The sequence below is a fragment of the Pipistrellus hanaki genome (assembly GCF_964339955.1).
Source record: "Pipistrellus hanaki genome assembly, chromosome: X".
NCBI lineage: Eukaryota > Metazoa > Chordata > Mammalia > Chiroptera > Vespertilionidae > Pipistrellus > Pipistrellus hanaki.
In genome coordinates, this window is record NC_140524.1 from 13,938,248 (window position 1) to 15,091,680 (window position 1,153,433).

General features: G+C 38.5%; 4 protein-coding genes, 1 long non-coding RNA gene and 2 pseudogenes across 20 annotated transcripts in view; 2 read left to right on the top strand and 5 right to left on the bottom strand.

Moving 5' to 3' along the window:
* The window catches only part of LOC311615777, a 154,217-nt gene extending 110,393 nt beyond the window's left edge, over window positions 1–43,824 (top strand). Inside the window, exons 3-4 of the long non-coding RNA XR_014793807.1 lie at window positions 1,137–1,236; window positions 43,670–43,824. This is a non-coding gene — a long non-coding RNA (uncharacterized lncRNA). The remainder of the gene's footprint in view (window positions 1–1,136; window positions 1,237–43,669) is intronic.
* A 1,407-nt stretch (window positions 43,825–45,231) lies between these two features.
* On the bottom strand, window positions 45,232–46,506 carry LOC311615564 (protein EOLA1-like; annotated as a pseudogene). Its single transcript has 2 exons — window positions 46,280–46,506; window positions 45,232–45,410 (listed from the first exon to the last, which is right to left on the bottom strand). The product of its transcript is annotated as a protein EOLA1-like (transcript).
* Window positions 46,507–48,350: 1,844 nt separating this feature from the next.
* LOC311615565 (melanoma-associated antigen 10-like) lies at window positions 48,351–49,394 on the bottom strand (the record flags this gene model as incomplete). Its single annotated transcript, XM_084870907.1, has 1 exon — window positions 48,351–49,394. The coding sequence occupies one exon, from the start codon at window positions 49,392–49,394 to the stop codon at window positions 48,351–48,353; it is 1,044 nt and encodes a 347-aa protein (XP_084727033.1).
* A 7,891-nt stretch (window positions 49,395–57,285) lies between these two features.
* Window positions 57,286–58,607, top strand: LOC311615566 (heat shock transcription factor, X-linked member 3-like; the record flags this gene model as incomplete). The annotated part of the gene is made up of 2 exons (XM_084870908.1): window positions 57,286–57,777; window positions 58,044–58,607. The coding sequence occupies 2 exons, from the start codon at window positions 57,286–57,288 to the stop codon at window positions 58,605–58,607; spliced, it is 1,056 nt and encodes a 351-aa protein (XP_084727034.1).
* A 41,657-nt stretch (window positions 58,608–100,264) lies between these two features.
* Window positions 100,265–610,894, bottom strand: AFF2 (ALF transcription elongation factor 2). Of its 2 annotated transcripts, none has more exons than XM_084871220.1 (20): window positions 610,830–610,894; window positions 456,257–456,377; window positions 444,767–445,627; window positions 295,253–295,297; window positions 257,237–257,276; window positions 256,919–256,952; window positions 218,050–218,146; window positions 203,504–203,541; window positions 141,057–141,216; window positions 137,233–138,237; window positions 134,011–134,132; window positions 128,474–128,696; window positions 122,508–122,791; window positions 121,942–122,005; window positions 118,399–118,535; window positions 113,771–113,842; window positions 113,352–113,445; window positions 110,877–110,929; window positions 103,241–103,431; window positions 100,265–100,790 (listed from the first exon to the last, which is right to left on the bottom strand). In XM_084871220.1, exons 1-20 carry the CDS (start codon window positions 610,874–610,876, stop codon window positions 100,669–100,671), a joined length of 3,810 nt encoding a protein of 1,269 aa, XP_084727346.1. In that variant the 5' UTR covers window positions 610,877–610,894; the 3' UTR covers window positions 100,265–100,668. The 2 variants fall into 2 exon arrangements, with proteins under 2 accessions (XP_084727346.1, XP_084727345.1); XM_084871219.1 differs by having other exon boundaries at window positions 456,245–456,377.
* A 272,776-nt stretch (window positions 610,895–883,670) lies between these two features.
* Window positions 883,671–923,632, bottom strand: FMR1 (fragile X messenger ribonucleoprotein 1). 13 transcript variants are annotated; one of them, XM_084870145.1, is made up of 17 exons: window positions 923,386–923,632; window positions 912,988–913,040; window positions 908,575–908,668; window positions 905,332–905,403; window positions 904,903–905,051; window positions 903,747–903,840; window positions 903,545–903,661; window positions 902,384–902,554; window positions 902,216–902,294; window positions 897,297–897,406; window positions 896,496–896,633; window positions 895,930–895,992; window positions 893,275–893,361; window positions 890,684–890,879; window positions 888,971–889,153; window positions 888,226–888,308; window positions 883,671–886,082 (listed from the first exon to the last, which is right to left on the bottom strand). In XM_084870145.1, the coding sequence occupies exons 1-17, from the start codon at window positions 923,434–923,436 to the stop codon at window positions 885,921–885,923; spliced, it is 1,902 nt and encodes a 633-aa protein (XP_084726271.1). In that variant the 5' UTR covers window positions 923,437–923,632; the 3' UTR covers window positions 883,671–885,920. The 13 variants fall into 13 exon arrangements, with proteins under 13 accessions (XP_084726271.1, XP_084726276.1, XP_084726277.1 ...); XM_084870150.1 differs by having other exon boundaries at window positions 888,971–889,078; window positions 923,386–923,572; XM_084870151.1 differs by having other exon boundaries at window positions 883,671–886,031; window positions 888,971–889,117; window positions 923,386–923,572.
* Window positions 923,633–939,287: 15,655 nt separating this feature from the next.
* On the bottom strand, window positions 939,288–939,890 carry LOC311615778 (BCL2/adenovirus E1B 19 kDa protein-interacting protein 3-like; annotated as a pseudogene). The gene has a single exon. The product of its transcript is annotated as a BCL2/adenovirus E1B 19 kDa protein-interacting protein 3-like (transcript).
* Window positions 939,891–1,153,433: the final 213,543 nt, after the last annotated feature.

Consider the following 1,153,433-nt stretch of genomic DNA (forward strand, 5'->3'; position numbering starts at 1 on the left):
TTTTGATGAAATGACATGACTACAAAAATAAAATAAAATAAATTAAGAATATTGTTATACATTTTGATTGAAACCAATCACTGATATCACTATTTTTATAGGGCCATAGCCTATGTATTCCAGATGGAATATTGGGGGAGGCAAATTAATTTCTTTGGTGAGCAGAATACTACTTTTACTGATGCATTCATTCATTTATACTTTATACCCCTAGGTTCACTGGGGACCTTAGATTCTGTATAGATTTCTTCTCCCTGTTAATGAATAGCTCCAGAATTTTTTTTTTTTTAGCAGTTTCACCATGACAGAAAATACCACAATTCAACCAAGAAGACAAACATGTATTTCCTGCTCTCCTATGGGAGTCTGTTATGGCTTCCTTTTTGCTCTCTCTCTGAGTGGCAGTATGGAAAAGGTGAAAAAACACAAACTTTAGAGTAAAACTGATTTGAATTCAAATTCCTGCTCCTCCAGTTACTAACTGTAGAATCCAAAATGAGTAATTAAATCTCCTCAAGCCTCAGTTTTCACATGAATATAATAGGGTTAATATCAGTATTGACTTTATGGGATTAAATAACATAAACATGAGCCAAGAACTAGGCTTAGTGCCTGGTTCAAATGTTAGGAGCTCTTATTCCTGATATGAGCAAGATTGAGTTGAATTTGTCCAGTCAAGCTTTAGGGCCATTGGATAGGGCTGAACTGTATAAGCTTGTGCTTGGGTGGCATTATGGCCAAGTTAATTTCCAGCAATGTAACATTTCTGGGTCAAAGGACATGTGAGTCTTAAATTGCTGTGGATAATGCAAAATTGATTTCTTAAAAGATGGTATCTATTTATACTCTCACCAATACTATGTGACAAGCCTATTTCCCTCATCATCAGCAGCACAGGGTATAATATTGCTTTGTGTTTTGTTGATCTGATAAGCAGAAAATGTTAGTACATTGCTTTGATGTACATTTATTTGTAAGTGATACATAATATTTTCTTATGCTTACTTTAAAAAAAAACATCCATTTGGGTACTGTGGTTTTAGGGTTAGTTGCATTCAAATGGTTCTCTACAGGGTAAAGTATGGGAGATACCAGTCAAAGATGCTCTTTGGATCATTGCATTCCTCTGTTTCTAGGGACCTCAAGGGCCTGAAAGAACTATTTCCCATCTCAGTTGGACTGAGCATGCTGCTATCCTGTCACAGCAACTTTAAGATCCCTTGCCTCTGGTTCCAGGTTCATTCAGCTAAGAAGTCAAAGAAATGACTTGCATTTCCAACTCTGCCATTTACTTACCATGGGAATGTGGTAAAATCACCCACACTTTCTTAACCAACGCATACATTTCTTTTTTGTCAGTGTCAATAAAGGGTTAGGATTTCCCATTTTAGAGCCTCACTATACTTAGGGTTGTCAGACAAAATATAGGATAAACAAATTAGTTAAATTTGAATTTAAATAAACAATGAATATTTTTAGTATGTCCTATGTAATATAAAATTTTCCCCCTAAATTTGAATACCCTAGCTTCCGTGCAGGTTTTCTATATACTTTTTGCATCATCATATCAGACTTTCTGAGCCTCAGTATCCTCTTCTGGAAAATGGAGCCAATAACATCAGACCTAAAACCCTCATAGGGCTCTTGTGGTTGTGAAATGGGATAGTGCATATGACATTGGCAAATTATGATATGCTCTTCAAATATTAGATGATAATATCAATATTTAGATGTAGTATGTGTAAAATTGGCATTATAAAGGGGCTCTTCAAATGAGAACTCCTCTTCCTCTCTTTGCCCACAATAAAAAATAGGTTCGGACTGTTGTGTCATAGAGTGAGTCATCATTATCCTTTCCTACACAACAATGTTTCATATTTTGCAATAAATAAGCACTTGATTTTAAATATAACTTTCTGTTAAATCAATATTTTAAAAAAACACGTCTGCATAGGGTAATTATTTTCCCTGAAGAGCACCAGGAATACACTGCAGCCTCCTTCCTGCTTAACAGTGTGTAGTGATAAAAGGTCTATCACCCTCAGAATGCTTATTATGGTGACAAATCACTCGGAGAAGAAGGAAATGATTTAGTACCTGCTCAATTCCATTTATTCAGATCTCGTGCATTCCAAATATGAGACATGCAGCCTGTTTGGAGAGCAAGTGGAAAGCAATGTTTTGGGGAATGGTACTGGCTCGCTTTTCCACCTGGATATCGTTTTCAAATTGTAGCGGAGCAATTAAATTTTTTATTACTGAAGTTTGATTGCCTCCTTCCCGCTACCACCGCTCCCCAAATAGCAATTCTCTTGTATTCTCATAGAAGTGACTCCTGCTATAACTTTAAGAGCATGAAAGCAAATGTGGAGAGGAGGTCAGTGTGGAGGGCACCCAGCAGGTTTGATGTGTCAGTGGATAAATGATGGGATCACATCTGGAACAGTTTGGTGAATAAATAAAATGTGAAACCTCATATATCACTGCCCACCTTCCAATCTGTAAGGGAAAGAGCAAATAAATTCTTTAATGACCTTGTAAAGCACATAAAAGATATTGAATAAACTCTAGAAATTTTGTGGCTAAAAGTGTTCATATAAAATAACAAATTTAAGAGTGGGAAAATGCTTGAAATATAGGATTAGACTTCCTCATAAAGTGCTGTTTTATTTTATGTGTTATTTATTAGTCCACACTTATATAGCTTTGAATAATGTAATTTAGATTTTAACTGTGTTATAGAAGCATTCTTCCTTCAGATATGTTCCCAGAGGAGTTTTATATTTACAATGAGTGAAGTTTGTTCTTGATTTTTATGGTTTTCCCTGCTACAAGATTCTGACATCTATAGCCATAATTAATTTATGCCTATTTCCATTGGCATTAACTTTAGGAAATATTTGAGACAACATTGGTATAAGAAATTCTATCTGCCAAATATTCATTAGAATTGAGGTGCAATTCTGGGCTCCTTAAGACAGGTTTGGAAGTGGGAGGGGGTGAAAGTGATATGTCACGACTCTGTCAAGGATCCATCACATATAGCATTTACTTAAAGGTGTCATCTATGTGTATTTCATATTAAATGGCAATTGGCAAGCAGGTGGTCTCCTGGTACAGAAATTCTAGTTTCTGTCTTTTCCCTGTCCGTATGACCTCATATAAGCTTGTTCTCTCTCTACCTCTATTTCTTCATCAACAAAATAAAAGAAGGTGGCCCTATATGCTTGCCAAGGGCCCTTCCAGTTCTGACACTTCTGAATTCTCATATTTGCCTTTTTGTATAGGCAGCAATTCTCTGACCGACAGATAAGTCTGATCATAGTAATGAGAGACATGAGCAAATAAAATCCTTCCATAATTCATTTTATGATCATAAAAGGAAAAAAAGAGATTACTTGAGCCAAATTTGAGGCTTTACCATTTTAAACAGGCCAGCACTTCTTTGACCTATGCTCCAGGTTGCCAGGTGTTATTTTGGTTACAAAGAGCAAAACTGAGGAGAGTGGGCACTCCAGAGATGCTAACTCTGGTGCTCCATATTCATGACCCACAGCAAACCAGCAGCATCAGCCTCTCAGACTCACAAGGCAAATGCCCAAGACTCTCTGAACTGTGAATTTGGAAATATAGTTTATCCTTGAACAACGTGGATTTGAACTGCATGGTTCCACTTACATTCAGATTTTTTTCAATAAATATGTAGTTATATAAATGTACAATTAATAATTTAAAAATAATATAAAATAAAATATTACATGCTCCCAGGCAGCTCTGTTGGTAGATTCAGCAATTCAGAACAATGACCACATTTCAATCACTGTGGTTCCTTGTTAATGAAGGCTGGATGTTCTGGAGGATATGACTGAACTTTACATATGTTGGACAAGTATTGTCTCATATTAGGTCTGAGGACATGGGAAGCCAGCTGCTCTCCTTCTCTCTTTCCCCAGTCAATACCTCGAGGCTCTTTTCTTGAAGTAAGTGAGCTTGGTTAATGATATTCACTCCAGAAGACTGGTTTAGGCCCTTGGAGAAGAACTTGGCTTGCTCTCCTCTTTCTCACTCTGTACCTCCCTGTCCCAGATTGGCCAATCTGGGAGAAAGTTTCTGACTTGCCGGACTCTTCTTGGTTGTAGAAGGATTTGATAATGTGGTAATAAGGCCCCTGGTCATGTCTCTAAGTGGCCTTCTCTTTTGCATGTATGGAACACATATGCAAATACTCAAGTAAGGATGCCATTAGGCAGTTGTTTCCCCAAATGACAGATGGTCAACTAATTCCCATAATTGCACCATCAGTTGAGCATGTACAGGTGTATTCTGGACATCTCTAGTATCAGGTTGGGAACCACAGTTAAATTCAGAGAGGAAGTTCGGCAGAGACCTTCAAACAGCATGTCCCTTAATTACTCTGACGTTAATTTTCTGTACTTCCAAATGGGAAATTCTTAGAATCCTGTCTAATTGACTTTGTCCCTTTGAGGTCCTAGTGATTGTGTGTCCCAGGAGTCTTGGAATGGAAATGAGCACTCTGTTGCTGGTTAGTGAAATTAGGTCCAAAGAGGAAAATCCAACTCTCTGCCTTCTGAAAAGATTTGCAGCTGGAGCAAGATCTCTCCTCATCTTTCAGCCTTCATTGGTTCATTAAGATCCTCCATCTGTGTTTGATTGGGAAAGGGAAGTGAGGTAAAGTTGAAATCCAAGAAGAGAAGAATTAATTTCTAGGTCTTTCTTTGGGTATATCACTAAACAAGCATTTGGGGATTTGGAAGAGAATGTCATCCATTGGTGAGACAGGACCATTGTTACTGTCCTCTCACTGTGCACTCTCTTAAGAATTAAAATAATCTGGAGCTGTTGGGCAGTATGAAGAGCCTTGATGAATGAAGATACAAATGCCACCTTTGTTTCTGGCTGCCTTTGTGACCTTGGGCAAGGATTTGACCTTGTCTATCTAAAGTGGAGATACTGCTACCTCCCAGACAGAGTTGTGGAGGTTAATTAAAGTGATGTTTGTGAAGTGCTATGTAAACTTTGCAAATGGCCAGTCCTTTACTTTAAGGGACTATTGCTACATTCTGACACTGGGGGTATTTCTCTCATATGAAAATTATAGTGTTTTAAATACAGATGAGGAAATAGTGTTTCCTGGTACAATTGTGCACATAGAAATCTATGTGTTGAAAAAAAATGCATGAACAAAGCATTATTTCTTGGATTAAAATGAATAGTTGAACATAAGTTGAACAATAGTTGAACACATTTTTTTTCAGTTTTAAGTTCATCCCAGGGCAATGCCACATATGTGTGGTATCTCTATCAGTGTGACCAATTGCAATGTATAGAAAGTCAGCAAATGAGCAGGGAAGGAACTGTAAGAGATAGGGTGATGGTGCAAGTGAGAAATGTTCCAGAGTATCTAGAGTTAGCTGCATTCTCCAAACCACCTTCAATGTCCAACATTGATGGAAAGATTTTACAGGGCATGGACTGATATATATATATATATATATATATATATATATATATATATATATATATATATATATATATATATTTGACAAGTTATTTTTATATCATGTTCTTTGTACAAATCCAGACCCAATCACTTCTTGCTAGAATGAAGAATAAGGACTTGCTTTGTCCTTGCTCACTGAGAGGCAGAAATCAGTCTACTTGACCAATGATGCTATTGCCCAGGAGATCATATAGCAAACAGACTATAAGGTTACTAAGAAGGGACTGAACTTTGGCTGAGGTTTGGTGTTGACCAATGACATGATTATAGTTTTTTCAGCATTGCTATTGTTCCTTCTTGAGCCAAACCCGTGAGTAGCTTTCCATTTCAGAATGATTTTAAATTATACAGTTATTATGATGAGTTTGTGTTGAACTATTCACCCTTGGAGGTTATCCTTGCCTTGAGTAAGAGTGTCATTGATTTCAGGGCAGGAGGTCTTAATCTGGTTTGTGCCCTGGCCTCCTTGGTGGTCTGCTGAAGCCTATAGGCCCATATCAGAAAAGTATTTAAATCCATAAAATACACTGAGTGGCCAGATCATTATGATCTCTGAACGCATAATAATTTGGCCACTCAATATATATATATATATATTAGAGTCCCAGTGCATGAATATGAATTCATGCATGGGTGGGGTCCGACCAGCCTGGCCAGGGGGAGGGGCCATAGGCTGTTGGCCAGCCTGCCTGCTCTTGGTTGAGGGGACAATTTTAATATTAGCCTTTTATTATATTGGATATACACTGAGTTGCCAGATTATCATGCATTCAGAGATCATAATAATCTGGCAATTCAGTGTATATGAGATTACAAAAGGAACCCACAATACTGACTATAGTTATAAAATGTTTTACCAAACAAATTTGTGATACAATAGCATATATACTTCTTAGCAAGGACTTTTGAACAACTACTGTAATTTTAGAGTATTAAGTATAAATAGCATTTTGAAATATCTTTAACAACACTAATGTAATTTGCAAATATTTCTAGTTTCTTTTGGTTACATGCTACAAATACCAACTCTTAATAATACCATGGTGGGTGATTATTACCTACATTCATTAATTGGGGGAAATTATATATTCTACTCACAAGTTAGTGAAATCAAACAGTGCAACTTTTATCTAATCCCTGTTCCCAGTTGTAGGTCAAGGACCCCTGCTAGAGGAGGTCCAGCCCTGGGCCACATGGCAGGAGCCGATGCTGTTCAATCTTTGGTAGAAAAAAATGATATGGTGCTCATGGATTGTCAACACAAGGGGAGAGTGCTTTAATCACACTCACATTTCTCACAACAGCAGGGGAATTGATAGAAATAAAGCATTCAAATCAAGTCTCTTTGGCTCTGTTAAAATATGTGGCTGGGGAAGAAGAAAAATTATGCTCATGAGAATAATTCCTGTTATGTCCTAAAACAGTAGAAACATTGTCCTGATCAGGGGGCTGTTTCTGAAATATTCCCAGAACTTTAAACTTTGAAATAAAATTAAAAAAGCAAAATAAAGTTTCCTATTGTAGTCTGCCAAGGCAAACACATGGCCAGTCCCCTAGAAACTAGAAATCACAGGATCATGAAGACAGTCTCAAGGGGATCATCACAGGCCCTATATGGAAAATTATTGCTCATGCAGAACGTGAGAATATGGAAAGCAAGTGTGGTACCTTCCCCCAAACTTCCTTGATTGGGATGACTTATTAAAGCATCAAGCATAAAAGAACAAACTGTCTTTAGGGGCCAACTAATTTCATATTTTACTTGCTGGTAAATAAGTTAGTCCCAGATAAATGTAACCATCATGTGCTATAAAGGCTTCATTTGTGGGGGAATAAATATCAGGAGACTTCCATGACAAGTCCACTACTGCTATCTGTGTCTGGGCATCTAAGGTATCTGAGGAAGTTTTCAAAATGTAGGGCCCCTTTGAAATGACTTTGAGAAAATCTTGCCCGAGAAGACCTACTCAAGTACTACACAAAGGGGCCATTACAGAAAGGCATCTGTTTTCTACTACCTGTAGCAATTGGCCCATTCAATTAATCCTGTTCCCAATCACACATCCAACTTTGGTCTCTGACTAGAGTCATCCTGGAAAATTTTGCTGGGCACATAAAGGAGAGAGAGCTTTAGGACTGCCACCATCACTGTTGATGGGAGCCATTCTGGTAGATTAGAATAGCAGGCTCTTCTAATCTACTTTGCTCATCTCACAAGCCATTTCTTCCTCACTGATCCTGGACCATAAGATTTGCCTCACTGGGCCAGACTGATGGCCTCCCTGTTTTATTTTAATGAATTAAGTATTTGTTTTTTCTTTTTGATTGATTGATTGATTGAATTCCTCCCACCCCCCATTTATCCCTTCTATGCACTCTTTCCCCTTTTCTACTGAATGGGATAACATTCCCAAATTATACATCTGATAAGGGTTTAATATCCAAAATTATATTATAAAGAATTTATAATCCTATATAATAAATGCCTAATATGCAAATTGCCCCCTTGACCAACTGCTCCCTATAATGTGTGCTGACCACCAGGGGGTGACACAGAACATGGATGCGGTGCTGGCAGCGGGCAGCAGTGGAGGTGCTCTACCCGAATGGGCCCTGATGAGAGGGGGACCAGGGTGAGATGGTGGAGTAGTTGATCCAGAGGCACCAGGTGGTCCTGATTGCCCCACAGACAGAGACCAGCAGTGGCAGTAGGGGTTGGGCTGCAGCCCAGCTTCCAGACACTGAGAGAGCCGGGGTGGGGGGGCAGGGGGGAAGGAGGCGGGCAGGGGGTCTCGGTCCCAGACCAATCGCCCCACAGATGGCAACCAGTGGCGGCAGGCTCTGATTGCCTGATCAGGGCTGGCGCTGGGCTGGGACTGGGAACTGGGGGTGGGTAGCAATGAACAACCTCCCTCGGCTCCCTGGCAGGAGCCTGCAACCTCTTGCCAGCTACCTGGGGGTGGGATGACAGGGATAGATTTACAGTGAGAATGCGGGGTGTCTTCTAAGCTCACTCTCACTCCCCGTGCTACTCTCCCCCAGGATGATAGGGCTCACATGCCTGGAAAGTTCCCACACTCAGGTGCCAGGTGCTGACAAGGAGCCTACCCCACACCTGCGCAGCCACTTTTGAGTGATCCTGGCTGCAGCTACTGGGACTGCTAGGGCTGGTTGGGCTCCCTGTGGGTTGGTGCAGGATCTGTTCTGCAAGGCTGGTTGGAAGAGAGCGTGCTGCCTATCCAACTTCCATGTGGTCCCGCTGGGCAGCCCAGAGACCCATGCTGTGCCCCGTGCCAAGGCATCTGACATCTGACTGTGTTCATCGCACCTCCCTGTGGGGACATGGGCTCTGTAACTCAGGTGGAGGGGGTGCGTGAGGTGCTTCCCAGGGCCCAGAAGTCAGCTGGGACCTGCCCTTCCATACCAGATGCTCATGCTTCAATCACTGGCCAGGCCTAGGGACTGCACCCATGCAGGAATTTGTGCACCAGGCCTCTTGTATAATTATAAGTTATTTTGTTACAAAAACAAACAAACAAACAAACAAACAAAAAGAGCCCAATTAAAAAATGGGCAAAGTACCTGAATAGACACTTCTCAAAAGTCCATTTTCTGACATGAGTAATATGTGGGTTTAAGGTTGCTGGAAAATTATGTAAGTTGTACACTACACCACTCTAGGGGATGCTCTTCCCTTGGCAGAAAGCAAAGAATTCTATATTTCTTAGAACAGTTTTCCAACTTTTGTAAGTTAAGGCTTGAAAGTGAGAAAGAGCACCAATCATTCCAGGACATGAGAGGAGGTGCTCTGAGTCATCACACTGAGGAATGGAAAGACATGAAGCTGATAAGGTGGGCCAGGGTCAAAGCATTCAGGGCCTTTTAAGCCATGTGATTGATTCATAATTTGTCCTAAGTGCAAAGGGGAAGCTTTGAAGTGTTTTATGCATGAATCTGTTTTAGCATTCAGATTCACCTGTGATTGCTTCTGCCCTCATCACATCTTCCATGTGGCACAGATAATAGTGCCAGGCCCAGACTGGAACCCCCTGGGTTAGTTTGATAGTCAGCACTTGTGTCCTCTTGGACCACTTTATGCTTCACAACTGCTACCTGATTTTTAATTTTTTTTTTCCATTACCAGGAGAGGCCACTTTTCTTCACTTTACCTGGTCTCTCATATTGAGACAGCTTAGAAAAACCACTTCCCCTATGGTAGGTTTTTAATTCCTCTTGCTGAACCTTACTAACTCTGCTCTCCTAATTTTTCCTTCCTCTGAATGGCTCTTGTTGCTGGCTTCCTTTCATTATGACTGCTCCCTTGACTCTAGCCTGCCCCAGACCTGCCTCTTGGCAAAATCTCCTATGGCGCCAATTCCATCTTCAGACTCCTTGTGACTGTCAGCCTGGGCCACTTTCCTCTTTGTTCCAATATCCAATTAGAATGTTTTGAATTGTAACCTCTTTCAGCAAGGACTTTGGCTTTTGGTACTTGAAAGTTGAATATAAATCTATTCCAATCTCTACATAAGTGCTCCCAGCAATATGCATAGCAATTCCCACAGTTACATTTGAAAAATTAATGCCCAAACCCTTCTCCGACTTTGTTTCCTGTCTTTGCAGGGGTTCAAAGTACAATTTATGGGTCCTGAGGCACTGTCTTTGTGGTGGGATTACTCTGGCTCATGAAAGCCTTACTGGCAGCAAGCCTGGCTGTCCAATTATGCTCTCAGAAGAATAACTTATTTAGCCCTTATAGACCTTGAGTTTGAAGTTCCCTGTTAATGGTAAAAAAAAATTATAAGCCATTAAAATTACTCATTGTTATTCATATAGCAAAGCTTCAGGGATAGATATACCACCCAATAGTGGAGAAATGGTTTGATGAATTTTGGCATAGTCACTTAAGATAGGACACTATCCTAAAAGATGATGATAATGATGATATAGAAACAGGAAAGCACCTCCATGATAACAGAGGCAAGCAATGAACTTGTGTGTACAACTATCATAGCTGGGAAAGGTTACATGCTTGTGAACAAAAGCTGGAAAAGAATATAAAAGAAAAAAATAATTATAACCAAAGTACCCAGTAAATTACAGTTATGAGGTACTTTCATGCACATTATTTCATTTAATGCTCACAACTCCCTGGGAGGTCTGCACTGTTATCATTCTCTTTCTGCCAATGAGCACAACTGAAGCTCAGTGAAACTGAGTATTTGCAGACCACATTTCTAGGGAGTGGCAGATTCAGGACTCAAAAACAGGTAGAGAGGTCAATGGAGGTAAAAGGGGGAATATTTATAATACTTTCAACAATAAAGATAAATTTAAAAAACTAGTCCTAGCTAGTTTGGCTCAGTGGATAGAGCATCGGCCCTTGGACTGAAGGGTTCCAGGTTCATTTCCAGTCAAGGGCACATATTTTGGTTGCAGGTTTGATCTTTGGCCTTGTCAGGGCACATGTAGGAGGCAACCAATCAATATGTCTGTCTTTCCCCCTCCCTTCTACTCTCCCTAAAAATCAATGGAAAAATATCCTCAGGTGAGGATTAATAAAACAAACAAACAAACAAACAAAAAAACAAAAGAACTAATTGTCTTTTGACTATGACATCTTGTTTGATTTGTTTAGCTGGTGGAATCACAAGTGAATTATTTTGCTTTTGATTTCTATATATTATTGTCACAGAAATAATAATAAATGATAAGTTTAAACAAATAACTGGAAAATGAGATTTAGGACATCTTTGTTTTAAATTTTATTTTTAAATATGTTCTTTTTAGTTGACTTTAGAGAGAAAGGAAGGGAGAGGGACAGATAGAGAGAAACATCAATGTGAGAAAGAAACATCTATCTCCCGCATTCTGACCAGAGACCGTGACTGAACCTGAAATCTGGGCATATACCTTCAACATGAATCACACTTGAGCCACATTAGCCAGGGCTATTTAATTATGTTTTAAATATTTACCCTGAGATGAAGATATGTTTTCATTTATTTTAGAGAGAGAGTAAGGGGAGAGAGAGAGATCAGTGTAAGAGAGAAACATCTATCAGTTGCCTCTGCAAGTGCCTGGATCAGAGATTGAATCCACAACCTAGGAATGTGCCCTGACCTGGAATCAAACCCACAATCTTTTGACTTATGAGATGATACTCCAACCAACTGAGCCACTCTCCAGAGCTAATTTTATTTTTATTGTTTATTTACAAATGTCCCAAAATTCACCTCCTTTGCCCACTTCCACCCTGCCACTGCCCCACCTTCTACCTGGCCATCACTATACTATTGTCTGTGTCTACGGATTACATATATAGGTCTTTTCGCTATTTTTTTTCTCATCTTCTTTCAACTAGGCCATCCCATATCCATGCCTTCTGAAAGTTGTCAATATGTTTCATGCATCCATGCCTCTGGATCTATTTTATTCTTCAGTTTATTTTGTTCATGAGATGATACATATGAGTGAGATCATGTGATATTTGTCTTTCTCTGACTGCTTTATTTCACTTGGCAAAATAATCTCCAGGTCCATTCATACTATCACAATGGATAAGAGATTTTTTATAGCCAAATAGTATTTCATTGTGTAAATGTACCACAGCTTTTTAAAAAATCTTTATTGTTGAAAGTATTACATATGCCCCCCCCCTTTTTTTTCTCCCATAGACCCCTTATACCCTGCTCCTGCCCTCTACTCTAGGCCTCCTCCAACCTATTGTCTGTGTCCATGGGTGATGCATATATGCATACAAGTTCTTTGGTTGATCTCTTCCCACCCATCCACCCACCCCTCTGAGATTCAACAGTCTGTTCCATGCTTCTATATTTCTGGATATATTTTGTTCCTTTAGTTTATTCTGTTCATTAGATTCCACATGTGATACTTGTCTTTCTGTGACTGGCTTATTTTGCTTAGCATAATACTCTCCAGGTGCCTCCATGCTGTCTCAAAGGGTAGCAGATTCTTCTGTTTTACTACTGCATAGTTTCCATGGTGTAAATGCACCAGAGCCTTTCTATCCATTTATATACTGACTAGAGGCCCAGTGCACGAATTCATGCAAGGGTGCAGTCCCTCGGCCTGGCTGGCGATGGAGGCCAGCCAGCTGGGCAGGAGGTTGGCTGTGGGAGTGCACTGACCACCAGGAGCTCCTGCATTGAGCATCTATCCCTTGGTGGTCAGTGAACATCATAGCAACTAGTTGACTGATCAGTCAGGCCATTTGGTCATAATGGTCACTTAGGCCTTTATATATGTAGATGATTTTTCTGGGTCTCTTGATATGATCAGGTGATTCCTATCTCTTATTTTGTTTATTTGATATATCACATTAATTGATTTGTGAATATTGTACCAACCTTGAAACACTGAAATAAAGTTCTCTTGATCGTGGTGTATGATCTGTTTAATGTATTACTGGCTCCCATTTGCTAATATTTTTTGAGGATTTTAGCATTTATGTTCATCAAGGCTATTGGGCTATAATTTTCTTTTTGTGTAGTAATCTTATCTGGTTTGGGAATTAGGATATTGCTGGATTTGTTAAAAGAGCTTGGAAGTGTTCCTCCTTTTTGAATTTGTTGGAATAGTTTGAGGATGATGGGTATTGGTTCTTCTTTGAATTTGTGGTAAAATTTGCCTGTAAAGCCATCAAGTCTAGGACTTGGTTGTTTTTTTTTTTTGTTTTTTTTTTGACTTTTTTGCTTACTGCTTAGTTGTTAACTTAGTTGTTAACTTTCATTAGTTGTTAACTGACTATTCAGTTTTGTTTTTTTTTAAATTCTTCCTGGTTCAGTTTTAGAATATTGTATGTTTCTAGGAATTTGTCCATTTTGCTTAGGTTGTTTTCTTTGTTAGTATATTTGTTTGTTCATTGTATTTTCTTACAATCCTTTGTATTTATGTGGTGTCAGTTGTTACTTCTGCACTTTCATTTCTGATTTTATTTATTTGGGTCCCCTCTCTTTTATATTGCTGAATCTGGTAAAAGGTTCATCAATCTTGTTTATCTTGTCAAAGAACCAGCTTTCAGTTTCATTGGTCTTTTGCATTGTTTATTTTAGTCTCCGTGTCATTTATTTCCCTTCTAATCTTTATTATTTCCTTCCTTCTACTTATTTTGAACTCAGTTTGTTTTTATTTTTCCATTTCTTTTAAGTGTAATGTTATATTATTTATTTGACTTTTTTGATACTATGAAAGTGATGCTATGTATGAACTTTACTTTCAGGACTGCTTTTGCTGTTTCCCATGGATTTTGGACTGTTGTATGTTCATTTTCATTTATTTCCAAGTAATTTTTATTTCTTCCTTGATTTCCTTGGTAACACATTCATTGTTTAATAAAATGCCTCAATGTATTTGAATGTTTTTTTTTTTAAATTGTAGTTGATATCTAGTTTTATGCCAATGTGATCTTAGCAGATGTTTTATATGATTTCAATTCTTGAAATTATTAAGAATTATTTTGTTTCTTAACTTGTGGTCTGTCTTTCTGCTAGACTTGAACTTGATAGGGTGGTGTCACCAGTATTTGGAGGACCAGACTAGTGCACTTCCATATAGTGCTATAAGTATATAAGAGTATCTGACACTGGAAGATGGAGCCTGAGGGTGGAGTGGAATGTTGTCTCAGAACTGGGACCTCAGTAGCCAACCCTACAAATCTCCCCAGAGCCACTCAACCCAGCTCTTCTCTTTTTTTATTTTATTATTTTTTAAAAATATATTTTATTGCTTTTTTTACAGAAAGGAAGGGAGAGGGATAGAAAGCCAGAAACATCAATGAGAGAGAAACATCGACCAGCTGTCTCCTGCACATCCCCTACCAGGGATGTGCCCACAACCAATGTACATGGCCTTGACCGGAATCAAACCTGGGACCTTTCAGTCCGTAGACCGACGTTCTATCCACTGAGCTAAACTGGTTTCAGCTAGCTCTTCTCTTTATTGCTTCCATAATCCTTGTGTCTCCTTCCATCTACCAGAGCCCTGGGTGAGTGCCCAAGAGTGATCTCCTGTGTGTTGACCCTTTAGGGGACTATCTATGATTCCAACAGACTCCCTTCTCTTTCTATTTGACAGAATCCCCACTGATTTTTGCGGCCAGATTCTTTTAAGGCTCCTCTTTCCAGTTCTGATGCTCTTGCTTAGGGGTTTCTGGTGTGAGATTGAGACCTCACTCTCCTCAGGGGACACTTTTGCAGCTGAGATATTCTTCCAGCTTCTCATTCACTCTACTTGGGTGCAGGGACCAGTCCTCTCTGAAGGCACGTACAAAAGCCTTTCCAGTTTCCAAAGGAGAGTAAACATACTGTACCTTTAATAGGGAAAAACCAATGTTCAATAAGAAGATATAGTCCAAATATATCGCTAAGCTATCTTGAAATCACTCTTCATGGCACCAATCTCTGGAAGCTTCTTCCTATTTAGGGATTTGGAGGCGACTTGTCTAATTTTTCAGAGTTATAAAAAAGCTGTGTGGTGTTACTATTATTTATTTATTTTCCCCCATAAGCTCTAACAATATGCCTATTAGAATGTCAAGGAGTGGCTTTTAAATACTCTTTCTGCTTAAGCAATTATATTTTCTAAAGACCTATATCCAAATCTACTGTCAGTGCCCATGGATTTTATACCAATACTATTATAGAGGCCTGGTGCATAAAATTCATGCACTGGGGGAGGGGGGTTCCTTCAGCCCAGCCTGTACTTCTCTAATCTGGGACCCCTTGGGGGATATCTGACCTCCCTGTAGGATTGGGCCTAAACCAGCAGTCGGATATCCCTCTCACAATCCGGACTGCTGGCTCCTAACCACTCTCCTGCTTGCCTGATTGCCCCTAACTGCTTCTGCCTGCCAGCCTGATCACCCCCTAACCACTCCATTTCCAGCCTAATCACCCCAACTGCTCTCCCCTGCCAGCCTGGTTCCCCCAAACTGCCCTCCCTCCCCTGCAGGCCTGGTTGCCTTCAACTGCCCTCCCCTGCAGGCCTGGTTGCCCCCAACTGCCCTCCTCTGCAGGAAAGGAGAGGGAGGAAGATAGAAACATCAATGAGAGAGAAGCATTGATCATGCACTGGGCCCAGCTCTAATATACACTGAGTGGCCAGATTATTATGATCTCTGAACACATAAATACCTGGACATTCAGTATATAAATATTAGAGGCCTGGTGCATGAATTTGTGCATGGGTGGAGTCTAGCCAGCCTGGCCAGGGGAAGGGGGCATGGGTAGTTGGGTGGCTTGGCTGCTGGTTGAACTCCTGATTGAGGGGACAATTTGCATGTTAGCCTTTTATTATATAGGATATACACTGAGTGGTCAGATTATTATGCGTTCAGAGATCATAATAATCTGGCCACTCAGTGTGTGTGTGTGTGTGTGTGTGTGTGTGTGTGTGTGTGTGTATATATATATATATATATATATATATATATATATATATATTCTTACCAACGCTTTCTAAATGTGGAGAAAGCAACAACTAAATAGCAAAGGTGATTTTATAATATACTACACAACTGACTCTAATTTTCAGATATTAAAATATCTGTTAATCAAATTTTATTTAAATTTGAATTCAATAATATTGATTCTATGTCTTTCTTGTCCCTAACCTCCTGCTACATCCCTACCCCCAATCCAAATAGGAGCATACACCCTCCTGCCTTGAGTCTTTATGCTGGCTGTAATACCAGACTGAAATTTATTGGTTGGATCCTGCAAATGAATATACAAACCACACCAGGTCAACTTAAATTTTAAGAAAGCATCTTTCAAAGTGCAGGCTTTAGACTATTAACAGATCCCTGCAGGATTATCAAGTAATTTCAAGAGATTTCCATAGCTTTAATAGAAAAGGCAATGTAATTAATTCACATTCTCTGTAGATTTGAAATGTAAGATCAATTATGACTATAACAGAAATTCTTTAATGTTGCTAATAATTATTACAATGTTAAAGGACAGAATTTGTCACTTGTCTTATCTAATAATCCTATCTAATAAAAGAGTAATATGCAAATTAACCATCACCCAGATACACCCACAAGCCATCCTCACAAGTCACCCCACCAGCCAATGATGAGTGAATATGCAAATAAACCCAACCAAGATGAGTATGACCACAGAGAGCAGGAGGGAGGCTTGTGTTTCCCTGGCAATGGAGGAAGCCAAGCTTTCTGCACACTCTGGCCAGCCCAGGCCTCCACTTAAGGCTACACAGTTTCAATTATAGAAGATATATAAATTCCAACAGAAATGGCTGCCACCACAGAGCAAGCAGAAGGCTTGGCTTCGCTCCAGGCTACAAAGTTTCAATTTTAGAAGATAAATGAACCCCAGATACCAGAGCCTCCTCTTATGTCTCCAGGGGGCGTGGCCAGCCTGAAAACCACCACAGACCCATCACCCAGGCCTCCCCATTCCCCAAGGGAACCCCCACCCTGATCTGGAACATTCTTCAGGGCAAACCACCCAGCCCCCACCCATGCACCAGGCCTCCATCCTATCTAATAAAAAGGTAATATGCAGATTGACCATCACTCCAACACACAAGATTGCTGCCCCCATGTAGTCAAAGATCCTGTCTTCATGTGGACACAAGATGGCCACCACAAGATGGCCAGCAGGGGAGGGAAGTTGGGAGGGACCAGACCTGCAAGCGAGGTCAGTTGTGGGTGATCAGGCCAGCAGTGGAGGGCAGTTGGGAGGGACCAGGCCTGTAAGGGAGGGCAGTTGGGTATGATCAAGCCTGCAGAGGAGGGAAGTTGGCGGCGACCAGCCCTGCAGGGGTGGGCAGTTAGGGGTGACTAGGCCTGCAGGGGAGGGAAGTTAGGGGTAAACAGGCTGGCAGGGGAGCACTTAGGCATCAATCAGGCTGGCCGTGGTGTGGTTAAGGGGTGATCAGGCTGGCAGGCAAAAGCGCTTAGGGCAATCAAGAAGGCAGGCAGGCAAGCAGTTGGGAGCCAGCAGTCCTGGATTGTGAGAGGGATGTCCAGACTGCCCATTTAGGCTGGTAGGATTGGCCTTAACGAGCAGTAGGACATCCTTGGAGGGGTCTCAGATTGGAGAGGGTGGAGGTTGGGCTGAGTGTGCATTAATTTTGTGCACCGGGTCTCTAGTTCATTTATAATATTGCTTTTCACTTTCTCATTTTCATGTTATTTGTATCTTATTCTTTGTAGGTATTATATTTTTGTTGTTCATATTTATTGTGCTTGATTATATCCTCAATTCAAATCAATAATTCGAAATGATTCAATGAGGTATAAAATAACTTAAGAAAACAGTAATATAAATGCTTAGAAATTTGTAAATTTAAATAGTGAATAAGACTCAAATACTAATATAGATTGTGTATTTGTATGTTCTAGGACAAGTGAAAATGTGGTTGTGATAATTTAACATAAATAGTCAAAAAAATAAAAGAAGAAAACTTTGACTAGGAAATATGGTGATATCTGTATTAAAAATAAAACGTTGGTTAAAGTTTGCATAAAAACTATCACAGCTTTCATGTCCCTTTTTAATAAGGCACACGACATTGAATATTTCCAAAGCACGTGCACAATGATGCTCTCCAGTAATGATATTTTTCTCACTGAAAACAAAGAACAGGCCAAACTACAGGTGAATTAGTAAAGTATTTGCTTTTTGTTGCAAAACCAGATGTTAGAGAGGCTGTTAGAAGTCACCCAAGTCCATATTACACTATTTTTTCAAAAACAGAAACTGATGTGTTAGTTAGAAACTGATGGCCACTCAAAATAAATATTCAATTGCTCAGCTTCTTTATAACTCTGTGTGAATATGTGACTGAATTTAACCATCCAGATATGAAGGAAAGTGATATGTTCAACTTTTGGTGTATGTCTTTAAAGGTAAGAGACATGTATCTTCACCCATCATCTGCTACCTGCAATTATAGATGTGGTGGTGAGCCATCCTGGACTATACAGGTGAGGGCAATGCTTGAGAGAAGGCAGAGTGATAAGCTAGAAGGAGCCTAGATCTCAAGATGACTTCTGGAAAAGCCTCCATGCCAATCCTGAACCTTCCTATCCCAGAATATTATGTGAGATAAAAATCAACTTCTAGTCTGTTGAGTCTCTGATAAGTTTGGTTTCTAGCTAAATACATACTCAGTTTTAATATCCATGTAAAAGCTACTTGACTTCAAGACGACTGTGATCACAGGCTACAAATTTAATGACAAATATTCTGCTCAGAGAGAAAGAATAAAAATGTGTTAAATGACCCTGTTGGATGTTACAAAACATCAATGACAAACAAAAGGAAGATCAATTACTATCTATCATATGTGCATGAAAGCAGATATTTCACACTATAGTTAAACAAAACCACTGATGTGCAGAGTATAAATTGGCTCTTAGCATATGTGTGGGCATATATTATCGTTGCATTCAATTACTTTTATTATTGTTCCGTTTATCACTGACAGCCTAGAATACAGAAGTAGAAGAATTGTTCTTCATTTGTTTAATGATTTACTTTGTGAATGATGATTTTAACTGCAGGAAATAGGGCATATGGATTATTACTGAGAGATAATCTACAATGTGTACAGTGCTGTAAAACAAAAAATTAAGGTTGTGTGAATATCTGAATAGATTAATTCATAGAAATCAACTGGTGATCAAGAACTTGCCTCCTAAACACATCTCAGTTTTGAAACAAATGTGACAATGATGAATATGATCAAAATATGGTCTCTAATTTCACTTCTTCTGGCTAACAGAGGAAGAATCAAGCAGTGAATCCAAGACTCTGCTTTTTTGTGTGAAGTATGTTGGCTGTGAAGGGACAAGATGCTACATGAGTTTTTGTAAATAAGAATGAAATCTCCTTAAGACACTGAAACAATGTCAGTAAAGATTATTCTGACTGAGAGACTTGCTCAAGTGGACCATTTCAGTAATGGGTTTTTTAACTAGAAGAGTCCAAATTGACCCCTTCAGGGTGAAGCTGACACAATGTTTTATGTGAAGGCTAAGATGTAGAGATTTCTTAAAAACAAACCTGTTCAAGTTGCTTGAGCTCCAAGATTTGAACTCTTTCCCACCACTTGCTACTAATTTTCATTTGTGGAATAAGGCAACTGATGGAATATTATTGGATGAGGTGGGATTATGAGTAAAGTAATGATATTTCACATATTTTCCGTCCCTACAATCTCTTTATTTGCCATGACCCAAGGAGACATATGTACTACTATTTGTAATCCTTCAAACAATAAAAACAATGGGGAAAAAAAGATCTGTAGTACAGATTGTAGTCAGATATACACTTAACTCATAAAGTGTTATGTATTCAATATGACTTTTAAAAGTCAACATCTGAAGTTGATACTAAAAATAATAATAGTTGATATTTATTGAGCGCTAGACACTGTTCCAATTGCTATACAAATATTGACTAATTACAGCTTCATAACACTTCCACGAATTATTAGTTATAATTTCCCAAAGTCATACAGTGAGCAAATAGCAGAGATTAGGATTTGACTGAGCGAATCTGATTCTACATTCCAGGTTCTAGGCCACTGCTACTGTTCTGCATTTCTGTATTGATAGAGTCAGTGTTGGTGACCTTTGGACCATAACAAGAACTTTAGCATGTGTTCATTGATTGCCATTTCCCTCTTTCATTTTTAGAGCATTTTATTTAATACTCACAAGAGGATATGTTTTTATTGATTTTAGAGAGAGAAAGAGAGAAAGAAAGAATATAGATGTGTGAGAGAAACATCACATCCATCAGTTGTCTCTTGTACACCCTGACTATGAATCAAATGCATAATCTAGGTATGTGCCATGATCTGGAATCAAACACGCAACATTTTCATGCATGGGACCGCACTCCAATCAACTGATCCAGAACTAGAGCATTTGATACTTAATTTCTTACTGTTATTTTTCTTTTTACTTCTAAAAATATTATTCATTAACTATTCTTTGGACTTAACTATAAGTTTCACAGATTTCTTTGTTCAATCTGGTTCTTGTATGATATATTTTGTTATTGTATTTATTATTTATTTTGCTGAAATAAAACATCAAGAAATGAAAAAGTGACTGAAATTTATAAGCTTTTTGGCTCCATGTGTTAAGAAAGTTATTTTATTTCACCTCTTTTTACATGAAAACTTATTTAGTTAGAACTAAGATTCAAGGTTCAAAATAATTTTCATGTTCACTAATTCATGTTCTAACATCTAGTATTATTGATGAGAACTCTGTTGTGAATCTTATTCTTATTCTTTTTTATGTAATATCTGACAGCTTTTGTTTTCTTTTCCCTTATCTTTGGGATTATAAAATTTACCCAGGATATACCGTGTTTCCTCGAAAATAAGACATCCTCTGAAAATAAGACCTAGCACAACTTTGGGAGAAAAAGTTAATATAAGACACTGTCTTATTTTTGGGGAAACAGGGTAGGTAGGTGAGTATCTTTTTTATTCATTCTCTTTGGCATGAGATAGTCCCTTGTATTTCTAAAGGTGTGTCTTTCTTTAGCTCTGGGAACTTTTTATTTTATTATTTCGTTTATTTTTTTTATCATCTCAATCATCTCTTTTTCTATAACACTTATGGAAAAACAGTTCCCCAGTTAAATACCCTGACAGTTATCCTGGAGCCATTCCAGCTACTTGCATCTATTGCTTGTGAGCTTAAAGTGATCTCCCATATATGTTTACCTTAGTTTTAGTACAATCTCTTTTTTTATATTTTAGAGATTCCCTAAGATGTATGGCAATTTTCTTCTTTATCAGTATTGATTTCCATTTATTACTTTCCTATAAAACATATTTTTATGTATTTTATAATGATGTGGAACAGAAAAAGTTGAAGATGCATGTCTTTAATCTGCTCTCTTGAGCAAAAACTTCACATTTATTTTTATCTTATTGTAGAGTATATGATTTATGTTGACTCATGACCTCCTGAGAATTGGGCAGGATAAAAATGCACAAACATAAATAAACATTATAGAAGTTATCAAAATGTTATGTTCAGTTTCATACAAGTATTTACCACAAACCCCTGAAACCATGAAAGCAGCTACTATTGTTATTTTTCAGACCATTTGGGGGCTTCTTTCCTAAATCATAGGGGTTTCAAAGGCAAAAATATGGTGGTCTCTGCATGGTCAAAATTTATTTCAGTTTCCTCAGACCCACAAGTGGGAAGGTAGGCTGTAAAACTAATCTATCATGAGACTATGAGTATTTGTTTCATTGCTCTATTATTTGGGCCTGAATAAGTAAAAGAGCAATGTTTCTCAATATATGAATAAAAAAAAATACTTGATGTCCAATGAATAGGTGTCAATTATGCCCTCAGGCTTCTCCTTTTCTACTCTTATATGAATGCCAGAATGAGATTTTGACCACTGGAATCCTATGAATACAGTCTCAAAGACAGCCATGTTTGAAATCTCCTAACAGACCTTTATCCAAAAAGGACATACAGAAGGGCAATGCAATAGACATATGAAAAGGTGCTCAATGTCACTAATTGTCAGAAAAATGCACATTAAAACCACAATGAGTTATTACCTCACACCTGTAAGAATGGCTATCCTATCTAATAAAAGGGTAATATGCAAATTAACCATCACTCCATGACAAAAGGGCGGCACCCATAGCCACAAGATACTGATGCCCAGTTCTCTCAGCCCTGCCGGAGTCTCCCAGTCTCAGCAAGGGCTACAGTTGAGAGCCAGCTGGCAGAGTAAGCAGCCTGGTGGAATGCTGCCCTGAGGCCCTCCTGACGCTTTATAAAAAGCAAAAACAAATTCACTCCCCACTGGGTATGTGATCCTTTACCAGGGGCAGCACCTTGGGCTGGGGTCTCACCCTGGGAGGCGCGTGCACCCCCAAAGTGCCACCCCCATCCCAGTGACAGCAGCCTGGGATCTCAACTACTGAGTCACACCAGCCAGGCAGATATGGAGGAATCTTAAATGTTTCCTTTTTAAAAAAAATATTTTATTTATTTATTTTTTTACAGAGAGGAAGGGGAAGGGATAGAGAGCTAGAAGCATCTATGAGAGAGAAACATCGATCAGCTGCCTACTGCACACTCCCCACTGGGTATGTGTCCCAACAAGGTACATGCCCTTAACCAGTATTGAACCTGGGGTCTTTGAGTCTACAGATGAAGCTCCATCCACTGAGCCAAACCAGTTAGGTATGTCCAATATGTCAAAGAAAAAAACCCTATCTAATAAAGAGGGAATATGCAGGGGAGGGCATTTGGTGGTGACTGAGTTGTAAGGGGAGGGCAGTTGGGGACGATTGGGCTGGCAGGGGAACAATTAGGCATTGATCAGGCTGGCAGGGGAGTGATTAGGGGGTGATCAGGCTGGCAGGCAGAAGCAGTTAGGGGCAATCAGACAGGCAGGCAAAAGAGAGGTTGGGAGCCAGCAGTCCCGTATTGTGAAAGGGATGTCTGACTACCTGTTTCGGTCGTTCCATTGTAATTGTTGCTTAGGCTTTTATATATATAGATTGTCTATGGCCACTCTCTCTTACCATCTTTTTGCAAACTTTACATTTTTAAACTCTTTCCGAACCACACAAAGATTGCATGTATACAGCACTTACTAGTACTGCCATGCAAATAAAAACAATACTCTCACGAGGAGTTTCCTGAAGGACACTATTGGCTACCTCCTGACTGCCCCCCTGACACATACAACAGACATCATGGTTACCACCTAATGTTGTCAGCATCTGGAAGGCATAAGAATATTATTCAAGATGAAAGAAACCTTGGAGGTTTGATGTGAAAACTGAATTGCTAAGTGAATATGCCTGTTCAATTGACTAAAATTTGCAATAAACATACAAGGGTGGGCAAAAATAAGTTTACAGTTGTTTGTATAGAAAAAAACATGCAGGTTATAATTATTACAATAGTTTTATTAACTCAAACGAATGTCACTGAAACTGTAAACCAACTTTTTGCCCACTCCTGTATTTGTCTGCTGAGTCAGACTCTGATCTCTGACTCACACTGCTCTTGATGATTTCAGCATGGCTATGTGTGTTCTTGAGAACAGAAATCTGTTCTTGTTTCTGATTTCTATTAATCTGCCTTCAAAAGCTTGAATTTCATATTCAGGGCCTAGAAGTCTTAACAAGAGAAGTGCAAAAGGCAGTAGAAATATAAATGCATGATTTTACTATATAGAACAAAAGATTCATGTTGAAAACGAGCAAAAATTGGATCCCATTTGGAAGTAAATTTGCAACATTATGTAGCAGCTGCCTGCGAATGTCTATGGGGAATTTTTTTTTCCAATTTCCAAATTAAAAGGGGTTGTTTGGATAAAGAAATATTTGAAGGAAAACAAACTTGAACTGCCATAAATCTGAGACAAAAATATTCAGTGTGATAATGAGAGACATTTGGAAGTAATAGCATTGCATGCCTCCTGAATGATTGCTTGATTTTAAGGAAGCAATCTTTTATTTTCTTTTTCTCAATGAAAACCCTTTTGAACTTTCAGAACTTCATTCATTTGTGTTGATCCAATTTTTCAAGGCTAAAAAGGCCATCTGGGTGAAATTGGCATGTGTTTCTAGGCATATATTAACGTCATAACCAGATTATTGTTTTCCTGATCCTTCTTCACTGTTTCTTCCTCACTGTTGAGCCATTACATTTGTGGATTCACCTTGGGTCACCCAAGAAGGCCTCCATCTATCAGCACGGCAGATATCTGTTATTTTGACTGGCCTTTGTTTTAAAGCTCATGATATGGTGTTAGGAAAGTTGGTGTAATTCCTGTTATAGACGACTTCTTGTTTAGTTTTAAGAGCCTTTAGGTTGATTAGACAGAGTAATTAAATTTCCCAGATATGTTCACTTACATTTAATGATCTTGGACATTAATTTTAATGCTCTTTAAATGACTTGGCCTGATAAGGTGTTAAGTGAACAAAATGAATAGAAAACAGCTCAAGGACCTCAAATAAGCTTTCCTCCCTCAACTTGGGTGGGGAGTTTCTAAACCAGAGACCTTGAGGGGAGAAGTCATCAATATATACTCTATCTCATCTTACTGCTAGGAGTCTTCTGTTAGTTTATGACAAGGTTACGAATGAGTGATGGCATAATGTAAAAAGACAAACAGAATGCCAAATGTGCAAGCTTTAATTACAGTGAATTCGTAAAAATTACCCAGAGAGACATTTAATTTCTGAGGATAAATCTGGTTTAACTATTAAAAAACAAAAGAAATTCCTCCAAAGCATAGCTATTTCTATTTATGTCCAACCCCAAAGAAAGCAACAGAGTGTTTAATATCCAAAAATGGCACAGTTTTTGTGACTTGCCTTTAAGAATCAAGTATTTCACAATCAGTTCAAATTTCTTAGCTCTTGTACCTGAAAATCCCATCTCAAGGTAAAAATATCAATTGACTCTTCATATATGGCATAAGGGAAAATGATTTCTAATATCTGTGGTAGCTCTGATGCCAATAGTTCTCATTAGAGTGCCATCAATAGATATAAAAATGCATGTTAAAAATCAAGATAATCAGAAAAATATTTTAATTCTAATTTAATGAGTTGAATCATTGTCACATATGATCAAGTAATGAGGTTTGTGTGATTCAGCTAATGACATCTTTGATAATCTGAAAAATATTACAAAGGAATTCCTAGCTAATTATGATGGACTAGCATTCACTTGATAAGAAAAACTGTTTTCAGAAAAGTTAATAGAGATAAATACTGTTTTAAAATTATAATTTGTTTGATTTTATGTAATCACATTTTAAGGTTCCTAAAAAGTAGATGTCAAATAAAATTACACTTATTTTTCTATCTTTAAAATATACTTTTACTTATTTCACTTTTTCCTTTTTATTGAATTTATTGGGGTGACATTGGTTAATAAAATTATATAGTTTTCAGGTGTACAATTCTATAATACATCATCTGTATTGTGTTTTCATCACCCCAAGTCAAATCCCCTTCCATCACCATTTATCCTCTCTATAACCTCCTCTACCTGCTCCTCCCCCCTCCCTTTGTCAAATACCACACTGTTGTATGTGTCCATGAGGTTTTTCTCTTTTTTGCTCAATCCCCCATCCCCCTGCAAACTTTCCCCCACTGCTACCTGACAGCAGTCAGCACACACTCTATCTATGAGTCTGTATTTTGCTTGTTAGTTAATTTTGTTCATTAGATTCCACACATGACTGAAATCATATAGTATTAGTCTCTCTCTGAATGGTTTATTTCACTTAGTGTAATGCTCTCCAGGTCCACTGATGCTGTCCAAAGGGTAAGATTTCCTCCTTTTTTTTTTTTTTTTTTTTTTTTTTTTTTACAGCTGAGTAGTATTCCATTGTGTAAACGTACCATAGCTTTATTATTCACTCTACTTATAGACACTTGGGCTGCTTCCAGATTTTGGCTATTCTATCTAATAAAAGAGTAATATGCAAATTGACCATCACTCCAACACACAAGATGGCTGCCCCCATGTGGTCAAAGATGGCTGCCCCTATGTGGACACAAGATGGCCACCAAAAGATGGCCAGCAGGAGAGGGCAGTTGTGGGTGATCAGGCCAGCAGGAGAGGGAAGTTGGGGATGACTGGGCCTGCAGGAAAGGGCAGTTGGGGGAGGGGGGAACCAGGCCTGCAGGGGAGGGCAGTTAGGGGCAATTAGGCTGGCAGGCAGAAGCAGTTAGGGGCAATCAGGAAGGCAGGCAGGTGAGCAGTTGGGAGCCAGCAGTCCCTGATTGTGAGAGGGATGTCTGACTGCCTGTTTAGGATTGGGCCTAAATGGGCAGTTGAAAATCCCTCAGGGGGTCCCATGTTGGAGAGGGTGCAGGCTGGGCTGAGGGACACCTCTCCGGGCATGAATTTCATTCACCAGGCCTCTAGTTGTAAATAATGCTGAAATAAAAATAAGGGTGCATATATTCTGTTGAATTAGTGTTTTGGGTTTCTTCAGATAATTACCAGAAGTGGAATCTCTGGGTAATAGACAGTTCCATTTTTATTTTGAGGAAACTCCATACTGTTTTCCACAATGACAGCACCAATCTTCATTCCCACCAAAAGTGCACTAGGTTTCCCTTTTCTCCCATCCTCAACAACACTTGTCATTTTGGATTTATTGTTGATAGCCATTCTGACAGGTGTGAGGTGATAACTCATTTTGGTTTTAATGTGCATTTCTCTGACAATTAGTGATGTTGAGCATATTTTCATATGTCTAATGACCTCCTGTTTATTGTCTTTGGAAAAAGTCTTTCAGATCCTCTGCCATTTTTTAAATTAGATTGTTTGTTTGTTTGGTGTTGAGTGGTATAAGTTTTTTAAGATAAATTTTGAATATTAACCCTTATCAGATATATCATAAGTAAATGTGTTCTCCCAATTAGGTTGTTTTTCTCTTTGTATTTTTTATGGGTTCCTTTGCTATGCAAAATCTATTTAGTTTGAGGTAATCAAACCATGAGAAATATCAGAACATTTAATGCCTACATTTTCTTCTAGGATTCTTATAGTTTTGAGTTTAAAATTTAAGACTTTAGTTCATTTTGAGTTATTCTTATGTATGATATAAGAAGGTGTTCTAGCTTTATTTTATTTTTGCATGTTTCTGTTCAATTTTTTCAGCACCACTTTGAATAGACTATATTTACCCCATTTATATTTTGGCCTCCTTTATCACATATAAATAGGCTATAAATGTGTGAGTTTATTTCTTGGCTCTCTATTCTATCTCATTGATATGTATGACTTTTTATGCCAGTACCATGCTGATTTGATTACTATGGTCTTAAAGTATAGTTTGATATGACGTAGTGTGATTCCTCCAACTTTGTTCTTCTTTCTCATGTTTGCTGTGGATATTCAGGGTCTTTTGTGGTTCCATTTGTGTTTTTGGAATATTTGTTCTAGTTATGTGAAATATGCTATTGGTGTCTTGATAGGAATAGGGTTGAATACACACATTACTTTAAGTGCTATGTTCATTTTTATGATGTTAATTCTTCCTACCCATAAACATGGTATGTAATTCCAGTTATTTGTATCTTCTTTGATTTATTTCTCCAGTGTCTTCTAATTTTCTGAGTATAAACCTTTTACATCTTTTGAATCAATTGTGAATGGATTTTTTTTTTTTTTAGTTTCCCTTTCTATAATGCATTACTGGTGTATAAAAATGCAACTGATTTCTGAATATTAAATTTGTATCCTGCTATTAATGAATTTTCTTTTCAGTTCTTAATGACATGGTGGTTTTGGTAGAGTTCTTATGGTTCTCTATATACAGTATCATGTCATCTGCAAATGATCAGAGCTTTACTTCTTCCATTCCAACTTTGATGCTTTTTATTTCTTCCTCTTTTCTGATTGTTGTGGCTAGGACTTGCAATACTATCCTATATAATAAAAGCCTAATAATGCTAAGTGTCTGGATGTCTGGTCATCCGTTCAACCAATCAAATTGTAATATGCTGGTGATATGATAAGTTTACTCAACCACTTGCTACGATGTGCACTGATCACCAGGGGGCAGATGCTCCAACTGGTAGGTTTGCTTGCTGGTGGATTCCAGCCAATTGAGACTGAGCAAGCTGTGCCAGACATTCCCTGGAGCCCTTCTGCATCCCTTCCCAGCCCCGACTGTGCACCAGTGGGGTCCCTTGACCTGGCCTGTGACCTCTTGCAATCCAGGACCCCTCAGGGGATGTTGGAGATCCAGTTTTGGCCCGATCCCACAGGCCAGGCCAAGGGACCCCACTGGTGCATGAATTTATGCACTGGGCCTCTAGTCTATATATATAAAAGACTAAGTGACCAACCATCCATCCATGTGACCATTTGACCTGCTGAATGGCCAGTACATATGACACACACTGGCAATTTAAAAATAAATGTTGGCTCACACATGTGTGATACATATAAAGCTCTCACTGGTGCCAATCACAGAAGTGTGTTTCTATCATTGTTAATCATGAATTTGGTTGACACTTCTATTATAGAGAAAGGGAGAATAGTAATATTAAAATATTTCTTCTAATTTCCTTTCAGTGTACATGAATTTGTGCACCAGGCCACTAGTGTTGAATAAGAGTAGTGAAAGCAGACATACCTGTCTTCTTCCTGATCTTAAGGGAAACACTTTTAATGTTTCCCCATTGAGCAAAATGTTAGCTGTGGGTTTCTCATATATGGCCTTTATTTTGTTGAGGTATGTTCTCTCTACTTCCACTTTGCTGAGAGTTTTTATCATAAATGGGTACTAGATTTTATCAAATGCCTTTTTTTATCTATTGATATAATCATGTGATTTTTATATTCCTCATTTTGTTTATGTGGTATATCACATTGATTGATTTGTGACTATTGTACCAGGCTTGCACCCCAGGATTAAATCCCACTTTATCATGGTATATGATCTTTTTAATGTATTGCTGGGGCCATATTGCTAATATTTTTTGAGGATTTTAACATCTATGTTCACCCAGGATACTGGCCTACAATTTTCTTTCTTTGTAAAGTCTATCTGATTTTGGAATTAGCATAATTCTGGCTTCATAAAATGAGCATGACAATGGTCTCTCCTCTTTACTTTTTTTTTTGAATAGTTTGAGAAGGCTAAGTGTAAGTTCTTTGAATGTTTGTTAAAATTCACCTGTGAAGCCATTCTGTCCAAGACTTTTGTTTGTTGGGAGTATAAAGTCACCAATAATAAAAATGACAAAATAGCAGTTCCTATTCATTGAGAACTTAATAAGTTTCTATAATAAAATAGAAATGCATCTTTTCACTTAATTGTCACAAGAGCCATTCAAGGTAGGACATGACAATTGATGAGAAACAGAGACTAAGGGATAGTAAGGAATCAAAGATGGCTAAAAGCCTAGAGCCTGAGGAACAGACATGGTGGTGATGGGACAGCAGTCTTTGATACACAAGAGATTTCAGACCCACTGCTAGTGTCTGGAGCACTGAATCTGCTTTTATTACTGTATAAGGACAAAAAAAGAAAAAGATCACTTAAGGGTGGGTTGAATAAAACCACTTGTAAAGATAGCTGCTTCATTTTATTTTTATTTATATAATAAATAATTTTTATGTATATAGAGTTTCAATAACATATTTACCATTCCCTGAATCCTAAGTACCAGCACCAGTAAAATTGTAGCACACACATAGCCTACTGCTCTCTGGAGTTTAATATGCTGTGAACACATTTCTGCATCTTTAAATGAATATAATGCATTTACTCAGACCTTTGGCCTTGTCTTGGTTCTGTTGTTAATATGATAGGCCTTGTCAAATGTTATCAGATAAGTATGATTTATACATGAAAGGTATTATCAGAAATGGTTGGGTGGAAACTGCATGAAGGAAAGGGGCATTTCATTTGTCTTCATGGAACTCTTTAAAACCAGTGAGAATAGCAAGATGACTGTATTCTTCAATAAACCTTTGATAAGGCATTTAGGAAGCTGGCATGAAATGTCTTGATGGGCATTACTACCTCCTTTAGATAGCAAGTACTTTCATCTACTCCGGAGGTATTTTAATGTGGCAGGAAAGACATAGCTGGGGGTGTGTGGGGGGGAATCATCATTTAAGCATGGCTTTTCTTCTTTGTTAATCACCCTTTCTTTTTTTTCCCATTTCAAAAGTTGGTTTTGGCAGAGTGAAGCCTTCTGGGGTTTCAGAAATAAGAAACATGGGCTAATGGCTTCCACTGGGTTTCCATATTTTTTTAAAGCACATGCAGGGTGCAGGCATTTTGATGTTTGCTCTTGGGAAGCTTTTTCAAGGTGCTTTCCTCCCTCCAACTTCCCCTTTTTGCTTGTCTTTAAAGGGGAAAATAAGGAATCATCAGCTATATTTATCAGTTGAAATAGAAACAATGGCTTTTCAAAGCAGTGCCACAGGGGTGGAGATTTGGAAGGCTGCTACAGTGGCATTTCTGAGAGAAAGGAAATTTCAGCAGTGCATAGCAAGTTTCTTCGTTCAACAGAGCTTTGTTAGTATTCAGTAGACTTTCAACTCCAAGCTTTTGCATTTATTTTATCTTAAAGGTGGCAAGAAAAGAAATCAGGAACATTCTTCTGATGCAAGTCACTAGGCATCTGGCCTATCTTCTGCACATAAGCCTGTGTTAATCTGTAAAAAAAAATTATTTATGTCACTGACAGTTATGTGCTCCTGTGGAGAAGGGATCGGGTCCCATCAAGATGAAGGGTTGTTCCTTACTCTGCATTCATATGAAGAACTTAGCAAAAGAATTGCTCTGGTCTTCTCCCCTGCTCCCTTCCTCTGGGCAAGACAGATTTGTGGTGTGTTAAAGGATAGTGTTTGCTTATTGATGCATTTAATGAAAGTCCTTGATCAATGATAATTTGTGGGTTTCCAGTAGGAGAGACTTGAAAAATACAATCATTTAGTTAGTAACTATTTTTTCAGGCAATGGAAGGAGCGGGGAGCGGGGAAATCAATGTTTCAGGTCTAGCAATCCACAAGAATATGACAGAAGGGTATGATTGGATAAATGCTAGATGGACAAAAGCTGTGGAAGAACCTGGAAGAAGGAGCGTAAACCAATCTGATAATTGTCAACATGGAGATGAAAAATGTCAGGAGTGAGTGATGGGCAAGAGTGTAAGCAGATGGATTAAATGAAATGAGAGATGAAATTTAAAAAAAGTGCATTGATCATCAAGGGCATACTTGCTGAAATCAACAAATTGGGAGACCAAAAAGGAAAAAAAAAAGTACAAAATGGAGATGGAACCAGAGGTATGGATACATGGAACAGATTGGTGGGTGCCAGAGGGGATGATGGTAGGGGTGACCGGATAAATAAGTTAAAGAGTTTAGCTAAAGAACAAATATGTGTGTGCCATGGACATGGACAAGTGTGGTGAAAGTCAAGGGAGGGGAAGCTGAGTTGATGGAGGTGGACAAAGGTGGTCGGAAATGGGGTAAGTTTGCAATAATGTCAACATTAAAATTTTTAATAAAGAAGTTCTCATCACAAGAAATAAATTGTCTGTATGGGAAGACATTGAAACAAGGTAAATGGTTAAGTAATCAGTTACTTGGCATGCAAAAGGCAGTGATTCAATCAGTAATTCTATCAGGGAGGAGAACTGATGTAGCAAGGAGAGAGCACTACAGTAGAAATCCCTCCTCTCTACCCCTAGAAGAAGGAGGAGGGGGAGTAAAAGTGTGACCAAATGGTCACTGGAGTTTGACCCTGCCCTTCCTGCCACTCCTACAAGCCAAATGGAGCATCCTCTACTTAAATTTCACAGTCCATTTAGCTCAACAGATAATTGCTACTCCTTTCCCCATATCACCTCTAAAATTGAGTACATGTTCTTCTCAGTTTAGAATACTACATTAACTTTGTATTCTGCAGTTTAAAATAAAAAAATCAGTAGGCTTTTCCCCCTTTTAAAATATTCAGTTATAATATTAAGAGTACCCTTTGAAATTGGATGTACCCCAAGAATCTGACAAAACCCCATGTTGGTGAATGTAGCCCCCACTTCCTAGAGTGAGTCAAAGACCTAATATATCTTTTAACAGATAGAGGCAATTAACATGAAACTTTACAGGCATATTCATAGAGCTATTGATACTCTAGTGTCTTTTTAAAGATGGAAAAACAGAGCAAGAGAGGTGAACTGATTTGTTTCAAGTCATACTTACAAAAGGCTGAGTCAAGCTTGGTATATAATAGCTTTTGAGCCCCGATTTGCTTTGTCTGCCTTATTTCATTACTTTATATTTCAACTTGGACAGGCTTGAAATATGCCTAAGCTTGCTCTGGAAATAAGAATTCAGTTTTAGTTAAACAAAAATAATGTTGTTGCCCTAATTCTAAAGGAAACTGTCTCATCTGTGCAGTGCCTAGCACCTAGCACAGAAACTTGCACATCTTGAGAGTGCAGAAGACATTTGTCAAATAACTAAATGAATAAAAAAGCAATCATGGAAAGCTACCTAGTTTAATACATAGCTCATAGCGCCCCCATTTTTGGGTGAGCATTAATTTCCTAATCTATTCAAGAAAAGCAATGATGCTGCCTGTCTCGTTGTTCTTGTGAGAATCAAACACATAAAAATGATTTGTAAGCAGAGAAATACAAATATTATTTAGAAGAGCTCTATGAATTGGTTTGACAAGAATCCCAGAGAACAGAAATAAATAAATCCTCCCATAAAAAACATGGAATTATATAAAATCCTTTTCCCACTGTGAGTTACTCTCAAGCCAAATCTTAGTGTATTTGGATTTATCTCTGCATACCTGACCAGAAACAAATCTCAGTGTGAGTGTATGTGAGTCATTCCTGATAGAGGTGAGAAATAGAAAGGAGAGGAGAGTGTATGATCAAGCAGGAGTGGCAACTTTGGGGTGGTAAAATGAAGCTGAAGAAGGAAACTCTGCAACATGACAGAACTACAACAAATATAAAATGTAAAGCAAATTTTAAAGACACATTTAAAAGTCACAAAGTCTCACATCTTGATTACACCATGCATTGCATTTAATAATTTTAAACAAAGTCTGTCCTCTTTAAAATAAAAGGCAAACAGAGGAGAAAAGAGCCTTTGAGGAATTAGGCAACTAAGGAGAACAGACAAGTACAATTACTTATAAATAAATTGGAGTGTTTTGAATGGGTTATATTTCTTCTTTTAGCTCAGACATATTTATGTAATTACACACATACCTATATTAAGACACTCATGTGTGGCATTTACAACTCAAGCATGCAATAATTACCGTTTGGGTGTCTATAAAACAGGTGATGGATTTGCATACATAAAAACAAGGAACATTGGTTTGATGAAGAACTGAACAGAAGTTAAGAGGTGATTTGTGGTGGGTGTCTGCAAGCTTAGGAGAGACTCAGGAGGAGTTAATCGTATGACTCTAATACAGGAAAATTCTTGAATGGGAAATTAGACATAAAAAAAAAAAATACGTCTTTTGTTCCATATCATCACGTGTAACAAATGTAGAAAACTCTCTTTGGCAAATGCCTGGAGGTTAAGATCCAGGGGACGTTTTAGTTAGTATATTTTTATTGATTCAGAGAGAAAGAGAGAGGGAGAGGGAGAGAAACATCAATGATAAGAGAGAATCATTGATCAGCTGCCTCCTGCACATCCCCTATAGGGGATTGAGCCTGCAAGCCAGGCATGTGCCCTTGACCAGAATCAAACCTGCGACTCTTCAGTCTGCAGTCCGGTAATCTACCCACTGAATCAAACCAGCTAGAGCTCAAATTATATTTTTTTATTGATTTGAGAGAGAAAGGGAAAAAGGAAGAGAGAGATAGAAACATCAATGATGAAAGAGAATCATTAATTGGCTACCTCTTGCACTCCCCATATAGGACCCAAATATAAATTAGATACATACAATAAATTTACATTAAATATAATTATGTTGTTAGATGAAAAATAAAAGTATATAAAAAGATATACCATTAATCATTAGCCCAATAAAAGCTGGAATGAATAAATGAATTTCACACAAATTAGAATTCAGAACAAGGAAGATTATCACAGGTGAAGAAGACCATTATATAATGGTAAAAGGGTTAATTCACAAAAAAGAAATAACAATACGAAATGTGTATGCACCAGCAACAGAGATTTATCTTATATAATAAAAGGCTAATATGCAAGTTGACTGAATGGTAGAAAACCGGTTGCTACGATGCACAATGACCACCAGAGGGCAGGTGTTCAATGCAGGAGCTGCCCCCTGGTGCTCAGTGCACTTCCACAGGAGGAGCACTGCTCAGCCAGAAACAGCTGGCAAGTGCAGGGGTGGTGGCATGGCAGGAGCCACTCCTGCTTCCGCTGCAGCACTAAGGATGTCTGACTAACAGCTTAGGCCACCAACTGGACATCTCCCAAGGGCTTCTGGACTGCAAGAGGGCACAGGCCAGGCTAACAAGATCCCTCCCCCCGCAAGAGTGCATGAATTTTGTGCACTGGGACTCTAGTAATATATAAGACAGAAACTAACAGAACTGAAAATAAAAATAGATAAATCCACAAGTGTAACTATGGACTTCAACACACCTCTCTGTTAGTGGTAGAATTAGTAGACAAAAATAATCCAGGATATAGAATAACTGAACAACACCATCCACCAAGAGGAATTCATTGACATTTATGGAATAATCCAGCCAACAACAGCAGCCATAGATAATATATAAACAACATGCAAACCAATGGGCATATCTTATCTCTGTTCCAATAAAACTGTATTTATAAAAATAGGTGGTGGTTCAGTTTCAGCTTGTGTGCCATAGTTTGCTAATCCCTGGTCTGGGCAAGAGATCATGGCACCAAATTATTTTTGACAAAGGTGAAAAAACAATTCAATGGAAGTAGGATAGACTTTCCAACAAATGGTACCAGTGCAATTGGACATACACAGTCAGAACAATAACATTTGACCTAAACTTCATACTTTATACAAAATAACTGAAAATGTATAATAAATCTAAATGTAAAAGCTAAAATAGCAAGACTTGAAAAAAATTGACCTGAATTTAGGCAAAGCCATGACATGACACCAAAAACATGAGCTATAAAAGAAAAAAAAAGAAATTAGACTTCTTTAAAATTAAACATTTTTGCTCTGCCAACGGCACTATCAAGATAATAAAAAAAAGTTGGATTGGAAGAAAATATTTGTAAACCAGGTATCTCACAAAAGATTTGTACACAATATATATATATATATATATATATATATATATATATATATATATATTCATTAAGAAAATAACACAATTTTTAAAAAGTAGGCAAAATACTTTAACAGACTTATTAATGAAGATATACAAATGAAAAATCATGACATGAAAATATATTTAACATCATTAAACATTAGTGAAATGTAAATAAAAAATGATAATGAGATACAATTAAAAACCTATTAGATGTCTAAAATAAAAAATATTGACAATATGAAGTGCTGACAAAAGTACAGAAAAACTGGAACTCTTATACATTGCTAGTGAGTTTGAAAAATGGTAGAGCCACTCTGAAAAACAGGCAATTTCTTATTTACAAAGCAAAACATATACTTACCATATGATTCAGCAATCACCTTTCCGTGGAGAAATGAAGTTATGTTCACACAAAATCCTACATATAAATGTTTATAGATCTATTCATAATCACCTGACTAATCAACTAGAAACAGAATCAAAGTAGAAACAACCCAAATCTTCTTCAATGGATGATTACTTAACAAATTGTAGTAAATCTATACATTCATCCAATTGTGGATGAATCTCAAAGGCATTGCTGACTGAGAGAAGCCTGTCTCAAAAGGTTATATACTATATGGTTTCATTTATAGGACAATCTTGAAAAGAAAAATCAGTAATGATAGAGAAGAGATCAGTGATTTCCAGGGGTTAGGGTGAGGGGAGAGTGTCATTATAAAGGGGTGGCAGTGGTGGTGGGAGTTAGGGGTAACAGAATTGTTGTATAACCTGATCGTGGTTGATAGTTACACAAATTTTGCATGTGTTAAAATTAATAGATTTATACAAAATTTGATTTTACTTTTTGTTCATTTAAAAAATAAAATATTAATAGTTCTTACAATTCAACCTATAAAACAATTTAGTGTATTTATGATAAACTTTGCCAAATATGGATATATTATCTTCTTTTATATATATATTTTATTGATTTTTTACAGAGAGGAAGGGAGAGAGATAGAGAGCTAGAAACGTCGATGAGAGAGAAACATCGACCAGTTGCCTCTTGCACACCCTCTACCAGGGATATGCCCGCAACCAATGTACATGCCCTTGACCAGAATCGAACCTGGGACCTTTCAGTCCGCAGGCCGATGCTCTACCACTGAGCCAAACCGGTTTCGGCCAAATATATGATCTTAACTGTTTTTATATGTTAGTAAGAAGTTTCCACATTCTTAATTTTAAAAATAAAATAACCAGCCAAAACCGGTTTGGCTCAGTGGATAGAGCGTCGGCCTGTGGACTGAAAGGTCCAGGGTTCGATTTCGGTCAAGGGCATGTACCTTGGTTGTGGGCACATCCCCAGTGGGGGGTGTGCGAGAGGCAGCTGGTCGATGTATCTCTCTCATCGACGTTTCTAACTCTCCCTCTCAATTCCTCTCTGTGTAAAATCAATAAAATATATTAAAAAATAAATAAATAAAAATAATTTCCCTGAAGATCTCTTCTTAAAAATAAAATAACCATAATCTTTGGGGAAGTTTTAATAAAATTTGAAAAGATTTTGCAAAAAAACAAAACTAATTGCATCTGAGGAAGGTTAAGTGACTTGTCCAGGGTCACATGCTCAAGAAAATGTCGCTGTCATAAACTGTGACTCCAGATCCCAGTGCCCCTATAGAGCCCTGACAATGTAATTTACTGAACTACCCTGTTAAAGCACTTTCATGGTAGTGATTGCTTTCTGCTCAGAGGAGAAAAAAATAATCTCTTAAAGCTAATTTTAAAACAAATTAACAATATCAACAATAATAGTTACCAATATGCATTGCTAATTTTTAAGACAAACTATATGTTGCTGTAAACCAAACCTAAAATATAAATTTCTTTACTAGTGAAAAAAATCTTAATTAAAATGATGCATTTTAATATACTATTGCTATATGATATACATTATTTCTCAGTATCTTCATTTTTTGTATTCTTCCATTTAATAATTATTGCTGTGCAGTGTTAAGGAAGAAGTAAATTGGTGGTTAATAAAGGTTTGACCAGGTGATTGTACTGCTTCTAAAAGATCAGTAGTGTAGTAATTTCTTAATTGCTAGAAGCTCAGTAAACCAATTCATACTCAGGTGGAGTCCCTCAGGGTGGCCTGTGGGGAATAAGTCCCAGTTCACATCCCCAGTCTCACAGCCCTGCAACCCTGCCTGGCACCCCATCTTGGCCTGGCACTGCCCCTTCACCTGCTCCATCATCCCACCTCCTGCGGGGCGATCTATCTGGGCCAGACCCCCTAACCCCCAGCCCGGCTCCCTCAGTGCTGTGCCCCCCACTGCTGCCACTGGTCAAAGTCTATGGGGCAATTGGCAGGGCTATTGGGACTGCTTGCACCTGCCTTGGCCTGGTGCTGCCTACTCACCTGCTCCGCAATCCTGCAGCGGTCCCGTTAGGGCTGGCAGCACCTCCACTGCCACACACTACCAGCACTGTGTCTCTGATGCCCTGCATGTTCTGTGCCACCCCCTTGTGGTCAGCACACATCATAGTGAGCAGTCGAACTCCTGGTTCAGACAAATGATCGCCAGAGTGGACATTTTGCATATTAGGCTTTTATTATATAGGATTATTATACACTGTAAAAGTTTTTATTTTTTATTTTTTAAAGAGAGATAATGACCTTCTTTTTGAAAGTATATTTTTATGATTTCAGAGAGGAAAGGAGAGAAAGAGATAGAAACATCAATGATGAGAATCATTGATTAGCTGTCTCCTCCAAGGCCAGCACTGGGGATCAAGCCTGCAACTGGAGTTGTGCCCTGACTGGGAATCCAACCTTGACTTCAACCACTGATCCACATAGGCTTGGCTATAAGGGGTTTTAAATACATGATGATTTTCTTTTTCTAATTCTGGCACTTTATAGCTCCTGACACTAGATTTCATTTCAAATAATAATTAATAAGATGAGGTATCTCTGTACATAATATTCCTCTTTTTTTAGTCCCATCCTGTCACATTTTCTATGCAAATGCGGCAGTGCTGCATGTAGTTTCAAAAACGGGGGTTGAGGGTGCCTCTCAGAATGCCTTGAAGTATTTTTTGAATTAACATTCTGGTCCTAAAAGCAGAATTTTCCATATGCCTTTCAAGGAAGCAGATGAAAGCCGTGTAATTGCTCTGTTTTCATGAAGGTAAATGAACCAATGAAAACATTGGACATGTCAGACAATAGAAGGAAAAAAATAAGCTTGTCTTCCTTGGGAGTGCTAGTGTCTATGAGAGGATACTAAATGCACACTTAGATACAGAGTAACTGCCATCTCCTTAACAACCACACCCTTATGGGGATAAGTGTCCACTCTGTCCCTATAAGGCATGTGTTTGATTAAGGGAAATCATTCAATGTAAATGCTGGCCTATGTAGCCAGTCAAAGGCAGAGTCAGCTTGTCTAGTATAGATTTGTCAGTCTTGTCTGTTTGCTTATTCAGGTTTCTTTGGCAAATCCACTGGCTCTCTTTGTAATGCTAAGTAGTCCTAAACTTTGCTGACATCTTGGAATGAAGTCACAGGCTTTGAATGACTCTTTGAAAGTCTATAAGCGTTACCCAATTTATCATGCATTTTATTCCAAAAGTGTGTTTGTGAGTTTGGAACTTGAGAACCATTTTTCCCATGGAAGCAATGTTTCAAATGGTGAGAAGGTTCCCAGGCCAGTCCACAAAAGCCTCTTTAACAGAATATGGCTGGACTATAGGGCCCATAGCACTAGGCAGCTCACTGCTATTAATATCATTGTTTCTATGGGAAAATGTGTTCCAAGGGCTAATTGTGGATGCCAGGAGAAATTCCCCAGCCATATCTAGACTCTGGCAGCTGGAGCTCAGACTCCCAGGACCCTCTTTTATTTAGTCTTGTGAGGTGGAAAGGTGGAAATTAAAGTCCTGGGGAAATCAAAGAAAGGAGCATGGGAGGTCCAATGGATTGGTAGGAAAATTATGTTAGGGATAAGGTGGCCAGATGAGCAAATAAAGACATTGTATAACTACTTAAAGTTGACTTTCAGGTAGACAATGAATACTTTTTATAAAATTACTAGGGGCCCAGTGCATGCATTTGTGCACCTTGAAAGGAACTGTGGGCAGAGAGGCTGTGGTGCGCACAGGGGGTGTCTTGGCCCATCCTCCACACCTCAGCCCAGCCCCTCCTGCCACAGCCCCTGTCTGCTGGCAGTCACTGCTGCTCCCATGCACTGACAGCTCCTGCTGATGATGATACAGAGTCATTAGGGCTAGCACCAGCAGTGGATATGAGCAGGTTTGGTGCTATCAGCTGGTGCTAGTGGCAGCTACTGCCCTGATCACCCCTAAGCAGCAGGGGGAGGTGGAGAAGCCCTGAGGGGTTATTGAGGCCAGCAGCTATCGTTTGCGCCCACTGACAGTGCCGAGTAATTGGGTCTAGCACCGGGCACTGGCAGTGGGTGCGAGTGGTGGCTCTGGCGCCAGCAGCAGGTGTGAGTGCTGGGCAGAACCACAGCATGTGGGAGCAAATCATTTTCAGTAACTACCAGAGACTCACCCCAATGACAGCTACAGGTGCCTTGCTTTGGTTCTGGTGTCCCTGCTCACCTGCTCCATCATCCTGCCATGGCCAATCCCCACCCTGTTCTATTCCCAGCCACCTGCTACTGATGCCCACCATGTTCCACACATGCCCCCTGGTGGTCATCGTACCTCAATAGCAACTGGTTGTTCGGTTGTTTGGTTGTTCCGCCATTCAGTCTATTTGCAAATTAGGGTGTCATATATATTATTGATTTAAGAGAGAAAGGGAGAGGAAAGGGGAAATATCAGTAATAAGAGAGAATCATGGATCGGCTGCCTCCTGCATGCCCCCTACTGGGGATCAAGACTGAAACCCAGGCATGTGCCCTGACTGGGAATCGAACCATGACCTCATGGTTCATAGGTTGATGCTCAACCACTGAGCCACGCTGGCTGGGAAATATATTTATATATATGTATATCCTATGCAATAATAGGGACATACAAACACAAAAATATTTGTTGTTTATCTGAAATTCCAATTTAAACTCAGCCCTATACTTTTTACATGTGGCAGGAGTGGGGCAAGATCTGAGAGGTAGAAAAGACAAAACACCAGTGTGGACCCCATATGATTTGGAGATTTTGTTTGTATTTGGAACAGATTTGTGTTTGCTTTTCTGCCTTCTCAGTTAGGAGCATATTTATTTGTAATAGGAAATATGTTTACTTATTCTTGATTAGAATTTGTTGAATTCCAGAAATTCATGTACTTATGGGAACTGGTCTCTCCAATGAGAGAAAGCTGGGATAAAGGCTGGGAACAGCTACTGATTTGGCCTGCCTCAGAGATTGTTGTCTGACAACTGGTATTTGGCACTCCTTATATGTAACGGCCCTGCTCCAGTTGTTGAAAAATGGATATTAGTAATTCACAAATCAGTTAACAGATGAGTCATATCACAAGGGACCTAAAAGGGAAAACACCCCCAAATAAGCTCTTCCATTTTTTCTATCCCAGTAATATATATCAGGTCACCTCTTTATTTATATTTCAGGTTTCTCCATCTTTAAGTTCACAGTTCCTACAGACAACTTCAATCCCTGGTTGGTAGCATCCCATTCTGTCTGATGCCTTGCTTGAGTGCCAAGACAGGGAATGTTCACAATATATAGAATGCATTCAGAAAGACCTAGGAATGAAATATAATGAATAACATAAACTGATGAACAAAAGTAGATCCAGAGACAGGGAAACACCTAACAGACCATCATACCTCAGAGGGAAGGCAGGGAAAAGTAGGAGGGTTGGATAAGAAATCAACCAAATGACTTGTATGCATGCATATTAGTATAATCAATGGACACAGACACAGGGGTGGTGGGGGCTTGTCCTGGGGGGTGGGAATGGCTGGGAGGGGTCAATGGGAGAAAAAAGAGACATATGAAATACTTTAAGCGATAAAAAAAGAAAAAATGAATAATGGAATGAATAGTGCTTTGTAACATCCTTTCACAAAGTCTCTTCCATTTTTTTTTGTGATAGATCAACTGTATTTCATTAGCAAAATATGCTTAGTTCTTGGTTCCTTGTGAATAAGGCTCTCTGACAATATGTCATATATGAAGGACTAGGAAGGCTGATTCATATAGTGCTCCCAGTACCTAACCCATAGGTTAGTACCTAACTCACCACTCCCAAGTCTACTGTCATGAGGCTACAGCTCTAAACACTTACAGAGGACAAAATCCATTCCTTTCCAAATTTTACAAATTCCTGTTCAACCCACTAAAAATACCATGCTAAAATGTGAGCAAACATGGATGTGCTGGTATGCTTTGGATTTGTTGTGCCAGAAGCCACTTAGGAAGAAGAACCCACATGCTCATCCTCATCCTTAAATGAGTTTTAGCAGAGGATACAGTACAGAAAAGAACTCCTGTTTAAATTCCTGGCAGGTGCAAAATGCTCACTTTAGTGGTTGGGTAACTTTTGACTTGGAGTGACTATAAAAGAAGTACATAGTATGGATTATGTTCTACATGGCAGGCAAAAGCTTATATTCGTAGCTAGCAAGTTAGATAAAGAAGGTATGAAAAAGGCAGCTTGTGGTGCCCTGAATATAGCATACTCCAGTGTATGTGGTCAAAAGTGTTTGACATTTGCTTTCTCAGATCTCCATAGTTGTTGGATAGATGGTGAGAGACAAGATTTTCAATAAAAATAGAGTATTTAATTGGGCTTCAACTCTACATTGGCAAGACAAGTGAGGTTTCATTTGGGGTCCCCCACATCCTCTGCTGCTTTTGGAGTCTGACCAACATATTTTGTTCATCACCTTTTCCCATGTTAGAATTTGTGAGTGCATGAGAGAAAATTTCATCCAGATGTTGCTGAATCATTTATAACTATAAAAAGGTCATAAGGATGTTTTGATCTCCTGACAACTTTCAAAGCCTTTGACAACCTCTTCTGACTCAGAAGCATAATATCCTACAAGGCTCCAGCAGGTTATGGTATCATTTCAGAACTTAGAAATCAAGAGTATTCATAGATTCAAGTATTTGCTTCTCACTTAGATTTCAATTCTGGCCAGCACCCATATTACATACTTGCAAACAAAGGGGCCATCAACAGGCCTCCCCTATCTGTAGAGGTGGGAGTGGAGATAGGAACATGATTTTCAACACACCCAGTGCATAACAAGAAGAAACAATCTCCCTGGAAGCATATAGGCACCTTTTCTATTAACTTGTCCCCTATTTTTCTGTACATTTTGAAAAGAAAGAAGATGGAGTCCCTAAAGATGTCCACTTCCTCATACTTGGCCAGGGCCCACACTCCAGAGCAGCCATGTCACCTTTGTTACATCACCTGACTTAAGCAGCTGGTTGCCCCACGACCGAGACTCTAGAATTTTGAGGACAGTATATATAGGGCATCGCTGCTGTGACCACAGGCATTTCTGACCCCACTTTTGAAGAGATAGGTCTAGGGTACCAAATGCTTGTTGATGTAGAGCATCAACATGACTAGTCAGAGTACCTATGAGATGCAGGAAGCCAGGCTGGCTCCATCAGAGGATGGGCAGCCACCAATACTGGTCCAATATGATACATCCCCAGATCCCCATGTGGGTCCCAGAGAGGCTTTGGAGAGGCACGGTAGCCAAGAAGAGACCCAAGATCCAAGCCCACAAGACAACCCTCAACCGCAGGCCCCAAACCAAAGCGCCGACAACGTGGAAGGAAACAACATTCTTTATGGACTTTCCTTCCCAAGAAAGCTTTGGAGGATAGTGGAGGATGATGCCTTCCAGTCTGTGTGCTGGAATGAAGACGGACACACCGTGATCATAAAGGAAAACCTTTTCCAGAGGGAGATTCTCTGCCAAAGGGGCGAGGAGCAAATCTTTGAATCGAACAGCCTGAAGAGTTTCATCCTCTTGATGAACCTCCATGGTTTTAGCAAAATACGCCCTGATGATTCTTCAGTTTGCTCTCCAAGGAATAAGATAATGGTAAAGTACAAAGTCCTCCCATTTCCCATGTTCCCTGTTACTCAAACATCTTCCTAGTGGACCCAGAAGAATGATATACTGAAAAGGCTTCATTTCAGGGCCTAAACCTTTTTCACATGATACAGTATTTATCAGAAAATGAGAAACTATAGATTTTTATTTGAAACTATAACCCCCTTAGAGATAACCTGCAGGGATGAGTAAAGACTCTGAGAGGCCAGTTAATGTCAAATAGATATCTTTTCTCCACAAATGACTAAATTAATTAATTTTGTTTCAGATCTACCAAAACAGCAATTTCCAGAGAGACAAGCCTTGGCTCCTCCAAAACATTAAGGCAAAAGGCAATCAAGTGGCTCGAGTTTGTCCAGGGACCAGTGCCAGCCCTGCAAAGAGAAAGAAGAAGATGGCCCCCACAAGACGCTCTCTAAGACTACACCATGAGGACAGCAAAAAAGAAGCCAAACAAAAGGCTCAGGAGACAGATAAGAATGAATGGGGATTGGTTCCACCCAGGCATTTGAGTTCTCCGCTCCTCAGCCCCTGAGCAGTGCCAGGGAGGTCCAGTGTCCTATTGCAGCCAGTGGTTCAAGTGGGGAGGACACTTCTGGTAATTTCATGTTTGTGCCCACGGCTACTGCCGGAACCGATGGCACAGGGGATCTGTCCCCCAACCCCCCAAATGAACCGTCACAAGGTTCAGTGATGTCTTTATACAACATATGCTATTCTTCTCTTATATCTGGCCTTTTAGACGTGGCTCCATCTCAGGACTCTCACCAGTCCGAGGAGGACCACGAGGGCTCCTTGGATAACAAGTGTTCACTCAAAAACAATGCCGGCCCATAGTATCACAGGCTTTGTAACCATGAATCCATTTCAGCTTTAGTAAAGGCAAAATTCCAGTTTGTTAATTCCACAAAATAAACAATCCAATAAGAATTGTGAGTCCATGTTCTTCTGTTTCTGTGCCACATACCTCATTAGATGAGCCTGAGGAGGCTAGAAATCCTGGCCCCAGAAAGACGTGCATCCTGGGCCACCCCACCTGCTAAGTGGTGTATGTACCCCAGAGCCAGTCTAGCCATTCCAGATAACACCCAGGAGAAAGCCCATCATCCTCACAGCTAACAACCATTAGTAACCCTGCTAGAAGGGACACAAATAAATTAAAGAGTGCCCACACGGAAAACAAAAAACTCTACCCATCACTTTTCCATCAGAGCTGTATTTCGGATCTGTCCTTGGGTCCCGAGGTAGCTATGTGACATGTGTAACACAAGCCCTCGTGAGCCAAGGGACACTTACAGCAGACCAGTCACTTGCCAGGAGAGACAGGTGCTTTCTTTCAAAGTCTGATGTCCCTTCCACCGAGAATGAAGCCATGCCTTGGCTGGTCACCCTCCGGCAACCATTCAGTGCCCGCTCCCAGACCTCCCACAAGGATCCCTGGGTGCTGCTGAAGTGTTCTGTGAGTTTGACCAGAACAAAGAGATGTGAGTCCCAAACCATAATCAGTTCTGCTAAAACAGCTTTTTTTCTCTATAAAACCCAGGAATAAGCAAGACCAAAAAGAGTGATAGCACCAAGATATGTCCTGGCAGCTTCCCCATTCCCCTAAAGTCAAACAGAGTGCTTGAGACAGGCAATGAGCCCAGAGAGGCATCTCACGAGGATAGTCGCCTACAGCAGGGCACAGAAATCTGTTTACGTGAACAGCAGATGGTGGGTAGTGCTCTCCATGGCAGTGCCAATTCAGTTCCACATCTGTGGCATGATGGCCCTTTGATGGTGATGATTCATCTGGATTCTCAGTAACCTTCCTGTGGAGTCCTCCTGCCCCTAGGAGATCAGGTGCTGTGGGATTCCTACCTGGAAGATAGCCTTTCCCCTTTCCTGGGTATGAGCTTCAGTAACCACATGGGGTTTGAAAGTGCAGTCGGGTACTTCTGCTTCAGGTTGGTCAGGACAGCCTGGTGTTCCAGTTCCACATCTTCCTCAGGAGCCACATTTTTGGGGCACTGCAGAGTTGCCCCAATGTCAGGGAGCCCCGTGCACCATGAGAGAAGCACTGAGATGTTTTTCCTTCCATCAACCAAAGGAAAGAGTTCTTTAAAGTTATGCCCTCCAGAGCAAAGCTGATTTCACCAAAGGGACACCGAGTGAGCTGGGTCCCTAAAGAACTTCCCATGTGTCAAATGCTGTTCAGAGAATTCTGGGTGAGGCCAGGGAAGAGAGGGAAAAGAAGAGGACAGAGCCTGGTCCAATAAAGGGCAGGTCCCAGCCTGACTGCTGTGGGCAGCACACACAGGTCAGAGGAGCCCTGACTGCTGTGGGGAACCCACTGGCATTCAGCTCCCAAGCCCTTCACCAGGTGAAAGAAGTTGGTGTGGGACCTCAACCACTGAGGGATGAGCTAATGATCCCAGGATGCCATGGGCAGTGGAGGTGGGGCAGCTGTGTGAGATCAGCAGACAGCCTGAGTCTGGAGGCCACCCGACATTCTCTGTGAGCTCTACAGCCTCCCCTGGTCTTTCACACATATATACACACGTGTGTGTGTGTACATGCATAAACACACATGTGTGAACATGGACTACAGCACATGAAGACTTGGACCTTTCCCTGCCCCTCAGGTCACCAATTGGACTGAGAACCAGTGTGGACAGAGGGTTTGACCCAGGGCATAGAAACTCTGCTCACAGAACCCCAGACTGGGTCCCTTGCTGCCCCTTTGAAGGTGTGCTGCTTACAGAAACCACAGCCTCACCACCACAGGTTTAAAGAAAACAACCCCAAACTCCTGAGCCAGGTCCTGGGGGTACTCTTGGAGGGGTGTGAGCTGTGCTCAGGGTGTCACGTCTTGCCTAGGATCACTCCTCAGCCATACTTCTCCCTTCCCAGAGCAGGGCCTGAACATGCTTGGGTTCCACCCCAGCCTCTCCAGCAGCAGCTCCCGCCTGAGGACGTCTTCCCAGTCCTTGTGAGCTATGTGGGTGGTGATGGTACAGTTGCCCTGGCTACTCACTAGGGTTGCCAGTAAGTCTCCAGAGTCTTTACTGCATTTAAGACCAAGCCTGCATAAGGCTGCGGGAAGGAGGAGCAGGAGAACTCCATCTCCCTAGACATCCGTGGGCCTCATGTGGCCTGGGGAAACCACAAGTGTGACTGTCAATAAGCATCATGCATCAGCCCTCCATGTTCACAGTCTGTGAGCTGACCTCTCCCCAGTGTCCCCTGGGGCCCTGGAACCCCACTGACAGGTGTGGTGCGAGAGCAGAGTTTTGGCTCCTTCTTCCTATCCCCAAGCAATCAGCGGCCAGGCCCAATGGAAAGGGATGGAAATGCAGATGCCTCGCCCATCAGATGGAGTCTTTGGGCGGCTCAAGGAAGAAGGTGAAGACAGGTAAAGAGAGGCACTCAGCACAGGATGTGGTCACTGAGTCCAGGGGAGCACAGAGGGGGGAGAAAGGGCCTTTTTGCCTTCACACCTGGGGAGTGGCTTCTAGTCCTCTCCCAGCACAGACCCTCCTAGGCTTTGACTCTTCTCTTCACCTCACCCCCACCCACCGCAGCACAGTCAGCTACCTCCTCTTTTCACCCCAAGGCACTGCAGGATCCCAAGCACCCTGGTCCTTCTTCCCGGGCCGCTGGTTGCAAATACTTGGGATGCAACCTCAGCTGGGCCCTGGGACACCACGTTTTCAGCTCAGATCCTGTCAAGTGTCTCCCTCTGGCCCCTTTGGGAGCCACCCTCCTCTATCCCCTGGCTGCACCACTGCCATCTGCTGTCAGCAGGCACTCTGGCCCCACTGCAGCCCAGAGAAAGGAATAACTGGAGCAGGAAGAATTGACACCAGTACACACACACACCATGCCCATATCAGGCCCTGAGATGGGCATGATCCACAAATCCTAGAATTCAATCCTCAAATAACGGTGGTAGGGAAGGTGGCACAGAGGGAAGAATAGATGGCCCTGGATCATGGGGGCCCTGACTACATCACCCACTGTCCTTGCCTTTTCCCTGGGGAAGGGGGTCCTAATACCTGATGGAGCTTGGATTCCAAGGGGCTGAGGACCTGGCCTGTAATATAATAGGACAGTCATAACCGGTGGCTCCACATCAACATCATAGGGTCTGAGCCTCAGTACCACACTCCACATGAGCAACCCCCCACTCTGGGTGACTCTCCCCTCCTGTCTTAAAGAACATAAATCTCACTTCAGCTAATATGTCCTCCTGTGTATGGAAATATGCCCACTCTCAAAGACAAGGCTTGTGGAACAAAAGCTGCCTGTGTTTACTCCCTTCCCAAACAGTGTCCTTCCAGTCCTGGCTCCAGGCTCCTGCTCTGCGTCCCCTCCCTTTCTCTGGCTGGGTTGCCTTTTCCTGTGAGGACAGAGGCTCAGTGAATGTTTAGGGTGCACATGAACCAGTGAGAAGAGTCTTTTACTGTTTATTTTTCTACATTCTTGAATAAGCTAAGAAAAATCCAGGTATATATATTTTGTTTTTACAGAATGACAGACTAAATATGATACAGGCATTCAAAAATTAACTATTTTATCTGTTTTTACAGCTTTGCTCTTTCACACTAAAAAAAATTTTTTAAAAAAGCCTATTCCGAGTCCACATTATCTGGTTACAGAGTACAAATACAATGAAGGATTCCCATTTTTTTCTTTTTTACCAAATAGCAAAGTTCTTTGTCTTAAGTTAAATTACAATCAACGTGTGATGCATGTCATTTGTAAACTTAGATTCTGAAGCTAAAAAACATTCTACTTAAAGTAACATTATAAAATACCAAAAATAAAAGAAGATACATTTCTAAGTCAACCCAAATGGAACAGAGACACACAGATGTTATTCACTATAATCCCCTAGCCTAGCCCTCTACCGCTTGGATCATTGACTTCCCTCTTAAAACACAAAGTAAGAAAATCTGCCTTGGACTTCACTGAGGGCAGAAGAAGCGACTGGACTTGGCAGAAGAGCTTGCACTGGCCATGGCACTAGGATCAGCTGTGGTGCTAATTCTGGCCTGGGCTCTCTGCTCCTCCTCTCTCAAAGCCTCCTCATACCAGTGTGGGAAGGATCTGGGATCACTCCCGTTGATCTGGGCCAGAAACTCCAGGACTTTCAACTTGGTGGTCTCAGCGTGGGCTCTGGGACCCCATAGGAACTCATAGCGAGCAGGCTGGCTATTGGGCACCTGCCGGTACTCCAGGTACTGTTCCTGCACCCAAACTTTGGTGAGGAGCTCTCTAGGCTCCCCATAGATACAATGCTCCTTCCCATCATGCACCCCCCTGATATGCAGGGCTTTCCAGATTTCCTCCTCAGAGGCACAGTCACCCTCTGCGGCAATCAGCCACAGAACTGTAACCAGGAGGCCAGTGTTGGGAAACCTGTGCCCATAGCCCACCATCCCATCATAGGTGAGGCCCAAGGTGGTGACCAGGACATAGGTGTGGGTTCTGGGGTCCACTTCCTTCACATCAATGCCAAAGACCAGCTGCATGCACTCAGAAGCTGCGTCGAAGATCTCAGAGAAGTGGCCCTGGTGCACTTTGATGACCATACTCAGCATTTCTGCCTTTGTGGTTGGCTCTTTTGTGCAATACTTCAGGAGCAGGAATGCCACCAGGTAAGCCTTCTTCAAACATAGGGCGCCTTGGAGAGTGGACTCAGCCTCTTCAGAGCCCAACCTGCTGTTTGGCCTCTCCTTATCTGGGCTGCTGGAGCTCTCATCTTCAGGTTGGCTACATGGAGAGGCTGCCATGGCAGTGGGGGGAAGGCAGGCACCCTGAGGACTCGGTGTTTCAGCAGCAGCTGCCTCCTTTAGGCTCTCTTGGAATAGGACTGGGAGGGAGGGAGACACAGCCTCTTCCTTCCTCTCAGCGCTGAACAGCTGCACTGCCACCAGTTCCTGGTTCTCCCTTGGGTCCTGATGGTCTTCCTCGGGCTTACAAAGCTCACTCATCTGATGGCGATGCATGGTGACTCGTGCTGGGACAGTGACAGAGTGTGGGAAGGTGGGCAATGGGGACCCACAGGCCTGTGAGAGAAAGGGAGTGTGAGGGGCCCCAGCTGAGAAAGGCACCCTAGGCAGATCGGACAAAGGTGACATACAGGTCTCTTTTTTAGGGGTGTTCTCGGGCCTCACACGGTTCTCTCCTCACTGGCCTGTCCAAAAAGATCCTGAAGGAGGAAGTGAGAAGGTTCCTCAGGGTGTAGCTGGCACAGCCCAAGGCTCTGGGAAAGACATGTGGTGAGGTGGGATTGGGTGTTGTGGGGTCTCCTCTGTCCTGATGATCACCTCTGTGCTCACTGAGGGTTTTCACCAGTCCCCGGGCAGGGCCTTCTTCTCCCCCTCTGCTGGCCTGAGACAAAACTCTCAGAACAAGACACGCACTTCTGAGAGTAACCAGAAGGACTTCGGGTGGCCCCACATCTAATAGGGGCAAGAATTCAGGCAGCAGAGGGGGGACCCCAGGTCCTGCTGATGAAGAGTTGAGGACCCTGAGGGAGATTGGGGGACCCTGGACCCAAGAACAGCGTTTCTCAGCTGAGGCCCCTCACACTCCCTTTCTCTCACAGGCCTGTGGGGACCCCAGAGTCTAATAGGTGTCACCAAGGAACAATAATGTGCCACCTTACTCTATTGATTCCATCTGTCCCACTAAGTCTTTACCCTTTCACTGTCCAGGAATTGAAGCAACTGCATCTGCTGACTTGAGGTTACCCTCCTAAAGGAAAGGCCTCATCTCCCTAGACAACAGCAGAGGAAGTGAGGGGAGCCAGTACATCCACAATACCAGCTCTCCCCATTCCTGACAAAAGTGGCTCTGCAGACCTTGGGCTTTATGTATGCTTGTTTCAAGGGTGCCCTCATTCCTCATTGTGACCACCCTGCCAACTCATGGGAACCTGACTCAACTTCTGTCCAGACCCTCAGATCAAGGCTCTCCCCTCACCCAGACCACCAATCTAAAAATCAGGAGGGACTTAGACTGACAGCCTAGCCCAAGGTTTCTAGGGCTGAAATTAGGGGAAGGCTGGATTTCTGTGGTGTCCCGTTTTTGTCTCAGGGATTGGGGTACACTCCCTCCTTCCTCGGGGTCCTCTCCTTCACTTTGGCCAGACCCAGTACTCTTGTCACTGTTGAGCGGATACCCTTCCTCAGATGACCGGACTTGGTCCACTCAGACCAAGGTCTTCACCTACCTGAGAGCCCCAAGAGACAAATTCAGAGGCACTACATCGCACAAACTCCAGGGGTAGCCTCAGGTGGCTACCATATCCCCTCTCCACCCCCCCCCCCCCCTCTGTCCCAACCCCCAGGATCCCTGCCATCATCACAAAATGCTGAGAGCAGGTACTGGGCGCTCTGTCCTGGTTGCATTCCCGGTGCCCCTGTAGGTTATTCATTTTTACTCCTGCCAGGGCAGGCCCTACCTCCATGCGTCCCACCTGGGATACTCTCTCTCTCCCCCTTAGAGAAAGACCCCACCTCACCGAGGACTCCCCACTTTCCCACACATAATAGAAAGGAGTGTGCCACTTAGATCCACTGTTGTTCCTTTCCGGGTTGAGGGCTGTGGACAGCTGGCCTTTGAATCATCCCTCCTTTTCTGAGAAGGGGGTGTGCATTGAGGCTTCACGGGATTGGGTGTTCACACCGGGCAGATCCTGGGACTTACCCCACTGCTGATCTTGGGTTAACTCTCATGCCTAGGTCCTCACATCCCCAAGATCCCCCAATCCACAGGCATGTGGCAATAGTAGGAGTTTGCAACATCCAGCCCTTTCTGCCAGGGTCCCCAACATTGGGGGGTCCAGGGTCACTTTAGTGCTCCCTAAACTGACCTGTGGCTCTGCTCCTTACACTGGACCTGGATGGGGAAGTCAGGAAACTATGTCTGTGATCACCCCACACACAAGTCCTCCTAGGACAGAGTATTCTGGTGCCCAGTGTCGCCTATTTCTCCCTCAGGATCCTTAACTTGACAGCAGCAGGACCTGGGGTCCCCCCTCTACTGCCTGAAGCCCAGCTCCTTCTGCCAAACCCCCATTGTCTCTCAGACCTAGATGCAGAACTCACAAAGCTCAATGTGCGAGATCACCCCTCCCTCACTCCCAGGAGGCCTGCGGGACAGACACTGTTCTGGAGTCCAGGGTCCCCCAATCTCCCTCAGGGTCCTCAACTAGACAGTATCAGCATCTGAGATTCCCCTTCCCTGATGCCTGAAGCCCTACTCCTCCTACAAAACCCCCAATGTCTCTCAGACCCAATGCAGAACTCACAAAGCACAATGTGTGAGGTTACCCTCCCCCACCCCGGGAGGCCTGCCCGATGGACACTGTTCTGGGGTCCAGGGCCCCCAATCTCCCTCCGGGTCCCCACACTGACTCCAGGCAGATTCCTGACAGCCTCTGCCGACCTGACACTCGGCCATGACACGGAGCCCCCGAGTGTCTCCTCCCGGAAGAAGCGAAGTCAGTCCTCGAAGCTGGGGGTCACCCCGCACCTTGGGGCTCCCGGGACTGACCGCTCTGGGGCCCGGAGTCACCTTGTCTCCCCCCAGGGACAGACGGCCGTCACCATGAGGCCTGCAGGCCCTGGGCCTCCCTCTGTGAACCGGAGCCCGGACCCCACACGGAGGCCTCAACCCCGACACCCGAAGGGCGGTCCGTGGGCCTCATTGCCCAGGGCTCCAGGCAGGGGCTGAACTAGACCCTGGGGACCTCCATGGGGTCCTCACCCGGGTTCTAGGCAGAGTCTGGTTCCCGCCGACCTGAGAGCGCTCCCCTCAGCTTGTCCCCTCCTCCGGCCCGAAGCCGGCTTCCCAAGATGGCGCTCAGCTCCCTGGATTCGCAGGTGGACGTCACCACGAGGCCTGCAGGCCCTGGCCCTCCCTCTGTGAACTGGGAGCCTGAGACCGGAGACCCGAAGGGCAGTCCGTGGGCCTCAGTGCCCAGGGCTCCCGGCAGGGACTGAACTGGACCCCGGGGCCCTCCGTGGGGTCCTCACCGGGCTCCAGGCAGAGTCTGGGTCCTGCAGATCTGAGAGCCCTCCCCTCACCGCTTGTCCTTGAGACAGCCCCCCCCGCCCTACCCCCAGTTCTCTCAGGAGGCGGGCGAGGGGTGCAGGAAATCCTGCTCAGACACCACCACCACCACCCCGGGGTCTCCCTGGGTCCCGGGGCCTCAGTTGTCCCTCAGGGTCATACCTGGGCTCCGTCACTCTAGCGATCCGAAGCCGGCCTCCCAAACATGGCGCTCGCTCTCCTCGCTCAGACCTCCGGGGCGGAAGTCAGTGGGCAGACTTCCGGAAGGGCTTTCTGGGGTCCCCCAGCCTGAGAGCAGGGGCAGAGATCAGGTCTAGAGGCCTGGACGTGGTGACTCTGTTCCCCTCCGGCATCTGACAACACCAGGGCCCCTGGCCTCTGCGGACCCGAGTCTGTCTCCCTCAGACCTTGCTCGACTCCCCCAGATTCCCGGGCATGTGGAGGCATGTGCTCAGCCTGACAGCCCCACCCAGGGCCGGAAGAGCTGACAGGAGCACGAGGAGGTGGATTCTGTAGTGCCCTCCGTTCTGAAGCCCGAGGACCCCGAAATCCTCAATCAGGAGGGGCTCACACTTGCAGAGATCACTGCCATACCAGGACCAATACTGGAGGGGGCACTACTGCGCCCAGGATGTGGCAGGAGCAGAGAAGAAGGATTATCATGAGTGAGGATTAAAAATGAAATCACCTGCATTGGACAAGGAAAATGTAGACACACAACCACAATGCCACAACACTTCCCCAAATCCCTGCTTCTGCTCAGCATCTTCAATAGTAGCTAACCTTTAGAACCCACAGTTTCCACAGTGTCAACTAAGCTGGTGAAGAAGCCCCATGAGACCCTTTAATCTTCTTTGCTCTCCACCCCTTCAAACAGGGCAAGGAAGAACCTGGGATCCTTGTTATTGGCCCTGAGCTAATATTTCAGGGCTTTCAACTTGCTAGTTTCAGCGTGGGCCCTGGGACCCCTCAGGATTTCCTACGGTGCAGGATCATTTTTTAACTGGGTAGTACAAATATAGGTTTGGTCAATGTCATTCACACACTTAGATGCTGAAGCTTGTGAAGCCTTCTATGAAAAGAAACAGCATTTGAAAAATTTCCATACAAAACAAGGATAAGTTTCAAAATCATCACAGGTACCCAAAGATGCTACAGCACTTCACCAACTCCCCCACCCCAACTTACCCTGGGCCTTATGTAAAGTGAAGAATTAGCCTCACATCATACCCAGCTCGAGAAGCAGCCAGACATGGACCTGAAACGTGCCCGGGTGCAACTTGGCTTAGGACCCCTCTTCCTTGCCACTCATAGCCTCTTCAGACAGGGATGGGATGGAACTAGGATTCATTCTATCATCCCTGAACAAAAATTCAAGGACTTTCAACTTGGTGGTCTCAGCGTGGGCCCTGGGGCCCCAAAGGAACTTGTAGTGTGCCACATCACTGTTGGGTGCCTGCGGATTTCATCGAAAATCTACAGTGCATACGGCTGGGATTTGGAATTGATGGGAGGGAAGTAGACCTAATGACCACTGCTATGTCCTGGTCACCACTGTGGGCCTCACCTATGATTGGGAGCTGATCCAGAAAGAAGATCTGACCAAGAGACACATCAATACACAAGGAGCTTTACTTGAATGGGGTCTGAACAGGCCTGAGGAAGAGAAGAATCCTTCACAGCAGGAGACCCTTTATGGGTTTTTGGGTCAGGAGAGCATTGTCCAGAAGGGAGTGCATTGTTTTGACTGTTTGTGTCCCCGTAAAAGGCTGATGTTGCAACCCTAACCCCTAAAGCTGACAGCATTAGGAGGTTGGGCCTTTGGGAGGTGCTTAAGTCATGAGGGCTGAGCCCTCAGGGATGGGAATAGCACCTTATAAAGAGTCTCCAGAGAGATCCATGCTCCTTCCACCATGTGAGGACACAGCAAGGAGGGCCCTCACTGAAGCACTATGGTACCTTATTCTTGGACTTCAAGCCTCCAGAATGTTGTTGATAAGCTACTCAGTCTGTGGTATTTTGTTATGGCAGCCCAACTCGACTAAGGGAGGAGGTCAAGGGAACAGCTGAAAGACTGGCATTGGAGAGGAGGCTCCTGTGTCTAAGTGAGGTTGCTCACGAGCTCTGGGGGCGTGGTTTGAGGTCTTGGAAACACAAGGCTTTCTTTTATCTACACTTGGCAGCCAGACTAGCCTCAAGGGCTCCATAGTCCAGAGCTCAGCTCTTTCTCTATGGCTGCAAGGCTGTACAAAAGCAACAACAGCCAAGTCAAGACTGAAATCACTTTCCCTCGGAGGTGGCTGTCCAGGAAGTCCAGTCAGCTGTGCTGCATGAATTGCAGCCACCTAACTCTGGGGGCTCTGTTCATAAGGCAGCAACACACGTGGGTTATCTCTGGGACCTTTGGAGTTCTGGAGAGCATGGTGCCTAATAAACACTGTCTGACTGGTGGTTGTGGGCCCAGGGTTAAATTTCTGGGACTGAGCAGGCTTAACAGAGGAATGCCATTTTCATACTGCCTTTCATCAACTCCACTGAAGTCAGCAGTGTGAACATTTCATCTTCAGAGGAGAAGATGAACTCAATGTCCTATATTCTTCTCCACAGTGGAACTTCAGTGGCTTTTGAATGAAATAATATTAGCTAATGATCCTACAGAATCAGTGGGACACTAGCATTGAGTGCCTAAATCATACCAAGTAAACACCTGTTCTTCATGAGATGCCAGACTATGGTTTCTAGAGCCTTCTCTCCAATTTCCCTCCCATGAAATGGGCAAATTCCATTGAATAAGTAACCCGCAGAGTCATGAGCTAGCAAAGGCCACAAGGAACCCTCCCTTTCAGCCTTTAAAGAACTCCCTTCAGAAACAATACTTTGGTAGGCAGGCAACAGAATGGAGCTGGCTGTTTAACCAGAGATACTAGGAGCCTCCCCCGCCCCCCAACCCCTGGCTGTAAAGAAGCCCATTCTTAGCCTCTGGGGCATGTCCTCCAAGAATAGACTGATTCTTGAATGAATACTTTGTAAACTTGTTTAGAAGCACAAACACCATGGACTGAGCCTGAGTCTAAACCCAGGGGCTCCATTAAGGATGCACTTATTAGGGTGAGGGGCACCTTGGGGAATTTTCTTCCTAAATGCCTTTGTACTCAACTTTTAGCAACAAAGCATTGACCCCACTGTTTATAAATAGGGTAAAAATGAGGCCACTTAGTGGCAGGGCTGAGACAAAAACCTAGGACCCATGCAGGTGGTGCCCATTCATGATACCACTCTATCCCCCTATACAGAGTGATTATTAAGACCAACTTGTCCACAACAACTACAGAACATGGATCACAAAAATCACCATAGTGTCCTCTCCTCTGTAGTGAAGATGACTTGAATTTTGCTTTTGTGCCATTCCACACCCAAGCTCTTATCTATGTTCAACTACATATTTATGATTATTTTCATATCAGCTTCCTTCAGTCACAGCTAGCTAAAAAAGTTAGAATTTAACTTGGTAGTGAATCTGTTTAGAGTAGGGTTTTTGGTTTTAGAAAAGGATCTAACCCAAGAGCAAACAAAATGATTCAATATACCCATCTTCAGGGCTATGGCAGGAGAGGAACACATGGGCTTCTGGCAAGTAGAACAGGGCTGGCATGAGAGTGAGTCAATAGAATGCTTTGTTTCCCCAGAGCCAGGTATGTGCCTAAGCAAATCAGTAATGAAAAGGGGAAGAACCTGAGGAGATCCAATTTGGAAGTGGGAAGCTGGAAATCTGGCAGAGCCAAAGCCCATCCACTTCACTGAAGAACGGAAATGGGGCATAAGGGAGGCCTCAAGGGAGTCTGAATCTGAGGGTGTGGGGAGGGTGATTTGAGAAGACTAATGCAGGTGTCCCTAAGTGAACTCATGTTGGGGAGTAAGAAGAGTTCCTACGTGGAAGACATAGAAACTAAAGCCAATGCCATTGTAACCTGAGAGTGGTGAGATTTGGGGGCAAGCCAAGCTCAAGAGGGGGCTCCATAGGACATCAGAGGCTGCATCTGTCCATTCCCACTACAACACCATGTTGAATGTCTTCTCTCAGGTGCTTTGGGTAGCATTGAGGTTGAGGAGTGGGACGTTCCCACCTGTGCTGGAGCACAGCCCTATTCTGGGGACAACTCGACCCAGAGCTAAGAAAATAGGACTCTTTTGGGCTCATCTGAGCAGGATCTACTAACCAGTAAACACAGCTGGAAGAGACCAAAGCAGAAATCTTGTGAGGGGTGCACTGAAGAGGGGGGCTACCTACTGAGACTAGGGAACCACCATTTTCTGGGAGCAACAGTCCCCCAGGGGCCCATCTGACCCAGGCAGTATTGGAGGTTGCCCAAGTTTGGACTAACCAGGACCTGGCCCTTGAACAACAAAGAGTCCACCAACCATACCCCCTTCTCTCTGTAGAGATGGGGGTAGAGATAGGATTGTGACCTCTCAACGCATCCAGTGAACTAGCAACACTAAACAATTTTTCTGGAATCAGATGAGCACATTTTCTATTAACCTGACCACTATATTTTGTACTATTTGAAAAGAGAGAAGATGGGGGCTCTAAAGATATCCCCTCCCCCATACTTGGCCAGGGCCCACTCTGCAGAGCAGCCATAAGTCACCTCTGTGACATCACATGACTTAAGCAGCTGGTTGCCTCACAACAGAGACTCTAGAATTTTGAGGATAGTATATATAGGGCATCGCTGCTGTGACCACAGGCATTTCTGATCTCACTTTTGAAGAGATAGGATCTAGGGTACCAAATGCTTGTTGATGTAGATCATCAACATGGCTAGTCAGAGTACCAATGAGATGCAGGAAGCCAGGCTGGCCCCATCAGAGGATGGGCAGCCACCAATACTGGTCCAATATGATACATCCCCAGATCCCCATGTGGGTCTCAGGGAGGCTTTGGAGAGGCATGGGGGCCAAGAAAAGAGCCAAGATCCAAGCCCACAAGACAACCCTCAACCACAGGCCCCAAATCAAAGCACCGCCAATGTGGAAGGAAACAACATTCTTCATGGGCCATCCTTCCCAAGAAAGCTTTGGAGGATAGTGGAGGATGATGCCTTCCAGTCTGTGCACTGGAATGACGATGGAGACACCGTGATCATCAAGGAAAACCTTTTCCGGAGGGAGATTCTCTGTCGAAGGGGTGAGAAGCAAATCTTTGAATCGAACAGCCTGAAGAGTTTTATCCGCTTGCTGAACCTCCATGGTTTCAGCAAAATACGTCCTGGTGATTCTTCAGTTTGCTCTCCAAGGAACAAAATAATGGTAAAGTAGAAAGTTCTCCCATTTCCTATGTTGTTTGTTACTCAAACATCTTCCTAGTAGACCCAGAAAAATGATATACCTGGAGGGCTTCATTTTCAGGTTCTAACCATTTTTGACATGAAAGATGAGAAAGCATAGATTTTTATATGAAACTATAGCCCCCTTAGAGATAACCTGCAGGGATGGCTAAAGACTCTGAAAGTCCAGTTAATGTCAAATAGATATATTTTCTCTCCAAATGACTAAAATAATTAATTTTGTTTCAGATCTACCAAAACAGCAATTTCCAGAGAGACAAGCCTTGGCTTCTTGAGAACATCATGACAAAAGACAACCAGAAGACTCATGCTTTGCCAGGGACCAGTGCAACATCTCCCAAGAGAAAGAAGAAGATGGCCCACACAAGATACCCCCCAACAATTGACTACAATGATGCTGAAGAAAAGGCCCAGAGGAATGCCAAAAATGATTGGGGACCCAGTGCAACAGAATTTTTCAAGTACTTGGGTCTGCAGCCTACAAGAAGTGCCATGGAGGTCCAATGCCCAAGTGAGGCAGGTGGTCCAAGTGGGGAGGACATGTCTGGGAATATGTTTGTACCCCTGGAAACTGCAGGAACTGATGGCACAGGGGATGTGCCTACAAGCCCGCCAAATGACCCACTCCATTGTTCAGTGATGTCTTCATACAATGCCTGTTATTCCACCCTGATGGCTGGCTTTTCAGTCATGGCCCCACTTGAGGGCCCTGACAAGGAGGAGGAAGAAGAGGGGCCCTCAAATGACAAGTGTTCACTCAGTGAGCAGTTCAAGGACAATGTAGACCACTAACATCACATTGACAGAAAATAGTCATTACTTTGTAACCATGAATCAATTTTGGCTTAAATAATGGAAAGCAAAACTAAATAGTAGAAAAATAAAAAAAAATCCAATGAGAATTGTGAGTACTTGTTCTTCTGTTTCCAATCCACACACCTCGTCAGATGAGCCTGAGGAGGCTAGAAATCCTGGCCCCAGAAAGATGTCTGTCCCTCTTGTCCTCTTTTATTTTCACCCACTCAGTCAAGGATCTGGCTAGGAAGTCCTGAGGCAAGCCCAGGAAGATCTGGTTCCCTGAGCTCTGCCTACTGGACAGGAGACAGAACTGCCTGGCTCCTGATCTTGGGGGAATCATCTTACATTACTCATGCATCTTGAAACAGAAGGATCTTTACTATGATTCCAGGAAGTTTCTGATAAACATCTGAGTATCTGTAGCTCAAGTTCCAGGGAGGCCCACATAGAACCCAGGCCACCCCATCTGCTAAGTGGTATATGACAGAGCCAATCTGGCTTAGAATATAGGCCATTCCAGTTAACACCCGGGAGAAAGCCCATCATCATCACAGCTAACAACCATTAGTAACCCTGCTAGAAGGGACACAAATAAATAAAATATTGCCCACACAGGAAAACAAAAAAATTCTACCCATCACTTTTTTTTTATCAGAGCTACATTTCAGATCTTGTATCATGAGGTAGCTTTGTGACATGTCTAACACATGCCCTCATGAGCCAAGGGACACTTTTATAGCAGATAAGTCACTTGCCAGGACAGACAGGCACTTTGTTTCAAAGTCTGATGCCCCTTCACGGTGAATGAGGTCATCACTGCTGGTCACTCTTGGGCAATCATTCAGTGCTCACTCCCAGACCTCCCATAAGGTCTCCTGGGTGCTGCTGAAGTGTTCTGTGAGTTTGACCAGACAGAGAGGAGAAAATATGTAAGAAAGCCCCAAACACTAACCTGTTCTCCTAAAGCATTTTTCTTTGTACAACTCAGAAAAGAGAAGGACCAAAAAGAGTGATAGCACCAAGATATTTCATGGCAGCTTTCCCTTTTCCCTAAAGTCAGAGTCTTGAGACAATGATCCCAGAGAGGCATCTCACGAGGACAGTAACCTATATCTGGGCACAGAAATCTGTTTACGCAAACAGCAGATGGTGGGTAGTGCTCTCCACGGCAGCACCAATTCAGTTCTACATCCCCGGCATCATGGCCCATTGATGGTCATGATTCAGCTGGATTCTTGGTAACTTTCCTGTGGAGTCCTCCTGCCCCTAAGGGATCAGGTGCTGTGGATGCCTAACTGGAAGACAGCCTTTCCCCCTTTCTTGGGTATGCGCTCCAGTAACCACCTGGGTTTGAAAGTGCAGTCGGGTACTTCTGCTTCAGGTTGGTCAGTACTACACCCTGCTGTTCCAGTTCTACAATATCCTCAGGATCCATGTTTTCTGGGCACTGCAGGGTTTCCTCAATGTCAGGGAGCCCCATGCACCATGAGAGAAGTACTGAGATGTTTTACTTTCCATAAACCAAAGGCTTGCTGTGAGAGAAAATGGTTCTTTAAAGTTACGCTCACAAAAGGCTAAGCTGATTTCACCAAAAGGACATGGAATGAGCTGGGTCCCTCTGACTGAGCAATTCTGATGTGTCAAACTCTGTTCAGGGAATTCTGGGTGAGGCCAGGGAAGAGAAGGAAAAGAAGAGGACAGAGCCTGGTCCACTAACGGGCAGGTCCCAACCTGACTGCTGTGGGCAGCATGTACAAGGGAACCCACAGACAATGAGGTCCCAAGCTCTTCACTAGGTGAAAGGAGCTGGTGTGGGACCTCAACCACTGAGGGGTGAGTGAATGTGCTCAGGATGCCATGGGCAGTGGGAGTGGGGCAGGTGTGTGAAGTGAGGCAGACAGCCTGAGTCTAGAAGCCACCCAACCTTCTCTGTGTGCTGTGCATCCTCCCCTGGTCTGTCATAGATAAACACACATATGTGTACATACATAAACACACATTCATACACACATTCAACACCATATGCAGACTTGGACCTGTCCCTTTCTCTCAGATTACCAATGGGAACTGAGGTGTAGAGTTTACAGAAGGGTTACAAGAGAGTTCTTAGGAACATCATGACAACAACTGACGTAAGATTCATGAAATGGACAAATTCCTAGAAATATTCCAACTAGGAAAACTGAATAAAAAAGTAAATAGAAAATCTGATTAGATTTATAAGATTGCATTAGCAATCAAGCACTTTCCTCAAAGAAAAGCCTTACAAAATATCTTTACTAGTGAATTGTATGAACTTTTAAAAGAAATAGACCAAGCCCTAGCCAGTTTGTCTCAGTGGGTAGAGCATCGGCCTGCAGGCTGAAGGGTCCCAGGTTTGATCCAGGTCAAGGTCAGGTACCTCTGTTGCAGGGCCCTCCCCATCCCAGGCCATGGTTGGGGCATGTACAAGAGGCAACTGATCAATCTGAGAGACATCTATGTTTCTCTCTGTCTTTCCTGTCTCTTCCACTTGCTATTAAAAAAAAAAAAAGGGAAGAAAAGTATCCTAAGGTGTGGATTAAAAAAATAGATAAAATAAGTCAGTATTTTCCTTAATTACACAAGAAATTGAGAGAAGGGGATTATTTTTTTCCAACCTGAATTATACAGTCTCAACTGCCCAAATATATGAAACATTACCAATCCTCTGGGCATGGATGGTAGCCTGGATTTGTCTATGAGTTGTAGTTCCTGTATAAACTCCCACACTGAAACTGGGATTAACCGTCCCTCTTTCCCCCTTCTGCGTGATAATTTGTATGGTAAAATATTTTATTACTTAAACAACTTTTGTTTTGGGGAGGGGGCAAATACGTTGATTCCCTGAATTGAAAAATCAGTTGATCTCCTGCTCAACATTAGCCACCTACATTTGTTTTAAATGCCATGGAATCATGATTCAATGAAAGCCTAGCAATTTGACTTAAAAAGTGGGTATGGCATCTCAGCTGAGTTTTGAGTTCCCTTCACTCCATACAATTGCATTGCTATTTAGTAGACAATTAAATGAAGAAGGTATTTATCAATTGAATCAAAAGTATGCTATGTGCTAATATGGCAAAAGAAAATGTGGTTTTCGTGTTAAATGTGCATATGCTTTATACATCTATGAACAACAGACACCTTTTAAAATATAATTTTATTGAAGTTGTTGATCTAGGTAGAAACAATTTCTCATCTCAGGAAAGAAGAGCTATTAAATAGTGAGGTTGTATCATGGACCCAAAATACTGTAACACCAAGTGTTATAGCCCATCAGAGCTGATTTGATGAGCTTTTTGCCTTTCCACTAGGCCTTGGTCAAGGAGCATCTCAATGACCACCATAATGGACAAAAAAATAGAAGCTTTTCTTTGATTTTCTTAGACTGAGTAAGCCCTGATAATCTTTTCAGATCCAGTGGAAGTGGGGAAGTTCTTCTAGCATCACCACCTCTAAGAGAAACAAACAAACAAACAAACAAAAAAACATGATTGAGCTCTGTGGAAGGCAGAACAATGACCCCAAAATGTATCTATGTCCTTAATTCAGAACCTGTGAATGTGTTACATTACATGACTAAATGGACTTTGCAGATATGATTAAGGTTCAAGACCTTGAGATAGGAAGATTATCTTGGATTATCCTGTTGGACTGATTCTTATCACATGAGTCCTCAAAAGCAAAGAATATTTACTTCTGTAGTCAGAAAGAGATATCACAATGGAAGAAGCATTAGAGAGATGTGACATTGCTGACTTTGATGATGGAGAAATAGGCCATATGCCAAAGAATGCAGGCAGTCTCCAGAATCTAGAAAAAACAAGGAAACAGAATTTTCCCTTGAGCCTCCAGAAAGGAACACAGTTCTGCTCATACCTTGATATTAGCCCAATGAGACCTAAGTCTGACTTCTGACCTACAGAACTGTAAGATAATAAATTTGGGTTGTTTTAAGCACTAAGATTGTGGTAATTTATTATAGCAGCAATAAAAACTAATAGGAGATCAGATATATAGTATTATATAACAAGTACCTGGACAGGAAGGTTATTTTCTCTATTACATGAAAACAAAGGCAGCATAAAGGGATATAGCCTGTGCCTCTGTAACTACTAGAAATAAATATTTGAATGAGTTAAGTGGAGTTGAGTCACCATTATTGTGTAGTTGGGATAATGCCAACAAATTTCTCGGAATAAACAGGCCCACATGCATCTGTTTGTTTTGCCATTGGACCATCAGAATCAGCATGACTTCTCAAGGCCTACTGTCCCTTGCCCATGTAGTTTCTATTATAAGTTAGATATACATGGTGACTAAAAATGTATACTCACTTTGAATGATTATAAAGTCAGTGTTTATTAACATACTGTTCATTTTTTAAAACAAAACTCCACAGAAGTTATTATTATTATTATTATTATTATTACTATTATTTTTGTTAAGTGCCTGTTTTTAAAATGATGAACGTTCTGGTCCAGATACTGCTGATAATGCAAAAGCAATGGAATATCCAACATCAAGAATCATTTTGTTTATTATTTGTGTATCCTCAATTCATTGATTATTCCCGGTTTTGTACCATAAACTTTATCTTTTATGTATCCCTATAAAAACTTTTAGTGGCACTTTAGAATAACTTTTTTGTTCAAAACTTAGTCTGGCTTCACCCATTATTTCAAACTAGTGGCCCTGTGCATGAAATTCATGCACGGGTTGGAGGGTGTCCCTCAGCCTTGCCTGCACCCTCTCCATTCTGGAACCCCTCCAACTGCCAATTTAGGTCCGATTGCTGTGGGATTGGGCCTAAACCTGCAGTTAGACATCCCTCTCGCAATCCTGGATCGCTGACTCCTAACCACTCACCTGCCTACCTGCCTGATCACCCCTGAGCACGTTACCTGCTGGCCTGATCTCTCCCAAATGCCCCCCCCCCCTTTCTGGTTTGATCAACCCCAATTGCCCGCCCCCATCAGCCTGATTGCCCCCAACTGCCCTCCTCTGCTGGCCTGATTGCCCCCACTGTCCCTCCCCCCTGCCAGCCTGATTACCCCCAACTTCCCCCCTCTGCCAGCCTGCTTGCCCCAAACTGCCACTTCTGTTGGCCTGATCACCCCAAACTGCCCGCTGACAATGCCAGCCTGCTAGCCCATAACCTCCTCTGCCTCAGCTCTGCCGCCATAGCTTTGTCAAGAAGGATGTCTGGAAGGTCTCCAGGTCTAAATAGCATATTTCCCTTTAATTGGTATAGATTCCCGTGCCATTATCCACATTGTGGAAAATGCTACAGGCATAGGCAGGAGTGCTGATTAACTGGGAGTGGTGTCACATTCTGTTTTATTTTGCTCCATTACTATTAAATCACCAGCTAGCACTGCTATTACAAATAATTCAGATTTATCTTCAGGATTGTCACCTCACTTTGACATCTCTACCTTGTTTTCACAGAAAGAAAATTGATACAGGGTTGAGGCAAGTGTCTTCTTATTTTGTGGCTATTTCTTAGCATAGGATAAAGTCTGGTGATTAATATAGATATTCTCTCCGATCCTTCTTAACCTAGATTTCATCTGGAAGAGTCCAATAGGTTATGTCTGTAAAAAAAAGGGCTCTTTCTGCTGTTGGTCTGCAGTGGTCCTACTCATGCTGCAATGCAGCATGGCTGAGACTCCCTTCCTGCATTGGGAAAGAAAGGAGATTCTGTTTTGTAAATTACTGAGTGACCTGAATGGGTCAACACTGCTCTATCAACATGAAATGAGATTACCACCAGCTGTTGTTTCATTGCTTTCAGAAGAGCCATTGAAACATTTGCAAAATAGCAAAGTGTTCCAGATGGAAGGGGCCATTGTTCAAAATCCAGACTTCCCCATGCACACTTCAGTAATGCACTTTGCACCCAAACCATACAAAATTTCAATAACACACCACAGGGTTTGTGTGATGGGTCTATGCCTCTGGGGAACCAGGGTGCCCTCCTTTTCCTTCGCACTGACTTCTTTTCCCCTATTATTTCCCCCCACCTCTTGTATGACTATAGACCTTTTTAAAATTGTGTTCAAAATGAGTTATTACACGAAATTAAAGTAAAAACAAAACCAGCTTCAAAGAGAGCAAGTGTTGTTTGAATATAAAAATTGCCCTTTAGAACCCACAACAGACCTGCATGTTTTATTTTCATAGATTGATAGAACGTTATCTAAGAGACCTGGTGCATGGATTCATTCACTGATGGGGTCCATCAGCCTGGCCTGCACCCTCTCGCAATCCAGGAACACCTGGGGTATATCTGAGAATCGGTTTTGGCCCGATCCCCACAGGCAGGCCAATGAACCCTATGCACCAGGCCTCTACTATGCATATAAGATCTTTGGTTAATCTCTTCACGCCCTTCCCTCTCCCTGACTCCCTCTGATATTTATCAGTCTGTTCCATGTTTCCAAGCCTGTGGTTTCTGCTCCTGCATTGAGCATTTGCCCCCTGGTATCATAGCTACCAGCCGGTTGGCCAGCATATTATATATATATATATATATATATATATATATATATATATATATATATATATATCAGTTAAACCTGAAAAGGAGTGAAAATTAAGTGTATTATCAGCTATTAAAGTGTGTATACATTTTTGGGAGACCTTATATTTACATCAATAAGAAAGGAATATTTAAAAACAGCAGGAGATGGACAGGAAGTGAGAGTGTGCTACCAAATGTTTTTTTAGTACCACTCTCACTTCAGAATATTTGAGCTTGAAATCCATTTTACACATAAACTTTATAGTTATAATAGCTTTGTCTTTAAAAAAGTCTCATAACATACCTATTTTATACTTTAGAATGTCTTCTAAAGTCTTAGTCTCAAATTACTGCCCAAAGTAGTTCACTCACACACACACACACACACACACACACACACACACACACCTCTATATGCCTAATTGGGCAAAATTTATCTTTATTTATTTATTTTTATTTTTTATTATTTTATTTAATCATTATTATTATTTTACATGTGTGTACTTATTCCCATATTACCCTTCACCCCCCACTCACGCATGCATATTAGTCCTTTCGTTGATCTCTCCCTCTTACCCCACCTACCTTCCCTGAGGTTTGATGTTTGATTGATATTTCTCTGTCTCTGGATCTGTGTTTTTTTTTTTTCCCCCATCAGATTTTGTTTTTCATTATATTCCACAAATGAGTGAGATCATGTGATATTTATCTTTCTCTGCATGGCTTATTTCACTTAGCATAATGCTCTCCAGTTCCATCCATGTTGTTTCAAATGGTAAGAATTCCTTCTTTTTTAGCACGGCGTAGTATTCCATTGTGTAGATGTACCAGTTTTTTAATCCACTCATCTGCTGATGGGCACTTAGGCTGTTTCCAAATCTTAGCTATGGTGAATTGTGCTTCTATGAATATAGGGGTGCATGTATCCTTTCTGATTCATGGTTTTAGTTTCTTGGGATATATTCCTAGAAGTGGGATCACTGGGTCAAATGGAAGTTCCATTTTTAGTTTTTTGAGGAAACTCCATACTGTTCTCCACAGTGGCTGCACCAGTCTGCATTCCCACCAGCAGTGCACTAAGGTAAAATTTATCTTTAGCTTAATTATAAAAAGAACAGAATATAAATATAGGGCTTTACCAAAAGTGTGGGCTTACTGGGCTCTTATTTTCTATAAGTTTGCAAAAATGAGATTTCTTTAAAAAAATCACATTAGAAGTTCTTTCCTAATATGTTTGTATGTGTGGTTAGACTATTCATTCTCTAATTCCAGATCCATTCTAATGTAATATGTAACAAGAGTCTAAATCTAATCAATAATGGAACACAGATCTGCCTGTGGAAGTACCCATGCCTCCTCAGGAAGGAGGTGCATGAGAGAGTAAACACCTAAGGGGAGTTCCAATTTTATTCTTATTTTATGATTATTCCACTCAATGTGTAATTCTTTGCATTGTCACTTCCAATTATTTTTGGAACAAAAATGCCAAGGAAATGAATTACTCATTTCAAAAAGCACATTCATATTTGATAAATAGCTTACAGATTAGAGAGAAGGTGTTCACTGAAACCAATATGTAAAGCTCTTTCCTGGGGATCAGACTAAAGTCTAGATGAAGGATGACAAATCTGCATTGCCTAAATCATCTGAAGCTAATAGTGCAGAGCAAGGCATAGTTCCTGTGAAGGTACTTCCCCAGGAAATAGCATTAAGACAAGTCTTTGAGTAGGATTCTGTTTAGATGCAAGATCCTGGGAGGGTTGAAACTATATTCTAACTTTATGTTCAATAGCTCAGAGGACTGAGAGAATAGATAGGGGCCTTTTATGGCTTGAGTGGTGAGAGCCAACTCCACTTTTACTGTCTTGTATGTAAATTACCTGGTTGCCCAAAGCATCTTTCTCTTCTGTCCTGGATCATGAGGGCCCAGCAGAGGTTTAGGAACCAATAGAAATACTTCTTTATGTCCTGGGCTCTGAGCTAGAATATTAGTCCAGGGCTTTAGGATTCCAGAAGTCATACTCCCAAATACTACACTGCACATTACTGTATTCCCCAATGGTACTAATCTCTTGCTGAGAATAAGAGCTCTATAAGAGGTTCTCTCAAGACCTCACCCATGTGGGTGAAGTAACTTACAGACTGATTCAATGAAAAGGTTGGATTGAGCCTTCTTCTGCTGAGTACTGCAGAAACCTCCTAGGGTCTCATTAATACCCAAAGCACCTTCATTAGACAATGGTAGGAACCAAGGATTGCGAAAGCCAAGCACTGGGGCATCCCAGCCTTCATTCCATGTGGCCATTATTTGCTTTTCAAAAAAAAAATTGTTTAATATGCACCACAGATTGTAGACTTCTTTTTTTAAGCTAAATAGGAATATCATAGCTTACATATTTGAGGCCTGTTACAAGATTCTGATGATATTTTATCAGATTCAGAATAAATGCCATTATAGTTATAGAACACACCAATCATTATTCTGTGGCTATGCAGTCCCAACTAAGCAGTTGGCATGTAACGTTGCTAATACTGGGCCAATATAGAAAAAAATGCTTTTAGATACAGAAGAAGAAATAAATTGGGATTCATTCATGGATTCCAGATGCATCTATCTGGCATTTCTTGTTATGCTTAGAAATCAAGGTAACATTGATATAAATAAAGATCCATTAGGAATCAGCAATATTGTGAATATAACTTTATAATTATGGCTTTATATTTTATCAAGATTATAGCACAACTGCCATGGTTTATATGATTTTTTAAAAAATATAGTAATAAGCATATAACACAAAATGTATTATCTTAACAATTTTAAGTGTACAATTCAATGATTTTAAATACATTCATACTGTTGTGCAACCATCACCGCCATCCATCCCTATAATTCTTTTTACCTTGTAAAAGTGAAACTCTGGCACGAACTGGTTTGGCTCAGTGGATAGAGCATTGGCCTGTGGATTGAAGGGTCCCAGATTCAATTCCAGTCAAGGGCATGTACCTTGGTTGCAGATACATCCCCAGTAGAGGGTGTGCAGGAGGCAGCTGATTGGTGTTTCTCTCTCATTTATGTTTCTAACTCTCTATTCCTCTCCCTTCCTCTCTTTAAATAATTAATAAAGTATATATTTTTAAAAAGTGAAACTCTACACCACCTAAACCATAACTACCTACTTCCCCTCCCCACAGTCCATGACAACTCACTCAATTTTCTGTCTCCATGAATTTGCCTGCTCTGGGAACCTTATACAAGTAGAATTACACTATTTATCTTTTTATTACTGGCTTATTTCACTTAGCCTAATGTCCTCAAGACGCATGTATGTTGTACCATGTCACAGAATTTCACATTGTATGCATACAACATATTTTTGGTATCCATTTATTGTTTATGTATACTTGGGTTACATTCACCCATTGGGTATTATAAATAACTAGTGGCCAGGTGCACAGATTCATGCATATTAAAAGGAAATTAATTAGAAGAAATACTTTAATATCTCTATTTGCATATTCTGTTGAAGAGACTGCTTTCAGGTTCATAATCGACAATGACAGATCAAAACACACGTCTGCAATTGGTGCCAGTGAGGGCTTTATATGTATGTTGCATGTGTGAGTCAACATTTATTTTTAAATTGCCAGTGCACGTCAAATGTATCAGCTGGTCAGTTGGTTGGATGGGTGGAAGGACGAATGGTCACTTAGCCGTATATATATACTAGAGACCAATTGCAGGAAGATTCCTGCAAGAACAGGGCTTCCAGAAGGCTTCCCTCCCACCACCACCACCTCTTCTGTCCGCCCCCCCCCCAGCACTTTCCCTGCCACCTCTGCCCCCCACTCCCAACCCCATGCTTTTCCTCCAGCCACCACCCATCCCGCCTGCTCTGCCCACCCAACCCTGCCCCTGTTGGTGGGAATGCAGATCAGTGCAGCTACTGTGGAAAAAAGTATGGTGTTTCCTCAAAAAAATTAAAAATGGATCCAGCAATCCACTTCTAGGAATATATCTGAAGAAAGCAGAAATACTAATTTGAAAGAATATATGTATCCCTATGTTCATTGCAGTGTTATTTATAATAGCCAAAATTTGGAAGCAGTGCAAGTGCCCATCAGGAGATGAGTGGATAAAAGAGCCATGATACATTTATACAGTAGAATACTATTCAGTTTTGAAAAAAAAGGAAATCTTACTTTTTGCAATAGCATGGATAGGCCAGGAGAGTATTATGATAAGTGAAATAAGCCAGTCAGAGAAAGATAATACTATATGATTTCATTTTTATGTGGAATCTAATGAAGAAAATGAACAAATAAACACAATAGAAACAGATAACAGACTAAAGCTGTCAGGGGAAGAGAAGTTGGGGCACTAGGTGAAAAAAAATGGAAGGAATTAAATATTACAAATTGATAGGTACAGAATAGCCATAGGGATGTATATTACAGCATGGGGAATATAGTCAAGAATATCTAGATAAATATGTATAGGGACAAGAGGGAACTTGAAGCAGCCAGGGAACCACATGATTTTCTAGTTACTTTGCTATATATTGGAAACGAATACAGAATAGTATTGAATGTAAACAGTAATTAAACTGAACTAATTATCTAAATAAAGAAGGCTAAATTGGGAAGGCATTAATAGATCTTAATATTTTTCTTGGCTCTTAATGTCAAAGTAAAAGTAATATTCAGTTCATATAGTTCATTTTTTCCACTGGTTCTTTTTAAGTATCTTTATTGTTGAAAATATTAGAGTTGTCTTCCTTTTTCCCGATTAACCCTCTCCACCCTGCTTCCATCTCCTGGGCAGGCCTTTCCTTGCTTATGTCCATGGATTATTCATATAAGTCTTTGGTTAATCTCTTCCCATCCTCCTTTCCCTTTGAAATACATATGTCAGTCTGTTGCATGCTTCTATGTCTCTGTGTCTATTTTGTTTGTCAGTTTATTTTGCTCATTAGATTCCACATATAAGTGATATCATATGATCATTTTTAAAGATACCTCAGTTGAATATATTTTATCTAATAATAAGAATAAAAACATTAAAAGCAGTTAGTTAAAAATGCTGTTTTATGCTGAAACCAGTTTGGCTCAGTGCAAAGAACGTCGGTCTGTGGACTGAAAGGTCCCGGTTCGATTCCAGTCAAGGGCATGTACCTTGGTTGCGGGCACATTCCCAGTGGGGGAGGGGGGGTGCAAGAGGCAGCTGATCGATAATTCTCTCTCATCTATGTTTCTAACTCTCTATCCCTCTCTCTTCCTCTCTGTAAAAAATAAATAATATATATATTTTTTTTAAAAATGCTGTTTTTTAAAACATCTAATTAACATATCCCCTTTTTTATTTTCACCGATTCTGTTAACCTTCTGCTATCCTACAGGCAGCTTATTTTCCCACTTCCAGAATAACTAATTTGAACAGTGATTTTGGCATTGGGGGAGAGGCATACTCTAAATTTGTATACAATTTTTAGCATAATACCCAGAACATCATAATAATGACAGATAACATTTCTTGAGGCCTTCCTATGGCAAGCCAATAGGATTTTACGTGGATTAACTCATTTAATTCTCATGACAGCCCTATGTGGGAGGTGAATCTTATCTCAATTTTGCAAATGAGGAAACTGAGGCACAAAGAGCTTAAGTATCTTACTATAAATGCCCACTGCCAGAAAATGGTATTGCACATGATAAAATCTCAATAATCTGAATATTATTATCACTAAACATTTTAATGTAATATGTTGAAGGGAACCTTAAAGACTGCATCCAAACCCTCACTTTTCTAATGGAAGAGGGACTGAGACTCAAAAAAATGAATGCTTGAGGCAAGGTGTGCCTGTAGGTGAGTGCCAGAGCCAGGACATGAAACTAGGGCTCCTGACTCTCCAATGGTGTAGTGAGCTTTCCAACTTTCTAAGGGAAGATTTCAACTTAAAGCCTTTTAAAGTAACTTTACCCCCCTCTCCTCTTGCTTATCGGGGTCAACATTGCTTTAGGACTGAGGATGGATTAGAAAACACTTCTGAAAATTCCCAGAAAGATTGCTGAAATGACTGTGTCAGGAAATTCTTAGAAATGAGAGTAGAAAAGGCATTTTTGTTTACTCTTCTGTGGGTAAGAGAAATGGTGACCATTACTCAGGTTGTAGTAGGATGACTTAATAGCACATTCACTTTCAAAAGATCATTCATTTTTAAAGCTCCTTAATTTCAGAACTTTACCCTCCTGGCCTCTGCCTATGGGCTCTGTGATTTTAATTGAATCCACTCTTAGGTCTGGCATCCTCAAAGAAGAGCTGCATCTTCCCAGACAATGCTGGTTTTGTGTGAGCCAGGAGAAAGAAGTGCAGGGCTCTCATTGAAGGGCAGCAGTGCTTCTGGGAATAGCAGGCAATCAGCAGTGACAGAGATGAAGAAGGCAAGAGTAGCTTACCCTTTACAAATATGGGTAATTACACAGAATGCGGAGCTGTAGAGAAATTAAGAAAGTTCAGTGGGAGTCTTGGGAGCTTTCCAAACTTTTGAGGATTTATCTAAAATGAACCTTTTCCTTTTTTTTAGTTCATCCATAGCTAATAAAAAAATCAACTGCAGTTATAATCCTGATGAGTCCTCCAAGAAGGAAGCCATCAGAGAGAGTGAGAGATAACAAATCTTAAGATGTATATGTCCTTGGAAAACTGGATCTAAATACAGAAAACACCCTGTTATTATCTCTTTAGATAGTAACTTCCTGGCAAGCTGCCTTCCCACTTCCAATGCTGCAAATACATTGAATTTTCACCTGGGAGGTATTTCTCTAATTTTGAGATGAGGAAAAAACGCCTCCATGTACTTCTAAAGACAGTATTAAGGCTTGATTCCAAACTCTGGGTCAGCCACAGAGACAGGATACATGTTAGCTCAGGAGACACTTCCCCAAACCAAGGTCACACAGGATGGGAAGAGCTTGGTGCTTTCTCTGATTAGCTCATGTAAGCAAGGCAATATAGCTGAAATAGTGAAGGCCTGGGCTCTCATCTCAAACCCATCACTTTCTGGCCATGCTACTTAACTTCTAGGAGTCCCAGATTAGTATAAAAGAAAATTCTTACACTACTAATAGAATCATCATTATCAATATAAGCCAAGTAGTAAGCATTAGACAGGTGCTTATCATGAGTTGAGCACTTTTCTCAGTACTTTTCCTGTACTATAGTATCATTGAATCTTTCCTGCACTCCTGTGAAGAAGGTAATATTAAGTTGAATCACACAAAATTATCAATATTTTACCATCTCTGACCTAAAAATAGCAATTTCATATAAAGCAATTTAACATGGCCCATTTTACAGACGAGGAAACAGAGGCATATAAGCGCTAAGTAGCTTAGACCCCAAACTCATAAGTTATAAAGGTAGTAACAAGCAATACCTACTCCATAAGGCTGTTTAAGTATTAGAAAAGATGATGCATGCAAAGCACCTAGAATAGTGCTTAGCAAAAGTAATTGCTCAATAAATAATAGCTACTATTATGAACAAATCTTTACCGAAGACAGAGCCAGCTACATAAATAGTGAGACAGTACAAAATTAAAATATGAAGCCCTCGTTCAAAAGTCAGGAAAAGGGTGCTATTGAAGTTATTATATCTATCTATCTATCTATCTATCTATCTATCTATCTATCTATCTATCTATCAATCTATCTATATCTATCTATCTATCTATCTATCTATCTATCTATCTATCTATCTATATATATATATATTTCTTCCACCATTTCTCCCTAGATGTATAGATGTATCCTGGTGATTTTTATTTCTATTTAATGTCACATACACTTGAGCACAGAGTTACTTGCTAAATAAGTATAGATCCTAAAATGTGCCCATGGGCCCCATGATACCCACAAATTACCACATTACTCCTTCTGCCAGATGCCAGAACTGGATATCTGGCTTATGGTAGATACAAGGCTCACCTCTGCCTAGTTGCTAAATGTATGGTGATGTTGCCAGACTGGGGCAGGGACAGCTGCTGAAATGTCCCACCCTGAATGCATGCCAAACTCTGACCCTCCTCATGCCTGCATCCTGGCCCCTGGCAAGGACAGAAGCACACATTGGTCTTTGCAAGTTGAGGATGGAAAGGCTCAGGAGTACCAGTTGGTGTCCAGAAGTACCAGATTAGTAGAACAGGTAGCTGAGAATCCATCCCAAGTAGATGAGTGGGGTGGGAGATGAGCTGAGTCTCTCAGCCTTACTTTCCCACCAGACTTTACTTATATCAATAAAATATAAAGTTAAAGATAAAATTAGAATTTCAACATAGTGCCCACAGAGAATTCAACCAAGCCCAGAGACCTCCTGAGCCTAGAGTCCCAGGCAGCTACCCTGGTCACATGCCTATGAAGCTGGGCCTGACTGAACACGTCCTTGTACCAGGCTGTGTGCCAGTTGCCAAAGTGACCACAGAAAGGACTCAGAGCCTGCCTGTAACAGAGGCAGCCCAGTGTGGTGCTATGATGACCACAGTGTAGGTCTCAGGGTCCTGGAGTGAATCTGTGATGAAAGAGATTTTAAGAGGCAGTTCCATGAGAGCAAAGGGCATTCATTTATCTCCCTGGCCTTCCCCAGGTCATCAGCCTGTATTATATGCCAAATTCCTCCCCAAACGCCCTGCTACCCCCACCTGGATACTCTAGGCTTTTTACATTTTCTCAGACTCTTCTCTTCAGACACATAGCAAAAATTATCTCTATTGTGGTTTGATGTAAAGTCTTCTTTCTTACATCATTCCTATGACAAATAACAAAATTCTAGACCTTAGATTTATAAACTGCAGAAAAGTGTGCCTGCCAGCCGAAACCAGTTTGGCTCAGTGGATAGAGTCTCTGCCTGTGGACTGAAGGTCCCAGGTTCGATTCCGGTCAAGGGCATGTACCTTGGTTGCAGGCACATCCCCAATGGGGGGTGTGCAAGAGGCAGCTGATCGGTGATTCTTTCTCATCGATGTTTCTAACTCTCTATCCCTCTCTGTTCCTCTCTGTAAAAAATCAATAAAGTATATTTTAAAAAGAAAAAAAAAAGAAAAAAGAAAAGTGTGCCTTCCATTCCCCTCTCTGGCAGTGGCCTCTGGGCCCCTCAGCAGGCCACATCTTGGTTCCCTATTTGAAAGATGGGTGAAACAGATGCAAAAAAAGAGACACCGGAGTTTGGTTACTTAATATAGTTAAAATCACTTTAAAAACACAATGTGCTACATTAATTCTACATTCCATTATTACTAATAAAGGCTCGACCTTTGCACATTGGAATATCCAGAAAGGGACATTTGATTCATGATAAGTCAAGAGTGATTTAAAAATGTTTATCCTAGTTCTAAGCATAACCAGAGTTGTATGTGCATCATATGCAATAATTGCTATAGTAACCATTCATTTATATTAATTAGAAGAGTAAAAGAGTTCTATAATACATATTCCAGACTAATGCCAAAAACATAAGTAAAATATCCCTATTGAAAGGTTTATTTGATGCACTTGCCTTGTAGGAAAACTTTTTTCTTCTTCATAGGTATATTTAGCCAAATTAAGCAATTTTATTGTTCCTCTCCTTCCTGCTTTGTACTGCCTCTGGGATTCTAAGGCAATCAACCATTTTGTGGATGAAAAGGAGGCCTGAATGTGCAACAATCCTAAGATTATTTTCTCTCTGAGTATTAGAGACATTTCATGAGAAATAATAATAAAATATACCCCTGAAGCCCTGGCCATTGGAACAAATCTTCTAAACATGAAGTGTTAAAGTTTAATGTGAAATCAAGTCATTTTAAGCCCTAGCATTGGAAAGATGTTAGGGAAGGCCTATTCTCTGCTCTAATTAATTTGGTTCTCAAATTTGTCAGAAGAAAAAATGAGAAACCCTAACAACAATACAATATTACCTAGAGAGGTCTCTCAAGAGGATCTTTGGAGGACTGAGATGAGCAGAGCCCTTGTGCTACAGTAGCAAACGACTCTCAAATCTGTGAAGTGGTGAAACATAACGAATGTCTGTTTCTTGCTTTTACTATGCATCTAACAGGAGTCATCCGAGGGACCCTGTTCACTGTATCCCATCAGAGATTTAGGCCAATGGAGGTCCTACCTCAGTGTGTGATCTTATTATTACTTCAGTAAGAACAGACACCTCAGTAAATTCTACCTAGAAGTGACAATTGCTTAACTTGCACTCATATTTAATGGGCAAATCAAGTCATATGATTAAACCTAACTTTAAAGAAGGATCACAAAGTGTAAATCCTACCATGTGTCTTAGAAGAAATATTGGATGAGCATCATTAATGACTCCCACAGGAAGATGTATGCAATCTGGTATCCTAAACTAATGTTGAGGGATGAGGCAAGTTTCCAATATTTTCTTGTAGCATATTCAACATCTCTATCCTCAACACACTGACAAACTGCCAGCATTCTGAAAAGATAAATATTATTTTGTTAATTTACCTTTCTTTTATTTTTGAAGAGATACCTTTTTATTATTATAAAATTTGTTATTGAAGAAATTTATAAATATACATAAAAAAGAAAAGACAAATCACCAGTAATCACATCTTCCAGAGATAAACTTTGTAAGCATTTGGAAGTTTGTCTTGATTTCACTGTTGTCTTGTTTCTTTTATCAAGTCTAAATATATTATTGTTATCTTGACTAGGCATTTGACAGTCCTTGCTTTGTAGCCTCCCTCTTTAATTGCATCTTTGAGGACACTTTTTCCCTTCTCTGGCTCTCTATAGGTCTCTCTCACTCAGAAAATGTTGATTCATTTCTGTTTTTTCTTGACAGAGCTGAAAGGGAAGCTCCTGGTGAAATATTTATAAGGAAGCAAAACTTCATCTGGCTAATATTTATCATCATTTATGGAATAATTCCACTTGATTTTATATTAATGGCCTTCAACTCTTTCCTATGACTTTCCAAAGGTCCCTTTTAGAAAGGAAATGTGGAAGGGAGAATTTCTGCTCTGCATCATGTTTAAGTCTTGTGAGCTACCTAACACATAAATTTCTTCCTCTGGTATGTTGTACTGGTAAATTCACTTGAATATCTTTAAAAGTGCTGAATCAGATCTAAGATATTCCATGGTCACAATAAAGTCATTTCTTCATAACATTATTTTTTGCATCATTTTCACCCTGATGTGACAGTTTTTACTACTTAATATTATTTCCTTTACTTATTTCCTTCTTGGATCACTTTTCTTTTATTTACTTATTTATTGTTGACAATATTAAACATGCCGCCCATTTTCTCCTCCTTTGCTTCCTTCCACCCAACCCCTGCCCCAAAGTTTTCCCTACACTATTGTCTGTGTCTATGATCTATGTACTTGTATATATGCATATATGTTCTTTGATTAATCTCTTCCCATCCCCTCATGCTCCACCCTATGAAATCTGTCAATCTGTTCCATGCATTCATGTCTCTGGACCTATTTACTTTGTCAGTTAATTTTGTTGATTAGATTCCACATATGAGTGACATTATGTGATACTTGTCTTTTTCTGTCTGACTTATTTCACTTAGTATAAGAACCTCTAGGTCAATCTATGCTGTCTCAATGAGTAAGAGATCCATCTTTTTTTATAGCCAGTTACTATTCCATTTTGTAAATTTATTACATCTTTTTTTATCTACTCACGTACTGGTGGGCACTTGGGCTGTTTCCAGATCTTAGTTATTGTAAATAATGCTGCTATTAATATAGGGGTGCATATATTCTTTCTGTTTAGTGTTCCAGGATTCTTAGTATATAAGCCAGAAGTGGGACATTGGGTCAAATGGCAGTTTCAGTTTTAGGTTTTTTTTTGTTTTGTTTTTTTGTTTGTTTGTTTTTGCCATAATGTTTTCCACAGTGGCTGAAACAGTCTGCATTCCCATCAGCAGCATACTAAGGTTCTCTTTTCTCTGCATCCTCACCAGCACTTGTTTATTGTTTTATTGATCTGGCAGGGGTGAGGTGATACCTTATTGTAGTTTTAATTTGTATCCCTCTGATTATTAGTGATGTTGAGAATTTTTCATATGTTTATTGTTAATCTGTATGTCATTTTTGGAGAAGTATATATTCAGGTCATTTGCCCAATTTTTAATTGGACTTTTTTTCCTCCTGGTGTTAAGTTGTATGAGTTCTTTGTCTATTTTGGAAATTAACCCTTTATCAGATGTATCATTGGCAAATATGTTCTCTCATACAGCAGGATCACTTTGCTTTTTGTTGGTGGTTTCTTTTGTCATGCAGATTTTTAGCTTAACATAGTCCTGTTTGTCTTATTTCCTTAGTTTATTTTACCCTTGGAGATATACCTACCGGTATTGGTGAAAATACTAAGTGGGATGTCTGAGAGTTTACTCCCTATGTTTTCTTTTAGGATTTTTATGGTTACATGACTTACATTTGAGTCTTATCAAATTTGAGTTTATTCTTCTGTATGGTGTAAGTTGGTGGTCTAGTTTCATTTTTTGCATGTACCTGTTCAATTTTCCCAACACCATTTATTGTAGAGATTGTCTTTACACCATTGTATGTTCTTATCTCCTTTGTCAAATATTAATTGAGCATAATGGCTTGGATCAATTTCTGGGGTCTCTGTTCTGTTCGAGTGAAGCCAGCCCTGGGTAGAATTAAACAATGATATTGTGCCTGAAGATCCAGTCCAGTGCCTTCAAAAGTTCTGCTGGGCAACAGGACTAGCTTTTAGGTCTTATTCCTCTGGCTTCTCTCAGGCTGATCCAGTTGGCCAGGATGAGACATGGCAATGTTGGGGAAAGATTATTACAGGACAAAGAAATTTCAAATTATGTGTTTTACTTGGCTCTGTAGAAATGATCCAAATTTTTTTTTTTAAAAAATATATATTTTATTGATTTTTACAGAGAGGAAGGGAGAGAAATAGAGAGTTAGAAACATCTATCAGCTACCTCCTGTAAACCTCCCACTGGGGATGTGCCTGCAACTAAGGTACATGCCCTTGACCAGAATTGAACCTGGGACCTTTCAGTCGACAGTCCAATGCTCTATCCACTGAGCCAAACCGGTTAGGGTGCAATGGCCCAATTTAAAGGGAAATGTGCATTGTCTTGGCTGCTCCCACCATATTCACCAGGCTCACAAAGGTGACAGCCAACCACAACACTTTGTAGACACTTGCTTAGGGATGTACTCACTCAGCAAAAGAAAGGGCATTACTATGTGCCAGTGTGGTTTATTTAATCCTGTCTGGCCTAAATTTATATCCATCACATGCACTCTATAACGGCCACTGTCATGTGCAACAGGCCAAATATGTTGTTCAATCTCCTGCATAGATCATTTCTTCCTTGCAGGTGCAGAGAGACCACTACAATGGAAATATCCTTAGTGGTTTTTCTAGGCCAGGGCCTTGTACCACAGACGATGGGAATTGTTTAATTACAGAGACATGAACATACCAGTGGACTTTACAATGTTAATGTGGAGCCATAAATTCTTTGGTTCATTTGTAAGTTTGGCTACTGTGTGATGGGGTAGCAGTAGAAGTCTACCTGACAGCCAAAGAATTTGATCAATTGAGAAATATGACCCAGCTTTCTAGGCCAGAGAGCACTGCCAGATCTGTTCGATTCCTGTACATTCTTCCAAATGATTGTTTCCAAATTAACACAAGTGTATGCTTTATCCTTCCCACCATAATCTTCCTGCTTTAAAATTTTATCTTCCAAATGAGGGAGACTTCATTTTTTTCCACTCTTACCCTTGAAATAACTGGGTCCTAACAAGTGCTCAGAAATTCTCACAGGGAGTCAACTTTATACGTTGCCCTTCTGTGGTCCCCAAACAACTCTTTTGGTATTAAATAACCATTTATTGGTCATTGTTTTATTTGCCTGTGGTGGGACCTTGACTGTTTTCAAAAGACCCTTTGTAATAACTAGGAATGAGCAGAAAGGGCCAAAGATTCAGAAGTGCTGGTTTTGGCTGGGCCCTCACTCTAAGCATTTGTGAAGGGGAGGGAACAAAAGGCAGAGCAACTATGAGCTTCCCATGGCCCATACAGGACTTCCTCTGAGGGATATTTGGGGCTCTGCTAGGCTAGATGTTTTAAAATATTTTTTTTTGTTCAAATGGAACATGAAAACATATTGGTCTTGGCAACCTTCTGGGAAAGTTTAGATTTCTCCTTTAAAAAATAATGGTAGTAGTGCAGTTTAGGGAAGGGAAGCATTAACTAGACAAATGGAAAGGTGGAATAATTCAAGTTAACAGTCATTTTCAGAGCATCAACTGTGTCAAGGCCTTGTACTAATTGCCAGGAAGGAGATGACAAACACAAAAATGAATTTAATTTTGCCAAGCAAGGCTTGAGGGATAGCCATTTCAGGTAAAGAAAGTAGCATGGGCAAAGGAGGTCACAGGATATTATTTTGGGGGAGGAAATAGAAAGTGCTTGGGTATGGCTGCAGTAGAGGGATATATGAATGTCTATTAAAGGGGCAGATTTGAGGGTGGATAGTGAGACCTAAGACTTAAGTCTTATTTGGAACAAGGAGCTCCTTGAGTTAAGCATTTATACCCTAGGTAGCATTTCCCAAACAATGTTTCTGTCACAAATAATGGGCTGTTTCTACTCCTATCTAGCACCAACTCACCCCAGGCATCTTTGTGCCCTAGTTTAGCAGTATTTGCTACCTATGTTCTAAATATATGATTTTATTTTTTGTGATGTCTGTCTTCTTCACTGGAACATAATCTTCATAATGACAGTGACTTTTTCTTTTCATTTTCAATGATGCATTCTCAACACCAAGACATTCACAGCACAAAACAGCACTCAATAGTTGCTGAATGAGAGATATTAATAGTTCAACAAAAGTCTTTTCAAGTACATCTAGGAACCCACGAGTTAACCATAGGTGAACAGTTTTTATTTTCCAGAGATTTCTAAGATTCTTTAATATGCTAACATGCAGGTGAAAGATGATTTTGGTTTGGATTAGTCTCAAGGCAGTGGAAGTGGAGCGAAGGAAACAGCTTATGGATATGTATTTAATGTAGAGTTGAAGGACTTCTAGAAAGATTATATATAAATGATTATGGAAATGAGAAAATTAAGGAGTGTGTGTGTGTGTTTGTGTATGTCTGTGTGTGTGTGTGTGTGTGTGTGTGTGTGTGTGTGTGTGTGTGTGTAATTTGAGCTCCTGGGTTGATTGGTGGCCCATTAACCAAAGCTCTAAAGGAGCTGGTAATTGTTTGGATGAGAGGAGAGAGGATCACTGAAGAGCAAGGCAGAAGCCAGATCATCAAGGCCTTGTTGTCAAGGAATGCTATGGCTTCTGGACTCTGTCCTGGGGTGATGTGGAGTCTTTTTAATATTTAAAGTGGGCATGATTAGAAAGATGTCTCTGGCTCTTTTGTGGACAGATTATATTGAAGGGGCCAAGAACAAAGTCAAAGAGAAAAGATAAGAGGCTGTTTCTATAGTGCAAGGATGGAGAGTTCTGAAAGAGTTTGCCAAGCAGGTGCCAGCCAGGCTACCTGAACCAGGTGTGTCTAACACCTTCAGTGCTCACATCACTCCTTGTTCTTCACATTCCATTCTACGGAGTACCCTTGGAATAATGGACTCTTCACACATTTGTGTTGGTTAAATGAATGTGAAAACACATACACACACATAGCCCCTTTGCTTAGCAACCAGTCCTGCTACTGAGCCTCAGATGCACTGCTATGGACATGCCCATCATTGGATTAGTTTCTACTCAGCCATTGACTATGGCAGGGCAACAGGTCCACATAGTCAGCTGGACTCACCACTTCATCGTAATTCAAATTTCCATTGCTGCCTCTTTAGTCATAGTGTAAATTCACTTTGTTATAGTCCTGCAAATCATAGCCTATAAACTATGTAAAGCCCATTCCAATGGAAGAAATTATGTAGCTATGAAACAGTAGATGACTTGAGTTTAGGCCACAGAAAAGTGTGGGTACTGAATTCATGAGGTTCAACATTTGAGGGAGATGGTGGTTCAGTTATAGTAATGGCCAGGTAGTAGAGGTTAGACTGGCTAGATGTGCACATGTTTAGAGCTATAAACTGTCAGAGTGGGTGAACACTTAGGGAACATCTACTCCAACCCCCTTCATGTGCCAACAGAGAAACTGAATTACAGAGAGAAGCAATGAGTTTTCCAGGACAATGCATAGCTGGACTGGTCAGCATAGGTATTAGAAAATGGGAAAATATGCCTGGAGCATTTGGAGATCTGCTTCTAGACTTATATGTGCTATTAACTCCCTGGGCCTCAGTTTACCTATCTGAGCAATGATAGGTTTGGGCTGAGATTCAAATACGGTAGGTGATCCTTTGCTCCTCATCCAGGTTCATCTGAAAAACATGCATCTACCTCCATTCCCCTTGAACCCAGGTTATTACATCTGTTTAAGATGTGCATGGCTGAGGTTTTAAGGAAAAGTTTCAGACCAACGCCTTCATACTCCTGTGTTCCACAAACAGCATCTGAGAAAACCAGCCTGACCCTGGTCACTGGAATTCAATAAGGTGAAGAAAACCTACCTGCTCAAAAAGTTTGCAACTGAGCAAAAATAATATTTTATCCAAACAGCAAATCTGCTAGGCTGCAAGTTTAATAAGCTATTAAACGGCACCATCTGAAACCTGCAATCAAAGCAAAAACACTGTAAAATAAATCGAGAGATAAGAAAAGATTTCACATTGTTAAAATTTTATGCTATTTCTGACGTCCTTGAAATGTTACCATTAACCTGGAAGTTAATCAGAGTTATCATTTACCCATTGTTCTGAGCTATAATAAGCACTTTAATAGGGTAAATAAAAAGATCTAAAGAAGCAATAACCTAGAATGTCACAAGTGGCAATCATCTACCTTGTGAGGCTCATGTGGTACAAAGCATCACACAGCTGGAAACAAATGATTCCTCGGAACACCATAAATAACCTCCAAGCTCACTCCTAATTAATGTGAAGCTCCACTTTCTCATGGGCATTGAATATATGAACCAATTAAGGAAATACTATTTATTTAAAATCTCTCTCTCTCTCTCTCTCTCTCTCTCTCTCTCTCTCTCTCTCTCCCTCCCTCCCTCCCTCCCTCTCTCTCTCTCTCTCTCTCTCTCTCTTTCTCTCTCTCTCTCTCTCTCTCCCCTCTCCTCTCCTCTTCTCTTTCCTCCTCTGTCTCTCTAACTTGCATTTTCACTTACTAAAGAATTTCACCCAAAGAACTGACCCCCAATGTACCTGAATTGCAATGAGACATCCCTGCTTTAAGCAAATTTTGTACCTGTAACCTGCAGAAATATAGCCACAGCATTTGAAAAATTACCTCCATGCTGCACAGTGCCATGAAAATTTATCTTTGAGATGATTTTATTGCATGGTTACCCTAGGCAATTAAATCAATAAATCTTAACTGTCAGAGAAGGTTGGCCCCATGCCAGAAATAAATGAAATGCACGAAATCAGTAAATAAAAGATTCCTGACAACTCATTCCAGAAATTATTTAGCAGTTGGGGTTGTGGGGGTTTTGTGTTTCACTCCCTAGCCTTTATTGACATACTTTCTGATAAATGATTATGCTAATAAACACAGTGGCTCTACCACAAAGAAGTCAGAGTTTGCCAAGCCATAAATTATAGTCCCTGAAAAGCATAAAGGAAATACTGTATAATCATATGGCCAGAGGTGGTATGCCAGGACAAGTTTGGGTTGGGTACAGGTCTAAGGAACAGCTCCCTGCTGCCTTGGGGAAGAAGGCTGATCCTTCCTATTCCCTTTAGCTACTACATCCTCATCTCATTGGCCTTTGCCCTGATGGGAGCTACCCTCTTCTCAGGGACCCAACTTGGTTGGCCTGTCTTGTCATGTTGTACCATCTGTAGTCTGTTAAGAATCTAAAGAAGTTTACTCTTATGCATATGGTCTGTTGGCCATTCTCTCTTTCCAGAAACAATACCAACATCAAACATGAGTATGGCAAGAAAAGTGTGGATAGGGTTGCTATGTTAATAATAATAGGACTTATTATTGAGCATTTCTCCTATGCTGTACCCTTCAGATGGGTTCAATATTGGGTAGCATTTTAAACTATTATGTCCATTTTACAGATCAAAAAAATGAGATTTGGAAAGGTTAAAAGATGTATTTGAGATGACTTGGCTGGTGGGTGGTACAGTGGAGATTCAAGCCAAGGCCATCCTCCTCATGGGTCCACCCTACAACAACTCTGGTGTCGTTAGTGCATGTTCCTTAGAAACAGGAAATTGAGAAATGAAGCCAGTCTTTGGGTATGCTCATTCTGACCTTAGCTTCCTTGCTATTTTATTATCTGAGGTTTTCCTCCCCCAGTGATTAGTGTACCCAGTGAGGGTTCTTTGGGGGTGTCCTCTCAGAGCTGATGAAAGCTAATTGGCACTGGTGCATGGACTATTATGCTGATGGGTATGTTTGAGGATATGTTATAGCATACCACAGAATCTTTGTACTTACTGCTTCCAGGCCTGAACTGCTCTTCCCTCTGTGCCTCATCTACTTGAAGATTTCAGCTGAATTCTGACTTCCTCAGTGAAGCCTTCCTTGATTTGTCACATACCTCCATTACAGCCTCTTACAGCACCATCACAATTTTTTTTTCCACATCATTCACCTTAATTTCAATTTCACATTTATATGCTGAAATAATTATATGCTGAATGCATCTCTACCACATTGGCCCACAAGTGCCATGAGGTCAGGGGAGGTTTGAGTTCTGCTCCCCCATGAGGTCTGAGAACCTCCTACTGTGCAGATAATGACTATTTAATTAATGAATGGATGAAGATAGGCATATTTATTTGTTGGGGCTGCCATAATAAAGTATCTTAGACTGGGTGGCTTAAATAACAGAAATGCATGTCTCAGAGCTCTGGACACTAGAAGTCTGAGATCAAGGTATCAGCTAGGTTGGTTCCTTCTGAGGGCTGTGAGGGAAGAATCTGTCCTAAGCCAATTTCCTTCACTTGCAGGTAGCTGCTTTCATGTTCATGTGGCATTCTCCCTACATGCAAGTCTGCTTCCAAATTTCCCTTTTTGTAAGGACACCAGTCATATTGGATTAGAGCCCACCTTAATGACACAATTAACTTGATTATTTCTGTAAATACTGTTTCCAAATAAGGTCACATTCTGAGGCACTGAGGGTTAGGACTCCAACATGAATTTGAGGGTGGCACAATTCTATCTATATCTAGATGTCACTGACCCAAGAATAAAAATTCATCAGAAGCTTCAATGGGAAGCATTTAGAATTATTTTTTAGGTCAGAGATAAGGAAAATGACAGTTCTATGCCCAGGTTTATCTTGCAAATCTGAACATTTAAATCCAGTCAGCTTGTGCCTGATAGGCCTTTAGCATATTGCCAATGGCTGCATGGATCTCTTACAGCTAGTAGAGGACTGGAGTAACCCAAAGTATGAGGCAGACATTAGGCTCAGACTTGAGTATCTCAGTCAAGGCCTGCTTTCTTCCCTCCCCGCCATCACACACCTACTTAATCCTCTCTTTCGTTGTTGATACATTAGCTCTCAAAGTGGGATAAGAGTGGACTTTGAGGAGGATGAACTCAGGAGGCTAAATAGGGTTCAGAATAGGGTGAGGGCTTTCTGAAAGAATAAATACTAATTCTGTGGAACAGAAAGCCCGTTTGACCAACATGGGGTGAAAGATGTTGCAAGGAAACCGATTAGGAGGGAATATACCATCCAAAAGGAAAGGACAAAAGTTTACAGTGACATGGGAAGAGATTCAGTGGAATAAGGCTTGACCAGGAAGGGAAGTTGCTCTTGACAGGTCAATGAGACAAGAAGACCCAAATAATCTTGGGGTAACTGAAGAAAGCTCTAATAAAAAAGAAAGAGCCCTTGGACTGATCCCTGCCCATCAGGACACTAAGGCTCCCTGAGGATGTGGGAAATGCTGAGATCCAACCAACCATATCATTCTACAGTCCCTGGGTGATAAGGAAATAAGTGCCTCCTGCTTTCTGATTGGTTCTTCTCTTTGAGCTTCAGCTAATGAAAATCTGTTTATATAATTCTTGCTGGCATTTTCCCAGGGCAGATAATTCCCCATTAACACATGAGTGCCAATGTGGTTATTTTCACATTAATTGTTTGAAGCAAAATATGAGCATTGTTATTGAACTGACAGCTAATAGGTGCCAAAGACACAGTGTCTAATAACTAAGTGCAAACTTTGCAATGACAGCCACAAAATTTCAAAATAATAATTTGCATTTCAATAGCATCTTTCATCTTACTAATGAGCTTAACACAATTAATTCATTAATTTCTTATGCTTTCATAAGCAAGGATTGCTTGAATAAGTTTTTGTTTGGAGAAACTAAGGCAGGGAGAAAAGGACTATACTGGTGTCAGGTCCACAGTTCAAGAAGCTCAAGGTCCACTGTTCCAAGGATCATAGGGAGGGTGGAAAATCTTCCAGGCAGGAGGTGAATTCTTCTGGTGCTTAAGAAGCATGTGGTGGACAGAATTCTAAGATGGCCCCCAAGATTCCCAACTCTAGTGTACATGCCCTGTGCAAGCTCCCTTGAATGTAAGCAGGACCATGAATACAATGAATGTCACTTGTGCCATTAGGGTACATTATATAGCATAGGTCCCAGGATTTTATGGAAGCAATTAAGGCTTCTAATCAGTTTAAATTGAGTTAATCTAAATGGAGAATATCATGGGTAGGCCTGACCTAATCAAGTGAGTCCTTTAAAAATGGATCTAGAGGATAGAATCCCTCTTCCATCTTCTGTTGGTCTTGATGAAGCAGGGTAATATGAGTTCTACAGTTGCAAGAAAATGAGTTCTGCCAGCAACCTGAGGGTTATAGGAAGTTTAGTTTGGAAATGGATAAAGTTGTTCACATGATAATCATGACAACTTCAACTGAGGCAGTGGTTATGAGGTGAAAGGTCCAGACTTGAGAGACATTCTCTGACATAAACTCATAGTGCACTTCAACTAGAAAGGGCCTCATAGGGTATACAGCTCAAGGCAATATGCTGAAGGGTTGCAAAGTCTTGAATAAGCAAGGAACATCTTCATGAATCATAAATTTAAAAGTTTTAGAGTGAAAGTAATATTATATTAAAACAAATATAGAAGCTTTGCAGTATTATGGAAGATAATGCAAACTACAAAAAAGTTTTAGGATGAAACAGGGGCTTCAAAGAAATTCTCTGCTTTCAAAAGGTTCTTTAGATAATGCCTGAGACTTTGGGGGGAAATGTGTAGGTGAGAAGGGTACATGCTAAGTCTCCTCCATTCTTAGGGAGAAGAACCAGCCTAGGTCCCATATTAGTCTCTGTCAGTTATTGCATGCTAAGTCCTAATCCTTATTTCCACTGGGCATCAAGAAAAGCTGTTGTCATCCTCATTGTATTCCTAGAACACCGAGATTCAGAAAAGGATCAGTCACCAGGAAGTTTGTGCAGAGCTCAAATGCAAACCTTGGTCTCCTCTTTGTCTCAACTAAGGTAGAATTTTTCATCTGGTGTGCCACAAGAATTTTTAAAACATGCAATACTTGACTATTTAATTGGGGGCATTGACATCTTTTCCATTAGATTGTCAAATAAAAACATGACAAACAGTCAATACAACAATATCCATCCAATGTGAATGAATAAAATTATACCTATTTTTTTAGGTCATCAAAAAGCATAATACATTTTTTTGTTGTGCTGCTGAATTTTAGTAATTAGTTTATTTGTGCCATGAAATGAAAAAAAAAGGTTGAAAATTGCTGCTCTAAGGCATGTCTTAACTCATACAGGGATACAATTTAAACTTCAAAGTTGGGTTAATTGTTTTGTGTATTCCAGAGGGATTTTGAGAATATTTAGGGTTCCAAGGAGCATACTATGGGATCTGCAAAGGAGCTTCCAAATAAAATGTCTGCTGGTTTTGAATAACCTTTGATGTCCTGTCAGAGGCAGGCAATGGCTCAGAAATACAAGAATCTGGTCCAGCAATGCCAGACACTGGGCTGGGGTGAGAGTGGGTGTGGGATGAATTATGGAGTATAGGCCCAGCTGGGGGAGCTTTGGTTTAAAAATAATTCTTAAGCCTGACTGCAGATTAGAATCACCTGGAGAGCTTTAGGAACTTCCACCTCAGGGTTTGGGTGAATAGTCCACAAACCAACTAGATCAGAATTTCTGGGGGTGGGCCCCAAGAATTGGTAAAATAAGTTCAAGTGAATTGTGGTTTGAGCTAACTGGGAAATTTCTGGAGAGTTAAAAAAAGCCTGAAGATACATTGAGTTTGGGTTCATGTGGGATGTTTTCTTTAGAGCAGTGTTTCCCAAACTTCTCTCATGATGAGAATCACCTGGTGGAGTTGTTAAAACACAGATTCCTGAATCCCAACTAAGAAGTGCTAAACTAGAATTTTTGGGAACATATAGGTAAAATTGCATACCTAACTTAGTGCTCTGTATATAACATCTGTGTTAGAGCACTAGTTAAGTATACAATTTTACCTATATGTTCCCAAAAATTCTAGTTTAGCACTTCTTAGTTGGGATTCAGGAATCTGTGTTTTAACAACTCCACCAGGTGATTCTCATCATGAGAGAAGGTTGGGAAACACTGCTTTAGAGCAATAGAAGCATCATTATCTCCTGTTCCCTCTTTACTCTTAGAATCTTTCTTTAACCACCCCCAAGAATGTGAATAGGATGGAGAGTAATGGGGAGCACTTTTTAAAGTAAGCATGGAGGAGTGATACTTACTCCTGGTTTCACATTAGAATCAATAAAAATTCTTAAAAGCCAGAGACAAAGACCTATGGAATCAGAATCTCAGAGTGAGGATTTGCATTTTAAAGCTCCCTTGGTGTTTTCCCAGAATGGAGAGTCATATGGCTAGAAAGACAGGGCTTAAAAGTCATTTCCTGGCTTCTACTCACCTTCTGAGCTCACATGCTAGGTCCTGTGACTGTCAGACCCAATAGACTCCTAGCTCACAATGCAATCAGCACATAACTATTCAAGGTTGCAAAGGTCCCTGAAAATGCATATCAATTTCAAATGACTATACCTTAAAGTTAGGGGCAAAAATTCCCCTTTGCAAATATCAGGTTTTATGATGTTTTTCCTTTTCTAAAAAGAGAAAGAAGAAGAGACAATAAAGGAGGAGGAGGAGGGGGAATAAGGACAATATAGCACACCCAAATCAAAAATGTCTCTCCTGCAGAAAACTCGTGAAGTTAAACATGTTCTTCATCTAAAGTATGAGGCTCAGAGCATTACCAGGCTTTCGTGTGGTAGACTCTGCCACTACCTACCCATTTGTGGTATATCTTCTGCCGGCAATGCTTCCTTGCAGTTGCCCTCATAGGATGAAGACTGTTGGCCTTAATAATGGCAATGTGTCAGGGGAAATTATTGGGGCAACACACCCTCAGAGTCGCCAAAGCAGATGTAAGATGAGAAATACAGGTCTTTATAACATCTTGCTCACCTCTGGGAAACAGGGAGAAGGCTGATATCAACTCCATTTTGTAGAGAAAGGAATTAGGGCACAGAAAGGTTAATTGTTTCCTTTAAGTCAGGCAGCAAGAGCCTGTCCTAAAATCTTGCCTCAAAATCCAGGGGACTCACTCTTCTTGTATGCTATATTTTCCTTCTGAACTGGTATCCACATGTCAGAGACAAACAGTTAAGCCATATCGGGCCTGCCTTCCTAGTGAACTGATTTAAAGCTCTGCCAATCGAAGGCATGGCCATCACCCCAGCCAGAGTGTCTGGCAGGGCTGAGGAGATGGTACAGTCTCTTCTACTTGTTGCTTCCAAGCACAAGGGGCCCCATCTTAGCAAAACTTTTCCTAAACGGGCAGTAGGACATCCCTCGAGGGGTCCCAGATTGGAGAGGGTGCAGGCTGGGTTGAGGGACACCACCACCCCCTCTCCCACCCTGTGCATGGATTTAGTGCACTGGGCCCCTAGTTATGTATAATAGTGAGAAGCAGTAGAGGGAAGTAGTTAAGATCAAGGTCCTTTGGGCCACACTGTCAAAACCCTGGCTTTGTGACTTTAGGCAAACTCTTTTATCATCTGTAGAGCAGGGATATAATAGTACCTATATAATGGGACCATACACATATAAATACATAAATTAATAGATGCAGAAGTGTTAGAACAGTGCCCAGCACACAATTAGCATCACATAAGATAATAAATTAGCATAATTCCATCACTCTAATTTTTAAAAATGTCATTCTGCATATTTTCTCCCAGTTCCTGTCTGCTTGCATAAATACTTTTACAAGGCATGATCATAATTTATGGCACCTGTTTTTTGAGAGAAGTAGAAAACAACTTGGTTGCTTGAAAACAAACTTATAATCCATTTAACTTGATTTACTCAGATCAAATATTTCTTCATTATCTCATAAGAAAAATATTCCTATTTACAGATATAGTTGGGTTACAGCTTTGGAAAGGATTTGGAATTCTTAGAGATAGTGTTACAACCATCAGTTTCAACCTTTTTTTATCTGTGTTCACATTTGGACTAGGATCATGCAGTATCAAAATATTTGGCCAAGCTGAATGCAGTTCATTTGTTGACAGAGAATTTAGTTAAGCTGAAGGTTAATATTGTGTTCTGTGCTGTTCTTAGCTTTGCAAATTCTCACTTCACGTGGCCAGAGACTATTTTCCATATAAATGAATATTCTAGATACCTGAAACCTCCTCTTTGGTTTCACATTTTGAGGAAATTGTTAAAAAATACATGGCATGCTCTTTTGCCTTATAAAAAAGATACACTTAAGAAAAGTTAACTTTTTTTAATGGGTTTAAATCACTATTGTAACCTAAAATTATTGCTTAGTCAGTGGCTGCATGCTTCTACAGTAAATGGCCACAATTGGCTGTACTTTTCAGTCTAGTTTTATTATTTAGTCTCCACTCTGCACCTACTACAGCTGTTAATTTATACTTTGTACATTTTTTTGTGTTGTGTAATAGGAATCTAGATAAGTAAACATTTTATGATTTTCTGTTAAATGATCTTTAAATGATGGTCCAAAGGTCTTTATTATAAAATGAACTGGGTTTGTGAGTGTTATTCTTTACGGCTCTCAGTTTTATAGCTGTTGTGCTAAGTGGAAGCATTGACTGTATTATAATACCATAGGGGTGGTAACAAGGTAGTTATGGACAGAAAGTCTATAAGCAGAATAATCTACATGTCTAAAATGAGATTTACATAAAAATTTTATTTTGAATTGTTTTTAAATAATTCAATACATTGGCAGTATAGTTAAAGCCTCTATGAGAGAAACCAATGCACGAGCTCAGCCAATATCATTTTTAGAGAGACATATTGGAAAACAACAAAACTACATTAAAATGTTTATACAGAGTTACTGTACTGACAACAAAGCACCAACAAAATGCTTATGTGCCACATATTTGAAATGCAAAGCAACACAGGCAGATACAGGTTTATACATATAAAGCACATGAAACCAGTTTTTAGGAACCAGAAACCATTTCATTCAGAGATTGATGTTAGAACAGTTACATTGGTATATACAGAACATCTCAACTTACTAAATTTCTGACAAGATTACCATGCTTGTGACAGTTGATGAATCTGCAATGGTATAAATATTGGAAAGCTGCACCCTCAAAAAAAGTGGTTTAAAAGACCAATTGGATTACAGTAAAACAAAGGGGGCAGATTACGAATAATCACATTTTAAAGGCTGCCTGGGTTGCCACCAGTGAGGAAAAGGGTGTTCCACTGGGAGCAGGGTCTCAGAAAGTTTCCTTCTCAGGAAGTAGGCCCGGCTATTTCTAAATATTCTCCTTATCTACAGATGTGGAGGGAGCCAAGACCTGGAAATTGACCCCAGGGGTTTGAGTTGCAGTTCAAGGCAAGCTCACTCCAATCCTGAGGGCTCAACTCAACTCATTTGTTGCAGCTGAGGCGGCCTTTATCTTCCTTCCCACATGTCTTGCTCTAAAAAATTTCCTTTAAAACTAAGTTAGATTTGAACAGAGCCTCTTCCCTCACAAAGGCCAGTGGAATTCATGTGGTTGAACTATAATATTATGATAAAAGCTTCCAAGAGGAAAGGAGTTTTCATTTCAAACACGCATTTATGTAGTAATGTAGTCATGGCCTCCTGGAACTGTAAAATAATGCTCATCAGGAAGGGAAAGCCAAAATCCCATGAAGGACAGCAAGCCAGACATGTTGCACATGTGTGCACGGGCGCGGGCGCACACACACGCACACACACACACACACACACACACACACAGATAATGTAGTTATGTGTAGTTATGGCTTGACACAACAGTTCAGCAACATTGTGTTGGAGAGTACGCCTGCACACAAAGCATATGATGACATTTAAATTCCCATTTGTATCCAGGTTACTCAGTAAGTATTTTCCATGACACTTAAATATACAAAGTTTCTGTTTAATATATGCATGAAAATGTCTTATTTTTTTTCAAGAACAAAAGAGATTTATAGAATCACATCTTCAATTATAACATGTTGGGATTATCTTTCTGGTTCTTATATACAAGCTAATGAGAATGTTAGGAAATACTTCAAATGAGCACACAAGACATGAATGTGCCTCTCAGATACCAAATAAGACATAATGTATTGATCGAATCTGTCTCCTCTGAATCAGAACACACACACACACACACACACACACACACACACACACTGTAGACCAGATAGAAGAAAGCTCTGGCAAGTCTTGGGGGTATTTTTCGTCTCAGTCAAATGACTTATTGAAAAAAAAAAGGTGGAGTCATTGTTAAACTGCATTAGGTATCAAAGGACATTATAAATATTTCCCTCAGCAAAAACTACATCTGACCTTAGCATTTGTCAGTGTGGAGTGGAGAAAGGCCCAATGAACATGGGGTGTTCCTTTTTGAAAAGCCATCAATGTTTACTTAGATTTGGCTATCATTTCTGGCCTATAGAGTGGTGTAATGTAGGTTAACCAAAGACTCCAGATCTCAGTATTTTAATGAGGAGAGAGAGAGAGAGAGAGAGAGAGAGAGAGAGAGAGAGAGAGAGAGAGAGAGAGAGAGAGAGAGAGAGAGAGAGAGAAAGAAGAAATCACAAAGCAATCAAACTATTTCTTCAGTCAATATTAAGGAACACTTTCAGGGAAAAAAAGGAGAGGGAGTAAAAAAGAGAAATATAAACCTAAAAGCCAGCTTGACTGAAGTGTTCTGGGAAATTTCTTGAACAGAATCCCCCCCCCCCAAATCTATAATGGTTACTGTAGCATATGAAGATGTTTGCATTTGTCAAGCCTCCAATTGAATTTCATTGAAAAAACCTGATATAAACGGTCTCATCTGTGTACAACACCATTTGCTCCAAAATTAGGTCATAAATGTCAAAACATTGCTTCACAAAGTTTTACAGTTGGACAAATGAATTCAACAGACTAATATTTATACTACCATGTAATAATGTAGTTATTATAATATGGTTTCATAATACAGCATGCCTTTCCAGTGGCATGTTTTGAATCAGAACACATCTACATTTTTATTAATTTATGTCTTAAAAGTATGAACAAGTACAATTCAGAAGCTCACATTTAATTCAACTATTTTTTAGAAAGAGGAAGAGCCCAAGCAGGAAAGCGAAAGTCAGAGTCAGAGAGAGTGGGAGAGGAGTGGGTGTGGGAGAGGAAAGCAGGGAGAGCAAGAAGAGTGAGAGAGACAGAGAGATAACAATAACAACTTCAGCCATAACTACGGCAAGCATCACAACAACTATCACCACAAGAACAGAAAAGAAAACAGTCTCTTCTTTGAAGTACCCCTACGATGTGTCATTCAACTACCCAAGTATGCCAAGGGGAAGAATTTTAAGTGTCTTCCAATCCCAAGTAGCCTTCTGAGCATGATATCTGCACTGAGCTCTCTTTTGATGTATTAATTTTATCTGGAAATAATACTACTTCAAACAATCTTCAGATTTCCATCTCCGATAAAAATAGGGATAAAAGCAGCAATTTGTAGAACTGAATAATTGTAGTTTCATCTCAGACATTTCTTTTTGTAAAATATCCAGAGTAGAGTCATCCAAGAAGAAAACTATGTGACAAATTGTCTTGAGACAGAATCAATCTCATTTATAATATTTGTGGGTGTGTATGATTAATTAGTGAGGATGGTTTTGAAATAGGGAATTACTGGATGATGATGAACACAATCTAGCTCTCTGTATCAACGCAACCAGTCCATTGGCTAGGGGGACTCCAAGTCCCTATGTGAGTGTAATGTCAATCGAACTGGACCCAGATGTTACCCCTCTCCAGTCAGGTATATCATGAAGGGATCAAATACCTCTACATTGTAGAATCTACAAACTTTGTTATTGTGCTGGCCACAACAGGAACTGCAGGGGCAAGAGAAAGGCCAGGAAGAGTATGACACAGATTTCCACCGGAGCTAACATTTGACCATGGACACAAGCTTGGACATAGCACAGAAATATAAAGAAAAATGGGATTTTAGGGCGAGTTTGTCAATCTTTCCAGATGTAAACCTCTTATTAGCTACAAAAGATGCACAGGACCAGAACAGGTCCTTTGAGACTTTCTATTCTACTCTCAGCGTGATTTATGATGAGGAGCTCTAATAAAAAAGATATGTGTGTGTCTTTAATGAAAATCTCATTCCCCTAGAAAAATATATTTATGTTTATGCTCTCTTGTTAGTGACCTTGGCTTTCTTTAAAAAGGGAATTATTTTGGTTTAGATGATTATTTCTGAATATTAATTATGTAATCAATATAAGAGGGATTCTGGTTGAATTCAGAGCTAAGACAGAAAATAGGTATTTTTAACAAAAAAGATGTTAAATGAATAACTTCAATACCTAATAATTAATGTAAAAACCTTCTGAACAATATTAGAGAGAGGAGGATTACTGAGTTTCCATATTATGAGAAAAACAGTCCACTATATTTTGGACTGTGCTATTCTCCATAGAAACCCTCATGTTCCCTTACTACAAAATGGTGCCATTTAGAAGAAACAATAGTAAATAATTTATTCAATTTAGATTTCCATATTAGAAATACCACTAGGATGTTTAAAAATAACAATAACATTCACCTATGCCTATTTTAAATAAACCATGAGGGTTTTCTAAGTCCTTATCTCACTTCAATTTTACCTTCAGGATGTGGAGGCGATGAAACCACCCCCGCTGATCCACCTGTGTTTTGGGCTCAAGAGGTCTTCGTTTTTTTTCATCTATCTCTGGCTTAAAACTCATATCTCTAGGGCTTCATCATAAATTACCTACATTTACAGGGAATTAATTCATTTTTAAGATGATGTAATAGTTTGTCATTGAAATATACACTGAGTGTCCAGATTGTTATGATCTCTGAACACATAGTAATCTGGCCATTCAGTATATATATATATATATATATATATATATATATATATATATATATATATATATATATATATATATATATATTAAAGGCCCGGTGCATGAATTCGTACATAGGTGGGGGGTCTGGCCAGCCTGGCCAGGGGAGGGGACATAGATGGTTGGCCAGCCTGCCTGCTGGTTGAATTTCTGGTCCAGGGGACAATTTTCATATTAGCCTTTTATTATATAGGATATACACTGAGTGGCCAGATAATTATGCGTTCAGAGATCATAATAATCTGGCCACTCAGTGTATATGTGTGTCCAAATTCTCTTTGACTGGCTGCATTCAGTGCTGAGTTGGAGCTGGCAGGCTCAATCTCCCAATTTTGTGTGCATCTCTCCCCAACTCTGTGTTCAATGACATCATAGTTAGCAGCTTGAAATAATCTGTGGTGGTGGTATTTATACCACAGAAATTGGCAAATGCTACAAATCAAGTTATCTTCTCAGAGAGCTTATTATTAAACATTTTACCAATATACCATTGGTTGCATGCCAGGCTGACCAAAGGAAAAGCTAGCTCTTGATCTGGACAACATAGCACCAACACAGTCTCTTTGGGAGTTCCTCCAATTCGGCCTCTTTCCCAGGGGCTCCTCTTCCACTAATTTCATAAGGACTGCAGAGCCACAGAAGGGCATGAGCATTTGGGATGTATTTGGCTACTCATAGTCACCCCGCTGGGCTCTACTCCCAGAGGTGTTTCTATTGGGTAGCCACATGTGTGATGCATGCCAAAACCAAGTAAATTAAGTATTTGCAATTCTTATTAAGCTCTGAATATGGCAGGTGTATTCCTGCTACAGAGGCTGGAGAACAATGAGGCCCTCTAGGAATAAGCTACCCCCAGCTAAAAACGTCCACTGGGACATTCATTTCAAAGAGGAAGAGAGAGATAGAAACATCAATGAAGAGAGAGAATCATTCACCAGCTGACTCCTGCATGCCCCTCACTGGGGAGAGAGCCTAAAACTGAGGCATGTGCCCTGACTGAGAACCAAACTGTGACCTCCTGATGCATAGATCAACACTCAACTACTGAGTCACAGCGGCCAGACCACTGGGTCATTGTTCAGGAGGTTTCTCCAGCTGGTTTGTAGGCTTTTGCTGCTGCTGCTACAAGTACTGGGAGGCAATAGGTTTGCCACTGCAGCATCTTGCCAGAGGCCTGGTATCAGAGAAGCTTCTTTTGCTTCCCTCTTCCTTCCTCAAAGTTTGGTATAAATCAAAGAACAAAAAAAATTGAGGTCACTGGCAAAAGAGTTTGAAATTTTGAATAAAGTTTATTAAACACCATTAGTCTACACTGCACAGTTAATGAAACAGCAAAGCTCCACTCTCTTAGAAGAGTGATGATTGATCATGGATCAGAAAAGAAGTTCAGTGACCCCTAACCCAATGTGAGCCTGATGGATGATTCATTAACATCTCATGTCAGAAGCAGAAAGGGGCAAGAAGTGCAGCCTGGCCTAAAGGGCTTCCCTACCCTCCACCCCCACCTCCAGCCCCCTCTGTACTCCCCACAATGCAATTTTCTTGGAGTCACTAGACTACAGAGGAAAATGTGATGCTCTTGGTAAAGAGGGCTTCTAGATTTGTGAGGAGAATGGAAAGGAAATTAATACTTTTTCTTTTCTAGAAAATATCAGATGGTAGAATTAATGTCTTAGATAGCCTACCCAATTAGCCTCCTGCTAGGGTAAATGCTGATTATCAACACACATATACCACTTCTATTGTTGGAGTTTGCTAACACTGAAGAGAAAATGAATCAGATTTTAATTATGAGAACAAGGCTGTGAGAGTGGAAATGAGAAACAACAAGACCAAAGAACAGAAGGAGAGAAAGAAGGAGAAGGAAGAAGAGGAGGAGGAGGAGGAGGAGGAGGAGGAGGAGGAGGAGGAAGAGAATAGGGGGAGGAATAGAAAAATAAGAAGGAGAAGAAGGAGGAGGAGGAAGAGAAGAAGAAGAAGAAGAAGAAGAAGAAGAAGAAGAAGAAGAAGGAGGAGGAGGAGGAGGAGGAGGAGGAGGAGGAGGAGGAGGAGGAGGAGGAGGAGGAGGAGGAGGAGGAGGGGGGGGAGGGGGAGAGGAGGAACATAATTTAGTATACCAGCTGCATAACATAGTAATGACAACTGGCTCAATATTTTTCCCCACAGAACTGAATTTAGGAGCAGCGAATAAACCCATTAATTTTATATTGTGTAGCTATACAATTTTGCCACACATTTTCTTAATGGATATAGTGAAGCTTCTCTAAGCAAGCAGTTCATTACGTTACTGAGTAGTCCTACCCAGTGATCCACTTTGATCCTTTTACCTGCCAAATCATGCGGGTGAATTTTATCATGTTTGTTGAGAAGTATGTGAGGGTTTTACCTTCACAGCTAAATTAATTTTGCCTTCAAAAATGCTTTCCAACTTTACACTGCAACTTCCACCTCCGGGATGCAAATTCAAATGAAACAAAATCTGAATTAGAAACCTTTGGGAAAGATACAATAGAACAGATATCTTTCCAATTTAGACACAATCCAATGCATTTAATGATGTAATGTCCAAATGAAAACCCATCCATTTGAAAATTCAACAAAACAGATTTTAGAAAATGGTTTCTAATTTAGAAAATTGGTTATTGACTGAAGATTTGAATCTTTTCATGTCATTATATGGAAAAAAGGCATCCCAGCCTCAAGTCTTTTAACAGCTAATAACAGCTAATCTGCTTTCCCAATTATATCATCCAAATATAAAAGGACCAATATTTTTCCAATGAGATTATTAAATAATTAACAGACTAAAGGCTGGCTAACAACAAGCTTATGGCTAAATTCTACCCTGAGGACCACACTAGTAAACCCTTTTCAAAGTAATCCTACCTACCAAACTTAGACAGAAATATGCCAAAACCACTAACAAACCCAAAGTCAATTAAATATACAAAGCCAAGTCAACAACATAACACAAACCTGTCAAATTCTCTGTGGTTGGAGTTTGGATAACTAATGAAGCCATAGTGGTGACATTACCTGGGTCACTATGCAAGGCTGAGATCATTCTGTGTACTTGCTTAGGTGGAGCTACTCATTGTTCTGTTCATTATCCTACCTCCATGTGCTTACTGAGATGTATCTCACAAAGCCTCCATCAAGGTCTCAAGGCAGGATCTCTCACTGCCAGCCACATGTCTTGCATCCCTCCCACAAACTAGTACACTGAAGAGATTTACTTGACAAACTATCTCAATCCCTCAAATAGCTGCACATCTAGGACACACATCACCAGTTATAATGTGATGAATGAGTGCCGAGAAAACAGCAACAATCCTTAATCCTGAAATGGAAAGATATCTCATCTCCATGCCTAATTGGTTTCTAAGTTGCTTTACAAATGGGTATACGAAACCATCTCCTGGTGATCCTGAGCTCAACTGTCAGATTTGATCATTGTGCTGCTGACTTGGCAGGCGCTACCCTCAGCCACCAGAGATGACATCAGGGAGCAGGATTCTCTGCTACCTCCCTGTGGTATGTAAAGTAGACATAGCAATTTACTGAAACCAGAGCTACAAGTTTCACTTACATGAGACAATACGCTTGCTTGCCTGGGAAATTGACCCTTGCATTCTAATATCTAGTTTCTGGTGGTTTAATTTCTAGTAGAATCTGTTCCTAAATCCATGATCATCTCAGAATGTGATGTGGGTTGAACTTGTAAGGCAAGCCAATGGGCTTCATTCATAGGGTGAGGCAAAAGTAAGGTTAAAGTCATGAGTACATAAAATTTAGAGTTTATTCTTGTATCAGTATTTATTAATTATTGTATTATTTTCCATATGAACAACTGTAAACCTAATTTTGCCCCACTCTGTATAATAATAGTCATACCCTCTAGCCATTAAAAGCAGATAACTTGGATCAATGCAAAGCCATCAGCCTAATTTGTATATATGACACTCACCTTGGGTGATTGGAGTCTTTCATATTATTATTTTCCTAATTTAAGAGACTCAGAAAAGATTCTCTGAGGTTTCATTTATCTCTGTGTGTCTGCATGTGGTAGTATTGTTGCTGAGACTGTGAACATAAAGCTCAACCACACTGGGAGCATAAAAAGTGCTGAGTTCAGCTACTGGGACATTCCCAGCAGTCATTTTAACAATGTGGCCTCAGCCATTGGAGTAAATTGTTACAACCTTATTATACAACAAAGGACCTTAAACTCAATGATGACCAGAGAAGAGCTTAGGTCTGGTTCTTTTGCAACTGTGGTGATATCTAACCTTGACAATAAGAGTGCAGAGTGATCCTTTGCTGTTCTAATCACAAACTTGCATGAGTTGGTTTAAAAGTCATATAAGTTTTCATATTTCATGTGGGTATATCTATTATTTAACTTGTCATTAACAGTGAACAGAATTCAATAACTCAGCAAATTAATGGCTACGAGGAATTATATACCAACAGGTAATTATACAGAACTAATGCATAGATAGTAATTTGCACATGTGGGGAATTCTTCTGGTGAGCTGAAATACCAAAGATGATATTTACATTGTAATGTTTAGGGCCATAAAATGGATGTACAGGGTCATAAGGGGTGGGGATAATTGTAACTGATCTAGAAATGTTCCAGTTGGGTAAACTGTTCCTAATCTTCTAATCTTCAGGATTTTTTTTTAAATCCTAGGTTAAAGCATTGCCTCAAGACTAATTTTTGTTTTGTTTTGTTAAAAGGCGAGTTCTACTACTTAGAAAATGTGGACCTATCTTTGGAATTTAAATGGAAATGGTTCATATTCATAGAGACTTTAATAAAATCAGTGATTATATTTCAGTTAAAATCTAATGAGCTTCCCAAAAAGGAAAAAAGAAATAGAATAGAAAAAAGAAAAAGAAGAAAAGATACCCTGTATGTAGAGATTGGGGATAGTAATTGGCAAAGTCCATATTTTAAAGCCACTAGAAAGCAAAATGTATATTATTATTTCTAGGTAGTGACAACTTGACCTTTGCTTCTAGAGATTTGAGCACAATGCAATAAAAAAAAATCATGACAATTTTGGACCTACCTACTAGCATTTTGGCTACTAGGGAGTGCACGAAACTAACCCCCAAAAGGAGAGCTTTACACAAAGAGAATTCAAGGTGAATATTTACATTGCAAATCATGGAGTTCAAAAAGATTTATGCTAGCTGATGCTTTAAAGTTGTCCAAACAAATGTTGCCACTGCCAATTATTGAAAATTTTAAATTAGGGAATCAGGGAGTGAGATGCTAACAAAAATCGTCTTCTGGTGTTTGACACAGTATTGTTTTAAGAGTGACATTGCTATGCTAATTTATTTTCTTAATGATTGATTTCGTGATATTGCTAAATTTAAGTAGTGGATTTTGACAATGAAAACTCTCACCTGAAGATCAAGTTTATAGGAACCACAAACGTTTAACAATGGATTTTAAAATACATTATTTTCTGGACATAAGAATATAGTTTGGAAAATGCCTATTGCCTAAAACTTGAATACTTGCTAATCCTTTGTGTTTAAATTCATATATGTATATATGATTTCATTTCTCAGGAACCTCTTATTATAGCAAGTATTTTTCATCCCCTGTTTTGGGTTTGTGGATTGTGTAATTTCATCCAGCACAAAAGGATGGTAGGAGCTACTAAATGCATACAAAATACTAAAAAAAAAAAAAAAAAAAAAAAGACTAAGTAATAAAACATACACTGTTCTCAAGTTGTAGTGTCCACTTACAATAATTTCTGTTTTTCACAGATATCAAGAAAAGCACAAAAACAAACATAAAGAGAACTTTCCAAATGAGTGGAGTTCCACCAGTAATCATTAATACTCTGGTAGAGGTAGAGTGATGGATGGTAATTCTGGAGATTGGGGAGCACCCACTACAACAAATGGGCATCAATGCGTAGCCAACACAGTCCCTGGCGAACGTAGCGGACAAGATTGGTCATGCTGCTATGCTGGGTCAGAGGCCCCATCAATGTATCCAGATCTCCAAAGAATTCTGAAAAGCAGAGCAGATCTTGGTTTAAATGAAATCATGAAAATATACACCAGATTGCTTAAACTGACTTCATGCAACAACACAACCATGTGGACATAGGAAAATTTATTCATTGTTCATTCATTCATCAAAAATTTATAGAGTACCTACTAGGGGACTAAAGCCCCATATGTATATGAAGTACTATTATTTTGAATTTTAGTTAGATCCAAAATCTCTGCAACATAAATGTTTGTGTTATTGTGATTAATAAAACACAAATTCATTTAAATCTGCTAATTTGTAGTAATATTTTCTCAGCAGTTATAAAAGTACATTACAATCCTGTGGAGTTTTGTGAAACACACACATACACACACACACACACACACACACACACACGTCACAATATGTATATATTATATATAAATGTATTTGCCTTTATACTGAATGGCCAGATTATTATGATCTCTGAACACATAATAATCTGGCCACTCAGTGTATATCCTATATAATAAAAGGCTAATAGGTAAATTAAAGGCAGGGGCTCACGAAGGTCTCTGAGAACCCCATTATTAATATTTATCTCTAGATTGGCAGTCTAGCCTATCAGTTAAGTGTTCAGACTCTGGAATTGAACAGTAGATTCAATTCATGATCCCAACATTAAGAACTGTGATATCATGGGTAAGTCTTTTAATCTCAGAGACTCAGTTTCTTCATCTATGACATGGGGATAAAGCAAATAGTGCAGTTATAAGCTTTAGAAATTGCTACACAAACATATATAACCAATATTTGTAAATAATACCAGAAGTCAATGTATATAGCTGAATTGAGGGTTAAAGTCACAAATTATGAAATATACTTTGATAGCTACAGAATCATTGAATTATATAGATATATAATAATATAGAGTAAGGAAAGATAATTAATATTTGTAGGATTTCTAACTTGCATCTGATATTTATGCTAGTTGTTTCACACATATTATTTCATTCAACCCATCTCTATTATCTTTCTGGGTATTATTATCATCATCATAATTATCATCATCATCTTATGATTTCCTTTATGATTTCCTTTATAGAAATGGAAGCTGGGAAGTAGCTCACAGATTTAAATAACTTGCCTGAGGTCCCCCAGCCCCAGGCATGCATAAATGATCAGGCTTCAAAATCTGCAACCTTCCTACTCTACTAGAACTGTTTCTGCACATATTCAGCAATAGCAATAAAGATGCAGCATAGAGGAGGGCTGAGAAGGATGAACCTCATTTCATAATCAGACACTGGAGAGTACAGCCCCAGAGATTAGAGCAGCAGCTTTTCAGACAGAATAAATGTAGACCAGAACCCTGGGGCCAGAGTAGAAAGGAAAGGAGAGCTACCTGGGCTTTGAGGAATCTGGGGCTTGGGAGAAAAAATTGGGCTAGGAAGTCCAGTAAATCCTTTGGAGTCAAACTCAAGAGAACTTCCATCTGAATCTAGGTGGCCTGCAACCTCAACCTGAATACAGGAAAATCCTATCACTCACTGCACTGTTGGAGACCTAGTAGCACCCAAGTACACTCCATGAAGCTTTCACCATATCATACACCATCAGCAGCCATTGGACTATGCAGAATGCAAATTCATGCCTCCCTATTCCTGACCAGACAGTTCTACTGTTCCAAATTGCTAGTCATCTCTTTGCAGTCTGATTCCAAAAAGCCCATAGCTGTCCCCATCTTGACTGGTGTTGGGCTGTCTATGGTTCCTGAGCCAAAATCAGCAAAGTCAAATGAATGGCCAGGGCATAAGTGCTGTTTATTTATACTTCCCATGTTTACTAGCATAGTGAGGCTTCATTGTGAACCTATATGACAGCTAGAGTCATAGATGGCAGCATGAGTCGTCAAAGTTCACTTACCCTCTGGTAAAGCATGATATTCCTTGCATTTGTTTTGTAGAAAACCTCATGTGTTACCATGAACAGAACTTTTAGCTATACGTGTGTTAAAAATACTAGCTGAGCCTTGGCCCTTGCTTATAAATTCAAACTACATTATCATGTACTCACTTGAGCTACCAGTTATAATGAAGGTAGAAGGCCTTAGTTCAATCTCACCCCCCCTCTGTCTCCCAGAAAGATTAAAGTTGACAACAGAAGCCAACAGGATCATAATGAACTTGAGAATCATTCTCTTTTTGCCCAATCTCTGTGTTTATCCTTCATTGAGTGAAAATTTGAAATAGTCATTTGCTAACACATCACAGTTCAGGTTAGTTTAAGCTTTAAAAGATACTTAAATCTCAAGACTTTTTCACTTTCTAAAAATAAAATAAAATAAAATTGGTCACTCACTCTTCTCTATCTAAGCCCTGAAAATCAGAGACATAAAGATAAGGCCACCAGGAAAATTCAAGCCCTTCAAAGCATAGTTGATTTCACCATGGTTTGTGAACAATGGGTAGAGCAGATGAGCATACCTTTATTCTCTCTTGTCAGTTTGTCGGCCATGTCCCAGTGTTCATAGCCCCGTAACACATTGCTAGTGATGTTGACATGGCTGGCAGCCATATGGTGAATGCGCTGGGGAATGGTGACTGGGCCATTGTTATAATTCCCCATTGCATCGATGGGAGAGGCATTGTTGAGACACATTGGAGATGAATTGTTCCTGGGGAAGGGGAAGAGACAGATTTTTGTTAGTCTAGTTGAGAATAGTGACAATGGGGTCTTGACCTCCCTCATCACACAGGGACCTTCTCAGAACTATTTGCCATAGTGAGGTTTAGCATGGTGAACGTACATGAAGCCCAAGTACAGTGGAGCTTGTTCCCACATTCCACTGACTCTTGTCAAATGACATCTTATATTTTTTGCCAACACAGTAAGTTTCTCCAGATGCTCCAATATAAAGAAAGCTTATTATCTCCCCATTCCTTCCTCATCTGAGAAACCCACACAGGGCTATAGTGTCAGGCTATTGCATGAGCCATTCTCCTTTTCTAATGTTAAATAGTGAAATCACACTGCCTTTAACGTGCGTTGCTACATTAATTTTTAAATATAGAAAGAGCTGATAAATATTTCTCTGGCATTAATTCTACCCACAAGTGCATTTCTTAGTTTGAATATATATAACTGGGGTTGTGATGTTTTATAGAAAGAAAAAAAAAAAGCTCAGAGCTATGATGATTTCTCTACCTGCTGCCACATGGCTATTGGCATTTAGAAAACAATATTGGTCTATTATCAAAGTGTTTTGTGGAGAACACAATAACTGGTTGCTACAAATGCAGTCACTACAAGGAGTAATTTTTTAAAGTCTGCCAAGGAGCAGTATTAGGGAAGCTGGAAAAAGTAAGATTCTGAAGATCTCTAGGATTCTTTAAGACTGCTACAAGGATGGCTGTTAATTGCTGCTTATTCACCTGTATGCTGGTTTATAAAGAGAAGTCTTTGGCATTCCTACTTTGGGGATTACAAATATTTGGAGATAATTTTTATTAGTTATTTAATGTTAGCGACATGGAGTTACCTTCTGGCTGCATATTGCATAGGAGGGGCTGACATGTGGCAGTCGGCTCTGCTGCCGACTTCTTTGGGGATAGTCCCAAAGGTATGGGTGCCTTCCTGTGCCCATAAGCGAGGTCCATGTTCACCGCTGGGCTCCCTATACTCATTCACCCAGACTATGAAAGACTGCCCAGTGAAATGCAGCACATTTGAACATTTGAGTGGTTGAGTGAAACTAGTAGGGAAAAGCTGTAATTGAGACTCTCTAAGTCTGCCTATTTGAAAGGAACCTTCTCCTCATTCTTCCAAACACTGTCCTTTCCCCAAACCAAGGATCCCTGTCTCATTCCATCTTCCCTTTACCAGCCACTGCTGTTGGCAACTCTAGATTTTCAGAGTGGCTGTGTTACTCAGAGCTAACCCTGCTCATAGAACCAATGTGCACCCAAAGAGGCACATTTTAAAGGATCTGGGGGGAATGGCAATCACAAGGTACCAAAATGCCAAAGTACTGCTGACTCAATCTAGAAGCAATTCCAACTGTTATACTTGCCTCAAGATTCATGCAGGCTGTGCCTTTAGCCACATGAGAGCTTTGGTCCATTTCTGCAAACAGATTATATCTTCTGGTACGTTCTAGTATGAGGGAGAAAGTGGATCCTTACCTGTTCTGAACTTGTCTTATGTAAGAGTGTGAAGGTTTTTCTGCTCCGTTTATAATTTATGAGATGTTTTGATACTTTTTGATAGATTTATTCTCAACAGAGGGGTGTGGTGGAGAGAGGTCCAAGCTAAGGGACCTAGGCACAGAAGGGTCAGCTAATAACATACACAGAAAAGCAGAGAATTCTGGATTTCTTTGTCACAGCAGGTTACAAATGTTATTGTCAAGCCTTTTCCCCTAGTGTTGGCTATTAACTCTTAAATGTCAATTTAAGGCAAGAATGGAATATGTCCTCATTTTTAATTTCTAGAGAAAACTGCAAATCTGTCAGATGTCACAAATGTTGAAAGGGAACCGTATGTCCTTGGAAAGTACTGGAATCCCAGGAGACCTGAATCCTAACTCCATGAATTGCTGTATTCTCCTGAGTACATCGCTTTCCTTCGTAGGGCTTTTTGTCTACTGGAAGAAAAGGTTGGACTCAGTGATTTCAAATAATGTCCAGAAGTTACAAAGGGGAAACAAATCACCTCTGCTGACCTTGTACAACTTGAAAAGGCCTTTTTAGTTTATAAATATGGAAGTGTTATTGAGGGGCATTCTTTGCCTTCCCCTTCTTATTTCCTTTCTTTGAAGTAATGAGTAGTGGAGTCGCGCAGAGCTAGGGCATTGGTTTGCTTTCAATCATTACTGATCTCACATGAAGTTCCATGAGCTGACTTTCTCATGAGCATGTCTGTACATTGCATTGTAATAATGAAATGAAAAATGATAATGTTTCTAAGAAATCATGACTCTGGCAAAAAGATGGTTGATACAGCACTCATCTTGGTATGACTCCAATTCCAACTTGGCTCTCTGCACTGCTTGGCATTCCTCATCCTATTTACTTTCTGTGGGTCTGTTTGCAGATCTTGTCCTTTTTCTTCACACATCCATGGCATGTAAAAATGAACATGCCCAGACAAGCACATGCTCCTCACCTCTTCCACCACTAGTACCTTGGTCCAACCCACCATCCTCTCTGTTACACTTACCCCCTTGATGTTATTTAGACTCAGTAGGCATTTCCCCACTTAAGAGGTGGTTGCTGTTCCTCTGCTTGAATGCATTTCCCTCAGGTATCTGCAGGGCTCACTCTCCCATTGTTCTCCACTAACATACTTATTAAAAATTGTCCTACTGTTCCCTGCCCCATCCACAGAAGCCCTTATTATCCCATTCCTTATTTCTATTTTCTCACCGAAATTAATCATCATCTAGCATACTGCATATTTTTTTTACTGTCTTTCCTCCAACAGGCTGTAACTTTGACAAGGGCAGGAATTTTTGTCTATTTCTGATTATCCTATGCTTTGTATAAAAATATCTGTATTTAATTAATACCAGTAGAGTAAATAAACAAATTATCTTCCAGCCATCCCTCTATTCCTTACTTAATATCCACTACTTATAAGTTGCCCTGAGGAGGGCAGAAGAATACATGTAGCACAAGGACAGAGAATATTTAAAGGGTATAGCAGGTACTTCACGTGTAGTCAGCACACAGTGTTTGGTGAATAAATGGCCCTTAATAATATAATAGAAGAGCAGAATCCATTAAGTTCTAGCAACCTATTGTAACAAATTAAGAGCTGTGGGAGTTCTAGGAGCAAAATTGCTTATGATTTCCAGCTAAAAAGGGTAATGATGACAACAAAAATGGAGGCAGCCACCATTTTATAAAGTTACTATGTAGCAAGCATGGTGCTCTAGGCTTTATTAATAGTATCTCCAAGTTTCAAGATAACTCTATAGGTGAGTTTCTGTCACCACTGTTTAACAGATGACAAAATGGCATAGAGAAGTGCATTTCCTTTCTGAGGATCACACAGAAAAATCATTCAAAGGGCCAAAGTTTGAAAGCATGTCTGTTTTGAATGATGGTTGCCAATGGGGAGGGCATTTGGGAGACTGGGTGAAAAAAAGATGAAGGGATTAAGAAATACATATCAGGATTTACAAAATAGTCACCAGGAAATAAAGTACAACATAGGAAATATAGTCAATGATATTGTAATCACTATGTATGTTGCCAGGAGGTTACTGGAACTATCGGGGTAATACTTTGTAAAGTACATGATTGTCTAACCACAATGCTGGACACCTGAAAATAATATAAAATAATATCGAAAATAAACTGTAATTGAAAGATTTTTAGGAAACAGGTCTATTTTTCTCAAAGTCTACCTTCCTTCCATTCTACCATGTCACTTAAAAGTCTTATTCTTCACTGTACAAAATATTTCACTTGATAAAGCTGTCCACCTCTACCCTCACCTGATGTCCATATTGGCTTATTTTCACTGCTCTCCCAGGTTCATAGGTATCTCACTCATGTTCACACAGGCACAGCCCTCCCATGTTTTGTTTAATGTGGATGTTTTCTCCAGTGAGCAGCAGACTCCTCAAAATCATTTTACTGGCCCATGTCTCAAGCAAGTAGACATCCATTCTCTTCTAACCCTTTCAATGCCACACCTATAGCCACCTGTCTACTGAAACAACTCCTGTAAAGGCCTCAAATGGCCTCCTTCTCTCACAATTCCATAACATTCCTAGATCTCTTTCTTTTTATTTTCTCTATGTGACTTCTAAAATTGTTGCCCAGCTCTTCAAACTGCCCACAACATGACATCCATGACTCTGCATCAGGGGTTGGAAAATCTGGCCTATTATCTGTTTCTGCATGGCCTATGAGCTACAAATGGTTTGAGAAGATGAACATTTGCAATCAATTTGATGAGAGGGGAACATTAACTTTGAATCTCAATTAGGTTAATATTTTTTTTCTTAAATTCCATTCTTATCCTTAGGAGACTCGTATTATAAAAGTTGTACTTAATTATTATATTTTGGGTTTCACCATTAAATTTTTTAAGAAATTTATTTTTTTTCTTTTATATTCTTTTTATATAATAGTCCCAGTTTTCTGATTTAGCTGGCAAATCCCCAAATAGTACAATATGGCTATTTACAGAAAACCTTTGTCAACTTCTCCTCTATACCAAGCTGATTTTTCTTCTTCTTCCAACTGATTTATTGGCCTTTCTTCCCCTATAGCCCTCAAGGTCAGAGGTGCTGCTTCTGGAAGGTGCTATGAGAGGTGCTGTTTGGGAGCAGCTATCCTCATTTACTAGGGAAACCAGTTTTTTTCTTGCAGATAAGAAGCCCTCCTTAGCCAAAGAGGCCCAAGCTCTTTTTTCTTGGGCTTCCAAAGAAATTTGTTCATACCTGTCAAGTCCTTTTACTGGACTGTGCACTTCTGGAGTGCAGAAATCACATTGAATTCAGCTGGATCCTCAGCCCCTCAAAAGGAAATGCACCTGAAGTGTTTGTTGAATTGACAGGATATAACCTTTGAATGAATATTTTGAGTTCCCTAATTCATTACCTCTATGGCCTACCAAAAGGAGCGTGCTTTCTTCAGATAGAAGCTGCTTAAAAATGATTACAGGTTTTTAATAGACTTTACAAGCTTAGAATATTTTTCAGTTTTTTTTTCATTTCAGATTTTTTATATATATATAGAGGCCCAGTGCATGAAAACTCATGCACTCGAGAGGGGGGGGGGGGGATGTCCCTCAGCCTCGCCTGCCCCTTCTCACAGTCTGGTAGCCCTCAGGGGCAGGAGGCAACCCAGAGATCAGGGAAAGGTGATGCTCCATCTCACCTCTGCTGCTGCCACTGCCAGCAGCACAAGTTTTGGCTGGATCTGGTTACCTGAGCCTCAGAGAGCCTTGAGCGGCTGGGCAGCTACCATCCTAGGCTTGCCTGCACCTCAGGCTGGCCCTGGGAAACTGGAGGGTGAGGTGACAGGGGGATTCTGGAGGCAGGTGTGCAGAGTGATTGGGCCTGCCTGAGGCCCTGGGCAGGGCTGAGGGAACTGGGAGTAGCCATTTTATGGCTGTGGGTGCTGCCATCTTTGAGGGCAAGCGGTCAATTAGCATACTCCCTCCTTATTGGCTCTGGGTGCTGCCATCTTTGCCACAGCATGAGCGTCAATTAGCATATTCCCTCTTTATTAGATAGGATTTGCAGTGATCCTTAATGGTTGCTTACCCAAACTTGCCCTTGATTTACTCTGTGCTCAGAGAAAATATTGGGCCTTTAAATGCTATTTTTATTTTCTGAACTTGCAGAGAGAAGTGTTCTTTCATTTTTGTTTGTCAATATGAGAATAAGATCTAATTCAACAATTTAAATGGTACTGCCTTTCAATATAGTAATTGAATTAATGCATAGTTTTTAATAGATCTGCTCCCACACTCTGAAAGTCTTTATGATCTTAGAGTTTAACATCCCACTGCTTTGGGAGTGTGCTTTGTATCCTATATAATAAAGAGGTAATATGCAAATTAACCCTCACACCCTCATAAGATGGCTGCCTATGACCAGGCCGGCAGGATGTTAGTGAGGAATGACCAAATGACTGAACAGCAGGCTGTGTGGGGCATCTAGGCCAGCAGGGGGTGGGGTATTTAGGGGCAACCAGGCCAGCAGGGGGTGCAGTTAGGGGTTACCAGGCCAGGAGAGGGGGCAGTTGGGGTGATTAGGCTGGCAGGGGGGCAGTGAGGGGCAACTGGGCCAATGGGGGAGCCAGTTGGGGGCCACCAGGCCATTGGGAGAGCAGTTAGGGGTGATGAGGCTGCCACATAGAGGCAGTGAGGAGCAATCAGGTTGGCAGTTAGGGGTGACCAGGCAGGCAGGCAGGTTAGTGATTAGGAGCCAGCAGTCCAGGATTGTGAGAGGGATGTCTGACTGTCAGTTTAAGCTCAATCCTCAGCAGTCGGACATCCCCCGATGAATTCTGGATTGGAGAGAGTGCAGGCTGGGCTGAGGGGACCCCCACCATGCACAAATTTTGTATACCAGACCTCTAGTATATCTATAAAGTGGCAGAGGAGACTATTTTACTCTCAAAGAAGGTGTTTTGGTCAGAGATGCAAGACTTTTGAAATGATGGAAATAAAAAAATAAGCACTTTATAAATGTTTGTGTCCACAGTCACCTATTTTCCCTTCTCACTACTAGCTTGGGGTGGTAAAGGTGGTATCAACATCAAAGTATAATTTAATGCTCTAGCAAGTTAAGTACAAACACATAGCCAATTCATGGCTGAGCCAAAATTAAGACTCAAAGTCTCTCTCTTGGAAGGCATAGCTCTTCAGATGGGCCAGGAAGTCATCAGTCCCAGCCTTTTTATTTTAGAGATAGAGAAAAAACCCATAGAAAAAAAAGGGGTTCACTTAGCTTACCTTGGAATTTAAGAGCAGTATCAGGACCTGGTCAACAGATTTCCAGACATCTACCCTACTGCTAGAAGGCTGAGCTGCCCCAAGCACATAGAGCTCTAAATATGGCCACTAGAGTAGATGAGTTCACTGAGCCTTAAATCAACATTACAGTAGATGCATTTATATTTTAGGTCAGGGTATTTTAATAATAATATAAAAATTATAATGAAGGCTCAGATAATTGGCTGGTTAAGTGCCTTCACATTTTTAGCACTATAATGCATTTGATTTTATTAAACAGTACTTACCTTATATCAATAAATATTTCATCGGTTTTTCCTTACTGAGCGAATTATTGAAAAATCACTACATTAAAGTTAACTTTTACCCTGCCTCCCTGAAATGGCTTGGTGTTTGCCATGTCATTAACAGACATTTTTAAGGCCATAATATAGCTTAAAGATCAAATAGTTAAAGAAATTTCAAATCAGATCATGTTAACCTTTTCTGTTTTGGAATTAGCTAAAATTTGATTAGAATTTTGTGTGTACAAAAATTACTATATTCTCAAAATTTACCTTTCTTCTGAGTTATTAATACAAAATATTTGGGGTCTATTATATCATTGATTTTCAGGAAAAGCAATTTTCATAAGATACTTACTTTCCATTGCCTACCCATGAAGATGGTATCTGAGTGACTTTTGAAGCATTTTGCTAAAAGAGAGAAAGAGAGGGAAATAAGGACATCTATTTGTGTTTTATTAATTCACAAACAGATGGAATTGTGATTTAGAGTACATTAATATTGATTGCAGCATTTCAGGATGCCTCTTGTTTTGTTAGCAGAGCTAGGATATATGTGCACATAAGCTCACCACGACCAACAAACATTCGATGAAAATAGCTGGTTAGGATAATTAGTGAAACATGAAAGTCACTTGATGAAAGATCTTATATAATGAAAGGCCCAGTGAAATCAGACTCAGTTCTCCAAGAAGTGGTTAAATTATCTTCATCTGAAATTTATTTTGCAAAACAATCTCTTCAGAGTACAGGAAAACTTTTCACTTTTCGCTCCAATTGCAAAACATTTTCCCTGGGATTCAAGGTGGGCTGTGATTTCTGATATACCAAGAAGTTGTTAGGATCAAGCAGTAGTTTGTGGGTCTTTTTTTTTTTTTTTTTTTTTTTGTGTGTGTGTGTGTGTGTGTGTGTTTTGTGTGTGTGTGTGTGAATTGATTTGCTATCTTTACATGCCAATCCTCATGACTGTTTCCAGTATTTAGCAATGTAATTGGTCCAGGGTTGCATTGCAATGGAATGCTCAGCATTCTATTTTCATCTGGTAGATTTGGGCTGGGTTAAAGAATCGGTCTGCTATATTTTTGTGGCCAACCACTTGTAGAGTACAGTAGAACATGATATTCAGTATCACCATAATAAGACAGTGACCAGGCTCATTATAATGACCAAGTTGGAGCCCAAGTAGCACAGGGCCACAATATTTGTGGCATTGAGCCTGACTCAGGTCTGCCTTTCAGGCCTCATGGCCCAGGTTATGCTTCTCTTCTGCCTCTTGGGTTTATGCTCAGCTCCATTTGCAAATGGGGTGCTAGAGAGAGAGAGACAGCACTTTCAAGAGTTCAGTGAGAATGCAGCATTTCTCTGGAGCTCAGAGATCCACATCTAAGTCACATTCTGCAAACTCCAACTTTTAATCTCAAAGAAGCTCAATGCTCTGACAGAGGTGTAAATTATTAAATATCTGTTTTGTATTTTGGAATGCCCTGGAAGCTACAGGACAGGCCTTAGAGGACAGATATTAGAGCATTGGCCTTCAAAGTATGATCATAAGACCAGCATCATCAGTATTACCTGGAAACTTATTAAAATGCCAATTCTCAGACATAGAGTATCAGACACTCTGCGAGATGGGACCTAGTGCTCTGGTTTTGTGAGCCCTATAGGGGATTGGGATGCCAACTCAGGCTTAAGAACCACCTTCCTAGAACATAGGTTGAGACTGTAGAGATATGAAGGGATGGGCAGTTGTTATATTTCAACCTGTGTACCTACATAAGCACTAGCTTTGTGGCATTATGGATAAACCACATAATAACTAGTGAACCTGCTCTTTGTCCAAACCTAGTCAGTGTTATTACATAGCTGGCTGTGCCCTGACACTCACTGGGTTTGGATGATTGTAAGGTCATGATTTAACTCATTTAAATTTCAAACTGCTTTGGTGCAATTTAGCCAAATGTTCTCATGTACTTGGCAAATGATAGATTAGATAGATAGATGATAGATGATAGATAGATAGATAGATAGATAGATAGATAGATAGATGATAGATAGATAGGTATTTTTTTTGAAACCAGACCAATATGAGTCCTGAGCCTCCTCAATTTCACATTATGACCAGTTGTGTTTTTTGTTTTTGTTTTTTTGGCGGGGGGGGGGGGCGGGGACACATAAGCAGCACAAGTTCCATTGATGCTCATGCCAGTTATTTCTGGTAGACTGGCCAGGCCTAGCACCAGGCTACTAATTGCAGTTGTCATCCAGGCTCATTCCCAAATTTTGGCATTGCATGTTGATATATATAATTTCTTTTCCTTGCAAATTAAACATTCTAGCTCCCTATACGTATTGTAGATTTATTTATTTTTTGTTTGTGTTTGTAACCAAAGTAATCAATTGTATTTAACTTCAACCACTGTACTTCAAGGATCCTCATGGCCAATGGACCCAGAGGTTGAGAAATTTCTGAATTAGCTTCTTATTTAACAAAAGAGTGATAATAGCCACAAGCTGTGTTTCATGGTGGGTCCATCATGTAGGGTAGTTCAGAAGATATCATCCCCCTAACTGCAACTGGGAAGCTGCCAAGGGCCATTTGGTTAGTCCAGAGAATAATTTGGGTATTGCACTATTGTTGTACCTTTTCTCCCTGGAATCAAATAAAACAAAAGCTCTCTGCTGAGTCCCAAAGGAGAGGTGGGAGGGCCATGGCCTGTTGGGATAAGGGAAATTTAGCCTTTGACAGCAACAACCTTGATATTTAATAACATACTTGCCAAATCTTATTAGTGATTACCCAAAAACTATAAATTATTTAAAAAATAAGGATTACTTTAAAATATTCCATCAAGGATCTAGAGTACTTCATAGCATGGTCCTTCTTCAGTTTAAACATCCGTAAGTAGAGAAGTGATAAACATCTGTAGCTGTAGGGATGAGAAAAGGATTATGTTAATCCCATAACCAGCAAACTATAAAAAATGCTGATTCATACCCTTCCTATAGCTACTGGGAAACTTAAGTATTAAAAACTAAAATAAAAGGGTTGAGCATTAAAATTCCATCTTGATAAGGGTATAAATTAGGAGAATAAATGTTTAGTCAGTGACTGAAGAAATCCATTAGTTATAACTTAATAGCTTAATGGCAAACAAGAATAATATCTAGGCTAAGTAGCTTAAAGGTTATCTGAAGTTTTCAAATTGTTCTGCAACATTTCTGCCATTTTCTCTTGGCCTCCATGAGACTTACCATAATACTGCCAGTTTTTTATCCCCGTCTGAAGCCAAGGGGCCTGCAAAGTTCTTCAGCCTCATTGCATACCTTTGAAGAGAAATTACAAGCTCAAGTGGAATCTATATTATCCTTCAGAAAGTCCCAAAGTCCCATCTTCTAAATGTGTTAGTCTCACATATGCTCTGAGAGGGAAGATTCCCTAGGACATGTGGGCAAAAGCACAGTTTCTTGAATAAACAAATTATAGTCAAGATTGCCACTGGTATGACTTACAAAAGTTAACTCTGGAGAAGTCAGCTAAATCTGGAGAAGATGGCTAAATCCAGAGCCCATGTTTTCAGACAGAGGTATGGAATTACTGTTGGTTTGGTGTGTATATAAATTCTGTTTCTAGAAATACCTTGCTAAACATTATTGTATTTTCAATGGGAGTTGGACACAAATGTCAGTCTCAGTTGCATTAGTAACAAATGAAGTAAATAATATACAACTGTGTGTGACAGGAGCATGGGGAGACAACAATCACACAGTTAATAATCCTTTTTAATGGCTCAGGTTTGGAATATATTCCTATAGAAGTGGTATTTTTTTTAAACAAACAAAAACGAAGGCCAATTTCACAGCATTTGATGGCGTAAATCCTTAATTTATGGTGCTTGTATATTTTGTTTTTCCATTCTATTTAATTGTTACTTTCTACACTGGGTTGATCAAAGGTTGAATAACTCCTATTTTTTTTTAGTTGAGCACATTTCATTCTGGGCATTTAGAATCTTGGAAATAAATTCATTGCATAAAATCAGTCTGAGCTTTAATGTAATTTCATAGGTGCTGATGGTGGAATAAGTAGCAGAGTTTAAAGTTGCAGAAGGAAGTTGAAAGTATGCAGGCACCCTGAACTAGTTCTCATTTACAAGAAGGGAATAGAGAACCAGCAAGTATACTGTGCTTGCACCATGAATTCCCCTATTTTCAGTAGCCTCCCCATAACTGTGTGGGCTTGCTCCCCAACACTCTGCACCTTCTAGGCAAACTCTATATTCCACTTATTGCTCCAGTCTGTTCAGTGAACATGTTTCAACAAAAGGACCTGTGCATTGATGTGGATCCCTCCTATTGCTGCAATATTAAGCAAAATGATTTTATTATGTAATAAATATGTCTTTTATAATTGGATCACTGAAATGTCAAGTTCTTGTGATGTCCCACTTGCTTTCACAAATACATTTCCACTGCAGATTCCCAAGTTCAGAGAAACTATAATTACTTGAATAAAAATGGGGCTCTCTCTGTACCCAGCATACTATTGGGGCTAGGGAGTAATAAAAATATATTCAATATAATATTACACTACTAAAAACTATGTTTATATTATAGTTATCCTTTAATTGCAACCACTTTTGATGTGACTTGATAGTGCAACTTCAATTGGTTAAATAGATCAGAAGACCTAGTTGTTTTAGCCTATTTTATTCCCAACTGAAATGTCTCTAGAAAAAAATTATATACACATACTACATTAAAGGTGATATATCCTATATATAAAAGGATAATATGCAAATAGACTGAATGGCAGAACAATCGAACAACCAATCAAAGCATTAATATGCTAATGATATGCTAAGGCTGCTCAACCACTTGCTATGATGTGCACTGATCACCAGGGGGCAGATGCTCTGACTGGTAGATTAGTTTGATGCAGAGGTCTGGCCAATCAGGACTGAACAAGATGGGCTGGACACACCTTGGAGCCACCCCAAGGTCCCTCCCCAGCTCAAGCATTCACTGGTGGGGTCCCTCAGCCTGCCCTGTACCCTCTCACAATCTGGGACCCCTCAGGGGATGTTGGAGAGCCCTTTTCAGCCCAATCCTGCAGGTCACTCTCCTTGGGAGGGCCAGATGCAGGGCTCATGGCTAGCAAGCACTGTTGGGGCAGCGCAAGCCTCTCCTGATTAGGACTGATTGGGTGTGAGCCCGAGGCAGGCACAGTGGGGCTGGGATGAGCGGGAGGGGCAGGTAGGAGCTGCAGGCTGCATTGGACTGCAGATTTCGCCCCAATTCCTGCAGGCCATCCAGAGGGAATATATATATATATATATATATATATATATATATATATATATATATATATATATATATAGAGAGAGAGAGAGAGAGAGAGAGAGAGAGAGAGAGAAGATACATGTAAAATTGGGTAGTACACAGGATCTTTCTGTATCATTTCTTATGATTGTATGAGTCTAGATTAATTCCAAATGGTTTAGAATATTGACTTTAAAGTGTATTTCCATAAATTGTTTACAATTTTCATGAAGTTCTACTGAAATATACTTCTATAGGGAGTAAACTATCATATAAAGAAAAAGACAAACCTGTACTTAGAAAAAAATATTATGTAAAACATTAAGGGTAGTGTTTTCTAATGGAAATAAATATTACTCAATGATTCACATTGCATTTTAGCCAGAAAAGAAAACTGATGTTTTGCTTTTATGTTTTCAGAGAGCATGTATTTTCCTAAGAGAAAATTAATAAGAAAGAAAACTATATAGAAAGGGAAAACACCCATAATTTCACCCCAGTACAGCTATGAATTCATTTCCCTTCCAGATCGGTCCACATGCAGAAACATGCCTTTCATGGTCAGAAATGTAATGTACATATAATTCTGAAGATTGCTTTTCTTTAACATCAAGTTATAAACATTTTCATATACCTACATAGTCTCCATTATTGTTGCAATTCAAGGACTGCAAAGTGTTCTGTTGTGTGTACTACAATGTAATTAATTATTCTTATTGATTTTTTTTTAGTTTGCTTCTAATTGTGTGCTATAATTTATGCCAAACAGAACACTATAAAGATAACTTGTACTATTCTTACAATTATTTTCTTCAGCAGAGAAAATTCAAATTTCTAGAAGTTGAGTTATGGCTCAAAATATATAAATACTTATATTATTAGGCTTTCCTACTCAATGCCCAATTGTCCTCAATATACAATGATCACTTTTTCTCCTATCAGCAGCATAGGACAGGCCTAGTTCAGCAATATTATTTGTCTCAGTGCTAACAACCTGGGATTAACATTTTTACATTTTCTTGTTAATTTAAAAAGTGCCTTTAAAAAAATTTTTACATTTTGGATGAATAGAAGACATGAATTTTCTCCATGTTTGTTTATTATTTTCTCTTAATTTTCAATGCTTATCGTTTCTTTGCCAGAATTTTCATCTTATGCACTCTGAAAAGGAAGCTTTGAATAGACACAAAAAATCAATTTTCCCTTAAAAGCTATAGAATGGCAGTGATGGCTTTCACCAATTCATGAAGTTAGAGAGATACTTTACATGCTTATCAGAGCAGAGCAAAGACTAAGATGGCTGCCTGGTTTGGCAAGGCAAGGCTAGATCTTTCTTCATGATCTCTTTACTTTTTTTTTTTTTTAACTAAATCTTCTTATTCCTGTGAGCATATTTTTTCTTTAAAATAGTTCACATTCTTTGGATATTTTGAAATTCTTTCCTATGATAATGTGTATGCTAAATTTGTCCAATTGCCTAAAGGTTTAAGTACAAGCATCCTCAGATTTGTGAGCATTTATACAGATATAAACAACAGAGTAAAAACCTAGAAATCAGGCCGGACATTGATTAATCAAGTCAGAGGTGACCAGAATATAAGGGCCTATAAGGTAAAGATATATTTGCTCAATCAAAAACAATTATTCAATCAGTCCAGCAAATGTTGGTGCTTATCCACCATTCAGAGGTATATTACTTTCCAAATACCTGCAAGTTACTGGAAAACACTAGAATGGATATCATTTATTCTCTTTCCCCTTTCCTTTCCCAGGAATTTTTTGATTATCTACAAATTCTACTCTGTCAAGGCCAACAGGCCAAAAATTTTCATTTAAAATACAGATGAAACCAATAATCTGGGCAGTTAATATACGCTCTCCTATTCTCATGTCTGCTCTGCCCCTGCTACCACCTTGTCTGTTTCCCTGAAATTCTACATGCAGGGAAAGTCTGCTCCACACCTGTGGCCTTACTTAATGTTGGAAGAGTACTCTCTCTCTTTTTAAATAACCACTGCAGAAAAGTTCTTACAAAATATAGATTATAACACAAATCCCAATCACACCATTATTTTTTAGTTCTAAAACTGCACTTTGAAAATACAAATGTCAATGGCAAACAGTGAAATTATTATACTTCTACCCACCGTGTTTCCATTTGAATTTTATGAATATTGCAAATTATATCACACTAGAGGACAGATGCATGAAAATTCATGCAAGAGTAGGCCTTCCTTTTTCCAGCTGCCAGCACCAGCTTCCCTCTGGCCCCGGGTTCATCAGGAAGGACGTCTGGAATGACATCCGGAAGATGTCCTATCTAACTAGCATATTAACCTTTTATTATTATAGAAGATTATAACTTCTAAAGGGGATGATTTATAAAAGCAGTGTCCACCAATTATCAATTTTCTGACATTAATAAAATGACAAGAACTAATTATCATGATTTCTAAGAAGAAGACACATCATTACTATGTGGAAATGATGTTTTTAAAAATAGCAGCTTCTAATGATGACTGAAATGAGTTTAGGAAGTTGGCTGCAGAAAGGCCAATTACCTGAGGAGCTCCACAGTCTCGGAGTACATGGTATACGGAGACTTTGCTTCGAGGGGGTCACGCTCCATGGCATTGCCACATTCAGTGAAAGACAGGGCTGCATCAGCATAATTCACAGCTTTGCCAAATTTCTCGAACTAAAACAAGAAGAAGATTTAGTATTATGGTATTCCCTTCTCTCCTTCAAATAAAGGAAGAGTTCTCAAACTAGGGCAGATTTCCACCCTTCCCTCATGGAACACTTGGCAATGTCTAAACACATTTTTGGTTGTTGCCTCTAGGGGCAGGAGGTGTCTAGTAGGCAGTGGCCAGAGGTGTGGATAAACATTCCACAATGCACAGAGAAGCTTCCACAATGGAGAATTAGCCAGCCTAGCAATGCAAAGGTTGGGAAACCCTGATGTAGAATGCATGAATTTGTATTGACAATAACATAATTGATTTAAGATTCCATTGTCATCACACTGAAGCTGGTGTTAAGGAAAGAAAAGTAGCTAAGGTATCATATCTTTTGATAGACCAAAATCCAAATCACTGCTTTGACTAGTTTTTATTCCCTAAAATTACTAGACTGGTCATTGTAGTATCCTATAGACCTGCTTGCAATAAAACTGCTTTCTGTAAGCCTCAAAGAAAATTAACATACAGTCTTTGCTTAGAACTCTTTGTGAGCACATCAACCTCATATCCACAGAGAAAAATAACAAATTGATGGTATTGTCATGAAAATGTAAAGCTATAGTGTGACTGTTGACAATAACCACATCACTTTCATTGAAAATAATGGTCTGGAATAGGGTGTCAAAAAGCCAAGAAATATAGCATTACTAAATATTTCAGTTTAGTAAAATTTTATTACAAAAGGTTTTAGCCTTGATAATGGTCACCATTAAAGTGACTTAGACATACTGATTTCTTTTTTATGTGTAATGAATATTATATATGACATTTTTATAGTGAGTATTTTATAACAGTATTTAAAATTCATTTTTGATAGCTGGATATAAGAATTCCACTAATGCAGAATTTTTGTGTAAAAGGGCCAATATAATACAGATTTAGCTATTTTAATTTTCTTGTATATCTTATCAAAATATTTTTATGCACCAGTACAGGTAGCAATTCTCAAAATGGCAGAGTAGCTGTCTCTAGCAAAGCATTAAGTACAACTATAAAATGATGAGTTAGAGGTCTTGCATAATTTCTTGTTGTAAATGACTCTTTTTACAAAAAATGCTTTGCCGCTTTTATGTATTGCAGGAATTCTGTGGTTTCATTTCTGTGAGATGCTTTGGAGATTATTGTTGTCAAGGAAATTCAAAGTGATTTTCTGAAAACCTATGTATATGCAAACTATCTTCTCTTGGCTTACAAAATAATCTCCTGAGGTCATCTGGCTCCGAATAGTTCTCCCATTTGGAAATTTATCTTTACATCTTGATTTTTGAAAATGTGATTTTATTCATAAATCCATAGCTGGTAGGATCCTTAAAGATCTCCTATTCCTATTCTACCCTCTTTTCAAAAAGGTGAAACAGAAGTACAGGGAAATTTCAAAACCATAGTGACAGTTAGTGGTCAGATCATATCCTTTTCCTGGGCATCAATTTCTCCATCTATAACATAACTAGCTTGAATTACCAGGGGACTTCTAACTCTAGAATAGATATAAGCCTAGCAAAGATATCATACTCTAAATTAGGGGTGTCGAACTCAATCAGAGAAGGGGCCAAAATCTAAAATCCAGCCTAAATAGCGGGCCGAATGGTTTACTGAACAGTCATAGACTGACAATGTCATAAACTGACAGCGGAGTGCAGTTATGACAGCGCGGTGCGGGCCACATTGCAAGGCCTGGCGGGCTGGATTTGGCCCGCGGGCCTTGTGTTTGACACATGTGCTCTAAATGAATGTTTCACAACTCCCCCCCCCTTTTTTTTCCCATTATAACCATCCCCAGATGGGGCTTGTTAAGATTTTTTTTCACACATTCCCATTAAAACTTTAATAACAATTATATCCTGATGATCACTTTATGTACTATGGTCCTTTGAAGGGACACAAACCATTGAAACATCTAAGACTGTTTCACCCCACTCCCAAGAACCACTTTGGCTCCATGGGGGCAGAATCTCCCTAATTGAAAATATATTGTGGTGAAAATGCAAAGATGGTTTAGGGGGAACATATAAACAGATCCTGGATGGCAGAGAATGATGCTTATTCTGAATCATATGTATATGTATTTCTGTGGCTCTGATTTTTCTGTTATTTTAACATTTGGTCACATGTGTGGTCTCACAGGTGTGTCCCAGTTTTCATCAGCTTATGGACCAGCTTGTCAAATAAATAGTTATGTGCTCCCTTGTCCTGATTTTGACAGAGGGCAAACTCCAGAGCCTTTATGCAGTGAATCAGTTGAGGACATTTAGGAAAAATAACTTTGGTCTTCAACCCAGCAGCATGGCCACCAATGTCACTCAAATTTTTCGCCACACATACAATGGTCACAGGCACAGACATCCCAGCATCTATAGTGGAGCTGGCACTGGCCTGCCTTGTTGCTTTCATATGCAGAAGCAGAGAACAAGTGTTTCCAATGAACAGTTAACACCACAGAAAGGTTAGCTGCAGACAATAGCTGAGCAATTTGGACCACAGTGAGAAAATGACAAAAAAAAAAAAAAAAGTAGAGAAACAGCAGATGCAAGTCCGTGGACAATTGATGTTGACTACACATAAGTCATAGTGCAGAGACCGCCATGATACTTTCTTCCAGCCCTCCTAGTGTCAAACAATGGGACAGCTAAGTCCTGGCTGACACAATTTAATAATGGAGGGTGATATTTTTTAACTCAGTGGACTAACTAATATCTCTAGTTATCTGAGGTTTAGTCAACGGTGAGGAGTCTGACATTAGGGCCTTTGCTAAAGCAGTGGTTCTCTCAATCTTGGTTGAACTTGGGAATCACGTGGGGAGTTTTAATAACCATGTCCAGGTCCCAGCAGCAGGGCCTAGTGTCTTGGAAAATCCAGATGACAGAACTTCTCTTTGTACAGAGTCCTAGCCTGGCTATGGGCCTCATTCTGGAAACACGTAATCAAATACAGCAAGGAGCTAAGTTTTTTCTACACACCTGTTTTGAGATATCAATTTTTGAGGCCACAATATTAGCTCTTCCTTCCCATATTGGTTTCTGGTTTACCAGACCCAAAGATCCCCCCATCCCCTTCTCCAGAGCAATTTCAAAAGTCAGTTCAAATCCACTTGAAAGATAAGGCTAATAGTATATGTCATGTACCTACTTAAGTTAGGGCAAGGGAAATAATAATGAAAAAAACAAACAAACAAATACATGAGTGGCAGGGTATCACAGTACAAAAGAATCTGGGTATCACAGTGTTAATGAATTAACCAGGTCCAAACTCCCTATGTCAGAGCAGCAATGAGAAAGTTTAAATTGTTTATAAAGTGTCTTCTTTGTTTTCCTTTAAAGCATAATACCTTAATGGGAACAAAGCAATGAGAGGGAGCAAACCTACCAGTGCATCAGCTTTGTGCTTCAGCTTCTTAGCATCTTGCATGTAATAATCAGCATTGTGAACCCTAAACAAACAAAATAACCTCTTTCAGAAACCAATGGCTCATTTTTTCATTAAAAAATGAATAATCAAAACCATTCTTTTTTTACTATAAATCCATTCCTGTACAATGCCTTCAGAAGGGCAGATGAATGCTATCATTCATATAATAAATAACCTTGAAATAATTCTGTAAATGAAATTTGAAGTGCATAATGACCCATTAGAACTCTTTGTTGGTACACACTTCTATCTAAAAACATGAAAAAGAAAGGAGGACACAGAAACCTAGAATGAAGCAGCTGGCTTTGGAAACAGTAACAGAGATCTACAATTTAAATGAGTGAAAGACATCTCTTGGTTAGCATAGGAGAATGTGAGGAAGACAGATATACTTTTAAAGCTATAGGAACAATTGCTGGGGTCTTATTTTGGGTGACACATTGTATGGTGCTAAAAAGTCATACTACCACCACCCCCAATTCACAATTCCCAAACTGGGTCCAAGATAACTGGGGACAACATACGAGTCATCAAAAGTGAGTTTGGGTCTCCGGACACTGGTGGTGCTGGTGGAAAGAAGGGGCAGGACTGCCCAGGATGTCATCTCCAGGTGACTGCTACCCAATAGGCCAGTAGTGATGGTAGAGGTGGTGGTGGAAATGGTAGTGGTAGTGGTAGTGCTTGTGGTAGTAGCCGTAGCAGTAGCAGTGGCAGTGGCTATGATGGGGGTGGTAATAGTGGCAGTGGCAATAGCAGAGTTGGTGACAGTAACGGTTGCAGAGATTGCCTTTTTTGGAGTGTCTCCCTCCTGTGGGAAAAAAAGGCAAATAACCTTCATTAGATTTAGCTTTTTCAAACATCTTTTCATAAATGATTTGAATGCCAAGTCCACTAAGAAAGAGGCAAGGAAGGTCACAGAAGATGGTGGCTACACAGTACAATTTATATATCTTGTAACATATAAATCCACATCTGAAACCTAGATGGTCTTATTAACCAATGTCACCCAATAAATTTAATAAAAATAACACAAAGGAAAAGAAAGTAATGGACAGAGCTTGAGAATAAATAAGTGAACCTGGTATGTTTTATGAATTATGTGAATTATCAGACTTTGTTCTATGATGACACCAATCACCAAGCTAGTCAGGTGCTGGGATTATATAACCCCCTAATTTCATAAATACAGTCATTGTCAAAGGTCTAAATGTGGTAGGGAATGTAATGTAAGAGGAAAGGAATGAGGAATGTAGGAAGGGAAAGGGAGAAAGTAAAAAAGACGTGACCCTGATGTATATATTTTTGATAAGTAAACCAGCCCAGAAACTTTCACTTGGATAAGTACTCAGGTCACTGCAAAATACAAGATTCAGTGGAGTCAAATACCAGCAAACCAGATATTGTATTTCAGTAGTCATTACCCTGGGACCAAGGCCTAAACAGCCTTTTCATTCACACAAGGAGCTTAACTGATTTCCAGCTGAGTGAATGCCACATGAATGCCTCCTCATTTTGAAGTCTAAGGATGGTGAAAGTTCACTTTAAGGAAGTAAAAAAATCAATTGGGAAAGAGATTTCTGAGATTCACGTTGAGCTGTCATTGCCATAGAAACAATGTGATCTGACCCAGCTGGTGTGGCTCAGTGGTTGAGCGTCATCAACCTATGAACCAGGAGGTCATGGTTTAATTCCTGGTTAGAGCACATGCCTGGGTTGCAGGCTCTATCACCAGTATGGGGCATGTAGGAGGCAGCCAATCAATGATTCTCTCTCATCATTGATTTTTCTCTCTCTTTCTCTCCCTCTTCCTTCTTCTCTAAAATCAATAAAATTATATATTTAAAAAAATTTTAAAGATATAATGGGATCGGATGAAGAAAGTAGTTTGTAAAATTTGTAATTATGTGACAGCATGTGTTCCAAGACTACCTGCTATGTTTATTCACATAGCAGACTCTCTACTCCCCACCTGGCAACTGAGGGAAGATCCTGACTGTTCTATATCTGACTATACTTGCCATAATGCCTCTTCCTCTCTCTGTTCTTCTGAGTTTGTATATACCGAAGCCTGGTGTCCCTCCAGGGTCCATTCCTCAGCTCTCCTCTTTCTTGACCTTGACAGAATTTGACAATCCTACATGCACTGTCACAGATTTGATAATAAGCAGGTAACTCTTAAATGGAAATCTCAATGTTACCCTCTCTCCAAAGCTCCAGACCTATAGTGACCATGTTTGGATAGTTCCACCATGATAGCTCATTAGCACCTCAAATTTCTCTGAAGCAAAATTGATAACCAAACCAGATCACTCTTTCTACTAATTATAGGATGGCCTTCTCTGTCACCAAGGCTGGATTTATCCATGTCAGTAAGAGTAGTGTGGCCATCTCTGGGCCATGGGTATTGGAACTTATATATTCCCCACCTTGCCTTCAAATGAGCTACTCTGTTTCACTCCATTTTATATATTGAAATTCTGTAAATGAATTCATTTCGAGAAATGATAAAGTTCCTAAAACTTTTTGAAAACCACTGTTCTACTTTATCTTTAATATCTTCCTCTTCATTACCCTTATCCAAACAATTACAAATTAGTATTCCTTGCATCTCCCCAACATCTCTTAAATTTGTTCCTTTCTATTCTGAAGCCTCAAAGTACAGGCCCTCATGCCTTCTGACCAAGACTATTAAACAGCTTCCTGACCAACTTCCAAACTCCAACCTAGCTTTTCCAATCCATTCACAATCAGCTGCCTGCTGGCCTGAACTTTTTAAACAAAGCTCCACACATTTCACTACTTTGCACCCAAGTATACACTAAGGCTGAGTTCCTTTGCTGGCATGTAGGCTCATCCCTGATCATCTACTACTACTCCTTCCCATGAACCTTCCACCAAACTAAACACATCCTGGGTTTTTTTTCCACTTTCCTGCCTTGCTTCATCTTGACTCTTAGCGTTGGAACCCTCCTCCCCACAGCCCCAAAACAGGAAAAGGAATAAAAAACCTTTCCTTCATTACTTTTTTTCAACCTCCTGATAATTTACTCCATTTTTAATTTTTAAAATTATATATAACATCAAATTTGTCATCTTAACCATTTTAGATGTACAATTCAGTAGTGTTCAGTCCATTCACAGTGTTGTCTAAATCTCTAGGACTCTTTCATATTGCAAAAATGAAACTCTGTCCCCATTAAACTATAATTTCTCATTCCCTTCTCTCCCCAGCACCTGGCAACTTCCCTTCTAAGCTCTGTATTTGCAAATTTGATTACTCTAGTTACGACACATAAGTGGAATCATGAAATATTTGTCTTTTAGTGACTGGCTTATTTCACTTAGCTAAGTTTCCTTAAGATTCATTCATGTTGTAGCATGTGTCAGATTTTCCTTTTTCCTTAAGACTGAATGTATTATATTCCATTATATGGATATATCACATTTTGTGTAATCACTTCCCTCCATTTCTCAACTTTATTCATCTATTATAATCCAGCTTAAGAAATGCCTTCTCAAAAAAACTGTCTTATGTCTATGGCCAGAAGTGCCTTAATCCTCTGGTTCCATTAAAGGGTCTCACTTAATCTCTTCTGTAGGGTACCAATCACCAGATATTTTGTATTCTACTTCTCTCAGTATGTTTCATGACTCACCTTAGATTGAGTGCTTTTTCTGCACTGGAATAATCTCTGATGTATGAATCTGCTACCCCACCCTGTCCACCTTGTCCCGCAACCCAGTGCTCCTAATTATTTGCTGAATGCCTGCCTAGTTAAAAGGGTCACTTTAAAGACAAAATCCAAATGTGATCATTTCTTATAGTCTTGAAAGTCTATCTTTTCAATTTGATCCTGGACCTTCTCTGATTGTCAAAAATTCTTACCACCAAGAGCTCAATGAGAGAAATGTGCTGACAGGCTACACATATAAAAATTATAATAATGGATATTTGAGAAAATAGTTTAAACATGATCATTTATCTTACTCAATCTAAGCACATTTAAAAAAATCAGTCTTCTAAAACTTCTAAGCCAACTCCATGTTTCTTCTGCCAGAGCCAGATGGCCTTTATCAAACAGTGGAGTCAGCCAAAGACAGTGCCACTGTCTCTATGGTCAAAATATCTGACAAGAACCTTCAAACACCGCATCCACCATGCACCTGGCATCATTGTCAGTCCTGGCACATCTGATTGGATGGAAATTGCTGCATTCAGCCATGATGGTGTAAGTTATATTATGCCCTCTGTCCATATATACTCATCCATTGAGTTAATAAATAAGACTTCATGCATAAATGGAAAAGACTCAGAGCACAAAAATTGAAGAAGAGCCTTGTTGAGTAGGAAGAAGCTTTATAGATAATCTAGTCAAACACACTCATTTTATGGAGACTACATAATTTGTCCAAGTTCACAAAGAAAAGTTGTTGCAGTGCTAACTCTATGTCAAGTCTCTTAACTCCAAGGCCAGGGCAAAAATACACCACAAACTCTCTACAGATTGCAAGCTATTAGTAGAAGGAATGGTCAAAGAAGAGATAGTTGGTGTTTCTTTCTATCATGGGATACCTCAGTGATTTCTTTAATAAAAATGATCAATTTATAAGTACAATTATAATCATATTTATCATGTTTCCCAGTAGTTTTTTAGTTCTCATGGAAATGACTTGGCAGATTCTTATAAGCAATACCATTTGTCATAAAAACATCTGTATTAAGCACCTAATTATTTGTGACAATATACTAGGCACTGTACCAAGTGAACTGACTAGACATTGCATATTCTATTAAGAAATGAAATAGAAGAGAATATCAGTTAGAGTTTATAATATTAATTACATTCAATATGAAAAATAAGACTGTAGTGTAATTATTGTTTAGAATAGATGGTTTAATTCCTAACATTATAGGCAGCATTTTAAATATTAATATATTATGTGTGTATACATATATACACATGAGTTTCATATGGAACATGACAATTTAATTATAGAGCAATTTATATCAATGGTGAAACTTACATAGATATAAATGTCATCTCAGTCATCTTAGATGATGGAAGACCTATAAGTCAGGGTTCTTATAGCTCCTGATTTATAGGCTTTTTGGTTTTTTATGGTTGTAAAATGGATACTCTTGGTTCACAGTCTACCAGGATGGCACCAGACATTTTTATTTTTTTTAAAGGCCAGTGGGAGCATGCCACTCTTCTAGCCTGTGGTGTTCACCCACATGGCTTTGTGTTATTGGTTTTTTAAAAAAATATATTTTATTGATTTTTTACAGAGTAGAAGAGAGAGGGATAGAGAGTTAGAAACATCAATGAGAGAGAATCATCAATCAGCTGCCTCTTGCACATCCCCTATTGGGGATGTGCCCGCAACCAAGGTACATGCCCTTGACCAGAATCGAACCTGGGACCTTCCAGTCCGCGGGCTGACACCCTATCCACTGAGCAAACCAGTTTTGGCGGCACCATAGATTTTAAGACTCATTGCATTTCACTCATTTGCTTTTTCTATGACATTTAAAGGAGACTAGATAAATATAGATGATACATCTGCATATACATGTATTTGCACGGAAAGGCAGATATATTTGTCATTAATATTTACTTATGGCACTCTTACTCATGGTCGCATATGTTATGTACTTATATTTGGAAGAGATAAAAATATATTGTGTGTGGATATAAAAAGTAATACACATTCTTAATTATGTATGCTAATTGAGCAGCTGTATAGAAAATCCAAAGGACTAGAATACTAGATAATCATTTAGTTCGGTTTAGAATCACAATTGTGTGATTTTATCAACCAATTCACTTTTTAAATTCCATCATTTTAGTCACTATTATTTATTTTTAATTATATTTATTTGGGTGACATTGGTTATTAAGATTATATAGATTTCAGTGGTCATACCAATCTTACTACTCTGAACAGAATATTATGCAGAAACTCAGGATTTTAGGTATTATTTGGCCCAAGCCTTTCATATCTTGGGAGTAGGGGACACTTCTAAAATACTGACCACAGCATCTGGTACATAGTAGGCAATGATCATTTAGTGATGATCATTGGATGGAATGAGATTGCCCACAGTCACTAAAGTGGGACTAGAACTCGAAGTTATCTTTCCACCACCCAACTTAGCAGGTATGAATGTACCAGATACTGTGGTCAGTATTTTGAAAGTGTTCCAACCCCCAATGTGAAAAGTTTGGACCAAAGGATGTCCAAAGTCCCAAGTCTCTTCATAATATTCTTTTTGGAGAAGTAATACTGAAATAAAAAATTCATCCTAAATAAGAATAATTAAAATTTGAAATAATGGAGAGTTTGTGTATGTGTATTTAACACACAGTTTCTCTCTGTCTCTGCCTCCTATCACCCTGCAACATCCCCATGTGGTCAAGTCTAGTTAGATGTGCTGGATCAACTTGTTTCTACCTGATGATCATAATATTTCCCCTAAGATGCTTACATTTACAGATATCCCCTTGAAAGTAGCACAGAATTTGCCTTCACTCCTCTTAGCTTTGGCAGAGGTGTACTGTCCAATCATCTGGATGTTTTTGTCTTGACTCAAGAGACCATTATTGCCACTGATGTTTCTGCGGTGTGGAAGATCCTCTGGTGGTGGAGATAGTGAAGGAGGGAACAGCCTTTCTTCTTTTCTTCTATTTGCTCTCCTGGATGACTTATTTCTGTGTAAACAAAGAGTGTGGTATGTAATAAAATTTTGTTTGTCTTTATTCTGAATTTTCCTATGATGTTGGTACATTCAGTTGAAGTAATATTTTACTTAGTTGTGATGAAGATTATATGTAAAAACATATAGACATAGAAATCTATAGAGATATATCTCTATATATAAATATAGCTATAACATATATATATAAAATAAACATATGTCTTTGAAACAGAACTCTACAATAAATATAAGTGTCTAATGCAGTGTGCTCCAGTGAGATATTTGTAATCTTTCAATATTGTTATTAATTAGCTTTTTAATGGAAAATCCAATGTATACTTTAACCTTCATTTTTAGGATAGTTTCTACTTATTTGGCCTTAGGACTTAACTGCACAAACACACAATAAATAGTACAATAAACAATTAGTAGAAGTATATTTTATTAAGATACTAGAGGCCCAGTGCATGAAATTCATGCAATCAAAGGGGTCCCTCAGCCTTGCAGGCAACCTCTCAGTCCAGGAGCCCTCAAGGGATGTCTGACTGTCAGTATTGGCCCACTCCCGGGGACCCGGCCTACTGCTGCCAACGTGGGAGAGGCTCCTGCCACTTCTGCTGTGCTGGCCAGCCGTGAGGATGGCTTCTGGCTGAGCAGTGCTCCATGGGAGTGCACTTACCATCAGAGGGCAGCTCCTGCATTGAGTATCTGCCTCCTGGTGGTCAGTTCGCATCATTGTGACCAGTGGTTCCTCTGTTCGGTCAATTTTCATATTAGCATTTTATTATATAGGATATTATGCTTATATATTACTTAGAAATAAACAATGCACTAAATACTTTATTTTTTGTTTTGTGCTATTAGCAAAGACAATTTTAAACTGTTTTTATAATTTACTTTATTAAAGATGTCCCTATTCCTCCCCCCTTTGTCCACCTCCACCCAACCCTCATCCCACTTTCCCTCTGGCTATCACCACACTGTTGTCTATGTCTATGGGTTATTTACATATGTTCTTTGCACTAACTACTTTAGTGACATATTGCAAATTGCATATTTAAAATGTTCTGTCCCAAAGCTAAAGCATAACAAGCACCTCAGCTTAAGTTCTTATATTGAAGTACTGATGTACAGAACCAAACTTCATTTGGAAAATATTTTGTCATACTGCCACAAGACATCTGCAGTCCTAGAAGTACTCCTGTACATTCAAACTTATTTATCTGACTATTCAATGGGCACTATTAAATAGACTGTGACTTTAAATGGAATAAAACAACGAAAACCTTATGCTAGCTGTTTAGCATGGTAACTGGGTCATGGATTATCATTTTAGGTTACTCTCTTAGACCAGTCAATGTAGATTACTTGAATTTTAATCTTTTCTTAGACAACTAATATTGCACTGTGCAGCCATTTACTTTTCATGCTTATTGACTACAATTTTCAATAGCGAATTAAGTCAATAATGATTTATGTTTTCCTCTTGGTCAATTTTAGTCAGTGTCTAGAAATATAGATTTACAAAATCTCAAAGCCACAAATCAAAGATGAATGAGCATTAAAATAGTTTGGTTTTCTAAAATGATAGAAGATAACGTAATCTTCTTGTTCTACTTCATCTGTGTTGCCCCAAACTGTCAACTGTAGTAATATTTGTCATCTTATCCATCTTTTGTTTCATAATGTGGCCCTATATCCATTCTTGTTTTGAGGCAAAACATTTTAAAATTTAACTGTTTCTTCCATTAATGTAATTTTTTTAAATTAATAAAAATATTTACCAATGGCCTGGCTGGTGTGGCTCAGTGGTTGAGCATTGACCCATATACCATGAGGTCACCAGTTCAATTCTTGGTCAGGGCACATGCCCAGTTTGTGGGCTTGATCCCTAAAAGTGGATGTATAACAGGCAGCCAATTGATGTTGATATTTCTCTCTTGTTGATGTTTCTACCTCTTTCCCTCTCCATTCCTCTCTCTCTAAAATAAATAAGAATAGCCCTGACTGGTTTGTTCCAGTGGATAGAGCATCGGCCTGCAGACTAAAGGGTCACAGGTTCAATTCTGGTCAAGGGCATGTACCTTGTTTGTGGGCATATCCCCAGTAAGGGATGTGCAGAAGGCAGCTAATCCATGTTTCTCTCTCATCGATATTTCTAACTCTCTATCCCTTTCCCTTCCTCTCTGTAAAAAATCAATAAAATATATATTTTAAAAAATAAAATAAAATAAATAAGAACATATTAAAAACAATATTTGCCAATGGATTTTAAAAGTTGCATTGATGTATAGAACAATTTTAAGTTGTGATGCCTGATTAAAATAATGATGACCATAAGGATTAAAATTTGTGTTAATGAGGAAGCCCCACAATTATCAGCCTGAAAGTATAATCATTTCAGAGGCATCAAACTTTTGGGAATTTATGTAGAAAGGTGTTAAATATTAGCATCTGTTTAAATTTTTAAGCTATGGCATCTTTAGGAGATGAATAGTTCAGTAGCCATTGGATACTACAGTCATACTAGGCCTTACAATCTACCATTGTACATAGTATATTGCATACTGCACAGTACATTCTGTGCAGTGGAAACCAGTCACCTGGCCCCCTTTCCATCTATTTGGTAATGATCTAGAATAATGGAGCCTTTAATAACTTTACTAGTAAAAAAATACCCAGGGCACATTTGCAAGAGAGCACTCAGTTACCATTATAGCTTCTTAATACGAGAACAATTTAGCTACTTTCTGCACCTTGTAGAGTGCTAGAGTTGGACATAAGACAAGAGAAGTATATTCCCACCCCCAACGTAATGTCTCATAGGCCTTGCTGATGGTTCATATTCCAAAGACTTGGGGAGGAACTTAGCAGGTCTCTATCTGTCTGAAGTGGTTTTTTTGATAGGTATAAGAGTGAATGTGGCCTGATATAAATTTTCAAGAATTTAGCTTGAAGGGTCAACAAAGCAGAAATGAGCAGACAAAGCTTGAGGAGAGGTTCCCAGGAGAAGATCTCTGAGAGGCCAGTCAATGCTTCTTGCTCCCTCAACTTGAGATTTTTTTCAGACTTGAATTTTTTTGGGTAAGCATGAGAACCTGACTCAGGCCTTCCTAAATGAGAAATGCAACTAGATAAACACTACTTTCCTAGATAAAACCAAAGCAGAAAGAACATAATGATCATTATTAAAAACATAATTTTATGGGAACATTCAAATTATTACACATTTACTTAATATGTGAACATCTCTCTTCCATTAAATGGTAAGAGTGACAGGTCATTGGGTTGCTTATGGAGACAAGCAATTGGAACTGATGGTGTGGCAATTCCCCACTGCCCCTTGCCTTTTCTTTTTGCCTTTGAGTGGCCTGAACTGGTCAAAACCTGGGAATTGCTATTGTAGTCGTTCCTCCTTGGAAAGGAAGAAGGCCTTAGGATGACCAAGTTTGACCACTGGAGAAGAAGCATGTTTCCCCCATATGCCTGGCCCACCCTGGTGTGGAGAGCATCAGCTTGTTCTACTGTAAGAGGTATTAGTTATGAGAACTCCAAGTATTTGAAAAGATGTTTCAGATCAAAGTTATGACAGAGAATACAGTCATACTTCACAAAGAGCTTCAGATCTTCAGGGAGGGGGCAGCCCAGGGCCCAAATCACCTTATTATATTGAGCGAATCTAGTGGTAATTGTTCTTTTCCTAGTTTCATCTCAAATCAATAAGGTTCCAAACAAATGAAAATCTAGAATTTATTTCTGACATGTTATTTGTGGCAGATTAATGCGATATCACTGATGTTAAACAATAATCTGTGAAATCAATTGTTAGCAGCAATTAGCCAGATTGCCTCTGTTCTCTGGGCTGCTAATAGGATCAAAGACTGGTCTTTGATGGAAGTAATCACTAATGTTGAATGAATTTATGGCAATAATTATCCAGATGGAATGGTTCCAGTAACTGACATGATTGTTAGTTAAATGATATTTATAAGACAAGAACACAGTCACCATGTGTGGTAGAAACAGAGAGGGCAGGACTTCTCTAGGGACTGCTCGAGTGAGGACAAAATATGGAGAACCTCCTTCCTGACTCTGGAACCTTCCACAAAAAGGGATAAAGGTAAAGAGGTGCCAGCTGATTGGAATTAACCTATTGATTCCTAGCTTGCTTTCCCCAACACAGAACTGCCTAAGGGAGGGTCATTCCCAGATAGGTTATCGCTCTGGCCTTCCAGACATGTCATTTTTCTGACCTCTGAGGAGTTTGAGATATAGCTACTCTAAAGCTTCATTTTAAGGTTAAATAATGACATCACAGAAGAAGCAACGGCTGGGTCATCCTGTCAAGCCCAAGGGAAAATTGTTTATTCACCATCAAAACTAGAGGTGTGAGTGTCAGGCGACATGGTTAAAGCAATAGGTGTTGTTTGATATTGCACATTTTTATTTTATTTACTTCTTTTTCCCCTTCATTTAGTGCTAAAAGTTCACATTGGCTAATTTTGGTAATCAATGTAAATTAAAGAAATGTTGTTAAAAAGCTCATGGTGTTAGCAGCACAATCTACAATAGCTGTGATTTGGAAACAGCCTAGGTGCCCGTCAGCAGATGATTGGATAAAAAAACTATGGTATATCTACACAATGGAATACTATGCTGCCATAAAAAAGAAGGAATTCTCATCATTTGCAGCAACCTGGATGGAATTGGAGAACATCATGCTGAGTAAAATAAGCCAGTCAATGAAAGAGAAACACTACATGACCTCACTCATTTATGGATAATAAAGAACATTATAAACTGATGAGCCAAAAGATAGATATAGAGACAGTAAACAACAAGCGGACTGTCAAATTACTGCGGGGAGGGGAGGGAGATCTGGAGGAGATAAGAGATCAACCTAAGGACTTGTATACATGCATATAAGTACAACCAATGGACACAAAACTCTGGGGAGGGTGGGTATGTATGGGGGGGAAATGGTAAAATATGTACACAGATAATAATTTAATAATAAAAAAAGAACTTCCTTATCTTGATAGGAAGCATCAAAAAAAATAAATAAATAAATAAATAAATAATTCACAATGGCAAAAAATAAAAACTCATGGTTTTACCCTAAAGCTAGCAGTCTATATTCTGCCGCTTAGCCTAATCTTGTAAAACCAGGAACAGCTGTCAAGATGGACTTAGAAACTCTTGAATTTTATGTAACATTTCTCTGTGATAAAACCTCCCCAAAGGTTTTTGTTGTTTGTTTGTTTGTTGTTGTTGTTGTTTTTGAGTCTGAACAATTGAAGTATCACACAAAGACAGGGAAAACTCACTCTTTAGTGTAAGAAGGCTTGTGGGTTGGGGCTGGTGAGATGCAAGGGGGTAGCAGGCAGATAGCGGTGTCCTCTTCCAGGCGTTGCTTCTTCTCTGGGATTTTTTCTGCAACTTCTGTTGGCTTTAATAGGGAAAAATGCACAGTTTAAAATAAATACCATATGTAGACTTTTAAAAATAATGAGCAAGCTAGACAGTTTCTCTTTTACCTTCTAGATTAAATAGGGAGGTTAAATATGCACCTTTGATCAGAGAGAAAAGCAATTACCCTTGCCTAGTCTACTTCTAATAAAACTTGGAACTTTTAAATTGACTTTTAGAAAGAGGAAGGGAGGGAGGGAGAGAAGGAGGGAAGGAGGGAGGAAGAAGGGAAAGGGGAGAGAAAGGGGAGAGAGAGAGAGAGAGAGAGAGAGAGAGAGAGAGAGAGAGAGAGAGAGAGAGAGAAATAGTTCAGTTGTCTCTGAACACACCCCCACCAGGTGGTGTGTTCCTTCACCTTCTGATCTATGACATGACACTTCAACAACAAACTTTATTACATCAGCCAGGGCCAAAACTTGGAATGTAAGATACTTGGAGCTGTGATGTGAACCTCTGATTAGAGATTGAAATCTCATACCAAAAGTAAAGATAATGTATACTTTTCAGATACTTCTCCTATCAATAAATGAACAATTTAGGAACTAAGAAACTCTAACATGGCATAAATGATGTCCAAGCAATATAGATTGTGAATAACATATATAGGGCACTAATACAATCAACAACATTCAATGAAATTAACTATGTACAAGGCACACCTTGTGAAGCTGTATTTTTATCCCTGGTTGTACTGTTGTCCTCACTAAGAGTGGGGACACAGTAATAGGGCAAGGGCCACAGACTTTGGTTCCTATTTTGGAATAATCTCGTTGGATAATTTGGTGCACAGCTCAAAGTTAATACCCTCTGTTTTTGAATCAATAATCCTGATATATAAAAACCCTGAGTCCGCAATGACTGAGAGGCTTGACCAACCTGAATTCAGTCTTGCAGTCAGCACTGGGTTGCCATGGGGACTCAGCACTGACTGCTATGGCTGAAGGCACGGTGACCCAGCTCTGACTCTGAGGGGGCTGTGAATCAAACCCAGAGAGAGGCCTGAAGAGAGAAGCAGGGTCTGATCTGTTAATCAGCACTTGCCTCTCTCTTTAGCTCTGGGCCTGGTCAGAAGCTGCACCTGCATTACTCTCCAGGCCTCCATCTGGGCTGCTGATCAGCCCTGCCTTTCTGATCAGGCCCCATTGATAGGCCCAGAGACGCTGACTGACATAGAATCCGACCAATCAGAACAAAAATCTGGATCAACTTTGAGGAGCCAATGGCTGCCTAGGAGGCAGAACTTTTGATGCTGACTGGCATAAAAACTGACCAGTCAGAACCAAATCTGGTTCAACTGTGAGGAGGCAATGGCTTCCTAGAAGATGGAGCTTTTGATGCTGTCTGGCATAGAAACTGTCGAATCAGAACCAAATTGGCCAGCAGAGGAGGGCAGTTGGGGGCAAGATCAGGCTGGTAGGGGAGGGCTGTTGGGAGTGAGATCAGGCTGACAGGGGAGGGCAATTGGGAGAATTGGGCTGGCAGGGGAGCAGTTAGGTGTTAATCAGGCTGGCAGGGGAGCAGTTAGGGGATGATCAGGCTGGCAGGCAGAAGCCATTAGGGGCAATCAGGCAGGCAGGCAAGTGGTTTGGAGCCAGCAGTCCCAGATTGTAACATCCCCCAAGGGGTCCCAGATTAGAGAGGGTGCAGGCTGGGCTGAGGAACACCCCCCAGTGCATGAATTTTGTGCACTGGACCTCTAGTGCTAAATGAAAACTTAAATAACTTTTCAGCAGTATGGCTTGGCCCTAGGCACCCTGTTTCCCCGAAAATAAGACAGTGTCTTATATTAATTTTTTCTCCCAAAGTTGTGCTAGGTCTTATTTTCAGGGGATGTCTTATCTTTCTATGCGCTAGGTCTTATTTTTGGAGGATGTCTTATTTTCGGGGAAACAAGTTAGTATTGTTCACTAATGAAGAATCTAAGCCATTTCTGTTCATTCTTAAGTCTCTTCTGGGAAGGGACAGAAGAAATGAGGTAATAATTAGATACCTTCTCTCTAGCCACTGTGGCAGCCATTAAACATATTACCCAAATCACACAAGATGTTGTTACTCAAAAACTACCATGTCTGGGTTTATAACAGAATTAATCTATTACATACAAACTCACTTCCCTAGATGTAGTTGACATCAGAGGCCATTGTGCATTTCACCTTCTGATTATAATTTTTAGCCCTGGTATTCAGCCCTAAACATATGCAGGCGAGATTTTTCAAGATCAAGTCAAGCCAACCACACAAGTTAGTGGACCCATTGAGCTTGGCAGAATATATGTCTAGTAAGAGTCAAAATAATCAAAATGTAATCAAAGTGGGTTATGGGGGTGCTGATGCTTGTTTACATAAATTAAGAGGCCTAGAGCAGTGTTTCCCAACCTTCTCTCATGATGAGAATCACCTGGTGGAGTTGTTAAAACACAGATTCCTGAATCCCAACTAAGAAGTGCTAAACTAGAATTTTTGAGAACATATAGGTAAAATTGCATACCTAACTTAGTGCTCTGTATATAACATCTGTGTTAGAGCACTAGTTAAGTATACAATTTTACCTATATGTTCCCAAAAATTCTAGTTTAGCACTTCTTAGTTGGGATTCAGGAATCTGTGTTTTAACAACTCCACCAGGTGATTCTCATCATGAGAGAAGGTTGGGAAACACTGGCCTAGAGGATACCTTTTGAACTTAGAAACACTTGGGTTCCCTGATGCTGCTGGAGTGGAGGGCTGTAGAGTAATGACCCATGAATCCATGAAAGCAGGAACTGCTTAAGGAGCTGACCCCAGGGACTGACGGCCTAGGGAAGGAGTCTCTCTTCATATTCTTCTTTCCTACATGTAACATATTGGATCCCTCATGTAACATATTGTATACTCTTGACATTGGCTTCCCAACTCTGATATTTTCAAACACTTCCTCCCTGGTCATGTCAAATATGGAATTTCACATGGAAAGCACCATTGCCTTCACCAAAGACTGCAATCCACTGCCACTGGCATTCTTAAAAATCAGACTCAAGATCAAGTTAGTCAAAGGACAGCCACTGTTCATGGTAACTTGGCAGACCACATTAAAAAGCTTACCTTGTGCTTCCTCTTGCCCTTAAGTGTGGGTTTTTCCACAGCTGCGGCTGCAATCTGACGCCTGGGTTTTGAGGAAGCCTCTTTGTAGTCAGGCTTGGCTGGTGCTGCTTGGAGTGAGTTGTGGCCAGGTACTCTAGATAGTAAGTCAAGGTCAATCTTTACCCAGAGATTTTTTGGCTTTTCCTGCTCTCTTAGTGGAGATAGAACCTCAGTTTGCATTACAGGGATGGATGAAAAAGTTGGCTCCTCCTTATTGATGGATAAATTGTTATTGTTGCTGCTGTTTAGGGTGCTGAGGATCAGGTTACCACCACAGGTTTCCTTGGATTTGGCAAAATTGCTCCCAGTAGCAGTGCAAGGAGGCAGGACTTTGATCTGTACGGTTTCTTCCTGATCTGTGTTGGAATCAGACGTAGACGAATCTGTTTCAATGAATTCTCGGGACTTTGGTACGATTTTCCCAGCCCCTCTATATTTCTTCTTCTCTGAGGCCAATGGGATGTTAAGCCTTGGTTCTTTCCTAGGGATTGGTTTGTTGACAGTGGCTTTGTTGCGGCTTCTTGGTGGGTCAGGAAGCTCCACACTTCCTTTTTCTTTGGGAGTGCTGCTGGTAATATTTGGTTTGGGCCAGGTCAACTCATCAATGCCAGTGTTCTTCTCAAACTTTTTGGGCTGTTTTTTCCCAATTGTCCTTTGAGAAGATGTCTCAATAGTTTCTGACAACTTATGCTTCAAAGCCTTTGTTTCTAGAGTTTTCTGGAAAGGCCGTGGACGGGCTTTCTCCCTGATGAGACTGAGGAGAGGCCTCTCTTTGGGTTCTGCCAGGATCTGGTTGGGGGTTGTTTTCACTTTGACCTGGACTTCCATTGGTTGGATGGTTGGAGGAGGCACAGAAATTGTTTCCATGGGTGTCTCATTTTGGCCACAAATAAATGATTTGTTCTGGGACGTCACTTTGTTAAGCCATTTATCCAACTGCCACTTGTTGGTTGAGGGTGGCTCAGGCTACAGATTGAGAAACAGCAGCAATAATCAATTTCTCATCTGGGAAAGGTTCAGGAGGACCCTCAGTACACTGACTTCTGGTAAAAGCTTTGGATGTTAAGTGGCCATTCACACATTTACAAACACACACACACACACACACACACACAGAATCCACATTAATCAAATTACCCAGTGAGCCAAATACACCACAGATCAGCCCTGATCTTCTAAGTTAAACTAATTTCCATTCTTTTGAAAATATTCTCTACTCTGGCAAGGAATGAAAGACTTATTTACAGAGGTTTTTTGTTTGTTTGTTTGTTTGTTTGTTTGTTTTTTAGTATGTAGGGATTCCTGCGGTAGAGGGGAAACCTTTTTCCCAAATCCTTTGGTGAGACTCGTTACTTAACCTATTACCCTGAGGCAGAGGTAATGATCTCTGGTCCTGAAAATAAATGTAAGCATGCCTCAAGTATAATTTAAAAGAAAAGACTTTATATCTACCTAAGTGCCAATGCCTCCTATATGATGCTATAATTCATTGGAAAAAAAGTAGGTGTTTTGTAGTTTTACTGAAGGCTGAAAATATTTGACTTCTGAAAAACACTGCACTGTAGAGCAGCGTTTTTCAACCGCTGTTCCGCGGCACACTAGTGTGCCGCGAGATGTTGCCTGGTGTGCCGTAGGTGCAGACAAGACAAGAATTTTATAATTTTTCACTATTTTGTTTACTTAATATTTCATAATAAAGTAATTATAAAATACTTTCTTTGTGTTTATTTGATTCCTATTCAAGAGAATTACTTTATATATAGTCAATGTAGGCACAGAGTTAAATTTTTTAACATTTTCTAATGGTGGTGTGCCTCGTGATTTTTTTCATGAAACAAGTGTGCCTTTGCCCAAAAAAGGTTGAAAAACACTGCTGTAGAGAGCCTCCTGAGAAGGCACATGGACATTCTTGTAATTCTTATCAGCTGAGCCCGAGGGCACTGGCAGAATCCTGTTATCAGTACTGATTTCTTAATCCTTGTGCTTGGAATGAGGAACAAATAGGACATTGACTCACCCAGGTCTTGATATGCTAAATCTTGTACCAAAAAATAAGGAGCTTACCCAGATTTTGATGAATAGGATCTGGGCATACCCGAAACTCATTTTGACCTTAAACTCCCCCTTGGAAGCCAATAAATATGCTGTGTTGTCTGTGGTGAGTGTGACTGTCTCTCCATCAGAGAGATGGCACCCACCTAGCTCCCAGCTTTATGAATCTATTTCTGCCTCTTGTCTCTTTCTCTACTTTCTTAATCTCCAGCTCCTCCTCTCAGGAACCTGTCGTTTTTCCGTGTAAGACGCGGAAAAAGGAGAAACACCACACTACAATTCCTTGGTGTATGGAGACATGCATGCCAACATTAGTGTCCACTGTTAAGCCATGGAAATAATGCATATATCAGATGTTTGATTCCTAATTCTGAATTCTCCTGTTTAAATAAAAGAACCATCCTTTTTATTAGAATTGCTCTTCCTTTGAAAGATGATGTGCCAGCACTGTGAGAAACTCTTGATTTGAATTTACTCATTTCATACTAATAACACCCCTATGAGGTCCTTGGTATTATTATCCCCATTTTACATATGAAAGAATAAGGTCCTGGGAGCTTAACAGATAACTTTCCCAATATATCACATATAAAGTGATAGTATAGCCAGGCCTGAAACAAGGATATATGTATTAATAGAACTGGTGCCCCAATTTACAATAGCTAGGATTTGGAAACAGAGCCTAGGTGCCCATCAGCAGATGATTGGATCCAAAAACTATGGTACATTTACACAATGGAATATTATGCTGCCATAAAAAGAAGGAATTCTCATCATTTGCAGCAACCTGGATGGAATTGGAGAACATCACGCTGAGTGAAACAAGCCAGTCAATGAAAGAGAGACACCACATGACCTCACTTATTTATGGATGATAAAGAACATTATAAACTGAATAACCAAAAGATAGATATAGAGACAGTAAAGTAACAAGCAGACTATCAAATTACAGTGGGGAAGTTGGGGAGATCTGGGGGAGATAAGAGATCAACCGAAGGACTTGTATACATGCATATAAATACGACCAATGGACACAAAACTCTGGGGAGGGAGGGTATGTACGAGGGAGGGGCATTGGTATATGTACAAAAATAATAATTTAATAAAAAATATATATTATAAAAAAAAATTAAAAATAAGTAGAACTGGTGCCCTAATGTCAGAGCTATGCTGCCAACAGTGGCAGCCAATAAGATTTTTTGGGCCCTTATCTGCCATTGCCCTGTGTAGGTTGGAATCACAGCTACTAAAGTGTTTTTAATTCTATCACCCTGTATTGGCTGGTACCATAAGCATCAGCTGATGTATTTCAAAAGAAGAGCACTTCTTATGTATTAATTGCCAAGTGGCAATTCATTGGATCAACCCAGAGTAAGGCATGGTGTCCCCAGGGCCAGAAATGGGTCTTGGCTGGCTTCTCTGGTTCTCTAGAAAGAGAAGTTGCTAACCCAGTTATTACTGTTGCAGTTTACATGTGAGGAATCTTTAAGGTTCAAAGTAACTGAGTCATACAAATCAGTCACCCAGCTAGCATCTGCCTATTAGAGACCCTGTGAATATATGTTTTAGAGGGGAACATATTATCAAATACCTGAATACTTTTATGAAGTATTTATTGGGCTAAAATAATTACTGCGCTGAAAGTGTGAGTTCATGTCTGGGTATTTAGGGTGCTGCCTTGGTGACTGGCAAGACAGGCAAATTGTGGTTGGGGCATTTGCCACTTTACCTACCTCTGGTGTTGCCACAGGAGGCAAATCACTGGATTCACTGTCCGTGGTGCTGCTTTCAGTGTCTGAATCTGACTCTGAGCTGCTCTCTGAGTCACTGGAGCTGCCAGATCCCCCACTGGCTTGCACTGCAGGTGGTGGCTGAGGGTTGGCCAAGGTTGAGCTGAAAGAAAAATGACATCATTCATTGCCTTTCTCAGTCTCAAAACATCAGAAAGAGTCCAGCTCAGCATAAGGACCTATGATCTGTGAGATACAGGCAAAGTGGAGCATTAAGTCCCATTTCACAGATGGGAAATATGAAGCTCAATGAGGGGCCCATGGTCAAAGGTTTCATTAGAACCATGCTCTGTGTGTCCAAGTTCCTTGGGTTCCATAACACTGCCTTCTCTCTCCAATAAATCTTGTGTCCCTTACTCTACATGAAAACTTAAAGCCAATGTTGCAGGGAGATAGATACAAATGTACAGCCTTAGATTCTTGTGTGTGTGTGTGTGTGTGTGTGTGTGTGTGTGTGTGTGTGTGTGTATGTGTGTGTGTGTCCTTATACTTTTATTTAATTATTTATTTTAAAATTATTTTTGTTGTTGAAAGTATTACAGATACCCCCCTTTCCCCCCATTGACCCCTCCTCCCTGCTCCTGCCCTGCCCCTTGGTCCCATTTTTTTCCAGTTAAGATAATTTTCATTTTCTATTGATATTTTTTTCTTCAGAAACCCGTAGGTTTGTCAAGGGGCTCTGATTTTAGCTATACACATTGTGTAGTCTTCTCATCAAGAAGCGTTGAGTTCAATCCTCATTTTAATGACAGTAAACAGATCCAGAGAGTGGATTGCCTCTGACTTATAGCTAGTTATAAAAGTGAGACTAGAATCATAGCCTCCCAGTTCCTTCAAAGGGTAGAGGCTGTGTAAAGCATATTTACTGTTGGGTGTCCAATACCCAGCACTTAGCATCACGGTGACCATAGTTAATTGTATGAATAAGGAAATGAGAGGATGCAGTTCTTGGTCTCCTCCACCACAATATTTTGTAAACTCTTTGTAAAACTCTTATAAGGAGGGATGACCATAAATGACTAACCATTTCTAATGATTGATTTTACATTTGTAAAGCTAAGCAAAACATTCGAAAGTTGATACCATTTGCTACTCTGCCTTTATCGACAACCAATATTCTTCCTAAGTAATCATTTGCTATTTGTATCCCATAACAAAGCAACCTCAGCTTCCTCTTGATCTGCTGGAGTAAGTAATCGCCTTTTTCTCCTTTTGCTAATTATCTATTTGGACCAAGTTTTATCTGCTTTCACTCAGAAATGGGGGTCTAAAGTTGGAGGAGGTTTCTCATCTCCCTGTCTCATCAGCCCAATCTCCTTTTTGTTAATCATGGTGAAAGGTGGGTTGGTTAAAGATATAAGTGTAACAGTAGAGGATATTCACTGATGTGCAGGGGATGGTCCATAGATCTACCTGGATGGCGATATAAGAATCTTAGTGCCTCTAACACTCCCAGCTTCTTCCTGCTCTTTCCTACTCAGATCAGTCAAGAGAATCCATACTTGCTCCTGGAGGGTACCTGGTCATGTGGCCCCACCCTCAACCTTGAGAAAGATGGACCCCAAAAACCTCTCTGTTCAACATTCTGTAAGAATGAAGCATTATTATTTGCCTTCCCTCACCCCACAACCTCATGGGAGCCTATTCTTCTTCAACATTACAGCTCTTGCCCACTGAGCTGAATCCATATTCAACTGCTGCTTGGGAAGGAACAGGATCCCTTGTACGTCAACATGGACTTCTCATCAGACACTATCAATTCAGACAGCATTTTCATTACATGTGCCTTGTGTTCCTAAAGATTCTTTAGTCACCCAGATAGGCATTTTCATGATTTTTGACAATTTATTTTATACTAGAGGCCCAATGCACAAAATCCATGCAAGGGGCTTGCCCCTTACAGCCGTGGCAGCTTGCTTCCATCCTTGCAGCCCCAGCTTCATCCTAAAGGTTGTCTGAAAGGTCATTTGGCTGCCCAGTCTAATTAGCATATTACTCATTTATTAGTATAGATTATTTAAATTTTTATTAAATGTTTTAATGTTGACATTATTGTAGGTATCTCCCCTTTTCTCTCCCTTTTCCTACCCCCCCCTTGGCTTTTACCAAACTATTGTCTGTATCCATGGAGTATACATATATGTTCTTTAGCTAACCACTTTACCTTCTTTATCCATTTACCCCTAACCCTCTCCCCTCAGGCACCAGTTAGTCTGTTTCATGTGTCCACATTTCTAGTGCCATTTTATTTGTCAGAACATTTTTTTCATTAGATTCCACATGTTACTGATATCATATGGTATTTGTCTTTCTCTGACTGGCTTATTTTGCTTAGCATAGTACTCTCCAGGTCCATCAATGCTGTCACAAAAGGTAAGAGTTCCTTCTTCTTTTCTTTTAGCCACAAATGTTTCCACTGTGTAAATGTACCGTATCTGTTGTATCCATTCATCTTCTAATAGGGACTCAATATTTTATTTCATATAGAAAAAGCTCATTTTATTTTTTTATTGTTTATATTGTTTTATTTTTATTTCTTTTTAAAAGTATTATATATAGTAGTACTTATATCTCCTTTTCTCCCCATTGACCTTCCCCCAGCCTCCTCTACCCATTTCATCCCTTCGTTCCCTGCCCCAGTGTCTTATGTCCATTGGTTGTGCTTATATGCATGCATATAAATCCCTTGGTTGATCTCTTTCCCCTTCTTCAACATTCCCCAGCCTGCCTGCTGTAATTTGACAGTCTTCTCAATGCTTTACTCCCTCTGTATCTATCTTTTTGTTTATCAGGTTATAATGTTCTTTATTTTCCATAAATGAGTGAGATCATGTGGTATTTTTCTTTCATTTCCTGGCTTATTTCACTTAATGTAATGCTCTCCAGGTCCATCCATGCTGCTGCAAGTGGTAGAAATTCCTACTTTTTTATAGCAGCGTAGTATTCCATTGTGTAGATGTACCACAATTTTCTAGTCTACTCATCTACTGATGGGCATTTAGGCTGTTTCCAAATCTTTGTTATGGTGAATTGTGCTGCTATGAAAATAGGAGTGCATATATCCTTTCTGATTGGTGTTTCTAGTTTCTTGGGTTATATTCCTAAATGTGGGATTACTGGGTCAAATGGGAGTTCCATTTTTAGTTTTTTGAGGAAACTCCATACTGTTCTCCACAGTGGCTGCACCAGTCTGCATTCCCACCAGCAGTGCACAGGGTTCCTTTTTCTCTGCATCCTTGCCAACACTTGTTTGTTGATTTGTTGATGATTGCCATTCTGAAAGGTGTGAGATAGTACTGCATTGTCATTTTAATATGCATATCTCAGATAATTAGTGACTTTGAGCTTGTTTTCATTTCTTTTATTGTTTAAAGTATTTCCAATTGTAGTACATACATCTCCTTTCTTCCCCCATTGACCTTCACCCACAAAAGCTCATTTTATAATGTTGTCTTCTAAGTAAATTCTATCTGCAAGTATATTCCTCTGCCAAATATACCAAGAGATTAGGAGAAGCAGAAGAAATAGGGCGATGTATTTACTGGTAAAATGTCTGTGCATGTTTGTCTGTGTGCATCTGTGTCTCTGTGTCCAACAGTTTAAAATACAGCACAGAGCATCAGCAATACTGAGACTACTAGACAGTGGATTGATATATAAGATCTAATTTATACTTACTTTTTATTTTCAAATTTAAAAAAAATGTTTCCTAGTTTTCTTTCATATATATGCATTAATTCTTGGCTTCTAAAAAGACTCTGATCATCCTAATATCACCAAACTATAGTCTAGATTTTCTTCGAAATATTTCTGGATAGAGTTTCCATTTGCTGGATCACTTTTGAGAAATTTCTATAAGAAACAAAATAATCTCAAGGATTATTCCTTCAAAACAAAATGGATTGAGGAAATATACACAAAATGCAGTGTTTTATTTACCAGAATGTACTTATTCCTCAGCTAAATAAAAATAAAAGCATTGCTGGCTTAGTAGACACTTGTATGTGTCTGCTTTTATACAGGGGTTCCTTATCTAAAGCCCTGTGGAGGGCATATTAATTTTGATGTTCAGATTGTTTTTAATTTTTTTAAAGTTATATATATATATATATATATATATATATATATATATATATATATATATATATATATATATATTAGAGGACTGGGGGGGGGGTCCTTCAGCCCAGCCTGGGACCCCTCGAGGGATATCCGGGATATCAGACTTCTCCAGGATTGTTGCTCCCAACTGCTCGCCTGCCTGCCTTCCTGATTGCCCCTAAACACTTCTGCCTGCCAGCCTAATCACCCCTTAACCACTTTCCTGCCAGCCTGTTTGCCCCTAACTGCCCTTCCCTGCAGGCCTGGTCACCCCCCAATTACTCTCTCCTGCAGGCCTGGGTCCCTCCCAACTGCCTTTCCCTGCAGGCCTGGTCGCCCCCAACTTCCTTCCTCTGCTGGCTTGGTCACCCCTAACTGCCCTCTCCTGCAGGCTTGATCACCCCCAACTGCCCTCCCTTGCAGGCCTGGTCCCTCCCAACTGCCCTCCCCTGCTGGCCATCTTGTATAAACATGGGGAGGGGGGAGGATCTTTGACCACATGGGGGCAGCCATCTTATGTTTTGGAGTGATGGTCAATCTGCATATTACTCTTTGATTAGATAGGATAGAGGCCTGGTACACAGGTGGGGGCCAGCTGGTTTGCCCTGAAGGATTTCCCGGATCAGGGTGGGGGTTCCCTTCAGGCTTGGGGTGGTCTTGGCGAGGGGCCTGTGGTGATTTGCAGGCCAGCTAGGAACCCTGTCAACCCAATCTAAGACCCTGGTATCTGGCGATTATTTATCTTCTACAATTGAAACTTTGTAGCCTGGAGAGGAGCCAAGCCTTCTGCTTGCTCCTTGGCTGCCACCATTTTGGTTGGGGTTTATGTATCTTCTGTAATTGAAACTTTGTAGCCTTAAGTGGAGGTCTGGGCCGGCCAGGGTGTGTGGAAAGCTTGGCTTCCTCCATTGCCAGGAAAACCCAAGCCGCCCTCCTGCTCTCTATGGCCCTACCCATCTTGGTTGTGTTTATTTGCATATCCACTCCTGATTGGCTGGTGGGCGTGACTAATGGGTGTAGCAGGTGATGGTTAATTTGCATATCACTCTTTTATTAGATAGATTATATATATATATATATATATATATATATATATATATATATATATATATAGTACCCCAGTGAAATCTGGGAAAGCATCCCTTAATAAAACTTGTGTTGCTGCAGTAACATTCATAGCAAGAGGACTAAATAAAGACTTTAACTAAGTATCTGAATATCAGTTTAGATCATTTTTATCATTAAATGAGTTTGTCTCAAAGTAACTGAAAATATCATTTCTCAGAACTTGTTGAATTTCAGAATTGTGAGTAATTTCAGATCAGTGTGGACAGAAACCATATATGAATACTTGACCATGATTTAAAAACATTTCAATATGATACTATGAGATAGAGATTCTGGAAGCCATGTGCTGGAACTGGTATTACTTTGTCTGAAGAAGACTAGGAGCCAGTAGGAGAGTGGCTCATTTGATGATAGTCTTCAAAAATAACAACAAAATAAAGGTCTGCCCTTTAGTAAATGGTGTGAGTTTATTCTGAGGGGTTTCCAAGGTAAAGCTAGGACGAATGATTTATAGATCTAGATAGGAAGGTTTCTCTTCAACATCAGGAAGGCGTTCTAAAAATCTATAGCTGGCCAGTTACCTTTGTGCCCTTAGGTGAATGAATAGCTGGAAGTAAAGAATGTGGTAGAGAGATTTCTAATGTGGGTCCAAAGTGGATTGGATTAACTTTAAGTTGTCTTCCAACTCGAAGGTTATGATTTTTATGAAACTAAAGTGTATAGGAGATATTTGGGGAGACTATTTATGAACCTTAGAGAAAAAGTGTGAGGAGATATCAGCTCCTTAAGGCAGGTTTGAAATGACCTACTCATGGCAACACTTAACTAATGATAGAACTCATGTATGATTAAAAGCTACATTTCTGTGGGGATATTTTATAAATCAGACTTTTTACTAATTCGTATTAACAGCTTCCAGAAAGCCAAACATCTACATTAGTGCTGTATGACTCTAATCCTAATTTAACTATAATATCCTTTCTCAGGAAATAAACAGTGATGATGAATTGACCATTCTTCCCAATCAAATTGGGTGAGCACCAAAAAGGAAAAGTTCCAAAATGGGTAATTACTTTCTATCAGGAAATAGGTATGGGAAGGTTTTGACAAGGAAGTTCTCGGGGTATTGATCTTGAAAAAATATTTCACAAGGATCAAAATTTTCCAAAGACATGTAGCATAAGGTATTTAATGGGGGAATTCTGTATTAAACGTTTGTCTTTGGTTGAGATGTACACACTTCATCAACATAACTCTTCCAGTTTTATAGGGATCAAATGTCTGTATACCAGATAATCTGAAATGTTTCCACATATGATTTTCTCATTAACGTGTAAATGGGGCAAAAGAATCAATATTTATACCTCATCTTACTTCTCTTCCTCCTTTTCCTCTCTGAACTCTGGATTCACAAACCCAGAACAATATATCTCACTTACCACACAATGCCACTGGAGGCAGACACACTGAACCCTGATCTTTTTTGAGCCAGGGGATGGAAGGAATCATTTTTATCTGAGCAAGTAGTTTTGAAATCTAACCCATTTACTCCCCAAAATCCATTTAGCCCAATTGTGCAATAGAAATTGTACACATAATAAATATAATAGCAGAGTTACTCTGATGGAAACAAAGGATAGGGGGGAAAAAGGGGGAGGGTGTCCCCAGTAGCTTGTCCTCCTCTCTGAAATGGCCCTCAAGTGCAATTTGAAAGTAAAATACCTCACATCCCAATATTATTACAAGCAACTCAGAATCAAGTATGTTCTGTGTTAAAGTACTGATGCTATTGATAAGTGGATAGTTTGTCATGGCATGGCTTCATGAGATAATCTTTGTCCATTGTGGGTATACTGAGTATTTTTCCTTTAGTCTGATCCTGCTGTTTGAAATAGAGTCTGCTCAGTTTATTTGCAGAATAATGAGATGCACATCTATCCATTTATGTTCATTTTCATACATGACATTGTTTAAAGCCCTGACTAACTAAAGAGATCTGTGGTTGGCAAAATAATAACTCCTTCAAAGATGTCTACATCCTGATCCCTGAAACCTATAAATATGGTACCTCAAGTGGCAAAAGGTATTTTGCAGATGGAAATAAATACAGGATCCTGAGATGTGGAGATTATCCTAAATAATCTGGATGACCCCAGTGTCATCACATGGTCTCTGGAAGTCAGAGTTTACTGTAAGGTAGGCGCTAATAGATTACAGCCACTGCAATGGGCAGTGAAATAGATTATATGTTTCAGAGAAGATGAAAGTCGACCATTTGGAGCTTTCTTGATAAAGTAAATGACTGGCTCCTCACATTTTTTTCATCACCAGCAGTTACTGCCTATTTCTCCCAATTTACTCAACACCTACTTCCTTTCTGAGGTAATAACACTGAGTGATTTTGGCAATGGCTTTTCATAATCACATTTGACTCACAATCAGTCATGACTTCATTATCTTTTTGTGTACTGACCAGACCCAGGACATTGTCTTCTTTTCCTGCCTACTTCCAGTTTACTTCACATATCTAAAAATAGCTACAATTCGCTTACTGGTTTTAAAAAGGTAGTATTAGTACAGTGGGAAGAGCATAGGATTAAAGTCAGATTATCTCATTTTGTTTTGCTTATCTTTAAATATATGTTAATGTTTTTTTTTTTTTTTCAGAAAGGAAGGAGAGGAGTTGAGAGAAAGAGACACACATGCACACACACATACACACAGATAGAGAAACATCAGTGATGAGAGATAATTATTGATTGTCTGCCTCCTGCATGCCCCTACTTAGAATCAAGCCTGCAACCAAGGTACATGTCCTTGACTGGAATAAAACCCAGGACCCTTCAGTTTGCAGGTTGATGTTCTATCCACATTAACCAAACCAGTCAGGGCAGATTACCTCATTTTTAATATTGCCTTGGGTACTGTATTATTGCATGACCTGAGGCTGAATACTTAGCATAAGGGTGTCAGTTTCCTTATCTGCAAAACAGAGCTAATATATAACAAAAACTTATAAGAGGCTTTAGTGAGAGAGTTTAGGTGAGATAACTTTATTAATAGTGCTTCTTAGATTTCAGTATGCATACAAATCACCTGGAGATCTTAACATGAAGATTCTAATTATGCATTGAAGTTCTGCACTTTTAACACATTCCCCAGTGATGTAGATACTCCTCATTGGTGGACCTCATTGAGAGTAGCAAAGCTAAAACCTACATGGGCTATTCAGATATCAGCTGTTGGGGATAAATTAAGTTTAGTAAATTTTAAACTAAGGCTAAAACACAGCTTTGAGATCAACTGAGGATTTTCCCCCATAATTATTCTGCCCTCCTGTGTAGCAAGAGAAAGTTAACTGCCTATGTCATATTTAATCTAACTTTGTCAAGCATACACTTTCTTTAGGCAATTATTCCTGAAGAGGTTCTAATCTGATTCCTTCTTACAATTTGAAACTTCCCTCAGATGACTTACCTGCACCAGGAGTTGACCACATGCATGATTCTTTCCTCTGAATGTGTGCTATGTATGGGTCACTGTGAGAATAAAAGATGGCTTGCCACTGTCCTAGCCAAAAATTGGAGTGGAATTAGACTGCATAAATGACCATGGCTTTGACACAGAGCATATTTCAGAGTGGAAATACTAGTCTTAGCTATGATTTATGGATCAAGAGCTGTGTGCCAAAAACAAGTTTCAGCACTTACACTGCATTTTATCTTTTAATCCACACAACAGTACTGTGAGTTATACTCTTACTACCATTTTACAGCCAAGGATATTGAGATTTAGTAACAAACAATACCAAGTTGAAAAACAGTTTTAACAATACTATAAGACACATTTCAATATTCAGTTTCAAAGAAATGAAACAAACAAACAAAGCAACAAGGCATCTGTATTCAGCCTAACCACAGTATGAGGTATGGTGGTCCTATAGAGGATGATGGCATGTTCCCAGTAAGGCTGGTCAATGCTGGCTAATGGGCCATTGTAACTTGAGAGAAATACAATTTACATTTGGGAGAATAAATTGATAATTTAGATTTTTCTGTAAATAATTAAAAGCGACATTGACTTTTCTGCTATTAGTCAGAGCAATTTTGATCAAACAGCTAAACAGGTAGAAAAAAATCATACACAGCCTTGTATGTTCATCTCTTTTGTCTTTAAAGACCATTTTTTAAAGGGGATCAAGAAAGGGAATAAAGGCAAGCAAGTGGATGTGAATGCTGCCTCTCAAGTCCTCATCTTCATCAAAGCAGATTGAATGCTTAGCAGGTCACATTCATAAGGAACTCAGAGAGTGTCACAGGCCAGAAATCTAATATAATGACAGAGCCTCCCAAAAAAAGAATTACAACAGTCACAAATCCTAGGTCGAGGAAGGTATGTACTTCATCTGTGTGACTTAAACCTGAAAGCTGCTTCCATGCAGGAATCTCCCCATTGTGTCTATAGAATGAGTCTGGAGATAGAAGGTACCCAATTACCTACTAGGAGAGCCAGGGCAGTTGACAGGCTGAATTGCCTGAAAGAGTACAAAGCAGGATGGAGATAGACTCAGAGCAGCTGCCTACAAGCTTCTGCATTTTTCCTTGTTTGGTTTCTTTTTTCTGTTTCCCATGATGCTTAGAGTTACCTCTGTATTTGGGAAGTGGGTATTCCTCTTCCAACTTCTCTACAGACTACATTTTTTTTCTTTGAAGGCTCTCAAAGCCAATCTCCTTATCAGTATTGTCTGCTATTTATTCATGTCTAATTTGTTATCTGATATATCACAGACACTTCATTAGGAGTTAAGTTTGCAAGGCCAGACACTTTACATACCACACACATATTCTGTAAAATGCTTGGTGCACTGAAGACACCTAGAGTGAAGCCATAAAGAAGTTTTCTTTATTGATCTCAGGGAGAGCTGTCTACTGTCCATGTCCCTATCATCTACCCCAATGGAATATCATCATCATTGGATCAACAAAACCAAAGTACTTTTTAAGTGCAGAGCACTTGATAATGTTTCACTATTTTCACTCTTATGACCTCAAGTGATTGTTACAAGAACACTGGTGATAGAGGGGTGAGGTTGGGAATCAGATGGAACACTTTCCACCTGAAGCTCCAATATCTGTTAGCCAAAGTTTTGTGACTCAGTTCCAAAGGTGGTGGTTGGTGGGTGTGAGGTTTCACCAGGGTATTGTAACTGTTTCTTAAACACCACAGCTTGAGGAAATGAAAAGAATCGGTTATCTACTACAATATCCATCCTTGTAATCATATCAAAAGGCAACAGAAACAGAAACACATAATGCCAAATGCTTTCTTCAAGTGACATAATGAGGTAGCTTGCAAGAATTTCCAACCTTTCATACTAGGAAAACCTTGTTGCATTCAACTCATTCAAATGACAAATCTCACTGAGGCTACAGAAAAAAAAAAAAAAAAAAGAAAGAAAAAAAACCCCACAAAACAAACAAAAAAAAAACCACGCACAGTTCACAGTTGACAGCTAACAACTCCACATTTATTAATAGTTTGTGAAAATTAAATAGGGAAAAATAAATGTTCTTTATGTTTCACATAACTGTGGTTTGTTAAATTGTATTTGTTTTTAAATATGTAATAAACATGGTACAAACATGGTACTAAGTTAAAATATGCAGAAACAGATATAATAAAAATGTATCTTCTTACTCTGTACTGTTATTTTACCAAATTTTCTAGTTTTCTACTGTTGTCAGATCCTTATATTTATTCCAATGATATTGCACACATTTATGAATAATGACTTGTGTTATTTTAAAATAAAGGTTTTTAATTATAAAAGTAATACCATAAAAAACTTCCTGTATGTGGAATGGCAAGGCGTTCAATGAATGGCATTGAAAGTCACATACACAATTTCTAAAAATAACTCAGTTTCCTTACTGAGTGTGTCTTCATAACCATGTCTGAAATATATTGTAAATACAAGCATTAAACTACCTAAGTGAATGGCAAAATTTTAAATTTGAAAAATTGTCGTGTCTTACCCTAACACAAAGAAGAAGAAATAACATAACATGTAACCATGAGGAGCAGAAACTGCTTGGTCTTTCCGGGTAGGACCAGGCTGCAGGTATCTAATCAGGAAACAGTTGCTAATGTTATACCATGAAACTTCTTAAAGATGTGGTCAACATGTACCCCCAACAATCACTATCCAGCCTACTTCCTCATTGCAAATCAGGTGTTTTTTCCTTACTTTCCTTGACTGCACTCCCTGGTGGACTAAAAGCTTTGACTTCTTTTGTACTTGGTCCCAGTAAACATATAGAACATGAGATATCTTGTCTTAAGAATTTATAATGACTTCCTTACAGATAAATATACTCTTTTCTACAAGATTTTCAGAGATCTGATGGTGAAATTGTATTTTATTTAAATACAATTTAAAAAATTAAAATTGTATTTAAATTTACCTTAGTGCCAGGTTTTTATTTCCTTCTATTCCCAACACACATGCTACTGTAGTCTCCTCCCTTCTCCAACATTCCCTCCATGCCTTTCCTTATATTGTTTTTCTGTTTAGAATACTACATTTTTATTCTCATATGCCTACTTATATCTTTATCTTTTAAGCTCAAATTCAAATAACATAAGGTCTTCCCTAGTGACTTCAATTCTCGCAGATACAGTCTTTTTTTTCTTTTCACTAATTGCCTCATAGTTTATCACTTGCTTATTTGTGAATTATTTCATTCCATTAAACTTTTGCCTGTTCAAAAAAATAGTACATTACTTGATGACAGAGGCCAGATTGTAAAGTTATTTTGTGTATCCTAGGGTGACTAGCATAAATTGTATATAATTTTATTGTTATTAAAAATATTTCAGATTTTGAAGGGGAGAGTGGCTGTGATCAGAAGCCTATACATCCTGGGACTCTATAGCCATAAGAACCAGGGACCAGCTGGGAAACCAAGAACTCTGGATCTCAAACAGCACAAATATGCAGACTTGGATGAGCTCTGCACCTTTTCACAGAAAGGTCATATTTTACCTAGGTGAAGAAAAGGGAGAGCTACATAACCAGACACCCAGTGAAGAGAGATCATGGGAGACAAAGAAACAGCCCCCATATGAAAAAAAAGAGCCCCCCCCCCCAGAAAAGGAAGTTAAAAAAAATGGAGGCAAGCAATATATCAGAGAAAGAATTCAGAGAAATGGTCATAAGGTTGCTGAAATGAATAGAAGACAAATTCAACAATATGTGTAAGAACCAAGAAGAATGAAGAAGAACCAAGAAGAAATAAAAAATGACATTGTTGCTATAAAGAACACAATAGAAAACATCAACAGTAAACTAGAAGAAGCAAAGGACTGCATCAGTTAGCTAGAAGACAAGGGAGAAAAAAATACCCAAGCAGAGCAGCAACTAGAAAAAAAAAATTTAAAAAACAGGAGGAGAGCCAAAGGGAAATTTGGAACAACACAAAATGATACAATATCCGAATAATAGGGGTAGCAGGAGGAGAGGAAACTGAGCAAAGGAATAGAAAACCTGTTTGAAGAAAAAATGACAGCAAACTTCCCTAATATAGGGAAGAAAAAACTAACACAAATCAAAGAAACTCACAGAGTCCAAAACAAAATGAGCCCCAAAAGACCAACACCAAGGCACGTTATAATTAAATTGGCAAACATCAACAACAAAGTAAAAATCTTAAAAGTGGCGAGAGACAGAAAGTTACCTACAAAGGATGCCCCATCAGAATAGTGACTGATTTCTCAACAGAAACACATCAGGCCAGAAGGAAATGGAATGAAATATATAAACTCATGCAAAGCAAGGGTCTAAATCCAAGAATACTATACCCAGCAAGGCTATCAATTAAAATTGAGGGTGAAATCAGGAGCTTCATAGAAAAAACAACAACAACAAAAAAGAATAAGAGAGTTTATTATCACCAAACCAGCAATGCAAGAAATACTAAAGAGTCTGCTGTAAAAAGAAGACATAGGAAGCAAAGAAGGAACACAGGCATAAAGAATAAAAATGGCCATAAACAAGTATCTATCAAAAATAACTTTAAATATAAATGAATTAAATGCCCCACACAAAGGCATAGGGTAGCTGACTGGATAAGAAAACATGTCCCATATATATGCTGTTTACTGCAAATCCACCTCAGAAAAAGGACTCACATAGACTGATGGTGAAGAGATAGAAAAATGTTTTTCAGGCAAATGGAAAAAAAAAAATCTGGGGTAGCAATACTGATAGCTAACAAATTACACCTCAAAGTGAAGGCCATAACAAGAGATAAGGAAGGCCACTTCATAATACTAAAGGGAGCAATCCAACAAGAATATATAACTCTGGTAAACATATATGCACCCAAAGCAGGAGCACCCAAATACATAAAAATCTTCTGGAGGACATCAAGGGAGAGATTTACATCAATAAATCTTAGTAAGGGACTTTAACACCCCACTAACATCACTGTACAAATCCTCTAAACAAAAACCAGCAAAGAAACATGAAATCTAAATGACTCACTAGACCAGATGGAATTAATTGACATCTTCAGATCATTTCAGCCCAAAGCCACAGAATATATATTCTTCTCAAGTGCACACGGGTCATTTTCAAAGATAGACCATATATTGGGTCACAGGTAAAGTCTCGTCAAATTAAAAAATATAGAAATAATATCAAGCATCTTCTTAGATCACAATGGCATAAAACTAGAAATCAACTACAATAAAAACAATCAAACATCTGGAGGCTAAGTAGCATGATATTAAACAATGACTTGGTTACCAGAGAGATCAAAGAAGAAATTAAGGGCATCATGGCAACAAACAACAATGAAAACACAAAAATCCAAAATCTATGGGACACAATAAAAGTAGTCTTGAGAGGGAAGTTCATAGCTCTATAAGCCTACCTATAAAAACAAAAAATAAGAGTAATAAATTATCTAATACTACAACTCAGAGTTAGAAAGAGAGCAACAAGAAAAGCCCTGCATAAGCAAAAGGAAGGAAATAAGATCTGAGCAGAGATAAAAAACATAGAGACCAAAAAATCAATACAAAAGATCAACAAAATCAAGAGCTGGTTATTTGAAAGGATACACAAGATTAATGCACCTCTAGCCAGGCTCATCAAGAATTAAAGAGAAAGGACCCAAATACACAAAATCAGATATGAAAGGTGAAATAACAACTGATCCCACAGTAATACACACAACTATGGAACAATACTATGAACACATCTATTCCAATAAATTGGACAACATAGATGAAATGGACATATTCTTAGAAACATATAAGCTCCCAAAACTCAACCAAGAAGAATAAAAAAACACACACACACACACAAAAAAAACCAAACCTGACAGGCCAATAACTACCAAAGAAGTTGAAACAGTGATCAAAAATCTTCCAGCAAACAAAAGCCCTGGTCTGGATGGCTTTACAGGGGAGTTCTACCAAGGATTCAAATAATAACTAAAACCTATCCTCCTCAGACTATTTTTTAAAAATTCAAGAGGAAGGCACACTTGCAAGCTCTTTCTATGAAAACAGCATTACCCTAATCCCAAAACCAGATAAAGATACCATAAAAAAGAGAACTACAGACAAATATCCTTGATGAACATAAATGCTAGAATCCGAAACAAGATTCTAGCAAATCAGATTCAGCAATACATTAGAAAGATCATACACCATGACCAAGTGGAATTTATTCTAGGGATGCAAGAACGGTACAATATCTGCAATTCAATAAATGTGATACATCATATAAAAAAACTGAGACAAGCTGAGACTGGTTTTGCTCAGTGGATAGAGTGTCAGCCTGCAGACTGAAAGGTCCTGGGTTCAATTCCGGTCAAGGGCATGTACCTTGGTTGTGGGCACATCCCCAGTAGGGGGTGTGCAAGAGGCAGCTGATTGATGATTCTCTCTCATCCATGTTTCTAACTCTCCCTCTCTCTTCCTCTCTGTAAAAAATCAATAAAATGTATTTTTTTTTAAAAAAAAAAACTAAAAAAACAGACCAAAATTACATAATCATATCAATTTATATAGAAAAAGCATTTTACAAAATCCAACACCCTTTCTTGATAAAAGCTCCCGGCAAAGTGGGAACAGAGGGATCATACCACACCAAAATAAAAGCCCTACATGATAAACCTATAGCTAACTTCATACTCAATGGTAAAAAAAAAAAAACCCATTTCCCCTAAGAAGAGGAACAAGGCAAGGATGCCCACTTTCACCACTCCTGTTGGACAGAGTACTAGAAGTAGTAGCCACAGTGATCAGACAAGAAAAAGAAACAAAAGGCATCCAAATTGGAAAAACTACTAGATCTAGTAAATTAATTTTGCAATGTAGCAGGATACAAAATTAACACTCAGAAATCTATGGCCTTTTTTTATACACCAATCATGAACTCAGAGAAAGAGAAATTTAAAACATCCCATTTACTATTGCAACAAACAAACAAAAACCTTAAGATACATAGGAATAAACTTAACTAAGGATGTAAAAGACCTGTACTCAGAAAACTACAGGATATTTAAAAAATAGGTAGAGGAAGACATAAATAAATAGAAGAACATACCATGTTCATAAATTAGTAGAATCAACATCATTAAAATGTCCACACTACCTAAAGCAATCTATAGATTCAATGCAATACCTATTAAAATACCAATGGATTATTTCAAAGATCTAGAACAAACTCTCCTAAAATTCTTCTGGTATACGAAAAGATCCCTAATTGCCACAGCTATCCTGAGAAAAAAGGACAAAGTTGGAGTCATCACAGTACCAGACATAAAACTATATTACCAAGCCATGGTTCTCAAAACTGCCTGGTACTGGCACAAGAACAGACATAAAGACCAATGGAACAGAATAGAGGACCCAAAAATTGACCCAAGCCAGTATACTCACTTAGTATTTGACAAAAGAAGCAAAAACATACAAAGGAGACAAAACAACCTCTTTAAATAATGGTGCTGGGAAATTTGATCACCAATTTACACCACACACACACACACAAAAAAACCCAAAACAAACAAACAAACAAACAAACAAAACAAACAAAAAAACAACAAACAAAAAAAAAAAAAACCCAAAACACTCAAAATGGCTAAAGAACTTGAATGTAAGACAGGAAACCATAAAAATCATACCAGACTCCATAGTCAGCAAGATTGCAGACATATGTCATAGCAGTATCTAACAGACACAGATCCTAGGGCAAGAGAGACTACAGAAAAAATAAATGGGACTACATCAAAATAAAAAGCTTCTGCATAGCAAAAAAAAAAAACAAAAAAAAAAACAACAACAACAAAACAAAGCACACTTCATGGGAAAATATATTTGTCAATGTTATTTCTGATAAGGGTTTAATTTCCAACATTTACAGGGAATTTATACAACTTAACAAAAGGAAGATAAACAATCCAATAAAAAAAATGGGCAAAGGACCTAAATAGACACTTTTCAAAAGAGGACATTCTGAAAGCCAAGAGACACATGAAAACATGCTCAAAGTCCCTAATCATCCGAGATGCAAATCAAAACAACAATGAGGTACCACCTCATACCTCTCAGAATGGCTATCATCAACAAATCAACAAATGACAAGTACTAGAGAGGATGTGGAGAAAAAGGAACCTTCGTGCACTGCTGGTTGGAAATCAGACTGGTGCAACCACTGTGGAGAATAGTATGGAGTTTCCTCAAAAAACAAAAATGGAACTCCCATTTGACCCTGTGATCCCACTTCTAGGAATATATCTGAAGAGAACAAAAACATCTATCAGAAAGGATATGGATATCCTATGTTTATAGCAGCAAAATTTATAGTAGCTAAGATCTGGAAACAGCCTAAGTGCCCATCAGCAGGTGAGTGGATTAAAAAAAATTGGTACATCTACACAATGGAATACTACACTGTATAAAAAAAAGAAGGAATTCTTACTATTTGCAGAAGAATGGATGGACCTGGAGAGCATTATGCTAAGTGAAATAAGCCAGGCAATGAAAGAAAAATACCACACGATCTCACTCACTTATGGTTAATAAAGAACATTATAGCCTGTTGAATAAAAAGATAGATACATAGGTAGAGAAGCATCTAACAGACTGTCAAATTACAGTGGGAGGCTGGGGAGTGTTATAGGGAAGAGGTAAGAAATCAACCTAAGGACTTGGATGCATGCATATAAGCATAACCAAATGGACAGAAGACTCTGGGAGTGTATGGTTAGGGCATGTGCAGGAGTGTAGTGGAGGCCGGGGTAAGGTAAGTGAGGAAAAAGGAGACATATGTACTACTCTTTGTAACACTTTAAACAATAAAATAAAATTTTGAAAAATATTTCAAATGGCTTCATAATTAATAGAAAATCAGCACAAACAAGGTCACCTGGTAAAGAACAATACTTAACTATGAAATATTTATGTATTGCTGACTCCAATCAGAAGATAACACTTAGGCCAGCCAACCCAATACCAAAACATCCTGAATCCTAAGTTAATTTGATGAAAATAAGCAAATAGGTTTCCTGATGATACATTTATAACCTTTCAACTAGTTGTGCAGATACCAACCCTTCAGACTCTTTTTTCAGCTTCAATTCCATTGACAAAATACATTTTTGGATGAACATTTTCAATGTAATCAATATTACAGCAATAGCCATTGATAAGTCACAATACACATACATGCATGAACATAAGAAATAAATGGTGTGGCTCTTACTAAAAATGAGTGCTACATACACACAGGCTTTCATATTTTTAATTAAAATGATGATTGCATTATTCCAATTTGTTTGAAATGTGAGCCACTCTCATCATATAATTTTGAAACATTACCCAGCCCATTCTACATTATGCCTAATGTTAACTCTTTTTTTAGTTGATGCTTTTTCTAGTAGCATAATTAATTTCCTCATGGAAGTAAAATATTCAATCATTGTGGGATTAGATATGAGCTTGAAGGACTTTCAGAAAATACAAAACTAAATCTCCTAGCCAATATGCATTCTAATTATGACACCCTCACATTAAGTACAAAAAGGTGTTCCCTTCCCATGATAAATCGGCCTGAAAATCCTCCCCAGCGTTTACTATTAATTACAAAAGATCATTAATAAACAAGCAGGAAACATGACAGTTTCTACAAGAATTCTTTGCCTAAGACTATCAATGTAATATTTAAAACTGACATCTTAAACCTTATTGAACATTGACTCCTGTATATAGCATGGCAGGGCTTACACTAGAATCTGGATCAATAGTAACAACAATGGCAATCCCATATTACAAGTGAACACAGTCACTTAAAAGTTGACCTAGAAAGAAATGGAAACAAACTTAGGCATTTTCCCAAGAACTAGCAGGGTGTGTGATATTGAGAATTAAGCTAGTAATAATAAAGTGAGAGTGTTTGGTTTTTGTTACTAACAGAAATTTGTCCTGTGGAGGAATTTCTCAAGCAGATAATTAGGAAAATTTAGTTTTCCAAGGAAGGCAGGATTTAGAATAAAAATTATTTAAAAACATAAATTAAAAATACCTTCTGAGGTTAAGCAAATTACATTCACAGTCATCAGAAAAACCTGGGAATTTGAATGTCCTGAAAATTATGCCAATAGCAAGTCACAATTATATGGAATTGACACTATCTGAGCCCAAACAAATGTACATCTTAGGGATTAGAGTGAAGACAAGGTATTTACAACTTGGGCATGAGGGAAGGTGTTAAACATCCAAAACAAGAAAAATATGCTCACTTGCAAACCACAAGATGTATACTTTTACTAAGATTTATGTTTTTTAGCTTGATGATATCAATATCTCAAATTCCATTGCAGTTTTCAGAAGCATAAATTATTCTAGTTTCATAATGATAATACCCAGGTACATTACTCTTACAGTTAGAAACTTGGGCAAAAATAATTGATGGATATTTTCCAGAAAGATTATATAATAAAAAGTATCCTTAGAATCCTATCTAATAAAAGAGAAACATGCAAATTGACCATACCTTTGCTATGCCCACAAACCACGCCCACCAGCCAATCAGGGTGAATATGCAAATCAACCCACCCAAAATGGTGGTTAATTTGCATATCCAGGCCAGAGCAAAGACTGAAGACAGTGTAGAAAGAACCCAAGGTCTGCAGAAGGGATCAAAGCTACAGGGAAACAAGCAAGCAGAGTGGGGGAGAAGGGAGGGAAGCATGCAGACGAGGGGAGAAGGGGGGGAAGCAGGCAGAGCAACTGCAACAGGAAGCCCTATTGCAGGAATCTTCCTGCAACAGGCCTCTAGTATAATTATATTTCAATATGTATTTCAGACAAGTATGCTTAAATTAAAGGTGTTTGAATGAGAGAGAATGTGTGTATGCCCATGTTTGATGTATGTATGCCTGTACCCATGTATACATGTGATTGTACATGTGTGCATGTGAATGAGTATTTGTGAGTGTATATTTGTCTATTGGCTAAAATCTAGGATTGCTATTACCAAGAGAAGTGAAATAATGTCAGTATCATTTAAAGTGTCTGGCTAAGAAATAAAACAATATTGGGGGGAGTATCCTTCAATGAGATGCATAATCCTATATAATAAAGAGGTAATATACAAATTGACCATTACTCCAACACACAAGATAGCTGCCCCCATGTGGTCAAAGATGGCCACCCCTATGTGGAAACAAGATGGCCGCCACAAGATGTCAGCAGGGGAAGGCAGTTGGGAGGGACCAGGCCTGCAAGGGAGGGCAGTTGGCAGCATTCAGGCCTGAAGGGGAGGGCAGTTATGGGTGATCGGGCTGGCATAGGAGGGCAGTTGGGGGTGACCAGGCCTGAAGGGAAAGGCAGTTGGGAGGGACCCAGGCCTGCAGGGGAGATTAGTTGGGGGGAACTAGGCCTGCAGGGGAGGGCAATTAGGGGAAAACAGGCTGGCAGTGGAGTGGTTAGGGGGTGATCAGGTTGGCAGGCAGAAGCGGTTAGAGGCAATCAGGAAGGCAGGCAGGCAAGCAATTGGGAGTCAGCAGTCCTGGATTGTGAAAGGGGTGTCCCAGATTGGAGATGTTGGCCAGCTGAGGAGGGACTGTGGGAGGGTTCTAGGGTATATATGGCCCATCTTGCTCAGTCCTGATTGGCTGGACCCCAGCAACAAGCTAAACTACCAGTCAAAGTGTCTGCCCCCTGTTGGTCAGTACACATAATAGCAACCTGTTGAGTGGTCTTATATCATTAGTATATTACGCTTTGATTGGTTGAATGGCTGACCAGATGACTGAACACTTAGCATATTAGGATTTTCTTATATAGGCTGTGCATAACACATGGACACAAACAATAGTGCAGTGAAGGCCCAGGGTGGAGAGAATAATATGTTCTCTTTTTCATCAATGGGGTGAAAAAGAGAACATATTATTTAAACAATAAACAATAAAGATAAATTTTTAAAAACCTTGTGAAAACTGATAGGTTTCCGATATATGGAAACAACCTATATGTTTGTCATCAGATGAATGAAAAATGTGATTATATATATTAGAGGTCAATGCACCATCTCACAATCTGGAACCCCTTGGGGTAGGTCTGACTCACAATCTAGGACCGTTGGCTCCTAACCACTTCCCTGTCTGCCTGCCTGATTGCCTCTAACCGCCTCTGCCTCGGCCTCCACTGTAGCATCTTCATCCAGAAGGACATCTGGAAGGTTGTTCGGCTGTCCGGTCTAGTTAGTATATTAAACTTTTAATATATATTTACACTTGTTTATTAAATTAAGCCTTTAAAAATGGAAATTCTGACATTTGCAACAACATGGATGAGTCTAGATTATGTTAAGTGAAATAAGCCAGATGTAAAGAAAAATAGTGTGTTCCAACCTATATGTGCAATCTTAAAAATTCAACTCATAGGGGCAGAGAGTAGAATGATGGTTGCCAGGGACTGGAAGTGGGATAAAGGGGAAATATTGGACAAAGGGTAAACATTTTCAGTTATAAGATAAATAATTTCAGAAGATGTAATGTACAGCATGGTAAGCATAGTTACTGATGAAGTACTGTTACTTGAAATTTGCTAAGAATAGATCTCAAGGGAAAAAGTAAAGTAGCTGTGTGAGGTGATGAATGAGTTTATTAGCTTGATTGTAGTAATCATTTCACAATGACTGTATATATAAACACATCAAAATGTATACCTTATACAATTCTTCTCAATCATACCTCCATAAAGCTAGAAAAGAAACTGATAGGCTTCTAGTTGGTAGCAGTGCAATGATAAATTTCTGGTGTTGGAGCTATGGTTTATAAGACTTGGCCTACTCTTCAAGTAGTATAGATAACTTAATACTTATCTAGTATGGATAATCTCAAATATTTGCATTATTTTTTTATTTTGTCAAGAAAAGCAACAAAGCAACAGTAATTATTTCAAGCTGTAGGAATGCTTTTTAGCCTCCACTATTATGAATACAATGATTGAATTCAGTAGATCAGATTGTTGAGCTGCAGCTCTGTGACATTAGAAAACCTTAGTTGTACTGAGTAGGGAGGAGGTTTGACAAAGTGATCACTTTGTTCTAAGAACTTTATACTAAAATAAAGTTAAATCATAATAAGTTTTGAGATAGAAATCCTTGTAGCAATTGCAGAGGAGAGATCTTTTGCATGAACAGAAAATATTAATCTTTCTGTAATTATGACCACTATGTTAAAGCAATAAAGAAGGTGTACTAATTTAAAAATAAGAAAGGAAGGAAGGAAGGAAGGAAGGAAGGAAGGAAGGAAGGAAGGAAGGAAGGAAGGAAGGAAGGAAGAAAGGAAGGAAGGAAGAAAGAAAGGAAGATAACAAGGCATAGATTTATTTTTCTTCCTTCTCCCTCCTCCCTCCTCCTCCTCTGTCCATTCTGGTATCTTTCATATAAAAGTCTAATTATTCAACATAATACTGTCTGTTTTAATGGTCCTTTATTTCTGATTGTATTATAAAATTACAAGAAAATTGATTTTTAGAAATGTTTCGTTTGTGTCTCATGTGCTTATAACAGGCGAATGTTATGAAACATAACAATTCCAATCAAATATTTAAAATGTTTTAGTATCAATATTTAAATTAGTTTTTAGTTAACCCAATTCAAGAAAGAAGAGAAAAAACCTGACCTCATATAATCTGCATTCTATTAATGTTGTTATAGAAGGACAAAAAGGGCAGGGCATCAACTGAAAAATAAAGAGATTTTAATCATTTCTTCGCTTGTATTATTTGGCAACCAATCCTGTGTGAATGTGTTTCCAAATTGTACATGAATCTGTAAGAAGAAACCAAAGCAACTTTGGCTCTGTGATTTTCCTTTTCTTTAATATGATGGTTTATATACTTTAGTTTATTCATTTATTGGCCTGATGGCTTTTATGACTTGTGATTCAACATAGGTTCTTTTCTAGTATCATGTTTTATAAAGATATGGAGTATGTAATATAAGTCTGATATAATTATGGTTATATGCCTTGCAAGACAATACTGCAAATAAGTAGAGAGTCTAAAAAGCTGCTTAGCAAAATGATCATAATGTACAAGGCAGTGTGAAAATGTAAGAGGAATCTATAATGACAATGAAGATTAGCCATTTGCTCTCTAACCTTATTTACAGAAGCAATCAGAGGTATTCAGGTTGAGTTAATGACCCTGTCTCCAATTAATTCAATTGTCTACAAACAACACTGGTGCAGTGGCTGCCTCAAAGTCTGCCACACAGGCTCAGAGGAAATACATAAGACTCCATTAAAAGGGACAATAATAATGCATTTATTACTGAAACACTATTGTATTATAAATAAATTCCTCATGTTAAATTATGCTCCACGCTTTAACAGAAATTCAATTACTGAAATAATAAAAAGATGGTTTATTTTCCAAGTGTGTGGACTATAATTTGGCTGCTTAGTTACCAGCAGTCGGCTGTTTTGCAATTTTTCCTTCACAGACTATTTCTTTTGAATAAATGCCAGACTTTTTCATACAAATTTCATGAGCAAGTTGCAAAATGAAATTTTGAGCTTTTGAATCCAATTATGAAAGACATAACTAAATCTATTATTTAAAAATTTCTAGTAAGCCCTTTCTGCTGTTGTTCAGAACTGTCTGGTAATTGAGGTAAGCACAGGTGCTGCTCATTATGGACCATTGTGCACCATCTGAATTCTGGGAACTGTAGAATTCAGATAGTTTAAACTCTGTTTGTATGAATAACAAACAGGCCTGATTCTGCACTTGTTTGTACAAGCTTGTACATAGCTCATTTGGGACTTTGAAGACACCTGCTTACCCTTTTGAATCCAAAACAGTACCATTTATGTTCTGGCTATCCTTTCAATGACAGTTTTGAAAAAGCAACACATTTTCTGCTCATCTTTCATGCCCACCATCTCCTCTGCCATGTAGTAATTTCAACACATCCTTTCCTTTGGTTATAGGAAAATTAGTTGAGTCAACCTATGGCAATTATTCATGACAAGATAAGATACAGAGCTGTAAGATACAAGCAGAGAGAAAAGAAGAATCAGTTCCTCCTACAGAAAGATGTCTTTGACAAGGCAACTTTTTAAGGTGGACTGGGAATGTGGCTTATTTATGTTTAAGACTAGATTTGTTTATTTATTTTCCTTTATTTTATCCTTCCCCCCCCCCTGGGTTCTCACATTTGTCTTTCAGATGTCTGTCCTTCCTGTCTTTGTTCCCCCCTCCAATTTTACAGAGATATAATTGATATGAAGCATTGTGTGAGTTTAAGGTGTATAACATGATGGTTTGATATACTTATCCTATATAATAAAAGCCTAATATGCAAATTGACCAAATGGTGGAATGACCAGTCAGCAGGGGGCAGGGCTGGTTAGCAGGCAGTGCCAGGCCAGCCAAGGAGGGTGCCAGTGGGCAGAGGGAGGGGATGGCAATGGTGGGCAGTGGCAACTGGCAACAGTGGAGGGGCTGGCACCATCCCCTGATTGCCCTGCCAGTTGCCTCTCATAGAGAGAGGCCACTCGCAGTGGCAGAGGGATGATGGGGGTGGGGACAGAGCTGCCCCCTGGTGGTCAGTGTGCTCCCCTAGGGGGAAAGCAGCTCAGCCACAAGCCAGGCTGAGGTTTGGTGAGCACAGTGGCGGTGGTAGGAGCCTCTCCCACTTCTGTGGCAGAGCTAAGGATGTCAGACTGATGGCTCCCAGACAATGAGAGGGTGCAGGCTGGGCTGAGGGACCTCCCCCACTTCCATGACTTTTTGTGCACTGGACCTCCAGTCCTATATAATAAAATACTAATATGCAAATCGACTGAAAAGCTGTCAGTATGGCTGATCACTATGATGTATACTGACCACCAGCAGGCAGATTCTCAATGCAGGAGCTCCCTCGTGATGGTCAGTGTGCTCCCATAGGGGGTGTGTCACTCAGCCAGAAGCTGGGTTCATAGCTGGCAAGCACAGCGGCAGTGGCAGAGCCTCTCCCATGTCTGCGGCAGCACTAGGGATAACTGACTTTTGGCTTAGGCCCATTCCCCATATGGGAAGTGAGCCTAAGCTATCAGTTGTACATCCCCCGAGGGCTCTCGAACTAGGAGAGGGTGCAGGCCTAACTGAGGGACATCCTCCCTCCCCGAGTGCACAAATTTTGTGCATTGAGCCTCTAGTGAATTATAAAATGACTGTCACAATAAGGTTAGTTAACACTTTTATCACTTCACATAATTACAATTTGTATATGTGTGATGAGAACACTTAATATATATTTAAATCTCATTGTCATTAGATAGGTTATCTGAAAGCACAGAACCGTATAATCACAGAGATGTGTTAATGTGTTTAGATTGCAAAGGAGAACCTACTCTTTCTCCTCTCTTATCCCATATGGCCACAGGCAAGAAACCATTAATTGAACTGGCTTTGCCTGAGGAGGCTGGGACCTATACAGCAGTCCTGAGCTTCTGAGTAATGCCACATGCCAAGCTGTTATCTCAGCCCTGCATATCTTGGTGCTGTGACTAACTGTAATTATTCAATGAATTTACATTTTCTTTTGTTTTACTAAGGTCTTACCTTCTGTAAAGATAACACCTAAAATATGGAATAATATAGTAGTAGTTTTGTTGCACAGCAGAAAATAAATGTAGATTATCCCTATATCTAACTTCAACTCTGAATCCCCCCAAATGTAGCCTCCCACCTCACCCACAATGACTATCTACAATAATAAAAGAGAAAGATGCAAATTGACCATACCTTTGTGATGCCCACCAGCCAATCAGGAGTGAGCATGCAAATTAACCCAACAAAGATGGTGGGTTAATTTGCATATGCAGGCACTGAGTGGTCGGGGGCAGTGAGGGACACTTGCATCATCGAATGGCAATGATGCAGACATTCTGCATTGTCCTGCCCCAGCTGCTCAGGGCTTCTGGCCAGCATAGGAAGGCGAGGCCAGAGGGGGAAAAGGTGGTTCTGGGGCCGGAGCAGAAAGGAGGTGCTGGCTGCCCAGGAAAGGAAGGCCCATTCATGCATGAATAATTTGTGCATAGGGTTTCCAGTAGGAAATCGTTGAAGATATATGGAATGACAAATAAAATCCAGAGAAGAAATTATGGATATAAGTTCAAAATCTCTACTAGGAGACACACAATTTATTCACAGTGTTTATTTTAATCTGAAATATAATTTTTCCAATTAACCAAACATTTGCACTCCAAGGTCCTAGAGAAGTGTAATAGTAAAAGCAAAGTAGTCAACCTATGTCCATTTTCAAAGGTATAATGCAATATTAACCAGAACACTGCTAACACTTTGTTACACTTGATGCTTTGTTATACTTCTATTTACCTACTTCTGTGGTCAGCAAACTGGGGCTCACGAGCCATATGCGGTTCTTTGGCCCATTGAATGTCGCTCTCCCACAAAATACCATGGCCTGGGCGAGTCTATTTTGAAGAAGTGGCATTAGAAGAAGTTTAAGTTTAAAAAATGTGGCTCTCAAAAGAAATTTCAATCATTGTACTGTTGATATTTGGATCTGTTGACTAACGAGTTTGCTGAACACTGACCTAGTCCATCAGGCAAAGTTTCGGTCTTGACAATGCTTAATAAAACCAAAGTAGCAATCAGTCCAAGTACGTTCCTATATGTCAGATATTAAATTACTACTGTGGTTTTACAGTGCTCTACAGAAGGTGCATTGGAATCTTACCTTTTCCCTTATTCATAGAAAGTGCATGGTAAAGCTCTATAGGGATATAAATTATTTGGAAATCCTCATAGAAAATATTCTACTGTGTCTCATTTGCATTTAAAAAGCTTCCCTACAAACTTTATGTATTTTAAAGATTTATCTAAAAGATACATGAAGAAGACTTCCAGCCAAAAAAAAAAAAAAAGTACATTCTTAATGCAATTAGATCTCCAGGCAAGAAAAAGCAAAATATTAGACCAAATGTGAGTTGTGCATTTCCACAGCTTTTCTGCTTTGATAAATATCTTCTGGGATGTCATTTGCTAAAAATCCATGATTTTACAAAACGGAAAAAAAATCTGAAGTATAAAATATACTCTCTTTATTGCTGAAGTAAGTTGCTGTTTTCACATTTCTTTCTGAAATCTGCTTTTGTCAGCCAGCGACCTTGATATGTGCCTTTATATCTGCTTTTCAATCATTCTTATTGAAAACATGGCAACTATTGTGAAATACTCAAATTGCAGGCAAGCTTTGATTACATGTCAGAGACAGAGTTGGTGCTATGAGCTTACCCAAACTCTTTATCTCCTCTACAGCCTATAAGAGGAAGCATTTTCACCTGAAATGAAAGATCACAGAGATTGTCGGTGGGGGTCCATGGAGGGAGCTGCAGGAAGGTCTGAGATGAGATGATATATAATATATGCACTTAACTTGTTCTGAAGAACATAGCACCAACAACATGATCTCTGAAAACGAGGTATCGAGATACAGAAGAATGGCAGGGATATGAAATTTGGGCTTAGAATTGTATAAGAACGCACAAATTCTTAATATATATTTTCAAATGACAAAAAACAAGCTCATTGTTAGCCTACCAACAACCTGCAGTTTATCGGGAGAATGTCTCATATATATCTAATTTCAAAATAGATTAGTTTCCTCCCCTCTGAGTTTGAAGCCTTAGTGTTAGAACTATGAAAATTAAGATATGATGCATATACATCTTTTTTGTTCAACATTTTTACCACCATAATCTTTAAAACCGTTACTGCCTACATTATATGTAATAACAATACAATTAATGATATTTAATCTTAAGTTAATATGTGCCATAACTTGTCCAAGGTCTTACAGCCAGTAAGTGGTGAGGAAGAAATAATCCCACTTTTTGGTGGTTTTTCTATTTTTTTTTTCCAGAACACTTTAAAAAAGTTCTGCTCTATTTCACTAATCACCCATCTACATGTGCATTTACAGACACATTTATTTTTTTTAAAGTACTAAAATATTTAGAATGTTTTCATAAAGTTATTTGTAGCCTTTTTACTAATTATTCTTAAGTTAATAGCAATGATGATGATGATGATGCTAGCTACTATTTTTTATGCTCATACTCTGTGCCAGGTCCTGTGCCAACTACTTTTCATAAACTCACTTAACCCTCACAAAAGCTCCATGGTACACATACTATTATAGCCTCATTTTACAGGTGAGAAAACTGAAGTGTAGAGAGATAAAGCAACTTGATTCAAGATTTGAACAATGATTTTTCTGATACCAAAGGCTGTGATCTATAGTACACTATATTGAATTAACTTAATAATTTAAACACGATAATGATCACTATATTACAGTTTTGGTTTTATATAAATAGCCAGTTTTAAAAGTCAAATGGCCTTTCAATAACAATTTAGTAATCATAAAGCACCGTCATTGTATCATATAGCTGTAGAGAACCTTGGGGGAATTTTAATCCATTTCTCTGAATTGTCAGAAGGAGAACTGAGGCCAATCTGCAGTATATTCAACAAACAAGAGGTCTTGTGTGTGAATCAATTAGCCTCTAAAAAACCCATCTTGATAAGACCAGCTGTAGTCATTTTGCTTTGGTGGTAGACAGATGATAGATACCGACAACCCAAATGTATTTTATTTTATTAAAACAATCAGCTATTTTATTTTGAAAGTTGGTTAGTGATCAGCCACAAACCAGACATTTGACTGATTCAATGGTCTAAAAACAACAGTGACAACATGGTATGTGTGGTTGTATATGTGGTATATGTGTTTAAAGCAGAGTCCAGTTCCATAGGTCTGCAAATGAATTTCTATTTAGATTTCTTAACAAACTTTATAGGTGATTCTTATGTATGTCCACATTTGAGAGCTACTAGCTTAAGAGAAGTTTCCTTATGTATTTCCCCTTCAATATTGATATCAGAAAGCTAATAAGCAACTAACATTCTATCAGTCTACATATTGGAAAAATTATTAAAGTGTTTGTACATGGTTTCACTGCTATCATGCTGTTAATGATGACTATAATAAATTATATAATAAAATATATTATAAATTGCTCTTGTTCCCCCTTTGATGAGAGTTGCTGATGTGGTTCAAGGTGAAAGGTTTTCCAGACAATTCACAAGACATTCTCCAATATCTAATATCATGGCGAGGACTGATAATATTATCCACCCCTTTGACCAATGTATGGTGAGAATAATCTCATATTAGTTTATAGCTTCTTATTGTTTACAGATCATTTGGACAAAGAATTTTCTCTTATTCCTTGAAGTAACCTTGTGAGAGAGCCAGTGCAGAGATTATCATTCTCATATACAAATGACGAAACTGATGACCCTGAAGGAAACTAGACTAGTTCAAGGTCACAGAGTTAGTTAGTATACAGCAGTGTCAGGATGGCCTGGGTCTGTCTGACATCTGGCTTCTTACATAACAACTCTGCCTGAGGCTATGATGCTGCATTGCATAACCAGGCAAGGTGTGCTGACTTTGTGCCTTTAAGTGTTCCAGCTAGTAGATGCACACCAGCTGGAGAAGGAATTTGGTTCTGAGCCCAACTGGGAACTTTCAGAGCTCTTCTGGAATGCCTATGAATATCAGTTGCTTTCTATCTTTGGTGTTGTGGATAAGGAAAAAGGGAGAATACCCGCTAGGCCCCAGGTATGAGACTGGCCTATAACTAAGTGAAGACTAGTGAGTCATCTACAGAGATTACCCTTCAGGCATGGAATTTTATTATGAGTGGGGATTTTGCAAAACACAGAAACAGACATTTTTGTCTGTTTTTAGAAAGGCTACTTTAGAGAGACAGATGACAAGGACGCCAGTGGGATCTTTTGCCATTTGAAGAAAGTACTAAGTGAACGATAAGTGGTGGAAAAATATTAGGACTCTTATCTCAGCTATACTCAACCTAAAGATGTTGGGTTTTCTGATGATATTAAAAGGGACAATATTAGTTTTAATTTGTTTGAAGAAATCAGATTGAGTACAGCAGAGACGAAATTTCATTTTATAGACTTTCATTAATGGATTGCTGCTCTTTAAAGTGAAATGTTAATTGAAAGGAAGCCAGAAACTACTTTTATTGCTCAGATGGAAATAAAGACCTGGGGAGACTAGCAGTGCATTAGCTTGTAATCAACAGTGAATCATAAAGAGTCATGCTAAAGAATTGTAATTGTAATCTAATGAGTTTTTGGTTTTTAATGTTTGGAGGCATTAACTTAGAGCTAGGACAAAAAAAAATGCAGAAAAGTACATATTCAGGTGGTCTGTCAGCTTCTGTAGCCAGTGTGGGAAAAGTTGATTAAACCTCAATGTGGTAATGCCAAGAATAACGTGAGAAGAAAAACATGTGAGGTTTGTGGCTCTGACCATCAGCTGACTCACCAAATGGAGGGGGAGCCTGGTGTCCTGGTAAGGTCCCAGGTGGGAAACCCAAGAAACTCTGGTTTGGATTCTCAACTACTATTAATAACCTTAGTAAGACTCAATGTTTTCACTTGTAGAAAGAGAACAAAGCCTTGCAGAGTTGCTGAACTGATTAAGATGATGTATATAGAATGTGTGATGCCCAGCAGGCATGCTGTATAGACAGTAACTACTGTGATTACTTTCAGAAGGCAGGTTGGGTCTGCAAGGCCTGAAACAATGGACAAGGCAGATAATTTATAATTACAAAATATTAAACACGGCCTGTTTCTGTATGCCCTCTTGCAATCTTGTAGTTTGTGTGGGCTCTAGAAAGCAGACCCCCTCTTTAATTTACTCTATTTGACAATTATTCACCTATCATTTGCATAACTACCGTGTTTCCCTGAAAATAAGACATCCTCCGAAAATAAGACTTAGCACATGGAAAGATAAGACATCCCCTGAAAATAAGACCTAGCACAACTTTGGGAGAAAAAAATAATATTAAGACACTGTCTTATTTTGGGGGAAACAAGGTATTTTTGAAAGATGTAAATGAAAAATCCTGGGATGACTCCCAAATATGTTACTGACAAATGATATTGGGTGACAACTTCCTATTCTGTGGATAAATAAACCCAAGAAACACTAATTGCTTTCAAGTTAATAAAGACTTTATTGGCTTCAAATAATTGGTGTTTGTTTGGCTGCTATGATTATAGTTATCACACTCTCCGTAATGTAAGCTGGCAAAAGTTTCTACCTTTTACAAGTTTTAAATCCCAATAGAATTGACAGAAAAAGCCATAACCACAAATTGGTTTGCAATTTTCCTCTTTCTTCCCAGCAAGTTCTGTATGGTTATATTACAAACCTTGCTTCACACAAACAGCTTGTGACTTTTATGGCCCTTTTGTGATCTAAATGGCTATCTCATAAAATATTCCATTGCAACTTCTTCTTCAATTGCTTTTACTGTGAAATACCCTTGTGGAGAATTCTGGGGAACATGTCACACTCTTATGGTATTGATTTGCTAAACCTGGTGATAGGTTTATATCTAAGTATTGTATATGAACAGAGTGGAAAGCTTGTAAAAAACAGAACCAAAGCTTACACTGAGGGGATGTTGGATACCATTTTTATGTTCTGGAGTACAAGGATAATCCTTAATCATTTTTTAATTCATCTCATAAATTGAGCACATGGAAATGACACCAAAAACATTGCAATTTGGTCCATTTACTAATTCTTTTCTCAATATCATTACATTAAAATTAAGTGAAATTTAACAGTGAATACATTTAAAAGCATTATAATATTATTTGTTCAGTCTACTGAAGTAAGGAGTTTGGCAGTGACATTTTATAAACACTGTTCTTGACCCCCTGGGAAAGAAGTCAACTTCTGATTGGAATGTAGAATGCAAGGTATCTCTTTGCCTGTGATTGAATTGCTCTTAGGTTCTCAAAACAATAACCAAATACAGAAGACTAATCGTAGGCTCCTTTTCTCTAGCCTAGCCTTTAGTTAATTTTCATTTTATAGTCTACAGTGTAATGATAACAAGGTTAAATTTGAGTCTGGGTTAGAAGAGTGTAAGAATGTAAGACAGAGGCTAACTAAGATGGTGACACAGGTAAATGCTGGTACTCACCACTTCCCACAACCCAACCACAATTACAACTAAAACACAGAACAATCATCATTCAGAACCTCATGAAAGGTGGCTGGATGGAAGTCCTACAACTAGAGAAGTAAAGAAGAAAGTATATCAAGACTGGTAGGAGCGACAGAAGTGTGAAAAAGGCTGGTCTGACATCCACTTGTGTGTTTTTAATTGGAAGGGATATCTTGGCTGCAGATGCCTCCTGTGAGAATCACACCAGACTCACACCAGACCCACAGCTCAGGGTTCCAGAACCGGGAAGAGAAATCCCTATAACTTTGGGTTGTAAAAAACAGCTCAGATTAAGGTTAGTGACATGGAGGCTGCTGGAGACACAGGCAGTCTCTCTTAAAAGGCCAGCACAGGAACCCACTCAGACTTGATCCCTCTGGGCTCCAGAACTGGGGCAACAGTTGGGGTAGATTTTGGGGCAAATGGGAGGAACTAGATTATCTGCCATCAGAGCAAGAACTCAAGGGTGGCTTTCTCCCTGACAGGGATTTTTCAGGGTCATTGTTCCTATGCTGAGAACTCCTCCTGAAATCTGATGACAGCCATATCTGAGTTTCCATCAGTGTGACTTTCACTGTTTGCTTGACCCTGGTGATTCCCAAAGACCATGCCCCACCTAATTTTCAGCCCCACCAAAGATGTTTGCGGTGGCTTTTCCATATGAATGGCCTGTCCAGACTCAGGCTTCAGACATTCCTAAAACCTCTCAAATAAGCAGCAGTTGGTGTCAGTGTGACCCATACTTATCAATAAGAGGCCCAAGACCAAGAACTAGCACCAGCCTACCTTGCTTCACAGCTGGCACACTCGTCTGGGCACTTGCAAGCTCAATACAAATGTCAGCCACCTGCAGATTGCTCTGAAGCTCCTGCTGGGTGGCCCCAGGCAGTGGCTTACTTTGCACCTACTGGGAGGCCCTTGATCCAGTGCACCCAGTGGACAGCTTCAGTTCATACCAGATTACAACTCTACACATCCACAAGGAACACACTCAAGGAGCAGACTCAGTGAACACTGAAGTCCCACTGAAGCACGTCTTGCTCCATAGGGGAGTCTCCTGAACAGCAGCTCTTCCACTATAGTTACAGCTGGTCCTCACAGCCAATTGGCCTGGAGGTCAATTCCTCCCAATGATGCCAAGAGCAATCAAAGCTAAACTACAACTAGACTGTGCACAGAGTCCACACAGGGGCACACCTAAAGTGTCCAGCTAAGATAACTGGAAAGGCTGTCACTGGACCCTATAACATACCTATAACACAAGGCCTCTCTACCAATTCCAGCAGCTCTACCTAATACATAGAAACAAACACAAGGAAGCAGCCACAATGCAAAAACAAAGAAGCATGACACAAATGAAATGAGAGAAGTAATCTCCAGAAAAAGACCCAAATGAAATGGAAGCAAGCTAACTACTGTATACAGAGTTCAAAACAATGGGTATAAGGTTGCTCAAGGATCTTAATGAGAGCTTCAAGGGACTTAGTGAAACTTTCAAGGATCTTACTGAGAATTTCAAAGACATGAAAAAGGAAATTAAGTTAAGAATTTAAACACACACTAACTTAAATAAAGAATAATTTACAGGCATTTAACAGTACAGGATTCTGAGAATCAAATCAATGATTTGGAAGACGAGGAAGCAAAAAACATCCAATCAGAAGAACAAAAAGAAAAAAGAATAAAAAATATGAAGATAGTGTAATGAGTCTCTGGGACAACTTCAATTGTACCAACATTCATATTATGGGAGTATCTGAAGGTATATATAGAGAGCAATATATTGAAAACCTATTTGAAGAAATAATGACAGAAAACTTCCCCTACCTTATGAAAGAAATAGACTTACAAGTTCAGGAAGCTCAGAGTCACAAACAAGAGGAGCCCAAAGAGGCCCACACCAAGACACATCATAATTAAAATGCCAAGGATTAAAAACAGAGGGAGAATCTTAAAAACAGCAAGAGAAAAATAATTACAAGGGAGCTCCAATACAACTATCAGCTGATTTATCAGCAGAAACTTTGCAGGCCAGAAGCGAGTGGCAAGAAATATTCAAAGTTATGAATAGCAAGTTCCTACAACTAATATTACTCTACCCAGCAAAGCTATCATTTAGAATTGAAGGCCAGATAAAGAGCTTCACAGAAAAGAAAATGCTAAAGGAGTTTATCACCACTAAGTCAGTATTACATGAACTGTTGAAGGGTATTGTTTAAGAAGAGGAAGAAGAATAAGAATGAGAATAATAATAAGTAGAAAGAGAAGAAGATGAAAAAGAAGAAAAAGATAAAAAAACATGAACAATAAAAAGGCAATAACTACATATCTATCAACAATTGCATCTAAAAATCAAAATGGTCTAATGAACAAAATACATTGATGAATAAACTAGAATCAGAGTCATAGAAACATGGAAAAGACTGATGAATCTCAGAGGGAAGGGGGGCAAGGAGGCTGGAAGAGATTAACAAAAGATCTTACATGCATATTAGAGGCCTAGTGCACAAATTCATGCACCAGTGGGGTCTATCGGCCTGGCCTGTGGGATCAGTCTGAAACTGGCTCTCTAACATCCCCTGAGGGGTCCCGGATTGTAAGAGGGTGCAGGCCAGGCCAAGGGACCACACTGGTGCATGATCAGGGACTGGGAGAGATGTGGGAGGTTGGCCAGCAGGGGAGGGACCATGGGAGGGATCCAGGGCATGTTCTACCTGCCTTGCTCAGTTCTGATCAGCAGCATGCTCACCTACTGGTCAGAGCATCTGCTCCCTAGTGGTCAGTGCTAATCATAGTGAGCAGTTGATCAGCCTTAGCATATTATTAGCATATCATGCTTTGACTGGTTGAATAGATGACTGGATGACTGGGCACTTAGTATATTAGGCTTTTATTATATAGGATATGCATTGCCTATGGATACAGACAATAGAGTGGTAAAGGCCTGGGGTTGGGCAGGAACTGAGTGGAGAAGGGTAATGGGGCAAAAAGGGGACATCTGTAATACTCTCAACGATAGATTTTCAATAAAGGATGTAAGACAGAGAAAAAGGAAAGAAAAGTGAATACTATGAAGAAACAGATCAGAAAGAGGTAGACAGACATAGAGTGAAAATAAAATTAAAAAGCAATAAAAGAGAGAAAGGGGAAGAGAAGAATGTAGAAAGAGAACAATGATTTTTGGTAATACAGTTATTTACTTAAATAGTAAAATTATAAAGCTTATCAGTCTGGCTGCTATAAAGTCATTGCCAAGACCTACTTCCTGCCTTAAACCATGCCTCAGCCACATTCCATCTCTCTAAAGAACTCCTTAGGCATAACATTAGTAGTTATTAAATGTCTATGTTCAAGGTCTTAATTTGTCTTCCTCCCAGATTCTATTAGTTTTCTGGATAAATTCAGGAGTGTTAAGTCTCAAACATCCATAAAAATAAAAATCCTAACATTACTCAAAATGGAACTGAAAGGTAAATCTATTGTTCGAAGTCATTTTTAAAATACCTCAAACACAATCACTAGAGAAAGTGAGGCCTTCATTCTCAGGGTTGGGGAATATTAAATTAACTGGGAAGAAACAGAGCTGTTAGGAGAGGACCAGATGAATGCTTTGCATACTTTTCAGTTAGACTTGAAGGGAAGAATTCATAAGCTACATTTTCCATGTAACATCAAGGCTTTTATTCTAAAAGGTCACCCAAATACATCCACCAATAAGTTCCCATTTGAGTGACAAAAATCAATGAATATGGATTGAAGTGGTGTGCAAGGTTCAATTGCTGGGATAATGGTAAGGAGGTCTTTGCAATTCGGCAATACTTTGATGTGGGAAGGAGTGGATTGCTGAGAAAACCAACAGCCTAGACTTTACCGTATATCCTCTATAATTATGAGCTATAAATTCCTATAAGTGTTTTCTGTATGCTACATCTTCATTTACAAACCATAGCATTAATGGCTACTTCCATCTCAGCTCTGCAGTAAAATTGATTTTTTCATAGATCCCCAACAAGAGTAACTCATGAACTTTAATGACTTCCTTTTCTGCTTTGCATAGGAAAGGTGATGTGACTTCAGGGCGAGGGTGTCTCCCTCCAGGATTATACCATCATTTGGCCAGTGTCAGTAATGGGAGCTCATGCAACCAGTGTGAGTCAGAGTAGGAGAATTTCCTCTCACCCTTTCCATCTCAGAAAAGACCAAATAAACAGAATTGTTAGGCTTTGACATAGCAGAGCTTTTTGTGAAGGACACCAACACATAATGTGTTTTTTTTTTTCCTTTATGACATAGCAAGCTTAGAACTAAAATAAAACTTCCAGTACAGCTTTGATGCTTCTCCACCCCTAAAATTATTCTTTACATAACATATAGTATATAGGAACCATTAGAATTTCAAGAATAGATATACCTGATCAGCTGAATTGTGCTTTGCTTTTGTGGCAATTGCTCTAAGAACCTGCATCCAGCAGACTCAGCAGATGTTTATTCTGCAGTTACAGTATGTCAGGGATTTTTGTACATATTAGAGGAGGCATTGTCCCATTTTAGAAATAAGAAACTAAGGCTGAGAAAGTTAAGAAAATTGTCCCAGGTGACAAAGTTAGCCAGATTGCAAAACCTGGTCTTTTCAAACCAGGTCCAGAGGTTTTGTCACTGAACCCAGCTGGCAGGCTTTCCAATATAAGGATGAACATCATAGCAAACACTTGTATAGATCCATTGTGCCAGGTGTCTTAATTTAATTTCCATTACACCTCAAGAAGCAGGTTCAATCATTTATCCCTACTTTACCAATGAGGAAAAGGAGGACAAAAGAGGTGAAGCAACTTGCCCCAAGTTATCTAGGAGGCAAGGAAAGTGCAGGGATTTGACACTAGAGCCTGTGCTTCTCTTGTGTCCAGACTGCCTCTTATAATGGATTCTTTGTTATTTGTTTGTTTGTTTGTTTTTTAAGGCTTGCAGAGAATCTGGGCTCCTGAGACCAGTGCCAGCAGCCAGCATTTTGTTCTGGGATGACCCATTAGTATCCATTGGGACACGTGTGTTTGTGAGTGTGTGTGTGTGTGTGTGTGTGTGTGTGTGTGTGTGTGAGAGAGAGAGAGAGAGAGAGAGAGAGAGAGAGAGAGAGAGAGAGAGAGAGAGAGACTGTGGAAATGCTATCCTAAAGGCTGAGTTTACCTTTACTCTTTCTTGCATCCATTTATATAAACAAATACAAGTACCTACTGTGTGCTAGGCGCTGACTCTTTATAAATTGCATAAAAGTTGAAATTATTTGTTCTTTTTTCTAATTTTCTATAATATACAGATGATAGCCTTGTGTCCTTATGGTAGTATCTTTAAAATTTGGGATAAAATAACCAGATATTCTTAAAATTATCCCTATGATTGTTCACCTATAAGAAAGCACACATTTCGCAGAAAGTATTCAGAGATTAGGCAGAATTAGAGCTGCTTGGAGCCTTAGAGGTCATGCAGGTTACTCTTACATTTGATTCAGCAGTAAATGGATGCAAACCGGCTGGCAGCTTTTAAAAGCAAATTATTAAAATGACTCAGTCTACTATCATGCATATCTACTCTTTATCACTGTCTTTGCCATAGTTATATTTGGATGGGTGTGCAAGTGTCTTGTTATATGCATTTACTTATTGAGTAGATCAGGCTAGGTTGTTTGCTGATATTCAGTCTCTGAAGTACTCCTGGTAAAATCTGAGCTGGATGAAGAGCACAGAAAATAGAACTCAACAGAAGCAACATTAAGCCCACACTATGCAAAGGCTGTTGGAACCAGCAGTATTGTGTGTGTGTGTGTGTGTGTGTGTGTGTGTGTGTGTGTGTGTGTGTTTGGGAAGGGGTGTTGGCTTGATTCTAATATTAAAAAAAATTATTCTGTATCACACTTGGGAGGGAATCTATCTAAAAATGGAAGCATCTGTTTATCTGAACTCCCCCATCCCTTGCAGCTAAACTCTAGTGCTCATGTGGGCAAGTGTTGATGTCCTTATTTTGGCATCCCTTACAGTGTCTAGAAGATTAGAGGTTCAACACATTTCCATTCAAGTGCATCAAATCATTCAGAATGTTTTTCTGTAAAAGGTACTAATTGTCCAAATTATATATATTTTTATATCCCATAAAAATCAAACATTGTTCCTCTACATGGAAGGAATCAGATACAGGTAAGAACCCTGAAACTAAACAGGCTTGCCTTCAATGACAGAAAATTGATGTTTGCTAAAAGTACTCTCTCTCTCTCTCTCTCTCTTTCTTTCTCTCTCTCTCTCTCTCTCTCTCTCTCTCTCTCTCTCTCTCTCTCTCTCTCTCTCTCTCACAGACACACACACACAATGGATACTTGAAAATCTCACTATTCTATTTTCATTAGTTCAAAGGTTTAATCACAATCTTTGATCATTATGTCCCTGAAATTGAGTGCATACAGTAAAAGAGTTTTATATTTTGAGTTCCCATAGTTGCCCTTAAATTCTAAGAGGATTTGAGGCTCACCAACCTGTATAAAGGTGAAATTCAATTAAAATCTGGTAGTCATTTCTAATGTTATTACCTATGTCAATATATCTGAATTCTTAAATATATTTATGCCTCATTTATCTTCTAACAACCACCAAAGTCTAAGCTGTGGTTTCTTTTGGCATATTCTACTCCCCCACAAAAATAGCTAATTAAATAGTTTCTGAAAATCACACCTAACTTCCTTTTTTTTATGTAGCAAATTCACACAAACAGTCCTCCTCATTCTAAGGTCTAGATAATCACCAGCCTCACAAACATGTACAATTAGCTTTTGGTTGGATTTAGAAAGTAATTTGGAATCCTGTGAGAGGGAGTATTTGGCACACTGTGGATTCCTTAACAGAGAATAAAACCCTTTGAGGCAAAGACTATATATGTCCTAAAAAGCAAGCAATCATGTATTTTGGGGGAGTTGAAATATTTTTTATTCCCTATGCTCTATCTATGGGACCCTAATCAACTTTGCTAATGCACTTTGTGATTTTTAAAACATGCCCATATTTTATCTATCACACATGATTTATTTTATTGACTAATGAGTTAGACATGATTGGCTATGCTTTAATTTCCAAATTTCAGCAAAGAGTAGTAGAGTTTAATATTAATGTACTTAGATATCACATAATAAAGCTGACTTTAGAGGTAACATTGAGGGTTGGCTTTATTAGGGAAACCACTTTTTAACAGGGTGCTCTTGGTAATTCAGGGACAAAACCACTTGTGCTAGGCATATGAGCCACCAAAGTAAAAAAAATAATAATAATAATCCCTAAGTTTACAGAGTCTGATAAAAGTAATCTACAATTCTGTCAAAGTGTATTTTAGTCTATTACATATGGGCCATCATTGTATAGATTTGGTTTTGAGGCATAAATTTCTCATTGTTGTTGGTATGTGAACGGCATTACTTGTTTTATTATCTTAGAAATGTCTGTGTATTTTATAAGGGGTACCTGTGTAACAATGAGCACAGCAAAAGCCAAAGGATATTAATGCGCAAAGAGTGCCATCTGATTGCTTGCTCTGGCTTCAAAATCTGTCAATGAAATCTGGCAGTCATGTGATTTCCATAATAAACTTGTTCCTCTATCTGTGGCTTTTGGATCCCAGCAAGTCAATGAGCTATTTTGAGTTTGAAGCAAGAGAATATAGCTTGGCAAAGAGAAAGTATTGCAATGAATAATAAATGTCCTCTCTCCTTTGTTGGTAGGAAAGGAGAGGGAAGGAAGAGCTTTTCCATAGATGAATGATTTTGAGTGACAGGCAAAAGGTTAGAGAATAGGTATGGTAAGTGGAAAATGATTTAGAATAAAGTGTTGGTGTTTTTCTGAGAACATCTTAATGACTGGAAAGAGGGCATGGATGTCTGTGGATCCATTAATAAATACATCAAGGTATCTAAACATTCTTGGCCAAGACATTCCGGTATCAGAAAAGACAAAGGGTGGGAAAGAAGATCCTTAGATATGAACTACTTTCTAATTTTTTTTTTTTACCAGAGAATATAAGAGAGTAAGATGAAACAGATTAATTACATTCCCCCAAACCAAAACTATACTCCACGAGAACCAAATGGTGCAGCGTTGGATATTAATTTAGCCGCAAATTAGCACTTCTTTGGAACTTCATGTTTTTGCGCCATTGATTTTTGATAAATCTTGATTGGCAAATGTGAGAACAGATGTAAGTGTGCCAGATGGTTTTTCCAGACTTACTCAGGTCTAATTGCCAGATTTGGGGCCAAGTAAAGCTGAGAAAATTAAAGAAATAATTTATTTTTTCTCCTGACTCTGGGCGACAGTTCATTCAGTGCCTACTAGTTCATACACCATATGCAATGCCATCCATTTGGAAGAGAATCACTTATTCAACTCCAAGGCCAAAAGAAATATACAAATGGAGTAAAAAGAAGATAGTTTTTAAAAAATTAAAATATGCTGGAAAACAGGGAAAATACCAATTATCAGTTATCCAATATTTTATGAGAAATTTGTTGATTCCTTTGAGCCAAACAGTGTTTATAGTTGCAGCAGGGAAAATTCTAATTTTGTGCTCCAATGAACACAAAACTATCCATACACAGCCTTGGCAAAACTTATCATGACTGTGTAATTTAAGTGAGTTGGTCATATTAAAATATTTTATAAAATTATGGAAAATTACTAAAAAGTAAAAATATGGAATAGAAAGCCTTGGATATGTGATACAATAGCCATACTACCACCCTATTTTGTAAGTAGAAAGAATAGTTTACAAAACTGAAGAATACCATTCATACTTAATATCATTTTAGATGAGAAGGATCCATATAATAGAGTGGTTTTTTTATGAGCATTAAACATATGAAGTTATAAATTATGTTTGTTGCAATATCTCTCAATACATTTAAAATGCTATTGAATTTCTCCTCACTATATATTTGGAACGCAGAAAATGAAAGACATTTTCCTGGTCATATTCCCTTAGTTAGAGTCAGATAGTGGTTCTCATCCACAATGCAGACAATGGGGAATTGCCATCTTCAATACCACTATAAGAGAAATTCAAATCACAGTAATTCATGAGTGTAAACACACAGGTTTGGAGAGAACATTGAATGTACACTATTGCAGAGATTATTGAATAGATTTAAGGCTTGATTCCCAATCCCATTTTCTTGGGGCCCTTGGATTCAGAATTAGAAATATCCACATTGAGCTAAGGCTTTTGTCTTATGTCACATATGCAAAGTCCAAATATCTACTCAAGAGTTGTCTTCTTAACCACAAGGCTGGGTCTATACAAGTAAAGTGAAGTTAAAAACTGTATAATTGGTACATATTATAGCCAAGATAATTTTGAGAAATGAAGAACAAAGTTGGATGAATCACATTTCCCAATTTAAAACCATCTACAAAGCTACAGAAATTAAGACAGCATGGTACTGGAATAAGGATAGATATAGAGATCCATAGAAGAGAAATAATAGTCCAGAATTAAACACTCAAATTTACCACTAACTGATTTTTGACAAATATGTCAAGATAATTAAATGGGAAAACAGTAGGTGTGTTGTTTTTTCTTCAACAAAAGGTTCTGGGAGAACTGGATTTCTACATGCAAAAGAATGTAGTTGAAATATAGGCCTAAGACTCTTAGAAGGAATCATAGGTACAAATCTTCATGACCATGGGTTAGGTATTGGTTTCTCAGATATGACACCAAAAGCACAAGCCAACAAAAACAAAGATAAGCTTGATTTCATCAAATTTAAAAATTTTGTACTTAACAAACTTGTACTTTAAATAACATCATTAAATTGTACTTCAGACAACCCACAGAATAGGAGAAAAATTTCGCAAGTCATACAGTTGATAATTAACTTGTAACTAGAATTTTTAAGAATTATTAAAATTAAATAATAAGCCCAGCTGGTGTGGGTCAGTGTTGAGTGTTGACCTATGAACCAAGTGGTCACAGTTCGATTCCCAATCAGGGCACTTGCCTGGGTTGCAGGACTGATCCTCAGTAGGGGGCACACAGGAGGCATCAGATTGGTAATTCTCTCTTGTCATTGATGTTTCTATCTCTCCCCCCTCTCCCTTCCACTCCATGAAATCAATTAAAAAATAAAAATAGCCCTAGCTGATTTTGCTCAGTGGATAGAGCATTGGCCTTTAGACCAAAGGGTCCTGGTTTGATTCTGGTCAAGAGTATGTAGCTTGGTTGCAGACTCTACCCCTACCCCTGGTCAGGGCATGTGTAGGAGACAACCAATTGATGTGTCTCTCTCACATCAATGTTTCTCTGTCTCTCTCCCTCTCTTCCACTCTTTCTAATAATCAATGTAAGAATGTCCTCAGGTGATGATTTAAAATAATTAATTAAAATTAACAAAATAAAAAGAAACCTCAGCAATAAATAAAGAGACAGGATCTGAATAGATTTTTCTCCAAAGAAGGTATCAAATTACCCAATAAGCACATGAAAAATTGCTTAACACCACTAATCATTAGTTAAATGCAAATGAAAACCACAATGAGATCCCACTTCATACCCACTAAAATAGCAATAATCAAAAAGTCAGATAACAACAAATGTTGGTAATGTTATCAATAAATTGAAAGGTTCGTATACTGCCGGTAAGAATGTAAATGATGCAGCAACTGGAATAAACAGTCTGGCGGATTCTCAAAAAGCTCAACATAGAGTTACCATATGATCCAGCAATTCAACTCCCAGGTAATACCTAAAAGAATTAAAAACAGCCAAGCTAGTGTGGCTCTGTGGTTGATAGTTGACCCATGAACCAGGAGGTCAGGGTTCAATTCCTAGTTGGGGGTACATGCCCCGGTTGCAGGTTCAATACCAAGTAGAGAGGCATGCAGGAGGCAGTTGATAGATGATTTTCTCTCATTATTGATGTTTTTATCCCTCTCTCCCTCTCCCTTCCTCTCTCTGGAATAAAAAAAAAAATTAAAAACATGTCCACACAAAAACTTTTGCACCTATATTCATAGTAGCACTATTTACAATAACCAAAAGATGAAAATGACCCAAATGTCCATTAACTGATGAATGGATAAACATAATGCAATCGAAAGTGGAATATTATTCCACCATAGAAAGGGATGAAATACAAATTCATGTTGCAATATGGATGAACCTTGAAAAGATCATGCTAAGTTAAGGAAGCCAGACCCATCAGACCACATGTCATATTTCACTTATATGAAATGTTCAGAATGGACAAACAGATATGGCAAGTTGATTAGTAGTAATGGTTGGGTGGAAGGAAGAATGGAGAGTAATTGCTTAAAGGGCATAGGGTTTTCTTCAGGGGTAATGGAAATGTTCTAAAATTGATTGGGGCCATTATTGCACCAATTTGTGAATCTACTAAAAGCCACTGAATGATGCACTTTAAATCAGTTAATTGTATGTTATGTGAATTATATATCAAAATAGGTATTTTAAAAAACTATGTCATCATCTCAAAAACTCCATTTTATTTGTCTATGATGAAAATAGTTTTAAGAGACAGATGTTTCAGGGGATGCTAATCTAGACAATATGGTATTCCTATTAATCTAATTCATTAGACCATTACTCCAAATTTCCTGTTCACTTTACCTATTGACCAGGACCACTATCTAGTTGATTCAGACTGGTAGCCCCCTTGGTAGTTTGGAGACCTTTCCACATTGTATTCTATTGCTACATATGCCAACAGCAGGTTAGCTAAAGAAACTTTTGTTTCTGGTTTGATGGGGTACCCTCACATGAGAATAATTTTGCTTATTTCGCTAATGCATTGTATCATTAATGCAACCCAGTTTTACTTATCCAAGTGCCTCAAAGTATATTGTGATATTACACCGACAAAAGACGTCTAGGTCAAATAAGTTTGGGAAACACTGCAGAAGCTGTATTCCCCCTTAGATATTTACAGTGTACAATGGAATATTAAAACTTCAAAATTCAACTTAGGGGAAAACTCTTTTAGCCCAGTATTCACCATATATATATATATATATATATATATATATATATATATATATATGCAATATTTGACCAATTCTCACAAAACACCCATGTCCACAAACACATAACATCTATTAGCATCCTTAAAAATACAATCCATGGAAGAGAAATGCTAACTTAGCTCATGAAATTGGCTGAAGAAACAGAAAACCATGACCATTAATCTTTCATTGTCTGTTACCTTGCTTTGAAACTTGTAATTAAAAAATGGATGTATAACAAATGCCTACAATAGTGTTTCCTAAACTTTTCCATTTCTTCCTCCACATGCGAAAATATTGGAATACTATGGTTTGCAGTCCAGAGACTCCAAGGTTCCTGGGCCCTGCCAACTTGAGGGTTACAAGGATCAGTACATCTGAATTTCTGTAATCTATGCCACTGAAAAGCTGTGGGGAAGTTATATTCTCAATAATTTATCACAAAACCTCAGTAATTCAACTGCTTCTCATGTTGGATAATTAGTAGACAAGCTCTCTACTAGTATGTGATTCTTGACTTATAAGGACAATTTGTGCAGACACCACCATAGTGTTTTTCACAGCATGGCGAGGTTAATAACGTTTTGTTGAGGTAGTGCCATAGAAAGCAGATATAGCAAAGGGATGATTTAACACCAAATTGTCACATCTAGGAACAAAACTGGATGCTTTGAGTAATGAGACTGAGAAGGAATGTATCTAAGCACCTATAACTTTTTCCATCTTTATTGAGGTATAATTGACATATACCATAATTGTATAAAATGAGGGTTTGATTTACTGTATTGCAAAATGATTACCATAAAATAATGTTGGTGAACACATCAATCACCTCACAAAAAGTTACCATTTGTGTGTGTATGTGTGGTAAGAACTTTTAAAATCTATTCTCTTAGTAACTTTCAAGTATACTAGTAAAATACAGCATTCTTAGTTATAGTCATTATACTATACATTGCATTCCCAGAACTGGAAGTTTATACCCTTCACCCATTTCTTCCATACCCTTTCCCTGGCAACTACCAAAATGCTCTTTGTTTCTATGATTTCAGTGTTTTAAATTCCACATGTAAGCGTGATCATATAGTATTTGACTTTCTATGTCTGTCTTATTTCACTTAGCATAATGACCCCAAGGTTAATACACATTGTCACAAATGGCAAGATTTCTTTTTTTATGAATAATATTATATACACTGAGTGGCCAGATTATTATGATCTCTGAACACATAGTAGTCTGGCCATTCAGGCATGGTATCAGATTCCTTGCATCTCATGGAATCAATGCCAAGAAGAATCGCTGCAGTATTGCCCTTCGTTGGGCAAAAGGTGGCCCAACGAAGTACTGATTGGTTGATCATAATAATTTGGCCACTCATTAATTCATGCATGGGTGGGCTTCGGCCAGCCTAGCCAGGGGGATGGGACATGGGTGGTTGGTTGGCCAGCCTGCCTGCTGGTCAAACTCCTGGTCAAGGGGACAATTTGCATATTAGCCTTTATTATATAGGATATACACTGAGTGGCCAGATTATTATGCATTCAGAGATCATAATTATCTGGCCATTCAGTGTATGTCACATTTTCTTTATCCATTTATCTGTTGACAGAAACTTAAGTTGTTTCCATGTCTTCACTATTATAAATAGTGCTGCAATGAACATGGGGTTGCAGATTTCTCTTTGAGATAGTGATTTCATTTCCTTTGGATATATTCCCAGAAGTGGAATCGATGAATCATATGGTAGCTCTATTTCTTTTTTAATTTTGAGGAATCTCTATATTGTTTTATAGTGGCTGTACCAATTTACACTTCCACCAACAGTAAGGAGCTAGAATTTTGAGCAACTAGATTTCCTGTTCAAATGGCACAATAGGGAACTATTGATAATATTAAATTTGTTTGGTCTTCTAGAATTATTGAATAAGGATTAGATTATGCTAGACATGTTTCTTGTTAAGGGTATTCACTTTCTTCTAATTCCTTAAAATCCATTCATTATACATATGATAGTTCCATTAACCAAATTATTTTGATTAACCAGAGCAGTTCTTTCCCCAGGCTTGCCAAATATCAAAAGCAGAAATATAACTGTTATTTTTAAAATATATTTTGTTTTTATCATTCATTTGCTGCATTTTTCTTGTTTGGGGGAATTTAAAGTATATTTCTGATTTTTGTAACAGCAAAAAATATTTAAAGGATCAGATTTCAGAAGGCTTCACAATAAGCTTTCACTTGAAATCAAACCCAATTTGACATGAAGTTTCATTATGAAGAAACCATTACATGTGATGACACTGGTTATTGAAAATTGTAATGAAGTGGAGAGGAAGCTAACACCAATGTGTATAAGATTATGCTTTCTTTGAATGACACAAAGAACTCAATATATCTAATCATCTTCATTATGCCCACTGAGAATTGAGCTCTGATGATATTGCACAAGGTTGCTTCTTAATTGCTAGAAATCCAAGTATTAAACCATACACTACTTACAGCAGTAGTTAAAGGCTTTCTGTGACTGCTGGATTATGGGAATTGTTTTATTTTCCTTTTCTATTAAATAATAGTAATATCTTGGGTACAAAATTCATAAAAGAATGGTACCATCCAGTCTGCAAAGACTGACATATTAAAAACATAGAAGTAGGCATTAGGCACATTATTTCTGACCAAGTTTTCTTATGCTCCAAGGTGTAGCCTAAGTGAAGAAACTTTTATATTATTTTTAAAATTTATTGGGGTGATATTGGTTAATAAAATTATAAAGGTTTCAGCTATATAATTCTATAATACATCATCTGTATATTATATTGTATGTTCACAATCACATGTCAAATCTACTTCCATCACCATTTATCACCCCTTTACCTGGGGGCTGGGTGAGAAGGGTGACGAGATTAAGCAGAGAAAACAAAAAAGAAAGACACAAGGACACAGACAATAGTATGGTAAGTGAAGAGACTTTTAACAAGAACACAACAAGGGAATTTTCTCTCACTTTCCCATTGTAAGCTTTGCTTAAGAAGTTCAAAGGCTAAGTTGTACTATATGCTTTGATGAGCATCCTCTCTGCTCTTTCCCCTCTTATTCATAAAACGATCTTTTCTGGCATCCCTCCAACTCTCCCATTTTCATGAATCAAACCAGTTTTTGGTACCTTTTTCCCAACCTCCACAGTCAATGTAACCCAAGGTTTCCGAGCCACCCAATAGGTGGCTTCTCTATCAGTTTCCTCCTTCCTTCCCTCCCTCCTAGAGACTCCATATATTCTATACATAATATTCTCCATTTCCACTTGGTAAAGTTTCTGAGCTTGGGCATGTTCCTGAATTTGGTTCTCCTGAATAGTTGTGCTGCAATGTCATGTAAAAATAACTCTGGATTCTTTTATAATTAAAAAGTTGACAAACAGGAAATGATTGATACCTACAAAAGTATCGTGAGAGCTTCACTACTTAGTATCATCATCCTCTTTCTCCTCACCCTACCCTCCATAATGCTGTTATGTCATCCATTCAGGATCTTTGTCATCCTAGAGAATTATATAAAACTAGAGGCATGGTGCATAAAATTCATTCATGGGAAGGGGGGGAGTCCCTCAGCGTGGCCTGCAACATCTCCAATCCAGGATATTCCTCTTGCAATATGGGACTGCTAGCTCCTAACCACTTGCCTGCCTGCCTGATTGCCTCTAACCACCTCTGCCTCCCAGCCTGATACCCCCTAACTGCTCCCTTGCTGGCTTGATCACCCCTAACTGACTCTACCTCCTAGCCTGATCACCCCCTAACTGCCCTCCCCTGCCAGCCTGACTACCTCTGCTTTGGTCCCTGCCACCATTGTTTTGTCCAGAAGAACATCTGGAAGATGTCCAGAAGATGCTTGGTCTAACTAGCATATTACCCTTTTATTAGTATAGATAGTTTTATGATAAGTATTTGGAATAAAACTACAGTGAGTCTTGCAACCACTAATAACATATTTAATGTGCCTGCTAAGACCTACAATTTGATTACTAACCTATTAGCCAATAAGTACCCCAAACAATTCAAAGTAAATTTCTCTAATATGTCCAGTTATTCTACTCTGAAATATTACTAATGAATGTGCTGCCTGAATAAACAGAAAGACTTGGAATTCTAATAGTGCCATCCTAGATTATGTGTCACTGGCATCAAAACCAGTTTGTCCCAAGCAAAATTTCCTCTTAAGTATGTTCCTCATCCAGTAATGATTTTCCAATAAAATCAGCCTCAATTATGGCAAGTTTAAGAGCAATGCCTGAGAGTGCAGGGCAGGAAATTCAATTCTACAAAATGCTGTATGTGTCAAAATTAACCTTGTCACAGTATTATTTCCTGAAACATAGTCGTGTTGTTTTTCAATTTTACTTATACACATCAACATAAAGTAAAAAAAAATTAAACTGAATCACTGAGATGTAACTAAGGGATTTGATAACTTACATATTCAAGAAAATAATACGAAATTTAAAAAGCTTTCTTAGGGTTAGCACTCCACAGAGTTATTCCCTAAACCATTGTGACCAGAAATGTTTGTGACTCTATGTGTCAAGCCTTGCTTAAGGATCAGCTCCCTTAAAGCTAACCACTTCGGGCCATCCAACTTCTGAAACTATATGGGCCAATGGGGAAACTTATCACAGACTACTTCCTGTGTGACAGTGAAGTATGGTGGAAGGATAAAGGGGAAATCAGATGCTTCTCACACTCCCCAGTACTTAGGAAGAGGGCAAGTATGCATGTTTTGGAATTGGCTATTGTGTGTCCCATCCTGCTAATTTCTGAGCATCAAGATTACCTTTAAAAATGTGAAATAGCCCTAACCGGTTTGGTTCTGTCCATAGAGTGTTGGCCTGTGGACTAAAGGGTCCCAGTTTTGATTCTGGTCAAGGGCATATACCTTGGTTGTGAGCACATTCCCAGTTGGTGGTGTACAGGAGACAGCTGATTGATGATTCTCTCTCATCAATGTTTCTAACTCTCTATCCCTCTCCCTTCCTCTCTGTAAAAAAAACAAAACAAAACAAAACAAAACAAAACAAAAAAAAAAAACACAACTCAATAAAATATATTTTTAAAATGTGAAATACTATGTGTTGTCAGCTGCTAACTTAATGACCTTTCTATTTCTTTGTCCCTAGGTGACAAATGGTATGCCTTCTGTCATTCTTGAAAATGCATAATGACATCAAATTCAATTGCCTATGCATAATCACCACCCATAGGAAGATTGACATCTTTCCCCTCATGTTCTCCCTTCAAAATCAAGAGTTGAATATATTCTGATTAGGAAGGTGAGTATAGACCAGAAGAATCATTTGTGAGGTAAAATATAGCTCTATAAAGATAGTAAAACTAATTTTAAAATGCCCGAGTTAAACCAATATGGACCATAGATTATTTTAAAGGAAAACTTGGTTACTTCCCAGGGAAAGTTAATAAGTCACATGAAGGCTAATAAGGAATTTAGTGATTATCCACAGGGCAGTGCGAAATCAGGCTCACTCCAAGACTAAACTAATCTGCATACTAAACTAAGGTGAGTGAACTTCAGAGTCATGCATAGATGCATACACTCATTCTTTCAACATATATTGAGCTCCTACTATATGACAAGTACTGTTTCAAGTGATAGGGTTTCAACAGTGAATAAAACAAAGTTCTTAATCATATGAACCTTACATTCTAGTGGGAGGTGATACCTCAAAACAAAGACAACTAGATTATAGCTAAATATATTGTTCAATCCAATTGATAGACAAATAGATACAGTATGAGGAAAACTGTTAAAGAGAAAAAAAGGAGGGTGAAGGGGTCGGTGAATGTATATGTTGCAGGGGTTGCTATTTTGCACAGGGTGGTTGTCTAATAATGTTGATCTTGCACTAAGCCCTTGTAAAATTTCTCTTCAGAGCATTCACTATCCACAAGAAAAAATCACTATTATTTTGAAACATTATCCACATTAATAGCCTCGATTGACCACTTTTTAATCATTTAATTTTTTATTTAGACCACTTTTTCAATATCCATGTCTCTGAGTCATGTTCTTGGATTAGTTTTCAAAAGTTTACCCCACATTCATAGGCTACCATATATCACTAAGAACCACATGAATGTGTGATGAAACTCTCCAAAAGGATTTCCCAACAGGCTTTGCACTACAACAGTGTCATTGCGCAGAAGGACCTGGCTGTGCTTAGCTCTATCTTTGTAGGGCAGAATTCATTTGGGTGGACTGAAAACACATAGCATGTTTTAGTTGTATCAGGTATGAAACCAGATGTTTCTGTAGTGCTAAAAATACTAAGTTCTCCTGTTCCCTTTAAATGTCCTCCTTTATAATCTTGTATCAATTATATCAAACACACTTTAGGAAAGAGATGAGGTTTAAATTATATATGTGTGTACCTTTTTTTAAATGCAGCTAGTTTATAAATACAACCACACATACCTTTCAAGGAAGTTTGTTAGTACATATAGTTTGTTTAGTAAAACCTTGAATTATGATTTGAAGCAAGTTGAACATTCACTTAGCCAATGTTTATAGTAATACATATCTCTAGTGGGAAAGATGAATAAGGTGTGCTTCTATATGTACATGCTATTATTAGCAGATTCAAATGAGTATGAATGAACTCCTTGTCTGCCCTTGGTTGCTCTGTCAGTAACCCACAGGCTTCCATTGAAGCTTGTAGTCATACACTTCTTGAAGCTGCTAAAAAATAAGCAAAAGGCCACAAGAGTTATCAGAAATATTTTCCCAGCTACATGGAACCACTTTTGGGAATGTGGTACTAAGAGGAGAAAAACAGTGAAAATATTAGAGGATGATGAGGACAGAGAAATTGACACTGAGAGAAAGATTTGAGAACTTTCTATAGTATGGCTGCCTCTGCCTGCCCAACACCTGTGACAATTCAATCTTGGATTTAAATTAACATGGATCATGAGAGTATATTAAGGCACAGAGTATATAAATGCATGTACATATAAAAACTAGTTTATAATGACATGTAACTTACCCCCATTCTGTAAATTCTATAAATATAAACAATTTCCTGAAGAAGAAGGGGTTCCCTTATTTTTTTAATGTTGGCTTCCTAGATAGCTTCTGTTGGTTTAGGTAAAAGCTTTAGTAAAGCAGAAACTATTTGTTTCCTATTTCAGTCCCTGTGCAAAGAAAATAATTTTGATAGTTCTCAGTCATCCCAAACTACTAGTCAAATAAATAAGAACTTATGACATCAGACTCCTGACTTTAAACATATTTGTTATTGAGAGAGGATTGATTGATTATTGTGAACCCTGTGTGTAGTTACCCTGGGGCATGCATCATTTCCCAAGAAAGAAAAATAGCCTTGCTGTGCTTATGTTTGCAGCTGATAAAAATACATTCACAAAATATTTTTATGTCTGTGGATTAAAGTCAGAAAAAGAAGCTTAGAATAATAACTTATGTCTCGTGCCTAAAATAATATATCTCAGTGTAGCCTAGATGTTTGAATAGTGTAAAAGGGACCATCTGGTTCTATATCTCTGAGTCTATTTTGTTCATCAGTTTATGTTGTTCATTAGATTACACAAATGAGTGAGACCATGTGATACTTATATTTCTCTGACAGGCTTACCTCACTTAGTATAATACTCTCCACATCTATCCATGCTATAGCAAATGGTAAGAGTTCTTTCTTTTTAAAAACTGCATAGTATTCCATTGCGTAAATGTACCACATCTTTTTTACCCACTCATCTGCTGATGGGCACTTGGGCTGTTTCCAAATCTTAGCTATTGTATAGTGTGTCAATTTGACCATAAGGGTGCATATATTCTTTCTGATTGTTGTTTTGAGTTTAGGATATATTTCTAGAAAAGTGGGATCACTGGGTCAAATTGGAATTCCATTTTTCATTTTTTGAGGAAACTCCATAGTATTGTTTTCCACAGTGGCTGCACAAGTCTGCATTCCCACCAGCAATATACCAGGGTTCCCTTTTTTCCACATCCTCACCACCACTTGTCATTTTTTGATTTGTTGGTAATAGCCATTCCTGCATCTCTCTGGTGATTAGTGACTTTGAGCATTTTTTTCATGTCCCTTGGCAATCTGTATGTTCACTTTGCAGAAGTGTCTATTTAGGTCATTTGCCCATTTATTAATTGGACTATTTGTCTTCCTTTTTTAAAGTTGTAAGAGCTTCTTATATATTTTGGATATTAACCCTTTATCAGATGTATCATTGCCAAATATGTTTTACCATACAGTGGGTAAAACATATTTGGTTTCTTTTGTTGTGCAGAAGCTTTTTATTTTGATATAGTCCCATTTGTTTGTTTTTCCTAAGTTTCCTTTGTCCTTGGAGATGTATCAGTAAACATATTGCTATGGGAGATGCATGAGGTTTTGCTGCCTATCATTTTTCCTAGGACTTTTATGCTTTCATCACTTACATGTAGGTCTTTTATCCATTTTTAGTTTATTTTTGTATATGGTGTAAGTAGGTGGTCTAGTTTCATTTTTTGTGTGTACCTGTCCAATTTTCCCAACACCATTTATTGAAGAGAATATCTTGACTCCATTGAATGTTCTTGCCTCTTTGTCAAATATTAATTGTGCATAATGGTTTGGGTCAATTTCTGGGTTCTATGTTCTATTCCATTGATCTATATGTCTGGTCTTGTGCCAGTACCTAGTTGTTTTGAGTAGAGTGGGTTTGTATTATGACTTGATATCCTATATTATGATTCCTCCAACTTTCTTCTTTTTTCTCAAGATTGCTACAGCTATTTGAGGTCTTTCTTGGTTCCATTTACATTTTTGGAGTAGTCGTTTTGTATCTGTGATATATGCCATTGTTATTTTAATAGGAATTGCATCAAATCTATAGATTGCTTTGGATAGAATGGACATTTTAATGATATTGATTCTAGCAATCCATGAACATAGTATATTCTTCCACTTGTTTATAACTTTCTCTATCTTTGTTTTCAACATTCTATAGTTTTCCAAGAACAGGTCTTTTACTTCCTTTGTTAAATTTATTTCCAAGTCTATTAATTTTTTTGTTGCAATGGTAAATGGGATTTTTTGTTTAGTTTCTCTTTCAGAGAGTTCATTATTGGTGTATGAAATTATTTTCTTTTAAATGGAAGAAACAATCAAGGATTAATAATGTCACAAGGGAACATGTAGGTGCTCAAAGAAGCCCTACATGAGGTGAGATTTATATCAAAGTTCGAAGAGAAGGATTAGCCAGAGAGGATTTGATATGTCTATTTGATATGTCTATTTCTCTGGAGTTTAAAAAGGGTACTTATAATTCTTCCCTAATTCTAACCTTTAACTTTCTAGAACAAAATAATCATTTCTAGAATTTTCTTAGTTTTGTCAACATTGCACTGTTCTCCACTTAATTTCAAAAGTGAGATACAAGTCTTCAAGAATTGTACATAGTTACCCTTTTACTTCTTTTCTCTCCTGCCATTCAGAAACTTGATATTTACTTCTACTGTGAAAAATTTTCCCTCTCCTTAGCTGCATTTTCCTACCAGACATTGCCCACAACTCCATGTCTGCTTTTATTTCATTATGTCTTTTGCAGGTGATTTTCTACTCTCTCAATGGCTTCACCCTCACTGTTCACAAGGGGCCTTCTGTTGATCTAGGGTGATCCCACATCTAAGTAGTTGCTTGCTCTTTAGTCTGTGCCTAGTTGAATGCTTACACGTGCTTCCATTTCAGAGTCTGTCTATTATATTGTAATGGAATTATGTGTTTGTTTCCCTGCTAGGGGGTGAGGATCTCCAGGGCAGACTTCACCTCATTAATCTCCCTATCAACTGAGCCTAGCAAATAGTAGGTACACAATTAACATTTGTTAAAATAACACATATGCATAGATTGATAAAATTTCTAGCAGATAAGCTATGTGATTCTGAGATTTTGTTTTCTAAAAGAATAGCAACATTAAAATAAAATTATTTGTGTAATTCTTATGTACTAAAAACTGAGTTGATTTGTACAAATGGATTAAACAGAGTTGTCCATTCTTATTGAAGCAGTATAGTAAATGCTAAAAAGAACAGAATTATAAAATAACATGGTACTTTAGAAAGTACTGAATGAGGAGGTATTTTATGAATGTTGTTGCTTTAAGAAGTATCTTAATTTCTTTAAAATGGCTTAAATCCACATTTACTAGCTAGTTTGAGGTCCCTCTGCTTCACTAATATACTTTTGTTTCATCAGCATAGTTATTAGAGTGTTAATTCACCAAGTAAAGAAAAAAAGTTCTAAAAAAGGTTTTGAAAGATGAGTGGGGGTAATGAGACTAAACAATATGCTTAAAGTTTTGAAGATACTCTTTTTGTTTTAGATATAAAGTTAATATAAATTATAGTTGGCATAATTTTTAAAGTGCCTGCAAACTTAACTCAACATTTTAAAACATTCGATGCCATATTTTAACAAAACAAACATAAAGTTATATAATGTTAGATAATAAATATTATATTAAAAACAAAGCAAGTTTATGGGTATTGAAAGTGAACATGTGTGTCTTAAGAATTGATGGTAATGAGTCAGTGAGTTCAAAGTGAGAGAATTTCTAGAATATTAGGTTCCTGAGCAGTCTGCTTTCTGGACCTTAGTTGTCTCACCTGAGACTGCCTAGATGATGCAATTCCAATTACCTATGAAATGGAGGGTGACCAGAAATTTGTGCAAGTTTCATTAGCTGTGAAGATGATTGCTAGAACTTTCTGCATCTGAATATAGCTATCTGGGCAACATAAAGGGCACAATGTATTTATTTATTTATTCATTAATTTATTTTTATAAATATATATTTTTATTGATTTCAGAGAGGAAGGGAGAGAGATGAGAGAGGATCATTGATCGACTGCCTCCTGCATGCCCCCAACTAGGGGATCGAGTCTGCAACCCTGGTGTGTGCCCTTGACTGGAATCTGACTGGGGACCCTTCAGTCTGCAGGCCTATGCTCTATCCACTGAGTCAAATTGGCTAGGGCAGGGCACAATTTATTTTTATGCAATTGTATTAGACAGAAGGCTTATTCCTATATTTGCTTCAACTACCCTTAAAATGGCCACAGCTGATTAGAGACTGACTATTTTTGTTGATGTAGGGAGTACACTGGTTTGGATGCCTCACTGAAACGAGTTGGCAATGTAGCTTACTCACTGCTCTTCTGAGGCTTATTGGGACTGTTGGCTTCAAGGGTCTCATTCAGAATGGCCTACTCCTAAATATGCCCTAAAATAATTGATGATTGTTCTTCATGCCATTTGTAATTCATGTAAATCATTGAGTATGACCATTTAAAAGAGACACAGGAGACATTATATAATTTCATACTTGGGGAATTTTTTCTTTCTTTCCATGGTTAACTTTTTAAATAATCTGCTCACTTCTAATACTCTTATAGAGACTGGACATAAGTTATTCAGCCCTAAGTTTCTCAAAACTGTGAGTCCAGATCTCTATGTGTCATTTTATTTCACATGGACTTGAGCATCCAATTTTTTGTTCCATAAAATACCATGCTGGATAAAGGTGCCCCCTGGTCAAACACATTTGGGAAATCTTGGATAAGACAAAGTTAAACAGATCTCTTTCTATAGGACTAATTTAAGCCTGCATTATGTAAATGTGCAAAGGAGAGCTGCAGGAAAAAGAGGTGATAGTGTAATACCAAGTCTCTGTGGTGTTGAAGCCTTTTTTTCTTAAAGGAGACAACTCACAAGACTAGTGTGTAGTGGAACACAGAACTGAATCCATTGACTGATCATTCTGAGAGGATGTGGTGATCCCAGCGACATTCTACATGCATGTGAAATGCTTGTGTCCAAAGCTTCACAAGAAATACAGATTCTAAAAGCAAAATTACCTTTTGCCCTAAGGGGTTATCTAAAAAGCTAAATGCCTTTAGAGCCACACTATCTTTTATATAATATAGCTATTTAAAACTGTAATTATGTGGCTTCTTGTCTTTCATTTCACAGATATATAAGGAGAAATAAGGGGGGAAGAAATTATGTGTGTACAAACATATATGTATTATATCTGCAATGTTTAATGTATGTGCTTGTATGCAGCTACATCAAATTTTAACATCAAATATGTCCTAAAATAAGAATAACTATAAAACAGGATTTCAAGCTTTAGTTTTTTTTTAAGAGGTAGAAGAACCTTATAAATTATCTAGCTAGGGTGTATAGAAATGAAAGAATGTGTCCAATTTCATACTACAAACTAGTGTTAAATTTAGAACTAGAACCTAGGTCTATGAACTCTGCTTATGCTTAAAAATTAGGGCATAAATTGATGATTCACAATAATAAATCAGAGCTCTTCAATGGTATTTGACTGTACTAAGCTAATCTCTTTCAACTAGATACACTCTGAGAATCCTAAATCTCCACTACTAAGCCTTGATTTCCAATCTGACCTTTCACTGCCTACTACCTCAGCACCAGTGTCTCAATCCAGCAGTCTTTAAAGTCCTGGTGCTAATGTCTCCTGTTCTTCCTCGCCTTCTCCAATAGTGAAAACTAGAAGCACTTTCTGTCCTTAGAGTTTCCCTCATACTTATCAGTACCTCACTTAACAAACATATCTCTATTTTGTTTTTAGTTCTTTGAAAACCGATTATCTCTCTTCTACTGGACTCTAAACTCCCCGAGGGTAAGACCCCTGTCAGATATATTTTAATTTCCTCATCATCTATCACAGTTCTGGGAATGCTATAGATTCTCAATAAATATTAGTTCAGCAAATAAATTAATAATTCACAAATCGTGGTCAGGAAAATATTTGTGGCTATTTGCCATTTTCAATAATGAAATAACAATATCTATAAAATAGATCTGCTCTTTTTCAAAATTTCTTTTTTGATTAAGTTGTTACATATGTGTCCTTATTCCCCCATTATCCCCCATCCCCCCACTCATATCCTCAACCCCTTGTTGTCTGTGTCCATTGGTTAGGTTATTTGCATGCATAAAAGTCTTTTGCTTGACATCTCCCCCTCACCCCCACCCTCTCCTACCTTCCCTCTGAGGTTTGATAGATCCGTTCTTAAGTAAAGTTGTAATTTCGTAAGCAGAGTGGATTCTTATTTTATGCTTGACATCTCTCTCTCTCTCTCTCTCTCTCTCTCTCTCTCTCTCTCTCTCTCTCTCTCTCCCCCCCCCCTCTTTCTTATGGTAACAGCTGTCAACCTCAGTTAGATTCAAGTCAACTTATTAGTGCATGACTTTTAGCCAAAAGCAATTCACATTTGCAGAAGTGTACTATCATATATCTTATCTAATAAAGAGGGAATATGCTAATTGACCCTCCCTCATGCCATCACAAAGATGGCGGCACCCACAGCCAATAGGGAGGGAATATGCTAATTGACTGCCCTACCCTCAAATGTGTGGCATCCACAACCAATAAGTAGGGAATATGCTAATTTACTTCCATGTCCTCAGAGATGGCAGTGCCCACAGCCACAAGATAGCAGCACCCAGTCTTCTCAACCCAGCCAGGGTGGCAGGTACATGGCAAGGCCGGGCCTGCCCCCAGGTTGGCCTGGCCTTGCCACACACCTGCCTCCAGAGTCCCACAGTCCCCTCAGTCACCCAGCCACCCAGAGCCAGCCTGAGGTGCAGGCAACCCTTGGATGGTGGCTGCCCAGCTGCCCAGGGCCACACGAGGCTCAGGTAACCAGGGCTGGCTCAGGCTTGCACTGCCGGCAGTGGCAGCAGCAGAGATGTGATGGGGGTGTTGCCTTCTCTTGATTTCCAGGTCATTTCCTGCCCCTGAGGGCTCCCAGACTGCAATAGGGGGGAGACCAGACTGAGGGGACCCCTCCCCACCCAACTCCAGTGCATGAATTTTTATGCACTGGGCCTCTAGTGTCTTAAAAACAGAATTTTTTTTTAATGCATGTGATGAGTCACATATGGTAGAAGAAATCTGTATATCTCTCAGACCTGTTGTCACAATGAATATTTGGATATAATTGCTGCAGAACCTGTATATCCAAGTGAAAGTCTCTGTGACACATTAAAGATCCATGGTTTGAACCTACTAACCAAGCTTTGATACAGGCATGATTCTAATAGGCTGAAAAATACCCCAGAATCTCTTTCCCTGATAACTGATCTTAAGAACATTCAATTTTGATTCTTACTCTCAAAGGTAATATTTAATGTTTCAAGGTAAAGTCATTAGTGTATTTGAGTGTATTATGTGATTACATTAAATAAGCATAAATTTAATTTCTTTTATATGGAGTGTAATTAATGTGTACTACAATCTCCCTATGGTGATGAAAGAAACTTGCAATCATGAGGGTATTAAAAATAAACTGAACAAATAGTTGAGAAATAAGGAGGGGAATTTCAACCTTTAGACAGGAAAATATACAAAATAGATGGATATTGTGAATCATTTACCATTATCTAATGAAAGTGTACTTAGCCTTAGTTAGATCTTGGGAAACAACAGAATTTTAGAAAATGCATTTACTTTTTCAATATATCCATCTACACACAACTTGGCAAACTAGCAGTATGCTATAGCTATATGTTCACTGGTTTATGGGGCATCACTTCCTTGTTAATGGATCTTATATCCATAACAACTTTCAAAGATAGTGATTTAAGAGTGATCTCTCTTCACTGAATGAGAATTAGATGGTACATCAGCCTTACAAATTCCAAAACAAATGATAAGGGCTCAGCGAATACCTACTCAATGTTTTAAAGTGCAGAAAGAGAAATGGTTGATAGTTTAAGCTTTACAGTCATGGAAGAGTTTAAATCTGTGCCATTTTCTACCTGACCAACTAGAGCAGGGGTCAGCAAAATTATCCAGTAAAGGGACACATAGTATATATTTTTGGCTTTGTATAATCTCTCTTGCAACTACTCAACTCTGCTACTATAGCACAAAAGGAGCCATGGGCAGTATGTAAACAAATTAATGTAGCTGTGTGACAATAAAACTTTTTTGGTAGACACTGAAAGTTGAACTTTTGTAATTTTCACATGTGACAAAATATTCTTCTTTTTTTAAATTTTTTTCAACCATCTGCCAAATATTGCACATGAGGATGATATCCAATTGCACATAAAATAATCTTCACCAATGTGTGTTCATACTTTAACTATAAATGATGCCTCTACTTTTTCAGCAAGACTATATGCTTAAACAATCAAATGTTAATTATTTTATCTTTATTGTTGAATGTATTATAGATGTCCCTTTTTGACCCTGTTCCCTTCCCCTCCCCAAGCCTTCCCACACTATTGTTAATTCTTGCGTAAAACAAATCGAGCCAGTAACTAATCAGAGGCAGAAGAGCTAGAACTAGAGCAACATGTGACTATTTTACATGTGGCATGATTCAATAATAAGAGACTGAACAACTTGGTTAGTTAGAACAAATTGGCCCTTCTTATCTGGTACTCCACTAGTGTAGAGCCACCAGTCTCATTAAACATCCAGACCAGGATCCTGTAAGGACTGTTCTCTGGGATATATCCAATTTGTTTACTTGTTCATTCATTCAGAGTACATGTATTGAACCCTTACTCTATTTAATTTCCCTGTGTACTGTGTATAACTGAAATTCTCTGGCAGACAGAAGAAATGAAAAGAGAACCACTATACATAAAACATTTTAAAACTCCACTTCTGCTCTGCTGTCAGGCTGTGTAATTGAGCCCAGCTTTGGAATTTCTGTCCCTGAATTGAGTAGACTTCTTTACTTAATGTGCTCCAATGGTTGTGGCTAGGCAAGTAAGTTACATATTGTGAGTCCCAGTGTAACAGGACACCCAAACTCACACTGAGAACAGTATCTAATCAAATTAGAAGACAATTCTAAGCCTCTACCAGATGTCTGTGATGTGGGCTTATTACTAAGCAGATTTTTAAATATATTTAAAAGTATAAATCTACATATTTTATTACAAATTATTTGGCTCTTTTAGTTTTCCTGTTTTTTTCTTTAGAATATTCCTTAAAGTGACAGACTTAGATAGAGTTGCACTGTAAATTAATAAGAGCACATACTATATAATAAAAGAGTAATATGCAAATTGACTGTCACTCCAACACACAGGATGGCCACCCCAATGTGGTCAAAGATGGCCACCCCTATGTGGACATAAGATAGCCAGTAGGGGAGGGCAGTTGTGGGCGATCAGGTAAAAAAGGGAGGGCAGTTGGGAGGGACCAGGCCTGCAAGGGAGGGCGGTTGGGGGCAATCAGGCCTGCAGGAGAGGGCAGTTGGAAGGGGCCCTTGACTGCAGGGAAGGGCTGTTGGGGGGAGCAAGCCTGCAGGGGAGGGCATTGTGGGGGCTAGGCCAGCAGGGAAGAGCAGCTAGAGGATACCAGGCTGTCAAAGGAGGGCAGTTGGAGGTGACAAGGCTGGCAGGGGATGGAAGTTGGGGTGGGGCAGGCCTGCAAGGGATGGGGGCAACCAGGCCTACAGGAGAGGGCAGTTGGGGGTGACCAGGCCAGCAGGAGAGGGCATTTGGGGGCAATCAGGCCAGCAGGGGAGCAGTTAGGCATCAATCAGGCTGGCAGGGGAGTGGCTAGGGGGTGATCAGTCTAGCAGGCAAAAGCAGTTAGGGGCAATCAGGTAGGCAGGCAGGTGAGGAGTAGAGAACCAGCAGTCCTGGATTGTGAGAGGGATGTCCGACTGCCCATTTAGGCCTAATCCCACCAGGCCTAAACTGATGAACAGTTTATCTCTGGGCCCAAGTGATGGAAATACTCCCACCCCCATGCACAAATTTCATGCACCTGGCCTCTAGTAAAAATGTGATTATTTGTAGGATTAAATCCTCACAAGGAGCAGGGAAAAAAACAATCCTACTTTCCAGCCACTAGATTATGATCTAATGCAGCTCCACACACTACCAATGGGCAATCTTGTATATGCCAAGATGGAGGTTGGGACTCACTTCCTATTGAGAGGGATTGAATTTGGAGGTGTTTGTCCTATCGACAACCTATATGTACATGCCTCCAGCACTTGTCCAATCCCTTTTGACCTGGGGGGCACATCTGCATGTGGGTAGACCAAAGAGGGGCACATGCAGTCATATTAGGGGAAAGATTACTGATGGCTCCCTCAGGGACTACAGTCCTTGCCTTGGCCTCATTAGCACCATGCTCTAATTCATGAAGCTCACCTGTTATGGGCTTACAGCACAGAAGCCTTCTGGACATAGATAGGAAAGAAATCAGGCTGCAGAGAAGATTAAATCCCCAACTGAACACCCAGAGAAAAATGCAGCATCTAAAACTACTTCCAAAGGATGATTACAGCATAATACATTTCTAGATTACAGATGTCCCAAAGGCTACAGAATCCCAACAAGGAATATTCTGTGGCTTAAGAAAAATTCAACTTGAAAATAAAAGTACATCAAACCTTTTGGAAAAAGAATTAGAATTTACATTTAACACTATGCTAAACACTACCCTAGTAACTTGAAACAGTTAATTATTTTCCAAAATGCAAACAGCCTTCTTGTCATTGGTATTAACTGATTCATTCTTCCAGGAACTATTAGAAGTAAATGCACTCTTCTTTTCTATATCGGGTACCCACCATAATGGAAGTTAGCAGAGATAAGTTAACACATAGTTCCTAAAGATATGATATTACCAGACCTATAGTAACCCAGCAGATATAGCAGATCTTCTTTCTCTAGGCCACATGACTAGGAGGACTGGTGTGAAACAACACTGCAATCGGATGTCAGGAACCCAAATGACAAGACATACCCTTCTTAATTTGAAAGTCTCCCTTCTGGAATGACAGGATGTCTATATTTAAAAGACTGTCCTACACCTTCTTTATAATTAAAGAGTATACCATAAAACACCTTAGAAATAACTATCTGTTAGCTAGAAAAACTGATAGTTAAATATAGTACATGAGTTTTTCATAAACAGAGTCATGAGGCCTTGATGCCAAGGTGCCGAACCTCCCCCTCATGGCTGGAAAACACTTGGCCCATTTTCAGCTATTTACATCTCTGTCATTGGTCCAAGATTTGCAATTCAAATTTAAGCTTTTTAGCATGTGAAAAACCCAAAGACTCAAAGCACTATGCATTGAATATGATTATAATAGTATTTGGCAGTTACTCATGGATGGCACGTATTAATTTATGTAAACTGGACACAATTTAGGACACTTTGGGATAACGACCACAGGAAGAAATAAACACACACACACACACACACACACACACACACACACACACATCCTAAAAATGCTGGTCCTGATTTATTGGAGGTATTTTTGTTTGTGTGTTTTTTGTTGTTTTTAAATTGTCATGAATGGAGATTAACTCAAAATCCAAGGTCTCATTTATGACTATTTTTTCAAATGCATGGAGTCTATTCAAATTACAATTTTCAACTAATAAAAAAAATAACTTACTTCACAGGATTATTCTTAGGTTTTGCCTTTTCAACAGCCTGTAAACAGAAGGAAAAATGCAATTAGACATTAGCAAGCATAACCTTTGCAACTAGTTACCAAAACAATAAACAACATAAAATGTTCTTCAGAAAGATAAAGAGAGCTAACTGAAGCAGGCTGCTGGAGATAAGCAGACTGTAGACACAGGAAGCAATTTTACCCTTCCAGGGAACATGGTTACATTCCTAAGTACATCTTTCAGACACAGGTGGGCATTGTCAGGGCTGCCTGGAAAGTTCAGCCGTGACCATAGGAGTAATGCTTAGATTCACAAGAGGATTCTCCCCTTCCAGCCTTTTCATTCTATCAATAATATTCCCCTGTGTGGTCCTTCTTTAGTTTTTATGACAGGAGGGGTGATAGATGCAAAGCATCTGCATCTGTGGTAGGGAGTCACTTACCATGCATTACTACTGACACCTGACTGCACCTGCATGGTGACAAAAAGGCTAACATATCCATTTCTAAGATAATTTTTATTAGCAGACATTACAAAAGGACAAGGGATGACAGAATGCTTAGATCATTGTACTCCAGTGGAACCTTTAAGAAAACACACCAGCTGAAACCGGTTTGGCTCAGTGGATAGAGCATCGGCCTGCAGACTGAAAGGTCCCAGGTTCAATTCATGTACATTGGTGGCGCGCACATCCCCGGTAGGGGATGTGCAGGAGGCAGCTGATGGATGATTCCCTCTCATCGATGTTTCTAACTCTCCATCTCTCTCCCTTCTCTCTGTAAAAAATCAATAAAATATATTTTAAAAAAGAAAAAGAAAAAAGAAAACACACCAAATCATTGAAATGAAAAAATCTCTGGGCCTCTTGGCCTGCACTGCCTCAGACATGAAATCTAGTTCAAGTTTATTGCTGAACTCATTGATCTGTATATAGTTCATTTATCATTCAGGAAAAGAGATAGTGATCTTCACAGTATATTAGAAGAAACAACTCAGATCATCTGTTAATAGCCTTCTGATTTCTGTTTTCCTCTCCACAGGGATTACATTTCCTTCAATTATTTTGGAATTAAAATGTTGCTAAGCAACACAGCTGGGGGTGATGATGATAGAATGACTATAGTCTATCAAACTGTTTAAGAATCTGGAGGTTTTAGGTTTTAGTATGACTTTTTTTTCATACTTTTGAAGCATAATTAGATAATAAGAACCAAACTTGTACTTGCCTAGACTTTTTGAGGCTATAGAATAATATTTAATACTAGAAGCCCGGTCCATGAAATTCGTGCAAGGTGATGTATGTCCCTCAGCCTAGTTGGACATCTCTCTCACAATCCAGAACTGCTGGCTCTCAACTGCTCACTTGCCTGCCTTCCTGATAGCTTCTGCTGCCAGCCTGGTACCACCTAACCACTCCCATGCCAGCCTGATTGATGTCTAACTGCTCCCCTACCTGCCTGTTTGCCCCCAATTTCCCTACTCTGCCAGCCTGGCCACCCCTAACGGCCCTCCCCTGCAGGCTTGATTGCCTCCAACTGCCCTCCCTTGCAGGCCTGGTCCCTCCCAACTGCTCTCCCCTGCTGGCCATCTTGTGGTGGCCATCTTGTGTCCACATGGGGGCAAGATCTTTGACACATGGGGGTAACCATCATGTGTGTTGGAGTGATGGTCAATCTGCATATTATTCTTTTATTAGCTAGGATAGAGACATGGTGCATGGGTGGGGGCCAGCTAGTTTTCCCTAAAGGGTGTCCTGTATCAGGGTGGGGTTCCCTTAGGGTGTGGGGTGGCCTGGGTGAGGGGCCTGTGGTGGTTTTCAGGCCAGCCATGTCCCCTGGCAATCCAAATGGAGGCCCTGGTATCTGGAATTTATTTACCTTCTACAATTGAAACTTTGTAGCCTTGAGTGGAGGCCTAGGCTGGCCAGGGTGTGTGGAAAACTTGGCTTCTGTTGCCGGGGAAATCCAAGACTCTCAACTGCTGTCTGTGGCTGTAGCCATCTTGGCTGGGGTTAATTTACATACCCTATCTGATTGGATGGTGGGCGTGGCTGGTGGGTGTGGCTTTAGCGAAGTGGTGGTTAATTTGCATATTGCTCTTTTATAAGGTAGGTTACAGTCATATTTGTAGCACTTAACAGCAGTTAAGTCAATGATGGCATAAGATTATAATTGAGCTGAAAAATTCCTTTCCTCTATTGACCTCATAGCCATTGTAACATTGTAGCACAACACATTACTCATATGTTTGTGGTGATGCTGAAGCAAACATACCTACTGTGCTGCCAGTCGTTTAAAAGTATAGTAATACAATCATGCACTGTACATAACACATGATAATAATAATAGAGAATTATGTTACTGGCTTATGTATTTACTATACTATAGTTTTTATAATTATTTTTGAGTGTACTCATTTTACTTATAAAGAAAAATTTACTATAAAATAGTATACTCTATTCAGCTCACAGCAAGCATTCTTATACATGCAGCATCTCTTGATTGTACCATTTTCCCTTGTGCTTGATTTAATCATGTGTTGTTTTGGTCATCATGGTCCTTAAACATTAAATCACCTAATGATGCATTTCCCTGTTATTAAGGAAACCATGATTACATATACATATGTGTATATATATATGTGTGTGTACTATATGCACATATACACACACACACACACACACACACACACACACACACATATATATATATATATATATATATATATACATATACACACATATTTGTACACATATGTGATTCAAGGTTAAATATGGAATCTGAATCCACTTCCACTAGGAAGAAACAAGATTTATTAGCAAGTTTAAAATGTTTATATCTAATATTTCAAAGATCCCTATGAGATAAATCTGAGAAATATGTTGTTATCCCATGCATTTTGGCAATGTCTGCTGCTTTTATCTATCCATCCACTTGAATTTTGAATAATTAACATAGGAGTGGTAGCTAATTTCAAATGTGAATACCTCTTCTGTTAATTATAATGCTTATACTTATGCCCTTTGATTTTGCTAAATAAATACAAGAAATAATACAGCTGTTTAATAATAAGACATATTCTGTTTTCCATTAAAGACAAGGCCCTGGTTGTTTGTAGCCTTCCTGGTATCTTTTTCAGCAGATGGCAGATATTTGGGGGACAGAGTAAAGCATTCCTTTACTGAACCAAAGCCCTAGTAAAATTTTCAAAGCCAGAACATAAATTTCAAAATCTCATATTTTCAGTTTGGCAAAGTGCTTTATTACACAACTTTCACTAAGGATGTTCATGTTGCTCCACTAGTATATGCTAGAACCCTGATTAAACTTAAGACTTGGAAACTTCCAATAAATGTACGTACATACGTTACATTGCCTGAGGTTTTTTAGCTGCTAATGACTCCAAGGCAGAACCTCCAGGCTTCGGTCATGGATTTGGGCCCAAATTGGGGTGATGAAGAGTCCTAAGGAAAAGAATATGCTTCTACCAAACAAGTAGGGTGATTGGAGAGGAGAAAAGACCAATAATGTCTAGTCGCTTCCTTGAACCCAGAGGCAATGACAAAGGGAAATATTGTGATGCCTTTTCCTTCCACTACTTTAATTCAAATTAGGTTAGTGATCCCCAGGTTTCCAGGGGTGGCTGCTATTCTCCCTGTAATCCTCTGAATCCTCTGTACAGAGCCATATATGTTCCACATGTTCTTTGTGGAAAATAAAGGTTGTAGTCATACTTGTCCTACCTGAAAGCTATCTATTATCAAGTAACAGATTAAAATAATTTCAGGTTTTTTTTTTTTGTTCTTGGTGGAAGCAGCACACCCTCACCAATATTTGAATTAATATCATTGTGAGAAACGTGTTAAGAAAATAAAAATAACAAAATTCTCATAGATGGATAATTCACAAAATGTAGTGAGCATTAGCTAGTATCTGGCCATCCTATCTTATAAAAAGGTAATATGAAAATTAACCGTCACTCCATCACAATAAAAAATATGATGGCGCCCAGTCCTCATAGCTCCACAGGAGTCCCCCAGTCCCAGGGGGGGAAGGGAGTAGTCACTGAGAGAGGCAGCATGAGCAGCCTGGAGGAATGCTTGCTTCATCACTGCGGCAACAAGGTAAGAATTCCATGCCAGGCCGCGAATGGGCCTCTGGGCCATGGAGAGCCTCTGGGCAGCGGGCATGGAGCAGCCAGGCCTCACAGAGAGCTACTGGCACATGGATTCATGCACAGGGCTACTAGTCAGTTATAAAGAGCACAATATGTACAACCTTGTGCTTCTCAACATCTCTGTGTGCTCAAAGCATAGTTTTAGTTTGTAATATAAAGGCATTCTATGGAGTCAGAAATCAAAATATTTGATACTAAAAGTAGAATACCTAGTTACAATGAAAAAACACACAGTATGTATGTTTCTAAAAAGACACAGACTTGCCTGGAGCATTTTAAAAATCGCATTGTATGAGCCCTAAGAAGTTTCATATAAATCTATTCTCTATGCTAATACAGCCAAATAGGGAACACAATCTTGTGAATATGAAGGCCAATGCTATTCTATTAATCTTATATGTCATCTACTTACTTTCCTGTCCTCAATGAATAAATAAAATATCCACTCATTCTCTAATTCAGGGGTCCTCAAACTTTTTAAAGTGGGGGCCAGATCACGGTCCCGCAGAGAGCTGGAGGGCCGGACTATATGAACTACTAATTCCTACTGTAACACCTCGGCTGCGCTCACTGCCCAAAAAACCTGGCGGGCCGGATCAGACTCCTCTGCGGGCCGCATGTGGCCCGCGGGCCTTAGTTTGAAGACCCCTGCAATTGTTGGATAGAGTATGACAATATATTATTTTTTTCAGCTGCATTCTGCAGCGTTCACAGCCAAACTGGGTCATTTTGTGGGGCATTTCAATGAAAAGCAATGACAGATAAACTGTTTACATTAAAACTCTATCAAAGTTATTTTGCACCTGGTTTTATCCTAATCCATCTGCTGTTTCTATAGCTCTGACAGGCTGATCACTCTTGCTGTGTATACCATATTAACATTACTGAAGAGGCCTTCCCCAGCTTTTCCTTCATGAACAAAGTAAATGGAAATTCAGGAAAATGTTGGGGAGGTAACAACTTGTTGAGCATGAGGAGGGAGAACTGTGGCTAAAAAATAGGAACAATTACAACAGGGAAGGGTGTCTGTTGTCACAAGAGCATGTCAGCTTCAAAAAAGCCAGTTGATAGCAGGAGTAAAATTTATTGCATATTTTTCACTGGCAAACTTTAAACATAAAAGTGGACTTGAATTTAAATTGGCTACTATGTTTCCAAAGTACAACATGCATCAGAGGTATAAGGAACACATCCCAAAGCTGCCAGAATATTCTGATTGTCTAGTAGCATGGAATTTATCTCCTTTGCAATTATCAAATAACTTCCTATCCTGTAAGCTTGCCCAACAGTAACCATGAAAACAAACAAACAAATAAACAAAATTAAATGAACTATAAAACCAAAATCAAGAAACTAGCTTGAAAGCAAGCTGTTTATTTGAGGTAATTAGTAATCATTAGACAAATAAAATTAAGAAGTGTAGGGGAAGAACTAAAAATACACGTGTGTTTTTTTTTTTTCTGTGAATGTTAACATCTTTGAGGTGCAGCTCTGCTACTAGCATGTAGTTTGAATGTGCACATATACCCAGTAAAATGCTTTCAATTTCAATTAAGTGCACTTTTCTAGGGATATCAGGACAATCCTGAGGCAGAAAGAGAGATAAGCTTGGTTTCAATAAAAATGTATACATTGTTGCTACCTATAACAATGTATTCAGGCACAACCCATTAGAATAACTTTGTGCTCAAAGCAAATTGTTCAGTTGTTTTTAAAGCACCAACATATCGCTTCAAGCTTTATCTAGAATCTTAGCTGAACCTGGTCACTAACTGAACATTTCCAGCCATAGTGTCCATTTTCTAAATTTCTAACTGGACTAATTAAGTCATTTAAGATGCTGATCTAATTCAAATTAATAATAAGACAGTATAAATGTTAAATGACCTAAAGGCAGTTTCTAACAATGCATATTGTTATGATCTTTATACTTCTAAAGTCTGTTGCTTCTAATGCCAGTCAGATTATTAAGGCATAAGAGAGTCATGCCAAGATCTAACCTGGCCTCAGAACCTAAGCATCATAGGCCATCCTGTCACTAGATTATAATAATAGACTACATGCTTAGAACTGTGTAAATCAATCATCGTGATACCATTCAATGGAATATTAAGCAGATGTTTACCAGGTTCTATGAACATGTACTTGAAGGAGCTCTGAAGTGTGGTCAACATACATTCTAGAAGCCTTTGGAATAGGTCAAATTGTGGATAGCTTAAAACTTTAAAGACAGCAATTTTAATATACCTGTCAATACAATTTATTTGTTAAAAAAAACATTTGAGACTGATTAGGCTGCTTATATTGAAAGAGAAGCAGTAGGTCTGTATCTTTAGATCTTTTATTGAACTGTAAGCACAACATCAATAACTGAATCTCAGCTGTAAATGAAAATTGATTCCAGGTTTAACCCCTCTTTTTCATGGGTTCTTTTAATCCTGAGAAACATAAGAAAATTTTGACCAAAAGAAAAGTTGAAAAAAGGGAAAGAAAACTGAAGTTTCAGGGCTATGAAGTTAGTATGTGCATAGAACTTTACACCTATGAACTCCCAAGAACTGTGCATTACTGGATTGTGCCATTGTCTCACAAAAACCCAGTGACTCATCACAGCATTATTGCTAGCCCTAAATGACTTGCTTAAAATGGCAATTCAATAAGTTTTATATAGGGATGAAGACCAGGGTTGGGTTTTTTATATATATATATTATGCCAAGGTTAGCATCTAAATGTAAAAATTCAGTCAGCTGGCTAATTGACATCACATAGCCCTCACATCCCACCTGTATGATTTTATTTTTAAAACTAGAGGCACAGTGAATGAAAATTCATGCACTCAAAGGGGTGGTTCCTCAGCCTGGCCTTCCCCCTCTCACAGTCTGAGAGCCATCAGGGGCAGGAGGTAACCCAGTGGATCAGGGGAAGGAGACACCCATCACACCTCTGCTGCTGCCACTGCCAGCAGCACAGCCTCAGCCAGCCCTGAGCAGTTGGGCAGCTGGGTAGCCACCATCTGAGGCTTTCCTGTACCTAGGGCTGGCCCTGGGTGGCTGGCAGGCTCAGGGGACTGGGGACTCTTGGGGCAGGTGCACAGAAAGGCCTGTCACCCCAGCAGGGCTGAACGGACTGGGCACTGCCATATTGGGGCTGTGGGAGATGCCATCTTTGAGGGCATGGAACTCAATTAGTATATTACCTCCTTATTGGCTGTGGGCACCACCATCTTTGAGGGTGGGAAAGTCAATTAGCATATTCCCTCCTTATTGGTTGTGGGTGCTGCCATCTTTAGGATGGCAGGAGGGCCAATTAGCATATTCCCTTTTTATTAGATAGTATATTTTTTATGGATTTAAGAGAGGAGGGTAGAGGGAGATAAAAACATCAGTGATAAGAATCATTGATCAGCTGCCTCCTGCACACCCCGTACTGGGGATGGAGCTTGCAACCAGGACATGTGCCTGACTGAATCAAACTGTGACCTACAGGTTCATAGGTCAACACTCAATTGCTGAGACACACCAGCTGGGCCCAACCATATTACTGATATCCAACTTTCAAAGAATGTATTGTAACACTTATGTTTATGCAGACACTAAGTACAAAACAATGCACCCAATTCAAACACTGTTCTAGAACATTCCACAGTCCAATGTCATCTTCAAATGTCTATTTCCCATTCAAGGGGAGCTCCTGAGAGAAAACAAATTTGAATACAGCCTTCCTCTCTCTCCAGGGTAGAGTGAGAACTCAGGAAGCAAAAATAAAAACAATAATAAAAATGCATGACTCAACACTCCACTCATATCAGTCATTGGAAGAAAACTATTTTTAAAGACATGTAAAATAAATAAATAAATAAATACATAAATACATACATACATACATAAATAAATAAATAAATAAATAAATAAATAAATAAATAAATGTAATTTCCTTGGAGGACTTGGTGCAGTGTCACTGGCAATTTCGCCTTTCTTCCTGGGATGTCTGGTTTAAAACTTGTCAGGTCTCAAAGGGGAGGAAAAGTTGTTCACATTTAGTGGATGCCTTTGAAGGGCCATTAGGACATTTAATCCAGTTCCTAGCAGATTCCTATGGACATCAAAGCCAAACTGAAGTTAATATTTTAAGGGGCCATTAGGATGAATAACCAGCATCTGTATAGTGCTTATTGCTTTAAAAGCATTTCCTTATACACAATCTTCATTTGACTCTTACAATACTCTTATGAATTGGACAAAACTGGTTTATTATAGTTTATTGGTGAGAAATCCAAAACTTAGAGATATTGGGTGAGGCGCACAAAGTCATGCAGCTAGTGTGTGATAGAGTTGGATTTATGCCCAGGCTTCTCTATTCCAAAAATCATGCTCTTAATGACTACACTTATGAATCCTCATGGCCAGGTATACATACTAGAAGCTAATAAATGTTAAGACAAGACAGAATCTTTTCATTCAAGTTTGCTACATACTGGTAGTTAATTAAGTTTCCAGGTAGGTAATTAAGCAGCTCTCTTTAACATCCCATTTCTTACAAGCAAAGGAAAGGTAGTTGATATAGAATCTCAAAGAGTAGGAGACATTTTACATTGTTATTAGTAGTACGATGCTGCTTCTCCTGCTGGTCATCATCATCATGTAAAAATGGGGTGAACATTTATTATATGATAACCATACTTTCAAATGATTGTGCCTATTTTCATTCACTTAATCATTGAATCACCACTATAACCCAATGAAGTAGCTGTTATTGTTATCTCCATTTTCTAGACACTTAGGTCTTTAGTTCAAGTTCACCATTTTTATTATTGTTTTAATTTTTGCTTTCTGAGTTCTCACTCTACCCAGGAGAGGAAGTCTGTATTCACCTTTGTTTTCTCTCAGAACCTACCCCTGAATGGGAAGTAGACATTTGAAGATGACATTGGACTTTGGAATGTTCTAGAGCAGTGTTTGACTTGGGTGCAGTGTTTTGTACTTAGTGTCTGCAGAGACAGGATAATAATCCATTTGGTAATACACTGATCCCCTTGCTTTCTATCCTATACTGTGCCAGCACTGACACACCAACTTGGAAGACAGCAGAGATATATCTGCTTCCCAAATAGTCTCAAATGAGAAAGCAAAATTCAATGGGGAATGTAGAGAGAACACACAAACTTTTAACGAATAATTTCGGGGGGGGGGGAAGTGATAGTACCTTGAAATTATTCATTAAAAGTTTGTGTTCTCTCTACATTCCCCATTGCATTTTGCTTTCTCAGTTGAGACTATTTGGGAAGCATGCTCCATTTTCCCATTTGAATAAGTAATACTCAGCATTTAAACACATCCTAATTATTCTATTGGTGTTTTTGTTTAGCATGGCTATACTGCTTTGGGGGGGTGCCAATGGGGACAGGGAGAGGGGAGGTTGTTCTGATTATGAAATACTTTGGACTAAATGTCAAATTAGAAATTAACATGTCTTGGTTCTGTATTTCATTTTCATACATGCATTTGAAATCCACTCCTTTTGAATTTGTTATGTTGCAAGCCATAGCATAGGGTCCCAGAAGAAGCTTTTTGAAAAAAGAGTAGTGTGTACTCATAAACCTGAATTATTTGGGTCTCCTTAGGTGAATCCAGGTGCAATGATTATGGGTGAGATAAGTTGAGGATATCTCTAGAAATCTAATAGCTTTATATTGCAGTATGGCTGTATGAATGTAGCTACTAGGTTCTGGGAAATTTTCTAAGTATAATGTCAGCTCCAACCAATGATGTGATTTAATGCACCAATGAATTTGTTTGTATGCTTTTCTCCCAATCATCCTGCCACAAATAGAATGATTCCATAATGTTTTAGCTTAGACTAGAGGCCCAAACTTGCATCTAACGTTTTCTGCAAGGTTCAAATGAAACAGAGAACCTTGACTTAATGCCTGGCTCAGAGAAAGAGCAACTCCAAAAGTGGGAGCTCTTAGCACTACTGCTGATGTTGCAGAAGTATGAAGGTCCCAGTTTTAAGATTAGATAAATTAACTATAATATCTACATGGTACTATATTACTTTGCCTAAAAAGAAAAGTATTTTGGCAGTCCCTCAATAAGTTAAACATAGAATTACTATATGACTCAACAATTTCAATTTTAGGTGGAAGAATTGAAAAAAAATGAAAGATAAAATTCAAAAGAACTGAAACATGTATTCCAATGAAACTTAGATACAAATCCTCAGATAGCTAAAAGGTGGAAACAACCAAAATGTTCAAGTGGTGAATGGATAAGTAAAAGGTAGTAGATCTATAAAACATAATATTATTTAGCCACAAAAAAGGAATGCAGTATTGATACATGTTACAACATGGATGAACCTAGAAAACATTATAATAAGTAAAAGAAGCCAGTTATAAAAGGTCACATATTTTATGATTTCATTTATATGAAATAAGCAAATCCGTACTGACAGGATATAGATTAGCAGTTTCCAGTGGCTGAGGGAATATGGAAATTAGGAGTAACTGCGTAATGTATGTGGGATTTTCTTTTGGGGTGATGAACATAATCTGGAACTGGTGATGGATCCACAGCCTTGTGAAAGTTTTAAATGTCACTGGATTGTATATTTAAAAATGGCGAGCTTTATGTTATGTGAATTTTATCAGAACAGAAAAATTACTACACACAGATTCTCTTTTGGTCTTTAACCTTTTAACTAGTCCCCAAACTCTATAAGAAGGTTTCATTTGCAAATATCTGTAACCTTGTGCCCACTTCTTGCTTCCTGGACCCAGTTAAGGGAAATAAATTATCATCTTGCCTTACTTTAGATATTCCAGTTCAATCCCTTACCCCCTTCAAATAATAACCTTTGTTGAGGAAGTCATGACTGATCAAAGGCAGCTTGCCATACAAAGCTTCCAACTCATCAACTAGGAATATCCAAGAGTGGCAGCAGTTTCACAAAGTCACTCCATACATGCTAAAAACCCAGATGATCCAAGGCCAGCAGATTGTATGCCATTTCTCCAGATAAATACAGAAAATGACAACTTGAGAAACTAAGATGCAGATTGTATATATGCAATGATATAGAGAGAAAGTCCATGTGCAAAATCTACTTTTACATTGTTTAAACATTTCCATTAAAAGGTAATGTTGTATCGGTCAGAATGAATTATCTTAGATTTTTTGTTTTATTTATCAATACAGTGTTCTTGTCATTGGCATATTAAATGCAAAAAGGCAGGAATGGCAGACATTGGAATTTAAATGTGCATTTTACAGTTGCTTTTAAGTCCATGACTCAAGTAGGAGAGGGACTGATTGTATTCTGTATATTAAATGTACTGTAAACCCCTGGGAGATAATTGTGTTTGTTCTTGATAAAGCACCAAAGTTGCAAAGATTCGGTTTTTATATACTATAAAAATGTATAGCACTTTCCCTTTCTTGAGCACACCTATACCCTTCTCTCTCAGCCATGCATCCCTTAAATTATAAGTGTCCTCAGGAAAATTGCAACCAGGGTGTCAATGGGAAGTGGCAGCTCATCCAGGACTAACACACTGAGCCTATCTTCAAGAACCCTTTTCTCTGACTTTGCAGTGAGCCAAAGCAGCAGGCCTAGGTTCTCTCTTGTTGCTTCTTCTGTGCTACTCATTTCCTTATTTCACTGTTCCCAGCTTTATTTTTTATTGATTTTTAGAGGGAAAGGTGTTATGCCCAGACTCGTGATCCCCAAGGACCACCAGGGAGTCGAGTCCGATGCAATAAACAAAAGAGCCTCTTCCATGCTAGCATGGGCTCTGTCCCACTCACACCAACAGCATGGCAGAAGAGAGACTGAATTTCGCCAAGCCCTTGGGTTTTACACTGGTGGTGATGTTACTGCTTTGGCTGATCCTGATTGGTTGGGTGAGGGCTAGGGTCCAGTTACATAAAATGGAGGATAACTCCGCCCTGCCCCACAGTGGAGTCCAAAGTTTATCCTCACCCTGCACTGCCCTCTCAAAGGTAGAGGTAGAGAGAGAAACATTATGAGAGTGAAACATAGATTGCCTGCCTCCTGCATGCCCCCTACTAGCCCACAACCTGAGCATGTGTTTTGAAAGGAAATCAAACTAGGAACCCTTTGGTGCACAGGACAACATCCAAGAAACTGAGCCACACCAGCCAGGCTGCCTCAGCTTTAATAAATTTACTCTCAAAAAATGTAAGCATAATAAAGTGGCGGAAGTGAAAGAGAGATACGTATTGGCCATGTAACATTGAAGATGTGTTCAATTTTAAAATTATGCAGTGTAGTAGGAATTATGGTGTGACAAACAATTGTAGATGAGAATGGAGTAGGTGAGCCTTGATAATTTTTCCTAAGGTTTTCTTTGCAGGTTCATCAAAAAATATTTAGTGATATGGAATTTCATGTTTGTTAATATCTTGAAATACCAGTGTATGAGCATTTCTTAAAACAGTCTGGTTTCAGTTTTAAAACTTGTGGACTTCACTGTAGAAAAAAATTTGTTAGGTATTGGCTTTTGAAAAACAAAGGTAGTGCTGGTTTGTGCAGCCCAGTTGACTGAGCATCAACTCATGTACTAAGATGTTGCTGGTTTGATTCCCAGTCAGGGCACATACCCAGGTTGCAGGCTCCATATCAACTAGGGGGCATGCAGGAGGCAGCTGGTAGATGTTTCACTTTCACATTGATGTTTCTCTTTCTTTCCCCCTCTCCCTTCCTCTCTCTCTAAAAAATCAATAAACTATTTATTTATTTATTTATTTATTTATTTATTTTTAATATATTTTATTGATTTTTTACAGAGAGGAGGAGAGAGGGATAGAGAGATAGAAACATCGATGAGAGAGAAACATCGACCAGCTGCCTCTTGCACACCCCCTACCAGGGATGTGCCCGCAACCAATGTACATGCCCTTGACCAGAATCGAACCTGGGACCTTTCAGTCCGCAGACCGACACTCTACCACTGAGCCAAACCAGTTTTGGCCAATAAACTTTTTTAAAGGTAGTCCTTCTGTGTTCCTAATGTGAGGTTACAAGCACAGCCGAAGGACCCCACACACAATACAGTTCTCTGCCACAGAGAAAACACACAAGCATTCATTGATACCACATACTACTTTGCCATTCTCATCCTATCTAATAAAAGATTAATATGCAGATTGACCATCACTCCAACACACAAGATAGCTGCCTCCATGTGGTCAAAGATCCTGCCCCCATGTGGACACAAGTTGTCCACCACAAGATGGCCAGGAGGGGAGGGCAGTTGGGAGGCACAAGGTCTGCAAGGGAGGGCAGTTGGGGGCAATCAAGCCTGCAGGGGAGGGCAGTTAGGGGTGACCAGGCTGGCAGAGGAGGGAAGTTGGGGGCAAACAGGCTGGCAGGGGAGCAGTTAGGAATCAATCAGGCTAGCAGCAGAGTGGTTATGGGGTGATCACGCTGGTAGGCAGAAGCGGTTAGGGGCAATCAAGAAGGCAGGCAGGTGAGTAGTTGGGAGCCAGCAGTCCTGGATTGTGAAAGGGATGTCTGATTGTCGGTTTAGGTTCATTGAGATCGGGCCTAAATGGGCAGTTGGACATCCCTCGAGGGTTCCCAGATTTGAGATGGTGCAGGCTGGGCTGAGGGACACACACCCCCCCCGCCCCCGTGCACAGATTTCATGCATGGGGCGTCTAGTGATTTATAAAAGATACAGTGGTTGGCCTTTTCACATCAAGAATCCAGTTTCATTGGAATTGCTGAAAACACATATTTGTGCCATCTATTTTAATAGTAAGTACTGTAAATATTTGTAACATAGAATGGAAGTTGCAGGGCATCAGCAAACTTTTGCCAAATGTATTTTGCCTGAAGGTTCATGAAAGCTGCAAGATTTCATGAGACTGATTCTCAGCTGTGTTCTGAAGTGGCACTCCTGGGAAAGGTGAATGGAGTAATCACAGTTTTATTTTAATTAATTAATGAGCACAGGCTCTAAAGCTCACACTGAAGTTACTAAAGTTATAGCTCACTCAAGACAATATTTAGCCCAAGAGAGGGAAAGATGATCTCAATTGCTTACTAACAACGAATATTGTGTATGCCGAAAAGGAAACAGAGGGAAAAGATGAAAGCAGTTTTCAAGAGCTCTGCATCTCTTGACTCTAATTTTAATGGCAGTGTAAGCTGATCCAACCTGTTCCAGAATAATGTGCTTATCTTTGCTTCTTTCCCTCTCACCGAAGACCAGAGATGAAGCAGGGAATAAGCTTGTGGATGACAAAACCATTCCAGTTCCTTTTGCCCCCATCACTTAGGTCCCAAATCTGGGAACCCTCGAGGGATGTCCAACTGCCCATTTAGGCCCTATGCTGTTCCTACCTGGTAGAGTTCAGTGGAAGTGCACTGAGTAGTCAAGGTCTTCACAGGCTCAAGGTCATCTTCATCACTGCTCAGCTTCAGGTCGTCCTCAAGCATCCTACAAAATAAGCAGAGTGGTGTTCATGTGTCTTTTAGAAAGTGTCTTTCATAAACCATCCTTAGATTCATCTTGCAATGAGGATAAAATATTGGAGATACAACCTGACAGCTGCAATTCTGTCAAAGGTGCAGCTAATTAGATATTTGAGCTCATATATTTATATCATACTCTGCACATATCGTTCCTCTCTACCTTCTCCTAAACCAAGAAGAAAAAGGGGAATATTTCAGCATCTCCAGAGATGACTGAAGTCTATATATTTTTACTATTGAAAGTGTAATAAATGAACAGATTAATCAATGTGGAGGTGGGATGTAGCATTGGATCTCTACAGAAAAAGATGGTCTAAATCTCCCATGAAAGACTAGGGGCATGATAATAGCCCCTAGCTACCGAGGCTGTTGTCAAAGCCAGCTGGGGCTCTCTAGTTGACAGAGGAAAATGCCCAGTGAACTTCCTGAAAGGTACCTGAAAAATATGAATGGGCTAAATTTTGGTGATGAAATAAGTCCTTCAAAATTATTAATCAAGCACACAGAGCCTTTTTTTCTACAGGAATATTAATTCCAGTGTACCTTTCTGTTTCAAAATTTAAGCTACAGAGGGAAAAGTGCTTATTATCATAAATTCCAGTTAATCAACCTTCAAAGAGCATTTTTTGGTGTTAATATTTTTATTTCATAAATATAATCTTAAACCTTGTCCCCAGGCTTCAAGTGGATGCTCTTTTTTTGCTGGTCATAAAGGACTTTATTCTCTCTCTCTCTCTCTTTCTCTCTCTCTCTCTCTCTCTCTCTCAATATAAGTAGTCGATGACTATGTGTTAATTTATACCTTAAGTGGTTATCAAAATCAATGATAAATGATTCCTATCATTTAGAGCAGGGGTCTTCAAACTATGGCCCGCGGGCCACATGCAGCCCCCAGGGGAGTCTGATCCTGCCCGCCAGGTTTTTTGGGCAGTGAGCGCAGCCAAGGTGTTACAGTAGGAATTAGTAGTTCATATAGTCCGGCCCTCCAGCTCTCTGAGGGACCGTGATCTGGCTCCCACTTTAAAAAGTTTGAGGACCCCTGATTTAGAGAATCCATTTCTGTGTCAGGGAAGGTGCTAATTATTTAACCAGGAGCATGCTTTTGGAATCTATGAAGGAAGTACTATTATTAGCCATATTTTCTAAATGGAAACACCAATACTTAGAGAGGCTAAACAACTTGTTCATGATCACACAGCTAGGAAATAATGAAGATAAACATGGAACCCATACCATCTTCACCTGTAACTTGAGAGTATATAATGCTTTCCCAGAGGATATAACTTACAAAAGATGGCGTATTAAATAAGTAAAATTAACAGCAATATAAAAGACTCACAAAACAAAAGAAGACATATTGATATATTTGGATTTAACTGCTGTCTAATCATAAATTCTGCTATATTGAATAATTTATTATCTCTGAACCTCATCTAGCCTTCTCATCTGTTAAGTAGTATAATAATTAAACTTTTGCAGAGAACAAACAGAGATAACAAGACTTGAGGTTTTAGGATGGGTGGGACACTTAGTCTGACTGGAGTATACTGACCTGTGGGTAGTAGTTAAAAGTGATGAGCTTTTAAAAGGGGTGAGACTGGGCCATGTCTTTTTCTAAAGAACAATAGGAGGGGGAAAAACCAAAGTGTTTAAGTAGGGGAAGGAAATAAAGAATCAGAAGCATAGATATCTGGGAGAAAAGAACATAGATTAACTGGAAGGAAGGGGTAGTAAGAAAACTGCTACCATTTTAGTAATTCAGGTAGCAGAGGGTAGTGGCCTGGGCCAGGGCATAAGACAGTGAGGATGGAGAAGAAAATGATTCAGATTCTAGAGTTATGCCAGGATTAGAATAAACTGAATGGGAACACTAATGATCCTGACATCCAAGGTCTTTTTAGCCATTCTGATGGCACTGAATTTATAGCATTAATTCTGCCACACTCCCTCACACTAGGCTGGCCCTTATATTTATGAATGTCTATTCATTCTCCCAAGCCTCAGAGACCTATCCTAGGAACTTTGCTACCCAGCAGGAGTTTCTCTAGTGCTCAACCTTTTTCTCCAGTGACAGAAATGGTTAACTACATTCCCAAATGGTGAGGAAAGGCAGGTTTCTTGCCATGAAGTATTCCTTCTGTGTTTATCCCTTTTAGCCTTCTTTCAGCTTCTTAGAGCAACCACAAATGATTAGAGAGAAGAAACCACCATGGTTACCTCCAAAGTACCTTCTGATCACAGAAATTACTTATCTTTCTATATCAACTCCTAATTGTTAAAGGATTAAGTCACGGGTGGGGAACATGGCAGGACACACAAGGCCTGGGAAATGATTTGGTGTAAGTTAATTAAATGTTTGACCAAATAGAGCAGGCTAATTTTTAAGTTGGTAATTTTTAAGGCCCTATAATGATATTATAAATATCCAAATGGCCCTTGGGAGAAAAATGGTTCCCCATTCCTGGGCTAAGTAAATAACTCCTTTATTGAGCTGGTGCATTAATCTCTAAGGAAATTCTTCAAAACAACTGAAATATTAAATTGCTTTCATTGCACAATAATGCACACCTACTGACAGCCATTGTGTCTTACATGAAACTCAATGGGGGCAAGGACCCATAATTACTCACAGTTGAGACCCTGAAAATCCTCAGCCTCTGATAACATAGCAGTTCACTTGGAGTGCTTTAAAATATTTTCTCAAACCCATTTCTATAGAAAGACTGTGGAGAAAGGCTGTTTATCTGAATTTATACAGCAGATGGGATTTGTTATGCTGATAAAGGATCCTCATATTATTTCAGACTGTTTAATCCAAGTAGTCAAAACTGACAATTTAGTCCCAACTTAAGTGTTGACAGAAACCCTGGAGGTGTGGCTCATTAGTTGTGTGTTGACCTATGAATTAGGAAATCATGGTTTGATACCCATTCTGGGCACATGCCCAGGTGGTGGGTTTGATCCCCAATAGGGGGTGTGCAGGAGGCAACTGATCAATGATTTTCTCTCATAATTGATATTTCTATCTCTCTTTCCCTTCCTCTCTGAAATCTATAAAAATATTTTTAAGTGTTTACAGCAATGTTACCATTTTTTATGAAAATACACCTGATTTATATACTCAGCCCTTTCTTTTGTATCCAAATGAGTCCCCCCCACACACACACACACTTGTTTAGGGTAGAAGGAGGTAGATTGTCTTATAACCCATATGGTTTCACCACTACAAAACCTTAGATCTGGAAACCCTTTTTGGGGCACATGTAGCCCAGGACCCCTGTGATTATTCCATCAGGTGAGCATGGGTACCACCTGTCATGCACACACATTTCAGACAAGAAAAGGCCAAGGCCAAGGCCTGAGTGTTTCAAATGGTAAAGATATGGCAATTTAATTTAGATTCAGAGTTTAGTACTTACATAATGGAAGAAAGAAAGCTTTGACAAAGCTTCCTGTGATCCTTGTCTCCCCCCTGCCCTCCCCACACAAATGATACCAAAACAAAAAGGACCCAATGACTCAGAGCAAGTTGTAAGATATTCTGTTATTGAGAATCCCATTCTAGATTTCAGTTAAGTGTGTTTTATAAGCTGCAGATGTATTCTTCAGTGAGCGGGATAGAACATTCCATACCTTATAAGAACATGGGAGCTAGGAAATTATCTCGACTGCCTCCCAGAGGAGAAGGGGCGCATGTGAAATGGCCTTGAAGTACATATCAAGATCTTCTTGTCCTTTCCTATTCTGGGAGAATCACTTGGTGTTCTGCCAAGATTTAGATGAGCTGTGATTCAAGCCTCAGCATACATGGCCTCTTTGGATACATGCAGATTGTCCATGTTGCCATGGCAGAGCTGTTCTTCTATACCACCAGACATCCTAGTTAGTTGATAACTACTCCTTATGGGACCTGCTTTTCAGATTCTGGTGTCATGATAAACATGGATGTTTACTAATATTTCATGTCAAATGTGCTGCCCACATAAGTCTAGGATTATCATTATAATAAACTAGAAGCTTGGTCCATGAAATTTGTGAATGGGCGTATGTGTCCTTCCAATCTGGGACCCCTCAAGAGATGTCTGACTGCCCATTAGGATCAGGCCCAAACAGGCAGTTGTACATCCCTCTCACAATCCAGGACTGCTAGCTCCCAATTGCTCGCCTGCCTGATTGCCCCTAACTGTTTCTGCTTGCCAGCCTTATCACCACTTAACCAGGCTTATTGATGGCTAACTGCTCCCCTGCCATCCTGATTGCCCCTAACTGCCCTCCCCTGCATGCCTGGTTCCCCCTTCCCAACTTCCCTTCTCTGCATACCTGGTCTTCCCCAACTTCCCTCCTCTGTTGGCCTGATCACCCCTAACTGCCCTCCCCTGCAGGCTTGATTGCCCTCAACTGCTCTTCCTTACAGACCTGGTCCCTCCCAACTGCCCTCCCTTGCAGAACTGGTCCTTACCAACTGCATTCCCCTGCTGGCAATCTTGTGTCCATATGGGAACAGCTATCTTTGACCACATGGGGGCAGCCATCTTGTGTGTTGAAGTGATGGTCAATTGCATATTACTCTTTTATTAGATTGGATAGAACAAAAGTTAATGGGCTTGTTTCTCTGCTAGGAGTGATAGATGTGAGCTAAGCTAGCTATAGCTTGAGTCTAAGGACACAACTGTGCAAGAACTAACTAATGCTCATAGTCCTTGGAGACCAGTAACTGTCCTCTTTGTAAAGCCAACTGCCTTGCATGTGGCACCTGAGCACAGTGAAGGGCTCTGTAGGGACTGAGATTCCTCTGTAGTCAGACACGGCTCAGTTCCAAACTTCACTATCTGTGTCATCTTAAATAAAATCCCTTGAACTTACAAGTTTCTGGGTGAAAGAGATATCACCTTATAGGATTGCTGTAATTATTAAATAAGATAACTTGCACCAAATTTTTAGTACATAGGAATCACCCAGTCTATACCATCTATTGAGAATTTACCATCAAGATACTTCATCCTGTATTATCCTGAACACATCAGATGTCATTTTATTTAGAAACAAGGAAAACTAGTGAAATGTGTTCTCATGTTTAAGTATAAAGTTTCAAAGAGGAAGATAATTGTACCTTTGCCACAAATAGCTTTTGCATGCTAAGACTAGAAGTAGATTTAATTTTTTAGTACAAAGAAAGTTTATATTAATATTATAATTTAAACTTATTCAAATCTACACAAAATGCAACTGAACTGCATATCATAAAATATTAGTCTACCAGATTCTAAGGATGCATAAAGTTTGATATTGAAAAATCTATTTCTATACGACATCATGTCATCAACAAATAAAATGATAGAAGACATCTGATCACCTTAATAGATGCCAAAAATATACTAGATAAAATTTCATACTAATTTCTAAACCAGACCTTTTAAATGCTAGGTAGAGAAGAATACATCCTTTCTGTATAAGAAATATGTAATAGAAAATTATCCATCTAAACATATGATTTAGTAGGTAGAAAGGTTAGATTAATATTTAAAGATATATTTTAAAACAAAAATGAAATCACAGATGACTGTTTCAAGTATTTTCAAAAATCTGTATTAATGTTGACTCATTGGATAGACAGACGGGACACAAATAGACTAATATCATCCAATAACACCAGTTGTTCTGATAATTACTCCAATTTAAATAGTTTTGAGACATCACATATGGCATCCACAAAGAAATCGTTCCATGTAGGTAAAGACAAAATTAAAAGGCGACACGAAAAATCTCAGTTTCCACTTCTACCTTTCACAAAGTATTAGTCCTTTAAAAATACATCATCATTTTATTGATATTCATGTCTGCCAACAATCTTTATAACTGCAGAGATGCTAGGTAACATGATTGAAAATTTGATCCTATTTTTAACAAAATGTGAATTGTTTTAGGAGGGACTCCATGATGTCTGGACATATACTAAGTGACAGTATGAGGCATGCATTTCTCCTGGGAATTCAACATTTATATTGATGCACTTGGCTGCAGATCCAATCCTATACTGGCTTTAATACAGAGCCATTTTCTGAACATTTTGAGTAATGGGACTGATATAACCTAACAGCCCATTCTGTGTCTGTTAAATGAATTGAATGATATATTTAGCTTTTGCAAAAAAAAAAAAAAAACCAAAAAAAAACAACAACCTCATTTACACTATAAATTATAGCACCCAAAATAATTATATTGATGTGGAAAGCCAGCCATGTTGAGTCATATTGGGTATCTCTCTCCAAACTTTAACTTACTGTAAATGAATCCTTTGTGGCTTGCCAATATATTGTGGATGTTTCTTAACTCTGTGACCCTGCAGCATACACATAAAGCCATCATATTAGCACTTCTATTGACTCCAAAAGAAAATCTGGGTTTTTTAGTTAGGAGGATTGTCAAGATAGGAGAGGACACTCTCTTGCTAAGTCAGTGGCATGCATACCTAAATTGTTAAGTACTATGGTATATTTATCAATGGATTAGAAGGGATTGGTTTTCTAATTCTGAGACAGGAATAATACAGGTGCCTAATGATTAAGGGCTCTGGTAAATCCAACCTCCTAATAGGCATTACTATTCTAAGGAAAGAAAAAAGACTAGCAAATTGGATGGACTAGGGGGTCCAGTCTTGACTCTTGCATTTACTAACTGTGCAAATGTAGGCAAGCTGATTAAACTCTCTAAGCCTTCAATTTTTTGTCTCTAAAATGAGGCTGCTGCCGAAACCGGTTTGGCTCAATGGATAGAGTGTCGGCTTGGGGACTGAAAGGTCCCGGGTTCGATTCTGGTCAAGGGCATGTACCTTGGTTGCGGGCATATCCCCAGTGGGGGGTGTGCAAGAGGCAGCTGATCGATAACTCTCTCATTATCGATGCTTCTATCTCTCTCTTTTACTCTCTGTACAAAAGCAATAAAATATATCTTTAAAAAAAAACGAGGCTGCTAATATCTACTATCCATGGTTGTTGTGAATAATATAAATTAAATACTATGTAAAAGGATTGTGGTTATGAGTGTTCAATAAATGATACTACTTCTAGTATTACTGATATCAGGACACACTAGAGCCGGGTTCTTTCAGAACTTTCAGAAGCAGTACTAAAATAATTACTAAAGAGAAAATCAGCAGGTCTCCAGTTGAAAAAAAAGCAGTTTAATAGACAATAGGGAGTCATCAGAATAGGTTTTACATACAGTAGGTAAACATCTTAGGAAATAAAGGATCTAGTTTTTCATGATTTGGCTTTAGGTAAGAAAGTACCCATTCTGAATACCTGCCCCAACATAGGTGTGTTAATCATAGACTCATATCAGTGTCTATATGGAGAAAGAGCTATACTAGTAAATATAGATATATTATATGAAGAGTGACAGATTTAAATACTGACCAGTAGTTATAAGCTAATTTCTAAAATATATTCAAAATAAAATATATTCAAAATAAAATATAATCACCCCAACTAAAAATTGTTTGTTTTAGTCATTCTAGGAATAACATGTTAGGAAAATCAAAACATTCTATACTTTTCATGTCAGCATTATATATGTTATTATGACTTAAAGGCTGATACCTTGCCATTGTTTCAGAATGAATCTAAGTTAGCTAAACGAGCTAAAAATAACTAAGACTTATTCAGGTAAGCTTAATGTATGGCAGACACTAACTTCTCTAAATATGATAATGAATCAGTTCATTGACTCTTTTCATGAAATCTGGGAGGTTGTGCTTTTGTTTTTTTCTCTTTGTTTTTAGGTAATAAAACTCAGGCTTAGAAAAATTAAGAATAGTAGTCAAAGAACAGGACAAAATATCTGTGGATCATTTATCTAATAATATTCTCATATCTAGAATATATAAAGAAGACTGGAAACTCAACAATAAAATGCAAGTAACTCAAAGAATGGACAAAAATCTGAATATACATTTTCCAAGGAAGATGTACAGATGGCTAATAAGCATTTTAAAAGATAATCAATATTATTAACTATTAGACATAAACTGGAAACAACCTAAATGTCTATCAATTAGTGAATGGATAAGTAACATGTTGTCTCTCCATATACAGGCAGTCCTTGGGTTATGTCAGACTCAATGTACATCATTTCGTGGTTATGTCTCCATCTCCCACTTACAGTATTTATTTTAAAAGTTCCATCATTTCGATGTATATACATATGTGCTTTATGTTTTTTATTATTTATTTATCAAAAGTAAAGGTCAAGAATTGTTATATTTCTTTTAATTTTTTTTCACTTTTTCACTTCATTACTGGTGTGTATGTGCTCCATGTGAGTGATATAGGTGCTTATGTAGGTGGGTTCTGACTTACTGTGAAAATCAAGTTACATCGTGCCATAGGAACTAATCTCTGATATAACCCAAAGAATGCCTGTAATGAAATATTATTCAGCCATAAAAAGGACTGAAGTACTGATCCACACTACAACATAGTTTAAACTTATGCTAAGGGAAAAAAGCCAAACACAAAATGCTACATATTGAATTATTCTATTCATATTAAATACCTAAAATAGGCAAATGTATAGAGATTGAATGTAGATTTCTATATACCAGGGGCTGGGGTAAGGGAGAATAGGGAGTAACTGCTAATGGTACAGAGATCCTCAATGTTATATAAATGTTATGTAATTAGATAGTACGGTTTTACAACTCTGTGACTACTAATAGCCATTGAATTGTACATTTCAAAAGGGTGAATTTTATGGTATCTGAAGTTCAATAACCCTGCTACTTAAAAAAAAAGTCACACAGCTAGCCAAGTGGGGGAGGGAGATCTGATATGACAATCTGCACCAGCCTGATGCCAAAGCCCCTGTCCCTAACCACAGCCTGCATGACAAATTGACAGAAGGTCTCAGAGGCATTCCTTCTCACATTTTTGGAGAAAAATGCTGAGACAAAAATAACTACTCCCTCCCCCCACACACATAATCTCTTTCGTCCTTCATTTTTCTTTTGTTAAAACTACAGGTGATATAGCCAGCACAAGCTTTACCAAGGGAAATGGGCTCTGTCTTTTCTGGGAGACACAAAGCATTACCTTAAAGAGATAGCTATCAGGATGGGGGAGGGACCAAGCCAAGAAGGCTTCAGCAAAGATGCTCTAAACCTTCCTGGACTTCAGAATTTCCTAACTGAAGCCTAGTAAAGAAAGAAACCCATCTATGCAGAGGCCTCATCTCAACAGAACAAATCACCTGTCTTCCATACCACATAGCATCCACAGGCAGACTTGTTTAATGTGGGCTGACGATTTGAATGAGTTGATGTAAGCAGAGGTCAGGACTGATGGAAGGAGGCTTGTATTTTAGCAGGTAAAGGAAAAGCTGGGGTGAGGATGAAAATTTGGTCATTTTTATGCAGCAATTCATTAAACACAGGTAAAGTGGAACTCTGCAACTCCTTTTTTCTATTTTGAGGTAGGAAAAAGGAGTTAGTTCTTGTTGGTCTAATGTGCAGGCTGCCCAGGATGACAGTGGTTTCTTCTCTGGTGAGTTTGTGCCTGGCCTGGTTCTCTAGCAGGTAATTGACTTTCCAGACTCTGACAAATGGGATCATGCAGGCTTGCTCCTATCAGGGCTTAGTGTTAGTGTGCAGCTTCCATGGTAATGCAAATGTTACATCACAAACCCAATTTAGATAAGAGTTCCCTCCATCTGAGAGATAATTTTCCTTTAATCTTCTGGTAGTCTATCATCTAACCTTCAGTCTTAGATATGATACTTTAAAAACCACCCATATTGCTCCTTTTCACATAGAGGGAATTCCTATGCACATACCTACTAGTGGGAACACTCCATTTCCAATCATCAGCATTAAGAACTTGACATAGACCTTGAATTCAATGCAGATCTAGCCAAACTTCCACCTTCCATTCTCATGTTTGGCCAAGGAAAACATACAGGGCTTCTTCAGGGATGACACCTGTCCCTAGACCTACCACACTAGCTGGGGGAATATTCAAGTGTTGCATATTTGGCTGCCCCCTTGGCTTTTGAACCACAAAGTAATATGTGTTTCCCCCTTTCATTTTTCCGCCTTTTGTTATTTTTAATCGCTCACCTGTCAGGGCCAAATTGTCTTGTAAGCTGTCTGCAGAGCTTGCATCTGACAGAGATAGCTGCTATTGTTAATAGGAGCCTTCACTTCAGCCCATTTAGCTTGACTCAGTTTGACAGCTTCACAATAGCCACTTTCCCTCCAAAGAAAACTGTAATTTAGTGAAGAGAGAATGTGGGACAACAGCCTTATCTTTCTCTAGTCTCCAGCGGGTTCTCTTGGCATAAAGTCCCATCGCAAAGCCAAAGAATAAACTATCCCAGGAAAATACCCGTCAGAAACTGGGATTGGTTAAAGACGCTAGGAAAATCCACTATCCATGGGACAGACCTGCTTACAAAGAAGGTGGGGAGTACTTCTTACAAATATTCTGTCTCCACAGGAAAAAGTTATTAGTTTTTTTTATTAACTTATCAATTGCCCAAGTAGTCTTTGAGAAGGCTTTTCTTAACTTGGTAATTGAAATAACAATGTTATCAGGAAATTACTGCTGGAAGATGCCTCCTGAGTCAGCTTCCTAAATCCATGTCATCCAGAGTGGGCAGAGGAAAAAGGAGCTTAAAGGTGATTTTCCTGTGGGAGTGATTTCATACCCCCGAATTCCCACTGACTGGGATGGGGCAGAACTGAACAATTCCATTACTATTGTCATTAGAGGGATAACTTTTAACAAAGGTCATTAGAATTGTTGCTATTCAGAAGGAAAATTCAGGAAATGTGCTTGTTAGATGTTGAATTCTGCCACCCCCCACTCCAATCAGTCTAAAGAGGTACTAAATCTCAATACCTCAGAATATGACTTGAATCTTTACAGAGGTAATCAAGTTAAAATGAGGTCATTAGGGTAGGCCCTAATCCAATGCCACTGGTGTCCTTGTGAGAAGGGGAAATTTAGACACAGAGACATACATATAGAGGGAAGATGATGTGAAACGATACCAGGAGACTATAGCCATCTACAAGCCAATGTAAGATGCTTGGAAAAGATTCTTCCCTCATAGCCCTTAGAAGGAAGTAACCTATAGACCCCTTGGTCTTAGACACAACCATTTCTGCTATTCTAAGCCTCCCACTATGGGACTTTGTTAAAGCAGAAGCCCTAGTAAATCAATAAAGCTCTAGTAAACCAATAAAGAAAGCTTGCTTGCAGAACTGACAATCCCTATCTTTCCACAGTATATGAGCCAAGATAAACCCAAATTAACATCTGAATTATCTTCTTGTACTTAAAACTAGAGGCCCGGTGCAAGAAATTTGTGCATGGGGGAGGGTCCCAGTAAACCAATATTCTCATTGTATTATTCAGGGATGGATTTTATTCTGTTCAATAAAATTATGCTTTTCTGAAAATTGCTCAGTAACTGAAAGGCCCTGCTTTGATAGAAAGCTACCTGGCTCTACAAACCTGAAGTCCTGGAGTGGAAAGCCTTCCTACATCCTTATTACTAGAATGGTACACCAGCCTTTAGCTCCCATGGGTTCTCCTCCAAGGCCCTCCAGAAGGCTCTTCTCCTGAAAACTGCCTTTGGCAGAAATAGAGCCACCTTGCTCTTGGGTAGAAAGCCCTTAACAAATGACTGACTAGCAAGGGATAAAAAAGGACTCCCTGTGGGATCAGGCTGAAGCCAGGCTCCAGCTGAGACCACTGCCTTATTTGGCTGTCTTTCCCTGCCCTATCTTGCTGTCTTAACTTCCTAAAGGTTTCTCCTTTAAAACACATTCTCAGGAATCTGACCATCCCAACTCAACCCCACATATGATTTCTCACATACATAGGCCTTGTGATTGGGAATTCTCTGGGTATATTTCATTTAAGAGCTCTAATCCTGTAGTCTTCTTGGGATAAAATAAGGGCTTAATCTGTTTAATACCTCTAGCTCTTCAGAAATGTACACCACCATGCTATAACATGAAAAAAACAACAAAAAACAACAACTGTCATGTTACTAAAAAACAAAACAAAACAACAACAACAAAAAACAAACAAAAAGTTTTAATCCATTCCATGAGTTCCTTATTAGCACTAAATGGAATAAATGCAAAAATAATTACTTTTGCATAATTCGCAAAGTTGTAATTATAGAGCAAGGAGCACTTGCAGACTCTTAAAGCATATTTTGCAGCAAGAAGGTTCCTTCTTCAAGACACACTAACTCTCCAACATCACTTGTTTTAGAAATAATATATCTATCTTATGAAGCTGATGGGCCTTCCCATTTTACAGATGGAAGTGATTAGAACTAGAGCATTAAAAAGATGTGTTACATGGCGCATTGTAGGGATCTGTGCCAGTGCTAAATTTTATCTATGTTTTTTAGTAGTGTGAACATCTACAATATGCTGAGATTGTTTCTTCTTTACTACAGCTTTTTCCCCTTTCACTTCTGCTTCTTTACACAGAGACAAACCAACCAACAGAAAAGCTCCTGTCACTCTACTATATTGTTTCCTACTAATTACACTTTATTTAATTCAAAATAAAAACCAATGTATATCCCAGGCAAAGAATCTTACTAAGTTTGGCAGCTTAGAAAAGTGAAGTCTCTCTTTGTTTGGGGGCACAAATAATCCTTGAAGGCTAATAGCATAAGCTTATCTACATCGCCCCATCCCCCCCTTGTCCTATAAAGAACAACTCTGGGAGTCTAGGGGGAGTGGGGAACGTGCCATTGAAATAGCCTTGTCAATCCCTCCCTGCCAACAAGCATGTTAGTGCCAATTAAAAGCCTTCTTTTTTTTGTCTGTGGAACATCTGTCCATAGGCATTGAACTCAAACCCGCAATTCATTTTATCAAGGCCAAAAAATATTGGACAACAATTTATTTTGGTCTCTGCTAACATAGTTTGATCTAAAAGCCATAAGAAGTTCTGAAAACTGCTCTTAGTTTCAGCTACTACCGTGTTTCCCTGAAAATAAGACAGTGTCTTATATTAATTTTTGCTCCCAAAGATGTGCTAGCTCTTATTTTCAAGGGATGTCTTATTTTTCCATGAAGAAGAATATGGTAAACATTTATTATTAAATGAAAATAAAGGAAATTTATTAACTGTATATGGTACGGTAGTAAGGTAGTTGTCAACACAAACCAGACAAACTGTGAATCCTACAGCATCAAGAATTTACTCATTTATTCAATGACAATCATGTCATCATCTTCTGGAACATCATCATAACAATCCAATTCCTGAATTTCCTGGTGAATTTCTTGTGATTCCATTTCTTTCAGAATCAGTGGACCAAATCTCTCATGTTTAGCCTAGGGGGGCCTTATTTTTGGGCGATGCCTTATATTTCACTGAGAAGGAAACCTGTAAGTCGGTCTTATTTTCAGAGGATGTCTTATTTTCGGGGAAACACGGTAGACTCATGCACACTTTAAACATCATTCACATTTATCTTATTTCAACAAATACACTGAGTGGCCAGATTATTATGATCTCTGAATGCATAATAATCTGGGCACTGAGGCCCGGTGCATGAATTCATGCATGAGTGGGGTCCGGCCTGCCTGGCCAGTGGGAGGGAGCATGGGCAGTTGGCCTTCCTGCCTGCTGGTCGAACTCCTGGTTGAGGGGACAATTTGCATATTAGCTTTTCATTATATTAGGATATACACTGAGTGGACAGATTATTACGCATTTGCATATTAGCTTTTCATTATATTAGGATATACACTGAGTGGACAGATTATTATGTGTATATGTCTTCATGGGGTCTAAAATGCAGTGGTTGCAAAGTGATAAAATTAAAACCATGGGAGACCCATGCTTCTTCCTTACTTTATATAATGCATTCTGCCTCATTTTTTTTTTAAGTAATGTATTTTTACATAGATAAATGGTGTTAGTTTTGTCTCTCTTTTTTAATCCTGGTGGGGTAAAGGCTAGTGTAAAATAACTTATTTTTAATTGAACCAATTCTGTGTACACAGTGTGTCCATAAAAATGCCTCCATCATTAACGTTTGGTGATGCAAATGAAGGTGCCCAGCTGTTTCTTTCTCTCTTCCTAAAGTGCCCTTTCAATCAATGTTTGGGACAGGAGGAGACCATGTGACTCACTGCATTTTTTTATTTTTATTCTGTGTGGCTATGAGAGGCTTTCCATTCATTCCAGGGTAGCTTTACAATGACTACCACAGAAGTACCTAGGATATTTCTTCCTGCTGCAAAGCACATGGTTTATTTTCTGAATTCACCTTAGAAAGGATAGCTGTTCATTTTATCTGACAAAGATTCCTCCTATTCAGGTGCTTCTCTGGGTTCCATTATGAAGCCTTTGTCCTTTCACTTCAAAGGAAACAAACACACTCATTGATCTTTAGAGGACTATCAAATTTTACTGTAAAATGCATTATTGCCATACCATTTTCTTCAGTACCCTAATAATGTTATTTCACATTATTCCATTTGTGACTCACCTCATGCAGTGAAATGTCACGAGTCTTCTTTCAGTGAGTTAAAATTTCACAAGAAATAGAAAAATAAAATTATTTAAAACAAGATGGAGCTCTGGCTGCTAACACATTATAAATGGTTCTATTATAGATTTTTGAACTGTGCATACTCAAAATACAGGGGCACATTTTATTAGTATTCATGCAATTTTTAGGTAACTTTTTCCAATGTTTCATTCATCATCAGAGATGAGCTTGTCAGAAATTTTTCAGTTAATTTTAGTTAATGGTGGCCACATTCAATGGATTTGTTTCTATTTTATTTTACTTTTGCCAGAAATAATGAAAATATATGAACAACCTTTATGTTGCTTGTAAAAAAATGTGTCCAGCTACAATGGTAGATAACATAAAGCTTTATCTGGTTTATAAATCAATCTATGTAAACCTATTAGCTTGATCTAGGAAATATTAGTAATTCTAAAATATATCTCAAGCAGCAATTCGCTGTGTTAAGCCAGATTCATCTGCATAAATTTATACCTGTTTTTAGAATTCAGAAATGCATATGTGTGAAAAAGAAACACTATTCAGAGTGTTACGTTTGTGGAATTTTTGGGAAAGTCAAACCATTGAGCTCCATCTTCAATAGCAATGCTGACCTCTGCAGAAGCAACACTGCTGTCAGTATTAACCACAGCATCAATAAGACTCCTAGTTCTCAGGAGTCTTTCTACTCTTTTTTGCTGGTCTGAAGTAACTGAATTGGATCTCCAACCACCTGGAGTTAGACATCCTTTTGAAAAACCACATCAGTTACCAATTTGAAGCCAATTCACTCTGTGCTTTCAAGGTAGGCCAACTGGCAGTCAAATTCAATCAGTATTCTGCTTACTTCTGAGTTAAATATCCCTAATTGGCCATACACCAAATTATTAAGACATGCACAGAAGGCACTGAACCTTAACAAAAGACACACAGTACAACATTAGTAATTCTGAGCTCTTGCTTTAAACTTTTCAATTTATTTCTCTCTTGGCTTTTATCAGAACTCAATTTCAGTGAAGGAGAAGCAAAATAAAGATCTTCTGTCCCAAGGCCAGGGCCACTTGGGGTTGATTTACCCTCAGGACTTTATCTTATGGCAAACATAATAATCTTCTGACTTCTAAAAATCTAATTCCTACTTCTTTTCTAGTGGAAATATACATTCCTTCTCGCATTGCTCCCTGGATTTCCAGCATCATTCCCACCCTACTCCTCTTCCCTGTGGACAAAAAATAAATAAATAAAAATCCAATAACAGTAAAAGAAGGTTCAACTAAGTGAGAAGCATGTGTACAATAAGATGATTTTATAAGTTGAGAAGATTACTGAGCATCTTGTATCTACCCTTGGTATTTCCTCAAATAATAACTATGAACCTAGATTGGAAGTTTACTGGTGTGCCTTTAAATGCCCCTGAAAGAGTAATATGCTATGGCCTGAATGATATTTCTCTTTTTAAAAATATTTTAATTGATTTTTAGAGAGAGAGAAAGGGAGAGGGAGATAGAGAGAAACATTGATGTGAGAATAGAATATCAATCAGTTGCCTCCTGCATGCCCCCTACCTGGGATCAAGCTTGTGACCTGACCTGGGTTGAATCCAGCAACCCTTGGGAAAGGTTTGCATAGTAAAATGCCTAACCAATTGAGCCATATCCACCATGCCTTAATGATATTTCAATGTGAGATCCCAAACCTCAGTGAATAAGACAGTTAATCAACCAGATTTTGTAGACTAAATGCAGCTAGATGGTCACTTTCTAGTGCAAGTAATCAATATAATGCAAAAAAAATTAATTCTTGTACATGGGGACAAACTGTTGTCTAGTTTCATCTTTTGCATGTGGCCTTCCAATTTTTTCCAGCATCATTATTGGAAAGGCATTTTTTTATTTTATTTCAAGTTTTGCATATTATTCTTTTTTTAATGCCTAAAGTTTTACATTATGTGTCCTTTTCCCCCAATTGACCCTTCCCCCAGCCATTACCACTCTGGGCAAGCCCTCACTGCCCCAGTGTTTGTGTCCATTGATTATGCTAATATGCATGCATACAAGTCCTTTGGTTGCACTCTAACCCCCCTCCCCTAACATTGGTCTATGGATCTAATCTTTTTTTTTTAATATATTTTTATTGATTTTTTACAGAGAGGAAGGGAAAGAGATAGAGAGCTAGAAACGTTGATGAGAGAGAAACACCGACCAGCTGCCTCTTGCATACCCCCTACCGGGGATGTGCCCGCAACCAACGTACATGCCCCTGACCGGAATCGAACCTGGGACCTTTCAGTCCGCAGACCGACGCTCTACCACTGAGCCAAACCGGTTTTGGCTGGATCTAATCTTGTTCATCAAATTATGTTGATTATATCCCACATATGAGTGAGATCATGTGATATTTCTTCCTCCGACTGGCTTATTTCTCTTAGCATAATGCTCTCCAGTTCCATCTATGTTGTTGCAAATGGTAAAAGTTACTTCTTTTTTATAGCGGCATACATAGTATTCCATTGTGTAGCTGTTCCAAAATTTTTTAATTCACTCATCTGCTCATGGGCACTTGGACTGTTTCCAAATCTTTGCTGTTGTAAATTGTGCTGCTATGAACATAAGGTTGCACATATCCTTTTGGTTTGGTGTTTCTGGTTTCTTGGGGGTATAGTCCTAGAAGTGGGATTACTGGGTCAAATGGAAGTTCCGTTTTTAACTTTTTGTGGAAACTTCATACTGTTTTCCACAGTGGCTGTACCAGTCTGCATTCTCCCCAACATTGCAGAAGGGTTCCTTTTTCTCTAGATCCTATCCAGCACTTGTCATTTGTTGATGATAGCCATTCTGACAGGTGTGAGATGGTATCTCATTGTTGTTTTGATTTGCATCTCTCAGATGATTAATGACTTTGGACATGTTTTAATATGTCTCTGGGCCTTCTGTATGTCCTCTTTTGAAAAGTGTCTATTTAGATCCTTTGCCCGTTTTTTTTATTGGATTGTTTATTTATTTTTTAAGTTGTATTAGATTAAAACCTTATCAGAAATATCATTGGGAGATATGTTCTCCCATGCAGTGGGCTTTCTTGTTTTGTTGCTTTTGATGTACAGAAGCTTTTTATTTTAATGTAGTCCCATTTGTTTATTTTCTCCTTAATCTCCATTGCCCTAGGAGCTGTCTCTGTAATGATATTGCTATGACATATGTCTACTACTGTGTTTCCCCGAAAATAAGACATCCTCCAAAAATAAGACCGACTTACAGGTTTCCTTCTCAGTGAAATATAAGGCATCTGCTAAAAATAAGGCCCCCCCTAGGCTAAACATGAGAGATTTGGTCCACTGATTCTGAAAGAAATGGAATCACAAGAAATTCACCAGGAAATTCAGGAATTGGATTGTTATGATGATGTTCCAGAAGATGATGACATGATTGTCATTGAATAAATGAGTAAATTCTTGATGCTGTAGGATTCACAGTTTGTCTGGTTTGTGTTGACAACTACCGTACCACCGTACTGTATACAGTTAATAAATTTCCTTTATTTTCATTTAATAATAAATGTGTACCATATTCTTCTTCATGGAAAAATAAGACATCCCCTGAAAATAAGACATAGTGCATCTTTGGGAGCAAAAATTAATATAAGACACTGTCTTATTTTGGGGGAAATATGGTATTTTGTTACCTATGGAATCTTATAGGATTTTTATGGTGGAGAGGCATTCTTTACTCCATTGTGTGTTTTTGGCTTTTTTAATAAAAAATTATTTGCCCATATGAATGTGATTTTATTTCTGGGCTTTGGTTAATCTCTTTCTGCCCTTCCTTCTCCTCCCTTCCCTTTGAGATCCAACAGCCTGTTCCATGTTTCTATGCCTGTGGTTTCTGCTCCTTCATTGAGTGTCTGCTCCCTGGTGGTTAGCGTATGTCATAGCTACTGGCCAGTCAGCTGGTTGGCCCAGTGGCTGGCTGCTTATACTTTATGTTTATATTAATAAAAGCCTAGGTGGCCCTCACGCATGATGTGGTCACAAGATTGCCTCCACAAGATGGCTCCGCAGGAGCAGGTGGGTTGTGGCAGGGGAGGGAAGTTGGTGGTGATTGGGTCAGCAGGTGAGTGGTTAGGGGGCTATCAGACTGGCAGGCAGATTCAGTTAGGGGCAATCAGGCAGGCAGATGAGTGGTTGGAGTCAGCATTCCCAGATTGTGAAAGGGATCAGGCTTAAACTGGCAGTCAGACATTTCAAGAGGTGTCCCAGATTGGAGAGGGTGCAGGCCAGGTTGAGGGACATCCTCTCCATGTACGAATTTCATGTAGCAGGCCTCTAGTGTATATATATATATATATATATATATATATATATATATATATATATATATATATATATATATATATTCCAAATACAATCACTGAATCATTTTTTCTCTCTCTACAAATTTTACATGATGCATATTACTAATATGAGTATATATCAGGAAAAAAATACAAAGAACAATATGTAATTGGTAAAGGCAGAAAGAGTAAACTAATCAGAACTTACCTCAGCTACCCATCAATATTTTGGATACTTGTATGTCAAACCAACTATCTACTATCAAGCTTCAGATAATGTGCATGAGATAAGACATAATGAAAATTATAAATTACTTGTATGTTATAGGCATTATTTTAAAATGTGTTCATAACTATTTAGTCAATAAAGTAAATTAAAATGATAAATGGAGTACTGTGCACACGGAAAAAAATCTTTGCTTTAAGTGTGTAAATCAGAAATTCCAGTGTAGGGTCTTATATAAGCTTAACTACATACTAAGTGCTTTTAATAATAGGAGATCTTTTATCAAATTGCTTTTTTTAAAAAAAAGGACACATTCTTGGCTTTGAATATATAATTTGGCTGTTTAGGAGGGACTATATCGGCTCCAGATTACTGGTGCTGATAGAGCCTAGTAGCACACAGAAAACCAGGGCAAAATGGGATATTCTTTCCTTTAGACTCTGGATTGTGTGTAATGCAACCTCGTTGCCAATGTTTTTTCTCAGTCTAATGTTATGCAAGATTGCAGTCCAAACACACATTCCCAAAAAGGAAAGTTGGAGGACAGTCCAGAGCTGCCAGCTGGGAGACACAGTTTGAAATGGACAATCCACATACCGTGATTTGAGAGTTGACTTCATTACTGTATTTTAAATAATCCCAGCAGTCTTAATGGTCTCAAAAATTACCAGGATAATAGAACTATTATCTCTCTTGGAAATATCTAATAAAAATCTCTTAAGCACATTCAGTCCCTGGGTTTATAAAATATGGTAGTAAATTATCTCTCATGAATGTTCAGCGAGTATACAACATTTGTTTCTCTATTCAGTCAGCTTTTCTACACAATGAGGGAAGATAATCTGTGGGTGTAGTCAACCACCCAGGAGACAATTTACAGTTGCAGGTGGTCTGGGAAGAAAAAAAAAATGAACCAAATACTTTTCACAGAAAAAATTTCAGGGTAAAAGTTGGTGGGATTTGAAAAAATCTTCCATATTGTTAATACAAAAATAAAGTCTCCATTAGTTTTGAATAAAAAATGAAATTTCACTAAGTTGCCTAAAAGGGACATTTGACTTAAAACATACTTTCTCAGCTGGTGGGGCAACTAGAGGAAAAGTGGAGTAAGGGTAGCAAGATAAAAAGTAATGAACATCTCTATTCCAGGTAAATATTGAAGTTGAGTCTACATACAAGGGTGGATAACAGTAGGTTTACAGTTGTGAGTACATGAAACATAGTTTATTATTGAATTATTTATTTAGTAATTATTGTATTGATTATTATTATTATTGATCTATTTTTGCCCACCCCTGTATGCACAGAGAACTCTATAATGAATTAGTTATCCAGATCTACATGGTCTGAAATTCCCCACAATGTCAGGAGGGAATTCTGGGGGGAAAATTCTAAGGCCAACTTAGTTTTGGAAACAATTCCTATTCTGACCCCTCCTATAGAAATACAGTATTAGTATACTAAAGGCACAAAAAATTCCTACAAAAAAAAATTCAGTTTCTTTTAAATATATTGGATCATAAATGTCCTTTTTGTTTTAAATAACAATATTCTGTGGTAACTATTTCATAGTAATACTTTAAAATAGTGCACTTAAAAAGGGTGAAATCTAGATCATTTCATATCTAAAATAATTTTGCCTTACACATTCAGCTAATTGACAGAAAAGAGGTTATTTTCTTTCCCTCTGAATATATTTGCTTCAAATATTCACATCATTTGCATGGCATAAATAAAACCACACAGTCAAAGCTTCCAATGGCATTTTTGACACTAATAGGAAATATTTTTAAAGTGCAGTAAAAACCTGATTTTCAATTGGGAAGTAAGAGTCAATATGCTGATCATTTCAAAATAATCAACCTTAGCCACATTTTTAACTCTCTTGCCAACCTGGCTGGTGGTCACAATGGAATGTAGAAATTGACCTTTCCTTTTTAAAGTTTAGAAGCATAACGTGTTCTTGAAAAATACCTCAGATGATTACATTAAAAATATTTGAGCCTGGCAAATGTAGCTCAGTGGTTGAGCATCGATCAATAAACAACGAGGTTGCCAGTTTGATTCCTGTTCAGGGCATCATATTCTGTTTGCAAGCTTGATCCCCAGTGGGAAGCATGCAGGAGGCAGCCAATCAATGTTTCTCTTCGATGGATATTTCTGTCTGTCTATCCCTCTCCCTTCCTCTCTCTCTAAAATCAATAAAAACATACATAACAAATATCTGAAATCAGTGTTCTACAAATAACAGACCCAAGATTCACCCTGTATAATCAGCTCAGAAAAATTTTTGATAAACTGTTCAAGCTCAATTCCATATGGAAGTTCAAATTGTGTTTAGCCAAGTTATTTGAGGGCTTACTTAAATGCTTGAATTTATTTCTGAGGCTGTCTATTTTCATGTAGAGGAAATAAATTCCCAAAAGAAAGCATCATAGAAGAATTGAGATCCACATAACATCAATCTCTGTATTGCTGTAAATGTCCCTGCATGGTTTGACCCTCTCTCCAAAAAAGACTAAACACGTTTACTTTAAAAATCCAGCATCTTATTGAAAACATCCCAGTGGAAGCAGGAAGGTGGGTTTATACTTCCTGGGTGCACAGATTTCAAATGATGTTGCATAGCTCATCAAAGGCATTTTACTCTATTTGAAATGATAATTCTAAGGTAACTTTTCCACACAGGGTTCTTTAAAGAATTCATGTTTTGAGAGATCCTATGCCACGTTTTAGTTACTGATCTGTCTAATTCATGTTGAGGGTGAATATTTTGCACACCAAGGATTGCATGCTATTTCAAATGTTAAGTCCTAAAAACTGCTCTTATATTCTCACTAATTTGTTGTTAGATTTTCAGCTCATGGAATGTGTCTGTGAACCAGCAAAGTGAAGGGCGGGTGGTGAGGGCTTGAAGAATTAGGTTCCCATAAGAACAAGAATGGATAGTATATGATTGCTGCTAGAATATGGCATTTCACTAATTATGAATGAACATTATGGAACTACTTCTGAGGCAGCCTGTGGCATCTCTATCTCTACTTGTATTAGCAAAAGTTATTGGACTGTAAATAATTAATATTAATGATGATCAAACTCTCACTATGGACTCCAGTTTTTGTGTTTGTTTTTTTTTAATTTTTAAATATATTTTTTATCGATTTTATACAAAGAGGAAGGGAGAGAGATAGTTAGAAACATCGATGAGAGAGAGTCATCAATCAGCTGCCTCTTGCACACCCCCTACTGGGGATATGCCCGCAACCAAGGTACATGCCCTTGACCGGAATCGAACCCGGGACCTTTCAGTCCCCAAGCCGACGCTCTATCCATTGAGCCAAATCAGTCCCAGCTGTGTGTTTTTTTAAAATTATATTTTATGCTATACAAGTAAGCATCACTTTGCACAATATATTTGTTTCTGGAAAGCACATGTAAATTAATGTTTTGAAAATCAAACCATATTATAAATGCATAAGATGAGCTTACTATTTGGAGGAAAACTGCAGTGAATAATTTTCAAAGTAAAGGATTCTTTTTAAGAGTGAAAAATTGCCTTTTATTCTGTTTGGAAATATATGCTAGAATTTTTGTGACAGGTTTATTTCAAGTGAAAAAACATTTCTGTTATGTCTTCTTTTTCTTTCCCATGTAAATTGTGAAATATAATCATCCAGTGATTACTATCAAGCAGGCAAATTACACTACAATGGAGTGGGCATGTGGATGGTCTTTTTCCCAGTTTTTGTTTTTTTCATTATGAGAGACTGTCATGATTCATCTGCTTTGTCCCTAGCCTTCCTTTGAGATGAAGGAGCTATTGAAATGCAATTTATGATAAGCATTGTCTTGCAACCTTTCCATATACGTATGCACATTTTACATTATTGGAATTAAGCTAAGAAAAAAGGTTTTACACTATAATTTCAAATGTGGAGAATTGTTTAATGGCTTCAAACTGGAAATGGTTTGACATGGCCTGATGTGGAAAATTAACAGTCTCATTATATATTACCAAAATTTTAATACAGAGTTAAAAGACAACAAATATTAATTGAAACATATTTTTTAAAGTCAAGTTACTTTAATTCATAACAAAGTTTTAGTAAGAGCAATAGAAGGATGTATGTTTATATGTTTAGGAATACTTCCTATTATTCTAAAATTTTAGAAAGGACTTCTAGGAGTTTTATATAAAACTTTATGTATAGAATGGTGTTTGAAAGAATTGCTCTCCAACAGAGGTGGTCTCTTGACCAGAATAATTCATGCTGTCCACAGAATGATCACTTTCCAGAACACATTTACTTGTAATGATATATTAATTTTACCTACAGTTTTAAGCTATTATAATAATAAAGGTGCCATTAACAAATACAATGGATTTCAAATTCTAAATTATATAAAATATTAAAAAGATTTACTCGAACCTCTTTGGTTCTATTTTTAGTTAATTTATATCACATTCAGAATCAAATTGCTAAAGATAAGTCTTTGCTCATAATTATCTTCTAAAACTGTTTTTAAGCCTTCTTTTAATATATCACTTACCTAAATTACTTACAGTGCATTTTTCCTAGCAAGGGAAGGAAAAATATTCGTCTATTTGGCCTGAAACAGATATTCTAAAAACATTCACAAATATATTCAAAAGTGCATATCTACTTTATGGCAGTGCTCACTTAATATAGTGCATAGGAGTAAAAGAAAATGGCACCTCAGTGGATTATTTTTCATAGTTCACTAAGCAATGTGTTTACATGCTCATATATTTTGATATACAGTATGTTCTACAATAGTCTGTCTTCTGAGATTTCATTCTTATTTTAAAAACCTATTTAAATGTTATCTTACTCCAAGGGGGAAAAAAAAACACATAAAAAAAACACACCAAGGGATTCATAGTTAAGCCTGATCATAATTAAAGGCAGAGTCTGAAATGCATTATTAGATGAAGAATATAGAAGCAGATATGCAGTACCAGGCATTATTTGTCTAGGCAAGGGAGTAAATGTTTATTTCAAAGAAGGGTGGGGCTAGTCCATGACATTTTATTCACATGTTTACTTGTTCAGATGAATTCTCTTTTGTGCATGCACAAAAATGGGAATGCAGAAAAGGATTCTGTTCCCCCTGATTAGAAAAATGCTAATGTGCTTCTTATAATATGTCAGAAGTAGTCATTCATGTTTGTGTGTATACCAAAGCAATCCAAAGTTATAAGTCAGGAAATTACTCCAGGGGTGATTTTATAAAAGGTGAGAGGCTATCCTGGGAATTAGGGCAGATAATGTCCTTTGATCAAATTTTGGTCTTCCTTTATCTCTGAAGAGGTGTTATTTCACAAAACAAATGATTCTGGTGGATTCTATGGTTGGATATTCCACAGGTATGTAGAAAATCCTGGTTCAAGGGTTTTAATGGAGTCAGCCAGATAAAGGTTCAAGACATGAACCCAGTGAATGCAGAGTGGTGTAGCCACTGTGGAAACAGTATGAAGTTTCCTCAAAAAATTAAAAATGGAATTGCCATATGACCAAGGATTCCACTTCTGGGAATATATCCAAAGAAACTAGAAACACTAATTCAAAAGAATATATATACCACTAAGTTTATTACAGCATTATGTACAATAATCAAGATTTGGAAGCAGCCCAAATGCCCATCAGTAGATGAGTGTATTAAAAAGCAGTTGTATAATATACAATTGAATTTTATGCTGCTGTAAAAAAGAAGGAAATCTTACCTTTCACAACAGCATGAATGGATGTGGAGAGCATTATGTTAAGTGAAATGAGCCAGTCAGAGAAAGACAAATACCATATGATTTCACTTACATGTGCAATCTAAATAACAAAATAAACAAACAAAATAGAAACAGATTCATAGATACAGAATACAAACTAAGAACTGTCAGAGAGGAAGGGGGTTGGAGGCTGGCTGAAAAAGGTGAAGGGATTAAGAAAAAAATAAACACCTCATAGACACAGGTAACAGTATAGTGATTGCAAGAGGAAAAGGAGTTGGGGTGAGATAGGGGTAAAGTGGGGGAAAAGGTGAGAGGCTATCCTGGGAAATAGAATGAAAGAGACTTGATATATGATGGTGAACACAATACAACATAGAGATGATGTATTATAGAATTATACGCTTAAAACCTATATAATTGTATTAATCTATATAACCTCAATGAATTAAATAAAAATTTAAAAAAACAGAAGGATAAAAGAAAATTGATTTGAGGCTAAACAAAGTTATTTGAATTTCTATATAAATTAAAAATAAATATGCCTGTCAATTTCTTCAAGAAAACCTAATAAAATTTTTACTAGGATTGCACTGAATCTATAGATTTCGGGAGAATTTAGAACTTAACCACATAGAGTCATTTAATGTATGAGTATAATTTCTCCATTTATTTAGGTTCTAGAGGCCTGGTGCATGAGATTTGTGCACTGGGGGGGCGGGGGGGGGGGAGGTCCCTCAGCCCAGCCTGCACACTCTCACAGTCCAGGACCCCTCAGGGGATGTCTGTCTGCTGGCTTAGGCCTGATCCTCCCAGGGATCACGCCTAAACCTGCAGTCAGACATCCCTCTCACAGTCCAGCTCTCACAGTCTGGAACCCCTCGCTCCTTAATGCCTGCCCACAGCAGATGCAGGAGAGGCTCCTGAGCTTGACAGCCTTGAGCCCAGCTCCTGGCTGAGCAGTTCTCCCCCTTGGGAGTGCACTGACCACCAGGAGGCAGCTCCTGTGTTGAGTATCTGCCCCCTGGTGGTCAGAGCACATCATAGTGACCTGTCATTCAGTCATTCAGTTAATTTGCATTTTAGGTTCTTATTATATACTAGAGGCCTGATGCATAAAATTTGTGCAAGAATAGGCCATCCTTTCCCTGGCTGCCTGCATTGGCTTCCCTCTGGCACCTGGGATCCAGGCTTCCCTCGCAGCCCTAACTTTATCCTGAAGGTTGTCTGGTCTAATTAGCATATTATGCTTTTATTATTATAGAGGATTCTTCAATTATTTTAGCCCTGTTTTATAGTTGAAAAATATTTTATTAAATTTACTCAGGTATTTTATGTTTTTGGATGCTATTGTAAATAGAATTTTAATGCAATTTTCAATTGTTTGTTGCTCATAGCTAACATGGAAATATAATTGATTTTTATATGTTAATCTTGTATCCTGTGACTTTGCTGAATTCACTTAGTTCTGGTGGTTTTGGTGTGGACAATGTAGGCTTATGAATGTTTCTTTTGTTTGCAAATGTAGACAATTATTTCTTCCTTTATACCCTTTTCCCCCCAAAACGACTTGAGCCCACAGTTATTGGTTGTGAGAATATAATTTCAGTACATGAACCTCAGTTCCTCCTATGTAAAATGTTGGTAATAGTAGTGCCTACATCTCATTGATTTGTGAATATTCAATTACCTAGTGGATATAAAACACTCAGCATAGTGCCTGGCACTTAATAACTTCTATACTTTGTGTTTTTTTTAAATAATCACATAACTAAAAGTACAATTGTGGCTGTGATAAGATGTTGTGATGAACTCCAAGAAGAAACACAATGTGCCTAGTACCAAAAGTGAAAACATTTAAAACATTTTAGCAATTCTTCATTTTTATACTTGGGGGCTGAGGTAGGTGGATCAACAGAGGAAATGTCCAATGTATTTCACATTTTCTAGTTCTAAACAGGTCTTGTTCCAACTGCAAACCTCTGGGACAAATCAGGGAATGGAGTCAAAGGCTTTCCAGGGGCTAAAAATTAGAATATAGTGCAAATGTCACTGACTCAGAGCACTCAGTAATAATGAAAGTAATAACCATAAGTATAACAACAGTTAATGTCTATTAAGAATTTCCTACATATCAAGCACTGTGATAAGCACATTAATCATTCTGTCCTATTATGTAGGTGCTATTACTACCCCCGCCATATAGATGAGGAAATTAAGTGACACAGAGTTTAAGTAACTTGCATAAGATTACATGACTAAATGGTAATGGAGCTGGGATTTGAAGCCAGGCAACCAGAAAATTCACTCACTTTTCTCAACATGTTGAAACATATGTGCTGGAAATATCTAATATTTGAATTAGGAGATGAATGGTACACATAGTGATTAATTTTAAGTCAATTCCTCTCTGTCAGCTTTGGAAATTAATCCTTTGATTCAAACCACATCAACACAATGCTTGAGAAGTAATGGTGGGTATTTTCAAAAAGAAAACTACACTCAAGAGGCTTGAGACTGAACCTTGCTGCACTATGCATTATGTGATCTTGGGCACGTTACTTAAGCCATCTGACCATGACTTCCCTTACTTCTATCACATGGAAAGAAGTAATGCAAATAATTGACTGCAATGCCCATGCATGAGTTCCTTCAATATCAGCACAATTCACTAAGGAGTTAGAGTAGTATTGCATTTCCATTTTATATATGATGAAATAAAGGCTCATATAGTACCACATGACTTCATCAAGTCACACGACAAGAAATGAGAGAGCTAGCTGGGATTTGAGCCACCCAGAAGTGCAGACATGGAAGCGTAGATCTTTCTGGGGCAATAACTATCTCCCTTGTCTCCAGGCTACCAGGATTAATTAAAGACCAAATGTAACAAATGCAAAGATTTGTAGAAATGGAAAACATTCTATAATTTGAAAGTATTAATATTATCAGTGTTGCCTCTGTTCTCAGCAGTAGTTGTTTAATTGTAACATTGTACAGATGTGGCCTATACAGTATAAGAAATAAAAGTTAGGCTGGTGGGAATGCAGGGTGGTGCAGCCACTATGGAAAACAGTATGGAGTTTACTCAAAAAATTAAAAATGGAACTTCCATTTGACCCAGTAATCCCACTTCTAGGAATATATACCAAGAAAACAGAAACATCAGTCATAAAGGATATATGAACTCCTATGTTCATAACAGCACAATTTGCAATAGCTAAGATTTGGAAACAGCCTAAATGCCCATCAGCAGATGAGTGGATTAGAAAAATGTGGTACATCTACATAATGGAATACTATGCTTCAGTAAAAAAGAAGGAATTCTTGCCAAAACAGGTTTGGCTCAGTGGTAGAGCGTCGGTCTGCGGACTGAACGGTCCCAGGTTCAATTCTGGTCAGGGGCATGTATGTTGGTTGCGGGCACATTCCCAGTAGGGGGTGTGCAGGAGGCAGCTGATCAATGTTTCTCTCTCGTCGACGTTTCTAGCTCTCTATCTCTCTCCCTTCCTCTCTGTAAAAAATCAATAAAATATATTTTGGGGAAAAAAATAAAATAAAAAAGAAGGAATTCTTTTAAAAAAAAATATATATATATTATTGACCAGCTGCCTCTTGCACATCGACCAGCTGCCTCTTGTACACCCCCCACCGGGGATGTGCCCGCAACCAAAGTGCATGCCCCTAACCAGAATCAAACCTGGGACCTTTCAGTCCGCAGACCGAAGCTCTACCACTGAGCCAAGCCGGTTTCGGCATAAAAGAAGGAATTCTTACCATTTGCAGCATCATCGATCGAACTGGAGAGTGTCCAGTGAGAGAAAGATAAATATCACATGATCTCACTCATTTGTGGAATATAATAAACAATATAAACTGATGAACAAAATAAAACCAGAGTCATAAAAACATTGAACAGACTATCCAAACTATGAGGGAAGGCATGGGGTGACAGAGTAAGAGATCAATCAAAGCACTTATATGCATGCAAATGAGCATAACTAATGAATATAGACAATGTGTGTGGGGGTGAGGGCATGTGCTGGGGGATGGGGGTGGCGAGGGAGAGGTCAATGGGGAATAAAGGAGACTTAAGTAATAATTTATCCAATAAAGAATTTAAATTAATAAAAAAAAGAGTTTTGTAATCTCAAAATCCTAGGGGGAAATTCCAGCTCTTTCACTAAGTATGTGATCTTGAACAAGTCATTTAACTGCTCTGAGATTAAATTTCCATCTCAAAATTAGTTTAATCTTACAGGGGTATTGTGAGGATAAAAGATGATGAAATGATTGAACCAGAGAAAAATCACTGTGCACAGAACCAGACAAATTGGTTTCCATAGTTAGTACTAGTAGCATTAGCTGTGCGGCCATGGCTATTTAGGATATTTGAGCCCTAGAAAGGACAACCCTGGGATCAGTGATAATAGTGGTATTGGTGGTTGTGGCAATGATGATGCTATCCTATCTCATAGAGTTGTATTGAGGATAAAATAGTTAATTCTTATAAACAGTGCATTGGCATATAGAAGGTGCCTAGAAGTGTGGTGGCTATAATTATCCAAGCACATTGCTCAGATGCAGTATATTTGCCTCTTTTCTTTCTGTACTATATGATATATGAAAATGGTTTTGGAGAAATTTAGAATGACCTTTACAATCTTCAGATATCCTAGATAATTTCCATGTATTACAAGGTACTTAAATTTTTTCTCTTGAAAATCTAGAAATATATATTTTTTAATAGACAATATATGCAGAAAAGAAATCACTCTTGAAACTGGGTAATGCAGGTGGCAGAACTGTAGGTTGGTTTCCATATAAATCATTACATTTTACCACCCTTTTTCCCTTATCACTCACTCAGGTTATTGTGGAACCTTAGTCAAGGATCAGGCAGTGTATTGGGGTTGTCCTAGTAGATATTTGGTGCCAAAATTCCACAGGGTAACAAAGAATAGAAATTTAGTTTATTTGGTTTTTATAAGGCATACCCAAGTACCACCCTACTTCATTCCTCTGTCCCACTTTTGGCAGCATATTTGGGGATGTCAATTAGATAATTTTGAGACCTTTTCCTTTTTTGGTCCTCATTATTGAAGTGGATGGATGAGTCACAAAGAAAGCCATTTGTTAAAGTTTTCAACTGATTTTACAGATGTTATTGTGTAAGCATCTATGGTATTCTACCCCACTCATCAGCAAAATGGAGAGGTTGATAGCAGCTCTGAGAAGGTGTCAAAAGCAAACCATTTAAACATAACATTCTTGATAACATAATTGTGGCAAAGGATCTAGCTGTTTGTAAAACACTTGATAAGATGGAAAACCAGAATGAATAGTTTACAAGTGGGGAACATATCTCTTTTCATTTACGTCAGTCTCTGTGGTTTTTTGTTGTTGTTTTTTAACTTCTAGGAATGATCCATGACCTTGTCTACACTGCTGCTATATTTTCTTCACCTGGACCTACAAGATTTGTCAGCACTCTGATTGATGAGTTTTGGCCCTGCTGCCATTTGCGAAATCTGGAACAATGCAGCATGTTGTAATGGGAGTGCAGAATACTGGCTTCCACTCCCAGTTCTGCCACTCCCTAGTTGGAGGACTTTGGGCAAATAGCTTCCCTTCCTAAGCCTGGTTTCTTTTCACCTGGCTATATAACAGGATTGCTGTGACACTCACATGAGGATAATGCATTGAGTGAAAGTGCTTTACAGTGAATATTCACCGTGCACATGAAAAGTTATCTCTGGTAGTAGTATTTTACAATCAAGTAACTGCAAAAAGAGTGTATGTGTGTGTCCATACATCTCATTAGACAGCAGCATCAGAGCAACTTGATATTCTTGGATACAGAGCATGTGTTTGCACAGGTGCATATATGTGTGTGTTATCATAATATTATCTTCAGTCACAAAACTGGTATCATTTTAACTTTGGTTCCTCACTTATTAGCGTAAATGTTTTCCACCATTATTTACTTCACTCCCAGTTACTGTTCAAACTGTCGAGAATTTAGAAATAAGCCATTGATTGATAACATCAGGGATATTTGTTAGAGGATATAAAGCAAGTTTCCAATTATCAAAGAGATTGATAATCATGAAAGTTCATGAATGAACCTCTAAAAGAAACAGACCCAAATATCAGTTCTCTTTTTTTCAATTCAATATGGCAAAATGGATATTTTTTTTTAGCAGGATGTTGTTTGTATCACATGCCACTGAAATCAACCTTATAGAGATCTTACATGGTGGTATAAGTTCCTTTCAGTCATGGATCCTTCTACTTCCCCAAAGGGAGCATGTTATAGGCATAGTGACACAATCTGGCTAAAGGCCCTGAGCTGAGGATGGAACTTGCTTACAGAATGTTACATCGGCATGTGCAGTATAACAAGACCTAACTCAGTGACAGTATTCAGATCTAATATTTTTCCTGATCTAAACCAAAATGACAGAGACCATTGGCACCTCCATTGTGGTTGTCCACTTTGGCTTAACATCAGGGCAAGATAACACCTAACTTCAAATCAGTAGGACTATCTCTAAAGTGCCCACAAATCAATCTCTCTCTCTCTCTCTCTCTCTCTCTCTCTCTCTCTCTCTCTCTCTCTCTCTCTCTCTCTTTTTCAGGTTAAGACCATACCCTCCGAGTCTGTCCTGTTCTGGCTTTGTTACTGTGGCCCTTTGGGCAACTCACTCAATGTCGCTGAATTTCAGTTTCTGTTACTGTAGAATATAATAGAAGTGATTACTGTGAGCTTGTAAACAGAGAAAGGTCCTAGCACATAGTAGGCATTCAATAAATATGAGTTTGTTGAGGTATCTAAACTTCCCTAATTGTGAGTTCCTTGAGGGGACAATGTGTGGTGTTTCACCCTGGCTTACCATAGTGCCTTGCTTAGAGCCTTACAAACAATAGGGGCATAATTAATTTTTGTTGAAAGAAATGAAAGTGTGAATGAATGAATATAAACATGGATGCAAATCAGGTAGAAGAAATACTTGATTTTCCCTGAGAGAAAAAGACATGTGCTTCTAATTACAAAGGTGTCTCAAAATCTACAGAATCTTGGGCACATGAAGAACAACACAAGAAATGAAATCTGATCTTCCAAGATTTATGCTACCTGAACAAAAACATCTATGTTTTCAGCCTTTATAATGAAAGTGGAAATCCACAGCTCCCATTGAAGGAGCCCGTTTTCAATCTTGGCACCTGTCAAATACCAGCAGTTTCAGTGCTTCTTGTTGTGAACATTCCAAATGCCAATATTGCTTGTTGTCACATTAGCCGATATACAATACTCAAAATAAAACCTCTTGATGTCTAATTACTTTTCTTAAGAACATCATGCTGATTCATTTCAAACTGTGAATTACCTTTAATTCACTGCTTGAACAGACTGCCAAATTTTGTTTTCTCTGCTTCCAGGTGGCTGTCCCTGATGTGATGGAGAACTTTCAAAAGTATATTAAGTGCTTAGGAAAAGTTGGCAAGCTCTGAGATGCCAGGCAGATTAAAAGCTAGAATTGGCTCACGTCTCAGTTTGAAAATCAGAATGGCTGCAACCAGTGAAAGTCACCGAGATTGCCCATTTATCAAAAGAGTTTCGTCTTGCTTTGATAAACCAAAATGATGAGTACTGCCAGAAACTGGTCATTGTCAACAACCTTCATTGCTCTGAAAGGTCAGAGCTAGTTCGCTCACTGCTTAGTTGAAACATTGTGAGCTAAAGCAGCCTCCACCTCTGTTTGTCTTATGTAAATTTCTGTTATTGGAGTTTCCTGCCCAAGGGCTATGGGTGTATCCCATAGTCTCAATAAAAGGGATAGCAAAGCCAGAGCAGTGCTTAGTCCTCCCAATGAGAAGGAAAACCCCTATTTTGTAAAAAACTGCCATTTGGAATTTTCTGCTGTTTTTCTTAGATGGCCTCTTATTATAAAAAATGTTTGCTTTCTAGCCTGCTTTAGCCTGATTGAATAATGAGGAAGATAAACTTAGCTGTCTGACCTTGTAGGCCAGAGACTAGATATGCCCATACTCTCAATGCCATGCCAGGCGCATTTTTAATTGGATAGAATTGTGTTGTTTTCAAGGCCAGCAGAGAGATAACCACTATGTGCACATAGGGCTGGCTCTTTAATAAAAAGGGAAGTTCTCCTTGTAGCCTTGCTTAGAATTTGAATTCATTTTTTCTAAGCCCACCTCAGTGAATAAAGTGAATCTCTCCAAACTCTCTTGCATTGTTTGATTGTTTGGGAACTCTGTAACACTACTAGTGGTGGGCTCCTGCCTGGCCCTCATTATTCCCAAATTAATACTTTTCTAGTCTCTTTTCATTTGTGTGCAGTCTTCTCCAGAACCCAAACCCTGAACCAGAACCCTGAACCATGCGGGACGAGAAAGGGGTTCCCACAGAGTACTATTTCTAAATTCCAACTACTAAATCATGTATTCTGATTAAGAAATAATCTGATTAAGAAATTTACAGTAATTTCCCCCCTGCCTCATTACACAGTCTCATTGCAACCAAAATTGCATCTAAGTAGCAGATCAAATATCTTTTTGGGGAAGATTTTTTAGGGAAGAGTATGTGAAATTGCTAGAGATGTGGATTATAGCTCTGCAGTAAGACATTGTAGTTTTCAAATTTCAAATCAGAGTCATAAAAGAGTCTTAAAGGAAACACTTTGGATGATGATGATTTTTATGAAAGTACTAGAATCCTGGTGCATGAAATTCATGCACAGGAAGGGGCATCCCCTCAACCAAGCCTGTATCCTCTCACAATCTGGGACCACTGGCTCCTAACTGTTCACCTGCCTGCCTGCTTGATCACCTTTAACTGCCCCCTTGATGGCCTGGTCATCCCAAACTGCCCCCCATCAGTCTGGTAGCCCCTAACTGCCCCCCTGTAGGCCTGGTCTCCCCATGCAGCCTGCTGTTCAGTCATTTGGTAGTCCCTCACTAATCCCCCTGCCAGCCTGGTCACCCCACACATCCTGTTTGGTCATCCGTTTGTTTGTTTCTGTTGTGATGGTTGCTTAGGATTTTATATATGTAAATGGTCAAGATTGTAATGAATGTGAAGAACTTTTTTGAAGGTAAAAATTTTCAAAATTCATCTAGGAAATAATGTGAGGCTTGTTATTGGTTATAACAAACTGGAAAACATTCTCATAATCTTTCTATTCTCAATGGTAATGAAATCTTCAGACAACATAGAGAAAAGTTTATAAATAACGCTTTATTTGAAAAAAAATTTGACTTGATTTTGTATCATCTAAAACAAAGAGGTATACATTCTTATGGGACTCCTTTCTACCAACTTCATCTCTACAAATCCATTTAAAGGTTGTCTCCATTTTTAAAAGGTTAAATGGGGTATAGCAAATCCCTGAACCCATCAGGTCCCATGAGGAAGGGCAGCTTGGTGGGAAGAGAGATGGCTTTGAGACTACACAGCTTTCAGCCTGCTTTCAAGTTTTCCCATCAGAGAGCAATGCACTTTACTTGGTCCTTCTGTGTTCTCATAGCCAAAATGTCCTTTCAAGATAAATGTGTATGGTCAGTTTGTCTTCCCACTGGCCAATGCACATTTCATGTGGAGGGGTTGTATTCTAGCTTCCACTTTCTCATCTGTAAAATAGAAATCATTTGGAGTCCCTCCAGGATGGTTTGCAAGTGTAATAGGGTGAGGCATATAAAAGTCCCTGGCATGGACCTCGGGCAAAGCCTGGCACATGTGTTTAATAGAACAATGATTATTATATGAGACTTCTGGCATTCCTGTAGTAGTAGTATTCCTTTCCTCCTAACTAGTGTTCCAAGGATTTGTTCATGTAGTGTGCATACTCATCACCCACAAGTAAACTAAAGCTGGATACAACTAGTCTGTTTCCATTAGATCTTTCATCAATTCTCTAGGTCAATGACTGGGATGTTTTCAAACCTGTTGCTAATACCATAAGTGGAGGAACTGGTTTTATGGCAATAAAAGAACATACGCCTTTATATTGGGCATTTATGGACACTCTAGACATTCTCAACAACATGGTTTAAAACAGGATTTGCTTGATTAAAAAGGTGTATGGATGGTTTCCAACTGGTCAGAGACCAGAAGCTAATAACCAAGTCTAACTAAAGAACTGGTTATTTGGAGCAGCCATCTTTTTAATAGCACTCACAAAATTAACTGAAATAAAGGGTTGACTAGATGGATACCTTTGAATTCATGGATGTTGTCTGAAAATGTGTCTCAGGGCCATCAAATATATTTTATCTGTTTTTATTTAAGGCTAGAGGCCCGGTGCATGAAATTCGTGCACTCAGAGGGAGGGGATCCCTCAGCCAAGATTGCTAGAAGGCACAGGCCATGCCCAGGGACCTCACTGGTGCATGATTGGGGCTGGGAGGGATGCAGGAGGTTGGCCTGTCAGGAAGAGACCACGGGAGGGCTCCAGGGCATGTCTGGCCCATTTCACTCAGTCCCAATCAGCCAGAACCCAGCAGCAAGTTAACCTACCAGTCAGAGTTTCTGCCCCCCTGGTGGTCAATGCACGTCATAGTGAATGGTCAACCTGTCAACTTTCTGCCCTCTGGTGATCAGTGCACGTCATAGTAAGCAGTTGAGTAGCCTTAGCATATCATTAGCATAGTATGCTTTGATTGGTTGAATGGATGACCAGATGACTGGGCACTTAGCATATTAGGCTTTCATTATATAGGATGACCCATAAAATTTCTAACTAGGTGATGTATTTTTATAAAGGCACTGTATTGATGTGATATTATCAACAAGATGAAGCAATCCAACTCAAGAAATTCAAGTTCTTTGGTTTTGGTTTAAGTTTTATGCTCCATTATTCTTTAATGGCATCATTAAAAAACTGGAAAGTAATACAATAGCTGATGTGTCCATTTAATTCCTGAATCTTATAACTGAAATACATGGCTCTTTTAGAATCAGAACAGGCATGGTATTAATATATAAATATACAATTCTACAGTCTGGGAAATATAATTTGACCTTCATAAGCCCATGCTCCACAGAGACCTTTTTGTGGACAGAGACCTTTTTATAAGGAGGCTAAGGACTCAGATTTGGAAAGCCTGGCTGGATAAGGCCTGTTCCAAGATTATAATACAACATAGACTTATATAAACTGAGGAAATAAAAATATGTTAGCTCTTCTTTCCTATAAAAATTGTTAAAAGTCAAAGTTAAATGCACTGTTATGTTGTTAAGTTTAATTACTAAAGAGTATGTCTATCTATACTTGAATTCTGACAAGTGTTAGTATGTGTACCTGCATGTGTATACTCATGCAAATTAATTTCCTTAAATTTATCTTAATGGGCTATATATTTATATTTTTAAATAAAAATAAATTCCTCTGTGATTTAAACCCACATATTCTGAATACTAGGTCAGTGCTTTTCCTCCAATACCATATCTGTTCAAACCCAGGTCTTGAAATTCCCCAGTCCAATGCTTTTGCTCATGGGCAGTAAGAATCCCAGTTGGACTAGCTGGGATGCTAATACATGAATGGACACCTCACCTCATAAAAATGTACTGTGTGTTGATGGAGTACACTGAACATAAGAAAGACCCAGTTCTCCAAAAGGCCCAGAGAGAATAGTGGCTGTAAAGAACACAAAGTAAGCATTGCTGCTTCCTAGTTGCACTCAGGGAAATTTTGGCCAGTGTTTTCAGACCTGGTACCCACACCTTCAGTGCTGATAAGCAATCCAGGCTCAAATATAAGACCTGCAACTTTATAACCAGTGAAAAGAAGCAAAGATGAGAGGAAGTAATAAAGTACACCAGTAATTAAGGGATTTTATTTTATAAGAATCAACTCTCTCTCTACTGCAGTGCTAATTCAGTGGTAGGAGTATATTCAGGATATTTGCTGATTATGGGAAGGTGTTTCTCCTGTAGCAGGGCCTACTTAGGGTTGCTTCCAACCAAGCTCCAGCCATCAACAATCGGTCTACACTCACAATGTTGTTCATTGCCAAATAGAAAATATTACAGGATGGCTTAAATAGCACACTGTATTGAAATATGGGAAAATGAGTAATAGCTAAGCTGAAAAAAAATTGGGAATCTAAAAGTCAAAATAATTCTTATAATAATTTTTATCTATTCCATACCCTACAATACAAAAAGTACTTACTTCAGTTGAAATTTGATGCAAAATACTTGGACTTTAGACCAGGCAGTTAAACAGAGAGCAAGCAGCTCATTGATAAAATAGACTCAGTGTCTTCTAGTGTTATTGATGCTTCCTATAGAAAACCTCTTAACTATTGAATGCAGTATATACCCTGTGCTATAAAGTGCTATTCTCTGGAAATACAGCCTCAAACTATAAACCATAATTCATGACTTTATTTCTGTTAGTCACAAACTATTGAAATAATGGCATTTCAGGGTCAATATGGAAATCAACATATTTCAAAATGGGAGCCTAATACTCTTGCTATAGATCATTTTATAATGGGAAAATATTTTTATATTTTTCATGTTTAGAAATCTACATTGAAACAACAAATCTCAAGTGCACACACATACGTGTGTGTGTTTGTGTGTGTGTGTGTGTGTGTGTGTGTGTGTGTAAATTTTATTGATTTTAGTGGGAATGAGGCAAAGTAGGAGGATAAAATCTGTTGCTTATTATAACAAGGGGGAGGGCAATTAAAAATGTGATTAAGGCAAAATGAACACAATTAAAGATGATTTTGATTTCTATGTTTCTATATAATTTGGTCTTTAAGTCAGGATAATGTTTTTTTTTTTTTTGTTTTTTTTTTTTATCCCCCCTTACTTTTTTCTAACTTCTTTAAATGGAGAATTCTTGGTTGTTAAAACTGAACTTTGAATTAGAGGGCACAGTATAGAAGGCCAGAAAACAAAATAAGAGGATGGGTGATGGGGCTTTGTGTGCTTTGCTGCTAAACAGAACCAAGAACATGGAAATGGTATTGACTTTCTCTGAGCCTCAGTCTATTTGGAAATCATTCCAAATTGTTTTATGCAATTATTTGTGATCTTCCAAAAGGTGAGCTAGTTATTTCAAGTGTGCTGTTAGGCCACTGGAACATCATAAATTATTTCATTTTGAAAAATTTCAAGTATGTGACTATTACTCACCTTGAAAAATCGACTCCTATTTTTGATTATTAGGAATAAAAGGAGTTGTGAAAAAAATACTCTTGGACAAATGGATGTTACAAAATCTACAATAGTTAATCTGAGAAAACTGGTTTCTCCATATCCCTCCTTCAGTTAACATTAATAAAAAATGAAGACAGTACTGAGTGAATTTCAGGGCTTTAGCTTTTGAACTTTAACCTATTACTGTGTAATCTCTTCCTGACTGTCATAGTTTGGCTTTAACATACAGTCTTCATATGACCTACAAATGATGAATTCTAAAGACGAATGGCCATAGCAATCCACTCAATATGTCATGAGTAATCATGGCTGCTTAGAGGTGTCCTTTCTCCATCATTAGTGGTGGCTGAATATTGCATATACTTTCTATAGCTGAAATTATACAATGCTCAAACAACTAGTCAATAGTCATGGTTGTTTTCATAGCCCAAGTATTTACCCAGCCTGTGTCTATATCATTAAGGGTCTAGTGGTGATATCACTCATTTTTACTGTTACTTGCTTATCATGGTAAATCTCATTCTCACCTCTAGCCAAACACCATATTATTATGAGCTAAGGTTCATATTTTCAAGGAGCAGAAGAGAAGAAAAAATTCACTTAGCACTGAGGCACCATTTCATTGCCAAATGTCCCTGAAAAAGCCTATTTTGGAAACACAAGTACTCACGACTTGAACAATACTGACTTTGTAGAAGCTCTGCTGGTTGGGTCGTTCCACTCTGAAAAGAAAGGGCAAATATAATTACTATCCATGTTTTCTACTGTCAAGTGATTATTCTGAATTAAATTTGTCTTCAAACATTCAGCCCTTCCAGTTATACTTTTTCAGAGCATCCTTCCATTCATAAAAGATGAAAAAAAGAAACAAATTAGATATATCACAATATGACTTTTGTTATTGTTACTTTGTATTTCAATGACATTAGGTGGAAAAGAGAAGAGGGAGAGGGAGGTAAGGGCATGAAATTTGGACAAAGAATTTTTTTTAAAAAAAAACACCTACTTTGTAAGGTAAATCCTGGAGGAGTCAGATGTTGAGATTCCTATAAGGAAGAACACATACAATTCAAACATTAGTTAAATGAATCAAAGGTAACAAAAGACATATCCCTTATTGATGAAGATATAACTTGAATAATGTTTTAAATAGGAAACCACTGTTCACAATTCCATTAATTAGGCATCTGTCTATAGTTCTACTTGAAGGATAAACATTTAACAGGCAAATCTGCTGCAACATTATCATAACTGCCATTTTCTCAGAATTATATTAGCCTGGTATCTATTGGAAATCTGTGTAACAAATGACCTCCATGTGTGAAATTCAAGTGTATAATTTCTCACTGAGCTAGGCAATGATGCTTCTAAGGAAGCAAAGAGGACTTAGTTTAGACAAATAATCATAATTTTGTAACAGTATAAATAAGATTATAATTAATAGATTTGCTACTTGTTCCATTTTATAGAAACAGCTCCAATTTTCTACCTTAACTGTGACACATATGCAATAGATGTACCTCATTTTCATGAGAGAAGTGTTATTAACACTTCATTACAAATTTGGTGAAATATAGGAAGCAATTTAAAATATGGTCATGTAGCACATTATTAAATGGGTTTAAATTTGACTTGAAAGTCTTCCTACACATAATTCACTGATTTTGACAAATCAGTATTTGCACACATCAGGCTTTCTGGCGGTGTGGCACACCTGTTTGGACCCTGAAAAAACTTGCAGGCCAAAGCACTACAAAGATGTTCAGGGCACACACAGCCCCTCATGGTAGTAAAGAAAATATCAACTAAATAGCAAATATTCCAAAACTGGAGACAATGAATTACAGTAAATAAAAGAATAAGTTATAGCAATCAGTACTGCAATTAATATACTCTTTAAGTCTAATCTTGCCATATTATACAGTAAAAATTACAGTATACTTACTATTTAAGGTAAGTGACTAAGAATAACATCGTGCTTTAATAAAAAGTGAACTTTTCAGTATACTTAGCATGATTCTATTACCCAAGAGGCTTATCTTCTGGCAAAATCAGCACTCCAGGAGAAACCAAGATGGTGGCATAGGTAAACACCTAAACTGCTGCCTTGCACAACAATTTCAAAACTACAACTAAAAGACAAAATGGACATCATCCAGAACCACAGAAAGGCTGGATGAGTGGAAATCTTACAAGTAGAAAGAAAGATAAAATCTCACTGAGTCTCAGAGCAGCTGCAGGAGGCAGAGGAATTGAGGCATGCACACATGGAGAGGACTGCCAACTGAGTGTGTGGCTGGCTTTCTCAAGCCGGAGGGAGACAAACTGCCGACTGTGCTGAACTCCAGGTCCAGGCAAGACTCTGGGGACCCAGACTCATACAGGGTGAAACTGGAATGTCAGGAAAGAGAAAATCACACTGAGACTCAGAGGAGCTGTGGAAGGCAGTGGTACTGAGGCACACATGTGGAGAGGGCGGGCAACTGAGTACATGGATGGCTTTCTCAAGTGGGAGGGAGAGAAAAGCTCCCAACTGCACTGACCTTCAGTTCCGGATGAGACTCTGGGGACCCAGACTCATTCAGGGAGGAACTGGGCTGTCTGGAAGTGGGTGGAACCCAATGACCACTTTCCTCTCAGAGGTGATTGCAGTGATTACCACCGGACACTGAGACACAGGGGCTTATTAGGGCAGAGCTGATGGGAAACCAATGCTTTCTGCTCCATCCTAAGCCTCTGCCCCATCCAAGATGAACACAGAGGCTTTTGCAAGTCTTCTCCTATAAGGATATTTCCAGCACAGAATTTCTCCCAGCATAGACACAGCTGATCCTCACAGCCAATTGGCCTGAAGGTCAATTCCTCCCAGTGATACCAACAACAATCAAGGATTAACTATAAGACTGTGAAGACAGCCCACAAAGAGGTGCACCAAGAGTGTCCACCTCAGGTAACTGGGGAGGCTGAGCCACTGGGCCCTATAGGAGACCTAGCACACAAAGCCACTCTATCAACTCAGGGAAGCAGAGAAAATGTGGAGACAAAGAAACAGATCACAAATGAAAGAAATGGAGGAAAACAAATGACTAGATATAGAGTTCAAAACCATGGTTATAAGGTTTTTTAAGAATTTTCTAGAAAAGGCTAATAAATTTAGGGAGATCCTCGAGGATATGAAAAAGGACTAACTAAAAATTAAGGATACACTGACTGAAATAAAAAGATATTATACAGAGATCTAACAGCTGACTAGAGGATCTCAAGAATCAAGTCAAAGATTTGAAATACAAAGAAGCAAAAAACACACAACCAGAAAAGAAAAAAGAAAAAAGAATCCAAAAATATGAAGATAGTGTAAGGAGCCTCTGGGCCAACCTTAAGCGTAACAACATCAGAATTATGAGGGTGTCAGAACAAGAGAGAGAGCAAGTTACTGAAAACCTTTTTGAAGAAATAATGACCAAAAACTTCCCCCACTTGATGAAAGAAATAGACTTATAAGTCCAGGAAGCACACAGAACCCCAAACAAAAGGAATCCGAAGAGAACCACACCAAGATACATCATAATTAGAATGCCAAGAGCAAAGACAAAGATAGAATATTAAAAGCAGCAAGAGAAAAAAACAGTTACCTATAAGGGCGCACCCATAAGACTGTCAGAAAATTTCTCAACATAAACTATGCAGGCCTGATGGGAGTGGCAAGAAATATTCAAAGTGATGAATAGCAACAACCTACAACCAAGATTACTCTACCCAGCGAAGCTATCATTCAGAATGGAAGGTCAGATAAAGAGCTTCACAGATAAAAAGCTAAAGAAGTCCATCACCACCAAACCAAAATTACATGAAATGCTGAAAGGAATTTTTTTAAGAGGAAGAAGAAGAAAAAATGTTAAGATAAAAATTATGAATAACAAATACATATCTATCAACAAGTGAATCTAAAAATCAAGTCAATAAAAAATCTGATGAACAGAATAAACTGGTGAATATAATAGAATCAGAGGCATAGAAAGGGAGTGAACTGACACTTCTCAGGGAAAAGGGGTTTTTGGGCATGTGGGAAGAGCCTGGACAAAAATTGTATACCTATGGATGAGGACAGTGGCGGGGTAAAGGCAGATGCTGGGGTGGTAACTGGGTAGAGGGGAGATATGGGCAAAAAAAGAGGAACAATTGTGGTAATCTGAACAATAAAGATTTATTAAATTAAAAATATCAGCACTCCAGAAGAGTACCATGAAATGTCCATAAGGTATTGAAAAGGCCTCTCAACCGACAAGTTGTGCTTTTGAAAAGTTTCTGTACCTTTGCTGATAGAAAATTGACTTTTGATAAAGAACTCTAACAAGCTTGGCTATTTGATTCCCACTACTTAGCAAATCATGGATGACGAGAAAGCAGAAACACTTTTAGAGGCACAATCACTATAAACACTGAGACATGAAAACTGCCAGCACAGAAAGCCAAAGAAAATGACACAGAAAATTCAGAACTTAAAGAGCATAAGAATATATGGTCTTTTAATATAGATCTAAGAATTCATATCCATCATAATAGCTCCTAAGGGCACAATTATAGCAGAGTATAACATTATAGAAGAGTACAATAACTAGTGCTCATAATAATGTCTAAGTTATCAAGAAAGAGTAAAGCATGTTCAGTATAATTTTTATAAGAAGTCATAAAAATACTAATTACATTTCAAAATGATACCTATTACATAATATGAAAAGACTAAAGGCCCAGATGCACAAAATTCATGCACAGGGGTGGGGAGGGTCCCTTAGCCCAGCCTGCACCCTCTCTAGTCTGGGGCCCCTAAATGAGCAGTCTGACATCCCTCTCACAATCTAGGACTGCTGGCTCCCAACTGCTCACCTGCCTGCCTTCCTGATTGCCCCTAACCCCTTCTGCCTGATCACCCGCAAACCACTGCCCTGCCAGCCTGATTGATGTCTAACTGCTCCCCTGCCAGCCTGTTTGCCCCAAACTTCCCTTCTTTGCCAGCCTGCTCACCCCTAACTGCCCTCCCTTGCAGGCTTGATCACCCAAAACTGCCCTCCCTTGCAGTCCTGGTCCCTCCCAACTGCCGTCTCTTGCTGGCCATCTTGTGATGGCCATCTTCTATCCACATGGGGGCAGGATCTTTGACCACATGGGGGCAGCTATCTTGATCTTGTGTGTTGGAGTGATGGTCAATTTGCATATTACCCTTTTATTATATAGGATAGAGGCCTGGTGCATGGGTGTGGGCCACCTGGTTTGCCCTGAAGGGTGGGGGTTCCCTTAGGGAATGGGGTGGTCTGGGCGAGGGGCCAGGGGTGGTTTTCAGGCCAGTGATGCCCCCCAGCAAGCTAAGAAGAGGCCCTGGTATCTGGAATTTATTTACCTTCTATTTAAACTTTGTAGCCTGGAGCAGAGCCAAGCCTCCTGCTCGCTCCGGCTGCCACCATTTCTGTTTTGTTTTATGTATCTTCTATAATTGAAACTTTGTAGCCTGGCGAGGAGGCCTAGGCTGGCCAGGGTAGGTGGAAAGCTTGGCTTCCTCCATTGCCAGAGGCAACCCTAGCCTGCTGTCTCCAGCTCCGTGGCTGTCACCATTTTTCTTGGGATTTACCTTCTATAATTGAAACTTTGTAGCCTTAAGTGGAGTCCTGGACCAACCAGGGTGTGCAGAAAGCTTGGCTTCCTCCATTGCTTGGGAAATCCAAGCATCCCTCCTGCTCTCTCCATGGCTGCAGCCAGCTTGGTTTGGTTAATTTGCATAACCACTCCTGATTGGCTGGTGGGTGTATCAGAGTGATGTTTAATTTGCATATTACTCTTTTATTAGATAGGGTAATCTTTAGTAATCCAAGAATTTCAATTATCCAGAACACCTCATTCTCCAGATGGACAAATAAATGAGTGGTTAACCATTTATATGTTTTAACTTTATATCAATAATTCTACCTGTTATGGTTTTAAAAGGATTTCATTACAATTGTATAGGACAAGTTTGATCTTGTATATGTTTAGGAATCAAATGAAAAGTTCCAAAGTCAAATAAACCAAAGTTTCTGACTAGAGAGTTAAACATGCAGCCAGTGCTTTTTATTGGTCCCAGAAATCTGGACAGAATTTTTAATCTTCATCCAAGTATTTTACACATTAGACTCAATCAGTTGTGCAGGGCAGCAGGGCAATAATGCATGAAACAAATTGGAGACTTATATTAGGTATTCACTAAACTTGAATCACTGGTATTATGCATTCTTGACACAGTTTTTAATGTTAAGCTAGCTAAGACTTTTCAAAACCATAATTCCAAATGAATGAAATACTTTTGGATATTATCCAACTTACTTTATATAGATATCCAATCCCAATTAGAAATAGCTTGGTGATGGAAAGCATCTACATTGTTCATGCAATATTTTATATCACTCATTATTTCATATCATTCATATTGCTCATAATTCATATTCCTTTTTGTTTGAAAATCTTAACTATTTAAAAATCTAAAAACCGCTGAAACCGGTTTGGCTCAGTGGTAGAGCATCGGTCTGCGGACTGAAAGGTCCCAGGTTCGATTCCGGTCAAGGGCATGTACGTTGGTTGCGGGCATATCCCCGGTAGGGGGTGTGCAAGAGGCAGCTGGTCGATGTTTCTCTCTCATCGACGTTTCTAGCTCTCTAACGCTCTCCCTTCCTCTCTGAAAAAAAATCAATAAAATATATTTAAAAAAATAAAAATAAAAAATAAAAATAAAAATCTAAAAACCCATGGGCTACAGTTTGCAAACCTCTGTTTAGGGGATGTTTACCTCCATGAAGCCTTTACAGAACTTCCCGTGAGGACATTATAGCTCCCTCAATTCTGCTTAGCAATGTATTTCTTTCCTTGGAGTTTTTCCATTTTCTAAGAAAAACATGCAATTTTCAATTTAAGATGGATAAGTAAACTTAAGTTGAGAATTTTCAACTGTATCTGTTTTTATAAGTTTACTGAATCATGGATTATTTGAGCTGAAAAATCCATTGGGATTATATAGTACACACACACACACACACACACACACACACACACATGCACGCACTTACACACACATACACACACATACACACACACACACACACACACAGTACAAATGGGGAAATGGAGGCTCAGAAGTACTTGAACAGGACCACATAGCCAGGAAATGGCAGAGGCAGGGTTAAAAGTAACCAGGTTCACAGCTCTTAAGATAGCACTCTGTCTACTGTGCAAGCTCTGTCATGGGTACAAGAAAAAATAGATGCTTTCTTAGAGGGTGTGTCACCAAGTTCTGGTTCAAACACTGAGAAAAGGGAGATCAGCCAAGTTACCTGTATTTACTGGAGACACCCAATGTTTTGGAAAATGGAATTTTGAACTGGGGCGCCTTAAAATCTGTGAGATAACAAACAAACAAAACACCCAAAAAACAAAAACACACAAATAAACACACACATTGACAAAACACCTGGATCTAAAGACTGGTTTCCTTATTTAATAGCTAGGTAATTCTGAACACATTACTTTACTCTTTGCCTCAATTTCCTCCTCTGTCAACTGGGAATAGTCACATTATTAATCTCTTTCAATTGTAGTGACTAGAGTTCTTTGATATATATATTAAGTGTTTAGAATGAGGTGAGGAACATCATAGCATAATGTGTGTTTTTGATGTTATAATTGTTATTTTAAATGTACTTTTATTTCACACCAACATTTTGACAGGGATCAAGCTAAACAAAAGAGTGGGTGTGTGGTCATCCTGATCTCACCATTTTATCCTACTTCTTTCTACATTCATCATAGGGTTGATGATAGCACAGATAATTGTTAAAAAAAGCAAATCATGCCTGATTCCAAATTTTACACTTACTATAGAAGCCATTTAAACAGGCAGTTCTATTGTATACACTTATGAATGTCAAAATTGTTGATTTGTACAAACTATCTCCAAAATTGGACAATAGGACTGAAAACACTGCAATTGCTTGGCTTCAATGTCCAAAAGGGATATATTAATTCCTTAGATGGGGTGCTAAGGAGAATGTATCAGGCCCAGGGCAGTCTAAAGATGGAGAGTGGGAATACAGGAGGAAATGACACATAACCAGAGGTTGATGTTCACTTAGTTCTGACGCCTTTCAAAGGTAAGAAGGGATCAATGCAATTTAAACTAATGTTATTTTAAAAAATCATGATCTTAAAAGTTAAGGGATATGATTTATTCTTCCAAATATAAAGTCCAAACTATTTGGCTGGCATTCAAGGCCTTTCACAGAGATGTATTTATCTGCCCAGTGTATTCATCTTTCTCTATCCCCTATCACACAAACACTGATCCAGCCACTTGAGACATCATATAAATATGGATCATACCATGATCCCTAATCTTGTCACGCAGTTGCCCATTCTGTTCTGCATGGAGTGTTCTTCTCTTTAGCTCTACTCCATGTGTCAAAATCATAAGCATATTCTAAATGCAGCCACCTCTGTGAGCACTTCTTCAGTGTCCCAAGGAGTGTTAAATACTTTTCTGAGCCTTTTATTCTTTATGAAGACACTTTTTATACTATTTTGTCATTTAGCTGATAACATATTTAGGGCTTTTATTCATCCCTAACATTAGTTTAGTGTACATCATCAGTAAATGCTTTCTGAGCAGACTGATAAATATTTACTTGGATAACAGGAAAGAAGCGAGGAAGGAAGGTATTTTTTCTCTTTTAAAGTTTGCTTTTAGAATAGCTATGTCTACTTACTAGTAGGCATTTTTTTATTGTTCCAATTTTAAAGTTTTATTTAAGACATCACATTTTCTACTTTACAATACAGGGCTTAAAAAGTGCAATATTTCCTTTCCCTGTGCACATAGTCCATATTCAGGTACCAAGAATGCTCAATTATTTATTATACTAGAGGTTGGGTGCAAATTAATGGAATCAGGGGTTCCCCAGCCTGTACTGCATCCTCTCACAGTCTGGGAGCCCTTGGGGGATGTCCAAGTGATGGCGTAGGCCCACTCCCCTCTACAGTAGGACATCCTCAGCGCTATTGCAGAGGCAGGAGAAGCTCCCACCACCTCCACTGCACTCATCAGCCCTGAGCCCAGCTTCTGGTTATGGGACTGCACTTACCAAGATGGGGCAGCTCCTGAGTTGAGTGTCTGCCCCCTGGTGGTCAGTGCACGTCATAGCGACCAGTCATTCTACTGTTTGGTAGATTTGCATATTAGCCTTTTATTATATAGGATAGCAGCTCAACTTTTAAAACTGCCATGAACTTAAACATAAGATGGGAAACAATAAAAATATTAGAGGAATCCACAGGCAGCAAAATCTCAGGCATATGCTGAAGCAATTTCTTAACAGATACAGCTCCTAAGGCATGGAAACTAAAGAGAAAATAAACAAATGGGACTACATCAAAATAAAACTATTTTGCACAAATAAACCATTAACAAAACAACAAGAAAGCCCACTTCATAGGAGAACATATTTGCCAATGTTATCACAGATAAGGGTTTAATCTTCAACATTTAGAGGAAACTCATACAACTTAACAAAAGGAAGATAAACAACCCAATCAAAAAATGGGCAAAGGACCTAAATAGAAACTTTTTGAAAGAAGACATAGGAAAGGCCAAGAGACATATGAAAACATGCTCAAAGTCACTAATCATCTGAGAGTTGCGAATCAAAATAACAATGCAGTACCACCTCACACCAGTGAGAATGGTTATCATCAACAAATAAACAAAAAAAGTGCTGGAGAGGATGCGGAGCAAAAGGAACTCTCTTGCACTGCTGGTGGGAATGCAGACAGGTGTTGCTACTGTGGAATACAGTATGGTATTTCCTCAACTTCCATTTGACCCAGCAATCACACTTCTAGGAATATATCCCAAGACATCAGAAACACCAATCAGAAAGGATACATGCACCCCTATGTTCATAGCAGCACAATTCACCATAGCTAAGATTTGGAAACAGCTTAATGCCCATCAGCAGATGAATGGATTAGAAAAATGTGGTGCATCTACACAATGGAATACTATGCTGCAGAAAAAAAGGAATTTTTACCATTTGCACAGCATGGATGGAACTAGAGAGTATTATGCTAAGTGAAATAAGCCACTCAGTGAAAGATAAATGTCTTATGATCTCACTAATTTGTGGAATAGAATGAATAACATAAACTGATGAAATAAAATAGAACCAGAGTCATAGAAGCATCAAACACACTGTCCAACCTATGAGGTAAGGTGGGCGGTTAGGGAGTAAGAGATGCATGCATATGAGCATAACCAATGGACACAGATGAGGGGGCATGTGCTGGGGGTGGAGGCAGCTGGGGAGTAGTCAATGGGGAAAAAAGGAGACTTAGGTAATACTTTAAACTAGGGGTGTCAAACTCAATCAGAGAAGGGGCCAAAATCTAAAATCCAGCCTAAATCGCGGGCCGAATGGTTTACTGAACAGTCATAAACTGACAATGTCATAAACTGACAGCGGAGTGCAGTGATGACAGCGCGGTGCGGGCCACATTGCAAGGCCTGGCGGGCTGGATTTGGCCCGAGAGCCTTGTGTTTGACACATGTGCTTTAAACAATAAAGAATTTAAAGTAAAAATGATATTTATTATGACATCTGAAAGGGCAAGAGAGTGTCTATATTTTATGGAATTGGAAAATCAAGTCCATTTTTATTTTTTAAAAATCCAATTGGAAGATTGGCATCATCAAAATAAGATAATGAATGAAGAAAGGTAGATATTTGACCTGCCCTAGAATGGAAAATGTGTTCTGCTCAGAGTTTTCAGGGGTATGCATGGAAGTGAGAAGAATAGGCTAGGGATGTGTCATCTCCTGATGAGGAAAAACAAAGAACTTTATTTTCAGGCACTTAGAAAATTAAAAACTTTCTTGGGACTAAATATAATAAGCCCTTTATAAATACTTACTGACTTAATTGGCCTAGCTTTTTTTTTCAGAGTTACATAAGTCATTTGGTCCATTTCCCTACTCCATACTGTTGCTTCAAGCCTATCTGCAATACAAAGGGCCATCTAACATCCAGTGACAAGGAGTTCACTACTGTTTGAAGCAGCCTGTCTCATGTTGAGACAGCTTGATTAGATGATTCTTCCTGGTTGTGAGCTACACCCTTGATTCACCAGAGCTTCTAACTATGGATCATACTTTGGAACTACAAAGAACATATCTCCTCTTCTTTCTCATGACAAGCCTTCATCTGTTGAAAGACATCAATTCTATCCACCGGTGTTGTCTTTTCTCTAGGCTGAGATATCCGTGGCTTGTTCATTTATTTATTGGGAATGTCCAACTTTTCACCTTTTCTTCTAATGCTTGCGCTCTGCATGCTGGCACTATTCTAGGTGTTCCCAGGAAGGGCTTTCGATTGTTTGGGGCTCTTCTAACTCATTGTATTCTATTTTAGGTGTGATTTGCCAGCTCAGGGGAGGGCAGTACTATCACCATCTTCATTCTGGATAATCTGATAGTCATGACTCTTGACATAGCCTAACAGTTAGTGACAAGATTACACACATAGCATTAATTTTTCCATGCAAAGATGAGAAAGCTGAAGAGAATTCTTTCCCCTTTGTAAAGATGGCTACTATGTGATTGGTAGCTCTGTTACACCAAGACATATACACTGTGTATTTGTGAGTTCAAGTCTCAAAGTAGGAAAACTACCTAAGGCTCCCTCCCACTCTCTGTTATCAGAAGGGGCACCTTCTCAGTTCTTTAAAACACTTAGTTTGAGAAGAGGTGCTGCATACTCAAAACCTGATTGAGTCACAGGGCTTGTGGCCAACAAGCTTTACCTGAAGAATAAGAACAATTAAATCACATGTTTAACATCCTAGTACCAGAGAGATGACAAAGTTTGTGAAGCAGGACAGTGCCAGCATGTGATGGATTCATCAAACATTTTTATATGTAAACATTAAACATAAAATCACTGTAATGATAGAAATACATGAGAGCTTTGGGGAGGGGTACAAGAGATGAAGGTTTATGAAAGGCTTTGTTATTGTTATTGTTTTTGTTAATCCTTACCCAAAGATATTTTTTCCATTGCTTTTTAAAGAGAGAGTGGAAGGGAGTTGGAGAGATGCAGAGAGAGAAACACCGATGTGAGAGAGAGACATTACCTCCCTCCCCCAACCAGGGTCAACTAAGGTACATGTCTTTGACTGTAATTGAACGTGACCCTTCAGGTCCCAGGTCAACACTCTAACCACAGAGCAAAACCAGGTAGGGCTATGGAAGGCCTTTTTAATGACTCAAATTACATAATATTTTCCTCAGTCTTTATGGATAACATAATTAGTCATTGCAAAAGTAACATTAATAAAAAACCTCAAGTAGCACTAAAACATGATTTTTTCTTCTATAATTATCCAGTTCAAAAAGAAGCTATGAAGTATGAAGGGCTATATTGCAAGGAAATACTTCACAGATTCATTCACAGTAGCACCACTGAAGCATAATTTGTATGATTAAAAGTAGTGCTGATTTAGATTGGATTTTACCTAGCATTATTTAAAAGGTGGCAGTAAGTACATTAAAAATAAAAACAAAATTTGGAGGGTATGCTTAACCTACTGAAGAGATAGAATATTTCCAAGTGTTTTTTTTTTTTGAGATGTGCATTTGTATGCAGTTGATAACATTCTTGACAAATGTTACTCATGAATTTCCTCAAAACAGTCCAAAAGTAAATCTATGAGACAATAGTTTGAAGCTGAATTCTGATTATTCTGTCTCTAAAACATTCAATGATTTTTTTTTAATTTTAGACTTTTTTATTTTCTTTTTGATTAAGGCATTACATGTGTGCCCTTATCCTCTCATTGGCCCCACCACAACTCTGTTCATACCCTAACCACCATGGTGTCTGTGTTCATTGGTTAGGCTTATATGCATGCATACAAGTCCTTTGGTTGATCTCTTTCCATTACCCCCCCACACACACACACCTTCCCTCTGAGTTTGATGGTCTATTCGAAGTTTCTCTGTCTCTGGATCTGTTTTTGTTCATCAGTTTGTGTTGTTCATTATTATTCCACAAATGAGTGGCATCATGTGATATTTATCTTTCTTCAATTGATTTAATTTCGCTCAGCATAATGCTCCTATTTAAGGCTGGTGTTCTCCAAAGTTAGTCCTATCATTTAATCAACAAACGACAAGTGTTGGTGAGGATGCAGAGAAAAAGGAGCCCTTGTGCACTGCTGGTGGGAATGCAGACTGGTGCAGCCATTGTGGAGAACAGTATGGAGTTTCCTCAAAAAACTAAAAATGGAACTCCCATTTGACCCAGTAATCCCACTCCTATGAATATATCCTAAGAAACTAGAAACACCAATCAGAAAGGATATGTACCCATGTTCATAGCAGCACAATTTACAATAGCTAAGATTTGGAAACAGCCTGGGTGCCCATCAGCAGATGACTGGATCAGAAAACTATGATACATCTACCCAATGGAATACTATGCTGTCATAAAAGAAGGAATTCTTACCATTTGCAGCAACCTGGATGGAACTGGAGAACATTATGTTAAGTAAAATAAGCCAGTCAATGAAAGAAAAAAACCACATGATATTTGTGGATAATAAAGAACACTATAAACTGATGAACAAAAAGATAGATCTAGAGGCAGTAAAGTATCAAACAGACTGTCAAATTAGAGTGAGAAGGTTAGGGAGAGGAGGGGGAGATAAAGATCAATCGAAGGACTTGTATGTATGCATATAAGCATAACCAATGGATGCAAAAAACTGGGGGGTGAGGGCACGAATGGGAGTGGGAGGGGGAGCAATGGTAAAATATGTACACATATAATACCTTAATAAAAAATGGGGGGAAAAAAGATTTTGAAAAGTTGTAAAAAAATGTCCTATAATTTAAAAGATATAGCTCCAGTTTTAGTTTTTGAATCTTGATCCCACTTCTAGGAATATATCTCAAGAAACCAGAAAAACCACTCCAAAAGGGTATATGCACCCCTATGCTCATAGCAGCACAATTTACCATAGCTAAGATTTGGAAACAGCCTAAGTGCCCATTAGCAGATGAGTGGATTAAAAACAAAAAACAAAACTGTGGTACCTCCACACAATGGAATACTATGCTTCAGTAAAAAAGAAGGAATTCTTGCCATTTTCAACAGCATGGATGAACCTGGAGAGTGTTATGTTAAGCAAAATAAGCCAGTCAGAGAAAGATAAATATCACATGATCTCACTTATTTGTGGAATATAATGAACAACATAAACTGATGAATAAAAACAGATCCAGAGACAGAGAAGCATCGATCAGATCATCAAACCTCAGAGGAAAAGTAGGAAAGAGTGGGGGTAGGGATCAACCAAAGAACTTGTATGCCTGCATATAAGCCTAACCAATGGACACAGACAACAGGGGATTGAGAGCCTGAATTGGGGAAGTGGGGGTTGGGGAAAATGAGAGGATAAGGACACATATATAACACCTTAATCAATAAAGAAAAATAAATAAATAAAACACTCCACCCCCCAAAATGAAAGATATAGGTCCTGTTTATCCAGAGTCAACCAAAGAACAGTAAGCACCAGCTTGGGATGGAAGTGCTGTCTCAGCAACTAGGGAGAATGCCTTATTAATGAGAGGCTTAGTTATACCCCTTTTCACTACTGGCTTTAGAGGTGTATTCTGGTTTGATTAAAAAGTGTTACAGACCTCTGATGAATGAATTCACTTCTCAAAGATGTACCTTCTCTCTCAGTTCTTTTCCATTTACTCTGCGGTACATTCTGATTATCTTGAATTACTATAAGAGTGTACTGACCTGTCGTTCAATCCACATTGAATTGCATACACTTTTACATTTCCAATTATAATTGATTCTCTCTATTTGAAAATGTGAGATTTCATGAAACAGCAAGCTGATTCCATGGAACCATGATGCATTTGATTAAGGTAGGGAGGATACAGTTTAAAGGAATATAATTTCCTGAAAAGTATCTTCAGTGAGGAACAGTAGAGAAACCTTTTCAATTCCCTAAATTAGAGTTGTAAAGAGCAGAAACCTCACAGCGGATTCTCCATTTTATCCTTTTTATTTATACTTGGAGTTTATTAATTCATTTTTATGTTCTTGCTATTCACAAGATAAAAACACCCATGTATCCTTATCTAACCTAATCCTTTATCTGTCCATGGCTTTGACATCAGGCTCCAGTGATGAGTACCGTACTCAATATCAAGCATCGCTTCTCCCTTAACACACACACACACACACACACACACACACACACACACACTTGATTGTTCGAAAACTCCATTTCTAAGCTCCACCGATCTTTTCCAAGACAGACACAAAACAGGAATTAATATCCCACTGGACACAATGTTTTGTGGGCTCCAAGACATGGGGCCACTTGCACATAGCCTCACATTAGTCATAAGTGAATACTGGTGACAAAATGAAGACAAATCTAGTGTAGTGGAAAGAGTATGCCCTTTGGAATTAGGGCATACTCTTTCCACTACGCTAGATTTGTCTTCATTTTGTAAGGTTGACTAACATGGTTAATAGAGAAAGGACTAAGTAATAACGTTTTATTTTTCAGTATTTGACAGAGAATAAGCACACAAGCAATAGAGTATTCCACATGATTTCTAACAATGGTGAAAACTTTTGCATTAATGTTATCTGAAGATTCCATAGTCAAACCCAGAAAAATCAGAAAGGGTCCATTTTGACCAGTAATTCACCTCCATATTATAAATACTATGGCTCATGGCTAGGGCACTGTTAAATTCAAAACAATTTGTGGGTAGACCTGCTTTGCCTAACTTAGAAACAAAGCTGGGTACCCCATACACTGAATGACAGAACACAGTGTGAATTCCAGATTCTGCTAATCTCAAATGCATCCCATCCTCATCTAACACAGAACCATCTAAATGTCTTTTATTTCACGTAACTAGCATGTTATCCCAAACCTTGTCTAATTCAACTTTGCATCTTCAGTGCCTAATACATAGTAACTGGTTAACATGAGATATTATTAGTCTCTGAAGTTACTATGTGTGAAATGAGGATGATGATGATGATGATGCTAGATTTACCAAATGATTACCATGAACCAGGCACTTATTTCCACACTACATCTTTTTGTACCACTAATTAAAAAGGTAGGGATTAGCATCATACTTGTTTGACAGATGAAGAAACAGAGATACAAAGAGGTGAAGTGACTTGTTCAAGGCTACACAGTTAGCAAATGGCAGTCTCTTGGTGGATATCCTGCATTTTATTCTACTAACTTGGACTGAGTAGCCATCATATACCAGTCACTGGGATCTATAAATGATTAAAGGTCAAGATTCTTTCTGGGAAGAGCTCACTCTGCTTAACATGCTAACTACTTGGGGAGAGCAATATGTAAAGGTGTCAGGGAGGAACTCTTTTGTGATAAATTTTAAGAAGGCTTCAGAGTGAAGGCAAGATGAACAGTGTTTGTGATGTACTGTGTATGTATGTGTGTGTACTCCTTACATTATACCTGATACATTGTAGATGTGTAAATGATACATGTTTAGAATAAATAAAACCACACCATAAATACTACGGTCCTCATCCCAAAGAGTTCAAAGAGAAGATATAATTATAGGGATTTTTCAATTAACCATTTTAATGAATATAAATGGTGGTAGAATCTCACTTATTTCATTGCTATTGCTGATGTTGTTGGAATCAGAGGGATTACCAAAGGTCCCTGGCCTAAGAGTGAGGAGAGTTTTAACTGCTGTCTGAATTCTGCTAAAAGTTACCCGAGTGATTTAAGTCAGGTTGCTTCACCCTCTCTGAGGCTTCAGTTTTTCTACCTGTAGTATGTGTCCTTTGGCTAAGATGGCCTCTACAGATTCTCCTATCCAGTAATAGTAAATCTCTGCTTCTACCTCTTCAGGCATACCTCAGGGGAAAATGAGCTAATGACTGTGCAAAGGTTTTAGAAACCATATAGCATGGAATATGTACAAAGCTCATTGCTACCAGCCCCACAAACACAGTGACAGCATTGCCACCATAAGCCTGCATGCATCTGCTTAGCCAACAGGCACCTTAGACTCTGTCCAGGGCTCAAGATTGAGGAGCTCAGTCCCGTTCCCCCTTATATCTGCTGAAGTGTCAATAATGTAAAAACTGAAATTTTACAAGTACAATATTTACAAATTCCTGTGATTAATAATAAGTGCGAACAGTTGAGTGGTTCTAAAATACAAATATGGTATTACACAGTGGTCAAGTGTCAACCCATGAACCAAGAGGTCACCAGGCTTGATCCCCACATTAGGGGATCAATGATATTTATGAGAAGATGCAAAACTGAATATGGAACAGCAGTTTCTGTTTTGTTTTACATGATATATAAATATGGTTGACCAAATTGGCTAAGGAAATTCACCATACTCCCAGAGACAGTGGGAACAGTCTGTTCTCTCACAGTGAGACAGCTAATAGCCCAATTTGTCTGATTGTTTGTTCAGCTCTTGGAAAGTCCAACAACAGTGGAACTATAAACTTTCCTGGGCTTCATCACTAACACTCCTGACAAGCCTCTCTAGTGGTCAAATACCTGTTCCATTCAATTACATTCTGTTTGGAATGCTCTTAAGACATTCTCCTGAAATTGTACCTCTGATATCTTAGGCAAGTTCTGGTAGAGAAAAAGTATAAAATCACTGTTACATTAAATATAACTTCCCAACAGTGGACCAACATAAAATGTAATCCACCAGAAAAAAAAAAGCAAAAAACTAATTCTTTTCAAAGTGTATAATGCTAAGTTATAATTTTAATGACACAGTATAAAAATCCTGGCAATGCTTCTTCAAAAATAGCTGACTGCTTTATTTAAAACTCTCTAGTGCTGGCAATTGTTTCAGTGAATCTTCAAATTTCCTCCATCAGTCCCGGGGATGTGCAAGAAAAAAGTCCAACTCCCACTGGCTGTCTTTATCCTGGCATCCACCAAATTAGAATTAGAATCCACTTTAATAGAGTCTAATTCTAATTTACAACTGGGGAAGATAGTGATAAGTGACTCTGCAGCTTGACTGTGTGCTGATTTCATCAATTTTCTTGTCATTGCCAGATACAATCAATTCTATTTCATCTCCTGCATAGAATTGGGATGTGGATAGCCATGTGCAAGACTATGCGACAACTTCTTCTGAACCAGTTACTTCTCAGGTGCTCTATACTCAGATTCTACAATGAAACATTTCCAAAGGCATCAACAGTGGGACAGGCCACCATAGCCACTAAATTCTGTACGTTTCAGCAGCAGCAATCTGAGGCTACAGCCCCTCTAAGAGAGTTGACTCCCTAAGTATTGCCTTATAAATTTAAATCTTTAATTAAGACATGTCTCAGTTAGTTGAACCAATCAGAACATAAGACTGACCACCCCACTAGGAAATATTGTTGGATTGAAAATGCCTTCTTTGTAAAAGGCAAACTTAGCACAAGTTCAAGGGTAAGAATGAGTCATCAATAAGTGTTTTGCGAAGAAAAGGAGCAAAAAGGAAATCTAAGTAGAGGGTTTCTACTCAATGGTCCAGATCAGGCATCAGAGGGTTCTGAAGTTTCTCAAAGATCCTTATTAACTTTTCTAACCCATGAACATGTTTCCTTTCCTTATTAATTAATTTTGACACTGTTACTCTTTTCAAAAATGATTTTATCTTTGTTGTTCAGTTTCTTGTTTCAAAATATTTTGACATCAACTATGTCCAAATGACCATCATTTATAAAATATACTTGCTTAAAACAATTACCCAGGCTTTCATAATACTATAGCCATGTGTGTATGTTTTCATTGCTACTTTATTGGATGGACTGACATGTTATATCTACGTAGCATGAGATATTTCTTTATGATTAATCTGCAATTTGTTCTTTTAGCTCTAGGTCAGCTAAACCAGTTTAATAAAACATACACAACTTCATTGGTTTCTTCCCCAGAACCATTTTTAATTATTTATATTTAATTTCATTCATTTAAAAACATTTAGTGAATGTCTACTGTCTGCAGGACATCTAAGATGTGAATAGCTGGACTAGAGTATTAATAATTGGAATTCAAGTAAGATGATGAGAATTATTAGTTATCATTCAAAAGTAGCACTAAAATAAACCTATCACAGTTGTTATTTTTTATTTGTTTAAATAGCATGCAATTAGAATCATGTTCTGGAAACTACCAAAGGGATTTGTTGATCTCACATTGCTGGACAGATACACAGTGTAGATGCAGCAACAGGACACTACCAAAAGTAAAAGGCAATGGAGAATGACACCTCTCGGCAAAAGAAGGCAGAAGGCTACATTCCTCCCAATCCTTAGTCTAAGCCTTATCAAAGACTTATACAAGGTGTTAGTATTCCATTTATAAGGGTTGCCACAGTTTTGCCAACATGATACCTTTCTTATAGTTTACACATATATTAAGAAAAATAGTAATGAGGAATTCATGACAATGGCTTTTAGAAGGAACAAAGGCTCAATTGCTGAGGAAATAATAAATAATATTTATTTTCATGGAAGAGGCATCCAGTGAACAAATTGGTTGTAGCTTTGCTCTCCCATTATTACTGAGCTCAGTAAAAAATAAGGCATTAGGCCACTAATACAGCTGGAAGTCCAGCCAATATGATTTTTATGGAATTGTCTTTCTTCTGAAACAGCTGTTTCACTCTTAGAATCATAGAATCACAGAGCCATGGGGATAAAACAGAACTGGTTTGTCCTATTTACATGAAATTAATGAATGGTCACAAGATGGCAGCATAATTATTGAACACCAGACCCCGCCTCCCAACCTATTTCCTCCCCAAATAAAAATAAAGCAACAGAGACATTGAACTTTGCAGGAGCCTACATTTAACAACATCAAAACCACAAACAAGCCAGTGAAATTGATCCAGAAAGCCTCTTCCAAATATCTTAAGATCCGAACAGGTTGAGTATTTCTGAGTGCCTTAACAGTTGCTCCTCTCCCAGATTAGCTTCCCCCCCCCCTAAAATTACTTCAAATAAGGGGAAATAAATAGCTTATTTATTCTATATTAAGAGTATATAAAAGAAGTGGCAAAAGTGAGAACCATATCTTTTCCTAACGGAATATATCTGACTAACGGAGAAAAACAACATTCTAAACTCAATATGAATACTCTAGGAGCCATAAGCATGCTATAAAAGCATCAGTTCTGTGTTAAAATCAGGAAGACAGGTCCCTCTCTGTTTTGGTAAAACAGCCACTTACCAACAGTGTAAGCTAGGAATAACTACTGATAATATATATATATATATATATATATATATATATATATATATATATAGAAGGCTAATATGCAAAGTGTCCCTGCAGGAGTTCGACTGGAAAACCAGGAGGTCAATCACTCCTATCACATGCTCTGACCCTCAGGGGGTGGTGCAGAATGAAGGAAGGCCCCAGTTGGCAGCCAGGGAAGAGAGGGCCAGCTGGTGGCGGGCAGCTGGAAGAAAAGCCTTGTCTGGCAGCCAGAATGCCCCAGCTGACCTGATCACCAGCCAGGCCTAGGTATCCTACCTGTGCATGAATTTCATGCACCGAGTCTCTATTATGTCTATAGAAATAATATCAGATGTATTATATGCTAAGTCAGTGATTGGCAAACTCATTGGTCAACAGAGCCAAATATCAACAGTACAATGATTGAAATTTCTTTTGAGAGCCAAATTTTTAAAACTTAAACTTCTTTTAATGCCACTTCAAAATTAGACTTGACCAGGCCATGGTATTTTGTGGAAGAGCCACACTCAAGGGGATCAAAGTGGCTCTCAAGCTGAATTTTGCCAGTCACGGTGCTAAGTACTTGAAGAAAATCCAATCAAATTCTTGTATTTCATCACCTAGTCTTTTTTAAAATACAAAGATAGCAATCACACTTGGAGTCTATTATCAAAGTCTCTTTCATTAAGAGTTTCCACTGACAAATTTGAGGCACCCACACCTGTATGCTAAAATATTTGCTCCCCCTGAGGAGTGGATGCCTTTCACCTGCCCCTACCCAAAAGCTTCCTTAATAACCTATTACCCATGTAAGTCTCAAAATCCTCTTTAAACTCATAAAGGTTTCTAGCCTATTATCATCTTTTGTGGTAACCATATCAATACATTTACCCCGTTATAAATTTAGTAAGGCACCAAAGAGATGGTTCAGAGAACAATGTCAAACCCTTTGCTGGAAAGATTCTAGTGAGCAAATGGCACATAGGCTGGAAGTAAATAAACAATACATGAGAAACTGTCTCTCATAAACCTGGCTCTCTCAGGCCTGGGCTTCTGAATATAGTGTATAATCAATTTGAATCTATTGACCAAAAGCCAATTGTCATCCAGTGGTTTTATGCTGGGCTGTAGTCACATCTTTCTTCCCAGTCTTCCACTGGTTGTTGTTCATCTAGTCTCTTTTTCATTTGCTTTGAAAAAAAAAGGAATGCGGTTAGCAATTTGCAAGTTACCCACAGAGACTGTTATACAGCTGACAGAAATCGACATGGAAGGGTCCCCGGGCTAATTAAACAAATGTGACAATTTGAAAAGCTGCAATGTGACTTGTGAACCATGAAATGGTCAAAAATGAAAAAAAAAAGGGGGGGGGGAAGCACTGCACAGTATTAAAGACATGAAAGAGGCTTACATATTTAATAATTAAGAAAACAATTGCAGGGGCAATTTAAACTCCTCAGTTAACCAGATTAGGACTCTGTGAAGGGTTGAAACACAGAATTCTAAAGGCACACTGAACATATTTGGAATTGCTAAACAACAATAAGAACAGTCACAATACAATCCAATGGAAGAAGTTTGTATGAATTTAGGGGTTAGAACCCACTGAATGTTTCTTTTATGTTACTGTATTTCATCCACTCTAGGATTCAGAGAAGTCATTTTTCTTATTCTCATTCCATAGACGAAATACGAGAGTTTCCAAGAAGAGCAACCATTGGCACAAAGTCATGTAGCCAGTATGTGGCAGATCAAGGACCTCTGTCCAGGGGGTGTGGCTTTTCACTCTGGACTTTAGTCAGCGCCATGCTCCATAGGATGAGCTCTGTTAAGATCACAGTGCACAATAGGTAGCAGGAACCAAGATTTCTCACTCTTCTGTATGATTGGCATACAGCCTCTGAAGAGAGTGCTCGATTTATTAAATGTGCCTCGTCACCAAAATACAACCCAATGCACAGCTGTTCACAGGACTCAGACCATTTAAAATATATATATTTTATTAATTTTTTACAGAGAGGAAGAGAGAGGGATAGTTAGAAACATTGATGAGAGAGAACCATTGATCAGCCGCCTCCTGCACACCCCCTACTGGGGATGTGCCCGCAACCAAGGTAGATGCCCTTGACCGGAATCGAACTTGGGACCCTTCAGTCTGCAGGCTGACGCTCTATCCACTGAGCCAAACCGGCTTCGGCAGGACTCAGACCATTTTAAGTTTAATAATCCAGGCCTTGGGTGTCTGTGGTAGTTCATATCAAGGCCTGAGTAAGCAATTCCCCCTAGAAACTAATGGTCATCTAAAGTTTCTGGAGGTATACAAGTGCTTTTTATGGAAAGGGCCCTTCCAGGGTTTCAGGTACCCTTTCCTTCTAAGAGTCTTAGGATGAAGGTATGTCATTCTTACTGCACCCAGGGAAAGGAACTTGCATGAGGTTTAGAATGAGGGTGAGTACTACCTTGCTCTGCCAGAGGCAGTTATTTACAGTATGTCTTAAATTTCTCTCTTCTTCTCTCCTTTGTGGGAACATTCACTTTATCACTTTATACCCATTTAGCCTGATTTTTTAGTTCTTTTTTATATAGTAAGTACACTACTCAGAGCTAGAGTAGCATTTGACTAATATACACTACATAAGCCTCAGGATGGAAATAAATTATTCAGATATACTATAAACATGGTCACGAGTACATAGTTGAGAAGATAAAGCTATATTGGGTTTTATTTAATGACTACAGGCAGGCTGGTGAGCAAAATTCATGCACTGGTGGGGCGGCGGTCCCTTGCCCTGGTCTGTGCCTTCTTGTAGTCCAGGACCCCTCAGGGAATGTCTGACTTCCAGCTTAGGCCTGATTCCCCAGGACATCCCTCTTGCAGTCTGGGATCCCTATCACTGCCCAAGACCCCTCACTCCTTATTGCCTGCCTGCTCGCTGCTCCACACCACTCAGCTCGCTGCTCCCTAGCACTGCCTCGGAGGCGGGAGAGGCTCCTGCCACTGCCACTGCACACACCAGCCCTGAGCTAGGCTTGTGGCTGACCTGAGCAACCCCTGTGGGAGCGCACTGACCACCAGGTGGCAGCTCCTGCATTGAGGGTCTGCCCCCTAGTGGTCAGTGTGCGTCATAGGACTGGTCATTCTGCTGTTTGGTCTGCTGTTCTGTGCATTTGCATATTAGGGTTTTATCGTATAGGATAAGACTAAGAATGAAGACCTAGATAGATTTTAGGAGATAATCTAGGGCAGTTTTGTTTACTGGACCTTTCTGTGATTATGAAAATGATGTATTTTGTACTGTCCTATGACAGCTACTGGCAACATGTGGCCACTGAACACTTGAACTATGTCTAATGGACTGAGGAACTCAACTTTTATTAAAATGTAATTAATTTAAATTTAAATAACCAGTCACATGTAGCTATTGGTTCTGTATTAAAAAGTGCAAAATTAGTCAACACTTCAATTTTACAGATGGGAAACCTGAAGCACGTAATGGTTAAGAGACTGGCTGAGAGTCAGAAAATAAGGTAGTGGAAGGGTTGGGACTAGCTTTGAGGTCTCTTGATGCCCAGTCCAGTATTACTGACACATTGCTTTGCTCTAAAGCAGTGGTTCTCAACATTTTTAATGCCACGACCCTTTAATACAATTCCTCATGTTGTGATGACCCACAACCATAAAATTATTTTCGCTGCTACTTCATAACTGTAATTTTGCTACTATTATGAATCGTAATTAAATGTCTGTGTTTTCTGGTGGTCTTAGGCTCTAGAGCAGCGTGACTCACAGGTTGAGAACTGCTAGCAGGGTCGCTTGAGAACCACTCACTGCTTAAAAGCCTAGTTCTTACAGAGGCCAGTGGTTTTTCCAAATGCTTTGTGGTGTTTTCTCTGTGATAAAGATCAGGTTCTGACAATATGTGGGTGGAGCTTCTAGATCAGACAATCTTTCACATTTGTATCAAATGTATTGGGTATGTGGTACTGTGCTGGGGCTGCTAGGTTAAAGAGCAGGCTGCAATGTTTGAGTATGGACAAGCTTCACAGGTTTCCTCCCGTCCCAATAGGTCCTAAGAAGCTAGGGGAGAACTGAATACAAAACTATCATAGGCCTAAATATCCAGGCTGTTTTGCCTGCCTTTGTTTTTAGTTCTTTCTTTGTGATTCAAAAGTTTCTAATTAATATGTTCCTAGTGGATAACTGGATGAGTCTGTTAGCATGCTCACCCCAAGAATGGAGGACTAAAGGAGGGTGCTCTGTTTTAACATAAACTTTGTTGCAAGGCAGAGAGTGCTAAATGAGAACAACATTTAGGCATTCAACCACAAAAAGATCTGGAAAACTCACTATAAAGGAAATAACACATCTCATAAAAGCTTCTTACCTGTGATCACAAAGACAATAAGCACAGTGAATAGTACCAAATCAGTCCCTTTAACTTTATTTGAGAGATTAAAATTGTCTCTCCTTTCTCCGATCATAGTAGCATATGGGACCCCACTTTGGCATTTATCAATGTCTTGTTTAAAGTGAAAATGCCAACATTATTGTACTTTGAGGAGCAATATTAAAAATAGGCTAGAGAAATTATATATATATATATATGACCCTAATATGCAAATAGACCGAAGTGTGGAACAACCTAAAAACCATTCTCTATGATGTGCACTGACCACCAGGGGGCGTGCACTGAACATGGTGGGCTTCAGCCACAGCAGGATGGTGAAGCAGGTGAGCAGAGGTGCCAAACCAAGGCGGGACACTGGTTGCTGTCATTGGGGTGAGCCTCTGGTGGTTACTAAAAATTATTTGCTCCCTCACGCCACAGTCCCGCCCAGCACTCGCACCTGCTACCAGAGCCCAAGCTGCCACTCATACCTACTGCTGATGGCTGGCATTGGCCCCAATCGCTTGGCGCTGTCAGTGGGTGCAAGAGGTGACTGCTGGCTCCGATCACACCTCAGGATTTCTCCACCTCTCCCTGAGGGACAATCAGGGCAGGCAACTGCTTCTTGCACCCACAGCTGGTGATAGCCCCACTTGCACCCACTGCTAGCACTGGCCCTGCTCACACCTGCAGCTGGTGCCAGAGTCACCACTCGCACCCACAGCCAGTGCCTGCTGCTGGTCCCGATTGCTTGGTGTTGTCAGTGGATGTGAGTAGTGACTGGAGGTCCTATTTGCCCCTGAAGGCTTCTCCACCTCCACCTGCTCCTAAGGGGTGATTGGAGCAGCAGCTTCCAATTACACTTGCTGCTGGCACAGGCTCCAATTGCTCTGTGCTGTCAGTGGGTGGGAACAGCGGCAGGTGGTGGGAGAGGGGATGCTGGAAAACAGGGGACCAGGGGGCTGTGGTGGGAGGGGCTGTGTGGAGGCACGAAGGATAGGCTGAGACCTGCCACTGTGCCCACTGCAGCCTTGAGGCCCACAATTCCTTTCAAAGTGCACAAACTCGTGTACTGGGCCCCTAGTGTGCCACCTGAAGACCTTAAAAGCTTCCTGGTCAGTTTCTGAGGCTCAGCTGCCTCTGGACCCATCAAATGGCCTGAAAGGTGGGTACTATGAGATGGGTCTCTCCAGAAACTGCACTGTTTGGAGAGCACAGGACAGTTCCAAAAGAGGAAGAAATGGTGAGCAGCAGATTGTACAAGAGTCCATTGCTTTTTCATTGGAAGTTAGACCGAACTGAGACAGACTGGAACTGACCAGCATGAGTTTGGACAACAAAGTTTCAATCACACTGTACGTGCACACCCTCATGTGGTATTTTGTGGAAGGGCCACACTCAAGGGGCCATAGAGCCGCATGTGGCTCACAAGCCATGGTTTGCCGACCACTGCTCTAGAACATTCTTTCTTTTATCACTCAAATATGTATCTCTCTGTATGTGGCCCTCTGGGATTAGGCTCCACCATTTGAGGAATCCTACCCTAAATCTAGCCTCTGAGCCTCACTTTCATGTTGTAAGTACCTCAGGCATTTATGGTCTGCTCCCTCATCTACTTTAATTTTCTTCTAGTTGGTCAGTTAATCTATTGATTTTAAATTCACTCACTATCCTGCTTACGCTTTTCCAAATGCAATTCGGTTCAATAGAATTTTTCTTACAATTTTTATTAAAGTAATGTAAATTATAGAAGTTGAGAAAGTTTAAAAAAGGAAAAAAAAAAAAAAACACAAAAAAACTTCCCCATTATCCTGTCACCATAATAAAATAAGAACTACTATTTCAGAGTATTTTTCTTTAGTTTCTTTTTTACTCACATTTTTATATAGCTATAAAAATTAAATTGTTATATTCTAATTGTATCACTTAAAATTAAATAAGTTTTTCCATGTCACTACAACAAACTCAAAGTTATCATTTTAATAGCTGACTATTTTAGAATGTATAGATCGGAATTTACTTAACTATTCCTATACTAGAGGCCCGGTGCATGAAATTCGTGCAGGGGGGGAGAGGAGGAGAGTGTCCCTCAGCCCAACCGGCACCCTCTTCAATCTGGGACTGCTCAAGGGATGTCTGACTGTCCATTTAGGTCCGATCCTGGTGGAATTGGGCCTAAACAGGCCGTCAGACATCCGTCTCACAATCCAGGACTGCTGGCTCCCAAATGTTCACCTGCCTGCCTTCCTGATTGCCCCTAATCACTTCTGCCTGCCGGCCTGATCACCCCCTAACCACTCTGCTGCCAGCCTGATTGATGTCTAACTGCTCCCCTGCCAGCCTGTTTGCCCCCAACTTTCCTCCTTTGCTGGCCTTGTCTCTCCCAACTGCTCTCCCCTGCTGGCCATCTTGTGGTGGCCATTTTGTGTCCACATAGGGACAGGATCTTTGACCACATGGGGGCAGCCATCTTGTGTGTTGGAGTGATGGTCAATCTGCATATTACTCTTATATTAGATAGGATAGAGGCCTGGTGCATGGGTGTGGGCCAGCTGGTTTGTCCTGAAGGGTTTCCCAGATCAGGGTGGGGTTCCTTTGAGGAGTGGGGCAGGCTGGGCAAGGGGCCTGTGGTGGTTTGCAGGTCAGCCATGCCCCCTGACAACCCTAGCAGAGACCCTGGTATCTGGAATTTATTTATCTTCTACAATTGAAACTTTGTAGTCTGGAGTGAAGCCAAGCCTCCTGCTCGCTTCCTAGTGGCAGCCATTTATGTTGCAATTTATTTATCTTCTATAATTAAAACTTTGTAACCTTAAGCGGAGGCCTGGGCTGGCCAGGGAGTGTGGAAAGCTTGGCTTTCTCCATCACCCAGGGCAAGCCTAGCCTCCTGCTCTTCCAGATCAGTGGCTTCCTCCATTTCTGTTGGAATTTACTTACCCTCTATAATTGAAACTTTGTACCCTTGAATGGCAGCCTGGCTCTGCCAGGGTGTGTGTAAAGCTTGGCTTCCTCCATTGCCAGGTAAACCCAAGCCTCACTCCTGCTCTCTCTGGCCACAGCCATCTTGGTTGGGGTTAATTTGCATACTCATTCTGATTGGACTGTGGGCGTGGCTGGTGGGCACAGTTTGTGGGTGTAGAAGAGTGATGGTTAATTTGTATATTACACTTTTATTAGATAGAATTGTAGGATATATAGTAGCATTTATTTTTGCTGATACAAAAATATCATAATGGATAACTTTGATCATAGTTTTGCAAAACATTTTTTAGAAAAGCCAAAGTAGCACGTGTTGTTACCAAAATGTGTCAAAAACAGTATACAAAAAAGGGATTTATTTTGGATATTAATTTCATTTTGTATTCTGTTAAAGGGGTCAATTATAAAAATCTATGCTAAGTTAAAACTCGTAGGACTGTAATAAAAAATGGTTAATTAAAAAAAAAATATATATATATATATTGATTTCAGAGAGGAAGGGAGAGGGGGGAGAGATAGAAATCTCAATGATGTGAAAGAATCATTGATCGGCTGCCTCTGCATGCCCCCCACTGCTTACTCGGTTCAGCAGCCCATGCATATACTCTTGACTGGAATCAAACCTGGTACCCTTCAGTCTGCATATTAACACTATCCACTGAACAAAACCGGCTAGGGCAAAAAAATGGTTATTTTTTAATGTGCTAGCCAGAAATCAATACCACATGCCAAGTGTAGTCTAAATAGAACACAGCAGAGGGATACTATCACCTTCTAGAGTGATGATTTTATTAGTGGGTGGGATTAGTTTACAATTAATTGATAATGGTAACTCTAAATGTTCTATCTTCTGGAGTCAGTTTTTAAAAATGTATTGGGGTTATATCAGTTAACAAATTATATAGGTTTCAGGTATACAATTCTATAATACATTATCTGTATATTGTATTGTATGTTCATCACCCCATATCAAGTCTCCTAACATCACCATTTATCCCCTTTTTACCTACTTTGACCTCCCCCTCCCCCCTTCCCTCTAAAAATCACCATAGTGCTGTGTCTATGAGTTGTTGTTTTTTTCTTTGCTTAATCCCTTAGCATTTCTCACCCAGCCCCCAACTCCCTTCCCCTCTGACAGCTGTGGGTCTTTTCTCTGTATCTATTTTGTTTGTTAGTTTATTGTGTTCAGAAGGAAGTCTTACCTTTTTGTGACAGTATGCATGGATCTGGAGAGCATTATACTAAATGAAGTAAGCCAGTAAGAAAGAGACAAATACCATATGATTTCACTTCTGAAGTCAGTTTCTGTCAATTATATTTCACTAGAAAAACTATCCATCACATCTAGATGATAATATTTATTTATACAGAGGTGAGTAAAGTGTTACTCATGATTATTTTAAACTTTTCTGCATCTGAGAAATTATTTCTCTTTATTATTGTTTGTTTTATATATTTTGCAGTTCTCAATTTATCTATTGTTAAAATAGCATCTCTTAGCTCTTGTATCACTGCTTTAGCTTTAAAAAATTTTTAAAAAAATAAAATTGCTTTAAAAAAAACACACACAATTCTTGTAACTTTGTTGGTCAGAGCTTTCATTTGTTCCCTGGCAAATACTTTTTCCTGCTACACTTTTACCATATGTATTTTTGTGTAGTTCTTTTGATGATTCCTATTTTTATTATTGCTAATGTTTTATTAGTAATAATTCTTCCTGGACCAGTTATTTGAAGGATGTTCTTGTGGCAGTGAGGTCTGTGGCTTCATTCAAGACTAGCAGAAATATCTTCTGAACATGAGAATGTGTAACCAATAACTTCTTTGATCTTTACTTCTATCTTATCAAGAGACATCCGCCCTGCATATTTCTCACAAAGCAGCATCTCATTCTTCTAGTTTGCTTCAGCAACAAAGTGCTTCCCACAAATGTGGATTACTTATGCAATTTCTCATTCAATCCTTCCTTTCCCACTTCTCAAAATACGTATGTCCAAGACTTGGCCCATGAAACTCTGATCACAAACCATCATACCCTTTTTCATTATTCCAATATTGTTTTTCCTTTTCATGGCATGCTGCTTATCCTGCAAATCAGTGATTCTTCTGTTATGCCTCAGATTCATGGCTATGAGAACTGTCTTTTGGATTCTTTCCTGTTTTACCTTCACAAAATAAATTGTGATTTAGGCTTATGGATGTCTTCTAGTTAGATCAATTATGGATTTAAGATCTCTTTTTTCATTCTCCACATGCATGTGGCCATAACAAAAGAAGGGACAAATCTTGTTCTATTATTTTATTTCTAGAGTAGAAGATGCCTGTCAAATTGATTCTGTGAGGTTACTTTCTCAATGCATTTTCCAGAGACACTGGTTTTTCTTTTACACAGATGCAAATGGAATGATAAATGTCCCTTGCTTTACCCCTTCTTTCCCCCAACCCAATCCTAGAAGCACAGTCAGGACAAAAGGCTGCTTCCCAAACAACAGTTGGAAGCTATTATGTCTTTCAGAGAAGCCTAGAATGCCTCTTGGAAAACTAATACATTGTTTTGTTACCCTCTCTGTATACGCAAGATACAGAAAGCAAGTATAAATTCTTCACGTGGCTTAAATTCTCACCTGCTTTCATTCAATTCAATAGAAAATAATAAATCACCATACTCACAAAAATGAACAGGTTGACAGGAAACAGGCTTATTTTTATAGCACACCTAAGATATATAGGGACTCATACATTTACTCAGCTATTTTAAAGGGGCTACTCTGGCTAACTCCCTGGTCAGCTAAATATTAAGTTGCTAAGTTATGGAATTTGATATCATCTCTTCCTTGACATGTCCCCATTTGAAAGTTTCCTGTGATTCACTGGTCCAGTCAACTCTTTACATTACTCATTTTCCCAATGACGTCTGTATAATCATTTAAAATTCACATCATATACTAGATGCAACCCCCCCGCCCCCCAGATTCCACATGAAAATATTTAAATTGCTTGACGGTCTCTAAGTGCATTTGGAAGCACACTGGATGTCATATCCACATTGTTCTCATAATAGTTGTTATAATTAAAATTAGCATCTTTCTTCTGGGTTGGTTTGGGTTTGAGAAAAGAGGAAACGATTACTGGTAGGGAAATAATGGGTACTATCTCATATGGGCTAATTTGTTCAATGAATAGCTCACCTTGCATATGCATACTACATATTAAGTCCATTAGGGCTTTGAATTAGTTTCAGAAAAGGGTAATACTCCACATAATTTACCCAGTCAAGGGAATTTTCACCTGCTGACAAATTTACATATTCCCCAATGCCGTTAAGTAAGAGCTAGTCATCAAACTAGCAGAGGGTACTATTATTAGTTAGTTCATTTATTTGACTCCATCATTGCTAACATTAATTATAGTCTACATTATATTTAGCAATTGTTATCCTTCTTGGATGGAACACTACATTACTATTTCAGAAAACTATTAATTTTAAAAATTCACACCAGAATAAGATAGATGTTTTTAAAGCATTCTGAAAATCTTAGTATTTAAGACAGCCATACAGAAAATTGTTTGCATGATTTCATTTGAACACTATTTATACATTAATATGACAGAATGTAAAATCAATTACCTAATTATTGGTAAAATTTATCAAATAAATTTTATTGAAAGATATTTGATTATTCTTCACATTTATGAAAATATAATCAAATATACTTTCAGACACAATTAATCTCACCAATTTTGTTCTTTGGCTCATTTTTTTCTCATCTTTAATATGGTTCTTTTCATTTTTCCCCTTTAAAAAACAGCAAATACTCTACATGATAATCCTGTAATTATTTAGTAAACTGTATCTATGATGAAACTGTAAACTTAAGCACAGACCTAATAAGTAGAATTTCCATAATTTAGAAGGCTGTAAATACAGATCATGCTGTAATAAAAAAGAGGTGCATATGTCAGTGTTTGACAACCTGATTCATATGGCAGGGAAAGATCTGTAAGACAATACAGTTTATAAGATCAAGTTCCCTAAATTCTAACTAGCAAATTCTGCATCCCTCATAAACAGTGAATTACCCTTACAGATGTTTGCCTATAAAATTATCAACTATTGAAGGTGCTTTGGTAGGAAACACAATCTGTTCAATGTCAAATCCAAGAGAAACGTTACATATGCATTTTTACTCTAGAAATGATTTAGTTGAGAGTTTATTGATAAATAAATCCTTGCTAGGAATAAATAAATCATGCCATTGTAGAACAAATAATCATTGAATATCCATCCTTAGCTAGGAGCATTTAGTACATGCTGCTCTCCTTGGCTTAAGTCTTCCAGAAATGATTACTCTAGGACCCATAAAACCCCGTGGAGCTTAGAAAAGAAGCTTCTGCTACTGCTAACATTACTACATCTGAGCAGCTTAAAAATCCCTCAAATGATAGATGAATTTTAACTCCAAAACGCCATCACTGGGGCCAGAATTGTTATTATTTTTCATTTCTATTTGTTCTTGAGGGTAGCTTGACTCTCAAGAGAAGATGGAATGCTGATGAAAGCAGGTACACAGGCTGGACTGCACTGAGCTGATTACTGCCTTGAAATCTCTGATTTGTAAAATTCATAATAAGCAATATTGTTCTTTACAAGTAGAAAAACATCTGAATTTATGCAACTTATTCTGTGAGAGAAGGGCAATTTGGCAGAAAAGTGCTGTAGGTTGGTTAATTCTGGTTTGTTTGAAAAAGGACTTGAAATTATTTTGACATAACTGGATTTGTACAAATTAAGTCAACAAGAAAAGCTGAAATGAACTGTTTGCTGATGCCATAATTATAAAGTGAAATGGAACCTGTGAGTTGTAGATGGATTCAGGTAAACCAACAGGAACAGAGGGAATGCATGACATGACATAGTCAGAGACATGGGGACAAATTACGTAACCTCTCTGGGTTTCACCATTTCCTATTTTGTAAAATGTTATTAATAAAACAATTTGTTAGGGCTGTTATGAAAAGAAAATGATAATCTGCTTAAGTAGTGTACCTGGCATACAGTAAGTAGCACACTAGTGTTATTTCTTTTATTAAAAACAGTAATTTATTATTATTTTATTATTTTAAATGATATTTGAAAATATTAAGAATAGCAGGGAGAAAGAATTCATTCTCCAAACCAGCTCAACATATGTTGGTTTGGTGGTATTCTTAGTCAAAGATTCTAAAATAAATCAGCCAGTGTCTGAAGTATTTTTATAGGTCTTATTTTTTCCCAATTTTATTGAGAGATAATTGATATATACTAGTATCTCTGTATAAGGTCAAGGAATACAGCATGATAGTTGGATTTTATATAGTGAAATTATTAGCATAGTAGGTTCAGCTAACTTCCATCTTCTCACATAAATACAACAAAAAGAAAAGAAAAAGAGAAAAAAAATCTTGTGGTGAGAACTCATAAGATTCAGTCGCTTAACAATTTTTCTATGTGCCACACAGTATATACAATACTATACCACTATAGTCATTGTGTTGGACATTACCTTATTAGTACTTATCTATACTAATAAAAGGATAATATGATAATTAGATTGGACATCTTCCAGATGTCCTTCTGGACAAAGCCATTGTGGCAAAGGCTGAGGCAGAGGTGATTAGGGGTGATCAGGCCAGCAGGGGAGGCAGTTAGGGTCAATCAGGCTGGCAGGGGAGGGCAGTTAGGGGTGATCAGGCCATCAGGGGAGGGCAGTTAGGGGAGATCAGGCAGGCAGGCAGGTGAATGGTTAGGAACCAGTGGTCCAGATTGCAGGAAGGATGCTCTCAATCTTTTGCTATTATCTAACAATTAAAGACCCGGTGCACAGATATGTGCACCAATGGGGTCCCTTGAACTGGCCTGGGAGAATCAGGCTGAAACTGGCAGTTAGACATCCCCTGAAGGGTCCTGGATTGGAGAGGGTGCAGCCCAGGCTGAGGGACTACCCCCATGCACGAATTTAATGCATTGGGCCTCTAGTTTATCTTATCATTGTAAATTTGTACCTTTTGACCATCTTCCTCCAATTTACCCTCCCCTTGCTTATGTCTTTGGTAAACAAAAGTCCAATATGATTTTTTTTTTTAGATTCCACATACAGGTGAGATCATATAGTATTTGTCTTGAGTTCCATACATATTATCACAAATGAATAGGATTTCCTCATTTTTATGGTGGAATAATATTCCAGTGCACACACAAACTTCTTTGTCCATTCACCCATCAATGGGCACTTAGGTTGTTTCCATGTCTTGGCTATTGTGGATAATGCTGTTGTGAACATGGGAGTGCAAATCTCTTTTTGAGTTAGTGCTTCTATTTCCTTTGCACATATTATCAGAATTGGAATTTAAGCTATATATATATATATATATATATATATATATATATATATATATATATATATATTTAAATCAAAGGATTCTTGCTGTAGGTTTGTGAATAAGGTGTAGTGCAAAATGAAGTCTGAGTTCTATTTCTCCTTTGCCATATACTAGCCTCACCCTAGACTAGAGGTCATTTATAACCTCTTTGGGTTTACACTTCCTGATAGAGTAAGGAACTAACATGCTTCTTATGGTAAAAATAAGATTACAAAGTTCAAGTGCTTTGAAAGCCAGTTGTGCTATAGGAAAATAAGGTTGCTATATTGGGTCAAGTGGGCTCTGGAAGACCAGACAAGGTGGACTATAGAGAACTTGGAGTGCAAGCAAACCAGAAGTGGAAGTGCTGTTCTGAAGGGAAGCTGAGCCCATTATCAGAGTAATGGTAAGAGAAACTTTCAGAGAAAGACAACTGGTTTGAATTTGAACAGCATTTTTTGGGGGGGAGGGGGAAGCAGGGGTAATAAAAAGCATTTCCATTGCCAGGACACTGATGGGTTGAGAGTTGGGGAGAGGTAATTTGTATTGACCTTCTTTAATAAAAGTAAGTTTTTCCCTATGTTAGATGAAGTGGGTTTGCATACATTTGTCTGCAGTGCTATAGAGGGAAAAAAGGGGGAATCAGGGAGGTTGGAAAAATCAAGAGAGCAAACATACTGAGATCTCCATGTTACATATGCAAACAGAGTTTACACTTTAAAGATTCCCTCACTGCAGGTGGATATTGTGGTGGAAAGGTGAATAATCAACCCTTGCTTTCAGCTGCCCTCTCACTGCAACAAGACTTATTTGAGAGGTCTCATACCCATGGTGTGGGCAAGTGGGTTTTTAATATCCAAGTCCAGCCTAGCAGCAGGAATGCTCTGGCCCTTCTCAAGAAGGGAAATAACTCCACTAATACACACATGGTAAATGAGATTGATGCTAGAGTGTTGAGTATGACAGATGAATGGTAGCCAATTTCTCAGAAGAAAATAATGTGGCTAGTGGAAATAAATGAATATTCTAAAAAAAAACAAAAAACCGAGTGTACTGTTCAAAAAGCTGTTCCTAAAGGGTTAACAAAAATGCTTATTGGCAGAACGTCCCACAGTAAAATTGCACAACATGTTATGAACCTAAAGTAGTCACACTGTAGCACAAATAAGTTAAAATGTAAAAGCTATCAAGACTACAGTATGAAATTTCCAAAAGTTTCCTACTATTTAAAGTAAAAAAGGAGGTGACAGTGGAAGAATATCATGTAAGGAAAAGTATCCTGAGAATAATTTACATCTAAAAAATTTGTGCTTTAGAAAATTAACCTTCATTCAAAACGCTAATAGCAAGATACCCATGAAAACACACACATGGTGACAAAATAAGCCAGGGGAAAATCATTTGGGGGGGGGGGGAAATGGAAAAGAATCCCAAATCAAATTTAAAGAAAATATCCCTTTATTAACTTTTGGTCGAGAATGTGTTTGTATATTTTCAGAAAACAACTCTGAGACCATCTGGAATCCTGTAACAGAGAGGAATAGACAGAAGCACTACAGCCATGAAGACAGAAGAGACAGAATTCAGAGATGGAAGATGCTGACGACGCCTCAGCATACCAGCAGACAGCAGCTGTGGGTTGCTGATGGATGCCCAGGACCAAACCAGAGATGGGCGGACCTGCATTACCACCATTTTGTCCACTAACCAGATCTGAAATATAATGGCTGGCATGTACACATAAGGAATTATCTGGCATTGAAATTGGGACTCAAAAGAACTGTTGGCCCAGAAAGGAACTCACTACAGACTGATTCATTTGCCTCTCAGCATAACCATTATGGCTTGTTGCAGTTTAGGTTCTTATAAGGGTATTTCTTGGATCACATGTTCTCACACATCTAGAGGAAATAATGAACAACATAAACAGACCCAGAGAAAGAGAAACAGTGATCAGACTCTCAAACCGCAGAGGGAAAGTAAGGGAGGATGGGGGTAAGCTGAAGAGATCAACCAAAGGACTTGTGTGCATACATATGGGCCTAGCCAGTGGCCATGGACAATGGGGGTTGGGGGGAGGGCATATTTAGGGAGGGGTTGGGATGGGAATAGGGGAATAAGGACAATGATGTGAGACCATAATCAATAAAATAAAATTAAAAAAAAAAAGATTGAAAAGCCACACAGCTAGGCAGTGATGGAATGTCATGAGCAACTAGAGGCCAGTCCTTCCTGGCCCTTGGCTCCTTCCTCTGCATAGCTCCATTTCAGTAAGGAAGAGAAAATGACCTTACTTGCTCTGGACAATACTTAGTTTGAAAAGCATTGAGAGTGTTAGAAAGAGTTGGAGATAAATAATAAAGGTACTCCCTCCAAGAAGGAGGCTGATGGGGAACAGTGACAGAGAGAGATTGTAGAGCCATCCAAAAGAAATAGAAATATGAATGTGTGATAACAAAATATACAGTAAGAACTCTGTTGTTCCATGAAATGCAGTCTGTAAAAGTTTAAGAATTAGTAATAAAGTTTAGGACATAAACTTCAGAAAGCTTATTTTTATTCCAATATGGTAAATTAAATATGTCATTCTTCAATTTAAAAAAGCCCACTCATTAATGGTGTTTTTTTTTTAAAGTAAAGAATTATAGCCCTGGCAGAATTGGTTTAGTTGGTTGAGAGTTGTCTTAGCACTTAAGGGTTGGTTCAATACCCAGTCAGGATACATGCTCAAGTTGTGGGCTTGATCCCTGGTAGGAGACATTCAGGAGGCAGCTCTCTCCCCCCCTCTTTCTCTCTCCCCTCCTCTCTCTCTACTTTTTGTTGTTGTTAATCCTCATCTGAGGATATTTTTCCATTGATTTTTATAGAGAGTGGAAAGGAGAGGGAGACATACAGAGAGAAACATTGATGTGAAGGAGACACATTGATTAGTTGCCTCTGCACATGCCCCAACCAGGGCTAGGTATGGAGCCTGCAACCTAGGTACATGCCCTTGACCACAATCAAATCCTGGACCCTTCAGTCCACGGGCCAATACTCTATTAATTGAGACAAACAGGCTATGGCCTTTCCTCTCTTTCTAAAATCAATAAAGACAGATAAAAAAGATTTCTATATAACCTATAGCCCCTCAAAAAAGTAAGAAAAGACATTTCACTAGATTCTCTTATACAAACAACAGAAAAACACATTTTACTCTCTCAAAGGATGCTAACTTTTTCAAACTTATTTAAAAACCTGATTTTATTTCTTTCCATGTGACATTCTCTTTCTCTAAGTGGATTCTCCAGCAGATTGAAGTTGCCAGCCCCTGACAGGTGCTCACCCACTCCTCTCACTTAGTCACTGTATGAGCCACCGAGGCATGTGGGACAGGTTGCTCTTACACAGAGATTTCAATTGTGACAGGTTAGGTAGTAATTTTTGAAATGGGTCTGGCATTCCCTTGGGAGTTAATAAAAGACCACTGATATCACTTGGAAAAACAAGACAACTGTAGTGACCAGGGTAATATGTTCCTTTAAGGAACACAGCCATCACACAAGTAAAGATTTTGTATATTTGGTGTATCTTTGTTCACCCAATGGAAAGGGAAAGAGCAAGGGACTGGGTTCCCAGAGTACACCACACTCATGGATTTCACAACAGTCAACCACCCCACACTTAGACCCTTGGATCCCAAGGAAAGATTACTAAGGGGTTCCTGGTCTCTTACTTTATAAAAGTAGCCAGCATATCCATAGTTCAGATAGTCTCATCTCTGATCAGAGTGATAGGACTCCTTTTTAATAACCATTAACAATGATTTTTAGCTAAAAAGGTATATGAATATCCACAAAAGTTGAAATCACATGGCTATTCAATTTGGTAGTAAACAGTTTTCTGCTCTTTATTATTCCTTTGGCTGTGATTTTGCAGGGCTTGATTAAAAAAACTGGACTTCTAAGAAGCAGTTACCAGGAGTAGTCTCAGGGGGGATTGGAATGAATGTGGTAAGTGAGGAAAGGGGGTACAGAATTTTAACTGGCATACAGATTCTTTCCCAAATGGAAATCCTACATGGTTTCCTCTTGGTCACAGTGATAATTTATCATAATAAAAAGCATTCATATACTACTTGGCAGCTTATATGGGAATAAGGACAGGTATTATTGTCCTGTTTTACAGAAAAGAAAGGGTGATTCAGAAAGATGAAGTCATCTGTACAAATCATAGAAATGACAAATAGTGGAGGCAGGACTGGCCACTTGTTTTTCATGTACCATATTGCCTTATAATGCCAAAAGCCAGAGACAGGAGATACATTTTTCTGGCTTGGCTTTGGTTTTTCCTTTTGGTTAATCAATTAATTTGGGAGAGGTTAGTGCCACCAATTGTAAATTTTTGCTGCCTCCATGCTATTCTCATGCACAAATTCACTACCATCAATATCATTTCTCACTGGCCATCATTCTTGTTTCTCTTCCCATCCTTGCTTCCACATCTCATTCCTTCCTTATAGGCTACAATTTTCATAACCATGTGCCATCAACAATGTAGTGGAATACAGCAATGACATTGTCTTGAGATCCCAGAAAGCAGAAAGGCAAAAATTTGGGGTAAGATGTTTGAACAGGGAAAGTTTCCTTAAACAGGTGTTGAGTCCATCCAGACTCCAAAGAAAGAGCCATAAGGATGTCAGAATGGAACAGAAGGTTGGTGAGATTAGGATACTAGCTTGATTAAAGGATCGGCATGACAGGTAAGAAATGAGACAGGAGATATAAGCAGAAAGGTCTTGAAGCTATATTCCTGGAAACAGCACAGTAATTACTTTAAACAGTTTAAGCAGATATATTGTTTCATTATTAAAAGGCACAGAAATAAAGGTTTAAACTCACCCTCAAGATTTCTTCAACACAGCTTGGATCACTGGGAAGGTTTACCTAAAACAAAATAAACATTTAAAAAAATTAGCCGAAACTGGTTTGGCTCAATGGATAGAGCGTTGGCCTACAGACTGAAAGGTCCCAGGTTCGATTCCAGTCAAGGGCATGTGCCTTGGTTGCGGGCACATCCCCAAGGGATGTGCAGTAAGCAGCTAGTTGATGTTTCTCTCTCATCGACGTTTCTAGCTCTCTATCCCTCTCCTTTCCTCTCTGTGGAAAATCAATAAAAAATATTTTTTAAAAAATTAAGCACAATCTAGTTACTTTCAGAGAAGCTTATTGCATAATGCTTTTACTCTTTAGGGAAAAAATTAAAATAAATATAGGTATCAATATGTTTTTCCCTTATTATATACAAAGCACAAGGAATCTACAAATGACCGATTCTATTTTACTTCAATGAAACAGTAAGACCACAGTGCAAGGTGCAGAAAGTGAGTGCCTCATTCTGTCACTGATTTGCTGTTGGACACTGAATCATCCTTCCCCATTGATCAGACTTCACTTTACTCATCTACTGGTATTCAAAGAAAGAGTTCAACTTCCTGATCTTTAAGGTCTCTTTGACCTTCTGACACAGTTTAGTGTGTTACTCATAATCACAGATTTTTAAAAGATGAGGTCTATATGAAACACTTCTATGATTACATTAAGTTCTCTTTGAACTTATGAGCCCAACCAGATGCCTACAATTCTTATTGAAAACACAGGGTAAAACTCCTATGTAAACTGCATGCTTGCCTTGGCACTTAGATTCTTACACATACACAGTTAATCCCTTGAGCCATCTTTCCCAGTGTGACAACTTTCTAATCAACCAAAATTCAATCAACTAGCAGAAATGTACTGAGGACATACTCCATGTCTGCCAGTTGGCCCTTTCCTCCAGGGGCTCCATAATGAAAGCAAGAATCCAAACACCAAAGTGAGACACCAGCTATAAAACAATGTACAACGAAGGACTTGAGAGCCACCTGGACAAAGGTTTTCTGGGCATGATGTCACCTGTGCAGGTATGGGCATCCCCCCAACATTCTTACCACTCTCCTTCATACCTTCAGCCTGCCCAGAATTGCAATCTGGGCAGGTTGATCATTTCCACCTCCCTGCAGTTCCAGTAAATATAATATGTGCTCTCTTTGATTCATTGCCTTGGGATATAAAAGGCTGGTTTTATGCAGGGAGCACTTCCACAGAGTCCACATGTTTCATGCCTCTTACACGGCAATTAAGTCATAATCCCTTAGTTACTCTGACACATTTGAATATGAACATAATTATATTTCAGGAAATGGGGATTAGAACATGGATCCAGTTTCTCTCAAAGTTAAAATATATGTTAAAATCATCATCAAATATTAACAGCATTAACGTTGCTACTGTGCATCCATTAATGTCAACTAATATTTTTGAATTCCTTCTCCATGTATAGTTACCTGCTCCGAGTAGCATAAAATCCCTAGTGGGGAAGGCAGGCTGAGAAAGAGCCACCAACAATGAATGGCCATCCAGCCTGGGTTACCCTGGCATAATTAATTGATAGTGTCCTCTTCCCACCTTAAAAATGTCCCAGTTTGGATGATAAATTATACAGTCACCCTTATAAGAACAATCATATTCTAATACCGAGTACAAGAACAATAAAAAGAAAGGCTAAAAAAGTTGGCTGGGCACACATTGTCAAGAAACTTAAATGCAGATTTTTGTTAGAGAACCATAGGTGGCCTAGCACAGTTTTTTGTTAATTTATCTATTCATTTAGCAAACATTTTTGAGGGCCAGAGTCTGTGTCATTAGACTTGCAGTAGGCACAGATATAACAGGAAATAAAAGGAAATAGCTTCGTCTCTCATGGACTTTGCAGATTCAAGAGGAAGGCAGATATGAAGAATCACATAGTTAATGTACAACTGTAACTGTGGTAAGTGCTACAAAGGAGATCATACTATGGACACTAGTTCTTCAAATGAAAGAATTAACCAGTGAGTATTTCCTACGTGCATGTCCAAATAACCAAGAAATGCTGCAATCTACCTGCCTCTTGGAGATCCATGATGCAAATTAAAGGTTCTGTGACCCCTATCTAATTTGTTTAACACAGCCCTTCCTAATTTTCTTGACTTAATTCTTGGGTTTTTTAGAATTTGAAATACCCCCATTAACAATTATTATAATTGCACAAAATGAATACTTACAGAACATATACTTGGAGATAGTGTTCTATTATAAGATTACAGAACTCAACTGATCATTCTTAAAAGCAAATAAAATCTCATTCCATTGTTCAGAGCTCCAATAACTATTTTCAAAGTCAATTCTTAAACTTCTAATGAATACCTTCCCCAAACACCAATATCAAAAATGATTATAACCAAATCTTTAATATTGCTATTGCATTGTATCAGTGTGGTCTGCCTGGGCTAAAAATATATGGCCCACTCTCATGAGGACGTCTTTGCTCTCCTTTTTTATACAAATGCATAAACATTAATTCTTTTCAATTAAAGAGGAAAAATATTGGCATTATACAGACACAACATTTATAAGTATAAATGTTGGGTGGGAGTCCTGGCCCTATCACCAGGGAGCTGGACTTTATAACATTAATCCTTTAAAATTCCACCATTTCCGATTGTAAAATAAAATAAAATAATGGTAATAACAATACCTATTCCTTTAAAATCTCACAGGGTTGGTTTTTGTGTACAGCAAATGAAATCAATAATGTGAATGTGCTTTATAACCCACAAAGCCCCACACAATGAGTCACGTTTGTTCCCCTTGTCCCGTTCTTCTTACTGCTTTATTATTAAGTCCAATCTTCTTGTCTTTTCAAGGTAACATTTGACTCACTCTTGTCAACTGCAAATATCATCTCTACACCTGGTATTATGAATATCCATTTCCTTATTGGGGGAATGCTGTCAAAATAGAAAGAGTTGTGGACTCTGGGGCTTTATAGGAAATCTAATAATGACTTATTGCAGTTGGTAGCACTCAGGATTGGGAAGAACTCTACAGACAAGGGCAGCAAAATAAATATGCATCCACATGAAGTGTTCAGAATTTTTTAAGGGAAATAATGGAATCAAGCATTCACATGGAGCCATTAGTTCCACAGACTCATCTAGTTTTGCCCTATAGCTGTTTACACTGCCAGACAAATACATTCAAGCCGCACATATTTTTTCCACGGCAAGTGTGTTTGAATTAACCGGCGAGTATTTTCTAGGTGCCTAGAAGAGTGTGAGGTATTGTGGGTTGCTAATACAAATAACTATGAAACGTGTCTTCTTTCCTTTCAAGTTACATGTCTAGAAGGGGTGGGAAAACAAACAATTAGAGACCCACTGGGATATACATTGTAAGGTAATCCTGACAAGGGTAATAGGATGGCATTCATTCACCCCCTTAACCTATTCATCAGTTTTTCCATTTATTTCTTTAGACAGCAAATCTGAATTGAATTTACATTGTCCTCAGGATGGAGTCAAGAGGGAGTATTTAAGCAACAAACAAACTGTGAAATTACAGTGGGAAGGGTAAGGAAATATGGGGGAGATAAGAGATCAACCAAAGGACCTGTATGTATGCACATAAGCATAACCAATGGACGCAAAATTCTGGGGAGGGAGGGCATGTATGGATGTGGGTGGGGGGGAAATTGGTAAGATATGTACACATATAATACCTTAATAAAAATGGAAAAAAAGAACTAAAGACAACATAATTTGTGCCTTCAAGATGCCACAGAAATTAGGGAAGACAAACATTTACAAGGGAAACAGACAATACTGACAATACCACACAGGAGGTCTGATTTAGGTGTCCAGGAGACAGTACCTACCGGGCTTGTGGACAGAGTCACGTCTGACAGAAGCTCCCAGCCGCCGAGATCCTGACTGTAGTCCTCACTCCACACAGGAGTGAGAGACCAAGAACTTGACATGGCTGAGAAGTGGTGGGGCCACCTGAAGCCACTCCTGTCTCTGAGCTCCCTGCAGAGCTGCACTGGGGAAGAAAGCTGAACTAAGGCTATGGCTCAGCCCAAATTGTGCGCAGTTGCTCTCTCTCTGTCTCTCTTTCTCTGACACACACCCCTCTTGCAGTAATTCTGGATTCACTCAGACAGGTGTGAGAGAAGACTGGGGAAGAGAGCTAGTGGTGATACCCGGATTAGAACTGCTATCCGATGAGTTGCCAAACTGCTGTTTCATTCCGGAGCCACCTTCTCTTCTCTTTAAATCCTCTCTTGAGTATTCAGATAGTCCACAGAGCGCAAGTTAGCCACTCAGAGCGGCAGCATCCTTCTGCATCCCCCCTCTCTAACCCCTTCTCCTGGATCAGAAAGCAAGGCTGTGCTATTCTCACTCCTGGTCCCAAAAGAACCTCTCGCGCTGGGCACAAATGTGGTCTTCTGAAGGCTAGCTAGGAAGGCAGGCGCACGTCAGGCAGGTGGTGAATTGACTGAGAGCCCTCACAAGTGCCTACCCTCTACGCATGTGACAGTGTAGGCTGCCACCCCATGTAGCCACAGAGAGCCCACACACAGATCATCTGCCTGGTGATAAATACATATCTTAGGAAATAATCAGGGTACCTTTAAATAATCAAATATTCAATTAACTGCAGCAACAATAAATGAATTGCATAGGATGTTTTAATCATTCTGGAATTAATCAGTTTGGAGAATACTTCTTGGCGATTAGGGTAATATGAGATATCAAAAATACCCTGATTGTGGCATTGAGAGACATAAGCAGCAGCTAGCACTAATAGAAAACATTGAGATTAATGTAAAACATTAAAAGAATAATCACCACATTGTTAACCCGGAGGAGCTCAATGCATGCCTCTCAGTACATTATTATTAAGGGATTGTGGGAGAAGAGAGGTCATTTTTTCCCCTTAAAAATCATCCAGAGGTTGCCTTATAATACCTGGTAATCAAAGCCCACTATTCTAGGTATATTTCACCTTGGCAATTACTTCGTAAAACAGGCTTACAGCTGTTAGAGGGGAGGTTGTTGTGCTGGGTTGGGGTTCAGGTGGGGAGAATAGAGTTAAAAGGAAGAAAAAAAAAAGAAAAACTCATGGGTATTAACAACAGTGTAGTGATTGCAGGAGGGGTGTGAGGGGGGAGGTGGAGGAGGGTGTAGTGAGGATTGAAGGGAGGATTGTAGGGAGGATTCAAGGACTGAAACTTGACCTGGGGTGGTGAACACACAATACTGTGTACAGATGCTGTATTGTAGAATATATAGTTTTATTCATCAGTGTCACCCTACTAAATTTAATAAAAAGGACAAAAACTTAAAAGTTGCAAGTTGAATTGCTAATGAATGCTTGAATTCCCCTAACAAGTGTCAGTTACACTGACTGACATACCAATAGCACAAAATACCATGCTATCGGTCCAGTTAAAACCAATATGCACGACTGGCACAATGCAGCTTCTAAATTAATTCAGTTTGTATTTTTATTAACAAATTGCTACATTTATCCCCATGATTGATTCGCAGCACACAGTTCTCCCCTGCATGGCATTACTAATAAAAGGAAAACTCAGGTTATGCTATTGTATTACCGAATGAATTTTCTATCCTTAAAAAAATTTAATTCACATCATTGGTCATTTGTAAAAGCAAGGGGAAGCAGCCTCAAAGGTTTTATCTTCCCTCCCCATGCAGGGAGTCCAAGTTTTCCAAAACTTCAAACGCAGTTCACATACGATTCTTCTATCTCTTGATTTCTGCCTCACCTTAACCTGTCCCTGGTCTAGTTTGTATTCATGAGTCTGTGATTAAACGAGAACAGTTAATATTACATAAGCTGCAGACAGAAGTCCTCAAGTAATATAATTTTAATGAAAACAAAAGTAAGATTTCATAACCGTGAAATGTTACAGCCTACTTGGTTATCTTTTAATTTCTTTTTAATCCAGTCCTGGGTGTCTAAAGAGTTGATATTTACATTAAAATATTTTTTCTGGCCATTTTTAAGGGAGTTACATGGTCAAAATATCTTATGTAAAACAGGCTAATGTTCACCATTCCCTCTAAAAACAGGAGCAAAAAATAGAATGTGAAGATCAAAGGAATTTAACATTTGCCATTTTAAGCCATGTACAGAAAATTACCCGTTGCTCAGAATCTTACATGAAACTAAAACTAAAAAGGTAGAGACAGCAATCACATTTTATTTGAGCAAATAAATTATATAATTTACTATATTTTTAGGGGGCATAAAGGGATAGTGGAGGGAGACTGGTCTTTGAAGCTGGAAAAACTTAGATTTTAACCCCAGCTCTGAAACCTGAACATCTCCGAGCCTCTGTTACCCTCTGTATATAAGGGGAATTTTTTTTTTAAATCTACTTCTAGGCTTATTGTGGGGTTGAGATGTCCTGAGATATATAAAAGTACCTTAGCCTGCTAGGTTGTGCATCTTAAGTCTCCAACACCTTCTATTCTAAGTTCCCTCTAAGGACCTTGTGCCTTGGGACCACTGAGTAGATAATTTGGTCACCTTATAAATTAACCCTAGAAATCTTGTGAATGTCACTATTTGTTAAATCCTATTCAGGTTGTTGCTGCTTTATCTGGTAACTCTGACTGAGGTGACAAAGCAGGCTAAAGTGGGACTTGAGGGGCTAATAGAATACAGAGAAAGAGCAGTGGGGGTGGGAAAGGTGGAGAAAGTGTGGGTGATGTGCTTTATTATGAACCCATCTCTTCACTGATTACATTAAGAATGAGCAACAGGGGGCTCTAACCGGTTTGACTCAGTGGATAGAGCATCAGTCTGTGGACTGAAGGATTCCGGGTTTGATTCCGGTCAAGGGCATGTACCTTGGTAGTGGGCACATCCCCAGTAGGGGTTGCAGGAGGCAGCTGATGGATGTTTCCCTCCCATTGGTGTTTCTAACTCTCAATCCTTCTCCCTTCCTCTCTGTAAAAAAAACAAACAAAAAACAAACAAACAAAAAACAAACAAAAAAACCCAATAAAATATAAAATAAAAAAAATTGAGCAACAGGGGAATGCATATGCAGCAACACCCATCATCAGCTGAGAGTACCTAATGACAAATGGAATCTCAAGTGAAGTACTTAATTCAGTCAGCTCTGAATAGCCATTATCTCGCTGTTCATTTATTTGGTCTAATAACTGGTTTCTATACAAGAGTGATCTAAAACTGGGGAGAGGAGCTTCATCTTAAAGGAAAATAAGGTAGGGCAGAAAAATTACCATAGGAAACCAAGAGCCTATCTGGAAATGCCTCGCTGCCTGACCTACAGCCCCTCCCTGCCCAGAGACCCTGTCTCTGGTCGCCCTAGCTGGATATTGAGGTGACTCTGGCTGCTAGTGCTACTGCCTGCCTAGGCTTTGCAGTCTCTGCTGGCTAGGATCTCCAAGGGCAGAACCCCTCTGTATACATTCTTCAGGCTTCTTTCCTAGATCATAATTCTATTGCTCACACTCAAGCTGTATCCTCCTATTTATCTTTGCCAGCCTCCAGACTCTGACCCAACTCACTTGCCCTTTCCTGCCTGTGCTCTTCTCAGCCTTCTGTCTGTTCTTGGTGCCTGGATTCTGTGAAATCCCTTCTTATTGTACTTCCATTAACTTTAATGGCTATCTCACGTGCAGGCCCATAATCTCTTTTAATAAAGGATGATATTATAAAAATACAGATGTGAAATTGAACTGAAGGAAGGCAATTTCTAAACTCTATCAATAGATATCATTAACAAAGCTAACCTGTATGAGCTAAATCCTATGTAATAAAAGAGAAACATGTAAATTGACCATACCTCAGCTACACTCACCAGCCAATCAGGAGTGGGTATGAAAATTAACCCGGCAAAGATGGTGGGCTAATTTGCATACCCAGGCACCTGATGGAGAGTAGAGTGGGGGAGAGCTGGCAGAGAGTGGAATGGCTTGGGGAACTTGGCTCCCCAATCCACCAGACAGAGAGAAGAGAGGGAGAGCTGGTGGCTTGGAGGACTTGGAAGAGCCAGCGGCCCTGGGACAAAGATAGAGCAGAAAGGGAAAACCAAGAGCACCAGGAATGCTGGAAATTGTAGTTCTGCTGGCAGATGGATCTCATAGACACTAGAGCAAACTGAGCCTGGAACAAGTTACTGTTGTGGTGGGGGATGAAGGGAAAGCAAAGGTGAGAGATATAAGTAAAATCAGAGTATCTAGGAAAAATTAAAATGGAAGATATCTTAAAACTTCCAGGAAATCTCCACCAATGAAGCAAAGAAAAAAAAAGCCTCTCTTATTCTGTGAGCAACAAGCCAATCTGGGTTGGTGTCTCAGACAATTCACTCATGTAATTGCAAAGACAGACAGAAACTCCCAGATTGGAGAGGGCTCCCCTGAGGGCTCCCAGATTGGAGAGGGTGCAGGTCAGGCTGAGGGACCCATCCCCCATGCATGCATCTTTGTGCAAAGGCCCCTCCCTAGTATGTATTTGTATATATAACATCAAGAAGCAAATCCACTTTTGAATTTTGAGACTTAAAGAGTAAATGTTAGAGCTTTTCGAGTTTTCAGATGCACCTGACTGCTCCATGGTTATATCAAACTCTCATAGTATGGAACAACTAAACAATTGCAAAGCAGTAATCTCATTTTCAGGTAACTATGATCTAATAAAATAGTCAAAAGAAAAACATACAGTTAGGAAACAATAGTTTCCTGTACATGCCCTACTGTGAATTAACTGTGATTTTGGACAAATCACTTCATCACTCTCCATTTCATACAAGAAAGGCATAGGGATATATTATACATCCCCAGTGTTTGGTATTTCACATAACAGTGCAAAAACTATAGGATATCTACATAAGATTATCAACACTTTATTTTGTCATGAAAGCACATTGTAAAAAATCACACCCAAAAGGTTGGGAGTACAGTTTTTCTTTTTTCAAATATGAAAGCAGATTTGTGCCAATACACTCACACATACTATTGTTTTCATATTTCCCATTTTGTTACAAAATAACAGAACTTTCATGTTGGACTGGTGGTCAGGCAAGATGAACTGTCAGGTATCTTTTGGATTCTGTGATTTTATTCACCTTCAATTGATTTTATAATATTACATATATTTTATTCTCTATAGGAGTCCATTTATCAACATTAAATTCTCTATCTCTAAGCATGGATTATTTTCATTGTGAATTCTTAATGCTAATTGTCAAATCTCAGGTAATTTTTATCTTACCTTGCAGATGTTTTTTTTTTTTTAATACATGGGAAACGCAAACTAATTTTTGTAATAACCAATACAAACATAGGTAAGAAGGCAACCATTAAATAAAAAGTCATATAAAGCATGTAGCATAAATGTGCTATATATAGGCTTCATCTAAAAAACTGGTTTCATCCTAAAATGAAGCTGAATTAAAAAAAAACAAAAACATTTGTAGTACCTTTTTCTACAAGTCCACATTCCATACAGTAAAGCATATCTACCATGTGTCATGTATTCCAAAATCAAACTTGAATTCTTAGGGTCCAAGAAGGCAGAAGGAAAATCAAGTAAGCATAGTGTCCTAGAAGTCTGGAGAACAAAGTGTTTCAGAGATAAAGTGGCCCTTAAGATAGGGTTGCAGAGTCAGCTATTGGGTTTGGTAAAATCTAATTCATTGACAATCTTGGTAAGAGTTGCTTCGGTGACATGTGGATGCATAACTGCCTGGTGTGTGTTGAATAGAGAATGAAGGGGGAAAATGGAGAAAGTGCATAAACAATTTCACTGTGAAAGGGAGCAGAGAAATGGATGACAGGTGTTAGTGATGTGGATGTCAATATTTTTCTTTTGTTTTTATTCTTTTAAAAGGGATGATATTAAGATATATTTTATGTCAATGACTATAAATCAATGGAGAGGGGGAAAATGTTTCAAAACAGAAAGTAGGTGATGTTAAAAGCAAGTCCTTGAGAAGGAGAGAGTGAATTGAGACACAATTGGAAGGGTTAGCCTGAAATAGGAGAATGGGCACTTCTGGATACTACTTCCATTGTAACTGGAAGGAAGCTATAGTATCTAGGTACATAAGCAGATGGGTGTAGAAATTAAAGATGAGTAGATGAGTTGGTACTTGTCTGACTATATATTTTTCTATATAAAGTATATGGCAAGGTTGTCCACTGAGAATGAAGAGGCTGTTATTGGAAATCTGAGAAAGAAAAGGTGAAAAATAGTTGTCTTTGACAACAGCAACACAAATTTGCTAGGCAAGTATAATAGAACAGGAGGCCAGTGCATGAAATTTTTGCATAGGGGGAAGTGTCCCTCAGCCAAGCCTGCACCCTCTCCAACCCGGGACCCCCTCACAATCCAGGACTGCTGGCTCCCAAATGCTTGCCTGTCTGCCTTCCTGATTGCCTCTGAACGCTTTTGCCTGCCAGCCTGATCACCCTCTAACCACCACCCTGCCAGCCTGATTGATGCCTAACTGCTCCCCTGCCAGCCTGCTTGCCCCTAACTGCTCTCTCCTGCAGGCCTGGTTATCCCTAACTGCCCTTCCCTGCAGGCCCGATCACCTCCAACTTCCCTCCTCTGCTGGCCTGGTCACCCCTAACTGCCCTCCACTGAAGGTTTGATCGCCCCCAAATGCCTTCCCTTGTAGGCCTGGTTCCTCCTAACTGCCTTCCCCTGCTGGCCATCTGTTGCAGCCATCTTGTGTCCACATGGGGGCAGCCATCTTTGACCACTGGGGGCAGCCATCTTGTTTGTTGGAGTGATGGTCTATTTGCATATTACTCTTTTATTAGGATAGATGCCTGGTGCATGGGTGGGGGCAAGCTTGTTTGCCTTGAAGGGTTTCCTGGATCAGGGTGGGGGTTCCCTTGGGGAATGGGGTGGCCTGGGCAAGGGACTTGTGGTGGTTTGAAAGCTGGCCATGCCCCCTGGTGACCCAAGCAGAGGCCCTGGTATCTGGGATTTATTTATCTTCTATAATTGAAACTTTGTAACCTTGAGTGGAGGCCTGGGCCATCCAGGGTATGTGGGAAGCTTGGCTTCCTCCATTGCCGGGGGAAAACCAAGCTTCCTGCTTGCTCTGTGGCCACAGCCATCTTGGCTGGGTTAATTTGCATACTCACTCCTGATTGGCTGGCTGGCGTGGCTTGTGGGTGTAGCAGAGTGATTGCTAATTTGCATATTATTCTTTTATTAGATAAGATTACCTGGCAATGTTTAAGGGAGAGGGATAAAGAGCTAGCTACAGCATGAAACTAGAAGGAGATGCTGTATAAATCGGGAGTACTAGTATCACGATAAAAAGGGGGGGAGGTGAGAGTTGAAAGCCAAGTATCTCTGGTGATTCAGGAGGTGAAACTCTGTTCCCCAATATTAGTTACAGCTCTTTCCAATAATGATAAGCTAATTAACCAGTTTGCAGTTCTCTGCCTGCTCTAATCTATAAGAGGTTTCATTCTGAATGGAAGAAGAGAGCCTAAGAGTAGGAGTAATCATTTTTTGGAATCCCACAATGGTGAATACCATAATATTACCCAGAAGGCAAGATGAAATTAACCCCAGGGCGAAATATAGCCCCAGGACCCAAAGATCTCCTCTCTGGAGATAAATGAATACAACTCTGGTTCTAGGGAAACAGAGAACTCAATGAACCATATCCTCCCGAGAGAGATCATTCTTATATAACATTGGAAGTTTACAAATTGTTAAAAGAAGAGCTATTTTCAATCATATTTACTATGTGATCATTAGTATGAAACATTTTAAAATAAGATTATCTTTTATAACACACATTTGAAAAGTTCTTCAAAGCATTTATGGCTTCTAAAATATAAAGATTTCCTAATTGTGGGGAATGAAGTGGGAGTTCAGGATTTACTGATAACTTATGACGACATTGACATAGGTATATTCTGGGGACTTGCTATAACCCCATTTATAGAAGAATCTTTTAAATATGTATCTTATTTTTTAAAAGTCTTTTAGAAAAGAAAGGTCTATCCTTGACAGGAATAATCCCTCAATCTAAAGAAGCAAATTCAGTCTTCTCAATACATAGCTAATGATTTAAATGACTTCCTTAAATCAAGAAATCTGGATTTCAGATTGACTTTTTACTAGCTAAATTTTCCTTAAAGCAGTGTAAGTAAAATAATCTTTATAAATTGTGCCCATGTATGCCCTAAATAAAATGTGACAACAGAATACACTTGATAGAAAATAGCTCCATTTTCATACTAACCTATAATGAATTTGTAACCTTCTTAATTCTCTAAAACCTGCATTTAGGATTGTCTTAATTGCCAGTGGATGACACTGTGGTTCCACAGGAATAGGATTACAACTGCTCTTCTTTGACAGTGATGATCCTAAAGAACAATCTGTGTGCATAGGAACTAATTTCTGGCCAGCTCCCCTATTATTTATAACTCTAATTAAAACACTTTTATCTATTAATGCCAAGTGACAGTGCTAAATATATTCAATGAAGTTCACATTTTTTCTATACTTCTTAAATCTCTTGGATCTGTATCCACTTACATGTGGTTTAACTGCTCACTAAAATGAAATGATAGCTAAGAATAACTCACTTCCATTAGATTTATACATCTCATTAATTAATTCTACATCTCTAATGATGTAGAGACCAAACTGAAATGCAAGATCTAATTAAAATGAAGTAAAAAAAAAGTTAAGAAACAACACTGAGATTGAAATACAGCAGTGAGTAGTCTCAAATTAATGAGGAGCTATGCTAAGTAAGCATGATCATTAATCTCTAATGAAGATTTTAAACACATAAGAAGTTCCTAGTATAAAATGTTTGCCTTCTTCTTTTTATCCAATAATACATAAGCCAATAACTTTTGGCTCTAAATGACACTATTAACTGTCAAGGCATGTTTTATTTGACAAACCCTTCATTCAAATACTGTAAAAACAGTTAATTTGCCTGCTGTGAAATGTGTTTTTGATATTTTTCACCTGCTTTTTTTTTCTTCTGAAAGAAATGTAAATAGGATGTCAATGTAGGTGCCTGATTTTGCTTTAAAAATATGCCACAGTAGCTATAGGCTTTCAACCCTGTTTGCAATCAAAATAAATTGAAAGAAAATTTCCATTTTCAGGTCACAATCTCAAATTGGTCTCCTGATAAGCAAACTGTTTCAGAGTAATAGTTTGATTATCATGAGGATGGTCTCATATTTGAGAATGGAAAGTTGCTAAAATTTCCACTTTGTTCAATTATAAATAATGATTTCCAGCCCTGGCCTTTATCCTTCCTGCTTTGTTAAGTGACCTGGCATTGTTACCTATCTCCTGCTACATCTATTCTTTCCTCAAATACAACTGCATGTCTGGCATGGAAATCATTCTCTAAAATCAAAGTTTATTCCCAATGCTTTTATTTGAAAAATACTACAATTTGTTTTTTGTTGTTGTTAGCAAAAAAATCAATAGAACAAATACAAGAAGTCCCTGCTTGTTAAACTTCCCCTGTACCGTACTTAGCATCTCCAGTTATCTGGAGAGATAGCTCTAAGGACTCATCTGCCCAGCATTTGTGGGACACTTAAACATTAGGCTCATGAAAGGGCATGGCACATTTCCAGAATATCACTCTGCAAACTCAGACCTCTGACACTGTGTCATAAAGAACGTCTGTGGCATTCATTAAGTATGGAGCTGCTCTGTGGAGCATCTCAAACACATTGTATTATACACTCAATGCCAAAGAAGGAGTGATACATGGTGTAACATGGTTTATGGAGCCTGATGTTTTATGTCAATTAACACGGACATCATATGCATGGCACCAATGATCCTAGTTTGTGCTATATCCACATGAAAATCAGTGGCTATTCCTTAGCTGTGAAAGTATTCAGGATAAAAAGATACCTGATAAGTGTCTATAATTCCAGGTATAATTATAAGGTAATAATGATAAAAAATAAAATAAACTCAGTAAAATAGCCACACTTAACCCCGACCAGAACAATGTGTTGGGGTACTGCCAAACGTGGAACTTGGAAATATTCATGTTAAGAAAATAGGCCCTGGCTGGTGTGGATCAGTTGATTGGAGCATTGTCACATGTACTGAAAGGTAGTGGGTTTGATTCCCAGTTAGGGCATATGCCCAGGTTGCAAGTTCCATCCCTGGTCAGGGTGTGTGTGTGGGGCAACCAATCAATGTTTCTCTCTCACATCAGTGTTTCTCTCCCTCTCTTTCCTTTCTTTCTCTTCTCCCATTCTTCTCTCTAAAAATCTATGAAATTTAAGAAGAAAAAAATTAAAAAACAAAAAGTTGTCCACATGGAAAATATATATTGCATCCCTACTATGTACAGTGCACTGTACTGAGCATTATGGAAAATTCAGCAGATTATAAAAAAATAAATGTCCACAGGGAACATATACTCTAGATTAATAAAGAAGATGTACATACATAAAATGAGTAAATGACAATGCAAGTTAGCATATATTTTCTGATAATTGAATCAGGCACATGGACAGAAGGATAATTTTTCCTTGTGGGTATGGAAACAAGTTTGGGTTACATGTCTTAGATGGACAAATATGACAATTTCCAGAATATCTAATATGGGGAGAATGAAATTGATTATTTCAAATCAGCCCTATTCTAGAAATTCCAAACTGTGTGGTAATCCTACTTTAAAAAGATAGATGAATGGCTTTGGAAATAACTACACTGAGTGGCCAGATTATTATGATCTCTGAATGGATAATAATCTGGCCACTCTGTGTGTGTGTGTGAGTGTGTGTGTGTGTGTGTGTGTGTGTGTGTGTGTGTGTATTAGAGGCTCGGAGCATGAATTTGTGCATGGGTGGGGTCTGGCCAGCCTCACCAGGGGGAGGAGACATGGGCAGTTGGCCAGCCTACCTGCTGGTCGAACTCCTGAATGAGGGGACAATTTTAATATTAGCCTTTTATTATATAGGATATACACTGAATGGCCAGATTATTATGTGTCCAGAGATCATAATAATCTGGCCACTCAGTGTATAATAGGAAGTTGCAGAAGAGAAAGCTATCTATGAATATGGGTAGTCAGGAAAGGAAGTGAAACTTAGCTTTAAATTTGAATAAGGGAAAATAGTTAAATAGGTGGTGACTATGGCACTGTATGACTTTGGGAAAGTTACAATTTCTGCAGAATATAACAAAGGGCTGGACTTAGAATCTAATATGTAGTGACTCAAATCTGTTCAAATAAGTCTATCATTCTGTTGTCCAAAGCAAATTAATTTGAAAGCTTCAAGTAGTATTCACTAGCTGATCTCTAATAGAAGTCTCATCCTCTCTAATAAAAGAGAAATATGCAAATTGACTGTACCTTTGCCACACCTGCCAGCCATACCCACCAGCCAAACAGTGTGAGTATGCAAATTAATCCAACCAAGATGGCAGTTAATTTGTATATCCAGGCCAGAACAAAGACTGAAGACAGTGTAGAAAGAAGCCAAGTGCTGCAGAAGGGAGCTAAAGCTGTGGAGAATCAAGCAAGTGTGGCGACGGAGAAGGAAGGGAAGCAGGTGGGGCAGGGAGAAGGGAGAGAAGCCTTGGGGGCTGTAACGAAGAGAGGAAAGCAGGCAGGGCAGTGGAGACCACAGCAGGAAGCTCTATTGCAGGAATCTTCCTGCAAGGGACCTCTAGTATATATATAAGAGGCTAAGCGACTGGCCAACCAACTGGTAGCTATGATGCACACTGACCACCAGGAGGCAGATGCTCAATGCAGAGCTGCCGAGCTGTGGTGACTTGGCAGTTGTGGTTCTTGGGTGAGACACCTGGAAACAAAGAGAAGGGATTAGCCAGTTTCGGCCCGATCCCCGCAGGCCAGGCACAGGGACCCCACCATTGCAGGAATCCATGTACCAGTCCTGTGGCACATTGGCTCCCCACGTTGGGTCTGGCTCTCCACTGGGCCTCCAGCCCATTGCAGAGGTCATGGGCCTGGCCCTTATAGAAACATTTTGACTGGATTAGCTAAATAATAAAATATGCAGGACCTACTGGCTGCAGCCCAAATGTCTGGCATCTGTGCAGGTCCATCTACTTAATATTGTTTTACAGTGGAGGCAGCAAATTTTCCTGCTACCACTCTCAGCTGGGAAATCAGCTGAGGCTTCCCTCCTTCTGGGCAGGCAGACAAGCCAGTAGGCAACCTCCAGGGAAGGGAGGAGGTGAATGAGCAGCTCAGGTGGGAAGAAGGAGGTTCCTGCCACCACAGGGGCAGGGCCTGGGTGGGAGCCTGACATTGAGCAGAGTCCTACCCTAGGCCAACTAGATTCCAGTCTAAGTAAATCCTATTTGCTAAATAATTGCATTTTGCAGTTAAATGCCTATAACTTGTCAGTTAATGCCAAACTTAGGGTAAAGTGAGATGAAAGAAGTGAGACAGATAATGAGAGAAAGTGACATAATATTGGGAGAAGAAAGAAAGGAGCCCAATTCTAGGGTGCATCACTTGAGAACCATTCTCTGGCAAGCCAGGACCCCTCAAGGGATGTTGGAGAGCCAGTTTTGGCCAGATCACCACAGGCCAGGTGTAGGGACCCCACTGGTACATGAACTCTGCACTGGGCCTCTAGTATAAAATGAAAAAAGCTATATATTTCACAGGTACAGGGCCCTCATGATATACAGAAGTAAAAATGTCAAGCTATATTAGCATATAATTTAAAAATGGAAATAGACAATATGTTTTAGAACATCAATGGAAATGTTTAAATGTGGACAGTTTAATTTTTAATAACAGGAGACCATCATGACAATTAGATGTGACTTTCTTTTTTTAAACATATTTTATTGATTTTTTACAGAGAGGGATAAAGAGCTAGAAACATCGATGAGAGAGAAACATTCACCAGCTGCCTCCCGCACACCTTCTACCAGGGATGTGCCCGCAACTCATGTACATGCCCTTGACTGGAATCGAACCTGGGACCTTTCAGTCTGCAGATCGATGCTCTATCCACTGAGCCAAACTAATTTTGGCTAGATGTGATTTTCAAAAATGGCATGTTGGCACCAAAGCCAAAGTGAGAGCTTCTTGCTGAGTTAGTGCTTATTGCTGGAGGGTAGTGAAAATATAATCTATACTCAGCTAAATCAATAAATTTGAATCCAAAACATGTAGAAATGGTTCCTATTTTTAAAAGACTACTTTAACAAATAATAGTTCCTAAATCTTCATTTGTTAATGAACGTTTGGTAATGTACAGAGACCACCAGACATTAAGTGTGCTTGTGACCTTTTCAACTGTAAGACCAGACAGATTTTTGTCTTATGGGTATCAACCCAAAGTCTCAGAGGTGCAGTGTCAGATCATGAATCAATTTCACTAGACAGTCATCAAAATCACATTTTCAAAGTTCAACTAAGAATTTGTTTTGTATTTTCTACTGCAATACTTTTTGCAGCCCAGGGAACAAAGTCAAAGCCTGGTTTCCAATGGAGACCACTTCTAGTGGTTTCTAAATGTTGGCAGCAAGAATTATTCTTGTCAGAGATCAGCAATCTCTGGCCTTCATTAATTCCCTTTCAATGACTGTACATCATTTTGAGTAGTGTATCAAACATCCCACACTGTCTAGCCTGGGATGTACATCATCCTTTTGTTTAGCATATCCATGTTGTACATGCTACCCTCTTGTCGGTCACTTAGTAGATAGCCATGTTGTTTATCAGCTCATCTGTCACAGTATCAAAGTGCTTGTGTTCAAGTGGCCCTTATTTTACTTATTAATGGCCCCAAAGCACAAGAGTAGCCTAAGTCATTCACCTCACTATATCTCATCAAATAGGCATTTGTAGGTATTTTATCACCTGGCATCATTAAAAGAGCAAGAAAGGTGAGTATAGTACAATATGGAGAGAGAGAGAGAGAGAGAGAGAGAGAGAGAGAGAGAGAGAGAGAGAGAGAGCCAGAGTATCATAACTTTTATTACAATATATTTTTTATAATTATTCTATTTTATTGATACTTACTATTGTTAATCTCCTACTGTGCCTAATTTAGAAATTAAACTTTAAGTAGATACATATGTATAAGAACAAAATGTAACTTATATAAGCTTCAGTACTATCCACAGTTTTAGGCAACCACTAGGGGTCTTGGAAAGCATCTTCAGTGGTATTGGGGTACTAATGTATATAACAAATAAAATCAAACTCGATTTCTTCTCCAGGGAGGGCCCAGCTCACCCCACTGGGCAGGAGATTGATTCATGGTACCAGCCACCATGAGGCTTCAACCTCTGCATGAACATAAAGCTCATAAGGGGAGGATCAACCAAAGGACTTGTATGCATGCATATAAGCCTAACCAGTGGTCATGGACAACAGGGGCCTGGGGTCATGAGTGGGGAGGGGTTTGGGATGGGAATGGGGGGATGAGGACAAATATGTGATACTTTAATCAATAAAAATTTTTAAAAAATCAAACTAGAAGGTAAGATTATTTTGAGCCTGTTGAATAAAGACAATTAATCCAGGAGTGAAAATTAAAAAACACACACACACACACACACATTTAATTTACAAGCTGTGGATTTTTATATGTGAAACTTTAGTGTTTGTCTGCAAATTTGAAATATGTATGGAAGAGTACATATATAATAAATGTACATTGGCTCACAACTGATAATCTCATGACAAAATAATTCCTCCTTAAGAGAATCTTAAAGCCAAATGTTTCAAAGACTGCATTTCTTACAATTTCCCTCTAATGGGTTCACTAATAGTTTGTTTATTCTGTTAGGGTATCATCAGAGAAAACCTATTCTGTCTAGTATTATCATCATCCAAAGTTTTCAAAGTGAATATACCTTATGGCCCAGTCATGATTGAATTGTTTCCTTCACCTTGACCATGGCCAAGCCAACCCTTTGGCAACCAGTTCTGTGGCCTGGTCAATTCAACCTATCAATAGACGTATATTTATCTTTTTTTTCTGTTTTTGAAGCTCTAGGTTAGACATAAACACATATCATACGAGCTGTAATTCTACAAAGAATAGAGAAGGAATTTGTTTTTAATTCATGGTTTACCATGAAAGGAAAGTAGTGGCCAGTGGGAAAGAAGCCGGCAGCTTAGGTCGGACGTCCTATATCTCTATATCTCTTATCCTCTGTTTTTTTTTTTTTTTCTTTTTCCTATTAAATGAAGAAACTGAAAGAACAGGTATCTCAGATTTACAGAGCTTCCAAAAATAGGACTGTGACTGGTGAGCAAATAAATTAATTGTATATATAATCAATAAAACTGAAAGTAATTTTCATTTTAAGAGTGTATGTTATGCTTTTGTCCAGAATACTCTATAAAGGTTGGACTATCAAACCTTCATTTTGTCAAGATAACATTTGATAGCCTCAAAATACATAATTTGAACCATTCCTCAATATACATTCTGGTATTTGGGTGCCATTTTTTTTCAAGTTTATTTTATCTAGCTGTGTGTCTTTGGTAAATCACCTCTATTACTTGAACCAAAGTCTCCTCAACATGAAATGAAGGGGCCAGATTGCCTATGTGGTATAAACTGGCACCTCTGTGATACAGAAACCTATATAACTATGATTTTTTTTTCATTTATTTTTATACAGAGAGGGAGAGTGAAACATAGGTGCAAGAGAAACATCAATAGGTTGCTTTCCATACTCACCCCGACTGGGGATTGAACCCACAACATAGGAATGGAACCTATAACCTTTTGGTGTATGGCACAACACTACAACCAAGTAAGCTACCCAGCCAGGGCATAACTATGATTCTTAACTCTATGGAGTATTTGGGTGAAATAATCACCTTTGGCAATAACCAATATTCAGGGGACTCATATGGTATTCTGTTGGAATAGTGCTATGGTTAACTACTGGGAAAATAAATGGGACCATAGGAATCTCAAAACCACCATCCCTTTAATGCAGCAAGTTCCCACTTTTTTTCTGGGATCTAGCTAGGATTGCAGGATTAGAGTCTTAATTGCATGAAAAAAGGCATGTTCACATATTTTTTGATAGACTGCATCTCTGTAGAGGCAACATGTTCTTAGGATGACAGTTTAAAGCAACTTAAAACCAAATAGAAATCATTTCAGAGAAGACAGAAACTATTATTCTTCAGTAGTTCTGGTAGGAAATACTCCATTACAGCTACTAAATTCATAAATAAATTAATGCCTTCCAGGAATGTCATTTCTCTCTAGAACATATTCAAGTGGGCATCATTTAGTTAACTTAGCTCAGCCTCTTTTGTAAATATGCAGTGAGATGTATACATGAATACAATAGTGAGGGCAAACATACACATTCCACACAAGCCAGCCTTGCAAATGATGCTCATACATTGTTTTAACACATTAAAAAGAACACATAACAGTAAATTATAGAAGAAAAGAGGCCACATGTTAATCTGACAAGTTCAGGAAGGCCTTGCAAATTCAGAACTAAAGCAAGCACAAAGGATGGTCTGAAATTAAAACTTTTTAACTAAAAGCAACTAATGGCAGGTAGTCATGTCCTAGATTAGATTTTTCCCTGACAAAAGTCAATCTTTCCCTTAACTGAGCCCCTCTATTGTGTTTTGCATCTACATACAAAAATAACATACTTTTTTTTAGACCTTTCTGGGTGCAACAAATGCATCAGAGCAAAGACTAAAAACACTCTCGTTATTTTTATTGTGTTAATTGTTAACCATTAACTATCCTATACGTAAAATATATATCATTTTACTGTTATCCAATCTCAGAGGTCCCCCGCTTTGCTTTTTCCTGCCTCCCAATTCTATCACCAATTGATTTCATGTGACCCACTTATATCTTCTCTTTTGATTATAATATATAAAATAAGATGCAAAACTGCCATTCTCTGGAGCATTATCTCAATAAATTGTGGACAGTTTGACTCAAACTCACAAAAATTCTTTACACAAAACATAGCAGCTTAAAACCTGAAACTGATGTAAATCAATTTTTAAAATCCTGAGTAATAGGTGAGTTGTTTACTCTGAAAGGCCCTCCATGGCTCTGCCATCACAGAACTGGCCCCCAGACTGCAGAAACTGATGGGAATTAGTGAGCAATGCAGCAGCTGAAACAAAGAGGGCCTCATTACCATGAAAAACACAACATCCTTTAGATGTGATGAGAAATGAGACTGCATGACAAACCTGGACTGGGGAAATTTCAAAATATGACCATCCAAGCATACAGAAGAGGGTGGTGAGAAGAGGGGCATGACAGTGAGAAGTGGGTCAACTCTGCACAGAGAATGCTGTTTTAGGCTCCAATTATAAGTATTAATGGTTCCTTGGACCTGCAATTGCATAGATTTTATATTAATATGAATTCACACATACAGTTTTTGATATGTGGCTTTGTGGAACTGCTGAGAACAGTACACCTAATGGAAGGACAGTGTTCATACTTCAATTTTATTGCATTAGGCTGTTTAGTATGCATTTTACACAGTTCTATAACTGCTTTAGAGTTTGTTTGGAACCAATTGCTACCCATGAAAAATTCTGATGAAAGATAAGCAGTCAACTAAGGACACTCTCCACCCACCCACAGTGATTTTTCCATGATGTCCAAACCAGTTAAAATGTGCTTCCAAAGACAGTGAAGCTATGCTTAGTAGGGAGAGATACATAAAATTTTAGATAACATAAATGCTGATTTAGTCATCACCTAGAAGACTCACATGAGATCCTGGAAGCTGAAAATGAACAAAGTTCCCTTAACTAAAATATAGATATTTTCATTTTATCAAATGTGCTACTATATCTTCTAAGGTGTCTACAGTTGTGAAAGGAAAATATAACAGAAATAGAGTTTGCAAATTTCTCTGCTTAAATCAATAAAATTCCTTAGCTATAGAGTTTTTTTATTGAGGACAATCTCATTTTAGTGGTTAGAGATTCAACATCTTTTTTTAAGTTTTATTTATTTATTTTATTGTTGTTGAAAGTATTACATATATCTCCTTTTTCCCCCCATTGCCCCCACTCCTGGCTCTTACATTCTCCCCAGGCATTCACTGCATTATTGTCTGTGTCCATGCGTTATGCATATCCCATCTAATAAAAGAGTAATATGCAAATTAACCACCACACCCACAAGCCACACCCACCAGCTAATTAGGAGTAACTATGCAAATAAACCCAACCAAGATAGCTACAGCCACGGAGAGCAGGAGTGGAGCTTGGGTTTCTCAGGCAATGGAGGAAGCCAAGCTTTCCTCCTGCTGTTGCCAATCTAGGCCTCCACTCCAGGTTACAAAGATTCAATGATAGAAGATACATAAATCAAAACAGAAATGACGGCAGCCACAGAGCTGGAAAGAGCAGAAGGTTAGAGTTTCCCCTGGCAATGGAGGAAGCCAAGATTTCCGCACACCCTGACAATTCTAGCCTCCGCTTAAAGCTACAAAGTTAAAATATAGAAGGTAAATACATTCTAACAGAAATGGCTGCAGCCAGGGAGCAAACAGAAGTCTCGGCTCCACTCCAGGCTACAAAGTTTCAACTACAGAAGATAAATAAACCCCATATACCAGGGTCTTCACTTGGATTGCCAGGGCTGGCCTGTAAAGCATCACAGACCCCTTGCTCAGCCTGCCCCACACCCCAAGGGAACCCCCACCCTGATATGAGACATCCTTCAGGGCAAACCAGCAGGCCCCCACCCATGCACCAGGCCTCTATCCTATCTAATAAAAGAGTAATCTGCAGATTGACCATCACTCCAACACACAAGATGGCTGCCCGGATGTGGTCAAAGATCCTTCCCCCATGTGGACACAAGATGGCCACCATAAGATGGCCAGCAGGGGAGGGCAGTTAGGAGTGACCAAGCTGGCAGAGGAGGGAAGTTGGGAGTGACTAGGTCTGCAGGGAAGGGCATTTGAGAGGGACCAGGCCTGCAAGGGAGGGCAGTTAGGGGTGACCAGTCCTGCAGAGGAGGGCAGTTAGAGGCAAACAGGCTGCAGGGGAGCAGTTAGGCATCAATCAGTCTGGCAGGGGAGTGGTTCGGGTATGATCAGGCTGGCAGGCAGAAGTGGTTAGGGGCAATCAGAAAGGCCGGCAGGTGTGCAGTTGGGAGCCAGCAGTCCTGGATTGTGAGAGAGATGTCTGACTGCCTGTTTAGGCCCGATCCCCACCAGGCAGTCAGATATCCCTCAAGGGGTTCCAGACTGGGGAGGGTGCAGGCTGGGCTGAGAGACCCCCCCCCCCCCAATGCATGAAATTTGTCCACTGGGCCTCTAGTATGCATATAAGTTCTTTGGTTAATCTGTTCTTGCCTCCCCTATACCCCCACTTCCACACCAGTCCTTCTCTCTGAGATTCAACTTGTTTTAATCACCTTCAAAATGACAACTCCACATATCTATATCTCTGTGATTTATAGTAATTAAAAGTTGGTGTTCATGAGGTTGGCTTTTTGATCAAGCAACTGATTATTTTCTGATCTACTTCAATTATATAGCAAATAATGCACATCAAGCCATTGTTTCAATGTTTAGAAAAGCAGGCAAAAGGAAATCTGATTTAGATTTTGACACTCCTCTGCTAGTGAATTGAAACTATAATTAGGAACTATGTCAATGTGAACTTTTAATTTTCCTAGTCTCAAAACAAGTGTCTATCTTCTGCTTCCTAACTTCTGGACCTTGTGGCCAAACTATGACACATTGTTGTTATTATGAGCTTTTCTGTTTTGTTTATTTCACAAAATGATACACATTTATGAACTTTGATAGACATATTTAATTTTAGAAAGATAATAAAATGACTTTGCTTGTTCTCTGCCACAACAGGTCCATTGCTTCTTCTGAAGTATATGCAAGGCACTAGACTGTGCTTTAGAATCTTTAAACACATATAAAACATAGGCCATTTGAAGAGTTGTCATTGTATGGGTTAAAAATTGTCTCCACAAAAATTCATGCTGAAGTTGTAAGCCCCAGTACTTCACAATGTGACCTTATTTAATGATAGGGTTTTTGCAGATTTAATCAAATTAAAATGAGGTCAATTATGGTGAGCTGTGATTCAGTATGAATACAGTGTCCTTATAAAAGAAAAAATTAAGTCAAAAACATGCAAAGAGGAACTGAGTATGAAGACATATGACCAGATAGTCATCTACTAGCCAAGGTGAGGCCTGAAATACATTTTCCCTCACAGCCCTTAGAAGGAATTAACCCTGCCAACACCTTGATCTCAGACTTTCAGTCTTTGGACTATGAAATAATACATTTCTGTTATTTAAGCCACATTGTTTGTGGTACAATGTTATGGCATCCCAAGAAAATTAATTTGGTCATATAGCCTAGTTGGGGGGATAAAACAAATATACAGATGCTTATGGTACAAGGTAAACTATAGAAAATACCAAAAGGAAGGTATGAAAAATGTTCAATGGCAGGGTCACAGAATAATGGCTGGCAAAGTGGACAGAAGTCATCAGCACTATAGGGTTAATTTCTTATATTTATAGATTAAAATGATGACAATATAAATAAGAACAGTAAACACTAATGATAATAATACAAATTATAGCCAAGTACTTAATTTATTGTGCTAGGCACTGTGCTAAATGCCTCACAAGGATTATCTCATTTAATCCTAACAGTAATTCTAGGACATGAGTTCTAGCATTATTTCTCTATGTTCAATTGGGCACCTGCTGGGCCGTGAACTTGGTTGGGTTCAAAGAAGGTTAGTTCTGTTACCCATACATCAGTGATGCAGAGTACACCTCTTCTACCAGGCCAAGTTCTTCATTCATTACACAAGTGGATCTAAGGGTGGGTACCCTTACCCCTAACCTCAATGATCCCTAAAATGTTTCTCTGGTATTATTAACAGACTGGTTTGTTTTATGGGTGATACATTTTCCTGTGGGCATTGGGCTTACAAACCAGTGCTAATTATATTTTTTTTAGAAATGATCCACCTTCCTTGTAGCAGGGAATGTATGTAAAGATTCTCATAAGAGAGCCAGTTCCTTAGAGCTACAGAGCACTGAGTCTAAAGAATAAATATATGCTGATTGCTAGAATGACCTGAGATGCACTGTACACATTGCATACACAGCCTTGGAGTTCCCTATTCTGTATACAAGTGAATCTAAGTTTACACAAGTCTGTAAACATCTACCCTGCCCGCCCCCACCCCCCAACTCATCTTCTTTTCTCTCTCTCCCAGGGTTGCAATCCAGATCAGCAAATGTCTACTTGGCTGTGAATACTTATTTAAATTTACCAAATGTGTTACAAAACTAACACATTTGGTAAATTTAATTGCCATGACAATAATAGAAACATATAACTATGCTGACCATACCTTTCCAAACAAAAAAATAATTTAAAAAAAGGAGAGGGGAAGGAGGGAGAGAGAAACTTGAATATACTTGCATTGTAATTTTTACTAACTTCATCTAGTTACTATATACCTGAAATTGGAGTTCCACCCTATAATGTATTTCACACAATCCAAGCTCGTCTATGAAATGGGCACTTTGTTAGTTTCTAAAACATGGGGTATTTGTAGGATGGGCTCATAACTGGGATCTATGAATGTGCTTAAGGGAGCTTAAAACCATATGCAAAATTTTATATGTGTGCCTATATGTATTTTATGGCAAGGGGTTCCATAATTTTTATCAGACTTTCAAAATACACCAGGATTTGTCAAAGTTTAAACACTTCAGGTTTATGGGAATGACTGGGCAGAATATGTGAAATTAGGTTGTCTTGAAAAATTGAGGGTATATCTATAGTCTCCTGCAGTTTGAGATATGCACCCATCCCCTGATCCACAGACACAGAAAAGTTCAGCATTTATAAGACTTGTCTCATATCTTGAAAGGCTCTTACCAGTGCCTTACAACAAGCTACAAGGTGAAATGAGGCTAAAGTAGCTGAGGAGAGGAGAAAGAAAGTGAATCATTAATGTGGCAGCAGTTCCTGTCTAGATCCCATCCACATAAGCCATCAGGATGTCTCAGAAATCACCCAATTTTACCTCCCAAGCTTTATTTTACCCTGGAAGTGGCATAAATATCCTGACATTGGGTTCGATGACTGGGAAATATAGTAATAAAACCCCTGACTAAAAGCTAATCCCACAGGCAACAGAACCATCAGTGAAAAGATGAGTAGAGCCTGCAACATGAACTATTCGATACTTTGTGTGTGACTTTGTGACTGTATCTGACTGTATAACTCCTGTGTGTGTGTATGTGTGTGTCCCCCTTTCTTCATAGTTGGGGTGGCAGAGGGCTCAAGAGAGTCAAAAGCATTAAAAAAATGAATTCAGTCAAAGATCTGCTTGTTCCTCAAGCGTATACGCTGCAGTTCTTAAGTGACAACTGTGTCAAACTGACCCCCCATTGATGGCCTGTGGCTTTGTGTGTGTCACCCACTTGTGTCTGTCTCATAGAGGGAGGCCCAGGCATGAAGGCTGCTAGAGAGCTGCTTCTGCATATGTAATTAGTCACGGTGCACCTGTACCTAACTGCATTAACAATTAACACAATTACACACACAATTGTGGAATTGCCCCCACTATTTGAATAATTAGTGAGCTAACAACATGATTTGCAGGTGCAATTGAGCAATTATGTACAGTGCCAAAGTGGAGTGTGCATATTTAGAGGCTTGAATGAGGCCCATTACAAAACCTTGTTCCAAATGGCCAAATTAATTTTATTATTAGAAGGAGCAGTACTCAAAAGCTATCTAATCTTTTAGCATGCTAGCGTTAGGTACCAGGGAACGGGTACATCTCACCAAGGTATTCAGTGAGAGGGTTCAGCAGACACAGGCACCTCTGCCAGAATGCTGCCAGCCTGCACAATCTTCTCCACCTCTATTGACTCTGCAGTGTCGTTCCTAAATTATTTTTGCCTCTCCTTTAAAATATGGCTACAAACTCGTTCACACCCTGCAGCTTTTCTTAACTGAGCCTCTCTATTGAGTGTTGGATTTGGCAACACAAGAGCTCAGCACCAGGAACTGAACAAAAATATCACCTCAGCAGCCTCCTTCAAGGAACAAGCCCAGAAACAATGGCAGTGACAAGGTGCTACCCATACAAGTAGCCAGGCTCCAGTGCACAGGGCAAAGGGAGTAGAGACAGTGCTGTCAGATGTCAATAGTGGCTGGCACACCTTCCTAGTTGTCTGGTATTAACTAAATCTTCCTTAATCTACTTTGCCTTTTTTTTTTTTTTTTGTCTCCCCCAGGTTAAGTTTCACATTGGACACGGTTTGGCTCAGTGGATAGAGTGTCAGTCTGCGGACTGAAAGGTCCCAGGTTTGATTCCGGTCAAAGGCATGTACATTGGTTGCTGGCACATTACCAGTAGGGGGTGTGCAAGAGGCAGCTGGTCGATGTTTCTCTCTCATCGATGTTTCTAGCTCTCTATCCCTCTCCCTTCCTCTCTGTAAAAAATCAATAAAATATATATTTTTAAAAAGATATTCACTAAAGGACCCATTTTCAGACGTTCACCATGGCAAAAACAATCAGCATACATACTATTTGCTCCCATTATTGTGAAACACTCAAAAGGAGAGGCAGAAGCCAGATTGTGCTGGAAATCCATGAGGATACCCAGGGCTATTGCTGCCACTGCACAATGCCCACCCAGTTTAGAAGGCATAAAGGGCTTCATTCTTCTGTGATCTCACAGATGCTTGTGGATAAAATCCTAAATCTCTATCAAATTTGTCTATAGTTTAGCAACTCCATGAAATATTTTTTACTTCAAAAAGGAAGAAAAGAAAAATCTACCTGTGGGAATAATTTGAATGTTTGTATATTCCTCCAAAGAATAAGGCAATTGTTCCTTCTAGAGACAAGTAACAAAGTAATATCTGAAGATGGTTATTATCTTCTGGAATTAGTTTCTGTGATGTTGCTGGATTAATTTAGTCATCTGTGGGAGATGTGTGATGAATGCCATTACTGAAGGTTTTGAAAATGTTTTGGTTTTGTGTATATGTTTCCTGAATGCCAATTGTGTTTTCTTTATACCACTGAGTGAGGAATAAAAATTACATATTCCATCTTCCAACCACAAAATTTAAAATAAGACGAAATACAGATCAAAGATGGAAAACACCCCCCCCCCCATGTTATTGTCTCCTTAACATGGTAAATCAGAAATGAAAGCTGGAACAGGATCCTTTGTAAAGATTCTACTATGCTTCTAAAAGTGTCAATTTCCTTTTCCTCATTAGATCTTTGGCTATTTGTTATTAATGGGAAAATGAGTGGAGACAGATGATACACTCACTCTGTTTGCTAAGCTCTTTCCAACAACACACCAGAAAAATTATTTTGGAATATTGCATTTTTCATTTACCTCAATATCACTTTTAACTGTTCAGCTACATGAAAAATTATGTAACTTGTTGGAATAGATTTCTTGAACCATGTATAACTAGCTACATTAAATGATCTAATATAATGCAATCTAACTAAATTAGCACCAATTAGACAGGCTAAATTAAAGGGCATTTCAGTAATAAATTTTATGTTAAACATGTTATTGATAATAAGCTCACTAAAATGCATAATGAAATAAAATATTTTCACTCTAAATAGTATCCAAAAGTCTTCAGTATGAATATACCAAATAAAATCCTTACTTCCTCATAGACAAATGGAAAATATGCCTGTTCTATTAACAGTGGCTCTATTTTGTTTTTATGTTTATTGTTATGACTTTTTAAATTTTTTTATTAAATTACTTTATTGATTAAAATATTTCCTGTGCGTCTTCATCCCTCCATTAATTCCCCAAATCCCCACCCATTCATGCCCTCACCCCCCTGGTGTTCCTATCCATTGGTTAGGCTTATATTCACGCATACAAGTTCTTTGATTTATCTCTCCTCCTTACCACCACCCTCCCCTACCTTCCCTCTGAGGTTTGACAGTCTGATTGATGCTTCTCTGTCTCTGGATCTGTCCCTGTTCATCAGTTTATGTTGTTCGTTATATTCCACAAATGAGTGAGATCATGTGGTATTTATCTTTCTCTGACTGGCTTATTTCACTTAGCATAATGCTCTCCAGTCCATCCATGCTGTTGAAAATCATAAGAACTCCTTTTTTTTTTTTTTTAAATCTCAGCGTTGTATCCCATTGTGTAGATGTACCAACGTTTTTTAATTCACTCATCTGCTGATAAGCACTTAGGCTGTTTCCAAATCTTAGCTATGGTGAATTGTGTTGCTATGAACATACGAGTGCATATATCCTTTCTGATTGGTGTTTCTGATTTCTTGGTATATATTCCTAGAAGTGGGATCGCAGGGTCAAATGGGAGTTCCATTTTTATTTTTTTTGGAAAACTTCATATTGTTCCCCACAGTGACTGCACCAGTCTGCATTCCCACCAGCAGTGCACGAGGGTTCCTTTTTCTCCACTTCCTCGCCAGCGCATGTCCTTTAATGATTTGTTGATGATTGTCATTCTGACAGGTGTGAGATGGTACTGCATTGCCTTTTTGATTTGTATCTCTCAGATAATTAGTGACTTTAACCACATTTTCATGTCTCTTGGCCTTCATTCTGTCTTCCTTCAAAAAGTGTCTATTTAGGTCCCTTGCCCATTTTTTATTGGATTGTTTATCTTCCTTTTGTTAAGTTGTGAGTTCCCTGTAAATGTTGAAGATTAAATCATTATTGGTGATGACATTGACAAATATGTTCTCCCATGCAGTGGGCTTTCTTGTTGTTTTGTTGATGGTTTTTTTTGCTGTGTTAAAGCTTTTTATTTGGTGTAGTTACATTTGTTTAATTTCTCTTTAGTTTCCATTACCCTAGGAGCAGTATCAGTGAAGAAATTCCTTTGGCATCTGCCCAAGATTTCTCTGCCTATGGATTCCTCTAGTATGTTTATGGTATCCCACCTTATGTTTAAGTCCTTTGTCCATTTTGAGTTTATTTTTGTGTATGGTATAAGTTGGTGGTCTAGTTTCATTTTTTAAGGTACTGTTCAACTCTCCCAACACCATTTATTCAAGAGACTGTCTTGACTCCATTTTATGTTCATGCCTATTTGTCAAATATAAATTGGGCATAGTTTAGGTTGATTTCTCGGTTGTCTATACTATTCCATTGATCTATATATCTGTTCTGAGGCCAGGCAAGACCATCAGATATTGCCTGGAAAACCCCAAAACCTGGGGGCCTTATTTCAAGGCCCGTAAAAAGGACCAGAAGCATAATCCATGTTTGTGGGACAAATACCACAGGGAGGGAGATATAAAGGAAAGCCCCATGTGTGTTCCTTCACTCAGATTTGGAAGGCTGTTCCCTGAGTCTGCCGGTGTATTAAACAGTGTTCCTCCTTCTTCTTAGTAGCGTCTTTGGTCTTCTTTGTTTTTCTGGAACATTACCTTCTATCCTATTTTCCACCATAAAATCTCCCTGCTTTAAGGGCTCCTGAATGAAATCTGATTTCACCAAACCTTTTTTTTTTTTTTTTTTCCAACAGCAGTTTTACATCTCTATAGCATACTCATCATTTGCATTTGTCATTCTGATTAATTATCTCCCCAATTTTGCATATTTGTAGGTTGAACCTCATGTTCTAATCAGAAGCACTTCATAAGTGCTTGTGAAATTACCCTGGCCCTAAATTTGTTTATAAGAGGTTAGTTAATAAGAGCTGGAAACAGCCTCCATTGAAGGATTACTGTCTCCTTACAGAGATTTGAAAAAATGTAACCACAAACTAATGTATAGTCACTGTCACTTTCATAGTTTCCCATTCTAATTGCTTCCTTTAAAATGGACACGCATACCAAAATTGATTTGGCTCAGTGGATAGAGCTTTGGCCTGTGGACTGAAAGGTCCCAGGTTCGATTCCAGTCAATGGCATGTACCTTGGTTGTGGGCACATCCCCAGGAGGGAGTGTGTAAGAGGCAGCTGATTGATGTTTCTTTCTCATTGATGTTTCTAACTCTCTGTCCCTCTCTCTTTCTCCGTGTTAAAAATCAATGATATATATTAAAGGACACACAATGGTATCTTATTACTAAAAAGCATCATATTTATAAAAAATTTAAAGGTAACAAAATAATGGTAACAAAAAGAAGACCCTATGTAACCCCACAACTGGAAATTACTAGAATTAACATCTTAATGTATGATATTCTAGTGTTTTTGTGTATTTGTTTACAAACATGATTATGCCACATATAACCAATTGCTCCTTTTTTTGGTTGTTAAACGATCTTTATTTGAAACATGTTCCATTGTAGTTCTTAACTAGTCCTGCATTCTATTGTACCACTGTTGATATCATCTACGGTGTCATGAAGGTGTTGGCTATCAACATTGTAGCCCACAGACTGGGTATTCCCTAGGATCTCTGTAATGGTTCCAAAGAGTTCTCTAGCTAAAGATTGGTCCCAAATCTGTCAGGCAATGCTGACAATCTAACCAAAAGTGATATTTCCCCATGTGTTTATTTTCTCTTTAGTTTCCATTGCCTTAGAAGCTGTATTAGTAAAGATAGTGCTACAACTAATATCTGCTATTTTGGTATCTATGGCTTCCTCTAAGATTTTTATAGTTTTCCATCTTATGTTTAAGTCCTTTATCTATTTTGAGTTTATTTTTGTGTATGGTGTAAGTTGGTGGGGTAGATTCATTTTTTTGCAATTATCTGTCCAATTTTCCCAACACCATTTACTGAAGAGATTGTCTTGACTCCATTGTATGCTCTTACCTCCTTTGTCAAATATTGAACATACAGTGGTGCCTCACACAACGAACTTAATTCGTTCCAGGAGCAAGCTTGTTATGCGAAAAGTTCGTTATGTGAAATGCGTTTTCCCATAACAATACATGTTAAAAAAAATAATTCGTTCTGTAGCATAAAATATGCTAAGATGACATAAAAAAATATGCTAAGATGACATATTTTTATTTAGATACATCTAAAAACATAATTTTTTTTTAAAAAAACACACATTTTTTTAATTTTAAGACAGACTAAGTAGAGTCTACTGAATCTTGCACATCTTCATCCATTTTCTGCTTTTTGGCCGATGGTTTCATGAAAAACCTGTCCAAAGTTCGCTGTGCGAGGTGTTCGTTATGCGAGGCACCACTGTAATGGCTTGTGATAATTACTGGGATCTTTGTTTTGTTCCACTAATCTATATGTCTGTTCTTGTGCCAGTACCAGGCATTTTTTAGAACAGTGGCTTTGTAGTACCCAGTATAGTTTGATATCTGGTATTGTGATTATGACAAGATAGTTCTTTCTCAAGATTGCTGCAGCTTTTTGGGGTCTCAAAATAAAAAATAAAAAAGCTTCTACACAACAAAAAACCATCAATGAAACAAGAAAGCCCTCTGCATGGGAGAACATATTTGCCAATGTTATCTCGGACATTAATCTTCAACATGTACAGGGAACTCATACAACTTAACAAAAGGAAGAAAAACAATCCAATTTAAAAAATGGGCAAAAGAAATAAATGAACCCATTTCAAAAGAGGACATACAGAAAGCCAAGAGACATATGAAAACATGTTCAAAGTCACTAATTATCTGAGAGATGCAAATGAAAACAACAATAAGGTACCATCTCCAATCTGCCAGAATGGCTATCATCAACAAATCAATAAACAACAAGTGCTGGAGAGGATGTGTAAAAAAGGAACCCTTCTTCACTGCTGGAGGGAATTTCCACTTCTAGGACTATATCCCAAGAAACCAGAAACACCAATTAGAAAGGATATATGCAACCCTATGTTCATAGCAGCACAATTTACAATAGCTAAGATTTGGAAACAGCATAAATGCCTAACAGCAGATGAGTGGGTTAGGAAACTGTGATACATCTATACAATGGAATACTTTGATGCTGTGAAAAAGAAGGAATTCTTACCATTTGCAACAGCATGAATGGAATTGGAGAGCATTATGCTAAGTGAATAAGCCAGTCAGTGAAAGAAAAATACTTCACTCATTTGTGGAATATAAATAGCATTATAAATTGATGAACAAATATAGATACAGAGGAAAAGAAGCATTGAACAGACTGTCAAATTACTGTGGGAAGGATGGGGATGGTTGCATGCGGGGGAGTAAGAGAACAACCAAAAAACTTGATCAATGGTAAATGGGATTGCTTTTTTAGTCTTCTTATGTAAATTCATTATTGGTGTATAGAAATGCCATAGATTTCTTGTTAATTTTTCATCCTACTACATTGCTGAATTCATTTATTAAGTCTAATATTTTTTGATGGAGTCTTTAGGGTTTTCTATGTACAGTATCATGTCATCTTTGAATAAGGACAGTTTTACTTCTTCTTTTCCAATTTGTATGTCTTTTATTTCTTCTTCTTGTCTGATGACAATGGCTAGTACCTCCATTACTATGTCGAACAGGAATGGTGAGAGTGGGCATCCCTGTCATGTTCCTGTTCTTATGGGGAAATACTAAAGGGATCAATACAGCAAGAGGATATAACCCTGATAAACATATATGTACCCAATGCTGGAGCACCCAAATACATAAAAAATACTCTCAATAGACCAATAACTATGAAGAAAATTGAAGCTATTATCAAAAAACTTCCAACAAACAGAAGCCTGGGGCTTGTTAATGCTTTATAACATTGATTTTCATCTCCAAATGCAACATCTGTTACATGCAGAGAGCAAATGAATCAGCAATCAGATTGACTGAGGATTTCATAGTGTGGAAAAATAATACATATTTACTACAGTACTCTCTTTATTTGGATTATTGCCAGTCCCAACACAAATATGAAGGTGATGTGGCTAAAAGGTAACATATATTCTTAAAATTCAGTGTTTTGTAGAGATGATCATTTCCAGGCAATACAATATGAAAATAAAGGGTCATCTTCTTGCAATTACAGATGGAAAAGAGAAAAAATATAGTTATAAGGAGACGATGCAGGTCTTTGACCTTTCTTGGCTGATCATCAGGTTCTTCTTTAATAAAACATGCTTCACTTGAAAACTGATATTTCCTTCTCTTGGATGATACAGAGAAGTTATTTAATCCTAAGTAAACAGTAATCCTATTTTGAAGTGTCCTTTAAAATCACCCAAACACTCAGAGAACTCAGGGGACTCAATGAACAGTTAATGGAAATCACAGCTAAGGCTTCCTCAGTGACAGGATACATAACAATATCATAAAGCAAAAAACAAAAACAAAAAATCACAAGCAGCAGAATACATGTGTAGGCTTTCTTAAGTTCTGTCCTTCCAGTTAAGGGCCACACAGAGCAGATTCTGCCCCAATGGTAAAAATGTAGTCACATGAATACAATGCTTTTGCACAGGGAAGCCCGTTAGGCATAAAGCACTCAAGGTTTTTATTTGGGGCTGGTCATGTGGGTACTATCTGCCTAGCATGAACCAAAATTTCACTCTTAAAAATAAAGCAGGTGTTCAGCATAAATCCCATTGTTTATAGAAACAGTCTAGTCTAGGCACAGTGAGCCAGTTTTTTCAGTTAAGGAATATCTTCAATGCCAAGTTCCCAGAGGCCAGCCAACGGCTGACCTTGCAAGCAGGCCCTTCCAAAGACTATGGTTTCAGTATTGCAAATTTAACCCTTTTCAGCAGAAATACATTTGCATCTAAATGTATTTCCATTATATTAAACTATAAATAAATTCAGTGTCCAGCTGAAAAGTCATCATAAGCAGTTCACGGAAGTCTCTGTGTTAAAATGTTTTTGTGATCAGTCCTCATGAAGGAGTGAGAGGCTTTACCTGTTCAGGTTCTTCAGATGTTCTAAACTTCTGTAGGGCCTTTCCAGACTACAAATTATCTCTTCTATTTTTCAATGGATCACGAGTTACCTTGCCATATTATTATGCAATTTAATTTAAAGTTGCATGAGATTCCACCCCTTTGTTTATAACTCGATTATATTTCCTCTAGTAGTACCTCACGATCTTAAAAGTACACCTCTCCCCAACTCTACAATTACAAATCCCATTGATACTTCAAAGTTCATATCAAATATAATTTACTACTTCTGAAATGTTCCCAAAAACTCTGGTTAGAGTTAATCTGTACATTTCATAGGAGATTCTACCTTAATCTATGGTTATGTGTGTGCACATCTTGTCACTTGCATGATTTTCCCTCTGCAAGCTGAATGAAGTCAAGGCACAGTCCAATCATTATAAATTTCTATACTCTATTGTGTTTACCCCTTTCTATACCACTAATGTATAATAAAGTACTTACACATAGTAGATAATAAGAAAATGTATGTTGAATGGTTGGCTGGCTGAATTATCTGGAAAGATTTTGAATTAGTCCAAATAAATTGTGCCAATAACTGGACTTAGAAAAAAGATGTGTAAGCCAAACTAATGGACATAGACAACAGGGGGGTGAGGGATTGAGTGGGGGAATAGAGGGTAATGGGGGGATAGGGACACATATGTAACACCTTAATCAATAAAGAAATAAAAAAGCAAAAAAATTAAAAATTAAAAAAATATCTACATAATGAGAAAATATGTGGAAAGCTTTGCCTGCAGTAGCAAGGATTAAAATGCTATAGAACCCCTTTTACTTGAATGCAAAATATACTTCCTTTAAATGATCTTTCCATTTGGACAGTTGGAAATCTGGGGACCTTTCCTGGAAATCAGCCAAAAATTAAACATTAAAGCAAAATCAGACAGGTCTGGATTTTGAATCTCTTGATATAAAGAGTATTGAGTCCAAAGAGCATCATTTGCCACAGTACTGCAACAATTCTGGCTTTCTTCCAAAATGTTCAGAATGTCTGTCCTGAATTCCCACTGAAAGTACAGCTCCTGGAGGGAAACAGGAGTCAAGTGCAGGGTGAAACATTAGGACTAAAGTCTTTGTCCCCAGTGTACTAAGAAATGGCTCTACATTTCTAATCAAGCTACCCAGTGACACACTTGGGCATAAAACATAATGTATTTCAGACCTGTTTAACATTTTATCAATAGGGAGCAAAAATCTATCACTGTTAGCACTGCCTGCTACCTTATAACTTTGATTTCTTCTCTCATAGGTAAATATACTTACCAATTTGAAAACCACTCATGCTGCTATAGTTGCCTTTTATAGAATGTATTCAAAATAGCCCCTTCATAAGGAAAGTGCATCTTGCTTTCCAAAAGGAAGTCCAAATTGTGAAGATTTTATAGGAAGCCTTTTAAACAATAAAAGTTCTAATTTATCTGTTTTATAGTATGAATTTTAATTTATCAATTTTTTTCAAGCAGGATCCTCACTCCATTTCATTGTAAAAGATGAGAGGTAGCACTTTTCAGGGCACAGATAGCCTCTGAGCAGTCCAATCTGTGTACACATTCTAGCTGTATATATGCTGAACTCCTTGGCCTCTTTGAATCTCAACTTGTTCATCTGTAAATGGGTGAGGACACTTATTTTAAAGGACTGTATACGGGAATGAAATGAGAAAGGTTGGAATAAAAAACTAAATGAGATGGTAGCAAGATCTAATTCTGAAGTCCATGTTGTCTGGGAGGAACCACATGCCACGTAAGGATCAGTTGTATAAAAACAAAAACATATCCCCATACCTTTCTGCCAAAGCAAAAACATTTTGGGCAGTTTGCTCAAATGTTCTTTCCCACCCCGATCACTACACTGGAAAACAAAATTTCTTCTTAATTTTTTATCCATTTGATGTCTATGGGAAAAGGCTTATCTACAGCCTACAGACCACAATGATTTACAAATGTGGGCAGCAGTGTGTTCAAGCATGCAGAATTTTGTATCATTTTGAATGAGATCCGCACCCCACCAAGATACTCTATAAAATTTCCAGTATGGACAGCAGAGTAAGTAACAGCAGGCTTGCACCTATGAAGACCCGGAGGTGCAGTTAAGGAGGCGTAAATTATATTTAATTAAGGCCTCAATCTCAGCTCTCAGTTCTTGAGGAGAAGGTACAGTTGCAGTTAACTGGGATACCTGTTCCAGATGCACAGGCTACAAGGATTCACAAGTTTAGTCCAAGAAGTATATGTAGCAAGATTTCTATAGTCAGAGTGACGAACACTCTAATAGCTGCAGGGACAATGCATGTTGAAGTAGGGAAGCCAGGGAAAACTGCAGAGGCTGAGGCTGGGGCTGGGGCTGGGACACGAGCTGGGAAGGGAGTAGAGTAAACTTCAGAAGAGAGACCAGGAACAGGCTCTTGTGGAATAAATAAGAGTTCACCAGGAAGGGTAAGTGGGGGCAGCTCAATATTCCAAGCAGAAGAAATAGCACAGAGGAGATGTGTGGCCTGATAGGGACACCGGCCAATTGCATTTATAGCCAACCTCCTAGTGACCCTAGACTTTAGTGTATAAATGCCCAAATTATATTGTTAAGTCTCAGTATATTGAAGCCATACTTTACACTTATTCTTTCTATATAATAATTATGTTTATCCTGACCTATGTCACAAAAGACTTAGAAATAAAACAAAATACAATTGACTTCAATGATAACTGCAAATGTAAAATGCTATGTAGCTGTGTAGTATTGATCACTAAAAATAATACATTAAATGTCTTTCATCTACATTATAAGCCAAGCTGTGAAAATAAAGCTGTCTTATTTCATTAATAACCAACTGAGTCAGTAATGCCAATAATCAGCCTCTATCAAGATGGCTGTAATTTGTTTGTCAGCCTTTTTAAGGTCTTAGCAAATTAGTTTGTTATTGCAAGGGTGTTAGGAAATAGCAGGCTATGGAATGTCTTTTTCTCTTAAGCTTGATCTTTAGGTTTCTGGAAGCCTTCTCTAACAAATCCTGCCATTAATCGGCCTGTAGGTTGAAATCTCACAAATGAAAACTCTTGTTTGTTTGCTTCTTAACAACAGAAATCTTCATGAGATGTTCACAATGTTATAATTGGTTACATCACATCATGTTTTCTTCCATGATGTCATTTAATCAAATAATGTATTTTTATTTAAGAAGGTATTAATGCTTAGCTTTCACAACTCTTTTAATTGACTCTGATTATTTAACCTACATCAACTGTATTAATAATGCATATTAGACCTTATAATCTACATTAATAAAAGGAAACATGTAAATTGACCATACTTCCACTATGCCCACAAGCCATGCCCACCAGGCAATCAGGAACAAGTATGCAAATTGTTGGCCATGGCATGAGCAAGAGGCTTGGGTTTCCCTGGCAATGAAGGAAGCTAAGTTTCCCACCTGTTCTGGCCAGCCCTGGTCTCTGCTCAAGGCTACAAAGTTGCAATAAAGAAGATAAATAAATACCAGGACCTCTGCTTGGGTTGCTGGGGGACTTGGCCAGCCTGCAAACCACCACAGGCCCTTCAGCCAGGCCACCCCACACCCCAAAAGAACCCCCTCCCTGATCTGGGACACCCTTCAAGGCAAACCAGCTGGCCCCCACGTGTGCACCAGGCCTCTATCCTATTTAATAGAATAGTGATATGCAAATTGGCTGTCACTTCTACACACAGGTGCTTGCCCACATGTGATCAAAGATGGCTGTCCTCATGTAGACACAAGATGGCCAGCAGGAGACGACAGTTGGGAGGGACCAGGCCTGCAAGGGAGGACAGTTAGGGGCAAACAAGCTGGCAGGGGAATAGTTAGTCATCAATCAGGCTGGCAGTGGAGTGGTTAGGGAGTGATCAGGCTGGCAGGCAGAAGCAGTTAGGGGCAATCAGGAAGGCAGGCAGAAGCAGTTAGGGGCAATCAGGAAGGCAGGCAGGCTAGCAGTTGGGAGTGAGCAGTCCTGGATTGTGAGAGAGATGTCCAATGCCTGTTTAGGCTTGACCTATGAAGGGTCCCAGATTGGAGAGGGTGCAGGCTGGGCTGAGGGACACACACCCCGATGCATGAATTTTGTGCACCAGGTCTCCAGTAAATTATAATTTTGTATTTTGGCATTGAAAATCTTCTCTCCGTTCCAATTGCCCTTCTTTAACACAATGTATAATAAATAGATCATTTCTATAATTATTGCTGGCAATACAATAAAATCTGAGAAGATATATTCAAATGAAATTTTGTGTATCATATTACTGTGGTCCTTAAAATCAGACCTAGATGGTTTGGCTCAGTGGATAGTGTGCCAGCTTGTTGACAGGAGAGTCCCAGGTATGATTCCCAGTCAAGGGCACATACATTGGTTCAGTTTGATGTCCGGCTCTGGTCGGGGCATGTGTGGGTGGCAACCAATCAATGTGTCTCTCTCACATCAATGTTTGTCTCTCCCCATTCCTTGCACTCTCTCTAAAATTAATGGAAAAATATCCTCAGGTGAGGATTAAAAAAAATATATCATCAGATATTACATACTTTCTCCACCGCCCTTTTCCTTGAGAGTAAAACCAACCAACCAAACAAACAAATAAAAACACACTCCAAATAAAAATGTGAAGGTCAAAGAACATTAATTCTGCCCATATCAAGGAAGAATCCACAACTTTAGTATTTCTTCTGGCACTTCTGAGCACTGGGAAATTCTGAGAGAATACTAAACCAAGAAGGAAGATGACAGTGATAAGGATCATAGAATTAGAGAAATCACCCTACATAATATTTGACAGATCAGAATGCTCCTTGATTATAAAGACATTTTTAGGGAGGAAATCTATTACTTTACTTATTAAGCCTCTGCCACATTGTAAAGGGCCTTGATTGGAAAGGCATTCAATATTGCCCTAAATATAAATCCTGTAGGGATGCAAAAAGGGATTCTATAAAATCCATTTTCAGAAAGCAACTATGGTACACTTTGTTTATCTCCATTGGTATGTCTAAGTCCATCTGTCTTGCCAGGAACTCAAATACTTACAAAATAGATAGAATTTGGAGTTTCATAATTTATAATAATGTGCATCAAGATGAAATAGAAAAAATGTAATGGAAGAGAATAAAATTACTCTAAGAGTCCCTGAAAATTTAGTTAGGAAACTAGGACCACTGATGCTACTGAAGAGGCCAGAGCTTCATCTTTAAAAGAAGGAAACAAAAATAAGGAAAAACAGCCCTAACTAGATGGCTCAGTGGATAAATCTTCAGCCTGCGGACTGAAGAGTTCTGGGTTTGATTCTGGTCAGGGGCTCATGCCTCTGTTGTGTGCTTGATCCCTAGTGTGGAGCATGCAGAAGGCAGCCAATCAATGATTCTTTCTCATCATTGATGTTTCTATCTCTCTCTACCTCTCCCTTCTTCTGAAATCAATAAAAGTATGTCAAAAATTAATTTTTGAAAAAAGAAAAACAGCAAAAAAGAGAAGAGAAAAAGGACAAGGGATCAAGAAAAGCAAAGAGTATAGAGTAGTGACTTCTAGAGTCCCATTATGTTAGCTAACATCTTATCCTGTCTCTATGAACTGCCAGGATCACTGAAAATATCACCAAAGATTGATTCTAGTAAGGAATTCAGGAATTAGTATATCAAAAGGATCTGTCAATGGGAAGCAAAATTTCCCTTTGAGTTCAATCATTCAGAAATAGCAAATTTGAACTTCAAGATGAAATAATAGAACTGTATCGCAAGGTCTTTTGATATCTGCATTTCTGAACCTGCCATTAAACACCTTTTGTATATGCCTAGTGAACAACTGGATCCTCTGTTTTTATAAGGCAGGTGTATATGTAGGTAAACATGCAATAAGAAACTGCAGAAGAAAAGGAAAGGCAGATTTTAATAATAAAATCAGATTATCAAAGGAAATAAAAACACATGTAACAAAGCCAACAAAATTATGAGATGCCATTGATATAAGAAATTATCATAATTCATATCATTGGTACTATTAAAGTTTTATTCCTAAACTGGCTTCCTGTTTCGACCTTAAACAAATAAGCAAATACATTTGCATATCCATAATTCAATTATTTAAACAACTTTTTAGAGACAAAAACCAGAATTCATAAAAACTGGAATATTTTAATGCTAATTCTAATTAGAACAAGCATTGCATTTTGTATTCTTTCCAATTACGCATGAGAAAAGTCAGCATAAGTGTCCTCTCTTATCATAATTATCTGTTTCTAGTTTCAATTTTGGCTATGACTTTGCACTCAATGATTTAAATGTAACTGTTCCTGTCAGATGAAGATTAATTTGATTTAAGCTCTCTTTATTCTAATTATATATTATATTTCTGCTCACTATGCAAGTTTCTTTCTAAACAACATCTGTATTTTATCACAACAATAAGGAATTTCTTTGGTATTTAAAAGTTGACCATAAAATTTCTTTTTGGCATCATTATGACAATTTTCATTAAGCCTCTGCCAAATGATTTAATATTTCAGTCAACTAATCTACAGATTAATGTATTTATTATTTGAAATGAAGTATATACAAGCTATTGCTCTAGCCGAAACCGGTTTGGCTCAATGGATAGAGCTTCGGCTTGGGGACTGAAGGGTCCCGGGTTCGATTCCGGTCAAGGGCATGTACCTTGGTTGCGGGCATATCCCCAGTAGGGGGTGTGCAAGAGGCAGCTGATCGATGACTCTCTCTCATCAATGTTTCTAGCTCTCTATCTCTCTCCCTTCCTCTCTGTACAAAATCAATAAAATATATTTTTAAAAAAAGCTATCGCTCCAATTACTCCCTCCATTCCCAGGAAAACCTTATAGTTGTTGGGTTATTCCTTGAGAAAATTTATTATTTGGTGGCACCTTGCATGCTATGCTTCCAACTGGCACCGCTCTAATTACTCCCTCCATTCCCAGGAAAACCTTATAGTTGTTGGGTTATTCCTTGAGCAAATTTATTTTTTGGTGGCACCTTGCATGCTATGCTTCCAACTGGCACCACTATAAAGGTAGTGATAAAAATAAAAAATAAAATCATTTGGGAATCAAAGCTATCTACCTAGAAGTCCAGAACTTGAACATCTCTGCATTCATCCTCAATTTCTCTGACTAATTTCCTATCTTACTATTCCATGAAAAGAATAATCCAGTGAAAAGAAGTGGACAATAGCAAATTAACCATGAACTGTAGTAAGGTCTCCTGTTTTTGTTGAAAGTAAAAAGTATTTTAGAAATGGTACCATAAAATAAAATGAATACTGATTCCAGGATCCAGTGCTGAGTGTCAGCTTGTTTAAATAATTGAATGATGGATATGCAAATGTTTAATACTCAACAAGTATGTTCTACATATATCTCAGGGAGCAATATTGCGGGTTTTATTTTTTACTGCCCTGGAAAATTATATTGACTATAATTAAATTCAGCAAGCATTTATTTGAATGTCCAGCACAATGCCTAATACCATACAAGTTTTTACCAGGAGAATATTGTCAAGCATAGATGTCTCTAGCCTATAAAAAGCTTGGTGATTCTTAGTACTAAAAGATGTTAAAAACCAATTATTTATTGTTTCATTCCATGTTACATTTATTTGAAATTTTAATTTAGAAACACACACTCAGAGTTCATAAAGTAAGTTATCCACAAAAAGTCAGCCACATTACCCTGGGTTATGAAGGTAATTGACATGCACTTTATTTTACAGGTTCAAACCTCTTCTGTCATAAAATGGATGACAGCCAACTTGTGGAGATAAACATAGTACCATTCTATAAAAATGGAAAGAATAAGGACATGCAGTCAGGCAAAGTTTAAGTAGCCAAAATGTTTGCTACTCAAGCCTAGATGCTTACTCCAGGTGGGTCAAAAAGGAGGAGATGTTTCCTGGCAGCCCATAGCAAAGAGGGTCTCTTGACATGTTATGAGATGTAGAAGGTGCAGAAAATGAGAATGAGCCAACTAGATGTTAAGAGGCCTTGTTCTCAGATGGGTATCTTAGGAAACTTGCTTTCCTGGATCTTCATGATGAGATGCTAAATGATATAATGGATCATATCTAAGCAGCACCCTGATATTACAAGTAGTATATTGAGGTCCAAAATTGACAGAGAAAGTTGTTTGGAGCTAACAAATTCTAAACCTGCAGAGAACTGTGTCAACCACTTTATCAGTTATATAATAATTTATTTAATTACCATCTATTTAACAAACATCACTAAGTTTTACTATGAAGCAAGCACATGCTAGGCGTTGGGGCAACCACAATGAGAGACACATGTTTTCTTCATACTCCATGAGAACAGAGGCAGTGTCTGCTGTGCTCACTGCTACATTCCCAGCACCTAGCACCATGTTTGGCAGTGTTAGGACTCTGTAAATATTTGTTGAATAAATCAACGAATGACTTTGCAGTTTAAAGAGCGAGTACATCATGTAGCATCAGGGCTCGAACTTAACAGGATATAAAGGTACACTGGATGGTGAATTATTTAAATTGAGAAAATAAATAATGCAAGAAGCTTTGGAATTTGGTTTTGAAAGATAGCTGAGTGGAAAGCCATCATGATCATTCACTTTCTCTATAATTCTGTATTTTTATATCCTTCCTACCTCCACTCCATACACAGAGGACTAAGCTAAAAATACGACTTTTCCCTCAAATTATAAAATATCAAAAATACTTTAAAGATTAGTTTAAAATAACAAAAATACTGCAATCTCCACAAGTTTTAAAATAAGCAAATATTTCAACTGTGGTTGGAGCCATAATTCCCTTCACATTTGTCTAGTGAACATTATATCAGTCCATTTACACAACAAATCCATGAAGTAGTAGGAAGATATAAAGCTCATTTTTTATATAAGGAAACTTAAAAAGACACATAGGGACAATGTTATTAAAATGTAAGAATATACATTTTTCTTCTAAGGCTACATACATGGATGAAATAACATAAAAAGTGCCCAAAGCAGAGGAGTTACACTTAAATCTTTGAGCAAATAGAAATATTTAAGTTCCAAAATTGTAGACTTGGTACTGAATATCAGGTTAATAGGGGCATATTTTAAAATTCTGCAATTTATATTCTGAAGAAATGGCATCAAATGTTAATAAGAGTTTCATATGTTATTTACTGTATTGACAAACTATTGAACAATGCCTTGCTTAAGGCACTTTGAAAATGCTAAAAGTGTTCAAGGTGATGACGGATATAAACTCTAGGTATGTAATTATATATTTCAGAGTATTTTTCTCTTTTACACATATAAAATTTCCACTTTACTTTCAGTGATTTCACTTCTGCATAAAACTCACAGGTTGCCCTTTTCATTGTCTGGTAATCATTGAGTCAGTCTAGTTCTGAGAATGTAACTGGTACTACATATTAAACCTCTCTCCCTGTAGATATTTGAGGATGACTAAGGGCCATATTTCTTCCCTAGGAACCTCTGAGAGAGACACTGTTGGAAGCTTGAGGGAATTTTTGTGAATTATGTTAGAAATAAAAGAAGAAATGTGACATCTTTTATTTGTCCTTTGGACTGCTTTCTGTAATTAGGTAGTAAAGGCAGGAATTAGAATATGTTTAAAAGAGGCCCATAGAAAACTCCATTTTTGCTATTTAAGCAGCTCAATTCAATGCTTCTTCACAGACTTGAAGAGGTTTGCCATTTCCATTCTAAATCCTGGTTTGGGTAGGATTGAAGATTTGGTTATTAACCTTGCCATATTAGGTCTTAGCTTGGGAGTGAGTTATTTTTTCCAATCTGATGAAAATTTCAACTATAGCACATTGGAACAAAGAAAGTAACAAATAACTTAGTTTCTGAAATACAGTGGCAACCATACTTTGGTAAAAACTGCTATTTGAATTTTAAACCTACTAAGGCAATTTTTCTCTGCCTGGGACCATAACCTTTGGAGATTAACCACTGAGTTCTGCTTCTGCAAGATAGGGCCACATTCCAATGTCCAGCAGGATGTGACTGGAAATGAACCTACGGGCTGACCCCAGTTTTTAGAATATAGTCTTTAGGATTTAGAATTTAGAACAAAGGAAAATTCCTGTGGTTTGAACTGTTGCAGAGTTTCCTAGTGGTCAGATGGTGCAGGGGGAGAGTTTGGAGAGACTTGCTTTGTGGGCTTAGGGAGGATGAATTCAAATTCTAAGCAAGGTTACAGGCAGAACTTCCTTTTTTTATTAAAGAACCAGCCCTATGTGCACTTAGTGGTTATCTCGATGCTGGCCTTGAAAACAATACAGTTCTATCCAATTGAAAAAGTACACCTGGCATGGTATTGAGATTGTGGGCATATCTGGTCTCTGGCCTACAAGGTCAGACAACAACATTTTGTCTAGGAAGAACAGCAGAAAATTCCAAACAACAGTTTGTTGCAAAACAGGGGTTTTCCTTCTCAGAACCTTTAAAAAGAACTACCTGCCCCTGAAGCAGTGCAGTCCTATGGAGTCCGCCTGCGTGTGGTGCTCTTGCGGCTGTCCTGGCCAGATATTTCAATAAATCTTTGCCTGCTTTTTTTTTTAATAAATCATCAACCTCTGGTGGTCTTTGTTTTTTTGTGTGTTTTTTAAAAAATATATTTTATTGATTTTGTACAGAGAGGAATGGAGAGAGATATAGAGTTAGAAACATCGATGAGAGAGAGTCATCAATCAGCTGCCTCCTGCACACCCCCCACTGGGGATATGCCCGCAACCAAGGTACATGCCCTTGACCGAAATCGAACCCGGGACCCTTCAATCCCCAAGCCGATGCTCTATCCTTTGAGCCAAACCAGTCTCGGCAGCCTCTGGTGGTCTTATTTTGAACCCAGGGTTTGACCCCACAACAGTTTTGTTGTGTGTTATTTTTTAACGGTTAAATTGGCTTTTGGACAAAAATGAAACAAGCCCTTTCAGGTGAATTTTTTTACTCTGCTTTCTTTAACTGTGGTTTAGAGCAAGGGTGCTTTGCAAACGTCATTGGTCAGTTGTTTCAGTTTCTTTCACAATCTATCCAAGAAATTGATGAAATTACTAAATTCACTTGGAGAGATAATGATTTCTCCTTCCAGAATAAATATAGCTTGAGTTTCTCAGACACAATTCAAGCATTCTCATAATCACAGTATGTAGGTGAAGTGATGTGAGACACAGGATCAGTGTTGTTGAAGCTATTTGAAACTACTATGATGTATGTATTGAGGCAGCTCCATTAACAAAACTATTGCTTGGATAACATAATGATCCATTCTCAAAGTATAACAAAAATATCTCCATCCTCCATTTCTGATACTATAATTTGGAATCAAAACTGTTTATGCACAGAGCATTCTTTGGTTATAATAATTTAGGTTGAGCCCTAACTGGTGTGGTTCAGTGGATAGAGCATCAGCCTGCAGACTCAAGGGTCCCAGGTTTAATTCCAGTCAAGGACATGTACCTTGGTTGCAGGCACATACCCCTTGGGGAATGTGCAGGAGGCAGCTGATCAATGTTTCTCTCTCATCAATGTTTCTAACTATCTGTCCCTCTCCCTTCCTCTCTGTAAAAAAAAAAATCAATAAAATATATTAAAAAAATAATTTAGGTTGAGAACTGTGTCAGAAAATGTCACTTTCAGAACCTCTTTGCTTCTATGAATACATTTTGCCCTTATTGTCATGCTGCATTGATATCTTCTTATCTCAGTAACAATTGCTGAACTCATTTCACAGTGTTTCTTGAGAAGCAAAACCTTACTTCTTTCTGGTTTAGGTTAAAATGTAGTTTTCCATAGTTCAAAAGAAACAAAATATGTCCCAGAACCCCTATAGTCATGCAAATAATTAAGTCTAGTAATAAAACTTTCCAAAGCTAAAAAATTTGAATGGCTTACAATTTTGTAAATATTTTTGTGAATCAAAGGAAATAACTTATCACATAAGAGTAGCATTCTGTAAGGACTCCCTCATATTAAAAGCCTCTGTCTGACATTTCCAGGATTCAAGTCCAATTCCTATGATGACACACAAAATAGTTTGAGGTACTGTCTTGGTGTGCCCAGGTATGCTCAGCTTAGCAATGAAGATTTTTTTTTCTTTTTTAACAATGAAGATTTAAAACTTTGGTCTTCCTACTTAGAACATATTCTCTTTCCCTGGCAGCAGACTCTGAGCCTGTATTGGCCAGCAATAATCCTATATAATAAAGAGGTAATATGCAAATTGACCCTCATGCCATAACACAGTCAGAGCTGGGGTGGAGTTGGGGCATCTGAGTGGCACTCCAGGACTCAGGGAGGTCCCATGTCATGGCTGGAGGGAGGGGTCCTGGATCTCGCATGATTCCATACAACAGTTCACTAGTCCAATATAAAAAGAGATATTATATTCCAACTTTTGAGAGACATCTTTCCCACAAAGCCTTTTGAATGGCAAAGACTCAGCCTTCTATGCCAAAACATCTTCAACAATATCAACAATAGCCAAAAGAGAGGTAAGGAAAATTATATTTTTGTAAAAACATTTCAAAATGACTCATTTAACCTTTCAAAATAGCAAAACATTCAAAGTGATATTACCAAGTGCTATCATTCAAGGAGAAGTAGAAAACATTGGCATTCTCTCATCCTGGGGGAAGATATTCATCAATAAGTAACAACAGCTTAAAAAATGTTCTTACCCTCCAAACCAATAATTCCACCTCTAGAACTTATCCTAAGGGAAAAAAGCAGACATGCATGGAATTATTCATGCATAATACTGTTTATTAAAGTGTTATTTGTGATGCCAAAAAGTAGAAACAGTCTAAATGTTCAACACAGGAGGAACGGTAAATAAAATATGATATAATCATATTACATTATGATATCTTAAAAGGAGGTTTTAAATATTAACGGTATGTGAGAATGTTCAAAAAATATAACAGAAAAGTGATAGTGTATACAAAGTATGATTCTCAAAAGCTGGGGTAGCAATACTTATATCTGAAAAAAATAGACCTCAAAGTGAAGACCATAGCAAGAGTCAAGGAAGGCCACTTTGTAATTTTAAAGGGATCGATACAACAAGAGGATATAACTCTGATAAACATTTATGCACCCAATGCAGGAAGCAACCAAATACATAAAAAAATACTTTTAGAAGACTTCAGACGAGAGATTGACAGCAACATAATCATAGTAGGATACTTTAATACCTCATTAACATCACTGGATAAATATACTACACAAAAAATTGGCAAAGAAGCATCAATCCTAAATGACTCACTATATCAGATGGACTTAATCAACATTTTTAGAACATTCCACCAAAAAAATTCAGAATATATATTCTTCTCAAGGGCACATGGGACATTTTCAAAAATAGACCACATATTGGGACACAGGCAAATTCTCTTCAAATTCAAGAGGATTGATATCATATCAAGCAGCTTCTTAGAACACTATGGCATTAAATTAAAAATCAACTACAGTAAAGACAATCATAAAAATTTAAGCACTTGGAAGCTGATGAGATACTATTAAACAATGAGTGGGTTACCAAAGAGATAAAAGAAGAAATAATGAGGGCCAACTGCCATGCTAGAAGCAAGGCATAGATATCTATAATATTTTCTAATTAACATTTATGCATAATGCTCTAGAATTTATATATTTATAGACATATATGTCTATAGTACCTGCATATTATGTACACAAGTCAACAAACTATTCCTGTAAAGAACCATATAGTAAATATTTTCAGCTTTGCAGGCTGTATGGTCTTTGTCACAACTATTCAATACTACCCTTATAGCACAAAAGCAATCCTAGACAATAAGTTAAGCAAATGGGCATGGCTATGTGCTGATAACACTTTATTTATTTAAAAAAGCAGGTATCCATAGTTTGCAGATATCTGCTGTATAACAAATAAAATTTTATATTTTACTGGCCACAACCAGAAAGTTATATCCTAAGGCAAGACATCTATAGAATAAAATTCCTTAAATATGTCAGATTGAAATTTAATTGGATAGATCTTTATAGTTCAACCTCTTCATATTATTTTCCCTTTTAGAGGACAGCAACTCAGGTCTTTTGATCCTATTGTTGGACTCCATGTACTCATGTCATGTGATTGTTCCCTGACGTTTGAGAAGACCCAAATCTTATCCAGGGGTCAACAGGTCAAATGTAATGACTTAAGAAATCAAGAGTTAGCTGCTTTTCATTCACTCCTTATATATATATGCATCTCAGTTTCATATGTGCTAATTGATTTCCAAAACAAAACTTCCAAAAACATATTAAGCTAAGCTGCTACAAATCCTCAAAATATTCATTCTTTTTTTTTTTTTAATATATTTTATTGATTTTTTTTTTTTTTTTTTTTTTTTTTTTTTTACAGAGAGGAATGGAGAGAGATAGAGAGCCAGAAACGTCAATGTGAGAGAAACATCGACCAGCCGCCTCCTGCACACCCTCCACCGGGGATGTGCCCGCAACCAAAGTACATGCCCTTGACCGGAATCGAACCCGGGACCCTTAAGTCCGCAGACCGACGCTCTACCACTGAGCCAAACCGGTTTCGGGAAAATATTCATTCTTAACATTTCTAATCATCCAAAGATTAAGGAAGATTTCATTTTTTTTAATTCAAAATTATCTTTTTGGTCATTGTGCCAGGGAAGGTTTCAATACTATTCAGACATGGTGAATGAAGACTCAAATTTACTAATATCAAGCTAACAGTCTTGACAGAAATAAGTCAGTTATTGAATTGTCTATTTTTTATTTAAAATAAATAATTTGATTGTTTATGAATTAAAAAGGATGTAAATAACCATTATCAAATGGAACATTCACAGGCAAAATATTCAGAATTACCATATTTCACCAGCAAAGAGGAAAGCAGAGTTAGCTCTTTCACATGAGATCATACAGTTCAAGGTACATAGTACAATAAGGAGAGGCACTGGATTAATCCGTTAACTGTTCTTGCTTTCTGCCAACCTTAGCCAGCTCTGCTCCTTGGCCAAGACAGCTCCCCTGAATGTTAGCTCATATACAACAGAGCTAATCTTTTCTGTTAAGCACTTTAGACAGTTTATTTCATGTGATCCCTCCTGACCTTCTAAAGTAGACGCTATTATTATCCCCATTTTATAGATAATGAAAATGAGACTCATGGCAGTTAAATATCTTGCCTATATGAGTATGAGGCAGTGACTAAACATAACTGAAGGCTCTGATATTCTAAAGCCTATTGTATACTAGTCACCTATACTGATCTTCATTGATACAGGTCCACTCTCTTTAAATATTTTGCTGGTCACTCTCAGTCCATCAGACTTTAAAATAATCACTAATCATAAACAAGGAAACTAGACAATGATTCAAATTCAGTTGTTCTGCTTCGCCAACTTAACTTTAAGGAGTGAAGGACTGAGGTGACCAACAGCATGTTTGTTTTTGGGAAGTTATTTAGGAGTTCCAAGCAAAATTTAAGAAACATCTCATATAAAAATTAAACAATATCTTATAAGATGGTTTGTTAAATATAAGGAACATATATATGGATATAATCAAAACATCACATCATTAATAAAATAAGACATATATTATTTGCACAATATATTGTTATGAATATAAATACATACTTGGATATTTTACTATATGATGGTTTTAACAATGTTTGAATATTTGTGTTTTATTGCTAGAGAATTCTATATAAATTATATGTATTTCCCTTACTTAATAAAATGCAATGAGATGCTGTCACTGGTGCTGTGATCTCATTTCAGACTATCTGCATATGTGCATTGACCTTTGTCTATTTTTCTCTATTGAAATTTGGCCTATAGAGGCAAAAATCAAATAACACATGATTCCAACTTAATGCAGAACCTGTCACCCCTCATCAGTTTGTGATTTAGTATAACCTGTGCAGGATTCCCTCTGCTATTTTGTTGAGGAGCAAATATAACATGATCCAGACCCAGGAGGTCAGACCAAAGGCTCTGATTAAGGTAGATTGGGGGGAAAAAAACATTTTCTGTAACTAAATATCATAATTAAGCACAGACAAAGCACTGAACTGCTACAGCGTCACAGTGATTTGAAAACAAAAGTGACAAAAGCAGTTTCTGTCAACATCAAGATAGGACTAAATATATGATGCCAATAATTGACTGAACATGAGACTTTCTGATGTAAGTACACATAAAATGACAAAGAGATGGAAAGCAATTGGGAAGTTTCAAATAAAAACCTATCACCTAACTCCTGAACTTGCTCTGGCAATTGTAGAAACTTAATCACCACTACAAACAACTTGGAAAAACTCCCCAATCTATAAGAGTGAACATAGTCATCATGTTCATGTTATGTATCCACAGCTCTTATAGACAATATGGGGGAGAGCCCTGTTATTCATTTCATTATAATAATTTGTATGTTTCTCTTAGCCCTACTCCTAAAAGGCAAAATTTATACATTATCTTTTTTCTATTCCATAACAGTACAGTTAAATTGAACAATCTCTTAACAGGAAAGAAGAGCATGCCTCCACTCACAAGAAGTTACCACTTTGCAGCACTTTGCACAGACTCCCTCCTTCTCAATGGCTAATTGTGCCTTCAACAATGTATAATCAATACCCACACACTGAATGAATTCTCTAACAGGGCTCTTCTATCCTGTTGATGCCGGAAAAGGAAAATGGACAGGAGGGAGGGTCAAAGCAGGAAGAAAGTCTCAAAGGTCATAATTAGTTGGCATTAAGAAAGGTCATTTGTTTGGACCTATTCAGGGAGCCCATAACAGCCCTTGGGTCCTCCAGGCAAACAAATAAATCTGCTTTCTCCTTTTCACACCTGCTTCCACCAACACGATCATTTGACACTGTGATTTCTGGTCACTTTAGAGATAAACTTGATTTTTTAAAATATATTTTTATTGATTTTTTTTAACAGAGAGGAAGGGTGGGGCATAAAGAGTTAGAAACATCGATGAGAGAGAAACATTGATCAGCTGCCTCCTGCACACCCTCTACTGGGTATGTGCCTGCAAACAAGGTACATGCCCTTGACTGGAATCGAACCTGGGACCCTTGAGTCCGTAGGCCGATGTTCTATCTACTGAGCTAAACCAGTCAGGGTTAAACTTGATTTTTTAATGGAGTTTTTCTAAGGGTGTGGGGAGGAGACACTCAAAACTGAGAAAATAAAAGAACCAAGAAAATCCTAGTCCCCAGATTTTTATCATGAAATTCCTTGAGAGGTCTCTAGGGGTTTTAATATTACAATGGCTATTTCTGAAGAGTGGGTAGGCAGATAAGAGCAGTTCTACTGTTTATGGGATGATCCCGATATTCTTTGCCATAAGGAAATTTATTGAGAGGGGAAAAACAAATATCAGCTCACCAGAAAATGACTTTTAAAATTTGTGGGAAACCAAATCAATCCCCAAAAGTTCCTTAAAATTCTAAGAAGCCAAACAGAATTATTGGTAATTAAATATTAAATTAATGTTTATTAGAGTTAGTTTATTAGATTAATAGAGATAAAAAGTCTTAATAGCATAGATGCACATGTGTGTTTCACATCATATTGTGCATAATGAGGTCTCTTGTATGATCCATGTGTATTGTACATTAGTGCTCTTTGAACAGGATCTGGAACATAATTTTACTAGATTCAGACATTTTGGAGGCTTATAGTTGTGCTTTCTGCTTTCCTGGTCTACTCCTGATCATAACCCTGATTTATTCGATAAGAAGCTCTTGATCAGAAACAAATGGCCCACTATCACATTGTTCCTTCATGTGCAAAAGAAGAGTTTGCTTACATATAGAGTTCTGGAGTTTGTATTATGTCAATCTTAGACACATTTAGAAAGATTGGGAGATAATGATTTTCCTAAAAAGAGTGGTTGACATGTTTGGAAGGCTAAGTGGCAGACTAGGTAGCAATAGCTTCCATGGGATTTAGAAATAAATTCAATGAACATGACTCCATATGCTTTCTTCTGTCAGTGATCAATGGAGAAATTTTAAGTTCAGAACGCTGGATAGAAAGAATCTCACATCTACAAGTTATCCTGGTAATACTCCACAATGACAAGTGGCCTTTCTGCCACTTGGTAAATGCAGGAAATACATCAGAGCTCTAAGAGATGAAAACAGAGAAAGCATTATCTCTCCTCAAAAGACACAATGTTGACATTTTGCCAAACAAAGAAATCAGAAAAGCTATTATATGAAAAATGTGTCAGAATAAGTTTAATGAGATAAATAAAAGACCAGATGTATATGTTATGAGATCTACTGGGCCATTTTCTTGGGAGGTTGCCTTATAAATCCATTTATGCTTTTATGCTATTGCCTCAAAAATTTCCTCCAGTGATATATAATTGCACATAAAATTTACCCCACAGTGTATACTTTTCTGAGCAAAAACACAAACTTAAAAATAGCTGCATAACCATCAGAGCAATTACAAGTCACAGATTCCTTTTAAAGAATTTAAACTAGCATTATCAACACCCAGGGACGTGTATTTTGGTAAATTAAGAAATAAAAAGCATCTTTTATAACTTTAAGGGTAAAAGCAGATTATAATGTGGATTTGAGTGATCTGATTTGGTTTCATTTCATTTAATCCTATTTCCTCTGCCACAGATGAACAGGTATAATACCACAACATTCCCCAAGGTCTTAGAGCTGAAAGAGAAGTGAGATTTACAAATGCCTTCTCAAGCTCTTCTGACTTTGGTTTTTGCATTCAGGAAAGGGGATGACGTGTCCTGGGAAAGGAGGAATACAAACTGCAACATGGCATTGGGAGAAAAGAGGGGATTAAAAAAAATTATATATATATATATATATATATATATATATATATATATATATATATATTATTGATTTTTTATAGAGAGGAAGGGAGAGGGATAGAGAGCTAGAAACATCGATGAGAGAGAAACATCAACCAGTTGCCTCCTGCATACCCCCTACTGGGGATGTGCCTGCAACCAAGGTACATGCCCTTGACTGGAATCGAACCTGGGACCTTTCAGGTTTCGGCTTTTTAAATGTATTTAATTGATTTTTTTTTTTCAGAGAGGAAGGGAGAGGGATAGAGAGTTAGAAACATCAATGAGAGAGAAACATTGATCAGCTGCCTCCTGCACATCCCCTACTAGGGATGTGCCCGCAACCAAGGTACATGTCCTTGACCGGAATCGAACTTGGGACCCTTTAGTCCTCTGGTCGATGCTCTATCCACTGAGCCAAACGGGCTAGGGCTAAAAGAGGGGATTTTAATGTTAAAATGTACTGTTTTAAGAAATGGACTCAATGTCTAAAAGTCTTCTGTTCAATAAAGTAATAATTGAGAAATTCTTGGAGGAATGTTAAACACTGCATTTAAAAAGACAATTAAAACAGTATAATGCAAAAGCTATAATTAGAAACATATCTGTGCTATTAATGTACTCTTTTTCTTGTATATGATTAAAAGAAAAACATTAATTTCTGCCAAAGTTCATTAGCATCTTCACCAGATAACACTGCTTTATTGACATGGTTTCAGCTTCCACAAAGGTTAAATTAAAACACACACACACACACACAAAAAAAAAAACAAAACAAAACAAAAAAAAAAAACCACAAATAACCCAAGAGGGAAATGTTCTTACATCACTGCTTAGCTTTTCACATAACATAATTAAATCAGGATGTGCTGTGGCTTGTTCAATACTAATGTTACCATGACAGTCTCTCACTTGAAATCCATTTTTTAAATTGGGCTGCTATTCAGGAATGAAACGATGTGCAAACACCACAAGCTGTATTATTAATGAGTTGTTTGATTCTACAGTGATTTGGTTAAATTCCCCCCATTCTGCTTTCCTCCCTTCCTCTCTTTTACCTCTCTCCTTTACTCTCTTTTTTTCCATCTATAAACATTAAGAGAGCTCATCTTAGGTTCAAGACGTTGTGCTAAACACTGGACATACAGGGGCAGGTAGACAGCCTATCATTGGATATAAGACAAAGACTCACCACCTTCATATAATAACTTGTTGCTTCTGTTGTATTTGGAAGGTGAATATGGCTATGAATTAGCAAAGGAGGATGGTATTCCTAGACTAGGGAATAGCACATGCAAATGCATGGAAAACAACCAGATAGTTGATGGGAAGGAAAGCAGGAAGAATCAAAGAGGCCCAATTAAAGAATAGTGAGGAGTTTAATACCACATTCTTTAAACACCTCCCATTTGACACCTCCCCCCCAATACAATATGGATTCTGTACTCAGAAGCTCCTGGTCTATACTCATACACACAAACAATGATACTCAATGCTGATTTGCCCAGAGAACATGCTCTGTTTCTCAGAATCTGTTTAGCACCATCTTATGCTCTAACATGATTCCTCCTGTAGGAAATCCAACCCAGCCAAATGTCCTTTGCCACTGTCAGTAGGGCATCTTAAGAGTTGTACATAACTGCTTTAGGAATCTAGGAACCCCAGAATGTTCTGAAAGTACTATATTACCCTCATTCTCAAGGCATCTCCTGCATCTGGAAACACCATGATGGCATAGAAAGAAGGATGTAGCTCTCACATACATCAGGATAAAGCTAATAAACTATCTAGATAACTTTTTTGTGTTTTTTTTTCACTGTTCATAGAAGTTCAAATCCAGTATCCCCCAAGGGCTTCTAGACTACGAGAGGAATGAAGCTATTATAGATGTGTCTACCCCCTCACCAAGTGCATGAATTTCATGCACCAGGCCTCTAGTAATTGTAATAATAGCTACCATTTGCTAGTGCTGAGTGTTTATTATGTTTCAGGTAGTATGTTTTGTCTTCTATCTTCATCATCTCAATTTTAATCCTTGCAAAAATTGTATGATGGACTATTATCATTCCCAATTTACAAATGAGAAAACAAAGGCTTAGAAATATTAATTGACTTTCCCAAGGTTATACAGAAAATGCTTTGCAGAATTCTGACATAAATCCAAATCTGGCTCAAACAGAAAACAGCTAGAAGTTTGCAAGGGGAGCCTCGGAGAGCTGGCACAGTAGAAATACTTAGTCAAGAAAATAAAACTTTAGAAATGAACACATCTTATGTCTTAATTAGCTAAAGGTTAAATCACTGAAATGAATCCCCAGGCTAGGACATGGAAGGAAAAGACATCAAATGACAGATTGAAAGTAGGGTGAAAACCAATAGAATACAATGTCATGAAAATAGTTTTCAAAAGAAGAATGGGGAATATTGGCAAATGCTCTTCCTAAAAAAAAGTTAAATCAAGAAAGATGAGATCTGAGAAAGGATAGTTGCTTATGAGGCTCTGAATGAACATTTGGAGTAAAGGTATTCAGCAGCATGGTAGAGAAAGTACCTGTAGAGTAAGAAGGGGAGAAGGAAAGGGTGAAGGGATGAAGTGGAAAATCATGGCACAAATTCCATATTAGCCTCATAATTTCTATGCTATTAATAACTTAACCTTACTGAGCTTCAGATTCTTTATCTGTAAAATGGACCTAAGGCCAACTATCTTGTAGGAGCTGGGAAATTTTCAGAGAGTAGAGCATGCTGTATTGTGTGTAGGGCTACAGTGCAAGCTTGGTAATTTCTAGCCATGTAGCCTTGGGCCATTCCTCAATAGCTTATGGTTACCATCATAAATTTAAGTGACTAGCCTAGCCCCAAGTAGGTGTGCAATATGTACAGATATAAATACCATTATTAATGAAATGGAGAATATTGCAATTAAATTAAAAATGGTAAAAAATATGCAATAAAACAGACTATGAATCTCAGAGGGAAAATGGGGGACGATGGGTGGAAAAAGAGCAACAAAAGAAAATATGCATATGTGTATTACTCATGGACACATACAATAGGGAGGTGAAGGCTGAGGTTAGGGTTAGAGCAGCAGGCTAGAAGAGATCAATGGGGGGGGGAGGGGGAATATGTAATATTTTCAATAATAAAAATTTTAAATGAATAAATTTTAAGTGAATATATAGTCATGCAACATAAATTTCACTAGGTTTGATAATTCTCAAGCAGCAAAATGATTACATCATGTATTATCTCAAACATGGGAAGCCGATACAGATGCAATTCTATTTAGGGTAACTGGAATGAAGATGTATTTAGATCTGAGCTATGTACTAGGTTTTCCCCATTTTAAAATTCTATGGAACATAGTTTTATAGCTCTGAAAATGTGAACAAAAATGGCAGAAATGTTTCCCAAGCCTAAAGGATATTATTCTTGGCTATAGACAACCATGAAATTAATGAGCTGTCTACTAAAGATCTACCATTAAAAATGTATATGAGAAAACCAGTCTGTGCAAACTCCATTCCCTCAATATCTAAATGCTATCCTGGGAGTTAACTCAGCTCTTTAAAAAGTTCCATTAACTCTTGCATACCAACAACATTTCAGTCAGTTATGAAAGAGGCATTTGTTCCACCCTTCCACCACCAATGGCCTCCAAAAGGCAGCAGACTTTTCCAGGAATATTCACCCCTGTTCTAAAATAGGGCCCCAAGTGCTCCCATTTGCTAACCAAGATGCTCTCAGAGTTTCCCAGTCCTGGCATCTCCCTCACTCCTAGAGACACAGCATCCATCCTTTGTGAAATATGTATAAGGGTCCATTATTAGGCTGCACAAACTGCTTATATTGGAAAATGAGGAAATGCTAATGAAATTGTTTTTATGGGCTGACATTCATGGATGACAGAAAGGGACATTAGGGAATGAATTCAGTATTTGCTCTTCTGGAGTATTTCAGCTCCCAGCCAAAGCTCAGTGGCAAAATGCATACGTGGGCACCCTGTTAATGCAACCGTGCTTGCACACAATTTGTAAAGGTCGCTGATCACTTGTTAACCTTGAATGGGAAAGAAAAACCTCAGTATTTTCTCCCAACAATACTCTGAGCCTCTTGTAAATCATATTCATACACTTAAACATTAATTTACATACTTAATTTCTGACAGGCTGACAACCACAGCCCTTCTCCCCTCTCAGTGTAAAGTGAGAAGTCAATTGTTATTCAGTGTATCAGTTACAGTGGTAGTGCCACTAACTGTATTTTATATAATGTGCTATCTGCAGAAAGGCAGATAAGAATTTGATTTAACATCCAATTAAAAGCCGTCATTGAAAAATTACTTCAAATAAGCCTTTTATTTTCTTTAATCAGTCTTCAATTCAAGCCTTCCTTAGACCTACTGAACCAAGCATCAGGACTCATGAATTTTGATTAAAAAATGTGAGCCCATTTCTAACTTAGGCAGATTTTTTGTTGCACTTTGATAGAAATTTAATAAATCTATGAATCCTAGCCAGCATCATTTATCATCTTTTTTCCCTCCACAAGACTGGCCTATTATACCTAGGCAGTAAATTATGAGGGAACCAGCAAACCAAAACTTTTCAGCCCGTTACTGAAGAAGAGATATAATCACTTGCATTGAACCATATAATTATAGTAGAATATGAAGCTCTGAAACATTAGGTCCTGTTTTGAATATGTAATGCCCATGCTTTGAAAGTCTAAAATATTTCTAGCTGATCTAATAAAGCTCAGTGTAGCATTATATTAAAGTGTGTGTTGATAAAAATAACAGAAAAGAAAATAAACCAATGAACAACAAAATATTTAGAAATATTTGGGAAGTGACCGTGGGCTATGAAAGGCAAATGAAAAACCAAGATACTTCAACTTGGTACTTAATAGTTAATGTCTTGTGATGAAGGTTCAAACTGTGTTACTTCCATTCAATGTCTAAACTGAATAAATGTGTTGTTTTTGTTTTTTGCAAAGATGCTCAAGGTTGTACCTGTATGTTTCATATAATTTTAGTGGGCCTAATGCATGTTTTTATATATTCAAAATCAGTTATTAAGCTCTTTCTAGGGACTGAGCACTATGTTGGGGCTTGAGATACAGCAATTTATTTATTTTTTAAATACATTTTATTGATTTTTTACAGAGAGGAAGGGAGAGAGATAATTAGAAACATGGATGAGAGTCATTGATCAGCTGCCTCTTGCTGCCTACCGGGAATGTGCTGGCAACCAAGGTACATGCCCTTGACCAGAATCGAACCAGGGACCTTTCAGTCCAGAGGCTGACGCTCTATCCACTGAACTGGTTTGAGCAAGATAGGCAATTTATAAAGGCAACATCCATGTGGTAAGTGCTATGTGAAGGCACCATCAGTCAGGAATCAATAGAGACTTTCTTTCAAAAGTATAATTTCTGCTAGGTCTTGAAGGATTAGTAGAAGTTCATGAGGAATAGTTTAAATTATTACCAACAATAACTTTTACTGATACCTGTGTCTCTGCGTGTGTGAGTCAGGAAGGATTCATGAAGTCATAGGGTCATATTGAAATATGTACTTGAAAAATCTGTATTTCTCAAAGACAATCAAATGTTTAATGCTTCTCTTATGTCTAGGCTCCTAGTCCCCACCCCATTGGTCCACCTTTCTGCCACCATGCCAATGATTACACAGGATGAATTTCCTTTTTTCAAAGTCAGACAGACACTTTCACATGTGTATGCCTTGGTACAATCCTTTTCTACATCCTGGGATGCCATTATCAACCAATTTCTACCAGTCAATTGGACCTCAATCTTCTAGAAGCAAATCCACTCTGAGAAGAAGCCTTTCCTGATGGCAGCTAATCCCCCCTTTCTCCAGTTGGCAAAGCATCCTGGCCATTTCTCTATTAGCGGGCATAGCATTAGCACATCTCATTTACTTGCCTATCTCCTGAATAAGACATAAATTAGCAGGTAATACAATACAAAGTGAATGAACTAATGAATGAATTAATAGATAAAATAACTTTAACCTCTTAGTACTTTGATATGCACGACTTTGGTGATTTCTTTTCAGAAGGGAAAACACTAGCCTAAATCCTTTAGGTAGGGTTTAATGTGTTCTAAAAGATAAGTTGCATTGATTCCTTAGAAAAACGAACACTCTGATTGGTACAATTAAAGTAAAGGGAGGAATTCTGCCTGGATTTACAAGTTGTATTGTTATTTTCAGTTTTTAAAATAACTGAATATAAAGGAACACAAATAATTCTATGAAATACTCATTTAAAAAAAGGCTTTAGAGAGAAAGGATTAGGCCATAGCTAGGAGAAAACTAAGTAGCATCTTACAAGCAAGAGCTGTTATCCAGAGGAGAAAGGTAATTTTCAATAAAAAGCCTGTCAAGAATTCAACATTATTTAAGAACTAGAGGCCTGATGCACAAAATTCATGCACAGGGGAGGGAGGGTTCCTCAGCCCAGCCTATACCCTCTCCAATCTGGGACATCCCTCTCACAATCCAGGACTGCTGGCTCCCAACTGCTCACTTGCCTGCCTTCCTAATTGCCCCTAACTGCTTCTGCATGCTAGCCTGATCACCCCCAAACCACTACCCTGCCAGCCTGATTAATGTCTAACTGCTCCCCTGCCAGCCTGTTTGCCCCCAAATTCCCTCCTCTGCTGGCCTGATCACCCCTAACTGCCCTCCCCTGAAGGCTTAATTGCTCTCCCTGCTGGCCATCTTGTGATGGCCATCTTGTGTCTACATGGGAACAGGATCTTTAACCACATGGGGGCAGCTATTGTGTGTTGGAGTGATGGTAAATCTGCATATTACTCTTTATTAGATAGGATAGAGGCCTGGTGCATGAGTGGGGGCCAGCTGTTTTGCCTTCAAGGGTGTCTCAGATCAGGGTGGAGGTTCCCTTGGGGTGTGGGGTGGCCTGGGCAAGGAGACTGTGGTGGTTTACAGGATGGCCACACACCCTGGTGACCCAAGCAGAGGCCCTGATACCTAGAATTTATTTACCTTCTGCAATTGAAACTTTGTAGTCTGGAGCAGAGCCAGGCCTCCCTCTTTCTCCATGGCTTCAGCCAGTTCCTTTGGATTTATTTGCCTTCTATAATTGAAACTTTGTATACTTGAGTAGAGGCTTAGGCCAGCCAGGGTGTGTGAAAAGCTTGGCTTTCTCTATTGCTGGGGAAACCCAAGCCTCTCAACTGCTCTGTGTGGCTCTAGCCATCTTGGTTGGGGTTAATTTGCATACTCACTCTGATTGGCTGGTGGGTGTGGATGGTGGGAGTGGATGGTGGGTGTAGCAGAGTGATGATTAATTTACATATTACTCTTTTATTAGGTAGGATACACATAGACTATTGTTCCCTGTAGCACCATCAGGTAACACTAATAAAGTTATCATTTCTACGGATATTCCATCATTTAGCTTTGGCTAATATTTTTTTTTTCTAATTGACAAGCTACATGGTGCATGCCTTTACCTCCTTCAATAATACAGTATGATTGTCAGCTTATATTATACTTACTGTTTTTTAGTATACATATAATTTCAATAGACACTGCAGGCTTTGGGATTTAAAAAAGCATAGGCCCAGGAAATGAAAGAAGAAAGAAAGAAAGAAAGAAAGAAAGAAAGAAAGAAAGAAAGAAAGAAAGAAAGAAAGAAAGAAAGAAAGAGAAGGAAGGAAGGAAGGAAGGAAGGAAGGAAGGAAGGAAGGAAGGAAGGAAGAACAAAAGAAAGAACGAAAGAAAGAAGAAAGAAAGAGAAGAAAGGAAGAAGAAAGAAAGAAAGAAAAGAAAGGAAGGAAGGAAGGAAGGAAGGAAGGAAGGAAGGAAGGAAGGAAGGAAGGAAGGAAGAAAGAAAGAACAAACTTAAAAAAAAAGAGAGAGAAAAGCAGCCGAAATGGGCACATGCCCAGGTTGCAGGCTTGATCCCCAGTAGGAGGTGCACAGAGGCAGCCAATCAATAATTCTCTCTCATCATTGATGTTTCTATTTCTTTCCTTCTCCCTTCCTCTCTGAAATTAATAAAAAGTATATTTAAAAAGAAAATATATTGACAGGAGATATTTACAAGATCAATAATTTACCAACAGGTTCACCTAAGGAAAGCAGGAAGTCAGGCACAAAGATTACCACATGCCATGCCATAGTAGCGACAGCTCAAAAAATCCTAACTTAACCTTTATTTCTTTGACAAGGTTCTACATATTACGGAATCTTGAATTTTCATTGAATCCTCTGTTCACCAGTGAAGAGCACTCCCACTTTATAGATAAGAAATCACAGAGAAATTGTGAGAAGTCTAAGGATTAAAAGGGAATAAAGGTCAACGTAAAAACATTTCAGCTATAAAAGTCTCTTTCTCCATGCATTGCTTCCTTGAACCTGATGCAAAATAAACAAACAAAACAAAACCCTACTGTGACACTTCCATACAGCAATGCCATAAATATTATAAGACTCATAGAATGTCAGTATTTGTCATGTTTCTATTTTCGACACTGTCATCTTGGAAGGGGAGGCACAAGTCAGGAGAAAGGCACTCAGAATTTAAAATTATAATTCTGAATACTATTTAATGATGTATGTAAAGGTTCATTATTATTAAGAGGAGTAAAACAAGGTGTAAAACTCTGTAATGATAATCTCAATTCTTGTCTTCCATATGCACAGACATCCTATCTAATAAGAGAGTACGATGCAAATTAACAATCACTCTGCTACACCCACAAGCCACAGCCACCAGCCAATCAGGAGCATGTATGCAAATTAACCCAACCAAAATGGTTGTAGCCACAGAGAGAGCAGGAGGGAGGCTTGGTTTTCTGTGGCGATAGAGGAAGCCAAGCTTTCCACACACCCTGGCCCGCCCAGGCCTTTGTTCCAGACTACAAAATTTCAATTATAGAGGATAAATGTACTTCAACAGAAATGGCTGTCACCATGGAGCTAACAGAAGGCTTGGCTCTGCTTAGGCTATGAAGTTTCAATTGTAGAAGATAAATAAATCCCAGATACCAGGGCCTCCGCTTAGGTTGCTGGGGGGCATGGCCGGTCTGAAAACCACCACAGACCCCTCGTCCAGGACTCCCCACCCCCTAAGGGAACCCACACCCTTATCTGGGACACCCTTCAGGGCAAACAAGCTGACCCAACCTGTGCACCAGGACTCTGTCCTATCTAATAAAAGAGTAATATGCAGATTGACCATCACTCCAACACAGAAGATCAAGATGGCTGCCCCCATGTGAACACAAGATGGCCACCACAAGATGGCCAGCAGTTACGGCAGTTGGGAGCGACCAGACCTGCAAGGGAGGGCAGTTGTGGATGATCAGGCCAGCAGGGGAGGGTACTTGGGAGGGAACAGGCCTGCAAGGGAGGGCAGTTGGGGGCAATCAAGCCTGCAGGGGAGGGCAGTTAAGGGGTGACCAGGCTGGCAGAGGAGGGAAGTTGGGGGAAAACATGCTGGCAGGGGAGCAGTTAGACATCAATCAGGATGACAGGGTAGTGGTTAGGGGATGATCAGGCTGGCATGCAGAAGCAGTTAGGGGCAATCAGGAAGGCAGGCAAGTGAGCAGTTGTGAGCCAGCAGTCCTGAATTGTGAGAGGGGTCCCAGGTTGGAGAGGGTGCAGGCTGGGCTGAAGGACAACCTCCCGTGCACAAATTTTGTGCACTGGGCCTCTAGTGCATAAATAAAAGAACATAGTCAATATTTCTGAGTGATAAAAGATAGTGATAACTATCTTTTCTTCTTTATACTTGTGAAAATGAATAAAGGAAACCTTATTTATTTATTTATTTATTTATTTAATCCTCACCCAAGGATATTTTCCCCCATTGACTTTAGGGAGAGTGGAAAAGAGAGGGAAAGACAGAAAGAAACATTGATATGAGAAAACACATCGATTGGTTGCCTCCTGCAACCAAGGTACATGCCCTAGACTGGAATGGAAACTGGGACCCTTTGGTCTGAAGGCCAATGCTCTATCCACTTAGCTAGACAGGATAGTTCAAGGAAATCTCATTTCAAATGGAGTAAGGGATTCCTGAGCTCTCATGTGTTACCACTCGCTGTACTTCCCAGGCTCTAACAGGAAAATGTATACCCTTACATTTATCCACTGGAAGAAACTTAACAACTACAGCAGGAGGAACATTTTCCTCTTGCCTATCATCAGACTCAGCCAATGAGAAAATGCTACTACACTTGAAACTCCTGGTTTCCTCCAATGAACATTTTGTTTATAACAGCCCTTCCCAATTCCTTCAATTTTCTCTTTAAAGTAATGTCTCCCTACTTTGTTCTCTGTACTTGCCTATGGTTTTCTATGTCTTAAATTGTAATTCCTCTGCCATTTCCAAATAAATTAATTTTCACTGGTAAAATAATTGGGTATTTTAGTTTTACTTTTACATACATGCAAAGATCTTAACATTATACAATAATACAATTTTATAAAATATGGGATACTTGGTTATGAGTCAGGTTTGACCTCTAGCCCTGCCATTTATTGGCAGTATACTCCACAGCAGTAGTTATCTGGGGATTTAACAAGGTTAAGTCCCCGATAACTACCTTCATAGGAGCTCTTCCAAAAGAGGGCTATTTCAAGCATGGATAAAAAAAAGAAAAGGAGGTAGAAGGTAGTGACTTAAGAAGTATAAGGTAATGTTCTTGGGTTCTTTGCACTATAACTTAAGCCTTTGTTTGGACACATAGATGTACTGGTATGCAATTAGGGATGGGATTTCTTAGGCTGTTTCTATACAGAAACCTCAGCATAGTAAAATTAATAATATAAGCACACATTTACATGCATTTATTTCTATGTATTTTTTATATACACCCTTATGCTTATATCCTCTTTTAAAAGTTGTTCTAACAAATCCGTTCTATAGTTGACAGTTTTCTGCATTCTTTGTCAGAATGTCATGCTCCATAATCACTTAGGAATTTATTTGTTATAAATTCCATAAAGGGCTTCATTCTATATAATAAAAGCATAATATGCAAATTCTCCCCTTGACCAAGAGTTCAATCAGGAGTTTGCCCTGGAGTTCGACCAGGGGGCAGGGCTGGCCTGCAACTTCCCAAGGACCCTCTCCCCAGCCTGCCTAGCCTGAATCAGTCCTGATGGGGTGGGCCTGCTAGACCCCACCCATGCATGAATTCATGCACTGGGTCACTGGTTTTAAATAAAAAATAATAACTAGTATTCCCTATTCTGATATTCAAACAGAATCATTTTTATAAATCACATTAGAGTTCTCACCTATTCTCCTTATGTATACTCTTAGTCAATGTTCTTTGTTGTTGGTAGAGGATGCATGGTTAAGGGAATAAATAATTCAGAGTCCTTCTTTCTGCAAATAGCAGAAAGGAGAAAATAGAAATTTTATCACATGCACCTTCCTTGTCATGATATATGCACATACATAACATACCAACATCTTACCCAGTATTAAAAGGTTCATTACTGAATGTTAGTTTGTATTATTTAATAAGACACAAAGCACAAAATATCCATACACAGGAAAAGTATATGTGTGTGTGTGTGTGTGTGTCTGAGTGTGTGCATATGTGTGTTTCCAAAGGAGTTCCTTTGTTACATTTGAACACTTGCAACAACTGCTATTCTCAGTAGTCACTAAAAAGGCATAAAAAACTTTGATAAAAATCTTCACTTTCATCTATTGTTACTATTGAAAGACATCAAATACTTTCCATTAATAAAGTGAAGTAACAGTTGTTTGACAAATACTGTTATTGCTGGAAAAACATCTAATTTATGTAACACTTGATTGTATTAGGTCAATGGTTGGCAACAGAGCCAAATATCAACAGTACAACGATTGAAATTTCTTTTGAGAGTCAAATTTTTTAAACTTGAAATTCCTTTAACACCACTTTTTCAAAATACACTCGCCCAGGCCGTGGTATTTTGTGGAAGAGCCATACCCAAGGGTCCAAAGAGCCACATGTGGCTTGCGAGCCGCAGTTTGCTGACCACTGTGTTAGGTCATTATAACAAAATGCCATTTGTTTTTAATCTCAGGTCCATAAGGCAATAATATCAAAAAACTTTGTGAGAAAAATAAATTATAGACTTAAAAGAAAATGGAAGTTTTGAGGTCAGATTAGAGAGTGAATGTTTGGGCAGGAGAGGTGGAAACTATAAATAAAGTTTGTAAAAAGATGAATTGAAGAAGATTTCCTTTGCCAAGAAATATAAAATAGTACTAAATCACAGAAAAAATATGTGAAAAGCAAGGTTAGAAGAAGAAATAAAGTTTGAATGCACAGATAAAATATATGCTATAACAGAATCCAAATAGAAAAAAGTATCTAAGTGAAGAAATGTAGGAGATCACTTACAGATCTCTTGAGTGATTGAGGGAAGATGGAATGATGATTTCATGAAGGAAATGTGAAGTCTAGGAACAGAGAACTTGACCCACTGGTATTATGAACCAGCCATCCTATTTCTGTTATAAAATAATACCCAATGAGCATTTTTTACAAAATTATATTTAATTTTTTTACCTGCAAAGTAGATTCAAATTTACCAATCACATGATAGAAATTCAGCAACCTTAAAGATAATTTAAGTTCCATGCTTTCAAATTTATCTTTATTACAGTTGTCCCCTTTGTGGGGTTTTTCTTCCATTGACCCCCTCCACCTGGCACCCACACCTCCCAGGCCATCACCACACTATTATCTTTGCCTATGCACTATACATATAAGTTTCCAGGTTAATCTCCCCCCACCCACATTCCCATTCCCACCTTCCCTCTGAAATTCATCAGTCTGTTCCATGGATCTATGTCTCTGGGTCTATTTTGTTCATCAGTTTATTTTGTTCATTAGATTCTACAGATGAGTGAGATCAGGTGATATTTATCTTCCACTGCCTGATTTATTTCACTTAGCATAATACTCTCTAGGTTTATCCATGCTCCTGCAAATGGTAAAAGGTTCCTTCTTTTTTTTACCGCCACATAGTATTCCATGGTGTAAATGTACCAGAGCTTTTTTATCCTCACCTGCTGATGGGCACGTGGGCTGTTTCCAAATCTTAGCTATTGTACATTTCACTGCTAGTAACAAAGGGTACACATATTATTTCTGGTTGGTGTTTCAGATTTCTTAGGATATATTCCTAGAAATGGAATCACTGGGTCAAATGGGAGTTCCATATTTAATTTATTGAGGAAACTCCATACTTTTTTCTACAGTGGCTGCACCAATCTGAATTCCAACTAGAAGTATACTAGGGTTCACTTTTTTCCGCATCCTCACCAGCACTTGTCACATGTTGATTTGTTGATAATAGCCGTTTTGGCAGTTGTGAGGTGAATCCCGTTGCCATTTTAATTTTCATCTCTCTGAGGATTAGTAACTTTGAGCATTTTTTTAAAAATATGAGGTGAATGTTGTTACATTTCATGTTGTCCCAAATCCCCTTAAACTTGCCTCCTTCTTTTTAACTATTTTTCCATTTGCTGCTTTGAGTGGGTGCTTTTTTCTACCTTGTCCTCCAATTCAATGTTTAGGTCTTCAGCTTCTTAGAGTTTACTTCTGAATTCTTTCCAGTGCTCTTGATTTCAGCTATGTCATTTCTCATTTCCAATGAATTCTTAGTCATTGTTTCAACCTCTCTTTTCATGATGGTATAGCTCTCCTTAAGTCCCTTATAATTCTCACTAGAGGTCAAGTGCATGAAATTCATGAATGGGTGGGAGGGACCCTCAGCCTGGCCTGCACCCTCTCCAATCAGGGACCCCTTGGGGGATGTTCAGCTGCCAGTTTAGACCAATCCCTGCAGGATAGGGCCTAAACTGGCAGCCAAACATCCCTTTCTCAATCCAGGACCGTTGGCTCCTAACTGCTCACCTGCCTGCTTGCCTGATTGTCCCTAACCACTCTGCCTGTCTGTCTGATTGCCACTAACTGCTCTCCCCTGCTGGCCTAATCACTCCTAACTGCCTCTGCCTCTCTCTCCACCACCATGGCTTTGTCCAGAAGGACAATTGGAAGGTGTCCAGTTGACCCAGTCTAATTAGCATATTACCCTTTTATTAGTATAGATTAGTTAGCTCAGACAGCCATAACAAAATATCATAAATTTATGTGGCTTAAACAACAGAAATGTATTTTTATCACAGTTCTGGAGGCTTGAATTTGGGGTCAGGGTACCAGCACAGCATCGTCCCATACTCCAAAAAGTGGTAGATTGATTGCCAGTCAGGGCACATGCTCAGGTTGCAAATTCAATACCCAGTCCAATGAGTGCAGGAAACAACGGAACAATGTTTTTTCTCTCTCCCTTCTTTCTCTGAGATCAATTAAAATGAATGATAAATAAATAATGTTCTCTAAGTATGGTTTTAAGAAGAAAGACATTAGTGATCTATGAAGTGAAAAACTCGTTAAAACGCATATATATAAATGCAGAGGAAGGGAGAAGGAAAGATAGCTAGAAATGTCAATGATGAAAATCATTGATCAGCTGTCTCCTGCACGCCCCTACTGAGGATCAAGACTGAAATTTGACCAGGAATCATATCATGACCTCCTGGTTCATAGATTGATGCTCAACCACTGAGCCCCACCACCCAGGCCCCATTTTTATCAATACCAGACACATGAGGTACATTGGTAAGATCTAGGGAGATGAAAGTCTAAAACTGCCCAAACTCCTTTGCATCTAGGTTTCTGGATATGAATTCATTTCTGCTGATTGGATGTGCTTATAGAATATTTTGAAAGCAGAAGAGGGCAGATGTGTCTTCCCACATTTTGGGCTGTTTGCTGCTGGTGATCATGTTTGCAGAGATTTGGAGGTTTTCCTTAGTAGAATCCAGGCTATGCACAGGCAATTGTGGCAGAGGCAGTGCCCAGTGACCTGTTTTGTGTGAGATGTAGGGCACTTGCTGAGGCAGCAGTTTCCCAATCCCTGGGTCACAGCTGTGCCAGAGTGTCCTAGAATTCAGTTGTAACTGAGAGGGAAGCTCCTCCCGCTGGTCAGGGAGTCTTTCCTGGGGGTCCAGTCTAATATCAACTCCTCCAGCTTTCCAATGATTTCTCAAGCACAAATTCCCTTTGCTAATTTCTTTCCTGCCTAAAATAGCAAAAATCTAAAACCATTTTGGATCCTCTACTTTCAAAGAAAGCAATGTTGCACAGGGTCAGGTCTGAGAAGTGGGCGAGTTGTTGCCGAAGGCTCCCTTCTTGAGTCTCATCTTCCTCTTCTGTAGGACTGAGACCAAAGATTATCTGTTCATAGTTACTGAAGACCATGACAGCTGTGTTTCCCAAAGATGGCCACAACATTTCTTATCCTTCCTGTGGCCTTGCCACTTTTTGCCACATACTCTCTCTTAAAGTGGGGCTGACCTCTGAATTCCAAGGCCGAGGCCAAAACGGCATGGGGCTACAGCACAGCCTACCCACCAGGGTTTCCAGCTACAGCTCCACCGACAACTCTTGAGGTTCTGTCTGGTACAGGGCCTTGCCCTCTTGGCTCACTTCCCTTTCCATCTGTGGTTCATCACCTTGCTACTGGTACTTCTGGGCCTAGTTGGCAGGGTAAAAGCCCACGTTGGGCCTCGTACCTCCTAGCTCTATTCCTGCCACTTTTCTGACCAGGGCCAGATGCCCAGGTGCTGTGCACAGCCCGCAGGGACTGCCATGGCCACAAGAAAAACCTCTCCACCCCATCACTAACTCCAGCACCCTGATCCTAGATCCATTTCCACCAAATCAGCGCTTTGCCCACACAGCTGCCCAAGACTGAGACCAAGCAACTCCAAGGTCCCCAAACTCCAAATTTCTGCCAGCCAAGGTGATTGGCCAGCTGGTCCCACCATGATTAGGGGTTTGGGGTGATCCAGCCCAGATCAGGTAGGTTTGCTGGCTTCAGTGGGTGTCATAGTGACCAGTCATTAGGTCCTTCTGGCTGCGTTGGCATAATGGTCTCTGGCTTGCTATATATATATATATATATATATATATACATACTGTTGCTGGTAGTTCTAACTGAATTGTTTGAACATCCTTATTACCATTACTCTGAATTATTTATCTGACAAATCACTTGCCTCCAGTTCATATAGTTCTTTTTCTGGTGATTCCTATTTTTCTTTCATTTGGGGTTTATTTATTTGTCTCCTGAAGTTCCAAGTTCCATTTTTATTTTATAGACAGAAAAACAAAAGTCCAATGAATTCTGACTCCAAAGCAGTAATTAATTCACTATAACATGTTCCTCAACAAACTGAAAACCTACATAAATATGAAACACCTACATAAATATTAGAGAACTTTATTATATTTTTAACTTGAAATTTATTATTTCTAACGCCTTCTACAAACATATAGAAAATGGAACTATTAAACCAAAAGTCTTACTTATTCCATCCCTATTTTAACAAGCATAAATTAACTCCAAATTTTGAGGAGATATAGTGAATCAAAAATACATTTTAAAAATATTTTTAAAAATTGATTTCAGAGAGGAAAAGAGAGGTAAAGAGAGACAGAAACATCAATGATGAGAGAGAATCATCAATCGCCTGCCTCCTGCATGACCCACACTGTGTACCAAACCTGCAACCCAGGCATGTGCTCTTGACCAGACTAAAACCCAGGACCCTTCAGTCTACAAGCTGACACTCTATCCACTGAGCCAAACTGGCTAGGGCAACCATAGATTTTATCCAGAAATGAATAACAGATTTGTTGCATAAATATGTCTAGTAAACATTGCCAAATAATAATTTGTATTTCAAAACACAAAATATTTATAAGAGAAGGCTTAATGTTAATAGATTGGAATGTATGGAGCTATAACCTTGATTTTAACTCATACATATTTCAAGAAATTTACCACCGCTTCTCATTTATCTGTACAATAAAAGCCTCAATGAATTTTATACATTTCTTTAAAATGGCAAAAAAAAAAAAAAAAAAAAAAAGCCAAACTGATTTGACTCAGTGGATTGAGTGTTAGTCTGCGGACTGGGGGGTCCCAAGTTTGATTCCGGTCAGAGGCATATACATTGATTGCGGGCACATCCCCAATGGGGGGTGTGCAGGAGGCAGCTGATTGATGATTCTCTCTCATCAATGTTTCTAGCTCTCTATCCCTCTCCCTTCCTCTCTGTAAAAATAAATCAATAAAATAATTTTTTTTTAAAAAAGGTACAGAGGGGGGAGGATCCAAGATGGCTGCACAGGTAAACACCTAACCGCAGCCACACACAACAATTTCAATAAAATACAACTAAAATATAAAGTGGACATTGCCAAGAACTACAGGAAAGTTGACTGACTGGAAATTCTACAATGAGAAGCAAGGAGAAAACCAGAAGGAAGAGCGGAGGAGCTGTAAAAGCCTAAGGTACGGAGACACGTGGCGTGCGCGAAGAGGATGGAGCCGGAGAGAAGGGGGCGGCTGAGCGCCTGGCTGGCGTTCCCTAGCGGGAAGGAGACAAAAGCTCCGGACTGTGCTGAGCCCCAGTTCCGACTGCTCTGAACCCCAGTTCTAGGCCAGACCCCGGGGACCCAGGCTCAAAGAGAGGGAGACTGGGCTGTAAGGTGGAACCTTGGAGGAGCGGCGAAAGGAAGTCCCAGAGGCGCGCACATTGCTCGCAGAGAAGGGACGGTTGGCTGTGCTGTGGGATTGCCCCAGTGGGAAGGAGACAAAAGCTCCAGACTGCTCTGAACTCCACTTCCAACCCCACTTCCAACTGAACTGAACCCCAGTTCTGGGCTCATTGAAGGAGAGACTAGACTGTTTGGTAGCAGGCGAAACTCGAGGGCACCTCACTCTCCGAGGTGCTTGCAGGGAGTACTGAAGGACCCTGAGGAACACTGAGACACAGGAGCCACATAGGGCGTGGCTGATGGAAGCCAAAGCTGTAGGCTCCACCCTGAAGCTCCGCCCCATCAGGGAAGCTGTGAAAATGCCGAGACAAGGAAATAGATAACAAATGAAAGAAATGGAGGACAAAAAGCAACTGGATATAGAGTTCAAAACCAAACTTATAAGGTTGTTCAAGAATCTCCTAGAAAAGGCCGATAAAATAAATGAGACCTATGAGGATATGAAAAGGGATCAACTAGAAATAATAAGGGATCAATAAGAAATAATAAGGGATCAACAAGAAATAAAGAATACATTGTCTGAAATAAAAAACATACAGAGTCCTAAAAACAGAATGGAAGATCACAAGAATCAAGTCAAAGATTTGGAACATAAAGAGCCAGAAGTCACTCCTCCGCAGAAGCAAGAAGGCAAGAGAATCCAGAAAGTTGAAGATAATGTAAGAAAACTCTGGGACAACTTCAAGCGTACCAACATCAGAATTATGGGGGTCCCAGAAGATGAGAGAGAGCAAGATATCAAAAACATACTGAAAGAAATAGTGACAGAAAACTTCCCCCACCTGGTGAAAGAATTAGACTTACAAGTCCAGGAAGCGCACAGAACTCCAAACAAAAGGAATCCAAAGAAGACCACACCAAGACAAATCATAATTAAAATTCCAAGAGCAAAAGACAAAGAGAGAATATTAAAAGCAGCAAGAGCAAAGCAGGTAGTTACCTATAAAGGAGCACCTATATGATTGTCAGCTGATTTCTAAACAGAAGCATGCAGGCCAGACGGGAATGGCAAGAAATATTCAAGGTGATGAATAGTAAGAACCTACAGCCAAAAATATTCTACCCAGCAAAGCTATCACTCAGAATCGAAGGCCAGATAAAGAGCTTCACCAATAAAAAAAAGCTAAACGAGTTCATCACCACCAAACCAGAATTATATGAATTGCTGAAGGGGGTTCTTTTGGAAGAGAAAGTAAATAAAGATAAAAACTATGAACAACAAATACGTAACTGTCAACAAGTGAATCTAAAAACCAAAAAAAATTATTTAAAAAAAATCTGATGAACAATATTAACTGTTGAATATAATAGAATCAGAGGTGTAGAAGGGGAGTGAACTGATGATTCTCAGGGGAAAAGGGGAGATGGGGATGTGGGAAGAGACTGAACATAAACTGCACCTATGGATGAGGACAATGATGGGTGGGGAAAGGGCAGAAGTTGGGGTGGGAACCTGGTGGAGGGGAGCAACAGAGGGGGGTGGAAGAGGAACATCTGTAATAATATGAACAATAAATATTTTAAAAAAGGTACAGAGACTGGATAAACAAACTTTAATATTTTTATATATACCAATTTTTTGACATGTTTAAAAATTGTAAACTATATGGTAGAGCCACCCTTATTTAGCCACATTCAATACCCAATATAGTTTTAGTGTGCCTTAACAAAATGAAAAACAAAATTAAACAAAAAACACAGACTATGTTTAAAATTCCAGAGCTAAAGTAGAATTGCAAAGACAGAATAACTAAAGAAAGGGTGGGAATATACATAAATATATGCAGACCCTCAAATATAATTGTGCATCAGAGAAACTTGGTAATATTTTTGTAGCTATTCACACACTAATAATTATTTTATTAGGTCTTTCCTTTTTCTAACATCAAAGATAATGTGTTATTTCTTACTTTAATACTTAACATGTGTGTAATTCCTATGCAAGGTACTTGCACATATCTGTCAAACCACTGCAAAAAATCAAGTATATTATTATCTTATCCACTGCCTAATGAGTCTGGGTAATCCAATTTATTTTTATAAGCACACATTGACATTTTCTTCAGGGTCAGGTTCTAGTGCTGCCACGTGTTTGTTGCATGACTTTGGAAAAATTATCAGTCTCCTTCTCTGGATCCAAGTTTACTCATATGTCAAACAGACTAGATTATCATGGAGGGTTCTTCTAGTTCTCACACTTGTTTCTGTGTATATATTTAAACCAGTTGAAGATACATGAAAAATACAGACACAGTCTTATGGGAAACCAGGTTACAATGGACTATTTTGATAGACAGATTTATTGACCCTATTATTTGGTGAAGGCGGGGGGGAAGAGGGTATCTCAATGGTAAACATTGAGTATAATTTTAAGTCATTCCTAATTCCAAAAATGTTTTTAGTGAACATATTCTAAATTGTTACATTGGTCAACCTAAGCAAACTAAAAGAATGCCTTGTCTTCAGTAGCTACTATAATATATGCCATTTCTGAATTCAGCAAGGAAAGATAGAGTCAGCATACTGTAGTGAAGAGGGCAAAAAGCATGGAGTCTACATGAACTGGCTCTATGCTTACTACATGTCTTTGGGAAGACTGACTAATCACTCAGTGAGCACATTATACTAGCTATCCCCTATGGTGTTGGGAGGTTCAAAGATGTCTTGTATAAAGGCATTGCAGAGTGGAAAGCACATAGTAACTTTAGTAACTTTATTCCTCTCATTTCCATTGTCAGTTTTTGGGACAAGTTCTTGAGATCAGATAAGAGCTTAAAATAAAGAGCCAAACCTTCTTATAGAAAATGAATTATATAAACAACAATTGGCTGCTGAGAAAAGTTCATACTTCACAATTGTCTCTGTGTGAGCTTAATGTGGACTGAGAAGTCCCCATTGGGTGTCGAGAGGCCTGAGGCATACACTTTCTGACCCCAGGCTTCTTCTCCCACACCACTCTGCTTATATAAGGGGGTGCCATGTAAGGATATTGAACAGTGTTACTGAGAATGGCACTATTGTTGGAGGCCATCACATGGAAATAGCTAGTTAGGTTTTAGTCTCCTCCATTATGATTACAGACCATATGTGAGTAGTTACATAACTTGCTAGTTTTGTCTTTATGACAGAATTAGCACTTGTTTAGGCCCACTGTCACATTAAGACTGTTTATTGTGTTTAGTGAGATAAAAGCCACAATTATTAAGCATTAATTATATCCACTGGTAGGTTTTGATTAAGCCAATGGAAGCATTCCAAAGGTATAAAAATAAACCTATAGACAGAAAACACAAATCATAGTTTTAGTAAGTGTAGATTTTGTTTTAATAAAATTGTACTATTACTTATTTTAATTTTTTTTCATTTTCATAAAAGTCACTTTATAGGTCTCCTTAATGTTAGGATTCAAAGATAAGACTAATGAATCCCACCTCCAGAGCATGGTTCCTTAGACAGAATAAAAATTCATTCCAATATCATCAGAGTTGAATCAATATGAATATGAAGGCACAAAAATGTATATTAAATTTAACAGATATAACATGTTGTTGTTGTTGTTGTTGTTGTTGTTAATTATCACCTGAGAATATTTTTCCATTGATATTTTTAGAGAAAGTGAAGGGGAAAAGAGAGACAGAAAGAGAAAAACATCAGTGTGAGAGAGACACATTGATTGGTTGCCTTGTGTTTGCACACCGACAAGGGCCGAGAATCAAGCCTGCAACCAAGGTATGTGCTCTTGACAGGAATCTAACCAGGCCTCTTCAGTCCAAGGGTTGATGATCTATCCACTGAGCTGAACGTGCTAGGGCCATAATGTGTGTGTGTGTGTTTTTAAATTTTGTATTAATTTTTTTTTTTTAGAGAGAGAGAGAGAGAAGGAAAGAGATTAATTAGTCTTCCCACTTATTTATGCATTCATTGTTTGCTTCTTTTCTGTGTTCTGACGGAGGATTGAACCCACAACCTTGGCATATTGGGATGATGCACTAAACAACAACCAACTGAGCTACCTGGCCAGGGCCAGGCATAATGTTTTATGACAGAAATGCCCTACAGTATTTAGTACCTAAGGTGACAGTTCTAGAGACATTTGTGTTATTTCACAAATATTTTTAAAAATAAGTGCATGGCAATTTCATCCATCCATAATAAATTTTCTGAAGATATAACACAAAGCATATGGGTAGTATGTTGAATGACTGGTAAAAAACAAAGTAGTATTTGATTACCTTATTCTCATCAGTTCATTAATGGGTAAGGGGAATAAATAATGAACTCCACCTCCATACAAAACCTTGCAGAGAAAATAATAATTATAATTGTTTGAGGTTGACAACGATCATTGATGGAAAGTTAACTTCATCTCTACATCAGAATCAGTGATGACCTCTTGAACAAAGATCAAATCATTTCCAAGTTGCTATTTATGTACAATTGGGAAAAGTCACAAACATGGCTTCTTCCTGCCTCTAGTGACAGGAAATTACCCTGGACAAACAAGGTCCTTTATGCATAATGCATTCCTTATTCCTAACAAAATTCCAAATACATAACCCTTGATAGTTTCAAATAATGAGTACATATAGAATATTTTTTGGCCCTACAACCAATGCTGAGAGGCTAGTGGAGCAAGTAATAGATATTCCCATTTTATATGTGAAGAGACTGAAGATTAGAATGCTGAAGTTGCTTAGAGTAATGAACAATTTTCCCTTGTACCCTGGGTCTTTGTTAAAAATATGTTTTTATTGACTTTTTAGAGAGATGAAGGGAGAGGGATAGAAAGATAAAAACATCAATGATGAGAGAGAATTGTGGATCCTCTGCCTCCTGTATGCCCCCAATTGGGTATCAAGACCACAACTTGGGCATGTGCCCTGACATGGATTTGAATCAGCAACCTTTTGGTGCATGGGATGATGATCAACCAACTGAGCCATTCTGTCAAGGGTTTCCTGGGCCTTTTGATTCCATATCCAATGCTTTCTAAACTATTCCTTCCTAAATATTAACAGGGGTTTATATCCTGTTTAAAAATAAAATCTATGTTCCAAATGCTTCCTTTCTTCGGTTACTTTTAAGAAAGTTTGCACTCAGAAATAAAATTCTACTCCTTAGATACTTGGTATAGAGTATATATAAAAACTGAACCAGTAGTCAGATACCAGATCAATGCTAACCCCACACTCTCACAGATTCAGTTTTCCCAATCCAATTGAAGCAAACCCGTTTATATGGATCCAAATGATGTCACCCCAGGTTATCTCTTTTGGGATTGATTCTTCACCAAAACCAGCTGAGAAAAGATACATGCAACTTAACTCAACACTGTCAAATCCTGAATTGTGCACATGCACAGACAAATCTGGTCAAAGGCACCTGGCAAAGCACAGAGGCAAATCCTTTGTGGTGTTTTGGGGTGAAGAAGCATCAGAGAAATTTTGACCACTCAAGGAACTGGATGCCATGATTTTATGTAGTTGTCTCATTATAATGACTTGGCATAAAGAGCTGATTTCTAAGACAGTAGATGTTGGGGTCTTGCCCACATTGTGATTAGAAGCCTTTTGGATGCAAAACTATTCATCTTGGAGTAAGTTCCTTCAACATCACATGGTTGTTAATAGCTCAAATGGAGCTTCTCTCTTCCACAACTTGGCTTCCTGGGGCCACAGAACTATCAGAAAACCACATTTCTGCCAATGAGAAGCTCCTTAGTGAGCTTGTTTGAATTTCTTGGTGAGCTGGATTTAAGCCTCAAGAATAGTTTTAGTTGTTTGATTGTTGATAGTAGAATTGACATGCATAATTGGATTTGGGTGTTGTTGTTTTCTTTAAGCACTGCTAATGCTGGCCAACCAACCCCAGGTGTTTTGAAAAACATCTGAAGTCAACATATCACAACACATGTACACCTCATGCATGTGAATTTTTCCTTTGCTTCAGAGGGGTTGAAGAAAGGTGGGCTAGCTTTATGAAAGAAAATATCATATAAATCTTCACTTAATTTAGCCAATGTATTTCCTTACATTGTAATAGTCTGAAGTCAGTTAGCAAATGATTTTGTTTAAGTTGCCATGACAAAGCACCTTTCAGTCATTTGACTCTTAGGTCACAGACAAAAGATGTTGAAACTCCGAGACACCCCTTAATTTCAATTGTCACCCACAAACAGGCAAACACCATCTAGTACTCTTAGGTGTTTGGAACACCCTATAAGCTTGTGAAAGGCACTTTTCAATCTGTTCCAAAAAACCTAGAAAGATTCTCAAGACAACTTTGGATGTTGCACTTATTTTATAAAATAGGAATTGAATGCAAATGGGGCAGAGAGGATTTGCAAATGAAAGTGAATCCATGAGGGATTGTTGTTTAACTAAATGGTGTCACCCTTTTATTACTTCCCAATATTTCTTCATATTTAAAATATTTATTATCAGGAGTTATATTGACTTTTCTGAAGATTGTCAAGCACATTAATAGAGGTATTAGGGATTTCATTAATGATTGCTTTATGCCAAGAATATGCTAGCACTCACACAAATGCATAGTGCATTCCCTTGAAGCAATTACCACTGGTGACAAGAATTAGTATCCTTAATTTACATCTGACGAAAGGGAAACTCAAAGATACTAATCAATTTGTCCAACCATACAATGGCTGTGACATAGGCAAAGCAAAGTGGAGAGTTGAGACAACTATCTGGATAAGTCAAGTCAATAAATACAAGTGATTGAGAGGAAAGTACATCTCTTCCCTCAGTCATGCCTGAATTGGCCAGATCACTCTCTGCATTGATTAAATTCACTGTATAACTGTTTTAATGCACTCTTCAAGCCCTTATCCGCCTTCTCTGAATTATTACAATAGCTTCTAACTGATTTGTCTCCATTTTTCCAGTCTTCATGCCCTTCTGATCCTTTCTCTACTCACTACCAGAAAGTAAAACAAGGCCTGAACAATACATCCCCCATCTCACAAACCTCTACAGAAAAGAGAATAGCCAACCTCTCTAATGTGACATTTAGAACTTACATCATCTGTCCCATCTAGCCTTATCTCCTTTAACAATCTCCCTTATGCACCATGTGCTTCTAGGCCTTCATGTATTTATTGTCCCTTCACTTTGAAATGATTGTTTTCCATATTCCACTTATCAATAGTATTTTCTTCCTTCAAGGCTTTGCTCAAATACTAATTCTTCTATCATGCTCTTCTTGGTCCATTCAGTCAGAGTACACAGCAAGATATGCTTGCCCAAGTTATCCCTTACACCTCTATTTTACACGTATATCATTCTGGTTTGTTTACTTTTCTTGCCCCTTTTCTGATTCACCTCATGTGGCTGTAAATTCCTGGCAGGCAAAGGTAATATGTAATTTATCTTATATACATCATAGTGGCTAGCATGGACTCTAGAATACAGGAAACACTCAATAAGCAGGTGTATGGACAGAGCCAAAGATACAGGTGTCCCAGTAATTAAACACAAAAGCAAGTATACTCAGAATGACCCAAAGTGTCACAAGTTATTAGATCCTATTTACTTCTAAAATCTTAAAGCTGATCAATGAATGAAATCTCAATGAATGAAATCTGAATTCATTTTGTCTGAGTCTCTAAGGGAAAAAATGCTGTAAATTATAAGTACAACATTTAACTATTCCCCAAATAATTTATTAGTTCAACCAGTGTGTATATTTTTCCATCTATAAGATTTCTAGACTTGCATGGAACTAGGCTTAAAGACATTTTTGGAATAAAGTGCTTATAAATTGCTATAAAAAAGGACTTTAGTATTGGATCTGCATTTGTAAGTGCACTATTAAAATATGCTTTAATGTGACCAGAACATTTTCAAACAGCTGGCATATTCAGCTGAAAAAATAATTAGTTTTCAATAAAAGTTGCTTTTTATTACTCAGGAAAAGTTCTCCAGTGACTTTTAAGGATCTGCCAAGTGAAATTTCAAAATGGAAATATAGTATTTCTGCTGGCCAGAGGCCAAGTTGAATGAAACACAAACACACTAATCTGTGCCAAGTTCTACAAGCTGCACCAAACCAAAGTGGGTAAGTGCCCACCTGGGTTTAATGTTATATAAACTGCCCCATTGTCCTCTCCAGTCCTGAAGAAAACTGTCCACTTGGGGCCTATGGCCTATGGATTGCACCAGTTTTATCCCCTCTATTCTTGCTGGCAGGAAATGAAAATGGGTTCAGGTAGACGACAGAAATTCCTTTAACAAGAAGCCAAGCCCAGGGAAGTATCGAGTCTACAGATTTGTTGTTAAATAATCTAAGACAAAGGAAAATGAATAGTAAACCTGTTGATGCTCTGAGAGCAACTATGTCTGGGATGAGGATTACACACAATTTTCATCCTTAGCTATTTATGCACTTCAAGTGATTAAGAGAGGAAGTTTGATACTTTAGCTGCATCCATGTGTACAACCTGCAGTGCCTTAGCAGCAGTTTTTACTGGTAAGGCAGATAAACTGAAGAGACTTTTAGATGACCATCTCTGTTGGCAGGAGTATTCACCAGCAAAAAGTTTCTCCATCTTATCTGTCTTCCAGAGGTTATGTCCCAAGTAAAACCTGTTACTCACTCTGAATAGTATTTGGTAAGTCTTTCCAGGTTTTTGTCTTGCAACTTTTTTTCTGTTCCACTGGCTTATCTATAGCAATCATATGCCAAAAACATTAACACTATCACCTACCAAAACATACAAAATACAATCTCTTACAATAGGAACTATGTTTATCCTTGAATTAAAAATTGAGGAATGTTTGCAACAAAAACATAAGCCTTGAGGCATTACCAGTCTATAAACATTGCTAGCAAATTACTACCTAGGTGTGTTATGATAGAAGCATTTTCCATGTTGAAGTTAGCTGATAGGCTGAGAGTTCAAAAGCTAACCTTGTGATAAAAGTGAACATAATAGAGCTTAGAGTAATAATATCTGTATTAGGATCCATACTTGGCTACTTATTTCTTCAGAGTGATTTTTGTCATGTTCAAAGCTTTTCTTTAAAAAACTATAAAGTGGGAATGAAACTGCCAACCTCAGAGGACAGTTGTGAGAATCAATGGGACAAAGTTTTGTAAACCATAAAGTGCTTTGTCACTATGAACCTCCTTTTCAGTCTTTCCATTCATCTTCATTTCCGAATGTTCTAATGTAAAAGCCTATTTCTCACTTAAGACACTGTAATTTAGCATTCATAGTCATTTGGAGTAGAAACTACCAATTCTCCACAGTGTTATGGCTGGATATACCATATGTGAAACTGGCAGGTCAGAAAATGTTAAGAAAGTCACTTTGCTTTCTAAGATACACCATTATAATTTCCTAGATGGATATAAAACTTTCCCTAAGTGACAAGACTGATTTGCCTGCCTGGGCAATTAATATCCTCATATTCCTCAGATTCTGGGAATCTGAAACATTGTTAGTTGTTAGGAAGAGTGAGGCCAGGTGATAAGACCCTGTAAAAACCATGAGCACTAAGTTTCAAGTTGGTCTCCCTGGTTAGAAATATCTCAAATGTGTTGATGCATTTTTGCTGCTAGAAATTGAGCATTTTTGTTGCCCATCATGGGAGAGGGAGGGCACTGAAATTCTGTATCTGGATTCCTCCAAATTCCCCCTAATAGGTCTTTTCCCTTACTGACCTGGATGTGTATACTTTTTGTATCTTTATAATAAATCTGAGCCATTAGTTTGGCTATATGTTAAGTCCTATGAGACCTTCTAAGCAAATCAGTGAGCCTGTGTGACCTTGAGAACCCCTGGAAAAATCCCCATGTGGCCATTACTAAGGGAAACTAGCTTTTTGTCCTTCATACATTGTATTATTTTTATATAAAAGAACTCCAAAAATATATTTGCTGCTAGTCCTCCAGCATAGTTTTGAGGATACTCTTGGCTACCTTGAAAAGCCAGTAAGGCAAACTAAAGTGGCCCAGATATTCTGTCCACAACGGTTTCGGTGTTACAAATTAAATAATTCTGAGTTTCTTAAGTTCTTATAACTAATTGTCTTTGGGGAAAATAATCAATGATAGTTATAGATAGCTAGACTAATTCCATTAAATATCATAAAGTGAAATACAACATTGAGTAAGTGATAATTTATCACTGTGCCCCATCATGAACTCACCTCAGCCAAATACAACATTCAGTAAGAGATAATTTATGTTGAATATGGATAAATGTATAAAACTAGGAAAAGGTAGAAATGTACTGAACACTTATCAAAGATGAGCATTAAGTCAGAAAAGTAAAAATGTCTTAAATACACTAGCCATTTCTTAGGGAGTCAAATTTTCTTAAGTCTCAGGTTTCATCCTGCTTGCTCACAAAGTTGGAGGAAACACCTTTAAATATCCTGTGTTAAGTTTTTAAGGATTTTCAAGAAGTCAATAGAGCCTAATTTTGCTTTATGCTTTATTAAGAAGGTGTGTATGGGGGCGTGGGAAGAGTCTTCTAATAGAATACTGGATCATACAGACTCAGAACCTGTACCTACAAATCCTGAGGAAAGGATCCCAGAAGACACACACAGTCAAATATATTTCCAAGGAAGCCATATTGAATGGAGGATAACATCTGTGTAGACAGATATGAGCTGGTGTGGCAAAAAAGCCAGGCCATGTGAGGGTAACACAGCTCCCAGGACCTTGGAGTTGCCACCCCAAGGCTTAGCAACTCAAGTAAGCTAGTGTCTCCTCTTGACACAAGCTATGTGGTGTCAGCTTAATCCTCCTCTGCTTCAAGAAAACTACCCCTGTGCCTAACCACTATCTAGGGCCAGAGCTATAACATTTAGTGGCAATCCATGGGAAACAAAACCTGGCTAACAATAATAATAGGAACATTTTAAATGATTTGTTACTGCGACTATTGTTGCCCCTCTGCCTCCCATTGCTATTTCAACACTAATAAGCCTGGCATTAATACTTTTATTGCTCCATTCAACTTTTACTGAGCACCTTGAACTATGTGGCATGGAAGTTAATAGTCTGATTTTTTGTTCTTGGCCACACTTGTTCTTAAGGTTTGGAGAATTGTGTTAAAATGTAGATGGCATTAATCAGTAATTTTGTAACCTTGGACAGGCCATTCAATCTCTTTGTTACTCAGTCCCTTCATTTTAAATGGGGTAATAAGATATCTCAGACAAGATTGTTGGGAAGATTAACGATAACATGAGAATAAAGTATATCAAAATTCTCTCTAATAAAAGAGAAACATGCAAATTGACAGTACCTTCGCTACACCCACAAGACACGCCCACCAGCCAATCAGGGTGAGTATGCAAATTAACCCACCCAAGATGGTGGTTCATTTGCATATCCAGGCCAGAGCAAAGACTGAAGGCAGCATAGAAAGAATACAAGCTGTGGAGAAGCAAGCAAGTGGTGCAGTGGAGAAGGCAGGGAAGCAGGTGAGGTGGGGAGAAGGGAGAGAAGCCAAGAAGCCAGAGGGGCAGCCGAGACAGCAACAGGAAGCCCTATTGCAGGAATCTTCCTGCATGAGAGTGGCTGCATATACTATTGCTATCAATGTTATTCTTATTTAAAATTTTTATTATTGTTCCTCTTATAATGATGATGCAGATTATGCCAAAGTTTCATTCTTGGTCATTGCCTCCAAAGTCTGAGCACAAGCTACTCTCACAGAGGAGAAGAAAACTAGGAGGCCTGTGGTCATTAGACCCTCAAAACTGTACCATAGTCTCATTTGTTACCAGGATCTAAACATGGGAAGAGCTTAGCTCCAAAGTCTATCACAGGACAGAAGCACAGTGATTCTTCTAGCAAGGACACCCTAATCAAACAATGCACAAGATGATGCTGGTATGTACAAAGTCCCATGGAAATCATAAGTATGTGGGGTTTTTTCATTTTCCTTTGTCCATATTCCAGGATGACTTTGTCCATATTCCAGGCAGGATGGGAAGGAGTTGCTAAGTTTGGTGGTAGTGATTTGCCCTACACTTCTTAGGCATATATTTAGCAATTAGCATGGTTGTGTAATTAACATGTCCTCCTCCACATGCTCATTGCCCTCCCCATAACCAAAACAAACAAAAAATATGTTCACACCTAAATACAATTTTTGTTACAGAACAATAAAGGATAGGTGTTAGACCCAGATGGAAGGCCTGTCTTCTATTTTTCGGTGGCCAAAAATCAGACATCTGGGTTCACAGCAGGACAGACTATACTGGCAGTAATTGGCACCATCTGTAGCTGTCAGAGTACTGGCTGGCATTCCACCATTCCATCTTTCCAGTTAAGACATTCATCACTCCTCCAAAACTCAGCTGACAGTGAAAGATTAACTTGCATTGATTTGCTTGGCTAAACTCGCCTGAGCTTCAGTTGATGCTGAGCATTCCTGTTTAGAGGTTTACAAGGTGATTCTCTACTGAAGCTCCCCCCCCCCCCACGTCACATCTTCTGCCTAACATAGTCTCAGTAATTAGACTTTGGGAAATGGTGAATTAAAACAGAAAAGTGAGCCCTACATATGATCCCTGCCAAGTGCCAGGTCCCATTGCTTATAAAATTAGAAAGGAAAGGAAAGGAAAGGAAAGGAAGTATAAGCACTTATCACAGACCAGATAAAGTTCAGGGAAGGCTTCCTATAGGAGGTCATAATTGAGTGCTAATGGTTGAGAAGGAGCTAATAATACAGTGAAGTGCAAAAGAGGAAGAGGGACAGGGTGTATGAAGGCATTGAGCATGCCACAGTATGGAATAGTTGAAGTGTGATGGGAGTGAAGGGTGTTTATGAGGAAATGGTATTTGGTAGTGGAAGAGTAGGCACATTTGACCCCTGTGCTAAACCAATGAGTATGAATTTTTTAAAATATATTTTATTGATTTTTTTTTACAGAGAGGAAGAGAGAGGAATAGAGAGTTAGAAACATCGATGAGAGAGAATCATCAATCAGCTCCCTCCTGCGCACCCCCACTGGGGATGTGCCTGCAACCAAGGTACATGCCCCCGACCGGAATTGAACCCGGGACTCTTCAGTCCACAGGCCGAAGCTCTATCCACTGAGCCAAACCAGTTTCAACCAATGAGTATGAATTTTGTTATATAAGAGGTGGAGAATAATTGAAGGATTTTTTAGCAAGGGACTGTCACGCTGAAACTTGCAGCTGTATGGAGAACCAAATAGGGAGAAAACCTGGAGGTTGAAAAACAAATTAGAAAGACGTATGACCATGATCCAGGCAGTAACTGTGTGGAAAGAAGTCAGCCTGACAACCTGTAATGACTGACCAAAGAGGAAATGTGGAGTTGGGAAGAGGAAAGAAGTCTAGAACATTTCACAGATTTTGTTGCTGTGACCCTGAATGGAAGAAAGAACCAGTCCCTGAGTTGGGGAACAAGGCTAAAAAGGGCCATTGTGACTCCAAACATCAGAAAGCATGGGCATATTTCACATAGTTCACCTTTCCAGCAACTCCTCCCACTATGCACAAGGGAAAACTTCCACTGATTATAAGCAAGTCACTGTGTTACTTTCTGAACAATATCTTGCTTTTGTATTCCTGAACTTCACCTCAAATAATCTCTCACTTATAAGTCCCCTGTCATGCCCATAAATCCTTTACAAAGTAGGACCTTCATAGATACTTGCTGTTATGGGTTGAACTGTGTCCACCCAAAAGATATGTTGACATTCTAATCCCTGGTACCTATGAATATGATTGAATTTTATTTGAGAATGGGTTCATTACAGATACAATTAGTGAGGTTAAGATGAAATCATATTGGATTAAAGTGAACCCTTTATAAGAAGGAAGAAACCTGGGTTAAGTCATATCCACAGAAAATGCCATGTGACCATGGAAGCAGAAATTGGATAGAGACAGAGATTGGAGTGATTCAGCTGCAAGCGAAGAAAACCTGGACCTGCCAGAAGCTCAAAGAGGCAGAAGGATCCTATCTTAGAGCCTTAAGATGAAGTGTGCTCCTGCTGATAGCTTGATTTTGGACTTCCAGCCTCTAGACCTATGAGATAATACATTTCTGTTGTTTATGTCAGCTGGTTTGTGATACTTTTTTATAGTATCCATAGGAAACTAATACACTTGTAAATTTAAACAAGGAAATAAATCATGCCTCCTCTGTAAAACTTTGTCTCTTTATGACTGAAATTTTCTGTCAGAAAACTGTCATCAGCCCACAATCCTCTGCCCTCCATTGCTGACCATAGTTGGATGGTGCCATTCTGACAAGGGACTAACAAAGCCAATTCAATCTGATGAGAGAATAATAAATGCTCTAATTTATTATGTGATTCCATCTTATAACCACTTGATAAATTTCATCTTGTGTTATCCTTGAAAGTGATTTTATTGTATTTTTAAAAAATATATAACTATTGATTTCAGAGAGAAAGGGAAAGGGAGAGAGAGAGAAATAAACATCAATGATGAAAGAGAATAATTGATAGGCTGCTTTCTGCATGCCCCCCATTGTGGATTGAACCTGCAAATTGGGCATGTGCCCTTGAATGGAATTGAACTTGGGACTCTTCAGTCTTCAGGCTGACACTCTCCACTGAGCCAAACCAGCTAGGCCTCACAGTGATTTTTAATGCATTCCTTTCATTTCAGCCTGATAATGATAGTATAAGACAGGATCTAATATCATCATTTTACTGTATAGCAAACACTGTCCCAGAGAAGGACTTTTCCCAATAATACACAGCAAGTAAGTGGTAGAGCCAGTTATGACCCATTCCAAAGTATATGCCCTTTACTATCATGATCAAGTTTCCATTTATTCACATACAATTATTTGTAGCCATGCCAAATTTTGCTGGGTTTCATATTACTTTTCTGTGTAAAAGTTACCTTTACATTGTGGAACATCTTGTGAAATATACACTCAAAAGAAAATTGAACTCCACCAAGGGTGATTAATTCTCCATGCAAACATTTTAATCCTATAACATTAAGAGGCAATTAGGCGTATTGCAACTCTGGCAGATTGGAGTGAACTCAGTTTCCTGAGGCTGGAAAGACATCCCAGGTTGCAGAGCTTGGTTAGATAAATATTGATTAAAAAAAAAAGATGAGTATGCAGATATAGTCATATAGATTAGAATGAGCATATAGTTTAAAAGAATGATGCTAGGTCCATTTCAGGGGGGAAAAAAAACGAAAACAAAATAATGCCAACTCCCAGAACTTGCCTTGGAAAGTAAAGCAAGTGATAAATTGCAAGTTTCACTTAAATTGCCACCCTCATACTTGACACAGTAAATAAAATGTTCTTCTGTGAATGAAGAGATAGGAGAAAGAATAGCATGATAAATATCTGTTTATATAGTTATTATAAAAAACAAATATGCTTCCACCATCTTTTGGGGAGTAATTTTTGGCAACATTAATTTGGTATATGAAGTAAAAAGCACCGAGGAATAGCTCATATGTTGCGCTTTCAGGCACTATTATCACTGTTACTCGTGATAAACATTTATGGAGCTTCAACCATAGATACATATTAAGCCTGAAGGGGAAAAGCAAGAATGAACTGAGATTCATATGAAAGAATATATATGCGATTAGTTGATGAAAAGAAGCAAGAGAGCCTCAGCCAGATGACTTAGTTGGTTGGAACATTGTCCCATACACCAAGAAGGTTAAAATATTACAGTTTTTACCCTGGTCAGGGAATATACCTTGGTTGCAGGTTCAATGCCTAGTCTCCCTTCCTCTCTCTCTAAACCAATAAACATATCCTCAGGTGAGGATTAAAAAAAGAAGAAGATGAATCAATAAGGGAGGGTGATAAAGAGAATGGGGACAATACACATGGGACATGGGTGGATGGCCAATATAAAACTTCCAAGAAAAGTAGAGCTAAATTTCCATAAGTTGTCCAGCAACAAATAAATAGATACATTTCCTTCAAAACAAAACTTAGTAGCCATGTTAGCCAGAAGTAATATTGTGGTTGGTTATTTTGTGCTCATAGATCTTACTGGGGAAGCCAAAGACGGAGTAAAGAAAAAGTGGAGTTGAAGAGAACCATTAGAGAAAAAGACTCCAGAGAATACTGAAAGAGCAAGAGGGATAGTGTGAGGGGAAGAGAAGAGGCAGGCAGAGCACATGAAAGCAAAGCACTAAGTTGTCTAACTGGGCAAAATGGTGTTTTGTGACATCTTACATGCCTACTGCCAAGCATTTCTCCTGTGGTTAGTCTGTATTTCTTACTGAAGAGCATCTACTATTTTCAATATCAGGAACTCAGCTAGATACTTTTTCAATTACAATATATTTACATTCAATATTATTCTATAATTCTTTAAGGTGTATAGCTAAGTACTTTCATAACACTTGTTTCATTCTACCTTTGCTGCTGCTATTTTAAAGCAACAAATTTAGGTGATATTAAAGAAGCTAATTATTACCTTAACCTCAATCCTGTGATGTTAGCTTGTTCCATGCATCCTCAGATGTGTGAGTACTTAAGAGAGTAGATAAATGAGTTGTTTGGTTTTGATTCCCACAACAACTTAATGAGGTAGGGATTCTTGTCTCTATTTGACAGATAGTAAAACAGACATGATCCTGCAGTTAAGTTTCAAAATAACATTCAATTTATTTCCTTCCATTGTTACAACCTGAGGATTCAGATGCAATCCTTTAAGCCTTGGTTTTCTTTAGTTCTATAAGAGACAGTTAGTCAAGCATTTTTACCATCCCAAGGCCCTTAACTGGTATATTTTTCTAAGTTTCATTGCTTAGTGATCAGGGTATCCACAAACTTTTACCTATAAGGAAGTGAATTTAAGCTGTGTTTCTTCATTATAGGTAATAATGAAAAAATTAGTTATTTTATAATCCCAATCTCAATCTCAGTCCCAAGATTCAGCATGCTCTATCCATTACTGAATTTCTCAGTGCTCTTGGTCAATCTTAGGATATTGTATACAAGTACACAATGAGCATCATTTATAATATAGTTGGTTCATTTATCCATTTACTCAACCATGCTTAATTGCACTCCTAAATTGCTCACAGACTGTTATTAGGCACTGAGGAAACAAGGATAAATAAGACATGCTTTTCTGATCTCAAGGGGTATCCACACTTGTGCTATCATAATATAGTAACATATTTATAAACTCGAGGCCCGTGGCACAAAGTTTCATGCAAAAATAGGCCGTCCTGTCCCTGGCTTTGCTCCCGGCCGCCTAGGAGCCTGCAAGTCCTTGCTCCTGGCCAGAGCACTGATCCTGTAGGTCCCTTCATCTCCCACCTTCCCCCTCATATCAGGCATCCTGCTCCACCCAGCCTCACTGCCTGCATATGCAAATTAACCCACCATTTTTGTTGAGTTAATTTGCATACTCATTCCTGATTGACTGATGGGCATCATGGAGGTACCATCAATTTGCATCTTTCTCTTTTATTAGTGTAGATGGGTTAACACCCATAGTTCTATATAGAGAAAGTAAAATTTTTGGTTCCCTGAATAATACTGTGTTTCCCCAAAAATAAGACATCCTCCGAAAATAAGACCTACTTACAGGTTTCCTTCTGAGTGAAATATAAGGCATCCCCCTGAAAATAAGGCCCCCTAGGCTAAACATGAGAGATTTGGTCCACTGATTGTGAAAGAAATGGAGTCACAAGAAATTCACCAGGAAATTCAGGAATTGGATTGTTATGATGATGTTCTAGAAGATGATGACATGATTGCCATTGAATAAATGAGTAAATTCTTGATACTGTAGGATTCACAGTTTGTCTGGTTTGTGTTGACAACTACTGTACTACCGTACTGTATACAGGTAATAAATTTCCTTTATTTTCATTTAACAATAAATGTGTACCGTATTCTTCTTCATGGAAAAATAAGACATCCCCTGAAAATAAGACCTAGCACATCTTTGGGAGCAATAATTAATATAAGACACTGTCTTATTTTCGGGGAAACAGGGTAGCTTTTATAAATTTGACAAATAATAATAATACTTTCCATTTATATAAACAAATTGTATACTTTCAGTGCATTTTCACATCTTTGATTCATATGAACCCTATGATGGCCTTGCTAGATAATTAGGGATGGTATCTTCACCTGTAGATTGAAGATATAAAATCTAAAGCTCTGGGTTTAAGTGTTTTACCAATGATAAACACAAGGACTAGGTCCACTGCTCTTCCAAGTTCACTTAATTTTAATTACTCCCAAAATAAACTCTGTAGCTTTTAAGTAATAATTCCTCATTCTCTTATTCCCCCAGCCACTGGCATTCATGGATCTGTTTTCTATCTCAACAGTATTGACTATTCTGGACATTTCATATCAATGCAATCATACAATATGTAAGCTTTTGTGTTTAGCTCCTTTCACTCAGCATAAGGCTGTCAAGGTTCATCCACATTATAGCATGGATCAGAACTTCATTCCTTTTTATGGCTTAATAATATTCCATTGTATGTATAATGTACATTGTGTTTATCCACTGATTCATAGGTAGACATTTGGGCTGTTTCCAGTGTTTGGCTAATAAGTATAATGCCATTATGAGCATTCATGTACAAGTTGCTGTGTGGACATATGTTTTCAATTATCTTGGAATTGCTAGGTCATATGTAAGTTTATGATGAACTTTTTGCTGAACTGCTAAATTGTTTATATCTTCTTTATTTTTTGTTTTACACTTAGTATGTTCCAACATATTATATACTCTTCTTATTAATTATGTGGTAACAAAGTGTTTGATTTTGTAATCAAATGATGCATTCTGCAAAAGACTTTTACAGTTTAGGCACTACTTTAAAATACATATAAAATGTCTAAGATGAAAGTTGTCCACAGACAACAAGGGGATATATCTAGAAGCAGAGCATTTGAAGAGGTGATATAGCCATATATTGAATCTTGATTCATATGGAGAAAATTAAACAATTTCATAGCTAGCCTATATGCTAGTGAATTAATCCATCTATATTCAAAAGTCTATATGTGGATAGAACACATTGAAATCTCACACATTTTCCTTGGATACCTATGTTCTCATAACCCAGGTTACCCTCAACAACATACAGACTCTGTTGTGATATGTGCAATAACCTTCTCTGTTGTCATCTCCCTATCATTATAAGAGGCCATGTCTGATAGTGACAGGAAAATCCTGTACTGAGAAGTAGCCAGGGTGCACATGTGTGTGTGTGTGTGTGTGTGTGTGTGTGTGTGTGTGTGTGTGTCCCCTCAGGGGTGTGCATAAGCTTGTAGGGAGGGGAATGCACATACATGTTCTGACCTTGGGCTTTCATGGTGGGATACTCACTGAACTTGTTCTTTTTTGTGTGTATGGCTAACCAGAAACTGAATTCAATGATAGAAAAGATACTAGAAGTACATGGGAACTGAAATTCATGTTTACACTTGCTTGATAAGTAACCTAGATTTCTTGTTACTCTGCAAGCATAACATGCCCTTTCCATCTTGGAGTTTCCATAAGTGCCATTTTCTCAGCCTGGACTGCCCTATCCCACCTTCTATTACTCAAAATCACTGAGGTAACTTTTGAAGGCTGTGACCACAGTGAAGGCATTCATGGTTCCTGCTAGTAGACATCTTTATTCTTTTACTCTGCACTCTCACATTACTCTTCCCCTTTACCTTTGTTTCCTTCATTCTTTTTTTTTTTAAAATATATATTTTATTGATTTTTTACAGAGAGGAAGGGAGAGAGATAGAGAGCTAGAAACGTCGATGAGAGAGAAACATCGACCAGCTGCCTCTTGCACTCCCTCTACTGGGGATGTGCCCGCAACCAATGTACATGCCCTTGACCAGAATTGAACCTGGGACCTTTCAGTCCGCAGACCGACGCTCTATCATTGAGCCAAACCGGTTTCACCTGTTTCCTTCATTCTTGTCTCTATCCCCAAACTCCTTCCTCAGTTTACCGAGTGAGTGTCTACTTCATGGCAGGAACTATGACTTGCTTGCTTCAGTTCCCAGAACAAAGGTATTCAGTAAATATTTGTTGCTTGCAATTTTTTTTTCATTATTTTAAGCACTTACTGAGTGTCAAGCACCATGATGGTTAATCCTATGCATCAAATTGGCTGGGGATATGGAGGTAAACAAGACAGAAGAAGTACCAGAACACATATGTCCAAAGAAAGTTTGAGATTTCAATCTTGGGAAGTACCTGTGCACATATAGACTTTGGAATATAGAAGGTGAGATTCTAAGAGGGAAAGATATTATAAAGTTCACTGACATAGCATTTTGGGTCTCAGCATCATTTCTGTGGTATATATCAGTTCATTTTGAAGTTGTTGCATTTAAGATGGCCCATAAAAACAGTATTGCATGGAGTAGGCACTCCATAGTCACTGAACCCATCCAAAAGAACTAAATTAGCTAGTATTTTGGTTTTCTTTTAAAATCAAATTCAGTTGTGTGAAAACAACAAAAACACCGGTAAACAGGATTATCACATGTCAGTTCAGAGTTGAGTTTCAGAGTTTTCTATCTGAAAACCATGCATCAAAAATAAATTCACAAAGTAGAAACGCATGTATTAGACTAAGAAGGAAGGCTAAGTATAAGGGAGCATGTTTTCATAGTTACAGAGTAATTATATATAAAGACACATACCCTGAATCTTACTTTAAAAATTAGTGGTCCATATAGTTTATCTCCCTAATACCTCTACAATAAATCAGTAGCTTACATATTTCTCAAATCCAGAAACAACATGTCAATAGCTGCAGTTAAATGCATCATAGAAATGGAATTCTCTTGCAGAAGATTTCATTAAGTCTAACATGATTTACAGGACTTAAGACACATTGCTGAGAGATTTTTATATCAGTGCAGCAAGTAGTCTGGGGATATCTTGACCCACTTGAAATTGTTTTATCTCCACTATTACCTGTGTCACAACTGATAGCAACATATATCAATTGCATTGTGGTCATTTAAAACATGCTTCCATGCATCTGGCTATCCAGATTTACTTCTTTGCATTTCACACTCTGAATAAAACATTATAAAATAACTTTTGAACATACTGAGATTAACTCATTTACCTAAATAGGGCTTCAATAAGACAGCTACTAGGAATTATGGCCCCCTTAAGATGGCAAATGTCCTCTACCTGCATTTCTAAAGAGGCTAATTTTTCAATCATTTCCTTCATTCTTCTTACCCTCTTCTATTTGAGGATTGACTACCTGCAATTGATTTTTGGACTCAGAGTCAATAACTGGGCTGCCTTTTCAAGATTATTGCTGCCAGTGGATAGATGTGATTGTTTATATGCCTATAATTAGACTGACTGCTACTGGTTTTAGAATGTAATTTATTGACAGAAGTTTTGCATGTTAGGTAGAATAGGAAGCAGTGGAAATTCTATACTGGAGACATTTCCTGTAAAATCTATTGCTAATTATTGTATTTAAGATCAGAGCAAACTGTGCATCTTTTTCTGTACCAATAAAGATGATATGTCTAGGATATACAGGTTTATACAATCCTCTTACCAAAGTTTACATTGTCATTTCAAAGGAAAGGACTAAATTTTATGTATTCCTTTATTCACCAAAATTCCACACAACGGTGCCTAGCTCACACTTCTCAAAAACCTCCAGGTCACTTAGAATAAAATTCAGGGCCCTTATAATTGACCAACAAGATGATCCATGACCTTCTATCAGCCTATCCCAAACCTAACATCCACCTCCCTTGCCGCATCTCCTGCCTCCATCTCAACCCCCTCATCACATGCTCTGCTCCAGCCTCAGTGGCCTACTTCATATTTTCAGACATAATTTTAAATTTTATATTTCAATTACAGTTCATATGTAATATTATTTTATATTAGTTTCAAATTTATTTTCAGATATACTTTTGCACTTGCTATTACTCTTATCTGGAAGTCTCTTTCACCAGAGAGTCCCTATGGCTTGTTTCCTCACCTCCTCCTAGTCCCTGCTCAAATATTATCTGATTGAGGATACTCCTAACTTCTATTTTAAATATTGAGACCCAGAGCCAGGCCACAACCACTTTTCTGTTTTACTTTTTCCATTGCACTTATCACCATCCAACATATTCTATATTTTGCATACTTATTTTGTTAATTTTCTGCTTCTCATCCCCTCTCCTACATGAAACATAAGGTTAATGAGGTCAAGGACTAGGCTTGTTTTTTTCATTATTATAATTCTAGTGCCTAGAAAAGTGACTGACACATAGTAAGTACACAATACATATTGTTGAATGGATGGATATGAATGCATAAAAATCCCTCTCTTCAAAATAGAACGATAATTATACATTGAATTTCTAAATATACTCATTAAATCTATATTTAATTGCCAATCTTCCTTTTATTTTTTTTTAAGTGAGGAGGTGATCACCCATTTCATTCTGACTGCTTCAGGGAGCGATTCCAAGCCAAAGAAGCTGTCTAGACAGAGGAACAGGTACCGTGAGACTTTTTGAAGACTTGCATTGTCCTTGTCCTTTATTGTTTTGAGGACCGTGAACTCAAGATTTTTAAAAATATGAAATTCTACTTAAAAATTTTCAATTGTAATCTAATGTTATGCATTCAAAAGCAGTTTTGTGAACTTAATATTTAAATGTAATTCCATAAATTTAGCATGCAGCAACATTACCACAAATTTTCCTGATCTTAATGATAAACATAGATTATATTTTTCCAAATTACCTCTTACATCTCCAAGTTGAAAAAATCATACCTAATAAAAGAATAATATGCAAATTCACCATACTCTGCTACACCCACCAGCCACACCCACTAGCCATGCCCACCAGCCAATCAAGAATTGAGTATGCAAATTAACCTCAGCCAAGATGGCTGTGGCAACTGAGCAAGCAGGAGGGAGGCTTGGGTTTCCCTGGTGGTGGAGGAAGCCAAACTTCTGGCCGAGGCATCCACTCAAGGCTACAAAGTTTCAATTATAGAAGATAAATAAATAGCAACAGAAATGGCTGCCACCATGGAGTAAGCTGGAGGCATGGCTCCACTCCAGGCTACAAAGTTTCAATTGTAGAAGATAAATAAACCCAGATACTATGGACTCTGCTTGAGTCACTGGGGTGTGTGGCTAGCCTGCAAACCACCACAGGCCCCTCACCCAGGATGCCCCATGCCCTAAGTAAATCCCAACTCTGATCCAGGACACCCTTCGAGGCAAACCAGCTGGCTCCCACCCATGCAGCAGGCCTTTATTCTATCTAATAAAAGAGTAATATGCAGATTGAGCATCACTCCAGAACTCAAGATTGCTGCCCCCATGTGGTCAAAGATGGCTGCCCTCATGTGGATACAAGATGGCCATCACAAGATGGCCAGCAGGGGAAGGCAGTTAGGCTGGACCAGGCCTGCAAGGGAGGGCAGTCTGGGGCAATCAAGCCTGCGGAGGAGGGCAGTTATGTGTGACAAGGCCTGCAGGGGATGGCAGTTAGGGGCAAACAGGCTAGCAGGGGAGCAGTTAGGCATTAATCAGGATGGAAGGGGAGTGACTAGGGGGTGATCAGGTTGGCAGGCAGAAGCAGTTAGGGGAAATCAGGAAGGGAGGCAGGCAAGCAGTTGGGAGCCAGCAGTCCTGGATTGTGATTCTGGTGGGATGAGGCCTAAATGAGCAGTGGGACGTCCCTTAAGGGTTCCCAGATTTGAGAGTGTGCAGGTTGGGCTGAGGGATACTCCCCCTCACCCCCGTGCATGAATTTTGTGCACCAGGCCTCTAGTACTTGAATAAAATACCTGGTAAAGTAATCTGAGCCTATTATCCCAGGTGAGGATCCAGTACTTGAAATCATTACTTTAATTCATGTTTGTATATTGTATGTGAATCACAGAAAATAGATGCCTGTATAGTATAGCTCAATGTAGATGGGGCAGTGAGGAAATGAGAGGAGAAGGGCAGGTACCAAACTAAATAGCAGAGAGCTCTTAAACCAGTACCACACAAAACATTCAAAAGACAATATTGAAGCATTTCTCTAGCAAAAGGCAAGTGTTCAATAACATAAAATGGGTCTAACACCTGCTATGCTTTCAGTAGTAGTAGTGGTTCAATACAATTGATGAAGTACTTGCATTTAAAGTTATTAATTGTAATAATAGCTTAAATTCAATAAAAGGGATATATTGGATAAAAAGAAAGCCAAATAATATTGTCTCTATTAGCATAAAATCTTCCAGGTTCCCCACTACACTTTCTGAGAGGAATGAAGAGATGGCTTAATTATAACCAAAATTTTATGGTTTTATAACATCTGTGGTTATGCATGAATTTCAGAATGCATTTGCTTTAAAATTCATTATATGAAACATTTATTCCATGAATAAATTACAGACTGAAATGCAATGCAATAAAACTTTTGCTGCTATAAGAATTTTTATGGGTGAAATAATGTCAAAATAGTAACATCAAATGTGATTCCCCTTAACCCAGAGTAGTCGAACATACAATTATTTTGGCATAGTCTGTCATACATAATAATGTAGATTTTCAAATAATGCTATAGAAAAGACTTGTGACAATTTTTATCAGCCATTAGAAACATATGATGAACCATTGGGTAAGGAAATAGCATTTTATCCATTTTATGGATTTTTTTTTCCCCTCAGATCCAAATTGAATACTTTATTCTTGCTTAGAAAACTTTTTTTAACTATGATATATTCAAACAAGAAAAAACTATTCTACCTGGCACCAAAGTCTTCATTCTTTGTTTACTCATTTGCTCTTGATTTTGCTGACTAAATTGGGCATATTAATAATCTCAATTACTATAGCTGACTATGGTTGACACATTTAAATACATGTTAATGTTAGTAACTTTCAGGTATAATCTGTTACTGAAAAGTGAGATTTTTAAATAATGAAATAACTTGTAAAAACAGCATTCAGATTAAAGAAGCACGTCATTATTTTTAAGTACATAATAATTATAAACATCCCAGCTAATTGAACTAAAACCAGTGCCTCATCGCATCCTATAGAACTGTTTCACAGATGCAAAATTTTGGAATTGCCTCTGAAGAATATGACATATACTTAGAAGATAAAACTGATTATTCAAATAGAATTTAGCAGAAAAAAAACCATAAAATAAATCCACTGTGAAAATGATTTATATGGAGTTAATGAACTATCCTAACACACTTTTCCAAATATCAAGTCATTATCTTATTTTCCAATATGCTATATTTCAGCATTTATCTTTCGGATAATAAAATTTTTGGAAATAGTGGTGATGGTTTTACAACACTGCAAATGTACTAAATGCCATGTAATTGCACATTAAAATGGTTAAAATGGAACCAAGGTGACAGCATAGGTTAACACCTGAACTTGCTGTCGAGCACAACCATATCAAACCTATAAATAAAAGACAAAACAAATATCATCTAGAACCACACAAAGGCTAGCTGAGTAGAAATTCTAAAACTAGAAGGAAAGAGAAAAGCACATTGAGTCTGGTAGGAGGTACGAAAGTGAAGTGCAGAGGTATGGTGGAACCTGCAAAAAGGGGCTGGCAACTGAGTACACTGTTGTCTTTTTCAATCAGGAGGGAGATACAAGCTCCTGACTGCTCTGAACTCCAGTTCCAGGTGAGACTCTGGGGACGCAGACTCATATGAGGAGAAACTGGACTGTCTGGCATCAGGCCAGAAAGTGAGGGTGGCTTTCTCTCAGAGGTTATTGCAGCAATCATTGTTCCAGAATGGTTCCCTGGAACACAGAAACCTGCTGGCCTTTTTGGGCAGGGTTGATGAGCAGCCATTGCTGTTTGTTCCACCTTGATGAGTCCCTGAGACCTCTCCCCACCCAATTTACAACCCCACCCAAGCTGTGTGCAGAGGCTTTTGAATATGAATGGCCTGGAGTTGAATAATATAAACCTAAAAACCTGAAACTGTGTCAGAGAGCCCTAGAGCCTCCAAAAGAAGGCCCAAGGCTGGACATCAGCTTGCATTACTTCACAGCTGGGGATCATCTGGGCACCTCCAACCCGAAACAAAGTGGAGGAATCTGCAGATCTTACTGTATCTCCTTCTTCAGGCAGTGGCTGACTTTGAACCTCCTTGAAGACCCAAGAGCCAGTGTACCCAGTGGTCAGAGTGAGACCATTCAGATTACAATTCTTAATATCAATAAGAGACACACTCAGCGGGGAGGCTCAGTAAGCACCAAAGCCCGACTGAAGCATGTCCTGCACCATAGGCTGTCTCCAGCACAGAAGTTCTCCCATTGTAGATACAAGTGGTCCTCATAGCCAATTAGCCTGGTGGTCAATTCCTCTCAGAGATACCAATAGCCATAAAGGCTGAACTACAACAAGCCCACAAAGCGGTGCACCAAGAGTGTCCACCTCAGGTAATTAGGGAGGTTAAGCCACTGGGCCCTATAGGACACCAAGCACATAAAGCCACTCTATCAACACAGGGAAGCAACCAAAATGTAGAGACAAAGAAACACATCACAATGAAAGAAATAGATGAAAGCAAACTACTGGATATAGAGTTCAAAACCACAGTTATAAGGATTTTCAAGAATTTTCTAGAAACCCCAGAGAAATATAGTGAGACCCTCAAGGATATGAAAAATGACCAATTAGAAATTAAGCACACACATATGAAATAAATAATAACACACAGAGATCCAACAGCAGACTAGAGTATCCCAAGGATCAAGTCAAATATTTGAAATATGAAGAATCATAAAACACCCAACTGGAAAAGATAAAAGAATCCAAAAATAATAAGGTAGTGTAAGGAGCCTCTGGGACAACTTCAAGCATACCAACATCCAAATTATAGGGATACCAGAAGAAGAAAGAAGAAAGAGAGCAAAATATTAAAAACCTATTTGGCCGGGACCGGTTTAGCTCAATGGATAGAGCGTCGGCTTGGGGACTGAAGGGACCCGGGTTCGATTCCGGTCAAGGGCATGTACCTTGGTTGCAGGCATATCCCCAGTAGGGGGTGTGCAAGAGGCAACTGATCGATGACTCTCTCTCATCGATGTTTCTAACTCTCTATCTCTCTCCCTTCCTCTCTGTACAAAATCAATAAAATATATATTTAAAAACCTATTTGAATAAATAATGACAGAAAACTTCCCCTACCTGGTGAAAGAAATAGACTTACAAGTCCAGGAAGCACAGAGAACCCCCCCCCCCCCAAAAAAAAAAAAAGGAATTCAAAGAGGACCACACCAAGACACAACATAATTAAAATGCTAAGGGCAAAAGACAAAGAGGGAATATTAAAAGCAGCAAGATAAAAACAGTTACCTACAAGGGAATACCCATACAACTATCAACTGATTTCTCAATAGAAGCTATGCAGACCAGACGGGAGTGCCAAGAAATATTCAAAGTGATGAATAGCAAGAACCTACAACCAAGATTACTCTACCCCGCAAAGCTATCATTCAGAATTGAAGGTCAGATAAAGAGCTTCACAGATAAGAAAAAGCTAAAAAAAAGTTCATCACCACTAAACCAGTATTATATGAAATGCTGAAGGGTATTCTTTAAGAAGAGGAAGAAGAAAAAGGTAAAAATAAAAATTATGAACAAAAAGTGACAACAAATACATATCTATCAACAAGTAAAACTAAAAATTAAATGAATAAAAAATATGATGGACAGAATAAACTGGTGAATATAATAGAATCAGGGGCATAGAAAGGGAGTGGACTGACAATTCTCAGGGGGAAAAGAGGTATGGGAGGTTCGGGAAGAAGCTGGACAAAAATTGTACACCTATGGATAAGGACAGTTGGCAATGCTTAAAATGTTAAATTTTATGCTATACATATTCTACCACAATAAATATAATAAAATTTGCCTGGCCAGTGTGGCTCTGTGGTTGAGTGTTGACTCATGAACCAAGAGGTCACCAGTTTGATTCCTAGTTGGGGAAAATGCCTAGGTTATGGGCTCAATCCCTAGTAGGAGTTGAACATGAGGCAGTCAATTAATGTTTCTCTCTCACTGGTATTTCTATCCCTCTCTCTTCCTCTCTCTCTAAAATATATAAAAAATATTTTAAAAATAAGTTTTATGTTACATATAAAATCATAAGAATTAAATGTTTCTATTTTTCTAAGCAGAAAGATAGAACAGAACTCTAGAAAAATTATAAATGTGGGTCTCAGATCTATATTGCCTATATGATGGATGAAAACTGCTATTGATGGAGGCAGAGAGGAAGTGTACAGGGAATCATCTGTTTTCAGAGAGATCTATTTCTTCACTGGATATGTTTTAAGAGCCTTATTTGTCTTCAGTTATGTTGTGCCATTTTTTCATCTAAGTCAATGATGAAATAAAAATAACTTGATCAAACTCATCACCAGTTACAAACCTAATTTTGAATCCTCCCCTTAGAAATTGTGATTGGCTTTATGGAATTTACTTTATTCAACTTGGACTCCATATCCATGACTTATATTAAACTTTTTCTTGACTCATGACATTTAAGAATTTTAGAAAAGCCCTCCAGAGAGGGTTTGCCTTAAAACCTTGTCTTTGCCCTTTAGAGTATTATCAGGTACACCTAAAGGTCATGAGTTTGTTTCTATGTCAGAGAAAATACCAATGTTGCCAGCTTATGGGTACAATCCCCAGTGGAGGAAACATATGGGAGGCAACCAATCAATCTCTCTCTCTGTCTTTTTCTGTCTGTCACAAAATTAATGAGCATGTCCCTCGCTAACCCCCTGCTGGCCTGGTTATAGGCAACCATCTTGTGAGGGTGTGAGGGTAAATTTGCATATTGCCTTTTTATTTTATGGTATATGTATACACACACACACACACACACACACACACACACACACATATATATATAATTGTACACACATATACATATATATACATATATATATATAATTCTAACTAAACTGTATACTAAACATATTCTATATTATGTTTTTTCTACTCAACATGCTTTTTTCATTCCATGTTAATATATAGATAAATTGATTTAATTAATTTCCTTTCACTTTATTCTATGATAGATCTATTGTCATATTCTATGTAACTCCTAGAAACTACTCCATACTTTACATATTTATTCCTCTATTCATGAAGATTTTGGTTGTTTCTAGTTTTTTATCCTCATAAACAATATTGCATTTCCCCCCCTTTTGAATATGTATGAGGGCTTCTGCAGCCAACTTATCTCAGTAGTAAAATTGTTGTTTCATGTGAATATTTATTTATATTTTTATTAAATTTTTGGAATATGTAATATTATATATACATGACAAAAATGTTCAAAAGGAACAAAAGAGTTTACAATATAAGGAATTCTTCATCCAGTATATTCCTCAGCCCCCTTTTTACTCTCCAGGACAATTACTGTAGCCAGCTTCTTGTAACCTTCAGAAATATTCTTTACACATACAAATATGTAAATAATTTTTAAAAACACCTACATGTATATACACGCATATATGATTTTCTTGTATAAATGGTACACTATTACGTAAAATATTATATATTTTGCTTAACGTGTTTTTAAAAATTCAATCAAAGTATATGAAAAATAAGTTAGGAGAGAAAGTAGAAATTGCTAGCAGGACCACCAATTAGAGATGCTGTTGCTAACATTCAGGCAGGAGGTGAGGAGAGTCTGAACAGAAGAATGGAAAGGAGTGTGGCTGTGGGTGAAGCCACTATGATAAATTGAAAAAGCATTAAATGATTGTATGTTAGGATTTGAGCCTAGGTTCATGATGTTCCAGCAGACAAAAATGAAAAAAGAAGATGGAGCTCTAACTTTCTGAGCTATATAAGGTTCCACTATTATTTTTTTTATACTTAAGACTAAAATAGTTGTGGTTTTTGTATTTTGGAAAGCATTCATGTATAAATATAAATTGGAAATTTGAGTGTGGACAGGATATATGAATTGATCGTTATTAGCATAAGTGGTAGAGGGAGGGTGTAAGAAGGCTGTGAACCATCCAGATAACCTTATTAAATTTGATTAGAGTCAACATTGACATGCTACCTTTCCCACTAGATCAGTAATTACTAAGTAAGGAATTTACCCTCAAACAGCTATGAAATAAAAACTAAATTTCAAATACCATGATTCATCTAGAATAAATCTACTGTTTTACTTCACAAGTTGAACTTTTCTTGGGGGCCACATACAAGTCATGAGAATCATTTTCCCAGGTATATGTGTCCAGACACAATATAGGAAATGTATATCATGTTAAAGAACCCATTTAAGCCAAACCCGGTTTGGCTCAGTGGATAGAGCATCAGCCTGTGGACTGAAAGGTCCCTGGTTCGATTCCGGTCAAGGGTACCTTGGTTGCGGGTACATCCCCAGTAGGGTGTGTGCAAGAGGCAGCTGGTTGATGATTCTCTCTCATCAATGTTTCTAACTCTCTATCCTTATCTCTTCTTCTCTGTAAAAAAACAATAAAATATATTTTTAAAAAAAGAATCCATTTAATATGACACATGTTCTCTGTTTAAGAATGGGAGAAGCAGTTCATGTTTAATGATGACAGTGACAAAAAATAGTTGCAATCTGAAATATCCTGGTCAGGGCTTGGCATAACTTTGTCTTCATGGCAATGTGGCATGAACTTTGGTAAATAATTTGCTTCTGAACAAAGAAATTCCATTAGATATAAGGAAAATTGCACACTGTTAAAGGCAACAAGAAATTCTGACAGTAAGACCAAAAAGTCTAAATACCTTGATTCTACACCTTGATTAAATAAATACTTTTAGCCTTGCCAGTGTTGCTCAGTAGTTGAGCATTGACATATGAACCAGGAGGTGATGGTTCAATTACCAGTCAGGGCACATATTCAGGTTGTAGGCTCAATCCCCAGTGTAGGGAGTATAAGAGGTGGCCAATCAATGATTCTCTCATCATTGATGTTTCTGTCTCTCTCCCCCCTCTTTTCTCTCTGAAGTCAATAAAAATATATTAAAAAATAAATATTTTAGCCCTAGCCAGTTTGGCTCAATGGATAGAGCATTGACCTGTGGATTTAAGGGTCCTGGGTTCAACTCTGGTCAAGGGCACATGCCTGGGTTTTGGGCTGGTTCCCAAGTGAGGGTCATACAGGAGGCAGCTGATCGGTGAGTCTCATCATTGATGTTTCTCTGTCTCTCTCCCTCTCCCTTCCTCTCTGAAATCAATGAATATGAATATATATATATATATATATATATATATATATATATATATACACATACATACACACACTAGTGGCCTGGGGCAAGAAATTCGTGCACGGGGAGGTGGGTGTCTCTCAGCCTGGCCTGCATCCTCTCCAATCTGAGACCCCTATGGGATCGGCCCTAAACTGGCAATCTGACAACCTCCTCACAATCCGGGACTGCTGGCTCCTAACCACTCACCTGCCTGCCTGCTTGATCACCCCTAACCACTCTGCCTGCTGGCCTGATTGCCCCCAACTGCACCCCCCTGCCAGCCTGCTCACCCCAACTGGTCTCCTCTACTGGCCTGCTCGCCCCCCCCCCCCAACTGCCCTCCACTCCTGGCCTGCTCATGCCCAACTGCCCGCCCCCCTGCCAGCCTGATCACCTCTAACAGCCTCTGCCTCAGCCCTGCCACCATGGCTTTGTCCAGAAGGAATTCTGGAAGGTTTTATGGTCTAAATAGCATATTACCCTTTTATTAATATAGATAGGATATGACATACTGACATAACTATAACATATGTACCAGTATTACTCTAGGAGAATACATACTTCATGCGATAGGAAGACATCTAATACATTACATTGTATATCTTGTAAATAGTAGAAAATACTGTATTCATAGCAATAATATACACCCTGTGATTTCCCTTCCTGATTTGGGAATGGTTCCTCAGTTCTTTGAACGTTTCCTGGTCCCTAATGTATTTTTTTTTCGTCATTCAGTGTAACTTTATTTACTGTTTATTGCACATGATTTGAGGTCTTTAATTTCTAACCAAAGATTCAAAGGACTATTTTTCCCATGAAGTTTAACATTAAAATCAGTGAATTCATGTATTCATGTGTTTTTATTGTAAACATCTGAATTATTCAGATTGTCATAGATCCTGAATTCATAAGAATGTACCATTCACAGGCTGGCAGCAAGCCAGGAAGCCACTCTGCAAGCAAACAGATACTCTGCATAAGGAGAAAAGTTATAGCACAACATTTAATGTCTAACCTGAGTCACCTCAGACTGTTATATATATTGACTTCTTAATTCATATAGTATCGGGAACTCAACCGCTTGGTTGGTGACCGGGTTGACCTAGTTTCAGGAGGATTATTCCTGAAATAATTAAGGAAAGGAGGGCTCAGTCTTTTCTTTGTTGCTTGTTCCTCTCCAACATCTTCATCTTTCTTCTCATTCTCAACTTCTCTGGCATCTTCTCCTTCACTTTCACCTCCTTCATCTTCCTCCTTTGCATCCTCAAATTCATCCTTGGCACTTTCTTCCTCTTCCTCTCCTTCCTCTTCGACAGCCACTTCCTTCTCCTTTTTCTCCTCTTCAGCTTCTCCTTCAAGGCGGGGGGGGGGGGGGGGGAGCGCATTCATCCTTAGCTTCCTAAAGGTCTCCTCCACCTCAATCTGCTCCTCCTGGATGTTGCTGGTGTATTAAGAAGGGGAGGAGCGAGCAGGCATCAAGAAGGAGCTAGTCTGTAAACCACCTTAGGCAGATCGACCAAAGATCTGGGAACTCTGGGTGTAGCCACTGGCTATGCTTCCCAAATTAGTGAAACTGAGCTGGGTCTCTTCACCTTCCAAGACTTTCCTGTAAGCTGCAATGTCAATGTCTAAAGCCACATTGAGGAGTTCCTGGTATTCTTTTAAATAGCATGCCTTTTCACTCTCTGTAGTTCTCAACTCATTTTCTAATTTTTTGATTGTGTCCTGCATAGCACTAACATTGGAGTTCTGCTAATTCTCCAGCTCTTGCAGCTGCTTTCCCAGAGCTTAGTTCATGCCCCGGCTTGCTTTGATCTCCAGGGTCTTGGCCTTGAGCAGGGGGTGGCTTTCAGACACCTTGTCATCGGTGGCACATACCCTATAGGTGTTCTTGGCAGTGCTCTTGGTCAACATGATGAGCAGCTCTTGTACGACTCTTCTGCATTCTGCATGTTCTTGGCAGCCAGCTTCTCCTACTTGGCACCCATGTCCTTGAGCACTGCAGAGAGGTTGGACTTGGAGAACATGTCCATCTCCATTGAGATCTGAACTACTGGATCTGCACCGGCAGCTCAGCAATCTCCTCTTTATGTACCTTCTTCAGAAAGACCATTTAGTCCATTAGGCTGTAGATTTGCTTTTCCACCCCTGCCTACCTGGGCCCCAATGGCAGCCTCAACCCAGGGGGCAGTGTCAGGTTCAGCCCGCCTGGCCTGCCCAGATCCAGATGGCTGCCTGGACCCTGCTGGCAGCATCAGATGCTTCCCACACTGCCTGCCTGGTCCCTGACCCCATGGGTGGTGTCTGGTACCACCAGGGGTGCCAGTTACCAATGGCAGCCTGGACCCCTCAGGCGGCATCAGGCACTGCCCGCCATGCCTGCCTAACCCAGATGGCTTCCTGGACCCCAGGGGCAGCTTGAGGCACTACCCACCAGGACTGTCCTGTCCAAAATGGCTGCCTGGACCCCACAGGCAGCATCAGGCACTGTCCTGGTTACCAATGGCTGCCTGGACCCCGCAGATGGTGTCAGGTGCTGCCCACTTGGCCTGTCCGGTCCCAATGGACACTGCAACAGATTCAGACACAGTACACCACTCCTGCATATGTAAATTTACCCTCCATCTTTGTTGGCCTAATTTGCATATTACAGCTGATTGGCTATGGTGTAGCGAAAGTACAGTCAATTAGCATTTTTCTCTTTTATTAGTGTAGATATATATAAAATAAATAAATACTTTTATATGTACTTGTGATTGTTCTGGTCTCTCAAAGTCTCAGTCTCCCCCTGACTGGTTTTATTGCAAGATAAACAACCATATCAAATGCTATATATAAATAGTGTCAGCTTTCAGCCTCACTTTTCATCCTGAGCCTAACAGGAAAAGAGCTTCAGTGAGTTTTCTGGATTTTCTAAGTGAGGCTAGAGGGGCTTGCTTACACAAGATCAAATTTTGGGCAAATAATTCACTATACCTCTACAAACAAGTTAAAATTATGATCTTATGCTATTGTTTCTCAACAGTCCAAAGCTTTTATGCAAACCATCTCCCCTGTCTACTATAATTGTACATGAAGTCACTTTTGTTTAAAATGCCCTGGGAAGATAACTCATTAATTGTACAGGTTAGGTTTCATTAAATATTGAAGTGACTCACAAGAATCCTCTGCAAGGGAATGACAAATCAGCCTGGTTTTGAGGAATTTGAGGAATCTCCAGCTGAGATACCAGGAAGGATTTCATGTAATGCTCCTGGCAATGGTAAATATTTCTTCACCAGGTGAAATGAACCATCTGTAACCCTACAGAAGCACTGAAGGGACAGATAGGAACATTAAGATAAGAAGGGAAGGGAGAACAAATTCAGGGGTTGGCTTGACAAAATTTAACAGATAAAAATCAATTACAGAAAAACTTATTGGGAAATGTTTCTTTGCCTTCTATAATAAATATCCCTTCAACATCATTTTTACGTTTAGATCATATTGTGCCTAATTATCAACAATGTCCAGCATTGTAAGGGAGTTGCTATTACTCAACATTCTGACACAGATCATGTGAAATTTTCTAATCCCAAGACATATGTGCAACAACTTTAAGTATGAAAGATTTTAGTTAGGATGTTTGGATTTAAAAAAAGGAACTATAGCCTTAGCCAGTTTGGCTCAGTAGAAAGAAACCAGCCTGTGGACTGAAGGGTCCCAAGTTTGATTCCAGTCAGGGGCACATGCCTAGGTTGCAGGCTCAATACCCAGTGTGGGGCATGCAGGAGATAGCCAATCAGTGATACTCTCTCATCGTTGATACTTCTATCTTTCTCTTCTTTTCCCTTCCTCTCTGAAATCAATAAAAATATATTAAAATTAAAAATAAATAAAAATGAACTATAGTCCAAGTTACAGTGGAATTGAAACCAAATTATAGTAAAACTTGTATAAAATAATATGTGACATCTACATAGATAGCAGATAAATCAATTATACTAAGTACTTTTTCAGTAATGGCAAATTAATTTATAAAGATGACACACTTAAGATCAAATGAAACATAAAAATATAAATTTCAAAATATCCATACATGGTTCACTCTCATAATTTACCTTTTCAATGCACACCCAATACAATCAAAATGCTTTCGTGTTGAAAATTTTATTCTAACACTTTCCACTTGTGAATTGGTTTGATGATTATAAATGGAATTTTATGTAAAACAGAAAGACAGATGATAAATTTCATGGGTTGGTCATAGCAAAGAAGGCAAACTTCATAGTAAGTCACAGACTAATGTACAAACACACAGCCATAAATGAAATCAATTTCACTGCTAAGTGAATTATTCTTCAGGGTTAAAAATGAGTACATGAGGGTGCCACAAGGTTTTTCCATAAAATGCACTGAAAACTACATTCTTAAGCAATGAATCTAGAAAAACTCATCTGGAAAATCTACCCTTCTGTATTAGTATTCAAGTAATTTCAAAATATTGTTACTATTTTTAGAAATCCCAAATCATGAATAACTGTTGCAAATGATTAATGTGTCATATTTTAAGGGAAGAGTTTCTTTGGATTAGCTTTCATCATTGGACTTTTTATGTATTACCTTTACATTTTTTATTTAACATGGCAATAAATAATAGAACAATACACACATTTTTCTTACCCATGAAGGAAGAAATATCAGAACAGATGGGGGGTCCTATATACTTTTTAAAGTGTTATGAAAAGAAGAGCATATTAAATGTTAAAACTAGCCAGTGTTTGACTAGACATTCAGAGAGGCCAAACATTTTCTACATGTAAGCTCATGCTCAGCAAAATGCTTGCTATCACATCGCTTCAAATGCCCCTTTATACTAAGCCCAGGTGATCAGGCTGACAGGAGAGGGCAGCTTGGGGTGAGATAAAGCCAGCAGAAGAGGGCAGTTGGGGGCAACCAAGCCAGCACAGGACAGCAGTTGGGGATGAGATCAGGCCAGCAGGGGAGGGCAGTTAGGGGCAATGAGGCAGGCAGAGGCATTTAGGGGGGATCAGGTCTGCAGGGCAGGACAGTTAGCGGTGAGATCAGGCAGGAGAGGGCCATTGGGAGCAAAATCAGGTTGTCAGGGGAGGGAAGTTAGGGGTTATCAAGCAGGCAGAGGCAGTTGGGGTGAGATCAGGCAGGCAGGGAAGGACAGTTGAAGGCAAGATCAGGTTGGCAGGGAAAGGCAGTTAGGGGTGATCAGGCAGGCAGGCAGTTGAGCGGTTAGCAACTAGCAGTCACAGATTGTGAGAGGGATGTCCAACCATCAGTTCAAGCCCAGTGTGGGATCAGATCTAAACCATCAGTCGAACATCCCCCAAGGGGTCCCAGATTGGAGAGGTTGCAGGCTGTGCTGAGGCAACACCCTCTTCCCCCCATGCACAAATTTCGTGAACCAGGCTACTAGTTTACCATAATGGTACAGGCACATGCGCACATGGGCACAAAATACACACACACACACACACACACACACACACACACTTCCTCTTTACCTACAAAAGTGAGATTTCCCAGGATACAAATTATAAAAACCCTAAATGACAAACTAAACTTTAAGTAAATTTTAATTAATTTTGAGCTTTACAATCTCTAAAAGCTATCAAGATTTCCAGGCACAGAGAGCATTTTGAAAAAAAAAATTTGTTTGCTAGTTTAATCCTCAGAAGTATAGTAACAAAGTAGGGCTAATACAGATAATATAATTTGGACTGTTGTTTGCACAACAATAAATTAGCATCTTAAGAAATAATTGAGTGCACAGATGTTCTTTCTAAACAACAACAAAAATATTTAATACTTTTCTGCAACTATATTCCAAAACATCGTTTATGAGCTTCTTCCTGAAAGCATTAGTAAAGTCCAAGGTCAGAATAACTTATTGAGGAAAATAAAATGTATTAGGGGAGGGAAGTTTTTGGAGGCTGAAGGAACTTAAGTGCCAAGACTGAGTCTTGTTTAGGAACATGGTGGACAGTAATAATGGCACTTCTTCACTTCAACAGCACATCCCTCTTTGGATCAATATGGGGTTCAAATACTCCCTTAGGTAACTCCATCACTTTGGGTCCCTGGTACATTTAATTAAGCTAAGTAGAATGAAAGCCTACCCTGGGAACCAGCCTATTTGCCTGGCCCTGCAGCACAGAAAGCCGGTTTGAACAGAGCATCAGGAAGTGGAGATTTGGCAAATGTTCAGTTCATCTGTTCAATACAAGTGGCCAAGGTAGATTCTTTTGTGTCTGGATTATCCATTTTGGCTGTCTAGGTTGATGAAATGACCCAGCTAATAGCCAAATCTCCATCTCACCTAGTCTCCACAACCCTAATATGTCACCAGTTTTTTGAGGATCACATCACTTACTGTGACAGTTTCCCCATTTGTTAAATAAAGTTAACAGCATCTGATTACATATCATTTACAAAGCAATATGTAACCTTCAGGTGAAATGAATAAATTACTGTGTATGTAAGCATTGGAAGAAAATACAATGACTAAGACTAATATAAATAAATTTGATATTAAAACTGATATTATATTAGATATACTTAGTCGTTATTTGTTCTTCCTTGAATTACTGTGATATTTAATTACTCTTAGTGAGGTTATTGCTTTCCAAAGGAAACATATGGCAAGTGAAAAATCAAAGGCATAGATACACTACACTAACTGTAGGGTATATTCTGGCAGCTTATCTAACTGGTGGCTTTCATTACGCTAAAGTTTATAAACTGATTTTACTCCCCAAAAGACCTAAATACAGAACCCAGTGTGAGATTTCATTATCTAGCAAGAGTCATGCCTCTCCCTATCATTTGGACTTTGTTATGGTAACAGTTGGCCTCTAGATAGGTGCATTGCAATCTCTTCCAAGTATCAGCACCACCAGGTGGCATTATAGATACCTTTTTCAAATCCCATCCCTCCATTTTCTTTTAGCTCCAAGCACACTATAGGCATTATTGTAGCAGCGTATTCTAAGCCCAATGATATAAATGTGACTGGAATCTGACTGGCAGTGGTGTCATAAAACAATGCATATAGAGTGTATATGTGTGTGTGTGCACACACATACATGCACATGTATGCAAGTCCACATCTGCATGTATACACTCACCACACATTGTCTACATTAGTATCCATGTAGATCACGCAGTTTCACATTTGTTTATGCAAACCATATAATTAGAAATTCTGTCCATTTTCTGCTTGTGCTAAGTATTGTGTGCATAAATTTTTTTCATAAATATTTGGATAAATAGCTTGTTTTCTAACTTTCTTTAGAGAGAAATATAGGTAGTCCCTAAAAATGTATAACCACATTTTGAATAATTATAAATAATTATAAAGGCAGTGTTTATTAAAATACATTCCATTTTCAAAATTGAGCTATCAGCTGTTAAAGTGTGTATACAGTTTTTGGGAAACCCTGTATATTTTTTTCTCATTATGAAAAGGTAGGATTTTTAAGGGGAGAAAATGCCAGGCAAAATGTGGACCTATTGTGCAGCTCTTCCCAATGCCAGACTGGAAATACAACTAAGTTGGAGATCATTAACCTGGAATTACCAACTGAGATCCAGCTGAGGAGGAGATGACCCATCTTCCAGGTGAAGCAGGCAGGTGGGCTGAGAGGGAGGAGGGAACTCTCCACTACTAGAGAGGCTGTTCCTTCAGAAGATAGAGGCCCAGAACACAGGCTGGGCTCCCAGGCCCCAGCAGCAGAGCCTAGATCCGCAAGACCGGTATCATCCAGTTCTGAAAAGTGGCAGGGCTGCTGTCTGCAATGAAGCCTGGAGCCCTTTGACCAAAAGCCTAAGAGAAAGCCGCAGTTTCTCTCTCTCTCTCTCTCTCTCTCTCTCTCTCTCTCTCTCTCTCTCTCTCTCTCTCTCTCTCTCTCTCTCTCTCTCTCCCTTATCCCTCAGAATTTTTCATTTGTAACTACTCACCTAAAGCTTTGGTACAGGGAGGGAGATGTGAATTCCAGTTGCCTGGAGAGAGGCTGGGGTGGGAAGCATTATGGGGAGACTTGGTAGAACAGCATTTAGTCATAGGCCCCAAATTGGAATGGCCATTTTTCTGAGAGGAGCTAGCCACTCCCAGCAGCCAGAAGGCAAAGTGGGAATAGAGGAGTCATACCTCAACATAATAAAAGCCATATATGAGAAACCTATAGTCAACATCATATGCAATGGGCAAAAACTAAAATAATATCTCCCTAAGAAGAGGAAAAAAACAGAGATGTCCACTTTCACCACTCCTGTTCAACATAGTACTGGTTGTCCTAGCCATAGCAATCAGACAGGAAGAAGACATTAAAAGGCATCCAAATTGGTAAGGAGGAAGTTAAACTGTCCTTATTCACAGATAACATAATATTGTACATAGAAAACTATAAAGACTCCACAAAGGCTACTATATTTAATAAATGAATTTGGCAATGTAGTGGGATTAAAAAAAATAACACCCAGAAATATATGGCATATTTATACCTCAATTATGAACTCTTCAGAAAGAGAAACTTAAAAAAACAGTCCCATTTACCATTGCAACAAAAATTTTAAGATACTTAGGAATAAACTTAAACAAGGAGGTAAAAGACCTGTACTCAGGAAATACTAGGACTTTGAAACAAGTGATAGAGGAACACATAAACAAGTGGAAGAGTATATTGTATTCATGGATTGGTAGAATCAGCATAATTTAAATGTCCATACTACCCAAAGCAATCTACAGATTCAATGCAAATGCATATTAAAATACCAAAGGCATATTTCACAGATCTACAGCAAACACTCCAAAAATGTATATGGAACCAAAAAGACCATGAATAGCCACAGCAATCTTAAGAAAGAACAAAGTTGGAGGAATACAATACCAGATGTCAAGTTATACTGCAAAGCCACTGTACTCAAAGCAGTTTGGTATTGGGCACAAGAACAGGTAAATAGATCAATGGAACAGAACAGAGACCTGAGAAATCAACCCAAGCCATTATGCTCAATTAATAGTTGACAAAGGAGGCAAGAGCATAGATTGGAGTAAGGATAGTCTCTGCAATAAATGGTGTTGAGAAAATTGTACAGGTACCTGAAAAAAAATGAAACTAGACCATCAACTTACTCCATATGCAAAAATAAACTCAAAATGGATAAAATACTTAAAAGTAAGATGTGAAACCATAGAAATCTTAGAAGAAATTATAGGCAGCAAAATCTCAGCTATCTCTCTTAGCAATATGTTTGAGGATACAACTCCTAGGTGAAGGTAGACTAAGTAGAAGAAACAAATGGGGTTACATAAAAATAAAAAGCTTCTGAACAGCAAAAGAAACCATCAACAAAATGAAAAGAGATTCCACTCCATGGTAGAATATATTTGCCAATGATACATCTGATAAGGTATTAATTTCTAATATATACAGGGAACTCATACAACTTAACAAAAGGCAGACAACCCAATTACAAAATGGGCAAATGACCTAAATTGACAATTCTCCAAAGTGGACACATAGCAGGCAAGGAGACATATGAAAAAATTATCAAACTCACTAATTATCAGAGAGATGCAAATCAAAATGACAATTAGTTTTCACCTCACACCTGTCAGAATGGCTATCATCAACAAATCAACAAATTACAAGTGTTGGCAAGGATATGGAGAAATGGGAACCCTAATACACTGCTGGTGGGAATGCAGAATGTTGCAGCCACTGTGAAAAACAGTATGGAATTTCTTCAAAAAATTAAAAATGGAACTCCAATTTGACCCTGTGATCACATATCTAGGACTATATCCTAAGAAATGAGAAACACCAATCAGTAAGAATATATGCACACCTATATTCATAGCAGTGCAATTTACAATAGCTAAAATTTGGAAGCAGCCTAAGTGCCCATTAATATATGTGTGGATAAAAGAGCAGTGATACATTTACAATAGAATACTAAACACCTGTATAAAAAGAACTCATCATTTGCAAGATCATGGATGGGCTTGCAGAGTATTATGCTAAGTGAAATAAGTCAGTCAGAGAAAGATAAGTATCACCTGATAAAACTCATATGTGAAATTTATTGAACAAAATAAACTGATGAACAAAATAGATCCTGAGACACATAAGCACAGAACAGACTGTCAAACATCAGAGGAAAGGCAGGGGTGCTTGGGATATTGGGAAGAGATTGAGCAAGGAACTTATATGCATATATGTATAACTCATGGTCACTGATAATAGGGTGGTGAAGGCCTGGGGCAGGGGTGGGCTATAAGAAGTCAATGGGGGAATGTATATAATACTTTCAACAATAAATATTTTAAAAAATAAAATTATATATTAGTATTGATTCCCATCAATCAAGCCCTATTTTCTTCCATCCATCTCTGCCCATGGTGTAGCTATTTTCACAGTAACCAGTAAGCAAACTCTTGAAATGTTTACTTGGATTATGACATAGCTAATCCATTAGTAATAGTAGCATTATATCAATTTGAATAGTTGTATATCAAAATATGGCCTATATAATATTATATATTAAAATAAACTGGGGAAAAGATGTTCTCATTCTCATCAATTGCTGTCAATTGAGCTCTCTCTCTCTCTCCGTGAAATAAATGGCATGAGCTTCAAAGCACATATCTGCTTAACCTGGTATTAAAGAAATTCAGTGCTATGTCAAGTATAAAATCTAGGCTGACATACTGTGTAGAAGAAATACTGGAAATCAGAGGACATCCACTGCTTCATCTACAAATTTCATTTTATTTATATCCCAAGAGGGAGGAATAGTTCTGAACACATTTTCAAAATTTAAAGCACAATGTAGAGGGTCTGCCTACATTCATATCTATGGAGAGCACTCAGTTTAACATTTGTCTATGCAAACCATAGAATTGGAAATTCTGTCCATTTTCTGCTTGTGCTAAGCATTCTGATTATAAATACTTTTTTCATAGTGGATAAATAGGGTTTTATTTAGGTCTTATCACCTTCATAGTACATATAGTACATATTCATTGATTTCTAAATTGTATTAAACAGCCCGATAGCTGGAAATCATTATGAATTCAGGTTTTGCACCTTGGTATTAAATTTGCATAGCAGGTTACGCATCACTTGACATACATGCAAAATTGCACTGCTGCTATTTTATTACAAGCCACAAAAGATATCCAGAAACTGCATGCAGCATCAAAAATAAATTAAAATGTATAAGAGACCCAATAGGAAGCCACATTTTAAAAATTATTTTGTAACACCTAAAGCATTTAAATGTTCTAGTCAATAAACAAAAGTTATATTAACAATTTTTATCTTCCTAGTTTCATATTCTAATTACCAAAGATTAACACATTTTTCCTTATTAAATCAGGGTCTACTTTAGTTGTAGTTAAGAGTTAAATATTAAATCCTCTGGACTGTGATGCCTGCAATTACATGTATACTCAGAAATACATGTGTATGTTTATTGCCATAACAAAATTGTGTTTTATTCTAATATTAATACATTCAGAATTTGCACTTCTGAGGAAATTTGGCATTTGTTAAAAGTTTATCAACATCCTATACAAATTATCTGTCCTAGTATTTTATATTTAAACTAGAGGCCCAATGCATGAAGATTCATGCAAGAATTGGCCTTCCTTCACCTGGCTGCCAGTGTCACCTTCGCTCTGGCTGGGGCCATCTTTCAGCCTTTCTTGTGGCCCGGAGCTGCCTTTCTGCCTTCCCACGCTGTCCAGAGGCCCAGAGCTGCTGGGATGGTGGGGAATGCATCATGCCCCTGGCTGCTTGGCGCCTATCTATGCAAATTAACCCACCATCTTTGTTGGGTTAATTTGCATACTCACTTCTGATTGGCTGGTGGGCTTTGTGAAGGTATGGTCAATTTGTATCTTTCTCTTTTATTAGTATAAATACATTAGCAAATCCCTTCTATGGACTAAAGTTATGACATATATTACAAACTGGCTGTAATCCTATGATTTCTAGATAGTCTGAAATCATTTTCAACATACAAAAGACTTGGTACCCTGGGCTTGACTCTGTTGTATCACATATACAAAACCTAATCAAATCCTTGCAGACTCAAAGACCTCAGCTACACAGGGATGAAACTGTTCATCAAATTGTCAAAGTTCAGAATTATAAATTTGCCTAAATTGGCTCCTTTTTAAGGGGATTAGAGATAAGACAATAATCTCCTGTTGGAGAGAAAAGAGAGTGACTGAAAAGGAAATAGAGGAAGATACAAACAAGAGGAAGAAAATACTGTGCCAATGAATTGGAAGAATTCACACCATTAAAATATTCATACTACTCAAAGCAATTTATAGATTCAACACAATTCCTATTAAAATACCAATGGTATATTTTACAGATAGAAGGCAAATATTACAAAAATTGTAATGGAACAAAAAAGACCTGAATAGCCACAGCAATCTTGAGAAAGAACAAAGTTTGTGGTATCACAATACCAGATATTAAACTACACTTCAAAGCATTATAAAATAAGCAGCCTAGTACTAGCACAAGATCTGGCATGTAGATTAATGGAACAGAACAAAGGACCCATAAATTGACCCTCACCATTATGTTCACTTAATATTCAAGGAAGGATGAAAGAGCATACAATGGGGTAAAGACAGTGTCTTCAATTAATGGTATTGGGGAAATTGGGCAGGTACATGCAAAAAACAAATACATTAGATTAGCAACCAACATCATACACAAGAATAAAAATTAAAATGGATAACATAATTAAATGTAAGCCACAAAACGATATAAATCCCAGCAGAAAGCATAGGCAGCAAAATCTCAGACATCACACATAGAAAAATTTTCACAGATACATCTCCTAGAGCAAGAGAAACAAAGGAAAAAATAAACAAGTGGGAATACATCAAAATAAAAATCTTCTGCACAGCAAAATAAACCATCATTAAAATGAAAAGGAAACCCACTGTACAGGAGAACTTATCTTCCAATGACACATATAATAAAGGGTTAATTTCCAAAATATATAAACCACTCATACAACTCAACATCAGGAAAACAAATAAACTAATTTAAATAATGGGTATAGGACCTGAATAGGTACTTCTCCAAAGAGGACATACAGATCAGCAAGAGACATATAAAAAAAATGCTCAATGTCACTAATCATCATAGAGATGCAAATTCAAACTATAATGAGATATCACCTCATACCTGACAAAATGGCTACCATTAGTAAATCAACAATGACAAGTGCTGGTGAGGATGTGGAGAAAAGGGAATACTATTATACTGCTGATAGAATGCAGACTAGTCAGCCACTATCAAAACCAGTATGGAATTGCCCTAGCTAGTTAGGCTCAGTGGACAGAGCATCAGCCTGTGGACTGAAGGTTCCTGGGTTTGATTCCAGTCAAGGGCACATGCCTGGGTTGTGGGCTTGGTCCACAGTAGGGGGCTTGCAGGAGGCATCTGGTCAATGATTCTCTCATCAATGATTTTTCTCTTTCTCCCCCTCTCTCTCCCTTCTTCTCTGAAATCAATAAAAATATATAAAAACAAACAAACAAAAACAGTATGGAATTTACTCAAAAAAGTAAAAATGGAACTGTCATTTGACCCAGAGATCCTTCTTTTAGGATATATACTAAGAAGCCCAAAACACCAATCAGAAAGAATGTATGCACCCTAAGTTCATAACAGCATTATATACAATAGCTAAGATAAACAGCCCAACTGCCCATCCGTAGATGAGTGGATAAAAAACAAACAAACTGTGATACATTTACACAATGGAATACTATGCAGCAATAGAAAAGAAGGATCTCTTACTCTTTGAGATAGCATGGAGGGACTTGGAGACTATGCTGGTAAGTGAAATAAGACAGAGAAAGACACGTATCACATGATCTCACTTATAAGTTGAATCTAATGAACGTAATAAACTGATGAACAAAATAGGTCAGAGACATGGAGGCATGGAACAGACTAACATATCTAAGAGGGGAGGGGTGCAGGGAAATGGGAAGAGATTAACCAAAGAACTCATATACATATATGTATAACCAGTGGACACAGAGGATAGTTTGGTTATATCCTGGGGTGGCGCAGGAGTAGGGAAAAGGGAGGGGAATTAGGGGACATCTACTAGTATAATACTGTCAACAATAAAATAAAATTGAATTTTTGAAAAAGGATTGTAATCCCAGCAAGACAAAATGTTATAAACAATGGAATGGGGGTGGGGAGAATGTGCTGAATAGTTTGAAGTCAGTGAATGGCCCAATATTGTAGCTATAGAAAATGTAGTGGCAAGACATAAAAATAAGACCCATAATTTCCAAGCTTGTTGATTCATCTGGGTCTGTATCCTAGCCTATAATGATGGCATTCTATAATTAGAGAACTCTTTCAACTGGGAAGGATTATAACCCTTACTTGGCCATTGAATCAAAAGATTTTGTTCAAATGGTGTATCAAAACATTTGGTACATTAAAAACTACATTATAACTGAACCCATTATATTATTAATTCATTCACAATATTTTTAATCCAAGGCCAAGGGCATTGAGTACAGATCACAGAGTGCATATCTACAACTTACCTCTCACATAAACCACACCTATAATGAATCCTCTAGGATTACTAATTTGAAATTCTTTTAAAATATATATTTGTGATTGATTTCAGAAAGAGGGAGAGGGAGAGATAAAAACAGCAATGATGAGAGAAAATTATTGATTGGCTGCCTCCTGCATGCCCCCTATTGGGGATCAAGACCGCAACCCAGGCATGTTCCCTAATCTGGAATTGAAATATGATCTGGTTCATGGCTTGATGCTCAACCACTGAGCAATATCAGCTGCGCTCATTTGATATTCTTTAAAGTGGACTATAAGTTTAAAGACACTTAAGAAACAATCTGAGGGCAAGATATTAGACTTTAATGATTTTTTCATTAATATTTGTTACATCAACACCTATTTTGATTATATTTTTTTTGACAAATTCAACTTTACTGATGTAACTGGTTGAGACTTGTGGATATGTTGGGATGGAATAAATGTATTTTGCATGTGAGATGAGATGAATCTTTGGAGACCGGAGACTGGCCTATGATAGAGAAAATAATGCCCCACAAAAGATGTTTATATCTCTTATGCTAAGTGAAATAAGCCAGTAAGGCAAAAACAACTATCACATGATCTCACTTATATGTAGAACCTAATGAGCAAAACAAACTGATGAACAGATACAGAGACATGGATGCATGGAACACACTGGCAGATTTCAGAGGGAAGGGGTGGGGTAGGGAGAGATTAACCAAATAACTTATATGAAAACCAGAGGCCTGGTGCATGAAATTGATACATGGGGATGGTCCCCACAGCCCAGCCTGCATCGGCTCCAATTCAGGACCCCTTGGGGGATATCCAACTGCTGATTTAGGCTTGATCACAGGGACATCCCTCTCACAATCCAAGAACTAACTGTTCCTAACTGTTCACCTGCCCACTGGCCTGATCACCCCTAACTACCACTAACCACCCCCCAGAGGCCTGGTTGCCACTAACTCCCGCTCCCCCCCCACCCCCCGCCCACTGGCCTGGTTTCCACCAACTGTCCCCACTGTTGGCTCTCACTGACACCTCTGCCAGCCTGATTGCCCCTCAATGCACCCCTGCCAGCCTGGTTGCCCCACGCAGCCTGCTGTTCAGTCATTTGGTCATACATCACTAATCCCCCTGCTGGCCTAGTCTCCCCACATAGCCTGCTGGCCAGTGAGGGCGTCCTGACCAATTTGCATATTACCCTTTTATTAGTATAGATATGCATAGTCCATGAACACAGATGATATTGCTGTGAAGGCTTGGAGTGAGGCAGGAACCGGATAGAGGGGGGCATCTGTGATATTCTCAACAACAAAAAAAATGTCCATATCCCAATCTTTAGGACCTTTAAGTATGTTACCATTATTCAAATGGGACTTTGCAGTTGTGATCAAATTAAAGATATTAATATGGGGAAAATTTCTTGGACTCTCCTATGCTAATGTAATCACGAGTCCTCAAAAGTGGAAGAGGGAGGCAGAAGAGTCAATGTCAGAGAAGGCAATGTAACAATAAATGCAGAAGCAGAATAGGACATGTGAGTATGAAAGAAGAGATCAGATTATATAATATACTGCTTGATTTAAAGGTGGAGGAAGGAGTTATAAATGAAGGAATTCAGGTGGCCTCTAGAAGTTAAAAAATAATCAAAATTTCCCCAAAAACTTCTAGAAGGAATACAGCCCTGCTGGCACATTTATATTAGCCCAGGAATTCCCAATTCAGATATCTGACCTCCAAAATTTTTAGAAAGTTTATTTCATAATTTTAATTTTATTTTTTTATTGTTGACACTATTACAGATGTTCCCCATTCCTCACCCCCCTTTGCCCCCTCCACCCAGCCCCCACCCACCACCCTCCTCAGGTCTATTCATATGGTCACAAGGGGTAAGAGTTCCTTCTTCTTTTACTGCCATGTAAATGGAATATACAGCTTTTAAAAATATTTTTATGATTTCAGTGAGAAGGGAGAGAGACAGAGAGATAGAATCAGTGATGAGAGAGAAATACTGATGGGCTGCCTCCTGCACACCCACTTTGGGGAAGGAGCCCACAACCTAAGCAGGTTCCCTGACCTGGAATCAAAGTTTGACCTCCTGGTTCATAGGTTAACACTTAACCACTGAAGCACACCAGCTGGGCATCCTCTATATGTTCATTTTTAATTTTTATTGTTTTGTTTTATAAATATTTTTTCTTTATTGATTAAGGTATTGCATATGTGTCCTTATCCCACCTTGCCCCTTTCCCCGCACCTCCTCCCCTGTTGTCTGTGTCCCTTGTTTAGGCTTAAATGCATGCATACAAGTCCTTTGGTTGATCTCTCCCTCTTACCCCTGCCCTCCCCTACTTTTCCACTAAGGTTTCATGGTCTGGTCAATGCACCTCTGTCTCTGGATCTGTTTTTGTTCATCAGTTTATGTTGTTCATTATGTTGTTCACAAATGGGGGAGATCATGTGACATTTATCTTTTTTCTCACTGGCTTATTTTGCTTAGCATAATGCTCTCTAGTTCTATGCATGCTATTGCAAATGGTAAGAATTCCTACTTTTTTACTGCAGCATAGTATCCCCTTGTGTAAATGTATCGTTTTTTTAATCCACTCATCTGCTGATAGGCCCCTTGGCTGTTTACAAATCGTTGCTATGATAAATTATTCTGCTATAAATATAGGGGTGCATATATCCTTTCTGTTTCTAGTTTCTTGGGATATATTCAAGAAATGGGATCACCAGAAGTTTCATTTTTAGTTTATTGAGGAAACTCCATTCTGTTCTCCACAGTGGCTGCACCAGTCTGCATTCCCACCAGCAGTGCACGAGAGTTCCCTTTTCTCCGCATCATAGCCAGCACTTGTCATTTGTTGATTTGTTGATGGTAGCCATTTTACAGGTGTGATATCATACAGCCTTGTTCTTTTGATTTGCATTTCTAGGATGGTTAGTGACTTTGATTATTATCTATAATAATAAAAAAGTAATATACTACCGGTAATTAGACTGGATGTCCTTCTGGATGACCTACTGGACAAAGCTGGTCTGTGAGGGAAGCCGGATCCTGGGTGCCAGAGGGAAGCCTGTGCTGGCAGCCAGAAGAAGGAAGGCCTACTCTTGCATGGATTTCGTGCATTGGGCCTCCAGTGTTTTCATGTCTCTTGGCATTACTTATGTCCTCTTTGGAAAAAAGTATCTATTTAGATATATTGCCCATTCTTTTATTGGGTTGTTTATCTTTCTTTTTTAAGTTTTATGACTTCCCTGTAAATGTTGGAGATTAAACCCTTATCGGTGATAACATTGGCAAATATGTTCTCCCATACAGTGGGCTTTTCGTTTATGATTTCTTTTGCTATAAAAAGAGCTTTTTATTTTGATATAGTCTCATTTGTTTATTTTCATTTTAGTATTCATTGCCCTAGGAGCTGGAGATATCCCAAAGATATTGCTTAAGCATAGTCTGAGATTGTACTGCCTGTGGATTCCTCTAATATTTATATAGATTCTCCTCTTAAGTTTAAGTAATTTATCCATTTTGAGTTTATTTTTATGTATGATGTAAGTTGATGGTCTAGTTTTATTTTTTGTTGTTGTTTTTTGCACCTATTTGTCCCATTTCCCAATACAATTTATTGAAGAGACTGTCTTGACTCCATTGTATGTTCTTGCCTCCTTTGTCAAATATTTATTTAGCACAGTGGATTGGGTCGATTTCTGAGTTCTCTATTATATTCCATTGGTCTATATGTCTGCCTTTGTGCCAGTACCACTCAGTTTTGAGAACAGTAGCTTTGTAGTATAGCTTGATATCTGGTATTGAGATCCCTCCTACTTTGTTCTTCTTTCTCAGGATTGCTGCAGCTATTCAGAGTCTTTTTTTATTACAGATGCATTTTTGTAGAGTTTGTGGTAGGTCTGTGAAATATGCCCTTAGTATTTTAATGGGGAGTGCATTGAATCTATAGATTGCTTTGGGTAATATGGATATTTTAATGATGTTGATTTTACCAATCCATGAACATGGCATGTTCTTCCACCTGTTATTGTCTTCCTCTATCTCTTTTTTCAGTGCCCTTTAGTTTTCTGAGTATAGGTCTTTAACCTCCTCAGTTAAATTTATTCCTAGGTATCTTAATCTTTTTGGTGCAATGTAAATTATATTGGTTTTTTAGTTTCTCTTTTTATTAATTAATTGATTTATTTATTAATTCCTTCTTTCTGCTCACTCTAGGCTTTTCTTGTTGCTCTCTTTCTAATTATTTAAATTGCAAGTTAGATGATTTTTTTGTTTGTTTTTTGAGATAGGCCTGTAGTGCTGTAAACTTCCCTCTCAGGACTGCTTTCACTGTGTCCCATTGATTTTGCATTGTTTTATTTTCATTGTCATTATTTTCCAGCATGTTTTTAATTTCTGCTTAGATCTCTTTGGGAAGCCAATCATTGTTTAACAGCCTCTTTCTGTTCTTAAAAACACAAAATTATGGTATAACACAAATACCCTTTGAATAGTTAAGTGAATTTTTAAAATTATATTTTAATTTTTAAATTTCCATTCATATAATTGCAAATGCCAGGCAATGTCATGGAAGAATAATGAGATCTATTCTGGTTGCAAATAACTTCTAGAATGGCATGCCTTTTAGAGTTAACTGGAGCAGTGCATATAATGATATACAGAGATGCAGGTTAAAGCTCCTTTGACAATATTTATAAGTCTTAGTCCCTGGCTCTTGGAAAGAAAAGGAGATCAGCATCATTCCATCATTCCCAAATAATGTGGATGTTTCCTGAAGTTTTTTCTCATGAGATATGATTGAAGATTTGGCATTATAACACTTATGAGCTACAACTGAGGTGATTCGTCAAGAAATAATTACTTATTCTTAAAAACAGAGATTTGTTACTTTCTCTTGTAAAATGACTTTTTTCAAAATCTTATTAAAGTACCCTGTTTTCCCGAAAATAAGACAGTGTCTTGTATTAATTTTTGCTCCCAAAGATGTGCTAGGTCTTATTTTCAGGGGATGTCTTATTTTTCCATGAAGAAGAATACGGTACACATTTATTGTTAAATGAAAATAAAGGAAATTTGTTACCTGTATACGGTACTGTGGTAGGGTAGTTGTCAACACAAACCAGGCAAACTGTGAATCCTACAGTATCAAGAATTTACTCATTTATTCAATGACAATCATGTCATCGTCTTCTGGAACATCATCATAACAATCCAATTCCTGAATTTCCTGGTGAATTTCTTGTGACTCCATTTCTTTCAGAATCAGTGGACCAAATCTCTCATGTTTAGCCTAAGGGGGGGACTTATTTTCGAAGGATGCCTTATATTTCACTCAGAAGGAAACCTGTAAGTAGGATTTATTTTAGGAGGATGTCTTATTTTTGGGGAAACACAGTACCTACCTTAGGAACCTACCATGCAGTCAAATAATGCCATAATGTGAGACTTAACTCTTGTCTTATATTAGACCATACGACTTTTAGGTAAAATCTACTGGTTTGTGTGATGGCTCCTCTGAGAGATCACTCATGATGATGATTTCTTACTAGAGCCACTCTATCTGGAGTACACTTTCTTAAAAGGAACAAGTTAATTCAAAGCATTATTATAGACCACCATGTGGAATTCCCATATTCTTAGCAGTTTGAAAAATGTATAATTTATGTTTATGTATTCTTATTCAAAATGTTAGTTAACAGCCTGTAGGGACCCAGTAATAGGACCTTTTTATGTTTATTAGCTACATTAATGACTGTTTCTGCAATTCCACTGCAAAGACTTTTGTTAATGAACGCCAATTAATTCTGAAATGATTTTAAACAAAGGGTGATGAGAATTAGCAATCAACCATGACAGTGTAAAGAGCAAGCAAGCTGTTGTGGCCTATATTTCCTGCATTATTTGCTCTCAGATGGTATTGTTATTCATCAGATCTGTCTTCAGAGTCTATATACATGTGTTAGACTAGAATGTCATTATCTCAGACATAGATGGGGCACTGTCTCCAATGGCACAGATTCCATCATGACCAGGTGTCAGCACCATCTAAATGCATAGCCTTGCTACCTGTCACCAGATAGTGTTTTATTATACAAATACTGTTTTATGATTAGTAGGTGCTCAATAGATAATTGTGAAGTTGAACTAAAGCTAGAAATAAAACACACAAATGGTAACTCAGAGGACAGGCTTTATGGTTGTTAATAATAAGCCTTATGATGCCTCATTGGAAGTTCAAAACATTGTATTTTCGCATTTTAAAATGAAACATAAATTCTCAAAACACTTATTAAAAATGATTAATCAAGTAATTTTCTTAAGCCCATTCATAATAATTACATTATAGTTGCAGTATGAATATAAAATGCTTATGTGCATGTATCATTCTAGATTTAGAGCAGTGTAACATTCAAACACAACACGGGTGATATGAGTCTAGTAAAGCCAATGTTTTCTTCTAAGATGAAAATACCAAAACATTTTGTTCAAGAGTAGCTTTGAAAATTTTTGAATTTAATTTCCTATCCTCTATCCCCTACCTCGAAAGATTAATGCATATCAGATTATATGCAATGATCTCTTCAAGCTTAAAAAGAGGAGTGCCCACACCCCCTTGATTTAAGGATGTTCTCCAGATAACAGAGCCTTCCTTATAATGCATCATCAATAGGCTAGTCCTAACCAATTGCACAGTTTCTGGTCTTGGGTATTTCATTCTTAAATAGGACTTTTTTTTTTTTTTTGACTTTCATTTTGAAAAGGTGGCATGAGGAGAGGGATTTGAATTCAACATAAGTTTATAACAGATAATAATCTATTACCAGATAAGGGTAGAAACACCTATGCAAACCTATGCAATAGAAACAATGCATTTGTTCTGGGAAATCCAATAACATCCTCTTCTTTGGCAAGTACAACTAATGAGATGTGATTCTCACATGAGTATAAAATAAAAATAAAAATAAAAACTATGTCAATATATAGCAAATTATCAATTTTCTTCAAGTGGCTTGGTCCAGGAGGCCACAAACAAGTATTGAGTTGAGTGAATTGAAGAAGATATAAAAAATATATATATACTTTTCAGGCCACTCCAGAAAGGAATGGGGGAAGAACTACAAATAGGTATGAAAAGTCATAAGCTAAATATCTATTCAATGTACTGCCATCGATGCGAAAATCATTTTTCATCAGATGCAATGTGTCTATGTAGTGTCCCAGATACCTGACCCTATTCCAGACTTATAAGCACTCAATTCTTCAACAGCCAGAAGAGTTGGCTGCTGACCACCTTTCTGAGACTTGCTTAAGAGAGCCTCTCAAACAAAGTCACATCTACTTTCTGGGGATATCCCACATCCAATAACTGGTTGATGCAGAAATTTAAAGGCCAGCCACTTGGATTCAATTCAACAGAACGGTGAAGGGATATATCAGATTCTTTAGTACTTGTTAAGTGTTGGCCCTAACAGCACTCCTACAATACTTCCCCAATAAAAACCTCCATTGCAAAGTTGGCTTCCTAGGGAAACCGACCTGTAATAGCATCACTATACATTGATAGAATCCTTGGTCTCTGCATACATATAAACATGACTAAAATAATTTTAAAAACTAAGTAGAAAACGTAGCTATATCTTAAGTTTTATGTCTGTATGTAATATTTATGACACTAAAATAAATGTGACATATTATCAGAAAGTAATAGCACGTGATTTTATTTTTTTGCACAAGTAAAAGAAAATACTCAATTTAGTTTATTTATGACTTCTTTTCAACCCAGGAAACAAATTTTTACTTTAAACATTTTTTAATTTTTCAGTTATACTTGTCATTGTTTGTATTTGGCAAAGGAGAGAACAGTTGACATATGATATTATAATAGTTTCAGGTGTACAACCCAGTAATTAGACATTTATATAACTTATGGGGGGATTTCCCCAATAAGTTTAGTACCCACCTGGCACAATGCATAGTTATTGTAATGGTATTGACTATATTTCCTACACTGTATTTTACATCCCTGTGACTATTCTGTAACTACCAATTTGGATTTCTTAATACCTTCAACTTTTTCACCCAATTCCTAACCCCCTTCCCATCTGGCAACCATCAAAATGTACTCTGTATCCATGAGTCTGTTTCTGTCCTTTTGGTTTATTATTTTTTTTTAGATTCCACATATAAATAAACTCACATGGCATTTGTTTTCTTCTGTATGACTTATTTTTTATGTTTTCAATTTTCTTAAATTTATTGAGATGTCTTAATTTACTTGTTTTTTTTAATTATCTTTATTGTTGAAAGTATTTTAGATATCCCCTTTGTGTGTTTTTTTCCACTGGACCCCTTCCACCATGTACCCACCACACCCACCACTCTGTTGTCTGTGTCCATGGTTTATGCATATATACATAAAAATTCCCTGATTAATCATTCCCTCCCGACTCCTCACCCCCACATTTTCTCAGAAATTCATAAGTCTGTTAGTGTTTCTATGTCTCTGGTTCTATTTCATTGATCAGTTTATTCTGTTCATTAAATTCCACATATGAGTGAGATCTTGTGAAATTTGTCTTTCTTTGACTGGCTTATTTTGCTTAGCACAATACTCTACAGGTGCATCTGTGATTTTGCAAATAGCAAGATTTAATTCTTTTTTTTCATGGAATAATATTTCATTGTATTTATGCACCACTTTTTAAAATCCTCTCCCAAAGGTATATTTTTAATTGAGTTTGGAAAGAGAATAAGGGAAAGAGAGAGAGAGACATCATTATGAGAAACACTGATAGGCTGTCCTCCTGATTGGGGATGGAACTCACAACTTACTTATGTGTCCTGACTGATGGACACTTAGGTTGTTTCCATCTCTTGGCTATTGTAAATAATGCTGTAGTGTACATATGGATGTATAAGTCTTTTCAATTTAGTTGTTTGGGTTTCTTTGGATAAATATCCAGAGGTAGAATTGGTGGTTTCTTTTTTGTCTCCTGTTATATAGTTTTGTTTTAAAGCCCATTTTGTCTGGTTGTTTTGTTTGCTTGTTGTTACTTTCATGAAATATATTATTTCCATCCATTTACTTTCAGTCTGTGTGTATCTTTTTTGATCAGAGGTGAGTTTCTTGTAGGTAGTACATATAAGGGTTTTGATTTGTTATCCATTCAACCTCCAACTCTTTTAATTGGAGAATTTAATCCATTTGTATTTAAAGTAATTGTTGATAGGTATGTATTTATTGTCATTTTGTTATTCATATATTTATATTATCTTCTAAATCTCTGATTTGATTCTCTTCTTCATCTACTCTGGTGTTGAAACTCTGTAATATATTCTTTCTTTCAGTTAGAGTATTCTTCATTTCTGCCTGGTTCTCTTTAATGTTTTCCATTCTCCATTTTTTGTGTTTCCTATCTCTTCGTTGAAGTTCTCATTATCTCTTCTTCCCCTAAATTCATTGAGCATCCTTATTATCTACATTTTTTTAACTCTGCATCTAGTAGATTGCTTTTCTCTATTTTGTTTAGTTATTTTCTGGAATTTTGTTCTCCTCTTTCATTTGGTACACATTTCTTTGTCTCTTCATTTTGGCTGCCTCTCTGTATTTATTTATATGTATGACACAGACCTGTTACATCTCTTGGGCTTGGTAGAGTATCCTTATGTAGTAGGTGTCCTATAGAAAACAGTGGTACAGCGTCCCTGATCACCTAAGCTAGGCAGTCTGGGTGCACTTCTTAAATGGGCTGTGTACATTCTCCTGTTTTAGTTGAGCCTTCATTGCATTGACATGACAATGAGAGGTATTTACCCCAATGCCAATTGGCTTGGAGGACTGATTGTGACCACTGTGGATAATTGCTGTGCAAGGGCAGACCCCTTGGAATAGAACTTAATTCAGCAGGGCTCTGGTGCCTTCTGAGTGTTCCCCTTGAATGTGTCCCTTGTTGAGGAGGGTGGTTGGTGCTTTGATGTATTATGAAGTTGTCAACTGGGTACACTGGCTCTGAGGCCTCCAGAGAGGTGCAGATAAAAGCCAGCCACCATCTGTGCCCTAAGACCATAGATGAAGCACCTGGAATGAGCTACAGAGTGATCTTCAGATGGCTGGTACTTGTGCCTGGCTTGGAGGTGCCCAGGAGAGGCCACATTGAAAACTAAGAACACGTATGTAACACCTTAATCAATAAAGAAATTAAAAAAAAATAAAGTCAGCTGCCATTAGTGCCAGGCCTGGAGCCACTTAGTGAAGAGTTACAGGGCATACTGAGACAATAGCTGCTTATTTGAGAGATGATTTGGAAAATCCACATGGAAAAGCCACTGGAAACAACTTGAGTTGGATTGCAATTTGGGTGTGGTAGAGTCTCAGGGAATCACCAGGGCAAGGTGAACAGTGATAGCCAAGTTGCTGGAGACTCAGATATGGTACCCTCCTATTGGGTCTATGGGGTAAAGGACCAGAAAAGGAAAAATGGCCTCTGCCAGCACATTTTTTTTCTGTAAGAAAGCTGTTCTTCCAGTTCTTGCCCCAATGCCAGAGAACTCAGTTCCTGCCCATATGTCTACTACCCCAGTGCTGGAGTTCAGAGCAAATAGGTCTGTGTAAATCCATGCTCAGGCCCTTTAAAAGGAATGTCTGGTACTCTAGCCACCCTTTGTTTCACTCAGTCACATTACAAGCTGGTTTTCACAGCTAAAAGTTGTACGAATTTCTCTCCCCAGCACTGGAACCCTGGGTTGGGTGTTCAATGTGGGACTGTGACTCCTCAATTCTCAGGGTGGACCTGAGGGTGCATCCAAGGTATCCATGATTTTTACCCAGCATGTGTGAAGGTGGGAGCAGACCATTCTGTGTCTCCACCTGTCCTACCAGTCTCAATGTGGCTTCTTTTTTATATACTTAGTTGTGAGACTTTAGTTTAGCTAGATTTCAGGTAGTTCTAAATGATGGTTTTTCTGCAACTTAGTTGTAATTTTGATATGGTTGTGGGAGGATTTGAGTACCACATTTATCTGTACCATCATCTTGACCAAAATCCCTCAATAATACAGGATTTTTAAAATTTGGACAAAGCTCACCAAAACCAAAAGTGGCCATTTAAATTTAATTTACCTTAGCAGCAACCTCTTCTTTTCTGAAAAAAAGAGATGAGTATTAAAACAGCACATATAAAACAGGTCAAGTTTTCCAGAATATTATGGGCAAATTATAGGCCTTTGGTACAAATTGGTAATGCTGACCAACACACTGTATTCTAAATACTTAAACATATTACAATAGGATAAACCCATGGATTTTGTTTTGTTTAGATTTATGAGAAAAACATAATTTATCCCATGGAATAAAAACAAAAATACTGCCGAAACCGGTTTGGCTCAGTGGATAGAGCGTTGGCCTACGGACTGAAAGGTCCCAGGTTTGATTCCAGTCAAGGGCATGTACCTTGGTTGCGGGCACATCCCCAGTAGGGGGTGTGCAAGAGGCAGCTGATTGATGATTCTCTCTCATCGATGTTTCTAACTCTCTATCCTCTCTCTTCCTCTCTGTTAAAAATCAACAAAATACATTTTAAAAAAACAATACTAAGGCTACTCATGCTTCAAAACTTTCCAATACTGAGTTTTAGGCCAAGATTTCCATGACTACGAAGTGATGATGTTATTTGAACATTTCCTTGAACTTTAAGAAATGTGTAAATTCAGAAAAATATGTAGGAACATTTTTATTTTTCACTTTTTTTCCAGGAAACCCTTGTAAACTAAAATTGCTGCATATTATTTAATTCTACTTCTTCTGAGGAATGTTTCCACATCTACAAATCAAGCAAGAAAGAACATTTTAAAAATCTAAAAAGTTATATAGTTTTAAAGTACTGTTCCCAAGACCAATTGTTTTTAGGATGGGGGGGGGGTGCTTCTAACATTTTTTTTTTTTTTACCAATTGTTATTGCCTATAGCTGGACTAGAAGCCCACTTTAGTTCTATAATAGTGGCTGTGTTGAGATGGTTTCTAAGGCTTCATCAAGGAGCAAGTTGAGTGCTGCTATTAATTAATGATGTTGCACACAAGCAGAGTGTCAAATTACAGCGGGGAGGGTAGGAAGATCAGGGGGAGATAAGAGATCAACCGAAGGACTTGTATACATGCATATAAGTACAACCAATGGACACAAAACTCTGGGGAGGGTGGGCATGTATGTATGGGGGGGGCAATGGTAAGATATGTACACAGATAATAATTTAATAAAAATGGTAAAAAAAATTTAATAATGTTGCACATCACTGTTAGTCAACTATAGCTTCCCAAGGATGACAAAAATGTTCAGTGTCATCATATCACATTTGCCCAGCGCATATAATATTCCATTCATAGAAAATGACAGTGGTTCTACTCACCACCATGCTCTTTTAGATCCCTCAGTCTTTATATATACACTGCCCTAAGTTTCCCCCCCTTCTATGTCTTCCTGTCTGATTCCTACTCATAGTTTATGATTTAGCTCTTCACTTATAACCCCTGGGAAGCCATATATGCTGTCTTAGGCCAAAATAGTTCTTCTGAGTTAGTGGCTCCCAGTTCATATTTCTTTCATTTAATTCAGTTATATTATAAACCATGCATCTCCCCTCTATATTGAGTTTCTTGATGTGATATATGACACCTACTACAATATAAGATATACAGAAAGACAATAAACCATTTGTTGAATAAAAGTTGAAAATGAATTTATATTTTAAAAATACTAGTATGAATTGTATGTTTCATCCACCATGATGCTAGGCCCAAAATATATTTCTAGTACTAGACAACTAATCAAGAAAGAACTTTTTTAAAAAAAATTATAGCCCAAAGGATTAAAATCACACACAGAACCACAAAATTTCATCCATTGCTAATTATTTTTACTTTTCAGCGACACTATCCAGGACTGTCTCCTTAAAGATAATGTGTTTCCAGCTCTCAAAACCCTCTGCATGAAGGTCCAATGTGTTTCCATTCATATTGATCCATTTGAAACAGTCTAATTTTTTTAAAGTGTTTTAGGTCCTTTTTTGTCAGTTTACAAATTAAAGATTCATTAGAAATGAGGTATATACTATTGCTGTGTCTGTGTACTCAACAACAAAACAGCTATGATATTCTAAACTTAATTTTACATAATATTAGCTAAGGATGCATTAGGGCTTAACATATACTTGGTACTGCTCGAAGCACCCTACATTGAACCAACTCATCTAATCCCCACACCCTTTAGGGGTAGGATATATTATCATTCATTTTTTGTATATAAGATAGCCAAGACCTAGAATCGTAGTTATAGGCATGAATTGTGCCCACCCATAAATTCTAATGTTGACATCCTAAACTCCAGTACATAAAAATGTGTCTATTTAGGGTGGGACCAAATGAGGTTTACAGTTATGAGTACAGAAGACATAGATATTATCCTTATATTATTATTTATTAATTATTATATTACTTTACAACAACTGTAAACACCATCCTGTATCTTATTTTATTTCTTCTGAGGAATGTTTTTTTGTTTGTTTGTTTTAAACCATCTCAACTCACCCATTTGGGTGAGAAAAGAGTCTTTAAAAAAGTAATTAAAGTAAATGTAGCCACCCAGTGTGTGGTACATTTTTATGTCATCCCAGGCAAAGTAATACAGACATAAAATACCTTCCTAGGGTCATAAAGCCTATATGTGATCCAATTTCTGTCAGTCTGGTTCTTGAATGAATGTTCTTAACCACTAAGCTCTACTGCTTCTCAAATAAGATGGTCAGCCACAATCCCTCTAAATGGTGAAGTCTAATCTCTCTGATATGATGAAGAAAACAAGGCTGATCAGAGGGTCAGAAAGCTTAAATCCTGGTCTTTGCCCCATCACTGTCACAACTTATTGTCTCAAATAAGTCTCTCCTCTTTACAACTCATTTTTCCCAAATGTCTAAATGAGAAGTTTAGACTAGAGGATCTCTATGGATCCTTTCTTGGTCCTCTGTAGTTCAATGAAGATATCATTGGCATAACCAGAGAGTTGGTTGTAACAATTGGTCCAATGGAAAATAAAAAAATAAAAAACCTTTACTGAGTTACTGAGTTATCCTAGATTTACTATAGAATTATTATATATCCGTACAGTTTGAGCATCCTTTTTTCCAAATATTTTATCACTATAGGTAAATTTATCAGGTTCCTCATTAATAATAATCTTTCACTGAAAACTGCAATTAATGTGGACGAGCAGCTCCTTTCCTCTGGAAAATTCCCCTGGTCATTAACCATCACTTTGGTATTAAATATCTATAATGAACTCATTACTTTTTATGTTCCACAGGTTCCTGTATATTCATTTAATGAAGGCATGCTTTATTTTACCTGCCTATATATCTATACTCCTCTTATTTAAAAATATTTTTAAATGAGAGTATTCAATCATTAGCTAGTTATTTAAATAATGGGTCCATAGTAAATGTAAAGATTAATAAGGCATATACCCAACTCTTCAATGAATTATCATCCAAATAGCATTAAAAGACATACATGCAGCCTAAATACCCCAATAGAAGGCAGCAATTGATAAGTGCTACTAAGTAGTGGGGAAAATGTACAGCATTCCAGGACTGGGAATGTTTCCAGGTAAGATGAAGAAATGAACACTATCTAGAGGGCTTACTGTGTACCAGGCACTGCAGTGCACTACACACATGCCACTTGGTGTTATTCTCATTCCTAGTTGAGGAAACTGAGGATCATTGAAGCCAAGTCACTTGTCTAAAGGTTCCTAGTGCCTGTTGCAATGGTTCATTCATGCCCCCTTTCATTTTAAAAAGTGTTAACACAATAATAACTTATATGGTCATATGAGCCATGCCTATCAATATCTACTTCTGAGTAAGTATTCAATCACTGGGTGTCAATTGATTGAGTCTGAATTAAGAGTAAAACTCACGACTGCTGTGGGCATTTATATGAGAGTCTGAAGAAATGATGGTGTAAATGGTGGCAATATCCCTCTTCCTGGGCCTTGTATTCATCACATGTAAAAAAAATATCACTGATTATACCCATGCCTCTATTTCTGGATTACTTCAAATATTATTAAATTGTAAGAAATTTGTGATAATGGAAAACCATAGCAGAAACCCAACATTTTATCATTTTTATTAGATTTTTCTCAAAATAAGAGAGTAGAAAGTGTTCACTGAAAATATGCAACTGAATTCCATGTAGGCAATTTCTAAAATTGGAAAATGCATAAACTTTTGGTATAATATCTCCTGAGATGAAGGGAGAGAGAGGAAAAGGGAAGAGAAAGACAAAGGGGGAGGGAGGGAGAAGGGAAAAGAGAGGGAGAGAGAGGGAGAGAGAGAGAGAAAGAGACAGAGAGAGAGAGAGAGAGAGAGAGAGAGAGAGAGAGAGAGAGAGAGAGGGAGGGAGAGAGACATGCATATGCAAGGTGTTTGGGGGTGCTTAATAGTTTTTCACTTGGACAAATTCTATATTAAAGTTCTGAAAGTTTACAAAAGAGTTAATAGCCCAATAATTTTAAGAATGAAGATAAATGAATATTTTGGTAGGGAATCGGAGGAAGCTATGCAGCAAAAGGAAGATATTTGGCAAGTTTGAGCATTATATTTAAAACCCTTACATATACATGAACATAAATCTAAAATGGCTCATATATACAATGGTATTTCATCAGAATACTTATCTATATACTCGTCTACGAAAGCCTAAGTGACCAGTGGACCTGTAGACTGGTCAACCAGTCACTAGGATGTGCACTGACCACCATGGGGAGATGCTCAATGCAGGAGCTGCTCCCTGGTGGTCAGTGTGCTTCCATAGCATGAATGCCATTCAGCTGATGGATGGGTGTCAGACGAAGGGCTCATGGCTGGCCAGCACAGCCTAGAGACTGCAGGGAAGCAGCAGCAAGCCTACCAGAGCTGCAGGCACAATGGGGCTGAGATGAGCTGGAGTGGAAGGCAAGAGTGGTAGGTGGTGTTGGACTGCCACATTTGGCCCAATCCCTGAAGGCCACACTGAAGGACTCCACCAGTGCAGGAATTCATGCACCTGGCCTGGAGTTGATTATATAAAAAAACAGATATCTTACCATAGAATTTTATTCTCTTATTGTATAGTTTAGACCTTTCATTTTAGGTATTCATTATTCTGAATATCTTATACAATATTAAAAATTTTCAAACTCATAGGAAAATAGCATCACCATTGTGCTAATTTGTGCTAGTCAGGAATGAAAACTCAAGAACTCTATGCAAATGCTTTAGATGACCCAGAATATTAATTTGGCATCCTCCAATAATTCCTGCCATAGGACAGGCAAAACTCAGTTGAAATGTTCTTGGTTTTGTTTAAATAATGCAAGAAGTAACTACTGTGAAAAGCTAATTATTAAATTGCTTTTAGCCACGGGTCACTATTCTTCCATTTACCATTTCCCCACCTTTCCCATGGAGTCAGTGCCAAGATCAGAGTTAAGCCTTGACCTAACAGATCAGTTCTCACTGCCTAGGACTATGGTTCAGAGTAAATTGGATCACATCAAAGTTGACTCTAAGGTGGGATTTAACACATTAATTTGAATTTAAGAAATACCTTTAGTCAGCAATTACTAACCAGGAATCATATTTTAAGTTATGCTACTTATATCAGAAAAGTAGCCAAAACCGGTTTGGCTCGGTGGTAGAGCGTCAGTCTGCAGACTGAAAGGTCCCAGGCTCGATTCAGGTCAAGGGCATGTACATGGGTTGAGGGCACATCCCCGGTAGGGGGTGTGCAAGAGGCAGCTGGTCGATGTTTCTCTCTCATCGACGTTTCTAGCTCTCTATCCCTCTCTCCTCCTCTCTGTAAAAAAATCAATAAAATATATTTTTTAAAAGAAAAAGAAAAAAAGAAAAGTAATACTCTCTCTTTATACACCAGAAAAATTTTTCCACAAATAAACATTTATTTCCACTTAGACATTGGAACCAAAGAACCGTTTTGGTTTCTAAACATTTACTAGTACAATATAGATAATATGCATGAAAAAAATAGGTTATAACAAACTTGATGTTAAAAGATGGCAATGTTTGTCAAAATGAAGCAATTTGCCTTTTGAGTTTATTGTACAACAATGTGCAGTTGAAATGACATGATTTTTACTTCACCTGATAATTACAATTGCATTTCTCAATTTAGCTGCCAGGGTGCTTACACTGTAAATTGATACTTGCTTACTGAAGTTCACTTTCAAGTTTAGGAGCTCAGCTAAGACATTTAAAATATAAATTAGGTGTGTAGGTGGCCAGGTATATATTTGTTCTAAGTGCCTACGTGCTATTTTGAGGGGTTACAGGAATTTGTACTCTGAAAAGAGACCCAGGTTATGAAATTGTATTCTGCCTCATTAACCATGCCCTTACACGCGATCCATTTATTAATCAAACTTGCAACATTACCTCTAAAAATGTGGTATGGAAAGGTATTAGATTTCTCAGCAAATGCTATTTCAGGCTCACATATAACATTGCAGGAATATGCTGCATTTGAAGCTAAATGTAAACATTTAAAGACCAAACAAAAACTTCCTTCAAAATCAAAGCTGCTATAATTTGCTGAATTCAAAGAAGTCCTAATTCTAAGGGTAGGGTTTAATTTAAAAGACTTCTAATTAGTAAAGGGCAGTTATATTCATTAATTATTTTATAACAATCATGATACTGTTCATTAAAAATACCCACCAACACTTCTTCTCCAATGACAGCACTTTAAAACTTTCCAATGTCTGTAAGATCTAAATTGTACATTAGCCTATCTTCATTTAAAATGTAAAAAATAGGTTCTTTCATGGGGTAAAATGGAAAAATAGGCTCTCAATCAGGATAAAAATGGAAGAACAGGCTCTCATACAGGGTAACACTGGAAAGTTAGGTGTGATTGAAATTAAACTAATGCATATCAGGCAAATATTCATTTTAATTAAGAAAAGTCAAGATAAAGCAAGTTTCCATTGCACAATGTTGCCTCATTAAAAGAAATGCTCTGAATAGTTCCTCAAGTCTCAGAAGCCAACAAAAGTCAGTGATTACACAAAAGTAGGCTTCTGAGAGGCAATAAGCCAGCTAAATGTCTCTTACCACTTAGGAAGATCTGCAGTCTACACCTTCAACAGGAATAGGCAAATCATATGGGGCTGCTATTTTGTCAAGAGAAAGATTGAGTGGAATGCAGAACAGACAGGTTTGGAAAGCTTAAAAATAATAAGTGGTTACAACTTGGCAATGAGAGGGGAGAAAAATGTCCTGAATATAAACTCTATGCTTGAAAAGACAAATATCCCACCTAAGACCAACATGAATGAAATGAACATGGCAGTAACCCACTACTACTGCAGACCCTTCCACCCATAAGAAAGCACAATAGAAAAGGGCAATTTCCCATGGGTAATCTTGAAGTTGATAACATCCAAAGTTAAAATTCAAAATATGATAATTTAACCTCAAATGTCAATCCATTCAGTCATCAAGTACTATGTAGACTGATACATTATTGCTCACAAGCCCATTGATTGAGAAGAATATATATGTAAATCCAAACTATATATAAAACCCTAATATGCAAATAGACCGAACAGCAGAACAAACACACAAGCAGTCATTATACATGTGCTGACAACCAGGGGGCGCACTCAGAACAGAGTGGGCATCAGATGCGGCAGGATGGTGGAGCAGGTGACCAAGGGTACCAGACTAAGGTGGAGAGCCATCTACTGTCATTGGGGCAAGCCTCTAGTGGTTAGTGAAAATTCTTTGTTCCAGGGCACTATGGTCCCACCTGGTGCCTGCACCTGCTGCCAGAGCCAGAGCCACCACTTGCACCCACTCCTGGCGCCCAACACTGGCCCCAGTTGCTGGCACTGTCAGCAGGTATGAGCCACAGCTGCCAGCCCCAATTGCCCCTCAGGACTTCTCCACCTCCCCCTGCTCCTGAGGGGCAATTGGGGCTAGCAGCCACCTCTCCCACCTACTGACTGAAAAACTGAGGCCATTCATCTGGGATGTAATTCTATGTAAGGCCTTCCATTTTTCAATATTATTTTTTCAAATACTACATAAATGAATAATTAAAGAGACAAATAAAAATAAATATTAAGAGTTATCTGCAACCATGTTCTTAAGGCATTTTGATCCCACTTAAATTTTAAAGGTAATTATATTGTCTACTGCCAATAAATTTAACACTAATTATTGGAATAAATAAAGCTGTACAGGTTAAAGAGGAATGCAAAGACAAAAATGCCTAATGGCTTATTCAAAACAGGAAACATGACACTATTGTTTCTAGCTCTAAGTACTATTTTCACTTGATTTATGAAGATGCTATTTTTAATCTTCTATTAGAGAAATATTTTTCTGTAATATAACTGTGACTTTACTGTCAGAGTGCCATTTAAAAATAATAATAATATATTCTCAGCAGTGATCATGTATATTTTTGCTTGTTTTGCTATATAGCTTTGATGTGCATATTGTCAAATGGTCTGGAAAGAAATATACCTTTGTTTACCTATGTATGTAAATCACATAATGAATTATATCACAATAAAATCCACAAATGAATCTAATACTTTATCATTAATTTATTCTCTTCCCAATAGGTATTTTAACATTTTCAAGCATTGATATATAATGGATATTTTTTAACATTTTTTAAATATTTTATTGATTTTTCACAGACAAGAAGGGAGACGGATAGAGATCTAGAAACATCGACCAGCTGCCTCCTGCACACCCCCACTGGGGATGTGCCCGCAACCAAGGCACATGCCCTTGACCGGAATCTAACCTGGGGCCCTTCATTCTTCAGACTGACGCTCTATCCACTGAGCCAAACCAGTTTCGGCAAGAAAATTTATTCTTACTATGCTAAAAGATTTGTAATCCACTTTGTACAATTGTACTTAAACAGTCTGTTCACAATAATTACCTTTCACATAGGTGCAGCAAAAATTAAAGAGAAATAGGCTCAGGACTATTGTGGACTACACCTGAGAGTTCTAAGATGGGGAAGCCACCTCTCTCCTATAGACTAGCTTGGGGTTTACACAATGAACACATACTGCTTGCCCACCATTCTCATTCTGGGATGTATAAAGTATAATCCCTCTCAGAGTAGATTGAATAGTGCTCCCTAATTCATCTTCCTATAACCTCAGAATATGACTTTATGTGGAAAGATTATCTTTGCATATGTAATTACATAAGGTACTGATGTTCTTATAAGAAGAAGAGAAGGAATAGGAAAACACACAAAGGAGAAGGACATGGGAAGATAAGAACAGAGAGTAGGGCAATGCTGCTACAAGCTCTGGAATACCTGGGACCACCAGAATACATGAAGAGACAACAAAAGATTCTCCCCTGGAGTGCCTGGAGGAAGCTCAACTCCACTGATATTATTTTGGATTTCTAGCCTCCGTAAGTATGAGATAATACATTTTTGTTGTTTTGTGCCACCCAGTTTATAAAACTTTATGATAGCATCTATAGAAAACTAATGTATCTCCAGTTTCCAGAGCCTTGGGAATTTTTTAAAAAATCTTCACAGCTCTTTAGTTCATTTATTCTCCCAGTAATTCCCTGAGGAGAAGTATATGGATTATCTGAATTATTTTGCAGATGTACAGGGAGACTCAAACATTTAATATCTCTAAATAAAAGCCAGGGATCCTGCCTACTCCTTGTGAACTACCCTTGCAATTTGATCATCTGTAGTTTATAAAATCAATCTACTTGGGAGGGGGGAGGGCTCAAACATTTGAGAGAAGTCTTACTCCTTCCATAGCAATTATTTACATGCTTATTTTTAGTGAACTCTCATTCACATTGAAGCTTTATCTTGAGGATGGTTGTACTTCAGTCACAGAAATCCGGATTTTCATTATGCTGTCTGAGAATTCTGCTAAAATCATCCTACCAAATAGACAAAACCCCAGAAACTTTATGAACCAAGAAAAGGTCTTCTAACAAGTTGTGTCATATGTTACTCATTTAGGAATATTGCAAAAACACTACTTCTCACCATATTTTTAAATGAAAAACACATGGCCATAACCTGTAATACCACTAGAAAAATTGCTCTTTTGGTATGTTTGGCCCCAAACTTTTGAAATATGAACCCAGCAAGGGAATTTCAACTTAAGCTGCCTTCAGCTCATTATTCTCTTGCCCCGTATGTGCTTTGGAGAAGCTACTTCTAGAAAATTAACCCATTTATATACAGTACCACACTTAACTCCAAATACCGTTGTGGAAATGGCAATAATTTCCTAGGTTCTAGTCCCTGCACAGCCACATGCTGGCTGTGTGACATTAGGCAAGTTCCTTTTAATTTTTCTGAGACTATATTCCAACATTTGTGAAGAGGGAATGATAATTAAGGACCCTGTAAACTAGCCAGGGGAAGGCGGACAGGGTAAGTGGAGAAATGTTAATCAGTTATGCAAGTTGAATAAGTTCTGGAGAATTAATGTGCAGCAATGTGAGTGTAGTTAACAATACTGTAGTATAAACTTGAAATTTGCTAAAAGAGTATATTTAAGTGTTGTTAGCACACATACAAAAGATGATAGCTATAGAGGTGATAGATATGTTCATTACTTTTGTTGTGGAGATTATTTTCCAATGTTTATGTATTTAAAAACATAAAATTGTATGCCTTAAATATACACAATAGTTATTTGTCAATTAAATCTCAGTAAAACTGTACAGCACAAGATAATGTACGTGAACACACTTGTAAACTATCTTATCTAATAAAAGAATAATATGCAAATTAACCATCATTCCACTACACCCATAAACCATGCCCACAAACCACGCCTACAAGTCAATCAGGAGCAAATGAGCAAATAAATCCAACCAAGATGGCTACGGCCATAGAGAGCAGGAGGGAGGTTTGGGTTTACCAGGGAATGGAGGAAGACAAGCTTTCCTCCTGCCCTTGCCGGCCTAGGCCTCCACTCAAGGACACAAAGTTTCAATGAAGGAAAATACATAAACCCAAACAGAAATGGTGACAGCCATGGAGCTGGAAAGAGTGGAAGGCTAGGGTTTCCCCTGACAATGTTGGAAGCCAAGCTTTCTTTACACCCTGGCATGGCTTGGCCTCCACTTAAGGCTACAAAGTTTCAATTATACAAGATACATAAATCCCAACAGAAATGGCTGCAGCCACAGAGCAAGCAGAAGGTTTGGCTCTGCTCCAGGCTACAAAGTTTCAATTGTAGAAGATAAATCAACCCCAAATATCAGGGCCTCTGTTTGGGTCACGAGGGGCCATGGCTGGCCTGAAAACCACCATAGGCCCCTTGCCCAGGCCACCCCACACCGCAAGGGAACCCCCACCCTGATCTGGGACATCCTTCAGGGCAAACCAGCTGGCCCTCTGCCCATGCACCAGGCCTCTATCCTATCTAATAAAAGAGTAATATGCAGAATGACCATCACTCCAACACACAAGATGGCTGCCTCCATGTGGTCAAAGATCCTGCCCCCATGTGGGTACAAGGTGGCCACCACAAGATGGCCAGCAGGGGAGGGCACTTGGGAGGGACCAGGTCTGCAAGGGAGGGCAGTTGGAGGCAATCAACCCTGTAGGGGAGGGCAGTTAGGGGTGGCCAGGACAGCAGAGGAGGGAAGTTAGGGGAGGGGGGGAGACCCAGGCCTGCAGGGAAGGGCAGTTGGGGGGACCAGGGCTGCAGGGGAGGGCAGTTAGGGACAAACAGGCTGGCAGGGGAGCAGTTAGGTATCAATCAGGCTGGCAGGGGAGTGGTTAGGGGGTAATCATGCTGGCAGGCAGAAGTGATTAGGGGCAATCAGGGAGGCAGGCAGGCAAGCAGTTGGGAGCCAGCAGTACAGGATTGTGAGAGGTATTGGGTCTAAATGGCAGTTGGACATCCCTCAAGGGGCCCCAGATTAGAGAGGGTGCAGGCTGGGCTGAGGGACACCCCCCATGCATGAATTTTGTGCACCTAGCCTCTAGTAAAATATAAAGTTGATAGGTTTTTGTTACTGTCACATATTACAAACTCCATTTGATAAACAAAGCATAGCAGTTTTTTTGTGTGTGTTTTTTTAAAATATAGTTAAGTTAAGACTATTTGCTTTCATATCAATTTCAAAAAACTGAAGAGACATACAATAGCCATAAAAACTACTACAACTCCTCCCTAAAGCCCTTTGTATTCACTATTTGAGTTGAATCAATATGGTTATCAACATGTCAATTTTTCTTATTCTTTAATGCAGAGTTGTGTGCATTATTTTTTTATGACTGGCTCAAAATGTACTAAGCTAATTGATATAATTTAGAGATATAACAACATGATTTGAAACACACTTTACAAAAGCTTGTCACTTTTCTGCATACTGAATCTGTCAAAATATTTTCCTGAAAATACAAGTACTCCATCTTTTCATTATGTTTAGTAGGTGGTGACAAAAGGATTAGGAGGATATTTCCTGAGTTCACAGCTTAATATTTTTTCCAGTGAAATGTTGTATATCTTTATCATCTTTTTAAAATGAGTTTAAATATAATAATTCTCTAGGTTGAATTGATATTCAATCCCAAAAGATGATCTAATTCTAGTTTTCCCATATTTACCTAATCTTAAAACTTTTCCAACTGTTCTAAATAGTTGTAGCCAGAGGTGTACAGGGTGGGCTCACATCCCTTAACACTCTTCTTATGTCCATACTCCTGGTGGGGTATGAGTGAGGGAAGCAGTGGCTGAAGTTATTTTACAATGTGGGTTTGGGCTTAATTACAAAGGAGAAGCACTCACTCAGAGATTCTCAGCTGAAAGAAAGCTCACTGATGAGCTAGTCTAAATCCCCCTGTAAAAGGAAGCCCAGAGAGGTGATATTTCAAGTTCACAAAGCAAGTCCTAGCCAGAGGTGCACCTCAGATCTCAGTAGTCATCACCCAGACTATACTTTGTAATTAATACACAACATGTTCCCTCATATAAAATTTACTTTAAGCTTTTTCATAAAGTAGTGAAGTAACAACTGACTTCACAGAAATTGAAATGATTGTAAGAAAATACTATGAGCCAACAAGCTCTACAATGAGGATGTAATGGACAAATTTCTAGAAAAAAATATAATATTCCAAAGTTGAATCGGGAAGAATCAGAAAACCTGAATAGACTGTTAACAACTGAGGAAACTAAAGCAGTAATAAAAAACTTCCAGGAAACAAAAGCCCTGGTCCACAGGGCTTCACGGGAAAGTTTGACTAAACATTTTTAGAAGAGTTAACACCCATCCTCCTCAAACTATTCCAAAATATTCAAGAGGAGATAACTCTTCCAAGCAGTTTTTATGAGGCCAGCATTAGCCTAATTACAAAACCAGATAAAGACACTACAAAGAAAGAGAATTATAGGTCAATATCATTGATGAACATAGATGCTAAAATCCTCAACAAAATTCTAGCAAATTGGATCCAGAAATATATTAAAAAGATCACACACCATGACCAATTTAGATTTAGTTTAGGGATGCAAGGCTGGTACAATATTCACAAATCAATGAACATGATACATCACATAAAAAATTAAAAGATAAAATCACATGTTTATATCAATAGGTGCAGAAAAAGCATTTGACAAAATCTAACACCATTTTTAAAATATTTTTTTAAAAAAATTATTGATTTTTTACAGAGAGGAAGGGAGAGAGATAGAGAGCTAGAAACATTGATGAGAGAGAAACATCGACCAGTTGCCTCTTGCACACCCCCTACCAGGGATGTGCCTGCAGCCAAGGTACTTGCCCTTGACTGGAATCGAACCCAGGACCTTTCAGTCCGCAGACCAAGGCTCTACCACTGAGCCAAAGCGGTTTCGGCTGCACTATTTTTTGATAAAAATTCTCAGCAAAGTGGGAATGAGAGATCACATGTCAACATAATAAAGGACATATATGACAAATACTAAAGACAACATCATACTAAATGGGCAAGAACTAAAAACATTTCCCCTAAGAACAGGAATAAGATAGGGATGACCACTTTCATCACCCTATTCAATATAGTATTGGAAGTCCTAGCCACAGCGATTAGACAAGAAAAGAAAAGAAAAAAAAAAAAAAACATAAAAGGGATCCAAATTGGAAAGAAGAAAGTAAAACTTTCATTATTTTCAGATGCCATGATATAGTACTTAGAAAACCCTAAAGACTCCACCAAAAACTACCAAATTTAATGAGTTCAGCAATGTAACAAGATACAAAATTAAAACTCAGAAAACAATGGCATTTTTATACATGAATAATGAACTCTCAGAAAGAAAAACTAAGCAAACAATCACATTTATTAGAGCAACAAAAATTAAGATATTTAGGAATAAGCCAACAGAATGTTGGAAAAAAGAAGGAAGCTAAAAGTAGGGACATTTGGATAATCTCTATTATGCCAAAATTGAGATCTGTTACTGAGTTTTACTAGTGATAATGAGAAAACAAAGTGACAAAGAGTATTGAAGGATAGGGAACCCAAGTATGGAGAGCATGGTTTAGAACTAGCATGTCAGCAATACTTTACAAAAAGCCTTTGAAAAACAGGTTCATGAAAAACTGATGCCTACAAACAAACAAATTAGATATGCTTTCTTATAACGGAGTAAAGAACACAGGGGTTCAAAAATTTTTGCTAGACAAAAATTTGTTTGAGATTTCCCAAGTCACTAGCCATGAAGCCATTGAGAAAGCGATGTTTCAAGTTCAGCATCACAATCTGGCTGCCAGATTGCCTGTGCAGTCAAGACACTTTTAATAGTCTGGCTTTGTAGTCTTTTTGGACTTTGCCTCTACAAACATAAAGTTGCAGACAAACTGGCCAGTCCTTTGCCTCTATAAACATAAAGTTGCAGACAAACTGGCCAGAATATGCCTTGCATGTTCTCACCTCCCATTTTTGTATCTGCCATTCTTTCCACCCATCAGTAATATGCACACAAATCAATTGCCCTCCAGATCACTTTCACCTACTAATTCCATCCAATTTTTAAAATTTCTTACATTCATTCTCTGTAAAACCTTCTGAGGTTACTCCTATGCATCATGTCTGATGAAATAACCCTATGATTATGAAAATGGTTTCATCTATGGCTCCCAAAAACACTTTTTCTAATCACCAAATTGTGGCAACCTTATTTGAATCCTCTCCTACTCCCCAGACCGCTCGATCACAAATAATTCAAGGCTCCCTGTTCTACCTGTATTACTGCCTCTTTAAGATGCTCTGTTGGGCCCATTCAGCTGAAGGAGACACCAAAGATGAAGGGGATTAAGAAGTGTGTGAGCCGAAACTGGTTTGGCTCAGCGGTAGAGCGTCGGTCTGCGGACTGAAAGGTCCCAGGTTCGATTCCGGTCAAGGGCATGTGCGTTGGTTGCGGACACATCCCCGGTAGGGGGTGTGCAAGAGGCAGCTGGTCGATGTTTCTCTCTCATCGACATTTCTAGCTCTCTATCTCTCTCCCTTCCTCTCTGTAAAAAAATCAATAAAATAAAAAAAATAAAAAGAAGTGTGTGAAAGTAAATCAATTTTAGTTATGCATGGGACCAAGGAGTTGGGTGAACTACTTAACACGCGCACACACACACACACACACACACAGTGCCCACAGGTGATGGACTGGTTAATACAAAACTAAAACTTTCTGGATCCCACTCTTTTATGGAATAAATGCTAATGTCAAGGTCTCTGTTGGTGCCCTAGAACTATGAGGATTTTCAGAGGTATCACCATTCATTTCCAATGGGATGGTAATTAGACAAGTTATAGCCTTAGACTGGATACTGTGTTTTTTTTCCATAAGAATGGACAAAAAACTCATGTTATATGTCAATTGAAAAATGCTTAGAATGGGTTGCACACAGTAGCTGGATGGCCTTCTGTTCTTTAAAGCAGCTGCCCCTATGGTTTCTGTGTGCCCAATTGGGCACATCCAGCATTTTCCCTGCAGTTCTCACAAAAGGGATCTGAGATTCCTATCTACTTCATAATAAATAAATCCAATGACACTCAGTGTTCCCTGTATGGTATATAAAACAAAACAGGCACAGGCATAAACATGTGAACAATAACTTTTTAGCCAGTTGACAAAACTAGTCACTAAAATAAGCTAGAGTCAAATCACATAATTTATATCAATTCCATTAAACTTTTCTAAGAGACTCCTAGTTTTGAGGCAACTAGAGCCTCAGATAGTCTCAGGTCACACCAAGAGCAGCTTGTAAAGCAAATGAACCTTTATGGTGATGACACTGACACATTAGTATTGTACTTATAAAAACTATTTATTTAGGATGGAGACCCTTAATACATGTCATTGACCCTTTCATTTGTATGAATTATTTACTTCTCAAACAATACTAATTACAAATTGCACCAAAAATGCAAAACTATATAAATTGATGGATAAAAACATATCCAGAGACAGAGAAACATCAATCAGACTGTCAGACCTCAGAGAAAAGGTAGGGGCGGATGGGGGTAATGGAGAGAGAGCAACCAAAGGACTTGTATGCATCCATATAAGCCTAACAAGTGGACACAGACACCAGGGGGGTGAGGGCATGAGTGGGGGGATGGGAGGCATTGGGGGGATAAGGAAGCATATGTAATACCTTAATCAATAAAGAATTTTTAAAAAACAGAATATTCTTATCCTAATGACAAGATAAACAAAAAACATCTGTAATAAAATCATCTATAAATCTGCATTTATTAACAAATTCATTTCCTAATAAAACACCACCTGCAAGCAACCGCCAGTTTTCACTAGTTATATAAAAATGTATAATATTTTAGCCGAAACCAGTTTGGCTCAGTGGATAGAGCGTCGGTCTGTGGACTGAAAGGTCCCAGGTTCAATTCTGGTCAAGGGCATGTACATTGGTTGCGGGTACATCCCCAGCAGGGGGTGTGCAGGAGGCAGCTGGTCGATGTTTCTCTCTCATTGACATTTCTATCTCTCTATCCCTCTTCCTTCCTCTCTGTCAATAAAATATATTTATAAATAAATAAATAAATAAATAAAAATGTATTTGACTGTTTTTACATGTAGTTCTCAGAAATTTTTTCTAAGGCCAACTTTAGAACACATCACTCTATTTTTGGTTGTCTGGAATGTTAATAAATTCTGTAACATTAAGTTTTTATACAAACAAATAATGTTGTTTTAAAAGCATGCTTCAATAGAAAAACTGACCTTTTGAAATAAAGTTGATTTGGCTTCTATTATCCTTAGTATCAATACAGAAATTATAAGAATCAGGGAAATGTTTCAATGATAGCTCATAAGTAAAACTTCTCCAACATACATACAAGCATAGACAAACAAACATAGGTGCACACACATGAACATTTAATTTTATATGATCTCCCAATTCACAAATATAATCACATTTGTTTTTTGTATATCTTAGAATATGTGTTTCCTAGTCATTCACTTCCCAACCCCCCAAAATATATTTCATTAGAGCATGGGTCAGCCTCTTGTCACTAGAGCCAGGGTAAGAGTTGGGAATGTGCTGAAACCTGTTTGGCTCAGTGGTAGAGCATTGATCTGCAGACTGAAAGGTCCCAGGTTTGATTCAGGTCAAGGACATGTACATTGGTTACGGCACATCACCAGTAGGGGGTGTGCAAGAGGCAGCTGGTTGATTAGAGTGACGTTTCTAGCTCTCTATCTCTCTCCCTTCCTCTCTGTAAAAAATCAATAAAATATATATTTTTTAAAAAAGAGTTGGGAATGCTCAAAGAAATGTGATTAGTCTGTGGACAAGCCTTTTTAGTAATAAAGTAATGCTACCACTCTTCAAAGATGGCTGCCTTGTCTAGGGACCCATAACTCAATGCCTGTAACTCTTGGTGCCAGGGACTGGGACTGAATTCTAAAGCTAAGTGCTTCTGAAAAGTTCAACAAGAAATACTGTACTAGTAATAGGGTGAATTTCCGGACTTGGTTAGAGTTTTAGCCACATAAATCCCATTAGGTTCAAAGCTTTATAATGTTCTACCTTGTCTATGGTTATGCTAATATTTTTATCTACACATTTCTGAGCTCTTTATTAGACTTTCTAACCTCTCACTTCTTTCCTTCTATTTTTGGTTTTCACATTACCCTTGGAATCTATTTATTTGCCTGGCTTTAGGTAACTAAGATTCTCTCTACTCCTTTTTTAAATCCATCCTTGAAAACTATATTTTAAAATAAGTACTTCATAGATCATTTATGATGACATTATTGCACCTAGTCCATTTTTATACAAAGCTCTACCAAAGTCTGTACCTTTCCTCACCAAAGGCTGCATGCAGTGCACATAGATTGCTTATTGGATCATCATCTTTAGAGTTGATGACAGCTCAGAATCTCTTTGGAAATGTAACTCTCAATAGTGTGCCAGAGCATTGAGCAAAAACATGAAATCATTTCTGAATCAGGGTCAGTCATATTGTAAATACATAAGAGAGAGGATTATAACAGAGCAGATATCACTGAAACTCTGACCTGTCACTCCACTAATCAGGTATGGATGGGCACAGGCTAACGGACCTCTTGATGGGCCAGTGCTATTTGTAGACCAGTTCTGATTGATGGCACTACCATGTAAGGAGGGAACAACAGCAGACACCAGGGCAACAACAGGACAAAAATTACACCCCAGTCTCCCATTATACACCTTTTCAAAGCAGGTTTCTTTTGGATTTATAACTATTATAATCTTGTATTAAATCATCCAGTAGAATTTGGGATGCAGGTTTCCAAATGACTCTGTAGAAATAGAGTAGAATAAGACACAGGAAAACAGAGCACAATGAAAGAAATAAAATTGATGAATTTTTCTAGCAATTGTTTACCTTTGTTAATATTATTTGACTAACATTATGACTTAGAAAGTGTAATCAAGTAACCATTTTTGAAATTCATTCATTCAACAAATATTTATTGAGTACCTACTATGTGCTAGGCATTTGCTAGGCCCTTAAGATACAGAAAAGAATGAGACATTTCTTGCTCTCAGATAGCTCACAATCTAGTGGCAGAGACAGACATAAACAAGTAACTACAATACAATGAAAAAAGTGCCTGTCAAAGTGTATACAAGGTGCTAGAGGAGCTCAGAAGAAACAGTTTGTAATTAAGCCTGGTGAAAGTGACACCTGAAGACACAGGGAGGGTAGGGAAAGACATTGTATGCTGAAGGGGCAGTAGGCACAAAAACAAGGAAGTGTGATAATGCATGATATGATGGGGAACTACATGTAGTTCCATATGACTGGGATTTCATCTGTGTGTGAAGAAGTGGTGACATATGAAGTCAGAAAGGGAGTATGAAATCAGAGAATGAAGAGCTTTGCATGCAGAACTAAGAAATCTGTACTTTTTTTCTGAAAGTGATGAGAAGACATTAAAGAATTCAAAATAGGAAGTGACATGACAAGATATGCCCATTAGATCAATATATATGGGGGATGCTTTGTAAGAAAGGTGCGACTAGAGGGAGGAAGACGTGGTAGGAGGGGCTATCACAGCATTCCAGGTGAAAGATGCTCATTTCAAAAGCAATGAGGGTGAAGAGGTGACAGATTGGGGAGATACTTAGGAGAAAGCTTGACAAGACTTGATGAATTATAATACAAAAAGCACAACTTCCTCAGAGATGAAACAATATTGAAAACATGCATTCAGAAAATACAACCAACAGCCCCTTCTTTTGTAGTCCCATAATCCTCTGAAATCACAGTATCTGCTGAGTATTAATAAAGGAAGAAAAGCCAGAGGACACATATGGTCAGACTTCTCTAATTCAGACAGCACTAAATTGGAATCTGCAATAATACAGATTGCCTGTGACTCCTATTAAGAATTTCAAACTATCTTCTTCCTCCATATATTTTTAAGCTTTTAGTCAACAGTAACAGGAATTCAATCTAAAAGCAGTGGTTTCTTATAATCAAGCACTTGAGGTATAGTAGGCAGCAGCTTATATGGTGGTATCTGAGGGGTACTCAATATGCGGTGCCAACCCAGGGGCCACAAGGCATAATATACAATCATTATAATCCATTCCTTTAGGAGAGGCTTTGATCCCTCAGAACTTCTCTTTTACAATGCAATAATTCCTGAGGTGGATAGAGAATTTAGTCATTCTAAACTCAGTGGAATTCTGGTTGAGGATAATGCCTTTAGATTTTGTAGAAGGGCTCAAGACAATGATGTAAAAGGGAAGATTAAGGAATATAAGATCTCACCAATAAATAGCCCTGCAAGCACTGTAGAAGCTAAGCTTCTTCGTGGTCTTTTTTGTTTGTTTTTGTTAATCCTCACCTGGAGATATGTTTTCCATTGATTTTTAGAGAGAGTAGAAGGGGGGAGGAGAGACAGAGTGAAACATTGATGCAAGAGAGACATATTGATTGGTTTCCTTACAACACACCCAGATATAGGCCAGGGATCAAGCCTGCAACTGAGGTATGTGCCTTTGACCAGAATTTAACTCAGGACCCTTCAGTCAATGGACTGACGCTCCAACTACTGAGCAAAACTGATGAGGTCAAGAAGCTAAGATTCTTAAAGAATGCCTTCCACTTCAGATTCCATAAACCACACTTGTACATTCAATAGCTCAAGGAACTTTTGTGTATTGTTTATGATATTGGCTAGTCATGGCCTGCAGTGACACAATCTTTTCATGGGCCTCCTGGCCAATTAAAATATCCAGTGTTATTAAATTTGTACATAATATTGCAAATGTATTGTTTGAAACTACTTTATAACTCCAACCTTTCATTCACTCAGACTGACCTTCTCTTTTGTTATTCCAAATTATGGAGATATTACTGAATTTGCAGAGTGTTAATCAGTCAAATTATAATTGACAAGAGATCAAAACTCAGATTCTGACCTTGAAGAGTCACATTTATGGTTTGAGAAGGAAAATAAGAGGTGCTTGTGAATACTTTATAGCAGTTAACTAAAAAATAAATAAATAAAAGAACAAAACAAAACTAAAATTACTTACTTCACTTGTTTGGAGAATTGTGAACTTGGGCAGTTTAGTCTTTGAACTGGTCGTACTTGGTTTTCCATCCAAGAGGGATCCAAATGACAGATTCCCAAAACTGTTCTCAAATTCAATAGAAGGTTTCAGTGTTGGAGATATGTCTTGTATCTGGTCCTGGCCATCCATAGGTCTCACATATGCAGTTGGTTTTTGCTGCCCCATGCTTGTTTTGCTGTAAAGCCCTGGTGGGAAGTTTTGAACTGAAAGGCCACTGCTAGGAGCCAATAAAGAGGAGGCGAGTAGGGGAGACCCAGGCATTTGCACTGTAAATTCAGATGCTCCTGGTGAATTAGATTGAAATATTTCTTTAAATGAATCACCTTCACTGGACTTGAGATAACTGCCTTCCTTTGATGATGGGTTTGATTCTTCAAGTGCTCCAACTTGAGGCTGTTCAGCCGGGTAAACAAAGTAGTCTTCCAGACTAGGTTGGGGCTGATCCTGTGTTGATGGCTGCATCTTGTTTGGCTGACTACTGGTCTGGCTAGCTGGTACAATGCTAGTGTTATGACTATCTCGTGGCCAGTCAGGTTTTGATTTCGTGTTGCTGTGTATTAGAGTTGAATTCAGTATCACAGCAGAAGGTGGAGGCATTGGTCCAGAGAGGTGAGTGTTATCCTGGTAAGGTGGGATCATTCTGTTCTTTTGTTCTGAGAAAAAGCTTGGTTCATTTTTGTTGATGGGAGTCTGGGGCACAGAATTCTTTGGGATTCCCACTAGATGATTCTGATTAGAATGGCTAGTTAGCAAATCCTTCATTTCATCATAGTTTCCCAGCGTGTTCTGGACTCTGTTGGCAAGTGCATCCCCTTTGTTTGTCTAAAATAACAAAAAGATGGGGGTGGGAGGAGAAAGAATGAATAGGTTTGTGTTTCCTAATGTTAATGTTTCAAACAGATGTTCTAAGTAGACTAACATATAAGGTTCTCTAAAATTTTCATGCTGCTATTCATACTTTTTATGTGCTATATAAGAAAAGAATCAGTAACGATATTGAAATAGTCTCTTGGAATGAGCTGTGTGATTATCATTTGTATATTCCCTGGCCTAACCTTAAAAATGCTTACTGGGAGAAAGTTTTAAATTATGTTACTTATGTATTTTATTAGCAACATACCTCACTTTAGGTCAGTTGAGCTTAACTGTTACATTCTACATTGTGATCAACAACTTCTACTCACTGATCATTGGAATTATAAAGTATTTTACTTATATTGTTCTTGACATTTCACCCCTTCCCACTACATTATACAATGAAAAAGGCTTAGCCCACTGGATAAGGAAGAAGTCAGTTAAACTAGGTATCCTATCATGGTTACCTTCAGTTTAGAAAAAGCATGGGATTTAACAACATCTAATTGAAGTGACTTATGAGTAAAGTAAATCTGATTCCTTTTCATCAAAGAACTATAGATTACTGGGTCTGCCTACACTTATATATTGGGTAATGGCATTTACATATTGATGATTCATACTCATATATCAATACTTTGAAATGGGTGCAACTGTTTATCAACAGTGACTGTCTTCAGTGATTTAGAAAAAAATATTCAAGAACTTAAGCTGTTACTTGAGTAAATCAAAACACAGATTTTTCAACGTGATGTTGGCAACTGAATAACTCTATGGGCAACCAACATACCAGCTATTCATCCCCTATGGCCTATAGGATACATTAATCTTATTTAAATGGTGTGATTGCTTTTAAAATATTTAAGTTCCTAAGTATTTTTAATATAGAAAGCATAGCCTTCATACCTAAAAATAGTAGAGAGCTGTATAGTGGGAAATGACTGATGAATACTCAGCTTTTTAATTTTAAAAGTGTCTTTTTATTATTCTTTTTACGTAGTAAAGATGTTATCAAAATAATATGTTGCATTCAGAAGGGCAAAGTACGTCTTTATGCCTAAGCTGTACTATTGTATTATGGCCCAAGATGTTGCAATGAAATAAGACTATTGGCACTCATAGTGGAGGCATGTGGCAGCAGGGCCATTGGATGAATGGAGAAGACACTCACCCTATCTTGTGTTTATGTCCCAGGAGCCATAGGTTTGCTCTTCATGCACAGAAGGGTATGACAACCTCCCACTGGTACAACCTCCACTGAATCTAGATGTTTAACATTTAAGATTTTCCACATACCCTTAACACAACCCAGTCTCCTGGTGCACACAGAGAGTGTGTCTATCCAACTTTGGTATCTCATCTAAACCTTAGCTATATGGTTGTGTGCTATTCTCTGTATGTGAAGATGGAAGAATGTGAAAATGAATGGAGGGTGAAGTGTCAGAAATGCATTAAATCACTCAGGGAAAGAAATGTAGAAAGATAAGATCTATTTCAAGAGTGAGCCCTGGAAAACTTCAACCTTTAAGAGACTGGGAGAAGAAGAGGAGCCAGAAAAAGATACCAAGAAGAAACAACCAGAGAGGGAGTCAAACTGGAAACCTTGGCTTTGTTATTAGCATGATTGCCATATACTGTATTACTGTACATACTCATATACTTAGTATTCAACTCATACCATATGTTAAATCACAGAAGACACTTTCAAAGAAATAAGGGCAGTTTGGAAAATATGGTTTCAAAGATAAATAAAGAGTATTCTAAATATAGGCTATGAGGAATCTGTGGGGGATGGGGAATTATATAAAAATATATAACTTTAGGTTTCTTATCCTCCCTAAAAAACATCTTATATTATACATGACATGCAACCTTGGTGCTGAACTTAGTATTTAAACAACATTTCATATAATTCTCAGATGAAAAATTGCTCCATTTTTCAGAAGTATATTTGAAAGGCATATTTAATAGATAAAGACAAGTAAAAATCACTTTTATTCCCTAAAGGGCCTAAGTTTGTCAATTTTAATGGCAGAAATTACTTTTCAGCTAAGGTAAGGATAAACTCTTTATATACATCTGTCTCCTCTTCAACAGAGTTGCACAATAAGCTATTTGGGGAGCAGCCAGAATGAGTTTCTCTATTCAATCCTTAAATTCAGAACAAAAATATTTCATTGCGCTGCTGAGAGCCCAATGAGAATTTGATGCAAGGCATTGTTCTGGCCCCTCAAACTATTTACCTCTTGGGTCAAATGACTGTCTAATGAACTCTAAATCCTATTTTCAAGGATATTACCCAACAAGGAGAAACAGCTATTTCATTTCCATTTTATTTTTGTATTTTTTAAATATATTTTATTGTTTTTTTACAGAGAGGAAGAGAGATGGATAGAGAGTTAGAAACATCGATGAGAGAGAATCATAGATCAGCTGCCTTCTGCAAACCCCCCACTGGGGATGTGCCCACAACCAAGGTACATGCCCTTGACCAGAATCGAACCCGGACCCTTCAGTCTGCAGACAGACACTCTATCCACTGAACCAAACCAGTTTCGGCTCATTTCCATTTTAAATGTCTTCATTTTGCACTATCTCATTCACTGAGCTAGGATATGCTTCTTTACATTAGGCAAATAAAATTATATAGCCTATGAGCTTTTTCTTTTTGCCTTAGCTACCAGGAAGCTCAAAGCTTAACTTATTGAATTTTCATTGAAATTTCCTTGACCTTTCATTGAAACAGAGTAATACAGAATCAGAAACTTGTCCCATTATATCCCCAAAACCACCAGGATCTCTCAAATCCCTAAGAAGTAATTCAATCTCTCTAGGCCAAACACATAAGGAGTCCAGAAATCAAGGCCCATTTTCTGGCAAGCAAGTTAATTACATTCCCGTTCCTGTTTAGCAGTAAATAAAAGGAACAGGTTTATCTTTACCTTAATGGAAAGATAAAGTTAGGTTTTAATATATTTTTATTTATGCCTATTATTATAGTGATTTGAGTTTCTGATGCATGCTTAGATTTAATTTTGTATCTCTAGGTTTTAAAATATGCTTGAAATTAGAAAAAGTTCTACACTTGACAATGTCTAAAACTGTATCTACTTGAATAATGTTAGAGAAAAATTGAAACTTTGCTAAATACATATAGAAAATCAACATCTTACTATATAGATTATACTATAGTTATGATCTATTTTCCTGCACAAAAGTATAAGCTTTTAAAAGTCAACAACTACCTTTTATTTAATTTTCTATCTTCAAGACTTAGTAACATGTATGGTACATATTTGATATTCAATAAATTTTATTCTGTTCAATTCATTGTTGATGAATTGAACAGAATAAAATTATAATTTATGCCTTGTCTTTGCCAAAATAAAGGATTTGGAGTAAAAGGTACATAAATAGAAAAAGTGAAAGTGAAGCTAAGTTGGTTACTGTGATTGAACATTAAGTTGAACACCAAGCTTCTTGGTAGCTAAGGCAATAAGGAAAAGCTCTTAGTTTATAGAATTCTCTTCATTTGAGGAAAGGAAGCATACCCTAATTCATTAAATGAAATAAATGATTACCAGATACTAAAATATGAAAAGAAATTCTCATTGGTTTGATTATAAGAAGCTTTGAACAATAAAGTAGTTTTTCAATACTAATTTTACAGAAAATGCAAAGATGTCTTCACATGGCTTTTCCTTATAATAACTAAAAAGCAAGAGCATTGCATTAAAATCTAACTCAGGGAAGGAATGTCTGCATATGGAGTTACAGGGTTAGGCTAATAGCTGCAAGAATTGGGCTTTCCTGGCACTACTGACATAGGAATGGAGCAAATCCGAAGGAATGGAGGGATGTAAGCTCCCTTATACTAGCTCCTTCACAGAGGAATTGTCTCAATGGGACTTGTGACTGGAACTGCAGAACAGATAGTTCAAGACTGAGTTCACTGGCGATGCTTTCTGTGTTGCTGATTGAAGGAAGATTCATGCGTTTTGCATAACAGACATGTTGTGATTACAGATATGGTAATTCTTTTTTATATATATTTTATTGATTTTGTACAGAGAGGAAGGGAGAGAGGTAGAGAGTTAGAAACATCGATGAGAGAGAGTCATCGATCAGCTGCCTTTTGCACACCCCCTACTGGGGATATGCCCGCAACCAAGGTACATGCCCCTGACCGGAATCGAACCCGGGACCCTTCAGTCCCCAAGCCGATGCTCTATCCATTGAGCCAAACTAGTTTCGGCAAGACATGGTAATTCTTAACATGCATAGTGGTAAATTGAAAATATTCATGAGACACAGGCACAGAGTACACACAGGCACATAGCCTGAGAAGTCCACTATTCAATAATCTCCAATAATTAGCAGTAAAGTTTAAGTGGTCAGATTCAACTCTCTGCCTTCCCACCATCTTAAATTTCTTAGGATGTCTCTATAATAGAAAATGCAATGGGGCCTGCAATACATTTATGTACACCTACAAAATGTACTCTCATTATATACTACAGCAACATCTAATTCACACTAAAGGTTATTTTTCACTCTTAGCAATCCTATTAAGGAACAAGGTATTCCAGGCAGCCTTGACTGAAGATTATAAAAATGCTCAAAATTAAATCCAGCCATTTTAATCAATTGTAAGCTTCTTTTATTTTTGCCAGTTCTTTATTTCCTGTTCTAGATAATTGGTTGATTCCTTAAAGACAACTTCTATAGCCATTATTTTCTGAATAATCACAATTTCTCCATCATCAATGAGATGCTTTTTCTAAGTATTTTGAAGCATAAATTACATGTCTGGTTTGTGGCTCATAACTATCAGTTCTCCTTCATTTAAGCTTTTTGCCTCTCATTACTTCAGGAAATGCAAAGTTGCCTCAGTTTGCTTCTAAGGCTATCTTCAAATCAGTATCATGATTTCATCGCAGGACTAATGTGCTAGAAGGTAATTGTATCATAGTATTTATTTTTAATATAAGTAATTATATAACTTAAGTTTTAAGGTTCATTTTTTCTTTTATTTAATTGTAGCTAATGTATGTAACTTAGTGATTCCTTTTTATAATTCTAATAATTCACAGCTAATCTATCCAAACTAAGTTGCTATTTCTTTCTTTAATTATAATAATGTTAATACTTTGAATTTGTACAGTACTTTACAGATTTCAAGGCAAGGTTTCCCGGATATTTGACTTGATCCTTACAATAACCATGTGAGTCAGCAGAGCAGGTCTGGTCTCAATCTAGCTTCTAACTGTCCTGACATAAATGACCTTAGTTAGATAAGCCACTTAACCTTTCTGTGCCTCAGTGTCCTCATTCTTGTTGAGTTGTGAAAAGCTATAGATGTCAGTTGTTATTGTTGTTGTTATCAGGTATTATCTATATTGTCAGGTATTCACTTCAGAAAGAAGGAAACTATAGGTTAAAGAAATGAAATTTCTTCCCAAAAGTCACACAGGAGGTACGCTTATCAGGCTTTTGTCTTCTTATCAGAGGATATCAATAGCTTCCTGCTACAGATACAGACTTACACAGAATTGGGCTTAGATTTACCAGTTATATGGATATTAAGCTGCAGAGAAGCAACCTCACCTCTCAGGGTATCAAATTCCTCATGTTTCCCATGAATGCCTATGCCAGTCATTATAAGGACTAAACAAGCACATATATAAAGCCATAGCACAGTGTCTGGCGCAGAGTAGGCACTTGGTACACACTAGTTCCTCATCCCTCCTAATATTCCCACACTAGACATGTCACATTTTTCAATCACTTTTAAAGACAGCCCTCTCCATAGCATAGCACAAAGTAACTCAAATTTGAAATGTGTAAGCAACAAAAGCAACCATGCAGAGAAGTTGCCCACCAGACAAATGTTGGAGTAGTAGAGGTAAAATGAGGAAAGGAAGGAAATCAGCCAGGAATATGAGAAATCACCGTTTCTTCCTCCTGCCCATTCATTGACTAGTTTGTTACCACTGATAATGTTGGACAAGTGATCAAACTGTATTTCAGAATTTAGGATGGCAAAAAGTTTCCTGAAAGTCCTGATCCACCACTAGGAATTTTGATTTTTTTGGTAAGCATTCCAACCACAAACCTAAGGAAGAGTTGTAGCATCCCTTCATCTTTACCAGGAAATCATGAGCCACCTCTGCTACCTATGGCATGTCAAGCTATTCCAAGGGTTTCCACACCAGTCCAGATATGGGGAGATTTTGGAGGTGTACATCAAGCACAACAGTAACACAATATGGGGAAAATGAGAGTTCTGTTGTCCAGTGATCACCCAGAGAACCCTGAACATGGACATAGCACAAAATAGCAGCTGACCATCATAGTATGGTGAAAGAAAATTACTAGGTTATCAGTTGTTAATATATTTCTTTCTTTTGCAGCCTTTACCCAAGAACAAAGTATCTTCCTCATCAAGAAGGATAAATGCAACAAGCTACTAATTACATGATAAGCCTGGCCCTGCCCTAGACTAATGTTCCCATTGGTATCTCTACCAGGAGTGCCTTCAACATATCAAGACAAATGGCTTTTAAAAACATCTGGTGCCGAGGCCGGTTTGCTAAGTGAATAGAGCGTCGGCCTGTGGACTCAAGGGTCCCGGGTTCGATTCCAGTCAAGGGCATGAAACTTGGTTGCGGGCACGTCCCCGGTAGGGGGTGTGCAAGAGGAGGCTGATTGATGTTTCTCTCTCATCGATGTTTCTGACTTTCTATCCCTCTCCCTTCCTCTCTATAAAAAAAAAATCAATAAAATATATTAAAAATAAAAATAAATAAAAACGTCTGGCAATGTTGACAAAGATTTTTTAACTGCATACTCAAAAATATACTGCTTACATCTAAAAATAAATTCACATCTACATAACACTCCTTGTTAACAAGAGATGGTATTTACCTTAAAGGTATAAGACCACTAATTGAGAAGGATTGAAATTATAATAGGAGGGGTAATCAAGGATGCTAAATCTTATAATAGTGTTAAGTATGGAGTAAATATTGAATTTTAAGGATGCATCCTCTGAATAAAGCTCATTTTTTCTAATCCATCCAACTATAATATATAAAACTCATCTGGTTGTTCCTTTTTCTCAAGATTGGATGAGGCATCTATTATCCTTTGACCTCACTTCTACTCTCAGGAAAAAATGGAAATCACAACTGCTTGTACTACCCCTGATCTTCCCTTCACTCTCCTACTTTTTTCTCATTGTAATATTCCATTGCCATCTTCCTTCTATGGCTCATCGCTCTTCACATGTTCTTGATTTTGCATTTTATCATTAATTCTGCCTAACATCCCATTCCCATTTACTTTCCCATGGCTCATCACTCTTCACATGTTCTTTTTAAAAATATATTTTATTGATTTTTTACAGAGAGAAAGGGAGAGAGAGAGTTAGAAACATCGATGAGAAAGAAACATCAATCAGCTGCCTCCTGCACACCTCCCACTGGGGATGTGCCCACAACCCCAGTTCCTGTCAATGTGCCCTTGATAGGAATCGAACCTGAGACCTTTCAGTCCGCAGGCTGACACTCAATCCACTTAGCCAAAATGGTTTAGGCAACATGTTTTTTATTTTGTATGTTCTCATGACCTCTGGAATCTTGCTCTATTTACCCCATTTCTCCCTCCTATACCTTCTTCACCCTTTCCTTCTTCATTGTCATTGGTTCCTTCACATCAAACTGCAAAAATGTTCAAGTTATTTCACTTTAAAAAAATCTTCCTTCCATATTTCTCCCCTTGCAATCTAATTTGCTTCCTTTTTTCCGCCCTCAATACAAAAACTCTCTGCAAGATCAAATCTACATTCACTTCCTCTCTTCCTTTATTTTACTACATCCCATTTACTCTCCAAACCCTTACAGTTTGGCTTCCCACAATGACCACCAACATTAACAAATAAAACAACTCTCCCATCCTAATCGATTTGGCTCAGTGGATAGAGCACAGCTTTGGCTTGTGGACTGAATGGGGCCCTGGGTTCGAGTCTAATCAAGGGCAGTTTCCTGGGTTGTGGGCTCGATCCCCAGTAGGGGGTGTGGAGGAGGCAGTCAATCAATAATTCTTGCTCATCATTGATGTTTCTTCTCTCTCCCTCTCCCTTCCTCTCTGAAATGAATAAAAAATATATTAAAGGTCACTAATTATCTCTTAAATGCCAAATTCAACAGCCACTTTTCAGTCCTGACCTTTCCTGACCTCTCTGATATGTGTAACTATCAAATCTCTCCTCCATAAACCCTTTATTATTTTGTTTCTATTAAATGATTCTCTCCAAGTTCTCTTTCTATCTTTCTTATTATTCACTCCTTTTTAGCTTACTTTCTTTGCCTCAGTTTTTACCACCTATAGGGTGTCCCAAAAAATGTTTACACATACTTTGAATAATTATAAAGGCAGTGTTTATTAAAACAAATTTCATTTTGAAAATTGAGCTATCAGTTGTTAAAATATATATATATATATATTGGGGGGGCACCCTGTATTTTATCCCTTAAATGTTGCTAATTCCCAAGACTCATTTTTTGTCCTTCTCACACAAGTAATCTTACTCAGTGATAATATTAATTCTCACGGCTTCTATTGCCATCTACATGATGTCACCTAAATCTCCCTTAATTTTTTTTTAATTTTATTTTTTTTAATTTAGATTACTTTTATTTATTTTGGCTTTCCTAAATAACTCAGTTTACCTTTCTGTGTGTTTTCTTTGGACAGTATCAAGGACTTAGGAATGATAAAGTCAAACTCTTTTTAGCTCCATATCCATGTATCTAATGTCTACTGGATATCCCTCCCTAATACTCAAGTGGCATCTCAAACACAAATTACTCAAAACAGAATTATGTTTTTCTCTACAGACACCAACCCTGTTGTTCTCCTGAACAACAGATTAATAGCACCATCTTCTGAAATTAAACAGATGGGGGGAAAAATCATTCATCTATCACACTGCCCACATCCAAACAGATTCCCAGACCCATCATTTGAACTCCCTTATTCTACCTTAAATGCTGCCTGCCATGAACTCTCCTTAGCCAATTACAATAGCTTCTTTATCTGCCTCTAGTTTACCTTCCTGTTCTCCACATTTTCAACATTGTCTTTTAAAATTCTTTGTCCCAGACATACCCTGATTTGAAAACTTGCAATAACTTCTCTTTATGTAGAGAATCATGTCAAACTCCTTCATATGAAGTACAATGTCTTTATTAATCCTTCCCTTATCTATCTCTCCAGCAGTTACCATGAAGTCATGCCCTCATTCATTCATTCATGATGATCTCTGCCACTGGATTAAGAAATTCCTTGAAGGTAGGGATAATGCCTTATTTCCCTTTGTACACTAGTCTAAAACATGACTAGCAAATAATGAGCCTTCAATAAATGTTGGTTAAACTAATCATATCTCTAAATATACACTTTCAAGGTAGTATACATATAAATCAATTGAGATAGAAAAATGCTTTTTAAAGAATTATATTAACAAATTAAAAACTAATAGTTTAGGTGACTTAAGTCTCTTTGTCAGAATTAACCAAACTTGAAAGACACATGAAGGTCTCAATCAATAGTTACTTACTTATTCTGAATAAGGCATCAAGAATTTGGTGTTACTAGTGATCAATCCAAATAGCATACACTCTACCCCAAAGTAGTATTTGTGCCTATGCAGTCCTCATTAAGAACTTCCTTTTTCCAGAAGTCACTGTCCCCTAAATGGTACTCTTTTAAAATCACAACTGTTGAAAATATTCTATCTTTTTGTTTTTTACCTCTTACATCATCTCTATTTTTTACAGAAAATTATACTGCTGCTAAATTTCAATAAAAACCAACTAGTTGTCAGCAATTTAAAAAAGGTTCTTTCCCCAACCTCCACCCTAAATAGAAAGTTCAGAGGCAGTCATTGTGAGGTCACTACTTAGACATAGCAGTGTAATCATTATTGGAGTTACATACTAGCCACAATACTACTAGAAAATCAATCAAGGTACACTAATCCCTCTGGTTGAGGGACTTTCTCCAAAACCATGATTATTAACCACCAGGAAAAATAATTGGTTTTTCCCTTTCCTTCAGAACAGTGATTTTCAAAGACCACTCAAACTGGTGAACAGCTACTAACAACCTAAAATCGAAAAATAAAGCAGTGGTCTTGCAATGGACGGCATTTATTGGGAGAAGAAATAGGCATATCCATTGAGAGTCTTCAAGGACTGCCTTTCTGATAATCAAAGTGGAAGAAAGTGTCGAAGGGGCCTTCCTTGCTGTAGGAAGTGTTGGGCAGTAAAGATCTCTTTGGAGACAGGTAGTCTCACAAGTCTCTTTCAAAGTTACTATGCTTACCAAAGAAGATGGAATCTGTCTTGGAAACTTCCTTATAAACTTGTAATTGCCTCACATACAGTATATGTATATACTTCATATGTAAAATATATTCTCCTGGCAATGACTTGGGTGCTTTAAAAATAGATTAAATGTTGATTAATGTGTTAAAAAAATGCAAGAAGCAATCATTTTCCATAAAGATAAATTACATACATATTCAGCTACCTTGTAGGGCTCCCCAAAAAGATCAAAGCCTGAAGAAAAGAGATCGTCTTCTTGCTGGACTTCTTGATTCCTCCGTTCCCATTCCCTTTTTTTAAGTGCACTACGGTCTTGTTCATAGTGACTAAAAAAAATAAAAGGAGAAATTGGTTAGTCAAGTAAGTCATTGAACTCTCCCTTGTTATCCCTAAGAAAAAAGAGATACAAGTCAAGGCTACCAAACTGATATTACATAGAAAGCAGATAATCTTTTTTCTTTACTCACATTAGCTTTACGATCCTGGCCAGTTATTCAGAATACAGAAGAAAACAGAACATCGCTTATTAGAAATTATATTTGTGACCATATAAGCATGGGAGAATCCTTGTCCCTTATCCTTGCTTGATTACAACAGGCAATTATAGACTTCCCAAAAGTCAGTGCTCTGTGTACAAAGGTACTGAAGGTTACATTGTGTTACGAACTGCTTAGGGTTCAGAATTCACAGATGTCACAAAACCCTAAGGGAAAGAAATTGACAAATACATTGTTGTAGATAAACTGGAAATCTCTCCTGAGGTTATCCTATTATAAGGAAATCACAGGAGAACTTAAGCACATTTTTGGAAGTCCATAACAAAACAATTCACTCAATTCCACTCCTTATTGTTTGTCTCCCTATAGTCTGCTTTTTGGATGACTGAAAGCCTTTTGGGGAACCTTTTCAATTAGAAAGGGGTCTAGCTTTAACACCAAACTTCTAACAATAAAAATAATGTGTCAGCCAAAACAAGTTTGGCTCAGTGGATAGAGTTTGGGCCTGTGGACTGAAAGGTCCCAGGTTTGATTCCGGTCAAGGGCATGTACCTTGCTTGCGGGCACATCCCCAGTAAGGGGTGTGCAAGAGGCAGCTGATCAATGATTCTCTCTCATTGATGTTTCTAACTCTCTATCCCTCACTCTTCCTCTCTGTAAAAAAAATAAATAAAATATATTTTTAAAAAATGTGTCAAAAGCCTTGAATAACACAAAAAATGTTTTATAAATACATGTAATTCTGTGAAGTTCATCACATTTCAGGCTTTTTCATTGGAGGATCAGTAGAAAAGTTGCCAGACAATATCTAATATATATTCTGGGTCTTTGGATTTTATAGAATGCAATGCTTCCTTACTAAAAAAATAATTTTCTTTATCATGTAAGGCTGTTAATATCTATCTATATAAAAGCCTAATATGCAAAGTTCCCCTTGGGAGCTCTACCAACTAGGAGTTCAATCACTAACTATGACATGTGCTGACCACCAGAGGCGGTTTGGAACAAAGGAAGGCCCCAGCTGGCAGCCAGCAACTGGCAGCCAGGGGAAGGCCCTGGATGGCAGGCTGCAGCCACTAGGGACCCTACCCACACACAAATTTCATGCACTGGGCCTCTAGTTAAACTATAATATTCAAGTCTTACAGTACTGGTTTTTATTTTGTTCATTGGGTTCCCATTCCCCCACCTTCCTGCTTTTGATTGTAAACTTACCCAAAGTGAGTACATATATGCTAGCCAAATTTAAATTATATGCCTAGTATGTACTCTATACATGTTGCTTTCCTTCTACATGTCAATACTGCAATGTTATGACTTAATTAGATAATCAACATACAAATGAACAGCTAAGGAAATTATGAGATATACTGATATAAAAGTACAATCTATAAGGTTTTTTTTGTTTGTTTTTTTAAAAAATTTTTAAAAAATCTTTATTGTTCATATTATTACAAAAGTTCCTCATTTTTTCCCCTCCACCAGGTTCTCACCCCACCCTCTGCCCTTTCCCCACCCCCCACTGTCCTCATCTATAGGTGCATAGTTAATGTTCAGTCTCTTCCCGAACCCCCCACTCCTCTTTCCCCTGAGAATTGTCAGTCCACTCTCCTTTCATACCTACGATTCTATTTTATTCAATAGTTAATGTTGTTCACCAGATTTTTTAATTCCTTTGGTTTTTAGATTCATTTGTTGATAGTTACATATTTGTTGTTCATAATTTTTATCTTTATTTTCTTCCTCTTTCTAAAGAACCCCCTTCAGCAATTCATATAATTCTGGTTTGGTGGTAATGAACTCCTTTAGCTTTTTTTTTATTTGTGAAGCTCTTTATCTGGCCTTCGATTCTGAGTTCAGCTTGTTATTCATCACCGTGAATATTTCTTGCCATTCCCGTCTGGCCTGCATGGTTTCTGTTGAGAAATCAGCTGACAATCATATGGGTGCTCCTTTATAGGTAACTACCTGCTTTTCTCTTGCTGCTTTTAATATTCTCTCTTTGTCTTTTGCTCTTGGAATTTTAATTATGATGTGTATTGGTGTGGTCCTCTTTGGATTCCTTTTGTTTGTGGTTCTGTGCGCTTCCTGGATTTGTAAGTCTATTTCTTTCATCAGGTGGGGGAAGTTTTCTGTCACTATTTCTTTCAATATGTTTTCGGTATCTTGCTCTCTGTCATCTTCTGGGATGCCCATAATTCTGATGTTGGTTCGTTTGAAGTTGTCCCAGAGGTTTCTTACACTATCTTCAACTTTCTGGATTCTCTTGTCTTCTTGCTTCTGCGGAGGAGTGTTCTCTGGCTCTTTGTGTTCCAAATCTTTGATTTGATTCTTGCAATTTTCCATTCTGTTTTTAGGACTTTGCATAATTTTTTTTTTATTTCAGAGAATGTATTCTTTATTTCTAGTTGATCCTTTATTATTTCTAGTTGATCCCTTTTCATATCTTCATAGGTCCTGTTTATTTTATCGGCTTTTTCTAGGAGATTCTTTTTTTTTTTTTTAATATATTTTATTGATTTTGTACAGAGAGGAAAAGAGAGAGATAGAGAGTTAGAAACATCCATGAGAGAGAGTCATCGATCAGCTGCCTCTTGCACACCCCCTACTGGGGATATGCCCGCAACCAAGGTACATACCCTTGACCAGAATCGAACCCGGGTCCCTTCAGTCCCGAAGCCGACGCTCTATTCATTGAGCCAAACCGGTTTAGGCATTTCTAGGAGATTCTTGAAAAACCTTATAAGTGTGGTTTTGAACTCTATATCCAGTTGCTTTTTATCCTCCATTTCTTTTGTTTGTGATCTATTTCCTTGTCTCTTCATTTTTACTGCTTCCCTGAGTTGGTAGGGTGGGAGGATCAGCTGTATCTATGCCAGGAGACAGCCTTATTCGACTAGACTTGGAAAACTGCAAGAGCCTCTGTGCTCAGCTTGGATGAGGCGGAGTTTTAGGGTGGAGTCTACAGCCTTGGCTTCTGGTTAGCCCCGCCCTATGAAGTTCCTGAGTCTCAGTGTTCCTCAAGTGTCCTTTGGTACTCGCTGCAAGCACCTCTGAGATAAAGGTGCCCTAGAGTTTTGTCCGCTACCAGACAGTCTAGTCTCTCCCCCAATGAGCCAGCACCTGGGGTTCAGTGCAGTTGGAAGTGGGGTTAAGAGCAGTCCGGAGCTTAAGTCTCCTTTCCGCTAGGGCAACTGCGGCTCAATCAAGAGTCTGTCCTCTGTGTGAAATGTGCGCAATTCCGGGGCTCTGCTTTTCTCCTCTCCCCTGAGCTTCCGCCTTACAGCCCAGATTCCCTCTGTATGTGTCTGGATCCCCAGGGTCTTGCTCAGAACTGTGGTTCAGTGCTGTCAGAACTGGGGTTCAGCACAGTCCGGAGCTTTTATCTCCTTCCCGCTAGGGAACGCCAGCCAGGCACTCAGCCTCCCCCTCCTCTCCGGCTCAGTCCTCTCCGCGTGCGCAACGTGTCTCTGTACCTTAGGCTTTTACAGTTCCTCTGACTTTCCTTCTGGTAGAATTTCCAGTCAGTCAACTTTCCTATAGTTCTGGATAATGTCCACTTTATATTTTAGTTATATTTTTTGAAATTGTTGTGTGAGGCTGCAGTTAGGCGGTTACCTATGCCGCCATGTTGGTTTCTCCTGGACAATGTCCCAATCTATAAGTTTTGAATGCAGCCCCAAACATAATGCCCATCACTGGTAAGCTAGTTTGTCTGTGAGTATCATAGCTTCAATTTACAAATTAAGAGCCCAAGAACATGAAATATCTATGGCAGCTTAACTAGATATTGCTATACATGGAAAATAAGATGCCAATACACTTAATCATCATCAGCCTTTCTCCACAGGAATCCTTGAACTGACAATTTTAAAGTGATTTTGATAGTCTCATCTACTTGATATAAACAACATTTTATTTCTTTGTTTTTAAAATAATGGCAACTTTTATAGGATGTTTTCATAATACAAAGAAAGTCAGATACATAAGAGTTCACTTGGCCACTCATGAGTGTGTTCAACAAATGTTACCCCTGCCTAAAAAAAAAAAACACACAAAGAACATACAGACCTCTATCCAAAGCCCAGGCTTTACATCTGGGCCCTGCTCAGAAAGATGCCAAGTCCAAATACTTGGAAGCTACGGTAGTCTCCCTTTACATTTGCTAGCATCATCTCACATTTCCATTCACAAGTTGAGTTCAGAACCCAAACAGTTGCCATGTGTTGCAATTTCTTTGTCTTAGAGATTGATGTAGAATCAACCAGGCATAGTAATATTTTCAGTCCATGAAGTGCGGTACATGAGATTCATACATTGGCTGTGAATAACCCAAGCTCATAATCAGTTTGTCAAACTGTAAGCAAGATAGGATGTCAGGGGTCAAGGTGGAGGGAACAAGTTAAAGCAGTATTTAGTCAGGGTGTGAGGAGGGTTTGTTACAAAGGATAAGGACACAATTTGTTTGCCTTCCAGAGCAGATAATTCTCAATACACAGATAATCACAGGTAAGAGCCAAAATCTGTTGCTTCTGAAAAATGTGAGCAAGATACCAGTTTTCTAGCTATCTGGTCATTCCATGCACCAATAGCCCACAATGATGGGTCCATATATCATATTTGATTCTCCCATGAAGAGAACTGAAGCACATTTGTTCCTTAGCTTTGCAAACTACCTTCATTCTCCTGAGGCAAAGATATAATTAAAACTCTAAAAGAAATAAAAGAAGAAGAAATGGAAACATGCTTCAACTTACAGAATAACCCTTCAAGTGGCTAACAGTCAAGGAACATTCTGTGATTCCTATCTGGTGTTGATTTGTTGGTGGCTCTGGATTGCATTTTGCACTAGTTCATTAGCTACCAAATTCCACATGAAAATCTGAATAGCAGATTGTGCACATTGGTGGTATCTGTTGCAAGGAAACTTCTTGATTCATTTTTTACAACATATAACAAAGAACAATTCTCATATCTCTAGTGGGAATGATTTAATCTCCATAGAGTTCCACTGTTCTTGGAAGGCAACCAAATCTCTTCAAATATTTTCATTTTTTGCTCAGCATAGCATTATACTGAAAGCTTCACAGGGCAAGGTATAATGAGGAATGAACTATTAATAGATGAGGCTTTCACAATGTATAGAATGTCACTGATTTCTGATTGAAACCAAAATTACCAATTTGAAGCACCAGCTAATTAAACCCACAGCCTCTTGTCATACCTACTTCAGTTTATAATTATGAGGACCTCTTTATGTACTCAATTGAATTTCTTATGATAAAGGCAGGTTGTTTTTGAATCTGTAAGTCCATCAGAGGCCACAGGAAAACATATGTCTGTCTCCTGATGATTTGATGTACGTTTGCACTCCCAGGCTTGTTTTCCAAAAAAGATTTTGGTAGGTAGAAGAGAAAGTACATCCACACATTTAAGATCTGTTCACACAACAGGCATGGTGCCATTGATCCAGAGATATGTGTATAATATGAACTCCCAGAAAAATAGCTCAGCTTAGAAGATATTTCTGGAGCGTGTTATAGATCTTCTCAGGACAGCAATGACAGGTAGATACTCAAATTGATAGTGATTATAAATAATATTATCTGAGTGCACTAAAATTCCATTTCTATGACATGCCACTTTTATATAGAATGACCATGATTTTGGCAACTCTAAGTTCCTATCTGCCTGCAGTAGTCATCAGTATATCAATAACTTTCTAGAAACCTGTAGAAATGTTCTTCAAAAGCAGTCATTCCAGTGAAATTAATTTATTTTGTCCTTGCATAATGTAAATGCTTGCTAAGAGATGGGGTCCAATATCCCTAGCTGTTTGAGAGAGGTGTTGGTCTCCCCAACAAGTATTACTTCCCTTCTCTCCTAGGCAGCTCAGAATGTGTTAGCTATCCCTTTACAATCATGAATATTTATCTCCTTCAACCTTATGACAAGCATCCCCTCTCTTTTCCATACTGAGTACTCTACTATAAGAAGACTCTATTGAACAATTAATATCTAATCATTACTAAGTTTATTTTCTGCTTTTATAATTTTTCTAAAGTTTAGTGTCTGATTTTCATTTTTATAGAAATGTGTTTTAAAATAACTTTAGTTCTGACCCATTCATTAAAAAGGAGACTTTGTTTATCATTCCTTCTGGCTCACTGACACACTGGCAATACAAACCAATAACTTACAAGCCCCTCACATTCAATGTGGTCAAATCGAGAGAGCTGCAAAGAACTACATGATTCAGATGCTTTCAAAAATGCTTCCTGAACACTAGTATAGGCCTGGAATGGATATAACGAGCAAGGAAAAGAAGCAATTAGAGAGTGAATAGAGTGAATGTAATTATTTATATGTTTATTATTTTTGAATTGGTTCAAAAATTAAAACTATATAAAAATTAAAATGATATATAAGGTTTCTGCTTCCACTCATCATGATATAACCCGTCTCCCACTGCCAATCAGTGGTAATAATCTTTTTTTATTTTCTTGTTTAGTCTTCTAATGTTTCTTCAGGCATTCTTCAGTGTCAACTTGAAATTTTCTTGTTTATGATTCCCTCTTTAAAATAATCAATCAATGCTAATGCAGAGCTCTAAAGTGCTGCTAGATCTAAATCTTGATCTACTTCAAGGAAATGTAAGCTTTTCATTATCAGAAATTATTCCATAGATCCACAGAAGAGGATACAGTGACAGACTTTGAGTATTAGAGGTGGCTTAAAGGATTTTCTGGTTGATTGTAATTCTGCCTTGTGACCAACTGCCCAAGGCTTGGATTAGTCTTCTGTTCCTAATGTTCCCTCATTCAGCCCCAATGTACCTTGGCTCCATCCCATGTACCACATCCCCAACTCCATATCTATTCCTTCTGAAGCCAACCTACACAGAACAACTTTGTCTTTCAATTCAAGAAAAAATGCTGCCTAAAGTATTTCCTCTCTATACCCATTGTATATCAGGAATTATTTTCTAACTCAAAGCAGTGATATAACTCAGTTTCTCATAAAGGACACTTTTAACAGGTATTTTATTTTCAGTTAGATATAGCAAGACAATTTCAAAAAATACTTAATTTAAAACAATATTTTCTCAGAAATAATATTCTTAATTACTTTAAACTAAGGAAATTAATTTCCTTAATAAGCAGTTTATAACTGTTTTTAGCTAACTCTATTTTCATGTCTCATCAAACACTTTTATCAGCGTGTATTCACTAATTTTTACCCAAGTAAATTCTACCCCCTTAAGGCTTACCTTTTTGGCCCCTGACTCTCCATGGCATGCTCACTCCACAGAGCTCTGGACTGAGCATACAACTGGGAGCATGAGATCAAGACTGCAGCATAGAACTGCCAGGAGCCGTCTGCTTCTCTGACTGCCTATGCACACTCTCGTGACGTCAAGCTTGTTTTCTCATGTGTCACATGGACCTATAATTGTGACTTCCTCCTGAGTTACACTTCTCCTTCTTACCTTGACAAGATGCCTGACAAGGTGCTTCCTATAATGAGATGAAGGCTGTCCCCTCAAAATTCATATGGTGAAGACCTAACCCCACCCCCCATACCTCAGAATGTGGCCTTATTTGAAAATGGGGTCATTGTAGATATAATTAGATGAGATGAGATCATATTACAGTAGGGTGGGTCCATAATCCAATATGACTGGTGAACTTATAAAAAGGGGAAAATTGAAAACAGACTCACACAGAGAGAATGCTAAGTGAAGTTAAAGGCAGAAATAGGGGTGATGCTGCTACAAACCAAGGAGTGCTATAGATTGACAGTAACCACTAGAAACTCAGAGTGAGGCCTAGAAGAGATTCTCCCTCACAGCCTTCAGAAGGAACCAGATCTAGTGACACCTTGGTTTCAGACTTCTAGCTTCCAGAACTGAGAGAGTAAATCTCTGCTGTTTAAAATACCCAGTTTGTGGTATTTTGTTACAGCAGCCCTAGCAAACTAGTACACCCCCAGACTGCATTTCTGAGCCAGTTCACAGTGAAAATGTTTAGTTTCATCACAGTTAATGTAGATAACGAAGATCTTAGACATTATCTCTTTTACTCCAAATTACTTTATCCATTCCTATTCCTCCTACCCCAGTGCAACTCCCCTTTCACTTTCCAACCCATCTTTCCTTCCCCCTTTCCTGCCCTGACTGAGAGAACTGTGAGTGTTAAATGAAACTGTCACCAGAGAGGAATAATACATTTCTGCCTCCCATTTATCTGTAAAAGTGCCAAGCTTAATATTCAGCTCTCCATAAAGATTTTTTGACTGACTGAATGACCAAATGACAGGAAAAAATATTTTTTCCTGCCCAAGTTCAGCGACAAATGTTGGCAAATATATTAATTAATATATTAATCAATTTTTCTATTTAATCAACACATATTTACTGGGTGCCCACATTACATACTTGGTGCTGAGAAATAAAATAATACACAGTATAAGTCTTCAAGAAATTCACAGCCGAGAAGGAAAGGTAAATCCACTCCAAAATAATCACAGTGTAAGGTAAAGCATGTCATAACTATAGATATAATGTACTCTAGGAATATCAGGTTGGCATGGAGTGGGAAGTAAAACCAGACAGCTATATTCCAGCTGGACCTTAAGCAATAGAGGAGTTCACATTCTGCACACCAACTAGTTCAAGTACATACCAAACAACTGGCACTAAAGATGATCCCATGGGACAAATATGGACAAGTTAACCAGAGACTAAAGATGCAGCCAAATTCAATCCATCAGATTATCTGCCCATGTTTGGTCTAAAACACTGTCAGTAAAACAGCAAGGATTTTAGTCTTTGAGGAAGTTGGAAAGTAAAAGTCTGGCTTTTGCAAATATTTTTTCAAGGGTAAAGATGTAATTACACTTATAATGATGAAAGCTAGAGTCTTACCGAAAGAAATGGATGACTGAGATAAACATATGAGTGTGGAGTGCATAAAGAATAGATAAGATGGCCAGGAGACTGCAACCCAGGTACATGCCTTTGACCAGAATTGAACCCAGGAACCTTTGGTCTACGCTCTATCCACTCAGCCAAACTTGCTAAGTGAAATAAGCCAGGCAAAGAAAGATAAATATCACATGATCTCACACATTTGTGGAATATAATGAACACCATAAACTGGTGAACAAAAACAGATCCACAGACAGAGAAGCATTGATCAGACTGCCAGACCTCAGAGAGAAGGTAGGGGAGGGTGGGGATAAGGGGGAGAGATCAACCAAAGGACTTATATGCATGCATATAAGCCTAACCAATGGACAGAGACACTAGAGGGTGAGGGCATGAGTGTGTGTGGGGGGGGGCGGGGGTGGGGGGGATAAGGACACATATGTAATACCTTAGTCAATAAAGAAAAAAAAAATCCTTGCCGAAACTGGTTTGGCTCAGTGGATAGAGCATTGGCCTGTGGACCAAGGGGTCCCGGGTTCAATTCTGATCAAGGGCATGTACTTGGTTGTGGGTACATCCCCAGTAGGGGGTGTGCAGGGAGCAGCTGATTGATGATTCTCTCTCATCTATGTTTCTAACTCTCTATTCCTCTCTCTTCCTCTCTGTAAAAAATCAATAGAATATATAACAAGAGGAAAAAAAAATCCTATCTAATAAAAGAGTAATATGTGAATTGACCATACTTCCATTACATCCACCAGCCACACCCATCACCCAATCAGGAGCATATATGCAAATTATCCCAACCAAGATGGCTGTGGCCACAGAGAGCAGGAGGGAGGCTTGGGTTTCCTAGGCAATGGAGGAAGCCAAGCTATCTGCCTGCCCTTGCCCACCTAGGCCTCCACTCAATGCTACAAAATTTCAACTATAGGAGGTAAATAAATACAAACAGAAATGGTGGGAGCTACTGAGCTGGAAGAACAGGAGGCTAGGGTTGCCCCCGGTGATGGAGGAAGCCAAGCTTCTGCAACCCTGGTGACCCTAGGCCTCCACTCCAGGCTACAAAGTTTCAATTATACAAGATACATAAATCCCAACAGAAATGGCTGCTGCCACAGAGCAAGAAGAAGGCTTGGCTCCACTCCAGCCTACAAAGTTTAAGTTGTAGAAGATAAATAAATCCCAGATACCAGGGTCTCCACTTGGATTTCTGGGGTGTGTGACCACCACAGTTCCCTTGCCTAGGCCACCCCAAGTCCCAAGGGAATTTCCACCCTGATCCAGGACACACTTCAAGGAAAACCAGCTGACCTCCACCCATGCACCAGGCCTCTATCCTATCTAATAAAAGAGTAATATGCAGATTGACCATCACTCCAACACACAAGATGGCTGCCCCCATGTGGTCCAAGATCCTGCCCCCATGTAGACACAAGATGGCCACCACAAGATGGCCAGCAAGGGAGGGCAGTTGGGTGGGACCAGGCTGGCAGAGGAGGGAAGTTGGGGGTGACCTGGCCTGCAGGGAAGGGCAGTTGGGAGGGACCCAGGGATGCAGGGGAGGGCAGTTAGGAGTGACCAGGACTGCAGAGGTGGGTACTTATGGGCAAACAGGCTGGCAGGGGAGCAGTTAGGCATCAATCAAGCTGGCAGGGGAGTGGTTAGGGGATGATCAGGCTGGCAGGCAGAAGCTCTTGGGGGCAATCAGGAAGGCAGGCAGGCGAGCAGTTGGGATTCAGCAGTCAGACATCCCTTGAGAGGTCCCATATTGGAAAGGGTGCAGGCCAGGCTGGGCTGAGGGACAACCTCCCCCCCACCCCCCGCACAAATTTTGTGCATTGGGCCTCTAGTAAACAAATAAAATAAAACCTAAAAAAAGAATAGATGAGATTTCAAAGGAAGCATTTATTGTTTCCTATATCATAGCACATTGTCTCACAATATGATTAGTTATCAGTCTCTGTTATCCAAAACTGGTATGAAATAAAGCATTTACACAGTTATGCTTCATTGATGTCAGCCAGGGGAGCATGAAAATCTCCATGAAGGTGAGTAATTGATGTGTAAATCACAGCTCAATCACTCTGTAATAGAAATGGTCCCACTGAAAATATGCTTTTTGAACACAATCCCATAGAAGCCAGAAGGAGGGAGGGAGGAAAAAGATAGAATGTTTATTTATTAAAGATAATAATAACTGGCAATTTTTGTAATTTTCTCTTCAACAGAGGGTTGTTGTCAGAAGTGCTTGTATGCAAGTTGTGACCAATATATCCATATAGTTTCCTTCTGTTCTAATAAACTCTCTCTGCTTTATTTAAATATTAAGAGACCCTGCTGTGACTGTTTAAAAAGCAAATTAAAACAATACGTTCATTTTTTGAAACATGATACATGTTAATAACAGCAATCATACTAACTTGGTTAACAAAGCTTATTCTAAGTATGCTCACAATTGTTATTAAAATCTTATGTCTTTTTACATTTGCTCTCTGAAGAACAATGAATACAAATGGACATTGTCTTGCAATTTAATATTTCACATTTTGAATAAAAATTACTTGATCAAATAGCTGTTTTCATTTCTATCATCATTATAATTTTTATCATTATCTAAATTGTCATGATAGTGTTTGGTGGCTTTTCTTCTCCACAGTAGGTTTAATAGCCAATATGCTTGCCAATTAATATTAAAAAGAAATTGCTAGCTTTTTTTCTTCCAGAGCTTCTGAGAAAAGTATTTAAGCCAATAGGAGATGCAAGTTTATCTCAGGAATCTAATATGGACCCAATGGATTTACCCACAAATGCAAAATCTATTCTTTTTAATATGTGTATATATATATATATATATATATATATATATATATATATATATATATATATATATAATTGTTTTTTTACAGAGAGGAAGAGAGAGGGATAGAGAGTTAGAAACATCGATGAGAGAGAATCATCGATCAGCTGCCTCTTGCGCCTGCAACCAAGGTATATGCCCTTGACCAGAATCAAACCTGGGACCTTTCAGTCCGCACGCCGACGCTCTGTCCACTGATCCAAACCGGTTTCAGCACAAAATCTATTCTTGAATCTTGTCATAGTGAATATACACACTCCCTTACACATATGATAAGTATATTACATGTGGCAACACAGAGCCACAGTATTGGTACAGATGTGAGGTCACCAGCCAAGCCTGTCATTCAAAAGTATGGGTGTGCTGATTGTTTATGTCAGGTCCAGTGCTGGGCCTTCACCTAAATGTTCTCACCTTTACAAAATGCCTATATGGAGTGGACTTGCAGTGGGTGATTTAGGAGGAGGGAGAGAAATTGGGGATTAACTGAGGAGAGTTTAGTTTTATCCATAGTAGTGTAATTTTTTGAAGGTGAGTGTAATCACAAATAATCAATGTAATTACAAATTAAATAACGGGATCTAATGTACATGGATATTTAAAAGAGTTGTTTCTCTTTTGAAAAGCAACAAACTCATACTTGTATTGTACTTTTCACTTCACAAAGCACTTACACAAGTATGGTCCTACATGACACTTGCAACAACCCTGAGAAATAGGTGAGACAAACATTCTAACTTCTCATTTCACAGATGAAAACATGGAGACCCAGAAGGGCTAATTGCCTGACATTTACACTGTCATTCAGCTAATGGGGAATAGAATCAGGTATGAAGGCAAGGTGTCTACTTCCAGGAGCACTTTTCTTTTCTATTATATCATCCCATGCACTGATTGTAAAATGCTTGCTAATTCTATTCTTTCAGAAAATGGGAAGTGTTACAAGTGTTAGAAGCAAAGGGGCATTATTTTAAGGTTTTTTTTAAATGACTTTCTATGGGTTATCATTATTAATGGACTGGCTAATAGTCCATGTGATTTTTGTAAGAAAACAATGATATGGAGGGACACATGCAAGATGGACTTTTGAAAGGAGATGATGTAGTGGAAAGGTCTGAGAGAGTGATTCAGCCACTTAAATATGTGTGACTTTGAGCAAATCATAGGCCACTCTGAGCCTCAATCACTGATATTAACACATTCAATCTCACTGTCACAGCCTTATATAGAAACACTTATCCAAAGGAGCATATAATGTAGGAAAGGGGAGAGAAATTATAATGAATTAATCTAAAACTGCACTAACACAGTAGCCTCCAGCCAAACTTTGCACTTGCTAAGTGGCTTGTTTGAAATGAAATATGCTCTAAGTATAAAATACACATCAAAGAATAAGTATGAAAATCGTGTTAAATACAAGCATCATCATTTTATACAGATTGCATATTTAATACACTGAGTTAAATAATATGTTAGTAAAATTAATTTCACCTGTTTCTTTTCATTTTTTTAAACATATCTACTAGAAAATTTGGCTTGTTTTTCTGGCTCACATTATATTTCTACTGGAAAGTGCTAGGCTAAAAAAAGATTTTCTAGGTGTACTTAATCACCCACTTAGCTTAATCAATATTGGTTTTGGTGCTCTGCTTCAGAACAATAAAATATTTTGTGCTTTGGAGTTCTGTGTAACAGTGTAACCTATGTTGGTCCTCTCTTATTATCTCCATTTCTCTAGTCTCATTTGTTCCTTCAGTCTCATTTTCATTGAAACCTTGGGCACACATGCTAGTATTTATTTTTTTGACTGTGAGATTGTCTAATTGGTGCATTATTGATCAATAATATGTGAGGTGTTGAGCTCTATTTGTGTAATATGTTTTATATGCTTCTACCCAATTCACCATATGGAGGCACTGCACTGTATATTATGAGCATATTAATGCTAAGACTCAATTGAGTATCACTGGTGCATAGTAAATTAGTTAAACAAAATTATGCTAAGTAGACTCAGAACATCATGGTCCCTAATATTTTTAATAAGCATCATGAACACTATTCTAGTGTGTGGGAGCCAGTGCATGCCCTTCTCTGAAATATCAAAAGAGCCTAAGCATTATTTCACAGTTAATGTAAACTTAATTTTACAAGATGAAGGCAGTTTTTTTGATACAGAAAGTAAAGAGGTTAAATAATAGGATGTGAATTAATCTACTAATAAATGTTTCTGTAAATCTAAGTTCTGGGCAGTTTTGAAGCCTTTTATGCCTATTTTCTTCCTAGACTTCTTGTAATTGCTGGGAAGAATTTTTTAAAAATAAGTTCTTATTAATTTCTTAGAGAAGAGGGGAGAGGGAAAGATAGAAGCATCAACAATGAGAGAGAATCATCTTCCAGCTGCCTCCTGCATGCCCCTAACTGGGAATCAAGCCCACAACCCAGGCATGTACCCTAACTGGTAATAAAACCAGTGACCTCATGGTGCATGGGACAGTGTTCAAATCACTGATCCACACCAGCCAGAGCTTGCTGGGAAAAATGTTGATTAGCATAAGTCACCCAGCAGCTTTTTTCTACCTGTATCACACATTACAGTTAGAACTCCTTTTTTCCCTATATTTCACACGTTACATTTAGAACTTCTCAGTTTGCTGATATTTTCTTGGGAAAGTGCCAGCCAATCTGTAGCAAAATATAAAACAATCATTTATTAACACATGCTATTCAAGCCAGATGAATCAGCAGCCTGAGAGGATGAAGCATTTTATAATAATAACACAACATTCGAATATGGTCTGATGGAGGCATTCATTTGTTGATGGGCACCATGACATACAAGAGCACAGGCCCACACTCTGCAGCACTTCACCCTCGTTCTTTAGCATGCAGTGTGCTCAACAAGAAGAATGTAGTCAAATGAACAATTTACTATGATTAGTTGAGTTTCATTTGTTAATTATAGATTCAACAAGAACTGAATGCTGAAGCTTTTCAAGTATCAGATACCCATTGATCCATAGTCCCCTACATCTTTAAGTAATACTAGAAGTCTAATATAATTTATTGTTACTTTTAGAACACTGATTGGCTAGAGGAATTACACTCCAATAAATGATGACACTGTCATTGAATCAGCCTGTAATTGCTTCCATTCATCGTAATGTATGCTCTGATGCAAACTGGAAAGAAAGCAGATGATCAACTTCAAGCTTCAGCTGTTTCGAATTCCACTGTGCATCTAAGTTAATGGATGTTGAATATTATGCAAATATATCTGGAATGTTGCAATCGGTGGATCTATATACTCATATTGATATATTGCATGTATGGAGACTTCACAAAGATCTGTCATCAATTACCACCCAGTATGCTTCATGGTAGCAAATGGGATTATTCTGCCAAGACCGGGTCAGGGTATAGAATCCTCAGCACCAGTAGTTCCTCTATTGCTCTGTCACCCACCTCTCAGGAAAAAGGGAACATTCATTACCCTCTGGAGTAGCCCTACCTTGGGCACAATAATACACACAAAAAACTGTGCCCAGATGTTTGTGACTCATCTTCCTTGTTACTTTCTTGAGGAATCCTAACCTGACACTGTGCCTTTCCTTTACTCTCCACTTACCCAGAATTCATAGCACTTCTTCACCCTCACTTTCTCTGGTTGATCTGATTACTGTAAAAGAAGGTGAGTCCCTTGAGACACCCATTGCATGTTTCCTGTGGTTTCTGTAGTAAATTAGCACAAACTCAGTAGCTTCAAACAACACAAATTTATTCTTTCATTTCTGAAGGTTGAAATGGATCTCAGCTAAAACCATGAGGTTAACAGGGAGGCATTCCTTCTGAAGGCTCTGGATGATAATTGGTTTTCTTGTCTTTTCCAGTTTTTAAGGGTCACCTTCCTTCCTTGGCTTGTGGTGTCTTCCTCCACCTTCAAGACCAGCAGCGTAGCATCTTCAAATCTCTCAGCTATGCTTTGGTCATCACATCTCCCCTGACTTTGACTCTCCTTTCTCCCCCTAATAAAAGACCCTTGTGATTACATTTAGGGCTCACTTGTACAATCCAGGGTCATCTCTAGGGCTCAAGACCCTTAACTTAATCAGATATGCAAAGTCTCTCTTGCCTTATAAATAATTAGAGGCCTGATACATGAAATTCATACAAGGAGCTCAGCCCACACAGGTCTGGCTGTCTTGGCCGGCCCTTGCAGCCCTGGCTTCATCCAGAAGGTCATTTGGATGGTCATTCTGCTGTTTGGTCTAATTAGCATATTAGCTCTTTATTATATAGGACTAGAGGTCCTGTGCACAAAATTCATGCATGGGGGGAAAGGGGTGTCCCTCAGCCCAGTCTGCACCCTCTCCAATCTGGGACCCCTTGAGGGATATCCGACTGCCCATTTAGGCCCAATCCTAGGCCAGTTGGAAATTCCTCTCACAATCCAGGACTGCTGGCTCCCAACTGCTCACCTGCCTGCCTTCCTGATTGCCCCTAACCACTTCTGCCTGCCAGCCTGATCACCCCCTAACCACTCCCCTGCCAGCCTTATTGATATCTAACTGCACCCCTGCCAGCCTGCTTGCCCCTAAGTACCCTTCTCTGCCGGCATGGTCACCCCTAACTGCCCTCCCCTGCAGGCCTGGTGCCTCCCAACTGCCCTTTCCTGCCAGGCATCTTGTGGTGGCCATCTTGTGTCCACATCGGGGCAGCTATCTTAATCTTGCATGTTGGAGTGATGGTCAATCTGCATATTACTCTTTTATTAGATAAGAGAGAGTCCTGGTGCATGGGTGGGAGCCAGCTGGTTTGCCCTGAATGGTGTCCTGGATCAGGGTGGGGGTTCCCTTGCGGCATGGGGAGGCCTGGGCGAGGGGCCTATGGTGGTTTTCAGGCCAGCCACACCCCTAGGTGACCCAAGCAGAGGCCCTGGAATCTGGAATTTATTTACCTTCTACAATTGAAACTTTGCAGCCTGAAGCAGAGCCAACCCTTCTGCTTGCTCCGTGGCTGCCGCCATTTCTGTTTGGATTTGCTTACTTTCTATAATTGAAATTTTGTAGCATTGAGTGGAGGCCTAGGCCTGCAAGGGCAGGCAGAAAGCTTGGCTTCTTCCATTGCCTGGGAAACCCAAACCTCCCTCCTGCTCTCTGTGGCTGTAGCCATCTTGGTTGGGGTTAATTTGCATACTCATGCTGCTTGGCTGTTTAGTGTGGCTGGTGGGCGTGGCTTGGGTGTAGTGGAGGTATGGTCAATTTGCGTATTATTCTTTTATTACATAAGATATACTTACATGTTTAGGGGCTTAGGACATGAACATCACTAGGGGAAGAGCATTATTCTGCACAAAAGTTTAATCACTCTTGTCCTCCCAGTGCCTAAGGGCATTTCATAACATATAGTAGGGTTTCTTAGCAAAGGTGATTTATTTATGTATAAGAATGATTGATTAAAGCTTTCAAATGTCCCCTCTGAAAAATATCTCACGCTTGAAGAGTGTCTTAAAAGTAGGGTAGGGCAAAGCCTGAAAGTCTGCATTCATCCACACCTGCTCTATCATTTAATGCCGCTTTGCCTCTTCAAGTCAACTTTTCTTACTACCATGTTTCCCTGAAAATAAGACAGCCTCCAAAAATAAGACCTAGCGCATGGAAAGATAAGACATCCCTGAAAATAAGACCTAGTGCAACTTTGGGAGAAAAAATTAATATAAGACACTGTCTTATTTTCGGGGAAACAGGGTAGTATCTATGGAAATTGCTGTGACCCTCAAATAAGATAATGTATGTGAAAATATCTGTGAAGGTAAATTGTTTTAGCCATGGTATTTAGCAATATCCTTGTTATCACTAAGAGAAGAGACACTAGATATTTGGGAGAGAGAGATAAAAGGGAAAATGCCTGGCTCCTACAGAGATGTAAGGTATTATTACTCAGTAAAACTAAATATTTGAAAGTGATCTGAAATATGTTTCTTATTCATATGCCAGGAGCTTAAAGGACTTATACAAGACATTTAAATAGCTTAAAATAGCTATATGTTCAATTGCCCAAGATAAGTGGGGTCACACTTGCCCTCTTATGTTCCACTTGATCACAATGATCAAAGATGAATGTTTACATATTATAGAGTATTAAATCTGTGGTTACTAATTTATAAAAACCTACACATTAACCCATCAATTTTATTGATTAATAAGAGGATAAGAGTATTCTATGAAATTACAACAATAAAGATGACAATACATCTTCCAATAGGAGAAAATTTATCCTGAAAGATACTACACACCTGCAAAACACTTTATTGTAATTCAAACCATGAATGTGAAAACTGGAGAAAATTGAGCAGGAAAACAATCTTCATTCAAAGAAGGTATGACAATCAAAGCCATTATTTTTCATTATAAGTAAGATAAAGTACAAATAGCAGAAATAGGTCACCCAATGTCATCCACCTGGCCTGTGGCATGACTTTGGACTGGAGTCCTGGTTTAGTGATATTTTCTCTATACTACCCTTAAAGCTCACTGATTTGCAACAGAAAAGGAAGATGAAAGAAGAAAGGAAAGTAGCATTCCTCTACTCCAGAAGTTTTTAAACAGGAGGTTGAACAGATAAAATTTGTTTGGAAGTTTTCCTTTAAACTGCTTATGAATCACAAAAAAAAACAAAAAAAAAAACAAAAAAAAACTAAATAGGATTTAGTGTATGCAAGCAACCCACACCATGTAAAAAAGCTCTAATATTTCAGCTGTCAGATTAGTTTAGGAAAAAAAAGTAACTTGGAAACTCTCCAAAGAAAGCCTATGGTTTGGCATAAAGCAGAGAGAGTCATTAAATAAAGGAGTTGCAGACTAAATTACCAACTTGAGTGACAGAATGCTTTCTTTGTAACTGGTTGTCTATGTTGTCTTATAGGCACAACCAGCGGCTATTAAACCAATGCTCTGGGTAAACATTAGGATATAGTGGATGTTCATGGGGCCTATGTTTGCACACATGCACATCTACAACTTATAAGGCAGATTTATATTAGAGCATCTCAGAAGGGACCACAAGAATCATCTGCTCAATATGCAAAATCCTCCTGACAATATGCAAAATCCTCCTGACAAGTGGCAAGTTCACTTCAGGTGCTCATGCTCTCACAGATTGGCCAAATGTTCCATTTGCATAAGGTAAGTCAAGGTGTTGGGTTGAATTCTTCCCCACTCCACCCCAGACCAAAGAGCTTAATACTACATTGACTAGTATTTATAACTATTTTTTTCATAGTGTATATGGAATCCTAACTTTGAGGGTTTTTAAAGGAACACATATACCATCCAGTGGCACTCCAACTTCCAACTGACACTTGAATGCCCTTACAGCATCATTTCCAAGGAATGTGGGATGTTAGACCCAGCTATTTACAAATAGACCAAGTTATTTACAAGTATATCTACAAATAGACAAACTGCAGGTAAGTGCATGTGGGTTTCTATCTGGGAGTGATAAAGCTCTCTTGATTAGAGTCTAGAAATCTGGATGTCTGTCTCAGGCCTATCACCAACTAGCTTGCTGACCGCAAGTGAATTTATTTAACCCTTTCAGGCCTCAGTTTCCTCACATGTAAAACACAGAGTTTGTATTGGATAATTCCCAGGGTTCTTCTATGTTTGTATTAACCTTTTTATAACTTTACCTACTTTCTCTGATTTGTAATCTCATCCCTTTTGCACCACTTCTGAGCCAGCCCAGCTCTGGCATGCTCTGGAAAGGTCATTAATAACCTCATTGGCTCCATTATCAACTAAGTTAGAAGATGCCGCTGTATAGGAGCCAGATTTCCCCTAACTATCTCAGTAAGAGTGAAACCAATAATCAGTCATTGCCATGAAACCCAACACATGAGTACAAGTTAGAATTTCACACTTAACAATGTTTATATTCAAAATCTTTTGTTTAAGCTGCCCCAGGCTCTGTATTAGATAACTCCCAATTCTCTGTGTGCAATGATTAACATACTATAATTCCAAGTTAAAGTGTATTTCATTTTGAGTACTACACTCCCAATCTGTTGCCTAGTATAAATATTATAGTATATAATGGGTAAATATTAAAATTTAACTTTAACAAGTTGAGTCACAGTCATTGGAATTCGGCCAAGACTCTCACACTTTTCCATTGTTTCCAAAGGAAGACTAATTTAAGAAATGCAAACCAGTTTCAATTCACTTCAAAATTTGGCTTAATATCAAAGAAATTTTCATGAAATCCTGCTTAAGCATTAAACATGAAGGTATTTATATGATTATTAAGTTAGCATTCAAGTTAAATAGAAATTAGTCTTTGGTCTCTCTCTACTGGGTCCATAGACCAGTGAACCCAAGTGATGTTTGCATTTCAGTGGAATCCCCATATCATAGAGGCAGGCTTTTAAGTAGATACTCAGTCACAACATTATAATTTGTGTCTTATCTGACCCTTTATTACCATAGGAGCAAGGCTCTGAAAATCCAGATACTTAGAAGTATCCGGAGGCACTATGACAGGTGGAGAGGAAGAAAGGTGATGAAACTCTTGCCTAATGATTAAATTGATGCAGAGAAGATGAGCTTACCTATAAAGGGCTGGGAGGATAGAGGAGGACCCCTGTTCACAGAGAAAGAAAAGCTATGGAATGGCAGTTGTGAAGAAGAGATCAAATTGATTCCGAGATTTGCTGAGCAGCAATGAGAGAGAGCCTATAAAGGTTAGCAAGAATGAAACTATTCTGAAATCTAGAAGCAGTTTTTTTTTATTGTCTTTCTATCCAGTAACCCAAGTGGGGGGAAAAAATGGCTAAGAGGGCATGCTGGCTAGGGACAGTAGAGTCACATGTCTGCAAGGTCAAATCCAGACTCAGGCATGAATAGGAACAGTTGAGCCAGAGGGAAGTGCCCAAGAGAAACTTTCTAAACCTTGCCCTGCCCTACACTGGCTGGGGTAGGAGGAGGAAGGGAGGGGCAAGCTGTCCCTGACCTTATAAACATCTGTCATTACAGCTTGCACCAGTTCACTTTCAGTTTCCCATCGCAAGAATGAGGGAACTCTTTGATGACAACAAAGAATAGAAATATTTCTCCAAATGCCTTATAATTATACTATAAAGTCAAGTACAAATGTAATTTGCTATATCTCCCCAATCACGGCTCCACTCATTTACCCAGAAAATCAAAACCAAATCACTTCATAAGGTCTCCAGTACATTTTAAAGGCCAATAAAGACTAATACCCTCCTGGGAAATGGCCACCTATGCTTGTTTTGTAGGAAATCTCCCCCTTATCAAGGAGCCTCCCACGACTGCACAAAGGTCCTGAAAAGAAGTAAGTCTAATAGATCACCCTGACTATTTCACCTCCCAAGGAGCATTCTGTGGAGCCCAGTGCTATCCTGGAAACTAGGCTAAATGGGATGTGATCAAGTTCAAGGGAAGCAGAGAAGGTTCACAACACTGGCCTGTGGACACTGATTGAAAGAGCTGGGAATATTTTTAGTTAAAAAAAAAAAACAAGAATTGTGACACAAAGAGGCTGTTTTTCCATTTCTGAAGGACAGTCTTGGGAAAAGGGAGCTAACTTCCCAGGGGACCTATAGAGGAGAGGGTATAGAAGGGAGGGCTTGGCTCCGCCAAAGGGGCTCAAGTGGTGTTTGCAGGATTGCTGGACTGAGAGTTGCTGATGAAAACAACAGAATGAGAGCTTGGTAATCTTGGGAAGGCTCCACACCTCTAATTTCCAGATTCTCTGAGGACTGCATGAGCCACATTCACTGTCAGTATACAATGGAATTCACATTCTATAAAATATGTGCTTTCCCACAATTCTGGGAAGGTCTGATTGATTAGCCCAGTACTTCCTTTACAAAGAACTTAGTAAGACATCATCATTCTTGTAGCTGAGCTGATTCCTTAGCATTTGCTATGCTTCACTCATCAAACTATATATCAATGTGTCTTTTGTCTTAAGAAAATATATAATGGGATTTTAATTAAATTACAAATTTACATATTACCAACTGGAAATTAATTTAATAAACAGTTTGTTGCAATTGACTAATAGGAACAGATTAATGGTGCAATTAATCAAATATTTGACTTTTTAAAGTTTTGATTCATTAAATTAAACTAACAATTTGCCACTTGAAAGCTTATAAGGCATTATCTCAAAATTTTACATGTCCGTTGCTTTTTTATTCACAATACTAGAAGCACATAATATTTTGTAAGTACTCTCAGAGTTCAACTGGTTTTATCCTCTTTATTTATAGATTATAAAAAACAGATCTAGAAAGACTATCACCTCTTATACCTCCAACCATCCCACCCAGTACTTACACACACACACACACACACACACACACACACACACACTAACTCTTTTCACAGGAGGGCACTTAGTATTCATTATAAGGTAACTATTGCCCTCGGATAATTGTTTTAAAGCAGGGAATATTTTGGGAAACGCATATTTTATTTTAATATATCTAATAGGACTACGGTAATAAAAATTGAATTTATGTATAGAGCAAATGAACCTTCCTATGGGCAATGCTGAATAACACATCAAAAAGAAATTTGTGTAAAACTGGTGTCTCACCATACCAAGAAATGCCTGCTAGAGACCATTATAGTACACTCACCAAAGCAGAATTTAATTTTCCACTATAGTGTAGCAGTTATATCAACCCAGAGAAGGTGCCAAAGAATTGAAGAAACTGTAACTATATATTTACAGAAATTAACATATCATTATGTATAAGCATTGTGACCATACTCCTAAAGGCATATCTCATAGATACCTTCTTTTGTTCTAAAGTTTGAAAATGGATGTGAGCTCTTTGGCTCTAAGGAGAGCATACATTCACAGCTCTGTGAATCTTTTTATAATGGCAAGCCAAGATATGCAACAGAGGAGGCAACATACTCTGCGAATATATTTTCCAAATGGCCAAAGCAGTTTATTTTCTCTTCCTAATTATCATTTTCTTAGACTCACTCACAGTACGTGACATCATTGATCAATTCTTCTTTTGGGGGGTATATTACCTTATTAATTTTTCAAAATGTAGCGCGCTCTCTCTCTCTCTCTCTCTCTCTCTCTCTCTCTCTCTCCATATATATATATATATATATATATATATATATATATATATATATATATATGAAATCCTGCCATTTTAAACATTTTCAAGTGTTCAATTCAGTGTCTTTAAGTACACTTAGAATGATGAGCAGTCATCACCACTATCGATTTCCAAAACACTTTTCTCCAACTCTCTACCACCTAGTTCATTCTCTACACATTTGCTAGCCACAAACATCAAACATCTAAGTATGGAATCCTTAAGAAAATAAGGGTTATTTTATACAACCAATTGTCTAAAGCACAGCACCCCCCACCCCCCAACAACAAGAACATCACTAATGCCTTTGACTCTTATCTTGGTGACAACTCTGCCCAAAGTAAATTCCAGGGGTTGACAATGATAATTACATCTGCATGGTCATGCTAGTGGCATGATGAAGACTTAGTCCTATCAAGCTAAGCACAAAATGGTCTGCATTGAGGTTACTGTCACTCTCAAATGATGAACTTCCAATCATACTGAGGAAAATGTCTTGTTAGGACAATAATCTCAAGAATTTTTGAAAAAATTGCTAAAGCAAACAAAAATGTGCTGCTAAATAGTACAGAACTCAGAAAACCACAAGCCAAATTGTGAAATAGCAATCACCAAGCCCCTTGGTAAAATCACCCATAGAGGCAAGATATCAAAAAGTGATGTTATATATTTAGGCATGTAGCTTCTCTTTGATTTCTCTATGTGGTTTGTGCAATTGGAAGCTCAGGTAGACAGAGTATGATAAATATCCCCCCACCTGATTGTTTAGAGAATGCATAGTTGGGATATGCTGTTGTAATTAGCACATAGATGTCTTAAATTAATTCAGCACTTCTTCTTCTACCAAGCTCTCATCTTCTGGCTATCCCCTCACCTTTGAGAATATTAGTAGATGAAATAAAAAATAAATAAAACTCATTTTTCTCAACCTATTTAATAAAAATTCTGGTAAAAAGTATGTAAATCAAAGACGTAGTTATCTAGTAAAATAAGATGAAATAGGGCAATTGGGTTATTTGTTAATATAATTCAACTTCAGGGATCTCAGCCTTATATTTAAGTATGTAAATCAAAGACATTGTAGCTATCTAGGAAAATAAGATGAAAGAGGGCAATTAGGTTATTTGTTAATATAATTCTACTTCAGAGATCTCAGCCTTATATTTGGTCAAAAGTCCTTATTTAAGTTCTGCTTCAACAGTAAGACTGCACTCCCACACATAGCACACACTGTTCCCAGCTCTGCTTTACTGACAATAGCACCTGAGCCATTTACAAGGAAGTCTGCAGCCTAGGATAAGAGAGGTCAGAGAAACTCTTGCAAGACAAATTATAGGGTCTTTCTGAAGGTTAGAAGGGATTGTATGCAGAGTTATTTGTTGAATCCTCCAAAACTCCCAAATTGAGGGGTTTTGAAGAAGAATAACAGGCCATGGTGAAAAAAATATAATATAAAAAGCTAAGGAAGAAAACAATGTTCATCTCAATTCCCCTGGAATCCCTGGGTATTCCCATTTAACATTTTTTGCCCTTGAAAAGTTGGGCAATAACCTCACTTGATAGCATGATTAGCTCTTTGATCATGATGGATTGTCTGAGAGTGAGCGGGTCTATGATCAGAAGCAAGACATAAGGTACAATAAACTATTTCAATTCCAAAAATTTTGCTCAATAGACATCCATTTTGGTTAGAAATTTCTTCCTGTGGAGGACTTGCAGATGTCTTCCAATAGCAAAATCTAGTTGTTTTGTCAATTTGTTTATTCATTAAGAAATTTATAACCATGTCTAATTAAACTCTTCTAGTTAAAATGAAGCCCTCTTGCAAGTCTACCTTGCCCAATTCTGCTATATTTCATCATACAGCTAAAGATTCATGAATGAATGATAAGGTATAATTTTTAAAAAATTATTTCATTCAATCAAAGGTTATGCTTCAATTGTCCCCTAGATAAGAAAATGAATTTTGTTTAATGACTCAAACAGATACTTAGGATTTTTATGAGTGAGCTATAGGAAAAATAGAATTCAGGTTATAAGTAACTTTCAGCTTTTTCTAATAATATAAACTATATATAGTACATATCTATATTAATCAATCTATAGATATAGAGAAAGAGAGCGAGAGAGACAAAAGAAAGTTCATTATGTATATTCTTTATACTTTCACTAGATGTCACATCTCTCTTTGTTATATTTTATGGATTTTTTACAGAGAGTAAGAGAGAGCAATAGAGAGTCAGAAACATCCATGAGAGAGAAACATGGATCAGCTGCCTCCTGCACACCTCCTACTGGGGATGTGCCCACAACCAAAATACATACCCTTGACTGGAATCAAACCTGGGACCTTTAAGTCCACAGGCCAACATTCTATCCACTGAGCCAACCCAGTTAGAGCAATGTCACTTCTCTTTAAAGGTGCATCATTTTTTCCCTGCCATAAAATACTTAATTGAAAGCAACATTTTGAAATTCAAAGCTTTTATCATGACTCAGAGGAACTTTGTTGAATCTCCTCCAGCAGCTAATCTTTCTAGTAAACAAATATTATGGCATCTTGGGGATATATATTTTGTATGGGGTTCCTACATGCTGAGTTTGTGTATATGTATATATATATATATATATATATATATATATATATATATATATATAAATAATATGTGTGTGTGTGTGTGTGTGTGTGTGTGTGTGTGTGTGTGTGAATGATTTCAATGTAAGGTAAATATAAGGTGACTGTGGAACTCAACATTTAGGTGGGAGTGGGGAGTAAGGGATCAAGGAGGAAAGGGGACATCTGTAATACTTTTAACAAGACATTTTTTAAAAACATTTAAAAATAGAAGTGGCTTTAAAATGTTCTTTTACTTTAAATTTTTAAAAATCATGTTTTTCATTATTATATTATCTATAAACTTGCCTATAGTATGGCAAAGCAACCTCAAAGTGGGCTAAGGATGACTAAAGGCACAGCTTCACAGTAATATTCCTTAACAATTATTTTCATGTACAAGTCATAGCTAAGGGAATTCACAAAACTTTGGGTTGCAATGGAGTCTTGGCAATTACAAGGTCCCAACTCTCCCCTGGGCTGCTGTTTTCAATAAAGAGCCAGATCCCCAGAAAAGTTTAATGAGTTTCTCAAAAACTAGTAGGTAGTAGAAAGATTAGAGCCCATGCCTCTAATGTAGCCCAATGTGGTTTGTCTAATGAATTAGCATAACCAGTGGGAGAAACAAAATGGAATTTTAACTAGGTACTATGAAAGTGATGACCTTGCCCCCTCTTTGGTGGGAAATGGCAGGGAAGGCAGAGGCAGACAAGGGAGAGAAGAACAAGGCAAGAGTGTCATTTTACGTTTGTGTACTTGGATAACTATAAATGAGTTAATGCCAAAAGTAGATTCTTAGTCTGCTTCTCCACAATGTTGGACATCTTGATGAAAATTACAAATTTTAGTTAAAACCCAAGGTATTTACAAATACAGGTGTGTATTTTTAACCTAAATATTGGATTGGAAATAGGCAGAGCCTTAATGTAGGTAAGTGGAAAATAGAAAATTGCAAATCTCCATGATTGATTAGATTATCACCTTCGTTGGGGAGCGGGCATCAAGGGTGGTGTGGTCAATATGCATGAAGAATTTTGAGACATTTGCCATAATGGATATTTTTAGACTTTATAGCCATACACAGAATGCAAAAAAATAATAACACAAGAATGTCTAAATTGGGCATATTATATATACAAAAGAATAATGGCTAAATGGATTGGAATGAATGCCATGTTTATCCTTTAAAGGAGGAAAGACGTGATAATTCACAGGCAGCAAAGCCAAGCTCATTGAGCCTTCTCATGGCAGAATAAATATATCTCCTTTCATAATATTCTGCCTTCTAGTCAGTCCTTAATGGCCCCCTAAATACATGAATAGGGAATAGATGGACCAACCAATGGACTTGTATGCATGCCTATGAGCATAACCAATGGACACAGATAGTGGGGGGGAGGGGTGAGAACATGTGCTGGCAGTGTGAGTGGTTGGGGAGAGATCAATGGGGAAAAAATGAGGCTTATGTAATGCTTTAAACAATAAAGAATTTAAATGAAAAAAAAAAAAACAGATGTTTTAGCCAGTGTGAGATGATGCCGCATTGTCGTTTTGATTTGCATCTCTCGGATAGTGACTTCAACAAACAACAAGTGTTGGGAGGATGCAGAGAAAAAGGTACACTTGTGCACTGCTGGTGGGAATGTAGACTGGTGCAGCCACTGTGGAGAACAGTATGGAGTTTCTTTAAAAAACTGAAAATGGAACTCCCATTTGACCCAGTAATCCCACTCCTAGGAATATGTCCCAAGAAATCAAAAACACCAATAAGAAAGGATATATGCACCCCTATGTTCATAGCAGCACAATTTACAATAGCTAAGATTTGGAAACAGCCTAGATGCCCATCAGCAGATGACTGGATCAGAAAACTATGGCATATCTACACAATGGAATACTATGCTGCCATAAAAAGAAGGAATTCTTACCATTTGTAGCAACCTGGATGGAATTGGAGAAGATCATGCTAAGTGAAATCAGCCAGTCAATAAAAGAAAAATACCACACGATCTCATTTATGGATAACAAAGAAAATTATAAACTTTTGGACAAAAAGATAGATACAGAGACAGTAAAACATCAAACAGAATGTCAAATTACAGCGGGGAGGGTAGGGAAATATGGGGGAGATAAGAGATCAACCGAAAGACTTGTGTCCATGCATATGAGCCTAACCAATAGACGCAAAACTCTGGGGGGCTGAGGGCATGTATGGGAGTGGGGTAAGGGGAGCAATGGTAAGATATGTACATATATAATACCTTAATAAAAAATTAAAAGAAAAAATAAATAAATAAAACAGATGGGAAAATCAGAGATGATTCATTTTAATCTCACATACAGTAATTTCTTTTAGGGATGGAAATGAAGACCCACAATAATGGTTTGGCAACTCTGCCTAAACTTTAAAACACCCACAAAGACAACGGTGATATAAAGTTCCATTATAACTCTTCACAACTGATCATACACCTCCTTTGTGCAAGGCAGCCATGGCAAAGAGAATCAGCAATGGTATGTGAGCTAAGGAGAGTTTGTTCTTGGCTTCTGAGAGCATTCTTGTATTTCATGATTCTGTGTACTGTGTATTAACTTTCTTAACCAAAAATGAGCTTGACTTCCCTCCTCATGAAAATGGCAGGAGGCAGCAGCAGACACCAATTGTGCTGGGTAGAAAAGGTCATGCAATCTTGATGTAGGCACTCGAGAATTGATGACAAAATTTTGGAGCTGAGCAAAAACCTATTCTAGTTTTCAGGAATAGATTTTCATTTGGGGAGTTTAAAAAAAAGTGTTAGAAAATTATGCATAGGGTCTCTTACATAGAATAATAAATTCAGAAAACCTGTTTAGTCTTTCGTATTTGCCCATAAAGAAAGCTAAGAGTGAACTTGAATAAAGAACAAATGAAAGGTATGCAAGAAGTAGCCTGCTACAAAAATCTGGGTTCTGTCCTGCTGGCTGGATGGAGCCAAAGTGTTCAGCCTGCCAAATAGGGATCACTCCTCACATTGGTTGAAACTGGAATACTGCATCTCACTTATTTAATCTAGACCCTACACTTATTGATAGATTCACATGTGGCATTAACAGGCACTGCTCTCCCTTTAAAGGACAATGGAACTTTCCATTTAATTCTGCAGTCATGCCTGGGATTTCACAAAGGTGTGGCAGGCTAAAACCTGACAAAACATAGCTTGTAGGTGTCATTGCTATGTTTAACAACTGTGTTATTTCAATGTTGTGTGTAAATTAAACTATCATCAGTAAATTTCCCCTTTCCATTAACTCATTTTTAAATGGTTTGTCTTCATTTCTGATTGATAGTTTATCCTAAAAATTCACCTTATTGTCACTGATGACTTATTGTCATTAAGCCCTTAATGAGCTGTCAGCTCTGTGTATATTTTATTTAAAGAAATATGCTCATGTTTTCTTATGTCAAGTTTTTCCTAAGATGGAGATATGGTTGTTATTGTTTTTAATGAATTGGTGACAAATTACCAGACTAAATTTAATAGGAATATACAAATAAATGAAACATAAATCACTCTAACTCAGGCCTAAGTACAAAAACAAAAAAGATACAGAGCCTATAGAAGTGTGGTGGGCAAAGGTTTTACCTTTGACTAAATGATCTGTAAAAGTTTATCAGAAGAAATGAGAATCTGAGGTGGATCTTGACAGATTAGTTAAGGTACATCAAGCAGTGGAAGGCATTTCAGAGAGAGTGAACAGCAGGGGTAAAAACAAGAGTCTAAAACACAGGGTTCCTGAGGATGTGCTATGGGAGATAGGACTGGGGCTCAAATTTTGCTGTGGCTTAAATTACAAATCCAAATATCTGGCCTTGATATTAAATGAGAAGGAGAGGGTTGGAAGGCTGAACCATTACTGAACCCTTATAGGCAGATGGCAAAGCTGGAGTACACCTCTAAATGACTCCATTCCCACTGAGCTCTGAATATTTCTATTGTAAAGGGCTTAGGGTGAAGGGTCTCTTTTGCCTAGTCAAATAAGTCAGTCCTCATATATGTAATTTCATTTTCATTTTCAATCCCTTTGACAATTCTTTAATGGGGCAGCATCTGTATTCATTTAATATTCTTTACATCCATCCCCTTACAATTCCTACATCCCAGAACATAAAAAAGGGATCTGTTTCTCAAGGTGATTCCCACCAAAACCTCCTTATGGATGTCTTTAAGATTTTGCAGCTGCAATTGGCTAATTGCCAACACAATAGGCCACTTGAGCCTTCAAAATTAAGGATTTGACTTTAAGTGGGGAAATGTGATGATAAATGAAAGGCTGAATTCACACTTCTGATTTCTATGACCTCATATGTTAGAAGGTGAAAATGAAGGAAAGCCATAATGAAGTCTAAAAATGATACTTAGGGTCACTATTGAGTCTCCTGGAAAAAGCCTCTCCAATTTAAAAACTGGAGTGAAAGACCTTCTTAAAATCTGTGATGTGATCATTATTGTAGCCTCAAAAGGCAGCTTTGACACAAACACAGTGATTATTTTGTAACTCTGTGGAAGATCGCAAACCCCCCCTACTTTTTCTCTCCCCCTCATTTTCAAAGGCCAAAGTAAAGAGTAAAAAAAAAAAAAAAAAAGAATCAGGAAGGTCACATTTTCTAGCACCTCAAAACACTTGAGAATTTTCACCAATAGCAACATAAATATTTGCACAGTGCTTATATTCTCTTATTAATCAGAAAATTGTCTTATACAATATTCCAGTTCTAGTTTCTTCCTATTACCAGACTCTCACAAGAAAAAATATCCAACTCATATTTTATCCAGCTCTTAATGAAGCCACAACCTTAAGACAGGTTTGATGACCATGTCTCCTTTTTACTTTCAAAGCTTCTATAAAAGTTTTCCCTACATGTACAGTGTCGGTCTCTAGAAGCATCTTCTTTTGCTAAAATGGCTGCATATACTTTTCAATTTGTGAATAATAGCAGTAGCTGATGGCAGTTAGAAACCAACCTATTGGGAAAGCAGTGTATATTCAACAGCTGTAATAGAGAATTTATTTCCTCATATTGGGGCATCCTTGGAGGAAATACTATGCCTTGCAAAACTAGTGCATGAGTAGAGAGGACTTTGGTAATAGCATTTTCCAACATATTAAGTGGCGGGGGGCGGGGGGACTTCATAGATGATAACTCTCTTAAGGCAGGCCTGGTCAGATATATAGGCTGAAGCTTAGGAAAAAAAAGTCCCTATTTTCAGAACTATAAAAGGTGTCTGTGTAGCTTACTATAGAATTTATACCAACTTGTGTATAGTTTTGCAGTCAATAAAAATGAGCCAGTAAAATTCTACAACACATCATATGTACACTGTATTGTGTGTTCAACATCTTAAGTCTCTTCTCTTTCCATCACCATTTATTCCCCCTATACCCTCCCTGGCAATCATCACACTGTTGTCCATGTCCATGAGTTATTTTTCCCTTTTGCCCAATCTCTCTAGGCCCGACCCTGACTCCAACTTGGCCACCCTAAACCCTGGCAGCTGGCAGACTGCTCTCTATGAGTCTGTCTCTCTATAATCTGCTTTAGCAGACAGCGGGGTTTTCCATGAGCAAGCTAAGAAATTAAATGTCCGTATATTTAAATGGCTTTAAATGCCTGATAAATAGCACAGGAAAATAAATCCCAGGAAAAAAACTACCTGAAAAGCTAATCCCTATTTACACACACATTCTTTTCAATAAATATATAATTAAGACTTACTCAGCACTAAATGCTTAATGGAAAACTCACCAATATGAAAGGAATGACCCCTGATCTCAAGATTATAATTATTTGGAGAAATAAGACCTATTGGCTCATAAACATAATTAACTAGATTAGAAACTGTCTAACAACTGCCAAATGAGTGGTATATATTATAGCTAGTAGAGGGTTTAGAGATTGGAAAGCCTTTGAAGACTGGAGTGGATAAGCAATACTGCATGGAGGAGTTGAAACTGGAGACCTGCAAGATGGGTTGGATGTCTAACGGGCCCTAGGGAATAGAGACAACATGAGACTCAGGGCTAGGGGGGCACCCAGCCCACCCAAAGGATAGTGAGGGTCTGAGCCTGACTGAAGAAAGATCAAATTTAGGGAATCAAAAATAGATGAGTATGGGAAACTAGTTTTGGGCTATTGAGAAAGGTAGGGGATGCAGGCTGAGGAGTTTAGACTTTATCATATGGCTTAGGGAAGAAGTAATTTTTACCAAACATTGCTGTGAACTGATTTGTGAATAAGATGTAAAATGTATTGATGGAGAAGTTACTACAAATAGGAAAAAGTGCAAATGCATTTGGTCAGTGGGAAATAGTGGAGGGAATATCAAATAACAAATGAAAGGTCAGGTAATAAAACAAAGTGATGTAAGAAATATCTAAAATGTTTCAGATTTGAACTATCATAGCATGTCATTGTTAACCACTTTTAATTCATATAGAAACTATCTCCCAAGGCGCTCAGAGTACTTTGGAGAAAATATTTCACTAAACCTCCAGGAATTGAACTGTTCATAGGAATGGGAAGATGAAGAGACATTTTAGCCAGTCTTTTACAAATGAAGAAAATGAGGCACAGGATGGCTAATCATATATGTACTAAGCTGAATGATGTCCTTCCAAAGATGCTCACATCCTAATCCCTGGACTCTGTGATTAGGTCACCTTACTTGGCAAAATGGACTTCACAGAGGTGATTAAGTTATGGATCTATTATCCGGTGGGTCCAGTGTTATCACAGGGATTCTTGTAAGTAAGAGGCAGAGGTGCTGAGTCAGGGAAGGAGAGGGACTGAGGGGACCACAGAAGCAGAGGTCAGAGTGATATGGGACCAATAGTCACAAAATGCAGGCAGCCTCTAAAACCAGAAAAGATAAGAAAGGGGATTCTGCCGAAACCGGTTTGGCTCAATGGATAGAGCGTCGGCTTGGGGACTGAAGGGTCCCTGGTTCGATTCCGGTCAAGGGCATGTACCTTGGTTGCTGGCATATCCCCAGTAGGGGGTGTGCAAGAGGCAGCTGATTGATGACTCTCTCTCATCGATGTTTCTAACTCTCTATCTCTCTCCCTTCCTCTAGTACAAAATCAAGAAAATATATAGTTTTAAAAAATTAAAAAAAAAAGAAAGGGGATTCTCCCCTAGAACCTCTGGAAAGAACCCAGTCCTGCTGACCCATATTAGACTTCTGAACTCCAGAATTATACAATATCACGTTTATGTTGGCTTAAGCCACTAAATGTGTGGTGATTTGTTACAGGAACATTAGGAAATTAATATGCATATGAAAGTTTTCACTTTCACAAACTTATGTTAACCATTAGACTATACTACCTGGGTTTTGAATTTTAATTTCAATGAATTGCAGACAAAATAGCAAGAAATGGAGAAGCAGCAGGCAACAAGCCAGCTTCTCCCTAGACAGCACTTTCAAAATTCAAATGTCTTCCTGTAACTGTCACCTCCCAAGGCATAGCATTCTCAAAAATCACAACACTCTCGGAACATCAGTTGCTGTCAATTTTAACAGTAAATTAGAAATCTACATGACAAGAATGTACCATAGACTATACTCCACTGCCTAACATAACAACTACTTACCCAGGGACTTCCCTACCTGATAATATACTTGGCCCTGAATGCCCAAGTTCTAGCTTTCATTATATAGTTCATAAATGAGCCCTTTTCTTATGCTCCCACTGTGAACAGGGAGACAGGATAAAATGTTTACAACTTTGAGCTCAGTAACAAGAATTATAAAACATTATTTCAATGACTTACTGTTCACTAATACAATTCATCAAAGCTGTTTCCTCCTTAACTCTATTTCCCATTTATCAAGCTCCCAGAATTACATGTTAAGGACAATTTATTGTTTACTTGGAGAATTAAGTATATAAAAATATATTTTGTTTTAATTCTTAACACTTTGCAAAGGCTCATACCAACTAGCTGAGGCCAGTGTCATTCTATGAGGAGATAACCTGATGCCATTTCCTAAATACAGGTAGTAGAAGCACCCAACATATCTGCTACATCAAGCTTGCAAACCTGTCCAGGCATGTTAGCCACACACACACACACACACACACACACACACACACACACAAAAAAAAAAAAAAAAAATGCCATGGAAATAGCAGCAATTCACTTGGGGGCATCAGTCCTCAGCTGACTCCATAAAGCACTCAATTTTCAGACTAAAAAAGAAACAGCTACACGCTTTTTATGTATAATATTATGGCTCCCTCAAAATGGAAGTGGAAAAACAGAAAGTGGAAGTACCACTTGTTCTGCCCTCACTAAATGCTAATTGTGTGCCGTTTTGTTGGTTTTCTGATTTTTTTATTATTTGGAGAAGAAAGTAAAGACATAGACATCATCTGACATGGAATATTGAGAAAGTAGAGAGCATCCTGATCATGTAGAAGAAGCCCTAAAGTAGGATTCAGGCATCCTAGATTCTATTAATGAATTTGCCATTAACATAAGTCACCAAAAAGATCAATAAGCAGACCATTTTTACCAACTGTGACCCAATACCAAGACATTTACAATTATGGCTATTAAAAAAGAAACAGCTACACACTTTAGAACATAATGATAATAATAATGCACCTATATAGGTACCTGGTGTATGCTCCCTTTCTCTAATTTCTAATTTTAAAACAATCCTAATTTACAGAAAAGGACAAGTGAGGTTTAGTTCTGGGGCCCAGAGAATACTTAGGTAAAAGCTCAAAGCTTTCACATACTCTGCTCTACATTCACTCTACACCTTCATAAAAAGCTGGATGTGGGAGGGATAAAGGGCAGACAATGAATCTCATAGAAAATTCTTATCCTATGTGTTGGAGGCTGCCTTTCCACAGAAGTATGGAAAGATCTGATTTGGTGAAAATCCTCAACCTTGCTTCCAGCATGGTTGGCTGAGCCATTCCATGACAGGACATATGTTACCAGGGCCATATCTTATGTCTCTGTCTCAGGGTATAGGCTTTGGCAGGGATTGTGTTATTTCTTTCCTGGTTACAATGTACAAACTAAATTGGTAAGTATGTGGGTGGAAGAGGAGAAGAGTTAGTAAGAAAAGTACTTTGGAGGTTCTGCTTCAACAAGAATTAAAAAGTACAGAAAAGAAGGAATATTATCATAATAATCCCCGAAATATAGACTTGGTTTTGAATCAAAAGCCAAAAAATGGTAAGAACACATTATTATACAGCCAATCATTACATACACCAATTCAGATAGAACATAGATCAAATAGATTGCCAGAAACATACCCATGTACATTCAGAGCCTAATATAACCCAACTAGCACATAAGGCAGGTGTTAATACTATTTCCTAAAACACATTTCCATGGTATTTCAAATATTTATAGCTTGTTATAAATTATACCAAGCTTACATATGAAAGAAGGAAAATCACCCATGTTAAATTAGAGATTTTAGAAAAATTATACATTGCACTTGGCTGAGTATAATCCATTTAGTGTTTCTATGTCATGGAATATTTGCTTTACAAATACAATATGAAAGTTATTAAGATTCCACAGACCCTCAGGAATATTGAAAATCTATATGAGACTCAGTAAACGCTGGATTTGTATATCTGGATTTGGGTTAGTGAAGAGAAGTAAAAAAATATATATATGCAACTGAACTAGATCTCACTAGTTGGTGATGTTCCAGAAGAAAGTCAATGTCAGCATGGGCAAAAGTGAAATTCAATATCCCAACTCCTAATACTTTGATTTCCTACAGCAGAATTCAAATTTTACCCTCAGTTCTGCAAGCTCAGTTGCCCCTCTCCTTTAGTGGAAACATAAGTACATACTAAAGGCAAGATTTGGCTCAAAGACTTTCCACACTGCACTAAACATTCCTGTTGTTAAAAGCACCTTTACAAAGTAAGATTTAATTTTAGGACAAGAATGAAAAATGCATATTTCAGAGATGTACAGAGAAGAATTTAAAACATTTCACCAACTCACATAACAAACAAATAAACAAAAAACTTTTGCCTCCTCCATACCCAGGGAACTTCCCACAAGTCACCAGGTAGCCACAATATCCCACTGATTCTTAAGATACAATTCCTTATCTTTGTTTCTTAGACTTTGAAGACCTTCCCATTCCTTTATACATAGATACTGTATGGTTTATATTTCTTTTAAGAAAAACTAAAAAAAAAAAATTTTCTTTTGCTTTGAAAATATCTTAGTAGTTTTATCACACCATTCAGACAACTTCATTGACATACTAGAAGTCAAAATAAAGGCTGTGGATATTGGAATAATCCTTGCAAGACTGTAAAATCCATTAGCTGATACATGGCTTTGTTGTCAAATGTTCTAATCAAATACCAAATCTCTATCTCTATATCTCTAGAGAGAGAAAGAGAAAAAGGAAAGGGAGAGGGAGAGAGAATTAGAAACATCAGTGATGAGAGAGAATCATTGATTGGCTGCATCCTGCATACATGGAGAGAAAGAGAGAAAGAAAGAGAGAGAGAGAGAGAGAGAGAGAGAGAGAGAGAGAGAGAGAGAGAGAGAGAGAGAGAGAGAGAGAGAGAGAGATCAGTGTTGACAGAGGACCTTATTCCTATGGGTCATATACAATTCTGAACCTCAGTAAAAGCAAGAAGGGCAGATTATAGCTTTTGTATATTGACTTCCAGTGCACATAATACAATTACTTCGTTATAGGATATATAAGATATTCCCTTTGAGAAGGAGTTCTGCAGATGGCAAGGTCTCACTAAATTTTTTAAAGACTCATTATTCCTATTGGAATGCCAGATAGAAAACGTTTTGTCTAAATCTGATCAGATACCAAGGGACTACTGGGGACATTACCAGTATATAACTTATCTAAGAGAAAATAAACCATGCATATTTTTAGAACCACTTCAAAAATGTCCTTATAATTAAATACAAAATAAAGTTTGCATGCCATGAACTCATAGAAACAAATATTCAGACTATGAAAGAATTGCGTTTTAGTAGGTCATATATCTATGATGTACAGGGAATTCATCCAGAAGTTGTATAGAGTTTTGTGTGCTGCATTAATTTTGCACTGTAGTACAGACAGGCAAAGTCCTCAAATGACATTGTACCCTTATTCTAGGGACAACAAGATAATGCAAACAACCTGGGTTTTTTTAATCTGGACAATTTGGGTGAAAATTAATTTACTGGATGTTTCTTCATCTTGAAGTAATTAGCACATAGTAGGACCACAATGTTCTTTTTAAAAAAATACATTTATATTGATTTCATAAGGAAAGGGAGAGGGAGAGAGAATTAGAAACATCAGTGATGATAGAGTATCATTCATTGGCTGCATCCTGCATGCCCCGTACTGAGGATTGATCCCACAATGTGGACATATAACATGACTGGGAATCAACCGACCTCCTAGCTCATAGGTCCACACTCAACCACTGAGCCATGCGGCCTGGCTTGGTTTACAGTTTTCTAGTGATTTTTAATTGTTTCTTGGAATGAGGGTTTTCATAATTGATAAGCATAAATTTTAACTTTCAATGCAATGACACATTCACAAATATTAATTGTATTAGGCCACAATGAGAACATCAAGCATTTTCACAAAATAGAAATAGTAACATACTAATAACACTCTCCAATAAGAATGCAATAAAACTAGAAATCACTAACAAAATAGAAACTGGAATGTCACTTTTATCAAGAAAGTTAAGAAGCTCCAATTAACAACTTCTGCATGGAAGAGGAAATACAAACTGAAATTAGAGATTAAAAGATAGAAATGAAAGCACTGCATATAAGAATCTATGGACATTTTAATGACATTGATTCTACCAATCCATGTTGTTTTTATTTTATTTTTATTTATTTTTAAGTGTCTTTATTGATTAAGGTATTACATATGTGTCCTTACCCCCCCCAATACCTTCCCAAACCCCACTCATGCCCTCACCCCCTGTTGTCTGTGTCCATTAGTTAGGATTATATGCATGCATACAAGTCCTTTGATTAATCTCTCCCCCTTATCTCCACCCTCCCATATATTCCCATAAGTCAATGAGGTTTGATGGTCTCATTGATGTTTCTCTATTTTTGGATCTGTGTTTGTTAATCAATTTATATTGTTCATTCTATTCCACAAATGAGTGAGATCTTGTGATATTTATCTTTCTCTGACTGGCTTATTTCACTTAGCATAATGCTCTCCAGTTCCATCAATGCTGTTGCAAATGGTAAGAATGCCTTCCTTTTTACTACAGTGTAGTATTCTATTGTGTAGATGTAGCAGTTTTTTAATGCACTCACCTACAGATATGCACTTAGGCTATTTGTAAATCTTAGCTATGATGATTTGTGTCACTATGAACATAGGGTTGCATATATATTTAGTAAATGGTGTTTCTAGATTCTTGGGATAAATTCCTAAAAGTGGGATCACTGGGTCAAATGGGAGTTCCATTTTTAGGTTTTTGAGGAAACTCCAGACTGTTCTCCACTGTAGCTCCATCAGTCTGCATTCTCACCAGCAGTGAATGAAGGTTCCTTTTGCTCTCCATGATCGCCAGCACTTGTACTTTGTTGATTTGTTGATGATATCCATTCTGACATGTGTGACATGGTACCCATTGTCATTTTGATTTGCATTTCTTGGATGATTAGTGACTTTGAGCATGTTTTCACATGTTTCTTGGCCTTCCTTCTATCTTTTTTCGAAAAGTATCTATTTAGGTCCATTGCCCATTTTTTTTATTGAGTTGTTTATCTTCCTTTTGTTAAGTTGTATGAGTTTTCTGTAAATGTTGGAGATTAAACCCTTATCAGTGATAATATTGTCAAATATACTCTCCCATGCAGTGGGCTTTCTTATTGTTTTGTTGATGGTTTCTTTTGTTTGTTTTTTAAATTTCTTTATTGATTAAAGTATCACATATTTGTCCTCATTCCTCCATCCCTATCCTAAACCCCTCCCCACGCATTGCCCTCAAGCCCCTGTTGCCCATGCAGGTTGCCCATGACCAAACCAGAGAGGGTCGGACCTGCATTACCACCATTTGTCCACAATCCAGAACTGAAATATAATTGCTGACATGTACACATAAGGAACTGTTTGACACTGAATTGGGGACTCAAAAGAACTGTTGGCCCAGAAAGAAATTCATTACAGACTGGTGGTTTCTTTTGCTCTGCAAAAGCTCTTTATTTTGATGCAGTCCCATTTATTTTCTCTTTATTTTCAATTGCCCTAGTAGCAATATCAGTGAAGAAATTGTTTTGGTCTATGTCTGAGATTTTGATGTCTGTGGATTCCTCTAGTATTTTTATGGTTTCCCGTCTTATGTTTAAGTCCTTTATCCATTTTGAGTTTATTTTTGGTCTATGGTGTAAGTTGGTGGTCTAGTTTCATTTTTTTTGCATGTATTTGTCCATTTTTCCCAACACCGCTTATTGAAGAGACTGTCTTGACTCCATTGTATGTTCATGCCTCCTTTGTTGAATATTAATTGAGCATAGTGGCTTGTGTTGATTTCTGGATCCTCTATTCTATTCCATTGATCTATATGTCTGTTCTTGTGCCAGTACCAGGCAGTTTTGAGAACAGTAGCTTTGTAGTATTGCTTGATATCTGGTAATGAGATCCCACCTACTTTCTTCTTCTTTCTCAGGATTGTTGCAGCTATTCGGGGTCTTTTTTCATTCCAGATGAATTTTTGGAAAGTTCGTTCTAGGTCTGTCAAATATGTCATTGGCATTTTAATGGGGATTTCATTGAATCAATAGATTCCTTTGAGTAGAATTGATATTTTAATGATGTTGATTCAACCAATACATGAACATGGTATGTTCTTCCATCTGTTTATGTCTTCCTCTATCTCTTTTTTCAATGCCCTGTAGTTTTTTGCATATAGGGCTTTTACCTCCTTAGTTAGGTTTATTCATAGGTATCTTAATTTTTTTGGTGTGATAGTAAATGAGATTGATTTTTTTAGTCTCTCTTTCTATAAGTTCACTATTGGTATATAGAAATGCCATAGGTTTATTGGCATTGATTTTGTATCCTGCTACATTACTGAATTCATTTATTAAGTCTAATATTTTTTTGATGGAGTCTTTAGGGTTTTCTATGTACAGTATCATATCATCTGTGAATGAGTTTTACTTCTTCTTTTCCAATTTCGATGCCTTTTATTTCTTCTTCTTTTCTAATCACAATGGCTAGTACTTCCAGTCTTGTTAGTACTTCCAGTACTAAGTCAAACAGGAGTGGTGAGAGTGGGCATCTCTATCTTGTTCCTGTTCTTAAAGGGAAATGGCTTTAGTTTTTGTCCACTGAGTATGTTGTTGGCTGTGGGTTTATCATATATGTTTTTATTATGTTGAGGTATGATTCTTCTATTCCCACCTTGCTGAGAGATTTTATTAAGAAAAGTTATTGGATTTTGTTAAATGCTTTTCCTGCATCAATATATATGGTTTTATCTCTCAGTTTGTTTATGTAGTGTATCACATTCATTGCTTTGAGGATATTATACCATCCTTGTATCCCCGGAATAAATCCCACTTGGTTATGGTGTATGATCTTTCTAATGTAATGATGGATTGGATTTGCTAGAATTTTGTTGAGGATTTCAGCGTCTATGTTCATGAGGAATATCGGTATAATTAACATCATTAAAATGTCCATACTACACAAATCAATCTATAAATTCAATGAAATCCCCATTAAAGTAACAATGGCATACTTCAAAGACCTAGAACAAATTCTCCAAAAATTCATCTGGAATGAAAAAAGACCCAGAACAGCTGCAGCAATCTTGAGAAAGAAGAACAATGTTGGACATCACAATAACAGATATCAAGCTATACTACAAAGTCATTGTTCTCAAAACTGCCTGGTACTGGCACAAGAACAGACATATAGACCAGTGGAACAGAACAGAGAACCCAAAAATAGACACAAGCCAGTATGCTCAATTAATATTTGACAAAGGAGGTAAAAGCATACAATGGAGACAAGATAGTCTCTTCAATAAATAATGTTGGGAAACTGGACAGATACTTGCAAATAAAAATGAAACTAGACTACCAACTTACACCATACATAAAAATAAACTCAAAATCTCCCAAAGTAGTTTGGCTCAGTGGATCGGACTGCAGGGTCCCAGGTTCAATTCTGGTCAAGGGCATGTACCTTGGTTGTGGACACATCCCCAGCAGGAAGTGTGCAGGAGGCATCCGATCAATGTTTCTCTCTCATTGATGTTTCTAACTCTCTATCCTTCTCCCTTCCTCTCTGTAAAAAAAAAAAAAATCAATAAAATATATTTAAAAAAATAAACTCAAAATAAATAAAGGACTTAAATGTAAGATGGGAAACCATAAAAATCTTAGATGAAGCCATAGCTAGCAAAAGAGGAGATATTTTTTATAGTAATATCTTTTCTGATACAGCTCCTAGGGCAATGGTAATAGAAAAAAATAGACAAATGGGACTACATAAAAATAAAATGTTTCTGCACAGCAAAAGAAACCATCAATAAAAACAACACAAAAGCCCACTGCATGGGATAACATATTTGCCAATGTTATCTCTGATAAGGGCTTAAACTCTAACATTGGCAGGGAAGTCATATAACATAACAAAAGTAAGATAAACAATCCAATCAAAAACTGGGAAATGGACCTAAACAGATATTTTTGAAAGAGGACATTCAGAATGCATAGTGTCATATGAAAACATGCTCAAACTCACTAATCATCTGAGAGATGCAATCAAAACTAAATCAATAAAGTGCCAGTGCTGGAGAGGATGTGGAGAAAAAGGAACCCTCCTTCACTGCTGGTGGGAATGCAGAGTGGTGCAGCCACTGTGGAGAACAGTATGGCGATTCCTCACAAAAAATTACAATGGAACTGCCATCAGGAGTACCACTTCTAGGAGTATATCCCAAGAAATCAGAAACACCAATTGGAAAGGATACATACACCCCTCTGTTCATTGCAGCACAATTTACAATAGCTAAGATTTAGAAACAGACTATTAATAAATGCCATCAGCAGATAAGTGGATTAAAAAATTGTGATATATCTACACAATGAAATACTACACTACTGTAAAAAATAAGGAGTTCTTACCACTTGCAATAGCATGGATGGAGCTGGAGAGCATCAGACTAAGTGAAATAAGCCTGTCAGTGAAAGATAAATACCACATGATCTCACTCATTTGTCGAATATAAAGAATATTATAAACTGTTGAACAAAAATAGATAGAAGCAAAGAAGCATCGAACAGACTGTCAAACTACAACAGGAAGGTGGGGGAGGGTTGGGGGAGGTAAGAGATCAATCGAATGACTTGTATGCATGCATATAAGCACAACCAACAGAAGCAAGACACTGGGCGGACAGGGAAGTTTGAGGGCATGGGCCAGAGGTTTGGGGAGGCCAGGGGTGGGGGGGTCAATGGATAAAAAAAGGAGACATATGTACTACTATTTGTAATACCTTAAACAATAAAATTTTTTTTTAAATAATCTATGAATGGGATGAATTTAAAACAAGTATCAGAATGAACATTCATTGTAGTAAACACTTTTATCTAATAAAAATTAGAGACTGGAAATAAATGAGAAAATAACCAGGTCAAGAAACTAGACAGAACCACTTAAATCAAACAAAATAGATAGATAGATAGATAGATAGATAGATAGATAGATAGATAGATAGATATAGATATATATATAGATATAGATATAGATATAGATATAGATATAGATATAGATATAGATATAGATATAGATATAGATATATATGCCTAAGCAACCGAAGGACCAGTCAACCAGTTGATCTGATGTGTACTGACTACCAAGGGGCAGTTGCTCAATTCATGAGCTACTCCCTGGTGGTCAGTGTGCTCCCATTGCCAACCTCCTATGGCTGGCCAACCACCCTCAGTACCTCCCCCCAGATGGCCGACCTCTTGTGGCTCCTCCCCCCAGTGGCCAACCTCCCACAGTCCCTGCCTCCCACCAGTCAACCTTCCAAGATCCTTTCCCCTGGCCTGTCAACCTCCCTGGACCCTCCCACTGCCCAGCGAACCCCCCAGATTGGCCCAAATCACCAGCCAGGACAAGGGACCCTACCATTGAATGAATTTGTGCACTGACCCTCTAGTGATAAAGATCAACATGAAAAATAATGACATAGAGAACAAAAAAGTAGATAAAATCAATAAATCAAAATACTGTTTTAAAAAGTTATGAATTGAGAAATGCTAGCTAACTTGAATTTTAAAAAAGAAAGCACACCTTTACAAAAATGAGAGATGGGGAGGAAATACTCATTTGAAAAAGAAGAAATGTAAAAGTTTGCAAGAGACTACTTTTCAGACATCTATGGTATGCAAAAGTTGAAAAGTTAGATAAAATTGATAATGTCCTAGAAAGACAGATGTTGCCAAAATTTAGATTATTTGATTTAGAAAGCTTAACAGATCAACATACATGAAAGGAGCAGAGAAAGATATTCATGAACACTCTTACAAAAATGCACTGGGCCCTGATGTGGGCCTTCACCAGAACTGAACCATTCTGGCATTCTGATCTCAAACTTCCAGCCTCCAGAACTATTAAGAAGTAAATGTCTGCTTAGTCTGTGTTATTTTGGTATAGTAGGCCTAGCAGACTAAAACACATCTGTAAACTTTATAGCATATTTGTCCATTTCTATACCAGTCAAAAATTATCAGTTTGAAATCACTTAATAGTAAAACTAGATTGAATATAATTGAGCCTTTGATGATTCAGGAGACACTTCTAAGTTTTGTAGTACCTCTAGGTCATGATTTTGAACATCCATTTATTATTTTACAGCACAGAGATGCCAATTAACAGATTTCTGGTTGATACAATGCCACATAAATGAGTTTCACCCATTCCAATTTATTTCCCGAGTTAATGAGAGTGAAATAACTTTCCTTTTTTAATTAAAGCATTAACTCTGAGGGCAGCTGACCTCATTTCTGGGCATGCCACAGCTCTGTAATCCTAAAACCATGATAAGAATTTGCCCTTATGGGCCAAGAACCATATTTAGAGTCATAGTCATCTAGAGGTAAAGAACATTAGCCCAGATAGCATGACTCAGTGATTGAGTATAGACCTATAAACCAGGAGGTCAGGTTTGATTTCTGGTGAGGGCACTTGCCCTGGTTGTGGGCTTAATCCCTAGCATGGGGTATGTAGGAGGCAGCTGATTAATGATTCTCTCTTCTCATCATTGATGTTTCTATCTCTATCTCTGCCTTCCTCTCTGAAATTAATATATATATATCTGTAAACCAAACATTGTAAAAAGAATTAAATATGTTAAAAAGGATGTTCTCAAAAGAAGGCATTTGAATATATGAAAAACCACCTTGAATCAGAAATGGAAAAAAAAAAACTGCAATTAAAAATGTAAAAGAAAAATGGAAAGGAATAAAAAGTGAGTTGATGAAATACAGGAAAGAAATTGAATACACAAAATTATCTGTAAAACAAAGACTAAATAAGGTGCACAAAAGGAAAATAGATTCAAATAAAATGTAATAAGAGACATTGAAGAAAGGTAGAAAGAAAATCAATAAAATGAAAATTACAGAGAAAAAAAGCGAAAATGGTCAAAGAGAAAGTAGTGGAAACGAAAGGAAGGCAAGGAATAATATTCATAATATTAGAGTCCGTGGAAAAGAAATAATGCTGGGACAAAAATGTTTAAAATCATAATATATGAAAAATAGACAAAGACCCGAATCAATTCATTTAAAGGGCTTACTACATACCTTGGAATATTATCCGGAATATTCAGCTTAAAGACATATGGTAGTAACAGTATTAGATTTGAAAAATAAAGACAAAACTTCAAGGTCTCCATCAAACAATTTACATTGGCAAGAAAATGAGACCCACATCATAGTTTACAAAATCAAGGCAACAATGGAGCAGCATTTACAAAAAAAAAAAAAAAAAAAAAAAATCAATGAAAGAAAGTCACTAGATTTTTATCTAGCAGGTCTGTTATTCAAATATCAAGGGTACAGAGAAAAAACAGATTCAGCATATAACAATTTAGGGAATTCTGCACTCATCAGCTCTTTTTGAGATTTTTTTTTCATCTCCCTTAGCTCACTGCAAAGCCTGTTATCACAGCATGGGTTGGGCAGAAGCATGAGAGCATGCATTGGGATATGGTAATTTTCCCCTTTTTACTCACAGTTATTTCACACTTTTGGCATTCTCTATCTTCCAATTTTGCTGAACATTTATTTTTGCATAGAATTTACTTTTCATATGCTGTGATTTCTTATGGGTTGGGAGACGGATCTGCACGATAGCCAGCTATACTACTGGTATCGCCCTCAGCTAACTGGATACAATTTTAAAATAGGAAGCTATGGTACTATACTCAGCCATAAGATTAAATACTGCCATTTGTGACAACACGGATGGATCTGAGAATATTATGATAATAGAGCTAAGTCTCTTATGCTAATAGGAGCTAAAAACCTACGATTTCACTCATCAGTGGGATATAAAACTGAAACTCAAAGACAACAGTATGGTAGTTACCAGAGAGAAAGGGGTAGGGTAGTAAAAAGGAAAGGGAGCCAAGTATATGGTGATGGAATATGATTAACTTTGGCTGGTGGTCACACAGTGCAATATATAGATCATGTACCATAGAAATGTACCCTTAAAACCTATATGATCCTATTTACCAATGCCATCTCAGTAAATGTAATAAATAAATAAAAAACATGATGCAGATGACATGGTAAACAGTACCCCTAGTGGTCTCAAAGAGTTCTTTCAGCAGAGTAGGGGAGGGTGGGGGAAAGGGAGAGAGATCAACCAGAGGACTTGTATGCATGCATATAAGCATAACCAATAGGCACAGACTCTAAGGGATGAGGACATGAGTGGGGGAGTGGGGGAGGTCAATGGAAGGATAAGGACACATATGTAATACCTTAATCCAGTTGTTCTCAACCTTTTCAATGCCGCGACCCTTTAATACAGTTCCTCATGTTGGGGTGACCCCCAACCATAAAATTATTTTCATTGCTACTTCGTAACTGTAATTTTGCTACTGTTAATAAATTGTAATGTAAATATCTGTGTCTTTCAATGGTCTTAGGCTCCACAGCAGTGGTTCTCAACCTGTGGATCGTGACCCACAGGTTGACAACCATTAGAAGAGTCACCTAAGACCATCAGAAAGGCTTAATCAATAAAGAAAAAACAAAATAAAAAGATGTCTCATTCCCCAGGCAAGGAGTACCTTTACAATTCTGAGAGTGTGGTTCATTAGCTATACATAGTGGTGGGCAAATGTAGGTTTTCAGTTGTGAGTATGTGAAACACAAATTTTATTCTTGTATCATTATTTATTAATTAATCATTATGTTATTTATTATCATTATTAAACTACTTTTGCCTGCCCCTTTATATGCTACATCTATAATTACAATTAGTACTTAAGTAGCAAGTTCTTCATGAATATGAGTATGACAATGATCAAAAAATAGAAAAGATAAAATATTCCCAAATATTTTTTAATTGTTCAGTCATAATGTTTGGTGGAGGCTCATTCTCATAAATACTTCTTGGCAAGCTGGCAGGGAGTGTAAGGTAGCAGACACATAGAGGGTCTATTCCACCACATAGGGATAAAACGGGAATTGTCAATAAACTTCCTACACTTGATTATCTTTTGTATGGTGAGCTACACATTTAATAAAGAAGCATCTGTCACTACTGAAGGATGATGAATCAATACTGGTAAGCTAACATCCTAAGAACTACTGAACTTAAGCTTTTCTTTCTCTTCTGCATTTACAAATAAAGTGTTCACAATTTGACTTAAGCCTGTCAACTTAACCAGAAAATATCAAAGTGCTATTTAAATGACATTTGCAGAGAATGATATTTTCTTCTGGCCACTGCTCCTTAATGCTAATTATAACATCAGATTAGTGGATTTAGGCCAGCAGAAGAGCAATGCCTCTTCAGATCCCTCCTAAAAGCAGTCCTTTCCATCGCTCTTGCCAAGATGTGCCCCTACTTGGTTAGGCCAATGAGCAATTCCTAAAAGGCACTTCATTGATAATATGCAATATATCTATATGAAGAACTATAGTGTTGCTAAATTCCATATGGGACTTTATCAAGTCTATTTAGCCTGGAAAGATAAAAACACTTGCAATTTTTCAGGTGCAAAGTCTTCTCTATACAGTCTCTACCAAATGTGGATGTGTAGCAGGAATTAAAATGAAAAAAAAAAACCCACTAATTTCAACTTCATTAATCAAGCAAATTTCATCTGTCATCATTTCAACTCATCAACTACAATAAAATTTTACATTTTTTAGAATAATAAAGTTATGGTGGTTTATTACTTTTGGGGAAAATTTCATGGCCAAACACATATACACACTTAGATGCTCAGAGGGGAAGATGACTTTATTATTATTCTTACATAAATTATGCAAATTTGAAGAATGAGTATGATTTAAAATCTAAATATTAGGTCTCCCAAGAACAAATCTAAGTATTTCTAAAGTTCAATCACAAATAACTACATTTAATTTATTTTTTTTCAGCATTTGGCACTTTAAAAGTCCTTTTACAATTTGCACCTATCCTACTTAAGTTAATAATTGACATTTCTTCTTCATAATTCATAATATTAACCTGAATACTCCTGTGAACCTGAGGTGCCAGTAGACCAGTATACTCAGGATGAAGCCAGTGTTTCAAGATCATACTGATCACCTATCTCTTGTTCCTATTTTGTTTTGTTTTTTTGTGTTTTTTTATGAAGTCTTGCTTATTCTTAACCCTGGCCAAAAATTATTTCTCCATGTTAGAGAACACCATGCCAGCACAACCACATGGAGCCAAAAGGTTTGACTTGATGAAACCATATGGCTTGAAATGAATGCTTAGCCAAGTTAAAAAGTGAGACTGTTCTTTTCAAAAAACATCACTTACTGACACTTGAAGAAAAAAACCCTGGGTCTTGTGTCTAACTGTTTTACCTACATATTTTTCAAGACATCATACTGTTAACAAAGTTACATTAAAAACAATATAAACAATGGAAGGGTACTTTTATGGAAGGATGCACTCCATTGTCAAATTTATGCATACGACAAAGACAATAATGTATCCTGCATATGGCACAATTTATCTTCATTTCACAGGGTCACGATAAGTACATGGATGCATTTCCTTCAGGAAGCCCACAGATGCTAAACCAGGCATCCTCGTTTTGAAACAAAACTGGTCCAATTTGGATGAATAGCTTCAAGAACAAACAACTATTGCCTGGTTGGCATTGCTCAGTGGTTAAACATTGACCCACTAAGAAGGAGGTCATGGCTCCATTCCTGGTTAGGGCACATGAGGGGGTTGTGGGCTCTATCCCAAGTAGGGGGCTTGCAGGTGGCAGTCAATTGATGATTTTCTCTCATCACTGATGTTTCTGTCTCTCCCTCCCTCTTCTTTCCTCTCTGAAACCAATAAAAACATATTTAAAAAGAAATCAACAACTATTTAAGTATGGTGCCATTGTTCTTGTGTTAAAATTGAAAAAAAATGTTTGAAAATGTTCTAATTATTTTAGTTAAAAGGGGATAATATGAAATGAAATAATCTGAGCACCTTAGTTATAACTCAGATATAGTGATTTTTCATAATATGAAAGGAAGCTTTGGTTGATCAAGATAAAGTTTTCAAGATATCCCTATAGAATTAACACGAATGAAATCATTCTGAACATTAAAGACAAGCAGAATGTCACTGGGCATGTCAATCATAAAGTGTTAGTCTACCAGGGGTCCTCAAACTTTTTAAAGTGGGGGCCAGATCACGGTCCCTCAGAGAGCTGGAGGGCCGGACTATTTATTTTGCTTTTCTCTTGTGACGTGTGCTCTAACCTCATTACTGTTCTTAATTGAAGAAATAACTGTCTGATGGTTGCACTGAGTTCAGATTTCTCACACCATTAAGTATGCAAGCAGGGATAGATAAACTAACGCCATGGAGCAGTGGCATCTAAGGGAGAAAGGCAATCTCACCCTGCCAATTGGCCGGCAGAGAAAGGATACTATTGGTCATTTTTCTTTGTTTTTGTCTGTATGGGCTTGATTGTTTTTTATTCCCCTTTTATTTGAATGAAAGGGAGAGGAACCAACTCCTAAAAAGAGACAGAATCCTCTACTCTCCTTAAATGGTTGTATGTTTCCATTGTTACATCTGAAGATATGTAGGCTGAAGAGAAAGTTTCAGAGATAGAAATGATCTGATAGATCATAGCTAAGACCTATCAGATATATTTTTCCTCTTTCTTAAGTTTTGGATATGAGTTACACAACTGTCCTTTTATAATGATGCAAGAACTTTGTAAGATGAAAAAAATAATTATTAGAAGTATGAAGATTTTAAGATTATATTTCACACACTCAGTATACCAAAGGTAGGCACTCTCCAAAGTGTAAACAATAAATATAAAATACTTAAAAAGGTCTCCAAGACATCATAGGGAAACTAGCTGGAGAGAACCCTGATAACCAAGGGCAAAAAGTGGAGACCAAATAGAGATTGGGAGGAAGTGTGGAGGCTCAAAAGGGCTGGCCAGTCTCAACAAACAACAGCTGAAGTTCTGGAAATATATTTCAGCTGTGCCCGGTCCTCATTGCCTAAATACCATGCTGGGATCCCCAAAGCTTCAGAATATACATTCTTCTCAAGTGCACATGGGTCATTCTCAAAGATACACCACATGTTAAGACACAAAACAAGTTTTTACAAGTTCAAGAAGATTGAAGTCATATCAAGCATTTTCTCAGATCACAATGGTATGAAATTAGAAACCAACTACTGTAAAAACACTCAAAAACATTCCAACACATGGAGGCTAAATAGAATGTTATTAAACAATGAATGGGTTTACCAATGATATCAAGAAAGAAATAAAAAGTTGCCTGGAAACAAATGAAAATGAACACATAACAATCTAAAATCTATGGGACACAACAAAAGCAATTCCGGGACCCCGGGAAGTTAATAGCACTACAGGTCTACCTCAAAAAATAAGAAAAATCAATAATGAACTATCTAACCCTGAATTTGGCAATGTAGCAGAATACAAAATTAATTCGCAAAAATCTATGGCATTTTTATATACCAATAATTAATTCTTAGAAAGAGAAACTAAATAATCTCATTTGCCATGGCAACAAAAAAATTAAGATATTTAGGAATAAACTTAATCAAGGAGGTAAAAGACATCATTAAAATGTCTTCACACCCAAAGCAATCTATAGATTCAATGCAATCCCTATTAAATTATCAACAGCATATTTCACATATCTAGAAAAAATATTCCAGAAATTTATATGGAGCAACAGCAACGAAAAACAAAAACAAATAGCCACAGCAATCTTGAGAAAGAATAAAAAAGTTGGAAGGATCACAGTACCAAATATAAAGTTATACTACAAAACCACTATAATCAATACAGCCTGGTACTAGCATAAGAACAGGCATATAGAGCAATGGAACAGAACAGAAATCCCAGAAATCAATCTAAGCCATTAAGCTTATTTAATATTTGACCAAGGAGGCAAGAACTTGAAATGGAGTCAAGACAGTCTCTTCAAAAATGGTGTTGGGAAAATTGGACACATACATGCAAAGAAACAAAAGTAGACCATCCACTTTCACCATACACAGAATAAAATCAAAATGTATAAAATACTTAAATGTATGTCAAATCATAGAAGACAACATAAACAGCAAAATCTCAGACATCTCTTGTAGCAATATGTTTAGAGATACATATCTTAAGGCAAAGGAAACTAAGGTGAAAATGAACAAATGGAACTACATCAAAATAAAAATACTTTGCACAGGAAAATAAACCATCAACTAAATGAAAAGGGAACCCACTGTATGTGAAAACATATTTGACAATGAGACATATGATAAAGGTTTAATATCCAAAATATACAAGGAACTCATACAACTTAACAAAGGAAAACAAACAATTCAATTAAAAATGGGAAAAGGACATTAATAGACACTTCTCCAAAGTGGACATATAGATAGCCAAGCTATATATGAAAAAAATGTTCAAAGTCACTGATAATTAGAGAGATGCAAATTAAAATGACAATGAGATATTACCTCACACCTGTCATAATGGATATCATCAACAAATCAGCAAATGACAAGTGCTAGCAAGGATGTGGAGAAAAGGGAATCCTAGTACACTGCTGGTTTGAATGCAGATTGGTGCGGCCATTAAGGAAAACAGTGTGGAGATTCCTCAAAAAATTAAATATGGAACTGCCATTTGACCTAGTGATCTCACTTCTACAAATATATCCTGAGAAGCCTGAAATACAAATCAGAAAGAATGTACGCACCCCTGTGTTCATAGCAGCACAATTTAGTGATAGCTAAAATCTGGAAACAGCCAAAGTGCCCATTAGTATATAAGTGGATGAAAAGCTGTGGTACAATACATTTACATCATGGATTACTATGCAGCAGTTAAAAAGAAGGATCTCTTACCATTTGAGACAGCATAGAGTAACCTGTAGAGTATTATGCTAAGCAAAATAAGCCAGTTAGAGGAAGATAAATATCATATGATCTCACTCATATGTGGAATCTAATGAACAAAATAAATGATAAACAAAATAGATCCAGAGATATAGAAGCATGGAACAGACTTTAGAATCTTAGAAGGAAAGTGGGAAAGGGTGGGTGGGTGAAAAGAGATCAACTTGAATGCATATATGCTTAACCCATGGACGCAGACAATAAGGTGGTGAAGGCCTAGATCTGGGGGTGGAGGTAGGTTAGAAGAGCTCTATGGTGGGAGGGAGAAAGTGGGTATATGTAATACTTTCAAATAAATGTTTAAAAAAATAAAAAGGTCTCCAACAACTAGGGATGATGATTGATTATTTAACCTTCTAAAGCACAAATTAATGTTGTCAAGATTAATGGATGAAACTTTTACACTTCAGTAAACCATTTCCTATGATCAAAGTAATTTTCCTCAATTTAATTCTGCATAAAATAAAAAGAATTTCCATTTAGCAATAAGGTGCTGGTGGGATATGTGGTTATCCAAAGGTAATCACTGCCCTGTGGGAGCAGAGGTATTCAACTGTACATTTTGCTTGGTGACTCCTCAGGGGGATGATTATCTTATGAGAATCATATAGCCCCACCCCATTGTGCTTTGTTGCTTAATTAGCTACTGCATGAAATGTAGTTCCCTTTGCATCAACTTTATGTCTACTATAATTGCCCTGAATCGCAGTTCCAAAATGAAAAAGTGGATCAAATAACTACATATATTTTGTTTGATTAATCATGAAAAAATCATTAAGGGATTAAAGTGAAACCATTTTACTCCTGCTGATCATGTTCCGCAATTTAAAATTATTTTATGAGCCTGATCAATGTAATTCATGAGAATGGCTGTTAATTAGTTACACTAGCAGGTGGGCCATGCAAAATGTATTCACTTAATAATACCATAGAACAACATGCAATTAAGTGTTCCTGTGTGAATTTTACCTGGTGCACCAAAAGAAAGTCCCTGGCCAACTCACCTTGCTCTTTGAGAATACAGCTCTCCCTTCTACATCCACCCCTGCCTCATTAACCCTTCCTAGGACCTTGCCTAGGGTGACACACAAAAAACAGCAGGGAGAGATGCTAATAAGCAGTTTTAGCTTAAAAGCTCTCTTCTTTGTTGCAATGCCCTGAAAGTAGAGGAGTCTGGTATACTCTACCAAGGCACTATCTATTTCACTTTCACAAACTGGATCTTCACCCTAAAATATGATAATTCATGCACCCTCATCCTCACCTCCAGCACCTGATGTTGCTAATTTAACCTTTCTCTGGAGAGTACAACTACTGTAACCCATTGGCTGTTGCCTGGTGATTGACAGGAAGTCTTGACATAGCTTTATTACCCAGTTTTTCATTAGTAATGCTAAGTGTTTATTGGGGAGCTTTATTGTCAGAAGATATGCCTGAAACCCATCATTGTCTCACTAATAGAAAGATGTAAAAGGCTGATCAACCTTGAAGCTCTGAAAGGTCAGAGCCAACCACTCCCTATCTGAGACAAAGGTAACTGAGGCAACTTCTCTGTCTTGTAATCATGTAAATCCTTACTGATATGATAATCTGCTTATTACCTGCCTAAGGGCTATGGGTGTATCCCAAACCTGCTTAAGGGTAATGGGTGTATCCCATAGTCTCAATAAAAAGGATAGCAAGGCCTCCCCCTAGAGGTGGACTCCGGCCTGGCCCCCCATTTTCCCCAAATTAACTCTTTTTCGGTGCTTTTCATTTGTGTGGCCTTCTCCAGAAACCGGACTCTGAACAGGAATCCTGAACCACATGGGACATGATAAGGGATCCCACAAAGATACATCACGTTCCCTGAGGAATTAGTCAATATATATTGTCATTGCCACATTTTTATTATGCAGAAATACAAACGGAGCTGTAAACAGTTCCATTTCCAATATATTCCTGGTTAAACAACTGAGTCACATCAATTATGTAAATGTCTAAAAATATATGTTAATATGATTTTCTTGTGCCCTGAACTATTGGATTTTATTAAACCCTGCTAACTGGCATTTAGGATCTGCCCTAGTGTTCACCATCTCACTATTCAAATTAAGAGAATTAAAATACTAAAGAGTGGCCGAGACCGGTTTGGCTCAATGGATAGAGCATCGGCTTGGGGACTGAAGGGTTCCGGGTTCGATTCCGGTCAAGGGCATGTACCTTGGTTGCGGGCATATCCCCAGTAGAGGGTGTGCAAGAGGCAGCTGATCGATGTCTCTCTATCATCGATGTTTCTAGCTTTCTATCCCTCTCTCTTCCTCTCTGTAAAAAATTAATAAAATATATATTTTTTTAAATACTAAAGAGTGATGGTAATGCAAAAAAATTAGTGAAAATCTGGATTCTTAGACAGAGAAAATGGGAACACAGCAGTTATACTTTATACTCTTTTTAGAAGCTATCTCTGAAGTGCCCATTTAGGTTAGTTCCATTGGATTTGCAAGCAATTAAAGAGAGACCAGCTTAGATGAAGGGTTTTTTTTGTGCAGCTTTACTGGTCCATTGGCTAAGTAGCCACACCAATGCATAAGTGGTAATCAAGTGGTGGGTGGGGTAGGCTCTTGTTCCTGGGGATGCACTGCAGCTGATTTTTTGGTGTGAGATTATTTCTCCTTCAGAATTAACAATTGAGGAAGGCTTTGCTTCTCTGCTGGTGGACTACATTATTTTTGTTGTGACCATCACACTATTAGTAGGTGTTTATGTTATTATTTTGTTCATTTTCTATCTCAGGGTATTTTTCATGGTTGTGTTTGCAAAAGGGAGCAGAAGATACTTCCAGGGATAGCAGCACCACCAATTCCTGGGATTTTTGAAGGGACTGTGGAATAAATTGGATTGATTCTCAGCTTTTTCCACCGTTGACTTAGGACTTGGATTTCTAGATCTACGTCAGTTTTATTTATCCTAATGCTTTCAACCTTGCCAAATTCTATTCTCTCTTCCATTTTTCAAGTATTTAAGGTAGATGCCTTTTAAAAGTTTCTTAATTTTAATTTTAGTGTGGTTTGGGGAGGGAGTAAAATTAAATGTGTGTGACCAATCTACCACCAAGTCAAAGCAGCTAATTCAATTATGGTATCTCTCTCGATCTCTCTTTCTCTTATGTTTCTGATGTTACACAGTAATTCTGAAAACAGCAAGAACCTAAAATAAGGTAAAGAGAGGTCTTAGGGAGGGTGTCCCAGATGTATTTCTGAATAGATTCCAGACCTTCATGTATTTCTGGATAGGTCCAACCTTCATCAAGCCTGGCCAGCTCAGGCTAAGCAGTTCTAAAGGGCTGTCCTATAAGTATAACCAAGGCACAGGCCCATGAACATTCAGCCACATCCTACTCACAGTTATGCTTACATGTCTTCAGCTCCTCAGTTGAAGCTGACATTTCATAAACTGAAATCCATAGCCTAGCGTTCTTCATGCCACTACCACTATAAACAAACAAACAAAAAAAAAAACAACAAAAAACTTCCACATGCTTATCGTGTACAGTTTACAGAGTATTTAAACATATATTAAATCACTTAATTAATATTCTTACGAAGAAATAAGGTCCTTATTAATTAAGGGTCTGCAGAATGATCTATTTCAAATATTGTTAGGGCAACCTGAGGTTCCAAACCAAATTATTTAAAACAGGCTTCTGTTTTTCCAAACAAGAAAAGATACAAAGCAAGGCAGCATAAGGGGCAATAAAAACAAATGCCACATGGCTACTTGTGGATGAATAAAAAGCCTAGAAAAGGATAAGCAATAGGCTAGCTCAATCTCAAAGCTGTCAGGGACAGGTCACCTTACCTGAATTCAGTTAAGAGGATATGGAATTGATGAGGCCAAGGTCATAGAGCTGAATCCCCAAGAGGTACTTAGTTGTATTCTATCCAAAGGCCACATGCCATAGCCCCTAACCCCATCCAGCTGACTTGGGGTGGAGTGTAGGCCAGTGGTCCTAAGGAAACCCAAGTCCCATCACATGCAGACCATGAGTCCAGTCAGACAGGCCAGCAGCAATCCCATAATCACAGAAACTCACAGACCATTTTTATCTTCAGCAATGAATGAAACTGTCATCACATATCCAGGGAAACTTATTGGAGGTACTTTAAGAATTTAATATGCTCTTTAATCAAATTCTATAATATTTATCTATATTTTAAAAAGTGCATTTAGAAAAAACAAAACAAAAACATGTATTCTCTATTAGCAGGCCTTGGGCTTAGTATGTTTACTTCCCATGATTCTGAGAATAATTAGCTGTTCAACATTCAAATTAAAATGAAAATACCAAGGAATTTTCTAAGGGTCAAATGGGAAGATGGCTAAAAAGAACAACATCAATCCTTCCATAACTTCTTCCATAATAAATCAAAACTAATTTGTATGGCCCGCATGTAGTTCCTATGGACTTGGATGATTCTCACCTGCTTGAAACAAAATCTGCTGTTCACAAAGTTGAAAGCTCTAGGCAATATCAGTTGGCCTCTTCATATAAGAGACAATTGGCATTGTCAGGCTCCTGAGCACATTTTCATAATCAGCCTGATGATGGGTTTATAGCAGCTGCTCGATTGATGGTGTTAGGCAGGGAATAAAGAGAAATGCCAGGAGTGCCCTCAGATCTGACATAGCAAGGCAAACATCAGTCATTTGGCTAAAAGGCACATAAAGGCTCCTTCAGCTGTGGTACAGGAGTCTGTTTTAGGCAAAGCTAATGAGAAAATGTGGTAGTAAGCATTTTCATTAGATAGGAACAAGTTGAGAGAAAGTTGCATTGTTAAGAAGACAGAAAAGTCCCATTGAAAATGGTGTGTGGTCTCACCCTGATCAGAAATGACCTGTCTGTGTTTTGAAACAACTGTCTGAATGGAAAGATGTTTGCTTTTCAAAAGTGTTCCACTTAATTTTCCAGTCACGAAAGAGAGAGAGAGAGAGAGAGAGAGAGAGAAGAGAGAGAGAGAGAGAGAGAGAGAGAGAGAGAGAGAGAGAGAGAGAGAGAGAGAAACTGAAGCACTAACAGGTGAATTTAACTTAAGACCTATAGCTTTCAGTAGTGGGGGGCTGGGCCTAGAACCCAGGTCTCCTGCCTCTATAGCTCTGGAACTCTTCACCCTACAATTGAGACAGTGGACTGACTTGTAGACAATCTTGCATGAACAGCCAAGTGTTCTTTCAATTCAAGCACTGCCCAAGAAATTGACACAGCTAATTATGATGATGTATACCCCCCCCCCCATACTCTTTGTGCCTCATGTTTGTGTGTAGACCTTAGGTCCAATACTATATAGAGATATTTTTTATTTTATTTATTGAATTAGGTATTACATATGTGTCCCTATCCCCCCCCCTGCCTCCCAACCCCCTGCCCATGTCCTCACCACCCCCTCATTTTGATGGCATTATCAGTAGTAGCAGCACAGCAAGAACAATAAGTTCAAGAGGAAAGAAAGTAGAATAAACACACTTTGAGGAGAATTACTAATGTTCAGATCAACATTCAAGTTCCTAATTTTTATTGATACATCTAGAATACCCAGGTAGCAGCAAGAATAATTGGAAGAAAAACAGGAAAAAAAAAACATGTTATGTTTCTAAGGGAAACAGATGTTATATAGAAAATGCACACACACACACACACACACACACACAGAGTTGGCATGTACTGGTACTTTATGAATGGCATAAATCTCAATAGTCATATTTTATTTTATTTTTTCTGGGGTTATGTTCCAGTCATTTTGCACACATGATACATCCCCTGCCTATGTTTACTCCCTCTATGAAATCATAATGAAAAATATCTATTTTACTGGATCTTGAATGTAGGAAACATTTTCTAATGGAAGTTTTATAATAAATATGGAAATGCCATACTTTGTATTTTAATAAATGCTGGGCTCAGTTCTACCTCGTTCTCATGACTCTACGATTCTTCTAGAACAGTTTATGGCAAACTTATTAGTCAACAGAGCCAAATATCAAGAGTACAATGATTGAAATTTCTTTTGAGAGCCAATTTTTTTTTAACTTAAACTTCTTCTAACACCACTTCTTCAAAATACACTTACCCCAGGTAGTGGTATTTTGTGGAAGAGACACACTCAAGGGGCCAAAGAGCTGCATGTGGCTCGCAAGCTGCAGTTTGCTGAACACGGTTCTAGAAGATTATATGAGTATTTATTGGGATCCACTAAGATGCCACTGAGAGATCCCCACACTCTCTGACACCGTGGGAACTTGTATGAGAAAGTGTTGGGGTTTACTCCCACTTTCTAGCAGAGAATCTGGGGAGAAGTGGATGTGTTCATGGAGAATCACCCAGGTATCATGGTCTCCAGAGATGGAAAAAATAATGAATAGAAAGGAGGGAGGTGGAAGGAGGTAGGGAGGGAGGATAAAATAGAAAAGATACTGAGACAATCCTAAAAGTAGCATAAAGTATGGATATGTAGAGTTCTCAATGGACTACCACAAGCAAGGCCAGGTGACCTTGAGCAATATTATCTTTAGACAAAAGGGAAGGGCTAATTATATATTGATGGCTTTTCTTCTTTCTTTATTTCTTCTAATAGCCAATGGCTATCTTTGCTACTTATACAACCAGCAAATCCAAGAATAGCTGTGTTCACACTGCCAGCTCTACTCTCTGTAGAAGGTAGTATATTTTAATGTCTATCCAACTGTGTTTTGTGGTAATGATAAGCAGATGCTTTTACAAAGGCAGAACTACACTCATGTTCTGAATCATTCTTGACATGGAGAGCTGCTCAGTGCCTAATATATTGAAAAACAGTGCTTTAGTTTTGCTTAAAGGTAATATTGCTGTGGCAATTTACTCTTTTACCTACTACTATTTCTAGGTGAGTCTCCTATATAAAACATGGCCTTTTGAGGTTACAAGAATATAAGTTAAGCATCTGCCTTAAAGCTTCATTATTTATATTGGTATTTTTGCAGTTCACTTTCTGCAATATATTTGGTTAACAAGATTGCTATATAGTATAACTAGAGGCCTGGTGCATGGATTTGTGCACCAGTGGGGTCCCTCAGCCTGGCCTGCAAGTATCAGGCTGAAATCAGCTCTCCAACATCCCCTGATGGGTCCCAGATTGCAAGAGGGTACCTCATTGGTACACGATTGGGGCTGAGGAGGGACCATGAGAGGGTTCCAAGGTACGTCCAGCCAGTCTTGCCCAGTCCCAATTGGCCAGACCCCAGTAGCAAGCTTACCTATTGGTCAGAGTGTCTGCCACTTGATGGTCAGTGCACATCATAACTACTGATTGAATGGTCGAATGATTGAATGGTCGGATGGTCGCTTAGGCTTTTATATATATATATATAGATATATTAAACTGGTGGAAGAGTGCCTAGTTTGTAAGGAGTTGGTGAAATTTTCCTGAGAAAGCAATGCTTACCCTGAAGCCGTGGTTGGCAAACTGCGGTTCACGAGCCACATGCGGCTCTTTGACCCCTTGAGTGTGGCTCTTCCACAAAGTACCACAGCCTAGGTGAGTCTATTTTGAATAAGTGGCATTAGAAGAAGTTTAATTTTAAAAAAAAAAAAGGCTCTCAAAGGAAATTTCAATAGTTGTACTGTTGATATTTGGCTCTGTTGACTAATGAGTTTGCCGACCACTGCCCTAGAGTGACTTGGGTAACGTACTAAATGGAAGACAATTACAGAGCTTCTGCAAATCTACTTGTTAGTGGCTTCATTGATTACATAGCCACATTTAAAACTAGGATATAGTGAGGTTTACATGGAATGAAGCAAAAACCACATTTAAAAACTCATAACATCCCTAACATGCAAATAGATAAAGTCTCCCTTTCCAAATGTAACCAGTCAGGTAATTTCTAGGTATGTGTTGCAGTATTTTCCTGAAACTAGAAGAAATAGTCATCCTCCTATGAAACCAAGCTCCATGACTTCCTGCAGCATCCCTGGGAGGTCAGGATTCATATTCAAAACACTGCATGTAGTAGCCCTTTGGGGATGAATATTAATGAAGAAATGTTCTCATGCCAGAGCCCACACTTTATCAGAGTGTGAAGGGTACAGTCTGTTAAGAGTGGCTTTTTAATTTCTCATATTTAACCCTGCCAGAAGTAGCATCCATGGCATCAGTGACAGGAAATCTAAAAAGTCATATCAGCAAAGTGAAATGCCTCTGTATTTCCCCATATGTTGAAAGAGAAAAGGTCTTAAAGTCTGTAAAGTTATCTTGTCAAGACACTGGGACCTGATGGTCTAGGAATAAGATAAGCACCTTTTCCACCTCCAGTGCTACAAATGCCAACCTAGCTCAGCTCTTAACTGGCCATGTGCCATGCAGATCCGTGGATGGCATGATTTCAAGTTATTTTAGTCAATGGCATACCTTAGCTCATCTGAACTCCATGGTGAGTATGGACACCCAAAATCTAGGTCTGACATTGCATTACTACAAATTATATTGTTGACTCCCCATTAAAACATAGACCCTTAACAATAAAGAAATTAAAAAAAAAACATAGACCAGGCTCACTAATTATATTGGTATTTTTGCAGTTTACTTTCTGTAATGTATTTGGAGTAGCAAGATTGGTATTTATTGTAATACACTAAATGTACTGTGAATCACTTTTTTTCTAGCTTCATATCAGCTCTCTCAAACAATCTGGTCCAAATTATTTTTAAAAAGAAGAAGACAGTGGCAAACAGGTGCCTGTATAAGCATGACTTTGCACTGATAAGCTAATGTAAATTGTCTAATGTTTTGATGTTTCTGCCTTTACTTAAAGCACTATCACAATGGAAGGCAACATACTTGTCAGTTTGCACTCAAATATTTGATTTTTTTTTAAATGTAAAAAGGAAATGGTTGTTTGGATCAGAAATTTTCAACCTTTTCATCTCATGGTATGCATAAAATAGTTACTAAAATTCTGTAGCACACCAAAATATATATTTTTTCTAATCTGAAAAAATATGTATAATTTTGATTCATTCATACCAGACAACTATTGTTGTGTTGGCTGTTGTCATTTTTTTTTCATTTAACAATATAAGGGAAAAGAGGTCAGTTCCCCTGACTAAATAGTCAGGTACTGCATGTTTTAAAAATTCTTGTAGAACACATGCTGAAAATTGATGGTTTGGATACCAAAAATACCCATGATAATTTTTTGCAATTTGAATCACTTAACCAATGCATGGATTCACTGAGTTTTTTATTGGAATCCAGGGGTCATAAGTCAATCCCTTCTCTGACATACAGAAATAATTCCCCCCTGGTTTTATCTCTTGGTACAGTTGCAAATTCAAAAGTTGGAAGGGCTAACAAAGGGGAAACCTGATGAAATGACAACTGTGAAACTTTCACTGTCTGCCAGTTTTGTCAATGAAACCCTTAAAGCAAAAGCATGATTGACACTCTATCATTTCAAAGAGTGACTCTGTGACTCACATAACTATATTAGAAATAGCTACATTTTACATATATGAACAAATATTGCTGTTTCTGAATTAACCCTGATATTTTATTAACTTGGAAAGATATGCTGTGTGTATGCCCACGTGAGTACATGTACTGTATAAGAAACTGTACTGGAGCCAAAACTGGTTTGGCTCAATGGTAGAGCGTCAGTCTGCGGACTGAAAGGTCCCAGGTTCGATTCTGGTCAACGGCAGGTACCTGGGTTGCAGGCACATCCCCAGTAGGGGGTGTGCAAGAGGCAGCTGGTTGATGTTTCTCTCTCATCGACGTTTCTAGCTCTCTATCTCTCTCCCTTCCTCTCTGTAAAAAATCAATAAAATACATTAAAAAAAACCTGTACTGGAGAGAATGAAGGCTGTTTTCCTTGTATTGCAAGTCCACTAGCACCATTAGGAATCATTCTCAGAACTAGTGATGTCACCACAGCTAAAGCACACTGCTGTTTCCTAAAGAGGACCTTTTGGGGGAAGCAGAAACTCATGAAAACTTGATGTAATCAACTACTGCTTCATGGAATGCCTATTGCAAAGAGCATTCGGGGTAACTAGGAAATCGTAAGATGTGAAAACAAAGTATTGGACTGCCATCTACAAAAATAGTTAGCAGATGAAAAACAACTATATCTCTAAATCAATTTGTTTTTCCAATAGGAGTTCTTATAACTCTAGAATATATCTGTCCTCTTTGCAAACGTATTACGGGCTAACCAAACTATGTTATTGAGTTCTCCTTTACTTGGCAAAAGATGAAGGTAGCTTTACTAGTAATGTGATGTTTCCTTTTAAGAGCTCAACTCCAACTTTCACTGCATGCCTTTTTCAAGATCTAGCACTCTACTGTTGTAGCAGTTATACACTAATGTATTCTTTCTAGGAGTCTGTAGCCCTCTTAAAACCATGTTTTTGTAATCACATTTATTTTTTTAAATTATGAAATTTATGACATATTTCATGCTGCACATTACAAAATTCTGAAGTTATTCACAGGCACTTTCCTCAATAAAATATTCATACACTAAAATGCATGCTTTTTCATCATGAGTAATACATTTTAAAGTAATTTTCCATGGCTCTAGGAACACTGAGAATGAAGGTAAAACTAATAGCACCTTCTTGTACCTAGCCCCTAAAATACACGAAATTCTGTCTGCATAACGTTACAAGTGTTTTTGTTTAATACAGAATCTGCCTACCCCTTTAGGTTGTCTTAGTGAGTCCACAAAAGAGCAATAGAGTAGTTGAACTCCAATGGAGAAGATAATCATTAAGAGTATTGGACTGGGGTTAGGAGAACAGGAAGCATTGCTACATCGTTCAAAGCTGGGGCCCCAGTGCCAAAAATGGTGTCTGGCACCTTCTGGAAGGTGCCCAGTACATAAATATTTGTTGGAAGAAAATCAGGAAGTGGGAAAGAAGAAGGGAAGGAAGTAGGAGAAAAAAGAGGGAAGGAGCAGAAGAAAAAAAGAAAGGAAGGAGAGAGAAAAGAGAGAGATGGGATTGGGGGAAGGGGAGAAAGGAAGGATGTACTAGCTATGTATCCTTGGGCAAGTAATTGACCCTATAAGCCTCACCCCCTATTCAGTCAAAGGAATAGGGTAGACCAAATAATTTCTAAAATTCCTACCAGCTCTAAAACTCTATTATTCTATTATTTAAAATGTCATTTGATGTCAATGACAATAGAGATTAAAAAATACTTTGCTCATCAATGGAATATGTAAAAATATTCATAAAGTGTTCCTTATTAGTCCAAACACTGGAGAATTCTTTATTTCAAATATTTAAACTTCACTGGAAAGATGAACTGAGTATATATTTGCCTAAATTATAGACTGACAGAGCTCAGATTCATAATTGTTTCCATAGGTTTACTAAAGCACTTATCACCACTCTACTTCAGCAATTTGAGTATTATCCTCTTGTAATAAAGTATACTTAAGAGAAATGAAAGATAATGTCACCTAAAATGAACACATGTTGCATATTAATCTCTTGAAACTCTAACAGCCTAAAAAGTATTTCCATAATGGTGTGGCTGAGATTATCTTCTTCTAATTAAAGTACTGCCACCACTTCCAAAATTAATATCTTCCCGTAAGTGAGGTAACACAATATTTCCAAGTGTCAATAAATCTCTATAATCTAAGTCTAGTTAACACAGTGTATCTGCTGAGCAAGTACTTATATTACAACATGCCGGGGTATTTGTGCAACTTCACATTCAGTATTGTTGCATTTATAGCAAACAAATTTAGAACCCTTTAAAATATATATATATTGTTATTGATTTCAGAGAGGAAGGGACAGGGAGAGAGAGAAAATAATATCAATGATGAAAGAGAATCATTGATTGGCTGGCTCCTGCACCCCCACTTTGGTGATTGAGTCCACAACCTGGAATCAAACTCAGGACCCTTCAGTCCACAGGCTGATGCTCTATCTACTGAACCAAGCCAGCTAGGGCTAGAACCCTCTTAAAAGATAATTGTATTTGCTCAAGTTTGCAAAATAGTCTAAGATCATTCACTTCATTTGAGTGTATGCCAACCAAGCTAAGTTCTTGATATACACACAGTTGTAACTGTGCTCGAATGATATGCTTTCTTCATTATACATAATGAAAGAGGAGACCTAAAGTAAAGAACTGCCATAACCCATTCATTTGCTGGCCTTGGATTGATATCTCTTTATCTCCTCGCTTTTCCTTCCTTTCTCTTTCTTTACCTCTCCTTTTCCCTCTCTCCCTCTCTCTCTGTCTCCCTTTATCACATTCTTAATCTTCTAATGTAATAGCAAAAGTTGGTCAAGCAATTACTTAACTCAAGGCAATTTATAAAATTAAGGCTCCCTTCACACATCTATTCTAATAAAAGGGTAATATGTTAATTAGGGTGGACGTCTACCAGATGTCCATCCATATGTCCATCCAGACAAAGCCACAGTGGCTGCAAGGCCCAGGGCTCACAGCAGCCATGGGCGCATGGCAGCCATGGGCTCAGGCAGCCATGAGCCTGGGTGGCTGTGAGGCTCAGGGGTCAGGCCTCGCAGCAGCAGCAGCCAGCAGTGGCAGCAGCAGTGGAGAGATGGGGGTGGCACCTTCCCCTGATCACCCTGGTAGCCTCCCACAGAGGGCAGCCAGACAGGCTTAGGCCCGCTCCCCATGGGTAGCTGGCCTATGGGGAGTGGGTCTAAGCCGTCAGTATACACACATCTACTTAGGGCTCCTGAATTGTGAAAGGGGGCAGGCCGGGCTGAGCCCCCCCCCCCCCCCAGTGTATAAATTTTCGTGCACCAGGCTTCTGATCTATAATAATAAAAGTGTAATATGCTAATAAGACCAGATGTCTTTCCGGACATCCCTCTGGATGACCTTCCAGATTAAGCCAGGGCTACAAGGGAAGCCTAGGTCCCAGCAGCCAGGGGAAGGAAGGCTTACTCTTGCATGAATCTCGTGCACCAGGGCTCTAGTATAGATATAATTTAAAACTACCAACAGTTTCCAATTACCTACAGAGCAAAATTCAAACTCCTTGAATTGGCAGTTCGAATCCTTCACTTAGAACCTATATGACCTTGGGTAAGTTAATTAACATCTCTGTGGCTCCATTTGCCTTTACCTGTAACTTTCGGATAAATGTAATAATTATCGCATTGGGTTGGTGACAGAAGTAAATGCATTGATATGCAGGGTGGGGCAAAAGTAGGTTTATAGTTGTGAGTATATAAAAGTTTATTATTGCATTATTATTTATGAATTACTATATTATTTGTCATATGAACAACTGTAAGCCTACTTTTGCCCAACCCTGTAAATAGCAAAGAACAGTATCCAGCACACTATAATTCCCATAAAAATATTAGCTTTTATGCTGTGCCATCCACATGAAATATCAATATACATTTCAGATTCTACCACTACTTCTCCTATCCTGAATATTGTAATTTAATCAGACTGATTTATTTCTTCTCTTTAAATTATACCTCCTATTCTCCTAACTTTGTGCTTTTTGCAACAAAAAAAAACCCCACAAATATTTATTGAGAACATATTATGTATCAGGGACTCTGCTACATGTTGCATGGATTAACTTGTTTAAAATTCACAAGATTTCTATCAGATAGGTAGAAAGATAACTGATACCTGGAAGGATAAGTGATTTGATCACAACAGTGCTAATAATTATCAGAGCCAATGATGAAATCCAAGCATTCTGAATCAAATGCTCTCCCCAAAATCATTGGGATGTCCTACTTCTGTTTGCACCCACTAGCTGTTCCATCTTCTGCTATGGCTCCCCTGTTTCCCTCACCTGCTCATGTGCTTTCTAAAACCATCTCAAATCTTGTCTTTCATATATGGCAATACTAGGTCAGTCCTCAGAATTCTTTAGAGCAGTCATACCCTCCTTGGAAGTTGGGACAATCCATTTTTCAAATAATTATCTAACATCCTGGAATAGCACCTCTGTTTTCTCTAATTCTAAAAAAAATTGATTTTCTTTTGGTTTATGTTTGCCTTTTTGTCCAATTAGATCTGATACTCCTTAAAGTCAGGAGCCACATCTCCTAAATAGTACTTGGCACAAAGTATATATTCAGAAAAAAAATGATATTATTTAACCCCAGGGACACATAACTAGGTCAAGCTGACTGACCTTGGTGCCTCACTTTAACAGCTGATAAGCAGACATAATAAAATTCAGTTTTGCAGCCCCTTTCTTGATTATTCAATTATTACATCAGCCCTTTTCCTAGTTTTCTCTCTTTGATGCTAATGTTTCCTGTATATTCTCTGTCATCATTTTAAAAAATGCCCCAGGTTCTGGCATTTGAAAATAAGTTTCAAAATAAGACATAAAATTACTTTTTGGTATGAAAACAATAAATTACTTGAGGTTCATTTAATAGAGCTTAGTTTAATTAAAATAAGCTTTAAAATGAGGAAGAACTCAATGACCTGATATGGAATAAGATCCAGGGTATATTTTTAAGTAAAAAAAAAGAGTTCTGAGATTTAGAACCATGTTAATGTTTCACAGTGATTTCAAAAAGGAAGGAAAATAATACCAAAAGAAACAAGTAAATTGAACTATACTACAAATTAATAACATAACCACTTAGAGAGGAAAGGGGATGGAAAGCTAACCCAGGCAATTTTTTAAATAACCTCTTTCAATTATATGCCTTTAGGCTAAAGACAAAAAGAAATCTAAGTGAATATAGTACATGAGTTAGTAGATTTCATTTCACAGTATCATTAGTTAGAAATTCTGAAATTACTTTCTATGTATTCTAGAATAGAGTAAATATGTTAACATGCAGTGGTAATGAGATCCAGGTTTCTCAATGTCAGAGAAGGGAGTTATAAATATGGAAAGCAAAAAGGATAAAATGAATCCTGTGTTGTGGGATGACAATTAGAGGTATGAGTGCAAACTCATAGTTTTTAATGTGTGTATGTGTACACACATACACACATTAAAGATATATATGTATATATATAACATATATATACATATATATAGATATAACTGAAGTCTATATGAAATACATATTGAAGTCTATATGCATATATATTGAAACTGTGATAGACAAATATAGAAATACTAGAGGCCTGGTGCACTGGGGGCGGGGGGGGAGCCTTCAGCCCAGCCTGTGCCCTCTCAAAGTCCAGGACCCTCTGGAGAATTGAGCGTAAGCTGCAACTCAGACATCCGTCCATAGTAGGCAAATGTGGAAAATAATAACATTTGGGAAATTTGGGTAACAGGTGTATGGGAATTCTTAATACAATTCTTTCAACTTTTCTATATGTCCAAAAGTGTGTAAAATATTTTAAAGATAAAATTAGCTCAAATCTGCTGAAACCAGTTTGGCTCAGTGGATAAAGCATTGGTCTGCAGACTGAAGGGTCACAGGTTCAATTCCGGTCAAGGGCATGTACATTGGTTGTAGGCACATCCCCGATGTGGGGTGTGCAGGAGCAGCTGGTCGATGTTTCTCTCTCATAGATGTTTCTAGCTCTCTATCCCTTTCCCTTCCTCTTTGTAAAAAATAAATAAAATATATATATATTTTTTAAATTATCTAAAATCTTATATAATAAAAGGCTAATGTGGAAATTGTCGACCAGGAGTTCTACCAGAGGGTGGGGCTGTCCAACCAACCACTCACAGCTCATCCCTCCAGCTGGCCAGGCCATATCGGCCCAGATAGGGGTTGGCCGGCTGGACCCCACATGTGCATAAATTCATGCACCAGGCCTCAAGTAGTAGCATAAAGTTGATTTTATTTATATTAAGTAAATTTGTTTAATTTCAATCTACTGATCTAAGTTGTTTATTTGTCTTTTATACAGGTGTTATAAAAGTTTATTCCTTCAACAAAGTGACTACCTTAAAATAGTTTCCTTTAAAATTCTGTTGCCTTGTCTACAGCTCTGTTTGAATAATGCCATTATTTTAAAGGACAGAATTTATATTTTTATTTTATTAAACTTATTTTTATATTTTTTAATATTTTTATTGATTTAGAGAGGAATGGAGAGTGAGAGAGAGATAGAAACATCAATGATGAGAGATAATCATTGATTGGCTGCTTCCTGCATGCCCCACACTGGGGATCCAACCAGCAACCCATGCATGTGCATGACAATGTATTGAACCATAACCTCTTGGTTCATAGGTTGATACTCAACCACTGAGCCATGCTGGGCCTTATTTTTATCTTAAAAAATATCCAATGACTAAATGTTTTATTCTAGTGTTCTTTTACATGAAGTGGATTAGCTCATTCATTAATAAGCCCCATAGAAGTTGAGATTCCCAGACATCAAGTTCCATTTGATAGCCACAGGCCTTCCTGACACAAAACTAGTAGGGCCATCTGGCAAATAGTAGGCAGTAGGTGCAAGGACACAGGATAAGAATGGACAAGTTTACTCAAGCATATCTAGTGCTTCTTGGAAAATTAACTAAAGTCCTAATCCCATAGTGGCACCTTAGATATAAGCATCAAAGCAAGTGTGGCTCAGATTCCAGTCTCTGATGAAATGCAGACTTGGCAGTAGAGTAGAAAGCAGTAACAACTTAGCACTAGAAATTTTATAAAGCCACATAGTACCTAATATATGCTAGAGATGGACCCCCCCTCAAATGCTGTCTATTCTCCCCTTGTCAATCATAGCATACCAAGAACCCCATGCTGAATTCTGCCACTTCTTGTAATTCATAGTACCTCACAATTATTTACTGTATAGAAATATTCATATTTCTATCATGTTTATTTGTCTACCTTGCAGACTGAACACAAAAAATCCCAGCTAGTAGCTTTCTGACAAGCTTTCAGGCACAGTCACAAAACATAGAACTATTATAACTCAGTTCCCACATCCTGCATGCAGTGATTGCTCTTTAATTTTATCTAGTTCAGTTTTCATTTAAGTCTCTGAATATCAAAAGATTCTTGTTATACTATTATATTTAATAAAAGAAACATGAAACAACATTTATATTTGGGCATAAATGACTAATAGCATCATTTAAATGTATTACTATAGACAACTATTTTTTTTTTCTGTAGACAACAATCACTTTATTTTTTAAAACACGTGTGGCTATGACTACATGTTGCTGATAAAAGCCTAATGTTCATTGAACTAAACTGTGCTTGGCCTTGCATTGAACTCAGAAAATTGTGCATGTGCATCTCAGGTAAATTTTAGCTTCATAAAGATGTACTACACCAATATGTTATGTACAGACAAATATGTTGGAGACAATCTGGTAAACAAACACGGAGGATATAGTTAGCCATTTCAGTCATCAATTACAGACATACTTGGGCTTTCAGCTCAGCATATGAAGACTAACAATGATGCTTAATTGTCACAAAAACATTTTTATTTCAAATTACGATTTGATTTTATCTGCTGCTGCATTCCTGGTCACAGACACAGTTTCCATCTATATATATAAAAGCCTAAGCAACTATTACAACCTCACAACTGGACAACCTGATAACTGCCCAGCAGCTGTGATTCACACTGAATACCAGAGAAAAGATGCTCAACACAGGAGCTTCCCTCTCCTGTAATCTCTCCCCAGTGCCAGTTGGCCCCAATTGGGCAGGCTGAGGGACCCCACTCATGCACAAATTCATGCAGCAGGCCTCTAGTAAGTATATAAGAGCCCTGGTGTCTGATGCTTCAGAACAGCTTAGCTACCTTGCTAACATAGCCATGGCTCAAGTGTAACTTACTCCAGCCTAGAAACAAAATCTCCAACCAGGATAATTCACAAGCACAGCCTCTGGAGAAAATGTGTCCTCCAGGGGAGATCTTTTTATTTGTAATTAATTATGACAGTGGTAATTTTTCAGAGGGAAGGAATACCATTCTAAAACATTTGCCTTAGAGCCATTTTTGAACATTTACGTCATGAACACTCTTCACATATTTTAATAGATGTGAAAAAAATTAATTTGTTAAATTAATATGTTTCACAATCCATATGCAAATATCTTTGTCTTGCAGGGTGCCAGCTAGGTGAAAAATCACAATGTCCCATGATTTTCCGCCCCACAAACCATGTGTACTAGTAAGAACTTGACAATATTTTAAGAGTTCAAATTGAAGCTACTATATTTTACCAGGGGCATTTTTATTGGGCACCTTCTATGGGTTGGACATCATACAAAGGGCTGGAGATAGAGAAATAAATAAATAGGGTCTGTGTCTTTAAGAACCTTGCATTTTCGGAGAAGGGGGCAAGCATTAAAGTAGGTCTGTGGAACACACCTGCTAGTGCTGAGGCATGGTCTGACAATGGACATTTGGTTCAGTCTGGGAGGGGTGGTACCACAACAGGAAAAGAGGTGACCCTCAAGTAGTACCCTCAAAGATCAGCAGGAACGAACTAGAAAAAGGGATAGGGGAGAGGGAAGATGCTTGGAAGTCATTTTAAAGGACTGGAAAAACATCAAAGAGACAGGACAGCACAGGCATATTTGAATTAAGTTAAGTCCTTATAAGCAGGTAAACTTCATAAACATAAGACAGCAAATTTCACAAATCTGAAACCAGAAGCAGAATAATATAAGAAAGGGTACCTTGAATTAGAGGTATTTGGAATTTTCTGACTGAATCAGCTCATAGAAAAAATAATGCCAAGAGCTATTAATAAGTGCAAAAGATGATTAAATAAAAACAGTAATATGATGCACCAATTATGGGACCAGAGAAACAATTTCTGACTTTTGGCAAAGCATTAGCCCAGTATTTCTCTGATATCCCAAAAAGAATTGTAAGGGAGCTGTAACTTATCAACAGATGGGTGGAAGCTTGGCAGGGAATGCAGTCAGAATCCTAATTAAACACAAGCTTAACCCAAGAGGTGAAAAGCAGGTGGGAACTAATGCAATTGAGACACTGTGGCATTGTTGTAAAGATATTTGTGGAATAAAGGATGATGCCACAGAGTCTACTGACAATAGAGAAAGGATCAACATATGACAAGAGGAGAATCTGGGCCATAAAGGAGGAATTCCCCCCTCCCCCAACCACACACACTACTCAGGAGGACCTTGGCAAGGGGGAACACACAGCCACATAGTCAAAACATGTGTGGTGTTTCAGGAGATGGCACATTTCTATGAGCAAGCCAATTTTAAATAGCTGTCATAAAACTAGAAGTCTAACAAAAAGAGGTATTTCCTTTATCCTTTTTACTTTTCCATTCTCTGTAATGGTCATACTAATCATTTCCTTCATCAGTACAGAGAAGCAGAGGCTTAGGAGTCTCATACACTGCAATTGTTTGTGGAATAAACATGAGCAAATAACAGCATAGCATGGTTTATGAAACCAGAGGGTTTACACTCCATAAATAACTTCCATTTATTCTTATTCTTTACACGTACACTATTGTTGAAGACTGGATGATAGTTTTTGCCATTGCTTGGTTGACTTCTTACACAAATATACTCACACACTCTTACATCATATAATAAAAATACTGATTGTGAAGAGACACATTTTGAACAAATAAAAGATCCATATAGCTGGTCTAACAGAATAGGTCTAGAAACTTTATGGTGACAATATATGTAGTCTTTTTGTCAATAGCAATTGTCTAATAGTCTTAAAAATTCTATATCTTAATATCAAAGGTTTGGGGCAGCACTGGAAAGGATTTCACACCTTAGAGATACTCAAGATAGTGTGTTGCTCTATGCTATTTTATTGTAAATTAGGTTCTACGTTTTCTGTTTAATAAAAAAAAGCAATAACCTCTTATCATAAACAGCACTAGATGAAGTATGAACACAGAAGTTTGCATGTGAAAACATCTCAAAAAGCAAATCCAAATATAGAGCAAAAGAAACCAATTAGACAATTTAAACACAAAAATTTAAAAATACTTTCATTATAAAGTATGGATTAGTTTCACACACAGCAAAAACAATAAATAAGCCTATATTCATTTACTGAGCTAAAGAAAGTGGGGAAAATGCTCTTGTCTTTGGGGGATAGTCACCTTTTTTAGTTAAATGCAATATTCAAAATGTGCCTAATTCTTAAAATCCAAATATGTGACACTGCTTGGGTTTCCATGACTACTGCTCTGAAAACCATATTAATTATTCAAGAGGTCCATGCCTTTCTCTCTGCATGCCCTAAGGAATGCTGGGAACTGCAACATGCCATTATAAAGGGAATAGCTGTTAAACAGATTGCATGACCAAATCTAAATAGTAAAGTTATTCCCTTGAAGTCCAGACATCATCCTGATAACACTAAGCAGTATTATTTAAACTCCTTGGGACAAAATAAAATGAGTGAATAAAAAAGTTTTGCTTCACATTTACTATCTTAACCATCTTTGTAAGACCATGTAAGTGTAGCCTCTGCTTAATCCTGTGATAGAATCTTATTTTAAACCAACTCAGTTGCCTTGCATAGAACAGTGCCATTTGTATATTGTAGAACTTGTAGGAAATCAGATAATCAACTTAATAAGAAAAATTGTGAGTAGGCATCTGCGTGTCATATCTGCTGATGCCTGAATACCACAATAACCATAATTTGTGCAGCCTGTGATCTAGCCTTCATCATAAATAACATTATCAAAGCAGATGCAGGGAGATCTGAATGTATTCAAGGAACATGAACACAGCTACTGATTTCTTGTCATAGCTAAACTTCCAGTGTCAATCCTGTAGCTGGGCAATGAGGGGCATTATCAACCAAATTATTCAAAAACTGGGGAGAGGAAAACTAGCAACTATAACTACCTGCTATTGAGATTCTTTAGGGTGTGACAAATGCTTAAACATATATTTGCAGTTATTTTCATTTATTATATTATTTTATGTACTATATTATACCACATTATTTAAGTAATGCTTATATAATACATATTATTATATGTCATTTTATGCTATCTAATACATTATTACTTGCATTTATATGTTATTTGCATTTAATTAACAATGGGACACAAGTTGATATTTTCAATTTTAATTTTTAAGGCCTCTGGTTTGGGGCATTTAGAGAGATTTACACCAATACTATTATGCTTTATTAATATTAATTTTGTATTTACTATGCACATATAGGGAGAAAAAGGAAGTGCAAAATTTCCAGAACCAAATATTGTGAGAGAATTCAGGTGATGTGAATACAATGAATTTTGTACTGCATAAATTTGCAATCAAATTTCAAAATAATGTGATAAAAAATTATACCCTGTGGAAATGTAATTACCTGCTATAAATGATAAAGAATAAGATCAAATGACATGTAACAATTATCTCAAACATAATGAACAGTCTATTTTCTAATTAAAGGTAAAACATTATGCATTGTAATTACTATTCAATATTTAGTAATATAATTTCTCAATAGTTAACTTATTAGCATTTTTGTGAATTAAATGCTGATGGAAAGGAGTGATAAATGCTTACCCTATAAATAAACAGCCTTTATTATTCATTACTTGAGGCCTGATGCACACATTGTGAGAGGGTGTTTTTCAGGTGATGCAACCCAGAATCAGGCTCCCTCCTGTCTGGTTCCAGGTCCATCACCCAAGAACTGCAGCTGCCAACTCACCACAGCTTGGCAGTTTCCTTGGTTGAGTGTCTGCCCCCTGATGGTCAGTGCATGTCATAACTACCAGTCCACTGGTTGCTTAGGCATATAAATATATATATATATATATATATATATATATATATAGTTTCCATAAACCACGTACTACTCAAATTGTAAGAAAACTAATTACAGAAGAAAAGTCAACTTGTGAAATCTATTAGGAAGATTTTAATTCAATTCAAACACTACCTATTGAACCTGTTAGGCATTGGCAAAATAGAACTATGTGAGACAAAAGAAGTATAGCTCTCATTTACTGAAAGGACTTCTGCACCAGGACTGGTGCTCAGGTACTAGACACACACACACACACACACACACACACACCCACACACACACACCAGCACTTAGCATATATTCAAATTTATGAATCTGCAAAATATCCCAACAATGAAAGAGATAATAGTATTATCCACATGGACTTCTCAGTCTCATCATCTCTAAAATGGAAATAATAATATGTACTTCTAAATATTTTGCTGAGGATTAAATAATAATGTAACTAAAAGACATGGTCCAGTATCAATAGTTGATAGTCATTATTATTTCTTAAGTTTATTTTATTGTTGAGAGTGTTACAGATGTCCCCTATTTCCTCTCGTGTACTCCCCTCTACTCATTCCCCCAAACTTTCACATATCTATTGTCTGTATCTGTGGGCTATGCATATATGCTTCAGCATAATAATTATTACTTGTCTCATTTTTATTCTTATTAGTATATTTCCAGTAGGACATGATCTCACTCATCTAGGGGAAATGGTGAACAACATAGACTGATGAACAAGAACAGACCCAGAGATAAGGAGCCATGGGTCAGACTGTTGGACCTCAAAGGGAGGGTGGGGATAAAAGGGAGAGATCAACCAAAGGACTTATGTGCACACATATGAGCCTAACCAGTGGTCAAGGACAATGGGGGGTTGGGGGCATGAGTGGGGTGGTGGGGGATTGGAATGGGGGTTTGAGGACAAATATGTGATACCTTAATCAATAAACAAATTTTAAAAATTATTTGTTTACTCTAATCCCACCCTCCTTCCCACCTTCTCTTTGAGATCTGTCAGTCAGTTTCATAGTTCTATGTATGTGGTCCTATCATGTTAGTCAATTATTTCCTTCCTTAGATTCAACATGTGAGATCATGTGAAACTTGTCTTTCTTATTTATCTTGGCATAATAGTCTCCAGGTCCCTCCAAGGTATCTCAAAGGGTAAGAGATTCTTCTTTTTTAGAGCTGAATAGTGTTCTATTGTGTAAATGGATCACAGGTTTTTTAATCCACTAATCTATTGATGTGCACTTGGGCTATGTTGTCCAGATCTTACATATTGTAAATAATACTGCAATGAACATAGGAGTACATATATTCTTTCTTATTGATGTTTTAGGTTTCTTAGGATATATTCATACAAGTAGGATTACTGGGTCAAATGGGAGTTTCATTTTTAAGTTTTTGAGGAAATGCTATACTGTTTTCCATAGTGGTTACACCAGTCTGAATTCCCACTAGCAGTGTATTAAGGTTCCCTTTCTCCATATCCTGGCCAGCACTTGTCATTTGTTGATTTGTTGATGATAACCATTCTTATATGTGTGAGGTGATACTTCATTGTGGTTTTAATTTGCATCTTTCTTATGATTAACAATATTGAGCATTTTTTCATATGTCTATTGACCATCTGTATATCCTCTTTAGAGAAGTGTATTTGGCCAAGTTATAATTGGATTGTTTGTCTTCCTTTTGAGTTGTAAGAGATTTTGTATATTTTTGGAAATTAACTCTTATCAGATATATAATTGGCAAATATGGTCTCCCATACTGTGAGTTCCTTTTGCATTTTGAGGATGTTTTTTTTTTTTGCTGTGAAGATGTTTTTAATTCTACGTAGTCCAGTTTTATTTTTCCTTTGTTTCTCTTGCCCTAGGCAATGCATCTGTGAAAATTCTGCTAATTGAGATATCTGAAATCTTGATGCCCACATTTTCTTCTAGTAGTTTTATGGTTTCATAACTTATATTTAAATATTTTATCTGTTTTGAGTTTATTCTTATATAGAGAGAGAGCAAGTTGGAGGTCTAGTTTCATTTTATTTTGCATGTACCTGTCCAATTTCCTAAACACCATTTATTTAAGAAATTGTTTTTACTTCATTTTATGTTCTTGCCTGCTTTGTCAAATATTAATTGGCCTGATAACCCCTAACTGTCTCTGCCTGTCTGAAGATCCCAAACTGTCCTCTGCTGCCAGGTTGATCTCACCCCAACTGCCTTAAAACCCATCCTCAGCCCCCACCTTAGGTTCTGCCCTCAGTTCACCCAGATTAGGTTCTGATTGCTCAGTTTCTATGCCAGTCAGTGTCAAAAGCTCCACCTCTTAGGCATCCAATGGCTCCTCACAGTTCACCCAGATTTGGTTCTGATTGGTCTGTTTCTATGGCAGTCAGCATCTCCGGGCCTATCTCCAGGTCTGATAGGAGAAACAGGGCTGAGGCCCAGAGAGAAAGAGAGGCATGCGGCCAGCCAGGCCTGGAGGGAAAGAGAGAGGCAAGAGCTGATCAACAGCTGCCATAGAGGCTATGGATCAGACCTTGATTCTCTCTCCAGGCCTCTCTTTGGGCCTGATCTGCAGCCACCTTAGCAGTCGGTGCTGGGTCACCCCGGCAACCCAGCACTAACTGCAGGACTGACTTCTGGTGTTTGGTCACTATCGTTACTGCATATATATTTCTGTGAATCTTGTATTTCACAGCTTTGTGCAGTGAATACCATTATCTAATTCTAGATTTTCATCTCTCAAAAAAAAAAAACAGAACAAAACAAAACAAAACCTGAATCTATTAGTAGCCACTCTCCATTCTGTATTCTATTACCTCCTGCCAACCACTCTATGGATTTGTCTATTCTGGTTATCTATACTAATAAAAGGGTAATATGCTAATTAGACCAGATATCTTCCAGATGTCCTTTTGGACAAAGCCACAGTGGTGGGGGCTGAGTAGAGGTGGTTAGGGGTGATCAGACCAGCAGGACAGTTAGGAGATATCAGGCTGACAAGGGGGGCAATTAGGGGTGATCAGACTTGCAGGGAAGGGCAGTTAGGGGCAATCAGGTGACATTGTAGAGCAGTCAGGTGGCAGTTGTGACAGCAGGGGAGCAGTTAGGGGGTGATCAGGCTGGTAAGGAAGTAGTTAGGGGGAGATCAGGCTGGCTGGGGAGCAATTAGGGGGCAATAAGGCCTGCAGAGGCAGTTAGGGATGATCAGGCCAGCACACAGAGGTGGTTAGGGATGATCTTGCAGTCAGGGGAGCACTTAGGGGGCAAACATGCTGTCAGGGGAGCAGTTAGGGGGCAATTGGGCCAGCAGGGGAGCAGGTAGAGGGCAGTCACATGCAGGCAGAGGCAGTTATGAACAATCAGGCTGTCGGTTGAGGTGGTTAGGGGCAATCAGGCAGGCAAGTGGTTAGGAGCCAGCAGTTCAGGATTGTGAGGGATGCCTGACTGCCAGTTTAGGTCCTATCCCCTGAGGGTTCCAAGATTGGAGAGGGTGCAGGCTGGGCTGAGGCACCCCATCCTGTGCATGACTTCCATGCACTGGGCCTCTAGGTTTATATAAATGGAGTGATACAACATAGGACTCTTTTAGGAATGCATTCTTTCACTTAATTCATTCAAGGCTCATCCTTATTTTGCTAAATAATATCCCATTGTAAGATAAACTATATTTTGTATGTATAGCCATTCATTAGTTGATGGACATTTGGGTTGTTTCCACTTTTGGCTATTAGGAATAATGATGTTTTACACATCTGTGTACAGTTTTGTATGTGGATATGTTTTAAATTCTCTTTGATTTTATAGATAGAGATATACATGATAGATATAGATAGATATAGATATAGATATAGATATAGATATAGATATAGATATAGATATAGATATAGATGATAGATATAGATATAGATAGATATATGAGTCATATGATTACTCTATGTTTCACATTTTGAGGAATCATCAAACTGTTTTCTACAGTGGCTGAACCACTTTACATTCCCATCAGCAATAGGTAAGGATTCCAATTTCTCTACATCCTTTCCAAGACGTTATTATCTTTTATATTCTAGTATAGCCATTCTAGAATGGGTGAAGTAGTATCTCATTGTGGTTTTAATTTGCATTTCCCTGATGGCTAAGAATGTTGAACATTCTTTCATGTGTATATTGGTTCTTTGTTTATCCTCTTTGAAAAAAAAAGTATTTGGAGGTTTTGTTCATTTTTATTTGGGTCATTTATATTTTGATTATTGAGTTCCATCTTTATACATTCTGGACACTACTACTTTATCAGATACATGACTAGCAAATATTTTCTCCCAGCCTGTAGGATGTCTTCACTTTCTTGATGGTGTCCTTTGAAGCTTCCTATCCATTTTTAATAAAAATAATTGCTAATATATGAGGCTGAAAATTTTTATCGTAGAAAGTGCTTCCTATATATAGATGGATCTGGGGTATTAGTTGAGTTACCGCTGACCCTCTAACCCTGTGCTTATCGTTAGTTATATCAGAACATAAATATTCATCTGGTGTCCATATGTCCTTAGGACAATGAGCCTCCTCAGACACTCCAGAAAACTTTCAGTAGCTTTAATATGATAATGATGTATTTTGAATGCCTGATTTGAGCCAGTAGTCTCAGTACATTTTAGTAAAAACTGGTACATGCAACCAAGGTACATGCCCTCAACCGGAATCGAACCCGGGACCTTTCAGTCCGCAGGCCACCGCTCTATCCACTGAGCCAAACCGGTCCGGGCTAATTATGTCTCTTTAAAAATCCATAGAAGCCAGGCCTCATTAACAATGGGACTTGGGCAACAAGAAATAGCCCACATTGTCGAAACTGTTTTTGGCTCAATGGATAGAGCATTGGCCTGCGGACTGAAAGGTCCCAGGTTCTATTCCGGTCAAGGGCATGTATCTTGGTTGTGGGCACATCCTCAGTAGGGGGTGTGCAAGAGGCAACTGATCGATGATTCTCTCTCATTGATGTTTCTAACTCTCTATCCCTCTCTTCCTCTCTGTAAAAAAAAAATCAATAAAATATATTTTTTTAAAAAAGAAGAAAAAAAGAAATAGCCTACAGTCATGCCCTACTAGAAGCTCCAAATATTGGAGTTTCTTTTTTTTTTCTTTTTTTTTTTTTTTTTGAGCTGAGGCTTCCTCTTGACCACATGTGTCAGAGGCACAGCTGCAAATAACAAACTTTTGCAATGGCAGCTTGTTGTGGGTTGAATTATGTCTTGCTTTTAAAAAAAAGTTATTATGGAGTCCTAACCCCTGGTAACTCAGAATATAATCTTATTTGGAAACAGAATCTTTACAGAGATCATCAAGTTAAGATGAGTTTATTTGGATGGGCCCTAATCCAACGTGACTGGCATCTGTATAAAAAGGGAAAATTTGGACAAAAAACAGGTACACACAGAGGGAAATTCTTGTGAAGAAAGGGATTAATTTCATGTGAAATGGTAATGTGGAAGACAGAATTTTCACTGATGCATTAACAAGCCAGGAAGCATCTGAGGCAACCAAAAGCTCTTTCCTTAGTGCCTTCTGAGGAAGTGTAGCAATGTTAACACCATGATTTCAAACATCTGGCCACCAGAACTGGGAGACAATACATTTCTGTTGTTCTAAGCCATGAAGTTGAGGTCTTTTGTCAAGCAGCCTTGGTAAACTAATACACAGCTCCAGGTACTATGAAAAAAGAAAAGTTTTGGTATCTCAGATAGAAGGGTAGTCATGTCCTACTATGGTCCTTTCAGTCATATTGGCATGCCCAGATAATCAGCCTGGTCAGTAGCAACATCTTTGATATGAAAAGAAACAATGCATAGTATACATTACATACTTATTCTCTGAAGATGCACATTTCTGATTTACTAAATATTATGAGACCTCAAGTCTTGTTCTAGCTGTGTGTATGGAGCATAATAAAGAAAAAATAATGGTTGTCCGGTTCTAATTGATGAGTTTGTGAGCTAAGTGATGTCTAGAAATCAGTGAGAAAATTGTAACTGCCTCCTCATCCTGATTCATTCTTTTTTAAAATTTATTTATTGGTTAAGGTATTACATATGTGTCCTTATTCTCCCATTACCTCCACACCCATTCATGTCCCCATTTCCCTGTTGTCTGTGTCCATTGATTAGGCTTATATGCATGCATATAAGTCCTTTGGTTGATCTCTCCCCCTTACCTCCACTGTCCCCTACCTTCCCTTAGGTTTGACGTTTTGATTGATATTTCTCTGTCTCTGGATCTATTTTTGTTCATCAGTTTCTGTTGCTCATTATATTCCATAAATGAGTGAGATCATGTGATATTTATCTTTCTCTGCCTGGCTTATTTCACTTAGCATAATGCTCTCCATCTCTATCCATGTTGTTTCAAATGATAAGAACTCCTTCTTTTTTACACAGTATAGTATTCCATTGTGTAGACGTACCATAGTTTTTTAATCCACTCATCTGCTGATGGGCACTTAGGCTATTTCCAAATCTTATCTATGGTGAATTGTGCTGCTGTGAACATAGGGTGCAAATATCCTTTCTGATTCGTGTTTTAGTTTCTTTATAAATAATGAGGATGTCTTATTAGGTGATATGAAATTTTATCATTAGCATATTGAGGGACTATGACTATGTAGATATTGTGATGCTATGTACCTAGTGGTCAAAATAGGCTAAATGCTGATGATAATGACTGGAGATATTCAAATCACCACAAAGTATGCTGGGCAAGTTTGGTTGGTAGAAGATTAAATAATCTGTATCCTGATCCAATAAAACACTAATACATGCAATGAAGTTAGTAGGATATATTGGTATATGTCAGTGAAGCCAGTGAAACAGACACAAGGATTCTTAAAATTTTACTCTCAACTATACCTATTTTATGCATTGCATATGGACGATATTACACATGATTGTGGGGGAGGAAAACAATAACCAAAACAATTTTACTGATACTTGTTTGATAAACATTATACTTTTAATACTATGTAATAGTATTATCATTTATTCATTCAACAAATATTTATTGAGCCTGTCTTGATGCTAAGCAATCAAGACTCACCCAAGAACATAAAGAGCTTCTGAATACTAATGTTAGCTGGGGCTGATACTGTGACTTTAGCCCCAGGGGTCAAACACTGGCATAGTTCTCCAAAAAAGCTTTGGGTCTATGATAGAAAGTCTCAAGGTTTCTTTTTTTTATTTTTCAAGGTTTCTTAATCTTAAATTTATAGAAGGACTTGATAGATTTTACATCCTAACTTTACTCCCAGGCAAACAAAGCTGAAATAAAAATATGTCTAGAAAATTTGGGATATTTATAACACCAAGTATGTTTCTCAGCTTGGTAAGTTTGTTTACTGTTCTGCCAAATTATTAACACAACAGTACTAATTTTTTAGGAGTAAGAAATAAAAAAAATTAGTTCCAATTTAACAGCAGAGAGGTGACAGCTGAAAGCTTGGTTAAAGAGAAATGCTCATTACTAAGTTACTTTTCAGAAAGGGGGATAGGAACGTGACACATAGTATACACCTCTCATGTGCACACTTTTCTAGATTTATCTTATTTAAACCTTACATAGAATCAACATAGTTAAAATGGCCGTATTACCCAAAGTGATATGCAGATTTAATGTCATCCCCATCAAAATCCCAATGTCGTTTTTTAAAGAAATAGAATGAGAAAGCATCAGATTTGTATGGAACCATAAAAGATCTGAAATATCTGAAGAAATTCTGAGAAAAAAGAACAAAGCTGGAGGTATCACACTACCTGACTTCAAAGTATACCGCAGAACTACAAAAATCAAAAGAGCAAGGTATTGGCAGAGAAATAGATACACATATCAATGGAACAGAATAGAGAGCCCAGCTAGAAAACCATATGTATATGGACAGATAGTTTTCAACAAAGGAGTCAGAAACCCACAGTGGGTTAAAAGTCTCTTCAGTCAAATGGTGCTGGAAAAAGTGGAAAGACACATGAAAATGAATGATTACAGTTTGTCTCCATGTACAAAATGAAATTCAAAATGGATGAGAGACCTAAATATAAGACCCAAAACAATACATTACCTAAAAGAAAATATAGGTACCAAACTTATGTATCTTGGTCATATAATACGTTTTATGAAATTGACCCCAAAGGCAAGGGAAGTAAAGGCAAAAATAAATGAAAAAAGAAAACTTCTGTACAGCAAAAGAAACTGACAACAAAACAAAGAAGCAGCCATTCATATGGGAGATGATAGTTGCAAATAGTATCTCCGACAAAGGCTTAATTCCCCCAAAATATATAAAATTCAACACCAAACAAACAAATAACCCAGTAAAAAAGTGGGCAGAGGACCTGAAAATATACCTCTCCCAAGAAGACATACAAATAGTCAATAGATTTATGAAAAGAGGTTCAACCTCATCCCTCATCAGCAATTAGGGAGATGCAAATCAAAATTACAATGAGATACTACCTCACACCTACTAGCATAGCCAGTATTAACAAGACAAGTGATATCAAGTGTTGGAGATGTTGTGGGAAAAAGGAAACCCTCATTCACTGATGGTGGGAATATAGACTGGTAAAACCACTATGGAAAGCAGGCTGGCAATTCCTCAAAAAAAATTAAGAATAGAGCTACCATACTACCCAGCAATCCATCTCTTGGATATGTACCCAAAAGTTTCTAAATCATGTGCTCGTAAAGATATGTGGACACCTATGTTCATTGTAGCATTATTCACAGTGGCCAAGACATGGAACCAACAAAAGTATTCTGTGATAGAGGAATGTGATAGAAGATGTGATACATATACACAATGGATTACTCTTAGCCATAAGAAAGGATGAAATAACACCATTTGCAACAACATGTATGGACCTTGAGAACTATGCTAAGTGAAATAAGTCAGTCAGGAAAAGCTAAGAACCATATGATTTCACTCATATATAGGACATAAAACTGAAACTAGTGAACACAAACAGCAGTGTGGTAGTTGCCACAGGGAAGTGGGTCAGGGGAAAAGGGGTTCCTAAAATATGGTGATGGAAGAAGATTTGATTTGAGTGATGGGTTCACAATGCAATATGTAACATAGAAACCCACACCTGAAAAGTATATGTTCATATTGACCAAGGTCACCCCAATAAATTTAATTAATAAATAAAATGTATAGCTTTATACAGCAAGTTATTATTAACACAATAAACACCTTATAATAATCCTATTAAATGGCTGGCTCTTTGTTTTGTTGTCTTCTTCTTTTCCCCTTTGTCATCATCAACACAGTCACTTGTATTATTAGCATTTTACAGGTGAGTAAACTAAATTTTAGAGTGATGGAGTAAATTACTTATCACACTGCCAGTAAGAGACCATTCCATACTCTTTCACATTGTAAAATGCTGCCTTCAAAGTATAGCTTCAAGGATATTACACAGCATTTAACCCCTAATTGCTAAGTGAAAATGAATACATTTGTCCAAGTATTTTATTAATGACAATCTATAATGTTTATAACATATAGACTTCTAAATATGGTCCTTTAATTTCATAATCTACTCTCCTTATGTTTTGTGTTTTCCCTGTGACATATTTTAAATCTGGGGAAGTTTGTATTTCAAAATGATTCATTCTGCTCTGCCAACTATGAGGCAAGGTTACAATAAATGTCCTCTTGTTGATCAGTAGTGTGTATTTGTGAGCAGAAAGAAATATTATCTAAATTCATATCATGTTTTGGACCACCCCAATACATTGATATGCCAATATACTGGATTGTTTACCTACAAAGTAAATATCAATCAAATGGAAAACCCTGTTGTCAGTTACTAGATATTCCTCTTATCTTCTGGGATATGTCAGATTGAAGCAAATCATGCCTGCTTCAACCTGTCATTACATTTGACCTAGACTTCATTTAAAAGACTAGAGACATAATTTTAAAGCTGTAGTATTGATTAGGATTTAGAAAAGCATTTGCCTTGGAATTTAATTTAAGTCTTGCCCAAAATTAACTTGTCAAGAATATAACAGCTTTACAAATGAAACTCAAATGAAAACATTGGATTCTAATTTCATTTTTTAAATATTTTATGGAAGTTGACACATTAGAAGGGCAACATATTATCCTATCATCTAATGGCTCAAATGCTTGTTTTGGCTAGTTGATCAGTAATCTACTCAGAACATGAAGAGGACATTTACTGTTCAATGGTATGGAGCATGTTCAAAGGCTTGTTGACATCTGATATTAGAGCTTTCCTTATGTTTATCTTTTTCTTCTTTGTTCAACAAGAGAATCCTATTAAGAGCCATTCTGGCTCTATGATGTTGAATGAATATGGACTGCAGTAGTACTTAGCCCATGAGGAAACAAGGATTTCAAACAACATGTCCTCCACTCCCAATGAGATCAGAGGGACACAGTGGGTCTTTACACCATACCTCCTGTATCCTTATTACCATGTGCTCGTGAAAGAATCACTCTTCCTGATCGCTACTGGTTTCTATAATAACAAGAAAGAATCGATTATTTTGCTAAAATTTTTCCCCTAAAGCTTTCTGTAGTACTGTATTAAACATTTATTTTTTGCTATCACAGTCTTCCATTTATAGCGGCATTTAAACAATCAGAAAAATCTGGCTGAGTAAAGACGAGCATATGCTTCATTTTCAGAAATCAAATCCTATGTGCATTAAGCAGCCATGGTTAGTTCATCTCTCAAGAGTCACTTTAGGACTCAAGCATTTGAGAATAAATTCTTGAAGCAATGGTAATCAGAGAATGCAAAGGGGTCAACAAGGCATTTGCTCAACTGCGAGGTGACTTTTTCACTTTGGAATGCTTCAACAGTTACAGTATTTAAATGAACTCAGTGTCACATAAATTATCCTTGAAAACTCCAGAGTTCCTGACTATAGGAACATGAGTCACAGCCTTGATGACTGTGTGGCTTTGCTTTGAGTTAACGGCTGGGTTTCCCTGCATTATTATAGTGTACTTTCTGCATGGAACACATTTGCTCAGTAGTTGCTACAGCTAGTAAATAATGTATCTGGCCTCTTGTAATCACCAAGCAAACAGATTTGTCCTCCGTCATCCACAGAATTGTTAGGTCATGAAAGAGGTAGTGAACTACAGCTATAATTAAAAAAAACAAGAATGGGAATCTCTGTGGTACATTTTCATACTTTATATTCTTTTTTCTTTGATCCTGAATCTGAACTTGTGAGGCAAAGTTGGTAACTGTTTAAATAAGAAAAAACTTACAATTATAAATAGTATAAGCTTGGAAGACAGACACATTGGATTTGAACCTTAACTACACCACCTGGTAGCCGATAAACTTGGCAAATCCTATCTAATAAAAGGGTAATGTGCAAATTGACCATCAGTCCAACACACAAGATGGTCACCCCCATGTGGTCACATGGTGGCCACCACAAGATGGCCAGCAGGGGAAGGCAGTTGTGGGCAATCAGGCCAGGAGGGGAGGGCAGTTAGAAGGGAACAGACTTGCAGGGGAGGGCAGTAAGGGGTGATCAGGCTGGCAGAGGAGGGCAGTTGGGGGCAATCTGGCCTGCAGGGGAGAGCAGTTGGAGTCGGGGGGGGAACCAGGCCTTCATGGGAGGTCAGTTGGAAGGGACCAGGCCTGAAGGGGAGTGCAGTTGGGGGTGGATCAGGCCTGCAGGGGATGGCAATTGGGAGGGACCAGGCCTGCAGGGGAAGGCAGTTGGGGAGGACCAGGCTTGCAGGGGAGAGCATTTTGGGGGAAAGGCAGGCCTGCAGGGTAGGGCAGTTGGGACCAGGCTCACAGGGGAGGGCAGTTGTGGGGACCAAGCATGCAGGGGAGGGCAGTTGTGGGTGGGACCAGGTCTGCAGGGGAGGGCAGTCACAATCAGGCCTTTAGGGGAGGGCAGTTGGGAGGGACCAGGCCTGCAGGAGGGCATTTGGTGGTCACCAGGCTGGCAGGGGAGGGCAGTTAAGGGTGACCGGACCAGCAAGGGTAGGGCAATTAGGGACAATCGGGCTGACAGGGGAGCAGTTAAGCATCTATCAGGCTGGCAGGGGAATGGTTAGGGGGTGATCAGGCTGGCAGGCAGAAGTGGTTAGGGGCGCCGAAACCAGTTTGGCTCAATGGGTAGAGCGTCGGCTTGGGGACTGAAGGGTCCCGGGTTCGATTCTGGTCAAGGGCATGTACCTTGGTTGCGGGCATATGCCCAGTAGGGGGTGTGCAAGAGGCAGCTGATCAATGACTCTCTCTCATCGATGTTTCTAACTCTCTACCTCTCTCCCTTTCTCTCTGTACAAAATTAATAAAATATATATATATATTTTTTAAAAAGAAGTGGTTAGGGGCAATCAAGCAGACAGGCAGGGGAGCAGTTGGGAGCTAGCAGTCCTGGATTGTGAGAGGGATTCCAGATTGGAAAGGGTTCAGGCTGGGCTGAGGGAAACATGAACACCCCCACCCCCATGCACAAATTTCATGAACTGGGCCTCTAGTCATATAATATTTCTTTTTAAAAAATATATATTTTATTGATTTTTTACAGAGAGGAAGGGAGAAGGATAGAGAGCTAGAAACATCGATGAGAGAGAGACATCAATCAGCTGCCTCCTGCACACCCCTCACTGGGTATGTGCCTACAACCAAGGTACATGCCCTTGACTGGAATCAAACCTGGGACCTTCCAATCTGCAGGCCGACGCTCTATCCACTGAGCCACACCAGTCTCAGCAAGTCATATAATATTTCTGAGACATGGTTTTCTTATATGTGAAATGGGAATAATGACAACTCATGGAGTTTTTAAATATATTAAATGGAATAATGCATGTAAACTATTTGGAACAGTTTTTGGGAGAGAGGAAACATTCAGTAAATGAAGACTTATAATATAAACACACCTGCCAATGTACTTCTAACTAACATATACTTTGTACTTATTTACATATAAATACTTATGTGTGTGTACCTACCTACCTTATTGCTTTATACATACAACTTAACTTATTGATATTTACATACATATATATTTTTTTCTCGCAACATTTTTGATCTTCTAATCCCCTGGATTTCACTCATATAACAAGTGATTTTTGGAAAAAGGAAGAACATGAATAAAAATATATTTTATAGTTTAAAAACATGGAGGTTCTGTGTAACCACACTATCTTCAAAGACATGTTAACTGGATTACTTTTCCAGTAACTTTGGACCCAATTCTTCTGTTGACTCTGGAAAATTTTAATTAAATAGAAATAATTGTAATCAAATGCTCTCATGGCCATAAACTTCAAAGCAAGCATATGAATTATTACATTATATTCACATCCCTAAGGTTTGTTAAACACCTTAGGATGAAAAACAGCTAATAAATATGAGATTTATTATATATTATTAGTTTAAAATGGAAAAAGCTAAAGATAGCAGAAAAGTGAAAAGCTAAAACTAACATATTCAAATGATATGTATTTTAAATTATTATGGTTAATGACCTTAAAAATTTTCTAGCTCAGTTTCTTAGAAAGAAAACCCAAATGTTATTTAATAAAATATTCATAATTTTTGCTGCTACAACCTAAGAAGATAAACTACAGGAGAAACTGAGTTTGTTCTTATCATGTGTGTATATATATATATATATATATATATATATATAGAGAGAGAGAGAGAGAGAGAGAGAGAGAGAGAGAGAGATGAGTTATATAATGCTTCTCCAAGCACAGAGAAATATTCAAATGTTCAAATATGTACTGTGATAAAATCTTAAGCTGTAATCACAAAACAAAATATTGGCAGTTTCCTAGGCTGAGACTAATTGTCCAGTCATTAGCATAAGTTACCCCCATCATGCTCATGATTCTAATTATACAAGCACCCATGCTCTTTTATCTTCATTTCAATTCCATGCAATGTCATAACTTGCATTTGTTTTGACCTGCTATAAAGAAGAGTCAACTCTTCACATATCATCTTTCTGACATTGAAGCAGAGAATGAGAAAAGAAAGTATAATATTGTTGTGATTCCACTTAAGCATTCAGTAAATCCACATTGAGCATTATTTTTAGGAAGCACTAACTATATATGGACTGTGGAAGATAGGTAGAGTATAGTTGTGTGAAACAGACATGAAAAATGAACATAACATATACCAGAGGAAGCACAGAGGGTAGTATATATAATTTCAGCCTGAAGAAATCTAGGAAGGCTGCTTGGAAGAGGTTGTACTTGAGGTAAACATTGAAAGATAATTAGGGTACTGGAGATAGACAAGTTTAAAATAAATATATATCTTCCAGACTACTGGAAGAGCAAGAGTAAAACCTTGGAAGAGGAACAGAGGAATGTAAAGTAATTAAGAATGAAAAATTGTGTAAAATGACAGAGCAGAAGGTTGGGTGAGAAAGTGCTGGTGTGGCAACAAAATACCTCCAAAGTAGCGTCCTAAGTAATATGGATATTTTTATCTCCAATCAAACAAGAAGGAACTACCAAATGCTTAGAAGGAAAATAGCTTTCTTCCAGATAGCTCATTGCCTCTTGCATCAAATGAATGAAGTATCGATAGATCTTTTATAATTTCATAGGCATTTTGGACTTCCATTTTTAATAATTCCATATTATATTGAGGTTTCCTTCCAACTGCACAAACTCCCTTAGTTTATTTCCCTTTTTGTATCCCCTCAATTTTCATAATAACCATTGAATATAAAATGTAGGCAAGTTCTAAAGAGGGCAGTTTTCTCTTTCTCTCTCTCTCTCTCTCTCTCTCTCTCTCTCTCTCTCTCTCTCTCTCTCTCTTTCTTTTTCTTTCCTTTTTTTTCACAAGCATTTACCAAACACCTGCCATGTGCCAGACACTTGCTTGGGCCAAGGAGGGAAACAGCCAGACAAATTGCTTTCTTGACTTCTTAAGTGAAGGGATAGGACTAAGATCCATTGGTGACTTGTTACCTGAGGAGTTGAATGAGGTTTAGAATATTTCTGAGAGTTGTTTTCAGGAGACCAAGGTCCAATGGGAGATATAGAAAGTGCTACTTTCATAAGTGACTTAGTAAAAAAGATTGAGCAGCAGAGTTTGTTGTTTCCATGAATCTGTTTTCTAGTGTTGCATGACTTTTACCCATGACTTTTGGCATCTTAACACTAATTCAATACACAGCTCCCAGAACATCACAGGCTGTGTCTACATGATGCCAAAGCAACCCATCAATTGATAAAATGTGGTTAAAAAATAAATCAATCGGACCAGTCATTCAACTCAAAGTAGACGAAGCCACACTGTCGTGTGCTGGCACTACTTTGTTGACTTGAATTGCTAAGAATATAATAGTGGGGGTGGGGTGGGAAACTCATCACTTTCATTAACATTTTTCCATAAGTAAATTCAATAATTTCCTAGTGTCCTGCAGCTAGGATCAGAACTCATGGATGGATCGTGAATCTTAATTATATGAGCTCCACATGGAAAGACCCAGTCCAATACTGACTCTTTGGCTCATAAAAACTGTATAACTTATTGAACCTTGTGTATTTTTTGTAGTATATCCTTAGGGAGGCCATTTTCAGTTAAGGGCAATTTACCATTGATCCATTGTCATAAAATATGTAAGAAAATGTGGCTTTCAAAAAATAAAAATAAAGCAGTGCCTCCCCCCCCCCCCCATAATACTTTGACCACACAAAACTGTTAGGCTATCCTCATAAGTGTTCTGGTGTATTCCAGGTGATCCTTTAGGATCAGGGCAATCACCCCCTAGAGATTGTGATTCAGAGGGGGTGAGGTGGGGCACAGGCATTGACTGACACCTTGGGAAACTGCTCCCACCTGTGAATCTGAGGGAGAGCCCAGGTGAAGGGCCAGGCCTTAGAAGAAAGCCATGAGGCCTTCTGGAAGCACCAACTGGAAGCTAACATTTGGCAAAACACTTCTCTGCTCTGATATCTCGCTAAAGCTGGGACTGAACCATCCAGGAGTTATTCATAGCCAATGAAACAAAATGGTGGTGGATGGGTTTATGGAGTGGATTTTATTACATTTCACAAACCTGACTCTCTGCATGATCCTCACAAAGGGAAAGTCTTTACAACTGGTTCTGTCTATGGGATTTTGATTTCCCAAAGAGAAGGTCCAAACTGACACAAGTTTATAGTTAGGGGTAACTGGAAAATGTCAACATGCTAATAAAGCCATTAAGACTAAAAGGCTATTTTCACTTATTCATTTAATTCATTAATTGACTCATTTGTTGTTTTGATCAACCAGAAAATATTTTTGAGTACCTACTGAAAGTCTGACTGGCCTAATGGATACAGAGAGGATGTAACATGATCTTTGTCTCCAAGGAATCCATAGACATCTTAAAGAGGCAGATACTCTAAACAAATAATTAGTCTACCATAGCAAATGTTCTCAGGAGATCTGCAGAGAGTACCATGGAAGCCCAGAGGTAAAATATGTTCTGAATGAGAAGCCAGAGGGGGATAGAAATAAATTAGAAATTAGGGAAAATGCAAGAGAGATGGAATTAGAGTTAGGGACAATAGAAAGAGCAAGACCCCCCAAAAAACAAACAAATAAACAACAACAAAAAACCACTCAGTAGTCAAGAGGTAATATTAAAAAAAAATTAACACATTTTTTCCTTTTGCCTCAGACTCTGAAGTTACTCAGAGCAGCACTGTCCCTGATCATGTCTTTATTTAAAAATTAGATATTTTGTTCACTGTGGACTTTTTACATTAATTTTGATTTTTTACAAATAGTGCATTAAATATCATTTATCTTGATTACTGATACTTTCGTGCCACCTGAACTGCTGTACTGTGGCTCATCCTAGTCATGGCCCTTCTCCTAGTCAAGCAATCTGTGTGATGAGGGAGCAGAAAATCAGTCCATATCCCCACCCAGTCAACTAGAACAGACCAACTTAAACTGCTAAATTAGCTTCTCTTACATTACCTAAAAAAAATAACAGGGCTGAACCCATCTTCTTGAAGTGGAAACCTCTTAGCCCTTCCCATTTTCTTCCATTGTTTAGCACACAGAAGGCACAAAGATCTGAGAATGGAAGCACACACCATTTAAGAACTGTTTCCAAGGCCTTCCAGTCAGTGCCTGGGATTCTTGGTGTCTGTTAATGCATTTCCTGTAAGTGAAGTCAGTACTTCAGAAAATGGCTATACCCAGTCATCAGAAAGCTGAATGACATCCGTTGCTATTTTCCTCCCTTTTTCTAAATGAATACATTTGGCACTGAGTAAATTAGTTCTCTTTAGCTGAGTAAAGCTAATGAGCTGGCGCCAGTCTCTCTAAGATGAGGGTCGAGAGATGGGGCCATTTCCAAGAATTTTAGGCTATAATTTTTACATTACAGTGTCATTACAAAGAGAACATATTTGCCAATGATACATCTGATAAGGGGTTACTTTCTAAAATATATAAGGAATTCATGCAAATTAACAAAAAGAGAACAAACAATCTAATTAAAAAGTGGGCAAAGGACCTAAAGAGACACTTTCCCAAAGTGAACATACAGAAGGCCAATAGACATATGAAAAAAAAAAAATGCCCAAAGTCACTAATCATCAGAGAGATGCAAAACAAATGACAATGAGGTACTATTGACAGTTAGAAGGCTACTGTCAATAAATCAGCAAATGACAAGTGCTGGCAAAGATCTGGAGAAAAGGAACTCTAGTACACTGCTGGTGGGAATGCAGACTGGTGTAGTTACAGTGGAAAACAGTGTGGAATTTCCTCAAAAAATTAAAAATGGAACTCCCATTTGACCCAGTGATCCCACTTCTAGGAATATATTCTAGGAAACCTGAAACACCAATCAGAAAGAATATATGCACCCCGATGTTCATAGCAGCACAATTTATAATAGCTAAGATATAGAAACAGACTAAGTGCTCATCAGTAGATGAGTGGATAAAAAAGCAGTGATACATTTACACGATGGACATTATACAGCACTAAAAGAGAAGGATCTGTCACCCTTTGAGACAGCATGCAGAATTGGGGAGGGCAGACCTGGAGAGTATTATGCTTATGGAAATAAGCCAGTCAGAGAAAGGTAAGTATCACATGATCTTACACATATGTTGAGTCTAATGAACAAAATAAATTGATGGAAAAAAAAATAGAACCAGAGACACAGAATCATGGAACAGACAGACAAATCTCAGAAGGAGTCAGAGATGGGTGGGTGGATGGGGAATCATTAACCTGGAACTTATTTGCATATATGCATAACCCATGGAAAACACAATAGTGTGGTGAAAGCCTGGGAAGGGGAGGTGCAGGATGGAAGGTGTAAATGGGGAAAAAAAGGGACATATGTAATACTTTCAAAAATAAAGATAAATTTTAAAAAAAGAATTTGATTAATTGAAGACTCAGTAATATTAACAGAGGGAAATTGGGGACTAAGAATGTGGAGGAAAGGAGCAAACAACACAGGATGAATTGAAAGGGCACAGCCTGAATCTCGGATATAATTTGGGTCTTCAGATCATGTTACTCAAGAAATTGCCTGCCTTCTGTCCACAGGGATCCAGAATTCATTGTCACTAGCAAATGGAAACTCAGGAAAAGCATTCTGTTTTAGAGGCCTCTACTAATTCACCTCAAGCATTTTTATACCCCTTGCAGAGATGGCCACAGTAAATTTTGTGTGTATTTTACTACATTTTTTTAAGTTAGCATCCAAACTGAGATCTTCTAAGTATAAGCTATATATTAAGTTTCAAAGACTTGTTACCAAAAATTGTATAATTTATTATAATGTATATATTTATTTTGTGTTGAAATAATAATTTAAATGCATTGTATTAAAATTGAAATTAACTTCACTTGTTTGTTTTTCTTTTCCTAATGTGGTTGCTAGAATATTATAAATTACACTAGAGACCCGGTGCATAAAATTCATGCATGGGGGAGGGGGGTCCCTCAGCAAGGCCTGCACCCATTCCCAATTCAGGACTGCTGGCTCTTAAACACTTGCCTGCCTGCCTGCCTGATTGTTCCTAACCACTCTGCCTGCCTGCCTATGACTCTAACTGCTCACCTGCCTGCCTGATCACCCCACCACTCGCCTACCTGCCTGATCACCCTAAATACCTCTGCCTTGGCCCCTGCCAGCGCAGTTTCTTCTGGGAAGGACATCTGGAATGATGCCCAGAAGGTTGTCCGGCTATCCAGTTTAATTAGCATATTATTCTTTTATTATTATAGATAAGTGGCTTGCATTCAATTACCATTGGGCAGAGCCTACCTATATCTTATTTTGTGTAATAGTTACCTGGGTCTATGCAATTGATGAAAGCCATTGAACTGAACACCTAAAATATGTGCATTTTACTGTGTTAATTATAGTTCAATTTAAAATCACACACACACACACACACACACACACATACACACACACACACACACACACACACACACTCATATGAGTGAAAACAAAGGCCACTGAAAAGTCTCCCCTTTTTTCATTGTCAAATAATGTATTCTGATAAAAATGGAGAAACTACCCTAAGCATTTTAAAATCAGGTCTTTGATGCAAGTCCCTGTCTTACCACCAGAACCAAACTATTGTGGGTGGGGAGATACTCTCATTCCCTATTATTTTGCATTACCTCCAACAAAGCCACAGATACTAAGAATGGAGCTGGGCCCCAACTGACCAGTAGTTTTCACAACAGAGACAGTAAGTAAGGGATGCCACTGATTTCCATCCCTGGAGGTAAACAGGCTTTGAACAAAATATTTTAGAGAAAAGTCAAAAGCCATCAGTCTTCAGTTCTCCTAGAGTTGAGGTTTTCATTCATGGAAAGGTATCTGTGATGTGAAATCAAGACTCACTTTGTAATATTAAATGCAGTCCCTCTACTCAAAAATAAAACAGCCAGGTGATCAGAGCAAGGAGCACAGGGGGCCATTCTGAAACACTGCTCAGACACATTGAGAACCAAATGCAATTACAGACCCTCTCCCTTTGCTTTGCTTGCCTGCCAAATGAAATCCTGATAAAGGTACCCATGTGTCTTTCTCCATAGGAAGGCAGGATTGACCAGAAGCTTCTACAGGAAGATAGAGCCCCAAGTCTGCAGTGCAGACTTCTCCATTCAGGGGCTTGGGTTCCCCCTTTCATCAAGCCTATAAATAGTCTGCCCACAAGAGAGACAAACAGCTAGTTCTGGCCTTCACAAATTGAAGCTGGAATACACTATAGAAGGACATAGATCTGGGGTCTTCATAACACAGTTCAATCCTAACCTTTCCTCATACTCTCTGTGAGTTTGAGGCAATGTGGCTGAGTCAGGATTTCTAAGACCAACCTCAGGTATGAATAATCCCTATAAGGACCCACAGAACTCTTACTTATATGAGTATTTATAAAAGTAACACAAGGTCAAAACTGGAAATTTCAAAAAGGTACAAAGAAGAAAAATTATCATCCAGTATATGGATATACAAAATATGATGTAATTCTTCTTTTATTGTTGAAAACTTGAACTGGTTCCCAATTTAGGCTTGCTTTATGACTTAACCTGTATAAACAAATATGTGCATATCAATTTTCTTGCTCTGCATAAGAACTTAGACCAGTTGTTCTCAACCTTTCTAATGCGACATTAGAAAGGTTGAGAACCACTGACTTAGACAATCTAAATAATGATCATCTGCAAATGTACAACACAAAGGTCCTGATTTCTGATATAACTTCTTTCTACAAAATTCACACAAAATTTCCTAGATTAGTATCTCATTTGTTCTCAGTCTTTTAACATTTTATCAATCCTGATATACTTAACTTGACTAAATCTGAATTCTGTCAACTATCATTCTAGCAAAATCCCAGTCTTGGAGATAAGAAATAATCCATTAGGGGCTTAAGAATAGCAAATCAATAATTTGTACTTAAAAGACAATTTTGGATCCACAGAATTATATGAAGGAGGGGAAATCTTTCTCTAGTTCTTGGAAGAAAGTATTTGAAATACCTAATAAACTATTAATAATATTAGTTTCAATAACTAAGAGGGCGATTTAGTAGCCTTCCTTTATGATGCTATCTAACCACAATGATGAGTTCTAGAAATAGCAACTAGGGGAATGAAGAGCAAAGAGTGGTCAAACCAGATTAAAAAAAAAAAAAACAACAAAAAACAAAAACAAACAAACAAAAAAAACACTTCATCACAAATCCAACAAAACCTCCATTGTCTTACAGTTTTCTTTATCCACTAATGAAACCTGTGACTGTCATGATCCAGTTTTAGATACAAAGTGCTCACTAAGCCTTTATAAATCTCACTTGGGCATATCCAGGCCTGGGATCCACGACAGAGAAAGGATTATGATGCACTCTGGGATCAGAGAGCCACAGGTCTAGAAAGACAAACTTGTGAGGAAAGGTAAATGAGGCTGTGATTATTCAGTTAGAACAACAGACTGCAAGACACCCATGCAAAACATACATGGTGTCAAAACAAGCCAAAGGAAAATCCTTTGGGCAAAAAATGAAAAAGGATCGCAAATCAAATTTATAACTTTTGGTCAAGAATATGTTTGTATATTTTCAGAAAACAACTCCAAGACCATGTGGATTCCTGCAACAGAGAGGAATTGACAGGACTAACTACTCCAGCCATGAATACAGAAGAGAAACAGTCCAGAGATGGAAGATCCTGTTGACACCTTGCCATACTAGCAGTCAGCAGCTGTGCATCACTGCAGGTTGCCCAGAACCAAACCAGAGAGGGTCAGAGCTGCAGTACCACCATCTGTCCACCATCCAGAACTGAATTATCATTGGTGACATGTACACAAAAGGAACTGTTTGACATTGAAATTGGGACTCAAAAGAACTGTTGGCCCAGAAAATAACTCACTAGAGACTGATTAATTTGCCTCTCAGCATAACCATTATTTCTTGTGTCATTTTTGGTTCTATAAGTGTATTTCTAGTAGCACATGATCTCACTCATCTAGGGGAAATGATGAACAACATAGACTGATGAACAAGAACAGACCCGGAGTCAAGGAAGCTTAGATCAGACTGTTAGACCTCAGAGGGAAGGTAGGGGAGGGTGGGAATAAGGGGGAGAGATCAACCAAAGGACTTGTGTGCATCCATATGAGCCTAACCAGTGGTCATGGACAACAGGGGGTGTGGGCATGCATTGGGAGGAGTTTGGGATGGGAATGGGGGGGGTGAGGACAAATATGTGATACCTTAATCAATAAAGAAACTTAAAAACAAAAAATGGACTGAGAGAAGAATCCATAACTTTCTTCAAATATAGATGGAATTGTGAATGATAGAGGGAAATCATGTTTTGCAAACTGAATAAAAAGAAACTGATTTTATCTATAATATGAAAATCACCTTAATTATATTGGAAAATTTCCTAGTGCTTGTCTGTCCATAACTTCATCTATGTATTCATATGTGTTTAGAAATTGCTTACTAACCAATTAAGTGCATTTCCAATAAAGGCTCACTCATTTATTTGACAAGTATTTTCCAAGTCTCTGCTATTTCCAGGTAAGAAAATGAATTCAGATATAATTGACACAGCCCCTCCCTCAAGTTTTTGAAACTATGCAAAGGACAGCTTTGGGTGCAAATTATAATTTCATTTGCTTAGAGAAGTTAAACTCTATATTGTGAGGACAAATCAGATAACCCCTAAAATTTATTTTTGCTGAATAATCCTTACCTTTTTAATTAAGCAAAACAAAATAATATAAAAAAACAAATATTTTATACTGGAGTTATTTTTATAACAGATTTTATATGAAGTATTTTAAAAATAATAAAAGATCTATCTAGCCAGTGTATATTAAGGCACGCATATGTAAAATATTAAATTACCCTTCACTTGATTCCATGAATTAATTAGTCAGAATCCTATCTAATAAGAGTAATATGCAAATTAACCATCACTCCACTACACCCACAAACCATGCCCACCAGCCATGCCCACCAGCCAATCAGTAGCGGGTATGCAAATTAATTCAACCAAGATGGCTGATACTATCTAATAAAAGAATAACATGCAGATTGACCATCACTCCAACACACAAGATGGCTGCCCCCATGTGGTCAAAGATCCTGCCCCCATGTGGACACAAGATGGCCACCACAAGATGGCCAGCAGGGGAGGGCAGTTGGGAGGCATCAGGCCTTCAAGGGAGGGCAGTTGTGGGTGACCAGGCCAGCAGAGATGGGAAGTTGGGGGCAAACACGGTGGCAGGGGTGCAGTTAGGCATCAATCAGGCTAGCAGGGGAGTGGTTAGGGAGTGATCAATCTGGCAGTCAGAAGCGGTTAGGGGCAATCAGGAAAGTAGTCAGGGGAGCAGTTGGGTGCCAGCAGTCCTGGATTGTGAGAGGGATCCCAGATTGGAGAGGTGCAGACTGGGCTGAGGGACACCCCCATGCATGAATTATGATGCCAGCATCCCACTCTGGCTACTATGGGCACTGCCATCTTTGTAGCAGAGTGATGGTTAATTTGCATATTACCCTTTTATTAGATAGGATGACCTCTGTCAAGCAATGAGTAAATGACCAGTGATGAGAACTTAGCAGCATGAGCAGTGGTAAGTATAAGACGAAAAGGAAATGTGTCACTTTTCTTCATACACACTTAGGCAGACAGGTAGGACAGGGGATATCTCCAACTAAAATATATATCTCCAAGGAACTGCTTTTCCTTGTTTGCATTCAATTAAACCTATACACTCAGGAAGTCCACACTTCCCCCTTGAGAGCTTCTTACTTTTGCAGGGGTCTTGGGACCCATCCAAAACCATGAAAACACAATTTTGTGCGCCATTGCTTACTTCCCCCACAACCTTACAGAAGTATAATATGTTGAAAGCTTTGCATTGAAAAATATGCATAGGTCTTGCTGATAGATAAGAATAAAAGAGTTCCCTTCCTTGGAGAAAAGAACATATAGAATATATCTAGTGTAGTACTCAGCTCACAGTAGGAGCTCTGGTCCCTTTACACATTTCCAGATTTCTCCTGCCTACCTAGAAGACAGGTCACATATGGGCAGATACACATGTCTTTTTACCCTCACAGAGGCCAGTCACACTATTTCTCAAAGAGCCAGTGCCAGACCACCAGCATTAGAATAATCATAGACATTCATTATATATGCTGATTTCTGGGCCACAACTGGGTCTTATTGAATGCAAACTTGTAATTAGGGCTCTGGGGTGATCCTTAGGCACACTCAAGATTCAGACTTACAAATTAGGATGGGTCCCATGATCACACAAAGATATACATCTATTCTAGATCATTTACCTTACTTGATCTATGTGGCATATAAGAACATTTTCAAACTACTATTCAAATGAAAATAACCACTGAGGAGAAATTTTTCATTCCAAAACCACAAGGATTTTCCAAATGCCTATACTTATAAGTACACTGTTTGTTAGAACCATCGCCTACATTTTTCTAACTAGCCTGCTGACTGAACTTTCAGGCCCCAAACTTTCTAAGCCAGGACACCAAATAAACTTATTCCCTGCTCAGTTGCAGTGGCTCCCCAGTGTCTGTAAAACAGAGTTTCCATTCCCTGCTCAAATAGTAAAAGTTGCTGGCAGTGTGGCCACAGTGCAGTGTCATGTCTTTACTTTCTGCTATTGTCTATTTGCAGCAGCCAAATGCCTCTTACTCTAATTTAGTCCATGTCTTCCTGTTATATTGCTTGTCATGCAACTATCCAAATGAATCTGCAGAGATTTTCACGGACATTTCTTTTTGGCTTTTCCCCTGTATGTCCTTACTCATCTCCTCATGTACAACAATCTCCTCATGTACAACAATCTCACAGTGACCCTGGGCAGGGAACAGTCCTTCCTTTGAATTCCCATCAGACTCTTTGTAGCTCTCCCTTATTGTTCCTAACTCTGTCTACCTTGCTAATGTTTGTGGCCATATATTATCTCCCTGACAAAACTGTACATTCCTTGAGGGCAATATCAAAGACTTGGTCACATGTTTATTTCTCACAGCACCTTGCACTTACTAGCTGCCCAATAAATTCATATCTGGCAACACACAAATAACTACTGAAACCCAACCAGTGCTAAAGTGGTAACACATTTTTTCACATGGTTTCAGCAAACATAATGCAATGTCATATCAAAACGTTAAATATACCTGGCCTGCAGAGAAGGAAACTTAAGCATCAAGTCTTCAGGATTTGTTGTATTATTGATGATATGACTAGAACAATGGTGATGTACATGTTCAAGGAATTCTCTCCTTCAGATACAAAGAGTAAAATAACTTATGTTTAGAGGCAGTCAAATAGATACTGTTGTAATTAGATAATCCTATATCATAAAAGCATAATATGCAAATTGTCCCCTTGGGTGGTCATTTGATCAGGAGTTCAACTGCTCGCTACAATGTGCGCTGACCACCAGAGAGCAGCGTGCAACATGGCAGGCATAGACGATGTGGTGCTGGCAGTGGGTGGCAGTGGAGGCACTGCTGGCCCCAATGGGCCTTGATGAGAGCGGTACTGCAGTGAGATGGTGGAGCAGGTGAGCAGACAGTGCCACGTCAAGGTGGTCACAAGCAGAGGCCCCATCGGGTCAGGGGCCCCTTCCAGATCAATTGCCCTGCAGGCGGGATGGTGGAGCAGGTGAGGGGGTGATGCCAGGTCAAGGTGGAGGAAGTGCCAGGTGGGTCTGCAGGGCTGTGAGACTGGAGGCACAAGCTGGGGCCTGATCTCTGCAGGCCACCCTGAGGGACCCCACCTGTGCATGAATTCGTGCATCAGGCCTCCAGTTATAAATAGTAGAAAAGGAATAAAGGGAAGGCCAGACATTATGGGCATGTCCTTTGGGTAACTTCATCAGGAAACTGCAGCTTTACACTCCCCAGGGAACCACCAATCTATTCTCTGCAACATGCTAGGGGAAAGGGATTGGGCAAAGAAAAAATATTGGGTCGGCAGCTAAGTAATTGCGGATTTTTTAAAGAAAATCAAAGACAATTTTTTCATGGAACTAAATAACTTTATTATTTAATGTATTGCCCATTTTGATCAATGACCTTTTGCCATCTTTCAGGCAGCATCATAATCCCACGTTCAAAAAACTTCTGTTTTTTATTAGCAAAAAACTGAATCAGGTACGATTTGACATCATCATCATTATTGAAATTTTTACCATTCAAGGAGTTTTGTAAAGATCGAAACAAAAAGTAATCAGATGGTGCAAGGTCAGGACTATATGGTGGATGTGGCAAAACATCCCAACCAAGCTCCATTAATTTTTGCCGAGTGACCAAAGATGTGTGTGGCCTTGCATTGTCATGATGGAATACAACACCTTTTCGATTTGTCAATTCGGGCCACTTTTCTTCAACTGCATTGTTTAATTTCGTTAGTTGTTCAATGTAGACATCAGAATTGATCGTTCGGTTGGGTGGTAAGAGTTCAAAGTAGACAATTCCTTTGTAATCCTACCAAACTGATAACAAAACCTTCTTTTGATGAATATCAGCTTTTGATGTTGTTTGAGTTGGTTCACCTGGCCTGCTCCATGATCTTTTCCGCTTGATATTGTTGTAAACAACCCATTTTTCATCGCCAGTTATCAGTCGTTTTAAAAATGGATCATTTTCATTACGTTTCTTTAGCAAATCGCAGCTGCTAATGCGTTGCGTTAACTGTGATTCTTTCAGTTCGTGAGGAACCCATGTATCGAGTTTTTGAACATAGCCAAGTTGTTTTAAGTGATTTTCAATGCATGTATGTGATACATGAAGCTTCTCTGCAATCTCACGTGTTGTACTGTGACAGTCCGAATTGATTATTGCTTTGATTAGGGCGTCATCAACTTCAACTGGACGACCAGAGCGTCTTTCATCTTTGAGTGAAAAATCACCAGAACGAAATTTGGCAAACCAATTTTGACACTGCCGTTCTTTTAAGGCTTCGTCACCATAAACAGCACATAACTTTTTATGAGCTTGTGATGCATTTTTCCCTTGCGGAAATAAAAAAGCAAAATATGACGAAAATGTTCCTTTTGATTTTCCATTTTTCAACGAACGCCAAACAAAAACTACAAAACAGATCAAAAAACTTTTTTTACTGATTAACAGCTGAATAGCCAACTATCAAATACAAAATGTGTTTTACATTTGTACTACGTCTGCAAACCTAAAAATTCAACTGAAGCCATATATGTGTGAAACCCGCAATTACTTAGTTGCCGACCCAATAAATGCATACCCAATAAAGTTGAGATGACATAGGGAAGGTACTTCCTGTAAATTGAACCTGAGGACAGAAATGGTTGGCTGGAATGGATATGGCTACTGCAAGCCCTCAAAATTTGGGAATACATAATCTCTCTCTTGTTGCTCTTATTGCTCTCTGCTCTTAGTTTCTCTTGGTTCATAGGGCTCTCTTGTTTTGCTACTGCCCATGCTTCATAGCCATGTGGCCCTATGCACTGGACTAATAGACTATAGCAGGAAAATACGAATTAAGCTAGCCTGATGCTGGATTGGGCCCAGCTCCATCATGGAAAGGAATCTCTGGACACTGGCTCTGATTTTAGCTCTACTGAAAACCCAACTACACTTCTATGAAGTGAACTCAAGGAAATGAGACGTTGGAGACCCAGGGATATAATTCCACAGAAATACAGCTTTCTACCATATCTCATTCTCCCATGTGAGTCTCTAGAAATTCTTTTTCCAATGGTACCCCAAGAAGCCCATGCCAACTAGCAACTAGGGGAGATGAGGCATTCTCCCCTCCATTAACAAATCATTAATGAAATGCTAGCAAAACAACAATGTGGAAACACAGCATGATAAAAGAGTATACATTGGGTTATCAAAATCAGTGTGTGTTTTTTTTTATTTTGTTCATCTACATTCCTCTGATGCATAGGGATTAGTAATGCAGAACACATGTGGCAGCCACATAAAAGCTGGAGATGCCATTGTTGAACATTGGCTTCTATTAAAAAAAGCAAAAGGAAAATTGCTCTAAATTTATTGTCATCATTGTAGCTGGTGATGTAGCTCCTCTATATGAAGGAAGAGGGCACCAAATTTGTTTATGTCCTTAGCATACCAGTTGAAAAGGTTATCTACCTGCACCATTTAAGAGGGCAGATGTCAATTATGTACTCAAAACCACTGCTATTAAATGGAGTATGCTGGTTCTTCAAAGTGGTTCTGCTTCCCTTTAAATATAAATATAGAGTCAATGCCAAAAAAAAATCTGTAGGGGGATAAAGGCTTAATCAGAATTACGAGCTATATTCAAATCAAAGGTTGCTGCATCTGACACCATTTAGAGTATTAATGATACTTGATGATATTGATGTCACTTTTTATGTACAGCAATATAATTAGCAGTACTATTACTACTATCTTGCCTGTGTCACTAACTACATCTCTATAAACATAATTTACCAGATGGGAAAAGCAAATACTTTTAAAAAATAAATCTATCCCATAGCAGCATGTCAGGTATGAAAGATTACATTATATTAACACATTAATAATACCTACACATGAAAATATCTTGATGTTGATTAGCATAGTAACCACACAGTTTATCCCTGGATTTGAAAGGGATAAGTGCCATAATTTTTGTTTGCATTTTTACTATAAAAATAGACCTCAGTATAGAGACTATCTGTTGTTAATTCTGGTTCAACATGACATGGGTGAAGACTATGCTAAATACTTAGCCCTGATAAAGTAGGACAATATTTCTAACCCCAAGAAAGAGCCTAGATACCCAATGACTAGGCCATCAGTTAGAAGTCCTCGTACTATTTCCACAAACCAGGTGATATGGAAATAAATTACGTCCAATGACAAATTCCAAAACAAATTTAAACTCCATTGAGAACAGATTTTGAAGTTTAGACTCTTACTGGCAACTGTTCATGGCTAGAATGATTGGCCTATTGGAATACATTTTCTAGTAGTATGCAAAACAAATAGCTCATCACTATTTATAAGCTATGAATCCCCAAGGAAATTTAACTAACCTATCTGAGGGATGGGTTGTCTGATTAAGGGGATTTTCTGGTTAAGTGTATGGTTTGTTGAAAATCTTTAAATCCATATTTTATTGCTAAAATTCTTTAGAAAATGCATCATATCCCTTCAACTCCCCTGCCTTTATAAGTACAGTAAGAAGGTAGTTGCCATTTGGATCCCTTAGAGCTATACTTATCATTGTGGATCATTTAGAGCAGTGGTTTTCAACCTTTTTCATCTCATGGCACACATAAACTAATTACTAAAATTCTGAGGCACACTAACAAATACATTTTTTTGCCAATCTGACAAAAAAAAAAACTGATATACTTTTCATTCATTCACACTGGAAGGTGATTTCTGTGTTGGCAGTTGTTTTTTTATTTTTACTTGACAATCTAAGGGAAAAGAGGTAAGTGTCCCTGACTAAATAGTCAGGTACTGCATGTTTTAAAAATTCTGTGGCACACCAGCTGTAAATTGTTGCCTTATAGGTTCAAGTTCATTTTTGAACTCTATTTAGTTCAGTAGATACAGACAGGTAGCAGAATGGAGAGAATCTATCCTTATTCCATGATACAACTAAGGAGTTTAATACAACTCAACCAAGCAAGTATTGATATATTTCTTGGGCTTAGAACTAAGATGAATACTGGGTGCTTGTGCTGGGAGTAGGGAAAAACTGATAGCAATTTTTTTGTTGTTGTTGTTATCTCAGATATGCGGGTACACACAGGCATCCATTGTGAGGATTTTCAGTTGGTTCAAGTAGAAGAAATACTTTTTAAAGGAGGATAAAAATCTACTTGTTTGCTTATGACATCATATCATTTCCTATCTTGGATGCTTTTAAGGAACAGTCATAAGAAAGAAATCATGTGGCTAATTCAAATGGTGAATCCCAAAATCATTTGAACTTGGCAATGGTTAGTTTATATTTTTAAAATATATTTTATTGATTTCAGAGAGGAAGGGAAATGGAGAGAGAGATAGAAACATCAATGATTAGAGAGAATCATTGATTGGCTGCCTCCCTTAATATATAAAATAGTGACCAGCCTCCCTTAATATATAAAATATTGACCATGGACTTGATCTCACCACCTCTTTGAAGAAGAAACAGTTCTAACTGCTGCTTGGGAAATGATAATCCCCTAAGGGCTGTAGGACCCAGGCCTATGAGTTTAGGACACCATCATTGCCAAGAAGAAGCTTGAATGATCAAAATATTTTGATTCAACCAAAACAACCCACCATGTTTCCTGGTGCTGCATATACGACTCACATGAGCAGCATTTGTCTTTCCTCAACATAAATGCAGAAATAACATACTATGTCCACTAGAACCAGAACTAGGATACTAGCATTGTTTAACAAAATTTTCAAAGTTCTGGTTAGCTACAACTAAAGGGAGATTTAAAGATAATTGACACACACTTAGTACAGAATACAACATACGTCACTCATTTTCAAAAGATTTGTGCTAACTAGAGGGTAGTTTCACTTTTACATCAAAGAATATACATGGGGAAAGCACAAGCCATAATACAAAGGTTCAAAGAGAATTTAAGTGTGAACCCATTTCCACCCAGCTGCTCTTCACTCCTCGGGTTATTTAGGCTCACTAAACTTCAGTTCACTCATGTTAAAAGAGGAGTACATAGTGCATGCCCTATGTGCCTACTGAGCATGAAAGACCTGTGAATTCTGAAGTACTCTTTTTATTACACACTGAACAGAACATCATCTGCTATAATGCACTTTGTCTAAAACTAATCTGATGTGGCCCAGCAACGAACAGAGCAGCATAATGGTAATAATATGATATGCTGGACTGATTAAAATTTCAACTATGCTATCCACCCCCATCTCCATGGAAAGTTAATGAATTAATGAATCTTTAAAGGACAGCCAGGGAGGCCTTAAAAAGAAGATGCCTTTTTGAGTAAGGAGAGAAACTGCTAGATTACAACTTAATGGCTTCAGAATAATGGTAATTTCCCTATTTTCTTCACTTGCCTTAGCTCAGCTAATGGCTTCATTAACGGCCACACTCCCCAGAGAATAATAGAGGCCCTTGTCACATCCATCATAGTCACATCACAATAAAACCAGTTAAATACAATCCAGTCCCCTGCCTCATGCCCGTCAGCACAAGGAATCAGAATTAGGTGGAAAAAAAAGCTTGTGTGTTAAATTCATTTTAACTGTATTGTATATGTCATGTTGAATAGATAACTATGGCAACAATCAAAAAGCTGTGAGCTGTGAGTATGAACCACTCTTTATTACAAGATGAACCACAATTTCTTTTTTATTTCCTTCGTTCTAGTTGGATCAAAGCATATTTTCTCACAATTATCACAATCATGTCAAATCTGCAATGTCATATCATAATCGAAAATGTCACTTCAGAAAATCAGGTTGTTTGAATTACTGAGTTATTTCTTTCCAAAAGCATCTGGTGTACCTGAAAGATCTTATATTTTTAGACCTCCCCCCTCTTTCTACCCACCCCCTAGTCTTAGCTATTGAGAGGTAAACTACTAGTGAGAAAGCAGTTTTGCTTTTATCATGAACGTCAACAATTTTTCTAACCAAGGTACCAAGTATGGCTGCTTCACAGTTTTACACTGCATGTAACAGGCTCTGGAAGTTTTAGAAACATCTCATGGCATGCCTTTTGCACAGTTTAGGATGAAGCAGATTCTCCTCATGCACAAGCTACTTCCAGAAGTTGGGATGTTTTAGAAGCTACATTCATTCATTTTGGGTCACTAGGGCACCATTAAGTTTCCTGAAGTAATAACCAACTGAATGAGACCCTAGTGGCCTGAGACCAACTGAGGCAGTAGCTACAAAAAAATGCTTCATTTACTCCCAGAAAGTGGTGTCTGCTGTGGGGAAGCTAGGTTGATGTAAATTATACTAAAAGCTGATCTCTGGCGTGGAGAGTAGAAAGAAACTTAGCATCTGTAATTGTGTCAGCTTTTGTTCTATTTTGACCCTATTTTATAATGCAATTAAATTGGGTGTTTTTAGATTCAGATAAAATTATTTTTAAATAAAACACACAACAACAACAACAACAAACAGAAAGCCCAGCCAGTGTGGCTCAGCAGTTGGGCATTGACCCATGAACCCATTGACCCATGAACCGGGAGGTCACAGTTCTATCTCAGGTCAGGGCACATGCCTGGGTTGTAGGCTCAATCCCCAGAAGGGAATATGTAGCAGGCAGCCAATTGATGTTTCTCTCTCACCAATGTTTCTATCTCTATTCCTCTCCCTTCCTCTCTAATATCAATAAAAACATTTTTTAAAAAGCCAGACTTTAGTTGGTCAGTGACAGTCTTTGTTCCTTCAAATACTGTTATCTTCCATCTGGCACTCAATTCATCATGGATCAGGATTTGTCCCTTTAATTTTAAGAATGCAAAAGGTGTTGTGCATTTGAAGCTCTTCCCTAATCCCTCCTTCTGGCAATGTAAATATGAACCAGCTGGGCCTGGTAAGGTTTTAGATATTTCATTTTAGTTTTCATCTTGAAATGCTGTTTAGATTTAAATTTCTCTTTATTAGCAAATGTAATATATATATAACCCCCCTTGCCATATTTTTGAGTAACCCCAGATTAACAAAAGCACATATTTTTAGCAGATGCCTTAGTTATTTCTAATTGAAACAAGCTGCCATTTAGGACTATGAGAAAGAAATGTCTTATATCTAGCAACTTAGATCATGTCCTTCTAAACCAGGAGAATAGACATAATCTAACATTGAAACTTTCCAAGTGACACTTGCCCTTAATTAATGGGAAGCAAATGGCACTCTGAAACTGTAAGGACAAAAGGGAAAGCTAAACTACATATGCACACTGTTTGTTCAAACTGTCAGCTGGATAGAGTATATTTCAATCTTAAAGAATCTCAGCTGTGAATGGGGGTATAGCTGTGAATTTCTGTGGATCTATTTTGCTTCCATTCATTGTTGAGTCTCATCAAAATAATAAAAATAACACATGGGTATCATTATTGAACACCCAATCAATGCCAGGCATTATGATTTCCCTCTGTAATGGGAATTAATCTCCCCATTCAAAGATGAGTATACTGAGAAGCAGTAGGGCATCAGGGAAAAAGTATGGCTTTGGCATTTAACAGAGTTGGATTCTGATCATAACTCAGTCTCTCAACTGTGTAATGCTGAGCATGTCATTAAGCTTTGTTAGTAGTCATTTGTAAGTGGGGAGGCTAATTCTGATCTTTAGGCAGTGAAGACTGCCCTATAAAAAAGAAGCAGATATGAAAGTACTAAGTACATAATAAATTAAACTGTTTTGTATGTTCATAACTTTTTTAAGACAAACTAAATGAAAAGGTTTTTTCAGAGCTGCAGAAAAAGTGCAGCCATAACCCATCACATATTTATTGGAGAATTTTAAAAATTCTAATTAGTAAAGTTTATCTGTGTTGAGCCATAAAGATTCTGCTTAGGAGAGAGCATGTAAATGAAGGAAATGTTCTTCACTGAGGGCAGAGAGTGTAAATATCAAATTAATGTATTCATGAGTGGGTACTGAATGTAGCTATTAAAGGAAACAGTATAAAAGTCACAGGGCTTTAAAGTCAGCCACACCTGGACTCAGTTGTGAATATTGCCTTTTACTTATCTGTATGATTTAAATGATATCTCTTAGGCTCAGTTGTTTTATCTGTAAAATGGGGATTGTCTTCATTTAATAATTCTAGTCAGGAATAAATAAATTAAGACAATTGCATAGAGCACAGAAGTGCACAGAGCACTTAGCACAAGACCTTGTGCATAGTCAGAATTCATAAATGGTGGCTGTTTAGGAAGAGAAGGTTTGTTTTCTTTTAAAATTCTCTTCTTGACAGTTAAAATTATTCTAATAAGTACATTAGTAGGCTTTGTTTAGTCAGGTAGATTCCATCAGTGCTTCTTTAGATCTACTGAGTTGAAATCTTCATTTTAACATATTAAATTTTGAGAAGCACTGAGCTTTTAAAGTGTCTTTCAACCTTTCTATTCCAAGTGTGGTCCAAGACCACCAGTATGGACTTCACTGACAAGCTTATTAGAAAGGAAGCTTTTGGAACCCTGACTGTCATAACTGTATTGGGTGCAGTGCCTTACACACGGTAAGCATTCAATACATGCCCCCATAACATCTCTGCTTGATTTAATTCCTTAATAAAGAGTCACTAGATTAGAAAGGGTAGTTTTTCTTGGATTTAGTCAAATATATATCTATTTCTCTATAAGAGTCTTTGATAGTATGTGGGAGGTTGGTATAATGATACTGCAATCTGCCTTTGGGAGTGGATAAAGATGACCTATGTCTGAGTTTATTTATTAACTTGCTTCATTATGAACCATCTACACCCGCAAGTCCTGTGTGGCACCACCAGGACACAGCTATCAGAGCCTGCCTCACTGAAAATGCCTGATTTCCTACCATTAGATGTGAGAACTGTTTAATCTTGATGCTACTCATAGGGCTATTTCTACTTCTCACTAAGCCACTGCCTTTTTCCTCTCTGTTCTCAGCACTTCATTTCAGGAGGACAGGACAAAGAGGTAATCTCATTATTGCCATCTCCCCAAATGAGCAGGAGTCTATCTGCAGCTCCGAGCTAAGCAGCAGGAAGAAGAAACAACACATACAGATAGGGGGTGGACAGTAAATGGACCTCAGTAAAAGCTCCTGGAAATAAATAAGAACCTACACTGCATGTTATTTTCCCTAGAGTGCAATGGCAGGATCCAAGGGGCTCAAATTATATAAGCACTCACTAAAAAAGGGAGAACACCTTGGAAAATTCAAAATTTTAAAGTATGTTTCTCCTTCTTTACAAACCCACAAAATACTATTTTGACCAAGCTCATCAGCTTACATCTAGACCATGTAAATAATCTCAGACAGCTTTATTTTGTAACCTTGTGGCCAGCACATGGGAGATACTCAGTGTTTCTGCCTATTGATATGTACCTTTCACCTAAGCAAGGTCTGTCTTGAAACTTCACCCAAGTTCACCAAACCTCTTCTTCTATACCAGTTGCCTTTTTTACTAAACTTGCTTGCAGGATAATCAGAAGTATTCTCCATTCCATGTATTACTATTATCAACTTAAAACTTTGGAAATGGGTCCAAAACACTAACCATGATTTACGGATACACTGAAAATTCTAACAGATCAAGATGTATCTTTGTATTTTGACAGTATGGGGAACTTCCTTCTAATATTTGAACAATTTACTGTTTTTGTACTTTACATTAAATTTACTTATAGATTTTACCAAAATATTTTAAAAACTGATATGACATACTAATGGTGCTTGAGTTTGCATGGTTTTCCAGATGCATTATAGCATCTGAGTGTTGAAAAAACTCAGAGGGTTGGAAGGGCACTGATTATTATTTACATTTCACATCTGGACAAACTGAGGTCCATAAAACTATTATCTTTACAATCTTTATTCTATGGCCCATCAAAGGTAACACTGCTTTTAAGGGGCAGAATTTAGGCTTAAATGCAGTCTTCTTACTCTAGTTTCAAGATTAATGGTCAACTGATCAATTAATAATGGGGTAGTACATTAAGAGGTATTTTAGCACAAACTTTAACAGTGTAGCCAAATTTATTCCTCATGGTTATGGTGGAATAAATGTATTAAAATACTTATATTAATATACCGTATTTTCCGGCTTATAAGACGACCCCCTAATTTTACAGTTAAAACATAGGTTTAGGCCTATATTTGCTGTATAAGACTACCCCCCACTTCTAAGGCAACACCAGTTCTTTTTTTAATTAAATTTTTAATGAATGACATTTTTCGAACATACCGTAATATACCGTACATTGATACGATAAATGGAAGGTCTCTTCACAAATGGCAATGCCATGAACTTGACCGAGAAACAAGAAATCCAAAAGAGAATATTAACAATGATGGCATCATCTGGAAAGAAAATTACATGAAGAACTTGCAGAAAACACTTGTTTATGACTGACTGGGATAAGAGGTTTTTCTAGGCAGAGGAGCATTGTGAGCTTAAAATCCTTCAAAATCCTCATCATGTTCTTCCTCTGACATCATAAGTTCATCAATTACCTCTTGTGGTACATTTGTAAGACAGTCATATGGATCAAATTCTGAATCAGATGGTGTGGCTTCAGCTTCGGCTTCCTCTTCATCTTGCCACAAGAAGTCATCCTCCATACCGTCCAAAGAATTTGATATGCCACACTTCTTGAAAGACCTGATTACTGTTTCTTCAGTAATATCATTCCAGGCTTTTATGACAAAGTTACACAAAACATCCAATTGTGGCGCACGCATGTTTCCTCCTTTTGTGAATATCTAGACGATTTTCGGGATCGAGTTGGAAAATTCGTTTAGTGGCATATCAAGACGTTTTTCGGGATATACTCGGCGTATAAGACGACCCCCGGGTTTTCGGTTGACGTTTTTCGTTTCAATAGTCGTCTTATACGCCGGAAAATATGGTACCTTCCCTTTTGATTATCTAACCTTCCCACTCCCAAAAGAAAATTTGATATGTTGTCTCTGTATCTCTGAAACACCAGTTCAACTCTTGGCTAGTCTGCAGCCTTTCAGAGGGGGCCATCCTCCCTCAGCTGCTCTAGCAGAGGGTCTCCAAATGTATCCAGGAGATGTTTCCAAATAAGTTAACAAGACAGTTATATATGCCATTTTACTATTTAAATGGTACCAAAACACAAAATTCATGAAGTATAAGTTGTCTCTGAATAAGTGTCTTAGCATTCGTGTGCATTTGCTGTCCAAAGTCACCTATTATGAGCAAAGTTTCAAGTTTAATTAAAATTTTCTTTAATTAAAATTGAAACATTATACTACTTTAACAATAAATTATTTACACAAGGCTAACAGCCCTCAAATGTTTTGGAAATAGTTTCAATTGAAAGCTATAGACTCATATTTCACTGCCCACTGATATGGGTAAATATATATATATTTTATATTGGCTTACTCTGTTTTAAACAAAGTGCATATATCATAAATAATATCTATGATTCACATATAGAGACCAAAATTCCCAAAGTTTATGGCTACTAAGTCAATAATTAGAAATATTGGTAGTATCTGCTCTTCTGGTTTTGAAACAATTTTTATAGGAATTGTGGTATCAATGTAAAATTAAATACCTAGCATGATATTAGTTAATGTTTTCTCTGATAATATTTATTCTTTTTACAAACTTTCAATAATTATTTGAGCTTGGGTAAAATGATTACTAAATACTCATACTATTTTTTTTGTAAAAAAAAAAAAAGTACTGAGGAATCCAAGATGTCTGCTGACAAAACAGTAGGTTGCAAGATAGTGTTTGACTGAATCAATGAATGGAGAGTATGGGGATATTTGCAGAGTGTCTATATTTATGAGTGAGGGACAGCTATATTCTAAAGAATTGTTGAGGACTGCCAGATGGGGCTCCCCTGGCTGGGCAGTCTCTACTGCTGCTTAAATCTCTCCCAGAGCAGCTGGCTCCGCTGCAAAGCTTGTGCCATCTTGAAGGGGAGGGGGGCAGTGATCTGAAACCTAGCCTTATCTTCAAATAGAGAGACCTCAGGTACCTCCTGGACCCTACAGGACCCTACAACCACAATTCCCAGGGACAAGTTGCCTCAGCTGTGAACCCAAGAAAACCTGGTCTCCAGCCTCTCCAACTGCAGGAACCTAGAAAGTCAGTCCTAGAAAAAGTGGCAGGAATACGTAGATAAGCCCTATACCTTTTCATGGAGCAGATAGAAGGAACGGATGAATTGATTATATCCACCTGGAATTAGTGAATTAAATCCATGGAAGGAAAGGTCAGATATCACCTGGGAAAATGAAAGAGCTACATAACCAGACATCCGGGGAGGAGCAATCATGGGGAGACAAAGAAACAACCTGTAAATGAAAGAAAAGGAGGAATTACCAGAAAAGGAAATAACTGAAATGGAGCCAAGCAATATGTCATTGAAATAATTCAGAGCAATGGTCATAATGTTGCTGAAAAGGATGGAAGAAAAATTCAACAGCATGTGTAAGAACCAAGAGGAAATGAAGAACCGAAGAACCAAGAATAAATAAAAAAGGACATTGCTGTAATAAATATCTCTATAGAAAGCATTAACAGTAAACTAGAAGAAGCAGAGATCCAGATCAAGGAGGTAGAAGACAAGGTAGGAAAAAATATCCATGCAGAGCAGCATCTGGGGGAAAAAAACAAAAACAAAAACACACACTTAAAAAATGGGAGGAGAGCTTAAGGGAACTTTGGGAAAACACAAAATGAAACAATATTCTCATAATAGGGGTACAAGAAGGAGAGGTAACTGAGAAAGGAATAGAAAACCTGTTTGAAGAAATAATAACAGAAAACTCGCCTGATATAGGGAGGAAAAAACTCACAAAAGCCCAAGAAGCTCACAGAGTCCCAAATAAGATGAACCCCAAAGACTGAAACCAAAACACATCATAAGTAAATTGGCAAACATCAACAACAAAGTAAGAATCTTAAAGGCTGCCAGAGAGAGGCAGAAAGTTACCTACAAAGGATCCCCCTCAGAATAGGGACTGATTTCTCAACAGAAACACATCAGGGCAGAAGGTAATGGAATGAACTATACAAAGTCATGCAAAGGAAGGGTCTGAATCCAATAACACTGTACCCAACAAGGCTATCAATAAAAAATGAGGGTGAAATCAGGAGCTTCACAGACAAAAAAGGACTAAGGTAGTTTATGAACACCAAACCAACAATGCAAGAAATGCTAAAGGGTCTGTTGTAAAAAGAAGAAATAGGAAGGGAAGAAGGAACACAGGCATAGAGAATAAAAATGGCGACAAACAAGTACCTATCAATAATAACTTTAGTCAAAACCAGTTTGGCTCAGTGGATAGAGCATCGGCCTGAGGACTGAAAGGTCCCAAGTTCAATTCCGGTCAAGGGCATGTACCTTGGTTGCAGGCACATTCCCAGTTGGGGGTGTGCAGGAGGCAGCTGGTCAATGTTTCTCTCTCATCGATGTTTCTAGCTCTCTATCCCTCTCCCTTCCTCTCTGTAAAAGAAAAAAAAATCAATAAAATATATTTAAAATAATAATAATAATAATAATAATAATAATAATAATAATAATAATAACTTTAAATGTAAATAGATTAAATGCTCCAATCAGAAGACTTGGGGTAGCGGAGTGGATAAGAAAAAATGACCCATATGTCTGCTCTCTACAGGAAACCCACCTCAGAACAAAGGACTCACACAGACTGATGATGAAGGGATGGAAAAAGGTATTTCAGGCAAATGTAAATGAAAAAAAAAAAAAGCTGGAGTAGAAATACTTATATATGAAAAATTATACCTCAAATTGAAGGCCATAAGAAGACATAAGGAAGGCCACCTTATAATACTAAAGGGAGCAATTAAACAATAAGATATAACTCTGTTAAACATATATGTACCCAATACAGATGCACCTAAATACATTAAAAAAAAAAAAAAAACTTCTAAAGGATATCAAGGGAGAGATTGACAGCAATAGAATCATAGTAGGGGACTTTGATACCCCACTAACACCACTGGACAAATTCTATAAACAAAAAATAAGCAGAGAAATATGAATCCTAAATGACTCACTAGATCAGATAGAATTAATTGATATCTTCAGAATATTTCATCCCAAAGCCACAGAATATACATTCTTCTCAAGTTCACATGGGTCATTTTCAAAGATAGACCACATATTGGGACACAGGCAAAGTCTCTTCAAATCCAAGAAGATAAAAATCATATCAAGCATCTTCTCAGATCACAATGACATAAAACTAGAAATCAACTACAATAAAAAAAAACAATTTAAAAAATCAAACATCTGGAGGCTAAATAGCATGCTACTAAACAATGGATAGGGTTACCGATGAGATCAAGGAATAACTAGAAAGAATCATGGCAACAAATGATAATGAAACCACAGCAATCCAAAATCTATGGGACACAGTGAAAGCAGTCTTGAAAAGGAAGTTCATAGTCATACAGGCCTATAGAAGAAAGAAAGAAAGAAAGAAAGAAAGAAAGAAAGAAAGAAAGAAAGAAAGAAAGAAAGAAAGAAAGAAAGAAAGAAAGAAAGAAAGAAAGAAGGAAGGAAGGAAGGAAGGAAGGAAGGAAGGAAGGAAGGAAGGAAGGAAGGAAGGAAGGAAGGAAGGAAGGAAGGAAAGAAAGAAAGAAAGAAAGAAAGAAAGAAAGAAAGAAAGAAAGAAAGAAAGAAAGAAAGAAAGAAAGAGAAAGAGAGGGAGGGAGGGAGGGAGGGAGGGAGGGAGGGAGGGAGGGAGGGAGGGAGGGAGGAAGGAAGGAAGGAAGGAAGGAAGGAAGGAAGGAAGGAAGGAAGGAAGAAAAAAAGAAAGAATAAAGAAAGAAAAAGAAACAGTAGTACAACAACAACAAAAAAGATATAAATTACCTAACCCTACAACTCAAAGAGAGCAACAAGAAAAGCCCATAGTAAGCAGAAGGAAGGAAATAATAAAAATCAGAGTGGAGATAAATGGCATAGAGACCCAAATAAAAACAATACAAAAAATCAACAAAACCAAGAGCTGGTTCTTTGAAAGCATAAACAAGATTGATGAATCTCTAGCCAAGCTCACCAAGAAGTAAAGAGAGATGACCCAAATAAACAAAATCAGAAATGAAAGAGGTGAAGTAACAACTGATCTCACAGAAATACAAATGAGAGAGAGAGGGGGAAGGAGATAGAAACAAAGATAGAGATAGGGATACAGATACAGATAGTCAGATAGAGGTAGATGATAGATGATAGTAGATAGATGATAGATAGGTAGATAGATAGATAGATAGATAGATAGATAGATATAGATGTTAAAAAACACCTATTTGTTATTCCATGTATTTATGTATCCATTGGTTGCTTCTTGTATGTGCCCTGACCAGAGATCAAACTCACAACCTTGACATACCTGGACAATGCTCTAACCAACTGAGCTACCCAGCCAGAGCCAGGATACTCTATTAATTTTGAATTTCAGATGAATAATAAACTATTATTTAGTATAAGTATGTCTTATGCAATAGTTGAGATGTATTGTACTTATACTTTCCAACTTCAATGTTTGGGCCTTTAAATGCCATTCTCAGGAGTTTGGATTCAATTTTCAATAATAAAATAATAACATATTTATAATAACTACAATGAGGGTGGTAACAGCAATCATTAAGTGAATATTGTGGATACATCCTTATGTAGATTACCTTATAATCAAGTCAAACCATCTCTGGTTAAAAGATTTGTGTAAGTCATCTTGAAAGAACATTGTGTACCAGAGTAAAAGCACACAAAACTAGTTTGAGAAATACCCTGTGACTCAGGAACTATGAGAATATAACCCTATTCTTCAAAAGAGAAAACTGAGGCACCAAAAATTTAAGCAACTTTTCCAAGATCACTTGGATAGTAATTAGAAGAATTGGCGTCTGAATCTACGTCTCTTTGACCACAAAGCCATGCTTGTTATTACTTCCCTACATGACATCTCAGGATGTCATTTGTGGGGATAAGCAGGTCACAAGAATGGATCATGATCTGTACCCAAAAAGGAATTGTGTTGGCAAATGTAAGATAGCCTAGACTTTTCAATAAGGATTTGAGCATCTAAACTTCTGATAAGTAGTTTAAATAAATACAAAAAGAAAGAAAAATTATCAGACATATGCTAGTACCTGTCAAATGAGAAGTGTTTTTGTTTTGTCATCATTAATATAACATTCCCCAATAGTAATAGATAGCCTTTATTAAGTGACTTTTATGAGCCAGACATTAAATTCTTGTACAATTTTACAAGGTAGTTACTCAGTTATTTTCACCGATGTGGAATCTGAAGCTTAAATAATTAACACATCCATGGTAACACAGCAAAACAGGGGGAGTACCGTATGGCACCTTAGCTTGAGCATAAACCAAGATGTGATGCCAACTTTTAAATACCTTGTTCTATTAACTAAGTCATAATTCATTCTATTTTACATCCTTTCCAGGTTTCCAAAGACTTTTCCCATTTGATCTTCATAGTAACTACAGATGAAGACATTTAGACACAGAGTTTGAATAACATGCCTAAAGCCATAAAGCTGGTTCTAAACAGGTCTTTGAACTCTTGGCTTAGTACTGCCCCACCACTGTTCCCATTCATACTATCTGAGAAATTCAACACAGTTTTAACTCACATCCTGATGCACTGCTTAACCTCCTTTGCTAAAGGTAGAATTCTATTCAAATCATTTGGCTTTAAACCAGGGGTGGGGAACATCTGGCCGTGGGCCTTATCATTTGGTCTGGCCCTGCCAAGGCATTAGAAATGTGTTAATTAAAGGTTTGAGCAAACACAGCAGTATAATTTTAAGTTGATAATTTTGTATGGCCTGCAAATCTGTCTATACTAGGTGGTCCTCGCACTCTCACATCGCCACAATATGGCTGGCAGGGGAGGGCTGTTGTGGACAATCAGGCTGGCAGGGGAGCAGTTAGGCATCAATCAGGCTGGCAGAAGAACAGTTAGGGGACAATCAGGCTGGCAGGTAGAAGCAGTTAGGGGCAAGGAGGCAGGCAGGCAGGTGAACTGTTAGGAGCCAGCAGTCCCGGATTGTGAGAGGGATGCTAGACTTCCAGTTTAGGCCAGATCCCTGTGGGGTCCAAGATTATAGAGGGTGCAGGCTGGGCTAAGGGCTAAACCCATGCATGAGTTTCATGCACTGGGCCTCTAGAATATATATATAAAAGGCTAAGTGACCAACCATACATCCGACCAACTGACTGATTGGCTGGTACATATGATGCCCACTGGCAATTTAAAAATAAACATTGACTCATGCATGGATGATACATATAAAGCTCTTGCTGGTGCCAATCACATGCATATGTTTCAATCTATCATTGTTGATCATGAATTTGGTTGACACTTCTATTATAGAGAAATGGAAAATAGTTATATTAAAATATTTCTTTACACTAATTTCCTTTCAATGTGCACAAATCTGTGCACTGGGCCACTAGTTATATTGATATTATAAGTAGCCAGAGGGTACTTGGCAGAAAAATGGTTTCCACTGCTTCTTTAAAACTCATGAGTTGGTGCAAAGAAAATTTGTGAAGTACAGTCCTTGCTCTAAAACTTCATTTTCTTCCAATGGATTTATTCAAAGAAATGAAAAATCTATCAAACGTAGCAACAAGGACTAAAATTAAGTGTGTTTTGTGAAAGAAATCCAAATGACTTAGTAAGCTGTATTTCAAACCAAAAAAAATTAAAATGAAAATGTCCTTTAGAAGATTTTTCACTCATTATTAAGATATTAAGTAAAGGATACTGAAGTTAATGACTTAATTTTTAAATATTTCAGCATATTGACATCTGTGAAGTCAAGGTAAATGAAAATTGGTTTGTGGATTATGGAAAATACATTTATAAATCCAGCAAAACTAATCAATTTCTATGTTTGTCTTAATAAAGTTCTTAGGATAATGACATAAATATGTCCTTAATGTAAATTCTATTATATGTTTTATTTTGGTTTAACTCTGGAAGTACACTTGCTATGAATTCAGATTCCCCAAATTCATTACTGATTAGAAAAGTTAAATGAGATAAATTATCAAAGGTTGACTCTATCTATTCATCACCACAATGCCATGTTTCAAAATTAAAGTCATTACTACACTGGCAAATCATAACTTACTCACTCTTTCACACAATAACTTTTTGGTGGAAGAAGGATTTATTTTCATCTCATAATTAATGCATCAATGTGCTTAAACTTTGAATCTGAAAAACCCAATTTGAATCCCAAAGACAAAAAAAAATGGTTGGTCTTGAATTATATTCAGTGGTAATATATAACATGATTGCAAATTCCTGTTTTCCAGATAAATGAGTTGAGGTGAACTCTTTCAGAATTAGCCTTCTGTGAAACATCACTGAAAACTCTCTAAACTGCTCTTAAGACACATACACTTAATGATTTAGTTAATGTCTGATAGAGTAAGAAAATGGTGTTCCACCTAAATACACACATGCACATGCATGTATGCCCAGGAAGACTATCTCTCTAAAATATTTGTATTATGTTGAAGTATCAGAGAAAAGGCACATTCAACTGGTTTGACAAAATCAGGTATAAATTTGTCATCCATATATCTAGGAGGCTTCTAAAATTATAATTGCTTTCCAGTAGTCTGCTCAAAATACAATAAGATCCCTTAACCTCTTGCTACATTCTACTTTTTTTCAAATATTCTTAACTAAAACTTTCCACATACTCTCCACATATCTTCACTTATTTTCTCAACTTACTAAAATATATTTCATAAAGAATGTCTATGTTAATGAATAAAAGCTCTATTTTTTCTGAATTAACTGTCATAAACCATTACTTGACGATTCTTTCATGCACACGTGTTTTGATTGTGCTGCATATGGTTAAATAAATCTTACTGAAATGTACAATAGTGTCATGTACAACCAATTACCATCAGCAATTGCTTTGTAAACACTCAACAATAAAACAATTTATTTTACTAAATAGAGTCTATGTCAGTCCAACAGTAAGTTAAAAAAATAGCATGGAATCCACCTCAACCATAGTCATGCTTAATTGCTACCAATTTGCATAATTTATACAAATTAATGTAGACTCAATAATTAGCATTTTCATATGGTTTATTGGAATCTAAAATGCATAACAGTATGGTCTGTTAGCAATCTGAACATGTTTAAACAATATGTTTTGTGAGTCACTGGCATCTTAGCTTTGCCACAAAATGGGAATCAAGAAAATACATAAAGTCAATTTGTATGGTCTACTCTTGCTGTGTTACTAAATCTAGATTTCAATGATGTACTTTTGGGGGATGATAATGAACTGATTAAAAACCATCTTTAATGAGTGTTAACAATACTTGAATAAATACGATGGGACGACACTAGTCCAATATTTTATGTTTTTAAAAGGGTAATTCATAATCTCTTGTAAATACATATTCTTCCCACATGTATACACAAACATTATAAAAATAAATAAATAAAAATAAAAGCTGAGGAAATTCAGCTGAGTTGTATAGCTTTTAAGGCAACTAAATATCAGTTTCCTAATAATAAAAATACAAATATCTCCAAATTATTATATAAACAGACAGATGCTATATAGGTATGACATTTCAAAATATAAAACCAATACTTGGAAAAGCATCAACCCCTTAACTACCACCATACACACAGTTTTATGTTGCTTTATACTCTATAACTACACACTCTCTTAGGTCCTTCAAAATGAACCCATTACATAGGTAAAAAGGCTGAGGTTCATAGATGCTCATGCTCCTCTCTCTATGCCATGCTTTCCCTATAGAAAGTGATTGTGCACTAATTAATACATATTTATATTCCTTTTGCACCAATGGAATTCCTGAAAATATTGACGGTGTTATCCTATCTAATAAAGATGGAATATGCAAATTGACCATTACACCATTACAAAGATGGTGGTGCCCATAGCCACAAGATGGTGGTGCCCAGTCCCCTCAGCCCTGCTGGAGTCCCCCAGTCCTTTCAGCCCAGCCAGAAGAACACCAGATGTACAATGTGGCCAGAACCACCCTCAATTCCCCCAGGCACCCAGGGCTGGCCTGAGGCACAGGCAAACCTCAGATGGTGGCTGCCCAGCTATACAGGGCTACCCAAGGCTCAGGTAACCAGGGCCGAATGAGGCTTGTGCTGCTGGGTCACCTCCCACCCCTGAGGGCTCCCAGACTATGAGAAGGGGCAGGCCAGACTGAGGGACACCCCCCTCTAGTGCATGAATTTTCATGCACCAGGTCCCTAGTATTTCATATTTAAGGCAAAAGGTAAAGACAGGTTGGAACATGAGACATCATTTTATTTGGATCAGTATTGTTTAATTGTCTTATTTTGCAAAGTTGTATATTCAATACTCTTAGAAAATTCAGTGTGTTGTGAAAGCTATTTCAGATGAGGGGTGGGAAGCACTGCAGCATCTGGGATCATCTCTACATCATCATTCCAAAGTGCACCTGAATATTATGTTCAGACTTATACTATATACTTTTGCTATAATCTTTCTGATATATCTTTAATAAAGTCTGTTTTAATAGACAGAAGTTCTTTCTTTTTTTTCCTGAGTGAGATAACTATAGAAAAAGAAAAATTCAAGGCAAAGTTATTGTCTGTTTTCTATTTTACCTCTTCATTTGTTACCAGAGTACTCAGCTAGGCAAATTGTAGACAGTAGACTTTCAAACATTTGCCAAATGATTGAACAAACATGAACAGAAGTTTTAAGTTTTAACTCATTCATAAGATTTCCAAGATCCTCTTGGTGGCAGTGACTTTTTTTTATTGTTAAGTAGGTCTACCTGATTAGATTCTGAACTCATAGATTTACCCATGCACCTGCACAATGACTTGCAAGCCGTAGTCAGGATTGGGCCTCACAGTCAGCCAGACTGAGGGTGGATCCCATGAACAAATGAACCAAGATCAATCAAAACACAATTACAACAGGATGGTGCACGTACCCAAGCCATAATTGAAAATATATTAGCCCTGACTTGCGGCACAGTTGGTTGGAGCATCATCCCATACACCAAATGATGCAGGTATGATTCCAGTCAGGGTAAATACCAAGGTTGAGTGTTTGATACTGGGTGCGGGTGTGTACAGGAAGCAACCAATCGATATTTCTCTCTCTATTTCTCACTTCCTCCCTCTAAATCAATAAAAAAATATCTTCCAATGAGGTTAAAAAAGACAGGAAGAACTTTCTTAATAATTCATACAGTCTGATGATTAATTAAGCAGGAATCTACAATACTTTATTCCATATGTATATATAAAGACTCAGTATTATTGGGCTAATAACACTGAGTCTTTATATATACATATAAAATATGCAAGAAATAGGAAAGTCCTGAGTGTTCTGAATGCTCAGAACCTTCACAGAACATCAGAGTTTGATTGACAAGTTTAGGATTTCTATGACTCAAATTGCCAAAGCATACCAATCACATCTCACAAATCCAGTAACATCTCCAAATGTTTCTTAAGGTCATTGGTTGATTCACGGAAATAATCTTCAGTGAACAAGAGAAGGTTGGCATAAATGGAATTGAAAATATGGGGAAAGAATTTTATGGTCAACACTAAGCTCTGTCTTATATTGATTTATTTACTTAAACAGTAGATTCTTATTCAATAAATTATAATACTCATTGTTTACATTTATTTTTAAAATTTGAGATAGTTGTGGATTCATACAGATATGCAAGACAAATACACAGGAAACTTGGGTATACTCATCAAACTTTCCACATAGTAATATCTAACACAGCTACAGTATAATATCACAACCTCTTTATGTATTTTGATGCACAAATTGTCTCAGACTAAATTGACCAGTAGAAACCTCTTCAAGTTGACTGCCTTATGATCTAGTGGTTCCACTTCTAATCTGATTACATATCCAAATGAAAACCAAAAACACTAATTTGAAAAAAATTATGTACCCCTAGGTTTATTGCAGCATTATTTTTAATAGCTAATTTATGAAACCAATCCCAGTGCTCATCAATAGATAAGGGAATAAAGAATCTGTAGTACAGGGAAGGAAGATGGCAGCCAATAGGACAGCAGGGAGAGAGAGTGGGACAGAGGGGAGTGTGTGTGGAAGTTCATGGTGTGTGCATGAGTGAGTAAGGGACAGATAGATATCTCAGGAGTACCAGGGACTGGCATAACAGGCTTGTCTGGACTAGGACCCCTTGCTACCACAGCGGGCACCACAATTTTGGTTTGGCTTTGGCACAGAAAGCACGTCATTTGTGGAGTGAAGCAAAGGAGGCCAAGAGTGCTGCCCCACCAACATCAGGACTGACCTCAGGCAGCACCCCGGACCTGAGCAGTGAGCCGCTTGCCAGCCATAATCCACGTGGAACCACCGCTGTGTCAGGCAATGAGCAACGCAGTACCGCAATTTGGGTCGCATACTTCTTCAGTGGGAGCGCATCAGACAGACTTCCAGAGCTGAGCCTCCTAGCCAAGCCCAAGCCCACCTTTGCAGGATCCAACACTTCAGGTCCTTGTGCTCTGATTGCAAGCTATGGGTCCCTCACGCCCCGTTTCATCCTGATACCAATACAGAACCTCAGCCTAGTGTGCCCTACACCCCTACCTAGATATAACCCTATTCAGGCAAGCACCTGACCCTTGACACTGACTGATCACACTCCACAGCCAGCTTAGACAGAGCCCTCATAGGGTGAGGGCTCCACCCCTTGTGCAGACTGAATGATCTGCCAATTTAGGCAAAGCCTGCACAGGACCAGTGCCTAGCCTCTGGCACAGCCTGAGTGCACAATGCCAACAGCTTTGAGCTCTGCTTCCAACTTAGGCAGAGCTCTCCCAGAGCGAGCCCTAGGCCCCTCACACAGACAGAGCATGCAAAGGGCAAGTGCCCTGCCTCTGGCACAGCCTGAGTGTGCTCCATCTCCAAATTTGCCCTCCACTTCCAGCTTAGTCAGAGCCCTTGCAGGGAGAGCATCCTACCTCTGGCACAGACTGAGCATGCCCAGCAACCAGCATAGGAAGAGCCTTCTCAGAGCAAGTGTATAGCCCCCAGTATAGACTGAGCTTGCTCCTTCAGTTGACAGAGCCCTCAAGGGTGAGTGCCCCACACCCAAACAAAGACAGAGTGTATCCACCACCAGCACAAACAAACCCTTTGGCTGACGCACACCCCACTTCTGCACAGACAGAGCTGTAGCCCAGTGTGTGCTATGCATCTGGCTGAGACAGAATCTTGAGCTGTGGGTGCTCTGCCACCAGCACAGACAGAGTTGTCACCTGGCACATGGCCTATCACAGCCCAGGTCATAGTTGCTGGTGCAACCTGGTGTGCCAAATCACAGATCACAGTTCACTGCCAGAGTGATCTAGGGCACCATCCTGCCTAAGGGGCTAGAGGAGCACAGAAAACTGCATGCCAGAGGACTCTGGGCTCGCACAGAGAGTTGCTCACTATGGGTACTGTGCACCCACCCCCACCAGCCCTGAGAAATGGATAATTGAGGGACCAGAACAGTGGAGAAGGGGTAAGACTCAGAGTAGAGACAAAAAAGGTGTGAAACTCAAAAACAGACCCAGTCCCCGGGGCTAGCGAGTCCACAACCATTGGACCGCGAAGGGCCTCAACACCAGGCAGGCAGCCTAGGGCCAGAAAGAGCAGCAACGAGAGACAAAAAACAACAAAGACAAAAACAAAGGAATGAAAAGGCAGAATCGCCAGGAAAGGAATTAAATGAAACAGTGTACCCTCCCCTGACCAGGATGGCAAGACCCCACCCGTGTATGAATTCATACTTCATACACCAGGCAATATATATATATATATATATACACATTGAGTGGCCAGATTATTATGCATTCAGAGATCATAATAATCTGGCCACTCAGTGTATATTGTAATAACTATGATATGTATGGTGTCTGTTAGGTACTGGAAATATCAGGGGGGACACTGTAAAGTATATGACAGGCTAACCACTATGCTGTACAATGGAAACTAATAAAAAAATAATAGTGAAGATAAACTGTATTTTGTACTTAAAAAAATTAAAAATAGAAGGCAAGCTCAGTGTCCCTGGACAGGCATCAGCAGCATGGATAGAAAATGTCTTGGAGTCTATATGGGAAAACAGTCCTAAAAATGGAAAATTGCTCTTTATACCAAGCTTCTTAGATGGTTGTTTGTTCATCAGTTCAGGCTTTGTCTCTACATTCCCTTTACAATAGGAACATTCTAGAAAATTCTACATGACTAAATAAATGTTAATGGAAATCTAGTATCCAGTGATCCTTTTTTAGTCCCTTATAGCTTTATTTATGAAGATGTTTTTAAACTGGGGAAGAGGATTGTGCTAGGAAAGGAGCAACTCTATAGCCAACTTACTGAGTGAGTTTGACATGTTTAAAATAATTTCCATTCTGAATTCTATGTGGTACATTTGGAAAGCCAAATTTTAATACTAAGTTCCTGAGGAAGTACTTCTCTGAAAGTAATCAAGAGATGAGAAGGAAACTGAACTATTAGCCTACAAACAGAATATTTTTGAAAGTATAAAGTCATACAAACTGTTCTGGAGTAGTATTTAAAATAGGCAAATTAAAAATGGAAAGAAAGAAATTATATTACTCCCTTTTCTTTCAAGGGCATATGCTTATTTTACCCTCTCCCCTGTCATGAAAAGGCTAGGCTAATGTCTGCGGTAGGAATGCAGATAATTCTCAACCACCAAGATGAGAGAGAGAGAGAGAGAGAGAGAGAGAGAGAGAGAGAGAGAGAGAGAGAGAGAGAGTCTTTCACATAAGTTGTCCATCAGTACTGAAATGCTAACATTAACTTTAAGTTGCAAGAAAGAAGGACTTTTTCTTGGTACCACATGCTTTGAATAAGAATCATACTGCCTGACAGCTAAGAGCCACTTTGAAAATATAAGGATGGGTTTGGTTCCTTTATAAGTCAAAATACGAAAAATATTTCTCTGTCCTTAACCATCCTTCTCATTCCTGCCTAAATGATTACCCTGAGGAGTATGTAATATTTTTCTCAATCTGGAGGAACTGGATCCAAGAATTTTCTCAAGTGATGACAGGCTGGAATACATGCTATAAACTACACAAAAAAGAAAATTAAAACAGTTATAATTCACTTTTAAAGTGGTATAATATTTAATCTGCCAAGAAACAGAAATTAATATTTGGGGATTATTTTAGGAACTAACATTCCACTTTTTTGCATAAAATCAAACAAAGCAGGCTTCAAGTTTAATCTGAATTTCAAAACACTTCTTATAAATGGTTGCTAAAATCTCTATGCTGCAAGAGAGCTATTTTCACTTGAACTACATGGTATATTACTGTAGGAAAACTGTAAATTACTCAGCCATCTGTCCATAGCTGTCACAAATCATACATGGAAGAGTATATGTATAATGAAAATTGAATGACAAACTTCTTATAGTTTGCTTGCTTTTGAGTTAATTAATTCTGTCCCACATGTATCTGAGATTCTTCAACAATGTGTTTGATGAATAGGTTTAATTACATAAATGAGGCGGGGGGGGGGGGATATGTGTATGTTAAAAATGCCACTATTTCAAATCCAAAAGAAACCATGCAGTTGACTTAATGTTTTCACTTATAATAAAAATGAATAATTTTAATCACATAGAAAACCTAGATCTATTGGTCTCATTTTGCTCATTTGGTTATCAATGTTGAAAATAGATATTAACATTAACAGTAACAATGATAACTCGCTTTCATCTTCATGAAGATTTATATGCCTATACATTAGCTTTGCATTCCACAAAAATGATGCAGGGAACAAGTGTTTTAGTAACTGGAGTTTAATTCCAATTTCAGGATATCAATGACACAATTTTATTTCAGAAAAGTTGCATGATTTTTCAGTGCCTCAGTTTATCCTTTTATGTGTATGTGATCATATACTACAGTTCTTTATACTAAGATATTATAATCATCTACACTAAAGCAGGGAAACATGCAAATTGACCATACCTCTGTTACACCCCCAAAGCCATGCCCACCAGCCAATCAGAAATGAGTATGCAAATTAACCCAACCAAGATGGCTGTAGCCACAGAGCAAGCGGGAGGCTTGGCTTTCCCCAGCGATGGAGGAATCCAAGTTTACTGGCCGGCCCTGGCCTCTGCTCAAGGCTTCAAAGTTTTAATTATAGAAAATAAATAAATCCCAAATACCAGGGCCTCCACTTCGGTCCCTGTGGGAGGGAATGGCTGGCCTGCAAACCACCACAGGCCCCTCGCCCAGATTGCCTGACATCCCAAGGGAACCCCCACCCTGACTTGGGATACCCTTCAGGACAAACCAGCCAGCCCCCACCTGTGCACCTGGCCTCTATCCTATTTAATAAAACATTAATATGCAAATTGACTGTCACTCCAACACACATGATGGCTGCCCCCATGTGGCCAAAGATGGCTGCCCCATGTGGACACAAGATGGCCACCACAACATGGCCAACAGGGTAGGATAGTTGAGAGGGACCAGGCCTGCAAGTGAGGGAAGTTGGGGGTGATCAAGCCTGGAGGGGAGGGCAGTTAGGGGTGACCAGGCTGGCACAGGAGGGAAGTCGGGGGCGACCAGACCTGCAGGCAAGGGCAATTGGGGTGGGAGGGACCCAGGCCTGCAGGGAGAGCATTTGGGTGGGACCAGGCCGGCAGGGGAGGACAGTTGGGATGACCAGGCCTGCAAGGGAGGGCAGTTGTGGGTGATCAAGTCTGCAGGGGAGGGTAGTTAGGAGTGACCAGGCCTGCAGGGGAGAGCTGTTGGAGGGGGCAGGTCTGCAGGTGAAGGCAGTTAGGGGCAATCAGTCTGGCAGGGGAGAAGTTAGGCATCAATCAGGCTGGTAGGGGAGTGTTAGGGGGTGATCAGTCTGTCAGAAGCAGTTACTGGCAATCAGAAAGGCAGGCAGGTGAGCAGTTGGGAGCCAGCAGTCCTGGATTGTGAGAGGGATGTCCTATCCGACTGCTCCTGTAGGCGCAATCCCAGTAGGAAGGATCATCCCTCAAGCGGTCCCAGATTGGAGAGGGTACAGGTTGGGCTGAGGGACACCCCCCCATGCACAAATTTCATGTACTGGGTCTCTAGTTTATAAATAAATATGTACCAGGGGCTCAAGTTATAATAAATGAAAACAAAAATATGGTCATATCAACAAGATAGGGATATATTATAAAATAGGGTTGCTAAGGTGTTTTTTTTTTTGAGAAACTGGAATGGAGAGAGTGATTCCATTGTGCAAACACACTTTCTTGTAAGCAATTGTGATGCAATTGTATAATTGTAGAAGCAACCATATCAGAAATTATACACTAAAGTTTTTTGAAAGACCTTATGTGTATTTAGAATTTAACTTCCACTCAATGTAGCCTTAGAACAAATAGTAAAATATTAAATAGTCAATATTAAACTGTAAAGGTCCCTGCAACATGTTTCTTCAGAAGAAAGTAACTGAAGTTGTCCCTCAAAGCCTTTTTTTTTTTCTATTGCTCTGTAGACACAATATGCTTGTTTCCATTAAACAAGTGAGTTCATGCTCAGAAATCCCACTGTCACGTCTCAATAAAAACTGCCCAAGAAAATCTGGTGATAGGGACATAATATGAAACTCACTATCACCAGATGAACTGGAGAAGAGAGCTGGACATTCTGTCCCACACAAATGCATGCACAGCCTTGTCAACTGTCTTTGTGACAGCTCACATAGTTAAATATACAATGTTGTGTACCTGCAATCCTTGGAGAAGTGAAGATTTTAGGTCCATAAGGGGTAACCCATGTTTCCTCTTGTCATTGAAACAGGTGGCCAGCAAATAACAGCCACTGTTTGACTATTTTGCATTAAAACTTTTTGGGGATACAATTAGTGAAATAACAACGGGGGAGGTTTTGGAAGCCCAAATGCAAGCTGGATACCACTGGTGCCCAGGGAAGCCAGCTGCACATTCTTGTGCAGCCATCAAAACAGAGGGAAAGACTGGCTCATTGGCAATATGGTGACAAATGCTTGCATCCTGACAGTTTGAGGTTCTGTACCCCTGTTTATTACCCTGACCTGGCAATGGCACGGACTCTGCAGAAGCTGAGACAATTGGTGATAGCAGGGATGTGTCCTTGGAGGAAGCAAGACCTATTCCCCAGATGCAATGCCTTTATAACCTCAGCACAGGGAAGTCCCAAAAACAACCCATTTGAATTTCCTCTCTCTTTTATACACAGAATCCACAAACTTGCAAAAATTAGAGTTTATATTAAGTTCAAATCCGATCCAAAATGTTCTTTTGTAATTCCATAGGGCCCCTACAGAGAACCTATGTGGCCATTTAGCCCCTGCTTTCCCATCAAGACAAATCCAAGAATTGGCATTATCAGGTTTAGAAATCTCTGGAGCATATACACACATACATACATACACACACACACACACTGGAATATATAATTTGGTTCTGAGAACTTCTTAATGTTTATGATATAGAGGAACAGTATTTAATACCGCAAGATATTTTATATGAGATAATTAATACCAAAAATGATCTCATATAAAATATGTTGCAATGTTAATTCCTAAAAGTAGACACACTCTCTTATTTAAAGAAAACTTTTAGCAAGAGGAAGGTAAAAGTATAATTTTTTGCCACAGGCTGTGGAACATTTGTGAGATATATCTGAATGAATTTTGAGTTTGAATAATTACCAGAGGCTGTATAAGGTTTACAATTAGCTGGTTCTCTGCATTATCACAGTGTGCAGGAATGTTGGACAGTGGTACTGTCAGAGGTTCCCCTGGGTCATACCTGGTGATCCATCTTCTCACTCATATGCCTGTAACAGGAAGGCCTGCCTCCCTTAAGCCAAACCCCATGAGGAGGTAGCTAGTTTAGTGCAGTTTCAATTCAGAGTTCATTTTTAGTTCATAGCAGGTCAAGTGCTGATAAATGACTATACTGCCTCAGTGATGTATGTCGTCTTTATGCTCCATTCAGCTCTTTGACTTCTACACAGAGACTTCTTCTCAGGGGCACTGTTTGGGTCATTATAGAATGTGGTTGTCAGAAGGCTTTGTATTTGTAACCATAAACACATTATTTTAGGGAAAAAAGGCCAGAGCTATCAACACCAATCAAAGAGATTTGTGAAAACTGTTTCTGACTACTTTATATCCGATTCCTTATTAAACAAAGAAAAAGAAGTAACTGCAGGTAAAGTGATTACAAATTTTGAAAAATCTGTAATGTTTATAGGAAGGAGCACTGTAGTTGAGGTATGGACATTATTTCTACTTTAAGACATTTATTTCAGATGACAAGTTAGAACAAATGTCTTTCTTCTATGAAGAGTTGGATGAAAGTTCTGGTTAAAGGGAGTAAATTCCTGATTGAGTTTAAATTTATTCAGAAATTAATTCTATTGCATCTAGCTAATCCAGTGTTAAGAAGAAACAGAAGAGTCCTATGAACTGGGGAGCCCAGTCAGCCCAGTACAGAAACATGGGAGCCCATGCCCACTACCTGGAGCTTCGTGGTACACTGTGACTTAAGAATTCAGAACTGAACTTGATTCTGTTGGGTATTTCAGTTTGTTTATCCTTGGTAAGATATATCTTTCTTATGTGAAGTGAAGTGGGAGTCGTGGGGAAGGTTTTAAAAAGCTTATTTTTAAAAATGCACAAAGGCTTTAGAACATCAAATGGCTCTTACAAAACAACATTTTGATGAGTTAAGTGTAAAGGAATCAGAAACATATGGATTACATTTCCCTCCAAACACACAGGGGTCACAAAATTAAAGAGGGAAAAAGAGCTTGGGGCAATATGCATTTGGGTTTTCCCTAAATCCCAAAGCATTTGAAAATAGCTTTTAGACAAGTAGCAGGCTCAGAATGCATCCTGGACTTTAAGGGATTTTATAAGTTTGAAAAACGTTATATAGTAAGCTCCCTCTTTGAAGCATCTCAGATGTAAGCTAATTTTATATTATTTTTTTCCATTTAAATGCACAAGTATTCATGGCAACTGGCATTGATTTTTTTTAAAGAGTGTTTAACATAATGGCATAATTTATTTAAAGAAAACAACCATTAACCAGACAAAAAGGTTGACAGAATAAGAAAAGTTGTTTGTTTATATTGGGGAGGGAGGTGAGATAAGATTTCAGGACCACATATCTTAAGAGTTCACAAAAGCCTAGAATCTACAGCTAGCTTATACATGTGTTCATATATGTATGTGTACATATATGTGAATATAATCATGTGTATATAAGTGCATACCTGTGTATACACACAGGTAAATATCATTACTAACTTATTTCCTCAGGTCTCTAACTGACCCATTCTAAAGTCATGAGCTGATGCCACCCACAAAATATGAGTTCTAATGCATGGATACAAAGAACAGTTCTGAATTTTTAAGTTCTATTTTTCTTGTAGCTTTTTTTTTTTTTTAACTTGTAGTCTCTTCCACTTTATATTATTCTCATGTCAACATGAGTGGGAAACATTTACTAGAAATCAAACTGAACTAGAAATAACTGTAAGTGATTTCTATAAGAATGTGCTTAAAGACTGTAATGTTTATTCCATGGTGTTATGAACAAATAAGAAGATACTTGGATTTTATTTTGAAAACACACAGAAAGTGAGTGGATAAGAGGAAGGTAAATATAATTCTCCATTGTGAGAATGTTAACATCTCACACCTGACCTAGAAAATAGTTAATCAATTTTTGTAACAATAACCATGTAAATTATTAAATGGAATAAGATCTCTGTACTAAGTCAGGAATGTAAGAATCAGGAGGTTTGGGAGAACGGCACTAGCTTCATTGCCTCTATTTATTTTTAAAAAATATATATTTTTATTGATTTTCTACAGAGAGAAAGGGAAAGGGATAGAAAGCCAGAAACACTGATGAGAGAGAAACATTGAGCAGCTGTCTGCTGCACACACCCCAACGGGGATGTGCCCGCAACTAAGGCACATGTCCTTGACCGGAATTGAACCTGGGACCCTCTCGATGCTCTATCCGCTGAACCAAACCAGTTTTGGCTCATTGCCTCTATTTATATAAGGTACAATTAAAATAAGTGGCAATAGTAATAAATAGGATATATTGGTTGAGCTTACAAATGAGCCAAGAAAAAAAAAGTAAAGCCATATATATATATATATATATATATATATATATATATATATATATATATAATATTTAAAGTGAATTTAATGTGATTTAAGCATTATTTTTCTGACAATTTCAAGCTTGAGATTCAGAACCAATGCCCTATACTATAAAAACTCCAAAGGGATTTTAAAGCATCATAAAAACTCAGCAGTTGAAACAATCTCGAAGGTCATCTAGTTCAATCTTTATCTAACACTGGAATTCCCTCTACAACATTTCTGATAAGGGTCATCCTGTCTTAGCTTAAAGGCAAGACATATATTCTCCACTTCATTCAATTGCATTTGTGACCTCCACTCAAGTGGAAACTGACCAAACATTACATACCACTCCTTCTCCTCTTCGGAATTCAGTTATATTTGGGGTCACTTTTCAGGGCAGAGCATAGAGAATGGTTTATTAAGGTCTACCCTGACAGTCAGTAAATGACATAGTTATGTGTAACTTAACTTGCAGAAGAGATAGACCATGCCAATGAAGCCTTATAAATACAACTGGCCACTGCCCAATTAAATACAATAAACTTCTTAACACAAAGCTTGTCATCTGTCACCCACAATGATAATCAAGGTAGCTCTCCAGAAAAAAACAGCTGGCTCTGTTTGATCTTATTTGCAAAATCCATACTCCAGTGCCAAGACTAGACCAAAACAAAATGGAATCTCAAGTCTCCTTAATTGGTAATTACCCCAAGTCAAAATGAGTCTGGATTCTGAGCTAAATATTCATAAAAACATTTGATAGCAAGAGTTATTCATCTCAGGATGTCCTATTAGTAGTTATGACCATGATGTGCAAAAATTATTTTCTGATTAGGGTACCATAAAAAAAGAATCTATACTGTACAGCTGAATTCAGAAGTTTACAATAATTCATCAAGAATGCAGTTTAGGATCTTAAAGGGGAAAGTGGATGTTATAGGAAACCTGAAAATCTACAGCTGCAGCAACCACCGATCAGCTGTGAGCCCCAGAACACCGGTGCCAAATTGGCACAAATATGTGGATCCAGAGGAGCTCTACACTCCACTATGGAAAGGTCAGATTTCGCGTGGGACAAGGTGAGGTCTCTGGTCCCAGTGGGAGAGAGAAATGGGCGCACTGCAGGAGATAGAGGACCAGGGGAAGTCTGTGCCTAGAAAAATCTGTGGCTGTTGGGGCTGGTGTGATCCATGAATGTGGAAAGGGGTCATCAGATCTGCTCACAGAAGGGATCTCTAAAAAGTAGCCCATTTTGATCTGATGCAAAAGGACAGCCTAAAATTTTAAAGGTGTGCCAGCTGTTGGACCCAAGGGGGATAAGGAGACTGCGCAGACTTGCCTGTAGCCCTGTTGTTCACACACTTGGGCTTTTTCCTCTTCAAATCCTTGCTTCTGATTACTAAGCCCATTACATAGGATCACCTTGTTGGGGACACCCTGGGAGACTGCAGGAAAAAGTTGTTTTTCTGGAACCTGGGGATCGGAGTATTTTACCCATCCCAAATGTTTGGTTTTAGTATAGACTCAAGGAAATTGTGACCACTCAACAATATAGTGTCAGGGTGGAATGTTATTTAAATCTAATATCCATCTTGCAAGACAAAGGGAAGGTCACAGCCAGGAGAGGAGCTTTTAATACCATTGTCAGTGCGGAGCAATATCTGAAGAGTTGTCTTTGAGAAGCTGTCTTACTGAACAGTGTTTTAAATCCCAGTTCTGCTACTACCTACTAATGTGATCTTGAGCAAGTGACTTGGCCTCTCTGGGCCTCAATTTTTCCATCCTAAAAGTGGCAATAATACACATGTCCACTACCTCACAAGATTACTCAAATGTTTAACAATGTTTATCTACAAAAAGTGTTCAGAGGAGTGCCTGATGTGCAGTAGATGTTCAGTATATGGAACCATTTTCATCTCCATAGTAGGCCAATATGGCCACAGTGAGAGATATGCAGTTTCTCAGGAGGCACCAACATTACTTGATTCCTTCCAGTGAAGTTACCGTTAGTATTTCTACCCTTTGGGGTTTCCATATTGTGGCAATTAAAGAGGGTATCCAGAGGGAGGTTTCCCTGGGTGAAGGCTGTTGAAGATGTTTGTCGATGGAACTTCTGAAAAAGTTTTCATGGACTAGGTGGAGAGTCCCACACACACACTACTAGATTATCCAGGGCACAGCCACTTACCAACGGCATATTTAGACAGGGTCACTGTGAGTATCTTTAGGCCATTATCCATATGCTGGGTCATTTTGCCCTGAGAAATGAGAACACAGTGAACACAGGAGGGCTGCCCTCATACCCAGGAAAGACTGATATATACACTGAAGAAATTATACTTATTCTGTGTAACGAAGGATCAGAACCTCCAGAGAAACCCTTTTTATACATGCAATGAAGTTTGTATCAGAACTGTACAAACAGGTAGGAATTAGCTGCCTTGAGAGGTAGTTTGGTTCTTCTTCTACTTTTTTAAGACTAGCAGAAGCTGGGTAACAACTGGTGTAGACAATGAACGGGTTTAGCTTTGTCAAGGAGTTAGCCTAGCTCTGATCCTCTTTAAGGTCTGTAGTTCTAAGACTAAAGGACTGCTTGGATGTGGATCTTGGATATAAATATGGTAAAGAACCAGACAGAGCATCTCTCCTTTTTACAATCATTCATTTCAAAAAACTGAGACATATTTACTTGTATAATTTGCTTATACACCACTAAAAGTAGCTCACATTGATTCAAGGAAACAATCATATTTTTATATTTTCATATATTTTATGATTCTTACATTTCAGTTTTTAAATGGGAGATCATGATTATGAAAAAAATGTGGCTCACAGAGAGCCCTTAATTCTCATGTGAATAATATTGATGCTAGACGAGCTTTATCGTCCATTGATTATTTATGAAAATTCAAGCCTACTAATAAACACCAGAAATATAAACATATGTGGCTCAATTTGTTAAAGCAAAAGAGGTACTATTTATTGGCTTTCCATTTCAATAAAAATGAATATCTAATAATTTGATAATTTCAATGCAAGATGTCTTCTTGGATTTTTTAAATTGATGGGACATAAACACCCATTAGCTACAACAAATTTGGAGCTGAAATTTGGAATTCACTGAGACAGATTGCAAGATATTGAAGGTTTCTGTGTCCTGAATATGTTATGTCCTCTTTTTCCCACTGAGGAAACAGAGTAATTTCTTTATTACTCTTTCAAATAAACTTATGAAAAGTAAAGTTGCTTATTTTTCCTTTAAATGATTATTTATTTTGTCCAGTCTTCTCAGTCATTCAGTTTAGGCTGCTATATTCACTGCAATATTTTAAGTTTTTATCTCATAAAATGCACAAATAGTCTTTAGGATAAATTATTTAAATGGTTTTTTTTTCCTTTCAAAACATAGCCTTAAATATCTCAGATTACTAATAAAGTGTAAAGAAGTCTCAAAATTTATCAAATGTAACAGATATGTTTAAAAGGAAGACAGTGAAAAAAGAACACTGATGCTCATGTTACAGGCTGTCTTTTCATAAATGCTATTAAAAGAGAATGAAATGGTAATTACTAAACCATTTATATGAATAAGTGTCAGGAAATAAAATATAGCAACAGAGCTGTGGTAGGTGTGGCTCAGTTAGTTGAGTATTGTCCTATGTACCAAAAGGTTGCTAGTTTGATTCCATTCAGGGCATATAACTAGGTTGCAGAGTGGGTCCCCAGTTAGAGTGTGTATGGGAGGCAATTGATCAATGTTTCTCTCTCACATTGATGTTTCTCTCTCTCTCTCTCTCTCTCTCTCTCTCTCTCTCTCTCTCTCTCTCTCAAATCAGTACAACATATTTTGAAAAGAGTGCAAGAGAAAACAGGGATATGGAGTTAGAAGTAATATCATGCTTTTCCCCAGTGGCTGCTGAAGTCAGGTTGAGTTCCAAGGGCACTGAGAGAGGTGATGAATTCACAGGGGAGGCAGTATCACAATAAATGATCAACATACAGGCCAATTCAACTTGGAATTTTCCAACCTCCAACCACTATCACCACCAAAATACACCATTCTAGTTGGATTGACTTCTTTTCAGAATAAAGTATCATTAGAATTACTTTAGGAAACCCCGGTGCTAGGACATGTCTAAGCATATATGAATTCACAAATGCTCATTTCTTGACCTATCAGCCACCCCCACACCACACATCCTGCAAGGTAAGTCCTAAATTCACAAGTGAGACTTTGCTTAATCACAAAATTTCACAACATATGGAAAAAAAAGAAATGGAAAAATGAGGCCAAAGTAAATGCCTGGCAAAATTGCACTAACTTTGACAATGCACTTTGTTTTCTTTTGTCTCTGCATGTTACTGGTATGTGAGTTTTTTAACTGGTGGTTATTGTTAAATGAATGTGTGTTAAATGAATGATATAATAAAAGTCATATAAACCCCAAGAATCTGGACCATTTCTGTGAAGTCGTATAGGCACATTCATTCAGTTATGGCTTCCCCTTTCAAATTCCTATGAACAACAACAATAAAATAATTAATTAAAGCCCAGGAAGATTTATGAGTGGACTCTCTTCCCAACTTCTACCCCTATAGGTGGGTGAGACAGCTTAACTAAAACATCTATGAGAAATGCCATGAGCCATGAAGTTTCTGACTTGCATATCATTTATGATACCCCTGGGGAGGAGGCTTTGCCTAAGAAAACCAAGGCTCAGCACCCCATAAGGTTCTCATTACAAACAGCAATGTGCCAGGCCAGATGCACCTGGGGTTGTCAAACTTTGAAAACTCTCCCTACCATGAAAACTCATAAATTTTGCAAAATATATTGTTTTTCCTTGAATTTTTATGATTATATTCCATTTAAGGAAACTTACTCCATACATCATCATTTCTTAGTTTTAAAGAGATTTTTGATATCCATAAAGTTCTATGAACTTTTTACTAATCATGATTTTTATATCTTAAAAATATATACCCACATATTTTCAGCCAGCCATAAATTTAAAACTTCCCTCCTCTTCTACTTTTGGTATTCAATTGCAGACTGAACAGATGTCAAAGTTTTTCTGTTGGGCAAATCACCTTTCCATCTTCTATTAAGGCAATTAACTTAATTAAAGATGGCAGAAACAGTGATCAGAGTGTAAAAGGTAGATAGGCCTTGGTACTGAAATTAAATGAGGGTGGTGAGACTATTAAACTTTTCCTAGGTGCCCAACTTCAGCCCACCATCTCCTCTTGACCTTGGGGTTGTTAAATATTTTTTCCTGGGCAGTCAATGCTACAGTGTCTGCTCCAGGAGAGCATATCCCTCTGAGCCTTAATTTTTGGTGGTCTCTCACACTTTAACTTTCTAAAGTCAATTTTAGTGATTTTAGTGTTATTTTATTAAATTTTCTTTCAATAGATCTGAAAATTTAACCAATCCCAAATTGGTTACCAATAAAAAATAAAATATTTCAGCTAACTGTGTATTAAGAGGAGCAATGTCTGTAAAACCTTGCGTCTGCTTCACTATAGCTGTGGTAGATCTTAATACTACACTCAAATAATAAAGTTGCTCTTAACCCAGAAACCCAGAGGCATTACAAGGGCTATATGATCCAGTCTCAGCTAATGAGATATGAAACAGGAGAGGTAAAGATCACTCTACCTGCAAACATTTTGGAGGGGAAAATACTACAAAGCTATATTTAATACTGGGCTAAATCTCATGATAAGAAGCAGACAAAAAATCACAACTTTAGTCAATGTGTCATTTGTCCCAGGTGACTAATGCATTATTTGTATGAAGTTAAAATTGAGCTTTGAGAAACTATGAAATAAATCAAATGGACTACTTAATGTAATTTTAACAGAGAGATCACATTAGGGTTCTACCATGTATAACTGTTGATTAAAATCATTGATCACTATCTCTATAAATTAATCAATTGAAGTAATACTTGGCTGGGCTGCCATAATTTGTTACTAATATACATTTAGAATTCACTTTAACTTTTCAAGCCTCCTGAAGTAGGTTAATTAAATTTATGGGTTTTTTTTTTCAAAACATATGATTAACTGTGTTTGTATACAAAAGTCTATAAGGTAAACATGTGCCACTCATTCCATTTTTCAATGGCATTATTGTGTGCACTGTCATTTCATTGTGATTTCTTGGAAAAATACTAATCAGATCCAACGATAATGGTCATTATACTTCTTGGTATGAAGTTTTACCCTTGTAGTATGAATATATGTGCACTGATGGAGTTTAGATTGTTATATAATTTCAAAACCAATTGGCCAAAATATAGCTGATATTTAATAATTAACTTTTTAAAAAGTAAAAAGTACCATTGTGGTTTTTGTGTTCCTCTTACATCTTTAGTACTCAGATATGTTTCATTTTTTATTATGAAACATAATTTATTAAAGACCCATATGTATCTACTATCTCTTACCCTAGTATAAACCTTAATAAATGGTAATTTACTAACTGGGTGTTTTATTTCCACTAAAATATCTGAAATTTCTTCATCAACTTTTCTCTTCCTATCTATATTTCTTGACCTGCATTGTCACCTTTAATTTCTCACTGTGAAAACAATAAAATAACATTTATACATTTTGTTCAAGGTTATTTTTAATTTTATTTTTAAGTTGCCTATGAAACTCTATTATGTCCAACTTTGACATAATTGATGTCCAACTCTGTGAAGGCAGGGATAAAAAACACCTATCTTTTCAGTTGCCTGTTCAATGAGGTGATGTGTTTAAAGCATGTTTCATAATGCTCTGCAATTGCTAGTTCTCTTACCCCCAACCATTAAACCATCATACATAGTTCTTAAAAATCAAGCCATTCCTAATATAAGATGACAAGAGAAGATTTAACTTTGGATGGGTACGCAATGCAATATACAGATCTTGTAATGTAGAAATCCACACCTGAAACTTGTATGTTCATATTGACCAATGTCACCCCAATTTAATAAATTAAAAAATCAACTCATATGGAAACTTTCCTGCACATCCTTTGGATAAAATTGTAAACTAAATCCCCCAGAGGCATCAATAGAAAATGTGTCCAGTCTAAAATATATATGTTTGGAAAACCCAAATTCTATGTTAGCCTCCAAAACAAGAACTATTTTCAAAAAGAAGAAGAAAGTAAAAACAAACAAAAAAGGCATCTGGCTCAGAGGAGACAATACTGTAAAAGTGTGAAGAAAAATATTCCACAAATGTTAGAAGGCATGTTCTCCCCCACCCCATTAGTGCTACATAAAAGCCTAGATTCAATGATGGCAACAAGTTAAGACACCTGTGTTAAAAAGTCAACACAATTGCCATTACATCATTATCATAGGTACTAAATGAAGGCATACCTACTGAAAAAAAATGCTCTTCATAAAATCTAAAATCACAAAACTAACAAGCTTAGGGTTGTTTTGGAGAGATATTACTTTCATAAAAAATAAAAATAAATGAATAAATAAATAAATAAATAAAGAAAGAACCTCCCAGGGGATTTTTGACAAGCAAGATGCACAGAGAGAACATGTAATTTATAAAATTGCAATACGCATACTATTTCAGAAATATATCTATTGTATGTCAGGCAACACCTCATTCATGCACTTCTGAATGGTCTCTTCAACAAATTTTATTGCACAAACTGTTAAGAAGTTTATTGTATATCAATCTATTTATGCAACAAAAAGATAGCACCTACTGTGTGTCACAGTTCTGAGCCCTACAAGTGCAGCAGCAAATAACACCCCCCAAAAAATCTCTGCCCTTGTTTAGCTCATGCACTTTTCAAACTTGAATTGTCAAAATGTATAGACCTTCCCTGCAAGCACCAAATCTGGTGCTTAAACCAAAGAGGAGAGGAATCATGGGTCTCTTTCTGGAGTAGATATTGGGTCACCTATACTTCATATGTGATCATTAACTTAAATGCAATGCTTATTTTAGGTAAGTAACAAAGACCTCATCATCCCTGTCCACCACAGAGCCCCAGATCAGGTAGGGATTGCCACTGTTCTAGCACCTCTCTTGGGGTATCATTATTAGTTAGCAAAACAGCTAAGGATTCACATGACCTATGTGTTCAGTTCAGCCCCACAACAAAATCCTATCCATGTGATCTTGCACAAAGTTTTTGAACACCTGTCCCATTTTTCTTGTCCTGTAAAAAAGGGAAGTCACATAACACAAATCAGTGACTATCATATAGGAAAATTTAGCTCTATTATTTTCACTTTTATTACTACTACTAGAAGCCCAGTGCATGAAATTCGTGCATAGGGTGGGGGGGTCCCTTCAGCCAAACCTGCACCTCTCCAATCTAAGACCTCTCAAGGGATGGCCGACCGCCCATTTAGGCTTGATCCCACTGGGATTGGGCTTAAAGGGGCAGTCGGACATCCCTCTCACAATCCAGGACTGCTGGCTTCCAACCACTCACCTGCCTTCTGGCCCGATTGCCCCTAACTGTCCTCCCCTGCAGGCCTGGTTGCCCCCAACTGCCCTCCCCTGCTGGCCTTTTCACCCCTAATTGCCCTCCCTTGACAGCCTGGTCGCCCTTAACTGCCCTTCCCTGCCAACCTGTCCCCTACCCAACTGCCTTCCCCTGCAGGCCTAATTGCCCCTAACTGTCCTCCCCTGCAGGCATGGTTGCCCCCAACTGCCCTCCCCTGCTGGCCCAGTCAACCCTAACTTCCCTCCCCTGCCAGCCTGATTGTCCCTAATTGCCCTTCCCTGCTGGCCTGCCCCCCCCCAACTGCCCTCCCTTGCTGGCCTGATCACCCACAACTGCCCTCCTCTGCTGGCCATCTTATGGTGACCATCTCGTGTCCACATGGGGGTGGCCATCTTGTGTAATGGAGTGATGGTCAATTTGCATATTACCTCTTTATTATATAAGATGACTTTTACTATAGTTTCTCAACTGGACTTAAAATTTTGAAGATCTAACAACATAGGCAACAACTGAATTGAATAAGTGAACAATGCTACACTCTGAATTAGATGCATTAGGTTATTACTCTGGGCCATACACTAGGAATACAAAAAAAAAAAAAAAAAAAAAAAAAACAACAACAAAAAAAAAAACACCAAAAAAACAAAAACATGTTCTAACCCCCCAAAATATCTCAGGTTCATTGCAAGTATGTTCAAAGTGGTATGAGGAGCACAGAGGACAGGTGTCTAATCTGACAGGACAAGAATATATTAGTTTAGCATCTGCAGGAGGATTGTAGCTTTCCAGAGACAGAGATGAGATTTGAAAGATGACATAGCCACACAAAGAATTATTTGGTGGCCAAACTATAAATCATAAACACAGGCATAAACACCAATCAGATAATACCAAGGAACCAACTCTCTCTTTAGGAAAAAGAAATGCAGAGCGTAAAGTATCAGTACACACCTTCCAGAAAAATTACCTAATTATTTTTAAGAAGAAAGAACAAAAATAGAGATATTTGTGTCTACCTTAAGATCCACATTATATGCTTCTTTTGAAAACAGCTATTTTGCTAGTAACTGAGCTAATTTACTTGTTTCAATTGATTCAAAAAAACAAATTTTTATTTTGTATTTCTTTGAAGAATGTTTGCATAAATATTTTCATAATTCAGACAGTCAAAATAGTTTTCAGGAAATGATGGTCAGTTTTAATGAGAATACTATTTCACTCAATAAAACCTAACTTCAGCAATTATGTGATAAATGTGAGCTACTATCAAGCCAGGTATAAAAGCCACAAATCAGGGTCTAAAGTAAATTTATATTGAGTGTTGGTTGTTCCTGATCTCTTAGACAATCTAAAATTTTGGCATTCCATTTCCCTCTGAAGTGTGCTAATAGTATTAAAATATTTCATGGGCCTTGATGAGGATTACTTCTCCTACTCTAGCTCACATTATCTCTCTTCCTATAATTTTTATTTCACTTGCATTGATGTCAGCCATTTCTACACATCTGGTTCTATACTCAAATGTCAAGTCAGTGAGGCCAGAAGTCATCCTTTACATTCCTTGCATCTCCCCCTAAAAGTGACTGCTTAGCAAAACGTTAGGCGCAGGATAGATACACAATGAAAAAAAAGTTTTTCACAGCACTGACAAGCATTGCACCAAGCTTTGTCAGTTACTAACTGAATGTCCTTGGACAAGAAACTTTCTTATGCTAGGATTCAGTCTCCTCATCTATACAATGAAGGGTCCTCCAATCTTGAAGCACTAGGTTCGAGGAATCGATTAACATAAACCCACCAGAGTCAAGCTTTTTTGCCAGCAAATAAATATTGGCTAACTGATGATATTCCTTCGTAATTCCATGGCACTTCATCAGAAACATCCATCACATTGGAATTTAATTTAGTTACTGTGGCTATTTCTACTTGGCACACAAACAACCAGTCCCTTTGGAAAATTAATTTATTAAATAAGCAGTTGACTGACATCCTGGAGGGAGAAATAAATCCTCTATGACTGCATTTTTTATTGTTCATCAGATAGTTCAGTCGTCATGTACACATTGCCACAGTGAGAAGGTTAAACAGATCTCATAATATACTCCTTCTGATTGAACAAACCATATAGAGACTCAAAGATCAAGTAGACATCAGAACTCTAAGAAAGTTCTCCTTCCAATTATTGTTAAAGCCAAGATTGTAATTTCACCACCACTACAAAATAAGTAGGACTTTAATTTTTATTTATATAAAAAAAAACCATTTCAATGCTACTTTAAGGACATGTGTTTCCTACAAAAGACAAAATCTGGACTGCAGGAATATGGTTTATTCAAGGCCACCAAGTGAACCATTATCTGCAGCTGATATATGGTTTTAAAATGGTAAACAATACAGAAAATTATTATTTGGAAAATTTTAACAAAACAATCCATTCTTCATAGGATATAACTAATATGTTTTTCCTCTTACCAGCTGTCTCCCCTGCCCCACCTCCCCCCAAAAATTGAGAGATTTTGAGTTTGTAATAAAAAAACAAAACCTTATTTTCTTAGCTTATTTCCCAGTGTGTGGCTCTTATACCTTTATATACCAGCAGATGCTTATTTTTAAAAAATCAAAGATTACTTTAAATCACTGATTAATTATTTTATGCAAACAAAACAAAATACACAGGTATATAAAAAATAGCATTCCACAAACTAAGCAATGGATAATAAAAATCAGATTTTAGCATGGTGCTGTTGTCAGTCTTGCTTAAATCATGCCATTTTATTTAAAGCATTCAGATACTTTTTCTTAGCTCAGTAAGTAGGTGGATGTTAGCAGCTAAAATCATTGAAAAGATTTACTTTAAAATAAATTCAATAATTCAGAGCATCACCCTCTCCATGGTATAAAGTGTGCATTGCTTTGAACATGCATATAAAATTTCATTAAAATACAACATAAAAGTTTTACATTAGAGGAAACCAGTGCTGGACCTTTGTTTAACAGTCATGATAATTTATGGCATATATCTGCTATAGTTAAGTAGAAAACCAGGCTTTTCTTGATGAAATACAATTCTTTAAGGTTGAAATTCAAGGAAGACTGTAGGAATCCCAACCCTCTGACCACTCAATTTTTCTTCAGATTTTTGTCACATATTTGCCTTTAAAGTTCTCCATATGGATTAAGACACAATCCCATTCAATTAAATCCTGTATCCTTATGCCTCCAACATTGTTTAAAAGTTCTAAGCATATCTTAGAAATCATTGAAATTCTATTTTTTTAAATCACACTGATGAATAACATGGGCTCTTATTTTGTCTTTTCCTACTAAGCTTCTTTTATAACCATTGTTCTTTCTCATTACTTTCTGCAAGAGACCAGTCTGGCTAAGAGACCTTCAAAAAGTACTTAAAATACTATCAAACAAGCAGAGGTCCAGCATTATCTCAGAATTTACTAAGCAAATATTTTTTAAAGATAGGAACATTTGCATAGACCACTCTTTAAGCTGATGTTGCTCTCACATCAGTCAACAGATGTTTATTGAGCATGTGTAATGGGAAAGGCACTGTGCTAGATGATTGGAGAAGGCAATATACCATTCCCTAGGAAGCAATGTGAATATTTAAACATAAACGACTTGCTGCAACAGAGTTGATGCAGTAAAAAGAGCAAAAAAGAAGTCCTAAAACCATTCACTTACTGTGTAAACTTAGGCAAGTCACTTCACCTCTCTGAACTTCAATTTTCTCAACTACAAAATGGAGCTAATAATACTAGTCCTGACATAACCACAAGGTTCTTGTAAGAAACAAATAAAATAAATGTGGTAAGTTACAAAGCTTTGGAAAAATGTTATCCACATTCTACCCCCATCTTTGAGGCTCCAAATCAACCAGCCAATTATATCATGGTCTTAGTTATGTTCGGGTATCAAATCTTGAAAATTAGGGCATTCAAATTTAAATGGAAAGTTCCTAAGGACTTGAGTTTTGCTTCATTTATGTTTTTATTAAAGGGACATCCATAAAGGAAGTGCTAAGATATTTTATCAGCATATAAATTGTTCTTTTTTAAAGTTAAAAGAAAAAGGCATAATTGCACAGTCAGTCAATTGCATGGCAATTCCACAGATATATTTACAACAGTATAATATACACAATCTAATCCATTTGTTTCAGTGAGAACTAAATACTTGAGCCTACACTGTTATAGTAAACTAGTGACCCAGTGCACAGATTCATGCACATTAAAAGGAAATTAATTAGAAGGTGGCCGGCAAGGTGGGGCTGGGAAAGATGGACTGAACACACCCGGGAGGCAACTTCCCATGATCCCTCCCCAGCGTCTGTGGAGTGAGTGGTTCTCTCTGGCAGGTGGGGTCTCTTGGCATGGCCTGTGGAGATCGGGATAAAACAGCTCTCCAACATCTGCTAAGGGCTCCCACAGTGTAAAAGGGCACTCTGCAAAGTTGTTGTCATACAGGGTATGGAAAGCAAATGCAAGTGTGCAGTAAACTAGATTTGGAGCCAGCATGCCCCAGGAACAACATAACCCATGGCTGAAAGTGGAATGGCATGGCCCCATGAGGAATCGGGCTCCCTCCTCTCTGGTTTTGGGGTACAACACCCTAGAACTGATGCTGCCAAGTCACTGCAGCTCAGCAGATCCTGCATTGAGCATCTGCCCCCTAGTGGTCAGTGCGCATCATTGCGACCAGCCAGATGGTTGGACACTTAGCATAATATATATATATATATATATATATATATATATATATATATATATATATATATATATATATATATATATATATATATATATAAAAAAGACTAGAGGCCTGGTGCATAAAATTCGTGCATGGGTTGGGGGGTATTGTGTCCCACAGCTCAGCCTGTACCATCTCCAATCTGGGACCCCTCAAGGGATGTCTGACTGCCCGTTTAGGCTCCATCCCACAATCCCACTGGCAGTGGGACATCCCTCTCACAATACAGGACTGCTGGCTTCCAATTGCTCGCCTGCATGCCTGCCTGATTATCCCTAAACACTCTGCCTGCCAGCCTTAACAGCCCCTAAACACTCCCCTGCCAGCCTTATCAATGCATAACTGCTCCTCCCCCCCAGCCTGATTGCCCCCAACAGCACTCCCCTGCCAGCCTGGTCACCCCTAACAGCCTTCCCCTGCTAGGCTGGTGGATGCCAACTGCCCCCCCTGAAGGCCTGGTCACCCCCAACTACCCTCAGATGTAGGCCTGGTCTCCCCAACTGCCCTACCCTGCAGGCATGGTTACCCTTAAGTGCCCTCCCCTACCAGCCCAGTCACCCCTAACTGCCCTCCCTTGCAGGCCTGATTGCCCCCGACTTCACTCCCCTGCAGGCCTGGTTGCCCCTAACTGCCCTCCCCTGGTGGCCGGGTCCCTCCCATCTGCCCTCCCTTGCAGGCCTGCATCCCTCCCAACTGCCCTCCCCTGCAGGCCTGGTCCCTCCCAAATGCCCTCCCCTGCTGCCCTGATCACCCACAACTGCCCTACCCTGCTGGCCATCTTGTGGTGGCCATCTGAGGGTGGCCATCTTTGACCACATGGGGTGGCCAGCTGTGTGTTGGAGTGACGGTCAATTTGCATACTACTCTTTTATTAAATAGGATAATAGAAAATAAAGTTTTATGGGTTACACCTGACCTGGAAATCAGAAGCTGTGAATTTCTGACCTGGCTCTACTACTAGACTGTGTAAATTTGGGTGAGTGGAACAACATCTCTAGGGCTGCTTAACTGTAAAATGGAAATAACATTTACACATCTGAATTCATAATGACAGAATTAGATACCATATGAGATAGGATTCTGCATGTTGGAAAAGCTTACATAAATTTCAGTTGTTGATGGTACAGGTTCTAGGGTCAGCTCTGTCTACACCTGCATTTGGGTTGCATCACTGAGTTGCTAGTGATTCTATTACATCATCTGTAATATGAAAAAATATATATTTCTGAAGGCTTATGTGAGATTGCATATTTAAAGCACCTGGTGAAGTAACCTGATGGGAAGACGGCGGCCGACGGGGTGACAGTAATGTAGAGAATATGAGTGAGGGAGGGAGGAAGGGAGGGAGTGAAATGGGAATGTATGGATGTGTGGGGCACACGTGTGTGTGTGTGTGTGTGTGAGAGAGAGAGAGAGAGAGAGAGAGAGAGAGAGAGAGAGAGAGAGAGAGAGAGAGAGAAAGAGAGAGAGAGAGAGAAAGAGAGAGAGAGAGAGAGAGAGAGAGAGAGAGAGAGACAGATATATTCCATAGATTCCATAGGACTGTTGGGGGCTGGCAGGCAAGGCTCCCCTAGCCAGGCAGCCTCTATTAGCACTGCAATCTCTCCTGGGGTGGCTGGCTCTGCCAAAGAGATCATGCCATCTTGAAAGGGAGAGTGGTAGTAACTGAGAGCCATGCCTTACCTCAACCTGGGGAGACGTCAAATGCCACCCACAGCCACACTGGCCAGGGACCTGCTACCTTGGCTCAAACACGTGAACTCCAAGACTCCAGTCTCCCCAGCTGTGGGCTCCTAAGGAGTTTGTCCAGGGGGATACAAAATGGGAGCCAAATAGGAGGATGTGTCCTTTGTCTTCTCATGGCGCACATAGAAGGAACAGCTGAATCAAATAACATCCACACAGAATTGGCAAATTAAACACAGCTGGTGGGACAATCTGTGGAGGACGCCTGGAGAACAGTAGGGTCAGGGATATGGGCTGGAGAAGGAGACGCAAGCAACTGGGACTAGAGGGTCAGAAAGAAACTGCACTGCACCAAGTTTACATCCCTTGGAGACACTCCACTGTGGAAGGGGGTCCACAGGACTGCTGGCAGTGGGGGACTCTAGATCTAAGTCCATAGCCTTGGGTGGCTGCACTCAGAAATGCAACCTGAAGTTCTACACCAGCCACACAGTACTGGGTGGGGGTGGGGGGGGGGGAGGAGAGAGAGACCCACAGCGGTGCAGTTGTTTTATCTTTTCCTTGTTTTTACTCGCTGAACCCAGTACATAGATCTTTCAATTACAAACACTCACCTCACCAAGGCTGTGATGCAGGGGAAAGTGGCTTTGTGGAAGCTGGGGAGCAAAATAGGGAGAGGTAACCAGAAAGGCAGCTCTGGGACAGTCTGGTCCCTACAACCCTGAACAGCCATTTTTCTTCTGAAAAGCCATCCCCCAGTCCCCTGAAGCAGCACTGAAGCACCCAGCCTTGAGCTCTGGAAGGAAGCAAGGATTCTTAATACCTCCAGGGAGCCCTCAGTGGCTGGGTTGAGGAGTCATTTGGACCCAGAAAGTAATACAGCAACATCCCCACCTAGAGCCCTTGTCAGAAATAGACGCTTCTGTAAATACCACTGAAAGCAGGCAAAAAAACAAAGCGGACAGATGGATCCTGCCTGACTAAAACCAGGCTATGGAATCTGACACAGAGGAGTGGTGGATTTCTAGGAACTGCAACATGGTGCTGAATAACTAATAGGAAACTGAGATATGGCAAACAGAACAGTATAGAGGGGTCTTAAACCAACCCCCAAAGCACATTAAAAGTCAGCTGAAGTGAACAACACTTTACTACTTCACATATTTATTTTTTATCTTTTACTAAAGAAATTCAAATTTTTATTTTGTTATTTTTATTATATTGTTAAGCTTTTTTATTAGTGTTCTACATTTTATTTTTATTTTTTATTATTTTACTGTATCTCATTTTTCCCCCCTTTTTGCCAACATTTTCTTCCTCACTTCTCCCTTTTTCATCCTGTTTTCATTCTCAGGTTGCTGCTTTAGTTTTTCTCTCTCTTTCTTTACTTCTTGTTAAAAATTCATCTTCTTTATCTGCTTTATTGATGTATTACTATTATAGTAGTCTCTTTTGGTTTATTCATATATCTACTTTCCTTTCCCTTGCTCCAAATCCATGCACCCTTCTCTTTTCTTTCTTTGCTAGCCAATTTTTTTTCTTGTTGTTGTCTGTTTGATTGTTAGTCTGTTTTTGCTTTTGTTTTTTGTTATTTTATTATTTTGTTTTTCCTCTCCTCGCTTGCTCTCCTCTTCTTCTAATAGCTTATTTAGTTTCACACACCAAACTCAGGCCTATCTGCTCTCTATTCTCCTTTTCCAAAAATAGATAAATATATAGATAGATAGATCAAAGAAAGGGGAAATATATATATATATATATATAGTTAATTTTATTGAGTTTTTTGTTTTTTTATTTTTCTTCTTATACACTCATTCTCTTTCTACCTCCTCTATACTGAATCATGGCCATTTCCCCATTCATTCAATTCTTTTACCTTACCTTCTGGAAATAAGCTCTATCTCTTCAGATTCAGTTCCAACCCTTTTTCTGATTGTTTGTTGTTTGTATTTTTTTTTGTTTATTTGTTGGTTTTGTGGAATTTTCTCCCCATATATGTATATTTCCCCTTCTTTTTAATTCTTTTTTTTCTCTTGCTATTTTTCCTTTTGTCAATATCATTTTTGCATTATTTTCTCTCCCATAATTCTTTTTTCACTGGGGATCACCATTATTTGGGATTATCAATGTTGTGAATACAGTTAAGTTTCTCTTCTTCTGTGTTGTGTCTTGTCAAGTTGTATTTTGTACCTTTTGGTTAATGTGGTGAGAGTGAGCCACATAACCAGACATCCTCAGAGGAGAAAAAATGGGAAGACAAAGAAATAGCCCACATACAAAAGAAAATGAAGAATAACCAAAAAAGAAAGTAAATGAATAGAGGCAAGCAACTACTCAGAGAAATAATTCAGAGAAATGGTCATAAGGATGTGCAAAGGATGGACAAAAACAACACCATGTGTAAGAATAAAGAGGAAATGAAGAGGAACCAAGAAGAAATGAAGAATGGCATCACTGCAATAAAGAACACAATAGAAAGCATCAACAGTAGACTAGAAGAAGCTGAGGACTTCATTAGCGAGCTAGAAGACAAGATAAAAAAAACCAACAACACCTAAGCAGAGCAGCAACTGGAAAAATAAAAACAAACCTTAAAAAGTAGAAGAGCCTAAGGGATCTTTGGAACAACATAAAACAAAACAACATCCACAGAATATGAGTGCCAGAAGGAGAGGAAACTGAGCAAGAAATAGAAAGCCTGTTTGAAGAAATAATGAGAAAAAAAACTACCTTGATATTGGCAAGAAAAAACTCACACAAGTCCAAGAAGTTCACAGAGTCCCAAACAGAATGAACCCAAAAAAGACCAACACCAAGACTTATCATAATTAAATTAGCGAACACTAATGACAAAGAATCTTAAAGGCTACCAGAGAGAGACAGAAACTTACCTATAAGGGATCTCCCATTAGACTATCAACTGATTTATCAACAGAAACACATCAGGCCAGGAGGCAATGGAATGAAATATACAAAGTGATACAAAACAAGGGACCAAATCCAAGAATACACTATCTAGCAAGGCTATCATTCAAAATTAAATGTGAAATCAGGAGCTTCACAGACAAAAAAAAAAAGGGCTAAGGAAGTTTATCACCAGCAAACCAACCATGCAATAAATGTTAAAGGGACTACTGTAAAAGAAGAAATAGGAAATAAAGAAGGAATACAGACATAAAGAATAAAAATAGTTACAAGCAAGTACCTATCCATTATTACCTTAAACGTAAATGGATTAAATGCTCCAATAAAAAAAAAATAGGGTAGTTGAATGGATAAGAAAACATGGCCCATATATGTGCTATTTACAAAAGACCAAGCTCAGAACAATTGGCTCACACACGCTGATAGTAAAGGGAAGGAAAAAAGTTATCAGTCAAATTGAAAGAAAAAAAAAAGGCTGGAGTAGCAATACTTATATCTGACAAATTAGACATCAAAGTGAAGGCCATAATAAGAGATAAGGAAGGCCACTTCATAATACTAAAGGGAGCAATTCAACAAGAGTATATTATTCTAGTAAACATATATACACCCAATATGGTAGCACTCAAATATATTTTTAAAAAACTGAAAGATATCAATGGAGAGATTGATAGCAATACAGTCATAGTAGGGGACTTTAATACCCCACTAACACCACTGGATAAATCCTCTAAACAAAAAATCAGCAAAGAAACATCAATCCTAAATGACTCACTAGTTCAGATGGAATTAATTGACATTTTCCAAACATTTCACCCAAAGCCACAGAATATACATTCTTCTCAAGTGCAAATGGGACATTTTCAAAGATAGACCATATATTGGGATACAGGCAATGTATCTTCAAATTCAAGAAGATAGAAAATCATATCAAACATCTTCTCAGATCACAATGGCATATAATTAGAAATTTAACAAATGAGACTACATCAAAATAAAAATCTTCTGCACAGCAAAAGAAACCATCAACAAAACAAGAAAGCCCACTGCATGGGTGAACATATTTGCCAATCCTATTTCAGATAAAGGTTTAATCTCCAACATTTACAGTGAACTCATACAACTTAACAAAAGGAAGATAAACAATTCAATCAAGTAATGGGCAAAGGACCTAAATAAACACTTTACAAAAGAAGGCATACAGAAGCCCAAGTCACATATAAAAACTTGCTCAAAGTCACTAATCATCTGAGATGCAAATCAAAACAACAATGAGGTACCATCTCACACTTGTCAGAATAGCTCTCATCTTTTAAATCAACAAAGACAAGTGCTGGTGTGGATAGGGAGAAAAAGGAACCCTCGTGCACTGCTGGTGGGAATGCAGACTGGTGCAACCACTGTGGAGACCAGTATGGAGTTTCCTCAAAAAGTTAAAAATGGAACTCCCATTTGATCCAGTGATCCCATTTCCAAGAATATATCCCAAGAAAACAGAAACACCAATTAGAAAGGATGCACCCCTATGTTCATAGAAGCACATTTTACAATAGCTAAGATTTGGAAACAGCCTAAGTGCCCATCAGCAGATGAGTGGATTAGAAAACTGGTACATCTACACAATGGAATACTACACTGTTGTAAAAAATCAAGAACTCTTACCACTTGTAACAGCATGGATGGACCTGGAAAACATTATGCTAAGTGAAATAAGCTAGTCAGAAAAAGATAAATATCACATGATCTCACTCATTTGTGGAATTTAATGAACAACATAAACTGATGAACAAAAATAGAGCCAGAGGCATAGAAGCATCAAACATACTGTCAAATTTCAGAGGGAAGGCAGGAGAGAATGGGGATGGAGTGTAAGAGATAAACCAAAGGACTTGTACCCATGCCTATAAACATAACCAATGGACACATTGCACTAGGGGAGTGAGGACATGTGCTGGAGGTTGGGGTTAGCCGGCAAGTGGTCAATGTGGAAAAAAGGAGATATATGTATACTATATGTAATAATTTAAACAATAAAGAATTTAAAAAATTCAACCATGCCCAGCTGGTGTTGCTCAGTGAGCTGAGGGGTTGTTCCAGGCACCAAGAGGTCGCTGGTTCAAGTCCCTGACTGGGCACATGTCCTGGTTTCAGACTGGATCCCCAGTGGAGAGTATACAGGAGGCAGACAATTGATATTTCTGTCTCACCAATGTTTCTATCTCTCTCTCCCTCTCCCTTCCTCTCTTTCTCTCTCTTAAGTCAATTAAAAAAACATTTAAGAAAGAAGCTCAACTCCAATTGGTTTGCTGAATGAATGCCAAAACACACTGAAGAATGCATATTGTACTGGCAAAAGGAAACAAACCATAGACCATCTCTCTTTGACTGGAAGACAAACAGGGAGGAAGAGAGAAAGATAAATGGATAGAGAGAGAGAATGAGAAATCCTGGTAACCTGTAGGCCTTAGACAAAAGAGGATCCTCCCGTCTGCTTCCACATTTCTACTATCCCCAGGTTGGCAAAGGTTGTGTTATCTCTCTCTCCCACAACTTTCCATCCATAAATAGGCATGTTCTACAATTCCAGAGGATTGCAGCTAAGGAGGCTTCCAAAGTCATTGTGTTCATAGAGCAGACTGAGGCAGCAGGGCTGCTGCAGTGCGAGGACCATGCCCGGCTTGAGCAGAAACAGTTGACTTTTGTCTGGACAGCAGGGTCTTGCCCTACCTGACCCCCCCTCCCCAGCCCCGCAAGACTGAGGAAAACTGGGGAAACTGTGGGCTGCTGGTGCAGGCCCTGGGGGCTGCCTTCACTGGAGGAGGAGACGCCTGGCCTGCACATGGCCTCTTCCCACCCTTGACAGCCCCACACAGACCTTTGAACTTTCTATTTATATAACAGTTTAGTGAGTTAGTGAGAAGTCTCTTCCTGTATAACTGCCTGTTTGCAAGTTTGCCTCTAATTAGGATACTTGTGAGACATCACATAAAAACTACAAACAACTGATGCAGTCATTCATAGTGAGAAATCAGCCACTGTCAAAATCGCTTAACTACAATTTTCTCTAGGCTTAACATTTTTATTTTTCTATCATGGTGGATTTCTTTTCATTTTTAAGAATTTGCTCCTTTCTCCTTCTCTGCCTCTCTTTCTTTTTAGTAATAAAAGGAAGATAAACTCCCCCCCCCCCCCACACACACACAAAAAAAAAAACCTCTGGCCTATCACAAAGCAATAGCTAATCAATTTGGGAGTGGGCTGCTTACAGCACTGAAAGCTATACAATTTGTAGGCCCTCTAATTTTGATCCCCCTCCTGATTAAATAGGGATTAATGATATCCTAATTGCTGGTAAACAGGTCTAAATCTAGTCACATGATCTCTAGCCATCTCAACAATTAATTTACTGGTTTCCCAAAGGGAAGTCTATGGAATGATTTAAAGAATAAAATTTTGTGTTTTCTTAACCTTGTTTTCTTTTTTTTTAAAGAGCAAGTTGTGTCTGTGGTGAGCACAGACAGACATCTGCACCTTCCTCTTCTTTCACAGAATGGTTCATATTAAATTCAGACACAGGTGAACATTGCTCATTTATCCAAGAATTTTAAGGAACTTGAGCTTTGGCCCTTTAATCGAGTCCAGAGCATGGCCCATTAGGATATTCTTGCAGTTTGTGAAATCCATGGTTATGTTCTGTTAAGCATTGAGTACTCTCAGATAGTGTATAATGCAGTGTCATTCATGTCCCATTCTTTTCATTGGCATTCATTCTGACAAATGTATCTGTTTATAAATGGGCATGCACTTCTTGTTTACTATAATAAAGTCATTACAAATAACACATATGTCTGTGTATATGAAAATCTTCCTCCATTAATTCTAGGAAAATTAGTTTGGTTTTAGCTGGCCTGATCCACTTACTGTCATACATCTAGGGTTGCAGTAGAGATAGCTCTGAGCTTTCTGTTCCACGAATGAATATTGAAAAAGGTCCAATGTAAAGGAGACCCTTAACTTGGCTGGTATCTTTTTTTTCCTTGGGCCTCCTGAGGAGTTGGGGATGACTGGATGCCATCACTCTAAGCAGCTACTTACTCCCCAGGAGAGGCAGTAAACATATAATGAACACATAATTGGCATGCTCTGGATGTCCAAAGTGAGTTCAGAAAAGTACAGATTTTCATTCAAGGTAACAGCAAGCTTTTTACTCCATCCACTATTGTCATAATTATTGTTCTTTTCTCAGTTGGGGTGTACAAAACACAGAAACATAACCACACTGCACATGTTTACAAACACAGATGCATAAGGAAGCTTGAACCTCACAAGCAAATAGTAAGAAGCGGAAATGTTCCTGGAATATGTGCACAGTGGGAAAAGACTGGCTTCTTTAGACAAATGTGTCATACTAATTCATTGCATTTCACACACTATCCATGGAGTGTCCACGTCTATATGTTTCTTAATTATTGTGGCATAGTTAGGGGACTGGAGAAAAAAAAAGATTTTGCATTTTTTTTAAATGTAAGTAAAGATAGTCTCCAAAGGGGAGGGGATGGTGTATCTTTCTGAAAAAAAAAAAAAAATCTAATCTAAAAGAGCTTATCCCTTTTAAATATGCAACTGCACGTGCTTAAGATTAAATTGAAATGAAAAGAATACAATAAACAGGTTTTTAACAAATGAATACCTTGTAAATGTTTCACATTTTACTATACCCACAAAACCAATTATAAACAATGTCTGTTAAATTAACGACATTACCCACACCATCTATTAGGTAAATTGTATGCAAATACTAATGCTGTGGTTATCAGTTGTCTGCAAAATAAATTAGTGAAGCAGAGTAAAGGCTGTGTGCAGGAGCATGATATTTAATTAAGCAGTAATTTTATTGTGATCTTTACTTTGAAATAACAGCATGGTTATTAAAAAATGTAGCATAATGTTTTCCTGCAGAGCTGATAAAACCCTGTGTGCTGTAAAAAAGGTGTTACAAATTAATACTGATACAGCATAATGTAGGGTTTCAAGGATTTCCCCGTAATTTCTCCAAAATAAAATGTATTTAAGTTCTGATTATCTTGGCTCTGCAAGTAACGGAGTCATGACTGGCATAGTGAAGCTATTGGCCAAGCACATGACCCTTTTCTACAGAAGGAAATTGCCTAAAATATCACACCAGCAAGGGAAATCCTTGTAAAAATACGGGCATTCCTAGCCAATCGCTGCTAGTAGTTTAACACTGAAAAAAAATGTCCCACTATGGTCGATACTATAGCTTATTCTAACTACATTTTAAAAAGCAATAGCCAAGAGTGCAATTAGAAGTTGCTGCCACTGTGCTCAACCCCCATCCAATTCCATAGGCTGTGTGTGTGTGTGTGTGTGTGTGTGCGTGTGGTGGGGAGTTTATGCATTAAAATGTGACAAATTAAAAATGTTTGTGGCAGAAGGTGAAGGTTTTTTTTTTTTTAGTTAATAGATATGTATATCACACACGCACGCACTTCATGCAGAGAGGAACAACTTTCCGCTCCCCAGTCAGCTCCACACTCTCCTTCAAAAACCTCTCAGAGACAAGTTTCAGTTATTTGGGGAAGAGCTAACTTAAGTCTTTGAATCTGAGATGGGTGCCCATTAAACAAACCTGCAGCTTCTTCCTAGTGTGTGTGTTTGTGGGGGGCAGGGGGGGGGGGGACGGGGTCAAGCAGGTAATAAAATGTGCACTGACATGGGAGCGCCCGATTTCAGGGGCCAACTTCAAAAACCCTTAGCCTTGAAAGCAAAACACCAAAGTCAGTGGGGACCTGGGGCCCCTTCGCTGGGGCCCCTGAAGCTGCCTCTTGGGGATGAGTAGGAGGAACTTGGGCTGAGCGGGTGGAAGGGAAGGTGTGCTTGCCCTGCTGAGCCGGGACAAAGGTGGGGTGGCGGGGGGCCTTGGCTGCTGAGGAAGCAGAGGGCGGCTGGTGGCACCTCGCCGCTTGCTTATTTGTTCCCCGTAGCTGGCCGCCAACTGTGGGACCCTGGAAAGTTAAGGCATTTCAGGTGGGCAGCATCCTGTGCGCTGAGAGCCCAACCTGGCCAACCATTCGGGAGGAAATTCCTGCGAAGGTCCTGAGACTCAGCCCCTGGGGCGGTACTGGATCCGATTTGGGCTAAATGCAAACTCTTAGGACTTGGAACCCCAAGGGACGCTTTCAGGACCCTCATTCCTCAGTCTATGGGCACCTCCGTGGACCCTGGCACCCACCCTAGGAGTCCAGGCGCCGGGGCCAAAGGTGGCCAAGAGCAAGTGGGAGTGCCTCTGAGGCACCCCCTCCGCAGCCCCGACTCCTCTTAACAAAGGGGAAAAGCCTGGCTCCAGCCCATGGAGCTGCAAAGCAAAGGAGAAGGCAAAAAAAGCAACACCTACCACTGCTGCTCCAAGTCCCAGTCCCTGAAAAAGTCGAATAGATCCATAGCGGGCAGTCGGGAGCAGCGGGCAGGCGGGTGTCTGTCTCAGCTCCTGGCCAGTAGGCACAGCTCTCCTCTCCGCTGGCTCCTGGCTTCTCCGTTCTGGGTGCCGGCTCTCCAGCCCTCCCGCCCCGTTTAAAAGTGCTGGAGCCGCATAGGCTGCGAGAGCAGGCACTGGACGGGAGGGATCCTGCGCTCCCGAGCTGTGGAGGCAGTGGCACGGGTTGGGCAAGCGCCTGGCCGCTCACTCCGGTCCTCTTGGTCCACTGCTGCCCTGAGCACCCAACACCCAGACCCTGCAGTGGCAGCCGCTGCGGGCTTGGGCAGGCAGAGCCGCCCGCGTGGCAGGCTGTGCACAGGCGGCAGAGGCGGCAGCAGGGGTAGCGGGGACAGCTGGGGTAGAGGCTGTGGCTGTGGCAGTGGCGAGGTGCCCTGTGGCAGCGGGAGCTGCGGCGGCAGCAGCAGCAGCAGAGGCTGCACAGGGGGCAGCAGCAGCGGCAGTGGCAGCATCACACACTTACACACTCACAGGGGGCGGAGCCTGGCCAGCCCAAAGCCAGGACTAGAAGCCGGCTGTTAGCATCACAGGATCTGGCAGGGGTTCGCCCCGCCCCATCCGCATGGCCTGGGATACCCTCCGTCAAAAGCAGCTGGTGGGAGCGGCTGCAGAGTGGACCCATTGGAAGGGCAGTTGCAGGTATGTGGGAGGGGGCTGGCATGGTGAGGAGGCAGGCTTCTGGAAGGGGTCCCCACCCACTCCCACCACTTGAAGTTAGTATTTGGAACCTAAAATAACTCAAGCCCTGGTACCAGAAGCACAATTCCTTCCCTAGGGACTCTCCACGGGACCCCAGAACCAGAGCAAACTTTGGTGGCTCGAGCATCAGCATCCCTTGGATCCATAGCACAGAGCACTAGGGGACAAGAAGGAGACAGCAGTCACCTTCACTTTCCCTGCTATGCCACTTGTCTGCACTCAGGCCAGCTTGGCTTGCAGCATTGCTGTGCCAGGCTGCGGGGTGCTGAGTGCACCCATTTTTTCCTCAAACAGTGGGCCTAGAATTCAGTGGGATGCAAGGGTAGACAGGAATTACTGCCCTCGTGTCTTCTTTCGATTCAATATTAAAACTCAGGGAAACTGGGTTGTACTGTATAACCTTCTCCATATCTTCCACCATCTGCCTTGGGCAAAGGACTTCTGCATTTTCCTCCTACAGGGAATCACAACAGAACTGGTTATGTGCTCACTATCCTGCCCACTGGCTGCCAGTCTCCGTTCTGATCAGAGAATCTTGTCTCTTTCCATGTGCCTTCCTACCATCAGCTTCCTCTGGTGGTCCAGGACCTAGTGGATCCCATTAGCCAGTGACCTCCAGGAAAGGCTTTCTGGCCTCCTATGGGAGAAAAAGCGGGACTGGACCTGGCATTTCAGAAGCAGGAGTACTCTGGAGAACCAGAACTCTCATTTGCCTTCTTTATGTTGTTATACAGAAGGACCAGTATTGGTGAATTATTGGAATAGTATAGCAGGGACTCTCTTAGGAAGAGCAGTGAACTAAACATTAACGGAACAGATTGCCAATTCTGTGTGACTCTGAGCAACTCTCTTCTCTGGGGCTCATTTTCCCCATCCCTAAAAAGAGAGACTTGATCTAGCCTCCATCTGGCTCTTACTGCTATGACATTCGTTCATTTCTACAATATTTGAATATATTTCTCTAATATTATCTCATATTCAAAACCATCCAAATAGCTTTTCTTTATTTTCCCCCCAGAAGAAACTGAGAATGAGGTATTAATTTGCTCAAGATCTGACATTTCTCCTATAGAGTGATCCCGATTTGAAACCTAGAATCTGGAGAAGCCCGTTTAGGGATGAACCCAGAAGAATGTACTACAACTCTTGAAAGTTGGAAGACTTCTGAATCTGAGCTTGAAGGGGCTCAGGTTTTGGTCTTTTTCACATTCTTTATACTGAAAGAAAGTACACCACTAACATACAGAAACAAGGCACTAAGATACTGCAACTCTAGCATCTAGTGAGGCTTTTTCTTACATGTGTACTTGTTTTTACATAGGACTGGGTTCTTAATAGACACTAGCTGACTATAAATCTCCAATGGGCAGCCAGCCAACGGAAGACATTTCAAATTGCCCTGTCAATTTGACTACTTGTAACTCCTCTGGTCAAAGACTCTGAGGCTAAATGGCTATTGGCAAAAATTGGTGCTGGGGATTTTTAAATTATCTCTATGCCTTATTCCTCGAGGAATTCCAGTCTTCAGCCCTAGATGGTGAGCCTTTGAAATGGCATAGACTTCCCTGCTCAGATCCTGTGGCCCCCAACCTGTATGCCCTCAATAAATTATCCACAAATTGTATTTGATTGCTAATAATGATTGTTTTCAGGGAAAGTGTTTGGTCTGCTTGAAAATCCTTAGAGGAAAACCAGAGCATCTGCAATTAACATTTAAATGATGATTATGATAACTTTGTATCAGATTCACTTTTCTCGCCAGATTATATTGATCGGGGAAAGACAGAAAAATATGTGCTGGGTAAATAGTAAATTTCCGATAGAAATAAAGCTGCTCCTTTAAGATTTCCAGACCCCCATCACCCCACTGGTGTACTTACTTCCCAAACAGCAGGAGGACCAAGCAGAAGCAGAAGGAGCCAGCAAGAGGCAGCACTCTGAACAGAAGTGCCTGGGGGAAGGAGAGAAGAGACAAGTGGTGCTGGCTGCTGCTTCAAAACAAGGGCAGGGGCTTTTGAAAACCAAGTAGGAAGGTTGGATTAGGTGCTAGGAATTCAGATTCCCAGCCACCTCCCAGAACAGGATACAGCTAAGAGAGGCAGCACCAAAGGTACCAGACTATCCAAGAGGCCAGCCAATCAGCCAGCCCAGGTCTAGCACATTCTCACTGTGTGAGCATCAGCTATCGGGCAGAATAGAAGTTTCACCTTCTCCCTTTCTCCTTCTTCTGCCCATCCCTGACTCTGATTGGGCCAGGAGCCTTATAAATCAGCCCTTTAGTGAACCTTCAGGTAGTCAATACCATGCTTTTCTGCTATGCTGGCAGGCAGGAAGAGAAAGCAAGTTGTAGGGAAGGCAGTAGCAAGAAGAACTAAAATGGCTATCTGGAGTCAGGGTTAACTGTTCTTGTCATAATGGCAGTTCAGCCATCTAGTCTCTTGAGGTCAAGTTGGTTCCATTACACTCCCTAGGCTGCCTGGAACATCTTAGCTAAGGTAGAAGACTCCTCTGAGAGAGCCTGCTGTCTTGGCTTTGCCTGGTAAGGCCCCTCTCTGACCTAGCAACACAATTTCTAGTTCAACCCAATAAGTCAGAAGTTTCAACATTCTTCCCGTTGACCCTACTCTGTCTGCTAACTTCTTCCATTCTTTCTGACCTGGCCACCCTCCACAACTAGCCAATCTTTACAGTTCAAAAACCCCAACTCAAAGAAATGTACTGGGAGAACCATTGGGCCAAGAGAAAGCCATATTTTCAGACAGGACAGAATCAAAATGAAGACTCCATGACCTGATGTCTTGAGGTGAAACAAGAAATCATTTTTTCAAAGAAACTAGATTGTATAGAAATGCTGATTGTCAGACTTTCTCAAGTGATATTTTTACTTGAATTACTTTTAAATGAGTTTAATTTGGAGTCTCTAGGTACTAATCTTCATTTCAAAGAACTTGAAATCTTTCATTCTTACAGTTGTAGGAAAGGCACTGTCATAAAGGTTCTAGATAGTTTTTCAAAATTAATATTAATTCAAGAAATTTTGCTGTGAATGTCAGTTCCTGGAAATGAGCAAATTGACAGTGTGTGATACATGTGTCATCTTGTTACAGCTCAGATTTCCAGTTAAATTATGAAGCATCTGTTTCTGACCTGGTGTGCAGTCAGGCTGAGTGACTTTCTAGGAGGAATTTGTGATCAAAGTTACAACTCACCTGAGGATGTCTGTTTGAAAGAATCCATGAGTTCCATTGGGAACACCAACTTTTATTATAGTAGCAGAGAAGTCTGGTTTGTTGTGAATTTGGAATGGAGCATCATGACTCTCTGACCTTGGGGCAATTTCCACATTGCACTGCAATTTCCAGAATGATCCTTGTTGGAGAAGCATTTTCATGTTTGCTAAATGCAGAATGTCTATACTTAATTGTCCCATACCAGTACTCTCATAAACTGTAAGCCTCATGAGGGTAGGGCCCATATTTGGGTCATCAAAGCCTAGTACAACATCTGACATACAGTGGGCCCCTTCAGAGTCTATCCAGCCAGTCTGTATAAAGGTGGCAATGACAAGAGATGATTTCAAGGCATATCTGGGTCAGGACAATTCCCTGAAATTAGGATAAGCCTCGTGAATAAACATATGTAATTTTTTTCACAACTCCTGGTTCTGCCACTTTGTACTTTGGATCTCAATCATGTGTCATAATTAAAAATTCCTATTTTGGGATTTTCTGATTATTATAGTAAATGAACCTGTTTCAGAGATTAAAGTCCCTGGCTCTAGGTTCCTACTGAGTCCTAAATATCAAACACCATATAACCTTATGTCTGCTACCAGCTTAATGACTTTTAGAGTACTTGAAGGTGTTGCTATTCTGATTTTAAATGGAGCAATCCTGTAAATATTTAATACAACAATTAAAAGATATAGCATTCATTGAGATTTTATTACATAGACACTATGCTAAGCATTTTACATGCATTATTTTATTTATTCCTCACTGTAATTATCTGAGGTAGGTACTAGTCTTATAACTATTTTGCTAGAGGAAACTGAGGATCACACAAGCTGAGTATTTGTCCAGATTAAAAAAGCTCATTAGTGCCTTAGGCTTTGTACCTAAGTTTGTTAGCTCCCAAATCCCATGTACTAGTCAACACTTCCCCACAATCTCCATTCTACATTCACACAAGGTTTTTCCTCTCTGTGGCCCAGGAAGGTGAGCAAAAAAGGGACCTTTATCACCATTTGAAAGTTGAAGAAACAGGTTAAGTGACTTTGCCAAAATCACAAGGTGGTATAGCTAAGGAACTGAGTCTGGAATACAGTCATCTAGACAAGGTATCAAGTCAGTGCTTGTTCCACTTACCACATTGTTGTTTATGGTCCCAAGGCCACACCAGTGAACTATAACACCCTGGGAGTTTAGGACTGCAGTGCTATCAGTTAACTGTTGGATTAAAAACATTCTTGTGGTGCAATTTCCCTGATCTCAACTGTGGCTGCACTGGGGAAAGACAGTTGGCTGAGCCATGCCCTCATATTAAAGAAAGTCAGTCAGATAGGCAACAGGAAACAAGAAGATGGTGGGGCAATTCTTGCTTCATTATTTAAGGACACTCAGATGGGTCTTTTTCCTGGAGATTAGAAATCTAGGGCTAAGATAACTCTCTGGTCAACTGTGGAGGAATGCCTAGTGGTGGGCTATGAGTTGGTGGAGAATGCTCTTCTGCTTAATACTGTGCTGCTACGGAACCATAAACCCATGCCTTTCCCTCCTAACTTCTTAAAAGCTCCATTTCCTTTCTATAAATTGGCTGGAACACTGAAGCTCTGACATTCCGTGACTCCTTGATTTGAAGTTCCTATATAAAACTTCCAAGTTCATAGCTCAAATAAAAACTGATACTTTATAAAAATGGAGACAAATTCACCTCGATTACCCAGATCAATCATCTCTATTCCTGATATGGTGATTGAGAAATCTACTTCCTGGAGCTCAGAGTCCTGTCCCCCACATGCCTTCATAAACCCATTCAGAAGCATGGCTGCCAAGAGTCTGTCCCCAGAGCCCACTCCTCAGGGCTGAAGAGTTGGATTTCAGAGGGAAGTCAAGCATTTTCCCAGTAGCTAAATAGGGAATCTAATGTATATGAAAGTGCTTTGTAAATGAAAAAAAGCCCCATATAAATGCATGCTCTTATCAACCCTCAGGCTGGTGTCTCAGAGGCTTTTCCATCAGGTGAATCAGCAATTCTAAGTGCACTAGCTGTGTTTTCAGGGTTTTCCTTAGTTTTTGTTTTTAGTTTTATGTTGTTTGGCAAGTAGGTACACATGCCATTAAGTTCCACAATCTGGTTAATAAACTTAACATTTTGATGCTGTTAAAATAATATTAAAAGTATAAACTTTTATTTACTTGGTAATAGTTTTGGAGGGGTTTAGAACATTGATTTTCATATTGAAACATTTAAGACTATTAAATCAGTATCTTCATTTAAAGATTCCTGGTTCTTAGTAGCATGTGAAATCTTTCTTTTTCTAAGTTCCTAACAATCAAATCATTAACAATGGTGTTAAAATAAATGAAATTACTTCCTAAAGTAAACTTTTAGCTTCTTGTGTGTTTCTATTTTCAGGAAGTCCTATGCATTGTTAATCTTCTCCTTTGAATTATGCCTTGCCCCAGCTTTATTGAAGTGTAATTGACAAATAAAAATGTATATGCCAAAACCGGTTTGACTCAGTGGATAGAGCGTCTGCCTGCGGACTGAAAGGTCCCAGGTTTGATTCCGATCAAGGGCATGTACATTGGTTGCGGGCACATCCACAGTGGGGGGTGTGCAGGAGGCAGCTGGTCGATATTTCTCTCTCATTAATGTTTCTATCTCTCTATCCCTCATTTCCTCTCTGTAAAAAAATCAATTATATATATATATATATATATATATATATATATATATATATATATATACACACACATATATTTAAGTTGTCAAAGTGATGGTTTGATACTTGTATACATTATGAACTGATTACCACAATAAACTAATTAACACACCCATCAGCTCACATAGTTACTCTTCTTTGTGTGTGCTAAAAAATCTTAAGATCTACTTTATTAGCAGATTTCAAGTATTCAATACAATATTATTAACCATTAAATCTGTATACTAGATCAATCCCTGTACATTAGCTGCACCTTAGATACCCAGATCTTATTGATCTTAGAACTGAAAGTTTCAGGGATGGTCATTACAGGTAAAATTTTTCAGTTGTTCCATGTGTTAAGGGAGAGCAGAGGCCTCAGCATTGGAAACTTTTGCCTAATCATCTGACCTCCTGGGAATTCTACTCCAAAGAGACCATGCTTCTCTGCCACTCAGCAGATGTCCCTTCCTACTTTCACAGCAATTGAAGCAAATCAAGATAATGGAGGAGAGACTCATAGTTGGACTAGACTGGAGCAGATGCATGACTGAGAAGGCTTTCTACCACTTCTCCAATGGCTCTGTTTGGGCTTTTTATTTCTTCCCTAAGCCTTCCACCACCTCAATGAATCAGATGACTCTGGATCAACTGCCAAAAATAAAATAATCTATATAATAAAAGCCTAAGCTACCAATACAGCAGAACGACCATAATGACCAGTTACTATGATGCACACTGACCACCAGGGGGCAAATGCAACACAGGAGCTTCCCCCTGGTGGTCAGTGTACTCACAAGGGGAAGCACTGCTCAGCCAGAAACTGGGCTCACAGCTGTCAAGTGCAGCGGTGGTGGTAAGAGCCTCTCCCACCTCCAAACCAACGCTAAGGAGCAGGCAGTGACCAGGCAGGAAATAAGGAGTGAGGGGTCTGGGACTGCAAGAGGATTGTCCAACTGCCTGCAAGAGGGTGCAGGCCAGGCTGAGCGCCCCCCCTCCCATGTACAAATTTCATGCACGGGCGGGCCTCTATCTACTATAAAGAGGCAAGTAAGTCCTGCCCATTTTCACCTGCTAGTCTACTTTGCTTTACCATGAGGGACACAATTAAAAGGTGTTTTATAGTTCAAAGTTCCTTCCCAGGCCTCTGAGATACTATAACCAAGAAGAGGGCCACATCTCTCACTAAGTTGTACTTCAAGGTATCACACTTGAATCTCAGTAACATTTCTTTAGGTCAACTCACCATAAGATACCTATTAGATCATGGAACCTTATTACTTAAGTTTAAATTTATCAGCAGATGATGTCTCCAATGTTGTGTTTTTCTTTTCTTCTAGCACTTAGTTTTATATATCATAGAATATCATCACTACTGGGAGACTTATTGCTTATCTCTAGTTCAGTGAGGCCCAGATTGCTCAGCAAGATCACACAGCTAGTTATATCAGAGTAAGGAAAGAAAAAGATTTTTTTAAGATAAAGAATTATTGGCAGTTGCTGAGAAATTCCTTTAATCCGTTCCTACTTGGTTAGAAGTAGTTTACACGTGGAGGCAGAGGAGGTATAGATGGTGTTCTTAGAGATTCGCACCCCTCCACTGCAGGCTCTAAGGCCTTGGCCACATGCTGCTTAGACATTCTTAAACTCGCCTGAGCTGAATCAATAGACAACTGCTTTCTGACCTTTTCCCACGTTTCATCAACAAAACTTTAAGAAAGAAATCAAGAATCTGACTACGCTTAATAAAGCATCTTTGAACTTTGAGCATAATCTTAACTTATAAGGATTACCCAATGTTTTACACCTAGCTAGTTCAATTCAATTCAATTCACAATACACTTCCCTTACCTTATCTTTTAAATCTGTGTGCACATGCTTATGGGACCGACCCCCTCGCTTCCTTCCCTCTGTACTCAGTCTTTCTTCAACGCGCCAAATGTGGGGGGTGTTTCTCTCTTTTCTGTGTCCATCTCTATCACGGAGAAGGAAACAGTCAGGTTCCTGAGTGGAGGAGCTGGGGATTAAGAAATTAAAGAAAGAAAGAGACCAAAAGGCAGGAAAAAATAATAAGGCTGGGAGCTAGACGGGCACCATTCTCTCTGATGGAGAGGCAGTGAGCACCGGAGCCACACAGCAGGTTTATTTTATAGGGTCAAAGGAGCTTATTTGCATTCTTAACGAGGCCCTAGCATTACTGGATTTACATATCTAGTTCCACCCCTGCCGATACCTGGGCTGATATGAAGGCCAAGCTGACAGCGTGTCGCCCACCTTGGGGAAACATGTCCCCAAGGTGTAGCTCTGCCTACACCCTGAGTTCAACTTATGATAATTAAAGAAAAGTGCCCATGTGCCTTCCCAGGTGGCCCTCTACATAATTTAATTCAATACTTATCCATGAAATTCACCCAATTGATAATATTGCTTATGTCTCCTCTCTTCCTACTTGTTTTTTGTCCACTTTATCTTTTGTGTACTGAGAGTATTTTATTAATCTCTCTCATTATTAGTGTCATCTTCTGTAGTTTTTGTTTCATAAAGGTGGTTAATGTCTTTTTCTTGTGCATAAATATTCATAAATGATATATCTTTGTTGTGAATTAGGACTTTAACTCTAGTATGTATCCTTATGTCTACATGAAACCCACTTTAATTAAACACAAATAAATGGGTGGGTTAAAAGTAAAACGTGGAGATAAATGTAACATGTAACCACTAACTAAAAGGAAGCTATATTAATTTCAGACATAGTCAACTTCAGAACATCATTGAGGATAAATAGAGACATTATATAATGATAAATGATAAATTCTTCAAGAAGACATAACCATCTTAAATGTTTATGTACCTAAAACCAGAGCTTCAAAATACATGAGACAAAAATACTGATCAATTTGAAAGGATAAATAGACAAATCCTTAATTACAGCTGGAGAGTTCAATAGTCATCTGTCATTAATTGATAAAACCTGTAGGTGGGAAACCAGAAAGTATATAGATAACCTCAACAACACTATCAACCAGCTTTACCTACTTGATATTCATAGAATGCTACACCAGGCAACAACAGAATATACATTCTTTCTAAGCACACATGTACTATTCACCTTGTTAGGCAATATTCTGTGCCATAAAATAAACCTTAACAAATTTTTATTTATTTATTTATTTTTTAAATATATTTTATTGATTTTGTACAGAGAGGAAGGGAGAGAGATAGAAAGCTAGAAACATCGATGAGAGAGAGAGTCATCGATCAGCTGCCTCTTGCACACCCCCTACTGGGGATATGCCCGCAACCAAGGTACATGCCCTTGACCGGAATCAAACCCGGGTCCCTTCAGTCCCCAAGCCGACGCTCTATCCATTGAGCCAAACCGGTCTCGGCTAAACCTTAACAAATTTAAAAAAATATAAATAATGAAGGTATGTTCCTAGATTATACAAGTTTAAATTCAAAAACCAGTAACATAAAATATCTAGAAAATACCTAACATTTTGAAGTTAAAAAACCTATATTAAACTTCAACCTAACCCATGTCAATGAGGCATTTTCAGAGGGTATTAAAATACATATCAAGAAGATGGCAGTGTAGGTAAAACACTGTACTCACTGCTTCCCACAAACACATCAAAATTACAAATAAAATACTGAATAACCATCATCCAGAACTACTGAAAATCTGGCTGAATGGAAGTCCTACAACTAGAAAGGTTAATAAGAAAGAACATTGATATTGGTAGGAGATGTGGAGGCATGGACTGGACTGGTCAGGCAACCATATGTGTTTCTTTTTTAATCAGGAAGTAAATCATCTCTGTGGAGGCATCCTGGAGAATCAAGGGGTCCCAGCACCACCAGACCCCCAGCCTAGGGTCTCAGAGCTGGGAAAAGAAGTCCCTATGGGAATTAAGAACAACAAGCTATAAAAACCAGTACAGTTTAGGGCTCAGTGACACAGAAATACTGGAGACCCAGCTGTTCCTCTTAAAAGTTCAGCATCATGAACTGAACTTACAAGGTCCTGCTTCCTCTGAGCTCCAGCACCAGGGTGAGGCTCTGGGGGACACAGACACATATGAGGGGGAACTGGATTGTCTAGCATTGGGGCAAGAACTCCAGGGCAGATTCCTCTCAGACAAATTTGCTCACAAGGATCATTGTTCCTATGCTGGGACCCCCTGGGTCATGAGGCTAACTGTGAAGCCATTACTGTTTTCTCTGCTCTGATAATTACCTAAGACCATGCCTCTTCCAATTTACAACCCCACCCAAGCTGTGTTAAGCAGCTTTTGCATATAAATGGCCTGTCCTTGCTCAGGCTAAAACCTGTCAAACAAGCTGCAGCTGGGTCAGGGAGCTCTAAATCTATCAATAAAAGGCCTAAGACCGAGCACCAGCAGCAGGTCACACCACATCCCAAGGGAACCACTACTCTGATCCAGGACACCCTTCAGGACAAACCAGCTGGCCCCCACCCATGCACCAGGCCTCTATCCTATCTAATCTTATCTAATAAAAGGATAATATGCAAATTGACCATCACTCCAACACACAAGATGACTGCCCCCATGTGGACACAAGATGGCCAGCAGGGGAGGGCAGTTGGGAGGGATCATGTCTGCAAGGGAGGGCAGTTGGAGGTGATCAAGCCTACAGGGGAGGGCAGTTGGGGAGGACCAGGTCTTCAGGGGAGGGCAGTTAGGGGTGAGCAGGCCAGCAGAGGAGGGAAGTTGGGGGTGACTGGGCCTGCAGGGAAGGGCAGTTGGGGGGGGGGGAGAAGACCCAGGCCTGCAGGGGAGAACAGTTGGAGGAACCAAGTCTGCAGGGGAGGGTGGTTAGGGGCAAACAGGCTGGCAGGGGAGCAGTTAGAGGGTAATCAGGCTGGCAGGCAGAAGCGGTTAGGGGCAATCAAGAAGGCAGGCAGGCAAGCAGTTGGGATCCAGCATTCCTGCATTGTGAGAGGGATGTCCAACTGCCCATTTAGGCCCAATCCTACTTGGATTAGTTCCAGATTGGAGAGGGTGCAGGCTGGGCTGAGAGACACCCCCACTCCTGTGTATGAATTTGTGCACCAGGCCTCCTGATTTTCTTTCTTTTTAAAATATATTTTTATTGATTTCAGAGAGGAAGTGAGAGAGAGATAGAAACATCAATGAGGAGAGAGAATCATTGCTTGACTGCCTCCTGCACACCCCTTACTGAAGATGGAACCTACAACCCGGGCATGTGCCCTGACCAGGAATTGAATCTTGGACCCTTAGATAGGTTTATACTCTATCTATGGAGCAATATCAGCTAGGGCTATTTCCTGATTTTCTACCATAGCTTTCTTCTCTTTTATTAATATTTATGGTATTAGGTCATTTTACAAGACCTCTAATTTAATGTCATTATTATGGTCTGAATTGCATTCCCTCAAAATTTTAGTTGAAGCCCAAATCCCAATGTGAATTTATTTGGAGAGAGGGCTTTTATAGAGTAATCTATATAAATAAAAATGTAAATGTTCATTTGTTCAAAATCTTAAATCTCTGAAAGTTCTTCACCAATTGCTTTGAAATTATGACATGTTGCATTTGAATACTCACGTTTTTATATACCTTATATCTACTATTTTATAGGTGTCACACCTGTGATAGGTAAAAACATGCTTTTTTTTTTTTTAAGTGCCATATATTGGACGTAAAAGCAACACACGCTATACTAAATATTTTACAATTCCATTTCAATGTTTCCAATTTACGATCCATTTACAATTTTCAAATTTCCAATTTTACGATTCCATTTCAATGTTGATAATGATTGAAGATTTGTGCTTAGAAATCGCAAAGTTCTGAGTCAATTGGTAATGTCATCACTGAATCGATCTGCTGCTGCTTCGTTTGATGTAGAATTGCGTTGTGAACAAAATTACAACCCGGTTGAACTTTTGTCGTATGTGCAACCAAATATTCCTAAGCTAACACTTAAGCAAAAAGGTATTTACGATAAAATAATGTAAACTGTCAATAATGGGGTTGGAGAAATCTTCTTCTTAGAAGCTCCAGGAGGAACTGGTAAAAAGTTCCTAATTAGATTGACTCTGGCAGCAATTCGATCCCATGATGACATAGCCTTAGCTCTTGCATCATCTGGAATAGCTGCGACATTGCTACCAGGTGGAAGAATTGCTCACTCCGCTTCGAAATTGCCATTGAACATGCAATTCATTAAAACTCCCATGTGCAACATTTCCAAAGCATCTGGCATGGCAAAAGTATTGCAGAAATGCAAACGTATTGTTTAGGATGAATGCACAATGGTACAGAAAAAATTGCTCGAGACTCTTGATTGAGCATTGCAAGATTTGTGTGGAAACATCAGACCATTTGGGAATGCATTAATATAGCTTGCAGGAGATTTCAGGCAAACAATACCTGTAATTCCTTGATTGACACCAACAGATGAAATAAAAACTTGCCTGAAATACTCTACTTTGTGGCGACATGTAAAGATGTTAAAATTAACTACATATATGTGTGTGTAGCTGCAAAATGGTCAATCAGCTGAGATATTCTCACATCAATTGCTGGAAATTGGGAACAGAAAGGTGCCGGTTGATCTGACCTCAGGACAAATTTCATTGCCTCATAACTTCTGTAATTTAGTGACATCAACATAAGAATTGGTTGAAAAAGTATTTCCCAATTATAAAAATCAAGATTTGCTGAGTGAATGAGCTATTCTTGCAGCCAAGAACAAAAGTGTCTATGAACTTAACAATATTATTCAGTCTAACATTTAAAGCGAGGCAGTCACATACAAGTTCGTCAACACTGTTGTGGAAGCAGATGAAGCGGTTAATGAAACTTTTAGTGAATTTCATCCAAATCTCTCTATCCAACAGCCATTTTTTTATTTGAAAAATAGTCAGAATAATGAGTAGTATGAGAATAGTAAGAAAATTGAGGTCAATGTTATCTATCCTCTGATCTTTTACGCTCACATTAGTTCTATTTTCCAGCAAGGTTGGCCTCTTATTTTAAGTTACAACATCAGGTGGGTAATTTTATGACAGTTCCATATGGTAGATGTGCATGCTCCTTGGCTTAAGTCTTCTTATACATGCATGATTCAACACCAACGTTTGCTAACTTATAAGGTTAGCAAGAATTATAGTACAAATAACTCTGAATGTCCAAAATACCTCAAGTCATTTATATTTGGCTTTGGAAGTGTACTGTCTTAGCTTAGAACATTCTGAATTTTAATTTACATTACTTTCCTAATTCTGGTTAACATTTTTAACTTTAGTAAGTATTCCCAACAAATGAGAATGTAAATAATCCTAGTCAATGGGGAGAGATGGTCTGGAAGAAGGTTGAATGAGGATATAAAAAACTGATACATGCAATAAAATAAATGCAAACCAGTCACAAAGCAGATAAGGTCTATGTGGATAATTAGGAGTTTATTATAATATATTTAGAAGGCAAGAGTTATGCCCATTCACTCTTGTGCCTTTGTATCTTTGGGGAGAGTACTAGTATTATCATCTACAGAAAGCACAACATGATATTTCTCTATGGATGTAAATATCTCATTGCACTATTTTGCTTATTATCATTTATACCTAAAAATATCATAATAAGCAAAGTGAAACCAAAAGCATCAAGAAAATTGAACAGTACTATTAGCATTAGGCATCCAAATGATTTAGTGCTTATTGGTAGTCAATGAAGATTTAAATGAAGTCAGCCAGAATTTCAAACATAAGAGGGAAATAAGATTCAATATTCTTTGCATAAGTAGGGGAGGTTTTTACAAATAAAAGAGCATCATGTATCATGTGTACTTCTACATAGCATTTAAATTCTGTGGCTTAAATAGCTGTGTAAAGCTCAATTCAGATAATGGCTCTCTACAAGGAGCTTTTTCAATTTCAGACAGCCAAAACTCAATGTAGTCATGCCCACCAATCCTTGCAATGCATCTCCAGGGTTCTATTCTAGCATGACCCAGAATTATCAGGGTGAATGATTAAACAGGGATTTCCTTTATTTCCAGATAAATGTGTTAGCTTGAATTTTCTTCTCTAGTTTGAATCTCTTAATTAACCTTTTGTGCTATCATTTGCATGTACTTTAATATGTAAAATTATCAGAATCCATATTCAAGAAGGCAAAATGTTAAATTTACCAAGGCATGGTAAATTAGCCAATAGTGCTATAAATCAATTAAATGCACTGTCTGAATCAGAAGGCATCATAGAGCTTAGCTGCCAAAACAATTCCAGGCTTAAGGGATTAAGGTATCTTTGTTCCAATGATACACCAATCTTTGAATTAAGTCTTCTTTCAAAAGCAGTATCCAAGAAGTTCTTGGAGATTTCTTGTCAGTGAGGGTTTGAAGCCTGACATATTTATTTCATATAGTAAGAAATAACACCATGTGAAAGAGCTCTAATGAGTGTTATCTAGCTTCTTTTCTGGCAGTGAAATGACCCTGGATTGTTTTGTTCTGGGAAACATGCCAGGTGAGCATTGAAAGGCTAACAGAGCTGGAAAGTTCATTCTGGTTCCTAAAGTGGACCTGCTTAAGTCTTGGACAGACAAGAAGGCTCAGCAGAAGATATAATGTGCTTTCTATCATTTAAGATCTACTTTATTGGGATTTAGTTTTGCAAAGTCCCTCCAAGTCTTGGAACCAGAAATCTGGTTAGAATTATAGCACTATTAATTGCTAGCCATGTGATCTTTCTGCTCCTATAAAGGGAGGAAAGTAATACCTAGTGCATACTATGGCTGTGACTATTAACAGAACTAAACGTGTGTTAGGTATAAATCTCAGTTCTTAAATGCAGAAATGCAAAGCATTGGCCTTTTTCTATAACAAATTAATTCCTTTTCTGGTCCCCATTTTGCTAGGTGGCAGACACATTATCTCAGTCAGTTAAATGGTTCTCTCTATACTCAATTACTGCTGTGAGTCCAGGGTGAAGTGCATCTGGTCTTCAGCAGGCACCATCTTCTTATGCTGGCATCCATACAAGTTGCCACTGCTCTGTCCCACACACCTTACTCTGGGCCCTATCTCTGCCCTGTCTCTTTCTCATCTCCAGACTCCACCCACCTCATCTACTCTTTCTTGCCACCCTTTGGCTAAAGAAGGCTGTGAGGTTGCTTCTGTATATCCTAGGGATAACCATACTCATATCTAATCTCTTGTTCCTGAGCCAAGCCAGGATTAGAAAGACATCACTCTTAGGCTTGCTACTGCCCAGTCTACCACATGCAAAGTGCAGCACAAGTCACATCTGTTTTAGGAACCCCAGAAACTGCCTGTAGTTCCTATAATTCTATTCTCCTCCTGCCTCCAACCTGTGTGTGTGTGTGGGAGAGGGGGGAGATTCTGCTTCTCTTCCCCTCTCTCTCATTTCTCCCCCACATAACAGCAACATCAACTAATGTTTACTAGTTGTGCTGGTTAATAATGCAGATTTTGTAACAAAAGAAAACACGATAATTTCAAGAGAAACATCAACAGTGCTTTATTCAAAGGAATATCCATCGCTAGCTACACATTTCCCCCATCTTTCAGATAATTTGTGGATACTGTTTCAATAGAACTTTACTTGTTTTGAGGCAAACAATTCAGAGACTCAATTTTCCACTTCTTCATGTTTTGAAGTGGTGCTCAGAAAGTGCGTATGCCATCAATCTGAACAAGTGGTAATCTGAAGGAGCAAAGTCTGGTGAATACAGCCAGTAGGTTAATACTTTCCAGGCAAGATCTTTTAACGTGTCTTTAACTTGTTTTGAAGTGTGTGATGGTGCATTATCATGAAGCAAAATTATCTTGCCATGTCTTCTGGCACATTTTGTTTGTTTCACGATCAAAGCATGGTTCAAAGTGGTTATTTGTTGTCAGTAGCGATCAATATTAATGGTTTCACCTGGTTTTAGAAGCTAATAATACACCACTCCTTCCTGATCCTACCAAGCGCAGAGCATTGTCTTCTTTCTGAAGTGATTAGGCCTTGCAGTCAATGTTGATGGTTGGCCTGGATAAACCCATGATTTTGTGCATTTGGGATTCTCAAAATAAATCCACTTTTCATTTCCAGTCACAATTCGATGCAAAAAAGACTTTCTTTCAAGCTATTATAGCAACATTTTACTGATAACTTTTCGATTTTCCATTTGTCTTTCATTCAGTGAATATGGCACCCAATTTCCTTCATTCAAAATCTTTCCTATTCCTTGTAAAAATGATCAGAAATTGTTTGCTGAGCAATATTTAATCTTTCTGAAAATTGTTTATGAGTTTGACATGCATCTCCATTCAATAATGCTTGTAATTGTTGATCTTCAAACTTTTTCAGTTGACCTGGACATTCTTTCACATCAAAATCATCACTTTCAATGTGCTTAAACCAGCATTCACAAATATGTTGAAATGGAGCATGTTCACCATTAGCTTCCCAAAATATAAGATAACTTTTTCTTCAAAATAAAGTTATGAATTCAAACTTCCTGCAAATGCTATTCCCCCTCCCCCCCAACAAAATTCAACATGTTTCGAAAAGTGTCTGTTTAGGTCCTTTGCCCATTTTATTGGATTATTTACATTCCTTTTGTTAAATTGTAAGAGTTCCCTATGAATTTTGGAGATTAAAACCTTATCAGAGAGAATATTGGAAAATATGTTTTCCCATTCAGTGGGCAGTCTTGCTTTGTTGGTGGTTTCTTTTGCTGTGCAGAAGCTCTTTTATTTTGATGTGTCATTTGTTTATTTTCTCCTCAGTTTCCATTGCCCTAGAGTTGTGTTGGTAAGTATATTGCTATGACACATATCTGCTATTTTACTGCTTATGGCTTATTCTAAGATTTTTTTATGGTTTCTCATGTTACATTTAAGTCCTTTATCCATTTTGAGTTTATTTGTGTGTATGGTATAAGTTGGTGCTTAGTTCTATTTTTTTTTTTTTGCATGTATTTGACAAATTTTCCCAACACCATTTATTGAAGAGACTGCCTTGACTTTTTTTGTATGCTCTTGCTTCCTTTGCCAATTATTAACGGAACATAATGGCTTGGGTAAATTTCTGGGTTCTCTGTTCTGTTCCATTGTTCTGTAAGTCTGTTCTTGTGCCAGTACCAGGCTGTTTTGAGAAAAATGCCTTTGTAATATAGGTTGATATATGGCATTATGATTCATCCAACTTTATTCTTTCTCAAGATTGCTACAGCTATTTGAGGTCTTTTTTTGTTGTTGTTCTAGATGAATTTTTGGAGAGTTTGTTCTAGGTCTTTGAAGAATGCCCTTGGTATTTTAATGGGGATTGCATTCAATCTATAGATTCCTTGGATAGTATGGACATTTTATTAAATGCTGATTCTACCAATTCATGAACAGGGTGTATTCTTCCATTTGTTTATGTCTTCCTATATGTCTTTTTTCAATGTCCTGTAATTTTCTGAATTCAGGTCATTTACCTCCTTGGTTAAATTTATTCCTAGGTATCTTAATTTTCTTTTATTGCAGTGGTAAATGGGATTGTCTCTTTAGATTCTCTTTCTGTGAGTTCATTATTGGTCTATAAAAAAGTCACAGATTTATGTGTGTTAATTTTGTATTCTGCTACATTGCCAAATTCATTTATTAGACCTAGTAGTTATATATATATATATATATTGTTTATTGATTTTTTTTTTTTTACAGAGAGGAAGAGAGAGGGATAGAGAGTTAGAAACATCGATGAGAGAGAATCATCGAACAGCTGCCTCTTTCACACCCCCTACTGGGGATGTGCCTGCAACTAAGGTATATGCCTTTGACCAGAATCCAGCCTGGGACCTTTCAGTCCGCAGGCTGATGCTCTATCCACTGAGCCAGACTGGTTTCGGCTAGTCCTAGTAGTCTTTTTATGGAACCTTCAAAGTTTCTCATGTACAATATCAGGTCCTCTGTGAATAATGACAATTTTACTTCTTATTTTTCAATTTGGATGCCTTTTATTTTTCTTCTTGTCTGATCACAATGGCTAGCACATCCAATACTATGTCCAACAGGAGTGGTAAAAGTGGGCATCCCTGTCTTGTTCCTGTTCTTAGGGGAAATGGTTTTAGTTTTTGCCCATTGAGTATGATGTTGGCTGTAGGTTTGGCATATAACCATCCAACATAACCATTATTATGTTGAGGGATGATCCCTCAATTACCACTTTGCTGAGAGGTTTTAACAGGAAAGGGTGTTGGATTTTGCCAATACTTTTTCTGCATCAATTGATATGATTACATGATTTTTGTCCCTCAATATGTTTATGTGACGTATCATATTAATTGATTTGCTAATATTGTACCAGCCTTGCATATCTGGAATAAATCCCACTTGATCATGGTGTATTACCTTTCTAATGTAATGCTAGATCCAATTTGCTAGAATTTTGTTGAGGATTTTAGCATCTATGTTCATCAGGGATATTTGCCTGTGGTTCTCTTTCCTTGTGGTGTCTTTATCTGGTTTTGTAATTAGGGTAATGCTGGCTTCATAGAAAGAGCTTGGAAGTGTGCCTTCCTCCTAAATTTTGTGGAATAGTTGGATAAGAATAGGTTTTAGTTCTCCTTTGAAGGTTTGGTAAAACTCCCCTATGAAGCCATCTGGCTCTGGGCTTTTGTTTGCTGGGATTTTTTTTTATGACTGTTTCAATTTTGCCTTAGTTATCAGCCTGTTGATATTTTTTTTGAGTTTTCTTGATTGAGTTTTGAAAGGTCATATTTTTCTATGAATATGTCCATTTCCTCTAAGTTGTTTAGTTTGTTGGAATAGAGTTCTTCACAATATTTTTTAAATTTCTTTATTGATTATGATGTCACATAATTGTCCTCATCCCCCCATTCCCATCCCAAACCCCTCTCCATGTATGCCTATGCCCTGTTGTCCATGACCTCTGGTTAGGCTTATATGCATGCACACAAGTCCTTTGGTTGATATCTCCTCTTTGCCCCAGAGATGTGCAGCTGCTTCAGGCCTGTGGCAACCACAGTCACCAACAGTGAGGGGTTGGGTCAGGTGCCTGGGAGACTCATGGCTGCCATAGTACAGAGGGAGCCATAAGCCGACAGTCAGGGGCTGACTGGGGTGTCCATGAGACATAGCCAGTGGGAACCCCACATGCCAACAGTCAGGGCTGGCTTGGGTGCCTGGGAGGTGTGGCTGGTGAGAGCTGCACACATGTGCATGCAGAGAGTCAGCCACTGCAATCTTGTGGGAGTAGCATGCTGATAGTTAGGAACCTGCTTGGGGCCCCGGGATGTGTGCTTGGCAGGAGCCATGTGTGTGAACACTCAAGGATGGCTTGGGATGCATGGGACCTATACCATCATTGCAGGTAGGTGGGAGGAGAACGCTCTCTAGGACATACAGAAGCCTGATGCTGGGGTAGCTTGAGACTCCGTGTCTGTTAGTCTGCAGCTGTGGTAGCAGGTTTTTGTCCAGAGTGGCTGTAGGGTCTGGGTTTTTATCTGAGTCCATTCTCGGTAATGGTTAGGCTGGGCTCCTAGTTACAGTGGCTCTGCCCTTCAAGATGGCATGGTTTCTGTGCAAGCGTGCCTCTGGGAAGTGCTTGCAATGGTACCAGTGGCTCCCTGTTTACAAGAGCCTGGTCTGCAAGCCCTGGAAAGTCTTGCAGGAACTAACTGTCACACACACACACACACACACACACACACACACACACACACACACACCACGTCTACATACTCCCCTTTTGCTCCCTCACTCTCTCCCTCACTGCCCTGGTGGCAGCCATCTTCTGTTTGTTTTTCAATTAAATAAAAAATTGAATTAATTTCTCCATAATCACCCCTTAATATTTAGTCATAAGCCTAGAAAATTCTAGAAAAGGGAAGGTGAGTTATAATCGGCCTCTGTGCTATCTTTTCTAAGTCTGAGCAGTTGAACAGATCACCACAAATACAAATATGAGTCACTATATATACTATATAGTATCCTTCAAAAATAGTCAATTGATTGTGAGATACAAACAAGGAGGGAAGACACCAAATGAGGAAATACTACAGGCCATATGCTTGAATTGATGGTTACCAGTGGACCAGCATATTTATTCTGCTCTCTGTATATGTGCACCACTGGGCCTGTGTGGCATTTATGATTTCCAAGGGATTGGGGTTTATGTCCTTTTTGAAGCCTTGGATTTTATGTCCTTCTCTTCCTAGAATAACTCCAGAATGGAAATTAGGTTTTTAGCAAATGTTTTTTGATAGACACAGTGCTGTACTTATAATACACATCACAGTGAAGTGCTTATAGGCTATGACCCCAATATTTATAGCTATCCATTTTGATTATTTTGTTATAATGCCATATATTACTGATTATTGTGCTATTGGGTCCTGAATGAATTGACAATAGTAAAGTATTAGCATCATGGAGAGTCCAGCCATTTTCTCACAGCTTAGGAGAAGCAATGACTTTTAGAGCTTCAAAGAGGGACAGAATGCTACAATCAACTCAAAATGCAGATACATACCTCTGCCAACTCCCCATTACAATTATCTGTCTCTCAAATGGAGATTAAATGCAGTGTCAAAATGTATCATATGGTGTTGCATTTTGTAATGTGGACAAATGCCGACAAAATTCATATGGAGGCTTAAAAATCTATTTATGAATTAAAATTAAACTTTTACCATGGGTAGATGTCTTACTTTCTAAAGCTAGATTCACTGTGCCATTATCAAAACAGCAGCACTTCCTTCCTGAAATCACTAATTAAGAAGGAGAAAGGAGAAAGTGCCCTTCTTGAAAGTCTATGGTGCATACCAGGTCCTGTGGTAGAGGATTTATGCATTCAATTTCTGTGGGTGCTGCATACAAGAGCCGATAAAAACGGGATGGATGATTTCATACTGTCTACACTGAAGGCTATTGTTACATTTCACTCGATCTTACAAATACATTCACAATTTTGGCAGACACACATAACATATTTTGCCTTCAAAATGTGTGTGTGCTTCACTATGTTGGCCTAGATCAGTTTCTGTTTCTCCCGATCCATATAACTCTCCCCTCAAGAACTTTAGAGCAATAACCAGGAAACAAAGAAAACCAGTCTGCCTGTGCTCAATATATTTCAAGTGGGATTGTTATCACTATACTGAATAGCATGCCAATAACCATTAAATATTCTAAATTTCTACCAATTAGCTATCTGATACTGTTGGTTTGTATTCACATGTAAATATGAAATTATATCCCACATGTCTGAATATACAGTAATTTCAATTAAGTGAATTAAGTACGCTAGGTGTGGTATTCAATTTATTTTACTGTTAATGGCTGTATCTCCAGTGGATCAGCTATATAGATAACACTACCTCTCCACAGAAAGAATTTGGCTAGATAGGCAAAGTAATCACTATAGGAAAGTTGTTTACAGAAAACAAGCGTACAATAACATGAAAAGATTGTAATATGACATTTGACTTTTTGATCATGTCTATTAATGCTTTTTAAAACCCTATATATTCTATGAAGGTTTTTCTACTTACCCCCCCCCCCTCACAAAGTAAGATAACTCTTCCTTGAATTACTTTGGTACTTTACTTATACAATTCATTTTTTCACATGTATCTTGTATTAAAGGATATTCCCAGCATTTTGTTCCAAGAATTTGGCCCTTCAACTGGTCATATCAGGTATATTTGGTCAATTCTTGGGAAATAATTGACACAGAAAAACACTGAAAACTCAAAAGCATCATATATTTCATCATTAGTATTATATCAAATATTGACTGGAGATCTTGATTTCATTTTTTATAGACTTCTTATGTTCACAGTGGCCAATTCCCACATTTTCTCAAGTTGCCAATTCTAGACACCATCCTCTTTTGACAAGCTCATGCCCTAATTTACTGACTTGAGCTTCCTTTCTCAACTTCCTTCCTATTCACCCTAAACTAAAGTACACTAAAGTATTTAGACTCTTTTTATTTTGCTCTTTAGAAGCAAAAGTTTCTAAACTTAGGAATAAATGGACAAGCTTCAGAGAGTTCCAGAAAAACCTCTGTATGTTTATGCCAAATTGTTTGTATGTGCATCTGTGCATTCACTTGGGTGAATGAGTCCACAATGTTTATCAGATTTCATAGGCATCCTTGATCCTTCAGAAAATTTTAAGAACTGCTTAAGATTTCTTCTTGGAAAATTTCATCATCTTCCAAGGCTGAAATGATTGCCTTCCAAATCTCAATATGACATTCTCCTTATCTTAAATCCTTTAAATCTAGCTGACTCTTGATGTTTCCTCCTGTAATGGAGTAGTACTAAGCATTAGCAAATATACAATTTGTGAAACCCCAAAACAACTAGACACTCACATCCTACTTCCAGTTCTACTTCTTCTATGAAATATTATCTAACTATTTCAGTGCTCATTGACCTCAACTTCAAATTCCTGCAGCCCCTATGGTCTGTATCCTACTGTTGGCTATAAGCACACCTTGGTATTTGACTCCTAGAGTCATGCCTTTGGACCGTGATACTAAAACTGTGGTCCATGGACCAATAGCATGGGTATCACGTGGGAGCTGGTCAGAAATACAGAATTGTATACTCCATCCACGACCAACCAAAAGAAGAAGGTGCATTTAAGCAAAATCTTCAGATGATATTCACAAATGATTTGTAAGTAGGCACTGTCTTACACTATTTATTTGTGGTTGTTAAAATATCTTAATTCCAATTCCTGAATGTTCCTTATCTTTCATGACATTTGACTTTCTGATCATACCTTCTCTGTCCATTAATGTTTTTAAGAATCCTATATATTCTACTAGAGGCCTGATGCACAAAATTCATGCAAGAGTAGGCCTTTCTTCCCCTGGCTGCGGGCACCAGCTTTTCTCTGGCACCTGGGACCCAGGCTTCCCTCGCAAATCCGGCTTCATCCGGAAAGATGTCCAGTTTAATCAGCATATTAAGCTTTTATTATTATAGATTATTGTAGATGAAGCTTTTTCTATTTACCTCTCCCATAAAAGTGAGATATCTCTTATTTGAATTGCTTTGGTATTTACCTATATAACTCATTTTCAACATTTATCTATTATTAAATGGTATTTTGTATGCAAAGCTATTAACTCTTCTGTTAGATTAGAAGCTCTTTGAGGACCAGCAAGGATTCTGCTTATCTATGTGTCATTGAAAATTTCTGAAACAGTTTTTGACAACTATTAATTAATAACAAATGCTTGTTAAATGAAGAAATGAATGGCCTATTTAATAATAAATCCATTTGAATTGTGGAGTTCACTTGAGAAAATGTGATAGACAATTGACCATGGGTCACACTGTTTATAATTGCAATGATTTTTATTTTTTAATCCAAATATTAATTACCTAAGCTATTTATGTTGTTTCTTAATGACTTTTAAACCTCTATCAGTAAAAATACAAGGTTATATGAATTTTTAACAATCTCTAAGTACTTCATCATTAAATACCAAGTGATTCAACTCTTTGAGTAAATCGATGCCTTTGTTATAGCTTTATTTTCAGCCCTGGAAAGACAACCAAGAATTTTTTAGAAAACTTTCCAAACCACAGCAAAGTCTAAGAAGCAAAAAGTACAAAAATGCATCTCACTACCAATTTTGGATATGGATAATGAAAGGGGAAAGTGTCAGTGGTGACTCATGTTAACCATTCATTACATTGATTCATCTACTCAACAAATTATAGATGAGTCAATCAGAAGCCTTGTTGTTTTAAAGTTTATGACTCATGTTTCTCAATCTCTGTGGACCTAATCACAGAAACTAAATGTAAGGGGAAAGGTAAGCGGTCCAAATTAAATCTTTTAGCAATATAAGAATCAAAAGAGACTTTTTGAATGTGAAGAAGTCAGTCATCTTCTTTTAGATGCTTAGCAATGTAAAACTTATTACTCCAGTTACAAATGACCAAAACTAACAAAAGATATATCAGTTGGTAACTAGTTTCTGCTGCTGTCATAAACCACACTGAAATTTTTTGGTTTTTGAAATCAAAATGATGGCACCTTAAATTAGAAAACAATTCTATTTATCAAGATCTTTTGAAAGTATTGTTTACTTACTACCACCATTTCACAAGATGATTTATCTGTAAGATTGAATTGTGAGAAGAAAACTAGAATACTTGATTACCGAAATATAAAAGTCTTCTATATTTTACCCTACACATGTAATGCTATGTAGTCTTTATTGCTAATACACTAAGATTGCACAATTAGGCTGATAAAGAAGAAAGACAATGTAGCAGGAAGTATATTTGGTAAGAACTGGACTTCATGAACTAAAGGAAGACACTAAGGCAGAGTAACTACAAACCTGGTACTCAAATTAGACTGATATGAATGTAAATCCTGATTTGCTCTCCTAATGTCTGGACAAAACTTCCTAAGTACCTCATCTGTGAAGGGGAGATGATAATACCTGAAGGTTTAAGTGATGAAATGTGTAAAATGCTAATCAAAGTACCTAACCATGAGTTTTCTGAGAGGTTTCCTATTGATGTGGTAGCTATTTTAAGGCTGTCTCTGACCCTACCTTTCCCATGCTTTCTGCCTGATTGCCATTCTGCCTTATCTATGTGTTATTCTACCAACCATATTCTTTGAATGTTCATTTTACTGTTAATTATCCATACCTCTCTCTAGGATGCCTTCTCTCTTCTGCCCTATTAGCACTGTGTTTGTACCCACAGTTTATATTGCTCTTGCTCCTTTAGATATTCTCCCCTGACCACCAACCTCTGCAGCTTGGACTATCTTGCTGGTAAGTGATCTTCAATATTATCCTAATGTTACTTTAGGCATCTAACTAATTTGCTTAACCACATATCTAATCAAAACTCTTAACCCCAGAAAATTGAAGAACAGTATATGGACAGTAGCAAATGGCTTCTAGTGCAATGCTTCCCAAAGTGTTCTGAACAATACAAATCATGCAAATTTTTATGCAAGAAAAGCTAGGTTTTTATGGACAAATAATTCTGGAAAATTTTGCATACCATTTGCTTACTGGGGATTCACAATGCATCTTTGTATTTAGAGACTTGGAAAAACCAAATTAAAATGAAAACTGCTTAACTCTGTTATCTGGGAGCTATTTTTGCTTTCTGGCAACACAAGTGTAGTGGAAAGTGAAATGGTTAAGCAGGCTTGCATTATAGTCAAGTTTATATTTTTTTACATAGTGTAGCAGTCAGGATGCCTACAATAACCTATAATCCCCAAATTCCAATAGTTCATACTATTATTAGTAGCACTTTCTTGGGCATTGCAAGTCACTGTGGCAAAGAGAAAAGGCTCTGGGAGGTATGACATTAAGAACTAAATTCTCAGCCCAGAAGTAGTGCATGTCATTCCAATAAGCACTCATAGGTGAGTTCCTGTTATTTGGCTCCACAAAACCAAAAAGAAGCCAGAAAGTACCACTCCAGCATCTGCATGGGAGGGGGGAGAAATAATAATGACTAACACATTATGAGCAATAATAATGACTAACACATTAAACTTCATTGTTACCATCTATAACATGGGGAGAAAAATAACCTCTTGTAATGATCATATAAAATGAAAAAAGTCTTTGTAAAGTGCAAAATACTCTACACTACACTTCTAAAGGATTATTATCAAGGTGGCTCCTGAGGACTTTGTGATCAAGAGATAAAATGAGCCACAAATGAACTGTGTGAAGGGATATGTAGCTAGGATGATGACAAGCAGAATAGGATTAAGAAGGATGGGGGCCTAATAAGACAAAATTATGGATAATGACCAAATAAATGGCAGTGGCAAGAATTATCTAAAAAGTCCTAAAGAAGAAATTTGCTAGAAAAAAGTAAGCTTTAGTCTACTGTGTCTAAAAGATCATATATTGAAAATGAGAATATCTGAATTAATAATGTTTTGCCATAATTGCTCATTGAATTAAACCACACAGGTAATCTTGTTTTTATTCAGAAGTATGCTCTTCATAAATAATTTCTCCTCAGGCAGGATTTGGATGCTGTTACCATTTACAAAAAAATATTAACTATCATCTATCTTTCTTTTTGCCTACATAGGAGTTATACAACAAAAGCATTTCAAGAGATAGTATATTTGTGCCACCTACTTTTTTTACACATTACAGAAAATTTCAATAGTATGGATTCAGGAAATACTATGGCTTTGTTCCATTTGTCATTCCTCCACTAACAAATATGATCTGTATCTACTTGAAAATGACATGTATTTAAGGTGCAATCCTTACTAAATACTGAATTGATATATTATAGACTAGATGCCCGGTGCATGAATTCATGCACCAGTGGTGTCCCTTTGCCTGGCCTGCGGGATCGGGCTGAAACCGAATTTCTGACATCTCCTGAGGGGTCCTGGATTGCGAGAGGATGCTGGCCAAACCAAGGGATCCCACCATTGCATGATCAGAACCAGGGAAAGACAAGGGAGGGACTGCGGGAGGACTCCAGGTTGTGTGTAGCCCTTCTCACTTAGTCCCAATCAGCCAGACTCTAGCAGCAAGCTAACCTACTGGCCAGAGTGTCTGCCCCCTGCTGATCAGTGCATATCATATCACAGTGATCGATTGAGTGGCCTTAGCATATTATGCCTTGGTTGGTTGAATGGCTGACCGGATGACCAGACAATTCGCATATTAGGCTTTTATTATATAGAATGCATCAGAAACAAGTAGAGTAAAATTTCTCTAGAAATTTGGAAAATTGTACTTATAATCATGTTTCTTGTATTAATATATTCATACCCAGTTTTTTTTTTCAATGATTCCCTAAATGTTCCCATTGAAAAGAATAAAGAACCTGAATCTGGAAGGAGATAAATATATTAATGCCAAAATATAAAACAAAGGAACACTAGGAGTATTTTAGTTCAAAGGATATTTCACAGGATACTTTTTTGATAGTTGTTTCTATGAAAGCACCAAAATTCATACTAACACTAGATATCTAATATAAAAGGTAAAGAGTATTATAGACTAGGCCACAAATTTAGATCCCATTGTCCCTGCCAAAAGCTGAAATGCAGTCAGTATAAAATTCAAGAATATCTACAAAAAAACAAAAAATATATACAATACCCTACAAAGAAAAAAAAAAGTCTCAAAGTTTGGCATCCTAGCAAAAATTATCTGATGTGAAAAGGAAAAAAAATACTACCTATAATGAGAATAAAGTCAATTAAAACTGACCTAAAATTAACACAGATGATAGATTTAGCAGATAAGTACATTATTTAAACTGTATTCAAGCCCTGCCAGCATGGCTCAGCAGATGTAATAATGGTTTGATTCCAGGTCAGAGCACAGGCCTCGGTTGCAGGTTGATATCCAGTGTGCAATATGCAGGAAGCACTGATTAATGGTTCTCTCTCATCATTGATGTTTCTATATCTCTCTCCTTCTCCTTTCCTCTCTGAAATCAATAAAACTATATATTTTTTAAAAACTGTATTTCATATATTCAAGAAGCTAGAGAAAAGAGTTAGATGTTAAATGGAGACATGGAAGATATAAAAAAATATTCAAATTGAACTTCTACACATGCAAATGATGAGGTCTGAAATGAGATAAATTCTGGATTAGGATTAGCAGCAGATTCAACATTGTATGACCAAAGATTAACAAATTAGTTAGACAAAGAGATAGGAATTATCCAAAAAGAAACATAGAGCAAAGAAGAAATCCACCTTCAAAATAAACAGATCAATGAACCTTATGACAACTTCAAGCTGCATGAATGTGTTTAATTGGAGTTTCCAAATGAGAAGATTAGAAACAGAAAAAAAATTGATGAAGTAATAATTTAATAATTTCCTATTTTGATGAAAAGTATAAATGCATTGATGCAAGAAAGCATCCTGTTGGAATTAGTCAGATTTTGGACATGTTTTGAGGGTAAAGCCAGTAGCATTCCTTGATTGTTTGGATTTGAAGTGTAAAAAGATTCAAAGATTAATTACAGAACAAGGTGGCTAAATTAGGAGTTACAAGTATAAGGGGTGTTGTAAAGCCATTGGAATTCTCATCACTACAAGGTTCTTAGCCAGAGGAACTGGAAGGCTGAAAAATGGCAAATGACTAATTTGAAAGGGACCCAGAAGGACCTGAGTTGACAATTTCTCAACTTTATGATTTAGAAATGCATTTCTGTACTCATTTTTACTGATAGCCTTTGGTATCCATAACAACAATAAGTAGTTCAGAGGAAAATTATTCACACTGCCCTTCTAGGGGCCTGCCAAGCTTCAACTTCCAAAATGCTTCTTGATTGGAAATCTTTAGAATCTTTTTTATCTAACCAGGCTCCAAGCCTACATACTGACAGGATGGATTCTAATCAAATATATAGTTATCCAAGCATCCAAATGTTGTGGTTTGCTCTTTCATAATTATAATTCCTTTCTTAGAAATAGAGTGGAGAATAGAATCCATTTCAGCTGTCAGCAGCTTACCAGAATGCAGTGTCCAGAGCTTATTTAGCGTCTCCTTATTGTCTGGTGTAATTTACAACCTTGGTACATTCTATGCTTTCAAGTCTTGCCTGGATTTTCTAGGAACTCACGTGTCACTAGCAGGAAAGGGGAAATAGCTGGGACCATTTCTTTTTTCATATGAGTTGACTTCATAAGTAAGATTTAGGGTAGAAAAATCATGCATTATGATATTTCATTAACAATTAACATGACTGCCATTTTTTCTCATCACTAAAAGAAAATTTAAAAAATAGTAACTTAATGTTTTTCAATAAATAAATGAAGTGTAAGTTTTAAAGGAAAAAAAGTATAATTTTGTTATTTGGAAGCCTCCCTACTCAGGACCTGTGCCTTGGGAAGTATTACTGAAAATTCAACCACCTGTTAGTATTTTGCATTCTACTCTATAGAAAATTCAGGTTAGTCAGCATACTAACATGGATATAAGACAATTCTTAATTCACTAAATTTCATGAAGACCTTTAAGGCACTGTGTCAGAGCAGGGGGTGGATGGTGGGAGTGGAGTGAGGGTGGTAATGGGAAGTTGGATAAGGAGAATAAAATGCAATAATCAGAATTCTTGCCTTATAGAGGCTCACATGTTAGTGGAGAAAATATGCACACAGATAACCATAATATGAGATAAACTGAAGTGTCTGAAGTTCTTTCTACGATACAGTTATTATCTCTAGGGTTGCTTCAGGACACAGAATGTTTGCTCAGAGGTCTCTGTTGACTTTTAGGATGAGGGCAATGAACAGCAGAGGCCCATCTCTACATGGAAATCTCCTATGCTTGACATTGTTAGAAATGCTAAAGTCTGCCTCAAGGAGGCCAGTAGGCCATTTTAGCCAAGAAGTTAATAGTCAGAAAATAGGCATGAATCTGCTCCTTTAAGTGAAGGAAATTATGCGTACTCCAACCCCAAACTGAAATGCAGACTGAAGTGAAACTTTTTGTGGGTCTGGAAGAGTTCCATAACCATCCTGAGGATGTGTTTTATTTTTATGTCCTCTTTGGATGCTTCATGGCTTCTTAGTTCTACTAAAAGCTTCTTAGTTCTACTAAAAGCAGAAGTGCCAAAATATTTTAATGAAGTTTCTTCATATGGTACCAAAATGGCAGAATGTCAAAAATATGGCAGAAAGAGGATGCAGATATTCCTGAAACTAGAACTTTCCTTAGAGTAGTAGCCACATTATACAGCCACATTATTCATATTTGACTTTTCTACACTATGCTTTAAATTTATGGGCAGACTCATTTGTGATCCTAAAGCATTCAGTAGGTGAGGAGACAGATTAATTTTTCCATTTGTAAGTTAAGAAAGTTAAAATTCAGAGCTATATTCTTTTCTTAACAGAGCCACAAGGGTCAATATTCCTGGTCCACCATTTATTTACAAAATAGGGGGGCTTCCCTTTAAGGACAGATCACTATTGCTTATCTCAACTTCTGCAAAAACTATTGTGCTCATTTATCAAAATATCACATATTCATTTGAAATTAATTTCAGAATGAATAAGGTATCTAAATTAGGAGCTACAAGTATATGAGGTATTATAAAGCCATTGGAATTATCTTTCATTTTTGCACATTAATATATAACTCCATCTTTCCATCCCCGGATTGAAAACTGAGGATGTAACAAAGGAGATTTGACAGCTTTATCCCAAAGTAGGTAAATTAAGCTTTTAAGGAACTACAAGTCTGGCTGGACCATATGGAGGTGCTGGTGCTGGACAATAGCTGAGACAGAAGATACACATTTTAACCAGATCACAAGGGACCTAATAGCCCACATAAAATGTACGGACTTTCCCAAGAGCATAAAGGGAGTAGTTGAAAGGATTTTTAAAAAGAAAGTTACATGGTTTTGTTTTGCTATTTTATGGTGGATGTATTGAAGGTGGTATCACTAGAGTCAGGAAGACCAGGTAGTAAAATCTAGATGAATGAAGATAGAACCCTGAATGGGGGCAGTGAGAGTGGAGATGTATTCATTTATCTAATAGATTCTATTGCCTATCCATTATATATTGGTACTATTCTTCATCCTGAGCAACACTGGTGAACAAGTGGGAAAATGTCACTATCTGCACAAAGTTTGAAATTTGGTGGGAGAATAAGTGAAGTAGGTAACTGCTTTATCTTATAGTATAGTGTAGGTTGAGTTTTGTGTGCAATACAACCTGTCACAATAGACTGTGAGCAACCTGAGAGCAAAATCAATGTCTCGCTTACCTTTACACGTCTGATACTAGCTATTGTAGAATACTGGTGTGAATAATAAAAAGATAATATGCAAATTGACCCTCACACCCTCGCACAAAATGGCTGCCCCCATGTGTTCAAAGATGGCTGGCAGTGGAGGAAAGTTGTGGGTGATCAGGCCAGCAGGGGAGGGCAGTTAGGGGTGACAAGGCCAGCAGGGGAGGGCAGTTGGGAGGACCAGGCAGGCAGGGAAGGGCAGTTGGGGGCAACCAGGCCAGCAGGGGAGGGCAGTTGGGGGTTACAGCAGAGGAGCAGTTAGGTATCAATCAGTCTGGCAGGGTAGTGGTTAGGGGGTGATCAGGCTGGCAGGCAGGCGAGAGGTTTGGAGCTAGCAGTCTCAGATTGTGAGAGGGATGTCTGACTGCCAGTTTAGGCCCTGTGGGATCAGGCCTAAGCTAGCAGTCAGACATCCCCCAAGGGTTTCCAGATTGGAGAGGGTGCAGGCTGGGTTGAGGGACACCTCTCACCTCCAGTTCACAAATTTCATGCACCAGGCCTCTAGTGTGATCAGTAAGTGTTGGCTATAAGATTACATATCATGATATTATAAGAATTAATAAAATAATCTTCATAATAAACCAGAAAATAGTTTCACTGTATAAAGGCACTATACAAACCCAAGTCATTTTTTTATTGTTCCCCCATTCCAACTTTACAGAGTTCAACAATTTATATAGAAAATGTCCCATTTTAAACTTCTGTGAAACTTCCTCTGTTACAAGTGCATAAAGCAGCATTACCCCACCCCATTATTCCTTGTCACTATTGTAACTTTACATTCATTTGTGTTTGAGTGACATTGCTTTTCTTTTTTAAGCCACTGAGCTCTTTGAGAGTGGGGACAATATTTGTTTTTGTTCAACACTATTCCCAGCAATTAGCACTAAGACTGGCACATATTAGACATTCAATAAATATTTACAAAATGAATGAATAAATAAACAAAACCGGTAGATGAAGTGTTGATAGAAAAGACCAATTGTAATCATCCCCCTCTTACCCATGGCTTCACTTTCTGTGATTTCAGTTCCCTATGGTCATGCTGGGTTTAAAAATAATAAATGAAAATTCCTGAAATTATATATATATTTGTGTGTGTGTGTGTGTGTGTGTGTGTGTGTGTGTGTGTGTGTGTGTTTTAAAGTGTGCACTGTTCTGAGTAGCTTGATGAAATCCCATGTTTTCCTACTCTATCCCACCCAGGACTTGAATTACTCATTTATCCAGTGTATCCACGCTGTATAAGCTACCAGCCTATTAGTCATTTAGTAGCTGTCTCGATTATCAGGTCAATTGTCATAGTGTCACAGTGCTATGATTAAATAAGCCTTATTTTACTTAATAATGGTGCCAAAGTATAAGAGTAGTGATGCTAGAAATTTATGGCAAAGGGGAGCCATAAAGTACTTCCTTTAAGGGAAAAGGTGAACTCTTTAACTTATTAAGGAAAGAAAAATAAAGTATGCCGATGGTTCTAAGATCTATGGTAAGAACAAATCCATCTGTGTAATTGTTAAGGAAAAGAAATTTGTGCTAGTTTTGTTGTTACACCTCAAACTGCAAAAAGTTCAGCCCCAGTGAATGATAGATAAGTGCTTAGTTGAGATGGGGCAGGGGGAGGGCATTCAATTTGTGAATGGAAAACATGAAGTGAAAATGTGTCCCAATTGAGGGCAACATGTTGTGCCCAAACACATTGAATCCATATAAATACTTCAGCAAGGGATCCCCTGAAACAAATGATAATGAGCCATTTACTACAAGTAAGGGATGTTTACAATGAGATATTTTGAGAGAGAGAGAAACCACATTCACATAACTTTTATTACCATATATTACTATAATTGTTCTATTTTACCATTAGTTATTGTTAATCTACTGTGCCTAATTTTTAAATTAAACTTTATCATTATATATATATATATATATATATATATATATATATATATGAAAAAAACATAATATATAGGGTTTGATATTATCTGTGGTTTCAGGTATCCACTGGGGCTCTTAGAATATCTATATTCCCTATGGATAGGAGCGACTATTATAATCCCAACTGGAAAAGAGTCACAAAATTTTTCTGGGCATTTGAGCTGAGCCTGAACAGAAGGAGGTTCTTCCAAAGTAGGATTGTGGTGTGGGTGGAAAGAGGGGTAGTGAAATTCTTAAAAGAAAGACAAGAACAGGCAAAAGCCCCAAAGGACAAAAACTGCACAGAAGGCTCAGGGAACAGTGAGTGTTTGCTGTGGTTGGTACACAGGATGTGTGCAGGCTGGGGGTGGGCAATGAAACTGGAGAAGTAGAAACCAAACAGCAAAGGGACATAAAAGCAATAGCAACTTCCATTTATAGATGAAGTAGCAGGGAGGCTCTCAACATGCATTGTCTCTAGTCCTCAAAATAACCTGCAATAATGGTTTAGCAAGTATGGTCCTGGGACCAGCATCATCAGCATCATCTAGGAACTTAATAGAACTGTAGATCCTTCAGTCCATCCCAGACCTACAGAACAGGTAACTCTAAAGATGGGTCTCAGCACTCTGCGTTTTAACAAGCTTTTCATGTGATACAGTAAAGTGTGAAAACCACTGCTCTATAAGTTAAAAATTCTTATCATGTGTTTTACAGGTATGGAAACTAAATCCAGAGAGGTGCAATAACCTGCATTAAGGTCATACAGCCAGTTAGTGGTCAAATTAATTTGTCTAACAGTTAGACTCTAACCTCCATGCCCCTAATCTTTTTCCAATATCACGCTGCCTTACTCCTGGTTGGGGATATTTGTTCTGAAGACACTAGGGAGTCACACAACATATTAAATGAGGGGAATGACTTGATCATTTGTATTTTTAGAAATATCATTTTGACAAAACAGAGTAAAATGAAAGAGAACTCTCAGGCAAAAAAAAATCAATTAGGAGCCTGTTGGTATAGGCCAGGCAAGAAATTAAGGGGACAAAATAGTCATCAGTTCACACATGAGAAAAATAAGGTGCAACATATTTTTTATTACCTATTTACTGGTTGAAAAATACCATCTTCCAATATAAATCAATGTATTATTTATCTCCAGAGTTAAAATATAAAAACCTTGGTGGGGTGGCCATGAAATGAGAAGGAAGAAGAAAGTCCTAAACAATAGCAGAGAAATTTACTATTGAGTTATCTTATTGTTGTTTTAATTTATATTTTTCAGATCACTAGTGAATTTGAGCTTATCTTCAAGGGCTTTCTCACTTTTTGATTTCTCTCTCTGTTTCCAAATTCTCTACCAATGAAAATTACTTTATACACTGAGTGGCTAGTTATTATGATCTCTGAATGCATAATAATCTGGCCACTCAGTGTACTTATATATAAGGGAAAGCTTGCAAATCTTGATATGGCAAGGGACCAGGCGATAGTGGCCCCCAACCTCTGGCTAGTAAGTCCTTTGCTTCTTTCTAACTACCCACAATGCAGTTTTTATACATGGAAAATCTTATTTTAAAATCCCTACACTCTGATCAGTCTACATTGAGTGGCCAGATTATTATGATCTCTGAACACATAATAATCTGGCAATTCAGTGTATACACTGATGGCTCTCAACTTTATATTTCTAGTTTTGGCCTTTTTCTGCATTTCATGCTAGCATATCCAAATATACTCTTTAATTTCTCATAGAAAATCTCAACTAAAGTATATCTAATTTAGTGATTTTAGTTCCTCAGCCTATCACCAAAATATCATATGCCTTATCTGTTTCATATGTCTAAATGGCACCATCATCCACTCTGTTGCTCAAGATAGAAATCTAGGAATCAGCTTTCATTACTTCTGGTCTTCCATCCCCCCACATTCAATTCTTAAGCAAATCTAGATGGTTATACTTCAAAAATATATCTTGATTCCATCCACTTATTGTATATGCTACCCTTTAGAAACAGTAACATTCCACCATTTGCATTGAGTTTATGCATTACACAATATGTATTTGTTTTATCTGTTCATTTTCCCATTTATTACCTGTATCCTCCATTACACTGCCAGTCCCAACAGGGTAAAACTACACCTGTCTTGGTTAATATTATATTCCTAGTACCAAGCACAGTGCCTGGTGCTCATTAAATATTTGAATAATAAATTATTTACTTCCTTTTTACTCAACTCTCTAGGAAACTGATCAAACAAATGCTAATCAGAATGTGAAAATACAGATGACATATAAGAATTCACCCTTGCCGAAACCGCTTTGGCTCAGTGGTAGAGCATCAGTTTGCAGACTGAAGGGTCCCAGGTTCGATTCCAGTCAGGAGCATGTACATTGGTTGCGGGCACATCCCCGGTAGGGGGTGTGCAGGAGGCAGCTGGTTGATGTTTCTCTCTCATTGATGTTTCTAGCTCTCTATCCCTCTCTCCTCCTCTCTGTAAAAAATCAATAAAATATATATTTTTTTAAAAAGAATTCACCCTTAGTATTTTTTAGCCCCTTATTACTTATCACGGTATCCAGTATATAAAGCATGCATGATAAATAGTATTGGAATTAATACAAATATACAATATTTCAAAAATGTTGAAAATGGATTTTATGTGAATATATGGCTTTAAACATACACAGAACTTCCTCTTTTCATGGTGGGATTGTTGCCTACATCATAATTAATGTTCATTTATAGTTTTATGGTACAACCTAAATTAAGGAATCTTCTAGAAGACCACAATCTTTAAGATACCTAGGTTTTTCAATTAGTGAAGAATATGCCCAAGAAAGGGCAATAGAAGTGGCTATATAAATTATGGGTTTTGTTGGTCACTGAGCTCTTTCCTTGGCAGGTAAATCTGCTTTGCATTTGAGAGCTGGCGTCATAAAGAGAATAATAACAGCCATTCATAAAGAGAAAGCAGTCTGCTCTGTGGGTAAAGGAAGATGAGGCAAAGTAGATACACTGAGGGTATAGTTAGAATTAATGTCAGTGGCCACAGAGCTACTAGAGCTTTCAAATATTGATGTGTTTTAGACTCATTTCTGTGTATGCAGTTTCCATTATTATTCATTACCAGAGGCACGGTGCACGAAATTTGTGCACAAGATGGGGGGGGGGGGTTGTCCCTCAGCACAGCCTGCACCCTCTCCAATCTGGAACCCCTCCAGGGATGTCCGACTGCCCATTTAGACCTGATCCTGGTGGATGGGATCAGGATTAAACAGGCAATTGGACATCCCTCTCACAATCCAGGACTCCTGGCTCCCAACTGTTCACCTGCCTGCCTTCCTGATTGCCTCTAATTGCTTCTGCCTATCAGCCTGATCACCCCCTAACCACTCCTGAGCCAGCTGGATTGATGTCTAATTGCTCCCCTGCCAGCCCATTTGCCCCAAACTTCCCTCCTCTGCAGGCCTGGTCACCCCTAACTGCTCTCCCCTGAAGGGTTGATCGCCTTCAACAGCCCTCCCTTGCAGGCCTGGTCCCTCCCAACTGCCCTATCCTGCTGGCCATCTTGTGGTGGCCATCTTGTGTTCACATGGGGGCAGGATCTTTGACCATATGGTGGCAGCCATCTTGTGCGTTGGAGTGATCAGCATATTACTCTTTTGTTAGATAGGATACAGGCCTGGTGCATGGGTGGGGGCCAGCTGGTTTGCCCTGAAGGGTGTCCCAGATCAGGGTGAGGGTTACCTTGGGGTGTGGGGTGACCTGGGTAAGGGGCCTGTGGTGGTGTGCAGGCCAGCCATGTCTCCCAGTGATCCAAGTGGAGGCCCTTGTATCTGGAATTTATGTACCTTCTACAATTGAAACTTTGTAGCCTGGAGTGGAGCCAAGCCTTCTGATGCTCTATGGCTGCCGCCATTTCTGTTTGGATTTGTTTACCTTCTATAATTGAAACTTTATAGCCTTGAGTGGAGGCTTAGGCCGGCTTGGCCTCTTCCCTTCCCTAGGAGACTCAAGCCTCCCTCCAGTTCTCTGTGGCTGCAGCCATCTTGGTTGGGGTTAATTTGCATACCCACTCTGATTGGCTGGTGGGCGTGGCTTGTGGGCATAGCGGAGGTATGATCAATTTGCATATTAGTCTTTTATTAGATAAGATTGTATAATTCATCATTTGTATATTATATTGTGTGTTCTCTATGCAAAGTCAAGTCTCCTGTTACCATTTATCCCCACTTTTACCTCCCTCCACCCCCATTTCCCTCTGGTAACCACAACACTATTGTCTGTTTCTAACCCCTTTGCCTTTTTCACTCAGGCCCCTAGCCCTCTTCCCGTCTGACACCTGTTAGTCTATTTTCTCTTAATTCCACTTTTCAGGTCCTACACTCCTGGAATGTTAGGCTATCCAAACTGAATCATATATGTGGTCTCTACCACTTAGGATTAAACAAAATTTCCAGGGACTTAGAAAACATCAAATCATTGAGAAGTACTAATGGTCATGACATAGGTAGCATTTCCTGGGATTTTGAAGAAATGACTGTTCATTATGGTAGCCTAATAGTCAACTACTGAGGCCCAGTGTACAAAATTTGTGCACTGGAGGGGGGTCTGTCAATCTGGCCTGTGCCCTTTTGCAGTATGGGACCCCTCAGGGATCAGGCCTAAGTCAGCAGTCAGACATTCCTCTCACAATCTTGGATTTCTCGCTCCTTACCACCCACTTGCTTGCTCCTTACTGCTTGGCTCACTACTACTTAATGCTGCAGGAGAGGCTCCTGCTACCGCCACTGCACTCACAAGCCATGAGCCAGGCTTCTGGCTGAGCAGCACTCCTCCTGTGGGAATGCACTGATCACCAAGGGGCAGATCCTGCATTGAGCATCTGCCCCCTGGTGGTCAGTGTGCATGATAGCTACTGGTCGTTCTGGTAGTTCTGCCATAATGGTTGCTTAGGCTTTTATTATATAGATTTCCTCAGCAATATTGCTTTGAGTTATTTCCGTGGGTCAGCCCCGTAAGCAAGATGGTACAGGGCATACTTCTGATTTCCAACCAGTAAGAATCTTGAGTCAAGGAATGGCCAAGCTAGACAGATACTCAAAACTGAGGTGGGGGAGTAATTAGGAAATGCAGAGAATAGGACAAATTATATTTATTATCTACATCTACCAGAAAGGCACATATATACATTCATATTCTTGTATTGTTGTTTTTTACAATTAAAACAATGAAATTCCTGGTCATGGAATTCAGTTGGGCTCTCCAAATATTGGCTAGAAGCTCTTTAAAGGCTTCAGGAGGCAAATTGCATTTATAAAATAAAACATTGACCACATTCATTTACTCCTATTTTATATTGATATAATGATTTTATATTATATATTCAAATGTGTTTTATTATGCTTATGACTGTAATTTGCATAGTAAAATAATATTTGAACTGAGGTAATTGAGAGTGATTTATAATATTTTCAATAATTCCTGTACTTTAGAATGAAGGTGATATAGATCTATACAATTGGAGAACTTTAACATCAGTGTTTTGTTTTTCTCAAACTCAGCCTAAACCTTTCATTAAAATGATCAGTTGCTAATAATACAGAGGTGGCAGCAATCAGGTAGTTATTCTGATTGGGCCAAGATTGAGCCTACTCAGCTATACCTGCTGTAGTTGTGATGGGTACCAGTTTAGGGAGGGTGCAGGCTGGGCTAAGGAACACTCCCCCATTCCATGAATTTCATGCACCAGGCCTTTATTTTTTTAATATACAAGGTGGGGCAAAGGTAGGTTTACAATTGTTTGTCCCTTTTAAAAAAAATCTTGTGCTGCCTTTTAATAATAATATTGTTTTTTAAAAATATTTTTATTTATTTTAAAGAGGAAGGGAGAGGGAGAGAAAGAGATAGAAACATCAATGATGAGAGAGAATCATTGATCTCCTGCACATCCCCTCTTGGGGATCAAGCCTGTAACCCGGATATGTGCCCTGACCAGTAAACAAACCATGACCTCCTGGTTTATGCACCTATGCTCAACCACTGAGCCACATTGTCTAGGCAGTTCACAGGTTTTTTTGTATAAAAATAAGCAATAATATAATAATAAACTGTGTTTTGTGTACTCACTACTATAAACCTACTTTTGTTCAACCCTATATACAAATATCTAATATTTGTATTTGAAACTAATATAACATTATGTGAATTATACCTCAATTTTTAAAAAGACCAATGTGGTAGAGCAATATGAGCAGGTAGAGAATGAAAAAAAATTAAGTCAGGGAAATAAAGAAGAGCCAGCTAAAAGAAGGTTTGATTAAGCCAGAACTCCCCCAACTTCCCTTTTAAACATTAATTACCTTGGGTTCATGTAAGATATACTGATTGTCAGGAGTTTTCCTCTGGAAATTCTGATTTAATATAATCTATTACATAGAAGGTACCATCTTGAGCATTAACACAAAATATATTTCTGTCTCAATCAATAGGGGAAATCTTAAAACAAACATCTCTAAAAATCACATAGTTTCTTAAATGTTGCTAAATGCTAAAATACAAACAAAATGCAATCTATTAAGTGCAACTAGCAATTGCTGGGGATATAGGAAGGTTTTATTTTTTTATACAGAATGATCATGTTTAGGTTGGAGATATAAATGTGGAGGTTATCAACATGTAGATTGTATTTAAAGCTAAGAGACTGGCAGAGATCGCCAAGGAAATGGATGTAGATAGAGAAGTCCCAGGACTGATCCTGGGTGCAGATAGAGAAGAAGTTCCAGGCAAATACAGTATTTAGAGATTGGGAATCTGAAGAGGAGAAGCAGCCAAAGAGTGAGGAGGAAAAACTAGGAGTTTGGGATCCTTGATTGTTAAGTGATTAAAGAATTTCGAGGAGAAGGGAATACTCAACTCTGTAAACAAGCTGTTTTTAAGTAAGATGAGAAGTAAGAAGTGTATATTATATTTATCACACACAGTTTATAAAATTAATAGGAGGGAAGACAGGCCAGTAGATGCCATGGCATGAGTCTAAGAAAACTGTTCTGATTGGCTGCATTTTCTCATTGAAGAAGCACAGTTATAAGCTGAAAATAAAGATGGGGAGGAGGAGGTGGAGATTTAGGGAATGAGGAGAGTTATGAAATAGTCATCTTGGAGAATGGCAAAATATAAGGACCTGGTAAGTAGCGTATGGCTGCTGAGCAATAATAAAGATCGACTCTTGAGGATCATGGCTGTGAATTTAAAGTAAGACCAGCAACCATCACTGTGAGGTTGTGCCTAGTCATGTATGGTCATACAAGTACAGTTGTAAAGTAGGTTGTGGACTTACTAAGCAAAGTGAGAATGCAGAAAGAATTTGAGGATGTATACAGAAAGCAATTAAAATGCTACAGTTGAAGGGACACTTGGAGATAGGGTATTAAATGAAGTGATCCAGAAAGATCGAAAGTGACCAAAAAGGGAATAGGGTACATAAAAGTGAAGCTGTAGGGGTTGCAGTTATTGGTAATGAATGAGCTAGTGTAGTGGCTGGCTGAGGATGTGTAGAGAACAAGGCTAGTGGAAAAATGGAAAGGGTCATTCCATGGTGTTGGAAGGATCATCTACATTGGTATTAAAATCAGCAATAATTAATATAGGAGTAGGATTGGAGAGATAACAGTGAGCCAGGAGCTAAAATCACTATCTCTGGTTCCTTAGAATCTATATCAGGACATGAGGCAGGGAAATAAGAGGTAGAGCAAGTAAAGGGAAGAAGGAGAAGGGAATGGAGGGAGAAGAAAGAAGGGGAGAAATAAGTGTGAATTTCTGCTGCAAACAACTAGATGGATGGAAGTCCATAGATAAGCTTGTTCCAGGTTTACCCTACCGAGTTCTGTCAAGAGGCATGGGGGCTAGAACCAGAAGATCTTCATGAGCTTTCCAGCACTCTAGTTTTGTTTTGTTTTTTTTTGTTTGTTTGTTTGTTTTTTTTATATTTTATTGATTTTTTTACAGAGAGGAAGGGAGAGAGATAGAGAGCTAGAAACATCTATGAGAGAGAAACATCAATCAGCTGCCTCCTGCATGCCCCCCTACTGGGGATGTGCAGGCAACCAATGTATGTGCCCTTGACCAGAACTGAACTTGGGACCTTTCAATCCACAGGCTGATGCTTTATCCACTGAGCCGAACCAGTTTCGGCAAGTTTTGTGTGTTTTTAAAGGATATTCTTGGTTAGCTCTATATAAAACAGAAATATTTTTGCAAGAAAAGTGAATGATTTGTTTACATTTCTCCTCCTCCTCCTCTAACCTCGCTTCTCTTGTTCTGCAGAGTCCCCTTTGAAAACCATTAGAGTTCTCAAGATGTAGAGAAGATGGGCAGAAATTATTGCTTGTCTCATTTTTGATTCTTATTAGTATATTTCCAGTAGGACATGATCTCACTCATCTAGGGGAAATGATGAACAACATAGACTGAGGAACAAGAACAGACCCAGAGATAAGGAGCCATGGGTCAGACTGTTGGACCTCAAAGGGAGGGTGGGGATAAAAGAGAGAGATCAACCAAAAGACTTATGTACACACATATGAGCCTAACCAGTGTTCAAGGACAATAGGGGTTGGGGGCAAGAGGGGGGGTGGGGGATTGGAATGGGGGGTTGAGGACGAATATGTGATACCTTATTCAATAAAAATTAATTAATAAAAAAAGAATTTCCCAAGAATACATAAATTCTGTGAACTCTTTAGGTGCCCTCCTTTTTTTGAAAGCCTGTTCTATCATTTATTTTTCCTCAATTTGATTCTAAAAATTTACTGAGTGCCTATTATTGGTTAAGAATACATAATTTTCTATTGCATTAGAACACATTAGCATCTTCCAGACAATGTGTCTCCAAACATTAAGCATTAGTTAATGTGGCACTATTTCTGAAATTTCAATCTCATCATTATGTAGTGGTTTCAATTTTTTTCTCAAGGCCAAGCTCGGAAATTTCAAGGCTTTGTGACAGCCACTGATAGTGTGAGAAGCAATGCTTTTCCCGTGCCAAGACATTTATCTGCTGTGAACCCTCACCCACCCATCTATGAGTTAGAAAGGCTTTCCCTCAATCCTTGGATATATTCAGCCTTCTGTGTTGCCATGAACTAGAGCTGCCTCAGAAATAATGTCTCAGTGTGGAGTCTTTCATATGATTCAAACTCCTCCAAAAGACCATCAAGTCTCTCCAGTTATCAATTTAACCAAACCATGGGGATTCTGAAAGACATCCATGAGCTCTGCAGGACTAGACCTGAGAGGGTAATTTGGTTGAAAGCCACAGTTTGATACTCTGATTTTTTCCACCTAAAATGATTTTAAGTACATGCTCTCTCTCTCCCTCTCTCTCTCTCTCTCTCTCTCTCTCTCTCTCTCTCTCTCTCTCTCTCTCTTTGTGTGTGTGTGTGTGTGTGTATGTGTTTAAATATATTTTTATTGATTTCAGAAAGGAAGGGAGAAAGAGTTAGAAACATCAATGGTGAAAGAGAATCATCAGTCAGCTTCCTCCTGCACGCCCCACACTGGGGATCGAACCTGCAATCCAGGCATGTGCCCATACCTGGAATTGACTTCCTGGTTCATAGGTCAATGTTCAACCACTGAGCCAAGCCCAGCTGGGCTGCTCTTCTCTCTCTCTCTCTCTCTCTCTCTCTCTCTCTCTCTCTCTCTCTCTCTCTCTCTCAAAATATATATATTTTTTAATTTATTTCAGAGAGGAAGGGAGAGGGAGAAAGAGATAGATACATCAACGATGAGAGAGAATCATTGATCATCTGCCTCCTGCACACCTCCTACTGTAGATTGAGCCCACAACCCGGGCATGTGCCCTTGACTGGAATTGAACTTGGGACCCCTCAGTCTGCAGGCCAACGCTCTATCCACTGAGCCAAACCAGCTAGGGTTAAGTTCTCTCTTTATCGTACAGTTATGCACCGTATAATGTCATTTTGGTCAATAATGCACTACATGTACAATAGTGGTCCCTTAAGATTATATATACAGCCTAGGTGTATAGTTGGATATAACATCTAGATTTGTGTAAGTGCACTCTATGATATTCAATCAATGATGAAATTGCTTAATGACACATTTCTCAGAAAGTATCACCATCATCAAGTGGAACATGACTGTATTTTGATTTAATAGACTGTGAATTAAATTTTAAAAGGCATTTATAATCATCCCCTGTATCCAAAGTACTACCCACCTCTACCTCTCTAGGGGGTTGTCTGATACATTGCTTCAGTGGCACGGCACATGACACATGAATTAACAAATGAGTAATGCAATAACAAAGAAGTTATAGAGACCTGGAAGAGACATTAGGAAAAGGTAATTACAACAGCTCTTTTGAATTCAACTTATCAAACAATTAGAGTTACCTCTTCATTTGTTAAATATATTGATTATTCAGTACCTACCTCTGACTTTCTGATTGTGGGACCTATAAGGGAGAGGACTGGAATCCATATTTTTCAATAAGCTATTCTGGTGATTCTTTTATTTTAAAATGTATAATTCAGTGGTTTTAATAGTATATTCATAAAATCGTGCAACCATTACTATCATCCAATTTCAAAATATTTTCATCATCTCTAAAAGGAAACCTGTGCCTGTCAATGTCCTTACCAGCTCCTACTAACTAATCTACTTTTTGTCCCTATTAATTTTACTCTTCTGTCCATTTAATATAAATAGGATCATATAATGTGTGGCCTTTTGTGTATCTCTTCTTAGAGTTAGCATGCTGTAGCCAAGCTTCATCCATGTTGTTCCATTGTGTGGGAATACTTCTTTTTGTTTATCCAGTCACCAATTGATGAGCATTTGGGTTATTTCCATTTTTGCACTATTATGAATAATGCAACTATGAACAATTGCTTTGTGGACTTGTTAATAGTCCTCTTGCAGTTTGTAGGGGTAAATGACAGAATTTAGAGTCCTAGAGAGAGAGAAACAGAGACAGGATTTTGGAAGGACCATGTTCAAGCTCACATAAGGAGTTGATGGCAGAGATATACCCAGAGCCCAGATCTCTTGAATACCCAGCCAGGGTTTTGCCTCTTTCCCACAATGGTCAGAGTCTGTGTGAACCTTTGAAAATATTTCTTCCCAGGGGTTTGAAGTAGTACATAGGGGAAGTTGCCATATCTGAATAATCCATTATTGATGAGGTCCTGTCAGCAACTGTGCTGATGAACTGCTTCTTCCAAATAGTTAAAACCTATTGGAATAAAATAGATAGATTCTTGGGGACCCTCACTCTTTTAGCATAGTTGAACAGTAGATAATATAACCATTGATTCAACTACCTAAAGGAAGCAAAGTCACTTCCATCTCTCTGTCGGGTACTTTAGAGTAGCACTGAATGCTAATTTTCTTATAAGCATTCTCCACTTGTTCAACAGATATCATTACTGAACTTGAACATTTGAAGGAGAAACAGTCTACAAGCAGGCACCAATTTTTTAGTGCAGCATGACTTACTTGTAGGGGCAAATGTCCATTGGGGACTGTTTTCTAGGCACCAAATACTGATTGAAGGTGCAGTTAACTATGTATGAAATTTTAGCTTCCTCATTTAGTTGGAGACACTAAATTATGGCTGGTCCAAGGAGCAGAAAAGAATTTATGAAAATTGAGCCTGTTAAAGGGAATACTTCCAGGTTAAGAGCAATAAACTAGAGCAGCCTGCAATAATGATGACCTTTAGCAAGAACAGCTAACTTCCCTGTCAGTGGAACAGGTATCAGAGGGCTACATTTGAGGCTGTTCAAAAAACAAAAAACAAAACAAAAAACACCAAAAAAAACCCACCAAAAAACAAACAAAAAATTGGCAAATGGCCAATCTAGTTATGTTAGACCGACCAACTATTAGTACTACCATAAAATTGGACGGACTGAGTTTGGTTGCTTAATCAGCATTCAGAATATTAACTACTTTACTCTTTAATTCTTTTTTTAAAAAAAAGGTATCTGACAATAAATATATTTTCTGTATGATCAGCAGCTTCTCCTTTTGAAAGCAATTAATCTGTACATTAAACAACATCTATTGTAGTACAGAAAAAGTACTCAATATGTGCTTTCAGTGAATGAATTGATAATGGAGACTAGTTCTTGCTTTAGACAGGATGCACAGCCTCTTTCTTACAATATTGACTCAAATTTTGCTGCTACTCCAGGCCTACTGCTCAGACCTCATAGTTCTGTGCTTAGGATCCAAATTCTGGGTATGTGAATTGGTGATTTCTATTGATGAATTCATCTGGGCTTGTGTTTCAGCTCCCTGTTGCCAGCTACCCTGAGCCAAAGTTCTAATTGCCAGTATCTAGCTTCTGTGTACACCAGGACTGTTTCCCTACCAGGGTGCTTGCTCAGGCCTCTGGAACTTATCCTTTCTCCTCTGCATTGGCTTCCTCCATAAACTTGCTATTTCATGATGCTGAATTTTTGTCTGCATTATAGCCCTGGGCCTCAAGACTTCACCTCTTCATCTGGACCAGTGGTAGCTGACAGAACAAATCCTATACAAATTCACCTCTTAGAGTCATCTACTGCCTACTGAACTTGGCCAGTTCCCTTTCTGTTCTCATACCTTCTACCACCAGCTCTGTCACTACAGCTCTCTGAATTCTTTTCTCCCTTACATCTAAAAGTATGATCACCTACTTATACTTCCAGAAGATTCACTCATTGATTAAATATTTATTAAGCACTTACTGTGTGCCAGGTACTAGGATATGGAAATAAACATAGAACATTTAGTCTGAGGCAAATATAGATGTTAAAAATCATTCAAATCAGTTTATAGGTAACCTTAAGAACAGCATATTGTTATCCCACCAGCATCTCCAGTCCAGGCAGTTACTTAGACTAGAGGATACTAGATCCTCAATTTGGACCCCCTGGGGCCCACTGAGATTACAGCTGAGCGCCCTGCCCAGCAAAGTGACCACAGTCAAAAAGGCAAGACAAAGAAAACTTTCATTTTAGAGCTTCTGCCAGGTGTTTGTGTAGCTAAGTGGTGGCCATTAAGGGGTAAGCTGCCTGGTAATGGAAATTTCTTATGCACCTACAGGCCCCCAGGGCACAGTCTTAAAAGCACTAAAATATACAAAGGGGGACTGACACAGCTTTGCATAATAGAGGAAAATGCTACCTCCAGAGGATCCTGAGCTGAGCTGATCACCTTGCTATCAGGAATTGTTTCTCTTCTTTAATCAATATTTAGGCAACTCTGTTTGGAGAATCTGTACATGTTATTTGGGTGTATGTGTATGTCTGTATATATGCTTATGTCCTTTTCCAAGTACCCATTGGATCACCTGGAAGGATGAAATATGCTAGTTAGCCCTTCACTCCAGTAGAGAGATGTCAAAGAGAATGGAAGGGGAATGCTGAAGCCTATCGGGTTCCTGATGAAGTGCTCAACCTAGATTGATTATAAACTAGACCCAAGTTTGAGACATGGGTGATGGGAAATAATTGTGGCCCAGGAGGGAAAGCATGGATTTTACTGAAGGCCTACCTAGTCCCTCTAGGTATAGTGGACCCTTCCTAAAGCTGCTGGGGAATACACAGAGGAGGTCTAAAGGTGGGGGTGCTCTCTGCGGAGATGGGAACTATACAAGGCTCCAGTCCAAGGACAATAAAATATTCTTAAGTATTGGAGTGTACTATAAGTGGATTTCTAGTGGAAGCATGTGTGTTGTGTACTCATCCCTTGGACCATGGGAATTGCAGGCTGTGGAATGAGGTAGAAATTGGAGAGGTGAGAAGGAGCAAGCAAGACAGACCCACTCCTTTCTCTGCAAATATGCTAAAAATGTTCTGTTTAACAGGGCAAGATGCATGGGCTATTGACTATAATGCCATCTCTGTGAAATACTATGTTTAGTGGTATGTGGTGCATGCATTACTTTATTTAGTGACCTATGTTGAAATGGTGTTGAACACAATTAGATATGTGAATGAGTCACTACAGTGACATCTGTGTGAAACACTGTTTAGCAACACAAGCTACATGTACATTTCTTTTTAAAATATATATATATATATATATATATATATATATATATATATATATATATTATTGATTTTTTACAGAGAGGAAGGGAGAAGGATAGATAGTTAGAAACATCGATGAGAGAGAGAGGCATCAATCAGCTGCCTCCTGCACACCTCCCTGGAGATGTGCCCGCAACCAAGGTACATGCCCTTGACCAGAATCGAACCTGGGACCTTTCAGTCCACCGGCCGACGCTCTATCCACTGAGTCAAACCGGTTTCGGCTACATGTACATTCCTTTAAGAATGCCTTCAAGCTACTTTTCACAGAGGTAGGTGTCTGAATGACTCACTGTAGTAATATATTTGTGAAACTCCGTGTTTAAAGGGAATTACTTTTTTGCCTGCACTACTTTCTTTATTGACTAATGTTGAAACTGTTAACAGAGTTAGGTGCAGGTTTAGTGATAATACCTCTCTAGAACACTGTGCTTAGTGCTGCGTAGCACATGTAGTACTTCATTTTGTAATATATGTTGAACCAATATGTTTAACTTCCAGAGGCAAATGACCCAGGAATGGAGTAACTAACTTTAGGGTCACCCAAAATTACAACTGTGATCAGGGAAATTAAGATATTTAGAGTGGACTATTGGCACATCTATAATACTAGGGAAAGCTAAATTAGGTCTGAACAGCCAGCATCAAGAGGATGGGACACTGAAATTGGACCCAGAGAACACATTTAATCCTCACAAAAGTATGTATCTTCATTGAGTAAGTTCAATCAACTTAAATATACAGAAATGGTTTACCTAGATTCTGCAGCTGCAAGAGCCTGCCTGCCCTTGTCACCACAAATTTATACTGCCTGTTGAAATTAAATTGCACAGAGTTGGAGAAAGAGTATTTTTATAAACAGGAGAGAGTTTGTATCTGTTCAAGGAACTGAAACAAGGCCAGTATGACACAAGCAGAATGCACCAGAGAAGAACCATATGAGATATAAGATAAAGCTTGAGAGGACAGCAGTGGTTGAGTCATCTGAAACCTTGTGGGTCATGGGAAAGGGTTTGGATTTATCTTTGAGCATTGAAAAGTTCTTGAATAGTTTTGAGCAAGGGAATGGCATGATCATTTCTGTGACAAGTGGTGGGATTCGAGGACTATTTTGGCTTTGAAATAAAGTGTAACTTGGTGATTGGATATCTTCTTTCAGGGAGAAGCTACAGGTTGAAGAGGAAAACGTGGGAAGATTGTGAGCTTGGTTTCAAGCATGCTTGGTTTGATGTGCCTGTGACACATCCAGTCCCTTGGATTTATATTATCAACTAGAGGCCCATTGTATGATATTCGTGCAAAAATAGGCCTTCCTTCCCCTGGCTTCACTCCCCACTGCCCGGGAGCCAGAAAGTCCCTGCTCCCGGCCTACCTGGGAGCCAGCAAGTCCTCACTTCTGTCCAGAGCACTACTACTGTGGCTCCCTCTGCTGCCACCCCACCCTCATAGCAGAGTCCCACCCCTCCCAGCTGCTCCATGCCTGCATATGCAAATTAACCCACCATCTTTGTTGGGTTAATTTGCATATTCACTCTGATTGGCTGTGGGCATAGTGGAGGTACAGTCACTATACATGTTTGTCTATTATTAGGTAAGATAAGCCAGTGGCTCCCACCTTGTGAACATTTGTTAGTTCAAGTTTAATTTTTCCAAAAATCCATAACTTGAATCCTTACTCAATATTTAAACCTGTTTCTCCCTATCATTCCCATCTCAATAAATGATATTTCCATCTATCTGGGTGCTCCAGCTAAAAATTCAGGAATCTCACTAGATCCTTCCCTTTCTCTTACTCCTTATACCTGGTCCAGCAGATGACCTGGCAGCTCTATTTTCAAAATAAAAGCACAGTCCAACCACTTATTTTCACTATCCATACTGTTACTACCCCAGTACCAGTTGATGTCCTCTTTCCTTTGAACAACTGCCACAGTATTCTACTGAGCTCCCTAATTCTGCTCCCACTCTGCTAAAGATTACTATCAACAGAGCAGCCAGAATAATCTTTAAAATATGTATATCAAATCATGCCACACTGCTTCTCAAACCTCTTCAGAGCCTTGCCACTATGTTCAGATTATAATCCAAATTCTTGAGCAGAGACAACAAGCCTCTCCATGACCTGACCCTGCCTGCTTTTCCAAGCTCAGTTCCCACCATTCTTCCCCTAACTCACTTTGCTCAGTCACATTGACATTCTTGCTCTTACTAGGACATGTCTCATTCATTCTGGCCTCAGAACCTCTATATTAGCTCTTCTTTCTGCCTATAACACTCTTTCTTGAGGTAGTCTAATACAGTGTTTTTCAACCTTTTTTGGGCAAAGGCACACTTGTTTCATGAAAAAAATCACGAGGCACACCACCATTAGAAAATGTTAAAAAATTTAACTCTGTGCCTACATTGACTATATATAAAGTAATTCTCTTGAATAGGAATCAAATAAACACAAAGAAAGTATTTTATAATTACTTTATTATGAAATATTAAGTAAACAAAATAGTGAAAAATTATAAAGTTCTTGTCTTGTCTGCACCTACGGCACACCAGGCAACATCTCGCGGCACACTAGTGTGCCGCGGAACAGCGGTTGAAAAACGGTGGTCTAATAGCTTTCACATTTCATCTAGGTATCTGTTCAAATACTACCTCTTCAAAGAACCAGCCCATTGCCAATTATCCTATCAAGAGTGTCACTCCTTACCACTCTTTATCCCATTTATCTAATTTTATTGTGTAATATTTATGATCACATCAGATTATATTATTTATTTTGTTATATTAGTTTTCTTCCAGCAGAATATAGTTCCTTAAGGGCAGGGCTTTTATTATATTGTGTTCAATAATGTATGTCTATTGCCCAGAATAGGATCATGAATATGGCGAGCATCCATTAACTTTTTGCTCAATCTATAACAATTTCTTTTTTAATTCGACATCTACTCTTTTGTTTGTTTTTGAACTTCCCTTAATTTCTAGGAATTGCCTACCCCACTGCATACCTCTTATCAATCACTAACTTGGTTGCCAACCTTTAGACACAATAAATTAGCCAGGGAGCTGACACCTACCCCAATTGGGACAATAAGCATTCCTTGATAGCATTTGAAACACAGGACTGATGAAGAGGAGCCATACCCTCTTCTGTTGACAAAAACAGAGGACTTTGAAACCCAGGGGCTGGCAGTTATCTTCTTCTTTTATGATGACTGGAGGCAGAAACATTCAGGTAGAAGCAAAAAGAAATCATGAATTAGACATGTACAGAAAAAGGAATATAAGCAATAACTGCACATAGTCCTTCTTGGGTTCTAGTTTCCTTAGTTCCAGTTCATTCCTGGAAGATGTTGTAGACTCTAGATTTTTAAAGGCTAATAATCTTTCAGACAAATTATTTAATCTCCATAATTCATCTGAGTTAAATTTCTATCACTTTTAATCAGGAGTTTCAACTTAAAGAGATCTGGAGGTCAGAAAGAAGACAGGTATGATTTAGCTATACCATTTGGTGAGTTATTGGCATATAGATACTGCATTAGAAATTTACAGAATTCACCATCTGCAGTTCTTTTCTTCTTTTTAGGCACATAATATGACTTCAAAATCTCCTTTGTATTTGGGTAGGGGAATATGCATAGTTTTGGCTGTGGAAGTGACATCTGTCACTGAAAAGTTGGAGACACTTAATGGGGAGAGGAAATTCTCCATGTTCTATATTCCCTAATCTGGTGGTCACTGATACTATTCCATGAGATAGTGATAAAACAAAGCATCAACTCGGTCTTTTCACTGGCCATAAGTGAAAAATAAATCATTGTTTTGTGTTAAATCTCTGATATTTCAGGACTAATTTGTGACCATAGTACAACACAGCCTGCAGTTGGTAATTAAAGTCATGAGAAGGATAGAGACTTTAAAACACGATAGTGAAAGTTCAGGTAGAGAGGAATTGGACAGAAAAGTTTGTGCAGATTCTGAATGTTAGGAGAACTAAGATCAAGGGGGTCCTGAAATCAAAAGCAGTTATGATGTTATGCTCAGAAGCCATGAAAATTCTTCAGAAAGTTTAAATAAGATAAGGACAGAAGAACATCTGTTGTATCTTGCAACATTCCAGTCATTGGTGACCTTGACAAGATTGGAAGAATTTGAAGAATGAATGGGAGGGGAGAGGAGGACCTGAGTACAATGTACACAGGATATTTGTTCATTTCTTATGCATGGCAGTTAAATGAGGCAATAGTTAAGAATACTTTGTGGGACCCACAAGGACTTTTATTTTTTAGATGGAAGACACTTGAGATTATTTCATACAGATATAAAGACTCATAGATAATACACATACTGGGCACTGACTAAGCACTTTTCAAGTATGAAATCATTGAACATCGAATATTGAAGGCTCACAGCAACCCAATAAGATCTAATTCACAAATGAGAATAGTTTATAGCTGGGTACATGGCAGTGCTGACAGATTAGGACACTTATCCAGGGTCCCACATCTGGTAAGTGACAAAGTCATTGTGTGAATCTAGGCACTAAGAGTACTTGTAATTACTACCTCTGCTCTAGAAGTAAAGAGTTTAAAGAGATATGTAATGAGTTGACCCCAAATTTCCTGAAGGTTCAGAGTAGGCATGAAGTGATGGTCTCTAAGAAATCAATCTTTAGTTTGGCATACATCTCCATGCTAATAGCAGGTAAGGAGGAGATTATTGGTTAGATACAGTCAAACACCAAACATGTGGACTAGGTGGTAAACTATTATCTAATGGCATCTATTTTCTCTATAATGCAAGATGCTAGATCATGAGAGTGAAAGAATGAAGAAAGGAAGGAAAGAAGTAAGAAAGGAAGAGAAAGCAAGGAAAGAAGGGAGTGAGTGATGTATCCATACCTAATCAGTATTCTCCAATCTCCAATCTCCAATAATGCTCTAATAGCAAATGGCTGTTGTCACTAGCACTAGTAATAAAGTCTACAATCATTGTCTCCAGGGAATTCAATAACTTTTCTTAAAGAAGAGAGGAAAAAATGTGGCCTTAACACCCAGGACTTGAGGGAGACACTATAATGCTTTTTAAGAAAGCAATTATTGACTTAGGAAATTAAGTATGAAGCTGGCCAAAGAGTGGGCTGTTGGATATCATTTCTAAAAATGTCAAGGACACTAGATAACTTCATAGAGGAACCAATTCAGGGAATAAAAAGAACAGGGCAATCTCTAATGATATGTTCAGGGAAATGTCAGAATGTGGTAACAAATGAGTTGTGAGGAACAAAGCATATTTAGCAGACTAAAGTTACTCTCCAAAGAAAAAGTGTTTGTTTTCCCTCCTAAGACGTCTAGCTTCTTTAACTGTTAGATAGCTCATAATTTTGTTCTCAGATGGGAACATGACAATGTAACTTTTGAGCTTGCACATTCAGTCCCCAGGCTGACCTTGTTGACAGAATGAAACCAGTGTTTCACTAGCCTTGAGTGAAGCAGAGATATGTCTGTAATAGTAGTGCCTCAGCATAGCAATCTAAAGATACCAGAACAATACTTTTAGCGAAATGGGCTCAATTCAACAAATATTTATTCAGCATCTACAATGAGCTAAATAGTATTTTGGGTTTTACAGATACCACATTAGAGAAGATAAAGTTTTCTGTAACTTATATTTAGAAAGACAAAAACAACCAAGTAAATAAAAAATATAATTTTAGGGAATAGGTGCTTAAAGGAAAATATGTAAAAGGAACTTAAACTCAAAATGGTTTCAAAAGTAAGGTAATTTACTATCTCATATAACAGTAAGTCCAGAATTAAGCAAGTTGACTTAATGGCTCAACAATACCATCAAGGATCCAAGTACTCTCAATTTCTACTCTATCATCTTAAGATTGGCTTCAAACTCTGTACTTACTATAATATACAATTCTTTTCTCTGAAATTAAATACATACTTAATTTTAATTATGCAAACATGTCTACATAAGTAAAAACAACTTTGTCAATTATACAACTTTGTCAATTTTTTAAACATATACATTCAGAAAACATACTTTATTATATAGCAGACTTTTAGCTTTAACAGACATTCCCTCATTTGAATTAGCTTGTTCTATTGAGTTATTACTGTTGTCACCAAGAGATACAACCATATCCAGAAGAGAGAGATATTTTTTTCCTCCTGGGCCTCTGGAAAGAACAAAGGAAGCTTTATTGTCATGTTAATTAAGTGAAATTAAGCTTCAGAGTCCATCAAGGCACAAACTTTCCAAAGCTCTGGTAAGGGCCTGGTAATGTGTTGACATGGTCCTAGGTTTTAGTAAATTTTGCAAAGATAACATTTTAACCTCTCAGTTAAGGCCTCTGTCTCTTTTCACTGGAATATCTCCTGTCACACTTCTGCTTATATTAAGGTGACCAGATTTTAACATTGGTAAAGCAGGACACCATTGACAGGGGGAGGGAGGTTCTTGATTAAAAATTTGGTCTATATGGAGCAACAAAATTTTTCATAGAATGCAAAAATAGTATTTTAATATATTTTTAAATTTTCAACATACGTACAATTTACAAATATAATAAATTTAAAAAATTAAGGCTGGCGCTAGATTTTTTGCCACCACTATAAAATATAAATAATACGAGTACTGTCTGCTAAATTCAAGAAAATTTATGTATTTATGAAATAAATAAATAAATAATTTACCTAAATTATCTGAATAGCTGATTTGTAATGACATCACTTATTTAACTAACTTACTAGCACGTAGTACGATGTGTATCATCTGAGAGATAGTTACAAAATGTTTTCATTGTTGCCAATCCCAAAAAATGCCATTGTTCATTATAAATGATCTCTACATCAGAAAACCTGAAAAGCCTTTCTTTCATCAAAGATGAAATCAACTTTATAGAGTTTTCTCCCAAAATTGACAATTCTAAACATTTATTTGCTGTTACTAATAGGAAGTTGTGGTGCTGAAAGTATTGTTTCTAAATGATCAATGTTAAAACATTGGTTAATTATATTATCAAAATAACTAATTTACCTGTCTATAGAAAAGTGTTATACAATCATTGTAATTAAAATCGGTGATCAAAGAATATTTAGCCAAAAACAAGGGAAGAAACATTATAGTGGTCTGTCAGGCAGTTAATGAAAATAATGTGTTATTTTGCTGTACTTGTGGGGTCAAGTTCCTAAAAGTCATAAGTTGTGATTTATTTTTTCATTCTCAATATAAAGTTTTATAAATAATTTTATATTTTCAATTTTGTATTATTTTTTTCTTTCAAAGAATGCCTCCCCACAAACTATAAAGGTTACAGTTCCCACATAATCGGGATCTACTCCTACTCAAATTAGAGGAATGTTTTTCCAAAAATTCTGCAGTAGACTTCTCCTCAGGTCTCATTATATTCATCTTCTGTCTTACTCACACTCTACATATTCAGTTGAATGTCCAAGGAGCAAAGTTTATAGCCATAGTGACTGGCCTTAATGGTTGTTATCTTAGGTGAACTCTTAATGTTGCCTTACAATCATTTTTTTTCTTTTTTGTTAATTTATTGATTAGGGGTTACACATGTGTCCTTAGTTCCCCATTAGCTCCCCCATCACCCCTACTCATGTCCTCACCCCTTGTTGTTTGTGTCTATTGGTTAGGCTTATATGCATGCATACAAGTCCTTTGGTTGATCACTCCCTCTTAACCCCACCCTCCCTTACCTTCCCTCTGAGGTTTGATGGTCTAATCAATGTTTCTCTGTCTCCGGAAATGTTTTGGTTCATCAATTTATGTTGTTCGTTATATACCATAAATGAGTGAGATCATGTGCTATTTGTCTTTCTCTGACTGGCTTATTTCACTTAGCATAATGTTCTTCAGTTCTATCCATGCTGTTGCAAATGGTAAGAACTCCTTCTTTGTAACCGTAGAATAGTATTCCATTGTGTAGATACCACGGTTTTTTAATCCACTCTGCAGGTGATGGGCACTTAGGCTGTTTCCAAATGTTAGCTATTATAAATTGTGCTGCTATAAACATAAGGGTGCATATATCCTTTCTGATTGTTGTTTCTAGTTTCTGGGGATATAATCCTAGAAGTGGGACGGCTAGGTCAAATGGGAGCTCCATTTTTAGTTTTCTGAGGAAACTCCATACAGTTCTCCACAGTGGCTGTACCAGTCTGCATTCTCACCACCAGTACACAAGGGTTCCTTTTTCTCAGCATCATCACCAACACTTGATTTGTGGATTTGTTGATGATAGCCATTCTGACAGGTGTGAGATGGTATCTCATTGTTGTTTTTGATTTGCATCTCTCAGATGATTAGTGACTTTGAGTATGATTCCAAATGCCCCTTAGCCTTCCTTCTGTCTTCTTTCAAAAAGTATCTATTTAGGTTGGTTGTCCATTTTTTGATTGGGTTGTTTATCTTCCTTTTGTTAAGTTATATGAGTTCCCTGTAAATGTTGGAGATTAAAGCCTTATCGTGATAACATTGGCAAATATGTTCTACCATGCAGTGGGCTTTCTTGTTGTTCTGTTGATGATTTCTTTTACTGTGAAAAAGCTTTTTATTTTGATGTAGTCCCATTTGTTTATTTTCTCCTTAGTTTCCATTTCCCAGGGAGCAGTATCAGTGAAGAAACTGCTTTGACCTATGTCTGAGATTTTGCTGCCTGTGGATTCCTGTAGTATTTTGATGGTTTCCCATCTTAGGTTTAAGTGCTTTATCCATTTGAATTTACTTTTATGTATGGTGTAAGTTGGTGGTCTAGTTTCGTTATTTTTGCACGTATCTGTCCAATTTTTCCAACAGCTTTTATTGAAGAGACTGTCTTGACTGCATTGTATGTTCATGCCTCCTTTGTCAAATATTAATTGAGCATAGTGGCTTGGGTTGATTTCTAGGTTCTCTACTTTATTTCATTGGTCTATATGTCTGTTCTTGTGCCAGTACCAGGCTGTTTTGAGAACAGTGGCTTCATAATATAGCTTGACATCTGGTATTGAGATTCCACCTACTTTGTTCTTCTTTCTCATGATTGCTGTAGCTATTTGGGGTCTTTTTTTTTATTCCAGATGAAATTTTGAAAAGTTCTTTCTAGATCTGTGAAATATGCCATTGGTATTTTAATGGGGATTGCATTGAATCAATAGATTGTGTTGGGTAGAATGGATAGCTTAATGATGTTGATTCTACCAATCCACGAAGATGGTATGTTTTTCTATCTGTTTACATCTTCTTGAATCAATAGATTGCTTTGGGTAGAATGGATATCTTAATGATGTTGATTCTACCAATTCACGAACATGGTATGTTTTTCTAACTGTTTACATCTTCCTCTATCTCTTTTTCAATGTCCTGTAGTTTTCCACATATAGGACTTTTACCTCCTTAGTTAAATTTATTCCTAGGCATATTAATTTTTTTTGGTGTGATGGTAAATGGGATTGCTTTTTTAGTCTCTCTTCCTGTAAGTTCACTATTGGTGTATAGAAATGCTATAGATTTATTGGTGTTAATTTTGTATTCTGCTATATCGCCAATTCATTTATTAATCTAATAATTTTTGATGGAGTCATTAGAGTTTTTTATGTACAATATCATGTCATCTGCAAGTAAGGACAGTTTTATTTCTTATTTTCCAATGTGGATGCCTTTTATTTTTTTCTTCTTGACTGATAGCAATGGCTAGAACTTCCAGTACTGTGTTGAACAGGAGTGGCATCCCTGTCTTGTTCCTGTTCTTAGGGGAAATGGTTTTAGTTTTTGCCCATTGAGTATGATGTTGGCTGTGGGTTTGTCATATATGGCTTTTATTATGTTGAGGAATGAATCTTCTAGTCCCACCTTGCTGCAAGTTTTTATCAAGAAAGGTTGTTGGATTTTGTCAAATGCATTTTATGAGTCAATTGTTATGACTATGTGATTTTTATCTCTCAATTTGTTTATTGATTTGCAGATATTGTGCCATCCTTGCATCCCCAGGATAAATCCTACTTGGTCATGGGGTATGATATTTCTAATGTACTGATGGATCCAATTTGGTAGAATTTTGTTGAGGATTTTGGCATCTATGTTCACGAGGAATATTGGCCTGTAATTCTCTTTCATTGTATTGTCTTTGTCTGGTTTTGGTATTAGGATGATGCTGGCTTCGTAGAAAGAGCTTGGAAATGTTTCTTCCTCTTGAATTTTTTGGAATAGTCTTAGGAGGATAGGTTTTAGTTGTTCCTTGAATGTTTGGTAGAGCTCACCTGTGAAGCCATCTGGCCCTGGGCTTTTGTTTACTGAAAGATTTTTGATGACTACTTCAATTTCTTCCATAGTTATTGGCCTACTGAGATTTTTAGAATCTTCATGAGTTAGTTGTGGAAGGTTGTATTTTTCTAGGAATATGTCTAATTTTTTCTCCAGGTGGTCTAGTTTGTTTGAATAGAGTTGTTCATAGTATTCATAGTATTTTTTAACAATCCTTTGTATTTCTGTGGGGTCTATTGTTATTTCACCTCTTTCATTTCTAATTTTGTTTATTTGGGTCCTCTCTTTTTGCTTCTTGGTGAGACTGGCTAGAGGTTCATCAATATTGTTTATCCTTTCAAAGAACCAGCTCTTGCTTTCAACTGTCTTTTGTATTTTTTTTTTGTCTTTATGTCATTTATTTCTGCTCTCACATTTATTATCTCCTTCTTCTTGTTCACTGTAGGCTTTTCTTGTTGCTATCTTTCTAATTCTTTGAGTTGTAGTGTTAGATGATTTATTACCATTTTTTCTTGTTTTTTGAGGTAGGCCTGTAGAGCTATAAACTTACCTCTCAGGATTGCTTTCATTGTATCCTTTAGATTTTGTGTCTTTATTGTCATTGGTTTCCATATTGTTATTAATTTCTTCTTTGAAGTCTTTGGTGACCCAATCACTGTTTAATAGCATGTTATTCAGCTTCCAATTGTTTGAATTTTGGGGGCTGTTTTTATTGTAGTTTACTTCTAATATTATGCCATTGGGGTCTGAGAAGTAGCTTGATATGATTTCAAACTTCTTGAATTTGCAGAGACTTTGCTTGTGACCCAATATATATGGTCTATTTTTGAAAATGTCTCATGTGCACTTGAGAAGGACACATATTCTGTGGCTCTGAGGTGAAATGTTCTGAAGATGTCAGTTAAGTCCATCTGATCTAGTGAGTCATTTAGGATTGCTGCTTCTTTGCTGATTTTTTGTCTAGAGATTTTATCCAGTGATGTCAGTGGTGTATTAAAGTCCCCTACTATGATTGTATTGTTGTTGATCTCTCCCTTGATATGCTCCAGAGTTTGTTTAGTATTATAAAATGGCATTCTGGTATCTCTTGCTATGGCCTTCACTTTGAGGTCTCTCTTGCAAGATATAAGTATTAATATCCCAGCTTTTTTTTTTTTCATTTCCATTTGCCTGAAAGATTTTTTTCCATCCTTTCACTTTCAGTCTGTGTGAGCCCAGCATATATATGGGTCATGTTTGTTTTTTTAATCCATTCATTCACTCAATATCTTTTCATTGGAGCATTTAGTCTGCTTTCATTTAAAGTTATTATTGAAAGGTAATTGTAACCATTTTTATTTTTTGTGCCTGTGTTCTTTCTTATCTTTTTATTTCTCCTTTTTGCACCAGTTCCTTTAGCATTTCTTGCATTGCTGGCTTGATAGTGATAAATTCCCTTAGCCTTTTTGGTAATTGATGCTCCTTATTTCTCATTCAATTTTGAATAATAGCCTTGCTGGATAGAGTATTCTTGGATTCAGTCCCTTGCTTTGCATCACTTTGTAAATTTCCATCCATTCATTTCTGGCCTGATGTACTTCTTTCTGTTGAGAAATCATTTGATAATCTAATAAGAGCTCCCTTGTATATAACTTTGTTTCTCTCCCTTGCAGCCTTTAAGATTCTCTCTTTGTCATTATAATTATGATGTGTCTTGGTGTGGGACTTTTCAGGTTCATCTTATTTGGGACTCTCTGTGCTTATGTGACTTTTTTCTTCCCCACGTCAAAAAAGTTTTCTGACATTATTTCGTCAAATAGGATTTCTAACCCTTGTTCCTCTTCCTGTTGTTCTGGCACCCTTATTATTCGTATGTTGCTTCGTTTCTTGTTGTCTCATAGGTCCCTTAAGCTCTCCTCCTGTCGTTTAATTTTTTTCTATCATTGCATTTCAGTTTGGCTGTGTTTTGCTTCCTTGTTTCTAATTTGCTAACTTGGTCATCCGCTTCTCCTAGTATACTGTTGAAACTTTCCATGGTGTTTTTTATTGCAGCTATATCAGTCTTCATTTCTTCTAAATTCTTACATAAGTTATTGATATTTCCATCCATTTTTCTTGATTCTTACATAAGTTGTCGATTTTTTTCCTCCATACAGTTTATGAACTGTATGACCCTTATTTTGAATTATTTTTCTGACATATTGCTTTCCTCTGTTTTTCTTAATTGCTTTTCTGGCGATTCCACCTTTTTCTTTCCTTTGGGGGTTTCTTTGTCTACCCATTTTGGGTCTCACCAACTGATCTAGATGTCGAGTCATGCAGGGGCTGCTCCTTCGGCCGCAGTGGCTCCTCAGGCTGCAGTTGCTCCTCAGGCAGTCATTGGAGTGGCTGCTCCTCAGTTGACAGCAGCTCCTCTGGTGGGTGCTGTTTGCAGCAGTGGTGTCTCCTCTGGATGGTGGGGGAGGCTGCTCATACACTTGCTGTTCCTTGGATGGGGGTGGGCTGATTATGTGGCTTCTGCTCCTCAGACAGGGATGGACTGCTCATGTGACTGCTGCTCCTTGGATTGGGGCTGGCTGCATGCTTCTGCTGTTCCTCAGATGGTGCAGGCTGGTCTTGAGGTTCCTGCTTCTTGGACAGGGGCAGGTTACTTGCTGGGTGGTGTTCCTCATAAGGGTTCGGGCTCCTCACATAGGTACTGCTCCTTGGATGGGGGATGGGGGATGGGCTGTTTGTGTTGCTGATCCTCAGACAGGGGCAGGAAGCTCACCCAGCTCCTTATTGTTGGACAGGTGCAGGCTGGGTGTGGTTGCTTCTCCTTAGACCAGTGCAGACTGCACAGGATTGCCGCTCCTCGGATGTGGGTGATCTGCTCATGTAGCTGCTGCTCCTTGGTCTGGGATGTGCTGCTTGGGGGGATGCTGCTCCATAAATGAGGGATGGGTGCTTGCATGCCTACTGCTGCTTGGGCTGGATTGAGCTCAAGTGTGGCTGCTGCTCCTACGATGGGGGCAGGCCAATCCCAGCTGCTGCTTGTAGGACAGGTGCAGGCTGCATATGGCTGCTGCTTCTCGGACCAGTGTGGGCTGCTCAGGGCTACTGCTCCTTGGACATGGGCGGTCTGTCCTTGTGGCTGCTGCTCCTCAGTCTGGGGAGGGCTTCTCTGGAGGCTGCTACTCCTTGAATGGACTCAGGATGCTTGCAGTACTGCTGTTCCTTGTACATGGGTGGGCTGCTAACACAGCTGCTGCTCCTTGGAAGGAGCTGGGCTGCTCTTATGGCTGCTGCTTCTCAGATGGGGTTGGCTGCTCACATCATTGCTGCTCCTCGGAGAGGGAGTGGGCCACTTATACAGCTGCTGCTTTTTGAACAGCGGCAGGCCATGTGAGGTTGCTGATCTTAGTCCTGTTGTGGTCTGCTCATGGGGCTTCTGCTCCTTGGACAAGAGTGAGCTGCTCATGTGTCTGCTGCTCACGTGGATGCAGTGCCCTGGGCTAAAGCATTGGGCCGGTCAGAGGGGAGCATTCTTCAAGACTCACAGGATTCTGTACCTGGGATAGCTGGAGACTCATTGACCATGGAATACACCAAGGTAGCAGGTCCCCGGCAGGGGTGGCTGTAGAGTCCCAGGTGTTCTCTGAGGGCACCCTAGGTGGAGATGAGGCTGGGCTCCTAATTACAGCAGCTCTCCCCTTCAAAAAGACTAGGCCTCTGAGGACAAGCCAGCTTCCCAATACTGTTCGCAATGGTAGCAGAGACCGACTAGTTAGGTGAGCCCAGTTAGCCTGCCCCCAAAGGTACTGAAGGATCTAACTTTTCCTTACATACACACACACACACACACACACACACGCACTTAACATTACAACATGCTCCACTTTTGCTCCCTCCCTCACTCACACTCTCTCCCTCACTGCTGCCTTCTTCCTGCCTCTGTAGTTGCTTCTCTGGTGTTATTGGCCTGTTCGTGGATCTAGTTTCCTCTCCACATGTCTGGTTAATGTGGCTTGCTCTCTAGCTCCTGGCCAGACAGGATTAAATTAACCTCAACCAGACACAACACAAAGGGAACAAATCATTAATATACTCATGACACCAATGACCTCACTATAAGTAACCACCTGAGAAAGAAAAAATAAAATAAAAATTATATATAAATAAATATATATATATATATATATATATATATATATATATATGGAAAACACCACAGAATCAATAGATAAATTTAAAAAAATACAAACACCAAACACCCAGCAAAGTATGTGGGGGCAGAATCATAGAGAATGAACTTATATAGGAAATAAATAAGGTTAGAATTGGATGAATATGGGGAGGTCCTCAGTTCAGTGTAGAGGAAGTAGAAAGAGGATGGATGGATAAGAAGAAAGAGAATGAGAAGAAAATAATAATAATAAATTTAGCAAAAAAGTGATTTCAAAAATGGTATAAAAATAAAAAATAGCAAATAAAAATAAAATAAAATAAAATGGAGTGATGGAAAAATAATGTGAAAAGAAATAGAAAATAAAGCAACATATAAAAACAGGGAATCAAAGAAAAAAAGATATAAAATTAAAATTAAAATTAAAATTAAAAAGTGAAATTTCATTCCTTTGGCTGTGTTAAGATCCCAGTCTTCTGTACTGTCTTTAGGCCAGTCCATTTAGACTCTCGGGGACTATTTAGATAATTTTTTAAAATACCATTCATGGTGGGATCTAGGTGTGGCTGTATTTATTGCCTACAAACTGGAGAGAGGGGCTATCTCTTCAAGACAAAATGGCTTCCCAGGTCCTGGGCTCAGGTATGACTCAGCTCCAGACTCACTGACACTTCTTCTGAACCCCTTATTCTCCCTAGACTCCAAGAGTCTGCACCTTCTCCCTCATCTCAGGCACAGGTGAGTGTCTGTATCCTGTGAAGTAGGCTCAGCAGAGAAAGGCTCAGGCCACAGACATGGGAAAGACTGAGCCTCTGGGAGCTCCTCTCCTACTGGTGCTACATGGTCTGGCCAGCCCTTCAAGCTGCACCTTCTGGGTTCAGCCCTTTGTGACTATGGACACAGTTCTAGAATCCCCTGCAGTCCAGCAATCCTGTGGCTCTTTTTTCCACAGTCAGATGCTGTGCCTATCCCCAGGGATGCAGCTTGGTGCTATGTTGGTTCCCTCTGACTCTCTGGGCTCAGAGGTCTGACAGACACTCTTGCCCAGATCCTTGATTTTACCTTTTTCCAGGGATCCTATGCCCTTCCTTGCTGCAAACTCTCTCACCCATTGAGTATCCTTTTCCAGTTTAGGTTGGATGTTATTTATTTCACCTGTTCATTCTATCTGCTCTTGAACGAGGCTCGGGACCATGTCTGTCTATTCCACTGCCATTTGTCTCTCTCTCTCTCGTAGTCATATTTTCTTAATAGGTTTTCTATTGCACTGATCTGGAAAACTCTTACATTTTCCTTTTTTTCTTATGCCTCTAACATTTCCAAAACTCTCTCTCAGCTAGTAACCTTGTTGCCTATTTTGGTGACAAAATACAAGAGAACTCCCACCCACTTGCATGTGCATATAGATACTATGGATGAATTGTGCAGTAGACTCCATCCCCTCCCTCACTGAAACAAGAACTTCTTTGTTCCAATTAACCCCCCCCATTCTTCTCCATCTCAAGTTCTCCTTCAAGAACATAAAAATATGCTGTTATTTTCCCCAACTTGACCAAACATTTAAAAACTAAACCTTCTTTTGACCCATTTCCCTTCTGGTAACTACCAAATTTGTCTCCTTTCTTTTTCAGCATAACTCCTAAAATAATAGTCTATGTTCCCAGTCTTCAATTTCTCTTCTTCTTCAAGGCCTGTTGTCATGAATGTAATGGATATTTTCACTACACAGATTGACCCAGGCCATCCCTCAAAGCTAAACTTACACTCCTGTCTAACTTGAAAGAAAATACATTCTGAAGATATTTCTTATGATTTCTCTCTAGTTACAAAATCCCTCAAAGCAGCCTCCAAAAACAACTGCTCCTGAGAATCACATTCAAACATGTGTCCTATTTTAGCTTTTGTGATATCCAGATGCGCATTATAAAAGACACAAATAAGTACCTAAAGATATTTTCCAAAAATATCCTATCATAATAACCACCATTTCCCTTGGGAACAAAAAGGTTTTAGTGTCACTCATACAAGACAGGTTATTTATTTTTTAAAACATTCCTCCACACAAGAAAATGTACAGAAAGTGTAATAAAACTACTAACCCACCAGCTATCTGTGATATAGATTCCAATCACCAAACAATATTCCACTGCTTAAGTTATTTTTGTCACTATCTATATATGTTTTTGATTATTCATGTGATAAAATATTATGGTCTTTAGTATAATATGTCAAATTACACACCAGAAAAAGAAAGCCATGGTTCCTTCCTGTTATGGATTAAATTGTGTCTCCCAAAAACATTGAAGTTGAAGTCATAACCCCCAGTATTTTAGAGTGCTTTCTTATTTATAATTAGCATTGTTGTAGATATTTAGTTGAGGCCATACAGTTAGCCCTCATCCAATATGATTGTTATCCCTATGAGAAGAGAAAAATGTGGACACAGAAACACACAGCGAGAGAGCCATGTGACAATGGAGATAGAGACTGGAGTAATGCAGCTGTAAGTCAAGGAATGCCAAGAACTTCCAGTAGCCACCAACATGTAAGCAGGAGAAAGAAAATATTCATTCTTAGAGCCTTCCCAGGAAATGTGGCCTTGCTAGACCCTTGATTTTGGAATTCCAGCTTCCAGAATTTGGAGAAAATAAATATTTATTATTGTAAACTGCCAAGTTTGTGGTACTTTGTTAGAGCAACTACAGGAAACTAATACAGTTCTTCATGAAATTTTAAAGCAGTGGAAAGGAAACAAAGAAGAATTGAGTCATCTGGAAGAGCACTGGGATAGGCATTCAGATAACCTGGGTTTGAATCTGGATCTATTGCTAATGTGTGAGTCTGTGTAATCCTAAAATGATGTAAAACTCATCTTCCTTATGTGTAAAATGAGAAGATAATATTGCCTGACCTGCTTACCTTAAAGACTGTTATTCCCTATTTATTATCTATCTATCTATCTATCTATCCATCTATCATCTCTCTATCTGTACCTCTCTTCCTCTCTTCATTTATTTAAATAAATCCTCAATTAATATCAGTGAACTTGGCTTGTTAAAAATAACATTAAAATAAACAAACTTGGGGAATGTAGGTCTACTATAAAATAGAGGAGCTCTAGTATTCTGATTAAGTATTTAATTGGTCCCAGGTATATGTGCATGTCAGCCTACTGAACTATTTCATGTCTTTGTTCTTTTGTTAACAATTCAGGATATGAAAAATTAAGTCCATCCATTTTCATTTTTTAAATTTCTGAAATAAGTTTTTCACCCCCTAGGCATTGATAACAGAGAGTGAATTACTACTACTTATAAGTTTCTTTTTCTATCAAATATTTGTTTTTCTATTTTTAAGTGACACCTGTACTTAACTCACACATCTTTGATTTTTAGTGAGTTTTAGTCACTTCCACTATTAAGAAAACATATAAAATCCCATTTGCGTAAGTTTTTAAATCTAAGAATATAACATGGAAAAACGAGTTATAATTGACTAAAGATGACCCTTAGATACTTCCAAAATGGAAAGTTGAATCATTTTTTTAAATGACAAAGAAGGAAGAGATTTAGCAGATTTCCATCCTCAAGCTCCTTTCCTTCAACAACCAGCACTCATTTCATATTCATGCAAAACAGAGAAGGAAAAAACCCTTTGATGTAGGGACTAAAAATAGCTAGCAACTGCTTTAGGACCTGAAGACACTACCTATTCCCTGTGATATAAGGAGGCTTCATGTTTTTTAGGATAAAGAACTTTTAGGGAGTTTCTATAAGCAGTATGTTGTATATCCTCTCATTTCTATAACTCAAGACTAGTCAACATTTAATTAATACCTGAGATAACAAACAGAATATAACTGTTTGAATAAAATAAGCATCAAATAAATGTTTGTTTATGCTAATGACACCAAAACTGACAAAGCAAAGATGTGTAGTGTATGTTCCAGAAATCATTATCTCCCTGCTTGTGTCACCATTCATAATACAATGATAATGGTAATACTTAGGAGGAAGATGAGGAGGAGGAGGATTATAACAATAATGTTAACAATTGCTAAGGGCTAATTATGTTTCATAAATTGGACTAGGTACTTCATGTTAGCTTTACATTGACTTTAATTCAATTTAAGAAGTTTAACACTCAGAGCCCCACTGAGTCTCTGAAACCCTATGCAACTTCATCACTCTCACACAAGCCAGGACTCCGTTACAGGTCAGCGTGCATATTGAAATCACAGTGCTTTCAATCGGATAACTTCTGGGCCAGCTTTTGCTTTTTACATTTCTTTAACACAATATGAAAAAAAAGTCAACAGCTTTTGTGTATGTTTATTTCCACTTATTCATGCTCATGTTCATGCAATGGTATCTTCATTTTACCAATGAAATAATGGAAGTTCAGAAAGATGAAATAACTAAGCTCACACCACAGGCCTAAAAAGCGGTGAAGTTGGATCTGTCTCTCTCCAATGTCTATATTTTTATTGGCTGATTTCTTAAAAATACCTAGTGAATTGTTTGTTTTCATCCCTCCCTCTCTTTTCCTTTCTTCCTCTCTTTCTCATCTCTTCCTTTATCAGAGCAGAAACTCAAGCTTCACAAACAAAAGAAACATCAGTGGCCAGAAATGTTCACCACTCCAGTGTAGGCCTGCCTTGGTTCTAGACATCAGAGCATCAGGATATATATTCCACTGGAATTAAGATACTAGTCAAACACTCAGGAAGGCCTTCCAGAAAGATACATGAAAGCAAAAAGTGCACCAATAAGGATCTCAGACCATAAAAGAAGATTGTGAAGCTCTTTGCCAATCTCATGGCATAGAAGTTTCCAAAGACCAAAGTCAGATAGAATCTTCCAGGAGAAAGTGGTACAAAGTAATTAAAGGGGATTTGGTTTCTGAGGTTGGAAACAAAGTTATAAGTTAGAGGACTGGCAGAAATTATATCATGAAGCAGGGCTTTGGGATCCATTTTCATTTTTCCCCCTCTTTTTTCATTGATTTCATAAAGGAAGGTAGAGGGAGAAAGAGATAGAAACCTCAATGATTAGAGAGAGTTATTGATCAGCTGCCTCCTTCATGATCAGGGATCAAGCCCACAACCCAGGCATATGCCCTGATCAGGAATCAAACTGTGACCTCCTGGTTCATAGGTCAATTCTCAACCACTAAGCCACCAAGGCTGGACAGGATCCATTTTCTATACCTAACTTATAAGGAAGTTTCATGCCTCTGAATTGTCAAAACCCTGAACAGCTAGTGAAATAAGATACTTCTCACTTCAGATTTCACTAATATCTATGGTGGCTCCACATCTGCCTTCTTCCCATTACTTATCACTATTGACTCCATTTTTACCCCAGTCTGTTAGGCCTGGCATAGGAAAAGTGAGGGTTCCCAGGTACAATATCACATGCAACTTCCAATGGAAACCTTTAACATTCCCTCTTGCCACTTCCATTGCCTTAAATCTAAGTCAAATCTCCTTTAAAATGTCATTGTGTAGCAATATACTTCAGTGGAAGCTGTTCGTTTTCCCATAGACCTGATACAATCAGGTCCAAAAGTTAAGTTACACATTCCATGCTCTGCAGTGTAATTTCCCTAAGCCTTCTTTAGCAGCTCCTCTGTCCCTGAAGCCCACACCATCTTCTTAGTCTACCCTCTTTTCATCTTCCACCTTGCTAATTAAAAGAGATACTTAACATCTACTCTGTGCCTGTCACTAAGCTGTGTATATTGCACACATTGTCCTAAACAATCCTTACAATTGTTCTGCAGAGTGTAATATGCTATTCTCACAGTCACACAAATAGCAAATGATTGTGTTGGGTATGAACTTAGGTTTGTCTGATTCTGAAGTCCATCTTAATCACTAACCCTTGTAGTAAAATAAGGACAATCCTGCATGGTGATTGTAATAATGGGAGTGTGTAAATGGTGCAGTATGGGGACAGAAAAAAAAAGGCAAGGAGAAGAAGCTGCCTGGGATATTCAAGAAGGCTTCAGAGAAAAGCTGAAGATCTGAGACCTGAAGAGTAGTTCTCCAGGCAGTATTCCAGGCAGTATTGGAGAACATGATACAATAAATGCTAAAGCATGAGTGTTCACACTGAATTATGAAAAGTATGAATGGTTGCTCTGACTAGAATGTTGGATCCATATGGGTGAGCAACAATACATACTATTGGAAAGGTAGGTATCTCAGGGAAGGCGCCAAGCAGACTGGAATACCTTATGAGGGGAAAGGGGCCCAAATGTCTCCTGAAGGCAGTAGAGATGGATCCACCTACGATTTTAAATCAAGGGACATGAAATTTGCACATTTGAAAGCTCACCGTGGCAACAGAAGAGAGGACATATTTTAGGGGGCAAGCCAAGAGGCAAGGAGGCTAGTTAATTGGCTCTTTGGTCATTCAGGTGAGAGAAGATGGTGAACTTGTAATGGAAAGGAGGGAACAAACTGAAAAATACTTAGAGAAAATGTAAAATTTTCATCAATTCTACTACCCAGGCCTTGCCACTTCAGATTTACTTTATTCAACACTCTGGGCTTCCATATCCCATTACTTGTTCATATTTTTGTGTATTAATTACTTCATTCAGTGTGGAATTGTAATTATGATTTGTTTCTCTTTCCCACTTGGATTCAAGCTCCTTATGAATTGAAACCATCCCTCTCTTAAAATTTATTCTTCCTCCCACTTACCACAGAATTTTCCTTCTATGAGGATCGTTGTATGTTTACTGAATTAAAACTTAACAAGACCTTTTGAAACCATAGATTCCAAAATTCTCCACCAATCAGTAGATGAATGGATAAAAAAAAAACAAAACAACTATGGGACATTTACACAATGAAATACTGTGCAGCTATAAAAAAGATGGATTTCTTACCCTTTGGGACAGCATGTATGGGCCTGGAAAATATTATTCTAAGAGAAATAATCAAATTTAAGAAATACAAGTATAACATGACCTTACTTATTTATGGAATCTAATTATCAGAATGAATTGACCAACAAAATAAGACCTGAAGCAGGGAGGCATGAAACAGACTGACATACCTTGATGTGGGGTTGGGGGAATGAGAAGAGATAAATCAAAGAATTTATATATTTATAGGCATAGCCCATGGACACAGGCAATAGGGTAGAGAAGACATGAGAGGGTGGATAGGGGCTGGGGAGGATGAGGGTAAAGAGGGGTAAAGGGAAGATACCTGTAATACTATCAATAATAAAAAGTTTATCATTTGTCCACCATTCAGAACTGAAATATCATCGCTGACATGTACACATAAGGAACTGTTTGACATTGAAATTGGGACTCAAAAGAACTGTTGGCCCAGAAAGAAACTCACTACAAACTGATTCATTTGCCTTTCAGTATAACCATTATTGTTTGTCTCATTTTCGATTCTTATAAGTTTATTTCTAGTAGCACATGATCTCACTCATTTAGGGGAAATGATGAACAATATAGACTGATGAACAAGAACAGACCCAGAGACAGGGAGGCATGGATCAGACCTCAGAGGGAGGGGAAAGAAGGGTGGGAATAAAGGGGAGAGATAAACCAAAGGACTTGTGTGCATACATATGAGCCTAACCAGTGATCAAGGACAACAGGGGGGCGGAGGCATGTGTGGGGAGTGGTGTGGGATGGGAATGGGGGGATGAGAACAAATATGTGATACCTTAATCAATAAAGAAATGTAAACAAAAAAATAAAAAATAAAAAGAAGTAAAAAAAGTAATGTGCATGTTTTCTGCTTTTGAGAAGATGGAATTTTCCTTCAGAAACCCAGGCGAAAGTAAATCTGTCTTTCCAGCTAGATCTGTATCCCCCTGGGCTCTGTCACAAAGTATAAACGACATGCCATATATCAGCCAAAGTCTCTATATCAGACTTTTGTTTGGAAAGCAGAGGTTGCTAGAGATTGTGAAGAAGCTCTTGGCTGGCCTTGCAGAAGGAGTAATTATTTTCTGGATTTATTGGGTTCTGAGAAAGCTTAAGCTTTAAATTTAGAGAGATGTTTGTAAATATTAACTTCTATTCAGGAGATTATTTACTTTCTATATTGCCCCTATCAAAAAAGGTTATTCTCCCACAAAATTATATCATATTATGCTCTTCTTTGAAAGTCAACAAATTATGGTAGTGTTTGGCCATTTAGAAAAAAAATCTATACAAACAACTGAATCAACTGTTGAGACTTTCACATCAATCAATAATAGACAAATGATTAGCACAATTGTACATAGAATAAGCAAATGTAGATGTTTGGTAATGAAAAGAATATGGAGTTCAAGATCAAAGAGACATGAGTTTGATTCTGAACTCTCCCATTTTTATCTGTATGACCTTAGACAAGTCACTTAGGCTCTTGAGCCCTTGTTCTTTCCTCATCTGTAAAATTGAAATAGACAAATACCCACCTTGGAGTATTGTAATAATGATCAAATGACATAGAGTTCAAAGAAGTGGTTCATAAAGTCTTCTAGAAACCTTAGCTATCATTTTTGAAGCAGGAAGACATTTAGAGAGTATTTAGTACAACATCCTCCTTTCATCTTTCAGCAATGAAAAGACTTAGATTTAGAGAAGAAAAGTGGTCACACAACTAATAAGTGGTAGATCTGGGTCTATAATGCAGTTCTCCTGACTCCTATGCTCTGGCTTCCTCCTATATAAGGGAAGCAAAATAGCTATGTGTCTCACAGAACTTTGGAGAAAATGGATTATGTGCTTTGGGGCATTGATTCAGTAACTCATCCTAGAGAGAGACATAGTTTTTTAGTACATATACTTCTTTCTTAAGATCACTTCTCTAGACTTCCAGGACAACACATTCATCTAATGAGTCACTCTTGCCATGAAGCTCAGTGTGTCAGAAGTTTTATCTATCCCCATTAGAAGTTAGATTTTTTTTTTTGTCAGGGATAAGAAAAAATGAAAAAGAGACATAGATTAACTAAAAGGACATCTTTATCCTTGGGGCATAAAGCAATTTGAATAGAGGAACATTAAAGAGGCACACAAGCATTAATTCTACTGCAGTATTGGTACTCGCTGTGGAAATAAAATGGTAAATAAGATAAAGAGTATAATCAGTGATGCATAGTGGCCAAGCATTGGTATTTGTGAAATGCAGTGTTACCTAAAGCTGCCCTTTAACCTCAAGGAACATGTATTCTTACCTTTAAATTGGAAAACAATACTAGCTTTGCCAGCCTCAAAGGGCTGAGTAAGGGTCAAATGCATCACAAGTATGACATAGGGATTTGATGATATAAGGGATCCAAAGCCCGCATGGAGTGCCAGATAGTCAGTTTAGCTCAATAAATATCACCAACTACTCTTTTTATTGTTGTAATTGGGTTGCCATTGTTTAGCACTTTTTATGTGACTATTTATAGTGACTATAAATAAAGCTTTTGCATAAAAAGGGACTGTGAGATACGGAGTAAAACAGACACAAAGAGAAGGCAGAGAGAGGCCACAGAGCATGGCAGTAAAGAGCTCTTGGTCACTTGAGTCAGTGATAGAAGTAGGGCTATATTTCCTAACTACATCAGCAGGCACAAAGTATTATACTTACCCAAGCCAAGCCTAAGTGTGCTCATTTACCAACTGAGATCACAAACCCTACTGCATGGGGTTGTTGTGGGGGCTTAATGAAATAGAGTATAGAATGCCATATGTCTGGCATAGATGAACTGTTGGGTAACTTGTTAAAGTGAGACAGTGTACATCAAAGCCTGTTGAAAACTCTAAAGTGATATAAACATGTAAACAATTATAACATGGACATAATTCCATGCAAAACACCAATGCTTAGCTAATTGCTTAAGTGTTATGGGAAAATTCATTATACTATCCAAATATAAAACATGTTCATTTACAGCAGTTTGCCTGACAGTTGTGCCAATGATGAGATAGGGGATATTTGAAGGTTTCTTTAAGCACAGCTGCTTTATGTACTATTGTCAATTTTCTCCATTCTTTTTAATTTAATCATTTGCAATGTCTTTTATGCTTCTCAAATGGCCAGAATAGTAGACATTTGGTGAAGGTAACTTGTAAATGTGGAAGTGAGTAATCCAAAGTGAATTAGAATCCACATGAACTCCTCTTCTCCAAAATCCAATGGTTTGCCCCAGATAAATGTTTTGAAATCTTAATATATGGAATATTCCAGAAAATATAGTTAATTTGCCTTCAGAAGTCATTTTAGGTATATATTTTTAGAAATAGGTACTGTTATAAAAAAAAGAGAATAAAATATTATGATGATATTTTGGAGGAAACAGGAATCTAGATAACCAAATATCTTAACAGTTATAATATTATACCACTGAAATCTCGGTGAAACACACACACACACACACACACACACACACACACACAGTTAAACTTGAATAATTGCAAGGTCTTATTGGTTCAAACTTATGGTAGATCTTGGAATTAAATAATTTATAATTAAATACACCCAGAAGATAACATTACTATAAACTCCTATCCAAACTAGAAATTCCCTTCACAGCCTCCCAAGCAGATTCTCTCTCCTACTTATACTATGATACTTGCAATAACAAAGGAGTCTGTTTCAGTGGCATTGTTAGAAATTATTTCCTTAAGCCAATAATTTTCAACCTTTTTCAACTCATGGCACACATAAACTAATTACTAAATTCTGCAGTACAACCAAAAATATATTTTTTCCAATCTGACCAAACACTGGGTATAATTTTATTTATTTGCACTGGATGGCTATTGTTGTGTTGTTTGTTGTCATTTTTTATTTGACAATTTAAAAGGAAAGAGGTCAGTGCCCCTAATAGGTACTGCATGTTTTAAAAATTCTTGTGGCACATTGGTTGAACATCTCTGCCTTAAGCAATGCTTCCAAAAGTGGCTCAAGCACTTCTATAGAGCAGGGACTTGAAGGTTACAAACTGCTGGAAAGGGGAATTAGAAGACTGTCTTAAATTTGCTGTGTAATCACATAAAAGTCCTGTCCAAACCATGCATTGCTACCTCTGATGCTCCCAGAAATTCCCATTTTCCCAGTTCTGCCTTCAGGCAGGATGCCACACATATTTGTGAAAGTGAAGGTAATTTTTGTTTGTTAAAACAAGATTATACAAATAAATTATTTTCAAAATAATCACAATTTTAATAAATCAGTTGTGCTGAAGAGATTCCAAAGTGGGGAAGGGTAGATTTAAGCAATAAGAGATATTGTCAAGCAAAATTAACCAATAAATCATATATCCTAATGTATAAAAGCCCAGGGTTGTAACCACTGATCATTAATGTAGGATGACCAACCCAGAAGTCCAGTGCTGGGTTGCCATGGTGACTGAGCACTGACTGCCCCACTGTAGCCTGGTGACCCAGTACTGACTGCCCAGGGGGCTGAGACCAGAGAGAGAGGCAGGGTATGATCCACAGCCTCAGTGGCAGCTGTTGATCAGTACTTGCCTCTCTCTTTCTCCTCCTCTTTTTCTCCAGGCTTTGCCAGCAGCCGGCCTTTCTATCTTGGCCTTTCTATCCTGTTCAGCCCCACCTCACTGATCAAGCCTGGAGATAGGCCCGGCGATCCTGACTGGCATAGGAACTGACCAATCAGGACCAAATGTAGGTGCTGTGAAGAACCAATTGCTGCCTACGAGGCAGAGCTTCTGACACTGACTGGCATAGACACTGACCAATCAGAACCAAATTTGGGTGCTGTGGGGAGCCAATGGCTGCCTAGCAGGCAGAGTTTTGATGCTGACTAGCATTGAAACTGACCAATCAGGACCAAATCTGGGTGCTGTGGGGAGCCAATTGCTGCTTAGGAGGTGGAGCTTTTGATGCTGACTGGCATAGAAACCAAACATTCAGAACCAAATTGGCCATCAGAGAAGGGCAATTGGGGGCAACCAGGCCAGCAGGGGAGGGCAGTTAGGGGTGATCAGGCTGTCAGGCAGAGGCAGTTAGGGGCAATAGGGCAGGCAAGCAGGTGAGCGGTTAGGAGCCAGTGGTCCCAGATTGCGAGAAGGATATCAAAATTCTGGACATTCCCCGAGGGGTCCCAGATTGGAGAAGGTACAGGCCAGGCTGAAGGACATTCTCCCTCCCATGCATGAATCTCATGCACTGGGCCACTAGTACATAAGATAATCAACCATGTTACCTATCTGGAGATTAGATTTTTTTCATTAACTTGACTTAATTAACTTGCTAAGGTATTGAACTTTAAATGCCTTGGACTCTGCATTTTATTTTTTTATACATTTTTATTGATTTAAGAGAGGAAAGAAGAGGGAGAGAGAGAAATATCAATGATGAAAGATAATCATTGGTTGGCTGCCTTCTGCATGCCTCCAGCCAGGCACTGAACCTGCAACCCGGGCATGTGCCCTTGACTGGAATGGAACCTGGGACTCTTCAGTCTGTAGGCTGATGCTCTATCCACTGAGTTAAACCAGCTAAGGCTACACTGTGTTTTAAGATTATTACAATTGGATCACTCTCTAAATTTACTGTTATTTTATTATTACAATTATATTTACTCATTATACAAGTAAAATTCAAAATTGAAATATGTGTGGAGGGGATGGTGAGGATTTATGATAAAAAAATATGAGCCCAATATAAACATTTGAAATAAATAACAATTAAAAAATCTTCAGACCAGTTTTTGTTCTCTCATTATGAATTATAGGAAAGAAGTCTTAGCTTCTGGTAACCTCATGGAGTTATTCCAAGTGGTTAGCTTTAATCATTCTTCTATTTTTTGCCCTTTATTCCCATTTCATGGAGATAATTAGAGTAAATGGAAATATTCTCAACTTTCCACATACCCTGTTTTGGCATCCCTACTTTCTGCCTTCCATATGAGGAGAGGCATAGTCTTGCCTGCCTTATATTTAAGCCTCACCCTTTTATTTTTTTATCTATCAGCATCTCCTCCACAAGGTCCTTGCTCTATCAAACAGCCAATGTCTCTCTGTATACTCAACCCCTATCTCTCATTGGCTCCTTCTCCTCAGTTAATAATACAAAGTATCAGGTCCCCCCATACCAACCTCACCATACACAAACATTTTATAGTGAATAAACAACACCCTCCTTAAACCCTCCAAATTCTAACCCTATTTTTATATGTTTTGAAAGATTTCTCTATATTTTTTTCAACCCCTTTCTTAATACCTAGTTATGGCTCAACTGACTGGAGCCTAGCTTCTACTCCTACCACATTACTAATGCTGCTCGCATATAAGTCTTAATGACTTCTTAATCCATTGACCACTTCTCAGCCCTAATCTTATTTTTCACTTGAATGACACATTAACATAAAATAACCATTTAAACTGTACAAGTCAGTCACATTTAGTACATTTACATGTTGTGTAAGCATCACCTTTTGGCTAGTCCTCATCTTAATTGAGCATTTAGAAGTACGTGGCACTGCTCACTCCATCATAAATCTTTCTTGCCGTGTCTACTGAAATAGACCACGTTTCCAACTTCTATGACTGCTCTGTTCACATTCTCTCTCTTATGGGCCCCCTTCAATGTAGAGTTTCCCATAAATTCAGCCATTCTCATTCTCTACATTGTGCTTAGATGAACATCCCTATTCCACAGTACCAACTATCAATGGTCCCTGTGAAAATTTAATCTATTTCTAGTACAGATAAAAGTATAATATTCCCAAGATGTGAAGAAATATAAAACATGAGTATCTGGGATCCCAATATGCAATGTTTGGTATAGCTGCAAAACAGTTATGCTGACTCCCGGTCTCTTATAATCCAGGAAAAGCTAGACAATGAGAAAAAGAGATGGATCTGTACCCAAATGGATCTTATAATACCTTCCCCTCCCCTTGCCTATTTTATACCCTTACAAGTACATATTCACAATATAAATTCAGTGGGGAAAGAAGTCAAAGAATATGAGTCATGTGGACAGAACAATTGGTTGACTCAATTTTTTTTATATCTATTGCTTTGTTAGGCATAATTCCAGTGCAAAGTTGTAGCAGTGGGGGGAAGGTTCTAATTAACCAAAATAATTCATGCTTCTGTTATTTTCTCCTCCTCAAACTGAGTCACCTTTGGTTAAAATAAATATACAATCAGCAAATATTGACTGAAAGGACTATAAGACTTACATCTTAATGCACACTAATGTTTCATTGAAATTCTTTGAGGAACTACATATCCTGGCACAATTTTGTCTTTTGCTTTCAGTTTAACTCTAGTTTTCCTTTGTAATTTTAACAAATAGCAAAGATCAATGCTTTAGGTTTTGCAAAGTAGAGATGGCCAATATTATATTAGCAAGACCTCTTTAGTTTTCAGTTCTTTCCCAAAGGATGAAAATGATGACTCATTAGGAGGTTGTTAATATTTCAAGATAAGTATTTCTGTTGTTATTAATAAAACTTACTTGAAATTATTCACTCAACATTTAACAGGCATTTATTGAGTGTCTATCATGTGTTTCCATAGCTCTCTTGGCATGTATCCCAAGAATTGCAATTAGCATATTGAACAGAAATTCTGGTAACTTTTCTATTTCTCCTCTTAATAGAAATAGGATCATGTCTTGTTGATTACTGTATCTCTTGGTCTGGAAAATAATAAGTGTTCATTCACACAAGAAATCAATAGTTACTGAGTGCTTATTTTATGCTTAGCATTGTTCTGTGCACTGGGGATTTAGTAATGATTAAAACAGATAAAAATCCCTGATTCTCCTATTGTTTATAGAATATGTGTGTGGAGGGGGCATGGAAGATAAACAAGAAAGTAAAATATGTAGTATGTTAAATTATGGCAAGTCCTATGGATAAAAATGAAACAGAGGAGAAAGTATGGATTGTAGGGAGAGGAAGGTTATAGTTTTAAATAGAGTGGTCAGGGAAGGTTTTACTGTGAACATGATATTTGAGAGGCAGAAAGAGTAGACCATGTGAATATCTGTGAGGAATGTATTCCAGGAAGAAGGAATAAACATAGAGATCTTATAGGTGATTATAGAAACTTGACTCTTACTCTAAAGTAGATAGGAAGGCATTGGAGGTCTCTGAGGAAGGGAATAATAAGATCTGATTTATATTCTAGCACAGCCACTCTGGCTGCTATGAACAGGCTATAAAGGGCAAGGGTAAAGGCAGATAGGTATTTTATAAGGCTATATTAATGCTAATACAGACAAGAAATGATGCTGTCTTGGATAAACATGAGAGCAGTAGAGGTCAGATAAATGATCAGGTTCTTCATATACTTTCAAAGTAATGTGAAAGGATTTGCTATAGGGTATGATGTTGGATAAGAGAAAGAGAGGAGTGAAGAATGACTTGAGGATTTTTGACTGGAAAAATGGGAGGAGATAATTCCCATTTCCTGAGATGGAGAATACTAAAAAAAAAAAAAAAAAAAAAAAAAAAAAAAAAGATAATTTGGAGAGTGAAGGATCCCCTAAGAAGAAATGGTTAGTAAAGGAAGAGAAAAATCAGGAGAATCTAGTGCCCCAGATGTGATTCAAAGAGAAGGAATTGATAAACAGTCAAATGCTTCTGACAGGTCATGCAAAATAAGGACTTGGTGGTTGATCATTGGGTTTAACTAAGTGCAGGTAATAGGTGAGCTTGACAAAAGCTATTTCAATGGAAGGGAACAGCTGATATGAATGGGTTCCAGAAAGAATGAGAGAAGAAAGTGACTATTCAGGAATAGAGAAAGTAGAAACAATTAGCACAGGAAACTTTTTTCAGGAATTTTTACTGTAAAAAACAGGGTGGTAGCTAGAGAGGAATGTGGGATCAAGAGGGTCTTTTCTTAATTGGAAGAAATTGTGACATTTTTATATGTTGATGAAAAATCAGTACAGGAAAGAAAACTGATGATGCAGAGGGAGAATGCAAATGATTATGGTAAGGCACTCGACTAGTAGATGAGAAGGGATGAGTATTGCACATTGATGAATAACTCTGACTGATTTCTTCCAATGAGAACTTTCCTACTAGTTGTTTGCATCTCTAAGATAGAACTAGTGGAACTTCCCAAAATGTAAACTCCAGAGGGCAGAGGTGTTTCTGTGGTTCATCCTCTACTGTATTCCTAGTGCCTAGAACAGAGTCTGGAACATATGGTAAGAGGTTAAGAGATATTTGTTGACTGGGTGACTAACTTGCTTCTAATTATCATATATAAGAAAGAGGTAATATGCATATTAACCCTCACACCATCACAAGATGACTGTACCCACAGCAGAGACGGGGTTACTATAACGAGCAATCAGCAGGGAGCCGAGGCTGCATGGCGCCAGGCTTGGACAGGGGACCTGAGGCTGTGCCCCCTGCCAAGTGGGGCTTAACTGGGGACCTCAGGCCACACCCCCTGCCCCAGCACCAGGCTATGGGACCTCAACCCGGGCCCTACGCCCCTGCACCAGGCCAGGGGACCTCAGGTTGTGGGGCTTGAAGGGGGACTTCAGGTGCCAGGCCAAGGGACCTCAGGCCACACCCACTGTCCCAGCACTGGGCCTGGGACCTGAAGGTGCACTGGGGGACCTGAGGCTGCGCTCCCTGCCCAGTGTGTACTTGGGGATCTGAGGCAGCATCCCCCACCCGGTGGGACTTGACAGGGGACCTGAGGCTACGCCTATCGCCCAGATGGGCTTGACAGGGCTGGGGCCAGCCAGGTCTGGATATCACCCAATGTGGGTGGGGACAGCCAGTTCTGAGTCTCACATGATTTCAAAGTGAGTGACAGTGGCAGGGATTTGACTCTGGGTTTCACGGCACACCCCATACTCTGACTGGAGGAAGATTTCCATATATATTTTACTAATTTTTTTTCATCTCTGACACTTATAGAGAAAGGGCAAATGGCAATATTAAAATATTTCCTCTATCAGTTCCCTTTTAATGTGTATGAATTACATGAACCAAACCACTAGCTTGATGATAGTAGGCCATAATGCTTTCAGATAGGCAGAACAGTGCTAGAGATTTGATAATTAAATGGAATGATTCAGACATTAACCTGTTAACTGGGGAATTACCTTTTTAATTACGCAACATATAACGGGCGTGTACTCTTTTACTAGGACGTGTCAGTATGTCACGCCGGGAGGATGTAATTTCATATTATTATTATTTTTTTATTTATACTTAAAATAAATGAAAAGACTATGAAATATATATTTTTGTTTATTTATATATAAAGCAGAAAGGAAAATACAAAATTACAAACAAATAGAAAAGAATAGCAACAAAAAATGGAAACATCGAATTAAAAAATTATAAATTTTACAAACAATTATAAAGATTACAAAAAATATATTTTTTTATTTCGATACACAATAAAAAATATTTAAAAATTACAGAACAAGAAACAAAAGCACACAAATAAAATAGAAATATTGAGTTTAAAAAATTAAAATATAGATGTAAAAATTCAAAACTCAACTTCCGTGTGATATATTTTAAAACAATTTGATACATAGTGCTACCTTACAATCCAGACACCAGTATGTAGATTCTTTCCTAACACCTTTTTTGTAGCAAACTCAGCATTTCCTGGATGTAGTGTTTTCTATATCGCTTTTCATTTGTTCTGGAAAATGCCTTTCAACTACATGTGATGGTTTAGATGTAGAGCTGCTTGTTGATGTCTTTGGGTGGGTTTTCACTATGTTGTTATCTACCAATTTCTCTACACACTCTATCAAAAAGTGTAATCAATCCAAATGACCTTTATCTTTTTTGTATATAATATATGCATTGAAGCAGCACATATCAATTAATCGTAGAAAAAATTTTCTTATAAAACTTTTTTTGCCCTATCACAGACAGCCGTGTAGGCCACCATAATTCCATCTCCCAAATCTAAGCCACCCATATTTTTGTTATAATCCAGGACAACATTCGGTTTTTCTTGCCTTCTTTCTCTCTTTTCAATCATTGTCTTTTTGTCATTATGAATAGAACTGAGCATCAATACGTCTTTTTTATCCTTCCATTTTAAAACCATAAGTTTGTCTTTGAATCTTACTATATGTTCATTTTTCTGTAATTTTTTTATTTTTATTTGACTGGGGATTCCAACTCTGTTTATCCTCATTGTTCCAACAATGTATGTATTGTTTTGACACAAGAGTTCAGCCAAATGAATTGACGTATACAAATTATCTAAGTAAATCCTATACCCTTTATTCAATAAGTCATGTGTTAACTCCAAAACAATTCTTGTTGAACACGTCCAGCACTCTCACTAGCGAAATTATACTGATTCCCTCCATGTCTTAAATTCATGTCGAGACATGTATGGATGACTAATACCTTTGTTGTTCAGAAATATACATCCCGCCCGTTTCAGGGCACAACATATATTGCAAGGACATATTCATATGTCCTACCCGTACCCGATATTGTTTACGTTTGACATATTTATACGTCCCGCTCGGTTAACAGATTAACACTTAGGTCTTCAAATACATACCATGTTTTTTAAATATATGTTGTTACTTTCAAACACAATGTCAAAGTGCCTGGTCAGTGGTCATTTGGAAGACTTATAGGTAGCACCACAAACATTGTCATAAATGTGCCTTAAATCTATATTCAAAACCTAGAAAATTATATTTTTGTAGGCCACAGCCATTCCTAGAGAACTGTTAAGGAAGTATTATGTACACATCTGTTAAAGCAAAATTTCAGCTTAAAACTTTTGGAAGAAGGTGGACATTTCATTCTTTGAGCAGAGTGGAAATTCGCCTACTTCTAATTAAAGATAACTAGTGCTGGGACATTTTCAATTCTGAGCATAGGATGTGTTATGATGGCTTTTCTCCTGAATTAATTCTAAAAGCCAGTGGCTGAAATAGGAGGGCATTATCAGTAGCTGAGACTGCTCTCAGAAGGTCCTGAAAAGAAGCTCCTCAGAGAAGAAGGCTTCAAAACATAAAAGAAGCATTTCAAACAAAATGCATATTCAACTCAATAAATAATTTGCTCCCAAATGATCCTTTTACATTTTTATGTTTTGTCCCAGGAATGGTGATATATCAATGAATAATATGCAGGCCTCTGCCTTGAAGGATCTCATGGTCTAATAGAGAAGACTATGCAGGAAACAGATTACTAAGAAGAGCCTTTAAGAAATAATATAATAGCATTGTTAATGAGTATATTGGAAGGACACCTCAGCTTGGGGAGGGGATTCAAATAAGTTTTGTTTGTTTTTTTTATGAAAAATTTACAATTTACTCCAAAGTAAATGGAAATGTATATTAAACCACCATGTACCTATATCCTGGCTTTGACAGTTATCAGTATCTCACCGACCTTCATTCATTCCCTTTTCCTCATTTTCTCCTGAAGTATTTCAAAGTTAATCACAGATTTCATGTTATTTCACATATAAGAATTTTACTATGCTACTTTAATTTGTTTAAAACATAACTGTTATCACAATTAACACAGATAATAATAAGAAAGACTTCATAAAGAAGGTGACCTCTGAATACACACCAAAGAACATGTAGAATGAGCTAGGGGAGGCAAAGGGCATAGAGGTTGTGTTTCTGACTGATCAAAGATAACTTCAGTTGGCAAGAAAGAGCCTGGCTTTTGTGGAAATCCACATGTAGTGCAGTGACACTAGAGCATGGCTTTGACATTGACTCTAGGCCAAGCCCCCCATTTATACTATCCCGCTTAATCGTCACAATAATGGTACTACAATAGGTACATATAATTAACTCCAGACAAGGGAAGGATACTTCAAAATATTAAATAATTGGCCTACCTATGATCTTACAGCTAAATGAATAGAAGAATTAGATTGTGAAGCCAGTGTTGTCTGATTCCATGAGTGCCTAATCATTGCACCATCCTACCTGCTCAGAAGTTTGTGATAATCCCCATCTTCAAGTGTTTGTTCTTTCAATCATATTCTATACAATCATGTTCTTTAAGAATTAATCATCAATTGATTTGTTTCTTAAAGGGCTAAAATGAGGGTGTGTTGTTGTTTTTTCAGTAGAAATTCACAGCAAAATCTTGCTTATAATATAATGAATCTGAGTGCTGAATTAGCAAAGCTACAGTGGCAAAGCCATGGTAAGCATCACAGACATAAGAACCCCTTATTTCCCTCAAGAAATTCCAGTATTTGCTGATGCAGATATCCTAAGGGAAGAAAAGGCTAATTATTATGATTTTATGAGAACTGAATTATTTTGTGTTTAATTAACAGATTAAGTTACGCCCTGTTGCTAACAGGCTGTGCTCTAAATGAAACAAAATATTATGACAATTGCCAAGTTTATTAGATAATATATTGTATGAATGTTAAAAGCCTATTTTACAGAATTTTTATCCTTAAAAGTTTCTGCCTCAAACCCAGGTTTTAGGTATCACAAATTCCCTGCCATTTTAGTTTGGCACTTCCATAATTCTCATGGTATGCATTCAGTTTCAGGTTTCTCCTTTAAAAGGTGATGCTCCAAAGCCTCGAATCTACAACGGTAGGTTGCATTTGGGGAATCTCCCTTGCACTTAATGTTATGATAACAACATCATGACAAGAGAGAAGGCAGAGAATGGTGAGACCCTTCCTCTCTCCACCAGGCACCAGCAGGAAGGACATGGTAGCTAAGGATGTAGGCTCCAGCACCAAACAGACAGGGTTCTTGTTCCAGTCCCACCACAGACCAGTTATGAAACTATGGGAAGTAACTGTGATTGTGGCATGGTGGTAAAGTGTCTACAATTTTTCCAAGGCTACCTTTTTTAAAATTATTTTTTAAATTTATTTTGTTTTTTCCATCACCATTTATCCCTTCTATGTGCTCTCCAAACCCCACTCCCCCACAATCACCACACTATTGTCCATGTCCATGAGTTTTATCTTATCAGGTAAGAGAGTGCAGGCAGAGGCCCAGGATCACATAGGAGCAGCATGCTGAACCACTAGGGACTTCCACCTAAGGCTCCCCCTTGCCTCCCACCCCTGAGAAGGGCCTGGGTTGGAGTCACACACATGGAACTTTATAGTGGGGCAAAAAAGCAAGGGCATACATACATGGGTTTTGGCAAGCAGTTTAGCTCCTGGTTTAGCAATAGATGCTTTGTCAAATTTTGTAACATCTCCATGCCTTAACTTTCTCAGATGTAGACTAGGGCTGATAGTTATAACATTACCACATGGAGTTGTGATGGGAGGGACTTTGTACTTGGCAAATATATTCTTCATTTTCCAATGTCCCAGATTAGAGGGAAGGGAGTATCTTTTAATTGTCCTATCTAATAAAGGGAATATGCTAATTTCCGCCATGCCCTCAAAGATGGAAGTGCCCACAGCCACAAGATGGTGGTGCCAAGTGACCTTAGCCTCACTGGGGCCCCTGCCTCCAGAGTCCCCCATTCCCCTCATGCCCCCAGCATCCCAGGGCTTGCCTAAGGCATGGGAAAGCCTCAGATGGTGGCTGCACAGCCGCCTAGGGCTGGCCCAAGGCAAAGGCAAGCCTCAGATGTCATCTGCCCAGCCACCCAGGGCTGGCCCAAGGTGCAGGCAAGCCTCAATGGTGACTGCCTAGCTGCCCAGTGTTGCCCAAGGCTCAGGTAACCAGGGCAGGCCAAGGCTTGCGCTGCCAGCAGTGGCAACAACAGAGGTGTGATGGGGTTGCCGCCTTCCCCTGATCACTGGATTGCCTCCTGCCCCTCAGGGCTCCCAGACTCTGAGAGGGGACAGGCTGGTTTGAGGGACATCCCCTCCAGAGCATGAATTTTCACGCACTGGGCCTCTAGTTAAAAATATTCAAGGCTACAAATGTCTGCTGTGCAAATTATGAGACAAATCAGAACTCAATGAGAGGGAGAACTGCAAGTTGTCCACAGTAGTGGCCCCAACAAGGCTGTGATGGCTAGCTTGTAGAAACACCTCTCATGACCATGTCTAAGTGGCTTCTAAGGTGGAAAGGCCCTTAAAGCTTCCAGTCCAAGTAATGCCTGTGCTCTTAGAGTTGAAGCACCCTGGTTTCACAGAAAAATCCCATACAATCAACATCTCTTGGAAAAGCCCTGGAGTGGAGATGGAGGGCATTGAGGTTTGAGAGACTGCTAACTGCTGATAAGACGTCAGTGTCCTCATGAAAGAGACCCTGAGTATTAGATTAAAATGACACTATTGAAGTATCCTTAGGATGCCTCATCATACTCTAGTAATATTAAAAGCCTCCTGAATATATTTTAAATTTTGATTTGAAATAAAAGTCTCCTTTTCCTACAAGCACTGAGGTCAATAGCCTCATTAGAGTCAAATGACATCTGAACATTAAACAGAGCCCAAAGGGAACTTACCTAGTCCTAATTTAGGTTGAGGTGATAGGGAATAAAAGGGATAATAAAAAGAAAAAAATGGTCAGAAAAATAAGGAGCAGTGGAGGAGAAGAAATAGAAATGTATACTGAAGAAGCATGGGGAAGAGCCTGGACACAGAAATGGATTGTTCTAAGAAGCCACACCAGGACAGCAGTGGCATAGTGTATTGGGAAGCATCTCAACTTTAGAGCAAGAAATCTCCCTAGATTTTATTTAGACAAACCTGTTCATATTAGAAATGTGAAAATGAGAACAGCCTGCTCATGATCATACAGGTAGTTGGTGAAAAGCTAGTTCTGGAACCCTGAATGCCTGCCTCCCTGACATGGGCTCTTGACATTGTTATCCTTTCCTTGGGGCAAGTTTTGGTTGAAAATGAGAACTATTTTAGTTCTGGAATATTCATCTACAACTGTACATTCCATTTCCTGCCATAGAGGTCAAGCTTTCATTGCACATTATGCTTTAGAAGTAAACCAGAATTCCATGGTATTGCTTAGGTTCTTTGTGAGGCCAAGAGGTGGACAGGACTCCACTGAAGCCTTGAGAATAGAAGCCAAGGACCGCTACTTCCATGAGAGGAGAAAAAAAAAACACAAACATACACGCACACCAGCAGTTGAATGTTCCCCAACTTTATCAGAACATATTACAAATGAAAATTGTGATTTCTTCTGAGAAACTATTGGTGTTTCCTAGTTTTATTAAAAAGCAACTTTCTCTTTACTGATACACATTCTGGTGCCATGGAGTGCTGATTTGTCCCATTAACATTCACTGACCTGGGAGGGAAAAAAAAGAGAAAGAAATTCTTTCCAATGTGGCCTGGAAGGATCCCCTTGAGATGCAGATGGAAGCCAGTGATTTTCAAAATCATTCAGAATAATTTCACAATCTAAGCAAAAGCAAATATATTCTTGTACTGGCTAAATGTTCATGCCTTCATTGTTTCCATGAATACATTTCTCCAATGAGTTTACTGACCAGTCATCTTGCCTCTAAATTCACTTTCTACACCAATGAACAACCCAGACTCAGAGAGAATACCTCTTTCATTTGGTCCAGGCCTTTGCCTCTATAAATTTCATTTATGAATTTCAGTACTATCTTGTAGTAAAAACAAGATAACTATCAATTTTTTATGTCTCCTTGAAGCAGCTCTAGGATACTATAAAATTCTCTCCCAAGACCTTTCCCATCTCTGTTTAAAAAATATAACCAGAGTTATTCTAAACCATTTATTGTGTTTTGACATTCTTTTCAGAATAATTACCCAAACGCATCCAAAAGAGCAAAGGTGAACATATAAGACAAGACTGCCAGGATTTAAGTCAAAGATCACACAAAATATTAGTCACCCTCTCCACTAACCCTAAGGAGTATAGGGCAGCATAGGGATTCTCAAAGTGAGGAGAGAATATTCCAGTTCTTGATTTTGCCCTCTGTTAAATTCTCATCTAAGTTTCTAAAATCTCTCCTGTAGATAAACCATATTTGAAGTTCATTTGGTTGACATCTCTTTCTTTAGTAGATTTTTTAAAAATATATATAATGTTTGTATAGGATACTAACTGTAGATTGAACTGTGTCTCCCCAAAAGGTATGTTGAAATCCTAATCCTCAGTACCTATGCATATAAACATATTTGGAAATAGTCTTTGCAGATGTAATCAATTTAAGATGAGGCCATACTGAATTAGTGTGGGCCCTAATGCAATGACTGGTGTCCTTATAAGAACAAGGAAATGTAGGAGAGAATCCAAGATGGCGGCATAGGTAACACCTAACTGCAGCCTCACACAACAATTTCAATAAAATACAACTAAAATACAAAATGGACATTACCGCCGAAACCGGTTTGGCTCAATGGATAGAGCGTCGGCTTGGGGACTGAAGGGTCCCAGGTTCGATTCCGGTCAAGGGCATGTACCTTGGTTTCGGGCACATCCCCAGTAGGGGGTGTGCAAGAGGCAGCTGATCAATGACTCTCTCCTATCGATGTTTCTAACTCTCTATCTCTCTCCCTTCCTCTTTGTACAAAATCAATAAAATATATTTTTTTTAAAATGGACATTACCCAGAACTACAGGAAAGTTGACTGACTGGAAATTCTACAACGAGAAAGAAAGAGAAAACCAGAAGGAAAATCAGAGGAGCTGTAAAATCCTAAGCTACCGAGACACATTGCGTGCACGCGCACACGCACTGAGAGGACAGAACTGGAGAGAAGGGGGAGGCTGAGTGCCTGGCTGGCGTTCCCTAGCGGGAAGGAGATAAAAGCTCCGGACTTTGCTGAACCCCAGATCCAACAGCACTGAACCCCAGTTCTAGACCAGACCCTGGGGACCCAGGCTCATACTGAGGGAGCCTGGGCTGTTAGACAGAATCTCAGGGGAGCGGCAAAAGGCAGAACCCCTGGAGTTGCGCACATTTCGCCCAGAGGATGGACCACCATTGACTCTGCTGCTGGATTGCCCTAGCGGGAAGGAGACAAAAGTTTTTGAACTGTGCTGAGCCCCAGTTCCAACTGCACTGAACCCCAGTTCTAGGCCAGACCCTGGGGACCCAGGCTCATACAGTGGGAGCCTGAGCTATAAGGCGGAAAACCAGGGGAGCGGTAAAAGGAAGTCCCAGAGGTGCGCACATTGCACGCAGAGAACTGGTGGTTGACTGTGCCGCTGGATTGCCCTAGCAGGAAGGAGACAAAAGCTCCAGAAGGCTCTGAACCCCACTTCCAACCCCACTTCCAACTAAACTGAACCCCAGTTCCGGGCTCATTGGGGGAGAGCCTAGACTGTTTGGTATCACGTGAAACTCAAGGTCACCTTACTCTCAGAGGTGCTTGCAATGAGTACTGAACCATCCTGAGGAATACTGAGACTCAGGAGCCTCATAGGGTGTGGCTGACAGAAGCCAAGGCTGTAGCCTCCACCCTGAAACTCCACCCCATCCAAGCTGAACACAGAGACTTTTAAGGCTACCAACTCAGGGAAGCTGCGAAAATGCCGAGACAAGGAAACAGATCACAAAAAAAAGAAATGGAGGACAAAATGTGACTGGATATAGAGTTTAAAACCACGCTTATAAGGTTTTTCAAGAATTTCCTAGAAAAGGCCAATAAAATAAACGAGACCTATGAGGATATGAAAAGGGATCAACTAGAAATAAAGAATACATTATCTGAAATAAAAAATATTATACAGAGTCCTAAAAACAGAAAAGAAGATCGCGAGAATCAAGACAAAGATTTGGAACATAAAGAGCCAGAAGACACTCCTCCGCCAAAGCAAGAAGACAAGAGAATCCAGGAAGTTGAAGATAATGTAAGAAACCTCTGGGACAACTTCCAGCGAACCAACATCAGAATTATGGGGGTCCCAGAAGAAGAGAGAGAGCAAGATACCAAAAACATACTGAAAGAAATAGTGACAGAAAACTTCCCCCACCTGATGAAAGAATTAGACTTACAAGTCCAGGAAGCGCACAGAACCCCAAACAAAAAAAATCCAAAGAGGACCACACCAAGACACATCATAATTAAAATTTCAAGAGGAAAAGACAAAGAAAGAATGTTAAAAGCAGCAAGAGAAAAGCAGGTCGTTAACTATAAAGGAGCACCCGTACGATTGTCAGCCGATTTCTCAACAGAAACCATGTAGGCCAGATGGGAATGGCAAGAAATATTCAAGGTGATGAATAGCAAGAACCTACAGCCAAAAATAATCTACTCAGCAAAGCTATCACTCAGAATCGAAGACCAGATAAAGAGCTTCACTAATAAAAAAAAAAAAAAAGCTAAAGGAGTTCATCACTGCCAAACCAGAATTATACGAATTGCTGAAGGGGGTTCTTTCGGAAGAAAAAGAAAATAAAGATAAAAATTATGAACAACAAATACGTAGCTATCAACAAGTGAATCTAAAAACCAAGGGAATAAAAAAAAATCTGATGAACAATATGAACTGTTGAATGTAATAGAATCAGAGGTATGGAAGGGGAGTGAACTGATGATTCTCAGGGAAAAGGGGAGTGGGGGGTGTGGGAAGAGACTAAACACAAACTGTGCACCTATAGATGAAGACAATGGGGGATGGAGAAAGGGCAGAGGGTGGGGTGGGGACCTTTTGGAGGGGAGCAATGGAGGGAGAAAAAAAATGAGGAACATTTGTAATAATATGAACAATAAAGATTTATTTTTAAAAAAATAAAAGAAAAAAGGAAATGTAGACACACAGAGTAGAAGGCCATGTAAAGATGGAGGTATCATCAAGCCAATACATTCCAAGGATTCCTGGCAACACTAGAAGCTAGAAGAGGCTGGAAGGTCCTCACCTTAAAGCTTTCAAATGGGCATAGCCCTGCCAACACCTTCAGTTCAGACTTTTAGCTTTTAGAACTGTGAGTCAAATTTCTCTTGTTTTAAGCAACGAAAGTTGAGACTATTTGTTATGGCAATTTTAGGCAATTAATACAGACACTATTGGTTTGACTTGATTCCTGAAACAAAGTTAGTCTCCCATCAAGCAAAAAATATTTTGACTCATTTGCTTATCTATAATAATAAAAGTGTAACATGCTAATTAGACCAGACAGCCGAATGATCTCCCAGATGTAATTCTTGACATCCTTCTGGATGAAGCTGCAGTGGCAGGGACCAAGGCAGAGTGGTTAGGGGCAATCAGGCAGACAGGCAGAGGTGGTTAGGGGTGATTAGGCAGGCAGACAGGCAAGCAGTTAGGGGCATCAGGAAAGCAGACAAGTGGTTAGGGGCCATCAGGAAGGCAGGCAGAGTGATTAGGGCCAATCAGGCAGGCAGGCAGGTGAGCAATTAGGAGCCAGCAGTCCTGGATTGCAAGAGGGTGCAGGCTGGGTTGAGGGACCCCCCACACATCCCATGTGTGAATTTTGTGCACTGAGCCTCTAGTTTTAATTAGAAAGTGCTACTAGTAATCCATTCTAAATGATACCCCAAATGGGTAAAAATACACTTTTTCAAAAGACAATAGAGTGAAATTTTAAATATGATATATTCTTTATTTATAAACAACTATCTTATCTCTAACTGCTGCACTGTACATTCAAGCTAAAATATTTATAGTACCTTTGCTCATTTTGGAACAATATGAGAACAACAATAGAAGACAGTTCTCCATATGGAGTCAATTGCAAAATAACTTTTAAATTCTGAAACAAGTGTTTGGTGATAAAAAAAAAATTCCAAACTCCTATTATTCTCTTTCAAAAGTTCTTTTTATTAACATCAAATAATTCTTATTGCTTTTCCAATAATTTGCATTTTGTATTGCTGTTGATAAAAGTATATGCTTATCTATTTGACATTACAACTGGAAATTAGAAAGGAATATTTAGTAAACCACTTTTAAGCAAATGGACCCTAGAATTTTGTGATAGTTGCCTGGTTATCTTGTTATCAGAAATGTATTTTTTTTGTGGTTTGAATCTTTTTATTGTTTAAAGTATTACATATACCGTAGTAGTACATATATTTCCTTTTTTTCTCTCATTGACCTTCCCCCAGCCTCCCTTAACCTCTGTTGCATTCCCTCATCCCACCCTTCCCAGTGCATTGTGTCCATTGGTTGTGCTTATATGCATGCATACAAGTCCTTCAGTTGATCTCTTTCACCCCCTCCCCAAAACTCCACAGGCTTCCCACTGTAATTTGACAGTCTGTTTGATGCTTTACTGCCCCTGTATCTATCTTTTTGTTCATCAGGTTATAATGTTCTTCATTTTCCATAAATGAATGAGATTATGTGGTATTTTTCTTTCATTGCCTGGCTTATTTCACTTGGCATAATGCTCTCCAGTTCCATTCATGTTGCTGCAAATGGTAGGAATTCCTACTTTTTTTATAGAAGCATAGTATTCCATTGTGTAGATAGGCCATAGTTTCCTAATCCACTCATCTGCTGATGGGCATTTACGCTGTTTCCAAATTGTAGCTATGGTGAATTGTGCTGCTATAAACATAGGGATGCATATATTCTTTCTGATTGGTGTTTCTAGTTTCTTATACATTCCTATAAGTGGGATTACTGGGTCAAATGGGAGTTCTATTTTTAGTTCTTTGAGGAAACTCTATAATGTTCTCCACAGTGGCTGCACCATTCTGCATTCCCACCAGCAGTGAAGGAGGGTTCCTTTTTCTCTGCAGCCTCACTTGCACTTGTAGTTTATTGATTTGTTGATGATAGCCATTCTGACAGGGGTGAGATGGTACTGCATTGTCATTTTGATTTGCTTCTCTCAGATAATTAGTGACTTTGAGGATGTTTTCATATGTCCCTTGGCCTTCCTTCTGACTTCTTTCGAAAGGTTTCTATTTAGGTTTGTTGCCCATTTTTATTTGATCATTCATCTTCCATTTATTAAGTTGTGTGAGTTCCCTATAAATGTTGGATATTAAACCCTTATCAGTGATAACATTTGCAAATATGTTCTCCCATACAGTGGGCTTTCTTGTTTTGTTGATGGTTTCTTTTGCTATAAGGGTAGCTGGGCTTCTATAGATATAGGTGTTTGCCTGTGTAATTTACTCACTTATTTTTATAAGCATACTATTTAATAAATAGGGGGTACTGGCAACAGCCTCTGGCTCTTGCTGGAAATGAACTTAGAAGCACCATTTGAATTCCAGATTATTCTAAAACAGTACTGTCACAGATTCAGTCTGCTCCTGAAGATTTCCCATTGATGTCAAGGACAGCTTTCTTTATGAAACCTAGAAACTGTGACAAGGTGTAACTTATAGCACACTAACTCATGCCTTGTGGATGGTTCTTGGGAGCACTGGAAGCTAAGTGCCATCCACACAACTAGTAAGAATCAATTTCTAGCATTTCATGATAGATAGTGATGGAAGAGACTTATGATTCTGTGTTCCAATTCGAAAATGTTATTTTGAAGAAATATTTATAGTGTTAATGAAGTGTGCTGAATTATAATGTAATGAAGCCATGACTCAGAATTCTGATTAACCCACCAGGTGAGTCGTTTTTTATAATGACAAACAGTTCATGAAGTGTTCTGTCTTGCAAAGGACTTCCTCATTTATAGTATCTTACAAAATCAAAGTGGAAATCCCTCATCTTGTGTGTGAACTTGATATCCAATTATGTGGTAAGCCCAAGCCTCCTATCCATTCCTCTCTGCCCAAGCTGTCTTCTTTCTGAATGCCAGTTCAGGACTCAAGTACTGTGCAGACTTGATAGATGTCACTTCAAAAGAGGCCCCTTGGGAAGTCTTATAAGTACCTGCTTGAGAGCTCTCATCCCAGCTCTCATAGGACTGCATTATTCTGCACTTAATACTCTTCCTTGGAAAGGAGATTATATAAATACTAGTGGCCTGGTGCACAAAATTTATGCACAGGGGGGTGAGGTCTCCTCAGCCCAGCCTGTACCCTTCCCAATATGGGACATCCCTCTCACAATCTGGGACCGCTGGCTCCTAACTGTTCACCTACCTGCCTTCCTGATCGCCACTAACAACCTCTGCCTGCTGACCTAATCACCACTAACTGCACCTCTCTGTTCCCCCCCCCCCCCGCCAGCCTGGTCACTCCCAACTGTCCCCCACTCATACTGTTCACCACCAACTGCCCTCCTCCCCCAGCCTGGTTGCCCCTAACTCCCCCCATCTGGCCTAGTCACTGCAACTGCCCCCAATGCCAGCCTGGTCACCCCTCAGTGGTTCCCCCTGCCAGCTTGGTTGTCCCCAATCACCCTCCTGTGCCAGCCTGTTCACCTCTCACTGCCCCCCCCCCTGCTGGCCTGGTCACCCCACACAGCCTGTTGTTTGGTCATTTTGTCACCCCTCACTGCCCCCCCCACCCCCTGCCGGCTTGATCATCTCATGCAGCCTGCTGTTCGGTCATTGCATGAGGGCTTCCCAACCAATTTGCATATTACCCTTTTATTAGTATATATGGGAGTGGGACATAGGAAGGAACTTGAATCACTTTTATTTCCAGAAGCTCAAAGCTTCTAGCATTATTCTTACACCTCAGTGGTTCTTACCCGTCAAAGATCAAGGACCCTCTCTTGATGAAAGCTGGAAGTCCTCTGCTTAGAAATATGTCCATATGTACATACATGCAATATGTTGCATCCAGGGAGTTTATGAATCTTATATGGTCAATCCACAGACCCTAGGTCAAAAGTTACCAATAATTGTTCACCATCATTAAATCTAATTACAACACCCATGATTGGTGTGACAATGACTTGAGAATAATTTAATAAAAATGTTATAGTTTATTGATTTCCTAAGTTCTACCTAGGAACTTTGCTTGTCTACACTATCTCCAGGTGGGCTTCCTTCATCCCTAGGCTTCAATTTTCCTCTCTATCAGTGGCTAACAACTTCCTGCAACTTTTGTGAAACTCAGAAAAGTTACAAAGCTTTTATACAGAAATATGCATATAAGCATATATCTCCACAATGATATCCATTCACATGCAACCTTAAGTCCATCCATAGACCCACAATTAAAAAAATCTCTAATTTAGAAGTAGCATCTAGAGTCTAGACCAAGAAAAGATCAATTAAACCAAGAACTGTTGTTTTTTTTTTAAAGACAAACAAGATTGATAAACCAGCCAAAATCGGTTTAGCTCAGTGGATAGAGCATCGGCCTGCAGACTGAAAAATCCCAGGTTCAATTCTGGTCAAGGGCATGTACATTGGTTGTGGGCACATCCCGGGTAGTGAGTGTGCAGGAGGCAGCTGATCGGTGTTTCTCTCTCATTGATGTTTCTAACTCTCTATCCCTCTCCCTTCCTCTCTGTAAAAGAATATATATTAAAGATTGATAAACCATTAACCAGACTCTTCAAGAAAAAAAAGAAAGAACCCAAATAAATAAACCAGAACTGTAAAAGAAGTAATAACTGACACCAAAGAAATACAAAGTATTTTAAGAAAATATTATGAACAACTAATATGCTAACAAAATGAACAATCTAGAAGAAATATATAAATTCCTAAAAACATATAATCTGCCAAGACTGAATCAAAAGGAAATAAAATATCTGAACAGACAGATCACAACCAATGAATTCAAAGCAGTTATCATAAAACTCTCAGCAAACAAAAGCCCTGACCTCAATGGCTTCAAAGGCAAATTTTACCACATATTCAAAGGAGAAGTAATACCTATTCTTTTTAAACTATTCAAAAAAAATTCAAAAGTAGGGAATAGAACCAAACTCATTTTATGAAAACAGCATTAACCTAATTCAAAAACAAAATAAAGACACTACAAAGAAAGAAAATAATAGGCCTATATCCCTGATGAACATAGGTGCAAAAATCCTAAACAGAATACTAGCAAACTGGACCTAGTAATACAACCAACATTTTGTACACGATGATCAAGTGGGATTTACTTCTGGGTTGTGATGCTAAAACAATATCTTCAAATTAAGTAATATGATACACCACATAAACAAAATGAAGGATAAAAATCTCATGATCATATCAATAGATGTAAAAAAAAAAAAAAGCATTTGACAAACTCCATGATCCTTTTATAATAAAACCTCTCAGCAAAGTGAGACTACAGGGAGCATACCTCAACATAATAAGGGCCATATATGACAAAATCTCAGTTAGCATAATACTCAATAGGTAAAAACTAAAAGTGCTTACCTTAAGATCAGAAATAAGACAGGGATGTCCATTTTCACCTTACTTATTCAACATAGTAATGAAAGGTCTAGCCACAGCAATCAGACAATAAGAACAAATAAAAAGCATCAAAATTGAAAAGTTAAACAGTCATTATTTATAGATGGCATGATACTGTATATAGAGAAACCTAATTATTCTTCCAAAAAACTACTAGAATGGATAAATAAACTTAATAAAGTACCAGCATACAAAATTAATATTCAGAAATCAGTTGCATTATTACATACCAATAATGAACTATAAGAAAGGGAAACTAGAAAAACAATCTCATTTATAATAGCATCAAAAAAACAAAATAACTAGGAATGAATTTAAAACTTTAGTGAAGGTGTAAAAGACTCGTACTCAGAAAAATTTTAAGACACAGAAAAAAGAAATTGAATAAGATACAAGTAAATTGAATCATATGCTATGTTCATAGAGAAGAAGAGTTAGCAACACCAAAATGAACAGAGACAAAGCTATCTATAAGTTAAATGCAATTTCTATTACATTACCAATGGCATATTTCATATATCTCCAACAAATAATATAAAAATTATATGGAAACATAAAACATCTCGAAAAGCCATAGCAATTTTAAGGAAAAAGAACAAAGTCAGAGGTATCATACTACCTGTTATCAAACTATACTACAAGGTCATAATAATCAAAATAGCATGGTGCTGGCATAAAATCAGACACATAGATCAATGGAAGAGAATAGAGAGCCCAGAAATAAACCCATACATACATAGTCAATTAATATATTACAAAGGCCCTAGTTTGTTTGGCTCAGTAGATAGTGTCAGCCTGTGGATTGAAGGGCCCTGGGTGTGATTCCAGTCAAGGGCACATGTGTGGGTTGCAGGCTCAACCCCCAGTAGGGGCATGCAGGAGGAAGCTGATCAATTATATATATATATATATATATATATATATATATATATATATATATATATATATATTCTTATATAATAAAGAGGTAATATGAAAATTGACTATAATGCCTTTGCACAAGATAGCCACACCCATATGGTCACAAGATGGCTGCCACAAGATGGCCAGCAGGGGAGGGCCATTGGGGGGACCAAGCCAGCAGGGGAGGGCAATTGTCGGCGACCAGGTTAGCAGGGGCAGGCAGTTGGGGGCAACCAGGCAGTCATGGGAGGGAGGGTAGTTGTGAAGGACCAAGCCTACAGGGGAGGGCAGTTGGGGGCGACCAGGCTGTCAAGGGAGCAGTTAGGCGTCAATCAGGCCAGCAAGGGAGTGGTTAGGGGGTGATCAGGTTGGCAGGCAGAAGAGATTAGGGGCAATCAGGCAGGCAGCTAGGTTAGTGGTTTGGAGCCAGAAGTCCCGGATTGTGAGAAGGATGCCCAACTGCTGGTTTAGGCCTCATGCAGCAGTCGGACATCCCCTGAGGGGTCCCAGATTGGAGAGGGTGCAGGCTAGGCTGAGGGACATACCCCTAGTGCATGAATTTTGTGCACCGGTCCTCTAGCCATAATAATAAAAGGCCAAGATGACCAAATGACCAGTTACCAGGAGGTGCATGGAGCACCTCTTGTCCATAATGACCTAACAACTGGTCGCTATGATGCCCACTGTGGAAGAGAAAGGGAAAGACAGAGAGCAACATCAAAGTAAGAGGAATCCTTTGATTGGTTGCCTCCTGTATGAGCCCTGATCTGGAAGGTGCTTAGCCAACGTGCAGTCAGAAAAGGTGTTTCCTCTATAGTTCACACCAATCTTGATCTGGGCCCTGTCCAAGCCTAAAGCTTCTGGCCTAAGCTTTAGGCCTGAGCAGGGCTCTACCCCTGCCCAGGCCTTCCCAGGCCAAAAGTCTGCAGGGCAGAAACGGAGCCCCAGCTCCCTGTGATCAATCACTGAGGGTCTGCTTTAGGTCTTGTCCACTTTCTGGCACCTATGTATGCAAATTAACCGCCATCTTTCTTGGTGTTAATTTGCATAATAACTCTGATTGGCTATGGGCATAGCAAAGGTATGGTCAATTTACATGTTTGTCTATTATTAGGTAAGATAATAATATAATAACTATGTATGGTGCCAGGTGTGTACTCGAAATATCAGGGGGAAACTTGGTAAAGTATATGATTGCCTAACCACTATGCTATACACCTGAAACTAATGCAAAATATAATGTAAACTGTAATTGAAAAAGAAATTTAATTTAAAAACTTCTAGTTTAGAAGGAACCACCTCTCCTTTTACTAAGTAGATTCACACATTTTGCATTTTACTTGGAGCATAACTCTATTTTAGTGACTCATAAAAACAACTTTGAGTCTTCAAAGAACTATATAATCCAGTCTCAAATCATTCCTAATTTAATTATGGAAATCCTGATCAAGACCCCAGTATTAAAAATGCAGGTGACACACTTGCAGCTCTGCAGAACCCAGTCTGATCCCCCAGACCCTAACAAAGACCTCTTGGACACCCTGACTAAGCAATCAGCAGGACTTGGCCATTGTGTTCAGTTCAATTGGGGAGTAAATCAATTTGTTTCATTACCCTATTAAACCACAAATCTATTTTGTGCTATTTACAAAATAGTAAGTTTCCACAAAGCTAGTCATTAAAAAGATCTATTGCTTTTAATGAATCCTTATTTTGTAAGCAGCATCATCTCATATCAATAGCTAAACATAATATTACTGATTTGCCTTTATCTTGTCTATAAATTTGATGAATTTTAACTCTTAACAATAAATATTCATAAACTAAGCTAAATGTGTATTAAAAATTCAGCCCCTTCAACTATTAATTGGAATGCTAAAATTGAAAGTATATGAGCTTTGGGATCAAGAGTAAAATTGTCTCCATCATGGATCTGCTGTTTTCTAGCTATATCTTGTATTAAATTATTTAAGATTTCTATGTCTCAGCTTAATGATCTGTAAAATGGGATAAATAAAGCCCTTTTGCAAGGTTGTTTTGAGAATTCAAATAAAATTATAGCTCATAAAAGGTCTTTGTAAATTTCAATTGCTAAAATCTTGTAATTTCTGTTTCCTGTTTATGTATACTAATAATTTTTGAAAGAACAAATGGAAAATTGGCAGAAAATGGCTTAATAATGTTGAATATCACCCTATGAAAATATTAGAGGGAAATCATGCAGATTCCTTCTTTATTACTGGTATTAATATTTAGGATTGCCAAAACTGGTTTGGCTCTGTGGTAGAGCATTGGTCTGCGGACTGAAAGGTCCCGGGTTCGATTCCAGTCAAGGGCATGTACCTTGGTTGCAGGCACATCCCCGGTAGGGGGTGTGCAAGAGGCAGCTGGTCAATGTTTTTCTCTCATCGATTTTTCTAGCTCACTATCTCTCTCTCTCCCTTCCTCTGTAAAAAATCAATAAAATATATTTTTAAAAAATATTTAGGATTAACACAGTTATTATAGATTTTTATAGAGACTCAGTAATGTCCACCACTGCCATCCCTGATACTCTGAAGTCAATATGGTTTAGACAAAGCCCAAAAGTCATAAATCAAGAGGTGGACCTTTTTACTTATAATCTTGACTCTGGCAATAATGTGCCAATCTATGATGTGAACAGGTGACTTAACTGCTTTGTGGTTCAGTTTACTCATCTACCAATGGAGCTATTGTCACCTGCACATTTTATGCAACAAGATTAAAAGTACTTTAATAATAAGAGGGAATAAAAAATTTCTAAATGGCAGCAGAATGGAGAGAGAAAAAAGTAAAGAATAGGGAGCAGAAAAAAGGAAGTGACAAGAAAGCAAATAATGTCTCTCAGTCAACCTCTAGGAGAGCTGCAGGCCGAGTGGAAGTCAGAGAATGAGGCAAAATAAAGCCTTTCCACATTGGGGAAGAAAGCAAGTGGGAGAGTCCTGCAAGGGAAGATTTGCTGTGCAGATCTGCTTCAAAAACTGCACTGAGATAGTGTGCTGAGAACCCAGATTACCAATTGGCATGAACCCTAGGGACATATTGGTTGTAATTAAATTTCCAGAAGGTAAAAGAGTTTGATATAATCTTCAAAATAAAATAAAAATTGGATTTATTTTGCAGAGCGCACTAAGAAAAAAAGAAAGGAATCATTTAGAAAGGATTCTATGTAGTAAGTTCAGGTAACACTTTTGTTGTCTTGAAAAATCAAGTGATAGATGCAAGAGAGATTTCAACCTAAAGAAAAGGCTGTTATATAAGAAGAAGATACGTTTCAGGTTTCAAGTCTGGATTGCTGAATCTAAAATGGGAAAGAGAATTCAGTTCAGTTTAAGCACATTTTTGCCTTGAGCACTTAGTGTTCCCCAGGCCTTGGACTAGATGTCAGTGATACAAAATTTCATCCATTTAAAAAACATTCACTGTGGGATCAACTAGATGCCAGCATATATGGTCTAGAATGTACTAAACACTGTATACCACATACTCCTCTAATCCTCAGTGCCCTCCTGGACTGGGCACTCTTGTTGCCTCCATTTTACACAGATGAGGAAAATATAAGGTCTATATTATACCTTTCTGACTAATGCCCAGAGTTGTTCATAGCTTCTGATATAGGGAAGACCAAGATATGTCACAAGTGTAAGGAAAAAGGAATAAGGTGGATTTCAGCTTGCAATTGATAAGAAACAAAGAAAAAAAGAGAGAGAGAGAGAGAAAGAAACCAGGGAGGAAATAGAGGGTTCAATAAAAAAGATGGATCACAGGAATGGAAAGCTCCACCTTGCTTCATCCAGAAGAAAAGGATTCTCAGATTACATACAGGAGGGCAGCAGGGATAAGGTGGAGCAGGTAGGGGCCTCCAAAAAGCCAATGGAGAACAAAACAAAAGAGATGAACCAATGTGAACAGGCCCAGTTTGAAAATCAGAAGAAGAGCAGCAGCTAAGAGGAAAAAGTAGAGGAAGGAAGAAACATTAGAAGGTCAAAGGAAACTCCCCCCAAAAAAATCACACTAAAGGAGAATGATCATCTCAAAATAGGTAATACAAGTAATATAAGAACACAGGAAGCTTGAGACAGAGCCTGTTGGGCTCTGAGAGCAAAGAAATGAGATCTAATTTTAGTATAAGAAAAAAGACTAAATACAAAGAAGAACATATTATGCTTGAAAGTACAGGGCTTCCAGGTTCTTCATAATGGGAAGCAGTAGGCAGAAGTCATACAGAGAGGAGTTTGTTGGACTCACATAATATACAATATTTAAGGCTTCACTTGGACATGTATCTAGAGAGGTGCTGAAAAAGTTAACCTTCATATCTAGATGTATATGCTATGCATGACATTCTTTACTGGTATAATGAAGTAGTTCTAAACTAGGGGCAATTTTGTTCCCCAGAGAATAGATTGTCATGACTGGGGTGGTAGATGGTGTTACTGGCATTTAGTGGGTAGAGGGCACAGATGCTACTAAACATCTTACAATGCGCAGGACAATCCCCACAATAAAGGATTATATAACCAAAGTGTTATTGGGGCCAAGATAAAGAAACTGTGGTAAGTGTTCTCATCTCCATTTGAAATCCCTTTTCCCATAGATGACAATGGTGAAGGGTATCTTAATAAACACTCAGTATCTGTCCATCAAAAGTAATCTCTTTTCAGTTATCTTAGTACTTTTGGGTAAATATTCAGTGTTCCAGTTTCAACACCCACCCATATTTCCTTCTCCCTAAGACTGTGATAGAGGTTGGAATGGAGGACCCTGTGTGTGTCTTCATTGGCTTCTACAGTAATGTCTCTAGATACCACATTTTATCATTGAGCACATTTCTGGCATCTGATGATGAGGTTCAGAGCTAGTAAAATGTAGAGTCTGTTCTCTCATCACAGTTCAGACCCAATATTGTGTTCTTCCTTGCTGATTTGTTTCTGCCTCATTCTATGACTGCCCTCCAAGCTCTCAGAGTCCCAGCCAAATTCACCATTCAGCTCCTGAATTAGGCCATCTGCCTGCAACCTCATGGGGTACCATGGCAGGCCTCCTGGCTCTCAAAATCTGGTTATTATCCATGTTCTCCATTGAGAGTATGTGAAAACTTTTTTTATCCCTCTATGCCACATAGAAGCTAAGCTAGAAATAGCCCTCCCTTTTACACCCATTTCTCATATTACCCTGTTTCCCCCAAAATAGGACAGTGTCTTATATTAATTTTTGCTCCCAAAGATGCGCTAGGTCTTATTTTCAGGGGATGTCTTATTTTTCCATGAAGTAGAATATGGTACACATTTATTGTTAAATGAAAATAAAGGAAATTTATTACCTGTATACAGTACAGTAGTACGGTAGTTGTCAACACAAACCAGACAAACTGTGAATCCTACAGTATCAAGAATTTATTCATTTATTTAATGACAATCATGTCATCATCTTCTGGAACATCATCATAACAATCCAATTCCTGAATTTGCTGGTGAATTTCTTGTGACTCCATTTCTTTCAGAATCAGTGGACCAAATCTCTCATGTTTAGCCTAGGGGAGCCTTATTTTCGGGGGGATGCGTTATATTTCACTCAGAAGGAAACCTGTAAGTAGGTCTTATTTTCGGAGGATGTCTTATTTTCGGGGAAACACGGTATAACTGCTTCTTGGGTGGTTGATATAAGATCTGTAAACTGCCCTAGCTTGTTTGGCTCAGTGGATAGAGCATTGGCCTGTGGACTGAAGGGTCTCAGGTTCAATTCCGGTCAAGGTCATGTACCTTGGTTGTGGGCACATCCCCAGTAGGAGGTGAGCAAGAGGCAGCAGATTGATGTTTCTCTTTCATCTATGTTTCTAACTCTCTGTCCCTCTCCCTTCCTCTATGTAAAAATCAATAAAATATATATTTTAAAAAATAAGATCTGTAAACTATCTTCCCTAGAATATCTACATGACATCCTTAAGGTATTTCTTTCAATGTCACTTCTCTGTGATGTTTCCCTGACCTTCCTGCTTAAGGTGACCCCCCCACACTTCTTACCACCCTTTCCTTCTTGTGTTATTTCATCCATTACACTTTTACATCATCTAATATTTTCCCTAATGTCAGTGTCATAAGGGCAAGATTTATACCTATATTATTCACTGCTCTATATTTAGTGCCCAGAACCATTCATGGCATCTAGTAGGCCTTTAAAAATATTTATTGAGCCCTGACCAGTTTGGCTCAGTGGATAGAGCATAAGCCTGTGGAGTGAAGGGTCCCAGGTTCGATTCTGGTCGAGGGCCTGTGCCTTGGTTGTGGGTGTATGCCCAGTGAGGAGTGTGCAGGAGGAGGCTGATTGATGTTTCTCTCTCATTGATGTTTCTAGCTCTCTTTCCCTCTCCCTTCCTCTCTGTGGAAAATCAGTAAAATATATTAAAAATATGTATTGAAAGGCTAAATGCTTTAATCAATGTAAATGATTTATTCATTGTCATTACACTTACATGCCAAGGATCAACAGGCAAAGTGTTAGAATTAAGGAATTGGGAAAGAGAGATAAATGCCAAGTGAGGAATAAATGCCAAGTGAGGAGGCTCCCATAAAGCCCTTTCCTTTCTATGTTGCCTGTGGATCTATTGATAAGGTCCACATATCAGTGAAGATAAAAAAAGATAGTTGCCAAAACCAGTTTGGCTCAGTGGATAGAGCATCGACCTGTGGGCTGAAAGGTCCTGGGTTTGATTCTGGTCAAGGGCATGTACCTTGGTTGCGGGCACATCCCCAATAGAGTGTGTGCAAGAGGCAGTTGATCGATGATTCTCTCTCATCGATGTTTCTAATTCTCCATCCCTCTCTCTTCCTCTCTGTAAAAAAATAATAAAAATATCTTAAAAAGACAGTTGATTACATTTGCACAAGACCAAACCATGCAGTCTGATCCAGGTCTGAAGTCACTTTACTTTGTTTTAATCTCAAAGGATGCATTGTGGGCTTGGCTGTGCAGGTCTCCCTTGAATCTCTCAGAGCCATGGCATGAGTTCTGTAGTGTTAGAATCTCATACAAAGAAGATTTCCACCAGGCCAGAGATATTGGAAACTTGGTTTGGTGTCTTTTATACCATTAATCTTATGGAATGAGTTTGTGTACCCCTAAAATTCATATGTTAAAGCCCTAATCTTCAATGTGATGATATTTGGAGATGAGGCCTTTGGGAGGTAATTAGGGTTAGATTAGATCTTTAGGGTAGGGTCCTCATAATGGGACTAATGCCAGACACCAGAGAGTTTGCTATCCTGTTTTCCATGCCTTCAGAGGAAATGTCATGTGGGCATACAATGGGAAGTCTGCAAGCCAGAGAGTCCTCACTAGAACTCAACCATGTTGTTGGGCCATACCAGCACAGCCAAGGGTTCAGCAAGCCTGAGGGAGGGTGGCGAATGATGTAGAAAAGAAAGACAAAAAGAATAAGCTGGGTCTAGGTGGATATTCCTGGCTGAGGCCACAGATAAAAGATCTAGAAGGCAAGCTGAGCCTTTATTTTATAGCCAGTAGTAAACAAAGTAGTGGTCACCATAGTTACAATGTTCTTGTAAGTTTCACTTGTTCTGACAGCACTTGCTGCACCTCCCACAGCCCATTAGCTACCCAGGAAGGATCTAGGGAGTATCATAAGGTCAAGCTTAATTATGCTAAGAGGGCTGTGCCATCTAAGCTGGGATTTATTTGTGGCTTTGCCAACAGGTCAGTCTGAAACATAACCCTATAGCCGCTACCTACATGCTGGTACCCTGATTCAGACTGCCATCCTCCAGAACTATGATATAATACATTTTTGTTGTTTAAACTACCCAGTGTGTGATATTTTGTTGTGGCAGCCCAAGTAAACTACAACACTGAGTATTAATCACTCAGGAATAATTTATACTATACTAGAGGCCTGGTGCATGGATTTGTACACCAGTGGGGACCCTCAGCCTGGCCTGTGCCCACTCACAATCCAGCACCCCTCAGGGGATGTCAGACTGTGGGGTTTTGGCCCAATCCCTGCAGGCCAGGCCAAGTGACCCCCACTGGTGCATGAATCCGTGCACCAGGCCTCTAGTATGCATATAAGATATTTGGTTAATCTCTTCCTGCTCTCTCCCCTCTCCCTTTCCCTCTGAGATTCATCAGTCTGTTCCATGTTTACATGCCTGTGTATTGAGCGTCTTCCCCCTGGTGTTCAGTGCATGTCATAGCTACTGGTCGAACGGTCAAACAGTTAAATAGCCACTTAGGCTTTTATGTATATAGATAGGGTAGGCACAGTATTCAGGAAAGCATACCATCTGAGCCAGAAGTCTGTGATTTAAAAAAAAAAAAACTTGAAAGTCTTACTTTGCTAAATTTCATGGGCCAATCTCCACGTTTCTTCACATGAACTAGGAATCTTTCATTTTAGTCCACATTGGTGCCTCCTTTGGCTGATCACACCAGTCACAGCTGATACAGCTGATTTTTATTGCACTTTGGCAAGAGAAGCAGAAGAAAGGCAGCATAGATTCAAATATATAGAGAAGGCTTAATAATCAGGGGCCTCAATTGGTGAAAAAAAAAGCATAAACCTGGAAACATGGTGCTCATAAGGAAAAGTGTTAGTGTACATGATACACAGGTTGAAAAAGGGCTCATTTGAATCATTCACGATTGTTTATAGGGGAAGAGGATGCTTAAAGAAAGTGGTATATGGAAATAAAGGCATCATAAAAGACAGGCACATCTGGAGAACTTGGGAGTTCATCATTAGGAAATTTCAGAACTGATCAAGAATGTTCTGACACCAATTACTTGTTCACTGCACAGTTCTCTTCAAAATGTAGAGACCTGCATGTCTCTGTGCACTTGCAGTCAGAACACAACTTGCCACTATAGAAGGAAGGGCTAAAAATTATGAATACAGATTTGATAGTTTCATGTTTTAGTTCTTTAAGAGTAAGAAGGCAGAAGAAATTAGTTGGGGGCTAGCTCCAACCCACCAGTCCATGTAGCTACATAAACTCAGACTGTGCCACACAAGAAGCTTTCAGCCAAGATTATGTGAGAAAAATTTTAAGAAACAAGTTAATGGCTATAAAGAGAGTTTATGGTTTTCTACCTAAACAGAGTTAAGGTATGAGAATCAAGAACAAATAATTTTAATCCAGAGAATGAAAATACAATGAGCACCCAAATGAGTGATTTATATCCTAAAAATATAGTGGCTGAAGTAGAAAAACAGTGAGTACTGGAAAATACTAAATTAATAATAAATAACTGAAATACTGAATATGGGTTTATATATACAGGGTGTCCCAAAAATGTATACACCATTAGAATAATTATTAATTCCAATGGGTTAAATCTGAAAAGAAAGAAACATAAATTGAACTATTATCTGTTAAGTGTTTATACAGGTATTTTTGGGACACCCTATATATAAGTGAGAGCTCCAAGTAAAGAAAGGGCTTTAAGTATATTAAATTTAAAAATTTTAACACAAAAAATATTTCCACAATATATCCTATATTCTACCCTGAGTTAAAGATTATTTTCCTGATGAGGTAGGGTCTTTCCTAAGCATTGCTTATTGTTAGTGTCCATAAAGAGTGCTGAGGTTTATAGACTGTTTGTCCTAACACTGAATGATTCCATATTATTGAACAATTCTAGTGTGTCTTTCTTTGTTTAATAGAAGAAAAGCCCATATAAGATTAAAAAGAGTTGGGTTTCAGCCCTGATTCTATCACTACTTTACCTATTATAGTGCAGCTTTGAGGAAATTATGTAACTTCTTGGAAATTCAGTGTACGCATTTGTAATAAGGTAAGGCAATATCTGCCCAATCTTTCCCATAAAATGGTATGAGGAAACATAATGAAAAAGTTATGAAAATGTTTTCTATTTATCAACCACTATTTTTGTCACTGGTACTACTGTTCCCTCATTGTCAAATTTATTGCAGGGTTTTGCAAAGTGTGGCCAGGAGACTGTTTGCATCTGGATAGGATCATATAGAAATTTAGATTTCTACATGGATTCTAATAAATAGTACCAGAGGTCTGTGTTTTGTTTTGTTTATATATATTTTTATTGATTTCAGAGAGGAAGGGAGAGGTAGAGAGAGGTAGAAACATCAAAGATGAGAGAGAATCATTCACTGGCTGCCTCCTGCATGATCCCAACTGGGGATTGAGCCCACAACCTGGGCATGTGCCCTGGACCAGAATTGAACCCAGTACCTTCCAGTCCACAGTCCAATACTCTATCCACTCAGCCAAACCAGCTAGGACAAGATCTGTGTTTTTAATAAGGACTCGGGTCACACTGTTGACCACAAGTTTAGAAGGGCTGATCTATTACATATTGAGTCTGTGAAGTGCCACTTCTCTGCATTTCTGCAGCTTTCCCATCTCTGCTTCCTCCTTTCTGTTCTTTTTTTCTTTTATTCTTTGTCATCAGCCTTCCTGTCTGTTCCACTTTCCTCCTGTGGAGTTTCTACAGGCATCACTAGTAAATGAGAAAACTCTCTTCTCCTATGATCATGCTCTAAATGCTGAAGTAGGAGGCATGGAAGCAGTAGCGTATTAAGAGTCATTTGAGGATAGAGGGAAAAAAGATGGCAACCGGCAGGAAGGTAGGGAGGGAGAGTGTGTAAGAGAGTGAGGGAGCAATAGTGCAGTGTGTGGATGAGTGTGGGAGTGAAATGGGGACAGTTAAATCCTGCAGGTCATCCAAGGGGCTGCCATCCAGGTAGTCTTAGATGGCAAAACCCCTCTGCCACTGCAAACACGCCAGGGAGGACACCAGTGGCACAGAGACCACACCATCTTGAAGAACAGAACTGCTTGAGACTAGGATCTTAGCCTAGCCACTACACAGTCTTGTCTCGGTAGTAAACCAGGAACCTACAGCTGCTCTGGTAGAAGACCTGCGACCACAGAGACAGACCCAGGGACACCAAGACTCTAGGCACACTGGACGCAGATTTCTGTGAGTCACAAAGCCAATCCCCCTCCCCCATTGCCCTGCAGCAGTGGCATAGGAACTGTCAGACCCTAGCAGCACAATAGGGCTTTCTGCACACATACAGCATCAGCAGTTCTACCTGACTTTGAACCTTGGTGTCGGACACGTGAAGTTTGTTTCTCACAACCAGGCTCCATACCCAGGCAGGGAGGATGTGCTAAATTTGAGCCTAGGTACATGACCTTGGGGAGATGGTTTTTCATGACCAACTCCTGTGTCCACACGGGGATACAACACTGAATATGAGTCTGGGGGTGCAAACCTTGGGTGCACCCAAGCAGGGAGATTTCACTGAAATTGAACCTGAACGTGCGAACTTGGGGAGTTTGTTCTCCACAACCAGATCCCATGCCCATACAGGGGAGCAGTGCTGAATTTGAGCCTGGGTGCATGGACAAGGGGAGTTTTTTTTTCCCCACAGTGCGCACCTGCATGACCAGACCACAAACCCATACTGAGCAGCCTCTAGTAGCATATATAAGAATTAACCAATGAATATATACTTGGACCAACAAATTGATGTTTTTATTTTCTCTCTCCCTCTCTCTCTCTCTCTAAAATCAATCAATATAATAATTAATAATAATAATAATAATACTGTGTTCAACAACAAAACATTATGGGGAAAGAACATTGGCCTAGGAATCAAACCAGTTCTGTTCTTAAGCATGCTACTGCCATGAGAAGTAAAGAACCGATATAAGAAGCCCCCCTTAAACCTAATGGTCATGAAAAGACCAATATAAAAGAAAAATCTTAATTCCACAGGATCCAGGGTAAGGGGCCACCCAAGTGACAAAGACTTTGCATGATTCCTGCACCAGTGTCCTAGAATCCTACTTTTTGCCTAGTGATACTATGGATGAGGTATTCCCACTTTATCAGAATCACCCCCACCTTTCTTTTATTTTCAACTTTTTTTCTGGTATACTGGCTCTTCCATTTAAATGGATCCAAGCATTCCCACTTTAATAAATTCTTCCAGGATACCACATGCCCCTTCGATATCCCTGGAATTTTCAGCATAAGAAAAAAGAGATACAAAAGTAACAATAATGGAGTTAAGTAAAAATGTTGTAGTCCTGAATCTGAATATAAGAATACAATTTTCAATTCTCAAAAATCAAGAAAGCTCTTTATACTCAGAAGAGTTCAAGAAAACAAAGTTTCGGTTGCTAGGGAATCCAAGATGGCTGCACAGGTAAACACCTAACCAAAGCTGCATACAACAATTTCAATAAAATACACCTAAAATATAAAATGGACATTGCCCAGAGCTACAGGAAGTCGACTGACTGAAAATTCTACAACAAGAAGGAAAGAGAAAACCAGAAGGAAAATCAGAGGAGCTGTAAAAGCCTAAGGTACGGAGACATGCTATGCGCATGCACGAAGAGGACGGAGCCAGAGAGGAGGCAGAGGCTGAGTACCTGGCTGGCGTTCCCTAGCAGGAAGGAAATAAAAACCCTGGACTGGGCTGAACCCCAGAACCGACAGCGCTGAACCCCAGTTCTAGGCCAGACCCTGGGGACCCAGGCTCAAACAGAGGGAGACAGGGCTGTGAGGAGGAATCCCAGGGGAGCAGCGAAAAGCAGAGCCCCCGGAGTCGTGCACATTGCGTGCAGAGGACGGAATGTTGAGTCTGATGCTAGATTGCCCTAGCGGGAAGGAAACAAAAGCTCCAGCTGTGCTGAGCCCCAGTTCCGACTGCTCTGAACCCCAGTTCTAGGCCAGTCCCTGGGGACCCAGGCTCAAACAGAGGGAGACGGGGCTGTGAGGCAGAATCCCAGGGGAGCAGCAAAAGGCAGAGCCTCCGGAGTCGCGCACATTGCGCGCAGAGGATGGAATCTTGACTCTGATGCTAGACTGTCCCAGCGGGAAGGAGACAAAACCTCCAGACCAGGTAGAACATGATGAGGAGTGGGAGCCGGGCACAGGCAAGCTGGGCACCGGCAAGGAGCCGGGTGACAGGGCCCCCGGGGGGGGAGGTGCCGCTGGGCCCTGGACCGCTGATCACGGGCCATGGAGCTGAGGCCGGGGGTGGCTTCCTGGGCAGTGCCGACCCCGGCAACAGGCTGAAGCCGCGCAGGAGGCCGCAGAGAATAAAGGGGCACCGCAGGCCAGCCTGCTGAGCTTCCAGGACAAGGAGGAAGAAACCGAAGAAGTTTCCAATGCGAAGAAATCAAGTTATAGCAAAAGATAGTAAAATTACTTAAGAAAGAATACAAAGAAGATCTTGAAAAATCAAAGATTAAGACAGAACTCAACTCAGCAGCCAACATTGCAACATAAATGCGTAAAAAAAAAAAAAAAAAAAAAAAAAAAAAAACCAATGTGGGAGCAGCAGTGGCCAGGCCCAGAGTGGCCAGGCCCAGGGCAGTGGCAGCCAGGCCTGGGGTGGAGGCGGCCAAGCCCAGGATGGCCAGGCCCGGGGCATCCAGATCCGGAGCAGCTGGGCCCAGAGCAGTTGGGTCGGAAGCAGCCAGGCCCGGAGCAGCAGCAGCCAGGCCGGGAGTGGCCAGGCCCGGAGCGGCTGGGCCCGGGGCACCCGGGCCCATACTAGCCGGGTTGGGAGCAGCCAGGCCCAGAGCAGCAGCAGCCAAGCCCAGAGCAGCCAGGCTGGGAGCGGCCAGGCCCGAAGCATCCGGGCCCCGAGCAGCCGGGTTGGGAGCAGCCAGGTCCAGAGCAGCAGCAGCCAGGCCCAGAGCGGCAGCAGCCAGACCCGGAGCAGCTGTTTGTGGAGCGGACCAGAGCAACAGAGGCCAGGCCCGGAGCAGCCGCGACCGGAACAGCTCGCTCCTCGCCTGCCCCTGCCCCACGGCTGCCTCTCAGACATGGCTGGAAACTTTTGGGGAACTTGAGGGTCTGCTGAATCTAGTGATGAAGGCTTAGATCTGGATGTGTTGAGATATTATAGCACTGGGGTGTTGATTGTGAGTGCCTTGTGTGGGGTCTGGATGAGGTTGGTTGATCTATTTGGAAGTGTCTTTTGTATGAAGTGTATCCTTGGGCATGTGGAGGTATTATTGATTTGAGAAAATGCTAAGTAATTGATTTACTACCTGAAAAATTTAAGGTTCTGAAAGTTTAAGGTCTCTTGCCAAAAAGAGGTTTTAAAGCTAACACCTTAATTTTAATGGAGAAAGGGGAGGACAAGCCCTTCCCACCCAGAACAGGTACTCCAATTCCAGCCTGCAGCTATCTTTAAACAATGTGTTCATTTATATTTGAATGGCTATGCCTTTTGATAGCCTAAGGGCAAGTTTACATGTAAACAAGTTTGCTTCTCAGTTCCCAGGGCAGAAAAAACAAGGTTTAAAATTATTAGATTTTAAAATTTATTCTTAAAAATACAAAAGTTTATTAATTAAAAAAACAACAACAACAAAAAGGAAATTTAAAAAACTGATGAACAATATTAACTGTTGATTATAATAGAATCAGAGGTATGGTAAGGGAGTGGACTGACAATTCTTGCGGAAAAGGGGAGTGGTGGATGCGGGAAGAGACTGAACATAAACTGTGCACCTATGGATGAGAACAATGGGGGGTGGGGAAAGGGCAGAGGGTGGGGTGGGAACCTGGTGGAGGGGGGAAGAAATGAGGAATGTTTGTAATAATATGAACAATAAAGATTGATTTAAAAAAAAAAAAAGAAAGAAAACAAAGTTTCATATAAATGTCAAATGATTTGTGGTACTGGGCAATATCCAATGTCTCAAAGTCCACACGTGCCACAATTTGTTCATATTTTCTATACTCAAGTTCAATTGTTTTATCTTCATTTATTCTTAGGTTCATTTTTGAGATTCATATTAACAGTTGCTCAATTGGCTTCATTCACAGGTCATTGTTATACCTTAGGCAACAGCTTGGGAAGAGGAAAGATGCGGACCATACTTTAGGGGGTAGAGAAATTAACCTGAGAATACAAAAGTCTGTATCATTGAGTAAGAATTAGAGTATTGAATTTCATGGTAGGAGAATCTTGTGAAAAAGCTGAAACTTTACTGTGTCTTGAATAGAGGCGGGGATACTAGAGATAAAGAATCATCACCCCCCCTTAAAAGAATCAATTATTCTTTCAAAGATGTTTTGGAAAAATTCCAAGGAACATATTATCCAAAATGTAACCATAGTACTAAAATGAACAAAGATATTGTGAGAAAGTGAAGCTAAATTTTAAACTGTATTCACTTTACTTAAATAGAAGGCCTATTAATAACAATAATTTGCTTACTAGCCTTCATATTAAGGGCAATGTCCCCTCCTAAAATGTTAAGTCTCCTTTATTTATTTGTCTGATCTTTATTGTTGAAAGTATTATATGTGCCCCCCTTTACCCTATTGCCCTTGCCCCTTCTTCTTCCCACCAGATGTTCATTATCCTATTGTCTTTGTCTATGGATTATGCATGTACCCATATGAGTTAATTGGTTGATCTCTCCACATACCACCACCCCCACCCCCTTCTGCTTTCCCTCTGAGGTTGGACAGTCTGTTTGATGTTTTGTCTCTGGGTCTATTTTTGTTTCCTATATTGGCAGAAATATAAGCTACGGAATATAATCTACTTTAATATATGAACACATTTCCTCTCTGTGGGCCCCAAACCTTAATTTATTAATATGTAAAGTCATTAAAACATGGCTGATTGGTTTAAACAATTAAGAAAATATAAGAGGGAACAATTTTTTATTGATAGAGAATGGACTAGAAAATTCAATAAGTCATTTCCAAGTCAATGATACACTTAGTGTGACATTACTAACATTTGTAGCAATATATAACATATGACTAAATTAATTATGAATAGTTAAACCATTATTCATAGCTGCTGTCAGCTTCACATTCTTAGGAAAATCCTTAATAACTCACATTACAAATTTCCAACCTGTCTGATTTCTGTATGAAAAGCCATTGTTCACTGGTGAAAATGTGAAAGAGAAAATTTCAAGCAGTCAAATTAGAATGCCCTGATGATGTCTTCCTCTTCAAAGCAAACAAAACCTTTACCTTCCACAGCCACAAATCAACTTTCCTTTGGATACTAAAGCTATTGTGCAATAATTCAAAGCCAAAATAATGCTTCAAGTTGGTTCAAGACAAAGTCTTTTTTCATCTCTGTGTCTTCAGGTACCAGCATAGGGACTGGCATAGAGCAGGCACTATGTAATTGACTGTTGAATGATGCTAAATTATATCACTCTCTCTCACCATCACCCCTATGACTACATGTAACAGAAGTACATTCTACCAAGTTAGAAAAATATTGTCAAAGGTCTAGAACCTTGAAATGCAAAACCATAACCAATTATGGAAACCACCACCCAAGAATATTGTTTACCTCTATTGTTCTTTTTGCCTTGCAACTTGATGCATAGGATAATCCATATGTCAAAATTACTTGCTTAACTATTAAATCATATTTAAAGATAGATGGCTACAAAGACAGAGACTATATCACAAAATTTAGGTTGTAATCTATTAGACTTACATTTCACTGTTGACTTTATATATTTAATGGAAAATATTAACTTGCCTAAGAATACACTTAGAGAGCCAATGAGGCAGATTCACATAAAACTTCAACATAGCCCTCCTCAGTGTACTTTTATAAATAGAGATGAACAGCTGAGTATATATAATATGATCTCATTAATTCAATTTTCATTATACTCTTAATGCTTTTACTAGCTGAAAAGAATATTATAATAGGAATATAGCTTTAAAATTCCATACAGTAAATCACATATAGATAACAACATGGAATATTTCTGAGTATCTTTATCATTCCAATAATAATGACATATTTTTTAAAGCCTTGAAAAGATGCATATAAATTTTGTCAGCCTATATCCCCAAGATGTTCCCAGAACAACCACAAAAAATGAAAGCAACATTAATTTCCATTCTTTTGGCATAAATACATATTTATCTTGGTGATATGTGCTGTGTGTGTTTGTGTGTGTGTGTTTCTGTAGGGCAATTCCATAGTATAATATTCTAGTCTTTGGGTCTGCAAACAATTTCCAAGGTTACACACTTTCTGTTTTTGTCCTTGTCCTTTGATACTTGATGTACTAGCCCAGGTCAAAGTCAGCCCATTCCATAGCCCAACTATGATAGTTTCAGGAGAGCATATGAGTAAAATACTTTATTTTTATAACCTTCTTTGAACAACATCTCTTCTCTGCTAAAAGCTAGCATTCAGAGATGAAACATATCAGGTTCCTCATCTTAAGGAGCAATCCCTAACCTTATTTCTAATAATTACCTTAACCTTGACTCACTTAGATATGCAAACCCTTAAGCTACAATGAGGTTTTAAAAAATCAGTTAGCACAGAACACCCTTTCTAATAAAAGGGTAATATAAAAATTAGCCATCACTCTGACCCAAAGATGGCAGCACCCATAGCCACAAGATGGTGGCACCCAGTCCTCTCAGCCCCGCCAGAGTCCCCCAGTCCCAGGGGGGCAGCCACTGAGATCAGGCAGTGTGAGCAGCCTGGTGGAATGCTTGCTTCGTCACCATGGTAACAAGGCAAGCTTAATGCTCCAGGCCATGGATGGACCTCTGGCCAGGCTGGGGTGCAGAACACTTGCATTGTCACTCCAGCAAAGAAGCAAGCATTCTATGCCCAGCCATGGATGGGCCTCTAAGCAGGGGGTGTCAAGTGGCCAGGCCCCGCAGAGAGTTACTGGCACACAGATTCATGCACAAGGCTACTAGTTATACTATAATTTCTCAAGCATTAGTTAAGAAGGTGATCGAAAAGTTTGGTCTAATAATGTTATCAAAAACAGTGAAAAATACTGAATTCTAATAGGGATACTCAATATTTTCTCAAAGAATTTACATGTGAAAATAGTGTTAATACTTTTTAATAATAATCTTATAATAATATTTTAAATAATAATCTTAATTATTTTATAATATTTTAATAATAAAATGTTAAATTTTATTTTTTTTAATTTTTTATTTATTTTTTAAAATAAATTTTTATTGGTCATATTATTACAAATGTTCATTTTCTTCCCCCCCCCACCATTGCTCTCCTCCACCAGGTTCCCACCCCACCATCTGCCCTTTCCCCACTCCCCATTGTCCTCATCCATAGGTGCACAGTTTATGTTCAGTCTCTTCCCACATCTCCCTCTCTGCTTTTCCCCAAGAATTGTCAGTTCACTCCCCTTCCATACCTTTGATTCTATTATATTCAACAGTTAATATTGTTCATCAGATTTTTTTTTAATTTCCTTGGTTTTAAAATTCACTTATTGATAATTACATATTTGTTGTTCATAATTTTTATCTTTATTTACTTTCTCTTCCAAAAGAACCCCCTTCAGCAATTCATATAATTCTGGTTTGGTGTTGATGAACTCCTTTAGCTTTTTTTTATTAGTGAAGCTCTTTATCTGACCTTCGATTCTGAGTGATAGCTTTGCCGGATAGATTATCTTTGGCTGTAGGTTCTTACTATTCATCACCTTTAATATTTCTTGCCATTCCCGTCTGGTCTGCATAGTTTCTGTTGAGAAATCAGCTGACAATCAAACAGGTGCTTCTTTATAGGTAACTACCTGCTTTGCTCTTGCTGCTTTTAATATTCTCTCTTTGTCTTTTGCTCTTGGAATTTTAATTTTATGTGTCTTGGTGTGGTCCTCTTTGGATTCCTTTTGTTTGGAGTTCTGTGCGCTTCCTGGACTTGTAAGTCTAATTCTTTCACCGGGTGGGGGAAGTTTTCTGTCACTATTTCTTTCAGTATGTTTTCGGTATCTTGCTCTCTCTCTTCTTCTGGGACCCCCATAATTCTGATGTTGGTTAGCTTGAAGTTGTCCCAGAGGTTTCTTACATTATCTTCAATTTTCTGGATTCTCTTGCCTTCTAGCTTCTGTGGAGGAGTGTCCTCTGGCTCTTTATGTTCCAAATCTTTGACTTGATTCTTGCAATCTTCCATTCTGTTTTTAGAACTCTGTATAATATTTTTTATTTCAGACAATGTATTCTTTATTTCTTGTTGATCCCTTATCATTTCCTGTTGATTCCTTATTAATTCTAGTTGATCCCTTTTCATATCCTCATAGGTCTTATCGATCTTTTCTAGGAAATTTTTGAAAAACCTTATAAGCGTAGATTTGAACTCTATATCCAGTCGCTTTTTGTCCTCCATTTCTTTCATTTGTGATCTATTTCGTCTAGGCATTTTTGCAGCTTCCCTGATGGGGCGGGGTTTCAGGGTGGAGCCTACAGCTTTGGCTTCCATCAGCCCCGCCCTATGTGGCTCCTGAGTCTCAGGGTCCTTCAGAATTGTGCCCTTGATTTTCGCCTGCTACCAAACAGTCTATGCTCTCCCCCAATGAGCCCGGAACTGGGGCTCAGTTCAGTTGGAAGTGGAGTTGGAGGTGGCATTCAGAGCAGTCTGGAGCCCCTGTCTCCTTCCCACCAGGGCAATCCCGCGGCACAGCCACCCGTCCCTTCTCCGTGTGCAATGTGCGCGCCGCCGGGACCTCCTTTCGCAGCTCCCCCAGGGTTCCACCTTACAGCCCAGCTCCCTCTGTTTGAGCCTGGGTCCCCGGGGTCTGGCCTAGAACTGGGGTTCAGAGCAGTCGGAACTGGGGCCCAGCACAGTCGAAGCTTTTATCTCCTTCCTGCTAGAGAACACCAGGTAGGCACTCAGCCGCCCCACTCTTCCTCTCCAGCTCCGTCCTCTCCGCGCGCACCCCGTGTCTCCGTACCTTAGGCTTTTACAGCTCCTCTGAGCTTCCTTCTGGTTTTCTCCTTGCTTCTCGTTGTAGAATTTCCAGTCAGTTGACTTTCCTGTAGTTCTGGGTAATGTCCATTTTATATTTTAATTGTATTTTATTGAAATTGTTGTGTGCGGCTGTGGCTAGATGTTTACCTGTGCAGCCATCTTGGATTCTTTCCCAAAATGTTAAATTTTAGATTTGATATAATGTGGGGTGAAGAACATGGATTATTGATCAGAATGCCTGGGTTTAAATCCAACCTCTAAAGCTAAGTAGCTGTGTGTACCTGGTCAAGTTATTTATCTTGCCAATGCTTTCATTTCCTCATTTATCAAATGAGGATAATGATGCATATGTAACTCAGAGGATTGTGTGAGAATTAAATGTGTTAATAAGTCTAGAGCATCTAGAAAAGTGTCAGGCATGAGGTAAATGCTGCATATAGTTTGCTATTATCATCTTCAAGAATATTTACTACCTCTTTCATCACTATTTTGATCTTTAGTTAATAATTCCCCCTACTGTTCATGGGATCATCCACATTCCTTCATGCACTCCATAAACATTTTATTTTGCACTTAGAATACCCTAATAATTATATTAGACTGTAGTATAATCATTACCTTAACCTTGACTCATTCAGATGCAAACCCATAAATTACAATGTCTTGGGGCAAGTGCTAAAATGTCACCATGAATAGCATGACTTAGTCCCCTTAATTCTTCATCTCTGACATTCATTGACTTTCTCTCTGTCTCCAACCTTCCACATACAACAAAAATGTCACAAACTATCCAGCAGGTGTGGCTCAGTGATTGAGCATTGACACATGAACCAAGAGGTCACAGTTTGATTCCCAGTCAGGACACATGCCCAAGTTGCAGGCTTGATTTCCCAGTAGGGGGCATGCATCAGGAAGCTGATCATTGATTCTTTCTCATCATTGATGTTTCTATCTCTCTCTTCCTCTCCCTTCCTTTCTCCAAAATCAATAAAAATATATTTTTAAAGGTCACAAGCCCCTACATTTTGGCATATACTGATTTAAGCATTTGGGATATAAACCAGTGAAACAAATGAGGATAATCCCTATTTTTGGACCTTATATTTTAATAAGACATAGAAGAGAGACAAAAAATAAACAAGTGAATTCTAAATGTTAGAAGGTTATAAGTACTTAGGAAAATAGAGCACAGTAAGAGGCCAGATTATATGTGGATTACATTATAAATAGGGTTACTCTGGTGAACCTTACTGAGATGGTGAGATATAAACAGAGTTGAAGTAGCTGCAGGAGGTAATTCTGATGATACTTGAGTGATACAGGCTGAGGGACCAACTAAGGCAAAAGGAGCATGCCTGGAGCATCCCAGAAATAGCTAGATGGACAATGTTATTTAAGTGACAAGAGCAATCAATATTCTCAAGGGAGAATAATAAGAGAGTAGGTCTGACAAGTAATAAAGTGGCTGGATCATTTTATGCCTCAACAGCCACTGTGGTAACATACTCTGAGTTGGAGGAATAATATGTAGACGGGGAGAGGGCAGAAAGAGTAGGACTAGATAGGAGGTTACTAATACAATATAGGTGAGATTATTGTGGCTCAGACCAGGCTGGTAGAAGTGGAAGGTGGTGAAATGGTTAGATTGGGGAATATGTTTCTTTTAAGTATATCTTTATTGATTTCTATTGAAGGAAGAGGGAGAGAGAGAGATAGAAACATCAATGATGAGAGAGAATCATTGATTGACTGGCTACTGTATGCCCCCTACTGGGGATCGTGCCCATAAGCAGGGCATATATCATTGACTGGGATTGAACCTGGGGCTCTTCAGTCTGCAGGCTGATGCTCTATCAACTGAGCCAAACTGGCTGGGGGGGGGGATATGTTTTAAAGGTGCAAATATAACTTGATGATGGCCTGGATATGGGATGTAATAGTTGAGGTGTGAAAGGTGATGCCAGAGACTTTGGCCTGAGGGACTGGAAAAATGAACCATTGGGAGCAGGGGAAGATCAGGATTTCAGTTTGGGTGCTGTTAAGTTTGAAATGACTCTTAGAAATCCCTGTGAAGTGTCAGGTAGTCAGATAGATGACTTTGGTGCCCTAGAAGAACCCACGTATAAGAGCAATCAGAACATAGATAATATTTAAAGCCATGAGATCATCAAAGACAATGTAGACAGGACAGACTTTCAGCTCCAATTATTTATCCTACACAGGAAAGTCACTGCATTCCTATTTCAAATCTGTGGACATACCTAGCAATAATGTAGGAGTTTGATGAAAAAGCACTGAATTTATAATGAAACCTGCTGTCAGGGACTTGACCCTTGAATCCAAAAGCAAGTTCTCTCACCTCTCTGAGTCTGTTACTTTAGCTGTAAAAAAGGGCATAGTGTCACCTGCCTACCTCACAGAGTTGATGGCAAAATGTTTTATAAATTGAAAAGCACTGCCCAGAAGTACAGAATATCCTTATCTATCCTACTCAGGCTATGTGGCAAGCTTCCTCCTTTGCCTCTTGGGCACTGCTCTCAGACCTCCTGAGAAATCACACCCTCCCCTAAAGGCTAGCCTCATGTTGTTTTTGCAAGGTTATAAAAGAAGGCCTGTGTTCTAGCCAAAGGACTTGGTGTGTTCCTCAGGATTCCTGTAGCGTTGGTAAGAATGTGGCGAATAAGCTTTTTGTTCTCACCTGCCATTTCTCCCTTCCCATTATCTGGACACTGCAACCAAGTAAGTTAGGATGGGAAACTGACTCACCACCAAACAACAGGACTTGCACTGGAGCAAATGGGGTCAACACAAATGGAAATGAAGGAAGTGCCATTTCCCTAATTTACCAATGAAGACACTGTGGCTCAGAGAGCTGAAATTACTTGCTTGTGGTCACAAGGCAGTTAAATGTCAAAGCCTTAAGGTTTGCTTGCCATTGTATTGATAGAGGCTTTACAGTTTTTACTTAGAGGAATGCCATAGTTCCTTTAAGTTGGGTAACAGCTGACCATGTATCTTTGATTACTCATCAGAAAATACAAACAAATATGCAAGATGCTTATTACCTGGCAATAACTAGTATGTATTTTCAGTCTTAAAAAAAAATAATTCAGTCTACACTCCAAAGTGTAATTTTTCTTTTATGGTTGCTGGGTGGGGAGCAGATTGGGGTGGAGTGGAGGGTAGCATGACTATCCTATCAACATAATGAGGTTTCAGAGACACAATATTGCCTATCTCTTGACCAGAACCAACAGAAAATAACTGCCTTCAAGGCTGAGATGTCATACTGAGATTTCAGATGAAAGCACAGGCCAGGAAGTGGCTTCTGAAGCAATAGAATCTATAAAGACAGCTTGCAGCCTTTCCTCTGTGTGTGTGTGTGTGTGTGTGTGTGTGTGTGTGTGTGGTGTGTGTGTGTGTACACACACACATGCACAGGAGCACACATGTGTACATGTGCTCCAATGTGCACACATGCTCAGCAGATTAGGGAACAAGTGGAATCATATTGAGTTAAATGGATATGTCAGTAGATTTGTTCTACTTAGAAGTAAAAGATATTTTCCATGTTTAAATTACCTCCGATTTTCCAACTTGATGTGATCTTGAAAGCAACAATAGCAACTTTTTCTTCTTCTAAGTTTAATTTCCAAGATGTAGTGGGTACACTGTAGAAGCCTTTAAAAGTTGCAGCAAATTCCTTAAGAATAGAATACAATGTGGATCTATTCTAACATCAGGTTTGAAAAGCAATATAAGCCTTGCTTTGCTTTTTTAATTTAATGTCATTTTAGAGAGGTGAGACACCCTACACAGTCAAACACGTGAGATGACTTCCAGAATAAATTAATCAACAATGTCTATAGGTGGGATTGGCCTGTTACTTTTCATATAAGTAGCTGATGAAATTACTTATATTCAAGGAAAAGAAGTATACAAGTGATTTTGTCTTGAAAAGTCTAGAAAAATTGACCAATCAACTAAGAACAGAATCTTTTTTCTTTTCTGAGAGGGGAGGCATGTGATAATTTCCCAATTTCCCAACCCAGGATCTGTACTAATAATTTTATTTTTTAGCAGTCTAACTTAAAATCTGTCCATAAATTCCTAGAATGGTACACATTTTTAAAAAGTATTAACAAAGATAGATAATAAAGATAAATTACAGAGTTGAGATGGGTTTTAATCTTTCTTTAATTATATTCCTTGTGGTTATGGGAGGTAGGGTAGTACTGTGGAATTAGGAACCTATGCATGATCCCTGATACTGCCTTTTATTTGTTGTATGAGCTTGAGCAAGTATCTTGACCTCTCTGAACTTCAGTTTCCTTCTCTGAAAATGGCGATGGGCTACTTGCTAAAGTAGTAATAAGGATCACACCATGTGAAGCCATTATCCAACTGCCTGAAATAGAGTAGGTCCTCAGTTATGGTAGCTGTTGTTAATATTCTTATTGCCAATTCTTTGGAGAGAATTCAACCCCATACCCTGTTAGTTATTAAATGCTTAATTAATCCTATGTAATAAAAGCCTAATATGCTAAGTGTCCAATCGTCCGGTGACTGGTCAACTGTTCAACCAATCAAAATGTAACATGCTAATGATATGCTAAGGCCACTCAACCACTCGCTATGATGTGCACTGACCACCAGGGGGGCAGATGCTTAGACTGTTAGGTTAGCTTGCTGCTAGGGTCCGGCCAATGGGGACTGAGTGAGACAGGCTGGACATGCCTTGGGGCCCTCCCATGGTCCCTCTCTGGCCTGATTGTACACTGGTGGGGTCCCTGGGGTCCCTGGGCCTGGTCTGTGCCCTCTCAAAATCCGGGATCCCTTAGGGGCTGTCAGAACGCTGGTTTTGGCCTGATCTTGCAGGCTACTCCCCTTGGGAGGGCACCAGACACAGGGCTCATGGCTGTCGAGCAATGCTGCTGCAACAGGAGCCTCTTCCCAATTGGGACCCCACCCATGCATGAATTTGTGCACTGGGCCTCTAGTATCAAACAATATTATAAACCAAAAATTTCCAACCTGGCTGTTTCCAATAGGTATCTCTGTTCCATTCATACCTGATCCTGTGTCCTCCCCTCCTATTATTCTTAGTACAGAGGCTAGAGTGATTTAATAAAACCTTTCTGCCCAAAATCCTGCCAAAGTTCCCATATGATGAAAGTAAAACCACAAGTCCTTACAAGGCTCTCTAAGGTCCTCCCCAAACAGATACCTCACCTCCTGCTATTATCTTCTCTCTATCTCATTCATCTCATGATGTTGCACTCATCTCCTCCAGGCTGTTCTCAACATATACCTACACCAGGGCTTTTGTACTTCTCATTCCCTCTTCCTGGAATCATCTTTCCCCAAATAGACACTAGATAGGTGTGCATTCTTGTTTCCCTGATGTCTCTGCTTAAATACTATTTTATCTGTCAAGCTTTCCTTATCCATCTAGGAAAGTAGCATCTCTCACCCCAGACTTCTCTATCCTCCTCCTTGGATTTACTTATCATCATTTTAACTTATCTTCTGACACTCTATCCAGTCCTGCTGCTTATTTGTCTCTTGCCTTCTCCCACCAACAGTGTATAAATGCCTTGAGGACAGACACCTCTGTCTTTATTGTGCTATGCTGAATGCCTAGAACAGAGCCTGGACCATGGTAGGGTTGAAATATACATTTGTTGGATAAATAGTTAGGAAAATAACCAAATAAATTACTTAACTTTCAGAAAAGTACAACTATCATTTTTAACAATGTGGAAGTGATACCTCAGAAATGAACCTGAAGGTATCCAAGATAGAAGCAGACTAGGCTGAGGTTGCACTCACCTACTCCCAGAATCATACTGGAATTATAACTAAAATATAGAACAATCAATCCGAATAACCATCTGAAGAGTAATTGAAGAGAAGTCTTATGATGAAGGATTTATAGAAGAAGCCATTTTAAGACAGGTATGAAGGGCAGAGATGGAAAAAGGGCTGGTCCCATTCCCATGGGAAGGGGCTGAGATCCTAGAGGGATATCATAGCTGCAATGTTCCCATTGAGAAGCATTGGGTTTCAACCCCACACCAGGTTCCCCAGCCCGTAGCACAATACCCAGAAGATACACCCACTTAACATTTGGCTGTGAAAATCAGTGGGGATTCTGTCTGCCAGAAAGAGATGGGAGTCTCCTAGAGACATAGGCTCCCTCCTAAAGGCCCAATACATAAAATCTCACTCACAGACACTCATTCTGGGCTCTACTGGAGAGAGAGTAGAGCCGACTGGAGTCCTGGGTGGACAGAATGGGGTTTGTGGCTCTGGGGAGTGAGCTGATGGGACAGCCAGAATCCTTGTGTGAAGGCCCTCTCTTGAACCACAAATGCCATATTTCTTGGATGGAATACCTCCTTTCTTAAGGCATCATCCCAGGGGAGTACAGTAGCCCCACCCTTTGAACTCTCTGTTGCCAGATACTGCAGAACTCACACACTGTTGAGGAGTCAACTTCCTGGGTCAGGATGCAGAGATCTGGGCATAATCAGTGGATGTCAGTTACTGAGTAGTATGGAGCTATTTGCTCACTTTCTCGTGAACCTGACTGGTGCCTCCCTCTCATAAGACATCATCTAGCCCACCCTATGAGGTCTAGGCAGAATCCAAGATAGACTTTTGTGTGGCTCTGGGGCAATGAGAACTCTTACTACCTTCTTCCAAGTCTGAGCAACACCTCCCTCATGTGGGAGATCCACCAGTATCACCCTACCCACTCCTCATGGTCCCACACTGTTGAGTTCCTACTCCTTGCAGAATCTTGGACATACAGAGTTGTGTAACTCTTGGACAGGAGCCCTTTTCCCTACATGACAAACAAGTATAGATCTCTCCCTTCTCATGGCCAAATCTCAATTTTCTTGACCCTGATAAATTCTGTTAGACTCATTTTGATTACTTCTGAGGTCCAATCCTACCACAGTGTTCTGTGGGCGCTCAGCAGGTAGCAGCTAGATTTGGTACATTTGCTGAGTGACTTCAGACACAGCACTGATACTGAGTCTGAACCTGTATCAATCTGGTGAACACTACTGGCCCCTACCTGGTGACTCACAGAGAACCAACATCATGCAAATTGAGTACCTCCAGGCAACCAGCAGGTGGAGGAGGGAGGATATCAGAATGACCTGGGACTTTTTCTGAACTGCCCCTGGGCATGGTACTGATAAAAGCTGGAATTTATATCCAGCTTAGTTCTTCTCATGCACTACCCAGCTGAGGTAACCACAATATGGATTGCTTTGTAACTCCAAACAGGTTGGTCAGAACCAGTCAATACTAGACAAAAACAGAAATAAATTATTTATTATATCTCTAACAGGAATAAGAATTTATAAATTTTAGAAATTATTAAGGAGCTAATTTAAAATATTAATAAATTTTATTTTATACATATTAAAAATTCCTCTAAAACATCTAAACCATTTAATCATTTCATAATCAAACTTAAAAGGCAATTTAAAGCAGATTAAAATATTCATAATATCAAAACAAATAAAACAAAGGATCCCTATTTTTAACATAAATCACTCACATAAATCTATAAAGAAAATACTAACACTCAAAAATGTGGACAAAATACTGAACAAAATATTCATTGAATAAGACTATATTTCAATAAATGTGCTAGGCACTAAGAAATGTAAAGTATATAAGAACTAATCTGCCTCTTGACGTGCTTGAAATCTACAGGGGGCAAAGATTAAAACAGCAACACAACTAAGTGTTATCATTGCTATGATAGAATGAGATAGAAGTGGAACACAAGGAAGTTAGTAGTCAATTTTACCAAGATGAGGAGAATAAAGTTCATAGCAGAAGTGACCCTTGACCTAATTTTGAAAGTTGAGTAGATGATCCCCAGCTGGCAGGAGATGCTATATAAGAAAGAGACCAACTTAAGTACACACAGAGACATGGTGCGTGTGTGTGTGTGTGTGTGTGTGTGTGTGTGTGTGTGTGTGTGCTATGTTGGATAGTGGTGAGACTTCTATCTAGAGCCATTGAAGCTGTACTTATAGTTCATAATATGGCAGACCTTACTCTTTATTTTCTAGGGAATGGAAAGCCCAAGAGTTTGAAGCAAGCAATGCTGTAAACACTCTGACTTCAAGAGAAAGAATACATTTAGAGTGCAGCAATATAGAAGTTCCTGAGGCCAATAGAGGTTATTAAATCATATCAGGCTAATTTAAGACAATAGCACTTGGGAAGATGAAAGGTATAATTAAAAATACGCTGAAAACAATCCATAAAAAGAAATCCAACTGGCTAATATGAAGAACAAGTAAAACTTCACCAGTAATGAAGGAAGTATAATTTAAAAACTTAAAAGATACCATTTTCAAGCTATGACATATATCAAAATATTTTAAATATGACAATATTCAATACTAACAATGTTGAGGTTAAACTTACTTTTATACATTGTTTTATTAACCACCTAAGTGTTAAGTAATATGAAAATGATTGTTAACTGGATGGAATATTATATGCAATTATTACTCAGATACTTCTGAAAATTTTGTAATAATGTGGATAAATTCTCATGACATAAACATTTATAATCATGCATATGATCAACAAACATTTATTGATCACTTATTGCACCAGTCACTGGGTAAAGGCTGGTTGTACATCAGTGAAATTTATATAATAATCCCCATCCTCATGAAATTTAGTCTCTAGTGGATGAACAACAGAACAAATAATTTATATAAACAAACAAATATTGGTGAGGAGTGCTAGGAAGAAACCATAGTGCCATGATTGAGAATAAAAGGTAGTACAGTATTAACATACCAAGATGAAGCAGCCATGGAATATCTCTGAGATAAGATTTGAGACAGAGATTTGGGGATAAAAAAGAGATATCCATATGGCTGAAACCGGTTTGGCTCAATGGATAGAGCATCGGCTTGGGGACTGAAGGGTCCCAGGTTCGATTCCAGCCAAGGGCATGTATGTTGGTTGTGGGCATATCCCCAGTAGGGGGTGTGCAGGAGGCAGCTTATCGATGACTCTCTCTCATCGATGTTTCTAACTCTGTATCTCTCTCCCTTCCTCTCTGTACAAAATCAATAAAATATATTTTAAAAAAAGAGAGATATCCCTATGAAGACCAGGAGGAATAGCAGTCAAGGCAGAGGAAAAAAGCAGTTCAAAGGCACTGAGAATGAAAAACATAGGGTGTGTTTTATTAATTGATCATTTGGCCTTGGAAGTAGTGAGAGAGTAATAGGAATGGTAGGAGGGGAAAATAGAGAGGTGGTCAGAGGCTTGGCCATGCAACATCTGATTTTAGGCCCCGGCAGAAAATATTGGCTCTATTTTAAGTGCAATGGAAAGCTATTTCTATTTTCATTTTAAAGTAAAAAATACATCTACATGGTTTAAAATTTCAAATAATACTGTGATGAATCTTGTTATTATCACTGTACCTTTCTACTTAATATTTTTCTCTACTCATCCACAAGTAACCGTTTTCATGAGTTTCTTATAAATCATTTCAGAGTTTGGATGCAGAAAAAATATATATATTCTTAGAAGCCAGTGCACAAAATTCATCCCTCAGCCCAGCCTGCATCCTCTCCAATCTAGGACCCCTCAGGGTATATCTGACTGTGGTTTAGGCCCAAACCCAACTGCCCTCCCCTGCTGGCCTGGTAAGCCCAAAATCTCCTCCCCTGCTGGCCCAGTAACCCCCAAATGCCCACCCATGCTGGCTTGGTCACCCCCAACAGCCCTCCCTTGCTGGCCTGGTTCCCCCCAGCTGCCCTCCCCTGCAGGCATGGTTGCCTCCAACTGCCCTCCCCTACAGGCCTGGTCAACCCCAACTGTCCTCCCCTACTGGCCTGATCTCCCACAACTACCCTCCCCTGCTGGCCATCTTGTGGCAGCCATCTTTGATCACATGGGGGCGGCCATCTTATGTGAGGGCATGAGGGTCAATTTGCATATTACTTTTTATTATATAGGATTGTTTTATATCTATATGATATGCCATAAGTTAAATACCATATGTGCTACTCTACACATTAATTTTTAAAACTTATTAATAGATTTTTAAAAATATATATTTTTTAATTGATTTTTTACAGAGAGAAAGAGAGAGGGATAGAGAGTTAAAAACATCACTGAGAGAGAATATCGATAAGCTGCCTCTTGCACACCTCCTACTGGGGATGTGCCCGCAACCAAAGTACATGCCCTTGACCGGAATCAAACCTGGGACCCTTGAGTCCGCAGGCCGACGCTCTATCCACTGAGCCAAACCGGTTTTGGAAGATCTTAAAGCTTTTTTCATTTCATTGCATGGCTGCCTTCTTCATTCAATTTTATAGTTATACTAGAGGCTCGGTGCACAAAATTTGTACATGAGCAGTGTCCCTAGGTCTGACCATTGATTAGGGCTGATCAGGGCCTTCCTTCTGGCTGTTGGCCTGGGCCTCCCTTCCTCCGCTGCCAGCTGTTGATCAGGGTCGTCCCTCTTCCCTGGCTGCCAGCTGCCAGCCCGGGCCTCCCTTCATTCCACACTGCCCTCTGGTGGTCAGTGCATATCATAGCAAGCGATTGGCTTCCCAGTGGAACTCTAAGTCCCAAGGATGTCATATTGAAATCAACAGCCCTGATCTACTCATAAATGTCAATCTTACTCTTCTACCAGATACCACAATGGTTCCTGCCTTGACAAATCCAAGAAAATGTTCCCCTGAGTACATCACTAGTAATCTATCCAGATGCTGTAATTATACATTTGGTTAGCACCCTTTTGAGATGGAACATTTCTAAGCAAGTTCTGTTTTTGTTTGTTTGTTTGTTTGTTTGTTTGTTTTTTTAATATATTTTATTGATTTTTTTACAGAGGAGAAGGGAGAGAGATAGAGAGCTAGAAACATAAATGAGAGAGACCAGCTGCCTCCTACACCCCACCCCCCGGGGATGTGCCGACAACCAATGCACATGCCCTTGACCGGAATCAAACCTGGGACCTTTCAGTCCACAGACCAACGTTCTAGCCACTGAGCCAAACTGGTTTCGGAGAAAGTTCTGGTTTAAATATCCCAGGGCAATGACTACCAAACTTAATCAGAGCCTAGTCTATTTTGGAAAGACAACAGATCTTACAAATCTCCACCCAAAGGTAACTCATTGCCAACACCCTTATCACCTATAAGACTCAATAAAAGGACAAGCACTGCCTCACTTCTGCCACCCTCCCCCACCTCACACTTTTACAGGCACTGTCCCACAAAGTATCCAACTCATGTAAGTACCTGTGGTAGATAGATTAATGCCTCCTCTCCCAAGATATCTATGATCTAATTTTTATAACCTATAAATAAGTATGTTACCTTTACATGGCCAAATGAGAACACTTTAAAAATTACTTTTCAATTACAGTTTATATTATAATTACTTTTCAATTGCAGTCAATGTTTTTATATTAGTTTTGGGTATACAGGATAGTGGCTAGACAATCATATAGTTTATACAATGTCCTCCCCCCCCCCATATTTCAAGAACCCATCTGGCATTGTACAAAGTCATTACAATATTATTGACTATATTCCCTATGCTGTACTTTACCTCCACAGGACTATTTTGTAACTACTAATTTGCACTTCTTAATCACTTCATGTTTTTTACCAAGCACCTTAACATCCCTCCCTCTGGCAACCATCAGACTGTTCTCTGTATCTATAAGTCTCTTTCAATGTTGTTTGTTTCTTTATTGTATTAAATAAATTCTACATATAAATGAAATCCTATATTATTTGTTTTTCTTTGATCTATTTCACTTAGCATAATACTCAGATCCATCCATGTGGTCACAAATAGTAATATTACATTATTTTTTAAGGCTGACTAATATTCCATTGTACATATGTACTTCAATGTTTTATCCACTTGTCTGTTGATGGACACTTGATTTGCTTCCATATCGTGGCTATTAAAAATAATGTTGCAGTTAATATAGGGATGCATATATTCTTTTAAATTAATGTTTTGGATTTCTTCAGATGTATACCAAGAAATGGAATAGACGGGTCATAAGGCAGTTCTATTTTTAATTTTTTTAGGAAACTCCATACTATTTTCCACAGAGGTTGCACCAGTCTGCATTATCACCAGCAGTGTACTAGGGTTCCCTTTTCTCCACATTCTCACCATCATTTGTCATTTGTTGATTTGTTGATGATAGCCATTTTGATAGGTATAAAGTAATATTTCATTGTGGTTTTAATTTGCATTTCTCTGATGCAAATTAGTGATATTGAACATCTTTTCATATGTGTATTGGCCATATCTATGCCTTCATTGTTGTAGTGTCTACTCAGGTCCTCTGTCCACTTTTCAGTTGGTTGTTTGGGTTTATTTGATGTTGAGTTTTATGAGTTCTTTATATTTTTAGATATTAATACACACTCCATTGAACACATTTCCCCATTTAATATTGATTGCAATTTCCTTACATGTGCTTTGGTTCCTTTTTATATTATTATTTTCTAATCTGTAATTTTCTAGACTTGCCAAAAATTCCTACTATGATATGTTCATTCACAGGAATTCAATATCTCTAGGAGCCAGTAACACCTGTATACTACACTGTATTTATATCATCATAATTTCTTTATATCTATTTTCTCTTACTAGACTACTTGTTATGCACTCTAAGACAGGAAATAGATAGTTTGTTAAAAGCTACACATACCTTTAATTAAATTAGAAGATAACTTCAGGGTAGTTCAAATGCTAGAATTGAACCCTAGTTCTTAACTTGTAAATTCTAAATATTTGCTACTTTGACACCATTTTCTAATAACTGAAATACAGGCTGGAATTGAACATCTATGGTTGACTTAATGAAGTTTTAGGAAATAGGCTCATTAATGCAACTTTGGAAGGAACTTTCATTATATACATCACAAGACATAATTTTTACCATCTTTCAGCACTAAATCTTTTAGGTCTGCCAAGATGCCAAGTCACAGAGTGTGTGGTAATCTAGAATTTCCTCTAATTCTACCTAATAAAAAAGTAATATGCAAATTAACCATCAGTCCACTATGCTCACAAAACACGCCTGCCAGTCAATCATAGTGAGTATGCAAATTAACCCCAACCAACATGGCTGCAGCCACAGAGAGCAGGAGGCAGGCTTAGGTTTCCCAGGCAATGAAAGAAGCCAAGCTTTCTACCTGCCCTTGCTGGCCTAAGCCTCCACTCAAGGCTACAAAGTTTTTAATTATAGAAGGTAAACAAATCCAAACAGAAATGGCAGCAGCTACAAAGCGAGCAAAAGGCTGGACTCAGCTCTAGGCTACAAAGTTTCAATTGTAGAAGGTAAATAAATTCCAGATACCAGCGCCTCTACTTGGGTCGCTGGGGGGGAGGTGCAGCCTGCAAACCACCACAGGCCCCTCGCCCCTGGCTCAGGCCACCCCACACCCCAAGGGAACCCCCACCCTGATCCGGTACACCCTTCAGGTTAAACCAGCTATCCCCCACACATGCACCAGGCCTGTACCTTATCTAATAAAAGAGTAATATGCAGATTGACCATCACTCCAACACACAAGATGGCTGCCCCCATGTGGTCAAAGATCCTGCCCCAATGTGGACACAAGATGGCCACCACAAGATAGCCAGCAGGGGAGGGCAGTTGGGAGGCACCAGGCCTTCAAGGGAGGGCAGTTGGGGGTGATCAACCCTGCAGGGGAGGGCAGTTAGGGGTGACCAGGCAGGCCTGAACGGGAGGGTAGTTAGGGGCAAACAGGCTGGCAGGGGAGCAGTTAGGTATCAATCAGGCTGGCAGCAGAGTGGTTAGGGGTGATTAGGCTGGCAGGAAGAAGGCATGCAGTTTAAGGACAATCAGGAAGGCATGCAGGCGAGCAGTTGGGAGCCAGCAGTCCTGGATTGTGAGAGAGATGTCCCAGGTTGGAGAGGGTGCAGGCTGGGCTGAGGGACACCCCCCCTCCATGCATGAATTTTGTGCACCAGGCCTCTAGTTACTTATAAAAAGCAATTGTCATTTTATCCTTTCTCAAAAGCATCTCACTAACTGTGATTGGGAGCTGCACACTGTGGTCCCTTCCATTTTGTGATTTAAGTAAATGGTAATTAAGAAAATAAAGAAGGGGTGGAAAGTTGAATCAAATGCTCCCAAATAGCAGATCACATTTTTTCTGCTTAGAGTGACAATTATGGCATATGTATGATACCTCATTGTTTTCTGTATTAATTAGAGAGAAAATAATCAAATTAGTATAAATTTATAATATTTCAAAGACTTGAACAGATTTGTTTAAAATGTCAATCCAACTAGGCAGTCATTATTAGGGAGAAACAATAATAGTTATATTGTCATATTTTATATTTATATCATACTTATGATCTTTTGAAAGGACTTTTATACTTATTTCTTGTTTAAAGTTATTAAAAGCAAAACAATGATCCTAAGAATATTTCTTACCCTTGTTTCAAATTACAAGAAAACATTTTGACAGGATCTGATTCTGCATTTATATGACTTACGTCTCTCACCTCCCCCAAACCTAGCCTTATTGGGAGTCTGTCTGTATTTAATACTAGAGGCCCAGTTCACAAATTCATGCATGGGTGGGGTCCGACCAGTGCAGCCCCAATTGGGGCAGATTGGGACTGTGCCTGTCAGGAGGAGGAGACAGTGGGAGGTTGGGGGGGAGGAACCATGGGCAATTGACTGGTGGGCTCAGCCCCTGATTGGGGTAGGGGAGCCAATTGGGGATCAGCAGCTAGGAGAGGGGCCATGAGAAGTTGTCCGGCAAGACCCATCTCCAATTGGTATGTGGGGAGGGGTGATCAGGGGCTGAGATGGATGGAGGAGGGGCCGTGGGTCAATCAGGGTGGTGGGGGATGATTGGGGGTGGGGTCAGCCATGGGGAGGGACCACAGAAGGTTGGCTTGCCGGCCCCACCCCCCAATTGGGTGGTTCGCTGGCTGTAGTGGGCATCATAGCTACTGGTCATTCAGGTCGTTCAGGTCGCTGACTTTTTATATAGAGAGATTTTATTGTTTTGTTCAACATAATTTTTTTTTGTATTCATTTTTACTTTTCTCCATTACTGGACTTAAAATTATTAATTATTGATGGTTTGTTTGGATTTTTATTTTTTGAAACTCCTCAATTTTGTGCCTAGGGTGAGTGCCTCACCCGCCTCACCCTAGCCTTGGCCTTGACTCTATGAGTAGTGTTTGGCAACTAGCCTGAACTGAATAATACTTATAAGTTTATCCAGCACATAGGCGAAAAAAAAAGGAAAAAAAAATCATACAATAACATGGGCAAATTCATTGAAGAAGAGAAATGCTTGGGTGGGAAAGAAAATCACAGAGGGCCAGAAGCATCATCACCCAAACACAAATACATATGATTTAGTAGCTAGGAGTGGATTCTTTTGTAACAGTAACATGCATTACTGTGTTTTGTGTATCCTTACACGTAGAACTAGGGTTGTTTGATAGCAATCAATGGAGAAGAGGCTACAAAAATGAAGAGAAAGAGTGACTACCTTCCACCTGTGGCAATGGTTTCAGGATCTACCCTTCTACAGTTAGTCTGCTTTCTTGAGGTCCTTCAACACACTTCTCTTGATCTGTTCAGATCTTTGCTTATTTGGTGAAGCCACACCTCCACAACTGAGCAAGTACAGTAGTTCCCTTCCCATATAGTGGTTTTAATTTCTGCAGTTTCAGTTTCCTGTGGTCAACCTCAGTCCAAAAATATTAAATAGAAAGTTCCAGAAATAAACAATTTCTAAATTTTAAGTGCTATGCTGTTCTGGATAGTGTGGTTAAATCTCACACTGACCCTTCAGTTGTGTCTGAGACATAAATCATCCTTTTGTACAATTTATCCACTCTGTAAACATTATCCATCCATTATTTACTTAGCTATCTCAGTTATCAGATCAACTGTCATGCAGTCATGGTACTTGTGTTAAAAAATAAAATAACAACAACAAACAAAAAACCCTTATTTTATTTAATAATGCCCCAAAGCGCAAGAGCAGTGATGTTGGCAATTTGAATATGTCAAAGAGAGACCATAAAGTGCTTCCTTTAAGTGAAAATGTATGTATGTATGTATAGGAGGGGGGGGGGGAACTATATAGTATCTTTATATATAAAAGCCTAAGATGCAAAGTGTCCCCTCAGGAGTTCTACTGGGAAACCGAGTTTGATCACTTGCTATGACATACACTGACCACCAGAGGGTGTTACGGAATGAAGGAAGGATTCAGTAGGCAGCTGGCAGGTGGCAGCTGGAGAAGGAAGGCCCTGACCGGCTGCTGGCAGCTACTATGGACCCTACCCAGGCACGAATTTTGTGCACTGGGACTCTATTATATAGATAATTTGGTACCATTTGCTGGTTCAGGCATCCACTGGATGAGGGGGAATTGCTATACCTGTAGGATTTAGCTGTTATAGCTGGACAAGAACAGCCAAGCTCTTTTAGGATAGCCACTCTTCTATGCTATAAAAGCTGCCTGATTGGAAAACATTAGAACTGCCAAAAATGCAAACTCAGACCACTAGTATATACAACCAAAAACAGTAATGTAACCACTTTCTTCAGCAGAAATTTACTGGTTATTAATTAAACTTATGGTAGAAATAGGCACACAGCATCAGCCTCCCCACTGATAAAAAATTCCATAACATTTGAAAAGTAATGCACTTTATAGACAGAGAAAATGTTATAAAATACTAAGAAATTTAGATAATCACTTAAAACCTATACCTACAATGCTTCTCATGTAAACCATGCTGAAATTCTATTTTTTATTTTGAATGCATAGAAATATTACAATTAAACTGATCAAAGCTCTTTTCTTGTGTTAGAGGACACTGTCAAAGATGTGGGGATGGAGCTTAATGTAATAGAAAGTACATAGAATTGAAGTAAAACAGATTTTAATCCACATACCAGGTCTGCCACTGACAATGCCTTTGACATTGAGCTAGTTCCTACATTCTCCAAGCCTGTGCTTAATCATCTATAAAATGGGGATATTATCCACCTAATAAGGCTGCTAAAGATATTAAATGGTATATCCCTGTAGGGCACAAATACTAGTCTTCTCCCACTCCTTAACCTTCATTTCCATCAATCAGCTAAAAGAAGCAAAGGTAAGCATGTGATAAGTTCTGTATCTGAAAGTTAAGGACAGTATGTTAAAAAGAGTATATCATGTATATACAGTAATACAGTGAACCTTTTATTAAATAAAATTTGAAGTCAGAAAAGAACTGTAGTAGTTAAAATTGGAAAATAGTCTCAAAGCCTTCTTGTTTCAGATGACTGCCTGAGCATACATGTTTACTTCTCTGTCTGGCAAGGATCCAATCAAATCACAGTAAAGATATACAGGCAGTTGCTTGGGTTATGTGGGGCTCTACATACATAGTTTCGTGGTTAAGTTGCCACCTCCCATTTATTTATTTAAAAAAAAAAAGTTCCGTCATTTCAACATATGTACATATGTGCTTTATGTTTTTTGTTTGTTTGTTTTTTACCACAAGTAAAGGTCAGGAATTGTTATCTTCCTTTTATTTATTAATTTTTACTGTTTCACTTCATTACTGCTGTGTATGTGCTACATGTGAGTGACATAGGTGCTTATGTAGGTGGGTTCTGACTTTCTATGAAAATCATGTTTCGTCGCACTATAGGAACAGATCTCTGATGTAACCCAAGGACCTACTGTATTGGGAAGCATCATAATGTGTTACTTAAGGCCAAACTCCTTGATGACATCCATAATATATGGAAGAAGGCTCAAGGAAGGTGGCAGATACTTTCTTTGGCATAACCCTTGAAAGACTCTAAGCTCATCAAGTACTAAAAGCAAAAATGGGCTGTGGGACAGTAATCAGGATTGTAATATTAGAGGACTGTGGGTGAATAACATAGCCAGCTGTCCTCTCACCCTCATCCATGTTCAGTGATGTGTCACTTAACAATGGGGATATGTTCTGGGAAATGTGGAATTAGGCAATTTCTTTATTGAATGAACATCATAGAGTACATTTACACAAACTTTGATAGTATAACCTACTACATACCTAGGCTATATGTTATAGCCAATTGCCTTAGGATATTAGCCTACACAGCATGTTACCATACAAAATAACATGAGGTTAAATCAAGCCTATGCAAAAATGATGCAATCAAGATATGTGGTAAATGGGAGATATATGAGACTGCTCCCAGTTAGGAGACTGTTATTAGAGTGTGATATGAGATATGATGAGGCTTGAATGAGGATGGAACTATTATTAGGGTTGAGAATTGATCAATCAATTCTGGGTATATTTTGGAAGAGGAGGAAATAGGAGGTGTTATATAAATGTGGAATATGGTGCAAGCAAGTAGAAACCTGAAATGACTCCTAAGTTTTGGATTTGAGCATGATGGATAGAGGTGCCATTTACTGGGAAGAGATGGAGAGATGGTTTTTCAGGCTGGAAATTAATAGTTGTTTAGGATAGGTTAAGTTATTAAAAAAAAAAAAACAACACCAAACTTATTTTATTTAATAATGGCCCCAAAGCACAAGAGCAGTTATGTTGGCAATTAGAATATGTCAAAGAAAAGCCATAAAGTGATTCCTTTAAGTGAAAATGTATGTATGTATATGAAAAACATCCTATATAATAAAAGCTTAATATGCTAAGTGCCTGATTACTGGTCGACTATTCAACTAATCAAAGCATAATATTCTAATGATATGCTAACACCCCTCAACCCCTCACTGTGATGTGCACTAACCACCAGGGTCAACCAGTTGCTATGACATTCACTGACCACCAGGGGGTAGACACTGCATCCGGCAGATTAGCTTGCTGCTGGGGTCCGGCTGATCTGGACTGAGGGAGATGGGCCAGACATGCCCTGGAGCCCTCCTACAGTGCCTCTCCAGCTGGCCAACCTCCTGCATCCCTCCCTGGCTGGCCCTGTTTGGCCCCCATTGGAACTGGGTGAGATAGGGCTGGACACTCTCTGGAGCCCTCCTGTGCTTCCCTCCCCAGCCCCGATTGTGCAACAATGGAGTCCCTCAATCTAGCCTTTGCCTTCCGGCAATCGCAACCTGGGACCCCTTGGGGGATGTCAGAGAGCTGGTTTCATCCTGATCCCGCAGGCCACTCCCCTCAGGAGTGGCTGATGAATGCTGCTGCTGGAGCAGTGTGAGCTTCTCCTGATTGGGACAAATTGAGCATAAGCCCATGGCAGCCTCAGTGAGGCCGGGATGAGCAGGAGTGGCAGGCAGGAGCTGCAGGTGGCTTTGGACTGCGGGTTTCAGCCCAATCCCCACAGACCACCCTGAGGGACCCCACCTGTGCACAAATTCGTGCACCAGGCATTTATCAAGTAGATAGTCATATCTGAGTCTGAACTTCAGGGGAGAGGTTAGGACTGAGGATTTATATTTGGGAGTCATTAATGATATTTTTTAAAATTCATAAATCCAATGACACTATCTTGCTCTGTCATTAAAAGCATACATATATCTAAGATATGAATGTGTATTGGTTTTCAATTTTTAGAATCAAGTTATAGACAAGCATAGAAACAATGTATTAGACTGAAACATAGGAAATTGCTTATATTCAGTTATTTTATATGAAAAGATAATAATTTCATATGATTCAACTCAGTAGTTACAGAATAAATTGTAAAAGTTATAAGCCTTGACAACATAAAAGTAATGACATAACAGATAGCAGTTGGGAGGAGAAGAGGAGGTGTGTATGTATATGCTAGCTTCATTTGTTTACAGATAGGGAACAAATAGTGTCAGCATCTGATGTAATAAGAAATAGAACTGGATACAGATTGTTCAAAGTTTTAAAATGAGATAACTAGATAATTTTTTAAAATAATACAATTAACAAAATCAAGAAGTTAAAGGAAGAAGAGATGAGGAAATCAATGTAGTTTGCTAAATTCCTTCATCTGTCATAGCAACAGAAAATACAGCCAATGTGTACTATCTAAAATTGATGAATCTATAAGGAGTGCTATATTACTTAGCACTGTGATGATATCTTCCAGAATATTTAAAGTAGTTAAAAGTGGCTTCTCTTTGAAATGGATCTGGAGGGGGACAAAGGTGGGTGAGACTATTAACATTTTATTTCACCCTATTGATTAGAATTTTTTATGTGCATTATTTTGCAATAATGATGATAATGATGATGATAAAATAACAACTTCCAATGGCTATTTTCACTTTCCTGTAAACCTTTTCAAAATCAAATGGTTGGTTACTGGCCTCCTGTACTAACAACCAACCAATACCACATAGTTCCTTATTTTGTCCATTCAGATGTACATAATCACCAAATGTGATTTCTAATATGGATACTATTATTTAAAGATTTGGACTACAAAATTCCCCCAAGGCTAAGATGTCTCCTATTCCGAAAAGGATAGATAAGAATCTGAAGTTCCCTATGGGACTTACCAATCCCCACCTCAAAACAGATGGTCACAGTGTTGGAAGAGCTGTGGTAAAAGGTGAAATTCATAAAAACCAAAAGGAAGTTTGTCCTCATGATTTCTAAATATACTTATTACAAATTTGAAAGTTACCAACCCTTTAAACCAAATTTAACGGAAGAGTTTTCAGTTTCCCAATATTGATTTTGTGAAACCTCAGAGAACCTCCAAGTATCTAAAGGAACATTGTAAAATTCTATTCTCCTACCATAAAAATAATTTGTTTATTTAATCTGAAATATAACAATTATATGGCATTTGCTACTTTTAGGCAGTGGAATGGGACTAGCAGGAAATGGTATTGAATAGAAGAATATGACACCTCAACCATAGAAGAGTTGGGAATCTTCAGTTCACATCCTGGATTGGATTTATATGAATAAGTATCCTGATCATCCAGGATGCTGCTTATTTGTGCTATCAATTCCTCTCTACTATTAAGATGTTCAGTGGATTTCCTTCATTGATTTCTTACAGGAGCTATTTATTAAATGATACTAGAGGCCCAGTGCATTAAATTTGTGCATGGGGGGGGGGTTGTCCCTCAGCCCAGCCTGCACCCTCTCCAGTCTGGGACCCCTTGAGGGATGTCCAGTGGGATCGGGCCTAAACGGGCAGTCGGACATCTCTCTCACAATCTAGGACTGCTGGCTCCCAAGTGCTCGCCTGCCTGCCTTCCTGATTGACCCTAACTGCTTCTGGCTGCCAGTCTGATCACCCCATAACCACTCACATGCCAGCCTGATTTATGTCTAGCTGCTTCCTTGCCAGCCTTTTTACCCTCAACTTCCCTCCTCAGCTGGCCTTGTCACTCCTAACTGCCCTCCCCTGCAGGCTTGATTGCCCCCACCCTCTGTCATTTTAAGACCAAATTCTCAGTTGTAATATTGACACCTTATCTGCTGTCCCAATGATGTCCCCTTAATGCCTGTTTGTTTATTTTTCACCCCTACAATATTCTGAAAGCTATTTTAATACATTCCAAAAGAAGTGAATTCTAGCTCCCAGAATGCTGGGATAGACTAGTTAGAAACCAAAGGAAGGGGGAATTATACTGGCTTGGTTTGAAGCCAGATTTGCTCCTCTTGCCCTTTCTTAATTTCATATGCATGTTTTGTTAGTACATGATGCTTCCAGTTTTACAGCAAGCAAATCTGATACTCATTTCTGTAGTTTTCAGTACCAGGCTTTAAATCTGCACATTGTGATAATTAAATCCATCCACAACACTCAAGTTGGGGGTAATCCATCTGAAGTTCTAATCACTAAAATAAGGCTCCTCTGGGCCAGTCAGCTTTTAGACCCAATATGATGGAGGTGGGAACAGGCTTTTAACCGGTGCCTCCCCTTAGAAAGGGGGCCAGTCCAATCCATTAGTAAGCTGGGAATGCCAGGCCCCTGGTGAGATACTGAGTTTTGAAGACATGGTGTCTCTGTAAAAATGGTTTCAAAAACATGTATTTGGAAAGTCACCAAAATGTTTTAGTCACCTGATAATGGCAAAAATTAAGCCATTTTATAACCCTAATAGAGGAAAAAAGCTGCAAGACAAAAGCAAAAATCCATTCATGACATAAAAGCAAGCAGCAAGAAAACACTGCTGTAGGTGCCAGCAGTGGGCAGTCACACAATGCCACCCATTTCACAATGAAGAGCATTTCATCCATTATTTATAGCCTCAGACTGTTTTTTTCCAAGTCTATTCCCCCAATTAAATTATTATGCCATTTACCAGTTCACCTCGTAAAGTGGGTTTTTCAGCAACCACCCAAGAGATGGCCAACCAAACCTCAAAAGCTTTAGAGATGTGTAGATACAAAAACACCTTTTACTGTGAAAGTTGCAATGGATCTCCAGGGGTTAAAGTGAAGGAAAGAATAGAAGAAAAGCATACAGCTCCGTTTTGCTCCTTCCCAAGATAAAATTTTAGTACACTGTATGTTCTCTAACTACAACTTTCAAAATAGACAAACTATCTTTGGAGTAAAATTACATTCAGGGTATTTTGCCAGCCCAGTGTTTAGTAACATACACTCACACTAATCAATAGCAAGAAAACTCAATCTCCTAAATTTGAAACACACACACACACACACACACACACACACACTGCAATGGAGCCCTATCTATTATAGGATCTCAAACATTTCAATCTAAATTAAATCCAATTAGAGGTAATCATAGTGGATCATATTAAACTAATTCTCAGACAGGAAAGATTATAATTTTTGAATGGCTCCATAAAGCACTAATGAAAAAATCATTTATTTCAATTAAGTAGGGCTATAACCAATACCGAAAGGTCAGTTAAAAAATGCCAGAGTGGCTATTTCTCTCCTCTGCCTGAATCTCAGCTGAGCCATAAGAGCCTGGGGTTCTGAAATAAGAACTGCCTGTGTTGGGATTGAGCTTGAAGCCATCTATCACACTAGACTGAGCGGTTGCAGAGTTTAGTAATGACAAGAGTGATTACCTCTCAGGATGGATATAATACCTCATTTCAGGACTTAGGTACATAACTACTTTTCTATTATTATATCTTCTTTTTATACTTCATGTAGTCTACTCAATGTTTCTATAATTTCCTAAGCAACTTCAGCTTTTGAATGAAGCCTTCCTAATGAATGTGACTTTTTCCTTCTTTTCCTCCACAGAATTTAGAGCAACAAAGCACCAGACAAAAGCCATTTGCCTTTTACCCCTAAAGCATCTATTTAATGGATGGAAATTAGTGCAATATTCCTCTTTGTGTTAATTATTCCTGAAAGTTAACACGAAGTGATAGCTTGAGAGGCCTGAAGTAATAATACACTTTTTCATCAACCAGCAGGTGGTCTATTAACATCTTAACTCTAGTCCAACATGGAAGCCCTGGTGCCAAATACTATCTCAAAGTCATTTCACTTGTCTGAGCCTTAGTCATATCAGCTATGAAACTGATGTGTTTTCTAATCACACTTGCTATATTAGGGCTCCACTAAAGTGCCTTGGAGGAGTTGTTGCACAATTGGAGGAACACCTAATGGATCCAGTTTCCTTCCCCATTTTTCCCAAGGCAACTCTGCTTTAACTATATATATATATATATATATATATATATATATATATATATATATATATAATGGGCTTTCACATATGATCCTATTTTACAAAGAATTCTTCTGCTAAACATTTTAAATCATTAATCTTTAAGATTTAACAATTCATGATTTGATGAATCTGTAACTTTGAGTCCAATAGAAGAATCAAACCATATAAAACCTGCTGGAGAAAATATCAATTTGCAAATTAGGAGAGGCCTCCAATATTCTATAAGGGAAAGTTATTTGGGCAAAAACAGTTTTGTTTTTTTCTATGTATACTATGGTTAGGTGATATTCAGTTGATTAGAGGGCACAATAAGAATATTTTTACTGCTGAAACCAGTTTGGCTCAGTGGATAGAGTGTTGGCCTGCGGACTGAAGGGGGTTCAATTCTGGTCAAGGGCATGTACATTGGTTGCAGGCACATTCCCAGTGGAGAGTGTGCAGGAGGCAGCTGATCAATGTTTTTCTCTCATCGATGTTTCTGACTTTCTATCCCTCTCCCTTCCTCTCTATAAAAAAAATCAATAAAATATATTTTTAAAAGAATATTTTTACTGAAGATGCTGAAGCTATACTTGCTCAATAACAATTTCATCCCTCATCAATCAGTTTATTATTCTCACCTCTTGATCATATACCTCTTTTCTGATGAGATGATATGAGTGTTCTATTTTGTAATGAGTCAAGCTTTTTTCTCTCTCTGGTTTACAAACCACAAAAGGTAGATGCTTCAGCATAACAGTGACAATTCTTATCTATACTGTGCTGAGAAAGTTCTTGAAGGAGAAAGCTTCCATTTGACCAAGAAATTCCAAATGAGTAATTTAAATGCTTGGAGATCCTCCATTATATCTGGTGAAAAACTAAATAAATTCACCTTCCAAAAGTTTACTTTGATAGTACTTTACATTCTAAATACTGATATTCACAAAGGCTCTGTTATTTAACCCGTCTTTCTGAATTCAATATTGTTATTCAGATTCCTATGATTCCTAACTCTGCATATTATTCCTTTAAATCACCTAAAACACAACAGCTCTTGTACAAAAGGGAGTCAGAGTTACCTTACAGTGTAACTGTTAAATCAGTAATTTTCCCAATGATCTCATGCAAAATGTAACAAGATCCTGATAGACTTGTATTCCCTTAAAGAACAAGTGTTTTTTCATCATCCTCTTAGGGACCTAATTTGATTGAAATCAAAGATTTTAATGTATTCCTTGCTGATTATTTTGACAGTACACAGGAAACTGAAGCAATAAACTACAACTTTTGTAGTGGTGTTAACATTTTTAAGTACTGAGATAGCTGACAAGAGCCCCATTTTTTCATTAAACTTCAATAGTAGTTTCATGCATATTTCGTTTTTTGGCACTTTTCTTATTTTCCTTCTGATGACTTATTTGAAAAGTTGACCTAAATTCACTACACTCCATTTGATTTTTGCATAATCAAAGTTGTGACTTATTGCCTTAGCAAATTGCTTTTGTCTTTGTAATACCAGTTTTTAAACACTATTCAACTGCTTGTTCTCTACAAGGACATACATAGCATTTGTTTTCTTATTATGCTGGTTAATGGAACTGGACTTAGAAATTACAGTACTGAATTACAAAAGATAGTATTTCAATATCCTGTGTAATTTTATTATTATTATTATTATTATTATTATTATTATTATTAAGTTGGTAAGAGAGTCACTTGCACTTTCATCAATTAATTAGTTTGCAGCATATTTAAAAACTTTTAATATTGGAATGTAAAATGGCCTTTGTACTTACTTCCATGTATGTGGAAAATGCTATGACTTGGGCATCAGATCACTCTTAAACTGATGGCTTAGACATAACCACTTTGTGGTAGTAGAACAGACAAAGCAAGTTACCTATTATCTTCATGACCAGTTTATTAAAGGTTAGTTGAAAACTTCTGGACTAGTGTACAACGCTATGTCTTTGCAATTTTAAAGCCCATACTTATAATTTTTCTTCCAAAATTAGCTCCTTCTATATTGTTGACAACAGTGCTTTTCTTTTACCCTCTCAAAAACCTTTTTTGTTACTCACTGTTTCCCCTATTCTGCTTGGCCATTAACCTATCCAGCCATAAAATACTATCCATTTCTTCTTTGCAATCATTTCCTCATTCTATTTCTAATAATCCCACTAAAGTCCAGGACTTCATTACTTTAATCAAGGTCAGCCAAAATGATTTTCCTGGTTCTAGTCACTCAATATATGCTATCAAGAACAGCCAGACTCATCTTCTAAGATAGCATTTTAGATATAGGCAGTTAGCCAACAAACATATATTAATTACATACTGTGTGCTAAGTACTGTGTTAGGCTATGGGCTGACAGTAATAAGCAAGGGAGGCACAACCCCTTGATTCTTTGAAATCTTGTATTAAAGCATGGAAGCTAAGCATTCACATTCATCCCTTCTTAACAACTTTCAGTGCCCCCCCCCCGACTCCACTAACTAATATATTGAATAAAGTGTAAGAACTCTTAATGTAACAGGACTTTCTAAATTGTGTTTCCAAACTACCTCTTTACCTTTATTTCCTTTTATTACCCTGCAAGAGTCCTGTACACTAGATATATTCATTATTTCCTAAACATGTAAATCTTCTCACCAACTTGATCTTAATAAGAAACTTGAGGTCATATATTACTTGAATACTCAGAACCCAGCATGGTATCCTCCTTATAATAGAAATTCAGTCAATGGTTATCATTGGTAAAAATTCTCTTTATGGTCTAGTCAATCATTCTGAGTGAGATGTCTCTATTATGTTCTTGTACTTACCACACTGTGTTGTAATTATCTGCAGTCTTCATTAGAGTATTACTAAGGCATAGAAAGCAAAACCACTTCTCCATCTTTCTGTCTTTGTTTACAGAAGGTATTACAGTTCCTGAGTAAGCAAGGTTCTCAATCAATTAATGGATGAAGGAAGGAATGTTCATTTTTCTCCTCCTATAAGGAGAACAAGTTAAACATTCAGGTTGAGATTCTAGGTATTTGAATCCTTACCCAAGTTCTGCTAGGATTCAAATATCATACAGTCCAGATACTTTGTTTTGTATATTAATGGGATAAACTTACTACTTTCCCCAATAGAACAATAACAGGATTACTGGAAAGATATAAATGCATTGACCTCCTTATACAAAGTACATTATAAATTATTAAAAGCCTCTAGAAATGTCTAACATCTAGAGACAGTATAGATTAGGAGTGGGGTCTAAGGTTTTGATTTATAAGAACTCCCCCCCTGACAATTCAGATGCCCAGACACGTTTGCATACCCCAGGGGTATGAGGCTTTTGATGGCAAACAGGTCATCTAAACTCACTGCTTAGAAAAAGGATAAGAATGCTGAAACCAGGGAATGACTGCAAGACCCCAGCTAATGCTGAAAACTATGATGTCCCAGTGGGCCTGAGTGAGTGTGGGAGCAAAGCGGCTGGATGATTAGAATGATCCAGAGATTTAAAGGAAACATACCACAAAAAAATAAAATAAAAGGAAGGAGACATGCCAATTAGCAAAAAGTATTATTGGAGTTCTGTACAATTTTTGAACAGGAAATGCAATGAAGTCAAGAGAGGGGCTAACTGGAACAGGAGGTTGAGATGAGATCAAAAAGCAAAAATGGGTCCACATACCCAAGTTGTCCAAAACACATATAAAAGTTTTTCAGTTACTGAATCAATTATGTTTTTAAATTAAAATTAATTAAAAATAAAAATTTAGTTCATCAGGTACACTAGTCATGAAGTGAGACATGGTGTAAGTATAAAATGCTTTCTTAATTTGAGGATTTAAAATATCTCAATACTTTTGGAAACTGATTATATGATGAAGTAATGTTTTGAAAATACTTAATTAAATGTTGTTAATGTTTTTTAAAGCAAGAATAGAGAAGCAGGGACATGAGAAAAGCTGAATCAGTAAATGTGGCCAGAGAATGAAACACTGGAGTTTCTTTTTATTTTATATATATATTTTTTTATTGATTTTTCACAGAGAGGAAGGGAGAGGGATAGAGAGCTAGAAACATTGATGTGAGAGAAACATCGACTAGCTGCCTCCTGCACACCCCCTACTGGGAATGTGCCCGCAACCAATGTACATGCCCTTGACTGGAATCAAACCTGGGACCTTTCAGTCCACAGTCCAACCCTCTATCCACTGAGCCAAACCGGTTTTGGCAAACACTGGAGTTTCTAATAGCAAGGTGGATGTTGTTGATGATGAAAATTAGGAACCTCTGGAATGTAAAACTCATTATGACATATGGAGTCAAGGAACTGTGAGACCAGGTGCTGGGTGGACTGTCTGTATGAAGACTCAAAGCACCCAGGATATGTCAGGCTTTAGAATGGAAAGGAAACTCTTGGTGAAGAGCTGAGAACACATGACCAAGACACCACGGATGACTGCAGGTGGTTTAGCACTAAGGTAATGGTATCCTCCACAAAGGGTGGGTTGGAAGTGGTATGTGAGGCTGATAATGGCTTCCTAAAATATGTGCACAGTATGATCCCTATAATTTGTAAATGATGTCATATCTAAAAGGGGATTTTTGCAAATGTGAGTAAGTTAAATATTTTGATATGAGGACATTATCCTGGAATATCTAGGCAGGACTTCAATGTCATCACAAGTGTTTTTATAAAAGAGGGGCAAAGGGAGTCAGAGAGACACAGAGAAGGAGAAGACAATGTGCTAACAGAAACAGAGATAGGAGTGATGAGTCCATAAGTCAAGGAATACTGGCAGCTACCAGAAGCTGGAAGAGACAAGGAATGGGTTCTCCCTTAGAACTTCCAAATGTAGCACAGACTTACCAACAATTTGACCTCAGCCCTATGAAACTTATTTCCTACTTCTGGCCTCCAAAACTGTGAGAAAATGCATTTTTGTTACTCTAAGTCCTAAACTGATGGCCACAGGAAAGTGTCAATGGGGAGCTGAAGAAAGAGCAACTTAGAGAATGGGCAGTATGCACTGGAGTCAGCTTTCAAGTGATACAGGTGGAGGAGAACATTTCATGAAGAGGTGATTTCCATAAAGAAAACAAGCTCAGGACAAGACTTCAAAAGGACCCAGCAAAAAACACTGGAAAGAAAGTCAGGTAGCCATAGGAGGCTAAGTAGGGGATGAAATACAGCAGGGTTGTGGTTAAGTATAAGGCAGAAAACAGCTGGCTGGAGAGGCCTGAAGGTTTGGCACTGCAGAATTGACAAAGCCCCAGGGGAAGCAGCTGATTTCAGGTCTCACATGACATACTGGTTACTTCTCAGCCTCACTGAAAAGAACATATTCTAGGCTTATCTCCTAGCATCTGGTGATGGCTGGCAATCCTTAGCATTCCTTTGTAGATGTATAACTCCAATCTCTGCCTCCCTTCACATAGCCTACTTCTCTGTGCCCCTTCCCCTTTTTAAAAGAACAAGAGTCATTGGATGTAGAATCCACCCTAAATCTAGGATGATATAATCTGAAAAGCCTTAACTAATTGTATTTGCAAAAATACAATTTCCAAATAAGGACACATTCTGAGTTTCTGGGTGAACATAAATTCATTAAATTAATTTTTCCTGGGGTGACATTGGTTACTAAAATTATATAGGTTTCAAGATTTCAATTCTATAATATATCATCTGTATATTGCATTGTATATTAACTACCCAAAGTCAAATCTCCTGAAGGGCACTATTTGATGAACAACAAATAGCACCTATATAGCACTTACTTTGTGCCAGATATGTTTCCAAGCATTCTACTTGTATTAAATAATTTTATCCTCACAACTTTCTTATGAAGTAGATACTATTATGATTATCTCCACTTTACAGATAAAGAAACTGTGGTATAGTGAGCTTAAGTTGCCTGAGATCAAACAGAGTAAATAACAGCACTGAATTCAAATGTACATAGTCTGGCTCCAAAGGTCATATACTAGACCACCACAACAATCTGCTATGAATTACTATTTAAAAGTAAACTTTATTTATATTTCTAATGTCTTACATTTCTTAGCAGGAAATCTAGCTCAGGCAAGATTACTTAAACTCACACTTCTGATAAGGCAAAAATTAATCCTTAAAATATCAGATTATTTGCTGGGATACAAATGGAAACATGAATTGTGAATTTGCTGATTGCTCTTACCTGTTTCAGATGCCAACTGTGTGATTATGGGCAATTCATCTGTTATCTCTCAGTCCACCATCAATGACTGCTTATTGCTAACTTACTGTGTGCCAGGCAATGGACTAGGTACTGAAGATGTGGCAAAGCACAAGATAGCTGGAGTTTCAATGCTAATGAGAGAAACTAACCCATCAAACTAACCAAGGAACTACCCAGATACTTAATAATTTATGAGTCTGCAAAGAACTGGGAAGGACTATAGTGTGTGGGCTTTCTGGAAGTAGATAGAAGGAAGACCTAACCCCATCTGAAGAGTCATGGAAGAGGTCTTTGAAAAGGTAATTTAAACCAAGACTTGAAGGACTTCTGGAAGACAGAAAAGACCTTTTGGCAGAGAAAATCATAGGTCTGAAGCTGAGAATTGAAAAAGAACAGAGTGCACTCAAGGATGGAATATTCTTGATCAGTTGAAGAGAGTGCAAAGGAGGAATGAGAGTGATTGGAATAGGCTGTTTAGGGCAACCAAAGACAGTATCCCTCCTTCCAAAGGGCACTCTGAGTCCACATTGCCTCATCTATAAAACCAAAACAATGATAGCAACCTCAAACAGTTGTTGAGAAGACAATTGAACTAGCATGAGATGAAATGCCTAGCATGGTGCCACATACAGAGAAGGTACTAAGCAAATATTACCTGAGTTTGAATCCACTCATAATCTCTCTTCAACTCTCACCTAAGAAAACACAGTAGTTTTATAACCTCAACTTTCTTCTTTTTGAGAGCTGAGTAAAACTCACATTCATAACCCAAAGCACTACGAGCACTGAACATATTATATAAATTGCAATTTTTCCATGTTATCTGACAAGGTTGCAGTAATGAAACAAAGAAACATGCACACTACTGAATTTTAAGTTCTTGGCCTTGCCTCATTCACAAGCATAATGTTTTCTAAAGACTGCATAGATAGGACATAAGTCACATTAAAATCATTGATCCCTCTAAACAAGGATTGCATACTCACTGTAATTAGTGTATTAAGGGGAGACTCAAGCTAAAGAAGGAAATAGTGAACCTTCTCCACATTTTATTTTCTATGGTAGCATACATAAATTTAAATTACACTATGGGCACTTTTTAGCATAGCATGCACTGTGTATTTTTTCATTTCAATAAACTCATTTCCCACCTACACATCACATTTGGTAATTCAGAGAAATGTATCTCAGTAGCTCTGAACTGCTGCTTCCTGGGCAGTCGATTCATATTTATTTTATTTTATTTTATTTTTGTTTTGTTTTTTTGAATTAAGTGAAAAGTAAGAGCTCCAGGGAACAAAACTAAGTGTGATTGTCTTTGAGAAAAATAAATTCCTTATGTTTCCCTCCTCTTCTCTCAAATTCATATCACATGCAATAGAAGCATCAGCCATATTTATCTGTGATAAAGTTACCATGGGAGGAAACCAAATGAATAATTTCAATGAAAATTCTAATTTGTAATTATCTTTATACCATATCAGTGATATATCTTTTTATACATCTATTTTTTTCCTAGAGCAAGGAGAAAGTCTCATTAAATATGCAATCTCCGAAAAGATATCGTTAACTTACTGTGTGCCAGGCAATGGACTAGGTACTAAAGATGTGGCAAAGCACAAGATAGCTGGAGTTTCAATGCTAATGAGAGAAACTAACCCACCAAACTAACCAAGGAATTACCCAGATACTTAATAATTTATGAGTCTTGGTTCTCAATTGAGAACCAAGATGGTTGCATAGATAAAAGCCAGTACTCGCCACCTCTCACAACCACATCAAAATTACAACTAAAATACAGAACAACCATGATTCAAAACTGCCTGAAATCTTTCTGAATGGAAGTCCTACAACTAGAGAAGTAAAGAAAGCATACTAAGACTTGTAGGAGGAGCAGAGGCACTGAATGGGTTGATCCAACACCCATGCATGGTGTATTGTTAATCAGGAGGGATATCTCCACTACAGAGGCCTCCCGTGAGAAGCAATGGGTCCCAGCCCCAAACTATACCCCTAACCCAGGATTCCAGAGCTGGGAAGAGAAATACCTGTAATTTTTGGCTGTAAAAAACAAAGGGGATTGTGGCTGAGTGACACGGAGGCTCCTGAAGATTCAGGCAGACCTTCTTAGAGGGCCAGTGCATGAAATTACATGCTCCCACTCACTCTGAGCTATAGCATTTGGAGGCAGCACTGGGGGAACCAGGGACATAGAGGGAGGAACTGGATTGTCTGGCATCAGGGAAGAAACTCACTGGTGGTTTACTCCCAGATAGGGGTGCTTGTGGGAATCATTGTTCCTGTGATGGGACTCCTCATAGTGATGACTGGCAGCCATATCTAAGTTTCTATCAGTGTGATCCACACTGTTCCTTCCCTGAGACCCTGCCCTATCTAACCTCTAGCCCCACCAAGGCTGTTTTTCAGAAAATTTTCCATGCATATTAGCCTAACCGAGACCACTGGTTAGGCTTATATGCATGCATAGAAGTCCTTTGGTTGATCTCTCTCCCTTCCCCCCACCCTTCCCTACCTTCTCTCTGAGGTTTGACAGACTGATCGATGCTTCCCTGTCTCTGGGTGTGTTTTTGTTCATCAGTTTATGTTGTTCATTATTTCCTCTAGATGCGTGAGATCATGTGATACAAGAAATACACATATAAAAACCGAAAATGAGACAAGCCATAATGGTTAAGCTGAGAGGCAAATGAATCAGTCTGTAGTGCACCACTACTTGTTTTTATGTATAAGATGTCTTGAATCAAGAAGTTATGCATCATATTGTCAGCATAGCAATAAGAGCTGCCCTTTTTTGAACCCCCAAATGTGCTTAGCACTACACTAAGTACTTTACAGTTGTTATCTTAGAGATCATAGCCACAGCTCTATAAGGACAGTATTATTACTATGACTTAGAGGGGATAAACAATTTGCCCAAGATCACGGAGCAGCTAAGGGATGGATGGCAGCTATAGGATTTACCCCAGTTACTCCAACCCTCAACTAAGTATCTTTTCTCTACACTGATTCTGGAGAAAGGTCTGAGATTTGACCACTTGACCAACACAAAATGAGGGCAAATCTAACAAGATTAAACAGAATTACCCATGGTGGCCATAACACTTCACATGGCAGCACAAATGACCTATACAAATTCTTCTGGTTTTGAGAAATATTAAACATAGTAGTGTGTGTGTGTGTGTGTGTGTGTGTGTGTGTGTGTGTGTGTGTGGTGTGGTGTCTTTGGGGGTGGGGTAGGAAGGCTCATTATTCTTATGAAATTTAATTATGGTTTAATTATTTTTTTCATGAGATAAGCCCAAAGGTCTTTGTTTCAAACAGTATTTCTAATTATTCGTGGCTTATGAATGCAATCACAAATAAGGGTGAGAAGGTATGTTTATTACTTAATAAACTACATAAAAATGATGTACTATTCAAATTTAAAGGGAAAGAGAGTAATCTTATAATTAAAGCCCTAGTAAGATAATGGGGTCTCTTTAGCTATATCTATTCTCAGTTGTCAAAACTTTTATTTTTTTTTTTTTTTAAATATATTTTATTGATTTTGTACAGAGAGGAAGGGAGAGAGATAAAGAGTTAGAAACATCGATGAGAGAGAGTCATCGATCAGCTGCCTCTTGCACACCCATCACTGGGGATATGCCCGCAACCAAGGCACATGCCCTTGACCGGAATCGAACCCGGGACCTTTCAGTCCCCAAGCTGACGCTCTATCCATTGAGCCAAACCGGCCTCGGCGCAGTTGTCAAAACTTTTAAAGAATAAAGTACTTAGCAGAGTCAAAACCTAACATTTTAGAGCAGATGCTAAGGTACATTCCAGGGGCCAGCTACTCAGGAGGGATCTTAGAGTTAGTTATAAGTGTCAGAATTAGGGCTGACCACAAAATGTGCAAGCCAGAATCCATGCATGTCATCACTGCATCATCCTGTTTTTTCAGTGTTAGAGTAGTCTTGCCATGTTTTAATTTTTAAATCTAAGAGACTGTTCCCAATATATAGGGTAAGATCCCTAGGCCTGGCCAGTTATCAGGGCCATCTGTGGGGCGACTGGCAGGAAGTATGACCAGGGGGGCCCCTACTGACACCTGCCTGGCACTGCCCACTGGCCATCCCTGCTTCCTCTGCCTCTGCCAGTTGCTCCTTCTGTGGGGCAACTGGTGGGCAAGGCGATTGGGGGGCCCCTCACTGGCGCCTGCCTTGGCTGGTGGCCTGGCACTCCTGCTGACCAGCCCTGACCCCTGGTCACCTCCGCAGGCCATTCTTTCTCAATGCAGAGCATCCTGCATTGAGCGTCTGCCCCATCATAGCAACCAGTCATTCTGCTGATTATTCCACCATTGGGTCAATTTGCATATTAGGGTTTCATTATATAAAATAAAACAATTTTGTTACTTTGTGCAACAAAGAATGTGAAGTTCTATTAAACACTACTCTGCCACATTTGTAGATTGTGCTGTAGCCTTTGTCTCTGTCAACCAGAAATCAGCTCTGGCCCAATGGCCTTGCCCCATTATTAATAGGTGTCTCTTAGTTCTGCTTCATCAGGTCCTCACTCTGACCCTGATGAAATAAAGGTAGAAATTTCCAGCTCTTTGAACAAGAGGTAAAGCAAGGGAAAATCTTAGTCCTCCCTCATTCAACCTTAACCTTAATAACATAGTTAATTTTGAAATCAGATTATAGGGTATTTAACTAATGCTATACAATTTCTAAATCGCTGTAGTGTGCAAGTACTAAACTTTATGTCTTAGGCCTACTTTTATTATTTGGTTTATTTACTTTTTGCATACTATTTATATTTGCCTCTTATTTTCTGTCATTTAAACAAGTAAGGTAATTCTAGGTCCCAGTCTATACTGCTAAGGTAGCAGTAGAGACTATTGCAATTTGTTCTTTGAGGATGGGATCTAGAATAATCCCACATGGATACTGCAAATGATCCATGTTTATATTTTAACACATAAATCAATAAAATATAAAATAATCAGTCATAAAATCTTTTCCTCCTTAATGTTTTATAAAATAGTATGGCATACCTTCATTCTATAAGATCCAAGAAACAATCCAATATCAAGTTGTCAAAAGCTGTCTTGGCCAGTATTTTTACTTCCTCAATTGACCCTAGAACATCTACCCTTGTATTTTCCAATAATTTATAACAATTTGTAATGTTTATAATCCCAGAATTTTTTCCTAATTTTTAAGCATTTTGTGTCCTCTTATAAGTTATCCTAAGTCCTCTGTGAAATGAGGTGTGGTGTAAATATACATTAAATATTCACTTAAGAATATATATATATATATATATATATATATATATTCAAATAGTATGATTCAATTAAAGAATAATCATTTAATATTAATTATGCAAAAAAATTGATGATGGGGAGGGACAAACTAGCAATATGATGACCTCTATTTTATCAGTTAATTGATGAGTACTGAGTATTTAAATAGCTAAATATTTATTTTAACTAAGCATGTTCTGGGAAATGACATACTAAAACATTAAAGGCACAGTCATTAAAGCCATAGAAGCCAGACTGAAATTCTCCTGCATCAAAATGATCCACTTAATAGATTTTCCTCTAAAACTCTTCCATAGTGTAATTCAGTGACCCAAATTCTATCTGAACAAAGGAATGGGGCTGGTATAATAAACTGAGTACAGATCTGGAAATATTATAAAATAGTCTCTTAAAAACACTTATATTTACCACCAGTGCCACCTCCCCAATACCTTGGAAGCAATAATTCAGTCATTTTGCATTTACATCAGAATATGTATTGGTGGGACCATAATAGAATACCTAAAGAAACTGCCATTTACCTTGAGAAATAGATATCAAATTATTGAGCCTTCAGCCTCACAATAGGAAGAACAATTACATAAATAATTGGTGTTATAACAATTCTATTCAATTATCTGTGATTTACAGGGTCAAAATAGGCACTAGCTTGTTAATTAGATTCACGTATTAAATCTGTAGAATGTATTAAACAGTGATCCAGACACTTGGGTACAAAATATATACAACATGGGCCCTGTCCTCAACGAGATCACAATGAGTTGGGGTTCAGAAAAGTGAAGAAACAAAAACTGAAACAATTAGTCTAAACTATGATCATTGGTAAAACAAAGGTTGAACAATGTGCTTTGGAAATCCCAGAAGATGAGGATCTTGATGCATTAATGCTGGGCAGAGAAGAAGGAAATAGCATGTGGGGAGAGAGAGCAGTAGGGAAAACCTCAGAGAGAAATCTGGTCCCAGGCCCATTCCTTTGTTCAGATAGAATTTGAGCCACTTAATTACACTATGGAAGAGTTTTAGAGGAAAATCAATTAACTTGTCCCTTTTGGTGCAGGAGAATTTCAGTCTCCTCCTATGGCTTTAGTGACTGTGGCCTTTAATGTTTTAGTATGTCATTTACCAGAACATGCCTAGTTAAAATAAATATATATGGAGGTTGGGAGGCTAAGAGAAGTTTACAGGACTCAAAAATCCTCAACCTGCCCTAGAAAGCAGGTAGTTCTTTAAAAAATGCCCACATACCAACCCCTCCCATATCATTTGAAACTAGTATCTGGAAGTGATCTCAGACATCAGGATAATTTAAAAGTTCTTCCAGATGATTCTAATGAACAGCGCAAGTTGTGATCTCTTGGGACAGTGGTTGGCAAACCTCGGCTCACGAGCCACATGCATTTCTGGTTTTCGGCTCTTAAAAGAAATTTCAATCATTGTACTATTGATATTTGACTCTGTTTGCCGACCACTTTCTTGGGACTTCATTGCATCATCATTAAAGCTCTGATGATGCAATGGAGAAGAAAGGAAATTAAAAGGGAGGACACAGATTAAAGACACATTTTTTTAAAGAGACATTGCTAATGTAGAATTTATGGATTCTGGCTGAATGGGTGGAGAATAAATAGATAAGTTAGATGATGATTGGATGATGGTATCTCTCACTGCCAATAAAGAGAACTGAGGAAAATAAATGAGTTTGGAGGAAGACAATCGCAAAACCAGGCTCAAGCATGTGGAAATTAAGTTCTTCATAAGACTTGTAAGTGGGTGTCCAATGGACAGCTGGATTTGTAGAGCTGGAGTTGAGGTGAGAAAGATAATCTTTGTGAATAGGCCTTTGATCAAATACTCTGTTTGCTGGTTGGCTCTTTTAGAAGTATAATTATTCTTGTCTCAGATTCAGACTGAACACACATTAACTGAATACATATATGTGCCCAGAACTATTATGATTCCACATATAATTTTCCAGATGGTTGTAGAATAATGAAAAGGAATTTCTTAGGAACACTTACCTTCCAGAGACAAATCTTCACAGAATAGTTCTTAACTTTGTTCATTGGAATCACCTGCAGGAATAAAAACAAACAAAAAGCCTGCCTAAGTCACAAGTCAGGCCAATTAAGTCAGAATCCCCAAAACAAACTCATAGATAAGGACAACAGATTGGTGGTCACCATGTGAAAGCAGGGTAACTGGAGGGGGAAAAATGGGTAAAAGGTCAAATATATGGTAATGAATAAAAAATAGATTTTTGTTGGTGAGCACACCATCAAAATACATGCATATATTAAATTAAACTATGATACACCTAGGACATATAATGTTATAAACCAGAGTTACCTCATTAAAAAAAAAAAAAAGAAGAAGAAGAAAGAATCCCAGGTTAGCACCCAGGCAACAAAATTTTCTTAAGTTCCCCTGGTGGTTCAAATAAGCCACCAAGGTGGAGGACCACTGCTTTAGAGATCACTATTTCCAAAGCATATATATCTCCATGATTAAAGGAAGAACCAGCCAGAAGCTCCTAGGCTGGACCAACACATGGGTGAAGTTCATGGTGGTGCACAAAGTGAACGGTTTTTGGAAATATTACAAAACTTTGGGGTCTAACTTTAACCACTTACTATATTTTGCAGGCGCATATCTCAAGTGCCTATTTGTATTGGATTATTTCATTTCCAAAGCTTAAACTATCTTAGACCCTAGTTGAAGCAACAAAGCGTGATGGTTTCTTTTATGAAACAACTAGAGGCCCAGTGCATGGAGGCCCAGTGTCGGTGGGGTCCCTCAGCCTGGCCTGCACCCTCTTGCAATCGGGAACCCTCGGGAGATGTTGGATTGCAAGTTTCAGCCCAATCCCCACAGGCCAGCCTACAGTCCAACCAGCAGTCTGTCATCCCCCAAGGGATGTAGTAGTGTGCAAAGCAGCAGGTAGCCAGGGAGAGCCTTGATCCTGTTCATCCCAGCTCCACCGTGCCTACTGCTGCTGCCACTTTGATAGTGCTGCCACAGAAGCAGAAGAAGCTAGTTCTGCTGCAGCTGCACTCACCAGCCATGAGCCTGGCATCTGGTGCCTGTCAGTCAGCTAAGCAGTGTTCCCACTGTGGGAGTCCACTGACCACCAGGGGAAGCTCCTGCATTGAGTGTCTGCCCCCTGGTGGCCAATGCACATCATAGTGACTGGTTGAACAGTCTTTCAGTCATTTGGTTGTTTGGTCAACCGGTTGCTTAGGCTTTTATATATATATGCTAAAATGTTGCCAGCTCTTATATTCAGAGATTCACTGTAACTTAGTTCAGTTTTGATGTTTTTAATTTCTTTTAAAAGTAACATTTCATCTACCCTTTGCTCCATAAGTCTTGCAATGGCCTTTGGCCAAAAGCAATAAAATTCTGATTTGACGATATAGTATAATAAGGAATTCTTTGCTGTTCTTTCTCCAGCAACTTAATAAAATCCATAGCACTGTGAGCAAATCTTTATACTCTTCTTATGATGCCAAATCAATGGCATTTCCCTAGGTTGATTGCAGTACCTAGAAAAGCAAGCAGTAACAAATAATTTTTTCTTAGAACCAGGCTGTGCCTAGGCCCTCTTATGTCTGCAGAAGAAAGGTATCCCTGAGACTCTATTAGACTTCTTCAAGCTATTCACACAATTCATAGTCATTAAGCCAGTAATGCCAAGCCCCAAGGGCATCTGACACATATTACAACTAATACTAGCTAAGTCCTCTTATAAGAGGGTTAGAACTGAAATGGCTTTTTGATATAACCAAATATAACCAAGTTCTTATACATATGGCAAATGAGGTTGAGAGAGACACAAGGCCTTGCCCAATGTCACACAGGATTGGGACCAAGCCCTCCTGATGTTTCACCCCTCTTCTTTCAATTTGGCTCTAGGTGATTCCCAGACATTCAGAAGAATAGTGAGGCCTACCTCTAACCAGAAATTCATCCTCATAATCTGAAATCTCTCCCATTCCTATGATGATAGTGCCACTGCTAAATAGAAGCAAAAGACCTCGGGCTTCCAGCCATAATTCTAGTGCTCACCCTTTAAAAGCTACCCTTTTCTCTCCTCCACTGGACAAAAACTCAGGGCTCAACATGTGAAATGACCCAGGTCCCAGATGGTCCAAAGCTGATGCTGGGGTACACTCTACTGTTCTATTACTTAATGGCCTAGAGACACCAGCAGAGGGGAAAGAGCTGAGGACTCTGCCACACATGAGGTGAGCCACTACCTATCAGAGCTTCAGCTTCCACATCTGTATAATAGGAAAAATAATAACACCTTCCATGTAGAATTGTATGATCACACCAGAGAAATGGTTTTCAGTTGGGGGGAAGTTATTCTCCATGTCAGAGGACCTTTAGCAATGTCTGGAAATGATTTTGGTTGTTATGACTGGATAGAGGGTACTACTGGCATCTAGTGAGTGGAAGTCAGGAATACTACCTAAATACCCTACAAAACACAGGACAGTAAAAATTTACCCAACCCCATGTGTCAATAAGGTTGAAGTTGAGAGCCCTGTGCTAGATAAATGTATGCACAGGACTGAGCTCAGTTATCGAATATGGTAAGTTTTCAATAAAAAAAAAAAATAGTCTCTTTTCTTTGGTGACTGACTACAGGTGAGTTCTTGCTAGTTGGAGGGTTTGTTTACAGAAACCAACTCATGGTTTTCTCTGCAGGAATTGTGTTTCTCAACCTGGGCAGGTGAATGTTCAAGTGAGTTTTCCAAATAAGGATTGTAAAATACATTGATCAAATATGTGCCCCAAACAGAACCCAATTCCTGTGCAATAAACACCACTACTGGTTAACAATCAGGTAATTTCCCTACTTTGTCACCTATTTTCTCTCTACAGATATGTCTTTTACTCCAGAATTAGGCACCAGCCTCTGAAAACCTTGCTCTGAAAGAACAAGGGACCCAGAAATCAGTGGGAAATACACTGAAGAAATCTTTCTCTACATAAAATACACTTGAAGACAGACTCCACAGAGTTTCTACATGTGAAACCTTTGTCCTACCATCTCGGATAAAATACTGCAGTTAAAGCTAGAAACATCTGTTCAACTTGTCTTAAGCCACTTGCTATCAGCTTTTTATTCATGTCTTCAAGGTGTGTGTGTGTGTGTGTGTGTGTGTGTGCGCGCGCACATGTGCTCCCACCAAAAGCAACAAGTCTTAACAAATCTAGTGTAAAGCATATTGTTTAGAACTGGCAAGCAGTGCTCATTTTCACTTTCTACAACAGTAGGGAATTTTTCCAGGTATGTGGGAGGGGCTGCTATAGCCATTATATAATGCTTGTTCCTGGCATGATCTCCTTCATTAAATAATTTTTAATACAACAATAATAGTAATTACAAGATTGCAGTTAAAAATATTTGATAACTCACTATGAAGGTGAAATGTTACTATGCTTTTCTCTAAAGAAGCCAGTGGGAAGCAGGCCTCCTGCACAGTGCCACCAGTACTGTATCCAGATGCAAAGTGATGCAAACCATTTGCTATGCCTCCTGAAAAAAACAAAAACAAAAACACAGATTGTATAAGCCCTAGGAAGTATTGTATAATATATAGATGGGGAAATATCCAAGCCAGCATAGCTGTTTCAAGAAAACACACACACAAAGATACACATGAACATAAGCAATTCTTTCCCCTTTTTCTATTTCCATGTTCATCCTGTCTATCTTAAACCTTTTTATTTGAAAATAATCAATCCATAGGAGTTTTAATTTTTAGGAGTTTTATTTTTTTTAAAGTGTTCTTTCATATAATCATACTGTCTCAACAACCACCAGTTTTTAGTTGTTGTTTTTCTTTTTCTTTCAAGGCACTATTTTTTTTAGGAATTATTTCAATAACTCATGGCACATCTGTTGTGCTCCATCCTTTCTTATTGGTGTTTGAATATATGAGAAAAATTGAATTAGCAGTTGATTATTTAATTTTGATAAAAGTAACCTGGAATGGGGAAGAAACACACAAAACTTCCTGGTGTTTGATTTATCCTCCTCCTTGCTTAAGGCCCTAGGTTGCACCTTTAGCTTGCCAATACCATGAAGTTGCCAGCTGCTCTACCTCATCTTCATGTTCGTTTCTGGAAGGACAACAATACATCCTTCTGATGCTCACCCAGAGACATTTTATTAGCCCAGGATCACTTCAGTCCTGGACCATCACTTTAGGAGGCTGGATATGGATCTTTCCTCAGTTATCAAATAGATGAAAACTCCGTGGTTCTGTACACACTAAGTAAGGTATCAGGGGAGTTGCTATTCTGGAATGATTGGCACTGGCAGAGCTAGGCAGGAAACTAAACACTGTGCCAACCTTCATTTTGCCAGATCTAACTAACCTCCATCAGTGCCTTCCTCTTTGGAGAGATACTAGTACAAGCCCAAGTGAATAGTCTCCTGAACTCTGCACCTGATCTGTTTCAGTTTCCCTGTCAGAGGGCTTAGCCTTAATTTCACACTGTCAACACAAGCCATGTGACTGCTGAAGGATATTTGAACTCTACTGTTGCCCATATTCGTTGCCATGAACAAACCTGAAGGCCATCCAAGTGTAATTAGTCAACTGGGTCATTTTTTTAAAATATATTTTTTAATTAAATTATTATTTTTGTACATATACCAATGCCCCCCCTCCCGTACATACCCTCTCTCCCCAGAGTTTTGTGTCCATTGGTTGTACTTATATGCATGTATCCAAGTCCTTCGGTTGATCTCTTATCTCCTCAACGGGGTCATTTTAATACCCCTCCATATCTTAAGATTTCTTACAAATGAAGATACAAATTTCCCAAATGAGCATTCATTATACTAAGCAGTCCAAGCCACACAAACAAAAGGCATCAATACTAAGAGGAACATCTGTAATAATCTAAACAATAAAAATTTATTTTAAAAAAGAAAGAAATAAAATAAAGTGTTGAGTGTACCTGCAACTATGCTTGGATCATATTGAATAAGAAATAGTCTCCATAAAGTATTCACCAGCTTATGAAATAGTCATTAAAGCAAACATGGCACATGTAAAAAAAAAAAAAAAGGTACCTTATTTCTCTATAGTTTATCGAAACTTCCCCATGATCATAGTCTCTCCTTTTCTCCCTTTCTTTACAATGGTATGTAGGTAAAAGGTTCTAGAGGTTATGTTACCTTGTATGTATTTGTTTTCAATGCTTTGTAATAAATTACCACAACCTTACTGGCTTAAAAAATACACATATTCATTATTTCAGTGTACCCAGATGTCAGGTATCTGGGCACAACTTAACTTGGTCCCCTGCTCAGAAAATCACCAGGGGTTAGCCCAGACTGGTTTCTCATCTGGAGACTCAATTGGAGAAGGATCCATTACAAAGATCACTCAAGTTGTTGGCATAATTTATTTCTCTGTGTCAGTAAAATTGATGAAAGATTTCTTTTTTGAAGTCATCAACAGAGAATAACACTCTAGACGAATGCCAGCAAAATGGAATCTTACATAATGCAACATCACAAGGGTAATATCCCCCATCTTCAGCAAAGACTCATAGGAGTGGCACCACATCACATTCTATTATTAGAAACAGGTCACAGGTCCTGCCTACGCTCAGTAGAGGGTATTACACAAGGTTGTGAACACAAGCAGCTGGAAATCATGAGAGACCACATTACACACTTTCTGCCATATTTATCGTAGCAGTGGCAAAGAAGAAATGGTCTTTGGATACACATGGTATTTCCTAGATCTTAGCTGGTGTCTGTAGTAGAACACTCTGTTCTGCTCCTTGCACTGGTGACATTTAAGGTACAATAGGTTCCATCTCATCTTTTGGGGCAACCAGCTCATAGGCAGCACCAGAGTTCATAGTCTTAATCATTTTTCTTTAGTCTTGAGTCTTCATTCAGAGAGTCAATTTTTTGTTAATTCTTAGCTCCTCCTTACTTCCTCAACAGAGTATATGAATCTTCCAGCTTATTTAGTCCATGGGAATACTTGAATACTGCCTTTGGCACATATGTCCAGCTGCTTTCCTGTATAATTGCTGCAGTATTATTCTTGTAGAATGCTAGACATGTCTCTATGCAAAGCTTCCACACAAGTTCTGAGGCCTCCAAAAGCTATGATAATAGTACCTTATACCTCTGCTTCCTTATGTTTCAGGCTCCTTCACACCAACCTGAAAACTTATAAATAACCCTTAACTCTAATCTGCATCTTGAAAGAGATCTGAACTCCTTCCTCTCCCTCCCTCTCCTCTTATATACCAATGGAATCGGGTTTCTACTTCTTTACTCATATTCTGAGTTCTATTTTAAGAATATAGTAAACAGCCATGACCAAGTCAGCTATGCCCAGTTTGTCATACGTTAAATGAGAGCTAAAGGGATTTAAGAAATAATTTTCTTTCTCAATATAGTTGAACTTAAAACAATGAACTTTCTATGGTTTCACATTAGTCAATTTTTAGACTTAAAAATGATCAAGATCCTCTTTGTTTTGGGCAGTTTCTTCCCTCTCTTGTCTAGTGGAAATAAGTCTCATGGTCAGTCTTGGAAGTAGAAGGTTGGAAAGGTAATGCTTTGAGGAGAAAATAAAAATGTAATCAAAAATACACACACACACATCCAGGAGGTTACGTAAATGTACTTTATAGAGTAATTCCTTTGAAATTGTTTTCAAAATAACATGTTAGAACCCCATTTTGTTGAATTATAGAATAAAGCACACCCAACTAGTGATTATAGTGATCCTGTAGGGATCGCTTCAGTCCTCGTGATGGTTGTGTGAGACCTGGTACCACTATAGCCCCTGGGCCTGTTTCTTCCAATGTGTACAGCCTCCTCTTGTTGCCCAAAGAGGCTAGAAATATATCTACATTTTGTTTTCCCCATGACATGAAAGAGTTTGGGAACCACTGCTCTAGAATGCCATTGCTAGAACAGAACCCTAAAATAGTGAAATATTAAGCCAGGTAAAATCCATCTGTTCTTCTACAATTTATTTTGTAAGAATAGACTTTAATCATATATAACCTGCTGCTATATTTGATTTTCAATTGTTAGTAACAGGCCGCACTCTGTCATTTACACATTGTCGGTTTTCTTATCAGTTGGTTATTAGTTAAGTAAGAGTGTGTGGAACCTATTTTTTCTCTATACCAAGCCAAGTGGACCATATGATAACACTACCCAAGATGTTGACCTCATTACTGGTAGGTTCTTAACCATTTGTTCCAATAAGCAGAATTGAGGATCCAAGTTGTCTAGAGTGGGCCAGGAATGTTGCCATTGAGTATCATGGGCTGGAAATACTGGTGTCCTGTTGCCTTCCATGGGAACCTCTTCTCTCCTCTACCTCCTTTTCTGACCCTTTTGCTCTGTTTTTCTGTATCCTTCTCCCTGGCTCCCTATTTCCTAGCCTTACTATAGGGCTACTGAGTTCTAGACTAGCCAAGCAGGCATATGGGAAAAAAGTACTATTATTATATCAGCAGTAATAAATGCTTCTGTAGTGCAAAAAAAATGACACTTTGCCACAATAGAGTCTTGTGAGTCTAGTCTTTAACAGAATACAGTCCACACTGCAAACATTTTCATGTGTTCATTTTTATTCTGGATCCAGGATGTTCAGAGAAGGGCAACATTTAAAGGGAAATCCAATTATTTACAATGTATTTACAATCATAAAATAAAAACATTAGTAACTTCTCCCCAAAATACATGTGCACACACATACAACAGGATTTGGGGGGAGATGATATGGTTGTGCTCAGTTTTAAACATGTTATATCAGAAGGAATACAAATGAATTAGAGCACAAGGAACTCCATAACTTAACTCAGTTCTTTTGCATCCACAGCCTTATTCCCATGTTCATCATAGCATGACATTTAACACTGTCTGGAAATCTCTTCATAATCTCACTCACCCAAAATATAAAAACAAGATAGGGCTTTGATGAAAAGAAAAAAATTCAAATCAAAGAAATCCAGCTGCCCAGATCCCAGGGAGTTCATAATGATAGTCTTTCCTACAGGATGTAGTAGTTGGAAATTCGGGGGTAAAATGATAATTTATTTGGTATATACATACCACTGAGGATGAGAAATTATTTCTGCATAGAAACCCAGCATGTGGCACCTCATTAAATAGGACCTAAACTTAATTTAATTTGGAATAGATTAAAAAAAAAAAGAAAGGATTCATATGAAGCTCTCCAGCATGGAGGTTTAATTTCTGAGTTTCATAGTATAATGAATGAATTAATTAGGACAAGTGATTAACAACAAAGAAGATATCACTTATTTTTAAATAAAATATTGAGCATAGAGTAACATATTAATTGTATACAAACGGGTTCAGGCTGTGTATGAGAGAGAGGAAGAGGAAGGGAGAGTGGGTGAATGAATTACAAATAGAAGCTGATGCTAAAAAGATAATATGAGTAAGTTTCAATCTTTTGGAGTATAGCACTTTATATTCTTGTGATTTGATGCCCTACTTATCTCCTCTCTCAAAAATTGTTGTGTGGTTATTTAAGAAACACGGCCATTGAAAATTTGTTCTGTAGCATAAAAATGGTAAAACAAACAACAACAAAAAACCTCTGTCACAAGTTAATTGGAGATACTTGTGGATACCAGGCAATGAAAGCTTTAATTTTATCTGTTAATATTGAGATAAAGAGCCTTGGAATTGGTAAAAACAATTAAAAAGTAAAAATAAAAACAGCAATCCAATGAAGGTTATTTTGGTGACTGTATGAGGCTAATCATCTCAGCAGGAGAAAAAGATCAATTTATACATCAAACTTTAGCTGTTAGCATCCTATATAATAAAGATGTAATATGCAAATTGTCATTATATAATGACCGACCACATAATGAGAGGATCACAGATCAGCAGGAGAGGGCAAGGCAACAAGCTTTGTGGGGGGGGGGGCTGGATGGAGGGGGCGAGGGTGAGGGGGGGGAGCTACAGGAGGGTAGGGCAGCAGGTGGAGAGCTACAGGAGGGTGGCAGTGAGCTACTGGCACACAGATTCATGCCCAGGGCTACTAGTACCAAATAACTAACTTTTTTTTTTTTTTTACTATTATAGCTGGTCATATTTATAAGAAAAAAAAAACAACACATACCTAATATTCAAAACGTATCTGTTCTCATTTATTCATCATTGAAATCCCAATAATTGGGTATTTAACATATTTTTGTTTACAACACAGATGAAGATGGAGGAAAGAGTAAATGAATAAATACAGGACTATGATTTCCATAGGCATAATCTCTTGACTGTATTTTTCCTATAACTACATGGACAACAAGCATGCACTGTTTAGAAGAATCATATTTTGGCCTAAATTTCCATGAAAATTTTGCTCTAACCTATTTAACAAATAATTATTGAAAGTCTCATTTAGTAGGCACTGCCCCGTGTACCAAGGTGCATCAGTAAGCAAAATGGACACAATACTTGCCTTCTTGGAGATAACATCTAGAGCTAAGAAATACAACAATCACACAACTCAATATAAAATAGCAACTGTAATAATAATTATGGTGACATACAGAAGACCAAGAGACATATGAAAAAGTGCTCAAAGTCACTAATCATCGCAAATTAACATGACAACAAGGTATCACCTCATACCTGTCAGGATGACTATCATCAACAAATCAAAAAACAACAAGTTCTGGATAGGATGTGAAGTAAAGGGAACCCTAGTACATTTCTAGTGGGAATGGAGACTGGTGCAATTACTATGAAAAACAGTATGGGGTTTTCTTAAAAAATTAAAAATGGAACTGTTATTTGACTCAATGATCCCATTTCTACAAATATATCCTGAAAAACCAAACACCAATCAGAAAGAATATATGCACCCCTGTGTTCATAGCAACACAATTTACAATAGCTAAGATCCATAAATGGCCCAAGTGCCTCTAAGTTGATGAGTGGATAAAAAAGCTGTGGTATATCTATACAATGGAATACTACACTGCTGTAAGAAGAAGAAGAAGAAGAAGAAGAAGAAGAAGAAGAAGAAGAAGAAGAAGAAGAAGAAGAAGAAGAAGAAGAAGAAGAGGAAGAAGAAGAAGAAGAAACTCATAGCATTTGAAACAGCATGGATGGACCTGAGGAGTAGCAAAATAAACCAGAAAAAGATAAGTATCACATGATCTCACTCATATATAGAATCTAGTAAACAAAATAAACTGATGAACAAAATAGATCTAGAGACATAGAAGCATGGAACAGACTGAGGAATTTCAGAGGGAAGGTGGAGGTGGCAGTGGGTGGGTGAGGAGAGATTAACCTAACTATATTATGGACACAAAGAGTGATGAATACCTGGGAGAGGTGGATGCAGGGTGGGGGGGGGGTCAATGGGAAAAAATAAAGGGGGCAACTGTAATACTTTCAACGATAAAGATAATTTTAAAAAAAGAAAAACCTATGATGCAAAACATAATTTTGCAAGACCTCCAATAGAAGAATTTGAGCTAATCGGGGATATTAGAAAAAGGCATTCATGAGGAAATAACTTGGCACTGAAATCTTTAGAATGAGTAAGGATTAACTAAATTGCGTGGGGGAAGAACAATCTGAATAAAGGTAATGTAGCATTTACAAAGGGTCTGAGGTAGCAAGAATTCTTTTAAGAAATGGTAAAACACCAGGGAGAAACCAAGATTGCGGAATAGGTAAACATGTAAACTGCTGCCTCGCACAACAATTTCAAAACTACAAGTAAAAGATAAAACGGGCATCATCTAGAACCACAGAGGCTGGATGAGTGGAAATTCTACTACTAGACGGAAAAAGAAAAGCACACTGAGACTAAGAGGAGCTGCAGAAGGCAGTTCTGTACATCTCCACTGGCAACTGAGTACACAGCTGGATTTCTCAATCAGGAGAAAAAAATAAGCTCCCGGCTGCTCTGAACTCCAGTTCCAGGCAACATTCTGGGGATCCTGACTCATATGGGGAGAAAACTGGACTGTCTGGCAGCAGGCAAAACTAGAGGGCAGCTTTCTCTCAGAAGTGATTCAGTGATTACCAGGGGACACTGAGACCCAGGGTCCTCTTAGGACAGGGCTGATGAGAAGCCATTGCTGTCTGCTCCACCCTGAGACTCCACACCATCTAGGCTGAGCACAGAGGCTTCTGCAAGTCTTATCTCATAAGGGTGTCTCCAGCACAGAAATTCTCCCAGTGTAGACACAGCTGATCCTTATAGCCAATTGGCCTGGAGGTCAATTCTTCCCAGTGATACCAAAACAATAAAGGCTTAACTATAACAAGGCTTAACTACAACAAGGTTGACTCCAGGGCATGTCTGGCCTGTCTCGCCCAGTCCAGCCCCTCTGGCCACCTTTTAATTAATTTCCTTTCAATGTGCAGGAATCTGTGCACCAGGCCTCTAGTACTTCAATAAAAAAATAACAGAAAACACATAGTACCCATGAATAGCAATCTCTATTTTCAGCCGATTAATTGTTGAAATGTTTCTCATAATCAGAGATTAAGTTGGTTGATTGTTTTCTAAATATTATCCTATATAATGAAGAGGAAAATGCCAATTGACCGTCACTTCACCACAAAGATGGTGGTGCCCACAGCAGAGGCTGAGTTCCAGTAAGAGCCTTAATGAGCAATCAGCAGGGACCTGAGGTTGTGCTCCGCCATCTCCCCCATGGGGCTTCACAGGGGATGTCAGGCTGTGCCCCCCTCCTGGCAGGGCTTGACAGGGGACCTCAGGCCATGCCCCCCCACCCTGGTGCCAAGCTGGGGGACCTCAGGCCACACACCCCACCCTGGCACCAGGCTGGGGGACTTCAGGCCATGTTCACCACCTGGCAGGGCTTGACGGGGGACCTCAGACCACATCCCCACCCTGGTGCTGGGCCAGGGGACCTGAGGCTGCATTCCCTGCCCCGGCACTGGGCTGGGGAACCTGAGACCTTGCTCCCTGCCTGGCTGGGCTTGATAGGGGACCTCAGGCCATGCCCCCTGCCTGGCAGAGCTTGACAGGGGACCTTAAGATGTGCCCCACCTACCCCATTGCTGGGCTGGAAGACCTCAGGCTGCTCCCCTCACCCTGGGCCAGGGGACCTCAGGCAGTGCCCCCTGCCCAGTAGGGCTTGACAGGGGACCTGAGGCTGCACCTCCCGCCAAGTGGGGCTTGACAAAGGTGGGACTAGCTAGGTCTGAATCTACCCCAATGGGGAAGGGAGCTGGCCGGGTCTGGGTCTCATGTGATTTTGAGGCATATGTGGGTGGAAGGGGACTTGACTCTGGGTTCCATGGTGTGCCCCAGACTCTGACAGGAGGAAGATTTTCATATACATTTTAGTAATTTTCTTTCACCTCTGACACTTCTAGTATAGAGAAAGGGCAAATAGCAATATTAAAATATTTCCTCTAATTAATCCCCTATTAATGTGCACAAATTTTGTGTACCAGGACACTATTATTTAATAATAGAGAACCTCATAAACCAGTCTCATGTGTCTTCAAGTTTCCACATAATTTAGAATAAAGTTTGGGACTGCAGAATACAAACATTAGGAAAAGATATGAGAAATCCTGATGGTTTTTCTAACCAAGGACTAGTTTTGTCCTTGATTTTCTGTATTCCCAGTCCAGAGTCAGAATAAATAAACAGAAAAAGAAAGCCTTAATTGACAATATAATGCCCACAAGCATCAACAGATGTGATGCCTTGTAATGAAGCATGTGGGTCTAATTTGGCATCAGTAACCACTTGGAGGATCTCTTTGCTGAGTTCTTGCTAGCTATATTTCTAAACCTATGTTTGGCTGGCACCTGTACCCTGCTGAAACTGGCATATCACCCCTGTGGATGGGCAAAGTGCCACCCTGACAGATGGCCATGAAAGTCATTATGCCAGAGGACTACTATTGTTTCTAGCAAGTTTTTCACTTAACAGCCATTGGCATCTCATTAAAGAATGACAAAATGGTGGCCTACTTTTATATGGAAGATCAATAATGACCTATAACTGTCATGTTTAAAGTTGGCATTTCAAAGTCATTTCACATACTAAATGAAAACTTATGGAGAAGAAATGGCATTGTAACAATGGTATATATGTCTAAGCTGCTAACAAAAAGAGGGAAAACACATTTCAAGGTTCCACAGTAAATTCAACATTCTAGTTTCCTAGAAACAATAATAATACAAATCCAATATAATTGAAACTAATATTTTAAAATATCCTCCCTAGAATGAACTTTCTGCTTGGTCACCTACCTAGGTTAGCCCCATTGATAAAGCACACTTGTTCCATTAACAATATCTATGTAATTTTGGAATATTTTATTTTTTGAGGAAAATTATTTAATTTTAAAGTACATATTTACAAAAAATGATTTGAAATGTTAGATGTGAAACCCAACAAATATTTGAGTAATGTCAAAAATTATGGGATAACTGAATTTATCCTAAAAAGATTATAAGTATAACTAATGACCCTAACTGGGGAGGGAAACCATGAAGTCCAGAGGGAGTGTGGAAAGTTAGTAGTAGCTAAAGGAAAAGGCTATATTCATGGTGCAACAATCATGTATAACATGGAAACTGGAACATATAATGTAGGTCATATATTCACAATTTTTCCCCCAAAATCACTTGTAAGAAGAAGTTGGCCTCCTGAAACAATGAGACATAACTTCCTTGCCCTAAATAATTATTTCAATGACTAATTCCAGAAAAAAATAAAGTTTTTAGAGGACTGTTTAGGACCGTTGGGCCACTCAATGTATATCCTATAAAAAGACCTATATAATAAAAGGCTAATGTGCAAATTGTCCCCTCTACCAGGAGTTCAAACAGCAGGCAGGACCCCACCCATGCACAAATTCACACACTTCACACACTGGGCCTCTAAAATATATATATGGCTAGATTATTATGCATTCAGAGATAATAATAATCTGTCCACTCATTGTATATTCAGCAGGCAGTCCTCACTTTACAGATTCTTTTTTAAATTTTTTTTAATTAAATTATTATCTGTGTACATATTTTACCATTGTCCCCCCTCCCATATATACCCTCCCTCCCCAGAGTTTTGTGTCCATTGGTTGTACTTATATGCATGTATACAAGTCCTTCGGTTGACCTCTTATCTCCCCCAGATCTCCCTCCCCTCCCCGTTGTAATTTGACAGTCTGCTTGTTGCTTTACTGTCTCTATTTCTATCTTTTGGTTCATAAGTTTATAATGTTCTTTATTATCCATAAATGAGTGAGGTCATATAAGCCAGTCAATGAAAGAGAAGCACCACTTTACAGATTCTGCATGCACAAATTTCAGTTACCACAGTTTAGTTAAAGAACGATAGTCTACCAACTTTTTGTTATAAAATTTCAGTTATCACAGTATATGAATTGTGAGTAATTGAATAAAATACAAACTTCACCTTTAGCTCTTCAGCAAAGTGTGTCACTGCATTGCCTCCTTGTGTCCCACATGACACTTTATAAAAATGAATAATTGAGAGAGGGAATTGGCCAATAAATATAAAAGTGAAGCAAAGAAACAAAATGTGATAATACTGGAAGTAAAAATCAAATAAAATATAAATGGAGTTACAGAAGAAACTGCTAACTATGGGACTGTTGACACTGCTGACATTCAAAAGACCCTAGATGTGCAATTAGAAGAACCCAGTGAAGGTGAGCTAATCAATATTTCATGTCCCAGAGAAAGTAACAATTGCAAAAAATATTCACATTAAAAGGACTCTTGCCCTAACTGGTTTGGCTCAGTGGATAGATTGTTGGCCTGCAGACTAAAGGGTCCCAGGTTCGATTCTGGTCAAGGGCATGTACCTTGGTTGCGGGCACATCCCCAGCAGGAGGCAGCTGATTGATGTTTCTCTCTCATGGATGTTTCTAGCTCTCTATGCCTCTACCTTCCTCTCTGTAAAAAATCAATAAAATATACTTTAAAAGGACTCTTGAAGATATATCACAATATTGAACATGGAAAGGATAAAATATTGGAAACCGATCCAAACTTGGAATAGTATAACAAATAACCAATGCATAGAAAATATGGTCACTCCATATCTAAGTTACACTGTTCAAACTATTATTGATATGTTTTAATAAAGAAATAAAACATTAATTTTCAATGTTTCTAGTGTTTAAAATTATAGTGTACTAAGTATTAGTTTTATAATGTTATTTCACTCCCCTATACATTTGTAACTGACAGTAAAATAATTTGTAATGTTTTCGTAGGTCACAGAACAATCATATTTTCCCCATTAATCAGTGAGGCCACTTTGGATGGTTTCAGTGAGAGTGCACTTGGATTCCAGTTTCCCCTTTATTTAGGTGTAGAGGACAGGATCCTGTTCTCTCTGAACTGTGGGCACTCATAGAGATACTAGATATTTGGTGCAGGTGGGCAGAGGGGTATCAAGAGGGATATACTGCATTTCCTGCTGAACAGTAGGTTGGAGCTTGAAGAATTAAATGATAGATATAAACATATTTGCATCTTGAGCTTATAAAACATCTCACATGGGTTTTTGTAGGGTACCTGTCTGGCAATTTCAAGAATTTCAGTGCTACAATGTTAGTGTTGTGTCTAATAAGAGAAAATAAAAGGAGGAGGAAAAGGATGGGGAACAGGAGGACAATTTACTCAGAGAGTACAACATGTGCCAAGGCGTGGGAGGACAAGGAAGCCCTGGTATGACTTGGGTTTCTATAATAGGATTGGATTTCAGTGTGTGATATATGGAGAGGAGTGGAGAGGCACATTGGGAATTAGGACCAACTAAGAAGGTAGGGGGCAGAAATGAAAGATTTTGAATGCCTAACAAAGATGTTTCTCCTCTGGGACTCTGAAGGTTTGTAAGCAAGCAAGTTATCTGATCAGATACAAAGGGAGCCAAAGGAAATTCTCCACAGTATGACTGTTAAAACTATAATACACGAAAGTTTTCTGAATTCATTGTAAATAATAATAATATATTTAAAAAATAGCCCTAGACAATTTGTCTCAGTGGATGGAGTGTCGGGCCATGGACTGAAAAGTCCCATTCAATTCCAGTCAAGGGTATATACTTCGGTTTGGGGCTCAATCCCCAGCCTTGGTTGGGGTGCAAGCGAGAGTCAACCAATCAATGTGACTCTCACTTTGATGTTTCTCTCTCTCTGTTTCCCCTGTTTCCACTCTCTAAAATTCAATGGAAAATATGAGGAAATTAACAATAACAAAAATAACAAAACAAAAATAAAACACAAAGTAAATTTTAAAAAATTAAAATTAAAGGAAAAAAAATAAACATTTAATAGTCCCAGAGCCTAATATCTTGGATATAATATTAGATTTATCTGATAATTATTTATAATAGATTCAATCAAAAATAAAAAGGATCCCAAGTCAATTTTATAGAAAAGATTCCTTTATTAACTCTTGGTCAAGGATATGTTTGTATATTTTTCAGAGAACTACTCCAAGACCATGGGGATTCCTGCAACAGAGAGGAGTTGTCAGGTCTGCTCCAACCACAAAGACAAGAGGAGAAACAGCCCAGAGATGGAAGACACTGACGACGCCTGGCTACACTAGCAGTCAGCAGCTGTGTGTTGCTGCAGGTTGCCCAGGACCAAACCAGAGAGGGTCGGATCTGCATTGCCACCATCTGTCCATCATCCAGATATCATTGCTGACATGTACACATAAGGAACTATTTAACATTGAAACTGAGCCTCAGAACTGTTGGACATTGAAATTGGGACTCACACATGTTTTGTTGTTGTTGTTGTTGTTGTTGTTATATGTTTATTTCTAGTCTGCAGTTGCAAGATTTTTCAAAGAAAAGAAATGGAAAATAGTTATAAAGAACCATTGAACAGACTGTCAAACTATAGCAGGAAGGCAAGGGAGGTTGGGTGAGGGGCTGTAAGAAATCAACTGAAGAACTTGTATGCATGCATATAAACATAACCAATGGATACAAGAGACGGGGCGGGGGGGGGAGGGTATATGTGAGGGGATAGGGGAGGCTGGGGAGAGGTCAAGGGGGGGGGAGAGGAGACATATGCACTACTATGTGTAATGCTTCAAACAATAAAAATAAATAAATAAAAAGAGATGCTAGTGGCAGAAGCATGGAAAAAAATATTCGACGTTTTAAAAATATAAAATTCATTCTTCTTTTTTAAAAGTGTTTAATAAAAGAATTTTGAGAAAGCAGGCATGATAAGGATAACAGAAAAAGCAAGATTGTCTTTAAGTAGATGAGAGTAAAATTGAATGGGTTATTTTTCTCCTTTTAGCTTAGACATATTTATTTAATTACACATATATCTATTTTAATACTCTTGGGTTTCACTATACCATAACATTTCCAATTCAAACTGAGACTTGCCAGGAATGTGCTTTAGCACTCTAAAAACAACAGAATATCAACCCATTCAGGCAAACCCATACTGCTTTCATTGTGACCCAAAGATTCCAATACCACAATCTGCTAGGAAATGGAACAATCTAAGTTAAGACCTTAAAGGAAAAGAAAACGATGAATGACAATTAACTCACGTTTCCAAAGAGCCACTGAGTGGTAAGGAGACAGGAACACTTGTCCTTGAATACAGTTCACTTACAAGATATAGCACAGGAATGGTCTTGATAGCCCTTGTGGTAGGAAATACTAGTATTCTTGTATGTAATTGGACTATCATCCCATCTGTAAATGTGATGTTGTAACATTTTGAATACCACATGTAGCCTTTTATTAACAGTCAGCAACCTTTAAAAATAATTGCCCTCTCCCAATAAGGAATCCGTTATAAGTCAATCAGATTATGTTGTTATTTCCCATTCACAAATCACAGAATAATTATCTTTTATATACTGCACACACCATGGGAGCTGGGTTCTGAGTGAGTGACTTTCCTACACTGAGTCGTGTTAACATTGTCTTATGAAGCACTACATCCAGAAAGGCATTATATACACTTGAAAACACATTATTCACCATATGTAAAAACCTTAAACCACCTGGACCTAAAATAATTGCTATTTTGAGGAAATATCGACTATTAATCTAACTATAGACAAAAGATGCTAGTGGGCAAATAATATTTCTCCAGTATTCTTTCCTAGGGATCCTAAAAAAAAAAAAAGTTTTTAAAAATTATACTCAGTTGCCCGGGCAGGATGACTCAATGGTTGAGTGTAGGCCTATGAACCAGGAGGTCATGTTTTGATTCCTGGTGAGGGCATATGCCTGGGTTGCAGTTACAGGCTAGATCCCCCAGTGTGGAGCATGCAGGAGTCAGCCAATCAATGATTCTCTCTCATCATTAATGCCTCTCTCTCTCTCTCCCTTCCTCTCAAAATCAATAACAATTACCCTCAGGTAACAAAAAACATTAGAGTGAATGTTTGATATGAAGAGTAATGAATAGTTTAAGGTGCTTCTTTCCATGGTCCATTCTGAAAACATAATATTATGAAACAAACATTAACTCAGGTCTCTCATTTTTCTATTTCAAATTAACATGATGATCTTCCATTAAGCTAGAAAGCAGCAATGTAAATCAAACAAAAATAGAATCTTTCCCCAAATAATAAGTAATAAAACATGATAGAGTAGGAAAGTACCAATTTAGCTACAAATTTTCCATCTCATTGTTTTCTGTAAAATAAAATTTTATAATGAACATGCTCCATACAAGCTGTGCTGGTAGGTCTCGCTTCCAAAGACACTCACAGAGCAGTAATAAAAAACAAGCATGAACTCTAGGACATCTGCTATGGCACTGTTATCATTTTGATCACAAATCTATACTCACTTCAATTTTCTGTTGAAATATTAGTTTGTCTGCAGCATCTCCAATCTGGCACACAAGGACTGACAGATGCTCTGGTTTTACCTCAGCTTCAACTTACACGGCTTCTCATTATACTAGCTATAGCTCAGCAAACTATTCCTCTGTTCTGGAATGCAGACAAAATGCCATCTGTCTCTGCATGGTTATCAAAACGAATACTGCAGTCTGAAGAAACTCAGTTCCAAATGGAATAATGAGGAGGAGTTGCACCCTTTCCACCCATATCCTATTAAATATATATATACTTTATATTACATACAATATTCAATGTTTCCAATTATTCTATTATATGAACATTTTAACCAAAAGGCACATCTCACCTTCCCCAGCTCTATTTGTAATCTATGCACTTTACATCATCTGACACTAATTACTAGCTAGAAGGCAAGTGAGCTGTGCTCCCTAAGCAAAAGATTCCAAGGTCATTCGGCAACCAAAAGCAGGTGGGAATCTTACTGTAAAAATCAGGCTAGATTCAGAGACAATAGAGAGAAGGAAGGGGGGAAAGCCTTTACAGAAATGAAAGGACAAGTGAATTTCAACTATGGTCCATACCCCTGCAAGTCAGTGGGTGGACAGAGGAAAGGAGGAAAAGGAGAAGGATGATGACATAAGAGACTAGAAGGGCAAGGGATAGAGGCTGACACAACAGAGAACCTGAAAATGGAATTGATGATTTTGTTAGCCCTGACAGTAGAAGTGTGACCTGGAAGGTATCAGAGGTAACTGCCAAGAGGACTTTTTCTCTGCAACAAAATGTGGAACTTCAAATTTCTGTGTGAGTACATGCTTAACTTTGATTGCTACACGTCCATAGATTTGAAGCACAGAAATGTGGCGGGGGGGGGGGGGAAACCTTTCACCCTGGAGAGGAATTTCATACTTCAAGAAATGTAAGGAGCTCTTTAAAACTGGTATTTTCTTCAGCAGAGTGCTGGAGATCAAGATCAATCATATCAAGCATCTTGAGATTTGGAGACTCTGACTTAGGGGATATTCAATTCTTTACTCACAAACCTCTTGACATTTAAAGTTGCCTGCTCAGGGCCAAGAGTATATTCCAACTAACCATAAATTGATAGGTATCCAAGTCCTCCCAGAGTCCATATGAAGGGCTTTTCATTTTAAAACTTAGTCTTCATCTCAACTGGAACCCCAGACATCTGTCTAAAAATATTGATGAGGATTATAAATCAGAACAAATGCTATTTTTTTACTCCAAAATCAATCAGTTTATATCTGTTTCCATAACTTTTAATTCTACATTTTAAAATGAGTTTTATGTGAAAGCTATCAGTCCAATTTCCACATGGGTCAGTTAACTTCAATCTGTCACATGTCACACCCACATGCTGTCCCCCTACCCCATTGAACCATCTGGCAAATGGTGCTGTTGGCCACAATGGGAGCTAAGGAGAAAATGTGGCCAGATCAGTACAAATGCATCTTCATGGCTGTGGGGGAATGCTTAGAAGTCAGAAAGGCTTTATCGAATAGCACAGGATAGTCCATTTCCATTATGCTGCCTTTTCTCCCATACTAAATTTTATTTACAAGTGTTGTTACTATCCAAATTGTCTGGAATTCCTACAGGTAACTGTGACTAACCTGTAATGATAAACTTCATTAACTGATAGATTAATTTTTATTCATTTTCTATTCTATTTTCCCTTTTTTAATTAAGGTATTATATGTGTACACATCTAACGATTGCCCCCCTACCCCACACCCATATATCATACCCCCAGCATTGATTTATAATAATGCTAGATTCTATTATTTTGATCAAGACAATAGAAACCTTTTCAAGAGAAAGGTTTGTTGCAATGCAGAGGAACATCTCAAGGAAAAGAAAGCACCAGTTTGAGGCCAGAAGTTCAGCTCTGTGTTGAAGGTGCCCCTGATCAAAAGTTGCCACTCAGACTGGAAGCACACTCAGATCAGCCAGACCATCCATGAAAGTCCTCAGCTGCACCTTATAACCATCCTCTACTGGGATCCTGACACTTGTCTCTCCTCCACTCCTCTGAACTCTACTTCCCTCCTGGACTTTGAATTTCTGATTCTCCTGTCCCTCTTGGTGGCATTTTTATCAGACCCCTTGAAGGAAGCATCTTTGATACTCAGCGTGCCTCTGCTCATATCATCGCACCTATTCTTTTAGGAACAAAAACAGGATAAAGCTAGAAGAGGTTTGGATAGAGATTTAAAAGATCTTGGCTGTAGTTGCACCTCAACTAACAAAAGCATTACAAGAAGCACATCTACTAATGTCTCCACACACATGCTTTCTCCTTTTTCAGATGGAGATAATTACACTGATCCTATAGGAATAAAATAGTGCCTGGCACAGACTAGGCACTCAATCAATATTAATATTTAAAATGTTAGAAAGTTAGAGTGTCATCCAAGGATAAGGTAATATTAAAGCATCATCACCATAGCAAATGATTTAAAAATATATTTTATACTTCTCAATAGTTGCATCAAATCTCAGCAACTGTCAATTGATAACCTTGAAGATATGTAATGTGTTTAAATATGGGTGCAATAAAATTAGCTAATATTTACTGAGTGTATAATAGATATCAAGTCAATATTCTAAGCACATTACATAAATTAATTCATGTAATCCTCACAAAAACCCTACTAAATAAAAATGATTATCTTGATTTTAATTGAGGAAGTTGAGACTCAGAGAGGTTAAGTAACAAACCTCAAATCAACCACACAGGGGATAAATGAGAACACTTGAATTTGAGTCAGTGCTAAGTAAAATATGCATCATAAAATATAAATTAGTTCATCACAAGCCAGAATTATGTTGATGTCATAAACCCAACAACTGCACAGAAAACTGTAACCAACTACATTTGAACATCCCCAAGCAAGATCTATGAAACCAGAGTAATAATATATAATAACCTTGATGACAAGCATCCTTTTAAAGGCAGTCCCTCTTTTTTGCTACCATTTCACATTCAGATCTATTTGCTTTGTATTATGTACAGTTTGCAGTATGTATGCCATATTATTCCTTCATTCTATAAGGCAGCATTAAGAAGGTAGAGGAGCAGGAGTCAAAAGAACAAAATTCTAGTCCTAACTGGCACTTACTACCCTTTGTTTTCTCATTGGTAAATTAAGAGAGTTGAAGCAGATTCTGTATTAAGCTTCTGCAGGTGCTATGTTGTATGGTCTTAGGATGTTGAAGTTTAATGTTTATCACCTCAGCCTAAACTGGCTGAGGGCCCGGGGGTTGGGAGGGTAGAGAAAAACTCAACATACTAAAATAACAGAGAAGGCATTGGAAACTCCATTAGAACCTCAATCCACAATAGTGTAGTTTCAGCCCCAAACAGTTTTCTGTACAAATGCTTTAGATTCCTATGGCAATAATGAGATTTTGATGACAATGATGATGATGATGATGATAATGACAACGACGACGATGACGACAATCTATTGCCACCCTTGACTGAGTGCCTACAATAAGCTTAGTATTTATCATACATACAATATTTCCTTTAACCTCATAAGAACACTGCCAGTCAGATATTATACCCATTTTACAGATGTACAAACTAACAAGTAGAGAGAAGAAATGCCTTTTCAATTATCATAGCTGATAATTGGCAGAGCTGATATTCTGATCACTGGCTTCAAGCCATATGAGAGATCTCATAACCTTATTCCTCGTTGTGAATCGACTATCAATCCAAATACCTAGCATTTACTGAATGCCAAGTTCAATCAGTTTTTAATTAATTAAGGAATAATTTGAAAATTTGTGCTCTCACCACTCTCCGTGCTGTCTTTTTCTAAGACCTGTTTCACATATTTTGTTAGGCAGTTTACATATGTTATTTCACATGTTTCATTTAGTTAAACTTCAAGACAAATATAATGTTCCCATTTTAGAATTGAACAAAATGAAATTTTCAGAAGGTGAGTGAATTACCCAAATCTACAAATGAAAATAGCTGGGAAGTAGGAGAATATGGCTAGTTTCAAATTCTGACCTTCTTATGAGATTTTAAAATTATTATTTAAGAAAAATAAAAGTGATCCTTGTGGGACATTACTCCAAGTGATGGAGTTGCACATTTTGAGTCAATTTTGAACTCTGTGGCTATCCTCTCCACTCCTGAAAATGCAGACATGTATACCAAGGCAACTGGCCTCTCGGGTTTCTGGTTTAGTGTTATTTGAAACCCAAGCTCCAAACACCCAGCCTGGAATCACTCCCTCATAGCACTGTCATCAGAATCACCTTAATAGAATTAAGAGGCATACAAGGGACTTGCTTGTACTTTCAGTTCTTTCTGCCAATTTCATATATTTCATATTAATATAAAAGCAAACACATTCATGCTGGAAGATATTTAATATTATAAATTCAAATGGATAACTTTTTCTGGTCTTTATTAGGTAAGAAATGAAGAAAAACTAAATGTATCTTTCATTTCCCACATACTCCAATTTTATTAAACTGTCAATGTTGGTTATTTAGGATTAAGTGAATGCATAACTTCCATTGAAATGGTAGAGGGGAAAAACAGCATTAGGAGTTTCATAGGTTTTTTTTTTCCACTGACTAACTTTATTGAAGAAAGTCCCAGGCATCACATTCCCTCCACAGGGGGCATTTTTGTGTCTCTTGAACCATGCTAACTTACATTAGCAAACGGCACTTACAGAAGCATAGAGTGGCAGATCATCATTGAGTCTGATGAGGTGCATACATCTGAATGAGGACACTCAGAACAGCCCCAAGGTCATCCACACAGTGTAAAATCTCTCCTCACACTGTGGTTGGTATCATTGCTAAAAATACCATCTAGCTCTCTAACCTCAGCTCTCCTATCTCTCATACTCACCCTGTGCTCTTCCCTCTGACTCCACACCGCCCCAAACTCCTTGCTATTTCAGGTCTTCCCTCCTTTGCACATGCTGCTAGCCTTTGTCAGAATGTCCTTTCTGCTCTCACCTTCTTTTTTAAATTTATATTTATTGTTGAAAGTATTATGGATGTCCTCTTTTCCCCATTGACCTCCTCCACCCTCACCTCTACCCCCAGACCTTCACCACACTAAGTTAATTTATATGCTCCCACCTTCTTGTTGGCAAAGTGAGCACCTGTGCTTCTTTCGTGACCTGGTTTGTCCTCTGAGAAACCTTTCCTCAGCTCAGCAGCAAAAGCAATTGCCATCCACACCTACTCCAATGCCTGAGCTCACACACATCCTTACACCACTCAGCTGCCATGTCCATTTTTTCCACTAAACTGAAAGCTCCTCAATATAGCAACCCTCCTCTGTATATCGTTGGGCCTCTATGCCTAGGCTCCATGGGATCAGGCACCTAATAGATGCTCTATAGAAAGTTCAGTGAATGAATACATGTGGAGTCACTAAACATGTCTCATCCCTTTTTTTCTGTCAAAGCAGAAAATTCAATAAGGCATTTCAAAATAATGTCTTTACTGCAGCTGCCTGGTTAAATCTTTTCACTCCCCATAGAAGGCCATCTTTTTGCTTCAGTAAGGCACACATTTGACAACATAAGTTTACTTTTAAAATGTAGTGTCTCCATTCTGCATGACAAAATGAGATGGCTAGGAGGAGCAGAGAACTGCACGGCAAACTGATAATATGAGAGGCCAGAGTCTATCTCTTAAATTTGATCATATACAATGCTCCATTTATTTCTTATGATTTGCATTATATTTTCAAGCACAAAAATTTGGGGAATCTCTTCTCAAACCATTCATTCATTTGGGTGTTATCTCTTCTACTTTTTATTTATAGAATTATAGTCTCTTAAAATTTAAAGGGCCTTGCTTCCATTCTTCCACCCAAAGTAGATTAGAGTAGAAATAGTATAGTCTTTGGCACCACGTAAAAATTTTAATATGACCACCCCATTCAGTAATTTCACTTCTAATATTAATCAAGAGCCAAAAGTGAAAATAAATCAATGAATTGTGACTTAAAACATGACAGTAATATATCTGATATATCCAACAAGTGAACAAAGTAAAGGCTTTGACAGCATGGAATGCAAAACAAATGCATGGTTATAGAGATAACCATCCTATACAGAGAGCCAGGAGCCTAAAAATTAGAGCAACACCCAAGGATATGACCTATTGTCGTGTTCAATAACAAGGGCCTCCAAAACACTCCATGGGTTTTATTATTACATTACAATAAACTTTTCTATCACCTTAAGTGATAAAGGTATCTTAAGTGCATGGTCTCTGGGGATAATTTTCTTAAGCCTAAGAAAGGTTTTGATAAGCATTGTTATAAATACTAAGAAAAGGCAACTTAATGAAAGAATGATTTTAATTTCACTCTAAAACTTTATTAGCCTGTGATTGTCTGTTTGTAATTTTTTTCTCATGAAGTCTCTGCATTTGTGTATATTTGTTTATTCTCAAGACCCAATCTCCTCCCATCAAATACCAATCCAATAACATATTGATTTGTTTATCATAGTTACAGATGAGCACATCCTAGGTTACAAAGAAAATTCTACTAAATAAGTCAAAACAAAATCTACAGCTATCTATTGGCACATAAGAAACAATCACTCTACTATGTTTATTAATCATTGCAAAGGTTTATTGATTGTTGAAGTGGAATCTGTGGGTCCAATTCAAGCTTAAAAATATAAATTAAATTATCCAAGCCCAGTTAATTGAATTTTCACTTATGTTTAGTTTTAATTCATATGTTATAAGTCATTTCTGGCTAGCAGTTTTTGGTCTAATAGAAACATTTAATTAATTATCAAAGATATTAGATTACTGACCCACTCTGCTAAAGTTTAATGATATATACAAAGTTGCATTTCTAAGAGTGAATGAAAGGGCTAATACTTATGTAAGATATAAAATTGCTTACTTCTCTGCCTCTTCTGGGCTGGGAAAAAGACAGTAGGAACTGTCTATCATATCAGTGGCTCTCGGGCCTAATAGGGTAGGTGACACATACTAAGTTCGAAAGTAATGTTGACTTTAAATTCAGGTTCTGTGTCTTCAAGTCCTGCTATCTAAGAGTTAAAATTGAGCACAAATGCAAATTACAGTGATAAAAGGTGGCTAATAAAATATTTTATGCCTAAAATATATGCAACAAAATTTCAGGAATAAGGAGTACTTTAGAATGAGATCATATGCAAAGAATGTTATGGAGAAAATAGAATTGGGCCAAATTTCAAAAGATAGGTAAATACTGTTGGAAAAAGCATTCTAAACACTAGGCATGGGGAAAAGATAAGGCTAGAAAGGTGTCTTGAAGACAGATTATAGAGATTTCACATACCAGGTTAAGAAATTTAGACATTATTCGTTAATCAACTTGGTAGCATTTTACTCAGAAGCCACCAAAGATCTGTGAGTGGAAGATTGACATTAATTAATTCAATAAACTACTTATGATAGATATCAATAGAATTAAGATTTTTCAAAATGGCAGCAGAGTAAATGGAAACTACACTCACCTCTCCCAGGACCAAATTAGAAATACTACTAAATTAAAGAAAAATAATCGGAAATAATCAACTGAAAACTATCTGTAGCAGTCTTATGACCAAGGATTTACAGAGGAAGCCACATAAATTCTGGTAGGAATGACTGGCTTTACTCCCACAGGTAGAGGCTGAATATCTTGAGAGAAAACTAAGCTGCAGAGGTTTCCCTCTGGGAAGCATGGAACTTAAACCCCAAGCCATGTTCCACACCAAGAGCATCAGAGCTGGGAAGAGGCACACACTGAACATCAAGCTGTAAAGAGTAGTGTGGTTTCTGTCTGCCAGGAAGAGGGAGTTTGCTGCAGACAAAGGAACCCTCTATAAGGGCAAACACATAACGTTGTATTTGCAGCCACTCACCCTGGGGTCCAGTGCAGGGAGGGAAGAGTAGACTATAGTCACACGAGGAGAGGCTGGGGTTTGTAGCTCTGGAAAGGGAGCTGGGGAGACAGCCGCCATGGTCCTTGTGCTAAGTCATTCTTCCATACTGCAGGTGCCATCATTCTTGGGTGGAACACTCCACTGCATGCTGCATGAGCCTGGGAGAAAGCAATTGTAGCACACTCTTGATTCCCTCTCCCCCATGCTGCAGAAGTTAGGCCTTGCTGAGAAGGCAGTTGCCTTAGCCAGAGTGTAGAAGTATGGGGTATTCTCCCATGCAGTGTGATTTCTTGTTGTTTTGTTGATGGTTTCTTTTGCTGTGAAAAAGTTTTTTTTATTATTATTATTATTTTGATGTAGTCCCATTTGTTTATTTTCTCTTTAGTTTCCATTGCCCTAGGAGCAGTATCAGTGAAGAAATTGCTTTGGCATATGTCTGAAATTTTGCTGCCTGTGAATTTCTCTAGTATTATTATGGTTTCCCATCCTCTGTTTATGTCCTTTATCCATTTTGAGTTTATTTTTCTGTATGGTGTAAGTTGGTGGTCTAGTTTCATTTTTTGCATGTATCTGCCCAATTTTCCCAACATCTTTTTTGAAGAGACTGTGTGTGTGTTTTTTTAATATTTATTGGGGTTTTTTTTTTACAGAAATGAAGGGAGAGGGATAGAGAGTTAGAAACATAAATGAGAGAGAAATATCGATCAGCTGCCTCCTGCACATCTCTTACTGGGGATGTGCCCACAACTAAGGTACATGCCCTTGACCAGAATCAAACTTGTGACCTTTCAGTTCACAGGCCAATGCTCTATACACTGAGCCAAACTGGTTAGGACCGAAGAGACTATCTTGACTCCATTATATGTTTATGCCTCCTTTGTCAAATATTAATTGAGAATAGTGGTTTAGGTCGATTTCTGGGTTCTCTATTCTATTCCATTGATCTATATGTCTGTTCTTGTGCCAGTACCAGGCCCAACACAGCCTGCGTTTGCTCATTTGTGTGATTGTTTTGATCGTGATGGTCCCTGGCTTTTTATATATTATGATTTTCCACCCATAGTGAACAATTGTCTATCATGCAAAATTTAGGGAGAGGCCTTAAAAGCAGAGGTTGAATTGAATGATCTCATCAAATCTCTTGTAGTTCTTGGATCAGATAAAAATCAGTATATTTCGCCGGGACCAGTTTGGCTCAGTGGATAGAGCGTCAGCCTACGGATTGAAGGGTCCCGGGTTCGATTCCGGGCAAGGGCACGTACCTTGGTTGCGGGCACATCCCCAGTAAAGGGTGTGCAAGAGGCAGCTGATTGATGATTCTCTCTAATCGATGTTTCTAACTCTCTATCCCTCTCTCTTCCTCTCTGTGAAAAATCAATAAAATATATTTTAAAAAATCAGTATATTTCAAGGTAACTGTATATTCAGGAGAGCTGACATTCCAACAAGGTTTCTCTGCCAATGTATCAGTATTTTTTTTAAGTTGAAAAGAGGATGAAGAAGTGACCAAGTAATATAAAGTCTTTAATAATTATCAATCTTTTTTATTATTTTAAGCAAATCTTTCTTAGTTGAAATTATCCCAGAATCAGCTTCAGACCCAAAGGTAACACACTTCAGATGAAAAGGTGGAAAGGGACAGATATTGGCTAGCAGCCAAATTAAGAAACCATGGAAAATTGTATTCATTTAATGAGAGGTCACTTAATCCAATCTCCTAACCAGAGTTAGTATGAGCACAAAAGAGCCCAGGGAGATCATAAAACATGTTAAGACTGGAATAAATAATTGGAAAATTCCTATAACCCTCTAGGGTCCAACTTCAAGGTTATGTCCAAGGAGAACCAGTGCTCTCCATCTGCATTCTGCACTTCCTCAAACAAAGATAAGCACAGAGTGAAAGTCACCTGAATCCCAAGTTACAACAGAAGAAAGTAGAAACACGGCCCATTACTGGCTGCAGATAAAGTATTTCAGTATGTTAAGACAAAGGGGAACAAAAGAGTGATATATTCATGAGAAAAATGAGAATATTTTCATTTATAATCTAACATCTACATTCTGATTATATCCACTCTCCCCAACACAGGAAAATACATCAAAATTAATTATAAGGTTGTTTGTTTGTAACACCATAGTACAATTTTGAAAAACTGAATGACTCTGGCTATGGTCAGAAGCAAATGTCCATCATTTCCATCCATTTCTTTCATTACAATGTAAATGAGGTACTTTCTAAGCATTGAAAGAAAGGCTGACTAGTTTTCCTTAGAGGATTTTCCAGATTTTTCACTCAAGACTGCCCACTTTGAAGTGAGGGAATGGAAAGTGGGCAGGAGTTCATTCCTGAGGAAAATGGCCCACCAGTGAGGAATCATCTTTCCTCTCTTTGGTTTTCGTGATTTCCCATTACAACTTGTTTTTGTATTCTATTGGTTCCTTACAACAGGGAAATGTCCTGAATGTCTATATAGGAACAAGAAGTAAAATGACCTTCACAGACTTACACAGCTTATAAGTATCAAGATTTGGCATTAAAAGCATATATGATTCCAGAGTCAATGTTTCTACAATTAAACACAATACCCTGAAATGGATAGAGGTGCCTGAACACATGTGCATATAGGCATACACACACACATGTGTATGTGCAGCCACACACAAATACATCTCACATTGGGTTCCCTCAAGACACAAACTTAAGTCACTGGTTAGCTAAGAAGAAGAAAAAATGAATGTCAGCAAGTCATTTTAAAATATCCAAGAAGGAGAAAGTAAAAAGAATGAAATTCAAGAACAAATATGGTATTACAGAGAATAAGCCACATGTAAAGGATGGCTGAAATAGCCAATGGAGCATCAGCAACTTGTAGGTGTGGCCTTGTTCTTTTTCTCTGAATTTCAATGTACAAGTGGTATATATGGGGGTCCTCCAGGGGACTGATGTTAATCCAAAATGTATGTAGCATAAAGGTAGAAAGCAACTTCACAGATCATCTATAACATAAAAAATATATAATTGGATGTGGAGCCCAGTGATCTTGCAACTGACTATGAAAATTTTAGAAGAGTCAGGACAAGAACACAAGTGATAGAAAATGCTTTGCGGGAAAGTATATAGCCTCATAATAAAAGGGAATAGTAAGAACAGTGTTTTCTTGAGAATGTGTAAGACGAACAGGAAATTGGATGAGCAGACAGGGAGGTGGACCTCTGGGGAAAGGTCTGTGAGTGCCATCTATGACATGATCGAACTCTCTGGAGTCAAGGACTGGGAGAGTGAATAGAAGAGACCATCTGCTCCACCCTCAAAACATCTGTTAAAAAATAAGACTGATGGCATGTGTCATGTCAGGGGGATCTTGTGAAAGAAACTGCTGAGCCGTACATGATCCGAGCTAATGGAGAAGTCCCCAAGGTTTAGAGACCTAGATTCTAATCCCAATTCAACTGCCTATTTACTGTGGAACTCTAAGAAGCTGTTTAACCTTATTATGTCTCAAGTTTTCCATTGGCAATAGAGTATTAATATAAACGTTATTGTAGTACACCAAAATCACATTTTTTTATGCTTGATAGGTACAATATAACTATGAATTCCTAAGACTGTTTCTCCCTTTCTAGTTCAAAGGGGATCCTCTATGTCAGCCCAAAGAAAATAAAACTAAATTCTTCCATTCTCTGTTAACTCTCAGAGAAAAATACAAAATATCAGTGTTCCATTCAAAGAGAGTTTTAAAAAACTAAGAGAAATTCACAAGTGTAATTAGATTACACATTTATCCTTACACTGGGAGAAACAATATCCATTTTTATCATATCTATGATCACATATTGTGTATTCCCTAATAAAATATGGAGACAGAGTCCATGTTATAGGTTATATGATAAATAGTAATCCAGTTCTTTCAGCCATAAATTTCCTTGGAAAAGGTACAGGATACACTATGACCTCCCTCTGAATTCTTCATGCTAACAGGTTGTATTCTACTGAGATTAGGAGGTTTTGTTTTGTTTTGTTTTTGTTTTTGTTTTTTGGAAATTGGCTCATATAAAATAAAGTAAAAGAAATTAGTGAACATTGTGTTGGTATTTTTAGTTGTCGGCAGCCAACTCTAAGGGACCTGTCAGTCTTATAAAAGGGAAACTGCTCATCATTATCATTTCTAGAAGAAAGAAAGAAATTAAAAACACATTAATTTGTTTCACATCTTGCCAGTGATTGACCATAAATATCCTACTTGTCAGTATGAAACAGATAAATTTACCTAAAGCAAAGGATCTTTGTCTATCAGTGTCCACTTACTCATGGAGAAAAGATGGAAACAGGAAGAGAATCATGGGAAAGACCTGAGCCTTTGTTTGTTTTGTTTTTAACTAGGAAACTGGATCAGGAAGGTCCCCTTGATGGGATATATCTCAAGCTTAGAGATCACATTATCCTTAAATTTAACCCTTTAACTATTGACTTCTGCAAGCAATAAATTTTAAAGTGCAAATAACCCTGAAAGGAGCAGCACATCGAACTATATCATTTTAGTGTAAATTACTATACTGGATGACTTTGTCAATCAAGTAAAGCCTGAGGGAGCATGATTTGAGTGCACTGGACTTATAAGTGAGCCTAATCATGCACTGAAAGAGAAAGGATGCATTTAGAGAAATGGCAGTGAGAAAGTCTCAGCCATAGCTTCACTTCTGTGCCATTTTGCTTAAAATCAGCCTTGAGAAGCTTTGAAAGATGATGGTATCCTTGTGAGTTAAAATAAAAGGAGGTGACGTTCCAACTGGGGATTTTACTCTGAAAACAATTGTTTTAAATAGGATTAGATAACACTACTCTTCTTCTAGAGAAACACAGTCCAGAAGAAACCCAATGTGAGTCATAAAAGTCATTTAAAATTTTCTAGTAGCCACATTTTTTTAAGTAAAAGGAAACAGGATAATTTATTTTTTAACTATTTTTTATTGATTTCAGAGAGGAAGGGAGAGGGAGATAGAGATAGAAACATTAATGATGAGAGAAGATCATCTATTGGCTGCCTCTTGCATGCCCCCAACTGGGGATCGAGCCCATGACTTGGGCATGTGCCCTGACTGTCACCAAACCTTGATCTCATAGGTCAACGCTCAACCACTGAGCCATGCCAGCTGGGTGGGAGACAGGATAATCTTATATAATAAAAGCCCTCCCGCAGTCCCTCCCCAGCTTGCCAACCTCCTAAGACCCTCCCTGGCCTACCGGCCCTGATCATCCTTGGTTGGGACTGGGCAAGATGGGGCTGGACACATCGTGGTGCCCTCTCATGGTCCCTCCCCAGCCCTGATAGTTCACTAATGGGGTCCCCCGGCCTGGCCTGTGCTCTCTCGCACTCCGGGACCCTTGGGGGATGTCAAAGAGCTGGTTTTGGCCTGATCTTGCAGGGAAGGCTGAGGGACCACACTGGTGAACAAATTCGTGCACCGGGCCTCTAGTTTCATTATAATATTGGTATTAGTTTGTTTTGTTAATTCAAAATATAAAATAGTATTTAAAAAGTAATTTATATAAAAATAAATTAATAATAATTACTTATATGGAAATGAAAACAGGATCTTAAAGAGATTTCTGTACTCTCATAACCATTGTAGCATTATTCACAATAGCCAGGAAATGGAAACAACCCAAATGTCCTTCAAGGGATGAATGGATAAAGAATGTGTATATATACACACAATGGAATACTATTCAGCCAAGTAAGTAAGAAGGAAAGCCTGCCATTTGCAACAGCATGGATGACCTTGAGGGCATTTGCTAAGTGAAATAAGCCAAACAGAGAAAGACAAAGACTACATGGCATCACTTATATGTGGGATATAAATAAAAAGTCAAACTCATAGAAATGAAGAGTAGAAAATCGGTTGTCAGGGGACATGGAGGGGTGGGAAATAGAAATTGTGTCCCTGCTATAGAAGAACATCCTGTCCAGGGTGGGTCACCCCTTGCACCCTGAGCTACCAGGATAGGGTCTGAACTGTAATAAGGAGGTTGGAAAATAATTATATTACTTGTTTTTGTATTCTTAAATGTATGTATAGTGCACATTTATTTCAATGTTTAATATTAAAAGTGTTTTGGGTCTTTATTTAGAAGTTTTGTGTTGTTTTTGTGACCAGAAATATGTTACAGGACCTTACCATATTTTTCCATGTATAACATGCCCCCATATATGAGATGCCCCCCACTTTTCCAACCCAAAATTAAGTAATCAATATTTTAAACATAAAACAGAACACATTTTTATTTAGTAATTGCCGCAGGTAATGTTTATATACCAGTACTATGATTTTATGCAGCATATCACTTTATTCAACCTATGTTACATCACTGCTCTCTACTTCATCACTATTTGTTCCAGACATATCAATTTCTTCAACTTCTATTGCATCACTGCTGTCTTATGAGTCACTGTCTATGTATTTGAGATCATCCTCATAAACTGGTGGCATTTTCTGAACTAACTTTGTTTGTGTTCTCATGGCCAACCCTTCTCTCCTCATGAAATTGAAGTACCATTTTGGCTTTGCTGTATGTTTGCTTACAAACATTCTTGACTGACATTGCATAAACATGATTGAGACACATAAGCCACTCTGACTTTGCTACATAATCCAAGTCTTGACCCTCTGCTCTAAATTTGCCCATTTTTCTGATTTTCTTCTTAAGACCTTCTTCTTTTCTGGCATATTAAGGTGTTGTTCTTCCTGTTTTCTCCACTGTCTGATCAAACACTTAGTGGGAGGAGGTCCAAATTGTCTCTCTGCAGCTCTATTTCCATGTTCTTTTGCATACCTGATTACATTCAGTTTGAATTTTGCAGAATAAGACAATCACTTACTGGTATTTATCTTTTTTATTTTGACATCTTTATTGGCTCAGAACAGTCTTTGTTGCATCTGTGGACTCTTTGCCTCCACCTCCAATCAGCTGACATCCATAACAATAAGGCTCTTGATTGGAGGAAGCTTGTTTAACAAGGTATGGGCAGTTAAGCACCCAAGCACCCTTTTAGCTCCCTCCTCCCCTGACTTCTCTGTACAAGATGCCTCTCAATTTTCAATTTAACAATTTTATTAAAAAATAGTGTCTTTTACAAGGGAACATATAGTAACTATTTGTTATAATACAATATTTTTTTCAGGAAAAAAACATTAAATAATATATTGTTGCATGCAATAAACATTAACATTTCAAGAAAAATAATTTTAAATATAATAATATTAAATGCAATAAACATTAATATTTCTAGAAAAAATTTGAAATACAATATTAACCAAAACTGTACTAACATAGTATAATATCATAAAAGTTGTTGGAAATGTTAAAAATCTGCAAATAAAAGGATTGTCAAATTATTTCTAAATTACTTATTTTCTGGCTCTATTTTTGTTCATCATTTTATGTTGCTCATTATATTCCACAAATGAGTAAGATCATGTTATATCTATTTTTCTCTGACTAGCTCCATTTCGCTAAGCATAACACTCTGCATTTCCATCCATGCTGATGTGAATGGTAAGAGTTCTTTTTTTTCTACAGCAGTGTATTATTCCCTTGTGTAGATGTACCACTGTTTTTTAATCCACTCATTTTATGATGGGCATTTCGGCTGTTTCCAAATCTTAGCTCTGGTAAATTGTGCTGCTATGAACAAAGGGTGCAGATGTTCTTTCTGAATTGTGCTTCTAATTTTGGGGATATATTCCTAGAAGTGGGATTATGAGTCAAATGGGAGCACCATTTTTAACTTTTTGAGGAAACTCCATACTATTTTCCACAGTGGTTGCACAAGTCTGCATTCCCACCAGCAGTGCAAGAGTGTTCCTTTTTCCAGGCACTCTCAGCAGCACTTGTCATTTGTTGATGATAGCCATTCTGACAGGTATGAGATGGTAACTCATTGGTGTTTTGATTTGCATCTCTCAGATGATTAGTGATTTTGAACATGTTTTCACTGTCTCTTCACCTTCTGCATGTCCCCTTTCAAAATCTGTATTTAGGTCTTTTGCAAATTTTTGGTTGAATTATTTATCTTCCTTTTGTTAATTTCTATGAGTTCCCTGTAAATTTTAGAGATCAAACCTTATTGGAGAGAATATTGGCAAATATCTTCTCCCATGCAGTAGGCTTTCTTGTAGTCTTATTGATTATTTATTTTGCTATGCAGAAGATTTTTATTTTGATGTAGTCCCATTTCTTTATTTTCTCCTTAGTTTCCATTGCCCTAGGAGCTGTATCGATAAATATATTGCTATGACATATGTCTGATACTTTGCGGTCTATAGATTCTTCTAAGATTTTTATTGTTTCCCATCTTATGTTTAAGTCTTTTGTCCATTTTTTAGTTTATTTTCGTTTATGATTTAAGTTGGTGGTCTAGCTTCATTTTTTACATGTTTCTGTCCAATTTTCCCACCATTTATTGAAGAGACTATCTTGACTTCATTCAATCCTTTTGTCTCCTTTATCAAACATTGAGCATAATGACTCGGGTCAGTTTCTGAGTTCTCTGTTTGGTTCTATTGGTCTATATGGCTGTGCCAGTACCAGGCAGTTTTGAGAGCAGTGATTCTGTAATATACCTTGATATCTGGTATTGTGATCCCTCCAACTTTGTTCTTCTTTCTCAGGATTGTTGTGGCTATTCAGGTGTTGTTTTCTTTTTTTATTCCATATGAATTTTTGGAGATTTTGTTCTAATTTTGTGAAATATGCCATTGAATATTGCATTGAATCTAGAGTATAGATTGCTTTGGGTAGTATGGACAGTTTACTGATGTTGATTTTACCAATCCACAAACAGGGTATGTTATTCCATTTGTTTATGTCTTCCTCTATCTCTCTTCAATGTCCTATAGTTTTCCAAATACAGGTCTTTTACCTCCATAGTTAAATTTATGCCTAGGTATCTTATTTATTTATTTATTTATTTTGGTGCAATGGTAAATGGGATTTTTTTAATCTTTCTGTGAGTTCATTATTGGTGTACAAAAAAAGCCATTAATTTATGTGTGTTAATTTTATATCCTGATATTTGGGGGAGAAAATGGTGATAGAATAGACAGATGGGTCCCAGGCCTTGTCCTGGAGCAGAAAGAGGGAATGGCTGAGGGTCGATGGGGAGTATTTGTTGGCAAATTAAAGGTAAGCTAAAGTCCAGAAGAAGGTGGGAGATTGTTGGATGGGGTTCCCCTGACCGGGCAAATCCCACTACGGCTGGGCTCCCTCTCAGAGTTACCTGCTTGGACATGGAAATCACACCATCTTGAAGGGGAAAGTGGATCTTGTCAGAAGCTTCAAAAGTTGCAACTTCAGAGACCACCAAACAGCTGCGATCCCCAGAACACCGATCCCTAATTTGCGCAAATACACGGTCTCAGAGGAGGTCTATACTCCACTACAGAAAGGTCAGATTTCGCCTGGAATAAGGTGAGGTCTCTGGTCCCTGCTGGAGAGAGAAATGCATGCACTGTGGGATCTGGAGGACCGGGAAAGGTCTGTGCCTAGAAAAGTCCATGGCTGTTGGGGTTGGCATGATCTGTGAATGTGAAAAGGGATCCTCAGAACTGCTGACAGAAGGGATCTCTAAAAATCAACCAATTTTGTTCTGATGCAAAAAAAAAAAAAGCCTAAGGATCTTAAAAGTGCTGGCTGCCTGAACCCAAGGGGGATAAGGGGATTGTGCAGACTTGCCTGCAGCCTCATTGTTTGAACACTTGGGCTTTTTCCTCTTCAAATCCTTGCTTCTGATTACTAAGCCCAATACATAGGATCACCCAGTTGAGGACACCCTGGGAGACTGCAGGGAAAAGTTGTTTTTCTGGAACCTTGGGATCAGAGCTAGAAGTGACTTTTGGAGAGCCAGCTCTGAGGCAGCCCACTCCCACAAACCAGTATTGAGTGCCACAGGGAAAGAAAGCTAGAGAGGCCATAGAGACCCAGAAGTCAATCCAGAAGCACTGCCACCCAGGGGCTGAATCACAAATTGACTCCTGTGTAATCAAAAATAAAGGAATATGAGAAATTAAGAAACTGCTTGCTTAAAAATCAGGACTGGCTTACAACACTGAGGAGCTACAACACTGTCCTGACTGGGAAACAGGCGTGCCAAACAGAACAATAAAGGAAGTGAATGACCTTCACTACTTCATATTTTATTTTTTTACTTTTCATTTTTTATTGTTTTTTATTTTATTTTCTTCATCTTTTACTTAAGATACTAATTTTCCCCACTTGATTTTTCATTTTTAATTATTACATTTTTATTTTCAATCAGTATTATTACTACTACTATTTTACCTTTCTTTTAAGGATTATTTTATTTTCTCTTTATTTTACTTTGGGATTAGTGTTCTATATTCTATTTTCATCTTTCCTTTTGCATAGTTTTACTCTATCTCAACTCTACCTCTATGCCATCACTCTCTTCCTAACTTTTCCCCTTTTGGTGACCAGTTTCTCTTACCCTTTTCCTACTTTAAATTTTCCCTATTCTTTCCATTTACCCCCCCCCAATCAAAATTTCACCTTATTTATATATCTAATTTCCAATTGCCTGCTCCAAGTTCATACACACCTCTCTCTTCTCTGTCTTAACTATCCAAAAAATTGTTTTTCTCTCTGTCCTTATGCTGTTGTTTACTTAGAATGCTGATTATATTGATTCTTTATGCTTTTTTGTGAGATTGTTTTGCTTATTCCTTTTTGTTTGTTTGTTTGTTTTGTTTGTTTTGTTTGTTTGTTTGCTTTGTTTTTTGCTTCTGTTTTCCCTTACCTTGCTTGATATTAGTTGTTGTCTATAGTTTGTATTAATCTCCAGGCACTTGTTGCTGGCATTTGCTGAGAATAGTGGCTGTTATCTTAGAGTTTTCTCTTCATATATATAGTTTGTTCCCTTTTCTTTCTTAGTCTCTTTCTTTCCTCTCTTACTGGTTTTTTTCCCTTTTCCCAATTTCATTCTGACACTCCTCTTTTTTCTCTTTTCTCTTCTTCTTTCTCTCCTATTCCCCGATTTGCCTTTCTCTGGTGGTCACCTTTATTGGGGGTTATCAATAGCATGCATACATTTCTGTTCAGTGCCTTATATGTTGTACCTGGTTGTGTTGTATTTTGTGCCTTTAAATCAACATAGGAGTGAGAGAACTACAAAACCAGACATCCAGAGAAAAGAGACCATCGGGAGACAAAGAAACAACCCACATATGAAAGAAAAGCAGGCATCACCAGAAAAGGAAGTAAATGAAATAGGCTAACATGTCAGAGAAATAATTCTGAGACAATAAAATTAAACAACAAATGGTAAGCAATTACTAAAGACTGAACAAGAAGGAAAGTTAATTACAAAGGGTAACATAGAGAGAGCCTCATGATACTGTTCAGATTTCCTTAATCTCTTTCTTCACTCAGACTGAGTCAAAGTGTCTAGCATTTGTCATTTCAGCTTATCAGTTAATCTCTGTTCATTTCTTTAATTCAGAGGCACTCATGTATACATAAAATTGTTATCCCCAAATAATAAATTCAAAATGTGTAATATTTGAAAAATCATTATAGACTTACTCTCTTGCCATGGTGGCACTCTAAATAATATAAAGGACATCATATTCATTCTTTCATTGGATATTTAACACAAATAATTTGAAACTTTTATCCTACATTCTTCTAATATGTATATACTCACATGAATATTTTCTAAATAAATGTATTTTGCATTTCATAGATGCGATCTATCACTGTTAATAAATTAACTTTCACAGTAGCCTTAAAATGTCAATTCTTTCATGAAAAGCAAAATTAAAAACAACAACCCTCAATTGAAAGCCCTGTTGGAGGCCATAAAAATCCTTGTTAATGGACTTGGTATTAAATAGCAACTATGGGCATATGGCACAGTACACTGCTGAAAGTGTAGCTAGAGCCCCTTTGGGGAAATAAAACAATAGAACCTATGTTTTGCAAACCTGATCTTCATGGGGCAGTCAGCTTCGTGGCACTTTTTAAAATTCTAAATCCTCACCTTCATGTGCAGAGAACCTGATTAGCTAAGCTAGCTAACCTCTGACTATGAAAGCAAGTTCACCTACTGGCACCTGTATAAACAGAAACCTGGTTGTGAATTTATTCTAAAAGGGATTCATCCAGCATGCAATATTACCACAGACATGCCCCTTCCTCATTTAGGCAAATAAGTCACTAAGGACTTACATGAGAGAGCACTCGAAAGCTCATTTTGCAAGGAGGAAAAACAGGAGCATTATTTTACTACTATGATAGAGGAGGGGATAAAGGAAGAGAGCATTTTTCAATAAATGTAGTATTTATACAAAAACATGTGTACTGAAACAAAATTAAGAAGGACAGCACATTTATCAGAGAGAAAAGACTTATTCACACATTAGAACTCGCATGTTACCTCTGTTTTTGTTTGAGATATTTGTATTTTAATACCTTTGCATTCCAGTTTCTCCTCTTACTGGATATGAAGCTAAAGTTTTACTCCATACTCATGATTTTGCTGTTAGCTAAATGATCAATCATGCTATCACCAATTTCACATTGAGACTTCATGGCAGGATGAAATTAGAGAACAAGATGGCTGTGGGGGAAGAATCTTTTTTTTTTTTTTTAATACAGCTAGTTTGAGGAACAGACAAAATGGAAGAAAAACAACAGAAAACATATGAAGTGTAAATGCATTTATCTAATCTATCTATAAGGCAGATCTATTTCAAAGCTTTCCACAGCATAAAAGTCATTATATGATGCTTCTGAGTCTTGAGTCTAGTAAAACACTACAATCTAGTTGCAACTAAATGCCCATATTTTAGTCCATTGACTGTTGGCACTGATTTGTATTTACTGCATGTCTCTAAACTATAAGAACACAATGAATACACTGAAGGCTACTTATGAAATGAAGCTCAATTTTATATTTACAGACAGAAAAATGTTTTAAGAAAACCCAGCAGGCAGAAATCCCTAACAAGAGTAATAAAGATATAAAGAATAAAGCCTCATAATATTTTTGAATAATTGATGTTAGAGCCTATTCTGTAGGTGTGGAGTCCTACTCACATACAACATAGGAGCTGGGAGGGAGAAGAAACTCTAAGATATAAAAACCTCAACAGTGGTATGAAAGCAAGATATTCAGGAGAAAGCAGGAAAGGCTAGATTTTTATTAAAAATTGAACCTCTTTGATTTAACTTTGACAAGCAAGTAATGTCTATTCCTTTTAATATTGATATTACATTTAAATTAAAGTTTTGAATGACTGCTCTCTAAAGATTCAACTAATAGAAATGATCTACTATTAAAAGGGCAGATCATGATTGCTTAAAATAAATCACTTTAACTTTGCTTTTGTAATACATTCATGATACAAACAATTCTCTCTTCATGCAAGGCCTAACATTAATTCTAATCTTATAGTGCTCTCTACTGGTGATAAATTATGTGAAACCTCATTAGATATCGAAAGGCCTAATTAACTTTTCATCTTAGGCTCAGATTATCATTCAAGTCCAGTGTAGCACCTCCCAGTTCACTGAACTGGGCAACCAGAATCTAAAGAGCACCAAGAATCACCTTCATGTAAGGAGGGAAAGAGGCCTTAGTGCCTCCCTTCACACACTATGTACTATGCATCAAAGGCACCCAAGAAAAAAGGTCCCCAATTTTAGAACAGGGCTATTTAGGCATGCTTGTTGCAAAGCAGATCAAGTAAAAATTCTGAATGAGGAATTAATAGTTGGATTGGAATCCTGGCTTTGAGCCACAATAGCCTTGTGACTCTGAGTAAGGCATTTTACCTTTGAAACTTTAAATTTCTCATCAGTAAAACAGAAATTATAATTCCTGTCTTACCTGTATTACTATGCTATTGTAACAAATGAGATCATAGGTAAAGTCGTACTTTATAAAAATGATGCTATTACTATTATCACTATTATCACAGTAAAAGAGATATTATTTTCTTTAGATGAGCCTTAAATCATTTTGTTTTTATCAGTGGAATTTTCAAAAACATAATCTTACATGAAACTTTAATATATTGAACTGATTTCATCAGTAGAAGCATATGGTGTAAATGCAAAGGTATAACTATTTACTTATCAAGTCAGTTAATAACAAGAACAAAAACTGTCTACATGTACATGAAATTTTGATATCTGGGATTATGGTTGTCAATTAAACTGACATTTGACTTAATATCTAATTTATTCTTGGACTTCTTTTAGTTGCTTAGTATCAGCAAAATTATAATTCAAAGAGATTAGTACCATATTTTTCCGTGTATAAGATGTGCCCCCCATACACACACACACATTTCCAACCCAAAATTAAGAAATCACTATTTTAAACATTTTGCTGGTTTTTCTCTTAAATCCTTCTTCTTTTGTGGCATATTAAGGAGTTGTTCTTCCTGTTTTCTCCACTGTCTGATCATACACTCAGTGGGAGGAAGTAAAAATTGTCCCTTTGCAGCTCTATTTCCATGCTCTTTTGCATAGTTGATTACATTCAGTTTAAATTTTGCAGAGTAAGACAATTGCTTACTGGTACTTATCTTTTTTTTTATTTTTTGACATCTTTATGGGTTCAGAATGCTCTGGTCACTGTTGCATCTGTGTACTCTCCTCCTCCACCTCAAATCACTGCATCAGCTAATGTCAGTAACAATAACATCAGCTCATGAATCGAGGAAGCCTGTTTGATAAGGTATGGGCAGCTATGTACCCATGAAGCTCCCTTCTCCTCTGACTTCCATGTATAAGACTCCCCTCAGTTTTAATTTAACAATTTTAGGGGGAAAAATAGCATCTTATATCTGGAAAAATGTGGTATCTGTAAATGACATTTTTTAATTGCCTCAAAATCCCAGCATACGTTTCAACTAAAATTATTCAAAAGCTTGAACAGTAAGTTGTAATAATAATAATAATAATAATAATAATAATAATAGCTACTGCTCATGCTATTTCTTATGTTCTAGGTATTTTTCTAAAGATTTCGTGTATATTTAATTCTCATAAGAATCCCATAAGGTAGTTGTTTCTAAAGTCACCATTTTTCACAGGTAAGGAAAGAAATTGAGATAACAGAGATTAAGAAATGTACTCGACTAACAAAATGGAGACAAGAAATTTGCAGGGAAAGAATTCAGAGCAATGGTCATAATGATGCTGAAAAGAATGGAAGAAAATATGCGGAAAACAACAGGACACTGAAAAAAGAGATAGAGGAAGAAGTAAACAGATGGAAAAACATACCATGTTCATGGATTGGTAGAATCAACATCATTAAAATCTCCACACTCCCCAAACCAATATATATAGATTCAATGCACTCCCCATGAAAATACCAATGGCGCATTTCACAGACCTAGAAGAAACTCTCAAAAAATTCATCTGGAATAAAAAAAGACCCCAATTAGACACAGCAATCCTGAGAAAGAAGAACATAGTAGGTGGGATCTCAATGCCTGATTTCAAGCTGTACTACAAAGTCACTGTTCTCAAAACAGCCTGGTACTGGCACAAGAACAGATATATAGAACAATGGAATAGAATACAGAATCATACATCAACCCAAACCACTATGCTCAATTGACAAAGAAGGCATGAACATGCAGTGGAGTCAAGATAGTCTTGTCAATAAATGCTGTTGGGAAAATTGGACAGATACATACAAAAAATGAAAATAGACTACCAACTTACACTATACACAAAAATTAACTCAACATGGATACAGGACTTAAACATAAGATGAGAAACCATAAAATATTAGAAAAATTCACAGGCAGAAAAATCTCAGACATATGCCGAACCAATTTCTTCACTGATACTGCTCCTAGGGCAATGGAAGCTAAAGAGAAAATAAATAAATGGGACTACATCAAAATAAAAAAGCTTTGCAAAGCAAAAGAAACCATCAACAAAACAATAAGACAGCTCACTGTATGGGAGAGCATATTTGAAAATGTTATCAATGATAAAGGTTTAATCTCCAACATCTACAGGCAATTTATACAATTTAATAAAAGGATGATAAATGATCCAATAAAAAATGAGCAATAGAATCTTTTCGAAAGAAGACAGAAGGAAGTCTAAGAGACACCTAAAAACATGCTCAAAGTCACTAATCATCTGAGAGATACAAATCAAAATGACAATTCAGTACCATCTCACATCTGTCAAGATGGCAACCATCAACAAATCAACAAATGACAAGAGCTGGCAAGGATACAGAGAAAAAGGAACCCTCGTGCACTGATAGTGGGAATGCAGACTGGTGCAGCTACGGTGAGAACAGTATGGAGTTTCCTCAAAAAAAAAACCTAAAAACTGGAGCTCCCATTTGACCCAGTAATCTCACTTCTAGGATTATATCCCAAGAAACTAGAAACACCAATCAGAAAGGATATATGCACCATGTTCATAGCAGCACAATTCACCATAGCTAAGATTTGGAAACAGCCTAAATGCCCATCTGCAGATGAGTGGATTAGAAAAATGTGGTATATCTACACAATGGAATACTATGCTGAGTTTAAAAAAAAAAAAGTTTTTACCATTTACAATAGCTGGGATGGAACTTGAGAGCACTATGCTAAATGAAATAAGACAGACAGAGAAAGGTAAATATCACATGATCTCACTTATTTATGGGATATATTGAACAACATAAACTGATGAACAAAAACAGATCCGGGAGGAGAATCCAAGATGGCTGCCCAGGTAAACACCTAGCCGCAGCCACACACAACAATTTCAATAAAATACAACTAAAATATAAAATGGACATTACCCAGAACTACAGGAAAGTCGACTGACTGGAAATTCTACAAGGAGAAGCAAGGAGAAAACCAGAAGGAAGCGCGGAGGAGCTGTAAAAGCCTAAGGTACGGAGACACGGGGCGTGCGCAGAGAGGACAGAGCTGGAGAGGAGGGAGGCTGAGTGCCTGGCTGGTGTTCCCTAACAGGAAGGAGATAAAAGTTCCGACTGTGTTGGGCCCCAGTTCCGACTGCTCTGAACCCCAGTTCTAGGCCAGACCCCGGGGACCCAGGCTCAAACAGAGGGAGCTGGGCTGTAAGGCTGAACCCCGGGGGAGCGGCGAAAGGAGATCCCGGAGGCGCACACATTGCGCACAGAGAAGGGAAGGTTGGCTGTGACGCGGGATTGCCCTGGCGGGAAGGAGACAGGGGCTCCAGACTGCTCTGAACGCCACCTCCAACTCCACTTCCAACTGAACTGAACCCCAATACCGGGTTCATTGGGGGAGAGCCTAGACTGGTAGCAGGCAAAAATTGAGGGCACCTTTCTCTCAGAGGCTCTTGCAACGACTACCGAAGGACCCTGAAACCCAGGAGTCGCATAGGGTGGGGCTGATGGAAGCCAAGGCTGTAGGCTCCACCCTGAAACCCCGTCCCATCTGTAGCTGCAAAATGCGACAACTAAATAGATCACAAACGAAGAAATGGAGGACAAAAAGAGACTGGATATAGAGTTCAAATCTACGCTTATAAGGTTTTTCAAGAATTTCCTAGAAAAGATGAATAAGACCTATGAGGATATGAAAAGAGATCAACTAGAATTAATAAGGAATCAACAAGAAATGATAAGGGATCAACAAGAAATAAAGAATACATTGTCTGAAATAAAAAATATTATACAGAGTCCTAAAAACAGAATGGAAGATTGCAAGAATCAAGTCAAAGATTTGGAACATAAAGAGCCAGAAGACACTCCTCCACAGAAGGTAGAAGGCAAGAGAATCCAGAAAATTGAAGATAATGTAAGAAACCTCTGGGACAACTTCAAGCGAACCAACATCAGAATTATGGGGGTCCCAGAAGATGAGAGAGTGCAAGATATCGAAAACATACTGAAAGAAATAGTGACAGAAAACTTCCCCCACCTGGTGAAAGAATTAGACTTACAAGTCCAGGAAGCGCACAGAACTCCAAACAAAAGGAATCCAAAGAGGACCACATCAAGACACATCATAATTAAAATTCCAAGAGCAAAAGACAAAGAGAGAATATTAAAAGCAGCAAGAGCAAAGCAGGTAGTTACCTATAAAGGAGCACCTATACGATTGTCAGCTGATTTCTCAACAGAAACCATGCAGGCCAGACGGGAATGGCAAGAAATATTCAAGGTGATGAATAGTAAGAACCTACAGCCAAAAATAATCTATCCAGCAAAGCTATCACTCAGAATAGAAGGCCAGATAAAGAGCTTCACTAATAAAAAAAAGCTAAAGGAGTTCATGAACACCAAACCAGAATTATATGAATTGCTGAAGGGGGTTCTTTCGGAAGAGAAAGTAAATAAAGATAAAAATTATGAACAATAAATGAACTATCAACAAATGAACTATCAACAAGTGAATCTAAAAACCAAGGAAATTAAAAAAAAAATCTGATGAACAATATTAACTGTTGAATATAATAGAATCAGAGGTATAGAAGGGGAGTGAACTGACGATTCTTAGGGAAAAGGGGAGAGGGGGATGTGGGAAGAGACTGAACATAAACTGTGCACCTATGGATGAGGACAATGGGGAGTGGGGAAAGGGCAGAGGGTGGGGTGGGAACCTGGTGGAGGAGAGCAATGGTGGGTGGGGGGAGAAAATGAACATTTGTAATAATATGAACAATAAAAATTTATTTAAAAAAAAAAAAAAAAAAAAAAAAACAGATCCGGGTACAGAGAAACATCAATCAGACTGTCAAACCTCAGAGGGAAGATAGGGGAGGGTGGAGGTAAGGGGGAGACATCAACCAAAGGACTTGTATGCATGCATATAAGCCTAACCAATGGACACAGACAACAGGGGGGTGAGGGCATGAGTGGTGGTGGGGGGCGGGAGTTAATGGAGGGATAAGTACATATGTGTAATACCTTAATCAATAAAGAATTTTTAAATGGAAATTATGATACACCATAAAATAAAATAAATAAAATAAAAAATTAAAATAATATGGTGACCTGACCCGTGTAGTTCAGTCGGTTATAGAGTTGTCCTGTACACCAAAAGGCTGTGGGCTTGATTCTCAGTCGGGTCACATATCCAGATTGCAGGTTCAATCCCAGGTCATGGTGCATGCACAAGGCAACCAATCTCAATCTCTCTCTCTCCTCTCCTCTCGTCTCCTCTCGTCTCCTCTCCTCTCCTCTCCTCTCCTCTCCTCTCCTCTCCTCTCCTCCCCTCCCCTTCCCTCCCTTCTCCTCTCTTCCCCTCTCCTCTTTCTTTATAAATCAATAAAAATGAAATAAAATTTCTCTTCTCTCCTCTTTCTCTATAAATCAATAAAAATAAAACAAAATTGATTCTAATGGGTCAATATGGGGAGAGAGCAAGTACATAGTTCCTTTGCTGCCCTTGGTCCTTGGACTTTTTGGTTGCTCTGGTTTGGAAAAGCTTGAACTTCTGCCAGTAGCTTTGACACATCCCTGGTTGACAATTTTAAAGCAGGTATTTAACAGGATTTTCAATTCACTTTATTCTTCAACTATATATCCACTTGACCTATGCTTAAGCTAAAAAAGCCCACACCTTAAAATACATGCTCTCCTTGAAATCCAATTTTATGTTCAGAATTTAAATAGGGCAATGAGGAGACTAAATTGATTCAGGAAGATATGGTGACTTACAATTTCAGCCATGCCAGTCATTTGGCATCAAAATATGTACCAGCTGTGAGTGTTTGGATCTTGATAAGTGTGAGGATGCTGGAAAGCTAACAAGATACTGCTGTGAAACTGTTTTCAACTCCTTAATATCAGGTCTGCCTTCTTATTTTTATATTTGGTACCCATGTTAGTGAAAAATATATAAATAAATGAATACAAAACCCCATTGGGTCTGTACACAGGTTAGCAATGTGCTTTTTGCAAGGCCTTTGAGATGACTCACTAACTTCACCATTGGAGTTGGCCATCCCTTGTCATCTATGGCCTATTTTCTCTTAAATGGTTTTTTTATTAATAACAACTAATCATTATAATACAGGGTTTCCCTAAAATAAATGTATTCACACTCTTTGAATAATTATACAGGAAGTTTTTATTAAAATAAATTTCATTTTCAAAACTGAGCTATAAGCTGTTAAAGTGTATATGTATTTTTAGGGACATCTAAAGAAAATTTATTTAAATTTGTTGAGAATACTTTTTCTTCTTTATTCTTCACTGGAGGCATAGTGCATGAAAATTCATGCACTGGAGCAGGGGGGGGTCACTCAGCCAGGCCTGCCCTCTCTCACGGTCCAGAAGCCCTCAAGGGAAATAGGTGACCTGGCAATCAGGGGAAGGCAATATCCCATCACACCTCTGTTGCCACTGCTGGCAGCACAAGCCTCAGCCAGCCCTGGTTACCTGAGCCTTGGGTGGCCATGGTGGCTGGGCAGCTGCCATCCTAGGCTTCCCTGCACCTCAGGCTGGCCCTGGATGGCTGGGGGGCTGGGTAACTCTGGAGGCAAGCACATGGAGTGGGTGGGCCCGCCTGGCAGCAGGCCTGGCCTTGCCATGCACCTGCCGCCCTGGTGAGGGTGAGGGGACTGGGCACCGCCATCTTGTGTCTGTGGGCACCGCCATCTTTGTGATGGCATGAGAGTCAATTAGCTTATTCCCTCTTTATTAGAATTCATATGCATATTGAACTTCATAAACCCACGTTGCCAAATTCTAACCTGCTCATGACAGTAAATCTTCATACTTTCCATCTGTTCAACTGAGTCAACAAGATCCTCAGGCCTTGGCCTATGTTTCTATTATCAAAAGCCAGTGAGGAGTGGACATACCAATTACCTATGGTACATCCTTTACTTTACACACAACAGAGGAAGAGAAAGAGGGTAAAGCTTCAGGCAAAAGCACATAATAACCATCAGAATAAAATTTCTTCTCTCTACCTCAAATGGACTGTGTAATAGATCATAGCTGAACCTTTTATCTAAACAAGAAACTACTTGTTTTTAATTTTTCACTGCCCTTAATTGGGTTTTACAAGAATTAGTGTAAGAAATGTAAGTTGGTAGAGAAAAAGGTATCTTCTCAAGCAAAGTTTTCACAGGACTTGAGCTTCTCATTAAAGCAGACTAATTGATTTATAGGCAGCATGACACTGGGTAATGCTAACAGGAAATATATTTTAAAAACCAAACTCACAATGTCTTAAGCTCAGGAAATTTGCATTAGGTTAAAAAAAATCATTTCCAGGATTGTCTGTCAGCCAAAGTGTAGTTTTTAAATCACAAAACCATGTCACAGATTCAAAGGTCATCCAGCATAAATTTATGAGCATAACTAGGGGAAATAGTCCTTTATGTGTCAAGAACAGGAAGTGATTTTATGTTTCTCTACAAAAGTTTACAGTCAGCAGCTGAAGGCAGGAAAAGCAATAACTTATAACAATTAAATCCAAAGTAACTTGCTGTTTCATTTCACTGTAATAGAGCTTGAAAAGTCGTGGCACAATATCAGATGCCAAATAATGTGTAGGGTAAACCACATATATGTATATACATATAATTTGTATTTCTTGTACAGGTCCAGTTAATGTCACTTATGAGACAAGAAGCAAGGACTAGGAAAAGATCTTTGCTCCCCATCTACTATCTACTGGCAAAGGTGAGTAGGCCTAAACTCTTCAGAAGGTGTTAAGTCATGGACTCATTTTATACAAACTCCATTTTTGCTCTCTCTCCTGATGGTTTCACTGCTATTCACAATAATATAACCTGCAGTTTGTTGATCCCCTGCTATGTTCTGGGCACTGTATGAAGTACGTTTTATATGATATCTCAAACCATCCTAACTAAAACTTTGTGAGATATACAAGTACACCTGCATTTTACATATTAGACACACACACACACACACACACCAGATAGTCCTAGCCACTACTTGAACTCAGATCTGTTTGAGCTCAAGATCTTATTCTCAATATTCATGATCATTTTTTAAAATATGCTTTTTATTGATTTTTAGAGGGAGAGGGATAGAGAGATAGACACATTTATGAGAGAACATCATTGATCAGTTGCCTCCTGTAGGCATCCCTACTTGGGATCCAGCCTACAACCCGGGCATATGCCCTGATCAGGAATTAAACTAGCAAGCTTTTGGCTCCTGGATCAATGCTCAACCCACTGAGCCACACTAGCTGGGCTCATGACATATTTTTAGATATATTTTTATTTATTTTAGAGAGGAAGGGAGAGAAACAGCAATGATAAGAGAGAATCATTTATCAGCTACCTCCTGCAAGCCCCCTACTAGATATCAAGCCCTCAAACCAGGCATGTTCCTTTGACCAGAACCCTTTAGTCTGCAGGCAAATGCTTTATCCACTGAGCCAAACCAGCTAGGGCAGCTCATGATATTTTGAAACACAGTAGCAGTGAGTTATTTTTCTGTGTCCTAAATGATAACTTAGAATCATTGTGTTTATAACTCACAATTGAAATTATTTCTCCCTACATGATTAAACTGTTTATTATACAAAATAGAGGCCCGGTGCATGAATTCCCTCAGCCTGGCCTGTGGGACTGAGCCAAAACCAGCTCCCCAACATCCCCCAAGGGGTCCCAGATTGTGATAAGACACAGTTAAGTCTGTGGAACCCCACCAGTGCACAATTGGGGCCAAAGAGGGACATGAGAGGTTGGTCAGCCACAGAAGGACCACAGGAAGACTCCAGGGCATGTTCAGTCCATCTCACTCAGTCCCAATCAGCCGGACCCCAGCAAGCTAACCTACCAGTTGGAGTATCTGCCCCTGCTGGTCAGTGCACATCATAGTGACTGATCAACCAGTTGACTGCCTGCGCCCTGGTGGTCAGTGCACATCATAGCAAGCAGTTGAGCAGCCTTAGCATATCATTAGCATATTATACTTTGATTGGTTGAACAGGCGGCCGGACACTTAGCATATTAGGCTTTTTTATATATAGGATTCTTTAATTTTTCTTCTCTATAGAGTAAGTGGAAAGATTCACTCATTTGTTTCTGAATTTTTCCAATTAACTTATAAATTCTTTGAAAGCAGGCACTGCATTTTAAGAACCCTTTTTCTCTCCCCAAGTTCCTGTCTCAGTCTGAATGTATCTGTTACTTCAGGAATCTATGAGAAATTTTACATTCTTTATTCCAGCCTTTCCATTTATCCTTTCCAAGGAAATAGGAAGGGTTCATTAGATTGCTCGGTATGGGGCAGAAGTCACTGTATAAGTAAGAGGATTCTCTTTCTCTGTGGGAGTAAACTCTCCCTGGTGAGCTTTCCCTGATGACTTTTAGGAAAAGGCAGAAGCCTGCTGTTCTCCAGCTGCTACACTCATGATGGTTCATTTTATGTGTCAATCTGGCCAAGCCATGGTGCCTAGATATTTGATAAGACATCATTATAGACTAGTGGCCCAGTGCACAAAATTCATACATGGGGGTGGGGTTGTCCCTCAGCTATGCCTGCACCCTCTCCAATTTGGGAGCCCTCATAAGATGTCCAACTGCAGGATCGAGCCTAAACCAACAGTTGGACATCCCTCTCGCAATCTGGGACTGCTGGCTCTTAACCGCTCACCTGCCTGCTTGCCTGATTGCTCCTAACCACTCTGCCTGCTGACCTGCTTGCCCCCAACTGCTCCCCCCACTGGCCTTCTAGCCCCCAACTTCCCGCCCTTGCCAACCTGATTGCCCCCAACTTTCCCCACCAGTCTGCTTGCCCCAACTGCTCCCCCTGCTGGCCTGCTAGCCCCCACCTGCCTCCCTGTCAGCCTGATCACTCCCAACTGACCTCCCCTCCTGGCCTGATCACCCCTAACCACCTCTCTCACGGCCCTGCCACCATGGCTTTGTCTGGAAGGACATCTGGAAGGTCTCCTGGAATGTCTCTCACTCTAATTAGCATATTACCCTTTTATTAGTATAGATGTTTCTGTGATGGTATTCTTTTATGACATTAACATTTAAATCAGTAGACTTTAATACCTTCCATAATGTGAGTGGGCCTCACCTCATCCAATCAGTTGAAGGCCTTAAGAGAAAAAGACTGACCTCCCCAAAATAACAAAAAATTATGCAAACAGGCTGCCTTTGGACTTAAACTGCAACTCTTCTATGTATCTAAAGCCTATAGGAATACCATGCAGACTTTGGACTTGCCAAGCCTTCACAATTGCAAAAGCCAATTCCTTAAAATAAATCTTGGTAGATTATATAGAGATGATGATAGATGAGAGATAGATAGATAGATAGATAGATAGATAGATAGATGATAGATAGGTGATAAATATATAGTAGATATATAAGTATATAGATGATAGGTAGATAGGTGATAGGTGATAGGTGATAGATGATAGATAGATAGATAGATAGATAGATAAAAGTATATAGATGTGTATATCTATATCTCTGTATCTATCTATACCTCCATCCTGTTGGTTCAGTTTCTCTGGATAACCCTGAGTAATACAAGTAGGGTAGGCTGGATCCAGCAAAAAGTTGATCCTCCTTATGTTGGTTCCAATTAGGGGAAATAAAAAAGCAGGTGTAAAAAACTGATGCCTATAAAACCCCCAATCAAATTCTAAATGATTTTATGTAGCAGATCGCCAATAAATATTTGTCGAGTGAATGAGTTTGTGTTTTAAACATGGCTGACTTCTATTTTCACTGTTCTGTGCCACATGACATCCTAGAGAGTTGAGTTTACCTAGCTTGATCGCACCTAATGGATAGAATAGCTTGATTCATTATCAAAGGTGAGGGGATTCTCAATAAATTTATTTAGCAAGATCAAGGCCTAGTTGAGATGAGGACTCAGAAAAGCCTGACTAAAGTTTGATTAAGAAAGGAATCTTTGTCAAGACATCTAACTGTCTTACTCAGGGCTCAACATGTAAGAAAGTGGAATAAGTGGTTGGTTATCCATGTAATCATATTTTAAAAAATCAATGAATTCCTTGCCAAAAATATCTCTCTCCTGATAACTACATGGGAATGGAGAATAAAAAAGACAATGATATAGAAAGGGGAAGTGAAAGGAATATCAGGTAAACTTTATCTGGGCCAATATGTCTAGAGCTGCTTGGCCACTGGCTATGATGAATCAATTTTATTGAAATTTCATAATAGGTGTTTGTTTCAGGGCCTTGACTTCTTTCTTATTTTTAATCACTATGCAGCTAAGAAGTCTCATGCAAATCGCACAATGCCATATACAACAAAGACAGACATTAAATGTATTTTCATTACAAAGCATTCTGTAAATCATAAAAAGGTAAACACAAAAGTTAACAATACATATGCCTTAGCATCCTTATCAAAGTTAAGAATTTTCAGAGTTCAAATTAATATTTTAGAACTGAGACATGGAAATTGAGAACATATTCAAATGTCTAATGGTACATTTCAGTGTGAGATAGAGCTCCTTCCTTGAAGGTTTAAACATTTCTATCTAATTATCTACTTCTCAGATATAAACATGGAAACTAAAAATGTCAGGGCTAAAAGTACTCTTAGAAATGATCTACCCACACTCCTCAATATGCAGAAAAATAGATGATAGAGTAGGGGTTTAATTTCTTCCATGTGGGAAATGACAATTTTTCAAGCCTGTTTGATTTCTAGAGAAATCCATTTATAGAGCAGCTGCAATATGAGATCATATTAATATATTTAGTCATGTGGAAGATGGCACTTATATGACGTGATTTCCCCCACCTCCATGCTATCTTCAATCCTCACTGCTCTCTAAACAAACCATGAGCTTTGATGCCTCCATAATCTGCTCATGCTGTCACCTACGTCTTGAGAGGTCTATCTCACTATTTGGAATAATTCTTTTTTTAAAAAAGTTGAAATGTAATCTTTCTATATCTTACCTAGATGTTCCCCCTTATTTCATCCTTATTTATAGGCAAAAACATGTTTTCCTCTATTTTTTCATTTATAATATAATATTATGATTATTCCTTTAAATTTCTGTCTCTTCCTCAAGACCAGGGACTGTACCTTATTAAATTATATAATTGGCACAGTATCTGGTACAAAGAGCTTAAGAATTTGTTTGTGGAATTCAATTACTTAGGTTGGTTGGTTGGTATTTGGGTAAATTGGCTGGATGATTGGAAGGTTGGTAGATTTGTTGATTGGTTGGTTCTTGTAGATATAAATAGATAATTCAATTCTTTCAGAGAGCTGTAATCAAATAAGGTCACTTATCTATGGGTCATTACTCTCGTAGAAAACATGATTATAAAACCTCAAGTAAGCTGAATCTGGATTCAACATTTCCCAATTTACTATTAAGAAACTATAGTCTTAGCTGAGTAGCTAGAAGTCACATATTTAGCAAGACTATCAATAAAATGTATAATTTTATTGAGAATCCAAAGTCTAGCTATTATTTTCAGAAGCTGCTAATGAACTCTGTTAATATGATAATGGACTTATATGGTACACATAAATTATGTTTCATGGTATTTTTTCCATGGTATTCTTTAGTCATTGGAAGTCCTTCAAAACAGCATTACATTTGAAAGTACTGCTCCATTCTCACCACTACAGGGTGAAAACTCCATGAATTTTTTGACTGCTAATACCTCTTTATGAGGAAAATATATGCTTAACCACAGTCCAAATCCAAACTGAGCAACTGGTATTTTAATTCGATTACATGATGAGAAAGCTACAAAAATTCCACTTGCCAATAGTCTACTGTATAAAAATAAAAGGTTTCATTGGTGCCTTTTACTATAAGACAATGACCCTTATATGTGCTAAAAACAACTCTAGAGCAGGGCCTTTATTGTAAAATTGTATTATAAAATGTAGATTCTGTTTTTTAATTACAGCTAGTTCTCTAGGCGCTCATACCATCACACAGGTACTCATTCAGTCTTAATACCTATCATGTCAGAATGATTCTTACCAACTTCACTTAACTTTCCCCAGAAATTTGAAGCCAATCAAATAACTACCACACCCATAAAGCCTTGCCTTTAGATGTTTGTGGAAAATGAGAATTATCATGATCTTTGTGTTCTTATTTACAACATGTAGATTAATGTAAATAGAAAGGCTTAGGTCATTTCTTAGTGTTTCTTTTACTTTCAGGACAAGAGTAGGAGACAGTAATAAGCTTCCATGTTTTTTCCAAGTTTGGTCTCCATATTCCCCATTCACGAGGTTCATTCCCCAAATAAAGAGAGTTCCTCCTAGAAAAAAAAAAAAAACACAAAATGGAGCAGCAAACATAAGACTTTAAATATTTCTTCTATCCCAGTACTTCTAATGTAAGAACAAATCATTTGCTGAGCTTGTTAAAATGTACATGCTGGGTCAGTAGATCTAGGATGGTGCCTGATATTCTGCATTTTAACAAGCTCTCAGGTAAGACCAATGAGGCTAGTCTCCAGATTATACCTTGAGTAGCAAGAGGTGCACTCTATCCCCATAATAACATATATTTCTCCAAAGGAGCCCATCTTAATGGTCACATAATGTCATGGCCTTTGCCATCTTATTTGTTCATTTTCCCCCATTGGTTTCTTTCCTTTTCTTTTCTAACTACAAGTTGGCTGTTTATTTATTATATAGTATTCTACACATCTATTTATCTATTTTTGTTTCTTATTAATATTACATGTTTATTATATTATTTTTAAAATATACTTTATTGCTTTCAGAGAACAAGGGAGGGGGAGAGAGAGAGAGGGAGAGAGAGAGAGAGATGGAAACATCAATGATGAGAGCCATTGATCAGATGCCTCCTGCACGCCCCCCACCAGGGAGCTAGCCCAAAACACAGGCCAACACTCTATCCACTGAGCTAAACTGTCAAGGGCTATTATATTATTTTTATTGAAGGACCAGAAATGCCTGTATCCCAAATAAATGGTTTTTCCCCCTTTAAGTCTGTAGAACCCTATCCAGTTCCAAATGCAGCTCCATGCACATAGCAGTGGCAATCTAAAACTCTGCCCAAGAGAACAGTATTCTTAGTCTCCTAATTACACAAAGAACTATAGAAAGAGTGGACCTGTTTTGTCTTTAGAACTACACAATTCAATTCCTAGATGGAACCAAAATCCATCCCATCTTGACTAAGCCTCCAAACTCATGCACAGTGAACAGATTTTCTAGTCCAATTCCAAATTCAAGGATTTTCTGTCTTCTTATTGTATTTAAAATGTCTACCTTAATTCCAGTATTTTGTCACCCAAAGATCGTATGCTTGGTCATGTGCTCTGAGTATTGTTTCAGAGCATTATCACAACTTAGAAGGATAATTAATTATGTTCAACCAGAGAGCCCCTTTGAGTAACTCCTGTACTGTTTGTTTCATTCTCTGAAAAAGCCAGGGCTTCATGAACATGTCTGTAAAGTCTCCTTTGAGGAAGGCACGACAGAAGTTCCTGCTACAAGTTATTAGATTCACACTTAGGGAGACCTGTCTTCAAGATGCATTACATGAAACTCCTCCCACTTTCCTCAAGACAGGGCTTCAAAGGACTTTTCAAAGAATGTTATCTTTCTAAACTTCTTTATCTTATCATGAAAGAGTCTACAAGTCAGTGAAGATTATACTTACATTATTACTCTACAAATTATTGAAATAAAAAGCCAATTACCTATCTTGATAACCAGAGCTCACAGACTATTAGATCAGTGAACACCTTAGCTCTGTCATGGTGCTGTCAGCTTCCAGCAGCATGAACTTTGGAAAAGAATTGACCTCACCAAAGCCTTATTACCCTCATTATTGTGAGGATTTGATGTGTAGGAAGAAAGTACTTAGCCAAGCACAGATAGAAGGTTAAGTAGCCAATAAGTTTAGCTAGTATCCTTTCCAAATCTCTCTTTCTGTATCTGAAAACAAGGACGGTTAGTAGTCGTGCATACGATAAGAAAGATAACACCTATTACAAGGGTTATGGAGATTAAATGCCTTTGATTAAATATACACTGAGTGGCCAGATTATTAAGATCTCTGAACACATAATAATCTGGCCACTCAGTGTATGTGTGTATATATATATAGTATATTACAGGTCTGGTGCATGAATTCATGCATGGGTGGGGTCTGGCCAGCCTGGCCAGGGGAGGAGATATGGGCAGTTGACCAGCCTGCCTGCTGGTTGAACTCCTGGTTGAGGGGACAATTTGCATATTAGCCTTTTGTTTTATAGGATATACACTGAGTGGACAGATTATTATGCATTTAGAGATCATAATAATCTGGCCACTCAGTGTGTGTGTGTGTGTGTGTGTGTGTGTGTCAATGTAATCCTATATAATAAAGAGGTAATATACAAATTGACCATCACTCCAACACACAAGATGGCCGCCCCCATGTGGTCAAAGATGGCTAACCCCATGTGGACACAAGATGGCTACCACAGGATGGCCAGCAGGGGAGGGCAGTTGGGAGAAACCAGGACTGCAGGGGAGAGTAGTTGGGGGCAATCAGGCATGCAGGGGAGGGCAGTTATGGGTGACCGGGCTGGCAGTTGGCGGGGACAAGGTCAGCAGGGGAGAGAAGTTAGGTGAAACCAGCTGGCAGGGGAGGGCAGTTTGGGGCAACCAGACCTGTAGGGGAGGGCAGTTGCAGAGGACCAGGCCTGCAGGGTAGGGCAGTTAGGGGCGACCAGGCCTGCAGGGGAAGGCAGGTGGTGGTGTCCAGGCTGGGAGGGGAGGACAGTTGGAGGCCATCAAGCTGGCAGAGGAAAGCAATTGCGGGGAGGGGAGGGAGGGGATCAGGACAGCAAGGGAGGGCAGTTGGGGGCAAAATCAGACTGACAGGGGAGGATAGTTGGGCGTGACCAGGCTGGTAGGGGAGGGCAGTTAGGGATGACCAAGCCGGTAGGGGAGGGCAGTTAAGAGCAATTGGGCCTGCAGGGGAGCAGTTAGGCATCAATCAGGCAGACAGGGGAGTGGTTAAGGAGTGATCAGGCAGGCAGGAAAGCAAGCAGTTGGGAGCCAGCAGTCCTGAATTGTGAGAGGGATCCCAGATTGGAGAGATTACAGGCTGGACTGAGGGACACACACACACACACACCTGTGCACAAATTTTGTGCACCAGACCTCAAGTAACCTTAGAATATTGCCTAGTACATAGTAAGTGATATATAAGTGTTAACTATTTATTAATTCATTTTAAATATTATTGATAATGGCAATAATAATCACAGAGCCCCTTGAGAACACAGGACTGTAATACTTGATTGTATTAAGCTCCAGCTTCCCAGGGAGGAGCATCTTGAGTTTTTGATCCTAGTAGATCTAGCTGGTTCTGTCTACAATGAACCATATGCCTTAGTACGGTGGATCCCAACCCTACTACTTCAGAATCATCTGTAAGGTTTGAAAAATACAGTTGTCACAGCCCCCAACAAAACTATTGAATTAGACTCTTTGGGGTGTATCCAAAGCATCGTTATTTGTAACAAGAGCTGCAGGTGATTCTGATGCATGACACATTTTGAGAAGCACTGCCTTAGATGGTCTTTCATGGGCCTATAAAATTTTATGAGACCATTATTCCATTATAAATGTCATCCAGAGTCATACTCAGTGGACAAAATATTTTCTAAGAATGAGTTAAAGGCACAGGAAAGAGGTGATTAAAGTACAAGAAAATATGAACTACAATGAAAGATGAAATGTCTGTAATTACTTAATTTGAAGCAAGAAAGCCTAGGAAGGAAATTAATAATCTGAAGAAGTAAATGAAGGAAGACTACATAGAAATGAGAGTGGCCATATATTTTGGATGGAACAACACAAATACATCAACACAGTAATTTTATACATGCTACAAAACTCAATCAACAGACACTTATTCAGTGAAAGAATTAGGGGATCTGCAACATCTTTCTCTACTCTCTCTCTCTCTCTCTCTCTCTCTCTCTCCCTCTCTCTCTCTCTCTCTCTCTCTCCCACAGCACCTTAAACATTGACTGTTTAATGTTCCTAATAATCTAATAATGCAGATACTACCATTAACATCATCATCCCTATTTGTTATAGATGAGGAAACTAAGGCACATAGAAATTAAATTACTTATTGAATATCACATAACTAAGAAAAGTTGGAGCCAAAATCAGAACCCAGGCAGGTAATGCTAGGTGTCATACTTTTGACCACTATTTTATATTGCATCTTATCCCATCATGCTGAGTGAAACAAGCCAATCAATGAAAGAGAAACACCACATGACCTCACTCATTTGTGGATAATAAAGAACATTATAAACTGATGAACCATAAGATAGATATAGTGACAGTATATCAACAAGTAGACTCAAATTACAGCGGGGAGGGGAGGAAGATCTGGGGGAGAAAATAGATCAACGAAGGACTTGTATACATGCATATAAGTGCAACCAATGGACACAAAACTTTGGGGAGGGAGGGGATGTGTGGGAGGGAGGGAGGGGGTCAAAAAAAATCAATAAAATATATTTAAAAAAAAAAGAAAGAAAAAAATAATAATATATTTTTGAAAAATAAAATGTTTCCACCATATTTTTCCACCATTGTCTAGGTTTATATTTCTATCACATCATTAATACCACTCAGAAGCTAGATTAGAATCATGAATGTGAAATGTGTACGCTATTTATTTATAGGATATTGACAAACTTTTTCTATGCCTTGATTTTTATACCTGTAAAATGGAATCAATGTCATTTAGGATACTAAATATTCATGAGATAATGATGTGTAGGGCTGAATGACATGTATAACCCAAAATATTTATGAAAAATTATATATAAGCTAGATAGATGAATGCACTTCAAATCCTTATTTTTCTGTAGGAAAGTACATTCCCACATCATAATAAAGCTGTTTTTTTTGCCTTCACTTTTGCATTAGCTGTGGCAAATGTTACTTCATGTACTATCTGTTTGATGTATGTGGACTGCAAACTGATTGTAAATTAATCATAGAAGTTCTTCCAGCACAATTACAGGATGTCACAGCAAAGATCAAGTGGTTTATAATTATGATTGCTCAGTAAATTGATTGGTAGCAAGATAACTCACCAACCGGGTCTATTATTAATATAGCACACACTTTATAAAATCTGGATTGCTGATAAAAGTGCAATAAAAACGATTTTGGTGACAGAAGAATGCATTGAAAATACTTGGACTGATAACTGTATCATGTTCTTGCCTCGCTCTTTCAGAATTTGAGAGCATGTAGATAGTAATTGGTAGGAAGGGAGAAAATAAAGCTGTTGAGTGAAGATTTTTTTCCCCCTAAAAAATTTATAAAAAGTTCTTCGTGTTCCAGTGTCAACCAGTGTATTCCAGAGGAAAAATGGTGAGTTGCTGACTGACAGCTGTCAGAAAGGAAGAGGGTTGGAGGCTGGGTGAAAGAGGTGATAGGATTAAGCAGAAAAAGACAAAAGATTCATAAATACATGTAACAGTATGGTAATTTACCACAGAGAAAAGGAGGTGAAAGTAGGTAGAAGAGGGTAAAGGAGGGATAATCGGATGGCATGAGACTTAACTTTGGGTGGTAAAAACATAATACAATATACAGATGATGTATTATAGAATTGTACACCTGAAACCTATATCATTTTATTAACCAATGTCACCAAAATAAATTCAATTAAAATTTTTAAAGTACTTATACCAGACTAGAGTATGCAGTCTCAGAAATGGGCTTGTACATGTAGAAATGGAGAGAGATCCCAGTGGAGGTTGTGATTCCTCTCTCTCTTCCTTCCCACTTATCTGTGGTGAAACAGAAAGATCAGGTTGTCAAAATACAACCTTTTATTTTATTGCATTGGAACCATGCATTATAGTATACTTTAATTAATTACAATGGTCAGAAAGGGATTTTCCTGGTTAATTGAACACTTGAGAATATTGAAATATTCTGTTGTCAAGCATCTGAATATGCTATACATGCCCTACATGATTCTGAAAGGCAGTCTGATTTGTGAACTACCACTGTATGCCACATTGGGGGGTCCAATTTTTGAAGTGAAAATGAAATATATATTACTGTAACTACACTGAACAGAAATTCATTTTAAATTTATAATTTGTAAGATAAAACAAACTCTTGCCTTATTTTTGGTAGGCCATCTTTTTCTTAACCAGTACTGTAGGTAAAAGAAGTAGAAGAGAAAGTGAATCTTCCATAGTGATTTCAGGAAAAGCCCACAAAATGCCTTGCTTAAAAAGATCCCTGTTAGCTGCATTTCCTATATCTGGCTAACATCTTTCCACCTGCATGTCCCACCATTACCTCTCATATCAAAATCTTCCCTCCCAAATCTGCTCCTCCGACTGTGTTCCCTCTTTGGATTAATGAAAGGGAAATAGCCTAACTGGATAGTATGGGAAGAGGAACACTTAAGTAAAAAATTATATAATAATGGCCTGGAAGTAGCCATGGAAAGCCAACAGAATGGCAGCCACTTCTTGAGACCCATTAGAGTCTGGAGGCCTAGGAGCCTGGGATTCACTTGAGTTGCAAAGAAAAGGCTACTCTTAGAAATACAATCTTCAATCAAGGCAAGAAGATGTTAAAAGTGGCTAGAGAAAGTACTAAGATTTAATGAAACTACTTAATAATGAAATTGATATTCCTAAAGGCAAAGAGGAAGAGAGCTGAGAAGAGGAAAAGGAAAAAAAAGGCAGGCTAGATGGAACTGCTGAAGATAAATGCTGAAAGAAAAGGTTTGAACTCCAAAAGGAGATTGTGACTTCTAAACTTTGAGGTCCTTGAAAGCAGAATTGTGTCTCATCTCTTATAGTCTATACAATACCCACTAGTAGGCAACCAGTAGTGAACTGGTAAATGTTGAACAACTGAATTCCCAAGAAAACAAAAGTCCGGATGTGTAGTGTTTGCTGATTTCTAGTGTACATATTCCCACCATGGCTGATTTCACATTACCAAACTTAAGTCACTGAAAGCAAAACTAGGAAGAAACATGTACAATCAGTTTTTGCTGGAAGATATGAGCTGGTTCCAGCGCATTGCTGGTGTTCATTAAATATTTCTTAAATTCACGGAATGACTCTAAGTCTAGAATTGGGAGATAGGCAAGAGGAATGTTTTTTTCATCTAATTAATGATTGCTCATTTGTAGGATTAATTATGTTCATCAGAAAAAAGCACATCCTGGCTCTGGATATGCTTCACAATGATTGAATTCATAAAGAATAAATATGATCATTCCCTCCATCTATTATCTTGCCTTTCACATACATTTAATTTTCTTTCAAGTAATGAATGGCAGGACCTTATACAGTGCAGTGCCTTGTCAATGTACCCTTTGTGTTTTCATCATTGGCCACTGATGGATGGGCCATAGATGTCATCTTTAGCCTTTACTTTCAAATAGATTAGAACCTAATTTGCAATTTTTCCCAGCCGGCGTTCTCTAGTGTTAAAGCAGATATTTTACTAGGCTGTACAGCTACATATTACAACAGATTTTGTGATTCTGGTTCAGGCTAGCAGACACCACCAGTGTATTAGAAGCCAAAACCAGCAATCAAAGGAAGGAGAATGGCATTAGGCCAGTGTCAGCCACCAAGGAGAGGCTGGAAATCCAGGCTTCTGGAGGCATAAAACCAGCCAGAAAGTTCATATACTAAGAGATCAAGAAATATCCAGCAGAAACAATGGATCTGGACAAGAAGTTGAAGGCCTTCTGAGGCAGGGTCAATTTATATACTCCAGGCCCAAGCAAGGTAGAAATCTCAAAGCAAAGTGGGCCCAAAAACCTGAGGCAGGAAATGAGGTCAGTTTAGTCAATAGTACTAAGATAACAAGGACTGCTTTCATATCTGCTTACAGAGACAACAAAAGAGCTATCATTTGAGCTGATGAACAATAGTGCTCTTTTGAATCTCTCTACATTCTACTTGCAACTTCTTGTTTATTCTTTTCATTAAACTGTGTAAATTTTTTGCTTTTTTTTTTCAGGAGGAAAAAAAGCCCTGATAGGAGAATGAAAAACAAAGCTACAAACTTGGGGAAAATCTTAGTAAATCCCATATCTGAAAAAGTTAACTAATTTACTACTGAAGTCCCCTGAACCGTTAACCCAGTCTCCACCAATAGTGACATTTTATATAATGTACTAAAATATCAAAATCAGGAAATTGATATGACAACACTGTTAACTGGACCATAGACCTTAAACAAAATATACTGTATATAAAAACTCTCAAAATTCAACAATAAAAATAAAATAATTCAATTGGAAATTGTGCAAAAAACATGAACAGACATTTAATGAAAGAGAAGTTATGAATAGCAAATAAGTACATGAAAAGATGTTCCAGATTAGTGATTGGGAAAATTGACATTAAAACTGTACATAGATATCACTATCTGCCTACATACCAGAATAACTAAAACAAAAATAGTTACAATACCAAATGCTGGAGAGGATGTGGAAACCAGATCACTATACATTGTTGGTGGGAATGTAAAATGGTGCAGCCACTCTAGAAAGGGTATGACGATTTCTTCCAAAACTACATATTCATCTATCATACAGCCAAGCAATTACATTCTTGAGCATTTGTCTCAGAGAAATGAAAAAATTTTGCCCCACTCAAAATCCTACACATCAATATTCATAAAGTTGCTCATAAGAGTTGAAAACTGGAAGCAACCAAAATGTCTCTGGTACAAACTCTGCTACATATTCATAATGGAATACTACCACTCAGCAATAAAAAGAAAGAGAATATTGATACAAGCATTAACTTGGATGCATCTCAAGTATGTCATTCTGAATGGGGGGAAATAGCCAATTTCAAAAGGTTGCATACTACATGATTGAATTTATATGAAATTCTTGAAAGAGGAATACAAAATGGTCAGGCCAGAAAAGCAATTAAATCAGAGAACATCCACTCTGAATTAACAAGTTAGACACAGATGAGGAGACAATTATCAATAAGGAAGGGCAGAGGATGTGTAAAGAATGTTACTTGCCAGCCATAACCTGCATGAAACTATCACTGTTCCCCAACAGTGAGTGATGCAATACCTACATCCGGTAGGCTGCCAGATGTCTACAAGGAGTGCATGCTGCAAAAGTGAGTTCCCACACCAGGCCTCCTCACCATCCCAATGGGACCCATAATCCTAGGATCCAGCTCCAAGACCCCACAGTGAGTGCAACCCAGAGGAAACCCTGTGCCCCACCACTAGCCCAGACCCCAGAACTGTGTTGCTAGCCTGACCTGGAATCAACCAGCACCCGCTCCAACATGAGCCTTAGGACTTGCTGCCAGGGTAACCCAGAGCAACCAGCAACCCAGAGCATGTTCCATTCTGGGCCAGAGGGGAGCTCTCACTGTACAACACATAGTAACCCACACCCACTCCACCCCAGTACTGGGGACAGTCTTGCTGGGGCCATCCGGAGCAACCCAATGTGCACCTCATTCTGGGCAACAGGGGAGCTTGGACTGAGTGACCTAGGGCAACCCCTCCCAACTCCGTACTGAGGAGGGGTGAACTGGAGTAACCAGCACACATATTACTCTGGGGTACAAGAAAGCTAGGATTGTGTGACCCAGAACAACCTGTGCCCACTCCACCCTAAGCCCAGGGTCTTGCTGTCAGGCAATCTGGAGTAACCCAGTGCTCTCCCCACCCAGGAAACAGATGAGCTCTGACTGTGTGACCCAGAGCAACCCACACCTGCTTCACCTGGGACCCCAAGACAGTTCATCCAGGGCCATCTGGAGCAACCCAATGCACACTTTACTCTGGGTGACAGGGGAACACTGCCAGGAGGGTCCATAGCAAGCCTGTGTGCCCAGTCAAATAGTGACAGTTCCCAGAAGTGGGACTTTTTAAGGAGCTACAAAATCCATGCGCCCTTCCAGTGGCTACAAGATTCTGATAGTTATGAGGCTACTACTGTCTTTCAAGGCTATTGTGAAGCTATGGAGAGATAGGTGGGAATAGGACAAGTTTAAAAGCCACAGATTTTTATGGTCTTACTGAGATTCAGCAGTTTTTCTTAAATACTCCTAAAATTGTTTTAAGCCTTTAATTAATATCCAGATTTCTAAAAAAAAGTTGATTTTTAAAATACTTTTTCCGCCAGCTTCATTGCTTTTATGAATAAGCAGATTTATGGAGATCCTCACATTGTCATTCTTAGCATATTCACTTCTAAGTACATGACTTTAATAAATATATCTTTCAGATTAAAGTATTTTCTTGTATTCTTAGTTTGCTAAAAATTTTATTATGAAATGATGCGGAATTTTGTCACTTGATTTATCTGCATATATTGAAATGGTCATATTGTTTTTCTCCTTTAATTTATGTGGTGAATTACATTGTTTGGCTTTTTAATGCTAAAGTAATCTTATATTCTTGGGATAGATCCTACTTTGTCATGATGATTTATCCTATTTATATTTATATATTGCTGAATTATATTTGCTAATATTTAGTTAGGGATTTTGCATATATTATAATGAAAGAATATCTTTCATTTTTCCTTTATCTTAATGTTTTAATCTTAATGTATTATAATTATGCTGGCATCATGAAAAAAGTCAGGAATGCTCATTCATTTTCTGTTTTCTAGAAGACTTTGTGCAAAACTTGTTGTTTTTTCTTGCTTGAGTACTTAGGAGAAATTGCCAGTGAAACCATCTGGGGCTGGCATTTCCTTTATGAGAAGATCCTGTTTAGTGATTGAATATCTTGGTTTCTAACTATCAAGTGAGTTTGCTATGTTACATTTTCCAGGAATACATCTGTTTTATCTATATTTTCTAATTTGTTGACAAATAATTCTTCATAATAATTTCTTATATTTCTTTAATATATGAGGCATCTTCAGTGACATCTTTTTCATTGCTGATGATAAATATTTCACAGGACAGATATAAAGGCATACGATTTTTTTCTCTTTTTGTAAAAAATGTTATCATGATGTGATTTTTTAAAAAATATGTCTTAATTTTAAAATTCTTGATACTCCTATTCTAAAAGTAAAATTTTTGAAATTACTGGAATTCAGCACTTCTTCCCAATGAGATATCAGATGGCAAATTCTAAGTAAATTATCACTAGTAGTATAAGATTTCTTTTAAAAATAATTTAAAATTCCTATTTTGCCAATCTCTATTTTTCATGCCATCTTCCCAGTCTTCTTTGTAACCTCCCATTCCTCTCTATAAACCCTAGATTCTATCATATTTCTCTGATCACCATACCATAAACACATCACACTCCTTTTCACCTCTGATCTTTGCTTTGTCATTCCTTCTACCTGTAAGGCTTTTCCTCAAGTACCTCCATCTGTCAGAGTCCTAACTAACCATCCTCACTTAGGCAACTACTCCTGAGATGAGAGAATTTCATTCTCCTTCCTACACTACCTTTATCCTCCCCCAAAGGAATAGCTAATGTAGTATTCTCTCTGATATGACTTTAGGGAGACTGAACTACTTACACAAGGAGGTAGAATTGAAAAGATCAAAATGAACACAAGTAACATGGAGATTTTGGAGATATCCCTACTCTGTAATGGAACTACAGAAAAATCCCACCTTACTTAGTTTTTGTGTTCGGTTGTGGGTGTCTCAAAACAATCTTCTTTTGAGATAGCATTATCTCCCTGTGACTCTGACATAAGAATTTGAAGATACCAGTTATTTGTTTTTCACACTACCTGAACATCTTGCTCTTTTAGAAAGTTTTGATGTATAAGCAATATTAACATCTGCTTCAAAGATCTCTGCTGGAATTGCAGCTTCACACAGCCAAATTGCCTATGCTTCCATCAAGGAAATGGCTATTTATTTTATGCAGCCATCTGGGCTCTAACTAGGATGTTTTTTCATTTGTAGTTTTGTTTTCTGGCTTTTTCTCTTAAGGATAAAAATTTGATGACTTCAGAAGCAAATTTTCTATCAATATACATGCACATTCAAACTTATGAGTAAATGTTCCATAAGTTCTTCACAATGTTACTGTGGTGATAAATATTTGGGTCTGACATCCTCCCTTTCCTAAACTACTGTTATTTGGATCTACAACATTTACACATTGGTTAAAAACAAATTAAGGAACTCCACAGGGCCCATATTCAGTTGCTTGAAGACTTTTTGCAGGACTCCACTTTCTTTGAAAAGAGGCAGGCTATATTGAGACTCAATATACTACTAAATTCAATTATCCCCTACTTTCCTACCTCTTGACAACCTCCAAAGAAAATGGCTTATCTGATGACTTTAATAAACACTCTTTATCACCTCAAACATTACACAATTTTCTGCATCTTTTATGGTGGCTTCTCAAGAGGCATAGCACAAATGACTTGTGATCTAGAGTGCAATTTCAATGACTACCAGAGTAGGATATATTGGGGGTTGGGGTGACCTGAAAAAATGTTGTCCTTTAAAATGCTAGTCCCAGAAGAACCAAGATGGTAGCATAGGCAACTGCATGTACTCACCACCTTCCACAACCACATAAAAATTATAACTAAAATACAGAACAAACATCCAGAACCACCAGAAAGCTGGCTGAATGAAAGCCCTACAACTATAGAAATCAAGAAGAAAGCACACAGAGACTGGTAGGAGGTGTGGAATCACTGAACAGGCTGGTCTGGCATTCACGTGACACTTTTTTAATCCAGAAGGAGACTGTCTTTGGGGAGGCCATCTGGAGGAGCAAGGGGTCCCAATCCTACACCAGATGCCCAGCCCAGGGTCTCAGAGCTGGGAAAAGAAGTCCCTATGGGCAGTAAGAACTACAAGCTATAAAAACCAGTGCTGATTGGGGCGCAGTGACACAGCAGATGCTGGAGACCCAGCTACTCATCTTAAAAGGCCAGCATATAAACTGAACTTACATGTTCCCGTCTCCTCTGAGCTCCAGTGCTGGGGAGAGGCTCTGGGAGATCCAGACACATACCAGTAGGAACTAGACTATTTGGCATCTGAACAGGAACTTGGGGCAGCTTTCTCCCAGGTGGAGGTGTCTGCAGCAGTCATTGTTCCCATGTTGGGATCTCCCCAGTTGCAGGGCTGACTGGCAGCCATTTCTGTTTGCTCCACCCCATGATTCCCTGAGACCCCACCCCATCCAATTTATAATCCCACCCAAGCTGTGTGCAGTTGGTTTTGCATATGAATGGCCTGTCCTTAATCAGAGTAAAACCTGTCAGACAAGCTGCAGCTGGGTCAGGGAGCCAGCAACCTATCAATAAAAGGCCCAACACCTGGAACCAGCATCAGCCTGCCTTGCTTCACAGCTGAGCCTCATCTGGGCACTTCTAAACCTGCTACAAAGAGGAGGAATCTGCAGATATCTCTGTAACTCCTGCTGGGTGGCCCCTGACAGTGGCTGACTTTGCACCTCCCAAGAGCCAGTTGTCAGTGACAGACCATACCAAATTACAACACACTCAGGGGGGCAGTCTCAGTGAAGCCCCACTGAAGAAAATACTGCTCCATAAGGGTTTCTCTTTCACAGCAGCTCTCTCACTATAGTCACAGCTGGTCCCTACAGCCAATTGGCCTGGAGGTCAGTTCCTCCCAGCAATCAAGGCTCAGCTACAACAAGACTGTGTACACAGTCCACAAAGGGGTGCACCAAGAGTGTCCATCTCAGGTGAATGGGGAGGCTGAGCCACTGGGAGCTATAGGACACCAACTACACAAGGCCACTCTATCAACTCAAGGAAACATAGCAGCTCTACACAATACATAGAAACAAACACAGAGAAGCAGCCAAAATGAAGAGACAAAGAAACATGTCACAAATAAAAGAAATGGAATAAAGCAAACTACTGGATACAGAGTTCAAAACCATAGTTATAAGATTGCTCAAGAATCTTCTGGAAACCTTCAAGGGACTTAGTAAGACTTTCAAGGATCTTAGTTAGAATGCCCCCAAAAATGGAAAAGGACCAGTCAGAAATTAAGCATACACTCATTGAAATAAAGAATAATATACACAGTAGACTAAAGGGTCCCAAGAATCAAATTAATGATTTGAAATATGAGGAAGCAAAAAATACCCAACCAGAAGAGCAAAAAGAAGAAAAAACCCAAAAATATGAAAATAGTGAAGTTGCCTCTAGGACAACTTCAAGCATACCAACTTCCAAATTATGAGGGTGCCAGACAAAGAGAGAGAGCAAGATATTGAAAACCTATTTGAAGAAATAATGACAGAAAACTTCCCTGATATAGGGAAGAAAAAAAAAAAAATCACACAAATCCTTGAAGCTCACAGAGTCCCAAGCAAAATGAACCCCAAAAGACCAACACCAAGGCACATTATAATTAAATTGGCAAACACCAAAAACAAAGTAAGAATATTAAAAGTGGCCAGAGAGAGAGAGAGAAAGTTATATACAAAGGCACACTCATCAGACTAGCAACTGATTTATCAATAGAAACTCATCAGGCCAGAAGGGAATGGAATGCAATATACAAAGTCATGCAAAGGAATGGTCTGAATCCCAGAATAATGTACCCAGCAAAACTATCAATCAAAAATGAGGTGAAATCAGGAGCTTCACAGACAAAAAAGAACTAAGGTAATTTATTACCACCAAACCATCAATTCAAGAAATGCTAAAGCATCAGCTGTAGAAAAAATATATAGGAAGCAAAGAAGGAACACAGGGGTAAAAAAATAAAAATGGTGACAAATAAGTACCTATCAATAATAACTTTAAATGTAAATGGATTAAATGCCCCAATCAAAAGACATAGGGTAACGAATTGGATAAGGAAACAAGACCCATATATCTGCTAACTACAACAAACCCACCTCAGAAAAAAAGATGCACACAGACTGAGGGTGAAAGGATGGAGAAAGTTTTCCCAGGTTAATAGAAATGAGAAAAGCTGGGGTAGCAGTACTTATATCTGACAAATTAGATCAGCTGGTCCCCACAGCCAATTGGCCTGGAGGCCAGTTCCTCCCAGCAATCAAGGCTGGAAGGACATAACAAGACATAACGAAGGCCATTTCATAATACTAATAAGATAAATTCTACAAGAAGAAATAACTCTTGTAAACATATATGCACCCAATATAGGAGCACCCAAATACATAAAAATCCTCCTGGAGGATATCAAGGGAGAGATTGACAGCAATACAATCATAGTAGGAGACTTTAATGCCCCACTATCACCTTTGGACAAATCCTCTAAACAAAAAATCAGCAAAGAAACATCAATCCTAAATGATTCACTAGACCAGATGGAATTAGTTGATATCTTCAGGACATTTCACCCCAAAGCCACAGAATATACATATTTTTCAAGTGCACATGGATCATTTTCAAAGATGGGACATAGGCAAAGTCTCTTCAAATTCAAGAAGATAGAAATCATATCAAGCATCTTCTCAGATCACAGTGGCATACAACTGGAAATCAACTACAATAAAAACAATCCCAAAAAAGCAAACACATAGAGACTAAACAGCATGCTATTGAACAATGTCTGAGTTACCAGTCAAGGAAGAAATAAAAAACATCATGGCAACAAATGACAATGAAGACACATTGTCCCAAAATCTATAGGACACAGTGAAAGCAGTCTTCAGAGGGAAACTCATAGCTCTACCAGCCTACTGGGGGAAAAAAATAAATAAATAAAAATAAAAAAATAAAAAAACCCACAATGGTATTAAATTACCTAACCCTACAACACAAATAGTTATAAAGAGTGCAAGAAGAAAAACCCAGTGGTAGCAGAAGGAAGGAAATAATAAAGATTAGAGCAGAGATAAACGATATAGAGATCAAAGAAACAATACAAAAGATCAACAAAACCAGCAGCTGGTTCTTTGAAAGGATAAACAAGATTGATGATCCTCTGCCCAGGCTCACCAAGGAGCAAAGAGAGAAGACCCCAATAAACAAAATCAGAAATGAAAGAGGTGAAATAACAGCAGACCCAACCAAAATACAAAGGATTGTTAAAAAAAAAAAAAATACAACAAACTGGACAATCTGGAGGAAATGGACATATTCCTAGAAATATATAACCTTCCAAAACTCAATTAGGAAGAATTTAAACAGCCCAATAAACCAATAACTATGGAATAAATTAAAACATTAATCAAAAAGCTTCCGGCAAACAAAAGCATGGGCCAGACGTTTCACAAGAGAGTTTTATCAAACATCGAAGGAAGAACTAAAGCCTATCCTCCTCAGACTATTTAAGAGAAAGGAACACTTACAAGCTTTCTATGAAGCCAGCATCACCCTAATACAAAAGCCAAATAAAGACAACACAATGAAAGAGAATTACAGGCCAATATCCCTCATAAACATAGATGCCAAAATCCTCAACAAAATTCTAGCAAATTGGATCCAGCAGTATATCAGAAAGATCATACACCATGACCAAATAGGATTTATCCCAGGAATGGAAGGATGGTACAATATACACAAATAAATAAACATGATAAATCACATAAACAAATTGAGAGATAAAAATTACATGGTCATATCAATTGATGCAGAAAAAGCATTTGATAAAATCCAACTCCCTTTCTTGATAAAAACTCTCAGCAAGGTGGGAATAAAAGGATCAAACCTCAACACAATAAAATCTATATATGATAAACCCACAGCTAACATCATATTCCATGGGCAAATAATAAAACCATTTCCCCTAAGAACAGGAACAAGACAGGGATACCCACTCTCACCACTCTTGTTTGACATAGTACTGTAAGTATTAGCCATTGCAATTAGATAAGAAAAAGAAATAAAAGGCATCCAAATTGGAAAAGAGTAAGTAAAGCTGTCCTTATTTGCAGATGACATGATATTGTACATTTAAAAAAAAACAACCTGAAAGACTCCATCAAAATTTAATAGACTTATTAAATGAATTCAGCAATATAGCAGGATAAAATATTAATGCTAAGAAATCTATGGAATTCTTATACACCAATAATAAACTTACAGAAAGAGAAACTAAAAAAGCAATCCCATTTGCCATCGCACCTAAAAAATTAAGATACGTAGGAATAAACTTAACTAAGGAGGTAAAAGACCTATATGTGGAAAACTACAGGACACTGAAAAAAAGAAATAGAGGAAGACGTACACAGATGGGAAAATATACCATGTTCATGGTTTGGTAGAATCAACATGATTAAAATGTCCATACTACCCAAAGCATTGTATATATTCAATGCACTCCCCATTAAAATATGAATGGCATATTTCACAGACTTAGAAAGAACTCTCCAAAATTTCATCTGGAATAAAAAAGAACCCTAATAGCCACAGCAATCCTGAGAAAGAAGAATAAAGTAGGAGGGATCTCAATACCAGATTTCAAGCTATATTACAAAGTCACTGTTCTCAAAACAGCCTGGTACTGGTACAAGAACAGACATATAGACCAATGGAATAGAATAGGGAATCCAGACATTGACCCAAACCACTATGCTCAATTAATATTTGACAAAGGAGGCATGAACATACAATGGAGTCAAGACAGTCTCTTCAATAAATGGTGTTGGGAAAATTGGACAAATAATGCAAAAAATGAAACTATATCACCAACTTACACCAAACAAAAATAAACTCAAAATGGATACAGGACTTCAACATAAGACAGGAAACCATAAATATTCTAGAGGAATCCAGAGGCAACAAAATCTCAAACATATGCTGAAAGAACGTCTTCTCTGATACTGCTTCTAAGGCAATGGAAGCTAAAGAGAAAAGAAATAAATGGGACTACATCAAAATAAAGAGCCTTTTCACTGCAAAAGAAACCATCAACAAAACAACAAGAAACCCCATTGTATTGGAGAACATATTTGCAAACGTTATCACTGATAAAGGTTTAATCTCCAACATCTACAGGCAACTTATATAACTTAACAAGAGGAAGATAAGTGATCCAATAAAAAAAAAATGGCAAGGGACCTAAATAGGAAGAAGACAGAAGGAAGGCCAAGAGACACATGAAAACATGCTCAAAGTCACTAATTATCTGAGAGATGCAAATCAAAACAACAATGGGGTACCATCTCACACCTGTCAGAAAGGCTATCATCAACAAATCAACAAACTGACAAGTGTTGGATAAGATGTGGAGAAAAAGGAACCTTGGTGCAATGCTGGTGGAATGCAGACTGGGGCAGCCACTGTGGAGAACAGTATGGAGTTTCCTCAAAAAACTAAAAGTGGAGCTCCCATTTGACCCAGTAATCTCACTCTTTGGAATATATCCTAAGAAACTAGAAACACTAATCAGAAAGCATATATGCACCCCTATGTTCATAGCAGCACAATTTACAATAGCTAAGATTTGGAAACAGCCGAGGTGCCTATCAGCAGATGACTGGATCAGAAAACGATGGTACATCTACACAATGGAATACTATGCTGCCATAAAAAAGAAGGAATTTGCAACAACCTGGATAGAATTGGAGAGCATTGTGTTAAGTGAAATAAGCCGGTCAATGAAAGAAAAATTCCACATGGTCTCACTCATTTATGGATAATAAAAAACATTATAAACTGATGAACAAAAAGATAGGTACTGAGGTAGTAAAGCATCAAACAGACTGTCAAATTACAGTAGGAAGGTTAGGGAGAGGTGGGGGAGATAAGAGATCAACCGAAGGACTTGTATTCATGCATATAGGCATAACCAATGGACTGGGTGGTGAGGGCATGTATGGGAGTGGGGTGGGAGGAAGCATTGGTAAGATATGTACACATATAATACTTTAATTAAAAATTGCAAAACGTTCCGAGATCGGATTGGCTCAGTGGATAGAGCGTCAGCCTGTGGACTGAAAGGTCCTGGGTTCGATTCCGGTCAAGGGCATGTACCTTGGTTGCGGGCACATCCCCAATAGAGGGTGTGCAAGAGGCAGCTGATCGATGATTCTCTCATCAATGTTTCCAACTCTTCCTCTCTGTAAAAAACCAATAAAATATATTTTTTAAATAAAAAATAAAAATTTAAAAAAATTATGGATGTGAAATAACTTTCCTGAAAAAGCAAGAAGATTACATAGTGTTGAAAAAAGAACATTAAAATCAGAATCAGAAAAAATAGGCTATTGCCCTTTTTCTCCCAAGCCACAAGTCTTATGACCTCTCTGAGCCTCCTCCTCCCCAGATGAAACTTGAGGAAATCAGGTGAGGCTATACAAGAGTGACAGATACTTCTAGGTGTCTAACCCAATATCCATTCTTCTATTCAGACTTAGTTTAGAACCCTAGGATGAATTACTAAACTAGCTGCAAAATAAGCACAGTTGACCAACTTGGAGCCATGTCCAATGTTCAAAGAGCAGCCAGGTCCATAAATGCCCCCTGAATCCCATGGTTTCAATAAATAGCAGCATGTATTGATCCAGAACTGAGGTTTAATCTACCTCTACCTGGACTATTAAGTCCAGAAGGCATAGGAGTCAGTGGCTCACACTAATTCACAATACTAAATGCTCTCATTATCTGGTGTTTCATTCTAGCCTATTTTTACTTCACAAATTAGATATTGTTTTATTACTATATACCAGTGTTTCCCAACCTTCTCTCATGATGAGAATCACCTGGTGGAGTTGTTAAAACACAGATTCCTGAATCCCAACTAAGAAGTGCTAAACTAGAATTTTTGAGAACATATAGGTAAAATTGCATACCTAACTTAGTGCTCTGTATATAAAATCTGTCTTAGAGCACTAGTTAAGTATACAATTTTACCTATATGTTCCCAAAAATTCTAGTTTAGCACTTCTTAGTTGGGATTCAGGAATCTGTGTTTTAACAACTCCACCAGGTGATTCTTATCATGAGAGAAGGTTGGGAAACACTGCTATATACCATCAGTGTTACTCTAGATTTACATCCATGCTTACCAACATTTTATTCACATTCCTCATTGTCTGCCAGGCTTTCTCTCTGGGATCATTTTCCTCCTGTCTGAAGTATAGCCTTAACATTTTTCATTAGTCTGGGGTTGTTGTGTTTTTTTGTGTGTTTTTTTGTTTTTTGTTTTTTTACAATAAATGCCAATTTTTGCTTTTCTAAAAATATATTTAATTGTGTCATTTTTGAAAATTATTTTTGTTGTGTATACAATCTAGGTTGATGATTACACCGTGGGGGGCACAGGGCAGCCCAGGGCTCTGCTCACCAATATTGCAGGTTAGACCCCAGGCATTGTATGTTCAGGCACACAGTTGGTTCTCCAAATCCCACCATTTAGGTGGATTGAGCCTCTATAACTGGTCTGTGTGCCCTAGGGGCTTCGGGTCCAAGCAGTGGGGCCACAAACAACCGTCCTTGGTTTAAGGACCCTGGAGTAGGGCCATTCCCTGCAGCCTCCTCCCAAGGAAGACCCTGTGGTTCCCTGAAAATGTCAAGTTCTCTACTCAAGTGGAGAGAAGCTCTAGGGCCAGGCAATATGCCACAGCTGCCGCTGGCAGTTCCTCCACCAGAATGTCTCAAGATGCTCCCCTGGACTCCCATTCCTACAAACAGATGCCTTCCCACACTCACACCCATGTACACCCTCCCTCATACAGTTCACACACTCACACACCCTCACTTATGATCTGCCTGCTGCCATGTCTATAGATATACTGAGACAACATTTTTAGATACACATTAGGAGTTTTGTGGACCAAATTTAATAAATTGGTATTTATTCAATAAAAAGAATCCATAGAATGATACAGTGAAATGGCATTTTGTGTTCATACTTTTGTATATCTCTTCACATAAGTGTATTCACAAAGCAAACACAGTCTTTTATTGGATTTCACAACCTGCTTTTCAAATCAGAAAATAAGGTCACCTTATAAAAATCTGCAAACACATGCTAAAAGTTTTCCTCTACTGCCATCTTGTGGATTCTTTAATGAAAAATAAGAAAAGGCTATAGGATTTTTTATCTATAATTTTTTAAAACCCATATACCATTCACCTATATTCACCAACTCAAAATCTTGTTACACCCACTCCAACTCACAACATACCCAAATCCACACTTCACTTTTTCCAAATCAAAGAAAACTGGGCTATTTCCATCATGACACTTCACCACAAAATATTTCAGTATGCATTTCCCAAGAAAAGATCCTGTTATTTAGTTGAAACATCAACACACCTGAAAAAAATCACAATAAATCAAATATCTAGTATTCAGTACAGACTAAATTTTCTTCTGTTGTCCCTAAAATGTCATTTATAGATTCTGTTTTTTCCAATCCAGATTCCACTCAATATTCACTCAAAGAATTTGGCTGTTATCTCTTTGGTGTCCTGAAATCAAGAATAATCACCCTACCTCCCACTCTTCTTCATGACATCCAATTATTTGAAGAGTCCTGGTCAGTTGTTCATCACACCCCATATTGTAGAATTGCCTGTTTTCTTGTGACAAAATTTGTGTCAAACATTTCTAGCAAGAGCCTCACATAAATGACATTGCAGGCATCTACAGTACAAAGTCAAACCACTATTGGTGCTGCCAAGCTTGACCACTTGCTTAAGGTGGTTACCAGTGGAATTTTCCATTGTAAGAGTGCATTTGTTATTTTATTAACAAAAATCTGTGAACAGCCAGACTCATAAAAAAGAGAGACCCAAATAAATAAAATCAGAAATGAAAGAGAAGTAACAACTAAATGAAAGAGAAGTAACAATCCTTTTTATAAAAATAAAAAGGATTGTAAGAAAATATTATAAACAACTATATGCGAACAAATTGTTCAACCAGGACAAAATGGACAAATTCCTGGAAAAATAAAATCTTCCAAAACTTAATCAGGAAGAATCAGAAAACCTGAATAGGTTGGTAACAACAAATGAAATTGAAGCAATAATCAAAATATTCCCCGAAAACAAAAGTCGTGAACTGGATGGCTTCATAGATGAGTTTTACCAAACATTCAAAGAAGAACTAACACCTACCCTTCTCAAACTATTACAAATATTTCTAGAGGAAGGAAAACTTCCAAGATATTTTTACAAGGCCAGATTTAGTCTAATTCCAAAACCAGATAAAGACACTAAAAAGAAAGAAAATTAGAGCCAATATCCCTGATCAACATAGATGCTAAAATTATCAACGAAATATTAGAAAATAGGATCTATCAATACATTAAAAATATCATACACAATAACCAGTGGGATTTATTCTGGGATATAAGGCTGGTACAATATTTACAAATCAATAAATGTGATACATCACATAAACAAAATGAAGGATAAAAACCATGTGATCATATCATTAAATATAGAAAAAGCATTTGACAAAATTCAACACCCATTTTTAATAAAAACTCTCAGCAAAGCATGAATAGTGGAATCATATTTCAACATAATAAATACCATGTATGACAACCCTACAGCCAACATCATACTCAATGGGCAAAAACTAAAAGTGTTTCCCTTTAGAACAGGAACAAGATAGGGATGTCCACTTTCCCCACTCATGTTCATCATCGTTCTAGAACTTCAAGCCACAGAGTCAAAAGGCATTCAAATTGGAAAGGAGGAGGTAAAATTGTTGTTTTTCACAGCCATGCGAAGGCTATATTTATGTTTTTTTGTAACGCATTATTTGGAAAGTCACACAGGTGTCAGTCAGCCCAAACCTTGTCTCCCAGCCTTGGTGTTCAATTAAGACAAAGTAAACAGAATACTTGGAAGTCATGTTGGCTTTTCCTGGAAGATGCTAGTTTCTGTTACCTATTTTTTGTTTTTGTTCCTCTGTTTTTTAAACTCTTTTTGGAAATAATTATAAATTCAGAGGAAGTTGCAAAGATAGAACAGAAGAGTCCCTATTATTTTTCATTCAGTTTCCTCCAATGGTAATATCACATATAGTTATAATACAATATCAAAACCAAGAAATTGACATTGGTACAATGTGTACATATAATTCTATATAATTTTATGAAATGTACAGGTTCATTATTACCATTATCCAGATACAGCACTATTTCTTCACCACAAATATCTCCCTAGTGCTATTCCATTATAGCAAGTCTCACCCCCCCCTCTACATAACCTATTTTTAAACATTTAGGGAATACACTGCCCCAGGTAGAATTTAACTGATTCCAAAGACAGTCCTCCATAATATTCATTACCAAGAAATCTCTGACAACTCATCAAAGCTCTGTTTTGAGCCTGGGCACACATCTGTTTGCTTTATTGCCATAAAAAAAAATCTGAGCGATGTCAGAACCTTTCCAATATTATCAAATATAGGCAGAGATCCAAGATGGTGACCAATGGAACAACAGGCTGCAAGATAGTGTGTGAGTGAGAGAGCAAGAGGAGAGTGCATGGACATGTGTCTGTATTTGTGAGTGAGGGACAATTATATTTCACAGGACTCTTGGGAACTGGCAGACAATGCTACCCTGGCCAGGCAGCCTCTACTACCACTGAAAACCTCTCCCAGAATGGCTGGCTCTGCCTCAAAGACAATGCCATCTTGAAGGGGAGAGCAGCTGTGACTGGGAGCCCGGCCTCACCTCCACCCTGGGAGACCTCAGACACCATCTGGGGCTTTATAGCTACAACGCACAGGGACCAGCTGCCTCAGTTACAAAAAAACGAACACAGAGACTCCAGTCTCCCAGGCTGCAGGCACCTAAAAATTATGTCCAGGGGGAGACAAGGTGGCGGCCAAATGCTCGGATGGGTCCTGCACCTACTCACAGAGCAGGTAGAAGGAATAGCTGAATCAAATAACATACACCTGAAATTGGCAAGTTAAACAGAGCTGGTGAGGCAATCCGTGGATGGAAAGGTCATAGATCACCTGGAGAGAAGTGGGATCTGGGTTCCAAGCTGGAGGAAGAAACATGCTCCACTGGGTCTAGAGTTGCAGAGGGAGACTGCTCTCCACCAAATCTGTAGCCCTTGGAGTAAGTGTAGCCCTCAAATGTGGAAGTGGGTCCATAAGGCTGCCGGCAGAGAGAGAGACTCTGAATCTAAGCCCCCAGCTGTGGGAGACTCTACCCAGAAAGGCAGCCTGAAGTTCTATACCAGCCTTGCTGTGCCAGGGGAGAAAGCAACACGAAGCAGCGAGGTTGCTTTGTCTTTTTTACTTCTTTGCTTTTGCTTGCAAAGTCCAGAACATAGAATCTTCCGATTAAAAAACACTCACTGAGACTACAGGGAAATGTGGTTTTGGTGGAAACTGTGAAACAGAATAGGGAGAGATGAGCAGGAAACCAGCTCTGGGACAGTCTGTCCCTCCAACCTAGTCTTGAGTGTGGCAAGAAAAGGAAGAGTCTAAACACTGGGTGGAGGGGCCATTTGGTCCCAGAAACTAAAACAGAAACACTGCCACTCAGGTGCTGTGTCAGAAATGGATGCTTGTGTAAATACAACTGAAAGCAGGCAGAGAAACAAAGTGAGCAGAGTGATCCTGTCTATTTGAAATCGAGGTTGTAGCTTATGACACACAGGAGTGGTCATTGTGGGGGACTACAACACTGTGCTGACTACGTTACAGGAAACAAATGTGCCAGGCAGAAGAGTATAGAGAGGTCTTAAACAATAGCACAGGGGTCATTGAAGCTCTGCAGAAGCAAATGACCTTCACTACTTCACTTTTTTATGTTTTACCTTTCACTTAAGAAACTAGAATTGCCGAAACCGGTTTGGCTCAGTGGATAGAGCATTGGTCTGTGGACTGAAAGGTCCCAGGTTCGATTCCAGGCAGGGGCATGTACGTTGGTTGCGGGCACATCCCCGGTAGGGGGTGTGCAAGAGGCAGCTAGTCGATATTTCTCTCTCATTGACGTTTCTAGCTCTCTATCCCTCTCCCTTCCTCTCTGTAAAAAATCAATAAAATATATTTTTTTAAGAGAAACTAGAATTTTCTCACTTTATTTTACTTTTTTATTATTATATTTTTAATTATTATTACTATTATTTTACCTTTTTAAAAGTTTTATTTTATTTTTTCTTCATTTTATTTTTTGTATTAATGTTCTACATTCTATTTTTATTTTTATTTTAGCATTATTTTACTCTATCTCAATTTTTTCTCTATGCCAACACTTTTCCCCTTTTTCATCCTGTTTATCTTACTTTGTTCCTGCTTTAGTTTTTCCTTAGCCTTTAATTTCACTCCCTGTTAAAAATTGATCTTACACATATATCTAATTTCCTCTCCCCTGCTCCAAGTGCATGCACACTTCTCTTTTCTTTCTTCTTGACTAACCAAATATTTTTCTTCCTTTTCCTCCCCCCCCGCCCCTTTTTCTGTCTTGTTGTTGTTTGATTGTTCATTAATTTGCTTGTTGGGGATATTTTTTTCTTTTCCTTTCATTTATTTGTTTGTTTGTTTGTTTGTTTGTTTGCTCGTTTGTTTTTGGCTTCTGTTTTTCCTCTCCTTGCTTGCACTCTTCTTCTGCTAATAGCTTAATTCATTTCAATCACCAACTCAGGCCTATCTACTCTCTATTCTCCTTTGCCAAAAACAGACGAATACATAGATATATAAAATTAAAGAAAGGGGGGGGGGAAATATATATATAAAATTATGTTTTTTATTTTTCTTCTTATGCACTCATTCTCTTTCTACCTCCTCTATACTGAATTGTGGCCATTTCCCTATTCATTCAATTCCTTGATGTTACTTTCTAGAAATAAGCTCTGTCTCTTCAAATTCAGCTTCCCTCCTTTTTTTTTTTTTTTTTGGATGTTTGTTGTTTGCATTTTTTACATTAGTTGTTGGTTTTGTGGAGTGTTCTCCCCATATACATATATTTTTACCCCTTCTCTTTTCTTCTCTTTTTTTTCATTCCTACATTTTTTTTCTTTTCTCAATACCATTTTTGCACTCTTTTCTCTCATCTAATTCTCTTTTCTCTGGTGGTTAATTTTATTTGAGTTATTTGCATCATGAATACATTTGTGCTTGGCGCCCTGTGTGTTGTGTCTTGTTATGTTGTATTTTGTGCCTTTAAGTCAATGCAGGAGAGACAGGGCTACATAACCAAACACCTTGAGAGGAGCAAACATGGGGAGATAAAGAAACATCCCCCTTATGAAAGAAAAGGAGGAATCAATGGAAAAAGACGTAAACAAATGGAAGCAAGCAATTTATCAGAGAAATCATTCAGAGCAATGGTCATATGGACATTGAAAAGGATGGAAGACAAATTCAACAACAAGTATAAGAACCAAGAGGAAATAAAGAAGAACCAAGAAGAAATGAAGAATGACATCACTGCAATAGAGAACACACTAGAAAGCATCAGCAGTAGACAAGAAGAATCAGAGGAATGCATCACTAAGCTAGTACAGAGGATAGCAAAAAATACCCAAGTTGCCCTAACCAGTTTGGCTCAGTGGATGGAGTGTTGGCCTGGGGACTGAAGTGCCCCAGGTTTGATTCCAGTCAAGGGCATATACCTTGGTTCTGGACACATCCCCAGTAGGGAGTGTGCAGGAAGCAGCTGATGAATGTTTCTCTCTCATCGATGTTTCTAACTATTCAATCAAAAAGAAGAAATAAAAGGCATCTAAATTGGAAAAGAAGAAGCAAAATTATCATTAATTCCAGATGACACAATATTATACATAAAAAAACCCCTAAAGACTACATTAAAAAAAAAAACTATTAGATTTAATAAATGGATATGGCAATGTAGCAGGATATAAAATTAACACCAAGAAATCTATGGCTGCCGAAACTGGTTTGGCTCAGTAGATGAAGTGTAGCCCTGCAGACTGAAGGGTCCCAGGTTTGATTCCAGTCAAGGGCATGTACCTTGGTTGTGGGCACATCCTCAGTGGGGGTGTGCAGGAGGCAGCTGATCGATGATTCTCTCTCATTGATGTTTCTAACTCTCTGTCCCTCTTCCTTCCTCTCTGTAAAACATCAATAAAATATATTTTTTAAAAAGAAAGAAATCTGTGGCTTTTTTTATACACCTATGATGAACTCACAGAATAGAAACTAAAAAGAAAACAACAATCCAATTTACCATTGTAACAAAAAAAATTAAGATATCTAGGAATAAACTTAATTAAGGAGGTAAAGGACCTGTACTCAGAAAACTACAGGACCTTTAAAAAAGAGATAGAGGGAGACATAAATAATTGAAAGAATATAGTGTGTTTATGGATTGGCAGGATCAACATTATTAAAATGTCCATACTACCCAAAGCAGTCTACAGATTCAATGCAATTCGCATAAAGATACCAATGGCATATTTCCCAGACTTAAACCAAACTCCAAAAATTCATATGAAATAAGGAAAAACCTTGAATATCCACAGAAATCTTAAGAAAGAAGAATAAAGTTGGAGGGATCACAATGCCAGATATCAGGCTATATTACAAAGCCACTGTTCTCAAAAGTGCCTGGTACTGGCACAAGAACAAACATACAGACCAATGGAACAGAACAGAGAACCCAGAAATTGACCCAAGCCATTATGTTCAATTAATATTGACAAAGAAAGCAAGAGCATACAATAGGGTCAAGAGAGTCTGTTCAATAAATGATGTTGGGAAAATTGGACAGATACATGCAAAAAATTGAAACTAGACCACCAACTTACACATACACAAAAATAAAATCAAAATGGATAAAGGAGTTAAACATAATATGGGAAACCATAAAAATCTTAGAAGAATCCATAGGCACAAAAATAGCAGGCATATGTCGCAGCAAAATCTTTACCTATACAGTTCCTATGACAATGGAAACTAATGAGAAAGCAAACAAATGGAACTACATCAAAATAAAAAAGCTTCTGCACAGTAAAAGAAACCATCAATGAAACAACAAGAAACCCCTCTGCATGGGAAAACATATTTGCCAATGTTTTCTCTGATAAGGGTTTAATCTCCAAAATTGACAGGGAACTCATACACCTTAACAAAAGGAAGGTAAACAATCCAATCAAAAAAAGGGCAAAGGACTTAAATAGACAATTTTCAAAAGAAGACATACAGAAAGCCAAGAGACACATGAAAACATGCTCAAAGTAACTAATCATCCAAGAGATTCAAATCAAAATGACAATGAGGTACCAGTTCACACCTGTGAGAATAGCTGTCTTCAACAAATCAACAAATGACCAGTGCTGGTTAGGATGTGGAGAAAAAGGAACTTTCATGCACTGCTGGTGGAAATGTAGACTGTTACAGCCACCATGGAAAACAGTATAGCATTTTCTCAAAGAATTAAAAATGGAACTTCCATTTAACCCAGTAATCCCACTTCTAGGACTATATCCCAAGAAACCAAGAAACACCAATCAAAAAGGATATATTCATCCCTATGTTCATAGCACCACAATTTATAGTACCTAAGATTTGGAAACAGCCTAAGTGACCATCAGAAGATGAATGAATTAAAAAACAGTGGTACAATCCCACAATGGAATATTATGCTGCTGTGAAAAAGAAGGCACTCTTACCATTTGCAAAAGCATGGATAGAACTGGAGAGCATTATGCTAAGTGAAATAAGCCAGTTGGAGAAAAATAAATATCACATGATCTCACTAATTTGTGGAATATAATGAACAACCTAGACTGATGTACATAAATAGGACAAGGATCATAGAAGCATGGAACAAACCATCCAACATAAGAGGGAAAGTGTCAGGAGGTACAGAGTATGGGGTAAGAAATCAACCAAAGGACTTGTATGCATGCATATGAGCATAACCAATGGATACAGATAGTAGGGGGGTGAGGGCATGTTCTGTGGGGTGGGAGCAGCTGGGGATAGGTCAATTTGGGAAAAGGAGAGTTATGTAATACTTTAAACAATAAAGAATTTAAATTAAAACAAAAGAAAAAATACCAATAGTATACTTCACAGAACTATTCCAAAAATTTCTATGGACCACCCCTGCCCAAATAAAAAAATAAATAAAATAATAATAATAATAATAATAATAATAATAATAGAAACAGGGAAAGCCTCGGCAATCTTGAGAAAGAAAAACAAAGTTGGGGGGATCACAATAACTGATGTGAAACTATGCTATATAGCTATTATAATTAAAACAGCCTGGTACTGCCATAAGAACAAGCATATAGTAGATCAATGGAACAGAACAAAGAGCCTGGAAATAAACACATGCCCTTATAGTCAAATAATATTTGACAAAGGAAGCAAGAGCATACAAAAACTCTATGGAAAAAAATAGAAGGAAAAGTTGGGGATCAGGAGAGCAGGTTGAAACTTCCATACAACCCAAGCCTTTACACTCACTGTTTCTCTCCATCCTATTCTACCAATTACTGCACCATTATTTCAGATTCCCTTCACAGGGAAACTTCTTCAACAGGTTGTTTACACTCTCTACTTTCACTTTCTCACCTCTCTGGTACTGCAACTCAGTATCTAGTTTCTGCTCCTACCTTTGTACTGAAACTGCTATTGCCAAATGCACCAATTACTTCTATGTTACTAAATCCAGTGGAAATAAGACCACATTTTTGTACTGTTGATCACACTCCCTCCACCTTGAATCATGCTTCCTCTTGGATTTCATTTTACTGATCTCTCCATCTTATCCTCATCCCTCTCAATTCTCCATTGACAACTACCCTACTTCTGACTATCCTTTTAATGTGTTTGTTCTCTACATTCTATTCCACTAACTTCCTTTTTTTTCATATTATTTCTGGTTTAAATAAGTCATTCACTGTGCCTTCAATTATCATCTATACTAGATGCCTGGTGCATGAAATTTGTGCACGGAGGGGGGTGTCCCTCAGCCCAGCCTGCACCCTCTCCAATCTGTGACCCCTGGAGGGATGTCCGACTGCCCGGTTAGGCCCCATCCTATTGGGACTGGGCCTAAACAGTCGGACATCCCTCTCACAATCCAGGACTGCTGGCTCCCAACTGTTCCCCTGCCTACTTTCCTGACTGCCCCTAACTGTTTCTGCCTGCCAGCTTGATCACCCTCTAACCACTCCCCTGCCAGCTTGATTGATGCCTAACTGCTCCCCTGCCAGCGTGTTTGCCCCTAACTGTCCTTTCCTGCTGGCCTGGTCACCCCTAAATGCCCTCCAATGCAGGCCTTCCCCCCCCAACTGCTCTCCCGTGCAGGCCTGGGTACCCCCAACTGCCCTTCTCTGCAGGCCCAGTCACCACCCCCAACTTGGCTCTTCTGCCGGCCTGGTCACCCCTAACTGTCCTCCCCTGCAGGCTTGATTGCCCCTAACTGCCTTCCCTTGAAGGCCTAGTATCTCCCAACTGCCCTCCCCTTCTGGCCATCTTGTGGTGGCCATCTTGTGTCCACGAGGGCAGGATGTTTGACCACATAGGGGCAGCCGTCTTGTGTGCTGGAGTGATGGTCAATTTGCATATTACTCTTTTATTAGATAGGATAGAGGCCTGGTGCATGGGTGGGGGCCAGCTGGTTTGCCCTGAAGGGTGTCCCAGATCAGGGTGGGGGTTCCCTTGGGGCATGAGGCAGCCTGGGAGAGGGGCCTGTGGTGATTTGCAGGCTGGTCATGCCCCCTTGTGTCCCAAGGGGAGGCCCTGGTATCTGGGATTTATTTATCTTCTATAATTGAAACTTTGTAGCTTGGAGCTGAGGCCAAGGCAGGCCAGGGCTGCAGAAGCTTGGCTTCCTTCATCGCCAGGGAAAACTCAAGCCTCCTGTTCTCTCCAGCTCTGTGGCCACTGCCATTTTTGTTGGGATTTATTTTTCTTCTATAATTGAAACTTTGAAGCCTTGAGTGAAGGCCTGGGCCGGCCAGAGTGTGCAGAAAGCTTGGCTTCCTCCATTGCCAGGGAAACCCAAGCCCCCTGCTATCTCTCTGGCTGCAGCCATCTTGGTTGGGATTAATTTGAATAATCACTCCTGATTGGCTGGTGGGCATGGCTTGTGGGTGTAGCAGAGTGATGGTTATTGCATATTACTTTTTTATTAGATAGTACATCGATGACTCCTAAACTATCAAAACAGACCTTTTTCCTGAGCTCCAGACACATATATCTGCCAAATAGTCATCCCTCCCTAGATGGCCTATAGGTACTTCAAAAATGGTATACAAATATGACTAATATTCCCCTGCCAAACCAGCCCTTCTCAAGTGTCCCATCTTAGTCAATAATACCACTATTTTTACAGTTGGCCCATCATTTAGATGCCAGAAAGCCATACTCCCTTTTAAATCCCTACAGTTTTTCCCACACACGCCATATTAATACATCAGCCTCACAACTGGTTCCTTTGACACTAGTATTGCTCGCTTCCAATTCTCCAAACAACAGTTAGAGTGATCTCTAATGATATAGATTTTAGAATATCATTCCTTTGCTTAAAGCCCTTCATTGGTTCCCTTCTGTCCAGAGTATAAAACCCAATTTTTAAATATGCATTATATTCTGATCTCACATTTAACTCGAGTTGCTGCCATACTGAACAACTTGCAGTGCTCTAGATACTCCATACACTTGGGCCTTTGTACCTGAGACACTCCTCCTACCACGCAGTGATTGCATGGCAAACACGTGCTGATTCTCCTTTTAATTTTATGTGTCTTCTTGAAGTCTGGTCTATGTGCTCCTGCTATGTGCTCTTGTGGAACTTGCTACTCCTATTATAGCCCTGTCATTACTTCTTTACCTAGCTTCCTCCAAAGCTGGACTGTAGAGCTCCATGAAGGAAAGGCCTAGTCTATCTTGCTCATGACTATTTCCCTAACACATAGAAAGTTCATGGCCCGCCGAAACCGGTTTGGCTCAGTAGTAGAGCGTCAGTCTGCGGACTGAAAGGTCCCAGGTTCGATTCCGGTCAAGGACATGTACGTTGGTTGCGGGCACATCCCCGGTAGGGGGTGTGCAAGAGAAAGCTGGTCGATGTTTCTCTCTCATCGACTTTTCTAGCTCTCTATCTCTCTCCCTTCCTCTCTGTAAAGGATCAATAAAATATATATATATTTTTTAAAAAGTTCATGGCCATAGCAGGAACTCAATTCATGTTCATTGAGTTCACTGAATGAATGAACAACAAGCCCAGGTAAACTTGAGCCCTAAACATTTCAAAAGGGGAAAATGAATCATAAAATAAGATATAAACTTTTAAAATAACTATGTATGTCACAGAATACAACTATTTTCTTTAAAAAAGTAAAGAAAACATGATAACAACTTCTTTGTGTAGTGGCAAATTTTTTTCTTTCTTCTACATAACCTTATTTACCAAATTTTCTATAACAAGTATGCCTTACTTTAGTGGTGAAGGAAATATTATGTTATAAAATAAAAAGAAGTACCCTACTACAAAATATTTTTACATCTTTTCCTTGAAATAATCAGAGTATCATATACATTGAAATATGATCACTGGTTGTTTTATAACCCATTAGAAGGTGGATGACAATATAAAGTCTCTGCCATTAGTATCTAGGACCTCAAATGTCAGGAGTGCTTTTCATATGGTTTTTTAAATTCTGTTGAATTTATTTTTAATAAAAAGAACTCAGATTCTGGTTTGATGCACAGAAACAGAACTATCAACTTTATTTTAAGGAAAAAAATAACAAAATGAAGGACTAATGTTTATCCTTCTAAAATGCTCCATGAGGTTAAGTCTCCTCTGCATGGTTTGCATTCTTCTCAATGGAAAACTAATGCTACAGGAGAAAAATAAAGCAGAGTTAAACAACTTAAAAGGGCTACCATATATACATCATAGTTTGTTATAAAAGGAAATAACTGCAACTAAGTTCTCAATCTCTATATATCGAAATTTCTGATTAGCATGCCTTTTCAGTTTACCAATATATCATCTTATATTACTGTGAGACATAGACAAAATATGCTATCTCATAATGATGATTTTGCAATAAAAAATGTTAATTTCTATGCCCCACAATACAAACACAGAGTTTGTATTGTTAATCTAGCTATAATGTAATATATGTGTGCATGTGTCTACATACATATTATATATGCAATATGTATTTCATTAAACTTTATACAAAGTAATATATAGGTATGTGTAATAATATGCATGTATAATTATATGTAATTATTATATTGCCTTATATGAATAGTATCATATACATAATACTTTGTATAAAGATTTTCTTTTGTTTCTTCTGAAATAAGTCAATTTTCCTACTCATATAATCCAAACCACTTATTTCACAATTTGGTAAACTGAGGCCCAGGAAAGTTAAGAGAGTTGGCCAAGCCCCCTCTGTAAACAGTAGTATAACTGGGACTAGAGCCAGAGTCTCCTGGTACTAAATTCAATGGTTTGTTACTCCACTCTTCTACTTCTTTGTGACTGGGGTTAAAAATGAACACCTCAAATTTGAGTTACATGTTGCAATTTCAAAGCATTAGTTCATGCATTATATTGGTTAAGTGACACAAAAACTTCAGCTGATGGTATTAAGGAGCTGAAAGTTTAAGTTGCTTGCCTATGGAAACGCCACTAGTTAATGGCCTAAGTTTCCTGACTCCAAATCCAGTACTCTATTCCATGAAGTATACCTCTTTTCTCACCAACCATTTTATTCTTACTTCGCTCTTCACAATTTTAAGAGGAGACACTGGCCTAGGGTAAAGTATATGTAAGCATAAGCAAGTGAAGCCCAGGTCATCCCTAGTGTATGATTTTGTAGTCCCCTCTCTCAGCCTCTTCTAATAATGCATTGGATAAGTTTGGGGAGCAGATAGCTGATTCAATCCCAGATCTATAAGACTCCTGAGGCTATATGCTATGTCCTCTAGATATGTGGTGTGGTCTATGGCCATTATTATTTTGCAAGAGTGTCTATGTGTCCATCATAGAGTCACAGAATCAGAGAGGCCAGATTCAATCTATTTGTTTCCCATGAAGGGTTGAGCAATGTATACTAATAATGTAGCACCCAAATAACTTTGTACATTTCTTGTCCACCTTCCAACCATACAAATATCCCTAGTGATATAATCACTTCAGAAGTTGATACTCCTGTGAGTCCTAACATCTGTGGTAAAAAGTGAACATTAAATGAACCGAGATGATGGCAATAAGAATATAATATTAAGGCTTCAACTTTATATTCTATTGTCATTACCTTAATCCTCTTGTTCCTTTCCATCACTGAATCCTTCCTCATTTTCAATTGCTGCTCTTAACATTTCAGCATCTCTCTTTAGTTTGTTTCTTTGTTTCTTCAACTTCTTGAAAATCTTGTTAGTTTTCCTTCTTAAATAATTGGCCCATTTGCTGTAATATTAAAAGTTCAAAGTAAAACCTTGTTTGTCAACAGTGGTAGAATAATAACGACTGGCATGTTATAAGGAAAAGGCCATTTGCCAACATAACTCTCTACACATTCCAACCTTGTTTAACTCACAATTTAAAAAATCTAACAAAAAATATTACATTTGGCCCACTCATATTTTTCATTATAACCATTATTATTAATCTATTAGATGTCTTTTTTTTATCATTTCATCATCTTCAACAGTAATGCTGTCCTATTTCCCTCTGCTGACATCACCCACATTTCAAGGCTCAGCTTATATATTATTTCTCTAAGAATTCTTCCCTTTTCACTAACCTACAAGGATCCCTTCCTTCTATGAACTTTAATACTAAATAGTAATAGTTCACATTATATTACTTATACTTTTAAAAATTTTCACTTTCACAAACTATTGCTATCTCTGGTATTCAGTTCTATACTTCCTTGCATTTGTGTGGACAGTAAGTGGAGGGAGGCCCTTGAGAGCCTATGATAGGCCAAGAACTTGGCCAGATGCTTTATATAATTTATCTCATTTAATCCTCGCAACAACCCTAGAAGGTGAATATTGTATTTCCTATTTTGCAAGTGATTAAACTTGGGCCTAAAGAGGTTAGATAACTCATCCAAGGTCACACAGGAGTGGTAAATGGAAATGCTAGGTCTGCCTGACTAAAGTGCAGACTCTTTCCATTAGACCAAACTCCAGCATTAGTGAATAATGACTAGCAATGAGAAGTATGTGCCAAGGTTTGTGTATAAGTACTATATGTGAAAGATCTTATTTAATCTTCATTAAGATTAATGAGGCAAGTACTTCTTTCATAATTTACATTTTCAGACGAGGAAACTGAAGCACCAAGAAGGAAAGTAACTTGTCCGAGGTTACCAGATTACCCAATAGTGGAGCCAGGATTCAAATCCAGACCTGCCTAGTCCTAAAGGACAATCTCTCACCTATTATGCTAACCTGCCTCTTTTTCCCCTTGGAGTTTGGAAATAACTTCAGGCTAAAGCCTTACCTTGTAACTTTATATAACCTACAAAGCCTGGAAACCGAGGGTTCAGAAACTATATTGATATACATGTTTATAGAGTTTTCACTTTCTAAACACAAGTGAAGGAGAAAAAGGAATGCTCAAAGCAGAGGTAAGGATGGAAACCCACAAGAGAAATAAAAGAAGAAAGATTTGCATGTAATATTATTAAAAGTTAATAACAAATACATTCCTATCTTCAGCTCAATGCATGAAATAGGAGTAACCAGGTTCTGAGCATAGAGGGCCCAGAGATAGATAAGCCTGCCTTTGAGATGATGACTTTGAAGGTAATACTCACTTTTCTCCACTAAAACTTCATTACTGGGTGTCACTGAGCTCCACTAGGTAAGACAGATATGGAGCAAATACATATCTTTTTCTCAATTAATCATAAAAAATACTCTCCAGGCATAAATGAAATACTGGGTGAAGACCAATTTATATTTATATTATTTATCTGTAGCCTCTTTATGTTGTAGTATTGTTAATTACAGTCGCAAAAAAATAATAACTGAAGCAACTATATATGTTTCTATCTCTCTCTCCCTCTGCCTTCCTCTCTGAAATCAATATATTAACAAAATTAAAAATAAATAGGCCATGATTCAAATGTCACTGCTATTCATATATCCAGTCCCCTCACACTCCCTTTTGTCTCTCTCTCTCTCTCACACACACACACTGCTGACATCTGTAAAATGGGGTCAGGATGTCTATTTCAACCAGGGGTAACACTTCCGTAGGACCCTCCTTCCCTGCCTATCTCTATCCCCAGTCTGTGGGGTCTCTCCCTACCTCCCCTCCATCTAACTTGGTGGTCCCTGCTCTGCCCCCTCCTCCTGCGACCGCCTGTCTGCAGCCTCCCCCTTTCTCCTCCAAGGGAAGAGCTCCCCAAAGGTTGTGTAGGGCAGGGCTGTGTGGAGCAGGCAAGGTGGTGTGGGTAAGGCAGTGTGGGTGGGGCTGTGCAGGCCATGCGGTGTTGTTGACCTATGTGAGATGAGCCCAAGCGGGGCCTTGGAGAAGAGCTAGAGTGATGGGTCACTAGGAGGAGGAGGGAGGGATGTGGAGTCTGCTCATGGGAGAGGCACCAGGCTCCTCAGCTTCCCCCACCCAGCAGCTTTTCTAAGCCCCTGCACAACTGTCCCCCTCAACCCCTCATTGCCTCCTGTTTCCTTTCAAGTTTTGGACTCAGTTTCTCTGACTCAGCAGTACGGGAAGTGCGGGAAGAGACTGGACAAAAATCGTACGCCTATGGATAAAGACAGTGAAGGGGAATTAAGGACAGAGGGTGGGTGGGAACCGGGTGGAGGGGAGAGTTGGGGGAAAAAGAGGAACAATTGTAATAATCTGAACAGTAAAGATTTATTAAATTTTTAAAAAAGTTAAAAAAAAGAAATATATTTTCCTAAAAAGGAGGGTTTGGCAAGCTTTGAACTGTATTTTAGCTCCTTGTTTGGTATCAAGGACAGGGTCTTCGTTCTAACACAACTGTTTCCCTTGATGCTAAAATCAGCTTGCTAGGAAACATTGACGGTGGCCCATCTACCCTCAACCATCCACTTTCCTAGAAATTCAGCCATGCAGCAAGATGAAACTGACACCTGCTTTGGGGTTCAACAAGCAGCTCAGGATGACTGAAGGAACATACTAGTACATACCACTCTTATACAAAACAGTACAATAAGTTAATTAATTAATCATAGTAAACCAAAATGTATGGTGTTCAATATGTATATAACTCTTCACATTGTTCTAATCTCTTCAACAGTTTTTATTGTGTAAAAAAGAAAATATATTCGTATCAGGAATAATGCCTTGAAATTTATTTAAGAGAAAAATCTAGTGTATTTGAACATCCCCATAAAACTCCTTGGCAGAGGCACAATAAAGATGCTATAATGAAATATTATATCAGTCCTATCATATAAGAGACTAAATAGTACAGCATAATCCTAGCCACCAGTTTCTAGCAAATATAATTTCATTTTTATTTGTGAGTTATATTTTACTAGTATATGAAATCAAGCTTTGGGCGGGGAGAGAAGGGAGGAATCAGAAATTCCATTCCTATTCCCTGGGAAAGGAAGGAAAATGAGAGCAGCCAAGGAATAGAGATTACCTACTCAGTATAGTCAACTAAGTAAAAGCTGAGAAAATAATATATTGTCATATGAAAACTGAAGAGCTGAAAGGCTGTGACTCAATAATATCTTCAGAGTGTTCTAAGAAAGTGATGTGAGCAATGAGAAAGTTTAAATTACTATAGGACTGCCTTCCAGGCTAGCCAACTCCATCCACTGTATTTCTTTATTTGTTGAACCATTCATTTATTCAATAAAATATATTAAGCTTCCACTAATATGAGGCACCTTGCTATGAATTATATATACAATGACACCTTTATCAGACTTAAGGAAAAGATAAGAAAAGACTTAATGATCTTTACAGAAAATAAGGTAACATGTGTATAACATCTTCCAGTAAAATCTAATCAATTTTTGTAACCCAAATACCACTTTCTAATTAAAGTGAATAAAAATATCAAAGATGTTTAATCTTCAACAGGCACATTTTCTTTACCATAAGATATAAGGAGATACTTACTCTCAGAGTCATATTAGTGCCAACTCTGCATTTGCACAAACTTTACAGTGAGTGCCTTCTTAGATTTTGTGCTCCAAGTGCCTCATTCACCTCTCCCTAGTCCTGGACCCACCCTATCCTCAGTAGCTGGGGAATTATATATATATATATATATATATATATATATATATATATATATATATATATATATATTAGAGCCTAAGCAACCGTTCGACTGTTCGACCATCCAAACAGTAGCTATGACATGCAATGACCACCAAGGGCAGATGCTCAATGCAGGAGCTGCTAAGCTGTAGTGACTTGGCAGCTGCGCTCCTCAGGTGATGCACCTGGAACAAGAGAGGAGGGATCCCGATTCCAGGGTGCACCACCTAAGAACTGCCCTATTGCAATCTGGGATCCCTCAAGGGATGTTGGAGAGCTGGTTTCAGCCTGATCCCTGCAGGCCAGGCCAAGGGACCCCACTGGTGCATGAATCTGTGCACCAGGCCTCTAGTTAAAAAATAAACTAAAAGCATTATGTCAATAATGCACTGGAAGTTTGTATAAGATGCTAAGAGGAAATCTGATAAAAATCAATTTGAAGACACAATGGTAGATGACCATCTATTTAGACTAACTCTTGCTGGAATCCTTCTTATATGCAGTTAAAAAATATTTCTACTCAACAAACCCCAGCTCACTGATTTAAGTTTTATTCCAATTGGCATTTTGTTCGATGAGACAATGTGCAGACTATGTAAGAAGCTATTTTAAATTTATGGAAAAATAAAATAACATGCATTTTTAAATTTTATGGCAATTTTGCTTTTGAATTTTTACTGAGCTCCCTTTTTTTAAACAAAGGAGACCCAAACATAATCCCCATGTTTCTGGAATGTATGAATAAATGTGCCTAAACAGAAATATCCAAGTATACTCAGTATTCAACAAATGGATGTTTATGTTTGCCTACCTTCTCCAGCGAAGAGAAAAGAAATAAATGGGCAGACATCCTAGGATGATCATGCTAACCACACCAAATCCAAAAATCCGGAATATCTGCAAAGGTTCTGTTGATTCAATTATATCTTGTTATTTTAATGAATTAAGAGAAGCAAATATGAGCTCTTTCATAAAGTCTTTATAAAAAGTATCAGTTATTAAAGTAAAAGTATAAGTTATTAAAAGGGGTATTCATACATGATAAGTAAATATACTTGCTACTTTATAATTGCAGGAGTTTATGAAATGTTCTTGAAACACAACTAAAGTCGACACTTTAAATGCGTGTCTTCCAATGGAAGTCTTAACAAAATGATCCTACTGTTTCTGTTAACATATCATTATGATTCATAATTCTTCCTATGAACTCAGCATGTTTTTTCTTTGGCCAAATTTTATACATCTTAAAGCACTCAAAGAGTAAATTAATCTATGAATAGTTAACTTGATAAAGGAATGGCTTCTTAAATATTTACTTCCAAATTATAAACTTTAAATAAATATCAAAAATTTGCAGGTGAATAAGTATATTTTGTTTGGAAATACATTCTAATATGATTGGGGAATTGTAAGTCACGGTTCAAATTTTCCCTTTATAAGAACCAAATGTCTCTTCTCACATAATATAAAGACTAAACCGATGAATAAGTTATAAACACCGCATGATAGTGTGAAAGTCATAATTCTAATTTCATGATCAGATTTCAGCTCCCATTATTAATACTAGATGTTCAACAATGAGCTGTAAATTGAATACGGGCTATATTAACTTAAGACATTGCTTCGCATGCATCCTTTTTGTAGTATCTGTTAGTGTTTAATCATATCAAATATATTCATCATGGGACTCACTGGTGACATGTCCCTACTATCCAAAAGAAGGAGCAAAAAGAGATTGTCTAGTTCTCAAAACGTTGAAAATAAAAAATATTAATAGAAGAACCTAACTCAAATACAATGAAACCAAGAGAAATGAATACAAAGACCTTAATAAGAAATATTTAAGTCTACTGTCACATAATAAGGTGCAGAAGATAAGATAAATGGGAAAACGTCTACTCAGGAAAAGTAAATGGGGAGAGAAAAGTAAGCTAAGGAATGTCTCTGGTGCATTCTCCCAGGCATTGAGAGTTACCTCTCAGAGAGTCCAGAATCTTTGGAACAAGACAGATAGTGAATAAAGCAAAAGAAAAGACTCATTTTGAACTTCCATAGTCACATCTATTGGCTAAGCAGAAACTGCTCATGAATGAGGTGGTCCGGTCACCTCAAGACATTATACAGATAATTTATCTCTAGAAATGGGAGCCCCATTTAAGTGTGAAGTTGGGAAAGCCAAATTTAAATATATACCATTGTGATCTGGTTATTCAATTTAAAAAAAAAATAGAAATACAATAAACATAAAAGGATGAACTTACTATTGCTTAATGGGGCAAAACAGCGGAAGTTATTGGTCCCAAATGATGAATAACAGCATCTGTGTTCCAAACATGCACTCTTGTTAAGATTTGGCAGATTATTGCAATCATTCACTTCCTGATTCTCCTTTACAATGCATGCTTTTAGAAACAAAATCCAAGAAAAAGAATTCAGTGTGATTAATTATTATTTTCCTCAATTAAAATAATGAGTGAGAGAGAAAAAAACATTTAAGCTGGTACATTTAATGAAAAGTTTGAATAACATACAAATAGCAATGAATGCTGAAACAATAAGAGTTAAACTAAAAATTACCACAAGGTTATTTAACATCACACTTTCTATTCTAAATGAAATGCAGAAAATAAACAAAAATAAATGAACAAGTATAGACCAAAAATGTCCTTAAAATAACATCTTTTTAATGCAACGGATATCCTCTCACACATTTATTTTATTTCATTTTATTTTACAGTTTATTTTTTATTTATGACATTACAAATGTCTCCCATTTCTCCCTTTGCCTCCCTCCACCCAGATCCTGCCCTCCCCTCTTTCATTCATTTTTATTAAACTACAAAAACTCATTGAATGCATCAGTGAAAATGAACATAAATAAAATTCACAGTTTATTGCTAGAGAGTAAGGTAAGTGATTCTATTGGGACTAATCTATTTTCTGTGAACACTTGTCATATTGGTACTACCACATATCTTAAGATCCTTCCTTTTGAACTTAAGTTATGACTCTATAATTTTGAATATTCAATGATTTATGGCATGAATGCCAAGATTCATACAACTTCAATAAAGTCATGCATGTTTAAATCTATAAGACTCGAGTTCAAATAGCTTATTTTTTAATAACCTGTTTTAGAAGAGAAACAAATGACAACTAAAAAGGCAGATAACAAATTGTTACTCAAAAAGAAAATCTCCACAGTATTTCTAAAGGCCTGCTTAGATTAGGTTCAATCTCCAGTGCCATCAACAACTACAGACTTTAAAGCTACTCAGCATACATAAATAACAACATAATGGTTAAAAGCATATTTTTACTTCATGGTTTATTTTATTATGATCTTCTTCTTTAAAGACTGTCAATTTCTGATGCTATGGTAGAAATAATACCTACCATTCCGAGTACTGTTTATGCCTGTTTTTTTCTAAAGCTGAAATGGCAGCCCAGTAGCTCCTCTCTGAAGAGTATAGAGTTTGCTATTAATCACGTGGCATCTTTGAGCTGCACATCAGTGACACTTATTTATCTATGGCTTGTTATTACATTTTGAAGGCCCAGGAGAACCTCGTTTTGCCACATTGTTTGAAAATTAAACTGAGGTGAAGAGGAAACAAGCAATTCTTAAGATATCTAAGAGTATGTGAGAGCTGCCTTCCAGTGATTAAAAGGCTTGAGATAGATAACTGGCAAGCTGGCATACAAGCTCTAGACCAGTGGTTCTCAACCTTTCTAATGCCGAGACCCTTTAATACAGTTCCTCATGTTGTGGTGACCCCCAACCATAAAATTATTTTTGTTGATACTTCATAACTGTAATTTTGCTACTGTTAATGAATCATAATGTAAATATCTGTGTTTTCTGAAGGTCTTAGGCTCTATAGGAGCGGTTCTCAACCCTGCTAGCAGGATTACCTAAGACCATCGGAAAACACAGGTATTTACATTACAATTCCTAACAGTAGCAAAATTACAGTTATGAAGTAGCAACGAAAATAATTTTATGGTTTGGGGTCACTACAACATGAGGAACTGTATTAAAGGGTCGTGGCATTAGGAAAGTTGAGAACCACTGCTCTAGACTCTGCTCTGGAGTTAGAGAACCAGTTAACCAACCTCATGTTAACCTGAAGACCATAGATTCAGCCAACAATGAATAGGATTGTCTTATGCTTCATGGGAATGTACCTGGATGAGCAAAAGAAACTATCTGGAATACCAGCTTGTATATCATTGGGAATTGGAAAGGCAGGTCCCAGGAGGAGAAAGACCCATTTAAAAAGCCTTTAAATAGCTGAAACCGGTTTGGCTCAGTGGCTAGAGCGTCAGTCTACGGACTGAAGAGTCCCAGGTTCGATTCCGGTTAAGGGCATGTACATTGGTTGTGGGCACATACCCGGTAGGGGGTGTGAAGGAAGCAACTGGTTGATGTTTCTCTCTCATCGGTGTTTCTAGCTTTCTATCCCTCTCCCTTCCTCTCTGTAAAAAATCAATAAAATACATTTAAAATTTTCTAAAGAAAAAAAAATAATAAAAAGCCTTTAAATAGACCTAACATCTGAAGACAATAAAGCAAGTTTTCCTATTGTCGTAGGTCCCAAAATCAGCTACTTAAGAATTTTAATCTTCTACATATGACAGAAGACTGCTTTTCTTCATTGGTATGTATACAAATAAATCTGTTTTGACATTATAAAAAAAACAAACAAACAAACAAACAAAAACTAGAGGCCCAATGCATGACATTGGTGCACTGGGGGATAGGGGAGGGGGGGTTCCCTCAGCCTGGCCTGTGCTTTCACGCAGTCTGGGACCCCATGGAGGATATTGAAGAGCCAGTTCTGGCCCAATCCCGCAGGCCAAGCCAAGGGACCCCACTGGGCAAGTTACCTTGCTTTACAAACATCATTTGTAAATCTTCACACACACAAAAAAAAACTCTCAAAATGAACTTTACCACCTGCATCTAAAACCATAAACACATAGCCCTCTCCAGGTGGCTCAGTTGGTTGGAGCATCATCCTATACACCACAAAATTGCAGATTCTATTCCCAATTATGGCACATACCTCGGTTGCAGATTCAATCCCTGGTTGGGGCACATATGGGAAGCAACTGATCCATGTTTCTCTCTTATATCAATGTCTCTCTCTCTCTCTCTCTCTCTCTCTCTCTCTCTCTCTCTCTCTCTCTCTCCTCCTTTCTCTCTAAAGTCAATAAAAACATATCCTACCCTTGAGTGAGAATTAAAATTAATTAATTAATAACATCATGGATCACAATAACTTGTGCAAAGTCACAAATTTAATGCATTACCAATTGGCCTAGATATTGATTTCCCAAGCATTTTAGACATGTAAGAGTTTGCCTATTTTATTGTTGTATACTCTAAGCTATTATTTCTTCAATTCTGCCAGAGTGACTCTACTCCCCAAGTTGGACTGCATGTAAAATACCATGTTCAGGCTGGGCATTACACCCCCAGAAAAGAGTGATAATAGTCAGGGCCTGGTCAGAGAGGGGATGGACTTCCTGTGTGCTGAGTTTTTCACTATTGGCATTGTTCAAAGACCATTTTCAAGGAATGGAAATCATAGAAGAGATTTTAAATCATAGAAGAAAATAGACTAGATAATCCCTAAGGTCCCTTCTGATGCTGAGTTTCTATTATTTTATACTTAAACTAGAGGCCTGATGCACAAAATTTGTGCATGGGAGGGGTGTCCCTCAGCCCAGCCAGCACCCTCTTGCAAGCCAGGACCCCTCAGGAAATGTCTGACTGCAGGTTTAGGCCCGATACCTGCATTGGGCCTAAACTGTCAGTCAGACATCCCTCTCACAATCTGGGGATGCTAGCTCCTAACCACTCTCCTGCCTGCCTGCCTCATTGCCCTTAACTACTCAGCCTGCCTGCCTGGATTACCCTCAACCCCTCTGTCTGCCTGCCTGATTGCCCCTAACCACACACCTACCTTCCTGATCACCCCTGTTTGCCTGCTTGCCTGATTGCCCCTAACCACTATACATGCCTGCCTGATCGCCCATTTGTCTGCCTGCCTCATCACTCCTAACAACTCTGCCTACCTGCCTGATGCCTCTAACTGCTCGCCTGCCTGCCTCAGTGCCCCTAACCATCTCTGCTTCGGCCCCCGCCATGGCGTCTTCATTCAGAAGGACATCCAGAATGATGTCCAGAAAGTCATTCAGCTGTCCAGTCTAATAACATATTATTCTTTTATTATTATAGATAGATGACATCTGATGAACTTTATGCCAGTTACTAAACTTTCAGACTCAAATTACTAAGAGGCACTTGCAATTTTGAAGAATAAAAATGGTAGATCAATTTTTGTCAGGTTTAAGTATATAATTTTCTCCAAGAGGGAAAAATCATGTGACCTCTCAAGCTTCCATGCCAGTCTGTCTCAAGGTTATAATTTTAATCTATAAGACATGAATCTTTTATAAACAACAGCCTAATGACAAAACAACAGACTTTTGTTTTAGTGCCTAAGTGGGAAGAGTAAAAGGGAGGAAATAAATTTGTTAAAATTATTTCACATTTTATAAACTTGTAGTTACTCTTTTCAAAGAAGGCAGCATATATATCACTGTTTTTGAAATATTTGAATTAACCTAGGCCATATGTTTCCCTTAAAATAGAACAGTTTGATTTTGTTGAGCAAAACATCTCATACACTTGGTTTTGACTCAAGTTACTATACCAGGCTGGGGAAATATTTTAGAAATACAGATATTCTATTTAGATTTTTTAAAGTTGGCTTCAGTGTTTGTATAATATAATTATAGGTAACTATGGGAAACAAATTATCATTTGTTGTTGTTTATGATAAACTTTAGCACTCACTGAACCATTCTTTTAGCTTTACAACATACCACCTTCTCAGGTTTCTCTTTCTCCCCTCAACTTGACTGTGGCAATATATTTAATTTATTTATGGAGTTTGTTTACTTTGCTATTCTCATTGGTGGTAGGCATTATAATACCTGTTTTGTATTTCATGAAACCAGTATAGAGAAACATGAAGAGATTTATGCAAGGTCACAGAGGAATTCAGTGCTAAAGTCTAGAATTAAACAATGGAAATTATTATTTCTTATATATGTATATCAAATATTTTTAGAATAAAGTCTGCATAATTTTTAATGAAAGCTCATCTTTGTAATTCACATGTGTCAATTTATTTTCAGCTTCTCCTTGAAAGGGCGCCACATGTTGTACAAAATGAAAGGTTGTTTATTTGTGGTTCATAATTCTCAGGGGTCATCATGTGCTTGATAAACACATTATATACAGAATCACAAAAAGGCAATGCGACTTGAAACATGAACTTTTTATCATTAAAACAGATGGGAAAACATCTGGTATATTCTGTACATTAGAGCTACACAGCACCTCGATTAATGCCACAAAAGATATTGATTTCACAAAACTGGGTCAGGGACTAAATTTCAGGCAGTCATTGAGGTAAATTGTAAAAGGTTCAGATAATTGAGAAGGAAAACTATTTTATCAAGAAAAACAAACATATGAAGTTCCTGTAAAATATGGCCTCAGTTCTTCCTTGCAATTCTTTGTGGTAAATATTTTCATTGTAAAGATGAGGACACTGAATTTCAAAGAGGTAATCTTGCCTAAGATAACAGGCAGAGTCAGGATGAAAACTCAGGTCTATCCCACTCCAATGCCAATAGACCATACTGCCTCCTAAACATTTAACTACTAGTTTCAAAAGAAGGACCCTAGGGGGAAAAAATCAACCAAGAACTTACTTGTGGGAAAGAAGAAACTTATCAGAGCTCTCCGTGCAGTAGATTGTCCGTTAGTGTTTTCACTGCTCCACATAATATACTCGCTTTCAGTCTCAGAATTTGAGAATCCTTAATAAAAAGTGAAATTATTAATACCAGCAAATAAAGCATTTATAACTCTCTTTGGTCCCCAAGGTTAATAATGGAAAATATAAGAGCTAACAGATATTGAACTTACACCTTATAACAACAGCTTAGGTACTATAAATACTGATGACATCACAAAGTTTAAACTATAGGCCAACATATTCCATTGTTGTGTTATAAAATGATTTACAATAGTGAACTTGACTCACAAACAGCACTGACATTCAGAGGTCCAATCAATTAACTATTTATAAACATTTTTTCTAACTAAATCAGATCCCATCACAGAAACTCTTGGAAACCATGTTGGCTTCTTTATTTACTGATAAAAATAAAGGCCTGAAGAGACACTGCAAAACCTTCCTATCCTTCTTTCTCACTACTTCAAACAACCTGCTTTTAGTTTCATTTGCATGATTCTCTCCCATATTACAGGAAATTATATCTACCTTTGTTCCCATAACACGGATTTGTCCATATCATTAAATATTCTCCAATGCTATCTTAAATAACTTCACAGTATTTTATTATATGGCTCTACTACAACTAAGTAAAACATTCCCCTAAAGAAAAGGATTTAGCCGAAACCGGTTTGGCTCAGTGGATAGAGCGTCGGTCTGTTGACTGAAAGGTCCCAGGTTCGATTCCAGTCAAGGGCATGTATCTTGGTTGTGAGCACATCCCCAGTGGGGGGTGTGCAGGAGGCAGCTGATTGATGTCTCTCTCTCATCGATGTTTCTAACTCTCTATCCCTCTCTCTTCCTCTCTGTAAAAAATCAATAAAATATTTTTTTTTCAAAAGAAAAGGATTTAGATTGCTTAACATTTATTGGTATTATAAAGAACATGCATAGAAATCACTACTACAAAGAACAGATTTGTGTTTGACAGAGGTGAGGGGTTGGTGGGGGGAGAAATGGATGAAGGAAGCTAAAAGGAACAAACTTTTGATTATAAAAACATCATGTGATGTACAGCATGGTGACTAATAATAAGCTAATAATAATAATAATAATAATAATCCGCTGCCTTCCCTCTGAAGTTTGACAGTCTGTTCGATGCTTCTCTGTTTCTGTATTTATTTTTGTTCATCAGTTTCTACAAATCATATGATATTTATCTTTATCCAACTGGATTATTTCTCTTAGCATACTAGTAATGCTCTCCAGGTCCATCCATGCTGTTGCAAATGGTAAGAAATCCTTCTGTTTTACAGCAGCATAGTATTCAATTGTGTAGATGTACCACAGTTTTTTAATCCACTCATCTGCTGATGAGCACTTAGGCTGTTTCCAAATCTTAGCTATGCTGCCCTGAACATGCCCAATCTTGTCTGATTTCAGAAACTACGCATGGTCAGGCTTGGTTAGTACTTGGATGGGAGTACCATTATTCTTGCACCCTCACTTTTTTGTTGTCAGTTTGATGAGCAAATAAAACTATCTCTTTTGTTTTAATTGATACTTTTTGTCATCAATGAGTTTACATGTTTCATACATTTGTTGCAGAGTAGAGAATTTAAACATTAATCTGCTACATATATTCCAAATATTTTTCAGACAGTCAGAAACCTTTATGCTTTTTGTGGTGTTTTTGGAAATTTAAAATGTTTTATGCAATCAAGTGTCTAAATATCTTCCTTTACTATTTCCTTCTTTTGAATCATGTTTAGAAACATTCCATACCTTAATGTTTAGAAACATTCTATACCTTAATGTTTCCTTATATTTTCACTTTTTATATTTACATTTTAATCCACCTAAAATGTATTTTGAAGTGTATTATGAAGTAGGAATACATAATTGCAGTTGTCCTAGTAACATTTATTAATTCCGTTCTTTCCTACTTATGATATCGCCATCATATTGTTTCTTGACTTCCTATTCTGTTCCACTAACCAGTCTGTTCAATCGTACACCAATATCACTATTATAATTTATATTATACTGTTACATATGTTGATAACTTATCTGAAATCATTTCATTAGTCTTTATTGTCAAAATTTTATTCTCGACTCTGAAAAATCTTTTAGACGGGCCTTAGAATCGAGATTGGGTGAGAGAGGCCTGTAGTGTAGAGTGGAGGGGAGAGGGCAGCTCGTCGGTGGCTGCCATGGGGCCCCGGGGCACCCCTCCCCTGATGGCCTCCCCAGAAAGGTTACTCACTGAAACCCAAATGGTAGCACAGCAGCGTCATGAGAAGGATGGTGAGCAGGAAAAGGACCAAGCGATTTTCCGCCCACATATTCATCAGAGACTGGCGCCTCTCAGCTCTGAGGCCTAGCAGGGACGCCTCCCAGCCGGGCTGAGGTGCGGCGTCCATGATGGGATGACCGCCACGGTTGGTGGTGGTGCTGCTGACATGCGACCCCTCCACCACGTTTTCGGCAGGATAGTTCTCCTCACATCTGACCAGCCTTATGCGGGTCCCTTTCAAAGCCTTGCTCTTAGACCTGTTCTTCCCTCTCGAGCACCTCCCTTCTGAAGGCATGGCTCCGCTTCTGACTAGCTCAGAAGATGGCGCCCAGCCAACAGCCCTTCGCGCAATGAGCTCCTGGGTGCTGACGCATGCGCTCCTGGGTGCTGACGCATGCGTGGTACGCCCCGCGCAGCACGTGCCAGCCCTTAGGCCCCGCCCCTTTCTAAAGGCCAGCAATATAGCTTGTGCCCCCTCTCCCACTCAAGGCCTGGCCTTTCTAGTGCTTGTTAATTGTTGAATGAATGAATAGGGCCTGGTGACCGTGCCGGGATCATGGCAGTTTGTCATAGATCAACAAAATGAATAAATGGAATTCAGACTCCAGCCTTGACTGTTAATTTCTACTCAGATTCAGTCCTATAAAAGGTACTGTAGCATCTATGGTCACTACAGTTGCTCACTACAGTATCCACTAACCAAATATGTCTGCTTAAATGTACATTTTAATTAATAAAAAGTACACAGAATTCAAAAGTACAAGAAATCAGTTCCTTGCCGAAGCTGGTTTGGCTCAGTGGATAGAGCGTCAGCTTGTAGACTGAAGGGTCCCAGGTTCGATTCCAGTCAAGGGCATGTGCCTTGGTTGAGGGAACATCCCCAGTGGGAAGTGGGGGTGAAGGAGGCAGCTGATCAATGATTCTCTCATCGATGTTTCTAGCTCTCTACCCCTTTCTCTTCCTCTTTGTAAAAAATCAATAAAATATATTTTTAAAAAATAAAAAAAGAAATCAGTTCCTTAGTCATAGTAGCCATATGTCTACTATTCAATATCTTTATAAATATATAGATATAGGTATAGATATAGATATAGATGACATAGATATAGATATAGTTATAGATATAGATAAAGATATAGATGATATAGATATAGAGATAGATGAGATAGAGATAGAGATATAAATATCTATCTCATGGTGCCCATGTTTGACAGTGCAAATATGAAGCATTTTCATCACAGCAGAAAGTTGTAAGGGGCAGTGCTGGATGTGCACAGTGACTATAGTGAATAGGGTAGATATTCAATAGGTAGTAGGAGCTTTCAAGTGGAACAAATGGCATTTGCCTTCAGAGACATTAAGGTTGAGTTACAAACTCTACATAGGAAACATGAAAACAGAATGTGTGAGGAACACTAATGAGTGACATAGAACACTTAGATGTATTCCCATCATTTGCCACTAATGAATTGGATTATCCTAAATGCCTTCCTCTTGCTGGGCCTCAGTATTGCATGCGTAAATGAGTTAGCATTAACTCTAAAACCCCTTCTTGCTCTAAAATCTGACCTATAAGCAAAATCCCATTAAATGGCTTGGTTTGACCCCGCTGGTTAAATGTCGACCTTTGAACCAGGAGGTCACAGTTCAATTCAGGAAACATGCCTGGGTTGTGGGCTTGATCCCCTGTTGGAGATGTGCAGAAAGCAGCAGAATAATGATTCTCATCACTGGTGTTTTATATCTCACTCCTTCTCCCTTCCTCCCAGAAATAAATAAAAATATTTTTTAAAGAAAAAATTGCTTGATTTGGGCATGCCTGCAAAGGGATGCTGTAAGTGGTGCTGGCATACTTGCAACCTACCTCATTTTAATTTTCAAGGGATGTGAAAACTACCCCCATCAACTGCATTTCCAGCCTCATTCTTCTACATTTTACTCTGGCCTTCAAAATGTCTTTCTACTAATTTTTATTACATTGTTCTTCCCAATGTTAATAGGTATTTCACAGGGGGATTGGGGAGAGAAAGGTTTCCTATAAAAACAATTCTTAAAATTTAGCACACTCAACTCCATCCCAAGTTCACATACAGGAGCAATTAATAATGCTCTTTAGTTTTTTAAAGGATGTGACCAAAAGCAAACTGCTTTTCTATTTTTTTTTATTTTAAGTGTGTTTGTTTTTTGTGTTTTTTTGTTTGTTTTTTTTGCCTCAGTTTTTCTTTAATTTGACCAGAAGATTCCTGTCTCACAAAATACTATTAACTGCTTCTTGAAACCACTGCTTGGAACTTGTGAAGTGTCTGAGGTTTTACTCTGTGAGTTACAAGGTAACCTAATACAGTTTCACATATTCTAGCAGAATTTGCAAGACTATAAGGTCAAAGAAAAATAACAAAAGTTCTCCTGAGACATGCAGAAACTTGAGAGACTTATGAACAATTGCCACCCAATAGCAACCTTCTTCATGTCAGAGTACAAGTGGGAAATTATCTCATTGCTGGGCACCATACAGATGCCTTGAGAGAACGGGATTAAACTGGAGAATATAGGCTGGGAACTCAGATCTTGACCACCTCATGGGTTGCATTCTCTGAGCCTTTGTTTCCCCTTCTGCAAAATACAGGCTGTGGACAGCCTGATTGTGAAGATTCCTTCCAGATCTGGCTTGCTATGTCTAGCATTTGTGTTTGCTCTAAAGGCTAGGCATGGCAGTTCTACAACAGGGCAATATTCCTGAGGAATACATATCATACCACTAGAAACCAAAATTTTAACAAGAACTCAGGTGGACAAAATTTCTAAGATCATGACTGAGCACTCTCTGGTTTATACAGGAAATGGCTGAGGTTGGGCTTCTTACTGATTAACCCTCCCTGGGTTCCTCACTGCCCTGAAAACTCCCCTTTCACTTCCATGTGAAGAGAAGGGGTCAATAAACTCCTTGGATGCTTTGTTTCCCCAGATCATGTGTTTAATGCTTATGTTAAACCTCCTCTCTTTTGAAGCTTACCTTATCTGGCAACTGCTTCATTTTCTGCATTTCAAGGACCTACTAAATTCCAGAAAGTTCTATCTTCTTCTTTCATGTTTAGCATCTGAATTTCTGACTTCCCTTCCATCACAACTCTTGATCATTATCTTTGGAATGAAACTGGCTGCATGACTCCTTCACCTTCCAATTTTCAAATTCCAAGACCACTGAAGTATGTATCCTCCTCAAATTCTTTACAATTGAAACTATTAACGTTTCTCTTTCTTTTTTTTTTTTTAAGTTTCATTTGTTCAGTTTCTGTAAATTTCCATTTTGTTGACAGTTGAAAACCAAATTATATAAATCTCCAATCTCACCATCTTTCTAGAAACAAAACATTTAGATGTCAGTAGTAAACCTTATACAGAATACATTTTAACCATGAGCTTACTCATACCACATAGAACGCACCAATGTCTATGTCTTATTTCCTTTTACTTGAAAGCACACAAACAGCACCTCCGACTTTGGCATGTACCCAAACAGACTGCCTTCAAAATAATTCACAGATACAAGGTTTTTTTTGTTGTTGTTTTTTTTCAAAAACATACTTCATATTTCCTCTTTTATTATATAAATATCAGTTTAACCTTTTACTGTAAGAATATAAACATTTTAAGAGGATCTTTATAATTTATACAATTCGCAAACAATACAATTACTTGATAAAGGTCTCTGGGTTTCTTTTAACTCCATGGTCTCGAATGTTGCTGTGGAGGATTCTAAAAACAAACAAACAAACAAAAAACTCCAACAAAAATATACATCCTACTGAAAAGCCATTTCTTTAAAGCCACAAGTTCCAACCCCCAACAAAATAAAGTCATCTACTCCTCCATTTAGAAACAATTTTTAAAACCCACAAACTCCCATTTTATTAACAGAACAGAGATAAGACATGAATTTCAGTCTCCTCCCCCTCACATTACAGCCCTGGGCTCTGTGGGCAGCTCTGCTCCTCTGCTTGCAACAGGAAGCCTCACTGTGTGACCCTTTTTGTGAGGAAACTTGGAAGAGGGTGAGGGTAGGGCAGAATTTGCATATATAATAATTTTCAAGACAATCTGCATCTCAAACAAACAAAACAGTCCAACTCTCATTTCTTCCACACATTTGTGCTATAAATTAAGTCAAGATTTAGGAACGTTGTTGGGTTAATGTTTCTCTTTCCCTGAGCAAAGCTGTATATCCCTATTGTACTGTAAACTCTATGAAAGTAGAGATCTTGTTTGCCTTGTTCATTGATGTGTTTTTATTGTTTAAACAGTGAGTGGCACATAGTATCCTCTGACTAAAAATATTTTAATGGATAATTGCTATGGCAAAGAAGGATTCTCATGTCCTTCTAATCCTCATCCTATTGGCTAAATGTAGGCATTCCCCAAGATTTAGCATACTACTGCCTACTACCGTGTTTCCCCGAAAATAAAACATCATCCAAAAATAAGATCTATTTACAGGTTTCCTTCTGAGTAAAATACAAGGTATCCCCCGAAAATAAGGCCCCCCTAGGCTCTGTCTCAGAATGAAAATTAATTTACAGTAAACTGGTCGCGAGGGCCACCCCAACTGGCGTCTAGCAACCAGTGACCTTACGTGAAGTTCTGACACTACTGCTGTGTGGAGGCAGAGTGGAGGTCAGAGTGAGCAGTGAGCGGGGGCGGGAGAGAGGAGGAGACTTTCGCAGATGCATGTAGAAGAACAGGAGGATTAGAGCCGATGGGATGCGGCGAAGGTGGTGAGTGCTGGTCTGTTTCTGGTAACACTACCTGATGCTCGCGGCCGCCCTCATGATGACTGAAGGTTCTCAGTCAGTGGCAGACCCTGCTGGAGCCCAGATCCAGGCCCCAGCAAGCCCAGTGACAGTCCCCAGGCAGGCCCCAGGGGGTAAATGTCTGATAGAGGGGTAGGGGGGATGTCTGGTGAAGGTGTTCAGTGGCACAGGGGTGGGGGGAGGGGGATCACTTAAAATGACACAGGAGGATCAAAAGGGATTATTAAAATGGTAAATCCCCCCTCTGATTCTCCTGTGCCATTTTGATTCCCCCCTCTGATCCCCCCTGTGTCATTTTAAGTGATCCCCCTCCCCCCACCTTAATACCCCAATTCCTTTTTTTTACCCCTAGAAATGAGCGCAAAAAGAAAAAGCTACTCCGTGGAGTACAAGAAAGGAATCCTGGAAGACTCTTGGGGCCAAAATCTTACTGCTTTCTGCAAAGAGAAGATGTTGAGTATCTGATTGGTCCGAAAATGGCGAGCAGAGTATGGTAACCTCATTGAACAAGTGGACAAGGGAAATGCTAAAAAGCGCAAGTGTGGATCAGGTTGGCAACCATTATTTTCTGAGCTGGAAGACCTGATCTGTGAATGGGTTGTTGACAGGAGAGCAGAGACTTTGGTTGTGAATAGGGCTCAGATTTAAGAATTTGCCCTTGCAATGGCACCACAGTTTGACATAGCCCCTGAAGACTTCAAAGCATCACAACACTGGCTGGATACTTTCATTCAGCGAAGTGAACTCTCTTTAAGAAGATCTACAACATTGTTTAGGTTGGAAGATACTCAAATTATTAAGCGAGCATTTGCATTCAAGTCCTTTATTGATGATACTGACTTCTCTAAATACAATCTTTCCAACATGATTGCTATGGATGAAACTGCAGTGTTTATGGGCCAATCATCTCAAACAACAATTGAACAGCGGGGTGCCTCCTTAGTGTACATTCCCTCCACTGCTTACGAAAGTGCACGTGTTTCCTGTATTTTTGCAATTCATCTGGATGGCACTAAAATCCCACCTTTAATCATTTCTAAGGGCAAGGAGGAAAAGATTGAACGTGTTTTGGCCATTTTTATTCTTGAAACTGAAAAAGCCTGGGCCACACAAGCAGTTATAAGGAAGTGGGTCGATTTAATGCTGCCGCTTGTTATGCAAGGGAGCCAAAGAGGTCTGCTAGTCTGGGATGCAGCCAGCACTCACTGCGCTAAAGACATGAAGACATTTCTTCACGAAAGAAAAATAGATTAGATAATGATTCCCGCAGGAATGACGGCCTATCTCCAGACTCTTGATATTGCAATAAATAAGCCATTCAAAGACAATTTGCGCATGGAAATTAATGACTACATTGAAAATAGAATGGAAAGAAATCAGCGTGGAAACTTTGTGAAACCTAAACTGCAAGAAGTTGTGACTTGGGTGAAGAATTCATGGGAGAAAATCACTGACAGTTCCATTGCAAATGCACTGCCAGCAGGCTACCTTGACAAGAAGTACTCATTTAAAGACAGTGCTGCCGAAAACCGGTTTGGGTCAGTGGATAGAGCGTCGGTCTGCGGACTTAAGGGTCCCAGGTTCGATTCCGCTCAAGGGCATGTACATTGGTTGCGGGTACATCCCCAGTAGGGGGTGTGCAGGAGGCAGCTGGTCGATGATTCTCTGTCATCGACGTTTCTGACTCTCTATCTCTCTCCCTTCCTGTCTGTAAAATATCAATAAAATATATTTAAATAAATAAATAAATAAATAAATAAAATAAAAATAAAGACAGTGCTATTGCTAAACATGAGAGTTTTGGTCCACTGATTCTGAAAGAAATGGAGTCACAAGAAATTCACCAGGAAATTCAGGAATTGGATTGTTATGATGATGTTCCAGAAGATGATGACATGATTGTCATTGAATAAATGAGTAAATTCTTGATACTGTAGGATTCAGTTGTCTGGTTTGTGTTGACAACTACCATACTACCGCACTGTATACAGGTAATAAATTTCCTTTATTTTCACTTAACAATAAATGTGTACCATATTCTACTTCATGGAAAAATAAGACATCCCCTGAAAATAAGACCTAGTGCATCTTTGGGAGCAAAAATTAATATAAGACACTGTCTTATTTCCGGGAAACAGGGTATTTGTGTTCTCTAGTCTTCCCCCCTCCCACTCCAGTGATATATTCACTCCCATTTCTTCACAGATGACCACTATGTCAATGATTCTTTCCTATTTAAATATCTAGCCTCATCCCTGTCCACTTCCCCAAGCTGGAGATCAACCAAGCAAGTTCAATGACCTTGTTTCTAGGAGAACAAAATGAAATAATTCAGAGGCTCTTGACTCAGGGAGCTCCAGTCTAGTGTGAGAAGAGGCATGTAAAATACAATGACTGATCTTAAAAAATAAACGTATGAACACAGAACTGCAGGAACACAAAGGAAAGGGCAAATAATTCTGCCTAAACTCAGTGAAAGCTACTGAGTAATGATATTTAATTTGTCCTTTGAAGATTGAATAGAAAATGTTCCTGCAAAAAAAGATGTGAGAGGTATTTTTCATGGTGGAGGCTTAAGAAAGACTTAGAGGAATGAAACGATATGATAGAGCCTCGTCAATGTTGTATAGTGGTTAAGCTTTAGAGAGATGAAGGGACAGGGAGATAGAAATATTATCAGCTGTATCCTGCATGTCCTCTACTGGGGATTGAGCCTTAAACCTGGGCATTGAACCAGTGACTTGGTCCATGGGATGATGCACAACCAACCGAGCCACAGTTATTGATCTTGTAACTTTTCCTCATTCGTATGTTATGGCCATGCCCAACTTACCCAGACTCACAGTGTTCTCTCCTGCCTTTGCATATGCTATCCCTTCCTTTCTCCTCGACTATCTCCTCCTCCTACTCCATCTGGTCTCAGCTTAAATATTATTTCTTCAGCAGACCTTACCTGAACCCCAAACCAGGTTATATCCTCTTCTCATACTTCCCTATAAAGTTAGGTGTGTTTTTTTGTTTGTTTGTTTGTTTGTTTGTTTTAAATATATCTCTATTGATTCCAGAGAAGAAGGGAGAGGGGGAGAGAGACAGAAACATCAATGTTGAGAAAGACCCATCTATCGGCCACCTCCCTCACACACACACACCCCTGCAACCTGAGCATATGCCCCCAGCTGGGCATATGCCCCCACCTGGGACCCTTCAGCCCACAGGCTGACACTCTATCCACTGAGCCAAACTGGCCAGGGCAGGGTTAGGTTTAATATCATTAGTTATATGGTGCTTGAAAGTGAAAAATAAAATTCATAGTTAATTCAGACAAAGAAAAAGACATGCTGAATGTTTACCACTTTCTCCACTCATTGTTTGGGAAGTTTTGCAACACTGGATGGTTTGACTTAGCCATCAGTCTTCCTGGTGGCTTTTCTTTGTTTACATTGAGTTGGAATTCCTCTGTTAAACAAACATGCTTCTAAGCCTTGTGTCCAATTTTATCACCCTATCAACAAGGTGTGACTGTTTTTTCCTATCTAAAATTGGCATGGGACCAGCTTCCATCTCAACTTGAGCTTCAAAATTGCTGTGGAGGGGAAGAGAGTGTAGAGAAACACACCACCCTGGCTCTTCAGTGCTTTGGCCCATCAAGAACACATATCCTTTCTATTTCCTTCCACTTAACTGGCCAAAGGAAGTTATGGAACCCATACTTCATTCGTGGGAGGCCTGTGCCTGGAAGGAAAAAAGAACCAGAAAAATTGGCAAGCTCTAAAAATGTCTAACACCAGCCGAAACAGGTTTGGCTCAGTGGATAGAGCATCAGCCTGCAGACTAAAAGGTCCGGGGTTCGATTCCTGTCAAGGGCATGTACCTTGCTTGCGGGCACATCCCCAGTAGGGGGTGTGCAAGAGGCAGCTGATCGATGATTCTCTCTCATCAATGTTTCTAACTCTCTATCCCTCTCTCTTCCTCTCTGTAAAATGTCAATAAAATGTATTTTTAAAAAAATAAAAATGTGTAACACCAGATTTATTACTAACAGCTATTCTTTATTTAAGATGAGCCATGCACTGGTAAGCACATTATACTAATTCTCCTAACAAGCCTCAGGTAAGTGTTAATATCTCCATTTTGGGGGGAAACTAAGGTTCAGAGAGATTGTGTGACTTGTTTGAGGCTGCTATAGGTGATATCTAAGCTGGGTAGAACCTTTGTCAATGAACTGGCAGTTAGTGCTACCCCTCTCTCCACACATACTTGACGGGTAAGCCTGACACTTCTGCTAATCCATTGCCTACACTACACTATAGTACTCAATGCTGTTCCAGAATTCTGTGCTTTTGAATCTTTGATGCCCTTGGCCTAATGAAAGTGTGAAAAGTTCATTTTTTGAAAACTCCGGTTCACATCTTAAGATCCAATTAAAATCAAAATCCCTCTGTGAAACTTCTCGTGACTTCCTCTCACAGGATTCATTTTTCTAGGCTCGGCTACACAAAGCTAAAGTTCCTAGCAGGCCTTCATTAAATGGTTTTATTATTATCTTGTAAGCTTTATATTATTATCTTGTAAGCTTTATATTTATATTTCTTCTATTAGCCTGTATCTCCTTGAGCAAGAGAGCCACATCCCATTTCTCTCTGTATTCATATATCAGAGGCAGAATAGCTTAAACAGAGCCAATATTGATTATATATATGTGCCACAGACAAGTGGAGTGAGGAAGAAAGGGTTGGCATAAAGGAAAAAATGAGAAAGAGTAAAATAATGATAAAAAATGAAAATAAAAATAGAATGTAGAACACTAATCCAATACACAAACAAAAACAAATAAATAATAAATAAAATTTAAAAATAAAGGTTAAAAATAATAAAAGTAATAAAAATAAAATAAAGAAAAAATTAGTTTAAGTAAAAGATAAAAAATAAAAAAGTGAAGTTTGTTTATTTCAGCTGAGTTTTGGTGTCCCATGGGAGCTGGTTTAAGACCCCTCTGTACTGTTCTGTCTGCCATGTCTCAGTTTCCTGTTAGGTAGTCAGCAATGTGTTGATTAATCGCTCCTCTGTGTCAGATTCCACAGCCTTGGATTCAGGGAGACAGGATCAATCTGCCTGCTTTGTTTTCTGCCTGCGTTCAGTGGTATTTACACAAGGACCTATTTCAGACACAGACTCTAGGTGGCGGTGTTGCCGTATTTGTTTCTGGGACCAAATGGCCTTTCAACCCAATCCCAGAGGGCTCTGTGGGACTATTCAGAACCCTTGTTTCCCTGCTGAGCTCAAGGCTGGATGCAGCTGTGCTGCGAGGAGGGGCCTGGTCTTCAGGAGAAAAATGGCTGTTCAGAGTTGGAGGGACTGGAATATCCCAGAGTTGGCTTCCTGGTTGCCTCTCCCTATTTTGCTCCCCAGCATCCACAAAGCCACCTTCCCCTGCACTGCAGCCTCGGTGAGTGTAATTGAAAGATCCTATGCATTAGATTTAGTAAGTAAAAGCAAGGGTAATATAAAGACAGAGCAACCATGCTGTTGCGTGTCTCTCTCCCCCCAGGGACTGATCAGCTGGTGCAGAACTTCAGGCTGCCTTTCTGGGTATAGCCTCTCACAGCTGTGGGCTTAGATCTAGAGTCCCCCACTGCCAGCAGCCTTATGAACCCCCTTCCACAGTCGAACGCTACACTGTCCCCATGCTGGGCACGAAGTTGGTGCAGTGCAGTCTCCCTCTGACACTCTATTCCTAGTTGTGCATATTTCTCCCTCCAGCCCAGAGTCCTGATCCCACCATTTTCCAGGCAACCTGAGACACTTCTGCCCATGGTTTGGTTTGTCACACTAGCTGTGTTTAATTCACTAATTTCAGGTGGATGTTGATTCAGCGTTTTTTGTTTGTTTTTTTTTTTCTTTTTCTATCTGCTCCATGAGAAGGCATAGGAACTGTCCGCCTATCAGTTACCATTTTTTGTCCCCGTGGACAAACTTCTTAGGCGCCCACGGCCAGGGAGGTTAGAGTCTCAGTATTTGTAGCCAAGGCAGCAGGTCCCTGGCCTCTGTGGCTGTAGGGTTCTGGGTGGTGTCCAAGGTCTCCCCGGGTGAAGGTAAGGCTGGGCTTCCGATCACAGCTGCTCTCCCCTTCAACATGGCATGGTCTCTGTGGCACGTCTGGCTACCCTGGGAGAGATTGCAGTGGTAGTAGAGGCTGCCCAGCTAGGGTACCCTGGTCCGCCAGCCCCCAACAGTCCTGCAGAATATAATTGTCCCTCATTCACACATGCACACACACGCCCGACACGTCCACGCACTCCCTTACACACACTCTTCCTCACTGCTGTCCTGTCGGCCGCCATCTTGGATCCAACTTATTGCTTTTTTATTCCTGCTTTGAGACTCCCTTTGGATTCTAAGATGGCTACAGAGTAGGTGTAAGCTATACTCACCTGCTCCCAGTGCCAAACTGAATTTATAGCTAAATTATAATCAATCCAAATAACCAAATGAAGGCTAGTTTTTCGTGGTGGTTTTGTTACTGTGGTGGGTCTGGACATGGATCTAGGAGGTAACCATGGATAGGATGGCTCACAGGATTCATTGATTTTTTCCATTGAAGATATCTTGTTTTTCTCAGCATGTGGTCCTTTCAGGATATATACATATGTGACTTATTGAGCTGGTGGGTGCTTTATATGTTTCCATAGGATATGGCTTTAATAAGGCAATGGGGCCATCTTAGTACTTACTAGGTGGGCAGATGACCTAATGGCCTGACTAAAAGTGAGGCCATTAGCAGCAATCCATGAGTCTAGGTAAAGGTTTATTTCCTTCATCAATGAGCAGAATGAATTATCAAAATTACCACTTGAAGTTACATCCATAGATACTACAGAGCAGCCAATGCCACTGGTTGTACCAGTATTATAACTAGAAGCCTGGTGCATGAAAATTCGTGCACCTGTGTGTGTGTGTGTGGGGGGGGGGACTCAGCATGGCCTGCACCCTCTCACAATCCGAGACCCCTCGGGTAGGGTCCCTAGGCCTGGCCTGAGATCAGGGCCTATCAGGGCTGTCCTTCCCCAGGCTGCAGGCAGCTGGGCCCATCCCCACTGCTGCCACTGCTTGCCAACTGTGAAGTGCTGCCTCATCCTCCCCTGCTGGGGTGCAATGGTTTGGTTGGCCTGGGCCTCCCTCTTTGCTGGGAGGTGGGGCCAGCCCTTCGAGGGGCCATCTGCCTACCTGTTCACCCCTAACCTATGGTCTGCTTGCCTGATCGCCCCTAATCACTGTGCTTGCCTGCCTGATTGCCCCTGCTTGCTTGGGGGTGGGGCCAGTCTGGCACGGAGACTGTTTGCCTACCTCATCACCCCTAACCTCTGGTCTGCTTACCTGATCACCCCTAATCACTCTGCCTGCCTGCCTGATTGTCCCTAACCACTTGCTTGGGTGCGGGGCCAGCCCTGCGAGGAGATGTCTGCCTACCTGATCTCCCCTAACCACTCTTCCTGCCTGCCTGATTGCCCCTTACCACTTGCTTGGGGGCCAGCACTGACTTCCAGTTGGCCAGCCTCTGATCATTACAACCCAGGGTTTTTATATATTAGGATGGCTTAGCATCCCACTGAACTTGCTTACCCATTAGTGAAACAGGCTTCCTTGTATGGTACCTAGTCTCAAAATTGAGATCCCCACCAAGCTAGTAGTAGTTCAAGCAAAGCAGGCAAGCAAAGCAGGCAATGGGGCCATCTCAGTGCCTACTGGGTGGGCAGCTATCCTTGCAGTTGACTCGACACCTAATTGGAGGCACATTTCCATTTCACAGGTTTTTGGATTGTTGCACTTTGTCAATAATTAAGCTGGTGTCCCTCAGTTCCACATCATCCTTCTTTCTATACTCTGCTTTGTGAAGCTTGTCTGAGATTCTAAATACCACACTTATCCTTTGTCAGTGCTGCCTATTAAATTCTGATAAGAGGCTCTAAAGCAGTGGTTCTCAACCTTTCTAATGCCACGACCCTTTAGTTCCTCATGTTGTGGTGACCCCCACCATAAAATTATTTTCGTTGCTACTTCATAACTATGATTTTGCTACTGTTAATGAATCGTAATGTAAATATCTGTTTTCTGATGGGCTTAGGCGACACTGCTAGCGATTCTCAACCTGTGGGTTACAACCCACAGGTTGAGAATCGCTTCTGTAGAGCCTAAGACCATTGGAAAACACAGATATTTACATTGCAATTCATAACAGTGGCAAAATTACAGTTATGAAGTAGCAACGAAAATAATTTTATGGTTGGGGGTCACCACATCATGAGGAACTGTATTAAAGGGTCACAGCATTAGAAAGGTTGAGTACCACTGCTCTAAAGGGAGACTGGAAGACCACGGTTCTTCACTTTAGCAGAAATGGTTCAGTAGTAGCAGCTGAGTCCAATTTCCAGATCACCCCCCCCCAACACATACACACACTTTCACACTTTCTTTCAGAACCAGTATCACATCTCCTCAGAGACACCAGTATCAGCCAGTTGTTGGCACCCTCTCCTTAGTGGTCTAAATTCCAGCTCTATAAAGGACTGCCTGGGAGCTACCCAGGTTCCAGTAACAACTGTGAGTGCCCATTTCCTAGAGGTCTGAAATTCTAAGGGGGCCTGTATTGCTTCTGTGGCAGCACTCCCGAATCAAATTTGGTTGACTTAGAACAGACTCTTAAATAAAGATAAATTTCAAAAATATCATCAATATAATAGAATAATCACCAACTTGTCACTGATATATTTCAGTTATTAAGTATTTCTGAGGAAGTCCAAAATGCCTGAGGCATGATAGTCAAGGTGAACTTCATGCTCTGTCAACTTAAAATGTTGTGGGGTTTTTGTTTGTTTGTTTGTTTGTTTTTTTACATAGAAAAACCTAGAGAAGAAAACACAAGTAAGATAATTTTTTAAAATATATTTTTATTGATTTCAGAGATGGAGAGATAGAAATAAATGATGAGAGCTAATCATTGATCAGCTGCCTCCTGAATGCCCCACAACGGGCGGGCATATACCCTGACCAGGAATCATGACCTCCCGGTTCATAGGTCAATGCTCAACCACCAAACCATGTTGGCCAGGCTCAGCCTTTTTTTTTTTTTTTTTTCTTTTCCTATTCTCCCTGAAACCTCTTTGGGGTGACTTAGGTTGCTTATCAGCCCACCAGCCCCAAAGCGTGCTGCCTTAGGGAGCCTCAGAGTGAAGTTTGGAGTGGTGCTCTTCTCCTTCCTTTTAATTTCTGCTGAGAACTGGAAAACCTTCAGGGCCCATTATATCATATGCCACTTTAGGGTAGCACCTAAATCAACCCTAAAGTATTATCCCATCCCTTACTACCTGGCAGAGTCAACTAAGAGAGATCCTCATGTAAGATTGCATCAACTTTTCCAGCATTCTCTGAATTAAGTTTATTTGGTCATGAGTTATCCCTGATGCCTAGGGTTTTCACCCAACCATTCTATAATGCCAGAGTGCTTTAAAGAAGCTGTGACCTCAGTAGACATGTTCGTTTTCATTCAGCAGCTTGGGAAAGTCTCCTCTTTGTGGCTATGTGAATCCAATTTTCAGGAGCATCTAATTCAAGCACAGGGCAGGCACATTTGCTCTCTTCCCAAAGGTTGGACTAGCCAATTCATTCAGGGAAAGGGAATCTGGTGGTAATCCCCTAATGTTTCCCATTCAGTGTCCCTTAACACATGGGTGTAGCCCAAGCATTTCAAGCCTCAAGGGACTCCTGTGATCATTGCTGGGAGTCAAATTCTCTGTTAGCATATTGAAGCCCCTCAGGCTGTACCTCAACCACCACCCTTCAAGTCCCTGGATGCTACACTACACAATGACAGATTTCAAATCTAAAAGGTTAGGTTTCATCTACTGTTTTAGTGAATTTGGGACCAAGGGCTCTTTTCTCTTCTACCATAGGCTCACATGGCTGGTTGACTTATAAGCGAGTGTTTCAAGGAATCAAACTTTCTCAATCTGCCTTACATGGAGAACTTTCCATGGCCTTTGTGGCACATGGCATGGTCATACATATACACATGTTCACCAGTGATTTCAGCTCAGGTAGGTTTCCCACCACCAGCCCTAGGAGGGATGTGGTCCATCCCTTGATATGGCTTATTTGAACCCTTTTGCTATTTTCAAAAGGTCAGATGGAATAAGTGGTTTGCCTACTGGGTACCATCTGTAAAGCAGTGGATAAAGGAAAACAGCATACCACCATGCAAAAGGAAAAGGGAAAAATACTAGCAAGGTGAATCAGAAAGAAGAGGCATATGGACACCCATTCACTCATGCAGACATGCAAAAGCTGGGGCACTGCTGGCTGAACCTTGTGGCTGTACTAAAAACCTGAGTCTACCCTTCCACAGGGCAGCCCTGACAACAGCCTTGCATGCAGATGATCAAATCAGGACTTAAATACCATCTGTCAGGGCAGCTGTGTGGGAACACAGACTGCTAACAGCTGTGACCTTGTGGGAAGCTAGATTTGGACTGAGGGGCAGAGGATTTGGGCCTAGTACCTCCTGCTAGCTGGTAACCAGGCAACTGGACAGAGGATTCAAGCTGTGCGGCAATCCTATCTGTCTCCACACAAGTGAAAATCTGTTTCTAATCCTTCAAAGGCTTCCTAATGTGGCACCATAGACCCTCCTTGACAGTATCTCTAGTTCACCTCTCTGTAATCCCTATCTCAAATTCTTTGTCTGAGTCACACTGAAATCTTGGAAGCTTCCTGAATAGTACACTTTTCCATACCTAGATCAATGCCTGCAGCACATTTTCTTCTGGCTAACTCTTCCAGCCAGTCCTCCCTCATATGTAAGATTTCACTTTACCCGAGAAGCCCTTTCCTCACAACAAAACCCATGACTGAATGTGTTTCTCCAAAAAGCTCCCACCACACCCTGAGCATCCTCACACTTACTATACCATATACCAGTACTGCCCATTGACTCATAAAGCTCACTCAACACTGAGCTTTCACTGTGGAATCTTTACACAATGGAATACTAGCAGCCATTAAAAAGGAACTCTTACATTTTGAAATAGCATGGATGGACCTGGAGAATATTATGCTAAGTGAACTAAGCCAGTCAGAGAAAGACAAACACTATTTGATTTCACTTATATGTGGAATCTAATGAACAAAATAAACTGATGGAACAAAATAGAAACAGAGGCATGGACTGACAGCTGTCAGAGGGGATGGTGATGGGGAAACTAGTTGAAAGAAGGTGAAGGAATTGGCCAGAAAACATGTAGACACAAAGACACAGACAACAATGTGGTGATAGCCAGGGGGAAGTAGGAGTGGAGGCTAGGTGGAGGTGGGCAAAGATGGATGAATGGGGATTGAAAGAGGCTTTACATGGTGTGATGGGTACATGATGTAGTGTGCAGATGATATTTTGAGTTGTACACTTGAAACCTGTATGGTTTTGTGAACCAATGTCAACCCAATAAATTCTATTAAAAAAAAACAACAAACCAACAGGGACCGGTTTGACTCAGTGGATAGAACATCAGCCTGCGGACTGAAAGGTCCCGGGTTCGATTCCGGTCAAGGGCATGCACCTTAGTTGCGGGCACATCCCCAGTGGGGGGTGTGCAAGAGGCAGCTGATGGATGATTCTCTGTCATCAATGTTTCTAACTCTCTGTCCCTCTCAATTCCTCTCTGTGTAAAATCAATAAAATAAAAAATAAAAAAAAAGATTTGCCAAAACCGGTTTGGCTCAGTGGTAGAGCGTTGGTCTGCGGACTGAAAGGTCCCAGGTTCGATTCCAGTTAAGGGCATGTATGTTGGTTGCAGGCACATCCCCAGTGGGGGTGTGCAGGAGGCAGCTGGTCGATGTTTCTCTCTCATCGACGTTTCTAGCTCTCTATCCCTCTTCCTTCCTCTCTGTGGAAAATCAATAAAATATATTTTTTTAAAAATAAAAAAACAAACTGAGCTTTCAAAAGGCATGAAACAGAATCTTTGTATCCCTCCCTAAAAAGCTTGTTAAGTGCCTGCTATTTAGTAAATGTTTGGTAAATATTTAATGAGAACCTGATGAAATCAGGTGGGTGGTTTAACACTCTCTGTAGCTTTTTCCATATAAAATATGAACACTTTATTAATGTGTACACACTTTGGAGTTCAGATATCTTAGCAACTATTTATTTAATTCAAAAGATCGAAACCTAGAGGTGAAATGACTCATCCAATTATCACAAAGCTATTCCATGCCCTGCTCAAGTGTGGACTCTATCTCTGGATTCATCCTTTTTACAGAATAACTCTGTATGTCCTTTTCTATCATGTAGTATCTATGCTGCACTTGCCCCTTCAATGATATATACTCCATGACCACTAGTACTGTTCGTTGATGCAATTATCTTACAAGTATTGATCGCCAGAGAAATCTGATAAAGATGTCTTAGTATTTAACAACAACAACAAAAAGCTTTTTACTTGAAATAACACTAGCATTCTTTTTTTCCTCTTAGCAAGCCATTCAAGTTCTGTATGATACTGAATAATAATAATATACCCTAATTCCCAGGATTCTATGAAACCATCTTTTGTTGATACTTTAATCTTCTTTTCAATTTTCAAACTACTCCTGTGATTAAGTTGTATGGTATACTAAAATTGGTGGCAAGAATTGTAAGCTATCAATTTTGAAGGTCAATTTTTAAGCATTTAGCAGTTATACTTGCAAAGACTTTTTAAAATACCTCTCCCACTAACAATAAAACTCCTTAGCATAAAAAGTAATTCCCCCATTTCTTAAAGTTCTGCAAAATAGAAGGAAACTTTATAAATAGTCCCAAATAAAATTTGTAAACAGCTCTAAACAAAAAAGATGCTCAAGATTTAAATGTTGGTACCTGTTAAACCTTCTAAGCGATCAAGCTGAGCATCTGGTAGTGGCTATTTCTGAATAACTGGTTATCAGAGGGATCAGAGGGTTATGAGGGAAAGATGCTGTTTATGGTCATGAAACAAACTGGCTCAATAGGGATCAAATCAGCATATTGACTCTAAAAGGGCAGTAGACTCCAAGCTACCAGGACCTTCAAGATCATGATCAGATGAGAGAAATGCCTCTGAGTGAGCCCAGTTGAGTCTCAAGGCCATTACTGCCAGCAGACTGTTTATGTGTAGCAATGAAAAATACTGTGAAACTAAGAAAACTCAACCAAGTTACTTGAAGACTGTTTCTACCTACAACCTCTAATAGACTGTGATCAGCTCTTTTAGCTCTGGAGCCCAGAACTAAGCAGAACAAGTATCAAAGAACTAAAGTACTACAATGAAAAACTAGACAAGCAGAAAACAAAGGCATATTTTTCTGAAAAAATAAAACAAAAAAAATCAATGTAGAGGAGATTGCCCTGCATCGTTGGATCATTCTGGACTAACACCACGTAGAACTTTGACACTGTTGCCTCTCCATTTCTACCCTTCTTTTCCAGGCTGTGCCAGAGTTCCTTGAAGTGACCACAATAGTCAATTCAGGCACATTCTACCTCAGTCTTGTCATTTATTTTCTGAGATATTGACATCAAAGTTATTTTCACTTTTAGCTACATAGACCACATTTAATATTTTCCAAATGGCAGGGTATGTTTATGGTTACAGACAAAAGTATGTGTTTAATATGGTTTAGTGGCATTCTATATAATTAATGTGTTGAAATCTTCTAACTGGAAATATGACGAATTATATTTTCAAATATCAACATTTTTACCTTTTAAGGACACATAAAAGATTTGCAAGGAATATATGCTATGCATGGTAAATAACCCCCCCCCCCACATATCATTAATTTTTTTTTAATATATTTAGAAATTTAAGACCAGGAGCAAGCATTTGTCAGACTAATTTTTTGCTTTTTCATAAGTGCAACTTTTTAATAAAAATTTACATCTAGATAAACAATCTTCAGATTTTTTGAAACTTTAATAAGATTTTAAAAACATCATAACTTTTAACTGAAAAACATACACATTTAGCACACAAATATTGTAATATGAATCAACTCCAACTCTATTTGAAAACATGTGAATCAAATTACAGTTTTAGAAGTTAATAATTCACATTTAAGCAAGTTAGCGCCCTGCTGAATTCAGCCTTTGTAAAAAAAGAGACTTAGTGCATATTGTAATGGCACAATGTGCTTCTGTACCATTTTGTTGATTTTTTTCACCTTATTAAACATCATCAAGTTATTGAAAGTTGGTAGATAACGGCTAACTTTCTAGGACGTGAATTTCCAATGGTAACAGTTACATTTTATAACAACACTTTCTATAGATTTCTTTTTCTATCTTAAAACTTTAAAAGCAATCATTTGTAAGGATTGCATCAACATCAATTTCGCAGAGGAAGATCAAACTTTATTGAAACTGCTTGCATACAAAATATATTGCACTATAACCAAACAAATGTCAACATAAAATCCAATCTGTTGTCGCTAATATGTACAGAGAATATTGCCCAAGAGCAGTTACATTACAAGGTCATTCTACCTTGGTTAATTATCTACAGTATTTTAAACCAAACAGCTTACAGATGATGTGTGCAAGGTACCAATTTCTGTTTTCAAATACTATACATTCCAAGAATAAATAACTAGAAATCAACATTAATTTTGGCAATACTTTTAAGAGACTTTTTAATATTCTTGAAATCATGTGCAGTTTGTTGCCATTTTATGTTTATTTGTATGCAAGGAAAAGTAACTGTAAAATGAAAATTCAAAGAAACAAACACAAAATACATCAGAGGCAGAACTTCTGTTTGTACGGCTCTACAGATTCAGTGGTACCACGGCTTGGGAGTTACTTTTTAAGAAAAATATAACATCTTAGAGTGAAGGTCCTTCACATAATTTGCCTCACTAAATTTCACCCATAAAAAAAAAAAAAAAAAAAAGACTTAAAAACAAAACCAAAACCCAACCCAACACATCAAAAAAAGAAAAAGAAACAAAACAAAAAAAGTTATTTGTTAGCCAATCTTAGTCTGCTTTCCAATTCTGCTTACCTATGCATTAGACCTAATATTTCAAAGTTTACAAAACATTTAACCTGCTTCCAATATTTCTTAGACAAAGTACCTGTACTGTACAGGTTTATTATGCACACATAGAAATGACCCTCCTAGCTCCTCAAATTAAGCCTGAAATTAAAATATGAAAAACGTCACAAAACAAGGGGAGGATAAAATAAAAAAATGCGCTAAGTTAAAACTGGTCATCAGGCCAAAGAGCAGGCATATTTTACTAACTTTCAATCAAAAAGATTTGCTCCTAGCTGAAAACATTTTAGCCTCTCTCAAATGAAGACAGTTATTTCTTCTCCCGTCTATTCAGAAAAAAATTACACAACCCTCTCAATAACACTATTTGTCAAACTTCAGTGCAACAAAACAAACAAAAACAATCCTATTCTTTATACTGCCTAACCTGATGTTTATGCAAGGAACAAAAGTGGAAAGCATGCATTCTTCTATAAAGTACTAATGTTTGACAGGGTTTGCAACATCTTTAATATTTAGTGTTCCAACTTATCTTCCCTGAACTCTGCATCCAAATATAATATTCCTACCTGCCAAGATATAGAAAAGGCACAGATCATACAACTTTTTTTTTTCTTTTTTGCTAATGGAATGACAAATGTCACATCACACACATTTCAGGGTCCACTAAAATACTGGAATAGTGGACCAACACATAAACTGACACAGGACATGAAATGACGTATTATTTCATTGACTTCTAAACGAGACTGAAAACATAAGTGTAATATGATTACCATAAGTGCTATTTATTCAGAAAAACTGAAATGTACCAGTGTTATCACCTATGTAGGAAAATGATCCAAATTAACAAAGAATATCACTTCTCAGTACTTTAAAAAATAAACCAAACTAAAATCCTGTCTGAAGTGCTAAGTATACTTAAAAGCAGTGCTTGGAAATTTCAAGATCAAGATATCATTTTTGTGCAAATCTGAGAATTGTTGCTTATAGCCAATACCAGAAAAAATAAAATTCTTAAACAGAATTTGTGTTCATTTCATGCCCTGTGCCTCCTTGCCTACCTTTTGTCTTTGGCCTAACAAAGTTTTCTAATATGGAATAAGAATTACGGAAATGGTAATGGAAATACAACTTCAGAATTACGCAGCTTAGGGTACTCCGTTCACAAGTGGTTGCTGACCATCCACGTTGTCTGGCTTTTCCTTCTTCTGGTTACGATCTTTACCCGTGCGCAGCCGATTACCTTCACTGGAGGTATTCTGTAATGTTTTAGTGTGGACACTCCTTTCATTATTGCAGTCAACTCTGATCTAAAACAAGTTATATTTGTTATGTACACACACCAAATCCTATTGTAATCTGTAATTGGCCTGACGAGAAATTTAAGCCTGAAGTGTGAACTCGAACATGTCAAAAAGGGAAATGAGGGATGAGAATAGAAGTAGTGAAAGGAATTAGGCCAGGTAGGATCTTTATTTTATGATTTTAAGACACTCTTCTTCTTTAACTGGAACCCACTGGTTGCATTCAAAGTTAGATAAAAACTCACAATCCTACTGTGTCTTCTTCTAAGCAGAATAAAACAGTGAGAAACAAATAATTAAAAATGAATGACTATTACAAAATATACATGGTTATAATATTAAGAGTTCAAAAGAATGGGTTATTCTTCAAAGATTATGAAAGGCAGGAGAAAAGAGGCAAATTAATATCTTCCAAACCTGACTTTACCAGAATAATAACTTTCTTATTAACTAGCCTTCAGTTTACACCTTTATATCCATCATAGATGTGATTAAGTTTGTCTATACTGAGCGTTTCCATTGTCTATGGTAGAAGAATATGAGCATTGGTTTCTAGCAGCTTGTATTTCAGTAAGGAAAGTCAGATGATAATATAACTTGAACTCTGAAGAAAAATTGTACAGGGAAATTTGAAGACACCAATTAGAGGGACTGGAATCCCAGGAAGAATGTAAAGATGAATGCAATTACAAATAAAATACTGATTTATACAATATTTTAAGTGCCACTTAAAACACTGCTAACAGAATTCTAGACACTGTACAAAGGGAAGGCAATATTGACAAATGACAAATATTAATCTGCTTCAAGTACAAATACTACATATATCCCAAAATGGTTCACTGTAATTTCAAAGTGAGTTAAAATGTTGGGTATAGTTGTATGTTTTAAATGTTTTATTGTCAAGGGTTTGGTGCTTTATTTTATTTTATTTTTGCATGCACAGAGGGACCTGGAGAGTATTATGCTAAGTGAAATAAGCCAGTCAGTGTCTGATTTACATCTATTATACTTACATAGAAAATACAGCCTTTCTTTCGATATGCCATTTTAGTTACCAATATGCATCCTTTTAACCGATGTGATAAAAAAGCCTAGTTCATCAAATATTTCCGTTTAAGAAAGGAATTACAAAATTGGTACATTAAATGCCTTACGTCTTGGTAAAATACATTATTTCATCCATCTCTTTACCTAGGTCTAAGGTCTTTTCTATGCTGGTCTTAAAGAACCCATCAGTAGTTAACAAGTACTTATAACTACTATGAATTTTAAAGAACATTTTGTCATAAAGGTCTGCTTTTAAAAAGTTCTTTCTCACTTAACTGGGGTGTTGGTCCCAAACCAATCCATAGTTGAGAAGGAACCATAACTAGTTGGGTTAAGAATTAAGAGTCAAAGAAGTAGAAGAGAACATGTGCTTTGGAATTAGACACCAGGGTTCAAATATCACTGTACCATATGCTAACTATGTAACTTTGGGCAAAGGACTAAATCTTTCTAAACTTCCATTTACTAACCTTTAAAACAGAAGAACAAAATGACTTACCTTAGGTGGCTGCTGCAAGATTAAATTAGATAAAACACACACAAAACACTTAGCAAAGGCGTCTGGACATTGTCCGAGGTAATTTTAAAATCATTTTAACAATAGACACAGCACAGGTGACAACCAATTGATATGGAAATTTCAGAATAGAAGCTAACTGTAAATAAGCAGCTGACTAATTCAGCAGGTTCTAGCCCTGCCTTTTACAATTACTACATTTGATAAACATGCCTTATTTTCCTTACTTTCCATTTAAGTATTCCTGCTTCTATTCCTGCTTCTCAGAGGAAGAGGGACCCACAAGGTTTACTCAGGTCTCACTCTCAGTACATCCTGGGGTGTTCTCTTCTTGGGGAAATCCTAGGGACCACCAATGTGGTATTGAAGTCATGTGACAAAGTTTTCACAAATACGTTAATTATTCTCTAGAGAAATCTTTGTATGTTTGCATGAAAATCAAAGATTATCACAGTTGTAACAGTAAAAGGAAATTATTTCAGATATCAAATCTATAATCTTTGAATATGCTTAAAAAGAAACTCATAAAATTCAAACTACTGTAATGCAAATAATTTAGATGCAAAAGGCATATGGGTTTACCTGGAGGGATCCATCTGCAGTTCTCCCTTTAGCCTCTCTTGGATTACGTGGACGGTTATCTGTTCGGGAGTGATCATCGTTTCCTATAGGGACGTTTTAAAAAGGTTCAACAATTACTGATTACAACTATGCAACTGTCACAGGTCAATCTGAGCTAATTTCAGATGTTATGTTTAGACTGAAGAAGCTGAACTAGTTGTCAGTGTTAATTTATATATTCTACATGAACCATAAGAAAGGCTAATATTCTGTTAATTACTGTATAATTCATCTTTATTTCTTACTAGAGGCCCGGTGCACAAAATTAGTGCACTGGGTGGGTGGGGGGGATCGGGATCCCTCAGCCTAGCCTGTACCCTCTCACAGTGCAAGAGCCCTTAGGGGACTGCTGGCTTAGTCAGTTAGACATCCTTAGCGGTGCCGTGGAGGTGGGAGAGGCTCCTGCCACCACCACTGCGCTCACCAGCCATGAGCCCAGCTTCTGGCTAAGGGGCACTCCCCCCGTGGGAGTGCACGGACCACCAGGGGGCAGCTCCTGTGTTGAGCATCTGCCCTCCTGTGGTCGGTGCGCATCATAGTGACCAGCCATTTGCCATCCGGTCAATTTGCATATTAGCCTTTTATTATATAGGATGGGGATGAGGGAGGGCTAGAAGAGGTCAATACGGGGGGGAGGGAGAGAAGAGAAGGGGTTATATGTGATACTTTCAACAATAAAGATTTTTTTAAAAAAGAAAATCTCTACCTTTGAAGCCGCCTCCACGCCCTCTTCCTCCCTGTCCTCTTCCTCCACCGCCACGTCGTCGTCCCTCTCCTCTGCGCAGAAAGTTCTCCCTCTCTTCCTCTGTTGGAGCTAATGACCAATCACTGAGTTCGTCTCTGTGGTCAGATTCTGTTTCAGAAGCATTTGATGCTTCAGAATTAGTTCCTATCGAGAGTTAAAAGTTATATACCATTGTCCGACTTAAAAAAAAAGTTAGGTTATCAGAAGCTTCCAGAGACCTTTTTGGGGTAATCTAATACTCTTCCTCCCAATTTATAAGACTACCAAAGGGTATTATCAGCTTTTATTTTGTAAAACAATTTATCTTAAATTCAAAATGAAGGGCTTTATAATTTTTGAGGTAATCTTGGAAAATATTTTTGGTTCTCATTTTTTTAAAAAGGTATTTTATTAGCCATCTAACTTCAAATCTAAGTATGCCACATCATTAAACAGCTATACTCCTTTAACCATCTACGCTCTCTGGAGGAAAAGTTGTTTACAATGGTTAAAAGCAATACTCTGAGAAACAAAACCTCTATATAGTTGCTTCTAATAAGGTTTGGTTAAGGAACAGAGGGGAATGCAAAACGCATTTTGGTCATCTCTGAGAGAGTGGCAAAGGTGGCGACCATGGCAACTATCTCAGGGAAGGATCCCTTGGGGGAACAGGGATTGGACCAGATGAATGGGGATATGCCTGCCTGATACCTGGTCCATAACTTTTCCTCCCATTCCCACTAGAATAATTTACTATTAATAAAAGTTTTATTATAATACACTCATTATGCCTGAGGGGGTGAGTTAATGACATAAGGGATGGGAGTGGAAGAAGAACTCCAAAGTGAAGTGAGACTTCAACATAAAAAAGAACAGACTTTTGAAAGAGGGTTACGGGTTAGGTTCAAAGTTGGCCAAAGGAGTGGGTATGTCTCTCCCCAACTCCAGAATGTCAACTCTACTACCTCTCTCTCTTCCTTTGTTGGAGCTAATGACCAATTATAGCTTCACCATTATAGCTTCATTCCTGTGGATCTTGAAGGCTTTCCATCTTAAAGAGTTCCTTTTTGAAATGCAAATATTTGTGAGATGGATTATACCTTATACCACCATCAGCAAATTACATAGTAGTTACACAGTTGAGCAAGAAAGACAGTAGGCACTGGCAGGTGGGGACAGCATTCAGGAAAAGTACTGGGAGAGAAGAAAGAAGCACTGACAGAAGAGCTGGGAAGGCAAAGAGAAACTTCGCCGACTTCTTGACTGTGCCTAGGGCTGACTTTGGCCATGCCATACAAAATCACCTTATGAGCCACAGGATGTAGACCCCTGATTTACAGTCCATCCAGCAAGTATGACAGCACATGCCTGACAAAAAATGAGCCACAGTACACAAATGTAAAAAGTTTTGGCTATACAGTAATAAAATTAGGAAAGACCTTAAGAAAATCATCAACATACAAGGGCTTAAGCAGATTTATCCCCAGTCAGAGCATGGACAGAACTCACACCTGCCCTGTGAACGCTATGTGTCATTATGGTTTTAACTCTATGTCTCAACACAATTTGACCCATTGTGAATTGGAAAACATGTAGTGAGAAATAGTTATAATGGGGTTCTAATGAATATTAGAGGTTAGCAGCTATTAAGTGTAGGAACAGATAAAGTTACTGAGTAAAATGCTTAGTTTGTACCTGAAGTATATCCAGGACCGCGTCTGCCGTGCCCCCTATTTCTGTAAGGTCTACTACCTCGACCCATTCCTTGACCATCATCAGTCACATAGCCTTTTTCCTTATCTGTACGATTTGGTGGTGGTCTAGAACTAGCTCCAATCTGTCGCAACTGCTCATCAATTTGTAATCTCTCCAAACGCAACTGGTCTACTTCCTATTTAAAATATACAAGATAACAGTAAAAATAATTTGACATTTTACTTAATAATACCTTTCTCCTTTTTATCAGATAAAAAAGTATACTGGAAATATTTCAATTTCAGTTCTTAATTTATAGTAAACACTGTTATACAGAATTATCAAGAAACTGAATGATCTCCTTAAAAACAAAATTAAATAACAGATTACTGATGCCCAGAATTAAAGATATAGTAACAAAAATATTCAGCATTATAATAGAATTTAAAGTTGCTTGATTTGGCACTATTACTCAATAGGATCTGCTAGGCATAGATATGCTAATTTTGGGACTTCTTGATGACAGGATACTGAATAAAACAACTCTAAAATGTAAGAATACAGAAAATAGACATTTAAAGGTTTAACCAGCTAACCCTAAAAATTACACATTGTAAATAATCTGAATCGAAATAGATTTGCCAGTTAATATCTTAATTTACAAAGCATTGAGTTTGGGCCACCTTGTTTGCAAAGAACATATACTACAGTAGGTCTTTGGATGTGATTTTACAATTAAGAAACACTTATTTTCAATGAACTGAAAATTATCATATTCCTTATACAGGGCAGAAAACTATTTAATAGCTGACCAAAAAAGTTAGGTCTTACATCATGCCTTGTAAACCCCTTAAACACTACAACTCTGCTAGACCAAGTACGATGAACAATATAAATTTAGTTGATCAAAATATACACCTAGGGTCCACAGACAGATCCTTACATACAGTGCTTCCAATATGTTGGGTTCTGTGAATTCCATACACAGTCTCAATTATAACCTTCATCCTTCCAATCTACCAATTTATGGGCTATAGGGAGCTAGAGGCATAAATATAGTAGTACTAAGTGTTTCTGTCAAGCAGAGGCCACCAGGGAAACTGTCTACGTGAACAGTCACTGGAGAAGCCCCTGAAAAGCTAAGCTCCTAAATTCTGATTGTGGCAGTTTCTGGAAAAGAAAGGGCAGGTAAGGATTTGGGTGAGTTTGATCTGAGCTCTGAACTAGAATCTGTTTTACAAAGGACTTGAACAAAGAAGAGACTGCGGCTGAGTGAGTGGCTTACTCCAAAAATATAGCTATAGCTCATGGAATGGGTACATCTTGCAAAACAGAATGGTAGTCCATGTTATCTCACTGGGGCAAAGCAGTCACCTTTTGGTGAAAGATGACAAGCCCAATCAAGTGAAGATCTGGTGATGGAAAGAATGGCAACGGGACAGCTGCTGATAACCAAAAAAGATATTCAATTGTGAAGAATAAATCAAAAGATCTAAGAAAGATTAGTCAAAAAGAACAAGGGATCAATACAATGCAACACTAACTCTCCAGGTCTTCATAATTAATGTAAGCTAAGAATATGAAGAAAAACACATACAACAGATTACACATAAACATGTTTTAAAACAAAATAAATAAGCAAATCAATGGGAAATCCTACCCATGCAAGCCTTGCTGGATAAAACTTTCCCATTTTCAATTATTAACTAACCACCATAAAAATGAATGAAATGCCTAACTACTGAACTTTTTTTCTTCCTTATTTGCATACAAGTAGAAATTGTTTAATTTTATTTCTCTAAGAAATCGGCAAAAATTCTTAAGATAGCATTATAAATAAAACAGAAAGTTGGATTACTTTTAAAATATTACTTAGTACCAGTTACATTATATTTTGATACACATGAATAGAAGGAATTATAAAGTGACATGGATAAGGCTTCATTTCATTGATTTATAGAACTTTTTTGGCCAGAAGACATTTTAAAAAGCATCTAGTCTAGGGAAGTGACTTGCCTAAAGTCACACAGCTAGTCCATGACAAAGGATAATCTAGAAGCATATCGCTGGACTGCCAATCTAGTGCCCTTTCCATTTATACCTTGTAGCCCCCTTGTTTCTGCTTTCCAGTTTGCAATTTAGAGGGGACATAAATGCTACAAAAATTGTTTCTATTTTGTATAACAGAGTATAGAGAAAAATATGGAGGGCACACATTTAAAAAGATTTCTTGAAACAAAGAGACAACAAAAGCAAGTGGAAAACTCACAAAGGCTAGAAAGGATCAACCTAATGAAAAAGCTGTGTTCAGGATTAACCTAAATTGAGTGCAAGGGTTTAAAAGAGAAATAATGAGAAATGGGGGAAATTTATTGAGAACTGGGATACTGGTCCTTACATTTGTGGTGATGATGAAAATTGACTTGTGTTTTCAAAAGGAATATAATAAGCTAAACAAAGTGAGTATTTTGTCTATTACTTTTTACAGGTCATTCATTGTAATGTTCAGAATGAATCTTAACTACTGAAAGGTTTACTATGGAGTTTTTAGTGCAAAAAGAATTTGAAATTAAAGATATTGCTGTTCTCACCTTTAAATAGTTCAGGTGATAATCCAAAAGAACAGTGGCATTAGCGATGCTGTCCTTTGTTCCCACAAAAACAAATGGTACCATACCCTGGAAAAGAAATGAGGACAATGATCCCATAATATTAATAATGTATTAATCTGAAAAATGCAAATAATGACTCAATCCCTAATACAGGGTCTGACAGACAGTAAGTATACAAATGTCTGTTGTAAATATAAATCAATAATACATGAAAATAAAAGTAATTGGCATACTTTTTTACACATCTGTGAATGAGGACAGATCAATATAGCAACCCCTTATGCATCAGGTTACTATGTTTTAAACACTACAATTAAATGTTGGCAAAGTCGCAAATTATGTAATTCAAAATTATACAGGCTTTAACATGAGATGCATAAACAAAATACTCTAATTCATCTAAATGTTTTTTCAAATTCAACTTCTTGTAAAAATCATTAAAAATAACACTATATTACAAAATTAAATCAATTAGCTAAGCTAACCAAGTCAACAGAGTACAAAAAACAACAACAAAAAAAAACACAAACAGAATTAGGATACATTACAATGCACTGAGTAATTATTCCGCAAGGGGAGGGAAAACCTGGCATTTCCATGAGCATAAAATTTAACACTATAATACATTTCAATAATGTGCTCTAAAAATTACAAAAGGCTGAATCATAAGGTAAGTTTCATCTTCTCTCTATGGTACTACTTTAATATAAGGATAGATTTTTGAAATTCGTATACTAAAAATTTATAGCCCATCAGTACAAATGAGAAAAACAAAACAAAACACTATTTCTTGTCACAGTCATAGAGAAGCCTAGGCCAGTTGTGCAAACTAACAGCTGGCAATTATGACATTCAAAGTTGAGAACAGCCGAAGCCGGTTTGGCTCAGTTGTAGAGCGCTGGTCTGCGGACTGAAGGGTCCCAGGTTCGATTCTGGTCAAGGGCATGTACATTGGTTGTGGGCACATCCCCAGTAGGGGGTGTGTAGGAGGCAGCTGGTCGATGTTTCTCTCTCATCGACGTTTCTAGCTCTCTATCTCTCTCCCTTCCTCTCTGTAAAAAAATCAATAAAATATATTTAAAAACAAAACAAAAAAAAACAAAAAAAAAACAAAGTTGAGAACAGTTCAATATTTTGCTAAAGAAATACACATAGTTACTAATATTCACAAGTAACTAAAAAAGCATACAATGGCTCTGATGTGGACATAATATTATAATTTTCTAGGCGAAGTTTCTAGGTGTTAGAAGCCAAGAAGCTGTCTCTTTAGCAAGTATCACTCTTTTAAAAAGAGCATTGGATAGGTGTGGCTACTCCTGGGCTGCTTTTGCTTGCGTGCATTCAGTACACAGCATCTTAAACGGATGTGAGGCTGGAACACGTTTTTTTTCTTTTTCCTTCCACATGAACATGGCTGCTACTGGGGAACAAAACTGAACAATTAGGAAATACAGCTTGCAGACTGACCTTTATCTGGTAGAAAAGGAATGCTTCCTAGTAGCAATGACCATCTGAATAATCAGGTGCAACTGAAAACCCATGGGCTTCATAATGGATTTTTTTTGGATCAAATAATATATGAACTATGGAAATTATCAAGCCCATGGATCAGATCTTTTTCTCAAAAACATGTTGAGTTTTTTCTCCAACAGACTGTTAGAAAGCAGTAAACCATATTATTTTCTAAAATGTCATATTGTAAAATGCTATATCCTTCCTTTTGGATCATATGCCACCAAAATAAGCTTTGAAACCCTGTCACTGATTTAGTTTGATCAACTTTGGGACAAATAATTTTAAAACATTTTCCTTTTCAACATATCCAAACTGTTAGCGTAGCGAGTGCCACTCCAATTTAAGCATATCGCTAGTGAACCAGAATAGTAAATTAAAATGAAAAAAATGGGAGTAAAATGGTAGCTTTCTATACTTGACACCAAGAAAAGTAATTCCCTGTTCTAGGGTGAGAACTGAGCTGCCCAGCAGAGAGGAATATCTAATGCACTTGCGGTTATATTTCTCTTTATAAAATGGCATTTTTGCTTTGAATCTCTTGTGAATCACATTTTCCCCATAAACAGTTCTCATGAGCTATGTAGAAGTCCCTGCACTCAAGGAACTCACAATGTGGCTGAGGAGGTAGACAAGTAAATGTCTACGTACTGAGTGCTACGACAGGGGCAGCACATTCACTGGAGCACGGAAGAGAAAAAGGCTCTTCAGCCAGTCATGGGGAGGGGACCTGTGGCAAGTACACACAGAAAGCTGCATAAGGAATAAGGACAAAGCATAGTGGCAGGAAGAAGAGTGGTCTAGGCGGAGAAAACATATGCATCTGACTGTTCGGTATGACTGTTCAGAGACCTCTAAATACTTCAGTATGGCTTTAAGTTTCTCTAGAATGCAAGGGGGAGGAGTTGTAACAAATGATATTGGACAGGTTACCATGAAAAAAAGGCCTTATAAGCAACAGGAAGAAATCTGAGCTTTCTCCCCAGGGCAATAAATTCACGTACCCACAAACACTCCTCCACCAGCCTCCAACCCTGAAGGTCATTTGTAGTCTCTCTTAACAAGGGGGATAAACATTAAAATATAAAATTAAAATGTATTTTTCAAGGAATGTTTTCCTACCTGCCAAGCCTTGAGTTCAGGTTTCTGGGATTCCCCTGCTACAATTGATGAAATCACTAACACCTAAAGCAGTATAAGGAATGCAAGTGATGTCATTAACTATAACAAATGATACACAGAAGCCTGAACGCAGGACTTTCACTGTAGGACTTTTAAACTAATTTCTAAACAGTTAGGTTAGTTCAAATATTGAAAATCAGTTTCTAAAATATGGTTTTAAGTAGTAACTAATGAATGTAACAGACGATACATTTTGAGCTAATACAACCTGCAAAATTTCAAGAGATACAACATGGGAAAATTACAGTCCACTCTCAAAAGCAAAATATGACCATTAAATGCAACCCTGCATTTTATGTTTACAACATAAGATTTGTCACTGTGAATAAGCTGAAAAGTAGGTATCACTTTGGTTTATAATATCTCATAACCTAAAAATCAGATTTGAAAAAAATACATGAGTAGCTTATAAGCCTAACCAGAGAAAATACCTGAAACAGGCATTTGTAACATCTGAGTGGAAGAAATTACTTTCAGTGTAATTCAACTTGATAAATATTTCTTACCCTCTGTACTTTTGTACTGTTAGGTTGAGAAAAATGAGCGCTGTTTTCCTTTATATCTATATGTTTTTTTTCTTCCAAGGAAGTAGGTCCAACCCTTGAGTTACTAGTGGAAGGCAGGGAATTTGGTGGCATTATTTCCTTGGTAAAACACAAAAGAGAAAAAATAACTAATTTTAAGTCTTTATTTAGTTCCATTATTATATCAATGATATTTTAAGAAGACAAATTATTTATAATAAAGTTTTGGTAAACAAAACAAAATGTAAAAATCATGCAATAAAAAACCCCCAAAGATTTAATTTCAGCCAAAAGAACCTTTCACAAAAGACTAGATAATATATGAAAATTATGACAATTTAATTTTATTTTAAACACAGTACCATTGCATAGAAGAGCATGCCCTCACGTCCCCAACCCCCCACACAAATATTTATACATGCACACAAATAATGAAGGCAAAACAGAAAAGCCAGAAAACCTAAGAAGTGTCCCAATTTTGTTTCAGTTAGTAAAATTAAATATTTGAAAAGTGCTTTGTACTTTTTTTTTTACAATTACAACCACCCATTTTAAAGATTGAGAAATAAGAGCTAAAGGGATTAAAGTGACTAATCCAAAGTCACAGCATTAGAGAATTAACAGAGGCCATGTCTACAACTATACTACTAACTGGCATATCTGATAATCAAAATTTTGTACATCTACATTTATGTGCATATCACAGAAGCCTCTAAATTAACTTCAAATAATAAAACTTTTATTTTTCTTATACAAACCAGAAACATATGCATTAGAACATACCTCTTCTTGTGGAACATTTTTCTCACTTTCGGCCTCAATTCTCACCCTCACAACTCCTGACTTGTCCACAATCTCCTGGATCAGTTTTCCATTTTTTCCTATTACTTTGCCTAAAGTAATAAATGAATAATTCATGTTTGGCTTTAAGAACACATAACTTACACCCCACTGTAAACTATAGCATTATCTATATATATAAAAGGATAATATGCAAAGTGTTCCCTTAGGAGTTTGATTGCTCACTATGATGTGCTCTGACCACCTGGGGGTGGCACAGAATGAAGGCAGGCCCCAGTCAGCAGCAGGCAGCCAGGGAAGGAAGGCCCCGGCTGGCAGCCAGAAGGCCCCAATCCATCCTGATCGCTGGCCAGGACTAGGGATCTTACCTGTGCATGAATTCCATACACTGGGAGTCTAGTCTATAATAATGAAAGCATAATATGTAAATCGACAGAACCACTGAACAGAACTGTCTGAACAATCTTCTGGACGACCATGCTCTGACATGCACTGGTGCCAGGCTAGCCAAGGCAGGTGTGATGTGATTTGCTGGGGGCCCCGCAATTGTCCCATGATCGCCCCGCAAAGGGAGGCCCAGGCCACCCTCTGTGGAGCGATCGATGGGGGGGCTCCAAAATAGATTACCCCACAGAGGAATGCCCAAGCCACCGGCCAGTGGGATGATCAACCGGAAGGAGGGGGGGGGGTCCCACAATCGCCCCAAAGAGGGAGGCTGAGCCACCCTCTGTGCTGTGATTGATTACGGAACCCTCATCGGGTGGGCTGGGCTTCCCTCTGCGGGGGGATTGATGTAGAGGCCCCGTGATTGATTGCCCCACAGAGGAAGGCCCAGGCCAGCCAAGTGATCACACCCCACGCTTGTCGGCTGCAGGGGGAAGCTATAGGTTGCGGAAGAGGGAGGCAGCACCGCATAGATAGCAAGCAGTGGCAGTGGTGGAGGTGAGGCTAGCTGCCGGCAGTTGGAGGGAAGTAAAGCCCCAATAGGCCCTGATAATCAGCCAAGCCTGGGGATCCTACTCGAGGGGTCCCAGATAGCGAGAAGGTGCAGGCCGGGCTAAGGGACACCCCCCTCGTGAACAAATTTCATGCACTGGGCCTCTAGTCCTATGTAAATTGACCACCACTTCAACACACCAGATTGTCACCCTCATGTGGTCAAAGATGGCCATACCCATGTGGACACAAGATGGCCACCACAAGATGGCCAGCAGGGAAGGGCAGTTGGAAGGAACCAGGCCTGCAGAGGAGCGTAGTTGGGGGCAACCAGGCCTGCAGAGGAGGGCAATTGGGGGCAACCAGGCTGGCAGGGGAGAGCAGTTAGGGGCGACCAGGCCAGCAGGGGAGGGCAGTTGGGTACAATCAGGCCTGCAGGGGAGGGTAGTTGGGGGTGACCAAGCCTGCAAGGGAGGGCAGTTGGGGGTGACAAGGCCTGCCGGGGAGGCCAGATAGAGGCAACCAGGCTGGCAGGGGAGGGCAACTGGAGGCAACCAGGCCTGCAGGGGTGTAGTTAGGTGTCAATCAGGCTGGCAGGGGAGTGGTTAGGGAGTGATTAGGCTGGTAGGAAGAAGCTGTTAGGGGCAATCAGGCAGGTGAGCAGTTGGGTATCAGCAGTCCTGGACTGTGGGAGGGATGTCCGACTGCCCGTTTAGGCCCGATCCTACAGGGCCTAAACAGACAGATGGACATTCCTTGAGGGGTCCCAGATTAGAGAGGGTGCAGGCTGGGCGGAGGGACACTACCCGTTCCTGTGCACAAACTTTGTGTACTGGGCATCTACTTTTATATAAAACTGAAAGACCAAAAGACACTCTTTAATGAAAAGATATGATTAAACTTGGCTGTCCATTTTACTAGGTTAGCATTGTTTAAACTCCATTGGCTAGGTATTGGAATTGATTAATACTCATAAACTGAATGGAGAATTTTGAATTTTTAAAGCCTTTCAAAGATAGGTTCTTATTTTGCACAAAAGTGTACACTTTAAACTTGTTAGTACAGTGGTGTATATCAGTCTTCAACATTCTATTAAAATTTAAAGGATAAAAAAAAAGTTATAGGATAATTGTATATAATAAAAGCATAAATATGCAAATCGACTAAATGGCAGAACAACCATTTGCCATGACGTTTGGTGTGCACTAACCACCAGGGGGCAGTCGCTCAATGCAGGAGCTGCACCCTGGTGGTCAGTGCACTCCCACAGGGGGAGTGAAGCTCAGCCAGAAGCCAGGCTCACAGCTGGTCAGCGCAGTGGCGGTGGCGGGAGCCTCACCCACCTCTGTGGCACCGCTATGGATGTCCAACTGCAGGTGGGCAGTAAGAAATGAGGAGGCCCAGCCTGCAAGAGCCCCAGACTGCTACAGGGCACAAGCCGGCTAAGAAAACCCACCTCCCCAGTGCGTGATTCTCGTGCACCGGGTCTCTAATAAAAATATATTTGTGCCTGGCTGGCATGGCTCAGTAGTTGAGCGTTGACCTATGAACTAGGAAGTCACAGTTTGATTCTAGGTCCAGGCTCAATCCCCAGTAGGGGTCTTGCAGGAGACAGCTGATCAATGAATCTCTCTCATCACTGATGTTTTTCTCTTTCTTGCTTCCTCTCCCTTTCTCTCTGAAATCAATAAAAATATATTTTAAATAAATGTATTAACAAATAAATAAAAATGTATTTGCAAATTTACTTGACAATTTCAATTCCATCTGTACCTGATTTAAATCTGCTTCTTTGCCCATGGTAAATACAGTCATACATCACTTAATAATGGGGTATGTTCTGAGAAATGCTTAGCTGAGGAATTCTGTCATTGTGCAAACAGAATACACTTACACAAACGTAGATGGTATAGCCTACTGTAAATCTAGGCTAAGTTATAGCCAACTGCCCCCTAGGCTACAAGTCTCTATAGCATGTTATTAAATAAAACAACAAGAAATTAAAGCATAAGAGAAAATGATGCAATTGAGACACAGTGAATAGAAGATATACGAGGCTGCTGTTGGCATAACACGGTATACTTTTACAGTAAATTTTTTTCTTGTAAGTAGAAAGAGTACACTCTAAAATAATGATAAAAAACATAGGATAGAAAATACATAAACCAGTAACAGTCATTTATTATCATTATCAAGTATATGTAGATCATTGTACGTGCTATATTTTTATATGACTGCCTTAGCACAGTAGATGTGGTTATACTAGCATCACCACAAACATGTGAGTAATGCATTGCACTATGATGTCAGAATACCTACAGTGTCACTAGGCAACAAAAATTTTTTAGTTCCATTATGATCTCATGAAACCACTGAAGTACACGTTGACGAAAATGTCACATTCAGCATATGATTGTATTTTTATAATTTTATGACACATTTATAAAAGATCCTCTAAATTTTAAAATAGCTTAAGCAGCTACACATACATCTAAAAGAAGTGCACATTCTTTAAGCCAATGTGTTAACAGAGTATTACTCCTGTGTATTACTCACAAATTATATCAATATATTAAAAGTTGAAGGAATAGGTCACAGAGTAAAAGATTAAGAAATAACACTTTAAAATAACTCAAAACCAGTTTAAGATTAAAAAAGCTCAAAACCAATTTAAGATTAAGTATTACTCCATACATCTGTTAAAACTCCAAAGCCTTCAAGCACTCGATTCTTTCACTCATTTTATAAAATTCAGTCGTATCATTAACTGAGAAGTGACTGCTTTCATAGACATCATAAATTACAAATGTAAGAAATACTGATTCAAGAAATCTACATGTAAGTTACATCTAACTCCAAGGGCTCTCCCAAAGTACCTAAAGCACCCTTGCACTGTCCACCTTCATCATGTGTTTGCCCCACCACCTCATCTAAGGAAGGGATGGGGAAAAACTGGAAGGCAAAATTTGTTTTGAACACATGCCCGGGTTGTGGGCTCCATCCTCAGTGACAGTGTGCTGGAGGCTGCTGATTAATGATTCTCTCTCATCATTGATGCTTCTATCTCTTTCTCTCCCTTCCTCTCTGAAATAATAACAATATATGAAAGCAACTTAGGTGCCTATGGAGAGATGAATGGATAAATATCTGCTAAACACACTCACAATGGAATCGATCATTAAAAAGAATGATACCTTGCTATTTCTAACAGAACCTATGGGCCTCTAGTAAAAATAGAATTACCACTGATGTTGCAGAAAGCTCCAAGGACCTTTGGAGTTACTTATAGCTTTGAAACTTACTAGATTTAAGCCTATATCAAGATTTTCAACTCTGAGAAATTAAGAATGCTATTGTTTTATAGCCTCATTAGAGGGATCAAATATGAATCTATTCCAAATTATAAAGCCCCCAAAATGTCATTCGTTTTGAAAAAAATATACTTAATTTTAATATATGTAAAATATACAGTGAAGAGTCTGTGCAAAATGTATCTTTCTTGGCACTAATTGGTTTTAACTAAACAAAGCAATATCTTTTGTACACCTTCTAAAATGTAATCTTGGAGTATCACATTTACCTAATATTTTCTGTACACTGAAGTATTTCAAAGATTACATTTCAATTAAATTAGTTAAAATGAAATTCTATTGGTGTAAATGATTTACCAAACTTTTGTTTTTGTAGAGTATGTCAACAGGATATTTTTCCATTGGTTTTTAGAGAGTGAAGGGGGGGGGGCAGATAAAGAAAGGGAGGGAGGAAGAGGGACAAGGAAACATACATGTGAGAGAGACACATCTATTGGTTGCCTCCCACACGTGCCCCAACGAGGGCAAGGGTTTAAACCTACAATCCAGATATGTAGCCTTGACCGGGAATCCAACCTGTGATCTTTCCTTGTGAGTGCCAGTGCTCTAATCACTTAGCATGTGGCCAGGGCTCAACAGCAATTTCTGACTCACCCACTAAGTTCCTTGGAACTTGTATGACATCTTCAGCAAATTCAAGAAAGCTTCTAGCCTTTTTAACTGCATCCTGATCCTAATAAAAGGGGGAAAAGATTTAAGCCAAAAAATGAACCATCTGAAATATTGGATTTTGTTTTAGAAAAGAGCTAGTCAAATACTTACCTCTCCATAAATATGAAATGTGCAGGTATCTTCATCTAGATCGATAGCAGTGACCCCAGGTACTTTTCTAGCTTGCTGAATATTAGCACCATGAGTACCAATAGCTAGACCCATCAGATCTTCTCGTACAATAAACTGTTCATGAAATCTTGAGGCAAGCTGTCTTGAACTCTGATGGGAAATGTATACCTGATTAATATTATGCTTTTCAACTATTGAGAAAACTGTATTTAGGTCAGCCGTGTAAATTATCTTGATCCTGTATACCAGGGGCCTATAAATTAGTTTATGTTGGAAATTAACAGATTTTAGAAAATAACACCCACCCATAGCATAAGTTCTTTTTAGGTTACTGAAAGTCTCTCTATTATTTGAGGTATTTTTGTTAATAGGAAAAGGCTTGTTGACAATTTTCTAAGGTAACTTGGAAAACCTATTTGCAAGGTTGCCTTAGATAAGCAATGACATCAACAATATAGTGATCAAGAATCAGATAAAATGTTCCCAAATAAAAACCAACTCACTGGGTCTGTTAGACTCAATGTTTTTTAAGTAAAAAAAAAAAAAATTAAATAACATCTCCACAGAAAATTGTATTAGCTTCACTTTTATTAATGGATATTGGCTTATATATTTTAGAAACAGTGCCATTTATATAACTGTTTAATTATAGACCCCAGTAAGTATTAATGGATATTATACAGCCCTTTGATGAAGTGATGGATGGCATTAAAATTACATCATCTCACCTCACCCCCCAACCTGAAAAAAAGGGATTTATAAAAACTGTTGGTACAGTAATTGAATTACACTGAATAATTACAGAATGTCAACGATTTACAAGTTATCTTACATAGGCACCTACAACCTAAAATGAGATCAGTCTGTAAGATCTAATGATCTGGATCCACACATACTATGAATTCTTTCAAATATTCAGTGATGACTGAACTAAGTTAAAATGATACCAAAACTTGTGGATAAGCACTCTGTTTAAATATTATCAAAATTTAATATTTAGTTCTAGCATGCCATTAATGAAGCCCAAACATATTAGTGACTCATGTTGAAAAATGAAATTTCTTATCTGAATATGTGTATCTCTTTAATAGTAGTGAGGAAAGACAGGCATGCATACTAGTTCCTCATTATTCAACCTACCTCTAGCTGTTTACTGGCTTCTTCATTTCTCAGTATTAGAGACAGCTTAGTGCGCAGACTCCGAAAGTGCATGTCAATCAGCATGTGTGCTCGTTTTGCGGTGACTTCATTGATAGACTAAAAGATATAAATTAACAACATTATTATCAAAGCAAATGCCCCAAATGATATACACCAAAATAAACAACTCAAAAACACTCACCAAAATGACAAGCTGGTAAGTTTCTGGATCGTAAGTTACAGAAAAGGCACCAACTGCCTTTTTAAAGTCCTTATGTGCTGATTCTTTGGCACACCTAAAAATAAAATAAATATCCATTGTGAAGTTAAAATGAGTGATTACCAAATCCTGGCATAAATATATACACAGATTCCCACTTACAATTGTGGATTCATATTAAATTTGATTTATGCATGAAATACTTATATCAATTTAAAGGTTCAGTTCCTTTGCTGTTCACCTTAGCAATACTCAGCTCAATCAAGCATTTGAGATTACAGAAAAAGGAAAAAAAAAACAGTTACAGTATGTTCTTAAGGGATTTCGGATGGTATTAGATTACTAAAGGAGACATATTTAAGGAAGCCAATATTCCTCTGCTGACTTCTTCATTTCAGTTACACATAAATAAGTTATTTTCTTGAATTAACTATTGAAAACGGCTGGGAATAGCTACAGAGTACCCAACTTTGTGGGGGTTTTTTTCCCCCTAAAGAAAAAGTGCTGACCAACTTAAGGGAGAGAAGGAAATGCACAAGAATCAAAAGGCAAAAAAATGCAGATGCCTATTCAATCTCTATAATCAAAATGTAAGATTCCTATGTAGTATGAACTGCAAGTTAATGGTTAAAGTACATCATGTACAAATAAAACATTATATTCCTTTGATGCAATCTTTAAAAAGGAATCTCGTAACTAAAAGTTTTAAGCATTACTCCAGATAAAGATAGAGATGACCTTTTGAAGCTTCATTAGCCCTAGTTATTACATACTTATCTGAAAATATTAGCTAAAAGGGAAAAAAAACCTGGAGTAATTTTCATTGTCCAGAATTTTATTTGTGACTTATGATAACCTATATTAATTAGTTTCAAATCCTTAAAAGTCTGATAACAAAGCTAGTTTATTTTAGAAAACAAATGTACATGAGCCAGGTATCTAGCCAAGTAAGTTTAAACAAGTGCAATGCGGCTTAGTTATATAACTCAAAAAGGCTAAGCACGTTTTTTCCACTACATTTTACAAATGATTTTCACTGAATTTAAAAATTGATTTTTATTATTTTAACATGTATATTCTTTTAAATTCATTGCACTTCACCTGTAAATTCTCAAGAGTTTCTTGCCCATTAACTTACATTTGTCGTAAGTCTTCTGGCACATCCAGTTTGATTTTATGAAAGGTATCTTTTGTTGCAGGTTTGTTGGGATTAACTGATCGTAGACGTTCAATTGTGACAATTTCATTGTACGTAGCATCACAGGCTGCATATTCTATCACATAAAACTGAGAGAAATAGATAAAAATTCATTCCTGGTCATAGTATTTATAGAAAGAACAATAAGCTTTACCTATTCAGCAATTTTTAAATTCTCTTGATGTCAAAAAACACTGTTTTTGATCAACTAACTGAAACACAGGAAACATAACATATACAGAAAATATTGTAATAAAATGACTCACATTACTTATTACTTTAAAATAAAAATCCAGACTGAAATGTAGTACCTGGGTTTAGAAAAGGGAAATAGTATAAGAAAAAAATTTTAAATATGCATTTTCCTACCTCACCCTTTATCATCCTCACTTTAGCTAACCACCAACAGCAAGGTTCTTTTTCATTTGCTCTGGAATAAACCTACACAAAAATTACAACAGAATATTTCATGATTAACATCACTCAGAAATTTATAGATTATCAGACATTGAGGAAAATTTCTTAAAATGACCCTAGGTGTCTTTTGAACCCATATCCTATATCCTTAAATCAGATTGTACACCTACAGCTAGACACAGATACATGATCAGAAGCTGCCCGATTACTTCGGAGAGCCCTGGAAAAAGAGCTTTTCTATTTATCTTATCTGTTCTAATTCAATAATAATTAGTATTCCGAATATGAATGCTTAGGAAAAGCTAACTCTCCATAAACCTGGACATACTTTCCTTAGAAACTTTGAAAACTAAAAAAATTACCTAAAACAGTGGTTCTCAACCTTTCTAATGCCACAACCCTTTAATACAGTTCCTCATGTTGTGGTGACCCCAAATCATAAAATTATTTTCGTTGCTACTTCATAACTGTAATTTTGCTACTGTTATGAATCGTAATGTAAAATATCTGTGTTTTCCGATGGTCTTAGGCGACCCACAGGTTGAGAACCACTGCTGTAGAGCCTAAGACCATCGGAAAATACAGATATTTGCATTACGATTCATTAAGAGTAGCAACATTACAATTATGAAGTAGCAACAAAAATAATTTTACGGTTGGGGTCACCACAACATGAGGAACTGTATTAAAGGGTCACAGCATTAGAAAGGTTGAGAATCACTGATCTAAAATGTACAATCTTGTTTTTGTTTTGTTCTAACAAGTAACTGGAAGTTGCTGATCCTGGCCTACACCTGGCTGCATGGTCATTAAATGGATAAGGCCGCTGACCACTCACAGCCCACTGAAAATACCATCCTGGCATTCATGTCTCCTAGGGACTAAATGAAGAGATCACTGGTCACTCTCTGTTCTGTCTGCTCTCTACTAAAATGGACAACTCCACATTGGCAATCCTCTAGATACCACTTTCCTACTCTCATCAATTTCTCTCATGACCACACCAAAGTTCACTTACTATGTCCAGCATGGAACCTTTTTTGAAGACACTAGAAAATTAACCCTTTGCACTCCGAACCATTCTGGACATTGGCTACCAGCTACTCCGAACCATTCTGGAAATTGGCTACCAGCTACTCGACGCTACTTTGCGAAACGTGCATTGAATTAACTCAATTCCCCGTAATCACTAATAAACTGCAATGTCCCCTGAGAGGGGACATCCGAGTGATATGCTAGAATTCCGATGTCCCCTGAGAGGGGACAGCGGAGTGCAAAGGGTTAAGGTTAATAGGAAAAAAGACAAGACAGTGTACATGGGAGAGAAACAGAAATACTCAGAAGCAGGAGTAGCAGCAGGGAGGACAACAAGGGGGGTGGGGAGGAGAGAACTGAAAGAGGTACAGAGCCTAAGGCTAACAAGCAACTCAAAGCTCCAATTCGTGTCTTTCTTTTACAACTGAAGTTAATAGTTATAACTATAATTGTAATAGTTATACAACACAGTGACTAAATACAACAAAACCAAACCTACCTTTCCCTCTTGCCTCCATGACTTCCTATTAACTTTGCCCTACCCAGAGAAATAACCTGGTGATTATTATGTAAGACAAAGAGGTTGCCCTGGCAACAGTGTCCCATTGGTCCCCAAATGTCAGGACTAAGTTGGGGGGGAGGGAATAAAAACTTCTATCCCTCACTATCATGAACATTCTTGATATAGACAGACCAAAAGACCTGGTATCTTAATTCCCTTTTATAACTTAAGTTAATGGTAATACAATACAGTTACCAAATACTACTTAATTTAACCTACCTTCCCCTCTTGTCACCATCAATCCTTCTCAACTCTGTTCTACCAGACCAGTACCTCAGTTATGTACTATTGTTAGGCAATATAGGGAGGTCACCCTAGCAACAGGGTCTCAATGGTTACCACTTGTCATGTATTTCATTTGGGGGGAAAAGTCCCATTTATCCATCCACACAGTATTCTGAGTACTCCCAATATAGACAGACCAAATGTCCTGATTCATGCCTTCAGGAAGCTGGTAGTCTCCTGGGGAAAATGAACAGTTAAAGGTTCTCAAGTATAAACAGTTTTTAGTTCTCTACTGGGATCCCTCATAAAACCAAGTCCAGTTCCTTCCACCTAGTAGGTACTGAGTACATTTTTGGTAAATAAATAGTACTTTATTCTATTTCGAATTTATAATTGTAGAGAAAAGAACACAGACCTGAACATCCAAAGACCTTCTCTGAGCACTTCTACCCCTACAACACCTTCTATCCTGACATTTTTTTCTTCTTCCTAGAACTTACACCTGCCATGTTAGCAATCCTCACTAGAATGTGACCTCATAAAGGCAGGGACTCTTCTGTTTCACTGCACCATCTGTACCTAGTACAAAAAATAAGAATTCAAAGACCTAGTATACTTTACCTTACCTGTACAAATGTCTATTTAACTGCTTCCTTAATACACACATACTCATAAAGTGGTATCTACTAACAAGGCATTGTGCAGAAAGAAAAAACTTAAAATGGAGTGTGTGAAAGATAAGGAAAGAGAGGATACTACACAGACCAATCATAACATAACCAGACTCTAAGTGCCTTAAGCCACGCCCCCCCAATTTTCTGTAACTAGAGAAAACACAAACGCAATGTTTCTGTTAATGTGCTACATCTCCACAGCACCTTTTGGTCAGAGACATAAATAGCACATGAGCTGGTGGTTCACAGCATGCCCTGTAAAAAGGTTTTACCTACATTCGTATATACTAAAACGCATACATAGTTTTGAAAAAATATACCAGGATGATTTACAACTACTTTTTACTACCACTTAAAGAAATTCTAGGATGATGCTCTATTATGAAGTTATGATTTTTTTCCCCTTGTAAAATTAATTTTCCTGATCCAAAGATTCAGAGATTGAGGGAAACAAGAAAAGAAGTATTAGTGGGCAAAGGAAATCAGTGGTGATTTTCAAAGATGGGCCCAAAATTGCTACTCAGGCAGCCACATGTAAGCATATATATTATTTCAAATTAAAAACAAATGTCCATCACTGCTAAAATTCTCTAGGTAGTTTAAATATTGTTAAAAGAAACAAGGAGTACAAAAGGCACAGGGAATTTAAATGCTCCTACTCCTTCAGTGCTCACTAACTTGATGACATGGGAAACTTACCTCAACTTCATCACTTTCATTTATATCTTTATTATAACCTACAGGTGGTGGGAATCTCACATCATGGAATGGAATCTGCCTCTCTGGCTGCCAGCTGCAAATAAGCAAACACAATTATTTAACAAGCTTGTTGGTTTAATAGAAACAATGACCATGATGCCATCAACTTTGGTTAAATGTGACCCTCTGCTTTTCCAATTTAATGAAGCAAATGCTTTAAAACTGTCAGTGTTTTGCTGAGTGGGGCAAAAGGGCAAAAAAGATACATCTCAACAAAGTCTGCATGCAGCACAGGAGCCTTGTACTTCTATTTGGAATATTTCTTTAAACACAACAGATCAACATTACAATTTTCCAAACAAGTTTTTTCTTTTCATTAATTACAACCTCTAAAAGTTCTAAATGTAAGGTCACAACAGCAATTTCCTTTGATGCTTAAATTAAATATGTTAGTATTAGTAAATGTTAGTAATACCATCACCATACTTCTACTTGCAAAAGAATTTTAACCACATTCCAATTACCACAGAAACTGGTACTAAATGCCATCTAATTCCCAAGCAAAATGGGGCAGTCAGCACACTAGCAATTCAGAACTCACTTTTCCCTATTTAAATTTTAGATCCCACGATGTGGCCAATTCTTGCCATGGATAGCTGGCGGCTGATCAGTATGGTGGGGCCTGATGGGGTCTCCTAAACCACAGAAACCCAATGGAGACAGCCTATAGAAGTTCAGTAAGTTGCCTATGTTTTTCTTTAAATGATATGGAACAATTTTGGAAAACACCAAATTATTCTTTTATATTCACAATGATATAAAACACTAAAAGACAAACTTAAAAACAAAACAAAACAAAACACTGGAGGATTCACCTGCTAGAGCAGTCGTTTCTGGTTTTTGTTTTGTTTTGCTTTTTTTACTAAAGAGCTTTCTTAGTAAAATCCTACTGAGAAAAATACAATTTTTTTTTTTTAAAAAAAGAAGAGCCATTATTTAAGACAGGAGGATAGTTAATTAAGTCAGAATGTGTGGAAATTTGATGAAGACCTATATTAGACTGAGCCCTTTAACTAGTATTATACATACTTGAAAACTATAAAACAAAAAAATTATCTTTACCTCAGGGAAGCCTTTTTCAACTTACTGAAAACCAATGACTTTTAACATATTACAAATCATTGCTAAATTTGATTTGTAAAGCAAGTATAATACATGATATAATTTTCTTGGTTCCTAGGATATTTTTCCTGTTGATCTCCAGAGACAGTGGAAGGGAGAGAGGAGGAAGATAGAGAAACATCCACATGAGAGAGACACATCAGTTGGCTGCCTCTCGCACCCTACTGGGGCTGGGAAATTGCAACTGAGGTGCATGTCCTTGACTGGGAATCGAACCTGAGAGCCTTTGGTCCACAGGCCAGAGCTCTAAACACTGAGGCAAACCTGCCAGGGTAAAAAAATCAAATTCTTTATTCAAAATATATGAACTAGGGAAGGTTAAAAAAAATACATGTAAAAACAATTTTGTATTACAGTAATAGGAGGTTATGATTGAAAAGAAGGGTAAATATAGTCCAAAGTTCCATAAAATATTAGTTGTTTTTCTGTTTAAAATAAAACAAAGGTGCCTCGTTAGCGCAGTAGGTAGCGCATCAGTCTCATAAAATAAAACAAAAAGGGGCAAAGAGCCTAAGCTGGTTTGGCTCAGTGGTAGAGCATCGGTCTGCGGACCGAAAGGTCCCAGGTTCGATTCTGGTCAAGGGCATGTACATCGGTTGTGAGCACATCCCCAGTAGGGGGTGTGCAAGAGGCAGCTCGTGGATGTTTCTCTCTCATAGATGTTTCTAGCTCTCTATCTCTCTCCCTTCCTCTCTGTAAAAAATCAATAAAACATATATATATATATATATTTTTTTAAAGGGGGGGCAGCAAAGAGACTACTTTGGTAGGGACCTAGCAAGTCCTGGTGATGTGCTTACATACAGCGTTGACTCTAAAACATACTCTATGAATTCAAGGAAAAACAGTTTATTTCAAATTCCAGAGATGGCAGGTAGTTTGAAGAGAAATTTTTATAGAGCTATAATACATAAGAGAAGTAGTAGGTCCAAAGATATAATAATTTTAAGTTTATAGTAGAAATTTGATTGAAAACAAGAGAAATGATCCAATAAATCAGTGTGTAAACTAATTCTTAAATGCAGAAGAAATGACTATTTGCTTAATACTCTATATCAGTGGTCGGCAAACTCATTAGTCAATAGAGCCAAAATATCAACAGTATGATTAGAATTTCTTTTGAGAGCCAAATTTTTTAAACTTAAACTTCTTTTAACATCACTTCTTCAAAATAGACTCGCCCAGGCTGTAGTATTTTGTGGAAGAGCCACACTCAAGGTGCCAAAGAGCCGCATGTGGCTCACGAGCCGCAGTTTGCCAACCACAGCTCTAGATTAAAGACTATAGGAGAAACTAAGAGTGGCAAATAAAGATAACTCTCCTTTTATGGGAAACAGTGTGTAATTAGTGATTGGAGCAAGGAGTAAGAGTATAATTATGTGAAAAAAATTACTTTCCAAGTTATCAAAGATTCCTCCATTAGAGGTGTGATGCTATTATTTCGTGTATAACAATCGATACCAGAAATAGCAGAAATGCAGATTCTAGAACATTTGGCTCTATGTATACAAATAAAGGTATTCTAATTTGGACTGAAATTATTAGTCTAGAACTAAGAACAGAGTCCGATACACTAAATCCTTTTCTCTCTGTCCCCCTAAATGTGTTTTAGGGATCAGAGAATACTACTTTGCCCCGTTGATAACTAAAAAAAATATGTGAACAATCTAATTACAGTACGTCTGGGCCAGATATTATATTTTAACAGACTTATTGAGATATATAATTAACATATTATATAATCCATCCACTTAAGTGCATGTACAATGTAATGGTTTTAAGTATAGTCACAGATATGTGCAACCATTACCAGTCAATTTTAGAACATTTTCATCATCTCAGTAAGAAATCCTATACTCTAGCTGTGGCTCCCTATCGCCCCAAGTGCTAAGCAACTACTAATCTATTTCTTCTCTCTGTAAATGTGTAATTTTCTTTTGAAATACTATTTTTTTAAGATATATTTTATTGATTTTTTACAGAGAGGAAGGGAGAGAGCTAGAAACGTCGATGAGAAACATCGACCAGCTGCCTCTTGCACACCCCCCACCGGGGATGTGCCCGTAACCAATGTACATGCCCTTGACCGGAATCGAACCTTGGACCTTTCAGTCCGCAAACCGACGCTCTACCGCTGAGCCAAACCGGTTTCGGCTTTCTTTTGAAGTACTATTAATTCTCTTGGTATATAAAAACCAAAATGTTATTATTGTTGACTATACTTCAGTAAAATCCTAATATCATGACCATGTCTACACTACAGTAAAGGAGTTTGTATGTACTTTAGAATCTTGGATGGCTACTCTGAAAACAGCCTTTAATAGCAATAAAAAATCTTAGTAAACATAGATACAACAGACTGACAGTTGTCAGATGGGAAGAGGTAAGGGGGGCTGAGTGAAAAGGATGAAGGAATTAAGCAGTATAAATTGGTAGTTACAGAATAGTCACAGAGATGTGGATTACAGCATAGGGAATATAGTCAACAGTGTCATAATGACTATGTGTAGGTGCTTGGGCACTCTGAAAAGTGCAGGATTTTTCTGGCCACTTTTCTGTACATTTGAAATTGATACAGAATAACACTGAATGTAAAATGTAATTGAAAACAAGTTTTAAGCAAGAGACTGGTCTCCCCAAATAAAATAGCATCTACATTACTGATACTTTTGTATAGATAATATTCCTAGACCTATAAATATGATGTTTACTCATCCAGCAGAAGAAAGCAGAAAAGATCAGTTACCACTATTGTTGAATATAAATACTAGTATATGTAACAAGTAAAAAATAAGTTAAGGGGTAAACATGATTATATCGAATAAAATATACTAGAAAACTAAAACCACTAATTTTAGATTTAATGTTACAAAACTCACATCAATTTTACCAATACCTGTGAATCCATTAATTTTCATCTTTTAACAATACAAATATTCCTATCCAAACTCTCAGTTATTAATAGAGAAGGATCTGGTTTCTTTCTTCACATTCAAGGAAACTGAGATGTAAGGATCAAGATTACACAAAAGGAATTTCTGAGGTCATTAGTGGGAACAGTTTTTCCATTGGTTTAATACTGAATTGTTCAGGAACTTCCTGGTCAGTAACACGAAGATCCATTCCTGAAAAACACTCAAACTAGACTTGAATTTTTTAATGAGGAGTAAAAGGAATAATTAGCATAAAATATTAAAGACCTGAACACTAAAATTACATCAAGACACTTACTTGTTTTCAAATGCAACTGTTATTGAATCTTCATGAACGTCCTTTACAAAGGCCTGTAAAAACAAACAGTTAAATTACCTTCTAAACTTGAAGATCTTTTGTTTTTAAATTTCACAGATACAAAAAAAAAAATTACACCAATACCAAATATTTTATGTTTAAGAATAAAATGGAGCTTGGCTGGTGTGGCTCAGTGGTTGAGCACTGACCCATGAACCAAGAGGTTTCCAGTTCAATTCCCAGTCAGGGCATGTGCAGGGGCTATGGGCTTGATCCCCAGTGGGGAGGGGGGATGCAAGAGACAGCCCATCGATGTTTTTCTCTCATTGATATTTCTATCTCTCAATCCCTCTTTCTTCCTCTCTAAAATCAATACATATTTTTAAAAGAATAAAATGGAGATTTAAATGAAAGTTTGTTCATTTTATGAGAATAACTCATTCATGAATCACATCTATATGTGCTAGGCCCTGGGACTATTGATTAGTTAAAACAAAACATGAAAAAACTACTCCAGAGTTCAGCATCTAATAGGAGAGGTAGTGAGTACAAAGCTGGAGGTATACTTTAGACTACAATTATTGGAAACTATAAAATTTGTTCCAGAGCCCTTAGCACAGCTGTTGTAACATATCTTTTCTCCTTAATAAAATGTTAGTATCTATACTAATAATAGAGGAATATGCAAATTGTCCAGGACACCGTCACAGTAACGACCGAACAACAGGCTGTGTGGGGCGACCAGGCAAGCAGGAATATTAGTGAGGGACTACCAAACAACTGAACAGCAGGCTGCGTGGGGCGACCAGGCCAGCAGGGGGGTTAGTGAGGGACGACCAAACAACTGAACAGCAGGCTGCGTGGGCGACCAAACCAGAAGGGGGGTTAGTGAGGGATGACTGAACAGCAGCCTGTGTGGGGCGACCAGGCTGGCAGGGGGGAGTTGAGGGCAACCATGCTGGCAGTGGGGGGTAGTTGGGAGCAACCAAGGTGGCAGAGGGGGGCAGCTGGGGGTGAGCACTTCGGGAGGAGGAGGAGGGTGCAGTAAGGGACGATCAGGCCAGCGGGAGTGGGGCAGTTGGGGGTGACTAGGCTGGCAGGGGGGGCAGTTAGGGGCAATCAGGCTGGCAGGCAGGTGAGCAGTTAGAAGCCAGCAGTCCCAGATTGTGTGAGGGACTGGGCCTAAACTGTCAGTTGGACATCCCCCAAGGGGTCCCGGATTGAAAAGGGTGCTGGCTGGGCTGAGTGAATGCAGTCACATTTAGTTATTACTGTACTAGAATCCCGGTGAATTTCATGTACCGGGCTTCTAGTACAGTAATAACTAAACGTAACTGCAAACCTATATATACACAAGTATACCAAATTTTCTTTAACAATATACTTCTAATACCACTAAAATGCCCTATTACTAGAGTTTAATTAAATTCTCAATCTCATATGTACTTGGAGAAAAATATAGTAATATAAAGCACAAAGGTTTAACTCTTTAAAATCTGATACAATTGCTACCATGTTTCCCCGAAAATAAGGCATCCTCCGAAAATAAGACCTAGCGCATGGAAAGATAAGACATCCCCTGAAAATAAGACCTAGCGCAACTTTGGGAGAAAAAATTAATATAAGAAACTGTCTTATTTTCGGGGAAACAGGGTAGTAACCTGCAGAAAGTAATAGCTAATTATGGGGAATTAATCAGTATGCTGTCCATAATTCTATAAAATGACATAAAAAAGTAACAGCTAATTCATTATTAAGAATTTGTTAATCAGCATGCTGTCCGTAATTCTGTGAAATTAAGTTTTTTAACAGGGGTGGAATGTTTTGTTTTTGTTTTCTGACAAGTAAAGGAGGACAAACCACAAAGAAACCCAAGGAGCTTTATATCTTAATTTATTTTATAATGGCTTGAGAGATTTAAGCTTCTTACTCAAACTTATTCTGTACTTTTCTCTTCCGTAGTTTTTCCCTACCTGCAAAGATCATGGCCAAATTCCTCTGGCTGTAAAAGTCCTTTCAGGACCTGGCCCCACTGCTTATCTCTCCAAGCTTCATCTTTCACATCCTTGGAGGTTGTGACCCAGCAGTGCTAAACTCCTTGGGCTTCTCTTTGTAAATGCTGTTTCTTCTTTCCAATTGTCCTTCCTGTCTTTTAACTTAGCTACTTCCTAATGGTCTTTTAGGTTTCAGTTCAGATCTCACCTTGTATTACAAAAACCCTGAAGACTAATCTAAATTCTGTCTTCTTCATTCTTATACATCCTATGCTTATCACTTCTATAAACACATCCCATTTATTACTACTGCCCATTTTCCCACTGACAGCAAACTTCATGGGGGTTAGGGCACAGGTCTTGAGTGACTACCAAAAACTGTATGAGGGCCACTGCCTAAGGGTTTCCTATGCTAACTTTGGAGGAAAAGTATGTGTGTTAGAGGGAAAGTGTGTAGATGGGTTGATCAGGAAGACACACAAGAAGATAAGGTTCCTATTGAGTTTTAAAAGGAAGAATTAGCACAACAAAAGGGAGTGGAGGTTAGGGAGGCACAGGCCTAAGGGGCAGCAGGAACAAAGGCTTAGAATTGGAGAAATGGGTGTGGTAGAAGGGCCACTGCTTCTGTCTGAAGCTTTATGTTTGCATATTTTGGCAGCATAGTTGACTTTTGAACAACATGGGTTTGAATTGCATGGGTCCACTTACACATGGAATTTTTTTCCCAATAAGTACCTGTACTGTTTTTGATTCACACTGGAGACTGCAGATGTAAAGGGCCTACTATGCATTCATCTACACAATTTTATACAGCAGATTTGAGCATCCAAAGATTTTGGTATTCTCGGGGAATTCTGGATCCAATCTCCCACAAATACCAAGGGAAAACTAAGTTTTGGGGGAGTCAAAAGTTATACACAGATTTTTTTTTTTTTAATGCATGGAGGTTTGCATCCCTAACCCCAGGGTTATTCAGAAGTCAACTGTAATTAATATTAATTCCTTACTGTATATTAGATGCTGAAAATGTTAACACCTTTAGTAAGGTAAGAGAACTTTATTACTGCTGGATGAAAAACTGTTGCCATTAAATCAGGTGTCTTTCCAATACTATTGCCATTGTGTAAAACTGTGCCATCCACCTTAGCAGCCACTGGTCATATGTGACTTTCTATATTTAAATTAATTACAATGAAATAAAATTAAAAATCATCCAAAACCGGTTTGGCTCAGTGGATAGAGCGTCGGCCTGTGGACTGAGAGGTCCCGGGTTCGATTCCGGTCAAGGGGCATGTACCTTGGTTGCAGGCACATCCCCAGTGGGTGGTGTGAAGGAGGCAGCTGATTGATGTTTCTCTCTCATCGATGTTTCTAACTCTCTATCCCTCTCCCTCTCTGTAAAAAAAATAATAATAATAAATAAAAAAATAAAAAAATAAAAATCAATAAAATATATTTTTATATAAAAAAAATTAAAAATCAGTCTCCTGCTCATACTTGCCACATTTCAATTGCTCAATAGCCACACATGGCTTAGTGCCTACTGTAGGGGACAAAGTAAATAGAAACTATTTCTTTTATTGAATAAAGTTCCACTGGACAATACTGATTTAAAACATTTACATATGTTGAGGATTGTTTTCAAAACCACCTTAAAAGCACTCTGAAATCCATTATTTCATTGCTATATATATTTCTTTCTATTTGCTAAAAAGATATTGCACAGTTTAATCAGATTCATTCACCACATTTGTCTATTTCCTAAATCAAGCATTCCCTCAAAGGAGGAAGATGTACAACTGTTGTGACTATTTCAAACAAAACAAAACAAAACAAAAATGCTTTCAAAAGCTCTGAAAGCAATTCTTGATGTAGTGTCAGAAATGGTTTGCGTAATCATCACAGCTTACCAGGGCCACTGCCTTTGAGTTAAGGAGGCTTATCTGTATATATAGATAGATATTTGTATGATTGTTCCTTCACTGTTTGCATATTAAGTAAACACAGAAGGCATGTAACTAACTGGTTTCTTCGGCACTCACGCCAAGAACCGCCTCCTATGACTTCTAAGGCCTTTTGCTAAACTGTCACTTCCATCTTTCTGTTTCTTATTATTTCTCCAATAACCCCCCCTTTTGGCCCTGTCCTTCCCTTACCCCAACATTCATACTCTCCCTTCCCTGGTCACTTCCAGAGCACTATCATACCACCCACCAGCAACTTGGAGAACTACATTTTGCTGTAATTCCTATCTATATCAAGCAAAATTGGTGTTTGTGGAGAAAATAGTCAAGTTGGTATTTGGGGAGGGGATCTCTGAGAGGTTATCCAAGAAGGCAGATTGAATGGGTTTGAATGACTACACAAAGGGAGCTGTACTGAATGAGCTGTAAGAATCAATAAACTTAGTGGCTAAAAATTTTGCTGTGAATGATATCTAGATTCAAAATCTTGATTCTATCACATCACATAGCTGTGGAAATCTCCAAAAAGTGGTTTAGACCTTAGATTCCTCATTAATCTGCAAGTAAGGAACAGATACAGGGGAACAAAACCTGCCTTTTAATGCTGTTGGGAGTAATAAAATCACACATGTCCAGTGTCTAGCACAATGCCTGGCACAGTTATCTTCATTAATTTAGAGGTAAAGCATAGGGGAACACACTTTATAAAAGATACAGAGCCCTGACCGGTTTGGCTCATTGGATGGAGCATTGGCCTGCGATCTGAAGGGTCCCAGGTTAGGTTCCCATCAAGGGCATGTACCTTTGCTGCGGACACATCCCGCCATGTGGGGAGTGTGCAGGAGGCAGCTGATCAATGTTTCTCTCTCTCATCAATGTTTCTAACTCTCTATTCCACACCCTCCCTCTCTGTAAAAACATCAATAAAATATATTTTTAAAAGATGCAGAACCGTAAGTGCTCTTGCATTTCAGAGTTATATCTCCACAAAATCACACTTTTAAAGATTTAAATATTGAGACAGAAAAATAAATGGCTATTTCCTCAAAGATAGATAGTAAGTAGTAAAAGGTTTTTTAGACTCTGAGAAAGAAAAAAGGCGATGAAAAAATCTTTGGGGTCTGAGAAAGGTGCTAAAGTGCAGCTAAAGACAGACATAAGTTCCCCATCAAGGGGAATAAATAGGAAATCAAAAAATCTTTTTGGGATTCCCAACTTATTAGCAACTGGTCCAAAAAGACAATCACAAAAGTCATACCAAAGTATATAATGACTAGAAATCCAATTCAACTATTAAAATTTCAGAATGGATGAAACTAAGAAGAAAATCCATCCCATTTGAGTGAACTCTTACTGCCTCACTATACCTCACACCCTTTGGTTAGTAAACTATCTCACAAGTATGAATCACCAGTCACAAGAGACGTTATCATGTAGAGGAATTTCATTGAAAGCCCCTGACCACTAATAAATATTACTTCTATATTATCACTGAAGAGAGCACATACAGTGCAGTGCTCTCTTCAGTGATAATAATTCTCACTAGAAAAAAACTTAAGAGCATTATAAAATAATCCTTCAAAAGAAAACCTGTAAGAGATAGAGGATAGATAAAATATGTGATAAAATATGATTCAGCCTGGCTGATGTGGCTCAGTGGTTGGGGGCATCGACCAATAAACGAGAAGGTAACGGTTACATTTCAGGTCAGGGCACACGCATTCATACAAAGAATGACAGTGTAATATTTCAAGTTCAAGAGTGCATAAAAAGGAAACTCATACATTAGTTGAACATTTTATATGTCATGACATTTTAAATCAATAGTAAAAAATGGCCGAAACCAGTTTGGCTCAGTGGTAGAGCGTCAGTCTGTGGACTGAAAGGTCCCAGGTTCGATTCCGGTCAGGGGCATGTACATTGGTTGCGGGCACATCCCTGATGGGGGGGTGTGCAGGAGGAAGCTGGTTGATGTTTCTCTCTCATCGAGGTTTCTAGCTCTTTATCTCTCTCCCTTCCTCTCTGTAAAAAAATTAATAAAATATATTCAACTTACTTAGAGAATGCTAAGGCAGTGTTAAAACAATCCTCTCTAATAAAAGAGAAACATGCAAATTGACCATACCTTCGCTACACCCACAAAGCCACGCCCACCAGCCAATCAGGGCAAGTAGGCAGATTAACCCAACCAAGATGGTGGTTAGTTTGCATATCCAGGCCAGAGAGAAGACTGAAGACAGCATAGAAAGAAGCCAAGCACTGCAAAAGGGAGCGAAGCTGCGGAGAAGCAAACAAGCAGGGTCGGAGAGAAGAGAGGGAAGCAGGCCGGGCAGCGGAGACCGCAGCAGGAATCTTCCTGCTAGGGGCCTCTAGTAAATACAATAAAAGATTACAGTGAAGTAAAAAAAAAATGGGTAGGAAATCCAATCCAATTCATTTCTTCAAACTAAATTTCATCATTTCAGTAAGTCAGACTACCTGATCTCATATCTCATATCTGACCCTTCTAGCTAATAATAGATCTCATCTATAAAATGGGAACCACAGTACCTCAGAATGGAAGAATATTAAATAAATTAACAGAGCTAAAGCACCTAGAACAGTGCCTGGCACCTAGAAAGCTCTCAGCATCTGTTAATAGCTATCATAATCAATAAATACATTCCATAGAGGGCAGGAATCAGAAATCCAGTTATTACAACACTGAACTTTCTATTTAGTTCATTATTTGGAGGTTTTCAGAATGTTTGAGTATGAAGTTGGAAAAAACACAGTTTAAAAGGGGGAAATAACGCATCCATAAAGATACTACACATTAAAAAAAATTATTTAGACTCTCAGAAGAAAAAAATGTGGTTGAGTTGAATAATTTATTTCCTCAAAGTACAGAATATCACCAGCATGCAAAATTAGGTCTAGAGACTTCAGAGAAAACATGAATAGTGCCTTATGCAAGTTTAGTAAAACAGTGATGTCTAGCAGGTTATATAGTTGATATGACATGTTGGACCACTTTATGTCTTCAGTAAAAAAAAATAAAAAATTCCTGGATCGTAGATTTTTCCATCTTTTAGCTGCTAGCTCCATATCACTATTCACCAAATTAAAGTCTATCCTAAGATTCCAATCTTAAAAAGCTAAAATATATTAAAATATAATTTAGCAATAAGAATGTAGTTTGTTATATTTACACAATATTACTTATCACTCAGTATATAAGGTGTCCTCCAAAAATGTATATACACACTTTGAATAATTATAAAGAAGTATTTATTAAAATACATTTTTTTCAAAAATAAAGTGCGTATATATTTTTTTGAGAAGCCCTGTGATTTCAGAAAACAAAAAGGTATTGTATCTTATGTTTCCAACATACAATACTCATTTTTAGTAATTTCCATACTAGTATTCAAAACCTAGGTATCTTGGGGTGTATTAGTATATTCATATTGAAATGACATACAATCTATATTTAAAATGGAGTTAATTCATTATTCTCAATATATAACTCAGCAAAAGAAAAACCCAATAACAATAACAACAAAACCCCCACTGAACAATTTTAGGAAGATGCCCCTAGAATAAAGACTGTATTTTCAAAATTATTCATTTAGAACTGCTTTATAAAGATTTTGTGAAGTATGATGAAAGTGTCTTCATGTCTCAAATAATGTAAGGCTCTATAGGTTGTACACGTGACTATCATTTAATAAGTCAAAGAAATAGCTAAGCGTAATAGTAGTGGTTTTGACAATTAATAAGTCTAACTTCCAAATTTTTAAAAATAAACACCAGAGGGAAATATAGAAATGAGCTGTTGCAATCTTAGGGTTTAGGTTTCATGGTTCTGTTAATTCTGCATTCTGAGCTTAAGTTATTTTTTTAGAAAAAATAATTCAACTGTTGCCATATCTATCCAGTTTGTATTACAAGCTTTATAATGTGCTCACAGAAGATGAAGAACTGATCCTTATAATATGGTGGTTCTGTTAGGCAAATTAAAGTCTGAGTTCAATTATACTGAAGTTGTTTTGTTTTCAAAACCTTTTCTATCAATTTAATGAACCAGGTTCCTTTTTTTCATAAATTTAACATTTCTCCATTGTTTATTTTTTATTGGTCTTTATGTCCGTCCCATCTTTTCTGCCAATCCCACTGGACAAGCTATTTAGTTTACTTTTGTTTTACTTTTATAACTCACAACAATGAGTCCTATAAAAGTTTTAAAACTTTTTTCATTATAGAAACTATTTTTCCACCAATACAGATCATTTGATGTTTTCTTAAAAATAATCCTAACTAAATAAAACAGCAATTTCATTACACACATTTGTTCAAATTTCCCCCCAGGAAACTATGGAATAGGACAACCCATTCGTTTTATTCACCTTTAAATTAAGCAACTTAGTTAAACAAACAAACAAACAAACAAACAAAAGACAACTGGGGTTGATAGCAAAGACAAAGGTCATTTTTTAGCAGGCTTAATTCACTTTATTTTTCTTGTATAAAAACGTGGTGGCTTCTTATACTCCAATCGGTTTGCAAGCAAAATCATGGGTACAAATCATAGGTTGCTGGAAGAGAATGATAAATCCTTCAAGACCAGGATGTGCTACTTGCCCTGTATAGAAAGCAAACTCCACTACAAGACCGTTAAGAGTGGCATCCAATCTAAGCTAATAACACAGATCAGAATATTATTCAACCATTAGCTCCTGCTTATATTTATTTAATACTTAGCACCATAAATCTAGTAAGCTTATTTAATACTTAGCACCATAAATCTAGTAAGCAAAACTGCCAATCTTGGAACCAGAGAAAATTCTACACAAACTAACTAGCAGATATTATGGATCCCTAAAATAAATGCAATCAAAATTCCGACTGCAGAGTCAACAGAAACAATTTTATATTGGTGAGATTTACGAACATAAATGTTGGGTTATTTCTTCCTCCTTTACAGCAAAACGTTTTATCTTTTGCTAAAAGCATGGAACACTTTATATACTTTACTCGCTTATGAAATACATTGATTTCCAAATATCTCCATAAAATTGGTAAGCACATATATAATTGAGTCAATTGTTTATTTTCCTTCAGCCAAATCAGTCTCATTTGAAATATTTAAGTTGTTCTATAATAAATTTAAGAATCATGCTGGACAATGGCAACAGCTACTTTACATACTTCCTGCCACACACACCTTCTATTGCCAAGACTGTAGTAAGGTGAGATATTACCGGCAGAAGTTACAGGATACTGAAGAGGAAACAAGAATTTATAGATTACTAGATCTAGAGTTAGTGTCTAACAATAGATGCACTACTGATACCTCAAAATATTTTTTAAATCCTCCATTTGAAAATGTAATATATTAGTTAATTTGCAGTGGCATAACTTAAACACACACACACACACCGTAAAACCATCATGCCTATTTAAAACCTCAATAATATAATCCACTGCAACACTGCACATGCAGAGCGACAGTTAAGTATAAAACAATTATTTTTACTCATTTTTAAAAATTTCCTGTAACATTCAGTTAATTTCCTGAAGTTTCATAGCTTATATTTAGGTCTTTGGAGGGTTAACATTATGTTTTTTAAGTGGTAGAGCAGCTAATGTTTTTAGTTACTGAAGCATCTTTATTCCTGGATTTGCCCACATTTATAACGAGGTTGAGAGGCCACGAATATTCAAGATTACTAACTTCTTTAATGCATTACTTGGATATGTCAGTATTTTCCCGAAAGTTTTGGGTCTCAAAATCGCTTCCGAAACCTACAAAGAGAAGCCACTCAAAATCAGTTGCCATTGTGATTTGGTAGTGGCTGCAGCTTCTTACTACTCTTTCTTCACCTCCCTTGCCCAGAACGGCGGAGCTCTCCCAAGTCCCAATGCTGGACCGAAAAGGAGAAGCCAAAGGAGATATCAAACCCTCTGCAAGGCAGAAGGTGGCTCCACAGAAGCGCCCCCCCACCCCCTCCCGCTCCTCGGCAACTACCATCATGTCAGGGCCCGATCCCACGGAGAGAGGATCTTTAGGAAAAGAGAAATAAGCCATGCAGTCCCTTCACATCGATATCGCCCCTTCCTGCAGGGATCTCCAACCTGCAGCCAGCCAGCGCCCATCCCCAGCTCTCCCCGGCGGGGCTCAGCCCCCCAAAAGGGGTCCCTCTCCACCTGGCTCGCTTCTCGTTCTGTTCGGCGCCAGGGCCGCTCACGGGGAAGGAAGCGGAGCTCGAGGGGCTCCCTACAGGCCCCGAGTCGGGTCCTTCCCTTTCAAACAACATCCCGCCTAGAGCGTCCTGGCCCCGAGGGCGCAGCGCTAGGCAAAGAGGGCCCCAGGCCTGCCTCCCGCCCAGGCCGCCGCCGCCGCCAAGAAAAGGGAGGGAAAGCAGGGCGAAGATGGGGCCTGCCCGGGAGCCGAGTACCTTGTAGAAAGCGCCATTGGAGCCCCGCACTTCCACCACCAGCTCCTCCATCTTCTCGACGGCCCTGCTGGCACCTGGAGTCCGTCCTGGAGACGTGGTCCGAGGCCACGAGAGGCCCAGCCGCCGCCGCCGCCTGCCGCCGCCGCCGCCGCCGCCGCCGCGCTCCCGCACGCCCCCCGGCACAGGCGCCGCCGTCACCGCCGCCCGTTCGCTCTCCCCGGAGGCCCGCCGCCAGTCGGAGGCTGCCCCTCACCGGAAGTGAAACCGAAACGGAGCCGAACGACGGACTGAGGCCAGAGGCTCAGGCCGTTCCGCGTGTAAACAGTGAAACCGCGTCACGTGATCGGCACCGCCCCTCCCTCCCCCTCCCCCCCGCCCGCCCCTCAGGGTTCGGCCCCTCATCCCCGCCCTCTCTCTCCCCGCGCGGGCCTCGGGGCGCGCGCCTGCGTACAGCCCGCGATCGGCTGCATGCGACCTGGAATCCGCTGGGCGCGCGGCACTCAGGGTTCCCGGTCTCTGAGGAAACGCGGGAAGGTGGGCAGGGCGGCGGCTAGGCGTCCGGAAGGAGGAGGTCAGGCCGCCTGGCGTCTCTGGGGGACCGCTGGAGTGCCCATGGCCGCGTGGAAGGGCAAATGGAGGCGTGGGAAAGGGCCTACCGTAGCGATCAAGTGCATTCACTTGGAACCCTGGCGGGCTCGGTTTGGAGGTTTTTTTGTGTTTGTTTGTTTGTTTTTGAGTTTTGTTTTGTTTTTTTTTTAAGTGGGCAAAGCTTGATGGAGGTGAAGGTGGAGTGTGTAGGGGGCGGCGGGGGGAGAGGTCAAGAATAAAGGTGAATCATTAAAGAAGACTTTGAACTAGTAAAGATGGCAACTGCAAGGAGAGTAATGCCGCCTCTTCCCCAAGATATTTCGGGCTGTCCTGTGGACACGTCCTGTGTTCTCTGAGGGGCAATGGATTGTGGACTGTACCCTTGGAAATGTTAGTCCTTCCACAGACCCAGCACCGACCCATATGCTTCCCTTGATTTAGTTCCATAATTTTACTTGACATACCAAAAAAAAAATGTGTTAAACACTTGTTCATTTACTTGCAGCTTATTTCCCTAAAGAGTGGGGTAGGCAACCCATCCATGGGGGCTCATGCACCTATTTCCTTGCAGCTCTTCCGCCTTACCCCCCCCACAAAAGAACAAACCCCAACTTTCTCATTCCTACTTCTGCAGTATAATTGGATCCACCTTAACCTAGGTTGCTTTTGGAAGGCTTGTATCCCCCTGAGAAGTTTATTAAGCCTCTACCATATGCCAGGCACTATGCTAAGTACTAATGAATCATTGGTGAAGAAAAAAAGAAAGGACGAAAAGACTGTCAGCGTTGAACTTGGATCCAGAGGCATAGATGGACAGAAATCAAATGATCAGAAAAGTTAATGTGGGGTTGCAACTGTGATAAGAGCTATGAAAGATAGGTACACCTATGATAGTGGCACAGGACCCAGCCAGTCTGGGATGAGGGAGGGGTGGCCAGATTCCACCTGGAATATGACCAGTGAGAGTTACCTGGTAGCACTGAGTTGGGGTAGCCACGGTGAACTGTCCCCAGTATTAGTAACTGCCCCAAAATGAGAGGCATCCTTGGGCCTCCAGTTCTCTTCCTACCCCATTCCTAGCTAGAGCATCAGTGTTACTTGCAAAAGCAACAGACCAAGGGGTCACATTCCTTGAGCCAACAGTAAATAGGAAAGACTTATTGGACTAGGGTTTCTGGTGTAGTCACAGAAGCAAAGACTGCAATAGGGCCGAAATAAAATCCTATAACCTGGATGGGGGCACAGCATGATCTTTAACCCCAGTGGTGTAAAAAGCGACGGATTGATGAGAATGATAATACCTTCCATTTGTAGGCTGTTGTTGCTTTTACCGAAAGCTTTCAGTTATTATCAGCTTTTCACAACCACTGCAAACTACAGTAAACATGCTGCTGTTCCCTGAACCTATGACGCACTATCATTCCTTCATGTCTCTTCACCCTTCCTAGCCCCCAGATATACCCTTCTCTGTTGGGTTATCATCCTGATTCCTATTACCTAGTTATTGTAACTCAGGTGCAGACATTTTAGCTAACTTTGCTCTTCAATTCTTCAGCACATTATCATCCGTTCCTGCAAGGCCTTTTTATTATTTATATTATTTTATATTGTAAATATTATTTTTCCTCGACTTTCCCAATCCCCACTCTCATTCTTTTTCTAGATACCAATTGAACCATGTTTGATATAGATCCTTGATCATTTAAGGCATGTTGTGTTTTGTGTATGCCTTTTACATTTATAGAGATAGCATTGAACTGTAAATCTGTTTCCCACTGTTTCCACTCAGGACCATATTCTTGAGCTAATCCACATTGCTGTGTGTACACATCTGGTTTTTGCTTCTAGCTGTTGTTGAGTATTCCATAGATTTTATGAATACATTTCCCTGGTGATGGGTGTCTAGGTCACTGCCAACTCCCTGATGACACAGTATGGTGAAAATCCTTGTGAATGTCTTTTTTAAAAAATATATATTTTATTGATTTTTAACAGAGAGAAAGAGAGAGGGATAGATAGTTAGAAACATCCATGAGAGAAACATCAATCAGCTGCCTCCTGCACACCCCCCACTGGGGATGTGCCTGCAACCAAGGTATATGTCCTTGACCAGAATCGAACCTGGGACTTTTCAGTCCACAAGCCTACACTCTATCCCACATGTGTCAAACACAAGGCCCGCGGGCCAAATCCAGCCCGCCAGGCCTTGCAATGTAGCCCGCACCGCGCTGTCATCACTGCACTCCGCTGTCAGTTTATGACATTGTCAGTTTATGACTGTTCAGTAAACCATTCAGCCCGCGATTTAGGCTGGATTTTAGATTTTGGCCCCGTCTCTGATTGAGTTCGACACCCCTACTCTATCCACTGAGCCAAACCGGTTTCGGCCCTTGTGAATGGTTTCATGAACCTTTGTAAGAATTTCTTTTATGCTCTTAAAGAATTTTATTCATATCCCCTGCTTCCTCACCACACTGCTTGGCATATGGCAGGGACTCAGTAAATGTTGACTACTTCTATTATGCTTCATGGACTAGGATCACTTATTTATATTTATATTTTTCTAATTGGACTATGACTTCTTTCTAGTCAGGAAAGATATCTTGTTCACCTTTGTGTCTTTGTCACATACAAGGTGGCTGATTTTAGGAAATGTTCGGTGAATCCACATGACTATACTAGATACCTGTGTATACTGTGACTTAGTCTTGCCCAGTTAACTCTGCATCTCAGCCTCTCTGATCGCTAGCTCTTGAAATGCCCTCTTTTAAGACAGCTCCACTGAATGCTGAATTCAGACTGAGGCTCAACCCTGGTTGTGATCCTGCTCCTCCCATATCCTCCTCTCAGTCGCTGGCAACCTTTTCTTCGAATTAGTTGCTCAGGCCTAAAACTGACTCATTTTGACTCTATCTTTCTCTCACTCATCTAATTCATCAGCAAATTCTTTCTGAGGCCACAATCTATTTATAACCAGTTGAACTGGTAAAACCATAGTGTAAGCCCCCATTGTCTCTTACCTATATTACTGCACCAACTTCTCTGGGTCCCTATTCAGTCAAGACACTTTGCCACTCAAAACCCTCCAGTTGTTCTCTAAATGCCTCAGGGTAAAACTCAAAGTCCTTATTTATTCTGGCCTTAGTGCCCTTTACATACTGGCCTCTATTATCTCTTCTATCTCACCTTTTATCTCCATTCCATTCCAGCCACACTGGCTTCTTTGCTATTTCTTGAAAATACCAGGCAGATTCTGTCTCCTCTCACTAGAATGTAAACTCAGTGAGAACAGAAAGTTTTGTCTCTTTTATTCACTGCTTATCCCCGGTGCCTACTACAACACAGTTTTGGGAACATAGTAGGTGCTTACTCAATATTTATTGAATGAATATGCGTTGAGGACACAGCCCTGGTAAAGTCTACTTCCATGCCAGTAAGCCTTGGTTCCTAGCCTCCATCAAATTGCTGCCTGTTATCTTTGCATTGATTTATTCTGTGTTATATTTCCTGCTTCTCAATTTGAACCCTTTGAGTCTTTATCATGCCTCAATTCCAGCTGAAATTCCTTGTCCTTTCTAACTCTAGAAATCATACATATCTTCTATAGCCCAGCTAAAGCTTCATTTCTTCATGGCACATTCTCTATTTTGCTTCACTTTGACATCACCTTTGAACTAGATAGTAGAAAAAAATTACGTCGTCTCTATGTTTTCAAACAATTTCAGACTTACAGGAAAATTGAAAAGGTAGAGTTCCCATATCAGTTTCCTGACACCTCCCTCCCAGTTTCCTCTATTATTATCTTGTATTAATGTGCTAAAATTGTTATCATTGATGAGCCAATGTCAACGCATTGTTATTAACTAAAGTCCATAGTTTACATTAAGGCCCACTCTTTGTGTTGTACTGGGTATGGGTTTGGACAAAAGCATAATGTTCCATCACCCTAAAAATCCTTAGTAGCTCAACCCTCTAATCCCTGGCAACCACTGAGATTTTACTGACTCCATAGATTTGTCTTATCCAGAATGTCGCATAAATTAGAATTATACAGTATGTAACCTTTCTATATTGGCTTCTTTCACTTAACAATATGCATTTTGAGCTTTCATCATGTTTTTTTATTATTTGATAGTGCATTTCTTTTTATTGGGAACTAGAGGCCCAGTGCCTGAAATTCATGCACAGGTAGAGTCCCTAAGCCTGGGCGGCGATCAGGGCTAATTGGGGCCTTCTGGCTGCCGACTGGGGCTACTAGCCAGAGACTTCCTTTGTTCTGTGCCATCCCCTTGTGGTCAGTGCACGTCATAGAGAGCAATCAAACTCCTGGTCTCCTGGTTGAACTCCCAAGGGGACAATTTGCAATTAGCCATACACACACACACACACACACACACACACACACACACACTACAGGCCTCGTGCATAGAATTTGTGCACAGGAGGGGAGTCCCTCAGCCCGGCCTACACACTCTCCAATCTGGGACCCCTTGGCAGATGTCCACTGGTTCCTAACCACTTGCCTGCCTGCCTGATAGCCCCTAAACACTTTGCTTGCCTGCCTGCCTGCCTGATCATCCCTAACTGCCTCTCCTGCCTGTCCACCTGATTGCCCCTAACTGGCTCCCTGCCACCTGCTCGGCCCTAACTGCCTCTGCTTTGGTCCCCAGCCTTAGCCTCAGTCTGGCCTCCCTTTGACAGAGGTGACCTGGCCATTCAGGGGAAGGTGCCGCCCCTATCACCCTGCTACTGCTGCCACTGGCGGCCACCATGGCTGACTGAGCCTTGTGCTTTGTAGCCGGGTGTGGCTGCCTGAGCCTCAGACTGGCCCTCCCAGCAGCAGCTGCCATCTGCAGCTTGGCTGAGCCTCAGACAGCTGCTGTGGCTTTATCTGGAAGGATGTCCTGATGGTCGCCTGGAAGATGTCCACCCTAGTTAGCATATTACCCTTTTATTAGTATAGATTAGAGGCCCTGTGAACAAAATTCATGCACGGGTTGGTTCCCTAGGCCTGGCTGGTCATCAGGGCCAATCAGGTTCCCCACCTCCCAGCCTCCTTGCCTCCTCCTTTCCTAGCTGCCCGTGCAGCCACTGCATAGTTCCCAGCCTGATCTTGCCCCCAACTTCCCTCCCCAGCTGGCCTGGTTTCCCCCAACTGCCTTCCCCTGTAGACCTGGTAGCCCCCAATTGCCCTCTCCTGCTAGCCTAATCTCGTCCCCAACTGCCCGCCCCTGCCAGCTTGATCTCTCCTCATGTGCCCTCCCCTGCAGCCTGATCTTGCCCCCAATTGCCCTCCCCTGCTGGCCTGATTGCCTCTAACACCCTGTTAGCCTGATCGCATCCCTAACTGCTTTCCCCTGCCAGCCTGATCTCGCCCCTAATTGCCTCTGCCTCAGTCCCTACCACCATGGCTTTGTCCAGAAGGAAGACAGACATCCAGAAGATGGCTGGTTGACCTAGTCTAATTAGCATATCACCCTTTTATTAATATAGACTAGAGGCCCAGTGCATGAAAATTAATGCACGGGATGGGGGGGGGGGTCCCTCAGGCCAGCCTTCCCTTCTCACAATCCAGGAGCCCTCAGGGGCAGGAAGCAACCCGGTGATCAGGGGAAGGTTATGCCCCATCACACATCTGCTGCTGCCACTGCCAGCAGCACAAGTCTCAGATGGCACTGGTTACCTGAGCCTCAAGTGGCCCTAGGCACCTGGGAAGCTGAGATCTGAGGCTTGCCTGCACCTCGGGCCAGCCCTGGGCAGCTGGGGGGCTGAGGGGACTGGGGGACTCTGGAGGCAGGTGTGTGGCAAGGCTGTGCCTACCACATGCCTGCTGCCCCAGCAGAGCTGAGGAGATCGTGCGCCACCATCTTGTGGCTGTAGGCACTGCCATCTTTGAGGGTATGGCAGTCAATTAGCATATTCCCTCCTTATTGGTTGTAGGCACCACCATCTGGGGGGAGAGTCAGTTGATTAGCATATTCTCTCATTGTCTGTGGGTGCCACCATATTTGATGGCAGGGCAGTCAATTAGCATATTCTCTCCTTATTGGCTGTGGGTGCTGCCATCTTTGTGATAGTGTGAGGGTCAATTAACATATCCCCTCTTTATTAGATAGGATAATATTCCATTGTCTGTTATAAGTATTATGGTTTGTTTATCCATTAACTTATGAAGGATATTTTGGTTGCTTCCAGTTTTTTGTCAATTATGAATAAAGCTACTATAAACATTCATGTGAAGTTTCTGTGGACATAAGTGTTCAAGTCTTTTGGGTAAATGCCAAGGTACATTATTGCTAGGTCATATGGAAAGAGTATGTTTAGTTCTGTAAGAAAATGCAAACTCTCTTTCAATGTTGCTGTATCATTTTATATTCCCACCGGCAATATATGAGAATTCATGTTGCTCCAAATCCTCATCTTTAGCTTGTCAGTGTTTTGAATTTTGGCCATTCTAATAGGTGTCTCTTGGAATCTTGTTCTAATTTGCAATTCCCTAATAACTATGTTGAGTATATTTTTATATGCTTATTAGCCCTCTGAATATCTTCTTTGATATATTCCCTGTTCTGATCTTCCTTTTTAATTGAATTTATTGATATTACATTGGCTAATAAAATTATATAGGATTCAAGTTTAACATTCTATAATACATCATCTATATATTTTATTGTGTGTTTATCATCCAAAGTCTAGTCTCCTTCTGTCACCATTTATCCCCCATTTTTCCTCTTCTACCTACTCCCATCCCCTTTCCTTCTGGTAATCACTATACTGTTGTCCCTGTCTATCAGGTTTTTTTTTTTCTTCTTCTACCTAACCCCCTTATGTATTTCACCCAGCCTCCCACCCCCAACCCCTCCGACAGCTGTCAGTTTGTTCTCTGTCTATTCATTTTGTTCATTTGATTTCATATGTAAGTGAAACCATATAGTATTTGTCTTTTTCTGACTACCTTATTTCACTTAGCATATTACTTATAAGTCCATCCTGCTATTGCAAAATGTAAGAGATCCTTCTTTTAAAAAAAAAAATCTTTATTGTTCATATTTATTATTACAAAAGTTCCTCATTTTTCCCCCCTCCACCAGGTTCCCACCCCACCCTCTGCCCTTTCCCCACCCCCCATTCTCCTCATCCATAGGTGCACAGTTTATGTTCAGTCTCTTCCTGTACCCCCCCTCTCCTCTTTTCCCCGAGAATTGTCAGTCCACTCCCTTTCCGTACCTCTAATTCTATTATATTCAACAGTTAATATTGTTCATCAGGTTTTTTAATTCCCTTAGTTTTCAGATTCACTGTTGATAGTTACATATTTGTTATTCATAATTTTTATCTTTATTTTCTTCGTCTTTCTAAAGAATCCCCTTCAGCAATTCATATAATTCTGGTTTGGCAGTGATGAACTCCTTTAGCTTTTTTTATTTTTATTTATGAAGCTCTTTATCTGACCTTCAATTCTGAGTGATAGCTTTGCTGGGTAGAGTATTTTTGGCTGTAGGTTCTTGCTATTCATCACCTTGAATATTTCTTGCCATTCCCATCTGGCCTGTATGGTTTCTGTTGAGAAATCAGCTGACAATCGTATGGGTGCTCCTTTATAGGTAACTACCTGCTTTTCTCTTGCTGCTTTTAATATTCTCTCTTTGTCTTTTGCTCTTGGAATTTTAATTTGATGTGTCTTGGTGTGGTCCTCTTTGGATTCCTTTTGTTTGGGGTTCTGTGTGCTTCCTGGACTTGTAAGTTTATTTCTTTCACCAGGTGGGGGAAGTTTTCTGTCACTATTTCTTTCAATATGTTTTCGGAATCTTGCTCTCTGTCATCTTCTGGGACGCCCATAATTCTGATGTTGGTTTGCTTGAAGTTGTCCCAGAGATTTCTTACACTATCTTCAACTTTCTGGATTCTCTTCTTGCTTTTGCGTAGGAGTGTCTTCTGGCTCTTTATGTTTCAAATTGTTGACTTGATTCTTGCTATCTTCCATTCTGTTTTTAGCACTCTGTATAATATTTTTTATTTCAGACAATGTAGTCTTTATTTCTAGTTGATCCCTTTTCATATCCTCATTGGTGTCATTTATTTTATTGGCCTTTTCTAGGAAATTCTTGAAAAACCTTGGTTTTTAACTCTATATCCAGTCGCTTTTTGTCCTCCATTTCTTTCATTTGTGATCTGTTTCCTTGTCTCGGCATTTTTGCTGCCGAGGGTGGGAGGATCAGCTGTATCTATGGCAGGAAACAGCCTTATTCGACTAGACTTGGAAAACTGCAAGAGCCTCTGTGCTCAGCTTGGATGGGGCGGAATTTCAGGGTGGAGCCTACAGCCTTGGCTTCCGGTTAGCCCCGCCTATGAGGTTCCTGAGTCTCAGTGTTTCTCAGTGTCCTTTGGTACTCACTGCAAGCACCTCTGAGAGAAAGGTGCCCTAGAGTTTCGCTTGCTACCAGACAGTCTAGTCTCTCCCCCAATGAGCCCACAACTGGGGTTCTGTGTAGTTGTGAGTGGGGTTAAGAGCAGTCCAGAGCTTATGTCTCCTTCCTGCTAGGGCAACCCAGCGGCTCAATCAACAGTCTGTCCTCTGCGCGAAATATGCGTGACTCGGGGCTCTGCCTTTCGCTGTTCCCCTGAGCTTCTGCCTTACAGCCCAGATTCCCTCTGTATGAGCCTGGGGCCCGAAGGTCTCGCTCAGAACTGGGGTTCAGTGCTATCGGAACTGGGGCTCAGCACAGTCCGGAGCTTTTGTCTCCTTCCCACTAGGGCACATGTGTCAAACACAAGGCCCGCGGGCCAAATCCAGCCCGCCAGGCCTTGCAATGTGGCCCGCACTGCGCTGTCATCACTGCATTCCGCTGTCAGTTTATGACATTGTCAGTTTATGACTGTTCAGTAAACCATTCGGCCCGCGATTTAGGCTGGATTTTAGATTTTGGCCCCTTCTCTGATTGAGTTCGACACCCCTACACTAGGGCAATCTAGCAGCACAGTCAACAGTCAGTCCTCTGCGTGCAATGTGCGCGACTCTGGGGCTCTGCCTTTTACCGCTCCCCTGAGCTTCCGCCTTACAGCCCAGATTCCCTCTGTATGTGTCTGGGTCCCCAGGGTCTCACTCAGAACTGGGGTTCAGTGCTATCGGAACTGGGGTTCAGCACAGTCTGGAGCTTTTATCTCTTTCCTGCTAGGGAATGCCAGCCAGGCACTCAGCCGCCCCTCCTCTCCGGCTCCGTCCTCCCCGCGCACGCAATGTGTCTCCATACCTTAGGCTTTTGCAGCTCTTCTGATTTTCCTTCTGGTTTTCTCTTTCCTTCTCGTTGTAGAATTTCCAGTCAGTCAACTTTCCTGTAGTTCTGGATAATGTCCACTTTATATTTTAGCTGTATTTTTTGAAATTGTTGTGTGAGGCTGCAGTTAGGTGGTTACCTATGCCATCATCTTGGTTTCCTAGAGATCCTTCTTTTTACATCTGCATAGTATTCCATTGTGTAATTGTTTCACAGCTTTTTATCCACTCATCTACTGATGCTTGAGCTGCTTCCAAATCTTAGTTTTATAAATAGCCCTGCAATGAACATAATGGTGCATATATTATTTTGAACCAGTGTTTTGGGTATCTTCTAATATAGTTCCAGAAGTGGAATCACTGTGTCGTAGGCAGTTCCATTTCTAATTTTTTGAGGAAACTCCATACTGTTTTCCACAGAGGCTGAACCAATTCTCATTCCCACCAACAGTGCAGTAGGGTTTCCTTTTCTCCACATCCTCAACAGCACTTGTCATTTGTGGATTTATTCATGATAGCCATTCTGACAGGTGTGAAGTGATATCTTATTGTGGTTTTAATTTGCTTTTCTCTAATGATTAGTGATGTTGAGCATATTTTCATATTCTTATTGGCCATCTGTGCATCCTCTTTGGAGAAGTCTATATGCAAGTCCTTTGCCAATTTTTATATTGGATTGTTTGTTTTTGGTGTTGAGTTGCTTGAGTTCTTTATAAATTTTGAATATTAATTCCTTATCAGATGTATCATTAGAAAATATGTTCTCCCATTCAGTGGTTTTCTTTTGCATTTTGTTGATGGTTTCCTTCATGCTGATGGGAAAGGTATTGTGTTTTTAATTTCAAATTCCAATTGTTCATTGCTGATATATAAATCCCTTTACTGATTTTTCTACACCCCATAAATTTTGATGTTGTATTTTTTCATTTAGTTCAAAATATTTTTAAAATTTTTTGGAAACTTTTCTTTTGAACCATATATCATTTAGAAATGCATTGTATAATCACCAAATATTTGGGGATTCCCCAATTATCTTTCTGTTATTGATTTCTAGTTTAATTTCATTGTGTTTTGAGAGCAGGCATTGTATGATATCTGTTATTTTAAATTTAAGGTATGTTTTATGGACCATAATGCAGGAAGCCAATTCCAGCATTTCAGCAGGGCTGAATCACCTGGAGATGCTGAGGGCATTTCCCCAAACCTGAAAAGGATTGCTTGCTACTAGACAGCCCAGGGCATATTACTCTACATGTTATTGCCTCCTATTGGCCAAACACCTGAACAGCCTTAGGCAAATTCTTCCAATCTGACAATGGACTCTGTATGAAACCCTACCCTTTGATGTGTATATGTCTACCTTGCCTTAGGACAAATTGAGTTAATAAATAGCAAAGAGTCCTGAAACAAGGAGAACTTAGTTCCTTTAGCTAAGTCTTCTCTGACTCCCCATAATGCCTTCCAAAATTATGTTTCGTCTTTGGACTCTTATTTAATTTACACACAGTGCATTCTCCAGGTTCCTGAACCCTTCTAGATGCTGGCTCAAGATCACTGGCCTTACCAGAGTGTGGTCTGTTTGTTGAATGTGCCATATGAATTTGAGAAGAATATGTGTACTATTGTTGTTGTGTGAAGTACTCTATGGGTGTTAATTAGATCGAGTTGATTGATGGAACTATTCAGTTTAACTATATTCTTACTGAATTTTTGCCTTCTCAATCTATCAATTATTGAAAGAGGGGTATTGAAGTCTCTAAATATAACAATGAATTTGTTTATTTCTCCTTGTAGTTCTATCAATTTTTGCCTCATGTATTCCATACTCTGTTGTTGGCTGCATATACAGTAAGAATTTTTATATCTTCTTGGAGAATTGGTCTCTTTATCATTATATAATGCCCTTCTTTAATTCCTGATTATTTTGTGTTCTGAAGTCTTCTGCTTTATCTGAAATAAAAATAGTTCCAGTTTTCTTTTAATTAGTGTTAGCATGTTTTATATCTCTCCATCCTTTCATTTTTAATCTAGCTTTGTCTTATATTTATACTGGGTTTCTTAGAGACAACATATAGTTGTTTCTTTTTAAATATATTTTGTTCATTTACAGTAATTGTTGATATAATTGAATTACTATACCATCTTTGTAACTGTTATATTCATTGTACTTTCTGTTTCTTTTTAAATCTTCCTCAGTTTTTCTGCCTTTTCTGGTTTTAATAAAGATCGTATATGATTTTATGTTCTCTCCACTGTGAGGATGTCAATTATGCTTCTTTAAAAATGTTAGTGGTTTCCCTAGAATTTGCAATATGTATTTACATTTAAGTTTACTTTTGAGTAACACTATACTGCTTCATTGGTAGAGCAAATATCTATTACAGAGTGTTGCCAATTCCTTTCTCCTGTCCATCCTGTCATTTAATTTCACTTATACTATAAAAACCAATAGATTGTTTCTATTATATATCTACTTGAGGCCTGGTGCACAAAATCTGTGCACGGGTTGTGTGTCCCTCAGCCCACTGGGATCGGGACTAAATGGGTAGTCGGACATCCCTCTCACAATCCAGGACTGCTGGTTCCCAGCTGCTCTCATGCCTGCCTGCCTGATTGCCCCTATCTGCTTCTGCCTGCCAGCCTGATCACCCCTTAACCACTTCCCTGCCGGCCTGATTGATGCCTAATTGCTCCCCTGCCAGCCTGTTTGCCATAAACTGCCCTCCTCTGCAGGCCTGGTCACTCCCTATCTGGCCTCCCTTGGCAATCTGGTCCCCCCCCCAACTGCTCTCCCCTGCAGTCCCTGTCACCCCAAACTGCCTTCCCTTGCCAGCCTGGTTACCCCTAACTGCCCTCCCCTGCTGGTCTGGTCACCCCTAACTGTTGTCCCTGGTCAGCCTGGTCCCCCTCAACTGACCTCCCCTGCAGGCCTGATGGCCCCCAACTGCCCTGCCTTGCAGGCCTGGTCCCTCCCAATTGCCCTCCCCTGCTAGCCATCTTGTGGTGGCCATCTTGTGTCCACAAGGGAGCTGACATCTTTGACCACATGGGGTGGCCATCTTGTGTCTTGGAGTGATGATCAATTTGCATGTTACTCTCTTTTTTTTAATTACATACATGTTATTTTCAAAACTTGAAAGTCAAGAGCAAAACTCTGGCTATTAAATAATAACAACAATGCCAATGCAAAACAACAAAATGAGAAATCAGAATTATGGACGTGTTAATATTTTTAGCTACTATATGAGTCTCTTTTGTTGCTGGTGTAGATTTACTCAGAGTCCTTGGACTTGCTGCACAAGACTTTGCAGAAGACTGGAAGCTAACAGATGCTAGCATGAGCAGGAACATGATTAAAGAAGTAGCTTCCACTTCAGTCTTTAATTTCTTCAGATGACTCCATGTTGGCACCTCAGTCCCTTGCGTAGCTTTCAGAGAGGGTGGGCCGGGCTGAGTTCTCTACTGGCTTACTCCCGCCGCACGGAGAGGGCGGACAGCTAATGCGCGGCTGGCTTTCTTGTTTGAGAGGAAAACAGAATCACCCTATTGCTCTGATAGCCGGCCCCAGACAGGGAGAGGCCAGACTGTCAGGCAGGGGGCAGAGATCTCTCGGAGGTGTGTGAAGCCAGAGGCCATTACTGTGGGACTTGGGGAGGAGCCACTTGGGGAGGAGCCTACGGGAAAACAAAGCTTGTCTGCACCAACCCGAGACTCCGCCCCATCTGTGGCTGAGCACAGAAGCTCTCCCAGAGGCTGGCTTTCTCTACGGAAGGACTGGCCGGAATCCAAAGCTTGTCTGTGCCTTTACCAAAAAGGTGCATGTGCCTGCAACCAATCTTCCGAAACTCTCCACGAACAGGACTTTCCTAAGGCGAGACTGACAGGAAACCAAAGATTTTCTGCGCCACCCTGAGACCCGCCCCATCCAAGCGAGTACAGAAGCCCTCCTAGTTGAGACACTGCAGATCCTCACAGCCAATTGGCTTGGAGATCAACGCTTCCCAGTGATACCAACAATAAGCAAGGCTTAACAACAAGACTGCACACACATCCCACAAAGGGCTACACCAAGACTGTTCACCACAGGTAACTGGCAAGGCTGTGCTACTGGGCTCTACCAGAACACCTAACACACAAAGCTATTCTATCAAATCAGGGAAACAACTAAAATGCAGACAAGAGGAAGGACACAAAGGAAGGAGATGGAGGAAAAGAAAAGATTGGACATTGAGTTCAAAACTACAGTTATAAGGTTATTCAACAATATCCTTAAAAAGGCCAATAAAATAAATGAGACCTATGAGGATATGAAAAGGGAGCAACTAGAAATAATAAGGGATCAACTAGAAATGAAGAAAACATTGTCTGAAATAAAAAATATTATACAAAGTCCTAAAAACACACTGGAAGATCGTAAGAATCAAGACAAAGATTTAGAACACAAAGAGCCAGAGGGGAGAAGATAAGAGAATCCAGAAAGTTGAAGATAGTGTAAGAAACCTCTGGGACAACTTCAAGCAAACCAACATCAGAATTATGGGCGTCCCAGAAGATGACAGAGAACAAGATACCGAAAGAATATTGGAAGAAATAGTGACAGAAAACTTCCCCCACCTGGTGAAAGAAATAGACTTACAAGTCCAGGAAGCACATAGAACCCCAAACAAAAGGAATCCAAAGAGGACCACACCAAGACACATCAAATTAAAATTCCAAGAGCAAAAGACAAAGAATATTAAAAACAGCAAAAGAAAAGCAGGTAGTTACCTATAAAGGAGCACCCATACGATTGTCAGCTGATTTCTCAACAGAAACCATACAGGCCAGATGGGAATGGCAAGAAATATTCAAGGTGATGAATAGCAAGAATCTACAGTCAAAAATACTCTACCCAGGAAAGCTATCACTCAGAATTGAAGGCCAGATAAAGAGCTTCACAAATAATAATAATAAAAAAAGCTAAAGGAGTTCATCACCACCAAACCAGAATTATATGAATTGCTGAAGGGGGTTATTTAGGAAGAGGAAGAAGATAAAGATAAAAATTATGATCAACAAATATGTAACTATCAACAAGTGAATCTAAAAACCAAGGGAATTAAAAAATCTGATGAACAATATTAACTGGTGAATATAATAGAATCAGAGGTATGGAAGGGGAGTGTACTGACGATTCTCTGGGAAAGGGGAGTGGGGGTGCGGGAAGAGACTGAACAAAAACTGTGCACCCATGGATGAGGACAATGGGGGATGGGGAAAGGACAGAGGGTGGGGTGGGAACCTGGTGGAGGGGAGCAATTGGGGGGAAGAGAATCACATTTGTAATAATCTGAACAATAAAGATTTATTTTTTAAAAATCTGATGTACGGTATTTTAGTTCTTATTCTATTTTACACCCATCATTTATATAGACCGCCTCCTACAAATTAAAAGGTGCCATCAGGAGGCTTAGACAAAGCTGGTTTAAAATAAATTTTTATTGCCCAAGATTTTTTTTTTTTTGTATGGGTTATTTTTTCTTGTTTTCTTTTTTAGTAACTATAATCGCAAGCTTAGGGAAGCTTGCCTTTGTCTTGCAAAACAAAATAACAAAGCTTTTACGTCATTTGCTGATCTTATCTTGTTTTATGAGCAAGATGGTAGTCATCTCGAGAGAGTAAAATTTATACCATGAGTGATTCTGGTCTAAGCCTAGTGGCACTAAAAGGAGACAATATCATTATTGACAAAATTATTATCTACTGGTGGCATTTGCGGAAAGGAAGTCCTTGCAAATTTCTAAACAACAGTAAACTCTGTTAGGAAATCTTAAAGTCTTACAGGCCCAAAGAGAACGAGGTTAGTAAAATGCCTCAACAACATTTGAATAAAATACTGGATTTGAGATTTACTGGAGTTTGGATATGTAAAAATAGGACTGTAGGTTGGGTCATGCTTACAATGGTCTCAAGTTCAAATAAACTACTGTGACAATACACCACTTTACAGGGTGCACGTGTTCCGGGGCTCTGGCTTTCAGTAGGTGCTGGCAGAAGATGCCTAGCCCAAAGCCAAAACAAGAGAAAGGAAGAGAGATGGAATGAATACCTTAAGAAATTCCCTAGAGAAAATGCCCCCTTTTTCATGGCTCTTCTTTTCCTCATGCTTAAAGAAACAGAATGTTTAGGGTGCCTGAAGTGGAACCCCTTCGGGAGAATGTTTTCAGGCCTACTGGACCAGTTGGACACCCAGTCTATACTTTTCTTAAAGCATCAACTTCTCTCTCTCTCTTTCTACAACTTCTCTGACTGAAAGCTATGGTCCCTACTGGTGTGCATTTCCTCATCAAACATAATTTGTCCATCTTCTTGTGGGGATGGGCTGTCACAGTGAGAACTGCCTCTTAAATTAGTCTGTCCTGATTCATGTTGTGCATCCAAAAGAATTTTCTCCATGTCTCCATTGTGGATAGAGGATGAGGAAGGGATGTGCTCCAGTCCCCCATTTTTCCCATTGCTATTATCATTACCATTGCTGCTGTTCATGGGTAACTCCACCTAGGAACTGTTGAGGCCAGCTGGCAGGGGCATAGGCAATTCCCCTTCTTCGCAGTTGTTATTGTGCAGGGGTGGTGGCTGGCTGTTCTATTAAATGAGACGACATGGTTGGCACTGCTGGAGGAGCAGTGGCCACAGCAGGACTGCCTCCGGCTCTCAGACAGAAACACAATAAGCTGAGTCCCCTGCCCCCTTATTCACATTTTTAATCTATTTCTTCTTATTCCTTTTCTTAAAGAATACCCTTCAACATTTCATATAAGATGAACTCCTTTAGCTTTTTCTTGTCTATGAAGGTCTTTATCTGACCTTCAATTCTAAATGATAGCTTTACTGGGGAGAGTAATTTGATTGTAGGTCCTTGTTATTTATCACTTTGAATATTTCTTGCCATTCCCTTCTTGCCTGTATAGTTTCTGTTGAGAAATCAACTGATAGTTGTATGGGCATTCCCGTGTAGGTAACTAATTGCTCTTCTCTTGCTGCTTTTAAGATTCTTTGACTTTAACCGTTGGCATTTTAATTATGATGTGTTTTGGTGTGGTCTTCTTTGGACTCCTCTGTTTGATACTCTTGGTGCTTCCTGGACAAGAAATCTATTTCTTTCACCAGGTAGGGGAAGTTTTTTGTTATTTCTTCAAATAGGTTTTCTTTTTTGTTGTTGTTTAAAGTATTACAAATATTAGTAATATGTCTCCCCTTTTCCCCATTGACACCCCCCAGCCTCCCCTACCCTGCGACATATGCCCTCACTCCCCTTGAGGTATATTGTGTCCATTGGTTAAGCTTATATGCATCTATACAAGTCCTTTGGTTTGTCTCTTACCCCCCAACCCTATCCTGCCTTCCCATTGTAGTTTCACAATCTGTTTGATGCTTCTTTGCCTCTGTATCTATTTTTGGTCATCAGTTTATGTTGTTCATTATATTCCACAAATGAATGAGATCATGTGATATTTATCTTTCTCTGCTTGGCTTATTTCACTTATCACAATGCTCTCCTTCTTCATCCATGTTGTTGCAAATGGTATGAACTCCTATTTTACCGCAGTGTAGTATTCCATTTTGTAGATGTGCCACAATTTTTTAAAATTTCTTTATTAATTAAGGTATCACATATTTGTCCTCATCCCCCCATTCCCATCCCAAACCCCTCCCAATGTATGTCCCCACCCCACTGTTGTCTATTACCACTGGTTAGGCTCATATGCATGCATACAAGTCCTTTGATTGATCTGTCCCCTATTCCCCCAACCTCCCCTACTTTCCCTCTGAGGTTTGACAGTCTTATTGATGCTTCCCTGTCTCCAGGTCTGTTTTTGTTCATCAGTTTATGTTATTCATTATTTACCCTAGATGAGTGAGATCATGTGATACAAGAAATACACTTATAAGAACCAAAAATTAGACAAGCAATAATGGTTATGCTGGGAGGCAAATGAATCCGTCTGTAGTGAGTTTCTTAAACTGTATAAAATAGTGCCAAATTGTTTGAAAAGTGTTTCCACTGTTTCTAATCACAGCAATAGTTCCCAGTGACTTGAATTCTGACAAATATTTGATGATATCATATTTCTTAATTTGTGACAAACGAGTAGGTATGAAATTATGATAAAAATATATTCCTCTGATAATTAATGTGGCTGAACATCTTTTTACATGGTTTTGTGCCACTCATTTTTCTTCTGTGTAATGTCTGTTCATGTCTTTGATCCAATTTTCTGTTGATTGTCTTTTCTTATTGATTTGTAACATTTATTTATTTATTCTAGATATTATTTTGTCAGGCATATTTGATGCATATATATTCTTCTTTTTTATCACTTATTTTCTCACTTTTTTAAAAATCCTCATTTGAGGATATATTTCCATTGATTTTTAGAGAGAGTAGGAAAGGGAAAGATAGCAAGGAACATCAATGTGAGAGAAACACATCTATTGGTTGCCTTCTGCATGAGCCCTGAACAGTTTCCAGGCCAGGGAGTAGCCTGCAAACATGGTAGATGCCCTTGACTGGAATTGAACCTGGGACCAACTCTTCAGTCTGAAGGCTGATGCTCTATCCACTGAGTCAAATCTGAGATTCTCTATTCATTAGCCAAAAGAAAGTAGCTAGGGTTCACTTTCTCTTTTGATGAATAGGAGTTAATAATTTTTGAGTGTGCCATATAGTAGGATATTCAATTGTCCCGGCAGCATTGTTTGAATAATCTATCCTATCTCTGTATTACCACTTCTGACATATATCATTTCTAATATCCATGGGTCTATTTTTCCATACTCTTTTCTGTTTCACTTTTTAGTTCTTTATTCCTATACCAATATCACATTAATGTTGCTTTATAATAATTTTGACATCTGATATAGCAAAAGCAAACCTTGGATATCCTAGAGCACATACACTTTAGAATGCACCCATTGAAAAACTTTAAAATATATGTTGGTATTTTAGTTGGAATTACACTAAATTATGGATCACTCGACAATGAATAAGATATCCCTTTCTATTTTTTTTAAGATTTACTTTAATATTTTGAGGATTTAAAGACACTGACAGTTGATCATTAAACCAGACAGTGTTTCTAGGCTCTGTATGATTGCACAAATTGTATGTCCAGAAAACTGGCCCTGTCCACATTCCACATTCTATGTTGCCATTATTACTTGTACTTACATTATGTCCAAGAGATACTACCGTGTTTCCCCAAAACTAAGACATCCTCCGAAAATAAGACCTACTTACAGTTTTCCTTCTGAGTTAAATATAAGGCATCCCCCGAAAATAAGGTCCCCCCTAGGCGAAACATGAGAGATTTGGTCCACTGATTCTGAAAGAAATTCACCAGAAAATTCAGGAATTGGATTGTTATGATGATGTTCCAAAAGATGATGACATGATTGTCATTGAATAAATGAGTAAATTCTTGATGCTGTAGGATTCACAGTTTGTCTGGTTTGTGTTGACAACTACTGTACTACCGTACCGTATACAGTTAATAAATTTCCTTTATTTTCATTTAACAATAAATGTGTACCGTATTCTTCTTCATGGAAAAATAAGACATCCCCTGAAAATAAGACCTAGCACATCTTTGGGAGCAAAAATTAATATAAGACACTGTCTTATTTTCGTGGAAACGGTGTGTCAAAAGTTGATAGAACTAAAAATAGAACTTTAAATACAGTATTTAAAATTACCAAGATAACCAGAGCGAGATAACTAGAAATAAAAAGATCAAAAATCAGGAAGATGAGAGACAGCCAGAGGGATCATGTGAATTAAGTGCTTCTTTCATATCAGGTATATTAGGGAATCAACACATACAAATCAAGAAATAGATGTCTAAGCATAGCAGCCATATTTCCAGAGAGCCAAAAAGATGAATAGTAAAAATGGATTGGTGTTGATAAGTGGAATTAACGTTGAGGAAGGATGAGATGGGAGAGGGTTTACAGCCTTTTTGTCCTAGGATTTTCTGTTTTCTTTGTGTGTGTGTGTGTTGCTTTTTTTTTTTTTTTACAACTTACATTCATTACTTTGATAAAATAAAAATAGAGACAGGGAATGTTGCTTTTGGTTTTGTGTTGTGATAAGCTAGTATGCATTAATTACTATAATTAATTCTTAGCTGATTGTGGACATAGTTAATTTTATAGCTCTTTGAATAAGAATATGCAAAGTTTATAATGATTAATTAAATCCAGATGTTTTCTCATTCTCATAAATTGGATATTAATAACCATGAAATTTCCTTATATTTTATATACTTAAAATGGTTTGTGTTGTGACAGAAGCTGATTTGACTTTGGGTGGTAGACACACAATACAATGCACAGATCATGTTTCATAGATATGTATACTAGAAACCTCTTTGACCCTTTTGACCAATTTTACCCCAATACATTTAGTTAAAAATGCTTTGATCTGAGTAGATATTTATTAGGTGGCTGATATTTTTATTAGTTTCAGAGAGGAAGGGAGAGGGAAATATAGAAATATCAATGATGAGAGATAATCATTGATTGGCTGCCTCCTGCACCCCCAATCTCCACTCCCCACTGGGGATTGCGCCCATAACCTGGGGATGTGCCCTGACCAAGAATTGAACCGTAACCTTCTGGTTCAAAGGTCTACACTCAACCACTGAACCATGCTGGACCCAATTTTTATATTTAGTGTGGCTCTCTGTCAGACAGGATATACTTAGATTTTTTTTCAGTCTGATCATCTACTTCCAGGCGGCATTTTCAAACCAGTTCTGAGTAGTAGGCATTAGAGAGAGAGGGTTAAGATAGTGGAACCAGCCAGGACCGGTTTGGCTCAGTAGATAGAGCGTCGGCCTGCGGACTGAAAGATCCCGGGTTCGATTCCGGGCAAGGGCATGTACCTTGGTTGCGGGCACATCCCCAGTAGGGGGTGTGCAAGAGGCAGCCGATCGATGATTCTCTCTCATCGATGTTTCTAACTCTCTATCCCTCTCTCTTCCTCTCTGTGAAAAATCAATAAAATATATTTAAAAAAAAAAAAAAGATAGTGGAACCATAGTGCTGGAAGTTCAGATCCTGGTTCCCCTACTTACTAGCTGTCATGCCTCTAGCAAGTTATTTAATAAATCTATGCCTCTGTTTCCTCCCTTCTAAAATGCAAACAATTATAGTACTCATCACATAGAATTCCGGGTCAATTAAATGATAAAGTATGTAATATACTTAAGGAATGTCTGAAACAAAAAGCAACTGTCTAGCTCCTAAAGATATAGGAGAAATGTACCTTAAAATACCTTTCTTTTCATTTAAGAAATGGTGACAAAAGCCAATAATTTCATGTATTTTAACTATTCATGAAAGACAATCCAAGGAATCAGGATCTGGTGATTAGAATATTATTTGATTTTTAACTTCCTTAGAAATCCTAGTTGGCTCTATTTTCCAGGGTGAATAACATAGATAAAACCAAAATTCTGGATCAAGTGTTTTGATGGCTCTCAATACATCTCAGATATGTCTAATAATACATGTTTTATTATACTGTCATTTTTTATTCTGGAGACAGCATGACATTAAACTGTAAGATAAAGCAAACTGAGTTTGGAACTTTTTTCCCTGTGAGGTACTGTCATGGGAAATACATTCCCCTGTGTTGTTTTATAAATTATGCAAAAAATTCTGCCTTATATTTTGTACCTGGAAATTTGATATTATCCTTATAATTAACAAAAAATTGAAGTCCTACTTAATATTGCTTTTCCTCTGCTTTTTTTCCCCCCTCCGTCTCCTCTCCTCTTTTTCTTTTCCTTCCTTTCCCCCCTTCTGGAAAGGAAAATGAATATGTTCGGTTTCCAAAAGATAAACACCAAAATATAACCTCACACTAGTCTGATTACCAACAGAGTTTGAAAATACCTTTCTCTTTTAATTTTGAATATATGCATTAGAGGCGTGGTGCATGAATTCATGTACCAGTGCGGTCCCTTAGTCTGGCCCGCGGGATTGCAAGAGGGTGCAGGCCAGGCCGAGGAACCTACTGGTGCATAATCAGGGCCAGGGAGAGACATGGGAGTTTGGCCAGCCAGTGAGGGACTGTGAGAGGGTTCCAGGGTGTGTCCAGCCCATCTTGCTCAGAACCGATGGGCCAGACCACAGAAGCAAGCTAACCTACTAGTTGGAGAGTCATCCCCCTGGTGGTCAGTGTACATCATAGTGACTGGTTGACCGGTCAACTGTCTGCCCCCTGGTGGTCAGTGCATGTCATAGTGAACAGTTGAGTGGTCTTATCATATCATTAGCATATTATGCTTTGATTGGTTGAACAGACTACTGGACAACCAGACACTTAGCATATTAGGCTTTTATTGTATATATAGTATGAATAGTAAGTTATAATGATTATAAAGTGTTTAGAAAATTAAAGAGATTACAAAAGATCTTTGAAACAGATCAGATTTATAAACTTTTATCATGTTTGCAGCTGTACTATATAACTTAGAACTCACATTTAGGATATATGCCATTTCTGAAAATAACAGCATTGTTGTTTTAAAAAGTTAACTTTTGCACACATATCACTAATGTTGAATTACAAGTAAAATTTTATTTTGATAGCTCAATAGGATCTTTCTCTATTTTTTAAAAAATTTTACTCATTGATTTGAGACAGAGATAATTTGTTTTTCCACATATTTATGCATTCATTGGTTGATCGTTGTATGTGCTCTGACTGGGGATCAAACCAGCAACTATGGTATATCTGGATGATACTCTAACCAACTTATTTACCTGGCCAGGACTGGATCTTTCTCTGTTTCCTTAAAGTAGCTCATTGAAATGTGAGTAAATCCTGGGGGCAAAATCTTTTCTAGTTGTTATCTGAATTTTTTGAGTGCCCTAGGAATGCTTGCTACTATAGGAATCTAACCTTGGGAATTGACAAAGTTTGTACAGTATATTCTGGTGATTACTATCTCATGTGGTTATTCTTAGTTGAAACACCAATGCAGTGAATTGATGAATTAACCAGGACTCTTGGTTTATGACAGAAACATCTCAAATCAGCTTAAGCAAAAAAATAAAAACAAATAAGCAAACAAATAAATAAATGTGGGGCTGAGGGTGGAAATTGGTTGACTTACCTAACCATGGATGGCCAAGGGTACAGCTAGTTCTGGGCATTCTAACAATATCATTTTAATTCTTTCTCTTTCCATCTCTTGGCTCTAGTTCCATTAGTGCTGGCTTCATTCTCAAGCAGGCCTTTCCCACTTGGCTGAAAAGAGATGCTGGCAGCTCCAGGCTTACATTGGCCCTGTTGCTTTGCATTCTCAGAAGAGGCTCTTTTATAACCAATAGAAGTCCCCCTAAATAAAAGCTAGGCTTGGCTTTATTTGTGAAATGTGTCCATCCCTGAACCAACCAGCATGCTTAAGAGTATGAGGTACATTAATTGGCTTGGGGCAAGTAAGTGTACTCTCCTAAGTTAGGGGAAGTAGAGTATGTGATAATGCATAGTCTCCCCAATGGGGCAGTGTAAGATTCCAAAAATAAAAGACATAGGAGAGTCAAAAAATTAACCGAAGATTGCAGGGTCTTCTTTTTGACCTCATGTTCTGAAATTTCTCAATAAGATGATTTAGTGTGGTTCTATTTTCACACAATGGATTGTGTACCTAATGCATCCTTCCAAGTTGGAAACTCATATCCTTCAGTTCTGGAAAATTTTTCCTTTACTTTCATTTTTCTCTTAAGTTTTTCTACTCTGGCAGATTGTATTTTCCAAAGATGATGCCAATATATATACTTTCCTACATACTCTTCTTACAATATGATCTTGGCATTCCTCCAAGGAGTGGTATAGTTTATATTTCCTCCCTTTGAGCAGGAGTGGACCTATGTAACTGCCTCAATCAATAGAATGTGGCAAAAAAGACACTGTGCATCTTCAAAGGTTAGGTCAAAAAAAGAAATATGATTTCTGCCTGGATATCTCTCTATTTCTTTTCTCTCTCAGGATACTTATTCTTATAATCAAGCTGCCATTGTGAGAAAGCCCAGGCCACATGGATGTACCAGTTGAAAGCCCCAGCTAGTCCTTCACTCCAAAGCCAGAACCAACCACAAAGCATATGGATGAGCAATCAGATTATTCCAATCTGCAGCTTTGAAGCCTTCAAGCAGAAGCCCAGACATTGTGGAGCCCTGTCTGAATACCTGTACCACAGAAACCAGAAGAGATACTGATTATTGCTGTTTAAACTGCTATATTTTGGTGAAAGATATTTTGCAGCAGTAGATAATGAAAAACTTTCTAGGTTTTCTCTCTATTCTCTCTTGTACTGCCATCATTTGTGGGCTGTATCTCTTGAACTGGTCCTCTAATTTTCTTACCTCCCCCAACCCTTGTTATTTTTCTCATTTTGCTCTATTTTCTGGGAGATTTTCTCAATTTACATTTCAATCCTTCAACTGAATTATTTTTTCACTGTAATGTAATTTAATGTACAGGACCTCTTTTTATGTTTTTTAATGTTCCTTTTTTTATAGCATCCTATTGTATTTCATATATATCCTATCTTTTTATACGTATATCTCTAAGATTATTATATAATTTTTATAGAAGTTTACTGAGATATAATTCAGATCCCATAAAAGTCACCCTTTTAAAATATAAAATGCAGTTATTTTTAGTATATTCAGTTATGTAACCACCATTATTATCTAACTAGGGACCCAGTGCATGAATTTGTGCATCTTGAAAGGAACTGTGGGCTGCAAGGCTGCTGTGGACACAGGGATGGGTCTTGGTCCATCCTCCGCAAACCCTCCCAGGGTCCTCCCACTGTGGTCTCAAGTCCCCTGTCTGCTAGCAGTCCCACTCCCGCCACCACTGTTCCCATGCATCCATGGTGCTGGCCCTGTTCACACCCACTGACAGGTGCGTAGCCATTGGGGCTGGTGCCAGCAGCAGATGTGAGCTGCAGCTGCTGCCCTGATCACCCCTAAGGAGCAGGGGGAGGTGGAGAAGCCCTCATGGGCAGATCAGGGCCAGCAGCCACTGCTCACACCTACAGACTGTGCTGGTCCCACTCACACATGCTGCTGGCGCTGGCCCTAATTATTCTGCACTGGAAGCAGGTGCGAGTGGGGCAGTTGCTGGCAGCAAGTGTGAGAGGCCGCTGCTGGCCCCAATGGCCCTGTAGGAGCAGGGGGAGGTGGAAAAGTCCTGGGGGGCTATTGGGGCCGGCAGCTGCTGCTCACACCCACTGATGGTGCTGAGTGATCCAGGCTAGGGTAGGGCACCAGCAGCGGGTGTGAGCAGTGTCTCTGAAGCCAGCAGTAGGTGCATGTGGGGCTGGCACCGGCAGCAGGTGCGAGCGCTGAGTGGGATGCCCTGTGGGGGAGCAAAGAATTTTCAATAACCACTAGAGGCTCATCCTAATGACAGCAACCAGTGCCCTGCCTTGGTCTGGCACCCTGCTCACCTACTCCACCATCCCACCATGGCCAATGCCCGCCATGTTCCATGCACGCCTTCTGGTGGTCAGCACATGTCATAACGTCAAGTTGTTCAGTTGTTTGGTTGCTTCTCTGTCTGGTCTATTTGCATATTAGCCTTTTATTATATAAGATCCCCTCCAACAGAAGAACTTGTATGCATGCATATAAGTATAACCAATGGACGAAAAACTCTGGGGAGGGAGGGCATGTATGGGAGTAGAGGGGGGCAATGGTAAGATATGTACACATATAATACCTTAATAAAAAAAAAAGATTCCCCTCCAAAACCCAGTACTAATTAGTGGTCTCCCCTCACCCACTGGCAACCACAAATCTGCTTTTTGTCTATATGGATTTGCCTATTCTAGGTATCTACACTAATAGAAGAGAAACATGCAAATTGACTGTACCTCCATTATGCCCAAAAGCCACACCCACAAGCTAATCAGGAGCCAGTATGCAAATTAACTCAACCAAGATGGCTGTGGCCACAGAGTGAGCAGGAGGCTTGGGTTTCCTTGGAGATGGAGGAAGCCAAGCTTCCTAGCTGGCCCTGGCTTCTGCTCAAGGCTACAATTTTTCAATTAGAGAAGATAAATAAATCCCAGATACCAGGCTCCCCTTGGGCCATCAAGGGGTGTGGCTGGCCTGCAAACCATCACCGATCCCTCTCCCAGGCTGACCCACACCTCAAGGGAATTCCCACCCTGATCCAGGACACCCTTTAGGGCAAACCAGCCGGCCCCCACCTGTGCACAAGGTCTCTATTCTATCTAATAGAGTAATATGCAAGTTGACCATCACTCAAAGACACAAGATGGCCACCCCCATGTGGTCAAAGATGGCTGCCCTCATGTGACACAAGATGGCCAGCAGGAGAGGGTAGTTGGGAGGGACCAGGCCTGCAAAGGAAGACAGTTGGGGACAATCAAGCCTGCAGGGGAGGGCAGTTAAGGGTGACCAAGCTGGCAGAGGAGGGAAGTTGGGGGCAATTGGGCCTGCAGGGAAGGGCAGTTGGGGAGGACAAGGCCTGCAGGGGAGGGAAGTTAGGGACAATCAGGCTGGAAGGGGATAAGTTAGGCATCAATCAGGATGGCAGGGGAGTGGTTAGGGGGTGATCAGGCTGGTAGGCAGAAATGGTTAGGTGCAATCAGGCAGGAAGGCAGGTGATTGGTTGGGTGCTAACAGTCCTGGATTATGAGAGGGATGTCTGACTGCCTGTTTAGGCCTGATGTGACATCCCTCGAGGAGTCCCAGATTGGAGAGGGTGCAGGCTGGACTGAGGGACACCCCCCCACTCCCACACGAATTTCGTGCATTGGGCCTCTAGTTTTTTTTTTTTTTTTTTTTTTTTTTTTTTTTTTTTATATTTTATTGATTTTATACAGAGAGGAAGGGAGAGAGATAGAGAGTTAGAAACATCGATGAGAGAGTCATCGATCAGCTGCCTCTTGCACACCCCCTACCGGGGATATGCCCGCAACCAAGGTACATGCCCTTGACCGGAATCGAACCCGGGACCCTTCAGTCCCCAAGCCAGGGCTCTATCCATCGAGCCAAACCGGTCCTGGCTGGGCCTCTAGTTTTATATAAACAGAATAAAAAAAAACAGAATAAAATAATATAATATATGGCCCTTAAAATCTGGCTCCTTTCATTTAGCATAATGTTTTCAAGGTTCATCTATATTGTAGCATGGATTAGTATTTTAGAATTTTTTTTTTCCTTTATGAATAGTCCTTGCTTTCTCTCAATCATTTTTATTTGTTTTTAGTTTGTTTCTTTGGATTCTGTCTTTCATGTTGTAAGTATTCCACAGATGTCTAATAATCTTTGAATGTCTGGTTTAGTACTGTACTGGTTGGCTAGGGCTGCTGTAAGAAAGTACCATGGACTTGGTGATTTAAACAACAGAAGTTTATTATACTCCAATTCAGAAAGCTAAAAGTTTAAGACAGCTTTGTTAGCAGGGATGGTTTCCTCTCAGGCCTCCCTCATTGGCTTGTAGATGATCATTTTCTCCCTGTGTCTTCATAGTTTTCCCTTTATGTGTCTGTGTCCAAATTTACTCTTATAAGAAGATCGATCATATTGGATTGATTAGGTCCTACCCTAATGACTTTGTTTTAACTTAATTAATTGCCTATTTAATACCATGCCTCCAATTATAATCACATTCTGAGATGCTGAGTAGTACTTCAATATATAGATATTTGGGAAAACATATAACAAGTACTTTTAGGTCTCACTTTTTCTGATCATCAGATTTCTTCCAAACCTGTACCTGAAAGTATAAACCTAGCTACAGAGCTCTGAGAACTTAGTAGGGGGATGAAAGCGGGAGATCTCAGCATTAACTGAAACTCTGATTTTAGTTTCAGTACCCCCAGCCCAGCACTGTGTCTGATTCTCCCTGTCTAGAAACCTTCTATTTTACTCTTTCCAGAAATAAACTTTAAGCTCCAGCTGGTGTTAGGGAGGGTATCTGGAGTTTTAACTGGATCCTAAGTAAACTTTCAAGTGGACTTTTCTTTCATTCTGCCACAGGTACCTGCTACTACATCAGGGGTGAGGGTTCTGTGTTATAAACTATGTTATATTTTTCAGCTTTCCTTATTATGAGTTCAGGATTAGGCTTTCTTGGTTTTAATAAGTTACCACTCAAATGCTTTTAGCTTACAAAATTGTATTGCTGTTTTTCCCTATTATTTTTTCAGTTTGTACCTTTTAAAAACCTTATTATTGTTTTAGTAGACTTTCAGGAAGAAGTAAGAGAAAATGTAAGTGTTTAATCCATCATCTTTATTCAGAAATCTCACACATTCATTTTTCTAATGAGCTCATGCTATACAGACTGTTCTAGAATTGCTTTTATTATTAAATACATTCCAGTGAATATTTAAGTTGTTTTCATTTTCAATAAATAGAAATCAATATCAGTGGCTCTTAAGCTGGGATGTATATTAGAATCATTAGGCATTAGGTGGGGGGAACTTTAAAAAGTACTGATATCTGGGTCCCATCTCCAGAAGTCCTGATTGAACGTATAAGAGGTATTGTGGCAATGGGGATTTTACAATCTACCCAGGCGATTTAAATATCCAAAGTATAAGAACCACTGATCTATACTATTGTTAATCATGATAATATAGTATGCTATAGAAGATATGGACATTAGTATGTTTAAATAACTCCCTTTCTGGACACATAGGGTGTTTCAGATTGCTTGATATTATAAACAATGCTGTTATGAACTTTGGGCATAAAATATTATCTATATTTATGACTATTGTATTGGCTAAAGTACTAGAAGTAAAATCATTCTGCTAAAGGATATGAATATTAATAAAATTTTGGGTACAATTTGCCATAGTTCCTCAAAAGTTTTTTGGCCATTTCATACTCCCACCAGTAATAGCATGTGAGAATCTTTGTTTCTCCACACTCAGAAATCCTTAACCATCATTAACAATATTTAAAAATTTAAAAAATGTAGTCAGTTTTTATTTTTTTTTTATTTTTTAATGAAAGGAAAAAGGAAGCTTTAATGATAATGATGAGGTATTCCATTTCAAATCATATGCAACCAGAAAAATGGAATTGTGACCTCAGAAGGTTGACCTCCAATAAATGAGATCTCCAATAAATATGGAAGATTTGTATTTTATCACTATTTTATTTTTTCCTAATTTTATAGTATTTTTTATTGTGGTAAAGTATATATTAACAATATTTATCAATTTAATAATATTAAGCATATAGTTCAGTGGCATTAAATACATTCACATTGTTGGGCAACTATCATCCACATATAATTTCCTAAACTTTTTTTTATCTTCATCTGAAACTGTCCATTTAGCATTAACTTTTCATTTTCCCCTTCCCTTTTCACCAGCCCCTAGCAACCACCATTTTACTTTCTGTATGAATTTCTATATATCTCATGTATATATGTGTCCCTTTGTGATTGGCTTATTTCACTTACCATAATATATTCAAAGTTGATATTTTTTTAAAAGTCTATTTTATTATTTATGAGTTAAAACAATGTTCATGCTTATTTATCTACCTGTATCTTACTTTTTGTGTATGAGTTGCTTAATCATATGAAGAATATCTGTGAAGAATATTTTTGGCTCAGAGTATCTGAAAACCTCATTAACAGTGGCTTAAACTAATAAGGGTTCATTTTTTTTATTCAGAAAAACAGGAGTCTGGAAGTAACCAGCTGTTGGTCGTATTAGTTCAGCAGCTCAATGATATCATATTTGCAAGATGACTGCGCTAGCTTCAGCAATACCATCCTTGTCCAAGGAAGGAGGAATGAGGTAAGGAATATGTATGAAATCTATACTTTAAACCAAGAGAACATAAATTTTCCTAGAAATACCCTTCTCCAGCAGCTACTTACTAGCAAGATGGTGTCACATTACTCCTAGTTACAAGTGAGGCAGGCAAGAGAGAAGGGTGGGAATGCATGCTGAGTCAAACAATGAATAGTACATGGTTCTTTGCTTATTAATCTATTAGAATGTTTATCTTTTTCTTATTGATCTGTAAAATTTCCTTGAATATTAACAGTATTAACCCTTTTTGTCACATCATTTAGCAAATACATTTTTCTTATTTGTACTTTAATTTTGTTTCAACATACAGAGATTAATATTATTAATATTATTTAATTAAAAACTGTTTTTATTTATATCAGACAGGAACGAAGAGGGAGAGAGGGATAGAATCATCAATGATGAGAGAGAATCATTGATCAGCTGCCTCCTGCACACCCCAACTGGGAATGGAACCTGCAACCTGGGCATGTGCCATGACCATGAATCAAACCCTGACCTCTTGGTTCATAGGTTGACGCTCAACCGCTGAGCCATGCCAGCTGGGCGAGATTAATACTTTTTATTGCTAAGGCCCTACATCTTTCATTTTATGGCTTCTTTTGTTTTTGTGCTTACAAAAGCCTGGTCCATCCTGAGGAAAAATATGAATATTCATTCATACTGTCTTCTTGATTTCTCATAGTTTCATTTTTTAAAAACTTGAAATATTACCCTTTTGACTTCTTACCTGAGACCAGAGATGGATTGATTCAGGGATGTAGGTGCAAAAGAATAGAAAACAAATTTAATTTACCACTAACCATGGAAAATACAACCCAGTTCTGCCAACTATTCAAGAATCTTATGTGAAAATGTGGGTAGTGGATAAGGTAGACTCTTAGGGGCCTATTGAAATTCAAAGACATATTTTGTGTCAGACAAAGCTTAAATGTTGACTGGAGAGAAGAATATGAAACAAAGACACTGGCTGAATTTCAGGAAAAAAAAATGCTGAGAGGAACCAGGGAAGTATAATGAAACTGAATTTAGATAGACAGTGCTCAAAAGTAGGTTTTTAAAAATTTTATTTTTCAATTATTGTTGACATTCCATATTATTTTGTATTAGTTTCAGGTGTGCATCATAATAGTTAGACAATCATATAATTAAAAAATAATTTTATGGAGGGTATAGGAAATAAAACCCAGCTTGCTTAGTAGAGACATTCCCTATATTCTGCATTAACCTAGGGCTTGACACAGTCTATATTGGTGATGAAGTTACTTTAAAGTGAAAGCCAAGTGACAGCCAAGCCCTGTATAATAATGAGAAAATATACAAATATATAAGACATTTTAGGCTTAGAAAAAATATATTCCTGTAGGTTTTCATGTAATCCCATCTGTCTTTGATAGAAAAAGATGACAAACTAAAATCGACAACAAATTTCCAAAATTATTTTTCTCTGCTCCAAATACAAACAACAATATGGCCTAAAGAATAATCTGTAAATTCTGACCTATGGCATAAAAAATCCTAACATCATGGTATTTTTCCAGTTAATTTGAAACTGAAGACTAAATTTGAGAAAAAAGTTGTATGATGATGCAATATTTCTCAACATTTATATGTGTTCTCTGTATTGGATAGTTGATTGGGTGCTCGGGCAGTTAGAAATTAATAAATTTGATGAATATTAGCCTTGGAAGGGACCTTTTCAGTCAATCACTTGTTTACTGAACTTTGGTCATCATTTGTTGCACATAACGCTTCTTTGAGATCACAATTCACTTCACAGAAGTGTTCATCAAGGAGAAGGTAGAAAACTACAGAAACATCCATTTAACTAATTATTCCTCCTCAGCTCTTTTATTTATTTATTTATTTATTTATTTATTTATTTATTTATTTATTTATTTTTATTGATTTTTTACGGAGAGGAAGGGAGAGAGATAGAGAGCTAGAAACGTCGATGAGAAAGAAACATCGACCAGCTGCCTCTTGCACACCCCTTACCAGGGATGTGCCCGCAAGCAAGGTACATGCCCTTGACCGGAATCGAACCCGGGACCTTTCAGTCCGCAGACCAACGCTCTACCACTGAGCCAATCCGGTTTCCACCTCAGCTCTTTTTTAATAACACTCAGTATTTCTTCAAAAGTTGAGTGGGTTTCTTTTTCATGTTTTAATCAAATATTTTCCTACTTATTGGACTGGCTACTTCAGGTCATTTTTGGAAACCACATAAATTGAGAGCTTTGTTCATAACTTTCAATCTTTGGATTCACAATTATATTTCCATTTTGCTTTTCAGAGTACAATAGACCTTGAAAAGATTGGTTAGTTTATCATACTTTGTACCCATCTTATTACATTTGGTTCTTCCACAAGTTACTATTAATGACTCAAATGTTACAGCCTTTGAATAATTTGTTACTTTCTGCTTTTGTCCAAAGAGTTGTTTTGATCTCAGCTAGATCCAAACAATAACTGGCTGAAGATGTCTTATTCCTTTTTTTTTTTTAAATATATTTTATTGCTTTTTTACAGAGAGGAGGAGAGAGGGATAGAGAGCTAGAAACATCAATGAGAGAGAAACATCAACCAGCTGCCTCTTGCACACCCCCTACTGGGGATGTGCCCGCAACCAACGTACATGCCTCTGACCGGAATCGAACCTGGGACCTTTCAGTCCGCAGACCGACGCTCTACCACTGAGCCAAACCGGTTTCGGCTTATTCCTTTTTTAGCATGTTATTTCCATCTATATTAAAGCAAGGCTAAGGCACTTTAATAATCCCATCTAATAAAAGGATAATATGCAAATTAACCATCACTCTGTCACAAAGATGGCAGCACCCATTCCTCTCAGTCCCACTGGAGTCCCCCAGTCCCGGGGGATGGGAGGGGACCAGCAGCACTGAGAGCTGGAAGCGTGAGTGGCTTGGACGAATGCTTGCTTCATTGCCCCAGCAATGAGGCAAGAGTTCTGTGCCTGGCCATGCGGATGGGCCTCTGGGCCACAGAGAGCCTCTGCATGGTGGGTGGGGAGCGGCCAGGTCTTGCAGAGTGCTACTGGCACACAGATTCATGTGCAGGGCTACTAATGAGCACATAATAGAGAAAATTGGGACTTAGGATTCATGAGGGAATTAGCAACAGATCTCTTTTTGTCTGGTGCTACCAAACTACTCAGCAACTTCCTCAGGTGCTGCCTTGTTAGATCTTGCAGTACACATGTGGATCTTACCTCCACAAGGCTTTTTCAATTGTGGGGCTTTAACTTTGTTGATCTAATTGCACTTTCACCAACACAGCAGTATGTAATATAGCAAGTGCACATTTCCTATGTGCAGCGTCTTTATGAACTTCATGCCTACAAGCTCTCAATATATCTGTCTTTTGCTGGCTTGGGAGTTTGGAATAGATAGAGCTTCTATGTACTGATGCTTTGAGTAGGCTCCATGCTGCTTATAAATGAAATTTGTATCACTGGCTTTAAAAATACAATGTTTAGCCTGGAACGATCCTACACTATTAATGATCATGCCCTAACAATGGAGAAGCAGCCTTCTCTTTCTTTCTTTCTTTCTTTCTTTCTTTCTTTCTTTCTTTCTTTCTTTCTTTCTTTCTTTCTTTCTTTCTTTCTTTCTTTCTCTCTCTCTCTCTCTCTCTCTCTCTCTCTCTCTCTCTCTTTCTTTCTTTCTTTCTTTGAGAACTGGTCTCTGTGTGTTGTTCTAACAACATTAAAGAGGACACTTGTTTAAGAAGTGGCAACAGCATGGCAAGTCTCCTGTGAAATAGTAAGGGGCCACATACTTGGTTAGATGTGAGCCAAGTCTCATTAGAGCCTCCATTTGTATTCATGACCTCCTTTACGAAGATGAAATTGAACTGTTGCTGTTGTATTGATTATTCTGTGTAAACCTGGGAGAGATAGCAGCAAGCTTCATGATGATGGATGGGCAGTTCAAGATGATGGACACTTCAAGCCTTGTTTGGTAGCTTCCCTTCTTAATGACTTCATTGTCTTCAGGCTTGATTGTTGGTGGTGTTGAGCTCCAGCAAAAAGAAGGCAAGATGGGAAGGAGGAGGAAGCATGAGAGACAGATCAGTATTATGACCCAAGTTTCATTAGATTTGTTCCCCAATGCTGTCTTGAAATCAGAGAGTAGATAAATGCTGAAGTATACCATGTGATCACAATTATGTGGGGAGAAATGCATTGCGAAACAAGGGGGAGGGAATAAACCAGAATGTTAACAGTTGTTATCTTGCGAGTGGGAATAGAGTTGACTGGCTTTTTGCTCATCTCTTCTGCATTTTCCCCATATTTTCTATGCTGGTTTTGTATTATTTTATAATAGAGCAATAGTTTTATAAAAATGTAAAGAAAAAACTTATGCATGTCGAGATAGAGTTGCCTTTATATCTCACTACAAATATATTATGCCATGAGATATAATTACTAAATATTTTTCTACTACTGGGAGTAAATAACAACATTAAATCATGTCTTTAATTAGCATCCTTGGAAGAGCACATTTAACAAAGAAGTAAAAGCACATCATTGACTATTACTCCAAAACCAACAGTATTTCATAAGCAATTTTAAAATTTCAATAGCAAATAAACTCAGTGTTAAGAAATCATATCTTCATATATCTCAGAGTTATTAAGATATAATTCACACAACATTTAATTCACCCATTTAAAGTGTATAATGCAGGCATTTTTAATATATTCACAGAATTAGGAAACTCTGACCACAATCAATTTTAGAATATTTTCGTCTCCTCTAAAAGACATCTCATACCACTTAGCCATCTCTCCTCAGTGTACACCCAACTCCACCAGGTCCTAGTGACCACTTAGATCGCTGTTATACAAAGTAGCTGCCCCATTTTACATTTCTGTTAGTGATATATGAGGGTTTCAATTTATCTTCATCCTCATCCAACACTTGTTATTATCAATCTTTTTTATTATATCTGTTCTAATGGATGTGAAATGGTATCTCACTGTAGATTTGATCTGTGTTCTTATGAAGCCTATTCATGCTGAGCATCTTTTAATGTACTCATTGGTCATTTCTTTTATTTATTTTTAATACATTTTATTGACTTTTTACAGAGGGATAGAGAGTTAGAAACATCGATAAGAGAGAATCAACGATCAGTTGCCTCCTGCATACCCCCTACTGGGTATGTGCCCGCAACCAAGGTATATGCCCTTGACTGGAATCAAACCTGGGACCTTTCAGTCCACAGGCCAATGCTCTATCCACTGAACCAAACCAGTTTCAGCTCATTGGTCATTTCTATTTCTGTTTTGGAGAAATCCTTTGCCCATTTAAAAATATTTTTTTTATTGATTTCAGAGAGGAATGAAGAGGGAGAGATAGAAACATCAGTGGTGAGAGAGAATCATTGATTGGCTGCCTCCTGCACACCACACACTGGGTATTAAGCCTGCAATCTGGTAATGTGCCCTGACTGTGGATTGAACTTCCTGGTTCATAGGTCAACATTCAACAACTGAGCAACACCGGCAAGGCTAACTTTGCTCATTTTTAATTGGGTAATTTTTTTATTGTTGAGTTGTTGAATAATAAAAAGGATTTGGAGCCTGAAAATTCTGGATTTGAATTTAAATCAGGCACTGAATGAAGTTGTTCAATAAGTGACAACCATTCTTACTGCTTATCATAGAGCTCTATAAAGAATAGGATGTTCTCTGTGGAGGAACAGGGTATTCTTTGTGATTGTATTTTCCACATAACTGAAGTTTATCTATTTGTTTGCCAAGAGTTGAAACATTTCTTAACTTAGTTATATACATTCTTTACTTTGTGAAACAGAGAACAATGAACCTTTAACTATTTCATGATGACCCCCTGGACTATCCTGGATTGTATTTATTTGTATCTCTATCAAGGCACTCAGGGGTGACTAAGTTGTGGAGGTTTGTTTGCTGAGGCTCTGTGACTCTTCTAGTGACTTCTTTCTTCTACTTGGAGTTCAGTTTTTTTTTAGCTAAACTCTTTTCAGTGTTCTTCCACCCCCTTATTGTTTCAAATTTGACTGTAATTTTATTTTATTTATTTATTTATTTTTGTAAAAATATATTTTATTGATTTTATACAGAGAGGAAGGGAGAGAGATAGAGAGTTAGAAACATCGATGAGAGTCATCGATCAGCTGCCTCCTGCACACCCCCTACCGGAGATATGCCCGCAACCAAGGTACATGCCCTTGACCGGAATCGAACCCGGGACCCTTCAGTTCCCAAGCCGACGCTCTATCCATTGAGCCAAACCGGTTCTGGCCAAATTTGACTGTAATTTTAGAAAGAATGGAAGATAACCAGGGGAAACCAGATAATATCACACATAATTCAAAAATATTAGTTTCTATTTCAGAAGGCAGAGGGTAGCTTCCATGTCTACTACATAACAAAATGCACCTCTGTCTAGGTAGCTCAGTTGGTTGGAGTGTAGTCCCATAAACCATAAATTTGTTGGTTCCATTCCCTATCAGGGCATATATCTAGGTTGTGATTTTGATTCCCCATTAAGGCATGTACATGAGGCAACCAATCAATGGTTATCGCCTCTCCTCCCCTCTCCATTCCCCTCCCCCCCTAACCTTCCTCATATACTTGGAGGATTAAAAAATAAATAAAAATAAAGTTTATGCCCTTTGTTTCAGCTTTTTCATTAAAGGTTCAGGTACATTTTCATTTACTTTCAAAGTCCAGATTGAGCTTCAATTAGTTAAGGTTGCTGAAAGTTACACTATTAGGCAAGTGGAATAATGTATTCATTCCATGTTTCATAAAGGCTTTTGTTTCCTTGGTAATATTCTTTCAGGTATATGCGTGAAATTTCAAAATTCAAAACCACATAGTGGAGAAACCAAGATGGTGGCATAGGTACCCTGTTTTCCCAAAAATAAGACAGTGTTTTATATTAATTTTTGCTCCCAAAGATGCGCTAGGTCTTATTTTCAGGGGGTGTCTTATTTTTCCATGCGCTAGGTCTTATTTTCGGGGAAACACGGTAAATACTTATACTGTAGCCTTGCACAACAATTTCAAAACTGAAACTGGAAGACAGAGCAGACATTATCCAGAACCACCAGTAAGCTGGCTCAGTGGAAATTCTACAACTAGAAGGAAAGATAAAAGGACACTGAGACCCAGAGGATCTGTGGAGGATAGGTGCAGAGAGCCACGCACATGGAAAGGGCAGGCAGCTGAATAGGCTGCTGGCTTACTCGCGGCACTCAGAGAGGGCGGGCAGCAAAGGTACAGTTAGCTTTCTCATTTGGGAGGGAAACAACCTCCACATTGCACTGAAATCCAGTTCTGGGTGAGACTTTGGGTACCCAGACTCATTGGGGAGAAACTAGACTGCCTGGGAGTGGGAGAAACTCGAGAGCAGCCTTCTTTCAGAGGTGTGTGCAGACATTGTTGTGGGACAGTGAGGCACAGGGGCCTCTTAGGGTGGGGCTGACTGGAAACCAAGGGTGTCTGCTCAGGCCTGAGACTCTGCCCCATCCAAGCTAAGCACAGAAGCTCTCCCAGTGGAGACACAGCTGATCCTCACAGCCAGTTGGCTTGGAGGTCAACTCCCTCCAGTGATACTAAAAACAACCAAGGCTTAACTACAACAAGAGTGCACACACAGCCCACAAAGGGGCACACCAATAGTTTCCACCTCAGGTAACTGGGGAGGCTGAGACACTGGGCTCTGTTAGGACACCTAGCACACAAAGCCACTCAATAACTCAGGGAAGCAGCCAAAATGTGGAGACAAAGAGGCAGGCCACAAATGAAGGAAATGGAGGAAAGTAAACAAATGGATATAGAGTTCAAAATCATGGATATAAGGTTTTTCAAGAATTTCCTAGAAAAGGCTGACAAATTTAATGAGACCCTCAAAGATATGAAAAAGGATCAACTAGAAATTAAGCATACAGGGACTGAAATAAAAAAATATTATACAGAGATTTAAAAGCAGACTAGAGGATTGCAAGAACCAAGTCAAAGATTTGAAGTACAAAGAAGCAAAAAACACTCAACCAGAAAAGCAAAAAGCAAAAAGAATCCAAAAAGTTGGAGATAGTGTAAGAAGCTTTTGGGACAACTTCAAGTTTGCCAACATCAGAATAATGGGGGTCCCAGAAATGACCCAAAACTTCCCCAACCTGGTGAAAAAAATAGACTTACAAGTTCAGGAAGTGCAAAGAACCCCAAACAAGAGGAATCCAAAGAGGACAACACCAAGACACATAATAATTAAAATGCCAAGAGCAAGAGACAAAGAGAGAATATTAAAAACAGCAAGAGAAAAACAGTTAGTTACCTACAAGAGAGCACCCATACAATTGTCAGCTGATTTCTCAACAGAAACTATGCAGGCAGACAGGAATGGCAAGAAATATTCAAAGTGATGAATAGCAAGAAACTACAACCAAGATTACTATACCCAGCAAAGCTACCATGTTTCCCCGAAAATAAGACATCCTCCGAAAATAAGACCTACTTACAGGTTTCCTTCTGAGTGAAATATAAGGCATCCCCCCCGAAAATAAGGCCCCCCTTAGGCTAAACATGAGAGATTTGGTCCACTGATTCTGAAAGAAATGGAGTCACAAGAAATTCACCAGGAAATTCAGGAATTGGATTGTTATGATGATGTTCCAGAAGATGACATGATTGTCATTGAATAAATGAGTAAATTCTTGATACTGTAGGATTCACAGTTTGTCTGGTTTGTGTTGACAACAACTGTACTACCGTACCGTATACAGGTAATAAATTTCCTTTATTTTCATTTAACAATGGAAAAATAAGACATCCCCTGAAAATAAGACCTAGCGCATCTTTGGGAGCAAAAATTAATATAAGACACTGTCTTATTTTCGGGGAAACAGAGTATCATTCAGAATTGCAGGTCAGATAAAGAGCTTGACAGATAAGAAAAAGCTAAAGAAGTTCATCACCACCAAACCAGAATTATATGAATTGCTGAAAGATATTCTTTAAGAAGAGGAAGAAGAAGAAAAAGATAAAGATAAAAATTATGAACAACAAATACATATCTATCAACAAGTGAATCTAAAAACTAAGGGAATAAAAAATCTGATGAACAGTATTAACTGGTGAATATAATAGAATCAGGGGCATAGAAAGGGAGTGGACTGACAATTCTTGGGGGGAAGGGGAGAGGGGTGCAGGAAGAAACTGGACAAAAAGCATACACCTATGGATGAGGACAGTGGGGGGGGGGGTAAGGGCAGAAGGTGGGGTAGGAACCTGGTGAAGGGGAGCTATGGGGGAGGGGGGGGAAGAGGAACAATTATAATAATCTGAACAATAAAGATTTATTTAAAAAGGAAAAAAAACACATAGGATAAATTTAAAAAATATATATATTTTATTAATTTTTTACAGAGAGGAAGGGAGAGAGATAGAGAGCTAGAAACGTCGATGAGTGAGAGACATCAACCAGCTGCCTCTTGCATACCCCCTACCGGGGATGTGCCCGCAACCAATGTACATGCCCTTGACCGGAATCGAACCTCGGACCTTTCAGTCTGCAGACCGACGCTCTACCACTGAGCCAAACCGGTTTCGGCCATAGGATAAAATTTTAAGTAATATTTAATTTCAAAACTCAATCTGAACAAACCCCAACATTTCATTAAGTGGGAGAGTTTTTTTTTGTTTTTGTTTTTTGTTTTAAATCAGACTCTCATATTCAACTTTTAATTATCTGAAGGTAACACTCCTGTATTTAAGCTTATCATAGGGAACTACCGGTATTACCTTCAAAGTACTCCATGTGGGCACTTGGGTCAACCAACAACACTCTTGGTTAAAAATTAACACCTGCCCCATACAACCTTATTCATTTATTCTGTTTTTCAAATAATGCGCACCCTATCTGAAAAAGATTTTAAAGATTGCCCTGGTTTCAAGGGACAATTGCAACCCTTACTGGTGTGAAAGAGTTAACTGCTGTTTAGTGAGGACCACTGAAGAGGGGAAATTGCTTTGGGGAAAGGATGCTTTAAGGGAAAGCTGGCATGCAGGTGTCTGGCTATGTCAGATATTACACTATACTGTTTATCTGTTCAAAATACTTTAGGATTATAGGATTATGTTTTTGGTCATGAGAAACCAGCTTGAACATTTTCTGACAGTTTTAGGAGATGTGGGGCTTAATAGGCTAGCCAATGGAATGCAAGAGAACTCAGCCTGGAATCTTGCTGAAACTGCAGAACCAGGTGTAATATCCCTTGGGGGAAAACCATGACCTATAGGGTGAATTGCTGGCACCAGCTTGCCTGGACTGAGCTTAGCTGCAGGCAGGAGGTGGCTGAAGTGGCCCCTGCAGCTGAAATATTGACCTTCCAAAGAACCAGCTGGATGGGGTTGATTTGAGGAAATAGAATCTGTTAGGAGTTTCTCACTGGGAAGTTAACTTGGAAAACTTCTTATAAGAAGTTCATGTCTTATTATCTCAGGCATACCTTATTCTAAACCCGGTTCTGTCTGTACTACTTGATTCCAGTTGCCTTAATTATTTCTTGCTCTACCACATCAAGAAACATTAAATTGGTAGGCTGGGTCTCAATTCTGTTGTGTGTCTTTTGTCTCCTTTTTTTTCTTTTGGCAGCATGTGTCATTCATATTTTGGATATCTTGTTAGTACTTGATGGTGGACATCTCATCTAAGGCTCCCAGATTCCCTCTGTATTTCCCAGTGTCTGTAATTTTGAAATTCTGATGTAAAATCATATATGCTTTATCTGGCAGTTCTCTGCCACTGCTGTTATGGCTGCACTTGTGACAACTGAAATTTGCACTTTTTTTTTTTTAAACCACTGCACATCTGTTCCTTGTCCTCTTTTTTTGGATTCAGGTTTCCTTGTGTTTCCAGTTTTTTCCTGTTTATAATCTCTTGGTGCTGTTCTGTCCCAAAAAAGCTAGGCTGTAGCTCTCATGATCCTCCTGAGAAACTTCTCCCTTGGTTGCATGACCACAGAGTCATACCCACACTGCGAATATAGCTTTCTAGTGTGAGTGACAGCCCTGACCCCCATATTGCCCTGCCCAGGTGCCACTGACTGAGCAGTGTAGCCTCATGGTTACTCTCACACTGAACATCTCAGTTTTGTAAACTGCTGACTTCCATGAAGCTCTGTTTCCTACCACAATTCGGCTCTGTTTGTTGTACTCCTCTTTTCATATTCTCTGTGGCTTTAGCTAGAAAGGAATAGCAGTTTCTGGGCAGCATGCCATGAGAGAGACTATTCCCTCAGGAGCAGCATTTTTTTCTGCTTCTCATTTTCAAATGTTCCTGCTTTAAATCTTCCTTCATTCCCCACCATGGCATGCAGGTTCCGTTAAGGTCTCCTTTTCAGTTGCCACCTATAACAAATTAAGTAGTACATACATGTTTTACAAAAGGAAAAATTGCTAAGATATATCAAGATAATCATGACTGTTGAATTGATAAAAACAAAACAAAAATTAATGAATAGCAAAGAGGAATTTCCAAGTATTTCTAATAACCCTGACTTAGAAGGAGTTATTGAGAAATGTAGTCATGGAAAATATTACCCTGAAACTAATGTGCAATGCTTCTAACACGAGGTGACCAAGTATTCAATAAAATTAACTTTAGAAAAAAATTAACTGTAATGTAACTTTCTGTTTTGTGTTTACAGTAAACCTTCCAATGGGAAAATTTTATGTTTTACTTCTCCAACATGAGATTTTTTCAAATAAATGTTAAAATATTTTTAATCAAAATCAGATTTTTTTAAAAAAATTGAATTAATTGGGGTGACATTGTCTAATAAAATTATATACGTTTCAAATGTACAATTCTATAACACATCATCTGGACATTGTGTTGTGTGTTTATCACTGCAAGTCTAGCCTTATTCTGTCACCATTTATTCCCCCCTTTACCCTCTTCTACCTCCCACCTCCCTTTCCCTCTGGTAATCACAATACTGTTGTCTCTGTCTATGAGTTTTGTTTTTTTTTCCTGATCCCATTGAACACGCAGTGGCAGCTTAAAATTGCTGTGTTAAATACAGAGGAGCCTCACTTTACAAAACATGTGTGTTCATGAAGAGCTTTGTATGGTTACAATTTTAGAAAATCCAGTCACATCTTAAGGGCACCAAGGGAGCGGGCTGTTTAAAGGAACTGTGTTCAGTGAGTTTTTTGTTTGTTTGTTTGTTTGTTTGTTTTATAAAATGAATGCTCTCCTCCTAATATATCTATTTTATAAATTTCAGTTTTCTTAAGTCATGGGGCTCCTACATTTTTTCTTTTACTGCAATAATGTTAAAGAATTACATTGAAAGCATGGAAATTATGGTTTTAATTATTTGTTGATTGACCCAGAAGCAAACATTTATAAGAATGCCTTAACAAACTCATGTACAGCCTGAAGGAACAGCTATTCAATTGAATCCATTAACAGCAGAGCTTGACAGGCAGTTTTCTCTTTAGGGTTTAGACTACTTAGTTACCCTTCTTAAGAACCTCAAGTCACTTTTGACTACTTCTATTTTTACTACTTCTAAAATACTGTTCCTTTAGTACCTGACCTTGTTTTTTTTTTTGTTGTTGTTGTTGCGTTTTTTTTTTTCCTATAGAAAAATTCTTTACTGAAAGCTTTTAAATGGCAACAAAAGTCTCTTTTATTTTTAAGTAAAAAGAATCTAGCCAGGAACACAACATGGTTTTTGAAACACACATACATGCACACACATCCTTAGCCATATTTTCTCTGGATGGAGAAGTGTTATAACAAGACCTTTAAGAAGTAGGGACTAGGATAATTAATTAATTTGTTATTCATTAATTTATTCAACAAATATGTGTTAAATATTTACTAAAAGCCCAGTCAATGTAGTTACAGTCAGCTCTCTGTATCCTTAGGTTCCATATCCACATGTTCCATCAACTGTTGATAAAATAAATATTTTTTAAAAAGTTATGTTGTTGCTGACATGTACAGTAAGTCTTTACTTATTAATAGGTTCTGTGAGTTTAAGCAAAATTATGTATAACAAAACCAATTTTACCATTGGCTAATTGATATGAACAAGAGTTAAGTTCCTCTGGTATCTCATCAATATTATAACAAAACAACATTGAATGAAATGAGGATCTGCTGTACTATGTAGTTAGGCCTATGATGGTTGTGTCTATACTGAATATGTACAGACTTTTTTCTTGTTATTAGTCCCTAAACAATTCAGTATAACAACTATTTACATAGCATTTACATTGTATTAGATATTATAAGTAACCAAGAGATGATTTAAAGGGATGCTGTGCATTGGTTATATGCAAGTACTACACATTTTTATATAAAGTACTTGAGCATCTGTGGATTTTGGTACCCATGGGTGTTCCTTGAACCAATGCATTGCTGATTAAGGGATAACTATATTTAACATTTCCCGGCTTCTGTAGGGAGAATAACATTATATAAATAATAGAACTCTAAGCTGGGAGAAGAAGGAAATAATGGGGGAGAGGTTAACATTATCCTCTTCCCCACCATGTTAGATCAGTGGTCAATACTGAATTATCACAATCATAGGTCATAGACTGTTAAGGTTGAAAAGAACTTTTGAAATTCCCAGTCAAAAGCGTCCATTGTACAGAGGAGCAAAGTGAAGCACAGAACAGAGAAATGACTTGATTAATGTCACATGGTGAGAAAGTAATAGAGCCAGAACAACAACTCATAATAACAGTATTCCATCTCATAGAACTATGAGGAGGATTAAATGAATTAATAATTATAAAACATTTAGAATATTGCTTTATACTCAGTAAGTATGATATTACTATTTGTTAAGTAATACCACCACCAACAACAATATATCATGCTGCATCTTAAGCAGATCTAATTTTACCTGTTTTATTCTTTACCATTCCTTCAGAGACTTAAAGAGGCCATCAGAAACTTGAAGGCTCAGAGAAGGCATTCCTCTCATTTTCACGGAGTCAAACTCCCCTTATGAGAAGATAAGATAAATGATGTTAGGATTAGAATTTGGAAGCTATGAAGGTCACAGGTAAGAGAAATGTATCTACACATCCTGGATTATAAATGCAGATCATTCTTGATTTCATTTTCTATTGTGTTTTAAACAGATTCGCTCTCTTCATTCCACATGTACCTTTGTGTGTGTGTGTGTGTGTGTGTGTGTGTGTGTGTGTGTGTGTGTGTGTGAATGTACTCTCTTCAAGTGTTGTTTAATGCCATGAATACTTCACATTTCTTGTTTGACGTTGGGGCAGCATTCCAATGTTCTGATTATCTCCTTCTGCTTAAAGAATAGTTTCTGTTAATCCACATTCTTTATCTTTTCCTGTGAATCCACATTCTTTATTTTTCCTCCTCTCTCTGTCCAGCCCCTCCCTGTCTCTGGTCCCTTTCTCCCTATCTCCTTCTTTCTCCCTCTCCTACCCTTTACTCGTCCATTTTTTCCTCCCTTCCCTCTCCCCACACCATGGGAAATTTCAAATGTACACAAAAATTGAATAGACAGTTCTTCCCCGTGAGGTTATGCCACCAACTCAGTATGCAATTAGGTTCGTTTGCTTTTTTAAAAAGTTAGGGTTCTTTTTTTTAAAATTTAATTTTATCTTATAATTACATAAAATATTTCTATAGTTACAATATCAAATCTATAACACAAGGCATATTCAAAGAAGTGTTGCTTCTATTCTTAACCTCTCCACCATGTTCTCTCTTTCTCTCTACAGGTAACCATTTAACTTTTAGTTTTTGATTCATCCTTCCATTTAAAAATATATTATGTATTATTCAGATTTTACCCACATCTTTGCACCTGTATTTCTGTATTTACATCTGTTTCCTGCCCTTCCCTATACACAATACTGAAATCAAATAATATTAAATTATTTAAAGTGGATATATATATATATATATATATATATATATATATATATATATACTTCCCTTGCCTAATTTCTTACCTTTAACTTATGTAACCCACTTTACATTCTGTGATACTTCAACCATACTGAATTATTTGAAGGGCTTCAATATACTATACTTCCGATTGCCTCTGAGCCTTATTAAATGTTCTTTCACACAGAATTCTGATTGGAAGAAATTCAAGGGAGAATGAAGGAAAAGCCTAGAGGGAAAGGACACTGGCATACATTGCTAGTGGGATGCATGTGGGACAACCTCTACAAAAGGCTATCCTACCAAATTTAATACTCAATTCATCAGCTCCACATGACACATGTACAAAATGTATGTATGTATGTATGCATGTATGTATGTATGTGTACATATCTATCTTTATCTCTATCTTTATTTAACATCCAAAAGGTAGATGTTAAATTTGCATCTAAAGGATGCAGCTGGAAAAAAAGGCTGAGGATGATTTTTATGTGGTGATATTGGAAGCTCTCCAGGATATATTATATAAAATCATGTGTGGCCTGGCTGGCATGGCTCAGTGGTTGAGGGTCAACCTATGAACCAGGAGGTCACGGTTCAATTCCCTGCCACATGCCTGGGTTGTGGGCTCAATCCCCAATGTTGGGTGTGTGGGAGGCAGCCGATCAATGGTTATCTCTCATCATTGATGTCTCTATTTCTCTCTCCTCATATTATCTCTGAAATCAATGAAAATATAAAAACAAAAACAATGTACAGAACATATGTGCTTCATCTGGTGTAAGAAAGGCTAAGGAGGAGAAGACTAAGCATTAACAAATGCTTTCTTTTTATAAAGAAATGTTGGAAGATAAAAAAGGAAGTAAAACACATAGTTGACTACTGGGAGGAAAAGAGTGGATGGAGCAGAGAGTGTTACTAAAACAAACTTATGAAAGAAGGAAAAATAGTTAGAATGGAAAGTAAAGAAATTGGAGAGAATATTGAAAACTCTTTTGAGAAATTTTGCTGAAAAGCAAATATGAGATTGTTTTCACAAAAAGGAAGTTAAAATTTTCATTTTTTCCCCGAACTCAATATTTTATTTCTTCTATAATGTTTGGCATTTTATTTTTCATTATATATATATATATATATATATATATATATATATATATATATATATATATTTAGTTATATATATAATTATATAATATAAATAAAATACATTTTAATCAACTCCCTCTTAGATGCCATTGATGCCGTCCACTTTACCCCCACTGTACTATGCACTTAACACTTCCTAGGTGTGCTCTAGTATGAAAAATGTGGGAAACACTCACTATTGTGGCTATTCATGTATGAGTAATATAACTCAGTTGCATTAGCTACATTTTAAGTGCTTAATAGTCACATATGACCATTGGCTGCCATTGTGGGCAGCACAGATCAGAACATTTCCATCATGCTGGACAGTGTGGCTCTAGGGGTATAGTACATATAACTGAAAATAAGGTAAAAATGTTATCCAGAAGAAATCCACATTATGAAATATTTTAAAGCTATTAATATAATAACTTAAAAAGTGAATTAAAAATACTTTTCTCAAAAATATCTTTCTCGGATAAAAGTTTCCAGAGGATTAAATACTTTTATCTTTTACAATACACCTTTGGAAAATCTCCACCATTATATCTAAAAGATGTAAACTGTAGTAGTTCACTTGTACCACAAGAGGACCTGCAAAGACAAGTTTGCTCAAATTTAGCTATGCTTATGTTATTAAATGGAAGTGTAATTAGGAAAACATATCATCATCAATATTAATATTCCCACATCTGCCTTTATTAAAATCTAAAAAGGTAATCCATTTCAATCTAATTTTAAAATAGCACATGGTGTAGGCACTATAACTGGTAACTTGTAACTGTCAAAAGTACCATTTCAGCAGGAATTGTGAGACAGTATATCATAGTTAAGAACACAGGTGTGAAGTCATACAGGCCAGGGTCAAGTCCTGCTTTGCTCCCACACAAGCTATATGACTTCAGGCAAGTCTCTGCATTCTAAAATAGAGCTAATTATAGTACCAACATTCTAGTATTTTTTGAGGATTAAATGAGATAGCACATAAAGTGTTAATTGTAGTATACTTAGCGAGTACTCAAAAATACTATTTATTATCAAGGTTATGTGTTTTCATAAGCTCTTAATGCTTTCAGAATTTAGAACATTTCTTTGGTAGACGAGGAGTTTTGCTTTAAGCTTATGATATTTTGTAATGTTACTTCTGTATAAGCAGCTGCAGGAAGACTTACGTATAGTAGTGTATCCAAACAGGAAGTAACTATATTATATAGGTTAGGGGTCCAGCCCTTCTTGGCTCCTGCCCATACTTGCTCTTCCCAAACTTATATTGGAATCAAGTTCCTTGTCTCCAAGTACCTATTTTTGTCCTGGGACCAACTTCCCTGGCTATTTACTATATAGTTCATGCTCTCATTTTTATGAACCACAACTTTTTGAAGTTTGATGCTTGGTATCATTTTCCCAGCAATGTCCTTGACCTTACTTCTTAGCTTTTCCTCTTTAACCTGCTTCAGATAAACAACTTTGCCAGTTTTATTTGACATCTTCCTACTGAATCTTATCTCCTTCAGCAATGCTTCCTCATCTCTGAGGAAGAATTTGCTCTGAGAGGCCAAAAGAGTTCTGACTACAGAATGTCTATTAAGTTACTTTAAGTCATTTACAAAGATATTTTAAATTAAATTATAGCATGTGCCTTCAACATTGGTCATGTGTGCATTTTGGTTTGCAATAGTCTATTAAATGTATATTATTTCATGTAAATATGCAAATCTGTATAATGTCAAAGCAATTACTACCAAACATTTAAAATCCCATGCTCATTATTATCTCTGTAGCAATGTCCCATATTTGAAATTGTAGTTATTGGGAAGACAAATATTATTATCCCCTGTGAGTTTAAGTAAGTTCCCCATGTGGAAGGCCAAGACTGCAATCCAAGTTTTATGACTTCAAGTCTTGTACTTATTCCCTTAAACCACAATGCTTCCATCATCCCCCCTCCTTCCATGCCAAAAAAATGATATTTGAGCCTCTAGGTCCACAGGCCTTATTTTCCTGGAAGTAATGATAGAAATAAAAATGTTCCTGGTTTTGATCTTTATATATATAGAATCATTCTATCCACATCTATTCTTCTGTTCTTATGAGATTGGTTTATTTCACTTAATATTGGATTTTTGAGATTCATCCAAGTTGATACTTGTGGCTATAGTTTATTAATTTTTATAATTACAAAGCATTCCATGGTGTGAAAATACCACAATATTGTCATTCATTTAATTTTTGGTGGAAGTTACAAAAAATGTTGCTGGAAACAGTTTTGTACATGTCTTCTATCCTAGTGAAATAGTTTATCTCAGGTATATTGACACTGATAATATTGGGTATAAACCAGCATTCATTCTGATTGGTTGATATCTATGACTCACTTGTTATTGAACAGTTTTAATGTTACCTACAGATATATCTAGGAGCACAATTTCTGGCTAATATTAGTAGAATATGTGAATATTTAATTAGGCAATACCATATTGCTTTTGTAAAGTGATTATAGTAATTTTTACTCTGATTAGCAGTATATGCAAATTTCATTGGTTCCACTTAGTTATCATTTCAGCATCAGCAATATCTTTCTTTTGCCCATTCTGATAGGAGAAGAATGATATGTCATTGCGATTTTAATTTGTATTATCCTGGTTACAATGTGGTTGAGTATCTTCTATTGGCCATTCTCTTTTCTACTTCTGTGAAATGTCTGTGCATGTCTTTTGCTGATTTTTATATTTTTCCTATAGATTTATATGAGTTTTATGTTTCTGAATACTAATCCTTTGTTAGTTATATTTATTGGGATTATAATGTCTTCCCCCATTTTGTGAATTTTTTTTTTTTTTACCAATAATTTTAAATTATTGTTTTTGTTTTTTGGCCACACATTCTTAATTTTAAAGTTGTAGAATTTACCAATCTTTTATTTTATGGTTTGGGCTTCTATATTTTACTAGAAGCCTGATGCATGAAGATTCGTGCTAGAATGGAATTTCCTTTCCCTGGCTGCCTGCACTCTTTCCACTCCAGCCCAGTCCCTTTCCACTCAGGCCCCAGAGCTACCTCTTTCTGCTCAGGGAGCCGCCTCTTTCCACTCCAATCCTGCCTTCCCATGCTGCCCAGAGGGATGTGTATATGTTTACCAGAGTTATTTCTTCTTTTTGATTGCTCCCTTTAATATTATGAAGTGGTCTTCCCTATCTCTTTTTATGTCATTCACTTTGAGATCTAATTTGTCAGATATAAGTATTGCTACCCCAGCTTTTTTTTTTTTTTTTTTCATTTCCATTCACCTGAAAAACCTTTTTCCATTCCTTCATTCTTAGTCTGTTGCGTCTTTTTTTCTGATGCAGGTTTCCTGTAGACAGCAGATATATGAGTCATGTTTTCTTATCCAATCCATTACCCTATATCTTTTGATTAGGGCATTTAATCCATTTATATTTAAAATTATTATTGATAGGCACTTGATTTTCACCATTTAAAAAATATATATTTTATTGATTTTTTTTTACAGAGAGGAAGGGAGAGGGATAGAGAGCTAGAAACATCGATGAGAGAGAAACATGGAACAGCTGCCTCCTGCACACCCCCTACTGGGGATGTGCCCACAACCAATGTACATGCCCTTGACCGGAATTGAATCTGGGACCTTTCAGTCCACAGACCGAAGCTCTGTCCATTGAGCCAAACCGGTTTTGGCACCATTTTTATTATTTACCCCTGTGTTCCTTCTTTGCTTCCTATTCCTTCTTTTTACAGCAGACCCTTTAGCATTTCTTGCATTGCTGGTTTGGTGGTAATAAATTACCTTAGTCCTTTTTTTGTTTGTGAAGCTCCTCATTTGTCCCTCAATTTTTATTGATAACCTTGCTGGGTACAGTATTCTTGGATTCAGACCCTTCCTTTGCTTGACTTTGTATATTTCATTCCATTCCTTTCTTGCCTGATGTGTTTCTCTTGAGAAATCAGTTGCTAGTGTGAAGGGGGATCCTTTGCAGGTAACTTTCTGTCTCTCTATGGCTGCTTTTAAGATTCTTGCTTTGTCGTTGGTGTTTGCCAATTTAATTATAATGTGCTTGGGTTCATTTTGTTTGCAACTCTGTGAGCTTCTTGGATTAATGTGGGTTTTTTCTTCCCTATATTAGGGATGTTCTCTGTCATTTCTTCAAACAGGTTTTCTATTCCTTGCTGAGTTTCCTCTCCTTCTGGTACACCTTTATGTGGACATTGCTTCATTTCATGTTGTCCCAAAGTCCTTTTAGGCTCTCCTCCTTCTTTTTAATTTTTTTCCCCCCTAAAAGCTGCTCTAGTTAGGTATTTTTTTCCTACCTTGTTTTCTAGGCCACTGATCCAGTACTCTGCTTCTTCTAGTCTACTGTTAATGCTTTCTATTGAGTTCTTTATAGCAGCCATGTCATTTTTTTCCCCATTTCTTCTTGGTTCTTCTTCATTTCCTTTTGGTTCTTACACATATTGTTAAATTTGTCTTCCATTCTTTTCATCCACCTTATCACCATTTCTCTGAATTCTTTCTCTGACAGGTTGCTTGCCCCCATTTCTTTTTCTTTCTTTTCTGGTTATGCCTGCTTTCTTTAATATCTGGGCTGTTTTTTTGTCTCCCCATGTACTCTCTTCTCCAGGTGTCTGGTTATGTAGTTCTCTCTCTCCTTATCCCAGGTGAAATATGACCTTTCTGTGAGGAGGCGCAGAGCTCCTCCAAATCCACGTGCTGGTGCCACTTGGAGTCCATTGTTCTCAGGTTCACAGCTCTTTTCTGGGTACCATAGTTGTAGATTCCCAGGATTTTTAGGTTTCTGATATCATCCACTCTCCTCTTCAAGATGGTGCAGTCTCTGCTTGTCATAGGTTTATTTAACACTCTCTTATTGACATAACACATGTTTCCCTATGGTATGTGTTCTCTTCTACTGCACTGAGTGAAAAACTCAACTTGTTCAACTACTGGTGTGTTCCTGGTAATGTTTTGCTAAAGGACATTGACACTACTAAAAGAACATATATATATATGTATGTGTGTGTATATATATATATATATATATATATATATATATATGTGTGTGTGTGTGTGTGTGTGTGTGTATATATGTGTATATATGTATATATATATATACACACACACATATATACATATCTCAAGGCATGATATAAACAGTAGTACCATTAATAGAGAAGGTTATGCAGAGTTTAGGAACAAAGGTAAAACCAGTAATACTTGATTTTATTTGTAGGTTGAGAATGGTAAGGAGAAAGTTCAAGTCTGTTATGTGAGTGGATAATGATGCTATTTATGAATGTGGAGAAAACAGAAAGAGGGGAACTTTTAGGAAGGAAAATTAAAGTTCTTGTGAGACATCCAAGTGGAAAGGTCCAGCAGGCAGTTGGTTATATGGGTTGAAGCTAGGATAGGTCTGACCTTATAATATATCCAAAAGAGGGGGATGAGATCACCTTAGAAATATGTGTAAAGTGAGAAGAACAATTAGTTGAGAGTTAATCTTGGAAATTTTTCAACATTTGAATAGTAGTCAGGAAAAAGGAAAAAGGAGACCTAGGATTATTGAGTGTCACTAACACAAGGGAGTTGAAAGTTTTAAAAACAGCATCACATACAGTTAAGAGATCAAATATGTTTAGTTTGAAAATTATGAAATTACAGTATAGTGGCCAGAGGGAGAGCAGTTTAATTGGAATGGTGGTATGTATGTATTAGTATACATCAGTGGTTTGGGGAGTTAATGGAAAGTGAGAAAGTGGAGGCACTAAGTGTGAGCCACTCTTTTGAGACATTTGGATTAGAAGAAATATAGTTGGTCAGGTGGAAGCTAGATATAGATATGGGGTCAACAAGTAAAGTAGAATAAGGTAAAAAATACCATTAGAAATTCTTGTTCACAGATATATTGCTAGTAACCCTAATAGTGCTTGGCACCTACATAAACATTCAATAAAAATGTATGAATGACCCAGCCAGTGTGGCTCAGTAGTTGAGCATTGACCAATGAACCAGGAGATCATGGTTTAATTCTCGGTCAGGACATATACCCAGGTTGTAGGCTTGATCCCAAGTGGGGTGCATGCAGGAGGCAATTGATCAATGATTCTCTCTCATTATTGATGTTTCTGTTTCTCGCTCCCTCTGTGAAATCAATAAAATGTATTTAAAGAAATATTGAATGAATGAATGATGGGATAATTTGTAGAGAACTTTACAGAAAATATAAAAGAGGTTGGAGTCAAGGGAGAATATGGTTAGTTAGTTGTTAACCAGAGAAGTTACATATCTTCCTATGTAGTGAATTCAGAGAGACCATTCCATTTAGTCTAGGGTCTTTCCCTAGAATAACTTGATCTTTTCTGCTATTCCACCATATATAGTGTCATGTCACTCAAAATTTTGAATAATACTATCACTGTAGATTTCTTTTGTAATAGAAGCATCATCATTTAGAGAAAGTTTGTGAATTAATTTCAAATATTAATAACTGTCTTTAATGTTCTGCATATGAAACATTTCCTATCTATAAAGCTGTTGAGATTTTTAAAATTTTTCTGAAGAACTTTTTAATAATCTGAATTGGCCACTGATAAACTGAATTGCCCCAGAATGTACTGATTTCCCCATCAGTGAAGGGGTATTCATGCAGAGGCTAGCCAACCCCTTGCTTAGAATAAAGTAATTAGAATCCAGGCATATGTAAAATTTCAATTAGATAACTTCATAAGGTCCACTGCTACTCAAAGCTTCTAAGATTCTGCTACTGCATGTCCAAATAATGCCCTTTCCCATTTAAAAAAACAAATGTGTTTCCAGTGTTATCTCATCTTTTAGGCTGTTTGAGTAAAAACTTTTGATATTGGAAAACAAATTTAAGACTCTGACAACCATAACATATGCAAGGGAGTTCATATTATGACAAGTACTTTAAGTAGTCTTTTCTAAGAATGTGGGGAGGGAGTGGGAGAGAGGATATTGAATGGAAATGAGCTATTTATCCTCATTTGCTTTCTACTAACAAGTTAGGATCCCATCCTTACCCAGAAACACTAGACTGATTTGGTTTTTTTTTTTTTTTTACACGAAAGAGTTACTGTCAGGAAGCTATATATACTGAGTGGGCAGGTTATTATGACCATCCAATCAGTACTTCATTGGGCCACCTTTTGCCCCCAATACTGCAGCGATTCTTCTTAGAATTGACTCCACGAGATATTGAAATGTGATGTGAGGAACCTGACACCATGCCTGATGAATAGCACTGTCCAGTTCTGTGAGATTTGTTGGTTGTGGAACCAGCTGCCTGATGGCTCTTTTAACTTCGTTCCACAAATGCTCAATTGGATTGAGATCTGGTGATTGTGGTGGCCACCTAAGCAAGGTAAAGTCTCCCTCATGTTCTTGAAACCACTTCTGTACAATATGAGCACTGTGGCATGGCATATTGTCTTGTTGGAAGAAGCCATCTCCATTGGGATATGCCATCAACATGATAGATGAACTTGATCAGCAATGATACTTAGGTATGTTGTGCTATTCAGACGTTGTTCCACATGAATTAAAGGGCCCAAATCATTCTAGGAGAACATGCCCAAACCATAACACTGGCCCCACCAGCTTGAAGGGTTGTACTCATGTATGTGGGATGCATGCTTTCATGATGTTTCTGTGAAATTCTCACTCTGCCATCTGCATGATGCAACTGGAAACGTGATTCATCGGACCTCATGACTTTTTTCCAAATGCTCGACTGTCCAATTTTTGTGTTCCTATGTGAATTGGGGACGTTTTATCTTGGTAACTGTAGACAGCAAAGGTATCCTAACAGGCCTTCGGCTTCCATATCCCATATGATGCAGTGTACAGCTAGTTTGCCTACAAATATCAGGTGGTCATAATAATCTGGCCACTCAGTATGATCTCTGAATGCATAATAACCTGGCCACTCAGTATATATATATTAGAGGCCTGGTACATGAATTTATGCATGGGTGGGGTCTGGCCAGCCTGGCCAGGGGAAGGAGACATGGGCGGTTGGCCAGCCTGCCTGCTGGTTGAACTCTTAGTAAAGGGGACAATTTGCTTATTATCCTTTTATTATATAGTATATACACTGAATGGCTAGATTATTATGCGTTCAGAGATCATAATAATAATCTGACCATTGTGTGTGTGTGTGTGTGTGTGTGTGTGTATTTCCCGTGAAGCATAAAACTATTGCTGTTCTCCTGATGACTCTGAGAGATTTATAGTTTCAGAAACCTGCTTTGTCAATTCCACTGGATAGTTATACCAATGTAAACTGACTGGTCTTCCAGAAAAGCCTGCTGTTTGCTAGCTGCTTTAGTGATAAGAACAATATGAGGCTATTGTGGCTGAAAAAATTAAGTGCACACATGAGTGAGGGAAGGTGTTTAGAAGGGCTATGCTGTGGAGGTCCTCCTGCCTCCAAATCTGGTAGTATCCATCTAACCCTAGCTCAAAATACAATCTTTTTCAAAAGTCATAATATTATCTTATTTTAGGCTTGTGAAAAAATATAATTAATATTAGCATTGGCTAGTTGGTCTTAGGTTGTAAGCCTCTCAATAGCTCAGAACTCCTGAACTTGAACTCCTGAACATTTTTTCCTCTCCCTATCACTCTGTCCCTTTTAGGGCCTCCTCATATGGGTTGCATATTGGACACTGAACAAATCTAGGGAGCACCATTAATATCATGTTTTCAAATATGAAAAATATTGAAGAAAGACTTATTGCCTAGGGGAATCTGGGGGAGGGTGGAAGGATGCAAATGGGTGAATAGGGGACATCTGTAATGGAGTCACCAATAAAAAAATTAAAAATAATTTTTAGATATCATATTTGGAAAGTCACATATACTCAGCATATGGGGGCAGGCCCACTCCTAATATTTGCAGAAACTTGGACAAGAGTACAAATGGAGGCCCACATGTCATTTTATCTAAACATTTAAAAGTTATAAATTTCACTTAGGGGCTATTAAATGAAATATGTTCTATGCTCCCATTTTGAAAAATATACTTTCATAATAATATTGAAGGCAGCATCCAATTTAGAATTCTCAGACTGCTTAGTACTTTGTGCCTGAAGGTGATGTTGTATTTATCTTCCCAATCCAGCTCAGCTCACCTCAGAGGGATCTCCTACAGAAGCCTATGGATACTCCAGGCCATGTATTCAAATCTCTTCTAAATGGCCATGCCTTTGTTACCCCTTAGATCTAGGGGTGTCTGCCTTGGTGTGGTTGGCCCTTGGAGAGCAGACCTCAAAAAGACACCTGAGTAGGCCTTGGAAGCAGACTGCTGTCTTCTGGGAAATGAATTCTTGAGTCCCAGATGCTTAAATTGGTATCTAAATGGGGTGAGCATAGGTTCAGGTGAGCACATCCTTTTAACTAGGTGGGCTTTCTACCCCTTGAGAAGAGACATAGCCAGGAAAAGTCCAGAATGGAATTATTTGTATAAACCAGGGTATAATGGGCAAGGAACTGTGAAAAACAGGCCAGAGCTCTGCTACTCTTCAACTGTGAGACCAAGGGCTTTCTTCTTTGAGCCCTCTAAGATGGTTTAAGGACATTCCGGTTAAGTGGAACTTGATGCCCAAAACTAGGTAGAGACTAGAGACATTTGTGTCACCAAATGTAATGAATCATGAAACCAAATGTAATCAATCATGAGCAGTTCAGTTGAGAAAGGGTCTGCCAGTCGTAAGCCACACTGAGAGGGCCACCACTATTCCTGCTGAGACCTTGGCTAGTAGCGAGAGGAGCTCAGGTTGTCTCCCAATACTCTATGAGACTAGAGCAATCCATGACTTCTGCCAGAGAGATCCATTGGAACTCATTTCAGATCTGGTTGTGTTGTCATATCAGAAAGGTGTGGTATGAATGTAGCTGGTAAGAGAAATAACTAAGGAGTAATAATTTGGCAGTGTGATTCCAACCAGTTCTGGCTAAGGGAGACAAGCACTATGTCTTGCAGACAACACTGCTGCTGCCAAGGTGTGCTTAGGAGTAAATTGGGGGTTAGTAATTCTCCAACTCTTATCACAGCCTGGAGACAATGGTCCAGCAACTAAGCCAGTCAATTTGCTCTCCTTCATACTGGAAAAATAACATTCAGAAACTTGGATTCCCATCTACTTCTTTACTAGTGAGGCAATGCACAACAGTCACTTGGTATAGAGCTATTTCCTTCACACAGAATGAATATATTGGTTTCTTCTCTGTCAGTTAGATCAACAAGAGAATGACTGAGTGAGCAAAGCTGGGGTGTTGACCCTGTTTAGTCCAGTTTTAGGCTCTTCTTTCTCTCTCATTTTTATTTTACCATTTCCCATCTCTTTCTCCTATTTCTCTTATCTTTACCTTTTTCCCTCCCTCTTTCCCTTCCTTTATCCCTCCCCCCCTTCTCCCTCTCTCTCTCCCTCCCTCTCTTTGACCCCTCTCCTCCTCCTTTCCAATCTATCCTCTTTTTCCCTTTCCCTCTCCCTCTCTCTATTCCCCCCTCTCCTTTCCTTTTTCTCTCCCTCCCTCACTCCATCCTTTCTTATCCACTCTCCCCCTTTACTTTCTTCTTTTTTTTTTTTTTTAAAAAAAAATATATTTTATTGATTTTTTACGGAGAGGAAGGGAGAGGGATAGAGAGTTAGAAACATTGATGAGAGAGAAACATCTATCAGCTGCCTCCTGCACATCCCCCACTGGGGTTGTGCCCACAACCAAGGTATATGCCCTTGATCGGAATCGAACCCTGGACCCTTCAGTCCACAGGCTGATGCTCTATCTATAGAGCCAAACCAGTTTCGGCTTCTTCTTTATTCTCTTTCCACTTTCTCTGAATCTCTCTCTTCCCATATTCCCACTTTTTCTCCTCTCTTATTTTTCTCCTCTTGCTCATTTCTCCTTTCCCCTAACTCTCATCTACTCATTGCCTCTTCCCCCACCTCTTTCCCTTCTTTATTAAAATTCCCTATATAAACTATTGCTAAAATCAATAGACAACCTAAATTTTAAGATGCTTGAGTCTGTTTATAACTATTTCACCAGAATACAACTTTCTTTTCAACCAGAATTTCATACAGTGAAACAAGAAAGAGAATAACATAATTTCCAAAGAAGCATTAGATCAAATCCCTCACCCTTCTACCCATCTCACATTCACACTCATTCCAAAATTCAAGGGACAAACTCATAATATATTAGACAGAAAATTCTGCTTACGGTATATCTTTATTAATGTTTTTCCCCTCTCAGTTCTGGATGAGGCCTCATGGGGGAGCTGCTATCTCACAGTAGATAAGAGTATTCTGTTTCCAAAAACAGTGACCTTTACACATAGGAATGAAGGTTGACTTTGCTGCAAAGAAAAAGGTTCTCAATTGTTATTTTCCTGCAGGTGTCTTTATTTCATTCCCCACAAGAGGCCACAAAAACATTTTAAACAAGCTTAAAGCTCTATCTTGCCTTAGCAAAATAAAACCTCAAAATGAAAAATGAGTTGTTCATTGTGGATAGAATTTACTTGTTGAATATTCAAATCAAAGACAGTTGTTTTTTTTTCAGCAGAGGGGTTTCACATGTAGCATCCTCAGAGGAAGAGTTCATTATAAATTAATTTTGTTATAGCTACATCAGATATGTAAATATTTTTAAAAATACAGGATAAAAAATTGAATTTTGTGGGCATAAATTACAAATTAATTTATATATACAGATCTTTTAAAATAGTTTCAGGATAAAGTAAATAGGTTATTGCTGCAAAAGCTGATTTGGGTGGCATTTAATCAATTGGAAATTCCTACAAGTCCACATTTTGGTGAAGTTCTAGGACATAAAGATTGATGTTCCTATTGATGACCCAGAGGCATTGAAGATCCTCAGCATCTCCTGACTCATCAGAAAAGAAGCAGTTTTGCCTAGGGGAGCTTTAATACTAAGTAGATTTTTTGAGGGGTCTATATTTATAAAAAACACCCGAATATATATATATATATATATATATATATATATATATATATATATATATATATATATCCCTACTATGCAAATAGATTGAATGGCAGAACAATCAAACAATCAAACAATGAAATAACCAAATAAGCAGTCACTAGGACATGCGCTGAACACTAGGGAGTGCACGCAGAACATGGCGGGCAGTGGTTATGGCAGGATGGTGGAGCAGGTGAGAGGGGGTGCCAGACCTAGGGGGGGTTCTGGTTGCTGTCATTGGGGTGAGCCTCTGGTGGTTACTGAAAATTCTTTGCTCCTGCATGGTGTGGTCCTGCCTGGCACTTGTACCCACTGCTGTTGCCTGGCACCAGCCCTGATTGCTTGGTGCTGTCAGGGGGTGTGAGCAGGGGCTGCCGGCCCATATCGCGCCCCTTAGGGCTTCTCCACCTCCCCCTGCTCCTGAAGGGTGATTGGGGTGCCAGCCACCTCTTGCACTTGCTGCCGGCACTAGCCCCCCTTGCACCTACAGCCGGTGTTGGCCCTGCTCACACCCACAGTTGGCTGGAGCTGCTGCTTACACCCGCTGCTGGTGCATGGCGCTGGTCCTGATCACTCAGTGCCATCAGTGGGGGTGAGCATTGCTGGAATCAGTCACCCCAGAAGGCTTTTCCACCTCCCCCTGTTCCTAAGGGGTGAACGGGGCAGAAGCTGCCACTTGTACCTGCTGATGGTGCTGGCCCCGCTTGCACCCACTGCTGGCACCAACCTCAATTGCTTAACGCCCTCAGAAGGTGGGAGTGGCGGCAGCAGGAGTGGGGCAGCCAGAAGGGAACCAGGGCCCACAGCAGGAGGGGCTAGGCAGGGGTGTGGAGGATGGGCTGAGACCAGGCCCTGTGCCCATTGTAGCCTTGTGGCCCACAGTTCTTCTCAAGGTGCATGACTTTGTGAACTGGGCCTCTAGTCCTATCTAATAAAGAGGGAATATGCTAATTGACCACCACACCCTCACAAAGATGGCAGCACCCACAGCCAATAAGGAGGGAATATGCTAATTGACTGTCATGCCCTCAAAGATGGCAGCACCCACAATCACAAGATGGCAGTGCCCAGTCCCCTCAGCCCTGCTGGGGTGGCAGGTGGGTGGCATAACTGGGCCTGCCCCCAGAAGTGTCCGGCTGCTCTACATGCCTGCCTCCAGAGTCCCCCAGTCCCCTCATCCCCCCAGCCACTCAAGGATGACTCTAGGTACAGGCAAGCCTTGGATGATGGCTGCACAGCTGATGCCTGTGGCATAGGCAAGCCTCAGATGGTGGCTGATCAGCTGTCCAGAGCTGCCCGAAGCTCAGATAATCAGGACCAGCTGAGGCTTGCACTGCTGGCAGTGGCAGCAGCAGAGGTGTGGTGGGGCATCACCTTCCCATGATCTCTGGGTGGCCTCCCACCCCTGAGAGCTCCCAGACTGTGAGAGGGGGAAGGCTGGGCTAAGGGGCTCCACCTCCAGTGCATGAATTTTCATGCACCGGGCCTCTAGTATTTAATATAAACTATAATTGAAAGAAATTAAAAATGTAAAAAATGTGGTTAACCAGGACATTGGTCAATATTATAAATTATTTATTTTAAATATATTTTTATTGATTTCAGAGAGGAAGGGAGAGGGAGAGAGAAATAGAAACATCCATGATGAGAGAAAATCATTGCTCGGCTGCTTTCTACATGTCTCCCATTGGGGATTGAGCCCACAACCTGGGCATGTGCCCTGATCAGGAATTAAATCATGACCTTCTGGTTCACAGGTTGATGCCCAACCCCTGAGCCACATGGGCTGGGCAAGATTGCAAATTATTTTGTTCATGTTTCTTATTTTGCATTTGAGGAAAGGAGAGGGAGTTCCTCATAGTTGTCCAGTCATTGTCCTTTTCCACCTGTGTTCTATGGAATCCTAGTGAATCCTGGATATATTGTACTTTCAGGGCCATCAGTGAGAGAGAGGTATTGGTCATTCCCTGGGCCCATATATTTGTTTTTATTTGTATGATAGATATACTATTTTGAGAATATTTATCCAGTGTACTTTCTTCCTATTCTCTAGCTGTTGGTCATTATAAAGCTTCTTAATCAAAATCTATGTGTGGCCAATAGAGATGGTGAGACTTTTAAAATAATATGTAAAGTTTATTCTTGCCATCATTAAGGCTTAGTCATTAGCCTTAGTGCCCCAGAAAAAGGAGTTGGCTATGACATAAGGGAAGTCTCTACTATAAAGGAAAATAAAGATCATCCCTATTACTTAAATGGATTCTCAGAAGAGAAAGAGAGCTGGTATAGAGGAAGATAGTATGAAATACACAACCCCTGACAACCCTCTCTATAGGCTCAAGTCCTGGAGTTGGGTGGGTATTACATAAGGAAAGGCAGAAGCAAATAAACTTTCCCCCCACTCCCTGTTTAGAGCCTAAAGGTAGTGGGAAAGTGATAATGATAGCTCAGCAGTGATAGAGGAATATGACTAGATTAATGCATTTGACTTTCCATTGCTTGCACCTGGTATGCAGAAAATCCAGAAATTTCTAGTTGTCCCACATATAAGAAGATCAGGCCAAAGAGGTAGTTGTAGGTAGGGATGTTAAGGTTGTGACAAATGGGCTGCAGGAGTGAGTATATAAACCCAAAAGTCCAGAAAGGACCAGTTGCATCTTAGTGGTCACCAGTTCAAGGACCAGTCCAGTGCAGACATTCCCCTCCAGAAATAAAACAAGAACCAGAAGAACCCAGAGAGATCTGAGTTCCCACTTCTCTCCTTCTATTGTGAGGTTAAGTAAACAACCCCTTCTCAACAGGAAGAGATGCAGAGTGACTGGGAAGCAATATGAAAGAACAGATAGCTGAAAGAAATTACCATTCAAAAGACACTGCTTAGCCTGAACCCTTTTGGCTCAGTGGATAGAACTTCGGCCTTCGGACTGAAAGGTCCTGGGTTCGATTCTGGTCAAGGGTATGTACCTGGGTTGTGGGCACATCCCCAGTAGGAGGTGTGCAGGAGGCAGCTGATTCTCTCATCGATGTTTCTAATTCTCTATCCCTCTCCTTTCCTCTCTGTAAAAAATCAATAAAATGTTTTTTTGGTTTTTTTTTAAAAGACGCTGCTTAAGCCAGCCCTGTTTTCAGGGTTGAATAAGGCCCCAGGATTTGCAAGCTCATACTGTTACTTCCTCCTTTCCTCTTTCTGGAATATGTTCAAAGTTAGGTCACTTAGAGATACTCAAACACAGGAGGCAGTGTGATGACCTGGAAAGCACACTGGAAATATAGGAGAGCTGAGTTTAAGTGATAACTCTGCATTTAAGAACCTGTGAGCCTAGAAAAGTCACATCACTCCTGAATTGCAGATACTATACCTATAAAATCGGAATGACTACTCCTTTGAGATCCTTTCTAGCATTTGCATTCAATCTTATAGAAACTCTAATGTTCCCTTTTGTGGGTCTCATAATTCCTTTCTAAATTTCTCCTTAGTAGGGTTACCATAGCTCCAGGTTTGGTGCTCAACCAGTTCAAGACTTGGATGGAATCAATGAATGTAGAGGGGATCAAGTTGAGGGAACACATTAAAATAACCAAATCCACAAGAGGCTGATGGAGTTCTTAGTCTCTTCAGTCATTTTGATTCTTGGGGCCTAGAGGAAGCTTAAAGGAAAACAAATACCTTCTGTTTTCACAGCCTCTTCAGAAACTGTGGATATCACAGTGCCTCTTGTGCATTGGAGTTCAGGTGTTAATGTTTCAGCCTAACTCCAAAATTACACTTGCATTTAATAATTGAATAGTGACTGTTTAGACCACTTTGGCATCTTGTTATGTCTGCCTGTAAGGACCTAAAGTATAGGGCTTTCTCATTCACCTTGGTGATTCGCATGGGTCTTTCTCCATCATTCAGCATCAATAAATCAGTCAAATTCCCAGAATTTCAGAACTCCTGCATATCAAATAGATGGAATGGAAAGTATTTTAGGATGAAAGAGCCACAAATAGTCAACAAATGGCAGCTGATTAAAGACACGCAGAAGTCTAGGAGAACAGCAGGGAAGAAATAGTAACTAGGGTGGCTTTGAGGCAAGATACTCAAGAATTAAGTGTGTAGCCCAAAATAAGAAACATAATTCTTATTGAAGAGACCCTAACAGATGGCAATGCAACAACGTATTTTTATTGCATTTTAATTGGATTTAAGTTATATTTGTTAATAAAATTATATAGTTTTCAGATGTACAATTATATAATACATCATCTGTGTATTGCATTGTGTGTTCACCACCCAAGTCAAGTCTCCTTCCATCACCATTTATCCCAATGCAAAAATGTAATTTAAGTTGAGAAATATAGTCCCAATTTCTGCCATTTAGGAAACTATACACAAGGTAGCAAAGCTTTTATCAGAAAATTACTTCATATTCAGGGACACAGAAGAGAGGAAATCTGAGTCCTCCATGGTTCAATGTCCTTAACTGTCACATCCTGATGATACTGGTACTGAGGAGAGAATTATTTTGTCAAGGAGAAGAACCCCCAGGCTTATACAATGCTGCAGACCTGGGAGTCAGTTTAACTCTTTAACTTCTTTGGTTTGACTCCAAGCAGTCCTTACCCATCTGTTGCCACATGGTGGCTTCAGACAGTCTAGTCACCATACAATTGAGTAAATAACATCATCACATTTATATTCTAGTTCTCAGGAGATAATCTGAGTTTTTCATGGATGCTTTCGAAATCCCTAAAGCTGTAAGCAAGCTGTTTCTTCTTGAATCTTATCTCCTCTGCCACATGCTGATTTGTACTAGCTTCAACTTCAAAGGGTGGGGCTTGTCCTTCTGTGGCTCCCTGTATAACACTACAAATACCACTGTCTCTCTACCACTAGCAACAGTAACCCCCAGGTTTCCTCTATTTATTGCATTCCACAACAGCAGCTCTTGTCAGAGTGGTGGCATGTATTAGAAGAAGAAAATGATCCAGGGTATCCACTTCCTTCTGCTGGAAATGTAAGTACAAGATCTGATTATAAAGAACACTTGCTAGATAAAAGGTCCTTTAGGTACCCTCTCATTTTAACCTCATATCATGCCTGCCAGATATTCTTATTTTATAAATTGGAAACAAAGTTACTTTCCATTGTTGAATTGTGAAGAGTCTTTTTCTATCTGGGAGAATTGTTTTCTTTGAGCTATTAGTAGAGTTTCCAGCAGGATGCAAATAGGGTGGTAAAGGAGAAAGGCAATGTTTGGCCAGTTAGATCTGTCTGGCCAATTAAATATGATTACTTTATTCTGGTGACCAAGGGGGTAAAAAAAGGACATTCAGTTCAACCTCAGCTTTAAGGCTGTGCATTTATTAGTGGTAGAATGGGAACAGTAACCCAGGTCAGCTTAGATCTAAAACCCAAGGTCTTAATACCAACCTACACTGCTAGCTACATTCATTCTTAGGTCTAAACATTCACTGCTTTTCTTTTCTTTTTCTTTTTTTTAAGTGTATATTTACTGATTTCAGAGAAGAAGGGAGAGGGAGAGAAATAGAAACATCAATGATAACAGAGAATCATTGAACCACTGCCTCCTGCATGCTCCACACTGGGGATCATGTCTGCAACCTGGGTGTATGCCCTGACTGGGAATTGAACCATGATCTGTTTCATAGGTCAGTACTCAACTCTTGAGCCATGCCAGCCGGGCTCACTACTTTTCTATAGAGGCATCCTTTTGTTCTTGTGAAGATAGTTCTTCACTTGGTTGCAGAGGAATTCACTCATAGCATTGGATTTTGTTCTTTTTCACTCCATTTTGATCCCACTGGGAGCTGCATCTATAAGTTAGTGAAGACATTTACTCCAGATATAGGAGAACCATTTATCAGTAGAAAAGGATGGGATTGAATTAAACAAATCGGCGTGCCTACCTGGTTCCTAAATGATTGAGTGAGTAAATAAGAGTTTGTTATGGCTGAGGATAAGACTGAGATGAGTGGAAATGTGAGGAGAATGGGTTAGACATAATCTTGACATGGTTTGGTATTTAAAACTGGGTTCTAGGGGTATGAATACAACCTGAGCAGATGGGCAGATAAGTTCAAAGGAGGCATGATTTTAGGAGCTGCCTTCATGAGTTGTGCGTCACCAACCAGCCATCCAGCATTAGTCAGAGTTCTTTCAACCTGGGCCTGGGCTTATGTCTGGCCTTATCTGATTTTAGAAAGGTTGTGTAGCTCTGTGGAACTTTTTCTTATGAAATGGGACCAATAGCTTTGTATTCTAAAACTAGCCGAAACCGGTTTGGCTCAGTGGTAGAGCGTTGGTCTGAGGACTGAAAGGTCCCGGGTTCGATTCTGGTCAAGGGCATGTACATTGGTTGCGGGCACATCCCCGGTGGGGGATGTGCAAGAGGCAGCTGGTCAATGTTTCTCTCTCATCGACGTTTCTAGCTCTCTATCTCTCTCCCTTCCTCTCTGTGAAAAATCAATAAAAATATATTTTAAAAAAAATAAAACTTATATTTCCTCACCTCCCAGACCCCATGATGTCGCTGTGGAAAGTGGGTTGATGAAAGCAATATTAGCTAGGGAATGCTACAGTGAAAAATTCCTATGCAACCTTCAGATTTGATTTCTAAAGTCACTTATTTCCCTGAGAAAATTATGTCCCTATCACATATTCTTATAATATGCTATCCCTTTCCATCATATCCATGTTCACCATTGCAATTATATATGTACTAGTATATATTTGATTGCCTTCCTCTGCCCCCTACTACCCAGTTTGTAAACTCCATTAAGGGCAAGAACTACATTGTGTCTTGTTCATTAGAGCATACCCAATAGCCAATGCAAGGCTTGTAGTAGATACTGAATAAATGTCTGTGGAATATACAAATATTGTCCCTTTCATTTTTCAAGGTGAAACATAGTATAGTATAGGCCCAGGCTTTAGAGTCAGACAAAGGTGATGAAATTTTGGACCCACTACATAGAAACTATAAAGTCTTGAGCAAGTTTTTTCCACCTTTATCTTTTAAAATCTTGATTGTTGAAAGTATTACATAGGTCACCCCCACACATTTACCTCTTCCAGCCTACTCCCATCCCCCCAGGCCCTTACCACCCCACTATCTGAGTCCATTGGTTATGCATATATGCATACAAGTTCATTGGCTGACCTTTTCCCACTCCCTCTCCCAACCCTAATTTTTTTCACCCTTAAAGCTCAATTTCTTCATTTGAGTAATAGAGCTGATTAATTGAATTGTTATAAAAACACCACGAGATTATGCATGTTAAATGCTGGGCACAAAGTAGGTATCAATAAGCATTAAGCATTTTCCTTTATCTTCTTTCCTTTTGTTAACAGGTATATGTTTTCCAAGTTCACCTGCCTGCCTAGATACTGTATTAATTTCCTATTGCTATTGTAACAAACTACCACACATTGAGTAGTTTAAAATAATGCAAATTTATTCTGTTACAATTCTGGATGTCAGAAGTTCAGATTGGGTACTGGTTTTAAGTCAAGTGCTGATTGCTTCTGTAGGACTGAGGGGAGAATTTGTTTTCTCATCTTTTCTAGCTCCTAGAGACTAACTATATTCTTTGGTTTGTGGCCCTTCCTCCCATCACTGAAATTCATATCTCCTTCATCAACTCTGATCTTCTTGCCTTTTTCTTTAACTTAATAAGGACTCTTAATTATAAGCTCACCCAGATATTCAGGATAATATCCCATCTCAAGATCCTTAACTTAATCACATCTGCAAAGTCCCTTTTGCCATGTATAATAACATTATCACAGGTTTTGGGAAATAGTACATGGATATTTTCAGGAGGGGCATTATTATTCTGCCTACAACATATGCTTTGGAGAAGGTATAGGTTTGATGAGATTTGCATTACAGACCCACAGTAGGGGCTGGGGAGAGACAGCTCTTCAACTGCAGCCAAAGACACGTCATCCCCTGCAGTGGTAGCTGGGCCAGGAGCAATAAGTCTCAGGGCCAGAGTGCTGGGGAAAGGACAGGGATGGCATAGTTCCACTAATTTTTTGTTTCAAAATAATTTTGAAAACACAGAGGAATTTCAAAAACATTTCCTGAACCTCTAGAAATATCCAGATGTTTGGCTTTAAAAGAAAGACTGTCATAATCTTGTGTCTTCAGAGTCTACAAAAGCATCTTCCAGGGAAATTAAGGGCAGAGCAAGATGAGTTATCAGATAAGACCTAGTAGATGGATCACACAGAAAGGTGATCTCAAGTTTTCTGGGGGTATACAATAAAGACTCAGTCTTCCCCACCTTGGTTGGGTTTACACTCTCTACTGAAGGAGAGGGAGTTTGCCTTAATGTGCATACTCACTGACAAAGTACAGGAAGACACTCTAGAAGCCTGCCCTAACTTGGTTCAGGGACTCCTGTATATATGCAAAGAACTCTTTCACCAATATTATGGAATGAGGTAGAGATTTCTTCCTTTCCTACCAGTAGTTCTTCAAGGTTTTTTTTGTTTTTGTTTTTGTTTTTTTTTGTTTTGTTTTGTTTTGTGTGTGTGTGTGTGTGTGTGTGTGTGTGTGTGTGAAACCAAAATGTGAACTCTCACTTTGTTTCTGGATTTTTTATTTCTTGCTTTACCCTGAACAAACCTGGATGTAGGATTCAATGACACATTTTGTCCCCTCAAAGAATCCTCTTCCACAAATATGGTTATATGTGACAAGGACTTTACTAAAGTTTTATAGGAGACATGGAATCCCACAGTAAACTATGAAACAAATTTCACTTACCATCTGTGTACTCTCTCAATATCACCATTCCTTGTCTTGCTACCTCTAGGGATCAGCTCTCTAGCTATCATCTCACATCATTCCTATAGCTTTTCTAAAGACAGAGGAGCAAAGACCAGGGTAACTGGTACCTTGCCTTGGGAGCCATGCCTGTGATGTGGCCACAGGTGAACCCTGAGAAAACTTATCTCCAGCATTGATCTAATTCTACTACACAGCCTCATTAATCTCCGTTTGTGAAACATGGGTTTTAGATATGGATGAAAAGTTTAATTTCCTCTTGAGTCCCTCTGTCCCATAACAGGCTTTTTTTTTAAAAAAAAATATTATTTATTTATTTTTTTTAGAAACTATGCTTGTAAGGGGTGTGGTGAAAGTCATATGTTTTAAGGACATTGAAGTACAGTGAGAATTTCTAGGACACCATTAGCAGCCTTATGTAGTCCAAGAAATTTCCAGTGCTCAACTGCAGAAAGAACCTTCCTCTCTAATCATAACAATAACCAGACTAATTGCACTGCCCTAGTTTCCTAGTGTCTGAATATGGGAAATAGATGTTCCTCATTCTTGGCTACAGAAAGAAATAATGGGTGAGGGAGTGGCTAATTACATCAGTTACTAATTCAGGCATAGTCAGAAGAAAAGCACTCCCAAATTCACTCCAAGAGAAGCATGAAATAGAGTTGGGGTCTGGTAGGGATAGCTGAGAATGCTGACAGCAAACTAAAATGTGGCATATTGGGTCCAACCAAACCAGAGAGGGTTGGACCTGCATTGACACCATGTGCCCACCATACATATATCATCACTGACATGTACACATAAGGAACTGTTTGACATTGAAACAGGGACTCAGAACTGTTGGACATTGAAATTGGGACTCAAACATTTTTTGTTATTATATGTTTATTTCTAGTCTGCAGAGGCAAGATTTTTTAAAGAAAAGAAATGGGGGAAAATAGATACAGAGGCAAAGAAGCATTAAATAGACTGTCAAACTACAGCAGGAAGGCAAGGGAGATTGGGGGGGGGGTACTGTAAGAGATCAACCAAAGGACTTATACGCATGCATATAAGCATAACCAATGGATACAAGACACTGGGGGGGAGGGCAGGTGAGGGAATGTACTGGGAGGTAGGAGAGGCCGGGGGGAGGTCAATGGTCAATGGGGGGGAAAAGGAGACATATGTACTACTATTTGTAATACTTCAAACAATAAATAATAATAATAATAATAATAATAATAATAATAAATAAAATAAATAGTAAAAAATAAAAAATAAAAACATGTGGCATATTGGGGGTTTTGACCACCCTGAGACCCTCTCCCTAATCTACTAGTAGATCTCAGTGGCATGTTCAAAGAAGAGGAGCCATGCAAGCCTTGCCACCAAGCTATACAGGGCAACTAATGGTGCCTTGTCCAGGCAAGGCGACTAAGGAAAAGATTCTAAGTCAAGAACGAGCATACAAATCTGTTTATGACTTTTCTCTGTATGTCCACATGTGTTTTCTTTAACAATTAAAATCAAACAGCTTTCTTGATACTTACATGTAGCCAACAACTATAGAAACATTAATCATGGTTTATAAAATTAGAAATACAAGGGAGGCAATGATATTTCAAATCTTCCCTTTCTGGTTTATCTAGAATTTCCCCTATCAAGCAGACTCCAGTGCAATTTATGATACACCCTGTATCTACAAATTTCTTAGAGAAAAACATTTTAGTTAAAGAGGGAGGTGCATGTATTCCTATAAAACTGAAAGCATTATGGCAACTGAAAATATGATTTGCAATAACCTTGAATCTATTGCTATTCAGATAAAAGCACCAGGCAAGAAAAATATATTAAAACTGTGGGGACTGCCCTAACCAGTTTGACTCAGTGGATACTCAAGGGTCCCAGGTTCAGGTCAAGATCATGTACCTTGGTTGCAGGCATATCCCCAGTAGGGGGTGTGCAAGAGGCAGCTGATTGATGTTTCTCTCTCATCAATGTTTCTAACTCTCTCTCCCTCTCCCTTCCTCTCTATAATAAATCAATAAAATATATTTAAAAAAACCCCAAAACTATGGGGACTGCTATAAGAGATTTGAACCCTAATGTATATCCACCTCAACATTTTATGAGAATATCTTTTGAATTTGTGTTGTATTCTTTTACATTTCTTAAAAATGTGAAGTTGAAGGACACATTTAGCAACTTGGTGAAGGTCTCAGATTGAGCTGGTGACCATTCATAAACAATTTTCTCTGTAATCTCATAATAAGTATGTGATTTTAGACATATCAGGCACAATGGAAACTTTCCACAGGAAAAAAAAATCTGTGTGCAAATTCCAGGAATTGTGGATAATAGTAACAGTTTAGTAACAGTAACAGCTATTTTGAAAGTCAGTAAAATGCTATTTTAAAAAATACCATCCTATGTCTTATTTAAAAAACAACAACAACTATAAATGCTGTTTATAGGGGTTATTGAATTAGTGTTGGAATTATATTGCTGCAGCAAAATAAGTACCCTCTGTTCTTCATAGGTGGTCATCCTTTTATTAGTTAGAGCCCAAGTTGAGCTTTAGGATACAAGGGTACAGTGAGTGTGAATGTGGGCTATTGGGGAGAGGGTTTATCTTTCCATTGATGGTGCTGCCCATCTGGAACTCACAGATTTCAGGCTTCTGGGAGACTGAACACATGCAGAAAACATTCTAGCAAAGTATGTTTTTATTCCTAAACCATATTTCCCCCCTGAAACCTCACTTGCTTTTCTTCTCTGATTATATGAGATGGGCAACCTAGAAGGAAAACTCATCCTTGTCTTCTTTCTCTTTAGAGCCTATAGCCAGTTTTGGGAATTCTACCATCTCCTATTTGGGCTCTACCTCATTCTCTGTTAGCTCTCCAAGGTCAAAAATACTTTAAGAAGGTGCCCCACAGACAAAGCTCAGAAACAGAAGAGGGAAAGGACCCTTCATGTCTTCCTTTTAGCTTTTCATAATTATTTGCTTTAGTCTTACTTAGAAAGGTTCCATTTAATTGCTCAATGCTATGATGCTCTCTGCTGGGAGGGATGTGAGAATGTGACAGAATTCTTCATTCCACTAAGTGGGGTTACTTCCTGCCTACTCCAAGCTTTATCATTCCCTAGTTGAAAATACCACTGTACCCTCTCCCAAATGAAGCTGGAATGAGATTTACCTAGGGCTCTTCTAACCATTTCTGATAATTCTTGCTTTACCTTCCTTTGCACGGAGTTTCTGAACTTCAACAGAGAGGAGATTACCAAATCTCAGGATTTTAATGTGAAACTTGATTCTCATGCTCTCTGAGAAATGACTAGTTTCTCCTGCATTTCTCAAAAGGAGTGTACTACGAAAAATATAATCTACTAACTAGTTTTCCCATAATTCTGTCCACCATTAGAAAATAGGGAGTACTACCGTAAAGCATTTAATAAAGGTAAGTACCCCAGAGATAAAATAGAAATGTCCAGTTGAGAAACTGCCTTAATGCAGAAAAAAATTGTCTGTATTGGCACAATATACTTCTTTGAAGAGATTGATGCAGAACTAATACTATTGGCTCTGTAAATCAGTTCCACTTTATGATGTTCAGGGTCTGCCCAAGACAAATAGCAATGCTTGTCTATGAAAATGCATCACTATACACAAAATTTCCTAATCACTCTAGCAAAGTGTGAAGTTAAAACTTAGATGGAAGACTAAGCTGGTGGCAGGTCAGCAGTGCTGTTGGTGGGTCATATCCTTTAGAGTTTTTAAGATACAACAGCAGGATTTGGGGTACTTTTTGCCAAATAACCTCTGAAACTCAGCTTATTTTAATGTGCGTGTGCTTGATAAAGGTCTTAGGGATTTTCTACCATAATTTCTAGGCCAGGCAATTCTGTTCTTCCTCCCAAAAGGTTATGCTTGGAATATTAATTGGAAAAATTGGATCAGAGAAACCTCTAGGTAGCAGTGCTGCCTTTCTGCCAGAATCCTGCATTCTCTTCCAAAGTTTGATCATAATGGTTTTGGCTTTAGGCCCCGTATCTTAGTTTTTCCTACTTTTTTTTTTTTATCCTGTGAGAGTTTTGATGATATTATCTTGGGTTTTATGTAGTTTGAATCAATTTAACAGACACCATATTTTTCTTGTCATGCCATTTAAATTAGTTCTATTTAAGGGCATTAGGTCCACTCTGGTATTTGTTATGTAAACCTAAGAAATGTTGCTGAAATACTTAAAGTAAAAATCAATTTTGTATTATACAGGATTGCCCCAAAAGAAGGATATTTCTTTTGCGTGAAAATTATTATTAAAATCCAACTAATACTTGATAATGATATTCAACTTCCATTGAGAATTAGATATTAAGAGGTAGGGCAGTTCTTCCAAATTTGATAAAGAGATAGCAAAGAATAGCAGAGAATTCAGCACTAAGTATTTTTTTGTGAACTTGACTACTTGAGGACCCTTAGTATTTCCCAAATGTGAAGTGGTTGTTCTTTCAATAAATAGATTATATGGAGAGTATTATGCTAAGGTAAAATAAGCCAGTCCGAGAAAGATAAGTATCATGTGATCTCACTCATTTGTGGAATATAATGAACAATATAAACTGATGAAAAAAAATAGATCCAGAGACAAAGAAGCATAGAAAAGACCATCAAACTTCAGAGGAAGGGCAGGGGAGGGGAGGAGCAGAGGTAGGAAATCAACCAAAGGACTTGTATGCATGCATACGAGCATAACCAATGAACACAGATAGTAGGGTGGTGGTAGTGAGGGCCTTGCTGGGAGGCAGAGTGGTCAATGGGGAAAAAGGAGACACATGTAATACTTTAAAAAATTTTTTTAAAAATCCCTAATTCAAACATCTGAGAGGGCCCACACTCCTACTTCTCACTGGTCCATCTCACCAAAGATAGTTGGCTGGACATTAAGCTCCAAAATGTAGGAGTTAAAAAGAGAGGACTATAGGAATCTTGGGTCAAATGGCAGTTCCATTTTTAATTTTTTAAAGGAAACTCCACTATGTTTTCCATAATGGATGTACCAATCTGCATTCCCACTAGCATTGTATTAAGGTTCCTTTTTCTCTTCATCCTTGTCAGCACTTGTTTGTTGATTTATTAATTGTAGCCATTCTGGCAGGTGTGAGGTGCTACCTCATTGTCATTTTAACTTGCATGTCTCTGATGATTAGTGATGTTGAACATATTTTTATATGTTTCTTGCCCACTTGTATGTCATCTTTGGAGGAGTGTCTATTCAGGTCTTCTGCACATTTTTAAATTGGGTTGTCTTCCTTTTGTTGAGCTGTACGAGTACTTTATATATTTTGGATATTAACTCCTTATCAGATGTATCATTGGCAAATATGTTCTCCCATACAGTGGGTTCCTTTTTCATTTTGGTGCTGGTTTCTTTTGCTGTGCAGAAGTTTTTTATTTTGATGTAGTACCATTTGTTTATTTTTTTTCCCCTTTGTTTCTCTTGCCTGAGGTGTTGTTTCAGTGAAAATTTTGCTACATGATATTTTTGATATTTTGCTGCCTACATTTTCTTGAAGGATTTTCACATTTAAATATTTTATCCATTTTGAGTTTATTTTTGTGTATGGTTTAAGTTGGTGGTCTAGTTTCATTATTGTGCATGTACCTGTCCAACTACTTCAATACCATTTATTGAAGAGACTCTTTTTAGTCCATCATATGCTCTTGCCTCCTTTATCATATTAATTGAGCATAATGGCTCAATTTTTGGATTCTCTTTTCTGTTCCATTGATCTATATGACATTTGACCCTGTGGTCCAACTTTTAGGAATATATCCTAAGAAGCCTGCAACACCAATCAGAAAGAATATATACATCCATATGTTCATAGTAGCAATATTTACAACTAGAGGCCTGGTGCATTAATACATGCATGGGTGGGGTCCCTTGGCTTGGATGGCAATTGAGGCCTATTGGGGGGGGGGCAACTTGCTGGGGAGATAGACCCCAAGAGGTTTGCCAGTTGGCCCCCCAATTGGGGCCTATTAGGGAGGGGTCAGCTGGCAGGGGGGAGGGGCTGTGGAAGGTTGGCTATGGGAATGAACTGACCACCACGGGGCAGCTCCTGCATTGAGCATCTGCCCCCTGGTGGTCAGTGTGCTTCATAGTGACTGTTTGACTGGTCTTTCCACTCATTTGGTCATAATGGTCACTTAGACTTTTATATATACAGTGTATAGATAGCTAAGATCTGAAAACAGCCCAAGAGCCCATCAGTAGATGAATGGCTAAAAGAGCTGCAGTACATTTACACAATGAAATACCTATGCAGCTATAAAATGAAGGATCTCTTACCCTTTGAGACAGCATGGAGGGATCTGGAGAGTAGTATGCTAAGTGAAATAAAACACTCAGAGAAAGACAAATATCTCATGATCTCACTTATATGTGGAATCTAATGAACAAAATAAACTGATGAACAAAACATACCCAGAATACACAGGAGCCTACAAAAGACTGAGGATTCTTAGAGGGAAGGGTGGAGGAGAGAAGTGTTCCACCAAAGAATTTATACACATATATTTGTAACCCATGAACACAGTTAATAATGGGGTGAAGGCTTTGGGAGGAGATGGGAGTGAGAACAAAGGGGGTCAGAGGGGAAAAATGGGAACAATTGTAATAATTTTAACAATAAAGATTTTTTAAAGAGTGGACTGTGATTCCAGAGTTCTGGGCTTGAGTCCCAACCCTTGTAACAAAAACCTTGAGTGAAGCATTTCCCTTTGCACTTCATTTCCCCATTTCTCAAATAATGCAAGGTGATTCTTGGCCTCCATATCTGTGGATTCTTTTAGTAATAAAGGACTTTATCTGCTAACCAACAAAGAGACTAAATTCAGTCAGCTCAGTGCTATTTAAACTGCTAACCTGCAGGTATTTTTTTAAAATTACATTTCCTTACGTGGCTTTACTTTTAGGTGAGTTATGACACTTGTATTTACCTTGGGTCTATTAGCTTTATTAATCTATGTACCTACCAGGCAAGGGATTGATTGATTTTATTTTTGTGAAGAATGTTTTAAAGACAAATGTATCATCATTTACCAACTACTTTCTTGTTGAAACTTGTTAAGTTCAGAAACTATTTCTGCAGTAATTTCACTTATTCCATTAATTCAAATATTGATTTTACTTTTCCTGGAGACATGAAATAGATAACATGTGTTTTTATATGAGAGATTTAGAATGCTTTATACATTCTCAATTAGAGCTCTCTCTATTATATTAAAAATTACACTAAGTTAGGTAGAGTGGATTTATGGAGATAAAAACTCTTTTGTCTTTCTCCCTGTCCCCCCTCTCTCCTTTGCTTTTTTCCCTTCTCTCCCTCTTCTGTCTCTCCTTCCCTTTCCTCCCTCGACCTGTACTCATCCCTCCTTCCATTCCTTCTCCCCTCCCTCCTAGGGAGTACAGATAATAGATATATTGAGTACTTACTACGTGTCAGTTCTTCTGATAGATGCTTTTAAGTGCATTTAATCATCACAAAATATTTTTAGATAGGACTTATTACAACTGTTTCATAGATGTTAGAACTGCAGATCACTGAGGTTAAGAGATTCATCCAAGGATATATGATTAGTGAGCCTTTCCCACCTATGCCTACTCTCTCTGGTATACCAAACCCAAATTACCCCTCTCTCAATACTATTTTATTAGATTCCCCAAGCCAGAAAGAGGACTATCACTTGTTTTGATATTAAGAAATTTGCCAGTGATATAATACAAATATATTCATACTAATAATACAGGATTATTTGGCATAATGTAATATGACTAATATAAGATTATTGTTTTAAAGGACATTTTTTTGTTTTAAAATTTTATTTTATTTTATTGCGGTAAGAATATTTACCATGAAATCTACTTATTTAAGAGTGCATAATATAGCATTGTTGTTATAGTGATAATGTTGAACAGCAGATCTCTAGAGCTTATTCATTTTCCTTAAGTGAAACTTTATGCCAGTTGATTAATATCTCCCCAAACACCTGCTTTCTTTTATTTGGACATTTGTTCTTTATATCTGTCTAGCAACCTGTCCTCACAGATTTTGGGATGACAATAAAAAATTATTGAAGACAAAAATGTAATATACTGAAAAACATAAATATGATTTTGGTAGAATTGGAGAAGGAAGGGTTCAAGAGACAGGGTCAGTGCAATCTGTCAGGAAAAGGGGTGATAGAAATGAGTTAATGTTGTATCCTGTCACCTACACTGTAATGAAATCTCAGTATTTTATTTATTTATTTATTTATTTATTTATTTATTTATTTAATATTTAAACAATATATTTTTATTTATTTAAGAGAGGAAGGCAGAGGGAAAGAGTGAAGTAGAAACATCAATGATGAAAGAGAATCATTGATCAGCTGCCTCCTGCACGCCTCCTACTGAGGATCAAGCCCACAACCTGGGCCTGTGCCTTTGACCAGAATCGAACTTGGGACTGTTCAGTCCACAGGCTGATGCTCTATCCATTGAGCAAAACTAGCTAGGGCTGTTTTCTTTAAATATATTTTTATTGACTTTGGAGAGGAAGAAAGATGGAGAAAGATATAGAAACATCAATGACAAGAGAATCATTGGTAAGATGCCTTCTAAACGCTCCACACTGGAGAGGAGACAGAGCCTGTAACCCAGGCATATGATGTGACGAGGAATCGAACCATGACCTCTGGGTTAATAGATTGGCACTCAGGCACTGAGCCATGCCAGCTGGGCAGATCTCAGTCTTTTTATAAGAAAAAAACGATGATGTCCTTCTGGATCTATATGCTCTGACATCAGTCACCCTCATTTTTTGGTCACTGGGTTCAGACAGGTGAGCTACAATAGATGCAATTATTTATTTGTGGTTATTTAGACTGGGTCCTGTACTCCCGATATGTCCTTAGGATGGATCTTCAGCTGGCCAATGACATAAGTCTGAATAGGTAGGGTAAAAAAGTAAGCCAGAGACATCTCAGTGCTGCCATTCTCTGCCACTCACTAGGCCATGCCTGGACCAGTTATATTTTGAACTGGAGTCTCACGTTTTCTCATCTCTTAAGTAAAAGAGTTGGACTAGAACATCTTTAAGATCATTTTTAGCTGTAAATTTCTATCTATACTCTAAACCTCTTACTATGAAAATTCTTGTGGCTATAATTTGCCTTGAGAGGAGCATAGCATTGACTGATAAGCAAAACTGGGCCAATGAAGCTTCCAAGGAGGCATAGACCAAAGAAAAGAAAATAGTTTATATGCTCATTGTTATTTTCTTCTTTTAATAGCTCTTTTTGTAGAAATGTTAATATTGTTGACATTCTTAGGGATCAGGAGCTGGCTAGTAGGCCTTAGATTCTAGCTATATACCTGCATTTGGAGAGTGGTTCTCCATAAGCCAACAGGTGAAAGAGCCTTTCCAAAATGTCCCTACTCTCCCTTAAAATGACTGATATCAGGTTCTGTTCTGCTTTGATGAAAGGAAAATTAAGAGCAGGAAACCCAGTGTATCTAAAGAGGAAGGGCAGTCACTGAGTGGCCACTGCATTGCATGATATCATGCTTCTGATGAGGATTGATCATGTATGCCTTCTATGTGAATGGATAGAAACTACAGGAATAAATAGCTACAATGTGTGAAGAAATGTAGCAATGCAACATGGTAGGAATATTACCATTGAGTTGCATAATTTATACTAATACAATTTGGCTTTTTCTCTTTTTTATTGTATTAATATTGATATTTTAGAAAGCCTCATTCCAACAGGGTTTAATTGACTGTGGTGGGAAAAGAAACTGATATCTTCCTTTCTCCTTCTTTCAGAGGGTTAGGTTGGAACTTAAAAAAATGATCTAAAATGAGATTATGACACTCCATGCGGGAGTTATTGAGTATTGACAGTAATAGTGAGTGCTATTACAGATACAAAAGATATTAAAAACATTAACAAATGGAAGAAATTATTTTACCAATTCTCTGTACCTTGATTTTCTCATCTCTAAATGGAAATGAGAATAGGCTTTGTAAATTGTGATGTTCATCTAATATTAATAATTATGAAGTAGAAACTTAGTGTAATGAGTTTAAGAAAATTCCTCAAATAATTAATTCCCTCCTGGGATCTCATTTATTCAGCAAGTTTCTCATTGATTACTTGATTGATGTCAATGATAATATACATACCTGCTATGTGCAGGATATTTGGATATAAACCCACATATATACATTGAAAATCATCGTAAGGAGAGAGTGCATCAATCCATAGAAAACTGAAATCTCTCAGACAAATTTTGGATGCATGGGTGAAATTTTCTTGAACACTTCCAAGTATTTGGTAAATTGCTGGTGTTAATCAACTTAGAGAAATACTAAAGAAAATTTTATCCAGTTTATTGTCATTAAAATAAACTTTCAATTGGAAATAATTGTGCATGTAAATTGGCATCACTTAAAAGCCTAGGGTATAGCATTTCATTAACTGTTGTTGTTTTGCATCATATAATGAAATTGCTCAGTTCAGAAAGGGGGCAAAGAGTTGAAATGTATAAATGACAAAATGAGGTCCCTTCATATGAGAATGGTGCTTGGTGACCATTTGAGAATGAACCAAGAATGGAGACAAAAGATACTTATGGCAGTTTGATCTTGCCCTTCTGAATTAACAATTGAGATATGAGTCACAGGGTAAGTAAGACTGTCCCTAAATGAGATAACAGGGGGTTTCCAGGGAAAAGAATATGGAAGGAATTATGAAACAAGTTATGCTTAATCCATTCTAATAAAAGAGTAATATGCAAATTTACCATCACTCCAACACACAAGATGGTCAAAGATGGCAGCAGGTGAAACTCGAGGGCAGCCTTCTCTCTGAGAAGCTTGAAGCCATTGCCTCAGGACACTGAGACACAGGGGCCTTGTAGGGTGTGGCTGATGGGAAACCAAGGCTGTCTGTTCCAACCTGAGACTCCGTCCCATCCAAGCTGAGCACAGAAGCTCTCCCAGTGGAGACACAGCTGATTCTCACAGCCAATTGGCCTGGAGGTCACCTCCCCCCAGTGATACTAACAACAATCTAGGCTTAACTACAAGACTGCACACACAGCCCACAAAGGGGCACACCAATAGTTTCCAACTCAGGTAACTGGGGAGGCTGAGACACTGGGTCCTGCTAGGACACCTAGCACACAAAGCCACTCCATAACTCAGGGAAGCAGCCAAAATGCAGAGACAAGAGGCAGGTTACAAATGAAGGAAATGGAAGAAAGTAAATGACTGGATATAGGGTTCAAAACCATGGTTATAAGGTTTTTCAATAATTTCCTAGAAAAGGCCAATAAATTTAATGTGACCCTCGAGGATATGAAAAAGGATCAACTAGAAATTAAGCATACACTGACTGAAATAAAAAATATTATACTTTTTGGATTCTTTTTCCTTTTCCAATTGAGTGTTTTTTGTTTCTTTGTATTTCAAATCTTTGACTTGATCCTTGCATTCCTCTAGTCTGCTTTTAGGTCTCTGTATAACCTCGCCTGCTGCCAGACAGTCCAGTTTCTCCCCGAATGAGCCTAGGTACTCTAAGTCTCACCCAGAACTGGGTTTCAGTGCAATCAGGAGGTTTTGTTTTCCTCCCAAACAAGAAAGCTAGCCTAGTGCTTGCTGCCAGCCCTCTTCATACCCCACGAGTTAGCCAGCCACTCACCTTTTCCTTGCATGCAGGTCTCCACATCTCTGTCCTCCACAGCTCCTCTGGGTCTCAGTGTCCTTTTTTCTTTCCTTCTAGTTGTAGAATTTTCACTCAGCCAGATTTCCGGTGATTCTAGATGATGTCTGCTCTGTCTTCCAGTTGCAGTTTTGAAATTGTTGTGCGAGGCAGCAGTATAGATATTTACCTATTCCTCCATCTTGGTTTCCCTTCATGTATTATTTAAACATACCACATTAAGTATTTTAACTCTGTGTTCAGTATATATAAGGAAAATTAATATGCAAAAAAATGAATGCAACTACTGTGGCCTTATAATAGCACTTTTCTTGTGCTGTTCTGGTGGTCATATCCCAAAAGAATAGTAGCTTTATCACAGAGATTAGTTGACAGGGCTCATTATGTGACATTATTCTTCTACCAAATGCATTCTCTCCTATTTATATTATACCACCTGAAAGGTTTTGAATTATACCTCCAGCAAAAGAGAAATTCCCAGGTCTCTTTTTAGTCACTTCTAATATGGTTCATATCAAAGGTTGCATAATATTGCCTACATGTTCAGAATACTACTAGGGAGTAAGAATAATCAGCACCATCTGAAGGAAATTTTGTTTCTCAAACACATTCCTTCTACACTAATAGCGATGGTGGTCTGATGGACTCCAGGACTGAAGGTCATGACCCACAATGATTTCTTCTTGAAAAAACCTGCTACCACTTTCCCTGCTACTACTTTCCCATTTCCAACTGGTTTCCGTTTTGGGCCTTCCATGGTTTTCCCATCTCCTTTGACCTCCTCCCCTGTATCTCCCTGCTGTAAGCTCTAGCCTTGAAAGGTGTATATTGTATTACACAATTCCACAGCTATATAGCAAAATTGACTTAATTCCCAGATAGCTGCTTTGATTCAGGAAATACTTGTCTGAACAGACTCAACTTATAGCCATATGGAATGAATGAATTATGGAGAAAGTCTTCTGTTCACTTGCCAAGTTTAGAGTCCATAGGCACAGAATACTTTCAAGCATGTGCTGACTGTTTGGGCATGTATAAGAGTTATATGTTATAATTCAGAGTCTCCTTTTATTCCTTGTAATACCTCATTTGTCAAACTTTGGTAGGAAATGAGTTATCTCACATCTGTGAGTTATTTAATTAGCTAAATACTACCATTTAAGTATCAAAGTTTGGTTTATTTTAGCTATTTTATGGATATATTGCTTAAATGAATTGTATAGCCCTCTGCTTTCTATTGATACATTCAATTAACAGAATGAGTCACACTGGTCCTTTCTTTAAAGCATAAGTGACATAGAACTCTCCTCAGGACCTACTAACAGGCATAGGACAATTCATTCCCATACTCAGTGGCTGTAGCCAATCACATTATGTGAATTCTGGTACCTGCTTTGGTAAGTTTTTCTCTATCTTGCTTTCATTACTCAGAAATACCAGTTGCAATAATGTATTTCTTCCCTTGTTCCTCTTCTCTTTGGCTGTACAATCCCCCTTTGCATTCCACCCCACAACTCTGGTCCCAACCCACAAAAATTTTCTACAGCTGATATTCTACACACTGAGAAAATACACCCAAGCATGTTAGAATTGTGTATGTGAGAGGAGGAAGTGATCTCATATTCTAAGGTTTCAGAGGGAACTAATAGGAGGGAAACATGGAAAAAGAAGCATCTGAATGCTGACACATCTCATTTGAATGTTTTAAAAATATATATATTTAATTGAATTTTTTACAGAGAGGAAGGGAGAGAGACAGAGAGTTAGAAACATCAAACAGCTGCCTCCTACACACCCCCTACTGGGGATGTGCCTGTAACCAATGTACATGCCCTTGACATGAATTGAACCAGGGACCTTGTAGTCTGCAGACCAACGCTCTATCCACTGAGCCAAACCGGTTTCAGCTCATTTGAATGTTTAGTTTCCTTTCCAGTTCTAGGCTGTTCTCTAGAGCAGTGCTGTTTACACTATTTAATATTGCAGGGCTCTAGTAGTTTGTAGAGATGCCAGAGGCAGCCAAGTGGTGTGTGTGTGTGTGTGTGTAGAGGGACAGTGACAGGGTTAGGGTCATTAGTTATGGCAGAGGGAGGCCAGTGATAACATTTTATCCCGAGCAGTATACCTTTACATTATCTCATACATTGAAGGTCAGATTTCACTACCAGACATAAAACCCCACAAATAAAAAACAAAATAAAAGCAACAAAATTATTTTAATTCAAATAATTTCTGCTCTTTATAAAAAGAGACCAATATGGATGAGTAATATAATAGTACAATTAAGCGAGTGCTTAATTACCCTCTTCCAGAACATGCTTTACAAGGGTTGTTTGGGAAGGCAATGAACATTTTCTAGGCATTCAAAAACCATCTAGTTTAAATAATTTAACTCACTATTGGGGATAAATAACAAATTTTAAAATAACAAGCATCATTTTATATAAATTGCATCTTCTTTGTCATATCTGAATTAAACAGTAGAGTATGTTTTAGAACAGGGATGTACAATCAGAAATATAATGAGAATCACACAGGGAATTTTAAATTGTCTAGTAGTCAAATTCAAAACAAAAATAAATGGGCAAAAATAATCTAAATATTTTTTAATATCTTATTTAATCCAGTATATCCCAAACATTTTCATTTTAACATATTATAAATATAAAATGATACTGCTTAAGTTTTTAAATTTAAATTACTTAAAATTATATAAAATTAAAAATTAAATCCCTTGTCCATACTAGCTACATTTCAAGTGCTCTGCCACATGTGTCTTATTACTACTATATTAAACAGAATGGTTTTGGAACAATTTTGATGCATTTAAAATGTTTAATAATCATTGGATAACCCTTTCATATGAAGAGCTTCAAACAAAATCTCATTAATTTGGACCCTACTGCTTTGGAATTTATGATAATTTTATCAGAGTTCAACTGAAGTTTACAATCTGATCTCTCTGTGGCAAAAGGTATTGCTTGGCATATTCACTGCATAAATCAGATCACAGGAGGTATGTTTAATCCACTTAACAGTATTAAGCATATTGTGGGACTTTAGTACAACATTTATGAATGCAAAAATATTCTGCTATGCACAGCAGAGTGTCCTATATTCATTAAAGGGCATCTAACAGGGTGCCCTTTCCTTTGGGACATATCGTTAGCTTTTAGTAATTATTAAACTATTTTTGAAAGATTTGTAAAAGTCAAATTTCCTATGAAATTGTCTAAAATATGATTTTTTAACATTTCAGATAATTATTATCTAAAGTAAATAAAACTTCACTAATATAGTCTATGTTGAACTTAAATATAAAAATTAGATGGAGTTTCGCTTCAAGGTGATAATATTTTTCTCACAGAGTTGTGAAGTTAAAATGAGATAAAGAACTTTATAGATTGAAAAAATGTTTCATGTATATTATTCCTTCATTTAGTAACTATTGCTTTACTGAATTTTATTTTTTTAAAATTTCTTTATGGAATAAGGTATTACATATGTGTCCTTATTCCCCCATTAAACTCTCAACGCCCTTCCCCTTAGGCCTTTAACCCCCTGTCATCTGTGTCCATTGGTTAAACTTATATGCATGCATACAAGTTCTTTGGTTGATCTCTCCCCCTTACCTCAATCTTCTCCTACCTTACCTCTGAGGTTTGACAGTCTGATCAATGCCTCTCTGTCTCTGGATCTGTTTTGTTCATCGGTTTTTGTTGTTCATTATATTCCATAAATGAGTGAGATCAATGTGGTATATATCTTTCTCTGACTGGCTTATTTCACTTAGTATAATGCTCTCCATCTCTATTCATGCTGTTGCAAATGATAAGAATTCCTTCCTTTTAACACAGCATAGTATTCCATTATGTAGGTGTACCACACTTTTTTATCCATTCATCTGCTGATGGGCACTTAGGCTGTTTTCAAATCTTAGCTATTGTAAATTGTGCTGCTATGAACATAGGAGTGCATATATCCTTTTTGCTGTTTGATTGGTGTTTCTAGCTTCTTGGGGTATATTCCTATAAGTGGGATCACAGGGTCAAATGGGAGTTCCATTTTTAGTTTTTTGAGGAAACACCATACTGTTTTCCACAGTGTCTGCACTAGGCTGCATTCCCACCAGCAGTGAAAAAGGGTTCTTTTTTCTCCGCATCCTCGACAGCACTTGTTGGTTGTTGATTTGGTGTTGATAGCCATTCTGACATGTGTGAGATGATACTGCATTGTCATCTTGATTTGCATTGCTCCTATAATTAGTGACTTTGAGCATATTTTCATTTGTCTCTTGCCTTCCTTCTGTCTTCTTTCGCAAAGTATCTATTTAGGTCCATTGTTTATTTTTTGACTGGATTGTTTATCTTCCTTTAGTTAAATTGTATGAGTTCCCTGTGAATATTGGAGGTTAAACCTTTATCAGTGATAACATTGACAAATATGTTCTCCCATGCAGTGGGCTTTCTTATTGTTTTGTTGATAGTTTCCTTTGCTGTGCAAAAGCTTTTTATTTTGATGTGGTTCCATTTGTTTATTTTCTCTTAAATTTCCATTGCCATAGGAGCAATATCAGTGAAGAAATTGGTTTGGCATATGTCTGAGATTTCGCTGCCTGTGGATTTCTCTAATATTTTTATGTTTTACCATCTTATATTTAAGTCCTTGATACATTTTGAGTTTATTTTTGTGTATAGTGTAAATTGGTGGTCTAGTTTCATCTTTTTGCATCTATCTGTCCAATTTTCCCAACACCATTTATTGAAAACACTGTCTTGACTCCATTTATGCTCTTGCCTTCTATGCCGAATACTAATTGGTCATAGTTGTTTGGGTTAATTTCTGAGTTCTCTATTATATTCCATTGATCTATATTCTGTTCTGTGCCAGTACCAGGCTGCTTTGAGAACAGTGGCTTTGTAATACAACTTGATATCTGGTATTGAGATTCCACCTACTTTGTGTTCTTCTTTGTCAGGATTGCTGCAGCTATTCGGGGTCATTTTTTATTCCAGATGAATTTTTGGTACTTTTGTTCTAGGTCTGTGAAATATGCCAATTGTATTTTAATGGGGATTGCATTGAATCTATAGATCGCTTTGGGTTGTATGGACATTTTGATGATATTGATTCTACCAATCCATGAACATCGTATGTTCTTCCATCTGTTTATGTCTTCCTCTATCTCTTTTTTTCAGTGTTCTGTAGATTTTTGCATATAGGTATTTTACCTTCTTAAGTTTATTCATAGGTGTCTTAATTTTTATAGTATAATGGTAAATTGGATTGCTTTTTTAGTCGCTCTTTCTGAAACTTCACTATTGGTGTAAAGAAATGCCCTAGGTTTCTTGGCATTGATTTTGTATCCTGATATATTGCCAAATTCATTTATTAAGTCTAATACTTTTTTTGATGGAGTCTTTAGGGTTTTCTATGTATGGTATCATGTCATCTGTGAATAAGTATAGTTTTACATCTTCTTTTCCAATTTGGATGCCTTTTATTTCTTCTTGTTTAATCACAATGGCTAGTACTTCCAGGACTCTATTGAACAGGAGTGTTGAGAGTGGGCATCCCTGTCTTTTTCCTATTGTTAGGGGAAATTGTTTTAGTTTTTGTCCATTGAGTATGATGTTGGCTGTGCGTTTATCATATATGGCTTAATTATGTAGAGATATGATCCTTCTATTCCTACCTTGCTGAGAGTTTTTATCAAGAAAGGTTGTTGGATCTTGTCACATGCTTTTTATGTGTCAATTGATATGACTATGTGATTTTTATCTCAATTTTTTTTATGTGATGTATCATGTTTTTTTTTTTTAATATTTTATTGATTTTTGTACAGAGAGGAAGGGAGAGAGATAGAGAGTTAGAAACATCGATGAGAGAGAGTCATCGATCAGCTGCCTCTTGCACACCCCCTACTGGGGATATGCCCTCAACCAAGGTACATGCCCTTGACCGGAATCGAACCCGGGACCCCTCAGTCCCCAAGCCGAGGCTCTATCCATTGAGCCAAACCGGTTCCAGCTGTGATGTATCATGTTTATTGATTTGCAGATATTGTACCATCCTTGCATCCCCAGGATAAATCATACTTGATCATGGTGTATGATCTTTATGATGTATTGCTGGATCCGATTTGCTAGAATTTTGTTATGGATTTTAGCATCTATGTTCATGAGGGATATTGGGCTATAATTTTCTTTCATTGTGTTGTCTTTCTCTGGTTTTATTATTAGGGTAATGCTGGCTTCATAAAATAAGCTTGGAAATGTTCCTTCCTCTTGAATTTTTTGGAATAGTCTGAGGAGGATAGGTTTTATTTCTTTCTTGAATGTTTGGTATAACTCCCATGTAAAGCCGTCTGTCCCCAGGCTTTTGTTTGCTGGGAGCTTTATGATGACTGCTTAAATTTCTTCCATAGTTATTGGCCTATTAGATTTTTAGAATCTTCCCGATTGAGCTTTGGATGATTGTATTTTTCTAGGAATACGTTCATTTCCTCTAGGTTGTTTAGTTTGTTGGAGTAGAGCTGTTCATAGTATTTTTAACAATCCTTTGTATTTCTGTGGGGTCTGTTGTTATTTAGCCTCTTTCATTTCTGATTTTGTTTATTTGGGTCCTCTCTCTTTGGTGCTTGGTGAGCCTGGCTAGAGGTTCATCAATCTTGTTTATCCTTTCAAAGAACCAGCTCTTGGTTTCATTGATCTTTTGTATTTTTTTTTGTCTCTATGTAATCTGCTCTGATCTTTATTATCTCTTCCTTCTGCTCACTCCAGGATTTTCTTGTTGCTCACTTTCTAATTCTTTATAGAGTTAGATGATTTACTACCATGCTTTCTTGTTTTTTGAGGTAGGCTTGTAGAGCTATAAACTTCCCTCTCAGGATTGCTTTCATTGTGTCCCATAGATTTTGGATTGTTGTGTTTTTATTATTATTAGTTTACAGCATGTTTTTAATTTCTTCTTTGATCTCATTGGTAACCCAATCATTATTTAATAGCATGCTATTCATCTTCCAAGTGTTTAAGGTTTTTGGATTGTTTTTATTGTAGTTTATTTCTAATATTATGCCATTGTGGTCTGAGAAGATGCTTGGTATGATTTCCATTTTCTGGAATTTGGGGAGACTTTTTTTGTGACCCAACATGTGGTCTATTTTTTTTTAAATGTCCCAGGTGCACTTGAGAAAAACGTATAGTCTGTGGCTGTGGCGTGGAATGTTCTGAAGGTGTCAATTAAGTCCATGTGATCTAGTGAGTCATTTAGGATTGATGTTTCTTTGCTGATTTTTTTGTCTAGAGGATTTATCCAGTTATGTCAGTGGTGTATTCAAATCCCCTACTATATATGATTGTATTGTTGTCCATCTCTCCCTTGATATATTCCAGAAGTTGTTGTTTTTTTTTTTAATGTATTTGGGTGCTCCTGCATAGGGTGCATATATGTTTATTAGGGTTATATCCTCTTATTGTATTAATCCCTTTGGAATTATGAAGTAGCCTTCCTTATCTCTTGTTATGGCATTCACTTTGAGGTTTATTTTGTCATATATAAGTATTGCTACCCCAGCTTTTTTTCATTTTCTTTTGCCTGAAATATATTTTTCCATCCTTTCACTTTTGGTCTATGTGAGTCCCTTGTTCTGAGGTGGGTCTCTTGTATACAGCATATATTTTGGGTCATTTTTTTTTTCCATTCAGACACTTGATGTCTTTTGATTGGAGCATTTAGTCTGTTTACATTTATAGTTATTATTGAAAGGTACTTACTTGTAGTCATTTCTATTTTTGTGCCTGTGTTTCTTCCTGCCTTCTTATTTCTTCTTTTTATAGCATTCCATTTAGCATTTCTTGCATTGCTGGCTTGGTAATGATAAACTCCCTTAGCCTTTTTTGGTCTGCAAAGCTCAAGATTTCCCCTTCAATTTTGATTGATAGTCTTGCTAGATAGAGAATTCTTGGATTCAGTCCTTTGTTTTCCAACACTTTGTATACCTTATTCCATTCCCTTCTACCTTGATGTGTTTCTTTTCAGAAATCATCTGATAATCTGATGGGTGATCCTTTGTAGGTAACTCTCTGTCTCTCTCTTGTAGCCTTTAAGATTCTCTTTGTTGTGAACATTTGCCATTGTAATTATGATGTGTCTTGGTGTGGGTCTTTTGGGATTCCTCTTGTTGGGACTCTCTGTACTTTTGTAACTCCCCCCATATCTGGGAACTTTTCTGTCATCATTTCTTCAAATAGATTTTCTAGTTCTTGCTACTTGTCTTGTCCTTCTGGCAGCCCTACTATACATATGTTGGTTCATTTCTTGTTGTCCCAAAGCTCCCTTAGGCTCTCCTCCTGCTTTTTAATGTTTTTCTCTAGTTGCTGCTCAGATTGAGCTTGTTTCTCTACCTTATCTGGTAGCTCACTAATTCGGTCCTCTGCTTCTTCTAGTCTACTGTTGAACCTTCCATGGTGTTTTTTATTGTATCTATATGACTTTTCTTTTCTTCATGATTCTTGTATAGGTTGTTGATTTTCTCATCAATCCAGTGAATGAATTGCACAACCATTACTCTGAATTCTTTTTCTGTCATGTTCCATGCTTCAATTTCACTAATTTTCTTTTGGGTGACGTCTCATTTTCTTTCCTCTGGGGATTGTGTCGTCTCCCCATTCTGACTATCACCAGAAGGTTTAAATGTCGAGTTTCATGGGCCCAGGCTATGTGCAGTGGGAGTTTCACACCATCCGAGTGTCACTAAAGAACTCCGACACTATGATGTGTGGCTGCCATGGGTTGGTGGGAACCAGGCTCACCCAGAGTCAGCGTTAACAATGCTCAGTGTGGCCTCATGTGCACACCTAGAATCAGGATTCCCCACCTGCACCAAGCTGAAACAGAGACCCTGCTGCCATGTGCTGAAAATGAGAGCCACCTAGCGTGTGCCAGGAGTCAGAGTTCCCCTATGCTTGGACCAAGAATCAAGTATTAGAGTCTCTGTTGCTTCATCCGGCCTTGCTCTGAGAATCAGGGTCCCTTGTGTACACATGCACCTAGAATTGGAGTCAGTGGCTCTTAGTGTAAATGCACTGGGAATAAGGGATCCTAGGCACACACAATAAGAAACAGAGTCAATCACTGGTGCTTAGTGCTGCCTCCCTCCTGGAGTATTGGAGTCCTGGTCAGCTTGTGGGACTACTTTTCACAGTATCACTATGTCAGCAGGTGGTCTGCTCCTGTGCTGTAGAAAACAGACTTCTGTGTGCGCTTGCCCAGAATTGAAGCAGGTGGTACTGCAGCCCTGCTTGGGGTTTGTTTGCCCAATTATGTTGCAGGGAACAGATTCCAAGTGTCTGTGTGCTCCCAGGCTCAAATTTCTGTAATGGAGCTGAGGCCAGTGTGATAGGCAGGTCTATCAGTTTCTATGGTGCTACCCCTGAGCCTCTGGGGAGGGGAATAGGCTCTGTGACTCACAGAAATCTGCCTCTGGGATGTCTGGATTCTTGATGTCTGTGGTTCTGCATCTGTGGTTGCAGGTCTCTGTCCACAGTTGCTGCAGGATCTTGGTTTGCATCTGATACCAGAGTGGGTGGTGGTGGTACTGAGGCCAGGATCCTAGTCTCAAGCAGCTCTGTTTCTCAAGATGGCATGGTCTCTGTGCCCAAGCTGGCTGCCCTGGTGTGTCCACGTTGGGAATGGGGCTCCCATTTTGCAGCCCTTTGGAATACCTGCAGGATCTGTCTCCTGCTCATACACACACATCCACACAATCCTCTCTCACTCTCTCACACTCTTTCCCTCCTTACCTTCCTGCTGGTCGCCATCTTACTGGGCAATCTTCTCTGCTTTACTGGCTTTTATAAATAAGGCTTTATATTTGATGGTAGGGATATAGATGGACAGACATGATCCCACCCCTCATGGACCTTAAAAACTGGTATAAATAGATAGGCAAATGAACAAGCAATTAAAGTTGAGAGTGGTAAGTAATATTTTAGGTGACCTAAATTTTTAAGAAAACATATAGGAGAGCCACATAATCCAGATTAGTTAAAAGGGATGATTGGGAAGCCTTCCTGTAAGAAGTGACATCTAGGCTGAAACCTGTAAGTTGATTTGGAGTTAGCTTAGTGAAGGAGTGGACTGAGTGGGTAGCAATCTTTGGAAAGAGGAAATAGCTTGTTCAAAATTGAAGAGGTTAAAGGAAGACCATGAGAAGTACTGGAACAGAAAGTAATTCTGTGCAACTGCAGTAGAAAGTTCAAATGAAAGAGGGAATGATGGTAAAGGTAGAGAGGCCAATAACACCAGATCACAAAGAACCCAAGGAAGTTGGACTTTATTTTAAGGGCAATGAGTGACCATTGAAAGGTTTTATGCAGGAGGGTCTCATGATGTGTTTTGTAATAATCACTTGGCTGTTTCATGGAGAAGGGCTATGCGAGGATGATAATGGAAGCCACATGATATCAGTAATACCGTGGATGGAGACTCTTGGGGCTGGAACCAAGGTACTGAGAGGATGAAGCCAGAATGTGGTAGATTTAGGAGGCAAAAACAGTAAGCCTTAGTGATTGATTGGATGTAGGGGTAGAGGGATAAGGAAAAGTGATGTGGGCAACTGGGTAAATGGTGGTACCTGCCATTTACTGCAAAACAGAAAATTTCAGATGGAGCTGGCTGCTGGTATATGTGGATGTGAGGAGAGGAATGAGAGCATGAGGTCAGTTGTGTCCATGCTGCAGCTGATGTCCCACAGGCAGAATCTACTTAAGGGTATCCTGCAGTCAGATAGATTTGTGCATAATCATAGCCTGCTGAGATAAACTGGCCTTTGAAATTTAAATGGAAAGGATCCAAACCCCATCCCATGTGCAATGAGAGCTCTACACAAAAGTCTCTACAGATTCTTGAGAGTGTGATTAATGTTTTTCCTCATTGCCTATAGACTTCAATTTTGGCCTTTGCTGAATTAGTCAGTTGATGGATCATCTTCCTCTCCTGGTTCTGTGCCACTTTTCCCCAGCTGTTAAACTAAGCCACTTTCCCTTAATTTTCACAAAACCAAAACCAAAAACCCAACCACACAATGCCATTGCGTATGCAGAAGGTTTGACTCATGATTTCTGGAGACGGAAGGGTTTTGGGTGGCTGCAAGGTAATACAGTTGAAAAATAAATAACTGTCATCTTGTTCTTAAGAAGCTCCTGGCCAACCTGGACTGCAGCCTCCTCCTGAATTATTTTGCCCTTTCTACTTTCCCTCTTTCGGTGCCTCCTAGAAAAAGAAACAAACAAAAGCAAAACAAAACTATCCATTGCATTAAGTAAGAAAGAGTTTAGGTTTTTTTTTTCAAATAATGTTTGCATATCCAGAGATTCATAATGTGCTCTGCTCACTGTGGTATATATCTTCAGGGTTCTTCCTCACCCTCCCTGTTCCCCTCCTCTACTTATCATAAGTATAAGACTTTTTTCACCATTGATATGAATGAAACCTCCTACAAGGGTAATAGCCATAGTTAGTTTTTATTTTAAGTATTGTCCCCCTTCATTATATGAGTCTGGCAAGAGAGGGGTGATGGTAGAGATTTTGCAGCTAACAACAATGCTCTTTTACTTGAAGCAGTACATAGTCTGGATTATGTGGCTCTTTCATATATTTTCTTAGCAACTGGTACTTCATCTATCATATCCCTTACTGCTTTGTATTTTAACTGCTTGTTTATTTGCCTATCTCACCATTCAGGCTTATAATTCCACGAGGGGATGATCACTGAAAGATAATGTGTTAAGTAAGAAGAGAAGGTGACCTAGGAGGGAAATCTAGTACCTACCAACATTTCAGTCTTAAATTTTAAGGGAACACAAAAGAAAAGGGGTTTGAGGAAGATAAAGAAGAAGGAGGAAAACTTGCAGTGTGTGTGTTGTCATGCAAAACAAATTAGGATGATACTATTTCTTGTTAGAAAGGAGATAAGATCTGGCTTGTCTGTCTTTGTCACCTAGTGTCTTTAAGAGTGCCTAAAGTATAATAAATGCTCAATTAATATTTGTTGACTTGAAATTGTCAACCTTGATAATCTGACTTCCACTCTCTTAGAATGCACACAGCAACTGTTCTAATTATTTTCCATATATTTCAAATCTCCAATGTACACTTTCCTTCTCTACTGTCATCACATGAGTTGGCTTGAGGTCCTCTGTCAAGTGTTCTCTCAACTTTTTTTTTTTTTCAAGCTTACAGTTTACAATATTTGTCTCTAAAAGTGCCCACTCTAGCCGAAACCAGTTTGGCTCAGTGGATAGAGCGTCAGCTTGCGGACTCAAGGGTCCCAGGTTCGATTCCGGTCAAGAGTATGTACATTGGTTGAGGGCACATCCCCGGTGGGGGGTGTGCAGGAGGCAGCTGGTTGATGTTTCTCTCTCATAGATGTTTCTGGCTCTCTATTCCTCTCCCTTCCTCTCTGTAAAAAATCAATAAAATATATTTTTAAAAAATAAAAGTGCCCACTCTACCACAATACTTCTTTGTCTCTTTCTTCTTTCCCTTGTGTCTCAAAAAAACAAGATGTCCCTTCTCTTTTTGCGAGGTCCACTATACTATCAGCTCTTCTCTTTAAGGGAACTCTCATCTGTGATTATCAGAAGCTCTAACTAGACAACTAGCCTAGATTATGAAATATTATTATACTCATTGTCATTAGACTAGAGGCCCAATACAAAAAATTTGTGCATGGGTGGTGGGTCCCTCAGCCCAACCTGCACTCTCTCCAATCTGGGACACCCCGGGAGATGTTTGACTACCTCTCACAATCTGGGACTGCTGGCTCCTAGCTGCTCACTTGCATGCCTGCCTGATCCCCCCTAAACCGTCTGCATGCTTACCTGATCACAAATAAAGTTTCTATTTCAATAGGGAGACACCAAAGTTGTTTATGCACCACAAATAAGTCAAAGTACATTTCTACGCTATAGGTTTCTTCTTAAATTGTTAATAGTAAAAACAATGCTTTTATAGCCTCACCAATGTTTTGTATTTGTATTTCCACACAAAACATATTTTATCTTCAATTTTGAAGCTTCTAATTGAACTTAAAATCAAATTCACAACATAGTCAGATGTTTCTTAAAAATTAATGTCCATAACTTTACTTTTATTCCATGAATTGGGTGAAGGAAATCAAATAATTACTTGAATATTCTATTTGAAGTATCTGATGACCCAGATGCTACTAGCACCTTTTTAAAAAAATATAATTTACAGATTTTTTACAGAGAGGATGGGAGAGGGATAGAGAGTTAGAAACATCAATCAACTGTCTCCTGCACACCCCCTACTGGGAATGTTCCCACAACCAAGGTACATGCCCTTGACTGGAATCAAACCTGGGACCCTTAGTCCACAGGCCAACGCTCTATCCACTGAACCAAACCGGTTTCAGCTACTAGCACCCTTTAATTCTTCAGAAAGTTTTTCTGCTCATGGAACCAAAACATTAATAGCTATAGCTTTACTTTTCCACAAAGTATTAGGAAATTTGGGATGGAAAATAAATTAATTCAGAGCCGTCATTTGATCTAAATGAAAATCAGATTTCACAGAGTGATATCTAAGACTACCTTCTGCAGTTGCACATTTTCTTTGGACAGATACTTCTTAAAATACCTACTAACTTTTGAAGAAGGTGTTGATACATTTTCAGCTTACTTGTGTCTTTTAATTGTCATATTGGCACAGTGAATTTTCTATGCTAGCAAGAATTTTGTGTTTCCCATTCATCATCAATTTTCTTGAGAAATGGAAATTTGATACTAATTTTTTATTAAATGTGCACATTGATATTTTTAGTTTATTGCAGTCCAAAATAGCTCTTGCAAAATGAAAAAAAAGTATTATACACTTACCCCATACAGTAAATAACAGATCCACTGTGCAAGAGTGGTCAGACTACTTTCCATATACTCCATGGCAAGGCTGCTGTCTCTGTTCCCTATATATACACACCTAAATATCTTTCCTTGAGTAACTTGCTGGTCAAGGTCTGGGCCACAGTACAACTAGCTGGTACATCAAGTGTCTGGCAAGGTCAAGAAAGACATATGATTCCCCTATTTTAAGTGAGCCAGAGGGGGGTAGCTATTGCTAGCATCTTATGTCACAGAACATTTTTATTTCCGCAGTGATTGTGCTCCAGTATTACCTTGAAAGGAAAGCGTTCATCATAGATCAGCAGCAATCATCATCTTTTTATTTGGTTATCTTTAAAATTTAACAGTGCATTAAAGTGAACACTGTGTACTGCACATGCTTCTTACAGACTTCTAGAAGAAATCATGGCAGAAGCTGGATCCACAAAAACAGCGTACTAAACACATTTCAGCTTATTTTAGTGAAACCATTAATAATAATGCTTCATTTAAAAAAATCACCAGGACAAATGCTAAAATAAATGGGATTCTGGGAAAATAGGCATGTAACAGGAGTATCTGGGCAACTGGGAGATTGATTACCCTATGTTTGGCTTAATTTAGGAAAACTCATACATTACAGACAATCTGTTAATTCTTTAAACTTGCATCCTACTCTGCCATGCTTCTATTTAGATGTTCTTCCTCCACACGACTCTAAGATCCTTGAGAGCATGGACTATATTTGTTTCAGTATGAAGTCTCCATAGCCTCTGAAAACCAGTTCTTTCTTAGTAAACATGACTCATTAACTAGTTTTCTCTTTGCAAAAGGCAGCTTGACAAAGCAGAAAATGCATGGTATTAACTCTATTGCTTTCAAGTTCTGTGATCTTTAAAATGTACTATTTCCTTATCTGTAAATAGGGATCAAGATGCCTTTTTAAATACGTCAGATGGATTGCTGTTGTAAACCCAGTATCATCCTTATCCCCCTCCAAAATTTCTCTGGTTTACAGGGTTTAAACCTAGAGCAACATTTCATAGACTCCCTTTTCATCATGAGTCTGGGTTTTAACCTTACAATTGGAGGGACTTGTGTGAATTTTGAAAGCAAAAGAGAAGCTGGATCATCTGCATCAGCTTTCCTTGTTTTTTTGATTTCCTTCTAAGACTCCTAGACTGAAGTGCTGTATCAACCAAGATAATCACAGTGGTTTCTTGAGATCTCTGCACTTTTGGATTTCAGGAAAGTGACCTTCTTGACTTTCACCACCCTAACCCCTCTAGAGATTACAAACTTCTAATTCACTGTATTTAGCCTTTCCATTTAAAATACAAAGTAGCTATGTTTTTCTGATAAACAAAGTAGCTATGTTTTCCTGATAAAATACAAAGTAGCTATGTTTTCCATAGAACCCAACATATACCAACTAGGTTGCTCAATCAACAGTAACTGTCATTATTATTATCATCAGTAGGATGCCTTGATTTATTATGCTGTTCATTCTAACTCAGGACAAAATCATATACTCTATTTTGTACCTTTGCATGATTTCTCTGCTCAGAAGCATCTGAATTATGACCATTCCTAGAAATACTATTTTTGCTCTCCATGGTTCCAACCTACTCCACTCCCGACAGTTGTAGACCCATGGTTCTCTTTCTTGGACTAAGCATAGTAGGTCCAGGTATGGAATCTTCATAAGGATGATGTCTGAACTTCAATTTATAAGAGGAAAACAGTGGGATAAGGAGAGGAAAGCCCAGGGTCTTCAACTTAGTGAGCAACTGATACAGAGAGACAGTAATCTAGGAAAGGATGACTCTATCTTGTGCTGGTGCTAAAATTCAGCCAAGATTTAATACTGTTGCAAAATTGATACTGCCCTATCATCAAAGCACAGTGGTTAGCACTGCCCCTCCATATTCCTATATACATAATTTTTAAATTTTGCAAATCCCTGCCAATGACCTGCCCCTGCCAATGTGGAGGTTGATGGGATAAAGAGAGAGAAACGGTATTTTTTCTAAACTCTGCTATCCCGTCTTCTCCCTTCTCCAAACTACAACTGTGGAGATTAAGAGAGTTGGCCTTGTTTGGCTTTCTTTCTGTTTGTGAAGTGATGCAAGGTAAATTTCTCTTGTAAGACCCCAGGTAAGTGCCTGTATCTATGTATTAGTATACACAATAGAGTTGAAATAGCATTAATATAGGAAATAAGAAATCCAATTTCAACCTAGATATGATACCTCAGACAACTCATTTCCCTTTTCTGGAACTTGAATTTCTTCATGTGTAGAATCAGGAATTATGCAGGTCTGTAAACCTTTAACTAAAACTTCTGAGACAGGATATGAATAAGGATTCAAAATTTTTCATTAGAAAGGTAATATGTCATATATTATGTGACATATTCAACAAAGTTAGGGACAACATCCTGTAATAAAATACATTAATACTTCTTCAGTGAAATGTATGAACATTCACATTTTAAATAGATACTATAAATAACCTATTGTCAGATCAGGTCATATTTTTGGCTTCAGGGGAAGGAACATTTGAGCTGAGATCTGAATGGAAAGATGCAGCCTACCATGTGTGGATCAGGGGAAAGAGCAGTCTATGCAGAGGGTAAAGCTAGGGCAAAGGTCATGAGGTGGGAATGATTTTGGCACAAGTGGATCAAAAGGAAAGTCAATGAGGTTGAAGGCAATTAGGCAAAGAAGAGAGTATTATAAGGAATTGGGGAGGGAGTTAGGGCTCAAATCACTGAGGGCTCTCCTGGCGTAGGTAAGAAATGTATTGTAAGTGCAGTAGGAAGTCTTGAATGCTTCAAGCAAGGGAATAACATAATTTGAGATTCAGATGGGCTGGCATGTGAAGAATGGAGATGAGCAAGAGTGACAGAGGAGGAAAGACCAGGGAGGTGGGAGGAAAACCAGGAGCTCTGGCTGAGGAAGGCACAAAAAGAGTTTCAAAAAGAAAGATGTGGCCAATTTTGTTGACAGCTGATGAAGGATCAAGTAAACTGAGAATCAGAAACTGGCATTGGACTTGGCAGTGTGGAAGAAATCATTGCCTGGGAACAGTTTCAATGGAGAAGCCAATTTGAGTGGATTGAAGAAAAAAGGTTCTGTTGTTAAGGGAAGAAGATAAATGGGGCTGTAGTTGAAGAGAGATGTGGGAAGAGGGGATGGGTGGGTATTATAATCTGAATGTAGGTTTAGGGTTAGGATTGGGACAGACTGAACCAAATATAAAATGTGACCAACCATATGGACTCCAGCTTCAAATGATGCAACCATATTGCTTGAGACTTTCTTTTGCAAGTGTACTGGGAATAATAATAATTAAAAACATTTGGGAAAATGTCAGTACCTGAATACAAATGCTTCTATGCTCAGCATTCCCTGGAGGTCACATCCTTCCTTGGCTAGTTTTTGTATGAGGTAATTTAACTGTTACTTAAGAATTCCAGAGCTTATCTTAAACTTGGCTGATTTTCTGCTTTGCTCATGGTTTTAAAAGCTCATTCTTATGAAATTGGAATAATCTGGCACTTCTCAAAGTGAAAGACAGCTAACTAGAAAGCCTCCACGATTCTTTCTCTGAAAAACAGGAAGTATCCAAGGCACTTTGTTCTGCTTGGGTAAAGTTTAAATGGTTCTATTTCATTTTTAAAAATTAAATTTATTGACCCTGATTTCCTGTGGCTATCACCACTCTGTATATTTGTGATATATGTCTATGTCTATGTCTATATTTATCTACATATAAAAATTTTTTTGCATAATCCCTTCACCTTTTTTCATTCAGTCACCCCAACTGTTTTGTCTCACAGGGCATCCTGTAAACATTTTTCAAGTGTGTGCCTCATATAAGAATCTGGAGAGCATGCCAGTGAATAAGACTGATGGTATCTCTTGGAGAGTTGACTAATTATTATAATACTAGAAGGGATTAGTATTGAGGTTGAAGGCAATTAGGAGTTAGTATATGGGGTTGAAGGCAATTAAGCAAAGAAGAAAGTATTATAAAGTGCATGGATTCATGCACCGGTGGGGTCCCTTGGCCTGGCCTAAGGGGATTGGGCTGAAACCAGCTCTCCGACAACCCTCGAGGCTCCCTGATTGCTAGAGGGCAAAAGACAGGCCAAGGGACCCCACTAGTGCACGAGGATCGGGGGAGGGACTGTGGGAGGGCTCTATGGCATGTCTGGCCAGTCTTGACCAGTACCAATTGGGCTGATTGGGGCCAGCCAGCTGGGGAGGGATTGTGGGAGGTTGGCCAGCTCTCAAGGGACTGTGGGAGGGCTCCAGAGCATGTCCAGCTCATCTCACCCAGTCCCAATTGGCCGGACCCCAGCAGCAAGATAACCTACCGGTGAGAATGTCTGCTCCCTGGTGGTCAGTGTGCATCTGAGCAACTGGTTGAATGGTCGAACAAACGGTTGGACACTTAGCATATTAGGGTTTTATTATATAGGATATAAGAAATTATTCTGAGTACTTTACCCTCATGACCTCCTGGATCCTTATCTGTGAGGTAGACTCTTTTAGTATCCCACTTCACAAACAAAGAAATTGATGCTCGGCGAGATAAAATAATTTTCCCAAAGATATACAATTGGGAAATGGCAGGGCCAGTATTTGAGATTATAGAGCAGCATTGTCCAATAGAACTTTTTGCCTTGATGGAAATATTCTATATCTGCACTGTTCCATGTGCTACTCATAAACCACATGTGACTATAAAATAGTAGAAATGTTGCTAGTGCAACTGAAAAACTACATTTGAATTTTTTATTGAATCAATTTAAATGTAAATAGCTCCACGTGGATAGTAGCTAACATAATGAATGGACAACACAGTTGCAAGAATCTGTGTGCTTTCTACTATATCATGCTGGATCACTGTAAGAATTGTATAATAAGGATGCTATTCCCTTGTTACCCAGACTTGGATGCACTAGTATTCTCTAGTCAATCCCTAGAGTGTCAAATGTATGCTCCAGTTCCCAGCACACAGCACATAAAGGAAGCAATGAATACTACCACCTAAGTACAGAAATGGGGAGGTGAGATGTGACTTAAGTAGGGAATATGGTGATTAGCTAGTTTTGTCTCCCATAGCAACCATGAAGTTGAGGATAATTAAAGTGGTGGATTGCTTAAATGGGTTGTAACCCAGACTGAAGTATTGGGGTAGGTTCTTCTTGCTGGCTATTGCTCAGTACTCAGCATGTTTTCCTGTCCCCTAGGTTCTATTTTCCTGGGCCTCAGCCAGAGGGTCAAGTACACTCAAGTGTCCTCCAGTATTGACCTGAGAACCACCCTACATTCCTCCCTCAGAATCTTATTTCTTAAAAGAACTCTATAGGACTCATATTCAGTGTTTTGTGTGGTGTGTGTGTGTGGGGGGGGGGGGGGAGAGGGGAAGGGGGAAGGGCATATTGTCTATCTCTGCTTATCCCTCCTTTGTTTATTTGAGATATGACCAAGGTGAGTTCCTGGTGCCCTTATCACTAAGTAGAGATTGTGGCTTTTTATTTATTTTTATTTTTTTAAAATATATTTTATTGATTTTACACAGAGAGGAATTGAGAGGGACAGAGAGTTAGAAACATCGATGAGAGAGAATCATCGATCAGCTGCCTCTTGCACACCCCCCACTGGGGATGTGCCTGCAACCAAGGTACATGCCCTTGACCGGAATCGAACCCGGGACCTTTCAGTCCGCAGGCCGACGCTTTATCCACTGAGCTAAACCGGTCCTGGCGATTGTGGCTTTTTATATGCTTCTACATCCTTAGTTTGTCTTCCGGCAAATCCTTAGTTTGTCCCTAAGTCTTCTAGCTCTGTTTTCCATCCAGATCCTGGGATGGAAATTTTCACGAAGAAGTATTCTGGATATGGGTGGTATTTCCCCAGGCTTCCTAAGTACTGTGTAGCTGAGTCTGAATTCTAGATGATTTTCTTGCTTCTTTTTGTCACTCAGGGTCAAAATTTTAATTGATATGGTTCTTAACTTACCTCTAGATCATTCCTATAATTTAAAGGTAGTATCCCTGTCCTAACTGTGCCCTGAATCACTGGTTTCAGTGCTCTTTTCCATATCTCCAGTCTGGAAGCACACCTTCAAGTTCTTCTTGGGAAGATGCACCCAGATCCTTCCCTGAGTGATTCTGATTTATTCTATATATATTCTATATATCCCCTACTAGTTCTCTTTGGGGCAAGAAGAAATTTCTGTGGCTTGTCTTGACCTTTCATGCTCACTCTTTACTACTTGAGCACAGAAAGGCTCCTGAGATTCCTACCATGAAATCCATGCGTTCTTTCAGAAGTAGGCCAGCCTGATTTCTAGAATTGATCTCTAAAGTTCTATGCATACTGAATTAGATTCCCAGAATTCATCTCCATCTTTACTTACTCCAAAGTAGAAACTGATTAGCAGCTATAGTTTCTTCCCACACATCAATAAATAAAAGTCAAGTCCTGTAGTATCATTCATTCATGCTGGTATTGTAGTCTTGTACCCAGGATGTCATATTGGTTTCTTTTTCCTAAGTCTGGAAGTGTGTCAATGACACTTAATTTGTAGTTTTTAAAAACGTGCTGTGCTTTGGATAATACATGGATGTGGGAAATAGTGTGGTCTTAGATTTCTGTACTCTAGCTAGCTGAACCTAGTGAATGATTCTTAATATTTCTCTTTATCTTAGTGGCTGAGTAACCCATCAAGACTATTAAATTTGATATTTGTGTGTATAATGGAAGACTTGGTAGAACCATTAAATGCCAGAACATATGCCTGTGTACAACATTCTATCACTATCTTAACATCTGAACACAGACCTCTTTCCTATTTTGAAGAAATTCACCCAGTGAATAACCCAATAGTTCAGAGTTCTAGACCCTCACTACCCAAGGAGTAGTCCTTGGATCAGCAGCAATGGCATCACCTGAGAGCTTGTTGGAAAGGTAGAGTCCTTGGTGCCATCTCAGACTTACTGAATTAGAATCTGCATTTCAACAAGATCCTCAAGTGATAAAGAGGCACATGTAAATTTGAGAAGCATGGCTCTAGAGCCAAGATTAGCAACTTTTTTTTTTTTTTTTGTAAAGGACCAGATAGTGAATGTTTAAGGTTTTGCAGGCCATATAGTCTTCTGTCACAGTTACTCATACCTGCCTTTGTAGTATTATACAAAAGCAGTCACAGACAACATGTAAATAAATGGGTATGGCTGTATGCCAATAAAACTTCATTACAAAAAAATAGGCAGAGTTGGTTCATATATTGTCTTTGGGCTGTAGTTTTCCAAGCTCTATCCTGGATGGATTCTACTTTAGTTTTTTTCTACCTTATTAGTTGTAAGTTCCTTGAAGACAAGAACTTGTTTTCTCCAGCATGGTCAGTCATTGACAAATGACAATGCTCTATACATTCTTGCTAGTAGTTCCCTTTATCATGCATATAAGATTCCTTGATTCCTTATTCATTAAAATTCAAATGAAAGGGAAAATATGTGTGCTGGAGGCAAGACTGTTGCTCTAAAACAGGTGGTTTCACAGTATTTGGCCTCTGTCCAGTGCCATCTGTCAATTTTGCAAGCACAGGAACATGCTAAGTTAGCTCATTGAGAGTGGATTCAGTTCTCAGAGCTAGATTCAAAATGACCAAGTTCATAATATTAATTTATAAAGCAAGAATGAGCAGTCAGTAATATACACTGAGAAATAATTCTCACAGGGGTAAGAATATGCACTGGCATGACTAATACATTCTTTTACTTTGGGTTCTTTGGATCCAGATAATCCCAGGGCACTGGAAAATTGTATGTAAAGTATGTGCCTGTAGTATTTTTCTTGAGGTAAGGATTATACTTATAGTCGATTCCTAAAGAGGTCACACATGATACAAAGGTTAAGAATCAGCAGGAGGGGGCAATGGTATATGTACACTGATAATAATTTAATTTAAAAAAAAAAGAAAGGTAGGGATTTTACCACTGGGGAGCAGGGGGAGGGGGGGGGAAGAATCAGCAGGGGTTGTCTGTGCATTTGCACCACTTTGTCTCCCCCCCTCCCCCGACAGACTTTTTAGGTGCCCACAGTTGGAGAGGCTGTAGTGCCGGTGTTCCTGGGTTCACAGCTGAGGCAGCTGGTCCCTGGGCATTGTGGTTGTAGGGTACCCTAGTTCTCCCCAGTTGGAGGTAAAGCTGGGCTTCCAATCGCAGCCACTCTCCCTTTCAAGATGGTACAGTCTCTGCAGCAGAGCCAGCTGCTCTGGGAGAGATTTCAGCAGCAGTAGAGGCTACCTGGCCAGGGGAACCCATCTTGCCAGCCCCCAACAATCCCTTGGAATATAGCTGTCCCTCACTCACAAATACACACACTCTCCGCACAGCCACACACTCTCCTTTCATTCTCTCACTAACACACTATCTTGTAGCCTGCTATCCTGTCTGCAGCCATCTTGGATCTCTCTTAATTTTTCATTTAATTTCCTTTTCTTCAGGGTCAAATTCATAAAATCCTCTCTAAGACCAAGATAGATATATTTAGTACCTGTGTTTTCTTTTATGATTTTTGTTTTGTTTCAGATCAAATAATTACAACATAGGAGCCATAAACATAGGATGGAATAAAGAAAGCCTCTTTCAATAAATTGTGCTGGAAAAATTGGATAGCCACATACAGAAGAATGAAACAAGACTGTTTTTGCCCCATATAAAAAAAATAACTCACAATAGATCCTTATTGTATTTTTTAAATCCTAGTAAACTATCTCCTGCATAGTATGTACTCAGTAAATATAACCAATGAATCTTTATCCAATATGAGGTACAAATAATATACTCTTAAAGCCTACATGCCACTTATAGTCAATATGTACATTTCATGAAGCAGTTATTTTCTTTCCCCATGGACTGTTATTAAATAAGTACTACATTTCAATCAGTGGTGCCTTTGAATAAAGAAGATAAGGAATACAAAGTCACTGTAACATAATGGAATGACTTAAAGGTCAGCAGGACTTGAATGTAGCCTGATAGTAACACATCAAATGAAAGAATGTGTACTTACAAAGGCTGTTTTGCTTGTTAGTGATAGAAACTTTGCAAATTATGTCCTACTGTTAATACTATTCACTAGAAATTAGTACACTGGCCTCAGATTTTATAAGTTAGTGTTAGTGGATTTCCTTAATGTGAATTTACCCTTGAGAGATGAATCCATTCCATTTAAGGTGAGCTAATCCTTATATAATAAAGGTTAATATACAAATTGACTAACAGTGTGGTTGCTATGACACACACTGACCACTAGGGGGCAGACGCTCAATGCAGGAGTTGGCCCCTGGTGGTCAGGGACTCCCACAGGGCAAGTGCTGCTTAACCAGAAGCCCTGAGCCAGGCTCGTGGTTGGCGAGCTCTTCAGCAGTGGTGGAAGCCTCTCCAACCTCCATAGCAGCACTAAGGATGTCATACATTCCCAGAGGCCTCCCGGACTGCAAGAGGGTGCAGGCTGGGCTGAGGACCACACCCGCCTCCACCAGTGTATGAATTTTGTGCACCAGGCCTTTAATAAAAGATAAAATCAAATTTTAGAGTCTACAAAATTGAAGTCTAGACATTGACCTATCTTGATAATTCATTAAGATATTATTCTGATAGGACTCTTCATATAGGATTCATCCTTGTACTATGGGATTTCAGTGCATGGAATATTGTCAATCCTTGAACTTCAACTGAGGCTCCTGTTTCAAATTTGAAGAAAACATGCAGTAGGGTATAGAGAAATGCTAAATAAACTTCGAAGAGTTGTGAGAGGAGAGCTCCCTCAAATTTGAGCATGATTACTAAAAATTATTCCACATTGCAGTAAGATGTATGTATTATATTCATTACTATAAATCAGGCTATTCTAAGATAAAGAAAATATACTAACCTTCCTTTTTTCACTATCTCATTTGAACTGCATATCAAGACATTAAAGTTGCTTGAATTGATAGTTAGCTCTTTTATATGTGGCTTTCTTTTCTTTTAATCGTTCATACACCCCTTTCTCTCCTTCCACCCAGCCCCTGCCCACTCCCCCCAGGCCTTCATTACACTAATGTCTGTGTGCGTATATTATGCATATATGTACATATATTCTTTGGTTGATTTTTTGTCTCCCTCTTCCCCTCTCCCTATACACACATACCCATTCCTCTCTTCTGAGATCTGTTAGTCTGTTCCATTTATCCATGCCTTTGGTCCTACTTTGTTCATCAGTTTATTTTGTTCTTAAGATTCCACATATAAGTGAGATCATGTGATATGTGTCTTTTTCTGACTGACTTATTTTACTTAGCATAATTCCATGCTGTTTCAAAGGGTAAGAGTTCCTTCTTTTTTACAGCTGTATAGTATTCCATTATGTATATGTACCATGGCTTTTTTATCCACTCATCTACTGATAGGCACTTGGGCTGTTTTCAGATTTTGGCTATTATAAATAATGCTGCTATGAATATTGGGGTGCATATGTTCTTTCTGATTGGTGTTTTGGGATTCTTGGGCTATATACAAAAAAGTAGGATTGCTGGGTCAAAAGGCAGTTCCATTTTTACTTTTTTTTGGAAACACCATTCTGGAGGTTAACACAACATGTTTAATTTTTGTTCCAATAATAGTGCAAGATGAGTGCTTTCCTCCATGCAATCATGGAAGTGCCTAGGCTCATTTAATCTATGGCTCTCTCATCCTCTAGGGACTTACATATGGTATTTGATGGAGGCACTGATTGTCATGCTAAGTATAAGGATGCCAAATATCAAAGTTTTCACATCTAATTTGGTGTGGCACCAAAATGCAGATCATAAAGTTTCAAATATTTAACTCATAGAGGTTATGCAACAGATGTCTCTGTTGATTAAATAAATTTCTTATTAATTTATGCTCACAACCAATTAATCCTTCCCTTTTATTTATAGTCAATATTTGTACTGTTAATGCAATTATTGTTAATGCACTATTAATTTGTATGAAAATCACTGACGTGTTGCACAAAGGATATCAGACATTGCAGTGTACTAAAAGAGCTCCATGTTAGTGTAAAATTGTTATTACAAACACCCAATTTATGGGAAGTTAACCGCCATCAAATTTTGAGTATAGCATTTTTTATCATTTAAAGATGATTTTGCATGGATGAAAAGTTAGGGAGAAAGTATAATGGACACGCAAAGATGGTAATAGAAAAGCACAGTGGCATTCAAAATAGCTAGTGTCAGCCACAATCACAGACTCAAATTCATCATTTACCTGCCATAATGCCAGGTGTTCCTGCTATCAAAATCTCACAGGGTTGGGAGGAGCCAAAAAGTCATTAACTATGCATTTGTTCTGGTGTTAAAACCATTATACAGTCAAACCTTGGTTATTAATTATCTTCCATCTTGAACAATTTGGTCTTGATCAAGTTGTTCACAGAAAATAATGTCTCCATTGTTAAACAAAATTTTGGTTCTCTACCCGACTATTCTTTTTTTCTGATACATGTATAATCAGTCATAAGTCTCTCAGGTAAAAAAGGAGATAATGCTTAAGTATGAGTCAGTTTACCACTAAACCTCATGTTGTTAACATTTTACGAAATTGTGCTATGAATATTTTTGTGGTTTTGTTGTTGTTGTTATTGTACAGTAAGTCACCATGGATCCTAAGAAGGTTACTGAAAAGGAAAGTTGTTAGAACACTGATAGAGCTTGAAAAATAAAAAATTATGAAGTATGATAGAGGTGTTCATGTGTCTGATATGGCTGCTGAGTATGGCATGCTGAAATTGAAGATTAGCAAAATTTTAAAATATAAAGAAGCCATCAAGATGCTAATGTTGCTGAAGGTGTGAAAGTGCTTATGAAATAATAATCACAGGTAGTTGAAGAGGTAGAAAATTTGTTGTTGATTTGGATAAATGACAATCAGTTAGCCAAGGGTAGCATTTCAGAAGCAATGATATGTGAAAAAGCAAAAGTGTTGCATAATGATTTCCTGAAAGACACTCCTGGAAGTTATTAATTTAAGTACCTAATAGAGGGTGGTTTGATAAATTTAAAGTGACCAGTGTTGCTCAGTGGTTGGAGTGTTGGCCTATGCATCAAAGGGTTGTGGGTTCAATTCCTGGCCAAGGGCAGGTACTCATGATGCAGGATTGATATGCAGCCTCAGTTGGAGCACATGTAGAAGGCAACCAATTGATGTTTTGTCACATTGATGTTCTCTCTCTCTCTCTCTCTCTCTCTCTCTCTCTCTCTCTCCCCTCTCTCTCCCTCTCCCTCCTTCCCTCCCTTCCTTCCACTTTCTCTAAAAAAAAAAATCAATGAAAAAATATCATTGGGTGAGGATTAAGAAAAAGAAAGTAAAGAGTGGCATTCATAATATAGTGAGGCATGGGAGGCTATCAGTTCTAACAAAGTAGCTGCTGAAAATTTCACAACAGAATTTCAAAGCACATAGAAGCCCAGGGATTTGTTTATCAACAAATATTCAGTTGTCTCCGGGCAAATCCATGGACTTCTAGGTGGATGATGATGATGTGGAGGAGTTAGTGGATGATCACACTACTGAGATGACTACTGTGGAACTCCAAGACCTTCAGAGGGACCAGCAACAGACAGAAGCTGAGGAGGTCTCTTCAGAGGAGGAGAAGGGAAGGGAGGATATTGCTACTTTGCTAAGGCCATGTTTGGGAAATGGGGAGAAATGCAAAATTTTATTGGGAAATATCACTTTGCCAAAGAAGTAAAAAACTGAGATAAACTTGTTCAATGACAATACAGTTTCACTTCAGGCAAAAATACACATCATTAGATAGGTTTTAGTGAGATAGTGGCCCGATGAGCCTGAAAAACAAGTTCTAGTGGAGTAAAGAGACAAAAGAGAAAAAAACCCCAGAAGAACTGCTACCTGATATTTTTGTGGAAGGGACTCCACTTCACAAACAATAATATCCCTCCCCTCCATATTCTGCCATCAATAGCTCTCAACATTAAAAGTACATTCTAGTGTGTACATAAATTTTCATTTTTCTAAAAATCATCACAGAGAATATTTTTCTATTGAATTTTAGAGAGAGTGTAGAGAGAGGAAAGACAGAGAGAAACATTGATGTGAGAGAAACACATTGCCTCCTGCAGGAGCCCTGACCAGGGCTTGGTAAGGGTATGAGCCTGCAATGGAGGTACATTCCCTTGACTGAAATCAAACCCTGGACCCTTTGGTCTGCAGACTAACACTCTATCTACTGAGACAAACTGGCTAGGGCTTTTATTTTATTTTATTTTATTTTATTTTATTTTATTTTATTTTATTTTATTTACTGTACATTTCATTTTCTTTTTGTTAAATGATCATTTATATTATTTCTAATGGGGAAAATGTTTCAGTTTTTGGAAAAAAAAATGTTTCTTGAACAGCCTCTGGCACAAATTAAGTTTGAGAACCAAGTTTCCACTGTAAACTGGACTAGGATACATGCAATTTCAGATCCTGCTGAGTGGAGAATTAGCAGGCTCAGATATCACATGTGGTACTAAGTTTTCTTTAGGTGTGTACACTGCCTTGATTTTGAGAAACTAAGAAGCACTCAGGATACATTAATTGGTGTTTTTTCTAAGAATATTGACTAGGAGTAACCTTCATGAACCAACAAATAGCTAAGGAAGCTTCTCCAAGTATTGGGTTTTCTTGTCACACACGCCTCACTGAAACTCTTCGAAGATCTTCAATTCACAACTCTTGTTAACTGGGCTCTGCTACTTTTTCAGTCTTAGCTTTTCATTTTTCCTATTACCAGAAGGGCCTCTTGGAGGATGTCCGACTGACAGCTTAGAGGTTTGGAATAAAAACACCAAAAAACCGAGAGAGAGAGAGAGAGAGAGAGAGAGAGAGAGAGAGAGAGAGAGAGAAAGAGAGAGAGAGAGAGAGAGAGAGAGAGAATGAGAGAGAGAGAGAGAGAGAGAGAGAGAGAGAGAGAGAGAATGAGAGAGAGAGAGAGAGAGAGAGAGAGAGAGAGAGAGAATGAGAGAGAGAGAAGGCCATTCCAGCAAGGGTGGGTTCTGAGGAGCTAGGTTTAACTTTCTGTGTGAAGTTTCACCAGGCCAGGGAAGAGGGGATAAGGAGTTAGTGTGTGTGTGTGTGTGTGTGTGTGTGTGTGTGTGTGTGAGAGAGAGAGAGAGAGAGAGAGAGAGAGAGAGAGAGAGAGAGAGAGAGAGATTTAACCTTAAGGGACTGGCAAAACAGCCACCACCAACCTCTATAGCTCTAACCATATATTCAACTTTCTTCTGGTACTATGGATGACCCAGATAAGCTCTTAACTAAAGCCAAACCCTCCATTTGTGCAATTTTACCCCTTTTCATGTCTATTTAAAGACAGCACTCTAGCTTTTTTCCCTTTCTTATTTTTATCATTAGATTTTTCACTCTCAACTGGATTATTCTTGTGAGCATAAAAACATGTAATTTATCCATTCTTATAAATAAAACAAAAAACATTTATTCCACATTCATTTCCACTCACTGTGAGATTTTTCTGTTCTATTGTATAGCAAAACTTATTGGGATAAAGTTGCTCGTGCTCACTCTCTTTATTCTTTACATTCCCTCCTAAATCAGTTTTATTTTTCTTAAAAAAATCTATAGGGCATCCCCAAAAATGTATACACAAACTTTAATTATAAAGGCAATGTTTATTAAAATACATTTAATTTTCAAAATTGAGCTATCATCTGTTAAAATGTGTGTACATTTTTTGGGGGGAACACCTTGTATACTTATTCCTTTGTTCTTTATCTAGTTCCATGCCTTAGAATACCACCTGCATGCTGATAATTTCCAAATCTTTATCTATAGCCTAGAACTACTTTCCTACTTGCTAGACTTACCAGTGTTTTCCAGCGTATAAGACGACTTTTGAAACGAAAAAAAGTCAACCAAAAATTGGGAGCAAAAGACCAAAATTGCACAAAAATTACCCGAAGATCTTGATGGCAAAGTAAGTCTTTTCTTTGAAGTGGGAGGTAGTCTTATACAGCGAATATAGGCCTAAACCTATGTTTTAACTGTAAAATTAGGGGGTCGTCTTATACACCGGAAAATACAGTATGTCCAATTACTTTCTTGACATCTTCACATGAATTGCTAATATGCATCTTAAGGTTAAAATCTCTCTCTCTCTCTCTCTCTCTCTCTCTCTCTCTCTCTCTCTCTCTCTCTCCTCTCTCTCTTACACCACACACACACACATACACACACACACACACACACACACACACACACACACACGCGCGCGCGCGCGCGCACACACTAAATCCTTCCTCCCCTCTTCCCTGGCCTGGTGAATCTTCACACAGAAAGTTAAACCTAGCTCCTCAGAACCCACCCTTGCTGGAATGGCCTTTTCTCTCTCTCTCTCTCTCTCTCTCTCTCTCTCTCTCTCTCTCTCTCTCTCTCTCTCAAGGTTTTTTTTTTTTTTCCCTAACCTCTAAGCTGGCAGTCGGACATCCTCCAAGGGGCCCCAGATTGCGAGAGGGTGCAAGCCAGGCTGAGGGCCACCCCCACTCCATGCACAAATTTTGTGCACTGGGCTTCTAGTAGGAAATAGAATGTAGTATGTATGACAGGATGATGTTAATGATATATAAATTGATTTTTCCTTATACTTCCCTTCCTTGCCCTTTCCCTCGTTCAAGTAGCTAGAATTGTACTGTCAAATATTATTATCAGAAGCCACATATGGCCATAAGGGAACTTGAAATGTGGTTAGTCCAAATTGAGGTGTGCCACAAATATGAAATATATACTGAATTTTAAAGCTTTAGTATAAAAGAGTACAGTAGTTCATTAAATTTTATATAGTTTATATGTTGAAATATTTTGAATATAACAAAGTAAAATAGATTAAAATCAATTTCACCTGTTTCTTTTTTCCCCGTTTTTGAAAAATGTGGCTACCAAAAAATTATAATTTTCACATGTGATTCACATGCTTCTGTTAGACAGGGCTGAGCAAGACCATTCTGTGTTGATGGCCTTTCCCACCTAGTCCTCTCCAGCCTCTCTGATCTCATCTGCTATTTTCCTCTTTGTTGTTCCTATGTTATGGGATTTTACTTTGTTTTTCCTCGGACCTGGAATTCAGTTCTACCAGATATTCACATGGGTAACACTCCCTTCCTGCCTTCATATTCTTATTAAAATGTCACACTGATAGTGAAATCTTCTAGCTAATCTAAAATTATAAAATGGCTACCTCCCTTCCTACATCCTCTCCTGCTTAATTTTTCTTCATAGCACACATCTGCAACTGAAACACTATCATTTTACATAGTTTCTTACATCTTTTCTGTTGTTGTTCCCCCTCCCCCTCTATATGAGTAAGAATTCTTTTGGTGCTTGGAATATAGTGAAACCTTAGTAAATATTTGTTGAATGAATCAGTTGTCTCTGGGAAGGGATTTGACATGGTGGACAATGGAAACAAATGAGGCTTACTGGTCTGGTATTCAAAAGTCTTAGAGGAATAGGAGATTCCTGGCACAAATAAAGTGTTTTTGGGGGGTGTTTGTTGGGAGGGCGTTTGTAAAACTAGAAATCCCTCCTAGTATAGCAGAGGGGAAATAGAGGTCCCTAAATAACTTATATCCATCCAATAGGGGTGAAAGGAGGTGGAAGCATGAACTGACTGAGATTAAATGTCTGTCTACTGGGAAGAAGGAAGTCTCAAAGTAGAAATCAAATTGAGTTGCAGAAAAGTAAAATTTTATTTCCCTTAAACCAATTTGTGGCTGAGATTTGCAATTTACAGTAATATTAGATGATTATTTTATTTATTTTAATACTTGAGGCCTAGTGCATTAAATCCATGCACTGGAGGGGGGATCCCTTAGCCCAGCCTGCCCCCTCTCATAGTCTGGGAGCCCTCAGGGGATGTCCTACCAATGGCTTAGGCCCACATAGGGAGCAGGCCTAAGTTGCAGTCTGGTCTCTCTCTGTGGGAGGTGACCAGCTGATCAGGGGAAGGCACCACCCCATTACCTTGCTGCTGCTGCCATTGCTGGCCTCCGTAGCTGCCAAGGTGTTTACATCAACATGGATTCTACATGGATTCTAGTCCCTTCACCATGAAAAAATGACAACTTTCTTTAGGCATTTTCAAGATGTGTCTTTCATAGGATATGACATTTCTTTCTTTTTTCTTTTTTTATCCTTATCTGAGCATACGTTTCTGTTGATTGTTAGAGTGTGTGGGAGAGGGGAAGACAGAAACATCAATATGAAAGGGACACTTTGATTGGTTGCCTCCTGCATGAGCCCTGACCTGGGCCCCAGCCAGGGAGGAGCCTGCAACCTAAGTTCATGTCCTTGGTCAGAATTGAACCCAGACCTTGTGGTCTGCAGGCTGAGGCATTATCTACTGAGCCAAACCGGCTAGGGCAGGATATGACATTTCTTAGCCCTCCAGCAGTGGACCTTCATTTTTTCCTCCAGGAGTGTAGTGGAAAAACCCTAGATCACTTTTTTGGATTCTTATTACCCAAGTTACCAAGAACACTGCCAGTGGCATACAGGGAGCTTAGCCAAGGAGCAGTCAGAAAAAGTGTTTCCTCTGCAGCTCACGTGTTTCTTCCCTGCCCCCCCTGTATGGGCCTGCTGTAGCCTCTGATGTGGCTTGGGCAGCCCTCCCTCCCCCAGCTCTGCTCCAGCCCTGCTCAAACCTCTGCTGTGGCTTGGGCAGGGCCCCCAGCTCAACTCAAGCCTCTGCCATGGCTTGGGCAGAGCTCCTCTGGCTCTGCTCCGGGCCTGCTGAAGCCTCTGCTGTGGCTTGGGCAGGGCCCCAGGGCTCTGCTCAAGTCTCCGCTGTGGCTTGGGCAGGGCCTCCGAGCTCTGCTCAAGCCTCTTCTGAGACATGGGCAGGGCCCCCACTTGGCTCCACTCTAGGCTCCTGCTCAAGCCTCTGCCTCGGCTTGGGCAGAGACCCTTGGCTCTGCTCCTGGCCTGCTAAAGCCTCTGCTGGGGCTTGGCCAGGGCTCCCCCAGCTCCACTCCGGGCATGCTCAAGCTTCCACTGAGGCTTGGACAGGGCCCCCCGCTCTGCTCAAGCCTCGGCTGAGACTTGGGCAAGCCCTCCACCAGTTCCCTCCAGGCTTGCTCAAGCTTCTGCAATGGCTTAGGCAGGGGCCCCCAGCTCCGCTCTGGGCCTTATAGCAAGCATTCCACCTGGTTGCTCACGCTGCCAGCTCTCAGTGGCTGCCCCTCCCCTTCCCCCCCACCCCCAGCACTGGGGGCTCCAGCAGGGCTGAGAGGACTGAACACTGCCAATTTGTGGCTATGGGAGCCGCCATCATTGTGATGTAGTGATAGTTAATTTGCATATTACCCTTTTATTAGATAGTATTTTTAAAATTGATTTTCAGAGAGAGAGAGAGAGAGAAAGAGAGAGAGAGAGATATGAAGGGAGAGGGAGAGAAAAACATCAATGTGAGAATTAAGCATATACCAGCTGCCTCCCACACTGGGGCCCTCTACTGGGAATTGAGCCCACAACCTGGGCATGTGTTGACTGGGAAGTGAACTGGCAACCTTTCTGTGCATGAGACAACACCCAACCAACTGAGCCACACTGGCCAGGGCAAAAACGTTAAACATTTAATATTAGAGTTTTCTGTGCCCTCAGGAGCAGATAATTAGCAATCATATTGTGATCCAAATAGCTTTCATCATTTATTCCACCTCCATCCCAATGCCTTACATGAGCTGTTATCAATAAAATTCCTATTCAATAACATATTCAAGTAAAGAGTCCCATTAAGACAACCAGATCATATATCATTGACTCTGTCTGTATAGTACATCTATGTCCATCTATTATGCCCATCCATATATATCTAGAAAGTGACTTCATGTAATCATTGTAACTTCAAAGTCAGAATCTTAGAATGTGAGAAATAGACCAATCAAGAAATTATTGAATTCTGATAAATTGTTAAGATGATAAGTAGGTCATCTACCAGATGATGTCTACCCCAGTCCCATTTCTATTCACCCTACCTCACCCCATCTCAGATAAATCTGTTATGCATTCACTCCTTATCCTCCATTCACACTCTAGGATGGAGGTGGCCAGAAGGTAATGTGAAGTGAAAAGGAATGATATTGCTTCACACATTTAGAGATTTAAATTGTGAGTTTAATGATTTTTTTTTCTAGCCATCAAAATTGCTGTATTAAAACAGAAGACAAAAAAATTTCTTACTCAAAACAGCTGAATCTAAATACCACATGCCTTCACCACAGCTTACTCAAATTGCCAGCACATAGTCTGGAGTCTGATGAGGCACACTTCTTTAGTTTGGTCTATATGACTTCATAACAAATAGCACTGTATTTTTCCTGAATTTGAGGATGAAAAAAATAGGAATGTTTTAATCAGTATTATGTAGGCTTCAGATTTTTTATTTGTTTTTCTAATTTTAGAATTAGTACAGAGATTGATCTAGCATTTGATAACTTTTGTATTGCACTGTTGGTCTATTTACATATGTATCCAGAAAGATATGCTAAAGATCCTGGGAAATAACATTTTACTTAGTATTCAAAAAGGAGAATTTATTTTTTTGTTATTGTAAAAAAGCACCAGGATTATGGTATAGATAATTTAGGGGGTTATTATGTAAACTAGCACAACCTTATATATTCACATATAAAATGGTGGCATCATGATTATAAGTAAGACATGCAATGTCAGCCAGTCACTATCACATGCAATATCAAGGGGGCACCACACTTTGTACAATTAACATAATAGATGATTAATTCCTGTTTGATCAGGCTCTGAACATATATAAAAAATTATTCACATTTGTTATTCCATTAAATATTATTTGTACACCTTTAAATTCAATATAATAGCCTAGAACTTGCTTTAGCCACTCTATGAGTTTCTTCCTGCTGGGTTTCCAGTTATTGCTATTTGGTTCTGGATTTCTCTTAGTGGTTAAGGGATAAGTTGAATGGGAGTGTAACCAGACTTCTGGCTTCATATTCAGGAAACCTAAGGAAATGTGAGTGAGGAACCATGAGGGACATGAAATCTAGGTCTTCTACAATGTGTTCAGAGTCCTCCCCCTCAACCACATTGCTTAGCATTAAGGGTAGGAAAGTCTAGCTTTTTAGGTTTGGAATCATACTGAATAGCACTTTTGTAGTCCATAGTGCTCTCACAATCTTTGAGAGTGAGTCTGTGAGGATGAAATAATTACCACCCTCTTTTTATAAATTATAACTTAATGTGGCAAAGAGCTTTGCATACCTAGTAGGACACAGACCTTGGACTTAACTAAAGATTTCTGGTTCTTTACCCATTGTGCTTTCCACTACTCTAGAACTGCCTGAGAAATGTTTGAATTTTGGCACTATTTCTACCTAAGTATTTGAATCTCCTCTTCAGCATTCTTCTAATTTGTGAAAGAAGATTTAACATAACTTTGAGTCTGTTTTGTTCAAACTTGAATTATTTAAATAACTCTCTCAATTTTTTATATTGCATGTGGTAAGAAAGATAAATTCTCTCTTCTATAAGACTTGTTGATGTGATTTGTATATGTCACTATTAATAATTAGGAAAGATACAGATGAAAAAACTGTATATATATGGGGAAATTAGTCCAATGTGGTTATTTTTTACTATTATTAATCTAAGTGCATCCTTCTAGTATGTGTGATAAATATCTGTTGGTGACTTTTGGGGGAAATGAGAAATTATTAAAGTAGGAATATTGACTACAAGACATACGGTAGATCTCTTTTGAGGAGAAATCACAAACTGGAAACTTGTAATGCAAAGGATAAAGAACACCTCCTTGTAGCAGTAGCACCTTTGTTTTTATTATGTATTTAAACTCTATTATGCCCATCTAGTCTAATGTGTCATTTAAGGTCTATATTTCTTTATTGACTTTCTATATTTCTTTGTTGACTTTTTTGTGTAAATGGGCTGTTAAAACCTCCTGCTATCATTGTGTTGCTTTCTTCTTTTAGCACTGTTATATATTTTGTTGTTCCTAAATTGAATACACACACACACACACACACACACACACACACACACACACATATATATATATATATATATATATATATATATATATATATATATATATATATGAAAATAGTCTGTCTTCTTGACTGATTGTCCCCTTTATCGTTATAAAGTGTCCATCTTTTTCTCTTATTCCCTTTATTATCTTGATGTCTATTTTGTCTAATATAAGTATGGCTACACCCACTTTTCTCTGGATGCCATTTACTTGGAATATCATCTGCCACTCCTTCACTTTGATCCTATCCTATGTTTGTCTTTGGAGCTGAGTTGAGTCTTCTGAAGGCAACATATAGTTTAATCCATCCAGCAACTATGTGAAACAAATCAGATGGAAAAGGACACAAAACCAAATGATTTCACTCATGTACAATATAAAACGAAAGAAATAAATTAACAAACAAAACAAAAACAAACTCATCAATACAGACAACAGAATGGGAGGGGTGGGCAAAATGGGTGAAGGAGATTAAATATATGGTAACAGATGGAAACCAGACTTTTGATGGTGAGCACTCAATATATTATACATATGTTGGATTATACTATTGTATAACTGAAATATATATAATGTAATTAACCAACATTGTCTCAATAAAATTAAATAAAAATGTATACAATTATGAAATTATAGATCTGGAGGTACCTTTGTAATCACTTAGTCCCAACTTCTCACTCAATAGAAGAAATCAAGGTTAAAATGTCTGAGTAAAAATTCCTGGTAAAAATGGTGAGAAAATAATCACAAGGCTCAAAAGGTAAGACCTCGTCTACCTCCCCAACACATAGTACACTAAGACTTCTTTCTGTATGGCACCCCTTACTGCTCTTTTACCAAATCATAGTAATTTTCAGACATGTAGAGATCATAATGTAAGGATATAAAGTGTAAACCAATTTTTATTGATTCTTTTCTGTAACAGCACAATGTCTTACAGTATATGCAAAAAGTCATAACCAACCTGTAATTCAATCACAGTGACAGAAGTCAGATATAAAAATAAAAGAATTGCATTGATTGTAATTACAAATACAGAAAAAATTGCCTGTTTGTAACTTGAAAATAATTTTAAGAGAATATATTTCCAAGAGGCCATTAGTCAGATACTTCAAGTTCTAGTTCATCAAGACAACTATTTCTTATGAATTAGAGATAGGATCTGAAAGTTTTTCTAATTCTTTATAATAGGAACTATGAATAGGGACAAGAGTTGCAGTCATTAAGCAGTCTTCATAATGGAGTCTTTAGCCTCTGAATCTGTCAACAATAATAAAGAGTGCAATTAGAAAGTAACTGGGGAAATAATAGTTTTGCCTTTATGAAGAATTAGACCCTTTTATAAGCTCCGTGTAATTAGTTTTTGTGTGCTAACAAATCTTTTTGACTCCTGCAAAATTGTGGGCTATACCACAATTATTGATTCCTCTCATATAGAGAGTAATTAGAAAAGATAGTTTTTTTTTTTAAAAAAAACTGGTCAGGTAAAAATGGAGAAAATTGAAACCTGAGAAGATTCATTTCTATTATCCAGAAAAGTGATAATGGAATCAAGCATGTAATCTATTATTTTTCATCATGTTGTCATTTTGTGATCTAACAGAAGATTAATCAATGGAATATTTCATCCATCATAATGGGCTTAATGATATTTCAAACCAGAATCATTGTAGAAAGTTAAATTAGGGCCAATAAGTCCCTGAAAGATTCAAACATTATTATTGGGAACATTAATGATGTGTATATCATTTCATTCATTTAGCTGGATATCCAGCTTTGGTTTTATGTGAACAACTTCATCAGTGCTGCACAATATTTTACAGAGAAGAGAAAGCAATATTTTTCTTAATTTAGTAAGGGCAGAGAGAATATGTGAATTTCATAACAACTTTGGGAGTTAGACAGATTAGAGATCCCTACATCATTTTTATCTAGATGAAAAATATGAAATTCCAAGAGGAGTTAAACACTCAATATCAGGTTCAGGTTTTCCCATGACACATATTTCAATTTTCTTCAGTTGTTGAGTTTCACCTCATACCAAACATATACTTTGGCTTTGAAATGAGTTACAAATTCTATTAAATACCAAATTCTGTACTCTTACATATAGATTCACAACTAAATTTATCTTATGATATGTGCAATATAGCCATATCTTTCTGAATTTAAATAACCTTATTTAAACAACCTTATTATACATTAGATAATGAGATATTCTGATTTATAAGATTCATGGTTGAAAAATGGCATATACTTTACATAGGAAATATTCTTCATGGCTTTCAGACAGTTATTCATCAGATTTATGATTCAATTTGAAAAGACTTAGAAAAAAATTCTCCTTCAATTCCATCTAAAAGAAAATTATTTTATTGGATTGATACATAGAGTTTTAATGGCAGTAGATTTATCTGATATATGTCACTCTCCTGGGATTGTGGCATTAAAAACAATTAGAAGATTCGAGCAAATCTATACTGAGTTACTAAATGTTGATTGTTGAAGATATAAATTATCAGAGCCAAGGTCACTATTTGAATAACTTTATCCCCAGAGAAAAAATGGGCGGCAAAAATAGCTGTATTACAGCATTTAAAAATCTTTAATTTGGCTAAATAATGAAGGTAATTTATTGGCAGTGTAAACTGGGGTTTGAGAAAAGGAAGAGGAAAGAAATACAAATACTCCCTCGTTAGCCTTAAAAATACTTGGATTTTGTTGAAATTTCTCAAAACTTCCCAGATGTTTTTCTAAAAATGCCACTTTGATCCATAAGATAGATCTGCTCAGTCTGGCCTAGGATTGAAAAAAAAACTGGTTATAACCAGTTTTCCTGGTGTGTCTGTGTGGGGGGGTGGGAAGGGAGGAGAAATGCATCCATCTTAATTTTATAAGGAAATAGCTTGGGCAGTGAAGAAAGTTTTCCTTCTCTATCTCATAGAAAATTTAGAGCTGTGATATGTGATTTCTGGGAACATGGGGACAGCTTGAGTACATTGGAACCAGTTTAGAGACCCTAGTTGTTTTGGAATTGAATTATTGGTCTTCTTGAAGCAGATCATTTAGAAGTTTTCTTTGGGTTTTAAATATTTATATTCAATTTATTAAAGTTATAAATCCCCAAACCTAGTTTTTTCTTCCCTTTTGTGTTCTGCATACAAATCTTATTATTCTCTTTAGAAATCTAATAGACTTTAACAATCCTTCTAAGGGCTTTAAAATGCTGAATAGTGCATTTACCAATTTAAATACCTTCAAATATTTTAAACTGCATTTATACATTTAATATATAGTGTTCATTTTCCTTAAGTATTTTAAGTGTCTGATAAATAAAGTCTCTAGACAATTAAATAATTGTTACAATAACTTGAATTTACATATATGTGTGTGTGTGTGTGTGTGTGTGTGTATATATATATATATATATATATATATATATATATAGTATTTATATGTATCTATATATATTGAGCCAAAAGGTCTTTTAGATGCTCTAATAGTATTAAAGAATGCAGTAAAAGTCTACTTAAAATCATAGGTTAATTAGTTTTTTAGCTCCACATTTTGAATTGGAGTTACAAAGCTGTCACTCTAAAGGGCCAATTCTCTTAAAATAGCAAGTATATAAATATCAAATATGTACAGAAACATAATATAGTTTGATCCACTCAAGCATTTATTTTCTTTATTCTAAATCTTTACACATTTAAAATATTAGTACTCACAAATAATATAGTTACCATTCCAAAGTCCTGTGGTCACCCCCAATTACCCTCCCCTGCTGGCCTATTCTCGCCCACAACTGTCCTCCTCTAATGGCCAATTTGGTTCTGATTGGTCAGTTTCTATGCCAGTTAGTGTCAAAAACTCTGCCTCCTAGGCAGCCATTGGCTCCTCAGAGCTCACCCAGAATTGGTTCTGATTGGTCATTTTCTATGGCAGTCCAAGTCAAAAACTCCTCCTCCTAGGCAGCCATGGGATCCTCATAGTTCATCCAGATTTGGTTCTGATTGGTCGGTTTCTATAACAGTCAGCATCTCTGGGCCTATCAACAGGGTCTGATCAGAAAGGCAGGGCTGATTGGCAGCCCCAGTGGAGGCCTGGAGAGAAATTGAGACTGGCTGCTAGCCAGGCAAAAGAGAGAGGCAAGTGCTGATCAACAGCTGCCACAGAGGCTATGGATCAGACCCTGCTTCTCTCTTCAGGCCTCTCTCTGGGCCTGATTCACAATTCCCTCAGCAGTCAGTGCTGGGTCATCAGGCCTGTAGCAATAGCAGTCAGTGCTGGGTCACCACGACAACCCACAGCTGACTGCAGGACTGACTTCTGGTTGGTCAAGCCCAGGACATTGTGGATTTGACAGACCCAGGTTTTTTGTTTTGTTTTTTAATATTAGGATATGAGTGAGATCATATGATATTTATCTTTCTCTGACTGGCTTATTTAGCTTAGCATAATGCTCTCCAGCTCCATCCATGCTGTGGCAAATTGTAAGATTTCCTTCTTTTTTACTGCAGTATATTATTCCATTGTGTAGATGTACCACAGTTTTTTAATCCACTCATCTGCTGATGCACACTTAGGTTTTTTCCAAATCTTAGCGGGATCACTGGGTCAAATGGGATTTCCAATTTTCAGTTTTGTTTTTTTTTTTTTTAAAAACTCCATACTGTTCTCCACAGTGGCTGTACCAGTTTGCATTCCCACCAGTAGTGCACGAGGGTTCCTTTTTCTCTGCATCCTTGCCAACACTTGTCATTTGTTGATTTGTTGATGGTAGCCATTCTGACAGGTGTGAGATGGTACTGCATTGTCGTTTTGATTTGCATCTCTCGGATGATTAGTGACTTGAGCATGTTTTCATATGTCTCTTGGCTTTCCTTATGTCCTCTTTCAAAAAAATATCTATTTAGGTCCATTGCCAATTTGATGATTGGGTTGTTTATCTTCCTTTTGTTAAGTTGTATGAGTTCCCTCTAAATATTGGAGATTAAACCCTTATCAGAGATAACATTGGCAAATGTTTTCTCATGCAGTGGGCTTTCTTTTTGTTTTGTTGATGTTTTCTTTTGCTGTGCAAAAACTTTTTATTTTGATGTATTCCCATTTGTTTATTTTATCTTTAGTTTACATTGCCATAGGAGCTGTATTGGTGAAGATATTGCTTCTTCATATGTCTAAGATTTTGCTGCCTGTGGATTTCTCTAATATTTTTATGGTTTCCCATTTTATGTTTAAGTCCTTTGTCCATGCTTCTTAAAATATGTTACATTGATTAGTGCCTAGTCATGGACTCTAGAACCAGGAGCTTAAACAATCTGTGCCTCAGTTTCTTAATCTGTAAAATGTAGATAATAGCAGAAACTACTTCATAGGTTTTTATGAGAATTAAGTATGTTAATATATGTAAAATTATTTGAATAGTCCCTGTCTTTGTGTAATATGCTTATGAGTTATCATCATTATATGTATTTTACTTCCAAATTTAAAGATTTTTGAACTGTAGGTGTGCTAAGATATAAATGTCTTTTCCATTTAATTTTAACACTTTTGAAGTTGATAGAATCTTGGGATATTTTGTAATTATAGAATAATTTATTTTCCTTAGATATTAAAATTATATCCAATTTAATTTTGTATATTACTTTGGATTTGTCCTTTCTGTGGTCACAGATTATCAAGTCACTCTACTGAATTATTTTAGACTCAGGTTACATGCACTTAATAAATGACTTGCCTGAGTCACTTTACCTCTCTGTGCCTCAGTTTCCTTATCTGAAAAATGGGGATAATAATCATTGACATGCTTTATCTACCTTATTCAACCAATAATAAGTATTTATTGAGCACCCATTATTTCCCAAACACTATTCTAGGTTCTTTGAATAAATTAGTGAACAAAGGAGGTATATATGCCTGTATACTTGGAGCTTATGTTCTAGCCAGTAGACAGTGACAGGGAAATAGTTGTGGGGAGAGGAGACATAATGAATGTGTAAATTATATGGTATATTATGAGGTGATAAATGCTAAGGAAAAAATACAATAGGTTAAACCCTGGTCAGTGATTCTCAGTGGTTGGAACATCTGCCCACACACTGAAGGGTTGCAGGTTTGATTCTCAGTCAAGGGCACATACCTGGGTTTCAGGTCCAATCCCTGGCCCTGATGGGCATGTGCAGGAGGCAACCAATCAATATGTCTCTCTCACATAGATGTCTCTCTCTCTCTCTCTCTCTCTCTCTCTCTCTCTCTCTCTCTCTCTCTCTATATATATATATATATATATATATATATATATATATATATATATATATTTTTTTTTTTCCTTCCCTCTCTTCCTTTCACTCTCTAAAAATAAATGGAAAAATATCCTCAGGTGAGAATTAATAACAATAACAATATAACAAGTTAGGAGGAATCAGAGGAGATCCAAGATGGAGGCGGAGTAGGTGGATATTAAACTCACATCATCCCAGAACCTAACTGGAATTACAACTAAAATATGGAGTAATCAACCCAAATAACCATATTAAGATTAGTTAAAGAGAAGTCTTATAAACAAAGATTTACAGAAGAAGCCACATTGAGACTGATAGGAAGGGCAGAGACACAGAATGGGCTGGCCCTGTTCCCACAGTTGGTGCCTGGTACTCCTGAGGGATAGCTCAGCTGTAAAGGTTCCTCTTGAGAAGTGTGAGGTCTCACCGCATGCTGAACTCCCAGCCCAGAGTACTAGGTCCATGAAGAGGTGTCCATATAATATCTGGCTGCAGAAATCAGCCAGGATTCTGTCTGATTCTGTCTGCAAAGGAGAGATGGTAATCAATTAGAGACAAGGTGCCATCTTATAGGGCCAATGCTAAAAATCTCATTTGCAGCCTCTCAACATGGGCTCCTGTAAAGAGAAGGTGAAGCAGACTAGAGTCTTGAGTGGAGAAAATGTGATTTGTGGCTTGGACAGCTGACAGGATACCTGTGTTGAGTCACTCTCCCACACATGTATCGCCATCTTTCTTGGGTGGAAAGCTATTGTTCCATGCTCTGGACTCCCTGTAGCTCCACTCAGCAGAGCTTTGCACCCTACTGAGAAGTCAGCTACCTTGGCTGAGATGTAGCGGTCTGGACAGACTTAGGAGATGTCAAGGACTGAGTTGTATATTTAGGAATGGAGGCAATTTCTCCACTTTCCTGTGAACCTAACTGACACCCACCTCCTCCCCTATGAGACATTAGGTAATCTCACACTCTGGGCTTCTGGCAGCCCCACCCTCATGACTCCTGGTGGTTCCACCCTGTTGAAGTTTGGGCAGAATCTAGGGTGGACAGAGTTGTGTGATTCTGGGGTGGGGACCACACCCCAAACCTTCCCCTAAGTGTGACTAGCATCTTCCCTTCATGAGAGTTCCACAGACACCATTCTCCCAACTATCAGATGTCTTGAACTATTGAGATCAGGTTTCTGGCAGAATTTGGGACAGACTGAGCTGTATGGCTGTAGGATGAAGACAGTGCAGAGCCCTCCCTTCTCATGGCCAAATCTTGGTCTACTAGAGGCCCAGTGCATGAAATTCATGCATGGGTAGGGTCCCTAGAGGCTGTTGGCTGCTAGCTAGGGCCTCCCTTCCCCCGGCTGCCTGCTGTGGCCTCCCTTCACACCTGCCTTGGCTTGGCACTGCACTGCTCCACCATCCCTCTGTGGTCTCACTTTCATTGGGGCCCATCAGACTGGCAGGGCCTCCACTGCCACCCACTGCCAGTGCAGTGTTGCTAATGCCCACCTTGTTCTGCACCACCACCTGGTGTTCAGCACACCTCTAACTCCTGGTCTGTCAATCTCCTGCCTGTAGGGACCATTTGCATATTAGCCTTTTATGATATAATATTTGGGCCTGATGGACTCTGCTGGCCTCACCCTGACAACTCCCTGAGTCCCTGACCCACCAAAGGTGTGTGAGTTAGACATAGACATGCAGGTGGCAGTTAGACATAGTATACCTGGGACATTTACTGAGTGGCCTCAGACCCAGCACTGGCACCAAGTTTGAACCTATATTCATCTGGTGAACACCACTCATCAAGTCCTGGTGACTCACTGAGAACTTACCTCATGCAACTCTTGTACCACTAGAGGCTCTTTCAGAGACTGAGTTTAAGGTAAAAATCAGCCAACAGGAAGATACAAGTAGAGGCAAATCTTGGGGTAACTTGGCAATTTTGCTGACCTGCCCATAGCCCAGGGTTTGTAAAAGATGGACTTGGTTTGCAGCGTGGTCCTTCTTTTGCACACCCAGGTTCAGCAGAAGCAGCCTCAAACTGTGGAATACTTTGTGTCATTGTAGCTTTGTGTCAGGATTGCTTTGCACAAACATCCAGATTAATGATGTGCACCTGGTTTCATTGTCTTGGTCTTGAGTTTCAGTTCTCATGGCTGATTGCTAGCAAGTTATGCCTATGTAATCAATTTCCTATAAAAGCCTCAGGCCCTGAGGTTCAAATGGATTTACTTGGCAGAGATATTTCACACTTGTTCCTGTAGTTTGCTGCCAGAGAAAAATGGCCTTGGCTTAGGAAGGACATCAGAAGGTTTTGGTGGACACCTCTAGACTCCGGAGGCTTTTTGCTCTGTATATTTTACTGTGATAAATCTTAGCCATTTGTATAACTTGCTATTAAGTTGATTCTTTCTAGTGAATCATGGAACTTAAGGAAGAGGTTGAGGAACTTCCCACAGAGGAAGAGAATTGATAATTATTTCTAAAAATAATTAAAACAAAGGAATATAACTTGCAAGATCAAGGTACAATAAGGAAGTAAATGTTTGTAGAATGAAGGTCAAGTGAGGATGAGGAATAGGAGTTGAGTTCAAGAAAAGAGGGGCAGACAATGCATGGTTTTGTATGCCATAAGTAGGAAGAAATTAGAAGGTTTTGATCAGAAGGGTTAAAAATCTTAGTTTTAAGAGGGATTACCAGGGCTTCTGTTTTGAGAATGAATTGAAGGGGCAAAGGTAGAAGTTGGGAAACTCATTAGGAAACACTTGCAATAATCTAAGTAAGAAATGATGTAGACTTGGCCCAGGTAGCAACATTGGAGGTGGTAGGAAATGGCAAGATTTTGGATATTTGAAGATTGGTTTTATGGACCAAGTAGAGTAATGATGTGTATGAATGTAAGGCACCACACACAAGTAAATGAATTTTATCAGGGTTGGGACATTGTTTTGGCCAGGAGGATAAATAAGGCCTAAGAATCTTGAGGGAACAGGAAAGCTCCCATTGCCAAGGCTGAAGAGTAGGATTTCTCAGGCCATTAATGAAACTGCACACAAACCTTTTTTTTGATGAAAATTCAAATAAACATGATTTGACAGTGTTGTTTCCTCGGATTGTCTATGGCCAGACCTAACCCAGCAACCCAGAAATATCAGCATGGAAAAAAATTCCTTCTCTCCCCATTCTCCAAGTGGACCTGGCATATATTATTTTTAAATTTCCCTAAAACTGTGTCTGCACACTGGGATAGGATTTTCCTGCCTTTACTCATTGGCAGATACAAAACCAGTGTTATCTCAAGTGTGAGTGTTTTCTCTCACCTTGCATCATTAAAAAGACATGACAATGTCACATGTATTCTGGAGAAGCTTCTAGGTTGACGTCATCAATAAGGATTTTGCCTCTGCCTGAATTTCTGTTTTCTTAGTGCCTCTCTTCTGTTCCATTTCTTCTTTCCCAAATTCTCCACCCTCCCCTTACCCAACATATATATAGCAGTATTTCAGAAGATGTAATTCTCTCTTTGCTCAGAGATTATACTGCTCACTCAAATGCAAAGAATAAAATTTAGAGCTGAATTATTTCTATTGCTTGTCTTCTAGATATATCACTTTCTCTTTGCCTAATATGTGAAGGAATTATGTGACTTTATTTCTATATAACAGATGTAAAAACAACTAAGGAATGACAGTAAACCCCAGGTGGGAATGCATTTTGATATACTTAGAATTTTGACAATTAGAACACTAAACACCGTTATAAGACTGAAAGCTAATTATACTAGAACGAGTAAAGAAATTGATTTAACAAAGGAATTTGTGATATTATCCCTGTTGACAATTGGATTAGAAGATGTTCCAGCTCTGTGGTTTACAGGATATTTTTCTACAAATCCTTAGCAAAAATTGTCAAGCAAACTCTTTTGTTTTTCACCTTAAAAGAAAGCACAGATTCCTTAGGGAATCTGAGTGCAGCACAACAAAATGAGCAAATGTATTTCGAATGTAACCTGGTGAACAAGTTGCTTTTCTACCTGACCCATGAGAGTGACTGACTATAGCTGGGTAAGACAGCTTGCATAATGATATGCTACTTGGTATGCTTTAAAGGGAGAGAATATATTTTTCTGAAAATGTCATTTACCACACTAAAAAGCTTTTCATTTTGTACCATGTGGATGCACTTTTATTGTTTGATGCATGGTAGCACTATTCAAGTCTTTCTGATGTATAGATCCTGTTTAGGAGGAAAAAGCATTTTTTCTATTACCTGTCAAAGTTAAAGTGTGTGTGCGGGAAGAGGAGGAGGGGGCAAAATGAGGGTCATTTAAACTGATTTTTATTTCTTTATTTAGAACTACAGTGTCAAAGTGGACTAGACTTTTATTAGTGCCTTAGCTTTGTTGCTGACAAGCTTTGTGACTTCAAGAAAAGAACTGAACTTGTCAAAAAATTAGTTTCCTCAACTATAAAGAGAAGAGCTATTAGTTAGGTTTGATTTACTCAGCAAATATCTATTGAGTAGTTGCTACATGTCAGTTACTGTTGTAGGAGCTTGGGCTAAACAAAACAGATAAAGATCCCTGTCTTCATGGAGTTACCATTCTAGTTGGAGATGGAAGGGCAAACAAATAATAAACATAATAAATGGTATATAAACATAATAATTGATATGTTTATATTTTGTTAGAAGGTGATAAATGCCATGGAAAAGAAAACAGTCAGGTGAAGGTCCTTTGAACTGCTGGCAGAGGTGGGGGTGGTGAGAGTTACAATTTTAGGTAATCTCTAAGATGCTTGCTAGTTTTTAGAATCTGTGATTATATAGTGTTTATTCACTTAACAATCATGATCATAGCAACCCTATATTAAAATATTCATCTATAAAGAGACTTTAAAATCTGTAACTACTAAGATATTTTGGCCATGTAATCTCTTTGATACCTTTTGCTCTGTCATTAGGATCTATGGCCCTGTACAGTTTTTCTCTTTTTTCTTTTCTGGGTCTCATGAAAATATGCCCAATTTCTCTCTTTTTTTTCCCTTCTGTTTCTTTGGTTCTCTTTGTTTCTGTCTCTATTTGTTACTTCTCCCAGGTTAATTTCATATTCACTACACATGGGCCAGGACAGTGGTCAGGCCAGGCACAGAGTATTTGTTTTATTTATATTAATTCCATGAATGGACTTTCCAGGAGTTCAGGCTTAATATTTTACAACTCCGTACTAGTTGATTTCAAGACTAGTGCTAATACACAAAACCTTCCAGTGAATAGAACTAGCAATAGTTAGGAACTACTTACTCATGCATTCACACATCTTGTGGCTAGGGAGAGTGTGTGTGTGTGTGTGTGTGTGTGTGTGTGTGTGTGTGTGTGTGTCTGTGTTTTAAATGCCATTTGAAGTTAAGAAATACAAATACCTTATAATCAATGATAGTGCTTCATATTCCTTAAAGGCAACTAAGAGGTCAGAAAACTACTTTGGAAGTCAAAAAGACTCAGTGGACCATTTGCCACGTTTGGGTTATTTGTGACCCATAATATTTAACACATGGCCTCCATTGTTGATGTAATTTTCAGTAGCAACCTGGCAAAAGGGGAAAGAGCAAGGAAAATGGCTTGTGGGAAGATGTTGAGGGACACATCTGGAAATAACATACAGCACTTTTGCTCTCATCCCATTGATTATGATGTGCTCATAGAGCCACACCTAACTATAAGGGAAGCTGGGAAATGTAGTCTGTGTGTCCAACAGTAGAAGAAATGGGTTCACTGAATAACTGGACAGTTTCAACCATTAATTCATTGTATTTCTGAGGCCTAACACTTAATAGACACTCAATAATGTGTGCTAAGTGAATAAATGAACAGGTTTTTATTTTTTTTACTAGAGGCCCAGTGCATGAAATGGACTTGATGATAAATTTATTGTATGGGAGTGAGGAAGAAAGAATAGTAAGAAGTGATGCTAAAGGGTTAATCTCAGTAATGGAATGGATAATGTATCAGTTTTCTATTGTTCCCACAACACATTTAGCAACTTAAAACAACATGCATTTATTATTATCACAATTCTATATATTCAGAAGTATAGGCAGTCTCAAGTAAGTATTTTGTTCATAAGGGCAGAATCAAGATGGTGGTTGGCCTAAGATCTTTTCTTGAGGTGCTTGGGTGGGGAGAATCAGCTTTAAAGCTTATTCAAGCTGTTGGCAAGAATTCAGTTCGTTCTTAACTATTTTCACATGATCTTTTCTATCTTCTAGTCAACAATGGTGGGGTGAGTGCTACTCTAACTTTAAATCTCTAATTTCCTCTTTGGCAGCATCTTTCTACTTCCTCCACTGCTTTTAAGGGCTCATTTCATTACATTGTACCCAATCATATTATCTTCTTACCTTGAAGTGACTGGTATAGTTCTTTTTGCCATGTAGTATAATATATCCAAAGGCATTACACCAAGGGGTGATGTCATTTACCAGCCATTCTAAACTCTGTGGAGTATGTTTATATGTACTGAAGAGGCTACATCTTCTCCTGTTCCCAAGGTTCTGGATGTTATTTAGGTTCTGCGAATCAAATATACTCATATGAAACTAGAAATTTCAGTAAGGGAGAAAGAGGAGTGTGTTAGACATCTATTTTGGCTGGTGAAAATTGGAGCAACACATGGTTTTGGAAACAGCAGCTGTGGTAGTGACTTCTTGATTCATCAGGCAGCTGTAACATGAACCAACCAACATTCCAGACTCTCATTGATTGTATCTCTGATACCACAAACATCTACCACATGACTATAATTGTGACAGAGACTATATGGCTTACAAAGATAAAAATATTTACCATCTGGCTCTTTATAGGAACATTTTTTGACCCCTGATATAAAGCATAATTTAAAGAAAGTTATCTCATAGCAGTAGGCAAAAGGCAATGTTATTTGACATGACATTACCCTTCCAGGAAATGTATTTGCCACCAATTGAAGAAAAACTTCTCAAAACAGTTTCTATACTGTCTTATTCCTTCCTCACATTAAAAAATCCACTAAAGCTTTTATGTTCATTGAAATTGCTCTGTTAAGATTACCTGTGTTGTGAAATCAATGGTAACATTTTCAGTTCTCATATATTTGACTAGGCAGCATCATCTGACACATTGGGAATAGCTGCAGTATTTTCTTGTTTTGTCTTCTGAGTTACTACATTTCTTCTAGCTTCACTGGTTGATTTTTCTCAGCATACATTGCTGATCCCTACTCATCTTATTGGCCTCTTAGTATTATGTGCTTCATGGTTCAGTTCTTGGTTTTCTTCTCTTATTATCATCCCTTTGGTGATTCCATCTTATTTTATAACATTAATTACCATCTATGTAAGGATGACTTCTAAATTTCTGTCTCCAGCCAGGCTCTCTCCCTTGGCCCATAAATCTAATTTGGCTTTTCTACTTAGACATCTACAGTTTAATCTGTCCAAATGCAAAATCTCATAATCCCTCTCAAACTGTTCCTCACATAGTCTTACCCATTTCTGTTGACGGAAACTCCATTTTTGCAGTTGCTCAGACCAAAACCCATTTGCTTATCTTTAGCTCTCCCTGCTCACACTCCATATCCAATACATAAGCATATATTTCTCAACACCTCTCTTGCTAAAGTCACAGTCCAAGTCACTGCCATTACTCTCACCTAAATTAATGAAATAGCCTTTGACTACTCTCTTTGCTTTTACCATCTATTCCCTTTAACTCTTCTCAACATAACAGGATATTCCTGTTGATTTTTATAATATAACTCCACTACATTATATTAATTCCTAGTTAACTTAAATCACATAACTTCCCTGCTTAAAACTCTCCAACAGTTCCCATGTCACTGAGAGTAAAAACCAAAGTCATTGTGATGGCCTACATCAACCTATTTGATCTGGCCCCCTTACCTTTCTGTTCCTATATACCACCACTTTGACACTCATGAAAATTTGCTTCTGAGATTTCCTGCTGCTGACAGAAGAATTGACAGACAGTCCCAGCTGCTGTGCTCTGAAATCTACTGGTAAGATTTTTGCCAACACCATTCTTCCCATGGGTTCTCTAAGCCAATGACTAGTATGACTAGGATAATAAGGCAAGTTCATTCCTAGAAGATGTAGTTAGTATTCCTGTGACGAAGAGCTTTGGCTTGAGGACTCCTCATTGGTCTAGTCACAATTTTTCTAGTTCTGTGTTGCATTCTGAGACTCTTCCTACTTAACTTCCTCCCTTTTCTCTTCAGAAGGATCATAACTGCATCATGCTGGGAGGCTCTCTCTATGTCCTCCAACTCCTTTTATCCTTTTCCTCACTACTGTTATCCTTGTCAAATAAGTTGTGAGCACCTTTCTACAATATATTGTGTAATAGTACATGGACCACTACCCTCTCCTTCCCACTCCATCCTTAGCAACGGCTCAAGGTCCCAATCTGCGACCCTAGGGGATGTCCAACTGCTAGATTGGGCCTAAACTTGTAGTCAGATATCCATCTCACAATCTGGGACTTCTGTCTCCTAACTGGTCACCTGCCTGCCTGCCTGATTGCCTCTAACTGTCTCTGCCTGCCTGCCTGATCACCCCAAACTGCCCTCCCCTGCTGGCCTGATCGCTCCTCCCCTCCCCGCCCCGTGCCAGCCTGATCTTACCCCTAACTGCTTGCTCCCCCATGCTGGCCTGATTGCCCTTAACGGCCTGTGCCTGGGCCCCCACCACTGTGGCTTTGTCCAGAAGGAAGTAGGATGTCTGGAAGATATCTGGTCAACCCGGTCTAATTAGCATATTACCATTTTATTAGTATAGTTACAAAATGTACACGAGCAGAAGGGAAAAGATAAAAATCATCAGCAATCCTACCACCTAGAGAGGATTGCTACTAACATTTTAATGCACATTGTTCTAGTATTTTTTTATACATATACACAGAAAATAGAATCACATGTTTTATTATAAAACTTGTTTAAAGTTCTTCAAACCTCTTTAAAACCTGGAGATTGTCTTATGTCATTATATTTTCTTCTGCATTATGTTAATAACTGGATAGTATTCTATTCATGCACATTGAAAGGAAATTAATTAGAAGGTGGCCTGTGGGGTGGGACTGGCGAGATGGGCCAGACACACCGTGGAGCCCAGCTCCCCCAGTCCCTCCCCAGCATCTGCAGAGCGAGTGGGGTTTCTGCAGCAGGTGGGGTCCCTCAGTGTGGCTTGTGGGGATGGGGCCAAAACCAGCTCTCTGACATCCTCCTAGGGATCGCAGAGAGTGAGAAGACACAGTGAGTGGAATCGTGCAGCCCCACTAGGAATCAGTCTCTCTCCTCTCTGATTTTGGGGTGCAACACATCACAGAGTTCCTGCATTGAATGTCTTCCCTCTGGTGATCAGTGTGTGCCATAGCGACCAGTCAGATGGTCGGGCACTTAGCATATTAGCTACATGTGTGTGTGTGTGTGTATACATACATACATATATATATATATATATATATATATATATATATATATATATATATACACACACACACACACACACACATACACATATATATATATATACCAAAATTTATCTCCCCAATGGTAGATGGTTACATTATTCATAGTTTTCTCTATTATATAAGGAGTGAAGTAGAGATTTAATTTCTCTTTTTCCATGTGGATACACAATTACTCCAGCACCATTTATTAAAAAGATTATTCTTTCACCATCTTCACTGTGACTCATTCCATTTTATTGTTGAGTAGTATTCACTTGTATGGGTGTACCACAATTTGTTACTATTGAGGGCTTTAGGGTGGTTCCACTTTTTGTGTTTTTTTTCTTTATATATATATATATGTCTTTATTGATTTCAGAAAGGGAGAGGGAGAGAGAGATAGAAACATCAATGATGAGAAAGAATCATTGATCTGTTGCCTCCTGTACACCCTCCCCCCCCCCCACTGAAATTGAAACTGCAACCTGGGCTGCATGGGGTGAACAGGCTGGCAGGGCTGTTAGTGAAGGATGACCAAATGACTGAACAGCAGGATGTGTAGGGTAACTAGGTCGGTGGGGGGGCTGTGAAGGGTGACCAGGCCAGCAAGGGGGGCAGTTGAAGATGATTAGGTTGGCAGGGGGGGGGCAGTGTGAGGCAACTAGGCAACTAGACCGGGGGGGGGCAGCTGGAGGTGACCAGGCTGGCAGGGAGGGGAAGTTGGGGGCAATTAGGCTGGCAGGGGGGCAGTGAGGGGCAACTAGGCTGGCGAGGAGGGGGGGGGAGTTGGGGGTGACCAGGCCAGCGGGGTGGGGTACAGTTAGAAGCAATCAGGCCTGCATGCAGAGGCAGCGAGGGACAATCAGACTGGCACGGGGGTTGGGGGGGCAGTTAGGGATGACCAGGCAGGCAGGCAGGTGAGCCATTAGGAGCTAGTGGTCTAGGATTGTGAAAGGAATGTCTGACTGTCAGTTTAGGCCTGATCCCTGGCGGGGGGGGGGCAGTTAGGGGCAGCCAGGCCAGGGGGACAGTTGAGTGTCACCAGAGATCGGGCCTAAACTGGCAGTTGGACATCCCCCATGGGGTCCTGGATTGGAGAGGGTGCAGGCTGGCCTGATGGGGACCCCCCCATGCATGAATTTCATGCACCTGGCTGCTAGTTAATTAGTAAAGGATATGATAGATAAGTTACTAGGCTTTAAATCAAGGATAAGTGATTCCTAGATATACATATAGCTTTTCACTTCTGAATTCTAAGTTATAGCACATTTATTAATATCTTTGAAACCTCCTCTTCTAATCATAAGCTTTCCAACATTCCTTTGCCCTGCACCTCTGCCCCCACTTCCCCAAGCTGCTGAGTTTTAAGTCTCTTAGGAACTGCAGCTGCCTTTTTATTTCACCGACTACTTCATTTATTTGAAGGATGGTATTTCCTGCTGTAGCAGTCATGAGTTCTTCCTTGTGCCTTCTCATCACCTGATTCAATTTAGACTAAATTCAGAAGGCAGAACAACCCACCCTGTACTTTTTCTACCTCAGCAAAAGGACCTGATGAGGAAGTGGAAATGTGGGACTGCTGGTCTGCATTAAGCCCACAACATCTGCCCTGGCTAGCTTCCCCAGTCCTCTCTCCCTCCCCCTACCCCTCTGCCTGGGCTTCTAAATCATTCTCTCAATAAAAGATGGGTTTAGCAAACCCTTAATCTTCTGTTAAAGCAAGTCTTCTGCTGGCACTGTTTTAAATATTTTTTCTTTAGTACAAAGTCTTTTTAAACATAAACGACTTTGAACAGTTAAGCAGCAATCTTTTCAATAATGACCTCATTAAATTCTGCTTTTCCTCAGCTATATGACAGTTTATTCCAATTTGAGTAATTTATCTTAGAAAAATATATTCTATTCCATCTTGGCACAGGTAGTAGTAGTAAATTTAAAAAGTAAATTATGTTTATTGAAAATATAGTATGTGTATATACTTAGCGGTACATTGCACAATAGCTTCTTGGTAAGTTATCATTGGCATTTTGTAAGAAACAATATTTAATAACAGAAGCATGGTTTTATTCCATATTTATTGTAATTCATTAGATGACATTAGCATTATATTAAGCATCCATTATATCTCATGAGAATATGCTAAGAGTTTGGACATTTGGGATTTTTTTTTTTTTAAATGGTATGTAATCCCAGAGATTTTGTCATTACCATCTAAAAAGTATTAATATTGTCCCTACTTCTTTGTGAATATACATGTACACAAGGTCATGGAGAATTAAAATCATTCTAAAACTAAAGATGAAGTGACATTTTACACTTTCATAACAAAACACTGGCATTTATTTATGCTTTTTACTTAGGGTTTCCAGTATTAATTTACCAAATATTAACATTGATGTGACATTGTACACATTTGATTTAAACAACTGATCTTGATCTTTGTACCCTGAAGGGTGCCTAACTATTAAAAAATTAAACCAGTTATGTGCTTACATAGATTGATGTCTATATATTTTCTCTACTAGGAACCTAACATCATATACCCTCAGCTGTTATAGAACTGTATGCAGAATGCTGTTATCAAGGCAACTTGAGAGAGAAACTATCTTTACTGTAGCAGATAGTTCAGGCTACAAGTAAATTACAAAGCAGCCCCTGTATTCTCCATGCAAAGGAAATTCACCATTTTTCACTTCCTACATAATTTATACCATAATGTAGTGATTCTATGGAATCAGTAGACTTTAAAAAGAACAACTGACACAGAAACATTCCTTTTCTAGTTCTAAATGTTCTATATTGTACAAAGGTAGACATGTTGCTGTACATTTCCTTTCCTTTATCCTGTATTAAATGAAAAAAGATAACATTTGTAAGAAGAAGAGTGTGTTGGAAATACACATCTGGTTGCAAAGTCTAAAATATTGTATAAAGGTGCCTTTATTATAAGAACTGAAGATATATCTTAAATCTAGATAAATTTAATCTTGTATGAGAGAATTCAACTATATTTGTAAAAGTATGGCTGATTATTTGTTGATACATGCAAAAATATTTAATCTGCCTGACCCTCAAAAGTTAGGAGTCTGTGTCAGAAATTTTACTCAGTTCCAGTATTTTCTACTATTAAACTTTTGCTTAAAAATAACTGGCTCTGGCTGGTGGGTGCAACTGGGGGGCATCTATAATAATGTCAACAATAAAAATAGTAAAAAAAAAAAAAGTTGTTTTTTTTTTTTAAACAGGAGAAATGGATTTTAATAATGTATTTTAGTTAACCCAAAATGTCCCAAAGTTATTTGTTAGGTCTGATCAAATAATTGAATCAATACACTTCCCCAGGGAACTGACCTTTAGCCCACTTCACAACAGACATTTCCTTTTGCTTAGACCACATTCCACTTGCTAAGACCATTATCCTTCCTAACTAGACCTTCTTAGGATCTGGACTCACCCAGAGAGTTCCCTGCCAAAAAAAGCCTTTCCAGAGTCCTTTAAAATCTCTGACTCCCTGTCCCTGAGTGCCGGCGCCATTTGGGGCTCTGCCAACCTGGGTTCCGGATGACCTAATAAATTCATAGTTCTTTAACCCTTTTTGGCCCTGTGTGTTCCTCCTTCGGGGACTATAAGATTATTTTAAATAATAAACATCATTATTTTACAAAAGAAAAGAAAAATAACTGGTATTACTTAAGAGATTTTAATAAAATTTTGTGGGTCATAATTACACTTAATTTGGAGGCTTTCTTTGTCTCCCCATGGTCTCTCTTTTCAGGATGTCTGGTTATGTGGTGTTCCTTCTCCTTTCCGTGGGTGATCGAAGAACTCCCTTGAATCCACGTGCTTGCGCTGATTGGAGCGTCACAGCTGCTCGATGGTCTCCTCTGCTGTGGGTTTTCCAGGCCTCAGAGAAGATCCTCCTTTCCTGGTAAGATGGCGCAGCCTTCCCCTAATTTGGAGGCTTTCTATTGTTAATCCATTGGCATATCAGCTTCTACTCAACCACATTATTGGCATTTTTCCAGTTATAATATTTAGTATGTAATACATTCAGAAAAATATTTTACCAAACAATGTGACTTGGAGAGTCATAAAATGATGGTTAGTGTAGGTGGGATTTAAGAGGAAAAAAAGAGTAGAATTGGAATTGGAGAGCAGGAAGGAGAGCATTTGAATGAACAGAGAAGTTAATTGGAATAGCAAATGAATAAGATACCGGTATGTTAGGCAAGCAGTTAATAAATACTGTAGTTAGTAACCCATTTTGCTTCTTGACTTTTGAACTACCATATCTAATAAAGAGGTAATGTGCAAATTGACCATCACTCCAACATACAAGATGGCAGCCCCCATGTGGTCAAAGATGGCCTCTCCCCATGTGGACACAGGATGGCCACCACAAGATGGCCAGCAGGAGAGGGAAGTTGTGGGTGATCAGGACAGCAAGGGAGGGCAGTTGGGAGGGACCAGGCCTGCAAGGGAGGGCAGATGGGGGCAACCAGGCCTGCAGAGGAGGACAGTTAGGAGGGGTCCCAGGCCTGCAGGGAAGGACAGTTGTAGAGAACCAAGTCTATGAGGGAAGGCAGTTGGGGGGATGCAGGCCTGCAGGGGAGGGCAGTGGGGAGTGACCAGGCCTGCAGGGGAAGGCAGTTGGGGGGGACAAGGACTGCAGGGAGGGAAGTTGGGGGGGCAGGCTTGCAGGGGAGGGCAGTTAGGGGGGACCAAGCCTGCAGGGGAGTACAGTTTTAGGGGACAAGGCCAGCAGGGGAGGGCAGTTGGGGGTGATCAGGCTAGCAGAGGAGGGAAGTTAGGGGTGACTGGGCCAACAGGAGAGGGCAGTTGGGGGTGACCAGGCCTGCAGGGAGGGCAGTTAGGTGCTATCAGGCCTGCAGGGAAGGAGAGTTGGGGGGGCCAGTCCTGCAAGGGAGGGCAGTGGGGGCTACCAGGGGTCCCAGATTGTGAGAGGGGTCCCAGATAGGAGAGGGTGCAGTCTGGGCTGTGGGACATACTTCCCCCACTCCCATGCATGAATTTCATGCAACAGGCCTCTAGTAAAATATATTTCACAGTTGCTTATGACAGTATTATGTAAACAAAGTTGGATTTCTTTTAAAAGCTTTCTTTATCTCCCCTTGCATGAGATCAGGAAATACGTTTGCTGGAACTTTTCACTTGTAGGCCTGCTGTTTTAAAGCCAATGCAGGCTTTGTTTTGGACAAGTGAGAAAGATTATTACCAGGCTTCCATCCTGCTTTCTCTGAAACAATTTCCTCTGAAAAAGGAAGTCAGGAAGTATGATTTGGACTCAACAGTATAGCTTTTGTATTGAGGTTATCTGGTTTTGTGTGACACTTAGAGATTCACAGAATGACAATGAGCTAAGGGATCTTAGAAGTTGGTTATTCTAACTTTATTTTACTTATGAGGGTCCCAAGGGACAGACATGATAAGGGCTTGGCTTCTAGCTCTTCCTCCTGGATTGTAGTTGGGGGTATGGCTGTCTTTCTCCTCACTAGATGGTAAGCACTTTGGTGACAAGTATTAACTTTTACGTTATATTCCTTGCGACACTTTATGTGTCACAGTAGACACTCTATAAATATTTGTTGAATATCATTAAATGAATACCTAGTAAAGATGAATTTTATAGACCACTAGACTCAGCATTGAAGTAGTGTAACAACTTGTATAACCCAATTTTGTCTCTATTTTTAACTTACTCTCAGCTTCAAATAGGAAAACTTAATTTTGCCAAATCAAGGTCAATTTTGTAACCTTAGCTTTCCACAGTTGATTTGGAATGGAGATAGTCAATTTAGAGTCATTTTCCCACCTTTCTCTCTACAATGGTACCAAGGTTGGATGTGCTCACTTAATTGTATTGGACATTTTATATGCATTTCTAATCTTGCTATTTCAGCCACTAAAGAGGAGACCAGTTTGTCACCAGCTTTAGCATCTCTTGCCATATTGGTGCTGAAATGTAAGATGTTTCAAAAATTACCCAGAGCCTGTGAATACACAGTATGGGAATGGGGAGGGGTGAATGTCCAGTGTGACAAAACTTTGACCCATGTGGTATGGTGGCTAGTTAATAATTGCTCCTCAATTTACATTAGATCAAGCATCCATTTACCTTTCACAGTGATCAAAATAACACATTCCTATTTTGATTATGTCATCCCTGCTTTTCTCCCATGTATTTCATCCTGATTCCTGGGAAAATTTGTCAGACTTACCTTCCTGAGAACTTGAGCTAAGACACATATTGGGCTGGATGCCAGGCCCTATGATAGCATCTGCCCATGAGGCTCTGCCATGAAATGTACTTATTCCTTTCTTGTTTTCAGTCACCCTCACCCCTTTGCTGCTGCCTGCTGAATTGTTTTCTCTCCCAAGCCATGATGGTTGGAAGATATCTCTGTGAGTCTTTCTGCTACCCAGAGCCAAAGTTAGAAGTAGGTTGTAGAGTCTTCTAATTCTTGGTTCCAAAATTTATCTAGAAACTCCAGCACCTTCTGCTCTTGATTTTCCTAGGACACCTCACCAGTGCCTAACTGGCACGTACAATTACAGTAGCAGGTTATACACCATCCAGGTTTGTGTAAGTACACTCTGGTATTTTCACAATGATGGAACCAACTAACTACGTATGTATTTCTCAGAACATATCCCTGCAACTAAATGTCACATGAGTGTATAAATTCTAGTAGTTTGTTAGTGTATGTATGGAGTTGTGCAATTATTACTACTATCTAATTCCAGTACATTGTCATCATTACAAAAAGGAATCCTGTACTAATTTAGTAATCATCCCATGTTCTTTCTCCTACCAGTTCCTGACAATTACTAATCATTTCTCTGTTTCTATAGATTTGCCTGTTCTGGAGATTTTAGATTAATGAAGTCATGCAATATGTGCCCTATTTGCCTGGCATCTTTCAGTTAGCATAATGTTTTCAACTTTTGTATATGTTGTAGTATTTAACAGTATATCATACAGTTTTTCAACTTTATTGAGCCATAATTAACAAATAAAATAACATATTTAAAGTGTATAAGGTGATTATTTTATATACATGTACATGCAAAATGATTATGACAACAAAGTCATAATGAACACATCCATCAACTCATATAGATACCATTTTGTGTGTATAGTGAGAACACTTAAGATCTGCTCTCAGAAAATTTCAAGTATACAATATTATTTTATTAATTACTAGAGGCCCTGTGCATGAATTCATGCATGGATTCATACACCAGTGGGGTCCCTCAGTCTGACCTGTACCCTCTCTCAATCTGGGATCCCTTGGGGGATGTCCGATTGCTGGTTTTGGCCCAATCCCCATAGGCAAGGCTCAGGGACCCCATTGGTGTTGGCTTTTTAAAAATCCATTTATGAGTCATGGCTAATTCTTTTTGTTGTTGTTGTTTGTTAATCCTCACTCAAGGATATTTTTCCATTGATTTTTAGAGAGAGTGGAAGAGACACATAGAGAGAAACAGCAATGCGTCAGAGTGACATTGATTGGTTGCCTCCTGCACATGCCCAACCAGGGTCAGGGATCGAGCCTGCAATCAAGGTACATGACCTTGACTGAAATTAAACTGGGGACCATTCAGTCTGAGGGCTGATGCTCTGTCCACTAAACCAAACTGAGAGAGAGCGGCAGGGGAAGGGATAGGGAAAGATAGAAAAACATTGATGTGAGAGTGAACATCAATTAGCTTCTCCATGCCCTCTACTGGGGATTGAGCTCAAAACCTGGACAAACATGTGCTGGCCAATAATCAAACTGGCAACCTTTTAGTACTTGGGATGACACCCAAACAACTGAACCACACCATCCAGGGCCATGGTTTATTCTTATAGTTGGACATTCTGATGCAGAGAGGGACACAAAAAAATTTGCCTAAGGCAGAAGGTGGTTAGAATTTATTAATAACTCAATTACTTATTCTGAGTAAACTTGTATTTATTGGAGATAATATCCATTTTCACTTTAATGTTATGCCATTGGTACTAGATAGTCCACATATGTAATTATTGGGGCTGATAACATGCCACAGTTCTGACATGACATTTTACCACTAAGTATTTAAGTTATTTGTTTCAGTGATTATATAATTTGAAAGCCCCTTTGCTGTACTGTCATCTATTTGAACACTTTGAAGTGAGATTCTGTATTTTCCCAGGAGACCAAAATGTATTAAGGTGTATATGCATGTATAATCATATACTTTCAGCTCTCGTTGTCTAGGAACAATGATATTTAATCAGCTTGATATAAAGATAGCTCTAGGATAGTGATAAAAGTGAAATTTTTATAGATTTAAATTTTAAGAACTCTCCACTATTGTTAATGAAAACATAAATAATAGAGCTGACTGGATTCTTCTAAACACATGAATATGAACTTGCCTTTATAAGATAAAAGTATATGAAAGAGTGAAATACTATTAATGATTGAGCTGTTATTGTCAGCCATGTTATATCAACTGTATGGACTCCCATTACTAGTGATGTATGTGGCTTTGCAGCTGCTCAATTCAGTTCACGAAGCAAAACAGATAATTGTTTGCAATCATTTCAAAATAGAAAATGATGGATTGTTTGTATGTAATTTTCTTTAGTGGAATAATCCTAGCATTTAAACAGGGAGTGGCAAGGAATAATTCAGCTGTTTTCTCAACTCTTTAGAGGCCACTAATTGTGAGGATAGTGTCATCAAATTCTTCCCTAAGCATCCTGGGTGGGTGGGGTGCAGTAGAGACTATGCCAAGATGCGCCACATCTGTTCTTGTTCTGTGTGGCCTCTTTGTTTCCATTAAATTCCATATGTGTGACCAAATAAGTGAGGAAATCATAGCTTGCTCTCTCTCTCTCTCTCTCTCTCTCTCTCTCTCTCTCTCTCTCTCTCTCTGTGTGTGTGTGTTAAGTGCCAATAGTTTCCAACCAAAATTCTGTACCATCTTAATCATCAATTGAATATGTGGTACAATATAAATATTTCAGAAATTGTGGATATCAATCTCTTCTACTTCTTATATATCCTTTCTTAAGAAACTATTGGATGTTATTATCCACCAAATGAGAGCAAAAATGAGAGAGAGAGAGAGAGAGAGAGAGAGAGAGAGAGAGAGAGAGAGATGGGCTGGAGAAAACAGCATTAGAAAATGGTGAGGAAAATTCAAGGAGAGTGGTGATTAGAGCCCCAGAAGGATAGCTGTGCCCTGATGTAACTGGCCCCAATTAAACTATAGCATTTTAATAAAAATATCCTGTCATCATTATATCTTCTTTTCTAACTCAAGGACAGAGTGCTCAGGTGAACCTGATATGTTCTTGCCTCCACCATTTGATGGAAAAATCATTGCTCTTCTGTTCAGGTCTTTCTGCCTTGATTAACCAAGGACACCATTTCACCCTTTAGAGGTATTCTTTTCTCTCCCCAGGAGGAGCCCAATATAAAAAACTAGAGCACCCTACTTTTCTGATCATATCTCTGACAAATTATCTATTACCAGGACACATTATAGCCATACCAGTTGTCTCAACTGTCATAAACTTTTTGTTTCCTAACTCTCACTCATAACCGTGTTCATTTTTAGCCCAGAAAAGAAATCTCTTATAAACTCTTATAAAATAAGAGTTACACTCAATTCAACTTAACTTTTTTTTTTAATTTTTTCATAAAACACTGGCAGCATTGCCTGCTTTTCAGAGCTAGGTTTATGGTTCATACTTGACTTTTCAAATCAAACAATGTATAGGAGTAGGATATAATAGGGGAGGCACTCATATATCTGTTAAAGTATTGATAATGTTAAATATTTAAGTGAAAATGCCTTCCTCTTCATCTGGATTTTGGGTGTTTCGAGCTCATTTCATTAGTATTATAAGTATTTCTTGTTAATATTTACTAGTGTTTTTTGTTTTTAAAGGGATTTAAATATATATATATATATATATATATATATATATATATATATATATATTATTGATTTAGAGAGGAAGGGAGGGGGAGAGAGAGAAAGAAACATCAATGGTGAGAGAGAATAATTGATTACCTGCCTCCTGCACACCCCTACTGGAGATTGAGCTGGTCATATACACTTGAGTGGAATTGAACCTGGGACTCTTTAGTCCACAGGCCAATGCTCTATCAACTGAGCCAAACTGGCTAAGGCTATTAATATTTTTAAAGTAGGGATCTGCAAACTTTTCCTGTAAATGGTCATACAGTAAAAGAAATATTTTCAGCTTTGTGGGTCATAACTACACATCTCTGTCACAACTACTCAATTCTTCTGTTGTGGTATGAAAGTGCTATGGGCATTACATAAACAACTGGATGGTTTTTGTTCCAGAAAAGGATATACTTATAGCCAAGAGAAATATAAAAATTCTTAACATCACTAATCATCAGAGAGATGCAAAATAAAACCCCATTGAGTTATCACCTCACACCTGCCAGAATGGCTATCATCAATAAATTAACAAATAGCAAGTGCTGGCCAAGATGTAGAGAAAAGGGAATCCTGGTCCATTATTGATGGGAATGCACAGTGGTGCCACCGCTGTGGATAAAAGTATGGAGTTTCCTCATAAAATTAAAAATGGAACTTCTATTTGGTGCACTGATCCTACTTCTTATAATATATCCTGAGAATCCCAAATCACTAATCAAAAAGAGTATGTGCACCCCTATGTTCATAGTAGTACTGTTTACAATAGCCAAGATCTGGAAACAGCCCAAGTGCCCATTGGTAGATAAATGGATAAAAAGTTGTGGTACATTTACAGAATGGAATACTGCACTGCTGTAAAAAGGAAGGAACTATTACCTCTTGCAAAAACATAAATATTATAATGCTAAGTGAAATAAGCCATTCAAAGAAAGACAAATACCATACAATTTTACTTATCTGTGGAATCTAATAAACAAAATAAATTGATAAATAAAATATAACCAGAGACATGGATACACAGATGTCAGAGAGGAAGTGGGTGGGGTACATAGGATAAAAGAAGGTTAAGAGAATGACCAAGGGACATATATGCATAGCCCATGGACACTGACAACAATGTAGTGATAGACAGAGTGAGGGGGAGGTGGTATATGGGTGAATGGAGGCAAAAGAGAGAAAATGGGAGACATCTATAATAATGTCATAAATAAAAATAAAATTATAAAAAAGAAGCTATAAGCAGAGTAGCTGTCTCAGAGAAAGAGAGATCTGGTAGTATGAATGCATCACCTGAATTTCAACATTTTATTTTGTGGGAGACATGTTAGTTCAGAGCATGAATTACATTTCTTTGTTGTCTGGCACAGGGGTAGAAGAAAATACTTAGGATCATGAGAAAAATATAACTTTTTGAGTGTTGCCATAAAAGGGGCCTGCCTGTACATTTGAATTTGTGGAGCTAATTCAAAGCAGTCTCTTCGGAAATACATGCTGGAAAAAGAACATAGTTGTTATCACTAAATATGTCACTAGGGATTACTATTTTACTAGAAGCCTGGTGTATGAAAATTCATGCACTGAAGTGGGGGATGTCCCTCAGCCCAGCCTGCCTCCTCTCACAATCTGGGAGCCCTCAGGTTAGGAGGTGACCGGTGATCAGGGGAAGGTGATGCCCCATCATACCTCTGCTGCTGCCACAGCTGGCAGCACAAGCCTCAGATGGCCCTGGTTACCTGAGCCTTGGGTAGCCACCATCCGAGGCTTGCCTGTGCCTCAGGCTGGACTTGGGTATCTGGGAAGCTGACATCTGAGGCTTGGCCATGCTTCAAGCTGATCCTGGGTGGCTGGGGGGCTGAGGGGACTGGGAGACTGAAAGCAGGCGCACGGAGTGGCCGAGCTCACAGGTAGGCCAGGCCTTGCCATGTGCCTACTGCCCGGGTGGGGCTGAGGGGATTGGGAGCTGCAATCTTGGGGCTGTGGGTGCCACCATCTTTGAAGACATAGCAGTCAATTAATATATTCCCTCCTTATTGGCTGTGGGTGCCTCCATCTTTGCAATGGCCCGAGGGTCAATTAACATATCTCCTCTTTATTAGCTAAGATAGCATTTGAAAGTACAAGAGAAAATATTGTTCTGCAAACAGCACAAAGCATTTAATCTGTAGTCAGTCTCACTGTAGAATGTATAATTCTAGTAATGAGTGCTGACATGGACTCATTGGAGCCTGGTTTAAAAATGCGTTATAAAATACAGGGGGGGAAAATGGTTTAAAGCATGAAATAAGCCTGTTTGGTTAACCCATTGGATGGGAAACTTTCAAGTTCAGTATTGTTTTTGTCAAGCTCTTAGAAGTTTAGGAGGTATTTTGGAGAATGAACATTCCTGCTAGTAATTGTAGTTTGTTATGAGGACTCAATTCCTGTCTCTGTGAGTCTGCTCTTTTTTTCTACTGATTCTCTCATATCAATTCGGACCTTCTCCCTGATGGGTGCTTCTGTTACAATGAAACTATAAATCTATTAATTAAAGATTATATTTAAAACTAGAGACCCAGTGCATGAAATTTATGCACGGGGATGTCCCTCAGCCCAGCCTGCACCCTCTCCAATCTGGAACCCCTTGAGGGATGTCCGACTGCCTAAATGGGCAGTCGGACATTCCTCTCACTATCTAGGACTACTGGCTCCCAACTGCTCACTTGCCTGCCTGCCTGATCACCCCGAACCACTTCTGCCTGCTAGCCTGATCACCCCCTAACTACTCCCCTTCCAGCCTGATAGATGCATAACTGCTCTGCTGCTGTCCTGATTGCCCCTAACTGCCCTCCCTTGCCAGCCTGATCGCCCCCAACTTCCCTCCTCTACTGACCCAGTTACCCCTAACTGCCCTCCCTTGGAGAACTGATAACCCCCAAATGTCCTTCCTTTCAGGCCTGGATCCTCCCAACTGCTCTCTCCTGCAGACCTGGTCCCCCCAATTGCCCTCCTCTCCCAGCCCGGTCACCCCTAACTGCTCTCCCCTGCTGGCCATATTGCCCACAATTACCCTCTCCTGCTGGCCATCTTGTGGTGGCCATCTTGTGTCCACATGGGGGCAGCCATCTTTGACCACACGGGGGCAGCCATATTATGTCTTGGAGTGATAGTAAATTTGAATATTACTCTTTTATTAGATAGGATTATATGTGTCATGATAGTCTTAGGAGTGAAATAATTTATTATTTTAATGATGGGTAATATGGGAGAGATCTATAAACATCTATCTGACTATAGAATAACTTGATTAGAAAACACAGATTTCCACCACATACAAAAGCAGACTGTCAAATTACAGCAGGGAGGGTAGGGAGACCTGGGGGAGATAAGAGATCAACCGAAGGACTTGTATACATGCATATAAGTACAACCAATGGACACAAAACTCTGGGGAGGGAGGGTATGTATGGGAGAGGGGAGCAATGTTAAAACATGTACACAGATAATAATTTAATAATAAAAAAATGAAATAAAGCTTTTTTTTACCTGGAAAAACAAACAAACAAACAAAAAAACACCCTAAAACCTGAACACCACCACCACCAAACCCTCTCATCTATAAGAATACACCATCAAATTATAGTAGAAAGTTTCTTTAGTTTTCAATTATTGTATTTTTCTCTAAATGTTTTGGAGAAATAGCATATAGAAATTTGATTTTAAAAGTATGAAGTCATTATGGTATCTCCATCAATAAACTGATTTTATTTTGAAAAGTTTAAAGATTTAAACAAAGTTATTTGACAACATTTGCTTTAAAGAAATGAGTTTTATTGTTGTTTGTTTCTTTGTTTTTTATTTTTTAATTAGATTGTTGTGCCTAAAAATAAAGAGTTCTCACTCCTCTAAATATCTCTTTATTTCATAAATAAAGAAAGTGTAAGAAGTGCTTACCTTAGAATGTTTATTTTGGATACTGGAAGATAAAAAATTATAAACTCATGCTTCAAAAATTTTCTTGAATCTAATCTCACTTTTGAGATTGCTTGTATTTCTTTTACTCATTTGGAGACACGCACAGTTGTTTTAATAAATTAAACATTATAGTAATTCTACAACTGCTGCAGTAATTGCTCATAGAAGAATGTTTCTCAAAATGCACTCAAGATTAATGACTTGAATCTTGTATTTGAAAGCATAGAAATGTATCATGCTATTTCTTAAGTAGAATAAGATGACTAAGTCACCGATATTTTTTATTTTAAAATCTATTTTGCCCTTCATCATGCTGTAGTGGTTAGAGTATAAAAACAAAACAAAATGAAACAAAACAAAAACTTCCAGTCCTAGAGAAGGAATAATGTGCTCAGCATTGAAAGAAAACAGCATTGGCATAAATATGTCTGCCTTATTGAAATACTAGAGGCCTGTTGCATAAAGAGATTCATGCAATAGGCCTTTTTTCTCTTGGCTTCCAACACCAATTTTCCTTTGGCACCCAGGACCCAGGCCTTCGCTCCAGCCAGAGTCTGCCTTCTTCATCTTTGCTGCAGACTCCAGCTGAAATCTGCCATCTTTGTCTGTGCTGCAGACTATGGCCAGAGTCTACCATCTTCGTCTACACTGCAGACTTGGGCTGGAGTCTGTCACCTTTGTCTTTGCTGCTTTGCTTCAGACTCAGGCTGGAGTATGCTATCTTCGCCTTTGCTGCAGACTCCATCAGTCTGCCATCTTCGTCTTTGCTGCAGACTTGGGCCAGCATCTGTAGTCTTGTCTTTGCTGTGGCACACCCCTCCTGTAGATCCCTTTGTCTCCACTCTCTCTCTCATAACAGGTGTCCTGCTCTGCTTGGCCACTCTGCACCTGGAGCACCTGGGCAGCCACTACATTTGACCTTCTAATTTGTATACTCACTCTGATTAGCCGTGGGCATAGTGGAGGTATAGTCAATTTACATGTTTGACTATTATTAGGTAAGATGTCTACCTTAATAAAAAAGGCCCATGGGACTTCCTCATTCTGATTCAAGTTTCCAGATAGAGGCTTTTGGAATCCATGCCATGCTCTGCATTGTCTTGCATGTGGCAGGCACTTTGTAAATATTTATTGAATGAGAGTTAAGCCCACTACTCATTGGTTGTCTACTCTGTGCCAGGTACTGCATTAAACAGTTTACTTCCATTATCTCATTTAATCTTACATATTGTCTCACTCCCATTTTAACAGATGAGAAAATGGAGGTACAATTAAGTATCTTGTCTGATGCTATAAAACTAGTCAAACCAATGTCTGTCTGGTTCCAAAGCCTGTGATCACTAGGATAGACTGCTGTTTCAGATGAAATTATCCTATATAATAAAGAGGTAATATGCAAATTGACCATCACTGCAACACACAAGATGGCCACCCCAATGTGGTCAAAGATGGCCACTCCTATATGGACACAATATGGCTACCACAAGATGGCTGGGAGGGGAGGGCAGTTGTGGGCAATCAGGCCAGCAGGGGAGGCCCATGGAATCAGGCCTAAACAGGTAGTTGGACATCTCTCAAGGGGTCCCATATTGGAGAAGGTGCAGGATGGGCTGAGTGACACTCCCCCCACCGTGCACAAATTTTGTGCACCAGGCCTCTAGTGAAAGAATAAATGGATTCATACTCTATCACTTCACTATTTTGAAGTTACTTAATTACCATTTGCTGAAACCTTTTCTCACATATACAAGTCTCTTCCCAAATTGATATTAAGATTAAAAAAACCAACATTCAGAATTTTGTTTTCTGATAAACTCAGCATGCAGTGTTTAGGAATGTTTTTCATTTAAATGTGGAGATGGCCTTTAATAGGCTTTCTGAGGAAGCAGAGGTGTGGAAGGGTGATGAGAACAGTGTTTTAAAGACCCAGTATTCAAAAGCTTTTCCCTTTCCAATACTGTTCAGAAACTGGCAAGGTTTAGAGATAATGTTATCATCTGGTATGCTTTTCTGTATAAGATAATACTTCAGCTACTGTGAAAGGAAATTACTAAGTGTTTCTGTTAAAGTATCTTCCGAAACTTTTCTGGAAAGCTGCCATGGGCTGAATCTATTAGTTTACTGAGCTCTGAACCAGTTCCCATTTAGATTCCTAAATGTCAGAGGACATTGACTAGAATAATAGCCATTTTTCTCAGAATACTCTTTTAGACCAATTGTGCTACTTTGCATATTCCAAATAATCATCACTGCTGATTTGTTTCCACTAAACTGAGCAGAAGTTTAACTGAGTAAACATCTTGCTTATTTAACATCATGAAAATTTAGTGTATAATAAACATATTCCATGGAAAAATCCATAGAAACATTCATAAGTCCTCTTATCACCTTCTGCTGGATTCTAAATTTATATTCCTCTATTTCAATGTCTCTTAATATCTACCCCATTCTCCCAGCTGCCCTAGTGCTAATATAAGAAATCTTTTTAATGCTTAGTTGTCTTCTGAATCAAGATCAGGTTGATTTTGCATTCAGAATATCATGAGCTTTTTTTGATTTTTCCTTCCCATATCCATTGTACTGGTCTAGACCACTGTTGTTCCTGTGACTACTACAACAGCCTTTTAATAGGTCTCCATATTTATATTCTTGCTATTTCTACAGCCCATTATCCACACTGAGGAGATCTTTATAAAATGAAAATTAGATGTTGTCACTGTTCTGCTTAAAGAACATTAGTGTGTGCTTAATGTTCATGGCATAAAGTGAAAACTCCTTACTATAGCATTCCAAATATCAGTCTAGTTCTGACCCACCTATTGGGCTATATTCAGCCTACGTACATAAGGTGCCTAAACATAGTGGATGTGCGGTTGGCATTTTCTCTGTTTTCTGAGTCCCGCATGGAAAATGACAGGTTCCTGAGTGGAGGAGCTGGGGATTAAGAAATTAGAGAAAGAAAGAGAAATGGAGGCAGAAATAGACTCATCAATCTGGGCGCTAGGTGGGCGCCACCTCTCTGATGGAGAGGCAGTCACAGCCACCACAGACAACACACACATTGATTGCCAAAGGGGAAGTTTAAGGTCAAAAGGAGTTTTGGGTGTGCCCAGGTCCTATTCATCAAGACCTGGGTAAGTTCCTCATTTTTTGGTACAAGGACGAGATTTATCATATCAAGACCTGGGTAAGTCAAGGTCCTATTTGTTCCTCATTCCAAGCACATGGATAAAGATAAGAAATCAGTACTGATAACAGGACTCTGCCAGTGCCCTCGGGCTCAGCTGATAAGAATTAAAAGAATGTCCATGTGTCTTCTCAGGTGGCTCTCTACAGGATGGAATAAGAATTTTGGAATTGTGAAAACTAATTTTAAATCCTGGCTTTGCCATTTACCAGCTATGTGCTTTTTAGTGAGCTAGCCAGGATCCCTGGGCCTCACTATTCCCATCCATAAGAGTAGGGATAATGATATGTGTTCCTTAAAGGTTGTCAGGAAGATTAAATTAGATAATCTATGCATATATTATATGGTGATTCTATTTCAGTATTATCCCATTCTGCATTGAGTTATAGGTGTTATTGACTTACTACTTATTTTATCTATGTTTTAAGTGCTATAGTAGATTGTATCTCAGCAGTGTCTGACATAATAATTGCTCAAAGATGTGTTGCATTGATTTGAAATAAAGTGACGGCCTAACCATTCACTAACTGAATTTTGTTAACTTTCTGAAGAACAAAGTGTGAGCCACCCATTGGGGTATTTATGTGTAATATATACAATACAAACTATTTTTGTTCATTTACCAAAATGCAGTGTAATAAATGATTTCTAATCATTCCCTTATATCAATTACCCCTAATGATGGTCATAGTTTTCAGAGTTCTATGAGTTCTTTGGATATTTTAAAAATATATTTATTGAACTTATTAGGGTGACATTGGCTAATAAAATTATATAGGTTTCAAGTTCACAATTCTACAATACATAATCTGTATATTGTGTTGTGTGTGCACCACCCCGAGTCAAGTCTCCTTCAATCACCATTTATTTTCCCCTATATCCTTATTCACTTGTGTCTAAAGCACTTAGCTTCTTGCCTTGGTTGTTATCACCCACAATGATCAGAGATAAAAAGGAGTTGGTGGTTAGATGAGACCCTGAGAAATAGGTCAAAAACAGAGAGAGAGAGAGCCTGAACTTCCTGCATAGCTGTGTACGGAGCTCACACAAACCCTTTCCTGATGGATGCTTTGGGATTAGGGTGTCTCACTGTAAATTGATGACTGAGTCCTAACATATCTTGAAACTCATATTTGGAAATCATGCCATAATGTCCCCTTGTTTAATGGGGTTAAGTGGAAACAATGCAATTATGCCCCTGGTCTTTACTGAACATCTCCTTGAGCTATTATTTCTCCTTCTCTCCCCTTCCCCCATTAAGAAGATTTTCTGTAGACTATAAAGGTGGTAGAATTTGGGACTGGCTTTCTGCATACTATTTTCTGCTATTTCTTCAAGCCACCTCTGATTTTGCTGTTTAGGCTAATTATGTATTCATTTGGTAAAGGTTTCTGCATTGAGTTATAGGTGTGATTGGCTTGAGTTATAGGCTTGAGTTGCTTTGGCTACCTTCTTTAAGTGGTACAATTTTTATTTTATCCTTTAGCACCATCTGACCAAGCCATCATCAGCCTGCATTTCTCCATCTTAATAAAAATAACAAAGCAATACTTGTGGAACTTTTATTATATGCCTGGCCTCTTCTGGGAATAGGCATTTTATCAGGCAATTCTTGCCACAACTTTATAAAAAAGGTTTTATCATCATCCCCATTTTTCAAATGAGGAAACAGGATTAGGGAGGTTGAATATCTGTGCAAAGTTATACAGCTAGGTGTGTTTGAACTGATGCCCTTTCCATCTTCTGAAAAGGTCGTCTTTCCACATCCAAGTTTATATCCTATATAGTGATATTGAATATAAACTGTAATTAAAAAATAAAAATTTTAAAATGTTACATTGGAATTCAGAGGCCAAAATGTGGTTCTATTGTCTGTCTTCCTTGTGATCTCTTCCCTGAGACAATGAGTGCTGCATATCTACTGGCATAGCTAATGTTTTTGGTAATAGAGTGGCAAGAAATATAACAATAAACTCTAAATATATCAAAATGTTAGTATCACATGTTTTCCTCCTTTATTAATATATAACTTGCTCAAATGGAATAACTGTGTCACTAGCCCCTTGCATAGTGCTTATTATACTGGATATATATTAGAGGCCCAGTGCATCTGCATGGGTGGGGTCCAGCCAGCCTGGCCAGGGGGAGGCAACATGGGGGCTTGGCCGGCCTGCCTGCTGGTCAAACTCCTGGTTGAGGGGACAATTTGCATATTAGACTTTTTTATATAGGATATACACTGAGTGGCCAGATTATTATGCATTCAGAGATCATAATAATCTGGCCACTCAGTGTATACTAGAGGCCCAGTGCATACATTTCAGGCAATCAGGGCGGGCCAGGGGAGAGTGACCACAAGAGGTTGGCTGGCTGTGGGAGGTTGGCTCTTGGAGTGCACTGACCAGCAGGGGGCAGCTCTTGCATTGATTATCTGTCCCCTGGTTGTCAGTGCATTGTCATAGCAACTGGTCAACTGGTTGTAACGTCACTTAGGTACTGGGAATAAAATAAGTTGATGCATTCAAAGAAAACACATATGACTTTATTAAGTTACTCATTAGCACAACAAATGTTCCTGAGAATCTGCTATATTCCAGACCCTAGTCTAAGCTCTGCAAATAAATGAGTAAGCCAGGCACAATCCTTGGCCTCAAGAAATTTACAGAAAAATAAATTCCTACAGATTTAATATCACAATACATCAAAGATATAAAATATTGGTGGAATAAATTAAAAGTAATTGGAGAATATTTGTAAGCATAGGAGTGTGGGAGAGACCTTACGCAAGACTGAAAATCTGAAAAACTATGAAGAAAAGATATGAATGTATTTGATTGCATACGTATTTGAAACTAAATGCATTGTAAAATGCATCATAATAAAAGTTTTAAAAAAGCACATAAACCTTTATAGACTAGGAAAATTTGCATGTGATACATGCTAAATCATTAATAATCCCAATGATTGACAAATTTCTACAAATTACTAAAATAGAGATAAAGAATATAGTAGAGCCCTAGCTGGCTTAGCTCAGTGGATAGAGCGTTGGCTTGCAGACCAAAGGATCTTGGGTTTGATTCCAGTCACGGGCACCTTTCCTGACTGAGCCCTAGTCAGTAATTATGCAGGAGGCGATCAATCTATGTGTTTCTCTTACATTGATATTTCTCTCTGTCTTTCCCTCTTTCTAATCCACTCTTCCTAAAAATCAATGGAAAAATATCCTTGAGTGAGGATTTAAAAAAAAAGGATCTAATGGAAAAATAGGCCCATGACATTTATTTTTTAATTTAAAGAAAATAATATATTGCCAATAAATATATAAAAACATTCTCAAATAATCAGGGAAATGCAAATTAATAAAACAATGAAATGCCATTTCCCCCATCAGATCAAAAATAAAGAGTAACATCAATCCTGAAAAGGCTATGGGGCATAGGTACTCTCATACATTGCTGGTGATAAAGTGAATTGCTTCTTTTTTAGAAAATTAATCTGGCAATACCTATTTAAAAATGCATAACCTTCAGTTTTCTGGAATATAATTGACAAAAATAAAAGTCTTTGCATGTACAAAGATGTTTATAGCAGCAAAATATCTGCATAAGCACCCTGGATGTCTATCCATAGAGGAATGGTTCAATAAATTATAGTAGATTTTACTATGGTATAATGGAACTATTAACAGCAACAAATTAAATCTCTAGAAGCTTATTTTTTCTTATATATCTCTATACTGGTTGACTTATTATACTATAAAAACTTGGTAATTATAGCACATATTATTGTTATAATAGGAGCCAATCAAATGCTGTGGGAATTCACAGGACGAGGCACCTATCCCAGTTGTAACACATCTAGAGAGGTTTTCTGGAGGATGTAATATCTGTGTTTACTCCTGAAAGTTGAGTGGGAGTTAGCTTGTGGGCTGGGGGTGGAGTGAGAGGAGCATTCTAAGCAACGGGAAACTGTAGATATGGAGGCTGAGAGAAAAGAGAACTTGACTGGATGGAGTTACTAAGACCTAGTTCTCACTGGAGGGGAAAGGTGAGAGTTAAATTAAGATAGAGAGGTCAATTGGTGCTAGATTACCATGTTACAAGGGGCCCTTATGTCATGTTAAGCTTGAATTTAATTATTATTAATAGTGGGAGCCGCTTAGGAGTTTTAAGCACAGAAGTGACATGATCAGGCTGTTCTCATAATTGCTGCTGTATTGATAAAGATTAGAAGGTGAGATGCTAGTGGACATGTCAAGAGAATACTGAAGTTGTGCAAGAAGATAGAACTTGACTGACATGGTGACAATGGAGAACAGGGAGAATTGCATAGATTCAATAGATATTTATGGCGCAGAATTGACAGAACTTGCTGATTGATAAGGTTGAAAAGAAAGGAGGCTTTCCATCAGGATGCCTTACTGTTTGGCTTGAGCTATTGGGTTAAAAGAAAACAGAGAAACTGATTTTTTGACTGTTTGTTCAGTTTTGAGTAATCCTTGGTGGGGACATCACTTGGACTGCCAGAAGTTGACCTCCTTGGCCCAAGAACCTGGCCTCTGACTATGGTGCCACCCTCTGGCCTGTTTTTTAGTAACTTCATAACTATGTGTGCCAACCATGAAATCTAGATTGTCCTCTAATTTCTAGTCAAGGACGTGTAGATGACTCTGGAGTTCAAGGCCCCTTGGCTGTCCTGAGCTGGGTCTCAGGGCCAGAACTAGGTTCTTTGGGGCCTGAAGATTATACAATTTTTGGTATCTCTTTCTTAATAAGATCATAAATTTAGAAATGAACATGAATGTTGACTTACAATGAGAAGATGAAATAACCCAAATGATTCTGTAATGGTGAACACATGAAATGATGCAATTGGCAAAGTACATATAACATACAACATAAAGGGTGAACCTAATGAAAACAATAATAGAAGAAACTGAGCTGCGATGGGGAGAGGGAGTATATAGGAATCCTGTACTTTCTGATCAATTTTTAGTTAAAATACTACTCTAAAAATCTATTAAAATAAAATAAGTCAGTCTTTCTTGTAACATGGTTCATCAAAACTTGATTTTACTATTGATAATTGGATGTATCAAATTTGAAAGTTCACAGACAGCAGTTCATATATAGTCAAGTTATGCAGCAATTCTGATAAATTCGATTTCACCGAAATGAAAAATATGGCACATTTCTAAATGAATACACTGACTCAACCCAAGAAGATAAATCTCTACTTTGAGTGGACATAGATAAGAATCATATTCTTCCCTTACAATGTATAATAGATGCCCTGTCTACTTTATTGTATTATGAACACAAGCAATATATAAACAAATATTTGCAATGGAAATCCTGCTTTGACCCTTCCTTAGCTACCCTTACTTTCATCTTCTGTGTAGCTTATCTGTTGGTTAATCAGGGTCAAGGCCCCAAAAACTATGGCAGTGGTCGGCAAACTGTGGCTTGCGAGCCACATGCAGCTCTTTGGCCCCTTGAGTGTGGCTCTTCCACAAAATACCACCTAAGGGCTCCCACATACACTGTGATTGGAACTTATTGGCCCACGAGCAGAAGTTGGTTTGCTACTCTCAAAAGGAATTTCAATTGTTGTACTGTTGATATTTGGTCCTGTTGACTAATGAGTTTGCTGACCACTGAACTAAGGTATTGCCAATAGGCTAGGATTCCAGGCTGAGCAACTAACCAAAACTGAAGAATACAAACCGAAATAGAATTGTAGCTTATAAATTTACCAACTTAGTAATAGAGTGAGTGTGGAATAGAGAAAACTCTGCCTCAGGGTGTCTCCCTGGCCACCCAGAGTTTCACCCTTGGAAAGGTTCTGGGCCCTGAGCCTTACTAGTAAGGAGGTGGCTTAAAGACTCAGACAGGGCTGACATTGATGTCTTGTCTCCTAGTCTGATTAGCAACAAACCCTTTGCACCTCAAACTTCTTTCATTTTCTTGCTGTATCTGTCTTTAACTTTTCTGTATCTATTGCATTCTAACTATATCTATGTCATCTCTAGTTCAAGATTATTTTATCCTTTGTCAGCTGTCTCATAGATTTTCAGGACTGGAAGCTTTGCAATTAGCTGAACTTCTCCAGAAGTCTTGAATAGCATTTGCAATATTCTCCTTACCTGTCTCTACTAGACAGTCTGGTGATAAAGGCGTTGACTACATCACAAAGCAGCACTTAACATAGGGGAACAATTTCAAATCGGAGAAGATTTCCTTGTTCAAAACTAAATCTGTCTCCCTGAGACTTTTTTAAGTCCTCCGTATTTGCTGAATGACACCATCCAAAACAAGGAACAGAATAAGTTTGTTCCTTCTCTCACATGACAGCCTTTCAGGGATTTGAAGACAATGCTTTCATATCTTCACACTTTCAGGTTAAACATCCTAAGGCCTTTATATGGCTTCTCATATGTTTCATCCCTTCACCATCTGAGTGTCTACTCTCTAGGCATGTGTCTCTTAAAGGGTTCTGCCCAGAGATGAGCCCACTGCTTCAGTGGCATACAGGAGGTGGATCTGGACCATCTATTATTATGAATGAACACTTTTATTAATGCAGTTGAACTCAGATTTGCCCTTCTAGCCATCACACAGCATTTCTCATTTCTACTGAACTTGTAGAGAATGAAATCTCCTGTCATCTTTGTACATGCTGTTACTAAACCATATCTCTCTTATTCTGGTGTCTTTTGAAATTCTATATTTAATCATTATATGTATCCCTCCCATCATTCCTGATTGGTGAGAACTTTGAGCACCTTGACTCTCCCATTTGCTGCTATTCCTACATATCATCTCTGATTTTACTGTTTAAGCCAATTAATTATGTATTCATTTGGTAAAGGTGTGGGCATAGGCTTGAGCTGCTTTGGCTACCTTCTTCAAGCAGTACAATTTTTATTTAGTTCTTTAGAACCATTTGACCAAGCCATCATCAGCCTACATTTCTCCATCTTAATAATAGTAACAAGGCAATATTTATGGAACTTTTACCATATGCCTGGCCTCTTTTGGGAATAAGTATTTTATCAGACAGTTCTTGCCACAACCTTCTAAAAAGGGTTTTATTATCATCCCCATTTCTCAGATGAAGAAACTTGTGCTTCGAGTGAAATGAGGAAGTATGGGATGGTTTTGAGCAGAGGAATGACATGATATGGCCTATATATTTAAAAAAATCTAATCTTATCCAATCTGCTATTTATGTTGAGAGAAGGGTATGAGAAACATGTGCAAAGTTTTGGAGTTCAATGGACAAGGTCATATTTTAAGGAATGGAAGATGGATGGAGAGTCAGAGAAGGCAAATTATTTTCATAGCTCAATTTAAAGAGGAGAGTCAGAGGAGGCTAAGGTTTCTCATAGCTCAACCCAAAGGGGATACCTTATAATATACTCACAATTGGGAAGGCAACTTAAATCCTATATATAGGATATTGTAATTAACTGATTTTATCAGCACCAGGTTAGCTTTATTTTTATTTATTTTTTCAATTACAGTTTGCATTCAATATTATTTTATATTAGTTTCAGGTTTACAGCATAGTGGTTAGACAATGATATACTTTACAAACTCTTCCCCCTGTTATTTCTCGTACCCACCTGATACCGTACACAGTTATTACAATATTATTGATTATATTCTCTATGCTGTACTTTAACTCCCTATGACTATTTTATAACTACCAATCTATATTTCTCAATTCCTTCACCTTTTTTCACCCAGACCCCAACACCTTCTTCTTTCTGACAACCATCAGTTTGTTCTCTGTATCTGAGAGTCTGTTTCTGTTTTATTTGTTCATTTATATTGTTCTTTAGATTCCACATATAAATGAAATCCTGTGGTATTTGTCACCAGAATAGCTTTAGTTCACAAAAGACTTCAGGCAACCCAATCCTGGGAGTACTTTTCCCCTTTGTCACTAGAAGGCACTTGTGAGTTCTTCTCATTTCAAGAACATTTACTCTAACAGCATTTACACTAGATGGCGCTCAGGCCATTTCTCCCTAGACTGTTATCCCCCCAAATAACTATTTACAGGTAAGCCTAGCTATTTGTGCACAAAGACCTCTGAGAAATTTGTCAATACTCAGTTGTCAATATTCAGTTCTGGTAAAACAATCACTTCTATTATGACCACTTTTCTGTTCAATATTGAATAATACATGCCCATTGTGTAGTGATTCTGAGTCATATTCAGAATTTAGCTTATATCCAAGACAAATTTCAGTTTATCTTATTAAGACTGAGGAGAGTCCCTCATCCTAAGTCTACCCTTTGCTATTGAGATTGGGTAGATGGTGTGGTCTCCATGCCTGAGTCCCATAGTCCGAGGAGTTCCCACAGCAGTGATAGTCTCTCTCAGTCCAGAGAGTCTGGTCTGCCAGCCCCTGCTGCTCTTGCGGGGATTTAACTGTCATTCACTCACCCCTACACTCACCACACACATCCACATACTCTCCTTTCATCCCCTCACTCACTGATTTGCTCTCCCTCACCTCCATCCTGCCATTCGCCATCAAGAATCTCCTAGAGACTGTACTACAGTTTTTTAATCAACTCATCTACTGATGGGCACTTAGGCTGTTTCCAAATCTTAGTTATGGTGAATTGTGCTGCTATGAACATAGGGGTGCATATATCCTTTCTAATTGGTGTTTCTAGTTTCTTGGGATATATTCATAGAAGTGGGATCACTGGGTCAAATGGAAGTTCCATTTTTAGTTTTTTGAGGAATCTCCATACTGTTCTCCACAGTGGCTGCACCAGTCTGCATTTCTACCAGCAGTGCACGAGGGTTCCTTTTTCTCTGCATCTTTGCCAGTACTTGTTGTTTGTTGATTTGTTGATGATAGCCTGAACCACAGTTTTTTTAATCCACTCATCTTCAGATGAGCACTTAGGCTGTTTCTAAATCTTAGCTATTGTAAATTGTACTGCTATGATCATAGAGGTACATATGTTCTTTCTGGTTGGTGTTTCTCATTTATTGGGATTTATTCCTAGGAGTTGGATTACTGGGTAATATAGCAGTTCAATATTTAGTTTTTTGAGGAAACTCCACTACTATTTTCCACATTGTCTGCACCAGCCTGCAGTGTATGGGGTTCCCTTGTCTCCACATCTTTACCAGCACTTGCCATTTGTTGATTTTTTTTTTCATGATAGCCATTCTTACTTGTGTGAGGTGGTACCTCATTGTTGTTTTGATTTGCATCTCTTTGATGATTAGTGATTTTGAGTATTTTTTTCATATACCTTTTGGTTTTTTTATGTCTGCTTTTGAGAAGTGTCTATTTAGGTCCTCTGCCCATTTTTTTTATTGTATTGTTTATCTTCCTTTTGTTAAGTTGTGTGAGTACCCTATAAATTTTGGAGATTAAACCCTTATCAAATGTCACATTGGCAAATATGTTCTCCTGTGAGTGGACTTCCTTGTTACTTTGTTGATTTTTTTTTTCTGTGCAGAAGTTCTTTTTTAAGGTAGTACTATTTGTTTATTTTATCTTTATTTTGTCCTAGGAGATATGTTGGTAAGCATATTGCTACAAATTATATGTGATACACTGCTGCCTATGGATTTTTTAAAGTATCTTATGGTTTCCAGTCTTACATTTAAGTTTTTTATCCATTTCTCATAAGAACGGAACATGACAGGGATTCCCACTTTCACCACTCCTGTTCAACATAGTACTGGAAGTGCTATCCATAAAGACCAGACAAGAAGAAGAAATAAAAGGCATCCAAATTGGAAAAGAAGTAAAACTGTCTTATTCACTGGTGAAATGATATTGTACATAGAAAACCCTAAAGACTCCATTAAAAAGAAACTACCTGATTTAATTAATGAATTCAGCAAAGCAGCAAGATACAAAATTAACACCCAGAAATCTATGGCATTTTTATACACCAATAATGAACTCACAGAAAGAGAAATGAAAACAAGCAATCCCATTTACCATTGCACCAAAAAAAATTAAGGAGGTAAATACTTGTACTCGGAAAGCTACAAGATGTTGAAAAAAGAAATAGAATAAGATGTAAACAAGTGGAAGAATGTACCATATTCATGCATTGGTAGAATCAACTTCATTAAAATGTCCAAACTACCTAAAGCAATCTATAGATTCAATGTAATCCCATTAAAATGCCAATGATATATTTCACAAACCTCCAAAAATTTATATGGAATTAAAAAAGACCCCAAATAGTTGCAGCAATCATAAGAAGAAAATTGGAGGGATTAAAATAGTAGACATCAAGTTATGTTACAAAGCTGCTGATCTCAAAACAGCATGATACTGGTGCAAAAACAGACATATAGATCAATGGAACAAAACAAAGAACCCAGAAATCAACCCAAACCATTATGCTCAATTGATATTTGACAAAGGAGGCAAGAGCATACAATGGAGTCAAGACAGTCTCTTCAATAAATGATGTTGGGAAAATTGAACTGATACATGTAAAAAAAAAATGAAACTTGACCACCAACTTACACCATAAACAGAAATAAAACTCACAATGGAAAAAAATACTCAGTGACACATTTTAAATGGATTCTGCAGGTTCCAGAGGTGGCTTATCTTAAAGAAGGCTTTTCAACCCAATAAAACAGCCTTAATTTTCTACCAGCAAAGCTGTCTGTAATTCATTCCCTAATCCAAGAAACATTTCAGACCCCAATCTTTTAAGAGTCAGGCACTGAAAACAACACAGTCAACAATAGATTCCTGACAACCATGATTTTGTAGTCTAGCAAAGGATATAGACATTGAACAATTTCAGTAATCAAGAGTTTATGTTACGGAGAACACAGGGTGCCATGAGGAAATATAACAAGGATTATTACCTAATATGGGTTTAGGGAAACTTTCTCAGAGGAAATTACCTTGAACTGAGATCTAAGTAATAAATAGGAATTGGCTGAGTAAAAATATCAGCACAGAAGGAATAAGTGGGTTAGATTTTAGGCAAAGAGTCAGTGTGTATAAAGGCCCTAAAGCAAGAGAGAAAATGACATCTAGAGGAAATAATGAACAACATAAACAGACCCAGAGAAAGAGAACCAGCGATCAGACTCAAAGCTCAGAGGTAAAGTAAGGGAGGATGGGGGTAAGGGGAAGAGATCAACCAAAGGACTTGTGTGCATACATATGGGCCTAGCCAGTGCCCATGGACAATGGGGGTGGGGGGGCGGCATATCTAGGCAGGGGTTTGGAATGGGAATGGGGGAATAAGGACAATTATGTGAGACCATAATCAATTTTAAAAAATCAATAAAATATATTTTTTAAAAAGAGAGAGAGAGAAAATGACTGTTTTAGGACTTAAGTATTTTCAGTGCAGCTAGAGCAGAGAGTAAGAGGGGGAAAGGGAGGTGGGTCATAGGAGATGATCAGATCCTCATGTGCCTATAGCTAATGTTAGGAGCATTTCTCAGGATCTGTCAAGTAAACAGGAAGAAAGTAACCCAGATTTATGATTCTACTAGTGGTGCACAAAATTCGTGCATGGGAGGGGGGGGGGTGGACAGGGTTCCTCAGCCCAGCCTGCACTCTCTCCAATCAGGAACCCCTGTTGGATTGGGCCTAAACCGGCAGGCATCCCTCACACAATGTGGGATTGCTGGCTCCTTACCACTCACCTGCCTGTCTGCCTGATAACCCCTAACCCTTCTGCCTGCCTGTCTGGGAACCCCTTACTTCTCTGCCTGCCTGATCACCCCTAACTGCCTCTGCCTGCCTGCCTGCCTGATTGCCCCTAACTTCCCTCCCCTGCTGGCCTGATCTTGCCCCCAACTGCCCTCCACTGCTGACCTGATCTCTCCCCCAATGGCCCTCCCCTGCCTGCCTAATCTCACCCCCAACTGCCCTCCCCTGCCAGCCTAATCTTGCCCCTAACTTCTCTACCCTGCCAGCCTGATCACCCCTGTCTCTGCTTGCCTGATTGACCCTAACTGCCCGCCCCTGCCAGCCTGATCTTGCCCCCAACTGCCCTCCCCTGCAGGCCTGATCTCACCCCAAATGGCCCTCCCCTACCTGCCTGATCTAACCCCCAACTGCTCTTCCCTGCTGGCCTGGCCTGATCTCACACCTAATTGCCTCTGCCTGCCTGCCTGATCACCCTCATCTGCCCTCCCCTGCCAGCCTGATCTCACCACCAACTGCCCTCTCCTGCCAGCCTGATTGCCTTTAGCTGCCTCTGACTTGGTCCTCACCACCATGGCTTTGTCTGAGAGGAAGTTGGATGTCTGGAAGATGGCCTGTCGACCTGGTCTAATTAACCTATTAGTCTTTTATTACTATAGATTATATAGAATATGATTGCTTAAATGGGGGGAGCCTTTTTCAGCAGGAGGAGATGCTCTTGGCAGACAAAAACTCATAATCCCTATATCTGGACTGATAGCCAGCCATATGCACTATAATACCAAACTGGTCATGAAAAAATTGAACTGTTTTCTTACACCTTACACCAAACAGCTGTTGCCTTTAAAACCCCTCCTCAGCCCCCAACTTAGGTTCTGCCTTCACAGTTCACCCAAATTAGGTTCTGATTGGTCGGTTTCTATGCCAGTCAGCATCAAAAGCCCCACCTTCTATGCAGCCATTGGCTCCTCACAGTTCACCCAGATTTGGTTTTAATTGGTTGGTTTCTATGGCAGTCAGCATCTCTGGGCCTATCTCTGGATTTGATCGGAGAGATGGAGCTGATCAGCAGTCCCTGCAGAGGCCTTTAGAGAAAAAGAGGTGCAGCTGCTAGCAAAGCCCAGAGAGAAAGAGAGTGGCAGGGGCTGAATAACAGCTGTGGATCAGACCCTGCCTCTCTCTCTGGGCCTCTCTCCAGGCCTGATCCATAGCCCCTTGGCAGTCAGTGCTGGGTTGCCACATCCACAGTGGTGGCAGTCAGTGTTGGGTTGCCACAGCAACCCAGCACTGATTGCAAGACTGACTTCCAGTGTTCGGTCAAGCTTTCAGTTATTATGGACCCTGGGATTTTATATATAAGGATTATTAATTTAACTTAACTTGTATTTCTGTTGTGGTTCTCATTTTAGCATATACCAACAAATCCTATATAATAAAAGGCTAATATGCAAATCAACTGAATGGCAGAACTGCTGGTCACTATGACACACACTTCAGAAGCCAACTGGCCCTATCCGACCCCAATTTCCCCCCCTCCCAACTTCCAGCAGCCTTTCCCCACAGCTGGCCCCACCCCCGATTACCCCCACACTGGGCTCAGCATTTGAGTCCCACTGGGCCACTTGGTCTCCCCACAACTACAGTGCCCTGGAACAGATAGCCCACAAAATCGACCTGGCCAAGGTCACCCACGGCAAGTGTTCCAACCTCATAGTGCCTGACCAGGGGGCCCGGGACTTCCACATCCCGCTGCTGGACAATGTCAACTTCAGCTTTCCGGCAAGGGCAAGCTCCTTCTATAGTGCATGGGTCATGTAGCCCAGACTGGCCGAAGTGGCACAGCTTACTACTTGGTAGCCCCAGATGAGGCCCCCTACTTGCTGCACTTGCACCTGTTCCTGGGCTGTGCTCTCACCTCGCCGGCCACCATAGGGAGCCCTCAGTTACAGTCAGCATGGACAGTGTGCTGGTCTGGGTGCCACAGAGCATAGTGGATGGTGAGGAGTGTGGTCTTCAGAATATCTTGGAGGCATCATTGGAGCTGCCAGCTTGGCCATCACAACTGACAATGCCCAGCAGCAGTATGCATGCTGGTGGCCGGCACCCTCGCCAAAGTCCAACAAGTTGGATAAGAAGCTGGACCTAAAGGGGCTGGGCCTGCATCCCCTCTTCAGTTCGAGTTTCAGGGAAGAGAAGCTGCAGCAGCTGAGGCTGGTGGACAGCATCAAGCAGTACCGCTTGTGGGCGACCATCTTTGAGATCAACACCTCCAGTTGGTACCTGAGCAGCCAGGTGATGTGGGCCAAGCATCAGAAGGACTGCAATGTCATTGCCAGCTTTCAGTAGGGCCAGAAGGAGCAGCAGGATGGCCTGGCTGGCCAATCCCTAAGCTTCCCAGCAGGGAGGTAGAGCAGCCTGGGAAAGAATAGGAGGAGGAGGAGGAGGAGGAGGAGGAGGAGGAGGCAGGAGAGAGCATGGAGGATGTCTTCACAGAGGGTATGGACTGGCAGCCACGACCTGAGCAGGAAGCCAAGAGGTGGAAAGAGGTAGCCGGGCCACTGGACCAGGATTTCTATGTCCCCTATCAGTCCAAGGACTTCAACAGTGAATGGGGCCTGAGCATTGGAGGGGACAGGGGTACCTTTGAGCAGCAGGTGGCTAGTGCTGCCCTAGACCTGATGGGGGATGAGGTCTAGATCCTGACCAGGGGCTGACAGCAGCTCAAGTGGGATGGGACTGTAGGAAGAAGCAGTTTGTGGAACAGTCAGGACAGTAGGACAAGAAGAAGATCAAGACAGAAAGTGGTGGCTACATCATCAGCTTCTACAGTGGGACCTCTACCAGAAGTGGAATCAGAAACAGAAAATCACCATATGCTCAATGCCTGAGCCCGAGTGGGCTGCAAGCAGTAGGCCTTGTCGGTGGTGCTGTTTCAGCCCAATCCAGTCAGGGCATTTGTAGGAGGCAACAAATTCATGTGTCTTTCTCACATCCATGCTTCTATCTCTGTCTCTCACCTTCCCTTGTACTCTAAAAATCAATGAAAAATATCCTCAGGTGAGGATTAACAAAAATATGCATACATACACACCTATACATAAATACATGAATATTGGGTGGCAGAGGGAAGGGGCCACACAGATGCATGCATTTCTTACACCGGGACTCTAATATATACATTTGTGTTTCAGTACAGGTAACTGGATTCTAGTAAATGAACACCAAGTCAAAAGCAGGTCATACAAGAAAAAGCACCTAAGCTGGCTCTGAACCTAAACAACACCTGCATTAACTGCTTCTAACAATAGTGATTACTCCCCAAAAGCCATATCCAAACAGTACAATAGTATTGGTACTGAAAGATAGTCCTTTATCAGATGCTGGATTCAGAGCCTAACAAACCAGAGGAGAAATGATTTACCCAGGGGCATATTTTGCCATACTCGCTGATCTATTTCTTGGTACATATTTGCATTAGAATGTGGAACATGGGAATCTCTGTGTTCTTCCATAGATCCCCAGTGTGCAAACAAATGTGAATTGCACACAGCTAATCACTTTCATGTGTTGCCAGCAGCATAAGCATCTATGCTGACATATCATGAAAATAGTTTCCCCCATGCTGACAATGCCTGACAGGTGAGAAACACTGGAAGAAAATAAAAAGCAAAAAACAAACACTAAACCTCCATTTCTTTCTATCACATCCAACAATTATTGGTATAGTCAAGCACAGCATTAATTCTAAATATGGATCACCTTGATATTTAAAGTCTCATATTGCTTTAAGATTAAGTGGTTTTAGAGTGAAAAATCATTGCTATGGTAACATTATCCACAATTTAAAAAAAAATGCATGTCAAAGCAAGAATCCATTCATATATATAATATATGCTAAGTGTCCAACCAACTGACTGGTCGCTATTACGTGTACTGACCACCAGGGGACAGATGCTCAATGAAGGAGCTGCTGAGCTGCAGTGATTTGGCAGCAGTTGTTCTCTGGTGACTCACCCTGAAACCAGAGAGGAGGGAGACTGATCCCTTGCCGGGCCCTGCGATTCCACATTTGGCTTTGGGTTATGTTGCTCGGGCACTGTTGACCCCCAAATCTGTTTTAGTACACACTTGCATTTGCATTCCACAACCTATATGACAGAAACTTTGCAGAGTGCCCTCTCCCACTCCAGGACCCCTTGGGTGATGTTGAAGAGCCAATTTCAGCCTAATTCATGCAGGCCAGGCCTAGGGACCCCACCTGCTGGAGGGGTCCTGCTCACTCTGCAGATGCTGGGGAGGGACTACAGGAGGTTGGCTCCAGGTCTTGTCTGGTCCATCTTGCGCAGTCATGCCTAAACAGTCAACTTCTAATTAATTTCCTTTTAATGTGCATAAATCCATGCACCGGGTCACTAGTTAATAATAAGAAAATAAAATGAGAGAACTGTGGTATTCAAAAGCATTGATCCCTGGCTAGGATGGCTCAGTTGGTTAAGAATCATCCTTTGCAATGAAAGGTTGCTGGTTCAATTCCCAATCAGGACACATTCCAGGGTTGAGGGCTTGGTCCCCAGTAGGGGGCATGCAAGAGCCAGCAGAATGATATTCTCTCTCACATGAATGTTTCTATCCCTCTTCATTCCTCTCAATCAAAAAATATATTTAAAAATATTTAAATAAAAATAAGAAAACACATTGAATAGTTTCTATTTTTATTTCTTTAAAAGTACATAACCATACATAGAATATAAATTTTAGATTGAATCAAAGGATTCTGATTTTCTCAGCTAGAAGGGCGAGCTTTGTTTTTTAAGAATAAACATTCTTTTTGCTTTTTTGCACCTACTGATTTTATTTTATTTTATTATTTTTAAAAAAATATATTTTATTGATTTTTTACAGAAAGGAAGAGAGAGGGATAAAGAGTTAGAAACATCGATGAGAGAGAATCATCGTCCAGCTGCCTCTTGCACACACCCTACTGGGGATATGCCCGCAACCAAGGTACATGCCCTTTACCGGAATCAAACCTGGGACCTTCCAGTCCACAGGCTGACGCTCTATCCACTGAGCCAAACCGGTTTCGGCGCACCTACTGATTTTAATAATGGTCACAACATTTGGAAATATATTTGCTCTTTTAATAAGAACAAGATTCCTTTTTAAAAAAGGAGATCTGCTTTTAACTAAACAGAAAGAGGTTTTGTTGTAAACACAGGCTGAAGTTAGATTGACTTCATTCTTTCTTCAATTTTCGGTTTATAAAAAAAGGGAGCAACCCAAGCCATTATGCTCAATTAATATTTGACAAAGGAGACAAGAGCATACAATGGAGTAAAGACAGTCTCTTCAATAAATGGTGTTGGGAAAATAGGACAGATACATGCAAAAAAAAATTAATCCAAGTCCAGAATGAGCTCCAGTGATTCTGATCCTGGCCATGCGTGGCTCCCACCAACCCATGGCAGCCAAACTTCTTGGTGTTGAAGATCTTCAGTAACACTTGAGTGGTGCAAAGATTCCACTGCACATGACCTAGGCCCATGCAACTTGACTTTTGAACCTTCTGGTGATAGAATGGGGAGACTGCACAATCCCCAGAGGAAAGAAAATCAGACTATCAAATGATTTCTCAACAGAAACACATCAAGCTAGAAGGGAATGGAATGAGGTATATAAAGTGATGCAAAGCAAATGATTGAATCCCAGAATAATCTATCAAGCGAGAATATCAATCAAAATAGAAGGAGGAAATCAGAAGCTTTACAGACAAAAAAATGCTAAGGGAGTTTATCACTACCAAGCCAGCCATGCAAGAAATACTAAAGGGAATGCTGTAAAAAGAAGAAATAGAAAGGGAAGAAGGAACATAGGCCCAAAGTACAGAAATGGCTACAAACAAGTACCTATCAATAATAACATTAAACATAAATGGATGAAATGCTCTAATCAAAAGACATCCAGTGAGTGAATGTATAAGAAAACATGACCCATATATATGCTGTCTACAGGAGACCCACTTCAGAAGAAGGGACTCACACAAGCTGAAAGTGAAGGGATGGGAAAATATCTGACAGGCAATTGGAAATGAAAATATGTTGGGGTAGCAATACTTCTATCTGACAAAATAGACCTCAAAGTGAAGACCATAACAAGAGACAAGAAAGCCCACTTCAAATTCTAAAGGGATCAATACAACAAGAGAATATAACTCTGGTAAACAATTATGCACCCAATGCAGGAGCACCCAAATACATTAAAAAGCTTTTGAAAGATATCAGGGGAGAGATTGACAGGAACACAATCATAGTAGGCTTTGATACCTCATTAACATCACTGAATAAATCCTCTAGACAAAAATTAGCAAAGAAACATCAATCTTAAATGATACACTAGATCAGTTGGACTTAATTGACATCTTTAGAACATTCCACCCCAAACCTACAGAATATATGTTCTTCTCAAGTGCACATGGAACATTTTCAAAGATAGACCACATATTGGGTCACAGGCTGTCTTTCCAAATTCAAGAGGATTGAAATCATATAAAATATCTTATCAGGTCACAATGGCATAAAATTAGAAATCAACTACAGTGAAAACAATCACAAAAATTCAAACACTTGGAGGTTCAATAGCACACTATTAAACTATGCGTGAATTATAAGAGATAAAAAAAGAAATAAAACACAACTTGGAAACAAGCAATAATTAAAACACAATAATGCAAAATCTTTGGTACACAGTAGTAGCAGTCCCCAGAGAGAAGTTCATAGTTCTATAAGCCTACCTCAAAAAACAAGAAAAATTGGTAATAAACCATCTAATTCTGCAACTTGAAGAATTAGGAAAAGAGCAACAAGAGAAACCCAGTGTGAGCAGAAAGAAGGAAATAATAAAAATCAGAGTGGAAATAAATGACATAGAGACAAAAAAACAACAACAATACAAAAGATCAATAAAGCCAAGAGCTAGTTTTTTGAAAGGATAAACAAGATTGATGACACTCTAACCAGGCTCACCAAGAAGCAAAAAGAGAGGACCCAAATAAATAAAATCAGAAATGAAAGAGGTGAAATAACAACAACCCCCACAGAAATATGAAGAATCATAAAAAAATACTATGAGCAACTCTACTCCATCAACCTAGAAGAAATAGACATACTCCTAAGAAAATACTACCTTCCAAACAGAACCAGGAGAAATCCAAAAATCTGAATAGGCTGATAACTATGGAGGAAATTGAAGCAATAATCAAAAAATTTCCAACAAGCAACCTGGATCAGGCAGCTTCAAAGGTGAGTTTTATCTAACTTTTAAATAAGAAATAAAACATATCTTCCTCAGACTATTAAAAAAAAATTCAAGAGGAAGGAGTATTTCTAAGCTCTTTCTACAAAGCCAGCATTACCCTAATACCAAAACCAGGTAAAGACCATACAAAGAAATAGAATTACAGGACAATATCCCTCATGAACATAGACACCGAAATCCTCAAAAAAATTCTAGCAAATCAAATCCAGCATTAAATTAGAAAGATTATACACTATGAGCAAGTGGGATTTATCCTGGGGACGCAAGGATGGAAAATACCCACAAATTAATAAATGTGACACATCACATAAACAAACTGAGAGATCAAAACCATATAATCATATATATTGATGCAGAAAGAACATTTGACAAAATCCAACACCCTTTCTTAATAAAAACTCTCAGCAAGGGGGGAATAGAAGGATTATACCTCAACATAATAAAAGCCATATATGACAAACCCACAGCCAACATCATACTCAATGGGCTAAAACTAAAATCATTTCCCCTAAGAACAGGAACAAGACAGGGATGCCCACTCTCACCACTCCTTTTCAATATAGCACTGGAAGTGCTAGGTATTGAGATCAACAACAAGAAGAAATAAAAAGCATCTAAATTGTAAAAGAATTAAAACTGTCCTTATTCGCAGATGACATGATATTGTATATAGAAAACCCCAAAGATTACATAAAAAAAACTACTGGACTTAAAAAATTAATTTGGCAATGTAGCAGGATACAACATTAACACCCAGAAGTCTATGGCTTTTTGATACACCAATAATGAACTCACAGAAAGAGAAATTAAGAAAGCTATCCCATTTACCATTGCAACAAAAAATTAAGATACCTAGGAATACACTTTACCAAGGAGACAAAGGACCTGTTCTCAGAAAATATCAGGATGCTAAAAAGGAGATAGAGGAAAACATGAACAAATGGAAGAATATGCCATGTTCATGGATTGGTAGAATCAAATAATTAAAATGTCCATACTACCCAAAGCAATCTCTAAATTCAACACAATCCCTATTAAAATGTCAACGACATACTTCAAATGCCTAGAACAAATTCTCCAAAAATTCATCTGGAATAAAAATAGACCCCAAATAGCTTCAGCAATCTTGAGAAAGAAGAACAAAGTTGGAGGGGTCACATTACCAAATATCAAGCTATACTACAAAGCCACTGTTCTCAAAACTGCCTTGTACTAGCACAAGAACAGACATATAGACGAGTGGAACAGAACAGAGATTGACACTCAATTAATATTTGACAAAGGAGGCAAGAGCATACAATGGAGACAAGACAGTCTTGTCAATAAAAGATACTGCTTGATTGCTATCCCCTGAAGGCCTGGTCACCCCCAACTGCCCTCCCCTGCAGGCCTGATCGCCCTCAACTGCCCTCCCCTGCCAGCCCTCTTGTGGTGGCCATCTTGTATTCACATGGGGGCAGACATCTATGACCACATGGGGATGGCCATCTTGTGTGTTGGAGTAACAGTCAATTTGCATATTACTCTTTTATTAGATAGGATTGCAGGTGGAGATCCTGTGTGCCAGACTGAGCAGCATGAGTTTTCAGTGGGTTGCATCAGTTGACTAGTTTTCTGTGGGTTACATGTCTGGATAGCATGAAGAGTCTGGCTCTCACCATGGAAGCTCCACTGCAGCCAGTATGGTTCCATTAATGTTTTTCTAAGCTCAGCTGTGATCTTAATGAGTTCTAGCTGAGCCTCTTCAATTTTTACTGCTTTTTATTCCAAGCATAATAGCAATTACAATTGGGTGGGGGTGGCATGAAATTTAGGGGAAAAAAAGTACTTGTCAAGTTGAATATTGTGTCTTCCTATTTCCTGGATGTTTTGAGTTTGCTTTTGAGAATTATACCTTCCTGGGGATGTCTAAAGAACACCACACTACCACAAGTTGAAACTGCAGTGTGTCATAGCTGTGTATGTTTTTCTTCAAATATTTTCGTGGAAACAATTTAACCTAAGATTACTTTTTTTCCTTGATCCATGAAGAAAATGGGGCTCAGGCAGGGTAATTGGAAATCTAGTTTGGCTTCTTTTGCTATATTTGCACCATGTTTTGCTCAGGAAATACCTAATGGGAATATTATTGGTAAAAAAAAAAAAATCTGAGTACTGAGGGAGAGGAGATAGAAAGCAGAACGAGTGAAAAACGAGGGTGGTTTATCAGGATACTTTATTACAGTTGTGGAATGTCAACCTGGCTTCCTTGTTTCCTTGTGTTTATCATCACCACCACCAACTAATTCTCTCTCTCTATTCCTCCTCCTCCTTCTCCTCCTCCTCCTCCTCCTCCTCCTCCTCCTCCTCCTCCTCCTCCTCCTCCTCCTCCTCCTTGTCTCTCCTCTCCTCTCCTCTCCTCTCCTCTCCTCTCCTCTCCTCTCCTCTCCTCTCCTCTCCTCTCCTCTCCTCTCCTCTCCTCTCCTCTCCTCTCCTCTCCTCGCTTCTCCTCTCCCATCTCTCCTTTCTCCCTAGATTTCCCAGTACTTTTAGATCCATCACAATTCTTAAGACAAGAAATTAATTTATAATTCTCAATAGCCTTCACGTACACATCTTCTCTGTTCACAAAGTCTGAGGAATAAAGGTTGTTTCCCCAAAATGGGGTTGGGGATCCAAACAACAGTGGATTTATGTCCTCTCTACTACCTCTCTATGTTACCCAATGCAACCAATGAAAGTTTGGCCAGGCAAAACTCTGAATCATATACATCCTGCCCTTCATGGCTTGGTTCTATTAGGGAGTGATTTGGTTTTTGGCACTCCCTTTCCTCAAAAATGGATACTGCCTTCTCCACTCTGGCCTTTTGGCTGATATACTGCTGTGTGTAAACAGGTTTCTAGTTAATACTGCCCCTGCACTGTGGGGTGTCATTGCATAAACAGCTTCATGAATCCCCTGCTTTTGTCCCAATTCCTCTACCTGTCTGCAAACTGAAAAGTTGGCTAATGCCTGCATGACAGTATTATGATAGAGTTTGATGCAACCCATCAGATAGAGGAGGCAGCCCCTGGTTTCTTTGTATCTCACTCATTTATGCCTGTTATCAGCCTTTCCTCACTTTGTCAGATGTATTAATACCATCAAACCTGAGTCTTTCTGAACTCCCTACATATTATCAGGAAAGGACTACATGGCCTGGCTTACTTGGGATAACCTCTGTTAACCAAAGCTCCTTAAGCATACCAGTCTTGAGCTTGCTATGCTCATTGACCTTCAGGAAACATTTTATTATCTGGTTCAACCATTTTAGATCTTTGGTTTTCTATTGGATTTAGATCCTTTAAATTAACTTTCAGTTGTAGGGAATATCCTCTACTATCTGCAGGTCTGACACTGAAGATTTATCCTATTATCTTACAGACAGACAAAATGGAACCTTTGTCTCTTTGTTCCCAGCTACTACCATTCACCACCAAATTAGTGTTTTTTTCCTTGGTCTGGAATATGGAAATGTTGACATTAAAATGTGAATACACATAAATCTCTCCTCAGTGATTTTTTCCCTTGGCGCATGTATATTTTATTTTATTTTAAATATTTCTTTGATTTTTTTAGAGAAAAAGGAAGGGACAGGGAGAGAGATAGAGAAACATCAATGTGAGAGCAAGACATCTATCAGCTGTATGTGACTTGGAATCAAACTGGCAACCTTTAGGTACCTGGCACCATGACCAACTAACTGAGCCAAACTGACTAGCACTATTTTTTATTCTTAAACTGTTTTCCTCATAAGACCCATAGGTTGTAATATATTTTCTATGTATATTTATATTTTAGCAAAATGCCAAAATGCCTTTGGCTTCTAGATGCTGTATGAGAAAAGCATGCAATATTTTTACTTTGATTTTTACTCTCTTCTTATGAAAGCTACTTTTCCTTTAGAGACTCACAGCAAGGGTGGGCAACTTGGGAAGGAGGAAATCTGCTACTGGCAAAGAGTATTCTTGATCTTTCCAGTACTATTTATTTTATTGACAATAAATATGCAAATACATTGTATTTAAATAATGCATAATGGCTAGAAATCCATGATTTCATGTTGGGTTGAGCCATCTGCTACACACTGAACCTGTTTTTTTTTCAAATCCTTAAGGATAGTTAGGGATGAGCCTAAGATGACATCTGAAGGAGGAGGACTCTTTATCATAGAAGTTGGTATACAGAAGTCATTTCTGAACTCTGAGAGTTAAGCAAAAACAAACAAACAAACAAAAAACATAGAAAAAAGTAAATGAGAATCAAGACCTTATTTGTAGTATTTGTGTAATTATGTTAACTCCAGAGGAGAGGTTTGAGGCAGTGCTATCCAATGCAAATTTTTGCAGTTGTGTAAGTGTTCTATGTCTGTGTTGTGCAGTATGTAGCTTGGAATGCTGATAGTGTGACTGAGGAACTAATTTTTAAAAAAATATATTTTATTGATTTTTCACAGAGAGGAAGAGAGAGGGATAGAGAGTTAGAAACATCGATGAGAGAGAATCATCGATCAGCTGTCTCTTGCACATCCCCTACTGGGGATGCTCCCGCAACCAAGGTACATGCCCTTGACCAGAATCGAACCCGGGACCTTTCAGTCTGCAGGCCAACGCTCTATCCACTGAGCCAAACCGGTCCCGGCTGAGGGACTAATTTTTATTGTAATTTAAATACTAACAAGTGGCTAGTGTCTGTGGTATTTAGCAGCTAAGATTTTGAGAATTGGACTCTAGAGTGAGCGACTCTTTGATTGCAATGTTGAGCTCCTCTCATTATTTTTTTTGTGGTCATTTTGTTGTTAATAATTAAAAAAAAATTCTTTATTGATTAAGGTATTACATATGTGTTCTTATCCCTCCATTGCCCCCCCACTTATAACCTCACCCCCTTGTTGTTTGTGTCCATTGGTTAGGCTTATATGCATGCATACAAGTCCTTTGGTACTCTCACCCTTACCCCCACCCTCCTCTACCTTACCTCTGAGGTTTACATTCTTTTCATATGAACGCTGCAAGGCTGGAGATTTTTTGCATAACCAACCTTCCCTATTGCTAGTGCTTCTGAGTTTATTAGTCTATTTTCTTTACTACTTATACATTCCTATTTACCATGTTTGTTCAACAAATCTGTCCTAATGCTTAAAGTGTTATAACATGGGCTGTTTTGGAAGATATGCAAATTTTATTCAGTGTGACATTTACATAGATTTGATTAAATACACTTAATTTCCTTCTACTAAATGAATAATTTGGTATGAACAAATCATTCTCATGTCACTGAGAATACATACTTGAGAAAGAAAAGTAAGCAGAAGGAGGAGATAGTTTTAATTTACCAACTTCTGATGACTGATATCTCATTTATTACTTTGTAAAAAAATCACTCATCAGATAAGAAAGATCAACATATTTGAGACCTGCAGTGGGTCATGAAGAAATCTAGCATAACCTCTAATAGAATTCTGGTTTGCTTCTTGCTATTTTCTCTCCTCACTTCTTTCCCTACTATTGGCTACTCAACCTCTTCTAGAAGTTTCAGTGACAGGAAATACTTTCTACTTCATAAGGCTAACCATTCCACTGGTGGTTGACTTCCATATTTAAAAGTTTCTCCTGATGTAACAGAATTGGTTTTCAGCTGTTTTTTTGTTTGTTTTGTTTTACTTATGGGATAACACAAGTACATGTGATTTTATTTTATTGTATTAGTGACACAAGTCTCTGAAGAGAAAACTCTTTTTTAATCCTTTAAAATTATTATTCAAAGTATTGCATATGTCTCCTCTTCCCCCTATTGACCCTTTTCAAACTGTCTCTCCCTCTCCCCCACCTCTGCCCCAGGTCTTCACCACCCTATTGTTTGTATCCATGGGTTATGCATATATGAATACAAGTTCTTTGGTTGATCTCTTCCCACTTATCTTGCCTTCCTTCTGAGATTTGACAGTCTGTTCCATACTTCTATGTCTCTGGATTTATTTTGTTCATTTGATTCCACACACAAGTGAGGTTATGTGATACTTGTCTTTCTCTGACTGGCTTATTTCACTTAGCACAATACTCTCCAGGGCCTCCATGCTGTCTCAAAGGGTAATAGATCCCTTTTTACTGCTGCATAGTATTTCATAGTGTAAATGTACCACATCTTTTTTTATTCTCTCATCTACTGATGGGCACATGGGCTATTTACAGATCTTAGGTACCCAGAAATCAATGGCATTTTTATACACCGTTGCAACAAAAAATTAAAATACTTAGGAATAAACTTAACAAAGGAGTTAAAAGACCTGTACTCAGAAAAATATAGAACTTATGTGCAAATGTATTATAAACTCAAATGGAAAAAAATATAGAAGATATATACAAGTGGAAGAATATACTGTGTCCATGGGTTAGTGGAATTAACATAATTAAAATGTCCACACTACCCAAAGCAATCTATAGATTCAATGCAATTCCCATTAGAATACCAATGTCATATTTTAAAGACCTAGAACAAATACTCCAAAAATTATATGGAACCAAAAAAATAAAAAAATAAAAAAATAAACCTCAAATAGCTGCAGCAATCTTGAGAAAGGAGAACAAAGATAGAGGAATTATAATACCAGCTATCAAGTTATACTACAAAGCCACTGTAATCAAAACAGCCTGGTACTGGCAAAAGAAAAGACATATAGATTAATGGAACAGAATGGAGAACCCAGAAATCAACCCAAGCTATTACGCTCAATTCATATTGGATAGAGGAGGCAAGAGAACTTCCTACTAGTCTCTATGCAGTCTTTACTTTCAGTCCTTGATTATCAGCATCTTCTCCAGCTAGGCTTTAGTTAATTATTCAGGGTGGTTCTTCTGTATTTTAGTTAGAATGTCAGCTTGGTCCTGGGAGAGTGTCAGTATAGCTTCCACTAATCAGCCACCATTTTGGAACTCCAGATATTATACAATTTGTTAAAGCGCCTGTAAGTATTATTAGGTAAGCATTATAATAAGTGTAAAACAAATGTCAAAATTATTAAGATTTTAAGACATTATGGCAGTGTGTTTGTAAGCAATAAGGGAATCAACTAAGAAATTGTTAGACAGAGATTTTACCAAGAGAGTGTTTACACTATTTTAGAAACAAAATAGTAACTTCCCTTTATATACACAGGGATGCATAAGAAAGAACAATTTAAAAATACGTTTATTGCCCTAACCAGTTTGGTTCAGTGTATTGAGTGTCAGCCTGCGGACTCAAGGGTACCAGGTTTGAGTCTAGTCAAGAACATGTACCTTGGTTGGGGGCACAGCCTCAGTAGGAGGTGTGTAGGAGGCAGCTGACCGATGCTTCTCTCTCATTGATGTTTCTAACTCTCTATCCCTCTCCCTTTCTCTCCATAAAAAAAATCAATAAAATATATTTTAAAAAAGAAAAATATATTTATTTACTTTAAAGGGTAACATATATGGCATCAAACAAGGAGAAATGCATATTTCAAAAGGAAGAAAATGTTAAAACAGTAAAAATCTATTGAGGGTATTGATATAGGTAAGAATAAGTGAAAAGACTATAATTAGCTTGGATAGGAAAGCACAATTTTTTAAAGATAAAAATTCTCTATATACTTATGTGCAAATGTATTATAATCTCAAATGGAAACAAGATTTTTTTCTTAAACTGGATAAACTGATTCTAAATTTCATATGGATGATTATGCAATAATTATCAGAATAAATTTCTAGACCAAAATGTGCTACAAACTGATAGAATTCAAGGGAGAAATAGGCAATTTAATAATAATTGGAGACTTCCATACTTCACTTTCAATAATGGATAAAACAACTAAAGTTGAATAAGGAAGTAGAAGATATGAACATCCCTGTGTAAACAAACTAGACATAACGGATATCTCTAGAGCACTTCACCCAACAAGTGCAGAATACACATTCTTCTCAAGTGCATATGAAATGTTCTCTAGGATAGGTTATACATTAGACTTTAAACAAACTTTAATAAATTTAAATGTGGAAATGTTTAACATATATTTTCCAATAACAGGGTAATAAAGGTAGAAATTAAAAAGAGAAAATCTGGGAAATTGACAGATTTGTGAAAATTAAATAACACACTCCTAAATAGCCAATGTTTCAAAGAAGAAATCACAAAGAAAAATAGTAAGTACTTTAAGATGAATGAAACAGGAAACATATCCTAAAACTTATGGTGTGAAGCTAAAACAATGTTTAGAGGGAAATTTACATTTGTAAATGCCCTTATTTTAAAAAAGAAAGATCTCCAATCAATGACTTAATGCTCATCTGTTATAAATTAGAAAAAGAACAAACTGTTCACCCAGCAATCAGAAGAGATGAATAATAAAGATTAGGAATAAAGAATAGAAAAACAATAGAACAATGAGATTAAAAAAAAGTTATTTGAAAAGATCATTAAAATGCACAAAGCTTTAGCAAGATTGAACTAGAAATAAAGACTAGAATTAGCCACAAACACATGAAAAAGCAATTCACAGGGAGACTAGTTTATAAACATGTGAAATTATACTAAGCCCTATGCATATTAAATAAATGTAAATTAAAACAGGAGAATGTTTCTACCTATATAAATAGAAAGGTACAACAAATCACATTATATATTGTTTTTTAAAAATATATTTTATTGATTTTTTACAGAGAGGAATGGAGAGATATAGAGAGCTAGAAACGTCGATGAGAGAGAAATATCGACAAGCTGCCTCTTGCACATCCCCTACTGGGGATGTACCCCCAATCCAGTTACATGCCCTTGACCATAATCGAACCTGGGACCTTTCAGTCCACAGGCTCTATCCACTGAGCCAAACCGGTTTCGGCCACATTATACATTGTTGTTGGAAGTATAGGAAAACCAGTATTCTTATTTCTTCTTGATGAATATGTATATTGTTGTAACCACTTTGGGAATCAATTTGTTAACATCTATCAGAATTGTGGTGCATATAAACTTGCCTATATGCACAAAGCAGTATGTGCAAGGTTACTCCTAAAACAGTTGCTTACTAAGGAAGTAGAAACAATAAGGGAATACCTTGTAGGTAGTGAACTTAAGAACATAAAAAAAGTAACTAACTGTTATTCATCTGCTTTTTATTATCATCATGTGCAGGTAATTCTAAACTGTGTTAAAATCCTGCCTGTCAAGGAAGATTCTTCCTATTGTCTCTCATCCCATGCTTGCCACGTTCTTAGCACGATAGCATTGTCTATAAAAGCAAAAGGCTAGAAGCAATCTAAATGTCAATTTATAGGGCAGTTGTCAAAGACAGTAGATCCATATAATGGCATGCAGCCACTAAAAGGAGAATAGGGACTTCTGATGTGGAATTATTATATCTGAGATAATTTTAAGGGAAAAATTCAAGGTGAAAAATGTGTAATGTAAGCTTCAGTTTAGCCTTGATTTGTGTGTAGAAAATTGCTGGAAGGTGCAGGAGAAATTTATCAGTTATCTCTGGGAAGTATAACTGGGAGAGTTGGATTGGGGAAGAGGCAAGAAGAAAACTAGGTTTCACCATGCATCCTTTTTCATTGTTTGTGTTTTATTAAACATGCTTTGTGTGTGTTTTTTACCATTTATATGTTGATATTTTTTTCAGTTAAAATGTGTGTATTTCTGTGTGCGTATTGTTAGGAAAATCCCTGCTCCCAGACATTGTATTCATTGCCATTATTGTATTTGAATGCAAAAAATAAAAACAATTTACAGTGCCCATCAGTAGATGAATGGATAAAAAAGTTGAGTTACATTTACACAATGGAATATTATGCAGCCATAAAAGGAAGGGGAAAATAGTTAAGGACAACCAGGCTGGCAGGGGAGGGCAGTTAGGGGCAATCAGGCCAGCAGGGGAGCAGTTAGGGAGTGGTCAGGCTGGCAGGCAGAAGCAGTTAGGGGCAATCAGGCAGGCAGGCAGGCAGGTGAACAGTTGGGAGCCAGCAGTTCTGGATTGTGAGAGGTATGTCCCAGATTGGAGAGGGTGCAGGCTGGGCTGAGGGTCACACCCCGCCCCCCATGCACAAATTTCGTGCACTAGATCTCTAATAAATATATATTTAGCTGAGAAATTATGACTATTTTACTAAGGCAATGGAAGATAAGATAAAGAGAAAGTTTTACATAGTAGAGATATTTCTGAAGAGGTATTGGAGGGCTTCGTGACTTGTTAAATATAGGAGATAGAGAAGAGGAATAAATTGAAAAATGTCTTACACTGTCTTGCAGAATATCTGAGGAGGAGAAATTAAGAGTTCTTCTCTATAAGATAAGAACTAAAATACTATAAAAAAGAAAATTGGATTTATATGGCTATGTCCAATTAGGTGTTTATTGATATATATATATATATATATATATATATATATATATATATATATATATATATATCTTCTAGTAGTTTTACAATTTAACAAAATGACAAATATTTACCATCTACACTGATGGAAATTTTGCAAAATTAAAGAAAATACATAGAACAGGGAACCATTGGAATGTAAATTTATCAGATTATTCATTTGGTAAAATTAAATTATTTGATGGTAGGGAATTAATCTGACTTTTTCAACCTTTTTGCCTAGCCCACTGACTGGCACATGGAAGGCAAGGCTTAAATAAATATGTATTAGCTGCATGAATAAATAATGTAAGCTTGGTGAGAGGAAATATCAGGTCCTACTGCTGTGGTATTTACTATAGAAAATGAAAATCATGTTTATCATCAATAAACACCTGATTGGACATAGCCATATAAATCCAATTTTCTTTTTCATAGTATTTTAGTTCTTGTCTTATAGAGAAGAACTCTTAATTTCTCCTCCTCAGATATTCTGCAAGACAGTGTAAGGCATTTTTCAATTTATTCCTCCTATATTTAACAAGTCATGAAGCCCTCCAATACCTCTTCAGAAATATCTCTACTATGTAAAACTTTCTCTTTATCTTATCTTCCATTGCCTTAGTAAGACAGTCATAATTTCTCAGCTAAATATGTATTTTTAAATGTAAATAAATTAATAAACATTTTAATGTCTTTCTGCCTCTGGTCTCTTTCTCCTAATATATCATTAATGCACCACACAATCATGTTGACATTTGACACAATTATTTTTCAGTAGATGCAGATTTATAGCACATAATTCTAACATGTTAACATTAGTTAATATTTTTTTAATAGTCTGGATCCAAGTTATCTCTCTAGTGACAGTTCTTGGCAGTTCTTTCCAGTCCTTTTCCTGTCTTTGAACATGTCATACTCTTAGCCACATCAGAGTCCTGAAACATGCTATTTCATCTTCTTTGATTACTCTTTCCCTCCTTACTCCACTAGCTAACTATTGCTATTAAGGTTTCATTTAAAAACTACTTCCTCTGTTAAGCCTTAATTTTATCCCTTTAGGCTAGATTAGACCATCCTGCTATTGTATCCTATAATGTTCACCACTCCTCCTTTGAACACTATAACTCTTCCAGTAACTTACTCATTATATATCTTCTTTGCTCAATTGTAAAATCTGTTTTGGCCATCTCTGTGTACCTGTAAAAATGTGGTGATTGGCAAATAGTAGGTACTGAAAACATATTTGTTGAATGAATTAATGGTAACTGATATATAAACACATCATATACTTCTAATGAATGGGTGAATTTTTTTTTTTTTACATTTTTAAATTGAATAATTGGGGTGACATTGGTTTGCAAAATCATGCATGTTCCAAATGTACTATTCATTTAAACATCACCTGCGCACTGCATCATGGACTCACCACCCATAACAAAGTCTCCTTCCATTCCCATTTCCCATGCTTTGCCCACCTAAACTCTATCCCCATTTACTCTGGTTATTAATACATTGTTGTCTGTGTCTATGTGCCATATATATAGTTTGATATAGTCATATAATACTGGAGGTCTGGTACACAAAATTCGTGCATGGGGGTTTGTGTGTCCCTCAGTCCAGCCTGCACCCTGTCCAATCTGGACCTCTTGAGGGATGTCAGACTGCTGGCTCCCAACCGCTTGCCTGCCTGCCTGATTGCCCCTAACCGCTTTGCCTGCCAACCTGATCACCCTTTAACCACTCCCCTGCCAGCTTTATTAATGCCTAACTGCTACCCTGGTGGCCTGATTGCCCTTAACTGTCCTCCCTGCTGGCCAGGTCACCCCTAACTATCTTCCCCTGCTGACCTGGTCACCCCTAACTGTCCTCTCTTTCAAGCATGGGTCCCCCCAACTGTCTTCCCCTGCAGGCCTGATCTCCCACAACTGCCCTCCCCTGCTGGTCATCTTGTGGTGGCCATCTTTGACCACATGGGGGTGGCCATCTTTGTGTTGGAGTGATGGTCAATTTGCATATTACCTCTTTATTATATAGGAAAAAAACATATATGTAAAATCCCTTTGCCTTCTTTTATTTAGCCACACAACCCCCTCACCTCTGACAGCTTTCATTCTGTCCCATGTATCCATGTTTCTGTTTTTATTTTGTTACTCAGATTATTTTGTTCATTAGATTCCATGTATACTAGTAAGTAAGATCATATGGTACTTATCTTTCTCTGGCTGGCTTATTCTACTTAGCACAGTAATATCCAGGTTCATCCATGCAAAGGGTAATATTTCCTTTATTTTAAGCAGAGTAGTATTTATTGTGTAAATGTATCACATATTTTTTTAAAAAAAATATGTTTTATTGATTTTTTACAGAGAGGAAGGAAGGAAGAGAGATAGAGAGCCAGAAATGTCGATGAGAGAGAAACATCGACCAGCTGCCTCCTGCACACCCCCCACGGGGGATGTACCCGCAACCAATGTACATGCCCTTGACAGGAATCGAACCTGGGACCTTTCAGTCCGCAGACCAACGCTCTACCACTGAGCCAAACCGGTTTCGGCCTATCACATATTTTTTATCCATTCATACACTGATGGAAACTTGATCTGTTTCCAGATCATGGCTATTATAAATAATGCCACAATGAATATAGGGGTGCATATATTCTTTCAAATTAGTGTTTCTGGTTTCTTCAGATATATTCTCAAAGTAAGATTGCTGGGTCAAAAGGCAGTTCCATTTTTAATATTTTGAGGTAACTCCATAGAGTTTTCCACAGTGGCTGCACCAGTCTGCATTCCCACCAGCAGTATACTAGGGTTCCCTATTCCCCACATCTTCACTAGTTTGTTGATTTATTGATGATAGCCACTCTGACAGGCATGAGGTGAGATCTCATTATGGTTTCAACTTGAAACGCTCTGATGATTAGTGATTTTTATCATTATATCATATTCTATTGGTTATTTTTATGTCCCCTTTGAGAAGTGTCTATTCAGATCCTTTGCTCCTTTTTAAATTAGGTGATTTGTCTTCTTGCTGTTGATTTGTATGTTATTTATATATTTTGGAAATTAACCCCTTAACATATGTATCATTGGCAAATGTGTTCTCTCATTCAGTGTTTTTCTTTTCATTTTGTTGATGGTTTCTTTTGCTGTACAAAAGCATTTTAGTTTGATGCAGTCTCATTTGTTTATTTTGTATTTGTTTCCCTTGCCCAAGGATATATACTTCCAAAAATATTGTTATGAGAAATGTCTGAAATTTTACTGCCTATGTTTTTCTCTAGCATATCTATGGTCTTGTGACTTACTTTTACTACTTTGTGAATTTATATATGATATCCATATAAATTCATATCCAATTTACCTGAAATGTTATTTCCCAATCCTTCACTGAAATATTGCAATCCTATGAGTATTTATTATACCCCACTCATGTGCGAGTTGCTGTACTAGGTGGTGGAGATATAAAGGCAGACAAGATATAGATCCTCACATGAAGGGGTACAAGATCTAATGAAGATATAAAAGCAAGTCAATGAATAACATGATACTCTGTGATGCGTGCATTGATAGAATTTTCTACAAAATGTAATAGTAACATAAATACAGGATTATATAATTATGAACGTTATTGGTGGAGTGGCAGTTGAGGTGAAAATTCAAGAAAGATGTCACAGCATCTACCCACTCACTCCCAGGTCTTCACTACCCTATTGCCGGTGTTCATAGGCTTTGCATATGAGTATATGGGCTCTTTGGTTTATCTCTTCTCATCCCCCCCCCCCCATCTATGTATGCCACAATCTGTTTCATGCCTCTGTGCTTCAGGTATTATTGTGTTGATCAATTCATTTTGTTCATTAGGAAGATTTGGAACTTCTGGAAAATTTTTATTGCCTTCTTTTTGGTTCTCTGTCATTGTACTTTTCCCCACAAGTAAAAAATATTTCACTTAAGAAGTGATGCTTGATTTGATATTTCTCAGTGATAACAATAGCATGAAATATTTTTATTATACCATTAGACAGAGAAAAACCCTAGAAAATGTTAGCAACTGCTTAGTCTGGGAGAAAGGCACACAGGACTTAAGTGATTTGATTTTGATTTTTAAAGGGTTATTGGGTATTAACCATGAGGGTAAGTAGTGGATCAGGCTGTCCCAAAGAAGAAATAGGTGTCATAGTTTTTATTTCCTTGGAAGAGAACTTTGAATTAGAATTTAGTTTGCAGACTATTTATAAAGGAATGCCCTTTGGTTTGATACTTAGGGAAGGGAAGAGAAGAAACTGATCAGAAGGAGAAGTCTAATTGTAATACAGGTTTAGGAGGTTATCACAAAAATCTTAGTGAGATGGCCTCACATGGTTGTGAGTTGGCTCTCCTTGTGTCAAAATGTCTATGTCTTTCTGCTCCTACATTGGCCATTAGATTCAGTTGCCTCTGGGAAGGGGTGTGACCTTAAACAAGGTAGCTCTCTGCAACTGAAGCTACCTGTTAAGAGATGTCCACTGATCAAATTCCCAGCAGCTGAGGCAAGAAGGTTTTCCTTGAAAAGGGATCTGTGTGGTGCATTATAAATGCCAAGGAAGAGTAATATAGCTTGTCTATTTTAAAAATCAGTATTTTTTAAATTTCTGGAGTATAATGTGTTCATATTAGGCTGATGGCAAAATATGGTGATATAAGTAGATGGTGCTGGTGATAATGTTATATAGTTTGAACAAGTATAGAAGGATAATCAACTATAAATTCCCAAAATAGGAATAACTTTTTATGTTTTGGGAAAAGAAAGAATGTGTATGTATGCAGAAGGTTGTGAAATTAGAGCAGTAACAATCGGGATGGATAAGAAGGAATATAATGAACACATAGAAAGTGGATAGAAATGAAGGAATTTGTTGATGAATTGAATGTGTGTAATTTCAGGGATTGATAAGAGGAAAGGAGTGATTGAAAATGATGCATGTTTTCAAACTGGGAACATTAGGCAGTTAGTGGTTCCATTAACCACAAAAGGCAAAAGGGAGAGAACAGATCTGAGTAGAATTTGAAGGAAATAATGAGCTCAAGTGTGGATAGGTGGACTTGAAGACATGTGGGTCATTCATAGTAACCATTCAATAGACAGATGGATAGGAGATCTAGAGATATAGGAGAGAAGAGCTGAAGACATATTTTTATGTTGCTTTTATTTTTAAAGTCATAAACTTTTGATCCTTAGCATATAGATGATAACTGAAGCAAAAAGACTTGTGGGTCTAGAACTTTAAGATTAGAATCCCAAGTTCATAGAGGATGGCAAGTACTAAGCCTGTTACAATCGCAGAAGTGCTGGAAGTACATAATGGGGTTTAATGAATTAAAGCAAAACAGTTTGTTTTTCATGGCACAACAAAGGTAAACATCAGCATAGTTGTACAGTTTCCCTGCTTTCAAGTCTCATTGGACAATGTGATCAGCCCAGATAGATGCTAGGCCAGTGATTTTCAGCTGTGTCCCACAAGAATTTTTAAAACATGCAATATTTGACTGTATACTCCAGAGCACTGACCTATTTCCCCTTAGTTTGTCAAGTTAAAAAATGACAACAGTCTACTAAACAATAACCATCTAGTGTGAATGAATCAAAATTATATGTATTTTTTTTGCTAGATATAGTTTTGTTTGTTTGTTTTGTTTTGTTTTGTTTTGTTTTGTTTGCCTCAGAAGTTTAGTAATTAGTTTCAGCCATAAGATGAAAAAGGTTAAAAATCACCATGGTAAACACATGGTGGGTGGCATTGCACCATTGCTGAGGAAACAAGGATCAAGGTCTCAGCAACACGTTTGAGGAAGAAGCAAGCATTATAGCAAGAAGCAAACAAGCCAAGCCAATAACTTTTCCCAAGAGAGTAAGAATTAACATAGTAGTCATGCTGTGGTTGCCTTGACCTACTTTGTTGCCTATGTTACTAACCACAGAAACAACTTAGTATCAAGAGACTGACAAACCGTAGTTTGGCACAATCAGCAAGGACATGCTGGGATGCTGAGGATGGGTAGTGAACTGCCTTTTCCAAAAAGGATGCTATTTCATTTGACTCTCACAAACACAAGAAGATAGGCCAAATATGGATCTATGTCCCATTTACAAAGAAGGAAATTTCTCCTGAAAAAGGAAAACTGACTTTTCCTTCTCTAGTTTATGAAAATTTCAGTATTGAAACACCATTCTCCTAACCTCTGTATATGCTTTTATTCGTTCTTAAAATGATAAGTATAAATTAGTTATCCAAGTGTATGCACAACTTTGGAGCAGTCTGAAGTATGTCAGAATTAAGTAGAAATTGCTTGCATTATTTTTGTACAGCTTCAAATTCACTCCAGTGAAATTTCCCACAAGTGGTGTTACCTTAGAGTCCTATGGGGGCAGTACTCAAGGTTAACAAGAAGTGAAACAAAAAAGAATGACTGTTGCTATCTTGTATATACTTCCCTTTCCAATCTCCAGGAGTTTCCCCTGCTGTGATTTCCAACAATTGTAAAAAGTAACACCACATATTTTCTCACTGACTCCAGTTAACGATTTCATGAAACTTGGAGTCATTAATGAGTGTAGATTTTTATAGAATCACCTTGCTGAAGCCTGCAGAGTGTGCCCTAAAACCCATGAGCAAGCCATACATATAGTCTTAAAATTCTACAGTGACTTTTTAAAAATTTCTGCAGTAAATCCATTGGCTGGACTGAAATATGTCATCTTCCTCTCTTATAAAAGCTACTTAATGTTTTTAAATGGAAAGTACAATTTAGCTGGCAGTCATCTTTTTGCGGCTGCATTGGAATAAAGTATATTTAAAGGCTTAGAGGAGAGTACACTATATAAAAAGTGGGTCTTTATGCAGAAATGTATGAGAAAAATGTAAGGAACACAGAAAATTGAGGATTTGATACTGAAAATTTTTGTATATTGATTTCTTTCATTATTATAAAAGAACTAGAGGCCTGGTGCATGAAATTTGTTTACGGGGTGGGTGTACCTCAGCCCGGCCCGCACCCTCTCCAATCTGGGACCCCTCGGGGGTTGTCTGACTGCCAGTTTAGGCCCACAGGGATTGACAGCTGTCTAGCCCTCTCACAATCTGGACTCCTAATTGCTTGTCTGCCTGCCAGCCTGATTGGCCCCTAACTGCTCCGCTGCCAGCCTGATTGACACCTAACTGTTCCCCTGTTGGCCTGGTTGCCTTCCCTGTTGGCCATATAGCCATCAACTCCCCTCCCCTGCTGGCCCAATTGCCCCCAATTGCCCTCCCCTGCCAGCCCAGTCACCCCCAACTGCCCTCCCCTGCCAGCCATCTTGTGGTGGCCATCTTATGACAAGAGCACATGGCACCACCTAGGCTTTTATTATATAGGATCTTGGTAACATCAGACAGGGAATCAAGCAGTAGAATAATTTATGTAGATTAAAAAAGAGTTCATAAGGGATCTATAAAGATCAAATGAAGTTACAAAGTTCTATATCTTGAAATTGATATATGGTTGGTATGTAAGTGGGTAAATATATGGGCACAGTTCCACAAACCATACTGATTCATTAATGCAGCATAGGGGAAATCCAAAAACCAGGTTATAGCTCCTTTCAAGGTGGTAGCAGAATAGGTGAATCATACAGTCATCTGCTCATAGGACCAAATTAGAAATACAACAAAATTAAAAGACAATCATCCTGAAGAACAAACCAAAGCCTGGCTATAGAGAAGACTTATAAGCAAGTATTTAGAAAAGAACTCACATCATCACTGGGAAGAAGAGTGGAAACACATAAAGGGCTGGTGCTGCTGCCATGGTCAGCAGTTGAGATTCCAGAGGGATACATACCTTGGCTGTGACAGTTCCCCCTGGGAAGCATGGGGCCTAAAACCCAGGTCAGGCTCCCAAGCTCTGAGCATAAGAGCCAGAGAAAGGCACTTACATAATATCTTGCTGTGAAAAGCACCAGGTTTTCTGTCCGCCAAGAAGAGATAGAGTCAAAAGCATCCTCTTAAAGAGACTACATACAAAATTTCATTCACAGCCATTCACCCTGGACTTGAGTGAAGGGAAAGTGGTGTGGACTAGAGTTGCCTCAAGATAGTCTGTGGTTTAAGGCATTGGGAAGAAGGCTTGGGTAATAGATACTAGGATCCCTGTACTGAGTCTTCCTTCAATATCACAGTCACCATCTTTTTTGGGCAGAGCAACCCCCGCCCCCCCAAGTGGCATTAGCCTGGGAGAAAGTAATTACCTTACCCTCTGGAATTACTCTCACCCAAATGCTACAAATCTTAAGCCCAGCTGAGGGGTCAGCAGCATTGGCCAGGGTGTAAAATTCTCTTGTAGATTAAAAAAAGTTACCCAGGGACAGGTTCAAGCAGCATCTGACATTGGCCTACAACAGAATCCCTCCCAAAAGTTCTACAACCAACACCTGAAGACACCAGAATCAGTAAACATGGAAGCATGATGCAACAAACTTCACAAACAACATATCCAAACGAAGATCACAGCAGGCACTAAACTCTACTGAGGCTAATACCCACTTTTTATTTTTATATTTTTCATTATTTTTTCCATTTATTTCTTTTTTGTCCCTTTCTCTTAACTAACTTTTATCCTGTTATTAATTTTCTTATTCTTATTTTTCTTTTTCCAGTGAATTCTACCAAACATTCAGAGAAGAACTAAAACCTGTCTTTCTCACACTATTCAAAAAAATTCAATAGGAAAACTTCTCAGATCATTTTATGAGGGCAGTATTGTCCTAATTCCTAAATGAAATAAAGATACTGCAAAGAAAGAAAAGTATAAGCCAATATTCCTGATGATCATAGATACAAAAATCCTCAACAAAATATTAGCAAACTGGGTACTTGGTTATTTTTTAGTTGATTATTGACGATGATTTTTCTGTATTTTAGTTGTAATTCCAGTTTAGTTCTGGGAGTTTGTCAGTGTAGCTTCCACTTACTCCACCACCATTTTCCCCCACATCTGCATACCCATTTACTAAAACTTTTTTTTTAACATAGAATTTTTTGAATGTTTCCAATTAATTTCTTTATGGCAGATTTTCAAGTTTCCTTTGTGTGCTCTCCTGGTTATTTTGCTCTAGACATATGTCAGTTTGTCAATAATACACTTGAGGTACCCAAAGCTGAAACTGAAACTTCAGGTTTGATTTTATCAGTAACAGAATTTACCAGGATTCTCACTCCTTGAGTTGTAATTACTGATCCTTTATTGAAGAAATTAAAAATTACTTTCACTGTTGTTTTTTTAAGTCAGAGACACACCAATATTCATATGGATTTTACAGTCAGCTAAAGGGTCATAGTTTTTCCCCTCACAAGTTTAAGCCACAACTCTCCAATATGGAGCAGTTGTATTTGTGTGATCAAGTGCAGAACTTTATATTAAATCTTGATAATTTTGGTGCATATGGTGGATACTATGATACATTGCCATATCCTTCTTCAGAAATGAAGAACTTATTTTTTTCTGCTCTGGAAATGCTGTTCTCAATAATCCTCAGCTGTCAACAATCTTTGGACCTTGCCTCAGCTAAAGAAAACTCCCTTGGCACTAAGGTCGCAGTTACTTTTGGGGGCAGCCTCCATCTCTGACTGATCAACTCAGGTTCTCCCTCCACATTTTAGTATAATTTTTCAGGGCAATATCCGGCCTAATGAAAGCTGGTCCTTCATTGGAATTGCATCATAAACTAGTCTCTCCCTCTGCTTCTCCATGCTGTCTTTCCTTTTTTCACAGGTGTTGACTCCAAGAACCCTCCCTAATAAACCTCCTGCATGCTAATTTCTAGCTCAGAGTCTGCTTCACAGAGAGCTCCATTAGTACTCAAGTATTACTCCAGTCTGGGGAGCAAGTTCATTTTGGATTCTGCATCTGTCATCAAAGACTTCAGCTATTTTAATTTTCAAATATGATTCTTTTCTTGAAGTCCAGAGCAATACTTTACACTTTCTACTGGCTATTTCTATCGTGGTATGTCATAGACGTTTCAAATTCAACACATCCACAACACATCCGCATCCATATCAATAATTCCCACTATATTTCTCTCTAAACCTACCATTCTTATTAGATCAACTCAGTTACCCACACTTGAAATATTATTGCCCTCTCCCTTGGCCCAAACATTCAAAGCTTCCCGCTCTTATTTCTCACTGCCATTCCCTAATTAAAGCCCTTATTATGTGTAACTTACATTATTGTTATAGTCTCCTCCCTGACCTTCTATGCCATCAATCTTTTCCCATGACACTCTACCTTTCCTCACATGACCACCAGAGAATCTTTCCAAAACATTGATCTGATCACATTACCTTCTGACTTAAAAACCTTTATGTCCTTTCCTCTATCTCATTGCTTAAAAAGGATCAAATTAGTACTCCCTAGGCTCTCTGAGAAGGCAAATGTCAGATTTAAGCAGTGTTTTTTTGTGTGTTTGGTTTAGCATGAGATATGAGTTCAAAAGTAGGGAAAGAGTCAAACTCTTGTAATATGACCTAAATGAGAATGCTGGGCTGAAATTAATTAGAAGAAATTTAAAAATATTTAATTTCAAATTTAATTTTAAGAATACTATCACAAGATAAATGGTTTATGTTAAATAAATTGTATGCTTTTTATAAGCTAAGAGTTTGATGTGACTTTTAAAAAAGGATGCAGTTTTTGTAATACCAGCAATACAATGTCCAGATCACAGAATAAATAGGTTACTAATGTTGTATTGATTCAAAAATGTAGGGATATTGTATTCAAATTTAAAGGGAATAGTGCCAAATTAGGATGCCTCCAAAGGAGGGTAAGATGGATGAGAAAGCTTCAACTTTCAACTAGGAAAGGCTGAAACCATAAAATAGCAAACTGGAATAGAGGTGACTAACAGATGGGGAGAGGGGATTACACTGGAAGCATGGTCATGCAGAAGGACCAAGTACTCGGTTATGTCAATTGGCAATATTAATTGGTAAAAGTTAAATGAATGACAAATTTGGTTCAAAATGAGACTTTATATTTTAATACATCTAAAAATGTCTAAAAGTAAAATGTCCTACCTTTGGTAGTAATTAATTTTATGTCTTTAGGAGCAAGCAAATTAAGTCTGTGTGGCTTTTCAGAAGATTGTTGAGAATATCATATGGGATGTGGGACCAGATGGCTACCAAGGGCCCCTTTACATTTTAATTTAAAATGGCTGTGAACTCATCTAGTGTCAGAATGCATCATTATACATAGTATGCTGTTGATGAAGACCATTTTGGATTTTCAGCTTTTTTTTTTTAACCAAGGTGCTATCCTATCTGATAAAGAGGGAATATGCTAATTGACTGCCACACCCTCAAAGATGGCAGCTCCCTTAGCCACAGATGGTGACACCCAGTCCGCTCAGCCCCACCAGTGCAGCAGGCGCACTGCACTACCGAGTCTGCCCCAAGGTGGGTCCAGCCACTCCATGTGCCTTCCTCCGGAGTCCCCTAATCCCTTCAGACCCTCAGCCACCCAGGGCTGGCCCAAGGTACAGGCAAGTCTCAGATGGCGGCTTCCCAGCCTCCTAGGGCCAGCCCTAGGCACAGGCAAGCCTTGAATTTTGGCTGCCCAGCTGTCCAGGGTGAACTTGAGGTGCAGGCAAGCCTCATATGGTGGCTGCCCAGCTGCCCGGGGTTACCTGAGGCTCAGGTAACCAGGGCAAGACAAGGCTTGGGCTGCCGGCAGTGGCAGCAGGAGAGATATGATGGGGTTGTCGCCTTCCCCTGATTGGCTGGTTGCCTCCCACATTTGAGGGCTCCTGAACTGTGACAGAGGGCATGCTGAGCTGAAGGACCCCCTCTAGTGCAAGGATTTTCATGCATCAAGCCTCTAGTTAAATTATATTATGTAATATCTTTTTTATTTTTAAACATTATAGTTATGTTTTAAAAAACAGATTGGTTATACACTGAGTGGCTAGATTATTATGACCACCTCCAATTGCCCCCCGCTTATCTGATCACCCCTCACTGCCCCCCTGCTGGCCTGGTAGCCCCTCAATGCCATGCTGCCAGACTGATAGCCCCTAACTGACCCCCTGCCAGCCTGCTTGCCCCCAACTGCCACCCCACCAGACTGGTCACCCCCAACTGCCCCCTGCTGGCCTAGCTTCCCCTCACTGCCCCCCTCTGCCAGCCTGGTTGTCCCACAAAGCCTGTTGGTCAGTTGTTTGGTCATCCCTCACTAACTCCTCTGCCAGCCTTGTTGCCCCACACAGCCCTCTGTTCCATTATTACTGTGAGGGTGTTGTAATCAATTTGTATATTACCCTTTTATTAGTATAGATAAGGCTACTTTTGTTATTACATTTTAGTAATTATTTGATGTTATTCTTACTAAGACTATGGGTAGTTCCTATAAGCCTTTCACCTTTACTTGTAAAATTTTTAAAAATTACCTAATTCACGAGGAAAAATATGAAAAATATCATCACATTTTAGATAATACAGTCAGTTGAAAATTAAATAATTAAAAATATAATTTCTTTGGGAAATGACTTTATGAGCAGTGGAAGGATTTAGTGGAGGAATGAAAAATAAAAGCAATTAGATAAAGCATCATTTGATTTCTTATTATGACTTCATGTGAAAGTGTCAGTCCTGTTTTTCACAATATGATCACTTTGAAATTTGTGAACAGCAGTGTTCTATTCTCTAGTGATATATTTGAAGTATGGTTAAGGCATGTTCATGTTTGTGGTTAGGACTCAAATGTAAATTACATCTTTTCTCAAATGGAAACACATAAATGACAATTTGTTTTATTTGCTAAAAGTGATATTATTAATAGTAAAGATGTTCGCATCTATAAAGTCATACTTTATGTGGGAATAGTGATATAAAGACATTATTTATGATATAAAAAGCTTTATACACTGAGAAACTTCAAATAATTTTAAACTTTTTTTCTTTAATTTCTTTTTCTTTTTTTCTTTCTCTCACAATCCAGGTCTACTGGCTCCCAACTACTTGACTGCCTACCTGCCTGATTGCCCCTAACTGCTTCTGACTAACAGCCTGATCATCCTATAACTGCTCCCCTCAGACTTATTGATGCTTAACTGCTCCCTTGCTAGCTTGATTGCCCCTAACTGCCCTCCCCTAACAGCCTGATTGCCCTCAACTGCCCTCCTCTAACAGCCTGGTCACCCGCAACTGCCCTTACTGCTGGCCTGGTCCCCTCCAACTGCCCTCACCTCCAGGTCTGGTCCCCCTAACTACACTCTCCTGCAGGCCTCGGTCCCCCTTTACTGTCCTGCCCTGGGGGCCATCTTGTGGCAGCCATCTTGTGTCCACATGGGGGTGGCTATCTTTAACCACATGGGGGCAGCCAACTTGTGTGTTGGAGTGATGGTCAATTTGCATATTACTGTTTTATTAGATAGGATTGTCAACATTTTTAATATTTTAATATTTTTAATCATTTTAATTCTGCTCTGAAATCAAAATGCCCTCAAATGTCTGGTGCCAGATGTATGTTTCTACTGTGTTATTTGTAACTACCTTTTTTTCAATGATTCCTGTGAACTGGTACCCTCTTTATTATTCCAGAGAGTAGAGTAATGGCAGGCCTCTCAAGACAAAAGAAAATAAAAAGAACTATGTAATATGGAAGACTCTATCTTCTCTTTAGGTTGTCTTAGAGACCAGAAACCCACAGAATCAAGTAGGCAAATGACAACTCTGAAGTGGAAGGGAGATCAATTGGAATATCTGGCACCCTGAAGCAAGGAAGTAGTTACGGAAGTTACATGTTAATATTTACTTATCTAGTAGATCAGATTTGGGGTTAGAAACAAGGTAGTTTACACTTCACTGTAATTCTGTGTCCTTCAACCACCATTCTTTACTGTAAGAGAATGAAAATGCTAAATGGTAGTTAACATTAGGATCATTGCTTTGGCTCTGCAGTGTGCAAAGGGGAATTGGCTTGGTTCAGAGTGAATGTTTGGTGGTAGAGTAAAAGTTTGCCCATTCCTTTCCATTTCAGGAAATATCAGAAGTGTAGCTTGGTAAATAGGACTTTACTTGTTGCACAGTGGCAGTTGCTAGAAGGGAAATAATCCACTTGCTAAGAGTAAATCTAACAAGAGCTCTCATTCTAAAAACAAAAAACAAAAACCCACCCTTTCCATTGGTTCCTTTCCCCCTCACACTTTGAAGTATTATGTAGCATCATGGTGGGTGCTAAGAATTTTATGTTTCCAGACATTTCAGAGGCTAGAAGGGTAGCTAATACCCATTTCTCACTTTCTCTCCTGGCTTCGGTGCTCTTGATTCCCCACATTTACTCAGTACACATATCCTTCTTGTACAAGCTAAATGTAGCTTTTAGGAGTAATATTCTTCTTGTCTGTACTACATATAACTCCTGCAATCCAGGCAGATATAGGGCTGAGCGTATATTTACCCACATGGTGACTCATGGTCTTACCAACTTAAAATAAATGTCTAGCTTTAAATCAAATTTAATTGATATAAATATAGGACTCTGATTGGGCTTTTAAAATTTAGGAAAATTGAGCCATCTTAAACGCAATTGAAATTTGACACCTTTAAGGTGAAAAGAAATAAATAAGCAACTTGAGATTTTACTCCACTTATGAATTAGAGAATCAATCTGGCCATAAAGTGTAATGTATAAACTTGGCTTCATATAGTAATAAAAACAGGATGTTTCAAAATGGAAGTGTAGCTCAATTAAAAAAATTGACACAGGAACTTCTTTTCACAAACTTATCTAAACTTTTCTTAGATTTTTATATTTTAGAGAATATTTTAAAAATATATACCATATTTAAATGCTGATTTTTGGTTGTTTCTTCTGAGTCATAAATGAAACATTGAACATGAATCATAATATGTTTCTTTTTTATGGCGACATTTTGTGTTTTTTTGTTTTTTCTTACTTTCAATGTTGCTTTGGAAATTGCTGGAATAAAATTATCCCCAGCTTGACCCATGTTGCTCAGTGGTTGAGCATTGACCTATGAACCAGGAGGTCATGGTTTGATTCCTGGTCAGGCACATGCCTGGGTTGCAGGCTGGATCCCCAGTAGGGGGTGTGCAGAAGGTATCCAATCAATGATACTATATCATCACATTAATGTTTCTAACTATATCCCCCTCTTTCTTCCTCTCTGAAATCAATAACAATATTTTTTTAAAATCCCCAGGAAAGAGCTGAATTTTTTAGATTTTCTTCCATCTATAATAGTAAATATCAGTCCCTTACATTTATATAGTGCTATAAAGAACATTCATGTATGGTGTCTCTTTTTATTATTACTGTAAAATTGTGAGGCTAGTACATCAGATATTCTTATTTTCATTTTATAGTTGTGAAAGTTGAGATTATACAAGATTGCACTGTTCATAATACTTTCAGATGCAAGTCTAAAATAATATCAAAGACCTGGCCTCAGCATCTAGTAGATCCAAGAGTTCATGTAGCAATTAGACTCTTTTGATCTTTGGTCTCTTTCTTGATCCTTTCTCAGTTCCTGCTTTGATCTGCATGTTAGCATTTTTCTCTCAGGTTCTTTCAATTAACTAGAGATATGGTTACTGACATATCTTTGCTTTGTTGAAATACAGTGGAGAAGAGAAACCGTATCCACATCCTGCTTAGTACCAACTCTGGAAATCCCACAGAAAGATTCTGGGTGACATGGCTTGGGCTACATGTAATTTCTTGGATCAAAATCTGCACTCAGGTAGATACAGAATTGCAATTAATCTGGCCTATGTTAGTTAGGCATATATATGGTCAGGGGAGCAAGGTCTATAACTGGAAGCTGAACTGCAGAGAAGACAAAACTATAGAGATCACAGAGGTTAAATATTAACTCAAAATATTCTCATTCTTGGTCCCATTCTTCTTCCCACTGTGCCATACTGTTGTATTCTGTTGTTTTTTTTCTTCCACAGTGATTCATCTTGTTCAGAAGTATTCAAAGGTCCCATTCATTTACTTAAAAAATAATTTTGACATAGTTATGGATTCTCAGTAAATTGAATATATATTTCACTCAACTTTTCCCAATGTTAATACCTTGTATAATGATAGTATAATATCAAAACCAAAAACTTGACATTAATCTATTCAAAAAGCTTATCCAGATTTCACCAGTTTTACATGCATCCATTTGAATATATGTATGTAGTTTTATGCAATTTTATCACATGTATAGATTCATGCAACTGCCATGACAGTCAAGATATCAATGTTCTATCCTCACAAAGATTTCCTTTATGTTAACCCTTTATATTTATACCATATCCCTCCACTGATTGGCAAGCACTAATGTCTTCTCCATCTCTATTCTTTTGTCATTTTGAGAATTCCATGTAAAAGGAAATCATACAGTATGTGACCTTTGAGATTGGCTTTTGCATTCGGTTGAATATCTTTCAGGTACATCCAAGTTTTGTGTGCATTAGTATTCTGTTACATTTTATAGCTCAGTGGTTTTTAGTGGTATGAGTGTACCATATTTTGTTTAACCATTCACCTGTTGAAGGACGTCTGGGCTTTGATTCCACTTTTCTGCTGTTAAAAATATTTATGTATACATTTTTATGTGGGCCTAAGTTGTCAGTTCTCTATGGCAATTTTCCTGGCCTGAAATAGCTGGGTCATATGGCAAATATATCATTAGTTTTATAAGGGACTGCTAAAATGTTTTTCTTAGTGGCTGTAGCATTTTACATTCTCACCAGCAATGGGTGAGTAATCTGGTGGTGTCTTTACATTCTTGCTGGCATTTGGTGTTGTCACTATATTTTATTTTAACAATTCTGAAACTATTTAGTGACATCTCATGGTGATTTAAATATGCATTTATCTGATGTTAAACATCTTTTCATGAGCTTACTTGCTATCTCTATATTCTCTTCAGTGACGTATTGGTTCCTTTTTAAAAAAATTATCTTTATTGTTGAAAATATTATAGATATAACTCTTTTTCCTCCATGACCTCCTCTACCCCTCTCCTGCCCCCTCCCAATGCCTTCACCACACAATTATGGGTTATGCATATATGCATACAAGTTCTTTGGTTAATCTCTTTCTCCCCACCCCCTTCTGAAATTCATCAGTCTGTTGCATGCTTATTCAATGTCTCTGGATCTATTTTGTTCATCAGTTTATTTTGCTTATTCTCCGGGTGCTTCCATGCTGTCTTAAAGGGAAAGAGATCCTTCTTTTTTTACAGTTGCATAGCATTCCATGGTGTAGATGTACCACAGCTTTTTAATCCACTCATCTACTGCTGGCCATTTGGGCTGTTTTCAGATTTTAGTTATTGTCAATTGGGCTTCTATGAACATAGGGCTGCATATATTAATTGTGATTGGTGTTTAAGGTTTCTTAGAATATATTTCTAGAAGTGGGAACACTGAGTCAAATAGCAGTTCCATATTTAACTTTTTAAAAGATATTTTATTGATTTTTTACAGAGAGGAAGGGAGAGGGATAGAGAGTTAGAAACATCAATGAGAGAGAAACATCAATCAGCTGCCTCCTGCATACCCCCTACTGGGAATGTGTTAATAATGCTACCGATAACAATAATGGTCACAAAAGCTTACTTTGAGCATTTCCTATGTGCCAGGCACTGTGTGAAGTGCCTTATGTACATTATCTGGTTTCATCCTCAAAACAAACCTATGTGGGAAGTGCTGCTATAATTTCTAATTTAAAATTGAGGAAACTTTGGCAAAGGGACTTGCCAGAGATAATAATAAGCCTCCTTCTAGCCAATTAGGTTCATTGTACTTTATTGTAGTTGGAAAGATAGAATGCATTTTTTATATTTAGATTATGATTTTAATGTATTAATTAAAGTCACCTAACTCATAAGAGCTGCTATAAGTGCATAATAATAATATTTTCACAAATGCTCTCTGTTCCATATTCAAAATGCATCCAGAATCTGACCACTTCTCACTATATCCTATGCTACCTGTCTGATCCAAATAACTATCCACTTCCACTTAAATTATTGAAGATAGCCTCTTGATAGGTCTCCCTGCATCATCCCTTGTTCTCTTTGGCACATTGTGGTCAGAGGCATATGAATGGCAAATTAAAATTATTTAATAAAACCAATACTAGTTTCCCCCCACACACACAAATTCTTACATTAAAGTCTAAGCCCATGATACCTCAGAATATGACCTTATATGAAGACTAGAGGCCAGGTGCTTGGATTTGTGCACCAGTGAGGTCTCTTGTCCTGGCCTATGGGGATTGGGCCAAAACCATCCCTCCCACATCCCTCAAGGGGTCTTGGATTGCGAGAGGGTGGTTCTCAGGTGACACACTCCAGAATTGGGCTCCCTCCTCTGGGTACATCACATGAGAACCACAGCTGCCAAGTCACTACAGCTCTGCAGTTCCTGTGTTGAGTGTCTTCTGTTCCCAGTGAGAATAATCTGTCTCTTTTGAACGGTCAGCTGGTCGCTTAGGCATAAATATTTATATAGTCTTTACAGATGGAATCAAGTTAAAATATAATCATCATTAAGGTAGCTCTAGTCTAATAAGACTATGTTCTTATTTTAAATAAAGGGTAATAAAGGGTAAATAAGTCAGATCCTGTCAGTTTCCTGCTTTGAACCTTCCACTGGCTTTTCTCACAATGGCCTACCAGATCCTTCAGGATATTGTACCACAGTTACTATTCTGACTTTAAGTCATACCAAATTTCATTCTACTCACTCTCCCTCAGCTATACAGTCTTCTTGCTGTTCCTCAAACAGGAAGACTCTCATAATGAGATCTTTGCACTGATCCTTGCCTCTATTTCGGTGCTTTTCTCCCATTCAACATCATAGTTTAGTCTATTTTCTTCAAATTGTTGTCCACGTACCACTTTCACAGTTAGGGCTTTCCTGATCTCCCAGTTTAAATATTCAAACTCCCTTCTACCTCCCTAGCACTCTCTATAACCCTGCCCTGCTTTTTTCCCCACAGATTTTTTCATTATCTTATTAACTATATAATTTATTTTTACATAGTTTCTACCACAAAAACTTGTGTAGAGTTTTATATATATAAAATTCTTGATTTGAAGAAATATTATTTGATTACCTCAATTTTTTTTTTCAACCAACTGTCATTGAATACCTTATTTTCTGTGTGACATGCTTAACAGTAGGGATATAAAGATGAGAACATGAAGAACTTTGTCCATGCCCTTGAGGAAATCAGTCTAATCATGGAGAAAGATACTAGTTTCATTTTTCCCAGAGGGAGTGACACATGGCTGTGTGAGTGACAAACAAGAAAGGGCTGTTCATAACAAACTATGAAAAGATTCACTCACCAAGTCAAACCCAAATGTGTCCTTCCCCAAGGCTCCTCTAACTGCAATTTTTCTGTATCCATAAAAATAACATATGCTCATCTCCAGAACGTCTCTGATTTATATGCTTGTGAGTCATGACTATGATTATTTATGCAAATGAAATTAATTTCAAACTTCATCATAGTCTTTATTTAGTGATTGGGGAACTAGGACTGTGTGCTACTACAGAGGCCTCTCATTTTTAGGAAGAGTAAGGTCTAATTTAAAATGCAGGAAGAGAGCTGCTATTTAAAGGAACCCTGCTGCAAGTTTTTTTTTTTTTAAATGCAAAGTCTTTTTATTTCAAAACGAACAATCTCCTCCAATTTATCTCCTTTGAATAACTTGAAAAAAATATGGTGTGTGAACTTCTAATAAATGGGATTTTGAATTTGTGTATGTTTGAAAGAATCCTGGATTGAATCTTTTTCCCAGCACCTCAATTGATTCTTGTGACCTTGGACAAGGTGTTTTTTTGTGTGTTTTTTTTTTACTTTATTTTTTATTTTTGACACTATTACAGACGTCTCCATTTCCTCCATTTGCCTATCTCCACCCAGCCCCTGCCTCTTGATCTCAATTGCCTCCTTTACTAATACTAAGCAAAGGGCTGTACTTCTTGTTTCATAAGAATCTGAGTTCTATTAGTCTTTTAGTGTCTACTTTTCCCAACTATTTGATTGATTACTTCCTATATCCTTGGTGAAGAATGAACTCTCACTATACCCTATGAATACTGAACTTAATTCCTTCCCTGTAGAAGCTATACACCTAATGTCCAAGTGGAGAGACTCTATTTGCTTTTTACCCTATTTGTTACTAGACAATTTTTTCATGACCAGTTTGGTAGTATAGTGCATATGGCTAGCTATCAGTCCAGATATAGGGATTATGTGTTTTTGTCTGCCAAGAGCATCTCCTCCTGCTAAAAAAGCAATCTCCTCCCCCATTTAAGAAATCCTATTCCAGCCGAAGCCGGTTTGGTTCAGTGGTAGAGCTTTGGTCTGCGGACTGAAAGGTCCCGGGTTTGATTCCAGTCAAGGGCATGTACCTTGGTTGCGGGCACATCCCCAGTGAGGGGTGTTGCAGGACGCGGCTGGTCGATGTTTCTCTCTCATCGACGTTTCTGGCTCTCTATCTCTCCCTTCCTCTCTGTAAAAAATCAATAAAATATAATTTTTAAAAATTAAAAAAAAAAATCCTATTCCATATAATCTATCTATACTACTATAAGGGCAATATGCTACTTAGACTGGGCCAGCCAGCCATCTTTCAGATATCCAACTTCTTCCCAGACAAAGCCATGGTGGTGGAGGCCAAGGCAGAGGCAATTATGGGCAATTAGGCCAGCAGGAGAGGGGAGTTGGGGGCGAGATCAGGCTGGCAGGGAAGGGCAGTTAGGGGCTATAAGGCAGGCAGAGGCAGTTAGGAGTGATCAGGCCAGCAGAGGAGGGCAGTTAGGGGTGATTAGGCAGGCAGAGGCAGTTGAAAGCGATCAGGCAGCCAGGCAGGTGAGCAGTTAGAAGCCAGCAATCCCAGATTGTAAGAGGGATGTCCAACTACTGGTTTAGGTCCCTGATTAGAGAGGGTGCAAGCTTGGCTGAGGGGATCCCGCCCCCCTTGTGGACTAATTTCATGCACCGGGCCCCCATTATATATACTGTATATGGCTAATATGCTAAGTGTCTTTCCCACCTTCCAACTGGTTGCTATGACAACTGGCTTTATAGCCAGGTGGAAACACTTTACACAGTAACCAAATGTCTTTGAAGAGTTTTCCTGTGCCTCATCTGATTTGATCCTCACAGAAGTCCTGGAGTAGGTAGATAGGAGACTCAGTGGAATCCTATTTTCTTTTCATTAGCCGGAAAAACGAAGATTTAGAAAGCTTAAAAACTTGACCTGATTGAAAAGAAGTAAGAAATGCTGGACCTTGAAGATGATTTCATGTTTTCTCACTGTGCAGAATATAGTCAAACACTGCTTCAGTTAAAATATTTTACCCTTTTTTCTCCCTGAGTGATCTAAAATAATAAACTGCTCCATCTTGCTATTTACTGTTGTGTTGCTGACAATTACTTGAAAGAGAAGTTGGCGTGCTTCACTGGGCTGGAAAAAAGTTTAGCTAAATCAGAAAGTAGGTCTAATTAAGCAACTTTATTCTCTCTATATAAAAGACTAAGTTGACTCGCACATGTGCTATACATATAAATATTTCACTGGCACCAATCGTCTGGGTGTGCTTTGATCTATCATTGTTGATTATGAATTTGGTTTACACTTCTATTATGGAGAAAGGGTGAATAGCGATATTAAAATATTTATTATAATTAATTTCCTTTCATTGTGCATGAATTCCTGTGCCAGGCTACTAGTATATATATAGACATATGTAAAAATATTGTAGTTGTCTTTGTGGGTAAGAGGAGGGAGAGTGATAAAGGGAAAAAGTAAAGTAGCACAAAGGCAATGCCTTTGCATGAACTCTTTACAGTGACCCAGGCAGCATATTGTGATGAACACTGGCTCCAAATCCTAGTCTTGTAAATCTTTATTGATTAAGGTATTATATATGTGTCCTTACCCTCCATTCCCCCCGCCCCCCTGCTCATGCCCTCACACCCCTGTTGTCTCTGTCCATTGGTTATGCTTATATGCATAGGCAGGATTATTTATTTATTTATTTATTTATTTATTTATTTATTATGGTATCAGATAATTGTCCTCATCCCCCCATTCTCATCCTGAACCCCTCCCCACATATGCCCCCATCCCCCTGTTGTCTGTGACCACTGGTTAGGCTTATATGCATGTATACAGTCATTTGGTTGATCTTTCCCCTTTCCCCCCACCCTCCTCTACCTTCCCCAGGATTTTTAATACAACAAAGCCTTAATCTCCTCATAGTGTAAAATACTTTTTGAGAGTATCAAATAAGGAAATGGATAGATTCATAGAGGTATAGCTATAGTGATAGAAACCACTTATCCAGTCCCAGTCCATTATATTGCCATTTAAATATTTTTAAAAATTCTTTATTATTGAAAGTATTATATATGTTCCCTTTTCCCCCATTGACCACTCCCAGCCTGTCTCTGCCCCACAGCACAAGTCTTCAACCCCCCCACTATTGTCTGTGTCCTTTGGTTTTGCTTATATGCATGCATACAAGTCTTTTGGTTGATCTCTTACCCACCTCCACCTTCCCCTGCCTTCCTCTGAGGTTTGATAGTCTGTTTGATGCTTCTATGTCTCTGGATCTATTTTTGTTCATTAGCTTGTGTTATTTATTATATTCCACAAATGAATGAAATTATGTGATATTACCTAATTCGGACTTGCTAATTTTTCTTAGCATAATGTTCTCCAGGTCCATCCAAGCATTGGCAAATGGTAAGAGTTATTTTTTTTACAGCTGTGTAGTATTCAGTTGTATAGCTATAACATGGGTTTTTAATTCACCTATCAGCTGATGGGTACTTAGGTTGTTTCCAAATATTAGCTATTGTAAATTGTGCTGCTATGGACATAGAGGTGCATATATTCTCTATGATGTTTCTGATGTCTTGAGATATATTCCTAGAATTGGGATTACTGAGTAAAATTGAGTTCCATTTTTAATTTTTTTGAGGAAACTCCATACTGTTTTCCATAGTGGCTGGCTGCACCAGTCTGCATTCCCACCAGCAGTGTACAATGGTTCCTTTTTCTCCACATCCACAGGAGCACTTGTTATTTGTTGGTTTGTTGATGATAGCCATTCTGCAAGGTATGAGATGGTACCTCATTGTCATTTTGATTTGTATCTCTTTGATGATTAATGACTTTGATCATTTTTTCATATGTCTCCTGGCCTTCTGTATGTCAACTTTTGAGAAATGTTTAAGTCCTGTGCCCATTTTTAATTGAATTGTTTATCTTCCTTTTGTTAAATTGTATGAGTTCCCTGTAAATTTTGGAGATTAAAACCTTATCAGATGTAACATTGGTAAATATGTTCTACCATGCAGTGGACTCTCATTTTGTTTTTGTTAATGGTTTCTTTTGCTGTGCAGAAGCTTTTTATTTTTATGTAGTCCCATTTGTTTATTTTCTCCTCAGTTTCTATTACAGTGTTTCCCAAAGTGTGGTATGCGTACCCCCAGGGCTATGGGAAGTGTTTGGTGGGGGTACGCATTGCACCGGAGTTTGGTGGGGATATGCACTGCACCGTGCTTAGCTGCGCCTAATTCTATGTTCTCATGAGTATGAGGGGTACTCAGCGTTACGAAAATTATAGAAGGGGTACACATATGTCAAAAGTTTGGGAAACATAGACTAGGAGATATATCAGTAAACATATTGTTACAAGGTATGTATGATATTTTGATGCCTATGTAGTCTAAGATTTTAATGGTTTCCCATCTTACATTTAACTAGAGGACCAGTGCATGAAATTTATGCACTGTGTGTGCGGGGGGGGGGGGGTGTCCCTCAGGCCAGCCTTTAACCTTTCCAATCTGGAACCCCTTGGGGGATGTGAGGCCTAAAACATCAGGTGGACATCCCTCTCACAATCCAGGAATGCTGGCTCTCAAGCGCTTGCCTGCCTGCTAGCCTGATCACCCCCTAACCACTCCCCTGCCAGCCTGATCAATACTTAACTGCTCCCCTGCTGGCCTGATTGCCCCCAACTTCCCTCCCCTACTAGCCTGGTAATGTCCAATTGCCCTCCCCTGGCAGCCCAGTTGCCCCTAACTACTCTCCCCTGCTGGCCTGGTCACTGCTAACTGCCCTCCCCTGCTGGTCTGATCGCCCCCAACTGTCCTCTCCTGCCAGCCTGGTCACTCCTAATTGCCCTCCCCTGTATGCCTGGTCACCTCCAACTGCCCTTTTCTGCAGGATCAATCACCCCTAACTGCCCTCCCCTGTAGGCCTGATCACCCACAACTACCCTCCCCTACCAACCATCTTGTGGTGGCCATCTTTGACACATAGGGATGCCCATCTTGTGTGGCAGCATGAAAGTCAATTTTCATATTACCTCTTTATTTTATAGGATTGTTTTATCCATTTTGAGTTTTATTTTTGTGTGTGGTCTAGTTTTATTTTTTGCATGCATCTGTTCAATTTTCCCAATATCATTTATTGAAGAGATTGTCTTGACTCCATTTTATGTTCTTGCCTCTTTTGTTAAGTATTAATTGAGCAAAATGGCTTGAGTCAACTTTTGGCTACTTTGTTCTGTTCCATTGGTTTACATATATGTATGTTGTTAGGCCAGTGCCAGGCTGTTTTGAGAACTGTGACTTTGTAATATAATTTGATATATGGTATTATGATCCCTCCAACTTTGTTCTTCTTGTTCATGATTGCTGTGGTTATTGGGGTCTTTTTTTATTCCATGTAAATTTTTGGAGAGTTTGTTCTTAATTCTTATTATCTTTTCAATATTTTATTTTCTGTAACCCATGTCTACTTGCTCTTATGAAACAGAAAGTCTTAGTGTTTTTGTCTGTTATTAACTCTAGCAACTGACCTACACACCAGAGTCACAGGCACTTAGTGTGGCCTTTTATGTGTACCCAAGAATCAGGGACCCCATCTGGGTCACATTGAAACAGAGACCCTGTTGGCATTTGCCAAAAATCAGAGTTCCCTAACGTGTGTCAGGAGTCAGACACTTCCTGTGCCTGCACTTCGAATCGAGTATCAGAGTCTCTCTTGCTTGGGATCGATGGCCTCGCACTGAGAATCAAGGTCCTTGTGTGTGCATGCACCAAGAATTGGAGTTGCTGGCTCTTAGTGTGAATTCACTGGAAATCATGGATACCAGGCAGGCGTGATGAGAAACAAAGTGAGGTCACTGGTGCGCAGCAATGCTGCCTCTCGCACAGGGGGACCAGGTTGCACAGATGCACTGTGTTCGCAGGAGGTCCACTCCTGTCCTGCGGAAAACAGCCTTCTGTGTGTGCTTTCCATGAATCAAGGTCAGGTGGCTCTCTGTGGGCATGGGGTCTGGTCCCACAGGTGTGCACTGTGGGAAACAAACTCCCTGTGTCCCTGTACTGAGGCTCAAATTCAGTGCAGCTTTCCTGATTGGTTCTGGAGTCTGGCCATGGGAAACAAACTTCCCATGTCTGCACACTCAGGCTCAAATTCAGGTAGAGCTGCTGCTGCTGTGTGTGGGCAGTAAGCCTTTTTGAGAGGAGAGGGTCTGGCACTTCCTATTCCACTGCCATCCGGGCCAGTGGGGCTCTGTGCCTTACAGAAATCTGAGGCTGGGGTGCCTGGGTTCTTGGTGTTTATGGGTCTGCACCTGTAGTCACAGGTCTTTTACCCAAGTGGCTTTATCATCTAGGTTTGCATCTGAGACAAGATTGTGTAGTGGTGAGGTTAGGATCCTAGTCTCAAGCAGCTAATTTCTTCAAGATGGCGTGGTCTTTGTGCCCGCATTGGCCGTCCCTGGAGTGTTTGTGGTGGCAGCAGGGTTTTGCCATCTAAGACTGCCCTGTTTTGCAGCCCCATGGAATACCTGCAGGATCTAACTATCCCTAGCTTACACACACACACACACACACACACACACACACACACACACCGCACACATCCACACACTCCTGTATAGCTCCCTCACTATCTCTCCCTCCCTACCTTCCTGCTGGTTGCCATTTAGGGTCTTTATTTATTTTTCATAATTTGTCCTAGAACAAAGGGCTTTGAAAATATGATAACTGAATTTATATTAGATAGAATGGAATTTCATTGCTATTGAAATTTAGAATCTGAAATTCTGCTGTTAATTTTTACTATGCACCCTATTTCCACCCCTCCTCACCTGCTATTTCCACACAGATATCTCATGGTACCCTAGTTCATCATCTTATATAATTTCCCAGAAATCTTGTTTCCTCAAACAAGACACATAACCACACAGAAGACCCCATAAATATACAGCTGTACTAAATTACATTCTCTCAGATATATAACTATACAAAAGGCTCTTCAGATACATGGCAATGCCACAGTTGGATACACATATAAAGATACACAAACTGTTCCATACATACACACTTAAGCCCACATATACTATAATGCACCCAATTTTTCCTACAAACACTCAAATACACAAGTATTAAAGTTATTGAATATTTCCTTTTTCCCTTATAAGAGTCTTATTCATAATAGGAAAAATTAATTATTTTTTCAGATTAACAGTGTAGGAAATGTTGGACATAAGAGAGATGACTAGAGTATGTTAGAGAAATACTAAAAACTTTGAGAATTTTGTATTTATTAGATTAATATCTACAATACAGCAATTACATTAAAATACTCAGAATCTGAACAGTTAAGTCAGCATTTGCTTTATTTACTAAATATATCTATTAGGTAATGTATTTGTTTTTTAAAAAAGAAATTGAATTTCTCTGAAGTAGTTATCAAAACTTCCTTCAACAGCAAGTGCCTTTAAGCCATAGATCACATTTATACAGGAGTAAAAAAAGAAATCGCAATAAGGGTATATTATTCTCAGAGCTACACAGAGAATTCTGAAGTTTTGTGAAGAGTCTCCACTGACTACTCAGTATGCTACTGATTGACACTTGTGTGTGAAATTACCTAAGGCCAGGGAAAGAACATCCCAAAAGCATGAGAGATAATAGTGCAAGAAGTTCACATAGGGCTAGTAATAGGGTCTATTCCCAACATCCACATGGGAAGTACTCAAAATTGACAGAACAGTTGAATACTCAGAAAAGTCTTGCCTGAGTAATGGGGAATAATTAGCCATAGAAAAAACATTGATTTTGTTCTGCTTAGCAAACCTTTAAAAACAATGCCTGGTAAGATAAAACTATTGTCAAGTAACTTAATTGCACCTGATAATAAACATAAAACATTTATAAAAATACAAAAATATTTAACACACAACAAACTTAATGTTCTTTTTTATGTATTAACTAAAGAGAAGATAAAAGAAGGGAAATAGTAAACTAAGGTACTTCTAATGTTCCTTCTGGTTATTATAAGTTTGAAATTCTATATCCCGAGTGTTATTGATAGTAACTTTGTAGAGCATTAGAATAAATTAAAAGATAAAGGTAAATGAAGGATCTTCTATTTACTATTTCCTATGATATTACTATCTATCACACTTCTAGGTGTATCACACTTCTAGGTGTGGAATATAGACAGAGAAGAATATGTGCCAATTTAAACAGTAGAAGAAGCAAAGAATATCTAGCTACTTCTCACTGACCAATATAAATAGAAGGCAGAATGAGACACTTTTTCTCATGCATCCCACTCAAAACTTCTCTAGCTCATGTGATTGTTGAATTCAAAACCTTCTACTAATAACTTTGGATTACTGCAAGAAAGTAAAATTAACATAGAATAGGAATGTTTAGAATTATTGGGGGAAATTTTTATTTCTTCTGAAAACTTCAGGGATCATGCAGAGCATTGAGAATAATTGAAGGCAAATATGCATGTATATGAATATCCAATGTCTGCTTCTAAGAAATATGGAAGGCAACATACATACAAGTATGCTTTTTCTAAGAGGAAAGATATTAACTTTGGATAAAATACATAAACCAAGTAGTGAAACAAAGGTAATATTTTTACATTAAAAAAAACACTATATGAAGATAGCAATTATGAAACTCAGATATAATTTTTTAAAGATCTACAACAAGTAGGAAAAATGTATCATGCAGTTATACTTGTTTTAGTCTGAGTAAGTATATGAGTTCATAAGGTAAATGACATTTTTCTTTCCACAAGATCTAGAAGGAATTTGTCAAAAGAGTTTCTAAGAGGACTGTTAGTAGTGCTACCATTTATGGCAATCCCCTGTGCAGTGACATATATTATACTTAGAAAATCCAAGGGCAAAGGCATTTTTTAGTTCTAAAATTGTGACTTTTTAGGTGCCACAGGGATGTAGCACCCAGTTATGGTTAAATACACAAGCAAAAATGTAACTTTCTCAAGAATTATATGCTTCTAAGGGTTTATATAATTTTTCCTAGTATTACAGTCATCCAACAACTATCTGACCATTCATCAAGCAACAATTATGCTAATCAGGGCTGACATTAGGGAATCACCAGATGTTGTAATTATTATAATATATAGCCAAAGGTACAATGGCCCGATAAAAATATAGATTTATTTCTTATTAATTTAAAAGTGTAAGATGGATGCTTCTGGTTGGTGAGGTTTGTTCTCTATCATTCAGTGGCCCAGGCTGACAAAGACTTTGCTATCATCCAATTACTTGACCTCCTTGGTCTTCATGATAATCCCCACCCAAATCAGCTGGAATGGGAGGGGGGGAGCAGCATGAATTATTTGAGATTCTAATGCATAAGGGATTAATATGGAATACATTACTTTCTCTCACATTTTGTTGGTCAGATCGCATTGATATACACATTTGATGCAAGTGAGTCTGGGAAATGTGGTCTACCATTATGTAAATTGATAGCAATCTCTCTCATATTCACCATTTTGGTTAAAAAATTGCTTTGTTTCCTTACCATACTTGGAAGATACTAGATACCTCAAGTGAGATGCCCAAAAAATCTCATGCACTCATTAAATCTAGCCCAACCAGATACTGATATGATTCTTTATTTCTGATTATGCATGACTTAAAAAGACAAGCTGGATTATCACCATCTCCAACTCACCATATGCAATATAGAATGTTGAAATAGGAAAAGGTGTACACAATAAGAAATCCCATTTGGAAAGGGATATTTTGAGATTTCCCTGCCATGGCAATGAAGAATCTTCCATGATAAAAACATAATTCTGCCTTCTTGGAGGAATTCTTTTTCTGTTATTCTCAGTGGCCCCTGGCTACACATTCTGAGCTGTTCTTTATTGTTCATAATTCTTCATCGCCACTACTAAAGTGGGTAAAAAGAAATAAACAGCCCTGACAGCTGACAGCTGGTAGCAGGCTTGGCAACTAAATTTAGGTCATGGTGTTTACTGCTAAATAGCTAAGCCATCGTGTTCCCTGCTCAAATAAACAATTCCATAGAATATCAACAAACTTTCAAAAGAGATCACTCCATGACCTTGATGGAATAAAAGAAAAAATAAGATTGCTCAGTGATCATGACAAAACATAGCTAAAAAACAATCACAAAGAAACATCTAAAGACCTCCTAGTAATGTAACTACTTTACCAATGACAAGTTTAGCCCATATTTTCCCTTCTACTTCCTAGATAAAATTTATGACAATAAATTAAAGAATTGGCCCTATTTCTTTATAGCATTTATTCCATAACAGAAGCCCATTCCTTTAAATCCTTCCTAAAATTATTCAACACAAGTCCAAACATTCCCATCTGCAAAGGGCTTAATTGTGTCCCTACACCCCCCCAAAAAAATCATGTTCAAATCCTAACCCCTAGTATCTCAGAATGTAACCATATTTGGAGATAGTATATTTAGAGAGGTGATTAAGTTAAAATGAGACATTTAGAGTGAACCCAAGCTAATCTGACTTGTATCCTTATAGAAATAGATGAAGACTCAGGCATCAGAGGAGGGTGAGCACAAAGACTATGTGAGGACACAGGGAGAAGATAGACACTTGCAAGCCAAGGAGAGAGACATTAGAAGAAACCAAACTGCTGACACCTCAATCTCAAACTTCTACCTTCCAGAAGTTTTTGTGAAAAATAAATGTTAAGCCACCCAGTCTGTGGTATTTGTTATGATAGCCCTGGAAAACTAATACATTATCTTAACTCACTCTTATTGAGGCACCCTCAGATTCCTGGTGCGTAGTCATCCTTGATGTAGTAAAATAAAACCAAAAGAAAACAAAACACAAAACAAAATAAAAATAAAACAACTAATTTTGACTACAGGAGATTCCCTGGTGGTGTTTGGTATTGGACTTTATCATGGATGTAGATAAGACATTCTCTCTTTGGGAAATGTACAGGTCTCACGACATGTTCTTGCTGGTGCCAATTTGGGGCTCAATATATTATATATATATTTACAGAAAATATATATTCCTTTAGAAATTATTACTGTTTATAAAAGAAAAAAAAAACCCTGTAGGTTTATGTTTATTTGCTCTCAGGCAGGTCAGTGTACCAGTAATGATACCTAAAGCTCTTTGTTAGGCATCATTAGGTTTCCTTTGTTTTTTGGCTTCCTCTCTTAATGAGAATGTCTGTGATTATAGACTTGTAGGAAGGGAATACCCTTAAACAGAGTTCACTTTGTTTACCTGCAAAGATTTTATGCGTATTTGTTGGTCAAAGCCTTTGGCAGTCTTATTTAATGCTTTTTGGGTTCTGAAAGCAGTAATCCTTTCTAATCCCATGAAAATTCCAAAGTTCTAGACTCTATTATTTTTTTACTAGAAGCCCTATGCATGAAGATTCTTGCTAGAATGGGTTTTCCTTTCCCCAGGGCCGGCACCACCTTTCTACACCAGACCCAGCCCCCTTCTGCTCAAGACCCACCTTCCCATGCTGCCCAGAGACCCTGAGAGATCAGGGGTGGGGTAGAACACCTGCGTCATAGCCATGGAGACAACACAAGTGTACCGCCCCTGTCACTCAGCGCCTGTGTATGCAATTAACCACCATCTTTGTTAGGATAATTTGCATATCACTCCTGATTGGCTGTTGGTGTAGCAGACGTACAGTCAATTTACATGTTTGTCTATTATTAGGTAAGATTACTACTTGCCAGCCTGAGTATTCTTTCCCAATATCCTATTTTTCTTGTATTCCTTACCTAAACGTATCAACTTATTATCACCTTGCTTAATGTAAGAAACAACCATCAACACATACTAACAGTCACTTTTTCAAAAATTGCTGTCCAAGAGTTATCAATTCAGGAGGTACATAGTTTGCTTCCCAAATTATCAAAGGCAATAGTTTTACAAAATGCTTTATTATGGCATTACACTGAGCTGTAGTTTTTAAGCTTTCCAAATCTATTTCCTTACAACCTGTTGCCTTCTGTCCACACACTAAACCAATGCCACATATTTTTAAATTTTGTTATGGTAGAATTCTACTCCAAAGTACTAATTCTATATCATAATAAACATAGTTGTTACAAAGTATGTTACACAGTTTTTGTAGGAATAACAGTTTAACAGAAACCACAGCTGGTCCTTTCTGCAAGTATGTGGTTTCCTTCTTAGCCATGAATGTAACTCCAGAATCTCAATATTTTCAAAGCTTATCTCCAAAACTCTTACCCTGATCTATTCTTTCTCAAGTGCTGTTCATCTCAGCAAATAGCACTACCATCTGCCAAGTCCTTAAGTCTCAAACCTTTCTATCCTACTCCTAAACCATTCACAAAGCCCTAAATAACTCTTAAATAAGCACCACCTTTTCAGTTGTATTCTCCTTTCTTTAATTTAGATTCTCCTAATATCTTTTCTGGATTATTCATTAGATATGTAAATCATCTCACTTTGTTTATCCTTTCACCTTTTCTATTAATTTCATACACAGATCTTCAGCACTATCCTTAATATGTCTCTTTTGCTCTTCTATCTCTTCACTGTCTTTCTACCTCCCTTGCAGTACAACCCAAATTCCTTATAATACCCTGAAAGAACATTGGTCATTTGACACCTGCCCACTATTCTGAATTTATCCCCTGCTTTTCTCATGCCCTTAACTCAAGCTACATAGGCCTCCCAGTTCCTTGAATTGCAGGCTGTAGTCATTCTCATCTGGGAACCTTTATGCATGCTGACATTTTCTCCTAGAACACACACTACTATAACTCCCTTCTTTGCCCGACTACTAGTCATTTTGGGGGCCTCAATTTAAATAATTATTTTTCTCTTACTATAGATACCATAGAAAATTCTAAGTTAGATGTCCCCTAATATGTGTGCTTATGTTATCTGAGTTTTATCATTTTAACACATATTGATCAAAAACTGTTTTTAGAACTATCATGTTGATGATGATAACAAATTAGTATTAATAATTAACATTTGTTGGAATATTCACACTCTACCTGACTCTGTGCTGCATACTGAGAATGTAATGGTGAGTAAAAATATAGTCTTTGCTGTCAAAGAGATAAAGGGCAATAAAAACAAGTGAATACATAAATAAAAATGTATTGTGCAGAAAAAAATATATATATATTAGGTTACATCACAAGAAATTGCTAATATTTGACCATTTGACCTATAAAATGGCAATTTCACATAATTGGTCTAACATTTTAAAAGTTTGCTAAGTAGTAAAAGAACACATGAAAAGGAAAAGCATAGGAAGTAGGGTAAAGTGACTTCTTTGTAAGGGGTAATTGAGGAAGTAATATTTGAACTGAAGATAATGAAGTGGAGCCTGTCATGTTAAGGTTTGGGGAAAAATTTTCTATATATAGGAAATGATCTTTGAACAATATGAAAAATAAGATATATTTTAGAAATAAACAAAAGTTTGTTTAATGAATAAAGGAGTGCATAGACAAATCATCTGGACTCTTAGCACACCTTCAATATTTTCTTCCCTCTTTGTTTGTTTCTCAAGTTATATCATATAGTGGTTCAGAGACTCTTGTTTTTTCTTATAATCAACGCACTCATTCCAACCTTCTAGCTTTTCATCATTGAAATTTCTTCTGCTTGGAAACCTCTTATTCACCTGGCTAATTTATAGTAATTTATCCTTCAATACTCATATTAGGTGTTGCTTCCTCCAGGCAGAATTTCCTAATCATTTCCCTTTCACCAAGCCCATCTGGTCTGTTCTTTCTAGTGCCTTGAATCACTCATTATTTTGGCATTTACCACATGTTCTGAAATGGTTCTATGTAAGTATTATTCTTCTCTAGTAGGATTTAAAATACTCTGGATCATATCATTGCTTAAATCTATTGATCTATTAGCTATCTATCTATCATCTATCTATTTATCTATCTATCTACCATCTATCTATCATCATCATCTATCTATCATGAGATATTTAATTTTACTAAAAACTAGGAAACTAAAATTTTGAACATAAAGTATTTAGATATTTTGGTTTTTTGAGTTATAAAAATATTACACAAAACTTAAAAAGTCATAGTTTCCATACATTGTTTTATTTAATATCTATTCCTTATCTTTAAGAAAATATGTACATTAAGAATACAATCATGCCCTGCCAACATGGCTCAGTAGTTGAGCACCAACCTATGAACCAGGAGGTCACAGTTCAATTCCCAATTAGGGCACATGCCCGGATTGCTAGCTTGATCCCAGTGTGAGTCATGCAGGAGGCAACCAATCAATTATTCTCTTTTATCGTTGATATTTCTATCTCTCTCTCCCTCTACCTCTCTGAAATCAGTAAAAATATATTAAAAAATAATATAATCATTATAACCTCCAATGAACCCTTAGGAACTGGGCTAATATAAATAATTCAGAAATGAGAACTTTATTATCTTGATCACAAAAAGAATAATTTGTTTTCCTACAAATTTTAACAGTATTTGAACATACATATTATCCTACAGGAAGTCTGAAAAAAAAGATTTGGCTCCTGACTAGATACTTTATAATAACAGAAAGTCACATCTGAGGAAGTCCTCTGATTCCAGATCCATCTCACATGCAAATTATACTTTTTCTCTGCCAATTAAAAAAATATATATTTCTATACATATGTATGTGTGTATGCATGTATTTTTGCAATATCCTGTAGTGCTTTGTTCCAGAGATGTTATCTCCCACAATTCAGCTGAGGCCTACAAAGTTGGTATTGAAAATTGAATGTAGCAGGTGGATGACAGCACAGTTCAGTAGGAAAGAGGCAGCCTTATTGTGTATGCTTATTAGTGGTAGGATATCCTTTGGGAGAGATTTTATAGTGGAGATAAGACAGGCAGCATTCTTATAGAATAAAGCAGCATACTGAAGTGATATTGATGCTGCTTGTGTGCCCAACCAAAAAAAAAATGGTAACTCAAGGCAAAGCTGAAATACATATCCAGGCAGGTCATGGCTTATCAGGTAGCAGCCAGGCACCACAGAAGTATATAGGAGGCACTTTACTCTGCTAACTATTCATGCTGCATCATGCAGCAAAGATAATTTTTGAAGGCTCTGGCCTGGTTTCTGGGTCTTGCTCTTCTTTTTTTCTAAGATGACAAGACCTTGACCTAACCCTGGCTTAGTGTCCATTAGAACACACCCACAAGAAACTTGTTATTTATGGATGAGGTTAATCATTCTGAAGTGCTGGTAAGGATGGACTCTTCTATTACATTCTCTTAATCTTTTGGGAACTGTTCATGAATGTATCATGTATCAATGCTAACTGAATTTCATTTGATCCTTTCTGGAATTAAATATTTAAAAAAAAAATAAGTTCTGGGGTTTGGTACAGCATGGTAACTACAGTTAATTAAATTGTACTACTAGTGGCCCAGTGCATTAAATTCATGCATGGGTAGGGTCCCTAGTGGCTACTGGCCAGGGGTGCCTCCCTTCCCTGGCAGTCACTACTGGCCATGGAGAAGGGCCTTCTTTCCCCCATCACCTGCTGCCACCACTGCTGGCCCCACTTCCTTGTTGAACTCCAGGTTGAGGGGATAATTTACATATTAGGCTTTTATTATATAGGATATACTTAAAATTTGCTATGAGTAGATTTTAAGCATTCTCATCACACACACAAAAGGAAAAGTATATAAGGTGATGAATGTGTTAATAAACTTGATAATGGTAATCATTTATAGTGCATACATAAATCACATTGTACACTGTAAATAAATACAGTTTTATTTAATTATGCTTCAATAAAGTAAAAAAATACATTTTGTTTTGAAACTGGCTATAATGGCACACACTATTCTATACTTAAGTGCTTTCAATAAAATATGATGATGATAACCACTATTATTTTTGAGGACTGACTATGTGCCAAATACCCTGTAAGAACTATATGTGTATGATATTATTTAAAAATTGAAAGGCAGGCTAGTATATTGGTTAAGGATATAAGCTATAGAGTCAAACTGGATCAGCATCCTAGATCCATCACTTATAAATTGTGTGGACTCCATGACTCAGTTTCCAAGGACTATATTAATAAATTGCACTAGAATTAACAAGATTTAACCTCACGTTAAATCTTACCAAGACTTAACCTCATGTAACTCACAGACTAGTAAAAGTGTTCAGTTTAGTGCAGGGTTCAGCAAACTATGTGACCATTTACCAAATCCTGCTCACTGCTTCTTTTTGTATATACAGTTTTATTGGTACACAGTCATTCTGATTTGTTTAGATATTATTTATACTTGTTTTCCAAGCTACAGTGGCAGAGTTGAGTCATTGTCCTAGACAACTGAATGGCCTGCAAAGCTTAAAACATTTACAACTTGCCCTTTGCAGAAAAAGATTACTAACTCCTGTCCTAGTACAGTGATTTCAGTTCATCATTAAAATCCAACACATACTGATAAAGAGCACTGGCTTTGGTGTTAGATAGATCTGAGTTCAAATACCTCTCTAGCCACTTACTTAACGGTATGATTTTTGAACATGTTATTCCCTGCACTTCAATTTTCTCATCAACAAATTGAGGATAATAATAATACCTACCTCACTGATACTATGAGGATGTGAGGATAAAATGAGGTAGCTCATGCAAAGAGTTTAGCATAATGTCTTGTACATGGTAAATACTCATTTATTTTAGTAATATTATTATTGACTAGAGGCCCAGTGCATGAAATTCTTGCATGGGGGGGGGGTGTCCCGCAGCCCAGCCTGCACCCTCTTCAATCTGAGACCCCTTGAGGGATGTCTGAGTGCCCATTTAGGCTCAGTCCTACCAGGCACTTGGATATCCCTCTCACAATCCAGGATTGCTGGCCCCCAACTGCTCGCTTGCCTGCCTTCCTGATTGCCCCATAACCACTTCTGCCTGCCAGCCTGATCACCCCCTCACCACTCCCCTGCCAGCTAGATTGATGCCTAACTACTCCCTTGCCAGTCTGATTGCCCCTAACTGTCCTCCCCTGTAGGCCTGGTCACCCCCCAACTGCCCTCCCTTGCAGGCCTATTCCCTCCCAACTGACCTCCCCTGCTAGCCTGATCACCCACAACTGCCCTACTTGCAGGCCTGGTCCCTCCCAACTGCCCATCTTGTGGTGGCCATCTTGTATCCACATGGGGCAGCCATCTTGTGCATTGGAATGACAGTCAATTTGCATATTACTCTTTTATTAGATAGGATGGAGGCCTGGTTCAGAGGTTGGGACCAGCTGATTTGCCCTGAAGGATGTCCTAGATCAGTATGGGGGGTTCCTTTGGGGAATGGGGTGGCCAGGATGAGGGGCTTGTGGTGGCTTGCAGGCCGACCATGCTCCCCATGACCCTAAGTGGAGGCCCTGGTATCTGGGATTTATTTATCTTTTATAATTTATACTTTGTAGCCTTGAGCTGTGTCCAGGGCAGGCGGAAACTTGGTTTCCTCCATTGCTGGGGAAACCCAAGCCTCTTGCTCGCTCAGTGTCCACAGCCATCTTGGTTGGGTTAATTTGCATGCCCACTCCTGATTGGCTTGTGGGTGTGGCTTGTGGGTATAATGTATGTATGGTCAATTTGCATATTATATTTTTATTAGATAGGATGTTGTGATGAGCTTCTCATTGGAACCACACTAGCTTTTTTAGAACAAAAATTGTGAGTGGGAAATGATAGAGGATAAAGATAGAAAAGAAGTGGTGGGAGAATCCTGAGTGTTGGGCAAATAATAGGAGCCACTGACAGGCTCCAGAGTTTCCATTTAAACAAAACATTGAAAGCAGACAGATGGATTGAGTGGGGTATAGCATAATAAAAAATGCTACTTAGGGAATGTCATCTGTACTTTCTCTTTTTCTTCTTTTTTTAAACTAATATTCATCACTTGTCATCAGTATAACACACAGTATGACATCATCTATTATCCACATTTTCATTGCCTATCTCTTACTGCTTGAGTAGCAGTTCTATACAGTCAAGAATCATGGTTTTAATTACTAAAGGATCCCAAATAATTAGCACAGTGTCTGACACATACTAGGCACTCAATAATTATTGAATGCATTTGATCAGCAATGTGTAGGATGGGAAAGATGCAAGACCACAGGATATCAATACACTCACCAATAAGTGTAAGGTATAGGTGCTAGTTTTAGTTCATGGAAAGGATCACAGATAAACAAGGACAATGATGTTATTTTGTCTTGCTTCATATAATTTACAGAACTTGGTTTCTAATAAACAAGAGGAGTGAAGGAAAAGTTTGTTGAGGTAAAGTGTTTTTTCTTTTTTCAGAAAAACTATAAGCATATGTAGAAGGCTTTATATTTGGTTGGATCCTCAAACCAGTTAACAGGTATAATTTAGCAAAGGGGACATACATATGTGAGGGGAAATACATTTGCAGCAAACAACTCACTCTTGTTGACAAAGTGAACCACTCAGTATGTTGTCTTGCTAGCATGTAGGGATGAACTAGTTCTAGTCTCTTATCTCTATTTGAATTGCTGTAATTTATGTTACAACCTGGACAATTTTACTACTTCAATATAATTGCATAATTATGTTGCAGTCCTGATGCCTTGTTAGTTTTGATATGACTTCCATTCCCTTTTCTCTAAAGATCTCAACATTCATAAATATACATTAAATTGCAAATGTATAAAGCTGATAATGATGGGCATTTAATTGCTTAACACTTACTGATTAAAATATTTTTTGAAAGACTTTCTTCTTTAGGATTCTAGGGTGAGTGAAAGTGCTATCTAGTATGGTCTAGTTCTGCACCTGTAATTGCCTCATGTCTTCTATAGCTCCAGTTTTCAACTGTAGGTAAACAAACCTGGCTGCTTATTATTACAGATGTTAATCAGACTCCCCGTTTAGTTCAGACTTAGTGGTCCCCTTTTATTTTCTTATTCCCCCTGAGGAGAGCCATTCCATTCAATTTACTATACCACAGATTGCTGAATGAATGCCCTCTTGTCGTTTTGAAAATGCCATTGTCATTTTGAAGCTTCTCTCTGTTTTCTTTACCTTGCTACAAACAAGGGACAAAAGTATTTATGAACTAAAATTTAACCCATTGTTTCTAAAACTTAAATTTGAGAATAATGGGGAAATCAGGAAAAAGTAAGACAAAGAAGCAAAATAGTCAGTAGTCCTATAATAAGAGAAACACTGACAGGTCTTTATTGAATAAAAATAAAAATAAGATATTTGTTGATAAGAATTTTCAGATTTTCAACTAGTACCATCATGTACTCACTAAACACATGCTTATTATATTTTGGTTAAAGAAAAAGCCCATTGAAGATGTCTTTCCTGTTCTGATGCCTTTCAGTCTCTCTGACCTAGTATTGCTGAATGATATGGAAGGGTTTAGGATCTGGAATTAGGCAGCCCTGAATAAAATCACAGATCTACCACTTCCTTTTAATGTGACTCCCATAAAAGTCCTAAACCTTTCTAAGCCTCAGTTTTTATATCTGTAAATTATATATGATCATACCAACTTCTCAATGTTGCTGTGAATATTAGAATAGATAATCCATACACATGATTTTGCAACTTATAAATATATTATTATTACACATATTTTCTGCTTCAGCCAAAATCAGTAAGTTATTTTCCCACTCTATATATCAAGTGGGTTTTAAGAATGACCTCTATCTCTGGACACTTAGTTTCCTGTGCTTGCTGGACTTCTCGTCATCTTTACTACACCCAACTTTTACATCCAGTTTCATCCCACAACTTCCTTGATCCTCTTAGCGAATTAGCTTAGGGTTATACAAGCCTCTTGGAACAGCTTTTGGTGTTTAGTAATTCCCCTCCATAGATCTGTAATTTTAATATTGACCCAAATTTATATTTTTACAGTGTTGTAATATTTGTAGAGGAGTCTTGTAGGGAAACTAGTGATGTGAATGAAGTACATTTCATGTCAGTTCTTTACATGCAATAGAATATTTCTCAAGCTCCCAGAGTTGCTCTATCATCTATCTACCGTGTTTCCCCGAAAATAAGACATCCTCCAAAAATAAGACCTACTTACAGGTTTCCTTCTGAGTGAAAAATAGGGCATCCCCCCAAAAATAAGGCCCCCCCCTAAGCTAAACATGAGAGATTTGGTCCACTGATTCTGAAAGAAATGGAGTCACAAGAAATTCAGCAGGAAATTCAGGAGTTGGATTGTTATGATAATGTTCCAGAAGATGATGACATGATTGTCATTGAATAAATGAGTAAATTCTTGATACTGTAGTATTCACAGTTTGTCTGGTTTGTGTTGACAACTACCGTACTACCGTACCGTATACAGGTAATAAATTTCCTTTATTTTCATTTAACAATAAATGTGTACCGTACTCTTCTTTATGGAAAAATAAGACATCCTCTGAAAATAAGACCTGGCACATCTTTGGGAGCAAAAATTAATATAAGACACTGTCTCATTTGGGGGGAACAGGGTATCTATCTATCTATCTATCTATCTATCTATCTATCTATCTATCATCTATCTATCTATCGATCTATCCATCCCCAGGGATTGGAATGACAGAATGACCAAAATGACCAGAATGACCAAAATGACCAGAATGACCAGTGGCTATGACACACACGGCGGCAGCCAACCAGCCTGATCCAGGCCCTGATTGTCCCCGCCCCTTGGCCTTCTGGCCCCTAACCACACCCCAAACCCCTGATTAGGGGCAGGGCTGGCCAGCCAAACACCTAAGGTCCCTACCCCCTGCCAACCTGGCCCAATGGGCCCCCATCATGGCAGGCCAGCTGGACCCCACCTGTGCATGAATTCGTGCACCATACCTCTAGTAGTTGAATAAATATTTCACCAGAGGGTAGAAAAAGGACTTTTTGTCCCTCTGGAGCTAAAATAAGGTTTCAGAGATTATCCAACGAGTTTACAAGTATTTATGCAAAACTTTTATCATTTTATTTATGTTTATTTTTTATTTTCAAGAGTCGCTCTAGTTATGTCATTCAGAAAATAAATCATAGCCTAAGTACCAGTCTCAATTCCATTTCACATTTACTGGAGTATATATGAGAAGGCTTTGAGCCATAATAATATATAACCCAACTCAAAATTGGTAAGATAACAAAGGGAATTTGTAGACTCATGCAACTGAAAAATTCATAGAAAGTCTGAGTTTCAGGTAGTCTCATTTAGTGGCCAGACAGTATCAAAAAAGGACCTGGTTTATTTCAGTTTTCCATGAAGTTAACTTCATCTTAAGGTCCGTTATTTTATTCTTGTGATCATAGATGGTTGTGAGCAGCTCCTTAGTTAATCAGCTTAACAATAACCCACAACCTTCGGACCAACTTGAGCAGCTCCTTAGTAACATACTAGTTCAGGAGAGAATGAAATTGTCTTACCATTCCCAGTTATAATATTGTATTAGGGTGTTTGGAAAAATGCTAATTTACTTAAGCCATTCAGAATTCACTTCCACAGGTTGGGAGTAAAGTTATTCTTATACAAATCACTTAATAGGGAGTGTTCAGGATCCTGTTACCATGAAGGAGAGGAAATAGATGCTGGATATCAAATAAAAACTGCTACACCCATTACTCAGCACTTTAAAGACAATTTCTAAAAAAGCCTCTGAAAGATAGTTTGTATTAATATATGTATATGTACAAAAATAATAACTTAATAATATATATATATATATATATATATATATATATATATATATATATATATATATAAAGAAAAAAGAAAGAAAGATAGTTTGTATTAATATAGCTGGCTGTTCTAATTGAGTCGATTAGAGACACTGAATACTCCTGGATCTCAATCAACAGAAAATACTTATTTATTGAATTTGTTACATTCTGAGCAATCTCCTTTCATTGCACATATCTTGGAAAAAATAATAGGAGATATTTTTTAACAGATAATATTGGGTTTATGGGAGTAAATTCGCAAAACTTGTAAAAAAAATCTATTCTGTATAGATGAATCCTTTTCCCCCCTTAATCCTCATCTGAGGACATATTTTTATTGGTTGTAGAAATTTAGAGTGAGAGGAGGGGAAAGGGTGTAGATAATGGGAGATAAGAGAAAAGAGAGAGAGAGAGAGAGAGAGAGAGAGAGAGAGAGAGAGAGAGAGAGAGAGAGAGAGAGAGATGCCTCCTGTACACACCCTGACCTGGGGTCTTACCAGTAATCTGGGTATGTGCCTTGATCTGGAATTGAACACACTACCTTTCAGTGCACAAGACAATGCTCCAATCAACTTAGCCACACTGTCCAGGGCTAGATGAATTCTTTATTGGCTAGCATGGTGTTTGATCAGCACAAAGGTGGCTGGGTTGCTCCAACTTCCCCTCCCCCTCAAACCACAGGTTTTTTGTTTGTTTGTTTGTTTGTTTGTTTGTTTTTTGCATAGTGTTGCTTCAGTGTTACTGTTTATAACCCAGATATCCATCATGTGCAGATGCAGACTGATCATCATTGAGTATGGTGGAGATATAGGCAGTGTCTAGAGGCAGAGCCACTTATTTTCTGCATGTGTGTAGGTGGTATAGATTTCACTTGTATTGGAGCAGCTTCTGATGTCAGTGGCCATGATGTATTAGGTACCATGGGGTCCTGACTTTATATAATATACTCCCCAGTTTGACACACCAAGCCTATAGACATATGAGGAATGGAACATTGCTTTTAAGAAAATAGATAATTCTCTTGTGAAGTTTTGTGAGTGATAATGGCAAATCAATGAATGTCATTCTAACTTCTGCTGTTGGAGTCTGGTGGAATGATGAGTAAGCACTGAGAGTCTAGCAGAAATTTGCTTCTTGGTATACAATCAGGTCATATGATGGTAATTGAAGAATCTAGAAACTCTTCAGATTTTTGTCGATTACTTTTGTGCTTTATATCTAGGGCTGCAAATGAGAATTACTGTGTCATTTGTTTCATGTTCAGGGATGTAATCTGTGATATATATGCTAATAACTAAGAAATAAATAGCATGTTTCAATTTTCGGATACATTTCACACAGCATTTTCATTTTATTTTATCTCTGTAAGAATCCTGTGAGTTACATAAGAATATACAGTAATTCAATTTTCTATATTCAGAGCCCCTGTTTCAGAGAGCTATGTTAGCCGAGATCATAAAATAAGCAATCAATGAATCAGAGACTTAAACCTTGGTTACCTCATTTCAAATCACATGCTCTTTCCACTGTTGGAACCACCCTGCATTTTTACAAGGAGACATGGGGCAAGAAATCAAGAACTATAGTGGTCCTTTGTCCTGATTATTCCCCCAGTCAGCTTTTGGGAGATTCATGAATGGAAGTGAGGATTAAAATGAGTAGTGTGCTCTCCTGCTATCAGGTATGTTTTCAATAAAGGATAACAAAGGTAAGATTAAGAAATATATTTATAGCCCTAGCCAACTGGCTAGGGGGATAGAGGGTCACCCTGCAGACTAAAAGGTCCCAGGCTCAATTCTAGTCAAGGACACATGCCTGGGTTGTGGGCTCGATCCCTAGTGGGGGGCATGCAGGAGGCAGCCGATCAATGATTTTTCTCTCTCTCTCTCTCATCATTGATGTTTCCATATCTTTCTCTCTGAAATCAATAAAAATATATGTAAAAAATAATTGTATTTACAAGGTTGTTTTCAAAGGAGATATAAAAATATTTTACATAATATTATAGCATTGATACATAGAGGGATTGTATAACTTGTCCCAATTTACATAGCTTTTAAGTGGAAGAGCTAAGGCATAACCCAAGTCTCTCTCTCACCAGAACTCAAACTCAAGCCTTAATAGGCAATTCTATAAAAGTGTATTAACTTATATTCCCACTGTCATATGAGAGCTGAGGGACGTAGTGTATATTATTATATGTTCCTTTGATGACTAGCCCATCATCTTTGGGTTAGATACATGCCTCTTTCATCTCTTGTAATCTATCCTTTGGTAATAGATATTTACCTTAGTCTTTCATGTAAAAAAGACTCTGTTCAAACAGGTTTAATCTTAAGATGATTCCTGTATATTTTAACATCATGTGGTTTTGTCACATTTTTTTTAATTTTAAATATTTTATTTTACTAGGCAATATCTGTAGTGTATCCTTTAAACTAATAATACATTTTAACTGTTTATTCTTTAACTTTCTAGGTTTTATTGTTTTGTTTCTATTATTATAGTAATTGTTTTATAAGATATGTTATCATTTTACTCTTTAACTACATTATTTAATTTAATCTCTTGGTAGACGCTATACAAATAAAGTCAACTTAAGATCACTATTTTCACTTAGCATTTCATGTTTGAGTATTATTTTTAGTTATTATAACTTTTAAGTTTTTATAGTTTACACTTGTTTTTTGTTGTTGTCATGAAAGACTATGTTATTTCAATCACAGCACAATCTCTGTATATTTTATGTCTAAGGAGTAAGAGGTGCCCATGGAAATGGGTATGAGATGAGAGTATGATGGAGGTTTATGGGAGTGTTTGTGCTCAGTCTGGTGTGTTCCCTAAGAAGGAGAGATGGAATGCCAAATATTAGAGATCTAGTTCATAAGCTGTTTCTTTATATTTCTCCATTTAAAAAAATGTACTAAAAAACTTGTTTGTTCAGTATTTTTGTTTTGTTTGAGAGTAGTAGTAGTAGTAGTAATGATACAGCAGCAACAGCAGCAGTAACAACAGTAGTAGCAACTGCCATTTGCCAAGCATCAATATATCAGACATGAAATTAGGCCCTATACTTCTATATCTTATTTAATCTTCCCATAATTCTACAAGTGGACACTGGTAGTTTCATTTTATTCACAAATAAATTTAAGTCTGAGAGGTTAAATTATTTATAGAGTCTGGATTTGAATCCAGATCTGTCTAAATTAAAAAAACACACAACCTTGCTTTTTCTGCAAATGCTCCCTGAATACACATACCTAGGGGAAAACAGGATTCTCTATGAGCATGGGGAGAGGGAAGACTTCTCAAGGATTCTCCCCTTCCACCTGAATTCATCTATTGGGTCGGCAACTAAGTAATTGCGGATTTTTTAAAGAAAATCAAAGACAATTTTTTCATGGAACTAAATAACTTTATTCTGTAATGTATTGCCCATTTTGATCAATGACCTTTTGCCATCTTTCAGGCAGCATCATAATCCCACGTTCAAAAAACTTCTGGTATTTATTAGCAAAAAACTGAATCAGGTACGATTTGACATCATCATCATTATTGAAATTTTTACCATTCAAGGAGTTTTGTAAAGATCAAAACAAAAAGTAATCAGATGGTGCAAGGTCAGGACTATATGGTGGATGTGGCAAAACATCCCAACCAAGCTCCATTAATTTTTGCCGAGTGACCAAAGATGTGTGTGGCCTTGCATTGTCATGATGGAATACAACACCTTTTTGATTTGTCAATTCGGGCCGCTTTTCTTCAACTGCATTGTTTAATTTCGTTAGTTGTTCAATGTAGACATCAGAATTGATCGTTCGGTTGGGTGGTAAGAGTTCAAAGTAGACAATTCCTTTGTAATCCCACCAAACTGATAACAAAACCTTCTTTTGATGAATATCAGCTTTTGATGTTCTTTGAGTTGGTTCACCTGGCCTGCTCCACGATCTTTTCCGCTTGATACTGTTGTAAAAACCCATTTTTCATCGCCAGTTATCAGTCGTTTTAAAAATGGATCATTTTCATTACGTTTCTTTAGCAAATCGCAGCTACTAATGCGTTGCGTTAACTGTGATTCTTTCAGTTCGTGAGGAACCCATGTATCGAGTTTTTGAACATAGCCAAGTTGTTTTAAGTGATTCTCAATGCATGTATGTGATACATGAAGCTTCTCTGCAATCTCACGTGTTGTACTGTGACAGTCCGAATTGATTATTGCTTTGATTAGGGCGTCATCAACTTCAACTGGACGACCAGAGCGTTTTTCATCTTTGAGTGAAAAATCACCAGAACGAAATTTGGCAAACCAATTTTGACACTGCCGTTCTTTTAAGGCTTCGTCACCATAAACAGCACATAACTTTTTATGAGCTTGCGATGCGTTTTTCCCTTTGCAGAAATAAAAAAGCAAAATATGACGAAAATGTTCCTTTTGATTTTCCATTTTTCAACGAACGCCAAACGAAAACTACAAAACAGATCAAAAAACTTTTTTTACTGATTAACAGCTGAATAGCCAACTATCAAATAACAAAATGTGTTTTACATTTGTACTACGTCTGCAAACCTAAAAATTCAACTGAAGCCATATATGTGTGAAACCCGCAATTACTTAGCTGCCGACCCAATAATTCTTATTGAAAGAGAATACTCCCATCCCAACCAGACATTTGGTTCTAGTGACTGTGTAAACCAAAGACCTTTCCCAGCTTAGCTGACACAAGGATATAATCAGATTGGGACAGAGCAGATTTTGAGTGAAATGCTGTCACCTTGGCTTGCTTCAATATTTCTAGTTTGGCTCAGATCAGCTGCTTCTGGGTATTTAAAAACCACTGTACATAGACTTTCATTCTGGCTGGTTTATCAAGGCAATGTATCACTTTTGTCTCTCTACTAGTGAGCACTGAAAGTAGCTTTCCTCAGCAAATTCTGTTTCCTTTTACAAATAGACCCGCTGAAGCCTTGCATCTTGTCCTTCTTCTTTTCTCTCCTGATTATTTTAAACAGTTTAAATTCCCTATAGGAAGAACACAGTGGCCAATATCCAACATTAGCTCATATTCACCAACCAGGATAAAGTTACTTTTGAAACCATAGCAACCATTGCTAGCTGCTATGTAACTCATTCTTGAAGCTCCTTGTAAGTAGAAAATAATTTACATAAAACCATTTAAGATTACTTCTTAACTAGGCTAGCAACCAACCTTCATCTATTTACTTAAGTCTCTTCTTACGGAAGCCTGGTTTATTTCTCCCTTCCAAAGTTTAAAAAAATATGTTTGGATATAGCATAATAACAGCTTTTACTTGCAGTTATTAGAAACTTCCTAAAATATTTACAGTGTGTTTTATACCTCTGTTTATAAATGTTAAATTTACACCCTTAAATCGATGGACCTAAAAAACTACTAATATTGATCAATTAGTGTGGCTCAATGGTTGATTGTCAATGTATGATCCAGGAAGTCATAGCTCCATTACCAGCCAAGATTAATTCCTGGGTTGGGGGATCAAACCCCAGTGTGGGTGTGCAGGAGGCAGCCAATGATTCTCTCTCATCATTGATGTTTCTATCTCTCCCTTCTTCTCTGAAATCAATGAAAATATATTAAAATAAATAAATAAAATAAAAACTACAAATATTGTCAAAAAAGCATAAACAGATTAGATGGCATTTAAAAAATGTTGACTTCCTAGCCTGGCTGGCAGGGCTAGGAGGTCATGGTTTGATTCATAGTAGGGGCATATGCCTGGGTTGAAAGTTCAATACCAGAGTGAGGCATACAGGAGGCAGTTGATCAGTTATTCTCTCTCATCATTGATATTTCTGTCTCTCCTCTTTTCCTCTCTGATATCAATAAAAATGTATTTAAAAATATTTTTAAATGTTGACTTCCTAGGGTAGGAAGAGAATCATTGGAAAGACCTCAGTGTTGGGGATGAGAAAATCTGCTGTGATAACAGACCATGAGATAATAGACATGGCACTACCTAAATATCAATTTCCTCCATATTTAAATGGAAATGGGGGGACTGAAACCAGAGGAGAATCACTGCCCCAGCCCCCAAATGATGAGTATAGATGAGTGGATGGATTTGGGACTAAGACACAATAGTGTGATAGTTACTAATTTATTATATCTCATTTCATAATTCACACATCTTTGCCCTTCTTTGTGCAGATAGTTTTTTGCTAGTTGGTTGTTTTTAGGCTATACCAATAGAGGACACTGAAGACAAACTGCAAACCAGAGAAGGAGGAAGGGACCTTCTTTTTGCATGCTATTTTCCACTGTTTTTTTTTTTTTTTTTTAGATCTATCTTTTAAATTTAAATTCTTTATTGTTTAAAGTATTACATAAATATTATTTTCTCACCATTGACCACTCCCCAGATGCTCCCACCCCCCAGCACATGCCCTCACTTCCAACCCCCTGTGTCCATTGGTTATGCCCATATGCATGCAAATAAGTCCTTTGGTTGGTCTCTTACTCTCTCACTCCCCCCCCACCCCCCCCACCCCGCCTTCCTTCATAGATTGCACAGTTTGATTGATGCTTCTCTGTCTCTGGATCTGTTTTTGTTTTTGTTCATCAGTTTATGTTGTTCATTACATTCCACAAATGAGTGAGAACATGTGATATTTATCTTTCTCTGATTGACTTATTTAGCTTAGTATAATGCTCTCCAGTTACATCCATAGGTTTTTGTTTCAGGGATGCTGATAGCTTAACCTTAGTATCCTTTACTTCAGCAGTGAAACACTCTGGCAAGGTTCTTTGCCACCACAGTGGCAGTTCTCAGAGTTCAGCCATCGCCCATGCTTTCCAGCAGTTTCTACTCTACACAGTATCTTTTGGCATCTACCAAATTTCTGCCCATAGGCATGTTTTGTGTTCCTGTAGTTGTCATATCCCTCCCTTTAGAAGTGTAAATATACTCTTATGGAGGGGTTCTTTTAAATTTGAGTTTCCTCCTTGTTGCATCTCAACACTAGCCATGTTTAACTACTTAACTATTTTCATTACACTTTTCTTAATCAAAGTACTAATGTGGTTTCTGTATGTCACCTGAATGAGTACTGACCAATATATTTAATGACTGGCATAGAAATACACACACACACACACACATACACGCGCGCGCGCGCGCGCGCGCGCGCGCTAGTGATCAAAATTAACTGACCAGCAAACAAGACTTTTGGAGGAGAGCAAAGAAAGTTTAAAAGTAGGAAAAAGACATGATAAATGTTATCCTCACATGTAGAATCTTCCCTGTTTGAAACTGAGTTAGCTCTGTTGGCAAGGGGGACCTAAATGACTATGGAAGAAAGCTTAGGGAAATGAAAGTAATAAAAACTTTTTTATTGAGTTCCAAAACACTGACTTCAAAACAATTAAATTAATAAAGTAGTTTCACTATTGTTTGAACTCAATGAAAGTCTTTAAAAATTAAATTGTTTTTAACTCATGATTTGTTAACTCAATAAATGTGGTTTTCAATTAAATTGCTTTTGTTGTTACTGTTTTTGAATGTAATAAAAGTTTTTCTTTATTTTTTTCCTTTTATTATCTTACTTGTTGTAAAGGTTCTCAATCAAGCTTTTCTCTCTACTTAGGTACTCTCCTTTCTCCTCAATTCTCATCTATACTTTCCCTAACCTCACTTAGCTAATTGCATTGTATTAAATTTTACTAGACTCATGCCTCCCTTTACCTGCATTAAGCATATAAAAAAGTACTATCTGTAGCTATTTCCTTTTTCTCTTCCTTCCATTAAAACAGAAAAAGATGACTTTCTTTTATCAAAGGCCAACTCCTCCAATTGTACTTTGGATCCCATCCTCACTTGCTATCTTAAGGCTTTATTGAGTCAATTATCAAACCTTCTTTTGTGCTTTATTATTTTAATTATTATATAAACTAGAGGCTGGGTGCACAAAATTTGTAAACAGGGGTGCATTCCTAAGCCTGGCCTGCACCCTCTCCAATCTGGGACATCGCTCTCACAATCTGGGACCACTGGCTCATAACTGATTGCCTGCCTGCCTGATTGCCCCTAATTGCTTATGCCCACCAGCCTTTCCCCTGACAGCCTGATCCCCTGCTGGCCCAATTATCTCCAACTGCCCTCCCCTGCTGGCCTGATCATCACTAACTGCCCTTCCCTGCCAGCCTGGCTGCCCCTAACTTCCCTCCCCTGCTGGCCTAGTCCCCCATAACTGCTCTCTCCTGCAGGCCTGGTTGCCCCCAACTGCCCTCTCCTTCTGGCCTGATCGCCCATAATTGCCCTCCCCTGCCAGTCATCTTGTGGCAGCCATCTTGTGGTGGCCATCTTGTGATGACGTGAGGACATTGCACAAGGGTACGAGGACCACCTAGGCTTTTATTAGGATAAATTATATATTTTATAATAAACATTTAAATGTAAATAGACAAATTTCTTGCTTTGATTTTATTCTCATATTCCATATTTCACCAAAATGCCATCATTTTTCCGTCAACACTACTTCATTAAAACACATTTAGTCAAAATCACAAAACATTCCTTGTCACTAAATCCAAAGGACACATCTCAATCCCAAAGTACTCAATCTTTGAGACACATATGTCATTGCTGACCATCCCCTACTTGAAACATTATTTATTCTTGGCTTTTATAATTTTATAATGCCATACTTTTCTGATTGTCTCACTGGGTGTGTAATGTTAATCTTTTAGATGGCAAATTCTCTTTTAATATTGTGCTTCATCAGGTTCAGTGCTGCAATCTCTTCTTTAACTTTACATTATTTTTTAAAATATTTTTATTGATTTCAGAGAGAAAGAGAGAGGGATAGAGAGAGATAGAAACATCAATGATGAGAGAAAATCATTAATTCGCTGACTCCTACATGCCCCACACTGGGGATCAAGCCTGCAACTCAGGCATATGCCCTGATCAGGAATGGAACGGTGACTTCTTGGTTCATAGGTTCATGCTCAACCACTGAGCCATGCTGCCTGGGCTCCCTTTACATTCTTAAAGTGATTTCTTGAATTACAATGGCCATAAATACCCCTCTTTTTAAAATTTATCTTTATTGTTGAAAGTATTACAGATATGATCCAATCCCCCCCCCCATTACTCCCTCCAACCTGCTCCTGCCCCCTTCCCATTTATCTTCAAATGGCTGAATTGTGGTCTGAAAGAGTCATACCTTGGAGTCCTAACCCTCAATATGTAACTGTTTTTGGAGGTAGACCTTTTTTTAAGAGGCAATAAAATTCAGGCAATTAAGATATGACCTAATTTAATCTGACTATTGTCCTTATAAGAGGGGGAAATTTGGACAACAGGATGCATGCATAGAGGGAACAATTACATGAGGACACAGAGAGAAGTGGATATCTGCAAGGCAAGGAAAGATGCCTCAGAAGACACTAAACTTGTTGACACCTTGGTCTGACTTTCAGTTTCCAGAACTATGAGAAAATAAGCTTCTGTTGTGTAAGCCACCCAGTCGGTGGTATTTTGTTATGGCAGCCCAAGCAAACCAATGCAATCCTCTTCATATAATAAAGATATGTTTTCAGACCAGGAACCTCCTCTGATAACCAGACTTACACATATCCAGTTGAACTCTTGACATCTCCACTTAGCTATATCACAGAACTCTTAGACTTCTAAAAGTGGATTGTTCAGTTCTTGCCAGCACAAATCAGTTCATCTCCACCCTTACCAACTTGTATTATCCTTCTCAAAATAGGGCACTATTAAATACACTTCCTGGATTCAACACCACTCAAACAAATCATAGATATATTTTATATTTCCAGGATATATTTTTAACGTACCTTTTTTTCCCCCCATTTCCATTGCCAGCATCCTTACTGAAAAACAATATTTTACTTGTAACATTACAGTAGACCTCTACTTGGACTTCATTCTATCTTGACATATTTCACTTACCATAATACCCTCTAAGTCCATCAAAGCTGTTGGAAATTGTAAGCTTTCATTCCTTTTTTATGGCCAAATAGTATTTTACTGTATCTTTGTACAAAAGCTTTTTATGCACTCATCTATTGGTGAACACTTGGGCTGCTGCCATATTTGGATATTCTATAGAATAAAAGAATAATATGCAAATTGAATTTACCTCTGCCATGCTCACCAGCCAATCAGGAGCAAGTATGCAAATTAAACCAAACAAGATGGCTGCAACCATGGAAAAAGCAGGAGGTTTGGGTTTCCCCAGCAATGGAGGAAGCCAAGTTTTCTATCTGCCTTGGACTGCCTTGGCCTCCGCTTAAAGCTACAAAGTTTCAATTATAGAAGATAAATAAATCCCAGATACCAGGGCCTCTGCTTGGGTTGCTGGGGGGTGTGGTCAGCCTATAAACCACCACAGGCCCCTCACCCAGGCTGCCCCACACCTCCAGGGAACCCCCTCCCTAATCCAGGACACCCTTCAGGACAAACCAGCCAGCCCTCACCCATGCACCAGGCCTCTATCCTATCTAATCCTCTCTAATAAAAGAATAATATGCAAATTGACCATCACTCCAACACACAAGATGACTGCCCCCATGTGGTCACAAGATGGCCACTACAAGATGGCCAGCAGGGGAGGGCAGTTAGGGGTGACCAAGTCTGCAGGAGAGGGTATTTAAGGGCAAACAGGCTGGCAGGGGAGAAGTTAGGCATCAATCAGGCTGGCAGGGGAGTGGTTAGGGGATGATCAGACTGACAGGCAGAAGCTATCAAGGGCAATCAGGAAGGCAGGTAGGTGAGCATTTGGGAGCCAGCAGTTCTGGATTCTGAGAGGGATGTCTGATTGCCCGTTTAGGCCCGATCCTACAGGAGGGTTCCAGAGGGGGTCCCAGATTGGAGAGGGTGTAGGCTGGGCTGAGGGACACACACCCCCATGCACGAATTTCATGCACTGGGCCTCTAGTTATAAATAATGCTGCAAAGAACGTAGGAGTGCATATTTTCTTTTGAATTAGTGTTTTGAATTTCTTCAGATATATACCCAGAAGTGAAATCACTGGGCCATAGGCAGTTCCATTTTAAAATTTTTTGAAGAAACTTTATACTGTCTTACATAGTAGCAGCACCAATCTGTATTTCCACCAATGGTATACCAGGGTTCCCTTTACTCTACATCATACAAACACTTGTTGTTTGTTGATTCATTGATGATAGCCATTCTGACAGTTGTGAAGTGATATCTCATTGTAGTTTTAATTTACATTTCTTTGTTAATTAGTAATGTTGAGCATCTTTCCATATATTTATTGCCAGCTGTATGTTCTCTTTGGAGAATTGTCTATTTAGATTCTATGCCCATTTTTAATTGGACTGTTTGTTTTCTTGGTGTTGAGTTGTATGATTTCTTTATTAATATTGGATATTAACCCCTTACCTGATTTATTATTGGTGAATATCTTCTTCCATTCAGTATATTTGTTTTGTGGATGGTTTCCTTTGCTGTGCAAAACCTTTTTAGTCTGATGTAGTTCTAGTCACTTAATTTTTCTTTTCTTTCCCTTGCCAGAAGAGACATATCATAAAAATATTGCTATGAGGAATGTCAGAGAGTTTACTGCCTGTTTTCTTCTAGTTCTTTTAAGTTTTCAAGTCTTATATTTAGGTCAAATTCATTTTGAATTTATATTTTAAAATATATTTTTATTGATTTCAGAGAGGGAGGGAGAGGGAGAAGGAGATAAAAACATCAATAATGAGAGAGAATCATTGATCAGCTGCCTCTTGCATGCCCCTCACTGGGGATCAAACCTGCAACCTGGGCATGTGCCCTGACTGGGAATTGAACTGTGACCTCTTGGTTCATAGGTCGACACTCAACCACTAAGCCATGTGGGCTGGGCTTGAGTTTTTTCTTATATATGCTATAAGAAGGCTGTCTAGTTTCAATTTTTTTGCACGTATCTGTTCAATTTTCCCAATACCATTTGTTGAATAGACTATCTTCATTGTTTGCTCTTGCTTTTTTTTTGTCAAATATCATTAATATATATATGCAGGCTTATTTCTAGGCTTTCTCTCTCTCTCTCTCTCTCTCTCTCTCTCTCTCTCTCTCTCTCTCTCTCTCAGTATCATGCTGTTTTGATTACTATGGCATTGTAGTATATAATTTCATATCATGCTATGTGATACCTCCAACTTTGTTCTTTCTCAAGATTTCTGTGACTATTCATGGTCTTTTTTGGTTCCATATAAGTTTTTGGATTATTTGTTCTACTGTGAAATATGTCATTGGTATTTTCATAGGAAATGTGTTAAATATGTAGATTTATTTTGGTGGTATGGGCATTTTAATGAAGTTAATTCTTCCTAAACATGAGCATGGTATATACTTTCATTTATTTTTATTTTCTTCGATGTCTTATAATTTTCTGAGTTCATGTTGTTTACCTCCTTGATAAATTTTATTCCTATGTATTTTTGTTGTGATTGTAAATGAAATTGTTTTATTAGTTTCTCTTTTTGATAGTTTATTAGCATTGTATAAAAATTTAACCAATTTCTGAGTATTTTCTATCCTGCTACTTTATTAAATCCTTTATTTTCTAGTAGATATTTTTGTTTTGGTAGAATCTTTAGGGTTCTCTACATACCATATTATATTATTTACAAATAATGACAATTTAACATCTTCCTTTGCAACTAGATAGGATGCCTTTTATTTATTCTTATCTGATTTCTGTGGATAGGATTTCTACTAATATGTTGAATAAGAGTGGTAAAAGTAGACAACCCTTTCTTACTTTTGATCTTAACAGGAACACTTTTGTTTCTAACCATTGAGTGTGATATTGGCTGTGGGTTTTTCATATATAGCCTTTTTCATGTTGAGGTATGATTGCTGTTATTCCCACTTTGCTGAGGGTTTCATCATAAATGGATGTGTGATTTCATCAAATGCTTCTCTTCATCTACTTACATGATCATATAATTTTTTCTTCATTTTATTTTTGTAGTATACCACATTAATTGATTTGTAGATATTGTGTCAACCTTGCATTCCAGGAATAAATCCAACTTGATAATAGTATATGATCTTTGATCTTTTAAGTATATTGCTGAATTTGTTTAGTTAATATAGTATATTTTATTGA

Excerpts from the sequence above, each read along its gene's own strand:
- AFF2 (XM_084871219.1), bottom strand. The coding sequence starts at position 610,876 with ATGGATCTATTCGACTTTTTCAGGGACTGGGACTTGGAGCAGCAGTG. Across the intron at positions 445,628-456,244 it reads CCTACAAGGTAGCTGAATAT|ACAAACAAAGGGGATGCACT; the intron begins GTATGTAATTTA and ends TTGTTATTTTAG. Across the intron at positions 100,791-103,240 it reads ACTGACAAGAGAGAATAAAG|AATTCTTTGGAGATCTGGAT; the intron begins GTATGCTCATCT and ends TCTGCTTTTCAG.
- FMR1 (XM_084870145.1), bottom strand. The coding sequence starts at position 923,436 with ATGGAGGAGCTGGTGGTGGAAGTGCGGGGCTCCAATGGCGCTTTCTAC. Across the intron at positions 903,841-904,902 it reads CCAGAAGACTTACGACAAAT|GTGTGCCAAAGAATCAGCAC; the intron begins GTAAGTTAATGG and ends TTTTATTTTTAG. Across the intron at positions 890,880-893,274 it reads ATCACCTGAACTATTTAAAG|GAAGTAGACCAGTTGCGTTT; the intron begins GTGAGAACAGCA and ends TATTTTAAATAG.